Source organism: Pongo pygmaeus, chromosome 14 (assembly GCF_028885625.2).
Source record: "Pongo pygmaeus isolate AG05252 chromosome 14, NHGRI_mPonPyg2-v2.0_pri, whole genome shotgun sequence".
NCBI lineage: Eukaryota > Metazoa > Chordata > Mammalia > Primates > Hominidae > Pongo > Pongo pygmaeus.
The window spans coordinates 37,158,607-38,287,596 of NC_072387.2; the positions used below are offsets into that span (position 1 = coordinate 37,158,607).

At 41.5% G+C, this 1,128,990-nt stretch overlaps 6 protein-coding genes, 1 long non-coding RNA gene, 1 other non-coding gene and 1 pseudogene across 15 annotated transcripts; 2 read left to right on the forward strand and 7 right to left on the reverse strand.

The window, feature by feature from the left end:
- Window positions 1-1,513: 1,513 nt before the first annotated feature.
- On the forward strand, window positions 1,514-20,656 carry POMP (proteasome maturation protein). Its single transcript, XM_054446527.2, has 6 exons — window positions 1,514-1,637; window positions 4,867-4,964; window positions 6,967-7,027; window positions 10,938-11,039; window positions 14,785-14,878; window positions 20,489-20,656. The coding sequence occupies exons 1-6, from the start codon at window positions 1,635-1,637 to the stop codon at window positions 20,554-20,556; spliced, it is 426 nt and encodes a 141-aa protein (XP_054302502.1). The 5' UTR covers window positions 1,514-1,634; the 3' UTR covers window positions 20,557-20,656.
- Window positions 20,657-42,589: 21,933 nt separating this feature from the next.
- On the reverse strand, window positions 42,590-61,570 carry SLC46A3 (solute carrier family 46 member 3). The gene is made up of 7 exons (XM_054446528.2): window positions 61,029-61,570; window positions 60,343-60,555; window positions 55,205-56,075; window positions 53,286-53,369; window positions 46,470-46,626; window positions 44,010-44,090; window positions 42,590-43,467 (listed from the first exon to the last, which is right to left on the reverse strand). Exons 2-7 carry the CDS (start codon window positions 60,529-60,531, stop codon window positions 43,458-43,460), a joined length of 1,392 nt encoding a protein of 463 aa, XP_054302503.1. The 5' UTR covers window positions 60,532-60,555; window positions 61,029-61,570; the 3' UTR covers window positions 42,590-43,457.
- Window positions 46,229-46,334, reverse strand: LOC129011976 (U6 spliceosomal RNA). The gene has a single exon (XR_008493490.1). It is a non-coding gene; the product is annotated as a U6 spliceosomal RNA (small nuclear RNA).
- A 3,284-nt stretch (window positions 61,571-64,854) lies between the features above and the next one.
- On the reverse strand, window positions 64,855-66,461 carry LOC129011499 (lanosterol 14-alpha demethylase-like). The gene is given in 3 exon segments (XM_054446529.2): window positions 64,855-65,872; window positions 65,875-66,415; window positions 66,417-66,461. Coding segments are annotated over 3 exon segments (1,527 nt in total). The 3' UTR covers window positions 64,855-64,931.
- A 59,241-nt stretch (window positions 66,462-125,702) lies between these two features.
- On the reverse strand, window positions 125,703-134,630 carry LOC129011301 (POM121-like protein 12). The gene is made up of 3 exons (XM_054446158.1): window positions 134,463-134,630; window positions 126,114-127,105; window positions 125,703-125,935 (listed from the first exon to the last, which is right to left on the reverse strand). Exons 1-2 carry the CDS (start codon window positions 134,628-134,630, stop codon window positions 126,116-126,118), a joined length of 1,158 nt encoding a protein of 385 aa, XP_054302133.1. The 3' UTR covers window positions 125,703-125,935; window positions 126,114-126,115.
- A 28,107-nt stretch (window positions 134,631-162,737) lies between these two features.
- On the forward strand, window positions 162,738-866,594 carry MTUS2 (microtubule associated scaffold protein 2). 5 transcript variants are annotated; one of them, XM_054446532.2, is made up of 16 exons: window positions 162,738-163,060; window positions 182,666-182,738; window positions 367,485-369,931; window positions 377,236-377,476; window positions 452,759-452,956; window positions 641,178-641,339; window positions 683,229-683,327; window positions 718,049-718,260; window positions 795,719-795,785; window positions 836,405-836,619; window positions 844,092-844,197; window positions 849,027-849,100; window positions 853,619-853,717; window positions 854,806-854,925; window positions 857,481-857,578; window positions 859,383-866,594. In XM_054446532.2, the coding sequence occupies exons 3-16, from the start codon at window positions 367,697-367,699 to the stop codon at window positions 859,594-859,596; spliced, it is 4,140 nt and encodes a 1,379-aa protein (XP_054302507.2). In that variant the 5' UTR covers window positions 162,738-163,060; window positions 182,666-182,738; window positions 367,485-367,696; the 3' UTR covers window positions 859,597-866,594. The 5 variants fall into 5 exon arrangements, with proteins under 5 accessions (XP_054302507.2, XP_054302505.2, XP_054302508.2 ...); XM_054446530.2 differs by having other exon boundaries at window positions 162,997-163,386; XM_054446533.2 differs by lacking the exon at window positions 452,759-452,956 and having other exon boundaries at window positions 162,997-163,386.
- LOC134738032 (uncharacterized) lies at window positions 598,302-609,118 on the reverse strand. The gene is made up of 3 exons (XR_010123502.1): window positions 608,979-609,118; window positions 601,448-601,617; window positions 598,302-598,876 (listed from the first exon to the last, which is right to left on the reverse strand). It is a non-coding gene; the product is annotated as an uncharacterized LOC134738032 (long non-coding RNA).
- LOC129011503 (uncharacterized) lies at window positions 865,831-868,114 on the reverse strand (annotated as a pseudogene).
- Window positions 865,831-953,083, reverse strand: SLC7A1 (solute carrier family 7 member 1). Of its 4 annotated transcripts, XM_063650730.1 has the most exons (14): window positions 952,808-952,921; window positions 917,556-917,716; window positions 910,065-910,164; window positions 892,213-892,596; window positions 889,233-889,391; window positions 886,954-887,128; window positions 880,558-880,679; window positions 879,692-879,914; window positions 878,745-878,884; window positions 875,878-875,980; window positions 874,026-874,243; window positions 873,594-873,760; window positions 872,594-872,702; window positions 865,831-871,015 (listed from the first exon to the last, which is right to left on the reverse strand). In XM_063650730.1, exons 4-14 carry the CDS (start codon window positions 892,580-892,582, stop codon window positions 870,912-870,914), a joined length of 1,890 nt encoding a protein of 629 aa, XP_063506800.1. In that variant the 5' UTR covers window positions 892,583-892,596; window positions 910,065-910,164; window positions 917,556-917,716; window positions 952,808-952,921; the 3' UTR covers window positions 865,831-870,911. The 4 variants fall into 4 exon arrangements, with proteins under 4 accessions (XP_063506800.1, XP_054302510.1, XP_054302512.1 ...); XM_054446535.2 differs by lacking the exon at window positions 917,556-917,716 and having other exon boundaries at window positions 952,808-953,083; XM_054446537.2 differs by lacking the exons at window positions 917,556-917,716; window positions 952,808-952,921 and adding an exon at window positions 944,122-944,140.
- Window positions 953,084-1,128,990: the final 175,907 nt, after the last annotated feature.

Genomic DNA, 1,128,990 nt, shown 5'->3' on the forward strand with positions numbered 1-1,128,990 from the left:
TAGTACCAAGCAAATGTTCAATACATATTCATTGAACTGTGAGCAATCAGCAAATGTTAAAATGATTTTTAAGAAAAGATTCGCAGTTTTACAATTTCTCAGGTGGAATTGATGGAAAGAAAAAAGATGCAAACGAAACACTCCCACTCAAATCTCAGGATTAAACATGGCTATTGTGAAGGACCAGAAGACACCTAAAGGACAGCATGGCAGAACACTTAACATCTGGAACTTCAAAGTTGTATGACCATGGCAGTGGATATACATAACATATATGGCCTTATCATTTTCCTCTCTCAAATCCTTCGATGGCTTTTTAAAGACAAAGCCTCATCCTTAATCTTGCCTACAAAGGCTGCATAAAACACCTGTAGCTAGGTCCCATGATGCATGCCTGTAGTTCCAATTACTCGGGCGGCTGCAGCAGGAGAATCGCTTGAGCCCAGGAGTTCAACGCAGGCCTGGGCAACATAGCTAAACCCTATCATTATTTAAAACAAACAAACACAAACAACAACAAAAACCACTTGCCTCCATCTACTTACAACCTCATCTCACAGTACTCTCCACTTTACTTTCTGAACTTTAGCCAGACTTAGGCCTCCTTTCCAGTTCCGTTTTGCACAAGCAGATATGCACGTAATGTTGTTTTAAATACCCTACTACCCCAAACTAGTTCGCTCTTATCCTTTAGCTGTCAGTCCAAAGATTCCCTAAGGTGTCTCCATCCTGTGGCAGCAGACTATAAGGCCGTTTTATTACATTATATTTGAACAATACAGAATAGTGTAATGAGCATGGATTCTAGACTCATAAATATGTCCTTAGGCATATTTATTTAAGCCCTTCATGTCTCGGTTTCTTCACCTGCAAATTGTAGTCCTAAGGTTATTGAAAAGATTAAAGGAGATAAAGGATGTAAGCACTTAGAACTGTGTTGATAACGCAGTTCAAAGAGCCCAACATATGTCGGTCATGATCACATTTACTTAATTTGCCGTCACTATCATCCCCTCACTCCCCTCTCGCCCCCGGAGTACCACTGCTCCTCTAGCCCAGAGGTCACACCAGCCTGGTCCTTTTTTGTATTCCTAGCCTCAGCACAGGGTTCGGAACATACCAGGCCTTCAATATTATGTTTTTTAAAAATGACAAAAGCCTTGTGTCCCAATTTTGCTTTCTTAGCCGAACGATCTCAAGCAAATCACTCAAATCACCTATGCCTCGTTTACCCTTCTGTGAAATGTAATAGCTACCTCAGAGAGGTTTTGTGTTAAATAAGGCGATGTACCTACAAAAGCACACTGCACATCTTAAAATGCCGTACAAACCGTAGATGTTTATTAATAAACCGGAGTCCGTGTCTTCCCTCCCCTCAGGCACGTCTCGTCCCGACCCCTCCCTCCTCCCAGCCCACACCCTTACTGCGCCCTTGGCCCTCAGTCCCTTGGGATTGCAAGCGTGGGAGCCTCGGCCCCGCGCAGCTCCCTCCGGCGTCCCGCGCCCTCCTTCCTTCCTCGCCCGGACGGACGCACTTCCGGCGGATGTGGGGGGGCAGCCCTCGGAAACGGAAGTGAGCGGCGGGGTCGACTGACGGTAACGGGGCAGAGAGGCTGTTCGCAGAGCTGCGGAAGATGGTGAGTGGGTACCCGGGCGGCCGGAGTTCCACGCGGGCTCGGGACCGTGGCTTGGCAGAAACAGGCAGTCGCCTCCCAACCCGTCCCCGGTGGCGGCGGCAGCGTGGGGCTGAGGCCGGCCTCGGGCGCCATAATCTGTCGAGTCACGGGGTTTGGGTGGGTCGTGGCTGTCGCCGGGGCCCGTCACTGGTCCCACTAGCAGCGCTTCGGCTTCATCCTGCTCCTCTTAGCTCGGTTTGCGCCCTTCCATCCCGTAGACCCCAGCAGGCCCAGACCTCCTCCCCTTACTTGGCGCAGAAGGGAAAATGCAGCCGCGAAAGTGCAACGTTCTGTGGGGTGGCGCTGCCGACCCTTTCCTCGAGGGATAACCTCTGAGAGCCCAGAACCCTCAGACTCCTCATCTCCCCCAGTCCCCGCCCTTGTAACTGCCTGGTAAACAACCCACAATTATAGGTCGCATTTGTGTAACGCAGCTTTGCTGTACAAACTTTTTTGAGAGCTTGTAGTGTGCTAGGTGTTAGAGGGGAAAAAATCAGACAGTTGCTATTCCCCGTTTGTCAGTATTGTTAGTACATCTCCTCCCTCCCTCTCCTCCCCACCACTTTCTCTTTCTTTTTAACTTAGAAGTTGTGGTATTTGAGAAGAATACTGAGTCACCATTGCCACAGACTCTGATATCGGTACTGCTGGTAGGCCATCCATCCAAATCTAGAAAGTTTCTATTCGTAAATACTGCTAATCGTTATTTAAAAAGTTTTTTAGGCACTCTCAAATATAACTAGTAGTTAGGTTTTCGTAGATTTGCCTTTCTCGGCTCCTTCCTTTATTAGAAACAGTAAGTACTAATCCTGATATTTTACAGAAGGAAATTGGGAAAAATGACAATAACAGAATCCAGAAGTCAGAATTCACCTTTTCTTTGTGCGTTGAAACCTTCTGTTGCTTTACAATAAAGCAGTCCAGAAGGAGGAGAATGTTGATATAGGGAAGTAATAGAAGATACATTTGGAAAGCAACAATCACACATCTCTGCTGAAGGTCCCCAACCTCTGGTGGTTCAACAATCTTCTGACTTTATGATGGTGTGAAATCCATACACAGTCAGTTAGAGGCCGTATTTGAGTACCAATACAGCCATTCTGTTTTTCACTTTCAGTACAGTATACAATAAATTACATGAGATACCCAGTACTTTTTAATAAAGTAGGCTTTGTATTAGATGATTTTGGCCAACTGTAGGCTAGTGTAAGTGTTCTGAGCACATTTAAGGTAGGCTAGGCTAAGGCCTGATGTTTAGTAGGTTAGGTGTGTTAAATGTGTTTTTGACTTTTGACATTTTCAATTTAAGATGGATTTATTAGGAAGTAAACCCCATCATAAGTCAAGGAGCATTTGTAGTCCTGGTAGGAGTTCAGCTCCTTGGTGCAGATGAGTAAAACAAGGCCAGAGAGGTTGGTGCTTTGCTGGCAGTCACAAAGTAGGTTAGTGACAGTCCACACTAGAGTCCAGATTCTTTTCCTTGTCCACCATGACTTCTTGTATGTAGGGGAGTTGGAACCTATTATGCAGGTTCTTTAGGTCCAGGCTAAGGAGTCTGAACTTTGTGCTTCAGACATCGATGAACCAACAAAGATTTTCTAGCAGTTTTGTTGGAGGAGGTTTTGTGCTTGAGGAAAACCTTGATATACAGAACTGGAAAATGGGTGAGTCTAAAGGCTGCAAAACCCAGTAGAATGCTATTGAAGTTATCCATGTGTGATAGGCTGGACTAGAGTGGTATAGTGAAGAAACCCTGGAAAGGATAAAACACCTGACTAAATCAAATATAGAAACAAATTAAGAAATCAGTTAAAAAGTTGACTTCTCAGAATATTTTCTTCTAGAATAATATAAAATTTGATACTAAAACTACCTGTAGCTGTTTTACATTTTTCTGCAGAATCACAGGGATATTGGACTTGAGCAACAAGTGATTTAAAGTTAGTGGCTTGGGCCATGCATGCTGGCTGACACCTGTAATTCCAGCACTTTGGGGAGTGCTAAGGCAGGAAGATCGCTTGAGCACAGGAGTTTGAGACTAGCCTGGCCAGCATAGTTGAGACCTTATCTCCACAAAAAATAAAAAAATTAGCCAGGCGTGGTGTTGCATGCCTGTAGTCCCAGCTACTTGAGAGGCTGAAGCAGGAGGATTGCTTGAACCTGGGAAGTCTAGGCTGCAGTTAGCCGTGATTGTTCGACTGCATTCCAGCCTGCATGACAGAGCAAGACCTTATCTGAAAAAGTAAATAAATAAATAAATAAAGTTAGCATCTCGTGCTTTGCCTGTTGTAACACCATGTTTTCTTTGCTTGTTTAATATATTTTCATAAGCTGAAGCCCTGGGAGGTAGACATGTATCTTCAGTATCTAGCAGAGTACCTGACACATAGTAGATGGCTAATAAATATCTGGTGATTGTGCATTTCACAATAGCGTAGGGTAATAATACACCAATACCAAATGCACTGTCTTTTTTGTTTTGTTTTATACTATCCTGATTAGATACACATAGTTTTTATAGGTAGTGCTATCTTCATATAGAAACCAAACACTTTCTGAAATTCCCTTTTTTCCCAGCTTCTCTACTTTTCTTTATCCATCCTGTCTGTTAATCCCATTTCTTTGTTGTTCTTCTTGTCCTCAGGGAATAGTATTCCCGAGGATGCTGTCTTCAACTTTTTTATTCTGTGTTAAACACTCTAACCTAAGGGAGCGGTTTTTCCAGGGGAAACAAATTCAACCATGCCATAACCTTTCAGAGGCTTTCAGTTTTGGAATAAAACCCACATTTCTTTGCACGTAAGACGTTTCACTTTTGTATTTCATCAGCCTTTACTTCTGCCTCACTGGAAACATATTTAGCCAGTTATCTCAAACTACCTGAAGCTTGTTCATTTATATTTTCTTGCCTTTATTCATGTTATTTTTTCCTGGAATGCCTTTCAAACTGACAGCATTCAGAGATCACCTCAGGAATCCTTCCCACTCTTAAAAAATTTGGTATTTTCATTGTACCATGTGTGTCTCTATCATATCATAATGTTTAAGGCTTGCTGTAATTGTCTAGTCTGGACATTTTGATGGGCTTTTATTTTTCTGTCTCCTACTTAAACAATATTTTTGACACAGCTGTTTGGGTGTGTGTTCAAATTTTTTTTCTATTTAATAATGTGTTTCATTTGTGTTGTAGAATGCCAGAGGACTTGGATCTGAGCTAAAGGACAGTATTCCAGTTACTGAACTTTCAGCAAGTGGACCTTTTGAAAGTCATGATCTTCTTCGGAAAGGGTATATGGGGGAGTTATGACTTTGATTTTGTTATGTTTCTGTGAATTTTCACAATATTCTTTAAGTATTTTGATAGGCTATACGTGTGTATTTAGTTGGCAGATGGCAAGTAATATACCTTACATGGGGTGCAGAGGGGAAGAGGCTTAGATATCTTCTGTAGTGGAAGAGGTGTCTCATCAAAGTAGTAGGTTCCCAATGTAGAGCGTCCTCCTAGGCAGTGGTGCCCATTAGCATGATTTGGTAGGATTCTTTTTATTTTTTTGCTACTGATAACTTAGCCATTTGCCTTCTTGTCTTAACTATTAGAGTAATTCGCTTTTCTTTGGGAGGCACTAGAACATAGCAGTTGAGAGATTAAACTCTGGATTCAGTCGGCCTGGGTTTGGATCGTGGCTCTGCTATTTACTAGATGTGTGCCTTTGGACAAATCACATAATTAATGTCTCAGTGTCCTTATGGATAAAGTAGGCCTAATAGTAGTCTATATCTTCTTTTGAGGAATAAATGAGTTAATACCTGAAAAATATTTTAAATAGTACCTGACATTAGAAGCACTCAGTATGTATTGGCTACCATTTTTTTTTCTTTTCTAGCTTTAGCATGCAGTTACGCCATGTTTGTGATTTCCTTTTTGTTTCTGTATGTTTAGGTCTCAGTTTCTGGTACTAGACCATACTCTGTGCAGGTCACTTTTCTGCTTAATAAAATAAGGATAACACCTTTCCCCCTATAAACATTTTGTGTTTTGAATTTTTGAATTTTACATCTAATTTTAAAGTATTTACTCTTATTTTTTATTTATTTATTTTTTGAGATGGCATTTTCCTCTTGTTGCCCAGGCTGGAGTGCAATGGCGCGATCTCCACTCACTGCAGACTCTGCCTCCCGGGTTCAAGCGATTCTCCTGCCTCAGTCTCCTGAGTAGCTGGGATTACAGGCATGTGCCACCATGCCCGGCTACTTTTGTATTTTTAGTAGAGACGGGGTTTCTCTATGTTGGTCAGGCTAGCCTTGAACTCCTGACCTCAAGTGATCCGTCCACCTTGGCCTCCCAGAGTGCTGGGATTACAGGTGTGAGCCACTGCGTCTGGCCGTAATTTACTCTTATTATAATAGAATGGCATTCTCATGCTGGTGTCTGAGTACAAATATAATCCCTCATTACAGACTTTCAATTTTGTAGTAAAAAAATGCAGCATATAGCCTGTGAAATTGGAGATATAATTTGATATTTATAATCAAGTTGATTGGCTAGGCAGTAACTAAGGTCTGAAGACTTTTTTCCCCCCACATGAAATGTTCCTTCTTCTTCCTGATTGGACTGGGGCAGGACCATTTTCAAAACCCACTTCCTGGATAATGTTTGTTAAAAAGACAATATTCAATAAACAATTGTTGCAGGGTTTCTAAGGTTTTTATTAGCTTTAAAATCCTAGTTTGGATAATAAGGTAGTCATCTTTATATAGCTAGAGTGATGAAGACCAGTGGCCTGTTTCTAGTTGTGCCTTACCTAATATACTTTATACATAGTAGGTGTTCAGTAAATGTTAAACCTATTGTTCAACATGTTTATTAAAGATATATTAAATATTGACTGTGTTAGACCTGAAGGGAATAGGCTTAGATATTTTATATAGTGCAAGAAGTACCTCATCAGAGTAATAGCAATAAACATACATTCATTGAATTTCTTCTAGATGTAGCACCAGATTTTGGCAAGTTTTCCCTAGTGATTGAAGTCTTGACCACCAATGTCTATAATGGATACGTTCTTAAATTATTATATATACTTTTTTTTTTTTCTTTTGGTGTGTGGGTCTATGAATTTTTTGCGCATGTATCAATTCCTATGACTGTCAGCACAATCAAGATACAGAACAGTTTTGTCACCCCAAAAAACTCTCTCATGCCATCCCTTTATAGATATGATTTTGAGCTTTGGATATTGAGTGATATTTAATCTCCTCTAACTGTTGTTTTTTTTTAATGTCCTTTCAGTTTTTCTTGTGTGAAAAATGAACTTTTGCCTAGTCATCCTCTTGAATTATCAGAAAAAAATGTAAGTATATTATTGCGTCCTTATTTTTATCTTCTAATAGATAAATACTTTTACTAATATTGGTTTCATTTTATTAAAACGATTTTGGTACTGAGGATTTGCCCATGAAGAATATGAGGCATTATTTTCAAACCCCTTGTAGGATAGACTTAAAAAATATACTGCTCCTCTAAAGCTCTCTTTCTATGCATCCTTCCCTGCCTTTTTAATGTACGTCTCCAAAGGGTGATCCACTTCTCCATTCCTCTCACAGGAATTTTCTCTTTCGATAATGCTGTTTCTTTTATATTTTTTCCTGCCATTTTTGCTGTTGACTTCCAAGTTCATGTCTCTAGTTTTGACCTCTTTCTTAAGTCCTGCATCTCCGAGTTACTGTAGGACACAGCCACTAGGCACAGTAGGTACTTCGATGAATATGACATAATCCCCATCCTTAAATAACTTAAAATTTAATGAGGAAGACAAGCAGTGGGTAGGAGAAGGTTTCGTAAAGTGCTAGAGAAGACCAAGGATGTGACAGCCACCTGTGCTTAGGGCTTTTTTGGAAGGCTTTATAGAAGAGGAGGGATCTTTGAACAGTTTTAGACCAGAAAGTTTACTCCTAAAAAGAGGATAGCATGTATACATGTCCAAAACACAACTTAAAGGATTCTTAAATAAACATTTAGAGGAAGAAGAAAAAGGTTTCTGACTACTTGGGGAAGATGATGCAGTCATTAGGTAACAGAAAACTGATCTGTATTTTGTTTTTGTTGTTTGTTTGTTTCGCTTTCTAATAAGAGGATAGACCTGCCTATAAGAAAGAGTAGAACAAATAATGTAATTATGAAATTGAAGTTCAAATTAGATGAGGAAAAAAAAGTTCCTCATCGATTTAAGTGAATTCAGGTTTCAGGTGCAGAAGTTGACAGCCCAGAGTATACTTATAAGTATGTGAGTATGATTATAAAAGCACAGTTGATCATCTTTGAGAACTAATGGGAGAAATGAAAATTGCTTGTAGATGGGTACATATTCCACTTTTGTATAAAGGATCTAACTAAAAAATAAGATTGTCTGTGGTAACATTGATCCCTGAAACCGTTTCTTAAGTGGACTGTTGAGTGAGCTGTGAGCATTTAATAAAGTAAGCAGTGATCATCAGCATCTGAATGAACTCAGCAAATTAATTTTAGTTCATTCTTTTACTAAATTGCCAAATGGGTCAGTCAAGGGATCAAATTATCTGACAAGGGATAAGATTGAGGATTATATGGTGGATTATTAACCAAGTGAAAGTAGTGTAGGGTAAAGTATATGAGGTTGATAACTGTACCCGGATAATAGTGATTAGGGAATAGTCAATTTGGAGGGAATATTTTGATAGGGCTTTTTGGCCTCTGTCTACATCTTAGGTAGTCAGGTGGACACGTAGGAAGGATAAGTATTTTTCAAGGACTTGTGGGCAACCAAAGAAAGAATGTATATTAGGTTTTTGGAAAAAGGGTTGAGAAGGATAGTTCATTCTGGTGAATAATTGAACTATATCATGATGATAAAATAGACCAAAGTCTAGACCAAAATTTAAGGAAAACATTTATAGAGGTGAGTGTGAAGTTCTGCGTTTGGATTCAAAAAATGAATTCTACACCTTTGGGCAGGGTAAAGTGACTTGCTATGTAAAACTTCGCTATTTTAATTGACTGTATACTCACTATAAGCCAGCAGATTACGTTAGTTACTAAAAAGAAAGGTTAATGCAGTCTTGGGCTTTGTTAATAAGATGGGGCTCAAATCAAGGGAGATTATATTATTTTCCTGTGTATTAGTCTGGCTATTAGATTTGGAATATTGGTTTAGTTCTAAGCAATACATATTAAGAGAAACTGACAAATCTGAGTGAGACTGGCTGGAACTGTGAAGAATCTAAAAACTTCAGAGATCTTTTTGAGACTTATATCTACTGCATCTCTTCTTTAATCATTTAGCCAGCTAATGGCAGTCTCACTCTTTATGTGACTCTTACTGTCTATTATAAATCCTTCAGCATGGATTGTGTAGTTGAACTATGTGGGCACCCCACTTTGCTAAGTAAACTTGGGGCATATTGCTTAATATTCTTTAAGCCTTAGTCTTCTCATCTGGAGTTAGTAATAGCCCATCCTTGGCATATTGCTGGCCTCTAGTAGCTCTGCATGATTGGGAGCTTCAGTGGTGATAGTGATGGAAGATGGCCATCATCATTTGTACCAGTGGTTCTCAACTAGGAGAGGATCATCCTCCTGCCCCCTACGAGGGAACAGTTGGCAAAGTCTGAGGACATTTTAGGTTGTCACAAGTGGTGTGGTGGGGGGTGGGGGATATAATATTGGCATCTATGGGGTAGAGGCCAGGGATGCTCCCAAACATCCTACAGTACACAGGACAGCCCGCCACAGTGAAGAATTATCTGGCCCAAGAAATCAGTAGTGCGGAGGGTTGAGATACATACATAATGTCTTCCAAACTGGATTATAATCTCCAAGGTAGACTGTTCAGTTTTGTTGTGTGTTGCCACAGAGCCTAATTTTGCACACGGTTGCTGACTTACATGTTGATTGGTAATTACAGTATTAATATCACATTACAAGATGGCTGTATTCATCAAAATTTACATAAATTGAATTTTTATACATAAAATTACATTTAGTGCTGGATGTGGTGGGGTGTGCTTGTAGTCCCAGCGGCGTGGGAGGCTGAAGCAGAGGATTGCTTGAGCCTGGTAATTCGAGGCTGTAGTGCTCTATGATCGTGCCTGTGAATAGCCACTGCACTCCAGCCACATAGCAAGACCCGTCACTTAAAATAAAATTGTATCGTCATGAGGATAGGCCAATATTTAAAGCAAACCCTTCACTTAGAACTTCAGATCATATACGCATAATAAAATACTGCAGGTTTTCCTTAAGGACCATCTGTCAAAATTTGCTGTGTAAAGCTAAAGTAATTAAAAAGCATTTGGTTAGTCACCTTACTTTCAAACTTCATAGTCATATCCCAAGTAGGTGCTAATCTTTCAATAGATTTTTGATCAAAATGACCTTTTTGATTACTATTAGAAGACAATGTTATCAAGAGAGTAGCGTATAATAAAAAATAATGACAAGAAATGACTTTACCTCATAATCACCTTAGCTCAGACAAATCTTTGTAACAGTCTGTTTGCATATTACATTCACTATCCTTAGGAGCCATTTTTGGAAACTGTTTTAGAATCCATGAGTCAAGTCGATTGATTTTGCCTGAAATACATTAAGTTATGGTCAAAGTTCCCTAAATGTAATATCAGTACTTAGTGAAAGTATGATCCAGGAAAAATTGCTGATTAGTACCCAATACAAATTGAATAAACTTTGGAGAAGATGTTTGTTTTTCCCCTGAGGCAAGTACCAAAAATAAGTGGAGTTTAAACATTATAGTTTAATTAACAGGATGATTTAGTGGTCGGATTATTTCTTTTGCTGAATCCTTTTAAATATATACCTTCATACTTAGAAATTAACTATTTTTGTCAGTGCATGTGACATTTTCTGGATCTCAAATTACACCTTTGCTAGTTTTGCAGTACTTTTAATCAAAAGCGCTAAAATATGATTATGTCTTGTAAATCTGCTTTTGAAATAGGAGACACATTCCTTAATTTATTATTTTTATAAATTTGGAATTTTGGTAGTAATTTTACACTGGTAAAAGTACACCTGCATGCTAAATGAAATATAGACATATGCGGTCTAAAATTTATCAGAAAAAATTAGTAAAAATACTTAGTTTTTATTACAGGTATGGATATTAAAATTCTTCATCTAACTGTTGTGTTATATATATGCCACTGCTAACTGTTTTGAAAGTAGAGTATTGAGTGTAATGTTTAAAACTACATTGTCTTTTGTAGTTCCAGCTCAACCAAGATAAAATGAATTTTTCCACACTGAGAAATATTCAGGGTCTATTTGCTCCACTAAAATTACAGATGGAATTCAAGGCAGTGCAGCAGGTGAGTTGATGGATCTCTGTTGCATATGTGTCGATATCATTCATGAGGACTCTTCTGTTTTCATAACAGCTATTTATACCTTATCTACCTTACAACCTATTCTACTTCCTTCCCCCTTTTTAGGATATGACCTTGATTTCTACTTCATAGAGGGAAAAAAGAAGCCATTAAATGGAAAACTTCAAATTATAGGCTCAGTGTCTGAAAACTTACCTGCGTCTGCTTTCATGTTTTTCTGGGTTTTTTGGGTTTTTTTTTAATGTATTCCATTGAATTTGAGATCCCTCTAAGAATATCCAAGTGGAGGTGTCAAGTATACAATTTGTATATAGTTGGATATACCTGTTGCTAAGGAATAAGTACTTGGAAAATGTCCTTCCAATTATGTAAGAACCACCCTCCTACCTGTGCTTTGGATTCTATCCTGTTACATTACTTCAGGAAAATCCCTTTATCAATGATGCCTTCTCAAGCTGATATCTTTAACCTCTCTCTGCTTGCTCTGTCTCAGCAGTAGCATTTGAACCGCTGTTGTCTTTTAAAACAAAAAAAAATTGTTATCAATTTCAAATTCCTTTATAGTAACTTGTCTCTCATTGAGTGTGCTTTTGCTTCTTGAAAAGTTGTCTACATTTGCTTTCTATACTCCTTTCCCTCCTATTTATTTAACCCACTGTTTCTGTCTCCCATGACACCAATGAAACTGCTCCTGAACAATGTGGACATTTTTACCTTCACTTTACTTCATCTCCGTGTAGTATTTGACATTAATAATGGCTTCTTCCTTTTTTCCTTGGCTTTTATTTTTTTACTTTGTATTTATTTTTTTGATATAGGGTCTCATTCTGTCATCCAGGCTGGAGTGCAGTGGTATGATCATAGCTCACTGCATCCTCAAACTCCTGGGCTCAAGCAGTCCTCTTGCCTCAGTCCCCTGCAGTCACATGCTACCTCACCTGGCTAGTTTTAAAAATTATTATTTGTGGAAACGGGCTCTTGCTGTGTTGCCTAGGCTGGTCTTAAACTCCTGGCCTCAAGCTATCATCCCACCTCCTTGGCTTTTAGAACACCACACTTTCCTGATGTCCTCCTTTCTGAATCCTTATTCTCAGGTGTCTCTGTGTAGGTTCCATTTGTTTTGCCTGTTTCCTAAAATGCCAGTTTTGTTAGTGCCCCATCTCTAGTCCTTTCCTCACCCTATTTCCTACTTGTGGCTTTAGTTATCAATTATATGTTGATGATTCCATCTGGGCATGGTGCCTCACACCTCTAATCCCAGCACTTTGGGAGGCCAAGGCGGGTGGATCGCTCAAGCTCAGGTGTTCAAGACCAGCCTGGGCAACATGGCAAAACCCCATCTCTACAAAAAAATAGAACAAATGTGCCAGCCGTTGTGGTGCACACCTATAGTCCCAGCTACTCAGGAGGCTGAGGTGGGAGGATCATTTGAGCCCTGGAGTCAGAGGTTGCAGTGAGCCGAGATCGTGCCACTACACTCCAGCCTAGGTGACAGAATGAGACTCCGTCTCAAAAAATAAAATACGTTGATGACCCCCAAGGTACAATTCTCATGAGCTATAAACCTGTAGGCTTTTCCAATTGGAAGTCCTACAGGCACCTCCAGTTTTACATGGACAAGTACAGAATAACTCATAATCCTCCACATACTCCTTATCCATATGAATAGGTTTCTGCCTAAGGCAGAAACTGGATAATTAGCCTTGGTTATGTCACCTAGCACCCATCCTAACCTCTTCCCCTGCTCCCTCAAATCATTCATTCAGTTTATTACTTGCTCTCCCCACCATTGCTACTATGTTGGTCCTTGCCCCTGCCAGACTTTATCTGGATTACTGCAACACTCATCCCTGCTGCCCCTCCAATCCTTGTTAACATTCTAATCAGAATAATCTTTGTAAAACACAGATTTGATTATGTCATTCCCCTCACTTTACCCTCAGAATAAAAATAAAACCCAACACTTAGTGTGGCTCTGTCCATGAATTGTCTCCTTGCTTCCCACCACACTTCTTATCCTCTTAAACTACTTGCAGTTTCCTAATTCATTAGGTTCTTTCACTGTTAGGCTTTTGCACACATTTCTCCTACTGGTGCAGATTCCTTTCTCTGACCTAGCTAAATTGTCTTTTTCAATAAATTTCTATTGGCCAAGGGGGGTGGCTCATGCCTGTAATCCCAGCACTGGGAGGCCGAGGCAGATGGATCACCTGAGGTCAGGAGTTCGAGACCAGCCTTGCCAACATGGTGAAACCCCGTCTCTACTAAAAATAACAAAAATTAGCTGGGCGTGGTGGCACATGTCTGTAATCCCAGCTATTCGGGAGGCTGAGGCAGGAGAATTGCTTGAACCCAGGAGACAGAGGTTGCAGTGAGCCAAAATCACATCATTGCACTCCAGCCTGGGCAACAAGAGCAAAACTCCATCTCCAAAAATAATAATAATAAGATAAATTCTACTAATGCCATCAATTGTGTTTGGCTAAGTCATTCTGGAAGCTACTCGTTTTCCAAAGAGAAAGCTCTTAAAAAGCATGGTTTTGAGTAACCTAGGGTTGAATCTTGGCTTAGCCATCTACTAGTCTTAAGAACTTGAGTAAGTTGGAGAACTTTCTGAACCTCAGATTTTTTAATTTAATGTGAAATAAGGAGAACAGTAAGAGTAGCATAGGATTATTCTGAAGATTAAATGAAATCACATGTTTGGCACAAAATTGTTAGCTTCCCTTTTTATTTTCCTCTTACTCAGATTTCAACTGCAGATTGCTCAAATTCTGGATTTAAGTTTTTAATACTATTTGATCCAAATATCTTTGCCCAGAATTCTCTCTCTTTTTTTTTTTTTCTTATCTCTATACTTTTGCAGTTTTGGGTTGTCAAGATGTGTAACAGCTGCCTGCTCCTCCCTGCTTTTGATGCATTCTTAGGACTGTACTCTGATCTAACTACCAGACCCCTTGCCGTCTGGTTTAATTTACAGGTTCCTATTTTTGTTTCTTCCTCTTCCTCCCACTTCCTTTTTTTTTTTTTAGGTTTGACAATCTAGAGAAATTTTTCCACACTGTAAAGATTTTAAATATCTCTATAGAACATTAGTAATTGAAAATAATATATTTAGTCTGGATACATTTTGTTGGGGGTGGGGGGAATGTGAGAAACTGCCTTCTTAGATTCTTAACGGTGTGATTATTTTTAAAATACTACTATCATTTAGTCAAAGACCACCTATTTTGGTAGTCTCTGGCAATATCTAAAATTATCTGCATTAGCTGGGCTTGGTGACATGGACCTGTAATCCTAGTTTTAGTGGGAGGATCACTAGAGCCCAGGAGTTTGAGACCAGCCTAGGCAACCTATTGTGTTGGACTTTCTTCAGGAATTTGATCATCCTACATGTATCAGGAATGAGGCATGATGTTAAGCTCTGGGATTTTGCATTTTATGACATGGTATGTGCTGTAGTTTTCCTGAGCAGAAGCAAAGCCTCAAAATACATGCACACCAGGTAGGATTATTAAATGTTAATGAAAAGTATAATTTCAGTGTCTTTACAACTTAGTTTGTGTATAAAATATGAACTAGTGTTTTTTTCCACTTGTTAAATTGATCTTGTATTTGGTTTTGCAAATTTTCAAACAAAGAATAAAGAACATGAAATTAGACTGTATAGTCTGTCATCTTCCCCTGAGTTTTTTCTAATCTTGTCCCTTCATACTTTTCCCCAAAGGTTCAGCGTCTTCCATTTCTTTCAAGCTCAAATCTTTCACTGGATGTTTTGAGGGGTAATGATGAGACTATTGGATTTGAGGATATTCTTAATGGTAGGTGTCATTCAGTACCTTTTTATGGAGCCCTTGTAATTTAAAAGGCAAACAGCTGCAAAAAGAATAGGCAAAATTCTTGTCCTCATGGAACTTACAGCTGATTGGGTTCACTTGTGTTTATTCATTGCATTAACATAAAATTTAATGGTAGTAACTGTTCTTTAACTGTTTTTAAAAGTGAAGATTGGCTGGGTGCGGTGGCTCACGCATAATCCCAGCACTTTGCGAGGCCGGGGTGGGCGGATCACCTAAGGTCAGGTGTTTGAGACCAGCCTGGCCAACATGGTGAAACGCTGTCTCTACTAAAAATATAAAAATTAAGAAAAAAAGTGAAAATTATTTTTGAAATTCTAAGAGTATATAGTCATTTCAGTCTAGTAATGGTGGTTATTCAGTTCATGTCCTGAGCTTCAAGTGTAATATGTCAGTCTGATATTTCTAGGGTGACTTAAACAGTGATAATTATTTCAGAATTCACATTGTTGTTGGGATGTGACTGGTGTTGTTTTTGTTTGTTTAGTTTGATTTTGGGGTTTTTATGACTAGCATTTTAAACAACTGTAAGATAAATCTTTCTTTAAAAAGTAGCTCCCCAAAAAAGTAATTTTTGTACTTCTACAGGTGATAAATAGGAAAGAGGAATCTGTCTTTTTTTTTTTTTTCGAGATGGAGTCTTATGCTGTTACCCGGGCTGGAGTGCAGTGGCGCGATCTTGGCTCACAGCAACCTCCGCCTCCCGAGTTCAAGCAATTATCCTGCCTCAGCCTCCCAAGTAGCTGGGATTACAGGTGCCCATCACCACACCTGGCTAATTTTTGTATTTTTAGTAGAGATGGGGTTTTACCATGTTGGCCAGGCTGGTCTCGAACTCCTGACCTTGTGATCTGCCTGCCTCGGTCTCCCAAAGTGCTGGGATTACAGGTGTGAGCCACTGCACCCGGCCGAATCTGTTATTTTTAATAAAATTCCCTGAATAATTGTAAATGAATTTAAGTAAGAACAATATATGCAGCATCCTCTATTTTTTCTGGTCCCGAGGAAGATAAACAAATACAATCCTGTCCAATGCTGCCTCTGCTCGTTATGCCCCAGCAGTGCGGGAGAAACAAAAATATCCAACAGGATTAAGTTTTATTAGTTTTGCTTGGCTGCTGATGTCCGGTAAGGAAATGCTGTGGACATAACAGAAGTCTAGTGAGCCTCCTTTGAGAATCTTCCCTGAGGGAGCATTTTGGATGCAGGAAAGGCTGGGATTCTTAAGCTTTTACATTGAACTTAGACCTTATTTAAAACTACTAAGGTGATAGTTCAGGTCTTTAGTTACAAAAGCATTCACTTAAAAATCTGCTTCTGTAATTCTGTTTAAAAAGAGGGAGAGGGACTTAGGAGCATTTATCTAGTCAGTCAAATATTATGTGTCAGGCACTGGGCTAGGCTCTGAGTATACAGCTGTGAACAAAACAAATATCTGTGCTTTCAAATGGGGGAGATAAACACATAAACACAAATATACAATTTGATAATTCTAGGAATAAAAAGGATGTTTTTGGGTTGGGAGGGTACATACCTCTGGGAATACAACACAGAAGTGGATTCCTGAAAGAAACATGAAATCATTGACCTAGAAGTAGAGGGAGAGTATTTCAGACAGAAGAGATCAGTATGTTCAGGGTCTGTAACCTGAGAACAGCTGAAGAACTCTGAAAAGTTTGAGATCTTACTGTACTTTGAAGCTAACTTGTTAGCCTGCCATGAATTCATGGTTGCTGGCAGAAGACAAGAGACTCCTAAAGGACAGTTTCTTACTCATAGCAAGAGTATCAGTAGCCAGAGTATCAGCATTTCTTTTGGTTCCCTTAGCCCCACTTCCTATGGGGCAGCTAAGAAGAGGGTAAGGTGAAGCCTTGTACATTGAGTGTGTTATGTTAGAGGAGAGGAACTCCATGTTCAGGCCACCTCAGCCTTATAACTGGCAGTAAACCTGCCTGTCCTGTGCTTCTTTGTCTTATGAGGCTGAAACGGCTTTGGAAAGATAGCCTAGAACAAAGGCAGTTTAGTGTCTCTGCTCCCAGCTTGCAGAATGGAGAGACCAATAGAGAACTGTCTCCCAGCATACATAAGAGCACTTTAAGAAGGCCCATATGGCTGGCATGTTTTGAGCAAAGTAGAGAGTAGAATAAGGTTGAGATCAAAAAGCTCAGCAAGGAACAGATGAACCAGGGCCTACAGACCATGAAAAGAAGTTTAGAATTTCTTCAGAATGCAAAAAAAGGCCATTGAGCAGTTTTAAGTAAGGATGTAATGTGATGGAATTATATGTTTAAAAAGGTCACTAGCTGGCCGGGTGTGGTGGCTCACATCCATAATCCCAGCACTCTGGGAGGCAGAGGTAGGAGGATCAGTTTAGCCGAGGAGTTTGAGACCAGCCTGGGTAAGATGAGACCCTGTCTCTACAAATTTTTTTTAAAAAATTAATTGGGCATAGTGGTGTGCAGCTGTAGTCCCAGGTACTCAGGAGGCTGAGGCAGGTGGATCACTTGAGCCCAGGAATTTGAGGCCACAGTGAGCAGGGATCACACCAGTGTACTCCAGCCTGGGCGACAGAGTGAGACCCTATCTCAAAAAATAAAAAATAAGCCACTTGCTATCTTGTGGGCATCTTTTAAAATTCATTCCTTGTGTCTCTCTAAGGTAGCTATTAGGAAAAATCACCTGTTTAGGTAGATGATTTTTTTTTTTTTTTTTTTTTGGAGACAAGAGTCACCCAAAGCACGATCTTGGCTTACTGCAACCTCCACCTCCTGGGTTCAAGCGATTCTCCTGCCTCAGCCTCCCAGGTAGCTGGGATTACAGGTGCCCACGACCACACCTGCCTAATTTTGTATTTTAGTAGAGTCAGGGTTTCACCATCTTGGCCAAGCTGGTCTCAAACTCCTGATCTCCGGTAGTCCACCCGCCTCAGCCTCCCAAAGTGCTGGGATTACAGGCGTGAGCCATCACGCCCGGCCAGGTAGGTGATTTTTATCACAATGAGACCACTGTATTTGGGGTAGTTGTTTTCTTGTGGGAGCTGTCATTGCATAATATACGGATAACTTAGGGCTTCACCTTAGGGACCTGAATTGAATTAGCTGTTCCTTTCTGCTTCAAATAGTTTACCCTCATTTTTCAGATCCCAACCTAAATATTACTCAGAGAGTCCTCCGTTAACTACTGTTAGTCTATTCTTGCATTGCTATAAAGAAATACCTGAAGCTGGGTAATTTATAAGGAAAATTTATTTTGGCTTATGGTTCCTCAGGCTGTACAGGAAACAGTGCTGGTATCTGCTTCTGGTGAGGGCCTCAGGAAGCTTACAATCGTGGCAGAAGACAAAGGGGAGCCAGTGAATTATATGGCGAGAGGGAGCAAGAGAGTGAGAGGGGGCTGCCACACAGTTTTAAACAACCAGAACTTGGGTGAACTCAGAACAAGAACTCACTTATCCAGGGGGGTGGTGCTAAACCATTCATGAAGTATTCAACTCCATGATGCAGTTACCTCCCTCTAGGGCCCACCTTCAACACTGGGAATCACATGTCTTTTTTTTTTTTTTTTGCTCTGTCACCCAGGCTGGAGTGCAGTGGCGCGATCTCGGCTCAGTGCAAGCTCCGCCTCCCGGGTTCATGCCATTCTCCTGCCTCAGCCTCCCGAGTAGCAGGGACTACAGGCGCCCGCCACCACGTCCAGCTAATTTTTTGTATTTTTACTAGAGATGGGGTTTCACCGTGTTGGCCAGGATGGTCTCGATCTCCTGACCTTGTGATGTGCCCACCTCGGCCTCCCAAAGTGCTGGGATTACAGGCGTGAGCCATGGCGCCTGCTCGGAAATCACATTTCAACATGAGATTTGGAGGGGACAAACATCCAAACCATATCAACTACCTAATCTAAAGTAATACCTGCTCTGTCACCCTGCCTTATATTAATTCTTTGCATAACACTTATCTGATATTTTTCTTATTTATTATTTGTCCAACTTAAATATACGTGTCAGGAGAGCTGGAGATTTTTTCTTGTTAACTGTTGTGTTCCCAGTACCTGATAGGGGGGCTTGATCCATAGTTAAGGGTCATGTTGACCACATTCTTATCACCTTTGACCCAAAACACAGTGTTAAGTCTATAATCAGAGTAGTTTGTTAATCTAAATACTGTGTAAAGACTGTGACAGTATTGGAGATGATGACTTTTTTGCCTGCTTATCAGCGAAGTACTTAGGCAAGTTAATTCTGTACATTTTACAAGATTAAGAAGGACGTATAAGGACACTAGTAAAATCAAAAATAGACTTTTTCTTAATGCTGGAAGGGGACTTTCATGTACTCTAATCCCCTAACTGGAAGATGAGTAAATGGAAGCTCACAGAGGCTTAGTCCTCACTCAGTCTCATGGTGAGCTTGTGGTACAACAGATGTAAAACCCGTCTCCACCAGTGCCTTGCTTACATGATATGCTGTCTTTTGGTGCAAGTGATTTATTTAATAAATGCATTTTATTAAAGAAGCTTTAAAAAGCAGGGTGTGGAGGAAAGTTTAGTTACATAAATGAGTATATTCTTTGTGCAAAAATTTGAAATATTACCATTGAAACTCAGATTTGCTGTAGTGACCCTCAATCCCATTTTTCTCGTTCCCTAATTACCGGCTGTTTTAGTTTGGTTTAGTCTGTCCTTCCAGATTGTTCTATGTGTCTTTCTACAAATACTAACATATGTAGTCAAAAAATATTGCCTTTTTTTTTTTAAGTTGAGCTTTTGAGTGCCTTTTATATACACAGCAATTTATTAATCTCCAGTCTCTTAGGAGGTCCAGTGAGGAAACATCCACATTGGTTTTACTGAACTGTTCCTCTTGGTAGCCATCATTATTATGTGCAGGGTTATTCATTCTTACAAAGTGATTTTATGATTTAGTTCATTAGGTTTTTCTTCTGTTTCTAGTCCTATGTTGAGTAGAGGACAAAGAAAAAGGCTCTGTCTTTAGGAAGCTTGTGCTTGGTATTAATTTTAAAAGTTCTTTTAGGTGTATAATCACAGTTAAAATAAGGCTTTTGTCTGACTCTTCTGTAAACACAAAAGTGACGATTTTTAAAGGTTTTCTTAAGAATTCTTACGTTTGTGTGTATACAACAGGTCAGAAGACAATACAGATAAAACATTTTTGTGAATTAAGAGATTGTTTCCCGTCATGTGGGAAGCCACTAGAAAACTTAAGAACTTTGAAAAAAGAAAACTTTTGTCAATCTGTTTTTTCTTTGTAAATCCACTATTTTGAGATATTATTGACATACAATAGAGTACACCTATTTTTAAGTGTACAGTTCTGTGAGTTTTAATTAACATGGAGCCGGGTCTCCTAAATAGAGGAGTAGAATGTTTTCATTGCCTCACAAAGTTCCCTTGGTCCCTTTTCAGTCAGTCACCCCACCCCAGCCCCAGGCAATCACTGGTTTGTTTTCTATAACTTTAGGTTAGTTTTGACTCTTCTGGATTCTCATGTAAGCAGAATCATTGAATTTATCTCTTTTTTGAGAGTCTTTTAAAATGTTTGTTTTTGTTTGCTTTCAGATCCATCACAAAGCGAAGTCATGGGAGAGCCACACTTGATGGTGGAATATAAACTCGGTTTACTGTAATAGTGTGCTGTTCATGGAAACCGAGGGCTGCATCTTGTTTATAGTCATCTTTGTACTGTAATTTGATGTACACAACATTAAAAGTACTGACACCTGAGAATTTCTGCTCTAGTAGTATCAGTGATCATTTAAAATTTGGGGGGGTCTTTGGTTTACAGCCACGTGACAATTAAAAGCACTAAAGGGAGGTCATGTTAAAGCTCTTAATTTATATTAAAACAATAGCCTTTGTCTTTAAAAAAGTTTTTGCTCATGAATATTATAAAATGATCTACAGGTTTCAATTCAACCTGTTTCTAGGTTTTTTGTAAATTTAGTTTTGAATAAGCATTATAAGCATTTGAGTCTGTAAACTTTATAGTAGCATCTTTCAGAATAAACATTTTTAATTGATTTCAGTGGCAACTCTCAAATTGAGTACAATATGAGATATATGAGTATCGTCCGTTAACACTCATAAGAATAATATTTACTGTATCAGTGCTATTTTAGGATTATAGTTATTCTTTGATTCTTTCAGGTTAAAAAGTAGAAGTTCCAAGGTTTTGATTTTGGTCTGGTCTTTAAGTGAAAAATTAAAGCAACCAGTAGATGTAGGTTAAACTTTTACTTCATAGACTTAATATGTAATTAATATATTGCCAAGCAACACTGTTAAAGAAAAGTAAAACTCATTTTTTCATGTTTTTAATTTATATATTACAAGATACTATAAGGTATTCTTTATGAAGTTGGTATATAAAAATTTACATTTTTAGAACATTAGTGAATGGGTCATCTTTTACAATTTAAAGTATATTTTGATTTTCAATTTCTTAGGAACATCTTTGATTAGATAAATTACTGATTTGAAACATTTGGCAATGTCTAGAGACTTTTTGGAGTTACAACTTTGGGGGTGGGCTGCTACTGGCATCTAGTGGGTGGAAGCCAGGAATACAGCTAAAGATCCTACAATGCATGGAACATCAGCATCAATTTATGGTCTTGTGACTAGTTGAAGACACTAAAGGGAAATGAATTTAAAACTCACAATTTATATTTGTACAGTAGCATTCTATGTCTTTAAAAAACTTAGACTTACGAACATTCTAAAACCATCTACATACAGTTTGCACTCTGCAAACAAAATCATTTGGTTCAAAATGTCAGTAGTTGCTAAAGTTGACAAACCTTGAGAAAAGTCAAGTACACTTAAAAAAATTTTTTTTGAGACAAGGTCTCACTGTCGCCCAGGCTGGAGTACAGTGGCGAGATCATGGTTCATTGCAGCTGAGACCTCCCAGGCTCAAGCAATCCTCCCACCTCAGCCTCCCAAGTAGCTGGGAGTACAGGGGTGCATCTCCACACCTGGCTAATTTTTTATTTTTTTATAGAGACGGAGTCTCGCTATATATTGCCCAGACTGGTCTTGAACTCCTGGCCTCTAGTGATCCTCCTGCGTCGGCCTCCCCAAAGTGCTGGGATTACAGGCATGAGCCACTGCACCTGGCCCGGTACACATTTTTAAAATAGATATCTTGCTCTTGACTATTGAGATTAAGTTTAGAATCATCTTTGCTAATACAGTGTTCTCCAGCTCACTTTACACTTAAATAATAAGAAAATGTAGAAATAATAAAGATTCACTAATTGCTTCTACATATATTCTCTTTAATTAAGGAAGCTGGAGATTTCTTCTGTACCTTAAACCTAGGAATAATAGATACCCTTCCTGACCAGTAGAGGGTACTATGTTTAAGAGTGTAGTTTAAATGGAAAATGTGAGGCTTTAATATAGAACTTGGTAATCACAAATAACATTTTCTGATGGTCTTTTTGCCTCCTGTCTCCTCTTTTAACCTTTGTGTTTATACCAGTGGCCCTCACCCCTGGATGCTTATAGGAATCAGCTGGGAATCTTTTGAAGAAATTTTAGTGTATTTTAATCTCATAAATTCCAGTAGGACTAGTCTGAAATGGATCCCAGGAAGTATATTTTTTGAAAGCTCTCCATGTTGAGAACCTTTTATATGCTTTATTCCCTTTCTTTGCTTGCTCTGCTTTTGTGTTAGTGACAATTGCCAATTGCAATTCCCAGGTTGTGACCTGTGCTTCTGACTGACTGGTTGCAAATTGGGGTTCCCACTGTCCTTCTTGGGTTCCATAATTTGCTAGGGCAGCTCATAGAACTCAGGGGAACATTTTACTTACATTTATCCATTTATTATAAAAGATACTGCAAGGGCTACAGATGAACAGCCAGATGGAAGTGATGCATAGGGCAAGGTAAGGGGGAAGGTGCTAGGAGCTTCTATGCCCTCTCTTGGCACACCACCCTCCGGACCCCTCCACGTGTTTACCAACCTGAAAGTTCAGGGGTTTTGATAGAAGCCTCATCTTGTAGGTACGATCAATTATGAACTTATTCTCCAATCCGTCTCCCCTTCCTAGACGATGAGGTTGGTTGAATGGGGCTGTAGATTCCAAGCTTCTAGTCATGATATCACAGCCTTGATTAAAATTTATTAATACTAAAAAGCATACCTAATGGCACAATCTAATTTTATATTAAGCCTTTTAATATATGAGAACAAGGGAGTTGGTGGCTATTACCATCTGAAAGTGTTGGGGATTTGGTGTATAATTGAACACACACACCCCAGGATGGCTCTTTCACTAAACACAACTTTTCACTCTACAGAATGTAAATAACAGGCTTATTAGTTTTTCTTAATTTTGCCCTTTACCGTGGGTGTTATCCCTTTTTCTGGAGGACAGGGAATACAGCTCAGTGCTCTTCTACATTTTGTTATTCCTTTGTTTATTTTATTTTTTAGAGATGAGGTCTTGCTATGTTTCCCAGGCTGGAGTGCAGTGGGTATTCACAGGCATGATTACAGCTCACCAAAGCCTTGAACTCCTGGGCTCAAGTGATCCTCCTGCCTTACCTTCCTGAGTAGCTGGGACTACAGGTGTACACCACCATGCCCCCAGCTTGTTATTTCTTTGAATGCAGACATTCAAGAATGAGAAAAACGATCTAAACACAAGTGCTTTTGAAAAATGGAAGAACTATGTGAAATAAAATCTTTCATTGGATTCTACAGTTGGATAAATGTGTTTATTCAAACACATGAAATATAAGTTAAATATAAGTTAAAATCAATTCATCTCTTCAGAAGTGTGGCCAGAGTCAAATTTAACCAAATTTTGACCTGCTATTTCAATAAAACAAAATAAAAAATGCTGTGACACTTCGTTGGACTTACTTTCCTCATGACTTCAAAATTGAAATTCAATTTCCTTCATATACAAGAAATGCTTCATTAAGAACCTATACTTAATATGTTATAGATCTTTAAATATTCCTAAAGAATGAGAATATACTACTAGTCTTTGTTTTTGTTTGTTGTTGTTTTTTGAGACAGAGTTTCACTCTGTCGCCCAAGCTGGAGTGCAGTGGCGTGATCTCAGCTCACTCAACCTCTGCCTCCCAGGTTCAAGCGATTCTCCTGCCTCAGCCTCCCAAGTAGCTGTCTTTGTTTGTCTGTTTTGTTTTGTTTTTTCAGGTTGAAAAAGTGTAATGGACTTTAAAACTTTTTTTTTTTTTTTTTTGAGACAGAGTCTCGCTCTGTCACCCAGGCTGGAGTGCAGTGGCGTGATCTCAGCTCACTGCAGCCTCCGCCTCCCGGGTTCAAGCGATTCTCCTGCCTCAGCCTCCTGAGTAGCTGGGATTACAGGCGCATGCCACCATGCCCGGCTAATTTTTGTATTTTTAGTAGAGACGGGGTTTCACCATGTTGGTTAGGCTGGTCTCTAACTCCTAACCTCATGATCCACCCATCTCTGCCTTCCAAAGTGCTGGGATTACAGGTGTGAGCCACCATGCCCAGCCAACTTTAAAAACTTTAAAGATGAAAAAATAAGTTTTGAAAGTTTAGGGTTTGCTTCCAGGTTTGGAAGTTACTTCTGGAGCCAGTAGACCTGCTTTGTCAGCTGTACTTTGCTTTTTGCTGCTTTTCAGTGTCTTGGCTTAATGGAGACAGGAAAAAGTTATATTGTTCAGCACTGTGACAAAATAGAGGTCACGGAGGATATGGCTTTGGGTCAGTGGAGGATCAGGTAGAATTCTGCTTTGACTTTTGCCACACTTTTGGAGAGATGAATTGATTTTAACTCAATACTTTTGTATTTTTAAAATTTCAAAGTTAGAGAAAATCTGGAAGAATAATAACAAAAGCACCCATATAAACTTCATATCTCTAATATATTGTCTTCCTCATGAGTAAATTCAGGAGAAACATTTTTGGCAGGACATCCACAGCGGTGGCGATGTCTGCTTCTTACTACAGCTCATCAGGACTGATACAGTGTCAGGGTGTCCCACTTGCTGGTGATGCCAAGTTTGATCACCTGGTTAATGGGTGATGGCTGTCAGAGATCTTTACTGTAAAAGTACAGTTTTCTTTTTGTAATCAATAAGTAGTCTGTGAAGCAATAATTTGAGACCTTGTGTATATCCTGTTCCCCAAGAACTTTTCACTGAGGTTTTAGTAACCATGGAAAATCTTTGCCCAAATCATTTATAACATGGTCATGGGGGTCAAAAGAGGGCTACAAAATCGTGACATTCTTTTTCTACTTGTTTTGGCTGACAAGTTGTAAAGCAGAGTTTCCCCACATTTCTCTTCCTCTCCTCAAGTGTCCTTAGGCACTCATGGATTCTTCTTAAATGCTTTAGAGTCTATTTCTACACAGTACCCTTTTGATGGCCTAAACCTAACCATTTTATTGAGCAGGACTTCAATTTGAAAATGACTGATGTCAAAATGTTAAATTTAATTTTAGCATTTTTCATTGTTATTTCAGAATATCAAATATAATTTGAGATATTTTTGTTATCATAATCATAGATATTATGGCCAAAGAAATACCATGTTGGCCATAAGGGGAACAACTGCTGACCCTAACACTACCAATGTTCTGCCACATCACAGCATGAGCAAGTCGAGAGTGAGATCGGGGGTGGTTGTTCTTGCTCCATTCTGTGTGGTAGCTTTGAAGTAGGCACTAGGGTATGAAAATTTAAGAGAGGCTGGGCACAGTGGCTCACGCCTGTAATCCCAGCACTTTGAGAGGTCGAGGCAGGCAGATCGGGAGTTCAAGACCAGCCTGACCAACACGGTGAAACTCTGTCTTTACTAAAAATACAAAATTAGCTGGGCGTGGTGGCGCACTGTAATCCCAGCTACTTGTGAGGCCAAGGCTGGAGAATTGTTTGAACCTGGAGCAGGCTAAGAAAGAAACCAGGAAGCAAAACAGCAGAGGGAGGCAGAGGTTGCAGTGAGCCTAGATTGCGCCACTGCACTCCAGCCTGGGCAACAAGAGTGAAACTCCGTCTCAAAAAAAAAAAAAAAAAAAAAAATTTAAGAGAAGATAAGATGGAGGAAACTGATAAGGCACAAGGAGTGGTGCACATTTGTTCTTCTTAAACTTTTTACTATGGAAATTTTTAAATATCCAGAAGTAGACAGAAAAATACAACATAATCCCATGTCCCATCATCTGTCTTCAATAATAATCATGTTTCATCTATATTTTACACCCATCGGTCCCCTCAATATTGCCTTAAAAGAAATTCTAGACATCTCATGTGTAAATATTTCAGTTTATAACACTAGCATAACCATAAAACTATTAACAGTAATTCCAGACAAACACCCATCGTTCAAATTTCTAATGGTCCAATAAGTGCCATATATAAATTGTGCCACTTGTCCAAATATATAGGTTCCACCTCCATCTCATTTTTCTTTGTCTTGCTAGTTGTTGAAAAAACCAAGTCGGTTGCTCTATAGTTTCCCACAGTCTAGATTTCACTGTCTGCCTGTTTGTGATAGAGTCTAACATGTTGTTTTCTTTCCTTAGTATTGCCTATAAAGTGCTAGTTGAATCTACAAGCTTGATAAGGTTCAGGTTCATTATTTTTGAAACAGTCACTTCATAGGTGGTGTGTTCTTCCATACATCTGCCTGCAGATAGTAGCTACCCACTCCAGGTCTCCTGCCCCTGCAGGCTTGGAAGTGCCTGCTCCTGCTGCCTAGCCCCTTGCTGCTCCCGACACCTGCTCCAATTTCTGAGCAAAGTTGAGGCTGAGCCTGGGCACTGTCACAACTCGGCCAGGTGTGCATGCTCAGGGTGGCACTGACATCCCACCCCCCTGCCACCTAGGCCCCCTCCAGACTTAACATGGGAGGGAGGCCAAGGTGGTGCTGAGGGTGGTTTGGCATGGGCCTGCAGGTGGCCCCCCGCACAAACAGCCTGGGCACCATGGATGACATGACTTACGGCAGCAGGAGGCAGACAGGCTCCTGGGCAGAAAGGGGCGTGTCCCCAGCGAAGCCACACCTTCAAGCCAAGGATGGCCTGAAGCGTGGGGGCTGGGCTGTCAGTTCTGTGAGGAGTCGGCAGCCCGGATGGAGTAAGAACTTAATGGTGCTTTTTCTGGGCCGGCCCATGGCTGCCCATGGACCAATCAGCACACACTTTCTCCCTTCTGAAGCCCAGAAAAGCACTGGGTTCAGCCAGACTTGCAGAGATGTAGGGAACACCTGCCTGTGGATAGGAACTACCAACTCTGTATCTCTTGTCTGCTGAGGGCTGCACAGACATCGGGATAACCTGCCTGCAGATAGTAGCTACCCACTCCAGGTCTCCTCTCCATTGAGAGCTGCACTCATCCGGATGACCTGCCCGTGGAAAGGAGCTACCCACTTCGGGTTTCCTGAGAGCTGTACTGTCACTCAATAAAGCACCTCTTTGCCTTGCTCACCCATCAGTTGTCCACGTACCTCATTCTTTCTAGACATGGAACAAGAACTTGGGACCTGCCAAATGGCAGAACTGAAAGATCTCTAACACAAACAGGGCTGAAACACACCCCCCAACCCACTGGCCATGTTGTGAGAAGAAGGAGAGAAGAGCTGTAGCCCTTTGGGGAGCCCAGACCTAAGAGCTCCCCGAGCCAGGGCTGTGATACCCTCTTTGGAACCCTGTGGTTCCTGGCATCTCCAAGCTTCCAGATGCCACCACATTTCTTGGATCCTGCAGTGGAAGCTGCTTGCGGTACGCCTGGTCCAGTCACAGCCTCCCACAGAGCCAGTGCCTGTGCGGGTGCCTGGAGCTGTCTGCCCCGCCACAGCAGCCAGTGTGCCTGCCTGTGCACAGTGGCCAGACCCCGTGCTCGCTCACTCACACACCCCTTGCCACACTGTGCCTGGCTCGCCCTTGGCAGGAATGGGATCTGGGCTGGTGGCACAAGCCAAGCACAGCCTGCCGGGCCCAGTGGGCAGAATGAGCCCAGTGGGCCCAAACAAAACTCCCGCAAAGGCGCCACAGCCACAGAGGCTTCCAACTGGAAAAGCGACACCCTAAGGATCCTGTGACAGTATAATTTGAAGTCCGGTAACTTTATGCCTCCAGATTTGTTCTTTTTGCGTGATATTGTTTTGGCTATGTGGGCTCTTTTTTGGTTCCATATCAATTTTAGGATTGTTTTTTCTAGTTCTGTGAAAAATGATGATGGTATTTTGATGGGAATTGCATTGAATCTGTAGATTGCTTTGGGCAGTATGGTCATTTTCACAATACTGATTTTTCCCATCCATGAGCATATTTCCATTTGTTTGTGTCATCTGTGATTTCTTTCTGCAGTGTTTTGTGGTTTTCCTTGTAGAGATCTTTCACCTCCTTGGTTAAGTAGAGTCCTAGGTTTTTTGTTTGTTTGTTTTTTGCAGCTTTTATAAAAGGGATAGAGTTCTTGATTTGATCCTCAGCATGGTCATTGTTGGTGTATATCAGTGCTACTGATTTGTGTATGTTGATTTTGTAACCTGAGACTTTACTGAATTCATTTATCAGACTTAGGAGCCTTTTGGATGAGTCTTTAGGGTTTTCTAGGTATACAGTCATATCATCAGTGAATAGTGACAGTTTGACTTCCTCTTTTCCAAATTGGATGCCCTTTATTTCTTCCTCTTGCCTAACTGCTCTGGCTAGAACTTCTAGAACTATGTTGAGGAGAAATGGTGAAAGTGGGCGTCCTTGTCTTGTTCCAGTTCTCAGGAGGAATATTTTCAACTTTTCCCCAATCGGAATGCTGTTGGCTAGTTGGCTATGGGTTTGCCATATATGGCTTTTATTACTTTGAGGTAAGTCCCTTCTATGCCTATTTTGTTAAGGGTTTTTATCCTAAAGCGATGCTGGATTTTATCAAATGCTTTTTCTGCATCTATTGAGATGATGACATGATTTTTATTTTTAATTCTGTTTATGTGATGTATCACATTTATTGACTTGTGTATGTTAAACCATCCCTGGGATGAAACTCACTTGATTATGATGTATTATCTTTTTTATGTGCTGTTGGATTCAGTTAGCTAGTATTTGTTTGAGGATTTTTGCATCTATGTTCATCAGGGATATTGGTTTGTAGATTTCTTTTTTTTTTTTTTATGTCCTTCCCTGCTATTAGTATTAGGGTGATATTGGTGTCATAGAATGATTTACAAAGGATTCCCTCTTTCTCATCATTTGGAATAGTTTCAGTAGGATTGGTACCAATTTGCATGTCTAGTAGAATTCAGCTATGAATCCATCTGGTCCTGTACCTTTTTTGTTGGCAATTTTTAAATAAGTGATTCCATTTTGCTGCTTGTTATTGGTCTGTTCAGGGCTTCTGTTTCTTTCTGATTTAATCTAAGAGGGTTATATGTTTCCAGGAATTTATCCATTTCCTCTAGATTTTCTAGTTTGTGCACATAAAGGTGTTCATAGTAGCCTTGAATGATCATTTTTTATTTCAGAGGTATCAGTTGTAATATTTCCAGTTTCATTTCTAATTGAGCTTATTTGGACCTCTCTCTTCTTAATCTCACTAATGATCTATCAATTTTGTGTATCTTTTTAAAGAATCAGCTTTTTTGTTTCATTTATCTTTTGTATTTTTTTTTTGTTTCAATTTCATTTAGTTCCGCCTTGACCTTTGTTATTTCTTTTCTTCTGTTGGCTTTGGATTTAGTTTGTTCTTTCCCTAGTTCCTTGAGGTGTGACATTAGATTGTCAGTTTGTGCTCTTTCAGACTTTTTGATGTAGGTGTTTAATGCTATGAGTTTTCCTCTTAGCACTGCTTTTGCTATACCCCAGAGGTTTTGATAACTTGTGTCACTATTATCATTTATTTCAAAGAATGTTTAAATTTTCAACTTGATTTCATTGTTAACCAAAAAATTATTCAAGAGCAGATTATTTAATTTCCATGTATCTATATAGTTTTGGAGTTGATTTCCAGTTTTATTCCACTCTGATCTGAGAAGATACTTGATACAATTTCAATTTTCTTAAATTTATTGAGACTTATTTTGTGGCCTATTATATAATAGGCCTATTATATAATATGGTCTATCTTGGAGGATGTTCCATGTGCCTATGAGAAGAATGTATATTCTATAGTCATTGAGAAGAATGTTCTGTAAATAGCTGTTAAGTCCATTTGTTCTAGGGTATAGTTTAAGTCTGTTATTTCTTTGTTGGCTTTGTCTTGATGATCTCTCTAGTGCTTTCGGTGGAGTATTAAGTCCTCCACTATTATTGTGTTGCTGTCTATCTCATCTCTTAGGTCTAGTAGGAATCGTTTTATAAATCTGGGAGTTCCAGTGTTAGGTACATATAAATCTAGGATTGTAGAGTCTTCCTGTTGGACTGATTCTTTTATCATTATATAATGTCTTTATTTGTCTTTTTTTTTTTACTGTGGTTGCTTTAAAGTCTGTTTTGTCTTATATAAGAGTAGCTACTCCTGCTCACTTTTGATTGCCATTTTTGTGGATGTCTTTTTCCACACCTTTACCTTGAGTTTGTGAGTCCTTATCTGTCAGGTGGAGCTCTAGAAGACATCAGATATTTGGTTGGTGTATTTTTTTTTTAATCCATTCTCCGATTTTGTATCTTTTTTTTTCTAATTCTTTTTTTTGAATTATAAGACTTTAAGTTCTAGGGTACATGTGCACAATGTGCAGGTTTGTTACATAGGTATACATGTGCCATGTTGGTCATTTACATTAGGTATTTACATTTACATTAAGTATCAACTCGTCATTTACATTAGGTATTTCTCCTAATGCTATCCCTCCCCCAGCCCTCCCACCCCCCAGCAGGCCCCAATGTATAATGTTCTCCTCCCTGTGTCCACGTGTTCTCATTGTTCAACTCTCACTTATGAGTGAGAATATGCAGTGTTTGGTTTTCTGTTCTTGTGTAACTCTGCTGAAAATGATGGTTTCCAGTTTCATCTATGTCCCTGCAAAGAACATGAACTCATCCTTTTTTATGGCTGCATAATATTCCATGGTGTATATGTGCCACATTTTCTTTATCCAATCTATCATTGATGGGCATTTGGGTTGGTTCGAAGACTTTCCTATTGTGAACAGTGCTGCAGTAAACATGCATGTGCATGTGTCTTTATAGTAGAATGATTTATAATCCTTTGGGTATATACCAAGTAATGGGATTGCTAGGTCAAATGGTATTTCTAGTTCTAGATCCTTGAGGAATCACCACACTATCTTCCACAATGGTTGAACTAATTTACACTTCCAACAGTGTAAAAGTGTTCCTATTACTCCATATCCTCCCCAGCACCTGTTGTTTCCTGACTTTTTAATGATCACCATTCTAACTGGCGTGAGATGCTATCTCATTGTGGTATTGATATGCATTCTCTAATGACCAGTGATAATGAGCATTTTTTCATAAGTTTGTTGGCTGCATAGACATCTTCTTTTGAGAAGTGTCTGTTCATATCCGTCGCCCATTTTTTGATGAGGTTGTTTGTTTTTGTCTTATAAATTTATTTAAACTCTTTGTAGATTCTGGATATTAGCCCTTTGTCAGATGGACAGATTGTAAAAATTTTCTCCCAATCTGTAGGTTGCCTGTTCAATCTGATGATAGTTTCTTTTGCTGTGCAGAAGCTCTTTAGTTTAATTAGATCCCATTTGTCTATTTTGGCTTTTGTTGCCATTGCTTTTGGTGTTTAGTCATGAAGTCTTTGCCCATGCCTATGTCCTGAATGGTATTGCTTAGGTTTTCTTCTAGGGTTTTTATGGTTTTAGGTCTTACATTTAAGTCATTAATTCATCTTGAGTTTATTTTTGTATAAGGTGCAAGGAAGGGATCCAGTTTCAGCTTTCTGCATATGGCTACCCAGTTTTCCCAGCACCATTTATTAAATAGGGAGTCCTTTCCCCATTGCTTGTTTTTGTCAGGTTTGTCAAATATCAGATGGTTGTAGATGTGTGGTGTTATTTCTGTGGCATCTGTTCTGTTCTATTTGTCTATATATCTGTTTTGCTATCAGTACCATGCTGTTTTGGTTGCCGTAGCCTTGTAGTATACTTTGAAGTCAGGTAGCACGATGCCTCCGGCTTTGTTCTTCTTGCTTAGGATTGTCTTGGCTATGTGGGCTTGTTTTTGGTTCCATTTGAAATTTAAAGTTTTTTCCAGTTCTGTGAAGAAGGTCAGTGGTAGCTTGATGGGGATAGCATTGAATCTATAAATTACTTTGGACACTATGGCCATTTTCACAATATTGATTCTTCCTATCCATGAGCATGGAATGTTCTTCCATTTGTTTGTGTCCTCTTTTATTTCATTGAGCAGTGGTTTGTAGTTCTCCTTGAAGAGATCCTTCACATCCCTTGTAAGTTGGATTCCTAGGTATTTTATTCTCTTTGAAGCAATTGTGAATGGGAGTTCACTCATGATTTGACTCTCTGTTTGTCTGTTATTGGTGTATAGGAATGCTTGTGATTTTTGCACATTGATTTTGTATCCCGAGACTTTGCTGAAGTTGCTTATCAGCTTAAGGAGATTCTGGGCTGAGACAATGGGGTTTTCTAAATATACACTCATGTCATCTGCAAACAGAGACAATTTGACTTCCTCTTTTCCTAATTGAATACCCTTTATTTCTTGCTCTTGCCTGATTGCCCTGGCCAGTACTTCCGATACTATGTTGAATAGGAGTGGTGAGAGAGGGCCTCCTTGTCTTGTGCTGGTTTTCAAACGGAATGCTTCCAGTTTTTGCCCATTCAGTATGATATTGACTGTGGGTTTGTCATAAATAGCTCTTATTATTTTGAGATACTTTCCATCAATACCTAGTTTATTGAGAGTTTTTAGCATGAAGGGATGTTGAATTTTGTCAAAGGCCTTTTCTGCATCTATTGAGATAATCATGTGGTTTTGTTGTTGGTTCTGTTCATGTGATGGATTACGTTTATTGATTGGTGTATGTTGAACCAGTGTTGCATCCCAGGGATGAAGCCGACTTGATTGTGGTGAATAAGCTTTTTGATGTGCTGCTGGATTCTGTTTGCCAGTATTTTATTGAGGATTTTTGTATTGATGTTCATCAGGGATATTGGCCTAAAATTTTCTTTTTTTGGTGTGTCTCTGCCAGGTTTTGGTATCAGGATGATGCTGGCCTCATAAAATGAGTTAGGGAGGACTCTCTCTTTTTCTATTGATTGGAATAGTTTCAGGATTAATGATACCAGCTCCTCTTTGTTACTTTGATAGAGTTTGGCTATGAATCCATCTGGTCCTGGACTTTTTTTGGTTGGTAGGCTATTAATTATTGCCTCAATTTCAGAACCTGTTATTGTTCTATTCAGAGTTTCAACTTCTTCCTGGTTTAGTCTTGGGAGGATATATGTGTCCAGAAATTTATCAATTTCTTCTAGATTTTCTAGTTTATTTGCGTAGAGGTGTTTATAGTATTCTCTGATGGTAGTTTGTATTTCTGTGGGATTGGTGGTGATATACCCTTTATTATTTTTTATTGTGTCTATTTGATTCTTCTCTCTTTTCTTCTTTATTAGTCTGGCTGGCGGTCTATCTACTTTGCTGATCTTGTTAAAAAAAAACAGCTCCTGGATTCATTGATTTTTTTGAAGGTTTTTTTGTGTCTCTCTCTATCTCCTTCAATTCCACTCTGATGTTAGTTATTGCTTGTCTTCTGCTAGCTTTTGAGTTTGTTTGCTCTTGCTTCTCTAGTTCTTTTAATTGTGATGTTAGGGTGTCGATTTTAGATCTTTCCTGCTTTCTCTTATGGGCATTTAGTGCTAAAAATTTCTCTCTCCACTCTGCTTTAAATGTGTCTCAGAGATTCTGGTAAGTTGTGTCATTGTTCTCATTGGTTTCAAATAACATCTTTATTTCTGCCTTCATTTCGTTATTTACCCAGTAGTCATTCAGGAGCAGGTTGTTCAGTTTCCACGTAGTTGTGCGGTTTTGAGTGAGTTTCTTAATCCTGAGTTCTAATTTGATTGCACTCTGGTCTGAGAGAGAGTTTGTTGTGATTTCTGTTCTTTCACATTTGCTGAGGAGTGTTTTACTTCCAATTATGTGGTCAATTTTAGAATAAGTGCAATGTGGTGCTGAGAAGAATGTATATTCTGTTAATCTGGGGTGGAGAGTTCTGTAGATGTCTATTAGGTCCACTTGGTCCAGAGCTGAGTTCAAGTCCTGGATATCCTTGGTAATCTTCTGTCTCATCAATCTAATATTGACAGTGGAGTGTTAAAATCTCCCACTATTATTGTGTGGGAGTCTAAGTCTCTTTGTAGGTTTCTAAGAACTTGCTTTATGAATCTGGGTGCATATATATTTAGAATAGTTAGCTTTTCCTGTTGCATTGATCACTTTGCCATTGTATAATGCCCTTCTTTGTCTCTTTTGATCTTTGTTGGCTTAAAGTCTATTTTATCAGAGGCTAGGATTGCAACCCGTGCTTTTTTTTGCTTTCCATTTGCTTGGTAGATCTTCCTCCATCCCTTTATTTTGAGCCTATGTGTGTCTTTGCATGTGAGATGGGTCTCCTGAATACAGCACACCAATGGGTCTTGACTCTATCCAATTAGACAGTCTGTGTCTTTTAGTTGGGGCATTTAACCCATTTACATTTAAGGTTAATATTTTTATGTGTGAATTTGATCCTATCATTATGATGCTAGCTATTTATTTTGCCTGTTAGTTGATGCAGTTTCTTCATAGCATCAATGGTCTTTACAATTTAGTATGTTTTTGCTGTGGCTGGTACCAGTTGTTCCTTTCCATGTTTAGGGCTTCCCTCAGGAGCTCTTGAAATGCAGGCCTGGTTAATGACAAAATCTCTCAGCATTTGCTTTTCTGTAAAGGCTTTTATTTCTCCTTCACTTATGAAGTTTAGTTTGGCTGGGTATGAAATTCTGGGTTGAAAATTCCTTTCCCTAAGAATGTTGAATATTGGCCCCCACTCTCTGGCTTGGAGGGTATCTTCCAAGAGATCCACTGTTAGTCTGATGGGCTTCACTTTGCAGGAAACCCGGCCTTTGTTTCTAGCTGCCCTTAACATTTTTTCCTTCATTTCAACCTTGGTGAATCTGATCATTTTGTGTATTGGGGTTGCTCTTCTCGAGGAATATCTTTGTTGTGTTCTCTGTATTTCCTGAATTTGAATGTTGGCCTGCCTTGCTAGGTTGGGGAAGTTCTCCTGGATAATATCCTGAAGAGTGTTTTCCAACTTGGTTCCATTCTCCCTGCCACTTTCAGGTACAGCCATCAAACGTAGATTTGATCTTTTCACATAGTCCCATATTTCTCGGAGGCTTTGTTTGTTTCTTTTCACTCTTTTCTCTCTAATCTTGTCTTGTCACTTTATTTCATTAAGTTGATCTTCAATCACTGGTATCCTTTCTTCTGCATGATTGATTCAGCTATTGAAGCTTGTGTATGCTTTACAAAGTTCTCATGCTATGTTTTTGAGCTCCATCAGGTCATTTATGTTCTCTACACTGGTTATTTAGCAATTCATCTAACCTTTTTTCAAGGTTCTCAGCTTCCTTGTGTTGGGTTAGAACATGCTCCTTTAGCTTGGAGGAGTTTGTTATTACCCACCTTCTGAAGCCTCTTTCTGTCAATTCGTCAAACTTATTCTCCATCCAGTTTTTTTCTCTTGCTGGCGAGAAGTTATGATCCTTTGGAGGAGAAGAGGTATTCTGGTTTTTGGAATGTTCAATCTCTCTGCACTGGTTTCTCCCCATCTTTGTGGTTTTTTCTACCTTTGGTCTTTGATGCTGGTGACCTACAGATGGGGTTTTGGTGTGGATGTCCTTTTTGTTGATGTTGATGCTGTTCCTTTCATTTGTTAGTTTTCCTTCTAACAGGTCCCTCAGCTGCAGGTCTGTTGGAGTTTGCTGGAGGTCCACTCCAGACCCTGTTTGCCTGGATATCACCAGTGGAGGCTGCAGAACAGCAAATATTGCTGCCTTATCCTTCCTCTGGAAGCTTCGTCCCAGAGGGGCACCTGCCAGATGCCAGCCAGAGCTCTCCTGTATGAGGTGTCTGTTGGCCCCTACTGGGAGGTGTCTCCCAGTCAGGCTACACGGGTGTCATGGACCCACTTGAGGTGGCAGTCTGTCTGTTATCAGAGCTCAAACGCTGTGCTGGGAGAACCACTGCTCTCTTCAGAGCTGTCAGGCAGGGATGTTTAAGTCTGCTGAGCTGTGCCCATAGCTGCCCCTTCCCCCAGGTGCTCTGTCCCAGGGAGATGGGGTTTTTATCTATAGGTCCCTGACTGGGGCTGCTGTCTTTTGTTCAGAGATGCCCTGCCCACAGAGGTGGAATCTAGAGAGGCAGTTGGCCTTGCTGAGCTGTGGTGGGCTCCTCCCAGTTTGAACTTCTGGTGGCTTTGTTTACACTGTGAGCATAATACGGCTTGCTCAAGCCTCAGCAATGGTGGACACCCCTCCCCACCCCGCCAAGCTCCAGCGTCTCAGGTCCATCTCAGACTTCTGTGCTAGCAGCGAGAATTTCAAGCCAATGGATCTTAGCTTGCTGGGCTCCGTGGGCGTGGGACCCAGAGAGCCAGGCACTGGAGGGAATCTCCTGGTCTGCCGGTTGCGAAGAATGTGGGAAAAGTACAGTATCTGGGCAGAAGTACACTGTTCCTCCCCGTACAGTCTCTCACAGCTTACCTTGGCTAGGAAAAGGAAATCCCCTGACCCCTTGCACTTCCCGGGTAAGGCGAAACCCCACCCTGCTTCGGCTCACCCTCCATGGGCTGTTCCCACTGTCCAACCAGTCCCAGTGAGATGAACCAGGTACCTCACTTGGAAATGCAGAAATCACCCGTCTTCTGTGTTGATCCCACTGGGAGCTGCAGACTGGAGCTGTTCCTATTCAGCCATCTGGCCAGAAATCCCATTTTGTATCTTTTAAGCGGAGCATTTAGGCCATTTACATTCAATGTTAATATTGAGATGTGAGGTACTATTCTATTTATCATATTAGTTGTTACATAGATACTTTGTTTTTTTCATTGTGTTACTGCTTTATAGACCCTATGATGCTTTCAGCAGGTTCCATTTTGGTACATATTAAGTTTTGTTTCAAGATTTAGAACTCCTTTAGCATTCCTTGTAGTGCTGGTTTGGTAGTGGCAAATTTCCTCAGCATTTGCTTGTCAGGAAAAGACTATTTCTCCTTCATTTATGAAGCTTAGTTTTGCTGGATACAGAAGTTAAAAAAAAGAAATTCAGGTGTGTGATGGAATAGATTTTTTTTTTTTTTGACTCAACACCACTTAATGAAGGAATAGATTTTGAATGTGCTTTTAGAATATTGTATGATGTCCTTATGTAAGATAATTCTAGACTCAAATATTTCAAGGAGCTGGATGTGGCTTAATACTTTGTAAAATTGGATTCAACACAGGCACACACTAAGTGAAATGGAGATGCCAGAAGTCCTTGACATAGAGTAGAGCATCGGTTCTCAAGCTTTTGTGTGCGCCAGAATCATAGGAGGGCTTTTAAAAACACAGATTGCTGAACCCCACTCCTAGAGTTTGTGATTCAGAAAGGTTGAGTTGAAGCCTGAGAATTTGCATTTCTAACAAGTTTGTAGGTTATGGTAATGCTACTAAACTAAAGACCATACTTTGAAAGTCACTAGTATAGAAGAAAGAAATCAAATAACTTTGAGGGAGAAGAATGTTGGAGTGCTTTGCTTATGTAAATCCCCTCTTCATTTGCTACCTGTCTTTCCCAAAAGGGTCAATATAATCTTTTGAACTTTATTGAGGTATAATTTACATAACACAGTATATTCATATATTTTGACAAATGTATATAACGGTATAACCAACATAATCAAAATAAAGAATATGTCCATCATCCCAGAAAGTTCTCTCCTATCACTTTTTAATCCCTGTGTCTCCTGCCCCAAGCCCCAGGCAACCCCTCATCTCGTTTCTGACACTGTAGATTAGTTTGTGGTTTTTTTTTTCCAAGAATTTCATGTACATAGAATCATACAGCATGTAATTGTTTTGTATTTGGTTTCTTTTGCTTTGTATAATGTTTTTAAAACTCTTCATGTTGTTGAATATGTAATTTTTTAAAATTGCTCAGTAGTATTCCATTGTATGGATATTTATATTTTGTTTATTCATCTATTGAAGGTTATTTGGGTCATTTCCAGTTTGGGGCTATTATAGATGAAGCATCTGTAAACATTTATAGACAAGCCTTTGTATGTATGGACATGTGTTTTCATTTGTCTTGGGGCAAATGACATAGGAGAGAGCTGCTGCATCATATGTAAGTGTATGCGCATTCCACTTGCTTAACAGTGTCATCAGCTCTTGGTATCGTCACACTTTTTAAACTTTAGCCACTGTAGCGAATATGTGGTAGTATCTCATTATGGTTTTAATTTGCGTTTCCTTGATGACTGATGGTGTTGAACATTACTGTATTTTTTGTGTGACTTGTCCTTTCAAATACTTTGTCCACTTCCCCACACTCTTTTTAAATTTGTCTCATTGAGTTGTAAAAGTTTTTAACATATTCTGATTATTAAGCATTTGTCAGGTATATGTATTGCAAATATATTCTGGAGTCTTAGCTTGCTTTTTTTTCTCTTTTTTCTTTTCTTACCTTTTGTTTGTTTGTTTTTGAGACAAGTTCTCATTCTGTTGCCCAGGCTGGCACATTCACGGCTCACTGCAGCCTTGACCTCCTGGGTTCAAGTGATCCTCTCACCTCAGCCTCTCATATAGCTAGGACTACAGGTGCACACCACCATGCTCTGCTAATTTTTGTATTTTTTGTAGAGATGGGGTTTCATCATGTTGCCCAGGCTGGTCTTGAACTCCTGGGCTCAAACGATCTGTCTGCATTAGCCTCTCAGCATGCTGGGATGACAGGTGTGAGCCACTGCACCCACTCCTTTTTATTTTCTTAACTGTGTATTTCAAAGCAGAACATTTTAATTTAGATGAAATCCAATTAAGCTATGTGTATGTGTTTTACATCTTTGGGGTCCTGTCTAAAATCTTTGCTTAACCCAAAATTATGAAGATTTTCTTGTTATTTTCTTCTAGAAGTTTTGTATTAACTTTCATATCTTAATGTTGAGTCTTCTAATCCATGAACTCGTATTTCTTTCCATTTATTTAGGTCTTCTTTAATTTCAGCAGTGTTTTATAGTTTTCAGCATACAGGTCTTGCACATATTTTGTTAAGGTTATTCCTAGGTATTTTATGTTTTTTGATGCTTTTATTAAATGGTTTGTATTAACCTTAATTTTTTCAGTTGTTTGTTGCTAGTGTACAGAAATACAATGTTTTATACATATCGACTTTATATTTCACAACCTTGCTAAATTCATTTATTAGTTCTAGTAGTTTCTTTATCTCAATGAAGGTTATTTAGAATTTTCTATGTCATATTATTTGCAGATAAACAGTTTTACTTTTTCCTTCCCAATCTATATCCCTTTTATCTCCTTCTCTTGCCTTATGTCTAGGGCTTCCAGTATGGTGTTGAATAGGAGTTGTGAAACTGGATACACTTGCCTTATTCCCAATCTTAGAGGGAAAGCAGCCAGGCCTTTTACCATAAAGTATCATTAGCAGTAAGCTTTTTAAAAAACAAAATAGATGCCCTTTATCAGTTTGATCCCTAGTTTCTTGAGAATTTTTATCGTAAACGGATGTTGAACTTTGATAAATGTCTTTTCTGCATCAATTGATATGATTGTGTGGGTTTTTTTCCCTTTATTCTGTTAATATAGTGATTAAGTAATTTTTAAATGTTGAGCCAGCCTTGCATTCACAGGACAAACCTCATTTGGTCAGTATATATAATCTTTTTAATATATTGCTTGATTTGTTAATATTTTGTTGTGAATTTTTTATTTACGTTCATGAGGGATATAAATTTTACTTTTCTTGTAACTTCTTTGGTTTCACATGAAGGTAACGCTGACCTCATAAAATGAGTTGGGAAGTGTTCCTTGCTTCTATTTTCTAGAAAAGCTGCAGGTAGTACTAACATGTTTATTCCTTAAATGTTTAGCAATGAAACCATTTGGGCCAGGCCCCATCTTGATCACACACAGCTGTGTCCATTTATTTATGTATGGTCTTTGGTTACTTTGTGCTACAATGGCAAAGTTAAGTAATGTGACAGACTGTATAATCCACAAAGCCTAAACTGTTTACTCTCAGGCCCTTTACAGAAAATGGTTTCTAACCCCTGACCTAGAGTAGTGATTCTCAACTCTAGCCACATATTGGAATCACCTGGAGAATGTTTGGAAAAAAATACTGTCTGGATGTCATACCTAGAAATTCTCATTTAATGTGTTTGAGCTGAGGCTAGGCCATTGGAAGTTTCAAAAGCTCCCCAAGTGATTTGACTCAGCAGGTTGAGAACTACTGAATGAGAATAAGACTTGGTGTTTTGTATTCATTTTACTTCCCACCCCAACACTGATTATTCTAATGTGCATTTAGGGTTGAAAATCAGTCATCTAGGGCAGTAGTTTCCAGGTCTGGATGTGTATCAGTCACCTGGGGAGGTTTTAGAAATACATTCCAAGACCTCACTGCAGAGCTACTGAAGCAGAATCTCTAGTACATGAGGCCAGGGATTTTTATTTTTACTAATTAATTATTTTATTTTTATTTTTAAATTCTTCAGATGGTTCTCATATGCAGGGATGTCTTTAAAAGAATACTGAACCCAGGCCATGCTATTCTATTGTCAAGATTCTTGGGCATTGAATGAGTAATTACAAGATTATGACAGGTGAAGCCAGCTGGACTTTCTGGGTTGGGTGGGGACTTGGAGAACTTTTCTGTCTTAGAAGAGGATTGTAAAATGCACCAATCAGTGCTCTGTGAAAATGCACCATCAGTGCTCTGTAGCTAGCTAGAGGTTTGTAAAATGGACCAATCAGCACACTGTAAAATGGACCAATCAGCACTCTGTAAAATGGACCAATCAGCAGGACATGGGTGGGGACAAATAAGGGAATAAAAGCTGGCCACCCCCAAGCCAGCAACCACAACCCCCTCCGGTCCCTCTGTGTGCTGTGGGATCTTTATTCTTTCGCTCTTCACAATAAATCTTGCTGCTGCTCATTCCTTGGGTCCATGCCATCTTTAAGAGCTGTAACACTCACGGTGAAGGTCTGTGGCTCCGTTCTTGAAGACAGCGAGACCACCAACCCACCAGAAGGAACCAACTCTGGACACAATTATTTAGTGAGTACGGAAGTGGAGAAAAGGGATTTAGATGTATGAGGCCATGCAATGCAGGCTGTGGACAATCCCATTGACTAGTCCTCTGTAATGATGAGAATCTTCATTTCTAGTAGATATGGTAATCTAACCCCCTTTGTACACTGCTGGATAACATGGAATATGTTTTTTCCTCTCTGGTTTCTCTTTATCTGGGCTCCATAAAGACCAGTCCTTCCATTAAATTCTTTCTTCAGATAATTGGGTTACATGATGGGAAATTAGATTTTTTTTTCATTTCTGTTTTGAGTCTATAGTTCCCCATCCCATCAGCTTGCACGGTTCTCTAGTCTCTTCAGCACTACATTTACTAATTGTCTCTTAGGCTAGACACTTTGGAGATGGCTAAGTTCATTTGTGCTACATTTTTGCTCTTGGCCACCTCAATCTAATCTCCTGATATACTTGCTACATCTCAAATAGAGTTTTTGCTCAACTGATAAACCATCTGTTAACCTTTCAACTGTATTACACAGTACCTCTTCAGTTCAGATGAGATGTGTAAAATCATGGAATGTTGAGCTGGAAGAGTGTTTATAGACCATCTTGTCTAAGCTTAAAAAAGATAATAATTATAGGCAGTTAGTTGGGTACAGTTTTTTGTTAATGTGTTTTTGATGGGTACATCATGCTACCCCTGTACAATTCTTGCTTTGGGGTTTATAATCTGTTACTGCAAACCCTAGCTATGAAGTTGCTGGACTTCATTCAGTAGGGTGAAGTCCATTCATGTGTCATACTGATAGGCACTGAATAACCACGGTCAAGCCAAATCTCTGTGAGACTTATCTTCCTCTTCTGTAAAATGAGGAGAATGAATATCTACTTTATAAACTGTAAGATGCTTTTTGTTTTGGTTTGGGAAGAACCTTGGACAGGAAGGAAAACAAAAATGTATCAGTCAATCTGAGAATTAGTTATTACATGGGCCCCAAGCCTAGAAGATATTAGCTAAACATAAGAGGAATGATCTTGGAAATAAGGATTTCTAGTATATTAAATTATGAGAGCTATTCACTAGTCAAGCAATCATTGATTTCCTTAAAGCCCTAAGCAAGACTATAAAATAGAAGATTGTATCTGCTTTCAAGAGATTACAATGAAGTTACTCATTTAGTTGCACTTTAGGGCATTTGTGTTATTATTCATGGTAACTTAGAAAATGGGAGGTATTAAAGGACCTATGAAGATACTGTAAATCACGTTTTAAAAGTGTATAAGCTGGCATATTTTTCAATTTGTTTGCAAGGCTGGCTTAATGATTGGCATGATAACAGTGGTTACTCTCATAAGGCATTAAATATATAGCTCTAAATGATTTTTACAAGTAAAAATAAAATTTTGTAGTCATTTAGTTTAGTTCAACAAATATTTATTGAGGATATAATGAGTAATCAAAGGTTGTCCCAGTACTCAAGGCGATGATTGTCTGGTAGCAGAAACAATTACAAGTCGATGGAAAATGCTGGGACTGAAGTACACACAAAGAGCTATGGAAGCCCTGTAGGGACTGGGGAGTAAGGAGGGATGTCAAGAAGGCTTCTATGCAGAAGAAGCAATGTTTTGGCTGAGGCTTGAAAGTTTCAATGTAATGTGGGAGGAAAAGCAAGTGGAACAGTGTGTGAAAAGACATGGAGGCATGAGAGCACACGGTGTTTTTAGAGACCAAGGTGGACCTCAGGATGAGTGTAAGGCAGTAAGAAATGAGATGGGAAGAGGTCAAATCATGACTGGCTTGCTTGTTTGATCATTTTCCTATGAGTGACAGTGCTGACAGATTCAAATTTAAGGAGTACAAGATATGTATTTTAAAAATGCCCTTATCAGTATTTATAATTGAACAAGGATAAATAACAGCTGGGTAAGAAAGACTAGAGGCAGAATTCTCAGCCAGGGATCATGGGATGTGAATATCCTTTTACTGACACAAGGAACAAATGTTGGCTCCAAACATTAGTTACTTTATACCAGTATTAGCTGTTCATTCAGTTTTTTAACTTCTTTAGAGCCATTTTATTTATAATCTATTTTTTCCCAATTACCCATTACATATAGAAATATTATCATGCCTGTCACTGATGAAACATATTAAGAAAAGTGAAAAATACATATTCTTCAAAGTGTCTCCCTTTTAAGGGTTTTGTATCAACGAAGCACTGATTGTGGAATTCGTGTATAGTCTTCAGAAGTCACAGTATATAAGCTCCGACTATCAATAGCAGCTTAACAGGCTCTATAAAACAAAGCATTACCAAGTATAGGTAAAATTATACATATTTGAAACTTATATCATTATTTTCCTACCAATGAGTGATTCATTGTAATTTTCATTATGCCTTCAAAATTATCCCTGAGAGAGGCCAGAAACCCATTCTGCTGATGAAGAAACTGAGGTAAAGATTTCTCTTTGGTCTCAGTATAAGAGCCTGGAATATGTCAGAGAGATTATTGCTTTTGACCTTATCAAGTTTCTTGATCCCTCCTTACACCCTTAAGTTTTAATGTTTCTCTTCTAAGTCTAAAAGTGAGGCGTATTTGAGATTTGTTCTGTGTATTCCAAGTATATTGCATGATACGCACAAAGTGCTCAAAGTGCGTGGTACCACAAGAAGCTAAAGCCAGGAGCTGTCTGTCTGACTGTTCAGTTTAGAAGAAAAGATAGGTAAAATTGGTTCTCAGTGAAGCACTGATTGTGGAATTCATTTGTAGTCTTCAGAAGTCATGGTATATGATATGTGCATTCATAGATTTTTTTTTTGTTTAAATCACAGTCACCTGTCTGAAGCATCTTCACTGGATTCTTCTTGTATAAGAAGTTCATAGCTTCCCTCATTCCAGCTGGTACACTTGACAACACTATAAAAGGAAACGAGACATTTTAAAGTTGAGATTAAGACAATACCTAAATAAGTAATCTGTTTTCCAACTTTTTTTTCCCAGTTACATAGCTTTTAATAAATTATGCAGATTATTAGGAGGAGTATCCTGGCATTTTGAATCCAGCTGACTCATGCATGGTGTTCTTAAAATAATTTTAAAACTGCATGATTTTTTTTCTCTTCTAGACCCCTAAGATATCCCATCTGTCCCATTGTTAACTCTGTGTAGTCCACATAAACTAGTTATAACTGAAGCTATTACTGAAGTTCCGGTTCAATAGCTATAGCTGAAGCTCAGAAGCTTGGACATTTGGAGGTAAGACAGTATGTAATTTTGATTTTTAAAATATTGAGCAGTGTAGGGTTAAATAAAAAAACTCAGAAGCCCATCTACTTTTATCTTATTATTAAAAGGACAACTGCCTTTTATCTATCTGTTATAACAGAATTTATAAACATATGAAGACTAAAATTAGAATACCTATTATTCTACTCACCATGTATGCAATTCTTTTCTTTAATTTAAATGTTATTTTCCTACTGTTTAAAAAAATCTGTTTTTTTTTTTTGTAAAGATGGGGGTCTCACTATGTTGCCCAGGTTAGCCTTGAACTCCTGGCCTCAAGCAGTCCTCCTGCCTCAACCTCCCAAAGTGCTGGGATTACAGGCGTGAGCCACGGTGCCTGCTACAATTCTTATTAGTTAAGTCATTTTTCATGAAATGGCTGTACCATCATTTACTTAAACATTCTCCCACTGTTGGACAGTTTGGTCACTTAAAATATTTTTGCTGTAATTAACGTTTTTATGTATCAATTTTTGACAACATTACTGATTATTTCTTTAGAGTATGTTTCTAAAAGGAATTGCTGGATCAATCACTATGAACTTTGAAAAAAAGAGCTTTTGATACATTCATGAATTGCTTTATGATACAGCTGAATAGCGCTATTATCAACAATGTGTAAGATCAGTTGTCTCACGTGCTTACCAGCACAGCATGTATTGGTAATTTTGTTAATTCAACAGGTGAATAGTCTCTTTTAAAAAAAGATAACTAGTATAAATAACTTTTCATAAAATTAGAGGAACTGCAAATACTGTTGTTCTCTGACACAGATCTAGGTTATCAGAATTCAATAGAGACAATAAGTACTGAGCTCCTACTATGAGTAAGACATGAGCCAGCCCTTTAAGGAGTTTGCCATCTTGGCAGGATGCTTAACACCTGTGCTTATAGGTACTTTCCTCCCTAACTCAGAGCCTTACCCCAAAGTGCTTAGGAGAACGCAGAGAAGGCCTGGCTTCTTGTGCCCCCATTGCCTTGATTCCCGTCACCGTGCTATGCTATCAGCCACATGAAATGCACAGAGCTCAGCAGAAACAGATTAATGAGCTCTTCATTAATGTGTCAAATAAATTTGCTTGGACATTTCAGCAATCATTCATTCATCTAGTTGGCTCACATATTTTGTTAAATAGAAAACAAAAAGAAGGCATAAATATTGCTTTTATATTTATGCTTCTGATCTATCCATTATATGTACTATTCATAAATGGAATTTTGTGCTTCTTTAATTTTAATATTTAAATTTAAAAACATTTAAACATTAAAGTTTAAACAAGTCATTAAAACAAGACAAAGTCATTAAACAAGCCAGCTCTGGAAAGAGAACTCAATAGTCAGCACATCCTATCTGCTTTTGTCATTTATACAAGAATCCATGTGAAAGTCAATCTCATTACAGCAATCTTTGACCATCAGGGGATATTGCACTCTGGGAAATCACAGTTTAAAGGTATACATCTCTAATCTTAGATGCTAATTTAATCAATGGTTTAAAGGTGGGGAGTTATAACGAACACAATCTTTCTTTTAGTTCTTCACCCATGTCACTCTCCTTTTCTTCCTAAGTCTCCTAAAATTATTGACAGATGCTTTCACATATTTTTATTTATTTTAATGAGATGGGGGTCTAGCTATGTTGTCCAGGCTGGTCTCAAACACCTGGGCTCAAAATCATCTTCCCGTCTCAGTCTCCTGACTAGCTGGGACTTCAGGCATACACCACCATGACCGGCTCTCTTTTTTTTAATTAAAAAAATTTATTTTATTAAAATATGAAACACTTCATGAATTTTCCTGTCATCCTTACACAGGGAGCATGCCAGTCTTCATTGTATCATTCCAATTTTGTATATATGCTGCTGAAGCAAGCACTTCATGTCTAAAAGTTCTTGAGAAAAGCACATTCTGAGGCAAAATTTCAACAGATCTATGTAATTTACTGGTGAGGTTAGGGAATTCACTTAATCCATATACCCTCTGATAAAATGATTAAACATAATGGCATACCATAGACTGATGGCTGGAAGTAGTAACAGACCAGCAGACAGCAGGAAAGTGAAGCCAGGGTACCAAGCAACAGTGGCTGAGTAAATTCCATTAAAAGTAGAAACTGCAGTGACTCCTCCAAGTGTTTCTAAGAAAGCAATACAAGCAAACAGGATACCTGTTTGGGGTAGGGATATAGAGAGAGAAAAAGAAAAGGCAGAATTACAAAACAACAAACACAAACTAATGGAGACAACTGTTACTCATTGAAAACAGTAAACATGAGGGCACTGCTTGGTGAATGAAATGAAAGTTATTCCCTCAAAGTCCCTGAGAAGTCAGCAGCCCATTCGGCAGCTGAGGAAACTAAGGGAAAGGTTCTCCTTGGACCTGATGTGAGAGATGTTGGAAACTCCAAATAGCTGAGTTCCAGTGTCCACAGGGCAAAGCTAAAAAGACAGTGCAGCTGACTCTTTTGATAACTGCATGTCTCTCCTCTCTGCCACAGCCCCAGGCAAAGCCACATCTACCTCTGCTCTTCAGGATGCTGTCTCCCACCCTCCGTCCCCGTGCTAATCTGTGACACCTGAAAGCACAGGATGGCTGCTAACAAGCAATGCTTCCTGCAAGAGCCTTTTGAAAGGTAAAGAAAACCTTCTTATCTGTTCCTCAGACTGGCAAGTGACAGCTGCAAAGAGAGGAGATTCTTATACATTCTGCAACTGGAATTTTATCCCTCTTCAAAGTCACCAAAAAATCCCATCACTACTAGATTCTGCATGTTTGACTCATGAAATGAACCATCTTGTGCTCTAGTGAAGGTTTATGCCACAGTTGAATGTTAAGTGATTCTTTAAAACATATGTTTCCACCTTATTGCTTGCAACTGCCTCTGCCCTAAGGTGCCTTACAAGATGAAGAGTGGGGATTCTGCTATGGTCACACTTGCTATACACCAAAGTTGGTCAAGGGTAGGCCACTCAGCATTGCTCATGAAGTCTGCACGGTCAGTACAAGCTCACAATCAGAGAGAAACAGACAGTATTCTATCTATGTTTAGTTTTGTCTGGAATCCAAGACCATGTCAACTGAAGAGTTAAACTTCCAAAAGACAGGCTGGCCATCTTCATGTGCTTTTCTTCCTCTTTGTCAAATTGCTCATCAACAGATATAAAATTTCATGACCATTTTCAGTCAGATTGACCTGGCTTTCTTGGTCTCAGTTCCTATATATGTAGCTTCTGCTTTCTGCAGATTTTGTCAACAAGCCACTATGCTCGTTCCCTACTTTGCCAAGTTTACTTTTCCATGAAAAACTGCAATGCATTTTCTAATTGACAATACAAATCATGTAAATAATTGTGTTTGCTTGGACTGATAGGAAGGAAATGGCCAAGCTTGAGGGTTATCTTTCAAAGTTAGATATGGCTTATGTGTATATTCTAATTTTCCCCATGGTCTTCATCTTTTAGACTGTGTATTGATTTTTATCTATTTAAACTTTTTCATTTTATTGTACATATTCTCATATATTGCTTCAAATTATTCATTGAATGATAGGACATACATTCATAAAACATACGTCTATCTCTGCAAAATATCGTGTGCTCACTTACGTGTCTTCTTTTGACTAAAATGAAAGCTTTGTCAATCTGCCTCGCACATCTGCCTTGCTCACAGCTGTATCCCTAGGGCTCAGCTGTCCTGGTGCATGGCAGACGTTTAATAAATATTTGTCAAATGAATGAATAAAAGCTTAATTCAGGATCCCATTTACCAGTCATCAAGTAGCATGCAGACTTACTGCCTCCATGATTTATGATAATACATTAAGTCAGTTTAATTGGAAGGATGTTCTTCTACTTGTCTAACTACATTATTTTCTTTTATTTCTGATCTCTTGCTGCAGCCAGGAATAGTGCTATGGAAAACAGACTGCACAGTACTAGTTCTATTATGTAAGAGTTTTAATCTGTTCTTGATGGTAAATAGGTCAGACACTGCACCATCTGTTCTGATGGAACCATACTATTATGAAGTAGCTTTAGCTTATTGCCCAACTTCTCTGAGCAGTTCAACTTGTTTAATAGTTGCCAGAGATAAAACAGGATTAAAGGATAAATACAACTGAGTTCATCTTCTAAATTGTTTTTTTAATGCAATAGACCTCAAAAATCAAGTCTGTTTTACTGTATCCCAATTTATAATAACAAGGAGTATATGGGTGATGCCCAGGTAAAATAGTCCAAGGCAGCTTCAGCTATGAGTTCACAGTGGTGCAGAGCGCAGAGATTTCAAAATAATTACCAGAATTCCACTTTCTTACCTTTCTTATTTAAGATAATAGAAATAATGAGAGCCACCTGAAAACTTCGGCAGTATTTCCCCACTCCTCTGATTATTTAAAGTGCCTAATATTTTCACAAAATGGCCAATTTAAATAATAATGAAGGATGGGAATACATTTAGTTATAGAAATGTTGACATCATCCAAAAGATTGTTTAGTTTGCAGTTAAGAACAAAGTAAGCATCTTAGAATAATGAAGTCACAATTCAGTTACCGTAATTCAAAATAAGAAATGCCAAAATGTAAACATTTTAAAATATTACTATATTTAACAGTATGATATGACTTTTTTATTTTTATTTTTATTTTTCGTAGAGATAGAGCCTCCCTCTGTTGCCCACACTGCTTTTGAACTCCTGGCCTCAAGTAATCCTCCCATCTTGGCCTCCCAAAGTGCTGGGATTACAGATGTGAGCCACTGCACCTGGCGGAGATGACTTTTTAAAAGCCTTTATAAGGATATGAACAGACACTTCTCAAAAGAAGACATTTATGCAGCCAACAGACACATGAAAAAATGCTCATCCTCACTGGCCATCAGAGAAATGCAAATCAAAACCACAATGAGATACCATCTCACACCAGTTAGAATGGCGATCATTAAAAAGTCAGGAAACAACAGGTGCTGGAGAGGATGTGGAGAAATAGGAACACTTTTACACTGTTGGTGGGACTGTAAACTAGTTCAACCATTGTGGAAAACAGTGTGGTGATTCCTCAAGGATCTAGAACTAGAAATACCATTTGACCCAGCCATCCCATTACTGGGTATATACCCAAAGGATTATAAAACATGCTGCTATAAAGGCACATGCACACATATGTTTATTGCGGCACCGTTCACAATAGCAAAGACTTGGAACCAACCCAAATGTCCAATAATGATAGACTGGATTAAGAAAATGTGGCACATATACACCATGGAATACTATGCAGCCATACAAAAGGAGGAGTTCATGTCCTTTGTAGGGACATGGATGAAGCTGGAAACCATCATTCTCAGCAAACTATCGCAAGAACAAAAAACCAAACACCACATGTTCTCACTCACAGGTGGGAATTGAACAATGAGAACACATGGACACAGGAAGGGGAATATCATATACTGGGACCTGTGGTGGGGTTGGGGGAGGGGGGAGGGAAAGCATTAGGAGATATACCTAATGTGAATGACGAGTTAATGGGTGCGGCACACCAACATGGCGCATCTATACATATGTAACAAACCTGCACGTTGTGCACATGTACCCTAGAACTTAAAGTATAATAAAAAAATTTTTAAAAAGCCTTTATAAACTAAACCAAATATAAACAAAAATAAACTATACATCTTGACAGCTCTATTTTAGCTCTAAGTCAAAGCAGGTAAACTTTTTTTCCCAACAGCTTTATTGGGATATAATTAATATCCCACAAACCTCACCCTTTTAAAGTCCGCAATTCAGTGGTTCTTAGTATGTTACAGATTTGTGCAACCATCACCACTATCTGTGGAACATTTTCATCACCCCGAAAAGAAACTGTGTACCCATAAGTAGTCATTCCCCTTCCCCAGCCCCAGTCAAGCCCTAATCGAATTTCTGTCTCTATGGATTTGCCTATTCTGCACATTTCACGTAAACAGAATCATATTTAAATGACAATATGTGGCCTTTTGTGACTAGCTTCTTAAATTTGGCATAATCATTTCATAGTTCATCCATGTTATGGCATGTAACAGGACGATATTTCTTTTTATTGCAGAAGAGCAGTTTGCTGGATGGATAAACCACATTTTGTTTATCCACTTGTCAGTTCATGAACATTTGCATAGGTTTCACTTTTTGGCTATTATGAATAATGCTGCCATGAACAAGATTTTATGTGGACATATGCTTTCACTTCTCATGGTATGTAAGTAGGGGAGGGATTGCTGAGTCATAAGGCAACTAACTTTCTGAGGAACTGCCAAACTGCTTTGCACAGCTGCTGCACCATTTTATGTTCCCACTCGCAGTGTGTGAGGGCTCCAATTTCTCCACATCCTCATCAACACTTGCTATGGCCTATTTTATTTTGGCCACCCCAGCCCACTCTGTGGTTTTGCTTTGCATTTCCCTGATGGCTAATGATATCCAGCATTTTCATGTGCTTATTGGTCACTTGTATATCTTCTATTCAAATCCTTTGCCCATTTTTAAATTGAGTTGTCTTTTTGTTGTTGAATTTTAAGAGTTCTTAAATATGCTGGATACGAGTTCCTGCTCAGACAAATATAATTTGCAAATGTCTTCTTCCATTCTGTGGGTTGTCGGTTGTCATTTCACTTTCTTTCTTTTTCTTTTTTCTTTTTTTTTTTTTTTGTATTTTTAGTAGAGACGGGGTTTCACCATGTTGGTCAGGCTGGTCTCGAACTCCTGACCTCGGGTCATCCACCCGCTTTGGCCTCCCAAAGTGCTGGGATTGCACATATGAGCCACTGCGCCTGGCCTCACTTTCTTGATGTTGTCCTTTGAAACATAAACATTTTTCAAAGGACAAACTTTGAATGAAGTTTTTGGATGAAGTCTAATCTATCAATTTTTCCTTTGTTCTTTTGTTCCTTTGTTCTTGTGCTTTTGGTGTCATATCTAAGAAACTATTGCATAATCCAAAGAAGCAGATAGATTTTTACATAGTTTATATAAATTTTTCCATTCGTTACTGGTTTTCAAAGTAATAATCATCACATCATCTATAAACAGACGTGTGAATATATAGCTACATCTTATGAGTGAAAAATAAGAGGCCAGGCGCAGTGGCTCACACCTATAATCCCAGCACTTTGGGAGGCTGAGGCGGGCTGATTACCTGAGGTCAGGAGTTTGAGACCAGCCTGGCCAATATGGTGAAACCCTGTCTCTGCTAAAAACACAAAAATTAGCCAGGCATGGTGGCAGGAGCCTGTAATTCCAGCTACTCGGGAGGCTGAGGCAGGAGAATTGCTTGAACCCAGGAGGCAGAGGTTGCAGTGAGCCGAGATCACACCATTGCACTCCAGCCTGGGCAGCAAGAGCAAAACTCCGTCTCAGAAAAAAAAAAAAGAGAGAGAAAGTAAAAGAAGAAATATATTTTTAATTTATTGAATTATGTAGCCTTCTCCAGTATTGACTAAACTGGTAAAAATACAATAGCATAATTATGAATTATTCATAAATCAAGTAAGTACATTCACAGCACCGGGCTAAGATATGACATTAAAGAAAGTGCCAATGTCTAATAAGATTCATATGATACAAAAGGGAAGGAGGACAAGCCCATATGCCTGATATCTAACTAGTAACTAGTTCTCACTGGAAATTTAATTTTTGTCTTTGCTGCATCCTGGTTATTCTCTGCCTGCCCCTTCAACTGTTTGACTTTGTGTACCCTGCTCTGTGCTTGGGAGGCTGACCCCACAAATTATATGACTTGGACTTTCTTGCTGGCCCGAGTTCCTGCTGCATTTGGTTAAAAAGATGAAGGGGGAGAAAGGTTATGGTGTTTCTTCTCTGCTTCCTATCTAGGGCATGTCTCTGGCTGCCTCGAAAATGCCCACTCTCTATAATGGCCTTCATGAAAGTCTCTTGATTGAACCAGCTGAGTGGGACCCCGTTTTCTGCCAGGACTCTGAGTCAGGCCCAGCTGTGACATTTGTAGGGGCCAGTGTAAGAACATTATCAGAGGCCTATATATTATATTCTAAGGATTTAAAAGTGGTCAGTTATTTGAAATCTGGCTAACAAACTGTTAACTGAAATATATTATGCCTTTCTACTGTGAAAAATATCCCTTTGTAATGAACGATCTAGAAGACCCGCACACACTTAGGATTCTCAGACGTTTTCAGAATTCCACGTAGGAACAGGGTAGCCCAGGGTGAACTGGCCCTCAGCCCTTGGTGCCCAGCTGGAGCCCACCCCCATTCTGCTCTACCCCTTGCACCACCCTGCTCAGAAAGGGTCATTACAGGGTGTGGAGCAGCCCCACCCTGTGATTCCAAAGTCCAGCCACACCCTCTATAAGGAGTCACCCCTTGGCTCCTTCCTTGGTCTACAGGTGAGCACACTGGGCACAGTCCACCTTCAGGAGAAGGTGGCTGAGGAAGAGGATCATCCAGGCCCTTACTGGACATGAGCCCAGAACTGTCTGGGCTGGGAATTGCAGGGACCCAGTTGGGCAGAGTTCAGTCTAGAAGGAAGGAGACGTGGTGAGCTCCCAGTGGGCATCTCCCACTTGGCCCTGAGAGCTCCTTTCTTCTTAGGGCAGGGCACGGCCCAGAGCTGAGCGAGCTCTCTAAGTACAAGGCCCTAGGCAGGGGCTCCCTTGCAAGAGTGTAAGCCTTTTCCTCACAGAGCTTACCACTTTATTCAAAAGGACATCAATGCATAAAAAGAGCTGTAGAATATTCTGAAGCATTAAACATTGATTGTACACAGATTTGAGTTTGTAAAGATGGTAGATTCATATTTCTTAAGCAAATTAAACTCACCTTGTTCAGTCGAACGAACCACTTTTGACAACATGGACCGTAGAACAGAGAATGGCACAATAGTGAAAAGGAACGGCACCCTGGCTGTGAGAGAAAGGATTCAAAATCACTGGCTCATTCTGAAAGCTAACGGCCAATTTAAAATAGGAAACACTTTCACTCTGTCTAAATATTTCCTTTTCTACAAGCATCCTAACTCATTGTATCTAAAAATTGAATTAATTAATTGTAGAACTCTGTTTGATGAATTAAAGTAGACTATGGACAGGTCAGTTTAAGGTTACTTTACTCTAGAATTCTTATTCCAGTACAGAGAACAAGAGTTCATGTAATTTTTAGGTCTAGATCTATTTATATAATCTGCCGATTAAGACTCATCTGCTGGCCGGGCACAGTGGCTCACACCTGTAATCCCAGCACTTTGGGAGGCCGAGGAGGGCAGATCACCTGAGTTCGGGAGTTCGAGACCAGCCTGACCAACATGGAGAAAACCTGTCTTTACTAAAAATACAAAATCAGCCAGGTGTGGTGGTGCATGCCTGTAATCCCAGCTACTTGGGAGGCTGAGGCAGGAGAATCACTTGAACCCGGGAGGTGGAGTTTGCAGTGAGCCCAGATCATGCCACTGCACTCCAGCCTGGCGACAGAGTGAGACTCCGTCTCAAAGAAAAAAAAAACCAAAAAACAAAACTGATCTGCTTATTTTCCTAATTATATATTAACCTCTTATTTAGCAAATTGTGACTGCTAATTCATTTTTGTTTGTGCTTTTTTCAGACTTGGCACTCTTAGTGTTAGCATGCCTTTATTATATTGATTTATTTATTGGTAAACTGGTTCTTTATCATCTTGCCTGTTCATCTTTGTGGCAGAATAACTTCATAGACACAAATTACCTTTGGTCTTCAGTTATGACCCTTAATAGTCAGTAGTTTTAATTACTTCATAAAATAGTGAAATATGACATTAGCAGACTACTTTACAATTCTCAAAGTGTTTTCACATAGATTAACTTACCTGACCTTGGCAGCTCTTAGGGAGACAGGGAGAAAAACTGACCATTATTGAATGGTAGGGATTGTGCTAAGCGAGTGCTTGACAGCTACCTAATGTTCACTGTAATCCTCTAAATTAGGTAGTACCACGCCCATTTTACAGATGAGAAAATGAGGGCTGAGAGTAGTTCAGTAACTTGCCCAAGATCATCTAGTACTATAGATGGAAGTTAGGCCCAATTCTGTTTGGTCACACTGCTTCCCTGCAAGATAGTAAGGGGTTAACACCTTTATTAGAGAAAAGAGTAAATTGGACCTTTCCCAGAGTCTCATTTTATAGTTCCATAGCCTTTTTCAATGCAGTATCTCATTTGAATCCTGCAAAAACAGTTATGAGGTAGGTAGTTAAGGAAGCAGTCTAATTTGCCAACCAGCAATTCATCAAAAATCAATTTATGAAATGGCCAATTTGCTGAAAGATCAATTTGCAAAACCTGTCTTTAAAAAATTTGTTCTTGAATATATTAAATTGATATAGTTTTTTTCTTATAAGTATTTTTAGTATACTTTATATCATTGTCCTAAATATTTTTATGGAAAGTAGTCTTATTAGCAGCATTTTAAGAAATTTTCACTTTAATGAAAGCTATACTGAAGAACTGATTCATATGAAGAATGTTCCTCAAAACAATTTTGAGGCAAATATACAAATTTGGGAAATTGTGGTTATTCAGTGAATTAGATTTTTAAAGCGAATTTGGCTTTCGGCTTATTGACTCCTGGCAAACTAGCTATTACCCTTTAATTGAACTAGAATGGCTTAAACAGAGGGCTTTATATTAAAGTTTCTCCCCCAGTAGACTAAATTCATTTTATATGAATATCAAATACATAGTTAGTTCTAAAGCTACACTTGGAACTCACCTAAAAACATCATCAGTGTTGTACTGGCAAACGCGGTCATAACCATTCCTGTCATCGTGGTAAAAATCCCAATGAAGGCCATATGAATATCTTCCATACAATAAGAAAAAAGCCATATTCCTAGGAAACTAGTCAAAAAAGAGGCACTACCCAAAGCTGATCCATAACCTATAAAAACTTCATTCCAGCAGAGTGGTGAATCCAATTCATAAAGGATAAAAATTGGGGCAATGCCTATTACCACAAAAAAATAAGTGATTGTTGTAAAAAGTAACAAACAGAGTAAAAATCGTCTCTTACCAGAAGCATTTTTAAAAAGCATGTAAGTTCGGTAAAATAGGTTTTTGAAGCCTTCACTACATGACATAGTAACATTCTGAGATGAACACTCTTTCACTGGATCTCCGAGAAAAAATAAAATATAGATCAAATTAACAGCAAGAGACGCAGCAATAATTAGAAACGACCATCCAAAACCTAGCTCTCTAATAAAATAGCCAGATGACAGTCCTGTTAGTCCAGTAACAAGTCCAAGCAGAAAGTCAATGACAGCTATTCGAATTGTTTTTTGTTTGTGTTCTTTACACTGATCAACTATATAGGCAAAGCAAGCTCCCCAAAATGTGGTATAATTGCCACAAAATGCACCAATGAAGGTAGATGCAATCAAAAGCTGGAATGGAAAGGCAAAATAGCAAAGCAAACAGAGCCAAACGCTGGTTGCAAGAGCACCAACAGAAGACAAAATCATAGGGAATTTTCGTCCATAGTGATCACTAATAGACAAAAGTATGAATGTAGACACTAGACCAGGAATTAATCCACTTATGTCCATCTGCAGATTAAAACGTGACACTTTTTTCTGAACTTCCTGCAAAGAAATTTAAAGAAGACAATGTGTTTACAGTAGTTAACACAAGTGTATAAAAATATCATGGTGCATATGCTTTTTTCCCTGTGGCCAGTAGGTTATGGGTGGGGAATCTCTGGTGGATGGGCAGGACTAATAGAGCTTACATTTTCATCCAGTTTATAAAGCAATACAGACTGAGTATCCCTTATCTGAAATGCTTGAGACCAGAAGTATTTCAGATTTTGGATTTTTTCAGACTTTGAGATATTTGCATGTATATAATGAGATACCTTGTGGATGGGACTCACATTTAAACACAAAATTCATTTATGTTTCATATATACCTCATACATATAGCCTGAAGGTAATTTTATACAATATTTTAAACAATTTTATGCATAAAACAGTTGCCATTGAGTACTTGTGTGTGGAATTTTACACTTGTGGCAAAATGTGGTGATCAAAAAGTTTCAGATTTTGGTCGGGCATGGTGGCTTATGCCTGTAATCCTCATATTTTGGGAGGCCGAGGCAGGAAGATCACTTGAGGTCAGGAGTTTGAGACCAGCTTGGCCAACATGGTAAAACTGTCTCTACCAAAAAATACAAAAAAAAAAAAAAAAAAAAAATAGCCTTTATTTAGGGAGAGCTTGGCTGTTGCCCTTATTTTTTTTTAACCTATGTCTTCACAGATAGATTAGTGAGAAACATATTCCTTTATTTACTAAATAAAAGAATTTAAGATAAAATTGAAAGAGGAGCCTTACACTGTCTACAGATGGTAGCATACCGTGGCTGAGTGTGGTGGCTTACGTTTATAATCCCAGCACTGTGGGAGGCCGAGGTGGGAGCATCACTTGTGCCCAGGAATTTGAGACCAGCCTGGGCAACATAGCGAGACCCTGTCTCTAAAAATAAATTTTAAAAAATTAGGCCAGGCATGGTGGCTCACGCCTGTAATCCTAGCACTTTGGGAGGCCGAGGTGGGTGGATTACTTGAGGTCAGGAGTTCGAGACCAGCCTGGCCAACATGGCAAAACCCTATCTCTACTAAAAATAAAAAAAATTAGCCGGGCGTGGTGGCGTACGCCTGTAGTCTCCGCTACTTGAGAGGCTGAGGCAGAAGAACTGCTTGAACCTGGGAGGCAGAGGTTGCAGTGAGCTGAGATTGTGCCATTGCACTCCAGCCTGGGTGATAGAGTGAGACTCCATCTCAAATAAATAAAAATAAAAAGTAAATAAAGGTGGTAGTATGTCATGACCCGAGGAGTAAGATAAACTCAACTTCCAAGGACCAAAATGACAATGACAGATGACATACACACACAGATTGGAAGATGTGTCAGTCATTACACTAGTTATTTGATGGAAGGAATTTTACATGATCTTAAAACACTTTTTGCTTGCCATTTCTCTGTATTTTCCAAAGTCTATAAAAAGTGTGTGCCATTTGTATACTGGGAAACGCTAAGCTGATTTAAAAAACAGATTTAAACCTTTTTTAGTCATTGAATGAATCACTGAAGGTGATGGTGGTGCCTCCTGGGAAACAAAAATGTTCCTTTGTCCTAAGGAGCAAACAAAGAGTAGGCCACCACTCCAGCGTGGGTGGCAGGTGAGGGTAGGGGTGGTTTCTGGTTCCCAGAGGTCTAAGAGCACCAACTTTAAGGGAAGGGATCTAGAGTAGTAGGTTCTCTTGAATATTAATCCAATTAAGAAACAATAAATGAAAAAGTCAATTTGAAAATTTGGCAAAAATCTTTGACATGAGACCACTGCTCTGGGCAGTAGGGGGCTCTCAGCAGCTGGGCCAGGCTGGAGGTGGGCCAACACTTGACCCCTGTACGGTTGCAGAAGCCACCAAGTTGGCTGGACCAAGGCGCGTCTTCCCTCACTCCAAGAGGGCAAGAGCAGCAGACTTTCCCAGACATTCTAGTCCTCTCCTCCCTGGTCCCTCCCACTGCAACCAGGGGGCCTGCTCCTACGGGTCAGCCAAAAGAAAGCACAGAATCAAATACAGACATTGATGAGCCTATAAGGAGAGATTTGTTAAAGGATACAAAATTACAGCTAGACAGGAGGAATAAGTTCTGTAGTGTTCTGTAGCACAACAGGGTGACTACAGTTAACAGTAATACATTATATAGTTTCAAATAGCAAGAAGGAGGATATTGAATGTTCCCAACACAAAGAAATGAGAGATGTCTGAGTTGATGGATATGCTAATTAGCCTGATCTGATCACTATACATCGTATGTATCAAAACACCACTGTATACTCCATGAATATGTACAATGATTATTTGTCAATTAAAAAAATAAAATAAGGCCAGGCACGGTGGCTCACGCCTGTAATCCCAACACTTGGAGACGCCCATGCAGGAGACTCACTTGAGGCCAGGAATTCAAGTCCAGCCTGGGAAACAGAGCAAGACCCTGTCTCTACAAAAAAAAAAAAAAATCAAAAATTAGCTGAGTGTAGTGGCACGTGCCTGTAGTCCCAGCTACTCAGGAGGCTGAGGTGAGAGGATCCCTTGAGCCTACGAGTTCAAAGTTGCAGCGAGCTATTACCACGCCACTCCACTCCAGCGTGGGCAGCAGAATGAGACCCTGTCTCAAAAAGTACCATACACGCATAAATACATAATAAAATAAAATAAAAAACACTTCAGGTGATTCCAATGTCCAGTCAAGGTTAAAAAACACTGTGTTAGAGGTTCCAGGATGGGATTCAAGTATGTATGTTAACAAATGTCTCCAGAGCCGAAATCTGAAGAGCATCCCTGCTGTAGGACCCCAACTTTGAAACTAAGAGGATTTGTTAAACTCTATTCTGTTTATGTGTGTTTTTCTCAACCTAGAGAGACTCTGGGCTTCTCGGGTTCAGAGCCGTTTTGCTTATCCTTGTCACCACAGGATAATGTGTGATAAACATTTGTTTAATGCATGAATAAACACTTAAAAAAAGAAACTGTGAGCCGATCGAAGCTTCTGACTCCCAGGAATGACATAGGAGACATTCTTGAAGGGAGATAAGACCGCTGGGTGAGACCCAGGGCCCTTCTTTTTTATGACCTTACTCTACGCCAGAACCTTGATGTCTTCCAGGCTGCTCAGAAATAATCACTTCCAAGAAAACGTTTCCCATGGGAATGAGGAAATGAGTAAGATTAGGGGTTGTGCCAAATTGCCTAGCCTCACCCCAGCAAGGTTCCACCTGACACCTCGGGAAGTGCTAGAACCTTGCCTCTGGGGCGGTTTGCCATTTCCTCCTTCTCAGGCTCTTCTCCCAGTCACAGAGACTCACAGAGCCAGCAGGAGGTGACTCAATTCCTTTTAATTCATTTCATCTTTCACTGGGAAGGCAGCACCACTCCTTTACAATCACAAAATATCCCCGAGAAGAGGAGTTTAGAGTTTACAGGTGTGATTGGTTTTTGTGGCATTGTAGAAAAAAAAAAGAAAAAAATTTCCAAACCTGGATACTATCTCTTTGCATTTTGAAATGGTAGACTTTTGTCAAAAACTGCCCAAGGGACCAGGAGGATGGTGAAGTGCCTCCTGTTTTACACACAAAAAAAACTGGGGAGGTTGCTGGAGAGGGAGGAATAAAGCCTCCTTAATATCTGGCTAAACATCTTCGGTGTCAACAGTGGGTACTTCCCACTCCAGATGTCCCCACACAGCTGCTCCTCAACACATGAGATCCAAGGCTGATTTGATACCACCACCAAATAATAAATGCTCCCCCACCCACCCTATGACAGACACTGGCCCACAATCTTCAGTGATGGGCCACTTTCTAGAGTCCCTGAAAGCTGGGACAGGCAGAAACAGTAAAAGGATTGGGGAAGAAGAGAGCAAGTGAGAGACAGAAACACCATGTTTCTGCCACCCCTGTCCACCAAGTAGCTCATTCCAGCCTGCCCTGCCCCAATTTTCAGATTTTTTTTTTTTTTTTTTTTTTTTTTTTTTTTTTTTTTTTTTAGGACAAAGCAAGGAGACAGCCACAGAGGAGATGACACTGTGGTGAAATTTTCCGAGAGAAAGGAGAAGAGCTAGTGTCACAGAGCAGGAGGGTGTTTTAAGAAGAAGAGGCAGATTTGAAAGGTGTCAGGAAACTTCAAATAAGGTGAGATCCCAGTAAAGGCCATTAGGTTTGGGATTTAGGACTTTGATGGCCGCCCTAGAGAGAGCAATGGATGATGAGTTCAGGGTCCTCTTTGACTCAAAAACCCGATACACATTCCCATTTTATTAAATACTATGGATATTGTAATTTCTTACCTCCTGGAATGCAAAAATTGGGCTGCTTTTGTTTTTTTCACACTCAGAAATATTGCTATCAGATGAAAAAGTGTAGTTGCCAGTTTCTTCCCATATTCTCCGATAAACATATTGCGTTGTCAGTGGACTGGTCAAAGTCATAGCAAATGCACTAAGGAAAATGGCAGGTTCTACAAATAAAATCTTCATATTGCCTGGGTAGGTACCTGTATTCTATAAAAAGTGAAAACGGAGAAAGATCATCTGTCTCATCCCAGAGGCTAGATATTCAAAGATGGGGAAGTTTGAGCAATTTTGTGAAGTAAATGTTTAAACAAGCGAACTAGAGAACAGAAAAGGCAGTAAGCACTTTCTCAGAGAATAACTTTTACTTTGGAGTAGAGTACTCTGTAACAACCTGAGGCTGCCATGCTTTCCATTTTTATGATTAGGACATTGTAGGACTCAAGCCGCCTTTGAGTCTTTGAAATCATAAATTGTCACCCATCTTGGTTAGCCAATGATCACAGTACAGTTCCCACACTGTATATTGCCAACTGGTTTTTCATAAGTTCAACAATGAGGTTCCTTTTGGGAAGCGACAGTTGCACAATTGTTATTGTTATTTTGCTGCGTATTAACAACGGACAGGGAGGGGGCGTTTTAAAAAGCAGCTCCCAATCGAAAGGGCCTTATTTTTAACTCACCCCACGATTACAGTCTTCCTGCCAGGCTGGGTGCAGGTCGGGCCGTGCCAGGGGCTGTCGCCTCGGATGCCCTGCGCTCGTGCGCGCCCGGGTTCAAGGGCAGCCTCTGGACTGGGGCAACAGAGGACGCGTCGGGGACAGTAACCTCGGACTACGCGGCCGGCGCTGGGGTGGGGAGGGTACTTTCCCGTCGAACGCGACCAAATTACGCTTGTCGGGGAGTCTCAAGCGTATTGTAAAGCAAACCACGGCAAGCGCACTTCCGCGTCCCTAGTGACACCTGCACGGTTCCCCGCGCAGCCCTCGGCTTCCCCGCGGCCCTGCGGACCTCGGCCTCAGCGCGGCGCGGCGCGGCGGGGCGCGGAGCAGCTGCTCCTTCTGCGCAGTGGACAGTCGGCCGATCGGCGCCTCGGTCGGTCGGTCCGCGGCCCTGCCAGCGCTAGCGGTGACTCGGCCGCAGCCAGCTGAGCATCGCTGTCCGCCGAGGAGGCGGGGTCGGCTGCCGCGGCGCTGTCACTGTTCTACCCGGTTCTCTTGCGATTGGGCCCAGCTGCCGGTGCCCCAGCGGCGATTGGTCCACCGGGACGTCACTCTCCCCTGGAGAGTGGCTAATGGATCGTGCACCCACCCTCGGAGGCCCGGAGTGGATCCCGTGCGACCGAGCAGCCACTCAGCACCGCTGTTGAGTGGTGGGCCACGCCGCAGGCCAACAGCTCTGGAGTTGCAAAGCATTTCTGAATCCGAATATCCTTTCTCATAGAAACACATAAAACAACTGTTGCAAAAGTAACATATTTGGGCTGTAGCCCCCAGCAGGATCCCGGTCGGCCGGGCAGGTGCCCGCAGAAGAGGGGAATGAGCGCAGGTGGAGGGCATAGGAAAGAGAGTGCTCAATGCAGAGTTAGCGGAGGGTTGGAATGTGGTCGCTGGCTCTTCCTGGGGAGGGGAGGGGGGACTTGGGCAAATCGTTAAATTTTCATGAACCTCCATGTCTTTATCTGCCACGTGGGGCTAATAACAGTCTTACAGGGTTGTCTAATTAAACACTCAGCATGTATACACAACATAGTCCCTGGACATAGGAGGAGTTGTCAGTGCTCTCCAACACACCCACCAGGAACACCTTGTAGTAAAAGAATTGAGCTACTACTTCTTGAAGCCAGGAGAAATGCATGCATGAGGAACCGTGGGGGCATCTCAGTAAGAAGGTGTTAGAATTTACTATGGGCTTGTGTTATGTGATTTTGGGAAGAGTTCAAGAAAGCAAGGCCTTACTCTGGATTGGTTGCTGTCAGGAAGTGGCAGTAATTCTATGATTGGGTATCTTAATAAGTCTTATTTAGAAGGAGTCAAGACTAGACAGAGGCTAAAGCCATGAATGATAAAGAAGCAACAGCCACACATATTTGTCATTTTTGTGGTTTAGACAATACCTAAATTTTGTCAGTGTTCAGACAAAATTATGACGTGGTCTTGTTTTTGTCTTGATCGTGGTTACAGAATGCCCTTGTCTGACTTTGGTGTTCTGTGAAATTGTTTTCATTCGACAGAACACCATGGTCCAGAAAAGTTCTTAGCAACACCAAGGCCCAGCTGATAGTTCCAGCACCTGGATGTCAGAGCTGCTTTCTCTTCCTCAGCACTCCTTAAATGATAGTTATGTCACTGAATGTAGAGTTAAACGTCTTAGGTTTGAGTCCTAATTGATACTTAGTAGCTGGTAACCTTGGACTTGCCACTTAATCTTACTTCTCAGCTTCTTCAAATCAGCATTTATGAAGCACTTGTTATGAGTTTCAAACAATGGAGCATGGATATTGGAAAGAAGATAAACAGACATGAGTAAGATACAGTTTGCAAGGAAGACATAATATTTTAAGTTGCAGTACTTTGTACTAAGTACTATATTATTCTAAATGGCACTTAGAAGATGTCCTTTTTTTCTTTTTTGAGGTGGAGTCTCGCTCCGTCACCCAGGCCAGAGTGCAGTTGCAGGATCTTGGCTCACTGCAACCTCCGCCTCCCGGGTTCAAGCAATTATCCTGCCTCAGCCTCCTGAGTAGCTGGGGTTACAAGTGTGCGCCACCATGCCCGGCTAATTTTTGTATTTTTAGTAAAGACAGGGTTTCACCATGTTGACCAGGATGATCTTGAACTCCTGACCTCAGAGGACCTGCCCACCTCAGCCTCCCAAAGTGCTGGGATTACAGGCATGTGCCACCGTGCCCTGCTGAAAATGTCCTTTCTTTTGGGGCAAAAATAATTAATGTCCAATATACTTCCATGCTTTGCGTTCCTACTCTTCCACATGAAGAAGAAAGCCAGGTCTTCTTAATGAGTTCTGCTGCCGATCTCTGTGGTGACAACAGTCATTTTTTTTTTTTTCAAAGAGAATTTTAATGTGAAAAATTAGCAGAGATTCTGCCTTCACAATTAGAGTTTAACATGAGTCTTCCAGTGTTTTAAAAAGAACTGTAATATACATAAAGCAAAATATTTTGGCATCATCTAGTGAAAACAGACGATGTGGTATTTTTTCAGCCATCTCATATAGTTAGGCCCCGAGTTATAATTTGAGATAAGTTGATTCCTAAACAGAATGTGCTTTACAGAATGTGACCAATTATATTACTCCCAAGGACCTTGTTTCAGATTATCTTAAAACCAGAGTTCACTGATCTCACATTTTAAAAAGAAAAAAGTTTGTTAACTGTTTTAGTCAACATAAGTAGTAACAAACATCCCTAATTGGATTCTAGAGAGGAAGCAGGGAAGGCCAGGCGCGGTGGCTCATGCCTGTAATCCCAGCACTTTGGGAGGCCGAGGCAGGTGGATCACAAGGTCAGGAGTTCAAGACCAGCCTAGCCAACATAGTGAAACCCTGTCTCTACTAAAAATACAAAAAATTAGCCAGGCATGGTGGCAGGTGCCTGTAATCCCGACTACTCAGGAGGCTGATGTAGAGAACTGCTTGAACCCGGGAGGCGGAGGATGCAGTGAACTGAGATTGCGCCACTGCACTCCAGCCTGGGCGACAGAGCGAGACTCCATCTCAAAAAAAAAAAAAAAAAAAAAAAAAAGAGAGAGAGAAAGGAAGCAGGGAACAACTGAGCCAAAACAAAATTATCCCCTAAGGACTTGACTTTGGACTTCCACATAAATGTGACCTCGTAGAACTAGATACATATTTATCAGGTAAATATGTAATTATTTAGTAATTAGATCAAGATACATGAGCAGTCTTCAGCATTAATAATTACATTATTTTTAGGAAGTCTTATCAAATATGGTCCTGGATCTCTTAATTTCCTATATGCAGTGATTTTAGTTAAAATTCCAAAGGATATTTTGTTTTCTATAACATCTCCATTTCTGAGTATCATCATACCAAAACAATTAGTATTCTCTTATTCAAGGCTTTAGATGTTCGATTATTCCCTACCCTTCCATACTCACACACACAATAATTGCCCAGATAAATAATAACCTGAGGTTTCCAAGTATCTCACCGGGATTTTTATTCTTTATACCTTGCAGGACTAGTCCAAGATTTGAATACCCTGAACTTATTTGGCAAGAGCTATGAGTACTCTTAAAATTACTACTTGGAAATTATATTATTTAGAGTCTGCTAATTACCTAGATCCCCCCTGAACAATTGTTTTACTAATGAACTTCCTGAAAGCACATGTATAAGTATCATAACTATTAGAAAATGTTTCAAATGCTATTATATTTGATAGAACCATTCAGTTAACAAAATACTAAATCATAAACTGGCTTTTAGAATTACACACTTGAAAAAACAGTACACTACAAGAGTTGTTTTGCACACTTCATTCTCTTCGAATGCCTTTGTGGCTTACAGTGATGATCACATATATTCATTCCTTGCAACCTTTTTCATTTTGATCTTTGTTTGTAATGGATAACTGGGTTTTCAGGGGTGTGAATCATAGTTGTATAATTCACGGTGGGAAAGTATCCATCAATGAGATCAAATTCATATAAATGAAGCATAGTGGACCAAATTGTCTTAATTTGAACATAGGCAAAATTTTCCCCAATACAACGATGATGCCCAGCTCCAAATGGCACATAGGCAAACTTCTCCCCTGATGCTGGGTTATCCTGTAAGTAGCTATCAGAATTAAAGTCCAGGCGTTCTACCCATGAGTCTTTAAGTCTTTGATTGACAGTGGGAGAAACACACACCTGATGTCCTGGAGGAATGGTATACCCTGCCACAGTCTGAGGAATTCTGGCCATTCTCATCATGATCATTATAGGAGGTCTAAGTCTTAATGTTTCTTTTATACAGCGATCAAGTAAATTTAGATCCTTGAGCTGGTCATAAGTTAAAGGAAGCAGATTCTCTCCACAGACTGTTTTCTCTTCTAAATAACATTTTTCTTGAAGTGTTTTGTCTCTGGCCAAAAAGAAGCCCATCCAAGCACTAGTAGTTGAGGATGTATGCTGCCCTGCCAAGAGTAATCCAATAAGCATCCCTGCGACTTCGTCATCAGTCATAGGATGCCCATCCTTGTATGTAGCATCTAGTAAAGTTTGGAGAATGTCATCAATTTTTTCTTGAGACTGTCTGCGTTTCTGGATTGCCTTGTAGAAAATATCCTTGATTTCCCGATGAGCTCTGTCCCTGCGTCTGAAACTAGGCAAAGGCAGCCAACCTGGTAAGAGCCAGGCTGCATGGCTGAAACCTCCATCCAAATCTGCATACAGCTGTGCTACCTTTTCATTGAGTTGACTTCTGATTTCCTTTCCATGCAAACAATGGCTAGCTGTTAAAATTACGAGCTCAGAAAGAGCTTCAAACACATTTTTTCTCCACTTTCTCCCCAACTCTGAAAGTATTCCTTTGTTTCTTTTTCAATTATAGAAACATGCTGTTTAAAGTGGGCTATGTTAAGGCCACTTTTTAACATTTTCTTCTGCTCCAAGAAAACTGGATTAGGCACATCGCATGCAACTCCCTTCCCAAACACAGGTGTTGTCAGGCGACTGTAGACATCTTCTGCATTCAGTTCTTAATTTTTACTATTAAAAAGCAGCGCAGCAGCATCACTGTCCAGAAAGTAAGTAAATGTCTTGCCTACCATGGTAAAACTAAATACAGGTCCATACTTCTCATATGCATTTTCTAGAAATTCAGCTGGACTTTTCCCAAATGCTATGGCATGCCCAGGGAATGGAACTGGGGAGAAAACGTATGGGGGACTTTTCGCCCCTGCGGGCAGCTGGACCAGGTGGCCGGCAGCGAGACAGAACAGGTAGACCAGGCTGAGGGTGAAGGCGCAGGCGATCAGCAGCATGGACAAGAGGTTGCTGCCTGTCACCTTCTCCATCGCCTGGCCCAGCACCGACCCACCCCGCCTGCAGCAAGCCCAGCAACATCATCCCAGCCACCGCCGCCATTTCACTCGGTCAAAGACACTGAAGGCTGAGGTCGCCACCGCTCCTCCTAATCGACAGAGCAAGAGAAGCTGGTGGATGGTGGTCCACAGGCGGCCCCGGCCCCCAGGTCTCCTACTAAACGACAACAGTCATTATGGAAGCCTTTTTTTTTTTCCAAGTAATATTAAGTTCTTGAGTATGTATTGAAGAAGACTTGCCTGTTAATTGTCACTCTATTGGGCACTGTGGAGTAAAAGCAATTCTAAAACCAACTACATGGAAACCATCAAGACCTGTCACTCCCGTTTCTCCACAGCTATTGTTGCTCCTCACAGGTTCCCACTCCAGCCTTCTTCCTTCAAAGACCCTGAGAAAAGAAATCGAAAATAAAAGCAAGTGTGCAAGGAGCAGTGACCATTCACCAGACATAATCTCCCTGGCCGTGTTTCTGAAACGTAGATCAAGAGGTGTATTCTTCGGGAAAGGGGTCTCCAGGATTTTGAAATTTTATGTTTTCATTTAAATGACCTAGAAATTTTAATGTTAGCCTATTGTGAATTGTCTTGTAATCAAGTACTGACATTTTATTTGTGTCTATATTTGTATTTCTGCTTATGGTCACATTGGCTCCAAGCAGCTGTACCTAAATGATGTCAGACTAATGAGAAAAGAAGTTGACTAAATATATAAATGATATGCCCAAACTAAGTGAAGACCAAACAATGTCATATCATGCTGTTCAAGAGAAGTTTCCATAGTATTCCAATAAGAGGTATGGATGGGAGACTTAAGTCATCGCCTTATACACAAATAGACATACTGAACTCAGAAGAACACATCCTGTGCTGGGCAGTGCCATGGTCAAATGGCAAAAGCCAAAGTGGAATAGAGTAGCTATGAGATTTTGTTGGTTTCAAGAAGAAAGTGGCTTGTTTACTTCTGATCAAATCAGCAAAGTAAGATGTGATGAAAAGACCTCAATTATACCAATTTCTGCTTAGTAGATGATTGTCAAAATGGCTCTGATAAGAGTAATGTGATGCAACTCTAAGCACAAATTGTTAAAGGGAAATGTGATCTAATCATATGACCTTGGTCAATAAGTTTCCAAAGTAGGCCTCAGTAGGTCTTATCTACTTGAGAATTTTATAACCTGATGTCAGCCTTGTCTTTCTTGACCTCTGTTGCTTTGGATACTGTGAAACAGATTCCTCCTTCTGGAAATGTTTTCTCCCTTTGGGTTCCATAACCTGATTGTCTTCCTGCTACCCTGAGAGCTCCGTCTCGGTTTCCTCTGTGAGCTTGCTTCTCAGATGGTGCTGTGCTTCAGGCCCTATCTCAGCTCCGACCTCTTCCCAGTCAATTTCATATGCACTTATGACTCAGCTACCACAAATATGCTGACCATTTCCAAATCTCTTATCTCAAGCCCACCCTCTTCTCTTGAACTTGACACCCAGAACTTCCTTTTATTTGTGTTAAAAACAAAAGCAAAAAAAAAAAAAAACAACCAAAAAACCCAAACCCCATAAAACTGTATACTTTAAATGTACAAAGCAGATCTCATCTTCCTCATACATCTGATACTCTCTTATAAACTTTGTTTCAGTCAGTGACATCACCTGTCCAGTTAACACATACAGAGACTTAGGACTCATCCCTGACTTTTTGGTCATTAAATGCATTGCAAATATTTTACATCATAAATATAACTAGTATTATGTATACCTTTTTCAGGTGTGTGGCTGTAAGGAAAGTATGTCCCTGGTTTAGTAGCATGCAGACTGAACATCTCTTTTTTGGCTTGGCTAAGGTGATGGGCTCTGTCTTGCTATTGGTCTATTGCTGAGTGGCATTTGAAAGTTATTGAAGAGGTGAACAAAATGCAAAGCGATCAAGGAGTTCTCTTGTAAATCAGAACTCCTTACCCTTTCCCTCTAAGGTCTCAAGTTATTACAACACTTCTGACGGCCTGGGATGGTCCTAAGAAGGCTCGGTTGTCAGAAATGTACAATAACAACCCTCAAGGAGGAATCCACCGTGTTGGTGGTGACAGTGGTGGTGGAGTTGGTGGTGATGTCTTATCCTGGGGGAGGGTCAGTGAGGAACAGTCATGTGACTGCATCACAACCTGTTCTACCACCTTGGACCGTGGGGTTCATCAAGAGAAATGGCTGATTAACTGTAAATGCAACTATCTGTCACTAGAGTTGTAACCAGGAACCCAGTGTCCTATGGTGTGGAGTACCCATTGCCACAACCTTTATGCCTGGGAGCTGAACATCTTGTTTCTGGTACCAGCCTCACCAGAGCAGTGGTTGGAACCTTAGGCAGAGTGACTAGACTTCTCAGTTTCTTTTCTGCGTAATGATAGTAAACAGGACTACCTCATTTGGACTAAGTAAGCACCTGGAGGATTTTACTTTTCAAGGAAGGAAGAGCTCCGAGAATGAAGAAGGCACTTCTTACAAGCAGTAGGATGGAAGCTCTAATTTGACTTATCTGTGTAGTGACTTAAATTTGGCTTATTTCCTATAGCAGCAGGTAAAAGCTCCTAGAACAGGGGACGGCAACTGGTGGGTATTCAATAATGTGTGGATTTGAATCTCACTCTTGCTTAATCAGACACACCTCATACTATCTTTGAGAAATTATAAACAACAAGCCGGCCACCAGTCCAAATTGACATTTCCCCTGCAGAAGAGTCAGTCCAACCTTAACGGGCTTGGGAATAGCAGGAAGAAAGGGTTTAAAGCCAGCGAGTAAATTAAATTCCCATGCATGTAACTTCACAATATAGCCCTTGTTTAGAAGGTTAGCCCACCTGTTTCCACCTCCAGCTCCTTACCCTTACCCCAGGCCACTACTGTTTCTCACTTGCATTGCTGCACTGTTTCCTACCTGGGCAATACAACATGATCTTCTTCTGAAACCATCAATGGCTTCCCCATTGAATTCAGAGTAACACTCAACCTCCTCACTATGACCTGAAAGACCCCAAAGGATCTGGCCACATCTCTTCTACACCCTCGGCCCGCCAAACTCCCTCCCACGTCAGGATTGCCACACTGCTCCCTCCCTTCCTTTAGGTGTAGCTGAAATGTCACCTTAAAGTATTCTCTGACTGTCACACCCAAAGCAGGAAAGTGCTATTCTCTAGCTCAATAACTTCTTGTTTGATTTTTTTTTAACACTTCACATTCTATATTGTTTTATATTTTTGTATGTTTGCCTTTTTTGGTCATCTGTGCCCTGTACTACAATGAAGATCCATGCATGCAGGGACCATGGCTGACTCTTGTATGACTGTGTCATATCTAGAATTGGGGCTGGCATGGAGGAAATCTTAATCAAATGGATGAAATGAGGTGGAATTTGTTTAGTACTCCCAAATTATGGAATTATACACCTAATCTACCCTTGGGAACCACAGAGAATAACTGTTTGATGTATTTATTTTTTTAAGAAGATGATTTTATGACAATAAGCTCTGTCTGGCTGAATCACTTAAAATACATGTGTACCAGAACATTCAGCAAACTATCATGACAAACAATATTGAAATACGATATGTAATAACAGAAATGGAAAAGGTTTTATTTATACAACCAATCTAAAATGTGTCACTCCCAGACTAATTGTAACTCTATCTGAAATTTCATTCTCAACCAGAAAGAGAGACAAAAATGTCCAACCTCACTAGTAATCAAATAAACACATACCAAGATAACAATTAAGGTATAATCTTTCATGTTCAAAATTAGCAAATAGTTTGTTTTTAAGATAAAATTAGCTTAAATTACAGTAGCTTGTGCCTGTAATCCCAACTACTTGGGAGGCTGAGGCAAGAGGATCACTTGAGGCCAGGAGTTCCAGACTCGTCTGGGAAACATAATGAGACCCCATCTCTCAAACAAAACAAAACAGAACTATATGTGTGTATATATATATACATATATATGTGAACATATATATTCATTTGGCCAGCCTGAAGTAAAATGAACAAAGTGTCATATATTGCCAGTAAAAAGTGAATTGGTAAAACTTTTTTCAGAATCATAATTTAACAATATACACTAAAATCATTATACATTGTCTGCTCAGCAAGTCTTACTGATGAAATAATAGAAATTTTCATAGCAATTTAGCTATTTAGATTTTTATCAGGTTGTTTGTAGTTTGAAAAAATCTAAATATATACCAAGATATAACTATAACTATATATATAAAAACCACATGTTCTGTGACATGGAAAAAAAAGATATATATATATAAAATAGGGGAACAGTGCATACATATAGTTTTATGTTGAGAAAGGCCATTATATTATTTTCATAGAATATTTAATTACAAGGAAAAATTTTCAGGTCATGATATTGAGTGAAAAAAGGCAACAAAACATATTTGGCATAGCATATCCCAATTTTTAAAAAATAAATACACGTATAAATGCATAGAAAAAAGCCTATTAAGTAATATATCAAATGTTACTAACAATTGTCTCTGAGGGGTAGGATTATTAACAATTTTTGTTTGCATATTAAATGCCATAGACAGTATGACTTTCTATATTGTCCACATTTTTAGTAATGAATATGTATTAATTTATAACCAGAAAAAGTTTAACTAAAAAGAAATGAGAGGAAAACAATAGAACAATTACATGCAAAGTCATTGCTATTTGTTAAAAAGCTTTAGTTTCCTAAAACTTAGACCTTCTCAAAGGTTGATATTTTCCAAATGGTTCTACAAGCTTTAACATTGAATCAGCAACCACATGGCAAAATGACCTTCCGGGACTGCCATAGGTAGCCCGAGATAAGAGGATGGTGGATGTTAACTACTCACTAGCAGTCAAGAGTTCTTTATCTAGAAAAGAACTAGAAAAGAACTCTACTTTATCTAGTAGAAAAGAACTCTACTTTATCTAGAAAAGTAGAGTCAAGAATGGAGAAATAACTGTTCTGAAGTACAGGGAGGAACTGGCGGGGGAGCTTTTGTACTGCCTGGATCAATCTATTTAAAACCAGACTCAGAAATCAGTGAGACTCACGGCATGTGGAAATCTGCTAGTCCAGCCCTCTCACCCTACCCTAAGAAAACACAAGCCACAGGTGAAATGACTGTTTTATCCTCCACGGAACACATTGCCCTGACCTAGGCCTGTGCCCTAGGATGGGGTCCTCCCTGGAACCCAGGCCCTGCTACCACCCATCTGTCCACCTTTGTTTTCCTAACAGAAAGTGTTTTTTTGTTTGTTTGTTTGTTTGTTTGTTTTTGAGACGGAGTTTCGCTCTTGTTGCCCAGGCTGGAGTGCAATGGAGCAATCTCAGCTCACCACAACTTCTGCCTCCCAGGTTCAAGCAATTCTCCTGTCTCAGTCTCCCAAATAGCTGGGATTACAGGCATGCGCCACCACACCCGGCTAATTTTGTATTTTTAGTAGAGATGGGGTTTCTCCATGTTGGTCAGGCTGGTCTCAAACTCCGAACCTCCTGTGATCTGCCCACCTCGGCCTCCCAAAGTGCTGGGATTACAGGCGTGACCCGTGGCGCCCAGCCAGAAAGTGGAGTTTTTAAGGAGCAGTTTAAGGAGGCAGTTAAGAAGCTTAAGAAGTTTTGAGAAAGAGGAGCTCAGATTGCTGCTCATGCTGCAGGAAGGTAAACTGCCCTCTCTTATCTTTCCACTCCTGCAGCTGCTCCCATGTTACCCAGTTTTTACCACTGGTGTCCTCGAGGTCACTGCACTGCCCAGGGTTATGAAAACAGGACAGTCACCAGCTCAGGGAGGGAGAACTGCGCCCTTGATTATCTTTAAATGAGGGGAGATGGAATTTGTATGGTCAGCATTCATTCCAATCCTGATCAATTATGGTTCACTTTATTTCATTCTCCCTGCAGCCCTGATGATAGATAGGTTTGCAATATGCAGGAAAGCTGTAGGTAATCAGAGTGGAATCTACAAGTATTTCCTGCCATGGAACTTGTAAGAAAAGGAAAAAAAAAGAAAAAAGGATCTGCAGGTATTCAGAACACAACTAAGCAAAACTCTCCAATTTTTCTTTTCTTTTTAAAAATTATTTTATTTGGCCAGGCTTGGTGGCTCATGCCTGTAATCCCAGCACTTTGGGAGGCCGAGGCAGGTGGATCACGAGGTCAGGAGATCGAGACCATCCTGGCTAACACAGTGAAACCCCGTCTCTACTAAAAATACAAAAAATTAGCCAGGTGTGGTGGCGGGTGCCTATAGTCCCAGCTACTCAGCAGGCTGAGGCAGGAGAATGGCGTGAACCCGGGAGGCGGAGCTTGCAGTGAGTTGAGATGGCGCCACTGCACTCCAGCCTGGGTGACAGAGCGAGACTCCGTCTCAAAAAAAAAAAAAAAATTATTTTATTTATTTCATTCGTTTTAAAATAAATAGAGACAAGATCTCACTATGTTGTCCAGGCTGGTTTCAAATTCCTGAGCCCAAGTGATTCTCCTGCCTGGGCCTCCCAAAGTGCTAGGATTATGGGCGTGAACCACCACGCCTGGCTTTTTCTTTTTTAAAAAAATTTCCTTCCTCAAATAATCTGCCATCCCACAGTATTCCCTATCTAGTGTTCCACAAGCTGTGGCTATGTCGGATTTTCCTGAAGACTCGAGAGTCAGTTTCCTAGGGCTGCGGTAACAAAGTACCACAAGCTGGGTGACCTACACAGCAGAAATGTATTCCCTCCAGTTCTGGAGGCCAGAAGACGGGAATCAAGTGTCACCAGGGTTGGTTCCTTCTGGAGAGTCTGTGGGAGAATCTATTCCATGGGCTTCTCTTAGCTTCTGGTGGCTGCTGGTGATCCTTGACATCCTCTGGCTTGTAGCATCACTCCAATCTCTGCCTCCATCATCACAGGCTATTCTCTCTGTGTGTCTGGGTGTCTGTGCCCCTCTTAAAAAGACACCAGTCATACTGGATTGGGGCCCACTCTAATCCAGTATGACCTCATCTTCACTCATCATATCCTGTAATGACACTATTTTGCAAATTTTTCAAATGAGGTCATATTCTAAGATACTGGGAGTTAGGACTTCATCATACTTTTTTGAGGACCGTGATTCAACCATAATACCCTACATCTTCTATATCTGCTTTCTTTCTTATTCGATGGTTTACCAAGGGCAGGGAAGCAGGAGTGTTCTGCCCAGGTACAGACAACAAGGGGCAATTGTCTGTAAAGGATGTATAAACGTAATAAAAATGACTAAAGGATCCTCTGCTTTTTATTATCTACTTGGGCCAGCAGTTCTAAACAACATCTGTGAATAAAATAAGCACCCTCACCAAATCTGTTAGTTCTAAATAATTGCCGTGTGCGGTAGTTTAAAAATATATCTAGAAATTTTTCCATACTCTTCCCTTCCAATTCCACTCTCTTGAATGTGGGCTGGACTTAATATTTTTCTTTGGTAAAAATTTATTATTTTTATTAATTGCTTTAAACTAAAGAAGGAATCAAGCAAACAAGCATAAAATTAAGTATAACAATAAAATTATTTTTAGTAATTACTGAAAATAGTTTTGTTGTTTACAGCTGAGGAGACGTGGAAGAATGATTTGATATGGTTGTCAAATATGCTACGCATTGTGCCACTGCTTTTACAGCGCTGAAACTTGAGACTCAGAAAGAATTCTCTGAGACAGTATAAAATTTCTAGTATCTAAGGAAGACCACCACATTTTCTTCATCATGACTCTTTCTGATGTCAGAGAGTTAGATCATCTAAAGACTGAAATTATATCCCTCCTTTAGCTGATGAAAAATTTCTTGAGTACCAAAGATTTCTTGAGTACCAACTATGCGCTTAGAACACATCTGTGGACAAAACAGACTTCTGCCTTGTGAGGGTACCTTCTAGGGAACGGAGACAGCACACCAAAAGGTTAGAAGTAGCTGAGCAGGTGGCTCACACCTGTAATCCCAGAGACTTGGGAGGCTGAAGTGGGAGGATTGCCTGAGGCCAGGAGTTTGACACCAGCCTGGGCAAAATAATGAGACCCCATCTCTTAAGAAAAAAAAAAAAAGGTTAGGGAAAAAAAAGTCAAAAAAGGACCTAAAGGATGGGCATGCTGGGGTGGGTTGGAGTGGGCAGGCTGTAGGATTATACAGTTGACTAGGGCAGCTCTCGCTGAGGAGAGAAGCTTGAGCAGAGACTTGCCGGAAGCCGGGCAGTTTGCCATCCAGATAGCTAGGAGAGCATTCCAGGAAACAGACCAGTGAAGGTATGGCCTGTGTGGATGTGTACCTAGCATGCTGGAGGAAAGGCAAGGAAACCAATGAGGGCAGGAAGGAGAGGGGAGACACTGCCCAGGAAGAGGGCATAAGCTTGGATGAGGCAGCTCTCTTCCATGGGGGAGTGCCTGTAGGCCAACTCGGCTGAGAGCCCTAAGGTCCACACTCCCAGCAGCTGGGAAATGAGCTTCAGCCCTGAAAAAACACTCAGGGCACCACTCCCAGCATCCCCTACAGAGCTGGATTTATAGGAGTCATTCCATTTGGATAGGGAATTAAAGGAGTGTCCAGGTTTGGAAGAGAAATTATATTTAAGAGGGGAGCAGGAGTGGTGGCTCATGTCTGTGATCCCAGCACTTTGGGAGACCGAGGCGGGCAGATTGTTTGAGGCCAGGAGTTCGAGACCAGCCTGGAGTAACATGGTGAAACCCAATCTCTCTAAAAAAAAAGAAAAAGAAAAAAAATTAGCCAGGCATGGTGCACGTGCTTGTAGTCCCAGTTACTCGCAGGGCTGAGATGGGAGGACCATCTGAGGCCAGGGAGGTCAAGGCTGCAGTGAGCCGAGATTGCGCCACTGCACTTCAGCCTGGGTGTCAGAGTGAAATCCTGTTTCAAAAAAAAGAGAGCGGTCACCCTCCTCCTCATCTATATCCTATAATTTCTTGCACAGCCTATTCGTTATCCTTAACACAACTATTTAATTATTCCACACATTTCCTGGGAGTGGAGGGTACACCCCTGGGAGAGCCATTGTTGGGTGTGGAGTTAAGATGCCCTTGGGGTCCCTGCGCCTAGTTCAGGGCTATGCCGACCATTCTGGGCTCTGCATTTAATGTGCCATCAGTTTCTACTCCCATTGTCATTGCCTTTTCTGTAGCCTCCTTTAATTAAAAAAAAAAAAAAAAAAAGCCAGGCATGGTGGCTCACTCCTGTAATCCCAGCACTATGGGAGGCTGAGGCGGGTGGATCACGAGGTCAGGAGATCGAGACCATCCTGGCTAACATGGTGAAACCCCATCTCTACTAAAAATACGAAAAATTAGCCAGGCGTGGTGGCAGGCGCCTGTAATCCCAGCTACTCAGGAGGCTGAGGCAGGAGAACGGCATGAATCCTGGAGGCGGAGCTTGCAGTGAGCTGAGATGGCGCCACTGCACTCCAGCCTGGGCGATAGAGTGAGACTCCATCTCAAAAAAAAAAAATGCTTTTTTTTTTGAGACAAGGTCTCACGCTGTCACCCAGGCTGGAGCGCAGTAGTGCAAACATGGCTCTCTGCAGCCTTGACCTCCCAGGCTCAAACAACTCTCCCACCTCAGCCTCCCCAGGGACTGGGACTATAGGCACATGCCACCACCATGCCTGGTCAATTTGTATATTTTTTGTAAAGACAGGGGTCTCACCATCTTGCCCAGTCTGGCCTCGAACTCCTGGACTCAAGTAATCCCCTCACCTTGGCCTCCAAAGGTGCTGGGATTATAGGTGTAAGCCACTGCACCCAGCCTGTAACCTCCTTTTATTACTACAGATCAATTCTGCTTTGGAATTCAGTATTCTTGCTCAACCCTGCCTCCACCCACCTCTCCTTCTACTTTTACCTGCTATACATGATCAATCCCATATACCAGACTTGCCAACTGGGAAAGTACAGTTCTCCAGTGAATTAAGCACTGTTTGCCAGGGATTCTAGGTTTGAGGAAAAAGTAAATTTGAACACTTCTAATAACTCATCCAACTCCAAAACGTTATGGTATTAAGTCCTGAAAATGACACTAGGTAATGTAACATACAGTTACGGACTGAATTGTTCCCCAAAATGCACTGGTTTAAGAGCTTACCTCAAATGTGACAGAAATACTTGGAGAAGGGCCTTTAAAGAGGTAACCAAGATTAAATGAGGTCTTTAGAGTGGGTCCTAATTCGAGAGGACTGGATGTCCTCATAAGAAGAGGAAGGCAGGCTGGCATGTTGGCTCACACCTGTAATCCCAGCACTTTGGTAAGCCAAGGCAGGCAGCTCACTTGAGGTCAGGAGTTTGAGAACAGCCTGGCCAACATATACGAAACCCCATCTCTACTAAACATACAAAAATTAGCTAGGTGTAGTAGCCTACGCCTGTAGTCCCAGCTACTTGGGAGGCTGAGGCGCAAGAATCCCTTGAACCCGGGAGGTGGAGGTTTCAGTGAGCCAAGATTGTGCCACTGCACTCCAGCCTGGGTGACAGAGCAAGACTCTGTTTCAAAAACAAAACAAAACAAACAAACAAACAAAAAACAAAAGAAAAGAAAAGAGAAGAGACACCAGGGGCTCATGTGCACAGAGGGAAAGAGGACAGTGAAAAGACAGACATCCCTGCAAGTCAAAGTAGACATTTGCAAGCCTCAGCAGAAATCAAACCTACTGACACCTTGATCTTGAACTTTCAGCCTCCAGGAGTATGAGAAAATAACTCCAAAGGGCCATCATGGTCCCAGAGCTCCCTGGAGGCCCCCTGAGGCCTTGGTTGTTGCTGCTTCTCCTGTGGCCTTGACTCCTCTCAGGCGTCCACCCCAGGGCCTCCTCAGTGCACTTCCTGTGCCCGTATCTCCATCTTGGAGTGGGCTTCTGGGCTTCCTAGGAACCAGACCTATGACACGCCCTCTACCTTTCCATATTTCTCTTCCAGGGAAGAACATTTTGGCAGCATATCAAGAAGGTGCCTCTTACTATTACAGCTTCTTTGAAGTAAAAAACTTAAAAAGTGACTCATACTGGAGGGTATTTGGGTGGAGATAAGGGGGTCTGAATAGACATTTTCATAGGCCCTTTTTATAGGACTTGCCTGTTCTAACTCATTGTCACCTGATAGTTCTTCCTTAAATAGTCAGAGGGCTTAGAGGCTCAAATAAAAGCAAAAATTACATGTCATATGCCCAATTCTGTTGTTCTCAGGCCAAATTTAGCTTCTTTCCCAAGCTTCCAGAAGCCCCAAATAGTTTCACTTTCAACTTGGTTACCTTTCTTGTACAAACTAAGAAAAGATTTGGGGTCATCACAATTTTCATTTCATTGCAGAAATGAAAATGACAATGGACTGAATTTCTTTCTTTTTCTTTTTTCTTAAAGTAGAGACAAGGTCTTGCAATGTTGCCCAGGCTGGTCTCAAACTCCTGGACTTGAGTGATCCTCCTGCCTCAACTTTCAAAAGTGTTGGGATTACAGGCATGAGCCAATGGAGTGAAATTCATTGAGAATTTACTCTTTATCGAGCATCTATTCTCTGCCGGATACTCTACCATGAAATACAAAAAAAAGGTAGACGAAAAATCCTTGCTCTAAAGTGATTGCAAAACAGAGAGGTGAATTATATTAGACAGAAACTTGTCATTGTCACTGGAGACATATGCAGAGGGAGGCCATTGGCCATTTTAGAGAGGACCTGATGATGGCAGCCTTGCTTCTGGAAATCAAAGTGAAGTCCAGGTCTTGTGACCCAGGGGAACCTGAGCCATGGGAATCTCTCATCATTGACATCGTATAAGGACCTGTAATCATTTGTTCTGACTCTGCAAGACTTAGCCTTGAGCGAAACGTAGGAGAAGACTGCATCTCCAGCTGCCTTGGAGCGAGGTTTCCCACACAAATCTTAGTGTGGACTGTGGGGCGGAAACCTCTTACAAATTGAAAAAGTCTTTTGAGCTCTTCAGAAACAGATATGGAGTAAACATAAAGACTATGTCTGTGATATTCATACAAAAAGGAGTAACGCAACTCCCAGTTGTTCCATTTGTACCAGCAACTGCTATTATTCACGGAACCTATAGCCTCAAAAAAACGTTAGTATATTTATGTCTGTCTTGTTTCCTCTAGGAGTCCTATGTCCTTAAAAAAAATCACATTGAGCCAAATATGTAACTTAGCTAATGAGTACAGGAAGCCTTCAAAGATTTAGAAGAAAACCTCCTCAAAACCACATAGAGGAAAAACACCAAGATTTAGCTGCAGAATCCATCTCCTGCCTTCTGTCAGCTCCTAGTGGGACCACAGCTCAGCAGCATACATTGTGTCTCTACTCTTCTCTGGGAGTGTCATCTACAGTGAAATGTCAAAGGAGAATTAAGCATCAGGCAGAGATTTATATGAAGTTTAATACACGACCATATCTTGTACTTGGTATGAATTTTGAGACAGTTTTGAAGCCAAAACTCTGGAGGCTGTCACTGGGCAATGCCAGTTTGCATGAACCTACCGTCACTTTCTCTTGTTTTTGTCAAGAGTTACGGCTTTAGGGTATGGGGATGTTCTAGAAGTCCACTGGGGCTTCTTACTAGCACTAAGTGTGATTTGGGCTGAGTTGGGCTACATGCTTGGAAGTCTACTTAAAACTTAAAGAGGTCCCACAGAGACTATAAATTATCCTTTCACTTTAGGATTCCCTAAAGTAACTACAATTCTGGCATGGGATTTGAAGTATGAACTAGATTTGTCCAGCAAACTCAAGACTGGCTGATTGGTTATGTATTAGCAGGTTCAGAACCCTCCTTGGGCATGCTGCATTGACTTAGATGCCTTTAATCCACTTGCACTGCTTTAGAAGTCAACACAAACCTTCCCTAGTATTCCCTAGGTAGTGTCTAGATCTTTGTAATGTACTCGACATACATCTTTGACAATTTTATACTCTGTTGAAAATAATTTCAAAATACATCCAATTCTTTTTCGTGACTTAATTTGTCTGTATGTCCTTTGTTATTAAAAGTTATTTTTGGCTGGGCAAGGTGGCTCACGCCTGTAATCCGAGCACTTTGGGAGGCTGACGCGGGCGGATCACGAGGTCAGGAGATCGAGACCATCCCAGCTAACACGGTGAAACCCCGTCTCTACTAAAAAAAATACAAAAATTAGCTGGGCATGGTGGCGGTGCCTGTAGTCCCAGCTACTTGGAAGGCTGAGGCAAGAGAATCGCTTGAACCCAGGGGGCGGAGCTTGCAGTGAGCCGAGATGGTGCCACTGCACTCCAGCCTGGGAGACAGAGCAAGATTCCGTCTCAAAAAAAAAAGTTATTTTCTTTCTTTCTTTTCTTTTTTCTTTTTCTTTTCTTTTTTTTTTTTTTTTTTTTTTTTTTTTTTGAGACAGTTTCGCTCTTGTTGCCAGGCTGGAGTGCAAAGGCGCCATCTTGGCTCACTACAACCTCCGCCTCCTGGGTTCAAGCGATTCTCCTGCCTCAGCCTCCCGAGTAGCTAAAATTACAGATGCCTGCCATCACACCTGGCCAATTTTTTGTATTTTTAATAGAAACGGGGTTTCACCATGTTGGCCAGGCTGGTCTCAAACTCCTGATCTCAGGTGATCCACCCACCTCGGCCTCCCAAAGTGCTGATTACAGACATGAGTCACCGCCTAGCCTATTTTTTTTTCTTTTAAAAAAAAAGTTTATTCATTTGAAAGTCATTCAAGAAGTGATTTTAATTTTTTTTGGAAGGTGGATACTTTTTAACATCTAGGGGAAAGTAGACTTTTCTGCACTTTGTAGTAAATTCTGTGAGAAGGAATGAGTGCAAGCCATTCATTCAATGATGCCTAATGAAAGTAGAGGCTAGGCTAGGCACGGTGGCTCACACCTGCAATCCCAGTACTTTGGGAGGCCAAGGCTGGAGGACCGCTTGAAGCTAGGAGTTCTGAGACCAGCTGGACAACATAACAAGATCTTGTCTCTACAAATTTTTTTTTAAAAAACTAGCCTGGCATGGTGGCATGCACCTGTAATCCCAGCGACTTGGAAGGCTGAGGCGGGAGGACTGCTTGAGCCCAAAAGTTCAAGGTTGCAGTGAGCTGTGATTGTGCCACTGCACTCTACCTTAGGTGAAGGAGCTCATCAATTGACATTCATGTCTCTATACTATAGTTTTCTTTGAAATTTACAATTTCATGTACATACACATATGCTCATCAATTTATATATGTCTCCACATACATAATATTAACACTACATCTTTCGTATATATACATATACATATATTTAATAACTACATCTTTTTTGTTTTTTTGAGATGGAGTCTTGCCCTGTCACCCAGGCTGGAGTGAAATGGCGTGATCTTGGCTCACTGCAACCTCCGCCTCCTGGGTTCAAGCAATTCTCCTGCCTCAGCCTCTTGAGTAGCTGGGATTACAGGTGCGTGCCTCCATGCCAGCTAATTTTTGTATTTTTAGTATAGATGGGGTTTCACCATGTTGGCCAGGCTGGTCTCAAACTCCTGACCTCATGATCCACCCGCCTCGGCCTCCCAAAGTGCTGGGATTACAGGCGTGAGCCACCGTGCTCGGCCACAGCTACATCTTTTATATATGCATATTTATCTGGTTCTACATATGTACTTATATAATATCTATTTACATCTATAAAGTCAAATGATGATTGAGAATAATCGTGTTTTTGTTTTGTTTTGTTTTGGTTTTTTTGGTAGAGATGGGGTCTCGCTCTGTCACCCATGCTTGTCTTTAATTCCTGGCCTCAAGTGACCCTCCCACCTGGCCTTCTCAAAGTGCTGGGATCTCTGACAGCTATGCCGCCTCCTTGCTGGGAATCTGCAAACTGAGTGGAAAGTAAAAGGGAGGAGGGGTGGAGCTGTGGTGGCGGCTGCTTTTCACCAGGGCCAGGGTCCCCTGGGGTCTGGGTTCCAGCTTGGGCATGCAGTGGTGTGCTCAGAGTTTTTAACACCAGGTGTTTTCTACACACAAAATTACTTCCACTACTGGTCATGTAATAATCACTAATAATCATTATTCTCTCAATTTAAAATGAAACATTTTATTTTTAGAGATATTATTTTAGTAAAATATTTCAGGTATAAACTAAAATTGCAATTGCCAAACCAAAAAATCACACTTCATAGGTGGCACTCAGTTTCACTCTTTTACATTTTAAGCACACAAAAAATTCCAGCTGGGTGAGGTGGCTCACACCCATAATGCCAGCACTTTGGGAGGCTGAGGTGGGAGGCTTGAGGCCAGGAATTCAAGGCCAGACTTGACAGCGTAGTGAGATCCTATCTCTACAATTTTTTTTTTCCTAAAGCCAAGCATAATGGTACATACTTGCACTCCCAGATACTCAGGAGGCTGAGATGGGAGAATCACTTCAGCTCAGGAGGTCAAGGCTGCAGTGAGTTATGATCATGTCATTGCACTCCAGCCGGGGTGACAGAGTGAAACTCTGTTTCAAAAAAAAAAAATTCCAACTGTGTTAGGGTTCTCTAGAGGGACAGAACTAACAGAATAGATGTATGTAGAAAGGGGAGTTTATTAAGGAATGTTGACTCACATGATTACAAGGTGAGGTCCCGCAATAGGCCGTCTGCAAGCTAAGGAGCACGAAGCAGTTCAAGTCCCATAGTTGAAGAACTTGGAGTCAAATGTTTGAGGGCAGGAAGCATCCAGCACAGGAGAAAGATACAGGCTAGGAGGCTAAGCCAGTCTAGTCCTTCCACGTTCTTTTGCCTGCTTTTATTCTGGCTGCACTGGCAGCTGATTAGGCTGTGCCCACCCAGACTGAGGGTGGGTCTGCCTTTCCCAGCCCATTGACTCAAATGTTAATCTCCTTTGGCAACACCCACACATACGCACCCAGGATCAATACTTTGCATCCTTCAATCCAATCTAGTTGACACTCAATATTAACCATCACACAAGTCATCACATAAAATGATAAAATCAAAATATTGCGAGTTCTGCTTCTTCATCTTCAAAATCACTGTGCTCTCCTCATTTACTTCAAATCTGCCTTAGTCTCACTCTATGGCCCAGGCTGGAGTGCAGGGGCACCATTTCGGCTTCCTGCAACCTCCACCTCCCGGGTTCAAGTGACTGCCGTGTCTCAACCTCCCGAGTTGCTGGGATTATGGGCACCCGCCACCATGCCTGGCTAATTTTTGTATTTTTAGTAGAGACGGGGTTTCACCATGTTGGCCAGGCAGGTCTCAAACTCCTGACCTCAAGTGATCCACCTGCCTTGGCCTCCCAAAGTGCTGGGATTACAGGCGTAGGCCACTGCACCCAGCGTTTTAAACAGAGTAGCAGATGGTACCACAGGGTTGGAGCCAGGTAATGGGCCGGAAGCAAACTTGAGGGATTCCAAAGTGTTACCAATTTATTCTGAAAACACTTTTCTGTGGATCAGTCCTGGTAAGCCAGAATCACTGAGGATTCTCCAGAGTAACTTCTGTAAGTGTAAGACGATGATTATGAGAGAATAAGTAATTCAAGTGTGTTAATTGAAACTTGCATATGTACTAGTAAAACTCACCAATAACTGCAGCAATTGTTTAGAACTTACACCACAAAAAGATTTCTCAGGAAGGTGCATTTTGTGTAGAATCGCTAGTACCATTGGTTTTATGATTTTTTGTATTTGTGTCTACTTGTGACGCATCCCCTGTTGCCTACACATGGCTCCCTCTCCCACTCCTCACTCTCTTCCTCAGGAAGTGGGAATCTGGACTTGGAAGATATGGACATAGTGTTGGTGTATGACCTTGAGAAATTGACCAGTATTGTGGTTGCTGACTTCTTGGTAAAATGGAAATGATGACACTTGTCTGCTGACCTCACATAGCTGTCACAGAGATTCCAGAGCTATGGGCCTGAAATATGATCTACATATGCTAATCTGTACTCAGAGCCCAAGACATTGCAGTTTGCCACAGTAAGAGCCTCTCAGGCTCGTCTTGGGCATTCAGGCTGCACCTGCTGCTTCTGTCTTCCAGGCTGGCTCCTCTCTCTGTCTGCTTACTGAACACAGTGTGGGCATTTCCCCAACTTCTGGCTTTGGCTCTGGGCTCCTCTCACTTCCCCCTTTTCTGCCTCTTTTCCCCCTTTCTCTCCCTGCTGAGCTTACCCACTTATTGCTCTTACTAATTAGCCCAGCAACAGCTCCCAAATCCACCCCTCCCATGGATGCCAGGCTAGCATTTCCAACAGACTGCTGTCTTCTGTCAGTCAGATGAACAAATTCAAAAATGGAACCTTTTATCTCTTCCCCTCCCACTTCACAGCAGCATCCTCCCCTGAATGTCCCACTTTTGTAAACTGAAACCCTGTCTTTCAGGAACCGAAACCTGAAACATCAGAGTCTGCATCACACTCTCTTTTTATTAGTCCTTACACCCAAACAGAAATGAATGACAGCGGGCAGAGGGGACAGTGGTGGAGGAGCCGTGGAATCAGCTGCCTGGATTCAGATCCTGGCTATACCATGTCTGACCTTGAGAAAGTTTTTTTTAACATCTATGAATCCTAGAGTTTTTGTTTGTTTGTTTGTTTGTTTGTTTTAAATAGGCAGGGTCTCACTCTGTTGCCCAGGCCCAGGCTGGAGTGCAGTGATGTGATCTGGGCTCACTGCAACCTTGGCCTCCCAGGCTCAAGTAATCTTCCCGCCTCAGCCTCCTGAGTAGCTGGGACTACAGGCACATGCCACCATGCTCAGCTAATTTTTGTGTTTTTTTGTAGTGATGGAATTTCACCATGTTGTCCAGGACGGTCTTGAACTCTTGTGCTCAAGCAATCCGCCTGCCTTAGCCTCCCAAAGTGCTGAAATTATAGGCGTGAACCACTGCACCCAGCCTTAAAAGTGAGTTTTAACTAGTATTTTTCCATCTCGTACCTGAAAAACAGTCACAGAGATAATAATTTATTTTTTGTGTAATGTCCTTTCCCTTTAAAGGGTATTGAATAGTTTTTTTAAATTATTTTTTAAAATCGTGGTAAAACACACATAACAAAGTTTATCGTCTTAAACATTTTTTAAGTGGACAGTTCAGTGGCATTGAATACATTCACATTCTTGTGCAACCATCACCAGCCGTCTCCAGAACTCTTTGTATTTCCCCACACTGAAACTCTGTACCCATTGAACAGCCTCCCTATTCTCTCCTCCCCAAAGCCCCTGGCAACCACCATTCTACTTGCTCTATGTGTGAAGCTGACCATTCTAGGTACCTCATATAAGTGGAATCATACCGTATTTATCCTTTTGTGACTGGCTTATTACACTTAGCATAATGTCCTCAAGGGTCATGCATGTTGTAGCATGTGCCAGAATTTCCTTCCTTTTTTTTTTGAAATGGAGTTTCGCTCTTGTCGCCCAGGCTGGAGCGCAGTGGCGTGATCTTGGCTCACTGCAACCTTCACCTCCTGGGTTCAAGTGATTCTCCTGCCTCAGCCTCCCGAGTAGCTGGGATTATAGGCGCGCACCACCACACCCGGCTAATTTTTGTATTTTCAGTAGAGACAGAGTGTCACCACGTCTCTGAATCAGGCTGGTCTCGAACTCCTGACCTCAGATGAGGAGGTTGACCCGCCTTGGCCTCCCAAAGCGCTGGAATTACAGCCATGAGCCACTGCACCCGGCTGAACTTCCCCTCCTTTTTAAGGTTGAATCATGTTCCATTGTATGGATGGACCACATTTTATTTCTCCACTCATCCTGTCAGTGGGCCCTTGGGTTGCTTCCACCTCTTGGCTATTGTGAATAATGCTGCTAGGAACATGAGTGTGCAACTGTCTCTTCGAGTCCCTGTTTTCAAGTCTTTTGGATGTACACCCAGAAGTGGAATTTGTGGATCATATGGTAATTTTATATTTAACTTTTTGAGGAACTGCCATACTGATTTCCATAGCAGCTGCACTATTTTACATTCACACCAGCAATGTACAAGGGTTCCCCTTTCTCCTCATCTTACACTTATTTTCTGTTTTTAATATAAATTTTTTTAAATATGAGGAATTAACTAGGTTTAGTCAGTGTTTCTCTAAACTTATTCTGAAGATCACTCCTCAGAATCATCTGGAGGGACGGGTGCTTATAAAAATGCAGACTGCTAACCCCACCTCAGACCAAGTAGGACCCCTGAGAGTGGGGTCACAAAGTGTGACTTTGTGTGTGTGTGTGTGTGTGTGTGAGATACAGGGTCTCACTCTGTTGCCCAGGCTGGAGTGCAGTGGCGCCATGACTGCTCACTGTAGCCTCCAACTCCTGGATGCAAACAATCTTCCTGCCTCAGCCTCCTGGGACTACAGGTGTATGCCACCATGCCCAGCTAATTTTTAAATTTTTTGTAGAGATTGGGTCTCACTATGTAGCCCAGGCTGGTCTTGAATCCCGGCTTCAAGCGATCCTCCTGCCTTGGCTTCCCAAAGTGCTGGGATTACAAGCATGAGCCACTGTACACGGCCTGAAGTATGGCTTTTAAACAAGCTCCTATAGGCACTACCTCCTTCACCCACAGGAAGGCCTCCTGCAGGTGGGGTTCTGGACATTATTAGCTGAGGGCAAGAGGGATAGGAAGGGGAGAGGAACTTCCTGGCCCCCTAAAGCTCTAGCACATAGGAGAACTCAAGCCACAGTCATCAGGATAATCTCATGTGTATTCAAAAGACACAGAAATTAAAGATTGCAATCATCCATATCGTTTTTTCAAGTCTTCAGTCTTTTCAGTCATGATCTACCAAAAAAATCAGATCGAGGTCTGGAAGCATGACATTTTTAGCTGAGGAAATGCTCTTGATCAAAAACCAGATTTTGACTGGCGATACTCAAGTGAAATACCCTATTATCAGCTTCCTACAGATCTCACCAGAGCCATTCTCAGGCATTAGGGAAGCAATCTCCATGAGGGCCACTTCCCTGGCCACAGCGCCTACTGTGAGATGAGTCATGCCTTTTGTCTTGTGCCTGGAATTTGGGGATGTTTATGAAAAGTTGATGTAAATACTAGTCATAATTCCTCTCTTCACAGATTCTTTATTTCAGAAAATGAGTATTTCATCACGTACAAACGTCATATCACTTCCAGCTCCATTGCCACCTGGAAATGTTCTTTCTACTGTTTTACTAGGGATTATTTAAAGGCTGTTGGGAACCCTCCAGAGAACACAGTTTCTGGGATGTCGTCAGTAATATTGAAACACACATTCGCGTCAACTGTACTGTAGAGGAAAAGGGATATTTTTCCTTCCCATTACGGCTGAGGCCCTTATAAGAAAAAAAGACAGATCAATAAGAGAAAAGCATCCAAGTGTGTTTGATATAAGTTTTACATGATGCAAGAGACTTTATAAGGAAACGAAGACCCAAAGAAACTAGTAGACCTGTGTATTTTTTATGTTCATTTTGATGAAGAAGTAGATAGTCGTGGAGAAGTACGACTGAATAAAAAACAAGTATGGTCTGGTGGTAACGCAGTACGAGGGGAACTCGGCAGAGTCTGTTCAGATTCCTCTCTGTGGTCCTGTGTCTTCAGAGATAAGGATGTTCCTTTGCCTGGGTAGAGGGAGGGCACCTCTTGAATAACAGTCTTAGGTCTGCCTTCAGGGGAAGGCCTAAGACGCTTTTGCTGGTGCTATGGCCTGCTTCAGGGGAGAAGAGCAAGAGGAAGGTGAGAAGGACCATCCTGTTGCTGTTGTCTCCAATGCCAAGGTGCCATGTTTTGGGGTAGTATGTTTTGGGGTAGTGTGTCTTTAACCCCATCATTAGCAATTTTATCTTCTGAGGGCCAAGTGGAGATTCTTGAGGTTAAGAAGTAAATGCTAATGAAAAGCAAAGTATCTTTTTTTTTTTTTTGGCAGGTTCTCGCTCTGTGGCCCAGGTTGGAGTGCAGTGGCACGATCACAGCTCGCTACAGCCTCAATCTCCTGGGCTCAGGTGATCCTACCATCTCAGCCTCCTAAGTGTCTGGGAATACAGGCACACGCTGCTATGCCCAGCTAATTTTTAAATTTTTTTGTAGAGATGAGGTCTTGCTATGTTGCCCAGACTGGTCTCCCAACTCCTGGGCTCAAGCAATCCCCCTGCCTCAGGCTCCCAAAGTGCTGGGATTACAGACTGAGCCACCGTGCCTGGCCGCAAAGTATCTTTTTAAATGCAGCCTCCTTGAGTTTGAGTACAACATCTATTTACTTACTTCATTAAAATTCTCAAAGCCGATGAGACATAATTAACACATACATCATGATGACATTTCCCATAGCACAATAAAACTTAACTTTCAAATTAAGCCACTCTGCTATTGAACATTAGCATTTTAAGGTAAAGCACGATGGTTCATACCTTTTAAAAAAATAGAGAATGGGTCACATCAGCTTTCTCCCCCGGTGGCATCTCTCGGCATTCTACTGAAGCCCTCAGACACAGGCATTAGAGTAGCCCAGATGAATGTACTCAAGCAGGACATAGTCCAGACTTCCCAGCTAGTCTCAAACAAAACAGCAGAATAAAAACCACAACATCCCATGGAATTCCTGTAAACAGACACAATGTTAAGCAAATGGCCATCTAACCTATGTGGTACTCGGCCAGTTGTTACAGGAAAGGGGTCCTGATGCAGACCTAAGGGAGAGTTTTTGCATCTCATGCGAGAAAGAATTCAGGGTGAGTCCATAGAGTAAAGTAAAGCAAGTTTATTAGGAAAGTAAAGGAATAAAAGAATGGCTACTCCATAGACAGAGCAGCCCTGAGGACTGCTGGTTGCCCATTTTTATGGTTATTTCTTGAGTATATGCTAATGAAGGGGTGGATTATTCATGCCTCCCCTTTTTAGACCATATAGGGTAACTTCCTGACATTGCCATGGCATCTGCAAACTGTCATGGCGTTGGTGGGAGTGTAGCAGTGAGGATGACCAGAGGTCACTCTCATGGCCATCTTGGTTTTGGTGGGTTTTAGCTGGCTTCTTTTTTGCAAACTGTTTTATCAGCAAGGTCTTTATGATGTGTGTTTTGTACTTACCTCCTATCTCATCCTGTGACTTCGAATGCCTTCACCATCTGGGAATGCAGCCCAGTAGGTTTCAGCCTTTTTACCCGGCTCCTATTCAAGATGGAGTTGCTCTGGTTCACGTGCCTCTGACACAATGGTGATGGAGAAAGGAAAGAGAGTTAGAAATAAAATGATCATTTTTATAGAGAAACCCAGTCCCTGCAAACAGCATCCTGTTTTTGGGAAAAGCCCTGGGGGACAATGCTATAAACATTTCCCTCTCGTTTCTCTTCCCATATTTCTGGTCCTGCCTGCTGCTTTATTTCACAAAAAGCATTAATTACATTTTGTCAGGAATGAAAGGTCATTTTGTTCTGGTGGCCTGGCATGGAGAATATCAGGGACCGTGGAAATTCAGTGAGTCAAAGATGAAGGCGAAATTGATAGCCTGGGAAAAATAAGTGTACTGTTTATGGAAGTAAGCATTTAAAACTGATTTTTTTTAATTGTACTTTTAGGAGCTATGGGGACATACTGAAATAGACTTACCCTTTTTAAGTACAGTTTCATTCATATAAACACATTGTTTTATAAAGGCTTGGAGGCAGATGAATTAATACTTGGGCATTTGGCGCTAATTTTACTGTTTAACAAGAGAGAGAAGGCACGCTGGGAGGAGCCTGGATTCTGCTTTGTTCTGTTCATTAGAGGGCAGTAGCAATGACTTCTTTCACAGAGGATCTAAAACTCTGGAGAACAGGGTCTCTCAGATTTTAATGCGGCTACGTATCACCTGGGGACATTGTCAAATGCAGGTTTTCATTTAGCAGGTCAGGATGGTGCCTCAGATTCCGCATTTCAAACAAGCACTGGGCATCGCTGCTATTGCTTGATGGAAGGACCACACTTTGCGCTGTGCTGTCTTGGTGTAGCATTACTGAACAAATTGAATTTGCACCTCATTAAAATGACACTTGTGCTAAGAAGCAAACAGGTGCTTTGCATCCTCTTAGAGCTGCAGAGCAGAAAGCCCTGAATGACAGGAAGACCAGGCCTTCTGGGCTGTTAACCTGCTTGGCTCTCTTATCAATTAATTGGAGTCCTTGTTTGGTTTGAGACTTAAAAGTGTACTTTATACTTTCCAGTGAGGTTGCAGAGTGCAAACAAGGCTTGGTATGGATGGTTGATGATTCAACAGCTTCTCAGACACATTAGTGTTCTTTTTTTTTTTTTTTTTTGAGATGGAGTCTCGCTCTGTCACCCACGCTGGAGTGCAGTGGCACGATCTTGGCTCACTGAAACCTCTGCAACCCAGGTTCAAGCAATTATCCTGTCTCAGCCTCCTAAGTGGCTGGGATTACAGGCCACCACGCCCGGCTAATTTTTGTATTTTTAGAAGAGATGGAGTGTCACCATATTGGTCAGGCTGGTCTCGAACTCCTGACCTCAGGTCATCCACCTGTCTCAGCCTCCCAAAGTTCTGGGATTAGAGGCATGAGCCACCGCGCCTGGCCAGTGCTCCCATTTTATAGAGAAACAGAGTCCCTACAGGCAGCATCCTGTTTTTGGGAAAAGCTCTGGGGGACAATGCCATAAACATTTCCCTTTCCTTTTTCTTCCCATATTTCTGGTCCTGCCTGCTGCTTTATTTCACAAGAAGGATTAGTTAAATTTTGTCAGGAATGAAAGGTCATCTTGTGCCAGTGGCTTGGCACAAGAACACCAGGGACTGTGGGCATTCAGTGAGTCAAAGATCAAGGCCAAAGCCATGAAGTCCCATGTAGAGAGGTTGCAACCAAATCTCAAAATCTGCCAGCACTGAGCTTTCATCTTTGCATAAGATCATTTTCTTTATTACTGGATGTTCATAAAGAGTCACAGTGCTGTGGGCAAAATAGTCTCAAATATTTTCTCTTCCTAAAATTCAAATATACCACCCTGTCTGTGACCTCGAGACCCATAGGCATCTGGCAACTTCAGGATCCAGTTGCAAGTTCTTAAACTGGTAACAGCATGGCAGGTTTCTGTTGTCCTTGTCTCTGTAGTCATTGGCAACTCACTGCCAGCTCCATCTGGCCCTTTCCCCACATGCACATATACCTACTAAAACATTACCAACGTGAAAAGATAAATTGAGGCGCTTTAAAATCTTAAAGGGTGTACTTGTCTTATTCATAAACAGTGAGCTCCCAACTTCAGGCAGTTTGGGGCTCTGGCAAAGGGGTGGGGGTCAGAGGTGGGGGAGAAGTCTTTTACAAGACCAGTTCACTCAGAAGCAAGACAAAAAAAAATACTTGATTTGTTAAAGTACAGTAATAGCCTCATTTGGATTATTCCAGTGAAAAGTCCCTGGTTAGATGTTGGTTGGTGGTTTCTGATTGGTTAACTCAACCACTGACATTGAGTTGGGTTCTGGATTGCTCACCTACGAACCCAGGGCATGGGAGCAACCCCAACTTAATGGCCTCCTAATTAATTATTATTATTATTATTATTTATTTATTTTTTTTTTTTGAGACAGAGTTTCACTCTTGTTGCCCAGGCTGGAGTGCAATGGTGCGATCTCAGCTCACTGCAACCTCTGCCTCCCAGGTTCAAGTGATTCTCCTGCCTCAGCCTCCTGAGTAGCTGGGATTACAGGCGTGCACCACCACACCCAACTAATTTTTGTATTTATAGTAGAAACAGAGTTTCACCATGTTGGCCAGGCTGGTCTCGAACTCCTGACCTCAAGTGATCCACCTGCCTTGGCCTTCCAAAATGCTGGGATTATAGGCATGAGCCACCGCTCTCAGCTCTAATTAATTATTTTTAACACCCGTCATTCTTGAGTCCACCTTATGCAGGTCTTTAGTCTGAGATGCACAAAGTTAAAAGGGGCCATTTTTGGTGACCCTATGCTTCCATATTCTAACATCCAATTTCCTTTACTCAATGCTATTTACTCAATGTCATAGTCATTAGGGCCACACTTAAGTGAATAGTGCAGTCTTCCTTCTTCCTGGGCACATACTGCTCTGGCTTGGATATGGTTTATCCCCACCAAAACTCATCTTGAAATTTGATCCCCAACGTGGTTGTGTTGGAGGTGGGGCCTAATAAGATCTCTCTTGAATAGATTAATGCCCTACCAAAGGAGCGAGTGAGTTTTCTCTCTCCACGGAATGAATTAGTTCCCACCAGAGTAGTGTTTGTTTGTTTGTTTGTTTTTTAATGAGACAGTCTCACTGTGTTGCCCAGCCTGGTCTTTAATTCCTGGGCACAAGTGATCCTCCCACCTCAGCCTTCTGAGTAGCTGGGACTACAGGTGTACCCCCTGTGAGAGTGGGTTGTTCAAAAAAGTCTGGCTTCCTCGGTTTCTCTCTCTTGCTTCCTCTCTTGCCATGTGATGTTTTTGCACATGCCTGCCCCCTTCCACTTTCTGCCATGAGCAGAAGCAGCCTGCAGGCCTCCCCAGATGAAGCTGCACAGTCTTGAACCTTCCAGTCACCAGAACTGTGAGCCAAATAAACCTCTTTTTAAAATAAATTACCCAGCCTCATGGGCTTAGACATAAACTAAGTTTGCATTTTGTTGTCTTTTTAAAAAATAATTATATCATACCACTTGCTTTGGCTAATGAAATGTGGGTAGAAATTATATGAGACTTCCAGGAGGCAACACGAAGAGCCTGTGAACAATTCCGTTCTCATTCTTCCAGCATCGTGGAAGCATTTACCTAAGGGGACCCTCTGTCAGCCCATCAGAGTCCTTGGAGGGTTGCAATGAGAAGAGCACTCCCATCACCCATGAAACCTGTAATTCACACTGCATATGGTCTGTGAGCCTCAAATAAGTGTTGTGTTAAGTCACTGAGGGGGGTGTGTGTGTGTGTGTGTGTGTGTGTGTGTGTCGATGTTACAGCAGCCTAACCTATTTTATTCCAGCAAATCCACTGGCATCCAGCTGGTGGTGTAATCAACCATCTGTGAGTATACTGCCAGGAAACTACCCACTGGCATAGTCTTTATTTTCTATTGTAGTGTGGGGAGTGTTTAGGAGGGAGTGAGTTTTTTCAGGTTAAGGAAACAATGATCATAACCACCATGAGGCATCATTTCCTCATCTTCTCAAACAGCTGGCAGTTCAGTCAAGAGCTGGAATGAATTCTTGTGCATGGTAAGGACTCCATAAATATTTGTTTATTAAAAAAATTGACGTTAACTGTCCACAATGCATTACTGCTCATTCTTCCAACACCTCCCTCAAGGGTATGTAGATACTGGATAGAGACCTAGCCAATCTTCAATGAGAGCTGGTAAAAGACTGACAAGTATAGTTAAGCACACAGTCAGATAACACCCTTCTGTAAAAGGAGGATAAACTCAAGAGCGCAGGGGCGGTGTTTTGTTTGTTGGTTGGTTTTGTGGGAAGAATCAGGCACTCGACAATGTGGTGTTTTATTGTTTCTGTTCCACTCGGTCATTAATCTGGATCCCAGGCTGGTGCAGAAGCTCAGGCATTGTTTGGCTTTTTTCTTGTCACGGCCCTGCCAGTTCTTCCAGTTCTAGACTTTCTGACGAGAATCCTCCCCCACATTTTCTACTCACCACATCTCACTTCTACTGCCATTACCAGGAGCTGGTAATGACAAATCTGGGCTTCACGTGGGCATTTTCTGCCATGCCTTTCTTCAGTCTTTCCTGAACTTGCAATTAATGTGAATAAAGAAAATACTCATTTACTCATTTTCCCTATTGTTTAACATTGTTGACTTATTTGCATAGAGTGCAATTCAGAAATGACACACGGCTGGGTGCAGTTTGGGACCAGCCTGGGCAACATGGCAAAACCCTGTCTCTACAATCAATACAAAAATTATCTGGGCATGGTGGTGTGCAACTGTGGTCTTAGCTACTCAGGAAGCTGAGGTGGGAGAATCGCTTGAGCCAGGGAGGATGAAGCTGCAGTAAGCCAAGATCGATTGTGCCACTGCATTCCAGTCTGGGTGACATAGTGAGACCCTGCCTCCAAACAAAAAAAGGGGGGGGGGAAGGAAGAAAGGACACGACATAATGATATATGTAAGACTGAAACTTTTTTGCTGCATGAGATACAGTATTTTGAAATGATTCAGATTTTGGCTTCTGAGCTCAGATTGCCTAGGTCCAAATCTCACTCTGGCACATAGCTGGGTGATCTTGGACAGCTCCCTCAGCCTATTAGTTTCTTCATCTGTAAACTGGGATGCTGATCGTGTATCTTTCATTGGCTATTGCTGTGTGCATTAAATGAGTTAGTACCTGTAAAGTCCTTTGAAAGGTGCTTGGGACATTGCAAGTGTTAAAAGCATTGTACCCCACATAGGCCAGAAAGAAGGCATCAGAGCAGAGCCGACGGTACAGGCCATGTTGTCTGACCACATCTGTGGCCTCAGGCAAGGAAATGTCCTCTCTGTGCTTCTGTTTCCTCATCTGGCAATGGGGACAATACCAGTACTTCCTTCAGAGGAGTTTTCTGAGGCTAAAATGAAATTGCATGTGTAAAGCTCTTAGCAAATAGTGTTGGCACATACAAAATGCTCCGTTGATACCAGTTATTTTATTATTACGATTTAAAAAATTCTCTGCATTTAAAGAAATCTGCCACCTCCTTTCCAAACACCCTATACTTTCCTCTTCTTTTGGAAGTATTCCTCTCATAGTTTGAAATATTTAATTCTTGATGTTGTCCAGTTTTTCTTTGAAGGGCTAGTTTCTTTGATCCAGGGAGATGCAGCATTTATGTTGGCTGTCAACAGGGCAACGCCCAGGAATTATTATTTTTCTAATGACCTAACGTCATTTTCCAGAAATTCTCTAAAAAACAAACTTCTTCGGGGACAAAATAAATTTGAGACTTCCATTAGTTCTTGCAAACACTTTATAACCCATCTCTCAGATGCTAACATTTTCCTGCACATTCTGACCGTGTGCCAGAAATCCTATGGCTCTGACATCTAAAATGAAGATTGTTTGGCTGTTCTCAGTACATTCTATTTGTTCTGAGGTATATTTTGTACTGAAAGTTTAAAGGAATTACCTTGTATCTTATATTTAGACTACCGTAACTTGTTTTTCTCTTCTATATATTTATTCAGGTTTGTTTCCTACTTTATTTTACAATTATCACAAGGGCACTACAAAGTCTCTTTTGTGAAATCGCCAAATGTTTCAGAATTCAACAGACATTATTAACTGTTCTTTCACCCTCCAAGAAACTCCACATTCATCTCAGTTCCCTGTATTGAAAAAGTCTCTGAAAAAAAGTATGTGGACATTTACTTATTATGAGGAAATCAGCATTTCTATTTATCTCTTAACTATTATAACATTTAATCATATTTCTTGGTTCAAGGTAAGTACTAATTGTGCTTCTCTCAAAATATGAGCACTATATTTCATCAGAAATAATGCGAAGCCTAGACAACAGGGCAAGACCCCATCTTTAAAATTTGGTTTTTTTTCTTTTTGAGACGGAGTCTCACTCTGTCGCCCAGGCTGGAGTGCAATAGTGAGATCTCAGCTCACTGCAACCTCTGCCTCCTGGGTTCAAGCAATTCTCCTGCCCCAGCTTCCCGAGTAGCTGGCATTACAGGTGCCCGCCACCACGCCCAGCTAATTTTTTGTATTTTTAGTAGAGACGGGGTTTCACCATGTTGGTCAGGCTGGTCTCGAAATGCTGACCTCAGGTGACCCACCCACCTTGGCCTCCCAAAGTTCTAGGATTACAGGCGTGAGGCACCACACCCGGCCAAAAAAATTTTTTTTTAAGTTAGCTGCGTGTGTTGGTGCACACCTGTAGTTTCCAGCTACTTGGGAGGCTCAGGCCAGAGGATTGCTTGAGTCCAGGAGTTTGAGGCTTCAGTGAGCTACGATGGTGCCACTGCACTCCAGCCCCTGGGCCACAGAGAGAGAGACCCTATCTAAAAAAAGAAAGAAAAAAAAAAAGAGAAAGGAAGGGAGGAAGGAAGGAAGGAAGGAAAGAAAAGAAAGACAAAGACAGAAAGGGAGAGAAAGAAAGAAAGAAAATACTGATGGCCACAGAGAGAGAGATCCTATCTAAAAAAAGAAAGAAGAAAGAAAAAGGAAGAAAGAGAAAAAAAGGAAGAAAGAGAGAAAAAGAAAGAAAGAAAAAGAGAAAGAAAGAAAGAAGGAAAGAGAGGAAGGAAAGTAGGAAAGGAAAGACGAAAGGAAGAAATGCTGAATGTTACAGATATTGACACAGACACTCCTACATTGGAATGCATATTGCCTCTGGGCTTTTACAGTTAGGGAAGTGCTGAGTCACTGCCTGGGGTACTCACATGCCTGTAGTTTATAAGCCAGCCACATGCTGGCAGAGTCAGTGTAGAACCAGTGGGCCATGTGGACCTCTTGCCACCCACAAGCAAGGCTGGTGACAGGGCAGAGCTCCTTAGCAGTTACTAGCAATGGCTCACTTGGTTGAAATAATTTTTTGAGGCTTTTGACAAATAATATAAAGATTACTAAGAAAGCCTGGCAGGTTGCAGCAAAAATTATTTGCTTGGGCAAACTTTAGTCAGGCTCTGGAATCTTCTCCTAGGGCCTTCTGTGCACTTCCTTGTAAAATCCAGTTTTAGCAAAGAACCCTGCTAAGTCAGTTAAGCAAGAATCTCCCACCTACAATATCTGATCACCTTCATGTCTGATTGGGTTCTTCTCCCTCCACCAGCCCCCAGGCGATGGCTGGTTTCCTGGCCTGTCTTCAGCAAGAATCCTGTTGTTGGTTTAGCTAAAGTCTCTCTCAGTCCTGAAGTTCCCTCTTAGTGATTTTCCCTCCACCGACCCCCACCTTGCTCCTTGGCTATACATTCCTACTTGCTCATGCTGTATTCAGAGTTGAGACCAATTTCTGTCTCCCACTGCAAAATCTCATTGCTTGGTGGTCCCTATACCTATAGCGATGGTCCTGAAGAAAGTCGGCCACACCATGCTTTAACAAGTATCATTGGGTCATTTTTTTCTGTAACAGTGACTACATCACATGGCCTCTGGCACTCGCCGGACTCCTTAGGGAAAACACCAGGGCAGCTGGGTTCACTGGGATTAAGAATAGAAGCAGCGTGCTGGGCATCTAAGGGCAAAGATGAAGCTGGGTATGTAATCTACCCAGGAGCCTCTGTGTAAAATATGAAAGAAGAAAGACATGCCAGGGAAAGGGTGGAGCCGGCTAAAGGCCATGGGAAGTTGGACGTGATGGCGTGGGAGAAAGTAACTTTAAGAAGGATGCATTGAGATACAGCGGCAGCTAGCATATTTTGATAAGCAGTCTGATATTTGGGAAGATAGAGTGTACGTGTTCAGGAAGCCACAATTCTGCATGTCCATTCGAGGTAGACTACCCGGTTCCTCAGGCCCACGGCTCCGAACTGCCCCCGTGGATGGTGCTTCGAGTACGCCTCCACCAGTGGGCAGTGCGGTCCAGGAGGATCAGGCCATGCTAGCCAACGGGAGGTTCCTCCTGTGGAGCCCTGAGCAAAACCGGACGGTTTGAGAAGGGTTTTATTTCTGGGTCTCTGTTCTGCGGTGTTCGGTGCCTTAACTGGATGCCCCCGCATCCCGGAGTCAGCTGGCCATCTTCTGCAGTGATGCTGTTCCCCGGGGGAACAGAGCCCGGCCCTGACGCACAGCCGCAGGAACAAACGCCCTGGCTCCTGCGTGCCATTTCTGCCCGCTGCTGCTGCAGTGGCCTGAGGTCTTCCAGTGGCCGCCTGCACTCCGCCTCTTCTTCCTGCCGCCTCCTCTCCTCAGGCCCTTGCTCCAAAGTCCTCCTCCCCTTCCTTTGCGCTGATAACGTCGAGCAGAGCCGGCTCCATTTCTGGGCTTTTTACTGCCTAACTGATCCTCTACACTGTGCTAAGGAGAGGCTATTTATTTTTTCTCAGGAAACCTCAATATCTAGGTGGGAAAGGGCAGGTTTCCTGGAAGAGCACTTCTAGAAAGACCACCGCCTCCTAAGAAACAAAACAAACTTTTAATCTAGGTACTTCCTGTTTCCTCCGTTTAAAGCACTCCCCCATCTGGCCAGAGCCTTGTAAAAGTACATCAAAGACTCAGCTGGCCGGGTTTGGACTCTAGGCTTTTTCCTTTTAACTCTTTGTGGTTTACTGTAATTGGGCTTTTAGTTGTCCTACTAAATGGTTTGTGGCTATTAAAGGAGCAAGGTTATGAAATCCTCGTCAATTCCGCTAAAACTCTTGTACGCATCCAATCTTGACGCATATATTATGTCATGCAGAGGGGAACGCGTGGTGTGTCCAGATGTTACTGGGGCAAAAGGCTCACAGTGGATGCTGGGGTCACTTGTAAATGTAAATATTTATATTTATTTATTAAAATTTGCAAAATGCATACCCATTACACTTTACTTGAAAAATTATACTATTTTCTATTTCTCCTTGTAGTTATTCTCCTTGGGAGGCACAAACCATAAACGGCACGTAAGAGTCTCAAGACAACCAGGCTGGCCAACATGGCAAAACCCTGACTCTACTAAAAATACAAAAGAAAATTAGCTGGTGTAGGGGCGCAATCCCAGCTACTTGGGAGGCTGAGGCAGGAGATTTGCTTGAACCCGGGAGGCAGAGGTTGCAGTGAGCTGAGATTGCACCATTGCACACCAGCCTGGGCGACCGAGCGAGACTCTGTCTCAAAAAAAAAAAAAAAAAAAAAAAGAGTCTCAAGATTAGGGAGTCACTTCTTAGATACAAATGTTGCTTTTTTTTTTTTTTAATTCCATTTTATAAAGTGAATCTGTCTTGGAGGGAACATGTGACGGAACTAGCCATCAGGTAAACCTCATTATAAATTAGTCTATTGGAGATTGGAAAGATCTTGAAAAGGGACATAAGAAAGGTGACCTTTATGCACCTGGGCAGATTCCTGCCTCACAGTGCCTCATTTTCCTGTGGAAAAGTGGGAAGGATGTCTATCTCACAAAGGTTGAAGATCAAAATCCAAAGGAGATGATGAATGGGAAAGTGCTTCGTCAAACTTGGATGCGCTAACCAAAGGTCAAGGCTATTATGGTTTTAACAGCAGCAGAGGAAAGAGGAGGCTGGAGAGAGGGGAACGAGCCTGGGAGTTCCACACCAGCCTGAGCAACATAACATAGAGACCTTGTCTCTACAAAAAAATTAAAAAATTACCTGGGCATGGTGGCGCACACCTGTGGTCTCAGCTTCTTGGGAGGCTGAGGTGGGAGGATTGCTTGAGCTCATGAAATTGAAGCTGCAGTGAACCATGATCACGTCACTGCACTCCAGCCTGGGTGATAGAGTGAGAACATGCTTCAAAAAAAAGAATAACCAAGTTTAACAAGTTCTGTGGGGTCTTCATATAAAGTCTTCATATAAAACTTAAATACATTTATATGCTTTTCTCTTGTTAATCTGTCTTTTGTTACAGGGGCCTCAGCCATGAACCTAGGATGGGTAGAGAAAGATATTTTTCTTCCCCTACACCTGTGTTCCACCTATTCATTCCTCCCTTCCTTCTCTCCTCTACTCTCACTGATTTTTTGGTTACTATTTTAAGAAACATATAACATGAAAAGATACCATCCCAACCATTTAAGTGTACAGTACAGCAGTGTTAACTACATGCATCCTGTTGTGCAACAGACTTCTGAAATGCTTTTATCTTGCAACTCTAAAACCCTACACCCACTAAACAACAATGCTTTTCCCCCTTACACCAGCATCTGGCAACAACCATTCTGTTTTTAATTTCTAAGAGTTTGACTACTTTAGATACACATATAAGGAGAATCATGCAGCATTTGTCTTTTCTTTACTGGTTTATTTCTCTTACCATAACATCCTGACAAGGTTCATCCATGTTGTAGCGTATAATATGATTTCCTTTTTTGAGGCTCAGTAATACTCCCTTGTATGTATGTACAACATTTTCCTTATCTGTTTGTTCATTTATAGACATTCAGGTTACTTCTGTATCTTGGCTATTGTGAATAATGCTGCAATGAATATGAGTGTGAAACTATTTCTTTGAGATCCTGTTTTCAGTTCTTTTGGAGATATACCTAGTAGTGGAATTGTTGGATCATATGGTAATTCTATTTTTAATTTTTTAGGAAACCTTGATATTGTTTTCCCTAGTGACTACACCACTTTACATGCCTACTAACAGTCTACAAGGGCTTGAATTTCTCCAAGTCCTCACCAACATCTGTTACTTTCTGTTTTCCTGATAGTGGCCATTCTAATAGGCATAAGGTAATAACTTAATGTAATTTTGATTTGCATTTCCCTAACAATTAGGATGTTAAGTATATTTTCATGTGCTTGTGGGCCATTTGTAGTTCTTCTTTGGAGAAATGTCTATTCAAGTCTCTTGCTCATTTTACATCAGGTTATTTGCTTTTTGTTGTTATTATTGAACTGTAGGGCTTCTTTATATATTCTGGATATTAATCCTTCATCAGATACATGGTTTGAAAATTTTTTTTCCATTCTGTAAGTTGCCTTTTCATGCTTTCAATTATTCCCTTGCTGTGCAGAAGTATTAAAGTTTGATGTAGTCCCATTTGTTTATTTTTGCTTTTGTTACCTGTGCTTTGGTGTCATGTCTAAGATTCTTGTAAAATCTAACATCATAAAGCTTTTCCTCTATTTTTTGTTGTAGAAATTTTATAGTTTCAGGTGTTATATTTAGGTCTCTAATACATTTTAGGTTAATTTTTGTTTATGTTTTAAAGTAAGGGTCCAACTTCATTTTTTTACATATGGATATCCAGTTTTCCCAGGACCATTTGTTGAAAAGACAGTCTTTTCTCCATTGAGTAACTTCGGCACCCTTGTCGAAGATCATTTGAGCATATATGTGAAGGTTTATTTCTGCATTTTTCTGTTCCTTTGGTCTATATGTCTGTCTTTGTGCCAAAACCATACTGTTTTGATTACTGTAGCTTTGTATTCTGTTTTGAAATTAGGAAGTGTGAGGCTTCCAGCTTTGTTTTTCTTCTTCAAGATTGTTTTGGATATTCAGGATGCTTTGATATTTCATATGAATTTGAGGACTTTTTTTTCCGTTTTTGCAAAAGAGGCCATTGGGATTTTGATAGGGATTGCATTGAATCTGTGGATCAGTTTGGGTAGCATGAACATTTTAATAATATTAATTTTTCCAATCCATGGACACAGGATATCTTTCCGTTTATTTGTGTCTTCTTTAATTTCTTTCAGCAATCTTTCATAGTTTTCAGTGTACAAATCCTTTGTATTTTTAAGTTTATTCATATGTTTTCTTTTTTTTTTTCCTTTATTATTATTATTATTATACTTTAGACTCTATGGTACATGTGCGCAACGTGCAAGTAAGTTACATATGTATACATGTGCCATGCTGGTGCGCTGCACCCACCAACTCGTCATCTAGCATTAGGTATATCTCCCAATGCTATCCCTCCCCCCTCCCCCCACCCCACAACAGTCCCCAAAGTGTGATGTTCCCCTTCCTGTGTCCATGTGTTCTCATTGGTCAATTCCCACCTATGAGCGAGAATATGCGGTGTTTGGTTTTTTGTTCTTGCGATAGTTTACTGAGAATGATGATTTCCAATTTCATCCATGTCCCTACAAAGGACATGAACTCATCATTTTTTATGGCTGCATAGTATTCCATGGTGTATATGTGCCACATTTTCTTAATCCAGTCTATCATTGTTGGACATTTGGGTTGGTTTCAAGTCTTTGCTATTGTGAATAATGCTGCAATAAACATACGTGTGCATGTGTCTTTATAGCAGCATGATTTATAATCCTTTGGGTATATACCCAGTAATGGGATGGCTGGGTCAAATGGAATTTCTAGTTCTAGATCCCTGAGGAATCGCCACACTGACTTCCACAAGGGTTGAACTAGTTTACAGTCCCACCAACAGTGTAAAAGTGTTCCTATTTCTCCACATCCTCTCCAGCACGTGTTGTTTCCTGACTTTTTAATGATTGCCATTCTAACTGGTGTGAGATGGTATCTCATTGTGGTTTTGATTTGCATTTCTCTGATGGCCAGTGATGGTGAGCATTTTTTCATGTGTTTTTTGGCTGCATAAATGTCTTCTTTTGAGAAGTGTCTGTTCATGTCCTTTGCCCACTTTTTGATGGGGTTGTTTGTTTTTTTCTTGTAAATTTGTTGGAGTTCATTGTAGATTCTGGATATTAGCCCTTTGTCAGATGAGTAGGTTGTGAAAATTTTCTCCCATTTTGTAGGTTGCCTGTTCACTCTGATGGTAGTTTCCTTTGCTGTGCAGAAGCTCTTTAGTTTAATTAGATCCCATTTGTCAATTTTGGCTTTTGTTGCCATTGCTTTTGGTGTTTTAGACATGAAGTCCTTGCCCATGCCTATGTCCTGAATGGTAATGCCTAGGTTTTCTTCTAGGGTTTTTATGGTTTTAGGTCTAACATTTAAGTCTTTCATCCATCTTGAATTGATTTTTGTATAAGGTGTAAGGAAGGGATCCAGTTTCAGCTTTCTCCATATGGCTAGCCAGTTTTCCCAGCACCATTTATTAAATAGGGAATCCTTTCCCCATTTCTTGTTTTTGTCAGGTTTGTCAAAGATCAGATAGTTGTAGATATGTGGCATTATTTCTGACGGCTCTGTTCTGTTCCATTCATCTATATCTCTGTTTTGGTACCAGTACCATGCTGTTTTGGTTACTATAGCCTTGTAGTATAGTTTGAAGTCAGGTAGTGTGATGCCTCCAGCTTTGTTCTTTTGGCTTAGGATTGACTTGGCGATGCAGGCTCTTTTTTGGTTCCATATGAACTTTAAAGTAGTTTTTTCCAATTCTGTGAAGAAAGTCATTGGTAACTTGATGGGGATGGCATTGAATCTGTAAATTACCTTGGGCAGTATGGCCATTTTCATGATATTGATTCTTCCTACCCATGAGCATGGAATGTTCTTCCATTTGTTTGTATCCTCTTTTATTTCCTTGAGCAGTGGTTTGTAGTTCTCCTTGAAGAGGTCCTTCACAGCCCTTGTAAGTTGGATTCCTAGGTATTTTATTCTCTTTGAAGCAATTGTGAATGGGAGTTCACTCATGATTTGGCTCTCTGTCTGTTATTGATGTATAAGAATGCTTGTGATTTCTGTACATTGATTTTGTATCCTGAGACTTTGCTGAAGTTGCTTATCAGCTTAAGGAGATTTTGGGCTGAGACAATGGGGTTTTCTAGATATACTATCATGTCATCTGCAAACAGGGACAATTTGACTTCCTCTTTTCCTAATTGAATACCCTTGATTTCCTTATCCTGCCTAGTTGCCCTGGCCAGAACTTCCAACACTATGTTGAATAGAAGTGGTGAGAGAGGGCATCCCTGTCTTGTGCCAGTTTTCAAAGAGAATGCTTCCAGTTTTTGCCCATTCAGTATGATATTGGCTGTGGGTTTGTCATAGATAGCTCTTATTATTTTGAGATACGTCCCATCAATACCTAATTTATTGAGAGTTTTTAGCATGAAGGGTTGTTGAATTTTGTCAAAGGCCTTTTCTGCATCTATTGAGATAATCATGTGGTTTTTGTCTTTGGTTCTGTTTATATGCTGGATTACATTTATTGATTTGCGTATATTGAACCAGCCTTGCATCCCAGGGATGAAGCCCACTTGATCATGGTGGATAAGCTTTTTGATGTGCTGCTGGATTCTGTTTGCCAGAATTTTATTGAGGATTTTTGCATCAATGTTCATCAAGGGTATTGGTCTAAAATTCTCTTTTTTTGTTGTGTCTCTGCCAGGCTTTGGTATCAGGATGATGCTGGCCTCATAAAATGAGTTAGGGAGGATTCCCTCTTTTTCTATTGATTGGAATAGTTTCAGAAGGAATGGTACCAGCTCCTCCTTGTACCTCTGGTAGAATTCGGCTGTGAACCCATCTGGTCCTGGACTCTTTTTGGTTGGTAAGCTATTGATTATTGCCACAATTTCAGCTCCTGTTATTGGTCTATTCAGAGATTCAACTTCTTCCTGGTTTAGTCTTGGGAGGGTGTATGTGTTGAGGAATTTACCATTTCTTCTAGATTTTCTAGTTTATTTGCGTAGAGGTGTTTGTAATATTCTCTGATGGTAGTTTGTATTTCTGTGGGATCGGTGGTGATATCCCCTTTATCATTTTTTATTGCATCTATTTGATTCTTCTCTCTTTTTTTCTTTATTAATCTTGCTAGCAGTCTATCAATTTTGTTGATCCTTTCAAAAAACCAGCTCCTGGATTCATTTATTTTTTGAAGGGTTTTTTGTGTCTCTATTTCCTTCAGTTCTGCTCTGATTTTAGTTATTTCTTGCCTTCTGCTAGCTTTTGAATGTGTTTGCTCTTGCTTTTCTAGTTCTTTTAATTGTGATGTTAGGGTGTCAATTTTGGATCTTTCCTGCTTTCTCTTGTGGGCATTTAGTGCTATAAATTTCCCTCTACACACTGCTTTGAATGCATCCCAGAGGTTCTGGTATGTTGTGTCTTGGTTCTCGTTGGTTTCAAAGAACATCTTTATTTCTGCCTTCATTTCGTTATGTACCCAGTAGTCATTCAGGAGCAGGTTGTTCAGTTTCCACGTAGTTGAGCGGTTTTGAGTGAGATTCTTAATCCTGAGTTCTAGCTTGATTGCACTGTGATCTGAGAGATAGTTTGTTATAATTTCTGTTCTTTTACATTTATTGAGGAGAGCTTTACTTCCAAGTATATGGTCAATTTTGGAATAGGTGTGGTGTGGTGCTGAAAAAAATGTATATTCTGTTGATTTGGGGTGGAGAGTTCTGTAGATGTCTATTAGGTCTGCTTGGTGCAGAGCTGAGTTCAATTCCTGGGTATCCTTGTTGACTTTCTGTCTCTTTGATCTGTCTAATGTTGACAGTGGGGTGTTAAAGTCTCCCATTATTAATGTGTGGGAGTCTAAGTCTCTTTGTAGGTCACTCAGGACTTGCTTTATGAATCTGGGTGCTCCTGTATTGGGTGCATATATATTTAGGATAGTTAGCTCTTCTTGTTGAATTAATCCCTTTACCATTATGTAATGGCCTTCTTTGTCTCTTTTGATCTTTGTTGGTTTAAAGTCTGTTTTATCAGAGACTAGGATTGCAACCCCTGCCTTTTTTTGTTTTCCATTTGCTTGGTAGATCTTCCTCCATCCTTTTATTTTGAGCCTATGTGTGTCTCTGCACGTGAGATGGGTTTCCTGAATACAGCACACTGATGGGTCTTGAGTCTTTATCCAATTTGCCAGTCTGTGTCTTTTAATTGGAGCATTTAGTCCATTTACATTTAAAGTTAATATTGTTATGTGTGAATTTGATCCTGTCATTATGATGTTAGCTGGTTATTTTGCTCGTTAGTTGATGCAGTCTCTTCCTAGTCTCGATGGTCTTTACATTTCGGTATGATTTTGCAGTGGCTGGTACCGGTTGTGCCTTTCCATGTTTAGCGCTTCCTTCAGGAGCTCTTTTAGGGCAGGCCTGGTGGTGACAAAATCTCTCAGCATTTGCTTGTCTGTAAAGTATTTTATTTCTCCTTCACTTATGAAGCTTAGTTTGGCAGGATATGAAATTCTGGGTTGAAAATTCTTTTCTTTAAGAATGTTGAATATTGGCCCCCACTCTCTTCTGGCTTGTAGGGTTTCTGCCGAGAGATCTGCTGTTAGTCTGATGGGCTTCCCTTTGATGGTAACCTGACCTTTCTCTCTGGCTGCCCTTAACATTTTTTCCTTCATTTCAACTTTGGTGAATCTGACGATTATGTGTCTTGGAGTTGCTCTTCTCGAGGAGTATCTTTGTGGCGTTCTCTGTATTTCCTGAATCTTAATGTTGGCCTGCCTTGCTAGATTGGGGAAGTTCTCCTGGATAATATCCTGCAGAGTGTGTTCCAACTTGTTTCCATTCTCCCCGTCACTTTCAGGTACACCAATCAGACCGAGATTTGGTCTTTTCACATAGTCCCACATTTCTTGGAGGCTTTGCTCGTTTCTTTTTATTCTTTTTTCTCTAAATTTCCCTTCTTGCTTGATTTCATTCATTTCATCTTCCAGGGCTGATACCCTTTCTTCCATTTGATCGCGTCGGCTCCTGAGGCTTCTGCATTCTTCACGTAGTTCTCGAGCCTTGGTTTTCAGCTCCATCAGCTCCTTTAAGCACTTCTCTCTATTGGTTATTCTAGTTATACATTCTTCTAAATTTTTTTCAAAGTTTTCAACTTCTTTGCCTTTGGTTTGAATATCCTCCCGTAGCTCAGAGTAATTTGATCGTCTGAAGCCTTCTTCTCTCAGCTCGTCAAAGTCATTCTCTGTCCAGCTTTGTTCCGTTGCTGGTGAGGAACTGCGTTCCTTTGGAGGAGGAGAGGTACTCTGCTTTTTAGAGTTTCCAGTTTTTCTGCTCTGTTTTTTCCCCATCTTTGTGGTTTTATCTACTTTTGGTCTTTGATGATTGTGATGTACAGATGGGTTTTTGGTGTGGATGTCCTTTCTGTTAGTTTTCCTTCTAACAGACAGGACCCTCAGCTGCAGGTCTGTTGGAGTACCTGGCCGGCCGTGTGAGGTGTCAGTCTGCCCCTGCTGGGGGGTGCCTCCCAGTTAGGCTGCTCAGGGGTCAGGGTCAGGGACCCACTTGAGGAGGCAGTCAGCCCGTTCTCAGATCTCCAGCTGCGTGCTGGGAGAACCACTGCTCTCCTCAAAGCTGTCAGACAGGGACATTTAAGTCTGCAGAGGTTACTGCTGTCTTTTTGTCTGTGCCCTGCCCCCAGAGGTGGAGCCTACAGAGGCAGGCAGGCCTCCTTGAGCTGTGGTGGGCTCCACCCAGTTCAAGCTTCCAGGCTGCTTTGTTTACCTAAGCGAGCCTGGGCAATGGCAGGCGCCCCTCCCCCAGCCTCGCTGCCGACTTGCTGTTTGATCTCAGACTGCTGTGCTAGCAATCAGTGAGACTCCGTGGGCGTAGGACCCTCTGAGCCAGGTGCGGGCTATACTCTCCTGGGGCACCGTTTCCTAAGCCCGTCGGAAAAGCACAGTATTCGGGTGGGAGTGGCCCAATTTTCCAGGTGCCATCTGTCACCCCTGGAAAGCGAACTCCCTGACCCCTTGCACTTCCCGAGTGAGGCAATGCCTCGCCCCTGCTTCAGCTGGCGCATGGTGAACTCACCCACTGACCTGCGCCCACTGTCTGGCACTCCCTAGTGAGATGAACACGGTACCTCAGATGGAAATGCAGAAATCACCCGTCTTCTGCATCGCTCGCACTGGGAGCTGTAGACCGGAGCTGTTCCTATTCGGCCATCTTGGCTCCTCCGTATTTTTTTCTTTTTGATGCTATTGTAAATAGGATTGTTTTCTCACTTTCCTTTTTGAATTGATTATTGTTTAGTATAGAGAAACACAATTCCTTTTTGTATCCTGCAACTTTGTTGTATTTTAAAATTACTTCTAATAGTTTTTGGTGGAATCTTTAGGATTTTATACATATTAAATTATATCATCTGCAAACAGAGAGATTTTTACTTCCTTCTTTCCAATTTGGATACATTTTATTTATTTTTCTTGCCAAATTGCTCTGGCTAGGAAATCCAGTGCTACGCTGAATAGAAGTGCTTAGAGTGGGAATCTTGCCTTGTTCCTGATCTTAGAGGCAGTTTTTCACAATTTCTATGGTGTTAGTTGTGGCCTGTTTACATATGGCCTTTATTATGTTGAGATAATTTCCTTCTCTTTCTAGTTTGTTGGGTGTTTTATCATGAAGGGTATTGAATTTTGTAAAATGCTTTTTTTCTGTATAAATTGAGATGATCATGTGTTTTTTTGTCCTTCATTCTTTTAATATGGTGTGTTACATTGATTGATTATCAGATATTGAGCCATCCTTGCATTCTACAAATAAATCTCACTTGGTTATGATGTATAATCTTTTTTTAATATGTTGTTGAATTTGGTTTGATAGTTTTCACTGAGAATTTTTGCATCAATATTCATCAGGGATATTGGTCTGTAGTTTTCTTTTCTTTTCTTTTCTTTTCTGAGTCTGAGTTTTGCTCTTGTTGCCCAGGCTGAAGTGCAATGGTGCAATCTCAGCTCACTGCAACCTCCACCTCCCAGGTTCAAGCGATTCTCCTGCCTCAGCCTCCCAAGTAGCTGGGATTATAGGCATGCAACATCATGCCCTGCTAATTTTGTATTTTTAGGAAAGATGGGGTTTCATCATGTTGGCCAGGCTCGTCACAAACTCCTGACCTCAGGTGATCCACCCACCTCAGCCTCCCAAAATGGTGGGATAACAAGTGTGAGCCACCACGCCCGGCCAGTTTTATTTTCTTATAGTATCTTTGTCTGATTTTGTTATCAGAGTAGTGGGGTCCTGAAAAAATGAGTTTGGAAGTGTTCCTTCCTCTTCATTTTTTAAAGAAAAGTTTAAGAAGAATTGGTGTTAATTCTTTCTGAAATATTTTGTAGAATTCTCCAGTGAAGCCATCTAGTCCTGGGCCAATGTAATTTTTTGATATTGGATAATACAATATGTCTACATTTAAAAGGTCTCTCTATACTGTTGAACTAAATTTTCCAACTGACCAATGAATGATGTTATAAAATCATGCATGGGCAAAAGAGTCCTTCAAAGTGCAAGATAGACCAATGAATTTTAATGTAACAGAGTATAAAAAGTTCATTCATATAGTTTCTTTTTCTTCTTTTTTAGCTTCTACCTTGCTTGCTTTAATATATAGTTTAGTATCAAAAAAGTTTAATATCCAAAAAGAATACCCAGATTTATCTGAAAAGACTATTACAAATTATTCTTTCACAATCACCTATTTGTGTGCGGCTGGATTTTCTTCATGTACTTTAACCTGAACAACAGATTATAACTGATTGCAAAAACAAGATATTGTAATGTTGAAGAAGGCAACATTACATGCCTGTAATCCCAGCACTTTGGAAGGCTGATATGGGTGGATCACCTGAGGTCAGTTCAAGACCACTCTGGCCAACATAATGAAACCCTATCTCTACTAAAAATACAAAATTAGCCGGGCATGGTGGTGCATGCCTGTAATCCCAGCTACTCAGGAGGCTGAGACAGGAGAATGACTTGATCCGGGAGGTGAAGGTTGCAGTGAGCCGAGATCATGCCATTGTACTCCAGCTAGGGCAACAAGAGTGAAACTCCATCTCAAAAAAAAAAAAAACATAAATAAAGAAAAGTAAGACTTAAAAAACCCTTGCCTAAAAACTGTTGTCAAATAGAAACTAACAATTTGTTCTCATCTTTCTGTAATGCCACATGGCTCGTGTTTGTGTGTGTGTGTGTGTGTTTGTATGTGTGTGTGTCTATTCATTCTTTTGCCCTTGTTATCTTATTACTAGGCATATAGTCTAAGAAACAGATTCTAAGGAATACTAAAAGACCAAAAGGAAATTCAAACAAATATGTTTATCATAGCACAATTCATAATAGTGAAAAATTGAAGCAACCCAAGTAACCAATGAATAGCAAATGTCAGGCAGACAATAGTACATCAGTATAATAAAACCCAAAGTAACCATGAATATGGAAGTCTACAGATGATATTTAAAAAATAAGCACACACAATAGTTTATAGTATAATCATTGATTCTAATGCTATAAAAATTCATGTTTGAATATAGATCAGAATGAGAAATATTTTAGTTAAGTAGATTTGTTTTTTCCTTAAAGTAGTTATGTGCACATTAACATTTATAAATGACAGACAACCAGTGCGAGAATATTAAATTCTGGATACCAGAAGGGCACACAAACAGGCAAGGTGAACCATTTTAGTGTTGGTGGAGGCCTCTCTATCTCCACTTTGGCCTCCCATTTCCTCAAAGTCTGGTCAGGGGGAGTAGGAGGGCAGCACAGTTGTGGGGGTCGACAGGCAAAGGCACTGACTGGGGTCCATGAAGAGGAGTAGCAGAAGTTGGAGCACCAGCCAGGGATGCTTGGTTGACTTGGCAGTACATCAGACCTCATCTGGTCTCCCTGCTTCTTCTTGGATTGGCAGGGCATAGGGGTTTGCAATCCAACCCAACCAGATTAATCACACAATTATTGAGTGCCTACTCTGTACCAGGTACTGTACTAGGCCTTGGAACCAAAGGTTGACTACGACATGGGCCCTGCCCATAAGCAGCTCTCAATCTAGACGAACATAGCCAGATATCAGGCAATCTCTATGAGCCGTGAGTGCCTAAAATGGGCAGGCACTGATATTTTTAGATACTTGAAGACAAGACATACTGAAAACCCCCACTGATGAATAAGTTTCATAATCTTTAGAATAATTGACTCAAGCTGCTCACAGGTGGCCCTGCATCTGTGTCTCAGTGACTCACTCCATTCCAGAGCACCTCGGATGGAAGCCTTTGAAGAGGCTCAGAAGGGGGAAAAGACCAATGCAAACCAAAACAGCAACAACATAAACCAGGGCAGCGTCATCACAAATTGTATGACCTTTTGGAGGAAGATGAATGAAAATAATTCTGTTTCTGAAGGGAAATGTGATGATTTGTCTTAAAATTGTTGTTCATCCTGCAACAACAAAAAAAATGAAGGTAGGTGCCAATGAAACTATTTCAAGGTCATCTCTGGGAGCCTAAAAATTGATGCACAAGCATGGAAGCACACAGAACAAGGAGAGAGGTCTGGGTTTTAAGCTCTTCTCTACTAACTAGCTGTGTGGCCTGGGGGAGCCACTTGCTCAATTCCCTGTTGTCAAATATTATCTTCCTCACTGGAGAATTGTAAGAATACATAATATGGGATTGTGAACTGTAAAACAGAACAAAAGCGTAGAACGACCATTGCAGTAGCAGAGCCTATTAAGTGTTCTGCAGTGATGATAAAAGCGATGGTCATCTTTCCAATGCTGTTTTTCCTAAAACTCCTTGCATGCTATTACATAAAATAGCTCAAACCAAGCACGAAGCTTTCAGTAAGCTTTTTGGACTCTACCCTAAATTCTAATTAATCCTGAGTCTTGGCACTTGGAGGGATTGATTCCAAGTTTTCTGGGTGAAAAGTAGAACAAACTCATTAGCAAGTGCCAGATATGGTCCTCAGCCCTGTCTGGTGTGGTTTGCTAGAGGGCACTGATGATATTTCTGGTGTGTTTGATGCTATGAAGACAGTTGTCATTAGGAACTCCTGCCCAGGTAACAGAGGCTGACACCTGGAATGCAGATGCAACAGGAAAGATGAAGGCAGGATGAGGTGATGTTGGAGGGATGGGCCATGCTAGTGACTCACTCACTCAGACATCCTTAGCAACCTGGGACATCCCAGTGAGGGCAATAGCTGCCTGGGGTCTCCCAGCCCCTCAGTGTTGTAAATAATGCCACAGGTCTCTGACAAGGAGCTGGGAGGGGAGGGTAAGGACTGTCGAAGCAAATTGAGAAGTCAGGAGCTTGTCCCCGTGCCTACTCCTCTGTCCATGCTGGCCTAGACACCCACAGCCTTCCATGGGGCAAAGGTTCTAGAACCAGGAGTGTGGCAGCTTTGAGCTCAAACCTTCTACTGGTGTGTGTGTGTGTGTGTGTTGTGTGTGTGTGTGCACGCACGTGCGTGCATGTGCATGTGTGTGTAGGGGCCTGGTACTCATGGGAATCCAGGGAATCCAGTTAGGAGACTAGGCATTGGCTGAGAGGAGCTCCAGAGTGAGGTCAGCATGCCCAGTCTGCCCAGGGCGGGCAGAGGTTTCAACAGGCTGGGCAGCAGCCTGAGAGCCTGGCAACAAGTCCTGACGGGGAACAAGTCCAGATGCGGCTCCAGGACAGGCCCTGAGACCTGGGCCAGGCTGAGAGGGGAGACAGGAGAGGTCCTCTTTCTATTCAAGATAATTTATAAGTTTCCAAATTCTTGACCGCATCATTCCAGTTGTAATGTGCATGCCCCCAGAAGGTGCTTAAGGTGGTGTTCTTCAACGGACAGCCCCCAGATGCAAGCATCAGAGGCACCCGGATAACCCCAATTAAAATGTCTACTTTGATTTTGAGTGTGTAGGGTGGAGCTCAAGCATGTGCACTTTAAACAGGGACTCCAAATGCTTCTTTTGCATAAAGACTCCCCCTGCAGATAAATATCTTAGATGTCAAGACAGGAAGATGGGGCAGATATTTTTTGACCTAGCTTTTCAGTATTCCTCAAGTTACACTATATTACTTGTTTACTCCATCAAACCTTGAGAGAAAAATATGTTTGATCATGGTAGAGAGTTGCGTAACATTTCTCATTTCCTTTCCCCTTCTCATATTCAGTGCAATTCCTGATTTTCCAGTGAGAATTCCTAGCTTGGAGTCATGGATATCACCTACCCCACCTCCGTCATCTCCCAGCAGGAAACAGAAACTTCATGATCAAGCATGTATTAGTTTTCTACACTGTGTAGCAAATTACCACAAACTTAGAGGCATAATGCTCCCCCCCATTTATCATCTCACCATTTTTACGGCTCAGGAGTCCAGGCACGGCTTAGCTGGGGTTCTGTACCACAGGCTGCAATCAAGGTATTAGCCAGACTGTGTTCTCATCTGGAGCTCAGAATTCTCTTCCAAGCTTTCATGATTGTGGGCAGATCTCACTTCCTTGTGGTTATAGAATGGAGGGTCTCAGCTTCTTACTTGCTTGTGGCTGGAAGCCACCATCAGATTCTAGAGGTGCCTGTAGTTACCAGCCACATGGTACTCTCCATAAACAGTCCACACCATGGCTGTTTGCATCTGAGACCAGCAGGAGAATTTCTCACTATACAGGCAGCTAAGACAAGGTTTTATGTAACATAACCTAATCGAGGGAGTGAAGGCACATCAGCTTGGCCACATTGGTTATGTATTAGTTGGCCAGGGCTGCCATGACAAAGTAACATAGACTGGGAGGCTTACACAATGAACATTTATTTTCTCACACTTCTGGAGGCTAGAAGTCTGAGATCAAGGTGTCAGCAGAGTTAGTTTCTCCTGAGGTTCTCTCCGTGGCTTGCAGTGGGCCATCTTTTCCCTGTGTCATCACATGGTCACCCTCTGTGTGTGTCTGTGTCTGAATCCCTTTTTCTTTTTCTTTTTTCTTTTTCCTTTTTTTTTTTTTTTTTTTTTTTTTGAGATGTAGTCTTGCTCTGTCACCTAGACTGGAGTGCAGTGGCATGATATCAGCTCACTGCAACCTCTGACAGCTGGGTTCAAGCAATTCTCCTGCCTCAGCCTCTCGAGTAGCTGGGATTACAGGTGCCCACCACTAAGTCCAGCTAATTTTTGTATTTTTAGTAGAGATGGGGTTTTACCATGTTGGCCAGGCTGGTCTCAAACTCCTGACCTCAAGTGATCCACCGTCCTTAGCTTCCCAAAGTGCTGGGATTACAGGCATGAGCCACTGTGCCCAGCCTGAATCCCTTTTTCTTATAAGGACACCAGTCACATTGGATTAGGGCAAACCCATATGGCTTCATTTAACCTAAATCACCTCTCCAGAGGTCCTATCTCCAAATACAGCCACATTCTGAGGTACTGAGTGTTAGGACTTCAACATATGAAAGTTGGGGGAACCCAATTCATCCCATAACACAGAGTGATGTGGGATATATGAGAAAAGAAAAAGTGTGGTAAATGTGACAGTAAGGAAAATACAAGATGCCTTGGGGAAGTTCCTGGGAGGATGGTCAGATCCAGACTCAGGCCAGGGTCAGATCCAGACTTTAGCCTTCCTGGAGGAGCTGAAATCTAAGCTTGGACGTGAAGCATCAGAAACAGCTAACAGGATAAAGAGGGAAGGGACCAAGTGTCCAGGCAAAAGGAATAACATCCTGTCAGTTAGGAATGATTTTAGATTCAAGTAAGAGTATATTGCATTGATTAAAAGTGACTTGAAGCAGTTGGAGTCTATTTTCATTCATCACATAAGGAGGTGGCATAGGAAACGGCTGGCCTTGGTTCAGCAAACTGATGTCAGGTGGCACCCCTGTGATTCTCTTGGCATGTCCCTTACAGTCACAAGATAGCTATTCCTGCCTGATTATCATTTCTGTGTTTAAGGCACAAAAAATCAGGGAAAGTTATTAGCAATGTCTATCCTTTTAATCAGGAAAGCAAAACCTGTCCTAGAAGCTTCCAGGAGACCATGGCTTAACTTCCATAGGTTAGACAGTATCACAAATGGCTCCCTTAGCTTCAAAGAAGGCTGAGAGCAGGAGTGTTTTGCCATCCCAGCCACTGTTGTGGAAGTGGAAGGGAGAGACGGAAGCTGAGAGTGAATGTATCAGTCCATCAGGGTGGTCATAAGCATCGAAAGGGCTGAGTGTGAAGGAAAAAGCCTTGTTTAGCGGATTGACAGTGGTTAGTAGAGTCAGAGGATGGACTCAAGCGGGAGAAATGGCAAGTGCAGGGATGGGGTCATGAAGGAGAGATTAACAAGTTTGGATTTTTACCTTGAAGACATCAGAGGATGTCCCAGTTATCTACTGCCATGTAATAAACTACCCCAAACTTAGTGGCACCAAACAGTGACCATTTTGTTATGTGCAGATTCTGTGAGTCAGGAATTCTGACAGGCACAGCAGGGATGGCTTGTCCCTGCTATATGGTATGTGGAGACTTAGCTCAAAGACTGAATGCCTGGACATGGCTCAAGTGGCTGGGGACAGGGTCATTGAAGACTTCTTTACTCACCTGTCTGGTGCCTGGGCTGGGATGGCCTGAAGTTGGAATCAACTGGGCTGTGGACTGGAGACCACCATGTGGCCTCTCCATGAGGTTGACTTGGGCTCCTTCCAGTGTGCTGCTGGGTTCTGAGAGCAAGTGTCTGGAGACTGGGCATATCAAGAGACCCAGGCTGAAGCTGCAAGCCTCTTTCCACCCTAGCCTTGGAAGCCACAGAGCACCATTTTGGTTCTGATGCATCCTCTTGGTTATGTGGAAGCCACTCAGAGGCAGCCCAGATCCAAGAGAAGGTGAATTAGCCTCCACCTCTTGAAGGGGGAGAGGCAAGATGACATTGTAGAGGAGCATGTGGATGGGAGAAGTGGCAGCCATCTTTTGAAAAGCCCATATGCCCTCAGGGGTGACTGAAAGGTTTTAGGCAAGGGGAATAAGTTTAGACTATGCTTTTAGAAAAATTATAATGGCTGTAGTTTGAGAACTAGTTGGAATGGTCAAAGACTGTAGGTGGGGAGATGTGGTAGGAGGTTGGCCTCAGTAAATATGGTAGGTGTTGCATCTGGACAGCCTGGAGAGCTATTTTGCAGGTGGAATCACCAGGACTTAGGACTAAGTAAATGAGAGGTTTGAGGGAGAGGAGGAGTCAAGGTTCAGGATTAAGCAGCTGGTAACTGGTGCCTTTAACCAACACAGGCACACAGGAGTAGGGCAGATCTGGGAGAAGACAGAAGGCTCAATTGTGAACATTTGACTTTTGAGTTTCTGTGAGACATCCAAGAATAGTTTTCTAATCATTGGTTATATGGGTTTAGTGTTCAGAAAAAATTTCTGATCTAGAGATATTGATTTGAAAATCATTAATTTAGAGTTGGTAATTGAGATGTTGAGAGAAAATGAGATTTACCATGGATAGAGTGTAGAATGAGAAAAGAAATGAGAGTAAACAGAATTCTGGGGGGCACCAACATTTAAAGTCCAGGGAAAGAAGTCTATAAAGGAGGTTGGTGAGTGGTCAATGAGGTAGAAGAGTGTAGTAGGTTGATAATAGCTTCCAAAGATAGGTCCAAATTCCTAGCATCTTACCTTATTTGAAAATGGGTGTTTGTAGACGTGATTAAGGTAAGGATTTTAAGATGAAGAAACTCTCCTGGATTTATGGATAGACCCTAAATGCCATGACAAATATCCTTATAAAAGAGAGGCAAGAGGGAGATTAGATATGCACAGAGGAGAAGGTGATGTGAAGATAGGGACAGATTAGAGTGATGTAGCCACAAGTCAAAAAATGTCTGGAGCTACCAGAAGCAGGAAGAATCAAAGAACAGGTTGTCCCTAGAGCCTTCAGGGGGGAGATGGTCCTGTTGACACCTCAATTTTAAACCTCCAGAACTGTAAGAGAATAAACTTCTGTTGTTCTAAGCCACTTAGTTTGTGGCAATTTGTTACAGTGCCCCTAGGAAATTAATGAAGATGGAAATCAGGACCGTGTAATATCATGGAAACCAAGGAAGAGAGGATTTTAAGAGGATGAGTGGTAAATTCATTTAACAAATAGTTTTGGGAATAGTGTACGTAGCAGACCCTGTCCAAGATGCTGAAGATGCTGTCCTTATGAAGCTTACATTTATTATTATTATTATTTTAAAATGAAAACAAGTATATTAAGAAATTAAAGGAATAAAAGAATGGCTACTCCACAGGAAGAGCAGCCTCGGGGGCTGCTGGTTGGCTATTTTTATGGTTATTTCTTGATTAAATGCTAAACAAGGAGTGGATTATTCATGAGTGTTCTCGGAAAAGGGTGGGCAATTCCTGGAACTAAGGGTTCCCCCAACCCTTTAGACCATATTGGGTAACTTATGGCATTTGTAAATTGTTATGGCACTGGTGGGAGTGTCTTTTAGCATGCTAATGCATTATAATTAGCGTATAATGAGCAGTGAGGACGACCAGAGGTCTTTCATTACCATCTTGGTTTTGGTGGGTTTTGGCCGGCTTCTTTACCACAGTCTGTTTTATCAGCAAGGCCTTTGTGAGCTTATCTTGTGCCAGCCTATCTCATCCTGTGACTTAGAATGCCTAACCTCCTGGGAATGCAGCTCAGTAGGTCTCAGCCTCATTTTACCCAGCCGCTATTCAAAATGGCATCATTCTGGTTCAAACACCTCTGACATATTTCCCCCTTCCCTTTTACAAGGGAACCCTTAATCCTAAGGGTTGCAGAGAGACAAAGATCCATCTTCTGTAACTTCTTCAGGCTAAATAGGGGTGATGATATTCCTGCCTAACTGTTAGGGTCTCTTGTATTCAGGGTAGAGAGGAGCTCAGTCAGAAAGCATGGGTATGTCGAGGACAGCTCATAACTCTTGAGTTCTAACAAAAGGTGATATCTGGAAGATTAATAATTGTTCAATTTAAGAGAACATTGAGTAAGCTTATCCTGCATTCCTACACATAGAGTACAGCAGCAATATATTTTACAAGAGTAAAGCAAAATAAGTAAAACTATCCCAAATAAACTAAATAAGAAGGCTTTCCACGAACTGGGTAACTGTTGGAACCAAGCTGATATGGCGTTGATAGCTGATTCCAATATGTGTCCAGAATTAGAACACTAATCCAAATTGTTACATTACCAATCCCTCTGACTTATTCTGAGCTGCAGTCAGAGATCACTGATTGGTTCACAGGAATAAGCAGGGTCAGTCTAAATTGCAGGAAAAAACTGAAAAACAACTAATTGGACTATAATCTAATAACAAGTATACCATAGTTTTTGAAATGTATTTTTCCTCTCTTCAGTCTTCCATTTTTACTAAAGACAAATCATGGTAAGGTCAGTTTGCTTTATTATTCTTGGCCTGATTATTTGCATAAAGTGCAGCAAAAGTAAGTATTTTTCACATAAGCTTTTAAAATGGGCTTTGATGAAACTTTGTTCCATAGATGAATCACAAATAAAGACTTTTTTTTGAGAGGTGCAATCTTGCCTCACTGCAACCTCTGCCTCCCAGGTTCAAGCGATTCTTCTGCCTCAGCTTCCCGTAGCTGGGATTACAGGCACCCACCACCACGCCTGGCTACTTTTTTGTATTTTTAGTAGAGATGTGGTTTTGCCATGTTGGGCAGGCTGGTCTCAAGCTCCTTACCTCAGGTGATCTGCCCGCCTCAGCCTCCCAAAGTGCTGGGATTACAGGTATGAGCCACTGTGCCTGGCCAAAGACTCTTTTTTTTTTTAAAGCCAAGCCCACCATGGGTTTGTACCATAAGTTCCTCTGCCCTTGAGGTCCCAAGATAACTGGGACTTTCAGAAAGTGACATTCTTTAATTATTACAGTTCAGAAAGCCTGTACAGAGACTGTGCAGACAGGTATGAGGCCAGGTTTCCCAAGGGGCTTTTATTGGTTCTATAAGTCAAATTTGATTCCTTAAAGGAAAGTATACCATTACAGGCAAAGCCTTGCTAAAATAACCAGTTTCTCAATTGTGTCCTATTGCAAAAGAAAACAGATTCTTACTGCATTTATGTAATTAACTATATTGCCATACGTTAAGAATACTCACAGTTTTTAAATTCTGAAGAAATCAGGTAGAGAGAAACAAATATGCTCCAAATTTTGTTCACTCAATTGTTAAAAGCTGTCAGTAGCTCAAAAGAAAAGTTTCCTTGACTCTGAAAAACAAAATGAAGGATCAGCAATGTTTAAAGCAAAAAGTCAAAAAGATTACTTCAGTCTTCCATTAGTTCAGTCCATACAGTTAACTCCTGTTCTGCTTGACATTCATAAGTATTCCAGTTCTCCATGAGAGTCCTCAAAATTTTTTCTCCATTCTAATGTCACAATCTCCAAAGTTATCAGAAACCTGCATTCAAGAACGCCTGTTAAAGTCCTATAGCTGACTTTAAACCACCTTTTAAAGAGGATTAAAACAAGACAACAATTGTGGATGACACAACATCTTAGTTAGAATAGCCAATATTAAAGCCATAAATGGCAAGGAAATTTTGGTTACTTCTGTGGCATACAACAATTTTACATAACAATCATAAACATTAATAACATACACTAAGTCATATCAGAATTATAGGAATTTCCCATAATTTTTGAACACATACCAATAACATATGTATACAAATAAACCCCAAAGAAAGCCTAACACCATTTCATGTTTGACAATGTTTCCTGTATGATTTTATGCCAAATAAGCAAAATATGTCATTTTTGTACTTTAGGGGACTTAATACCTAAAAGATTAATTAGGTCAGAAAAGACAAAATTTATTTTTTTTTAACTTTTTATTTTATTTTACTTTAAGTTCTGGGATACATGTGCAGAACGTGCAGGTTTGTTACATAGGTATGCATGTGCCATGGTGGTTTGCTGCACCTATCAACTCATCATCTAGGTTTTAAGACTGGCATGCAGTAGGTATTTGTCCTAATGCTCTCCCTCCCCTTGCCCCCCAGCCCCTGACAGGCCCCATTGTGTGATATTCCCCTCCCTGTGTCCATGTGTTCTCACTGTTCAACTCCCACTTATGAGTGAGAACATGCAGTATTTGGTTTTCTGTTCCTGTGTTAGTTTGCTGAGGATGATGGTTTCCAGCTTCATTTATGTCCCTGCAAAGGACACGAACTCATCCTTTTTTATGACTGCATAGTATTTCATGGTGTATATGTGCCACATTTTCTTTATCCAGTCTATCATTGATGGGAATTTGTGTTGGTTCCAAGTCTTTGCTATTGTAAATAATGCTGCAATAAACATACATGTGCATATGTCTATAGTAGAATGATTTATAATCTTTTGGGTATATACCCAGTAATGGGATTGCTGGGTCAAATGGTATTTCTGGTTCTAGATCCTTGAGGAATGACCATACTGTCTTCCACAATGGTTGAACTAATTTACACTCCCACCAACAGTGTAAAAGCATTCCTATTTCTCCACATCCTCTCCAGCATCTGTTGTTCCCTGATTTTTTAATGATCACCATTCTAACTGGCGTGAGATGGTATCTCATTGTGGTTTTGATTTGCATTTCTTTAATGACCAGTGATGATGAGCATTTTTTCATATGTTTGTTGGCTGCACAAATTTTTTTTTTTTTGAGAAGCATCTGTTCATATCCTTCACCCTCTTTCTGATGGGGTTGTTTTTTTCTTGTAAATTTGTTTAAGTTTCTTGTAGATTCTGGATATTAGCCCTTTGTCAGATGGATAGACTGCAAAAATTTTCTTCCATTCTGTAGGTTGCCTTTTCACTCTGATGATAGTTCCTTTTGCTGAGCAGAAGCTCTTTAGTTTAATTAGATCTCATTTGTCAATTTTGGCTTTTGTTGCAATTGCTTTTGGTGTTTTTAGTCATGAAGTCTTTGACCATGCCTATGTCCTGAATGGTACTGCCTAGGTTTTCTTCTAGGGTTTTTATAGTTTTAGGTTTTACATTTCAGTCTTTACACCATCTTGAGTTAGTGTTTGTATAACGTGTAAGGAAGGGGTCCAGTTTCTGTTTTCTGCATATGGCTAGCCTGTTTTCCCAGCACCATTTATTAAATAGGGAATCCTTTGCCCACTTCTTGTTTTTGTCAGACTTGTTGCAGATCAGATGGTTGTAGATGTGTGGTGTTATTTCTGAGGCCTCTGTTCTGTTCAATTGGTCTGTATATCTGCTTTGGTACCGGTACTATGTTGTTTTGGTTACTGTAGCCTTGTAGTAGAGTTTGAAGTCAGGTAGTGTGATGCCTCCAGCTTTGTTCTTTTTGCTTAGGATTGTCTTGGCTATACGGGCTTGTTTTTGGTTCCATATGAAATTTAAAGTAGTTTTTTTATAGTTCTGCAAAGAGAGCCAGTGGTAGCTTGATGGGGATAGCATTGAATCTATAAATTATTTTGGACAGTATGGCCATTTTCATGATATTGATTCTCCCTATCCATGAGCATGGAATTTTTTTCCATTTGTTTGTGTCCTCTCTTATTTCTTTGAGCAGTGGTTTGTAGTTCTCCTTGAAGAAGTCTGTCACAGCTCTTGTAAGTTGTTTATCAGCTTAAGGAGTTTTTGGGCTGAGATGATGGGGTTTTCTAATATACATATTGTCTGCAAACAGAGACAATTTGACTTCCTCTATTCGTATTTGAATACCTTTTATTTCTTTCTCTTTCCTGATTGCCCTGGCCAGAACTTCCAATACTGTGTTGAATAGGACTAGCAAAAGAGGGCATCCTTGTCTTGTGCCAGTTTTCTAAGGGAATGCTTCCAGCTTTTTCCCATTCAGTGTGATATTGGCTATGGGTTTGTCATAAATAGCTCTTATTATTTTGAGACATGTTCCATCAATACCTAGTTTATTGAGAGTTTTTAGCATGAAGGGGTGTTGAATTTTATCAAAGGCCTTTTCTGCATCTATTGAGATAATCATATGGTTTGGTCATCAGTTCTGTTTATGTGATGGATTACGTTTATTGATTTGCATATGTTGAACCAGACTTTCATCCCAGGGATGAAGCCAACTTGATCATGGTGGATATGCTTTTCGATGTGCTGGTGGATTTGGTTTGCCAGGATTTTATTGAGGATTTTTGCATCGGTGTTCACCAGGAATATTGTCCAGAAATTTTCTTTTTTTGTTGTGTCTCTATTAGGTTTCGGAATCAGGATGATGCTGGCCTCCTAAAATGAGTTAGGGAGGAGTCCCTCTTTTTCTATTGTTTGGAATAGTTTCAGAAGGAATGGTACCAGCTCCTCTTTGTACCTCTGGTAGAGTTCAACTGTGAATCCATCTGGTCTTGGGTTTTGTTTTGTTTTTTTTGGTTGGTAGGCTATTAATTACTGCCTCAATTTCAGAACTTGTTATTAGTCTATTCAGGGATTTGAATTCTTCCTGTTTTAGTCTTGGGAGGGTGTATGTATCCAGGAATTTATCCCTTCTAGATTTTCTGGTTTATTTGCATAGAGGTGTTTATAGTATTCTCTGATGGTAGTTTGTATTTCTGTGGGATCAGTGGTGATATCCTCCTTATCAGTTTTTATTGTGTATATTTGATGAGCTCTCTTTTCTCTTTCATTAGTCTGGCTAGTAGTCTCTCTATTTTGTTAATCTTTTCAAAAAACCTGCTCCCAGATTCATTGATTTTTTGAAGCGTTTTTATGTCTCTATCTCCTTCAGTTTTGCTCTGATCTTAGGTATTGTTTGTCTGCTAGCTTTTGAATTTGTTTGCTCTTGCTTCTCTAGTTTGTTTAATTTTGATGTTAGGGTATCTATTTTAGATCTTTTCCACTTTCTGATGTGGGCATTTAGTGCTATAAATTTTCCTCAAAACACGGCTTTAGCTGTGTCCCAGAGATTCTGGTACGTTGTGTCTTTGTTCTCATTGGTTTCAAAGAACTTATTTATTTCTGCCTTAATTTCATTATTTACCAAGTAGTCATTCAGGAGCAGGTTGTTCAGTTTCCATGCAGTTGTGAAGTTTTGAGTCAGTTTCTTAATCCTGAGTTCTAATTTGATTGCACTGTGGTCTGAGGCTGTTTTTTTATGATTTCTGTTCTTTTGCATTTGCTGAGGAGTGTTTTAGTTCCAATTATGTGGTCGATTTTAGAATAAGAGTGATGTGGTGCTGAGAAGAATGTATATTCTGTTGACTTGGGGTGGAGAGTTCTGTAGATGTCTATTAGGTCCACTTCATCCAGAGCTGAGTTCAAGTTCTGATTATCCTTGTTAATTTTCTGTCTCATTGATCTGTTTAATTTTGACAGTGGGGTGTTAAAGTTCCTCACTATTATTGTGTAGGAGTCTTAAGTCTCTTTGTAGGTCTCTAAGCACTTGGGTGCTCCTGTGTTGGGTGCATATATGATTAGGATAGTTAGCCCTTCTTGTTGCATTGATCTCTTTACAATTATACAATGTACTTCTTTGTCTTTTTGATCTTTGTTGGTTTAAAGTCTGTTTTATCAGAGACTAAGATTGCAACCCCTCCTTTTTTTTCTTTTTTTTTGAGATGGAGTCTTGCTCTGTCACCTAGGCTGGAGCGCAGTGTTGCGATCTTGGCTCACTGCAACCTCTGCCTCCCAGTTCAAGCAATTCTCCTGCCTCAGCCTCCTGAGTAGCTGGGACTACAGGTGTGTGCCACCACGCCTGGCTAATTTTTTGTATTTTTAGTAGAGACAGGGTTTCACTGTGTTAGCCAGGATGGTCTTGATCTCCTGACCTTGTGATCTGCCCACCTCAGCCTTCCTAAGTGCTGGGATTACAGGTGTGAGCCACCGTGCCCAGCCCAATCCCTGCTTTTTTTTTTTTTTTTGCTTTCCATTTGCTTGGTAAATATTCCTCCATCCCTTTTTTTTGAGCCTATGTGTGTCTTTGCACATAAGATGGGTCTCCTGAATACAGCACACCCATGGGTCTTGACTTTTTATCCAATTTGCCAGTATGTGTCTTTTAATTGGGGCATTTAGCCCATTTGCATCTAAGGTTAATATAGTTATGTGTGAATTTGATCTTGTCATTATGACACTAGCTGGTTATTTTCCCTGTTAGTTGATGAAGTTTCTTCATGGTGTCGATGGTCTTTACAATTCGGTATATTTTTGCAGTGGCTGGTACCAGTTTTTCCTTTCCATATTTAGTGCTTCCTTTGGGAGCTCTTATAAGGCAGGCCTGGTGGTGACAAAGTCTCTCTGCATTTGCTTGTCTGTAAAGGATTTTATTTCTCTTTTGCTTATGAAGCTTAGTTTGGCTGGATATGAAATTCTGGGTGAAAATTCTTTTCTTTAAGAATGTTGAGGCTGGGCACAATGGCTCACACCTGTAATCCTAGCACTTTGTGAGGTTGAGGTGGGCAGATCCCGAAGTCAAGAGATTGAGACTATCCTGGCCAGCATGGTGAAACCCCATCCCTACTAAAAATACAAAAATTAGCTGGGCATGGTGGCACACACCTGTAGTCCCAGCTATGTGGGAGGCTGAGGCAGGAAAATCACTTGAACCCGGGAGGCGGAGGTTGCAGTGAGCCAAGATCACACCACTGCACTCCAGCCTTGGTGACAGAGTGAGACTCTGTCTCAAAAAAAAAAAAAAAAAGTTGAATATTGGCCCCCACTCTCTTCTGGCTTGTAGGGTTTCTGAAGAGAGGTCTGCTGTTAGGCTGATGGCTTCCCTTTGTGCATAACCTGACCTTTCTTTCTGGCTGCCCTTAACATTTTTCCCTTCATTTCAACCTTGGTGAATATGATGATTATGTGTCTTGGAGTTGCTCTTCTCGAGGAGTATCTTAGTGGTGTTCCCTGTATTTCCTGAAGTTGAATGTTGGCATGTCTTGCTAAGTTGGGGAAGTTCTCCTGGATAATATCCTGAAGAGTGTTTTCCAGCTTGGTTCCACTTTTAGGTACACCAGTCAAATGTAGTTTTGGTCTTTTCACATAGTCTCACATTTCCTGGAGGGTTTGTTCATTCCTTTTCCATTTTTTTTCTCTAATCTTGTCTTCATGTTTTATTTCATTAAGTTGATCTTCAATCTGTGATATTCTTTTTACACTTGATCAATTTGGCTATTAATACATGTGTATTTGTTCTCGTGCTGTGTTTTTCAGGTCCATCAGGTCATTTATGTTTTTTTTTTTTTTAAACTGGTTATTTTAAACGGGTTATACTAGTTAGCAATTCATCTAACCTTTTTTCAAGGTTCTTAGCTTCCTTGCATTGGGTCAGAACATGCTTCTTTAGCTTGGAGGAGTTTGTTATTACCCACCTTCTGAAGCCTACTTCTGTCAATTCATCAAAATCGTTCTCCATCCAGTTTTGTTCCCTTGCTGGCAAGGAGTTTTGATCCTTTGGAGGAGAAGAGGCATTCTGGTTTTTGAAATTTTCAGCCTTGTTGCACTGGTTTCTCCTCATTTTTGTGGATTTATCTACCTTTGATCTTTGATGTTGGTGACCTTCAGATGGGGTTTTGTGTGGACGTCCTTTTCGTTGATGTTGATGCTATTCCTTTCTGTTTGTTAGCTTTCCTTCTAACAGTCAGGCCCCTCTGCTGCAGGTCTGCTGGAGTTTACTCTAGACCCCGTTTGCCTGGGTATCACCAGCAGAGGCTGCAGAACAGCAAAGATTGCTGCCTGTTCCTTCCTCTGGAAGCTTCGTCCCAGAGGGGCACCCCTGAGATGCCAGCCTAAGCTCTCCTGTATGAGGTGTCTGTCGGCCCCTGCTGGGAGGTATCTCCCAGTCAGGAGACACGGGGGTCAGGGACCCACTTGAGGAACAGTCTGTCCCTTAGCAGAGCTCGAGTGCTGTGCTGGGAGATCTGCTGCTCTCTTCAGAGCTGGCAGACAGGAACGTTTAATTCTGCAGAAGCTACACCCATAGCTGCCCCTTCCCTGAGGTGCTCTGTCCCAGGAAGATGGGAGTTTTGTCTATAAGCCCCTGACTGAGGCTGCTGCCTTTCTTTCAGAGATGCCCTGGCCAAAGAGGAGGAATATAGAGAGGCAGTCTGGCTATAGCAGCTTTGCTGAGCTGCGGTGGGCTCCATCCAGTTGGTACTTCCTGGCAGCTTTGTTTACATTGTGAAGGGAAAACCGCCTACTCAAGCCTCAGTAATGGCCGACATCTCTCTCCCCACCAAGCTTGAGCATCCCAGGTCAACTTCAGAGTGCTGTGCTGGCAGTGAGAATTTCCAGCCAGTGGATCTTAGCTTGCTGGGCTCTGTGGGGGTGGGATCCGCTGAGCTAGACCACTTGGCTCCCTGGCTTCAGCCCCTTTTCCAGGGGAGTGAACAGTTCTGTTTCACTGGTGTTCTTGGCGCCACTGGGGTATGAAAAAAAACCTTCTCCAGCTAGCTCAGTGTCTGCTAAAACGGCCGCCCAGTTTTGTCCTTGAAACCCAGGGCCCTGGTGGTGTAGGCTCCTGAGGTAATCTGGTCTGTGGGTTGGGAAAAGTGTAGTATCTGGGCCGGAATGCATTGTCCCCCATGGCACAGTCCCTCAGGGCTTCCCTTGGCTATGGGAGGGTGTTCCCTGACCCCTACTCTTCCCGAGTGAGGTGATGCCCTACCCTGCTTCATCTCGCCCTCCATAGTGTGCACTCACTACCTAACCAGTCCCAATGAGATGAGCGGGTACCTCAGTTGGAAATGCAGAAATCACCTGCCTTCTGTGTTGATATCACTGGGAGCTCAGACTGGAGCTGTTCCTATTCAGCCATCTTGCCAGCCACTCTACCTTTTCTTTCTTAATTCTTTTGTGAGCTAAATGATAGGCAATTTCCCCCACAGTCTAGGGCTTGTTTCACATTCTTCTAACAGTACATTTTGAAGAGGTTATGTTCTTAATTTTAACCATGTCCAATTCATATTTTTTCTTTTATAGACTCTGTTTTCTAAAAAATATTTGCATAACCCAAAGTCACAGAAAGTTTTCCTTTCTTTTTTTCTAAAAGACATAAATTTCTAGGTTTTACATTTAAGTTTATGATCTCCTTGTGTTAGTTTTTGTATATAGTGTGAGGTGTGCCTTGAATTTTTCTCTTTTCTTGCTTAAGGATATGCAACTCATTTCTATTTTTTTTTAAATAATAAAGACACTATTATTTAAAAGAAGAACAAATATTTATGCAAACTATGAAAGTGGAGGATATGCCTGCCAGAGAGAAAGCAGAAGTTCCCAGGGAGAAAGCAGAAGTGGGCGGGCAGGGGAAAGGTTAAGGGTTTTGAGAGCAACACAGTCTCTTCAGCGTGGGCTCCGCAGGCTAAGGAGAGGCGGGGCTGGAGCTGGCAGAGCAGTCAGCTGAGGCAGTGGGAAGTGCCCTGGTGGGGTCGGTGGCTCCTGTGGGGGTAAAACAAGGGTCAATAGGATGAAGCAGTCTGGAGGCTCAGGAGAAAGTGGCAGGTCCCTGACTCTGAGCCCGGCTGCAGGCTGGGTGTGCTCAGAGGTTCGTGGTCTCCCCTGGGCGGCTCCTTGGTGTGTAGGAAGGTCCAAGACACCGAGACATTGCTGCACCTACTCCTAGAGCTCCCGCGGTGGCTCTGCGACTGGGCTGTGGCCGGGGTACTTCCTGCAGTAGGGCAGGCCGCAGGCTGAGGGAAGGCTGCTTCTCCTGGAAGACACTGCTGCTGGAGAGTGGAGGCTTCTTCTGAGCGGCCCAGGCCTGAGCACAAAGGCGGGGACCTCTCCATGTCTCCTGATGGGCTTGAAGGCAGATAGCCTTGGTGACGGTCTCTGCTTGGTGTCTGAGACCTCAAACCAGAGTGGCTCGTCGAATTTCCTTTTTCCCTTGTCGCACTGGCTGAGGGCCTTCAGCACTGTCTCCCTGGCACAGGGATCTGGGGCCTCGGCGGGAGGTGACGCTTGTACAGGCTCCCCTCTGTGCTCCGGCGGGGAGATTTTCACAGTCACCAGGCTGCAGATGGGCCGGGGGTGCCGGGCCTTCCAAAGCCGCCTCTTCGTGTAGGCCAGATGAGCCTCAGAAAAGTCTGGCCCAGTGAGGCTTAGGAGCGGTGGCCTGTTGGGAAAGCGCCTCCAGGCCTCTGGGACCATCTCTCTCCGGATGCGGGCATAGTCCCAATCGGGAGGAGCGGTGGGGAGGGGCCGGGTGTGGACCTGGCGCTTCCCATGGATGTAGACGACTTTGCAGCAGTCCTGGACCTGGGAGCGGAGGACCGGCCTGGACGGCAGGGACCTGTGCTTCTGGGCTCGGGGCAGCACCCTGGCCCGGGGCCAGCCCAGGAACCAGCTCAGGTAGTTGCCCATGACAGCAGTGCAATGGTCGGGGCCTTCCGTTAGAAATTCGGCTTCCAGAAGTTTCCGAAGTCTGCCGCCGGGGCCAAGTGTGCTGAGCTTGGTGACCGTTGGCCTCAGGACGCTAGAAAGCGCGCAAAACATCGCGCGCTGGGCACCCTCTGGCCATAGGGTCCCGCACGGGCCAGGACGGCACCTCGCGGAATCGGGGACGTCACAGGGCGCAGCTGCAGCGCGGGAGGGCAGCACCCAGACGATCTGGGGGACCAGGAAAGCTCAGGCCTCCGTCCTTCCCACTGATGGTCCCAGTCACTTGGCTCTGGGCAGAGGGGCCTAGCAGCTGCCTCTACTTTTTGCCTGACCTTTAAAGGTGGAAGATAGAATTTCTGCCAGGTCCTGAAAGCTGCAGATGCCTGTTGACAGAAGGGTGCCCTCTTTGATCGGTGTAAAAATGAACACAATACACTTGGATACTCTTTCAAGGAAAAACAAATCATTTACTCATATCAGTAAAGGTGATGTGTGTTTCATTCTTCTAGGATGGATGTTAATGTCACTTTTTGCAATTTTGCTCTTAAGAAAATGGAGAGTCATCAGGTTTTGTTTTAGGACTGGCAATGTTGATTTTATATGGATTTCCTATAATATCCAGCCTTCGTATATCCACGAATAGATTGTCTATCTCTGAACATTAATGTCATTTCTCTCCTTTTGCTTAATTTATTTTTAAGAATTATTTCAGTAGTCTTTTGGGGAAAAGGTGATGTTTGGTTACACATATAAGTTATTTAGTTGTGATTTCTGAGGTTTTGGTGCACCCTTTAACCAAGCAGTGTACACTACACCCAATGTGTAGTCTTTCATCCCTCACTCACCTCCCACCCATTCCCCCAGGTCCCCAAAGTGCATTGAATCATTCTTATGCCTTTGCATCCTCATGGCTTAGCTCCCACTTATGAGTGAGAACATACGATGTTTAGTTTTCCATTTCTGAGTTACTTCACTTAGAATAACCGTCTCCAACTTCAACCAGGTTGCTGCGAATGACATTATTTCATTCATTTTTAAGGCCAATTAGTATTCCATAGTAAGTTTGTACCAAATTTTCTTTATCCACTCGTAAATTGATGGGCATTTGGGCTGATGCCATAGTTTTGCAATTACTATTTCTGCTGCTATAAACGTGTGTGTGCAAGTATCTTTTTCGTATAATGACTTTTTTTCCTCTGGGTGGATACCCAGTAATGGTATTGCTGGATCAAATGGTAGTTCTACTTTTAGTTCTTTAAGGAGTCTCCACACTGTTTTCCATAGTGGTTTGTACTAGTTTACATTCCCACCAGCAGTATACCAGTGTTTCCTTTTCACCACACCCACACCAACATCTATTTTTTTTTATTATGGCCATTCTTGCAGGAGTAATGTGGTATCGCATTATGGTTTTTATTTGCATCTCCCTGATGATTAGTGATGATGAGCATTTTTTCTTATGTTTGTTGGCTATTTGTATATTTGAGAATTACAAATTGTCTATTTATGTCTTTAGCCCACTTTTTGAATGGGATTATTTGTTTTTTTTCTTGCTAATTTGTTTGAGTTCCTCATAGATTCTGGATATTATTCCTTTGTCAGATGGATAGTTTGTGAAGCTTTTCTCCCACTCTGTGGGTTGTCTGTTTATCTGCTGATTATTGCTTTTACTGTGCAGAAGCTTTTAGTTTAATTAAATCCTAGCTATTTATCTCTGGTTTTATTGCATTTGCTTTTGGGTTCGTGGTCATAAAATCCTTGCCTAAGCCAGTGTCTAGAAGGGTTTTTCTGATGTTATCTTCTAGAGTTTTTGTGGTTTCAGGTCTTAGATTTAAGTCTTTGATCCATCTTGAGTTGATTTTTATATAAGGTGAGAGATGAGGATCCTGTTTCATTCTTCTGCATGTGGCTTGCCAATTATCCCAGCACCATTTGTTGAATAGGGTGTCCTTTCTCCACTTTATGTTTTTGTTTGCGTTGTTGAAGATCAGTTTGCTGTAGGTATATGGCTTTATTTCTGGGTTCTCTATTCTGTTTCATCGGTCTAGGAGCCTATTTTCATACAAGTACCATGCTGTTTTGGTGACTATAGCCTTATAATATAGTTTGAAGTCAGGTAATGTGATGCCTCCAGATGTGTTCTTTTGCTTAGGCTTGCTTTGGCTATGAGAACTCTTTTTTGGTTCTATATGAATTTTAGAATTGTTTTTTCTAGTTCTGTGAAGAATGATGTTGGTATTTTGATGGGAATTGCATTGAATTTGTAGATTGCTTTTAGCAGTGTGGTCATTTTTGCAATATTGATTCTACCCATCCATGATCATGGCATGTGTTTCCATTTGTTTGTGTCATCTGTGATTTTTTTGGGCAATATTTTGCAGTTTTCTTTGTAGGGGTCTTTCACTTCCTTGGTTAGGTGTAATATACTCCTAAGTGTTCTTTGTTTGTTTTGCAGCTATTGTAAAAGAGCTTGAGTTCCTGATTTGATTCTCAGCTTGGTTGCTGTTGGTGTATAGTAGTGCTACTGATTTGTGTATATTGAGTTTGTATCCTGAATTCATTTGGCAGTTTGCTGAATTCATTTATCAGTTCTAGGAGCTTTTAGGATGAGGCTTTAAGGTTTTCTAGGTATACCATTATATCATTGGTGAACAGCGACAGTTTGACTTCCTCTTTACTGATTTGGATGACCTTTATTTCTTTCTCTTGTCTAATTGCTCTGGCTAGGACTTCCAGTACTACGTTGAATAGAAGTGGTGAAAGTGGGCATCTTTGACTTGTTCCAGTTCTCAGAGGGAATGCTTTCAGCTTTTCCCCATTCAGTATAATGTTGGCTGTGGGACTGTCATAGATGGCTTTTATTATCTTAAAGTATGTCCTTTGTATGCTGATTTTGCTGAGGGATGCTGGATTTTGTCAAATGCTTTTTCTGTGTCTATTGAGATGATCATGTTATTTTTGTTTTTAATCCTGTTTATGTGGTGTATCACATTTATTGATTTGCATATGACTTGCATCCCTAGTATGAAACCTACTTGACCATGGTAGATTATCTTTTTTGTATGCTGTTAGATTCCATTAGTTAGTAGTTTGTTGAGGATTTTTGCAACCATGTTCATCAAGGATATTGGTCTGTAATTTTCTTTTTCTGTGATGCGCCTTTCTGGTTTTAGTATTAGGGTGATACTGGCTTCATAGAATGATGTAGGGAGGATTGCCTCTTTCTCTATTTTTTTGAAATAGTGTCAATAGATTGGTACAATTCTTCTTTGAATGTCTCACAGAATTCAACTGTGAACTCGTCTGGTCCTGGACTTTTTCTTGTTGGCATTTTCTTTTTTAATTACCATTTCAATCTTGCTGCTTAATACTGGTCTATTCAGAGTTTTAATTTCTTCCTGGTTTAATCTAGAAAGGTTGTATATTTCCAGGAATTTATCCATCTCCTCTAGGTTTTCTTTCCATGTTTAGTGCTTCCTTCAGGAGCTCTTGTAAGGCAGGCCTGGTGGTGATAAAATCTCTTAGCATTTGCTTGTCTGTAAAGGATTTTATTTCTCCTTCGCTTATGAAGCTTAATTTGGCTGGATATGAAATTCTGGGTTGAAAATTCTTTCCTTTAAGAATGTTGGATATTGGTCCCCACTCTCTTCTGGCTTGTAGGGTTTTTGCAGAGAGATCTGCTGTTAGTCTGATGGGCTTCCCTTTGTGGGTAACCTGACCTTTCTCTCTGGCTGCCCTTAATATTTTTTCCTTCATTTCAACCTTGGTGAATCTGATGATTATATGTCTTGGGGTTGCTCTTCTTGAGGAATATCTTTGTGGTGTTCTCTGTATTCCCTGTATTTGAATCTTGGCCTGTCTTGCTAGGTTGGGGAAGTTCTCCTGGATAATATCCTGAAGAGTGTTTTCCAGCTTGGTTCCATTCTCCCTGTCACTTTCAGGTACACCAATCAAACATAAATTTGATCTTTTTACATAGTCCCATTATTTCTTGGAGGCTTTGTTCGTTCCTTTGCAATTTTTTCTCTAATCTTGTCTTCATGCTTTATTTCATCAAGCTGATCTTCAATCCAATATCCTTTTTTCCACTTGATTCGGCTGTTGATATTTGTGTATGCTTCACGAAGTTCTCATGTTCTGTTCTGCAGCTCCATCAGGTCATTTATGTTCTTCTCTAAACTGGTTATTTTGGTTCATCTAATCTTTTTTCAAGATTCTTAGCTTCCTTGCGTTGGGTCCGAACATGCTCCTTTAGCTCAGATGAGTTTGTTATTACCCACTTTCTGAAGCCTACTTCCATCAATTCATCAAATTCATTCTCTGTCCAGTTTTGTGCCCTTGCTGGAGAGGAGTTGCAATCATTTGGAGGAGAAGAGGCATTCTGGTTTTTGAAATTTTCAGCATTTTTGCACTGTTTTTTCCTCATCTTCGTGGATTTATCTACCTTTGGTCTTTGAGGCTGATGACCTTTGGATGGGTTTTCTGTGTGTGGAGGTCCTTTTTGTTGATGTTGATGTTATTGCTTTCTGTTTGTTAGTTTTCCTTCTAACAGTCAGACCCCTCTGCTGCAGGTCTGCTGGAGTTTGCTAGAGGTCCACTCCAGAACCTATTTGCCTGGGTATCACCAGCGGAGGCTGCAGAACAGCAAAGATTGCTGCCTGCTTCTTCCCCTGGAAGCTTTGTCCCAGAAGCACCTGCCAGATGCAAGCCTGAGCTCTCCTGTATGAGGTGTCTGTTGACCCGTGTTGGGAGGTCTCTCCCAGTCAGGAGGCACAGGGGTCAGGGACCCACTTAAGGAGGCAGTCTGTCCCTTAGCAGAGCTCGAGCGCTGTGCTGGGAGAACCCTCTTTGTCAGAATCCACTGCTCTCTTCAGAGCCAGCAGGCAGAAATGTTTAAGTCCGGTGAAGTTGCGCCCACAGCCACCCCTTCCCCCAGGTACTCTGTCCCAGGGAGAAGGGAGTTTTATCTATAAGCCCCTGACTGGGGCTGCTGCCTTTCCTTCAGAGATGCCCTTCCCAGTGAAGAGGAATCTAGAGAGGCAGTCTGGCCACAGCTGCTTTGCTGTGCTGTGTTGAGTTCCACCCAGTCCTTAACACTGTGAAGGGAAAACCACCTACTCAAGTCTCAGTAATTGTGGACGCCCCTCTCCCCACCATGCTCAGTTGTCTCAGGTTGACTTCAGACTACTTTTCTGGCAGCAAGAATTTCAAGCCAGTGGTTCTTAGCTTGCTGGGCTCTGTGGGAGTGGGGCCTGCCAAACGAGACCAGTTGGCTCCCTGGCTTCAGCCCCCTTTCCAGGGGAGTGAATGGTTCTGTCTTGCTGGGGTTCCAGGCACCACTGGGGTACGAAAAAGAAAACTCCTGCAGCTAGCTCGGTGTCTGCCTGAACAGCTGCCCAGTTTTGTGCTTGAAACTCAGGGCCCTGGTGGTATAGGCACACAAGGGAATCTCCTGGTTTGCAGATTGCAAAAACCATGGGAGAAGCATAGTATCTGGCTGGATAGCACAGTCCCTCACAACTTCCCCTGGCTGGGAAAGGGAGGCCCCCATTCTTGCACTTTCTGGGTGAGGCAATGCCCCACCCTGCTTCTGCTCGCCCTCTGTGGGCTGCACCCACTGCCTAACCAGTCCCAATGAGATGAACTGGGTACCTCAGTTGGAAATGCAGAAATCACCCGCCTTCTGTGTTGGTCTTGCTGGGAGCTGCAGACCAGAGCTGTTCCTATTCGGCCATCTTGCCAGATCCCCCAAAGACATAATTTATAATTTGATTTTGGAAAGTTTGTCAAATCTCAAATGTTTAAATGCTTTATATTTTAAAGTAGAATTTCAGGTTACCATAAGTCATTCATTTAGCCAAAACGATAACTTAAAATTTTTTCAAAGGCAAAAAATTTTAGTCATTAATAAAGGGAAGACAGCTTTCAAGTTTTATGTCTCTTTTCTTTCCCTTCTTTTTTCTACAGTTTATTCAAAAGGCAAACAAAAATCTTTCTTTTTGTTTTATATTACATGAAAATCTTGTTCAAGAGAGAAAGCCAAATCTCATCCTTGCATTAGTGTGCTATTGATTTCAAAACCAGTTCTTAATAAAACCTTATAGACAAATCTATCCAATCTTAATCCGTTTGACCATAAGGTAAGACCATAAACCTTTTGTACCCCTTTACAAATTTTTGTGAAAGAGATCAGTTCTCTATGAAAAACCCATTGTGCTTTTATTCCAATGTTCAATTTATGGAAAAGCTGAATAATACCCCTTTAACTTTAGCCTGTATGTTCACACACAGAATTTCTTTTACAAGATTAATTTTTCACAAACCTTCCACAATGTGCTCAAACCTTCAGCTTTATCTTATCTAACTTAAAACAATTCTTTAACCCTTTAATCTAGGCAAAAGAAAAAAAATCCACATTCCCATGGCGTGTTATAATCTTTTACCAAAAACACATTTCGCTTCCCTTATACACTCTGCATGTAAAACTGTTCTTATTTCCCAAAGATTACTTAAGTCACATGAACTAAAAGGCATTACACTTATTACTTTTCTAACAAAATATTTGATTTAAGCACTTATTATTTTTAAACCAATTAATCAAAGCTCTTTCATACTACACACACAACACACATAAATACACAGACAGCAGATCCAGTGCTTGTAAGATTTTTCATTTGCCAGTTTCTTAATTGGATTACTGGCTTCAGGGTGCAACCCTTGGAGGAACAGGGCCAGGAAAGCATGCAGTTTCTATGGTCTAATTAGCAGGCACAACTGGAATGTGAAAACAGATCCCCAAAATTAAGGGTTCCATTTTAATACTGAATCCTGGATCCCTCAAAGAGAAATGCTACAGAACAACAATGCCATGAATTGACCGTGCATTTCATTGCAAAGCAACCCAAAGCCAATCAGCCCGTTCTGTGATTAGCCCATCCCCCATGGGAGTCTTATCTCTCAGTGGGGGGTGGGAGGGTGGAGACATCTCCATACCTTCCAGGTGACCAAGAGCATGCTTCTCTGATCCAAACATGCAAAGAGCCGAGTATCCCCCCATAACTGCCATTAGCTATCCCCAAAACTATATTTCCTACATAGTTATTAGACACCAAAGCTCTCTCATAATGTGATGTAATTTCTGATACCCCCAAAAGTCAAAACCATCAGTTAATGCAGTGCAGAACAGAACAGAACCTTAGATTTTGAGAGGGCTCGATCCACTTTTAATTAAGTTGACTTTTAACCATTGCGCTCTTTAAAGAAAAAAAAATTTTTTTAGATCTCTTATTACCCAATTTTAACCATGCCAAACTGCCAATATTTCTGATTTTTAAAATTTACCAAAGGTTAACTCCCAGGTGAAACCAATAAATCTGAACGAAGGTTATGACTTAACCACGAGTGCACCAGGTCAAGCTCCCAAGGACATAAAATAAGAAGAGAGGGAAACTTCATCTAGTTTTTTTCGTTTGTTTCAGGGACCTCCTACTAGGAGTTTCACCATGTGGTCTCTGGGCAAGACAGTCGCCCTGAGTAACAGAAAAGATAGGAAAGGGAAAGGAGAGAAAGAGAGAGAAAGCATTACCTGTGGTGAGGTGGGGAAGGCGAGCAGCTCAGGGAGGCCAGAGAAAGACCCACCCATTGCAGCGACACTGAAAAGTTCAGGTGGCCGCTTGTCGGTCGTGAAGGGATCTTCTCCAGCAGTCCCATCAGCTCTCAAGTTTCCCCGTTTGGGGAGAAAAAAGCTCCCCATGTCCCATGATCTTGTACATGCCTAATCCTGTCACCCATAGCTGTCAGCATTTTTAGTAGAGGTGAGGTTTTGCCATTGTTGCCCAGGCTGGTCTTGAACTTCTGGGCTCAAGTGATCCTCCTGCCTTGGCCTCCCAAAGTGCTGGGATTACAGGCATGAACCACCATGCCCAGCCTTATCATGTATCTTATCCTATTTCCCTCTCTGCAGGTGAGCATCTTTTGTTATCTGGTGGAAATCTTGCCAGCTGTATGGCCTTCAGCAAGTTGCTTAACCCTCTAAGCCTCACTTTCCTAAACTGGTTAAATAGAAGACCAAAGTAGTACCTATCCCAGGCGACTGTACAATCACATAAGAAAATGTGTGCAAATCACTTAGCAGAGCCCATGCCTGATATGCAGTAGATGGTCACTTCCCATCAGCTATTATTAATGAGCATCTCTGTTGGGACTTGTGATGTAAGAGACAACTGGCACTTCTGTAATACAAGTCTTTACTCAAGATCATCTCTACAGTTTACTGAGGCCTCCATAGCCCCAATAATTAACATTTTGTATATCTCATATGAGGGGGAAGGGGAAGAGTCTGTGCGCATCTTATTGTACTTATGTCTTCAATATTCACCCAGTTATCTTTTGTCAGCAAACACTGGTCATGAGCATCCTATCAGCACAGCTCTTCTCCTCCTTACTGTTTATCTTCACTCCTTTTAATGGAGATTAGTTTTAGGTCCACATTAAATCCACCCTGGATTTGATAGCAGGTACAGAAATGCAAAGTCATATTTATATGGATCATTTCCACTCAGTTACTTTTGTCTCTGGCTTGCTGGACTGGGAGGTGAATGGTGTGGGAGGCATTACTGTGACCACAGCAGCTATATCCCCTCCCCAGAGATTTACTTGCTCTGAGGAAGAATGAGCTGAACCATCAACTCTTTCACAAGGGCCTCTCTACCCATGGCCCACCTGCTCAACTTTGAGGCTAATTTGGCAGGAAATATTACTTGCACTTAGTTAATGAGGATCAGATCTTAAATACCTCTGTAAGACTTTCCCCACTTTTCTGAGTTTGTGTTTTTAAATGAATAGATTAAGAAATCTTATTTATTTAATTTGTTATCCCTAGGTACTTGGCATTGACAACTGGATTATTATTACTATTATTAAAATTTTTTTTCATAGAGTCAGGGTCTTGACTTGTTGCCCAGGCTGGTCTTGAACTCCTGGGCTCAGGAAATCCCCCTCCTCAGCCTCTGAAAGTGTTGGGATTGTAGACATGAGCCACTGGGCCCAGATGACAACAGTATTATTTAGGGAATTGGGTGTCAGTCATTCATTCAACATATATTTCTTGAGAACTGCCCATGTTACAGACACGGCTCTTGATTCTGGAGTTCCAGCAACAAACAGGGCAGACAAGATCCCTTTCCTGATAGAAGAGGGTGAGAGGCAGAAAACAGACAAGAAAACAAATAAACCAGAAAATATCAGGCCAGTTGTAGCAGGTATAGATTTTGCTTAATAACAACAGAAACTGACTTTTACAAAAGGCAAAAGAAGGATTTTACTGGGAGGATACAGAGTTGTTCACAGAATCAAAGAAAAGGCTGAAGAACCAAGATTTGGAAGTTCCAAAACCAGAATAACTTTGTACATCCAGGAAACTAGAAGCGACTGACTTTCTTTTTAGGAGCACACTGGAATCAATGAGCTCCTACTAGTACTTCCTCCTGGGTCAGGATGCCAGAAAGAGAAAGACTGAGCAGTTGGTTGGTCTGGCTTCAGTCACTTGACCGACTCTTGGCCAGGGTGACATACCATGTGCACGAGCAGTTACTCCATCTCTATCTCCAGTGAAGAGAGTGGTAATTCTCCAAAGCAAAATTGGTTCACAATTGCAGAAGAAGAAATGGATACTGAGCAGTCAAAAACGACAGATGTCCCCTGATTTTAAGGCAGTTTACATAGAAGAGGCTTAGGGGTTTTAGTTTTTGCAGGTGTTCCAAAAATGGGTGTGATTTGGTTTGCATTAGTTAAATCCACCTGGGTTTCAAGCACATAAAAGGTGGTCAACCCTTAGTTCCCTAAAGTGGTGAGAATAGGATTGAGAATTTAAGTTTAGTAATTTTGAGAAGGACATTGGTAAATTAAAATATATCAAGGGTAATCAGGTAATCAGAAGGATCTGGAAAACTTCATCTATGAAGAGTAAAGAAACTGCTTTAAATACTTTGGAGCCTCTGAAAGAAATATTAGCTGTCTCACTATTGTCATGTATTCTAAATAAGTTAAATAGTAAGTGTCATTCCCTCTTTAAATTTAATTTATTATAGAATTTTATTATGTCAAAGACTTCATTGTAGAAATAACTTTAAAATAGGTATTTCAAACTCTGAAAATTTGTTATTTCTGCATTTTTGTTTATTCTTCTGTAAAATGAATTTGAACCAGATTGCCTTTGGAGTCTTTCCTAGTTTCAAAATTCTGTGTTCTACAAATCCTATCATTTTTACCAATCTGTTATAAAGCAACTATGTTGTAAATAATAATATTATTAACATGGTACTTTTGCTTGCTGAAATGTATACTATAATATTTTTGTTTTTTCTAAGAGTGTTAAATTACTCTTCTTAATCTCCTTTTAAGTCAATAAAATTCAGCTGGAATTTCTTCCATTTTAGAGATTAGGAAATGAGAAACAGTGGTTCATGACAAGGAGCGGATACATTTCATTTTGTCTAGTGACCCTGAAGTGTATTATTCTTGTCCCTTTTGTAATCATTATACATCTACTATTAGATAATCATGTATCCAAAAGTTATCTGTGGTGTAAAGTCTACTTGGTTACTTAGTTGTGGCAAGCTTTTAAAAATAGTTAAAATAAAACTTCAGCATAGGAACTTGACGATAAAATCTAAGATCTTCATTTCAAGAGGAAGAAACAATTAGAATTTGCAATTTAATTAGGAAAACACAATTAAAGGGATGCAGTGTCTATTCTCCTGCTGAATATTAAAGTTCAACCCAAAGGCAACCCTTACGTGAAAGGTAGTTGTGGCTAATTAGCTGCAGTAATGGGCTGGAACAAGTGGCTTGTTCACGGATAGACAATGAACTCCTCAGCGGCCAGAGATCAACGATCATTTAGGAAGCAAATGCTTAGAATCACATGGCTTAGAATATGCTTGTCTGTTGCAATGTTTCACAATACATAGTACACTCCCTATGTTTTGTGTCCATATTCAATATGCAACTGCTAAGAAACATTATATGCTTGGCCTTATTAATAAAGAATCATTGATATGCTAACCCTGAACTGAAACCAAAGCAAAGCTGACTGATCTCTGGAAACAAGCTGAGTAAACTCCCAAGGTCCTGGGCCACTAAGTAGAGTTGCTAGAGACAGTAGGTCTCCTCTGCTGCCTCCTGACCTTGAATATAAAACTACAAGCTCAGGTTGCAGATCACATGTTCAGAAAAGAATGATCTCGGAAAACAGGGCAGGATAAAACTCAAAAGAGTCTTGGGTCTTTTAGTTTTGGCTCTGCCACTATGAGCTGTGTGACATTCTCTAAGATCTTTACTTCTCTGGGCTTTCTGTATTTTACCTGTAAAGGGCATGATTAAGTCACTCTCTAAGGGTGTTATAAAAATATCACAGATTAGGAGATGGGAAAATATAAAGATACTATGTGAAGCTGGCATTCTTTTTTAGGGCAAATCTGCAAACGAGTAAAGAGTTCTTTCCTATCCCAGCCACTCAGTGACTTACTTACTGAAGTCCTGCTTGGTAGCAAGCCCTGCCCTGGTTCTTCCTTGGTCTCATTAGTAGGCACCTTGCCATCAGCCAGTAGGTTATCAAGGCATTTATTCTCACTTCAACATTTGAGTGTTTACACATGCTAGCAGTTGTTCTAGGAGCTGCAGATAGTCATGAACAAAAAAACTCCCCCACAAATCCTGCTCCCATGGACTTTCTATTATTATTAGTAGTAGTAGTAGTAGTAGTATTTTCGTAGAGACAAGATCTTGCTATGTTGACCAGGCTGATCTGGAACTCCTGGCCTCAAGCGATCCTCTTGCCTTGGCCTCCCAAAATGCTGGGATTACAGGCATGAGCCAAGGTGCCTGGCCAGACTGTCCAGTCAGAGCACATAGACCAAAAGCAATCAAATAAATACATAAGACACCTAGAACTGATGATATGCGATATGAGGAAAAATAAAGCTGGTTAAAGGGTGAGATGTGCCTGGAGGGGGTTGCTGTTTTAGCTGGAGAAAGCCTCCCTGATCTGAATGAAGGGAAGAAGGGGTTCTCATAGTCTCTGGGACGGAGCAGTCCAGGGAAGCACACAGTTAAGAGCCCTATGGGAGAGCAAGCTTGGGTGTTCCAGGAACGTGGTGGAGATCAATGTAGCCAGAGCCAGCAGGCAGAGAGGAGATTCTGTTCCTGATGATAGTGGGCATCCCTGGGTTTAACAACCCCTTTTCTTCCAGGAACTAGAAAGCAGGCAGGTGACAGAGGTGACAGCACAGTCTGGGCTTAGGTGTACCAGCTGGTTGGCGTTGGTTAGGCTCAGAGAGTAACCAACACTCTGGACAGGTGTCTGGTGATGCACGCCGGCAGGGCCCCACGCTCTTAGGGGGCCCCCCCCCACTTGGGCTTCAAGGCTCCATGGACACTATCTTGAAATTCTCAACACATTTATCCTTCCTTTTGTTCTGTAAGTGAAGTCCGGGACAACGGGGTTTGTTCCCCTGGGCCTGGAGGCTCGGCTCGTGTGCGGTCCTGCCTCCTGCCTCCTCCCCACCTCCAGGCCTTGGGTCTGGGTCACCTGTTCCTGCTCCTGCTCAGAACTGCTGCTGCCCTTCATTCTGAGAGGCCCTCCACCAGACGGGCAGGGCAGGGTGGGGGCAGGGCCAGGCATGACCCTCTGCACACCTAACCACAGGGCGAGCTCCTGGTGCCCTAAGGGTCTGCACCCAGCCTGCCAGCATCTCTGTGCCTGAGGGAGTGTGACATTAAATAGCAAACAAAACACCTGGACAGGTCAAGTGAGAGAGACTGCAGAAGAAACGCTTTTTTTCTCTTTTTTAACAAGGGACTCGCATTTCCATTTTATGCTTGCCCCTGGGTGATCTTCTTGACCAGGAATGGTGTCACCCACTCCTTGGCCGCCGCTATCTCTCCGTGGACCTCCGGTGAAGTTGGCTTTTTTTTTTTTTTTTTTGAGACGGAGTATCCCTCTGTCGCCCAGGCTAGAGCGCAGTGGCGCGATCTCGGCTCACTGCAAGCTCCGCCTCCCGGATTCACGCCATTCTCCTGCCTCAGCCTCGCGGGTAGCTGGGAAGTTGGCTTTTAAAGCGGGTGAACACTCTTGCACTTTCCCGTGGGGGCTGTTGCCCTCTGCTGGGCGAACCAGGCATTAGCTCTACCTCAAAATCTGTGAAGAAAATGCTCCCAATTCCAGTTTCAAAACCCAGTTTGAGACAATGGTTTGATCATCAATTTTCTCCATCTGCACTTTTGAAGGCTGCTGCAGATTTGAATAGCCAGTTCTAAAGTGAATTACCTTGTAGGCAGGTGACTTTTGCTTAAAACCAAGCAGTCACAAACTTTAGTATCCAGATCTACCATGTAAAGTACAGCAGAAACACAACATGTTGAGCAGTTGGTTCCACTGTTTAATTGTGCCATCATATAACCGTGCTTACTGTGTATGAAGCATTCTTTATAATCCTTAAAAGTTATTGGAATGGGCCTACACCTTAATGGTACTTTTGTTCAGGGCTTAAATAATGTAATCAGGCCGGGCGCGGTGGCTCACGCCTGTAATCCCAGCACTTTGGGAGGCCAAGGTGGGTGGATCACGAGGTCTGGAAATTGAGACCATCCTGGCTAACACGGTGAAACACCGTCTCTACTACAAATACAAAAAAATTAGCCGGGTGTGGTGGCACGCACCTGTAGTCGTAGCTATTCGGGAGGCTGAGGCAGGTGAATGGCGTGAACCCGGGAGGTGGAGCTTGCAGTGAGCGCCACTGCACTCCAGCCTGGTAGACAGAGTGAGACTCTCTCAAAAAAAAAAAAAAAAAAAAGTAATCACTCCCATTTCCAAGTTCTGAACATCTGGTGACTTTTAATTTTATTGGACATAGGGAGCATTACCTGAGAAATAGTACTTTAATGATTTTAAGGCATAAAGAATTTTATATTTAACCATTAAATCACGGACTCTATGATAACCTTTCTTTCTGGCAATGATGGTACCAAAACCATAGGAAAATACTCTATTAAACCTGGTGGACTTTTGCTGTCTTTTCCCTATTTCACTCTGTGTGTGTGTGTGTGTGTGTGTGTGTGTGTGTGTGTGTGTTTGTGTGTGTGTGAGAGAGAGAGAGAGAGAGAGACAGAGAGAAATTATAAAGCATAAGTAAAAACTGAAAGATGGCCAGGCAGTGGCTCATGCCTGTGATCCCAGCATTTTGGGAGGCTGAGGCAGGTGGATCACTTGAATCTCTGGAATTTGAGACCAGCCTGGGCAACATGGTGAAACTCCATCTCTACAAAAAAATACAAAAATTAGCTGGGCATGGTAGTGTGTGCCTGTAGTCCAGCTACTCAGGAGGGTGAGTGGGAGGATCACCTGAGCCCACCGAGATTAAGGCTGCAGTGAGCTGTGGTTGTGCCACTGCACTGCAGCCTGGGCAACAGAGGGAGACCCTGCCTAAAAAAAATTGATGAAAGATGAGCTTCCTCTGTGTATAAGCACAGGAGTGTGATTTACACAACAGAAGTCCCTGTCTAGACTCTACTGTGTGCTAAGCACAGTGGCATGTGCTTCATACATTTTGTCTCATTTAGCAACATTGCAAGGCAGGTGTTATATTTCCAGTAGAAAACTAACGATCAGTGAATTTAAATAATGTGCCCTAGGTTGTTAAGCTAGAAACTGATATTTTGCCCTCAATGCCAGATCCACCTGACTCCAAAAACCTGTTTTTCCACTGTGCAGTGTGGTTGCCTAATGAATGATTCTAACCCTGGTTAGTTTTGTAGAGAACTAAACCCCTAAGCAGGTGTTGAGGAAAAGAGCTGGACTTGGACTCCATGTTTCCTACCCTAATCCAATTTATTATATTGCTAGAATAACTTAGCTTTAGGAACTGGGGATGATCCTTTAAAATTCCCCCTTCCTTATCTCCTATGTGGTGTTTGGGTCCTCCAAAAATTATCTAGATTGAGAGATATAAAAGAATGACCATTTTGGCTAGGAGTGGTGACTCATGCCTGTAATCCCAGCACTTTGGGAGGCCAAGGCAGGCAGATTGCTTGAGTCCAGGAGTTCAAGAGCAGCCTGGGCAACAGGGCGAAACCCTGTCTCTACTAAAAATACAAAAGTCAGCCGAGCGTGGGGGTGGGTGCCTGTAATCCCAGCTGCTCGGGAGGCTAAGGAAGGAGAATCACTTGAACCTGGGAGGTGGAGGTTGCAGTGAGCCAAGATCACACCACTGCACTTCAGCCTGGGCTACAGAGCAAGACTCTCTCTCAGAAAAAAAAAAAAAAAAAAAGAATGACCATGTCAACAATAGTTGAAGTGGATTATATATTGATCTTGGTCTAACTGTTCTGGAGAACAGAAGCTAAGCAAATAGGCCGCCTACTTTAACATCAACCAGTGTAACCATCCAATGAGTTGATCAATCAGCCAATGTTTATTGAGCATCTCCTATGTGATAAGGACCAAGATAAGTACTAGAAAACTGGAAATAAATAAGGCATGAGGTCAGCCAAAGGGGACGAACAAACATGTAAACAAAAGTACATTGCAATGCAAGTTCTACACACACACAGCTATGGGACTACAGAAGGAAGAGCAACAGATTCCACCTGGGAGAATGGGGGAAGGCTTCACTGAAGGACACTCACCCATGCCAGCATACCTTCAATATGGAGAAGCCATTTGCATGACATGTTTCTAGTTCTTTTAACAATGAAGTGTATATTCTTCCATTCCAGATTGTACAGGCAAGAGATTTCATAAGACAATCTAGAAACTGGAAATAGTAAATTTTTTTGAAAGCAGCTTCATTATTTTGGCTAATAAGTAACAGAGATGTGAATTACTATGAGGTTCTAGTAAATTTAGATTCTCTAGAGAAATTGGGCAGCAAATGAAAGCTTAATTTCAACTTGGTTAAACACATGTAACTGGAATAGTTGCACTTTGGGAGGCCGAGGTGGGCAGATCACAAGGTCAGGAGATTGAGACCATCCTGGCTAACAGGGTGAAACCCCATCTCTACTAAAAATATTAAAAAATTAGCCCGGCGTGGCGGCAGGCGCCTGTAGTCCCAGCTACTCGGGAGGCTGAGGCGGGAGAATGGCATGAACCCGGGAGGCGGAGGTTGCAGTGAGCCGAGACTGAGCCACTGCACTCCAGCCTCGGCGACAGAGCGAGACTCCGTCGCAAAAAAAAAAAAAAAAAAAAAAAAAAAAAAAAAAAAAAAAAAAAAAATTGGCATGCTAATTTAATTAAAAACTTAAGCCAGGTGCAGCAGCTCATGCCTGTAATCCCAGCACTTTGGGAAGCTGAAGCAGGAGGATCGCTTGACGCCAGGAGTTCAAGACCAGCCTGGGCAACAAAGTGAGACACTGTCTCTACAAAATAATAATAATAATAATAATAAATTAGCTGGGCATGAAGTCTGCTGGTTACACTGGAGGCTGAAGTGGGAGGATCACTTGAGCTCAGGAGTTCAAGGCTACAGTGAGCTGTGATTATTCCACTGCACTCCAGCCTGGGTAACAGCACAAGACCCTGTCTAAAGAAAAACAAAAAACAAAAAACAAAAAAAACAAAGGAAAAAAAATGAAAACAAACATGTCAGTTAAAACGGCAACTACTTGTATAATCTTAATGAGTTTTCAATTTAAACATTTTCCAATTAGAAATAGGATTAATTTTAGGGCTTTCATATGTATTATATTTTGAAGACTTCTTAAAAAATGACATAGGCTGGGCACGGTGGCTCATGCCTGTAATCCCAGCACTTTGGGAGGCAGAGGCAAGTGGATCACGAGGTCAGGAGTTCAAGACCAGCGTGACCAACAAGGTGAAGCCGTGTCTCTACTAAAAATACAAAAATTAGCCGGGCATGGTGGCATGCACCTGTAATCCCAGCTACTCAGGAGGCTAAGGCAGGAGAATCGCTTGAACCTCGGAGGCGGAGGTTGCAGTGAGCCAATATTGCACCACTGGACTCCAGCTTGGGTGACAGAGTGAGACTCTATCTCAAAAAAAAAAAAAATCACATAAAGAAAATTAAAGTCAAGCCACACTCAGGAGAACATATTTTAATACATATCACCAACAAAAGATTAGTATAGTGCATACACAATGATCTATAAATCTGTAATATATGATCACACAATTGAAAAATAGGCAAAAGAAATGAACTGGTATTTCACAAAACAGAAAATATGTATGGTATATAACTATAAGAAGAGATGCTGTGTCTCACTAGTAATCAAGGAAATACCAAGTAGAACCACAGTTAGATATTTTATACCCACTAGATTGTCAAAATTTAACAACTCTTACCATATAAAGTTTTGAAAAGGATGAGAACAAATGGGAAATCTATATTGCTGGAGAGACGGGACATTGTACAGCCACATTAGAAAAACGTTTAGCATTATTTTGAATACTTTTTGATACACAAAGCAACTTTTATGAGATGTTCATATGGATTCATATTAACCAAAACTAGAAACAACCCATCAGGGAAATTATGGATTATTGTATAGCAGAGAAAATGAGTTGACATCAATTGTGTGCTACAACATAGATGACTCTTAGAAACATATTGAGTAAAAATTGCAAGTTGCAGAAACTTATTAAGGATTACACCATTTTTATAAAGCTAAAAAGAAACCTCACAAGATATTATTCAGTTATCCATACATATGGATACAATTATTTTAAAAGACAGAAAGAATTGACCTAAAATTCAGGATGAAGTTTATGTTGGGGGGTGGCATGAGGAGGAGGAGGTGAAGGGAATGGGATAGAGGAGGAGCCCATTAAGGGATGCAGGCCTTGGCTTGGGTCATGAGTTCATGTGTTATTTTGTTTTATAACTTACATATATGTTACATAAATTTCTCTGTGTTTTTCAATGTTATATTAAAAATATGATGAATGATAAGAAAAGAAATTTGATATGATTTTTATTCATCAGATTTGCAAGACTTTTAAAAGGAGATTAAAGTAAAGGTGAAACAATAGCCTTTCTTGTACATTGATGTTAGGAGTACAAATTGGTGCAGTCTTTTTAGTTGAATCTCTCTCTTTACACACAACACACACACGGGTGTGTATGTGTATATGTGCATGATATGCACATACATATATGTACGTATATACAATCTATTGTATGTAGCCATAAGCATGTTAACTTCTCTATCCCAATAATTCAATTTTGAGGAAATAAAGGCTTTAAAAAACCTGTAGTTAAAAAGAGATACAATTAGTGAGTTCATTTTCACGTCAGGGACTTGTCACTTTCCTTCCCTCTGCCTGGAAGACAGTGCTGGAGACTCACAGCCAAAGTACATACTCAATCCTTCCAAGTTTTTATCATAGAATCTTATTTATTTTTTCCATGGTCCTTGCACAATCTGAAATTGCTTAGGATGTGAATTTCCTAAGTACAGAGACTATGTGTGATGTGTTTACTGCTGTCGCACTGTGCTGGCACAAAGTAGATGATCAGTGAACACCTGTTGAGAAATGAATGCCTAGGAAAAAAAAAAGAAAAGGACTTTCTTGGGCCAAACTGGCCAAAATATGGAAGGCTCAAAGGAATATAAGTAATGTGTGTACCAGCATTCTGCAATTTTACAATCATATTCGGATTTTGGGGGTTAATATTTACTGCTTGCCAGAGAAATGCCTTTTTGAGATCATAGGTAAAATGCTAGTGGATTGTCATTCTGCTAAGAAAGCCTCTTGCAAGGTCTTCTGTGATGAGGTCTTTAGATACTTTAACGTAAATAACAGGTAGGGAAACATTAGAAAAACTAATTTGAATAGATCAGGTTTCCTGAAAAGGATTCTTTGTGTGCTCTATAGCAAATTCTGTGGTAAAATCCATGTGTACACTTTCCAATAGGCTTTGCCATAATAACTAAAGTTTAATCCACCATAAGTACATAAAACAAGCAAAGGGAAGCAAATAACATGTCTTTTAAAATACAGAATTTTAGTTATAGCCCTAAATTAATGTCATATTCCCAAGGGACTCATAATGCATTTGAATTTCAAATAGCACAAAGAGGGTTGCAGGCATTTTATTTTACTAATGTTTTCGCCATGGCAAACATAATTGCCTGGGGGAATTTACCACAGGTCTAGGGACAGAATTTATGATTTTGTTTCATTTTCCATAATTTTTGCCACTAGAAAACAAAAAGCAGAGCAATCTCAAATCTGAGTAAAAACAGACTTTCAAGGCAAACTTACAAAAGGATTGTGCATTATTGAGACAAAAACAACCAACATAGTTTATGCCTTTTTTTTCTTTAGGGTGTTAGCTATAGTACTCTAAATTGCAACCAAATTTTAGGAGAACAAAAAGAAGTCCTTCAGCTCTTGAATATTAAAGCCAAATGTAAATCATAGGCCATTTTCAAGAACAGTAACCAACTATGTAATCTACACTGGAGGAGGCGGTGTTGATGGTATTTAGTAACTGCAGGCAATGAGCCATGAACCCTGCTAAGGGAGGAAAGACAGTTAAGGCTGGCTCTAAGCAACACAGCCAGAAGATAGAGTGGTCTGCCTTTGGGCCTTTGGTTGTTCTGTTCCATTTTCCCTGCTCAGGATGAAAAGATTACCATTGTCCCTGGAACCAGGTTCATGGTGGCAAAGCAGTAGCAGAAGGATGAGGAGAAGCTGGGCGGTCCTGAGCCTCTGTATGTGGAGCAGGACTTATGGGGCACACGTACCCAGGAGCTGGGCAGTGTGTTTGAAATGGGGATGTATGGCTCCCTGTCAATGGATGGAGATGCCTGCACACACACCCCCAGCCTTACACAGATCCAGGACAAAACACCTAGGAAGACAAGGATCCCATTGATCCTTGATGCCGTGGGTGCTCTTGTGAAAATCGCCCCTTTGCCTTCTATATTATTTCAATCCCTGGTTATATTTCTAAACATTGTGGTAAAATACACATAACATAAAAGTTACCACCTTAAGAATTTTTATACAGTGTTAAGTACATTTACCTTGTTGTGCAACAATCACCACCATCCACCTCCAGAACTCTTTCCATTTTGTGAAACTAAAACTTTGTACCCATTAAACATCAACTCCACATTCCCCCTGCCCCCAGCCCCTGGCAACCACCATCCGACTTCTTGTCTCCATGAATTTGACTAGTCTAAGTACCTCATATGAGTGGAATTGTACAGTATTTGTCTTTTTGTGACTGGCTTATTTCATTTAGCATAATGTCCTCAAGGTTCATCCACGTTGTGGCATGTATCAAGATTTTCTTTCTTTTTTAGCTGAATAATATTCCATTGTAGGGATAGATCACATTTGGTTTATCCATTCACCCATCAGCAGACACTTTGTTGCTTCTCCCTTTTGGCTGGTGTAAATAATGCTGCTATGAACATGGGTGTGCATATATCTGTTTGAGTCCCTGCTTTCCATTCTTTTGGGAATATACCAAGAAGCAAAATTGCTGGAGCATATGGTAGTTCTGTCTTTAGTTTTTTGGGGAGCTTCCACACTGTTTTCTTCAGTGGCTGTACCATCTCATATTCACATCACAGTGCACAAGGGTTCCATTTACCTTGCTTCTGGTCACATTTTATATGACTGGAACACGTCTGCTTCATTTTAAAGAATACCATCACATCTGGTTACTTTTTTCTCTCCCCTCGAAAACATCCATCTCATGTCAATTTTTTTCTTATCAAAAGCCCAAGTCTCAGTGTGGGTTTTGTTCTGGGAGTGCAGAGGACAGCCAGGTCACCAAGAATATGCCTTAATGTTTATAATTATCATAAATTATATATGTATGGCATTTTGCAGTTTATAAAACACACTTGTATTTATTACATCTTTGATTCCTGTCCTACAAGGGAGGTAACACACTTTTTCTTATTCCCCTTCCTTTCTGATGGAGAAACTGTGCCTCACAGAAGCTAAGTAACCTGCTCAGGTTATATAGCCAATGTCAGACCAGAAAAATTATCTTCTGGCTTTGACATATTTGGTGCTTTTCCCATCTCACCGTGAGACTTCTCAAGCCAACTCCATAGACACATGCACAGAGACTAGTGTGGTTATTCTCCTTCCAGATTTAGAGAGACTGCATATTCTACGAAAAAAAAAACTCCTGACTTAAATATTTTAAAATACTATAAAATATCCAATGAATAGCTGTGATGGACGCTGCTTGTGAGATCTCTGCAAATTCCCTTGGTGCCACTGTTTGTTCCAGCTGCTGTTGCAGCAACCAATTTCAAGAGGCTTAGACTAGCCTCATGCCAGTGTAACCAGGCAGTACCCTCACCTTGATTCTGCCCTGTGGATCTCTTGCTTTCCTCCCTGAAGAATCTCTGGCATCATGGCATGGGGTACCTGTAGACACTTCTCATCTCTCACACATGCACACCCTAGCGGAGTGGGTGAGTTAAAACTCCTGCACAGCCCTTGACCAATAGAAAATGGAAGCCAGTGGCTAAAAGAGTGTCTCCCTTTCATCTCCCAGGAGGATATTTCTGAGACGCATTTTTTTAATCTTCCCCAATTTAAATCTTTTAATTTAAAAGTAAACTTTACTATCGAAAATGCAAACTTGAGAAGGGCAGAAAGATCACACACAAGGCTGCCACTTCACACCTGGAGGGTTGCACGGCGGCTGGGCAGAGGCGCTCCTCACTTCCCAGGCGGTGCGGCCGCCAGAGGGCGCTCCTTATGTTCCAGACGGTGCGGCCACCAGGCAGAGGCACTCTGAGATGTGTTTTATAACATGTTCTTTCAAAGGACCTGGAAAGATCCGATGCCATTCACCCTTCTGAGTGGCCAACTCAATAAAGCATCCAATATTTTACATGACCTCCTTCCATGTTTTACAACTGCCTTCTATATAGCTGCTTTTTGGGATCATTTACCCAGTAATCTACTTGAACACGAACTTCCTCTTACACCCCCTCGTTCTCTGCTTTTAGGGCAACCTGTGCTAAGACAGTTCTAGAAGTAGCTCTGGAAAACAGCCCCTCAGGATGGGATTTTGGCTGGATCACTTTGCAGTCAGACAGCAATAAGGGCTCCATTGCTAGCATACATTGAGAGTGATAATCCTGGTACACAGTAGCACCAAAATTAATAAGATTCTCTCATCTGATGGATTAGACTGAGGCAAAAGTGGAAATGAAAGCATTGAGATTTGAAGTATGTTTAAAATGTAACAGTTTTGGGAAATAATTATAAGGATTGTGGCAGAGCTTCCCAGGAGACTGATGGCACAGCCTCAACTGGTCTCCCGTGTCAGAATCAGGGCTCTGATACAAGACAAGAAGGTCCTGAGGTCTTGGATAGGGATGTTAGGGCTGACAAGCCTGAGTATTTTGAATCCCTAGATTTCCTTGAACATCTGGGCTGGTAGAAGCAGGTCATTCCCTCTTGCTAGAGGAGAGAAAACTCCACTTGCTTGATTTCCTGTGAAAATATCACCTAAGGCATATGCCCCATGATGTGGTGGTGTGCTCTTCAAGATCTGCCCACATGGTCCCACCATTGCCTCCATGCTGGTACCCAATGTCGGCTTTCAGCTTGGCCTGAGCAGAAAATACAGACCCTCCTCCAGGAATAAGAAGCTTATACATACACTCACAAACCTGCATGCCCACACACGTATATACATATATTTTGTGGCAAAACCTTCTCAGGTACGTACGTGTGCTAACCTATTGGCTAATGTGGTGCTGTGTGGTCAATAGCTAAAATACATTGGTCCAAGAACCACAGAACAGAAGAAGGAGTAGGTCCTCTCATCAATACTCCCAGTGACCCACTCATAATTTGTGCTTCCTCTGAAACCTTGGACTTTGCTGGATTAGAGGCTCTGATCACTGCAATAGTTCCAAAGAACTTGAAGGTACAACTACCATCTGGTCACTTTGAGCTTCCCATGCCAATAGACCAGCAGGCAAAGAAAGTAGTTATTATTCTGGCAGGAGATGTTGATCCTGGTTATCGTGAGGAGCTACAATTGTTGCTGCACAAGGTGGACAGGAGTATGCCAGAATGCAGGGGAGTGCTTCCATGACCAGCAACAGCAATGAATGGGCAATTGAAGAGGTCATGGCTAAACAGAGACAAGGCCACTAAGGGGCCAAACCTCACCTGACAAGTAACCTAGCCTGGCCAAAGTCTTGGTAGAGGTAAAGAAAATCTGGAATGGAAAATAGAGGAGGAAAATATTCATTATCAGTTACCTTCTAGGCACCAGGCACAACAGAAGAGGCTGTAGCTTGGTCCTCTAACCCACTGGTATTAAGTCTTTTTAGAGATTACTGCTGGCTGCCACTGAGAATGGAACTATTTTGTGGATTGAGTTTAGTAGGAAGCACAAGAGATATGAGCGGTGCAAGGAGATGTATCTGTGATGCATTTTATAAGAGCCCAGCAAGATCAAGCATAAGTCATCTGGAGCAGCGGCTAACCCGACAATGAATTTTAATATTGTTTTTCCCTCCTTCACTCATGTCTTTTTGCTGTTCCCTGGGATCATTTCCCAAATAAATTACCTGCACATAAGATTTTGTCTCATGGTCTGCATTTAGGAGAACTCAGGCCATAATGACACATTTAAATGCATAGCTAAATTCACAAGAAAGTAAGCCAGGCACTAAAAGAAAAAGAGAAAGATGATGCCAGAGTGGTAAGTGGGTACAGTACTCAATAAATAGATGACCTATAAACTAGGGTTTTGATGTTATGTGGGTAGAAGATTAGATCTTTGGTTTCTACAAGGGGAGATGTTGGAGCTAAAATCTCTGCATGAAGCCTTTAAGGGCTGCATCATCAGTAAAAGTATGGATTATAAAAAGACCCATCCATCAGTAAAAGGAGTCCAGGAAAAAAAATATGATCTCTAAATAAACAATTGTAAATATATTAGGAAATATCCCACAGTGTTAGGGTCAGCAGAAAAAGTGTTACAAATTGATATGGTGTAGATCTGTGTCCCATCAAATCTCATGTCGAATCCCCAATGTTGGAAGTGGGGCTGGGTGGGAGGTGATTGGATCATGGGGGTGGATCCTTCAAGAATGGTTTAGCACCATTCCTTTGGTGCTATTCTCATGATAGTGAGTGGGTTCTCACAAGATCTGGTTATTTAAAAGTGCGTAGCACCTCCCCACTCTCTTTCTTGCTATTGCTCTGTCCATGTGAGATGCTTTTCTCTCCCTTTGTCTTCTGCCCTGCTTCTTGAAGCTTCCCCAGAAGCAGCAGCTGCTATGGTTCCTGTACAGCCTGCAGAACCATGAGCCAATGAAACCTCTTTTCTCATAAATTACCCAGTCTCAGGTATTTCTTTATAGCAATGCAAGAATGGACTAACACAGAAAATTGGAATCAAAGAGTAGGGCATTGCTATAAAGACACCTGAACATGTGGAAGTGACTTTGGAACTGGGTAACAGGCAGAGGTTGGAAGAGTTTGGAGGGCTCAGAAGAGAACAAGAAGACGAAGGAAAGTTTGGAACTTCCTAGAGACTGGCTAAATGGTAGTGATCAAAATGCTGATAGAAATATGGACAGAGAAGGCCAGGCTGAGGAGGTGTCACATAAAAATGAGGAACTTATTGGGAACCAGAGCAAAGGTCAGTTGTGTTATGTCTTAGCCACGAACTTGGCTGCATTGTGCCCCTGCCATAGGGATCTGTAAAACCTTGACCTGGAGAGTGATGATTTAGCCTTCTGGTGGAAGAAATTTCACCAGTATTCAAAGCAAAGTATTCAAGATTTGTCCTGGCTGTTTCTAACAGCCTATGCTCATATGCATGAGCAAATAAATGGTCTAAAGTTGGAACTTATATTTAAAGGGGAAGCAGAGCATAAAAGTTTGGAAAGTTTGCAGCCTGACCATGTAGAGAAAAGAAAAGCCCATTTTCAGGGGATGAATCCAAGCAGTCTGTGGAGCAAGCACTTGCTAGAGAAATTTGCGAGACTAAAAAGGCAAGTGCCAATAGCCAAGACAAAGGGGAAAAGGCCTCAAAGGCATTTCAGAGACCTTGTGGCAGCCTCTCCCATCACAGGCCCAAAGGCCTGGGACAAGAGAATGGTTTAGTGTGCCAGGCCCAGGGACCTGCTACCCTGTGCAGCCTGCTACTATGTGCAGCCTCAGGACACTGCTCCCTATATCCCAGACACTCTAGCTCTAACTCCAGGTGTGGCTCAGAAGGGCCCAAGTGAAGCTTGGGCCATTGCTTCAGAGGGTGCAAGCCATAAGCCTTGGTGACTTCCATGTGGTGTTAAGTCTGTGGGTGCACAGAATGCAAGAGTGGAAGTTTGGAGCTTCTGCCTAGATTTAAGAGAATGTACGGAAATGCCTGGATGTCCAGAGAGAAGCCTAATGCAGGGGTGGAGCCCTCATGGAGAACCTCTATTAGGGCAGTGGGAAGGGGAAATGTGGGGTAGGAGCCCCACAGAGAGTCCCCACTGGGACACTGCCTAGTGGAGCTGTGAGAAGAGGACCACCATCCACTAGAACCTAGCATAGTTGACCCATCAAGTGCTTCCACCCTGCAGCTGGAAAAGCCACAGGTGCTCAACGCCAGCCCATGAGAGCAGCCATGGGGGTTGAACCCTGCAAAGACACAAGGGCAGAGCTGCCCAAGGCCTTGGGAGCCCACCTCTCATACCAGTGTGCACTGGGTGTGAAACATGGAGTCAAGGAGATTATTTTGGAGCTTTAAGATTTAGTGACTGTCCTGCTGGGTTTCAGACTTGCATGGGGCCTATAGCCCCTTTCTTTTGTCAGAGTTCTCCCTTTTGGAATGGGAATATTTACTCAACCCTTGTACCCTCATTGCATCTTGGAAGTAACTAATTTGTTTTTGACTTCACAGGCTCATAGGTGGAAGGGACTTGTCTCGTCTCAAATGAGACTTTGGACTTTTGAGTTAATGCTGGAATGACTTAAGACTTTGAAGGACTGTTGAGAAGGGATGATTGTATTTTGCAATGTGAGAAAGACATGAGATTTGGGGAGACTGGGTTTGGATCTGTTTCCTCACCCAAATCTCAAGTGAAATTGTAATCCCCAGTGTTGGAGGTGGGGCCTGGTGGGAGGTGGTTGGATCATGGGGGTGGATTTTTCATGTATGGCTCAGCACCATCCTGTTGGTGTTATTCTCATGATAGTGAGTGAGTTCTCACAAGATCTGGTTGTTTAAAAGTGTGTAGCACCTCCCCCCATACCTCTCTTGCTTCTGCTCCCACCATGTGAGATGCCTGCTCCCCTTTGCTTTCCACCATGATTGGAAGCTTCCTGAGGCCTCCCCAGAAGCAGAAGCCACCGCATTTCCTGTACAGCCTGCAGAACCACAACCCAGTTAAACCTCTTTTCTCATATACTACCCAGTCTCTGGTATTTCTTTATAGCAGTGTGAGAACAGACTAATATGTACATTGAATGTGCTCTTCCAAAATTTATACATTGACATATAACATCCAATGTGATGGCATTTGGAAATGAGGCCTTTGGGAGGTAATAAGTTCATGAAAGTGTACCTTTCATAAATGAGATTTGTGCCCTTATAGGAAGAGACATGAGAACTAGATCACTATCTTTTTACCATTTGAGGATATAAGAAAAGGCTTTAGCCACCTGCAAAGCTGAAGAGAACCCTCACCAGAACCTGACCATGCTGGCACCCTGATCTCAGGTTTATAGCTTCCAGAGCTGTGAGAAATATATTTCTGTTGTTTATAAGCCATTGAGTTTATGATATTTTATTATGTCAGCCTGAGCTGATTAAAACAAAAGTCAGGCCAGGTGCGGTGGCTCACACCTGTAATCCCAGCACTTTGGGAGTCTGAGGCGGGCAGATCACGAGGTCAAGAGATCGAGATCATCCTGGCTAACATGGTGAAACCCCATCTCTACTAAACAAAATACAAAAAAATTATCCAGGCATGGTGTCAGGTGCCTGTAGTCCTAGCTACTTGGGAGGCTGAGGCAGGAGAATGGCGTGAACCTGGGAGGCAGAGCTTGCAGTGAGCCGAGATAGCGCCACTGCACTCCAGCCTGGGTGACAGAGCGAGACTCCGTCTCAAAAAAAAACAAAAACAAAAACAAACAAACAAAAAACAAAAAGCAAATAATATTATTAGACCCTTGAGGACTTCAGGTATTAGATAATCAAATGTAAAAATTAAAAAAAAATCCCAACACATTCGCTAAAATTAAACACCAGTTTCAAAATATGAGAAAAAAAGAGACTATAAAATGGACAGGCATATTTGAAAAAGAACTGACTGAAATGAAAAAAGAAACTATAAGAAATGAAAAAGAACTAAAAAGAATGTCAAGAAAAGTTTAAAATGGGGTAAACTGATGATTAGGCATTACAGATTTAAAAATTAGTGCAATGGGCTGGGCACAGTGGCTTACACCTGTAATCCAAGGACTTTGGGAGGCTGAGGTGGGTAGATCAGCCTTGAGGTCAGGAGTTTGAGACCAACCTGACCAACATGGCGAAATCCCTTCTCTACTAAAAATCCAAAAATTAGCTGGGTGTGGTGGTGCAGGCCTGTAATCCCACCTACTTGGGAGGCTGAAGTGGGAGGATTGGTTGAACCTGGGAGGCAGAGGTTGCAGTGAGCCGAGATGGAGTCACTGCACTCCAGCCTGGGTGACAGAGGGAGATTCTGTCTCAAGAAAAAAAAATTAGTGAAATGCAATAAAGATGTGAAGAAGTTATCCAGAATGCAGAGAGAAAAAGAGTGAGAGAATGAGAGACTAAGACAGTAGGAGACAGAAGGGAACAGAGAGAAAAAAAGGAAAATAAGAAAAATTGATTAAGGGACATGGAATAGAATAAGAAAGTATAACATGCATTTAATTGGAATTGCAAAAACATACAATGGGGAAAATCAATATTAGAAGATAGTATTAGAGCGTTTTCCAAAATTGATAAAAGACAAGAATTCTTAGATGTAGGAAGCACAATAAACCATGAGCAAAAGAAAGAAAAATAAATCCACACATAGACACAAAGAAGCAAACTTTGAAATAACCAAGACAATGGGAAAATCTTATAAGCAAACAAAGAAGAGATAGGCATAATTGGATTGGTAGCTGATTTCCCAGCAGCATCACCTGAAGTCTGAAGACAACGGGAAAACATTTTCTAAAAGCTGAAAGAAAAGTAATGGTTAACCTAGAATTGTAAACGTGGAAAACGATCATGCAAAAATGAAAATGAAATAAAGACATTTTCAGAAATACAAACTGGAGAGTATTTCTAACCAATAAACATTCACAAAGGAATTTTTGATGATGTACTTCCAAAAAGAGGGAAACTGATCCCAGAAGGAAGATCCACGATTTAAGAAGGAATGATGAGAAAACACTCACTATAAAATAGTAACAGTGCCTAATTCTCAAGGTAAAAGAACCCCACTAAAATATTTCCTGATATAATGTAGAATAGGTGGAGAATCATTGGTGTATAAGTTCTCAAAAGTTTTTTTTTTGGGAGACATAAGACAGAAAAAAATTAGAATTTGGCTGGGCTCAGTGGCTCATACCTGTAATCCCAGCACTTTGGGAGACCAAGGCAGGTGGATCACCCAAGGGTGGGAGTTTGAGACCAGCCTGACCAACATGGAGAAACCCTGTCTACTAAAAATACAAAATTAGCCAGGTGCGGTGGTGCATGCCTGTAATCCCAGCTACTCAGGAGGCTGAGGCAGGAGAATTGCTTGAACCCGTGAGGTGGAGGTTGTGGTGAGCTGAGATTGCACCATTGCGCTCCAGCCCTGGGCAACAAGAGCAAAACTCCATCTCAAAAAAAAAAAAGAAAATTAGAATTTCCAGTTACTACATGTTACAAGTTTAAATATAACTACTGGGAGAAAAAAAAATAGTGTATAATTTTTACAACAGAAAATAAAAAACAATGGAAAGTTTCCCTTAGTCAATCCAAGGAAGGTAGAAAAGAAGAAAAAATGCATTGAAAAGCAGGACCAATAGAAAGCACAAAATTGTATGGCAGAAATAGGTTCTATTATATAAATAGTTGAAATGTTTTAAATGGGGCAGATTTACAAATTAAAAGATAAATGTCATCAGACTGAATAAAAATAACCAGATATTGCAAGCTTACAAGGAACATACCTAAGAAAGCACAGAAAGGTAAAATGATGGAAAAAGATATATGCCTCTTATTTACCAAAAGGAAGCTTCTGTAGCAATGCTTATAGGAGAAGAAAATACATTTTAAGGTAAATAGTTTTAAGGAAAGAGTCACTTCATAATTATAAAATATATTTTACCAAGAATATATAGCATTTCAAAACTTATTTGCCTCTAGTAACATAGCTTCAATACATATACAAAGCAGCAACTCACAGGATTGCAAAGAGAAATTAACAAATTCAGCATCACAGTGGGGGATTGTAATACTGTCAGTAATTGATAACTCATGAAGACAAACTCTTTCTAAGATAGACTACTTGGATGGAAAAAATTAAAAAGCTCAATCTAAAAACTCCAATGTAGAGCCCTACACCTAAATTAGAAGATACACATTCTTCTCAAGAACGTGGAGTATTTTTCAGTAGGCCACAAAGCAAGCGTATATCTATTTCAAAGAATCTGTATCAGACCATGTTTTCTGGCCACAATTAAATTAAATTAAAAATCAATAGCAAAAATATATCTAAAAAAGCCTCATGCATTTAGAAATTAACACACTTCTAAAATAATTCATGCGTCAAAGAAGAAATCATAATGGAAATTAAGAACTTTATAATTTAATGATATTGAAAGTATTGTAGCTAAAAATGTGTGGGAAATATATATGTGCAAAAAAAGACGGGAAATATATATGTGCAAAAAAAGATTGAAAAATCATGAGCTAAGTTTTCAACTTGGAAGTGAGAAAAAGAATAGAATAAGCCCAAAGAACATAGAACAAAGGAAAAAATAATAATCAGAGCAGAAATTAGTAAACTTGTAAAGAAAATACAGTAGGGTCAACAAAGTCAAAAGCTGGTTCTTTAAAAAGACAAAAAGGAGACAAACTTCAGGCTTAATGAATTAAGAAAACAAATATTAAGAAAAAAGTCACATCTAAACAATATTAGAAAAAAATGGCTATAACTATAGAAGTAGCAGGTATTTAAAATGAGTAAGAAAATACTATGAAGAGAGCACTGCAATGACGATATATATATATATATAAACAACTTCATGCTAGTTGTGAAGGATACAGAACTGTCCCTTCAAGGAAGGACTCGCCTCAGTTCTTGGCAATGCTGTGAGCAGATTGTCTTGGGCCATCTGCTCCTTGTGTTTGCCTCACCTGCAGAGAGCCCCCGCCCAAGAATACACCTTCCCTAGAAAGTCCATAGCCAACGGTAGGGACATAGAGACCTTAACCATTCAGCCCACCCTGGGACAACTCTGAATGGGTCAGTCCTACATGTAGCAGTGTGCATGTAAATGTTTAATAACTGGCTCCTTTAAGGAAAACATCCTGATTTGTAGTGTTTGCTAATTTCTGTGGTGAAAATACATCCTCCATAGATGATTTCAAGCTACCAAAGTAATATCACTAAACGTGAAGTTGGGAATAGATGCAAAATAGTACACTACCACATAGTATTTCCATCATACAGCTATGCCAGTGGTAAACAAACTCAACACCGGCCAGGGGGAGGTGGCTCACACCTGTAATCCCAGTACCTTGGGAGGCACAGGTGGGAGGATCACTTGATACCAGGAGTTCGGGAGCAGACTGAGCAATATAGCAAGACCCAGTCTCAATTAAAAAAACAAAAACGAAAAAACCTCAACAGTGTACTTTACTGTTCATGCAGTAATTAGGGAAGAATGAGTTTTGAGTATTCACTTTGTTTTCAATAAATGTAATTGTAGGTTTATATAATTTAATCTTTAATAATGGCTGTTTTAACAACTGATTCACAAAAATTTAACAAGTGATGCTCAGGAGCTGGTAGGAGCAGGCTCAGCACACCATTCTGTATGTGCTCCAGGGCTTCCTGTAGTTAGGACAGCGGCTTTGTTGGACTTGAACCATGGTTCAAACTCTTCCTCTGTCCAATCCTGGCTCCCATCCCTTCCCACAGGCCCTGACCCCTAATACCTAGCTTGCTCTTTGGTAAGTCAGTCGGCTACCCAAGTGTTATTCATGACTTGCAAACGCCACTCTATTCTTTCTTCCTCAGGCTTTTCCCACTGGCATTTCATCGTTTTGGAATTTCACAAGGCAGATGCCTCTATTCTACCCACATGTTCCTCAGTCCGGTAAGGCCTTGGGAAAAGGCTCCAGCAGACACCTGTGCTGCCCTGCACATCTCTTTGGCTCCCTCTCAGCCATAGTTCTGATGGGTGCTCCCTGTGAGTTGACAATGTCTTATCTCAAGGATGTGGCTATGGGTCACTCTGATTCTCTGCCTAGAGCCTTTTCTAAAGCACTAGGCGCCTTTGGGAGTTAAAGCTCCACAGGCAATTCCAATCAATGGAGAACAGGAGCCCAGAGGGTAAATGCTCGGCCCTGTGTCTTTGAAATGACCATCGTAAGCTCCTCAGAGATCCAAGTGGTATTATGTCCTTGTGTGCCTGTTACATATAACAGTGGCCTTGAGAATATACTTTTAAGTTGCCTTTTATACTTCTCTGTCTTAACATCTCAATTTCATCATTCCTGCTTCCTGAGATCACCTTCAAAAATAAACTATCTGGCTGGGCGTGGTGGCTCACACCTGTAATCCCAGCAGGATTGAGAGGCTGAGGTGTGTGGATCACGAGGTGAGGAGTTCGAGACCATTCTGGCCAACGTGGTGAAACCCCATCTCTACTAAAAATACAAACATTAGCCATGCGTGGTGGCAGGTGCCTGTAATCCCAGCTACTCAGGAGGCTGAGGAAGGAGAATCACTTGAACCTGGGAGGTGGAGTTTGCAGTGAGCCGAGATTGTGCCACTGCACTTCAGTCTGGGCAACAGAGCAAGACTCCACCTCAAAAAACAAACAAACAAACAAAAAACAATAAAAATTAACTATCTGTATCCAAGTCATTCTACCAGTCTCTGCTTTGGGAAGGAATCTACACTATGATGCTTGATACACTATGATACTTGCTGATCATATATATATATATATTTAATTCAAAAGAACATTCTACTCTTCCTTTCACAGCTTTTTTTTAAAAAAATTTAATTTGGCTGGGCGCGGTGGTTCATGCCTGTAATCCCAGTACTTTGGGAAGCTGAGGCGGGCAGATCACTTGAGGTCAGGAGTTCGAGAACAGCCTTGCCAACATGGTGAAAACCCATCTCAACTAAAAATACAAAAATTAGCCCAGGTATGGTGGCATGCACCTGTAATCCCAGCTACTCGGGAGGCAGAGGCAGGATAATAACTTGAACCTGGGAGGTGGAGGTTGTGGCGAGCTGAGATTGTGCCACTGCACTCCAGCCTGGGCGACAGAGTGAAACACCATCTCAAAAAAATTAATTTTATTTTAGATTCAGGGGGTATATGTGCTTGTTTGTTACATGAGCATACTGGAGATTGGGCTTCTAGTGTACCCATTACCTAAACAGTGAACACTGTACTCCATAGGTAATTTTTCAGCTCTCGCCCCCTGCCCACCCTCCCCTCTTTTGGTGACCCCAGTGTCTATTATTTCCATCTTTTTGTCCATGTGTACTCATTGTTTAGCCCCCACTTATGAGTGAGAATGCATGGTACTTGGTTTTCTGTTTCTGAATTACTTCACTTAGGATAATGGCCTCCAGCTCTATCCCATGTCACTGCAAAAGACATGATTTCATTCTTTTTGATGGCTGCATAATATTCCATGATGCATTAATATATGGGCCACATCTTCTTTATCCAGTCAACTGTTGATTGACACTCAGGTTGGCTCCATGATTTTGCCATTGTTCTTTTCACAGTTTCTAAATACAGCATAACCAACTGTTAAAATAAGACTTATCTTGGAATGCTGCTAGGTGGGCCAATAGATAACAATGCCAGTTTGGGACCTCTGAAAAGCAGATGTCAAGATAGGATTAGATGTGCCAAAATATTTTAAAGAAAACACCTGTGCAGGATAGTGCAGGAGGGAGAAGGAGCGTGGCATGCAGGTGAGGAGTGCCTTCTGACTGCAATACAGGTCTGACACTTGTGAATGGAGAGAGGGAAGGGAAGAAGATTGGGTAGGAAGAGCTCCAGACTGCAGCACATTCTGAGAAAGCCCTGGTAGGGTGGTAGGAATTCCAGAGCAAAGACTGCCCACTAGAGGCAGAAAGGCCATAGCTCTAGTGCTCTCACCATGTTCAGTTGTGAGCTGGAAACAGCTGGGGAATGTGTGACCTTGGTATGAGCTCTGTGGTGGATCCAAATGTGTGACAGCTGAAGGCTGTCAGTTGCTCAAGCTTCTAAGATCTCAGGGGATCACCTCCCTCCATGCCACCACACAGACAGGTATCCCCACACATAAATCCACATAAATGGAGGTATTGCACCATCTTTGTAGGATTTGCTAAGTTAGGGTTCTGCCACCTTCAGACCAAATTGAAGGAAAGGAGCGAGCAATCAAGGGAGAAGGTTGGTGATGAGAACGACATGGTGCTGACAGGGAGAAGGAGGACCCACCCACTTCATGCAAAGAAAGGCATGCTTCCAAAGAACTACTTGGAGAGCCTGGCATGTGTCATCTGGAGTGTGGGGACATGCATGAACCCAGAGATGGCTGAGAAGCTTCAAGGAAAGAGGCTGGTCAGAGCTGCCTGTGACCAGAGAAGAAGAAAAAAGTACTGCAGTGACAGTGGCCTGCACTTCTATAGCGTGATGGGCCAAATGCCAGTTGGTGTCCATGGGTCAGCACGCACGTGGTGGAAGGTAGCTGGGACTGACTGCCAGGGCATGGTGCCCTGCAGAGGGCCTGAGTGAGGTTGACCACCAGTGAAGCTGAGGCTGAAGTTGCACGGTCAGAACCCCACCCTGCCCAACTTGAGAAACCAGTGGTTTTTTTTTTTTTTTTTTGAAACGGAGTCTCGCTCTGTCGCCAGGCTGGAGTGCAGTGGAGCGATCTCCGTGAACTGCAACCTCCACCTCCCGGGTTCAAGCGATTCTCCTGCCTCAGCCTCCCGAGTAGCTGGGCCTAGAGGCATGTGGCACCATGTCCAGCTAAATTTTTTGTATTTTTCGTAGAGATGGGGTTTCACCACGTTGGCCAGGATGGTCTCGATCTCTTGACCTCGTGATTCATCCGCTTCGGCCTCCCAAAGTGCTGGGATTATAGGCATGAGCCACCGCATCCGGCTTCTTTTTTTGACAGAGGCTTGCTCTGTCGCCCAGTTCGAATGCAGTGGCATGATCTCGGCTCATTGCAACTTCTGCCTCCCAGGTTCAAGCGATTCTCCTGAGGAGCTGGAATTGCAGGTGCAGGCCACCACACCCAGCTAATTTTTGTATTTTAGTAGAGACAGGGTTTCACCATGTTGGCCAGGCTGGTCTTGAACTCCTGACCTCAAGTAATCCACCCGCCTCAGCCTCCCAAAGTGCTGGGATTACAGGCGTGAGCCTCCGTGCCCGGCGGTGGAACCAGTCTTCACAGAGCTAGCTGGGGAGAACACAGAAGCAGGAAGCGAAGGTCGTTTTCCTCCTTGCAGGCTTCTGAGCTTGGGTCAGGTTGGGGTCTGGTGGGTGGTGGGAGGCGAGTGGGGAAGGCTTGAATGGATTGCGATTAAAGTTTTGATTTGGATTGGGCTGGACTTTTTAATATCAGCAAATCTGACTGTTTATGAACACCCGAAAGTGACAGGAAAAGCTATGAAATTTGCCCTAGATTCTTCCAGGGGAGAAGGGAGAGCTTCTGGAATAATTTTTAAAGACAGTGGTCTGAAAAAAAAAAAGTGCCATTTCATGATTTCCCTTCACCAAGTAGTCCAGTTGGTTAAAAAAAAAATTAACTGGCATAAAGTATTGCTTAACACAGTGGTTTGGAACGACATCCCCTAAAAACAAAAAACGCCAACCTAAATAGTGCAAAGACCAGCAACATCTTTTCATCTTTATAATGGTAAATCTTTATTCCATTGCTGTTTGAATCAGTCTGCAGAAGTCCTCTGGTTTCGCTTGCCTTTTCAAACCTCCAGGTGCACCGCGTAGGGGAGTCTGAGCATTTCATGGAGGACTGGAAAAAGGTCTTTGAGAAATCATTAATTAATCTATTTACCATAAGAGCAGTCAAGGCTCGCTGGAACTCCTCGGACAGTGGGGAGGCACATTTGGTGCTCATTAAACACAGAAATAAGCTTGCTTCTAGAAAGAAACGCCTGCCTTTTGCACAAATCTTTTCAGAGACTGGCTTTGGGCTCCTGTGAATCAGGCACCCTAGCGTCCTCCAAAGTTCTTCCCGATGCTGAACCCCAATGCCTCCTGCTGGGCCTAATTCGAAGCGGCGCCCTTTTCTGTTCTGAGCGGAAAACAGCGGAACCCATTCCTGGAGGCCTGCCCTGGAGCGGCCAACTCATTCTTACTCCTTCCTCCTGGGGTCTCCCGACGCTCGGGCACCACGGTGACCAGCGGGGCAGCCGCCCGCGCCGCGCCCGCCGCCTCCGGAGGCTGGGGCTGGGGCTGGGGCTGGGGCTGGGGCTGGAGCTGGAGCTGCAGCTGGAGCTGAGGCGGGCAGGCGCGGGCGCAGGAGCCGGCGCAGGGGCCGTCGGCAGAGGGCGCTGCGGCTCCCGGCTGTGGGGCTGCGACGCGGAGCGCGGAGCGCGGGCTGGGAGGAGGCGCCTGGGTCTCGGCGAGTGCGTCTCCGGGCGGCCAGGAGGGGGTGCGCGCATCAGCTGCCCCGCGCCGCCTACCGCTCGGGCCCGCTCGCCGCCCGGCCACTGCCACCGCGGACGGCACCTCGCGGGCGAGGCGCGCCGGCTGCGTGGCGCGCTGCGAAGGTTGGGCTGGGCGGCCGCCGGCCCCGCGGCTTCTCTTTGTCCAGGCGAGGCGGCTAGAGGAGCAGCCGCGGCGGCGGCGGAGCCGGGAGCGCCTGGGCGTCGTGCGGGTGGCTCCGGTCCCCGGCTGCGCCCCGGCGCTCGAGCGGGGGCGGCGGCCTGGGCGGTGCCTACGCCGAGGTGAGTGCGGGGGCGCGGAGCGGGGCGCAGCCGCGGCGCGGGCGTGGGCGGGCAGAGGTGATAGCGAGCGCCTGCGGCTCCAGGTGCGGGGGCGCCCCTCGCGCTCCACCTGCGCCGCCGCCGCCGGCTTTCAGGGCAAGTTTATCTCCCCCTTTCTGCGGAAACCCTTGACCGCTTAGCGGAGTACAGACCTGTCGGTAAATAGAAAACTCGAGCTGGAGAGGAGGAGGAAGCAGCGTGGCGGAACCTGGCCCGAGATGAGCGTCTCCGTGAGGGCAGTGGTGGCCTCTTGGACATTACATCTTTCTTGGCTCTTTTTGACCCAGGTGAGCGAATCCTCTGCTGCGCGGTCCGGCGGGGTCGGCTGGCTCTGCTGCCCGCCCTCTGGACCCGCCGAAGACAGGTGAGCGGAGTTGGGGCGCGCGCAGCCGGGCTCTGGGCAGCGCCGGGCTGGTTCGGCTTCTCGTTTCCAGAGCGCTGATGCTTCCTGCCCACATCACCTGCTCTGGCTGAGGGACTGCAGCTCTTTTGGCACCTTTGCGTGCTGCCAGGTTCAACACCCACTGCTTTAGAGGCGTTGGTAGGTTAGTTAAGGCGAGTTCTCCCCTACCCACCCCCAGCTTTGGATAATTTGGTCTGAGTCTTCGTCTTAATTTAGTATGAGTGTGTTATTTCCTTCAAGCTTTATAATGGTAAAGCAGTGAAGCGGCTTGCTACATCCATTTTTTTTTTTTCATTCTGAGCCTGTGCACAGAAGGAATTACAGGCACACAAGTGATGTTACTACCATTCTATTTTAAATACAAACACGGAAAGAAGTACTCTTGGCAGGATACCAAAGGCGCCTGTACTCTCTGTTATATAAATGCTTAAAAAAAATTTGCTCATTGGTAAAGTTATGTGTGATTACCAGGGCACCTAAGAAGAGAGTGTCATGCTTTTAGTTTACTTGGAGATAAGCAGTGGTCTTAGCTTGAGGTACCCTTTTAAGATAATATAGGACCCTATATTTAAAAAAAGTCAGTAGGTAAAATTGTAAAGCATTGAAAAATTGGTTTTGTAAAGTCTATTATGAATTTGTGAGAATTCTTTGACTACTTATTGATAAAAAGATCCTACATATATACTTTCTAGTTTTCAAACTATTGAATGATTTTATTTTTATCTCTGATGGAAACAATAATTGTGAGTTGCCAGTTATTAAAGATGTGTCTCTGTTTCCCTTCCCTTTCCCCAGGCCCCAAAACCAGTACTCACATTTATGGCTATTTTTTTCAGGTAAAAAACAAAAGTAGAAAACATCAGATATACTGATGGCTGGGAACAGCCCTTGTCCCTCCTCCACCCAGTATTCTGTTATAATTGGTCTGAGGTGATACCTTGATACCTGTAATGTTAAAAAGCTTTTCTGGTGATTCTAACGTATAGCCAGGGGTGGGACCCATTGTGGAGCATTGTATTGTCACTTTTTGTAGCCTATGATGTTGCTACAGTGGTTTAAGTAAGTCAAAAATACGTTGTTAGAAACATGGGAAGAAAAAAATGGTATTGGAAAGGGGACACATCAGAGAATTACAGCATGTAGACTTTTGTGTTTTGTCTAAATGCTCTTTCTTGATTTTCCTGCAAAGAGTAGTTGATTATCAGGGACCCATAATTCCATGTAGAATGCTTATGGGAATCTTAAGTGATATATTTCATTTGCAGAAGTACCAATGAAAGTTGAGTAGTAGTGGCAGGATATTCCTTTATGTTTACACGGTAAAGTAAGTCATAGGAAAGATTATTTTCCGTATCAAATTAAAAACTTTTACTATAAACTAGTAAATTAAGTGCAAAAAGTTTTTATTGTTTTTAAGGTCAGAAAGAAACCTGGCCTCTGAGTCAGTGTTTTCTGTCTACCTTATGTAATCCCAAATATCCAAATCTAGGAGCAGATCTTATGGATGGTTTATGAAGGCTTATGTAAGAGCTATGACTGTGCTTTTGGTACTCCATTAAACTCCCTGTTTTGGCTATTACATAATTGACACGGAACTAGACTGTTAAAGCCAAAATCCGGGAGGATGCCGAAACCCACTCCGGCATATGCACTTTTATAATGAATTGCTGTTGCCAAATTAGAGGGAACAGCAGGGATGGTGGTTTGTGAAAGAGAGGTAAGAATAGCGTCTGGGGGATTGATGTAATAGAAGACTGTTATGCTTAGCGATTTTCTAGAGATTTGAATGCTATGGCAGAAACCTCTCCAGTCCTTTCTATCTACAGCAGAGGCAGATTGACTGGGGAGCTAATGAACCTAAGCCTCAGGTCCCTCCGTCACAGAGGCTTCTTTGGAGCCCTCTGGGAGGGGCATTGGCAGTGTGTTCATGTGGTCATCCCTGAGTTTGTATTTGTACTTTTGGATTTTTTTTTTAAATAAGGAGAGTACTCTTTCTATCTTCCCACCCCCCAATTATATAAACCCAAGGTTCCACAGACCCTGAATCTATCCCTGTCTTCAAACTTGTGTTCAAGTATTAACTTATAAAATTGCCTATTCTTAGTTCAATTTTTGTCATCTGAAAAGATAAAAAAAATCTGTACAATATCATAGTTGACTTGCTGAGAAAATGTAAACTGCTATAACCTAGAGCTGTATAGAGCCACTGAAATCAGGCACATACCTGGAGAACTAGCTCTTTGCCTCATGATCGCACACACGGGACTGTTTTGGATCAGTGTGTGAGCTGGAGGTGGAGAAGAGTGGAAATGGGTTGGGGAAGGGAGGAAAGTGGGTTAAAGCTCTTCCTCCTCTCAGAGGCAGGATGCCAAGGGGAAAGGAAGGAAAAAAACCTATTGAAAGATGCTTCATTAATAAAATGTTAATAGGAACAGATAGCATCAGGTCCGTAGGAGATCCTTCTGTAAGCTCAGGATTGGTCTCTAATACGAATTTTCAACAGTAAGCAAACAAACTCATTCCTGGAAAATATCCTACAGGAAACAAATGCAGGTTTGGAAGGACTGGATGAGTATCAGCTTGTTCCCATTAGCAGTTTTTATGAGCAAGTGGGAGGCTTATAATATCTACCACACACATGTTTGAAACGAGTTGTTGAAAAGAGTCAAGGAGTTTCCCCTTTTCTCTGAAATGATTTCTTCTACTTATGTGAATTTGGATGCCTTTAGATCTTATCGTCTTGACCCTTCCCACCAACCCGTATACCTCGTCTATCAATTATCCATCCATCAGTCATCTATCTACCATCCACCCACCCATCCACAGAGACTCTCTTTTTGACCAAACTTTAGTCAGGCTCCCCTGAGCCCTCTTCTCAACTGGGCCTCAACCTTGGCCTGTAAGAACTGCAGCTTTCAACACAAACAATTTTGTCTGTGCTCCCACCCTCCAAGGGATTTGAAAACACTGTAGCATGGTGTATTAGCCTGTTCTCACCCTGCTGATAAAGACATACCCGAGACTGGGTAATGTATAAAGGGAAGAGGTTTAATTGACTCGTATAGTTCAGCATGGCTGGGGAGGCCTCAGGAAACGTAGAATCATGGTGGGAGGGGAAGCAAACACGTCCTTCTTCACATGGCAGCAGGAGAGAAAAATGAGCAAAAGGGGGAAAAACACCGTATAAAACCAGCAGATCTCATGAGAACTTACTATCACGAGAACAACATGAGGGTAATTCCCCCATGATTAAATTACCTCCCACCTAGTCCCTCTCATGACACATGGGGATTATGGGAATTATAATTCATGATGACATTTAGGTGGGGACACAGCCAAACCATACAACATGGCGTCTAGCAGCCTAAGGCCATGTGTCTGGGATCACCCAGCCTCACTTGCATTCCTACCTAGAAAAGCTCAAGGCTGCCCCAAAGAATTTATCTTTTGTTCTAGCCCACACAAATGATAATAGGCCCCTGACTTTTATTTTGTTAGATCGTTTATTAAAAACTTACAATTGTAATTCTTTCTCTGTGCCTTTGAGATATATGTGTATCTCCTACCACCTGGAGTGTCTTCCTCAGTGTCTGTGAGCCATTCCTTTGAAGTGTAATCATCAGGGAGGATAGGGTTCTGTCCTCTAGTCTCTGTAGATGGGTAGGAGCCTAACTTTGACAAGTGCCATTTAGCAGTCACAGATGGCCTAGTCTCATTGGCAAGCCCCCTTGCCTGATTGCTGTAACGTTGTATGTCCTTGACCCTGCTTGAGCCCACACACATTCTCATTTCTCCTCCCTACTTCCTTATTCTCCCTTTAAAACACCCAGTCACCTCTACCTGAATTGGAGTTGAGCTCAGTTCTATACTGAAGTCTCCTTCTCTCACTGCAGTTGTACTGGGTAAAATGTGTCTTTACTGCCTTTAACCAGTGTCCAGCTTTTTTTTTTTTTTTTTTTTTTTTAAACACCATCCATCCAACAAAAAAGTTTGAGTTTCTCCATAGACCAGGCACTTTTACATATTAGGTATAGAGCAGCAAATAAAACAGACAAAAGCTGCATCCTTGAGGAACTTACAGTGTAATGGAATGAATCAGATGAGGTTAAGTACTTAATATATCAGGTTTGGATACTGCTATGGAGAAAATAAGTCAGAGATGGGGGAGCAGGAATGGGAGATGGGGAATTGCTATTTCAAGTAGTGTGGTCAGGGGATGCCTCACTGAAAGGAGATGTTGAGCAGAGCCCTAAAGGAGATGGAAGAGTGAGCCACCTGACCAGAGTGCAGCTGGCATTTGTGGGGAGCACAGGGAGGCAGCTGCAGGCCGCAATGGGGGAATCTCATGCTCATGGCCAGCTTTTCCTCACGACAGCAGCCCCATCTCCCACTCCAGCCACCTGAGGCTGCCCACGAACACTGGTGTTGTTCTTGGGGCCTTAGTAGTATGGTGGCTTGGAACTGAGGACCTCTCAGGGCATCAGAATCCAGCCTAGACCATACCTGAATAGGAGTAAGGAAGGAGAGTGTATGTTTTCAGTGATGGCTCCCACTGGTTTGTCATAGGAAAGAGGCTGGGGGCAAGCTCACTCCAGCCTGGATTCCCTGCAGTCACCCTGGGAACAAATGGAACTATGATGTATAAAAGATGTGGACAGTGGGAACCACACTGCTCTTGCTCGAGGAATGTCTTAATATCAGGAACCTAGAACAACTTTCTGAGTTGAACTGAGCTAGAAAGAATCCCCAGCTTAAGGGGAACTGGGGTTGGTTAGGGTTTGAGGAGGGGAAATTACTCAGTCGTTGACTGAGGCTCCTGCATGCCCAGATGGCTTCTCTACATCTGCTAACCAGAACAACACATACACACACACACACACACACACACGCATACACATACACACACACGTACACATACACACACACACACGTACACATGCACACATACACGTGGACCTGGCAACAGGCTGTCATGAATTTCTCAGTGGAGAAGGTGAAGAAGCCATTGGGGAGCAGCAGCCAGGGCCTGTCTGCTGGTTTTTAGTTACAGCCTTTCTATACTCATGGGGACAGGGGTATGGAACCAGGATGGGATAGCTGTTTCATTTTTTAAGCTGTTAGCTTGTAACCATTTTAAACTCCCAACAACCAAAACAGAAATCTCTCATATAGGGGTTCCTTGGATTGTTTGCTGGTGGGTAGGGAGCATCACAGCCGCTTGAGCAAGCATATGCAGCTGGCATAGGGGAGGTGGCATTTATAGGAGTCAGGTGTTGCTGACTCTTCTCTGTGCCTGTCATGACTTCATGTGGTCTCTTACTTTGCAAGCTTCTCTCACGTGCCCTATTGTATTTGGAAAATGGGGGACTTAAGGTCATTCCTGGGTATTTGATCCTCTTCTTTAGCTTTTGTAAGTGGGCCTTCTTCTAATTGGTTGTGTATATTCTATATGTTGGTTGTATTACATATAACCAATAATTGATATATAGAAAGCTATTCTAAAATGTAATGTAACCAAGCACTTTTCAAACTCTTATTAATTATAACTTTGTTTTGTGGTTATTTTCCTTGGATGTTCCAGATAGATGGTCATATCATCTGCTAAATAAATAAATAAATCAATAAATTTAAAATAAATGGTTAGATGAATGAATAGATAAAAAAATGATTACTTTGGTCTCTTTATTTCTATTTTTTATTATCAGTTAGACTAGATAGAAGAAGAGACTGTTTATCTGTTGAGAGATTTTAAAAACAAGATTATTGTATTTCAGCCAAATGTACTTCCCTTGTCCCAGAGAGGATAGGCTATATGATCTCTGAGGTCCTCTCCTTATTAGTCTTTTTACTCTGTTTACTGTAGACACATTGTACCAGTATGTTCAGTTCCCATAGAAAAACAAAACAGTGTTTACACACAGTCATTATAGATAAGCCAGCAGTGTATGTGATTAGGGCCAAACCAGTATTGATGACTGCCTGATACTGACTTTAGAAAGTTTGACTCACCTTGCAGAAATGAAAAGCCAACATAATGCATTAGCGTCTATGAAGACTGTAATAAGGCAAATACATTTGTCCAGAAACAGGCTGATATTGATACAGTGATTTTAAGTGCTTTTCCCCAAAAGTACAATAGAGAAAGCAAGGAATATAGAGCCTTGGATTACAATAAATGATAATAAAACAGCAGAAGCAAATAATGAACACTTAATAGGGAAGTTTATTTTCCACACTTCATCAGATTGCTACTGCAAAGTACTAATCTAAAAATTTAATATGAACACTATCTCTGTAAATACGGGAGAAGTAATCTCAAATCATCCAGAATTAATTATCTTTGTGCTAAGCTGTTTGACATTACTCATTGAAAATAGCTTCTCAAGACAGGCACTATTTTTCTACACACAAATAATTGTGTTCTCAGGTTGGAAATGTTGCCACATATTAAGCCAAACACATTTTTTTGCTTCTAATTCTTATATTACTATCAGTTTATTTCAGGGGAAGTTAATTTGAGAATTGAAATCATGTAGCAGAATAATTTTGGTTGAAATTGATGTTTCTAAGCCTGATGTATTTTCCATTAGTGTTACATGGTATCATTGGAAGTTTGTACAGTGAACATGCCAAACATTAGGTTTAGTTTTCTGAAGACTCTAGCAAGTATTCTTTTTTTTTAAAATCCACATTGTATTAGTTTAACTGGCAGGTAGTAATTAGTTTTATATTGAGTGAGCTAATTTGCCACTACTGGCAGATTTTGAAGTTATTTTTAATATAAATACATTGTCCTCTACCCCCAAACTTTATACTGAAATTTTTCTGCTAAATTTTAGGATTATAATTTTGATAATGGCCCAGGATATTGGAATAAAATATAAATGTGAGTTAGCATTAATATCTCAGTTTAGAGAATAACAATAAAAGCAGGAATGTGACCTGCAGCCACATTTCTCCGGTAGCGGGGGAAATTCAGCCCCCAATATTTGACGTGGGTCCTTTTCTATTTTCCGTAAGTATTGACCGGTCTGAGAAATAAAGGGAAATAGTACAAAAGAGAGAAATTTTAAAGCTGGGTGTCCGGGGGAGATATCACATGCTGGCAGGTTCCGTGATGCCCCCCAACCCGCAAAACCAGCAAGTTTTTATTAGTGATTTTCAAAGGGGAGGGAGTGCACGAATAGTGTGTGGGTCACAGAGATCACGTGCTTCACAAGGTAATAGAATATCACAAGGCGAATGGAGGCAGGGCGAGATCACAGGACCGGGGTGAAATTAAAATCGCTAATGAAGTTTTGGGCACGCATTGTCATTGATAACATCTTATCAGGAGACAGGGTTTGAGAGCAGACAACTAGTCTGACCAAAATTTATTAGGCGGGAATTTCCTCGTTCTAATAAGCCTGCGAGCGCAACGGGAGACTGGGGCTTATTTCATCCCTTATCTACAACCGTAAAAGACAGTCGTTCCCAAAGCAGCCATTTCAGAGACCTCCTTGGGAATGCATTCTCTTTCTCAGGGATGTTCCTTGCTGAGAAAAAGAATTCAGCGATATTTTTCCTGTTTGCTTTTGAAAGAAGAGAAATATGGCTCCGTTCCGCCCAGCCCACAGGCAGTCAGACTTTAAGGTTATCTCCCTTGTTCCCTGAACATTGCTGTTATCCTGTTCTTTTTTCAAGGTGCCCAGATTTCATATTGTTTAAACAATTTGTGCAGTTAATACAATCATCACAGGGTCCTGAGGCGACATTCATCCTCAGCTTATGAAGATGACAGGATTAAGCAATTAAAGTAAAGACAGGCATAGGAAATCACAAGAGTATTGATTGGGGAAGTGATAAATGTCCATGAAATCTTCACAATTTATGTTCAGAGATTGCAGTAAAGACAGGTGTAAGAAATTATAAAATTATTAATTTGGGGAACTAATAAATGTCCATGAAATCTTTACAATTTATGTTCTTCTGCCATGGCTTCAGCTGGTCCCTCTGTTCCGGGTCCCTGACTTCCTGCAACACTCCAGGGTCAGCAATAGAGAGAGGCTAGTTGGGCACTTGCCTCAGGTACAAAATTTAAGGGACACCAAGACACTTAGTAATACAAATAAAAATTTTATGCAGTTTAGAAAATCAAGATTAATGCAAAAAATCCTTAATGAACAAAATATCAAAATTTTAAAGGAAGACAGGATCAGTATTACCGAGTTTTCCTTTTGTGTCAGGCTCCAGTTTGGTTTGGAACAGCACTGTTACTGAGCCTATCTATAAAGTTTTAATACTTTGTTCATCATGGATTTTTTACATTAATTTTGATTTCTTAAAAATATTGCATGAATATATTATTTATCTTGGAACACATCTGAATCATTGGAGTAAAGACATTCTGAAAAGTCTCTCCTGCACAACAACGATGAAAGCACTGGCAAAAATATCAAAATAAACCATTTTAGAATGGTGGAAATTAATGAAGGGTTTATAACAATCTGAGGAATATTTATTCAAGAAAAAGGACTGAATCTCAGTAAGAAAAGTGAACTTTGTCATTTTTAAACTTACCTTATTCCCATTCCTTCCTCCGCAGCTCCATTGTAGCCTTCAAAACTAATAGCCTAAGTCAGGCACAGTGGCTCACACCTGTAATCCTAGCACTGTGGGAGGCCGAGACAGGCGGGTCACCTGAGGTCAGTTTGAGACCAGCCTGGCCAGCAAGGTGAAATGCCATCTCTCCTAAAAGTACAAAAAAAATTTATCCAAGCATGGCGGTGTGTGTGTGTAATCCCAGCTACTTGGGAGGCTGAGGCAGGAGAATCGCTTGAACCCGGGAGGTGGAGGTTGCAGTGAGCTGAGATTGCACCACTGAACTCCAGCCTGAATGACAGAGTAGGACTCCGTCTAAAAAAAAAAAAAACTAATAGCCTAGAAGCCACTGAAAGGGACAAAACAGGTTTAGAGCCCTCTGAGATCCCCAGTCTCAGAAAATTGTCACTATATGATTGCTCTAGAAGCTTCTTAAAAAACTCCATTCTCAAAGCTTGTTTTGCAGAGCCCTGTGGCATTTTTGGAAAACAATCAGCAGTAATTGTTTAACCTCTCAGCTGCCTGAGGCAGTGACACCAGTTGGGGTTAACAAGAGGTTAACCAAAAAACTTAAAAGGAAAAATTGGAAAAGGAGCTATCTATGGAGGCTTTAAAAACCTTTGATGTGGTCTTTGGAATCTAGAAGGCCCATGTCTATATGTCCAGGAAATACTTAATAAGGCCTTAATCTGTCATCTCAGACTAACAATGAGGCTTAGCATAAGTAAAGTAGGAAGAGAAGACTAAGAGTTGTAAACTACCTGCTGGAGTGTTAAAAGCATGTACCCCACCCCCCAACACGCATAATCCATCAGCAAAGGCTGTGATATATATTGGTTCAAGACAGAAATCTCTGTCCCATCATTAGCTGACCACTGGAGCTAGACATCAGCAGCTGCACATGATAAACAAAGTAGATTTTACATAATTAGTCTGGGAGATAGCAATAGAAACAATAATAGCAACAAATATAACAACAAACCTTTATGCAGGGTGGAATCTTATTTCTAGGTTGCCGTATTTTTTTAAATCCAGTTTTCAACATAAAATTTCCACACACACAAGCAGTAGCATATGGGCCATAACAGGAAAAACAAAAGTATCCCTGAGAAAGTCCAGATACTGGACTTAGTAGACAAACATTTTAAATTAGCTATTATAAATGTGTTCAAAGAGCTAAAGGAAACCTTGTCTGAAGAATTAAAGTAGAAAAATGATGTCTCTTCAAATAGAGAATATCAATAAAGGGGGAAATTGTTAGAAAAGGAACAAAATAGAAATTATGGAATTGAAAAGTACAATGATTGAAATGAAAAAAAGTTACTAGAGAGGCTCATCAACAGATTTGAACTAGCAGAAGAAAGAATCGGCAAACTTGAAAATAAATCAATTGAAATTATATACTATGAGGAACAGAAAGTCAAAAGAATGAAGAGAAATGAACAGAACATCAGATTTATGGGATACCATTATGAATACCAACATATGTATGATTGAAATCGCAAAAGGAGAAGAATGAGAGAAAGGGGACAGAAAGATTACTTGAGGAAATAATGGACAAAAACTCAAGCAGCAAGAGAGAAGTGAGTAGTCATGTACAGAGGCTCTTCAATAAGATTAACAGCTGACTTCTCATCAGAAACTGTGGAGGCTAGAAGATGGTGGAATGATGTATTGAAAATGCTGAAAGACAAAAAACTGTCAATCAAGAATTCTATATCCAGCAAAACTGTTATTCAAAAAAGAACAAAAGATTAAGATGTCTCAGAAAAACAAAAACAGAGAATTTGTCACTAGCAGACTGTCCCTACAAGAAATATTAAAGGTAATCTTTCAGTTTGTAACTAAAGGACACAAGTCAGTAACACAAATCCACAGAAGAAATAAAGAGTAGCAGTAAAGGTAATTATATAGGTAAATATAAAAGAGTACAAACCACTAAGAAAATAACTAAAAAATGTACAGTAAAAGAAACAGAATGAAAATGATATACTGAAAAATATCTATTTAACACAAAAGAGGGCAGTAGTGGAGGAACAAAAAGACATCAGACATAACACAACAAATAGCAAAATGGCAGGTGTAAAATCCTGCCATTTTTAGTTTTTACATTAAATGTAAATGGACTAAACACTCTAGTCAAAAGGCATAGATTGGCAGAATTAATAAACATGAAATAAACATAACAACTCTATGCCATTCACCACACTCACTTTATATATGAAGACACAAATACTGTGAAAGTAAAAGAATAGAATAAGATATAACCTGAACATAGTAATACAAGGAGAGCTGGAATGGCTATACCAATATGAAGTGAAACATATTGTAAGTCAGAAATTATTGCAGAAGACAAAGAAGGTCATTACCTGTTGTTAAAGGGATCAGTTTCTCAGGAAGTCAAATATGAACATACATGTATTTAACAATAGATCCCCTAAATATGTGAAGCAGAAACAGAATTGAAAGAAGAAATAGAACATTCAACAATAATATTTGGAGATTTCAATACACGTTCCTTCCCTCCCTCCCTCTCTCCCTCCCTCACTCCCTTCCTTTCTTCCTTCCTTCCTTTTTTTTTTTTTTTTGAGACAGAGTCTCGCTCTGCTGCTCAGGCTGGAGTGCAGTGGTGCCATCTTGGCTCACTGCAACCTCCACCTCCTGAGTTCAAGCGATTCTCCTGCCTCAGCCTCCCAAGTAGCTGAGACTACAGGTGCATGCCACCATGCCTGGCTATTTTTTTGTATTTTTTTTTTTTTTTTAGTAGAGACAGGCTTTCACTATGTTGGCCAGGCTTGTCTCAAACTCCTGAACTCAGGTGATCTGCCTGCCTCAGCCTCCCCAAGTGCTAGGATTACAGGTGTGAGCCACTGTGCCCGGCCTCAATACCTCATTTTCAAAAATGGGTTGAAACAGAAGATCTTATTTTCTTGCTGAAGATCAGCAAGGAAATAAAAGGCTTGAGCAACTTTATAAGCCAACTGGAATTAACAGACACCTAAAGAACACTTCACCCAGTGGTAGCAGAATATACATTGTTCTTAAATGCCTGTAGGAAATTCTTTAAAATAGACTGTAATAGGTCACAGAATAAGTTTCAATGAATTTAAAAGGGCCGAAATAATACAGAATATGTTCCCTGACCACAATGGAATGATATTAGAAATCAAGAATAGGGGGAAATTTCAGAAATACAGAAAATGTGGAAATTAACATACTCCTAGTGGATTAAAGAAGAAATCAGAAGGCAAGTTAGAAAATAGTTTGAGAAGAATGAAAACAAAAACACAAACTTCTGAGATGCAACTAAATCAATACTTAGAGGGATTTTATTTTAGCTGTTAATGACTGTATGAACAAAAGAAGAAAGATCTCAGACCAACAACCTAACTTTTCACCTTAATAATGTAAAGAAAGAAGAGCAAACTAAATAAGTATACTAAATATATAAATATAAATATTTATATATAATATGACAATATATTAAAATTGTATATATTTAAAATTATATATTTATATAAATATAAATAAAAAATAAGTAATGTATAGTAAGGACTAGAACAGAAGTAAATGAAATAGAGAATAGAAAAACAATAGAAAAAATCAATAAAAACAAAAAGTTATCTTTTGAAAAGATCAGCAAAATTTACAAACCTTTACCTGACTAATAGAAAAAGAGAGAAGACTCAGTTATTAAAATCAGAGTAAAAGGAGAATCACTACCATTTTAGAGAAATAAGAACATTGTAAATAAATTGATTTCAACAAATTATATAAGCTGAATGAAATGGGTAAATTCCCAGGAAGACACATACTACCAAACTGACTCAAGAAGAAAGGGCAGATCTGAAGTGACTTATAACGAGAAAGGAGATTGAATTAGTAATCAAATATTTTTCCATGAAGAAAAGCCCAGGCTGGGATGGCTTCACTGGTAAATTCTACCAAATGTTTAAAGAATTAACAGCAGTTTTGCATAATGTTTTTCAAGAAGGTAGACAAGGAGGGAACATTCTTGGCTCATTCTTTAAGGCCAGTAGTACTTTGATACAAAAGCCAAAGACATCACAGGAAAAGTATCGCTGTTATTCTGTATGAATACAGATACAAAAATCTGCAAGAAAATACTACCAAACAGAAATCAGCAACATATAAAAAGGTTTGTATACCGTGACTAAGTGGGATTTATCTGAGGAAGACAACGCTGGTTTAACATCTGAAAATCAATCAATTTAATATACCGTATTAATAGAATAAAATACAAAAACCCCATAATCATCTTAATAGAAACAAACAAACAAAAAAACCACTTGACAAATTCAAACAGCACTTCATGATAAAAATACAAAACTAGGAATGGAAGGAAACTTCCTCAACCTAATGAAGGGAATCTATGAAAAACCCACAGCTAACATCATACTTGTGAAAGACTGTTTTCCTCTTAAAACAAGGAACAGGCAAGGATGTCTACTGTTTTCACATTTATTCAGCCTAATACTGGATGTTCTAGCCAAGGCAAGGAAAAGAAAGAAAAACCATCCAGATTGGAAAGGAAGAAGTAAAATTATCTCTTTGCAGATGGCATGATCTTGTATGTAGAAAATCGTAAGGACTGTATACACAGACTGTGAGAACTAAAAAGTTCAGTAAGGTGGCCGTATACAAGATTAATAAAAGTCAATTGTATTTCTATGCACTTACAATTAACAGTATCAAAATGGAAATTTCCATTTGTAATAGTATCAACAAGAATAAGATATTTAGGAACAAATTTAACAAAAGACATTCAGGACTTGTACACTAAAAACTGCAAAACGTTGTTAAAAGAAATTAAAGATAATGTGCGTAAATGGAAAGACATCCTGTGTTCATGGACTGGAAGACTTAATATTATTAAAATGACAGTGCTTCCCATATTGATCTGCAGATTTAATGTAATCACTATCAAAAACACAGAGGTCTTTTCCTCCCAATAAATTGAAAAGCTGATCCTCAAATTGATATAGAAATGCAAGGGACCCAGAATAGTCAATGTAATCCTGAAAAAGCAGAACAAAGTTGAAGGAATCACATGTTCTAATTTCAAAACTTAACACAAAACTACGGTAATAAAGACAGTGTGGTGCAGGCAAATTATATCCTTATAGATCAGTGGTATAAAATTGATCCATAAGGCCCAGAAGCAAACCCTTTCATTTTTTATTAATTGGTTTTCAAAAGAGTGACAAGATAATTCAAGAAAGAGTGATCTTTTTAATAAATGGCGCTGGAATAACTAGATGCCTATGTGTAAAAGAATGAAGTTGGATCCTACTTCATACCATAGACAAAATTAACTCAAAGTGGATTGCTGTCTTAAATGTAAAATATAAAACAATAAGTCTCAGGAAAAAAAGTAAGAGTAAATCTTCATGATGTTGGATTAGGCAATATTTTCTTATATGTAACACAAAAAGCAGGAGTGACGAATATATAGGTTAGTCTTCATAAAAATTACAGAATTGTTTCCTTCAGAGGATATCATCAAGAAAGAGAAAAGACAACCCAAACAATGAAATTAAATTTCTGCAAATTATGTATCTAATAAGGATCTTGTATCCAGAATATATAAAAATGATTTCATTCAGCAGTATAACTTTTTGAGGGTGATAAAGACAACCCAATTAGAAATTCGACAAAGGATTTGAATTGACATTTCTCCAAAGAAGATATACAAGTGGCCAATAAGCATATGGAAAGGCAGTCCACATTAGTCATTAGGGAAATGCAAATTAAAACCACAATAATGTATCACTAAGTTAGCTAAAATTAAAAAGACAAAATTAAGTGTTGGTGAAGATATGGAAATGTTGGAATCCTGGTACTTGCTGGTGGGACTGTGGAATGGTACAGCCATTTTGGGAAGTAGTTGATAGTTACTCAAATTACAGGCATAGAGTAACAACACGACCCAGGAACTCTATTCCTAAGTGTGTACTCAAGAGAATTGAAAACTTACATCCATATAAAAACTTGCACATGAATGTGTACATAGGAGCCTCAAACTGGAAACAATCCAAATGTCCATTAACTGATTGATAAATAAGATATGGCTTATTCATACAAGAGAATATTATTCAGTCATAAAAAGCAGTGAAGTACTGATTTCTGGTACAAATGGCTGAACTTTGAAAGCATTTTGTTAATTGAAAGAAGCCAGACACAAAATACCACGTTACATGATTCTGTTTATATGAAGTATTCAGAATAGGCAAATTCAAGTGACAGAATAGATTACTGGTTGTCAGGGACTGGGCTGAGGAGGGCTGTGGAGTATCTGCTAATGGTTTGGGTTTCTTTGGGGGATGATGAAAATGTTCTGGAATTTGATAGTGGCGATGCTTGCATGACCTTGTGAATATGATAAAAACCATTGAATTGCACCTTTTAAGATGATGAATTTTATGGTATCTGGGCTACATATCAGTAAAGCTGTTATTTAAGAAATTGTTTATCTTCATTTCTGAGAGTTTTAGTTCCCCCCAAGGCAGGTGCTCTGCCTTGCCCAGGTCCTGCTCAGATTTCAGTAAAATATCTAGATTGGAAGATTAGAAACCTGAGAAGTTACATGTGAAGTGCCAGCAGCTATAGTAGAGTAGAAACTTAGTGGTTCAGTGGAACTCTGAAAACAATATTCTGTGAGCTTTTCGTGTAGGGATAAACTCTGTGTGTTTAGCAGGGCCATGCTGTTCAGCACTGCAGTACAGTCTTTGATGCTCTGGCTCTATGTCATTTGGAAAGGTTAAATTATGCTTAGCATCATGTTAATGGATTTGTTAATAAGGAGGAGTTAAGGTATACTTTATGGGGTATATTTCTGTTCAATAGAAATATAATGTGAGCTGTATATGTAATTTTCTGTTTTCTAGTACCTGCATTTAAAAATCAAAAAGAAACATGGAATTAACTTTAATATATTTTATCTAACCTAAAATATTTAAAATATCATTTTTCGTGTGGAAATATTTTACATTTTTTCATGTTGAATCCTCAAAATAATGTATTTCATACTTACAGCACATCTCAGTTTAGACTAGCCACATTTCAAGTGCTCATTGGCCACCCCTTGCTGAGTGGCTACTGTCTTGACAATGTTAAGAGTGATTTTCATGAAAGTAGATGCAAAGCTTTCAGAGACGCAGCATGGTATACTGGTTTTGAGTTGGATCCAGATTCAAATTCTGGCTTTGGCTGTAGCGCTGCATTTATTTATTCTTAAAATATTTACTGACATCTGTTCTCAAAAATCATAGTCTATTTCTACATAGGGTCAGGCGTATGAATACTGGAGAGAAGTATCATATTTTATTGTGCTAATTATTGCAAGACCCAAGGAAGGGAGTGGTCAGTTCTATCTGGGAAAGAGTTGGTAGTGGTCGGGAAGGGCTTTGCAAAGAGGAGAGGCCTGAGCTCCATCTTGGAAGAGGAGGTAGATGAGGACAGAGGCATTCTAGGAGGAGGCAGGAGCAAGGGCAGGGAGGCTTGCAACAGCACTGCCTAGGAGATTGCTTATAACTTGGTTCACATGGAGCAGGAATGGGTGGTTGAAAGGGTGGTGTGGCTGAGCTGGAGTTGAGGGCCATGTTATTCGAGGGCACCTGCAAGGGGCTTTAGAATGCATTTCATATTAGGCAGTGGACGCCCACAGAAGAGCTTCAAGAAGTAAGTGATGAGGTGGGATTTGATCTTTCTTGTGTTGTTACCTTGGGCAAATTATTGACCTTTCAGATCTGCCCCCCTTAGTCTCCTATTCTGCAACATTGGGTGATTGAAATCTACTCAGGCTGTTGCTATGAAGATTAAGTGAACTAGTATATGAAGCATACCTGATGGTCCAGCTCAGACTCCTGCTGAATCGAGAGACTGCGTCTCTGGTAGTGTCCATCTGTTGCCCTAGCTCCTGTTCTTCATTGTAGTTGTGCTCCAGCAGTACCCAGGGAAAGCTTTCAAGAATATAAATTGTTAGAGCACAACAGTCAGCCTCAGGGTGGTGTCCAGGAATCTATGTTTAACAAATCTATGTTTAACAAATTCTCTCTGTGGTTATTATGAAGCCACCTGTTTCGGGTTTGCATACCAATGTGCAGAGTTCACGTCCTCAACTCTTATCTAGGATTCTGGGCCATTCGGTAACATCAGCTCTTCCTGCCTCTTACATCAGCTTCTGTGTACGGTTTCCTGGCCGATGGTCTGTAGACCCTAGTCTGATCACAGTGGTAATTACCAGTGGCCTAGGGCTACTCTGTTTGAGGTTGACCAGTTGGTTCTTAGGTGGCTCTTCATAGATTGGCCTCATTGAAATGGTACCTGACATCTTCTACACATGTATATATCTACTTCACAGACCTTAGCCAGTACTCCTTAATTTTGTTCACACTATTATTTAATATCTGTATTAACATAAAGTCACGTTCTAACTCCTTTCCACAATGTGAAGTATAATTCCAACTTGTCTATTAATTCAGAGCTGTTCTATTTGCAGCTCTTTATCTATGACCATACCCATAATAATAATAATGACAATTTTCTTTTTTTTCTGTTACAATTAGTACTGTCATTGCCATCATTGATACGTTTACCTTCAACCCTGTAGTGGTCCACAGTAGATCCAAATATCTCTGTTTAAAGGGGAAAGTCACTATTGGAACAACACAGAGTGCCTCTGAATGTCAGATTTACTTTGCTTGCGTTTCATTTCATGGTCTTGTGTGTTTTTAAGATTCTGATTGTATGTGAACAAAATGGCAGGTTTCATCTAGCATGTCAACTTTGACTTTGTCACCACCATTCTGTCATGGTACAGAATGCTGATTTTAATCTTACGTCTTATCTTCACATAATTAATCTAAAAAATAGGGAATGAGAAATGGGTGGTACTAAAAGGAGATTAAAAAGTTTATTTTGCAGCTGGCTGCTCTTTCATGCAAAAACAAAACAATTTATAGTAGGCTGCTGATTTAATGGGTCTCCTGGTGGGAGGGAAAATTATTTAAACCCTTTTCTATCCTTCTCAGAAGAAAACGCACTTTGGGAACTTGTGAATTTTCTATATCTGGGGTACCCAAATGGCCTTGATTCCACTAGCTTTTACTTCCATTAGTGTTGTGCATGCTTCGAATTAACATTGTGGTGGGGTGGTTGTGATGCTGTTGTGCTGGTGGTGGTAGTTGTGGTAGGTCCTAAAATAGATGGGTTACTACATTTATTACAAGACAGAAGTAAATGTTCCCTTCATTTCCCCATGGACTTGGGCTTGAACCTGTGTGGGATGCTGCTCCCTGGCCATGCCTGTCCTGAGCTAGTGGGCAGCTCTTCTGCACGCTTCCCTCTGTATCTTATTCCTGCATCCATCTGCCCCCTGCATCTTGTCCCTCGCTTGCTCTTGCCTGCTTTCCCTTTCACCTGCCCCTGTTAGAGATCAGCATGCTCCCTCTCACCTTTTTGTCTTCCAGCCCTCAGCTTTTCTTTCTGTCACATCTATGCTCTTGGAAAAGAGTCTTATGTTGCAAGGGGGAAGCTGAGGGGTTTGGAAGTAAATGGGGACTGGGTGGGAAGAAAGAATTGAAAAGATACACATAAGCCCTTCCAAATAATGGAGTTAATTCCTTTCTTTTCTTATCTTTTAGGTACCATTAATGGTAAGTTAGAATGGAATCAGTTACTCATACCCAAACCATTGATGTTGCTCAGAAAAATGATGTATGTTGAGCAACAGGTAGTTTAGAAAATGTGATTGTTTCATAATCACTGGGGTTTTCAACCGTGCTAATTTTTTTTTTGTTTGGAAAAATTATGAAGTTGCTATATGTGTAGGTAAAAAAATGGTTGAGTATCAGCAATTTTGTGTAAGTCAACCTACTAATAGCAGGCATTCTGTGGCATCTATGCCAGTAACATTTGGGAGGAAAATTTGTCTCTTTTCTACCACTCACAACTAATCTTCTTGTTGGACAATTTAGAGAAGAGAGTAATTTGCTGATTTTTTGAATTGAAGTTTTCTTAACGATTTAATTAATATTAATGTTGTTAATATTGTAGGATTCATAGTTCCTCTGGTTTTTTATTGCTTCTAAATTAGAAGAAAATAAGCATGACAGTATAAATTTGGTATGTAATATGAAAATTAAGATCTACAAAATGGACGTGATTATTCATATATCAGAGGTATTCTTCCCCTGACAAAAGCTCTGTCTTAAGTCCTTAAGATACTTCATTTATATGGTTTATTTAAGAATCAGTTTTCAGATCATTAACTACTTGAGGGATTAATATAGAAAGAAAACTGAAGTCATGTAATCCACTGGGGATTAATCTGAAAATAAGATTAAGTGTATCTAAAATCCTAGACTCAGCTAATGGAAAAAATGGTGAGTTGATGAAGCAACTCCAATTATGAAGAGTTTGTGGTATAATTATTGCATAGATTCAAGGACTCCTGAACTAACTTTATGTTTTGGTGAGAAGACCTATTATAATAAAATTACTGTTTATGCTTTCCTGAATCTTTCTCCTTCTAAATTTTCCTATATCTTTTTCTTTTTAAGGTTTCCACAGCTGGATTGTTTACTAGGGCCAGTTGTCACCAATGGCAGTAAAACTCATTTTCTGGGGAGCAGGGTGAGTTCATGTGGATTTCTACCTGATTTATTATTCCATTCTATTTGGGCCTGTGATTGTCTCTCAAATGTTGTTTACTTCCTTATACTCAAGGTAAATAGCTGGTGGTAGTTTTTTTTTTTTTAATAAGTGATATTATTAGTGAAAGAAGTCAATGTAAATAAATTATATGAAAGCTTAATTTGTTTTTTTTTTAAAGCTGTGAGGAATCTAGTTAGATATTGACTGAGTTCAAGTAACGTGTTAGTGATTTTAAATTTGTAGGGGGTGTTTAGAATTGACACCTCTTACTTAGTAGTAATTAATCTTTTGTAACAAAGGGTCATGTTATTGCTAGCATGTGTTTAGTAATATTAATGGACAGACATAGGACACGAGCTTTAAGTAGGGGACGTGCTTGATAACTGAAGTTACTGAGAGAAGACGACCAGACTGGGAAGAAAAAAGTGAATGCAGTGCAAACAGTCCATTAAACTAAGAGCAGAAGCTTTAGTGAACAGCCAAGACCACAGAAAGCTTAAAACATTTGAGGGAAGCTTTTCTGAGGGCTGCTGCTAGCCCATATGGCGCTTTGTGCAAATTAGACAAAGGCACCCCTCTGTAAGACATTCACTTCCATCTGATGGGAAATTATTCAGCTATACTGATTTTTAGAACAAGACATTTTATTGCCATGTGCTGGAAAATTGTAATATAAATAATCAAATTACCCATCTTTAAATCAGCAAAGTTTTAATAAAAATACAAACAGCTTTTAAACGAGTAGAGAGATGCTCATGATGAGACTGATGCCTCCGTAAACATGGTGCTCTTCCACAGTGCACAACCTGAGCAACTGGCAAGTTGGCTCTGCCTTGTTGGGATTCAACTCATGATAGACTCTAAGGAAGGGACACTTTTTATTAAGGTCTGGTCATAGAGGACAGAAGATAGAAACAAGAGTTTGAGGTTTGAGGTTTGGCTTTGATTAGAAACTTGGGTGGCTCGAAAGAAACTTACCAGAAGCACAGTAGCTATAGGTTTGGGGTCCCAGAAGGGTAGCCTGAGCTTTCTAGGGCTAAAACTAGGAAAGAAACACCTAAAGTGTGCTTTAAACTAAATTTATGACTGAGTTTCTGCCATGTGCTGATTTATAGTATGTGCTTTCGGATTCGCCCTACTTTAATCATGAAAGCTTCATTCTATAGACCACCACCTGTGTGATGTCCTTGTTCTCAAAGACGATTTAAACTTGGACTGTTTTTCCCAGTAAAAGAGATTTGCTTTCAGAATGTCGAGTGTATTCATAATGGATGGTTCTTCATTACTTACAAATTTTTGTAATTAATCTTCTGATGAAACAGAAAGCTATGATGTTGCTGTTAATGTGTATTTGATAGACATTGGTTGACAAATGCAGGCTAAGTGGGATGTGGCAATACTTTGGGGCCAGATTTAGGGGCTACAGGTGGAGTATGTGACTGGTGATTGAAAAGTTATTGAGGAAATTAGAACAGATACGGGAAAAAGTCATAGTGTAAGTAGGTGGATGTGGCAGTCACGGTAGTTGGAGTCATGGTGAAAGTTGTGGAGGTTGTGGGGTGGTGAGGATGGTGGTGGCCGCTGGAGTGGCCGGAACGTTGGTAGCTGCCACTGTAGTGCTGAAGACATGAGAAGGAAGAGATGACAGATGGAAAAGATGCCAGGCTGTGGACACAAAGTATGTGGCCTAAGTAAAAGCTTTTGGTTTCTTGGGTGCTGGAGACAAATTGACCAGAGGGATATTCAAGGGGCCTCCTCTTTGTGGTGATGCAAAGTTAGTTCTTTGTGTGTGTGTGTGTGTTTTTGTTGTTGTTGTTTTTTTTTTTGACACGGAGTCTCACTCTGTCGCCCAGGTTGGAGTGCAGTGGCGTGATCTCGGCTCACTGCAACCTCCGCCTCCCAGGTTCAAGTGATTCTTCTGTCTCAGCCTCCTGAGTAGCTGGGATTACAGATGCGTGCCACCACGCCTGGCTAGATTTTGTATTTTTAGTAGAGACGAGGTTTCACCACGTTGGCCAGGATGGCCTCCATCTCTTGACCTCATGATCTGCCCGCCTTGGCCTCCCAAACTGCTGGGATTACAGGCGTGAGCCACCGCGCCCGGCCAAAGTTTGTTTTCTTATTGTATCATTTATCCCCTTCTCCCCAATTCCCCTCTATGCATATGGTGGAGGATTTGATACTCTGAATACAGAAGCACAGAAACATGATTGATGACAAACACCATTCATGAGATTTAGGGCAAAAGGCCCCAGTATTGTTTACATCTAAAACGACCTCTCCTCTGCTCCCCCAACACACAAATGATCTATGTTTTGAAGAAAAAAATGTAGATTTTTTTTTTTTTAATGAGTGGAGGAAGCAGAAGGAAAAAGGGAAACCAGATAAAGAAGACTTAGATCAGTTAATTCCTCCCACCCCTGCAGTTGTTTAGCTGTCTGTTCTACTTTGTGGACATTATCCTTGACTGTGGAACACCAAGGGGAGTGAGAATATGAAGACACTTTGGATCTGATGTTTGGCAGCTGTGATACTGAGCTAATAATTTTGAGTTTCATGTATCCTTATCTTTCAGTAGAGAGAATGATATTCCTTATTAGAAAACACAGAGGGAGTATTTGTGAAAACACTGGCTTAATGAATATTAAAATGAAACAGAATGATAGGTTTGATGATGATCTGGTATTCTCACTGTCCTGAAACTTCATGATTTTTGGATTGAAATAATTTATCGCTGTATGGTTCAAATAGTTGTCCTCATTATTTTAAAGAAGAGATCCTTTATGATGATTCTGTAAAGATGTATATACTCTGCAGCAAGAGAGATTTAGGATAGCATAGCTTTTGAAAAAGGGGAGTTAGTGGGTTTTCCTGCAATGAATGTTAGATTAGGTATAGAGCACCATGTGCTTGATGTGTGCTTAATGGGACGGAATGACTTTACCCTGTGCAGATGCTAGTAACAGCCACATACAGTGGGTGCTCCTAGTTCAGTACTGTGCTGAGCCCAACACTCATTATCTCATTGGCTCCTCAGAACCCCATCTGGGGCAGGTGCTGCCATGGCTCTTATTTTACAGCTCTGAGAGGTGAAGGATGGAGCTAATGTAGCCAGACATGCCTGTTGCCACTAGGCTTTCCAGTCTCCTTGGATCCGGACTGGCTCTACTCTTCAATGTCTTTTTCATTTCTCAAATACTATGCATTTTAGACCAGCCTGTCTCATCCCCCAGAGCTGCTTTAAAATTGAGCAGATAATTCTATCATTAGAGGACACCAGCTGAACAAGGCCAGGGGAATCCTAGAACTAAATTTGTGCCGCATAATGAGATGTGAGGGGATTTTTGGTTGCAATTGGTTTCCCAGAGACCTGAGAGATTCCTGAAGGTTATGGTTTTTTTTTTCTACATGTGATTCAGAAGTATCTAAGTCATTGAAATATCCTCAGATTTGGAGAATGTGAAGGAACCCAGCAATGTGTACATCTTATTTTCTGCTTCAAAATTATCCTCAAGAATGGATTAGAAGCACCGGGGTCACAAAGTCTGTTTTTTGAGGCAGGGTAAGGTTAATCCTTTCCCTAATTCATCTTTTTCCTTAGGCAGAAAACACAGGAGGAAAAAAAAGACCAAACACATTTTAATATTTAAATTCATAATCCAGAGCCCAGAATTTTAGTATGTTGGTTATTGGGATAAAGGGACTGGTGGATTCAGTAAATGTCACGTGGGCATTCTCTTAAGATGATAGAAACCATATAAGCTTCTTTGTTGTCCTTTATTAAATGAGGCATAAGACTGTGCAATTTAACCTGTACCAGTCTCTTGTATGTACTGTTATATAGCTGCTGTAGCCAGGAATTAAACCTGTGATCTGTTTGATATGAGGCCAGGTTTTATTAAACTAGGTCATCAGGGCACACATGGGGGCTGGGTCATGCTGGCACTGTGTCGTCTTTGGAAATTAACTGGGTAAGCATGCCAGTAGGCAAACAAAATGGCTTTGCTCCTGCTATTAGAAGCAGATAGCGGGGAGCTGTGTAATATTTGAACATGCATCCAGTTAATGATGAATTACAATGAGAATCCTGGAAAAGTTCCTGTGGTACTCATATTATGTCAAAGGAGTTCATCATATTTGAAATTATCACAGGAATTACAGAATAATTCAAAATGAATGGGTAATTATTCAAATGTTGTATGAGTTATTGCTTCAATGTGCACATTCTTAATACAATGTGAATTTCTGCCCTCTCCTCGTAGAAGCACTGAGAACCTGAGCTGACATCAGCCATTTGGTCGTGATTTCCTGGGGCAGAAGCTGGGGAGTTTGCATAGGGAGATCATTTATAGTTCTTCTTTTGAAGGTTGAGTTTGGTTCTGTCTAGGAGATAGGAGAATGAATTAAATGACATTTTAAAAATGGCTTTTTAATGTCTGCTTTTGCCTGAAAGAGATTTTGTATTTAATTCTTTGTCATATTTATGTAGTTGTTATTCATTGTACTTAGCGTACAGATTTTTAAAATGCTGTGTGTGTGTGTGTGTGCATGTGTGCGTGTGTGTGTATTTAATGTTCAGTTGCTAATATGGGGATATTTCTCTTAGATGCCAGGATAGGAGAAAGGCCTTTTCAGAAGTACTTGTCCACCCCACATGGCTTGGGGAGCAGCTTTGGCACATGGGGAGGGAGGAAGGGGTCTGCAGCATTTGTGTGTGAGTGTGTGTGTGTGCGTGTGTGAGAGAGAGAGAGACAGAGTCTAACTCTGTAGTCCAAGCTGGAGTGCAGTGGCATGATCTAGGCTCACTGCAACCTCCGCCTCCTAGGCTCAAGCAATTCTCATGCCTCAGTCTCCTGAGGAGCAGGGACTACAGGCGCACACCACCACACCCATCTAATTTTTTTGTATTTTAGTAGAGACAGGGTTTCACCCATGTTGCCCAGGGTGGTCTCGAACTCTTGAGCTCAGGAGATCAGCCCGCCTTGGCTCCCCAGAGTGTTGGGATTACAGGCATGAGCCACCGTGCCTGGCCAGCATTTCTTTTTTAAAACTTTAATTTAATTTACTTATTAATTAATTTATTTTTTAGAGACAGGATTTCACCTTATCACCCAGGCTGGAGTGTGTTGGTGTGATCACAGCTCACTGTAACCTTGAACTCCTGAGCTCAAGCAGTCCTCCCATCTCAGGCTTTTGAAGCTAAGACTATAGGCAGGTGTCACCAGGCCTGGCCAATTTTTTTTTTTATTAAATTTTTGTAGAGATGGGGTCTCGCTGTGTTGCTCAAGCGGATCTCAAACAACCATCTTTCTGCCTCCGCCTCCCAAAGCACTGGGGTAACAGGCGTGAGCCCCTGCTCCTGGCTAGCAACATTTTCTAATCTTTCTGCTGTAGATTCCACTTGTGACTAGAATGTAAACTTCACAAAGGTGGGGATTTTGTCTGTTTATTCACTACCATTTTCCTGACACTTTGACCAATAAATGCCTAACGTGCATTGAACACTCAGGAAATGTTTCTGGAATGAATGAAGCAATTTGAAGCTTGTGTCTCTGGGAAGTAGAATTCTTTTTCTTTCATCTGAAAGGGAAACAAGATTTACCTAGTCTTTTGCTTATTCTTTCAGCAGCAGAAACATATTGAGAGATCAAGGAGAGACACTTCATTTAAGAAACTGGAAGGAAAAAAATATCCTTTATGGTGTAAAACTTACTTAATGGAAGGACTGGCTTTGTGGTAGAGGTCCCTGTTATGTTCCCTCTCTGCTTTTTTTTTTTTTTTTTTTAACCTAGACAACTTGCTATACATGTTGCTCAGAATAAGAGGGTACGTAAGTCATCAGATAGCCACAAAGAAGGACGATGTAGACTTTGGTGACACTCTGGGTCATGTCTCAGCTCTGGCATTTTTTAGTGTGTGACTTTACTTATGTTACAGTTTCCTTACCTTAAAAGGGGATGGTACCTGGCTTGCAGCTCTGTAAGGATTACATGAAATGAGAAGGGAGAGCACTCAATAATATAACAGTGCCTGCCACAAAGTAAATGTTGCTTCTCACTTCCAAATGAAGCCTCATTTAAGTCTCCTTTAAGAACTTGACATTACTAGACTTGCTAATTTAACTGCTTTTCTTAAAAACATATATGCAGTTTTTTTCTTAAGAAAAAAAATATATATATTCCTCCTTCAGAATAGGGCATATTAAACAGAGTCCTGTAAGAAAGTAGAGCTGCTCGAGTTATAGCCTGGCACTGTGGATCGTGTTTAGGCATTTACATAGCTGCACTGATCTGAACTAGTTTGTTAATGAACGAACATTTCTTAAATATGGAACCCATGTGAGAGACCACGGGGGAAATCTAAACTAAGTTTTTGAGGTCTCCCAATCCAGGGCAGCTCTCTCTTTGGAGTTTAAAGGAATTGTCAGGTCTCTGTAATAACTAAAGAACACAAAAGAATTATATTGAAAACACTTGGCTAATTATAAGTTCTAAGAGGCATTTCAGTTCACTCAAGCGTTTTAACATCCACCAGGACATACAGATATACTTCTCAGTCCATCAAGTCAAAAGCTGTGTGTGTCTTTTAAATGTAGTTTTCTTCTTCCCTCTTTAGGAGAAATTCAATTATCAGGACAGGTTAATCTCCACAGACTATTATAGATGTGCAAATAATATGCCACTTACGGTGCATTTTTAATAGACTGCTTGTCAGAAGAACTCATGTTTTCTTCCGCTTCATGTAGAAGCAGTTCTTGTATATGCATTCAGAAAACAAAGTAGTCTTTCATTTAGGAAGAAAATGCGCTCTTAACGAAACAATGAATCTTAATAGGAAGAGGGTATCAGGACTCATCTTCCTTCTCAAAGGCAAACATAACAAAATTGATAGTCTATGAAACTCACTAATTTGTCCTAGCTCCATAGCGATTTTTCATACCTCATGCATCCCTGTACCTTGTATTATAGTTATTTGTGAACAGACATTATTTCCTTACTGGGCTCTATGCTTCTTCAGTGGTGTAATCCATGTCTTATTCATTCCCAGTATTATTTGGCAAAGTGTCTTACACATAATGGGATACATAAATACTTGGTGAATCAATGAGGATTTTCTGAGCAAAGTACAGAGGTCCGGGTTCATTGTTTGTGGTTCTCATAGCTTTAATTGGGGGTGATGTGGAAGAGTTCATGTCCTCTTTAGGTTCTGGCTGAGCCAGTGTGCTGTATTGTATTTAGGATGGCAAGAGAAGCCTGCCAGAAGATCACCTAAGGTAATTATTTTTGACAAAGTGGGAAGATACTCAAATAGGCATGAACAATATAGAGTTTCTGACAGTAAAGTCAGTATCACTTGAGGTTTTTTTTTGGCCCCTTGAATTCTTCTTGTTGGTTCCAGTGCAAATGAGAAGGTGAGGATGAGGGTGGAGTCTAAGTTTTTGCCTCCCAGATAGGGGGACACAGAGCATAGGAGCTCTGATTTTGGGTTCCTCAGTGCAAAGGAAGAGGGAGGGGAGTAGTCCAAAGGAAAAGGCAAGAGGATCTCTAGAAATGGGGCTCAGTGGAGTGTCAGGCCTGGATTCGTCTAGAGGACACTGAGGATAACTTATTGTGATTTTGTACCTCTCCCCCTTGCCTATCAATTTCCACTGCATCCTCTGTCTTGTTGTGGCTCTGGCAAATTGATAAGGAGTCGGCAGGGTGGTTTTGCAGGGAAGGCCTCATTTCCTTTCCTGTGTGGCCTAGTTCTTCCATCTGTGACTCTCTTGATAGCATCTTCCCAGACTTTGTTTCATTCTTGGCTTTTTCATCACCTCCCAGGCCCATCTCCTGGCTGGTCTCAAGTCTTGCTAGGGCACTGTCCAAGGAAACCATGCAGCAGTCCTGAAGACTGATGCTGTCTCAGAGTTATGCTCCCTGATGCTGGATGGACCTCACATAGATGCAGCCTCTGGGCGCCCACGTTATGCAAAGCTCAGGCTTGGGAGGAGAGCGGGAAGAAGGGGAGTAGGGGAGAAGGCTTGGGAGTAGGGGAGTAGGCTTGGGAGGAGAGCGGGAAGAAGGGGAGTTCACTGTCACAGGTGGGCTTTTACCAGGGCTTTCTGCCTTGGCCAGGCTCAGCCCTCCTGTCATCTGACCTCCCTATACACTTATCTGCAGGATAATGCCCCAATTTCTTAGCAGGAATATAAGACCCATCCCACACTACATGTTTTATCCACATTTCCTGTCACACCCTCCTTTTCTAGTTCAGGGATGGATATATATATATATATATATAGATGTATATGGATATATATATATATGTATATGTGTATATATAGATGTATATGGATATATATATATGTATATGTGTATATATAGATGTATATGGATATATATGTATATATGGATATGTATATATTGAATGCCTGCTTTGTGATAGTCACTGTGCCAGATGCTGAGAACGTCAGAAGGAATAAACTTTGGTTTCTGCTTTCCAAGAATTTACTATCTTTCCAAGAATTTACTATCTATTGGGATAGCCCAATATACAAACAACTTCAAAAAAATAGTTTAAAGGAATGTTAATGGGGAAACACAGAGGTGGGACTCACAAGCCCCTTTTCTCCATCCTTCCTAGGCCATTCCTGGTTCATATGTATGGGGGTCAGCCAATATTGGTTTGATTGTGATGTTTTATATCTGTAGTATTTTATGACAATAATTGCTGTTCTGAAAAATAGTATTAGATACCATAAGAACGATAATAGTCAAAAGGATTACATTATATGATAAATAATAAAAACAAACTTGTTGGAATGTTAGTGGTACCTGGTGTGTGAGTGGTATCTAGTGTGGTAGGAAAAGAGATGAATATTTCAGAAGTATTTTCAGTAACAAGGGGTGTGATTATTGAGTTTCAAAGAAAATTAACTTAGAAGAGTCTTTCAGTAAACATTCCTGTTATCACTTTATAATAATAATTGATATTTCTAGCCCCACCCTATTCCCTGCCAATCCCTCTGCTGTTGACGAAGAGATATTTTTGGCCCGAATGGTCTCAATGTCAACCTACAAGGATTTGCCCACTCTCCCAGTGGACGTTTGGCAATGTCTGGAGACATTTTTGGCTGTCACAACTGGGGACACTGTGCCACTAGCATCTAACAGGTAGAGGCCAAGGATGCTGCTCATCATCCTGTAATGCATAGGATGGTTCCCCACAAAGGATCTTACGACCCCAAATGCCAGTAGTGCCAGAGTTGAGAAACCCCAGTCTGGATGAATAGCCTATATTGCTGCATGGTCTTCTTAAAACAGCCTTGTTATGATTTAATCCATCAGATGAATAGTTTTGATGATCACTTAGCATGTTTTGGAGAGCTTTACTAGTGTATCCCAAGTGTCTAGCACAGACCCTGTAACCTAGTCCACAATTCATATGTATTTGTTTGTTGAATGCATAAGCACATATATTCCTGAAGATAATAGCATTTTATTTGTTTTCCAAACACTCCTCTTGTACTTTCAGAGTTAGATAAATGGAAAATATGTGCCGGAGTTTATGAGGGTTATTTCAAAGATTCAAAGCAAGTGTTAGGTCAGTAAAAATAAGACACCTGGATCTCTAAGAGGGAGAAGATAGAAAGTCATCAACTCTAGTATCAGCTTGTTTGCAAAGCTGAACAGGCAAAAACACGGCAGAAGTTCATGAAAGCCCAGTTGGTCTACAGCCACAGAGGAATATGCTCTAAGCAAACAGCTGCACCAAAAAGCAAACTCAACACAAACCTGTAATAGGAAAATAAGTGGGCATCATACAGAGTCCTTAGAGGAACTAGAAACTGAGCTTCACAGCAGCACTACCTGCGGCTAGGGGCACAGACAGATATAACTACAGCCAGCTCAGAAATTACCTTGCACTGCCCCATGGATGCCATCTGTGGTGGCTTTGCTGGGAAAGCCAAGTGCTTGACTTCCCAATTTCTCTCTCACCGTTTTCCTGCTTGAACCCTTTGCTCCAGCCAGACTTTCCTGCTTCTCCTCTAAACATGCCTTGTGCTGCCTCTCTCTCATTGCCCATTACGTTCTTCTGTCTAGAATGCTGTTTTCCCACTCCTCTCTACCTCTGAGTTTTCCAAGACTCAGCTCAAGTTCAGCAGCCTGTATGAAACCCTTCCCAAGTTTTTCTTGCATAAAAAGTTTTTAACAATCTGATTTCCCCCTCTCTTACCCCCTCCAAATCCAGGAAACAAGGTACTGTCGTGGTTTATCAGATTCCATTCTATAGAAACCTCAGGTGCTTCGAAATGATGAATGGGACAAATGCATCTTTTCATGGTTGTTGGAACAGGCTGTAAGGATGGGAGAGCATCTCCCTTTGGTTCATCAGGGCCCATTGGATGGATGCCTGCCACAGGCTGCACACAGTAGTCTGCTCGTTGGTATAAGGTGCCTTTGAAGGTTCTGATAGTACTTACCTGGACAAAGAAAGGGACCTGAAGGAGTACTTTTATATTGTCCACAAACTCAAGAAATAGACAAAAATGTAAATGTCATCCTGACATTAGACAGAGATACATTCCCCTCTGTATAGGGCCCCATCCCAGTTTTTGGACACAAGTGGAATAAAGCCAGCCCTGTTTTCTCAGGGTTCAGATACAACATGGAAGGTGTGTGTGTCTCTTGTGCTCTGATCTTGGCTCGTGGCAAGTTCAGGGAGAGGGGCCAAGCTTGGCTAATTGGCCAGCGACAGCCCTGCTGGGCTAGGCATTCTGTCAGTCTCACCAGGCACCCTCTCTCTAGATTCAACTCAGAACTTAGCAATATTGCGTAGAATTCCCAGCAGCAGTGAGTTCTGATCAACTCTATTTACAAGAGCAATATTAAAAACATAAATTGCCCAGAGGGTATGCTTACCATTAAAGTGTTAAACAGCAGAGGGAGAAGGGACTTGTAAAAATGAAGTTTAATTTTGTTAGAACTTTCATTCTTTGTGCAGGATGTCTTAAGTATGTCTCTAAACCATCCTGGAGACTGGTCTTTAGACAGTTGATTCATTTTCTAGCAAAACTCAGACAGATATATTAAAATTAAAATCTCATGCTGGGTATAAAATTTCATTATTATACCTGTTCTTATTACAATCACTTGTTTTCTATTCATATGAGATCATTGGGTAGAGAAAATTTACCTTGATTTTTGCATTCAGAATTCAGTTGCCTGTTTACCATGGTTTCATTTATTTTTAGATGAAAATTTCCCCTTTTTGTGTGCAGCTGAGTGTATCTCTCAGTTGCCAGAAAGGAGGGGAATATCGCTGTTAAATGAGGATGATCATTTATTTGCAAGTTAAAACATATTCTGAAAAGGATGGAAGCTTGTTCTTGCCTGAAGCTTGTTTATTCTGTGAGGCTTTGAGGTGTCTCTGAGGGCTGTCTCTATGCTCTATTTTGTCTTGTTTTTTAGCAGTAAGGCCTTTACTTATGTTGGTATAGGAAGTAGAGAAAAGTGATAAAAATATCTGGAGTGGACCTAAGAGAAATAAGAAATCTGTAACATTCGCATAATTCAAATGCAGGCCTGGTGATTCTGAAACATTCAAAATTGTGTTTTTAAATGCCATTATGTAAGCACATACATTTGTCCATTGACCATGATGGAATTCATTGTAAGTGACCAGTGGTTCCCAAAGCCATGGCATTGGCTGATCTACAAAGAAAAGGAATCAGAGTACCTGTTTCAAAAACAAATCATCACATGTATATGCAAATAATTAAGAAAATATGTACTGAGTGACTACAACATAGAGGGCACTATGCAGATGTCAGAGATACGAAGATATGTATGATATGGTCCTTGCCCTCCAGGCACTTAGAGTCTAAGAGGAAATATAGATGACTATAGGTCCGGTACTTCTGGTACCTGTTGACAAGAACTCTGACCAGGGTCCTGAAGCACGCACAGTTCCAGAGGCCCTCCTTAAAAAATATGCAAAATTACTAAAGGAGCACCTGGTAGAGAGATGAATGTGTATGTTGAAGGGGCTTGTGCAAGTGAGGATCCCCGAAGTGTCACTTTCCACCCCTGGCCCTGTGGGATGTATCTGAGTGGGTAGGAGCACTTGAGTAGGACTTAGCGCCCAGCTTGGCCTGGGGCACCACTTCCTGGAGCAGGTGGCACTGTAGGTGTGTGCTGTTTCCACTCTTCCCTCCTGGAGTCTACTCTCTACACAGTAGCCAGCGTGAGTCTTTAAAACCTAAATGAGATGATAGCACTGTCCTGTTCACACTTGCTTTCCATCACACCAGGACTTGAACCCCACATCTGTCTCCCTCCCCTCTCGCTCCTGATGCCTCCTTGCTGTTCTTAGACCGTCAGTCACTTTCCTGTCTCAGGGGTTGCACTTGCCATGCCCTTTGCTTGCAGGATAACTTCCTCCTATTTAGCACAGGGCTGGCTCTTCTCCACCTGCTCAAATGTCCGTCCTCAGAGGGGCCTCACCTGATCACACTATCTGGTGCCCCTGTGTTCCCTGCCCTTTTTATTCTGACTTATTTTCTTCAGAGCATTCTCCCTACATTACATACTCCTTTGTTCATCTGTCTCTCCAGTTGGAATGGAAGCTCTGGGAGGATGACTGTATGGCTCTTATTCTCCACTATTTCCCCACACCTTGGATGGGATCTGGTATACAGGACGCACTCATTAAATATCTGTTAGAAGAAAAAGTGAGTGAAAGTAATACAGACATGGTGTGGGGACAGTAGCTGGGAGGTCTGTCTTCAACAGTTTGTGAAAAGGGAGGCTAATGATCTTCCAAGACTCTATTTTGAGAGGCTAAAAATGTATTTGTTTCTGAGCAACACTAACTTACAGAATTTTTAAATTCCTTGGAAAAAGGCTGGGCACAATGGCTCATGCCCATAATCCCAGCACTTTGGGAGGCCAAGGTGGGTGGATCACCTGAAGTCAGGAGTTCGAGACCAGCCTGAGCAACATAGTGAAACCCCGTTTCCACTAAAAATACAAAAATTAGCCAGGTATGGTGGCACACCCATGTAGTTCCAGCTACTCCGGAGGCTGAGGAGGGAGAATTGCTTGAACTTGGGTTGCAGATCACACCACTGCACTCCATCCTGGGTGACGGAGCGAGCCTCTATCTTAAATACATACATACATATATTCCTTGGAAAAAACTTCCATGCAGGATTCCTATGGATGGATGGCATCTGATGATCTGAAAAAGGTCTGAGATTGTATTCTAATTAACAGTTACTTAAATGTTCTGTTGTCTGAAATGCCTTCATGTTGGATCTGGTTGGAAGAGATTCAAATCTTGAAAAGTGGGAAAGGGAGGGGACAGTTCAGTGTATGAATGTGTGGTAGGAGGGGAGTTTAATTTTCAAGAGGTAAAAAGTCCCATCTAAAATGTTTTCTCCACTGATGGTGTATTTGTTAACTTTATGAAAATGTATTTGATCCTGAAAGCAGCAGCACATTGACTTGTGAAAGTGATCTCTTGTTCTCCATGTTCCTACTGGTTACATATTCCTCTTCTCTAGAATGGCAGTGGCCGGAGTGGATGCCTTGGAGGCTCCTAAAATTCTGCTGGGGGTGGCTGATGAGACAGAAACTAAGGTTTTATTATATTTTGCTATAAGGACTGACAGAGATGGCCTCACTTGGGCAACCTGTAAGGCTCTGAACCGAGGTGTCTTGAGGCAGCTGGTAGAAGGTCCATTGCGTGGAGCGGAAACAGTGACACCTTCATACCCTTGTCCTTTTTGCTGCATATGTGTATGGGATTAAGTAGATTTACAAATTACATTATCTAGTTATAACCAAATTGACCTTCGCAAAATACAGAAGTGGCTTAAAAACCAGAGATTGACCATCATGTTAAAAAGTAAAAGTGCAAATGAGCATCAAAGAGATGGCAGAATTTATATTCTTTCTGCTGCTGTTTGTGTGAGAATTCCCTTAGCCAAATAAAAACAAATGATAACTTAATCCTGCTATATAAGAAGTTGGCCAAGGAATTCAAGATCATCAAGAAGATTATTTGAAATACGGATTCATAGCTAGTATTATAACAGTGTATCTTGTGCTATCTGTATAGGATGGCTTGTTATAGTAGTTACTGGTCAGAATACATGTAATCTACAATGCATGAATAAACAAGTACACTTGTATTGGGGGATGCATGCTCAAAGCTTCTTACAGTTAGGGGTGTCCACTCAAGAAAGCTTAGTGTCCACTGCTTGAGGGACTTGCTATTCAAAGCGTGGTCTGCGAATGAGGCATCAGCTGGGAACCTTTCGGAGATGCAGAATCTCAAGACTCACCCTAGACCTCTGGAATCATAATCTGCATCTCAACAAGAATCCGAGGTCATTTGTATGCACATTACAGTCTGGGAAACACTCCTTTAGGGAATATTTTACAAGGATGCTGCTTCTGTGCATCTGAAACCAGGGAGTCATTTCTCTCCACAAGAAATTGTGGAACTAAAGATGTCTGATTTTTACTTCTAGTTATGTTGCTTACAGACTTGGCCTTGGGCAGCTTAATGACCTGCTGAGATTCTGTTCCCACATCTGTGAAACAGAGACAGCAATCCTTGCCTCCCAGAAGATTTGTAAGGGTTGTCTGAATGTGAAGCCCTCTCAGGAACCACCGTTCAGTTTTGCCTTTTCCCCTCTGCCTTGTTAGTCCGTGAACACATTGAGGGAGGGATAGCTCTTCTCTATCTTTGTATTTCCCAGCACAGAGATCTTTAAACTTTTGCTCATGTACCTCCTAAAAAGCCTTGAAAAATAATGTATACCTGCCGATTTTTAAAAGTTCCATTGGTTTATCATAAATTTTAAAAGTTACAAAGTAATCCCTAGGTTGTTGTAAACATTGACATTTAAGAAATAAAACCAGCTATATCCCTCTTTTCAGTCTAGGCAGTAGAATCTGATCACTGGGTAATTTGAGAGGCTCTCAGTGGGAGGAGCCAGAGAATGTCTTCCCTCCCTCTCCCTGACTTCCGTGGTGCGTCCAGTAGCGGCTTAGTCTCCTGGCAGTTCTAGCTCCCACTGGATGGGCTCATGGTGGTTCCAGCTCCCTCCTGGGGATGCTCTGGTGACACATCCACTCCTTTTGTCCCTTTAGCTCAGGGGTGGTGCTAGCTTCCAGCCCTTACTCATCTTGGTGTTTCTCCAAGGTTCCCAACTGGTTTACCAGCTCTTCCTTCACTGGTTTAGTCAGTTCCCTGCAGTAATTCCCTCTGTGCCAAATAAAGTAGATTCATTCTTTTTTGGTTAGATCCCAACAGATAAATATACCAATCTTTATTGATATGCCAATACGAATTGTGCTTTTGTCACTGGAAGGGTTTTTTTAAATTTTAATAGATCATTCTTTAGTAGCATAATTCTATCATCTCACAGGCACTAGTCATTTTTTTAAATGTGCAGGATATGCAGGTTTGTTACATAAGTAAATGTGCAGGATGTGCAGGTTTGTTACATAAGTAAATGTGTGCCATAGTGGTTTGCTGCACCTGTCAACCCATCACCTGGGTATTAAGCCCAGCATGCATTAGCTATTTATCCTGATGCTCTCCCTCCTGCTAGACTGCCCCACTACTGACAGGCCCCAGTGTGTGTCGTTCCCCTCCCTGTGTCTGTGTGTTCTCGTTGTTCAGCTCCCACTTATAAGTGAGAACATGTGGTGTTTGGTTTTCTGTTACTGTGTTAGTTTTCTGAGGATAATGGCTTCCAGCTCCACCCATGTCCCTGCAAAGGACATGATCTCATTCCTTTTTATGGCTGCATAGTATTCCGTGGTGTATATGTACCACATTTTCTTTATCCAGTCTATCATTGATGGGCATTTGGGTTGATTCCATGTCTTTGCTATTGTGAATAGTCCCGTACTGAACATACACATGCATGTATCTTTATAATAGAATGATTTATATTCCTTTGGGTATATACCAGTAATGGGATTGCTGGGTCAAATGGTATTTTTGGTTCTAGGTCTTTGAGGGATCACCATCCTGTCTTCCACAATGGTTGAACTAATTTACATTCCCACCAACAGTGTAAAAGCATTCCTATTTTTCCACAGCCCAACCAGTATCTGTTGTTTCTTGACTTTAATAATCACTATTCTGACTGGCATGAGATGGTATCTCATTGTGGTTTTGATTTGCGTTTTTCTTATGATTGTCACTGGAAGGTTTTATACCCCACATCTGTGTACCCTGGAAAGATTCAGGATGTGTGAGGGGTATTCTTCTCTTTAAGAAACAGAAGAAGGGTAGTTGTGAGAGAAAAGATGTTTCCAGGCAGAAGAATTTTAGGAAAAAGTGCAAATAGAATATAAGGTTCTGTAAACTAATTCCCTTAAAATGAGCACCTTTGAAATGTGTGTGTGTGCTCCAGTTTGAAGACTGCTGCCTTGCAAAGCTGGACACATTGCACGTTTAGGCACACTAAGTATTGTTTGAGTAAACGGATGGCTGCATATGTAGGGAAGTCCCAGATTGTGCATAAAATCTTTTTTAGCAGTGGTGAGGCCCAAATGCAGCCAACAATGTGGGATGCATGCTCAGTCTGACACATCCTGAGGCTGCAGTTCATAGCTGGTCGGACTGGGTGTCTCCAAGGGCCTGGCACTTGGCTGAACAGATAGAGCCACTGGGGAAGCAGGCAGGATCTTGGAAGCCCAAGCAATAATGGGCCATAAGCTGGAAACAGGGTTTCTGTTGTCACTTTGCCAGCAACAACAGCAGTGGTGCTGATGTTTGCAGTTGTGTGCATCTGCAGATTTGCAGAACTCTGCCGCTTATCTGGGGAAATGTCTCTGACAAATTTGTTTACGGAATATCAAGTTGTGCATTTATGGCTAGCCAACAAAACTGAAAATGGCCTAAGGAGGATTTAAAAAATGACTACTTTTCATTGGCCATAGAACAGAAGCCCCCCCACCCCGCCAAAATAAAGAGTCCTATTTCGCATCTTTGTTTGCTTTTTGCTATGATTTTGTTAAGTTCCAGTATATCCGTACAACCTCTCCCACAAGAAACTCCACTAAAACTCCAAACCAAAAAAGCAAGGCACTTGTGCAGAGAGAGACTCCTGTCATTTATAGCGTGCTAACACAACTTCGTAGCCACTGAATCAAAACATCTGAGCGGTTGAGCACATTCACCCTAGACTCTCTAAGGAAGTGGGGAGCTGGTGTTTCCTGAAGGGGCTGATTGCCCATTTGCCTGGTTTACCTGGCAAGGGAAGACCTTGGCATTGAGTGTATTAAGACAGGTTAAATTTAATTTACAGTGGCTGTTAATACTGTTTCAAAGAGCCATCTCGAGTATAGGATTGGTGGCTTCTTACAGGGAATGTTGTACCAACTGAGAACATTTATGAAGATGGTAGTTCTAGAAGACAAAGGCAATCCTTCTTAAATGTAGAAACTTGACCATCCAACTAGTGATTCTTCTTTTTAAAAATCTGAAAGGCTAAAGTCATAGGGCCCGTGAACTTCCTGGAGGGATGGAAGATCAGAGATCAGTCTTTAGGAAGATATCATGTGGGAAATGGAGTAGAGACTCAGATAAGAACAAAATTGTCTCCTGAAAGAAAAGGTAAAGATACTACACATGTGGAGTGAGGTATCCAGGAAGAAAGAGGGTTTTCGTATCAAGAGGCAGCAAGTACCAGAGAACAGGCTGCCTTTGGGGAAAAGGCAGAAATAGATAATTAATGGTTTTGAAAGTCAAACTACTGAACTGCCCTTTTCAAGTGTTTTAATAAATACTGAAGGGAATGGAAATACATTTGACATAACAGTATGGAAGCAGTGAAGGACATGTTAATGGAGCTTTGATGATCACTGTGTAAGAAAGTACTTAGGGAATCAGAATATAAACAAATCAAGGTCAGGAGAGATGCCTACTTATGTTCAAGTTTGCTCCAGTGTTCTGTGCAGAATCTTACCTTACAGGTTCACTTCTGTATTTCCAGCATTACCCATCATCATCTATCCATCCATCTAGCTTTCCATTCTTTCCAGAGATCCTTTTGAGTCTCTGCTGCATGCCCTGAGTCCTGGACTGGGCGCTAAGAACACTGTGGTGTATAAAGCCATGCTTGGCCCTTGCTGTTTTAAATCTCATTAAAAGCACAAGTGTACGATTGCAATGGCACTGGGTACCATGCAGGAGAGCAGTGTGGTGCTCTGGATATAAAGTAGAGGGATTTGACCTAATTGAAAAATGAGAAGGGAAAAGCCCATGAGTGGGAATGTGCCTTTCCTTGAGAAGCTAGGTCTTCATATGCTTGGGAGTTTCAGGATGTGTAGATCTTCCCTTAAGTTGAAATTATTTTACAGGAAGGATTCTTGAATGAAGGTATCTAGGATTGAAAGACTTTTCTACCTTGCATCAGATTTTTAGTTTATATAAGTATATTATACTGGGGTTATGGCTCAGGAATTAAACCCATGTCTAAAGAAAAAAGCATGGAATTGCAAATTTGTCTTTTTCACTGACCTGCTGGACAAAACTATATTAATTGCATAGCAATTAATAGTTGGCTGAGTTCTTTCATATAGTTATTTAAGCTTGTATCTCTACTCTATCCCTGGCTCTCCTTCCTCCCATTCTTCATCCACTACCTCCCAGGCAGGTAGGACAGGCAGAACATCGTTGTCATTATCTACGGCAACATCAAATGTGTTTTGAAGATTTGCTGCATTGGAAGTTGACAATAAAATTACAGCACGTGCCCACCATCTATCCCCCACCCTCAAACTTAGCACTTCGGGGACATATACTTTCAAATAGAATGCATTAATTTCTCCAGAGGCATGTACAAGGCTTAACAGAATATGAAGGAGGAACCCCTAATTTAGACTGTTGAGTGGAGAGGGGACAGGGAGTAGGGTGTATGTTTGTCGGGGAGCTTCCTGCAAAATCTGGAAGAACAGGGAAGATTTAGCTGGATGAGTGACAGAGTGGGTGGGGATGAAGTTCAGATAAAGGGTGAGCTTTGCCAGATGAGGAAACGGGACAGCTAGAGTTGAGGCCAGATCTGTCAGTTCCTCCTTCAGTGCACACTCCCTGAACTGAGCTGCCACTCAGGTGGAGAGAGGAGTGGGAGACGGTAAAGACAGCCAACAAGTTGGGTAACCCAGGAAGGGAAGCAAGAGTAATTTGGTAGCAGGAGACGACAAGTACTCAAGACAGGCTGCTTTTTGGGAAAGGGGGAAGTAGATGATGACATGGGAGGCCCTGTGCAGTCATCACATTTGCTCTCTCCATAACATCCTGAGTTAGGTGTTGCTAGCTGCATTTTACAGAAGGAGAAGTTGAGGCCCAGTGGGGCTAGAACCAGGTTGGACTTGACCCTGTGTTGCCCTGTTCAGTGGTCGGTACTACAGGGGTGGCTAGGGCCCAGTGGGAACTGTGGGTTGCTGGTGGCATTGTCCCTGGTTGGATGTCTGAGGACAATCCCCACAGTGGGCAGGCATGGCTGGGTTCTTCAGAGACGTAATGAACAAAAGAACTTTGGGGACTAACTCACGGACCTCATCCTTGCAGTCCAGTGACTTCTGTGGAAAAATGTGTTTACAGCCCCGTTCATAAGCTGGCCCTATCTGAATGCTCCTTTACTTTGTAGGACTGGGGAATTAGGCATGTGCTGGCTGCTTAGGCCCTATGTGTGTGGACATCTGCTGGCTTTCTAAGCTACAGTAATGAAGGCTCTCATGAGTTTACAGAACTCAGTGTCGTGTAGAGTAGAAGTATCCATTATTAGACTTAAGGACAGAGGTAAATTTGTATTTTTGCAAAACATATTTAACTTATGCAGGATGATGGGGTACATCATCCTGTGACTGATTTAAGAAAGGCTGTGTTTATTTAAGGAGCTGTACAGAGAAACATACAGGACAAAGGGTAGAATATGGGAGATCTGTATGTTTTTCAGGGACAAGGTTTGTGAGAGATGACCAGGATCTACAGACGGGGGTGGGTGGAAGCCCTTCCTGTAGCGTCTTCCCCTGAGGCCTGATATGAGAGAGAGGCAGATTGTTAGGTTTTATTTCAGAATTAATCTTACTGATCAGTACACTCCATCCTGTCTACTTTTATTGCAGAACCTTGTGCTTGGGTTGAGGCAGTGTTGAAGGGAGGGATTGATTTATATTACATTTAGTTGTGATCAGTTAGACAAAGTGGTAGATAATCTTTGGCAGGATGGATTTAGAATTTGCTTAATTGCCATGTGCTATGATGTTCTGCCATCTGCAGGGAGAGCTTCCATTTGGAGATAAAATCAAAATACAATTTCTAGATTTTATTGAGGATCCTCCTCCCTTAAACAAATACTGTTGTTTCTTTTTTCCTGATAACTATTTTCATTTTCTGTGAAAACATGCAAATGACTCAATTGCTACAGGAGAAATGAGGCAGCATTTCTAATAGTCACTCCTTTGCCAGCTTTTTGTAGGAATCAGGTTGTTTGACTTTCTTCCCCCTAAGAGTATAATATCTGAAGTGATGTGAGCAGAGAGCCCCTGAGATGTCAGGTACCATCACCAGGCTGGAATGTGGGATTTGGAAAGGAGACTCAGGTCTTGGCTTTTTCAGACTCCTCATGTGAAACCGGTGGAGAAACCCAGTGTCATGTGGAAAATGCGGCTAGGAAGGGGGCTATCTGGCCTTCAGTCAAGGCAGTGACGGCAGTGGAGTGCACCTTAGCAAAACATTGCCACATGCTGCATGTCAGCCTAGTGGGGGACGTGCACAAGGCTTATCCCTGGATGTTTGGAGTCTGACTGACCGCGCCCTCCTTGCTCCCGTCCGCCTTAGATGTTTCTCTGTGCGTGCTGGATATTGGAGGAACTAGGACAAGTCATTCTTACGCTGCTTTCAGAGAAAATTCATATATATGTCGACTCTCCTCCTGTCACGCTCAGTTTTTGCAAACACTTGAGGTTACATGTCGGGTACAGCGTGACAGTGTGTGTCCCTCGTTTTGCATTGTACCTGTTGTAGGGCTGTGCTGGACAGCCGTGGCTTGGCCTGAGAACAGAACCTCGCCAGTGTCAGGCAGACAGTCCCTTGCTAGTTCCATCAGTAACAAATGCTGTTCTTATCGTGATGGTAACCAGTCTGTTAGGGAATCTTATCAGCCTGCTGGGAAGAGCCAGGAGGTAGAGATGGTTAAACATCTGTAGGGCAGGGACCAGGCTGGTAGAGGGCAGGGCTCCTTGCTGGACAGTGTCTCTGTGGGGCCCTTACAGGGGCAGTTTCCCAGTGCTGTGGCATTAAGTAGAGAAAGTAGCCCTCTGGGGTTAGGATGGTACATACAATGGGAAGTCTTATGTGATAGAATGTAATACTTTTAAAATGTTCGTGTGAGAGTATATAGATTAATTGTCCATTTAACAAGTATTGCTGGAGTTAGAGAATGAATCACAGGTAGTCAGCACATCCATGTTAATCTCTGCAAAATTATTGCTCTGCATGTAGTTGAAGGCTGTGGGGCCCGACAGGCCTGGCATGGGTACAGTTCTGTCATTTAATGGTTTTGTGTAGGCATGTAGCCCTTCTGAGCCTCTGTTTTTTTCTTGTTTTTTAATTTTTTTATTTTTTATTTATTTTTATTTTTTTTGCTCTTAATGGTGTTAACATAGCCCAGGGGTTATCTTGAAGATTAAATGAGATGATTTCGCATGTATGTGAATAAAGAAGCAAAATGCCTGGCATTTAGCAGTCAGTCAGTAGGCAATAGCTGCAGTTACATTAAGGCCACAATGTAATCTTTGGGAATATTTGTCACTCCAATCGGGAGTCTAGGGTCTTTGTTCAGTGGTGTTTTTGCTGAGCCTACAACAGTACCTGGCACATGGTAGGCACTTGGTTGGTACTTACTGGCTGTGTGGAGGAATCGGGAAAGTGAGGAGACAGATATTCCCCGTATCCAGCAGCCTGAGGAGTGCTTGTGTGAAAGGGAACTGCTCTGGAGGCATGAGTGGAGGTGGCGACCCCGTGGAGTGTTTGAGTGGGAAACGTCCTCCTGTGCCTGGTTTCCCTGATCCATCCCTAAAGATTCCCTGGGAACCCCCATACGCTCCTTCCTTCAATTTTTGCCGCAATCTTCTACCCCATATATACCCAACTCCCAAAAATGTGTGGGAAAGAAAGCCTTTTTAGTTTTTACCCATAACATAGGAGAGAGAGAGGCTAAATTTATAAAGGAACTTGGAAGCTGACCCTAACACATGCATATGTGTATACCCCTTGTCTATAGATACCCTCTTGGTCTCACACATGAATAGAAAGTGTGTGTATGACAAAGGAAATAGCACAGATCAATCTGAATGGGCTTATTCAACAATATTGTCACATGGTTGGTTTGAAATTTGGGAAACATTTATGTAGGCTGATACCTGATAGGATATACCCAAATTCTGCATGATTACATAGTAAATTAACAGCAGGAATGCAATCAAACATTAGAAAAGCCAGAAGAAAACAATTTAAATGGCTGGGCACGGTGGCTCACGCCTGTAATCCTAGCACTTTGGGAGGCCGAGGCGGGCGCATCACCTGAGGTCGGGAGTTTGAGACCAGCCTGGCCAATATGGTAAAACCCCGTCTCTACTAAAAATACAAAAAAATTAGCCAGGCATGGTGGCGCACACCTGTAGTCCCAGCTACTTGGGAGACTGAGGCGGGAGAATCACTTGAACCCGGGAGGCAGAGGTTGCAGTGAGCAGAGATTGTGCCACTGCACTCTGGCCTGGGCGCAGCAGAGCAAGACTCCCTCTCAAAAACAAAACTAAACCAAACCCTCTACACACAAGTTGTTGATTGTAGCTTTATTTATTATAGTGGAAAATTGGAAACATCTTATGTGCTCAGAGATTGGGATATATTCCCTTGGTGAATTCTCCAGTCATTAAAAGTGATGATTTTGAAGATTATTATAACATAAAAAATTGAACATGATAGTAATGGAAAAATAAGAATAAAAATTTTATATACAAAATGACTTCAATTAAACATGTATGAAAAAGAAGAAATACATCATAATAGATATTTCCCAGTAGAGTCATGGTTTTGTGAGTGGTTCTTCCTTTTCTCTATTTCCCAAATGTGCAAAATTTTTGTTGTTTTATATTTTCAGACATTATATATTTAAGTGATTACCTTTAGTCTGCTGAGGGAGATCAAAATGAAGAAATTATAGAAAATGCAAACATGTAAAAGTAACTCACATGCTGTCTCATCTTTTGTTTCTAAACATTCCAGTAATGTGCAGGAGAGCTTTGGTGATTAAGCTTCATCTTTATCCAGAGAAAGTTATAACAGAGCCACAGGCTCATCAAATTCAAGAACTTTCTTCTGCATTCTTTCCTACTTCCAGCTTTCCTTGTGTTTCCTAAGCAGTTGGCTTCCAGGGCTCTCAGAAGCTGGTCTACAGGCTTTGTCCCCAGGAAAATAGATTGTTCCTTATTAAAATCCAGACGCTTTTCTGTTTCAAACCTTTCAGGTCCTCTACAAGCCTCCCACTCGGTTACAATTTGTTGGTTCCCACCTTGAGCCTTTATGTAGAAACCCACAGTGTCATTAAAGGTGTTGTGTCAAGCCTTGTCAACATTCTCATATAGCCCGAGGCTGAGGAATTCTGGCCTTAGACATAAGAGGGTATTAGCAGACACCGTTTCTTTCTGCTTGTTGGCTGCGAATGTATCGTGAGCTTTGTATGCCTGTCTTCCTAGGTTTGCCTGGAGGAGGCTTACCAGTGAGGAAAAAACACATCTTAGCAGAAGAATGTCTCACAGGTGCCGCAAAGTGCTTCTACATTCTTCTGAAAATAGATGTTTCTAAAGTTTATTTTAAAAATTAATTTATACTTTTATATTTAAAAATGTTTTTAGAGATAGGGTCTCACTCTGTCACCCAGACTGGATTGAAATGGTGTCACCTTTTGTTACTGCAGCTTCAAACCCCTAAGCCCAAGTGATCTTCCTGCCTTAGCCTCCTGAGTAGCTGAGACTACAGGTGTGCACCACCACACTTGGCTAATTTTTATTTTTTATAGAGATAGGTTCTCACTATGTCACCCAGGTTAGTCTTGAGCTCCTGGGCTCAAGTGATCCTCCTGCATCAGCCTCCAAAAATGCTGGGATTACAGGCATGAGTCACTGCGCTCAGCCCCAGATCTGTTTTAATGTAAGTGGATTTTCAGTCCCCTGCCTCTGTGCTGTTGCTTTTCTGGGATTCAGAAGCTATGGGCTAGGAATCACTAATTACATCCCTGCAAATTGGGTTCTCCTCTTCTACCACTTTGCCTACTTGAAAATCTATGAAGATTCATTCAGGTGAATTTCTAACCATCTGTACCTCCTCCCCTACACATTAGCAAACACAGGATGCTCCCTTAGAAACATACCAATTGTGAGTTCATACATAACGGTTGTTAACTACATGGTAATCATAGCAAGTATGTTATAAGGGCCCATGAAAAATAAAAGGAAAGTGGGATTGTTCTCTACCCTGTTTTATGGGGTAGGCAAGGTTGACCTGATTTCAGGATATCATGTTAGGCCATAGTGTGGGAATGTGTTGTGGCAAGAGACTGACACCTGCAGCTCTTGAAATTCTCAGGCCTCCTGGCTCATGATGTCGGTGAGGGAGGAGCAGCTGCTGAAATTTACTAGAGTTCTGCTGCTGTCGTAGTTGCTACCTGGGTCCTACTGGGTACCTGGGTGGTTTGGTGGAACTGAAAGGCTGAACAGGGGTGGATGTGGGCACACCTCACTGATGGAGATGTGGGAGGTGCTTGAAGGATACTCAGGTGTCTGAGACCCTGACTTCATTCAGTTATTCAGCATATATTTATTGAGTTTCTATTATTTGTCATTGCTGGCATTGTGTTTCCTTCCCAATATGTTGAACCCAGCTGTCAGCCTGATCAGTTAGAGAGGGCACTGGTTAACTTTTGAACTATATTCAATCCTCATGCAGGCCAGTTTAAAGATGCTGCTCTCTGCTCACAGGCAAGACTTTAGCTCCAGCAGGCTGTCTTGCCAGTGCCTATGTTGGTCACCAAGAGACCCAAGTTGGATTGTGGGTGGCTTGGTTCGGTTAATCACCATTTCTGGAATGCACATTTGAAGTTTCTGTTGCTTTTTTGTCAAGGAAGGGCAGTCACATAATTTAATATTCTATTTCAGAATATGTTGAAATAAGGGTGTAACCTGTTGGATTCATTTCTATAAGAATGTATAAAAGCCAACTGCTTGAGGAAGTGTTCCATGCAAACACTGAAAGGAATAAGCAGTCGTTTGTTGTGTCCTCAGAGCTAAACAAGGCCACCTGAGAGCACCAATCATAAGCCCAGCAGAGGTCTTCAGTATGGGAAGGGACACAGAAAGGTGTTCATGTCTTTAAAAGAGCTTCTAAAAATAAAACCCGATCTCCTGCAATGCCCTGTGTAGGACAGGCATTGGAGGAAACAGAATATTCTTGGGGTTCAGTACAATATTTTGAGCTACATCAAATCTGAGAGTTCTAGACATGAGCTTATTGTCTATTTGAGGTGACAGAATATTTAGAATGACCTGGGGTAAGATGCCTCAGCTGCTTTTTTGCAATAACAACAATTATTTACCATTAACAATTCCAGGATGTAAATGTGTCAAAATCGATGTACCATGTCCTGTGGAATCCTAGATCAGAGCAGGCGGCTAGCATGTTTTGTGGGAGCTCAACTGATGTTTCAGGATCTACAGCGAGGGATCCTGAGTCCAGTTTCTTAGGGTAAAGCTTAGATTGTTCTATAATTTACAATCCAGTTTTTGGTTACCTGCAAAGAATTAGGCGATCTTAGTTTTCAGTCTTATTTGAAGAGAATATTAGTAAGCTGTGGGACAAAAAAACTTTTTAAAGGCTTTTTCTGTGTTTTTTTTAAAATTATTTAACAAATTTCAAACAAGTCGTAATTAACATAAGTTAAAACACATTAAATTAATAGCTGAAGACCATGAATTTAAAAACCCTATGATGATAGCTTAACAGTGGCCAAGCTAAATTAAGAAGATTAAAAAGGTGTGGGCCTGAGACTGTGCTTGATCAAGAAGTCGTAGGGTTTTAAGTTTACTAAACAAAAATACCCCACTCAGATTCTTCACACCTAAAATGCTAGGTCGTTACTTAGTTCTAGTGGGCATTTTCACTTCAGTCCTCCCTTGGGGAAAAATTGGGTGTTTTCCCAGAGAGGGAGACCCATACATTGGTGACTGGTAAATGTGAACCTTGGTTCCAAGTCTGTGATCACTAGCTTATTTTCATGAGTATTGTCCTTTTTTGTTTTTTTAATATTTGATTTTGTTCCCATGTACGTAATTGACAGCTTTCAATAGTTGATGTTTTTGTTTAGTAGAGACATAGCAACTCGCTCTTGAAGAATATGAAACCATATTTGTACTTTTGACTTAAAGTTTGAAATAACATCTAAAATTCTTTCAAGTGACTGCAAATGCATGTGTGTCTGTGTATATGTGTGTGTGTCTATGTGTGTGTCTATATGTATGTGTGTGTATATGGGGGTGTGTATACACACACGTGTGTGTGTCTATTCAGCTGATCTACCTGTCTGGGAAGTAGATGACATCTATGGCTCCTACGACCCTTGAGATTCTGGTTGAGTAGCTCTGGGCTGGGGTTCAGGACTCTCTGTCTCTAATAAGCACTGTTAAAGATTGGGCTGCAGGTGGTACAGAGGTCCGTGATTTAAAGAAACATTGCTTCAGAGTAATGAGCATGGTGCTGATGGAGTCCTTTTTATTTTCATGGTGATTCTAGCTCTTTCCCCAGTTCTTTGGGTCAGGCCTTCACTCATGTGTCAGAAGCAAATTAAAGTGATAAAGCACCCAGAAAATACGAAATCATCATATTAAGTTGGCAAATTGCCATGCTTTTCTCAGCCATTTGTGCTTGCAGGCGTGACTTTATGATTCCTCTGTAAGTGCTTGATAATGAGAGGCCGAGCTTAGTTATGCAAATTGTTTTAGCATCAAGTATCCATCATGGGCTGCACATTTTAATCAGGGAGAAAATACAACTTGTCCTGTGTAACAGTCAGGGCTTTGGCTGATGGTGGAATCTTCTGCACCATGGATGGATTATGGCTTGTCTGGGGGTATTTCTCTTGAAATCAGCCCATTGATTGAACTGGCAGAGAAGGAGCAGTATTATTGGGAGCCAGCTATCGGGTTTTCCCTACGATGACATTCTGGGTTGACTGGCCACACTAGAGTCTCTTGCAGGCTCAGCTGTTGCAGGTCTTTGTAATTGCTTTTCTCTTATGATTTCCTTGATGAGTGCGACAAACTGTTCTCTGGAAAACAATACTAGAATCAAACCATCTGAGGCAGTTGGAGAAATCTGCCTAGAGTTTGGATTTCTACTTTTCTTCATTTCAAAAGCGAATAGAATGTTTTTTAGGTTTCTCACTTGTCTGTAAAAGGCCAAGTATTCATACTTGGGGGGCTGTTCACTGATGCTGTATTTAAATTTTCATGAGGACAGGATTTTAGTGCCTCCCCGGGTAGGTGGTTCTGATGCTAATTAGCGAGAAGGTGTTTGCTCTATGCATGGGAGCACATGTGAGCACGGAGCTTGTGTCTGGTACGACATGGTGCCACGTTTCTGGTGCCGATTACTGCACTATCTCATTGTTTTGACCCTGTGAGCTTAAATGTTGGTTGAACCAAGGATCACCATGAGCTGTTTGACTTTTTATTCTCTCTTGTGAAATTCAGATATCAGAGCATCCTTTTCCTGAGTTTCAAGTAGTTGGTAAACACAAATGCTTATACAAGTGTGCATGGAGAGCATGATAGTAACAAAGAGCTGTGTGCTGCCTCGAGCTTCTTGGCGTGTGGCCTTTGTGGTTTTTATTATTGGTGCTTATGGCATCTGTGCTTCTTGGGTTAGAAATATTCTGTATCTAAATACTAAAATGACTGATTCTTGGTTTTAAGCCAGGTTTCAGAAGTTATTCTGAAATGGTTTGAGATAAATACTTATATTTATTATAAACTCTTTTCATGTAGTTATCTTATTTGAAAGATGCCTTTGTATAAGATTTAGAGCTCGGTTGCCAAGAATGGGTTTTAGATAAAGTATATGTAATTTTCATGTTAACTTGTAGTAGTTTGAATTCAGCCTTTATTTCTGGTTGAGTACTAGACAGGTTCCTCTGTCTTGTATTGTTTGATTAAAGGATACCCTTCTGTATATGTGTATCATACCTGCATTTTAAAGTCACTACATCCTCCTGAAATATATATATTTAATAATATATTATGAGGATTGACTAAAATTATAAAATGAATTTAAAAATTCAGATAAAGTTTTTAAGGACAGTAGTAGGATCGTGAATAAATCACAATGCAACATCTTACACTTGCTACCTCAAGTAAATGTTTAAGTTACATAAATAATTTCTAAATCCCTGCTGAACCATAAAAACATTAGGGAAGTTTTAAATCATACTTACCCTATTTCACTGGCAGTTGGAGACATGGAAGGGTGGAATCATGGTGAGAGAATGTAAGCTGGTCTAATCTTGTGCAAGAGAGTTGCCAAGAATGGCAACATTTTTAGCTTCTGAAGGAAGGACCCGTGCTCTTTAATGTTAAGCAAATACTTCTATCACTCTTACTACTAAGCAAAACTTGCTAATGGCTTTAGCCCTTGGGAATATGTAACCAGAGCTCTTTTTTTCTTCTCTGTTTCCCCTCATACTTGATTTAATGTAGTTTTTTAAATGTAAGAAAAAAATTGTAAGAAAATATATGGAGAAGAAGGCATTGTATTGACCAGTAAATACAAAGTGAAATTTCTAGACCCACTGAATGTACTAGGGGCTTCTGGAGAAGGAGAATGTAATTTAGAAACCTCAGTAAATCCCTTGAGCAAAGTTTCGCTGCTGGTTTGCTTTTCTGCCAAATATCACCTTGTATTGCTTAAAACATATCCAAGGGAGGGAAAGATTAAAGCTTTTCATACTAGAAGACTCACATGTTTAAACTCTATTACAGCTCTTAATCTGTGGGTATGGGTTTTCTTCTGTAATAATAATAAGAATATTGGAAGTTACTATATCTAGCAGAGAGTGCAGCATTTTATTGTAGGTCATGAGTCTAGGCAGTGTGACTTGGCTCAGCCATCATGAGAATGTTGGCAGCTTTCACACCTGCATCCCGTGCCTACTGTTTGCCAAGTGACTGACTGTTGCAGCTCCTGTTCTTTTTCCTGAAATACTGTACAAGGATCCAGGGAAGCGATTGCATTGCTGAGCCTTTTCTGCACAGCCATCATCCCCAAGATGTGTTGCTTGCTCAGACTCTAGGGCCCTGATGGTTTAACGTCCTGAGATAGCTGTGATTCTTTGGGAATCCTGAAAACATCATCACAAATAATTAGACAGTTGCATTGTTTCTTGTCTACTTCTAAGGAACTCAGAACACTTTCTGGTCAAATCATTCATCTTTATCTGCTTATAACAAAGATGAAGGGATTACAGGGCTGCTTTAAAGAAAAAAAAGGGAGGAAAAAGATGTCAGCAGCATTTTCTCACCAATTCAGAACCTAGAGGATTTTGGATGTGCATTTTATCCTATTCAGGTGAAAATTCACATCGTGATATAGTAATTCATAATTTATTACCTTATAATAGTGTTATTCTTCATGATAGGTTTATCCATCTGTTTCTTGCCTTGGAACCTTTATTTCTGCAGTGGTTTAGCCCTCACCCTGAGTTATCAGAAGTACCATAGTCAGTGGCAACACTGGTGTTTTTTCTTTGTTAGTAAGCTCTTAACCTGCTGGGTTGGCACCACAGCCTCCATGTTATATTGCAGATTCTGGTCACATCTGCCCGGGGTGTTCCTTTTGTCCAGTTTGTGTCTGTTTATGGTGCTCCTCTCGACAGACTTTCATAAGCAGGAGAATTCAGGCCTTACAAAGGGAAGGATGGGAATAGATGAATGCATCCTTAGATTTTTGGATTTCAGGAACCAGATATTCCTGGGAAAACTACCCCAAATTTATTTTGACAATCCAGTGGTTTTAAAATATCCTCAGTGTCACCTGCCGCTATCAGTGTCATTCTCTCCACGTTTTGTTGCCCATAGTTCATAAAAGAAAAGACATTTTAACTCCAGAAAAGCAAGAGAACTGTAATTTTAGACTATCAGTCCTTTAGAAATGGAATAAATTCAGTTTTATATAAGGTCCCTATCTACCATCTTTTAAACATTTCACCGTAGGCTGATTGATAAAAAGTTCATTTCAGACTAGAGTTTGGGAAGCATTGGGCTGAGTGATCCCTCATGCTCCTCTGAGTGATCCCATTGCATGGCTTGTGTGTGTGCAGGGGGTTCTCAGTCTCCGTTCACTCTTAGGTGCAAACACAAAGGAGAAGGTTGGCGGACATTTAACTTGTATCCAGAGCATTGCCAGAAACTTCTCTGGTATTTCTTTTGAAACCACTCACCTGTAATGTTTACACAGGGTTGATCTGATAATCTGCGCCCCATTCTTCACAAAGAAGAACCATTTGGAGCTGTTGAAGAGTTCTTTGGAATCTTGACCCTGGCTTCCACTCCTACACTTGTTGGACCTAGCTCTCTTAACCTGCTGTGGGTTTCTGAGTTCTTAAAGCTAAGTAATTAAAGTTGGCTCTCTCAGGTTCCACTGAATTTAACTAGATAGCTCATTGTTCAAATGACTTCACATTGACCTCGATCATAGGGCCTTTTTAAAGCAGTTAAATGCCAAGTCATTTTTACCGTTATTTAAAGTAAATCTACAAGGGATAGATTTTGGTCCATTTGTAAATCAGTTATTACTGTGAAGAAAGACTCTTTTTCCTTTCAGGAATATTCGTAAAGCTTTGTTAAAAATAAGTAGTAAGGCCAGGTACAGTGGCTTATACCTGTAATCCCAGCACTTTGGGAGGCTGAGGTGGGTGGATCACGGGGTCAAGAAATAGAGACCATCCTGGCCAACATGGTGAAACCCCATCTCTACTAAATACAAAAAATTAGCTGGGCGTGGTGGCGCGTGCCTGTAGTTCCAGCTACTTAGGAGGCTGAGGCTGGAGAATCACTTGAACCTGGCAGGCGGAAGTTGCACTGAGCTGAGATCATGCCGTTGCACTCCAGCCTGGTGACAGAACAAGACTCTGTCTCCAAAACAAAACAAAACAAACAAAAAAAAGTAGTAAAACCAAAGCGAAGTGAGCAGACCCCTATATTTTATGTGTGTGTCTTCTGTGCAATACATAAATTTTTGTTACTGTCATATTTAAATTAAGGTGTTAACTTTTAAGTGGATGCAGACTCTTAATTTCTTTCTTTTTTGAATGTTAGGTATAAAATTCTTTTCTATGCATTTTCTGTATTTTTAAAATTGACAATAATTGCACATATTCATGGGTATGGGTCATACGGTGATATTTCTATACATATCATATATAGTGATCAGATCATGGTAATTAGCATATCCATCACCTCAAATATTTATTGTTCCTTTATATTGGGAACACTCAATATCCTCCTAGGTATTTGAAACTATATAATACATTGTTGGTAACTATCAGACTCTGATTTCCTCATACATATTAGTAAAAAGGTGTGTGAAATAGTATTAGATTGAAAATTAATGAAATTTTTACTTTAAAATACTTTAGATCTTAAGAAGAAATCCCAATGAAATATCTCTTACAGTTTCAGTAGTAAAATAACAACAATCTTGATATTATATCCATTATCCACCTGGCTGGACAAACGGCTTTGCTTGGTAAGGCAGACAGATGACAGAGTATGGGAGGGGGAAGGAGACTCATTGGAGTGGGACTCCATGTCACAGCCTCTCCCATCATTTTTTCAGTGAAGTTCTCTGGTTGGCCCATTCCCCATCTCCTTACGTTGACTGCCCAGGTTGTGGATATCTGTGCTTCTGGTGGTTAAGCTTGTTGATTAGTTGATAATTATTTTGTTTGATTAAATTTGCAGTTGGTCAGGTGTGGTAGTTAGAAAAGAGTTTGTAGGAGCAGGTCCTGAGAGAGATAGTAGGGTGGTTTGAAGCCAGAGACTAACTTGGATAGTCTGGCTGGCAGTGGAAGAACTGCAGAGCTATAATTTGTTTAAGTATGGGAGACCAGTAAAGTCACTGGACTTGTTGATTTTCTGAGAGGAGAAAGTGGATTCCTTTGAAATCCCCCTCTCTTCCTCCTCCCCATGAATGACACCCAGTTGTTCAGTTTTAGTTCTTGCCACAGCTTGCACATGGAAAGAATTCTGCCCCTATTTATAAATTTATGTCATGATTTCTATCATGTTCTAGTTGCTTTTGATAGCGAAGGAGGGAATTTTGGTGCATCATTATCAAATATCTACTGAGCACTGGGCTAAGTGTTGGGAATACAAAGGTATGAGAGACATGGCCCCACCTACATTAATGATGTAACACATGTTTATTAAGCACCCTCAATGCTACAACTACTGTCATGTGCTTTATCTTGTGTAATCCTTATAGCTTCATGCCAGATAAGTTAAATAAAATTAATAGGACACAGTATTTATTTATTTATTTTTAATTTTTATAATTTTAAAATATTTCTTAACTTCTGGAAGAAAGGACACAGTGTTGGTAGCACTGACCCACGAGCCCTTCTATCTCCTTACGTTATTTCAGCTGGAGTGAAATTTTTATGTAAGTGGGAGGGGAAAGAAAAAGCTGGAAGGTTTTGACTGTGTCCTAGTTATGAGGAGCTTTTCATGTCAGGTGTGGGCATCTGGACTTTATTCTGGGATAGTGGCTCAGTGAAGTTTTTGAATAGGGGCTTATAGTAATGAACACTTATTTTATAAGATGATAATGGATAGGAGAGAAATAGAAGAATGAGAGAGAAATTACAGTGGGCATCTGTTTCAATGAGATTTACATTCATTTATTTACCCCATAAATGTTGAGTGCTTACTATATGCCAACTACTCTATTAATCACTCAGGATATAGTAGTGGGCAAAAAAGACAAAATCCGTGTCCTTGTGGAGCTTTTATTTTAGTGGTAGGAGTCAGTCATTAACAAATAGTCATATGAAAATATTTTATGTAGTAATAACTACTATTAAGAAAGTACAGCAGGATAAGGAGATAGGATTGCTGAAGTGGCGGGATTACTTTAGAGTGGTTAAGGAAAGCCTCTCTGTAGAGTTGACATTTGATCAGAGACCTGCGTCATGCAAAAGAGCCCACCATTCCAATATCTCAGGGGAGGAGTGGCCCAGGTAGACAGAAAAGCAAGTGCAAAGGCCCGGTGGAGGGATCAAGGATCTACAGACTGGTGAGTCTGGTCATACCAGTAGGGAGGAGGCAGATCACAATGGCTTGGGACCTCATGCTAAAGGATGGAGTTTATTCCACATGTGACAGGACGTTGGAGCTTTGTAGGAAGAGAGGGAGGCATGTGAGCTGACTCATGTTTTAAAATGTTGACCATGGTTATAAGTGGGTATTAGACTGTAAGGAGCCCAGCTGGGAGGCTCCTGGAGAAGGAGTCTGGGTAAGAGACAGTGATATGGACCTTGGTGCTCGTGGCTCAGTGGAAGGAGGAGTGGATAACTTAGAGGATGTTTTGAAAGATATGTTGATGAATTCATGGGGGGTGTAAGGGAAAGAGAAGAATTGAACAGCACTCCTAGGTTTTTGTCCTGAGCATTTGAGTGGATATGATGGCTTTTACTTCATTGAGGGAATACTTGGAGAATAATAAGTTTTTGGGAAAAAAACCAAAAGTTTTGTTTTGGATAGATTGAGATCCATATTAGGTGTCTTGGTTCGTTTTGAGTTGCCATAAAGGAATACCTAAAGCTAGGTAACTTATAAAGGAAAAAATATTTATTTGGCGCATTATTCTGCTGGATGGAAGACTGGGCATCTGGTGAGAGTCTCAGGCATCTTCTACACATGGTGGAAGGTGAAGGGGAACTGGCATGTACAGAGATCACATGGCAAGAGAGGAAGTAACAGAGTGGGTGGGAGGGAGCTGGTTTAGCAGTCAGCTCTTGTGGGAATGAGTAGAGTGAGAACTCGCTCACACATTGCCCCCTCTCCCCGGGGAGGGCATTAATCTATTCATGAGGGATTTGCCTAACATCTCCCATTAGGCCATACCTCCAACATTTGGGATCACATTTTGACATTAGGTTTGAAGGGGACAAATATTCCAACTATAGCCATCCAAGGAGAGCTCTGGGGCATAAGCAATGTTTGATGAGATAATGGCTGAGAATTTTCCAAATCTGATGAAAGATATAATAGATTCAGGAAAATTACAAACCTCAAATACACAATTCCTTCAACAAACAATAAATCTGACAGCTGACTTCTCAGGAAAAACAATGAAAGTTAGAAGACAATGAAATGATGTCTTTAAAACAAAAGGAAATTAACTGCCAAACTAAAATTCTATAGCCAATGAAAATATCATTGAAGGATAGAGGCAAAATAAATATATTTTTAGACAAATGAAAACTGAAAAGCTGTATTTCCCACAGACCCAAATGGAAGTGTGGAGATGTGGGATTGAATAATATATTTTGGTGACACACGTTTGAGTTCCTTGAACATACCATGGGGGAAAATTTTCTTCCTGCCAAGAGTGTTTGAGGCACATTCTGTTTACTCTGTCTGATGTTTTTCTCACATCTCTTTGAGAAGTTAACCCACTCTCATCATTTAGATAGAAGCACAAATGCCACTTTCCTGAAGCCTTCTCTGAACCCTGTCTAGTTTAGAACTAAGTCAAGTCCTCTTGTAAAGGGTGTCATAAATATCCAAATATTACTAGAGTATTACACACAACATTGAATAGGGCAGTTACCATAACATGAATATTTGTGAACTGACAACATATAAAATTAGTTCCCACTCAGACTTTTTGCCTTAACACTAGTGTTTATCCTATTAGTGTCTTGTATCCATTAATCTCTAGTGGATAGTTGGATGTTTTACAATAATGCAATACAAATGGGTTTCAAAGTAAAATCACACATATTGCCAGCTATGCAGAATTTCTTGAATTTTGGTGACAGTGATGTTGAACTCCTGGAATCACATGCATTGGTAATGACTGGTAAAGATCTGGCAGAGTTATTAATTGAAGAAGACAGAATGGACATTTAATAGACAATAATTTGGAAATTAAAGAATTACAAAGAGGCTTTTGGGAAAATTGGTTATTTTTACAAAATTACTCTTTCATAGTCCTGTAAAAGTTCCAAGTGACAATAAGTATTTTGTGTTATACTATCATTTGGTAATGTTATCCTGCCCTCTAATCAACACTTGACTATATTTTCATTTTAAGAATGATTTTCTTAAATATTCTTAAGTGTTGGATGAGATGAACTTAATTTTTTTTTTTTTTGAGATGGAGTCTTGCTCTGTCGCCCAGGCTGGAGTGCAGTGGTGCAATGTCAGCTCACTGCAACCTCCGCCTCCTGGGTTCAAGCAGTTCTCTGCCTCAGCCTCCCAAGTAGCTGGGATTACAGGCGCCTGCCACCATGTCAGGCTAATTTTTGTATTTTTAATACATCTTGGCCAGGCTGGTCTTGAACTCCTAATCTCATGATCTGCCCCCCTCGGCCTCCCAAAGTGCTTGGATTACAGGCATGAACCACCATGCCCTGCCACTTAATTTCATTTTTAGCCATCTTTCAAGATAAACCATTCAATTTATTTAATATAGTATAATAAATCCTACAAAAACTTAATAGCTTAAAACTATGGGAATCTTTTGTTGTCTCTCATGGTTTCTGTTAGCCAGGAATTCAGGAAGGACTTGGCTAGGTGGCTCGCTTTTAGGATCTCTCAGACAGTTGTAAACAGCAGTCATCTATAGGTGTGGCTAGGCTGGAATGGCTCACTCATATGGCTGGCTGTTGGCTTGGGGCCTCAGTTGCTTCCCGTGTGTGTCTTTCTGTGGGGCTGCTTGAGGGTCCTCAAGGCATGGTTGCTGGCTCCCCAGAGAGCAAACCATCCAAGAGGCCAAGGTAGAAGCTGCAATGACCTAACATCAGAAGTCACACTGTCACTTTCACCAACTTCAGTTCACACAAGGAGCAACCCTAGTTCACTGTAGGATGAAGCTATGTAAGGACAGGAATACCAGGAGTCATGGATCATTGTGGATAATCTTGAGGGTTGGCTGCCGCATAAGTTATCCTTTCTTTTTCATAATTTATTATGAAAATTTTGTTTTGTTTGAAGTAGATTCCCTCTAAGAGATCTTGATTTGGTATCAATTATCATGAGAGAAGTAGGATCTTCTACACCAGTCTTTTGTTCATATTCTTACCACAGTTGTAGTTCACGTATATTGATGGAGGTATTTTGTTGTCTCCCCTTTAGAACAGTGGTTTGTGAAGGCTGGTCCAAGGCAGCACCAGCTAGCACAGTACTTGGTACATAATGGATGTTCAGTAAAAATGTGTTAAATGAATGAATAAACAAATCTAGTAGATACTATTGGTTTTTGATTAGAGAACCTCCAAACTTAGATAAAGCACCAGCTAGCACAGTACTTGGTACATAATGGATGCTCAGTAAAAGTGTGTTAAATGAGTGAATAAACAAATCTAGTAGATATTATTGGTTGTTGATTAGAGAACCTCCAAACTTAGATAAAGCACCAGCTAGCACAGTACTTGGTACATAAGGGATGCTCAGTAAAAATGTGTTAAATGAATGAATAAATGAATCTAGCAGATGCTATTGGTTCTTGATTAGAGAAGCTCCAAACTTAAAGTGGATTTGTTTTTTGTTTCGTTTTGTTTATTATCCTGGCTATGCCCTTACATTGCTGTTGTAATCAACCTATGTCTTCAGTGTTCTGTATTCATGTTAATGTTTATTTTTAAAAGATGCAAATCAAAACCACAATGAGATACCGTCTCACACCAGTTAGGATGGCAATCATTAAAAAGTCAGGAAACGACAGGTGCTGGAGAGGATATGGAGAAATAGGAACACTTTTACACTGTTGGTGGGACTGTAAACTAGTTCAACCATTGTGGAAGTCAGTGTGGCGATTCCTCAGGGATCTAGAACTAGAAATACCATTTGACCCAGCCATCCCATTACTGGGTATATACCCAAAGGACTATAAATCACGCTGCTATAAAGACACATGCACACGTATGTTTATTGCGGCACTATTCACAATAGCAAAGACTTGGAACCAACCCAAATATCCAACAATGATAGACTGGATTAAGAAAATGTGGCACATATACACCATGGAATATTATGCAGCCATAAAAAATGATAAGTTCATGTCCTTCGTAGGGACATGGATGAAATTGGAAATCATCATTCTCAGTAAACTATCGCAAGGACAAAAAACCAAACACGGCATGTTCTCACTCATAGATGGGAATTGAACAATGAGAACACATGGACACAGGAAGGGGAACATCACACTCTGGGGTGTGGGGTGGGGGGAGGGGGGAGGGATAGCATTAGGAGATATACCTAATGCTAAATGGCGAGTTAATGGGTGCAGCACACCAGCATGGCACAGGTATACATATGTAACTAACCTGCACATTGTGCACTTGTACCCTAAAACTTAAAGTATATATAAAAAAAAAAGAACTGTTAGTATATGTGCTGTTATGGAAGGGAAAAAACAGCCCACATAAGTAAATCTGCACGTTGAATTGTATGGATTTAGCCTCTTCCCAGGGAGAAAGTTATTCAGCTGAATTCTGTAATTGATCATTTGGTGTTTCTCAAGAATGTTGATGACCATTTTCAACAGCTTGGGATGAGTAAGGAAGATAAAGTTATATCTTTAAATAAAAAATGGTTTCTATTTATTGATGTTAAGGATATATGGGTAAGAATTATTCTTATTAAAAAGACAACAGTTACTTAAGTGATCATTTTGTAGGTTTGCTATTTGTAATGTTCTAGAATTTGTTTTATTCATGATTTGTTTTGTCTATTAAAACCAGTTTAAAATTTTCTTTTAATTTAAACATTGATGAGACTTGGCTGGGTAGCAGAATGCCAGAAAGGGCCAAATTCCTGCAGCTGCCTGCACACCATTATTCTGAAATGCTGCTATTTAAATGGCTTAGCTAATAGCTGAAACATGACTCTCTGAGGAGGTTGGTAGCCCCTCTAATTTTCTGCCTTTGCCCCTGCCTTCCTTCTTTTCCTCTTCTTGGAAGTTGTTTTCTGAGTGTTAGTCAGTGCACAATTTCCTTATGGATTCCCAGTTGGAGATGAGGGAATACCCTGGTGAGTTGTGGACACAGCATCACAGAGAGCCTAATACTGAATATTGGGTTGGGGTGTTCCTCCCTAGATTAGAGATTCTGAAGCAAAGAGACCATGTATAACCTTCAGAGGTTGGTTTCAGATGTTTACACAGCATATCCAGTTAAGATTGGTTAAAGAATGAGATTTATTGGCACACATAAATATGGACGCTGAGCAGTAGGGCAGGGTTCCCACATGACATCATCTGGTGGGTCCAGATTCATTTCCATGTGACTGTCCTGGCTCTCTTCTCCACATCCCCAAGCCATCCTAAAGATGGCTGCAGCAGTTCCAAAGCTCTCTTCTCAACACCGTCTAGAAGAAGAGAGAGTTGTTTATTGAAAACTGCAGAAGATCGAGGAAGATCTTTTCCAAAAGTGTCCATGAAAGTTACCACTCTCTTTGTGGGTCTTTGGCCTAGGTTGGGCCACATTCCTAAACCCATCACTAGTGATGGGTATGGAATTACCCTTGGATCAGTCAGACCCACCCATGGAGTGAGGGGAAGCATTGGAGGAGAGGTGAATTCCTGAACAGAATCAGGGTTTCATTAGGAAGGAGGGAAAACACGCTGGGTAAATGACCAAACAACATTCCTTATCCTCTTTGTTATGTCCCCCATACTTAGAACAATCCCTGGCACATAATAGGTTGTCAATAAATATTTATTAAATTAATTTACTTTTTTATCTTCTGATTTAATTTCTGAGTTCTATGATTGCTCGTTTCCTGAGAGATAAACATTTATACGTTGCTTATTGTCTACTTTTAAGTGAACTTTCAAAAATACTTATTTAAGGCCGGGTACGGTGGCTCACTCCTGTAATCCCAGGATTTTGGGAGGCCAAGGTGGGCGGATCACGAGGTCAGGAGATCAAGACCACCCTGGCTATGATTAAACCCCGTCTCTACTAAAAATACAAAAAAAAAAAAACAAAAAAATACAGAAAAAAAATTAGCTGGGTGTGGTGGCGGGCACCTGTAGTCCCAGCTACTCAGGAGGCTGAGGCAGGAGAATGGCATGAACCCAGGAGGTGGAGCTTGCAGTGAGGTGAGATCGTGCCACTGCACTCCAGCCTGGGCGACAGACTGAGACTCTGTTTCAAAAAAAAAAAAACAAAAAACAAACAAAAAAAAAACTTATTTAAGTAGCCTGTTGTTATTTTGCTATTAATGGAATTATTAAAAATAATTTATAATAAAACAACTTGGTAGGTAAATATTCAGATAGCTTTGCTTGCATATTACAGTCTAAGGGTTTATCCTTAGGAAAACTAAGAAAGGAAATCTGATTCATTATTTATAACTTGTAAGACAGTGGAAGTATAACCGAGAATGTCATATTATAGTCATGGCATATGGTAGGAGCCATAAAATCTCACATTACTCATTGAAACTTGTTCAGTTAAAAGAAGTGAATTTGGTGTGAGATTACTATAAATCCTGTGACTAATGTAGTGATGATGATGCTTTGTTAAATGAATCCATAAGAAGATACTCAGAAGCTTTCCTGCTGATCCATAGTAATATGGGATATGTATATTTTAATCTCTTGATGCCATAATCTGTAATTAAATTCTTCTATTGCTGGTGCCATTGTTGGTTTACATTGTTGGTTTAAATTTACGTAAAATAAATTTAGCATCTGGATTCCTTAGCTGATTCTCTATGCTGGTGTTTATTGTTCTGCAAGTAGTTCAGACCTCAGAGGTGCTGGCTTGTCTGTTTTATCATATCCGAAAAATGTGTTCTTTCGCATTTGGAAATGAAGCTACTGACCTCCTGAGTACAGGGCATGGGCTGAGGTATTTTCTTTCATTATGATGCCAAGTTGATCGTTTGAGTAGTGGCTGGTGGATTAGGGTGCATGCTTTGTAAGCTCTGTAGCTTTAATTGATGTGTATGAAGATCAGACTTTCTGGTGACATTTAGTCTAATTTGGTGACATTTCGTCTAATGGCCCCAAATACTTTCAAACATTGAGCTTTGTGGCTTAAAAAAGAATATATATATGTGTGTGTGTGTGTGTATGTATATATGTGTGTGTGTATATATATGTGTGTGTATATATGTATATATATGTGTGTGTGTATATATATGTGTGTATACACACACACACACACACACACACACACACACACGTTTTTTGTTTTTTCAACTCTAAGTTCTGGAGTACATGTGCAGTATGTGCAGGTTTGTTACATATGTAAACATGTGCCATGGTGGTTTGCTGCACAGATCAACCCATCACCTATGTATTAAGTCTTGCATGCATTAACTATTCTCCCTGAGGCTCTCCCTCCCACCGCTGCACTTACAGGCCCTAGTATGTGTTGTTCTTCTCCCTGTGTCCATGTGTTCTCATTGTTCAGCTCTCACTTATAAGTGAGAACATGTGGCGTTTGGTTTTCTGTTCCTGCATTAGTTTGCTGATAACAGCTTCCAGCTCCATCCATGTCCCTGCAAAAGACATGATGTCATTCCTTTTTATGGCTGTATAGTATTCTATGGTGTATATGTACCGTGTTTTCTTTATCCAGTCTATCATTGATGGGCATTTGGGTTGATTCCAGGTCTTTGCTATTGTGATAAATGCTGCAGAAAACATACATGTGCATGTATCTTTATAGTAGAATGATTGCTATTCCTCTGGGTATATACACAGTAATGAGATTGCTGAGTCAAATGGTATTTCTGGTTCTAGATCTTTGAGGAATTGCCACACTGTCTTCTGCAATGGTTGAACTACTTACACTCTCACTAACAGTGTAAAAGCATTTCTTTTTATTTGCAACCTCACCAGCATCTGTTGTTTCTTGAGTTTTTAATAATTGCCATTCTGACTGGCATGAGATGTATCTCATTGTGGTTTTGACTTGCATTTCTCTAGTGATCAGTGATGTTGAGCTTTTTTTTTCATGTTTGTTGGCTGCATGAATGTCTTCTTTTGAGAAGTGTCTGTTTGTGTCCTTTGCTCACTTTTAATGTTTTTTTTTCTTTTAAATTTGTTTAAGTTCCTTGTAGACTCTGGATATTAGACTTTTGTCAGATGGATAGATTGCAAAAATTTTCTTCCATTCTGTAGGTTGTCTGATCACTCTGTTGATAGTTTCAAAAAAGAATATATTTTCCTTAAGTGCCTGCTGGTGGATAGGAAAGCTCAAGTGGGAATGACCTTTTCCTCAATCATTTATGAAACCAGTGGGAAGCAATTTAATTACTACCCTCTTTTTAATTTTTTTCTTATGTTCGTGTTCCTTTGTGTTGTTAATCCCAACTAGTACGTTCACATTTTAGAACCTGAATGTAAGGTCATAGTATCAGTGGTAGGGCAGGGCCTGGGGGGAGGGGGGGCTCCATTTTACTTTTTAGAAGGTATATTTCATTGGTTGCCAAGACTTCTGACCTATTATTTTGTGAGCTGGTTATGTGAACTGCTGATGTTGAAATCTTGACCTGGGGCCTCTCCTTGTTTGAAAACATTCTTGAAACATCATTGCTGTAAATTTGAGAGAGTGAATTTCTCCTGAATAGGATATTTTGCTCTTATCTGCTTTAAGAGAGAGTTTTAAATGATTTCCATCAAATAATAAAGCCCCTTGATGATCTAGCAGAGGTTGCAAATTGATGGGAGGGAAAACTCTAAAGTGAGGTCAAAGAATTTCCTTTTAGGGTTGAGTGTCCAACTGATACTGATATTAGAGATGTAGTTAAGTGTGATTGGCACAGTTACATGGCTTTCAGGGTCAATGTTCAATAACCCAGGTAGAAGTGGTTGAATTCATCCAGGTCAGGGAGATAAGGAAGCAAGAAGTTGAGGGTATTTGTGCTAATAATATCTGAAGTCGTGAGGTTGAGGCAAAGAAATAAAGCTAGAAAGGAACTGATATATTGAGAGAAGACAAGAGATTCAGCTACTGAAATACTCCATTCACCATTTCATTACATATCTTGTCAATTTTTGTTGATACTTCATTTCACCAACATGTGGTCTCACTGTTCTGTTCAACGCATTTTGGTTAATAATGTGATTTAAGGAAGAAATCTGTATTCATTGTGCTGAACTCACACCAACTCTCTGAAAAACATGAAAAAAGCATTTATTGTTGGTGAAGTTGAAATCTCATTTCCTTCCTGTCTACTGGTTATTGTTTCCTATTTGCATATCACTCCAGGCTAATGAGGAAAAAAACAAAATACATTTTATTAAGATCAGAACAAATCAAGCAAGGTCAATTCCTGAATATTTATGAAACACAGCAGTAAGTGAATAAAGCAAAGCATGAATCAAGTTTGTTGTTCTATCTTGGATTTTGTGAAGTGGAAAAGGAAAGTCCAGGACTCGTGGTAAACACTGGTGTATTCATGCTAACAACTTAGATGGTAACACAGTGTTTATCCATCAAAAAGCAAAGCTTATAATAAAAGGAAAATTAAACATTGAAGATCAATGTACTTAGAAAAAATAAGTCATAATGTAACATATGCATACTTTGGAAAATTTGGGAAACTGTAAAAAGGAAAACCTAGTCATCACTAGGCACACTACTCAGCTGTAACCACAGATAATATTTTGAGTATACCAGATTTTGTTTTTCCGTGTACACATTATTTTCCTTTTATTAAGTGTTAGGGATTATTTTTAGTAGGTTTCAGCTATTCCTGTCACTTGAAAAGATGAGGCAGACACGATTTTACCCATGGTTAACAGTACAGCATGGTCTCTTTTTGAGAGAAATCTTATAAAAGGTGGAGTTCTAGAATAGATTGTAGTTAATCATTTGTTTTTATGAGTATTTTTGATAGAACTATGTGTGTAAATATGAGGTGCTTATGGAAACACAGAGGACCTAGAATCACCAAGATACTTTTGTTTTTATTTCTTTATTTTTAATTTTTAGACCTGGGGGGTTTGTTACATGGATATACTGTGTAGTGGTGAGGTTTTGGCTTCTAGTGTACCCAGCAGCCACGTAGCGAACATTGTACCCAATAGATAATTTTTTAAGCCCTCACGGCCCCTGCCTCAACTTGGAGACCCCAGTGTCTATCATTGCCATTTTTATGTCCATGTGTACTTATTGTTTAGTTACCACTTGTAAGTGAGAACATGTGGTATTTGATTTTCTGTTTCTGAGTTATTTCACTTAGGATAATGGCCTCCAGTTGTATTCATGTTGCTGCAAAGGACATTAGTCCGTTCTTTTTTAATGGCTGCATAGTATTCCATGATGTATGTACCACATTTTTTTTTTCTGTTCAGTCGTCCATTGATGGACACTTAGGTTGATTCCATGATTTTGCTGTTGTGAAAAGTTCTGCAATAAACTATTAATGCAGGTATCTTTTTGATAAAATGATTTCTTTTCCTTTGGGTATATGCCCAGTAGTGGGATTGCTGGATCATATGGCAGTTCTATTTTTTTTTATTTTGTTTTTTATTTTTTATTATTATTACTATTATTATTATTATACTTTAGGCTCTATGGTACATGTGCGCAACGTGCAGGTAAGTTACATATGTATACATGTGCCATGCTGGTGCGCTGCACCCACCAACTCGTCATCTAGCATTAGGTATATCTCCCAATGCTATCCCTCCCCCCTCCCCCCACCCCACAACAGTCCCTGAAGTCTGATGTTCCCCTTCCTGTGTCCGTATGGCAGTTCTATTTTTAGCTCTTTGAGAAATTTCTATACTGTTTTCCAAAGGGATTGTACTAATTTACATTCCTACCAACAGTGTATGAGCATTCTCTTTTCTTTGCATCCTTCAATATCTGCTGTTTTTTTATCTTTTTAATAATAGCCATTCTGACTGTTTAAAAATTATATCTCATTGTGGTTTTAATTTGCATTTCTCTGGTGATTAGTAACATTGAGGATTTTTTCATATGTTTGTTTGCCACTTGTATATCTTCTTTTAAGAAATGGCTAAGACAGTTTTGAAAAAAGATGACAGTTTTGAGGACTTACATTACTGAATATGGCCGTAGCCAAAGGATGGACATAAAGATCAGTGGAACAGAATAGAAAGTCTAGAAATGAGCCTACGTATTTATGGCTAATTGGTTTTTGACAAAGGTACCAAGGTATTTCAATGGAGAAAGGATAATCTTTTCAACAAATGGTGTTAGGACAATAGGATGTCCATGTGCAAAACATTGAGTCTTCGATCCTTCCCTCACACCATCTGTACAAAAATTATTTCAATTTTTTTTTTTGGAGACAGAGTCTTGCTCTGTCTCCCAGGCTGGAGTGCAGCGGCATGATCTCGGCTCATTGCAACCTCCGCCCCCAAGGTTCAAACAATTCTTGTGCCTCAGCCTCCTGAGTAGCTGGGATTACAGGTGCATGCTACCCACCTGGAAAATTTTTATATTTTTAGTAGGGGCAGGGTTTCACCATGTTGGCCAGGCTGGTCTCAAACTTCTGACTTCAAGTGATCTGCCTGCCTTGGCCTCCCAAAGTGCTGGGGTTACAGGTATGAGCCACCACGCCCAGCCAAAAATTATTTCAAAATTGATCATAGACCTAAATGTAAGATAATGTCTTAGATATAACATCAAAAGCATGGCCCATAAAAGAAAACATGAATAAAATAGACTTTTGGAGCTGGGTGCAATGGCTCACACCTGTAATCCCAGCAACTCAGGAGGCTGAGGTGGGAGGATTGCTTGAGGACAGGAGTTTGAGGCCAGCCTGGGTAACATAGTGAGACTGTCTCTACAAACAAAACAAAACATTACCTGGGTGTGGTGACATGTTTCTGTAGTCCCAACTACTCAGGAGGCTGAGGCGAGAAGCTCACTTAAGCCCAGGAGTTTGAGGCTGCAGTGAGCCATGATTGTGCTATTACACACCAGCCTGGGTGACAGGGTGAGATCCTGTCTCTAAAAATTTTTTTTTGAATAGACTTAATCAAAACTAAAAACTGCTTTTCAAAAGACATCATAAAAAAATGAAAAGGCAAGCCACAGTTAGAAACTTTTGCTCTAAAAAGCAAAAAGAGGATGAAAAGACGAGCTACAGACTGGAAGAAAATGTTTGTAATCCACACATCCAAAAATAGACAGTATCTAGAATATATAAAGAACTCTCAAAACTCAGTAATAAAACAATCCAATTTGAAAATGGGCAAAGACATGAGCAGACTTTACAGACATTTCAGTGAGTAGGATATACAAATGGCAAATAAGACATGAAAAGACGTTCATGTCCTTACCCATTAGGGAAATGCACATTAAAACCACAGTGAAATATCACTGCACACCTATCAGAATGGCTAAAATAAAAATAGCGAGAGTACCACATACTGCTGAGAAATCAGAAATCCTGGATCACTGATGTATTTCTGGAGTAATGTAAAATAGTACAGCCACCTTGGAATCCAGTTTGGCACTTTTCTGTAAAGCTAAAAATGTACTAACTACACAACTTAGCAATTGCACTATTGAGTATTTGTTCCAGAGAAATGAAAACTTATTTTCATACATGAACCTGCACGAAAGTGTTCATAGTAGCTTTATTCAGAATAGAAAAATAATGGAAACCACCAAAATATTCTTTAATGAGTGGATAAACAACTGTGATACATCCATACCATGGAATACTATGTAACAATGAGAAGGAATGAGCTGTTGATACCTGCAGCAACTTGGATGGATCTCCAGGGAATTATGTGGATTGAAAAAAAGCCAATATAAAAAGGTTAAATACTATATGATTCTGTTAACATAACATTTTTGAAGTAACAAAATTATAGAGATGGAGAACAGATAGTGGTTGCCAGGGGTATGGAATGGGGGAGGGTCTGGCTATAAAGGGGTAGCAGGAGGAGGCAGGAGACTTGTGGTGATGGAGCAGTTCAGTATCTTGATTGTGGCCATGGTTACATGATTCTAAACATGTTATCAGATTGCACTGAAGAGATGCTTAATATCACTAATCATTAGGAAAATGCAAACCAAAATTGTAGGGAGATACTTTTTCACACCCATTATAATGGCAATTATTTAGAAAGTTAGGGAAATAGCAAGTGTTGGTGAGGATGTGGGGAAATTGGAACTCTTGTGCATTGGCTGGGGGGAGTGTGAAACGGTGTAACTGCTATGGAAAATAGTATGATATTTCCTCAAAAATTAGAAATAGCTGCTGTATGATTTAGCAGTTCCACTTCTGGATATATACTCCACTTCTGGATATATAGTCTGAATGGAAAGCAGGGATTCAAATAGATATTTGTACATTCATGTTCATAGCAGCATTATTCACTTTAGGCAAAGGTGAAAACAACCCAAATGTCCATTGATGGATGGATGGGTAAACAAAATGTGGTATATACATATGATGGAATATTATTTAGCCTTAAAAAGGAAGGAAATTCTCACCTATGCTGAGGTATGAATGAACCTTGAGGACATGATGCAAAGTGAAATTAACCAGACACAAATGCACAAATATTGTATGATTCTGCTTACATGAGGTACCTACATTAGGCAAATTCATAGAGAAAGGAAGTAGAATGGTGGTTGCTAGGGGCTGGTAGGAGAGAGGAATGGGTGTAGACTTTGGCAAGATGAACAGAGTTCTGGGGATGGATGGTGGTGATGTCTGTTCAACAGTGTAAATGTACTTAATGCCACTGAACTGTACACTTAAAATAGTTTAACAGCTTAATTTTAAGAGTATTTTACCACAATAAAAATTGCATAGATCTACACACACGAGTACACACACGGCACACACACATACACACTTGGGAGCGGGGAACGGTAATGAGTGCTTTTGAAGCTAGAGAAATCTGAATGAAGTTTGTAGATGTACCAATGCAATTTTCTGGTTTGATATTTTACTGTAGTTAAGCAGGGTGTTCTCACTGGGAGAAACTGGGCGAAAGGTACATAGGACCTTGCTGCATTTTTTGTTACTTCCTGTGAATGAATGTATAGTTATTTCAAAATAAAACATGTTTTTTTTTTTTTATTTTTGAGACAAGCCACAAATTTTCCTGGTATACAGGAAATAGAAAAAACTAACTGCAGTTATTGGGAAAGTTTACCAATTGTTGAGGGAGTTTATCATTTTGTCAGAGTCTTCACCTGTGTGTGTGTGTGTATAAAAATTAATTGCACCTTTTAAGTTTTTTTTAAGGTAAGGGTCCACTTTTTGAAATTTATCATCAATCATTTTGACTCCTGGTCATTAATCTCCCCAAGTAAATAAATAAATTTCCGAATGGTAGCTTTATCTTAACAGATTTGGTTTGGGTGTTTTAGGAAAAGCATCACTCATACTTTGCTTTTTATCTTGCTCTGCAGTGATTCTATTTTGTTTTATGCATCATCTGGTAAACATTAGTGAGAAAGTTTGGCGAGAATACAGACATATGTGTTCAACTAGATTAAAAAATGTTCTTGGCAACTCAGTGATACCAAGAGGTCAGCAGGGAGGAGTGGCTGGGTAGGGGTTACTTCTGTGGATAAAGGGAAGGAAAAGAAGCTGACATTGATTGTCAACATTTATGGAAACCTGTTCTGCAACTACTGTTGTACTTTTATACGTGCCTTGTTTAGGGGGATTAAGTGTTCTTTACAAGGGAAAATTGAAGCCTAGAAACACTGAGTACCTTTCCCAAGGTTAGACAGCTGGTGAATGCCCAAGTTAGGATCCAGACTTATTTTGGAGAAGCATCAAAGTATGGAACCATGAGTTCCTGGGGTCAAATTTAGGAAGACACCAATTTTACTACCTTTGTTGATCTTTAGCTCTGGATGGCCATGGTTTATAAGCAGGAAGTGTTTACAACACATACTTGTATGGACCAATCGTAAAGATGAATATTCGACACTATATTTCTGAGAGCAAATAGCTGTTGATATATAGCCAACAAATATTTATTGAGTTTTTAATTATCCCAGGCAGTGTTTTAGGGACTGAGGATATAGTAATGGACAAAGCAGATCAAAATCAAGGAAAACAAGTAAAATATATGTTAAGATAGTGATAAGGTCTATGGGAAAACCTTTAGAAGGGAAGGCTGTAGGATGTAGTGCGGTGGGTTGATATTTTGATAAGTCATCAGGGAGAGCCTCACAGGGTGGATGACACTGGGCCACCTGGAGGCAGTGAGGCTTGTGGAGCAGCTGGGGAAGGGCATTCCCAACAGAGGGAATAGTGAGTCTCCAAGCCTCAGATGGGAATGTGCCTGGTGTGGCATGGAACAGCAGAGGCCAGTGCATCTGGGCAGAGTTGCTGGTGGGGAGAGGAGTGGTCAGGAGTGAGGTCAGAGGGATGTAGGGGCCATACCAGGAAGGGCTTTGTAGGCCGTTGTTAGGACTTTTGCTTTTACTTTGTGAGATGGGAAGTGGCTAGAGGGTTTTGAGCAGAGGAGTGCTGTCATCTGACTTAATTTTGAAAGGATCATTCAAGGGGTTTGCTGAGAAGAGATGGAAGGGGGCCAGCAGGGGAGCAGGGAGGCAGGTTCAAAGCCATCACAGTAATGCAGGCAGAAGATTATAGAGACTTGGGTCTAGGGTTAGTGGTGGAGGTGGGGTGAAGTGGTTGAAATCTGATTTTACTTTCCAGGCTGAGCCCACAGGAAGTGCTGATGGATTAGCTATGAGGTATGAGAGGAAGAGAGGCATTGACAAGGACTGCAAGTTCTTTGGTCTAAGTAGGGAAAGAGATGAAGTTGTGAATGCTGTGTGTTGAGATGGGGAAGAGTGTGGCAGGGCAGATCAGGGGCTCAGTGTGGATTAAGTATGAGAGTGCTAAGGGGAAATGTGTGTTGCCTATGTGCAAATCATCATGGTAGCACTTTTAAGCAGACAGAAGTGTAAAATACTCTCCAGGAATGTGCTCTCCAGAAACTCACTGACAAGTAAGGGGAGATAAAGTATGCACAGACTTACAAAGTACATGACGTTTATGGATGATAAGCCATTCATTCATTCTCACCATTGAGACCAAAGCTGCTTCAGCACTTCAGATGCAGAATGATGGCCATGGGCACAGCAGTTTAGGATTAGGTGGACTGTGATGAGCAGCTGGTGCTTTTCCTTGGCTTTGAAGTGCTTGTAGGGCTTGGCAGGTTGGAGAGCTGGGAGGCCAGTGTCTCTGGAGTGGTGCAAGGTACAGAGCTAGTGTGTTCAGTAAGAGGGAATAAATTGTGTTGACCAACATGAGGTTCGAGTTGGAGATCAGCAGAGGTTAAGGTTGGAAGTACATCCTGCTTGAGGAAGGCTCTGAGTGCTGGCTAAGGAAGTTGGCCTTCATTTTGTGGATAATTGGCCATGATTGAAAGGGGTTGATTTGGGTAGTTGACCTGATTGAACTACTGCCTTGGGAAGTTTGATCATTCCCTCAGGTTTCTTAGAAGTAGGCGTCTTTGGTGTATAATCATGCTTATTCTCCGGGCAGCTTTGACATGGCTGACTACTGTCTTCCAGATACACTCGCCCCTTTCAGCTCACTGGACGCTACTCATTTCTGACGCACCTCCCATCTCTCTGACCACAGCTGCCCCATCATTGACTCAGGAGATACTTATTGAGAGTCTGCTCAGTGGCAGCCCTCATGCTGGACACAGCGGGTGAGGCAGGCAGGGTCTAGTGGGGAGCAGACATTCCATAAATGGTCACACACACCGCTGCATGGTTTCGGGTTTCCTAAGCCCTGGGAAGGGAAACTACAGAGCACTTAAAGAAGGGCTTTGAAGCTGAGGAAGAGGCTTTTGAGCTGAGGTCTGGACTTCAGTGGGCCAAAGGGAGGGAGGAAGAGCATTCTGGACCTTGCAGGCATGTGCCAAGGTGGGATGAGCTTCATGCACTCGGGCAAGAGCAAAGGCCTGTGTGGCTGCAGATGTGAGGAGGGTCCCTTGAGGTCTGCTTTAGGACCTCTTTCTTCTCCCATGCCACTCCCTGGGGCTATCATCTCTTCCCTTGATCTCAGCTATCCTCTGGGCAGTTAGTTTCTCTTCTTACCTCCCTCATGTCATCTAGACTGCCTCACTGTTATCTCTACCTGGAAGTCCCAAAGGCGTGGTTAACTTCCTGTGTCCTAAACTCTAAGAAGTATTAAGAAGTATCTTCCCACTTTGCCATTTCTACTTTCCTTCAAGTTTTTCTCCTTGTCCCAGACACCTTTTATTCCTGCTGTTGGCCGTCCAGTCGCATAGCTGTAGTGCCACTCTTCTTTGAAACCTTTCCTACCTGTTTATTCCTACCTGTCTCCCTGGCAGAACAGTTTAATCCTGGGACCCTCTAAAACACTGTTCATTCCTCTCTGTCCATTATTTGTTTGAACTATTGACTATTGTATATTTGTCTGAGTTCTTAATGGATTGAATCCTTCTGAACCTTGTATTGCTGGGGCTTTGCATGATATTTGGGTCTCAGAGTTTTACTAAATAGCATTTTATGAACACAATAAAAATAGCTATTGAAACACTGGTAAAAGTGTTTTAAATAGGACAGTCAAAGTAGAGAGAACAGAAAGAGTCATGCCTGATACAGAATGTGAATATGTCAGATGGAGAAGACCCATCTATCTGGTTTTCCTCTTGGCATCTTTTTTTTTTTTTTTTTTTTTGAGATGGAGTTTCGCTCTTGTTGCCCAGGCTGGAGTGCAATGGCATGATCTCCGCTCACTGCAAACTCTGCCTCCCGGGTTCAAGCGATTCTCCTGCCTCAGTTTCCCGAGTAGCTGGGATTACAGGCATGGGCCACCACACCCAGCTAATTTTTGTATTTTTAGTAGAGACGGGGTTTCTCCATGTTGGTCAGGCTTGTCTCGAACTCCTGACTTCAGGTGATCTGCCCGCCTCAGCCTCCCAAAGTGCTGGGATTACAAGTGTGAGACACCACGCTCGGCTCCTCTTGGCATCTTAATCAAGGGATGCTGTTGATTATTATTATTCTGCCTGCAGACCCCATATTGATCTTGTAAAATCTGAAAAACGAGATATTTCGAGAGAGAGAACTGGTCCCTTGAGATATTGCAAGCAACCTTTGGGTTGCATCCCTTACATTTAGAATTGCATTGTCAATGTCCAGGGCAAAGGGTAAGGGACAACCCAAATCATTTGGAAAGATTAAAGGATAAAGAAAATTGTATTCTAGCTTGAACCATCCCCTCCACCCCCTCCCAGGAAAACTGTAATTGATATTGAAGTTCCAACAACTAAGTATCTACTTGGAAGTAATTAGCATTTACTGAGGGTGCTTCATAGAATCCATTTGTTTTAATTTCTTTTTAATTCCTTGTGATGATGGTGGTGACAGGTTCATTGTTCATTTGTTCTCAGCTGTTCCCTGGAGGTGTAGCTCTTCACCTGCTCCTGGTTCTGTGTGGCAGGCTTCAGAAAAAAAAGAAAGGATCTCATGTTGGTTCCATTGAAGGGGAAAAAAAGTCGGAGGCATTTCGGGTTCACTTACTTGCAAAGATGAATTAAGATAAGCATTGCCTACCCCAGAGTAATTAAACTCATTTCCACAGTAGCATTTTCTCTTCTGTGCTCGTGTCACGCTTGCAGGGACATGTTCATTATTTCAGACTTTCTAATTATAGCAGTCATCACAGACTTCGGTGAGCTACCTTGTTATTAGGTAATAACTCTGTTGTTGGGCTTGCATCTGAAGTTGTGATGAAGGGGAAGTGTGCACTGAGCATGGGTGTGTCTCTTTTTCAAGGATTCCACGTGTTCCCTTCATTTCTGTATCTCTTGCAAACACTTACAGAGTGGTGCTTTATGATGCATGCTGAAATATGCATTTCAGAAGAAAAGATGAGGGATTTTTTTTTCCTCTTAGAGGGTAGCCATGCCTGGGGAAACATGGACAAAACACTAAACTCTGAGATGCTCTAATTTTGTGATTCTAAGTGATTCCATAATAATCAATAGCAATAAGGGTAAGAGTCCCTAAGAGTAGCAATTAGAGACCCAGGCATGACCCCCATAAGCTCCCACTTAGTGTATGCGTGTGTTTTCTGCTCTTAAGTGGAGTTTGGGCATGAGACAGCAGATCTGTTCCACTATAATGCGGGTGTGTGAGGCTGAGGTGAGGGGATGCAGGATGTGGGGTGCCCCAGTGATACTCGGTTAAGGTCTTGGCTACATTTGTCCACACCTGCATTCCAGTGTTTGTTTTGGAGGGCATAGCAAGAAAGTTTTATGTAACGTAGCACCTTTTTATTAGACTGTAAAGCACAGTGTTGTCCCTGGAACATCCCTGTTTTGGCAGTGTAGCTTCACTTCTGATGGTTTGTACTCCATGATCACACAATTGCATAAGTTATTAGAGCTCTCAGTGATTACATCATAATTCTATAAGATGGCTCGGAAGGGACCTTACTGAAACATCTAGACAAGTATGTTTCAAACACCGGTGATTTGAGTGTTATTATAGCCATGCTTTTTGCTGTATATAAGAACTACCATTATTAGTTATGTCTCTCTGGATTCTATCCTGTGTTTGGCTTAGCCTCATCTGAAGCATACTGTTTGGATTTGATAATGTTGCAGCTAGGACTCTGGAGCCAGACTACCTGGGTTCAAATCCTGGCTCTACATCTTCCTGGTGTGGCAACTGGGAGCAAGTCACTACATTTCTTTGTGTCTCTGTTTTCCTGGGTGCAAAATGGAGACAATAATAATCTCTGTCTCCTAGTGTTTTTATGAGAATTAAATGAAAAAAGTAAAATATTTACATTAGTGCCTAGCACACAGTAAGTGCTCACAGAATGCTAGTCTTATTAGTTATATATTTTTATATATAGAAATATGTATAAAACCATTGAAATAAAAAGTTACTTTCATGCTACTTACAATTAGATTTTATTAGTGGGATATTTTTATGCTCCCTAAAATTAGATTACATTTTATTAATGGAGTATGTATTTTTCTGTGAGAAGCATTGATCCTGTCATCTAGTCTCATGGCTTTTTGGTGTTTAATTGTTGCCTACATTGCCCTAGACTGAGGCCTCCAGGGATTCCACTTCATTTGAGCCAGCTGTGTCTGTTAGAATAGCTTTTTATGGGGCAAGCGCCATGGCTTCCTTCCATCCATTGCATTTTACCCTTTGACATCAGAGGGACCAACTCTAATCTCTCTTCTCCATTACAGCCCTTTGCATAATTGAAGAAAGCTGTCATGTTTCCCAGAGTTTCCTCTTCATCAGCCCTATAAAGTGTCAGTTTTCCCCTCTGGATGAGCCCCTGCCTGCCTTGCTTGTATAAAGTCAGCCCCTTGCAGGGAACGAAGCTATGGGAGAGGAGATTTGTCTCAGGACATGTGGGATACATTTTGTTTGTACTAATTAGTGCTCGTAAATGCTATGAGCACCTGGAAGCTGGAAGCAGCCAGTGTCTTCTCAGATAGAAAAGTTGCAGGTGGAACCAGTGGATCCAGCCAGTATCCCTGTAAAGAGCCAGAAACGGTAATTTAAAGAAGGCTTGGAAAACTGGTGCTTGTGGTTGCCTCTTGAAAGGGAACTGGGTGGCAGGTGAAACTTACTTTTCACCATCTACTCTTTTATGTTTCACATTTTACACCATACAATGTATTGCCTATTGAAAAAATCATACACACACATATTGAAAAAAGGCAGAATCGTAGGCTGTTGAACTGAAAGGCATTAAAAAATAGTATGAGGGAAGAGCTTTGTAAATGTTAAGTTCCTAAGGGAACAAAAAGATAGGGGCATTGTGCTGAAAGGAGAAGATGAAATAAATAAGAATAACAACAGGCTGGGCACAGTGGCTCATGCCTATAATCCCAGCACTTTGGGAGGCCGAGGTGGGCGGATCTTGAGATCAGGAGATGGAGACTATGCTGACCAACATGGTGAAACCCCATCTGTACTAAAAATACAAAAATTAGCTGGTCGTGTGGTGGTGCGTGCCTGTAATCCCAACTACTCAGGAGGCTGAGGCAGGAGAGTCGCTTGAACCGGGGAGTCGGAGGTTGCAGTGAGCCGAGATCACGCCACTGCACTCCAGCCTGGCGACAGAGCGAGACTCTGTCTCAAAAAAAAAGCCAAAAAAAAAAACAACAAATGACAAAACTTTATCTCTAGGCTTTTCCCTCCCCTGCTATACTCTATTTGGTCTAGCTTCTCCCCTAAGATCCGGCTCAGCTGCTATTTTCCCCTGGGAAGCCCTCCTTAACCCTCTAACCCCTTCACCAGCCTGGCTCTAGGGCTTCCCTTCCTGTTTCTCAGCAACTCGTGCGGGCTTCTAGGCTTGTAAAAGTCTACTTAATACAGATACCATTATTCATTTACTTCTCAGCCTTTTTCATTCCATATTCCTGGACTCCTTGAGGGATGGACTGCCTCCTTAGTATTTATATACCCTGTGTTATGTCAGTGAGATGCCTGGCATAGTGAATGTGTGGGATGTATCTGTACTGAATGATCACACGTGTGCGGGTGGCGCTTGGGGCTATGGGTGAGGTATAGGAAGGCTTCCTGGGGCAGCTGGTGCTGGAGCCATCCTGAGGTCTTGGTAAGCATTTGCCAGACTGAGAAGAAAGAGACAACCCTCTGGGCAAGGTGAACAGCAAGTTTAAGGGCACAGAGGCATGACTGAGGTTATCCTTTTAGAACAACCCATTCTAAAAGAAAAATGTTTTAACCCAAAACACACCTAACATTTTATAGCAAGATATACCTAATATTTACCCACATTATTAAAAAAATTTGTGCTATTTTGCTTTTTAATTTTTACTTCAGATTGAAGATGACTCTGGGTTCATTGAGTGCATTTTGAATCACCTGATGGGGTTGGATGAGAGGTTATCTGGATTGGGCATTTTTTCCTTCTTGACACTTCTCTTTCTCTCCTTCTCATTCTTCTCTTTCCCTTATCTCCTGATTTCTGTAAGAATCTACTATGTAAAACGCATTGCCCAGCATGTGGGGGACCTTGGTGAAGAGCTTATGGCCTTGCAATGAACCTCAGGTACAAGACTCTAAAACAAGGCAGAAAGTGATGCAAGCCACAGGAGAAAACCTGTTGGTGTCTATGAGAGTTCACAGGAAGGAGGACTTCTTTCCATGTAGAGAAGACCAAAGAAGCCTTCATGGTGGGAATGATTTTTTTTTAGCATGTGGAATTTAGGTGTGAGGAGTCTTGGGGTGGTAGGCATTCATTGGGGAGAAAACAGCAGAAGCAAATGTCTGCAGACAGGATGGCCTTCCACATGGTTGGAGAGGAGGAGCAGCATGAAATAACCTTGGAGGGTTCATTTTCAGGTGTATATGGAGGTTCTTACTGCAAGTGGAGAAGTTTGGACTTTCTTCTTTAGGTAGTCAGGAGCCAGTGAGATTTTTGAGCATGCAGTTGATGTATCAGAGCTGTAGGCAGAGTCAGGTGTCCTAGCCAGACAGAAAAACCAGCTTGAAAAGCTGTTTATTAAGCCAGCTGGGAAGAGGTATTCATGTAGGGAAAGAAAACCAACAAAATCAGGAGGGAAAGTAGTTCTGGCACATGGTGCTTTGAGGAGATCATTAAGGATTCATTCTGTCTCCAGTTTAATACAGAAAGTGGCACAGGGCAAACATAGACGGGAAGTGGCCAAGGAAACAATAAGAATGATGTGATCTTTTCCTAAGTGCTGAAGGTAAAGCCATTGGTCAACTGATGTGATTTGTGGTTAGAAGAATCTTGGAGCTGCCAGGTATGGGCTATATTATTGGTTCGTTATGTATGTTTCTATTAGGATTGGAATGTCTAGTAATTATCCTAAGGTTTCATCATGAGTAATTCTGAAACTTTCTGAAATATAGGAACAGACGCATCCCATGAAGACACTGTGCTTTGCTGGTTCCCTGGAGGAGCTGGGATTTTAGCAACATCAGAAGAGAGACTGAGTATTGAGATACCCTCCAAGTGGTTTTTAAAGCTACAGCTGACTAAATGAGGAGACAGGTTACTAACAGACATTCCATATGAACAGAACATGATTGTAATTATTCTTATCCTTGAGTTGTGAGGCTTGGTTTCTGTCATGTGCAGACTTGCAAATTTTTATGACTCAAAGAAATATGTTGTAAAGGTAGGCACCAGATCGACATTGTTTTGGTTTTGCTAAAGATTTGAGATTTTGCATGTACAGCAAGTAAGTCACACTTTGTTTTATAGTGATGGGCAAAAGGCACATAGAGTGAGTTTGTTGTTGAGAACTTAGAGTTGTATCATTTTGCTCTTCAGGGTCTGCCAGGCTATCCCTTGCTGTTTAACTTCCCTCTTCGTCTCTTTTTCTTCTATGGACTGAATTGTGTACCCACTCCACCCTCACCCCACAATTCATATATTGAAGTTCTAGCTCCTGACATGATGGCATTGGAGATGAGGCCTTTGGGAAGTAAGTAGGTTTAGATGAGGTCACATGAGGGTGGGGCCTCTGGGATGGGATTAATGTCCTTATAAGAAGAAAGAGAGTTGGGGGAGAGAGAGAGAGAGAGAACAGAGCTCACTGTCTCTGCTATGTGGGGACACAGCAAGAGGCTGGCCATCTGCAAGCCAGGAAGGGGGTACCCTCACCACAAACAAAATATGCCGGCACCTTGATCTTGCACTTCCAGCCTCAAGAACTGAGAAAATAAATTTCTGTTGTTTGAGCCAGCCAGTCTGTCCACTCTGTGGTGTTTTGCTGTGGCAGCCCAAGCTGACCAATACAGTGCTACCATGTGTAAAACTTAGGACAACTGAGGGTTTAAGGTCATGTGTTTATTACATAGAAATGCTATACCATTCCTTAGACTGTATTATGTAATGCATTTTGGCATATAAATGTCTGATAGAGATAGGCCAAGATGAAAAACTGGGGTGGGATTGTGTGACAAATTTTAGTAAAGGGTAGGGCATACTTTGCTTAAGAATCAGTAAAATCTTTGCAGCCAGGGACAATGTATGCTCTAAGTATGGACTCTGGCAGCCTTTTGTGTGTTTTACTAGCTTCATGTAGAAATATAGAAGTTCTTGGATGTATAGTCAGATTAATGAATTGGCTAATTTATGATTAATATCAATTTTGGGGACCACAGTAGCAACAAAAGAAGTACCTAAGGTGAAACAGTTTAAAACAGAAAAAGGATTAAAGAATGTGTTTCGAAGATCTCGAAATCCATCTGTCAGTTTTAGCTCTCCTAAAAATCATTTGTTCACAGTGGCTGAAGGCCAGCCTCATATATACCAAGTTATATTTAGAAAAACAAAGGGGGAAGGGGAAGCTCGTATCTATTTGTGGAAGTAGTCCCAGCTATGTTTTTATACCTCCCAGATCCGAAATACAGTGGGACTCCCTTAGAATGCAGTTTCATGGGCCTCTGAGACATTATCCCTCTTGGAAGAGAGTATATCCTCTAAGTCTTTTATTGTACTAGGCTGATATAGTGGCAATATTTCATGGGTTTTACTTGACTTGTTTTTCATGCTAATTTGTGTAATAATGAACTGTGCTTGTGATGGACTTTTAGGATATAGAAAACTATTTTGAGGAATTCTGTAATTCAAAAAAAATTATAGTTGAGTATTGTGAATTTGGAACCACATAACTCCCCAATGTTAATTCAGACAATTAGACAGTTACATTCATTCTTTCAGATTAAATAGTATTATTAGATAGTGTGTATCTACCAGGCATAGTTCAAGCAGTGGGGAGATTTAGTATATAATCTTTGGAAAACTTGTGCCCTTAAAATATGGTTAACTGTCTATAGGTCCATGAAGATGAGTATTAAGTTCTTGGGAAATCAAAACAACTGAGTTGTTCATTGTACACACATCTGCACCAGTGCCATGGACACTGCAGAGAAGCAGTAGACCTCCGCTGTTGGATATGGTAGCCACTAGCACAAGTGGGAATTTAAATGTAAATGAATTAACGTTAAATACAATGCAGAATTCCGTTTCCTAGTTGCACAGCCACATTTCACATACTCATTAGCCAAAACAGCTAGTGGTAATTCTGTGAGATGGTGCAGATGTAGGATATTTCCACCAGCTCAGGAAGTTCTATTGGATAATGTGGTGTGGGAACATTTTTTTCTGCCTCTGATTAATTTTAAATCTATTTTAAATCTGGGATAGAAAGATGTGCAGAAGGAGAGGATAAAAGAAAACATAACATTTTTATCAGCAGTGTCTCTGGGCAGCATGTGATTGATTATTGGAGTAATTTTATAGATAATATACAAGATGTTAGACTGAGATGATTAGGGAACAGTTGTAATTTTTACTGGATTTTCAATTAACCAGTGGGATTCCAACAGCAGTGATGAAGTGGGAGGCATTCTATAATCAATGTGCAAAAATCACAAGCACTCTTATACACCAATAACAGACAAACAGAGAGCCAAATCATGAGTGAACTCCCATTCACAATTGCTTCAAAGAGAATAAAATACCTAGGAATCCAACTTACAAGGGACGTGAAGGACCTCTTCAAGGAGAACTACAAACCACTGCTCAGTGAAATAAAAGAGGATACAAACAAATGGAAGAACATTCCATGCTCATGGGTAGGAAGAATCAATATCGTGAAAATGGCCATACTGCCCAAGGTAATTTATAGATTCAATGCCATCCCCATCAAGCTACCAATGACTTTCTTCACAGAATTGGAAAAAACTACTTTAAAGTTCATATGGAACCAAAAAAGAGCCCTCATTGCCAAGTCAATCCTAAGCCAAAAGAAGAAAGCCAGAGGCATCACGCTACCTGACTTCAAACTATACTACAAGGCTACAGTAACCAAAACAGCATGGTACTGGTACCAAAACAGAGATACAGACCAATGGAACAGAACAGAGCCCTCAGAAATAATGCCACATATCTACAACCATCTGATCTTTGATGAACCTGACAAAAACAAGAAATGGGGAAAGGATTCCCTATTTAATAAATGGTGCTGGGAAAACTGGCTAGCCATATGGAGAAAGCTGAAACTGGATCCCTTCCTTACACCTTATACAAAAATTAATTCAAGATGGATTAAAGACTTAAATGTTAGACCTGAAACCATAAAAACCCTAGAAGAAAATGTAGGCATTACCATTCAGGACATAGGCATGGGCAAGGACTTCATGTCTAAAACACCAAAAGCAATGGCAACAAAAGCCAAAATTGACAAATGGGATCTAATTAAACTCAAGAGCTTCTGCACAGCAAAAGAAACTACCATCAGAGTGAACAGGCAACCTACAGAATGGGAGAAAATTTTTGCAATCTACTCATCTGACAAAGGGCTAATATCCAGAATCTACAATGAACTCCAATAAATTTACAAGAAAAAAACAACCACATCAACAAGTGGGCAAAGGATATGAACAGACACTTCTCAAAAGAAGACATTTATGCAGCCAAAAGACACATGAAAAAATGCTCATCATCACTGGCCATCAGAGAAATGCAAATCAAAACCACAAGAGATACCATCTCACATCAGTTAGAATGGCGATCATTAAAAAGTCAGGAAACAACAGGTGCTGGAGAGGATGTGGAGAAATAGGAACACTTTTACACTATTGGTGGGACTGTAAACTAGTTCAACCATTGTGGAAGTCAGTGTGGCGATTCCTCAGGGATCTAGAACTAGAAATACCATTTGACCCAGCCATCCCATTACTGGGTATATACCCAAAGGATTATAAATCATGCTGCTATAAAGACACATGCACACGTATGTTTATTGCGGCACTATTCACAATAGCAAAGACTTGGAACCAACCCAAATATCCAACAATGATAGACTGGATTAAGAAAATGTGGCACATATACACCATGGAATACTATGCAGCCATAAAAAATGATGAGTTCATGTCCTTTGTAGGGACATGGATGAAGCTGGAAACCATCATTCTCAGCAAACTATCGCAAGGACAAAAAACCAAACACTGCATGTTCTCACTCATAGGTGGGAATTGAACAATGAGAACACATGGACACAGGAAGGGGAACATCACCCACCGGGGCCTGTTGTGGGGTGGGGGGAAGGGGGAGGGATAGCATTAGGAGATATACCTAATGTTAAATGACGAGTTAATGGGTGCAGCACACCAACACGGCACATGTATACATATGTAACTAACCTGCACGTTGTGCACATGTACCCTAAAACTTAAAGTATATGAAAGAACAGGTTGAAATTTTGTTGGGGGGCTGGGGAGTGGGCAGTATAAGATGTGTTTGATGCAAGAACAGCTGTATAATTTGGAGGACCCCATACAAAATAAAAATACGGGGTTTCCTGTTAAAAAATTCGTAGGTATTTGTAGTCCATGACAGAAGAGCTTTAAACCAAGCACAGAACCGTTCCAAATCATGGGGTAGCATGGCATGGTTTAAAGTCTGGTGAGTGAGCCAAATTGGCTAGGTTCTGATGAGTTCTAAAGGTGAGTAGTAAGAGATACATGGCCAAAAACACTATCACAAGCTATAAACCTTTCTTGTCTCAGCTTCACCATATCAGAGCATGGTATGTTCCTCATGGGTTGTTGTTTGGGGCCGGAGCCCTGCTCTTTCCACAGTGGTTTGTTTTTCCATCCTGAACATCACACCGAAGATAGCATTATTTTTCTGAATCCATTGTAAAGCAAGAGTACATGATGAACTACCCCATCCCTGCTGATTGTGAACATTATCTCTTCAAATAAAATAAATGATGTGGTTTAGAAAGTATCATCTGAGTGCCACACTAGCTGGGGGCTTGGCATTCATTACTTTGTTAGCTGACAGTTACACCAGAACTTTCTCTTTCATTTTGAATGTCTCAATGGGAATCATTACTGCAAATAAAAAAGCAAAATAGAAGTCACTGTGGAGACGTTAATATTTTTATTTTAGACATACTTAACAAATAATATGTAATGGGCTAGGAATTTTTGGCATTTAAATGCTGATTTCACATGAGCTATGATGTGTGGATCATCTTTAGTTAAATGTGTGATTGAACTGTGCGTAGTGTTTGCCTGCCATATGGGTGCTTAAGGAAAATAAAATAACACAGACTCAATGAAGATGCATACCTTTTATTTGGCAAATAATTCAAATTCCCTTTCTTCCCACCTTTTTTCAGTCTTCTACCACAAACCACGCTGGCTTGGCAAGGAGAATGTCTCAGTTTTTCTTCTTCAGGCAATAAATACATTTACCCTTGACGTTATTTAGTTTTCTGTTTTGAGGTAATTGTAGATTCACAGGCAGTTGCAAGAAATAATAGAGATCTCATGTACCCTTTATCCAGTTTTCCTCAATAATAATATCTTGTAAAACAATAGTAAAATATCACAATGTTAAATCAAGTTTAGCCTGAAGCTGCCTCCTCACATATTTTAAGTTCAGCCAAAAGATTTCTCTGTATATTGTGAACTGTAACCTAAATGAACTTGTAAACAGAGTGTAGCCTACTCTTGTGCCAATCACCAGATTTTGTCCAAAGGTGGCCAGCTGTTCAAATAAGGCAAATGCCAAGCTGTAAGCAATCCAGCTGTTTCTTTTTTTTTTTTTGAGATCGAGTCTCACTCTGTCGCCCAGGCTGGAGTGCAGTGGTGCGATCTCGGCTCATTGCAAGTTCCGCCTCCCAGGTTCACGCCATTCTCCTGCCTCAGCCTCCCAAGTAGCTGGGACTGCAGACGCCCGTCACCACGCCCGGCTAATTTTTTTGAATTTTTAGTAGAGACGGGGTTTCACCCTGTTAGCCAGGATGGTCCCGATCTCCTGACCTCGTGATTCGCCCGTCTCGGCCTCCCAAAGTGCTGGGATTACAGGCGTGAGCCACCGTGCCCAGCGCAATCCAGCTGTTTCTATATCTGACTTCCATTTTCTCTATGTCACTTTCTTTTTTCTGTCCATAAATCGTCTTCTACCACATGGCTGCACTGGAGTCTCTGAACCTGCTAACATTTCGGAAGCTGCCTGATTCATGAATTGTTCTTTGCTCAATTAAACTCTTTTAAATTTTATTTTATTTTACTTTTTTTGAGATGGAGTAAAAACGTACTCCATCACTCAGGCTGGAGTGCAATGGCGGGATCTCAACTCACTGCAACCTCTGCCTCCAGGGTACAATCCATTCTCCTGTCTCAGCCTCCCAAGTAGCTAGGATTACAGGCATGCACCACCATGCCTGACTAATTTTTATATTTTTAGTAGAGATGGCCATGTCGGCCAGGTTGGCCTTGAACTCCTAACCTCAAGTGATTTGCTCACCTTGGCCTCCCAAAGTGCTAGAATTACAGGTGTGTGCCATCGCGTGCAGCCCCAGTTAAACTCTTTTGGCTAAAGTTTTTCTTTTAACAACAGTTAGAATATTGGCATTGATACAATGACTTACCTTGTTCAGATTTTCCCACCAGTTTTACCTGTAGCTGTGTGTGTGTGTGTATGTGTGTGTGTTCCATGCAATCTAATCAGTGTGGGTTCATGTATCACTACCACAGGCGAGATTCTGAATTCCTTCACCACCAGGTCCCTCATGTTGCACTTTTATAACCACAGACACTGTTCCCCCAGCCTGCTCTCTGCCATCATCCTTAATCCCTTGCAACTGCTGATCTGTTCTCCATTTTTATAATCTTGTCATTTGAAGACAAAATAAATGTAACAATACAGTATGTAACCATTAAGATTGACTTTTTCCCCTCAGAATAATTTCTGAACATTAATCCAGGTTGTTGTATCAATAGTTTGTTCCCTTTGACTGCTGAGTAGTAGTAATGATATAGAGGTACCACAGTCCATCCAAAGGACATCTAGGTGGTTTCTAGTTCTAGGCTGTCACAAATAAAGCTGTTACGAACATACATTGTATTCATTGACTAGGCTGGCATAACAAAGCACTACAAACTGGGTTAGACAACAGACATTTAGGAGTTCAGCGTATAAATCTGGAGTGTGAGACTCAATTCAGCGCTTAACATGTGCAGGTTTTCCTGTGAATATCACTTTTCATTTCTCTGGAGTAAATGCCTAAGACTGCAGTTTCTCAGTAGTATTGTGATTGCATGTCTAGGCTTTTAAAAAAGTGCCAAGCTGTGTTAGAGAGGCTGTACCAGTTTACATTCCCACAGTACAAGTGAACCTGTTTCTCCACATCCTCAGCAGCATTTGGTGGTGTTGCTACTTCCTATTTTTGCCATTTTGATAAATGGTATCTTATTGGGATTTTGATTTGCATTTCCCAAATGAAGAATGATGTTGAGCATCTTTTCTTGTGCTTATTGCATCTAAATATCCTCTTTGGAGAAGAGTCTATTCATGTCTTTTGCTCATTAAAAAAATTTTTTTTTAACTCTTGACTTTTGAGAGTTCTTTATATATTCTGGATAGTAATTCATTTTCAAATATGTGGTTTGCAAATATTTTCTCCCAATATGTAGCTTCTCTTTTTATCCCCTTGACAGCGTCTTTCACTGGGCAAAACTTTTTAATTTTGGAAAAGTGCAATTTAATGTTTTCTTGTATGGATTATGCTTTTGGCATTAAGCCTAGGAACTCTTTGTCTAGCCTTAGATCCCAGAGATTTTCTCCTATTATTTTTTAAATAAAATTTTCAGGTCTTAACATGTAAGTAGTCCATGATCCTTTTTGAGTTAATTTTTGCAATAGGATATAAGGCTTAGGTTGAGGTTCTTTCTTATGCCTACACATATCAACAGCTCCAGCACTGTGTGTTAGGAAGGCTCTCTGTCTTCCATCGAATTGCTTTTGCTGTTATCAAATATTAGTTAGGCATATTTTTGTGAATCTATCTCTGGGTTCTCTGCTGTGTTCCATTGGTCTGTGTGTCTATGCCTCTACCAATACCATACTATTTTGATTACTGTAGCAATAAAGTAAGTCTTAATAGATACCGTAGTTCTTCCTATTGTGTTTTTTCCCAAGATTATTGTGGTAGGGTTTGTGCCTCTTCATATAAATTTTAAAATAAGCTTGTTCATCTGCAAACAAACAAAAACCTTGCTGGGATTTTGATGGTAATTGCATTAGATTAGTTTGAGAATAATTGACATCTTTATTATGTTGAATCTTCTAATCTATGAAAACTATATGTCTTTCTATTTAGATCTTTGATTTCTTTTATCCGAATTTAAAAATTTTCAGCTTAAAGTTTCCGTATGTGTTTTCTTAAGTACACACCTAAGTATTTCATTTTTTGTGGAGAGATTATAAATCTTGTGTTTTTAATTTTGGTTAATACTTGTTCTTATAAGCATATAGAGACATGATTGATATTTACATGTTGATCTTGTGTCCTGTGAAGTTGCTGAACTTATTATTTCCAGGAGATTTAAAAAAATAGTTTTCTTGGGAAATTCTATGTAGAAAATTATATGCAAACCAGGATAGTTTAATTTTTTGCTTTCTAATCCAAATGTGTTTCTTTTTCTTGCCATATTTTGCTGGCTAGAATTTCTAGTACTATGTTGAATAAAAGTGGTGAGAGTGGATCACCTTAACTTGCTCCTGATCTTAGGGGTAAACATTCAGGCATTAAGAAATGCATCACTTAAATATAATGTCCCCTGTAGGTTTTTTGTAGGTACTCATTCTTGAACAAGTTAAGGAAGTTCCTCTTTACTCCTAACTTGCTGAGAGTATTTGTCATGAGTGGGTGTTGGATTTTGTAAAAAAAGAAAATTTAACATTAATTGATACAATCTTGCTTCTTTAGCTAATATATATAGTGGATTACATTGATTGATTTTCAAATGTGGAACCAGCCTTGCATACCTGGAATAATCCTAGTGTGTGTAATTCTTTTTATACACTGTTTGACTCAATTTGCTAATATTATGTTTAGGATTTTTTGTGACTAACTTCATGAGAAATATTGATCTGTGGACTGTCTTTTGTATTGTCTTTGTCTGGTTTGGTCAGGGTAATAGTGGCTTCTTATTAAATAGAATGATTTGGGGAGTGTTTTCTTATTTTCTGTTTTCTGGAAGATATTGTGTAAAATTAGTGCTAATTCTACTTTAAACATCGGTGGAATTCTCCAGTGAAACCAGCTGGGCTTGGAGATTCCTTTTTGGGAGGTTTTTACGTGATGAATTAAACTCTTCAGTAGTTTATAGGGCTGTTCAAATGATTTCTTTCATATGAATTGAGTTGTGGTAATTTGTGGTTTTTGAGAAACTGGACTATTTCATCTAAAATTCCTTCTATTTGAAGAACTTCCTTTAGCCACTCTGTGAGGATAGGTCTTTAAGAAATATATTATTTTAGTTTTTCTTCATGTGAGAGTGTCTTTATTTCCCTCTTTATTCCTGAATGAGAGTTTTGCTGGATAAATAATTTGCAGTTGACAGTTCTTTTCTTTCTTTATTTTATTTTATTATTATTATACTTTAAGTTTTAGGGTACATGTGCACAATGTGCAGGTTAGTTACATATGTATACATGTGCCATGTTGGTGTGCTGCACCCATTAAGTCATCATTAGCATTAGGTATATCTCCAAATGCTATCCCCCCCCCCCCCCCACCCTACAACAGTCCCTGGTGTGTGATGTTCCCCTTCCTGTGTCCATGTGTTCTCATTGTTCAATTCCCACCTATGAGTGAGAACATACCATGTTTGGTTTTTTGTCCATGCGATAGTTTGCTGAGAATGATGGTTTCCAGCTTCATCCATGTCCCTACAAAGGACATGAACTCATCATTTTTTATGGCTGCATAGTATTCCATGGTGTATATGTGCCACATTTTCTTAATCCAGTCTATCGTTGTTGGACGTTTGGGTTGGTTCCAAGTCTTTGCCGTTGTAAATAGTGCTGCTATAAACATACGTGTGCATGTGTCTTTATAGCAGCATGATTTATAATCCTTTGGGTATATACCCAGTAATGGGATGGGTGGGTCAAATGGTATTTCTAGTTCTAGATCCCTGAGGAATCGCCACACTGACTTCCACAATGGTTGAACTAGTTTACAGTCCCACCAATAGTGTAAAAGTGTTCCTATTTCTCCACATCCTCTCCAGCACCTGTTGTTTCCTGACTTTTTAATGATCGCCATTCTAACTGATGTGAGATGGTATCTCTTGTGGTTTTGATTTGCATTTCTCTGATGGCCAGTGATGATGAGCATTTTTTCATGTGTCTTTTGGCTGCATAAATGTCTTCTTTTGAGAAGTGTCTGTTCATATCCTTTGCCCACTTGTTGATGTGGTTGTTTGTTTTTTTCTTGTAAATTTATTGGAGTTCATTGTAGATTCTGGATATTAGCCCTTTGTCAGATGAGTAGATTGCAAAAATTTTCTCCCATTCTGTAGGTTGCCTGTTCACTCTGATGGTAGTTTCTTTTGCTGTGCAGAAGCTCTTGAGTTTAATTAGATCCCATTTGTCAATTTTGGCTTTTGTTGCCATTGCTTTTGGTGTTTTAGACATGAAGTCCTTGCCCATGCCTATGTCCTGAATGGTAATGCCTACGTTTTCTTCTAGGGTTTTTATGGTTTCAGGTCTAACATTTAAGTCTTTAATCCATCTTGAATTAATTTTTGTATAAGTTGTAAGGAAGGGATCCAGTTTCAGCTTTCTCCATATGGCTAGCCAGTTTTCCCAGCACCATTTATTAAATAGGGAATCCTTTCCCCATTTCTTGTTTTTGTCAGGTTCATCAAAGATCAGATGGTTGTAGATATGCGGCATTATTTCTGAGGGCTCTGTTCTGTTCCATTGGTCTGTATCTCTGTTTTGGTACCAGTACCATGCTGTTTGGTTACTGTAGCCTTGTAGTATAGTTTGAAGTCAGGTAGCGTGATGCCTCCGGCTTTCTTCTTTTGGCTTAGGATTGACTTGGCGATGTGGGCTCTTTTTTGGTTCCATATGAACTTTAAAGTAGTTTTTTCCAATTCTGTGAAGAAAGTCATTGGTAGCTTGATGGGGATGGCATTGAATCTATAAATTACCTTGAGCAGTATGGCCATTTTCACGATATTGATTCTTCCTACCCATGAGCATGGAATGTTCTTCCATTTGTTTGTATCCTCTTTTATTTCACTGAGCAGTGGTTTGTAGTTCTCCTTGAAGAGGTCCTTCACGTCCCTTGTAAGTTGGATTCCTAGGTATTTTATTCTCTTTGAAGCAATTGTGAATGGGAGTTCACTCATGATTTGGCTCTCTGTTTAAAACTCTCAATAAATTAGGTATTGATAGGACATATCTCAAAATAATGAGAGTTATCTATGAGAAACCCAGTGCCAATATCATACTGAATCGGCAAAAACTGGAAGCATTCCCTTTGAAAACTGGCACAAGACAGGGATGCCCTCTCTTACCACTCCTATTCAACATAGTGTTGGAAGTTCTGGCCAGGGCTATCAGGCAGGAGAAGGAAATAAAGGGTATTCAATTAGGAAAAGAGGAAGTCAAATTGTCCCTGTTTGCAGATGACGTGATTGTATATCTACGAAACCCCATCGTCTCAGTCCAATATCTCCTTAAGCTGATAGGCAACTTCAGCAAAGTCTCAGGATACAAAATCAATGTGCAAAAATCGCAACCATTCTTCAGCAACTATTTCTTTCTATTTTTTAATTTTTGTGGGTACATAGTAGGTATATATATTTATGGGCTGCATTAGATATTTTGATACAAGCATGCAATGCATAATAATCACATAACAGAAAATGGGGTATCCGTTCCTTCAAGCATTTATCCTTTGTGTTACAATCCAGTTATACTCTTTTATTTTTAAATGTGCAATTATACTATTATTGACTGTAGTCTGTCTGTTGTGCTATCAAATACTACGTCTTACTCTTTCTATTTTTATTTTGTACCTATTAACCACTCCCATTTCCCTCCATCCCACCCGTTACCCTTCCCAGCCTCTGGTAACCATCTTTCTGCTCTCTGTTTCCGCAGGTTTAATTGTTTTGATTTTTAGCTCCCACAAATAAGCGAGAACATGTGAAGTTTGTCTTTCTGTGCCTAAGTTATTTCACTTAACATGATGCCCTCCAGTTCCATCCTTCCATCCATGTTGTTGAAAATAACAGGATCTCATTCTTTTTTTGTTCTTCTTTATTTGTTTCCCCAACTTTTAAGTTCCAGGGAAGATGTGTAGGATGTTCAGGTTTGTTACATAGGTAAACGTATGCCGTGGTGGTTTGCCGCGTAGATCAACCTATCACCTAGGTATTAAGCTCAGCATTCATTACCTGTTCTTTCTCTTCCTGATGTTCTTCCTCCTCCCAGCCCCCCAGCAGGCCCCAGTGTGTGTTGTTCCCCTCCATGTGTTCTCATCATTAAGCTCTCACTTATAAGTGAAAACATGCAGTGTTTGGTTTTCTTTTCCTGTGTTAGTTTGCTGAGGATAACAGCTTCCAGCTCCATCCATGTGCCTGCAGAGGACATGATCTCATTTCTTTTTATGGCTGCATAGTGTTCCATAATGTATATGTATCACATTTTCTTTATCCAGTCTGTCATTGATGGGCATTTGGGTTGATTGCATGTCTTTGCTATTGTGAATAGTGGCTGCAATGAACACACACATACATGGCTTTTTTTTTTTTTTTTTTTTTTTGAGATGGAGTCTCTCTCTGTTGCCCAGGCTGGAGTTCAGTGGCGTGATCTCGGCTCAATGCAAGCTCTGCCTCCCAAGTTCACACCATTCTCCTGCCTCAGCCTCCTGAATAGCTGGGACTACAGGCGCCCGCCACCACGCCTGGTAAATTTTTTGTATTTTTAGTAGAGATGGGGTTTCACTGTGTTAGCCAGGATGGTCTTGATCTCCTGACCTCGTGATCTGCCCACCTTGGCCTCCCAAAGTGCTGGGATTACAGGCATGAACCACTGCGCCCGGCCTTTTTTTTTTTTCCAGATGGAGTCCTGCTCTGTCACCAGGCTGGAATGCAATGGCACGATCTTGGCTCAGTGCAACCTCCGCCTCCTGGGTTCAAGCGATTACCCTGCCTCAGCCTCCCAAGTAGCTGGGACTACAGGCACGTACCACCATGCCCAGCTAATTTTTTGTATTTTAGTAGAGACCAGGTTTCACCATGTTGACCAGGATGGTCTCCATCTCCTGACCTCGTGATCCGCCCGCCTCAGCCTCCCAAAGTGCCGGGATTACAGGCGTGAGCCACCTTGCCCGGCCACATTTTTATAATAGAATAATATATTTTCCTTTGCGTATATACCCAGTAATGAGATTGCTGGGTAAAATGTTATTTCTGCCTCTTAGATTTTTGAGGAATTGCCACAGTGTCTTCCACAGTGGTTGAACTAATCTACACTCCCATTTACAGAGTAAAAGCTTTCCTTTTTCTCCACAACCTCACCAGCATCTGTTGTTTCTTGACTTTTTAATAATTGTCATTCTGACTGGTATGAGATGGTATCTCGTTGTGGTTTTGATTTGTATTTCTCGATGATCAGTGATGTTGAGCTTTTTTTCATATGTTTATTGGCCATATGAGTGTCTTCTTTTGAGAAACGTCTGTTCATATTCTTTGGCCACTTTTTAATGTTTTTTTTTTTTTTTGTAAATTTGCTTACGTTTTTTGTAAGCTCTGGATAGTAGACCTTTGCCAGATAGATACATTGCAAAAATTGTCTTCCATTCTGTAGGTTGTCTCTTCACTCTGATGATAGTTTCTTTTGCTCTGCAGAAGCCCTTTAGTTTAATTTGATTCCATTTGTGAATTTTTGCTTTTGTTGCAATTGCTTTTGGAGTTTTTGTCATGAAATCTTTGCCCATGCCTATGTCCTGAATGGTATTTTCTAGATTTTCTTCCAGATTTTGTTTTTTTAATAGTTTTGAGTTTTACATTTAAGTCTTCAATCCATCTTGAGTTAATTTTTGTATATGGTGTAAGGAAAGCTTCCAATTTCGATTTTTTTGCATATGGCTAGCCAGTTCTCCCAGCACCATTTATTAAATAGGGAATCCTTTCCCCATTAGTTGTTTTTGCCAGGTTTGTTGAAGATCAGATGGCTGTAGGTGTACAGTCTTGTTTCTGAGTTCTCTATTCTGTTCCATTGATCTATGTATCTATTCTTGTACCAATATCATGCTGTTTTGGTCACTGTAGCCTTGTAGTATAGTTTGAAGTCAGGTAGCGTGATGCCTCCAGCTTTGTTATTTTTGCTTAGGATTGTCTTGAGTATATGGGCTCTTTTTTGGTTCCATATGAATTTTAAAACAGTTTTTTTCTAATTTTGTGAAGAATGTCAATGGTAGTTTAATGGGAATCACATTGAATCTTTAAATTTGGCAGTATGGCCATTTTCATGATGTTGATTCTTCCTATCCATGAGCATGGATTGTTTTTCCATTTGTTTGTGTCCTCTCTGATTTCCTTGAGCAGTGGTTTGTTCTTCTTCTTAAAGAGGTCCTTTACTTCCCTTGTTAGCTGTATTCCTAGGTATTTTTATTCTTTTTGTAGCAATTGTGAATAGGATTTCATTCATGATTTGTTTCTCTGCTTGCCTATTGTTGGTTTATTGGAATGCTAGTGATTTTTGCACATTGATTTTTAAAAAAATTTTATTGTTATTACACTTTAAGTTTTAGGGTACATGTACACAATACCTAATGCTAAATGACGAGTTAATGGGTGCCCATTGATTTTTGTATCCTGAGACTTTGCTGAAGTTGCTTATCAGCTTAAGAAGCTTTTGGGCTGAGACGATGGGGTTTTCTAGATATAGGATGATGTCATTTGCAAACAAAGATAATTTGACTTCCTGTCTCCCTATTTGAGTACCCTTTATTTCTTTATCTTGCCTGATTGCCCTGGCCAGAACTTCCAACACTATGTTGAATAGCAGTGGTGAGAGAAGGCATCCTTGTCTTGTGCCAGTTTTCAAGGGGAATGTTTCCAGCTTTTGTGCACTTAATATGATATTGGCTGTGGGTTTGTCATATATGGCTCTTATTACTTTGAGGTATGTTCCTTCAATACCTAGTTTATTGAGAGTTTTTAACATGAGGGGATGTTGAATTTTATTGAAGTCCTTTTCTGTGTCTATTGAGATAATCATGTAGTTTTTGTCTTTAGTTCTGTTTGTGTGATTTATTACATTTATTGATTTGGATATGTTGAACCAACCTTGCATCATGGGGATGAAGCTAACTTAGTTGTGGTGGATAAGTTTTTTGATGTGCTGCTGGATTTGGTTTGCCAGTATTTTATTGGGGATTTTTGCATCAATATTCATCAGGGATATTGGCCTGAAGTTTTCTTTTTCTTTAGTATCTCTGATATCTAGTTTGGTATCAGGATGATGCTGGCCTCATAGAATGAGTTAGGGAGGAGTCCTTCCTTTTCAATTGTTCGGAATAGTTTCAGTAGAAATGGTACCAGCTCTTCTTTGTACCTCTGGCAGAATTCAGCTGTAAATCCATCTGGTCCTGTTCTTTTTTTTGGTTGGTAGGCTATTTATTACTGCCTCAACTTCAGAACTCATTATTGGTCTATTCAGGGATTCAGTTTCTTCTTGGTTCAGTCTTGTGAGGTGTGTGTGTCTAGAAATTTATCCATTTCTTCTGGATTTTCTAGTTTATGTGCATAGAGGTGTTTATAGTATTCTCTGATGGTTGTATTTCTGTGGGGTCAGTGGTGATATCCCCCTTATTTCTGATTGTATCTATTTCATTCTTCTCTCTTTTCTTTTTTATTAGTCTAGCTAGCAGTCTATCTATTTTATTAATTTTTTCAAATAACCAGCTCCTGGATTTGTTGGTTTTTTTGAAGAGTTTTTTTTGTGTGTGTCTGTATCTCCTTCAGTTCCACTCTGATCTTGGTTATTTCTTGTCTTCTCCTAGCTTTGCGTTTCTCTAGTTCTTTTAGTTGTGATGTTAGGTTTTTAATTTGAGATGTTTCAGCTTTTTGATGTGGGCATTCAGTGCTATAAATTTCCCTCTTAACACTGCTTTAGCTATATCTCAGAGATCTGGCACGTTGTCTGTTTGTTCTCATTAGTTTCGAAGAACTTCTTGATTTCTGCCTTAATTTCATTATTTACCCAGGAGTCATTCAGAGGAAGGTAGTTTAATTTCCATGTAGTTTTGTGGTTTTGAGTGAGTTTCTTAATCTTGAGTTCTATTTTGACTGTGCTGTGGTCTGAGAAACTGTTACGATTTCAGTTCTTTTTCCATTTTCTGAGGAGTGTTTTACTTCCGATTATGTGATCAATTTTAGAGCAAATGTGGCAATGAGAAGGATACATATTGTGTTGTTTTTGGGTGGAGAGTTTTGTAGATATTTATCAGGTCCACTTGATCTAGAGCTGAGTTCAGGTCCTGAATATCTTTGTTAATTTTCTGTCTCGATAATCTAATATTTTCAGTTGGGTGTTAAAGTCTCCCACTATTATTGCGTGGGAGTCTAAGTCTCTTGGTAGGTCTCTAAGAACTTGCTTTATGAATCTGGGTGCTCCTGTATTAGGTGCAAGGACATTTTGGATAGTTAGTTCTTCTTGTTGAATTGAATCCTTTACCATTATGTAATCCCCTTCTTGGTCTTTTTTTTTTTTTTTTTTTTTTTAAATCTTTGCTTAAAGCCTGCTTTGTCAGAAACTAGTATTGTGACCCCTGCTTTTCTTTTGCTTTCATTTACTAGGTAAATTTCCTCCATTCCTTTATTTTGAGCCTATGTGTGTCTTTGCGTATGAGATGGGTCTCTTGAAGACAGCATACCAATGGGGCTTGACTCTATCCAGTTTGCTATTCTTTGTCCTTTAAAAGGGGCATTTAGTCCATTTGCATTTAAGGTTATTGTTATGTGTGAATTGAGGATCTCATTCTTTTTTAACGGCAGAACAGTACTTCATTTTGTATGTGTACCATATTTATTTATTCATCTGTTGATGGACACTTTGGTTACTTCCAATCTTGGCTATTTTGAGCAGTGCTGCAAGAAACATAGGAGTGCAGATATCTCTTCAATATTCTGCTTTCCTTTGTTTTGGATATATACTAAGCAGTGGAATTGGTGGATTGTATGGTAGCTCTATTTTTAGTTTCTTTGAGGAAACTCCAAACTCTTCTCCATAGAGGTTGTACTAATTTACATTTCAACCAACAATGTATGAGGGTTCTCTTTGCTCCATATCCTCACTAGGATTTCTTATTGCTTGTCTTTTGGATAAAAGCCATTTTACCTGGGGTGAGGTAATATCTCTTTGTAATTTTGATCTGCATTTCTCTGATGATCAGTGATGCTGAGCACCTTTTCACAAGCCCGTTTGTTGTTTGTAAGTCTTCTTTTGAAAAATGTTGATTCAGGTCTTTTGCCCATTTTAAAATCAGATTATTAGGTTTTTTCCTATACAGTTGTTTGAGCTCCTTATATATTCTGGTAATTAATCCCTTGTCAGATGGGTGGTTTACACATATTTTTCTACGATTTTGTGAGTTCTGTCTTCATTTTGTTGTGTTTTGTTTGCTGTACAGAAGCTTTTTCACTTGATATGATCTCATTTGTCCATTTTGCTTTGGATGCCTGTCCTTGTGGGTTATTACTCAAGAAATTTTGCCCAGGCGAATGTCCTCGAGCGTTTCCCATGTTTTCTTGTAGTAGTTTTATAGTTTGAGGTCTTAGATTTCTAAGTCTTTAATCTATTTTTATGTGATTTTTTGTATATGACAGGAGATAGGGGTTTAGTTTCATTCTCCTGCATATGGATATCCAGTTTTCCCAGCACCATTTATTGAAAAAAAACTTTTTTCCCCATTGTATGTTTCTGATGCCTTTGTGAAAATGAGTTCGCTGTAGGTGTTTGGGTTGTTTCTGGGTTCTCTATTCTATTCCATTGGTCCACGTGTCTGTTTTTATGCCAGTACCATACTGTTTTTGTTATGATAGCTTGGTAGTATAATTTTAAGTCAGGCAGAGTAACTCCTTTAGATTCATTCTTTTTGCTCAGGATAGCTTTGACTATTCTGGGTGTTTTGTGATTCCACACACATACTAGTGTTGTTTTTTCCGTTTCTGTGAAAAATGTCATTGATATTTTGATAGGGGTTGCATTGAATCTGTAGATTGCTTTGGGTAGTATGGACATTTTAACAACATTGATTCTTCTAATCCATGAACATGGAATATCTTTACATTTTCTTCATGTCCTTTTTAATTTCTTTTATCAGTGTTCTATAGTTTTTATTGTAGAGATCATTTACTTCTTTGGATAATTTTTAGATATTTTATTTTTGGCTATTGTAAATCAGATTGATTTTAAAATTTCTTTTTCAGATTGTTCAAATACTGGCTTCTGTATGTTCATTTTGTATTCTGCAACTTTAATTTGTTTATCTGTTCTAATCGGATTTTTGTGGAGTCTTTAGGTTTTTTTCAAATATAAATATGTCATCTACAAACAAAAATAATTTGACTTCTTTCTTTCCAGTTTTCATGCTCTTTATTTCTTTTTCATGTCTGATTGCTCTAGCTGGGACTTCCAGTACTATCCTGAGTGACAGTGGTGAAAGTGGGTATCCTTGTTGTGTTCCAGATCTTAGAGAAAGGCTTTCAGTTTTTACCCTTTCAGTATGATACTAGCTGTGGGTGTGTGACATACAGCCTTTATTATATTGAGGTATGTTCCTTTTATCCTCAGTCTTTTGAGGGTTTTTATCATGAAGGGATGTTGAATTTTATCATATACATTTTCAGTATCAATTAAAATGATTATATGATTTTTGTCCTTCATTCTGTTGAAATGATATATCATATTGATTCACATAGGTTGAACCATCCTTGCATCCCAGGGATTAATCCGACCTGGTCATGATGATGATCTTTTTAATGTATTTGTTGAATTTGGTTTGCTAGTATTTTGTTGAGTATTTTTACATCAATTTTCATCAGAGATATTGGCCTGTGGTTTTCTTTTTTTGATGTATCCTTGTTTGGTTTTGGTATCAGGGTAATACTGACCTTGTAGAATGAATTTGGAAGTGTCCTCTTATCCTCTCTTGTTTGGAATAGTTTGAGTAGGATTGGCATTAGTTCTTCTTTAAATGTTTGATAGAAGTCAGCAGTGAAGCCATTGGGTCCTGAACTTTTCTTTACTGGGGGACTTTATTACAGTTTCTGTCTCATTATTTGTTATTGGTCTGTTTGGGATTTGGATTTCTTCATGGTTAAATCTTGGTAGGTTGTGTATGTCTAGGAATTTATCTCATAGTAGCCACTAATGATTCTTTGAATTTCTGTGGTATCAGTTGTAATGTCTTTCTTTTTTCATTTCTGATTTTGTTTGGGTAGTCTCTCTGTTTTTCTTCATTAGTCTCGCTAAAAGTTTGTCAATTTTATTTATTCTTTCAAAAAACCAAGATTTTATTTCATTGTTCTTTTGTATTATGTTCTCCATTTCAAATTCATTTATTTCTGCTTTAATCTTTATTATTTAGTCTACTAATTTTGGGTTTGGCTTGCTCTTGCTTTTCTAGTTCTTTAAGCCATATTGTTAGGTTGTTAGTTTGATGTTTTTCTTCTTTTTTGAGGTAGTTACTTAAAGCTGTAAACTTCCCTGTTAGTATTGCTTTCGCTGTATCCCATAGGTTTTGGTATGTTGTGTTTCTGTTACCATTTGTGTCAAGAAAATTTTCAGTTTCCTTCTTAATTTCTTCACTGGTAATTCAGGAGCATGCTGTATAATTTGCATGTATTTTTTATAGTCTCCAAAAGTCCTCTGTTATTGATTTCAAGTTTTATTTTATTTATTTTCGAATGCTTTAAGACTTGTTTTGTGACATAACATATGGTCTGTTCTTGAGAATGAGCCATATGTTTAGGAAAAGAATATGTATTCTGAAGCCTTTGGATTAAATGTTTTGTACATATCTGTTAGGTTGATTTGCTCTACAGTGCAGATTAAGTCCGATGTTTCTTTGTTGATTTTCTGTCTGGAAGATCTGTCCAGTGCTGAAAATGGGGTATTGAAGTCTCCCACTATTATTGTATTGAGGTCTATCTCAATCTTTAGCTCCAGTAATATTAGCTTTATATATCTGGGTGCTCTATCACTGGAATATTTGTAAATGTTATATACTCTTGCCAAATTGACCACTTTATCATTATATAATGACCTTTGTCTCTTCTTACAGTTTTTGTCTTGAAATCTGTTTTATCTGATTTACTGACTCTTGTTCTTTTTTGGTTTCTGTGGACATGGAATATCTTTTTCCATCCTTTTATTTATTTTCACTCTGTGTGCATCTTCATAGGTGAAGTGTGGTTTTTTTTGTGTGTGTGGGCAACAGATCATTGGTTCTTATTTTTCTTGCATCCATTCAGCCTCTGTCTTTTAATTGGAGGGTTTCATTTATTGACATTTAATGTTATTATTTATAAAGTAAGAGCTTACTCTTGCTATTTTGGTATTTGGTTTTTGTTTTTTGCTTTGTGGTCTTCCTTCTTTCCTTCCTTCCTGTCTTTTAGTGAAGTTGATGTTCTCTGGTAGTATGATTTAATTTCTTGCTTTTTAATTTGTGTGTATATGTTATTTTCTGATTTGAAGCTACCATAAGGCTTGCAAATAATATCTTATAGCCTATCATTTTAAACTGATGACAACACTGATTGTGTAAACAAATCAACAAGCAAAAACAAAACTAATAAACAACTTTATGTTTTAACTGAATCCCTCCCATTTTTAAACTTTTTGTTGTTTCTGTTTGTGTCTTATTCTGTGTCTTGAAAAGTTTTTGTAGTTATTATTTTTGATTGGTCTATTGTTTAGTCTTTCTACTTAAGGTAAGAGTAGTTTACACAGCACACTTAGAGTATTAAAATATTCTATGTTTTTCTGTGTGCTATTACCAGTGAATTTCATACCTTCAGATGATTCATTATTGCTCATTAATGTCTTTTTCTTTCAGATTGAATAACCCCCTTTAGCATTTCTTATAGGACAAGTGCAGTGTTGCTGAAATCACATAGCTTTTATTTGTCTGGGAAGGTCTTTATTTCTTCTGCTTTTTTGATGGATATTTTTTGCCAGGTATGCTATTGTAGGGTAAAAGTTTTTTTTCCTTCAGCACTTTAAATATGTTATGCCACTCTCTCTCGCCCTGCAAGGTTTCCACTGAAAAGTCTACTGGTAGACATTTTGGAGCGCCATTGTATATTATTTATTTTTCCTGATGCTTTTAGGATTTTTTTTCTTTGTTTTTTACCTTTGGGAATTTGATTATTAAATGCCTTGAGGTAGTCCTCTTTGGATTAAATCTGCTTGGTGTTCTATAACCTTCTTGCACTTGAATATTGATATATTTCTCTAGGTTTGGCAATTTCTCTTATATTATCCCTTTGAATAAACTTTCTACCCCTATCTCTGTCTCTACTTTCTCTTTAAGGCCAAAAAACTCTTAGATTTGCCTTTTTAAGGCTATTTTTCTAGATCTTGTAGGCATGCTTCACTGTTTTTTATTCTTTCATTTCCTCTGACTGTATTTTCGAATAGCCTGTCCTCAAGCTCACTAATTCTTTCTTATGCATCAATTCTGCCCTTAATAGACTCTGATATACTCTTCAATATGTCAATTGCATTTTCAGCTCTAGAATTTCAGCTTTGTTCTTTTTAATAATTTCAATCTCTTGGTCAAATTTATCTGATAGAATTCTGAATTCCTTCTCTGCGTTATCTTGATTTCTTTGAGTTTCCTCAACACAACTAATTTGAATTATCTGTCTGAAAGGTCACATATCTGTTTCTCCAGGATTGATCCCTGATGCCTTATTCAGTTTGTTTGGTGAGGTCATGTTTCCTTGGATGGTCTTGATGCTTATAGATGTTCATTAGTAACATTGATGAGTTAGGCATTTATTGAGTTAACATGTCTGGGCATTGAAGAGTTAGGCATTTATTGTAGTTCTCACAGTCTGGGCTTGTTTTTGCCAGTTTTTCTTGGGAAAGCTTTCTAGATATTCAAAAGGACTTGGGCCTCAAACCCAGTAACACTGTGGTTCTTGCAGACACATAGAGGTGCTGCCTTGGTGGTCTTGGATAAGATCGGAAGAATTCCCTGGATTCCAGGCAGAGTCTTGTTCTTTTCTCTTACTTTCTCCCAAACAATCAGAGTCTCTGTGATGAGTCACCTGGAACTAGGAGTGATGGGACACTGTGCCCCTTGGCTACCACCACTGGAATTGTGTTAATATAGACCTGAAGCTGGCACAACACTGGGTCTTTCCCAAGGCCCACTGTAACCACTACCTGGCTACCACCTATGTTTACTCAAGGCCCTATGGCTCTGTGATCAGCAGTTGATAAACCCAGCTGGGTTTGTGTCCCTTTCTTCAGGGTGGTGAGTTTCCTAATGCCCTGAGTGGGTCCAAAGATGCTGCCTGGGAGCCAGGGATTAGAGTCAAAAAGCCTAGATATTTAGTTCTATTCTATTGCGGCTAAGCTAGTACTCAAACCACAAGACAAAGTCCTTCCCGCTCTTCCCTTCCTTTTCCATAGGCAGAGGAGCCTCTTCTTGTGGCCACCAGTAACACCACCACAAGGGAGTTTCTCTCAGGCCACCACTGGTGTTCTCTTAAGGTTCAAGGACTCTCCAGTCAGCTTGTGGTGAATGCTGCCAGGCTTGGGACTCACCCTTTAGGGCAGTGGGCTCCCCTCTGGCCCAAGGCAGGTCCAGAAATGCTGACCAAGGGCCTAGGCCTGGACTCAGGGACCCCAAGGGCCTGCTTCATTCCCTATTCCACTGTGGCTGAGCTGGTACCTGAGGTACAAGCAGAGTCCCTTTTACATTTCCCCTTGTTTTTCTCAGAAGGAGTCTTTCACCATAGCCCCCCACAGCTGAGAATTTGCTTGGTTACACCTGAAGCCAGCACATCTCAGAGCCCAAGGCCAATGGTCTATTACCTGGGTATTGCTGCTGGGTATTTAGGGCCCAAGGGCTCTTTAATCAGCAGGTGATGAACCTGCCAGGGCTGGGTCCTTGCCTTCAAGGCAGTGGTTCCCTTTTGGCCTATTCTATCTCTAGAAATGTCTCTTATGAGCTAGAGCCTCATGACTGCCTGGTGCCCTATCCTACTGTGGCCGAGCTGGTATCCAAGATGTAATGCAAAGTCCTCTTTGCTCTTCACTTTCCTCTTTTCAGACAGAAGGAAGGGGTCTTTTCTGTTGCTGTGAGCTGCACTGCCTGGGGTTGAGGGAGGGGTGGTGCCAGCACTTCCTTAGCCACTCTGTCTAGTGTCTCTTAGGTCATGTGCCACCCTAGTCTACTGTCTCTAAGCCCAGCCCAGCATAGGCGTTGCCTATGAATTGCAGTCCTTGCATCCTAGACTGCCTTTCAAGTTTACTTTGGACCTTAGAGCATTTTGGCCTGTGCTAGTGAGGCTTGTTGAGAAACTCAAGTTCCACCTGCTGGGATGGGTGGTTCCCCTCTGGCTAAGTCTCATCCAAATGCTTCCTCTGTGTGTGGGTGCTAGCTGAGCCCAGCATGTCTTTGCTCTCCAATATAACAGGACAGCACTGAGATCAAAGTAAAGTCTCATGATTACGGTGCTCTCCCTCTCCCAAATGCACAGATTTCTCCACACCATGCAGCCACTGCCAGGGGATGGGGGAGAGGTGGCACAAACACTTCGTTAGTTGCCCTGGCTGGTTGGTGTCTCAGTAGGGCATGTGATATGGTTTAGCTTTGTGTCCCCACCCATATCTCATGTCAAATTGTAATTTCCACATGTTGGGTAGGGACCTGGTAGGAGGGGATTGGATCACGGGAGCAGATTTCCCCCTTGCTGTTTTAGTGATAGTGAGTGAGTTCTCTTGAGATCTGGTTGTTTAAAAGTGTGTAACACTTCCCCTTTGCTCTCTCTCCTGCTGCCATGCGAAGATTTGCTTGCTTCCCCTGTGATTGTAAGTTTCCTGAGGCCTCCCTACCCATGCCTCCTCTATAGCCTGTGAACTGTGAGTCAATTAAGCTTTTTTTCTTTATAAGTTATCCAGTCTCAGGTATTTCTTTACAGCAGTTTAAGAACAGACTAATACATTGTGTGGCCCTGCCGAGTCCACTGGCTCTGAACCCAGCTCAGCACTAGGACTTGCCTAGGAATTGCAGTCTTTGTCACACAGATTTCTCTTTAAGTTTACTTAGGGTCCCAGAGCTACTTTAGCCTGCACTGGCGAGGCCTGCTGGAACTCTGGCTCCATTTGCTGGGATGGCTGATTCCCATCTGGCTATGCCTGGTCCAAATGCTCCCTCTCTGGGTGGGCATCTGCTGGGTGCCCTCCTGTTATGCTTTCTGCTGTGACGGGGAAGCATTGAGTTCAGTTTAATGTCCCCCAGTCATTGCGCTCTCCCTCTCCCAGGTGTATAGATTCTTCAAACCAGGCGGCCACTGTCAAGAGATGGGAGAGGGGTGGCGTGGCGTTGGCACTTCAAGACTGTCTTTGCTACCCCCTTTCAGTGCCTCTTTCAGTGATATGAAGTTAAAACCAGGTACTATGAGTGTTGATTTTTGGTTGTTGTGACAGTGCTTTTTGTGTGTAGTTAGTTAAAATATGGTGTTTCTGTGGGGGGAACAAATTGTGTAGGCTTCTATTCGGCCATCTTGCTCTGTCCCACCATTTCTTAAAATACTCTTTTAGCCCACTTTCCTTTTCCTTTCCTTCTGAAACTCCAGAGATACAAATGTTGGGCCTTTTTCTATTGTCGCACAGGTGCTCTGTTCATTTTTTTCTGGTTTATCTTTTCTCTATTGTTAAAATTGGGTAAATTTTATTGATTTGTTCTAAAGTTTATGTATTCTCTCCTTTGTCATTTCTGCTTCCTTATCGAACCCCGAATTAAATTCTGCTGTTGTGTTTTTCCTTTTTATTTGTTTTATTAGAATTTTTAATTATTTGTTGAAGCATTTTTATCATGGCTGCTTTAAAATCCTTGTCAGAGAATGCTAACATCCGATTCATCTCAGTGTTAGTGTCAGTTGTCTTTTCTCATTCAAGATGTGATTTTTCTGTTTCTTGGTATGATGATTGAGTTCTGATTGTGTTCTGGACATTTTGGCTATTCTGTTGGGAGCGTCTGAGTCCTGTTTAGATCTTCCATTTTAGAAGGCAGTCACCCTGTTTAAGTTTAGTATGCAGGACCTGGCCTACATTTGTGGGTTGTGATTCCAAAGATAATTTAATCTTTAAGACTGTTTGGTGTATCTCATGCCATTGATGCTCCCTCTGGTCCCTGCTGTTGTTGGCCGAGGGGGTGGAAGGAGCTTCACACAGGCCAGGACGCCTTGCCCCTCTAGATGGGGAAGACTGTCTCCTGACCATAGAAGAGTCAGTGAGGCTTTCTATGTCTAGCTGCTTGTTGTGTTGAGATCTCCCTTAATGGTGCTGTCCAGTGCTTCTTGATGGGATAGGGGAGTCTTTGACACCTAGGAACATAGCAGCTTCCCAACCTATTTCACTTGTGATGAGCTCACCTTACCTATGGGGTCCTAGAACACCTTCCAGGCTGGTTACTTATTGTGGGAGGATCCTCTTGCCTGTGCTGCAGGTCTCCCTGGTGCCTGTAGGTCCTTAGGGTCAGACCCTGGATACTTTCTGTGGTAGAATTCCCCTTGTTAGAGCTGCCCTTCTCCACCCTCCCCACCGTGATTCTCAGTGGAGGTTCATACTTTTTCCCAACTGGGAGCAGAGTGCTTCCCCTAGTCAGTTATTGTCTGCAGGAAGCCCCATCAGTCCCAGTGTGGCTCATATATATTGTCAGTAGGATTCCAGTTTGATTCAGGGGAGGAATGAGTCACCTTCTCTTGCTTGGTTGAGGATCAGGAAATGCCAGGCCTGGGTTGCTTTCTGCTTTTGGGAGAAAAGCCACTGTTTTGCTCATACAGTCCTAGGTAGGTCCCTGACTATTCCAGCATTCTCTTTACACCTTTCAGAATCCTGCTTTGGCTAACTTTTGCTTTATTTCCAGGGTTTATAGTTGTACTTAGCATGGAGGAGCAGGGAAAAGTGAGTCTGTGCCATTTTATTCAGAATTATGTATTTGTTGCTCAGCTTTCATTACCTTTCTGGATTTGTTTTCATTTCTCTTGTCTTGAAAAGCTTTGAGAGTGATCCTGCAATCAAGCAATATCCTCCCGCTCTTGAGTACAGATGTACAGTGCTCTGCTGTGTCTGGCCAAGGTCAAAGTCCCAGTAGGCTGAATTAATATTGCTGGTATGGAGTCATGTCATTCCTTTAATGTAAAACAAAAGTTTAAATCCACGTGCATAGGGAATAAAGACAGGGAGCTGCTGCTGCCCCTCTGTGTGGATGATGCACAGAGCTGGCACTGCCCTTTCCTCTCTGGCTGTGTGTCTGTGGTCAGTGCTTGTCCCGGCTGATGGGGAGGGCTCTGGCCATCTGGCCTCCCAGTTTCAACCCCTTGAAGCAGTGCCCAAGACCCTCAGTCAAGGAACTATCTTTGGATTGTCTAGAGGTAATTCCTGTACTTTAGGCACTGAAAAGGAATGGAAAAAGTGTGGAAATCACTTTAAGATTAGTGAGTATTAGTAGAGAAGCAGATGAGATCTCTACTAGATGGCTGTTTTTCCTTTGGAAAAGGGTACACACATTGCCTTCTGCTTGGAAAGATAAACCAGCATCAAATTCGTCTTGTCAGGCAAGATGTGTTCCATTAGTAAGACTGATTCCGTTGTATACTAAATTGCAAAAGAAATAATTTAATTCCTGCTCCCTGTCTTAGATCCTTTCTCTAATGCTAAGAGGACAGTGAGATGAGAGATGCCTTGTTTGCCTTTAGGCCATGGAATGGTTTGGGTTATAAGCAAGGCAGTTTTGGATCATTTCAGTTTTGCATTTTACCTAGAATTGGAATGTTGCTCTTAATTATCTGACACAAGAAGCTGTTGATCATTTCTACTTTGCAGGAGTCAGTGGAATTTAAGTTTACTTAAGGAACTTGAAACATTGATTCTGGTTCCCCTCATGTAATGATTGAACAATTAATGAATTCCTAGTTAAGTTCCTGTATTTTTCTGTTTTATGTAGGACTAATATTTTCATTGAGTACATGAAAATGAATTTGATGCTAGTAGATATGTGGACATGTAATCAATTTAAGTATTTTAAACTAATACTTGATTATCCTTTATGAAGAAATACTAATCATTAGCTACTTTTCAGCTATTTAAACATTTACTAAATTTCTAGTACTATCTTTTGAAAATCTTAAGTGCCATTTGATTGACTTGCTGGGGCTCACGTTTCTCTGTGGGGTGGTCACATTGGTGAGAGAAACTCTACCTCGTGGTTAAGGACCCGGGTCTGGGTTCACTACGTGTGTTTGTATCCTGGCTGTACCATTTACAAACTTTGGGCCTTGGGCAAGTTAACTCACCTCTGGTGTCTCAAATTCCTTATATACTCACTGGGAAATATAGTATCACTGTATGAGGTATTGTGAGTACTCAGTGGAACAATATATGCAAAGCACTTAGAACAATGTGTTGCTTATGGCAAACACATAATAGATGTTAGCATTTCTTGTGGTGGATAGTTACTGTTATTATGAAACCAAAAGAAAGTAGATATGACTATGGGAGTTAGAATACACACTTAAAAATAAAACTACCTTGGCATTGGTATCTATCACCAGGGTCTTGAATACCCTGTCCTAGTAATAAAAATGCTTTACGCTCATATTTAGCTTGAGGCAACGTTACCCTGTTTGAATGAACAGTGCTTTGCTTCTGCCTCTTCTGATCACCCCCCCTTCCTTATTTAATCCCAAGGATGGGAATTTTCCTCAGCTTCTCATTATTATGTTCTTCATGGCAGTCAAATTGGAGACAAGCTATTGAAGACACAAATCCCCAGCTAATCTGTTTCCAAAAGGTATGGACTTAAAAATAGTGTGCATTTGTGTTGGTTAATTTTGTTGTACTTTGTTATTAAGAGAAGATGATGTTAATACCAGATGAGTAATAAAAAATCAATTAAAATCCTTTAGGGAAATTAAAGTGCTGACAAATTCATAATAGCTTTTCTGGTTGTTAAATGAGATTGACATGGATTAACAATTGGTGGTGGACAGAAATTTGCTGAATTTACTGAAGTATATTCCCATTAAAATGACAGCTGTGTCTAAGAGCCTGCACCAGGGCATTTAGTTCCAGGACCTGAGTGTGAAGGAGAGAGCTAATCAAATAAGACAACTTGTACTTAATTTTAATTAAGTAAATTCCCCGTCACGTTTTAATCACATAAACTCAGTCATGGGTACCGCAGGAGCAAGAGGCCAGCTATTTTATTGCCTTACTCTGATTTCTTTTGCAAACTTATTTATTAAAAATAAACATACATGCTTAATTTTGGTAGTTGATTTAGTTGATTGTGCATTCTGAAGTCATCTCTATTGAGAGTAGTTTATCAATCATCTTTTCATTATTAGAAAATTTTCCCATAAATCCCCACAAATCATTTTTATAAAAATATATTTAAAATTATATAATACAATTTTCTATGTAAAATGTAATTTCATGCAAGGGACTTGTGTCAGTGAGTTATTTACTTGCTGAAATAATAATAGTTAAAAAATATGAATTTTGAAGACCATTAAAGCCTTTTTATTTTGATATGTGTTTGTTCTTGGATTTTTTGGTCAATGTGGGCATAAATGGGACTCTAATATTTGTTAGTTTGTTAGATTCTTGCTTCCCTAGGGAGTCAGGTGCAGAAAGGTAGCACAGCATCAAGATTTTGTTACACTTGTGGGATATAACCAGGTGCTGTAGCATTTATAGTAATCAGATTTTCTTCTACTTAAACGTACAGTGTGTATAGCCTAAAATTATTTTTTTGATTGATGTAAATAGAAACATAATTTATGAATTTTGCAGCAGCCTATGACATTTGATTCAATAAACACTTTTTATTCATTGCTGTTTGCAAAATGCTGTGCTCAGCACAAGAAAGATACAAAAATAGCTTGTATTTGCAGTGCTTTGGGGGTTTGAGGTGGAAGAATCATTTGAGGTTGAAGGATCATTTGAGGTCAGGAGTTTGAGACCACCCTGGGCAACATAGCAGGACCCTGTCTCTAAAAAAAAAAAAAAGAAAAAAAATTAGCGAGGCATAGTGGCATGCACCTGTAGTCCCAGCTAGTCAGGAGGCTGAGGTGAGAGGATGTCTTGAGTCCAGGAGTTGGAGGCTGCAGTGAGCTGTAATTGCACCACTGCACTCCAGCATGGGTGACAAAATGAGACCTTGTCTCTTAAAAAATGAATTACAAACAAAATGCCTGCTTTTAAGTTCTCTACAATGGAAGAGATAGACAGATAAACAATAATCCTAGGAAATCAGTTCTAAACAGAGATAAAATTATTTCAATTGATGTTGTACACAGCAATTTACAGATTCAATGAAATCCCTATCAAAATACCAGTGACATTCTTCACAGAAATAGAAAATACAATTAAAAATTTATATGGAACCACAAAAGACTCTCAATAGCCAAAGCAATCCTGAGCAAAAAGAAAAAGCTGGAGGCATCACGTTACCTGACTGGAAAATATACTACAAAGCTACAGTAACCAAATCAGCATGGTACTGGCATAAAAACAGACGCATAGACCAATGGAACAGTTAGAGAACCCAGAAATAAAATCACACCTTTACAGCCAACTCATTTTTGACAAAGGTGCCAAGAGCATACAATAGGGAAATAAATAGTGCTGGGAAAACTAGATATCCATATGCAGAAGAATGACACTAGGATTCCTATTTCTCACCATATACAAAAATCAAATAAAAATAGAATAAAGACTTAAATCTAAGACCTGAAACTGTGAAACTACTAGATGAAAATGTTGGGTAAATATACCAGGACATTGATATGGGTAAAAAGAATTTTTGTGTAAGACATCAAAAGCAGAGATAACCAAGGCAAAAATAGACAAACGGGATTACACCAAGCCTAAAAGCTACTGCATAGCAAGGGAAACAAGCAACGTAGTGAATACATAACCCACAGAATGGGAGAAAATATTTGCAAATTACCCACTTGACAAGGGATTAATAACCAGAATATATAAGGAACTCAGACAACTTAATAGCAAAAAATAAAATCCAATTAAAAACTGGGCAAAAAATCTAAATAGGCATTTCTCAAAAGAAGACATACAAATGGCCAGCAGATATATGCAAAAATACCCAACATTACTAATCATCTGAGAAATGCAAATCGAAACCCCAATGAGGTATCTCACTTCAGTTAATATGGCTTTTATGAAAAAGAAAAATAATGAATGCTGTGGAGAAGGGGGAACCCTTATATGCCATTGGTGGGAATTTAAGTTAGTACTGCTACTATGGAAAACAGTGTGACAGTTCCTCAAAAAACTAAAAATGGAACTACCATATGATCCAGCAGTTCCACTCCTGGGTATATATCCAAAAGAAAGGAAATCAGTATATCGAAGAGATATCTGCATTCTCATGTTTATTGCAGCATTATTCACAATAACCAAAGTATGGAATCAACTTAAGTGCCTACTAATGGATGAATGGATAAAGAAAATGTGATATATATGTGTATCACCTGGAGCCCCACAGATGTGTGTATGTATGTGTGTGTGTCTCAAACATACATGTACACATGCACACATACATATATATACACAATTGAATATTATTGAGTTACAGAAACAAATCCTGTTATTTGTAGCAACATGGTTGGAACTGGAGGTCATTCTGCTAAGTGAAATAAGCCAAGCACAGAAAGACAAATATCACATGTTCTCACTCATACATCAGAACCAAAAATGTGGATCTCATGAAGGTAAATAGTAGATTGGTGGTTAACAGGAGCTGAGAAGGGGTGGGGGAAGGGTGGGTTGAAGGAGAGGTTCATTAATAGGTAGAAATATACAGTTAGCTCAAAGAAATAAGAGCTAGTGTTTGATAGGCCAGTAGCGTGACTGTAGTTTACTATAATCTATTGTACATTTCAAGATAGCTAGAAGAGAATAATTTGAATGTTTCCAGCATAAATAAAAGACAAGTATTTAAGGTGGTAGAGATCCCAATGATACTGATTTGATCTTTACAAATTATATGTATTACATTATCACATGTACCCTGAAAATATGTACATCTATTATGTATCAATAAAAAACATAAAAATATTTCACTTGAAAAATCTGAGAAGGCCTGAAACTTGATATTTGAGCTTGGCCTGAAATATGAAATTTGATGGGTAGGAAGTGGCTGGAACCATCATTTCAAGCAGAGAGCCAGCTTGAGCACAGGTATGAAGGGGAGAGCCCACACTGCATTCTGGGAATGACAGGAGACCTTTGGCAAAATCCAGGGTAAATGAGGGAGGACTTTATTTAGTAAGGAATGAGTCTGGAAACCTAGGTTTATTTACCCAACGCAAACACTTCTTAGCACCTGCTAAGTGTCAGGTGTGTGCTGCCTGCTGGTCTACCTTGGTGGTCCTGGCAGTCACAGCCCCTGCTCTCAGCAAGACCCGAGTGTCTGGAGGGGACCCTACTGTGTAGTATATGAGCATTTTTGAGGATGAGAGTTAACACAGTCTGGCAAGTGTTTTAAGGAGAAAACTCTGGTGAGCTGTGGAGGGGAGGGTTGGATAGAGGAGGTGGGGCTGAGGCTGCAAGGAGGGAAAGGGAGGCCTGAGGAGATGGGGGTGTGCAGGTGAGGAGGAGCCGGCAGAATCCCAGATGGCACTGGGATTTATTTCCAAAGGTCTGGCTCAGTCATGAGACATCTCTTTTTTATGTGATAACTTTTTCAAGAAAAAAATGTAGGCCACAGTCTTTCATTTTCCCTTCTTCAGAATAATTCTTTAGCCTCACATAGTAAAATTAGGTATGCTCATAATTGAAATTATCTTTTAAATAGAAGATTCTCTATCAGAAAAATGATGGTATGTTTTCGCCACTAAAATGTGATTGTTCAGGCGTAATTGATCATCGGCAGCCTCGAGGCAGCTCTCCTACCATTTTTTTCCAAAGGTAAACCGAGCACCTTCCCCAGAAGCCGCATGGTGGGACCGCCGGGTGCTTATCTCTGGGTCGGCTTGTGTGTGGTGGGGTGGAACCCTGCCTGTCTTCCTCTGTTCCTTTGGGCTGGGAATGGGAGCCAGGCATTGGTCCTCCATAGCACTTCTGTTTCCTTACTGGGTCGATTTAAATGTGTGGGTCCCTCTCTTTTGGTGTGAATAGAAGGTAGAGTAAAAGTGTGTAGAACTGAGTGCATAGGGCAATGGTTAGCATTTCAACAAGAACATCTCACGTATCTTAAGATTTGTTTAGCTCTTCAGGCACTGATAGGAGGTTTTAATAAGATCAATGATTTTTAGTTTAATTGGTGACTTTTGAATACTTTCCTTTTTCCCCCAGTAGAATCCCACCTGGAACATCTACTACAGCAGAGTAGAATCTGGAACATTTTTTCTTGATCTGATACAGTTAATGGTGGTTAGTGTTAGTCCCCAGCACACCAGAGGGAGGACGTTCCTATTAGTAACCCTAGAGCTGTTACGTATAGGATTCGTGGGGGGTTGGGATGGGTTGAAAAAAGTACAGGTAATTGCAATAACTCCTACTAGTGGAGTTGAGAATAATTGGCCTTTTATAGCTGTTTGTTTTAGAAGAATTAGAATAGTCAAGTGGGCAGACCTGGAGTCAGGTGGACCTGGGTCATGGTTTTAACTAACCATCCCATGACTTTGGACAGATTCCTTGTCATAGATTGAATCATTGAGCCTAGTTTTTCACCCTCTGTTATGAAATTCTGTTCCCTGGCCCTGGCCTCACGCTCATTGGAGCACACTTCCTTGACTTTGGGCATGGCCCCATGACTTGCTTTGGCTGATGAATTACAGCTGGCTCTCTGTATCCTCGGGTTCTGCATCCCTGGATTCAATCAGCCACCAGTTGAAAATATTTTGGGGAAAAAACAATAAAAAATAGCAATACAATGATAAAAATAATACAAATAAAACAAAATACAGATGATATGGTTAGGCTTTGTGTCTCCACCCAAATCTCAACTTCCCCAGGTGTTGAGGGAGGAACCTGGTGGGAGGTGATTGGATCATGGGTGCAGTTTCCCCCATGTTGTTCTTGTGTGAGTGAATGAGTTATCACAAGATCTGATGGTTTTATAAATGTTTGGCAAGTTGTTCCTTTGCTTACTCTCTCTCTCACCTGCCACCCTGTAAGATGTGCCTGCTTCCCCTTCCACCATGATTGTAAGTTTCCTGAGGCCTCTCTGTGTGGAACTGTGAGTCAATTAAACCTCTTTTAGTTATAAATTCCTCAGTCTCCAGAAGTTCTTCCTAGCAGTGTGAAAATGGACTAATACAGCATAATAATGACTGTTTATATTGTATTAGGTATTATAAGTAATTCAGGGATGATTTAAAATATATGGGACGATGTGTGTAGGTTACATGCAAATACTACACCATTTCATGTCAGGGACTTGAGCATCTGTAGATTTTGGTATCCAAGGGGGTCCTGGAACCAAAACCTCACGGTACTGAGGGACAACCATATTAGCAAATGTGATGTAAGAGGAGGCTTGATTCTGCTTGTGTGCCTGGGCTTGTGCTCAGGTGATTCAGACTCCATAAAAATGTGCCCTGGAGTTACTGTCCCTTTATCCAGGGCTCCACGGGGTGAGAAACGGGACAGACCTGAACCCACCTCAACCTGGAGCCCTGCAGGTGAGTGCAGCCTGGACCAGCTGAGCTTCAACCCATGTGCAGACTCATATGTGAGAAAAATAAATGTAGTTATAAGCCACTGAGATTTTGCATTTGTTATGTAGCATTGTGGTAATAGAGAACTAACACTGTGCTTGTCTTCCCTTCTGTAAAACAGGAATCTGATCTTCCCACAGGGGGTTCTGTTCTAAGGCTTAAAATAAAATAATCTTGTTAGTGCAGTGCTTGACTCGTAGAAGATGATACGAAATAAATAAATTGCAGCTATTTTAAGTAATTAAAATATGGGATATACATCCAAAATAAAGGGCATAGTTTCTGCACAGAAGGGAATTAGCCAAGTAGAGAGGAAAAAAGGTAAGTTCTCACATTGTGTTGTGTGTCTCCTGGAAATTTGTTATTGTTCTGAGTGCTTTGTGTTTACTCATTCAATGTATGTATTAGTTTAGGTTCTCTGGAGAATCAGAACACACACACACACACACACACACACACACACACACACACACAGAGATTGATTTATCTGTTAACTTATCTATTTATCAGCATTGGCTCACATGATTGTGAGGGCTGGCAAGTCTGAGATTTGTAGGGCAGGCTGGCAGGCTTAGAAACTCAGGAAGAGTGGATGTTGTAATCTTCAGTCCACAATCTGCAGGCCAGGAAGGCTGGAAACTCAGGCAGGATTTCTCTGTTGCAGTATTGAGGCAGAATCCCTTCCAAATTGGGGAACTTCAGTCTTTGCTCTTGAGGCCTTCCACTGATTGGATAAGGCCAACCCACATTATGAAGGGTCATTAGCTTTACTGAAAGTCAATTGATCATATATGTTAATACCATTAAAACAATACCTTCACAGCAACATCTTGACTGGTGTTTGGGCACTATAACCTAACCAAGTTGACGCTTAAAATTAACCATCACAGCATGTATTAATGGGGTTGCCTGCTGTATGATTGGGCGGGCCCAAAGTGATGAAATGATACAGACTTTGCCCCTGTGGGGTTTAGCGTCTGGTGACTGTTGTTTTGTTTTATCTTTACAGAAGCCCTGTAAAGATGAACCTTATTTCCCACCATTCAGCAAGCAAGGAAACAAACGCTCAGGGGCATAAAGTATTTAACTAAGGTCACACAATTGTCCATTCCAGTGACCTTACTATTTCCACTCTCTGTGCTGCCTCTCAAGGGAGACCATTTCCTAGATGAGAATAGCCATTGGTCAGTGAGCTGCAGCTTATATGGGATTCTCTGTTGGAAAATGATTTATGATTCCTTGACTTCATGCTTAGATGGCTGTTAGTCAGTTTGGACTAATGAAATGGGAATGTATGGATATAAATTTTAATTGCAACAAATTCTGAAGGACTTTATATGTGCACATTTTATATTATCAGATTACACTTCCCAGGAGTGGAGTTAACAGAATTAGTTCTCACTCTCCTACCAACTACCACAATTAAGTGAAGGCTCTTGCCAGAAAATAAAGTAAATCTATTGTATGTGCTTGTAAACAATGGACAAATTGCGTAGTGTAACACAAAAAGCCTAATGTTTGTACATAGTGGAGATATTGATTGTTAAAGTTTATTTCATGTATCCCTACTATTGCATTGGGTTTTCATATGTTTCCTTCTTCTTCTTGTGTGTTTGTTGTTCTTATGTCTGGTTCCAGTTCTTACTTCTAGAGAAAAGTTCACTTTTCTAGATTCACTCACTGTTACATAAATAAGTGTATAAGTACTTACGTACTGTTTACTGCAGGCCATCTCTGTGGTGAATATACTGTGTGATTTGCTTTTTTTATTTTTATTTTTTACCTCTGAGAAGTTTCCAGAATGATTTGCTTTTTTAAACGTTCACTTTATTTTATTTATTATTATTTTTTGAGACGGAGTTTCACTCTTGTTGCCTAGGCTGGAGTGCAATGGTGCAGTCTCGGCTCACTGCAATCTCCACCTCCCGGGTTCAAGCGATTCTCCTGCCTCAGCCTCCTGAGTAGCTGGGATTATAGGCATGCGCCACCATGCCTGGCTAATCTGGTATTTTTGGTAGAGATGGGGTTTCTCCATGTTGGTCAGGCTGGTCTTGAACTCCTGACCTCAGGTGATCCACCCGCCTCGGCCTCTCAAAATGCTGAGATTACAGGCATTTACTTTTGTATTGAGTTATAACTTATATACACTAAGCATACATATCTTACATGTATAACCCAATGAAATTGACACACATATAATACTGTGTAACCACCATCCCCATCAAGATATATAATATTTCCAGCACCCCAGCAGCTCCCTGGTACCCCTGCCAGCCCTTTTCCACCTGTAGGTGACCACTCGTTTCATCTCCATAGCATTTTTTTTTTGCCCATGCTTGTTGTTTGTGCAGATGTAATCACTGATCAGGTGCACTTGTGTGTCTGGCTTCTTTTGCTGTACACTGTGTCTTCAGCACATGACATTTTGTAGTTCTTTTCTTCATTGCTGTGAAGTGTCCTATTGTATGAATAGCCCACACTTTATCCATTCTACTGTTTAGGGACATTTGGGTTGTTTCCAGGTTTTTCAGCTATTCTGCATGATGTTGTTATGAACATTTTTGTCCATTTCTTTTCTTATAAACAGGAGTAAAATTGCTGAGTCATAGGATGTACATATATTGAGTTTTAAGAGAGATTGCCAAACATATGTTGAGTTTTAGGAGAGAATTCCAAAGTTTTTGAAAGTGGTTGTACAAATTTACACTACTGTGAGCAGTGTTTGTACCAATTTACACTACTGTGAGCAGTGTTTGTACTTCTACTTGTTCTACATCCTCACCAAAGCCTTTTTTTTTCCCTTTGGTTTTGAAATATTATAGACAAGTCCTCTGGAACACATTTATAGTTCTATTATACACATATGTGTAAGTGACTGTACTGACAGCAATAATCATTACATGCCGTCCTCTCATGGTTACTTTCTTGGATTATATGCTGCCCCTGGCAAGCCCCATCCTTGAGTCTCCATGGGTTATTGTCTGATGAGCCTGGTCTTAGGCCACTACCCAAAAGGAAGGCAAATGCAATTATAAGCATTTTAACTCAGCTTCAGGGTGCAAACATTCCAAAGACCAGGCTCATTTTTTTTTTTTTTTTTAAGAGACAGAGTCTGTCTGGGTTGCTCGAGTGCAGTGGTGTGATCATAACTCACTGCAGCCTGGACCTCCTGGGCTCATGATCCTCTTACCTCAACTTCCTGAGTAGCTGGGACCACAGGCTTGTGGCACCATGTCCGGCTAATTTTTAAACTTTTTGTAGAGATGGGATCTCGCTATGTTGCCCAGACTGGTCTTGAACTCCTGGCGTTAAGTGATCCTTCCATCTTGGCCTCCCAAAGTGCTGGGATTACAAGTGTGAGCCACCAGGCCTGGCCCAGACTCTTTTTTTGAGGCAAGATTTTGTATTAGGAAAATAAAGAGGTACTCTGAATTGAAATCACGCCTCACCATGTTCTTTTACAGCCCCTGAGGGGCAGGGACTTCGTTAGTTGCCATGATGTTTGCATGGTTATGTGATGTTAGCAGGAAAGCAGGTGTCATGCCAGCATGCTGGTACCTTTGTCATCTCGAACTAGCACCCCCTACCCCTGCACCCTAAGCCTTTGAAAGTCAACTTGGTTATAAGTTCTCTTCCTTTTACAATTGTAATATGGATTTATTTTGGCTGCATGTTTTACTTGGAGATAAAAATGCTTTATCTGACTTTAATCCTGACCTCGTTTTACAGGGCCTTCAATTGCTCGTTATCTCTAGGAGTCTCTAGGGGTGCCTGTGGCTCACAGCTAAGGCAGTGGTGGTGCTGGTCTCTTTGCTTTCCTGCTGTGCCTGTGCCTTTTGGTGAGCTTGTAGGATGGGACTGAGTGTCTGGCGTGGCTTGGGGGAAGAGCATGGAGCACCTTCCTCTGGAACCTGCAGCTCCCCCTTCCTGGCTTCCCCTTCCACCTCAGTATGGAGAATCTGTCCTGTCTGGCAGCACTGGAGGAAGGCGTGTGGGGTGTGACAAGTTAGCCTTTTCCTCATCAGGCATCTCCGGTGCCCCCTGAGGCTTTGAAACCCGAAGGCCAAGAATTGATTGGGTTGTCTTCTGCTTTCTTCTGAGATGTTGATCCTGAAGAGATGGTGCCGAATGCTCAGTTGCCTGAATGAGGACCTTGTGCTGGAGGAAAGTGTGCAGTGGGCAGGGGAAGCCTGTCTGTTAATATTCAAAATGGTGTGTGGCTTCTGCTACTTGGGAGTTCTGGTTTGTTCCTTTGTGCTGTAACAACATGATGTGACCTTCTATATGGGATGTACTTTTTACTCCTTAAAGAGAATTACTGGGGTCGTGGAGGAAATAGGGGCAGAATTTGATTTGAAAGAGTATTAGGGGAGTCAGTTCTTGTGGCTATAGACTGAAATAACAGCGGTGCTCAGGAGGAGGAGGGTGATTTTGAGAGGTGAAGCCAGCTGGACTTCCTGGATTGAACGGGGACTTGGAGAACTTTTCTGTCTTACAAGAGAATTGTAAAATGCACCAATCAGCACTCTGTAGCTAGGATTGTAAAATGCACCAATCAATGCTCTGTAGCTAGCTAGAAGTTTGTAAAATGCACCAATCAGTGCTCTGTAAAAACGCACCAATCAGCACTGTGTAGCTAGCTAGAGGTTTGTAAAAGGGGCCAGTCAGCACTCTGTAAAATGGACCAGTAAGCACTCTGTAAAATGGACCAATGAGCACACTGTAAAATGGACCAATCAGCAGGACATGGGCAGGGGACAAATAAGGGAATAAAAGCTGGCCACCCCAGCCAGCAGGCAACCCGCTCAGGTCCCTTTCTACACTGTGGAAGCTTTGTTCTTTAGCTCTTCACAATAGATCATGCTGCTGCTCACTTTTTGGGTCTGTGCTGCCTTTAAGAGCCATAAGCAAAGTTCTACGGCTTCATTCTTGAAGTCAGGGAAACCAAGAACCCACTGGAAGGAACCGACTCTGGACACAGTTTCACACCGCCTGATGGACTTCCTAGCTCTCTGTCATGGCTGCCATCGTGGCACAAAGCCCAGGTTTCTGGCCACTTTGGGACAGTGTAGGTGGGTCCTGTGTGTCCTCAGAGCATAGCCTAGAGTGTCCCTGAGTGGGGTGCAGTGGCCTTCTTGGTGCCATGGTTTCTGATAAGGGGACAGTGACTGGCTCCTGTGGCTGGTGTGGCCAGTATTTGGGTCAGCTGACCTCTAGATCTGAAGACAGAGACTTGAAGAAGGAAGACACTGAGCCTAATACGCCGGAGCTTTGGTACCCTCACTCATTTAAAAGAAGAGCAACTTACGGAGATTCCTAACCGCTGACCCACACTTTCCCATTTATCCAGAGGTCCTGCATGCCTCCGAATGAGGATGCTTCCCTAATCCAATCCCTTGTGTATGCAGGCCCCTGAGAATATAACAAAGTGTAATTTATTGTTAAACATCGCTGACTTTATTAAAAATGTCTTGGCCGGGTGCGGTGGCTCACGCCTGCAATCCCAGCACTTCGGGAGGCCAAGGCGAGCAGATCATGAGGTCAGGAGACCTGTCTCTACCAAAAATACAAAAATTAGCTGGGCATGGTATCGCGTGCCTGTAGTCCCAGCTACTCAGGAGGCTGAGGCGGGAGAATCGCTTGAACCCAGAGGCGGAGGTTGCAGTGAGCCGAGATTGTGCCACTGCACTCCAGCCTGGTGACAGAGTGAAGATTCTGTCTCAAAAAAAAAAAAAAAAAAAAAAAGTCTTTTTGATTTCCTAAAGAATTTGCTAAAAAAGAATATATATAGTCATGATTATTGTTGTGTTAATCAGAATGATAAGAATATTTTCTTGCCCTCTTTCAAATCAGTAGTGGATATATATTGCAAAGAAGGTTAGATTTTTTAGGGGTTATAGTCTGGAGGAAACAGTTTATATTAAAAATAATTTTGCCTAATTTTTCTTGCTTACTAACATGTAGTACCCAACTATGAGATCCCTCAAATTCTCTGTATGGGATTTTTTAGTTTCAGAAATAGAAAGGAACTTATTGGAGAAATTGAGATTCACACGGGCACAAAAAGGACAAATGTTTTACTTTAACTCTACCAGTCACCTTCCTTACTAAAGACTAAATAAGCCAGCGAGTTAAGTGCTTCGGGCGTACTAAGACTTTAAATTTAAGACATTGAAAGGCATATGAGATAGTTGTATTTGCTTTAAAATGAGAATCCATAAAAGTGAACATCGTTTAATACTGTGCTTTTCAAATGAACTCTCTGCCCTTAATAGCATAGGTATGTGGTAGTAGGTGGATTGTGCAATCAGATTTCTACACTTGTAATTTCTTCATTCTGCTTCACATTTCTAGACTTTTCAGGAATTAACCAAAGTAATCTGATACTTCAGCGCTGTCACCACTTTCTCTTCTTTGATGAGCAAGTCTATTTTTGTATTTCCATTTCAGTTTCCTCTCAAACTTTACAATGTTTCACTTTTTACATTGAGCTTTCCTAGTTCTTAAGCTCAGTTTTCTCTTATGGGCCGGAAATTTGGGTTGCTTCTGCCCAACTGCTCTTCCTTGTATTGAAACATTATGTCTTTCCTGTCAGATGCTAACTTTTAAAAGCCAGTATCTTTACAGCCAGTGCAGAACTTTTTTAGTGTGGGAGCAACAGATAACTAAAGACTAGGGGCATTTTTAACTGGAGAAATAAAAGGCTAAATACTCAAGACTGTTTATATTTATAATACTCAAGATGTTTATATTTTGTGTGTAAAAGGGAATTTTCATGTTTTAATTTGTGTAGCATATGTCTCTGGGGCTGAATTGCGTTTTACAATACTAATTGTTTCTGTATTTAGGCCTAAGGAAAGTTTGGGTAATATTTAAGAAGCATCAACAAAACAGTTTCCAAATGTTTGCCATACTACTTAAAATTGGGTGTTTGCTTTATGCTCCAAAATAATTTTTCATTAGTTATTAGTTCAGGATCAATTTTTTGCTATTGCAATTTTTCCAAATAAAATTTTAACTTTAGTGTTACTTCTGGAGATGGTGGACTGGTTTGTTGCAAACCAATTCACCTGCTGAAAAAACTAGGAAAGGTGAAAAAAAAAAATCTAAGAGAACGTAAGTGTTTTAGTCCGTTTTCATGCTGCTAACAAAGACATACCCAACACTGGGTAATATATAAAGGAAAGAAGTTTAATGGATTCACAGTTCCCATGGCTAGGGAGGCCTCACAATCAATGGTGGAAGGTGAAGGAGGAGCTAAGTCATGTCTTACGTGGCAGCAGGCAAGAGAGAGCTTGTGCAGGGGAGCTCTCCTTTATAAAACCATCAGATCTCATGAGACTTATTCACTATCATCACAATTGAAAGACCTGCCCCCATGATTCAGTTACCTCCCACTGGTTCCCTCCCATGACACGTGGGAATTACGGGAGCTACAGTTCAAGATGAGATTTGGGTGAGGACATAGCCAAACCATGTTAATAAACCAAAATAACACAGAAACCTATGTTTGTGCACTCATGTTCACAGCAGTGCTTAACCACAGCCAAATGTGGAAACAACCCAGATGTTCATCAACAGAAAAAGGGATAAGTGAACTGTGATGTGTACATATGATGGAATATTATTAGCTATAAAAAGGAATTAGGTACTGATACATGCTACAGTGTGGCTTAACCTGAAAAAGATGCTAAGTGAAAGAAGCCGGAAATAAAAGGCCACATATTGTATAATTCCATTTATATGAAATATACAAAATAGGTAAATCCATACAGACAGCAAATTGGTGGTTACCAGGGTTTGTGGGGAGAAGGGGCACGGGAAGTAACTACTTAGTGGGTCGGAGGTTACCCTGTTATTGGAGTTATCAAACCCAGACTTTAAAATAACTTTGACTACTATATTCAGGCAATTAAATAAAATGGAGAATTGGATTAGAAATAGAACTGTAAGAGAGTAGAACTGGAAACTGTAAGAGTATAAATATCTGAATATAAAAAATTAACAGAAATTGAGAGTTCAATAGTGAGTTTAAGTACAGATTAGATATAGGTAAAGAAGGAAATAGTGAACTAGAAAATAGATTAATGTCCAGCTGAAGCGTGGACATAAAAAGGAATTAGAAAACTATGCCAGACAAATCATGAGAGACACATGGGACATGGCAAAAAGATCTGGGGTAAGTGTATTTAGAGTTGCAGAAAATGAGTGGGGGATGGAGGCTGGGAGGAGAGAGAGAAGTAATGTTTGAAAAGATAATGTCTGAAAACATGTGCCATGAAAACATTAACCCAAAGAAAGCTAGGGTAACTCTACTTTTATCATCTAAGTTAGACTTTGAGGCAAGGATCATTACTGGACATAAAGAGGGAATGATAGCTATACTAAATATATAGGTAACTAATAGATTACTACAAAGCAAAAAAATAAAATAATTTAAAAAATTCATAATCATAGTTGTAGATCTTAACACCTCCTTTTCAGTCATTTTAGAACAACTATACCAATAATTCTCCAACTTTTTGGTCTTAGGTCCCCTATACACTCTTAAACATTTTTGAGGACTACAAAGATCTTTTGTTTATGTGGGTTATATTTATATTTACTGTATTCATTAATGTGGGAATATGCTGTATATATTTAGTGTATTTATATATTCTGCATATACTTACTGTATATATTTATATGTGTTTATATATACACTGTAATGTATATGGATAGTACACTACAGAAATTTAAGTTAGGAACTTAAAAACATTTATGAATATAATACGTGAATATTTAGAACAATAACAAATCAAGACATGCTCATGTTAATATCTATTTTCTAAGCAAAAGCTTTAAAATAAAATATCTTCATATTTTTGCAAAATTTGCAAAATTTGTCTTAAAATTTTAGTATTTTGTATTTTTAAATATTTTCGAAAATTTTGTGAATGTTTAGCTTAATAGAAGATATAGCAATAGAAGATAACATTTCTGTTTTGATATGTTATTTTGGTTGACGTATATGAGAAAATTAGCTTCACAAAGGTGTATAGTTAGAAAAGGAGGACTATTTTAATAGCTTCTTCAATCATTGTGAATATTCTTTGGTACATCAAACTTGGCAAGTGGTAAGTTTCTTAAGCTTACTTGCAAAGTAAAATCTGGAATCATACCGATGAGCTTTTAATGCTATATTACATTAAAATTCATTGGACTATCTTGCACTTTAAATTATTTTTTACTAGTGCATGGTTTTCTAACACTATGCATTGGTCATTTGGAAAATATTCACTGAGTTATGCAGATCTTTCATCTTTCAAATGTTGACGCATTTCATTGTATGATATAAAAACTCATGAACATCAATCTCATCAGAAAATATTGGACTACATTAAAATGAAGAATTCTGTTTATCAGGAAAAAATCACTGAGTATGAAATGGCAAGATATTGAGAGAAGGTGTTTGTAATACATGAAAGTAACAAAGATCTTACGTCTATAATATTTAAATAAGTCACTTAAAACAATAACAACCAACTCAATAGAAATATCAGCAAAAGACTTGACATGCATTTCACAAAAGAGGATCTCCAAATGGCCAATAAATAAACATAAAGATGCTCAACCTCATTAGTCATCAGGGAAATTCAACGAAACCACAATGAGATACCAGCACCCTGCCCACTCCCCAAGAATTACTGGAATTAAAAAGATGAAAATAGCAATATTGACAATATTGGAGAATATTATAACTCATACTCTGTTGATGGAATGTGTATTTGTACACCAGTTTGTAAAACTGTTAAATGCTGATTATTTACATGCCTTATAGACTAGTAATTACATTTTTGGGAATATAACTAACAAATATGGCACATATTCGCATCAAAAGACATGTACAAGAATGTTCATGGGACCAATATTCCTAACAGCGCCAAACTGGAAACAACCTAGATGTCCTTCAGTAAGAGAATAGATCAGCAGCCTGTGGTGTATTCTTACAATGGAATCCTATACAGCAATCAGTAGAGCTGTTGTTACACGGTGACATGGATACATCTCAGTGTTGAGTGAATGAAGCTAGACACAAAAGAGTAATGTAGTATATGATTTCAGTTTTTATCAAGGTCAGAAACAGGCAAAACAACTCGTGTGTTAAAGGTGAGGATAGTGGTTATCTGTAGGAAGGACAGCAGGGAGGAGGGAAGGTGGGAGAGCACACAGGAGGCTGCCAGGGTGCTGGTAATGTGCTATTTCCTGATTCCAGTGGTAGTTTCATTAAGATGTGTACTTTGTGTTGATTCATTTAATTATTTAATCACTTTTCTGTATGTATATTTTAATAAAAATTTATGAAATGATATATTAATACTAAGAAAAAATGTGAGTTAGAAGGTTACCATATCCTTATCACAAAAAGCTTGAAAACATAGTTAAAAGAACACAGTCCCTCAAGCTGACATTCCTCTGGCATTGTGTTTAGTATCCCTTCTCAGACATTCCTAAGAATGTGATCTGGGGCAAGTTGCTTAGCTCCTTAAGTTCCTCATCAGAAAGCTAAGGATTATAATAGTGCTTATTTCATATTGCTATTTTTAGAGCTAGTGAGGTAATATACGTAATGTGCCCAGCATAGTCTTTGGTTCATAATTAGCATCTTAAATTATTCATTGGATAAACATTTACTGAGTTTCTGCTCATGTATCTGGCATTGGGCTAGTGATGGTGATACCGGGAAAAATAAGACAAAGTTAATGAACTCCATCAGGATTACTGTGCTATCTAACCTGGTAGTCCTTAGCCACAGATGGTAATTAAATGAAAATTAAATTAACAGTTCAGTTTCTTAGTACACTAGCTACATTTCAAGTGCTAAGTTGCCACACGTGACTAGGAGTGACATGTTAGACCGCAGGTTTACAGAACATTTCCATCATTGCGTCTACTTGATTCTTCTCTCTTTTCTTCTTTATTAGTCTTGCTAGCGGTCTATCAATTTTGTTGATCTTTTCAAAAAACCAGCTCCTGGATTCATTGATTTTTTGAAGGGTTTTTTCTGTCTCTATTTCCTTCGGTTCTGCTCTGATCGTAGTTGTTTCTTGCCTTCTGCTAGCTTTTGAATGTGTTTGTTCTTGCTTCTCTAGTTCTTTGAATTGTGATGTTAGGGTGTCAATTTTAGATCTTTCCTGCTTTCTCTTGTGGGCATTTAGTGGTATAAATTTCCCTCCACACACTGCTTTGAATGTGTCCCAGAGATTCTGGTATGTTGTGTCTTTGTTCTTGTTGGTTTCAAAGAACATCTTTATTTCTGCCTTCATTTCGTTACGTACTCAGTAGTCATTCAGGAGCAGGTTGTTCAGTTTCCATGTAGTTGAGCGGTTTTGAGTGAGTTTGTTAATCCTGAGTTCTAGTTTGATTGCACTGTGGTCTGAGAGACAGTTCGTTATAATTTCTCTTCTTTTACATTTGCTGAGGAGTGCTTTACTTCCAACTATGTGGTCAATTTTGGAATAGGTGTGGTGTGGTGCTGAAAAGAATGTATATTCTGTTGATTTGGGGTGGAGAGTTCTGTAGATGTCTATTAGGTCCACTTGATGCAGAGCTGAGTTCAATTCCTGGATATCCTTGTTAACTTTCTGTCTCTTTGATCTGTCTGATGTTGACAGTGGGGTGTTAAAGTCTCCCATTATTATTGTGTGGGAGTCTAAGTCTCTTTGTAGGTCACTCAGGACTTGCTTTATGAATCTGGGTGCTCCTGTATTGGGTGCATATATACGTAAGATAGCTCTTCTTGTTGAATTGATCCCTTTACCATTATGTAACGGCCTTCTTTGTCTCTTTTGATCTTTGTTGGTTTAAAGTCTGTTTTATCCGAGACTAGGATTGCAACCCCTGCCTTTTTTTGTTTTCCATTTGCTTGGTAGATATTCCTCCATGGCAACAACTGTTTCTGGACAGTGTTGGGCAGGGCAGGCGATGGGGTGACAGAGGTGGGCATTGCAGGGTCCTGGTAGAGAGGTGAGACTTGAGCTGCTCAGAAAGAGGAATTTTCCCGTGGAAGAATGAAGAGTTGGCTATTCCAGTTGAGTGAAAACACAATGAACCAGGGCTTTGAGCTTTGACTCACCTGGAGATTGTAAGCAGTTCAATATGGCAAGAGCACTGGATGCATAGGGAGGAAGCTGGAGGGGTGGCTGGAAGGCACAGTGGGCCTGGGCTCTGGAGGGTGGGGAATGCCACATTGAGGAGCTATTCTAGGGGATGCTCAGGAGTGCTTTTATCCATTACTTGCTTACCTTTTGAGACTTAATGCTTCTTTTAAAAAAATCGATTTACTTAACAAAAATAATCATATTTGCTAAAAATATTTTTTCCTAGTCTTTTGTTTGCTTTTTTTTTTTTCAGTGTGTTGGTGTTAGATTTTTATGTAGGCAAGTCTGTGGTTCTTTTCTTTTAGAATTTCTAAGCATAGAAGGTGTTACTTCGAGAGACTGAGAAACTTTCTTTTTTTAATATATAATATACGTATTTTGGGGGTACATGGGATACTTTTGAGAGGTGACAGCGTGCTGGCAGTCCCCACAGCCCTCGCTTGCTCTCAGCGCCTCCTCTGCCTGGGCTACCACTTTGGTGGCACTTGAGGAGCCCTTCAGCCCACCGCTACACTGTGGGAGCTCCTTTCTGGGCTGGGCAAGGCCGGAGCCCACTCCCTCAGCTTGCAGGGAGGTGTGGAGGGAGAGGCGCGAGCGGGAACCGGGGTTGCATGCGACGCTTGCGGGCCACCTGGAGTTCCGGGTGGGCGTAAGCTTGGTGGGCCCCGCACTCGGAGCAGCCAGCCGGCCCCGCCGGCCCCGGGCAATGAGGGACTTAGCACCTGGGCCAGCGGCTGCGGAGGGCGTACTGGGTCCCCCAGCAGTGCCAGCCCACTGGCGCTGTGCTCGATTTCTTGCCGGGCCTTAGCTGCCTTCCCACGGGGCAGGCCTCGGGACTGCAGCCCGCCATGCCTGAGCCTTCCCCCACCTCCGTGGGTTCCTGTGCAGCCCGAGACTCCCTGACCAGCGCCGCCCCCTGCTCCACGGTGCCCAGTCCCATTGACCACCCAAGGGCTGAGGAGTGTGAGCGCATGGCGCGGGACTGGCAGGCAGCTCCACCTGCAGCCCCGGTGCGGGATCCACTGGGTGAAGCCAGCTGGGCTCCTGAGTCTGGTGGGGCCTTGGAGAACCTTTATGTCTAGCTCAGGGATTGTAAATACAGCAATTGGCACTCTGTATCTAGCTGAAGGTTTGTAAACACACCAATCAGCACCCTGTGTCTAGCTCAGGGTTTGTGAGTACACCAATCGACACTCTGTATCTAGCTGCTCTGGTGGGGCCTTGGAGAACCTTTATGTCTAGCTCAGGGATTTTAAATACACCAACCGACACTCTGTATCTAGCTCAAGGTTTGTAAACACGCCAATCAAGCACCCTGTGTTTAGCTCAAGGTTTGTGAATGCACCAATCCATACTGTATCTAGCTGCTCTGGTGGGGCCTTGGAGAACCTTTGTGTCGATACTCTGTATCTAACTAATCTGATGGGGATGTGGAGAACCTTTGTGTCTAGCTCAGGGATTGTAAACCCACCAATCAGCGCCCTGTCAAAACAGACCACTCGGCTCTACCAATCAGCAGGATGTGGGTGGGGCCAGATAAGAGAATAAAAGCAGGCTGCCCGAGCCAGCGGTGGCAACCCGCTGGGGTCCCCTTCCACACAGTGGAAGCTTTGTTCTTTCGCTCTTTGCAATAAATCTTGCTACTGCTCACTCTTTGGGTCCGCACTGCTTTTATGAGCAGTAACACGGCGAAGATCTGCAGCTTCACTCCTGAGCCAGCGAGACCATGAGCCCACTGGGAGGAACGAACAACTCCAGATGCACTGCCTTAAGAGCTGTAACACTCACCGCGAAGGTCTGCAGCTTCACTCCTGAGCCAGCGAGACCACGAACCCACCAGAAGGAAGAAACTCTGAACACATCCGAACATCAGAAGGAACAAACTCCAGATGCGCCACCTTAAGAGCTGTAACACTCACCGCGAGGATCCGTGTCTTCATTCTTGAAGTCAGTGAGACCAAGAACCCACCAATTCTGGACACACTTTGATGCAATTTGATACATTCATATAATCAAATCAGGGTAATTAGTGTATCCATCAGCTTAAATATTTATCTTTTCTTTATGCTGGGAACATTTGAATTATTGCCTTCTAGCTATTCTGAAAGTATGACAGATCAATGTAAACTATAGTCACCTGACTGATCTATCGAATACCAGGTCTTATTTCTTCTAAGTGTATAGAGAAATTTTCAATTCTGTTTTATTTTTTTCTACACTTTTATTTTTATGTATTTAAATATAAAATGATGTCAGGCTAACTTCTGTGTGCTTCAAATGGATTGTCTAAATTTTAGATATAGATATTACAGATTGCTAGCTAGTAAGTCCCAACCATTTGTTAAATGTTTCCCATTCTTTATGATGAATCCTTTGTGGTCTTGTATATAGTGACATTTACTTGTGAGTTATTAGTTCTATTCTATTGCTCTTTCTTATGTTAATGTAACATTGCTTATTTGTGCCACAACATTTATTAAGTATCTGTGTTTTGTAAATTAAAACTTGTGATTACTTAGTTCCTCTTTTTATATTTGAAAATTGGAACTCATCCTTGGGCTGTGGGAGTGGTCTGAACAGGCTAAATCACATAGCTTGTCATCGAAGTCCAGATTGTATTTACTATAAACACCGTTCGTGATAGGTACATCCTTTTTCTCTTTTACTGTCTTTTAACAAATTTGTATTAAGGGGCACAAGTGCAGTTTTGTTACATGGACATACTGCGTAGTGGTGAAGCCTGATCTTTTAGTGCAACCATCACCCGAATAATGTACATTGAACCTATTAAGTAACTTCTTATTCCTCACCCCCTCCCACCCTTAAAACCCTTCTGAGTCTCCAGTGTCTGTCATTCCACACTGTGTCCATGCATACACATTATTTAGCTCTGACTCATAAGGGAGAAATGCAGTATTTGACTTTATGTTTCTGAATTATTTCACTTAAGAAAATGGCTTCCAGTTCCATCCATGTTGTAAAAGACATGATTCGTTGTTTTTTATGGATGAGTAGTATTCCATTGTATATATATACACCACATTTTCTAATCCAGTCATCTGCTGATGGACACTTAGGTTGATTCCATATCTTTGCTATTGTGAACAGTGCTATAATAAACATACGAGGGAAGGTTATCTTTTCGATATAATGATTTTTTTTTTCCTTTGGGTTTCTACCCAGTAGTGTAGAGTATTTGGGTAGATACCAGTAGGTAGTTCTATTTTTAGTTCTTTGAGAAATCTCCATACTGTTTTCCACAGAGGTTGTATTAATTTTCATTCCCACTGGCAGTGTATAAGTGTTCCCCTTTCTCCACATACTTGCCAACATCTTATTATTTTTTGACATTTTAATAACATCTGACTGGTGTAAGGTGATATCTCAGTGTGGTTTTAATTTGCATTTCTCATGATTAGTGACGTCCAACAGTTTTTCGTATATTTGTTGGCCGTTTGTATGTCTTCTTTTGAAAAATGTCTGTTCGTATCCTTCGCCCACTTTTTAAAGGGGTTATTTGTGTTTTGTTGTTGTTGTTGAGTTGTTTGAGTTCCTTATTGATTCTGGATTTGAATGCATAGTTTGTAAATATTTTTACTTACTCCATAGGTTGTCTCTTCATTTTGTTGATTATTTCCTTTTGCTATACAGAAACTTTATAGTGTAAGTCCCATTTTTCTATTTTGTTTTTGTTGTATTTGCATTTGAGGTTTTAATCATGATTTCTTTGCCTAAGGCAATGTCCAGAAGAGTTTTCTGGTAGGTACTCTTTTAAAAATGTATGTACTGGTCTTTTAGGACTCTGAAAGACAGCTTTTACCTCATGGATGATGATGTATTCAGTAGTGCATTTAGCACACAGCTATAGATATGTGAAAGGGAGCTTGTGTAGCAGTGTTGTAATCTTTTAAACTTCACAGTTATATAGTTTAATATAACAATGGTAATCTGTAAGTATTAGCTATAGGAAAAAGTTCTCTTACTGACATTTTGTTAATTGGAAGACTCAGAAAGCTAGAAGTAACTAGCATGTAGAAGGCACTTTAAATTCACCAGTCTAGCAAGCATTTCCAATGGTGCTTTTACTTTTGCTGGTATCTCTCTTTCTGTCTGCGTGTGTGTGTGCGCGCACGCGCATGCACGTACCTGCGTGCAAGCGTGCATGTACACACACACGTGAGTTCCTGCTAAGGGGTGGGATTGAGGGGTGCAAGGGAATAGGACTTTTAGAAGCTGAGGTAATTCACAAATGTAATTTTTTGGTAGATCATAAGGAAAAAGTCATAGCATAGGTGTTTGAGGGAGATGGCTTAATCAGCATCATAAATGCTCATCAGATATGCCCAATAACAACAACTATTGTGTAACATCATCCTAGGGGTTCCTATGATCTTCCTTTAGGCATATCAACATTGATAGAATTTCAGAGGTTGCTTTAAAGAATAATTAGTAATTTTCTCAAACAATTTGAAATTCAGATATCACTTAGCTTAGATGGACTGGCATTCACAAAAATTAGACAACAGGGTTTTTTTTTTCTTTTTGTGGAGATGGGGTCTCGATGTGCTGCCCAGGCTGGTCTTCAATTCCTGGCCTCAAGTGATCCTCCTGCCTTGGCTTCCCAAACTGCTTGGATTCCAGGTGGAGCCACCACACCTGACCAGTCACCAGTTTTTAACTCTTGCTCTTCATTCATTTGATGTGAACTATTTCCATGTAGACATCATTCTCCTTTGTAGAGAGCTTTAGCATTCCCAAAGCACCTTTCGTATTTCGTATATGATGCTTACAACATACCTGTGAGGCAGGTATTCACATTAGCCACAGTTTACAAACATTACAGCCCGGTTGTAGAGAGTAAGAAGTGCTCCCAGGAAAGAATATTTTTACTTAACTGTGCTCTTTATTGTAGTTGAGTTCACTCCTTACTGTGGCTTACATAAGATTTTATATTACTTTATCTGACTGCCTCAATTTGAGCCTTGAATTCACTAATTAAAGTTTTACTGGGCTTTTATGTTTTGGCTGTTAAGAACTGCAGCTGAAAAGAGTGTCTGCTGCTTGAAAGCAGGGGATGCTTTCAAAGGTCTGGTACTTAGTAGATGCTTTGTGATGGCTGTGCAGCCTGGAACTGAATTAAAGATTAGGTGCTGGACCATTGGTTTGGAATGCATGAGCGAGTGTTTACTTTAGAAAAGAATAATGCTTGAGAAAACATTTAAATTGAATTTTATGCTTTTCTTTTGATAGACATTAACTTTTTTGTATTAATACCTCAATATGTTTGCGAATGACATATTCATTTACAAGGGGTCTTCAAAGTGTCTACCAAAGCCACATGAGATCTTTTGGTTTTTGCAAAAAAAATGCTTATTGCTGTTAATGGAAACAAATTATAAGTGAGCTCCTCTTTTAGACCCAAAGTAGCTTCGTAATTATAGGTATTGACTTCACCCCACTCAGTATGTAAAGAATCTAACTGTAGCACTTGTATCTCCAACACCTCTCAGGTCTTACCCAGTGCTAGTTAATTCACATTTGAAATGTTACACTTAAGGAAAAGATAAGTCGTTTTTTAGTCTAATTTTAATTTTCATGCCTTTCTTCAAAGAAAGGAAAATAAGTAATGGTGTGTGTGCTACTCTTTCTTTGATAAATATTTGAGGATGCTTTTAGAAATAGAGCCCATTAAAACTTTTTAATACATAAGATGTTTGGCCACGTGGTTATTTTTTGTGGTTGTCAATTTCAGTGGCTTGCTTGAGACCGTAATTGGTTTTAAGTATGTTGTTTATGCTTTGAAGGAAATTTTCTTCAGAAATTCAAACCAAAATTCACAGGTCATCTTTTTCTTGTTCAAAGATGACAGATCATTTTCAGAGCTAGCATATTTATGCAATCGAAAATTACTGAACACGATGTAGCTATTTTTCACTAGCAAAATAATTTTGCTGTTAATCTGACCTCCAAAATCTAAACTCGTTCAGGGTAGGAACTTTGTGCCCAAGTGCTCACTAACCAGCTATTTACTCACTTGTGTGACTTCTGTATTCCTCCAAGCAAATAATGTTACCTCAGGTGGTCGATAAACGTGTTTTCAAATGATCCTAAATCACCTACATAATTTTAAATAATGTCTCAATTTTAAAAAACTAAGGCTCAGGCCCACAGGTAGAAGTTACAGGAGGCATTTATTGGTTCTGTATAAGAAGGAGCTTTATAACTCTTTAGGGCTGCTAAAAAATAGAATGGACTATCTTGCTAGGCAGCGACATTCTCTGCATTTAGAAATATACAAGCAGATGGCAGGCACCTACCTGTCTGAAGTTCTGTGGGTGAGGTTCCTCTATTACTTAGAAAATTAGTCTTGTTGATTTCTAAGATTTTTCCCCCTTATTCCAATATAGGTTATTTCTACCCTCTCATAAAATAGCTGTTTGCAATCTGTTGAAATATCAGAGGAGGCTTAATAACCGTGTTGGCAACATATTCCAGAACACCGTGGTGGAGTTATAATGTATGGTAATGTTCGCATTGCTTGTTTCACAGGTATGTGTGTGGCAGCAGGGGAACAGGGGTGGGGAAAGGAAACAGCATGTCTTGGGCCCCCATATGGCTGTATACACTATAACAGGCGTCCACTCCCCCTGGTCTTATAAGCTCAGTTCAGATCTCAAGTATGGGTTGGTGGTCCTCCCTACTCCCCTGTTGGGTGTCCAGTGGGTCCCCCTTTGGACTTAAGGTTGTCCTGGGAGGGCTACCAATTTGTAAATCTTAGAAGTTGCTTAACATCTCTGAGCTTCATTTTTTCTTTTACCATATCCAGTATATTTTATATGTAGGATATAAAAGGGAACATGTGTATGTAGGATAACATAAATGTTTAAATTTTTTTTTCCAAATTAAGAAGAAACTTGTTTTCCAATCTTTGTTGCATAGAAAGGGATTCTTTTGCTCATTTTATGGGAGGCTGACCCTCCTTAGGATGGAAAATAAACATCTCTTCTTCCGTTCATCGAGCCGGGCTTTGACTTTGAGCAACAAGAATCGGTTTTTCTGTTGCGTATGGTTTGGGCACCAGTTTATGGGCAGCTAGTTTACCCTGAATGGTAGCCAGTGGCCTGCCTTGGGGCTCTGGCTTTTAGAATGCTTTTGGGTTTGCTTACTTGTTTCCAGCTTCTCTCTGTTTCCAGCACAATTTCTTACCATTACTTCACCTATCTTGCTGTCTTTTAATTACAATATCCAATTCTCGTAATGTTTCGAAAATGTTTTAATTGTGGTAAAGTACACCTAACATTTACCATCTTAACAATTTTTAACTGTATAGTTCAGTAGTGTTAATTAAATTCACAGTATTGTGTAACCAGTATCTAGAACTCTTTTTTTCATCTTGAAAAACTGAAACTCTATATCCATAAACAACAACTCCCTATTTTTCTCCCAGCCCCTAGCCACCACCATTCTACTCTCTGTCTCTATGAATATGACTGCTCTGGTACCTTATGTAGGTAGAATCATACAATATTGATCCTTCTGTGTCTGGCTTATTTCACTTAGCATAATGTCCCCAAGGTTCATCCATGTTATAGAATGTGCCAGGATTTCCTTCCTTTTTAAGGCTGAATGATATTCCACTGTAAAGATATACCACATTTTGTTTATCTGTTGGTGGACACTTGCACTGCCTCTACATTTTGGCTATTGTGACTAATGCTGCTGTGAACATGCATGTACAAATATTTCTTTAGGACTTTGCTTTCAATTCTTTTGAATATGTATCCAACCCAGAAGTGGAATTTCTGGATCATGCAGTAATTCTATTTTAAATTTCTTGAAGAACTGCTGTACTATTTTCTACAATGGTTGCTCTATTTTACATTCACAACAGTGCACAAGGGTTCCAATTTTTCCACATCCTTGCCCACACTTGTTATGGTCTGTTTTTTGATACTAGCCATCCTTATGGGTATCCAGTGACATTTTATGGTTTTGATTTGCAATTTCCTAATGATTAGTGCTGTTCACCATCATCATATTCTTGTTGGCCACTTGTATATCTTCTTTGGAGAAATTTGTATTCAAGTCCTTTGCTCATTTTTAATCAGGTTATTTGTTTTTCTTTGTTGTTGAGCTGTAGGAGCTCTGAAGGGTATTTGGGTATTAATAGTTTGTCAGATATGTGATTTGCAAATGTTTTTTCCCATTCAATAGGTTACCGTTTCACTATGTTAATGATAATTTTTGACACATAGAAGTCTTTTAGTGTAGTCAGATTTACCTATTTTTACCTTTGTTGCTTGTAATTTTGGCATCTGTCCAATAAATTATTCCAAATCCAGTGTCATGAAACTTTTCTGTTTTCTTCTGAGACTTTAGCTCTTACATTTAGGTCTAATTTCAATATTGTTATGTCTCAGGGAATAGGGAGGCCCAAAGAGAGAGAGAAATATGGAAAATGACCAGTCAGTGGAGCAGTCAGAACAAACATATTTATCAATTAAGTTTGCCATCTTATATGGGCATGGTTCATGGTGCTCCCAAAACAGTATAATAGTAACATCAAAGATCTCTGATCACAGATCACTGTAACAGATATGTTAATAATGAAAAAGTTTGAAATATTGTCAGAATTATCAAAATGTGACATGGAGACATGAAGTGAGCACATGTGCCATTAGAAAAATGGCACCGATAGACTTGCTCGATGCAGGGTTGCCACAAAGCTTCAATTTGTAAAAAACACAAAATCTGTGAAACGCAATAAAGTGAAACTCAGTAAAACAAGTTGTACCTGTAAAAGACGTCTAAATTGAGAAGGAAGTAAAATTATCTATTTGTTGATGCAATGATCTTATATCTAGGAAACCCTAAAAAACTCCACTTAAAAATTGTTAGAACTAATAAATTCAGCAAAGCACCAGGATGCAAAAGAATCACAAAAAATCAGCTGCATTTCTGTACACTAATAATGAATATTTCAAAATAAGAAAATTCCATTTACAATAACACCAAAAATAATACTTAGAAATCAACCAAGGAGGCAGAAGACTTACACACTGAAAACTATTTTGGTAGAGATTGCATTAAAGTTGTAGATTACTTTGGATAGTATTGACATCTTAATAATATTAAGTTTTCCAATCCATGAACACGGAATGTCTTTTCATTTATTTGTCTTTTAAAATTTCTTTCAGCAACATTTTATAGTCTTTCACCACTGAGTATGGTGTTTGCTGTGGGCTTTTCATATATGATCTTTATTATATTGAGGCAGTTTCCTTCTCCTCCTAGTTTTGTGAGTGCATTCTCTTAATTAAAAAAAATTAAAGTCTTGAGACTGGGTGCAGTGGCTCACACCTGTAATCCCAGCACTTTGGGAGGCCACAGTGGGTGGATCACTTGAGGTCAGGAGTTTGAGACCAGCTTGGGCAACATGGTAAAACCCCATTTCTACTAAAAATACAAAAATTTGCTGGGTGTGGTGGTGCATGCCTGTCGTCCCAGCTTCCTGGGAGGCTGAGGCACGAGAATTGCCAGAACCCAGGAGGTGGAGGTTGCAGTGAGCCAAGATCACACTGCTGAACTCTAGCCTGGATGACAGAGTGAGACTCTGTCTCAAAAAATAAATAAATAAATAAATAAATAAAGTCTTGCATTTTATCCCAAGCACCATGATTAGGAAACCAAGATGAAGCATCTGACTTGATATAATATCTGTTAGTAGGTGATGCCAGCTGACAGAGCTTCTGGTACTGGCCAGGGTGGGGTGGCATTTATTGAAGGGTTGGGCTGCTGTGATAGAGTGCCTATGTGCAGCATGCCCACATAACCCATCTTGGTGTGGAAGTACACCAGTGGCAAATACCTGGATGACCTTTGAAAAAAAATTCAGGATGCGTATTTTATTTCCTGTCACCATCATTACTGTTTCTCCTTTTCTAAAAAAAATTTCTTTATTTGATACTTTTAGTTATGGAAGTAATATATATTTGCTTTACTAAGTGAAGCAGCTTGGTACAAAGATATGTAGGTAAAATTAGTGATGTAAAGCTCTTTCCAATCCAACACAACTCCCTGAGACCGTCAGTGTTAACAACCTCGCACATATCTTTCCAAAACATTCTTGCTCCATCAAATATATGAGCTCATTTGTACATACACTGATATTCCATTTTTATTTGAACAGAATAATATTTGTACTCATTATTCTGCAATTTGCCTTTTTAGTTTAACAATGGATCATGTACATTCCTGCAAATTAGTAGATGCAGATCTAACTGCATCTCTTTTTTTCTAATATCATATACATGGGAATCATATACATATTGGGTGTTCTTTGAGATTTTTTTCATTTTCCCTTACTTTCTCTTCTGTCATCTCTCATCATGCTTGGTAACCCACGTGAATTACTTGATGTGTATCCTTTTATGTTTTCCTCTATGCCCAGATAACCATATGTGAACATATAAACATAAGGGGTTGAGAATATTTATTAACTTTTATTAAATGGTATATTAAACACAATTTTCTGTATCTTAGTTTTTTCATTAAACAAAACTTCATAGAAGCATCTCCAACTCAACTGGCCATAGCTCACATTGATTCTTTTATGGCTACATACTGTTCCATGGTATGGACCTCTTATTATTTATTCAACTGTCACTTTTTGTTTTCTTTTTTGCCATTAGGAATAGTGGTATAATAAACGTATTTGTACATTCTTTTTGTACTGGTATTTTTACTTTAAAAAGTGTTACAGTGGGATCTCATTAAAATGTACCTTTAGCAATAGCTATTGCCAGATTGCTTCTAAAATTTTTTTAACAGTTGCCATTAGCAATTTGTGAGAATGCCCCTTTCTTGACATCTCTGTTAGCAATAAGTGCTAATCTTTATGATTTTTGCATCTGGATGGAAATGTTGAGTTTGAGCAGCTTTCTGTACACTTGGTCTTTTTGTTCTGGACTTTGCTGGGAATTCCCTATTCATTTTTTTTTTTTTGCACATTTTTCTACTGAGTTGCTTTTCTGTCAACTAAGAGCTCTAGGCTAGGCACAGTGGCTCATGCCTGTAATCCCTGCACTTTGGGAGGCTGAGGTGGGTGGATCGCCTGAGGTCAGGAGTTTGAGACCAGCCTGGCCAACATGGTGAAACCCCGTCTCTACTAAAAATACAAAAATTAGCCAGGCATGGTGGTGTACACCTGTAATCCCAGCTACTTTGGAGACTGAGACTGGAGAATTTCTTGAAATCTGGAGGTGGAGGTTGCAGTGAGCCAAGACCAGGCCATTGCACTCCAGCCTGGGCAACAAGAGTGAAACTCTGTCTCAAAAGCTCTATTGATATCAGCATTTTATTTAAAAATGTTTATTGCAAATATTTTTAGGCCTGTTATTTGTCTTTAAACTTTGCTTGTGATATCTTTCGCTCTTGCAAAATTTTAAAATTTCCATATAGCCAAATATATATCCTTAGTATTATGTTTATATGTTTTGTGGGATAAGATCTTCATGCATTCCTAGGTTGTAAATATAGTTCCCTCCCTAGATTTTCTTCTTGAGAGCCTATTGGTTTTATTTTTGACATCTAGCCTTCCCTTTTATGTATTTTAGTAAAATTACTTTGTGTAATTTTTACATATGGGGCAAGTAAGAGGACCAAATTAATTTTGTTCCAAATAGACAGCCAACAGTGTCAGCACCATTTATTTGAGTCCCAAAAAAATATTGAAGGGGGAGTTAAGGCTTCCCTTGTCAGACGTTAAAACATACTATAAGGGCTACTATAATAAAATCAATGTGATAGACAAATATATCAATGGAACAGAATGGAGACTCCAGAAATAGATCTCAGTATAAGTAAAATTTTAAAATATGACAATGCGGTATTTAAATTCTGTTGTTAAAAGAGTGGTATATTTAAAATATATCTACTTTTTAAAAATCTCAGAGGAAAAAAGAATTTGCCGAGTGTGTTCATTTTTACCAACAATGCAGATAAATATTCATGGCATTTGTGAATAAATTCCACAGAAAATGCAGAATCTTTGCTGAAGAATTTCTCAGTGGCTCATTTGGGTGTATTTCAGTGACTGTGACAATGACAGTCAAGTCATTTCCTGGCCTCACACCATAAGTGCTGACAAGTCTGAGGGAATATCCCAGTGGGTCACTTCTTAATTTCAAGGCACTACAGATGACACAGATGGTATAAGATGAATTACCTAAAAACAAAACAAAATTGTGACCTTCCATTAGTTTCTTCTCTCATTAGTCCATGCACCCGGGGCATTTCCTAACTGAATGTGGCTGGGCAGAATTAGGAGGGAGGGTGTGTTCCTTTATTCAGGAATGTATTCATAGTGGCCCATAGGGGGAGTGGGTGTGGGCAGTGCTAAGAGATTCTGAGGAGGAAGGTAGTGGTGTGGGAACATCATTGAAGTGGAGCTGTGAAGCAGAGGTAGGATTTTAACAGGTGGAATGGAAAAGGTGGCCTTCCAAGAATGTGTGTGACATAAGCACACACGCATGTGCAATAGTTTGGTGAAGCGGATATGTGAGGAGAGAGGGGAATGATCAGGTTAGGAGTGATCGGCCCTACGTGATCAGAGATGGGGCCTCCAGCATAGGAAACTTACGTATAGGGCTGAGTTTGTTTTGGAAAGGTCACTTTGAGGGGGTGGTTGGAATAGAGTCCATTCAGAAGTCTCTTCATAACCATGACCTTATTTGGCCTGTGCTCTGTTGACTGCCCCCAAACAGTTACCATTTACTGAGCAATTCCAGATGCCAAGGTTCATTAGGCACTTCCCATGCAAGAACACTGGAGTCAGCAATAGATCCTGGTCTTACAGGTAGGAAAACTGAGTAACGAGACCAGTTTTCCCAGGGTTATGTTTATTGGCAGAGCTGCTATTCAGAGTCTGGTCTGATAGGATCCAAAGACTTTGCCCTTTCTAACCTATGACACCGTCTCTTACTCACATGTTACATCTGCACTCCTGCCACCTGCCCACAGTAATACCAGCCTGACATTGCACGATTTCTGTGAAGTTTTGCATAATGCAGCTTGCATTATGGTTAATGCACCCCATGCATAATTGAACTGACTTTAAAAAATAAAATATAAATACAAACTAAAAGCAGATTTATAAGTATCTAGAGGCAGCTTTTGTGTGGCACAGCATTTAAGGAAAGCCTTTATCTTGTTGTCAGCATATTGCCACATTAGCCAGAGCCAGCCAGATGGGAATGTGGTGGCCCACTTAGGTCCTCTTTAATTGCTCACTATAAATAGCTTAATGATGCCACCATAAAAGGTCTCTGATGTAAGTGAGGGACTCAGTGTGCCCCATATATGTGATGTTTTTCTAGGTGTCTGTGTCTGGGAAAATGGATGGCCGTGTCTGAGATGGTTGTCACTGCTGAAATGAAAGCTTCATTTCTAAGCCAGTCCTTTCTTACTCCCCCTCCCTTCAGATGCCATTGTCTCCCTCATTTCCTTTCTGCCATCATCTGTGGGGAGGTCGAGGTTGACACTTTATCACTCTCACATGCCAGATAGAATTCCAGCACCCACTTGACCTGGCACCAGGGAGAAGTGCCTGCCTGAGCCAGTCCTGATCTAAGAGGGGCCACTGCAGGCCTTCATGGCATGCCCCTTTCTGCTTGGACCGTCATGGGAACTTTAGACAGCTTGCTTTGCTCCAGACATGGATGAATTTTCTTTTTTAAAAATTTTCCAGAAGTTATTGGGACACAGGTGGTATTTGGTTACATGAGTGAGTTCTTTAGTGGTGATTTGTGAGATTTTGGTGCACCCATTACCCCAGCAGTATCCACAGCACCATATTTGTAGTCTTCTATCTCTTGCGCCCCCTCATCCTTTCCCCCAAGTCCCCAAAGTCCATTCTGTCATTCTTATGCCTTTGCGTCCTCATAGCTTAGCTCCCACATACCAGTGAGAACATACGATGTTTGGTTTTCCATTCCTGAGTTACTTAACTTAGAATAATAGTCTCTAATCTCATAGACATGGATGAATTCTCTTGATTCAGTCACAGGATCATTTCCGGCATGGTTGTCACTAGCTTTTTTCAGTCCCCGCTCTCACCCTCACTCCTATCCCCAGCACCGGGTAGGAATCTCCCTTAAGGTTCTCCCCTGCCACAGGTTGTAGATGGTGCCACATCAGTTCAATAGGGCAGCAGCAACCCAGTGCTCCTTGTGGTCTCTCTGCTCCACCCCCACTGGAGGTTGGCTTCCCACCTTTGTATGAAACTTCCTATTAAAACTTGGTTGGCTTCCCTACCAAAGCCTCTCTTTTCAAAAAGGATAGAATCCTGTATAATTGGAGATATGAGAGGTCAGGAGGGTTGCACTGAAAGCAGAGGGGGCTACTGGGTAAAAACCATATAGAATAAAGACCCATACTTCAGGGGAGTGTGTATAGCTGGAAGAAACAAAAACACCAACGAAACAAACACTGTAACTTGGAGGATTAAAGGGAGACAGAGGGAGTGAGGGAGCAGTGGGAGGCAGTCCTGGGGAGGTTGGATGGATGAGCTGGTGGGAAGGAAGTGTGGCGGGGACAGAGGGAAGAAGGCTGCCCTAGAGATGGGTGAGCTGGTGGAAAGGAAGTGTGGCGGGGACAGAGGGAAGAAGGCTGCCCTAGAGATGGGTAAGCTGGTAGAAAGGAAGTGTGGCGGGGACAGAGGGAAGAAGGCTGCCCTGGAGATGGGTGAGCTGGTGGAAAGAAAGTGTGATGGCGACAGAGGGAAGAAGGCTGCCCTCGAGATGGGCGATTTGGTGGGAAGGAAGTGTTGGGGGACAGAGGGAAGAAGGCTGCCCTAGAGATAGGTGAGCTGGCGGGAAGGAAGTGTGGCGGGAACAGAAGGAAGAAGGCTGCCCTAGAGAAAGAGCAATGCTTTAATGGTCTGGGGCTTGCACCTGCCTTTCCTCATGTGCTAAAAGATGTATCACAGTGCACAAAGAACTCTGGACGTGGAGATAATGGGTGGATTCTCACTAGAATAGAAACAACTTGGTACTTTGGCCCATTAGCATAGATGCTAATCAGTTGGTGGTAGTGTCTGGTATCCTTTCCCTTTGTGAAGAGGTGATCTTTTCCTTACACATAAAAAAATTAATACCAGTGATAACATTTGCCATTCATTCAATACCCATGATTCCTTTGCACCATGGTTCTTCTCTCCAAAGTTTATCATAAGTCAGTAAAGCGGGGGATACTTTCCTTATTCTATTACATTTTGGTCTTCTGTATCCCTTGGTTCCACATTAATGGATTCATCTAACTGTGGATTGAAAATATTCAGAAAAAAGGAGGATTGCATCTATATTGAATATGCACAGACTTTTTTTCTTGTCACTCTTTCTTAAATAATACAGAATAACAACTATTTATATAGCATTTACATTGTGTTGGGTATTACTAGTAATCTAGAGAGGATTTAAAGTATACAGGAAGATGTGCTCAGGTTAGATGCAAATACTATGCCATTTTATGTCAGATACTTGAGCACCCACAGATTTTTGTATCTGTGGGGGGTCCTGGAACCAATGCCCTGTGGATACTGGGGGATGGCTGTATTCAGGTAACTTGCTAAGGCCACAGAGGTGAATTTAGAACTCTCTGATTCTAAACTCACACTCTTTCTTGGGAACCACGTCTTTTCTCTCAGAAGCACAGATGTGCATGAACCCTGCAATATGATGCCAGGAATTGGTTCTATTTGCTATGGAATTCAGGAATGTAGCATTCTATATTTTGTGATAGGCATGGGATAGGAGACATGTGACAGAACCATAAGGTGGACCTTTAATGAATTACTAGCCTAGACACCTTGAAAAACCACATGCCTGGGGCATGGTCTCTGAGCACAGCCATTTTTTTCTGAAATGAACAGGTGCTGCAACCCGTTGGTGCTGGAATTGTCAGCGTTGGCTGTGCTCTAACCGTAATAAAGTAAGAAAAAATGTCCAAGTGCTTATTAGGCATCTGAATTTAACTTGTGCCTCCTGCTTAATTAGCACCATAGTTTGGAATCCTCAGCTCCCAGCCTATCTGTGATCTCAGGCTGCCCTGGATAGTGGGTTCGTAGAGCCACCAGGCGGAGGGCGTTTTCCCAGCTGTCTGTATTTGGCATGGGCTGCCTGTTTTCCCACAAGCCTACTGCTTGCTTGATTTATCTTTATTAACGTAAAATGAATCTATAAGTACGGTGGCACTGCATGCTATTTAAGATCATTTGTATCCAATTTCAGCTCACTGAAGATGGTGAGGAAAATATAAGTAAGCCTAAAGGATGTTGGAGCAGCCTAAATCGATGTTGGGAAATTTGTATATGAAGTGAAGAGTCTGTTATTCTTAGTCTGTTTACTATTGTTTAAAAATATCTCCAAAAGATTTGACTGTCTGGTGTCTCAGGCTGCACGCTGGTAAAAGTAGCAGATTAAAAGGTGTGGAAATTCTCTGGAGGCGGCCACATTGACAAGAGCTAGAAGTAGGAAATGGAACAGGCAATTACAGGAACTTCCAAAATTGGGTCAACAGGTCCCATTTAACATGACAGCAAATGAAAGAGTGCGCATCACATAGCAAACACCAAGTGAATCTTTTGGAATAAACAAAGCTATAGCTGTGGTTGTTTGCATTGTTGAGCTTGTCAGCAAGGTTAAATTCATTTCAGTGGCCTGTGTTTCAGAAGGATAAGGCAATGCATAATTCACTTTAAAGCTATGTCTATATTTAATATTTAACAACAAATTTTTTAAAAATTAGTATTTAAAAAAACAAGCTGGACTTCTGCTTCTGGGAACAGGGTAGGCTTCTGAGAATACAAGTGAGTACTCCTAGGCAGACCAGCTAGAGACCTCAGGACTTGAGGAGGAACACAGTGGTGGGGGTCCCTGGGCTTGCTTCTTGCCTCATCTGTCTCAGAGTGGGAGCAGAAGCAGCTGGTAACCCAGAACAGCCCATGGACACAGAGGAAAAAGCCCCAACAACAGCCGGCTTTCTCTAGCCAGAAGACCAGGAAAGGAGCAGTTCAGCAAGACAGGAAACTTCTCTGATCACCTCTCGACTCCAGCTGAACACCACGGAAAAAGTGTGTTCCCACTTCCACCTGTGCCAGTGAATGTCACATGGAGAGCCTAGGCTCCCCATCTTCTGAGATTGTAATGAGTGGTTTCAACTGCCCCCACCAAGATGGTGGTAGGGAAGGCTGAGTAAGGAGCTTGGACTTCTACCCCCGCCTGGCAGCACCAAGGGCACCTCGACGTCCCCACTGCAGTGGTGTCAGAGAAGGCCCAGCGGAGAGGCAGGACTTCATCACCCCAGTAGCAATGAGGTCGCACACCCCTTCTATGGTTCAGTGGAAGCCATATGGGGAGGCTGGACTTCTAGCCCTGTGTTAGTCTGTTTGCATGGCTATAAACTGGGTAATTTATAAAGAAAGAGGTTTGTATGGCTCGTGGTCTGCAGGCTGTACACAAAGTATAGTGTCAGCGTCTGCTTTTGGTGAGGGCCTCAGGAAGCTTCCACTCACGGCAGAAGACAAAGGGGAGCTGGTGAGTCACATGGTGAGAGAGGGAGCAGGAGGGAGAAAGAGGAGGTGCCAGGCAATTTTAAACAACCAGATTCCAAGTGAACTCATAGAGTGAGAACCCACTCGTTATTGCTAGGTCAGGACCAAGCCATTCATGAGGGATCTGTCCCCATGACTCAAACACCTGCCACTAGGCCTACCTCCAACATTGGAGGGTACATTTCAACATGGGATTTGGAGGGGACAAAACGTCCAAACCGTATCACACCACCTGTCAGTAATGTGATGGTGCAGCCCCCTTCCCCATTTGTTCTGCCAGAGCATTATCAGTTTAAAGGAGTCAGCATCTCATAACAAATAACATAATATGCAAAATGTCCAGTTTTCAATAAAGAAGAATTTGTCATACCAAAAACCAGGAAAATCTCAAAGCTAATGAGAAAAGGCAATCAATAGATGCCGATATTGAGGTGACAAGTGTTAGAACTATCTGACAAAGATTTTAAAACAGCCATTATAAAATTGCTTCAATAACACATGAATGCTCAATGCCATTAGGAAAATGCAAATCAAAACCACAATTAAATACCACATCACACCCACTAGGATGGCTATAATAAAAAAGACAGGTAATAAGAATGTTGGCAAGGATATGGAAAAGTTAGAACCCCCATAAATTGCTTGTAGGATTATAAAATGGTACAAAGAATTTGGAAAGCAATTTGGTGGTTCTTCAAAAAGTTAGATATAGAGTTACCATATGACTCAGTAATTTTACTCCTAGGTATATATCCAAGAGTGTAAAAACATATATCCACACAAAAATTTGTACACAGATGTTCATAGTATTGTTCATAACATTCAAAAGTAGAAACAATACAAATGCATACACAATATATCCTCATACAATTGAATGTTATTCAGCCATAGAAAATGAGGTACTCATTCATACTATAACATGGATGGACTTTGAAAACATTATGCTGAATAAAAGAAGCCAGACACAGAAGGTCACATGTTGTATGATTCCACTCAAACATGAAATGTCTAGAATAGGCAAATCTATAAAGACAGAAAATAGATTAGTGGTTTCCAGGGACTGGGGAGAAAGGGAGATGAGGAGTGACTGGTGATGGGTATGGGGTTTTATATTGTGATACAAATGTTCTGGCATTAGGTAGTGGTAGTGGTTGCACAACTTTGTGAATATACTGAAAACCACTGAATCATATACTCCAAAAGGATGAATTCTATGGTGTGTGAATTATATCTCTATAAATATACACAATGTTTCAAAAGGAAATTACAGGCACACTTGAAAAAAACGAAAGTCTCCACAAAGAAATGGATGATATAAAGAAAAACCAAATGGACATTGTAGAACTGAAAAATATAATAAATAACTCAATGGATGGGCTCAACAGAGGAATGGAGGAGACAGAGGAGAAAAAATCAGTGAGTTGGAACATAGGATAATAGAAATTATCTAAACAACAGAGGTAAAATAAATTAACATCAGGAACCTGTGGGACTCTAACAAAAGATTTTTGTTGACATTCATGTCATCAGAATCCTGGAAAATGAGGAGAAAGAGGATGGACTTAAGAAGTACTCAAATAGTGGCTGAAAACTTCCTAAATTTGTTCAAGATAGAAACTTTCAAGAACTTTAAGATCCAAGAAACCGAGAGAATCTGGAACAGGATAAATCCAAAGAAATCCACACCAGAACGTATTCTAATCAAACTTGTGAAAACAAAAGACAAAGAAAAAATGTTGAAAGTAGCATTATAGAAATGACACCTTATCTATAGAGGAAAAACAATTAGAATGACATTGGATTTCTCATCAGAAAGCGTGGAGAGCAGAGCAAAGTGAAACCTAGACACATTCTATTGTACTCCATTATAATCACTTCCATCGACTCTTCCTTCCCACCATTTGGCTACAGCTTAAAATTTTAAATGATAAAACCTCTGATTATGAAAATAAAATTTAATTATTGATAAATTGGGATTAACATAGATAAAATGCAAATCACTCATAATCCTACCATCTGGAAATTTTGTTGTTAAGTTTTTCATGTGTTTTATATCCAGTCTTTTTATTGTACACTTTACAAAACTGGGATCATTTAAGATACGTAGTTTTGCAGCATACCTTTTCATTCAACTTTGGATCATGTGAGTTTTTCCACTTTGTTAAATAGTCTTCAAGGACATGATTTTTCATGGTTGCATAACATTCCATACTCTGAGGGTAAAAATGATATATGTTTGGTTATTTTGGTGGTTTGCAAATTCTTGTTATTTTAAATAACACTCCCACATACATCATTGGTTATCAGTCTTTGGCTGTACCTCTGATTGTTTCTTAGGATAGGATTTTGGGAGTAGAATTCTTGGATTGCAGAGAATAAATATTTGAAAATCTCTTTCTATACATATATATTTCATATACATATTTATACATATAAAGAGATTTTAAAATATTCTCTATATACATATAAAATAGATTTAAAAATATATGAAGAATATACATTTTTCATATATTTTTAACAAATTGTTGTCCTGAAAAATTGTACTAGCTTACATGATGGGGAAGGTGTGTATGTGTATATATATGATTCTTAATAAAAATATCAAATGTACTCTTCCACCAGTCAAGTCAAGGGTCCAGATATGTTTTCATCTCTCTTCTCTCCCCTCTCCCACACTGTTCCTGGCCCCAACTCCTTGATATTTCCCATATTACAATTTTCTGGAATATTGGTTTTAGAAAGTTCTTACTTTTTTTAATAATAAAATTACCTAGACAAATATAAGTTTACTGGTATATTGGCTGTATTCTCTCCTGAATTGCAGCCTTCAACCTTTTGCAACCATTTTTGGTTTTACATATCCTCTAGGTATATCTTTAACATAGCTTTGTAGATGGCAGGTGACTCTGAGGAATTAGTGGAAATGAAGTTTTTTTAAAAGAAAACAGAAAAGCCAGTTGCCTGTTTGCAGCTGGTGTATGCCATTGGCCATCCTAGCTCCTGAAACTCTCAAGATTTTTTTTGTGACCTCTTTTAGGTCTCCTTTGCCTCAGTCTTGGATTCATTATTATTTTGTGGGCTTAGTAAACCCAGATTTGGGAAGGTTACAGAGTCCTCTCTACCCAGGACTTGCTCTGGGTGTCTCAGAGGTGCTGGATTTAGAGCAGTGTGAGAACTTCCAGAGCCTTGTGGACACCGAGTCTGTGTGGTGCAATCAGACCAGCCCTGATCAGTGTCAATTTTGGGACTGGTGGGCCAAGCTTGTAGGACAAATGCCCTGAGAATTCTGATGGGTCCTCTCTCCTGCACCATCAATATCCCTCCTTTCTACTCTATCATTTCCAAACAACTCATAAACATACTGTAATTGAGCCTTCCTTTCCTTTTTGTAAAAGTTTATATTTCAAAACTCATTCTTTTAATTGAAATAGAGTATCTGCAGCTGGGCGCAGTGGCTCATGCCTGTAATTCCAGCACTTTGGGAGGCCGAGACAGGCGGAGATTGAGGCCAGGAGATCGAGACCATCCTGGCTAACACGGTGAAACCCCATCTCTACTAAAAATATAAAAAATTAGCCGGGCGTGGTGGTGGGTGCCTGTAGTCCCAACTACTCGGGAGGCTGAGGCGGGAGAATGGCATGAACCCTGGAGGCGGAGGTTGCAGTGAGCTGAGATCGTGCCACTGCACTCCAGCCTGGGCGTCAGAGCGAGACTCCGTCTCAAAAAACAAAAACAAAACAAAAAAAGAAATAGAGTATCTGCATATGTGTAAATAATGCAAAAATTTTATAATCAAAAGTAAATGTCCCTTTCACACCAGATACCTGGTTTCTTTCTGTGAAGACAAAAAATGGTCTGTTTAAACACAACATAAACGTGTGTGTATATGCACATGCATGCCTATATATAGTGTATCTCTGTGTATGTGTATGAGAGTGTGTGTGTGTATGAATATATCCTTTCTTTAAAAAAAAAACCAAAACCCCTTCCTTGGCTCTACCACTTCTTCCATCCATTTCACAGTCCCCTATGCAGAAGCACTTTTTGAAAGAGTTGTCTGTGGACACTTTCTTACCTTCTCCTCATTCTACTCCAGTCAGGCTTCCATCCCGTCACTCCATGGAGACTGCTCTTGTCAACTTTACCAGAACTTTCACTTGGCAGCTGCAGTGGTCACATCAGTCATCATCTTATCCTTTCAGGACCTTGGCACAATGGCATTCTCCCTCCTTCTTGAAACGCTCTTTCCCATCTTTTGCCACTCCTCTGGCTTCACTGCTTCCCAGTCTCCCCCGAGCCTGACCTTTGAATGTTAGAGTGTCCTGCAGCTCAGCTGTGAACTCTTCATCCATCGTTTCTACTTTACCCATGAGTCTTCCACAGGCCCTTGCTATGAAAATGATATTTCCAAAATTCTAACCTCTAGCCCTAACCCTTCCACTGAGCTCCAAACTTATTAGGCTGATTGTTTAATTGATACCTGTACTTGGGTGTCTAATAGGGGTCTCAGAATTAACATTGCCAAAGTAGTTTTCCTAATTCTTTCCTACCCAGCCTGTTCCCAAATGGTCATCCACAGTCTAGTAAATGACAATACTGCTGACTCTGCTGCTAAGTCAACAATCCTGGCAAGTCCTATGACCTCTTTTTTCAGAATGTCCTTGCTGTCTTTCCTCACGGCTCTTACTCTAGTCCAAGCCACTGTTCCTTCTACCTGTTCCTCTAATCTGGTCTTTATTCTGTGATTAAGAGAAATTTGAAAATGTAAATTGGATTGTGTCAATCCTTGCACAGCTTAGAATAAAATTCCGACCCATTAACACCACCAGCAGCAACGCATCTCTATTTGTCAAACCGGCCAGCCTTGTCTTATTCACTGGCACAGCCACTGCACCTAAACACTGCCTGGCACTTGAGAGGTACGCTGAATTATGAAGGATGGTGATTGCAGGTGTGTCTGCAGAGTTGCAAGTGACATTGGGGATAAACAAATCTGTTGCTGCTTTATGGGCATTGCTTTGGGGACCTCAAGTGAACTGAGTCAGTGTTTCAGTGAACTGGGACAGTGTTTCAGTCTGTCTGAGCTTTAGTCATGTACAAGAAGCTTTTCTGTGTTTTTAATGCCTGGGTCTTGAGTTAGAAGAACCCTAATGCCCAAAGTCCCATACCTTGTGGTGTTGGCTGGCTTTTCTCGATTGCACGTTTCTGAACAGCATCTCTGCATTCCCGAGCTCAACTCTGCTCATCTTGGCAGGGTCTCCTGCTGTGCATGTATATCTGATAGTCCCATATGCTCCCTGTTTTGATGCGGCTCCCATTTTAGAAACATGCGGTTTGTGTGCGATTGCTCCCTTTAGCTGATGAGCAGCACAGTAATTGCAATCACCCCATGGCATATGTGTGTCACTTTCCATTTTGGTAACATAGTGGAGAGAGTCTCTTGTTTTAACCCGTGTCATCGTAATGAAGTTCACACGGATGGTTGTGATTTATGATCTGTCTTCTAGCTCTTCCTGCCAGTGGCACATTTCTTTATAATTTACAAAGTTCTTTCAATAGCCTCATTGTATTTAGAGCCTCCTGAGGTAGGCAGGAGTGGTAGCAGGTGCCCCATTCAACACAAGGGGAAACTGCGTGGAAACAAGTGGCCTCTAAGTCACTTGTTCAGGTTCCATCGTTTGTAATCAGTGGGCCTAGCTCTTGAATCTCAGTGTTTGGATTCTAAAGGGGGCTTTCTGGCATTTCTCATTGCTGTCTACACAGTTTTAGGTATGCAGTGATTCCTTTAATAGGTTGTAACAGTGGTCATGAGAGAGAACTACCTGGAAGCCTCTTTGTATTGAATGTTAACAATTCAGAAATGTGTACCTGAGCGATTGGTTGTATTAGAGCTCTTCAGAGAAAGAATCATGGAGCAAATAGAATTTATATGCTACATATGTACATATGCATAACATATACATATATACATATACGTGTGTGTGTGAGTATATATATATGATAAGAGAGGTTTATTTTAAGGAATTGGCTCATCAACTGTAGGAACTAGCAAGTTCAAAACCTGCAGGGTAGGCGAGCAGGTCAGTGACCCAGGAAGGCCTGATATTGCAACTCAAGTCCCAAGTCAGTCTGGAAGCAGAGTTCCTTCTTCCTCTGAGGACCTCAGTCTTTTTCTCTGAAGGCAGTCAACTGATTGGATGTGGCTCACCCACATTATGGAGCATAATCAGCTTTTCTCAAACTCTACTGATTTGAATGTTAATCACATCTAAAAAAATACCTTTACAGCAACATCTAGATGGATTTGCCTAAACAACTGGGCACCATGGCCTAGCCAAGCTGATGTATAAAAATTAACCATCACACTGGCTAACTAAACAGTGCTCAAAGTGGCATCTTTACAAAGAGATTTCTGGAATATCTGGTAAAAATGAAATGTTTATATTTTCCCTACCATTGTTAACCAAATAATAATAGTGAAGTAAAGTAATAATGAAAAGCTAGAGCCTTTAATCACGGGGCTATTTTATGATACCCTCCAAATAATACTTAGCAAATTAAAGATATGACCTCCTCCTCTTCTGCATTAGCACCAACATTGCAAAAAAAATGATTAATTCCTAGGAAATTCTATAGCAGCTTGCAAGAATAGATTCTAATTATCACAGCCTTTTGTTTTAGAGACTTGTTTAAAGATATTCAGTTTATTTGCACATTCTTTGCTTTGGAAATACTTAGATTTTGCCCAAGTTCTTAGATAATTTTCTATTCATGTTTATGCCTAATTCAAGAATTGGCTATCGGCTGGGTGCAGTGGCTCACACCTCTAATCCAAGCACGTTGTGGGGGCTGAGGTGGGAGGATGGCTTGAGCCCAGGAGTACAAGACCAGTATGAGCAACATAGTGAGAACCTTCTCTACAAAAAATTAAAAAGCAATTAGCTGGGCATAGTGGTACATGTCTGCAGTCCCAGCTACTTAGGAGGCTGAGGCAGGAGGATGGCTTGAGCCTAGGAGGTCCATGCTGCAGTGAGCTGTGATAGTGTTACTGTACTTGAGCCTGGGAGACAAAGTAAGACCTTGTCTCAAAAAAAAAAAAAAGAACTGATTATTATTTTTTGAACATTTCTCAAACTGGGAGGGTTTAGCATTGCAAACCTGGGCTTATATGCCATGAAAATAATACCCATTTTGAAATATTAAGGAAGTTTACAATTGTACAGTGTTTCTTGATTTGAGGGATAATCTTCCTCAGAGGAAATTTGTACAAGCTGAATTTATTGAGAATAGTAGCAAAATTTCCCTTGATTAAATATGGTAAATGTGAGTATATCCTGACCACTGTTAGCACGATCTGGCAGTAATAGTACTGCGATAGCAATTTCATACACTGGACATAATTAACTACCTCATGAAACTGCCTACAAGACTTACCAGGCACTATACTTGCAATGTGTAAGTTCAAATAAGTTCTTGCCACCTTAATTCCAGCAGGGGGAGGAGTCATATGGAATGGTCAGTAGCATCGTTGAAGATGAGTATTATACAAACTAAATATAACTTCTTTTGCTTTGAACGTGTAGCACACCCTGGGCCTGACTACTATATTAATATTCCTTGTGCACCATTTTACTATTTATATTGCGGCGGGGAGAGGCATTTCTGAAATGATCTACTCATCAGGAACTTTCCAGGAAGGTTAAAATTCACAAAGTGTAATTATAATTTACTGCATATTGGACTTACGGTGTGTCTTCTACCCCACCTATATCCCTGTAGTCTTGCCAGTAAGAAGAAATAAAAAAGCTCTGGTCTGTTAAGAGACTCTTGATTTACTCAACAGAGGACATGCTGCAGGAACTAAAGCATCTGTGCCGTTATTGTCATCATCATTGTCATGAAAAAGCTTCTATCAAGTTGTTGGAGGCCATTCTGAATGTTATTCACCAAAAGTATTGTCTGCTTGGCTCATAGCATTAGACACTGGTGTCAGTGGAGGCAGGATCTTGATTTAGAGCTCTGTGGCCCTTCTCATTTCCCCCTTCTCAAGTCAGCCACCTCACACACACATGCCCTTGTTACCCAGATGACATGATCTGTGCAAAAATTCATCATCCCTGGAAGAAGTAGCCCAGCATATGTTCCAGGAGCCATGAGCCTGTGTATGTAGAGAGATCAATTTGTTTCATAGGGAGTATATGGCTGTAGTTCCTGTGTGTTATAAATATCATATAAAAACATGTATGAACGTGAAAATGTTGGAGATGTGGACAGAACTACACCCTGTTATTATTTCAATAGCGTTTATTTTTATAGTTCTTTAAATATTGTTTACACCATTGAAACATGCAATAGATAAAAATTATTCATGATGTCACCATTCAGAGATATACCTGCTAACATTAGACTGCAATACCTTCCAGTCTCTCCAATTTGCCTTTTGCTGCATGACTGTATAGAAAGTATCTGCAGTAGTGATTCTGATTTTTTGAGGTATCATTGTGTCTCATTTTTTTTCATAAAAGTTAGTTTTAAAAATTTATTTTTAATGTTTGCATTTTTAAAATTATTTGGATGAACCAAAATATATTTCATACTGTGAGGCTGGCCAAAGTACAAAATAAAGGCCCACATATCGTATGCTTAGGTATTTAAAGGTATACATTGAGTTAACAAAGTGTTAAATAAAATGTATTCTGTTTCCCTACCTTGGCAAATATGTCATTGCAATGGCAAAATTTTTAAAAAGTGTAGTTATGATTTTTGTATCAGTGAATGTCAGAAAAATGTCAAATGATCGAATTTATTATTTTGCACTATTATTAAATGCAGAAAAATGGGCCAGTTTTGTAATTAAATCTTGATTTAATAAGGAATCTAAAGGTCCTGGGATTTCATCTTACCAGTTTAGAACTCGGACTGGATGAGATACTTTTCTTGTTCAGTTTTAGTGTTTTGCTCAGTAATTCAATCTTCATTAAATAAAAAATTTTCATGTCCTATTTATGAATTTTATATGACTCGTGCCTTACAGAGCCTGCTCACTTTTAGTTTTAATAGTAAAAATTTTAAGCAGACTGCTTCTTTGAAGATTTTTAACTTTTTAAACTTTGTCTTTTCTGAATTCTACTTTCATAATTTCTGTTTCTAAAACATTCTTCACTTGTACTCATTATCATGTAAAGGATTAAAAACTAGTAAAATTTTATTCAAAGTATACCAAAAATATAAATAAAAGTAAATGTGAAGTTTAAAATAATTAAAAATTTTCTCCTCAAAAATATTCAAAAATTATACAGTAAAACTGAAAGGCAAAATATAGATTACAACTGATGATATCAAAATTTTAAATGAAGTTGTTTTTATAAAGCTGCAATTTTTTTGTATAAGTTTATTAATTTTTTTTTTAGACATGGGATCTTGCTCTGTTGGCCAGGCTAGAGTGCAGTGGCATGATCATGGCACACTGCATCCTTGAACTTCTGGGTTCAGGTAATCCTTCCACCTTAGCCTCCTAAATAGCTGGGACTACAGGTGCAAGCTACCATGCCTGGCTAATTTTTGTATTTTTTGTAGAGATATGGTGGAACTGTGTTGCCCAAGCTGGTTGCAAACTATTTCTTTTAATTGACAAAGAATAATTTTATATATTCATGGGATATACAGTAGTGTCTCAACATATACAGTGTATACTGATCAGATCATCAGGGTAATTGACAAATCCATCATCTCAAACATTTATCATTTTTGTGTAGGAAACGTTCAGTATGTTCCTTCTAGTTATTTGAAACCATGAAATATATTATTATGATGATGATTATTTTTGAGATGAAGTTTTGCCTTATTTTATTTATTTATTTATTTATTTTTTGAGACAGAGTCTCACTCTGCCGCCCAGGCTGGAGTGCAGTGGTGCGATCTTGACTCTGCCACATCCGCCTCCCGGGTTCAAGCCATTCTCCTGCCTCAGCCTCCCGAATAGCTGGGATTACAGGTGTGTGCGGCACCACGCCCAGCTAATTTTTGTGTTTTTAGTAGAAATGGGGTTCCGCCATGTTGGCCAGGATGGTCTTGATCTCTTGACCTCATGACCTACCCACCTCGGCCTCCGAAAGTGCTGGGATTACAGGCGTGAGCCACCGCGCCCGGCTGAAGTTTTGCTCTTTTTGCCCAGGCTGGAGTGCAATGGCACAGTCTCAGCTCACTGCAACCTCTGTCTCCTGGGTTCAAGCGATTCTCCTGCCTCAGCCTCCTGAGTAGCTGGGATTATAGGCGCCTGCCAGCATACCTGGCTAATTTTTGTAATTTTAGTGGAGACAGGGTTTCACCATGTTGCCAGGCTGGTCTTGAATGCCTGTCCTCAGGTGATTCGCCTGCCTCAGCTTCCCAAAGTGCGGGGATTACAGGTGTGAACCACCGCACCTGGTCAAAACCATGTAATATGTTATTATTAACTATAGCCATCCTACAATGATACAGAACACTAGAAGTTTAATAGTTAGAAAATTTAGTTTTATTTTTATGAAAATGATTTTTAAAATAATTCCAGTAATACCATTGTCTATTTGTCAATGTAAAGTCAGTATTATGCTTCATGCATGCTTTGTCTAGATCTTTATATATACAAATGTAGAATAATATAAATTTTTTATATTGTAAAACATTCCTCAGACACCATTGGAACTTGTGAATAATGTGAACGTCTCTAGAATAGGGGTTGGCGACCTATGGCCCCATAGACCACATCTGTCCTGCCACCTGTATTTGTGAATAAAATCTCACTGGAACACAACCACCATCGTTCATTCATGCGTTGTCTCTGTCTTCACACTGCAACAGCAGTTTAGTTACAACAGGGACTGTGTGGTCTGCAAAGCCTGAAGTATTTGCTTTATGGCTGTTTGTAGAAAAAGTTTGCATCCTTCTGCTCTGGAACCATAAATTAGAACAGGAAGAAAAGTAAGAAAATGAAGGCTTGACCTTACTGTGAAACAATATCTTTTATGCAAGAAATGCTTACATTTGTGCTCTCTGAGAAGAAGGATTTGAAAACTTAGTCTTCCCAGCCCTCAGATGCCGTATTCCCCTCCATCCCCCTCCATAATGGCAGCAGCACAGCCTGCAAACCTACACAGCGTTCCTGTCATATCAGGGCCATGGGGCAAGAGCTGTATAAATGTGTTTCTCCAGAGCCTGCACATTGTCAGTGACCAGAGGAGACGCCGCACTCAGGGTTATAGGGTCCACAGTGCTCATGCTGAGGGCAGGATCCACTGTGACAGAAGCATCCACGTGGTATTTTATCCTGTGGATTTGTGATTTGCAAGAGCAGCTAATGCAAACAGATGTAAAAGCAGTACTCGATATTTATTAAATCACCTGTGTTTTATTCTAAATTTTGCTCACAAATCAGTATTATATGCTCTTCATCCCTGGAACACACATTGAAAAATAGTGCCAGAAAGTAGAGATTGGTGTTGGATTTGGGATTTTTCAAATACTATGGGAAAGCTTCTTCATTTCAGTCACTTGAAAACATTTTTAAAAATCTGGATTTAGAGTATTTTTAAAAATCTGGATTTAGAGTATTTTAAAAAATAATCATAATATCCTGACTCATTACTGGTAGCTTTGTTCCCTTGATATTGGTGACTTAAAGCCAGCTATATGGTTGGGGGCCACTGAAACACAGCAAAATGAGCTGTTTCACAAGGAAAACAAATGGCGTGATTTTGATATGGAACTCCATGGTCTGGTGAGCCAAGTACCTAGGATATGTCTGAAGGAATCCTCAGGCTCTCATTTTGAGAAATAATCTGAGTACCTGTTCTCTCAAGCTGAAAAAGAAATTGTAATGAAGAATTCAAGTTAATAGGTGAGAGAAATACTATACCCATTAGGACTTCAACAGTAAGAGCTATATAAAAATGGAATGGGCCACAATGAACAAATATGGAAATAGCAATCCCATTTATGGATTTTATTTGCATTATATAATGGGGTACAGACATTACATTCATTGCTATTACCACTAATAACAGCACCACCTTACGTTTTCATAATGCTTTCTATTTTATGCAGGGCTTCCCACACACTTGAGCTCGTTTACTTCTCATATAAACATGTGAGAAAGTGTAGACAAAGAAACTGAGTTTCAAAATGGTGACAGCACTTACCCAAGGTCAGAAAGCTTCCATGTGGCCAAAACAGGACACAAATTGAGATGTTCTTATCCCATTTTTCATGTTCTTTCTGCCATGCCAAAGCTTGCCTTGTAAATAAAGTAATGGATGAAATTCGTGTGCTGCATGCAAACAGCCATGCTGGACAATTCATGGTAACACTGATTTAAAGTGCTAATAGACAAGGGTGAAAACAAACATATGATTTATGGCTTTAATATTAATGAGAACTTTCAAATTTCACAAGATATAGATGGCATTGAGTCTGGGGGTGTGAAAACTCTGCACGCAGAACAACTATTGAGGAGAAAGAAATATTTTGCCTAGATCAAAGCAATTTTGAATACTTCTCAGCATCTTAGATCTGCACAAATAAAGCTGTATTTGGAAGGTGAGGAAGGCGGCAGGGTCCACACCCTGGGTGGGGGAAGATGCAGCCCTTGGGATCACAGCAGTCACAGGTACAATAACAAATGGCTTCTCTGATAAGTGACTCTCCAGTTCTTCCAGGACACTTGACTGCAGAAAACAGTCAGCATTATTAACCTAAGAAATAATTGGTCCCCACAATGTCCTTCTGCACTGTGTTCGCAGGTGGCCCTGTGAGGAGTCAGCTAAAATCATGCCTGCTCAGCACCAGGCAGCATTCTCAATCACCAGAGCTTCAGAATAAACAGTATGCGTTTGGACCTAGGACCTTTTAATGTTCAGAAACCCAAAACAATCTTAGTTTCTCAAAGGGTCAAATTGTAAATAATACTGAAAGCACAGCCACTTAGGTTAGTTTTACCCTTTGGCCCAAGGTACAGTAAAACCTAAATATTGACGTCGCAGCCCCGAGTTCTGAGAGCTGCAGGGTGTTAGAGAATGACTTTCCCATTCTTCAAAGCTCAGTTCCTGTCTTATGGTAGAAAGTGTACCTTGAAAAGGTAATTCTTTAAAAATTACTTACAATTTTTGTTTTGTGAATTATTTAAACACAAAAACACAGAAAATAATTCACCTTTATGTACATCCACTTTTAAGAGATGCTGATTTTTTTGCATTTGCTGCAGACTTTTTAAGAGAAATATTCAGGCACAGATAGTTAAGCCCCTATCTAAATTCTTTCCCTGTGCCCCTTCCCCCAATAAAACTGCTAGTCTGAGTAGATATGAACATTTCCTTGCATGATTTTGTCTTCTTACTATATATGTATATATCAAAAAATATATATAGTTCTATTTTGTATGTTTAAAGTGGACATACACTCTGTATGTAGCTTGCTTTTTTATAAAAAATCCCTAGCATTATTTTTTGAGATTAAAATAGATTTTATTTATTAACTGCTCTAAATTTATTAACCTGCTCTATGATATGAATAGGCAGTTGGATGTAAAATTTAGTTTTTCCTGTCTGCTGTTGATGGACACTGAAATTATTTAAAATTTTTCACTCTTAGCAAGAGTAATGAAACAACACTTCTGACAGGTAACTCCATGGACACATGAGAGGTATCCTGTAGGCTGTTTTGAAAACTGTCATTATTGCACATTATAAGGGTAAGTTTTGTTTAGTTCAACTTTTTTGCATTAGATGTGTATATATGCAGGTGCACTGGGCTGTGATGTAAAATATATTTCTTACTGAGGGTCATAGTGAAAAGCTGGAAGCTGCCACACTAGGGCATGTACCTAAGACCTACTGCTGGGTCACAGGATATATGCATCTTCAGCTATCCTGAATGTTGCCAAACTGCTTTTGAAAGTGACTGCATCTTATTTGCAGGGCTCCTTCCTATTTTACCACATTTTAGCACTAGGCTTTTGTGACAAGGGTTTCTAACTGTAATCATAGTTTGCTTTTCCCTATTGCTGGTGAGGCTAAGAACAAGTCAGTTCTAAGTGTTAGAAATCCATTTATTTGAAGGTTTACATTTTGTAATTTTAGCACAGTATTGGATAGTCACAAGAAAAATAAAGCATGTGGAAAGGAGAGGCTGGGATCTTTCTAGCTTGATTGGAAGAAGGCAGGCGAGAAATAGCTAATATTTTGATACCTGATGTTACAGACTTCAGCCTTAGAAAATGACTAGAATTGATGGTGCTCTCTGCTGTCGGGTATGTGATGTGTTGCACTTAGGGCAGAGGGTGAAAATGTAGGTGCCTTCAGCAGCCTGTGTTTTTATGTAAGTGAGTAAAGCGTGCTGGGTGTAACATGTTTGCACATTTAATGCATGGAACAGTTCTTCACTCCTTCAGACATATATTCTCTCTCCCAATTTTCTTGTTCTGCTGCCCTCTTTGTCTTTTATTTTCTGTCTTTGATGCTTGTGTGGATGCAGAGAGCTAACTGGACTGTGAGTAGTTTCTTATGGTAAGTTTCCGTGGTGGGCTCCGCAGGGACAGCTGCAACTCTGCTCTAGGGGAGTTTTGTTTTGTGGGAATTAGAATCCAATGTTGCTAGATATTTTTATGCGTTTTCCAAGAGAAAGTGGAAATATTTTTAAAAATTAATTTAATCTTGTGAAGTCTCTTGATTTAGTTTTTAAAATACTGAGCCACGTTTTTAAAAACACAGTTTGGTCCAAACAAACTGTATCTGAATTTAGACTGTGAGCCACTGATTTGAAATTTCTATGTTAAGGGAACAGAACTGTGAAATGGCTAAGTTTTTAGAAATCATGAACACCAATGTTGATTCCTTGTGACCTAATTTGTCATTTTGCTTGTTTCCTCCTGGGTGTGTAAATGAGTGCTGAAGGAGCTGTGAAATTCTGAATAATACTCATTTGTCTTTGCTCCTCAGCACCTAACACAAGGCTTGTTATATAATAGATTCGTAATAAATGTTTGTCCAATCAATGCATAAATGAATGGTGAAAACATACAGCTCCTGTTCCTTTAGAATTGAAAATCTGAGTTAAAAAACATACTTGCTGTTTACCAGTTTTGTGTTATTTTCTCGGGGCTAATAGTAAGAGGAGATTTCTGCTGCCCAAGGCTTTTCCACATGTCAAACCCTGACAGTTTTACTGTTCACCAAAATGCCACATAGCTAATTCATGATTTATAAAGAAGGCTCTGCACATTAATAGATTAGATAGTCAGTAGAATGAATAATAAATGGCAAAGCTATGTATACAAAGAAAATATGCATAGCTCTTGGAAAATCATATAATGAGGGTTGGTCCATCTGGAGCCTTTTCTTCCCTAGGGGAAATGTAAGGATCGAGTGATAATCCTTCAGTTATAAAAGGAAAAAATGAAGTTCCATATGGGCATTTGATCAAGCCGAGGAAATTGCAGTGCTGAGGAAATTCTAGAACAATTAAGGCTCTTCCGCACTTAACCCAGTAGGCAGCCCAATTGGATCCATGGCAGCAGGATGCTATTGAAAATGTTAGTGTGGAGTGGTTAGGAATTTGATCATGATCCTTTCCATCCTTAGCAGCCAGAGCCATCAAAGTCTTATTTTAAGTCTCTTGATTCTAAAAATGACTTCAGAGCTGTCCTTAGTTCTCCCTGCTTCCCGACTTGCTTCTGCCTGGCCTGGGCCACAGAAATGCGGCGTGGTCAGTGGGGCCTTTGCCTGTCCCTGAAGTCCTGTTAGAGTTCTCCAGGTCCCAGCTCTGACTTTCCACAGTGGCTTCTTCAGGCAATTTACTCACTGGGCGTTTCCAATCCTGCCTGTGGCAGCATCGCCCTCCCCTGCAGCCCCCTGCCTTCAGCACTGTAGGAAAACCCATCAGAAGACCACCTTGACAGTGTGGTCAGTCAACCAAATGTCTTTTCTCAATCCTTCCTCTCCTTCTGGACATAATAACATCTGTTGAGTGCATTCCATTTGCCGGACACTGTTGCAAATATTTGATGCATTTTATCTCATTTAATCTTTGCCAGAAACCATGAGGACAATATTATTATCCCTAATTTTTATGATGAGGAAACTGAGGCACAGGAACATGTTGATTATCTTTGCCTTTTTGAAACTCAGCTTATTTTTTGCTTTCCATACCAGTTCATTTCAGTGAACATTTATGACCTACTGTATTTCCGTTATAAAGATTAGCAATGCAGGATTCCTTCCCTCTTGGAGCGTACAGTGGAGGAGGTAAAAAATTCCACTGTGACAAGCAAGGGAGGACCGAGGTGGGCACAGGCAGCAATGAAAGGTCATTGTCCATTCTGAGGGATAGAGACCACTTCCTGAGGGAGGTGGTGGCAGAGCTGCCTTGGAGGCAAAAATATAAAAAATAGGCAGGTGTGGTGGTGCACATTTGTAGTCCCAGCTACTCAGGAGGCTGAGGTGAGAGGATTGATTGAGCTTGGGAGGCTGAGGCAGCAGTGAGCCATGATTGCACCACCGCACTCCAGTTTAGGTGACAGAATGAGACCTTGTCTCAAAAAAGAAAAAAAAAAGAATTAGATGAAATAAGATGGGAGGGTGTTCCAGGAAGAAGGCACAGCATGAGCTGAGGCAGAGAGGTTGAAGCAGCCTAATGTTGTATGAGAACTGCAAACAGTTTGATATTACTAAATTAATGTGATGGCAATGGGTGGAACATTGTAGGAGGCATGTATAATGTGCTAATGAGCCTGGCTTTCATCGAGTAAGTAGTAGTGGCTGTTTTATTTTAAGCTTGGAACAGGTGTGGACTGGAATATAATTCACTAGATTGCAGTGCATTTTGGAGGATGAATGGAGGGGAAGGTAAGAATCAAGGGAGATCAATTATGTGGCTGTTGTGATAGTCCAGGGAAGGATGAGGAGCTACAGAATAAAGCCATTTGGAAGTACAGTAGGAGGAGACGAGAGAGTGGATATGAGAAACATTTAGAAGTTAAAATAAGCAGGACATTTTTTGTAACAATGATTGGCAATATCTAAATGGGCTATTGGTGAGGGAATGATTATATTATATGTATACTAGGGTGCATGATCAGCTGTTAGGAAACATCAGGCAGCTTTATGTAAATGGCATTGATGAATTTGAAACATTGGAATTGAATGGGAGGAATAAGATACAAAATAATCTGCATGCTATGCTAATCATGACTGTACAAAACAAATTTGCATAGACTAACTCTGGAAGGATGTGTGAGTTATCTCTGCAGAGGACAATTAGGTGGTTAGGGGAAGGGATAGAGAGAAGGCGCTTAGGTTTTATGATATACCCTTCCCCCCTTTGAGTTTGATGCCATGGGAATATATGACCTCTTTTTATCAAATCTCTGCCTGTGAGCTGGATATGGGGACTGAGGGAGAGGAATTAGTTGTACATAAGCCTGGGTTCACAAATGCAGGTGAGGGAGTAGGTTTATCTGGTGGGGTTGTTGTGGGGGAGAGGGGATGATGAGTCAGTTGTAGATACATTTTTCACAGTGAATTTAAGTATGCTTGATGAATCGCATCCTGGTGTCTCTTTTTCATTTAAAATTATTGAAAGCATTATTTTAAGGTATTTCAACCCAATTGGCCTTTATTTAGACCAATTTTAAGAGAGTAGGAATTTTAGCATAGGAGAAGGAATAGGAAATCTTTTCAATGACCAGAACTCAGCAGTTATAATCAGCTGCTAACAGGTTCAAATGACTTTGGGAAATAAACTGGGAAAGTTACTACCTTTTATATTTTTATGGGAGAATATTTTCTCAATTCCCAACAACTTCCTCCTAAACTTTCTGTAATATAACCTACGAGGTACTTGGTTTTCTTATGTGCTTCTTATTAAGCAGTTGTCCGACAGAATAGAGTTTTGTAACACACATTTGTAGGCTGTTAGTAGCTTCACATGTACATCAATCATCATAATGTTACCTTGCTATATTATCAGGTGGAGATGAAAGCCTTTATGATAATCAAAATAATAAATTTAAAAATTTTCCCTTCACTGGGGTGAAGACAGAAAAAAAAATTATTAAAAAGCCAGCACTCTACTAATTTGGTTTTCAGCTGGTGGAGTCCAGGATTTATTCATTTATTTTTAATGGGAAATTCAAGTCTTACTCACCTAGAAAATCATCATCTTTGCCTGTTTAATGTTTTCAGTTTTGAAATACTAATTTACAAACCTAACCTCTCTCAGCATCACACTTTTTGCCAGCTGTAATACATTTACTGTCTCTTTCCCAGACTACCACAGCCCCCTGCAAGAGAATTGTAGCCATGCCGTGGTCGCAAAGATAGAAAAATGACTTCTAAATTACAGTACTGCACAAAGTACATGACATTGCTGTTTGAGATAGAATTTATCTGCCAAATTAAAGAACTGTATTTTTTTCTGCTACATTTACCTTGCCACATGTGTTCTTTCTTTCTTTAACCACTTTTATTGCACTTGACATTCATTAGAATATATTAAGAATATAGAAAGTTAAGTGAAATAGGCAAATGTCTCAGCTACCTAGTGGTGAAAAATTTCCCCCTAGATTTAAGATCTTCTTACGTCAAAAGGATTTTTCTAGTTCTACAAAACAGTTCAATGCAATAGACTAAGCCTTGACCCTTCACTTTGTAGAGACAGTTTTGATTAGCGAATAGGATAGAATATCCAGAGAAGCAGTCAGGAATGCAAACTTTGACTATTGGATTAAGCAACATAAAACAAAGGGCATAAACAACATCATTTGCAGGAAGAAGAATGAGAAGGGGGATATCATTTATACACTGGTTTCCATTTTAAGATGTAGAAATAATATACCTTTCCTTATGTAAATTCTTAGAGTGTTCTTATCTGCTTAGCAGGCCATCTTTCTTACATTAGAACTCAAACAAGATAGTGATCTCTAATTCATTGGAAATTACGGTGATGTGATGGTTGTGATTGCAGGTATGTATGTCCCGTAGAGTGTAATTCCTCATGATAACATCCTTTTGTTGTAAGACAGCAGCACATCTGTGGGCCCCAGTGACCTAACAGGCTGCATTCATGGCTCTGGTCTTGTGACGACGGGTCAGTGGACTCTATACTATCTGCCCAGGTCTTGCCAGTGGTGCTATCAAAGGCTGTTAGGCTCTGACAGCCAAGATTGGTGGAGTACAACCAGCCAGAGAGGCTCTTTCCTGGGATCTAGCACCCCATTTCACTCAATATGACTTTCTCAAAATGACTGCCTTTGCATATAGGGTTGTGGAAAGCAGCCCCCTGGATCATTCAGAAAAGAGGCAAGTCCTCTTCTACACTCCCCAGAGGCATCTGTAACCTCTGCAGTCGGACATTGCAAAGAGTTGCAGTGAACATTTTAGGATAACTACCAGATTCCAAGTGGTTTCCTTCAGGAGCTGAAGTTTGGAAGAAAGCTTGATTGAGAGAGACTTGTTTGAAGTAGGTAGCGTGACCAGCCACAGTTGAGGACTTAAACAAAACTCTTTGTTAGGTACTCTGCATTGAGAGGTCTGACTTCCATGGCCGAATTGTTATTGATTTCTGTTTATGCTTGTAAATTCTACCAGAATGCTGCCTCATTAGAGCTGCTCTATTATTTTTCAAAAATCATTGTTATAAACAAAAATTATTGAAAAGTAGCAGTGCCTTTTCATCCTGAAAACCATTTTCAGGCCCTTTCCATTTTTAAGAATAAAATTATGAAAATTAAAGAATATACTGGATTTCTTTAAGGTGTAGAAATCCAGTATATACTTTTCTTTTGCTTTTCTCATCCGAAAACAACCCTTAGTTTTTTTTTCTAAAAAGATTTAGTTCTATTATCTTGAGGAAGAGATTTAGAAATAACAAGTTTGAAATTAATAGAAGAGTTTAATGGTAAAACATGTAGTCACCATTAGTTTAGGTTTTTGTTGCTATCTTGGAGTCAGTTCCATGAGGTCTGAAGTGATTCCCAGGTTCAAAATGGAAAGGGAATCTGGGAGAGTAAGAGGCTCTGATGAGACTCTTGAGTTTAGTGCCTCAGAAGCTGCCCAGTTTCCCAAAATATACTGCAGCATATCTTAACGTTAGCATTAAATGTTAAATGCTAACATTTAATGTACACATTGAAATGATATTACAATGATGTTTTAAAATTTGGAGCAACCTTTTTTTGGGGAGGGGGACTTTACAATGATTGAAGTTATCAAGAACCAGTGCTCCCTTAAAAGAAGTAAACATAGCACCCAGAAGAGAATTAGGGAGGTACTGTCTTGCTTTTGGGATGACATGTTTAAATTTAAAGCAAATCATCAGAAGGAACTTTCTCATGCTTAGGCCAACTACATGATGCATTTTGAAAAGGAATAATTAGATGATGAATTTTGAAAAGGAAGTCACTTTCCTGATATTTGAGGGCTTTTGAATACATTCATTGTTTAAAAGGTGAATGTATTGATTTTGCAAATATCGAAAATAAATTGATTACAATAGAGTCCATGCCATTAAACTTGGCAGTTCTTTTCCCAAGAACGTTTCCCTCTAGTTTTTCTTTTTAATTAATTGTTTTTGAATAGGTCATACATTTGTTTACATTGTTAAAAAAGTTAAGAGAGACATTAGAAGGTATGCTTTGAGAAGTTTTACTGCCAACCCTGTTTTCGTTTGCCTCATCCCACCCTTCTGCCCCATAGGCCAACATGCTAGTTTCTGTGTATTTTCCCAGGATCTTTGGAGGTAGCTCTTTTTGCAAATATATATTGTGCTTCTCCCTACTCCCCTTTTTACATAAAAATAGCGTAGTATGTATGTTGCCCTTCTTTGTTTTCCTCACGTGTACATCCTAGAGCAGTTTCCATTATCAGAAAATAGGGAGCTGCTTCTTCTAGCTCATGGGAATGGCTACTTGGATTGTTTCCAACGTTTTTCTTGTACAAACACTGCTGTGATATTTTATATGCACGTGTAGGTATATCTGTAGGATAAAATCTCACAAATGAGATGGTTGGATCAATATTTGTAATTTTGATAGATGTTGTCAGATTATTCCTCCAGAGTGTTTTTGTTGTTGTTGTTTGTTTGTTTTATTTTTAGAATAGAATTTTTCTTTCTCACCAGGAATGTTTGAAGGAAACTATTTTCCTGTGGCAAGCATGGCCATGTAATTTTTTGCCTGAACCGGGACACTTCTGAGAGTGAAAAGTGGCTCTGTTAGTAACCACACTAGGGCAACAGGTGTAAGCCGGGACTTTGCCAGGTAGTCTGGGACATGTCTTGACTTAATGTTAACTTTGCTGACAGAATATGCCGTAAGACTTTCCGATTTTTCTCAGGAGACCTTGAATGGAATTAAAATTCAAAAGTAATCCTTTAGTGAGGCCAGCCTTTAAAAGTGAAGCCACTGATGATTGCACAACAGTATGAATGTATGTAGTGCCATGGAACTGTACACTTGATGTGATTAATGTGGTACATTTCGTTATGTATATTTTACCACAATATAAAGCATAAAAGTTAAATAAACATACTACTAATATGTGAACCCACATCGATTAATCTCAAACAAATTAGATAAAATGAGAAAAAGAAAAAAGGCAGTCTCAAATGCTACATATTGTATGACTTTATCATAAAGATAATCTGGAAAAGGTAAAACTATAGAAACAGCAAATGTGTAGGTAGTTTCCAGGGGCTGAGGGCATAGGGAAGGTTGACTACAAAGGAGCTGGAGGAAATTTTGGAGGGTGATGGGACTGTTCTATATCTTGATTATGGTAGTAGTTACAGGATTTTATGTGTTTTTCAGAACTCATAGAACTATACACTTAAAGGAGTACATTTCGCTGTATGTAAATTATAGCTTAATAAAAGAGAAATGAAAAAAGTGATGGAAAAAAGTAGAGTTCCCAGTATTGTTTCCCTTGAGCTCTGGGAAAGATGTCTTGCCTCGTCTGGCTTCTCTTCTGGGCAAGGGCAGCATGAGCTGAGTGGCGCTTGCCAATGGGCCTCCTGCCCAGTGACCCCTGTGCCACTTGCACTTTTCTAGCTGTCATCGGTGGCCCTGCCACTTCAGGAAACTGTGGTACTCTAAGACTTCATCTGGCCTGTTTTAGGGATCTTGCAGATGCTAAGGTCAGGGGTTCAGGATGAGTGCGGCCCACCATTGTGTCACCCCAAGGCTCAAGTGGGTATGAGCGTATCTGGTTCCGTTTCACCTGGAGGGAATGGGGAAGCCTGATAATTGCTTCCCAGTGCCCCAGCCTTTCTTGAATGCCCTAGGGATTCGCCCTTGTTTCTTCTTCGTGGCATAGGGAAAGGATTCTTACATGGTGAATCATCAATCTTGGCTGTGACAGAGGATGCCAGTTAATGGCCAATGTAAATGTCTGCTGCATCTGGACCAAGTAAAAAGAATGTTTAGATGGGCAAGAACAGAAGGTTCCACAGGTAAGTAGGATCAGGAAGACAGTGAAGTCAGATGGAAAAAGGCACATTCTCTGGGTCCAGGATGGGAGGTGGATGCGAAAGTCAGCAGAGGTCAAGAGTCAAAATCAGAAGAATGCTCAATATCACTAGTCATTAGGGAAATGCAAATCAAAGCACAGTGAGCTACTACTTCACACCTATTGAGGATGGTTATTATTTAAAAAAAAAATAGCAAGTGTTGATGAGGATGTGGAGAAATGGAAACAGTTGTGCACCATTGGTAGGAATGTAAAATGCTGCTGCTGCTGCTGTGGAAAACAGTATGGTGGTTCCTCAAAAAATCAAACATAGAATTATCATGGGATCCTGCAATCTCACTTCTGGGTTTATATCCAAAAGAAGTGAAAGCAGGGACCGAAACAGGTGTTTGTAGACCTCTGTTCACAGCAGCATTATTCACAATGGCCAAGAGATGGAAGCAGCCTAACTGCCCACTGACACTTGGATGAATGGATAAACAAAATGGGGTCTGTACGTAACAATGGAATATTATTCAGCCTTGGGAAGGAAATTCTGACACATGCTGCAACACGGATGAACCTTGAGCATATTAGCATATTATGTTAAAGGAAATAAGCCAGTCATAAAAAGACAAATACTATGTGATTCCATTCAGATGAGGCACCTAGGGTGGTGAAATTCATACACAAAAAGTAGAAGGGTGGTTGCCAGGGGTTGGGGATAGCAACATGGGGGAATTGTTTAATAGGTATAGAGTTTTAGTTTTGCAAGATGAAAAGAGTTCTGGAGATGGATGGTGGTGATGGTTGCAGAACAATGTACTTACTGCCACTGAACTAGTGAATACATTTTAAAATGATTAAAATGGCAAATTTAATGTTATGGATATCTTACCATAAAACCATAATCTTAAGAAAAATTCAAAGGCAGTGAGCTAAAGCCAGCAGGTTTTTTACCTGCAAATCCGAGGCAGGGTGGCTGTCATCTCCTTCAGATGGGTGTGAAGAAGGCACCTATGCAGTGGGTGATTCCTCACACAGAGGTCACTGGCAGGTCCACCTCTCCATTGCTCCAGAGTGGCCCGACTTCTCTCATATGCCATCACTTGCATGACCATCAAGCTAATCTGCCTGCTACGTGCATTGTCATTCACTTACAGTGACCATCTTGTGTAACTTCTGTCCAGGACAGTGGCCAGAAGCCATGTGTGGCTGTTGTGCATTTCCAATGTGGCTCATCCAAATTGAGATGTGCTGTAAATGTAAGATGCACACTGGATTCTGGAGCCTTAATCTGAAAAAATATGTGATGTAAAATACCTCATTAATAATTTTATATTGATAGTATTTTGAAATAACATTGGGGTCAGTGAAATGTATTATTAAAATTAATCTCACTTGTTTGATATGAATTTTTTTATTGTGGCTACTAGAAAATCTAAAATTTCGTGGATGGCTTTCATTGTATTTCTGTTGACTAGCATTTTTCTGGAGCGGCAGCACCATCTGAAAATGTGTTAGAAATGCAGATTCTTGGGTCCCACCCCAGGCCCTTGGAACCAGAAACTCTGGGGATGGAGCCAGCAATCTGTGTTTTAACATCTGCTCAAGTTTGAGAGCCAGGGCTCTAGAGCACTCTGTCTCAATCAGTTTAACAACTACTAACACTAACAGGCTGCTTTATCACTGCTGCCAAGCACCTTGACCTTTAATCACAGCTTATGGCAGGAAGGACTGACTGCAGGTGCAGATTAGCATGGGCACTCGCAGTTGTTTGGGCGCTCTCTTGCTTTGCTCTGGATTCTCTGTCTCTCCACTCTCTGCTTATGTGGCTTCTCACCCACTTTGTTTCTTTACCTGTTTCCAGCTCCATGTTCAGTGGACTTGACAACAGATTCCACTTTCCCTTCTCCTCGCTCCCTGGGACAAAGGGAGTCCTTCTTGCCAGTTTCTGCTACTTGATGCACTTGAGTTAAGGACGATAGCTGAGCACTCATGTGAACTTTGCTGAATTCTGCATTGTGTCTTCATTTTGCTCAGGCAGGAAGGGAGGGGAATATGTGAAGAATTAGGGGAAGGGTGCTAAATTATCATTGGTTTTGGAAATCTCATGCAGTTGAGAATCTCTTGGGAAAAATGAGACTCTAAATTTGTTCCTCTCTCCCTCTACCCCTCCTTCCCTTTCTTCCTTCTGGGGGAAATTTTGGTTTCTTTCTAGTATCCATAAAAGGGGTCTTTATGAGACTTCTGCATCTGGTTTTGATGAGACCAGATGTGTTTGAGCAAATCATTCACCTTCTCAGTGCTTCTAACTCCTGGTCCTTAAGACAGAATTAACGGCTTCCAGTGCTGCATCACAGCTTGCAACGCACTCTCTGTCATGGCGTGAAGGTCATTGTGCCTACGATAGAGTTGTTTGGAAGCCCTGTTCTGGCACTGACGTCTGATGGAGCTGTATTTGGGCTCTTTTTGAACCCCTATGACCTGATTTGTCAAATGAGGATAAAGGAGATCCTCAATACTTTCCATAAAACCATCTGGGCCAAATATGTGCATGAATTTGCACTTCAGGTTTTCAGATTGTGCGTGTGTTGTATATAACATGACATTCCTAAGGAAGGGCTAGGGCAGCGCCCTGTATCAAATAACGTTATTTCTGAAGTGAAACATGGGTATTCACGCTAAATGGGATTTCTCAAAAAGACTATAAATAGCTTCATACATTTGGGTTATGTTTTCCTGTCAAATGAGTTATAAAAACAACCTCACAGCTTTTAGATCTTTTGGCATTCAGGATAATGGATAAGGGATTGTGGACTTTGGTAGTGCCTGTGTTATCTGAAATAACAGAATAAACCCAGATTAGCAAATGTGTGGCTTTTGTTTATTTTGGAATGGCTGAGGAATGCCCCAGATTAGGAGAAGATTCCAAAGAGCTGATTCATGTGTCAACCTTTTGGAGTTGGTATTGTTGCCAGCAACCTGAGAGAACTATATGTTAGTGTCCAGAAATATATATGGACATTCCCAGATATCGGAGCTTAATGTTACGATTTTAACATTAAGACAGAAAAAGATTATCCCAATTCAGACACATCTTTGAATCTGGCTGTATATGCATGCTACACAAAGTTTTATTTCTTTGAAAGCAGAACACAAAGTAGTTGCAAAAATCCACCACAATGTCATAGGTTCATTGTGATGACTAAATGGGATACTGTACTGAAAGCAGTTAGCACAGAGTTTGGTCTTTAAAAACTCAATAAATGATAATTTGGTATATTGTTATAATAACTGGGAATGTTAATAAGTAGCATTGCCTATTGTCATTCCAGTTATAAATGCATTTTATCAAAATTTGTTCCTTATATTAAAATATATTTTAGCAATGGAAGAGATGATATTCTTTTTTTTTTTTTTTTAAAAGCTTTATCTTTGGTTTTTCCCTGGTTTTAATTCAGTGCCGTTGTTTAAGTCACTTCACCTCTGTGATGGTTAATTTTATGTGTCAACTTGCCTAGGCCATGGTGCCCAGATATGTGGTCAAAGATTATTCTGGATATTTCTGTGAGGGTATTTTTGGATGAGAGTAACATTTAAATTGAAGGATTTTGGGTAAAGCAGATTGATCCTCCATGATGTGGGTGGGCCTCATCCAATCAGTTTTAGGCCTGGATAGTCCTCTGCTGAGCAAGAGGGAAGTCTGCCTACAGACAGCCTTTGGACTCCAGCTGCAGCATTAGCTCTTCCCTGGTTTCCAGCCTGATGGCCCACCCTGCAGCTTTTGGACTTGCCAGCTTCCATAATTGTGTGAGCTAATTCTTTAAAATAAATCTCAGTCTCTTTCTCTCGAACTCTGATGAATGGACCTCTCTTGACCTTACTTGGTTTCTTCATTTATAGAAACAGAACATAGGAGATGATGGCTTCCAAAGTTTCCTTTAAGAGTGTGAGAAGTTATTTGGGTCTAAAGCAGCATCTAGGATGGCCCAGGCTTGGGTGGTTGGGAGGATGGGGGCAGGAAGGAGAATGGGCCTTGGGAGCAGGCATAGATGGCAGGCTTAGTTGGGAGCTGTTGGGGCCTATGGGGATCCATATGGAGGTGTCCAGTACACATCTGGATGAGAGTTGGTCTTGAGGGTGATGGCGATTCATGGAGAGGTGTTAACAGACACAGGATGTAAGAACTTGCCTGCTGTGTAGAGCAGATTCCCTGATGCATACACTAGGTGGGCACTGGCTTCCTGGCTTCAGAGCCCAGAGGGAAACCCAGCAGCTGGGACTCCCACTTGGTTGTATTAAAGATGCTACCTCCAGTGTCCTGGAGACTGTGGCTGCATGTCTGCTTTCTCACCAGATGCTAAGAACTAAGACAAAACAACTCCTTAATGTTCACTGCGTCCCCTGATGAATTTTGGGCTACTCTCCTGAGCATAGAATCCTCTAACAGGATCAGGCATCAAGTTTGGCTGAGATCTGTTCCTGCAGAGTCCAAGTCTTAGATGGAGGCTTGAGCTGGAACAGCTTGGTATTGCTATTCCCTTTGTGAATAGTGACAATATTAATAGCTGTGTCTGCTGATATGTGTTCAGTGTTCATCATTCCAGAGCTGCGCTGTCCACTAGGGAGCCACTGGTCCCATGTAACTATTTACATTACAATCAAAATAATTAAATTAAGAATTTAATTCTTCAGTCACACTTGCCACATTGCAAGTGTTCAGTAGCTGCATATACCTGGTGGCTTCTGCATTGGACACCACAGATGTGGGACATTTTCATCCTCACAGAAACTTGGCTGGACAGTCATGCTGTAGTCTAGAGCTTTGTGTACATTGTTATGTACTCCCATGGTGTTTTGGAGTGGGAATTATTATCCCCAGTTTGTAGATGAAGATGTTGGTGCTTAGGCTGAATAATTGACCCCAAATCACAGTTTTAAGTGACAGAGCTGGGAACTCAAAGCTGGACCCCTCGGACTCTCCTGGAGCTCTGGACTCGTCCGTTGGATCTGGACTTGTCAGCCTATGGGTGGTAGTGAGCCTTGAGCGTGCAGGAAATCTTCCCTCCCTGTGGCAAGAGGCAACCCTGGGTGAAAAGATGGAGAAAAGTGGAGACACACAGAGGGTGTGGACAGAAGCTCCAGAAGGATGCAGCACATCCAGTGCAGCACGGAGAGATCGAGTCGCATTGCACAGTGGCAGCATGAGGTCATTGGTCTTTGCGAGGGCTGTTTCAGCCTAGTAGAGGGGGAGAAAGCTGGATATCAGAGCTTTGAGGAGTAAATGAGAGATGAGGGAGAGGAAGGAGATGGGGGGTGGGCAGCTAGAAAGAGACATGAGATGAAAAGACAGGACCCTTTTAGGCTTGAGGAAGCTTGGCCCTATTAATAGACTAAGGTAAAGACTGTGTGGAAACCAGGCTGGAAGCAAGTTTGGGGTGGGGGCCATCCCTGAGACACATGCCCTGCCTGGAGGGGGCCACCACCATCCTGTCCCAGCTGACTGCTGCTGGGAGACCATATTAGCTTTCTGTTGCCAGAGTCCACACATCTGGATTTTTATGTGAAATGTGCCAAATTCTAAACACGTTTAAAATAACATCTGCTTCCATAAAAAGCACACATCCCATTGCAGAACAATGTGAATGTCTTTAATGCTGCACAACTGTACACTTAAGAATGGTTAAAATGGTACAATTTTTGTGTTTTTTACCAAAAAACAAAAAGCACATACCACTGGGCCATTTTGGCACACAAGCTGTGAGTTTGTGACTTCTGGGCTAGGGGAATAGATCCTGCATTACTCTCTACCTTGGCTGTGCAATAGAATCCTAAACCCCAGGCCATACCTTGGAACAATGAAGTCAGAATGTCTGGAGGAGGGACCCAGGTAGCAGAATTATTTAAAATGAAAAAGTGATCTCATTTTACAGCCAATGTTGAGAAGGTGAAATAATTAGCAATTAGGATAGAGACAAGAAGAAATAGCATAAGAATTCATGTGTAGGGAACTTCTGTTTCTGGGACTGGAGGAAGAAAAGTGAGGATGTATATGGATTATGCTAAATTAGGGGTGTGAGGATACCGCAGCAAGAATAATGGAGAATTTCATGATGTCCAAGACTTGAGCTCAGCTATTCTTTAACTTTTCTAGTTGCAAAGTGGGAATGATATATGCACCTACCTGGCTATGTCATCATGTCTTTGTGCTTCTGAAAATCTGTTTGTTCCCGGGGAATTCATTTTGTACAGATGTGATGTAAAGCAAAAGTGTCATACTCATTAGTAGTAATCTTTTAGGAATTACTTTACCTTTCAATTTCTATCCCTACTGTTCTACTAGAGAAGTTATTAATTCATTTTGGAGAAAACAGAAAATTAGAGAAATGGATTTGTGAGCAAACAGATCAGGAAAAACAATGAAATCTAAATGTATAGAGCCACTAACAAAGCTTTTAGTAAACTGAATGTACAAAGTGTTCACTGAATATAGACAGTTATTTCAGAAAATGTAATTATCCCTTTTAACACGAAAATGTTAAAAGTCCATTAATTATCAAATATTCAAAGAGTTGCCTTTGGAGTAGACAAAGACCTGAGGCATTCTTCAGAGGAAGCATTTTTATTAAAGGAGAGTATATTTATGTATACTAAAAATTAGAGAAGGCTTTGAATAATTCAGGGGGGAAATAAAGTTCTATTTCCCCCCTGAATTTAATGTAGCTTGAAGTGATGTAAACTCATGTCTAAAATATTAGTTTAATATGAGAACAAACCTCTTTCCAGCAGGAAGATGTTGCTCATTTAGCTTTCCTTGTAATCAAAAGCAATTGTTTGTAAACCAGCTTGGCTGCACTTTGAGTCAATTGGTTTTGGACTAGCTTCTAATCAAGAGATGCAAATGCTTTCTTGTCAAGAGTTTCATTAGCTTAGACCTGTCTGCTGAGGGAGATTTATATTGATTCCTGATAACTTAAGATGCTCTGTTGGGCATGCTTTATAAAATTTGTGAAGCTAGTGGAGTGCTGGGAGCTGAGAATCTGTTGATATGTGAAAGAGCCACAGAGTCCAGGCAGGCTCAGGAAAATGGTTGCTTAGTAATTTGGGCATTTGCAGATGAATTCTCATCTTACCCAAGACCCAACCAGTGAAAGGAGCTTATGAAAATGAGGCCAAGATAGTGACACCTTTTTAGATAGGGGATACATGTATGAGGAAATTTTAGGGGAGCATATATAGTTCAGACATACAGCTAAGACACTGAATACAAAATTGGCCTCATTAACAAAGTCCCTTGCCAGCTTCCCAAGCCCAGAAAAATATCCCTCAGCAATCTCTAAGAAGGAGGAGGTCGCAGGTGTGAAGAGGCTTAGATTTGACTTGTTGGGGATGGGAATGGAGGATTCTGTGAATCTGGGTCACAGTTTGATGAGGGTTGGGTCTTCTGCTCCAGCAGTCCTCTCTACAGGTGTCCACAGGGCCCACAGGAGGCTGGATGGGAGGATGAGGGTGGATGGCAGCCACCTCACTCCTTCTGCTGGTGAGACAGTATGAGGGGTGAGGATGGAGTGAACAGGGAAGCACATGCAGATCTTAAAGAGAGCCAGCTTCTGCGTGGGATTGCAGGGCCATATATGCCAGGTTGTCTCATTCTCTAACAAGTCAGGCTTTGGGCGTTTTTTTTTTGTTGTTGTTGTTTTGCAGAATTGCCTGATTTGTGCATGTTGATCATGAGTTCAAATCATGACATTGTGATGGGCAAATAAAACGCCTATGAGGGTCAGATTTGGCCTGTGTGCCTGGCCCCTCTGCCCCCTATCCTACTTTCCTAACCAGGGCTTGTACGGAAGGAGGTAGTGGAATCTTCGGCTGCATGGGAGGTGTTGTGAACTGGCAGGAGGATGTCTTGTGGATTGGGGCTTCACTGAGTGAGTCACTCATTCAACATGTATCTATGAATTGATCTGTGCCAGGCACAAGATGCGTTGGAGGTGTGGGGAATTACAGGCCAGGGAGATGTTGGAGGCCTGGGACTTCAGAAGGAGCTGATATGTTTATGGAGTGACTCTTTTCTATGCGATTAGGGACAGAGTCTTTGTGAGAGGATGGGGAGTGGTACTGGCAAGTTCAGTCCTGGTTGGAGAGTGAAGGACTTTACAGTTGCTCAGGAGTGTGGATTTTGCTCTAAGAGTGACAGCTGAAGCCAGCTGGACTTCCTGGGTGTAGTGGGGGCATGAGAACTTTTCTGTCTAGCTAAAGGATTGTAAATGCACCAATCAGCACTCTGTAAAAACACACCAATCAGCAGTCTGTGTCTAGCTAAAGGATTGTAAATGCACCAATCAGTAGTCTGTGTCTAGCTAAAGGATTTGTAAATGTACCAGTCAGCACTCTGTAAAAACGCACCAATCAGTGCTCAGTGTCTAGCTAAAGGATTGTAAATGCACCAGTCAGCACTCTGTGTCTAGCTAAAGGATTGCAAATGCACCAATCAGCAGTCTGTAAAAACGCACCAATCAGTGCTCTGTGTCTAGCTAAAGGATTGTAAACGCACCAATCAGCACTCTGTAAAATGGACCAATTAACACTCTGTAAAATAGACCAATCAGCAGGACATGGGCAGGGGCAAATAAGGGAATAAAAGCTGGCCACCCCAGCCAACAGCTGCAACCCACGCGGGTCCCCTTCCAGGCTGTGGAAGATTTGTTCTTTTGCTCTTCAAATCTTGCTGCTGCTCACTCTTTGGGTCAGCACTACCTTTATGAGCTGTACCACTCACTGCGAGGGTCTGTGGCTTCATTCCAGAAGTCAGTGAAACCATGAACCCACCGGGAGGAACAAACAACTCCGGATGCGCCACCTTTAAGAGCTGTAGCACTCACCACGAGGTCTGCGGCTTCATTCTTGAAGTCAGCGAGACCAAGAACCCACCAGAAGGAATAAATTCCAGACACGGGCAAGAGGGAACCACTTAGCAGAGAACTGTCATGATCACATTTGCATATTTACAAGCTGCTGCTGCTGGGCAGAGGAACAACATGAGGCAGGGGACCCAGTGCATGCTTGAGGGCTAGACTTTTAAGAATTTTTGCTCATTTAAGACTGCTGCTATGTTAAGGTATGCAGTTAGGGTCCCTGCTGCTCTTGATCATGTGGGATAGAATGTGAATAAACATCACAGGGTCACATGTGTGTAGGTTAGACTTGTCTTCCCTGTCCAGCTGTTTTATTTTCTTTCCATTGAGGTAATGTACCAGTTATGAAACTCAGGTTTGTCTCTTCAATTTTTTTTTTTTTTTTTTGAGACGGAGTCTTGCTCTGCCGCCCAGGCTGGAGTGTGGTGGCGCGATCTTGGCTCACTGCAGGCTCCGCCCCCTGGGGTTCACGCCATTCTCCTGCCTCAGCCTCCCAAGTAGCTGGGACTACAGGTGCCCGCCACCTCACCCGGCTAATTTTTTGTATTTTTAGTAGAGACGGGGTTTCACTGTGTTAGCCAGGATGGTCTCAATCTCCTGACCTCGTGATCTGCCTGCCTCGGCCTCCCAAAGTGCTGGGGTTACAGGCGTGAGCCACTGCACCCGGGTGTTTCTTCAATTTCTTTAAAATTTAATTTAATTTAGACTGTGAGCCTTTTTTCCTGCTCTGGGCCGGCAGGAGCTTTAAACCTGGCTACTTTTTATCCTTTTTCCTCCGTCCCCTTTGTTTAAAGGTTCTGGGTTGGAGGCAGCACCCAGGTAGTAGGGACATCCCTCTGATCCTGTGTCTCAGGTCCACAGCAGTTACCTCTGAGATGTCAAGGGTTTCTTGGGATCAGCCAGTGTGATTCTGTCTCTGTACCTGGGAACTTGTGCAATCCTGGAGCCCAGCCTAGGCTTGGCTGAAGCTGCTCCTCCCTTTCTAGGCTCAGCTAGCTTTGAGAGCAGCCAGCACAGAGCCTGCCTACCTCTAGGAACTACAGTCTGCTCCTTTGTGGGCCTGGGAAATTTACTTTGGGGCACTCTCTCAATCTCCCTTCTCTTCTCTATAGTTCCCACAGTGACACCTCTCCTTGCCTGAAACTTTTTTTCCCCTCCATGGGCTGAAGCATTTGGAAACTAAAACCAGGAAGGGAAGTGTCTTACCAGCAACTCCTCCTCTGCAGTCACAAAGCTCCCCAAGGAATCATGGAGCCTGCTTGGGGGAGGTAGTTGGAGAAAGGGAAAACAGAAGGAAGAAAGACATTGCTATTTCAACAAATGTTTTTTCCATGGTGGCAAGTTGATGTTACTGTTTGGTTTCAGAGCCAAAAGACAGCAGATAAGAGGACTGCCTGAGGGAGGAGGTGAAGGAGGGAAGTAGGACTTGCCTAGTCTCAGCAGCCTTTTCCAGCTGGTACGGGGTAAGGAGAGATGGTTTTGATGGCTGCACATGGACTAGAATCAGGGAGATTTACAGCATTGCATACTGTGAACATATCCCACACTTGCATACTTCCAGGAAGGTACTATTGACTGTTTCCTTAATAATTGTATTTTCAGTGGTTCACGGCCACTTCCAACAGCTTGGGTTATGCCTGACCATTTCTAAGACTCAGTTTGGCCATCCCTCGCATGCTCCCCTGGGCCCTTGGATAATCCAGTCCTAGTTGCTCATATTTAAAATTTTCCTTTTATTGTGGTAAAATATACATAACATAAAATGTTCTGTCTTACCCATTTTTAAGTGTACAGTTTAGTGGCATTAACTACATTCAACCATCACCACCATCCGTCTCCAGAACTCTTTCATCTTGCAAGACTGAAACTGTCCCCGTTAAACAACTTTCCATCTCTCCCCACAGCCCCTGGCAATGACCATTTTACTTTCAGGGAATTTGATGACTCTAGGTACCTTATGTAAGTGGAATCATACAGTATTTGTTGTCACCACCAGTATTTGTTTTTTCATTGATGTTTTTCTCTTAGCATCATGTCCTCAAGGTTCCATGTTGCAGGATGTGTCAGAATTTTCTTCTTTTTAAAGGCTGAATAATATTTCATTGTATGTATATATCATATTTGTTTATCCATTTATCCATAGGGGGATATTTGGGTTGATTTCACATTTTAGCTATTGTGACTAATGCTGCTGTAAACACAAGTATACCAATATCTCTTTGAAACTCTCATTACAATTCTTTTTATGTATACCTAGAAGTGGGATTGCTGAATCATATGGTGATTCTAATTTTATTTTATTTGTTGAGGAATTGCCATACTGTTTTCTCTAGCAGCTGTACCATTTTATAATCCTACCAACAATGCACAAGTGTTTCAATTTCTTTACATCTTTGCCAATACCTGTTATTTTGTTATTCTCCTGTGCATTGTCTGTTTACTCTATTGATAGTTTCTATTGCTGTGCAGAAGCTCTTTAGTTTAATTAGGTCCCTCTTGAGGGAAGGGTGTGTCCTAGATTTTCTTTTAGGATTCTTATAGTTTGAGGTCTTATGTTTAAATCTTTAATACATCTTGAGTTAATTTTTTTTATCTAGAGAAAGGTAGGGGTCCAGTTTCATTCTTTTGCATATGGCTAGCCAGCTATCCCAGCACCATTTGTTGAATAGAGACTCCTTTCCCCATTATCTTTGTTGACTTTGTTGAAGATGAGATGGCTGTACATGTGTGGCTTTATTTCTGGGTTCTCTATTCCATTCCATTGGTTTATGTGTCTATTTTTGTACCATGTGTTACTATCTTCTTTTTTGCTTGGTTGATTTTCTTTGTAGTGAAATATTTTAGTTTCATTTCTTCTCATTTTCATTTATGTATATTCTATAGTTTGTTTCTTTTTTTATTTTTTTATTATTATTATGCTTTAAGTTTTAGGGTACATGTGCACAACGTGCAGGTTTGTTACATATGTATACATATGCCATGTTGGTGTGCTGCACCCATTAACTCCTCATTTAGCATTAGGTATATCTCCTAATGCTATTCCTCCCCCTTCCCCACACCCCACAACAGTCCCCAGTGTGTGATGTTCCCCTTCCTGTGCCCATGTGTTCTCATTGTTCAATTCCCACCTATGAGTGAGAACATGCAGTGTTTGGTTTTTTTGTCCTTGAAATAGTTTGCTGAGAATGATGGTTTCCAGCTTCATCCATGTCCCTACAAAGGACATGAACTCATCATTTTTTATGGCTGCATAGTATTCCATGGTGTATATGTGCCACATTTTCTTAATCCAGTCTATCATTGTTGGATATTTGGGTTGGTTCCAAGTATTTGCTATTGTGAATAGTGCCACAATAAACATACGTGTGCATGTGTCTTTATAACAGCATGATTTATAGTCCTTTGGGTACATACCCAGTAATGGGATGGCTGGGTCAAATGGTATTTCTAGTTCTAAATCCCTGAGGAATTGCCACACCACCTTCCACAATGGTTGAACTAGTTTACAGTCCCACCAACAGTGTAAAAGTGTTCCTATTTCTCCACATCCTCTCCAACACCTGTTGTTTCCTGACTTTTTAATGATGGCCATTCTAACTGGTGTGAGATGGTATCTCATTGTGGTTTTGATTTGTATTTCCCTGATGGCCAGTGATGATGAGCATTTTTTCATGTGTCTTTTGGCTGCATAAATGTCTTCTTTTGAGAAATGTCTGTTCATATCCTTCGCCCACTTTTTGATGGGGTTGTTTGTTTTCTTCTTGTAAATTTGTTTGAGTTCATTGTAGATTCTGGATATTAGCCCTTTGTCAGATGAGTAGGTTGCAGAAATTTTCTCCCATTCTGTAAGTTGCCTGTTCACTCTGATGGTAGTTTCTTTTGCTGTGCAGAAGCTCTTTAGTTTAATTAGATCCCATTTGTCAATTTCGGCTTTTGTTGCCATTGCTTTTGATGTTTTAGACATGAAGTCCTTGCCCATGCCTGTGTCCTGAATGGTATTGCCTAGGTTTTCTTCTAGGGTTTTTATGGTTTTAGGTCTAACATTTAAGTCTTTAATCCATCTTGAATTAATTTTTGTATAAGATGTAAGGAAGGGATCCAGTTTCAGCTTTCTACATATGGCTAGCCAGTTTTCCCAGCACCATTTATTAAATAGGGAATCATTTCCCCATTTCTTGTTTTCGTCAGGTTTGTCAAAGATCAGATAGTTGTAGATATGCAGCATAATTTCTGAGGGCTCTGTTCTGTTCCATTGGTCTATATCTCTGTTTTGGTACCAGTACCATGCTGTTTTGGTTACTGTAGCCTTGTAGTATAGTTTGAAGTCAGGTAGCGTGATGCCTCCAGCTTTGTTCATTTGGCTTAGGATTGACTTGGCAATGTGGGCTCTTTTTTGGTTCCATGTGAACTTTAAAGTAGCTTTTTCCAATTCTGTGAAGAAAGTCATTGGTAGCTTGATGGGGATGGCATTGAATCTATAAATTACCTTGAGCAGTATGGCCATTTTCATGGTATTGATTCTTCCTACCCATGAGCATGGAATGTTCTTCCATTTGTTTGTATCCTCTTTTATTTCATTGAGCAGTGGTTTGTAGTTCTCCTTGAAGAGGTCCTTCACGTCCCTTGTAAGTTGGATTCCTAGGTGTTTTATTCTCTTTGAAGCAATTGTGAATGGGAGTTCACTCATGATTTGGCTCTCTGTTTTTCTGTTATTGGTGTATAAGAATGCTTGTGATTTTTGCACATTGATTTTGTATCCTGAGACTTTGCTGAAGTTGCTGATCAGCTTAAGGAGATTTTGGGCTGAGATGATGGGATTTTCTAGATATACAATCATGTCATCTGCAAACAGGGACAATTTGACTTCCTCTTTTCCTAATTGAATACCTTTTATTTCCTTCTCCTGCCTGATTGCCCTGGCCAGAACTTCCAACACTATGTTGAATAGGAGTGGTGAGAGAGGGCATCCCTGTCTTGTGCCAGTTTTCAAAGGGAATGCTTCCAGTTTTTGCCCATTCAGTATGATATTGACTGTGGGTTTGTCATAGATAGCTCTTATTATTTTGAGATACGTCCCATCAATACCTAATTTATTGAGAGTTTTTAGCATGAAGGTTGTTAAATTTTGTCACAGGCCTTTTCTGCATCTATTGAGATAATCATGTGGTTTTTGTCTTTGGTTCTGTTTATATGCTGGATTACATTTATTGATTTTCATATGTTGAACCAGCCTTGCATCCCAGGGATGAAGCCCACTTGATCATGGTGGATAAGCTTTTTGATGTGCTGCTGGATTCTGTTTGCCAGTATTTTATTGAGGATTTTTGCATCAATGTTCATTAAGGATATTGGTCTAAAATTCTCTTTTTTGGTTGTGTCTCTGCCAGGGTTTGGTATCAGGATGATGCTGGCCTCATAAAATGAGTTAGGGAGGATTCCCTCTTTTTCTATTGATTGGAATAGTTTCAGACAGAATGGTACCAGCTCCTCCTTGTACCTCTGGTAGAATTCGGCTGTGAATCCATCTGGTCCTGGACTGTTTTTGGTTGTTAAGCTATTAATTATTGCCTCAATTTCAGAGCCTGTTATTGGTCTATTCAGAGATTCAACTTCTTCCTGGTTTAGTCTTGGGAGAGTGTATGTGTCGAGGAATTTATCCATTTCTTCTAGATTTTCTAGTTTATTTGCATAGAGGTGTTTGTAGTATTCTCTGATGGTAGTTTGTATTTCTGTGGGATCGGTGGTGATATCCCCTTTGTCATTTTTTATTGCGTCTATTTGATTCTTCTCTATTTTCTTCTTTATTAGTCTTGCTAGCAGTCTATCAATTTTGTTGATCTTTTCAAAAATGCAGCTCCTGGATTCATTAATTTTTTGAAGGGTTTTTTGTGTCTCTATTTCCTTCAGTTCTGCTCTGATCTTAGTTATTTCTTGCCTTCTGCTAGCTTTTGAATGTGTTTGTTCTTGCTTCTCTAGTTCTTTGAATTGTGATGTTAGGGTGTCAATTTTAGATCTTTCCTGGTTTCTCTTTTGGGTATTTAGTGGTATAAATTTCCCTCTACACACTGCTTTGAATGTGTCCCAGAGATTCTGGTATGTTGTGTCTTTGTTCTTGTTGGTTTCAAAGAACATCTTTATTTCTGCCTTCATTTCGTTATGTACCCAGTATTCATTCAGGAGCAGGTTGTTCAGTTTCCCTGTAGTTGAGCGGTTTTGAGTGAGTTTGTTAATCCTGAGTTCTAGTTTGATTGCACTGTGGTCTGAGAGACAGTTTGTTATGATTTCTGTTCTTTTACATTTGCTGAGGAGTGCTTTACTTCCAACTATGTGGTCAGTTTTGGAATAGGTGTGGTGTGGTGCTGAAAAAAATATATATTCTGTTGATTTGGGGTGGAGAGTTCTGTAGATGTCTATTAGGCCCACTTGCTGCAGAGCTGAGTTCAATTCCTGGATATCCTTGTTAACTTTCTGTCTCTTTGATCTGTCTAATGTTGACAGTGGGGTGTTGAAGTCTCCCATTATTATTGTGTGGGAGGCTAAGTCTCTTTGTAGGTCACTCAGGACTTGCTTTATGAATCTGGGTGCTCCTGTATTGGGTGCATATATGTTTAAGATAATTAGCTCTTCTTGTTGAATTGATCCCTTTACCATTATGTAATGGCCTTCTTTGTCTCTTTTGATCTTTGTTGGTTTAAAGTCTGTTTTTTATCAGAGACTAGGATTGCAACCCCTGCCTTTTTTTGTTTTCCATTTGCTTGGTAAATCTTCCTCCATCCCTTTATTTTGAGCCTGTGTGTTTCTCTGCATGTGAGATGGGTTTCCTGAATACAGCACGCTGATGGGTCTTGATTCTTTATCCAGTTTGCCAGTCTGTGCCTTTTAATTGGAGCATTTAGTCCATTTACATTTAAGGTTAGTATTGTTATGTGTGAATTTGATCCTGTCATTATGATGTTAGCTGGTTATTTTGCTCGTTAGTTGATGTAGTTTCTTCCTAGTCTTGATATTCTTTACAATTTGGCATGTTTTTGCAGTGGCTGCTACCAGTTGTTCCTTTCCATGTTTAGTGCTTCCTTTAGGAGCTCTTTTAGGGCAGGCCTGGTGATGACAAAATCTCTCAGCATTTGCTTGTCTGTAAAATATCTTATTTCTCCTTCACTTATGAAGCTTAGTTTGGCAGGATATGAAATTCTGGGTTGAAAATTCTTTTTTTAAGAATGTTGAATATAGGCCGCCACTCTCTTCTGGCTTGTAGAGTTTCTGCCGAGATATCAGCTTGTTAGTCTGATGGGTTTCCCTTTGTGGGTAACCCGACCTTTCTCTCTGGCTGCCCTTAACATTTTTTCCTTCATTTCAACTTTGGTGAATCTGACAATTATGTGTCTTGGAGTTGCTCTTCTCGAGGAGTATCTTTGTGGTGTTCTCTGTATTTCCTGAATCTGAATGTTGGCCTGCCTTGCTAGATTGGGGAAGTTCTCCTGGATAATATCGTGCAGAGTGTTTTCCAACTTGGTTCCATTCTCCCCGTCACTTTCAGGTATACAAATCAGACGTAGATTTGGTCTTTTCACATAGTCCCTTATTTCTTGCAGGCTTTGTTCGTTTCTTTTTATTCTTTTTTCTCTAAACTTCTCTTCACGCTTCATTTCACTCATTTCGTCTTTCATCACTGATACCGTTTGTTACAGTTGATCGCATCAGTTACTGAGGCTTGTGCATTTGTCATGTAGTTCTCGTGCCATGGTTTTCAGCTCCATCTGGTCCGTTAAGGACTTCTCTGCATTGGTTATTCTAGTTATCTATTCGTCTATTTTTTTTCAAAGTTTTTAACTTCTTTGCCATTGGTTCAAACTTCGTCCTTTAGCTCGGAGTAGTTTCATCTTCTGAAGCCTTCTTCTCTGAATTCGTCAAAGTCATGCTCCATCCAGCTTTGTTCCGTTGCTGATGAGGAGCTGCATTCCTTTGGAGGAGGAGAGGCGCTCTGATTTTTAGAGTTTCCGGTTTTTCTGTTCTGTTTTTTCCTCATCTTTGTGGTTTTGTCTACCTTTGGTCTTTGATGATGGTGACGTACAGATGGGTTTTTGATGTGGATGTCCTTTCTGTTTATTAGTTTTCCTTGTAACAGTCAGGACCCTCAGCTGCAGGTCTGTTGGAGTTTACTGGAGGTCCACTCCAGACCCTGTTTGCCTGGGTATCAGCAGCGGTGGCTGCAGAACAGCGGATATTGGTGAACCACAAATGCTGCTGCCTGATCGTTCCTCTGGAAGTTTTGTCTCAGAGGTGTACCCGACCGTGTGAGGTGTCAGTCCGCCCCTACTGGGGGGTGCCTCCCAGTTAGGCTACTTGGGCGTCAGGGACCCACTTGAGAAGGCAGTCTGCCTGTTCTCAGATCTCAAGCTGCGTGCTGGGAGAACCACTACTCTCTTCCAAGCTGTCAGACAGGGACATAGTTTGTTTCTTTGTGGTTTTCACAGGGCTTACATTTATTTATTTAATTCTTGAAAGTTTTACTTTTAATTGACAAATAATATACATATTTATGGAGTACCATGTGATATTTCAATATGTGCATAATTGTGTAATGATTAAATCAGGACAATTAGCGAATCAGTCACAAACATTTGTCATTTCTTTGTAGTGAGAAGATTCAAAATTCTCTCTTCTAGCTATTTTGTAATATACATTGTATTATTGTTAACTATAGTCACCCTACTGTGCAATAGAAATCAGAACTTATTCCTCCTAACCGTAACTTTGTACCATTGACTAAGCTTCTCCTCATCCTCTTCTGTCCTATCCCCCCCCAGCCTCTGGTAACCACTATTTTACTCTCTATTGCTATGAGACCAACTTTTTTAGATTCCATATATGAGTGACATAATGTGGTATTTGTCTTTATGTGTTTGGCTTACTTCACTTAACATAATGTCCTCCAGGTTCATTCATGTTGTTGCAAATGACAGTATTTCATTCTTTTTAATAGCTGCATAGTATTCCATTGTGTATATCTACCACATTTTCTGTATCCATATATCTGTTGATGGATACCTAGGTCGATTTCATGCCTTGATTACTGTGAATAGCACTGCAGTAAACTTGGGAATGTAGATATGTTTTTGACGTATTACTTTCATCCTTTGGGTGTATACCCAGTAGTAGAATTGGAGGATCATATGGTAATTCTATTTTTAGTTTTTTGAGAAATCTCCATACTGGTTTCCATAGCAGTTGTACTACTTTTAGCATTTCTTGCATGGCAGGTATAGTGGTAATGAAATTCTTTGACTTTTGTTTATCTGGGAATGTCTTAATTTTCTTCTCACTTTTGAAGGATAGTTTTGCTGGCCATAGGATTCTTGGTTGACAGTGGTTTTTTCTTTTTTTTTCTTTTTTATTGAGTTGGAGTTTCATTCTTGTTTTCCAGGCTGGAGTGCAGTGGCGTGATCTCAGCTCACTGCAACCTCCGCCCCCTGGGTTTAAGCAATTCTCTTGCCTCAGCCTCCCAAATACCTGGGATTATAGGTGCACGCCACCACACCCGGGTAATTTTTTTTGTAGTTTTGGTAGAAACAGGGCTTCGCCATGTTGGCCAGGCTGGTCTCGAACTCCTGACCTCAGGTGATCCACCCACCTCGGCTTCCCAAAGTGTTAGGATTACAAGCATGAGCCACTGTGCCTGGCCGAGAGTGTTTTTCTTTTAGCACTTTAAATGTATCAGGTCCATTCACTTAAGTTAGGACCTGGATATCACCCTTGACCTCACATCTGAGCCATCACTAAGTTTTGCCACTTCTCCCTCCTAAATAGCCACAAATATTTTTACTCTCCTTTCCCTCTGCTGCCATTGTCTTCTCTTTATTGCATACCTCCAATAGCCTCCCAGTCCTTCTCCTTCCTTCTACCTGGCCCACTCTAACCTGTCCTCAGGCTGCAGCCAGAGCTCTGTTCCCAAAGTGCAGAGATGGTTGTTCCCCAGTTCCACTGAACACTTGTCAGCAGCTTTCTACAGTCCTTAGGATAGGATCAGGCTATTTAATGTAGGGAGGGTGCCAGCCCTTGCCCATATGCACATGCTTATCTCTCATTCCCTCTCACAGTCATTATTCAGGCCACACTGAGCAGCATTCAGTTCCTGGAAAACTGCTCTTTCTTGCCCTTTTTGCTGGGATGCTTCTCATAAGAACTTTGGCTTTTATTCTCAGTGAGCTGAAGAGCCACTGGAGGGTCTTGAAGAGAGGAGTGATATGATCTAATTTCCAGTTTTAAAAAGATCTTTCTGGCTGTCGGGTTCATAATAAACCACAGGATGGGATCTGGGACATTGTTCCAGGTATCTCACTGAGGAAAGATGGTGGCTTTGATGGTGGTGGCTATGGAGGTTGGGAGAAGTAGTCAGATGCTGGATCTGTTTTTAAAAAGATACCTGACAGAACTTGATGACAAGTTGCATGTGGAATGCGAGAGAAAAGGAGGAGTCAGGAGTGACTCCAGGCTATTTGCTCTGAGCAAATGGAAGGATGAGCTTGCCATCAACTGAAATGCAGGCAGATATGGGTAGAGCAGGTTTGGACAGAGGTGGTGGGAGTGAGCAGAAATATCAGCAGTTTAGCTTTGTGCAAGTTAAGCTTGAGATCTGTTCAACATCTATGCAGATGTGGCAGGCAGAACAGTGGCCCCCCTAAAATGTCCATGTCCCAGTCCCTGGAACCTGTGAATATGTTCCCTCATATGGCAGAAGGGACTTTGCACATGTGATTAAGGTAAGGATATTGAGTTGGAGAGATTATCCTGGATTATCTGAGTAGGTCCAGTGAAATCACAAGGGTCCTTGTAAGAGGGAGGGAGGAATGTCAAAGTCAGAGGAGGAGATGTAATGATCAAAACAGAAGCTGGAATGACGTGCTTTGAAGTAGAAGGAAGGGGCCACAGCTAAGCATGCAGGTGGCCTCTGTATCTCACATTTTGTGAGATACATTTCTCCAGCTTCTGGTTGGAAGAGGCATGGAAATGGATTCTTCCTGGAGTGTCCACAAAGAATGCGGCCCTGCCAATGCCATGACTTTTGTTTTTTAAGACCCATCTTGAACTTCTGACCTCCAGAACTGCAAGATAATAAATTCGTGTTGTCTTGAGCCAGTAAGTTGTAATTTGTTACAGCAGTTATAGGAAATGAATGCAGTGAAGATATTGAGTGGGCTGTATTATACATACGTCTGGGGCTTAGGGAGAGCCTACCTTTCTTCACTTCAGCTGTCACTCATCACTCAGCAAAATGACCGTGTTCTTTGGCAGCCTCAGGTGTCTTAATAGTAAACATCTGGGAACAGTTTTTAGAAGGTAGGCTAAGTGGATTTCCCAAAATGTACGGTATACGTTTTCTGCTCTTGGCTGGTGTTTCCTGCTTATACCACAATTGATACACTATATACCCATATATACTCTATACTATATGCTTTTCAATTTATACAGAATTTGATTATCTATTACAAACTGGTTTCAGATGATACGAAAATAGGAAAAGTTCTATTCTGAAGCAGAAATAGTGATAGCTGCAGGATGTAACAGTTAATAGCAGGGACAGATGCAGGGAAAATTAAAGTAAAAAGTGAGATGCAAGGGCTTTCATACAGTCATATTTGAGCAAATAGTTTAGGAGCAAACAGATCTTTAAATCATAGCAGTTAATTCCTCCGTTAGATCGTCATGCTGAGTTCAGTGACCAGTGTTCAAAATGATCACCTTAAGTCACCATGAAAATATTAGATTACTTTTGATGTGCTCTTTCAGAAACTAGAGAATTCTACAGTACATTTTACAAACTCCCTCCTAACATAATTCAAACTTTAAAGTGCACTGGCTCTTAAATATGCTTCAGTTGCTAGAAAATCAGTTTATCTGGTGCACTTAGTTCCCCAGTGATGCTAGGTAATAGAGCACCATTGAACTTTAGCAGTGGATAAATTCATGAATAGCAATGTAAGATATGCAAAGATTAGACTCAAATTACGCACCAACCCTATTGTGAAAGCCTTTCCCTATAGAACTATAAACAACTAAAAGTACAGTTAAAATAGTTCAAGAAGAGCAACACACTGAGAGTTCATGCCCCAAGTTAAACCCTAAGCAACAGCTTTGCTATAGAGATTGGAATGGATGGGGCTTTTTTTTTTTTAATGTTTTAATTTAAGAAACAGTTACATGCTGCTTACTGTGTGCCTAACACTTCTAAGCCTTTTGCATAAATTAACTGATTTAGTTTTCATGAAGCAACTCTGTGAGTAAAGTACTATCATTGTTCCCATTTTACAGATGGCAGAACTGAGGCACAGATAGATCAAGTAACCAGCTCAAGTGCATCCAGCTGGTAAGTCTGGATTCAAGTCCAGGGAGTCCATGCCCTTAGCCACGCTCTGTGCTAGCCTCACTGGATCTTTTCAGCTTATAGTCTTGAATTCCCTCTCCTATACGCTTCTTCCCCTTTTAAATGTAGTTCAGGCACGTTAGTGGGATTTCTCTTGAACACTTTGTGTCCTAATTCAAGTCCTGGTCTGGGCCAGCTATTTATTTTGCCCCAACTGTTTCTGGTCTCTAATTCAACATGTCTAATACTGTCTCACCAGATGTCATTCTTCTTGTTTAAAAATATGCAGTGTTTTCCCATTTCCTACAGAACAGGGGCCAGACTCCTTAGCATGATATTTTTGGTTGTGAGCAAGAGAAGTCTTCTCTGGTCACTTTGTGCAGAAAAGGAAGGCCATGGATGATACCTGCGTGATGGACAAGAGCAAGGGAGCGCTGGGCATGGGCAGTGGGAACAAACTAGGCAGAGTGCTCCTGCGGCCCGGCACAGCCTCTGTGGATGGCTCTGCTGCCACTCTTGGTTGCAGCTGCTGCTAACAGGTGCTGTCTCTCCTCTAGTCTCACCATCATCATAGTCTTCATGTCATGTGTTTCAGATTCAAAGGCCCAAGTAAGAGCACCCATTTAGCCAACACTGGCGCACTTTCCCAGGGGAAAGAACGGGTGAGGAGCTCCCACATTTTGCTACTTTTATGGAGTGTAGGTTTCCTGCCTCCGCCAGGACTGACCACACAGAATTACCCAAAAGTAGGAAGTTGGTTTGGTTCCTGTCAGCCAGAAACAATGACAAATAATTCTACAATGTGGCTTTGATATTTTCTGTCTGCAACTCAGAAAGGATATATGGGCATGTACATGTATGTGTGCACGCATGCGTGCACGTACATTTATTAACTGAAAAAGATTTCAGAAAACAATTCTCATCCATGAAAATGTAATAAACTGATAGTTTATATATATTCTCATTTAAAAAAATGCTGGCTGTGACTCATTGAATTGAGTTTGAAAGTCTTGGCCTACAGCATTCTCTATAGTATTATATATTCAAAATACTCCCAATGAGTAATTGTATTCATGAAATGCTTATTTATATAATAGACAAACCTTTTTACAATTCTGGTCTTTAAATGAATGTTTGTAACATAGATTCTTGAAGTATGGGATTTATTACCTTGACAACAAAGCAGGCAAAAATGAGAAGAAAACATGGATCTTTCGTGTAATGAAAAGCAACACTTTGTAGTTTCCAGACTATCTGTATCATCAGAAGTTGCCCAATATAATATTTTTGCATGTTAGTTTAGCTTGCCAGAAAAATTTAAATCAATAATAGTTTGCTAGAATGTGATGGGTTTTAATTTCTGATGCCTACTAAACAAGCATGTTTCTTTCAGCATATACAAACTGAGAACCTGCCGTGGGTGAGGCCCTTTGCTGGGTGTTATGAAGGTTATGGAGGTGAGCTGGGCTGGGATCCTCGTCTGAAGGAGCTGGAAGCCTAGTACAGAAGAACAGATAAGCCTGTAGCGAATAGTTGTACAAGGTAGAAAGTGATCAGGATCATGGGAAGGGAATAAATAAAATGCACAGGAATTCAGAGGAGTGCAGTTGTCCAGTTCTTGATGAGCAGGTTCTGCAGAGCAAAGGAGGACTTCAGGGCTTCTCTCTAGAGGGACTTCCCCAACACCTCGTGCCTGCCATGGTGCAGCCAATGAGGCCATGGAGATCAGCATGGGCTCACAGACCCCTTTCTGCAGTAGGATTCTTGTCTTAGCATGTCTTTGTTCCTACAACCCCGGCCACTTCTGCCATCAAGTCAATGCTTAATGTACATAGGGTGAGTGAGTGGACCTAGTTTTGGCAGCAGAGCTCCTGTGGACAGTGATGAGTACTCAGCCACCAGCATTATGGTCGAGGGCCCCACACAGGTTTCTGTGGGCCAGAGAGGGGCTTGGGAGTTCTCTGGGGAAGTAGTGTTGGCCCAGCAGCTAGAGAGGGGCAAGAACTCACAAACAGGGCTTTGATCCCAGTGTTTGCCCATCTCCAAATCAGAAATGATGATTTATCTATGAACTTGGCAAAATTCTGTTGAGTGTCTGTTGTATGAAGTTCTGGTACAGAAAGGGATCTGCAGATGCTAAATGACAAGGACCCTGCCCTCTAGAGCAGCCAAGTCTTGGGAACAAAGTAGGGTGGAGAGGAGTCAGGAGGAAGCATATACGGATATAACCGTGGGCAGTAAGGATAGAAAGGCGTAAGTGCTGTAAGCGCGGCACAGGCAGAGAAAGTGCAGCCGTGGTCTTGGACACAAGGAAGTAGGGAACTCCGTACTGACTTTAGCACATGTGAACCAGGCACATTTTCATCTGTTGTTATTCTTTAGTAATGATACCAGTATCTTACAAACCTGCTTCTTCCTCACAAAAATTAACCTGGTATTGTTAACCTAGGACATAGTCTGCACCAAAGTGCTTCTGTGTCTTGTGAGGCTCTGCTGAACGCAGAATCTGCTCTCTAGGAATATGCTTCATGGATGTAATGTTGAAAAGGAATAGTATTGCTGTTTGAGTTTTGAAGATGAAACTATTTCCATGTTCTGGCAGATGGCCCATTGTAACAATTCTTTTCTTATCTGATTGTAGCTAGCTCTTTTAAAGATGCAGTTCTGACTCAGACACTTTCACCAGTCCCTTACTATGTAGGGATTTGGTTTCTAGAACAGAGACTAAATATTTCTCTTGTATGGAGGGGCTGTGCAAGTTCCTGGAGAGGAGAGTAGGGCAAAACCAGAAGGTAGGTGGACGTGGAGCAGCTGTAAGCTGGGGTTGAGAGTGGGCAGATGAAGGGTGAGGTACCAATGGAGGATCTTCCCAGGTGCTGCAAAAGTTTAGTTGCAGGCACAGAGCACTCTGCACCAGATGCTGTTAGGAACACATACAAACAAACAACAACAAAACTCGTTCTTACATCTCTGGGCATTACTCCTTTCTGTGGCCCAATCAACAAGGTACATAGCAATGAATCTGAACATATATTTTTTTAATGCAGTGACATAATATATACTCCATTTATTTAATAACCCCCCTATGGAATAAGTGTGTTATATACATTTTTTCCTAGTCCTCCCAACAAAGCTACAAGCCTCTATTTTTAGGTCCATTCGAATGCTGATAAGGACACAGGATGAGATTAGTGAGTTACCACATAGCCACAGGATGACAGAACTGTGATCCAAAGCAGAGGGTGCCACATTCCAGCACCTCCTTTGCCTCTGCTTTGTATGGATGGTAGCCATTGTGAAGGCATCCTGAGAGGCCTGACAATAGGCAGGTTTTTGTTTGTTTGTTTGTTTGTTTTTGTATTTCTTTGTGACAGGAGGGCTGTGTCTTCTAGGGAGCACACTACCTGATAGAACATGCTGGATAATTCAGAAACATCCTGAGTTGCCATTCCACAGGCAACTGGACAATCTTTAAATCTGTGACTCTCTTCTGATGCTGCGATTTAAAGTAGCTCAGCTTTTCTTGGAAATCCTTCATCCATTGAACTCAGGAACAGGAGGGGATGCGGTCTCATCTGCCTGCTCAACCCCTGGTGAATCTGGGGTCTGCTGGTCTGTGAACACACAAGAAATATGCATCTTTCCTCCCACTGATTCAGCTTCAAGTTCAGATGTCCTGTTATTTCAGCAAGAACATCCAATCTGTTGTGTTCCTAGGCATCCAATACAGTGATCCTCTTAGATTCCTTGAACTTAAAATTTCAATTTAAACTTGGAAAATCACAAGGTAGATTTTTTAAATGAGTTTGTAGCTTTAATCCTTCATGAAAATTATCTAAACCTTCACACTTTGCTATAGTTTTCTTTAATTATGTCATAAGAAAACAGTGGTTTTAAATTTTTGGATTTCTGTTATAGTGATAAAAGGCTTATTATAAGAAATTGCAGTCCTCTGTCTGCCCATCCCTCCCATTTCAACTCCTACTCCCCAGAGGCAACAGATATCAAATAACTTCACTGATTCTTCTGATACCCAGGTCCACCATTCTAAGAAGATGCTCTGTTTCTATCTTTTGATTTCATCACTTTTGGATATTTATCATTACAGCAGTGGAGAATTCAGATGTCTTACTGCGTATTCTTACTAAACATATCCCTTTCTTCAGACTTCCAAAATTTGGGTAAATTAGCAGTAACTATTTACTTTAACTGTGAGTCTACTTAAACTTATTTGCATTTTCTTCTGCCTCCGCCACTCCTGAGACAACAAGACCAATCACTCCTCTTTCTCCTCCTCCTCAGCCTACTCAATGTGAAGATGACGAGGATGAAGACCTTTGTGATGATCCACTTCCATTTAATGAATAGTAAACATATTTTTTCTTCCTTGGGGTTTTCTTAATAACATTTTCTTTCCCTCTCGCTTTACTTTATTGTAATAACACAATATATAACGCACATACAAAATATATGGTAATCAACTGTTTATGTTATCCGTAAGGCTTCTGCTCAGCAGCAGGCTATTAATAGTTAAGTTTTGGGGGAATCAAAAGTTATTTGTGGATTTTCAACAGCACAGGGTTGGTGCCCCTATCTCCCACATTGTTCAGGGGTCAACCATATATGATTATTATTTGTAATTTGTTGATATTCTTATTAATGTACCGTGATGATTGGTTTCTTTTGTCATGAAACTTCCCACCTACTGGAGTTAGTAAGTGCCACATGAGGCTGGTATTGCTAATTGCTGCCCAATAGCCATTTTCTCTTTCTCATTGCTGGCTGAACTCTGATTTTGTTGTGATGTTCGCCCCTTTGCCACTTGATTCAGTAACTCCTGATTGTGCCAAGTCAGTCACCAGAGCCCCATCTCCTGCCCTGGGGGGAAAAGCCTGCAGGGCTTGCCTCTGGAAGCTTTCTTTATCTTAGAGAGACAAACAAGGAAGAAACATCCTCCCTGTCACTTAGAGAAGAGTTCCAAAACCCTGTGGAACACTTAATAAATGCAATCATCCAAGCACATTAGGACCATCAGTTTTGTTTTTCTCGCTGGATCTGCTTTCCACCGTCTTCTCTCTTTCTGTTCCAATCTGAACCGTTTCATCTCTGGGCCTGGCCACCACCCATTTCCTTTTGGTTCATCTGTCCTGGCTCCCCGGTCTTCTTCATTTACATAGTCATTTTGCAGAAGCATATTCTTTAGAGGTTTGGGGAATATACATATATTTGAATTTTTGCATGCTTGAAAATGTATTTATTCTGTATTCACCCTTGATTTGATAGTTTAGCAAGATAAAGAGTTCTAGGTGGAAATCATTTTTTCTTGTGGTGTTACCAAATACTCGCTTTTACTGTTCAGAAATCCGTTGCCAGTGTGATTCCTTTTATATGTGATTTATTTTAAGTCTTTTGAGGATTTAGGGCTTTCCATTTGTTCCTAGGACACTGGAATTACTTGATGCTGTGCTTTGCATATTGCAGTTTTTTTTCCTAGACTTTTGGTGGGCCCTTTTAATTGGGAGACTTGTGTTTCTCAGTGTTGAAAATATTCTTGTTTTGTTTCCCTGGTAATTTTCTCCTTTTGTTTTCTCCATTCTTCTTCTTCTTTTTTTTTTCTGCGTATCTGTTAGAATTTAGAGCTCCTAGGTTGATCCTCTAATTATTTAATCTTTTCTCTCTTAGTTTCTTTTTTTTTTGGAGGGGGGTTCTAATTTCTGAGAGAGTTCCCTGACTTTAATGCCTTCTTTGATTTTTACATTGTAATTGTCATATTTCTTATTTCTGTAAGCACCTATTTATTCCCTGACTGTCTCTTTCTATAGCACCCTATACTTGTTTTATGGACACTCTTATCTCTCTGAAAAAATTAATTAGAATTTAAAAATATTTTCTCCTGTCTTTCAAGTGGGAAATACACAATCTATGGTACAGCCATATAATGGAATACTACTCAGCAATAAAGAGGAACAAACTATTGGTACATGTGACAATATGGATGAACCTTGAATGCAATATGTATTGTACACTATTACTATTAACTATAATAAATATATCCAACTACTTTTATTAATGATATATCAATAATATTAATAATATAATCTAGGTTTATCCATATTAAAAATGAAAGAAGCCAGACTTGAAAGGCTACATGTTGTTTGGTTATATTGATATGACATTCTGGAAAAGGCAAAACTATAAGGATGGAGAATAGGTCGTATTTGCTAGTGGCTCAGGGAGAATAGAGATTACAAAGAGGTAACATGAGAGAAGTTTTTGAGGTTATCAACTGTTCTGTATCTTAACTGTGTTCATGGTTTCTCTGTGTATATGTCAAAACTCCAAAATGAATGAATATATTGTTGTGAATGAAAATCTTTTAAAAAGGTTTTCTTTATTTTTTAATGAGTTTTTTCTTTTTAAAGTCTTTCTTACATATTTGGTCATTTTTTGCTATTCATTCATATTTAAGAATCAGGCATTAAAAAGCTGATTGAAATCTAGGGCCACATATTATGTGTTGTATGTCTTTGCTCTAGTAGGTGTTGAGAGTGTGGAGGATAAAAAGCTATAAAGGCCAGGCGCGGTGGCTCACTCCTGTAATCCCAGCTCTTTGGGAGGCCGAGGCGGACAGATCACAAAGTCAGGAGTTCAAGACCAGCCTGGCCAATATGGTGAAACTCCGTCTCTACTAAAAAATATAAAAATTAGCTGGGCATGGTGGCACGTGCCTGTAGTCCCAGCTACTTGGGAGGCTGAGGCAGGAGAATCGCTGAAACCCAGGAGGTGGAAGTTGCAGTGAGCTGAGATCGCACCACTGCACACTAGCCTGGGCGACAGAGCAAGCCTCCATCTCAAAAAAAAAAAAAGCTATAAAATGCTTACCGACACACACACACACACACTTACAGTCACACACAGAATGCTTCCTCTTTCCTAAATAAATTATCTTTTTCTACTTTAATACCTCTTGAGTTTTCCTCTTCTTTTTCTTCTCTCTTTTCCTCCAGCCTCCTTGGAACCAAAATCCGGCTTTTGGTGGGGAATGGAGTCTTGAGATAATTGTCCAGCATAACTTTATTCTTTTCACATTAATCAGAGGACTTGCCATCTCAAGGGTCCCCATTTTCTCGCCACTTTCCTAACACGTCCTTGGCCTACAGGGTTTTGGCCTTTTCTAGTCTAGGACCCCCTTCCTTCTTTCCTTTGGGGTTGAGAAGGCCACCACATGTGGACCACACTCTCAGCCTGTCTGTATGCTTGGGAAGCTCTGTTTTAACTGCTGTGGAGAGGTTTTCTTCCTATTTACTTGCTCTATCACAATCCCTTTCGACATCAGAGAGTGCTCCCATTGAGAGCTGAAAACTGTGTTGATCAGAATTCCTGGTTTCTCCTCCCCCATCAGAGCTGTCCTCACACTGTAGTTAGAAAGACCGCCTAACAGTAGACTTGAAACAGATTTCTCTGGTCAGGAGAAGGGGAGTCAGTGTATAGCTATGCTAGTCCCAGCAGTCAGATGATGGAGGACTGTGTGGGCTGCTGCTACAGTCCTGGAGAGCTGCCCCTGGGAGAGGCGCCCCTGGGGTCAGGAGCCTCCCTGGAAGCTGTCAGGACCACCTGTCAGAGAGGACGCATTAGCATCATTGCTCCCCTTCCCATGCCTAATACTTATGCATACATGTCCTACATGTAAGAGGATGTGACTGAATCACTAAACCGAACTGACTAATAAGCTTTTTAACAATTTATTTAAAAGATAAGAAGCGTGAGACCTATGAAAGTTCTTTGAGAGTCTTTGATGAAAATGGATGTGTTTGGGTATTTAACAGTGAATTTCTAAACTGATTTTTAAATATTTAAAACATGGCCATGAAAATTCATACTTACTCAGGTTTGTGCTTTTGAGAATGTTTGATTTTTGTTGCTTTGAGAAATTGTCTGTTTTGATAGTGAAGATGTGTGAAGCCTAAACCCCATCCTGAAAATGCTAGCAAGACCGTTTTCCCCCCTTGCATTATAGATTGGGTGCTATTCAAACACACATCAACATGCTGCTCTTTTAAAAAGCTCTCTTAAATTTTGTTGGGAATATAAATATCTTTTACTATTTTTCTTCGATCTTTGGTGAAACATTGGAGGATTACTACAGGTTATCCAAAGCAATCTTATTCATTTATCTCAGTTGAACAGAAAAACCAGTCATTCTCCCCAGCATGTATCATTTATTTTTCCTTCATGTTTCTGGGCTGAGTTGGTTCCTAACTGAATAATATGGTTTTTCCTTTTTAATTTATTTTCATTTCCTTATCTCTTCCTTAAAGATATTCCAAGCCTGCTGATCCAAAATGCTTTGTTCATTACAAAGTCTAACTAATGAAAATATAGAGTCTTATGATGGGCCCTGGGACATGAAAGTGTATACCTTTCCATTGAGTTGGAGGGTTTTGCACTCACCTGTGCAATTTATTTAATTGCTTTCTGGTTGCATCATGGTGTCACATATTCAGCTTCATCCTTCTAGGGATCTAGTTCATTTGACAGAAGAAAGGATATGAGCTTCTGATGAAAGATAAAATAAATTCACCTTCAGGATAAAAAGGAATTTGAAGGAGCCCTGTGTAAAGTGACCTGGTGCAGGCTTTTGAGCTGTAAGTGAACCTCACTTCACTTCTGATGATGTTAGAATGATTTATTTCTTCCTTTCAGATAGCAGACAACCCCTGAGGTTTATAGCCTGCAGTCCCGTAGATAAGGGAGGGTCCTGTGCCACCTCCATCCATTCCATGAGTCTAAGGTGTATGGAAGAGAGTTAAGGGCGTGCAGCTCAAGCGTGCCTCCTGCTCTGAAATAAACCCACGTGGTGAAGCTCGGTGGAGAGTGGCCTAGCAGAGGAGCTTGAGTAACTGTGCTGCCCTTTCAGTTTGCACCAACCCGACTCACCCCCACTCCCGGGAATCAGCTGCCCTCCCTGGAATTAGCTTTTCTCCCCATGTGCTCAGGTGGATTTTGGGATTCTCTGGCAGCTACTCAGTCCAGCGTGTCCACACTGCAGAGGAGAATAAGGCCACCGGATTTGTGGTAGGAAGGAAGAAGTGGAGAGGGTTTGTTGGGAATATTCATATAAGGCGTTTGTGGTTAGAAATTAGGAAGGGAATAAATTAGTGAAATATTACAGTGCTATATTAATACTCAGGCAGGTGACTACTTATATGCTAAAAGAGTGGGTGCAGGCCAGGCGCGGTGGTTCATGCCTGTAATCCCAGCACTTTGGGAGGCCGAGGCAGGCGGATCACGAGGTGAGGAGATCGAGACCATCCTGGCTAACACGGTGAAACCCCATCTCCACTAAAAATACAAAACATTAGCCGGGTGTGGTGGTGGGCGCCTGTAGTCCCAGCTACTCGGGAGACTGAGGCAGGAGAATGGTGTGAACCCAGAAGGCGGAGGTTGCAGTGAGCCGAGATCGCACCACCACTGCATTCCAGCCTGGGTGACAGAGCGAGACTCCGTCTCAATTAAAAAAAAAAAAAAAAAGAGTGTGTGCAACCTCAGTTGCATTCAGGTGCCAGGCAGGTAGCAGAGGCTATGAAGCAACCAGGTGTGAGTTACTAGGCTAAGTAGCCACTGCAGAAGGGCAAAGTGCATGCCCTGCAAACATACACTTGAATTCCATTTTTAAGAGCACTGTTGCCTACTCCTGTGACAAGACAACAAAAACCTTGTCTGATTCAGCTCTTGAGGTGCCAGTTGAAATGCCTATAGGAAAAATACATTGTCTTTTCTGTAATTCAGTGTGTTTCCTTTTCTCTCCATTTGGAGCCCGTGTCTCCTTTTTTCAGTCTTCTGTTAATGAGCAGAAGCACATTACATTGGTATTGGAGCAGTTTGGATCTTATCTGTTATTTTGTAGATGGCATATTAATCTTCAATATGTTGGCTTTTCAAACCTGTCTCATGAAGTAATGGCAGAGAATTTATCACCGACTCTTGATGGTCAAAGCCAGTGTTCTTGTTGCCATTTGAAGCTGCCAGTGTTTTAAACTAAATTTAAAAAAATTTCCTTCCTTCACCAGAACAGATAACGCTCAGTTTTTCTGGTAAGCAGATAGGGTTGCAGATAATTGAAATCCATAGGTCAATCCCATGCTTTATTTTAGGTATTATTTTACCTTCTTTCCTTATGAAATCGTTTTTTAGAGCAAACAGTGTTTGACAGATTTGAGTTTCCCAGTGGCTTATTTTCTTTAGAACTTCACCACTGGGGCAATAACAAGGAACTAAAAAGGAAATGGGTAGCTGGGGTTAAAGGGGACATGTAACTCTGGCATCATTTACAAATCCTGTGCTCAGACCTTGAATGATACAGCCCTTCCGTGTGTGCAAGTGACGGGGGGCCAGCCTGATACTTTGTTAAACTATCCACACACACACATATACACGTGCACAGACACACACATACCTACACTGCAGGAAGACGCAAAGATCTCATTTCCCCACCCCTTCAACTGAGATTTCTGTCTTTTTCTTACGATTACATGGTACTTTGTATTTCTGTTTAATGGCATATTTTATTATACCCTGTCTAGCTTTTATTAGTGATTAGCTGTATGTACGTCATATCATTTTCCCTCAGGAGATAGCAATTTCTCCAAGGATTAGGACTCTTCTTTTCTTTATCTTTCATTTCCTATTGCTCCTTACACTGTGTGTTTTAAGCCATTCGATGCTCAGTAAATCAGGTCCATCTCAGAGCCGTTGCCTTGCTTTTCTTGCCTCCCTAACCCAGGAGGCCTTGTTCCACAGAGGCTGCAGTCTGTGAAGGGGAATAAGCAGCAGACTGGGGCTGAGGAGCCAGGCCCCACCCTGCTGTGACAGGGCCTACCTGTGGGAGTTTGAGTAATTCACACAGTTGCTCAAGACTGTGGTTTCCTCATTTATAAAACAAGAGGGCTGAACTAATAATATCTGTTTCTTCTCACTTCTAACATTCAGTGATTAATATACTCTTAGCAAGGCATGACCCAGAAAGCTAAATAAATTAGGAAGGCTTAATGATGACACCATACTAATTCATTCAACAGATATTTATTGAGTGCCTACAATGTATGGAGTACTAGCCTGGTCACTGAGATCTGTGGTGAGCAGGACTTACCCATCCTTACCTTCATTCTATTGGGAGAGGAAGACAATGAACCAATAAACAAACACATAAAATAGCTGTTAAAGGCTGGGAAAGAAATGACAAGGGGCTGTGACTGAGGGTAGAGGAGGACCATCCAGGAAAGTCCCTCCTCAGAAGGGCTAAAATGTTAGAGTGGGGAGAGTCAGGCATGGAACATGCAGAGCTGTGTCGACAGCAAGGCAAAGGTGGCTAGAGCTGAGAGTGAGGGAAGTTTCACAGTGCCATGCAGGCCAGGTTAAGGCTGCCAGTGGGGATTTTGTAGCCAAAACATGACCTGATCTGATTAACTTGTCAAGATATTCCCCTGGCTGCCATGTACAGGGAGAATGGCTCTTTAGAGAAGCAAGAGCAAAGTCCTGGAGCATGGTAGGAGATGTGTGGCTTCATGGGAGATGCATTCTGCATGGACTCCTCTTCCTCCATAGAAGGGAACAAACCACAGATGGACACAGTGCCTGGGATGACTCCCAGGTACACTGTGCTAGGGGAAAGAAACTAGACCCAGAGGCCACCCACTTGCTGTATGGTTACATTTAAGCGACATTCTGGAAAAGCAAGACTGGAGGAACAGAAATCAGATCATTGGTTGCCATGGGTTGGAGGAATGTTTGGAGATGATAGAACTATAATTGAGGTGGTGGGAGTTACAAGACTGTATGCCAAAACTCGCAAAACTGTACAGTAAAAATGCTGATAACTGTGTATAAATTATACTTTAGTAAAAAACAGAATAATATCCTGAGCAAGAAAAAGATGTTCCAATTTGAATGATGGTCATTCTAATTAGGTGCTCTGATCATTCTAATTAGGAAGAGTTTTTCAAGAAAAGGGATGGAGCGGGAAGTGGGGAAATGGAGAGAGAGAATGAAGAGTGGCATGTTTTTCTCTTCAAGGTAGTAGGTATTTATCCAACAAATAATTACAGAGTACTCATTCTGTGCCAGGCCCTGCTAGGCACTGGAGAAGTACTTGCAAATGAAACAAAAACCCATGTTGGAGCTTAAAAGTTCTGTATGAAGATGCAAATGTGCATACCCGTTAACACAGGGATTTTGCCTTTAGGAATTTATCTGAAGGAAGTAAAGGGTGCCATAAAGTTGTGCATTCACTGATTTTTTGTGAAAAGTTATTTAACAAGACAAAAACTGAAGACAACCTAAACTCTGACAATAAGGGGAACTGGTGAATAGATTATAGTGTAACTGATTATTAAACATGGTAAAGTGTTTATTACATGTATTTATATGGGAGGAAGAACATGACATGCAAAGTGAAAAATTGGGGTTATAGAACTTACTCCATGTGTGTAAAAACAAAAAATCAAAAATACTATATTTTTACTTTTCTTTTTTTTATATCTGATGAAGATTCGTTCTTCTCTTTTTTTTTTTAGACAAAGTCTCGCTCTGTCGCCCAGGCTGGAGTGCAATGGTGCCATCTCGGCTCAGTGCAACCTCTGCCTCCCGGGTTCAAGCGATTCTCCTGCCTCAGTCTCCTGAGTAGCTGGGATTACAGGTGTGTGCCACCACACCCAGCTAAATTTTGTATTTTTAGTAGAGACGGGGTTTCACCATGTTTGTCAGGCTGGTCTCGAATTCCTGACCTTGTGATCCACTTACCTCAGCCTCCCAAGGTGCAGGGATTACAGGTATGAGCCACCATGCCCGGCCAATTCATTTCTTTTATAATTGGCAATGTAAGTAGTTCCACTTTGGAAAAAAATCATCCAAGACAAAAACAAAACAAAATAAACGTTAAGCACAATAGGCAAGGAATGAATGCTCTTTATTTTCTGGGTGAAATCCTCCCCTGGAAAGGACTTTTTTTTTTTTTTTTAAGGATATGCTTGAAATGCTTTTTGTTGGCAAATGTGAATGAAACTTCTTTTGGAGAAGCATGCAGCATTTTTATTGGAGGAGATTTTAAATATCAATGAACATAATATTTTGTTTAAATATCACCTTGGTCTAAACTAAGAAAAACCATTACCCCCTTTCCTGGTCCTCTGTAGAGGGGAAATAGCAGCATTTCATTTATGTATATATTCTTCTTTATTCTTTCTACTCATATATATATTCTTCTTTACTCTTTCTACTCTACTCTTTACTACTTTCTACTCATTTTATTTACTTAAAATAAAAATAAAATAGCCTCTGCTACCTCAATAAAAAAGATATTCTGAACACAGTCCTGTTTATATATTAGAATAAAATGTGATATGCTACCCATGTTATGTACATAAGATAAAGAGAGCAAAGCAGGCTCCAGAGAGCTATTATATTTTTTGTTATGTGACACCATAGATAGCTGCAGAGTCCCCGAATATGTATTTTAACATCTCCCAAAGAATAATTCAGTGTTTAACCATATTGTAAGGACACTGTACTTGTAAGTTTCATTTAGTCTGCAGAGCATCAAGTGTTAGATTATAATTGTTCCTGTTGAGAATAAACACACCCAACATTATGAAATAAGACCAAGAACCTGAATATTCCCAAGTAATTACAACTGCAGAAAACATGGAGGTATTATTACCAGGAGACTTTCAGATGAATACATTGACTTGTACATAAATATGTAACTACATATACAATTATCCTGTTAAATGTGGCAAAACACTATAGGCACCAAATACGTACCCAGTAGAGATGCCAACTAAACTTTGAAAGCTAGGATTTTGAATTTTTTTGCATTGTTATATTTACCCTTGAATTTTGGGTTCATATTCTGTTCATTTTTCTGTATCCTAAAGTTCTACAGGATAACTTATTGCATGGCAGGAGCTGTAGTTGGAGCTCCTTTGGCAAATAAGTTTTATGAAGTCAGATGAACTTGAATTTACATTCAGAGGCATGGTGGTTGAATGTATATGTGAAAATTCACAACTTATAAAGCATTACACAGCAGACCTGGCAGCTAAGGAGAGCTGTACAACCGTACTTCTCAATCTTTTGAAACCCATGCCTCCTTTTACTAACTTAAACATCTCCCAAATTTTCTTCAGTTTATTTTCAAAGTAAAGTATTATGACAAATACAAATCAAGCTGATGATCAGAATATACTTTTCTATCTACTCTTCCTTGGATATTCTGATATAGCCCTCTTGGGAGGACGTCTAACCAGTTGCTCAGTTGGGAAGGGTGGCTTTACAATTTTCATCTTGAAAGATTGAAAAAAAAAAAAAGGACTTACATTGTAGTGAACATTTCACCTTTTTGAGCTGAAGTTAGGATGAGATTACCTCATCTGGAGTGCCTACTATGTGCAAAGTGCTGTCCCAGAAATTACATAGGAAACAGAAGTGCCTGTGGTATTAACCTTCAGCCTAGTGAGCTCATAATTTCATAAAGGGAATAAGACACATGTAACGACAATAATGAGTCACATATAACTGTAATAAAAAGACACACTTAACTATTTTAGATGTACATGACTATGATGGAAAAGCATGATATGACAGTTCCAAAAGGAAAGATCTGTGGATTCAGGACACAGAGAGAAAATACCTAGTTCCACCTCTACCTTTTTGGTGGGGGAAGGGAGGAGAGGAGAGAATTTAGGAAAGGTTTCATGAAGGAGGTGGCCTTTGAGCTGGACTTTGATGCTTATAGCATGCAACTCTTGGGTAGGAGGATGATTTTACAGGGCAAATGTACTTTAAGTAGAAGAGTAAAGGGGATTAAATCTGGAAACATGTAGGCCCAGTGCTCATTGGACCTTGAATGTCAAGCCGAGAGGTGTCACTTTAGCCTGTTGTTGAGCTGGGCCACTCAGGGTGATATTCTTGGATGGCACCGTGGTGGATCCAGTGAGTTTCCCTTCATTCAGGAATGCCTTTCATGCTGTATTGCACCAAAAAAACATGGGTCACTGGAAATCAAAGCCTAAAATGGATGAAGAAATTCTACATGAGTGTGTAGATGCTATCATTTCACTTCATGATTTCATGATTTAGAAATGTATATGCATTTGGCTGGGCCCAGTGGCTCATGCCTGTAATCCCAGCACTTTGGGAGGCCAAGGTGGATGGGTCACCTGAGGTCAGCCTGGTCATCACGGTGAAACCCTATCTCTACTAAAATACAGAAATTAGCTGGGCGTGGTGGCGTGCGCCTGTAATCCCAGCTACTCAGGAGGTTGAGGCAGGATAACTGCTTGAGCCCAGGAGGCGGAGGTTACAATGAGCTGAGATCACACCACTGCACTCCAGCCTGGGTGACAGAGTGAGATTCTGTCTCCAGCCCCCCGTCTGCACCCCCCCAGCAAAAAAAAAAAAAAAAAGAAATGTAAGTGTATTCACAAACCATTATCAGAGATTGTGAGCTCAGGAGAGCTGAAGATGTGCCTGATTATGAAAGATGGGCAGATACAATTTTGTTCTGAGCAAGGAGAGCATGTGATGCTCTGGCTTCATGCTAGCAACCCTGATGATGAGCCTTAGGTTTTTTGAAGCATTGATAATTGGTGAGTTATGAGTACTATGAAAAATAAACAATGACCCTTACACAACTGTAGGTTACTGTGTAGGACCGGTCATGGTACTTCAGCCTCATTTTCTTGTCTTTCTTCACTTTCATTTTCTTTATTTTTCATGAGAGGCAACATTACAATTACTAACATTTCAGCGTCGTGATTGACAGAGTTTCTTATGATGCTCTCATGGACAAGGTGGGGGCACACACAGTGGCTGCAGGAACTGGTGGGCAGAGGGGTGTCTGAGGAGTGCTGATCAGATGAGCATTGTGGAAGCATTGCGGGGTCACATCCTTTTGGCACCAGGGGCTGCTGTTTTGTCCCCTGCTGTGTTCTGCTAACATTGGTGTCAATGAATGACACCAATGAGTGATTTGTCAGTGAATTGTCAATGAATGATAATGTAGAAGGAACTCTTAGCTTTTCAACGATAGTATGGGAACAAGAATGGATTGCAGATATTTTCGATGAAAAATTAAGGATGGGCTCCACAAGTTTTAAAAGGATAGAACGATGCATTGAGACCAGCAAGATGATGTTTGAGAAGTATATTTTTATGGTCCCACCCATGGCTGCTAAAGCCAGTTACAAATGTCTCGAATTGAGTCAGTGGAGTTTAGGACAACTTATATGGTACTTTGGTGTTTTAATTAATGATGTGGAACTAGAGGGTGATTTATATGTCCATGAGGAGGTCATTCTTAGAATGCGTGGTTAGAAGTATAAGGGAATGGAAGGCTTGCTTTCTTATGACTCTAGATGATGCAGTTAGAATTGAAGTGTTGTGCATAGCTCTGGTCACCTTGTTTAGGAGGGACTTCAGGTTCACTGGTGCTACACGGTGTACTTAGAGGAAAGCTGTTTGGATGGTGGGAATTTTCAAAAGCTAATCCCACAGTTGGGAGAATCTGAGTTCTTTGACAAGGAGTAGAATAGGTTTTGGGAAGAAGGGAGCATATAGCTCTTTGTAAATACCTGAAAGGTCATCTGGTGGAAGAATTGCCTCATTCTGCTGTAGAGAGGCAGAGCTTGCCAACAGAGAACCTGCCCAGATGTGTGGTGAATTTTCTGGCCCTAGAACCAGGGGAAGCCACTTAGAAGACTATTAAGCACCAGGTAGGTTATAAACCTAGATCTTTACATTCCTTTCAAACTAGTACTTAACTAATTGATTTTTTTCAAGATAAAATATCAGTTACCTCTAAGGCCATCATTGTTAACTTTTTATAATAATAGATCTGAGGCATATGAAAGTTACATGTCTCACTCTGGGAAAATGCACCTCAACTAGGGGTTTGTACCATTGGTTGACCTATTTGATATTTTATTTAATCACACACAGTCTTGTCTTATGTACAAGTTTGAACTTTTATGATCATGTTATATGTTCTGTGAAAACGTTTATCTTAGTAGAGGGCCTTGGATTGAAATTTAGATCTGGAAAGAAATTCGTGTTTGTGTTTACTTTGCCGCTGTCTTATGGCAGGATGAGGGAGCTGGGGTGAGGGAGATGCGTGAAGCCACATAAGGAGGAGGGAAGCTGACAGGAAACATGACTTCCTGTACATAATTTTGCCTGATAAAATTGAAGAAAGTTTTTAAATTTGCTTGTCCTGTCTTATGTGAACTTCCGCATGTTGGTTTCCGGTTTTGTTTTTCTATTCTTGTTCTTACAATAGTGTGTTTTCCTTTTGTTCTTCCTGTGTGGTGTATGATTCCATTCATGGGCAGCTTTTCTTCTTTACAGCTTCTGCTTTCTGTCTGTATCCCAGCTCTGCCACTCATGAGCTGTGTGACCTTGGGAATGTTACCTTCTCTGTGCTTTCATTTCCTTACCAGGATGTGGGAAAAAAAAAAAAGCAAGGGGATGTGAAGACCTGTCTCTAGAGGGCTGCTATAAATATTAAGTGTCCTAACTTAAATTAAAATTGAATATTACAGACTTGTAATTGTGTAATTTTAATTTAAAATTAAATTTTAGGCCAGGTGCTGTGACTCATGTCTGTAATCCTGGCACTTTGGGAGGCCAAGATGGGAGGATCACTTGAGGCCAGGAGTTTGAGACTAGTCTGGTCAATGTATCGAGACCCTATCTCTACAAAAAATTAAAAAATTAGCCAGGTGTGGTGGTGTGCAGCTGTAGTGCCAGCTACTTGGGAGGCTGACCCAGGAGGATCTCTTGAGCCCAGGAGTTCATGGTTGTAGTGAGCTATGAACGTGCTACTGCACTCCAGCCTCGGCAACAGAACGAGATACTGTCTCAATTTTTTAAACAAATTTGTATAACGGCTGAGAAAATACTGGGCCCCTAGGAGGTTCCAGCTTTCTTTCTGTCCCCTCACCAGTGAGTACCAGTTATTGTTTACTGACAAAGATAAAGAACATTTATGATGTAGTTCCTTAAAAATTAAAATACAAATCTTTCTAGCATGACATTGGTTTTATATTTCTTTGTCACTTTCTTGCAATCATGTTATGTGTTGTGGACTTTGGTGCTTTGTTTTTGTTTGTGTCTGCTGAGCGAAGTTTCTTTCTTTCTCCCAGCTTCAACAATTCAAACTGAAGAGGGCTCTTGGCTGCATATTTATACTTCTGCCCACAGAAAATTAGAGGCAGTTCCCTTCTGTGGATGGCCTATGTTTATGAACTTTCTTGCCCTTCTTGACTTTCCAAGATGCCCGTTTCTCATCCCAGAGAGCACAGCATTCTTTTAAACTGTGATCTTATTGATTTGCCTACATGCTTTTTATATTTGTGCTTAGAGAACATGTGTATCTTCAAGGGAAACGCTTTTAAAATTGAATAAACAAAGAAACAAGGGTTTGTTGAGAATCCCCTCTGTGTCAGGAAACGAAGACTGGGATCAGGGTGTGAGCAACTTGGTTGAGGGCTATATTGGGGTCAGGCTGCACAAGGGGGTGCTACTGGCTTACTGGAGATAAGGCTGGTAGAAGATGGAGAAGGAGAAAAAGCATGAGAGCGGGGAGGATGAGGACAGTGAGGGAGTCGTGGAAAGAACAGAAGAGCAGTGTGGTAGGGAAATGCAAGCGCACATGCACATGTATGACTCTGTATTTTCCCATGATCATACAAACATGGGGAAAGAAATGGAAAGATCTAGATGTTAATGTGTCTTGGGGTATGGGCTAGAAGAGGCAAATTTTAAAAAACGGAACAAAAACCAGCTTATAGGAAATGATCTTATGTATGTAAAAAAGTTTACATGCTTATGTATAGATGCAAAAGAAAAGAAAAGAGAGCTCTAAGTTGGAAACACAGAGGGCTTCAGTGAGGAGTAGCATGAGGATGGCTGCAAGGTGTCCTTGGGTTGGGTGATGGGCTGTCACGTTATATTATTCTGCTTTATAACATACGCATTTTATTAAAAGGAGATAGGGTCTTGCTGTGTTGCCAAGGCTGGCCTCAAGTGATCCTCCCACCTCAGGCTCCCAAAGCGTTGGGATTACAGGTGTGAGCTACTGTGTCCAACCCTCATATTCTTTTTAATATATGAAACAACATATTAACAGTGATGAAGGGAAAACAAGTGGGTGGCTACGTTGCCGTGTAACCTGTTTCAGGAGAAACATAACAGTAGCCTCGCGTGTGGTGTGCACGTGTGCTTGCACATTCTTGAAGAATGAGGAGTAAAGTGTGGAAGGCTTCGAGTCTCCATTGGGGGAATTGGTGATGGGGCAGTACCTTGTTGCTGTTAAAATCCTCTATCCCCAGTGCCTAATAAAACGCATTCATAATAGTGGATGAAACAATGTCAACCTTGAATGGAATGGTTTAGTGGTGATCTGTGAGTCTACTTTAACAGAAAAACATATCCTGTGTAGATTTTAAACTCTTTGGGGGCAGAAATAACGCTGATCTTCCTCATCATTCATTTGGACATTTATTCATTCATTCGTGCTACAAATATATACTAAGTGCCTAATATGTATGCCAGGTATTAGATAATATTTATTTTCAGTGTCTAGCAAATGAAAGTCTTTTTTTAATTGTTCAAAGTGAAAATAGAGGATACTACAAATTCATCATTATAGGATGACCTAGTGAGGAAGGCTTCCTGGAGGAAGCGGTAGTCATGTTGCATATTGAAGGATGCAAAGGACTTGTAAGATGAGGTTGGGAGAGGGCTCCACATTCCATGCAGATGGAAGAGTATGTGCAAAGGCCCTGAGGCAGGGAGTAATGAACATGGTACTGTGAGGAATGAGGCCAATGTGGCTGCAGCCTGCAGAGCAGAGGGTGAGGTGGGGATGAGGCCAGAAAGGTATTCAGGGCCTGATCATGCAGGCCTCGAAGGCCAGAGTAAAGCATTTCCCCCAGGTTTTTATTTTGGAAAATTTCAAACCTATAGAAAAGTTGCAGATGTAATAGAATTATTACCTAGATTTTCAAATGGTTGACTTTTGCCAGTTTCTCTCTTTTACTCTTTCTCCTTCTCATATGCACACACACATACATACACATGTTTTTCTTGGTCAGATCATTTGAGAGTAAGTTAGAAAAATCATGACATACTACCCCTGAATTCTAAAGCATGTGTATTTCAAGAACAAAAATAATCTCTGGCATAATTATAGCATGATTACACACCCAAGAAAATTAATTATAAAATACTTGTACCTTATATACAATCCATATTTAAATCTCTAATTGTCCTAATAATATCCTTTGCTAATATATTTTGAAAATCCAGGCTCTGCTGACATTTTTTGGGACCAGTTAGGCCAGTTATTTTGTAATATATACCTCAATTTAAATTTGCCAGATTATTGTCTCATAGTTAAATTCTGGTTGAACATTAACTACTGCATAGGTGTGTGTGGCCCTGAGAACTAAATAATATCAGGCGTCCGTAATGTCAGTTTCGTTGCCAGTGATGTTAAATTTGATTACGTGGTTAATGTGGTGTCTACCAGATCTCTCCATTGTAAAGATAAAATTTTCTTTTTGTAAGAAATAAAGTAGCCTGGGGGAAGATACTTTAAGCATCTATAAATATCGTGTTCCCCAACAATCTTTTACCCAATGTTTGTACCTTTGGCATCCCTTGTGCAAGATAATTATGAATGTAGCAATTGCAAAATAGTGATTTTTCAAATTCTGTAATTTTTTTCTACATTTGTTGATACTCTTCTGTAAAGAAGAGCCTTTACTTCTCCCCCACCCTTTTAAATCAGTATCAGTATAGACTTGTGGATGTTTAAAATTTAGATTTAAAATTTCACATGCATTTATAATCCATTTCTAACATTAAACATTTTGATGTTTAATTTTTGTCCGTATTTGGCCAGGAGGAGCCCTGATCAGAAAGGTTTTTGAGAAAACTATTGATTGAATGAAATAATAGTATAGAAATGACGAATAAATCTGTGTTTACCACTTTATTCCTCCTGAGAAGTTCTATTTGTCAATCTAATGTGAATGTATTTTTATTTCTCTCTAGGTCTCACGGACTGATTGGCTCTCATTCAGCAGGAACCTAACAGATAAGTCTTCCTGCTGTATATCAAGACAATGCTTGGTTTTCAAGCTGTTCTGAGAATGATTAAAGCAGTGTCACAAGGTGACATTGTCAGGGGAGAACAAGCAGCTTGAGAATTTCCTCTTAATCTGATTGCAGCTTGAAGGCAGCCCATTTCCATTAAGTAGGACTGCATGGCAAGCAGCCCCACCAAAGGGTTGACAATGAGCGTCCCAGTGGCTCCTAAGAAATCATGTTATACTCAGCTGCAGGACAACAGAAATGCAGCAAGAAATAATAATGAGAGCATCCTAAGTCTGGGAGATACGAATGCCAATCAAATCATGTTGGAGGTCAGCTCCTCTCATGACGAATCCAAGACATGTGACCTGGAAGATGAAATTGGAAATACAAATTCAAGTGAGCCAGAAAACCGTACCCATTTCCATAAGGAATTTCACCAACTTCAGGGCTTTGGGAAAGGCTCTCAGGCTGGCTCTGCCAGCCTGAAAGATTTTAGACTTTCTTCAACCATTCAGAGGGAACTCAATGAAGAGCACACAGTGGAGAGAGGCACAGATAGTCTGCAGACCCCGCGGAGTATTCAGGGACCAAGTCTGTTGAGTTGGAGGAATGTGATGGGTGAGGCCAGTCTAGATGTTTTGGCTAAAAGGGATGCTGAAATTCCCCGGCATGTTCCCAAGGATAAATTGGCAAAGACCCTTGACAATGAGGAACTGAGGAGGCATTCTTTGGAAAGAGCAAGCAGCTCTGTAGCTGCAGTCGGGAGCCTGACTCCGCAGCATCCACAGCCTGTACCCCTCGACTCCCAGGAAGCACGGGGTCAGGTGCCTGGGGGCGGGGAGGGGCCAAAGAAGACATTGACAGACCAGGCTGTCCCGGCAGCTTTCCCTGCAACTGACAGCACCTCAGAGGGAAAGAGTGTGCGTCATCCTAAACCATCTACCTCAGAAAGCAAGCAGAGCACCCCCTCAGAGACCCAAACAGTGGGGGTACATGTACTGCAGGTGTGCAGTGAGCACACATCACATTCCGCCCATCCAGAGCCTGCTCTGAATTTGACTTCGGCATCGAAGGAAATCCTGAGTAAGCCGGAAGCACAATTAGGTCAGGGAAAGGGAGAGGTCAAGCTGGATCTGAAATATGTTCCACCCAGGAGGGTTGAACAGGAGGGAAAGGCAGCCCAGGAAGGGTATCTGGGATGCCACAAGGAAGAGAATCTGTCAGCCTTGGAGGGAAGGGATCCATGTGGGGAAGCACACCCGGAAGCCACCGATGCACTTGGCGGTCTGCTGAACAGTGACCTCCACCACCTTGGGGTGGGAAGAGGCAGCTGTGAAGAGAAGAGAGGAGTCAACCCAGGGGAGCAGGATTCTCTCCACACCACCCCCAAACAGGGCTCTGCTTCCTTAGGAGGGGCTGATAATCAGCCCACTGGCAAAATTTCACCATGTGCAGGTGGGAAGTTGGGTGAAAGGACATCCAGCGGCTTTTCACCAGGTGACAGTCACATGGCTTTTATTCCTAATAATCTGACTGACAGCAAGCCCTTGGATGTCATTGAGGAGGAAAGGCGGTTGGGCAGTGGGAATGAGGACAGTGTTATGCTTTTGGCGTTCAGTCCTTCTGTTGGAGAGAACAAGACGGAGGTGCCTGAGCCCCTGGACCCTCAAAGTGGCAGCTCAGAAGCACGGGAAAGCAAAGAGGTCACCACAGCTGTTGCTGAAAACAGGAACCTTCTAGAGAATGCAGATAAGATTGAAAGCACCTCAGCAAAAGCAGATTCAGTTCTCAATATTCCAGCACCCCTCCACCCAGAGACAACTGTGAACATGACCCACCAGCCTACAACACCCAGTAGCAGTTTTCAGGATGTTAGCGTGTTCGGTATGGACGCGGGGTCCCCCTTGGTGGTTCCACCCCCTACTGATAGTGCACGCTTGTTGAACACGTCCCCCAAAGTGCCTGACAAGAACACCTGCCCCAGTGGGATCCCCAAGCCTGTCTTCACACATTCCAAGGACACAACTTCCTCACAGGAGGGAATGGAGAACTATCAGGTTGAAAAAACAGAGGAGAGGACAGAAACCAAGCCCATCATTATGCCCAAGCCCAAGCATGTGAGGCCCAAGATCATCACCTACATCAGGAGGAATCCCCAGGCCCTGGGCCAAGTGGACGCCTCGCTGGTTCCAGTGGGGCTTCCATATGCCCCGCCCACATGTACCATGCCTCTTCCCCACGAAGAGAAGGCAGCAGGTGGTGACCTGAAGCCATCTGCCAACCTCTATGAGAAATTCAAGCCAGACCTGCAGAAGCCAAGGGTCTTCAGTTCCGGATTGATGGTGTCTGGAATCAAGCCCCCAGGACATCCTTTCAGTCAAATGAGTGAAAAGTTTTTGCAGGAGGTAAGAGAATGTCATTATGATATGGTCTATAAGTTGACTGTCCCAAAATCTGTGACATATTTGCAATGAGTTATGAAAGTAAAATGTCCTCTTTAAGTGAACTACAGATTTTCATGGATACACTTGTGAAGAAACGGAGTTTTTGACTAGAGATTGTCTAGAGAAATGACCATTTTTAACTAGAAGAGTCTGATTATCTTAATAAGATGTACCCAATATCTAAGGAGACCCATTTAAATTTCACTTGCTATAATTCATATGAAATTAGATGAATATGCATTAAATAGGCTTCCATGTTTAAATAAGTGAATATGATATAATATAAGTGAATATGATATAATATAATATAATATAATATAAATCTGTGACATATTTGCAATGAGTTATGAAAGTAAAATGTCCTCTTTAAGTGAACTACAGATTTTCATGGATACACTTGTGAAGAAACGGAGTTTTTGACTAGAGATTGTCTAGAGAAATGACCATTTTTAACTAGAAGAGTCTGATTATCTTAATAAGATGTACCCAATATCTAAGGAGACCCATTTAAATTTCACTTGCTATAATTCATATGAAATTAGATGAATATGCATTAAATAGGCTTCCATGTTTAAATAAGTGAATATGATATAATATAAGCCAGGTTAAAGGAAGAAAGAATGCAAAATTACTGTGTTCTTCAAATAGATCAGACTCATTCCTCAATGAGGAGTATTTTCTACCTGGGAGTATCTCTTATTCGCACACGTGAAGAACAGCAAATGAGCAGAAAATGGTGTGTTAGGCATGGACTCTTTCTTTAAAATAAAAAGAATAATTACAACTAACATATAATTGCTCTGCACTGGGCCCATATAATACAGCATTTGATCTTTGTTAATCTTCACTAATCCTTGCAGTAATTCCCTGAGGGTTGGTATTGCAGTTTTTTATTTATGTTTTTTTTGTTTTTTCTTTGTTTTTGAGACGAAGTCTCGCTCTGTCGCCCAGGCTTGAGTGCAGTGGCGCGACCTCAGCTCACTGGAAACTCCACCTTCTGGGTTCACGCCATTCTCTTGCCTCAGCCTCCCTAGTACCTGGGACTACAGGCGCCCGCCACCGTGCCCGGCTACTTTTTTGTATTTTCAGTAGAGACGGGGTTTCACCGTGGTCTTGATCTCCCGACCTTGTGATCCGCCCACCTCGGCCTCCCAAAGTGCTGGGATTACAGGCATGAGCCACTGCACCCAGCCGGTATTGCAGTTTTTATCACCGTATAGATACAGAAACAGACAGAGAGCTTTAAGTCACCCATCACAAAGGAGGGAGAGCTCTGAGAGTCTCACTCAGTCCTGTGCAGTTTCAGACTGCACTGTGCTGTCCTTTTTAGTACCTGGGAGCTATGGTGAGTCATCCTTCGAGACCTCAGAACTAAGATTTGTCTGCTGAAGGAGTCTCTTCATGACAGCTGAGTGATCAGTTAAAAGTAAGGCAGGAGCCAAGGACGGCGGCTCAAGCCTGTAATCCCAGCACTTTGGGAAGCCGAGGTGGGCAGATCACAAGGTCAGGAGATCGAGACCATCCTGGCCTACATGGTGAAACCCCGTCTCTACTAAAAATACAAAAACTAGCTGGGTGTGGTGGCATGTGCCTGTAGTCCCAGGAACTTGGGAGGCTGAGGCAGGAGAATTGCTTGAACCCAGGATGTGGAGGTTGCAGTGAGCTGAGACCATGCCACTGCACTTCAGCCTGGCAACAGAGTGAGACTCAGTCTCAAAAAAAAAGGGCAGGATGAGATCATCCTGTCTCTTACACCCTCCAGGGCTGCCCAGGTTGCTTGGAGCACAAGCTGGAGCCTGTAGGATGGCTCTGCCTTTAGGATGGGATGTGCTCACTGGGGGTCCGTCAGCTACCCGCCCTCCTCTCCTTCCACTCTCCCTTTCTCACTCTGCTGCTTCAGGACCTTTGCACCTCCCTCTGCTTGGAATGTTCTCCCAGTTATCCAGATGGCTCTCTCCCTCACTTCCTTTAGGTCTGTGCTCCAATGTTATCTCCTTGGGAAGGCCACCCATCTTCCCTCTGAATCCCTTTTCTGTGATTTATTTCTTCCTAGCACCTACCTCCACCTGCCATAAACACTTTTTTAGTTTTCCTGAATTGACTATAATGTAAACTCCATGAGGGAAGGGATTGTTTTCAATGTTTTGTTCCCCGTTGTGTTCCCAGAATTTAGAATGGTGCTTGTTGTAAGTAAGTGCTCAAAAAATGTTGAATGATAACTGAATCACGAACTCCATATGTGTTGGAACCAAACAAAAGTGTACCAAGGGTTTCTAGAGATAGGATGATTGAGTCCAAATTTGGACTCTAGCTTGGCTAGGTGTATTGGCATATTTAAAGAATGTATCAATCACAGCAGAAGTTGTCATATCTAGCACAAAGACCAAGTTGCATTCATTCTCCGCAGCAGACATTGACCTAGGCAATCACTGACTAGGTGCCCCAAAAAGCCGACCAGCTGTGCTGCCTTGCGGCAGGTCCTTAGTAACCAAATCGCACAGCTTGCTTCCTGTGTTGTGACTCTGGGCCTGCCAACAGGCCTCTGATTATAACTGACTTCCTACCTCACATCTCTAGAGAGAGGATTCTGACTGGAGAATTCAGGGGTCCAGTCAGCTTGGCAGGGGTTTGTCTTGCTGTGCGGGGCTGCATGGCATCTTGTTTATATAAGTGACTTCTTACTCCGTGCCCTGCAATGAGAGCATATTCTGGCTAGAGGACACTTGAGTCTGGCTTCAGGCAGTGGTCTCCCATCAAAAGTGAACAAATTGCCCTTCTGGTTTTATACGTCAGTCTCTGAGTTTGGTTACAGTGAGTCATTCTCAAATTTCTAAACATTCATCCACCTGGGCCTCTTAGGGTCAGGCTCTGAAGCTGTGCTCTTCTATAAGGCAGGGAATCACTGCAGAGGTTCCATAAGAGACCTGTCTTAGTCCATTTGTGTTGCTATGAAAGAATACCTGAGGCTGGGTAAATTATAAGGAAAAGAGGTTTATTTGGCTCATGGTTCTGCAGGCTGGACAGGAAGCATGGCACCAGCATCTGCTTATGGTAAAGCCTCAGGCTGCTTCCACTCATGGGGGAAGGAGAAGGGGAACCACGTGTGCATTGATCACGTGGCAAGAGACAAGCAAGAGGGGAGTGGGGGAGGTGCCAGGCCTCTCTTTAAGGACCAGCTCTCATGGGAACTAATAGAGCAAGAACTTGCTCATTACCAAAAGGAGGGCACCAAGCCATTCATGAGGCATCTGCCTCCATGGCCCACACATCTCCCTCTAGACCCCACCTCCAACATTGGAGATCACATTTCAACATAAGAGTTGGCAGAGACAAGCAAACCATATCCAAACCATAGCCAGAGCCTAGATTTTTCTCTATAAAAACAAACTCATGAGGGAAATTGATTTGGATATGTAGGCCCACACCCCGCGTTGTCTATAATTCTTTCTTTGTACCCTTCTATATTTTCCTGTATATTTCTTTTCTGTGTTGTTTCTGCTTCCTCCAAGAATAGTTTATATGTTACGTGCACATTTTTCCCCAAACTATTTTCTCTACTTCATTATCTAGACACCACATCAAGACTCAAGGAAATGGGATTGTATGGACATTGTGTGGCTTTGGCGGTTCTGAGGGGTTCAGAGAGACCCCACTGGTGTGGAGAGAACATCATGGCCTCGCACCTCGAGCATCCCAAAGTCTTCTTCAAAGAATGTATTTGTTTTTGTGCCTCGACTTTACAAGTTAGTTTGAAATGTCAGTTTCCCTCCCTGTATTTGGGGACCATTTTCTGCCATCATCAGAGCATCTGAGAGAACCAGGCCTCTTCTCAGGCTGCAGGAGGATACCCAAGTGTTGTGCTGGGCTCATTTCTATGGTAACCTTCTTTACTCAAAAATGGGAACAGGCTGGTCCTTGGCCACCTGCTACAGCTATGACACGATGTAACCCAGCGAGTCCCTCTCTTGTGTTTGAGCTCAGTGCGGGAGATTAAAAAGCCGACTTCTTCTGCCAGTGTGCCCCAAGCTCATCATGGGGTGGCTGCAGTCTTGTCTCTAGGAAAAGAAAACATTTTTGATAATGTGTTGCAATGGAAGTATTTTTCAGTTATAGAAGCCAGATTTTTTTTTTTTAAATAAAATGAGAACCTCTTAAAAATAAAAACCCAAACCAGCTTCAGACTCTTCCATCCTTATCGACAGATCCCTGCTGGTTACATAGCATGGGTAGAAGTGGGAAAATCAAGAAGAGTAAGCACTCTTCTGAGAGAGGAACTCTTTTCATGGTTGGCAGGAACAGCACAGGCATTTAAAACTTCCAGAAGTGGCTTCCAAGATCATCTGGGATCTAGTCATGTCCGGGTATTAAATATGTTTACCTAAACAGGTGCCCTCTGCCACTGGCTCTCCTGAGGTCTCAGGGACACTCCCTACCTCCAACAACTTGGGAGCCCTTTTTATTTTTGGTAAAGGGAGGTGGGAAGAAAGGGGCGGGGCTGAGAGGATGGAGTGAGGCAATGTGCGTGCAGTGTACAGAGGTGTGATCCAGGGCTGCTCTCCTTCCTCACTGTCTGCTGCCACTCATCTCTGGGGGGCACTGCATCGATTGGGGTTCCCCAGACAAATAGAACTAATAGGGGTGTGTGTGTGGTGTGTGTTCACGGGTCTATATACATCTATACTTACGTCTCTCTCTCTTTCAATATATATTATGTATATATTTCAATATATATATCTCATATAGAGACATATAGATGTATATATAGAGAGGTTACATCACATTATATATATATAGAGACAGATTGATTGATTGATTGATTGATTTTAAGAAATTGGCTCATGATTATAGAGGCTGGCAAGTCAAAAATCTGCAGGGCAGGACAGCAGCCTGGAGACTTAGGGTAGAGTTGGTGCTGCAGCTTGGGTCTGAAGGTGATCTACTAGCAGAATCCCCTTTTCTTTAGGAGGAGTCAGTCTGTTTTTATTAAAGCCTGCAACTGATTAGATGAGACTCACCTACATGCTGAAGGGTCTGCTGCTTTATTCAAGGTCTACTGATTTAAATGTTAATCTAATATAAGAAATACTTTCATGGCAGCATCTAGAATGCTTGACCAAATAGCTGGGTATTGCAGCCCAGTCAAGTTGACACATAAAATTAACCATCCCAGACACCCTTCCCCCACCACTATCCCAGTGGCTTGTTAACAAAGCCTTCACCTGTGCCCTCTGTCTCCACGGCACACTATCCCATTGGGAACAGTGCAGGGCAAATAGGAAGAGGGACAGCCTGGTAAGAATGTATTTGTTAATATGCCCTGACTTAACGAGTTTGTTTGAAATCATAGGGTTCTTTTGTTTGCTTTCAAAGTGAGTTCTGTAAAAACCCTCCATGGGGATGGAAGGAGGGAAACAGCAACGTTTGGAGTTGTTCTCTATGTGTTTATGACTGTGCAGCATCACCTGCTGTATTCTGTCAGTAAAGATGAAGGAAAAGAGTATGAAGCTTTTTGTAGATTCCCTTGTTTAATTAAAAATGCACAGACTAGACATCAAAGGCGCAGTTTTCCCACTTTTAAAGAATTTGCGATCTCACCAGAAACAAATTACCCAACAAAATGATAGGCATTGAAGTTACTGAAATCCTTAAGATCATTGTTGAGTGAGAGTGTGGTGAATTTTAATCCCTAAAAACAACTCAGTTTCAAGGCACTGAGTAACTACTAAGATCAGCATATTGCAATCCTAAAACCTGACAGATGTAGTTTGGAAATGATATTAATTTCTTCATAAGAGCACCTGCTCAAAGCAGTGTGCAGTGGGACCCAAAATTTAGAAACTAAAATTAAAAAAGGGTATATATGAGAAAAACCAGAGATTGATAGTGAGAGTAAGTAGAGAATGGTAAAAAATTTATCAGAGTGCAGATGTAGAATGTTCTTTCATAGGAATATAATTTGCTGTAGCCAAGGACAATCTATCTACTATAATAATCATGCATATTTTACAGTGTGATTATGATAAAACTTTAAAGGCCTAATCTTTTGTTTCTACAATGTCAGTTTGAAGGAGGACTTTGTATCTATTTCAACATTAAAAGAGTATCAATTTAAGGGTTTATCTCTTCAACAGCTTGGATCAAAGCTTTTATAGCCCCTATTAAAGAATACTGTTAAATGCTTATGATTCCTGAGATATAAGTTTGACACATAAAATGTGCTGTGATTTAGAACAGAGTTAATTAACAGATGTATCTTTTCATGCATAGCCCTTAGCACTATTTTTTATTGTAACTTAAAGGAATAGATTATTTAGTTCTCTCTCTTTTTTCCTGTTTAATATTAATAAAACACTGATAATATGAACAGACTTAGTGAGTACAGAATTGCATATATAAAAGGTACTGCCCACAGGTTGTATTCTAGGCCAAACTGCTAGCTACAGGAGAAAGTAACAGTAACGTTAGGTTATTATTAAACTTAGGAAAAAATGGAAACATGATTTTTCAATAAATATTTATTGACTTTAGCTATGTGCTAGACATTGTTTTTGGTGCTATGAAGTCAGTGGTTGATGAGATTGTGCCCTAGAACTTCCATTCTGGTGAAACTTGCTCAAACCTTCCTGGGAGCATCGCCTCACTAGGGCAGATGACCAGAGGAGATAACTCAGGCTCAGGTTTTTAACTAGGTAAACATATAGTACAGGTCTGAAAATACATTTTCCATTAACTTCCCTATTTTTCTGGAAAATGTTTCCTCCTTTATTAACAATGCAATTTTTTGCTTCCTAAGTAGCCCAGTAAAGATCTAATATAAATGGACACAGTTTATCTAGTCAGTCTAAGACTAGGTTATCATACAAATTACAGCTTGTTTCCCACAGGTATAATAAAACTTTCATAATTTTATGAACATTTGCTAAATGCTTTCTTTGCTTTATTGACATTTATAGTTTGGCTACTCACTCAGATTCCAGTGATTTTGTAACAATGGAATTAAAAAAATCTTATCCAGTGAGTTCTTTTTAACCCCAGTGAACTATAGATTCATAGAGTAGTAGAACTGGAAGAGAACTGAGAGATCATCCAGTGTGTTGTCAATCAGGAAATGAAGACACTGTGGCCCAGGGAAGGTAGGGGACTTGTGATCAAGCAGCTAAGTGGTACCAGAGTGGTCATTGGTTCAGTCTTGGTCTCCTGGTCCTGTATAGAACTCACACTATGATGTGAAGGTCTCTGATTGAGTTTTTGTTTATTTATCGTAGGTTACAGACCACTCTGGAAAAGAAGAGTTTTGTTCTCCTCCGTATGCTCATTATGAAGTCCCTCCAACTTTCTATCGGTCAGCCATGCTTCTTAAGCCCCAGCTAGGATTGGGTGCAATGTCCCATTTACCATCTGCAAAGAGCAGGATTCTGATTGCAAGTCAGAGGTCTTCAGCGAGCGCCATCCACCCACCAGGACCCATAACAACAGCCACCAGTCTCTACAGTTCCGATCCTTCAGGTAACCGATCCAACAGTTTCTGCCGTTTCCTGCTGTACGTTTAGACAGTCATCATGTAAGATGGTGATAATTGTCTAAAATATGAATGCCTTTCATCCCTTAAGGAGAGCCTTTTTCTATTCTTCCATCTGTCTGTAGATGCAGACATTTGTGAAACTCATCTGTGTGCAACTGTCATCCTTCATGTCACCTTTAAACTAGTGGCCCTCGTTACTACCATCCAGCTTTTCATAGTTTCTTCCTTCTCTAATACGCCCTATAAAACAAGGCTCAGAAGTTGTTTTCTGTCAAGGGCCAAAGAGTAAATATTTTGGAGTATATAGGTCCTAAGGGGTTAATGTCATAACTGTTTAGGGCCTTGGTCCATTTGGTGTTGAGACAGAGAGAAGGTAGAGCCAAAGAAGTTCCTGACTCACTGGGCACGGGCTGCAAGAGAGAAAGCCATGGAGGAGAACTCCGGATTTCTGGCCTGAGCAACTGGAAGAATGGAGTTGCCACATAGAGAAGTACGTTTAGAAAGGCAGATAAGAGTCAAGCAAGGACATTGAGAAGGTTGAAATGTCTTTGGTCATCCGGCAGGATACAGCATGGGATTTATGGGACTGGAATTTAGAGGACAGGACCTGGCTAGAGATATAAAAGCGTTGTCTGTAGGCAGAGAGATGATATTCAAAGCTGTGATGCTGTCCTTCACCAAGGTGCCATTGCTGTCCCCCACCACTGCACCTTCCTCACGATGTTATAAATTTGATGTGAACTTGAATTATGCACCTTTGAAATAGTATGATGTGACAAATGTTCACAGTTTTACTTTATGCACAAAATGTGGAAAAACTTCAAAGTTATAAAAATAATCTTAGTTGAGTTTGTTTTGCAACAGTCAAGGTTTTAAGACTATACTACTGCATAGTATTTTTATACCACTGTGATAGAGACAGGCAGATCAAATTCTTCTGAGGCTGGCTCATTCATATTTACACATTTTTGTAATAAGGGTGTCACTTCTTCAAAGCTCAGTTCAGTCCCAGAAGTACACGTATGAGGGGCTGCCTCCATCCTACTCCTTCAGGACTCAAACGCTTTTCCTTGGGTTTGTGGGTGTCTTAATTTAGAGAACAATGTATGTTCCCATGGTTGATCATTGGACACCCAGCAAAACTAGTAACACTGATGGGTATCACTCCTACAGGGCATGGAAGATGTCATATGCCTTCTTAGCGCTGTTGGGGGGATCACCTGCCAGAGGCTCTGGGACAATGAGAGGTTCTTAATTTGGAGACTGGGGAGCTTTAGAGGGCAAGGACTCAGCTCCCTTGGCCCCTGAGCCCTTGAGCCAGGCCAGTAGCTTTTGGCTTGGCCTGGTCACTTGGCTGATTGCAGGCAGCAGGCCCTTTCCCTTGTCAGACAGCTTTGCTAGAATCCCTGGTGCCTCCATCTTCAACTTCGGCAATATGCCTCACTAATTCTCTTCCTTTCTTTCTGCTGAAACCTTTCCATTTTTCTTCATGTTGTCCTCAGAGATATTCCCTTGCTCCTCAATCCCTGTTTTCTTTTTATTTCACAAGAGACTTAGATGGTTCACTGAACACAGAACCAAAGCCATTATCCACCAAACACTATTGATAGTTGCCCTTAACTTGAGATCTAGGAGGCTTAACTTTCAGACTGTCCCAGGAAATGAAGAGAGATACCTGGAATAAAAAATAACTTCTGGAATGACAAAGAAAAAGAAAAACCAGGCTTGGCGTGGTGGCTCACGACTGTAATCCCAGCACTTTGGGAGACTGAGGTGGATGGATCGCTGGAGGCCAGGAGTTTGAGACCAGCCTGGCAACATGGGGAAACCCCATCTCTACTAAAAATACAAAAATTAGCTGGACTTGGTGGTGTGTGCCTGTAATCCCAGCTACTCTGGAGGCTGAGGCAGGAGAATCGCTTGAACCCAAGAGACAGAGGCTACAGTGAGCCGAGATCACACCACTACACTCCAGCCTGGGCCACAGAGTGAGACTGTCTCAAAAAAAAAAAGAAAAAGAAAAAGAAAAGAAAAACCCAACAGCTAAGATTCCACATGGAGGCACTGTGAGTACCTTCCCAAGGCCGCTCTCAGTTTGTTCCTCCATTACAAAAAGTCCTCTGATGGAAGGGAGTGAGGTTCACCTAAGACTCAAATTCAGAAAGCTGTGGCGAAGAAGAAACAGTTGCACTTTTTGATAATTATGTATTGTACATTTACCATGTTTTAGCCCAAATCTCAAAGGTAAACAAGGACAGATTTGTTTACATTAAAACTAACCTCCTTACAATTATGTGGTCAATTTTAGAGTAAGTGTGACGTGGTGCTGAGAAGAATATATATTCTGTCAGATTGGGGTGGAGAGTTCTGTAGATGTCTATTAAGTCGGCTTGGTCCAGAGCTGAGTTCAAATCCTGAATATCCTTGTTAATTTTGTCTCGTTGATCTGTCTAATATTGACAGTGGGGTGTTAAAGTGTTCCACTATTATCATGTGGGAGTCTAAGTCTCTTTGTAGGTCTCTAAGAACTTGCTTTATGAATCTGGGTGCTCCTGTATTGGGTGCATATGTATTTAGGATAGTTAGCTCTTCTTGTTGCATTGATCCCTTTACCATTATGTAATGCCCTTTTTTATCTTTTTTGATCTTTGTTGGTTTAAAGTCTGTTTTATCAGAGATTAGGATTGCAACCCTTGTCTTTTTTTTTGGTTTCCATTTGCTTGGTAAATATTCCTCCATCTGTTTATTTTGGGCCTATGTGTGTCTACACGTGAGATGGGTCTCCTGAATACAGCACACGGATGGGTCTTGATTCTTTATCCAATTTGCCAGTCTGTGTCTTTTAAGTGGGGCATTTACCCCGTTTACATTTAAGGTTAATATTGTTATCTGTAAATTTGATCTTGTCATTATGATGCTAGCTGGTTATTTTGCGTGTTAGTTGATGCAGTTTCTTCATGGTGTTGATGGTAATTACAATTTGGTATGTTTTTGAAGTGACTGGTACCGATTTTTCCTTTCCAAATTTAGTGCTTCCTTCAGGAGCTCTTGTAAGGCAGGCCTGGTGGTGACACAATCTCTCAGCATTTGCTTGTCTGTCAAGGATTTTATTTCTCCTTCGCTTATGAAGTTTAGTTTGGCTGGATATGAAATTCTGGGTTGAAAATTCTTTTCTTTAAGAATGTTGAATATTGGCCCCCACTCTCTTCTGGCTTGTAGGGTTTCTGCAGAGAGATCCACTGTTAAGCTGATGGACTTCCCTTTGTGGGTAACCCAACCTTTCTCTCTGGCTGCCCTTAACATTTTTTCCTTCATTTCAGCCTTGGTGAATCAGATGATTATGTGTCTTGGGGTTGCTCCTCTTGAGGAGTATCTTTGTGATGTTCTGTGTATTTCCTGAAATTGAATATTGGCCTGTCTTGCTAGGTTGGGGAAGTTCTCCTGGATAATATCCTGAAGTGTGTTTTCCAACTTGGTTCCATTCTCCCCGTCACTTTCAGGTACACCAATCAAATGCAGGTTTGGTTTTTTCACATGGTCCCATATTTCTTGGAGGCTTTGTTCATTCCTTTTCATTCTTTTTTCTCTAATCTTGTCTTCATGCTTTATTTCATTAAGTTGGTCTTCAATCTCTGATATCCTTTCTTCCACTTGATCGATTCAGCTATTGATACTTGTGTATGCTTCACGAAGTTTTCATGCTGTGTTTTCAGCTCCATCAGGTCATTTATGTTTTTCTCTAAACTCGTTACTCTAGTTAGCAATTTGTCTAACCCTTTTGCAAGGTTCTTAGTTTCCTTGCATTGGGTTAGACCATGCTCCTTTAGCTCAGAAGAGTTTGTTGTTACCCACCTTTTGAAGCCTACTTCTATCAGTTCGTCAGACTCATTCTCCAGTTTTGCTGCCGTGCTGGCAAGGAGTTATGATCCTTTGGAGGACAAGAAGAGTTCTGGTGTGTGGAATTTTCAGCCTTTTTGTGCTGGTTTTCCCTTATCTTCGTGGATTTATCTACCTTTGTTATTTGATGTTGGTGATCTTCAGATGGGGCATCTTTTTTGTTGATGTTGATGTTATTGCCTTTGTATGGGTGTCCTTTTTGTTGATGTTGATATTATTGCATTCTGTCTGTTAGTTTTATTTATTTATTTCTTTATTTTTTATTATACTTTAAGTTTTAGGGTATGTGTGCACAATGTGCAGGTTAGTTATATACATATACATGTGCCATGCTGGTGTGCTGCACCCATTAACTCGTCATTTAGCATTAGTTATATCTCCTAATGCTATTCCTCCCCCCTCCCCCCACCCCACAACAGTCCCCAGAGTGTGATGTTCCCCTTCCTGTGTCCATGTGTTCTCATTGTTCAATTCCCATCTATGAGTGAGAACATGTGGTGTTTGGTTTTTTGTCCTTGCGATAGTTTACTGAGAATGATGATTTCCAATTTCATCCATGTCCCTACAAAGGACATGAACTCATCATTTTTTATGGCTGTGTAGTATTCCATGGTGTATATGTGCCACATTTTCAACCATAAAAACCCTAGAAGAAACCCTAGGCATTACCATTCAGGACATAGGCATGGGCAAGGACTTCATGTCTAAAACACCAAAAGCAATGGCAACAAAAGCCAAAATTGACAAATGGGATCTAATTAAACTAAAGAGCTTCTGCACGGCAAAAGAAACTACCACTACAAAATGGGAGAAAATTTTCACAACCTACTCATCTGACAAAGGGCTAATATCCAGAATCTACAATGAACTCCCACAAATTTACAAGAAAAAAACAAACAACCCCATCAACAAGTGGGCAAAGAATATGAACAGATGCTTCTCAAAAGAAGACATTTATGCAGCCAAAAGACACATGAAAAAATGCTCATCATCGCTGGCCATTAGAGAAATGCAAATCAAAACCACAATGAGATACCATCTCACACCAGTTAGAATGGCCATCATTAAAAAGTCAGGAAACAACAGGTGCTGGAGAGGATGTGGAGAAATAGGAACACTTTTACACTGTTGGTGGGACTGTAAACTAGTTCAACCATTGTGGAAGTTAGTGTGGCGATTCCTCAGGGATCTAGAACTAGAAATACCATTTGACCCAGCCATCCCATTACTGGGTATATACCCAAAGGACTATAAATCATGCTGCTATAAAGACGCATGCACATGTATGTTTATTGCGGCCCTATTCACAATAGCAAAGACTTGTTAGTTTTCTATCAGTCAGGCTCCTCCTCTGCAGGTCTGCTAGAGTTTGCTGGAGGTCCACTCCAGACCCTATTTGCCTGGGTATCACCAGTGGAGGCTGCAGAACAGCAAAGATTGCCGCCTGCTCCTTCCTCTGGAAGCTTCGTCCCAGAGAGTCACCCGCCAGATGCCAGCTGGAGCTCTCCTGTATGAGGTGTCTGTCTGCCCCTGCTGGGAAGTGTCTTCCAGTCAGGAGGCATGGAGTTCACGGACCCACTTGAGGAGGCAGTCTGACCCTTAGCAGAGCTCCAGCACTGTGCTAGGAGATCCACTGCTCTCTTCAGAGCCAACAAGCAGGAATGTTTAAGTCTGCTGAAGCTGCACCCACAGCCGCCCCTTCTCCCAGGTGCTCTGTCCCAGGGAGATGGGAGTTTTATCTATAAGCCCCTTACTGGGGCTGCTGCCTTTCTTTCAGAGATGCCCTGCGCAGATGGGAGGAATCTAGAGAGGCAGTCTGGTTACAGCCACTTTGGGGTGCTGCGGTGGGCTCTGCCCAGCTCGAACTTTCCAGTGGCTTTGTTTACACTGTGAGGGGAAAACCACCTACTCAAGCCTCAGGAATTGCCCCTCCCTCACCAAGCTTGACCACCAGGCTACGGGCGGGCCTGGGGTGCCGGGCCTTCCAAAGCCACCGCTTCATGTAGGCCAGGTGAGCCTCGGAAAAGTCCAGCCCGGTGATGCTCAGGAGTGGTGGGCTGTTGGGAAAGCGCCTCCAGGCCTGGGAGACCATCTCTCTCTGGATGCTAGATAGTCCCAGCCAGGAGGAGCCTTGGGGAGGGGCCGGGTGCGGACCCAGCGCTTCCTATTGACATAGATGACTTTGTAAGGGTCCTTGACCTTGGAGCGGATGATGGGCCTGGACCGCATATCCTTCTGCTTCTGGGCTCGGGGCAGCACCCTGTCCTGGGGCCAGCCCAGGAGCCAGCTCAGGTAGCTGCCCATGACAACAGTGCAGTGGTCGGGACCTTCCCTTAGAAATTCGGCTTCCAGAAGTTTCCGAAGTCTGCGGCTGGGGCCAAGTGTGCAGAGCTTGGTGACCATTGGAATCAGGACACCAGAAAGCACGCAAAGCATTGCACGCCGGGCACCCTCTGGCCATAAGGTCCTGCAAGGGCGAGGCCGGCGGGTCATGGAATCAGGGACGTCACAGGGCACAGCTGCAGCAGGGGAGGGCAGCACCCAGACCATCTGGGGGGACCGGGGAAGCTCAAGCTTCTGTCCTTCCCGCTGATGGTCCCAGTCACTTGGCTCTGGGCAGAGGGGTCTAGCAGCTGCCTCTACTTTTGTGCCTGACCTTTAAAGGTAGAAGATAGAATTTCTGCCAGATCCTGAAAACTGCAGATGCCTGTTGACAGAAGGGTGCTGTCTTTGATCAGTGTGAAAATGAACACAATACACTTGGATGCTCTTTCAAGGAAAAACAAATCATTTACTCATATCAGTAAAAGTGATGTGTGTTTCATTCTTCTAGGATGGATGTTAATGTCCCTTTTTGCAATTTTACTCTTAAGAAAATGGAGTCATCAGGTTTTGTTTTGGCACAGGCAATGTTGATTTTATGTGGATTTCCCATAATTTCCAGCCTTCCTACATCCATGAATAGATTGTCTGTCTCAACACTAACGTCATTTCTCTCGTTTAACTTTTCTTTATTTTTGAACACTAATGTCATTTCTCTCGTTTAACTTTTCTTTATTTTTAAAATATTATTTCAGTAGTTCTTGGGGGAAAGGTGATGTTTGGTTATATGTATAAGTTCTTTAGTGGTGATTTCTGAGGTTTTGGTGCACCCATTATTCAAGCAGTGTATACTGCACCTGATGTGTAGTCTTTCATCCCTCACTCACGTCCCACCCATTCCCCAAGTCCCCAAAGTCCATTGTGTCATTCTTATGCCTTTGCATCCTCATAGCTTAGCTCCCACTTATGAGTGAGAACATATGATGTTTACTTTTCCATTCCTGAGTTACTTCACTTAGAATAATGGTCTCCAAATTCATCCAGCTTGCTGCGAATGCCATTATTTCATTCCTTTTTAAGGCTCATTAGTATTCCATAGTACATTTGTACCACGTTGTCTTTATTCACTTGATAATTAATGGGCATTTGGGCTGATTCCATATTTTTGCAATTGCGAATTCAGCTATTATAAACGCGTGTGCAAGTATCTTGTATAATGATTTCTTTTCCTCTGGGTAGATACCCAGTAGTGGTATTGCTGGATCAAATGGTATTCTACTTTTAGTTCTTTAAGGAGTCTCCACACTGTTTTCTATAGTGATTTGTACTAGTTTACATTCCCACCAGCAGTATACAAGTGTTCCCTTTTGACCACATCCACACCAACATATATTATTTTTTGATTTTTTGATTATGATCATTCTTGCAGGAGTAAGGTGATCACATTGTGGTTTTGATTTGCATCTCCCTGATAATTAGTGATGATGATCATTTTTTCATATGTTTGTTGGCTATTTGTATATTTGAGAATTGTCTATTCATTTCTTTAGTCTACTTTTTGACGGGATTATTTGTTTTTTTCTTCCTGATTTCTTTGAGTTCCTCATAGATTCTGGATATTATTCCTTTGTCAGATGCATAGTTTGCAAAGATTTTCTCCCACTCTGTGGGTTGTCTGTTTACTCTGCTGATTATTGCTTTTACTGTGCAGAAGCTTTTTAGTTGAATTAAGTCCCAACTATTTATCTCTGTTTTTATTGCATTTGCTTTTGGGTTCGTGGTCATAAAATCCTTGCCTACAATAATGTCTAGAAGGGATTTTCCGATGTTATCTTCTAGAATTTTTGTGGTTTCAGGTCTTAGATTTAAGTCTTTGATCCCTCTTGAGTTAATTTTTGTATAATGTGAGAGATGAGGGTCCAGTTTCATTCTTCTTGCCAATCATCCCAGCACCATTTGTTGAATAGGGTGTGCTTTCTCCAGTTTATGTTTTTGTTTGCGTTATTGAAGATCAGTTGGTTGTAGGTATTTGGCTTTATTTCTGGGTTCTTTATTCTGTTTCATTGGTCTATGAGCCTATTTTCATACCAGCACCATGCTGTTTTGGTGACTTTAGCCTTATGGTATAGTTTGAAGTCAGGTAATGTGATGCCTCTAGATTTGTTCTTTTTGCTTAGCCTTTGGCTATGTGGATTCTTTTTTGGTTCTATATGAATTTTAGAATTGTTCTAGTTTTGTGAAGAATGATGATGGTATTTTGATGGAAATTGCCTTGAATTTGTAGATTGCTTTTGGCAGTGTGGTCATTTTTACAATATTGATTCTACCCATCCATGAGCATGGCATGTGTTTCCATTTGTTTGTGTCATCTGTGATTTTTTTTGGCAGTGTTTTGTAGTTTTCCTGGTATAGGTCTTTCACCTCTTTGGTTAGGTATAATATACTCCTGAGTGTTTTTTTGTGTTTGTTTGTTTGTTTTGCAGCTGTTGTAAAGGGGTTGAGTTCTTGATTTGATTTTCAGCTTGGTTGCTGTTGTTGTATAGCAGTGCTACTGATTTGTGTATATTGATTTTGTATCCTGAAACATTGCTGAATTCATTTATCCGTTCTAAGAGCTTTTAGGATGAGGCTTTAGGGTTTTCTAGGTACACCAGTATATCATTGGTGAACAGCGACAGTTTGACTTCCTCTTTACTGATTTGGATGCCTTTTATTTCTTTCACTTGTCTGATTGCCCTGGTTTGGACTTCCAGTACTATGTTGAATAGAAGTGGCAAAAGTGGGCATCCTTGACTTGTTCCAGTTCTCAGTGGGAGTGATTTCAGCTTTTCCCCATTCAGTATAATGTTGGCTATGGGGTTGTCATAGATGGCTTTTATTACCTTAAAGTATGTCCTTTCTGTGCTGATTTTGCTGAGGGTTTTAATCATAAAGGGATGGTGGATTTTGTCAAATGCTTTTTCTGTGTCTATTGAGATGATCATGTTATTTTTGTTTTTAATTCTGTTTATGTCATATATCACATTTATTAACTTGCTTATGTTAAACCACCCCTGCATCCCTACTATGAAACCCACTTGATCATGGAGGATTACCTTTTTTATATGCTGTTTGATTCCATTAGCTAGTGTTTTGTTGAGGATTTTTGCATCTATGTTCATCAGGGAGATTGGTCTGTAATGCTTCTTTTTTGTGATGTTCTTTCCTGGTTTTAGTATTAGGGTGATACTGGCTTCATAGAATGATTTAGGGAGGATTCCCTCTTTCTCTATCTTTTGAATTAGTGTCAATAGGATTTGTAACAGTTCTTCTTTGAAGGTCTCATAGAATTCAACTGTGAATTCATCTGGTCCTGGACTTTTTGTTGTTGGCAATTTTTTTTTATTATCGTTTCAATCTTGCTGCTTATTACTGGTCTGTTCGGAATTTTAATTTCGTCGTGGTTTAATCTAGGAATGTTGTATATTTCCAGGAATTTATTTATCTCCTCTGGATTTTCTACTATGTGCATGTAAAGGTGTTCATAGTAGCCTGGAATGATCTTTTGTATTTCTGTGGTAGCAGTTATAATATTCCCTGTTTTGTTTCTAATCGAGTTTATTTGGATCTTCCCTCTTCTTTTCTTGGCTAATCTTGCTAATGGTCTATCAATTTTGTCTATCTTCTCAAAGACCTAGCTTTTGTTTCATTTATCTTTTGTATTATTTTTTCTTACAATTGTGTTTAGTTCTGCTCTGATCTTTGTTAGTTCTTTTCTTCTGCTGGGTTTGGGTTTGGTTTGTTCTTGTTTCTCTAGTTTCTTGAGGTGTGACCTTAGATTGTCTGTTTGTCCTTTTTCCAATTTTTTGATGCAGGCACTGCTTTTGCTGCATCCCAAAGCTTTTCATAGGTTGTGTCACTATTATTCAGTTGAAATAATTTTTTAATTTCTATCTTGATTTCATTATTGATGCAACAATCTTTCAAGAGCAGGTTGTTTAATTTCCATATATTTGCATGCTTTTGAGGGTTCCTTTTCGCATTGATTTCCAGTTTTATTCCACTGTAGTTTGAGAGAGTACTTGATATAATTTCAATTTTCTGGAATTTATCGAGACTTCTTTTGTGGCCTAGCATATGTTCTATCTTGAAGAATGTTCCATGTGCTGATGAATGTACATTCTGCAGTTGTTGGGTAGAATGTTTTGTGAATATCGTTAAGTCCATTTGTTCTAGGGTATACTTTAAGTCCATTGTTACTTGGTTGACTTTCTGTCTTGATGACCTGTCTAGTGCTGTCAGTGGGGTACTGAAGTCTCCCACTATTATTTTATTGCAGTCTATGTCATTTTTTTTAGGTTTAGTAGTAATTGTTTTATAAATTTGGGAGCTCCAGTGTTATTTATATATTATATATATATATTTAGGATTGTGATATTTTCCTGTTGGACTAGTCCTTTTATCATTATATAATCTTCCTCTTTGTCTTTTTTAACTGCTTTTGCTTTAAAGTCTGTTTTGTCTGATATAACAATAGCTACTCCTGCTCACTTTTGGTGTCCATTTGCATGGAATATCTTTTTCCATCCCTCTACCTTAAATTTGTGTGAGTCCTTATGTATTGTTAGGTGAGTCTCTTGAAGAGAGCAGATACTTGGTTGGTGAATTCTTATCCATTCTGCCATTCTGTATCTTTTAAGTGGAACATTTAGGCCATTCACATTCAACGTCAGTATTGAGATGTGAGGTACTATTCTATTCATCATGCTGGTTGTTGCCTGAATACCTTGTTTGTTTTTTTTTTTTTCATTATGTTACTGTTTTATAGGTCCTGTGAGATTTATGTTTTTAAGTGGGTTCTGTTTTGATGTATTTTGAGGATTTGTTTCAATATTTACAACTCTTTTTTGCAGATCTTGTAGTACTGGCTTGGTAGTGGCAAATTCTCTCAACATTTGTTTGTCTGAAAAAGACTATCTTTCTTTCATTTATGAAGCTTAGTTTCCTTGGATACAAAACTCTTGGATGACAGTTGTTTTGTTTAAGGAGACTAAAGGTAGGACCCCAATCCCTTCTGGCTTGTAGGGTTTCTGCTGAGAAATCCGCTGTTAATCTGATAGATATTCCTTTATAAGTTACTTGATACTTTTTCCTCACAACTTTAAGATTCTTTGCTTGTCTTCGCTTTACATAACCTGATGACTAGGTGCCTAGGCAATGATCTTTTTGTGATAAATTTCCTGGGTGTTCTTTGTGCTTCTTGTATTTGGCTATCTCTAGCAAGGCCAGGGAAGTTTTCCTTGATTATTCTCTCTAATATGTTTTCCAAGCTTTCAGATTTCTTTCTTTTCTCAGGAACAGCAGTTATTCTTAGGTTTGATCATTTGACATAATCCCAAATTTCTTGGAGGCTTTGTTCATTTTTTAAAATTCTTTTTTCTTTGTCTTTGGTGGATTGGGTTAATTCAAAAACCTTGTTTGGAACTCTGAAGTTCTTTCTTCTGCTTGTTTGATTCTGTTGTTGACACTTTGCAGTGCATTTTGTATTTCTCTAAGTGTGTCCTTCGTTTTCAGAAGGTGTGATTGTTTTTTATTTATTTATACTGTCTATTTCTCTAGAGATTTTTCTGTCCATGTCCTGTAACTTTGTTTTTTTGGACAATCTCGTGCTGTCACCCAGGCTGGAGTGCAGTGGCGCCATCTTGGCTTACTGCAACCACTGCCTCCTGAGTCCAAGTGATTCTACTGCCTCAGCCTTTGAAATAGCTGGGATTACAGGCACCTGCCACCATGCCTGGCTAATTTTTTAATTTTTAGTAGAGATGGGGTTTCACCAGGTTGGCCAGAGTGGTCTTGAATTCCTAACCTCAGATTATCCACATGTCTCAGTCTCCTAAAGTGGTGGGATTACAGGTGTGAGACACTCTGCCCAGCCTGTTTTTAATTTTTCAAAGTTGTTTTTCACCTTTCTCTGGTGCCTCCGAGGGTTGCTTAATACTCAAACTTATGAATTATTTTTCTGGCAATTTAGAGGTTCTTGGTTTGGCTCCATTTCTAGTGAGGTAGTGTGATCTTTCGGGGCTGATAAAGAATCCTGTTTTGTCATATTGGTAGAATTGTTTCTCCGCTTCCTTCTCATTTGGGTAGCCTATGTCAGAGGAAAGATCTAGGGCTCAAGGGCTATTGTTCAGATTCTTTTATCCCATGGGGTGCTCCCTTGATGTGGTGTTCTCCTCCCTTCCCCTAGGGATGGGGCTTCCTGAGAGCCGAACTGTAGTGATTGTTACAGTTTTTCTGGGTCTAGACACACAGCTAAGCTATCAGGCTCCAGATTGGTACTGGAGAGTGTCTGCAAAGAGTCCTGCGATGTGATCTGTCTTCAGGTCTCTAAGCTGTGGGTACCAGCACCTGCTCTAGAGGAGGTAGCAGGGGAGTGAAATGGACTCTGAGAGGGTCCTTGGTTGTAGTTTTGTTTAGTGCGCTGGCTTAGTATTGGTTGGCCTCCAGCCAGGAGGTGGTGCTTTCAAGAGAGCCTCAGCTGCAATAGTGTAGGAAGGATACAAGCTTTCCTTAATGCCACCTGGATAAGTATTTGGTTTCTTAGGTGGTGGGCAGGTCCATAGAGCTCCCAAGAGATCATGTTCTTTGTCTTCTGCTACCAGGGCAGGTAGAGAAAGACAATCAGGTGGGGTCCCACTTAGGCATGTCTGCGTTCAGACTCTCATTGGGTGGGGCTTGCTGTGGCTGATGTGGAGGATGGGGGTGTGGTTCTCAGGCCAATGGAGTTATGATTCCAGGGGGATTATGGCTGCCTCTCCTGGGTCATGCAGGTCGCCAGGGGATTGGGGGAAAGCTGGCAATAGTTGACAGTATGTCTCCACAAGCTGCTCTGTCCAGCTGAGTTGGAGCTGCAAGTTAGTCCTGCCTCCTGTCAGCCATTTTCCCTCACTTTCTGATTTCTATTCTTTTTACTCTTCTTCTGCTTATACTGGGTTTAATTAGTTGATGTCATTGGTTGGAGGTCTTTCTTTCATTGTGTATGTGTTTAGTACAATAAATTTCTCTGTATATGTTGTAGTTATAGTCCGCAAATTTTGACACATTGGGTTTTCGTCTTCATTGAGTTCAAAATATTTTCAGATTTCCCTTTTTGATTTCTTCTTTGATCCATGATTATTTGGAAGTGTATTGTTAATTTGCACATATTTGGGGACCTCTCAGGAATCTTTCTATTATTGATCTCTACTTTGTAATTCTAATGTGGTTGGAGAACATACTTTGGATGATAAAAAAAATACAACCTATTCCTCTCCTCATAGCCCCTCTGACACCACATGTGTGGGGTTTCCACACCAAGCAATTCTCCACTTCTCTGTGGACACCACCTGAGTGTCCTACAATTTGATTCAAGTATAACACTAATTACCCAGAGTTAGCACAGACCACAAGGTAAAGGGCCCAATCTCACAAGACTGCCCCTCACTTTAGGTGCCAACTACAAGTAGTAGGTGTGTATGTGTCCCACACGTCTGTCTGACTTGGCTACAAATTGGAGGTTCTCACAATCTTCTTAAATTAAATAATTTATTATAACAGCTTACAGAACTCAGGGAAACATCTTACTTATATTTACCAGTTTATTATAAAGGATATGATAAAGGATACAGATGAGCAGTTAGATGAGGAAGTACATAGAGTCAGGCCCGGGGGGTCCTGAGTGACAGAGCTTGTGTCTCCACAGAGAGAGGGTGCTCCACTCTATTGATACCTGGATGCATTCTCCAACCCAGAAGCCCTCTGAATCCCATACTTAAGGGATTTTTATAAGGCTTCATCACATAGGCATGACTGACTATTAACTCAATCTCCAGCCCCAGAGGAAGGGGAGAGAGGGAGCTGAAAGTTCCAAGCTTCTAATCATGGCTTGGTCTTTCTGGTGACCCACCCGTATCCTGAAACTATCCAGGAGCCACCAAGAAAGTCTGTCATTAGAGCAAAGGATGCTTCTGTTACCCAGGAAATTCTAAGGGATTTAGGAGCTCTGTGACAGGAACTGGGATCAAAACCAAATGTTAGAACAAAAGATTCTTCTTGCACTCATTATCACTCAGGAAATTACAAGGGTTTTAGGAGCTCTTGTCAGAAAAAGGGGGTAGAGACCAAATATGTATTTCTTATTATGTCGCAGATGACTTGAATCCTTTTAAATTTATCGAGCCTTGTTTTATGACCTGCAACAAGATCTACGTTGGTAAACATTTCATGCATACTTAAAAACAGTGTCTACTCTGCTGTTTCTACGTGGAGTGTTCTACAAATGTCATAGGCCAAGTTGGTTGATAGCATTGTCAAGTATTCTATACCCTTACTGATTTTCTCTCTACATGTTTTGTCAGTAGCTGAGAAAGGGCTTGAAACATCAGACTGTAATTGCAGACTTGTCTGTTTTCTTTGTCAATTTTATCAGCCTTTCCTCCATATATTATGAAGCTCTATAAGGTATATAAAGTTTTAGTTTATCATTTTGATGAGTTGGCCACTTTATCATTATGAAATGAACTTCTTTATTCCTGATAATATTCCTTTCCTTGAAATATACTTTTTTCGTTGTTAATAGAGCCACTCCACCTTTCTTTTAGTTTCAGCATGGTATAACCTTTCCATACTCTCCTTTTCATCTATTTGTCTATTTATTTTTAAGCAGGCTTCTTATAGGCCACATATAATTAGATCTTACCTTTTTATCTAATCTGAAATCTCTGCCTTTCATATACATTTGATGTTATTACTGATTTAATTGAGATTAAATCTACCATCTTGCCATATTTTCTATTCAACCCATATGTTCTTTCTTTTATTTTCCCTCTTTTACTGCCTTCTTTTGGCATTGGATAGTTTTTTATAATTCCATTTATCTCCTTTGTTCACGTATTAGATATCTTTTATTTTTGTGTTCTCAGTGGTTGTTTCAGAGTTCATAATATTAATATATGTATTTAGCTTTTAACATTCTAGCTTCAAGTGATATTATATCAATTTGTATATGGTGTAAGAATCTTACAAAAGCATATTTCTATGTCTCTCCTGGCATTTGTGCTATTGTTATTAGATATTTTACTTCTAGATATATTATGAATCTGTACTACGTTGTTATTATTGATTGTCAACACTCAGTTTTCTTTTAAATAAATTTAAATAAGAAAAAGTCTTTTGAGTTACTCATTTAATTGCCATTTTTAGTATTCTTTATTTCTTTGTGTAGATCCTCATTTTAATCTGGTATCCTTTTTCTTCTGCCTGAAGGATTTCTTTTAACATTTATTGTAGTGGAGGTTTGCTGGTTGTGAATTCTTTTGGTTTTTGTTCACCTATACTTTGATAAATATTTTTGCTTTGTTCAGAATGCAAGTTGACATTTTTTTTCTTTAAATATTTAAAGATGCTGTTTTAGTGATTTCTAGCTTGAATGATTTCTAGTGGAAAATCTGCTGTTATTCTTATCTTTGGGTGTTTGTACATAATGTGTCTTTTTTCTCTGGCTGCCTTAAAGATGTTCTCTTTTTCATGGGTTTTGAACAGTTTGATTACAATATACCTTGATGTTGTTTTCTTCATGTTTTTGTGCTTGAAGTTTGTTGAGATTTTTGGATCTGTTTTATATGGTTTTCATAAAATTTAGGGTGTTTTGCCCATTGTTTCTTGAACATTTTCAGTCCTAATTCTTCCTCTTCAGGGACTCCAATTACACATATATTAGGCCTCTTGAAGTTGCCCCAGAGCTCCTGTTCAAAGTGATACTCTGTTCATTTCTTTGAGTATTTCTTCTGTTTGTCATTGTGAATAGTTTCTCTTGGTATCTCTTCATTACTTTTTGTTTCCCTTTCTTTTTCTTAAAATAACATTTATTTACTAACTCACAATTCTGTGTGTTAGACATCCAGATGTGGCTTAACTTGAATTCTCTGCTCAAGTTATCACAAGGCTGATACGACGATGTCAGCCAGGCTGAGTTCTTGACTGGAGGCTCTGGAGAAATATTTGCTTTTAAAGTCATTTAGGTTGTTGGTAGAGTCTATCTCTACCAACTTGTAGTATTAGAGTCCTTGTTTCCTTGCTGGCTATCAGTCAGGGACCACCTTCAGCTCATAGGGCCACCCACATTCCTTGCCATGTGTCCCCCTTTATCTTCAAAGCAGTAATGGTGTGTTGAATCCTTCTCAGACTTCAAATCTCTGACATGCTCCTCTATGACCAGCTGGAGAAAACTCTGCTTTTAATAAACTTACTTGATTAGGCCAGGCTCACCCAAGATGATCTTCCTCTTAATATGTAATATAACATAGTCATGAGAGTGGTATCTGATCATGTTCATGGTTGTTATGCAGTTGTTTTAGTCTGCTTTGGCTGCTATAACAAATACCATAGATGGGGTGACTTAACAGAATTTTTTTCTCATGATTCTGGAGGCTGAGAAATCCAAGATCAAGGTGCTGGCTGATTTGGCTTCTGGTGAGGGCCCTCTTTGTTTGCAGATGGATGCATTTTTGCCATAGCCTTACATGTGGTAGAGATAGATTATTGCTCTCATATTTCCTCTAAGAGCACTAATCCCATTCATGAGGGCCCCACTCTCAGGACCTAATCACCTCTCAAAGGCCCCACTTACAGATGTCATCACATTGGGAATTAAGGCTCCCATATATAATTCTTGAGAGGACACAAACATTCAGTTCCTAGCAGCAGAGTATGTACATGAAGGGGCAATCATTGAGGGCAAGTGTAGGTTCTTGCCACCACAGGTGGAGGTGGATTTCAAGTCCTAAAGAATGGCAACCTGGAAATGCTACATAACCATGGTGGAGAGATCTGGGAGGGACAGTTTTTCTTTTTCCAAGATCTTCCTTTCTTTTTGATGGCGATGCTTCTTTTTTCAGATTACTGAATATCAAAGAAAATCAACTGAAATGGTTAGTGCCTCCATCAGACCTTTGGGCCTTCAAATGACATCTGGCCTAGGAGAAGCTTTCTGGGTGGCTCATTTAAGGAGGGTTTCTCTCCCCTCCTGGGCTGTAAATTGAATCATGGCAGGACCTATATTTTCTGTCATCTCTCCCATCCCCAAAACAAAACAAGCCATAACAGCAAACATCCCCTGACCCTCATGTTTCTGACACAGCTTTCTCCCCATCTGGACACCTAGGCTTGAGAAAGAATTGTTTATGTTCCCCATCCCGGTCCCCGTGCTTACAAATGACTCTACCTGCTGCCATCTAGACACCTCACTATTCTACTACAAAGGCCACTACTGATTTCTTGGTTAGTAAGTATTTTTTTTTGAGACAGGGTCTTGCTCTGTCACCTAGGCTGGAGTGCAGTGCATGATGTCAGCTCACTTCAGCCTTGACCTCCGAGGCTCGAGCAATCGTCCCACCTCAGCCTTCCAAGCAGCTGGGACTATAGGCGTGCACCACCATGCCTGACTAATTTTGTTTATTTTTTTGTAGAGATGAGGTCTCTGTATGTTGCCCAGGCTGGTCTGGAACTCCTGAGCTCAAGCTGTTGTCCTGCGCTGGCCTCTCAAAGTGCTGGGATCACAGACATGAATGAGCTGCTGTGCCTGGCCTTAGTCTTAACAGATATGTTCTGTTCCTTATCTTAGCACTGGCATCTGACATTATTGGTTACTCCTTTCTTTCTGAAACTTGTTCCTTCCTTTGCTTCTTTGAACAAACCCATCTGCCTGTTCTCTTTTTGCATGCATGTGCAAGTGTTGGTTCTTAGTTGCCTTCACTAGAAACCCTTCCCCTGCATTTTCTAAATCTTGCCAGGTGATACTGGCAGAAAATAGTCTTGTGGGATATGGTGAGGCTTCTCTTCAAATAACTGGATCAATCTTTTATTCTTTAATTCATAGTACCCCCCTGCCTCCTTTTGTCCTTTTTCCCTTTTTGCCTTTGTTAGATGCCCAGGCACGCCACAGTACCAGGCGTTATCAGTACCAGCTCACATTCCTTTCCTTATTTGGAAAGAGGACTTTCTAGCTTGTTACAGACACCCCTTCCCCTTTCCTCTCCACTTTCTTTTACGTGCCCACCTTATCTAAAAAAATCAAATGTTTAGCCAACTGGGATTAGTTTAGATTGTATGACCTGACCCCAGCCAATGGGGAAAGAGTACAGAGGCAGGACTTGCATCAGGAATAAAGGCTCTCATGCCCCTTTGTTCAGGTGTGCTCTCATGGCGACTGGCCAAGGAGGCACCCCTCTGCAGAAGTAAAATTGCTTTGTTAAGAATCCTTTGTTTGAGTGTTCAATTTCCTTAGGATTTTGAGCATTATTCCTAACAGACTGAACTGAGTTAAATCCTGATTTGGTGAATGTTGTGTAACCTTGCAGAAATTATACAACTTCTCTCTCAGTTTCTTCTTCTGTGAAATGGAAGTTTTACCCATGCTGCAGGGTTATGGCGAAAGTGAGTGATGATGCATGTAAAGCACCAACACATCAGAGCTCTCAGTCTTCCGTAGCTCCACCCTTCCTGATAGCAGAGACCATATTTTAAAGATAGGACATTCTGATGCAGCTGTTTTGATGCCGGCATTTTGATAAAATGCCAGCCAAATATCTTGGTGTCTAAATTGGCCTATCAAAATATCCTTATTGAGTGTTTTTTATTAGTTGAGCTGTAATTCACATACCATAAAATTTACCCTTTCTTTTTTTTTTTTTTTTTTCTGAGACAGAGTCTTGCTGTGTCGCTTAGGCTGGAGTGCAATGGCACAATCTCGGCTTACTGCAAGCTCTGTCTCCCGGGTTCACGCCATTCTCCTGCCTCAGCCTCCCGAGTAGCTGGAACTACAGGCACCCGCCACCTCGCCTGGCTAATTTTTTGTATTTTTAGTAGAGACGGGATTTCACTATGTTAGCCAGGATGGTCTCGATCTCCTGACGTCATGATCCACCTACCTCAGCCTCCCAAAGTGCTGGGATTACAGGCATGAGCCACCACGCCTGGCCAAAATTTGCCCTTTCGAAGTGTACATTTCAGTGATCCCTGGCAACCACTAGTCTTTTTTTGTTTTATGGATTTAAACTCTGGAAGTTTCATGTAAATGGAAACATATGCTTTAAGCCTTTTTGTGTCTCTTTCACTTAGTATAATGTTTTTAATGTTCATCCATGAATCAGTATTTTATTTCTTTTGATGGCTGAATAATATTCTGTTGTATGGATTTAAAACAATTTGTTTATCCATACATTAGTTGGTGGACATTTTGGTTGTTTCACTTTTAGCCAACTATCATTAATGCTGCTATGAAAATTTGTGTCACTAATCTTTTCTTACACAGTATCTAATCTACTCTTCATCCTTTCAGTGTATTTTTCATCTCAGACATTGGCATTTTTTTCTCTACAGTTCTTATTTAGGTCCTTTTTATGTTCCTTGTCTTACTTGACATGTTAAGTTATTCCTCTAGCTTCTTAAACATATGAAATATCCTTATAATAACTGTTTAACTGTCCCCGTCTAGTAATTCTATCAACTGTGTCATTTCTTGGTCAGTTTCAATTGATTGCATCTTCTCATTATGGGTTGTATAACCCTGCTTGTTTTTATCCCAGAGGATGTTTTTTTAGATGACAGGCATTGTGAATTTTTCCTTTGTGAGTATTGGATGTATGTTTATTGCCATATAATTTTTTGAGATAGGGTCTCACTCTCCTGCCCGTCACTGCAGTGGCAAGATAATGGCTCACTGCAGCCTCAACTTCCCTGGCTCAAACGATCCTCCCACATCAGTCTCCCAAGTAACTAGGACTATAGGCATGTACCACCACCCTTGGCTAATTTTTTAAGGTTTTTGTAGAGACAAGGTCTTACTGTATTGCCCAGGCTGATCTCAAACCCCTGGTTCAAGCAGTCCCCTTGCCTCAGCCTTCCAAAGTTCTGGGATTACAGGCACACACCCCTGCACACAGCTAATTTTTGTATTTTTTTATAGTGGTGGGGTCTTGCTGTGTTGCTCAGACTGTCTTGCTGTGTTGCTGTAAATCCTGGGCTCAAGCAGTCCACGTGCCTCAGCCTCCCAAAGTGCTGGGATTGCAGGCATGAGCCATCATGCTTAGCCCCCATAGTATTCTTGAGCTTTTTTCTGGAGTAAAGTTATATCACTGGGGAAGAGTCTGATCGTTCTGGGTTTTGCTTTTCAGCCTTATTAGGCATGTGCTGATCAGCAGTTCTTTCAAAAACATGTACTGTCTGACCCATTAAGAAAAAGAGTGTTGACCCTCTCTTTGCATATTGTCAGGTTACTATTCAGAATGGTGCCATTTAGGCTGAAAAAGCAAATGGCAGATTTTGCAACTCTTTGGCCAGTGAGAGTCTAAATATGAAAGACAAGGTGAATTTAAATTTTATTAATTGATTCTACTGAAATCTATTCACAAGGACATCCTTTTGTTTGTTTGTTATTTTTCTGAAGAGCTGTCCCAACATAAGCCATTGGGGAGCGTGCTGGAGTACTAGTGCCAGGGACGCTCCCGTGAGGCCCTTAGGATAGTGGGGTGCTGTAGAGCTTAGGCAGGCTGAAGTTTATCCATCTCTGAAAGGCTGGCAGGATCACAGCTGTGGAGCTGTCAGTCATATGCCAAACATCATCTGAACGAACTCAGCCCTTTGGCTGAGAGGTTTAGCAATGAAACTAGAGATTGACCATTAAAGGAATCTCGAGGACTGTTCTCCTCTCTCGTTCCAAGACTCCTTAAGGTTTTCTCCTTGAGGTGATTTTAAGAGAGTGGAACTAAGAAATCTTTCAAATGCAGAAAACACCTAAAGAGGATGCCTTCAGCTGCGGGTCTCAGGACAAGTCAGTGGAACCCACAGAGCAGGAGGCTCGCCCTGCAGGGCAGAACTGGGAATCCCACGTTAGAGCAATGGGGCTGAGTAGATGCACAGGAGGCAGGAGTATCCACAGCCCTTGTGCTCCCTACCACAGAGCAGCAGGGAGGCAGCAGAATGAGATAACCTGCATCTTTACAATAGTCAGCCAGTGAGTGTGGTGTCAGGAGACTCTAAAATACAAGCAGCTCCGCAGCTGCCAACTTCATTTGTCTGGAGAGAAGCCCAGGTTGAAAAAGAGTCTGCGCCTCACACATACCTCAGGTCCTAAGGAGCTTCCCTGTGAGTAGCGAGATTTCCTGCCAACGTGGAACCCGGCTCTAGCCCTTCCTGCATGAACCTCATGCAAACAGCTGGACAGGAAGAACTGCCCTCTGAGAAGATGAGTAAGGGTCAGAGTCTCCACCTCCCCATGCCCCTTTCTCTCCTTACCTACACACAACTGCTAGGCCCCGGATTCAAGAGCCTGGGTCCCTAGGAAACCCAAAAAGTGTTTTCCTTTTCTGTTTCTCTCGCTTTCTCTTATATACTTTTATTACCATAAAATGTTAGGGAACTAGATACCCAATCAGTTTTACCTGTTATGGTCAAAATGAAGTACAGAGACTGGAACTCCCCCTTATGCAAATCCTAGGGCCTGCATGGACTCATCTCAACAGAGACATTTAAGAAGCTTATTCCAGCCACCAAGAGAAAATAAGATATTCCAATCCACACCTGGTTCTTACAGAGCAAGTGACCCCATCCTCACCACTCCAAACTCTCACTTTCCTTTTCTCTCCTCATATCTCCTATCCTGTATCTTTTCTGGAGCCCATCTCTTTCTCCCTGATTCTCAAATATGCCCCAGGGGTGCTCTCACTCTCCCTTGGCATCCACCTTGGTCACAACCATCAGCATCATCTTACCCTCTCTTCACACCCAGCTTCACCACCACTGAACACAGGGTAACTGCCTGATCTTTCACTTTGGTTCTACCCGTGTCCTGTGTTCCTGCAGAGAAGGACAGGGAAGCTCTGGACTTTCTGCCTCATGTCTTGAAAAGCTTTGAGAATATGCCATGTTGGTTTCCACTGGACTCTCAGCTCATCTCATAGGACGAGGTCTTCCTGTCTAGCTGTTTGCACAAGTAGTACGTTCCAGGCAGAAGAAACAACACACACAAAAGCCTTGAGGTGGGAATGAGCCTGGTGTGGTCAGAGAACAGGAATAAAGCCTGTGTGGGTGGAGTAAGTGAGAGGAGAAGAGTGAGAGAGGAAGTAAGGAGGTGGGTGATGTACAGATCACATGGGGCCTCAAGGCCCGGGTTAGAAGTTTGGATATTAATTCCAAAACCCCACAAAAGTTTTAAACATCATCTGATTTATGTTTTTACAAAAATTATCCTGGGTAGTCTCTGTAGAATAGGAGAGGTAATTGCAGAAGCAGACAGGTCAGTTGTGAGCGGTTAGAGTTTACAGATTAGAGTTACTGTCAGGACAGCTGGGAGGATGGAAGGAGAAAGGGATGAAATTGTTGGGATACATTTTGGAGATAGAGCCAATAGGATTGGACTCTGAGCACGGGTGATGGGGAAAGAGAGGAACCAATCATGACTGTTAGAATTTTGGCTTGAGCCACTGGAAGGATGGTGATGTTATTTATTCATGTAGGCTGACTAACCAGGTCAACTGGGGAGGGACTAGGCCTGTGCAGAAATATGGAGAGCTCCCTTTTGGGAATTCTTGTGGAGTTTTCACAGAGGTAATTATGAGTCAGGGGTTCTTGAAGAGGTCAGGGCTGGAGATTGAAATCTGCGGCTCACTAGATGTCAAGGCAGAGGACTGCGTCTAGGGAAAAGGTGCCCCAAGATGGGCCCCTACAACATTCTGACATTTAAAGATCTGGCAAAGAAGGCTCAGCAGCAACAGCTAGTGTAGAGGGTGGAAAACCAGAAGAATGTGGTGTCCCAGAAGCCACAAGAAGGAAGTGCCTCAAAGAAGCAAAAAATGGTCAATAATTTTGAATGCCACTGGGCAGTTGGAGGGAGAGAAAGGATCAGTGAATTTGGCAACATGGAAGACATTGATTCTCTTTACGAGAACACTTTAAGTGGAGTCATGGAGACCAATCCTCATTAGCCAGAGAGAGGGAAGTTGACACCCAAGTGTAGCCAACTCAAGCTTATGAAATATAAGTGGCAAATAGCAAAAATGGCCAGACAAGACTTGCAGCTCTTTCATGATTCAGGGAACGAGAATGATTCTGTTATGGTCAGCGTTTCTGAAAACCACTTAACAATAATTTGACAACACTCACATGCAGAACTTCCTTGAAAGTTGCCTCTCTACTGACCTTGGCCCAAATAGACACAGCACTGTCAGCTGTCCCCATATGTGTTTGAGGTCACAAAAAAAGTCTATTAACTTCACAAGTAATTGATACTTTAATTTTATTGCTGTCATTTTACAAAATATTATCTGCCATCATTTTGCAGCCTGTTTGCTCAGCTTTTTTCTTAGAAAATCAAAACAGGCCTGGCACAGTGGCTTACGCCTGTAATCCCAGCACTTTGGGAGGGTGAGGCAGGCAGATCACCTGAGGTCAGGAGTTCGAGACCAGCCTGGCCAACATGGCAAAAACCCGTCTCTCTGAAAATACAAAAATTAGCCGGGCACAGTGGCAGGCACCTGTAATCCCAGCTACTTGCAAGTCTGAGACACAGGAATCACTTGAACCTGTGAGGTGGAGGTTGCAGTGAGCTGAGATCACACCACTGCGTGCTAGCCTGAGCAAAAAAAAAAAAAGAAAAGGAAAAGAAAAAGAAAATCAAAACAGCTAGCAGCTAGAGGATATCCTAAAGAAGCAAAGGCAATGAAAATGGTCCAGGCAAATGGACAAAGCCTTTGAATGGCTTACTGCAAGAAATTTCAGAGGATAAATAGAAGTTAAGTAAGCTATTGTCCCAAACAATGAAAGATGCCTATTGTAAGGCTGTGGGGAGAAGACTTACTCTGACATGCCTCAGGGAAAGTAATGACTTTTTTAAAGGCTGAACTTGTATACAGAATTATTTTGACAACCTAAGTATAATAATGATGATTGATATAGTGCTGTATCCCCACCCAAATCTCACCTTGAGTTGTAGTTCCCATAATCCCCATGTGTTGTGGGGAGGGACCAGGTGGAGATAATTGAATCATGGGGGTGGTTTTCTCATCCTGTTCTTGTGATAGTGAGTTACTTCTCATGAGATCTGATGGTTTGATAAAGGGCTTCCCCCTTCACTGGGCACTCATTCTCTCTCCTGCTGCTCTGTGAAGAGGTACCTTCCTTCATGATTGTAAGTTTACTGGCCTCCCCAGCCATGCAGAACTGTGAGTCAATTGAACATTTTTCTTTATAAATTACCCAGTCTTGGATAATTTATTCTTCATAGCAGCGTGAGAATGAACTAATACAATGACAATGATATTAGTGTATCATTATAAATACAATGAAGATAACTAATGTGACTATTCAGAGTTATTATTATATGTATTTTACATAATCTGTCAACAAGCCTGTGAGATTGCCCTTTTGTTTTCTTCACAGATAAGGACGTTGCTTTACAGATGAGGCTCAGGGTAACTAAGTAACATTGACAAGATCACAAGTCTAATAATTCAGAGTAGTAGTACCCAAGTGGAGATCCCTGTGGGCACTAATTCATGTTGTTTATCAGCAAGATGACAGAGCATTGCCATTTAGGTGCAACTGGAAGGCCCAGTTCATGGTGTCCCCTTGGGCAAATAGGAAGGTTCCAGTTTGGGAAGGTTTGCAAGTAAAGGTCAAACCTAGCTGAATTAATAAGACCTTTCCATAATCCCCTAAATTTCCCTTTTGCCCCTTCCTAGACAATTCACAATCCTACTACCTTTTCCAGGTGAATACTCATCTGCTTTTTGATGCTATAAATTATATCATATTTTCTAGACTTTTGTATAAATGGGATCATACAGTATGTACTGTTTTTGTATCTGGTGTCTGTCACTCATCATCATGTTTTTGAGATCCACTCATGTTATTACATGCATTTGTAGTTCATTCCTTTTATTGCCGAGTATTGTATGGATGTATGTACCACAATTCGATCATCTGTTCACCTGTTGATAGACATTTGGGTTATTTTCAGTTTTTGGCTCTAACAAATGAAGGTGCTATGAATGTTCATGTACAAGTCTTTCTGTGGGCATATGGTTTCACTTCTCTTGGACAAATACCCGGGAATGGAACTGCTGGGCTATACAGTAAGTATATGTTTAATTTTATATGAAACTGCCAAAATATTTTTCAAAGCAGTTTTCCTATCTTACAGTCCCATGAGCAATCTATGAAAGTTACAGTGGCTTCACAGGCTCACCAGTGTCTGAAATTGTTAGTCTTTTTAATGTTAGCCATTCCAGTGGGCATGTGGCAATATCTCATTTTAGTTTTAATTTGCATTTCTCTGATAATGAATGACGTTGAACAGCTTTTTTTGTGTTTATTTGTATTCATATATCTTCTTTGGTGAAGTGTGTGTTCAAATCCTTTGATCATTTAAAAAAATCTGTTGTTTTTTTCCCAAGTATTATTTAGCTGTAAGGGATATTTATATATTCTAAATACAAGTTTTTGTTTAGATATATCTTTTGAAAATGTTTCCATCTGGTGTTTGTCTTGATTTTTCATTACTTAACAGTGTCTTTCAAAGAGTAGACTTTTAATTTTGATAAATTCCAGTTTTCATGTACCTTACTTAAATAAGGTGCCTCGACTAGGCAAATTCAAATTTAGAGATAGGAATTAGGATAGCAGTTGCCATGGCTGGAGAGACAGGGGGAGTTGTGTTATGGGGTACAGAACGTCAGTTTTGCAAGATGAAAAAGTCCTGGATTAATTTCACAACAGTGTAAATATACTTAACACTATTGAACTATATAATTAGAAATTATTAAGCTGGTAACTTTTATGACACCTGAATTTTACCACAATCAAAAAAATTCCAAGGTATTTTATGTTTTCCTATGCTACTGCCAATATTTAAAATATTTTAATTTCTAGGTACACCTTATGGATCTAGGATGTGTATTTTTGTTATCTTTCAATTGAGAAGATTTTCTAATTTCTCTCATGACTTATTTGGCCCAGAGTCTATTTAGTATTATGTTGCTTAATTCCTCCAAATTTGGGGATTTCTTAGATACCCTTCTGTTGATTTTTGGTTTCATTCTATATGTTCAGGGAACATGCTTTGTTTAATATGAATCTTTATCAGCTTATTGTGGCTTCTATTTTATACTCACAAGTATGGTCTGTGCTTATGTTTGGTATACTGATTGATAAATGTCAATTAGGTCCAGTTGATTGATAGCATTATTGCAGTCCTTTATGTTTTTATTATTTTTTAAAAAATTTGTTCTATCAGTTACTTACAGAAGAATGGTAAAATTTCTAGATGGAAATTTGGATTTAAAACACTATTTCAGTAATACCAATTTTTGCTTCACATTTTAAAGCTCTATTATTAGGTACATAAACTCATTTGGGATTTTGATGTCTTCTTACTGAATTTACCCCCTTTCATTATGAAATATGCATCTTTATTCGTGGTAATATTCCTTATTCAGAAAACCAATTTCCTATGATATTAATATAGTACTCTAGCTTTTTGCCTTTAATTTTAATTTTCTAACTTTTATTTTAGGTTCAGGGGTACATGAGCAGCTTTGTTATATAGGTAAATTGTGTGTGGTTTGGTGTACAGATTATTTCATCGCCCAGGTGATAAACACTGTAGCCTGTGGGTAGTTTTTCGATCATCACCCTCCTCCCACCTTCTACCCTCAAGTAGGCCCTAGCGTCTGTTCTCTTCTTTGTTTCAATATGTACTCAATATCTAGCTTTCCCTTATAGATGAGAACATGCTGTGTTTGGTTATCTGTTCCTGCAAAGGAAATGATCTCGTTCTTTTTTATGGCTGTATAGTATTCCATATGTATTCCCTTTTCTCTGCAACCTCACCAGCATCTCTTACTTTTTGACTTTTTAGTAATAGCCATTCTAACTGGTGTGAGATGGTAGTTCATTGTGGTTTTCATTTTCATTTATTTAATGATTAGTAATGTTGGGCATTTTTTCATGGATTTGTTGGCTGTGTGTATGTCTTCTTTTGAAAAGTATCTGTTAATGTCTTTTGCCCACTTTTAAATGGGATTGCTTGTTTTTTTTTCTTTTGAATTTGTTTAACCTCCTTATAGATTCTGGATATTAGACCTTTTTAGGATTCATAGTTTGCAAATATTTTCTCTTATTTGGTATTGTCTGTTTACTCTGTTGATAGTTTCTTTTGCTGTGCAGAAGTTCTTTAGTTTAATTAAGTCTCATTTGTCAATTTTGGTTTTTGTTGCAATTGCTTTTGGTGTTTTTGAAATGAAATCTTTGCCAGGTCCTATGTCCAGAATGGCATTTCCTCCTATGTTCAGAATGGCATTTCCTAAGTTATCTTCAAGGGTTTTTATAGTTTTAAATATTACATTTAAGTCTTTAATACATCTTGAGTTGATTTTTGTATGTGGTGTAAGGAAGGGATTCAGTTTCCATCTTCTGCATATGATTAGCCAGTTACCCCAGCACCATTTATTGAATAAGGACTCTCCCCTGTTGCTTGTTTTTGTTGACTTTGTTTTTCCTCCTCAATTTTTTGGAATAGTTTCAGTAGAAATGGTACCTATTCTTATTTATACATTGGTTAGAATTCGGCTATGAATGCATTTGGTCCTGGGTCTTTTTCAGTTGGTAAGCTTTTTATTACTGATTTGATTTCAGAACCTGTTATTCATATGTTCAGGGATTGAATTTCTTCCTGGTTCAATCTCAGGACGTTGTGTGTGTCTAGGACTTTATCCATTTCATCTAGGTTTTCTAGTTTGTAAGGGGTTTTGTATTTCTGTGGGGCCAGTGGTAATGTCCCTTTTATCATTTCTTGTTGTGTTTATTTGCATCGTCTCTCTTTTTTATTAATCTAGCTAGTGGTCTATCCATGTTGTTTATTCTTTCAAAAAATAAACTCTTGGATTCATTAATATTTTGTATTAATGTTTTACACATCTCAGTTTCCTTCAGTTCACCTTGAATTTTGGTTATTTCTTGTCTTCTGCTAGCTTTGGGGTTGTTTGGTCTTGTTTCTGTAGTTCCTCTAGGTGTGATGTTAGGTTGTAATTTGATATCTTTCCAACTTTTATGTGGGTCTTTAGCACTGTACATTTCCCTAACACTGCTTTAGTTATGTCCTAGAGATTCTGGTATGTTGTATTTTGTTCTTGTTAGTTTCAAAGAATTTCTTGATATCTGCCTTAATTTCATTGTTTACCTAGAAGTCATTCAGGGGTAGGTGGTTTAATTTCCATGTAATTGTATGGTTTTGAGCTTAGTATTGACTTCTGTCTTTATTGTGCTGTGGCCCAAGAGTGTGTTTGTTATGATTTTGGTTTTTAAAAATTTGCTGAAGATTGTTACATGGCTGATTGTGTGGTCGATTTTAGAGTATATGCCATGTGCAGAAGAGAAGATTGTATGTTGTGTTTTTAGTTAGAGAGTTTGGTAGATATATGTTAGGCCCATTTGGTCAAATAATTGAGTTCAGGTTCTGAAAATCTTTGTTAGTTTTCTGCCTCGATGATCTGTCTAATACTATTGGTGGGGTATTTAAGTCTCCCACTATTATCCTGTGGTTACCTAAATCTCTTCATAGGTCTCTAAAAACTTGCTCTATGAATCTGGATGTTCCTGTGTTTGGTGCATATGTATTTAGGATAGTTAGGTCTTCTCATTGAACTGAATCCTCTACCATTATGTAATGACCTTCTTTTTCTGTTTTTGATCATTGTTGGCTTAAAGTCTGTTTTGCCTGAAATTAGAATAGCAATCTCTGCTTTTTCCTGTGTTTTGTTTGCTTGGTAGATATGTCTTCCTCTCTTTACTTTGAGCCTGTGGATTTCATTACATCTGAAATGGGTCTCTTGTAGACAGCATACAGTCAGGTTTTGGTCCTTTATCTAGCTTGCCATTCTGTGTATTTTAATTGGGGTTTTTAGCCCATTTACCTTCAAAATTAATATTGTTATGTGCAGGTTTGAGCCTGTATTTGTGGTGTTAGTTGATTATTATTATGCAGAATTGATTGTGTGGTTGTTTTATATTGTCAATGGTCTATGTACTTTAGTGTGTTTTTGTGGTGGCCAGCAATGGTGTTTCCATATGTAGCACTCCCTTAAGGACCTCTTATCTAGTGGTAACAAATTCCCTTTGCATTTGCTTGCCTGGAAAGGATTTTATTTCTTCTTTGCTTATGAAACTTAGTTTGACTGGATATAAAATTCTTGGCTGGAATTTATTTTCTTTATGAATTTTGAATATAGGCCCCCAGTCTCTTCTGGCTTGTAGGGTTTCTGCTGAAAGTTCTGCTGTTAGCCTAATGGGGTGAGCTTCTTTTTTTCTCTAGCTGCCTTTAACATTTTGTTTTTCATTTTGACTCTGGAGAATTTGATGACTATGTGTCTTAGGGATGGTCATCTTGTATAGTGTCTTAAAGGGTTCTCTGAATTTCCTGAATTTGAATATTGGCCTCTCTACTGAGGTTGGGGAAATGTTCATGGGTGATATCCTCAAATATGTTTTCCAAATTGCTTGTTTACTCTCTCTTTCTTTCAGGGACACCAGTGAGTTATAGATTTGGTCTCTTTACACAGTTTCACATTTCTTGGAGGTTTTGTTCATTCTTCCTTATTGTTTTCTTTTTATTTTTGTCTGACTGAGTTATTTTGGAGAACCGGTCTTTGAACTCTGAGATTCTTTTCTCAGCCGGGTTCTTTTTTTTTTTTTAATTTTTTTTTTTTTGTATTATACTTTAAGTTTTAGGGTACATTGTATGTGCCATGTTGGTGTGCTGCACCCAGTAACTCATCATTTAACATAAGATATATCTCTAAATGCTATCCCTCCCCCCTCCCCCTACCCCACAACAGGCCCCGGTGTGTGATGTTCCCCTTCCTGTGTCCATGTGTTCTCATTGTTCAATTCCCACCTATGAGTGAGAACATGCGGTGTTTGGTTTTTTGTCCTTACGATAGTTTGCATTGATTCTGCTGTTAATACTTCTGGTTATATTATGAAATTCTTGAAGTGAATTTTTAAGCTTTATCGGTTCACTTTGGTTCTTTCTTAAAATGGCCATTTCATCTTTTATTTCCTATATTGATTTATTGTATTCTTTAGAGTCCTGGGATTGGTTTCAACTTTTTCCCAAATCTTGACAATCTTCGTTCCTGTCCATATTCTGAATTCTATTCCTGTCATTTCAGCCTTCTCAGCCTGGTTAAGAATCATTACAGGGAAACTAGTGCTGCTGTTTAAAGGTAAGAAGACACTCTGGCTTTTTGAATTGCCAGAGTTCTTGCACTGGTTCTTTCTCATCTGTGTGGGCTGATTTTCCTTCAGTCTTTGAAGTTGCTATTCTTTGGATTTTTTTTTTTTTTTTGCTTTTATCTTCTTTGATGCCTTTGGGTGTTTGATTATGGCATAAGGTGGATTTAGTCAACTGGCTTCAATTCTAGTTTGCTCCTACGTCTTGCAGGAGCCCCTTCCAATTGCTGTCTCCATGACCACATTTCTGGTCGACAAGGCTCCCTGATGCAGGAGTCACTGTTGGCAGACAGGCCATATCCTTACCAAATCAGCCCTAATCTACTCTCTGAGTGCTTCCTGGTAGAATGTAAGGTTGCATCTGCCCACAGAGTTCAGGCAGAAGTGGGACTGCTTGGCTGGAAGCTCTAGCAGGTGTGGCCTATCTGGCTATGAGAGGCGAGGGTGGGTGAAGTTGCCTGCCATGCCATCCAGGTGTTTCCAAGGCAATAGGAGGCTGTGCCACTTGGCAAATTCAGGTAGAAGTAGGACTATTGGGCTGAAAGTGCTAGCAGTCATGGCATGCCTGGCTATGAGAGTTGGGGTCGGGTGGAGTCATCAACTCTGCTGTCCTAGCATTTCCTGGGAAAACAGGAGGCCATGCCTGCTGGCTAAGTTCAGACAGAAGTGGGACCGTTTGTCTGTAAGCTCTAGCATGTGTTGCCCATCCAGCTACCACTGGCAAGGGTGGGGTTGCTTACTTTGCCATCTGGTGGCTTCCTGGAACAACAGGAGGGCTGTGCCTGCCAGCTGAGTTTCCACAGAAGCAGCACTCCTGGGCCAGAAGCTCTAGCAGGCATTGCCTGCCTGGCTCCCAGTGGCAGGGGTGGGTTGGGTCACCTATCCTGCCATTCGGGTGCTTCCTGGAACAACAGGAGGCTGCAGCTGCCAGCCAAGTTCAGGCCAAAGCAGGACTGCTGGACTGGAAGCTGGTGCTGAGCTTTGTCTGGCAAGGGGGTGAAGCAGTCTTACTTCTCCCAAGCACCATGACTGTGGCCTCTATAGGGGTACGGTGCTGGTGCTAGTCTTCTCTGGGGACCAAGGCTTGTGGAGGTCCCCTTGGACTTGGGAGTTGCCCCACAAAATGTCCAGGTGGCTCTCTGCCTCAATTTAGAAGCATAGGGGTGGGGCGGGGTGTCAAGGGGATTCTTCTGTTCCCAGTTTTCTCCAGTTCCCTGTGGAGAGTGTGAATCCCCAGGGGGCTCTCACTCACTCACTCTTTCCCAAGTTGCTGGTTTTTTGCAAGTCAGAGAGGCTCTCTTGGCTCCATGTTGAGCCCAGAGAAGCTGGTACCCAGCTTCACCCCTCTCCGCTGTCTGTGTCCACCTGCTGCCTTGGTGGATCCCAGTGTGGTTTCTCCTAGCCCTTCTTTTTTTTTTACTATTTACTTGGTAAATCACTTTCCAGTCTTTTACTTTTAATCTGTTTGTATTTTTCTATTTAAAATGGGCTTTAAAAATCTAATACTCCAATTTCTGCCTTTTAATTTTAGACTATTTATATTTAATGAAATTATCAGTATGGTTTTAATATGCCATCTTGTTATTTGTTTTCTATTTGACCTGTTTCTTCATTCTTTTTATCCCCTTTCACTTCTTTCATTTGGATTAGTTGACTTTTTTTTTTTTTTTTGAGACAAAGTCTCGCTGTGTCGCCCAGGCTGGAGTGCAGTGGTGTGATATCGGCAAGATCACTTGTGATCACTGCAAGCTCTGCTTCCTGGGTTCAAGTGATTCTCCTGCCTCAGCCTCCTGAGTAGCTGGGACTACATGTGCCCACCACCACGCCTGGCTAATTTTTGTATTTTTAGTAGAGACAGGGTTTCACTATGTTGGCTAGGCTGGTCTCAAACTCCTGACCTCAAGTGATCAGCCTCCCAAAGTGCTGGGATTACAGACTTGAGCCACTGCGCCCAGCCATGTTTCTTCTTATTTCTAGTAATTTTGATTGGATGTTGGACATTGTGAATTTTACCTTGTTTGATACTGTATATTGTTCTATTTCCTTAAAGATTATTGAACTAATTCTGGCAGATAGTTTAGTTACTTTTCAATTAATTTGTTTCTTTCAAGGCTTAAAGTTCTTTTAGAATATCTATAAAGTAACCTTTCTTCTAGAGCTGATTTCTGAAGTCTCTGTTGAGTACCTGTGTATTCAACAAGATGTCTCCATTTTGGCTGTAGTGAAGTGGAACAGTTATCAGCCTGTGTGAGTTCTGGGAATTGTTTGTCTTACAGCTGCCCCATAGTTGTTCTTTCCTCAAAAGTTGTTCTTACTCAGTCTTATGGGGTTTTGTTAAATTATGCATGCAGATTGATATTCATCCAAAGGGTTAATGGGACTCTAATGCAGGTTTTTGGATATTTTGTGTTCATGTCTCCCTCCTCTCTGTCCCATACATTCTAGCTGCCTTGACCTCCCCAAACTTTGGTTTCTGTATCTTCAACTTACCATGATGGACAGCTTCTATTTGAGTTTCTCCATCCTGTGCTGTGGCCAGGAAACTTCCTTTAGGCAGAGAGATAGGACAATGACTTGATACACCTTGTTTGTTTTCCTTCCCTGAGGATCATAGCCCTTTGCTGGCTATTGTATACTTTCTGAAAATGTTAGCTTCATATATTTTGTTTGTTTTTTAACTGTTTATGGCTATTTCCATATAAGTTAATTCTTCATGTGTGAACTTTCTCTTACATATTCATCAAAGGTTATTAGCATCAGATAGTTTTTGTTGTAGCTGAAAGAAACTTTAACTTTTGTGTTTATACTTTTAGTTCCAGGCTATTTTTTATGATTGTTTTACGTTGTTACTGTTTGAAGAATGCTTTAGTTTTTGAGATAGGGTCTCCCTCTGTTGCTTAGACTGGAGTGCAATGATACGATCTTGACTCACGCTAACCTCTGCCTCCAGGGTTCAAGCAATTGTCGTGCCTCAGCCTCCCATGTAGCTGGGACCTCAGGTGCGCATCATCATGCCTGGCTAATTTTTGTATTTTTTGGTAGAGACAGGGTTTCACCATGTTGGGCAGGCTGGTCTTGAACTCCTGAATTCAAGAGACCCACCCGCCTCAGCCTCCCAAAGTGCTGGGATTACAGGCGTGAGCCACCATGCCCAGCCTCCAGAATGCTTTAAAAACATGTTAGTATGTGGTTGTATTTGTTTAACAGGTGTCACGTACTCACCAGGTTAGGATTCTGTGTAGGTCTTTGGTGCGAATAACTTCTGTGAGAATAACTTTGGCTATTCTCATATCTTTATTTTACATGGTCACTCAAAGATCTAAGTACCATCACACTGGCAAATAAGAGCTGGAGACAGAAACAGCCCATGATGCTGTGCCCTGAAATTTAGCATTTACATATTTCCAACCTCAAGTGATTTTCTTTATTCTGAAACCTAAGACCTGGTTTGATATGTAAATTACACTCCATTTTTTTTTCAGTTCTCAGATAGGAAACCTCTTAGATTAATAACAGGCCAGTATGCTGTGACTTAGATATTGGGAATAATTTCTGGTGTTTCCCTCCTATGTTGATTCTGTAAGTATCACTAGGTTTACTGTGGTCTTAAAGCGGCCTAAAAGAACTGGACATGCAAGAAATACATGCTAGTCTACAGTGAGGATCCTCCTAGTGTTTCTGTGTCATAAATGAATGATATTTCCTAAGACCCTTGAGTCTTACAGATCTTGATGTGACTGTATCTTCTGGAGAATAAAAGAATCTAAGCACTTCATTACATCTTACATCATTTTCGTGTTTTTGAATCCAGTGTTCTTTGACTTCGTAACCATGCTTAAAACTTTGAGTTTGGACTGTCATCAGGCCTGGGTATGAAACACAAGATCTTGTTTGAGTGCTCAAAATACAGCAGAACTATTACCTCCCTTTAGGTGAGCATGAAATTTTTATTAGTGAAACCTAAGATCATGTATTTTAAAAATTTGTTGTTAGAATCCTCATTTCTAAGAATTAAAAAGGCAGTACTTTTCTACACTGCCTTTTTAGTAGATTTTTATGTGTTTCATGTTCTTTCTTCAGAAAAACCTCCCTAATGGCTTGACACATTGTATAAAAAATGTTAACCTGTACAGTGTACAGAATGTCAGGATGTAATTTGTGCATATGGTAAATACAACTAAAATAAATATACCCAGTTGTAGCTGAAAGCATTGTCTGCTTTTGTGTCAGACAATGCAACCTGAAAGAACTGTAATATTTTTTGACAGGAGCAGTTGAAGTGTCAGAATAGAAGTTTTTAAAGGAATAGATGAGAGTATTGCATTCTATAAATAACCAGAGAAATTCAATCATGTAAGAAAAGTTGGGACAGTTTTTCTCAACATACATCCAGTTTTGTTATGAATTCTGCTTATTAAAATAAATTTTATTTTAGAGTTTGACATACTGTGTAAAGTTTCCTCTTTGGTCGTTTTTTTAAATAGGATGAATCATACCAAGTTATAACACGAAGACCATGAAATTATTAAAAAATCTTAAAGAGCAGGTAAACTTGATTGGAACAATCTAAACAAGCACAGTCGGGGCAGCCATGATGATGTTAGAAATTTATCAAAATGTACACATCTGCTCAGTATTTCTGGTATAAGAATTCTGAAAATATGACAGTTTTTTCCTCCATGACTTTTGTCTCTTTGGTAGCAAAGCATATGGTAGTTCTCAATCTTCTGATTTGTATTAGATGACTAGTTTTAATTTTTAACAAATTTAAGTGGGTGCAGTGGATGTTAACATCAGATGGGTGCCCTTCAGACAGCAGGAGGGGCTTCTCCACCTCTTCACATTCTAGCAGAGCTCAGTGATAGAAAGCATGAGGCCTGGGGACGCATTGATTCATTCTGTTAACCTGCTCCTAGCACTGGCTCTGCACAGAGCACTGGGATGTGTTGTGGAAAAGTGTTATTGAAGGGGGAAGAATGTTAGCGGGCAGCTTATCCTGTATTAACGAGGGCTTCATAGAGTGGTAGCATGGGAACTGGGCCTGGAATAATTTATTAGATGGACTAAGTGAAACAGCGACGTCCATGCGGAAGGAACATGGCAGAGGCATGGAGATTTGCAGCTTCTTTAGGACACAGGGGCCAGTTTTATGGATAGATACAGAGTGTGTGGGTTGGTTGTCACTGAAAATAAAGCCAGATGGGTAGGTTGGGGCCAGATTGTTGAGGGATTTCAGCGCCAGTCTACGTTTGGAGGTGTTTTTTTTTTTTTTTGACAGAATTGGGTATCTTTAGGTTTTAAAATAGAGAATTGACATAATTTTATATTTTGAAGAGACAGTTCTGAGCAGCACTGTGGATAAGTAATGTAGGGAGGCCAGTGAGGAAACTACTGTTGTAGTGTAAGCACAAGATAATAATGTTTTTACACATTGTCATATTTTCCAGATTTTTATAATGCTATATATTGCTTTTGTGATCACAATAAATTTTTTAAACTTTTATTTTAGGTTCAGGGGTACATGTGCAGGTTTGTTATATAGGTTAGCATGTGACAGGGGTTTCTTATACAGATTATTTTGTCACCCAGGTACTAAGCCTAATATCCTACCCAATAGATATTTTTTCTGCTCCTCCCCACCCATCCCTCACCCTCAGGTAGGCTCCAGTGTCTGCTTCTGTCTTTATGTCCGTGAGTTCTAATCACTTAGCTGTCACTTGTAAGTTAGAACATGCAGTATTTGGTTTCTGTTGCTGTGTTAGTTTGCTAAGGAGAGTGACCTCTAGCTCCATCCATGTTCCTGCAAAGGACATGATCTCATTCTTTTTTATGACTGCATGGTATTCTACAATATGTATGTACCACATTTTCCTTATTCTGTCTTCCACTGATGGGCATTTAGATTGATTCCATGTCTCTGCTGTTGTGAATAGTGCTACAGTGAACATATGCATGCATGCATCTTTATGATAGAACAATTTATATTCCTTTGAGTACATACCCAGTAATGAGATTGCCGGGTTGAATGGTAGTTCTGATTTTAGCTCTTTGAGGAATCGCCACACTGCTTTCCACAGTGGTTGAGCTACTTTACATTCCTACCAACAGTGTGTATAAGTGTTTGTTTTTCTCCACAACCTTGCCAGCATCTCTTATTTTTTGACTTGTTAGTAATCGCCATTCTGACTGGTGTAAGATGGTATCTCATTGTGCTTTTGATTTGCATTTCTCTAATTGTGAGTGATACTGAGCTTTTTTTTCATAGCTTGTTGACCTCATGTATGCCTTCTTTTGAGAAGTGTCTGTTCATATCCTTTGCATGCTTTTTAATGGGGTTGTTTGTTGTTTTCTTATCAATTTGTTTCAGTTCCTTATAGATGCTAGATATTAGACCTTTGTCAGAGGCATAGTTTTCAAATATTTTATCCTGTAAATTTGTCTGTTTACCTGGGAAAAAATAAACAGACATAGTCTGTTGTCTGTTAACTCGGTTGTTAGTTTCTTCTGTGGGATTGCAGTAATTTTTAAGTTGACACTGTAGAAGTCAGGAGGAGCAGATGGAGAGGCTGTGCAGTCTCCTAGTCAGTCCTGGTGCTCTGAGTCTCACCCCAGATTCTCTATTTATTACTTAATCTATACCTCTCTTAGCCTCACTTTCTTTATCTCTAAAAATGAGAATAATAGCAGAACATAAAGCACTTGATTGTTAAAAGTACTGAATGAAAGCTCTTAGAGTAGGGCCTGGCATTCAGAATGTAATCAGCAAATTCAAACCCCACAACCTGACATGCAAAGCCCCCTGGGTCAGGTTTCCTCCCGCTTCCTCCCTTGAGCCTGTTTGTGTCTCTTTCTGTCTTCTCACTATGCATAACCCACAGTGGCCTCAATTCAGTTCTTCAGGCATGCCACCCTCTTTCTGTCCTAAGGGCCTTTTATTTGCCACGCCTTCTAGAATGTACTTCAACACTCTTCAAGGCTGGCTCTGTCTCCTCCTTTGGGTCTCAACATAAATGTCTCTGCCTCAGAGGGACAGGATGCCCTGATCACCCTCTCTCCAGTGACCTCTTCTCAGCCAGATGCTGTCTAACACACCCTGTGTTTTCTTCACTTTCTTTATTTTCATCTATAATTTTCTTATCTTGCTTTTACACATTTATTGTCTCTCACCCCACTGCAGCATATAGTCTGTGATAACAAAGGGATTTAAAACATCAAGATCTCTTGAATAAATGTTAATAATAGCAGTGCAGTGGTAGTAGTTATTGTTGTTTTTCCTATCATTATCAAGAAGTGATTAGGTCCTGAGATGTTTTGGAGCAGGGATAGGTTTTGTTGTCTCTGTTGCAACTACTCACTTCCGATGTTATAGTGCAAAGGCAGCCACAGACAATATGTAAATGAATGACATGGCTGTGTTTCACTACAACTCTTTTTACAAAAACACGTGGCTAGTCCATGGGCTGTAGTTTGCTGAATGATCGCTGTTTTAGAGAATCACCAACCTTTGAGATGATCAGATTCATTCCTTTATTCATTCAGAGATTTTCTAAGGACCTATTATGGGCCAGATGCTGGTCTATGTATGTAGAATGCACAGATTAAATGCATAGTCCATAACTTAATGGGTATATAAAGAGATAAATCAGTAATTACATTAGGAAGAGATGAATACTAGATGCAGACGTGCAGAATGCACAGGAGGAGAGGAACCCACTAGGCTTGGGCAGAGATGGGATCTGGAAAGTTTTCTAAGCCAAGTTGTGCTGGATGTTGAAGGAAAAATACAAGTTTGCCAGGCTGAGCATGGGCAAAGGTAGAATATAGACCTGTCAAGGAGAGAGGCTGTCAATTTGGGTTATTAGGATCCCTTAAAGGGTCCAGTTACTCAGTAGGGGAACACTGGGGGATGTTTTGTAGGATTGGGGGTGGTGGAAGATAGATAGTTGTTTGACACATGCAGAGTTTGAGGTTCCTAAGGGACATTTAGGTAGAAATTTCCAAAATGCCGAAATTGGAGCTAAGGAGAAGTCTGAGCCAAAGATACAATGTGCTGTCATTACCCCATGGATGTGAGTTGAAGCCGTGAGAATAGATGAGCAGATTCAGAGAGAGCGGGGAGGATAGAGTAAGGAGATGATCAAGAAGGGAACTTTCCATCCATATTGAAGGGGTACCTGAGGAGAGAAGCCAGCAAGAGACAGAACACTGTAGGGTGGGAGTGGGGAGACACCAGGAAAATGTAGTGTATGAGGCTAAGGAAGAGGGAGTTTCCAAGTAGAAAGTGGTCAAGACTGTCTCATAGACAAGAGGACCAGTAAAAATACAGAGAGGCTGTTGGGATTGGAAATTAGGAAGCAGTTGGTGACCTAGTTTTGAATGAGCAATTTTAGTAAAATGTGGGAGTGGAAGTCACATATTAATTAGTAGGTTGAGAAGTGAATGGAAAGTGGGGAAGTGGAAGCAATGAGAATAGACGGCTGTTTCTAAAAATGTGCTGATGGAGAAAAGAGCCACGAGTGCTGACTGGAGGGGGAAGAAGGGTTGAGTTTCATTTTATGTTTCAGAGCATGGTGGGAGAGATTGGAAGGAATGTGAAATAGAAGTGCTACAGCGGCCTGTGGAGAGAAGTTGGTGAAAGGTGTGGGGGTGATAACTGTTAGACAAGGCCCTCCAGAGAACAGGAAATGAGGGATTGAGGTCACATGCAGAAGGGTGGATCCTGGAATGTAAGTGGAACACTGATTCTTCTAAGACCAAATAGGGAAAAAATAGGTGAAAAACAGAGTGGGCAAAGATTCCTGTGAGAAGAATAAAAACAATTGATTGGCATCACCTCAGTGCCACTTCACTATTTTTTACCACTGTTTAACTTAATTTTACAACTATACTATCTACCAAGGAAGTTTAAATCAAATGGGAAAATATCCCCATAAGACAAACTAGTGAATTACTGAGATGGTATGAAAAAGAAGATGGTCTTATTATAATTCCTTTGGGTCTTAATAATACCATTGACCTTGGAACTTATCTTGGAGGCTGCAAAAGAACCATTCAGTTTGTTCTGGTATTTAGTATATATCACAGTGTTACCCATTTCTACATATTAGTGAAATGGACATTGGCAATGCGTGTATTTTCATTGTGCATTCAGCAAACAAAATTGTCCTATCTTTGGCTTACTTTCATTGCAACTCAGCATGCCTAGTAATGTCCTGAAGAAACATCAAAAATCCAAGTTTCCTCCGTCTACACCCAGAGAGTCAGCTTCAGTGGCTCTGGAGTGTGAAGCACAGGCATAATAAATATTGCTCAATTTATTTGGAGAAACACTATATCTTTAATAAGTATTTACTGAGCACCTACTGTGCATTAAATTTCCTCAGGCACTGAAGATAGAACCATAAACCAGATAGAAGAGGTTCCACAGTCAATTATGATACCATGTAATTGACTGCTGTGATGGCAGAGTGTCTGAGATCGGAACATCGGAGATGAATTCAACGCCAAGTTGAAGTCCAGGAAGTTTATCAGGTATAGTGTAGTATGAAGGGTAAAGGATTTGAGGTGTGAGGGTGAGGAAATGGCAGGAAAGGAAGAAAGGATGCTTCAGACAGAGGGAATGGTATATGTAAAGATTGGCACAGGTAGATTGTAGAGTGTCAGGGGAAAGATGAGAAAAGGGACTGGAGAAGATTGTGACACCACTGTGAGCTGCTGAGGAGTTTGCCATTTATCCTAAGAGCAAGATGGTGCCATTCAAGGGTTTAAGCAAGGGATTGATACGATCCTCTTTCTTTTTTAGAAATTTTAGTTGGACTGAAGTTTGGAAGACAGGAGTGGAGTAGGGTGGGGTAGGAAGGATTGGACATAAAGAGACCCCTTAGGAGGCTGTTGCAGTATACCAGAAAGGACAGCCCAGCCTAGGTAGTGGGAGAGTAGGGGATGGAGAGAAGTAGATAGGTTTAAGGAGGTGGATTTAATTAAATTCCTTTATTAGTCAGGGTTTTTCGGAGAAGCAGAACCAATATGAAATAAGACATTTAATGTAAAATATTGGCCTATGTGGTTATGGAGGCTGAGAAGTCCCATGATCTGCTGTCTGCAAGGTGGAGACCCAGGAAAGCTAGTGTTTCAGTTTGAAGGCCTGGGAGCTTGAGAGCCAATGGTATAGATTCCAGTCTGAGTCTGCAGCCTGAGAACCAGGAACATCAAAGGCAGCAAAAGATTGATGTCCTAGTTCAATCCGTCAGGTCAGGCAGAGTGTGAATGTAACCTTCCTCTACCTTTTTGCTCTTTTCAGATTGTCAACAAATTGGATGGTACCCACCCACATTGGGGAAGGCCATCTGCTTTCCTCAGTCAACCAATTCAAATGCTAATATCTTCTGAAAACACCCTCACAGACACACCCAGAAATAATGTTTAACCAGATATCTGAGTATCCCATGTCCTACTCAAGGTGACACATAAAATTAACTATGACACCTCCTGACACTGTGAGCCACATTCACATAAGAACAGTTTGAAAGGGAAAAGAATTAAGGAAGAAAAAGCAAGGAAAAGCAGCTCTAGCTCAACTCTACTGGCAAAAATCCATTACTAATTGGAAGAGATTTAGCCGAAGCATATGGCCCTTGCAATGACCTGATTCGTCTGTAATTGTGTTTGTTTTTTAAAATGGATAGTAAAGATGAGGATGAATAATTTGGATTTTTTTTTTTGTCCTGTTACTTTTGACCTTTGGTTGATATAAAATCTCAAGGTATCTGTCCTGTTTATCATTGTATATGAGCTCCTAGCACAAAGCTTTCTTCTGGATTTTATAACAAAAAGGGGATGTATCCTATCTTCTACACTCTTCCCTTCATTATTCCAAAACCATATAAAAATCATGACTTCAAAGCATAGGCTGAGAAGGTGGAGAGTACTGAGTGATTTGGGTAGGTGGAATCTCATGCTGGAGAGAGGGGATGGAATCATGCAATAAATATTTACTGGACACCAGCTGTGCTGGGCTTTCTATCTCGGGATGGCTTTTCCTGTTTCTCCTGGTGCCTGCCTCTGAAATTTTCAATTCTGCTCTTTGTTTGCATTCTCAAATGTTCCTCTGGAACCTCTAGTCACCTTTCTCTTGGGGATTAATCCATGTGTTTCTCTTCTCTGGTTTACTTATTTGTTTTGCTGGAGTATATCCTTGGTAATTTCCTAAGAGAGAGTTCAAAGAAAGCAAACTTGCAGAATGTTTATATTTTTGAAATCATCTGTAGTCTGCATTTACTAGATTAAAAATCATTTTCTAGGTTGAAAAGAGTTTTCAACTATAGAGACTTCCAATGTTGTTCAAAAGAAATGATAACACCAGTTGGGTAAATATTCTTTTGTAGGTGATCTGTTTTTTTTTTTTTTTCTCCTTGAAAGCTTTAGAATCTTGTCTCATCCCTGGTGTTTTAAAACTTTTTAGTGGCATTTGTGTGTGGATGTGTGTCTATGCTTGTGAGAATGTGTGTCAGAGAGAGAGAGAGAGGTTTATGTTGCTAAGGACTTGTTAAACTGTTGGAAACTTGTCTCTCTGTTTGAAACTTGTCTCTCCCTTCAGCTCTGGGCAATCATCTTGTGTTCTTTCTTGTTAGTTTCTACCTCTCTGTTTTCTCTTTCTTTCTGGAATTTCTGTTATTGCTTTTGGACTTCATAAAGTGATTACCCATATCATTACCTTTTTCTGGTGTGATTTCTCTTACCTTATGTTTTCCTTCTGCATTTTAGACAATCTTACTTGACTTAATTTTCTAACCCTTCAGTTGAATTTTTGTTTTGGTATTTTTAATTTCTAAGAATGCTTTCTTGGTTTCTGATTGCTTGTTTTTTTGTTTATTTATTGATTTATTTTTTTGAGACAGAGTCTTATTCTGTCGCCCAGGCTGGAGTGTAGTGGTGCTATCTCGGTTCACTGCAACCTCTGCCTCCCGGCTTCAAGCGATTCTCCTGCCTCAGCCTCCTGAGTAGCTGGGACTACAGGTGTGCACCACTATGCCTGGCTAATTTTTTTTAGTAGAGACGGGGTTTCACCATGTTGGTCAGGCTGGTCTCCAACTCCTGACTTCGTGATCCGCCCACCTCAACCTCCCAAAGTGCTGGGATTACAGGTGTGAGCCACCGCGCCCGGCATCTTGCTTGTTTCTATAGCACATTGTTCTTTATTTTATTGTTGCAATATCTTCCCAAATGTCTCTGAGGATGCTAATTAGATTTTTTAAAAGATCTCTATGTTGCCTGATTTTTTTTTTTTTTTTTTTTTTTTGAGACAGTCTCCCTCTGTTGCCCAGGCTGGAGTACAATTGGCATGATCTGGGCTCACTGCAACCTCTGCCTCCTGGGTTCAAGTGATTCTACTGCCTCAGCCTCCTGAGTAGCTGGGATTACAGGTGCATGCCACCATGCCCAGCTAATTTTTGGTATTTTTAGTAGAGACGGGGTTTCACCATGTTGGTCAGGCTGGTCTCGAACTCCTGACTTCGTGATCTGCCCGTCTTGGCCTCCCAAAGTGCTGGGATTACAGCTGAATTCTCTTTATATTCTTCAGGGCAGTTTTTCTTTGCTTTTTGTTTATTTGTTTTATGCTGGAAGATTTTCTCAAATTCTTTTTATTGAGTTGGATGAGCTTGAGTTAATTTGTTCAAATTCTTTAGAAGTCTGTTTCCTCCAACTCGGAGGTGTGGCAGGGGTGGGGGTAAGAGGAAAATGTATGGGTACTGGGTGCTTACCCTATGCCCAGAAGAGGAGATGGCGGGTGGGGGTATATAGTTCCTGCCTCATTTCTCAGCCCATTTCTTCCTCCATCTTCCTCCATCTTCCCTTGGATCTGCATCTTGGAGTTTCTGGGCCTCCAGGCTGGCAGGTTCTTCCTCTACTGCAGCATTGCTGTCTCATCTGCTGCAGGCTGTGCATCTCTTCCTCTGTTCATCAGTTTAGGGCCTCCATCTGTGTCCTGTTTCCAGAAATTGTGACATATCTAGCTCAGTAAGTACTTGTCTCTTTTCTCTTTTTTTGATCTAGGTTTAAATATGCAGAGTGCTTAATAGAAAGCACTCAGTAAAGGTTGGTTGTTATTTTTAATTCTACCTCTTACAATTGAATTACTCTCATTTTCAAGTATCTTTGATTAGAGAGGATAAAAATATCTGTGTTCTGTCTCACCTTGTGCTGGCGGTCTCCTGTTCTCTTAAATCTAGTCAGTGTTGATGACCAGCATCTCTAAGGGTGCTTTGCAGTATTGTAAAATGAGTCCATTTCATCTGTATTATAAAAACATTATGAAAATGCATTTAAAGGGCACTCCATGGAAAAGACTTCTTATGTCATCATACTACAATTTTCTGAGTTGTTTCCTTAGGAAATAGAATACCTGCTTTAATTTTACTTCCATTTTGAAATGCTAAAGCCATTGATCAGAAAACGTGATTCAACTGAATTTGCTCACAAAAAATATTGTTTCTTTTAATTTGCTTTTGGGCCTCTGATGTTTCTCCTGAAAATCACTGTTATGAAGGATCCAGGGGCTTTAGCAATCCATATTTATAACAACAGTTTAGTAGCATTAGTAGATTTAGAATCAGTTAAAAATCATTGACCAACTCTTCTAATTCTGAAAGATATTAGTACAAGGTCACTCAGTATTTGACATATCTTTTCAAACAGTGTCTATTTATAAGCAGATCTGTCCAGCCACAAAGCCTGACATTTGCAGCATTTATATGACTTGTACCTTACCTTTTGCTAGTTTCCTTCCGTTGGTAGCACTTTGTCATGTTCATTCCGCAATCCTTCACTTTCCAGTTCCCTTCTATGACATTGGGTTAACTCTCTCTGGTGGTCATTTTATTCTAATCCGGTGGAAAAGATGTCACTAGATATTTGTGAATGTCTGGGTTAAATGCAATCACTTTCAGTGATATAACACGACCCAAACAGAAGTGCAAATGCAGACACTCAGGTCTTTGGGTTATTCTAATAACCCAAAAATGCTTAACCTCAATTTCTTAGGTTGTTGAAAGAAACTCAACTCAAGATTTGAACCTCAATTAAAAACACACTGCATGAATAGGTTTATTTGGTTTTATAGTTTCTTGCTCAGTTAGCCTCGGGTTTTGTATTTACCTTCAACCAATCTCTTCACAACTTCAAAAACATTAACAAAATAGAACAAAACAAACAACTTTGACTAGTTTCTCTTTCTGGCCTGGATATTAAATAATGCCAGGGAACCACAACTATCTGATAAGTCTTTCTGTTGCTCATAATTCCCAGGTTGTGTACATGTGTGTAATGAGGTTAGTGAAAGGCGGGTGGGTGTGTTTGGGGGTAGGGTGTTACCCTTTACATTTTGCTAGATAGATTTTTAAAATCAAAAGCATAAGGTCTAAGCTTTCCTCCATCTGTTTACAGCCTTGCCTGTGCAGGCACCATGTGTACATCCTGCTCTTCTTCATTATTCACCTTTCTGGGATTCACTTTGCTGATCACGAGGAGTAACCCTACAGGCTGTCTGACCACTCTGTAGGAGAGCCTCCCATAGAGCTTTTCAGACCAAAGTTTCCTAAAGTCCCTACAAATGATTGTATTTTCAGGTGTGCATGCTCTCAGTGGGACATGGTTTAACTACAGTGGTTCCCTTGGAGATCTTTCAGGTATGTAGACCTTTTCTCATTCCTGTAACAAAGAGGATTACTCTTTGCTCACCCCCAAGCCTCTCAACTAATCATTCAGCAAGACCTGCGAATTCTGTAACTTAATCCATCCGCTCAGCCCCGTTCCTGCTCTCAGAACATCAGGATTTCTCTCTTTACTGGCTGCCTCCCAACTGATTTCCCTGTCTTCAGCCTTGCCCCTCTCCAACCCATCTTCCACATAGCAAATCATACCCAGCTCTCCCTCTTTTAAAATTCTTTGTTGGCTCCACGTTGCTGTCAGAAGAAAGGCCAGACACCTTAATGTCAAGCAAGACTCTTCCAGCTGACCTCTGCAGTTTCTGCTCCCCTAAAATGCCCTATTTCTTCTATAGTCCTAACTTGACCAGCTCCTTTTTATCCTTTATGACTCAGGTCAAGTTTACCTCCTCCAGTAACCTATTCCTTGCTTAGTCCGGGTGGTGCTAGGGATCCCCTTTCCTGTGTGCTCCCACAGCTCTGGGTCCATGCCTCTGTCATGCCACTTAGCACCCTTTAGTGTCATTTTCTGCACATGTGTGTCTGATAGCAGGAACTATGCCTCATTTTAAAAAATTATTTCATAAGAGCTGTCATGGCACATGGTGTATGTTCAATGATTATTTCTCAAACTCAGCTGAACTGAGTGAAGGCAGAGGATATGTCTTCACTGTTCTCTTCCTTTTCCTACTTCTTCAGCTTTACTGTCCCTGAGGTAATTTTCATTTTCTAAGCTTCTGTGCTGCTCTCAAGTGACTGTGATACCGACACTACAAGTGCTTCTATTTTAGTCACCTATCTCCTGGGTTGAGAGGGGCTGATCTTCTTCCCAATTTTCTGTATCTTCTATCTTGCTTCTTTATTTTCCTTTCCTGGAGCTAGTTAACTAGCTAGCTAGCTCTAGGGCTCTATCAGTGTCTGTCTCTGACTTTCTGTCTCTCTTACACCACAGTTTTATTGAGATATAATTCACATATTTCACCATATATTTCCACTATTTAAAGCCTAAATTCAAATATTTTAATCCTAGCCACAGAGTTGTGCAACCATCACTACAGTAATTTGAGAACATTTCATCACCCTAAAAAGAAACTTATCAATATATTGTCACTCCAGATTTCTCAAGCCCCAGCCCCTGGCAACTACTAATCTACTTTCTGTCTCTATACATTTGCCCATTCTAGACATCTTATATGATGGAGTTATACAATCTATGTGACCTTTTATGTCTGGCTTCTTTCACTTGCCTTAATGTTTTCAAGGTTCATCCAGTTTATACCACATATCAGCATTTCACTCCTGTGTTAATCTACTCAGGCTGCCCCCTCCCATTTGTAAAAGAGACATAACGGGAGGCACATAGGGTTCACTATCTCAGAGCAGCTCTGAAATGCATCAGGACACACGTTGGTACGGTTAAGTTGTTCCACTGTCTAAGTGATTTTTCATGGCTCTGGCCTCTACCATCTGGACTCTTGATTCTGCCCTCTTTGTCTACTTTCCTTTTTTATAAAAGTTTTGAATCCTAAGAGTGTTCTTAGCCTGTTTTCTGCCTGTAGAAGTTTGGTTGTCTCAAGACCTCCTTTCAATTAGTATTATCTCTGACTGTTTTAGTCTAAGCTGACTGTTTCTGCTAATATAATTATCTTAAAAAGTTTGTGAGTCTGCTATGAATATTACTGGATTCACTCCATTAGATAAAAGCCACATCAAAAAAATCACTTCAAAATAAAGCCTTTCTCTACCTTGGGCTTCCGCTGAGGTTACTGAGGGACAACAACTTTATGTTTCCTAGAATCCTATTGATTACCAGTCATTTAAGACACTGCCTTAGATTTTTCTGGTCTTAACCCAAGGATTTTAGTCACACCTTTAGCTTCACCATTAGACCACATTTTCCTGTTAGTGTCTGAATAGGATCATTGCCTAGAAGTCATTTCTTAATTTTGGTATTATTTACCATCTGGAGAGGCTTGGACTTTTCAAACCTCTGACAAGTCCTACCTCCTTTACATTTAGCAATTCCTTTATATTGAAGTCTTTAGCTTATCCTTCTACTCTTACACTTTCCCAGAAGAGTGAGAAGATAGGTAGCATCTTCAAAACTCTACCTGGAAATCTGGAAATCTCCTTAGGTAGATTTTTAAGTTCGGAAGTTACAATCTATACATTTCATATTATAGCAGGTAACATTGTTGCTCAATTTTCTGCTATTCATTAACAAGAATTCACTTCCCATTAGTTTCCTCAGCTTCCTTTACGCCTTCACTGACAACTTCTTCAAAAGGCATAAAGCTTCTTCTGGAAGTCTCTTTGAAGCTCCTTAGGCTTTCAGTAATGCTTTCCTCAAGTTCCTTACAGCTTCCACTCACTGCCTGACTTCAAAGCCACTCTTACAGGATAAGTTTTTTATTATAGTATTAATAGCACCCCTCTTCCAAGTACCAAAATTTATATTAGTTATATGTTGCTGAATAACAAATCACTCTAAAGCTTAGATGCTTAAAACTACAACAATGATTTATGATCTAATGGTTTCTGTGGGTCAGAAATTTGAGAACAGCTTGGCTGAGTGATCCTGGCTTGGAGCCTCTCATGAGTTTGCAGTCAGATTTGGTTAGTTCTACATATCTGAAGGCTTGATGGAGGATGGAGAACCCTTTTCTGAGATGAAGTGATTACTCACATGGCTGATGAGTTGATGCTGGCTGTTGGCAGGCCTCAGTTTCTCCCCATGTGGACCTCTGGATGGGGCTGCTTAAATGTCCTCATGGCATAGCTGGCTTCCCCCTCGATGAGGAATCCAAGAGCCCAAGGAAGAATCTGCAGTATCTTTTATGACCTAGACTTGGAAGTCACACACTTCACTTCCTCAGTATTTTACTGGTCAGCCCTGATTCACTGGTGTGAGGATCACTGGAGAGCCGCCATCTTGGAAGTTAGCTCCTGTGCACCTTGACCTATATTCTACTTTTCCTTTTGGTGGAAAGGTGCTTTTGCAATTACAATAAGAGTGGCATTAATGATAGCAGTAATAGCAATGCCTATCATTTGTTGGGTGTTTATTATATGTTAGGCAATATGATAAGCATTTTAGATGCAATTTCTCTTCTATCATTATAATGAATAGATGGTTTTATCCTCATCTTTCATGTGAGAAAACTGAAATTCAGAGTTTGAGTCTTTCTTGAGATTATACACTTGCTAGTAATTATATAAAATGCAGATCTGTAATACAATTCTGAAATGTGCCACTTCTCTTGCTTTGTTTAATTGTGTCTTTCTTTTCTCCTTTGGGAGAGCTGTAGCCCTAGCACTACAGAGTTTTGTTTAAAGAGGTTTGTCCCAGTGTGAAGAAAGCTTGATAAAAAACAGCTGCTGTTTATTTATGTTTCCAAGCAAGGTGAGAGAGGAAGAATTGCTTCTCAGCCATGTGAACAAAGAAAACCACCTCTCTAACAAAATAACTGTGAAAGGAGAAACTGTAAAAACAACTAGGAAGAACTATGGTAAAATTTAAAAAAAAATGAGTCCAAACAATATATTGCCCCGTACATATAAATATACCAGAGAAAAACTTCAAATATAAAATTATAAGAAAAACATAGCCCTTGAATAAAAACACTGAATCATTCTGCTTGATGCGTTTTGCTTTCATTTAGTTTTTTCTTCCCATAGCACTTACTCTCGCCTCTGTTCTGGCCCTGTTACCCACTTTATCTTAGGCCGTGGTTATCAGTGAGCCACAGTGCTCCAGCAGATTGTCAGCCCCGGTATGGACTACTCCTTCTTTGTTTCTGAATTTTCTAGAACACCTTGTGAATTGTCTTGACAATGGTAGGCATCTGTGAACGCATATTGAATTGGATTAATATACATTTACTTTCTTAACTTCTTTATTGGTTGCCTGGAATGTCAAGAACGTTTGACAATGTTGGATGGATCTTTATCAATATAATAGCAAAACTTAAAACACTATGATTTTAGTTGATTGAGATATTTTTCTAACATAACAGAGTCATTAAGAGGAGAATCAATACAAAAAGGGAAAATGGCAAAACAAACATAATTCTTCAAGTTTCATCAGAATGAGAATATCTGCTTTTTTCAAAGGATTTATCTTTTAAAAGAAAAATGATACTATTTTGAAAGAGCAACACATCTTTTTTTTTTTTTTTTTTTTCAATGAATGACAGTAATGGTTTTATTCAAATCAGAAAGCTAGAGATCATCCCCAAGGCTTTAACTCTCAATCTTACATCTAAATCATATCGAATTTACCTCGTAGTTGATCCCCTTTTTATTTATTATTATTATTTTTTAATTTATTTATTTTTTTTTCTTTTATTATTATTATTATTATTATTATTATACTTTAGGTTTTATGGTACATGTGCGCAATGTGCAGGTAAGTTACATATGTATACATGTGCCATGCTGGTGCGCTGCACCCACCAACTCGTCATCTAGCATTAGGTATATCTCCCAATGCTATCCCTCCCCCCTCCCCCCACCCCACAACAGTCCCCAGAGTGTGATGTTCCCCTTCCTGTGTCCATGTGTTCTCATTGTTCAATTCCCACCTATGAGTGAGAATATGCGGTGTTTGGTTTTTTGTTCTTGCGATAGTTTACTGAGAATGATGATTTCCAATTTCATCCATGTCCCTACAAAGGACGTGAACTCATCATTTTTTATGGCTGCATAGTATTCCATGGTGTATATGTGCCACATTTTCTTAATCCAGTCTATCATTGTAGGACATTTGGGTTGGTTCCAAGTCTTTGCTATTGTGAATAATGCCGCAATAAACATACGTGTGCATGTGTCTTTATAGCAGCATGATTTATAGTCCTTTGGGTATATACCCAGTAATGGGATGGCTGGGTCGAATGGAATTTCTAGTTCTAGATCCCTGAGGAATCGCCACACTGACTTCCACAAGGGTTGAACTAGTTTACAGTCCCACCAACAGTGTAAAAGTGTTCCTATTTCTCCACATCCTCTCCAGCACCTGTTGTTTCCTGACTTTTTAATGATTGCCATTCTAACTGGTGTGAGATGGTATCTCATTGTGGTTTTGATTTGCATTTCTCTGATGGCCAGTGATGGTGAGCATTTTTTCATGTGTTTTTTGGCTGCATAAATGTCTTCTTTTGAGAAGTGTCTGTTCATGTCCTTCGCCCACTTTTTGATGGGGTTGTTTGTTTTTTTCTTGTAAATTTGTTGGAGTTCATTGTAGATTCTGGATATTAGCCCTTTGTCAGATGAGTAGGTTGCGAAAATTTTCTCCCATTTTGTAGGTTGCCTGTTCACTCTAAACCAGGAAGAAGTTGAATCTCTGAATAGACCAATAACAGGAGCTGAAATTGTGGCAATAATCAATAGCTTACCAACCAAAAAAAGTCCAGGTCCAGATGGATTCACAGCCGAATTCTACCAGAGGTACAAGGAGGAGCTGGTACCATTCCTTCTGAAACTATTCCAATCAATAGAAAAAGAGGGAATCCTCCCTAACTCATTTTATGAGGCCAGCATCATCCTGATACCAAAGCCGGGCAGAGACACAACAAAAAAAGAGAATTTTAGACCAATATCCTTGATGAACATTGATGCAAAAATCCTCAATAAAATACTGGCAAACAGAATCCAGCAGCACATCAAAAAGCTTATCCACCATGATCAAGTGGGCTTCATCCCTGGGATGCAAGGCTGGTTCAATATACGCAAATCAATAAATGTAATCCAGCATATAAACAGAACGAAAGACAAAAACCACATGATTATCTCAATAGATGCAGAAAAGGCCTTTGACAAAATTCAACAACCCTTCATGCTAAAAACTCTCAATAAATTAGGAATTGATGGGACGTATCTCAAAATAATAAGAGCTATTTATGATAAACCCACAGCCAATATCATACTGAATGGGCAAAAACTGGAAGCATTCCCTTTGAAAACTGGCACAAGACAGGGATGCCCTCTCTCACCACTTCTATTCAACATAGTGTTGGAAGTTCTGGCCAGGGCAATTAGGCAGGAGAAGGAAATCAAGGGTATTCAATTAGGAAAAGAGGAAATCAAATTGTCCCTGTTTGCAGATGACATGATAGTATATCTAGAAAACCCCATTGTCTCAGCCCAAAATCTCCTTAAGCTGATAAGCAACTTCAGCAAAGTCTCAGGATACAAAATCAACGTGCAAAAATCACAAGCATTCTTATACATCAATAACAGACAAACAGAGAGCCAAATCATGAGTGAACTCCCATTCACAATTGCTTCAAAGAGAATAAAATACCTAGGAATCCAACTTACAAGGGATGTGAAAGACCTCTTCAAGGAGAACTACAAACCACTGCTCAAGGAAATAAAAGAGGATACAAACAAATGGAAGAACATTCCATGCTCATGGGTAGGAAGAATCAATATCATGAAAATGGCCATCCTTCCCAAGGTAATTTACAGATTCAATGCCATCCCCATCAAGCTACCAATGACTTTCTTCTCAGAACTGGAAAAAACTACTTTAAAGTTCATATGGAACCAAAAAAGAGCCCGCATCGCCAAGTCAATCCTAAGCCAAAAGAACAAAGCTGGAGGCATCACACTACCTGACTTCAAACTATACTACAAGGCTACAGTAACCAAAACAGCATGGTACTGGTACCAAAACAGAGATATAGATCAATGGAACAGAACAGAGCCGTCAGAAATAATGCCACATATCTACAAGTATCTGATCTTTGACAAACCTGACAAAAACAAGAAATGGGGAAAGGATTCCCTGTTTAATAAATGGTGCTGGGAAAACTGGCTAGCCATATGTAGAAAGCTGAAACTGGATCCCTTCCTTACACCTTATACAAAAATCAATTCAAGATGGATTAAAGACTTAAATGTTAGACCTAAAACCATAAAAACCCTAGAAGAAAACCTAGGCATTACCATTCAGGACATAGGCATGGGCAAGGACTTCATGTCTAAAACACCAAAAGCAATGGCAACAAAAGCCAAAATTGACAAATGGGATCTAATTAAACTCAAGAGCTTCTGCACAGCAAAAGAAACCACCATCAGAGTGAACAGGCAACCTACAAAATGGGAGAAAATTTTAGCAACACATCTTTTAAAAGTTCAGCAGCAGCACAATCTTTTTTGTTCAAATAGAAATTTTCATTTTTTTTTGGGCAAAGTCTTGTCAGAATGTAATGCCTTGATAAAAATGAAAGAAATGAGTCCACTTCAGCTTCTTTGCATGAGATTTGAATATTTGATCTTCGGTTTTTATTAAAAAATATTTATTAGCTTCTGGATTTGTTTAAATTAATTTTCCTATTATGATTTTATTCATTTAGAAGAGTCTTTGATCTGCCATACAAAACATTTATTCCACCTGCATGAGGGGAGTGTTTTTGTAGAGGTCATGCAATAACAGACCAAGTTTTCTGTCTGACCCAGGCCCTTTGAAAGTGAAGATATTTATATAGATTGGGAAAACAGCCATAGCTCTGTCTTAATGTAAGCCTATTCCTGAGCTGAAGAACTTTTATTTACCATAACAGCTTTGTTGAGATATAATTCATGTACTATGTGCAATTCACAATTTAAAGGATATAATTTAGTGGTTTTTAGTATATTCACAGAATTATGCAAATATCACTGCAATTTTATAACATTTTCACAATCCCAAAAAGAAAGAAATCTTGTATCCATTAGCAGCCACTCCCTCAAGCCCCAGTTCTGGGAAACTATTAAGCCATTTTGTCTCTATTTTGGGCATTTCGTATAATGGAATCATACAATATGTAGCCTTTCAAACTTCATCCACATTGCAGCATGTATCAGTACTTCACTCCTTTTTATAGCTGAAAAATATTCCAGTGTATGGGTAATCCACTTTGTTTATCCAGTCATCAGTTGAAGTATATTTGCATTCTTTCCAACTTTTGTCTCTTATGAATAATGTCAAATTTATGTGCAAGTTTTATGTAAACATATCTTTTCATTGGAATATACCTAGAAGGAGGATTGCTTGTTCACGTGGCACCTCTGTATTTAATCTTCCAAGAAACTGCCAGGCTGTTTTCCAAAATGGCTGCACCATTTTGCATTCCCACCAGCAATATGTGAGGGCTCCAATTTCTCCATATCCTCACCAACACTTGTTATTGTCTGTCTATTTAATTATAGCTGTCCTAGTGAGTGTATCATGGTATCTGATTGTGGCATTGATTTGCATTTTTTCTGATGGCTGAAAATGCTGTGCATTTTGTCATGTGTTGCTGGCCAGTTGTACATGTTCTTTGGGGAGATATCTATTCAATTTCTTTGTTAATTTTAAAATTTGATTATTTTTCTTTTCATTGTTGTGTTGAATAGTTCTTTATACATGTTGGATATTAGACACTTACATGATTTGCAAATATTTTATCCCATTCTTAGGGTTTTTTTCTCTTTTTTGATAGTGTCCTTTGAAGCACAAAAACTTTCAGTTTTGATGAAATTCAGCTTACCTAAATTTTTCTTTTGTTGCTTATGCTTTTCATGTCATAGCTAAGAAACCATTGACTAATCTGATGTCATCAAGATTTATACCTACTTTTCCCCAATTGTTTTGTAGTTTTTTCACACACCTTGAAGCTTTTAATTCATTTTGAATTTTTAAAATATAGATGAATAGGGATCTAGCTTTCTTTGGAATAAGTATATTTAGCACCATTTGTTGAAAAACCTCTTCTTTATCCAATGAATGGTCTTGGCAACCTTGATGAAATTTAGTTCACCACAAATATTGGGTTTATTTCTGGAATGTTAATTCTGTTGTACTTAGCTATATGTCTATGCTAGTACCACAGTGTCTTGATTATTGTAGCTTTATACTAAGCTTTGAAACGGGGGAGTATGCGCCCTCCAACTTTGTTCTTATTTTTCAAGATTATTTTGGCTATTCTTTGTCTTTTGAATTTCTATATGAATTTTAGCATTAGCTTGTTAATTTCTGCAGATAAGTCATGTGGCATTTTACATAGGAATTGCATTGAATCGGTAGATCAATTTGGGGAGTATTGCCATCTTAACAATATTAAGACTTCCAATCCATGAACATGGGATGCTTTCTAATTATTTATGTATTCTTTAATTATTTCAACAATATTATATAGTTTTCAGAGTAAAAGATTTACACTTCTTTTGTTAAATTTATACTTGTAGCTACTCTGTGGACATAGATGGATTCATATCTCAATTTTGTTTGGATTCTCATTTAGTATTAGGAAAATATTTAGGTAATTTGAATTTGTAGTAAAGCAGAGTGGAATATTACAGAGTGGCCTTTTTATAAAGTAGTAGTTTGGTATAAGTAAAATTAATACAGAGGAAAAAAACCCCAAACTACTCTACTTTGGTTCTTACATTAATTGGAACTTTAGTAATGAGGTGTTTGCGTGGTGTATTAGGGTTATCCAGAGGGACAGAACTAATAGGATAGATGGATATATACAGGGGAGTTTATTAAGGAGTATTGACTCACACTATCACAAGGTGAGCTCCCACAATAGGCTGTCTGCAAGCTGAGGAGCAAGGAAGCCAGTCCATGTCTCAAAGCTGAAGAACTTGAAGTCTGATGTTCGAGGGCAGGAAGCATCCAGCACAGATGTAGGCTTGGAGGCTAAGCCAGTCTGGTCTTTTCTTCTGCCTGCTTTTAATCTGGCTGCACTGGCAGCTGATTAGATTGTGCCCACCAAGATTGAGGGTGAGTCTGCCTTTCCCAGTCCACTGACTCAAATGTTAATCTCTCTCTCTCTTTTTTTTTTTTTTGAGACGGAGTTACACTCTTGTCACCCTGGCTAGAGTGCAATGTCACAGTCTCAGCTCACTGCAACCTCTGCCTCCTGGGTTCAAGTGGTTCCCCTGCCTCAGCCTCCCAAGTAGCTGGGATTACAGGTGCCCGCCACTATGCCCAGCTAATTTTTGTATTTTTAGTAGAGATGGGGTTTCACACCATGTTGACCAGGCTGGTCTCAAACTCCTGACCTCTGGTAATACTCCCATCTCAGCCTCTCAAAGTGCTGGATTACAGGCATGAGCCAACATGCCTGGCCCCAGATGTTAATCTCCTTTGGCAATGCTTTATTACTGACATAAATAAAGCAGGGCAGTCCTCTCAAGCAGATCGAAAATGTCTTGAGAGAACACTGAAAGGAGATTGGCTTGGAGTTTTTATTGAGGTTAGGGTATAGGGTGGGGCAAGGGTTTCTATACATAAACAGGAACTTGCCTGGTTTGACTTTCCCACAAGCACCAGAGGAGGGAGCATCTAGGCTTTGTGATCAGTCCAGACGTGGGCCGTAAGGGGAAATGAGAGCAGTGAGGCTGAAAAAGATGACAGCTTCAAACATCAAACACGAGAGTCTATTACAATTCACCCTGATGTCTAACTGATGACTAAAACATACTATATATTATTTTATTGAATTTGAGCTTGTTTAGTAAGCCCTTATAGTGCTCTATGAGGCTTATAGCCTGAGGCCAGTAAGGAAGACAAACATTCCATTGAATCCCTTGTTCAAGAGCCCAGCATTGTGTGTTCTGGGAAGCAAAACGTTTCTTGTACTATCAGTGTCTGGAACGCCAAAGTATTAGGTTGGTGCAAAAGTAATTGCAGTTTTTACCATTCAAAGTAATGGCAAAAACTGCAATTACTTTTGCACCAACCTAATAGATAAGGAGAATAGATAAGGAGTGTCTTGGTGAGACCTTATATTGTGGCTTGGGCATGTGTAGAGACATGTGTGACTTTAATTTATATTTTGGGTATCTGTAGGGCAAGAGATTACCAGAGGTTTGGTTGTTTTTGTTTTGTTTTGTTTTGTTTTTGTTTTTGTTTTACCCCAAGGGTGGCAACCTTGAACAAGAAATTGTTGTGGTCTTTGACTAGACCAGAGTGTCAGACTACTGGCAATGACCCAAGAATATAAAAATATGCAGACGGAATCAACTTTTGGCTGGAGTATCCAGTGTTACATGACTGCCTGAAGTTTGTCCGATTGTGGTGACCCTTGGTTTCAGTTATGGACTGACTGTTTGTGTCTCCCTAAAATTCATATGTTGAAGTTCTAACCCCCAATGTGATAGGAGTTGAGCCTTCAGGAAGTAATTAGTTTTAGATGAGGTCATGAGGATGAAGCCCCCACGGTGGGAGTACCGGAAGAAACACTTGAGTTTCCTCTTCTGCTATGTGAGGACACAGCAATGAAGCTGCCATCTGCAAGCTAGAAAGAGGGCCTTTACTGGAACATGACCATGCTGGCACCCTGATATTGGACTTCTAGCCTCCAGCACTGTGAGAAATAAATGTCTGTTGTTTAAGCCACCTAGTCTGTGGCATTTTGTTATGACGGCCTGAGCCGACTAAGATAGGTCCCATTTTGTATCAGCAACATATTGATTAGGGGATGAAAAGTAGCAGCTCTCCAGTGAGCTCCGTCATACCTGATGGTGATATTTTCATCTGTAAAGTGTATGAATGCCCATTGCTGTTGATGAGTTGATCGCAAGTGGCTCCTTACGTAGCCAAGTCTTAAAGGGGTGACCTCCTCCAGCACTGTAGCATCAGGCAAAGGTCTGAGGAAAGGGGAGGCCCTCCTTCCATCCTCCTACAACTTGGCAGGGAGAATATGCAAGAGGGCCCACGTTTGGCCCTGTCCTGTAGCAAAGAGGCCTCAATAGCTATGCCAAACTTGCAGGGTGCCACTTGTATGACTCAAGGCATAATGGAGACCTGGGTGTGGAGGGTCATGGGTTCAGAGAACAGAAGTTTCTCTTCTCAGGAGAGATCAGCCTATGGCCAGAATTTGGTATTCTTATATTGTATACAGCAGGGCCAAGGGGGTTCAGTTTCTTGTATCAGAAGTCCAGGGGTAACTTATAGCCATTATAAGTGGTCTAGAGACTCCAGGAAGCATGAGAGGAGGTTACTAAAGCTTTTATAGTGAGGAGTCTTTGAGGGAACTAAAGGAAATGCATGTTGATTGCAGTTTGGACAGATTCTAGAGCCGGTTGTTGGAGGGAAGCCCATTGAAGATGGGCTTCAATGAAATTTTCAAAGGAAGGATATTTTGCTTCCTGAACCCAAAAAAGCCTAAAAGACCCTGGGCTTCCCTTACTATTTTTGGTGCTGATACTATCATTAGCTATTTCTTAAGCGAGTCAGGGGATGGAGTTCCCTGCAGTTTACCAAGTAATTTTCAGGAATTTAACGTGGTGGCAAGATGTTGTACTATGCACAAGGCAATAGCCCATTTCTCTTCTTTGAACTCCTTGGTGAGTTTTTATTTGTATGTCCTGAACGAGTGTGTCAAATGTCGAATGAATGCCTTCAGAAGAGAATGTCATCAATATAATGTCATGCCTGTACTCTTGGAGAAAGTTGAGTGCAGTTAAGACCTTCCCTGCAAAGGCTTGTGTATGATGGCAAGGCTGTTGGGGTACCCTGTGGGTGGCCACCAGGTAAAGATATGTTGTATTCCTTTAGAGGTAAAGGAAAGTTTTGACTAAGAAGCTGTTGAAGTAGGAGCTGAATGGAACATATTAGCCAAATCTATAATAGCAAAATACGTTGCAGTTGCTGATTAGATGGAGTCAGTCAATTCAATAATATAATGTCTGGGGGCCTTACTGGGTAGCACTATGGCATTAAGGTTACATAACCCACTGTGTAGTGTCATTCATTCCAAGTTTAAGAACAGGCCAAATTGAGTTCTTATTTGAAGGAACAATGGAGGCATGTGATGGATTTCGGTACTTGTAAGTTCTGTTTAAATTTACATTGAGCCATACCAACCGGTTTTACTAGGGGTATGGTTCATGGGGTCTCATTTTGCCAAGCCAATTTTGTATATGTTAAAATCTTAATTATATTTGAATGTATTGCTCATTAGGCCAGAGTGTCCATGCTCAGTATGGGATATTTTAGGACAATGAGTGCTATGATACTGGAAAATTTAGACAATAATTCCTGCAGTTAAGGTGAAACATACTTATGTGCCCTCTATTTTTTGTTCAGTAACTCCCCTAAGATTATAGCATATTAATCTGTAAATGAAAGACTTATAAATTAAATCTGTATTATAGATTATAATTATAGGGGGTAGTTAGTTTAAATTTAATGAGATCCTAGGAATAAATGTAGTTTGAGCCTCAGTGTTAAGGCCATGAAAATTTGCCAGTTGGTGCATTCAAATTGTGTTAAAGTTAATTCAGAACCTATGTTGCAGAAGTACAAAAGCCAGTTAGTGCTCTTTTAAATCTTACGTTGTATAAATTCTTTTAGTAAATTTTGGATTTCAAATTGGGTCCAACTGTGGGCCTCTGTTTCACTTTTTTGTTTCCTGTCTCATATCTGGTTGCTTTCTCCATCTCTTTCTTCTTCCCTCCACCCTCCTTAAAAAAAAAAAAAAAAACTGTTATTGTTACTGAGCATTTTCTCTACTTTGCTTAGATTTATAAGTTCCATCCTCCAGAGAGGTTCAAATCAGTATTGTTAGGGTTAGGGGCTCCTCCATGCAATGTTCTCTTTCTCTTTTTCCTTTTCTTTCCTCTCCTCTCCTCTCTCCTCTCTCCTCTCTCCTCTTCTCTCCTCCTCTCTCCTCTTCTCTCCTCCTTTCTCCTCCTCTCCCTCCTCTCTCCTCCTCTCTCCTCCTCTCTCCTCCTCTCTCCTCCTCTCTCCTCCTCTCTCCTCATCTCTCCTCATCTCTCCTCCTCTCTCCTCCTCTCCTCTCTCCTCTCTCCTCTCCCCTTTTCTTCTTTCCTTTTTTGATGGAACCTTGCTCTGTCGCCCAGGCTGGAGTGCAGTGATGCAATCTCGGCTCACTGCAACTTCTGCCTTCTGGGTTCAAGCGATTCTCCTGTTTCAGCCTCCCTAGGAGCTGGGATTGTAGGCGCATGACACCACACCCAGGTAATTTTTGTATTTTTAGTAGAGGTGGGGTTTCACCTTGTTGGCCAGGCTGGTCTTGAACTCCTGACCTCAGGTGATCCACTCCCCGCCCCCCCGGCCTTCCAAAGTGCTGGGATTACAGGCATGAGCTACTGTGCCTGACCTCAGTGGTTACTTTATAGGGTTTAAGAACACTGGGTTTAACTAGTGATATGGTTTGGATGTGTGTCCCTCCAGATCTCATGTTAATGTGATCCCCAATGTTGGAGGTGGGGCTAATGGTGTTGGATCATGTGGGTGGATCCCTGATGTATGGCTTAGTGCCATCCCCTTGGTGATGAATGAATTCTTGCTCAGTTCGTTCGTGCAAGGAGATGCAGTTGTTTAAAAGAATCTGGGACCTCTCCCTTCTTTCTCTCTTTCTCCCTTTCTTGCCATGTGACATGCAGGCTTCCCTTTACCTTCCACCATGAGTGGAAGCTTCCTGACATCTCACTAGAAGCAGAGGGTGACACCATGTTTCTCATACAGCTAGCAGAACCATGAGCAAAAGTAAACCTCTTTTCTTTTTCTTTTATTTAGTAACTGTTACTTATTTTACTTTTCAACTTTTATTTTAGGTTCAGGGGGTACATGTGAGGTTTGTTACATGAGTAAATTGTATGTCACTGAAGTTTGATGTACAAGTAATTTTGTCACACAGGTAGTGAGCATAGTACCCAATAGGTAGTTTTTAGACCCACATTCTTTTGTCACCCTCGCTGCTTAAGTAGACCCCACTGTCTATTGTTCCCACCTTTGTGTCCATATGTACCCAAAGTTTAGTTCCCATTTACAGATGAGAACATGTGGAATTTGGCTTTCTGTCCCTGTGTTAATTTGCTTAGGGTAACGGCCTCCAGCTCCACCCATGTTCTTGCAAAGGACATGATGTTGTTCTTTTTTTGTGGCTGTGTAGTATTCCATGGTGTATATGTACCACATTGTCTTTATCCAGTCCACCATTGATTGGGCACCTAGGTTGATTTCATGTCTTTACTATTGTGAATAGTGCTATGATGAACATAGTCATGCATGCATCTTTATGGTAGAATAACTTTTTTTCTTTTGGCTATATACCCAGCAATGGGATTGCTAGGTCGAAATCAGTTCTGTTTTAAGTTCTTTGAGAATTCGCTAAACTGCTTTCTATAGTAGCCGAACTAATTTACATTCCCACCTGCAGAGTATAAGCCTTCCCTTTCATCTTCAGCCTTGCCAAAATCTGTTATTTACTGATTTTTAAAAAAGAGCCATTCTAACTGGTGTGAGATGGTATGTCATTGAGGTTTTGATTTGCATTTCTCTGATGATTAGTGATGTTGAGCATTTTTTCATATGCTTGTTGGCCACATGTATGTCTTCTTTTGAGAAGTGTCTATTCATGTTCTTTGCCCATTTTGAAATGAGGTTTGTTTCTTGCTTGTTGATTTGTTTAAGCTCCTTATAGATTTTGGATATTAGGTCTTTGTTGCATACATAATTTGCTAACATTTTCTCCCATTCTGTAGGTTTTCTGTTTATGCTATTGATAGTTTGTTTTGCTGTGCAGAAGATCTTTAATTAGATCTTACTTATTTATTTCTTCTTTTTGTTACAATTGCTTTTGGAGACTTTATCATGAAATCTTTGCCAAGGCCTATGTCCAGAACGGTGTTTCCTAGGATTTCTTCTAGGGTTTTTATAGGTATTACATTTAAGTCTTCAAGATTGTAGGTGTGTGGTTTTGGTTTCTGGCTTCTTTAACCTGTTCCACTGGTCTGTGTGTTTGTTTTTGTACCAGTACCATGATGTTTTGGTTACTATATTCTTGTAGTATAGTTTGAAGTTGAATAGTGTTACGCCTCCAGCTTTGTTCTTCTTGCCTAGGATTGCTTTGGCTATTGGGGCTCTTTTTTGCTTCCATATGAATTTTAGAATACGTTTTTCTAATTCTGTGAAAAATGGCATTGATAGTTTGATAGGAATAGCATTGAATCTGTAATTGCTTTGGGCACTATGGCCATTTTAACAATATTGATTCTTTCTATCCAAGAGAGGAATTTTTTCCATTTCTTTGTGTCATCTATTATTTCTTTCAGCAGTGTTTCACGATTTTTGTAGAGATCTTTCACCTCCCTGGTTAGCTGTATTCCTAGGTATTTTATTCTTTTTGTGGCTATCATGTTCTTGATTTGGTTCTTAGCTCAAATGTTATTGGTGTATATGGTACTGGGTTTTATATATTAATTTTGTATTCTGAAACTTTACTGAGGACGTTTATCATTTCTAGGAGCCTTCTGAAGGAGTCTTTAGGGTTTTCTAGGTATAGAATCATATCATCAGTGAAGTGGGATAATTTGACTTCCTCTTTTCCTATTTGGATGCCTTTATTTCTTTCTCTTGCCTGATTACTCTGGCTAGGACTTCCAGCACTGTGTTGAATAGGAATGGTGAGAGTGGACATCCTTATCTTGTTCCAGTTCTTAATGAGAATGCTTTCAGCTTTTGCCCATTCAGTATGATGTTGGCTGTGGGTTTGTCATAGATGGTTCTTATTATTTTGAGATATGTTCCTTAAATGCCTAGTTTGTTAGAGGTTTTTAACATGAAAGGATGTTGAATTTTATCGAAAGCTTTTGCTGTGTCTGTGAGATTATTATGTGGTTTGTAGTGTTAGTTCTGTTTATGTGGTCAATCACAATTACTGTTTTGCATATGTTGAACCAACCTTACATCCCAAGAATAAAGCCTACTTGATTGTGGTGGATTAGCTTTTTGATGTGCTGCTAAATTCAGTTTCCTAGTATTTTGTTGAAGATTTTTGCATCTATGTTCATCAGGGATATTGGCCTGAAGTTTTATTTTTTCATGTGTCTCTGTCAGGTTTTGGTATTTGGAATTTTAGAATACGTTTTTCTAATTCTGTGAAAAATGGCATTGGTAGTCATTAGCTGTTGATGCTGGCCTCATGAAATGAGTTAGGAAGGAGTCCTTCCATGATTATTGGGGTTGGTTTGCTCTCGTTTCTCCAGTTCCTCTGAGTATAATGTTAGGTGGTTAGTTTAAGCATTTTCTGGCCAGGTGCAGTGGCTCACGCCTGTAATCCCGGCACTCTGGTAGGCCAAGGCAGGCAGATCACAAGGTCGGGAGATTGAGACCATCCTGGCTAACATGGTGAAACCCTGTCTTTTCTAAAAACACAAAAAAATTAGCTGGGCGTGGTGGGTGCCTGTAGTCCCAGCTACTTGGGAGGCTGAGACAGGAGAATGGCGTGAACCTGGGAGGCGGAGCTTGCAGTGGGCTGAGATCATGCCCCTGCACTCCAGCCTGGGTGACAGAGCAAGACTCCATCTCAAAAAAAAAAAAAAAAGAATTTTCTAACTTTTTGGTGTAGGTGTTTAGTCCTATAAACTTTCCCCTTAATGCTGCTTTAGCTGTGTCCCAGAGATTCTGGTATGTTGTATGTTTGTTTTCATTTGTTTCAAAGACTTTTTTATTTGTGCTTTAACTTTTATTTTTTACCCAAGTCATTCAAAAGCAAGTTGTTTAATTTTCATGTAATTACATGGTTTAGAGTGATCTTCTTGGTATTGATTTCTCATTTTATTGTGTGATCTCAGAGTGTGGTTGGTTGGTAGGATTTTGGTATTTTTGAATTTGTTGAGAATTGCTTTATGCCTGAGTGTGTGGTTGATCTTAGAGTATGTGCCATGTGTAGATGAGAATAAGGTGCATTCTTACACTGTTGTGTGGAGTGCTCTGTAGATGCCTGTGAGGTCCATTTGTTCAAGTGTTGAGTTTAGGTCCCAAATACCTTCGTTAATGTTCTGCCTTGATTTCTAATGTCAGTTAGGTGTTGAAGTCTGCCACTATTATTGTGTGGTTATCTAAGTTTCTTTATAGGTCTTTAATGAATCTGGGTGCTCCAATATTGGGTTCATATACATTCAGGATAGTTAAATCATCTTGTTGTATTGAACCCTTTATGATTATGTAATACCCTTCTTTATCCTTTCTCATAATAGTGGGCTTATTAAATCATAGTCTGTTTTTTTCTAAAATAAAAATAGCAACCCCTGTTCTTTTTGTTTTCTGTTTCATACATTTTTATTCATCTCCTTACTTTAAGACTATGGGTGTCATTGCATGTGAGATGGATCTCTTGAAGACAGCACACAGTTGGGTCTTGCTTACCTATCCAGTTTGCCACTCTGTCTTTTAAATAAGATGTTTAACCCATTTACATTTAAGATCAATATTGATATGTGGTTTGTTCCTGTCATCATGTTGTTAGCTGGTTGTTATGTAGACTTGATTGCATAGTTACTTTATATTGCCAGTAGGCTATGTACTTAAGTGTGTTTTTGCAATAGCAGGTATCAGGTTTTTATTTCCATATTTAGCCCTCCCTTTATGGCCTCTTCTAAGGCAGATCTGGTGGTAACAATTTTCCCTAGAATTTACTTGTCTGAGAAGGATTTTATTTCTCCTTCACTTATGAAGCATAGTTTGGCTGGGTATGAAATTCTTTGTTGGAACTTCTTTTCTTTAAGGCTGCCAAATATAGGTCCCCAATCTCTTTTGGCTTGTAGGGTTTCTGCTGAAAGGTCCACTGTTAAGCTGATGGAGTTTCCTTTGTATGTGACCTGCCCCTTCTTTCTAGCTAACTTTAAGGTGTTTTCTTTCATATTGACCTTGGAGAATCTGATGACTATGTGCTTTGAGAAAGGTCATATTGTCTAGTATTTCACAGAGGTCCTCTGAAGTTCTGGATTTACATGTCAACCTCTCTAGCAAGGTCAGGGAATTTTTTGTGGACAATATCCTCAAATATGTTTTCCAAGTTGCTTGCTTTCTCTTCATCTCTTTGAGGAATGCCAGTGAGTCATAGGTTTGGTCTCTTTAGATAATCTTATATTTCTTGCTGGTTTTGTTCATTTTTAAATTCTTTTTTTTTGTCTGCATGGATTCAAAGGAGTGGTGTTCAAGCTCTGACATTCTTTCCTCAGCTTGGTCTATTCTGTTATTAATGGTTCCTATTGCATTATGAAATTCCTGTAGTGAATTTTTGATTTCTGGAAGTTCAGTTTGGTTCTTTCTTAAAATGGATATGTCATCTTTCAACTCTTAGATTGTTTTACTGGTTCCTTGAATTAGATTTCAGCCTTCTCCTGTATCTCATTGAGCTTCCTTGACATCCATATTCTGATTCTATGTTGTTCATTTCAGCCATTTCAAACTGGCTAAGAAACATTGCTGGGGAGCTAGTGTGGTCATTTGGATGTCTTAAGACACTCTGGCTTTTATGGTTGCCAGAAATCTTGACCTGGTTCTTTCTCATCTCTATGGGCTGATGTTACTTTAATTTTTCAAGTTGCTGTTTTTTGGGTGAAGCTTTTTGCTTTTATATTCTTTGATGCCCTTGAAGGTTTGACTGTGGTATAAGTTGGGTTTGGTTGACTTTGTTTCTGGATGCTTTCAGTGGGCAAAGGCTCAGTCAGTACTCCTGGGCTGCATGCTCTAACCCTGGGGACCTGAGACCAGGCTTTTGGTTTTGTTCTCTGGCCCCTTGAGGTCAAGCATCTCCTGTGCTGGAAGAGCTGAGATGTTCCTAGTTCTCTGGCAACAACACGTTGATGGGGGCTTCCAGCAAAAGTGCTCTGGTGGGGCAGTGGAGTGCCTGTGGGAGAGTTCACTGTGCTGGGGTTGTGGGGGCTGCAGGAGAGTACACTGTAGTCAGGGGGCTGCAGGCGAGCCCACACCAGTGGAGTGACTGGGGGAGGCTGCAAGCAAGCACATGCCAGTGAAGGAAGGCTGTAGGTGGTTGCACACTGGTGGGGTCCATCTGCAAAAATGTTCCAATGGGAAGGCAGGGGCTCCTGGTGAAAGAACTGTGGCAGTGGCTGCCAGCAAGCATTTCAACAGGGCATCTAAGGCTGTACTGCATGTGGGCATGGGTAGGCAGGGACTGCAGGAGAGGCCAGCATACAGGGGATGCCCATACAAAACTGGTCATGTTCTATGCAGGAGAGCCCTGCTCTCTTTAGGTCTGGTAGCTAACGAAAGCTAAAGCCACTTAGAGGATTCTAACAAGTCTTTGGGGATGGGCACCTATGGCTGTGCTCCACTGCAGCCATTCCCATGCCAAACCCTTTGGGATCCATGCAGACTGGAGTTCTGTCTCTGTCACCTCTCCAGGCAGCTCTCCCCATGAATTCAAATATATCTGTGGGCTTCGTGAAGTATCCCTGCAGCTAGGATCCTGGAGGTCTGTGGAGAGAGTAGGCCACTCTATTTTTAGCTCACTCACCCCTTCTCTGGTTGCCACTTGGGACCCACAGTGAGTTCTGGTACTCAGCAACTTTGTGCAGGGTTCCAACCTCCTCCTCATCAGTCCCAGGGTCTGTATCCTTCCTCTATCAATTCTGAATGCCTTCTTTCTGAAGATCTGCTTGGAATATGGCAGTCTACTCAATGGGTTCTGTCTCTCTAGGTGGGAGAAGCTCCCCCATCTGCATCTAGTCAGCCATCCTGCCCCTTTCTCTTTTCTTTGTAAATTACCCACACTCAGGTATTTATTTATAGTGCCACAATCGGACTAATACAAGTAGAGTCTGAATTAACCTCTTCAGTGTGCCACAAGGGTGCCATGGGTGTTTTTCTCTATAAGCTTGAGGGTCAGGATTTTTGTGGCTACAGAGGTCTAGGCAACAGCAACTAAGATATTTAAGGTCCTGTAGAGTTGTCTGCTTCTAAGGAATGCAGATCTCAGTACTCCACATTATGGCCTTTGTTTCTTTTTCCTTTTTTTCCATTAATGACCACTCTTTCATGAGCTTTTGCCCAGTAGGCTTATATCTTCACATGATCCAGTCTTCCCCTTAGTGCTCTATAGATCTGGAGCCAATACCTAGTTGAGACACATAACCAGTTGTCACAGGGTAATCTTTCCTTGAGCCTAGCATAAGTCACAACTTCATTCTTAGAAATACAGATAGGTCCAGACTGAGACACATGCCCAGGGCCAGCTTAAGAAAGCCCTACCCCAATCTCATAATCTTATTCCAAAATCAATTAATCATTGAATCTTCCAATTTAGTTCAGCATTATCTGTAACAGAAGCTCTGTAGGACTCAACAGTGCAGTACAGAGCAGCACAGCTCAAAGCACAAGAAGCCAAGAAGGAACAGTGCAGAGTACATGCTTGCTAGAAGGCAGCAGAGCCTGTTAACAAGCCAAAGCCTGAGGAAAGACCCCTGTGGAGGTGGTCATTCTCTCAGCATCCTGATCCAGCACCTGTTGTTGTAGCCACCCTGAAGAGGTAAGATGAACCTCCACCCAAAATTTGGTTTAGATGTCAAGAGTGATTATGATAGCAGCAGGAGGCAGTCAAATGCCTAGGCAGATAGGGATGGGTTCCCAGTGAAACCACACCTTCAAGCCAAAGCCAGTTTAAAGCCTGAAAGCCAAGCTACAAGTCAAATCCATGGAATGGACTGAGAACCTCTCTTTCTGTTTGGTGTGCGTTCCTCTGATTGATTCTCACCCTTCACCCATTTTACATATTCCTACTCTTCCCTAATTGGTTTTTTACACTGTCATGCCCACCTTTGAGTGGTGCCTTTGTTTTAGCCTTTTTTTGCATACTAACAAACCAATCAGCATGTACTCACCCATTCTAAGCCCATACAAGTCCTAGACCCAGCCACGCTGAGTGGGTGACCACTTGACTTTGACCACCCTCACATCCCCTCTCTGCTGAGAGCTATTCTTTCACTCAATAAAATTCTTCTTCACCTACCTCACCCTTCGATTGTCAGAGTAACCTTATTCATCTTGGATGTGGGACAAAAACTTCGGAACCTGTGAATGCAGGTATGAGCTGTAACACAGGTAGGCTGGGGCACACCTGGCCCAGTTGTAGGCTGAGCATGGGATCCAGGCTGGTGCACAAGCCAGGCATGGCCCCGCAGGATGAGTGGATGGGGCACCTTCTGCAACAGGCCCAGGGCCAAGTGAGGCCCTGGGCAGAGACGTCATTGGCCATGGAGTTCTCTGGCTGGCAAAGTGACAGAAAAATCATGTATCAATTATGCCAAAGCAAGAGGGTTTGAAAAATTTTATGAATTACATAATTGAAGTCTCTGGGAAGAGAGGACTGGCCTCTCATGCATTTGAAATGGCTTGAGAGAACGAGGAAAGAATGCTGGCTCAGGGTTTTTATTATCATTATGGAGTGGGGCAAGTGTAAGGGTTCTCATGCAAGTGGGACGGAGTTTGTGTGGTTTTGATCTAAATTACCACCCTCACTCCTGTCCCACTTCCTAGCATCAAAAGAGGGAGCATTGGGCTTTCTTAACAGCTTTCCCAGATATGGGGCCAAAGGAGTGGGGATTGAGGCTAAAAGCTGTTAGCAGTCAAACATAAAAACAAACAAACAAACAGACAAACAAAAAACTATGGAGTCTTGGCTGAGTGCTGTAGCTCATGCCTGTAATTCCAGCACTTTGGGAGACTAAGACGGGCAGATCATGAGGTCAAGAGATTGAGACCATCCTGGCCAACATGGTGAAACCCCATCTCTACTAAAAATACAAAAATTAGCTGGGCGTGATGGTGCATGCCTGTAATCCCAGCTATTCGAGAGGCTGAGGTAAGAGAATCACTTGAACCTAGGAGGTGGAAGTTGCAGTGAGCCGAGATCATGCCACTGCTCTCCAGCCTGGCGACAGAGCAACACACCATCTCAGAAAACCAAAAAACAAAAAACTATGGAGTCTGATCGTTTATGATAATTCCTAAGTATTTTATTCCTTTCGGTCTACTGTAAATACAAATTGTTTTCTTAATTTTATTTTTTGATGATTTATTGTGAGTGTATAGAAATACAGTTGATTTCTGTATGTTGAATTGTATTCTGTAAACTTGCTAAACTCATTTATTATAATAGTTTTTTAGTGGATTTCTTGGGTTTTTCTATATATAAGATCATGTCATCTGCAAAGAGAAAGTTTTCCTTTTTGTTTCCAATCTGCACATTTCTTATTTTATTTTCTTGCCTAATTTCTCTGGCTAGCACCTTACATACAATGTTAAATAGAAATTGTGAGAGAAGACATCCTTTTCTTGTTTTTAATCTTAGAGGGGAAGAATTCAGTCTTTTACTGTATTAGCTGTGGATTTTTCCAATAAGCCCTTATAAGATTGAATATATTTTCTTTAATTACTAGTTTAAATGTTTTTATCATGTGGTTTATCTGAATCAATTAAGAAGATCGTATGGTTTTTCTTTATTAATATGGTATAGTACATGGATTAATTACATATGTAAAACCAATCTTGCATTCCTAGCATAAATATCACTTGATCATGGTATATAATATTTTTTATATGTTGCCAGCTTCAATGTGCAGTATTTTGGTGAGGATTTTGAATCTATAAGAGTTATTGATTTATAGTTTTCTTGAGATGTCTTTATCTGGTTTTTAGCATCAAGATTATACTGGACTTATAGAATGAGTTTATAAGTATTCCCTCCTCTTCTTTTTCTGGGTGGGGGGTGTAATTTGTGAAGAATTGGTATTAATTCTTCTTTAAATGTTTGATAGAATTCACTAATGACATCTGTGCCTGGATTTTTCTTTGTGAGAATTTTTTTTATTTCTAACTCAATCTCTGTTTTAGATTTTCAGATTTTCTGTTTCTTCTTGATTCAGCTTTTATAGTTTGTATTTCTGTGGAATTTGTCTGTTTCACTAGGTTGTCTAATTTGTTGAGATGCAGTTGTTCATAGTACAATATTCCCATATGATCCTGCAAAATAAGTGGTGATGTTCCCTCTTTCATTCCTAATTTTAGTAATTTGAGCCTTCTATTTTTCTTGGCTGGCTCAGCTAAAGGTTTGTCAAATTTATTGATAATTCAAAGAACTAAGATTTTGTTTTCATTGGCTTTCTCTCCTGTTTTTCTATTCTCTGTTTTATTTATTTTCACTGTAATCTTTATTATTTCTTTTCTTCTTTTGGTTTAAGTTTAGTTTGCTCTTCTTTCTTCAGTGTTTTAAAGTCAAAAATTACTTTATTGAATTGACATCTATTTTCTTTTCTAATGTAGGCATTTACAGTTATAATTTTCCTTTTAAGCATTGCTTTAGCTGCTTCCCGTAAGCTTTGGTATGTCACTCATTTTTATTCAACTTAGTGTTTTCTAATTCCCCTTTCAATTTTATCTTTGACCTAGTGGTTATTTATGTGTGTTCATATATTTGAGAATTACCCAAATTTCCTTGTTATTGATTTTTAATTTCATTCTGTTATGACCACAGAACATACTTTATATCATTTCAATCCTTTTTAATTTATTAATGCTTGTTTTATGGCCTAAGATATAGTTTATCCTGGAGAATATTCTATGTGCACTTGAGAAAAATATGTATTCTGCTTCTCTTGGGTGGAACGTTTTATAGAGGTCTGTTAGGTTTAGTTAGTGTTCAGATCTTCCATTTTCTTGTTTATCTTCTGCCTCATTGTTCTATTATTGAAAGTGAGGTATTGAAGTCTCCAACTATTATTTTGAATTGTTTATTTCTCCTGTCAATTCTATTTGTTTTTGCTTGATGTAATTTGGGTATCTGTTGTTAGGTGTGTATACATTTATAATTACTGTATCTTCCTAATACATTGACCTTTTTATCATTATGAACTATCCCTCTTCATTCTGGGTTGACAGTTGTTTTTCTCTTTACCTTTCTACACTTCTTACTATGGTGTATCTAGGTGTGGATCTCTTTACATTACCTTATTTGGGTTTCCTTGAGCTTCTGATGTATACATTAATCATTTAAATAAATTTTCAAAGATTTGGACTATTTAAATTTTTTTCTGCTCCTATCTCTGTTTTTTCCTTCTGAAACATCCATTCTCTGTATGTTGTTGCACTTAATGATGTTCCACATCTCTCTGGGGCTCCGCTTATTTTTCTTCATTTCTTTCCGCTGTGTTCCTTGGATTGTGTAGTATGTATTGATCTATCTTCAAGTTCACTTATTTTTTTCCTGCCACTTCAAATATGTTGTAGAGACCCTTTAGTTAATATTTCATTTTAGTTATTTTGCTTTTTAACACCAAACTTTCCATTTGGTTTTTGTAATTTCTATTGTTATTTTCTATTTGATGAAATATTGTCATCATAGTGCCTTTACTTCTTTAAGCATAGTTTCCTTAGTTATTTTATTATATTTATAATAGCTCTTTTGAAGTTTTTGACTGCTGGGTCTTTTCATAGGCAGTTTCTGTTGCCTGCTTTTTTCTCATATCTGAGTCACCCTTTCCTGTATTTTTTTCTTTTGTGTGTCTCATTTTATTTTTGTTGTAATGGAACTTTTAGATAATTATTGTAGCATCCTTGACTACTAATTACCTCTCTTCCTCTCTGGGGCTTGTTGTTTGCTTATTTATTTGTTTAACAACTTGGTTGATCTACTTTAGTGAAGCCTGTTTCCTTTGCACTCTGAATTCACTAATGTCGCTCCACAGAAGGCATAGCCTTGGGCATGTACACGATCACACTAACAATGTTTTAGCAGGGCTGTCTCTCCCTGATCTGTGTTACATTGTCGTCCTCCCTTTGGTATCACATTCAGCTGTCAGGTTGCACTAATTACTGAGTGATTGCTCTATAATTTTCTACAGTGTCCTGGGGCATACATTATTCCACAGTCTGATCCAGTTAAATTCAAGCTCCTTTTCAAGGGTAGTTTTTAAAGCCACTCTTTGAGGTTAGTTCTGACCCCTGGATAGCTCTTTTCAGTTATTTCCTTGGCTCTCTCTAATAAACTACCTTGTCTATGGTTTATTATTTTGCTTCATGGAGCTACCAGCCTCCTCCTAATTGCTTACCATCAAAATCTTTATTGTTTTTGAGATTGCCGTTAGGCCCAAACTTCCCCCACAGTTTGTTCCAAACAAAGTTAATTCCTTTGTAGAGGACTCTGGAGATCTCTGTTCTTATGGCCTGCCTCTATGATTGGGCAAAATCTCTCAGTCACCATTCTGAAGCTGGGGTTGGGGACAGTGGACTACTTCTCTTGGATTGACACTCCTGGTTTATAAGCGAGGTGCGAGGTAGGGGCAGTAGCCTCTAGTCTTCTCCCTTTTTCTCTCTGGTGTTGAATTTCTAGCCTATGGTGAGCCACAGGTGATTGGGAAATGGTGATTGGGGCCCCAGTATTGTTTGGCTTGCTGTGCCTGGGGTAGTACCTCTGTCTTATGTGTTTGGGCCAAGCGAAGGAAGGTTCCCTGACCTTTTGACCACTCTCTCATGTAATTCAGCCTCTACAACATGGAACTGGGGGTGGGGTTGGAGTGAGAAATGGTGGTGGCCTGCCCATCCCAGGGAGATACTATAGTCCTTGACTCTAGGAGAGGAAACCCATCCTTTTGGCCACACACATCCAGAGTAGAGCTTTCATTATATTGTGATGATAGTAGGGGAGGAAGAGAGTGGACTGTGGTTCAAGTGCCACTGACTTTCACTGTTCTTACTGGATTTAGTAGAGTTTCTTATATAAATGTTTCTTTATGTGCTACATGTTCATAGAACAATTTCTGGAAACTTTAAATGGTGGTTGTTATTTTAAATTTTATTTTACCAGTTATGTTTGTTTCACTGGGAAGAATGTCCATGGAAAGCCTCATGTCACCATTTTGGAAGTTGTCTTTTTTATGTGCCACCTCAGCTTTCCTATAATATTTATAACTATCATTTGTTTATTGAAGGCTTATTATGCACCTGTAACATTTGTATTTCTGTCAAAGTCTATATTCTTGAATAGTACAAGAACACTAAATACTTGGAAACATATATTCCTCTAACATGCTAAATGTCTTAGTTCCAGCTGTATAAAAAGTACCATAGACAGTGTAGCGTATAAAAACAAATGTATTTCTCACAGTTCTTGTGGCTGAAAGTCTGAGATCAGGGTTGCAGACCACCATCTTCTCATTATATCTTCACATGGTGGAAACAGAGGGAGCTCTGTTTCCAGCTTCTTTTCATATGGGCACTTGGGCACTAATCCCATTCACAAGGGCTCCATTCTTATAACCTAATTACCTCCTAAAGGCCCCACCTCTGAATATCATCACATTGGAAGTTAGGATTTAAACCTGTGATTTTGGGGTTGGGGGAGACAGACATTCAGTCCATAACACTGGACTTGTTTGAGAAATAGTAAGTACTATATATTTTTATAAATATGTCCTTCTTATGAGAAACTAAGATTAAATTAAGATACATTCAGTCAGAAGAGCTGAATGCAGTTATTTCACACGGTGAGTTGGCTTATTCTGTTGAAGTTTTCAAAGATCCAGGGACCACCTGAATCAGAATCACTGAGGTGATTGTTTAAAAAGCAGACTTTTGAGCTCTACTCCAGACCAACTCTCATGCAGAGACTAGTAGAGATATTTGACTTATACTGTGGGCTAAATTTGTGTGGTACAAGCTTGGCTAATGTAAACTTCAACTAAATATTTATCAAATACATTGTGGAAACCGTTGTGCTAGGAGCTGGTGGTATAAAAGGAATAAGACTTGCTTCTGCAAACCCTGAAGGCGTGTATTATTCATGAGATTAATCTGCTAGAAGGAAAGACCATTGTATAGTAACTTAGCGTATGATATAGGTACCATTAGATTTACAAAAATTGTATGCGCAGAGAGTTGGGGCAAGGTATACTTTTGCAAGTCATCTAAACACACACACACACACACACACATGTGCGTGCACGCACACACACACACAAACACACAGCCCATATGTGTCTTTATTAAAATAAAGATCTGGACTATGGGAAAGGGAAACCTAGAAAACAATTTAGAAACTGGCTTCCTGTGTACTTGGGATCCTGTGCTGCTTGTTCTCCCTGTCTCTACATGTTCCAGTGCTACTTTTCTACTGATGAAATCAACAATAATGGAATCTAAGTAAGTGTAGAATAAGATAAATTTCTTTTTGAACATGTTCAGTGGCTTGTCTTATGTAATGATTTAACAAACTTAAGTTTTCATTCTTGACTAAGTATTAAATGCTTACTGCATGCCTAGGTACTCTGTTAAAAATTCTGAGTTTAACTTTTCTTCCAAAATATAGTTTGTTTTTCAGAAAAATTATTTTCATATTCTCCTCACTTGATTTTGCATAATTATTGATTAACTAGGTTAGAAAGGAGGTGATAGATAACTTAAAATAGTATCAAAGTGTAATGGATTTAGAGTATACTTACTGTTGAAATTACATCTGATGTTTAGCAACTCTTTTCCTGTTCTACAGACATCATCCAGAATCAATTTGTTGTAAATTCACTGTGAACATGATATCTGATAGATAGGGATATTTTCACTGTTCTGGGGACATGAACTAAAAGTATTCAAAATAATGTGAGAACAACAATGCGAAGTCATTAAACGTGGCATAAATTGCTGATACAAACGGGCCATTATCACTTGTTAGTGTATTGTTTCTTCTTTTTCATAGTTGAGGTTTTGTTTTTTGGTTTTTGTGCTTTTCCCAAGCACTAGGACAGGCTTGAGTTGGGAATATTTGCAGCCCCAGCTCCTTGCTTCTTTTTCCTTTTGTGCTTACTCGGTTCCTCCCCATCCTAGTCCTGACTCAGGCATCAGGAAGCCACAGCTGTGCAGCTTCTGCCTTTATCTGGACACACAGCTCTCCATAGCCTCACTTTCGGGGGAGCCACTGGCAGAGGAAGAGGTACTTTTCTATGTACCATTTAGACCCAGTGTATCATTTATTGCTGCTCTGTGTATTCCCACACATAGATGCTTTCTAATATGTGGTTTCTTCATGGATTTACAGACATGGAATTTTTTTTCCAAATGGGTCATTTAATCTAGATCCTCATTTACTCTGAAACCTGGTTAATATTTTACTGGATAATGAAGAGTTGACTAGGATAAGAATGCCACTGAATGGGCAGTATATAGGCACTCATGGTAAATATTCCTGCCGGTGAAAGTTGTTAAAGGAATCAATGAGGACAGTTATACAGCACTACAGCACGTGAGGAGGCTTGGGCCTTTTAGATTTCCTATTAAAGAGCATTTGTATATTGACAATATTCTGATTCTCTCTGGTGCTGAGAGCCTTCTCATAGTGTTGTGATAATCATTGCAGTTGCTATTGCTGGAGCCTGGCTCAGACTTTAGAGTATGGGGATGCTAAGATGCTAGATTTATAACTTGATACTTTATTATTTCAAAACAAGCTGACTTTGCACATATCTGGGAACTAATTCTGAAGTTTGGACTAACATAACAGATAGTGTAAAAAGGAGAAAAAAAATCTAACATCAGTTTGAGCACATACCAAGTTCTTGTGGTATAAGCAGTAATATTTATACTAGATTTGCAAAGTCAGTGTTATCATTCCCAGTCTTTACATGAAAGGAAACTGTGGCTTTAAGTGTTAGGACAAGGGCTTGAGGTTACACAGCTCGTCATTGGGAGAGCTGATATTCCAGCCTGGCTAGTTCCACAGTCTACAGTGTCTCCTCCTCATTCCTGCAACCAGCAGAAGGTTAGATGATTCTTTGTACATATTTTTCATGAGACTTATTACAAACTGCTTAAAATTACTAGTGAATATTCACCGCAATGGTTCTTTGCCAATTGTGTGTCAAAATTTAAGGTGTATCTCAATTTTACAAAACTGGGGTAATGTGCAACAATAACTATTCGCTTTCACTCATTGTCTTAAGCACTTGATACCTTTTCTTATAGCCTTAAAATAGAGTTATTTGTCTTCTTTAATTCATCTGCTTAAGTAGACGGTAAATTTGTCCAGGCTGGGGCTGCACCACCTCCTCTCTGAGTTCTTTGAGGCACCTGACCCACAATATAAGGGGCCTTTCTCTTCCAAGGTCCGTTTTAGATGTGTTGAATCAAACCTTGCAAGATTAATTTTAGTCTGTTTATGATAGAACTGGGTTCGAATTCACAATCTGTGGAATTCCTTATCTCATTATGAACTGAGAATAATTTTTTAATTTTATTTGGGTTCGTTTTAGCCGATTTAAAGAAAGCTTCCAGTTCAAATGCTGCAAAATCCAATCTCCCGAAATCCGGTCTCCGTCCTCCCGGATACTCACGTCTCCCGGCAGCCAAGCTGGCGGCATTTGGCTTTGTCCGGAGCTCCAGCGTCTCCTCAGTCTCCAGCAACCAGTCCGGGGACAGTGCACAGCCAGAGCAGGGCCGGCCAGCCACCCGTAAGTGGGGTGGGGCAGGGTGGGGTGCCTGCACTGAATTAAAACCGGCGCGCCTGTGTAACTGTGTGTCATTTTCTTTGCATGATTATTTAAGAATTTGGATTACCTCCCTTAGCTTCCCATTGTTGTGTTATTCATCTACTGAAGAAAAATAGCCCATTTGACACCATCAGTTATGGGGAGTTAGTGTGCCAGGAAAAAAAGATCGTAACCTCCTCTTAGGATGTAGAAAATGACTTATCCAGAGACAGATTCCGGCAGCCCTTTGCTTTGCAGATTCTAGGTAAGAAGTCAAAGAAAGATCCAAGAAAGGTGTTACCTACATTGTGCTGTCATGAAGCATACTAGATATTTAATATTAGCTGAAAGAATCATTTAGTCACCTGTGATTATCAGTAATGCCTTCACACTGCCAGAGCACTTGGCTGGATTTCTGAAAGTTAAATAAATGATGTTAAAAGTAGCAAAGCACTGCCAAGCTTCTTCAAGTCCATGCCCAGGAAGGTCCCCATTAGCTGAGATGGTGCTGTTGCAGGCCCATTTCCTGAGACTGGTATTGTAGACTGCATTTTAAAGTATGAATGAATAACCTGCAGAGCACGTTACAACAGCTGCTGTCCCTGAGGAAGATCTGGAGGCTGCCCATTCAGTTGTGCCTTTGATGACCAAACCCCATCTCAGTCACCACTTCAAAGTCAATGTTATTGGATGGGAAACCATGACATCTCAGATGTTGTTTTCAAGACCTTGCCAGAGGCCCAGGAAAGTCTTAAAGGTTTCCACGTAGAGAGCTGTTTTGAAGGGGTTATAGAAGTTGAATCAAGCTGGAATAATATGAAAGAGAGAGAGAGATCGATTGATTTGTTATTTTGTCAATTTCTTGTCCAAGCTTGTTTATTCTCTGTTCTTTCTTGTGTTTACAGAGATGATGTGTGGAACATTTGCGTAGTTCTAAATTTTGGTCTACCTAGTTATTTATAAAAGTAATACATTACATTTCCCTTTGTCTTGATGTGTTTGTAAGCAGTTTCTAAGGGTGTTTTCTTTGCTCTGTTGGTTTCCTGAAGGTGCTGTAGCTCAGGCCTGCTTTCACACAGGATACCTTTAAGGAATATCATTCTAATTAGTGATTACATCATTACACAATAGCGGTCTCAAAATCTGAAACATGAATGTAATAAAGAACTGTTTGCAAATGTGTAATTCATGTTTTTAGATATGCATGTGCATATTAGCAGTCTGATGATTTGAAAATACAGGAGCAACTATTTATCATCATTTTTATTAATAAAATTCCCGATGACGTGTTTCTCTTTTAGAGAAAGTGGTATGAAGGAAAACTTATCATATGATATATGTATTTCCAACAAAGGAGTTAAGATTTTGATGTCTTAAAAAAAATTAACCTCAAGGCGAGATGAGCCATGTCCACATGACAGCAGCTTTTGCTGACAGAGAGCTGACAGGTGTGGACAGAATAATTGCATGTGCGCTTAGGGCATTTCTTCTCACCTCTGCTTCAAAGGATACTAGAGAGGGACCCCTGAGCACCCAGGGGATAAGAGCTGTATGTGCCAGAGAAAATAACTCCCAGTTCAAAGACTTCATACTAAAAGTCACACTTTTATACGAGTGTCTATCCAGAATTGTTTTCTATTTTAAGAAACATGTTAGCATTGATTTTTAATTATCTGCTACCTACTATATATGTAATTTTTACTTCACCAATAAATCACAGAAAAACCTCCCCATGAATTTGATTTGTCTAAGTACTACTAATCATTATACCTATACTTGTTATTAGATGTAATGTCAATAAATATTTTGTTTCTGTTCTTTAGCGAAGAGATGATGCTTTGATGACAGGGAATAAATAAAATATGAAGCTCTTGAGAGAGCTAAAAGTCCTTAGATCAACTTCTCATATGGTGTATATCTTTCCAACAAAGCTTTCTTCTCCAAGCTTGTTCATTCTCTGTTTTCTTGTGTTTACAGAGATGATGTGTGGAAAGCTTTGCTGGAGCAAAGCTTTGCTGGAGCAAAGCTTTGCTGGTTCAGCTCATGGAAACAGCCAATGTGGTATCAGAATTGGTCCTTTTTTCTTCTTCTTGGAAAGCTGGTCTTTTTGCAGACATTATTTCCATATAGGATTCATTTAAGGAATACTGCTGTAATTAGGGATTATGTCATGCAGAGTAGATGTTTCAAAATCTGAAACATGAGCATGATAAGAATCTATAGTCACACATTGCTTAATGACGGGGATATGTTCTGAGAAATATGTTGTTAGGCAGTGTCGTCGTGGCACAAACATCATAGAGTGTACTTGCACAAACCTAGATGAGATAGCCTACTACACACCTAGGCAATATGGTATAGCCTTGGCTCCTAGGCTACAAACCTATGGAGCATTTACTGTACTAAATACTGTCGGCAATTATAACACAATAGTGAGTACTGGTGTATGTAACAGTATCTAAACATAGAAAAAGTATAGTAAAACTATGATTTAAAAACCAAAAATGCTGTTCCTGTATAGGGTACTTAAGCACGAGTGAAGCTTGCAGGAGTGGAAGGTGCTCTTGGTGAGTCAGAGAATGAGTTGTGAATGAATATGAAGGTCTAGGACATCATTGTACACTTTTATGTGATAAACCAGGGCTGTCCTGGAGGCCTGGTTTACACCAGCAACACCACAAATGTGAGTAATGTGTTGTGCTACGACATTACGATGGCTAAGATGTCACTAGGCAATAGGAACTTTTCAGCTCATTTATAATCTTACAGGACCACTGTCTTATATGTGTTCTGTTGTTGACTGAAGCATCGTTATGTGGTGCATATGGTATTTGCAAATGTATAATTCATATTTTTAGATGCTTGTGCATATTAGCAGTCTAAACAATGTCCACACTGACTGTGGCATGCTATATTGGGACACTTTTAAGTAACTCATTATGAATTCATGAGTGTTTCCTAGGCTAGCCTGGCTCTCCTGGGACTCTTCCTTGCCGTTTCCCTGGGTCCTGAGGGGCAAGTGATGATGAATGTGGAAACGGGAGCCCCATGCATCCCCCTGGACATGAGATGGCAGGACCATTTGGGGTCTCAGCTGTTCCACATAGAGTCCCCGTCCACCCTGGGCTCAGGCTTCAGGCCATTAGCCCAACCCCATTGAGCAGAAGCTTTCTAAGTCAGGTGCTCTTCAATGTCTTTTTACCTTTTCCACAAGCTTGTGGCAAACAAGACAGGCACAGGGAAATGAATTATGTTCGTAGGTCCTTAGAACTTGAAGGTATCTTACCATCCAGTTTACCACCCGTTTTATAGCTGAGCAAACTGAGATCAGGTTGACTTGCCCTGGGTCCTGGGCTGGTGTTCTTTCTACTCTATTTCCTTCTTAAAGCTGCCATATACAGGGAAGATATATGCATGATTTGAATATATTTTCTTTCTATTAGTAAAGCAAATCATAGAGTCAGAGCTGACTTGAGAGGCCCCTCAGGCTTCCCAGGTTGTCAGCCAGCCCCTGCGGGAACACTCTTAAGTGCTAGAGAGAGTTCCGCTTTACGCAGAACCCACCTCTGAGGCTCTCATTAAGAAGTGCTCTCTATGAGTTCAGGTTGCCTCCTTGTAATCTTCAATGAGTAGCCACAGTTCCTGTGGACTCACACAGCACCTGCATGTGTATCGTGCCTCCAGGATAGCCCCAGGCAACTCCCTTCATTTCGTTACCAGTTCGTCAGGTGAAGATTATGAAGTTGGCCCATTTAGAGCCTCAAATAAAACTACAAATTAAATTAGTGACCCATAGCTTTTCAAAAAAATATTTACATTGAAGGAGGGAACGTAATTTTCTAACTTAGAACTTAAGCATAAACTTAACATCATCGGTCTGACCCAGGATGTGGCTCCTTAGTTCTTTTATAATATTCAGAGATGAAAAAAAGATCCCAAATATACTTTAGGTTATAGAAACTTACTGATAAAAATAATGACCGTACTGTAGAATTTAGTGTCGGAAACATACTATTGCCTAATGTATACAGGTTGTGCATCCCAAATCAGAAAATCTGAAATTCGAAATGTTCCAAAACCCAAAATTATTTTGAACACTGACACGATGCCCACAGGAAATAGTCACTGGAGCATTTTGGATTTTGGATTTTGGGGTTTGAGTTGCTCAACTGGTATAATAAAAATATTCCAAGATCTGAAAAATTCCAAAGTTCAAAACAATTCTGGTCCCAAGAATTCTGGATAAGGGATACTCAACCTGTACTTGGTTATCACATTAATCAGTAATTAGGAATAGACTTGATTTTCCAAGTGGGTAGGCAGATGTGACTTAAAGTCAAAATCTTTAGGAACATGTGCGGAGGGAAAATAGGATGACTTAGGTTTCATAAATTAATCATTAATGAAAATAGATCATATCACCCAAGGATAGAATAATTTATGTGGAAGATCCTATGTCATTATGTATTCTGAATAGCACTTCATTTACTGGGTGCCCAAAAAACAGAAAATACTTATCAAAGAAGTACATGAAGAATATAATATTTGCAGCTTTCCTTTCCAATTTCTCCTCTTCTTCCTCTCTTTTCAAATACTGCCATGTTTTCTCCACGGGATAACCTAAGAACAGAAATCATGGGGCAAAGAATTTAAAAAATGAGTAAAAAAAAATTAGAAGTTTTTCTCCAGTTTTTTTTTTTTTTTTCCTGGTGCACAGAAGTATTCAGATGATAGAGCAGGAGGGATACAGCTGGGGAGATGGGCAGAGAGGCTGACATTCGCATAAATAATCCTGGCAAAGAATGTATGTTTTCGGAGCCTGAAAAGTGTCATGAAGTGGAGGGTTAATTTCTGATGAGGATATCAGGACGTTTCTCAGAAGGGATTGTAAGCCAGACAGCCTTTTGGATGGTGGAGATGAACTCTAGGAAATCTTTGGTAGGGGAGCAGTGCTGTTGGTGCATTCAGAAAACTTCCTGAATCTGAGGAGTTGCCATTCCTGGTGCAGCTTGCCACTTCATCATGGCGCTGTTTGTCTCCTGGGTGCTAAGCCCACATGTTTGAGCTCCTCAAGATTTGTTCTCAGAATGTGTCTGTTCAGGTCTCTCTAGTCTTCACCTTGCCATCTGATCTACAGTTTCAGCCCTTAGCAGTTTAGACACAATGCTCATATCTATATCTCTAGCTCCGATGTCCCTCTAGAACTACTCACCTGCATTTCAAATGAGCCATCAGGTATCTCTAACCGGTTGGCCCAACTCACCGCAAACTGAACACTTTTTCAGAAAACAAATTCTTCATTTTTTAGTACAAACCAAAACCTTCTCTGGAAGTTGCTCTATCTTTTAATGATATCTGTGATCTCCTGGCAACCCAGGCTGGGAATTTCAAAATCAGCATTATGTCATGCCTGCTGTTTTTTTTGTTTTTTTTTTTGGAGATGGAGTCTTGCTCTGTTGCCTGGAGTGCAGTGGCACGATCTCGTCTCAGGGCAGCCTCTGTCTCCTGGGCTTAAGCAGTTCTCTGCCTCAGCCTCTCGAGTAGTTGGGAATCACAGGTGTGTGCTACCACACCTAACTAATTTTTGTATTTTTAGTAGATGGGGTTTCACCATCTTGGCCAGGCTGGTCTTAAACTCCTGACCTCGTGATCCACCCGCCTCGGCCTCCCAAAATGCTGGGATTACAGGCGTGAGCCACCGCACCTGGCCATGTCATACCTGCTTTTTGCCTTCTTTTCTGTTCACTCATCATTTCTGGTGAATTCTTTCTCCCTGGCACTTACCTATCCTCATTCTTCTCTCTCCTCATCTCTGTTAAAACTGTGGTAGTGCTCACCTGAGCTATTCCTGGCACACCTTGGCTTTCTAATCCATAAAGCACATGGTCCTTGGTAATTTTCCCTTTGACCCCGTTTCAATTGCTGCATGGTGCCCCTATGCCTGCTTCACCTGTCAGACTTTCCAGGTCCTCCATGACCTGGCCCTCCCACCTTTCCTGCACACCATCCTGACATATACTCCCAACTAGCCAAATGTGAGTAACAAAAATGTGTTGTTCACATTTTTCTATGAGGGCTTTGTGCTTTCCTGCCTTTTGGTTTTGATTTAAACCATTCATCTCTGGAATACACCTCCCCCAGCCTTCTATCCCTACCCCCACCACCTGCCATCTCTCTCTGCAGATTCTATCACTTTTAGATACATTTCAAATTTTACTTCCTCTAAAAATCCCTCAGTGTGATTTTTTTGTTCCTGGAAACCCCTAGGGCTCTTGGCTTGTATCACTTTTATTACCTACTACTTCTTGTAGTTATTTGTTTTTATGTCCTCTCTCCCCTACAGACTATAAGCTCTTAGGGGGTAGGGGCTATGCCTCTTAATAATTTTAGTATCTCACACTAAAGGACACTGTCCTTTATAATAGTAGAATTTTAAGGGAAGTTATCTCCCAATAGAAACTTTTTCTCTTATGTAAGGGTATGGAAAAAGATTTTTGAGAGTAACAGGTATCTTTGAGAGTATTTTGTATTGGGAACATATTTTTACTTTATGCATGGATTTTCATAGTTGATGAAGCTCATAATTATGGCTCTTACAGTTTTCTGGGACCTCTAAAATGTTATTAACTGTGGTATACGTAGTGATAATTTACATAAGTCAAAGAGTAGAAAACCCTTTGAACTCTAAATATATTCAGAGATAAACAGCATAAAGACTGACTTAGTAGTCTCACAAGTATCCAGTAACCTATATATCTCCTTGCATATACTTAATTGTTTTTAAAGAATTGGGCTAAAACCCCACCTTTGAGGCTATTCTTGAGAGAATTTCAGAGTTTCCAAACTTAGATGTCTTGATTTGAGGAGGTTAGATATTCTCATTAATCACTTCTCGGCCTTTTGGCTAAGATCAAGTATAGATATTCTCATTAAATTCTAGAGTTTAATATCTTGTTTTAATATATAAAATAAGTACATGTTCTTTTAATTATTGAATAGGATTTGGGTTCTGGGGATAATAATCTGAAGTGGAAAACTGCTAGCCTTTTGGAAGGTTAATCAAAAAATGAGGGTTAATATGAAAGCTTTTTGCAATGTTAACTTTAGGGTTTACACTGATGAATACTATAAAATACATTTACATATATAACACATTTGATTTTCTACGTCTGACATGCATTTTAAATAAGATCAGGGTTGACAAGAAATGTTATTAATAACTCTTACAGAAACAGCCATTAACCCATCTCATGTTCATCGGCAAAGAGAGAGTCATTTTTTATTCATGGAAAAAGCAGCGGAAGGTGGCTTGTGAGGTCAGACTTCAGAGAAGCTATTGCCTGTTTGATATTAATCTTAATGATGTCTTTGTTCATTCCTTCAGAAACACTCAGACAATGATGAGTTGCACCCAGAGATAGGATTAGATTGTAAGCATGTTTTGTTTTATTTTTAAGGATGTTGGCCATTTCTGGTTATAAGATAAACCGAAGGTTTGGGGAACATTTTTATTTATAGTACAAATAATGTCTAGTTGAACTGCTTCAGTGTTCTTGGCTGGCTTGTTTTATGAAGATTAGATTATCTGCTTACCCTTTCCCAATTCTACATTCTTTCAGCGTATTCTATGTGGTAAGCATAAGCTCAGCGCCAGGGCTGCCATGACCTGGACAAGGGTGAGTCCTCACTCACCCTTGCAGGGAGTGGGTAGACAGGATTATGCACATAAAGCCATGCAGGGAAATGTTAGCATGGCTATGATTGAAGACCACACAGCATTTGGTGGGCAGGGGGGGAGGAGGCACAGGAAGGGGGAAGTATCCATGCACCCTGAGTGAGGTGAAGAAGGACCTCATGCCCTGCAGGTCCTCTCCAGGCTGGCTCAGCGCTACTGCATTATGTCTTCAGATGGAATTCTTCCACGTTGGTTTTAGGTAATTGACAACCTTCTGAATTTGCTATAAAATACTCCACCAAAGGGGGGGGGAACTAGAGGTGGGAGAAGATAGGTGAAAAAAAGATTGACAAATATTTGAAAATATTTAAAGCTGGATGATGGAACCATGAAGATTCATTGTACTACTTCGCTTGTTGTGTATGTTTGAACATTTCCATAGAAGATGGTTAAAACTCCACCTTCTCTCTATATTAGTTTTTATTTCTTTTTTGTTTTATTTTATTTTTACATTTAGTGGTCCCTAGAAAGCTCTTAGACAACCTTTTTTTTCTAACCTTTTTGAAGTATAACAGACAAATAAAGATTGTGTATATTTACATTATGATGTTTTGATATACATATGCATTGTGAAATGATTACTACAATCAAGTTAATTAACATATCCATCACCTCACGTAGTTACCTCTTCTGTGTATATGTGTGTTTGTGTATGTGTGGTGAGAACATTTAAGATCTACCTTCTTTGCAAATTTCAAGTACACAATATAGTGTTATTAATAATCAACCCCATGCTGTATATTAGATCTCCAGAACTCCTCCTGAATACCTGAAACTTTGAACCCTTTAACCAATACCTCCCCATACTGATGAGATGACACAGTAGTGGTGAAGAGTGCAGACTCTGGAGATACACTGCCTGGGCTCACATCCCATCTCTGCAGTTTGCTAGCTTTGTGACTTTGGGCAAGTTACTTAATTTTTCTCTGTTTCCTCATTGTAAAATAATAGTAATATTAGTAATGATTAAAATAAGTTAAACCATCAATAGGGTCGATGGCAGCATCAGATGGAATTAATATCTGCAAAGTACTTAGAAAGGAGATTTGCCCAATAATAATAATGTTTCTGTGGGCATTTCCATCCATTGGCCATGTGTGTAAGGATTCAGAAGCTCAGCTGAAAGATGACCATGACGGATTAATGTATCTGTGATGGAGTAAAGAAAGTGCTTCTGCTGACATCTGAGTCAGGCAGACGACATATATTCTAGTTTTGAATTTTTATAACCACCTCGCACATGTATGGTGAATAACCTTCTGAGTGAGTGTTAAGCTAAAAACGTACTGTTTTTGAGACATGAAAGTGGAGGTTGATCATTTGATTTTCATGGCAATCTCTTTCTTTTGAGTTGTAAACTTGTGGTAGTTTGGACATGTACAAAATACAGACAAGGAAAATCATGTTTTGATTTCTTAATTTAAAAAGGCTATGGCGTGCCTTTAGCACATTATCATTTTAGTTAATATATTCACTTGGCTTCCCTGTAAATGAAACATACTTATGCAAGGTGACTAATACATTAATCTAAGCTGATGGCATTTAAACCCTCTGCTCAAAATAGAAAGTGAGAGTTGTATCTGATTTTATTTCTGTGCCTTTTCAATATCTGTTGGAAGAATGGGAACATTTGATTTCACAGTACTTAAAGGGCTTTGCACAGCTTCTCATTTTGCTAGAGCCTAATTTCCATTGTACTAGGGCTTACTTTGTCAAACATCTCAACCCAATTTGGGTGGGTGAAAAAGAGAAGAGTGAGAACAAAAACTAAAATAAGCTTCTGATTTCCTCTGGAAATGCGGAAGTCAAACAAATGTCACTGATGGATTTAAGTATCTAGTTCCCTGGAATCTGTAATTATGAAATTTAAAGTATTCTTTATAAGAAAAAAATAGAATCATTTTTACTAAATCTTGCTGTTAATCTTCCCAATTATTCCCACACATTCAGTTCTTTCTCTTTCCTCTTTTCTTTGCTTCCTTCCCACACATTTACAAAGGAGAACATTTTTTTCTGAGTATTTTTGAGCATTGCCTTTAAGTGAAAATATTTTCTTTATTGCTTCACTAACTCCTGGTTTATCCACCTTAACTCAGATATCTGGATCTAACTTAGAAATCATATTGTTTCTCTAGAGGTTTATAAAGTTTGTAAGTGCCATATTCTAGGATGTTCTAGCTCATTCAATATGTTTAATGAAGAAAAGATACCTAGAGCTATGGAAATCATATTTTAGAAAAGAAATATGACATATTAGCATGTATAATATGCATAAACCCTGCATTTTCAATAATGGAATGATCTTTGGGAAAGTCAGTTAACCTCACTGGACTAAGATTTTTATCATAAAGTTCAGAGGGATTGGATTAAATGAATTGACCAATTTGGGCTCTCAAGAGCTGGTATTCTGTGACGTTATTCTGTATAAAAAATGGAATCACTTATGATCTTAAGTAAGGAATAATAGAATTGTATTTAAGGAAAATTAATATGATAATGGTGAATAAAGTAGTTTGGAGAAGGGAAACTGGGCATGAGACATCTTGATTCTTCCAAAATTAATGATGCTTTCCCTCTGGGCCAGACTTTACTTTTGTTATTTTTTTCTCTGTCTTAATAAGATAAAAATTTTAGAACAATAACAGAGAACAGGTTTTACTGCCTTGCTTTTTTCTGTAAAATGCAGAGCTATGAAATGCTTGGGAGTTATTTTCTTGCTCTTACCCTCTCTCTAATGCCGAGCATCTTGGATTATTAGTCCAGTACCAGAACAAAGATGAGATGCAAGGAGGTGGAAAGGAAGAGGAGAAAACATTTTCATACATTTTATTGCTTTTATCTTAGCAGAAACTCTAGGTCAGAGGTCACATTTTGTCACAATTCTAATTTCACTTGAGACTATGGCAGAGTGAGAATATCAAAAAGCAAGCAAACATAGCTTCTAGATGAGTCTTGCTTCTCATGGGAACTTTGCCAACAGTACGTGCTCTCTTGCATTGTTGTAACATGTGTAGGCTGTCTTCTGGGAAGGTTTGTAAAAGCCCTTGTGGTATTTTTCTGAAGGCAGTAGACAGAGCAAAAAGATTGATAATTTTTTTTTGCAAGGAGAAATAAAATAATTTATATGGTTATGTCAGAGGGTTTTTTGGGCTCCTGTAACAGGCAGCAATTAGCAGGAGAGAGTTAATGGGAGCCCGAACTAGTAGGTTACAGTGGGAATGATAAGAGTCAGAAAGTGCCATTCCACACTGTGTACAGGAAGAGAAGCTTATTTGCGAGGCTTTGATGAGTTTGGGTTTGGTCATGTTGAGAAGCATTCCTATAACTACATCCAGCAGACATCCATCCTATAACTACATCATACATCCATTCCTGTAACTACATCCACAGCAGCATACATCCATTCCTATAACTACATCCATAGCAGCATACTTCCATTCCTATAACTACATCCAGCAGATTTGGGCTGAAAATAAGGAGAGCAGCCATGGAAAATAAGTGATGTTTGGAATTGTGACTGACATCATTGAGGGAGTGCATGCAGAATGAAATGGGAAGAGGGAAGCTGACACATTGTGCAGGGAGTGTCTATCTAGGTTGTGGGGGCAGGAGATAGGAGACAGCCGGAGAAGGCTTGGTCAGTGAGGAGGAGGAGTGTCAGACATGACCAGCATCACCAAAGCTGAGGGAGAGAGGTTCCCGGAAAGAGATGGCTGGTCAAGCCATCTGTGCTGTGGGGCTGAGATGTTTTGATACTGAGGAGAATGGGTCTGCAGACTGTGATTAAGATGTCACTGGTAGCTTTGAAGTGAGTTTAACAAAATGTATGAAGGCAGAAATCAGGTTACAAGGGGGTAAGGAAGGTAAAGGTGGAGAGTGTCTACTACTGTTGAGAAGTTTAGTGAGGAAAAGGGAAAGAACCGTAGCAGGAGAAGTTGGTTTGTTATGGGTTTGCTCTTTTTTTTAAGCACATAAGAATGCTTATGCTCTGAGGAGAAAGATCCAGTAACCAGGGAGAGATTGAAGATGAAAGCAAGTGAGAATAGTAGATGGAGCAATTACTGGGGCAAATAGGAGGGAATGCTATTAAATATACAAGTGGAGGTACAGCCATGATGACAGAAACAAAGGCATAAAGGATGAGTGCTGAGAAATTGTGGACAGAGAAGAAAAGGCTTCAAGGAGGTCATATCAGGTCACCTCATTTGTCCCAGGTAATTAAGAAGTAGAGTTTTTGCAGAGAGTAACCATGATGGAATTGGACATGGGATTGCATAAAGAGGCAGGTAATGGTTCTTTGAGTAATACATTGAGTCAGTAAGAGGTGCATGGGGGAATTGCAGAGTTGCGCAGAAGGCCCATGTGAGGTTGGAAAACATGATTTTATACTGGAAACAATCTGATGGATTTTAGGGCCGTCTCCAGTGATGTGGTGGTAGATCCCATGTCTCTCCAGTTTTTTCCCCATGCATGATAATTTATAGCAATTAAAACTCCAAAGTGAATATATAATGTTTCTTGGGAGCTTGGAGTCAAGTGATACATACAACTCCATGGAAGCAGAGGTGCTGGTTGAAGAGGGGTGTATGGAGCCCTGAGCCTGCTCTGTCTGCCTTTCCCTTTCCTGTCCTTTCTACCTGCACCAGCCACTAAGGGACTCCATGGAGCACAGATGAAAATTGCTGGCTTTAGGGCAGGTATGCCCACTTGCCTCAAGAATTAGAGACAGAATTCACTACTATAGTCAACTTGCCAAGAAAGGCATTTTCTTACTTGCTGGTTTGTAATAGGGCCCTCCTGTCTCTTTAGATCAGCTCTGCCCAATCAGAATTTCTGCAGTGTTCATCTTTGCTCTTGATATGGTAGCCACTAGTCACATGGGGCTAATGAGCCATTGAAATGGGGCTGGTATAACTGAGGAGCTGAATTCTAAATCTTATTTAATGTTAATGACTTTATGTTGCCATGTGTGGCTAGTAGTTCCCTTATTGGATAGTACAGTTCTAGACTGGATTATCGGTTTGGATTTTTTTTTTTAAAGATGTAACAATACTTCTGACAGTAGCATCTTCAAGATTCACAATGGCAGTTATTTCTTCCTTCATGTGGAGCTGCACTGCATGAATTCCTAAAGACTGGAACTTTAGGGTCCTGGGTTGGTGATATGGTTTGGATGTGTGTCCCTACCTAAATCTCATATTGAAATGTAATCCCCAGTGTTGGAGGTGGGGCCTGGTGTGAGGTGATTAGATAATGGGGGCGGTTTTCTTGAATGGCTTAGCACCATCCCCTTTGGTTGTCCTTGTGATAGCAAGTGAGTTCCCCCGAGGTCTGGTCATTTCAAAACGTGTGACACCTCCCCCCATCTCTCTTATGCCCTTGTTTGAACTGTGTGAGATACCTGCTCCCCCTTCACCTTCTGCCATTATTGGAAGCTTCCTGAGGCCCTCCCTAGAAGCAGAAGCTGCTATGCTTCCTATACAGCTTGCAGAAACATGAGCTGATTAAACTTTTTTTTTTAATAAATTACCCAATCCCAGGTACTTCTTTATAGCAATGTGAGAACAGACTAATACAGTTGGTGATGTAGAGCTAATGAAGATCTCACGTTTTCACTTTAAAGCTTCGTTTAGGAGTTGGAACTGGGGGATACTTTTCTAAGACCATAGATGCTGTCTTTATCCCCGCTTGTTTATTTTACAAGTTCATACTGTTGATCAGAAGACTAGTTCATAGAAGATGGAATAAATCATCCATTGTGGTCAGAGCCATATCCATCCTCATATGTAAGAGCAGCAGAGCAGACGTCATTTGACATTTTGTTCAAGATACCTTCATAGTGTATAAATATAATAGTTTCACTCTATGTAGGTAAAGGTGGACAGTATCAAAACTAGAAGGAAAAGTAGGAGGGGGAGAGAAATATATTAAATCAAAGGAAAGATGGAGGAAGTGAGGAAGGGAAGTGAGGGGCTTGAGGTGCAGATAGTAAGATGGCCGTGGTAGGGAATAACTGAGAAGGGAATAAGGAGCCATTGGTGCACTATTGTCCTCTTCCTGGTTTTCTTGAAGACCTCCTGTCCAGCTGCTCGCTTGCCCTGCCCTCCCCAGGCAGGGATGCAATGAGGGTCAGAGCTAATGCCTCAGCTTGAGGCAGTTCTTGGGATCTCTTAAGGTGTGGAAATTGTGGAAATTTGTATTTTCAATTAAGGGCAATGCCAGATTACTTCTGAAATACTGTTTAAACAGAAAAATTTTTTAAGTGGGTGCTTAGATAAAAAGGTAACTTTATTTCTGTAGCATACACATCTTACCCCCATGAATTTGCCATGCAGATGATAGAGCTATTAAATTACTGTAGGCACCTGCATTGCATGTTCTTGAGCCAGAGCCACCTGAATAGAAAGTAATATAAGATGTGAGAGAAATGTACAGGATAAATGAAGTGAAATGTAGATTTTTTTTATCTGCTAGCAGGTACCATTAAAATGAAATATTACAGACATTGTGATTAAGAATGTCTAGATCCCATTAATGCGATAACTGCCATGAATATGTCTAGTCAGCCAACAGACTAGACTAGGTGAATGTGGTAAGTTGTCGATGCTAAGCTGATGTATTCTGTTGAGTGTTCTTACGCGGTTGAATATGCAGGTTGTACATTTGTGAGACAGTTTTGGCTCCTCTGGCGATGTCACTAAAATAGCTTTCCCAACTGGAGTTTGAATATCAAGGAGTCCTGTGTGCATGTGTGAATTTGGCATTGGGATCTGAAGGTTCCTTTCTGGCTAGTTGTAAGGGTGATTTTGAGCAGGCTACGTGTCAGCCAGCTACATATTCTGGAGTAACCAATAACCAGACTCACTAAAGACTAGGCATTGTTGTTTCTTATTTTCCTTTAGACTTAGTTCATCTTGTCAAAAATCATAAGAAAAAGATAACTGATTTAAATATTGTAAAGATTGTATGCATTCAAGATAATGTATCTTTGTATCTAATAAATCGTTCATAATTACATATAAAAATGTAATTTATTGGTTTCCTTTAACTTCACAAGGTAGTGAAACCTAAGGAAGGAGAGGTGGACTGGTAGCCAGGACCACTGGGCCCTACCTTCAGCTCTTAAAACTAACTGGCTGGGTGGCCTTAGGCAAGCTAATTAATTTACTTGTTTGGGCCTCAGGTTCTTCATCAGTAAAAGGAGGCATTTGAACTCAGTGATAGTCAGTATTCCCTCCAACTGATTCTTTAAAAAGAAGTCTTACACATGTTAAGCTGAATTACAGAATGTGTGTGTTTATTCTACTTAAGAGTGGTGGGGCCATAACAGAGCATGATATCAACCAGACCAACCAGGCATAGGATTGTTGCTGAGTCTTTACTGTGTTGGCATGTAGATATCTGTGAATAATGTGCTGTTTTAACCTGGAGCATACTGAGACATAAGTAAAATATGAGTCAGCTTCCATAAATCTGCTTCCATGCCTGGCCCCTAGGCCCCATGTTCTCTATTGTGCTAGGGGCTATATGGGGTTCAATTCAGATATCTGTCAAGCAAGTCAGAACTTTATGAAGACAAAACGGATAAATTGAGAATAACTAAATCCATAAGATAGAATTAGATGTATTTACTATGTATTATTTTTACCCTAAATATATGCAATAAATTTAGATTATGTGTTGTAGGTTTTGTCTAGTTCTTCCTTCCTAAGGAACTGGTGAGAACTTTTTCTCAATATAGCCAAGACATTGAGATTTTACTTTCTTATATCAGGGGACTTAGTCTATGGTTCTATTATGTACATCAGTTCTTCCTTATCCATTCCTAGGGATGAGTTCCAAGACCCCCAGTGGATGTCTGAAACCTCGGATGGTACCAAAGGATACATATACCATGTTTTTTCCATACATACATACCTAGGATCAAGTTTGACTTATAAATTAGACACAGTAAGAGATTAAGAACAATAATAATAAAATAGATAATTGTAATAATATGCCAGCCCGTCACTCTTCTTGCACTTTGGGGCCATTCTTAAGTAAAATAAGGGTTCCTTGAACACAGACACTAAGACACCGCCACAGTCCATCTGATCACTGAGATGGCTACTAAGTGACTCAGGGTAGGTAGGCAGGGCTTACAGTGTGAATCTCCCAGACCAAGGGAGGATTCCTGTCCTGGATGGGACTGAACAATGCAGCATGAGATTTCATCTTGCTACTCAGAATGTTATGCAATTTAAAACTTATAAATTGTTTGTTTCTGGAATGTTTCACTTAATATTTTTGGACTACAGTTGACCCTGGGTAACTAAAACCATGGATAAGCGGGGACTACTGTACTAATTTCAAGTTGACTGCAAATATAGTGTTTCTTCCCAGCATTGCTAGGTAGGGTTACTTCTTCCAAGAAGTTCTGAAAGATTAACTCAGGCCCTTCTCCTTCTCTGGGAGTATTTCTTTACTGTGTCCATGATACTTTCTCTAGTTTGAGTTCTTGGTTCTCTCTTTGTGTGCTGAGGTTCTGTGAGCAAAGAATGAGCTATTTTACAATCCTTTCTTTTCTTGATAGCCCCTCAGCTTGGGTCTGAGGTTAAGATGAATGAATTTCTCTGGATGCTGCAGCCACAGCATTTTGTGTCTCCCTGCCTGCTGCGACCCATGCGGACTTCCAGTTAAGCATCCCCTGCCCTGGCCTGACCAGGTACTGGACCCCTGTCATTCTTATCACCTGTGCTTGAGGACAGAGGGCCAGCAGCAGCTCCAAGAGCTACCCTCCTCCACATCTTTTAGTGGCTTCCATGCTTGTGTTAACTATTAGCAGATGCTGGTGCCCCTCCCCACTCCCTCTTTTCAGTTTTCAGGGTTAAGTACTAAAAACACGACCACAGTAATGCAGGGCCCCTCCATCCCATTCCTGTGCATGAGTGTTTATGCATGAATGTAAGTGTGTCTACATGTACACACTCCCCACCTCTTGCACAAATAAGTGTGACAGGAAAGCAGCCACCCAAGGATCTCCCATCACAGCCACTGTGACAGAAAGCTGAGGGGTGAATTCTTTTTCCAGCACTATTTATTAGAAACTCTGTGTGGCAAGGAGTTGACACATCAGACAGCTGCAGCTGTCAACTGCCAACACCCATTTACTCTGACCCCTTTGATTAGAAAATGAAAAATGGCACCACACCTCAGGCCCTGTCAGCCGTGAGGTGTGCCTGTGAGGTTGGCGCCAACACAGGAGACTTCTCTTGCCACTTGGAAGATTCGTTAATGAAGGAAATGAGCCAGGGTGGACCCTGTCAAGATGGTTTCACTGGAGAAACGCGCTAATTAGGCTGGAGGTCAAAGAGTGGCTGCTGTTTCAAGCAGGTGCTATTAGTTTTGTGTGCAACAGTGGCTCTGAAGGTGCATGAAAAATAGACCACGTCTCCCTGGTTTTTATTACAATTAAGGAAAAGACGTGTTCTCTGCCTGGAGTCTGGTTACTCATCCAGGAAATGTACGTTGCCTTGAGAGAGTCCTGTGTGTCTCTTGGGCTCTTTTCATAGTCATCACTAGCTTCCTTCTTCCCAAGCCCTTGTTTACCATCACGGAAGCCTAGAATAGTGATACTGGCACCGTACATATTATCCAGGTGACCACATAACGTTCCACAGGGGAGGAGATGGATGCCAGGAGAGGTGAGATGATTCTTATTACTCTTCCAGGGTGAGGTTAGTGATGGACACTGGGCTGGAACCTGGCTCTGATGTCCTCATCCCGTGATGCACACCAGGGTAAGAGGCACTCATTGTATTACCACGACTTATTGGAGGGAGGCATCCATGTGTAGCTTGAGTCTGAGGATGAGATTCCATTGTTGAAGTCCTACAACATATTAATAAACTGGCAGCCAACTAGACTCTCACAGTTTCCTATGGTCTTCCCTCTGCTGAGTGCTCATGGGAAGCTGAGTTCAGCTGCCTCACATTCGTGGGAGTCTGTTAGCAGTGTGTAGGTACTGACTGAGGTTCTGTGTGAGCGATCCCCGGAGAGCAGTGGGGGTGGTGTGAGTGTTTGTGTGCTGAGCATGGAAATTGGCATGGCCTTGTGCTTCTTTTCAAAGTCTCAAGAGAGGCAGCATGTTGGGCAGGACAGTGACTCGGACTATAGGAGAGTGGGCGTCTTGACACTGACTTGCGCTGTCACCTTGGACAAATCACATAATCCCTGTGGGTGACCAGTGTCCTCCCTGGGAAGTGAGGGAGTGGACGGTGAGTCCTGAGATGCCTTCATGGATCCCAGTTGTCTGGTCCTGTGACTCCAGAGCTGAAGATTTGCAGGATGTTTTAGCACCCCTAGAACACAAGTTTGCTTCTTCTCATGTTTTTATTCAGAAACTCTAAGGAAAAGGCTCCTAATATTTCTTGTACATTTTTCTCTGATCACAATTGGAGGACATACAAGATATGTTATCTATGTGTAGTATTGTTGATAGAAATTCATAATTGCAGAGCTATATATCTAAAACATACACATATTGCATTTTTCTCATTTAAGGAAATCTAAACTCTCATGGTAGTGCTAACAGGATAAAATCCTGAATCTCAGTACATAGATACACATCGGACCTGATTAACTGAGGAATAAATTCCCCAAAACTAATTTTAACAATCTAAATAGTGGTAAGGTTATATTGCTTTCATATAGTTTCTTTTGTTACTGTACCTTGTGGACACTGCATAACAAAAAAAAATGATAAATGGCTTAGTAAATAGTGGAAAGCAATTAGAGATCTACTATTAGGAATTTTAAGTTTGAAAGCATATATGACAAAAAGTTTTCATATATTCTTTTATGTGATATTTTGAAAATACCTCTTTTGTGAAATTTAGTAACTTAAAAACTTTAGTTCGTTAAGCGTTATAAGTTTGATATATATAAATTATCTGATTATGTTATTAAGGTAAACAGTCAACTAAAATTTGCAGGGAAGGATTCCGGTCTGATTCTGAAGACCTGAGCACTAGGAGTACTGAGGGCAGGAGAAGATCCCTGTTCTAGTTCAAGTAGTCAGGGAAGAGAGCAAATTCAACCTCCTGTAGCCTTTTTATCCCATTCAGGCCCTTAAAGGATTGGATGGTGCCCATCCACATTGGGAGAGGCCATCTGCTTTATTCAGTCCACCAATTTAAATGCTAATATCTTCCAGAAACACCCTCACAGACACACCTAGAAATCATGTTTAATCAGCTAGCTGGGCATTCTGTGGATCAGTGAGTTTGACACAAAATTAACAATCACAAGAATATGTAAAGAACCTTTACAAATCAGTAAAAAGAATACATAAAATTATGTCATGTTCAATTGCAAAATGGACATAGGACATAAATAAATGCACAGTCACAAGAAAAGCAAAGCTAATATCCAACAAACTTATGATAAATTTTTTGCCATTACAATTGACATCATGAAACAAATTAACCAAAATATTATTAGACTGACGAAGACTGAAAAGGGTAGTAATACATAGAGTATTGGTGAGTATGTGGCAAACTGGGCAGTCTCATACACTGAGGTCAAAATCACAAATTGATATTATATTTAAGGAAGATACTTTACTAATATTTAAAAAAGAAACCTTAAAGGTATTCATGGTATGAATACCTTTCTTTCAAGTAATTCCACATAAGGAATTACCTTGAGAAAATAATCAAACAGGTATATTTAAAACAATGCTCCTTCATTCTTGTTGTAACAGTAAAATATATTTTCACAAATATCCATGATTATTTAAATGGAAAAAATCAAAACAGTATTATGCATGAGACTGTTTTTATACTTATATATTAAAATATATAATAAAAGGTAAATTCCTGGATTACGTTCTATTTTCATGTAAATAGTTGGGATTACTGGAGACTTTAAAAAATGTTTATTCACTATATTTTCTAAACATGGAGCATGAAGTAAGAAAAGAAAAAAGAATTTTTGGAAATATATCGCCACTTAAAAATAAGAGAAGAATAAAAAGAAAGGGACTAATTCACCTGTAGTTACCAGGGGCCGGAGAAGGAGTTTAAATTTCAGTGTGAAGTGAGGCAGGAGCCCTCCACTGAAGGATGGGCTGATCCCCCTGGAGTCCGATGTGCATTGCAATTCCCTCTATTATTGAATTCAGTTCATTCTTGCAGTGGAGATCAAAGTCAGGCTGAAACAATCTCTATAACAATCTGACAGAAATTAAAAGATGAAAGAAGTTTGTATAAAATCATTGATATAGCAAGAAAAAGCAGAACCTGCTTATGTTCAGAAAAGATTTTGATAAAAGCCACTTTTATGTCATGTTTGAAATTGACAGTACATGGAACAAAATGCCACAGCACTCCCCTAACAAAGTGTAAGAGCATTTGAAATTTTGCCATCTTCCTGAATTTCTCAAGGGAGTGTTATTTCAGTGGTCATAAAATTCCCCGTAAGTCCTTATTACTTTTTTAGAGGTAACAATATAGACATTTTATGGGACAGCTATAAGAAATAAATCTCACTTATCCCTAAGGAAACTATCTTAGGATGAGCTCGACAGATGTCATTAGGCATGGATCCCTGAAAATGTCTTTGATTGCTGTCATACTAAAAATAACTACAGAAATATTAATTAAGAGCCCATTGCTTTATTGCTTTTATTCTGTGCTGGATACTTGAGTAACAAGGAAGAAACAAATATGGATGATGAAGATCTGGGCGTTAAAGAGCTTATCTTTATATTGCTTAAGAAAAAAAACTCCTGTATTTCCCTATATCAAATTAATTTTATGTAACGAAATATATATATATACACACACATACACACACACACGCAAGAGATAGAGTGAGTGAGCACAGGCAGTGTCATGTAGATAGATATGGGGAATTTTAAAAAGATATATAATAATGAAATTGAGTTCCATGCAAAGCTTTTTCTGGCTAATGCCAGGAAAGAGCACAGAACTTCCAGAGAGAAGGCCTGAGTTCAAATCCCTGCTCTGCTATTCACTCACACTTTCACTTTTTCACTTTTTTTTTTTTTGAGACAGAGTTTTGCTCTTGTTACCCTGGCTGGAGTGCAATGGCAAGATCTTGGCTCACTGCAACCTCCGCCTCCCGGCTTCAAGTGATTCTCCTGCCTCAGCCTTCTGAGTAGCTGGGGTTACAGGCATGTACCACCACACCCAGCTAATTTTGTATTTTTTTTAGTAGAGACGGGGTTTCTCCATGTTGGTCAGGTTGGTCTTGACCTCCCAACCTCAGGTGATCCGCCTGCCTCGGCCTCCCAATGTGCTGCGAGTACAGGTGTGAGTCACCACACCTGGCCCACTTTTTCACTTCTAAAAACCTCACTTCTCACTGTATTGTCGAATAAAAACATGTAATTGAGGTTCCTTGTAGGCTAAAGGTTATCAAGTGTAGAACAAGTAGGTATACTTGTTGTATAACTAAATCTTGAGCAGAAAGTTGTACTCTTTATTGATGCAAAAACAGCCCCTGGATTGAGTCCCCTGAGTAGGGGTCTGATATCCTAGGTAAGCAGTTGAGGCTTTGAGGAGGGAGAAGGGGCTAAGTTTCACTTGGGCCTTAAAAGACAGGAGGCTTTGGGTTGGTGGAAACGACGCTGTATTAGTCTGTTCTCATGCTGCTATGAAGAAATACCCAAGACTGGGTCATTTATAAAGGAAAGAGGTTTAATTGACTCACAGTTCCACATGTCTGGGGAGGCCTCAGGAAACTTACAATTATGGCGGAAGGGGAAGCAAGCACCACCTCTTTCACATGGCGGCAGCAAGAAGTGCCAAGCAAAGGGGGAAAAGCCCCTTACAAAACCATCAGATCTCGTGAGAACTCACTCACTATCATGAGAACAGCATGAGGATAACCATCCCCATGATTCAGTTACCTCTCACTGGGGCTCTCTCATGACATGTGGGAATTATGGGAACTACGCTTCAAGATGAGATTTGGGTGGGGATACAGCCAAATCATGTCAGATGGGGAGAGCATTCCACTGGGACCAAGTCACTATCTGTCTAAATCAGCCCTCACTCTGTGGGTTCTATCACCACCTATGACTATTTGATTACCTTTTAGAGGTTCTTATAGGAATTGAAATTTCTACCTTCCTGATCAGAAACAGAAAAAAAGACTAAATGATGCTACTTTATTTAAATAAATTCATATCCCTGTCCGTATCACTGGCTCTCTCCTTCAATCCTTTTATACTCTGTCAGAAAAATAGATCATTCCAGGAGGGAATTTTAAAAATGTAGCTTTTGTGGACAATTTCTAATGATCAGCCACTATCTATATTGTCCCCAGTGCCTAGTTCCATGCCTGGTCTATACCAGGTGCTAGAAAGTGTTTAAAAATTGGAAATAATTTAAAAACTATGGTAAAGAGCAAAATTTAAATTTCTAGCATGTTTCCTTCTCTTTATCCCTGACGTTTCTATGCTTCAGATTTTTAAAAAGCCTCCTGTTTTGCATTAATATTCTCTCAATACTTGAAATTTTTATTCATTTACAATCAGCACTTGTTTTAGTTTCTCTAAATATTATCCCTTTTGCTTCCTTTCACTGTTCTTTTTTAAAATTATTGTTTTCTGTTTATAGTAGCTACTGATTTTATTTTTTTCATTTTTCATGGGTAGTTTAAATACTCTGTGATTCATTGTGTTTATAATTTTCATTTAAATTTTTTCTTCTCTGAGAATGTAATTTTCATTTACATTTCATCTTCATTTGTTAACTTACCACATTGATATTTCTATTTTAATATTTAAAACACAAACATTTGGCCAGGTGCGGTGGCTCACTCCTGTAATCCTAGCATTTTGGGAGGCCGAGAATAGCAGATCACTTGAGGTCAGGAGTTTGAGACCACCCTGGCCAACATGGTGAAACCTTGTCTCTACTAAAAATACAAAAATTAGCTGGGCATGATGGTGCATTTCTGTAATCCCAGATACTCAGGAGGCTGAGGCAGGAGAATCGCTTACGCCTGAGAGTGGAGGAGCCAAGATCATGCCATTGTTCCCCAGTCTGGGCGACAGAGTGAGAGTCGTCTCAAAACACACACACACACACACACACACACACGCACACACACACACGCATACACACACGCACTTGAAAAACATATTTTTCTGAATGATGTATTGAGAGCCCTGGATAAACTGGGAGTCTCCTTAAAGGATAAAACCCAAGTGTTCTCAGAACATGGTGGTAGTGTCCCCGGGCCTCCTGCCTCATTCCCTAGGCTGCCATCCCCCTGCAGATGCCCACTGCCCTCATTCCAGGAGGTGCTGTCCAGCCAGGTAAGTGGACTCTGTGACTCTAGGTGCTTAGGTCAACACACCATTGCCAAATATTTGACTATGTCATCCTTTTACAGAAATGACAAATAATTCTCTCCCTTGTCAATAAGGTAAACACCTTAGCTTGGCATTCAGGATTTTTCTCAGTCTACCCTGTACTTATTACCCAAAGTCTCATTATTCCATTGGTAATGAGGAATGGGACAGATATTCAGGAAACTTCTATTTGGGACTAGGCATGTTGTTGCCTGTTTGAATTAGAGGGTATTTAAGGTGAAGAGGACTTGGTTCTTTCCATTACAGGTCATAGATTAGTGGAGGAGAATACTGATATTCTAATTTAATGTAAATCATTGCAATATAGTGTAATTTAATTTAATGTAAATTATTACAATATAGTATAATACCTAAAGAAGTAGAGATATGAAAAAATAAAGCACATAAAATCTGGTTGCCATTAAGTTGGCTACTATTTTTTTAAAAAAGCCCAGAAAATAACAAGTGTTGGTGAGGATGTGGAGACATTGGAACCCTCGTGCATTGCTGATTGGATTAGAATGATGTACCCACTATAGAAAACAAGATGGCAATTCCTCAAAAACTTAAAAGTAGAATAACTGTGTCACCCAGCAATTCCACTACTGGATATATACCCAAAAAATGTGAAAGCAGGCTTGTGAAGAGATATTTATGTATCCATGTTCCTAGTTGTATTATTCACAACAGTCAAGAGGTGGAAACAGACCAAGTAACCATTGATGGATGAATGGATAAACAAAATGTCGTTTATCCATATAGCAGAAGACAATTCAGCCTTAAAAGGAAAAGAAATTCTGACATATGCTACAGCATGGATGAACCTTGAGTACATTGTGCTGAGTGAAATAAGCCAGACACAAAGGACAAATACTGCATGATTCCACTAATAGGAGGTACCTGGAGTACTCAGATTCATAGAGACGGAAAGTAAAATGGGGTTGTCAGGGGCTAAAGAGAAGGAGGAATGGGAAGTTACTGTTTAACAGGTATAGAGTGTCACTTTGGGAAGATGCAAAGATTCTGGAGGTGGATGGTTGTAATTGTTGCACAACAATGTAAATGTGCTTAATACCACTGAACTTTACACTTAAAAATAGTAAAATTATATTATGTGAATTTTACCACAGTTAGAAAATAAATTTTAAATGTCCAATGTCAGCCAATTATTTAGTAGTTAATAAAGAAATAGAAAACTAAATCAAGTGGGCTAAAATGTCACTTTGATAACTATAGGACAGCTTGTAGGGCCAATGGGGTGTAGGTGTTTACATCCAATAGTGGTAGCATCTTACAAATAAATCTCTTGCATCAGTATGAGTGATGGGGTATGTGATAGGCATCACATTGAACTTCTTGAGCAGCTTCCTTGGTTTAAAATGAGTAGCTGCTTGAGTCGTTTGCAATTCAACCCAAGAAACACTTAAGGTTGCCAAGCAACATGACTGCTGTCAACAGCAGCAAATCTAACATTAATTTCATATCTCCTAAAATGATAGAAGAAACATTGAATCTAAATGTTTTCATTTCTAGCTACTTTATTGAATAAAATGAACACTTTGTCAAGAATGTGCTGTGCTGTTTCTACATGAACAGTTTCATGCAGCCACTCCGGTGTTTTGTTTTCTTAGCCAAAGCACCTTAGGTCTTTCAAAAGCCCAGAGGCAACTTGTAGATACCTGCTGCAGGATTTACACTCTGAAAACTAATAGCCTTACCTGGGAAGTTCTAAAAATCACTCAGTAAAATGAAGTTGTTAAATGGCAAACTCTTTATTTCATGATGAATTTTTAAACCCAGAGGACTTCTTTTTGGTTAAGCTTAGCAAACAAAGACAAGAGTTAGATTACTCAGTTCACTTCCTGCACAGAGCCAAAGAACAGACTTAAACGAGACAGCTTTCTGTTTGAGGCATCCCCTTACTGAATTCTGTGATCCACAGAAATAAAGTCAATGGCAAATGTACAAAATTGAAATGATTCCACTGGATTGGCCAAAGGATAGCCATGATTGGGGATTCTCTTCTGAAGCAAGAGCTGTATATTCTACTCAGACTGCTGTGTTCACTGTCTTTAACAGACTCTTCTGGAGTAGACAGTGAGGAGAGGAATATAGCTGTGTATGTGAATTACTTTGACACTCATTTAACTTCTCCATATACCAAAAATGAGGTTGGTGGGCTATCCTCATACCTGGACTTCCTCTTTCCCTTAACTCCTGCCCTTTACTGAGAACCCACGGGGAGGAGGTCTTCTGAGTTCCTTACCTCTGTGACTGCAGTAACCTTCAATCCCATGTGAAGAGTTCATACCTGTAGTCACATCCTGTGCTTTGTCAGCCTCTGAAATCTCTGTTCTCTGTGCTAACCTGCAGCCATATTTCCCATTCTTTCATTTCTCGCCTCGTTTTCCACAGTGGCTACTCCAAACCTCACCACAATATAGAATTCCCATTTTACTGCCACTTACCCCTCTCTCTCTACCTGTCTTCAGCTCTGCTTTCCTGTTTCTATCCAAAGCTAAAGTAATTTCTTCATCTCTGCCCTTTACTTCGAGCTTGTCCAACCTGCAACCTGCTGGCTCCATGCAGCCCAGGATGGGTTTGAATGTGACCCAACATAAATTCGTAAACTTTCTTAAAACCTTATGGATTTTTTGTGATTTTTTTTTAAATTTTAGCTCATCAGCTGTTGTTAGTATGTTTTATGTGTGGCCCAAGACAATTCTTCTTTCAGCGTGGCCCAGGGAAGCCAAAATATTGGACACCCCTGCTCTACTTCGTCCTACAACCTGAAGACCTTAGAATGCCTGTGTTGGGGTCCTGCCTCTCTACTTAGGAGCTGGGAGACCTTGGAAAGTTCACTGGCCACTTTGTACACCAGTTTCTCATCAGCACATGTGGTTCATGGTACCCATATCACAGGGCGATTGTGAGGATTAAAGAGAAAATGCATGTAAAGCACACTGGACAGTGGTGGGCATGTGGTCAGTGCTCAGTCAGTCTTCAGTGCTCTGATCACCAGCCTCTGCCCCAGGTGCTGTCTTGGGTGCCCTCTCTGTCTGGGCTCCTGGGCTTCTCTTCTGTACCCACAGGCGTCTTGCTCACCTGCTCCTGGCCCCAGCCATTGAGCTGCTCCCACACCACTTAACTTGTTCTTCAGCCTTAAAACCTTAGCTTTAGTAACACTTCCTCCAGAGATCCTTACCTGATATCATGCCCCCTCCCCCTGCCCAAGCGTGAGTGAGAGGTCTCTGTCCTGTCCTTCCACACTCCCTGGATTTCCCCTCTGGGATGGTCAGTTTTCTGTGTCAGCGTGGCTAGGCCTGAGTACCCAGTTATTCACTGGACACTCATTTAGGCCAGAGTACCCACTTATTCACTTGGATGTGAATCTAGATGTTACCATGGAGAGATGTTGTAGATGTCGTTAACATCTATAATTTGCTGACTTTAAGAAAAAGAAGTTATCTTCTTTAGCCTGGGTGAGCCTCATCCAATCATTTCAAAGGCCTTAAAGAGCAAAATTGAGGCTTCTCTGAAGAGAAAGAAGTTGTGCCTCAAGACTGCAACATCAGCTCCTGCCCCCAAGTTTCCACCCCGCAGGCTTGCGCTGTGGATTTTGGCCTTGTCAGCCCCCATAATGGGGTAATCTCATTCTTTGAAATCTCTGTGCATGTGTGTATTTCATGTTCTCCTGATTCTGTCTCTGGAGAGGGCTGCCTGCAGCCTCTCACAGCTCGCACATGGCTGCACTGGGCCCCGCTTGCCCTGATTCTCCTCTGATCCGATAGCTGCTCACTGGCAGGAGCCACATTTCTCCATGTGCTTGTCCCATAGCTTAGTTAATATTGAACACTTCCATTTTTCCTGCTAAGCAGTGTGGTTTTACAGATTAATGTATTCAACAGATGTTTATTGAATTTTGGGGGGTATTCCACATACCTCGCAAAGTGCTATACATACAAACCTGAAAAGAACCTAACCCTGCTTTTCCAGAGCTGCAGGCTGGTGAGATCAGTGTTGAAGCAAATGTTGATGTGATGTGTAATGGAGGTACGTACAGAGGAATTGAATGTATTAGAAAAGTGTCTAAGTTTGAGACATCAAAGAAAGCAGTAGAAGAAGAGACAAACTTGAAGGAACAGTTTGCAGGTGGGACAGACAGAATAGCCGTGTGAATTTGTAGAGGCATGACACATTGCAGCAGCGAGATGGGATTAGACCTCCTGGGCCACTGCTGGGCAGGCAGGCCTTCCTCGGGCCGTGAAGACATGCAGCGGGACCAGAAAATAATGTTCAATGAGGAGTGAGTTAGATTTATGAATTAAAGACCACATAATGGGCGGCATAGGGAGTGGGTTAGAGAAGGTGAAACTCAAGGAGAGGAAACTGGTTAGGAATCTCCCAGAGACAGATGATGCAGAGGGACTCAGATGGCGACAGGAAGGAGAGGAAAGGATGGGCAAAAGAGGTCTTCAGGATTATTTCACATTATAAATACCAGAAAATGTGAGTTCATGTACATTAAATGTCAATAACATGATTTTGAAAATCTTACAGAAGGTGAATTATACACCTCAATGAAAAGGGAAATTAAGAACTGGCAATCTTTAAATGAGCAAGGATGAAAAATATAATTTCTCAAAGTCAACAGTAAATATTTATGAATGGTGGCATTTGGGGTAATTTTAGTTTTTTTCTTTATCTTATCATCATTATTTAAAATATTTGATGCTAGCCATGTGTCACTCATGTTGTTAATTCAAACATAAAAAAAATGCCAGGTTGCCTTCAACTGTATTCCTCAGTCTGTGCCTACTTTCAGTTTTGATCCATGCCTGGGTGTTTTGATCCATGCCTGGGTGTTTCATATATATAAAACTGAACAAAGTCTAAATGTATTCGGTGATTACATAAAAAATAAGATAATGAGGAAAACCTTCATCTTGGATGCCTTTATATTGTGCATCAAAGGATAACCCTAGTTTAAAAGGAAATTGTAAATGATAAAACAAAGGTTTAGTTCAAGCCATTGCCCTAAATATCGGGCCTTGTAGAACATTTCTTTAGATTTCTCTAAATGTGGTGGCAAGTGCATTTCTGTGGAATTGCGGACACTCTGTGCACTTTCTCTGGTTTATAAATATTTAGTACCATGATTACTCATATATTCAGGTATTGGAATGGAACTGTTTTCCCCTGGCAGTCTTTTTTTTTTTTTCCCATCCGGAATGACATTCCAGATTCAGAAAGGACTGGCTGTCATTTAGCTCTGTTATTTGAGAGAACTGTAATTCTGTATTTCTGTCATTGGGCCAGAGTCCAGATTCTGTATGCTGGTCTTTTTTTCATAATTGCAGTTTTATAAAACAGAACATTTGGGTTCAGGATGGCAACCTTTCCCGAAGGCCGGATTCCCTGTGCAAAAGACTGGAGGGTGATCTTTCCCCTTAGAATATATTTCCCAAGCAAATCTACCTTGTCTTCTTCATATTATTGTTGTTTAAACAAAGAGGTTCAGCCTATTTAGTAAAGATGACTGTTTTCTTTCCATTTTCAAACTCGTTTTTACTTTGTAGTTTTTTTTTATTGATACGTCATATTTGTTCATATTTATGGGGTATGTGTGATGTTTTGTTACATGCATAGAATGTGTAATGATAGGAGGAATCAGTTCTAAAGATGACTTTTTATTTTAGGTGATGATATGTGATTATGAGTGAAAGGACAACAAAATGAGTCATGGCTGGTGAGGAACTGCCTGTGCCCAGCATGCTGGTTCTCAGGGGCAGCCTCAGTACTTCAGTATGGTGTGCAGTGTTGGGCTTGGGCTGTCATTGTGAAGCAGAAAATAGTCTCTCTTCAAAAAAGAATGATGGGGGCAGGGTGAGGTGAGAGTTCTTGGTCCATTAAGGTCAGAACATTGAGGATTAGTTTTATTTTTACACTTAGGTGAAACCCCAAGACCTTTCTCGGTACTGGGGAGGCCTTACTGCTGTTTGTCAATCATTGCTGTCACGGAGCCTTCACCCTTTGTGTTTTCAGAGTGCTTTGTAGCCAAGAGCTTTGCTTTATAGCCAAGAGCTTTGAAAGAGCAAGGTTAGGGTTTTGTCTTGCTCATATTGAGGACAGAATGGAGTGAGTCCAAGAAGAGAGAGGATTTGGTCATGCCTTGGATGTCCTTACTGAAGGGAGCAAGAATATGTGTAGATTTTGAGTGTGTCATTAATTAACACGTTTAACTCACATCAAGTTTCTCTCCACTCCAAAATCTCCAGCTCTTTCTTTGACTCAGAATAAAGCCCAAGTCCTTATTATACTGGACACCACAGCCCCATGTTATCTGGTCCCATTCTTTCCTGATCCTTCCTTTGCTTCCCCTCCTCACTCTGCTCAAGCCACTCCAGCCTCTTTGCTCTTCCTTCTGCCCAGGCACCGGGCTCACCCTTGCTTGAGGCCTGAAATGCTTGTCCCAGATAATTCTTCCTTCTAGCCTTTGCCCAATCTCACCTTCCCAGTGAGGCCTGCTCGACTGCCCACATTAATGACATGACAACCTTTGCCTTCTGCCCCTGCACACTCAACCCTCTTCTGTTTTTTTCTTGCACTTTTCACCTCTAGCACACTTATTCATTATGTGTATTCAATTTCTATACATATTTTATTTATTTATTTATTTTATTTATTTTTGAGACGGAGCCTCGCTCTGTCGCCAGGCCGGAGTGCGATGATGTGATCTCGGCTCACTGCAACCTCCACCTCCTGCGTTCAAGCGATTCTCCTGCCTCAGCCTCCCAAGTAGCTGGGACTACAGGCACGCACCACCATACCCAGCTAATTTTTGTATTTTTAGTAGAGACAGGGTTTCAGCATGTTGGCCGGGATGGTCTCAATCTTTTGACCACGTGATCCGCCTGCCTCAGCCTCCCAAAGTGCTGGGATTACAGGCGTGAATTACTGCAGCCAGCCTATTTATTTTTATGTGTATTGATTATTATTCATCTCCCTCTGCTCCAGGAAGGGAGAGATCCTCATCCCTTTTATTCACTGATGTATCCCAAGTGCCTTCAGCCGTGTCTGGCACTCAGGAGGTCCTCACATAGGTGTTGAATGGAATTGACAGAAGATTCAATGGGTCAATTTTTCCACTGGTCTAAAATGATATTCCTTGTGTCTATCATGGGGATGCCTTCAACAGAGAAGCGTGATGATGTTTTAAAGTCCTTTTACCTTCTTATGACATGCCAGGCCTTGAGCTAATCTCAAGATACCTCATAGAGCTATAATAGTCATAGAGGTAGCTGTCATCCTTAGTTTGTAGTTAAGAGAAGCTGAGCCCTAGAGGTTTTGGAGATTAACAGAACCTGGTTTTGAATCCCAGTCTTACTGACTCAAAAGCTGATAGTCTTGACCACTATGACATACTGGATATGAGACAGCTAACTTAGAGATGCCCTGCTTACCTCCTGGCTGGAATGATGTTACCTCTGAGACAGCAGCCAGTGCTGCCAACAGATCCCAGACAGCAGGTGGGGGCCATTGAGGCCCAGCTCAGGAGGACTTGGCGTGGGCAGACAGCTGCCTTCACATGGCCATGGCAATGGTGGGGGCAGAGGCATTGTCTGTTTCCACAAGGAAACAGGACAGCTTGAGACATCTGTAGGTCAGCATCAAGGGCTGGTCCAAGCCTGCTGGGAGCTACAGGGATTAATGCTGTGAAAGATGAGAGGCTGCACTCTTTAGCTAAAGAAGCCTGGCTTCCTGCTCACCTCCACTTGGCTTAGCCATCCCTCTAGATGGCTTTAAACAATGTTTAGTTGCCTTATTTCATCACAAAAGCAACACATGCTCACTGTGGAGAGTTTGGAAAACACCAGTTTGTGCCCAGTATCAAATGAAAGTCATCCTTAATTCTACCATCCAGAGACATTGATGATGACATGATTTTGACTGAATCCTTACGTGTTGTGATGCTGCACTAGCATTTAGTGCTGATTTCCCATTTTAAAAATCCTGACCACAAGTCTGTGAGGTAGGTATTATTTGCGCATTTTACTGATGAGAAGCAGAGCAGTTAAATGACCTCCCAAGATGACACTGCTGGTAAGTAGTGCAGCCAGGTTTCAGCCCAAATATTGACATGACCCCAGAACTCTGGAATGAGTACGTTTCATATACTTGTGTATGTGTGTGTCTGTGTGTGTGCATGTGCATGGTGTATATACACATACATATATTTTTCTTTTTTATGGGGTAAAGTAAAAACTTTATTGAAGGAATGGAACTTAACCTGGAGAGATACAGCCTGATCCTGGGTGACCCAACATTATAAAGATTCCTGTTCTCTTCAAATTCTTCTATAAATTACTGTCATTGCATTCAGAATCCTAATTAAGCTTTCTATAGTTTTTTTCCCATGTTTTTTTTATTGTGGTAGAATACACATGACAAAATTTGGCATCTTAACGATTAAGTGTACAGTTCAGTGGCAGTAAGTACATTCACATTGTCGTGCAACCATCACCACCACCCATCCACAGAACTCTTTTCATCTCACAGAACTGAAACTCTGTACCCATTAAACAGCAACTCCACATTTCCCTCAACCCTCCAGCCCCTGGAAACCACAATTCTGCTTTCTGTCTCAATGAATTTGACCACTCTAGATACCTCATATAATTGGAATCATACAGTATTTGTTTTTTTGTGACCGATTTATTTTACTTATATAATGTCCTCAGGGTTCATTAATGTTGTAGCATGTTAGAATTTCCATTCTTTTTAAGTCTGAATAATATTCCATTGTATGCATAGACCATATTTTGTTTATCCATTCATTTGTGACTGGACATTTTGGTTGCTTCCACATTTTAGCCACTGCGATTAATACCACTGTGAAGATGGGGGTACAAATATCTTTTTAGGACCCTGCTTTCAGTTCTTTTGAGTATATACCCAGAAGTAGAATTGCTGGATCATGTGGTAATTCTATTTTTAATTTTTTGAGGAGTTGCCATACTGTTTTCCATAGCAACTGTACCATTTTACATTTTCACAAGTGCACAAGGGTTCCAGGTTCTCCACATTCTTGCCAACACTTGTTATTTTGTGTTTTTTTTTTTCTTAATAGTAGCCATACTATTAAGGTTGTGAGGTGCTATCTCATTATAGTTTTGATTTAATTTTCTTAATGATTAGTGAGGTTGAGCATGTTTTCATATGATTATTGGCCATTTGTATATCTTCTTTGGAGATCCGTCTTCTCCAGTCCTTTGCCTGTTTTTGAATTGGATTGTTTGTTTTTTGTTATTGAGTTTCAGGAGTTTTCTATGTATTCTGGATATTAATCCCTTATCAGATGAGCAATTTGCAAATATTTTCTCTCATTCTGTGGGTTGCCTTTTATTCTGTTGGTAATGGTTTTTGATATACAAATTTTTAAAATTTTCAGAAGTCCTCAGATTTTCTTTTATTGTCTGTGCTTTCAGTGTCATATCTAAGAAATCATTGCCAAATCCAATGTGGTGAAGCTTTTGTCCTGTTTTCTTCTAAGAGCTTTATAGTTTTAGGTTTTACATTTAGATGTTTGATCCATTTTGAATTAATTTTTGTATGTGATGTTAGGTAAAGGCCCAACTTTGTTGTTTTGCATGGAGATATCCAGTTTTCGCAGAATCATTTGTTGAAATGATTTCCCTCCCCCATTGAATAGTCATGGCACCTTGTTAAAATCATTTGACTATAAATGTGAAGGTTTATTTTTGGATTATTTATTCTACTTCATGGGTGTATATGTCTTTTTGCAATACCACACTGATTTGATTACTGGGGATTTGGAGTAAGTCTTGAAATTAGGAAGTATGTGTCCTCCAGCTAAATGTTAGTCAATTTGTTGATCTTTACAAAGAAACAGCTTTTGGTTTTTTATTGATTTTCTCTATTATTTTCTTATTCTTGATTTCATTTACCTCTGCTCTACTCTTTACTCATTTACCTCTGCTCTACTCTTTACTATTTCCTTCCTGTATTAGCTTTGGGTTTAATTTGTTCTTCTCATTCAAGTTCCTTAAATTGTAACATTAGGTTGTTGATTTAAGCTCTTTCATGTTTTTTATTGTGAGCAGCACATATGGCTATGAATTTGCCCTCTAGCCCTGCTTTTGCTTATTCCCTAAGTCTTGTCATGTTGTATTTTTATTTTTATTTGTCTATTTATTTTCAAATTTCCCTTGTGACTTCTTTTTTGATTCATTGGTTGTTTAAGAGTGTGCTGTTTAATTTCCACAAATTTTTGAATTTTCAATTTCCTTCTGTTATTGATTTCTGATGTCATCTGGTCTTAGTAAGAGAAGAAAATTTGTAATCTGTCATTTAAAATCTATTGAAGCTTAATTTATGGTCTAGTATATGTCTAGGTTGGAAATTTTCCCATGTGCACTTGAAAAGAATGTGAATTCTGTTGTTGGGTAGAGTACTCTGTATAAATCTAGTTGATTTATTGTGTTGTTCAAGCTCTCTATTTCTTTACTTATCTTCTGTCTGGGTTTCCTGTAGGTTATTATAATCCTATAGGTTATTAAGAATGGGGAAAGTAAAAGTCTCCAACTATTACTGTAGAATGATTTCTTTCTTCAGTTCCATGAATTTTTCCTTCATATATTTGATGGTCTGTTATTAGATGTTTAAATGTTTATAATTGTTATATATATATATCTTCCTTCTGTATCACACTTTTTTTTTTTGTTTTTTGAGACAGAGTTTCACTGTTGTCACCCAGGCTGGAGTGCAATGGCCCGGTCTTGGCTCACTGCAACCTCCGCCTCCCAGGTTCAAGCGATTCTCCCGCCTTAGCCTCCCGAGTAGCTGGGATTACAGGTTTCCACCACACACCTGGCTAATTTTTGTATTTTTAATAGAGACGGGGTTTCACCATTTTGGCCAGGCTCCTGACCTCAGGTGATCCACCCGCCTCAACCTCCCAAAGTGCTGGGATTACAGATGTGAGCCACCATACCCGGCCAACACTTTTTATTAATATATACAATAGTCCCCCTTACTTTTCACTAATATAATATATACAGTAGGCCCCTTTATCCATGATTTTGCTTTCTGAGGTTTCAATTACCTACTTCAACCAAGGTCCGAAAATATTAAATGGACACTTTCAGAAATAAACAATTCATAGGTTTTAATTATTGCATGCCCTTCTGAATAGTGCAGTGAAATCTTACACTGTCCCACTTTGTTCCACCCACGTTGGAACCATTCCTTCATCCAGCATATCTATACTGTGTGCACTACCCACCCATTAGTCACTTAGTAGCCATCTCAGTTATCATGTTGCAAAAACAGTGGTTTCAGGCATTCACTGGGAATGTAGGAATGTATTCTCCACAAATAAGAGGGGACTGCTATAATGTCCTTCTTTGTCTCTTATAACTTTTTTTGATCTAAAGTTTATTTTGTGATAGTATAGCCACTTCTGCTCTCTTTTGGTTACTGTTTGCATAGAACATATTTTTCTGTCCTTTCACTTTCAACCTATTTGTGTCCTTGGATTTAAAGTGAGTCTCTTGTAGGCAGCATATAGTTGGATCATGTTTTTGTTTTTTATCCATTCTGTCAATCTCTTTTGATTGGAGAGTTTAATCCATTGAATTTAAAGTAATTACTGGTAAGGAAGGACTGAGTTCTGCTATTTTGTTATTTGTTTTCTATGTGCCTTATAGGATTTTTGTTCTTCACTTCTTGCATTACTGTCTTCTTTGTGTTTAGGTGATTTTTTTGTAGTAAAATATTTTAATTTCCTTCTCATTTCCTTTTGAGTATTTTCTGTAGCAATTTTCTTTGAGATTACCATTGGGATTACATTTAACATCCTAAAGTTATAACACTCTAATTTAAATTTATACTAGTTAAACTTCAATAATGTACAAAATCTCTGCTCCTTTAACAGCTCTGTTTCTACCACTTTCTGTTGTTGATGTTACAAAATTACATCTTTATATGTTGTGTGTCCAAAAACATAAACTAATAATTTTGTAATGTATCAGTCTCTTAAATATGTAGGAAAAAATGAGTTACCAACCAAAGTTATGGTAAAACTAGCTTTTAGACTAATAATTGCTTTTAAAAAATTGTATTAGACTCTTAAGTCCCATAGAAAACAAAAAGTTGAGTTATGCATCATTGTTACAGTAATACTAGCTTTTCTAATTGCCCATGTTACTACCTTTACTGAGATCTTTATTTCTTCATATGGCTTCAAGTTACTGTCTAGTGTCCTTTCATTTCAACCTGCCCTCCTTTTAGCATTTCTTGCAGGGCATGTCTATTGATTAGGAACAAACTCCCTCAACTTTTGTTTATTTGGAATATCTTAATTTCTCCCTCACTTCTAAAGGACAGTTTTGCCAGATATAGAATTGTGATATTGTAAAATATATATTTGGTCATTGTCCCTGTTTCCTGGCATATAGCTCCTAAAATCCTTGGAATCTCCTGAGCGATAAGAGGGTCTTTTGCATGTTAATGAGATGACAGGTGGCTGGTGGCCCCTTAGATAGCTTCAGGATGGTGGCTGGTCACCTGAATGACCAAGGCTTCATCAGGAGGTTGGGACTTTCAGTCCTACCCTGCAGCCTCTGGGCAGGGGAGAAGGGCCGAAGGTTGAGTTTGATCACCAGTGACTAATGATTAAATCAGTCATGCTTACATAATGAAATCTCCATAAAAGTCCAAAAGGACTGGTCTCAGGGAGTTTCTGGATAGCTGAACACATGGAGATGCCTAGAGGTTGGCTGGCCCAAAGAGGACATGGAAGTTCTGTACCCTTTCTCCCTTACCTCACCGTATACATCTCTTCCATCTGGCTATTCATATGTATCTTTTGTACTGAGTTTTGTGAGCCACTCTAGCAAGTTAATCAAAACCCAAGGAGGATATCATGAACCCTCAGTCAGAAGTATATGTGACAACCTAGTACTTGGCAACTGGCATCTGATATGGGAACCAGTCTTATGGGACTAAGTAAGCCTCAACCTGTGGGATGTGATGCTATTTCCAGGTAGACAGTATCAGAATGGAATTGAAGGATCCCCATTTAGTGTCTGCTGAAGAGCTGATTGGTTGCTGGTAGAGAGAAATCTCCCCACAATTTGGTAGTCAGAGATGAAGTATCCTGTGTTGTGTAGTCTGTGAGTGGTTAAGCAGAGGAAAAACATTTTGTTTTTTTCTCGTGTATCCTTATAAGAACTCTTGGTTGACAGTTTTTTTTCTTTTATCACATGGACTATATCAACCCACTGCCTTCTGGCCTCCAATGTTTCTGATGTGAAATCTGCTGATAATCTTATTGAGGATCCCTAGTATGTAACCATTTATGTCTTACTGCTTTCAAAATAATCTCTGTCTTTTAACAGTTTGATTATACTGTTTCTTGGTGTGGGCCTTTTTGAGTTCATCCTGCTTCCATGCTCATCCTATCTCCCTGCTTCTTGGATGTTTATATTCATGTTTTTCACCAAATGGGGATTTTTGGCTATTATTTCTTCATATATTCTCTCTACCTTTTTCCCTCTTCCTCTGGGACTACCACAGTGTATTGTTCGTTGACTTGATGGTGTCGCACAAGTCCCTTAGAGCTCTGTTTACTTTTGTTTAGTCTTTCTTCTTCTTCTTCTTTCTTCTTCCTCCTTCCCCTCCTTCCCCTCCTTCTTCCTTCTTTCTTCTTTCTTCTTTTTTTTTTTTTTTTTTTTGAGACGAGTCTCACCCTGTCACCCAGGCTGGAATACAATGGCGTGATCTTGGCTCACTGCAACCTCTGCCTCCCAGGTTCAAGCAATTCTCCTGCCTCAGCCTCCCAAGTAGCTGGGATTACAGGTGCACGCCACCATGCCCGGTTAATTTTTTTTTTTTTTTGTATCTTTAGTAGAGATGTTCTCTTGAACATGTGCTCTGAATTTCTAATCTACCCCATATATATGGTTACAGTTGAATGTCCTAATCTTTGATGTCTACCTCCCAAAAGAGAAAAGAATGAAAGAGGTTAAAAGAAAAAGGCATTGGCCTTTCAATCCTATGGAAGTTACTTCAGCATGAGCAGGAGGGGGAACAACATAGGGAGGAGGTGGAACATTGGTGCCTCTTTTTCTGTACCTCTGTGATAAGAAGAAGTAATAGGAGTGGAGCACAGATCCTTGACATTTGGAAGACAGGGTCCTTTTACTCACTTCAGCTCCTGCAAGTTGTGTTCAGATTGCTCTAGGAATGCACACAACTGCCTGCTGTGGGACTGGGGACTGGGGGATGGGTAGCTGCTACTTAGAGGTGCTAAGAGGGGAAATTGTCCAAAATTAACTACAATTTGCTATCTTTACCTTCCCCAGGAAGTTATAAGCCTTCAGTAGACTCCAGAGTTCCAAAATAGTTACATCAGACAGATTCTGCCAATGTAATTGTTGTCTGGGTGGGGAGGCAGATTTCCTGTACTTCCTACTTTGCCATCTTCTCAGAATCCTCATATGCTTTTATAATACCAAATATATAATATAAATATTATACATTATTTATATAAATAAAAGATAAGTATATAAATTATATTCATATATTTTTAATATTTATGTTTGAGTTATATAAATATAAACTTTATAACTCAAGTACATTACTGGAAAGACTATATTAAAAATTAATAGATGGATGACTAGAGTGGGGTGACTAATGAGTGCAGGGTTTCTTTTGGAGATGACAAAAATGTTCTAAACTATTTATGGTGATGGTTGTACAACTCTGTAAGCATAATAAAAACCATTGAATTGTGTTTTTTATATGGGTAAAATTTATGATAAATAAATTTTTTCTTAATAAAGTTTTTTTTTTAAAAATAACTCATTCAAAGTCAACATAAAGCCATTTTAAAATGCCACTGCATAGGCAGTTTTGCTGAAAATGAGCCACTACCATATGAATAATATTTTAGAATAAGTTGAGTGAAAAATTATCAGTTATTTAATAGGGTATTATTATAGTAAATTTCTGAGTCATTTTAATTTTTTAAGACAAAACAGATCTCCCATCTGCTTTGGAAGCTGGTTTCTCCCCTTTGCCCCCAGTAATACGGAGTAAGTACCTGTTTATGTTAATATGTTAAGTTCAGTTTCCTCCTGTCTTTTTTTTTCCTTTACTAACATGGATTGAGTGTTTTCCACGTTCCCAGCCTTATGCTAGGTACTTTGCATGTATTATCTCATGCACTTATGCATGTAAGCTGCATTCACATATGTGCTGACACACAGACAACCCTAATGAGAGGTTCTTTTATTATACCCCATCTTACAGTGAGAAAGCACAAGCACAAAATGGTTAACTCAAGCTCATGATTACATATTTGTATTTTTTCTTTCTTGGATTTTGCATTGGGGTAATGCTCAGAAAGCTCTTCTTTACACTATGCATTTCTGTTTTCCTCTAGTGCTTCACATCTTTATATTTAAATCTTTAAGCTATCTAAAATTAACTTAGGGCCACAGTTAGGCAAGACTTTCATTTTAACTTATAATAAATGGTTTGGTAGTGGTTCTAAAACAGTATGTAAAACTATTCATTTCCCCCCATTTGAGATGTTTATTATGATGCTAAATTCTAATATCTAATATAATACTAAATTTAATGTCTGTTGATGGACTTTGTTCACTTTATTGAGTTAGTCCAATTTGAGACAGATAAGTTTGTACCCTTTTGCTATCTCATTATCTTCACTCTACGGTTTGGTCTTTGTGATTTCAGATCTAGGTAATTATTGCATTGTCTTACATTATAAATAAATGGCACTGTTTTGCAAAAATATACGATGATTATTTAGAGTCATATTTGTTTTAACTGGTTTTAACACTTACCACTCATCCTTTTGTGCCATGATTCCTCATTCTTGTGCTCTTAGACTTATGGTTGGTGAAGATCCTGGGTCTCTGAGATAGCAGGCACATGGGCAAAGAGGAATAACTATATCCACCCCTTCCTCTGGCGCTCTCTCCATCAGCCAGTGTTTCCAGGATTGGCTTTCCTCTATTAATCATCACCTGCCCTGTAGTCAGCAACGTTTTTCCAAACCTTTGATGGAAACATGAGGTTGTCTTCAGTCATGGTTGTCAGCGTTGAGAATTTTCTTCTTTCTCTGAGTTTTCACGGATGAGAAACTGCGCTGAGGGCTGCTACAGATGTCATTTAAAATTTTTAACTTTTCTTCATCAACATAGAGAAATTTATTTATGAATATATGCATAAAATGTCTCCTGATTTTGTCAAAATAAGCAGTTTCTTAAATGAGGAGGATGAGAATATCTTCATTTAGGAATAAATTAAGAAAAACGTTTAAATTTAGAGGCTTCAGACTTTTAGGAATAAGCCATGAAGAGGTGGATACCCACAGGATGGGAAGGTGATCTCACAGGGGTGACCTGCTCCTGAAGAATCTCAGGGCTAAGCAACACGGTATTTTCTGGCACTGCTTACAAACAGTTGTGGCCAATGCAAGCATGACTTTGCTGTGAGGTTGGCTTCTCTGCAGTCCCACGTCCTGTCAGACAGCATGCCAGAGTAGTGAAGGAGAACAGAAATCAGTGCTAAATGCTGCAGTTATTTCTGGAATGTCTTCCTGTTGTAGGAAACCAAGTTGCTAGTGTTTGGTGGTGTTCTGAACAAATTGTTCCTCATCCTAAGTGATGGTATGAGGGCTTACTGGCCTGGAAGATGATCACCCAAAGGTATTTGTTCATTTGTTTGTTTGTTTTCACCTCTGCCTGCCTCAATTCTTTGGTAGGCGACTAGGAAACACCGATCACTAGAAAATCACCTCTTCCTCTGTTGAGTATGGTGACTAGTCATTAGCCATATTTTCAAGGGAGCTCATCTGATGGACATTCAAGAAGGCTTCCCTCATGGGAAGTAGGCATATGCAAATGACTCTGTGTCTGCAGGTGATACTTGAAAACACAGCAAAGTATATGCTCATGCTCATTCCATCCATGCCTGGCATTCTATTTCTAGATTACTGATGTACCTGCTGACAAAAATTGGTGTCAATGTGCACTAGATATTAGGAGGGGTACAGAAATAGCCTCAGGGGTCCCCTGACCCCTTCAACCAGCAGAGACAAATTTACATTCTTATTCTGAACTAAATTTGTCATTAGCATAAAATATATTAATGTTTGGTTATTTGAGGAAATTGAAACATAGAAAACTTAATTACATTAATACCAAACTTTACCCACTTATATTTTTCCCAGTCCACAAATGTTGAGTGCCAATTATGTGATAAGCAGTGGAATACAGCAATGAGAACGCTGACCTTACAGTGCGGTGGGGCAGACAGACAGGTGGAAATTATTTCAGAATGCAGTGTGGTAAGTGCCAGGATCAGGGTAAATAGAGGGTTGCCCAGGAGCACAAGAGAGGAGTGTCTTACAATATTGGGGGTCAAGAAGCTTCCTGAAGATAAGCCTTAACAGATACATTGGAAATATCCAGGCAGATAGTGAGTAGAGGACATTTTCGGGCAGAAGTTACAGCCTAGAGCTGCTGTTGGAGAGGTGCAGATAATTCAGTCTGATTGCAGCCTTGTGGTTACAGAAGCACATAGGAGCCCCAGGAGATGGGTCATAGACGTCTAACCTCATGGAGCCCCATGACAATAAGCTTTGTGTGCGGAACTAATTTAGTCTTCCTAACCTTAATCAGAGCTGCAAATACATATTTAATAAGGATAATGTGCTATGTTTACTTTATTTTCTTTGTGCTCCTTTGGTAAAAGGTGCTTAAATAAATGTTACTGAGTCAAGATGGGATAAAGAAATGTGGCATTGGCCAAATATGTGTAATGAGCATAAAATTTGTGAAAAACACTGTTCTATGTGCTAAGATGGTTTAGAAAAACAATAATAATAATAGTTAAATTTTATCACATTTCATGTTATCCAAAACAGCTTGCAGTCTAAATGGGGATCTAATTTTTTTTTTTTTTTTTTTTTTTTTTTTTTGAGATGGAGTCTCACTCTGTTGCCCAGGCTGGAGTGCAGTGGTGTGATCTTGGCTCACTTCAAGCTCCACCTCCCAGGTTCACACCATTCTCCTGCCTCAGCCTCCTGAGTAGCTGGAACTACAGGCACCCGCCACCACACCCAGCTAATATTTTTGTATTTTTAGTAGAGACGGGGTTTCACCGTGTTAGCCAGGATGGTCTCGATCTCCTGACCTCATGATCCGCCTGCCTTGGCCTCCCAAAGTGCTATGGGGATCTAATTTTTTAAGTGATGTATTATTTAGGTAATTATATGTGTATATATATTTTAACTTATATATTTACATACACCGATAAATCAGGGGTTGTTACATGTTAAAGTGCATTAGAATTGCATGGTGGGTTTGTTAAAAACAATTTGAGGGGCCCACGTTTAATATGTCTGATTCAGTATATTTGGAGTTGAAGCCCAATAATCTCTGTTTCTAATAAATTCCTGGGTGATGCTGATGCTCCTGGTCCAGAACCATTGATAGGAATGCAAGCAAATTAAAGAAGTTCATGAGACTGGGCGTGGTGACTCACGCCTGTAATCCCAGAGCTTTGGAAGGCTGAGGAGGGTGGATCACCTGAGGTCAGGAGTTTGAGACCAACCTGGCCAACATGGTAAACCCCTTTCTCTACTAAAAAAATACAAAAATTAGCTGGGCGTGGTAGCAGGTGCCTGTAATCCCAGCTACTCAGGAGGCTGAGGCAAGAGACTCGCTTGAACCTGGGATGCAGAGGTTGCAGTGAGCAAAGATCGTGCCACTGTACTCCAGCCTGGGCGACAGAGTGAGACTATCTCAAAAAAACAAAAACAAAAAAAAAGTTCAGGCTTATGGGAGCCAAAGCCTGAAGGCCCAGGTAGAGCTGGATAGAGTTAATCATGAGGTGAATATTGTTCTTGTTTTTAAAAAAGGGTAGGGCAGTTGAGTTGTCAAACATAAGCCAAGAGGACATGTTGACTTGAAGGGGCAACATGTACATAAAGCAAGGCAGCATGTACAAAAGTGAAGTTTTGCTGAAGTGAGCAATAAGCTAGTTATTTTGTGTAGAGAATTTCTGGTTATGAAATAACAAACAAAAACTAGAGAATATTGGATTGGGAAGGAAGGTGTGAATGAAGTATCTACCAGGGTCTTTAACAAAGCCAACATGTTTGTATATTGAACAATGGGCGCCAGGAATTCACTGTAGGATGCTCAGCAGCAATAAAATTGAGCTTAGCAAGGCATTCTCTAAGTCCTGTGCTGGATAAACAGGGTCGGGATGAGCCCAAAGCACACAGAAACCTATTGTATTTTCCTAGGTGTCAGGTAGGGAAGGCTTAAGCCTAGCTTTCTTATGTGGAAATACTAGTAGAAAAAAATAAAATGGAAAAAACACAGATAAAACTGTAGGAATCTTTCAATTTGATAAGGCAGACAAGACAGATCTGTTTTCCTTTCACTTTTTCTAAATATGGTGCTCCATATATGTTCAGTGCTTAATACATTGTTCACAGAACAAATAAATACCTTGCTCCAAAAGCATTTTTCTGCCTCAATTTTCTTATCTAAAAAATGGGGGTTATATAGCATGTCTACTTCTACAGATAAGCAAAATAATTGGTGTAAAGTACTTTGATCATCCAAAAGTATGAATATGATTATTATTGCTAATGACAGAATGAGAAATCAAGTTCTCATATGGATTTAAATTGGTTCAGAGAAAGGATATTTGTGCAAATTTCCTCATAGAATGGAGTTAATGGGGTGCCTCAGGAATTGGTGCCTAGTATATGAAATAATTAGTTGGAGAAAAGTAGCTAGCTCATTGAAGTAACTGATGACACAAAATTATGTAGGCTAGTAAAAACCATAGAGAATTCTATGAAATATTCCAGAAGGAGCTAATCAAATGGTATGACCAGAAAATAGGACAGCAGTTCCATTTTAATGAAGATAAATGACTTTCTTAGAAAAGGAAATAGTTTTCATTTTCTCAGCCTGTTGATTAACCAAGAGATATTAGAGGGAAAAGCAATGTGTCATGGTGCTTAACACATTTATTGGAATGCAGAAGTGCCATAGTGTCGTATTTATTCATTCATTCATTCATTTGCTGGACTCTATTCAGTACACACTGACCATCTGTGTGTCAGACAGTTGTGCTAAACAGCAGGGTGAGTAGGGAACAAAAGTAAATGAAGACACAGTCCCTCCCTTTAAACTAGCTGACAATCCAGAAAGAGGAACATAAAAGTAAACAGATGTGGCTGTGAAACTGCCAAATAAATAACTATTAGTTTTCCATTGCTGGGTAGCAAATTACAGAAACTCAGTAGCTTAAAACAACCCACATTTTCTGTTTCTGTGGGTCAGGAATCTGAGCGTGACTTAGATGGTTTCTCTGTTCAGTGTCTCAGAAAGCTGCAGTCAAGGTGTTGGCTGGCTGCATGCTCATCTGGAGGCCTGACTGGGGAATAATTTTTTTTTTTTGAGTGGGGGTGTTGCTCTGTCTCTTAGGCTAGTGTGCAGTGGTGCAGTCATGGCTCACTGCATCCTTGAAGTCCTCAGCTCAAGTGATTCTCCCACCTCAGCCTTCCAGTTTGCTTGGATTACAGGAATGAGCCACTGTGGCCAGCTCAAGAATCCATTTTTTATGGTCACTTGAATTGTTGGCAGAAGTGATTTCCTTGTGCTATAAAACTGAGGATCCCAGTTTTTTGCTTGCTGTCATCTGGAGGTCACCCTCAGTTCCTAGAGGCCACCCTTGCCACGTGGGCTTGCTCATCATAATCCCTTAGTGTTCCTTAAGTTAGCAAGAAGAATCTCTCACTCCAGCCTAAAATGGAGATTTATATCAAATAACCTAATTATGGGAGTGATAACCCATCATCTTTGCCATATTCTATTGATTATAAATAAGTCACAGGTTCTACCTGCACTCAAGACAAAGAGGTTACACAGGTCATAAACAATAAGAGGTAGGTAATGTGGGAGTGGGGTCACACCTTATAGTATGTCTGCCACAGTCATATACTACAGACTGCCTCATAAAGAACACATCTGATACAAATTTAGGAAATTATCAGACATGTTATTCATCCATTCCTCTTGGTACCTTTGGCTACATTCTTGAATCATTTAAGGTTGCTGGATGACTTTATAATTGGATCTGCCACGGCTGCCTTTATTAAATTGCCCTTTAGTGTTGTGCTATTGACTTTTATCAAAGTTCACATATACTAGCAATAACAAATTACGATTGTAATTATTGGTCAGAAAAGTAAGACAAAAAGGACACAATTTACATGTATCGTAAATATTTGTTTAACCTAACATTCATAAATGAGTAACGGCACAGTGGCTCACACCTGTAATCCCAGCACTTTGGGAGGCTGAGGTGGGTGGATCACGAGGTCAGAAGTTCAAGACCAGCCTGGTCAGGATGGTGAAACCCCATCTCTACTAAAAATACAAAAATGAGCCAGGCACGTTGGCAGGCACCAGTAATCTCAGCTACTGGGCAGGTTGAGGCAGGAGAATTGCTCAAACGCGGGAGGCGGAGGTTGCAGTGAACCGAGATTGTGCCACTGCACTCCAGCCTGGGTGACAGAGCAAGACCCCATCTCAAAAAAAAAAAATTCATAAATATGACTATGTCAATATTATAAGACCAAGGCCATTTCCAATGTTCAGTTTAGGTTTGTTTTTAGCTGATCAAGCTCTTGAAGACATGTGTGAGGTAGTCCAATTGAAAAATACTCTTAGAGTGTTACCCCACCCACCCCTGCCACCCCAAAATCTTCTAAGATTCCCAGAAATTTTTTTCTGCAGCTTTCCATTATCATATCTTTTCAAAGCATTCCACTTCTTCATAGAAATATTTCTCTTTGCACACTTGTATTTCAGCTTATGGCATATTTTAGTAGAACTGCATAATTACAATAGCAAGTATGACGAATGTAAATAGTTTTGGAAGCAAGCACAACCAATTCATGGAAGCACATAAAACACACCTTCAAATGGTAAAGAAAGCTGGACAAAAGTTATTTCTTTAAGGGACAACATGGGTGCACCTGTCTCAGCCAACACTCTTACCCATGTGCCTACTATTGTTATATGACTTTTTGCTTCTGTATTTGTTGTAAACTTTTTTGCTATTGATGATGGTGATTCTTTATATATCTTGGTTCATTACATAAAGCTCTTTATCAAAATTTATGTTAAAAATAAAGTATCAAATAAAGCTTTACCCTCTCCCAAGGAATGTCAAACACCTTTGTCATAAAGAATACATCATAACTTCTGGGAGTCTCTCCTTCACCCTGGCTGGAGTAGTGTGCAGGCACAACATAAGATACAAACATTCTGGACCTATCTGTATTTTAGAAATTGAGAATTTAGATGTCTGATTTCTAATACTGATATCTGTACATGGCCAGCTTGTTGTTTGATTTAAAATGATGTAACTTTAAGAACAAATTTGAGAATTAAATATTTGAGAAGCAGTAACTATAATTTAAAAGAGTTACACTCGCATTTCTTAATCCAAAGATTTCAGCTCTTTATACAGATGTTTAGAACAACAATGTCTGAACAATTCATACTACAGATTATTAGGCATCCATTTTTAGCAGCTGCCATCATTATTTTATAGTTAATAATTTGTCATTTTTAAATCCCAAATCAGACCTTCTTATTAATATTTGGTAAACATGCCAGGAGGAAACTATTTATTTGACACTTAAATAAATTATCCAACAAGAAAGGCTACCTACTACCTATGCAAATATGACTAAATGCCAATATAAAGACTTGTGATATTTGGCTTGTAATCTTCACGTTGTCTTGGTGAAGTTGAGTAGAGTATATTAATCCTACATAGACCTGAATTAACTGGTCTTCTACCTGTGACATGGGAAGCACAATATGTGCAGGATTGTTTTAAGGATGAAAGATAATTTATTTAGAGTGCCTAGGATGGCACAGGATTTATTAAGTATGCAGCACATGTTTTTTGCATGAATGAATAAAGGATGATAATTGTTGTGGTGGTGTCAATTTTCAGTCAGGATGAAAAAAACAATGAGATATCACACTAAGGACTAGTGAGTAACAGCAGTTGTTGCAAATATTCTTGTGAACTTTAGGTGGCTGTAATATCCATTGTATGTAAAAGAAGTTCAAATAAAGCCTGTAAGTCATGTCAAAGCCAAATCAATTACTCAGTTCATTCTAAGCCACATTTTTTTTTAACCATCATTGAGGGAAGGAGATAATGTTCATTTGCCAAGGCTATGATATGAATGAGGTTAAATTCATTGTTGGAACCTCCCAACACCCACACATCAACTCCTTTCCTTGGAGAACTTCTACAGTTGATACAATGGAAGCCACCAGCTAGTTGGTTATATACGATTTTAGCAGTCATAAGTATCTGTTAGACCCAGGATTTGAAACCAGAAACTTCCTGTATTCATGGTCATAGATTATTTAAAAGAAGGATTTTGTATGTGCAATGCTAAAATTATGCCGATTTTAAAAAATTTTAGCTTTCCTTTTAGATCGAGGGGGTTCATGTACAGGTTTGTTACATGGGTATATTATGTGATGCTGAGGATTGGGGTTTGATTGATCTTGTCCCTTAGGTACTAAGTTTAGTACCCAATAGGTAGTTTTTCAACCATTTCCCTTCTCTCTCTCTCCCCGCTGTACTAGTCCCTAGTCGTCTATTTTTCTCATATTTATGTCCATGTGTACCCAGTGTTTAGCTCCCACTTACAAGTGGGAGCATGCAGTATTTGGTTTTCGGTTCTTGCATTAATTCATTTAGGATAATGGCCTTCTGCTGCCTCCATGTTGCTGCAAAGGACATGATTCTGTTCTTTGTTATGGCTGCATAGTATTCCGTGGAGAATATGTGCCACATTTTCTTTGTCCAGTCCACCATTGATGTACACCTAGGTTGATTCCATGTCTTTGCTATTGTGAATGGTGCCGCTATGAACATAATGCATGCATGTCTATTTTTGGCTGAATGAATGATTTATTTTCCTTTGGGTATATTCCAGTAATGGGATTGCTGGGTCAAATGATAGTTCTGTTTTCAGTTCTTTGAGAACTTTTGAAACTGCTTTTCACAGTGGCTGAATTAATTTACATTCCCACCAACAGTGTATAAGCTGTTCCCTTTTCTCCACAGCCTCACCAGCATCTGTTGTTTTGTTACTTTTTAATAGCCATTCTGAATGTTGTGACATGGCATCTTATTGTGGTTTTGATTTGTTTTTTTTCCTGATGATTAGTGATGTTGAGCTTTTTTTTTTTCATTTCCAACTTTTATTTTAAGTGCAGGGGTATATGTGTAGGATGTGCAGGTTTCTTAAATAAGTAAATGTGTGCGATGCTGGTTTGCTGCACCTAGGTATTAAACCCAGCATCCATTAGCTATTCTTCCTGATGCTCTCCCTCTTCCCACCTCCACCCTCTGACAGACCCCAGTGTGTGTTGTTGCCCCCCATGTGTCCATGTGTTCTGATCATTCAGCTCCCACTAATAAGTTAGAACATGCTGTGTTTGGTTTTCTGTTCCTGCCTTAGTTTGCTGAGGATCATGGCTTCTAGCTCCAGCCATGTCCCTGCAAAGGACATGATCTTATTCCTTTTTATGGCTGCATAGTATTCCATGGTGTATACGTACCACATTTTCTTTATCTAGTCTATCATTGATAAGCATTTAGGTTGATTCCATGTCTTTGCTATTTTGAATAATGCTGTAGTAAATGTATGTGTGCATGTATCTTTATAATAGAATGATGTCTATTCCTTTGGGTATATACCCAGTAATGAGACTGCTGGATTGAATGGTAATTCTAATTCTAGGTCTTAATTGCCACACCATCTTCCACAATGGTTGAACTAATTTACATTCTCACCAACAGTGTAAAGGCATTCCTATTTCACCGCAGCCTCACCAGCATCTGTTGTTTCTTGACTTTTTGATAATCGCCATTCTGACTGGCATGAAATGGTACCTCATTGTGGTTTTGATTTGCATTTCTCTAATGATCAATGATATTGAGCTTTTTTTCTTATGTTTGTTGGCCGCATGTATGTCTTCTTTTGAGAAGTGTCTGTTCATGTCCTTTGCCCACTTTTTAATGGGGTTGTTGTTTGTTTCTTGTAAATTTGTTTAAGTTCCTCATAGATACTGGATATTAGTCCTTTGTCAGATGGATAGATTACACATTTGTTCTCCCGTTCTATAGGTTGCTTGTTCACTCTGATGATCTTTTGCTGTGCAGAAGTTCTTTAGTTTAATTAGTTCCCATTTGTCAATTTTAGTTTTTCTTGCTATTGCTTTTGGCATCTTCATCATGAAATCTTTGCCCATGCCTATGTCCTGAATGGTATTGCCTAGATTTTCTTCTAGGGTTTTTATAGTTTTCGGTTTTACATTTAAGTCTTTAATCCATCTTGAATTTATTTTTGTATATAGTATAAAGAAGAGGCCCAGTTTCAATTTTCTGGCTAGCTAGTTCTTCCAGCACCATTTATTAAAAAGGGACTCCTTTCCCCATTGCTTGTTTTTGTTAGCTTTTTCGAAGATCAGATGGTTGTAGGTGTGTGGTCTTATTTCTGGGTTCTCTATTCTGTTCCATTGATGTGTCTGTGTCTGTTCTTGTAGCAGTACCCTGCTGTTTTGGTTACTGTAGCCTTGTAGTATATAGTTTGAAGTTGGGTAGTGTGATGCCTCCAGCTTTGTTCTTTTTGATTAGGATTGCCTTGGCTATTTGGACTCTGTTTTGACTTCATATTAATTTTAAAATAGTTTTTTCTAATTCTATGAAGAATGTCAATAGTAGTTTAATGAAAAAAGCATTGAATCTATAAATTGCTTTGGACAGTGTGGCCATTTTCAGGATACTGATTCTTCCTATTCGTGAGCATGGAATGTTTTTCCATTTGTTTGCATCCTCTCTGATTTCTTTGAGCAGTGGTTTGTAGTTCTCCTTGAAGAGGTCCTTCACTTCCCTTGTTAGCTGTGTTCCTATTTATTTTATTATTTTTGTAGCAATTGTGAGTGGGAGTTCATTCATGATTTGGTTGAGCATTTTTTCATATGTTTATTGGCTCCTCGTATGTCTTCTTTTAAGAAGTGTGTGTTCATGTATTTTGCTTACCTTTTAATGAAGCTATTTGTCTTTCGCTTAAGTTCCTTATGGATTCTAGACATTCGACCTTTGTCAGATACATACCTTGCAAATATTTTCTCTCTGTAGGTTTCTGTTCACACCGTTGATGGTTTCTTTGCTGTGCAGCTCTTTAGTTTAATTAGGTCCCACTTGTCAATTTTTGTTTTGGCTGTGATTGCTTTTGAAGACTTAGTCATAAATTCTTTGCCAAAGCTGGTGTCCAGAAGGGTATTTCCTAAGTTTTCTTCTAAGATTTTTATAGTTTACATCTTACATTGAGTCTTTAATCCAACTTAAGTTAATGTTTATATATACTGATAGGTAGGGGTCCAATTTCATTCATGTGCATATGGCTGGCCAGCTATTCCAACACCACTTATTGAATAGGGAGTCCTTTCCCCATGGCTTATTTTTGTTGACTTTGTCAAAGATCAGTTGGTTGTATTAATAGGTGTGCAGCTTTATTTCTAGGTTCTCTATGGTGTTCCATTCATCTGTGTGTCTGTTTTCGTACCAGAATCATGCTGTTTTGGTTACTATAGACTTGTATAGTTTGAAGTCAGGTAGTGTGATATCTATGGCTTTGTTCTTTTTGCCTGAGATTGCTTTGGTTATTTGGGCTCTTTTTTGGTTTCATATGAATTTCAGAATAGTTTTTTTTCTAATTCTGTGAAAAATTATATTGGCAGTTTGATAAGAATAGCATTGAATCTACAGATTGCTTTGGGCAGTATGACAATTTTAATGATATTATTTCTTCCAGTCCATGAACATGAAATGTTTTTCCATTTGTTATTATCATCTATGATTTCTTTCAGGAGTGTTTTGTAGTCTCCTTTTAGAGATCTTTTATCTCCTTGGTTAAATATATTTGTAGATATTTTAATTTTTTGTGACTGTTGTAAGTGGGATTGTATTATTGATTTGGCTCTCAGCTCAAATGTTGTTGATATATAAAAATACCACTGGTTTTTGTCTGTTAATTTTATATTCTGAAACTTTACTGAAGATGTTTATCAGTTCTAAGAGCCTTCTGGAGTAATATATAGGGTATATGATCATATCAGTGAAGAGGGATAATTTGACTTCCTCTCTTCCTGTTTGGATGCCTTTATTTCTTTCTCTTGCCTTATTACTCTGGCTAGGGCTTCTAGTACACGTTGAATAAGAATGATGAGATTAGGCATCCTTATCTTGTTCCAGTTCTCAAGGTGAATACTTCCAACTTTAATCCATTCAGTGTGATGTTAGCTATGGGTTTGCCATAGATAGCTCTTATTATTTTGAGGTATGTTTCTTCAATGCCTAGTTTGCTAAGGGTTTTTATCATAAAGGAATTTTGGATTTTATCGAAAGTTTTAATGCATGTATTGAGATGATCATATGGTTTTTGTTTTTAATTCTGTTTATGTGATGAATTACATTTATTGATTTGCATATGTTGAACCACCCTTGCATCCTAGGAGTAAAGACTCTTGATGGTGGTTAATTACCTTTTTGATGTGCTGCTGGATTAGATTTGCTAGTATTTTGTTGAGGATTTTTGCATCTATGTTCATTGGATATTGGCCTGTAGTTTTCTTTTATTGTTGTGTCTTCGATAGATTTTGACATCAGGATGATGCCGGCTTCATAGAATGAGTTAGGGAGGAGTCCTTCCTCCTTGATTTTTTTTTGGGGGGAATAGTTTCAGTAGGATTGGTATCAGCTCTTCTTTGTGTGTCTGGCAGAATTCACACCATACCCAAATTAATAGCAATGATTTGTTTCCAATCAATTTTCCTTTTAAAATAGTACTAAATAATCACCATAATAAATGTCTTCTGAGGAATTAAGATAGAGAGGAATTCCCTAAACATATGCTAAAAGGTTCTTTCATTTAAAAATAATCTGGAATATTTAATATGTGGAGTAAAACTACCTGTTAGATTTAGGAGACTAATTGGTGTGTGACTTAGAAAAATGTTTTAGTATCTACTGCTGAATAACAAGTTATCCTAAAACGTAGAGGGATAAAACAGCAAATACTTGTTACTTCACACAGTTTCTAGGGTCTTGAATTCTGGTGCAGCTTTGCTGGCATCCTCTGGCTCAGGATCTCTGTGAGAATGTAAGCTGTCAGACAGGGCAGTGGTCTCATCTGAAGGTTCCTCAGAAGGAGGACCCACTTTCAAACTCACTCATATGGCTGCTGGCAAGATTTGGTTCGTTGGCAGTTGCTGGACAGAGACCTCCCTCAGTTTCTAGCCGATGGACCCTTCTGTAGAGATGCCTCAAGACGTGGCTTCCCCAAGAGAGAGAAATCAGAGAGAGAGGGCCCCAAAGATGGAAAGCACGAGCTTTTACAATCTCATCTCAGAAGTGACGTCCCATATGTTCTGTTGTATTCTGCCATATTTGTCAGAAACTGCAATGAGTCCAGCCCACACTCAAGGAGAGTGGATTACGTAGGGACATGTCTATCAGGAGATGGGGATACTTGGGGGCAATCTCAGAGGCTGTCTACCACAGATAAGGAGGGATTTCCTAAAAGTGTGATAAAGATTTTTTCTATTTTCTTTTCTGGGAGGCTTAATGTGTGAAAGGAAAGTACTTGATGGACTTAGGAGATCCTGTGACCCTGGAGAAATACCCTAACGCCTCTGAACTTCAGGTTTACATGCACAAAATGTGAGTTGTGCCAGATGAACTCCAAGATGCCTTCAAGCTAAATTGTCTTGAATTCTGTCTGCAAGCCTCCTGATTTTGGTAAAGCAGTGGTTTCTGATGGCTCTTGACACTTCAGTCCAAAGTGAAGCCCACCTTCCTGGCAAGACAAGACAGTGCAGGTCCTGTTAACCTACCATCAGGCCTTGAGAGACCTCAGAAGTTACAAAAGAACCTCACATTCCTAGTGACAGACATAACAGAATTTTTAACTAACCACCCACAAATCCACAATAATATATTTCACTTAGAAATGAATTAGCGAATTCTGCTCTCTCCTTCTCCTGGCTGCCTGGCACAACCCCTCCTCTCCCTGTTTCTCAGCATCCCTACCTGAACCTCTTCTCATACAATATTAGAACTGCAAATGCTTTAAGCGAGGAGGGGGCAGGAACCTCCTAGTCCATGATTCTTTCCCATTGTGTGCTTCCATCTCCAGGAGATGAAAGCACATCTGGAGGCTGGTTGCCTCCAGCCATGAGACAACCCTACTGGGCTTGTCTGTACCCACCATGCCGTGGGCTCAATTACACACTTGCCCATCTCCAGTTCTCCCCTTGGCTCTTGCTAAGTGACCCTCAGTATCCCCAGACCTCCTCAATTCTCTTCCTCCTGCATCCTTCTTTTCCTCCTACTTCTCTTTATTTTCCTCTTTTATTCTTCCTATTTGGTTTTATTTGACAGTGTTTCACTTAAGCTGAAAAAGCATCAGGTGACACTGTATTTTTTAACATTTTAAAGTCTTCAAGTTTTGTTTGGCGGGAAGGATAATAGAAGTATGCAGCTTTTATATCTGCCTTTGTACTCCCTGCTGCTCAGTAAGGAAGTTTTGAGAGTCAAAAGGGTATTGAGATGGCTCAGAGAAAAAAGTCAGGGTCATCCAAAAGAATCTACTTGTCCCTGTTCAGAAGGTGTTGGAGGGTGGTGCATGGAGGCACACTTGGCTATTGGAGTTCGGTTCATTGTTACTGTGTTGTTCCAGCCCTGGCCTTGCTGTCTCATAGCTCACTGGTTGCCAACTAGCAAAATTAGAGAAAGCAAAATGTTACTACATTTCATAGATTAACTTAATAGAAGATAAATTCTTAGTTGAGAACATATAAGATTTATAGGAAAACTAAGTTTTAAACTCTGGATTTTCATCATGAGCTATGTCATTGTGAAATATCTGAACTCGTGTATTTGATTACTCTTCAGTTTTAAAATGCTTTTCAAGTGTTTAAAAGCAACATGAAAGAATCATTTTACATACTTTTCCTGTATTGTTGCAGAAGTTTATTGTCTTACTGGAAATATAAAGGAATTAAAAGGCCATCATCTCCTACATTATTGAACATAACAAATCCTACTACTGGCTAAATCAATGAACCATTAACCTTCCCACAACACAGTGTGTCGGGAATCAATTTCATAAATAATAGACTTTTGCAATGATAGTGCAAAATGGGATTTCGGCACAGCTAACACTGGAATGCCAGACAAAAAGCCAAAGTGTTGGGACATTACTTGATCCTTCTGCCAGGAGAATCAATGCAGGAAAAGAACCCAAATTACCTGTCATCATACAGTGTGCTACATCTTTTGCTTACATAATAGTTTGACAGGTTTATACCTCTTGAAATTATTTCATGTGGCTAAGCTAGATTGGATTTCATGTGTTAGCTATGACACAGGGAAACATTCAGTTGTCCTGGTGGTTTTGCTTCACAATTTATAACCTCATTAGTTTTGCTTATATTTTGAGTCTGTAATTTTTTAAGAAACCAGTTACTTCAAAAAAAGAGAGTGAAGTAGCTATTGGCACACAGACATAAGTCACAGTAACATTGTCCCTTTTAACAGGGTAGTGGAAAAGAAGGTAAGTTTAACTGATGCCGCCTCCGCTGCTGGAGCGTAATGCCATGAGAGCATCCTAAGCTCATAGGCATCTGTACCAAGAAACCCAGACCTAGTTTTTAACGTTCAAGTTTCATTCCTCTGAATTGTAAGGATGAATTCTCATGGTTAGGAAGGTTGATAAAGATAAAATATAGTGCCGTCACAAGGGTTTATATGATTTGAAAGGTTTACCTGTATTTGATGAAACTGGACTCTCTCCAATAGCGCTAAGCATGCTTTCTCAGCCTTGAAGAGATGTGTGGGTTTTTGTAACACCCCAATGGGGGAAATAAGACTTGAGTGAACTGGGAGATTTCAGAGGATCAGAATTTCATATAAAGAGGCTGATAGCATTTGGTCTTTCCATATCACTGTATAATTTGCTGTACGCTTAGCAAAATAGAAACATATAAAATAAGTCTGGTGCATTTGATCTTATCACTGAAGACAAAGTGGAGTTGTTGTGTCTCCGCATTCAAGAATGCATCACACTTCACTGCCTCAGCACAGAAGCCATGTCCTCATGGGAAGAGCGGAGTGGAGAGAAATTGCAGGAGAGGATCATGAAGAGGCAGGCTCAGGATGGATATGCTCTAAGATGTGCTCTAATACCCCAGTATTCAGTCTGTAAATTATAATATCCATATAAGATTGTGGAAAATGTGTGATCTAGAGAGGAAAACACCAGAAATTCTGTATTTCTAACTAAATTATATGTGTGTACGTATATTTTCATCATATATTTATATAAGCAGAAGTTAAATTATATTACACTATGATTACAGTCATAGAGATATGTATATATACATGTATACTCATCTAGATTATATACACGTACATACACACGTCTCTATGATTGTTAATTATAATATAATTAACTTCTGCTTGTTCCCGCTTAATGTTCTGTCATTACCAGGATAATCTTAAAAATATTTAACAACTAGTATAGCACAGATATTGACATAAGAGGCATGGGCAGTAAATAGCTGGTCTGAATGGACACTAACCATAAACAGCCATGTGCCCAGACCCATGCACACTGGCTAAATATTGACCTTGATTGATAGTATTTTTACCTATTATTGCAGAGTCTGTGAGTAAAGCATTAATGACTTCATTAAACACAATTACCTATCTCTTGCCCTACTGTTAATTATTTAGGGTGCTCCCATTTTCTAGTGTTATAAATAATAGTGCAGCGAACAAATTATGTCACGTTAAGATGTTTGTAAGAATTGAATTATAAGTGATTATAAGTCTGATTCTTAGTTCCAAAAACTGGAAAGTTGACAGCATTTCAAAAGAATAAGTCACAGATGAGTCAGAAGTTCATGGGTGTCAGTATAGATTCAAACACTGCTTTGCTGTGTGATCTTGAATGTATCACCTATAAAAATAGCTTTATCTATATTGGTTTTCCAGTCTGCCAAGTGAAAATCGTGCCCATAGTTGACAAAAGGCTCCCAAGGTTGTGCAGTAAAAAGCCCTGACATGTTCATTACAAGCAGAGATATCTGGAAAGATGTTGGGTGATGGGGGGAAAGAGTGCCAAATCTGGAGTCTGAGTCTGAATCCTGGCTTTGCCTCCTACTTGCTGTGTGATCTTCAGCAAGTCACTACTAGACTCTCTGAGCTTCTTTCGTCAAATTGTGGCAATGTATCCCCTGCCTACCTTGGAGTTACTTGGGGGATATGGTGTAGGTGGCGAGCCTCATAAACTCCAAAGGACTTTTGGAATGGGAAGAGTTATTCGTTTATGTGAAAAGATACCTATATTGATATCTTTTAAAATTATTCTGAAGTTTTCCAAATATTCTGATACTCAGCACTCAAAATAAATATGAATTTTTCCCACTTTGTTACCCTCCCAGTCCACTCCCCGACACCTGCTCAGAGCCACGTGCAAGTCGCATACATACGCATTCTGTGCCTGCTGTGAAACTTTTACCATGGAGATAATGTGCATCTGTGAATAATATATAGTATTGTCTTTAGAGTCTTTAAATATTAGATAAAGATATCAAAACTCTCTGTATTCTCTTGTAACTCGTTCAACATTTATAAGATTCATCCATATTCATATATGCAGCTTTTATTCATTCATTTTTATTGCTGCCCAAACTCCATTGCATGCATTCTCTTCCGTGCTCATGGGTATCTCGGTTTGTTTCCAATGCGGAACTATTGCAAATAGCTGTGAGGAGCATATCTGCATGTATCTTTTGTGCACATGTCTAATGTTTCTCTAGGGCTAGAAGTGGAATTGTTGGGTCGTGTACACATCTCTACCACTAGTAGAGTTAGCAGAATGCCCTCAAATTACTGCTAACAATTTGCACTGCTGTCTCCATCAGTGTGTAAGAGTTCCCAATTCTCCACATACTCACCAGCCCTTGGTGTTTTTGACTTTTTAATTTTAATAGTATCTAAATGAACATGAGTAAATATTCATGGGTCTATGCATAAATATCGGAATTTGATTCAGTTTAGCAAGTGTCAGTAATTCTGTTTGTGTCCACGTTGACACCTGTTAACCAAAGTAGATACCTAACATAAAGAAGTGGAAAGTACCCAGGACCTTGAGTTCTGAGGAGGAGTGAAACTCCAGCACTGCCTTTCCTAGCCGCGGCTGCTATGGGCTTCCAACGTCTCTTTCTGTCCTGGAGAGACTGAACTTTCAGAAGTCTCAGGAGGAATAAGTGAAATGCTGTATGTGGCCACTAAGTCAGAATCACCAAAGCTAGCGCCAAGAATCTGCATTTCCAACACACTCTGCAGCAAATCTTTATATCTAGGTTAGGATATAGATAGATAGATAGATAAATGATAGATCGATCATGATTCATCAAACAAGGTAGAAAAGCTCAGTGCTGGGCATAGTGTCAGTCAAGAGTAATGCAAAAAGTTGGTTAAGTGGGTCTATGTGACAAAATAGAAATAGAGAAAGGAATTCTAAAGAAATATGGAAAATCAGGTGAAATATCTCTGACTTTTAAAAACGTAACATAGACTTCTGGCATGAGTGCCTTCTTGGGGTGTGTTTTGTATCATCTCCTTACTGACTGCTGCAAATAATCTTCACACAGGCACAGTCAAAGCCCTTCACTCCAAGGGGACTGTCCCTCCCGGACTCCCTCAAATGTCTTTGCTTCTGAGATTTTGAGCACTTTGATTTCTGAAAGGAATGCCCTAAGAATAGATTAAAAGATTGCCAGTTCTGCATGGGCAAGGACTTCATGTCTAAAACACCAAAAGCAATGGCAACAAAAGCCAAAATTGACAAATGGGATCTAATTAAACTAAAGAGCTAGCTTCTGCACAGCAAAAGAAACTACCATCAGAGTGAACAGGCAACCTACAGAATGGGAGAAAATTTTTGCAATCTGCTCATCTGACAAAGGGCTAATATCTAGAATCTACAATGAACTCAAACAAATTTACAAGAAAAAAACAAACAACCCCATCAACAAGTGGGCGAAGGATATGAACAGACACTTCTCAAAAGAAGACATTTATGCAGCTGAAAGACACATGAAAAAATGCTCACCATCACTGGCCATCAGAGAAATGCAAATCAAAACCACAATGAGATACCATCTCACACCAGTTAGAATGGTGATCATTAAAAAGTCAGGAAACAACAAGTGCTGGAGAGGATATGGAGAAATAGGAAAGCTTTTACACTGTTGGTGGGACTGTAAACTAGTTCAACCATTGTGGAAGTCAGTGTGGCGATTCCTCAGGTATCTAGAACTAGAAATACCATTTGACCCAGCCATCCCATTACTGGGTATATACCCAAAGGACTATAAATCATGCTGCTATAAAGACGCATGCACATGTATGTTTATTGCGGCACTATTCACAATAGCAAAGACTTGGAACCAACCCAAATGTCTAACAACGATAGACTGGATTAAGAAAATGTGGCACATATACACCATGGAATACTATGGAGCCATAAAAAATGATGAGTTCATGTCCTTTGTAGGGACGTGGATGAAGCTGGAAACCATCATTCTCAGCAAACTATCGGAAGGACAAAAAACCAAACACGGCATGTTCTCACTCATAGGTGGGAATTGAACAATGAGAACACATGGACACAGGAAGGGGAACATCACGCACCGGGGCCTGTTGTGGGGTGGAGGGAGGGGGGAGGGATAGCGTTAGGAGATATACCTAATGTTAAATGACGAGTTACTGGGTGCGGCACACCAACATGGCACATGTATACATATGTAACTAACCTGCACACTGTGCACATGTACCCTAAAACTTAAAGTATAATAAAAACAACAACAACAACAAAAAAGATTGCCAGTTCTGGAGGACCTACCAAGTACAGGCACTGAGTGACTTTCATGTACTTTCATATTTACACCTCGCCACAATTCCACGAGATAGGTCATTCCCCCTGCCCTTTTTTTTTTTTTTTTTTTTTTGCTTATTAGCAGGAAATGTCCAAGCGTCAAAGCCAGGGCTCAACCCAGGCCAATCAGGGACACTTGAGCTCACTCTGTCTCTCCAGAGCCTGGCAGTATCAGGACCACAGTGAGAGCTGGACCCAGAAAGAACAGACTATAGCAATTCAGGAGAGCTGTTTTTCATAGAGCAAGGAAGACGTGGAAGAAAAAATACCTTCTTGGCTTCTGTCACCCTTGGAGAGACTGAAAGGAATAGGGGATGCAGCAGTTGCTTCTACCTCTGTGCTTATCTCTCAAGAAAAGGAGACAGGTGGAATGAGAGAAAAACAAGTCCTTCTAGCTGGATGCCTCTGAGATCTGTCCCAGTGTCTTCACCCTAACCTGCTTCATTTTTCCCTCTGGCTTTTAGCAAAGGAGTTTTGAATTCTTTTAAGATGCTCAGGGAACCCACTGTTCAAGGATAGCAGCAATGAGAAGGAGTGGGGATGGGACCAGGGTCTGGTCTTCGGAATGTCCAGCCTCCTCCAGAGAAGGCCCACTAGCGGGAGACTGGCATAAACTAGCAGAGCCCAGGAACGTGAGGGCTCAACTTGATGGAGCAGTAACTTGGGAACAGCTTAAACAGATTGGAGTTAGTTGTGCAATGGAATACGATGCTGCTTTAAAAATGATGTGACAGAAAGTTACCGTGGAGAATGTTCATGATTGATACTGAAAAATTCAGGTGATATAATACTAGTTTTGTGTTTTAAAAAAGTTTATATATACATGTGTTATGTGTATGTATGTGTGCATATAAACTTTTACAATACAGATCTATAAATATAAACTTTCTAACAAATCCAGGACTTGAAAGACATGTACTAAAATTAATAGGTGATTTTATAAAAAGTTTTGGACTTATTTTAATATTCTCTCTCTATGTGCATGTGTGTCTAGGTGTGTGTATACTATATATACACATAGACACATACATACGTACTCGACTTAAATGTGAAACATAAAACTTTTAGGAAAAAAAATAGGAGAAAAATCTTCAGGATCTAGGACTAAGCAAAGAATTCTTAGGTTGGATGTCAAAAGCATGATCCAGAAAAGAAAAAAATTAATAAATTAGATCTCATCAAAACTAAAAACTTCTGCTTTGCAAAATACCCTAAGAGGATGAAAATATGAGCCACAGACTGATAGAAGATATTTGCAAACCACGTATCTGACAAAGGACTAATATATGTAAAGAACTCTTAAAACTCAGCAGTAAAAAAAAAAATCCAATTAGAAAGTAGGTAAGAGATATGAGCAGCCATCTCACTGAAGAAGATGTACAGATGGAAAATAAGGTATACAGATGTTCAACATCATTAGCCATTTGGGAAATGCAAATTAAAACAACAATGTGATGCCACTGTATATACCTATCAGAATGACTGAAATAGAAAATAGCGACATCACCAAACGCAGGTGAGAATGTGGAAAAACTAGGCTCCACCTCTGTTGCTGGTGAGAATGTGAAATGGTACAGCCACTCTGGAAAGCAGTTTGGCAGTTTCATATAAAACTAAACATTCCGTTACCATGCAATCCAATGATTGTATTCCCAGGCATTTATCCCAGAGCAATGAAGACTTACATTCACGCAAAAAATCCTATACACCATTGCTCACAGAGGCTTCATTTGTAATAATCCAAAACTGGAAATAATCCAGAAGGCCTTCCGTGGGCACATGATTAAACAACTGTGGCACATCCACACCACAGACTGCTACTCAGCAGTAATCAGGAACAAACCACAGTTGACCCTTGAGCAACACAGCTTTGACCTGCACAGGTCCACTTATACGTGGATTTTCTTCAGCCTCTGCCATCCCTGAGACTACAATACCAACCCTCCTCTAGAAAAAAGTAAATCTCTTTTTTCTTCCTTGTGACTTCCTTAATATTTTCTTTTCTCTAGCTTACTTTATTGTGAGAATACAGTATATAATACATATAACATACAAAATACATGTTAATCCATGATTTATGTTATCAATAAGGCTTCTGGTCAACAGTAGGCTAGTAGAGGTTAAGGTTTTAGGGAGTCAAAAATTATATCTGGGGCAGGGCACGGTGGCTCACGCCTGTAATCCCAGCACTTCGGGAGGCCGAGGTGGGCAGATCATGAGGTCAGGAGATCGAGACCATCCTGGCTAACATGGCGAAACCCCGTCTTTACTAAAAATACAAAAAATTAGCTGGGCATGGTGGTGGATGCCTGTAGTCCCAGCTACTTGGGAGGCTGAGGCAAGAGAATGGTGTGAACCCAGGAGGCAGAGCTTGCAGTGAGCTGAGATTGGGCCACTGTACTCCAGCCTGGGTGACTGAGAGAGACTCCATCTCAAAAAAAAAAAAAAAAATTATATCTGGATTTTCAACCATGTTGGGGTTGGCATCCCCCGCCCCTGCATGGTTCAAGGGTCAACTGTACTGATAAACACAACAACCTTGATGAATCTTCATTGATTGAGTGCAAAAAGCCAGTCCCAAAGGTTACATACTACATGACTCCATTTATAAAACCTCAAAATGACAAAATTATAGAAACGGAGAATAGTAGTTCAAGGGGTTATGGATGAAGTAGGTGAGATGGCTGAAGGAAGGTGAGTGTGGTTTTAAAAGGGAAGTGTGAGAGACCCTTGTGGTAAGGGAATTGTTTTGTAACTTGATTGTTGTGGCAGATGCCTGAAACTGCATGTAATAAAATTGCATAGAACTAAATATGCATGCACACACACGCATACACACAAATGAGTTTAGGTAAAAACAGGGAAATTAAACAAGATCAGCAGATTGTATCAATGTCTGTATCCTGATTGTGATATTGTATTATAATTTTCCAAGATGTTGCTACTGGGGGGAACTGAGTGTAGGGTATAGAAGATTGCGCTGTATTAATTTCTCAGAATTTCATGTGAGTGATATAATTGAAGGAAAAAAATTTTTTTAAGTTAGTTTTAGATTTGTATAAATTATATAATGCATAATTATATAACATTATTATATAGTATATATTATAGCTTGGTATTTATAAGAAATAAATTAATTAGTAATACAATCACTGAAGGACTTAACCAGTTTGAAATTTTCGACTCTTTTCTTGCAAGATAAAATTAATAACTTGCTCCCCGCAAGATAAAATTAATAACTTCCTCCCCTTTTCTGTAAAACTATATGAAAGCATTGTCTGTATTCATTGCACCCAATTTCTCTTCTTCCATTCTCTCTTTAATTCACTTTAATTAGGATTCATCTCCACAGTCTTACCAAAAGGTATCAACATCACCAGTATTAACTGCAGTGCCAGTTCTCAGCCCCTGCTCCCTGACCTAGCAGCAACCTCTGTCATGGCTGGCAGCATCCCTCTTGCCGTGTTTTCTGTGTGTGGCCTCCTGGTTCCCACTCTCTGCCTCGCCTCTGACAGCAGAATGCCTGCTCAGTGGCTGATCCTTTGCCCCAGTCTGCCTGCACATGCTCTCGTGGCTTTAACACCATCTGTGTGTCTGCTACTCCCACTCTTATATTTCCAGCTCGCTCCTTTCTCCCAAACTGTGGGTTCATTTATCTAGCTGCACACTTGACATCTACATCTCCATTTAGATACCCGCCAGACACTTCAAAATTTAGCATCCCTCCAATCGCTGCCACTGTATTCACAGAGGTCCCTTCTCTCTGTGTGTGTCTCTGTGTACAAATTTCCCCCCTTATTATAAGAATACCAGTCATATTGGCTTTAGGGCCCACGCTAATCCAATATGACCTCATCTTAACTTAATAACATCTGCAGAGACCCTGTATTCAAATATGGTCATATTCACAGGGTCTGAGTGAACATGAATTTTAGGGGGACACTATTAACTCAGTATACATACTCTATTAATTATGTAAGTGATTTGTTTTGTTATTGTTTGACTCTTGGTTCTAGAATGTAATTTTCTTTGATGCAGAACTCTTTTTTTTTTGGTCCTGATCATATTCCAAGTTCCTGGTGCTTTGTCTAGCAAAGAGCAGAATCTCACTAAATTAAAGAGTGTGTTTACATCTGTAATGAGTTATAATACAATGACGCCCTTTTGGGGGTAGCACATGTGGACATGTCAACTTCTTTGACCATGTTTTTGAACAGATAGACAAATACAAAATACCAAGTGATCAGTTAAAACAGAGACCTTCTTTAGCCATTTGGAATAAACATCATGTCCTCTAATTTATATTCTTGCTATATTTAAGTGAAAATTTTGCTGTTGTTTGATCATATTTCTAGCGATAAAGAACTGCATGAGTCTAATTCAGAGCATCCATGCACTTGCTAACAAAGCACTTTCAGTGACTGCTGCTTCATTTCTTGCTTTCTGATGGACTGCTGAGTCACTGGAGCCAGATCATCCTCTGAGAATCTAAGACTTATTATGCCCGAGGCTTGCTGCTGCTCGTTGGTGCAGCTGAGTTTGATCATTATCTGCTGTGGGCTGCAAATGGGCAATGGCCCCAAATGCACTCTGAAGGTCAGGAAAAAATTAACTCTGTGTCTTGTCTCTAAAAGTTAGATCTTGTTCAGTTCTAACATGCATATAACATGTGTGGGCATGCATATATGTATGTGTGGGATGTGTGTGCATGTATGTGTGTGCTGTAAGGACTGTATATCACAGGGTGGAGAATAGGGTGGGGTGAGTGAGGCTTTCACAACTGGGGCACCAAAAGTGTCAGTAATCAACATAAATAATATTTTAATGTCCTATTTTTAAAAGTTAAAAATAACATTAAAATTCACAACAAATTATCAAATTTTTATTTTTTATTTTTTTCTCTGTTAGATGTTTTATTGTATTCAAACATTTCCAGATATTTTATTCAATTTTATAATATTATAACAGGAATAAAATGATTATTGCATTGACACAAATCCAATTCATAAAACTCTTTATGTTTTGTTACCATGTAGGGATTGATGTAGCTGATTATAGGTCTAAGTAAGTTCTTTCTCATTTATCAAGTTCTCTAAAGAAAACATCATAGGCACATTTTAGAATTAAGGGAAGTTTTAAAAGTTAACTATATAACTTTTATTTTAAATGAAAATGGGCTGCTGTTTATTTTATGACACTGTATTATAGTCATCAGGAATAGCCAGTGGGTCCTGGTACATGTGGCTGGGCTCCCGTCCCCTCGGCAGGGGGTTTCTGAGGGCTGACGGTGGTGTATGAGCAGATTGAACCATGAGGGTGTTATATATAGTCATGTTTTTATTGTATAGCCTTTATTTACTTTTTCCACTTGGTTCAAAATATGGGAGGATATTCTGACAAATGTCTGTAGGAACACACATTTTTTTTCCTTTTGCCTCGTGTTCCATCATGGGTCAGCACACCAGTGTGCATATGTGTTCATGTGTGTGCATGTATGTGTTGAGTGTTCACTTGTTCATTCTAGGGGTTGGCTCTGGAACATCTATGAATGGTTAGGTGGTTGTTGGTCAGATTCAGTTAAGAGGATCCCCTGCAGTTTGACTTCATTTCAGTCCCATTAGCAGATCAGGGCTATTCTGGCTGACTCCAAGGTGGTCCAGGGCACTCCTGAGCGAGCGCATGTAGGGATGTGCAGCCGGAGCGCTCTCATCCATCCTGAGTGACATTGCAACCTATGCATGACACGCTTTTTGGAGTTCACAGTGCATGCAGTCATACGTGTTAGAAAAAGCCTTTCAAACTAACCTCCATGATGTCTTCCTACACTCCAGAAATCTGGAGCCCTGATGCCCTAACAGGGTGCAGACCCCTTTGCTTGACCTTGCTTGCCCACAGCTCAAGCGCCCTTTTGCTAAATGTTGCTGAAAACTCTGGTACACACCCTTTCTTAACTGGCTTGAAAGTGGCTCAGAAGAGTAGGAGAAAGTCCCTACTGTGCCTGTGGTTCCCGAGAGAATAGAAGATCCAGAAAGAATTGTTGTGCGGTATTTCCCCTTTTCAAAACACCATAAAACCTACCCAAACCTGCTTATGTGCAGTTAGGCTAGATGACTAGAAAATAAAACAGTGTGCAGACAGTGCTCTGTAACCCCATACCAGGAGCGGCCCTGTGCCCGCAACAGGCTGTGGAGGGCTCCCTTCTCCCTCTGCCTTTCCAGGCTCCAGTCAGCATCATTTGCTTTCCTGGCACAATTTTTGCGGTCTGCTCATGTTGTTTACATCATTATTTCTGTCCTGAAGTCAACAGCACTGTGCGTTGGGCTTAGATTTTTGACAGCGATTTTGGCAAATGTGCGCTACAGTGGGAAGACATGTAGGTATCTTACATAAATCTTAATGATTTCAATGATTATAAATGTCTGTGGCATTCAAAGCTGACTTCTTTTTAAATATTGGTTTGACTGGGTTCTTGGGGAAAAGTCTTTCTAGTTTCAGTCTGTCATGTGATATAATTTGAGGTATTCTGATCCTTCATCTAGGGATGATGTATATGTGAATTAAATTCACAGCACTTTTGCACTAGAGTGGGAGCCCACAAAGAGAAAATGACTGAAGATAAGATCTTTCTTACAGGATATTAAAAAGAGTGTGCTTTCAAGGAAGAAAAATTGTGGGTAATTTCTGACACCACAAATAATTATGTATTAGCCATATAAAGTAATTTCAAGTGGGAAATAATTTCTGTCCATGTTAAGTAAAACTATTTTAAAATCAGATGCTCTACTATTAGTAGTAAATGAAAAAAATGAAATAATTAGATAGTTTTTTCTGCCTAAGCACTGAAATTATGGGAAAGGGCTTATTTAAGGTAGAAATGTAGTGTTCTGAAATATTTTAAAAATTTCTTAGAAATTCAACTCTAAGAATAGGTATTTCTCTAGACCCAGGAAAATGTTGAAAAGCTGGAATCTCAATGGCTTGCTGTGGCCCTTAAAATGGAAACTGCACTACACAGCAGGAGCTATGGAACTGTGGGCTCTTCCTCCTCCCTGCTCTCTGGTGTCATCACACACCAGTAATCCCTCACTGGCTCCACTGAAATGGCCCTGACCAGTTTTCAGGTGCTTGTGTCTGAACTTCTGTCCTGCCACTGGGCCTTTGCATATTCTATTCTTACCCCAGGGCCATCCTTCCCTTCATTCTTCACAGATCTCGGTTAAAGCAACCTGTCTTCAGGGAAGCTTGTCCTGACCTTCTTAACTAGATTAACCTTCGCCACCATCTCACCACACGAAACACCCTCATCGTATCTCTGTCCATTAGCTCTTCTCAGAGCTGCATTTTTGTAGTCACATTTAAGATCATTCGACAGTAACTCTTGACCTCTGTGTAGCCCATAGTTGCTTAAGAGCTGGGACTTAAGCCCAGTTTTGCTTATCATGATATCTGTTGTCTTTCCTGACACGTTAATATAAATTGTGGGAGGAAGCGAAAACAATGTGTGGGGCCAGTCCTTCTTTAATGGCTAATTTAAATATAAGGTAAATAAATTGCTTTTAAAACACTTGCTGTGTTTTCAAATAAGGGTTGTATGTTTTGATGCAGTAGATGATGTCATAGAGAAATCTTCTGTATTTATTTGGCTATCATTACAGTTTCTGCTATTAATGCAACATTAACATGTCCACTGTGTTCTGAGTGGAAGGGAAATGTTTGGGATGCAGCTCTTATTGCTCTGAAGTATTTTTTTCCTACTGTGGATGGTGGGGAATAATTAAATGCCATGAAAATTGAATTTCCACAAAATTGGTGCAGTGAGGAAGCATGTCTTTCACCAAAACACTCCAAATGACAAAATTATAGAAATGCAGAATAGATGAGTAGTTCAAGAGGTTATGGATGAGGCTAGGGTGGGATGGCTGGAGGAAGGTGAGTGTGGTTTTAAAAGGGAAGTGTGAGAGATCCTTGTAAGGGAATTGTTTTGTAACTCGATTGTGGTGGTGACTCATGTCAGGGTGCAGCTACTGGTGAAAACAGAACTATGCTTCCACTTGGGAAAGGATGGCCTGACCACTCATTCTAAGTAGAATGAGGACACAGGACATTAAGTTCCTTGCAATATCTATTTCTCTAGGACTAAGATTTTACATGTATAATATTTACTTCTAGATTGGAAACACAAGTTACGGGAACTTTGAAACAGTTTTACTGATCCGTAGACTTGAGGAAGAAAAACAGGCCAACGTGGAGAACTGACAGAAGGTTGGAGTAGAATTCCAGATATGAACCCTCTGACCAAAAGAACCCTTCAACACACCTTGAACAGGCCAGCTCTTAGTCACTGGAACGTGGGTGCTCTTGTTCCAGCAGCTCTAGACAGAATGAGCCATGAGGCTTCTTGCTTCTGTGGATGGGTGTCAGCCCCAGACCCATTATCTGTCTCTGCCTTTCTGAATCCTCCAGTAATTCTCAGCAATAGATGTTCAGGATTTAACTGGCTACAGTTTTGTTTCTAGGTTTAGAACATACTTAAATGGATAGATTTTTATTTGCCCTGGGAAGTCAGACTAGTAGCTGTTTGCATTGGTAGTTTTATATGTATTTACATTTAGACTTTCAAAATCAACAGAATTGTATATAAGACATCTTTTTAGACTTTAGCTTCCTAAAAAAGTTGTTGGAGAATTTTGCATTTAAATACTTGCCAGGTCAGTAGCCTGCCATTATTAATCATAAAATTTAATCTGTTCTTAAAGTAAAGATTTATTGTCTTGAAAAAAAAATTAGTTTTAAGATAAAATCCAGCTCAATTGATCATGTTTTTAAAGTAAATGTATTTCAGTTGCTTTTCAGTATGCTCCTACTAGTTCCGTTTTTCCAATAATGTAGTGTCTGTGGCTGTATGATAGGAAGAACAGAAGTATCTACCAAGCCATGTGTTTTACTTAGTGTCACAAATAAGTTCTTGTGTTCTTAAGATATAATTCTTGAGTATTCTCTAGAACTGATTATTAGGCTTTTAAAAAATGAAGGATTTCTGGCTGGGCACGGTGGCTCACGCCTGTAATCCCAGCACTTTGAGAGGCCAAGGCGGGTGGATCACGAGGTTGGGAGATCGAGACCATCCTGGCTAACACTGTGAAACCTTGTCTCTACTAAAAAATACAAAAAATTAGCTGGGTGCAGTGGCGGGCGCCTGTAGTCCCAGCTACTTAGGAGGCTGAGGCAGGAGAATGGCGTGAACCTGGGAGGTGGAGCTTGCAGTGAGCCGAGATCTCACCACTGCACTCCAGCCTGGGCGACAGAGCAAGACTCTGTCTCAAAAAAAAAAAGAAGGATTTCTAATAAAGTGTAAGCACTTTTTTCTTTCTTTTTTTTTAAATAGATTACTTTCTAAGTCATTCTAGCTTAGTGATTTATGTAAGTTGAATTGTAATGCAATCACTTCCATTGTTGAAAACTAAGAACATCTTGAACGGCTTCTAAATTTGACCATTAGAAGGTAATCATATTTTTTAAATTGTCTTATTTAACCAGAAAACTTAAAATCAAAATATATTTTATGAAAAAGTCACAGCAAAGGACTTAATAAAGTAATACAAGTTGAGCATCCCAAGTTTGAAAATTCGAAATCCAAAATGCTCCAAAATCCAAAACTCTTTGAGCATCAACATGATACTCAAAGCAAATGCTCATTGAAGCATTTGGGGTTTTTCAGATTTGGGATGCTCAGTCAGTAAGTATAATGCAAATATTCCCAAATCCTCCAAAATCTGAAACACTTCTCTTCCCAAACATTTCAGATAAAGGATACGCAGATATTGTATGTATTATTCATGTATGCATAATACTGAAATAAATAGAAGGAGTACATGACAGGCAAGAGGAAAGCAAAACCAATGTTTTTACGTCCTTTTAACTAAAGTACAAAAGGAACAATGTATAATTTTGTTGAACTGACATCATTTTAAATTATATCAGCTGACATTTCATGTATCTTTTTTGACACATTTAATGTTTATATTAATTTTGAAACAAGCCAAAATAACTTACTAAATCTCAGAAAATATAGAGGAGGATATATTCTGAACATTAGCTGAATGTTTTCTATGTTACTCAGATGCCTTCCCTCGACGTTAGGTTATTAAACAAGAAACTGCTGACTTTTCAGCACGTTAGCCCTTGAGTATGATTTGTGCTTGTTATGGACGTTGATGATGTTTCAGATTTCAGCTGAGCTCCACCTACTTAGAAAAGCACCTTGTTCCATAGCTCCTCGATAAATAATGTTAGATGATGGCTCTGTACTTACAAAAAGCTTTGGATTTTACAACCTAGCAGTCAGTGTTCTTTTGTGAATTATCTCTTCATATTCTCACAAGGAAGAGAACTGCCATTGACTTCATCTTAGAGTTGAATAGATAAATAACTAACAACTACAGTGTCAGAGCAAAGGTCGGCATTCACAATTCAGAAATCTCTGTCTATGGCTTTGCTTACTTAATTTTACCAAATGTCTGCTAATTTCCAGAACAAACAAGGAGGCCCTCATTTTTGGGCAGGAAGATGGGATAGGCATTCAAATGTGACACTACTGAAAACTGGAATATTTTATTTCTAGCCTTGTGAACAAATTTGCCCCTTCTTTATTCCACCCGAAGCCCTTACTTAGTACCAGTATTCCAGGATCACTATGTAAGTTCTAAGGAGGAGGGATTTAAGCCTGCAATTTAAGCCTGGCCTCAGGAGGAGAATGCTACTGTTTTGCAGACACCACAACACACATTTGTCTCCTTTCACTTTATGAATCTGTGTGTGTGTGTGTGTGTGTGTGTGTGTGAAGAATATGTTATAATGCCAGTATCATTTCTAGGTCATGTACAGGTCAACTCTGCCCTGATATTCACAGCTGAATCAGATGTTTGGAGTGGCCACCAATGAGATGACTTTCCTTTTTAGGTAGTGACCTGCCCAAAAACTTTTGATAGGACAGCTGCCTCAGTCTTGATTTCTGTGTCCCAGGCTTGCTGGGATATAAAAGCAAATGAAATCAAAATTAGGCCTTACTAATTTTCATAAACTGCATAGATGTTGAAGAGACTGAAATGTAATGCTTGTCATTTTATAAAAGTGAGATTTAGTAATAAAGCAAAATATTAGCTGAAGGATGGAGCTCTCTATAGGTTCTCTAATGAAATATGCTTATATTTTATAGAATAAAAAGAAGCACATTGATAGTATGATTTATGTGTAGGTAAGACAGCTTCTTAGAATTTAAGAGTAAAATAAAAATAAAAAATATAGTTGTTTGGAAGAGAAAATGGTTCTGAGTGTGTGATTCATTCTTTTTTGTATTGGAATTTAAGAGGTGGTGCTTGCAGCAGTGAGCTTTTACCAGAAAAATAAGTCTGGCTTTTAATTTACGTGTGTGTCAGAGACATTAATCAAGTATTTGCATTATATACAAGAGACTCTTCTGGGGCTGGGTAAACATTTCAGACAGATATAGATAGATATGATATATGTGTATATATTTTATACATATAAATAGAATGCCATACTTCATTCTCAATTTAGAGATATTTCTCCTCTTATCTATCACTTTGCTGTGCAAGTATTTAAGTTTTTTCTTATCCTGCTGAACTTTGATGAGTGCTTAAGGATTTTTCCAGCCAGTTCTCGTGTGAAGCTTCAGGGTTGCTCTCTTACCGCATAAGGGCCGTGCAGCCACACCTACAGGAGGTAAAGGTGACGGCAAGCGAGTTGCAGACAAGCCTAGGACAAGGATTTGACATTTTGCATCTGCCTTTCCTATTGCCTCGCCTAGCTAAGTCCCCCAAACCTGTCAACTCTGTTTCTCTGTTGAGGGACCCCACGACCTGTCATTGCCTGACAGTTAGCAAATGGTCATTTGCTAATGTTGATATATTAGCAAAGGTTGAAAGAAGAATCACAGTAGTGGTTGATGAGAGCATGGAGGAAGAAGTGAAGGCCTGAGAAGAATTGCCTGCAGACATGAGAACCATGGTGGAGGGACAGAGAGCCTTGGGAAGGAGGATACTCAAGTGTGAGAGGATTAACTGATTTAGAAAATGTGGAGGAAAACATACAAGAATGCAATGCATCTGATAAAGGAAGAACTTAGGATAAGGGCGAAGAGCTTTGCTTAGTGAGAGGAAGTGGCCACTATTACTGTTACTGTTCTTGTTCTTATTGTTATTGTTCTATTACCCCCATGAATATTAACTTTACCCTCATGAGAACTAGCAACCTGAAATGAAATTGTGTGAGCAGTAACAAATTAGAGCTTAACACCTATTCAGAGGTTCATCAACATTGTGCTCCTAGTAACAGGCCACTTTTTATTAGTACTTCTGATAAAAAGGCCACGTCTGCTTCTAAGAGAGCTGTGGGGTGAAGGAAACCCTGGGGATGAATATTTTAATCAGATGACATGATTTATATAAAAATGCTGAGTGAACTGTAAAACTGAATACAGATGTTAGTAATTTAAGCCGGTTTTCAACTGAGCCAGACCATCTGGGTTTCCTTGCTGCCCTCCACCCAAAGGTCTCCCAAATGGGGTGGGGCATTTGCTGTCAAGTGCACATGTGCCTGAATGAGGCTCACACCTGGTGTTAGGGCCAACAGACAGCTTGGAGAAATGCTACCAACTCCAAATTTTCCTGCAGCCCTGGACAGTGACAGATATTCTACTTCCCATAAAGTGTGTGTCTCTTGTTGTGGTTGTTATTCAGTAATGTTGTTCTTTGAAACAACTTTCTATATTTAGACACCATTGATAAAAACATCTTTCAAAAATGTGGCAGCCATCCCAGGCTTGAATGGCGAGGGAGTATGGCTTACTATTTCATGAGTCCTTGCATCAGGAAATAAGGTGCTCACTGACTGGTAGCCTGACTTTTAGAAATTTCCTGTACCTTTTCCAACTGTTTTCTCTGTGTTAACTGAGGATCATTGTGCATATTCTTACAAAGATAACCTGGAAACACAGGATCTCATTTAGCAGGAAGGCTTGGTGAGTGAGTGAGAATAAGTGTGTGTATGTGTGTGTGTGTGTGTGTCTGTGTGTGTGTTGGGTGGGTGATTGTAGCGAATTAAATTTTCTGGTTAACGTAGGGCTAACAAGAACCATTTTTTTGTTCAGGTTCTAGTGAAAATCGGTTCTTCAATGTTTCATGGTCCTCCATTGCCTGATAAATATGGAACGTTGAGCACAATTGAATCCCAATTAGTGAATAAGAATCCAGCAGGACCTGAATACCAGTGGACTTTGTAGGTTGTTACACAGAAAGCACAGGTGATCAGGCCAAAATAGGATCTGTACCGGAACTTACTTTCCTGAGTCAGCAGTAATAAGACCTCACAGATGAGATGGGTCAGACAGGGACTTGTTCTGATTGATGAGAAAGATAAAGTAGACCTACTATTAGTAGTGGTGGAGGTGAGATCTCAAAGTAGATGAAGTCAAATGGAGGAAAAGATAAGGCATGTAAGTTACATCAGTTAGGGTCAGGTTTGTCTGCACGTGACACAAAATTCAAAACAATTATGGTTTGAACAAGACAGAATTTCTTTTTCTCTTGTATAAAATAAATCTGGAGATAGGTAGTCCAGGGTTTATATGGCATGGTGTTAGGGACCCAAGCTCCTTCTATTATATTTCTCTGCCAACTGTAGTTCAATGCTTCTACCTCATGGTCCAAAATGGCTGCTTGAAATCCAGTTATTATGTCAGCATTCCAGTCAGTAGGAAGGTAGCCAAAGAAGAGCTAGTTCCTTTTTCAAATAGCAGTTTCCAAAGGATGCACACTATAGTTCTACTTACGTCTCCTGGGTCAGAACTTAGCCATGTAGTCCTGCCTAGCTGCAGGGAAGGCTGGGAAAGGTCCTGTTTCTTCCAGGTGGCCACATGCCCCACTAAAGTAATTGGGTTATATTAAGAGGAAAGGAGAGAGTGTACACAGGGAAACAACCGCAGTCTCCGCCGTGAAGCTTGGAGAGAAAAGGTGATTGCGGTATCATGGAAACAACAACTATTTGTAGGAGTCTATGTCTGGAATCTCATGATGGCTTTGCTACTGACTCCCCATGTGACATTGGACAGGTCTCTTCAGTTTACTGAGCCTCAGTCCCATCATTTTTAAAGCATGAATGAAGAACTTGACAATGTCCAAGATAACTTCCCCCTCAAACATGCTGGCTTCTATTCTCCTGAAAGTGGGTTGTCAAAACAAGACTAAAGTGATTCATAATTTTAGTTATTTGGGGTTTAGGTACATCAAGGACTGACTCTTGTTCAAGTGAGTGCAGTTTGGCCTCTGAGGAGAAAACTTTCCCAGCAAATTGAAGCATTTAATAAACTGAATAAAATGGTGTAATGAATTAAAGGATTAGTCAGACCTGATATTTCATGGAGAATTAAATGTTGGCAATATCCAGTTCAATGTCTTCTTCAATTTAGGACTCTTGACTCTGACTGAAATTAGCATTATAATTTATTATAATAAAATTGAATTGCACACTCAAGCTTGAAACCCTTCAAGAAGATAAAATTACAAAGAGAGACCCAGACATGGAGATTGTTTATCTCAATTAAAAATTGAGTATCTACCAAAGGCCAGGAACTAGATTAGGGACAAGGAGACATTACCAGGCTACTGTGGAGTCACAGACAAGTACATAAAACCATGTGAAGGTGTGATCATGCAGTGATTAAAATGTGTACAAAGTAGAGAAGGAAAATTTAAAAACTTTAAAACAAGGAGTCCTGCATTTTTACTTTATATTGGTCCTGCAAATAATGTAGTAGTCCTAGATAAGAGCAAATTAATCATCAAATCACTTTCTAAAAATAGATTTTTCCTCTTCATTCTTTCATTCATTCTTCCATCCAACATATATCTCGTGTACCTAGTATGTGCCAGGAACCTTCATATAGGCACCAAATTCTGATATCTGGAACTTGTTTGTGCTGGTTGTAAAATAATTGCACCTGCTTTTTTTATTGTAAACTTTTCTTTAATAACTTATTTTTCTTTTCTTATTGATATTTGGTATGTTAAAATCAGTATCTCTGTGTCCTCAATATTTCCTTTTTTGAGTCATCTGTTCTACTCTAAGGATTTGTTTATGTTTGCAAAGAGAAATTGGGAAAGGATGCTGTTATTTGGCAATTTCAAGCCCCAGGTTATGTAAGTCATGTAAGTCATGAGGCCAAAAGTGCTTGTCTGCCTGAATTCTCCAATCACTTGTTTCGATTTTGAAGTCCATTTTGTTTTCTCTTTAGGTCTAAATGTTAAGGAAATAAGCTACAATTCAGAAGTTTATATGACACTAAATATTTTAGAATTGGTTTACCTTCACATTTTAATTTATGCATTTCCTTATAAAGTTCTGGTTGTTTGGTCTGTCACCCATCTGTAATTTTCATATGTCAGTGGAAGGGTTTACTAATCCAAGATATTCGTACCTTTAGTACTGTGTTAAACATCTTTCATTTCCTTAGGAAAAAATTATAGTTTGGGATGAATGATTAGGGTGGAATAGCATATTGATTCTCTCCTGGAGAAGGCTAAGATGATGAATTATTTGAACCCTTCTGAGAAGATTATCAGTGGGTCAGTACTACAGTCAAAGAAATTATATTGCTCTTCTCACTTTTATTTTGTACCTTAAATAAACCTGCATTAAAAAAACTCCCCTTATCTATTTCCTGAAATAAAAATTGCAAAAACACATCTTTGATATGAATTAACCTTCTAGGCTTAAACTTAGACTTAACATAGACTTAAATTCAAATTTTAATTGAGATTTTAAAATCTCTCCTCCTTATATGAATATTTAGATGTTTAGGTGGCATTTTCCTGTTCTATTCTATTCAGGAAATACGGACTCCTACACCCTGTAGAAGGCATATTGTGACATTGTGCTTGCAAAGGGAGTCTGATTTTATTTGATTTTATATTAATTATACAAAAACACACCTATAAGTTAACAGTTGTTCCTTCGTATTTCCTCCTTAAATCAGCCTTTGTTTATTGGAAAATGTGCTTCATTTATCCCAGATGGTTCCATGCTACCTAGAAACACAATGATATGCCTACACCATTTATTTTGCGTAATGTGGCATATTGCATGTTTGGGTGTACTCTTCATGTATTCTCTTTACCTCTGAGATGATCAAGAAACCAATTTCCTGACCACAAAAGAAGGAGGGTCCCCTGGCAGTTTGAGCATTTCTATTTACTGTTTTACCCTTGAGAAATCCTTCACACTATTTAAGCCTCAACATTTAAAAAACCAGTGAGCCATCAGAACCAGAACAGTAGCTTGCATGCGCTCTATTCATTAGTGTTTGTCATGGTTGTCCATATTGAATTATGGAATTTAAAGGTATATTATGCCACAGAAACAGGGTCGGGTTTGGACTGTGAGAACAAGTGATATACAAATAAAAGATTAGCCAAACTACATTCTGTTTTGCATTCTAAAATTATCCTCAATTTGCCTAATAAGTATGTTTTTCTCCATTGATTAGGGGCTTTATGTTTAATTCTGCTTACGGTAGTGGTTGCGATTTTCTTATAACACCAACATAGTCCATACCATGTGGCCAAGAATTTCCCCTCTGCATAGTATTATAACACTTGGGTGGAATAAATGGAAGGGTTTGTCCCTTTATCCCAGCGGGGCAAATGGTGATTATTTATGGACAGTATTTCATGAAAAATTAAATTCCCTGAGATTTACATTTTATAAAGATTAACTATTTGCAGAGTAAATGTAAAATGCCTGTGCCTGGCCAATATCTTTCCAGTCTAGAAATTGAAGCAGTTTGCTGTTCCTTCACTGACAACCATTCAGCCTCTTCATGCCTCAATTATATTTTCAGCCAATAACATGTTCTTAAATCAAATGAATAGCTTGAATCTAAGGGGAATATTTAAGTCTTATACATAACCAGGATCTGAGAATCTTATTTTTGAGGCTCTTAACATATTGTTTAATTCTGCTTTTAGAAAATTTGCATTTTTTATTACAAGCTGGAAGTAATTTAAAACAGAAAAATTGACCCTGAAATCCAATATCATTTGTACATCATAAATATAAAGTCTAAATTTATTCTTTAAATAATGAAAGATAAAAGAATATCCCTCTTTTGTAATGTAAAGACTAATGGACAATAAAACATAAATATTTATGGGTCATTATAAAGGAATGGGATTTCATTCTGTTTACTCCCAGGGGAAGGAGATTTGCTGTCCATCCCTTCATAATCACAGTCATTTCCATCTGAAGCGTTCATAGGCAGTAACAGAGAAAAAAATAACAATACTCCATTGCAATAGCCATTAGACAACATGTGTTCTCCACTTATACGTGGGCTAAAAATTGCTTTAGGGTGGTAACAAAGAAAGCAGCCTGTGTAGATATCTGTCATTACTGCTTTGTGCTGACCATCAGTGACTTTGGGAAGCACTGTGGCATTTGAGGGCTACAGTATTTCCAGTGTTTTGTTAGATTGCTGGACATATTGATCTCACTAATGATTGCTTTTGGACAAGACAATAGGGTGTTGCTAACAGAAACAGACCTTTGGCCTTATGTGGACGTGGCCAACAAATGCTGCCTGGAAATATAAGGTCTGTTATTTAGGGTCTCAACAATAGGTTTTCTTTTTTTTTTTTTTGGAAACTCACAACAGAGGTTTGCTTATATCCTGTTGTGGCTGCTGAGCATTTATTTAAATATCACACATATTTTAATTTATAATTTATTTAAACATTAAAATACAACTGTAATAGAGACAGGTTGGCCTTGGAGTGAGCTCAACAGCCATATGTATTTATATGTTCTCTTTATGTATTTAGTGGGTTTGAAATTTACAGTCACAACTTGGTCATAAAGAGGATTTTTTTTTCATTCTTTCTATAGATAAATTCAACTTGGTCATCAACTCACCATTTCTATGGATAAGAGAGAATATGATTTTGCTACTTCAAGGTAGCTCAGTTTCTGCAGGGTTGAAAATGTTGTCTTTTGAGTAAATATTCAATGAGTTAATTTTTTTGTTTCATTTTATTTCTGTACAGATTTCAAACTCCCTGACTGTACTTCTCTTTTTTCTCAGGTTTCCTCTTCTTGCTCCCCATTGGCTCTTGGTTAGGAGAGAGACTTATGTAGCATCATGGTGGAGGGCAAGAGGACCTGGTTCATGTTCTGTCCTCTAGACCTCACTGCACTGAGAGATCTCGTCCAGCTTAGTGTTTGGTTATCAGTCTTTATTGTCCCGGCACTTCCTACTGTGGTGTCCGTTGTCTATTCTCTTGGAGCAGGTGGTATCTGGTGCAGCTCACAGAGCCTGTCCAGGGTCTTAGTCCACTTGGGCTGCTCTAACCTTAGACTGGGTAATTTGTAAACAACAGAAATTTATTTCTCACAGTTCTAAAGGCTGGGAAGTCCAAGATCAAAGGCCCACTCTCTGCTTCATGACACCTCTAGCCATATCTTCAGATGGTGGAAGGGGCAAACAAGCTCCCCCAGGCCTCTTTTATAAGCTCACTAATTCCTTTCACGAGGACTCCACCCTCATGACTTAATCACTTCCCTACAAGCCACACCTCTTAATACTATCACATTGGGAATTAGATTTCAACATATGAATTTGGGGGCACACCAAAATTCAGACCATGATAACAGCTCTTCGTGAGGCTTGGCCATCTCCACATCTCTGCCATCATTGGCACAGCAGACTCCCTGCATCCCTCCTCCCTACTCTGTGGACAGTCACCCCTGAGCTTCTGCTATGGGGTCCCCAGCAGGCATGGTGGCTCTTTACTCTCAATGATCTCTGTTGCTGTAGAGAGATTGTAGGGAGATTTTGAGGTTTCTTCCATGCCAGTATACCTGGATGGGGAGAGATGGGTCATCTCATCCATCTCTCTTTCTAGACTTGCTCAGCCATCATTTTCACTGTCTTGATGGCCACCCATGTTGGTGCAGAGAACAGGTTGGAGGAGGATATGAGAAGTTTACTTTTAGCCTAAGATCTTACATTTGGGATATCTAATAAGCATACAGTGGAGCAGGCAGTTGCAGACGTAGTTCTAGAATTTAGGGGAGAGTTCTGGGTTGGAGATAATAATTTGGAAGTCAGTAACTTTTAAGTCATACTTAAAGCTATGAGACTAGATAAGATCACAAAGGAAGTGTATATAGATGAAAACTAAGGAGATAAAATGGGTTCATAAAAAATACTGAAAAGAAGCTAGTAGACATAATAATAATAATAATTTAAAGAAAATTATCATAGGCCCTAAGGCTAGATGAGACATTCAAGTTTTACTTGTGAAAGTTGTAAGGAATAGGTCCAAATGGGCAGGAATTTCTCCTTTTCCCCAAACTTCCCTAATTGATCTCAGAACCCTTTTCACTAGGCCTGGAACCCTTCACTAGTCTACACAATGCTTTCTCGGTAGATTCAAACTGGAACATGTAATGAAACTTATTTTCCAAACAGATATAAATTTTAGGGTGAGCAAAGTAGCAAATGGTTCAAAAAAACAGGTAATCCTACTTCCTTCCTGGAAACTTCTTTAAAACACTCAGCCATGACCCACAGACTGGAATAGGTCTTCTCCAGTCAAGGACTGGATAAGTTTAACCCTTGGTACAGGACTGCCTATAGTAGCATCGTGGAGAAGCTCCAATGTGTGCTCAGATGAGGACCCTGAGCCACACCTTCTATGAAGGAATCTGGAGTCAAGGAAACCCATCACTGTTATCTCCCAGGATCCCTCAGATTCCCCTGTGCATTCTTGCTTGCTTTCTTTTCCAGGAAGAAAGAAGATACAAAATTTTGACTGTGATGACCATGGCTTTTTTAGGATCCAAGGGTCTTGGCAACACATAACATGTCAAGTCCTAGAGCTGCGTTGTTGTCTGCAGTGCCCCAGTGGTTGGCTGCAGTCCTTCATGGGAGCTCTTTCTACTCATTGGTTTGCTTAGATGGGCTCATATTTGTAGAATTTACAGTGAATTACTGGGCATTTGGCATATAGGTCTGATCACGTTGAATGCCAAACAACAGAAATGCTGTAGAATTTAAAATTTAAAATTGTTTGACTAAAGCATTTGTATTAATGAAACTCAAATTTGTCTAGTGTTGTTACTTTGTCAATTTTTGTTTGGTGGTACCCTACTTTCCCAAACGACCACATTGCTTTTTTTTTTCTCCCCAGATTTAAAGTGAATTGTAATGAATTTTTAAAAAGAATTTTGGAATAACCTTTGAAAATCCTCGGAGATATTCTATGAATTGCAAAACCAGAGTTAGGAATTATGGTCTAAAGCAGAGTTTTTAAGCCTTAGCCCTACTGGAGTTTTGGGCAAGATAATTCTTCACTGTTGGGGGCTGTCCTGTGAACTGTAGGATAATTAGCAACAACCCTGGCCAACACCCTCAGTAGCACTTCAGTCCAGTTGTGACAGTCAAAAATATCTCCAGATACTGCCAGATGTCCCTTGGGGGAGCAAAATCACTCCCAGTTGAGAATCATGGCCAAAAGGACAGAATTATTTTTATTTTTTTTGAGATGGAGTCTCGCTGTCGCCCAGGCTGGAGTGCAGTGGCGCGATCTCGGCTCACTGCAGGCTCCGCCCCCCAGGGTTCACACCATTCTCCTGCCTCAGCCTCCCAAGTAGCTGGGACTACAGGCGCCCGCCACCTCGCCCGGCTAATTTTTTGTATTTTTAGTAGAGGTGGGGTTTCACTGTGTTAGCCAGGATGGTCTCGATCTGCTGACCTCGTGATCCACCCGCCTCGGCCTCCCAAAGTGCTGGGATTACAGGCGTGACCCACCACGCCCAGCCTAGGACAGAATTATTGAAAAAAAAAAAAATTTTTTTTCTCAATAGAAATGTATTTAAGACATTCTAATTTATATATATAGATTTTAAGTCTCCCCAAAACCTTATCATTTTTCCTGTCTTTTGTGGGAGTGTTGTGGACTTGAGGATTTAATTGGTCAAATCACATTTGACATGAAACATGGGAAAATCTGGTGGGATTTTAGAAGGTTTAGTAAGACTACGTAAATTAAAGTGGAGCACCAGAATTTAAATAAAGTAGGGCTCAGCCACAGAAGTGGATTTTAAGAGAGATGTAGTGCGGTGATATGTGAACTCTCCAAGTAGAAGCTGCCTTGGCTGCCTACTTACCACTATTCAGTTACAGAAAACTGTGCTGTTGATTGAGAATCATTACCCAGACATTCAGAAATTTCTGTAGAGCACTTTATTTGTGTCCATTGTTTTAATATAACATAGGCCAAAGCTCAAAATATAAAATAATAGATGGATGTTTATGGCCGATTCATGAAGAGACAGTCAAATCAGTTTTATTCCACTGGAAGGAAAGGTTAACACCCAAGAGGTTAGGAAGAAAAGAAAACGTATCTCTGATTATCGTCCAAAAAATATCTCTGCATTAACCATATGCAGAGGACAGTTTAACCTGAGTTAATATGGTATGATCCAAAGTAAATGTATGGAAATGGAAAGAAATGAACACACTTAAATATAAAGAGAGTTAAGATTTTAGGAGATCAATTTCTTACCTATATTTTTTCAAAAGAGGTTTCAGTGACAATGCCATTGGAAATACATAACAGCAACAGTGGTAATATGGAGAGATTCCTCCCTAAAGGAAAGAAAGGGATGGATGACTGAGGAGGTGTTCATACCTCCTATTCTCAGCCAACTAAATGTTAGACAATGATGCCATGTGTCCTTAACAAATGGAATTTTCTAGGGAAAAAGCACAGGAAGTCAATATATTTCTTAAACAAATAAAAAACTTTGAAAATTTGGTGATTTTTATTCTTATTTGGAAAATCTGAAAATACATTTGGTGTGCAACGTTATTCTAGAAGGTACACTGTTGCCTAAAATTGTACTTATACTTTGTACCAGCTCATATATGTTTTCAGATTTTCTGGTTATCTCACTTGGTCTATAAAAACAGCTGAGCTCTTTCATTTTAAAATATCTGAAGGAATTTTTTCCTTAGAGGAGAAATTTTAAGGATGGGTTATAAATAAACTCTTTAAGAACTAGTAACAGTTGTTGTGTTCTTAGGCACCTATTCTGTGTACGCATTTGAGGTGGACAAAACTTATCCAGAAATCAGAACATAAACTGTGTTAAGTGAAGCGAAAGCTTTCTCACTGCTAAATTTGGTTAACTACTTTGTCTTTGGCTGGTTTTCAAATGAAGATGTTCTTTACGAAAAGAAAAGTGATTTTTAATGACTTTGAATATTTCCCTGTAAAACCCTCTTCTAAGGGGTTGAATAATTTATGCATCTTTAATGTTAGAGAAGGAAGGTATTCCTTGAAGGCCAACTTTTCATAAGCACTTTGTCATGGTTGATTGATCTCTCCACTCAGAACAACAAGCTTCCATGAAACATGCAATTGAGTAGGTCACTTGACCCCAATACCTCCAAAGCACATAAATGGGTTATGAACACAGACATATACACAATATTAATTTTAATTGCCAAACACAAGTATCATAAAGAAACAAGCAACCCTAAGATAAAGAAAAGTAGAATGTAGGGCAAAGATAGAAGCAAATTAAAAGCAAATTAATAAGTTGTAAATCTTACATAGGCAAATCTTAAGATGTTAAGGTCACTCAGTTTGGAAAAGTGCATGAACTTTTTCCTGGGAGAACTGGACATTTATGGGCATAGGTGGACATCTGTCTATACCCTCAGATAAATCTATAGCATGTGACACAGTGCTTCATTGATTTTCTATTTTCTCCAAGTTAAGGTTTATCCAAACTTATAGTTTTGCTCCAGGTCACAGGTCACTGGCTAGCCTATAAACTGGCTTCGCTTGAGTCCAGCGGCCACCTCTGGTTCAGTCATTAATGAACAGGGAGTCAGAGTTGGTTGCATGCTTATGGGATTTGGCTCTTACAAGTGGGACAGCGCCCATGAGAGGGTTGTCTGGGGTAGCCTTTGGCCTCATCAGCACACTCATGCCCCTGTCTTCTGAAGCAAGTATAATTTTCCACAAATTGTATTCTCTTCAACATAGAAATATTCCTAACAGGATTTTAAAGCCTAACTGAAAAACAGCTGTATGTCCATTTGATTTTAAGTTATTTCAAAATATCCTGAAAAAAAATTATCTTGCCTGTGGTTGAACTCTTTGTATAGCATAGAGTTGGAAGGTGTTAAAATCTTCCAGAAGAAACAATATGGCAATTCTTCCCCTTTTCGCCATTTCAAAAGCCTTGGTGACTGAGCGTCAGGGAGAGAGCTGGTAGTGGGTGATGCTGTGAAACCACAGCCATATTCTCTCGATGGGCGCGGAGGTCACAGGCTGCGCTGGAACATCTGTTCCTTAGTACCGACTGTGTACCCCTATCAGCCACTGGTGGCAGCAGGTGTCCTCCGATGTGCCTATCATCTCTGATGACAAGAGCAAATGGTCTTCCTCAGGGACCCACAGAACTGACAACCTGGCCACAGTGACATGAGGGCCGAGGTGGGGGCAGTTGCTGCTTGTGTCACCACCCACCAAGGTTCCTGGGGACCCCAAGCCTGCCCATTGTCACACTGGACACCAGCCTGGGTGCAAATAGATTGCAATTGCAGAAAGCTAGTTTCCTGATGCCAGCACTTTTTGAAGCTGTAGTAGGCAAAGCATTGCCATTTTTAATCATCAGAGAAATGATTCTGGGGCAAGAGCTCCTCACTTTGCTTGCCTCAGGGTTAGGATTTAGCGGTTTTGAAGAGATTTGTTTAATATGTATGATTAATGGATCGAAACAAACTTTTACTCGGTTACCAGGGTTGTTTACTGTAATAATAAATTCATATGAGTGATTTTAATAGGTTTTCTAATAAAGGATTTTAAAAGGCATTTTGAAATTTCTGTTATATGCAGAGCTTTTTCAGAAATCATTATAATTTATATACTACTGTTTGTGTGTGTACTGGAGTGTTTGATCAGGACATGTTTGATAAACATTTTTTTCTTGCTGATAATAGAAAATAACCAATACTCTTCTGGTATGGTTAAATATTCCTAAGAAAGTGCTCTCACATTGTACATGTTTTTATTATACTGTAATGAGTTAAGAAGAATTACAGGATTTACTCCATTTTTCTCAGCCTCCTTTTGCCCCTGCTTAAGTTAGTTAATTATGTGTACCTCTTTCTCCCTTGGATGCCCCTCCCTGGTGGCTATTGTTAGAGATATTCTTCCTAGTCCAATATTTCTGAAGAAGAAGGTTCAGATGTCTATAGCTTGGAGTGGACTGAGCCTGAGGCTAAGTTCTAAGACAAAAACCTTGGAGTCATCCTTGATTCTCTCTCTTTCTCACACCCAGTATCCAATCCATGAGGACACGTTGACACTAACTTCAAAGTTTAGCCAAAACTGGGCTGTTCAGCACCAGCTCTGCTTAGCCTTCTTTATTTTCATCTATACAGTCTCCACTGATGACTGGTGCTTGCAAGGGACTGTCTGTAAAATATGCTTAATGTCTAAGGCATTCATAACTGCATGTGTAACATGTATGTAGTTTAGTAAAACTGTGTTGCATTACTCATCCGTAAGTCCTCCAGACCATCCCTGGCAGAATCAATCATTTCCTCCTCTGCATCACCTTTATACCTTGTACAATACATCCCTGTTACTCATTCAACAAACATTCCCTGAGAACCTACTATGTGCTAGGCTCTTAGCTAGGTTCTTAGGATACATCAGAGAGAAGAGAGGAAAAAACGTTTGCCTTTGTCAAGTTTACTTTCTAGCAGAAGATGACAAATAGTAATAAATATAATAAATAAGTACATGCTAGTGTGTGATATGTATGAAGGAAAAAATCTGAGAGTATGAGTTCAGGAATACCAGAATAAGTTGGAAACTTAAATTGGATGAGAGGGTTGAATTAAGTGAAGATTTGGAAAAGGTGAAGGAATTAACTAACAGATATCTGGGAACAACCACTCTGGGGGGCCCTAAGGTAGGAACAGGCTTAGTGAGTTCCAAGAGTAGCATCGAGGCCAGCGCAGCTGAAGGGGAGGGAGCAGGGGGAGAGTAGCAGGAGATGAGTTGACAGATGATGAGGAGGAACAATCTAGGATCTGGGAGCCACAGAAGGCCCTTTGGCCTTACTCTGTGCGAAATGGGAAGCCAGTGGAAAGTTTTGAGCAGAGTATGACAGAAGCAGCATTATGTCTTAATCATATCCATCTGGCTGCTGTGTTCTGTAGTTTTATTGCAATAATATAGGCAAGATGTAAGGATGAATTGTACCATGGAAGATGCAGAGGAGATGGTAAGGAGCAGCCAAGTTCTGGCTACAGTTTGGAGTCAGTGCCAACAGGATGTCCTGATGATTGGATGTTGGGGTGTGAGAGAGTGAGAGAGAGTCAAGGAAGTCAACGATGATGACCAGGGTCTTGATCTGAACAACTGGAAGGATGGAGTTGTCATTAATGGAGATGAGGAAAACAGCAGGGGGAACAGGTTAGGAGATGCATTTGGGGGTGGGGTCAGAAATCAAAAGTTCTGTTTCGGACCTGGCTAATTGGAATTATCTATTAGACTTCCAAATGGAAATATCAAGTAAGGAATCTGGAGTTCAGAGGACAGAGTTGGAGCTAGAGATATAAAATTGAGATCTGTGAGCCAATAGATGGAATTTAACACCATAAGACTGGAAAGATCACCAAGAGCATGTCTATAGGAAAAGAGAATGTTCAAGGGATGAATCTTGGGGACACTCTAATGTTAAGAGATGAGGAGAAAGAAGAAGAAAAAGCAAAGGACAACAAGAAGGAACAAATAGTGAAGTTGGAGGGAAACTAGAAGAGTATAGTGTCCTGGAAGCTAAATGAAAACAAATTACTTAAAAAGTGATCGGTTGGATCAAATAAGGTTGATAGATTTACCTTAAAAATAATGTTATTTAGGTCTTCTGCATCCTTACTTTTTTCATATTATCTTACTCGTAATTTTACTACAAAAAGAATTTTCCAGGTCTGTATAAAAGAAGATAGGGTCTTTTACTACTCTTTATTCCCCAATAGTTTGTTATAAAAATATTTAAACATAAAAAGTTAAAATAACTGTACAGTTTTTGCCTATTTACTTACCATCTAGATTCAACAATTAACATTGTTCTTTATTTGCTTTATAAGCCATCAAGCCATGTTACGTTTTGCACATTTCAAAGTAAGTTGCAGGCTTTACCCCTAAACACTTCAGCATGTATTATGCATATCATTATCTACAATTCAATATTTGTTTGCTGGTTTTTTCCGGTAAAATTTACTGGTGGCTAAATGTAAAAATTTCAAGTATGCCATTCAGCTACCTTTGACAAATGGATGTAACATATAACCCAACTCCATTAATATATAAAACATTACTGTTCCCCACCCCCTCCAGAGGCCTCCCTTATTTCCTCACCTTCCAAAGGCAGTCACTGTTCCACTGTTGTGATTTTTTTCACCAGCAATTAGTATAGCTTGTTCTTGAACATCATGCTCCTAGAAATCTAAAGACCATGCTTATACCTAGGGCTATGTGCATTCTCAGGGCTATATTCATGTTCATGGAAGACCTGAGAAAGCCCCAAGCTCTCACTTCTGGCCAAACTTGAAGCATTGGGAAAGCAGGACATGAAGGCTAATGTGGAGTTGGAGTTGTAGACTTCTTGGCTGAGTGTTGAAGACATGCACTAACTACACACAGAGCCACTTGGCAGACTGGGACATGTATTAGTTCCAGGTATTTAAGGCAATCTCTGTCCAATCATTAGCTGTCCTGTAAGCTAGTTGGGCACAGACGTTAGTGGCACACATGACAAAAAATATAGACTTTACAGAGTTAGTTTAGAAAAGTCACTGAACAAACTGACGACAAACAGCAACAACAAACCTTGGGGAATGAGAAAAATTTGATTTTCAAAATGCCAATTTATGTCATTTAAAATGTCTAGTTTTTTAACAAAAAATTGATGAGACATGCAAAAATAAAGAAAGTGTGGCCAAAAAATCATGGTGGCAGTAGGGAGACAGTGAAGAGAAACTTCCTTGAGGAAGTCCATACTAGTTGGACATACAAAACAATGGCTTTAAAGCAGATGTTTTAAATATGTTCAGGTAACTAAAAGAAACCCTGTATGAGAAATAAAGTATCAGAACAATGCCTCCCTGAATATAAAATATCAAAAAAGATACAAAAGATTTTTTTTTTAAAAAAGGAATAGAATAGAAAATCTAGAGTTGAAAAGTACAATGACTGAAATAAGAAATTTACTAGAGGAGCTCAGCAGCAGATTTGAGCAAGCAGAAGAATCACCTATATTGAAGACAGATCAATTGAGATTATCCAGTTGAAAAAACACAAAGAAGAATGAAAAAAGATGAACAGAGCCTCAGAGGTCTATGGGACAACATCAAGCATACCAACATATGCAAATGGGCGTCGCACAAGGAAATGAGAAAAAGAAAGGAACAGAAAGAATGCTTGAAGAAATAAGGGTGAAAACTTCCCGATTTGCTAAAAAGCATTAATCTACACATTGTTGAAGAAGCTCAGCAAACTCCACGTAGCATAAACTCAAAGAGAACCATCTTAGACACATCATAATTAAACCATGAAGATCTGAATACAAGGAGAGAATATTGAAAAGAGAAGCAATTCATCACAAGTGCAAGGGATCCTCAGTAATGTTAACAGCTGATTTCTCCCCCCCAAAAATCATGAAGGCCAGAAGGCAGTGGGATGACATATTCATATTCAAAGTGCTCAAAGAATAATTTATCAATCAAGAATTCTATATCCAGCAAAGCCATCCTTTAATAATGAAGGAGAAATTAAGTATTTTCACATTAACAAAAAGGAAATCTGTCACTATCAGATATTTCCTACAATAAATATTAAAAATAATCCTTTAAAAATGACAAGGAATTAATATGTCTAACTAGAAGATATCTAACACAAAGCAGTTTGTATTGAATAAAAAGGACATTATAGAAGTTGAATAAAAAGGACATTATAGAATGTTAAGGCTAGGCATGATGGCTCATACCTGTAATCCCAGCACTTTGGGAGGCTGAGGCAGGAGAATCACTTGAGCACAGGAGTTTGAGACCAGCCAGGGAAATATAAAAAGACCTCATCTCTGCTAAAAGTTAAAAAAAATTAACCAGGCATGGTGGCACATGCATGTAGTCCTAGCTACTTAGGAGGCTGAGGTGGGAAGATTGCCTGAGCCAGGGAGATAAAGGCTGCAGTGAGCTATTATCTCACCACTGCACTCCTGCCTGGGCAACTGAGTGAGACCTTGTTTCCAAAAGAATTTTTTTAAAATTGTTAAAGATAGAATAACAAAATGGCAAACATAAATAATCGTATCAATAATCATTAAATGTAAATGAATTAAACAGTCCAATTAAAAAGGAATTAAACACTGAATTAAAAAATGATCCAACTATATACTATCTATAAGATACACTTTAGATCCAATGTATATACAAATAGGTAAAAGTAAAGAATGGGAAAAATAATTCAAAAAACATGGGAAAAATGCAAACAGGATCCAAAAGATAATTAATGTGGTCATATTAATGTCAGACAAAATAGACTTTAAGGCAACAATTATCATTAGAGATGAAGAGAGATAAAATAATGAAAGGCTGCTCTTTCAAGAATATATAACAATTATGAACATTAATGCACTTAACAACTAGGCCCCAAAATACATGAAGCAAAAATTGTCATAATTGAAGGAGGAAATACAATCCAACAATAGGAGTTGAAGATTTCAGTACTCCACTTTCGATAATAAAGCACCTAGAACGAAGGCAAACAAGGAGGTGGAAAACTTTAGCAATACTATAAATCAACTACACTTAATAGACATATATAGAACATTCCACTAAACAGCAACAGAACGCACATTATTCTCAAGTGCACATGGAATATTCTTCAGGACAGATGAAAATGTTAGATTATAAAGTCAGCCTCAGTGAGGGATTAAAATTTTGCAAAGTATGTTAGTCAATGACTGGAATAAAATTAGGAATCAATAAGTGAAAGAAATTTGGGAAATTTACAAATATATAGAAATTTAACACATTTCTAAATAACCATTGGGTCAAAGAAGAAATCACAAGGGAAAAATTCGAAAATATTTTGAGATGAATGAAAAAGAAAACACAACATACTAAAACTTATGTGATACAGCTAAAGCAGTGCTTACAGGGATATACCTGTGAATACAGATATACCTGTGAATGCAAATATTAAAATATAAAAAAGATTTCAAATCAATGACTTTTCACACTTAGAAATCAGAAAAAAAAATGTAAACAAAATCCAAAGCAAGTAGAAGGAGGGAAACAAGATTAGAGAGAAAGTAAATGAAATAGAGAGTAGAAAAACATTATAGAAAATAAAACCAAAAGTTGGTTCTTAGCAAAGATCAACAAAATTGACAAACTATTAGCTTGACAGACCAAGAGAAATTAAAGAGAAGACTCAAATGACTAAAATCAGGTATGAAAGAGGGACATTACTACTGACCTTAGAGACATAAGAAGGGTTATAAAGGAATACTTTGATCAATTGTATACAAAGAAATTAGATAAGTGAAATGGATAAATTACTAGAAAGAAAACTGTTTTGAGCATTAAATGAGATGTTTGTGAAGCTATTATTTTAGGTTCTGCCCCATAGTTTGTCTTTTATTTCATTTCTGTACATGTATGGAACATGGCAAAATACTTTGCATTCCAGAATGACTCTTTATTTGTCATTTGTCACTTGATTTTTCTTTATTTCCTACCAGACGAGGTCAAAATTATTCCTGATTAACAGACACTCCCCAGGATGATTTCAGCCAAGCCTGCTTATCCAACCTGATGTCCTCATTGCCTCAGAACACACACCCAGTACAGAGATCCAGACAGCTTCTTCACTGCCCCATAAACATTCTCTGTTGATTTCTGGTCCTCTGTCTTCATTCATAATGTGTCCCTTACCCAAACCTCTCCCGTCTGTTCCCAAAGTACATTTGCCTTGTTTCAACAATGAAACAACCTGGGAAGTTCTTGACGGCAGAGATCACTTCCACATTTCCCCATAGAAGCTACCAGGACCTTGGCTCCTAGCCTGACTGCCCATCACCTGGAGAATTTTCAAAAATTATAAATTACTGATTTTTACCTCCTAGGAATACAGATCTGGTAGGGCTGTTAGGGATCAGGAATCTGTAATTTTATCAAACACCTTGATAACCCAGGTGTATCTTCTGTAGGACTGAATTTAATGTCACGGCAACAAGGAGAAATGGAATAAACACTAAGAAGGTAGTCAGCTCTTCAGACATGGGAACTGAGATTCATAGAAATGAAGTGATTCCATGGCAAAAGAGTGGGAGATTATAAATAGGTCCCTGGGTGAAATGATTTAAATATAAATTATACTATTTGGGAAGATATACATCTTGGAGCTCATTTGGCCTAGTAGGCATGTTATATGAATGAGCCCAAAATGGCCTCTGCATATCAATCCCTAAATTGTTTATTTCTTACATAGCTGACTGGGATCCATTAGCTCAAAAGCCTGCAAGCACCATATTCAAATGTTTGCACATCCAAATTGTTTTAAATATAGTTTAAATAAGCAGAGTTTTAGCCATTTTGAGCCTACTTGCTTTGCATACCCCCAAAACTCTATCCAACATCTATAATCATACATAAGGTAAGCCCCAGGCCTAAAAGACCCCCAGGTCAGTGCTGTGCTTCAGGGATCTCTGACCAGAGACTCCCTGCTCTGCTGGTGAGTAACACTGACATCACATAGAAACATACACATATAAGCTTCCCCTCCCAGTCCCTTCTTTCCCAGGAGTTCCCTTGCCTACCTCCCCTTCTGGGTAGCCACCCCTCTGCAGTATCCTCTGGTCAGTTACATGCAGTGAGGGACTCCCCCTGCACTCAAACCTGCCAAAGCCTTATCCAGTACAGCCTTGTGTGTGTTGGTGCCATTTCATGGTCATATCTTTTTTCCTTGATCAATCCCTAAATTCTTCAGACCCCCTACACAGGTACCATAGGGATAGATGAACAACATGTAGAGTCTGAAAGTCAGAAATGATGAGAATGGGAATCACCAGTGACTGGGATAAGAAGTAGATCAGCAGTGACCCTGGGGAAGCACCTCTGTGTCCAGCAGGGCAGAGCTCAGGAATTAGTGTTCCTAGAATTGCCAGAGACCCTCACAGAAGCCTAAGTTACTTGTCTGTTTTGTAAAATATAGGTTGATCTCATCCCTAGAAATTGTGGCACACAGGAGGAGAGGGAAGAGAATATTCAGGACTTTCACAAACATTAGGTTCAGGAATTCACACTTGTGAACTTTTAGAAAATATCTTCAGGGGATAGAAAACCAAAATTAATTTCCTTTGTTGTGGACATCTTTTTTATTCCTAAAGAAGAGGCAGTTACAATGTTTAATATTTATCTTACATCATGGAGTGATATGCTCCCATGCATTCTTACAACAGCTCTTCGTGTTATCCTCACAGTATTAGGGCTGTAAAGCTATCTTTGCTTTAGTTAAGCTGTTAAAACTGGTAATATCCACCTAATATAAAACTAATGTTCTCTAGCTCAGGCAAAGAGACAGTGAAAAAAAAAAAGAAATGAACCAGAAAAAAAAGACACTTTCACCTCTAATTATGCAACTTGCCAGTGTACTTGACTAATCTCTTGCTCTTTTATACTGTTCCGCCATGTCTTTTTGTTTGACTTTATTTACTTAAAATATAATTTATTGCCTGCTGAATTAAACTAGGAAGCTCCATCTCACAGCTGAGGTGGACTTTAAGAAGTTACTCTTATGGCCTCAAAGTTTCTTCCATGATAAACCTTTGGAAGATCCACCTGTTTTGTTTTTCTCCATTGTTATGGATGAATATGTGTCCCTCCACCCCCAAATGTATACATTGAAGCATTAACCCCCAATAGGATAATATTTGGAGGTGGGGCATTTGGGAAATAATTAGGCTTAAATTAGGAGGTCATGAGGGTAGAGGTCCCACAGTGAGATTAGTGTCCTTAGGAGAAGAAGTGATGATAGAGTGCTCTTCCCTTCAGCCATATGAGGACATAGTGAAAAGGTGGCTAGGCTGTGTGCCAGCATGAGGGCACTCACTAGAATTCAAATCTGCCAGCACCTTGATCTTGGACTTCCCAGCCTCCAGAACTGTGAGAAATAAATGTCAACTGTTTAAACAACTCAGTCTATGGTATTTTGTTATAGCAGCCTAAGCAGACCGAGATACCCATGTACTCTAGTAAAAATAAAAATAACATAGCTAATACCTAACACTTGGAATACTGTGTAATACCTAACACTTGGAATTCCATGGCACTTGGAATACTAACAGCTTTTCATATATTAACTCAATCCTTGATTAAGCACTGTTTTAACCCTCTGATTGAGATGAGAAACTGAGGCAAAGAAAACTTAAGACACCTGCCCATATTTATAAAGCTGGCAAGTGGTGGAGCTGGGATGCACACCCAGGTCGCCTGGCTCTGGAACTGGTAGCCCACATGCTCAGCCACCTCTGCTAAGCCCCATGCTATGGAGATGGTTGGGAACCTTGCCCGCCTCCAGATTGGTTTGGCCTTGTGTGGCCTTGGCAGTGATGCCCCGGGAAGCTCAGGAACCTGTGGTGGTAGGTACAGGTGAGTGCAGGGAGCAACACTGTGTTAGTTAGGTGTGGTGCACTGACTGAACTGTATAGAGAGAAGACGTACTCAGCATTTTTCCCAATTATTGGATTGTAATTCTCAAGCTAGAGCACTGCATATATATAACTTAGTCTCTTTCAGTACTTTCCAGGCAGGATGATGGTATTATGGTCCTCTCTCAACAGAGGGCTTCTTCCAGATCTACTAGACAGTGAACCTCAGCCACCAGTTGACATGACATTCACTGTGACCTACATTGCCATAGTAGTTAACTTGGACAACTGTGTTTTTCCCTTTCTACCCAAGCAAGTGGTTTACCCTGAGAAGATGTCATACTCTTGGCTTGCCCACATAGGCATGCTCCTTATAAGACAGTCTTTTTGGGAACCCCGTGCAGAGAAATGAGCAGCGTTACCTTACAGCTGCCACACAGCTGTATGAGGGAAGCCCAGGAGGTTTTGGCCATGGCATTGTCAGATATACCTGTCAGTCTCATTCTCCAGAGTCTCATAATGCTTCAGCTTGCCCAAGTTGTATTCATTTTTAGTCACGCTGCCCTTGGAGATTCAGAAATCAAGTCTGAGTTTGAGGCTGTCTTTTTTGATGATTGCAAGGAATGGAAATGGGAAAATGTCAGAATTTCAGTCTCTTAGTGGCTTCAACATTCCATCACTGGCACTAGAATTTCTGAGATACCATTTTTTTTTTTTACATGATTGGTTCACAGGGAAACTGATACAGGAGGAGAATTACAGCTATAAAAACAATGATGAGAAGCAGTTGTGCAGTCAGACAGGCAATAATGAAAGCAGACCCCAGAGCTTGTCTCCCTGGGCTCCACATAACTGAGATTCTGACATCCTGGCAACTGGGTGTGTGCCTTGTGTGCCCTGTGTTCTTGGAGCTCTTTTGCTGTGTTTGTGAAGGAGAGCCACTGAAGTGCAAAGATGGGCTGGGGAACATGGGGGACTGGGCTCCTGTGTCCAAGAGACCATCTGGGGCCGGATCAAGCCAGCACTGAATCCCCCTGGCCTCCTGCCAGATGCTGACTCCTGGAGATCTTGGGTGTGAAGCAAACTGTTAGCCCACCATTCCCTGGCTCTTGACAGCCTTTGTAATCAGACCCAAGAAGAAAAATAAATAACTCAGGGCGTATTTTCCCCGAGTGTCTCTCCCGCTATTTTGGATGGCTAACATTATATAGTAGTTGGTAATAACTGTGAAATTACACAGTCATCAATTTCTATGCCTTCTTCTTTACCACAGTAAAGTCTCCATTTACTGTGTAAAATCAGACTTTGTACAGCACCTGTAAATAGATATTTGTCAGAGATGTGGTGACTACAATGCAGTCAGTTATTTCCCAAGTGGTAAATAAACCTTGGAAGAGATGAACAGTATAGAAGTCCGTAAGGAGGATGTCATAAATCTCAAAATTTACTCTGTGCTGAAATATTTTATCACAGCATTGATGATACATGGGCAAAATTTATTGAGTGGTAAATCATTCAAATTAAGTAATTTCAGTTTGTGTGTGTGCTGTTAAACTTCATCTAGGTCTTAGATATTTTGGTTAGATTTTCTGAGACTTTTCTATTAGAATTTAGTGAGGACATGTTTTGAAAAAGGTTTGGGTTACTAAGTATACAGAATACTAGGTATGTGACTCTGTTCAACGCATGAAACTTCTTTGTTCATCAAATGTCCTCAGTCATATGTGGAAGCTAAAGAAAAGTTGATCTCCTAGAAGTAAAAAGTAGAACAGAAGATACTAGAGGCTGAGAAGAGTTGGGAAAAGAGAAGGATAGGGAGAGATTTATTAAAGGACCCAAACTTACAGCTAGAGAGGAAGAATAAGTTCTAGCGTTCTATAGCACTGAACAATTAATATAGTTAACAATAACATATTATACAGTTTCAAATAGAAGGAGGATAGTAAATGTTCCCAACACAAAGAAATGATAAATGTTAGAGATGATATATATGCTAATTACCCTAATATGATTACTATATATGTATTGAAACACCACTGTGTACCCCATAAATATGTCATTATTCTGTATCAATTAAAAAATATTTCAAGTTAAAAAAACTTATGATTCGCCAAAAAAAAGAAATATGTTTGTTAAAAATGCTATCTAGGCTGCTTTTCTCATAATCCACTTGAAATTTCAATAATTTATCTTTGAACCCAAACCAGTATATTATCTCTTCCAAGGCCACGATCAGATTGCCTGCGTTATACCTGGGAACAGCACTCTATGGTTTAAGTTTGTTAATTTAGATCCAGAGTGGATGAAAAGCAGGGATGATAAATTATAATATAAGAGAATAACAGTTGGATGCCTAGAGGGTTGGTGGGGGTTAAAGGGGAGGACTCCAAACAATGCATTTTGTATTTTCATCCATGATTAACTCTGGGGAGACTGAGTCAGTATCATACATGTACATTTTAGGTCAATGAGCAGAATGTTGAAGGAGGATCATTTCCAGCCTCTAACTGCAGAAATGCTGTTAACATATACCGTGATGTTCTGTCTGTGGTCACTACACAGTGCAGGAGCTGGTGGGAGAGTGACCTCCCACTTTCTGGCTATACTTCTTGTTTTCTTATACAGTGAGATTGGAGTGCTGAACCAGTTAGGGAGGACTCGAAAGGGGGAGAGTAGTAGTAAATATAGAACACACCATTCAGCTCAGTGAAGTGCCTGAGGGCTAGGCATTGCAACGAGTCTTAAGAGCTACAGTAGTCAGTACATCACAGTCCTTACGGCTCATGTTGAAAGATGCACAGAGTGTCAAGCACCAAAAGAAAGGAAAGCCAGACGCCCTGTGGAGGCCAAGGGAAGGGCGCCCTGCCCAGCCTGGGCCAGTCAGGGAGTCACGCTGGTGAAGCTGAGGCCAGGGTTGTTGTTAGAAGAGTGTTTCATGAGGGGAAACAATCTCAGCAGTAACACAGAAGCAAAAACCAGTGTGATGTGTGCAAGAGACAAAAAGAAATTGGAGCAGTAAATGATGGGGGGAAACGGGAAAATGAGGCTATATCCAGCCTCATGAATTTCTGGGCTTCGTCACAGAAAGCCTGTGTGCCTGCTGTGGAGCCTGAAGCAGGGGCTTTGAAGGAGAACTGATGTGATCAAGTTTATGTTTTAAAGAGATCACCCTGGCAACATTGGGGAGGATGGATTTGAGAGGTGCAAGCCCAGAATCACAGAGGCTGTCAGAAAAATCAAATCACAGTGACACAGGACTAAACTACTGCAGATTTTTTTTTTTTTTTTTTTTGAGATGGAGTCTCGCTCTGTCGCTGAGGTGGGAGTGCAGTGGCACGATCTCAGCTCACTGCAACCTCTGTCTGCTGGGTTCAAGCAATTCTCCTACCTCAGCCTCCTGAGTAGCTGGGATTACAGGCACCTGCCACCACACCTAGCTAATTTTTGCATTTTTAGTAGAGACGGGGGTTTCACCACGTTGACCAGGCTGGTCTCGAACTCCTGACCTCAGGGATCTGCCTGCAACTACTACAGGTCCAGAAAAATGTGCAGACCTACATTTTATTAGTTTCTTTAATCTCAGATTTTGAAAAATAATATTTTTCCCTCAATTTTTTTTGACTGTGGGAAAATGCACATAACATCAAATTTACTATCTTAACCATTTTTAAGTGTTCAGTTCAGTAGCATTAAGTACATTCATAATGTTGTGCAGCCATCACCATCATCCATCTCCAGAACTATTTTCATCTTGCAGAACTGAAACCTTTTACACATGAAACACTAAGCTTTCATTGCCTCCTCCTCCACTCCCTGGCAACCACCATACTACTATGTCTTCATGATTTTGACTACTCATAGAGTGGAACATACAGTATTTGTTTGTTGTATGTCTGGCTTATTTCATTTAGCATTATGTCTCTTAAGTTTTATCCATACTACAGCATATGCCAGAATTTCTTTCCATTTTAAGATTGAATAATAATCCATCATGTGTATATACCACAATTTGCTTATCCATTCATCTGTGGACACTTGAGTTGCTTTCACATCTTGGCTATTTCGAATAAGGCTGCTATTAACATGAGTCTACAAATATCTGCTTCAGTTCCTGCTTGTATTAATAGCTCTTTGGGGTATATACCCAGAACTGGGATTACTGGACTATATGGTAGTTCTGTTTTTAATTTTTTGAGCTATCACCATAGTATTTTCTATAGTGGGTGTACAATTTTTTTTATTATACTTTAACTTCTGGGATACATTTGCAGAATGTGCAGGTTTGTTACGTAGGTATACATGTACCATGGTGGTTTGCTGCACCCATCAACCCATCATCTAGGTTTTAAGCCCTCCATTCATTAGGTATTTGTCCTAATGATATCCCTCCCCTTGCCTCCCATCCCCTAGACAGGCCCCAGTGTGTGATGTTCCCCTCCCTGTGTCCATGTGTTCTCATTATTCAACTCCCACTTATGAGTGAGAACATGCGGTGGTTGGCTTTCTGTTCCTATGTTAGTTTGCTGAGAATGATGTTTTCCAGCTTCATCCATGTCCCTGCAAAAGACATAAACACATCTTTTTATGGCTGCATAGTATTCCATGGTGTATATGTGCCACATTTTCTTTATCCAGTCTATCATTGTTGGGCATTTGGGTTGGTTCCAAGTCTTTGCTATTGTGAATAGTGCAGCAATAAACATACATGTGCATGTATCTTTACAGTAGAATGATTTATAATCCTTTGGGTATATACTCAGTAATGGGATTGCTGGGTCAAATGGTATTTCTGGTTCTGGATCCTTGAGGAATCACCACACTGTTCCACAATAGTTGAACTAATTCACACTCCCACCGACAGTGTAAAAGCATTCCTACTTCTCCACATCCTCTCCAGCATCTGTTGTTTCCTGACTTTTTAATGATTGCCATTCTAACTGGCGTGAGATGGTATCTCATTGTGGTTTTGATTTGCATTTCTCTAATGACAAGTGATGATGAGCGTTTTTTCATATGTTTGTTGGCTGCATAAGTGTCTTCTTTTTAGAAGTGTCTGTTCATATCCTTCACCCATTTTTGATGGGTTTGTTTCTTGTAAATTTGTGTAAGTTTCTTGTAGATTCTGGATATTAGCCCTTTGTCATATAAATAGATTGCAAACATATTCTCCCATGAAAAAATTTTCTTCCGTTCTATAGGTTGCCTGTTCACTTGAATGACAGTTCTTTCGCTGTGCAGAAGTTCTTTAGTTTAATTAGATACCATTTGTTAATTTTGGCTTTCGTTGCCATTGCTTTTGGTGTTTTAGTCATGAAGTTTTTGCCCGTGCCTATGTCCTGAATGGTATTGTCTAGGTTTTCTTCTAGGTTCTTTTATGGCTTAAGGTCTTAGGTTTAAGTCTATAATCCATCTTGAGTTAATTTTTGTATAAGGTGTAAGGAAGGGGTCTGGTTTCAGTTTTCTGCATATGGCTAGCCAGTTTTCCCAACACTGTTTATTAAATAGGGAATTCTTTCCCCATTGCTTGTTTTTGTCAGGTTTGTCAAAGACCAGATGGTTGTAGATGTGTGGCATTATTTCTGAGGCCTCTGTTCTGTTGCATTGGTCTATATGTCTGTTTTGATACCAGTACCATGCTGTTTTGGTTACTGTAGCCTTGTAGTATAGTTTGAAGTCAGTAGTGTGATGCCTCCAGCTTTGTTCTTTTTGCTTAGGATTGTCTTGGCTATCTGGGCTTTTTTTTAGTTTTATATGAAATTTAAAGTAGTTTTTTCTAATTCTGTGAAGAAAGTCAATGGTAGCTTGGTCGGGATAGCATTGAATCTATAAATTACTTTGGAAAGTATGGCCATTTTCACGATATTGATTCTTCCTATCCATGAGCATGGAATGTTTTTCCATTTGTTTGTGTCCTCTCTTATTTCATTGAGCAGTGGTTTGTAGTTCTCCTTGAAGAAGTTCTTCACATCCCTTGTAAGTTGTCTTCCTAGGTATTTTTTTCTCTTTGTAGCAATTGTGAATGGGAGTTCACTCATGATTTGGCTCTGTTTGTCTATTATTGATGTATAGGAATGCTTGTGATTTTTGCACATCGGTTATGTATCCTGAGACTTTGGTGAAGTTGCTTATCAGCTTAAGGATATTTGGGGCTGAGATGATGGGGTTTTCTAAATATACAATCATATCATCTGCAGAGACATTTTGACTTCCTCTCTTCCTGTTCAAATATCCTTTATTTCTTTTTCTTGCCTGTTTGCCCTGGCTAGGGCAATACTTCCAAATTTCATATGGAACCAAAAAGAGCCATATAGCCAAGACAATCCTAAGCAAAAAGAACAAGCCTGGAGACATCATGCTACCTGACTTGAAACTATACTACAAGGCTACAGTAACCTTCCAATACTATGTTGAATAGGAGTGGTGAGAGAGGGGATCTTTGTCTTGTGCTGGTTTTCAAAGGAAATGCTTCCAGCTTTTGCCCATTCAGTGTGATATTGGTTGTGGGTTTATCATAAATAGCTCATAGTATTTTGAGATGTGTTCCATAAATACCTAGTTTATTGAGAGTTTTTAGCATGAAGAGCTGTTGAATTTTATCGAAGGCCTTTTCTGCATTTATTGAGATAATCATGTGGTTTTTGTCATTGGTTCTGTTTATGTGATGGATTAGGTTTATTGATTTGTATATGTTGAACCAGCCTTGCATCCCAGGGATAAAGCCGAGTTGATCATGGTGGATAAGTTTTTTGATGTTCTGTGGGGTTCAGTTTGCCAGTATTTTATTGAGGATTTTCTCATCGATGTTCATCAGGGATATTGGCCTGAAATTTTCTTTTTTGTTGTGTCTCTGCCAGGTTTTGGTATCAGGATGATGCTGGCCTCATAAAATGAGTTAGGGAGGAGTCCTTTTTTTTCTGTTATTTGGAATAGTTTCAGAAGGAATGGTACCAGCTCCTCCTTGTACCTCTGTTAGAATTCAGCTGTGAATCCATCTGGTCCTGGGCCTTTTATCTTTGGTAGGCTATTAATTACTGCCTCAATTTCAGAACTTGTTATTGGTCTATTCAGGGATTTGACTTCTTCCTGGTTTAGACTTGGGAGGGTGTTTGTGCCCAGGAATTTATCCATTTCTTCTAGACTTTCGAGTTTATTTGTGTAGAGGTGAGTATTTTCGGATGGTAGCTTGTATTTCTGTGGGATCAGTGGTGATATCTGCTTTATCATTTTTTATTGTGTCTATTTAATTCTTCTCTCTTTTCTTCTTTATTAGTCTGGCTAATGGTCTATCTATTTTGTTAATCTTTTCAAAAAACCAGCTCCTGGATTCATTGATTTTTTTTAAGGTTTTTTCGTGTCCCTATCTCCTTCAGTTCTGCTCTGATCTTAGTTACTTCTTGTCTTCTGCTAGCTTTTGAATTTGTTTACTCTTGCTTCTCTAGGTCTTTTAATTGTGATGTTAGGGTGTCGATTTTAGATTTTTCCTGCTTTCTCCTGTGGGCATTTAGTGCTATAAATTTTGCTCTAAACGCTGCTTTAGCTGTGTCCCAGAGATTCTGGTACGTTGTGTCTTTGTTCTCATTAGTTTTTAAGAACTTATTTATTTCTGCCTTAATTTCGTTATTTACCCAGTAGTCATTCAGGAGCAGGTTGTTCAGTTTCTATGTAGTTGTGTGGTTTTGAGTGAGTTTCTTTTTTCTTTTTCTTTCTTTTTTTTTTTTTTTTTTTTGAGACGGAGTTTTGCTCTTGTTGCTCAGGCTGGATGGAGTGTAATGGTGCGATCTCAGCTCACCACACCCTCCGTTTCCTGGGTTCGAGCGATTCTCCTGCCTTAGCCTCCCGAGTAGTGGGGATTACAGGCACACACCACCATGCCCAGTTAATTTTGTATTTTTAGTAGAGACAGGGATTCTCCATGTTGGTCAGGCTGGTCTCAAACACCCAACCTCAGGTGATCTGCACACTACAACCTCCCAAAGTGCAGGGATTATAAGCATGAGCCACGCACCTGCACTTGAGTCAGTTTCTTAATCCCGAGTTCTAATTTGATTGCAATGTGGTCTGAGATACTGTTTGTTAGAATTTACATTCTTTTCCATTTTCTGAGGCGTGTTTTACTTCCAATTATGTGGTCAGTTTTAGAATAAATGTGATGTGGTGCTGAGAAGAATGTATATTCTGTTAATATTGGGTGGAGAGTTCTGTGGATGTCTATTAGGTCTGCTTGGTCCAGAGCTGAGTTCAAGTCCTGAATATCCTTGTTAATTTTCTTTCTCATTGATCTAATATTGACAGTGGGGTGTCAAAGTCTCCCACTATTATTGTGTGGGAGTCTAAGTCTCTTTGTAGGTCACTAAGAACTTGCTTTATGAATCTGGGTGCTCCTGTATTGGGTGCATATATGTTTAGAATAGTTAGCTCTTCTTGTTGCATTGATCCTGTTACCATTACGTAATGCCCTTCTTTGCCTTTTTTGATCTTTGTTGGTTTAAAGTCTGTTTTGTCATAGGCTAGGATTGCAACCCCGTTTTTTTTTTTTTTTTTTTGCTTTCCAGTTGCTTGGTAAAAATTCCTCAGTTTTTTTGTTTTGAGCCTATGTGTGTCTTTGCACACAAGATGGGTCTCCTTAATACAGCACATCAATGAGTCTTGACTCTTTATCCAATTTATCAGTCTATCTTTTAATTGAGGCATTTAACCCATTTACATTTATGGTTAATATGGTTATGTGTGAATTTGATCCTGTCATTATGATGCTAACTGGTTATTCTGCCAGTTGATGCAGTCTCTTCTTGGTGTCAGTGGTCTTTACAATTTTGTATGTTTTTGTTGTAAGCTGGTACTGGTTGTTCCTTTCCATGTTTAATGCTTTCTTCAGGAGCTCTTGTAAGGCAGGCCTGGTGATGATAAAATCTCTCAGCATTTGCTTGTCTGTAAAGGATTTTATTTCTCCTTCACTTTTGAAGCTTAGTTCGGCTGGATATGAAATTCTAGGTTGAAAATTCTTTTCTTTAGGAATGTTGAATATTGGCCCCCACTCTCTTCTGGCTTGTATGGTTTCTGCAGAGAGATCTGCTGTTAGTCTGGTGGGCTTCCCTTTGTGGGTAACCTGACCTTTGTCTCCTGCTGCCCTTAACATTCTTTCTTTCATTTCAAGCTTGGCGAATCTGACGATTATGTGTCTTGGGGTTGCTCTTCTCGAGGAGTATCTTAGTGGTGTTCTCTGTATTTCCTGAATTTGAATGTTGGCCTGTCTTGCTAGGTTGAGGAAGTTCTCCTGAATAATATCCTGAAGAGTGTTTTCCAACTTGGTTCCATTCTCTCTGTCACTTTCAGGTACACCAATCAAACATTGGTTTGGTCTTTTCAGATAGTCCCAGATTTCTTGGTGGCTTTTTTCATTACTTGTCATTCTTTTTTCTCTAATCTGGTCTTCATGCTGTACTTCATTAAATTGATCTTCAATCTCTGATATCCTTTTTCCTGCTTGATCGATTTAGCTTTTGAAACTTGTGTATGTTTCATGAAGTTCATATGCTATGTTTTTCAGCTCCATCAGGTCATTTATATTCTTCTCTAAACTGGTTATTCTAGTTAGCAATTCCTCACATGTTTTTTCAAGGTTCTTAGCTTCCTTGCCTTGGATTACAACATGCTTCTTTAGTTCATAGGACATTGGTATTACACACCTTCTGAAGCCTCCTTCTGTCGATTTGTCAAACTCGTTCTCCATCCAGTTTTGTTCCCTTGCTGGCGAGGAGTTGTGATCCTTTGGAGGAGAAGAGGCATTCTGGTTTTTGGAATTTTCAGCCTTTTTGCGCTGGTTTTTCCTCATCTTCATGGATTATCTACCCTTGGTCTTTGATGTTGGTGACTTTCCGATGAGGTTTTTGTGTGGACTTCCTTTTTGTTAATGTTATGCTATTCCTTTCTGTTTGTTAGTTTTCCTTCTAACAGTCAGGCCCCTCTACTGCAGGTCCGCTAGAGTTTGCTGGAGGTCCATTCCAGACGCTGTTTGCCTGGGTATCACCAGTGGAGGCTGCAGAACAGCAAAGATTGCTGCCTGTTCCTTCCTCCGGAAGCTTTGTCCCAGAAGGGCACCCGCCAGATGCCAGCCGGAGCTCTCCTTTATGAGGTGTCTATCAACCTCTGCTGGGAGGTATCTCCCAGTACAGGAGGCACGGGGGTCAGGGACCCCCTGAGGAAGCAGTCTGTCCCTTAGCAGAGCTTGAGCACTGTGCTGGGAAATCTGCTGCTCTCTTCAGAGCTGGCAGGCAGGAACAACGTTTAAGTCTACTGAAGCTGCATCCACAGCTGCCCCTTTCCCCAGGTGCTCTGTCTCAGGGAGACGGGAATTCTATCTATAAGCCCCTGACTGTGGCCGCTGCCTTTCTTTCAGAGAAGCCCTGCCCAGAGAGGAGGAATCTAGAGAGGCAGTCTGGCTACAGTGGCTTTGTGGCACTGAGGTGGGCTCCGCCCAGTTTGAACTTCCCAGCAGCTTTGTTTACACTGAGAGGGGAAAACCACCTACTCAAGCTTCAGTAATGGTGGATACCCCTTTCTCCACCAAGCTCCAGCATCCCACATTGACTTCAGACTGCTGTGCTGGCAGTGAGAATTTCAAGCCAGTGGATCTTAGCTTGCTGGGCTCCATGAAGGTGGGTCCCACTGAGCAAGACCACTTGGCTCCCTGGCTTCAGTCCCCTTTCTAGGGGAGTGAATGGTTTTGTCTCGCTGATGTTCCAGTTACCACTGGGCTATGAAAAAACAAACAAACAAACAAAAAAAACTCCTGCGGCTAGCTCAGTGTCTACCCAAATGGCTGCACAATTTTGTGCTTTAAATCCAGGGCCCTGGTGGTGTAGGCACCCAAGGGAATCTCCTGGTCTGTGGGTTGTGAAGACCATGGGAAAAGCATAGTATGTGGGCTGGAATGCACTGTTCCTCATGGTACAGTCCCTCATGGCTTCCCTTGGCTAGGGGAGGTAGTTCTTAAACCCACCAGCTCTTCTCAGGTGAGGCAATGCCCCACCCTGCTTCATCTCACCCCCATGGGCTGCATCCAGTGTTTGACCAGTCCCAAGATTGGTTAGACTTGAGATGAGCCTTGTACCTAAGTTGGAAATGCAGAAATCACCCGCCCTCTGCATTGATCTTGCTGGGAATTACCGAAGCTGTTACTTTTTTTTTTTTTTTTTTTTGACACAGGATCTCTCTCGGTCACCCCGGCTGGAGTGCAGTGGCATGATCTCGGCTCATTGCAACCTCCACCTCCCAGTTTCAAGTGATTCTCCTGCCTCAGCCTCCAAAGTAGCTGGGACTACAGGTGCCCGCCACCACACCTGGCTACTTTTTGTATTTTTAGTAGAGACGGGGTTTTGCCATATTGGCCAGGCTGGTCTCAAACTCCTGACCTTGTGATCTGCCTGCCTGGGTCTCCCAAAGTGTTGGGATTACAGGCATTAACCACCGTGCCCGGCCATGACCGGAGCTGCTTCTATTCGGCCATCTTGCCAGCCACCCTACCTTTTATTTCTGTAATTCTTATATGAGCTAAATGATTTTCATGGTCACCAGGCTGCGGATGGGCCGGGGGTGCCAAGATTTCCAAAGCCACTGCTTCATGTAAGCCAGGTGAGCCTCGGAAAAGTCCCACCCAGTGATGCTCAGGAGCAGTGGCCTGTTCGGGAAGCACCTCCAGGCCTCTGGGACCATCTCTCTCTGGATGTGGGCATAGTCCCAGCCAGGAGGAGCTTTGGGAAGGGGCTAGGTGGAGACCCAGCGCTTCCCATTGACATAGATGACTTTGCAGCCATCCTTAACCTGGCAGCGGAGGATGGGCCTGGACCACAGGGCCTGGTGTTTCTGGGCTCAGGGCAGTACCCTGGCCTGGGGCCAGCCCAGAAACTAGCTCAGTTAGCTGCCCATGACAGCAGTGCAGTGGTTGGAACATTCCCTTAGAAATTCAGCTTCCAGGAGTTTCCGAACTCTGCGGCCGGGACCAAGTGTGCAGAGCTTGGTGACCGTTGGTCTCAGAACACTAAAAGCATGCAAAGCATCGCTTGCTGGGCACCTCCTGGCCATAGGGTCCCTCACGGGCCAGGCCAGTGCCTCGCCGAATCAGGGACATCATGGGGCACAGCTGCAGCGGGGGCACAACCCAGATGATCTGGGGGACCAGGGAAGCTCAAGCCTCCGTCCTTCCCACTAATGGTCCCAGTCAGAGGGACCATCAGAGGGGCCTAGCAGCTGCCTTTAATTTTGTGATTGACCTTTAAAGGTAGAAGACAGAATTTCTGCCCAGTCCTGAAAACTGAAGGTACCTGTTGACAGACGGGTGTTCTCTTTGATCAGTGTGAAAATGAACACAATAAACTTGGATGCTCTTTCAAAGAAAAACAAATCATTTACTCATATCAGTAAAGGTGATGTGTGTTTCATTCTTCTTGGATGGATAATAATGTCACTTTTTGCAATTTTGCTCCCAGGAAAATGGAGAGTTGTCAGGTTTTGTTTTAGGACATGCAATGTTGATTTTATGTGGATTTCCTAAACTTTCCAGCCTTCATACATCCATGAATAGATTGTCTGTCTCTGAACATTAATGTCATTTCTCTCTTTTCGCATTTATTTATTTATTTATTTAATTATTTCAGTCGTCTTTTGGGGAAAGGTAATGTTTAATTACATGTATAAGTTCTTTCGTTGTGATTTCTGAGGTTTTGGTGCACCCTTTACCCAAGCAGTGTACCCTGCACCCAATGTGTAGTCTTTCATCCCTCACTCACTTCCCACCCATTCCCCAAAGTCCCCAGAGTCCATTGTATCATGCTTTTGTGTGTGTGTGTGTGTGTGTGTTTCCTTTTCTTTTCTTTCTTTATTTTCTTTTCTTTTATTATTATTACACTTTAAGTTTTAGGGTACATGTGCACAATGTGCAGTTTAGTTACATATGTATACATGTGCCATGCTGGTGTGTTGCACCCAGTGACTCGTCATTTAGCATTAGGTATATCTCCTAATGCTATCCCTCCCCCCTCCCCCCACCCCACAACAGTCCCCAGAGTGTAATGTTCCCCTTCCTGTGTCCATTTGTTCTCGTTGTTCAATTCCCACCTATGAGTGAGAACATGCAGTGTTTGGTTTTTTGTCCTTGCGATAGTTTACTGAGAATGATGATTTCCAATTTCATCCATGTCCCTACAAAGTACATGAACTCATCATTTTTTATGGCTGCATAGTATTCCATGGTGTATATGTACCACATTTTCTTAATCCAGTCTATCATTGTTGGACACTTGGGTTGGTTCCAAGTCTTTGCTGTTGTGAATAGTGCCGCAATAAACATACGTGTGCATGTGTCTTTATAGCAGCATGATTTATAGTCCTTTGGGTATATACCCAGTAATGGGATGGCTGGGTCAAATGGTATTTCTAGTTCTAGATACCTGAGGAATCGCCACACTGACTTACACAATGGTTGAACTAGTTTACAGTCCCACCAACAGTGTAAAAGTGTTCCTATTTCTCCACATCCTCTCCAGCACCTGTTGTTTCCTGACTTTTTAATGAATGCCATTCTAACTGGTATGAGATGGTATCTCACTGTGGTTTTGATTTGCATTTCTCTGATGGCCAGTGATAGCATTTTTTCATGTGTTTTTTGGCTGCATAAATGTCTTCTTTTGAGAAGTGTCTGTTCATGTCCTTCGCCCACTTTTTGATGGGGTTGTTTGTTTTTTTCTTGTAAATTTGTTTGAGTTCATTGTAGATTCTGGATATTAGCCCTTTGTCAGATGAGTAGGTTGCAAAAATTTTCTCCCATTTTGTAGGTTGCCCGTTCACTCTGATGGTAGTTTCTTTTGCTCCGCAGAAGCTCTTTAGTTTAATTAGATCCCATTTGTCAATATTGGCTTTTGTTGCCATTGCTTTTGGTGTTTTAGACATGAAGCCCTTGCCCATGCCTATGTCCTGAATGGTAATGCCTAGGTTTTCTTCTAGGGTTTTTATGGTTTTAGGTCTGACGTTTAAGTCTTTAATCTGTCTTTAATTAATTTTTGTATAAGATGTAAGGAAGGGATCCAGTTTCAGCTTTCTACATATGGCTAGCCAGTTTTCCCAGCACCATTTATTAAATGGGGAATCCTTTCCCCATTGCTTGTTTTTGTCAGGTTTGTCAAAGATCAGATAGCTGTAGCTATGCGGTGTTATTTCTGAGGGCTCTGTTCTGTACCATTGATCTATATCTCTGTTTTGGTACCAGTACCATGCTGTTTTGGTTACTGTAGCCTTGTAGTATAGTTTGAAGTCAGGTAGCGTGATGCCTCCAGCTTTGTTCTTTTGGCTTAGGATTGACTTGGCGATGCGGGCTCTTTTTTGGTTCCATATGAACTTTGAAGTAGTTTTTTCCAATTCTGTGAAGAAAGTCATTGGTAGCTTGATGGGGATGGCATTGAATCTGTAAATTACCTTGGGCAGTATGGCCATTTTCACGATACTGATTCTTCCTATCCATGAGCATGGAATGTTCTTCCATTTGTTTGTATCCTCTTTTATTTCATTGAGCAGTAGTTTGTAGTTCTCCTTGAAGAGGTCCTTCACGTCCCTTGTAAGTTGGATTCCTAGGTATTTTATTCTCTTTGAAGCAATTGTGAATGGGAGTTCACTAATGATTTGGCTCTCTGTTTGTCTGTTGTTGGTGTATAAGAATGCTTGTGATTTTTGTACATTGATTTTGTATCCTGAGACTTTGCTGTAGTTGCTTATCAGCTTGAGGAGATTTTGGGCTGAGATGATGGGGATTTCTAGATATACAATCATGTCGTCTGCAAACAGGGACAATTTGACTTCCTCTTTTCCTAATTGAATACCCTTTATTTCCTTCTCCTGCGTAATTGCCCTGGCCAAAACTTCCAACACTATGTTGAATAGGAGTGGTGAGAGAGGGCATCCCTGTCTTATGCCAGTTTTCAAAGGGAATGCTTCCAGTTTTCGTCCATTCAGTATGATATTGGCTGTGGGTTTGTCATAGATAGCTCTTATTATTTTGAGATACGACCCATCAATACCTAATTTATTGAGAGTTTTTAGCATGAAGCGTTGTTGAATTTTGTCAAAGGCCTTTTCTGCATCTATTGAGATAATCATGTGGTTTTTGTCTTTGGTTCTGTTTATATGCTGGATTACATTTATTGATTTGAGTATATTGAACCAGCCTTGCATCCCAGGGATGAAGCCTACTTGATCATGGTGGATAAGCTTTTTGATGTGCTGCTAGATTTGGTTTGCCAGCATTTTATTGATGATTTTTGCGTCAATGTTCATCAAGGATATTGGTCTAAAATTCTCTTTTTTGGTTGTGTCTCTGCCCGGCTTTGGTATCAGGATGATGTTGGCCTCATAAAATGAGTTAGGGAGGATTCCCTCTTTTTCTATTGATTGGAATAGTTTCAGAAGGAATGGTACCAGTTCCTCCTTGTACCTCTGGTAGAATTTGGCTGTGAATCCATCTGGTCCTGGACTTTTTTTGGTTGGTAAGCTATTGATTATTGCCACAATTTCAGATCCTGTTATTGGTCTATTCAGAGATTCAACTTCTTCCTGGTTTTAGTCTTGGGAGAGTGTATGTGTCAAGGAATTTATCCATTTCTTCTAGATTTTCTAGTTTATTTGCATGGAGGTGTTTGTAGTATTCTCTGATGGTAGTTTGTATTTCTGTGGGATCGGTGGTGATATCCCCTTTATCATTTTTTATTGCATCTATTTGATTCTTCTCTCTTTTTTTCTTTATTAATCTTGCTAGCGGTCTATCAATTTTGTTGATCCTTTCAAAAAACCAGCTCCCAGATTCATTAATTTTTTGAAGGGTTTTTTGTATCTGTATTTCCTTCAGTTCTGCTCTGATTTTAGTTATTTCTTGCCTTCTGCTAGCTTTTGAATGTGTTTGCTCTTGCTTTTCTAGTTCTTTTCATTGTGATGTTAGGGTGTCAATTTTGGATCTTTCCTGCTTTCTCTTGTGGGCATTTAGTGCTATACATTTCCGTCTACACACTGCTTTGAATGCATCCCAGAGATTCTGGTATGTTGTGTCTTCGTTCTCGTTGGTTTCAAAGAACATCTTTATTTCTGCCTTCATTTCGTTATGTACCCAGTAGTCATTCAGTAGCAGGTTGTTCAGTTTCCATGTAGTTGAGCGGTTTTGAGTGAGATTCTTTATCCTGAGTTCTAGCTTGATTGCACTGTGATCTGGGAGATAGTGTGTTATAATTTCTGTTCTTTTACATTTACTGAGGAGAGCTTTACTTCCAAGTATGTGGTCAATTTTGGAATAGGTGTGGTGTGGTGCTGAAAACAATGTATATTCTGTTGATTTGGGGTGGAGAGTTCTGTAGATGTCTATTAGGTCTGCTTGGTGCAGAGCTGAGTTCAATTCCTGGGTATCCTTGTTGACTTTCTGTCTCGTTGATCTGTCTAATGTTGACAGTGGGGTGTTAAAGTCTCCCATTATTAATATGCAGGAGTCTAAGTCTCTTTGTAGGTCACTCAGGACTTGCTTTATGAATCTGGGTGCTCCTGTATTGGGTGCATATATATTTAGGATAGTTAGCTCTTCTTGTTGAATTGATCCCTTTACCATTATGTAATGACCTTCTTTGTCTCTTTTGATGTTTGTTGGTTTAAAGTCTGTTTTATCGGAGACTAGGATTGCAACCCCTGCCTTTTTTTTGTTTTCCATTTGCTTGGTAGATCTTCCTCCATCCTTTTATTTTGAGCCTATGTGTGTCTCTGCACGTGAGATGGGTTTCCTGAATGCAGCACACTGATGGATCTTGACTCTTTATCCAATTTGCCAGTCTGTGTCTTTTAATTGGAGCATTTAGTCCATTTACATTTAAAGTTAATATTGTTATGTGTGAATTTGAACCTGTCATTATGATGTTAGCTGGTTATTTTGCTCGTTAGTTGATGTAGTTTCTTCCTAGCCTCGATGGTCTTTACAGTTTGGCATGCTTTTGCAGTGGCTGCTACCAGTTGTTCCTTTCCATCTTTAGTGCTTCCTTTAGGAGCTCTTTTAGGGCAGGCCTGGTGGTGACAAAATCTCTCAGCATTTGCTTGTCTGTAAAGTATTTTATTTCTCCTTTACTTATGAAGCTTAGTTTGGCTGGATATGAAATTCTGGGTTGAAAATTCTTTTCTTTAAGAATGTTGAATATTGGCCCCCACACTCTTTTGGCTTGTAGAGTTTCTGCCGAGAGATCCGCTGTTAGTCTGATGGACTTCCCTTTGTGGGTAACCTGACCTTTCTCTCTGGCTGCCCTTAACATTTTTTCCTTCATGTCAACTTTGGTGAATCTGACAATTATGTGTCTTGGAGTTGCTCTTCTCGAGGAGTATCTTTGTGGCGTTCTCTGTATTTCCTGAATCTGAATGTTGGCCTGCCTTGCTAGATTGGGGAAGTTCTCCTGGATAATATCCTGCAGAGTGTTTTCCAACTTGGTTCCATTCTCCCCGTCACTTTCAGGTACACCAATCAGACGTAGATTTGGTCTTTTCACATAGTCCCATATTTCTTGGAGGCTTTGCTCGTTTCTTTTTATTCTTTTTTCTCTAAACTTCCCTTCTCGCTTCATTTCGTTTATTTCATCTTCCATCGCTGATACCCTTTCTTCCATTTGATCGCATCGGCTCCTGAGGCTTCTGCATTCTTCACGTAGTTCTCGAGCCTTAGTTTTCCGCTCTATCAGCTCCTTTAAGCACTTCTCTGTATTGGTTATTCTAGTTATACTTTCTTCTAAATTTTTTTCAAAGCTTTCAACTTCTTTGCCTTTGGTTTGAATATCCTCCCATAGCTCGGAGTAATTTGATCGTCTGAAGCCTTCTTCTCTCAGCTCGTCGAAGTCATTCTCTGTCCAGCTTTGATCCGTTGCTGGTGAGGAACTGCGTTCCTTTGGAGGAGGAGAGGTGCTCTGCTTTTTCGAGTTTCCAGTTTTTCTGCTCTGTTTTTTTCCCCATCTTTGTGGTTTTATCTACTTTTGGTCTTTGATGATGGTGATGTACAGATGGGTTTTTGGTGTGGATGTCCTTTCTGTTTGTTAGTTTTCCTTCTAACAGACAGGACCCTCAGCTGCAGGTCTGCTGGAGTACCCGGCCGGCCTTGTGAGGTGTCAGTCTGCCCCTACTGAGGGGTGCCTCCCAGTTAGGCTGCTCGGGGGTCAGGGGTCAGGGACCCACTTGAGGAGGCAGTCTGCCCGTTCTCAGATCTCCAGCTGCGTGCTGGGAGAACCACTGCTCTCTTCAAAGCTGTCAGACAGGGACATTTAAGTCTGCAGAGGTTACTGCTGTCTTTTTGTTTGTCTGTGCCCTGCCCCCAGAGGTGGAGCCTACAGAGGCAGGCAGGCCTCCTTGAGCTGTGGTGGGCTCCACCCAGTTGGAGCTTCCTGGCTGCTTTGTTTACCTAAGCAAGCCTGGGCAATGGCGGGCGCCCCTCCCCCAGCCTCGCTGCCGCCTTGCAGTTTGATCTCAGACTGCTGTGCTAGCAATCAGCGAGACTCCGTGGGCGTAGGACCCTCTGAGCTAGGTGCGGGATACATTCTCCTGGTGCGCCGTTTTTTTAAGCCCGTCGGAAAAGCGCAGTATTTGGGTGGGAGTGACCCGATTTTCCAGGTGCCGTCTGTCACCCTTTTCTTTGACTAGGAAAGGGAACTCCCTGACCCCTTGCACTTCCTGAGTGAGGCAATGCCTCGCCCTTCTTCGGCTCGCACACGGTGCGCGCACCCACTGACCTGCGCCCACTGTCTGGCACTCCCTAGTGAGATGAACCCGGTACCTCAGATGGAAATGCAGAAATCACCCGTCTTCTGTGTCGCTCACGCTGGGAGCTGTAGACCGGAGCTGTTCCTATTTGGCCATCTTGGCTCCTCCCCCCACATTTTCTTTATCTACTTGTTAACTGATGGACATTTGGGATGATTCCGTATTTTTGCATTTGCGAATTCTGCTGTTATAAACGTGTGTTCAAGTATCTTTTTCATATAATGATTTGTTTTCCTCTGGTTAGATACCCAGTAGTGGGATTGCTGGATCAAATGGTAGTTCTACTTTTAATTCTTTAAGGAGTCTCCACACTGTTTTCCATAGTGGTTTGTACTAGTTTACATTCCCATCAGCAATATACAAGTGTTCCCTTTTCACCACACTCCCACCAGCTTCTATTTTTTTTAGATTTTTTGATTATGGCCATTCTTGCAGGAGTAAGGTGGTATTGCATTACGGTTTTTATTTGCATCTTCCTGATGATTAGTGATGGTGAGCATTTTTGCATATGTTTGTTGGCTGTTTTTATATTTTAGAATTAAGAATTGTCTATTCATGTCTTTAGCCCACTTTTGATGGGATTATTTGTTTTCTTCTTGCTGATTTGAGTTTCTCATAGATTCTGGATATCAGTCCTTTGTCAGATGCATAGTTTGCAAAGATTTTCTCCCACTCTGTGGGTTGTCTGTTCACTCTACTGATTATTGCTTTTACGGTGCAGAAGCTTTTTAGTTTAATTAAGCCCCAGCTATTTATCTCTGTTTTTCTTGAATTTGCTTTTGGGTTCGTAGTCATAAAATCCTTGCCTAAGCCAAGGTCTAGAAGGATTTTTCTGATATTATCTTCTAGAAATTTTATGGTTTCAGATCTTAGATTTAAGTCTTTAATCCATCTTGAATTGATTTTTTTATAAGGTGAGAGATGAGGATCCAGTTTCATTCTTCCACATGCGGCCTGCCAGTTATCTCAGCACCATTTGTTGAATAGGGTGTCCTTTCTCCACTTTATATTTTTGTTTGCGTTGATGAAGATCAGTTGACTGTAGGTATTAGGCTTTATTTCTGGGTTCTCTATTGTGTTCCATTGGTCTGTGAACCTATTTTCATATCAGTACCATGCTGTTTTGGTGACTGTATCCTTATAATATTGTTTGAAGTCAGGTAATGTGTTGCCTCCAGATTTGTTCTTTTTTCTTAGCCTTGCTTTGGCTATATGGACACTTTTTTGGTTCTATATGAATTTTAGAATTGTTTTTCTAGTTCTTTGAAGAATGATGGTGGTATTTTGATGGGAATTGCATTAAATTTGTAGATTGCTTTTGACAGTGTGGTCATTTTCACAATATTGCTTCTACCCATTCATGAGCATGGCATGTATTTCCATTTGTTTGTGTCATCTGTGATTTTTTTCGGCAGTGTTTTGTAGTTTTCTTTGTAGAGGTCTTTCACCCCCTTGGTTAGGTGTAATATACTCCTAAGTGTTTTTTGTTTGTTTGTTTGTTTCTTTGTTTTGCAGCTATTGTAAAAGGGGTTGAGTTCTTGATTTGATTGTCAGCTTGGTTGCTGTTGGTGTGTATAGCAGTGCTACTGATTGGTGTATATTGATTTTGTATTCTGAAACATTGCTGAATTCATTTATCAGTTTTATGAGCTTTTAGGATGAGGCTTTAGGGTTTTCTAGGTATACCATTATATCATCAGTGAACAGCAACAGTTTCACTTTCTCTTTACTGATTTGGATGCCCTTTATTTCTTTATCTTGTCTGATTACTCTGGCTAGGACTTCCAGTGCTGTGTTGAATAGAAGTGGTGAAAGTGGGCATCCTTGACTTGTTCCAGTTCTCAGAGGGAATGCTTTTAGCTTTTCCCCATTCAGTATAATGTTGGCTGTGAGACTGTCATAGATGGCTTTTATTAACTTAAAGTATATCCTTTCTATGCTAATTTTCCTGAGGGTTTTAATCATAAAGTGATGCTGGATTTTGTCAAATGCTTTTTCTTTGTCTGTTGAGACAATCATGTTATTTTTGTTTTTAATTCTGTTTATGTGGTGTATCACATTTATTGACTTGCATATGTTAAACCATCCCTGCATCCCTAGTATGAATCCCACTTGATCATGGTGGATTAACTTTTTTATTTGCTGTTGGATTTCATTAGCTGGTATTTTGTTGAGGATTTTTGCATCTATGTTCATTAGGGAGACTGGTCTGTAATTTTCTTTTTTGTGTGTGATGTTCTTTCCTGGTTTTAGTATTAGGGTGATACTGGCTTCGTAGAATGATTTAGGGATGATTCCCTCTTTTTCTGTCTTTTGAAATAGTGTCAATAGGATTGGTACCAGTTCTTCTTTGAATGTCTCATAGAATTCAACTGTGAACTCATCTGTTCCTGAAGTTTTTATTGTTGGCAATTTTTTTATTATTTCTTATTATTTCTTATGCTGCTATTTATTATGCTGCTTATTACTGATCTGTTTGGAATTTTAATTTCTTCCTGCCTGGTTTAATCTAGGAAGGTTGTATATTTCCAGCAATTTATCCATCTCTTCTAGGTTTTCTACTTTGTACCTGTAAAGGTGTTCATAGTAGCCTGCAATGATCTTTTGTACTTCTATGGTATGAGTTATAGTATCTCCTCTTTTGTTTCTAATCGAGTTTATTTGGATCTTTTCTCTTCTTTTCTTGGTTCATCTTGCTAATGGTCTATCAATTTTGTTTATCTTTTCAAAGAAGCAGCTTTTTGTTTCTTTTATCTTTTGTTTATTTTTGTCTCAATTTTCTTTAGTTCTGCTCTGATCTTTGTTATTTCTTTTCTTCTGCTGCGTTTGTGTTTGGTTTTTTTGGTTTGTTTCTCTAGTTTCTCGAGTTGTGACCTCAGATTGTTTGTCCTCTTTCAACTTTTTGATGCAGGTATTTAGTCCTCTGAACTTTCTTTCCTCTTAGTGCTGGTTTTGTTGTATCCCAAAGGTTTTAATAGGTCGTATCACTATAATCATTTGGTTCAAAGAATTTTTAAATTTCCATCTTGATTTCATGGTTGACCCAACGATCATTCAAGAGCAGGTTATTTAATTTCCATGGATTTTCATGGTTTTGAGTGTTCCTTTTGGAGGTAATTTTTAGTTTTATTCCACTGTGGTCTGAGAGATTACTTGATATAACTTCAATTTTCTGAAATTTATTGAGACTTCTTTTGTGGCCTGTCGTGTACTCTATCTTGGAGAATGTTCCATGTGCTGATGAATGTACATTCTGCAGTTGTTGGGTAGAATGTTCTGTAAATATCTAAGTCCATTTTTTCTAGAGTATGGTTTAAGTCCATTGTTACTTTGTTGACTTTCTGTCTTGATGAACTGTCCAGTGCTGTCTTGGGGTACTGAAGTCTCCCACTATTATTGTGTTGCTGTCTGTCTCATTTTTTAAAGTCTAATAGTAATTGTTTTATAAATTTGGGAGCTCCAGTGTTAGGTGTATGTATATTTAGGATTGTGATATTTTCCCTTGGGACTAGTCCTTTTATCATTATATAATGTTCCTCTTTGTCTTTTTTAACATTTTGCTTTAAAGTTTATTTTGTTTGATATAACAATAGCTACTCCTGCTCACTTTTGGTGTCCATTTGCATGGAATATCTTTTTCCACCCCTCTACCTTAAGTTTATTTGAGTTCTTATGTGTTGTTCGGTGAGTCTCTTGAAGAGAGCAGATACTTGGTTGGTGAATTCTTATCCATTCTTCCATCTGTATCTTTTAAGTGGAACATTTAGGCCATTTACATTCAATGTCAGTATTGAGATGTGAGGTACTATTCTATTCATCATGTTGGTTGTTGCCTGAATACCTTGGTTTTTCTTTTTTTTTCATTGTATTATTGTTTTATATATCCTGTGAGTTTTATGCTTTAAGGGGGTTCTATTTTTATGTATTTTGAGGATTTGTCTCAAGATTTACAACTCCTTTTAGCAGATCTTGTAGTGCTGGCTTGGTAGTGACAAATTTTCTCAACCTTTGTTTGTCTGAAAAAGACTGTATCTTTCTTTCATTTATGAAGCTTAGTTTCACTGGATACAAAACTCTTGGCTGACAATTGTTTTGTTTAAGGAGGCTAAAGGTAGGACCCCAATCCCTTCTGGTTTGTAGGGTTTCTGCTGAGAAATGTGCTGTTAATCTGATAGGTATTCCTCTATAAGTTACTTGATACTTTTTCCTCACAGCTTTTAAGATTCTTTCCTTGTCTTCACTTTAGATAACCTGATGACTAGGTGCCTAGGTAATGATCTTTTTGCAGTAAATTTCCCGGGTGTTCTTTGAGCTTCTTGTGTTTGGCTATCTAGATCTCTAGCAAGGCCAGGGAAGTTTTCCTTGATTATTCCCTCAAATGTGTTTTCAAAACTTTCAGATTTCTTTTCTTTCTCAGAATCACCAATTATTCTTAGGTTTGGTCATTTAACATAATCCCAAACTTCTTGGAGGCTTTGTTCATTTTTTAAAATTCTTTTTTCTTTGTTTTTGTTGGATTGGGTTAATTCAAAAGCCTTGTCATTGAGCTCTGAATTTCTTTCTTCTGCTTGTTTGATTCTGTTGTTGACACTTTGCAGTGTATTTTGCATTTCTTTAAGTGTGTCCTTCATTTTCAGAAGTTGTGATTTGTTTTATTTATTTATGCCATCTTTTTCTCTGGAGATTTTTCCATCCATGTCCTGTAACTTTTTTTTTTTTAAGTTGTTATTCAACTTTCTCTGGTGCCTCCATGTGTAGCTTCATACTCAAACTTCTGAATTATTTTTCTTGCCATTCAGAGATTTCTTCTTGGTTTGGCTCCGTGTTGGTGAGCTAGTGTGATCTTTTGGGAGTGTTAAAAAATCTTGTTTTGTCATATTACCAGAATTGTTTTTCTGGTTCCTTCCCATTTGTGTAGCCTATGTCAGAGAGAAGATCTAGGGCTGAAGGGCTATTGTTCAGATTCACTTGTCACATGGGGTGCTCCCTTTATGTGTTGTTCTCCCTTCCCCTAGGGATGGGGCTTCCTGAGAGCCGAACTGTAGTTAATTGTTATATTTTTTCTGGGTCTAGCCACCTAGCTGAGCTACCAGGCTCCAGGCTGGTACTGGGGAGTTTCTGCAAAGAGTCCTCTGATGTCATCTGTCTTCAGGTCTGTCAGCCGTGAGTACGAGCACCTGCTCCAGTGGAGATAGCAGGGGAATGAAATGGACTCTGAGAGGGTCCTTGATTGTAGTTTTTAGTGCACTGGCTTAGTGTTGGTTGGCCTCCAGCCAGGAGGTGGCGCTTTCAAGAGAGCCTCAGCTGCTGTAGTGTAGGGAGGATACAAGCTTGCCCTAATGCCACCTGGATGGTAAGTATTTGGTTTCTTTGGTGGTGGGCAGGGCCATAGAGCTCCCAAGAGATGGTGTTCTTTGTCTTCAGCTACCAGGGTGGATAGAGAAAGACCATCAGGTAGGGGCAGATTTAGGCATGTCTGAGCCCAGACTCTCCTTGGTCAGTGAGCTTCCTGTGGCTGTTGTGGAGGATGAGGGTGTGGTTTCAGGCCAATGGAGTTATGTTCCCAGGGGGATTATGGCTGCCTCAGCTAGGTTACGCAGGTTGCCAGGGGACTGGGGGAAAGCTGGCAGTGACAGGCCTTACCCAATGCCCATACAGCCAGCAAGGCCAGTCTCACTCCCACCATGTCCCCCCAACAGCAGAAGAGGGGCATGCCCCAGGCTACAAGCCTCCCTGCTGAGAAAGCAAGCGGGACTTTCAGGTTTCATGCCTCCCCACCTGCAGCAGCTTCTGTGCGCCTATCTGTACTCCCAGATCACCTCCTCTCCAGACTCTGCCCAGGAAACTGCACAAATTGTTTCAAAGTTCAGCTGGAAGTTTCCTTCTCCCTGTGATCCTTCCCCAGTTCCTCTGGCACCCCTCCCCAAGAACTCCTGAGAGACAAAGGCAGAAATGGCTTCCCTGTGGTCTGAGAGTGCCCACAGTACTCTTCCCACTGCTTCCCCTACCCCTATATTTTGCTCAGCTCTCTAAATTTGTCTTAGCTCCCGGTAAGGTCAAATCCTTCTCCCGTGATCTGGTTCTTCAGGTTCCCCAGTGAGGATGTGTGTTTGGGGGCAGTTGTTCCTCTTTCACACTTTAGACACTCATAGTTTGTCAGTGTGTCATGGAGCCCGAAGCAACAAGCCACCTCTTTCAAAGGGTCTGTGGATTCTCTCAGCCTTCCTGGTGTGTTCTTCAGTAGTTCTTGGAACAAAAGTTCACAGTGTGTCTCCACAAGCTGCTCTGTCCATCTGAGTGGGAGCCGCAAGTTAGTCCTGCCTCCTGTCTGCCATTTTCCCTCACTTTCTGATTTCTATTCTTTTTACTCTTCTTCTGCTTGTACTGGGTTTAATTAGTTGATGTCATTGGTTGGAGGTCTTTCTTTCATTGTGTATGTGTTTAGTACATAAATTTCTCTGTATATGTTGTCGTTATAGTCCACAAATTTTGACACATTGGGTTTTCAGCTTCATTGAGTTCAAAATATTTTCAGATTTCCCTTTTTGATTTCTTCTTTAGTCCATGATTATTTGGAAGTGTATTGTTTAGTTTGCACATATTTGGGGACCTCTCAGGGATCTTTGTGGTTATTGATCTCTAATTTGTAATTCTAATGTGGTTGGAGAACATACTTTGGATGATTAAAAAAAAACCCTATTCCTTTCCTCAGAACACTTCTGACACGACACGTGTGGGATTTCCACATCAAGCAATTCTCCACTTCTCTGTGGACACCACCCGAGTGTCCTACAATTTGATTGAAGTATAACGCTAATTACCCAGAGTTAGCACAGACCACACAGATTAAGGGCTCAATCTCACAAGACTGCCCCTCACTTTAGGTGCCAACTACAAGTAGTAGGTGTGTATGTGTCCCATACTTCTGTCTGACTTGGCTGCAAATTGGAGGTTCTTACAATCTTCTCCTTAAGTTGAATAATTTATTATAACAGCTCACAGAACTCAGGGAAACATCTTACTTACATTTACCAGTTTATTATAAAGGATATGATAAAGGATACAGATGAACAGCTGGATGAGGAAGTACAGAGAGTCAGGTCCAGAGGAGTCCTGAGTGCAGGAGCTTGTGTCCCCACAGAGAGAGGGTGCTCCACCCTATTGATACCTGGATGCATTCACCAACCCAGAAGCCCTCTGAATCCTCTACTTTAGGGATTTTTATAAGGCTTCGTCACATAGGCATGACTGACTATTAACTCAATCTCCAGCCCCAGAGGAAGGGGAGAGAGGGAGCTGAAAGTTCCAAGCTTCTAATCATGACTCGGTCTTCCTAGTGACCAGCCCCTATCCCAAAACTATCCAGGAGCCACCAAGAGAATCTGTCATTAGAACAAAGGATGCTTCTGTTACCCAGAAAATTCCAAGGGATTTAGGAGCTCTGTGACAGGAACTGGGATAAAAACCAAATGTTAGAACAAAAGATTCTTCTAGCATCCATATCACACAAGAAATTACAAGGGTTTTAGGAGCTCTGTGTCAGAAATTGGGGGCAGAGACCAAATATATATATTTCTTATTATGTCACAGGTGACTTGAATCCTTTTAAATTTATTGAGCCTTGTTTTACGACCCACAACAAAGTCTGTCTTGGTAAACATTTCATGCATACTTAAAAACAGTGTCTACTCTGCTGTTTCTACGTGGAGTGTTCTACAAATGTCATAGGTCAAGTTGGTTGATAGCATTGTCAGGTATTCTATACCCTTACTGATTTTCTCTCTACATGTTCTTTCAGTAGCTGAGAAAGGACTTGAAACATAAGTCTATAATTGCAGACTTGTCCGTCTCCTTTGTCAACTTTATCAGCCTTTCCTCCATATATTCTGAAGCTCTGTAAGGTATATAAAGTTTTAGTTTTATCATTTTGATGAATTGGCTACTTTATCATTATGAAATGAACTTCTTTATCCCTGGTTAATACTTTTTTCCTTGAAATCTACTTTTTTCATTGTTAATAGAGCCTCTTTGGCTTTCTCTTAGTTTCAACATGGAATAATCTTTTCATACCTTCCTTTTCGTCTATTTGTCTATTGATTTTTAAGTAGGCTTCTTATAGGCCATATATAATTAGATCTTATATTTTTATCCAATCTGAAATCTCTGCCTTTCATATACATTTGATGTTATTACTGATTTAATTTAGTTTAAATCTACCATCTTGCTATATTTTCTATTCAACCCACATGTTCTTTCTTTTCTTTTCCCTGTTTTACTGCCTCCTTTTGGCACTGAATAGTTTATGATTCCATTTATTTTTTTGTTCATGTATTAGCTATCTGTCTCTTATTTTTGTGTTCTCAGTGGTTGTTTTAGGGTTCATAATATTAATGTATGTCTTTAGCCTTTAACGTTCTAGCTTCAAGTGGTATTATATCACTTTATATATGATGTAAGAATCTTACCAACAGCATATTTCCATCTCTTTCCTGGCATTTGTGCTATTGTGATTAGAGATTTTATTTCTACATATATTATGAACCTATACTACATTGTTTTTTTTTTGCTTTCCATTTGCTTGGTAAGTATTCCTCCATCCCTTTATTTTGAGCCTATGTGTGTCTTTGCATGTGAGATGGGTCTCCTGAATAGAGCATACCGATGGGTCTTGACTCTTTTTCCAGTTTGCTAGTCTCTGTCTTTTAATTGGGGCATTTAGCCAGTTTACATTTGCAGTTAATTTTGTTATGTGTGAATTGATCCTGTCATCATGATGCTAGTTGGTTATTTTGCACATTAATTGATGCAATTTCTTCATAATGTCATTGGTCTTTACATTTTGGTATATTTTTGCAGTAGCTGGTACCGGTTGTTCCTTTCCATGGTTAGTGCTTCCTTCAGGAGCCTCTTGTAAGGCAGGCCTTGTGGTGACAACATCTCTCAGCATTTGCTTGTCTGTAAAGGATTTTATTTCTCCTTCACTATGAAGCTTAGTTTGCCTGGATATGATATTCTGAGTTGAAAATTCTTTTCTTTAAGAATGTTGAGTATTGACCACCACTTTCTTCTGGCTTGTAGGGTTTCTGCAGAGAGATGCACTGTTAATCTGATGGGCCTTCCTTTGTAGGTAACCTGACCTTTCTCTCTGACTGCCCTGAATATTTTTTCCTTTGTTTCAACCTTCTTGAATCTGATGATTATGTGTCTTGGGGTTGCTCTTCTCGAGGAGTATCTTAGTGGTGTTCTCTGTATTTCCTGAATTTGAATATTGGCCTGTATTGCTAGGTTGAGGAAGTTCTCCTGGATAATATCCTGAAGTGTTTTTTCCAACTTAGTTCCATTCTTTCTGTCATTTTCAGGTACACCAATCAAACATCAGTTTGGTCTTTTCACATAGTCCCATATTTCTTGGCGGCTTTATTCATTTCTTTTCATTCTTTTTTCTCTAATCTTCTCTTCATGCTTCATTTCATTAAGTTGATCTTCAGTGTCTGATATCCTTTCTTCTGGTTGACGGATTTGGCTACTGATACTTGTGTATGCTTCACGAAGTTCTCTTGCTGTGTTTTTCACCTCTATCAAGTCATTTATGTTCTTCTCTAAACTGGTTGTTCTATATAGCAGTTCCCGTAAGCTTTTAATCAAGGTTCTTAACTTCCTCATATTGGGTTAGAACATGCTCCTTTAGCTTGGAGGAGTTAGTTATTACCCACCATCTGAATCCTACTTCTGTCAATTCATCATACTCATTCTCTGTCCAGTTTTGTGCCTGTGCTGGTGAGGAATTGTGATCCTTTGGAGGAGAAGAGGTGTTCTGGTTTTTGGAGTTTTCAGCATTTTTTCTTTTTTTTTTTTTTTTTTTTTGTCTTCATGGATTTATCTACCTTTGATCTTTGATGCTCATGACCTTTAGATGGGGTTTTGTGTGCATGTTTTTTTTTTTGTTGATGTTGATGTTATTTCTTCCTGTTTGTTAGTTTTCCTTCTAACAGTCAGGCCCCTCTATTGCAGGTCTGCTGGAATTTGCTGGAGGTCTACTCCAGACCCTCTTTTTGTGGGTATCACTGGCGGAGGCTGCAGAACAGCAAAGATTGCTGCCTTTTCCTTCCTCTGGAAGCTTCATCCCAGAGGGGCACCTGCCACATGCCAGCCAGAGCTCTCTTGGATGCGGTGTCTGTTGACCCCTGCTGGGAAGTGTCTCCCAGTCAGGAGGCACGGGGGTCAGGGATCCACTTGAGGAGGCAGTCCATCCCTTAGCAGAGCTCAAGAACTGTGCTGGGAGATCTGCTGCTTTCTTCAGAGCTGGCAGGCAGGAACGTTTAAGTCTGCTGAAGGTGTGCCCACAGCCGTCCTCTTCCCCCAGGTGCTGTGTCCTGGGGAGATCGGAGTTTTATCTGTATGCCCCTGACTGGGGCTGCTGCCTTTCTTTCTGAGATGACCTGCCCAGTGAAGAGGAATCTAGAGAGGTAGTCTGGCCACAGCCACTTTGCCACGCTGCCATGGGTTCTACCCAGTCCGAACTTTCTGGCGGCTTTGTTTACACTGTGAGGGGAAACTGCCTACTCAGGTTTCAGTAATGGCGGATGTCCCTCCCTTCACCAAGATTGAGTGTCCCAGGTCAGCTTCAGAGTGCTGCTGGCAGCGAGTATTTCAAGGCAGTGAATCTTAGCTTGCTGGGCTCTGTGGGGTGGGATCCACTGAGCAAGACCATTTAGCTCCCTGACTTTAGACCTCTTTCCAGGGGAAGTGAACGGTTCTGTCTTGCTGGGGTTCCAGGTGCCACTGGGATACGAAAAGAAACTCCTGCAGCTAGCTCGGTGTCTACCCCAATAGCCGCTCTGTTTTGGGCCCTGGTGGTGTAGGCACATGAGGGAATCTCCTGGTCTGTGGGTTGAAAAAACTGTGGGAAAAGGATAGTATCTGGGCTGGATAGCAGAGTCCCTTATGGCTTCCCTTGGCTATGGGAGGGAGGTCCCCAGCCCCTTGCACTTCCCGGGTGAGCTGACACCCCATCCTGCTTCTGCTCACCCTGCATGGGCTACATTGACTGTCTAACCAGTCCCAATGTGATGAACTGGGTATTTCAGTTGGAAATGCAGAAATCACCGGCCTTCTACATTGGTCTCACTGGAAGCTGCAGACTGGAGCTTTTTCTATTCAGCCATCTTGGAAAAACCTCATGGCTGTACAATTTTACAGCTCACCAGTTTTACAAATTCCCACCAACAGTGCACAAGAGTTTCAGTTTTCCCACACCCTCCCTAATACTTATCTTTTGTATTTTTGATAGTGCCCATCCTAATGGGTGTGAGGTGGCATCAGTATGAGCTATTTTAAACAGAAGTACTACAACCACCCATGTTTCAACCATGAAAGTTTAACATAATATTTTCCATAATTTGATTCTTAAGGAAATAAACATTAATTACCCTTTAGTTGAATTTTTCTGTAGACCTCTACTCAACCCCAGTGTCCTCTTTCATTCTGAATTTGCTGCTTATCAGTTTTGTGCCTGTGTTTTATAATTTTACTATACATATTTGTACCTATACTTAAAATATAGTATTTTTATGTATTTTTAATTTTTACAGCAATGGCATTATATTATGTGTAATATTCTGTGACTTGCTTTCTTCACGATGCATTATTTTTGAAATATATTCATACTGATACATCATTTAGCTTGGGTTTTTCCTAATAACTGTTATATAGGCATACCTTGGAGATACTGCAGATTCTGTTTCAAACCACTGGTATAAATGTGAGTCATAGGACATTTTTGTTTTTCAGTGCATATAAAACTTATGGTTACACTATAGTCTATTAAGTGTGCTATAGCATTATGTCTAAAAAATATACATACCTTAATTTAAAAATACTTTATTGTTGAAAATTCTAATATCACTTGAGCCTTCAGCAAGTCATAATTTTTTTGTGGTGGTGCTTCTTGCTTTGACGATGGTTGCTGAAGGTTGGAGTAGCTGTGGCAATTTCTAAATTTAAGGGAACAATGAAGTTTTTTACATTGACTGATTCTTCCTTTCACAAAAGGTTTTTCTGTAACACTGATGCTGTTTGATAGCATTTTACCAACAGAATTTTTTCTTTAATGGAGTCAGTCTTCTCAAACCGCTGCTGCTGCTATATCAACCAAGTTTATCTAAGATTTTAAATTCTTCTTTGTCATTTCAACAATGTTCACAGGCCAGGTGCCGTGGCTCATGCCTGTAATCCTAGCACTTTGAGAGGCCAAGTCAGGAAGATTGCTTAAGATCAGGAGTTGGAGACCAGCCTGGGCAACGTAATAAGACCTGGTCTCCACAAAGAAATTTTAAAAATTAGCTGGGCTTGGTGATGCGTGCCTGTAGTCCCAGCTACTCAGGCTGAGGCAGGAGTATTGCTTGAGTCCAGGAGGTCATGGCTGCAGTGAGTTATGATTGTGCCATCATACTCCAGCCTGAACAGAAGAATGAGACCTTGTCCCTCCCCGCCAAAAAACAAACAAACAAACAAACAAAAAAACACCTAAAAACCCCAGTGTTTACAGTGTCTTCACCAGGAGTAGATTCAATCTCATGAAACCACTTTCTGAGCTCATCCAATGGAAGCAACTCCCTATCTGTTTAAGTTTTATCATAAAATTGCAACAGTTACACCTTCAGGCTCGCCTTCTAATTGTCATTCGTTTGCTATTTCTACCACACACAGTGACTTCTTCCACTGAAGTCCTGAACCCCTCAAAGTCCTCTATGTGGGTTGGAATCAATTTCTTTCAAACTCCTGTTAATGTGAATATTTTGACTTCTTCCCGTGAATTAGAAATGTTCTTAATGGTTTCTAGAATGGTAAATCTTTCCAATAGGTTTTCAATTTACTTTGCCCAGATCCATTAAGGGAATCATTATCTATGGCAGCTATAGCCCTTCAAAATGTATTTCTTAAATAATAAGTCTTGAAAGTCATAATTACTTCCTTGATTCAGGGGCTACAGAATGGATATTGTGTTAGCAGACATGAAAATAACATAAGTGCCCTTTTTCATCTCCGTCACAGCACTTGAGTGAGTGACCAGGTGCATTGTCAATGACCAGTCATATTTTGAGAGGAATCTTTTCTTCTGAGCAGTAGGTCTCAACAGTGGACTTAAAATATATAGTAAATCATGCTATAAATAGATGTGCTATCATCCAGGCTTTGTTGTTCCATTTCTAGAGCACAGGTGCAGACGATTTAGCATAATTGTTTAAGGCCCTAGGATTTTCACAAAGGTAAATGAACATTGGCTTTAACTTAAAGTCACCAACTGCATTCGTTTCTAACAAGAGAATTAGCCTGTCCTTTGAAGCTTTGAAGCCAGGCATTGACTTCTCCTCTCTAGTTAGGAAGGTCCTAGATGGCATCTTCTAATAGAAGACTGTTTCGTCTACATTTAAAATAAATCTGTTGTTTAAACAGGTGCTGGAGAGGATGTGGAGAAATAGGAACACTTTTACACTGTTGGTGGGACTGTAAACTAGTTCAACCCTTGTGGAAGTCAGTGTGGCGATTCCTCAGGGATCTAGAACTAGAAATTCCATTTGACCCAGCCATCCCATTACTGGGTATATACCCAAAGGACTATAAATCATGCTGCTATAAAGACACATGCACACGTATGTTTATTGCGGCATTATTCACAATAGCAAAGACTTGGAACCAACCCAAATGTCCTACAATGATAGACTGGATTAAGAAAATGTGGCACATATACACCATGGAATACTATGCAGCCATAAAAAATGATGAGTTCACGTCCTTTGTAGGGACATGGATGAAATTGGAAATCATCATTCTCAGTAAACTATCGCAAGAACAAAAAACCAAACACCGCATATTCTCACTCATAGGTGGGAATTGAACAATGAGAACACATGGACACAGGAAGGGGAACATCACACTCTGGGGACTGTTGTGGGGTGGGGGGAGGGGGGAGGGATAGCATTGGGAGATATACCTAATGCTAGATGACGAGTTGGTGGGTGCAGCGCACCAGCATGGCACATGTATACATATGTAACTTACCTGCACATTGCGCACATGTACCATAAAACCTAAAGTATAATAATAATAATAATAATAATAATAAAAGAAAAAAAAAAAAATCTGTTGTTTAGTGTAGCCACCTTCATCAATTATCTTAGCTAATCGTCTGGATAACTTTCTGCAGCTTTTCCATCAGTACTTGCTGCTTCACCTTTAACTTTAATGTTGTTGAGGAACCCACCTCTGCCAACTTGGAAGTTTTCTTCTGAAGCTTCTTTACCTCTCTCAGCCTTCATAGAATTGAAGAGAGGTGGGACGTTGCTCTGGATTATGGTTTGGCCTAAGGGAATGTTGCGGTTGGTTTGATCTTTTATGCAGACCACTCAAATTTCTCATATCAGCAATAAAGCTGTTTTACTTTCTTATCATTCGTGTGTTCACTGGAGCAGCACTTTTTTTTTTTTTTTTTTTTTTTTTTTGAGACAGAGTTTTGCTCTTGTTGCCCAGGCTGGAGTGCAATGGCGCAATCTCTGCTCACTGAAACCTCTGCCTCCCAGGTTCAAGCCATTCTCCTGGCTTAGCCTCCCAAGTAGCTGGGGTTACAGGCGCCCGCCACCATGCCCAGCTGATTTTTTTGTATTTTTAGTAGAGATGGGGTTTCACCATGTTGTCCAGGCTGGTCTTGAACTCCTGACCTCAGATGATCTGGGCACCTTGGCCTTCCAAAGTGCTGGGATTACAGGCATGAGCCACTGCACCTGGCTCTGGAGTAGCACTTTTAATTGCCTTCAAGAACTTTTCCTTTGCACTCACATCTTGGCTATTTGGTGCAAGAGGCCTAGCTTTCAGCTTATCTTGGCTTTTGACATGCTTTCCTCACTAAGCTGAATCGTTTCTAGCTTTGGAGTTCAAGTAAGAGATATGTGACTCTTCCTTTTGATTGAACACTTAGAGCTCATCGTAGGTTATTAATTGGCCTAATTTCAATATTGTTGTGCCTTGGGGAATAGGGAATCCCAAGAAGAGGGAGAGACACAGGGAAGAGCCTGTCAATGGATCAGTCAGAACACATACAATGTTTAACAATTAAATTTGCCATCTTATATGGGTATGGTTTGTGTTGCCTCAAAATAATTGCTGCAGTAATATCAAATGTCACTGATCACAGATCACCATAACAGATATAATAATAATGAAAAAGTTTGAAAGATTGTGAAAATTACCAGAATGTGAACAGAAACAAAGAATAAACATGAGTAGTTGGAAAAATGGCACTGAGAAGTAGATTACACCACAGGGTTTCCACAAACCTTCAACTTGTAAACAATGTGATATCTGCAAAACACAAGAAAGCAAAGCACGATAGAATGAGGCATGCCTGTGTAGTGTTCTGGTGAAGTATATATTATAAACTATATATCAGTTATCCTATTGATAGTCCCATAGTTATTCTACTTTAGACTATTTCCAACAATAGAGGTGTGAATATCCCTCTACGTGGTTCTCTTACAGTCTTCCTCCTCCAGGGTTCCCTAGAGAATTAAGCCCTAATGCCCCATGTCACCCACTCTATGTAGGAATTAGCTTCTCACCTGCCTGTGCATCTAGAACAGCTATGAAACATCCTTGGGAGAATTGAGAAAAGAATCCCTCAAAACATGTTCTGAGTTTTATGGTTCAGAGGAGAACCACAGATTGTGAAAGTCTCTGAGTAGAATTCCTGGGTCATAGGGTTAGTATATGGTTCTTACCTTATGTTATAAGGCAATGGCCAAATGCCATTCAAAGTGATTTTCCAATTCCCATTCCCCAGCACTGTGTAAGTAGTTTATTCTTCATTCTTGGTGATAGTTGTTATTCCCAGACTTTTTTGTGCCAACTAAGCAGTGTAGATGGTATCTTATTGTTTTAATTTTCAGTTTCTGATTATTAGTTTGAGTACATTTTTTATATATATTTTTGGTGTTTGGGATTTCTTCTACAAATTGCTGGTTTATATAATTACCACGTTTCTATTTGGGTTTTATCTTTTTCCTATTTTAGATTTCTTTATATATCCTGGTTACTAATAATGTGTTATGGATAACAAATATATTTTAAATTTACTTATGGTGCCTTTTTTAGATAGAAGTTTTTAATTTTATTTTTAATCAAATTTATCATTCTTTTTCATTATGATTTGTGTTCTTTTTGTTTCTTTAGAAATTCTTAAATTTTTAGTCCAGTTTACCATTCATTTCCATTATTGTTTGTGCCCTTTTTGTTTCTTTAGAAATCTTCCTTACCTGTGTTTTTTTCCCAATATATTTTCTATAAGGTTTCAAGTTTCACTTTTCATATTATAGTTCTTATTTCTCCTGCAACTGATCAAGTGATTTTTATGGATAACATGAAATAGATGTCTCATTTTATTTTCTTTTTAAAGATAGAGTCTCACTATATTGCCCAGACGGGAGTGCAGTGGCTATTCATAGGCACCATCATAGCACACTAGAGCCTTGAACTCCTAGCTCAAACAATCCTCCTGCCTCAGCTTTCCGGGTAGTGGGACTACTGGCAGATGACACCATGCCCAGCTTAATTTTATTTGACTTTTTACAGAAATAACTGGCAGTTCAGGAACTGTTTATTTAAGTTTGTCTTTGCACATGTCCGTAGTTAACTGCTACGTCATTGATTTTACTTGTGTGTAGGCTTGTTTCTGAGCTCTCTATTCTGTTGTAGTCTGTCTATCACTGTACTAGTACTGTACCATTTTAATTTTTATAATTTTAGCATAAATTTTGAGATCTGGCAGGGAGATTTCTGCCATTCTTTTTTCTTTATTATTATCTTATCTGTTCTTTGATCTTTGTTTTTATGTATGAATTTTAGGATTAATTTGTGCAGTTGTTAGGATTTATATTAAAATTATTCTTTGAGTTAATAGAATAATTTTGGGAGAACTGATATTTATGATCTTTTCTTTTTCAAGTGAATATGCATATCTTTGTGATGGCGGTGGTGGCCTGTCTGGAGCAGACGCTGCCATGATGCCAGCTGCAGTGGGAGATGTGTAGCTGGGGCTGCATACTCCACGGAGCCAGCAGGAGCCAGGAACGGGCAAGAACCCCACCCCTTCCAAGTTGGAGGGGTGGGAGCCCCGCCCTCCTGGGTGCAGCTGCAGCTGCCCAGCCGTGGCTGTGGACCCAGGCATCTCTGCACTCTCAGGCCCAGGAAGACCCCCTTTCCTACAGGCTCAGAAGTGCCTGCTGTCACTGCCTGACCTCTCCCCTCTCCTGGCATCTGCTCCAATTGCAGAGCAAAGTTGTGGCCAATCCCCAGTGCTGTCACAACCCAGCTAGGTGTGCACACAGTCAGGACACCACCAACATGCCAGCCCTGAGCTGTCTTGGCCCCCTCTGGACTTTGGGCACCAGTGAACATGGGACAGAGGCCAAGTCAGGACTAAGGGTGGCTCAGTGTGGGACCACAGACACCCCTTGGCACAAACAGTCTGGACACTGTGGGCACCATGGATGGCAGGTTAATGGCAGCAGGAGGCAGACGGGCTCCTAGGCAGAAAGGGGTGGGTCCCTGGTGAAACCCTACCCTCATGTCAGGGATGGCCCAAGGCCTGGGGGCCCAGGCTGCCAGTTCTGTGGACTGGAGTGAGAACTTATGGTGCTTTCTTTGGGTCTGCCCATGGCCACCCATGGACAAATCAGCATGGGATTTCTCCCCTCTGAAGCACATAAAAACCCTGGACTCAACCAGACTGGGGCAGGTGACAGGATGACCTGCCTGTGGAGTGGAGCTACCCACTGTGGGCCTCCTCTTTGCTGAGAACTGAACAAATGATGAATGCCCTGCCTGCGGAGAGCTACATACTGTGGGTCTCCCCTCTGCTGAGAGCTGAATAGACTTCAGGACAACCTGCCTGTGGAGACGAGCTACTTACTGCAGGTCTCCCCTCTTCTGAGAGCTGAACAGATGTTGGGACAACCTGTCTGCAGAGAGTAGCTACCCACTGCAAGTCTCCTCTGAGATGTTCTGTCACTCAATAAAGCACCTCTTTGCCTGGCTCACCCTCCACCTCTCCATGAGCCTCATTCTTCCTGGACATGGGACAAGAACTTGGGACCCATTGAATGGTGGGGCCAAAAGAACTGTAACACAAACAGGGCTGAAACATGCCCCTTGCTCACCATGTTGCAGGTGATGAGAAGGAGAGAAGAAAGGAGAGAGGATCTGTGGCCCTCCTGGGAGTCCAGACCTAGGAGCTCCCTGAGCCAGGGCTGTGACACCCTCTTTGGAGTTCTGCAGTTCCTGTTGTCCTCAAGCTTCCAGGAGCCACCACATTCCCTGTGCCAGCCATGGAAGCTGCTTGTGGTACATCTGGTCCAGCCACAGCCTTGCAGGGAACCAGCGCCTGTGCTGGCACCTGGAGCTGCCTGCCCTGCTGCAGCCACCATGCCTGGCTGTGCACAGTGGCTGGACCCCACACTCGCTCACTCACACATTCCTTGCTGCTCCACACCTGGTTGCCCTTGGCAGGCATGGGATCCAGGCTGGTAGCATAAGTGGAGCTCAGCCTGCCAGGTTGAGTGGGTGGAACAAGCCCAGTGGACCCAAGCAAAACTCAGGTAAAGGTGCCACTGGCCATAAAGGTTTCTGGCCAGAAAAGTGACACCCCAAGGATCCTGTGACATTTGCATATTATCAAGTGCTCTTGTAGTACCTTGGCAATATATTGTAGTTTACTTCAAAAAGGCCCTTCACATCTTCTGTAAGATGTAGTCCTGGGTGCTTTACATTTTTCCAGCTATTATCCCTTCAAATATTTCTCTTACTCTTTATTTATTTTCCATGTTGCTTAACTACTCTTTTTTTAATGTCTTTTTTTTTATACTGTTCTTCATTGCACAGTCCAGAGTTAATCCCATCCGGACTGTTTTTATTTATTTAAATGGCCAAATCTTTTATTTTCAAAAATTCTAATTATATCTCTCCTGTATCTATATGTTGTTTTATAGCTGTTTTGTTCCATAATTTGAGGGTATTTTTAAAATGGGTGTACCTTAATTTATTTTTCTAAGTATCCTAAATATTCTTATTTTAAAATCTTCATCAGTCTGATCCATAAATTAAATTCTTTTGTAATAAATTCATGTAGTGCTTTTTACTGTCTTTCTTAGCATTGTGTGGCTTAAGTAGTTTTGTAGCTTTTGTTCACAGGCTCATTTTGTTGTTGCTGTTTCTCTTTTTCCCACAATATTTACCCTCCCTGTTTTTAGTGGTTATGTCCACCAAGTTCTGGGGCCTCCAATCCACCAAGTTCTGGAGCCTCCAATCCAAAATGAGGTCTTCATAGGCAACTTGAGCTCCTGTCCCATGATGATATTATCACTGATCCAGTCACTGCACCAGGGTTTAGTGGTGGTGGTTCCTGGTCACCAGGCTATGTCTGCTTCCTCCACCTTTCCTAGGGCTTCAGCCTCCCAGAAGCTGGGGCCCAGGCATCAGTGAGCAGCAGGCTTTGCTCAACTTCCTTCACAAGACTGGCTCCTTGTCGGCCTGCCCTGGGCAGCAGAGCACACCCAGTTCCTGCCTCCTGTAGGAGCCTGCCTGCAGCCTGAGAGCCCAGTGAGCTGAAGGCTCAAGCCCTTCCCTGTCTTTGTGTTCTCTTCCAATTCTGATTCTCAACTCTTTCTTCATTTGCAAGAGGACCATGTTTTCTTCTATTTATATTTTTAATCCGTTACTGGCATATGTCAGAGCAGAGGATATACATGATAGTGTGATCATATTTTGCCATCTCAACCCGTCCTCAAATCTGATTTAAAAAAATAATTTTCAAAGTTATGCAGTGTTATTGTAAGATTTTCCTATCACAACAGGGCAATTGTGTACATTTCAACCCCCTGCTTCTGTCTCTCTTTACACAATCATAGAATTGAGGGTGACATTCTTTTGGTAAATCATATCGTGATCCACCATCTGAAAGATTAATTCAGGAAAGATGATTAGAAAGAGACATCTGAATAGTTTATCTGAGCCATAAGGCATGGACATCAGTGACAGGATTTAAATAGCTGAAATGAATTCTCTTTAGTTTCCTTGTCTTAACAAATCAGCATCAAAATGTTTTTACCAGTTTAGGTAAGGTGGTGTCAGAAAATCTGATGGTTTTTTGCTGATCATAAATTATCGCTGTGCTCATGTGCTGACTGAAAGAATATTTTCTGTTAATAGAATATCTAGTGTGTGTTTTGGAACAAGAATGACAATACAGTATTAGTATTGTCCTGGGATGTGCCATACTCTGTGTAATTTTTTTCAACAATTTGTCAACAGTCTAAGTAAATAAGAAATTGCACCTTCTTTTTAGTAAACTGTCTATGTTCATTACTTCAAGCTTATAGAATAACAATGGTAATCAACCTGGAATTGATATGTCCTTTAGAATTAGGGTTGTATCTCCAAAAATGCCATATTAAATTTTGATTAGTGCTGGCCGTACTTTCTAGTGTTCTGCTGAGTTAATATTAGCCTGCATCTCATCTTCATCATTCTACCCAACCTTAAACCATGCCAGAGAAGCAGCCTCCCCCAGATTAAAAAGATAACATTACAGATTCTTCATGGGGCTGTCAGATTTACATTCACTTTAGGTTAAGTTAAAAGATACATGTTTAAAAGATGAAAATGGAATAAAGATACTTGGAAATAGTTCATTGTAGGTTTCACCAAATAATATTTGACATGTACAGTGAAATTTAACTGCAAAACTTAAGTGACTTTTCATATTCTCATTTATACTATCAAGAGAAGGGGATGACAGCATTTGACTTAAAATATTAAAATATCAAAGCTTTTCAGATGAAGAATTCAGAGAGCTAGGCACCTTCCCTCGGTCAGAGGCCACCATCACTTGATACTTCAAGAAAACTTCACTTGCACTCCCAAAACAGGACCTATATTTATTGTTTTGATATTTAAAATTTTTAAATATTAGATAAATATTAATTTTTTTCTCCAAAGCTTTCAAGACTATAAAATTCAGTAGGGTTCATCAGAATTCTAAAATGTGGAAATAAATTCCTTAAAACTTGAATTACCTTTATTTATACTTGAAGTCTCTTTAATATTAAAATTTTTACTGAGGAAAAGGAATCTACGGCTTTGAATAGCCAAAGGAAAAAAATTTGAATAAATAGAAATAATCAATAGCCATACAGGTAAGCTTTGTTACTTTTAAAGCTTTACTTAAAAGCCAAAATTAAGCCATTGTAAAGATGTTGTTTGATCTCAGAATCCTTTCAAGAAGAGTGATTACAGGTTTCAGAATGATAGCAGGGTTCTCAAGTCTTCTCTTCCCTTCTTACATGCGTCCTGGACTCAAATCTGCATAGGGCCTGAGCGCGGTGGGTCACGCCTGTAATCCTAGCACTTTGGGAGGCTGAGGCAGGTGGATCTCTTGAGATCAGGAGTCTGAGACCAGCCTGCCCAACATGGCGAAACCCTGTCTTTACTAAAAATACAAAAAATTAGCTGGGTGTGGTAGTGTGTGCTTGTAATCCGAGCTACTCGGGAGGCTGGGGTAGGAGAGTCACTTGAACCTGGGAGGCAGAGGCTGCAGTGAGCTGATATTGGGCCACTGCACTCCAGCCTGGGCAACAGAGGAAGACTACATCTCAAAAAAAGAAAAAAGAAACTGCATAGAGGCAGCTTCATCCTAAAAAGGAAAATCTATGGTGTTATGTCATGACAAATTGAGAGAGGTTTGCCCCTGGTTGGGAGTTTCAGCTATTGATTAAATATCTCCTTGCCACTATGAATGTGTCTGTAGCACCAGGACAAGTGACCTGAGGGGCTCGCTGTCTTAAGCTGCACAAAGTGACCTGAGCCCTTTGGCTTCTCTTCCTGCCAGAAAAGAAGCCAAGAATTAAATCAAGGCAATCTCTTGAAGTTACTTCTAAGACAGCTTCCATACCATCATACCGAAGAGAATCTGAGGGTTTTCTGGTGCCACATGGGTTGGCATTCTTTCCTTTTGTGGAAAACAAAGGAAGATAAAATTATAGGCAAGAATGCTATCTCTCTAACCTCTGAGAGGGAAGTTACTTTATCCTTGGAATGAAACTGTGTTAGGCTTTGCTATTGCATACTCCACCAAACAAGAGAGTCATGTGCTACTCCTATAAGTTACATACTATTTCTATTATGCAATCTAGGGCCTCTCAAACTTGGCAGTGAAAAGAAAACACATGCCATAGAGAATATTAAGGTGTGGATGGCTGAAAGTCCCATGTTTTGTTAAAGTCTTACATGTTTTCCAGACAATTATGTAACTTTTGTATTCTATTCCAAAATGTATCCAGTTTTATATTAATAGAATTATAGTGTTTTTTCTTACATTTGTGAATTATTGCATCCTTTTTGGAAAGCAATTTGGCAGTATCTATTACATATGTATGCTTTCACCCAGCAGTCTTACTCCTAAGAATCTGTCTCACAGAAATAAAAGCATCAATACATGAAGATATATGCATAATAATATTTATGACCACATGTCATGGCAAAAATTGGAATGAAATGAATGGCATTCAGTAGGGGAGTGGTTGAATACGTGATAAATTGTGGAGCCTCCATGTCATGGAATACTGTAGAGACATTAAAGAGAATGAATTGGAAATCTGCCAGATGATTTGAAGGGATTCCCGTGAGTAAAGTAAAATGCAAGAAAGTGTAAAGAGCCCATCTCTTTTTTTAGATATGGGATCTCACTCTGTTGCCCGTGCTGAAGTACAGTGACGTGATCATAGCTCACTGCAGCCACAACCTGCTGGGCTTAAGCATGCCTCCCATCTCAGCCTCCTAAGTAGCTGGAACATCAGGAGTGTGCTACCACACCTGGCTATTTTTTTTTGTTTAATTTTTAGTAGAGCCTCACTGTGTTGCCCAGGCTGATCCCAAACTCCTGGGCTCAAGCAATCCTCCTGCCTCAGCCTCCCAAATTGTTGGGATTGCAGGCATGAGACACTAGGCCTGGCCTTGTGTGTGTACATATGTGCTTTGTAACTAATACTAGCATGAGGAACTAAGTAACTCACCAGGTTGTCTGAGGTGGAAGGGGTTCAGGGAGAGTAGAGGATGAAGGAAGCAAAAATGAAGAGAAAGGAGAAGGGGGGAAGAAAACATCCCTTTTATATCATTACATAAAATTAGACATGTGTGATATATGTAATACAAATTTTAGATAAACAAATTTTCTCCCTTGTAAAATTGAAAAAATGCACAAGTTTTTTCTTTGCATTCTTCTTGACCCATAACAACATAGCTCTGGGAACAGCTATACATTGGCTTGAGAAACATGGACAAGACAACATCCTTAGGACAAAGATCCACCAAGGATAAGCCACTGCACTGCCTCCGGCTGCTAGCATGCCTGCATCCATGAAGGTCCTGTTGATTCTGCCATGAAGTTAACACAGAGGGGCTTCTTCACTGAGACAGACTGTGATCATTTTAAAGGTCCCCTAGACTTTGGTACCTTGGTTCTGGGGTTGATTTCTGCTGGCTCCCCTGTCTTTCATGCATCACCTGATTTGACCTCTAGTTTTTGGCAGTAATTCTTGGTTGTTTTTGTGTTCCACCTTTGGTCACTGACTTTAACTTTGTTTTGACCTCTAGCTTTCATGTAATTTCTGCATCCGAACCATTAGTTTCATTGTAAAGTACTTTGTCCTCAACATTTTCACTCATTTTCTTGGCGTTTACTTGGAACAACCTGTCTTCTTGATCCACTTCATCATGGTTCCGGGTCAAGGACCCTTTTAATATGTACTGTGTTAAATGCAGATTCCTTTCCCACTGACTTTTTTCATGGAGCAGTCCAAAATAGCTATATTATGAACGACAGAGATTCATATGGTTCTCTAATGTGTTTCATGTTGCTTTAAAAGTATGAATCCTGTAGTTAAATTTGGATGTTTGGGTTGGACTCTGTCTCAGTTTACCATTTTAATTTCTTTGTCTTTAAAAATAAACTCACAATCTCAGTTTCAGGAGGATGTCTTAAAGGTATAAAATCTAACTATACCTCAGATACAGGAATCTTTTCTGAAACACTTCCACAAAGTGCTTGGCCAAAATTTCTGAATGCTTTCCTGTTATCATAGGAAACTCACTATCCTCAGAGGTGAACCATTTTCATCTGTGTACATTTCTTCCTTATTTACATTAAACTTATATCTGGCCAGCGATTTGCTCATACTTTTACTGGCAGCCAGATAAAAATTATATTTTTTTATGAATGAAGGTGACATCATCAAGAACCTCTAAAAAGTTTTATACACAATGTATAGCATTCAACTTTTAAAAATTACCAGGCATTGGGCCACACGCGGTGGCTCATGCTTGTAATCCCAGGACTTTGGGTGGCCAAGGCAGGCAGATCACGAGGTCAGGAGATCGAGATCATCCTTGCTAACACGGTGAAACCCTGTCTCTACTAAAAATACAAAAAATTAGCCGGGCGTGGTGGCGGGCGCCTGTAGTCCCAGCTACTCGGGAGGCTGAGGCAGGAGAATGGTGTGAATCCGGGAGGCGGAGCTTGCAGTGAGCTGAGATCGCACCACTGCACTCTAGCCTGGGAGACAGAGCAAGACTCCATCTCAAAAAATAAAAAGAAAAAGAAAATTAAAAATTACCAGGCATTCCAAGAACAAGGACCATTAAATAACTAAAAATCAAGAGAGAAGAAACAGATAAAATCACCTTGTGAGACTGCTGGGAGCTCTAGGTTGCTACTTTCTTCTCTACTTCAGTGTTCTGTGCTGCAAGTCAGCAAAGGACCCAAGGAGAAAAATCAGCAGGGAAGGCCTGGCTTACATCTTTATATGTTTTGCTTCATGCTGGCATTAACATGCACAAATCCTGGCTGCTGTTATTGCTCTCTAATACCTTCAAGTAGCCTTGTGATTTTTGCTGGTTTCAGTGAGAGGGTTGGTCTAATATAAGCAACCTCCTCATAGTCAGAAGCAGGCTGAACATGTGATAATGAGAAATGTCAATTGAGCATTATTTATTTTCATAAACTTTGAAATCGTAACTTTGGAAGAATTAAGGCTTCAACTTCACAATTTTGAGACTAGAGTACAGGCCTTTATTTTTATTTCTAGATACTGATTTCAGTATAGGAAAATGAGATGCATTATTCATGCCAAATAACCTTACCAGTGAGTTCCTATATTTGTGTTCCCTTTGTGAATATCTATGCAGAAGAGTATTTAGGTGGGTTGCAGCATCACACAAGAATGGCAAGTCTTTAATCGTTTTTTCACTATTGGATTTTGCCTGCATTATGAGAAAAAATGATTTCTTTCAGTACTTTAGAAAATATCTTTAGTACCATAATCTGATTTTATATAGCATAGCCAAATGCCATGTTGTACATCTGATCCATCCAACCAAGCATTGAATTGCTGTGGTTCAAGCCACAAGCAGTTCAAGCCATCTCACTCATCATTTTATTATGTGTGTTTTTAAGGTTTTAGTACAAAGAATTTCCTGGTGAATGATTCAATGAACTGACGTAAATGATTTCTATAAAATATTATTGAATGTTATAATATAAACATGTTATATTTTATAGCACATATGAAATTACCATCCTCAGGAGGAAAATTTTAGATATTCTTACTACATTAAGCTCCTTTAAAAAAGTTTTTTAAGGAAGGGATCCAGCTTCAGCTTTCTACATATGGCTAGCCAGTTTTCCCAGCACCATTTATTAAATAGGGAATCCTTTCCCCATTTCTTGTTTTTGTCAGGTTTGTCAAAGATCAGATAGTTTTAGATATGTGGCATTATTTCTGACGGCTCTGTTCTGTTCCATTGATCTATATCTCTGTTTTGGTACCAGTACCATGCTGTTTTGGTTACTATAGCCTTGTAGTATAGTTTGAAGTCAGGTAGTGTGATGCCTCCAGCTTTGTTCTTTTGGCTTAGGATTGACTTGGCGATGCGGGCTCTGTTTTGGTTCCATATGAACTTTAAAGTAGTTTTTTCCAATTCTGTGAAGAAAGTCATTGGTAACTTGATGGGGATGGCATTGAATCTGTAAATTACCTTGGGAAGGATACAAAAATCAATTCAAGATGGATTAAAGACTTGAATGTTAGACCTAAAACCATAAAAACCCTAGAAGAAAACCTAGGCATTACCATTCAGGACATAGGCATGGGCAAGGACTTCATGTCTAAAACACCAAAAGCAATGGCAACAAAAGCCAAAATTGACAAATGGGATCTAATTAAACTAAAGAGCTTCTGCACAGCAAAGGAAACTACCATCGGAGTGAACAGGCAACCTACAAAATGGGAGAAAATTTTCGCAACCTACTCATCTGACAAAGGGCTAATATCCAGAATCTACAATGAACTCCAACAAATTTACAAGAAAAAAACAAACAACCCCATCAAAAAGTGGGCAAAGGACATGAACAGACACTTCTCAAAAGAAGACATTTATGCAGCCAAAAAACACATGAAAAAATGCTCACCATCACTGGCCATCAGAGCAATGCAAATCAAAACCACAATGAGATACCATCTCACACCAGTTAGAATGGCAGTCATTCAAAAGTCAGGAAACAACAGGTGCTGGAGAGGATGTGGAGAAATAGGAACACTTTTACACTGTTGGTGGGACTGTAAACTAGTTCAACCCTTGTGGAAGTCAGTGTGGCGATTCCTCAGGGATCTAGAACTAGAAATTCCATTTGACCCAGCCATCCCATTACTGGGTATATACCCAAAGGACTATAAATCATGCTGCTATAAAGACACGTGCACACGTATGTTTATTGCGGCATTATTCACAATAGCAAAGACTTGGAACCAACCCAAATGTCCAACAATGATAGACTGGATTAAGAAAATGTGGCACATATACACCATGGAATACTATGCAGCCATAAAAAATGATGAGTTCATGTCCTTTGTAGGGACATGGATGAAATTGGAAATCATCATTCTCAGTAAACTATCGCAAGAACAAAAAACCAAACACCGCATATTCTCACTCATAGGTGGGAATTGAACAATGAGAACACATGGACACAGGAAGGGGAACATCACACTTCGGGGACTGTTGTGGGGTGGGGGGAGGGGGGAGGGATAACATTGGGAGATATACCTAATGCTAGATGACGAGTTGGTGGGTGCAGCACACCAGCATGGCACATGTATACATATGTAACTTACCTGCACATTGCGCACATGTACCATAGAGCCTAAAGTATAATAATAATAATAAGAAGAAGAAGAAGAAGAAAAAAAAAATTAATTAAAAAAAAGTTTTTTAAAACTTTTTCCAACACACAAAATTAAATATTTTCCTGCTGCTGTCTGTTTCATTGGCACCATGTCCACCATTTCTTCAGTCACATCAAATTTCTTATCACATCACAGATAGAGCTTACAGTGTTCTCATCAGCTGCAATAGAAAATGTCACAAATAATTTATCTTTTCATGCAACTTGTCCTGCAAGTTTTGCACTAATTCTTCAATACCCTTGGCAACAGTGTTTCAGGCTAAACTTATATTTATGAAAGATTATTTCTGTGTGTTCAGGATACATGATTACAGCTACATTCAATAAACACTTTTAAGAACTCATCACCCCTAAAAGGCTTCATGTTCAGCAGTTCACTTAACTCATTATTTCGCAGTTGCAACAGCTATTTGTTCACATTCAGAAACAAATCTTACTGAAGTTGTAGTTCTTTTTTCTCATGTTATTAAGTTTTCATCATAAATCTTGCCCTATGCCAGCATTTATTGTGGTTTATTTCAAAATGTCATTGTATGTTGTATTCCTTCAGTACAGATGTGCTTATTTGCATGTTAAACACCTAACATATTTTTACATGGAAGTGAAGAAAATTATTTTCTCACATTTTTATGGCACATTCAGTATTTTGGATCTTTATTTCGTTGCTTTAATATGAGGATATAAGAATTTTTTTACTTATATTCAAATAAAAGAGAAATAAAAGCACAGTTTAACAACTAATGGTAATTTACATTTGGCCTAAGAGTTGTATAGGCAGTGGAGACTGTGGCAAAGGAATACGTGCCCTGTCTAAAGGTGCAAAGTCTCTACCTCACTGCAGCTAGGTATCATTTAGTATTTCCAGATCTTCTGCTTTTATTAATAAAAGCCAGAAATTCAGATTTTTGTAGGAAATTCCTCAAGTTTGAATGTTGTTAATTAATAACATGATTTCCAAAAACAATGTGTAGGCCAAACAGAATATATACACACACACATACACACATGCACACACATACACACACATATGCACACACACATATATATTGTGCTGATTGGGCTTGTGTCAGTTTAAAACCTCAGTTTTATATAATCATAAATTCCAAGAATGTGAGAGCTGGATGGAACTTCAGAGTATATGTAAAATAAATAGCAATTGAGGGGAAAGACTAAGACCAGACTCTGGACTCCCGACTCCGAGTTCAGGACACTACAGGTTTCTAATCTGTTTCATAGAAAATATTTTTGATCTGAAAATCAAAGCAGAAAGAGTTCAAAGAATGATGGTTAGTTTGCTATAAGTGTCTTATTTTTTTACCTGAATTAACTGGGCAGTTCTATCTACCTTTTGCTCATTTTTAGCTTCATAGATTTGACTATGTGGAGAGAAGGGGGAGTTAGTACTGTCTGGGTTTCCTCACGTTACCTATGATTCAGAATTAATTACTGTTTGCTTCCTGCTTTAGTTCAGGTAGGTAGAAAATTCTGTTTTCACAACATGGAGCATTAGCTATTCCAGGAGAAATGTCTGTATTAAACGTTGTGGGAGTGAAAGCATTCCTCACAAGATTTAAAGTGTTTGAATTTAAAATTCAGCTGTTTTTTTCAACTGAATTAGGAGGGATTTCACAGTGAATGTTCCTAAACATTCAGAGTCTCCTGTCCAAAAAGAAAACAAAAGGATTGGGCCTGGACATTAACAAAAACAACAGCAAAATGACTCTGAAGTCATGTGAAAGCAGAGTCAGTAAATACCATGTGAAATTATTCCATCACGTGTTGGCCTTGCTGTTGCCTTTTTAAAAAATAGGTTAATAAGGTTTAACCTTTCTTTCCACTTCATTCTTCCAACTGTGATGTAGTTGGATGATTGCTTAGTGCTATTTATTGAGGGTTTTGGTTTTTGCATTTTTTAAGGAAAAAAAAAAGTTTGGGGTAATGTAGAAGCACCCTGAGCCTAGCACAGTTGGAGATAGGTGACAAAAAGTAGACTCGGCTTAGACAATCTGTGAGAACAGACTTGTGATACCACCAGTGGGGATGATCACACTGACCCCACAGGCATCTTGGGACGAGGTAGGGAAGTGTACCCGCTGTGAGATCTACCCGGAAGTAAAACAGGAAAACTATCGTCGACATTCATGATTGATGTCATTTTATATTTCTCTTTATATAGGTTTGGTAATCTGAAGCACGTAGCTGAATAGTTCTATTACCACTGGTAGTTAACAGCAACCTGCTGGAGATGCCAATAACAAGCTAAAATTCAGAACCTCGTGCTGGGAGAAATGTGATTTTGTATTTTCACTCACCCACAGACATTTTGTATTTGTGGTGATCCAATCTCAGCTTTTAAATTCTGTCTAAGAAGTTGCTATTTCCAGGGAAACATTTCTGCCGTAATTTCGAAAAGGGAGAGGTAAATCTAACATATCACCTGGAGATTGACAGGAAAGGAAGGAAAACAACTCTTTTGAATGCTTTTGGAAGAAAAAAACCTGAGCCATTTTAGTCATTCCCATTTCAGAAGGTTATTCTCATCTGAAAAAGACATTTGAAAAGTTGAAATGGAATACTGCCACTGCCATACCTCACATTGCAAAGGGAGGTAATAGACAATTATTTTTGTAGCTGCTTCTCAGAAGAGAAGCTACATAGGACTAGGCCTACATTTGTAAGAAAAAATGGGAAAATCAGCAGTTATTCAGTGAATTTCAGTATCAAGAGTCAGTCATGATTTTTGCCCTGCAGTACATAAATTGGCTTTTGTGGAGGGAAAATAGCTTCCAGTCCCTCTTCCGTTATAATGATAATATGGTTTTATAATATAAAACAGTTAAAAAACATGAATAATTACACATAATAATTGATTTCGATTTTTCACTTCAAAGATATCTATTGAGCACCTACTGTGTTCTGTGCAGGCCAGGTGTTGGGGCTTCAGTAGTGTACAGACAGGCATGCTCTGGACCCTCTCTCACCATGCCTGAGGATTCCACCGAAGGCTCCTCCACACGTTATATTGGTAAATGCACATAGACTTGTGAATAATTTTGTAAGAGATTATCTTACACAAGCATTCCTGCAGCATAATATGACCTATCCAACAGGTCATTCTTTACTGATGAATATAACCATGCACCACACTCTTTAATGACTACATAGTATTCAGTTGCATGTTTCTACCATTATTTAGGTAAAGCTGTCTTCTATTTAAAAAATTATTTTGATGGAAAGCCTGAAAATGAGGTCAAGCTTGATTTGTAGCCAAATGGCTAACCAATTGTACAAACACTTAGAAAAAAACTCCTTTTTTTCTGATTTATAATGCTGTTTCTGTCACCTGCTGAGATCTCCTTCTGTACCCTTCATTTCATGGATTAGTCTGTTTCCCACTGTGTAATAGTATAGCATTTACCCTCTGGTGGTACACCCCCTTAACGCTTCCTCTTCTATTCCCCACACCCCCTACTATTCTCACAGATTTATTCTTGGATATCAGTTTTTCAAGGTCACTTCCCCAAAAAATAGGAGTTACCACATTTTTTTTATTAGTCTCTTATGTTTTCAGTTAAATTTATATACAAGTCTTTATTTATTTGTAAATAATTTAAATGGGATTTTTAATGTTCTTTCTTAAACTAATCAAGCTGTCAACTGGTCATTTAATTTAATGCATATTGTTAATTCTATTTTCAGTGGATTATTTTTGGACTTAGTATGTTAATATCATCTGCAAGTAATGGTAATTTTTTAAATTTAATTTAGTTAATTAATTAACTAATTAATTTTTTTGAGACCTGGTTTCACTCTTGTTGCCCAGGCTGGAGTGCAATGGCACGATCTCAGTTCACCGCAACCTCTGCCTCGTGGGTTCAAGCGATTCTTCTGCCTCAGCCTTCTGAGTAGCTGGGATTATAGGCATGCGCCACCACACCTGGCTAATTTTGTATTTTTGGTAGAGATGGGGTTTCTCCGTGTTGGTCAGGCTAATCTTGATCTCCTGACCTCAGGTGATCTGCCCTCCTCGGCCTCCCAAAGTGCTGGAATTGCAGGCGTGAGCGACTGCACCCGGCCAATAATGGTAATTTTTACCATTTCTAATATTTAAACCTTAAAAAAAGTTCTCATTTTAACTGTACCTCTTAAATAATATTCAAAAATAGTGATGTTAAATTATGATCTCACGAGCTTTATTGGGAATGCTTCTAGTATTTGTTAATCTTAATGGTTCAGTTGAAACTGTTAAACATGTGGTCTGAAATGCATGCTTTGTTCATTTTAAGGAATTATCCCGATTCAGATTTTATTCAATCCTTTTTTTCAATCAAGAATAAATGTTGAATTTTTTCAAATGTTTATTTAAACCAATAATTAACAGACTTCTATGATTTTTCTCCTTGACTCACTGACACAGTGAATTATTTAAATAGATTTTCTAGGATTATTTTTCTCTGTACTGTTGAACTAGGTTATTTGCATATTAATTCTTTATGATTCACTCATGACCATTTTGGCCTGGAGCTTATTATAAATCAATAACTGGCAACTTTCTCAATGATATTTTTTGCTTTTTAGCCTACTGAGATGTTCCAATTAATATATACAACATTTTTCTACAAAATTATCCATTTCACTCAAGTTTTCTAATCTATTAGCATATTGTTCTTAAAATTTTATCTGAATCTCTGTCTTCCCCTCCTATATCCAGTATTATATATTTGCATTTTTTCTTGATTAGCTAAATGTTTGTATGGTATATTGAGTTTTTTTCCTCAGAGAAAATTTTAACCTATTAATCTACTCTTTCTCCTCTAATTTATTATTATATTTTATCTTTAAATCCATCTTTTGGCTTGTCAGGGTCGTTCAATTGCTAGGGGCAATTCTTTGGATTCCTTATAGCCTCTTCTGTTGAGCACTTACTTCATTTATTTTATTGTCTCTTAGCACAGTAGGTATATTTTACTCAATATTATCTTGTATTCGATAGGTTCTATTACATAATTAGAGTGAGATTTTTTTAATCAAATTATTTTTGTGAGTATAAGGACACATAATTCTGACCGCAGTCAGTCAGCTTTCCCACAAACTCCCTGAAAACTAAAGCCCTAGTACAACCTAGGCAAGAACCTAGAAAGCTGGAATGAACTGTGTGGAACACTAGTTTTTCCTAGACAGAAGAGGTTGAAATAGCTTGTGATGAAAGGCAACTGTGCAGACTCTTCTATTTTACTTATTTTAATGGGCAAGCCCAAATCCAATTCAGTATTAGGATAGTTATAGTACACGACCACCAACGCTTGAGAAATGGAAACAGAAAGGTATTGCTGAGCAAGGAAAAGCTGTTAGTGCAGAATGTCTAGTGTCCAGCTGGTCTACGCCATGGAAGGGTCTCCAGTGGAGGAAGAGAGAGAGAAAGGAGGTGAGATGCTCCTGCCTTCTTCCATGCAGGAACAGGTGCTATTGCCACCATCCCGACTTTCTGGAAGGGAAATGCAGAACCTTCACGCCTATGGATCTATTTTTCATATTGATCACTAACAGATGTATCCCAGTCTGAGTCCTGAAATGTAAGCAATTGTATCAATTCTTGTTCTCTTTTGGAAAGAGCAGGAGAAAGACAGGAAAATAAACACAGAGAAAAAAATCAACTTATCCCTAGTGGCCAACTGTTTTCATCTGTACCCATTAAATATTTGTTATTTTCTGCAGTTGTGGTTTTGATGCCTTCCTTGATCTAAGAGTTGTTTAGAAGACCATTTTTAAAATTTCCAGTGGATCTGGCTTACTTCTATTTTAGGTATTTATGTCTAGTTATATAGAAATATGATCACCGGAGGTGATTTAAAAGGGTTCTTTAACATTTTAGAATCTTTTGACTGTGGGCTCATGTTTATTTGTGGTGGCTTTCCAAGACACTCCTGTGTGCTCTGGGCTAGAGAAGTATCCTCACAGATGATTTTATTTTCCTACCAGAGCTCCAGGGAGCTTACCCTAGCTCTGGGTCTGGTTTTTTGGGTCATTTCTCAGCCTAGATTTCCTGAGTCCCAACATCCTCCTTGTCTCAGGCTAAGAGGGCTCTAGTTTTCTTCAGCTGATTCCACCACCCTGCCCCCAAGCAGATTTCAGGCTTCTCTGCTGCTTCTCCAGGCTGAGGGTAGAATTCTCCAGGACCTGCATGTCCTGATTTTTGGTGGGTAAGTCTCTCCAGCTCCCTGTGATCTGTTATCTGGACCCAGTGCCCACAGGACTATCAAGACTGCAGACAATAAGGGTATGTCTGTTGTCATTTTGGCTTCAGCTTCTACTCTGGGATTACTTCTGTGACTTCGATTCTCTCTTGACTTTGTATACTTGGAGATTTCCCTTTCTTGGTTTCAGCACAACTTTATAATTGAAAGTTATTTTGCTAAAATATAGGCAAATGACCTGAGTAGACATTTATCAAAAGAAGACATACAAATGGCCAACAAGTATATGAAAGTGTGCTCAACTTCATTAATCATCATGGAAATGCAAACCAAACCAGAATGAGATAGCACGTCACACCCATTAGGATGGCTGTTACCAAAAAGACAGAAGATAAGTACTCGTGAGAATGTAAAAAAAAAAAAAAAGAAAAGAAACATGTATACTGTTGGTTGGGATATGAATTAGTTCAGCCATTATGGAAAACAGTATGGAGGTTCCTCAAAAAATTAAAATTACCATATGATCCAGCAATCTCATGACAGGGTATATATCCAGAGGAATTGAACTTGGTATGTTGAAGGGATATCTGCATTCCCATGTTCATCACAGCATTGTTCACAACAGCCAAGACAAGAAGACAGCTTAATGTCCATTGACAGATACGTGAATTAAAAAATATAGCATACAATGGAATGTTGTTCAGCCTTTAAAAAGAAGGAGATCCTGTCATTTATGATAACATGTATTAGGGTTCTCTAGAGGGACAGAACTAATAGGATAGATGTGTATACAAAAGGGAGTTTACTAAAGAGTATTAACTCACACCATCACGAGGTGAAGTCTTACAATAGGCTGTCTGTCTGCAAGCTGAGGAGCAAGGAAGCCAGTCCGAGTCCCAAAACCTCAAAAGTAGGGAAGCTGACAGTGGAGCCTTCAGTCTGTGGCCAAAGGCCCAAGAGCCCCTTGCAAACCACTAATGTAAGTCCAACAGACCTAAAAGCTCAAGAACTTAGAGTGTGATGTTTTGAGGGCAGGAAGCATCCAGCATAGGAGAAAGATGAAGGCTGGAAGACTGAGCAAGTCTGCTAATTCCACCTTCTTTTGCCTGCTTTTTTCTAGCTCTGCTGGCAGCCAAGGGGATAGTGCCCACCCAGATTAAGGGTGGATCTGCCTCTCCTAGTCCACTGATTCAAATGTTAATCTCCTTTGGCAACACCCTCACAGACACACCCAGGAACAATACTTTGCATCCTTCAATCCAATCAAGTTGACACTCAGTATTAACCATCACGGTGGATGAACCTGGATGACATTATGCTATAGGTAAAATAAGCCAGACACACGTGACAAATGCTGTATGATTTCACTTACATGTGAAATCCATAAAAGTCAAACTCATAGAAGCAGAGAGTGGAATAGTGATTGTCAGGGGATGGAGGGTGGGGTAAATGGGGAGATCTTGGTCCAAGGATACAAAGTTTCAGTTATGCAGGATGAATAAGTTCTGGAGATCTAACATACAGCATGGTGACTATAGTTAACAGTGCCATATTCTACGCTTGAAACTTGCCGAGAGTCATCCCTAAGTGTTCTCACCACAGACACACAAAACAGGTAGCTATGTGAGGTGGTGAATGTATTAATTAGCTTGATTATTACATTATTTCATAATGTATACGTATGTTAAAACATCACGTCACACAGTAAATATATACAATTTTTATTTGTCAATGATGCCTCAGTAAAGCTGGGAAAAAAGAACACATACTCTCTAAAGCCAAACGAAATTTATTTTGTTCTATTTTATTTAGAATTTGTACACTTGAGAAACAGGGGCGGAGGTGAGGAGAGGGTCCCAGTGTTCCAATTCCATTTGCACGGTTGCCTGGGAGTCTGGGTTGACAGTCATACCAGTACCATGGCTAATGGTTCAGTTCTGGGCCTCAGTCTGTATATAATTATAGGAACTATGCACAATATGTCTTCTATTAATTTGCTTCAATTAAATTTAGCAAATACTTATTGGGAATGTATTACAGAGCAGTTATTGTGTTGGGTGCTATGAGAGTTATGGTCTTGATTGCCAAGGATTCATGGTCTAGTGGGACGGGCAGATGGACAGAACTGTGATGTAAAGGAACATGCATATGCACATGTGTGGGGAAGGGCATATCTGACAAATAATCTGAAATGAGGGAGATGCAATAGCTGCTTTTTCTATTTTACGCTGCGCATTTATGTTGCTTTCATTTTATCCTTACTGTCTCCTGTTCTTTCCCTCCTCTCCTGGCCCAGTAGAGCAGACAGAATATGCACTTTCTCTTGTGCTGGAGGTAATCTAGGAGTGAGGCCACGTTAGATTCTGGGGGTAGAAACCAGAGTGGACAGATGAATCCAAGAGGTTCTCAAGTTTTGGGGGCCTCACAGAATCCTTTGAAAATCTGGAAGAAAAAAAAAAACCCAGAAACTGATCAGCTCCATTCTCAGAAAAATACTTCTTTGTGCATGTGGTTTCTGGTTTCCTGAAGCCCCTCTGTAGACCTCCTAGGGTGAAGAACTGCTGAAGTCAATGTCAGAGAAAACCTGTTCAGGTTTTGATTGCAAGTCCTTCTGGAAAAAGAAATAATTTTGTTTCAACCACACAATAAATAAACAGACACACAGATGCCATGAGAATCAGTTAACGTGGCCACTGTCTCATCAGGATATAATTTACCCTTCCTAGCACTGTCTAAATATGGTTACCAGCATTAATACTAACAAACTATGGAGATGTTATGAACTCAGTCCCCATATGGGTAGAGTATGGCAGCAACTATGGTCTAATCAGCCGTCTCTCCCAACTGTAAGAATTCAAGCATATAAAACCCCAGCTACCAGATGTGATGCTGTAGAAACCATCTGCAAGTTTAATGCTGTTGTAATGATGATGGAAAGACTCAGTGTGAAATCGAATATCTGATCTTTGTTTACAAAAGTCAAGTATGTTGACTCCCACTTTTGCTATTTCAATTGCATTCACCCTGTATGAATCACAGTTGTAATACTAACACATTACTTTTGTCAGTGTAAGATAAAAAATAAAGTATTATTTTTTCTTTAATTGGATTCTCAATGCACTATAAAAATTTCAGTGTGTTATCATCTGAGGGTAATTTGGTTCTGGGTAATCTCATATGATTAAAATTTCTAAACAGTGGAACCCTGATTGTGGGATGCATATTCTTAGCAAACAAATGCAGTTTTTACATTTCTTATGATTTTATTTATGAAGAGTATTTTTAATGAACTGCATTTGATTTTTTATCTCAAATCTATTCCTTTACTTTTGACTTGCTTTTCTTTTTGTTAAAAGTCAATAAGTGTAACAGTTTTATGAAAACCTTATACAATTCAACCTTATAAAAAAGAAAAATTATATTTCTTTTAAATGAGAAAAGATGCCTCATTTCTCCTTTCTCTGCCCTTATCAGCTTCTTTAATGACATTGCATATTTGTTTTTATGTTATTGATTATTGACAAAGAAGAGAGGAAAAAGTAAAAACATATTTTACATTTAATATGTATCAAATACACGCTGCCCTAATGTGAAATTATGAAAAGGGGAAGACCCTTCAACAGAGTTGAAAGAGCCCCAGCCCTGGGTTACAGGGCTTAGAGGTTATTTCTAGCTCTGAGCCTACTTTTCTATACAGCCTTGAGCAAACCACTTACCTCTGTCCATTTCTCTTTTCTTGTCTTTAAAATTGACAGAACAATCTCATGGAGACTTTAAGTGAAAATCAAATGCCTGTCACAATATAGCACCCCTCCATACACAAACATCTTGGTCTTCCCCTTTCTCAGTAATTGTATTATTTATAAGGAGGTATTCATTTATTTACTTGTGTAGTACATTTTTGCTTTGTTGGGACAGGGTCTCACATTCCCAGCATCTAGCACAACGCCAGCACACTATACTGACTCTCTCATCCTTCTCAAGTCACATCTCCTGGGAAGCTTTTTCAGAGCGGCCGCCCTCCCACTAGGTGGAATTGACATTTCAGTCTCTCTTCAAACCCCTGCCTACCCAGTACAGATTTCTCAAAAATCACATGCTACATTTGATTGCATTTGTTCTGTTTAAGTTTTTTTGTTCTTGCAAGTTCATCAAGGGTTTCTTGGACAAGAACCCTGTCTTAGTTATCTCTGTGTATCAAGCATCTAGGATAGTGCACTGTCTACAGTAGATACCTGATTTTTAAGTGAATGAAAAACATTACGATTGTGGAGGTTGGGCTAGCGCACTAGGTGAATTGACTTATGTTCTGGCAGTCTGTCCAATCCACCTTAGAAAGCCTTGCCCATTTCTGGGTGGGCATGGGAGCTGTGGTTCTGAGAGGTGTGCTGTAGTTAGGGTTACTGTATGTGCTGCCTTGCCTGCCACACTCCCATTTCTGGCCCACTCACCCTGGCATCCCATTCAGCTTAGCGTTCATCCCAGATATATGTTACTTTAATATTTGGAAAATGTTTAGAGAGTTTTAAAAGTAATTTCATAGGGCTGTATTATGATTTTCTTCATGTATAACTAGATATATTTTACATATCATAAAATTCACCAGTTTCAGAAGTACAATTCAATGACTTTTTGTCAATTTACTGAGTGGTTCAACCATAACCATATCTGGTTTAGAATATTTTCATCATTTCAATAAAAGCCCTCATGCCCATTTATGGTTAATCCCTATTTCTATCCCCAGCTAGTAATCTACTGTCTATCAATTTGCCTTTTCTAGGAATTTCATCTAAATGGAACCATGCAATATGTGGTCTCTTTTGTCTGGCATCTTTCACTAATGCTTCTGAGGCTCATCTGTCTCGTAGCAGGTCTCATTCCTTCATTCCTTTTTTATTGCTGAGTAGTATTCCAATTTATGGATATACTACCTTGTATCTATCCAGCTAATAGAACTATATTATAATTTAAAACCAATTATTTGGTAATAAATATTTCAAAAACACTGGATACCTTATTATTTTGGTGTCCCCTGTCTCCTCTGAATTATCTGTTTGGATGGTACCAGCACCCTGGCTACAGAGTAACTTGTCCACAGGTAATTTCCAGTGTAGAGAATCCTTAGCCAGATTGGTTTGATTTTTGTTCATATCAATATTTCTTGAGCACCTTTGTGCTGGATCCTAAAGATGAAAAAATAAGTAAGATATCATCCCTGCCTTTGAAGAACTTATAGTCTAATAATAACAGTTAACATTTTTGAGTACCTACTATTGACAGGTATGGTTCTAAGTATATTACATGTATTATCTCGTTAAATCCTCACGATAGCATATGAGGAAGATAGTACCATTGTCATCTTTTACAGATTAAACTGGTTCAGAGAGGTTAAGTAACTAGCCCAAGTAACTTCCACTGGTTTAGGAGACTGGATGTATGGTAGATGGTGGTGCTGGTAACTGAGATAGGAAACTCAGAAAAAAATAATAGTTCTTAAAAGGCACGAATGGAAAAGATATAAAGAGAGTTTGAGACAGATTGAATCTGAGATACCATGGGACGCTTGAGGAGAAATTTTCAACAGGTGTTTGTATCTACTCATTTAAAGCTGGGGCATGAAATCAAAGCTAGAAATATAAATTGTCACTAGCATATAAGAGGAGTTAAAGTCACAAGAAAGGATGCCACTCAGGGAGAGTGTGTAGAAGGAGAAAAGCTGAAGCTGAGCCTTGGGGAGCACCAGTGTGCACAGGAAAGCTGGAGCAAAGCAACTCCACACCCAGAAGAAACATCGGGGATATGGGAGGAGAACCAAAAGATAGCTGGACCACAGAAGCCAATAGGCAGACAGGTGAGGCAAGTAAAGCAGCAAATGCAGCATAAAGACCCAGGAAGATGACACCAAAAGTGTCTCCTCACTGTGCGAATGTGGAGGCTATTGATGACATTTGCTTTCAAAGACTGGCAAGGTCGGAAGCCAGTAGTGGATTTAGAAATTAATGGGCCATAATTACAAGTAAGGGCTACTCTTTTGAGAGATTCAAGAACTAAAGCCTTGAAGCCTTAGAGCATTAAAGGAAGATTTTCTTTTCAATATGACAGACTTGAGAATACTTACACACTTGGGGTAGGGAGCCCAGAAAGGAGAAGTGTTGAAAATATTAATATAAGAGAGTAAGGAAACAATTCAGTAGTTCTCAACCCTGGCTATATGTGAGAACCACCTGGGCTGGAGAAAGCAGTTGGGGGGATGCCGTTTAAGAACAGAAACTCTCATTAGCTGGTCTTGTAGAAGGGCTGAGGCATTGATAAAATTTGTATAGCTCCCTAGGTGATCCTAATTTATAGCCAGGGTTGAAAAGCACTGGGATAATTGATAGAATGGTATTTCAGAGGAGGTGGGAGTAGATGGGATTAATAGCAACACAGAGGCATTGGCCTTGACCAGGAGAACAAGTATGTGAGTCTGTGAGACCAGGGGTGAGCATGAGTATGTTTGTAGATAAGTTTACAGATGTAAAGGTAGGAAGTTGAAGTAGCACATGCCTATTCAGTATTCTCAGTTGAAGGGTGAGGCTAATAGGTGAAGGGAGTTGGAGCTCCGTGGCTTGAGAAAGGAGGTAAAACTTTGGAATACGTTCTGGAGGGAGTAGGGTGGGGAGTTGAACTGTGGTCAGCTTGTGCAGATGGCCCATCTGTAGTTGGGGACACACAGTCCTAATGCAGTTCCAGTGTGAAAATAAAACCTAAAAGGGCCATTTCCTCCAGCAGTCTGGGTGCAGAGAGGGAGACTTACAGTCATGATCCAGGGCTGGGGTTTTGCCTAGAATGGGTTCAGTAAGGACAGGGTGGTAGATTCTGAAGATCCCACTGATGGAACAGTACAAGAGTTTTCAACCATGGATCCCAGGAAAAGGAGAAAAGCAAGTGAGGGCAGAGGAGCCTGATTAGGAGGAAATGAAGGGCATGGAGACTGAATGGGCCACTGAGATCCAGGTGAAAGACTGGTAAGGTGAGTGTCATGAACACACTGGCAGGATGGGAGCTCATGGTTGGCGCATGCTATTGGAAGTTAGGCTAATATGGATCAGCTCCAAGGTGCAGTGCTTGACTGTGGTTAAGGTTGAATGAGGTAAGATTAAAAGTAAAAGTCAGTTGAGTGGAAGATGTAAAGGACATATTAGGCTAGGGTATTGGATGTATCATTTATCTGGAGATTGAAAACATCCTATAAAGGGTTAAGTTTGAGCTGTTAAAAGATGAGCCTGATGCCCATGTTTTTGATGAATAAGAGAGGACAATCATAGACATGCATCAGGATTAGTGAGATAAGGAGAGGTAGATGTTCAGCCATGAGACTCAAAGCAGGGGAGAATTTTACCAGAAGGTGGTAGATAATTCATGGTTTTTGTTGGAATGAGGAAAGCAGACATGGTAAAACTTTCTTCCAACTCAACTCCATAGTATTTAGGCCGTGGAACAGGTAGCATTTTCCACTAGAGAAATCTGCGGGGGAAAAAGAATCCTGGGAAAAGATGAGTTTGGGGTAGGCAAGAAAGTGCAAGGTATGTTCTAATCAGGAGCTGGTGTGGAAGGGAGGTGTTTCCCAAAGTCTGGCATTGAGTAAACAGCAACTGCACTGGATAACAGGGACCTTCAGCCTGAGAGCTGGATTCCTGCTTCAGGTCTCCTTCCACCCTTGTAACTCATGAAAGAGAAAGTCTTCATTTACGTTGCCATTCTTTAAAGATCCCTCTATCACTTGCTAATCTTGCTTTCCAGCAAAGACAGAGTAGGCCTTAGGCATAAAGCTGGATTTTAATAGGGTCTTGTTAGTATTTCATCTATTTTAATTTTTTTTTTTTTTTTTTTTTGAGACGGAGTCTCGCTCTGTCGCCCAGGCTGGAGGGCAGTGGCATGACCTCTGCTCACTGCAAGCTCTGCCTCCCAGATTCACGCCAGTCTCCTATCTCAGCCTCCTAAGTAGCTGGGACTATAGGTGCCTGCCATCACGCCCGGCTGATTTTTTGTATTTTTTAGCAGAGACGGGGTTTCACCATGTTAGCCAGGATGGTCTCGATCTCCTGACCTCGTGATCTGCCCTCCTAGGCCTCCCAAAGTGCTGGGATTACAGGCGTGAGCCATCGCGCCCAGCCTCATCTATTTTAATATTACCTTGTAGTCATAGAAAATGATCCTGGTATATTTATGTCATATAAAATCCTTTGTAAAATATGTATTTAAGTCTTTAAAAAGCAAGTTCATTTTTAAATATTCAGTAAATAATAGCAGAAGTGGCAAAAAAATAGCAAAGGTGGTATGGGAATGACTGGGGTTTTGGAAGTTCTGACCCAGGGGGTGATTTATGAAGGACAGGATGCAGGGGAATGATTTAAAAGGGACAGCAGGCAAGAACACTAGGGAAGGAAAGGAAACTATGAGAAGATAAAGGGTCTAACATCTGAGGCAGACCTAGACCATTCGGATCTTCTGAGTTTCCTTAGGATAGTCCCCAGAAGCAGAAGAGGCCCATGGAGCTCCTCTGCCCAGATCTCCTGTTGCTGCTCAACACAGAACTCAGAGACCAGAGAGCCGGCTGAGCTAGGGCAGCCTTTGCAAGACTGTGCTCCCAAGCAGCTAGTGGGAATTTTGTGTGCTTATTAATGAAGGTTCTTAATGGAGTCACAGGAAAAACCACAGACCTACCAAGTTGGACCCAAACAGCACCTTGCTATGGCTTCTTTTCTCCCAAGATGTAGTTCATTAGGAATAAGTTTCTGAGTGTGTACAGCTGAGGGTACTTGGGTTTTAAAGCAATGGAGTCAAGCAAAGACAATAGTGAGAGGTTTTTAGCACTCTACAAGGAAAACTACAAGACGCTGTCAAAAGAAATCACAGACAACACAAACAAGTGGAAACACATCCCATGTTCATGGATGGGTAGAATCAATATTGTGAAAATGACCATACTGCCAAAAGTAGTCTAGAAATTCAATGCAATTCTTATCAAAATACCACCATCTTTCTTCACATAACTAAAAAAAAAATTCAAAAGTTCATATGGAACCAAAAAAGAGTCTGCATAGCCAAAGCAAGGCTAAGCAAAAAGAAGAAGTCTGGAGGCATCACAGTACCTGACTTCAAACTATACTATAAGGATATATTCTCCAAAACAGCACGGTACTGGTATGAAAATATGCACACAGATCAATTGGGCAGAATAGAAAATCCAGAAATAAAGCCAAATACCTACAGCCAACTGATCTTTGGCAAAGCAAACAAAAACATAAAGTGGGGAAAGGACACCTTTTTCAACAAATGAGGCTGGGATAATTGGCAAGCCACATGCAGAAGAATGAAACTGGATTCTCATCTCTTAGCTTATACACAAATCAACTCAAGATGGATCAAAGACTTAAATCTAAGACCTGAAACCATAAAAATTCTAGAAGATAGCATCAGAAAAACCCTTCTAGAAATTGGCTTAGGCAAATACTTCATGACCGAGAACCCAAAAGCAAATGCAACAAAAGAAAGGTAAATAGATGGGACTTAAAACTAAAAAGATTCTGCTTGGCAAAAGAAATAATGAACAAAGTAAACAGACAACCCGCAGAGTCGTAGAAAATCTTTGCAAACTATGCATCTGACAAAGGACTAATAACCAGAATCTACAAGGGACTCTAACAAATCAGAAGAAAGAAAATTCCATCAAAAAGTGGGCAAAAGACATAAATAGACAATTCTCAAAAGAAGATATGTAAATGGCCAACAAACACATGAAAAAATGCTCATCATCACTAATTATCAGGGAAATGCAAATCAAAACTTTAATGTGATACCACCATACTCCTGCAAGAATGGCCATAATCAAAAAATCAAAAAATAATAGATGTTAACATGGATGTGTGAAAAGGGAACACTTGAATACGGCTGGTGGGAATGTAAACTAGTACACCCATTATGGAAAACAGTGTGGAGATTCCTTAAAGAACTAAAAGTAGATCTACTATTTGATCTAGCAATCCCATTACTGGGTACCTACCCAGAGGAAAAGAAGTCGTTGTAGGAAAAAGATACTTGCACATGCATGTTTATAACAGCGCAATTCACAATTCCAAAAATATGGAACCAGCCCAAATGCCCATCAATCAACAAGTGAATAAACAGAATGTGATATATATGCCATGGAATACTATTCAACCATAAAAAGGAATGAAATAACGGCATTCGCAGCAACCTGGATGGAACTGGAGACCATTATCCTAAGTGAAGTAGCACAAGAATGGAAAACCAAACATCATATGTTCTCACTCATAAGCGGGAGCTAAGCTATGAGGATGCAAAGGTATAAGAATAATATAATGGACTTTGGAGACTCGGGGAAGGGTGGGAGGGGGGTCATGGATAAAAGACTGCACATTGCATATAGTGTACATTCCTTAGCTGATGGGTGCACCACAATCTTGGAAATCACCACTAAAGAACTTATCCATATAACCACCTGTTCCCCAATTGGACTTATTGAAATATAAAAAAAGAAAAAATCGATCGTATCCAAAGTATACGATACCCTGTAATTTTCTTTTTTAAAAATTTTTTAAATATATTTTTTATTTTATTTTACTTTAAGTTCCAGGATACATGTGGTGAATGTACAGGTTTGTAACCTAGGTATACGTGTGCCATGGTGGTTTGCTGTACCTATCAACTCATCACCTAGGTTTTAAGCCCCACATGCATTAGCTATTTGCCCTGATGCTCTCCATCTCCTCCCCCAGCAACAGGTACCAGTGTGTGTTGTTCCCTGCCCTGTGTCCATGTGTTCTCATCGTTCATCTCCCACTTATGAGTGAGAACATGTGGTGTTTGGCTTTCTGTTCCTGTGTTAGTTTGCGGAGGATGATGACTTCCAGCTTCATCCATGTTCCTGCAAAGGACATGATCTCATTCCTTTTTATGGCTGCATAGTATTCCATGGTTTATATGTACCACATTTTCTTTATCCAGTCTAGAATTGATGGACATTTGAGTTGGTTCCACGCCTTTGTTATTGTGAATAGTGCTGCAATAAACATATGTGTGCATATATCTTTATAACAGAATGATTTCTTTCTTTCGTTCGTTCGTTCGTTCTTTCTTTCGAGTCTCGCTCTGTCACCCAGGCTGGAGTGCAGTGGTGCTATCTCGGCTCACTGCAACTTCTGACTCCCAGCTTCCAGCAATTCTCCTGCCTCAGCCTCCCAAGTAGCTGGGACTACAGGTGTGCACCACTATGCCTGGCTAATTTTTGCATTTTTTTAGTAGAGACGGGGTTTCACCATATTGGCCAGGCTGGTCTCGAACTCCTGACCTCATGATCCACCTGCCTCAGCCTCCCAAAGTGCTGGGATTACAGGCGTGTGTCACTGCACCCACTCAAAACAAATGATTTATATTCCTTTGGGTATATACCCAGTAATGGGATTGCTGGGTCAAATGGTATTTGTGGTTCTAGATCCTCGAGGAATCACCATACTGTATTCCACAATGGTTGAACTAATTTACATTCCCACCAACAGTGTATAAGTGTTCCTATTTCTCCACAGCCTCACCAGCATCTGTTGTTTCTTGACATTTTAATAATCACCATTCTGACTGGCATGAGATGGTATCTCATTGTGGTTTTGATTTGCATTTCTCTAATGATCAGTGATGTTGAGCTTTTTAAAATATGTTTGTTGGCTGCATAAACGTCTTCTTTTGAGAAGTGTCTCGTCGTGTCCTTTGCCCACTTTTTGATGGGGTTGTTTTTTTCTTGTAAATTTGTTTAAGTTCTTTGTAAATTCAGGATATTAGACCTTTGTCAGATGGGTATTTTCCAAAAATTTTCTCCCATTCCGGTAGGTTGCCCGTTCACTCTGATACTAGGATTTCCTGTTTAATAAATGGTTCTGGGAAAATTGGCTAGCCATATGCAGAAAACTGAAACTGGACCCCATCCTTACACCTTATACAAAAATTAACTCCAGATGGATTAAAGATTTAAATGTAAAATCCCAAACCATAAAAACCTTAGAAGAAAACCTAGGCAATACCATTCAGGACATAGGCATGAGCAAAGATTTTATAATGAAATAACCAAAAGCAATTGCAACAAAAGCTAAAATTGACAAATGAGATGTAGTTAAAGAGCTTCTGCACAGCAAAAGATACCCTGTAATTTTCAAAGTAGTTAAAACAAGTTTAAATAAAGTCTAAATTCTTTCTTAAAAAAATAATAAAATAAAATGGATATGGAAAACCAGGTGGCATATAATACTCAAACAGTGAAAAAGAAGGAATAACATGTTCAAGTTGAAATATTTTGATTATGTTGTGGTGTCATTGGCTCTTGTCTTTCTGCTGTGACCAGGGCATGTTTCATTTGGTCATCAAAATCCCGAGGAGCTCAGTTGTATGATTTGGAACAAGAACATGAGTTTCAGTATCAGCATGCCATCTTAATGGCCTCAGAACAGTGCTATTGATTATGACCATTCAGAAAAATATGATTCTTGCTTACTTGACAAATGAAGAGCTGCCTCATTGTTTTAATTCATCTTTGGAAATAATGCAAGCATTTCATCACTCTTGCATGGCTGAATTTGCATCCAAGATCATCTTGGAGCATTTCACAGGAGCTACACTCTGGAGGGAAATACTACACGTAGAGGCAGAGAAGGCAGACCTGAGTATCACACAGTAAAAGTAGAATCCTCACCTTTCTGTCCACTCTCCACATTTCACAGAGGAGAGGGAAGGATTTTGATTTTATGCTTTCAGAAATTTTGGCTTAAATATGACTTCTCATTTTGAAAAATAGTGATTAATGTTGTCACATCTAGTCTCTTAGGATAAACTGCTTTACAAATTTAACATTATGGTTTGGAAATTTTCTTAGTTAAGTACCAAGAATTTCTGTTTTTTATTACCCATAAATTTCAATTTAACACCAACCTGCCAAAAAACAATAATCTTTAGTGCTCAGAAGATGTGCAGTCCCCATAGAGCAGAGCAAACTGTCTATATTGACCAAAGTTTTAAATACCAGAGCAGCACTGATACTGCTGTTGGGAACAGGTATCACCCATGGGGTTTGTGGTTTATCAGACACTGTCACTGATTCTCTTGCTCCACATGAAAGGCTCCCTCTTTTCATTGAGAGTTCAAAGTGTAGAAAAAGAAGAAACTGACCAGATGGTAATTTTTAATATAAAGTTGTGAATGTGGCTTTAGTGAAGACTGCTGAGTGAATACAAGAACAAGATCATTTAGCATAAAATTAACAGCACAAGCTTTGGGCTTAAAAACTTGAAGTTCAAATCCAAACTCTGTACTTACGTAGGCAAGCCCCTTAATATCACTCAGCCTTGGCTTTCTCACCTGTGAAACTGGGAAGATAATAATACTAATAATAATAATGCCTACCATCTGGCATGGGCATGAGGTTTTTAAACCATTTTTAAAAGTTACCATTTTGACCATTTTTATTAGATTGGTGCAAAAGTAATTGCAGTTTTTCAAAAACCTCAATTACTTTCACACCAACCTAATAAGTGTATATAGTACAGTACGCTAAGTACATTTACATTGTTGTGCAACCATCACCACCATCTACCTCAACGTTCTCATCATCCAAAACAGAAACTCTGTGCCATTAAACACTGACTCCCCATTTATCCCTCCCCCCCAGCTTCTGGCAACCGCCATTCTACTTTCTCATCTCTATGAACCGCTATTCTACTTTTCTCATCTCTATGAATTTGCCTACTCTAGGTACCTCCTATGAGTGGAATGATACAGTATTTGTTCTTTCCTGAGCATGGTAACTTCAAGGTTCATCCATGTTGTAGCATATGTCAGAATTTCCTTCCTTTTTGAGGCTGAATAATATTTCATTGTGTGCATATACCACATTTTGTTTACTCATTTATCTGTCAATGGACATTTGGGTTGTTTCCACCTTTTGGCCTATTGTAAATAAAGTTGCTATGAACACGAGTCTACAAATATCTGTTTGAGTCCCTGCTTTCAGTTCTTTGAGTATATACCTAGGACTGGAATTGCTGGATCACACAGTAATTCTGTTTAATTTTTGGAGGAACCACCATGCTGTTTTGAGTTTATAGTGTTTATAGTGAGAAATTAGAACAAAACACTTGGATTCTTTCTCAACTTTGCACTCAAGCTTGGCATAGAAATAAAACTGATTTGCCTTCTAGGCGCCAGGGCCTCTTCTCCTGTCCAAACTAACTTTACAGGTAATAGTATTTTTATAATTACTATCTAAATACTATTATAATATAATCGTATCTTAATAATTACTATTAAGTAATCCCCTTTCTACAAATTAGTGGAGAGGTACTTCCAAGTCATGGCTCCTAGTTAGATCATGAAATACTTGTTCCCATGGACTCATTATATTTTCTGGCCGAGTCATTAAACTAGGACTCATTCACAAACAGTGTAACCAAATGATAATAAATGTACCCATAACCCTTTTGGCCTCATCCTGATAGTTAACCTTTTCTGGAGTAGGTCTAAATGTGTCCTGGCCGCAGTGAGTGAGGGGTTGCTGCAGGGATTGCATGTTTAGAAAAGGTGGGAGGCAGGAGAGGACACATGGTTTTAGGTGCTGCCAGAAAACTCCTTCCAACATCTAGAATTTCTCACCCTAAAGCAGTGATATGGTTTGGCTGTGTCCTCACCCAAATCTCATCTTGAATTTTGGCTCCTGTAATTCCCACATGTTGTGGGAGGGACCCAGTGGGAAATAATTGAACCATGGGGGCAGTTTCCCCCATACTGTTCTCATGGCATGAATAAGTCTCACAAGATCCCTCATACTGTTCTCATGGCATGAATAAGTCTCACGAGATCCCCCATACTGTTCTCATGGCATGAATAAGTCTCACGAGATCCCTCATACTGTTCTCATGGCAGTGAATAAGTCTCACGAGATCCCCCATACTGTTCTCATGGCATGAATAAGTCTCACGAGATCCCTCATACTGTTCTCATGGCAGTGAATAAGTCTCACGAGATCCCCCATACTGTTCTCATGGCATGAATAAGTCTCACGAGATCCCTCATACTGTTCTCATGGCAGTGAATAAGTCTCACGAGATCCCTCATACTGTTCTCATGGCAGTGAATAAGTCTCACGAGATCCCTCATACTGTTCTCATGGCAGTGAATAAGTCTCACGAGATCCCCCATACTGTTCTCATGGCGTGAATAAGTCTCACGAGATCCCCCATACTGTTCTCATGGCATGAATAAGTCTCACGAGATCCCCCATACTGTTCTCATGGCAGTGAATAAGTCTCACGAGATCCCCCATACTGTTCTCATGGCATGAATAAGTCTCACGAGATCCCTCATACTGTTCTCATGGCAGTGAATAAGTCTCACGAGATCCCTCATACTGTTCTCATGGCAGTGAATAAGTCTCACGAGATCCCTCATACTGTTCTCATGGCAGTGAATAAGTCTCATGAGATCCCTCATACTGTTCTCATGGCATGAATAAGTCTCACGAGATCCCTCATACTGTTCTCATGGCAGTGAATAAGTCTCACGAGATCCCCCATACTGTTCTCATGGCAGTGAATAAGTCTCACGAGATCCCTCATACTGTTCTCATGGCATGAATAAGTCTCACGAGATCCCTCATACTGTTCTCATGGCATGAATAAGTCTCACGAGATCCCTCATACTGTTCTCATGGCATGAATAAGTCTCACGAGATCTGATGGTTTTATAAGGGGTTTCCCCTTTCGCTTGGCCGTCATTCTCTCTTATCTACCGCTATGTAAGACCTGCCTTCCGCCTTTGGCCATGATTGTAAGGCCTCCCCAGCCACATGGAACTGTGAGTCCATTAAGCTTCTTTTCCTTTATAAATTACTTTGTCTCTGGTATGTCTTTATCAGCAGTGTGAAAATGGACTAATAGAAGTAGGGAGAACATTCTTCCAGTGGGTAACCTAGAAAGAGAATTGGATGTTTATACTAAAGGTGTCTCTTTGGGACTTTTCTGTCATTTTACATTTTTGGCCTTTTTTTTTTTTTTTTTTTTTTTCCTTCTCAGGGCTTCATCCTGGGTTCTTTTCTCTCTCTAAAAATCGCATCCCTGGCTGGTCACAGTGGCTCATGCCTGTAATTCTAGCACTTTGGGAGGCCGAGGCAGGCAAATCACTTGAGGTCAGGAGTTTGAAACCAGCCTGGCCAACATGGTGAAACCCTGTCTCTACTAAAAATACAAAAATTAGCCAGGTGTGGTGGCACACACCTGTAATCCCAGCTACTCAGGAGGCTGAGACAGGAGAATCGTTTGAACCCAGGAGGCAGAGGTTGCAGTGAGCCAAGATAATGCCATTGCACTCCAGCCTGGGTGACAGAGCAAGACTCCATCTCAAAAAAAAATTAAAAATATAAATAAATAAATAAAAATCACATCCTCCTGTGGCTTTATATACCATCTCTATTTACTGCCCATTCTCAATTTTCCACCTCCAGCCCAGCATCTGTCCTGAGCTCTTTTATTTATTCCTATATTTATTTGACAAATTTTATTGAGTCCTTGCTATGGGATACATCAGTGAATAAAATAGACAGAATTCCTGGAGGGCTTACATTCTAACAGGAGGAGACTGTATTAGTCCATTTTCATACTGCTATGAAGAAATACCTAAGACTGGATAATTTATAAAGAAAAAGAGGTTTAATGGACTCACAGTTCCATAAGTCTGAAGAGGCCTCACAATCGTGACGGAAGGCGAGGAAGAGCAAGTCACATCTTACGTGGATGGCAGCAGGCAAAGAGAGAGAGAGCTTGTGCAGGGGAACTCCTCTTTTTAAAACCATCAGATTTCGTGAGACATATTCACTATCACGAGAACAGCACAGGAAAGACTTGCCCCGTGATGCAGTTACCTCCCACTGAGTCCCTCCCACAGCACATGGGAATTTCTTCAAGATGAGATTTGGGAGGGGACATAGCTAAGCCATATCAAAGACTAAGTAAATAAGTAAACATAATAAGCCTGAAGATGACATAGTGTGTTAGAAGATGAGATAGGTTCTGAAAAAGAAGTGATACAAGATAGGGAACCTGGACCATGATGAGGATGAGAGGGTTGGGTTGCAATTGTGGCTAATTGTGAATAATTTTAAGTGTTATTCTATGTGTAATATCTTCCTTCTTAGATGCTTAGCTCCACTGGGGCTTACATTCTGTCCTGAGGCACAGAGGATGTTCTTTTTAATGAGATGTATGATTGAGTGAGTAAAGGAGGCAATGAACAAACAGGCACACAGGAAGACAGAGGCAGAATGGCCTGGACCTGTACCCAGGCTGTGGGATAGAGTGGGGAAATGGATTTCAAAAATATTTTCTGCAGGAACAAGCAGAGGCATTTGTCAATCAAGTTGACTTGATAGACCTTAGTACAGTACAGCAACAAGTCGTACCAACACTGAGGTTTCTGACTTGGAAGATGTGTGCCATGTGGCCGTGTTGCTGTTCTGGGAAAGCTAGATGCCAGAAGCTCATAGCCTTCTCTGTGTTTCATTTGCTTAGGCAGTGGGATTTCCATTCTGAAAACATACCATTAACAAAGAATTTTTCCAATCCCATCTTGGTTTAAAAGTAAGCTCCTCTCCCATCTCCTAAACCTCCAATTCATTTAGCTTTCTCTGCACCAATGATTCTTTACTTGTGACAAGAAATAGAGGAGCACTTCACAGAAATAGGAAAACACTGCTAGCTCTGATTACATCCACCTCACCTCTTCCTGCAGTTTTTCATCTTTTTATACTCTTGATCCAGAAATATACAACTGCCAGCCATGCTAGTAATCCAACTCTACACAGATATGGACCTCTTGCTTTTTTGCTTTCTCATTCTTCCCTCATTCTGTACTTTTAAAGTTATAATTCCCACGCCATTGTTTTTTAAAAGCTTGTTTCTCTGAGTGGCTTACTTGAATTAACTGCACCCTGTGATTTTTTCGTGAAAGATGCCAAGTTCTGAATATCCCCTAGCTTATAAGCAAGTGATTTTTTCCCAGCGGTGCACACATGCATTGGCAGTAAGTAGCTCCCCAGTGAACATTTTCTGACAGCAGCCCCTGTAATTGCACCCCACTTAGCTGGAGGCAGATGTAAGCAGAAGTGGCCAAGGGAGCTGCAGCTCTCCTGTTCTGAGCAGAGCAGAGACAGAAGGGTTCAGATAGAGGCATGGTGTTATTTCTGAGATTAATCATAGGGCTTTTCCATTTGAGACAAGATTAAGTGAGGATTTCCTCCTCTGTTAGATGAGTTTCCACTGGGATTTTTTACAGCCCCCTCTGCTCCATCTGTCATTCTGTCATCCAAAATTGACATTTTGACTATTTACACACAAAACTAAAGAACTAACCCGTATTAAATATTGGTTCTACATTTCCTTTGGCTCATTAGTGGCATTTTTCTATGGCAGTTTTACATTTGTCTGGAAAATAAAATCAAAGACTAAGTAACACTGTAAGAAACATACATAAGGACCAACTTTAAGATCCTAGGATTTACCCTTTGGAATTTGAGTGCACTTTCATCTTGCATTTTGAGTGGAAGGAGATAGGAGAGCACAGTTTCATGGTTTGCTGACTCGATTCACAACTCCTATCTATGAGGCTGAGCTGTTGATCACAGCCTGGGGGGTGGGGGAGGGCGTGACTGAAAGGTCATGGGAACTCCAGGAGCAGGGACAGTGCTACCTAGGAGGTGAACCCAGAGCTAATGGGCCCAGCCACTGGAGAGTCAGCATTCAGGAATAGCCTTCAGTTTCTGGACACGCTGCATTGAATTATTGAAAGCACTCCAGCTTTGGAGTCAGACAGACCTGAATTTGAAGTCTGACCCTGTATTTACTGCCTTTATTATCTGGCCTGGTTCAAATGACTCAATCTTGGGTTCTGCTTTTATAAAATGAGAAGATTACACAGATTAAATGAGTTCATCTATGTAGGTGCTTAATAAAAGAGTTTGACAGGCATCTGTACTCTGGTCAATGTTAGTTCCTGTTTGTCCCAGGCTCCAGGCGGTATGACAGTGGCATCATCTTAGAAGGGCACTAGAGTATTAGCATAATACCGAGATGATAAATCAGACATGAAAAGAACTTGTTAGGGATCCCATCTGTGTTGTGATACAGAGCTTATCCCAATGGCGGTTGGGGCCATGAACCAAGGGGAGCTGGTGCCCAGTGTGGGCTGTCTGTGTTCCCATGCAGTGACTTGGAGAGAGGAATCTGGTGGCCACGGTGGGGCATCTCATCCTGGGCTGGCTTATCGGGGAAGCATAGTGGTCAGGACTGAGACACTGAAGGGGCCCAGGTGCCAAGCCCTGTAAGACGAGGTCTGTGAGATGAAGCTCAGAGCCAGAGGGGCTACAGAGAGGGGCGTGGGCTGAGCCCAGAGTGGGCAAGGAGGGCAAAGCACCATGGAGGGACAAGGGCAGGGCCTCCTTCCTATTGTCACACTTTCATGTCCTGAATCTCTCCAGGGTCTGCACATGTAGCTGGCACTGAGGTCATTGTGAACAAGATAGACTCATATTTCATTGGCTAAAAACAAAGGAGAAAATAAATAGAAGACTTAATTCTAGCTTTTGAGAGTGTTTGCCACTTTGCAAAAACAAACAGCATCTCTAACAAGTAGTTTCTAATTGCTGTGGTTTGCTCTTCATTGATCCTACACCAGCTTCCTCTGCTTTAAATGAACTTTCTTCATACCTCATTCAGGACCCTCCACGACTTGGAGTTCCTCCTCCAAATTGGGGCTCATTAGCATATCTCAACCATTAAAACCTTATCCAACCAGGTATTCTCAAACCAACATGACTTGTCAACAGTAGAATCAGCTCCTCTCACCTGCTTCCAGGTACTTCCTCCTGGAGGTTGCCTTCTTCTGGCCTGACCTCCATTGTTGCAAAATAAAAGATGGACCTCGGTATTCTTTACTATATACCTATATGTATATTTACTGTCGCCATCTCCCAGGTACATTTCCCTGCCCTGGGACACTGCTTAGCTGGGACCCTTCCTTTGTCTCATCAACCTACTGGACCAGGTTCTCATTCTTTCCTTGCCCTTGGTCTTGCCCTATTCAAATCCATTTTCCCACTCTATAGCCCTGGTCATCTTTCCAAAATGTACACATGACCATGTCAGTCCTTTATTGAAAACTTGCAGTGGCTTCATGTTGCCTTCAGAATGGAGTCCAAACTCCCTAATGCCACCACGTGGGGTGTGGAAAGGCCATATGCTGTATGTGCAGAGGACTTTGGTGCCTCAGAGCAAGATGTCATCACCATCTTCTGCTACTTTCCCACAATAGTTTCCTGTGGTTGTGATGCCTGAGCTGGATTTTAATGAATGAAACAGAGTTCACCTGGCAGGCACGGAATGAGAAAGGCATCCCAGGTAGAGCGAATAAAAAATCATGGTATATTCACAGCATGATCAACAATCCAGTGTTGTTGGAACTCAGTGTGAAGGAGAGAGTGGCCTTATTTGATCTTAAAAGGAGTGTGGATTTTATTTTATAAGAGATGGGGAATCATTGAAAGGTCGTCAACTGGGAATAATTTATATTTTAGAAAGAGGAGGTTGGCAAAGAGAGTGAAGGAAGGAAGGTAACGTTCACTGAATACCTACTGACATGTCAGAGACTCTGCTGGATGTTTTAGGTTATTTCTTTTCATTTTTACCAGAACCCATTTTGCAGATGAGGAGAAAACTTAGATTCAAAAAGATTCTGAAATTTTTCTGAGACCACCTAGCATATAGTAGTGGATCCATGTGCTTTCCACTAGGCAGATGGCTCCAGGGGGCCAGGGTGGCCTCAAGAGTCCATGGGCCACTGGGCACTGCAGGTTGAGGGCTCACGGTCTCGTCCCTCTCCTGCAGGTGCTCTTTCCCTGAAGCCACCTCTACTCAGCACCATGTAGGACCAGCACTGGAAAGAATTTTTAGGAGTTTTCTATTGCTGCCTAACTAATTAGCACACACTTAGCCGCTAAAAACACCTATTGAGTAGCTCACACATAGAAGAGCTGAGTTCTCTGCTCAGGATCTCAAAGCCTGGAATCAAGGCATTGAATGGAATGAGTGCTCATCTCCAGGATCTGGGGAATAATCCACTTCTCAGCTCATTCAGATCATTGGGAGGTTTCACATCCTTGTGGTTGTAGGACTGAGGTACCCTTTGCTTGCCCAGCAGCTAGACGCTGCCTGCATTCCTTGCTATGTGGTCCTCCACCTTCAAGCCAGTGACAGTGTGTTGAATTCTTCTTGTGCTTTGAATCTTCAACTTTCTCTTCTGCCTCCAGGAGGAAAAAAAATGCTGTACTTTTCAGGGGCTCATGTGGTTAGGTCATCTCCCATTCTTAAAGTCAACTGTGCCACAGAACATAACCTAATCCCACGAATCAAATTCATCATATCCACAGTCCTGGATTCTGCAGGGTGTGTCCACCAGGAGCCATGGCTGTTTGGGAGACATCCTAGCATACAACCTACAACACATGCCTTGATTACATGTATGTTCAGAATTTGCCATTATTTAAAATAAACATTTTCTTTTTTGGGGTAGCCCAGGATTTTGTTCCTATCTGCTGCCTAACTTACCAGAAGTTTCCTTAGAGAAGAAGATCTTAGCAGATGTTGCATTTCATAAATATTTTAGGAAACAATTTATTTCCCTTCTGCTTAAGCCTGAGGGCTGCAGACTGACCCACTCTTTCCTTTCTGTGTATACAGCCTTGGTGTCTCATTGTTCAGGGTGGGAAACAAGGAAGGTTCAGGTTATCACCCCACTGACCTACCTGGGGCCCAAAGCCACCACCACTTAGTCAAGGAGCTTTCTCAGAATTCTGTGCCCTTCAGCCATGTGTTCAGATGAATAAAGAATCCAGACTAATAAAGGTCCTGCTATTGATTAAAATGCTTCAGCATATCAACCTTAGTTTATGAGTTCTAAGTTCTATGAATAATAGATACTTTTACTTATTTTCCACTTACAAACATTCTTCAATTGCATGTATTTTTTAAAACAATAACAAAAACAAAAAGTGAAAAAGAAACTATTAGCCTACCACTGCTCAGGGTCAGGGCGGAGAGTGGAGAGAAGGTAGAGAATGTGTGTGATAGTTCTGCCCCCGCACAGCTGGTCCGTCACCCTGCACTGTGGAAAGACAGGGTGACTGAAGTGTTTGCTCGTGCCTGGGTGGCCCCCTCATGATCAACCAGCAGGAGATATGCCTTTATTGGAGCACCTCAAGAAGAAGCAACTGAAGAGAGAGAAGAGTGTGTAGAAGAATTCAAGTTCAGGAGGGCCCGAGCAATATCAGAGTCATAAAATTCAGAGGCAAAGAGACACACCTGTCTCTTCCCTGCTTAAGACTTTGTGTTGAAGCTGCTGGCATCTTCCTTGGGGGAATTCCCCTCAGGAAAGGGATAAACTGAAGCCTTTGTTTATATCACCCAAAAATTTAGAGGCTTTAAAAAGATGGTAAAGTTTATTTATTAGCCTGTTTATGATAATTTGCAAAAACAGTTTGAATACTATTTGCTCAAATGATTTTATGATAGATTTGAAGATGTCTGCGATTTTATTTTGCATGGATGATAGCTGGGATAGCAGACACCCATCAAAGAGTTACCAATAAAAATGAATAAAAATAGGTCTCTTGATGTTTGGCATTTTCTATTAAAGAAGGCTTTCAAGGAAAAGATCATCAGAAACTTTCAGAGGCCAGGAGAGGGGAGCCTAACCTTTCTTTAGTGTGTACCACATATCACATACTCTATACATGATTTTTCAGTCCCAACAGTGCTTGCTTTTCTGATGTTACAAATGAGAACACAGGTTGAGGCAGGTCACGGTCCCAAAGTTGCTGTGTACCCAGTGCTGTGGCAGCACCTGCCATGGTGCCCAGTGACCATGGAACCCAGTGACCACACTCTACTTTCACCAAAGCCAACAGCCGGAGCAAAGAAAAGAATTTACTTTGTTTTGATAGATGAGTCTAGTAATTTTAGCACTTTTAAAACTGTTTATTTCTCTATATAGCCATAGGATGCTTTCAGTGAATGAAATCTTCTCCACTAAACCATGATGATTTAAGTTGCTTGAAAGGCAGCACCATCTGTTTTCCATTGGGCTCCCCAATAGAACACAACACAATTTCAGTTGAAATCAGTTGCTATTTATGTTTTCAAGATATTTTTTCTTTGGACTTTAGTACAGCTCCTGAAGATTAAGGTTTTGGACCGAGGCTGTCAGAATCAGGCAAGTTCAGTCCCATCCCCCAGTTTCTGATTGAGACTGAGCAGAAAATAAATATGGAAAGCAGAAGAGGCACTACCACTGAACAGTCATGAACCCATTTATGCCTAGTGTTCCATTACTGGAACGCTAAGTTTGTGGGAGTTATTTATATCCTACTGCTCAATGTCATTGCCAATGTCTGATTTTTCACACACAAAAATTTACAACCTCTGGCATAAATGGGTTAAAACATGGTTGAATATTGAAAACACATATCTGTATAGTCCCCATGTAGCTAAAGAATTAACACTCACCAACAAAATGAGTGAATGCTTTTAGCTAGAAAGCTAACTCAGCAGGATTTTTTTATGCTACCAGTCTCATTTTACACTGAGACAAGTAAGGACTGTATTTTGGATAAATCTTTCAGTCCTTTATTCAGCTAGAGCAGTGGTTCTTAATCGGGGCAGTGTTCCCCTTGGAAGACATTTGACAAAGTCTAGAGACATTTTTTAATTGTTACAACTTGGGTATGGAGAGAAAGGGAAATTGCTACTGGCATCTAGTGGGTAGAGGCCGGGGTTGCTGCTAAACCTCTTACAATATACAGGGCAGCACTCCTGCCCCGAGTAAAGAATTATCTGGTCCAAGATGTGGGTAGTGCTGCTGTTGAAAAACTCCAGGCTAAAGGGAAAGAGTCCTGCAGCTGTGTCGGGCAATAAAATCAGTGTGCTGAACAAGAAGAAAAGGAAGATTATCATCCACCTGGACCCTGAAAGGAGAGGGAGTTTTCTAGCTCCCAAGAGGGGAGAGAAACTAGCTTCAAGTTCAAGGAATAAATATTATTTTGACTTACAAGTTGACATATCTCCTTAAGGCCAATACGCGGTCTGTTTCCTAGGAGACTGTTCAATTTCTTCTCCTTTAAAGATTTCATATTCCCCAGAAGCTAAGTCAAAGGATTCTTTTTAAGAGTGCAAGAAATCTCAACCAGATGGTACAATCTGACTCCTTCTCGCAGTCCCTGAAGTGTTCATACATACACAGGAAAGGGGTTTAGGGCTCAGGTACAGTGATCCCCTTTTCAACATTTGACTTGGTTTCTCAGGGTTTGAACTTGGTTTGCTTTCAAAAGTGGCTGACTAAAGCAGTGTCTGATATGTAATAATCCACAAGTCCCTCAGAAGCCTCAATATAACTAATCAGATCTCTGACACAAAAGTAGACTATTTTAGAACAGAAAAAATCCAAGCTACAGAAATAGAGCACCTAAACTTTCTTATTGCTCTATTAATAAAAGCTACTATATAAGCCCTTGATCATTTCTATAATTTTATACCATATTAATAACTTCAGCAGAATTTAAATTGGGTTCACATCAGATGCTCTTATCTTTTAACAACTTCCACACTAAGCATATAATTAAAATGCTCCAGTTTAAATATTTTCCCCAAGGTATTAACTACTGAAAGATTCAGACAATGATGAACTAAAGTTAGAGTGTTCATGGATGATGGCTCAAGCTTTTAAGTACTTCACATAGGGAAAAGGGATTTATTACAATGGGTCTAATTGATATAAAAGAGGAATGGTAAAAAGTTGCCTTTAATTACTCAAGGTCTCTTGGTATATTAGCCTTTGGTCTTTTAAGTAACTAACCTCCATCAATATTTGACTAAATTTTCTCCTGTGTGAATGTGACTGGGCTAATATTAAAGAAAATTTCCCAAATCAAAAGAAAGCTTTAAGCCATGTATGTGCCAGAAGTTCGGAAGTCCTGGGCTGGGTGATGCTGGCTTTGATCTTCTGTGATTACTTCTATAACTTTGAGAGAGTCAGTGTTAGCACTCCTGGCCCTTGCCTTCTTTGTTAACCAGCTGTGTCTTTCTTAAAGTAGTTCTGTTATCCACATGGAAATTGAATCATAGAGAAGGTGGCATTTAATTGGGCTGCGAAGAACTGCTAGACTTGCCTGTGGTTGCAGAATGCCACAGCTCTCTCAGATTTGTGCCTCGTTTCTCTTTTACATTTGTGTCCCTGGACTATAAGTCTCATTTTACCAGTTCATCTGCACCCATATTTCCCGTTTCCTGAAAAGAAATAAGAAAGATGACTCTTTTTGTCATATATTAAAATGGACTCCAGAGGAGATATGGAAGCTTCTCTGGAGTGTCTGAGTGTCTGGGTGGTTGAGGGGATGGATAAAAAGCAGGAGAACTTTTTGTTCCCCCCGTAATGATTAAATTGTGATTAGTGTAAAAAAAAAGTAAGTTTGAAGGAATTATGACTAGCTCTGGGACACTGAGATGCTGAGGTCCTCAGTCAGTCAGGCCCTGGGAAAACTACTTCCTAGAGCAGTAGAAGCTTGTGAAGGTGGGGAGGACTGTCAGTGTCAATACCTGCCACTTGCACAAATCATTCGCTTGAATTGTTCATCTGGTGAAGTTAGGGATGATTTGAAGATATTTCCATAAGGCTTGCTATAGGGGCTTGCATGAGACAGGATCTCATAAAATGTGGTGCCATCTGGGGTCTTGTGGGACAGATGGGAATCTTGAAGAAATGACAGCTGATGAAAGAGAGCTGCTTCTGCTGGTGCTGGTACTGATGGTGTCAGCTAACATATATTGTGTGCCAGGCACTTTGTAAAGTGCTTTATATGCACTTTCTCATTTAATTCTCAGATAAGTCTAATGACAGAAGGTAAACAAGCCATTTAACAAAAGAGGATTAATTCGTTTTCTTAAAAGAATGTTACTAGTATGTTTCAAAGCTGGAATGGGACTTGGGCTGAGCCTATGGTGTTTGACTGTACTGTATGGCACTCTTATTACTGTTAAAGACTTTGCTTGCAAAGCCTGTCCAGAAGAGCCCAAGGAGACTAGACCCTATAGCAGGAATCCAGTAAGTTCCTGTGGACCTAGAGTTACCATCTTCTTCCCAGCCCCTGACCTATAGAAGTATGTCTTCCTCTTGATCAGCACATTAGGTATAGACAAGGGTGTGGTCTCTGGTCTAGGGCTGGAATTCTTTATTGGGCTCCTGGAGTTCTGTGTTGAGAAAGACCCAAGGCTACCTTCTGGCTTAGTGAGAAGTTAATATTTTCTCTGGATGAATGGGGAGTAGTGAAATGCATCTCTGTTAGGCTGTTCTTGCATTGCCATAAATAAATACCTGAGACTAAGAAACTAATAAAGAAAGGGGGTTTAATTGACTCACAGTTCTACAGGCTTTACAGGAAGAATGACACTGGTATCAGCTCAGCTTCTGGGGAGGCCTCAGGGAGTTTTTACTCATGGCAGAAGACAAAGTAGGAGCAGGCACATCACATGGCAGCAACAGGAGCAAGAGAGAGAATCGAGGGGTAGGGGTAGGTGCCACACACTTTTACAAAACCAGATCTCATGAGAACTCACTCACTCATCACCAAGAGGATGGCCCAAGCCATTCATGAGGGATCTGCCCCCATGTTCTAAACACCTCCCACCAGGCCCTACCTCCAACACTGGGGATTACATTTCAACATGAGATTTGGTGGGGACACAGATCCAAACCATATCATCCCACCCCTGGCCTCCAAATCTCATGTCCTTCTCACATTCCAAAATATAATTATCCCCTGCACATAGTCCCCCAAAAGTCTCAACTCATTTTAACATCACTAAAAAAGTCCAAAATCCAAAGTCTCATCTGAGACAAGCCACGTCCCTTTCACTGATGAGCTTGTAAAATAAAAAACAAATTATCGACTTCCAATATACAATGGTAATTACAGGCACTGAGTAAGCATTCCCATTCCAAAAGGGAGAAATTGGCCTAAAGAAAGGGGCAATAGGCCCCACACAAGTCCAAAACCCAGCAGGGCAGTCACTAAATCTTAAAGCTTCAAAATAATCTCCTTTGACTCCATGTCCCACATCCAGGGCACACTAGTGCATGGGGTGAGCTCCCAAGGCCTTAGGTAGCTCCCCCACTGTGGCTTTGCAGGATTTAGTCTCCAAGGCTGCTCTCATGGGCTGGAGTTGAGCGCCTGTGGATTTTCCATGCTGAGAGGTGCAGGCTGCCAATGGATCTACCATTCTGGGGTCTGGAGGATGGCGGCCCCCTTCCCACAGCTGCCCTAGGCAGTGCCCCATTGGGGACTCTGTGTGGGGGCTCCAAACCCACATTTTCCATCGCCTCTGCCCTAGTAGAGGTTCTTTGTGAGGGCTCTGACCTTGCAGCAGGCTCACGCCTGGATATCCAGGCTTTTCCATGCATCCTCTGAAACCTAGGCGGAGGCTCCCAAGCCTCAACTCTTGCACTCTTCTATGTACCTGAAGGCTTAACACCACATAGAAGCTGCCAAGGCTTGCAGCTTGCACCCTCTGAAGCAGCAGCCTGAGCTGTACCTGGGACCCTTTGAGCCAAGGTTGGAGCCACAGTGATTGGGATGCAGGGAGCAATATCCCAAGGCTGCACAGGGCAGCAGGACCCTGGGCCTGGCCCACAAAACCATTCTTCCTTCCTAGGCCTCTGGGCCTGTGATGGGAGGGCTGCTGTGAAGGTCTCTGAAATGCATTTGAGGTCTTTTTCCCATTGCCTTGGATATTAGCACTTGGCTTCCTTTTATTTATACAGATATCTCTAGCAAGTGGTTGCTCCATAGTCTGATTGAATTCCTCTTTACTTTTTCTCTGCCACACGACCAGGCTGCAAATTTTCCAAACATTTATGCACTGCTTCCCTTTTAAATATGAATTTCAACTTTAAGTCATTTAGTTGCTCCCACATCTGGGCATAGGCTGTTAGAAGCAGCCAGGCTACACCTTAGACACTTTGCTGTTGAGAAATTTCTTCCACCAAATACTATAAATCATCACTCATTAGTTCAAACTTCCACACATCCCTAGGGCATGAACAGAATGCAGCCAAGTTCTTTACAAAGTTATAACATGGATGACCTTTGCTCCAGATTCCAATACATTCCTATTTCCATCTCGGACTTTGTCAGCCTAGATTTCACTGTCTGTATCACTGTCAGCATTTTGGGCACAGCTATTTCAATGGTCTCTAAGAAATTACAAACTTTCCCTCATCTTCCAGTCTTCTTCTGAGCCTTCCAAACTCTTTCAACTTCTGCCTGTCAACCAGTTTCAAAGCTGCTTCCACATTTTCAGTATCTGTATAGCAATGCCCCACTCCTCAATACCAGTTTTCCATATTAGATTATTCTTGTATAACCATGAAGAAATACCGGAGACTGGGTAATTTATAAATTTAGAAGAAGAGATTGAATTGGCTCATGGTTCTGCAGGCTTTATAGGAAGCATGGCACTGATATCAGCTTAGCTTCTGGAGAGGCTTCAAGGAGCTTTCACTCATGGCAGAAGGCTAAGTGGGAGCAGGAATTTTACATGGCAAAAGCAGGAGCAAGGAAGGGGTCTGCTACAAACTTTTACACAACCAGGTTTCATGAGAACTTATCTCCAAGGAGATGGGTTAAGCCATTCATGAGGAATCCACTGCCATGATTCAAACACCTCCCACCAGGCCCCCCTCCAACACTGGGGATTACATTTCAACATGAGATTTGGTGGGGACACACATCAAAACCAAATCAGCATCCTATGTGTTTCTCCCTTTTTCACTCGGACTTAGGGTGCTGAGTAAAGACAGATGGAAAAATCACCGCCATTCTCTAGGGTTGCCTCTTCCGAGCCAGACCACTGAGAGTGATCATAGTTATTGCCCTGGAAAGATATGAAGCCATAGGAGGACCAGTGGCAGGAAAAAAAGGGAGGTCAAAAGACTGATGGGCTGTGACTAAGGCTCCATGTTGTGTTAATGGGGGTGTTATCAGTGGCATTACCACTGAGTGCTGATACGTTCTGGGCAATATTCTAAACACTTTACTCTAATGACTCTTTTCATACAACAATTCCAATAATTAGGTACCACTTTTACCCCCATTTTAAGGATGAAGAAATGAAGCACAGAGGGATTAAGCAACTTGTCCAAAGTCAGACACAAGTAAGAGACAGAGCCGAGATCTGAACCCAAGCAGTCCTAACCACTTAACTATTAGCCTTTGAAACTTTATCAAACCCAGAGATTAATGCTTACGATGAAGCCAAAGTAAAAACTAAACGATGACAGAGGAAAATTATTAGGTAAATGGCACCCTCTCTTGGGGAAGAGTAGTGGTGCTTTGGCAGAAATTATCCACCCCCCCCACCCCCACAAAATAAAACCATTAAATTTTGATAAACTCTGATTTTTATCTTTCTGCATATTGTTTTCAAAAATTTTAGAAAATGATCGTACTATATTATAGATGATCCCTAACTTTTAAACTATACATGGCCCACCTTGGTCATGCCCACTGTGACTACCTTCCCAGGAGCAGTTGCAAAAAGTGTGAAGCTTTTAGAGAGTCTATGGGTTCAAGAATTGGGAAAAAGATGTGGCTATGATAGGAAGTGGCCCCCGGGACAGATTTGCAGCCAGTAATTTATTTGCTTGGACAGCAGACATCTCAAGCACAGCCTTGTATGAAGTAAGTAGGACAGGAAGCCACGGGATGGAATCCTACCTGCCTGGGGTTTACACTATGCCTGATGTGGTAGCAGAAAATCGGATGGGAAAGATTCAGATGCCAGAAAGAACAGTTTGGACTTTATTTAGAAGACTACATTGAGTCATCTGTGCTTCAGACTGAATGACAGGCACAAGGAGGAGGATGATCTGAATGAAGGAGCCGGGGAAGAAGAGGAGCTGGTGCCATTGTCTCAGCAAGAGGAACGAAGGGCTAACCTGGTGCCCATCACAGGAGCAGAGGGGGGATTTATATGTGAAGTCCATAAGGGAAACACAAGCATACTGACTTGCATTGGTATATACAAAGGAAAGGTATGTTCAAGGACGATTCTGATGCTTTATTTCTAGGTTTCTATAACAATGATGTCAATAATACATAAAGGAGGTAGGCGCAGCTGAGAGGAATGTTTGTTGTAAATGCCAACTCCTCCAAGAGGTCCTCCCAACCACGCCTTCCAAAGTGGGTTTCTCCTTGTCCACCCTTGAGTGCCTTCTCTAGTTCTGTCCCTTGTGTTTCTTTCATAAAAAATCTTAGTGTGTGGTGATTTTGTCTGGACTTGCTTGTGGCCTGTCACTACTGCTGCAATGTAAGTTATGTGAAGACAGGCCCACATTTTGCCTGTGTCCCCTACCTAGGGCAGGGCCTGGCCCAGAGCTATCAGCAGTTATTTATTGAATAAATGCATGAATTGAATAAGTAAACATGTAGAGTTTGAAAGTTCACCCGGTTGTTCCAGCGGGCACATTACAATGTGGGACTGATTCCTTGAAGATAGGCTGGGATTCTCTATGACCATGTGGGGATCACATGCGTTCATGGTTGATATCACGAGATCTAAGGGACGAAGCCCCCAAAGGAGAGGGTGTAAGAAAAGAAAAGAAAGTCTGTGGACCAGCAGGGAGGCCTACATCCAAGGGTTGCAGGGAGAAAGGACATCCAGTGAATGAGAAAGAAAGGGTGGTGGGAGACAGGAAGGGGCCACTGAGTCAAAGGAAGTAGGGGTGCTCAGAAGCTTCTGGTGCTGCACACTAGCTGGGAAAATGAAAACAGGTGAAAGACTGTTGTATTTGGTAACTAAGAGATCATTTAGAATCCTAAGGAAGGTAATCTGAAGGTAGACATCAGATTTTTTAAATATACTTTAGGTTCTGGGGTACATGTGCAGAACGTGCAGGTTTGTTACATAAGTATACACTTGTCATGATGGTTTGCTGCACCCATCAACTCATCATCTACATTAGGTATTTCTCCTAATGCTCTCCCTCCCCTAGCTCCCCATCCCTCGACAGGCCCTGGTGTGTGATAGGCATCAGATTTAAGGAATGAATGAGTAGCAAGAATGAGGAAAGGACAATAAGCTCTTTGAAGGTTTTTGTGAAATAGAAAAGAGAATGTTTTTTGAGATGGACAGCGGATTTGAGGAAGAGGCCTTTTGAGAAAATAGATAAAGTATGCTCAGCTCAGTTTTAGGAAGGAGTCAAGGGACAGGGAGAGACTGAGGGTCAAGCTGTGTCCCTCCAATGACTCCTGTTTTACTCTGTGTGTGTGAAAGTTGAGTCTTCACGATGCTCCCGAGTCCCTCCAAGTCTTCCTCATCACCATTCAGATCAAATGCTCCGCTTTCTTCTCCTTCTGTCTGTGGCAGCCATGCTTGCCCCTTTGCTGGCTCTCTGCTTTCTCCTCCTCCTGTCTGTGGTAGCCATGCTCGTCCCTTTGCTGGCCCGAGCCCTGCCCTCATTCTTCTCTTGTCTTCTCCCTCACCTCCTTCCGGTCTTATCTTTCCACAGCCCTCCATGGTGAGGCCTTCCCCAGGTCACAACCTCTACCCCACACTCTGCTCTGTTTTTCTTCATGGCATTTTGCACTGTATAGCATACTGTGGAATTCTATTCCATAATTATTCTATTCTTTCTTGGAGGCAGGGTCTCTCTGTGTTGTCCAGGATCCCAGGCAACAGTCCAGTTGTGCGATCATAGCTCACTGCAGCCTCAAACTCCTAGGCTTCAGCAATCCTCCTACCTCAGCCTCCTGAGTAGCTGAGGCTACAGGTGCACCACCATGCCAAGCTTTTTACATTTTTTATTTTTTGTAGAGACAGGGTCTCCCTATGTTGCCCAGGCTGGTCTCAAACTCCTGGCTCCAAGCAATCCTCCTGCCTTGTCCTCTCTTTATGCTATTTTGTATTTATTGTCTATCCCCAACTCAAGAACATGAGCTCCAGAATTGGACAGGGGCAGGACAGGGGCAGAAGTGTCTCAGGAACATGCTCAGTAACTAGTATAATAAAATTAATGAATATAGTCAGGGCAAAATTAAATTTGACAAAATATTAGCTTAACAACTAACAGTCATTCCCCAGTGCCCATTTGTCCTTAGGTCAGATTCATAGCTCAATCTCCTCCTGGAGAAGAATCTGCCTTTCCTTGCTGGAGAGTGGATAAAAGTCCGCCAATTTGTCTTAAGCCATCATTGCTCTTTCCTAAAAGGCAACTGAGATTCGAGGGATTGAGAATGTAAATCAGGGACAGCTTTATTGGTTTTACATTCCTCAAGTTTCAAAAAATAAAGTAAAATTTAAAAAAAATAGATAAGGAAATCATGGGAAGAAATAACAAAGGTAAGAAAATGATACGAAGCCAGAGTTAACATCAACACATCCAAAATGAATACCACACCACAAAGATAACATTTAACACCTGTTAGGATGGCTCTTATTAAAAGGACAAAAGATAACACATGTTGGTGAAGATGTGGAGAAATAGGAACCTTTGTATACTGTCAGTGAGGGTGTAAAATGGTACAGCCATGATGGAAAACAGTTCACTGGTTCCTTGAAAAATTAACACTAGAACTACCATATGATCCAGCAGTCCCACTTCTGGGTATATACTCAAAAGCATTGAAATCGGGGTCTCAAAGAGATATTTACACTCTCACGTTCATTGTGGCACTCTTCACAATAGCCGAGATGTGGAAACGAATATCAACAGATGACTGGATTGTCTTTAAATGGGGTATCTACATTAAGCGGAAACCACAGTGTCTTTGAAAAAGAAGAAAAATCTGCCATTTTTGACAACATAGATGAATTTTGAGGACATTATCCTAAGTGAAATAAGCCAGTCACAGGAGCACAGATACTATGTGATCTCAACATGAGGTATCTAAAAAGGCCAAACTCAGAAGCAGAGAATGGAATGGTGGTTGCCAGGGGCTACAGGAAGGGGAGGTGGGGGTGCTGCCATTCATTGGGTATAAAGTTTCATGTATGCAGCATGAATACATTCTAGAGAGCTGCTGTATAGGTTTATGCCTCGAGTTAACAAAGCAGGATTGCACACTTGCCATTTAAGAGGGCAGGTCTGTTATTAAGTGCTTTTACCACCATTTTAAAAATGCATACCACAGGGACCTGCTAGAGGCAGCCAAATCAAAGAGCAAAAAACCGTGTGTTGAAAGATTCATGGTGCCCCTGAGGTAAAGCACCCCCCTCAGGAGGAGTCCGGCCCCAAAGGGAGGTCTCAGGTGCAGTGGACAGCATCCTTTGCCGCATGCCTGTCACAAAACATGAGCAAGTTTCTAGCAGTACTTCTTAGAGCCAAGCGAGTCAAAGCCAAGCACAGTTTAGTGACAGCAAATCCCTGAGGGCTAAGCAGTTCAGCAGAGAGAAACTCTCTGGGAAAAGGGATGGAGGTGGAGAGGCACAAATGGGAACTCCCCCTCTTTGAGGTCTCCCCCTGGCATTCTCTGAGTTTCTAGTTCTCTGAAGTTTCATCTCTCCCTATGGGGAGGAACAATGTGGACAGGCACGTGGGGCTGGTACCATGCCCTGAGCATGAGCACACGCTCCCTGTGTATGGAAGCTCATGCGGCTGGCCCTGTGAGCTCTCAGCATCACAAGGCCCTTTCTGTCGAGCAGCTGCTGCTCCTTATCCTGCATCTGGTGGCATCTGATTGCTATTGAAGCTGGCACGGCTCTCTGACAGGCACACAGCCACTTGAGCAGATGGCGGGCACATGAGCCGCATCAGGGAGCTGTGGCATGCTCTCAGGGCAAACCCGGGGATCTTCCTTTTTACCGGTCACCATCAGAGAGCGTCTTCTCTGTCCCTTGTAAATGTTATTGACTTTACCCAACTAAGTTTGTAAACTGAAGAGTTTCAGAGGCATTCTGCTGTTGAAAGTAAAGTTAGAAATTTAAAGTTAAAGATATCCTCTTCTTTATTTCAAATTCTTGTGGGGCCTGTAACCTTAAGCATCCTTCTAGTCTATGCCTTTAAAAATAGGACTGGAAATAAATCTTTGAAATGCATTCTGGCTTCCTGATCTCCTAGTAAAGGATTCCTCTTCTCTCGGTTTCTGCCAGGATCTACCATTGGCAACTTCTTCTAATTAGGGCCTAACTTGTACTTTCTGTCCCTGCAACAGCTTCTGAGTGAAGGTGGATGAGTGAGAGGTTATGAGAAGAGTCTGCTACTATCTTCCTCCATCTGTCTTTCTTCCTGAATTTTCCATTTTTCCTCCCGAATTTTACTCTTCAACCAAACCAGACTCCTTGCCAATCATGCATTTCCCTAATGCTGGGTCTTTACTCATGCCATCCCTTCTCCTTCACAGTTTTTCCCTGTCTTTACAGGTCCAAGTCCCACCTAACTGTCAAAACCCACCTTGAGTGTCTCTGTTAGTACCTTCCCATATCCCCTTGGGCTGAGCTCTTCTTGTTCTTTCTTGGTACTGTTAAGATATGCTCATTTTCTTCCTGTTTGTTGGAGTTTGTGTTTCTGTCTTGTTCCTTTGCTGGACCAAGCAGGTCATGTGTTCATCAGTGATTTGCCAAGTGTGGGTTTATAACAATAACATCAGACAGCATTTGCTCAATGCTTACTGTATCTTTCCTGAATTTCTGCAAATGGACCCAGTCACATGAAATATGAACTTCTGGGGATTATAGGCCAGACCCCTCATCTCCTTATGCCTGAGGTTTAGCACAGTGCCTGAAACATCAAGGGTGACCAATCAATGTTTCATGGATAGATGATGTAAGGATTTATATAAGCACCAAAGCTTGCTGTGAGGGTTTATTGTGCTTAAGCCATCTTTTAAAACTTTCCCCTCACTCTTAGTCTTAATGCTTCCTCTTTGAAAGAGATCCAGAATTTGAAACTTTTCATATCTAACGTTTTCTCTGTGGAATCTCAACTTTTCTTAGTCAAATATTTCATTTTGAAAAAGAAATAAATAGCTTTGTGGCAATGGCAAGATCTCAGGTTTACTTTAGGCCTTTAATGTGAGAAAGAAAATACACACTTCGGTTAAAATATGCAGAATGGGGAAATAAAACATTCAGTTGATACTTTAATAATTAAACTAAATATTATCACCAGGTGATAAATGCTGCTAAGTCAATGAAATGTGCATCAATTAGCTAATCATGCAGCCGGAACATTATACAATTTGATTGCCTAGGATTGTTAAAAAAATCAATGAAGAGAATAGTTTAATGATTATAATATTGATATCCAAAGTCAGTGAAACTCATTTCTTAGAGTTTGGCTATGATGCCAAACTCTTATTAATGACTGTTTTGCTTTTCTTCTGCAGCCTTCCTCTTCCTTAAGACCCTCATTTTGGTCTGGTTAGTGTTTATACCCTGTTGCCATTATTTCTTTTGGGAGTTTAGGCTGAGTTATTGGTATTCCCAATAAATGAAGTAGTGGAAAGTGCACTGAATATGGATCAGAAGCCCTAAGTTCTCACTCGAACGTCAGTCACAGTCAATTATCCTTTTGAGGAGGTTGAGTAGGAATCACTCATTACTTTGTAGGGGGATATCAAGTGACCTATAAAACTACCTTCCTCCTCCCAGTCCCAAAAATTTTACAAGAGAGTTTTCTTCCCTTAGCACAGGTTTCTCTGGCCTGAATTTGCATGTGTCTTCCTTTTTCAGCAGCTGTCTTAGTCTTCTTTGTGCTGCTATAACAAAATACCATAGACTGGGTAATTAATACAGAACAGAAACTTACTTTCTCACAGTTCTGGAGACTGTGAAGTCCAAGATCAAGGGGCTGACAGGTTTTGGTTGTCTAGTGAGGGCTGCACCCTCCAAAGGGAAGAACTTTGTGTCCTCATATGGCAGAAGGAATGTGGAAGCAGGGAGGAAGGGCCAGGTTCCAAAGGCGATGTGAAGCCTCTTTGATAAGGGCCTTAATCCCATTCATGAGGGAAGAGCCCTCATAGCCCAATCACCTTTAAGCCCCCATCACTTAATACTATCACACTGGCAACATCTGAATGTTGGAGGAGACACATTCAAACCGTAACAGTAATGTAGGACCGGAGCAGCTCAGACTTACACCTAATTCTGCAGGAGTACAAGAGAAAAGTGAAGGGGTTTAAGGAGGAACTGATATCACCTTCCTTACATAAGAGCTTGGTCATTTTGCTTTAATGAATGGGATGCAATAGTAGGTTTCAGGAATGCTTTTTTTAGTATTATGTAAGAATATGTTATCAGAAGACAGAACAACCCTGGGACAGATTGGTTGGAATCCACTGAGTCACAATGCAGAGATAGGGGACAGAGAATAGGAATAAAAACTTCACCAGAAAAGAACACTAGGAGTCTCTCAGGGGAGAGGTGAAGAGCTGAATCACAATTTAAGGAACTTGTTCCAGCCAGGGGATCTAGAGAAAAAAATCTTTTGAGATTTTTTTTTAAGACATAATTCAAGTACCATAAAATTTACCTCTTTAAAGTGTATAATTTAGTGACTTTCAGTATATTCACAAGGTTATGCAATATCACCCCTGTTTAATTCCAGAACATATTTAATCACCCCAGAAGGAAAGCCTGTATCAATTAGCAGTCACTCCACTTCCCTCCAGCCCCTGAAAGCCACTGGTCAACTTTCTGTCTCTCTCTCTATTCTGGACATTTCATATAAATGTAATTATATAATATTTGTCCTTTTGTAAATGTTTTCAGGATTCATGCATGTTATATAGCGTGTATCATTACTTCATTTCTTCTTATGGCTGAATAATGTTCCATGGTATGGATATACCATATTTAGTGTATTCATTCATCAGTTGATGGGGGGCCATTTGGGTAGTTTTCACTTTTTGACTTGTGAATAATGTTGCTATGAACATTCATATACAAGCTTTTATGTGAACATATGTTTTCAGTTTTCTTGGGCTTATACTTAGGAGCAGAACTGCTAAATCACATGGTAACTCTATGGGGTTTTTGTTTTGTTTTGTTTGTTTTTTGTTTTTTTTTTGTTTTTGAGACAGAGTCTCCCTCTGTCGCCCAGGCTGGAGTACAGTGTCGTGGTCTCGGCTCGCTGCCAGCTCCACCTCCCAGGTTCACGCCATTCTCTTGCCTCAGCCTCCTGAGTAGCTGGGACTACAGGTGCCCGCCACCACAACCGGCTAATTTTTTGTATTTTTAGTAGAGACGGGGTTTCACCGTGTTAGTCAGGATGGTCTGGATCTCATGACCTTGTGATCCGCCCGCCTCCACCTCCCAAAGTGCTGCGATTAGAGGTGTGAGCCACCACGCGTGGCTAACTCTATGTTTAACACATTGAGAAACTACCAACTTTTTCTCCAAAGCAGCTGCACCATTTTATACTCCCACAGCAATGTATGAAGATTCCAGTTTCTCCACATCCCTATCAATACTTTATATTGTCTGTATTTTTATTATAGCTATTCTACTGGGTTTGAAGTGGTGTCTCATTGTGGTTTTGATCTGCATTTCCCTAATGACAAGTGGACACATTTTCATGTACTTATTTCCCATTTATATATCTTCTTTGGGGAAATGTCTATTCAAATCCCTTTCTCATTTTTAATTGGGTTATTTGGCTTTTTATTGAGTTTATAAAAATTCTTTTTGTTTTTGAAACGGGGTCTCACTTTCTCACCCAGGCTGGAGTGCAGTGGTGTGATCACAACTCACTGCAACCTTGACCTCCTGGGCTCCAGAGATCCTCCAACTCCAGCCTCCCAGGTAGCTGGGACTATAGGTGTGTACCACCATGCCCCAGCTAATTTTTTTTTAATTTTTTGTAGAGACAGGGTCTCACTATGTTGTGTAGGCTAGTCTCAAACTCTGGCCTCAAGCAATCCTCCTGCCTTGGCCTCCCAAAGTGCTGAGATTACAGGTGTGAGCCATCATGCCCAGCCTATAAAAATTCTTTATATATTTTGTATACTAGGCCCTTATCAGATATGACTTGCAAATATTTTCCCCAATTCTGAGTCCTTTTGACTTTTTAAATAGTGTCCTCTGATGCACAGATTTTTTATTTCATTGCAGTCCATTCACTTCTTAAGTTTTTTTTTGTTTTTTGGATTTAAAAACTTTTAAAATATTTTTATATTTAATTTTTGTGGATACATAGTAAGTATATTTATGGGTTACATGAGATATTTTGATACAGGCATACAATGCATAATAATCAAATCAGGTAAATGGGGTATCCATTATCTCGGACATTTATTCTTTGTGTTATAAACAATCTAGTTATACTCTTTTAGTTATTCTTAAATGTATAATTAAATTATTTTAATTATAGTCACCCTGTTATCCTAGTAAATACTAGGTCTTATTTATTCTATTTTTTGTGCCCATTAACCATCCCTACTCCCTCTGCTCCCACCCACCACTACCCTTGCAGCTTCTAGTAACCATCCTTGTGCTCTTATCTGTATGTGTTCAGTTGTTTTAATTTTTAGCTCCCATAGATAAGTGAGAACATGGGAAGTTTGTCTTTCTGTGTCTGGCTTACTTCACTTAATATAATGACCTCCAGCTTCATCGCTGTTGTTGCAAATGACAGGGCTCCATTCTTTTTTATGGCTGAATAGTTCTCCATTGTATAGATGTACTACATTTTCTTTATCCATTCACCTATTGATGGACACTTTGGTTGCTTCCAAATTTTGGCAGTTGTGAATAGTGCTGCAACAAACATGGGAATGCAGAGATCTCTTCAATACACTGATTTCTTTTCTTTTGGGTATGTACTTAGGAGTGGGATATATGTCTTCTTCTCAACTTGTTTGACCTTTAGGTGTCACATCTAAGAAACCATTGCCTAATCCAAGATCATTCACATTTATACCTGTGTTTTCTTCTAAGAGTTATATATTTTTAGCTCTTACATTTAGGTATAAGATCTATTTTAAATTAGTTTTTGCTAATTTAAAACAAATTATGGTGTGAGGTAAGAGTTCAACTCCATGAGATTTTGATAGATGCAATTGATCAGCTCAGGGGGTCCACACACTGTGAGGAATGAACTGTAGGAACTGTCCCTGGAGGAAGAATAAGAAGATTGCATTCCCCAAGGATTTAATGCTGAAAGAGCATTTTGTCCTAACAGTTTAATGAGAAAATTGTAGAGAGATTCGGTTTATGTATTGAACTGGACCCAGCTGGATTCTGTAATCATGTGGAATATATAACCTTGCAATTTTTCAGTAATATATATACCTTTTATTTTACTCTAATGAAGGAGATCTTACTTTGCAAATGGTAAGTTGATGATGTGATGATTCGGATATCTACAGAAGATGACCACTGTTCAGCAGTGAAGCAAGAGGCTATAGTCCTTTAGTTCCTGTGAGCAGTGGAATACCTTCATCCTTTGGGGAAAACAGTGTGATGGAAGCAGAGTGTCCCGCTGGCATGGGCACAGGAAGGGAGTTAAGGAGAATGAGCTGGCCACCAACCAGCTCAATATTTAAGAATAATATAGGGGGCTGGGCACAGTGGCTCATGCCTGTAATCCCAGCACTTTGGGAGGCCGAGGTGGGTGGATCACCTGAGGTCAGGAGTTCAAGACCAGCCTGGCCAACATGGTGAAACCCCATCTCTACTAAAAATACAAACATTAGCCAGCCATGGTGGTGGGCGCCTGTAGTCCCAGCTACTCGGGAGGGCGAGGCAGGGAAATCACTGGAACTCAGGAGGCAGAGGTTGCAGTGAGTCGAGACCATGCCACTGCACTCCAGCCTGGTGGACAGAGGGAGACTCTGTCTCAAATAAGTAAATAAATAAATAAGAAAAAAGAATAGTATAGGGAAATTCTCTCAATGACATATGATTGTTTACTGGAAATGCCTTTTCTCCCTACTTCATACGCTTCAACTAACAGTTATTAACCTCTGTTCTCTATGGTCTCTTACATTTCTGCATGTCTTTTAAACAGAGGTATTGACAGCGCCACTAACTGCCAGCCTTGCCTCAGCCCAAAATATCCTCATAAATGTTGATCCCCAGTGGAGTAGTGCTGCCCCTCTTTGGAGACACTTGTTTTGATGTTTATTTTTTCATGATACTAAGCCTTCTTTGTATCTCTATCATGTAACATGGTCCTAGGGTATAATTATTACTCAGCATGTTTGCTGATTTTACATCTGTGCTTGCTCTTCTTTCAGTTATGTTGCAGTCGGAAAAAGAAGACTTAATTGTGTCCATTGAAAATGTTGACATTTTTCATGGAACTTAACAAGCTGATTCTGGAACTTATGTGCAAAAGTAAAGGGCCAAAGATAGTTAAGACAATTTTTAAAGTAAAAGTTCAAGGTTGTGATATTTGTCTTATACAGGTTTAGTATACCAGGACTGATCTTACATTGTACTGAATAAATGCAGTATGGCATTGGCATGGTGATAGACAAATAGACCCATGAAATGGAATAGAGAACTCAGAAATGGAGCCTCACGTGGCAGACAGTGGATATTTGTTCATCAAACCACTCCCTTTTCCTCTGGACATAAACTAAACTGCGTTTCCCAGCCTCCCTTGCTGGCTCTTGTGACTGAGTTCCAGCCAGTAGACTGAAGGCAGAAGTGATACACGCCACTTCCAGGCATGGCCCATGAAATCTTCCTGTGAACAGTTCACTTTCCTCTGTCTACCAGCTGACTGTTAAGTTCTCAAGAGATCTAGAGTAGGGCAAAAGCTCAAGATGAAGAGAGCTTTGGTCCCTGAATTCATCCAAGGAGAGCACACAAGGCAGCAGCCCATCCAGAGCACCTGCAAAAGATGATTCATGATCACAAATTAAACTTTTGCTATGTTAAGTACTGAAATTTTGGGGTTGTTTGTGGGTCTGCCCCAATAAATCATGTTTGAATGGAAACTTGGCATATAACAGCTGGCTTGGCAGATAATTCAAGGAAGTTAGCCTATTTAATATACAGGCCTGGGACAGCGGGCTGCTATATAGAAAACAACACCAACAAATTCAGTCTCTTCCCAATGTAACATTCTAGGTGGATTGATGATGTAAATGTGAAAACGGAACTTTAAAACTTTTCAAACAGTACATAGGAGAACATCTTTATGATTTCAGGAGAGAGACTGAAAGTCTAAGACAGGCAAAGTACAAATCAGGAGGGAAAGACTGACGACAATCAGTTGCATTAAAATGAGAAAGTTCTGAATAAAGGCACCATAAGTGTGAAGACAAGCCAAAGACTGGGGGAGTATTTGAAATATATCAATATCCAATATACTGATACCCAATATAGAATCCAATAAAGAATGTGTCCAGACTATTTAAAGAAGTAAGGCTAACCACGTCAATTATGGGCAAAAGTTATGAATGGGCATCTTATGGAAGAGAAAAACTTGAGTAGCCAATAACTATGTGAAAAAAATCTCAGCCTTGCCACCTGTCAGAAATGTATAAATTAAAACCAGTTAATAAAATTAAAACAGTTGCCAAAATTAAAATCCAGTGATGCTACATTTACTACCTCTGGTTAATGTGAATTGCAACAAGCAATTTGGAAAGCAATTTTGAATATCCAGGAAACTGAGCAAACTTCCCTGTCATAGCAGTTTTTCACTGTCAGTGGAATTGATGATGTTTCATACTTCTTAAGCTTGATGGTCAATTGTGTTATCTTCACCTTTTTGTATGTCTGAAATCGTTTATCATATATTTTTAAGACAATCATACTCTCACTCTTCTCTTTAGTCTTTCATCCTACAGGTATTATCAGATTTACCTCAGTCCTTTTCTTTCTTCTCACGTCGAGCAGCCCATCTGATATTAATCCTTGAATACTTTCCAAGTGGTTTTCCCAAGAAAAACTGACTTGCTGTAATAACTTAGCCCTAGAACTTAAAATTAGCATGTACATTAATAACACATAGAACATACTATATATCAGATACTAAGTATTTTTTCATATCAACTCTTACATTAACTTTTTAAAAAATTTCCTGGCTTTAGCTCCTTTAATTCTCAAAACAGCTCTGTGAGGTAGATTATCACTATCCCCTCTTATGAGTGAAGAAACTATGATGCAAGAGAGGTGGTAGGTAGAGGAGGTGGTATTCAAACCCTAGCCATCTTGCTCCCAGATCCGCAGCATTAACCACCTTGCTGATGTTTCTTCTGTGCTATGGTCAAATGGAAGGGTAGGTAAATTTCCTGGGTTGTTCAGGCTGGAGTTGGTTCAGATTGGTTGGGAATGAAAAGACTGAATTAGCCATGTGAACCATTTCCACTGGCTGAATTCTCCAGAACATTTTTCTGGCTCACACAAGCAGTTTATTTCCAGTTGTTTTCTTCCTCTTACCAAGCAGTGGTTTAATGTTGTCAGCATTATTGTGAAGTACTGGGAGCATTTATAGATTGAACAGCCATTTCCAAATTCAGAGTATTTTTCATTTACTGAATAATGCATCTTTAATTACCAGCCAACTTAAGCCAGTTTTCAAAGAGTGGAACTGTTTATTGCCAGCTGTCTCCCATAATAATAGATAAGAATAGTGTTTTATATTATTTTATTTTTTGGTAATTCAAGCCCTCTCTCAGAGGGAAGTACATAGTTCCCTGATACTTGTACTTCAAACAGATGAATTACTTCCCAGCCTGGAGAGCAGCCAAATCTCTAACTTGACGTGTTCACAGAATAATAAATTTCATGTAAGAGAATGATGCCAGATGCAAGAGGATTTGATACAAGTGCGTTTGAACTCTACAGATGATACAAAATATTTCTCTTCTTAAGAAATTTTCATAAATTGTTAAATAAAAGACTGTGTGAGAGATTTCATGCTCAATTCAGCTTCTGCTACACATTTCAGTGAACAGATTATTCTGGCAGTATGTCAGCAGGAGGCTAGACATTAGATAATTACTTGTGAAATATTTCTAGTGGTTGAGCCATGCCCCATGTGAAAATATCATTCAATCCCTGAGAGATTCTCTGAGTTCTAGCAATGGACTGGTACATCCACTGGATAATTCAGAAGCTGAGGCTCACTGTGTTTGCAAGTTCATGGTGTTGCTTTTCCTGGTTAGGTTTGCATCAAACATATTTTTTATCTGCATTATTTTTTATCTGACACTCAGGATACAGTGCAGATCCTTTCAATGGAGTTTCATTGCATTTATTTTCTTTGCATAGATCAAATACATTCTGTTAGTCCTATGTAGAACTATTTTAAAAACCTTGCACAGCACCTTAAAAGAACTATAGGGCATAGGTCCTGTTTTAAGAAATAGTACATTCTTTGATTTCTTCCTAAATATGCTTTTCTTTAGAAACAACAGAAATCTCCACAATTTTAAACAGAATTTCAGGTGTTAAGAGGGAGAAAAACAACAATCTCTTACTCTAAATGGTTGAATAAAATGCCTGGATGTTAGGAACATTAAAGCCATTTTAATAATGTTATCATTTTTATGCAGGCCTTATCTAAATAGAATGTTTAGACTAACCTTTGAAAAGGATGAAAACAAAAAATTTAATCCTTTACTAAAATGTTGTATACTTCATCCAGCTGTCATGGCTTATTTTTCATGGTAGATGGTCATATTCCTACCACTGGACTGTTTTATTCCAAACAAGTGGTAATCTCCATGCATTCAGGCTCTCTAAATTAATAGATTAGCCTCACAGCTGTACTCAGAAGTATATTATAAAGACTTACCCTTTAACAGAGAATAGATAGTGATGTCATTGTCTTTAAGAGATTGAAAATGTATTAACCACAAGGTTTAGAAAGATATAGAAGAAAAGTTTAGGCCAAACAACTTTGCATATTTAAATTTGACACAAACACAATCCCAGTATGCCATATCTTCAGAGCCTCAGAGCAGTGGATTATAAACAAAGAGGCTCTTTCTAAATTGACTAGTAAACTGTAATTATCAATAAATGTCTTCTACCTTGGAAGTAATTCAGGGTCCTCACAGTTTGGTGAGACCTCAGCTTTTCAAACAGAAAGCTTGCTTGAGTTTCAGAGAGATTCTCTTGTCCCCATGCTCTCTACCCCTCTACCTTCATCCCAAGCCTCCTCTTCTGGAGGTCAAATGAGCAGGATTTCAGGGAGCTCTGAATAAAATTCCTGGGCTCATGGTACATGTGTATATTCCTATTCTTACTTCTGGGTCACTCACGCTGTATTTCAAAAATAAAAGGCTGTTCATTCTGAGTTATCAAATAAGTGTTTATTATATACACATACATTTGCACATACACATAAGCGAACTATGTGTGTGTGTGTGTATGTATGTCTGTGTGTGTGCGTGCATGCATGCAGGCTGCTCCTGGCTTTTGTGGAGCCCCTTTTAGTGCACAGGATTTGTGTGACAGATACTTATGCAGTGGCTAAAGGGAGTTCTTTTCTACATAGGGTTCCAGAAAAATACTTTTCAAGGTCACTCACTAAGAATCAGGTCAAGTTCTAAAGCAGATGACGGCAGTAGGATTGGTTGGCAAGTGCAAATGGTGAGGGCTCCATCCATTTTTCATGAAGTTATAATTAACACGCTGTCTGCCTCCCACAGGTTCAACCTTTGGGAATGAAGAACAGCCAGTTCTGAAGGCATCTCTGCCTTCTAAGGACACACCCAAGGGGGCCGGCCGGGTGGCCCCTCCAGCATCCTCCAGTGTGACAGCACCCCGCAGGAGTTTACTTCCAGCGCCAAAATCCACTTCCACACCCGCTGGTAAGACTTTGTGCCTTGGAGAGGCTCCATGGTGGAGTGCCCTTTCTGCATTAATAAAAAGTCTTTTGAAAGCCCCTGTGCACATCAGTTATTTAGAAGGGATGATTGATTAAATGATAGTTAATAACAATAATACCACTGCTTTTAAGGCACTTTCATATATTCATGTTTAAATTCTCGTAACTGCCTCTCACTCTTCCCATGACTGGTAACCCTTTGAATCACACAGTTTCCGTTTCAGAAAGCAAGAACCAAGCTATTTTAAGCAAGCTGGCATTTGGCTCAGGGAAGCGGGTGCTCACGATATCATCGCAAGGACTGTAGGATAGCAAGCTTCAGGCTGCGCCTCCAGGAATGAGCCCCAGAACCCCAGAGAGAAGTGCTGCCTCTGCAGCAGTCCGGGAGCGCCATGCGTCTGCTGGCTCTAGGCTCACATCTCCAAAGCTAGGATCCAGGGATGGATCCACTACTCCCATGGTAGGGTTGGCTCTAGAGTCACACTGTGCCTGCCGGGTTCAGTCCAGCAAAACTGATCCCCGTGCCCTACCTGTGCATACCCACAAAGCTAGTGACTTCACATGCAGAATTCAGCTGACTCAAAGGTGTAACTGGCACAGGTGCTTGTCAGCAGAAAGTGCCGAGGCAGCATCAGTTGTGACCCCTGCTATGCTTCTCCTCCCATCCCTCCCACAGGAGCATCTATTTGCCTGCAGGGATGTTTGTGTATCTTGTTCCTAGCTTTTCTTTTTCTACATTATAGAAGGCAAATTTATCAGGATGATAGAATGAATGTTGAGCCCTAATTCACCATAGATGGCTCATCCATACCAGTGTTTATTCCTCCATATTTTTTCTATGCTCGTATCAATGTATCGTCATATCAATGTATATACATATGTAAACATACAGGTTTTATAGATATTTTTAAATGAGACTGCATTATATCAATTTTTCTACATGTTGCTTTCCTTACTCAATGTAGGTCATAGAAATACCCTTGGCAATGGTAGGGCTCATTCTTTTCAATGGCTGCATGCTGTGGATATGCCATGATTTATTCAATCATTCCTTCACTAGTGGGTATTCATTTTGCAACCAGTATTTGCCACAACAAACAATGCTGCAATAAACAGCCTTGAGTGGGTGGCATTGTTTCTATGGGATTAGTTCCCTGGAGTAGTGTTGCTTTGTTTGATGCATTAATAGATGTGGATAGATTGCCTTTCAGAGAGGCTCCACCCATATCCCTGCTAGGAATAGGTGTTATCCCTTTCTAGAATTTTGGTCCGCTTGATGGGAGTGAAGTATTATCCCAAAGTTGTTTTACTTTGCATCTCCCTGACCACTAGACTAGCTGGAGCCTCTTGCTCTAGCAGCACCTTGCAGTTCCCTTTGTTAAGACTTAAATTGGCTCATTTAGTTTTGTTCTTCCTCAGGGGAAGGTAAGCTTCTGGGGGTGGTGACTGTGTCTATTTTAACACAGCATCCTCATTGCCTGCCACACTGACTGACTCACAGTAGGTATTTAACATCTATGGGTTAATTATTGAATCAACAAATGAATGACTGGATATCACATGGCATTTGAATCTTTCAGCTACAATTTATTAACAGTTTGGCCTTGGTTTAATTAGAAAATAATTAGACAACCCTATGGTATGTTAAAACACAGTGATTGAATCAACCTTTATAGCCCAGTGTTTCTCAAGCTTTAGTGTATCGGTGTCACCTACAGGGCTTGTAAAAACACAGATTACTGGGCCTTATCCCCAGAGTTACTGGTCCAGTAGTTTTGGTTTGGGGCTCGAGAATTTGCATTTCTAACAAATTCCCAGGTGGTGCCTCTAGACTAGGGATTACACTTTGCGAGCCACTTGTAGAAAAATGGGTTAGGAATTTGAAAAGACAGTTCTTAGAAAAAGACAGGCAAAGGGCTTTTAGCCATATGAAAGGATAATAATTGGCCTCACTGATAAGAAAAATGTAAGGTGAAACTACAATAGATTATGATACCCTACCAGTTATACTGGCAAAAATCCAAAAGTTTGACAACGTATTCTGTTTGTGAGGCTGCAAGCAAACAGGCATTCTCATACATTTCTGGTGGGAATATAAAATGGTACAACTAGGAAGAGGAGTTTGGCAGTATCTAACAAAATCATACATGCATTTATTCTTTGACATAATAGTCTCATGCCGAGGAGTCTTTCCAAAAGGTAGACTGACAAGAATACAGTGTATGGAGTGATTCATTGCAGCACCCTTTGAAGTAGAAAAAGACTGAAAACAACTCGAATGTCCATTAATAGGGGGCTCACTGAACAGATTGTGGTATATCCACAGGATGCAGTATTATGTAGCTGTTATATGAATGGGGAAATAGCTCTTTGTATTAACATTACTAGAAAGTGATTTCCAGGAGGTCATTGAGCAATAAAAGATGGAGGAAAAAATGTAGTAGACTAGGTTTCATCTAAACAATAGGAAAATGTTTTATATGAACTTCTGTTAAGAAAAAGCAATAGAAGAATAAGCTAATACTTTTTTTAAAAAATGATGGCCTTCAGGGTGAAAGAAGGAATAAAAGGAGAGAATAGAGATATAGGTTAATGATACATTTTGAATGCACCTTGTTTTGTAGATTTGAAATTACATAGATATTTTACACCATTATACATTAGATGTTAAAAGATAATATCTAAAACTCAAAAATGAAATTAAACAAATGGAAGTAATTGCATAGCCCATTGATGGCATAACCACACAGAGAAGTACATTCCCAACGGTGTATACCTCAGATTCAGAAAGAATTGCAACGAAAATCTGAAATTATTGATGGTAGTGTTAGTATTGTGATTCTGCATCTGCTGTTATTCTGAATATGTGTATTATGGGATGAATGTGATTAGGGGTATTATAGGATAAAGTCAGAACTCATCTGAAATTTATCTTTAAAACAATATTCTCAGCTCTACCCACTGGAAAGTTGTAAGTGGTGACTAAACCAGTCATAATGAGCACTCCTAGAGCCCAGGTTGTGATGTCTAAATGGACTTCCCAGTAGAGGGAGACAGGGATCCTTGAAGAAACGGCTGTTTCAGGTCTAGGACAAGAAATGTAGATCCTAGAACATCTTGCCATACTAGCTGGCTAAGAAGAATATAAAAACTATGAGGATTCTGTTGAAAGGACCTACGGGTCAACTTGAATAAGCTCCTACTGGTAAAAAAGAAAAAAAAAAAAAGGAAAAACTGAAAGAGTTTGAATATCAGTAAGATTAGTATTTACAGTGAATGAATACCCATCAATGAGGGCATATGATAAAAAACAAAACCAGAAAAAAAAAACCTCCAAAACTAGTCACATTGGAGTATGCTAGGAAATGACCTCATTATTTTAAAATCTGGTAAATAAAGGAAAAGAAAAGCCTTTTAGTAATTTCTCCTACTCAGTCTGTATCTCAAGATAACCAAATAGCTGGTGAGGGGGAAGTTTCTCTTTATAAAAGTATTCCAGCTAATACAAAACACATTATAAAACATCCCTTTTTGCCTCTTCTGATGAATGAGTTGATAAAAGCAATGATCATCAGTATGAGGAATCACCAGACATTACGAACTGTCCAGATGGAAATATATACAAATTACCTGGGAATTAGTCTTTGAGGAAAAATGGATTTGGTGCAGCCTCTGGATTTAACTACTGATTTACTAGAAATACAAAGGAATGCAGAGAAGCACGTTAAAAACACCATGAGGATTGAATCAGCAAACCTAGACTCTGGGAGGCTCTATGGGACACACCCTCTGATGTACTCGGCAAGAGCAACAACAACAAAAAGTGTGGCAAACAAAAACCAAACATCTTTGGGGAAAACAAAGAGGGCATGGGAACCTGTAGATTACAAAAAAATGTAAACATATCAGCCAATTTTGGAGCTAATTTTAGATCCTAATTCAAACAAACATTTGAACAAAAATTTGAAATTCAAACAAAAATTCAAAAAAACTTTGGAAGATATTGGGAAAATATGAACACTGGCTATATGGTGATATTAAGGAATTATTGTTAATTTTTTGTTTAGACAAGTCTCTGTCTGTTGCCCAGGCTGGAATGCAGTGGCGCGATCTTGGCTCACTGCAATCTCCACCTTCTGCGTTCAAGCGATTCTCCTGCCTTAGTCTCCCAAGTAGCTGGGATTACAGATGCGTGCCACCATGCCTGGCTAATTTTTGTATTTTTAGTAGAGTTGGGGTTTCACCATGTTGGCCAGGCTGGTCTCGAACTTCTGACCTCAGGTGATTTGCCCGCCTCAGCCTCCCAAAGTGCTGGGATTACAGGCGTGAGCCACCGCACCCGAATTATTGTTAATAGTTTGAGTTTGATGTATTTGTGGCTATGTTTTTAAAAAGAGTCATGTTTTAGAAATTCATGTATATGAAATGCTATCTGGTATTTACTTCAAAATAACCTAGGATGGTGATGAGCAGAGTCTATGACATAAAAGAGGAAACAACACTGGCCACACGTTGCTCATTGTTGAAGCTGGGTAATGGAATACAGTAAGTTAACTCAGCTAGTCTCTCTAGTGTCTGTTTAAAGAGTTATATAATAGCATGGTAAAATGTGTAGAGAGAGTGGCTGTTTTCATGGAAGTGAAGTTAAATGGAAATAAGGTATTTCAAATGTTGAGAAGAGGAAAGGCAGGTAGTGTGACCCTAAGTTTCATTACTTTTCCAAGTGTTTCTGCTACATAAGGGATTTCTGAAAGCCATGCACTATCTATCTATCTATCTATCTATCTATCTATCTGTCTATCTATCTATGTATCTATCTATCTTATTTATTTGAGACAGAGTCTGGCTTTGTCGCGCAGGCTGGAGTGCAGTGGCACGATCTCAACTCACTGCAACCTCCACCTCCTGGGTTCAAGTGATTCTCCTGCCTCAGCCTCCTGAGTAGCTGGGATTACAGGCGTGTACCACCACACCGGGCTAATTTTTGTATTTTTAATAAGGACAGGGTTTCACCATGTTGGCTAGGCTGGTCTTGAACTCCTGATCTCAGGTGATCTGCCCGCCTTGGCCTCCCAAAGTGCTGGGATTACAGGCATGAGCCACCAAACCATACACTCTTGATAACAACTTTCTTCCACTTTGTATTACTTTATAAAACACTAATATACAGAATCTAATTTGGTTCTCACAAAGACTCTAAGAGATAGGCAGGGAAATTATTACAGATGCAGAAAGTGAGACTCAAGTGAAATGGGTTGTCCAAGGTCACACAATGGCATCCAGAAATAAATGGATGTTGTATATGTTCCCAGTCCTTTTCTTATAATAATAGTATAAATATCCAGCTAAGGACTATCAGAATTCCATCTGTGGGCTGCAATTTGTCTATTACCAATAGATTGCATGTGTGTGAACGGGGGATGGTGTTAAGCAGGGCGATGCCCAGGGCTTTGTGCTTCAGGCCAGGCTCTCTTTGAGATTACCCGGTTAGGAGTTGCAGTGGGGATGCCTTAACCTCTGTGGTCCTTCCCTATTCTCGCTCGTGGTGGAGCACACCCCACACTATTTGCGTTTTCCATAAAATAATGCATTTTTGAGAAGTGTGCTCCTTTCCCTAAAAGCTGACATCACTGTGTGTGTGTGTGTGTGTGTGTGTAAACATTCACCCAGTCCTCCCTCACTGAACACATGTGTGTTATTTTCTCCAGAGGCAAAATTTTAAGTCTATAAACTTGCTTGTCCCTTCTTATGATGAGCTATCCCTTTCTTTGTTGAAAATTCAAACATTCTTTCAAGCTGCCCTACAGGCATCTGATATTTACTAGACTTGCTTTCCTAGGTATACATTTTTATGAGTGTAATAATTGCTTTTCTTCCTATTCCAGACCAAAGCACATTGGATAGTTGCTCCACACTTACCAATTCAGTGATGAGGTTACCAGGTATTATGTTGTGGGATAGGTTGTTCTGGAGATGTGCAGATGAGTGAGACACGATTCCTGTCCCCACGGGGTTCACAGGCTGATGGCGGAGAAGCACAAAGAAACAATTATTAAAACGTTGACCGATGTTTTAATGAGCTGTTATACAGCCTGACATGTGTCAGTCCTGGTCAGGAGGCTGCAGGCTCCCTCACTTATACAACTGAATGGCTAATACTGCCCTTACTGACTAAACTGAAGGCAAAAGGAGGACAAGTGTAGAGGAAAGACAGTAAATCTAGCTTTAGATGAGATGAGTTTGAGGTGCCTGGGAAACCTCCATCTAGCAATGTCCAGTAGACAGCTGGAATAAGCCAAGAGCTCTAAGGAAAGTTTTGAGTTGGAGATTTCCATGTGGAATTCATGGGCTTATCTTCGTGGCTCTGGGAATGGAGGCAATGGGGATGTGAGTTTGCTTGGGAGGACATGGAAAGTGCAAAGGTAACTGGGATTGCCGCCTTGCTAATACCAAAATGGGAGCAGCAGACGAAGGCTCATCTGGAGAAAGAAGAGCTTTCAGAGCACAGAGCGGGGCAGCAGCTGAGAAAATGGAAGCCATGAGCTCAGACTGTTCTTTGAGGAATGGAAAGGGGAAGGGAAGGAGGATAGGGTGATAGCTTAAAGGGGAATGGGCAAAGGGAAGTCTTGCTTTTTAGAATGAGTGACACTTGCCTCTATGTATAGAAATGTCAAGAAAAGGAGGGAGTAAAGGTGGGAAAAGTAAAGAAGTACTGGAGCCAGGCCTGTTAGGTGGTGGGGGTGGCACTAGGGCAGGAAGCCAGGCCCTGCAGCATGGAATGAGGGGGCTGATACTGGAAAGGAGCTGCACCACCTTGTCTTTGTCTAAGGCTAGAGGCTCCACTTGACTTGGGAGGTGGATTCTGGGGGAGTTTTGGCAAAATGGTTAACTTGCATTCTGCCCCTCCACTACCTACTGATTCACTAGTGAGAATGTGAGAACAGCAGGGCACTCCCCAAATGCCTGTCCATCATCACAGAGTAGCACCTACACCTGGTCTCAGCATTTCACCTGCTGCATTTTAAGTGGACTCAGAGACTGCAAAACAGCCAAATCCGCTCTTTGTCCCAGGGGTTGTTTTGCAACACTGCTTTTTCTGGATTGACTTTGCATATGCAAAAACAAATCCAGCTGGGTTTAAAAAAAAAAACCTTTATAAAAAATAAATAAGTGTTCTCCTATTTTTCTATAGCAAATTGAAATACCCTTTTTTCCTACCATGTGACTGTAGAAGATTTTGATTCAGGAGCACTGACGCTCATCAGAGCTCCAGGACTAAGTAGTAATTGAAGCATGTGGTATAAACTGCTTTAGCTTTTACAAATATGTGACTAAACAGCCTTGTATCTGTAAAAATAGCAAAGCTCAAGTATGGACTAATGGATGGGATGGTAAAGATGCCTCACTCCTGCAAAGAGGCTGGGTGGACACCAATCCAGCTCTGCCTGTCTTAGCCATTGGACTCGGGACAAATCAACATTAAGGAATCTTCATATTTCTCAGTCAGTTAAAAAATGTGTGGGGATAATAGTTCCTACTCCATGGGATTGTTCTGAGAATTAACATAAGTGAAGGGACATAGAACAAAGTAGGCATATCTTTTTTTTTTTTTTTTTTTTGAGATGGAGTCTCGCTCTGTCACCCAGGCTGGAGTGCCGTGGTGTGATCTCGGCTCACTGCAACCTCTGCCTCCCGGGTTCAAGTGATTCTCCTGCCTCAGCCTCCTGAGTAGCTGGGATTACAGGCACCCACCACTGCACCCGGGTAATTTTTTTTAATTTTTAGTAGAGACACGGTTTCACCATCTTGGCCAGGCTGGTCTTGAACTACTAACCTTGTAATCCACCCGCCTCGGCCTCCCAAAGTGCTGGGATTACAGGCGTGAGCCACCGTGCGTGGCCCAAAGTAGGCATTTCATAAAGGCTATTTGAGTTTTAGAGGGTTAACTGGAATGTGAAGAAATTTTAGAGGGTACAGACCCCTTCCAGTCTCTCAAAGGCAGAAGTGGGGTTTTAATGAAACCTACCATGTACTCTCCAGAATTGGTATTTATTGATGTTTTTGCTTTACCCCACCTCCACACCCGCATTCTACTTTGCCCATGATCAAATTTCTTTTTCCCCTGAATTTCCCCCTCAGAAACCTGCATTCACTAGTGCAGAGGAAACCCATGTTGCCATGAAGAACTTACCTGTGGTTCCACATATCTTCAATAAAGATGCCTGTGCAAGTCCAAAGTTAGGGGAGAAAAAGTGAAAACTGAAAAGCCCCTGTAATACTTTCAGTGCCTTTCTCTAAGTGATTATTTTTCCTACCTTTGTCTATAAACCCATAATATTTACTTACCAATTAAAAGGTAGCTCTTTCCTAGGTCATGTTCCCTTTAAGCTGGGAGTCCTGAAAACAGGCTGCATCTTGGTTTCCCTTTCCTGTAAGAGCCTCTGCTAGGAACGTCGAACATCTCTCTTTTTTTTTTTTTTTTTGAGACAGAGTCTCACTCTGTCTCCCAGGCTGGAGTGCAGTGGTGCGATCTCAGCTCACTGCAAGCTCTGCCTCCTGGGTTCACGACATTCTCCTGCCTCAGCTTCCTGAGTAGCTGGGACTACAGGCGCCTGCCACCTCGCCTGGCTAATTTTTTTGTATTTTTAGTAGAGACGGGATTTCACCGCATTAGCCAGGATGGTCTCAATCTCCTGACCTCGTGATCCGCCCGCCTCGGCCTCCCAAAGTGCTGGGATTACAGGCGTGAGCCACCACGCCCAGCCAGGAACATCTCTTACACCCCATTCCCTCCCACACAACCTGTTCCCTCTTCCTCTCCTTTCTCTGGTGACACCTGTCTCTCCTTCAGGTCTTGACCTAAATGTTGCCTGTTCAAGGCTCTTCCCCTCGTAGCTCTGCTCACGAGTTTAGTTGTCTAATGATGTCTGCAATTGGCTAATGTCTCTCTGCCTCATATGTGCAGTCGTGGCTGTTGTACTCATCCCCAAATCCTTAGCACCAACAATGTGCCCAGCACAAAGCAGGCTGTCAACAAATATCTGCCGAATGAATGAAAGTTGCAATTCCCCTAGTGATTTGAGAGCACTTGCCACAATGAGTGCTCAAAGTACCTGTGTCTTGTTGCAGATGGTCACATAATGAAGCAACAAGACAAACCAGATATTTAAGATAAGTGAGAGACGTGCCCTTTGCCTTTCTGTTAGTATGGGCTCCAGCAGGTACCTGAGAACCCAACTGTTCCAAGCCTCTTGTGGAACTGTCCAGAGAAGTTTGCTTCTTATAGACACTGATAGCAAATCGTAGAGGCAGCTCACAGCAGCCCCCAGGGCACCTCTCTCCTAGTTTCCTCTCTCCACTGTTGTTAACCCTGTGGTCTCCTCCTCCAGGGCCCACAGTGAGGGGCAGCCCCAGCCACTGGAGAGCCAGTGAGACACGCTGTGGACAGTTCCTGAGTCTTGGCCCAAATCTACCAAGAAACTAATTTCAATGGTGTCTTAAGCCTCCGTTTTTGTTTTCAAAAGGCATAAAACTTTGTATACGTTTTTGCATCATTGACTCAGCGGGGAGGTACTAGGGTGTTTTAAACAAAGATTTGTTTACACAGCAGAGAACCCCATGCCAGCTACTGGGCAGACCCTCAGCTGTGGCTCCTTGGGAACATTGCAGGTGTCCAGCAACCCCTGGTGGCTCTGCCTTTTCCAGCCTTTGAGCTGAGCTCACAGGTGATCACCTGCATCAGCTTCGGTCCTGCTGACCTCATGAGATGGTTGAGGTCATAGGGCTCGCTCGTTTAGAATATGTCTTGTCCTTCTTTTTTCATTATCAGGAGACTAAGATCCATGAGGGAGAGGCCTTCATTTTGTTTCCCAGGTCAGATAGGAGGCCACACACATTGCCTAAAAACCCAGAGAAAATGGAATTGAGTTGTCAAGGCAGGACATAGTTGGGAAAACAAAGCAGAAACTCATTTTAAATGTAACCAGGACTTTCTCTTTTCAGTTTCATCCAACTCTAACATCTAAGGTCTCCTTGCATTTCAAAATCATTGCTGCTAAAACGTAAATTTTATTACAGAATTTTAGCTTTGCATGTATCCTGTTGGTTTTAAATAAAGTCCAGCTTCTAAAATGAGATCTAATTTTTACATTACCTTGTTCTGTTATTAAGCTAATTAAAAAGCAGAAGGTAGGCATGCAGATTGTAGTTAAATCCCAAATAATTGGATTTCTTGGGACTTGTTTTAACCCTTGTTGGAAACACTCCTCAGCTGTGATACTTTGCTTCCTTCCCTTGGTGGCTGTAAGCTGATGATGGCTGAGCTCTTGCATGTCAGCGTCACCTGCTCAACTACCGTCACCCCCTGTTGTCCACTCAATGTGTACCTACAATAGAATGTACCCTGGAAGTACTTGGGCTGTTTCCTTTAACCTAGATTTCTGATGTGAGTTTTCGGTGAGTGATTCTTTTCTGATTCACTCATTGAACAAACATCTGAGTGCTTGCTTTAAGGCACAGGTGACTTGGATTCAAAGATAATTAGAACAGTCTTAACCCTTGAGGGACTTGGAAGTAACTAAACGAATTTGTAACCTAGTAATTAGAGTGAGAGTGAGAGGCCTATAATCTTATTATCTGGACTCCAGTTAATTCTAGCAGATCAGGAGTTCACGGTACGATGGATTAAGAAAAGAATGACCTGAAAAAAGTTTAAATTAAATATAATAAGTTTTATTGATGATTTATTTAATCACTTTCTATTATTTGTTTAATCATTTTCTAATTTATTCGTCATTTACTCATTTTTTTTCATTTCGGAAAAGATCCAGTGTAGTTTGCAGTAAAGGGCACAGGATTATAGAGATAAAAATCTGAGTAACAGAAGAGAGAAAAGCATGACAAAACTAGGCTTGGAGCTTCTGGGCTAAAGGTGAAAGAAGAAACACACTCAAGGGAAAAAAAGCCTGCCATTGCATCAGGAGAGAGAAACTTATTTCCTAGCACAAATGTTAAAGACTTTAATTCTGTAAATTTTAAAAAGTTGTATTGAGCAACATAATTGACAGTTACTTTAATTATGTGTCTTAATTTTTTTCTGACAATGAAATAATTAGCTTAAAATGTGAGGATACGGAAAGCCTTTTTTAGTATGACGTAAAACCTAGAAACATTTTTAAATGACAAAATTACATAAAATCACATAAAAATTTAAAACTTTCTACAATGAAAGACATCATAGAGTTGAGAAAGATGATAAACTGATAGAAAATGCTGCAACAAACTGTGAATATACATGCAGTTTAAACAACCCCTGAAAATCATAAGCAAAAAACAACTTAATTTGAAAAATAGGTAAAGATACGAATGTATATTTTACACACTAGAAGTACAAAGTGGTCGATGGCTATAAACATATGAAAAGATATTCAGATTTACTAATAACTAAACATATTCCCTTTTTAGAATGAGATACAGTCTTTTTAATACTGGATTACAAACCTTTAAAAAGATTTATTACATCCAGGGTTGGTAAGAATGTGATACACAAACACTCTTGTAGTGTTAGTGGGAATATAAATTGGTACACTCTTTTGAGAGCAATTTGCTAATAACTACGAAAATTTAAATTTATATGACAATCCAGTATTTCTACTTCTAGGACCCTCTCAAAACATCCTTGTTCAAGCAAGAATGATATATGTGCAGGAACTTTCTATGCAGCATTGGTTACAATGCTAAAAAAGTTGGAAACAGTCTAAAATCTGTCAATATGGAAATATGTAAATAAGTTATGATATAGCCATTTAATAAATGCTTATATAGTTATTAAAAAATGAGATAGATCTACATGAATTACATGGAAAGATGTCCATAACATGTCATTAAAGGTCGAAAGCTATAGAACACAATCTCATTTTTATAAAACTGAAATAAAATAAATCATTTTATGTATGCCTTTTTGTAAACTTACAGAAAAAGTTGGAAAATATCATTTAAATAATTAAGAGCTATTATCAGTATAGTGTTCAATTGGTGGAAAAGTTGTTATGAGGAAAAAGAACTTTCATTTTTAAATTTTGTTCTTTCTATATTGTCAGAATTTTTCCAGACGTTGCAATTTTTGCTATAAAATATATACAGATAATTGAATAAAAAGGATAATAATTTGTTCTAAAAAAAGAGCGTGAAGGATACAGAAAAAGATGAAACAAAAATATCTCAAAGCCTCACAGTTTATCATTAGACACTAATAACATATATTGGTATATTTCCTTCCAGTCTTTTCTCTATATGGGTATGATTTTTTTCATACCTCTTTTATTCTTTATGTATAGTTCTGTATCCTGCTTTTACAGTTAACGTTATATCCTAATAATTTTCCAGTATCATGATAAATATGTGAAAAGGTTCTTTTTAATGATGTTATAATAACTGCACATTGATTAACCATAATTTGTAAAACTGCTTGTCTCCTGTTCATTTAGGTTGCTTTCAGTATTTCACTATCATGAAACAATGAAGTACAATGAATTTAATAAATTTATTTTGCAAAATCATATTTGGTTAGGGGTTTTCAAGACTATTTTCAGGCTTGATAATTTCCCTAGAAGGGCCCATAGGACTTAAAAGTTGCTATATTTATTATTATAATGTATTACAGTGAAAGGATACAGAGTAAAATCACCAAAGGGAAAAAGCTCATGGGGCAAAGTTCAAATGAAACCAGGCACAAGTTTCCAAAAGTCCTCTCTCAGTGGAATCACACAAAATATACTTCATCTTTCCAGCAATGATGTGTGAAAACATGAACAGATTTTGCCATTGAGAGAAAAACATCTGAGCCTGGTTGTCCAGGGTTTTTGTTATGGATCAGTCACACATACACACAGCATCTTTTCTATGTGTAAACTAGGCAAATTGATGCAGTATGGCTCAGGACTTTGGGCATGCAAAATACTCTTGTGAGTTAGAACACTTAAGAGCCCAGCTCTCAGGAGCTGGCCAGTGGCCAGTCATGAAACAGGCCCTTCTTGGAAGTGTGCAGGGTTTAAGCAATTCAAGTCTGCTTAATTATTCCTTTCCCACACAATGAGGCACAAGTTTCCCATATGTTCTTAGGATACATTCTTAAAAGTGGAAATGCTGAGTCATATTAAGTATGTCTTTGAAAATAACAGAAATATTTTGATTGGCTGTTTCTTTTTTTTTTTACTTTTATTATTTTTAATTCACACATAATTTTATGTATGTACAGGGCACAATGTGATATTTTGATACATTATACAGTGTAATAATCAAATCAGAGTAGTGTATTAATCACCTCAAATATGTATCATTTCTATGTGTTGGGAACATTCAAAATCCAATCTTCTAGCTATTTGAGAATATCCAGAAATTGTTAATTAGAGTCATCTTATAGTGCCATAGAACACTAGAACTTACTCCTCGTATCTGGATGTACTTTTGTATCCATTAACCAACTTCTTCCTATACTCCCCTACCCCCTACCTTCCCCACCTCTAGTGACCACTATTCTACTCTCTCCTTCTATGAGATCAACTTTTTTAGCTTCCACATATTAATGAGAACATTTAGTATTTATCTTTGTGTGCTTGGCTTATTTCACTTATAAAACAATGTCCTACAAGCTCATCCATGTTGCTGCAAGTAACTGTATGTTGTTCTTTTTTATGGCTACATAGTATTCCATTTGTATATATACCTGTTTTAGTCCATTTTCATACTGCTATGAAGAAATACCCAAGACTGGGTAATTTATAAAGAAAAAGAGGTTTGTTTAATGGACTCACAGTTGCACACGGCTGGGGAGGCCTCACAATCATGGTGGAAGGTGAAAGAGGAGCAAAGGCATGTCTTACATGACAGCAGGCAAGGTAGTGTGTGCAGGGGAACTGCATTTTATAAAACCATCAGATCTCATGAGACTTATTCACTTTCATAAGAACAGTATGGGAAAAACTTGCCCCCATGATTCAATTACCTTCCACCGGGTCCCTCCCATAATGTGAGGATTATGGGAGCTACAATTCAAGATGAGATTTGGGTGGGGACATAGCCAAACCATATCATTACCACATTTTGCTTATCTGCTAAATGAACACTTAGGCTGATTTTATATCTTGGCTGTTGTGACTAGTGCTGCTGCCATAAACTTGGGAGTGCAGGTATCTCTTGAACATACTGATTTCCTTTCCTTTGGATATCTACCCAGCAATAGGATTGCTGGGTAATATGGTAGTTCTATTTTTAGGTTTTTGTTTGTTTGTTTTTTGTGAGACAGGGTCTTACTCTGTCACCCAGGCTGGAGTGCAGTGGTGCAATTATGGCTCACTGCAGCCTGAACCTCCCTGGGCTCTGGTGATCCTCCCACCTCAGCTGCCCGAGTGGTTGGGATTACAGACACGCACCACCATGCTTGGCCAATTAAAAAAAATTTTTGTTTGTAGAGATGGGGTCTTGCTACATTGTCCAGGCTGGTCTTGAACTCCTAGGCTCAAGCAGTCCTCCCACCTTGACCTCCCAAAGTGGCGTTAGCCACAACCCCCAGCCTATTTTTAGGTTTCTGAGAACCTTCCATACTGTCTTCTATAATGGCTATACTAATTTCCATGCCCACCAACAGTGTGTAAAAGTTCCTCATTCTCTATGTTCTCACCAACATTTGTTACTTTTTGTCTTTTTGATGATGACCATTTTAACTGGGGTGAGATGACCTCAATATGGTTTTGATTTGCATTTCCCTGATGATTAGTGATGATGAACATTTTTTATATACCTGGTTGCCATTTGTATATCTTTTCTGAGGGTTGTTTGTTCAGCTCATTTGTTCATTTATTTATTGAATTATTTTGATTTTTTACTGTTGAGTTGTTTAAGTTCTTTTTATATCCTGGATATTAATCTCTTGTTGGATGAATCATTTGCAATTTTTTTCTCCCATTCTATAGGTTGTATCTTCAGCCTGTTGATTGTCTCATTTACTGTGCAGAAGCTTTTTAGTTTTATATAATTTTATTTGTATATTTTTGCTTTTGTTGCCTGTGCTTTTGAGGTATTCTCCATAAAATCTTTGCCCAGACCAATGTCCTGAAGTATTTCTCCTATTTTTTCTTCTAGTATTTTCATAGTTTCAAGTTTTACATTAAAGTCTTTAATATATTTTGAGTTGATTTTTGTATATGGTGATGGGGTCTAGTTTCATTTTTCTGCATATGGATGTACAGTTTCTTAATATCATTTAATGAAGAGACTTGCATTTTACCTAATGAATGTCCTTGGCATCTTTATATTACATATAATATTCTGTTGACAATTGAAAGAATGCATAAGTATTTTAGATACCAGGCATATAAATAACAAAAATATTTTATGAAAGTCATTTCTTATTTCTTTTCCTTTTTAAAAAAGATATGTTTGTTAAGAATTCTGTATGCATCATGCAGTATTCTTAGGGGTTTGTATATTCAACTTCTGATGCTCAAGGAAGCTGTAGTTTGGAGAAATTAAGTAACCCCCACACCCCTAGTCATACAACTTCTTTGTAGCAGGAATCAGCCTACGCCTGTTGGCCTTTAAAACCTATAGACCTAACTTCTGCTATTTAAATATTCTTACTTTGATGGAAGCCAATTAATTGCATTTTATTGAAGTTACCTTGATTGAAAAATACGACTTAGAGACTTAGTTATTCTTGCTAGTTACCTTACATATAGTTTCCCAACTCCCCTACAATAATTCTGAGGTCTGTTTACACTCCTCCCTCTTAGGAGTTTCAGATGCAGGCCAAGAGCTAATGCCTTGTCCTAAACATGTTTGAGGTATATGGTCCACTCCTGTAATATTGATTTCCTGTAAGTTCATAATGATCATTGAGATCAGTGTGATGACAATGGAAAGTGTTGTGGATTTACTGCTAATGATTTTATATGTATATACACCCACACACACCCACATACACACACACTAAACATGCTATTCAGTGCTGTGTAAAACGAAGGCTCTCAAGTAGTCCTGAAACTTAGCTTTAGTCATGTAGTGGTTCTTCTTCTCAAAATTTTTATGAAAAGCTTTTCTGCTGTTCATATGTCAAATACAAAATCTCTCCAATGCATTGATCCATATAATTTTACACTAATAGTGGGGCTTTACCTGTTGACTCTTCTAACTGGCTTGCACTGTTGTAGCAAATAGGAAAATACTTGCAGCTGCAAATATTGATTTGAAGATGAATTACTTCTTGTCAATATGCCCTCTGATTCTGTCATATTGATATGATGCATTGTAGAAAATAAAATTCCTTTATTCAGACTAAGGTATAGAAGGATTTCTAGTAGTTGTATAAAAAATGAGTAACCTGGTATATTATTATTTGGGTTCCTGTCTACCTAAGGAAAAACATTCCCTGGGAATAGGCTGCTACTCAGTAGGCTAAAGAAACTCTACTTTTGTCATAAAAATTAATTTTGCTTCTTGAAAAATAAATTGTTATTGATTTCACACACTTAGGGATTTCTGGTCATACTGTAATTTAATAATATAAGTAGCTTGTTAACATCATCAAAATGTGTTTGTTGAGCACTTTGATGATGTGTACATGTGCCAGACAGAGCTGTTCTACCAAGTTCTCCCTGCCTTCCTCCAGTCCTTTCAAGTATCATTTTCTCTTTCTGTGCACATCTTAAGTGAAGAAAATGAGGAAGGCCTTGCTAAAATAAAATACTCAGCTTTAGGAAAAAGCAAAGTAAGAAATAGGGTCACTTGATTGCTACTGGAATTGTGGTCCTAGGTAATTTGTGAGCTTATTCTTACTGTAGCATATGATATGCATTCCTTTAATGTAAATAACTCTAAAAGCATGTTATTTTCCGGTAATGAAAGAATCGTGGCACCTCTTAAGCTCTTGCTGACTTGGGAGTGTTCAGGAATCTCCCAGATTTGAGACCAGAAGAGGCAAGGTCAAAGCAATTAGGCTGCACTGGTATCTTCAGTGAAGATGCTCTTATTGCCCTGTGCTGACTGTGGTCTCCCCAAGGCTGAGTCTAGATTGCTGTCACAGTGTCATCTTATTTGTCATTGCGAAGCCAATAGGGAACCAGCAATTAGTTTGGGGGTAGAAGAGTTTGTAGGAGAATAGAAGCATTTAAAAGAATCTCTGTGGGAGAATAATAAAGATAATAAATATGAGCTCCATTTCTTTGCATGAGATCACAGAGAGAGGAAAATATAATGGAGATGATGTATACAATTTCTGGTTAAAGGAGCTGTCTACTTCATCATTTGGAGAGCCACATGAGTGCATGTCTTAGATGGTCTGTCTGCTGTTCTTTCTGGCCAGAAGAAGGAAAGCCAGGAAGCACTGGGAATCACAGGCTGCAACACCAAAGTCAACTCTCAGACATCCCGGGACTAAGGATCAGTGAACATTTGGATGGGCCTCCATTTGTTCAACGTATATTGATTGCGTACCCTCTTCAAGCTGAACGCTTTGTTAGATACGTGGGGAAATCATGGTAGATAAGATAGACACAGTCCTTGTCCCTGTGGAGCTGTTGGGGGTCACAGGAGAGAGCAACATGAAACTTGTACTTACACACCTAATTATTGAATTATGTTTATGCTAAGTGCTGTGAAAGGGAAATGAGTGTCCAACAAGGCCATATGGTGCAGAGACATAACATAGTGCACAGAAAACATGCTGGCAGAGACCTAAAGCTTCCATAGAAGTGGCCAGTGATGATGGGGAACTGCATTCCATTCAGGTTAATGACATGAGTTGTTTCTTTGTAAAGCTAGAGGTTTCTCAAGCCTTTCCCCCCTTGAAATCTTGAACTAGGGCTGCTAACAATTAGATACCTTGTAAATTTGAAAATGTATGCTCCCGCATTTTTTTCCCAAGCTCTCTGTGGAGAAACTTGCAAGCTATGGAATGGTCTAAAGACAGCATGAAAAAAAAATTGCACAGAAAATTCACAGCAGTTTAATTAGTCTCTAATTTTACTGGGCAGTCCAGTAAAATTCATTGGAACAGTTTGAATTTTAGGGGGGCACTTGATTTTAAAACCCTAATAACCTCATCCTCTATTACAAATTAAGTGGCTCAGGGTGCTATTTAGCTATTATCATTGAAATGTCACAGAAGAATCCAAGTAAGGGAAAAGATTCATTTATCTCTCTCTGCTATGCCTTTTAAATGCTTTCATCAAAACAATAGGAAGAATAATATTTTAGGTAATTTTAGGTAATTTAGAAGACATTACAGGACATACCTATAGTGCCAGAAGAAAATTTATAACACTCTTGTGACCCACCTTAATATTAAGCCCCCTGTAGGCTGGTCTGAAACCTTTTCTGGAGGCTCTTCAAAAGTAGGACACTAAAATCCTAGTTTTCATTTAAGAATATATACCCATATTGTGTTTAAAAGGTTACATACCTGGTATTTTGCCCACTCTGCTTCTTAGCCTTGAGGAGCCTATGGGAGCTTGTCCAACAGTAATTAATGCAAATGGTCTTTTGGTGCTGAGTTTTCCATTGTGATTTTCAACACTTGTATGTTTCAGAAATCTGCCTACTGTACTATAAATGCATTCTTATGCAAATTGCTACCATCATATGGCCCAATTTCTTAGTATGAGGAGCATGAAACTTTTAATTACATGTCACTGTTTTAAAACTTTACATTTCTTTTCAGACTTGTATATTCTACTAGCTATATTACATTGAAGAAATACCAAATACTAAGAGTAATATTTGATGGGTTTGAAGTGAAGTCTTCATAGGGTGTATTATTTGAAGACAGTAGTTCTTCATGGGGTGTAGTAAAAGATGCAAGAATAAGAAGGAAATAAAAGCAACCTAATTCATCCATGGCTGGATTCGCTAGCACAGAGCTTATCATCCATAGGTTTTATCTTAGTCTATTCAAGCCACTATAAAAAAAAATAAAGACTGAGTGGCTTATAAACAACAAACATTTATTTCTCACAGTTCTGGAGGCTGGAACATCCAAGATCAAGGCACTGGAAGAAGGAGACAAATGCCAGTCATCAATTCTGAAAGATAACTGGAGAAGAGTGACATATTTATTTGGCATTGCAAAGCCTTCACATCTTTCATCTTTAACCCACCAGTCAGCAAATTTCTGTTGAGAACCACTTTGGGCCCACACTTTGCTAATCAATAGTCACCCAACCAGCCTAGCTGATGTGAGGGATGAGGGGAAAGCCCTCCAGCTTGCCCCCCACCCCCAGCTGTTGGTGGTAGCCTTTCACCTTTCAAATGCCAGCCTGGGCCTGTTAGTCTCCTGTCTAGGACCATGCAGCAGCTCTCATTGCCCTTTTCTGTAGGCCTGGAATGGGGTGATTCTGATAGTGATGGCCCTGCCTTTACACAGCTGCTGTGGCCCAGAGTCGCCCAGCAGAGGCCCAGCCTGCCTCAGCTGCCAGCATGCACTGCTTTGTGCCTACAACCTGGGAAAAACATGGCAAGTTGTAGACTCTTTTTTAAAGAGCGGTCTACACATTTTTGGGTTAAAAGCCACGTTGGACAGATTTCTGCTTCTACATGATTTGCATTCAAAGGAATGGAACAACTTTATTAATAATCTACAGTGTGAATTGTTAGTTTCTATCACAGAATTTGGATGGCATGGGAAACAAGGAATGAGCTTTGAAGTTAGACCAAAATTACCACTAATTGCTGTGTGACCTTGATTCAATTATTTAACTTCTCTGATCCTTGAATTTCTCATTAGAAAAAGGAAAATAACACCAACTTCATTCTTTAATGACCGGATACACTAGCACAGTGCTTATAATCCATAGGTTTTATCTTAGTCTGTTCAGGCTGCTTTAATAAAATACCATAAACTGGGTGGCTTATAAACAATAAACATTTATTTCTAATAATCATGGCTGGGAATTCCAAGATGAAGGCATGGGAAGATTTAATATCTGGTAAGAGACCATTCCTCATAGATGGTGCCTTCTTGCTGTGTCCTCACCTGGTAGAAGGTGCAAATGAGTTTTTGGGAGCCTATTTTATAAAAGCACTAATCTCATTCCTGAGGGATTCACTCTCATGATTTAATCACCTCCCAAAGGCCCCACCTTCCATACCACCACGTTAGAAATTAGATTTCGGAGATGGATCTAAGATGGCCAGTTAGAAGCAGCTGCAGTCTGCAGCACTCAGAGGAATGAAAAGGGGCAAGTGAATTCAGCACCTTCAATTGAAATATCCAGGTTCTCACAATGGGACTGACCAGGCAAACAATACAAACCACAGAGAATGAAGAAAAGCTGGGGCTGCTGACGACCCACCCAGGAGTGGCACAGAGCCAAAGGGACCCCCACCCCCAGCCAAGGGAACCAGTGAGTGATTGTGCAACCCTACCTGGAAAACCATGCTTCTCCCATGAGTCTTTGCAACCCAAAGATCAGGAGATCCCCTTGTGAGCCCATGCCTTTAGGGCTTTGGGTCTATACACAGAGCTGTGTGGAGTTTTGGCAGAGCAGCCACTCAGGCACACACCCAGTCCCAGGAATGTCACATACTCTAGCCCTGGGATCCCTGGGAAGATGGGAATTCCACCCATACATATCCCTAGGAAGGGAGCTGAATCCAGGGTTCCAAGCAATGTCATTCTGCGGGCCCCATTTCCATGGTACCTCACAAGTTAAGAATCACTAGCTTAGAGTCCCAGTCAGCCCAGCACTGGGTTGGAGTCTCCCAGAGATGGATTCAAGTTCCTGCGGGAGGAGGCAGCCACCATCTCTGTGGTTCAGTTGACTCAGCTATGCCAGCCTCCTGGCTTTGGAGAGTACAGGCAGTCCAGATGAGGAAGGGTCCCCCCAGTGCAGCACACTTGCTCTACCAGACAGCAGCCAAACTACTTCTTTGGGTGGATCCCTGATACCATTCCTCCTGACTGGGTGAGACCTCCCAGCTGGGGTCTCTAGCCACCTCGTAAAGGTACATGCAGGCTGGCAGTAGGTCAGTAGCCCCCTGGGATGGAGGAGCTTCCAGAGGAAGGAGCAGGCTGCCATCTTTGCTGTTTTGTGCTCTTCACTGGTGATAACCACGTATGGGAGAAACTGAGGCAACTAAGGTCTGGAGCAGACCCCCAGAAAACCATAGCAGCCCTACAGTAGAATGGCCTGACTGATAAAATAAAAACAAATAAACAGAAAACAACAACGTCGACAAAAAAGACCCCATAAAAACCTCATTCAAAGGTCAGCAACCTCAAAGATCAAAGGTAGATAAGCCCACAAAGATGAGAAAGAATCAATGCAAAAATGCTGAAAGCTCAAAAAGCCAGAGTGCCTCTTCTCCAAATAACTGCAGCACCTCTGCAGCAAGGACACAGAACTGGGCTGAGGCTAAGATGGTTGAATTGACAGAAGTAGGCTTCAGAAGGTGGGTAATAACAAACTTAGCTGAGCTAAAGGAGCATGTTGTAACCCAATGCAGAGAAGCTAAGAATCATGATAATACTGGAGCTGATAGCTAGAATAGCCAGTTTAGAGAGGAACATAATTGGCCTGATGGAGCTGAAAAACACAACACGACAAATTCACAATGCAATCACAGCAGAATGGACAAAGAGGAGGAAAGAATCTCAGTGCTTGAAGATTATATTTCTGAAATAAGACAGGCAGACAAGAATAGAGAAAAAAGAATGAAAAGCAATGAACAAAACCTCTGAAAAATACGAGATTATGTAAAGAGACCAAACCTATGACTGATTGGGGTACCTGAAAAAAATGGGGAGAATGGAACCAAGTTGGAAAACATACTGCAGGATATCATCCAGGAGAACTTCCCCAGCCTAACAAGACAGGCAAACATTCAAATTCAGGAAATGCAGAGAATCCCAGTAAGATACTCCATGAGAAGATCAACCCCAGGACGCAGAATCATCAGATTCTCCAAGATTAAATGAAAGAAAAAATGTTAAGGGCACCCAGAGAGAACGGCCAGGTCCCCTACAAAGGGAAACCCATCAGACTAACAGTAGACTTCTCAGTAGAAAATCTACAAGCCAGAAGAGATTGGAGGCCAATATTCAGCATTCTTAAAGAAAAGAATTTCCAACCCAGAATTTCAGATCTGGCCAAACTAAGTTTCATAAGTGAAGGAGAACTAAGATCCTTTACAGACAAGCAAATGCTTAGGGAATTCATCACCACCAGGCCTGCCTTGCAAGAGCTCCTGAAGGAAGCACAAAATATGGAAAGGAAAAACCAATACCAGCTACTACAAAAACACACTGAAGTAGACAGAGCAGGAACACTATGAAGCAACCACATAAAAAAAAGTTTGAAAAATAACCAACTAGCATCATGATGACAGGATCAAATTTACACATAACAATACTAATCTAAAATGTAAATGTGCTAACTGCCCTGATTGAAAGGCATAGAATGGCAAGCTGGATAAAGAGCCGAAACCCATCAGTACGCTGTTTTCAAGAGACCCATCTCACATGAAAAGACACACATAGGCTCAAAATAAAGGGATGGAGGAAATTTTACCATGCTAATGGAAAAAAGAAAAAGAGCAGAGGTGGTAATCCTAGTTTCTGACAAAACAGCCTATAAACCAACAAAGATAAAAAAAGATGAAGGGCATTACATAGTGGTAAAGGGTTTAATTCAACAGGAAGAGCTAACTATTCTAAATATATATGCACCCAATACATGAGCATGCAGATCCATAAAGCAAGTTCTTAGAGACCTGCTAAGGAACTTAAACTCCCACAGAATAGTAGTGGGAGACTTTAACATCCCACTGACAATATTAGACAGATTATCAAGGCAGAAAATTAACAAAGATATTCAGGATCTGAACTCAGCTCTGGATCAAGTGGACTTGATAGGTATCTACAGAACTGTCCACTCAAAAACAACATAATATACATTCTTCTCATCACCACATGGCACCTACTCTAAAATTGATCACATAATCAGAAGTAAAACACTTCTCAGCAAATGTGAAAAAAAAAACTGAGATCATAACAGTCTTTCAGACTGCAGCACAATCAAACTAGAATTCAAGATTAAGAAACTCACTTAAAACTTAAAAACTACATGGAAATTGAACAACCTGCTTCTGAATGACTCTTGGGTAAAAATGAAATTAAGGCAGAAATCAAGAAGTTCTTTGAAACTAATGAGAACAAAGAGACAATGTACCAGAATCTCTGGGTTGCAACTAAAGCAGTATTAAGAGAGAAATTTATAGCACGAATGTCCATGTCAAAAAGCTAGAAAGATTGTAAGTTAGCAAGCTAACATCTCAAATAAAAGAAGTAGAGAACCAAAAGCAAGCAAACCCCAAAGCTAGCAGAAGACAAGAAATAACCAAGATCAGAGCAGAACTGAAGGAGATACAGACATGAAAAACCCATTAAAAAATCAACAAATCTAGAAGCTGGTTTTGTGAAAAAAAAAAAAGTGATTAAAAAATAGACTGCTGACTAGACCAATAAAGAAGAAAAGAGAGAATAATCAAATAAACAGAAATGATAAGGGGAATATTACCACTGACCCTACAGAAATACAAACAACTATCAGAGAATACTATAAATACTCTAGGCACATAAACTAGAAAATCTAGAAGAAATGAATAAATTCCTGGGTGCACACACCCTCCCAAGACTGAACTAGAAAGAAATTGAATCCCTGAATAGACCAGTAACAAGTTCTGAAACTGAGGCAGTAATAAATAGCCTACCAACCTAAAAAAGCCCAGGACCAGATAGATTCACAGCTAAATTCTACTAGAGGTACAAAGAAGAACTGATACCATTTCTACTGAAACTATTTCAAAAAATTGAAGAGGAGGGACTCCTTCCTAACTCATTCTATGAGGCAAGCATTATCCTGATACCAAAACCTGGCAGAGATACAACAAAAAAAGAAAACTTCAGGCCAGTATCCTTGATGAATATTGATGCAAAAATCCTCAATAAAATACTGGCAAATGAAATCCAGCAGCACATCAAGAAGCTTATCCACCATGATCAAGTTGGCTTCATCCTGGGATGCAAGGTTGGTTCAACATATGCAAATCAATAAATGTGATTCATCACATCAATGGAACTAAAGACAAAAACCTCATGATTATCTCTAATAGATTCAGAAAAGACTTTTAATAAAATTCAACATTCCTTCATGTTAAAAACTCTTGATAAACTAGGTATTGAAGGAACATACCTCCAAATAATAAGAGCCATATATGACAAACCCACAGTCAATATCCTACTGAATAAGCAAAATTAGAAGCATTGTTCTTGAAAACTGGCACAAGACAGGGATGCCCTCTCTCACCACTCCTATTCAACATAGTATTGGAAGTTCTAGCCAGGGCAATCAGGCAAGAGAAAGAAATAAAGGTTATTCAAATAGGAAGAGATGAAGTCAAATTATCTTTGTTTGTAGGTGACATGATCCTATATCTAGAAAACCCCATCGTCTCAGCCCAAAAATTTCCTAAGCTGATAAGCAACTTCAGCAAAGTCTCAGGATATAAAATGAATCTGCAAAAATTGCTAGCATTCCTATACACCAACAACAGGAAAGCAGAGAGCCAAATTATGAATGAACTCCCATTCACAATTACTACAAAAAGAATAAAATGCCTAGAAATACAGCCAACAAGGTGAGTGAAGGATCTCTTCAAGGAAAACTACAAACCACTGCTCAAAGAAATCACAGAGGACACAAACAAATGGAAAAACATTCCAGGCTCATGGATAGAAAGAATCAATATCATGAAAATGGTCAGCTCCCTGCTCCTCCTGTTCGACAGACAACCACATCTTCTCTCATATTGCCAGCCGCATCCCTGAGACATCATGGTGAAGGTGAAGGCCAGAGTTGACAGATTTGGTCGTGTTGGGCGTCTGGTCACCAGGGCTGCTTTTAACTCTGCTAAAGTGGATATTGTGGCCATCAATGACCCCTTCATTGACCTCAACTACGTGGTATACATGTTCTGGTATGGTTCTACCCATGGCAAATTCCAAGGCTGAAAACAGGAAGCTTGTCATCACTGGAAATCTCATAACCATCTTCCAGGAGGGAGATCCCTCCAAAATCAAATGGGGTGATGCTGGCACTGAGTATGTTGTGGAATCCACCAGCATTTTCACCAACCATCTGATCTTCAACAAACTTTACAAAAATAAGCAATGGGGAAAGGATTCCCTATTTAATAAATGGTGCTGGGAGTGCTGGCTAGCGATATGCAGAAAAATGAAAATGGACCCCTTCCTTTCACCATATGCAGTATTAACTCAAGATGGATTAAAGACTTAAATGTAAAACTCAAAACTATAAAAATCTTAGAAGAAAATCTAGGCAATGCCATTCAGGACATAGGCACAGGCAAAGATTTCATGATGAAAACACCAAAAGCAATTGCAACTAAAGCAAAAATTGACAAATGAGATCTAATTAAAAAGAGCTTCTGTACAGCAAAAGAAACCATCATCAGAGTGAACAGACAACCTACAGATTGGGAGAAAATTCTTGCAATCTATCCATCTGACAAAGGTCTAATATCCAGAGTCTACAAGGACCTTGAACAAATTTATAAGAAACAAACAACCCCATTAAAAAGTGAGCAAAGAACATGAACAGACACTTCTGAAAAGAAGACATACGTGTAGCCAACAAACATATGAAAATAACCTCAACATCACTGATCATTAGAGAAATGCAAATCAAAACCACAGTGAGATACCATCTTATGCCAGTCAAAATGGCGACTATTACAAAGTTAAAACAAAACAGGTGCTGGTGAGGTTGTGGAGACAAAGGAACACTTTTACATACATAGGTAAATGTATGGGAGGATTGGGTGGGAGGGTAAATTAGTTCAACCATTGTGGAAGACAGTGTGGCAATTCCTCAAAGACCGAGAGGCAGAAATACCATTTGACCCAGCAATCTCATTATTATAAATATACCCAAAGGAATATAAATCATTCTATTATAAAGATACATGCACGTGTGTGTTTATTGCAGCACCGTTCACAATAGCAAAGACATGGAATCAACCCAAATGCCCATCAATGATAGACTGGATAAAGAAAATGTGGTGCATATATATACACTATGGAATACTATGCAGCCATAAAAAGGAACGAGATCATGTCCTTTGCAGGGACACGGATGGAGTTGGAAGCCATTATCCTCAGAAAACTAATGCAAGAACAGAAAAGCAAACACCACATGCTCTTACTTATAAGTAGGTGCTAAATGATGAGAACACATGGATACATGATGGGGACAACACACACTGGGGCCTGTAGGGTGGATGGTGGAGGGAGGGAGAGCATCAGGAAGAATAGCTAATGGGTGCTGGGCTTAATACCTAGGTGATGGGATGGTCTGTGCAGCAAACCACCATGGCATATGTTTACCTATGTAACAAACCTGCACATCCTGCACGTGTATTCCTGAACTTCAAGTTGAAGAACAAAATAATAAAATAATATGAACATTTGTTGTGTAAAAAAATTTAGATTTCAACATGTGAATTTTTGAGTGACACAAACATTCAGACTGTATAATAGGTTCTAAATAAATATTTATAATAATATTGCTAAGGAATACCATTTTGCATGCTTAATAAGGGCCCAGCATTATGCTAAGCACTTATTTTTAATTTTTGTGTTTACATAGTAGGCGTATATATTTATGGGGTACATGACATGTTTTGATACAGGCATACAATGTGCAATAGTCACATCAGGGTAAATGAGGTCTCCATCACCTCAAGCATTTATCCTTTCTTTGTGTTACAAACAATTCAGTTGTCTTCTTTTCATTATTTTTAAATATACAAAAAATTATTGCTGACAGTAGTCACCCTGTTGTCCTATCAAATACTAGATCTTATTTATTCTATCTAACTATATTTTTGTATCCATTAATCATCCCCAATTCCCTGCAACCCCACTACCCTTCCCAGCCTCTGGTAACCTTCATTCTGTTCTCTATCTCCATGAGTTCAGTTGTGTTAATTTTATGCTAAGCGCTCTTAATCCACAGTCCCATTTCATTCTCACAATAACCTTATGTGAGTAAGGAGTAGCTACTGTTATCACCCATTTTACAGAGGAGGAAACAAATGCTCAGAGAGTTCAAGTAACCTGCCTCAGGTCACACAGCTAAGGACATAGTAAAGCTGAATGTCTGGGCCCTTAATCACATGCTGAACAACCTCTTCATTGTGTCTTTTACCTAATTCCACCTCCAACTTGAAAATAATTGATATTCGTAATTACCACTTCTACTTTTTAGTGGCTACTGTCTCAGTTGTGAATTATGATTTAAACAACTAAGTTAGTATTTAGTTTACACTTGGAAAAAATAGTGTAGATGAATATTATGAAAGATGATAAAGCTTTAAAAAAGGTTACATATTGCAGCCCTTGCAAGTGAGCACACAAAAAGGCAGACAAAAAAGGAACAAAAAGATTTGGTCAACACTCCACAAAAGTAAAATATCAAATAGCCAATAAGCATATTTAAATAGTGCTGAACATCGTCAGTAATCAGAAGAATGCAATTCAAATCACAGGGAGGTGTATATCCATTAGAATGGTGACATTTTAAAAATCTGACCTTTTAAATATTGGTGAAGTTGTACATGGGGAACTCTCATACAGTGCTGGTGGGAAAGGAGAAATTGACACAGCCACTTTGGGAAATAATTTAGTGTTATCTAGTAAACTTCCACGTGTTCCATAATTTAGGGTTTCTGCTCATAGATATATGAGAAATTCATACACATGTATATCTAGAGACATGGACAAGCCTGTTCAAAGCAGCATTGTTCATGATGGCCAAAAACTAGAAGTTGGAGCAACTCAAACTTTCATTGATGTTAGAATAAATGAATCTATTGTGATGCATGCACACGATGGATCATTATTTGTCAATGCAAGTGATGAACTGGGGCTACATGTGGATGAAAATTACAAGTACAATGTGTAGTAGAAATTGCAAGACCACAGAATCCAGACAGTATGGTTTCGTCCATGTCAAGTTTGTAAACAGACTTAAGGATATTGTTACAGCCACAAGTGAAGTGGTAAAACTATGAGGAAAAGCAAGACATGATCACTACAGACCTCTTGACCGTTGTTTCCTCGAATGGGAAAGGCAGGGTTGAGACCTAGCATCCCTCTGGCTGCCAGTGATCTTCTATTCCCATTCCTCACCTGGGTAACAATTGCATGGATGTTTGTTTTATAATTATGTGTTAAACTGCACAGATGAGTCTTAAGTATTGTATTTTATAATAGTTATGTTTAAAACTGTATTATAGTAGTTGATTAAGAAAAATATGTGAATGAATATGTATAATTTGGTTTGAAATAATGCATTTAAATGGTTATGGCTGGTTGATAATATGATGCAAATGAAGAAAAAGTGTATTTTTTGTACTTCTCTCTAATGAATATGTGTCCTTTTATAAGAAAGGAAATAACTTATTTTAATACTTATGTACCTTGGATGGCTGAGTCTCCATCTGACATCCTAGCCAGATAACTTAGTTTAAACCATAAGCAATAGAAGCCAAAGACAGTTTAACTTATTGTTTACTTTCTGTTTGTTTATTAGTCATTGTTTCCGTTCAGTGGCAACTTGAATCACAAAGTTTCCCATTTATAAAAAAGAAGGCAAAAAATTGTACAATTACTATCTAATGAAAGGTAGTCTTATTTAGCCTCCAATTGGAGTTTCAGGGGAGTTCAGACTCACTGGAGGGAAACTTAGTAAGAATATTTGCCTTGGTTTAGCGAAGTGGGACATCATAGAGGGCTAGAGACAATGTAGGCTGGGATCAAAAACAAACCTCCAGCCTCATTCCCCACCCTGCTCTCCCTGACCTGCTGTCCCTTCACCCCTGGTACCTTTGCAGGTGATCACTGCCCCCACATCCCTCCAACCCCACTGCTCTGCAGTGCCCTTGCCCTCTTGAAAAGTCTTGTATACTTCATGTCTCAGCTCAAACACAACCTTCTTCAGTGAAGCATTACCTGGCTCCTCCTCCATGCTCCCAGAGAGAAATCTTTGCCCAAACCTCTGGGCTGGTGCTTGCTACATTATCCTGTCATTACTTATTTACATGTCCCACTAATTGGTGAATTCCTAGAGCTGAGGATTCTGTCTTTTCACTTCGAAATCTCCAACAGCTAATACCATATCAAGTACAATGCAGTCAACCAATAAACATATGATAAATGAATGAATAAAGGAATGCTTGAGCTCTTTCAAGAAAATGATACCTCTGAAAATTTTTAAAAGGATGAGGCAGGCTTTCAAGTAAAACTACAGGATCTAACATGAGGACACTTAATACTAAATAGACCATGTTAGGGATTTTTAAATTTATATGGGGAGAATGTTAGCTTTAAAAAGGGCACAATTTTATTGTGCTTTTGAATTAATGGTGAAAATAAATTATTGGGTAGAAAGAGACAAATAATCCAGATCATTTCTTTTATTTTGGCTTAATGAAAACTGCCACAGTGGATAAAATTCAAACATCTACCTGTGTAGCTTTAAAAATGCAAAGTATTTATTACCACTAGTTACTTATTCACATGCTTTCAGTATCTAATAGATCATGCAAAGTCCTGATTCCCCAAGAGAACTGGATTATTTTCTTCCTACAAATCCATCATATTCAGAGCTTTATACATTTTGTTTCAAGCAGTATGTACAGGGATTTCTCATTAATCATTTACAACATGCCTGTTTATTATGTGGGGATAGAGAGGTACTAGGAAGAAACAAGAAAGATAAAATAAAAAGCTACTTCAAAATGTCAGGAATTCACCTAATCTCAAGGTTGATTTTATTTTCCATTGGGGAAGAATGTGATCAGTTAGTAATAATAACCAACTCATTTATTTACAAATATTTACTGAGTGGGCAGTGCTTGTGAAGTGTATTGTCCAATGGGGAATATGGACAGATGAGAAGGCATTCAACCCATAGTGTAGTAAAGCTGTGGCCCCAGAGCATTAGAACAGCAGGCTGAGGTGTGAAGGATGTGTTGGAGTAGAGGGAGGAGAGCCAACGGGAGTGTTGAAGAGGTAGGAGGCTGCTGCAGAGCTCTCCCTACAGGAGGCATGGCACTGGTGTGAATTACGAAGTTGCAGTGACTGTGGAAAAAAAAAAAAGTGGAGTAGATTTAAGACAGACACAAGATGTATATTTCAAAAGATTTGGCATTTTACTGAGCATAAAGAAGTGAGAGAGGGAGGAGATGAAGACAAGATCATTATTTATGGCTTGGGCAAAAAAACACATTTACCAAGTTAAGGAAGCTAAAAATGAAAAGAGGTTTTGTTAGGTGACAGTGAGTTTAATTTTGGACATATGGAGTGTGATGTGCATGGGAGATACCCGAAGAGAAACATTCATCTATAGGTTGGAGATTATATAGAGAGATAAGAGGTATAATAACATATATATCTACATGTATATGTGTATACACATATATGGAACACAAATATTAGGAGTTCCATAAAAACAACAGAGAAATCAGAGGAGAGGTAATTATGAACCAACATATCAAGAAAATTTCCCAGAACTGCAGAATGAGAGTTTACAGATTAAAAGGGCCTACTAAGTGTCCAGCATAATGGATACAAAAAGATCCAGAGCAAGACACATCAGCATGAAATTTTACAACGCTGGGGAAAAAGAGAAGGCACCAAGAGCTTCCCAAGAGAGCAAACAAATCACACACAAAAGGCTGAGATTTATAATAGCATCAGTAGGCTTATCAATAGCAACCCTGGAAGCTAAAAGAGAAATGCCTTAGCATTTCTGGGGGAAATAACTGCCATGTGCCATGTTAAAATTCCACACTAAGCCAAGCAACCAATTGGATGAAGAAATCTTCAGCTTTGGAAGCTGTCAAGTAATTTACCTCATGTATACCTTTCTCCAGAAACTTAAAAAAAAATGTGCTCTACCAAAGTAAGGAAGCAGACCAAGAAAGAGGAAGGCATAGGAACCTGAAGTAGGAGAAAAGCAAAGGAATTTCCCAGAATGATGATGTGACTCAAATAACAGCCATGCCACAGCCCTAGAAATGACCAGTCTAGAATGAAATGGAGAATTGAGGGCTCCAGGAAGAATGGCTCTAAGAAAACAAAACTACACTGAGGTATAACCTTACATGTCATAATTGTGAGAGGAAAGTTATATGCTGATGGATAACTTGTGGGAGAATTAGCAATATATACATAGAAAACTGAGCAAACGAAAACCAAGGCAGCTATTAAACCCAGGGAAGACAAAAGTCAGACAAGAAGATGGTTCAGCTATAAATAATGTTTATATTTGGCTTAAACAAGGTGAACTGAATTTTGACGTAACCAAAAATTGTACAACTATATTGCAATGATGGGGGAGGTAGTGTGGAAGGGAGCCTGCAGAGAAAGAAAATTGTCATTTGCTGTAATAAGAAGTTACTGAAACATATGTAAAATGTAAATATCAAGAAATAGCATTATAAACATGTTACTTATATCTATGAAGATGAATAGAGAAAACAGCTTAAAATGTGGAAGTGATGAGTATGAAAGCATATGGAGGGATAAGACACTACTGGGTGGTTTTTGTTGTTGTTTAAAACCTTGCAGAATGACCTTTCAGAAAGGTATTAGTACAGAACTTTGTTTTAAAAAATAGTTTTCTACCATATGATCTAGCAGTTCTACTACTGGGTATATATCCAAAGGAAAGGAGATAAGAACATTGTAGAGGTATCTGGACTCTTGTGTTTATTGCAGCACTATTCACAATAGCCAAGATGTTGAATCAACCTGTGTCCATCAACAGATGAATGAATAAAGAAAACGTGGTACATATACACAATGGAATACCATTCATCCATTAAAAAGAATGGAGTTTTATCATTTATGGCAACATGGATGAGCTTGGAGGACATTATGTTAAGTGAAATAAGCCAGGCACAGAAAGCCAGATATCACATGTTCTCACTTACATGTGGAATCTAAAACAGTTGATCTCTTAGAACTAGAGAATAGAATAGTGGTTACTAGAAATTGGGAAGGGTAGGGAGAAGGAAAGACAGTTAAGAGATGAGTTAATGAATGCAAAATTACAGTTAGAAGGAATCAGTTCTAGTGTTCTATAAAACTGTAGGGTGACTCTAGTTAATTATATGCTATTGCATATTTTCAAGTAGCTAGAAGAGAGGATCTGGCATGGTCTCAACGGGGATCTAGAACTAGAAATACCATATGACCCAGCCATCCCATTACTGGGTATGTACCCAAAGGACTATAAATCATGCTGCTATAAAGACACATGCACACGTATGTTTATTGCGGCACTATTCACAATAGCAAAGACTTGGAACCAACCCAAATGTCCAACAATGATAGACTGGATTAAGAAAATGTGGCACATATACACCATAGAATACTATGCAGCCATAAAAAATGATGAGTTCATGTCCTTTGTAGGGACATGGATGAAATTGGAAATCATCATTCTCAGTAAACTATCGCAAGGACAAAAAACCAAACACCGCATATTCTCACTCATAGGTGGGAATTGAACAATGAGAACACATGGACACAGGAAGGGGAACAACACACTCTGGGGACTGTTGTGGGGTGGGGGGAGGGGGGAGGGATAGCATTAGGAGATATACCTAATGCTAAATGACGAGTTAATGGGTGCAGCACACCAGCATGGCACATGTATACATATGTAACTAACCTGCACATTGTGTACTTGTACCCTAAAACTTAAAGTATAATAATAATAAAATTAAAAAAAAGAAATGATCTATGTGTGAGGTGATGGGTATGCTAGTTATCGCAGTTTGATCACCACATATTGTTTACATGTTCCAAAATATCACTCTGTACCCCATACATACGTACAATTACTATGTGCCGATTAGAATAATAAAAAACATTTTTTAAAAGATATGCAAAGAATGAAAAGAAAAAAATGGAAGAATTAATTGCTGGACTGTGCTGTGGCCACAGTGATACCTGGTGACTATAAATTTGATGTCCCCATCTGTGTCATTGTGTGCTCAGCTGGCCTAGAAAAGGGTGACAACTGGATTGAGCTAGGGTTGGGTTCTGCAGACAGTTCTGACCATGGTAGTTTCTGTTGTCTCTGTGAAATGAAAGCAAGCATGTGACTAATAAGGTAGTAGAAGTAAAGGAATCTGGGGTAAACTTTAGGTTGAATAATAAGGGAGGTGAAGACAGAACGAGACTGATGATGTGGGGAAAGGGATTATAGTCCAAGTTGTAGATATGAATTGATAGAGAGGCAACGGCATAGTGAGATGGTAAGGGGATAGAAGGTTGTAACCAGAAAGAAGGATATGTGAATTTCAGAGGCGAAGTTTAAGGTGATGACAAGGTCTATGGTGATGCCCAAGGTCTGGATTCAGGGTGCCTCTTGGGTTGCAGGTGTCAAAGGACTGAAAGCTGGGATGCTGGATGAGTCATGCGTTGGGGATTGCCATTGTCAGGACCTGAGAGTAAAGGGGAAGACTGCACCTGGGGGGTGTGAGGGGCAGTAACCATGCTGTAAGAATAATGTTCAATTAGCCAGCAAGAACCTTGGAACCTCAAAGGAAAGGTACTTTACACACTTGTGGGGCCTCGTGTTCTAGTGGGGTATTTGAGAGTTTGAAGGAGACCTCCTGACCAGGACATAGTTGGATGTGGAGGAAAAGCACCAGTGGCAACCGTTTGAGAAAACTGCTCTGAGAGAGATTGAGGACAAAGGTAGGGGATGGAAGTTTTTTACCAAAGGAAGAAGGAGTTCCACATAGTATGGAGGAAGCATCAGAGGTAGAAAGGTTGGGGCCAGGGATGGAAAGAATGTTGGGATTCACTGGCCCCCAGCATTTGAAAACAAATGACTTAAGCCATTTCCTGGTCTCTTAGTCACTGCCTTCTTGCCCTCTCACCAACACCCCCACTCTCTTCTAAGCTTTCTCACCCCTGCCCCTTGCTTCTTTCCTTCAAATGGAATCAGACTCTACTTGGATCCATTGTGCTTCTATGGGCAGGTGAGCAGGCAGGCAGTAGAACTCGTTACTTCTCAGGACTCACTGAGGCCACTGCAGTGTAGTGAAATGCAGGCTAAGTAGGGCCAGAAGTTGCAGGTTCAGCCATGTACTGGTAAATGCAGATATGTTACAAACTCCATACCTTCAGTTCCTTCATTTGCAAACCAATAATACCAATAATACCCACAGAGTTTGGACAGGTGTCAGGTGAGGTAACATGCACAGAAGCAACTGCAACCTGGCACCTGGTGTTTATAAATGCTTATGATAAATGTCTCCCCCAAAAGTGTAACTTCTGTTACAGCTCATACCTCTGTCTTTCACTAGGACAGTGCCTTACAGGTTATTTGTGCTTAATAATGAATCGATCAGTGAATTTATTGGGCTTGGGGGGGAATTTACAAAGCTTTTACACGTATATATATTTCAAAAACCACTTGTTCACTCTTCTTTCCTTACCTTTTCATAATAATCTTCAGAATTTATTATCCCTTAGTCTTATCCAGGTAATAATTAGGCTTCTAATGGAGGCCTAATTTTTCTAGGCCTCTGTTTGAGTACAGAAACCTCCCTATTCTCCCTTAAATTCCCAGCTACAGTTTCTACCTTCATGCATGCAGTACATGTGTGTTGAAATGGAACAAACCTTAAATAGGTTAAAATCCACCTTCCCAATATTCAGATTGTTTCTCCCATTAACTCTACTGCCTCAATATCAGATATTCCTCTTAATATTTAAAAAATTACTATTGGCAGCTGAAAACTGATTTCCTTTCCTCTAGTCCTTGCATCTAACTCTCCTGAGTTTGCTCGCGCTCTCTCTCTGTCTCTCTCTCTCTGTCTCTCTTTAGTTTATAACTCATCCAGGTTTCTCTTTTATTTGGTATATTCTTATCGAGATAATGTTTCCTTTCTTCATTCTATCCAATCCCTATAAATCCTACCTTGAAATGTTCCCATTGAATTCGTCTTACAAATGACATCAGTCAGAATCTATATTTTCTGATTATATCATTCATGTTTTCTATTCACCTCCTTCCAGTTACACTGGAGTGATAATCATCACTTGCATTGTGGCCACCTTTGCTTTTCCCTCTTCTTGCTTTGCTCCATCTGCGTCTGCAATCCTCGTGTTCCCTGTGTGGGAGCTGATCTGTGGGGCCAGGGCAGGGTCAGCCCCGTGGCATGTGCTTTCACAGGCATGTGGAGGGAAAACTTCAGATACTTAGGGGATAAAGTCTGTTGCTGTATATATTTCTTTATCCTTTCTGTTTCTTATCTTTTCTTATTTATATTGAGATTTACTTGCAGGAATTTGCAGCCTATTGTATGTGAGATTAAGAGCCTATAAAAATGTTTTAGGTTTTTTTTAATGTGCTGATTTCTTTTTATTAAAAAAAGTATATAACATTCTCTTAAATCTTTTTTTCCCATTTAGATGTGCTCATTGAGGATCCTGAATTAGCTATTATCATTTGTTCTTTCTTTTTTTTTTTTTTTTTTGAGATGACAGCCTCGTCCTCAGAGTGAGCTATTATTCTTGTTTATGTTCAGGGTCTCAGGGGACTAATGGAGACCAAGCAGTTAGTGACTTTCTGGTGAGTAAAAAGAGTTTCCTCATTTTTTAAAATCTATAATTGACACATTGAGCCATCACTCTTGATTGGGCAGCTTTAGGGCCTGCAAGTCATGTTTTCATGGCTCCTGTGCAATTGGTCTTTGTTTTAAGCATTTGTAATAAACAAGTTGTAAGTCACTTTTATGATGTCCGGTTCAGGAATAAAATACACAATGGTGCTTCTGCCAGCTGTTGTCGAAGCCACTGATACCATTGTGGAAGGCCCTTGTCCACGGGAGAAACTGAGCTTTTACACTATTCTTCTCTTTTCTGAGACACTCTCTATGGATTGCTAGGCAACACCCACCCCTGTAGGCTTTTGAGGTGCTTCTTGCTACACTATGGCGAAACAGTCTAGGACCATCTGGGTTTGTAGTGATTGGCATTGGGTGAATATAATCAGTGCCAGTATTTCAAATTAAACTTAAGGACTTCTCTTCTGAGACCAGACTGAGGCTGGCATTTCTTTCCCTTCTGCTGCCTTCTTCTTTCCCAGCAAAAGCCCCAGTGCTCTGCGGTTTGTGTACAAACATTGTTTCATGTAGCTCTGAATCTCCGTATAGATAAGGCACACGAGGAGCAGTCTTGACCAACATACGGTCCCATGAGAGAAGAGCCTGTGCATTTATTGATTAAGGAGCTATTTTCTCTGGCTGGCATTGTATTATTCAGCTCCTGTTTGGTTTCATGTTAGAGAAACCTAATTTAAACTGCCTTAGGCAACAAGAAAGCAAAAGGGCAGAGGGATTTGGGGCTCACAGAACTGAGAGGTTCCGGAGGTCATGGTGACGTGAGGCATGACTGTCCCCCAGGGGGGACTTCAACCGCAGGGGCAGGAATACATTTTCATCTCCCAGCCCCTCGTTCCCCTCTCTTGGCTCATCCTCAGAAAGGCTCTCCCCACATGGGAACAAAGATGATCAGCAGCTGCTCCAGGCCCATATCCTGCCAGCTTGGGCATCTATCAAGTAGAGAATTTTTGTCTAGTAAATCCAGCAAAATTCCCAAGGTAGGGCTGTCATCGTCCCAGCTCACATCTTGTTTCATTCTCAAGGCAGGATACTGTGTAACACCAGAGCGGTGCAGAGCTCTGATCCAGCAGGCCTGTGTCGTAGGCCCCCTCCAGGCCCTGGTGCATCAGCCCCCTACTCTGACCACATGAAACAAGAGGAGGGAAGGGTTGATTCCCCAAAGGTCAGCAGGGGTGCTGTTCAAAGGAGCTGTGAGGCCTAGTACGAGATGCCCGCTAGCCTTAGCAGCACAGAGTCTGCACTGGGGTAAAGAGATCGGGGAAAGCCGAATAGGGTCTAAGGAAATACTGCTATTCAAGAAGGGTAAAAAAAAATAAGGAAAAACTTCATAAATAAGTGTCAGGGACTCCAGGGACTAATAGAGACCGAGCAGTTAGTGAGTTTTTGGTGAGTAAAAAGAGTTTCCTCATTGAGCCATTCAGTTAGACAGGGAAGCTGCAGTACACTGAATACTGGCCCCCAAATATGTCCATGTATGAATCACCAGAACCTATCAATGTTACCTTATAGGGCAAAAGGGACTTTGCATGAAGTTCAGGATGTTGAGATGGGGAGATTATCCTGGATTACCCAGATAGAGACAGTGTCATCACAAGCATCCTTGTAAGAGAGAGGCAGGAGGAATTAGAGAGAAAGACGTGATGCAGGAAGCAGGGATCGAAGTGATTGCTTCCAAGATGGAAGAAGGGGCCACCAGCCAAGGAATGAAGGAAGCCACGAGAGGCGAACAAGGCAAGGAAACGGACTCTCCCCTGCAGAGTCTAGAAGGCACCAGCCTGGCCGACACCTTGGCTTCAGCCCAGTGAGCCTGATTTCAGACTTCTGACCTCCAGAACTAGAAGAGAATAAACTTGTGTTGTCTTAAACTGCTCAGTGATAATTTGTTACAGTGGTAATGGGAAACTAAAACAGAATGAGCTGAAATTGAAGATGACCTAGAGTAGGCCAGGCAGAAAAGGGAGAGGCTGAGCACTCCGCCTCCGTGAACAGCACAGGCTGTGACACCCAGGGTCACATGGAAACAGCAGGGGCACCTGGCAGAGGACAGGATATCCTGGAGGACGCTTACCCCACACCATGGAGTTGGGACTTCCTACTGAAGCCCAGGGTAAGCTTTGGAAAGGTTTTAACAGTAAAATCATGGGATCTTGTTAAAGGCTTAAGGTCTTTCTGGCAGTGCTAAGGAGGGTGAGTTAGGTAAAGATGCAGAGGTGAAGGCACAAGACAGAGAAATTACTGAAGAGAATTTTGTAGTTGTCCCAACAACAAATGATAAGGACTGAGCTGAGGTACAAAGTGAGAATGAATCAGGGGCCAGACTTAGGAGCTACTGAAGGTCAGAAAGATCTCGTGACTGCTAGATATGGTAGGATGAGGAAGAAGACTGACTGGTTTCTGGTTTCAGTGACTGGGAGGACAATTGACTAGGAAAGAAAATACAGGACAGAGAATAGGTTTGAGAAGAAGCTAACCAGCTCCATTTGGGGAACAGTGTTTTTTGTCATCGAATAGATAAGCAGTAATGTCTATTTGGCAGCTGAAAACAGGTCTGGATCCCAGGAAAGGTATCTGGGCCTACCTGGATTGGAAATCACAGATGTGGTCATCGGTGTACATAAGTCGGTGATGTGAGCCTGTTGAATGGATAAGCTCACTCAGAAGACTGGACAGGAGAAGGCTGAGGCTGCACTGGGGATACCTTGGTCCAGGTCTAAGGAAAGAAGACCGAGTAGCCAAGAAGGCTGAGACCACGGCCGGGGGGCAGTAGGAAAACATGAGACCAAAGACCACACTAGCATTTCTAGACACTCAGGGATCTCATTGAGTGAAACGAAAGCTTACCGCGTATTTAGAAGACATTTAGGCTGAGTCTAGATTGTAAAAAAATGGCAAGAAGAACAGAAGGTCTTGATTCATCTCGGTAATTATCTGTGCTATCAAGAATTCCCACACCATACAAGAGTTCTCCAGGTAGCCTTGTGTTCCTATGGTAAGTTTTGCCAACAAAGGGAGGGTAAAACTTTCGATTTGAGTTATTCCTATAGGATTGCTTGTACTAGGCTTATCTGTCTTTATCCTTTTATGGATCAGACAAATTATTTTCACTAGTGGTTTGGTTTCTCTCCTTTTCTTTTTGCTTATTAGTTATTATACAAGTAATGTGTGATGATTACAAAATATGGAACTAATGCAGAAGCATATTAAAATAAAAAGTAAAAGCTCCTAAATCCTACTGATTAGAAGTAACCACTATTAAAAGTTTGGCACCTTATCTCTCAGATATTTTTACTTATTTGTAAGAATAATACATATGACATTTTGTGTTATAAAAATGGGATAATTCTATACATGCTGTTCAACTAGCTTTTTCATTTATCATGGGCAGCTTTCCATGTCAGTACAATATAGAGCTATGACATCCTTTTTAATGACTGCATAGTACTCCCTGGTTTGACTATGCCACAGTTCATAAAATTTATGTTATAATTTATGTTTTTGCATACTTGTAGAAGTGTTTCAAAGAGAGATTTATAGAAGTGGAATTGCAGGGTCAAAACTATCAATATTTGCATTTTTGATAGACTTCAAATTGTACTCCATGAAGGCTGAATGGAAAATACTGAAAGGCTAAATAAATAATTGTATTTCCTTTTCCTTTAAGCACAAAACATTAGGTTTACTGCAGATTTGGGGACTTTAACATTTCCCTTTTCAGCTTTCAGGAGTCTCAGTGTCTTTCCATGTTTGTTGATACCTAAAATCAAAGCCAAGTGAAGGAACAGAATGGGGAGTTTAGCCATATAGTAGGTACCCTGAGGGGTACCCATGACTTCAGCAGAGTACAGTGGCTGGGCTTCCCAGACCTGGAAGGTCCAGCCTTCTGTGAGCCCTGAAATGCCTGGGCAGACCTCCTGGAAAGAAGCCCAGAGGAGAGCGCAGGTTGGAGGGGTACACGCTTAGACCCTATCTGGGTCAAAGTTTGTGTTCTAGTGGGGACGGCAGACACTAAGCAAACAGGTGAGGATAGAATAGATTGTTGGGCAGTGACAAATGCTGTGAGGAAGAATGAAGCGGGTGAAGAGGAAACTGGCAGGTGATGAGAAGGCCACAGCAGCTGGAGCATCAGGCATGGTGAGGAGACCTTGCTGTGCTGAGACCCCCTGAATGGATGGATGAGCCATGCCTAAGGGCTAGAGGAAGAATATTCTGTGCAGAGGAACTCAAGCCACAGGAGGAAGCATGGCATGTTTGGGGACCAACAAGGCTGGCATTGTGGCTGGCAGATATGGGCAGGGACAGTGACAGCAGTATGTCTGTGAGGTCATCTAGGGCTACACTATCTGATATGGTGGCACATGTCAATTAATTAAATGATTGCTTAATTAAATGAATCTATTAAATGATTGAGACTTCAGTGTCAGTAGGGCATGGGGCATGTTGGAAGAGCTGTTCTCAGACACTGTTTGTTGGGAATATGAATTAGTGGATCCTTTTGTTGTCAATTGGACTGTGCATAGCAATACTGCAAAAGAGCAGACTGAATCCAGCAAAAGCAGTTCTGTGCATTTGTCCTCTGAAAATCCTGGTCTGTGTGTACAAAGAAACAAGTAGAAAAGTGTTTATTATAGCACATGTAGCTATTTCAGTGGCTAAACTTGTAACAATCTAAATGCTCATCCATAAGACGATGGGGAACTGAATTACAGTATGTCTTTGTCCATTTGTATGATGTGGCTTTTTTTTTTTTTTTTTTAAGACAGCCTGTCTTCCAGGCTGGAGTGCAGTGGCGTGATCTCGGCTCACTGCAAGCTCCGCCTCCCGGGTTCACGCCATTCTCCTGCCTCAGCCTCCCGTGTAGCTGGGACTACAGGCGCCCACCACCACGCCTGGCTAATTTTTTGTATTTTTTAGTAGAGATGGGGTTTCACCGTGTTAGCCAGGATTGTCTCGATCTCCTGACCTCGTGATCTGCCCGCCTCGGCCTCCCAAAGTGCTGGGATTACAGGCGTGAGCCACCGCGCCCAGCCTGATGTGGCTCTTTTTAAAAAATCTGTAAATACAGTGATAAGAAAAAGATCTCCAAAATGTGGGTAGGTAAAAAGAAATTGCAATGTTTATTTCATATATTTATCTAATAGCTGTATTTGTATATGTGTGTACATTTATAAATACCTAGGAAAACATCTGGGAGAATAAACACAAAATTGCTAGTAGCAGTTACCTCTGGAAAGAAGAGTGAGGTCTCAGGGTTTTGGGGTGAGCATGGGGCTGACATTCATGGTCTGCATCTAAGGAACAACAGCAAGCTTTGTTTTTGAAATGACCTAACAATGTGCTGAAGCCAAGGCAGGCTTGGGTTAATCTAGGTCTGTGTGATTTTGCTAATCTCCCATCCACTGCTGTTTGACTTTCTGACAAACGTGATGTGAAGGTGAGCACTGTGCCCAGCACACAAAGGAGAAGCTGCACTGTGCCCTGGGTATCGCTGGACACAATGTGAGGAGCGTCCACATGCTTTTGCTGGACCAGCTCTGGCAGCAAGTTCCACGAAGGCTTAGCTGCAGCCAAGAGAGCTAAAAGGCTCTCTAGGTCACCTCTGTGGACCCGCTGCATGGAAATTAATTAGAGTTGGACCATGTCCCCCGTGACTTGGCTCCGGGTGATGCCAAAGTCATTAGCAGCTATGTGCAGCTACAGCATCCTTCCCCGTCTTCTGAAAATTTGTTTCGGCAGAGAGAGGCAGGCAGACTAAATTGGTGGCTGAGGACGTAAACTTTTAATTCCCAGGTAGTTTGGTCAGGGTCATTGGGGTGACAGTGACCTTCAGAGAAGCGGGCGTTTTTCATCAAATCAGAGACAGCAGTGTCCTTACTCCTCTCCTGACCACTGAAAACTAAATTCCCTTTCCTATAAACAAGTGTGTCATTCCTCAAGCACAGGAGGTGGTGACCATAGCAACAAATCACCCAAATATTTCTTTTGTTCATCTGTTTGACTTTCGTGAAGCCACCCTTTCCACAACTTACGTTGCCATTTCAATTTTAAGTAGCTTACTTTCTTCCTCTTTCTCTTTTCCAACTATACATAGGAACAAAGAAAGATGCTCAGAAAGATCAAGATACAAATAAACCTGCTGTTTCATCTCCTAAGAGAGTGGCAGCTTCAACCACCAAGCTTCATTCACCAGGTATGTAAGAAATATGATGTGTTACTTGGGGAGATGACTTGAACTTGAAATTTATCTTATTCAGATGTCATTAATGGAGCAATGCCAACCCATGTGATTTACATAATTGTTCCAGAGCTTGACATACATATGCTGATGTTTTCTGACTCTAGATGAAATGAACCAGCTGTTCACATCATTTAATCTTAAAAAACAAGATGTTATGCTACGTTTAAGTGGGAGAACCTTCTCTTTATAGGGGTATCTGCTATTCCAAGAGCAAGTAGAAATAATTTACAATTGAAAACACTTTAAAGATCTAACCTTAAGAAATAATATTGGCTAAAAGGAAGAAGAACAGAGATAATGGGTATCAAATGATTTGTTAGTCTGTCAGCAAGGAAACCATTTATTTGCATTCAGATATGAATAAACTACATAAGGTTGCTTGAAAGTCAAAAATTGCTTATTATGAATATTCCTGGCCAGGCATGGTGGCTCACGCCTGTAATCCCAGCACTTTGGGAGGACAAGGCAGGCAGATCACTTGAGGTCAGGAGTTCCAGACCAGCCTAGCCAATATAGCGAAACCCCGTCTCTACTAAAAGTACAAAAAATAGCTGGGTATGGTGGCTTTCACCTGTAGTCCCAGCTACTTGGGAGGCTGAGGCAGGAGAATCACTTGAACTCGAGAGGTGGAGATTGCAGTGAGCCAAGATCACGCCACTACACTCCAGCCTGGGTGACAGAGCAAGACTTCATCTCAAAAAAAAAAAAAAAAAAAGAAGAAGAGGAAGAGGAGGAGGAGGAGGAGGGAGAGGGGAAGGAGAAGGAGGGAGAGGGAGAAGAAAAGAAAGAAGAAAAGAAGAAGAAGAAAGAAGAAGAAGGAAGAAGAGGAAGAAGAAGAAGAGGAGGAAGAGGAAGAAGAAGAAGAAATCCTATTGTAAGACATTCATACCATTGTAGAACAGTATGTAACACAAACTCAAAACATTTTCTTTAAGCCCAAAAATGGTGGCCATAATAGCAGCTAATGTTTGAGCTCTTAACTACATGCCAGGTACTGCCCTGTGCTCTTTCAATATCTTAATTGATTTAATGTCCACAAAAACTCTGTGAGACAGGTTGTATTATCGCCCCTCTCTTTACATGTGAGGAAAGTGAGGCACAGACATTTCATTAATTTGCCCAAAGTCACAGGTAATAAGTAGTAGAGCCTTGGTTTTAACCTAAGCAATCTGTGTCCCGGACTTACATTCTTAGTTGCTACACTGTTAACCCAACAGCATGGAGAATAGAGAACTTCTTAAAATTGCTGATTAATTTAAAATGTATGGAAAATAGGTCAAAGCCGTAAATGTGAAGGACAGGAGACAAAGCCTGGTAATTGGGTGAGAGATCAGATCTGAGGACCCTGCATAAATCTGGAATTTCTAAAGGGTAACACCTTGGCCAGATGCACAAGGAAGGAAAAGGAAACTCACCCTGCGGGAGACTGGCTGATTGCAGCTCCAGCTCTGAGGGAAGCCGAGGATGGGAAGCAAGCCCTCCCCCAGGAACCTTTGACCACAAGCCAGCCCCACTGCCGCTTAAGAGCTGGAGTCTGTGCTGCCACTGTGCTCTGAAAATCCAATTTAAAATGCTGTAGTGCTCTGAAAATCCAATTTAAAATGCTGTAGTGCTTATGGCTACTTAGTCGACTAAAATGTGAAATCACACACACAAGGAAACAAGCCACCGTAAATAAGGTCCATATATTCTAGAGAAAGAGTAAAAATAATATGTAATTTTAGACTTAATTATGTTAAAATATTTGTTAAAATTTCTAAGATCATCAATAAAATACATATATGTTGTTCTGAACCATAGACGGGAAAATATTGGAATGAGGGGTTAAAAAAATTCAATCAATATAAAGGAAGGAAAAAGAGGGAAAGAAGGAAGGCCAGGAGGGAGATGGGAGAAATTCAAAGAATACAATAAGATATTAGAAATGAACTCAAATATGTCATAATGACTTATATGAACTATACTCGCTAAACTAACTCAAAGATTTAGATTACCAGAGCCAGGTGCGGTGGCTCACGCCTGTAATCCCAGCACTTTGGGAGGCTGAGGTGGGTGAATCACCTGAGGTCAGGAGTTCAACACCAGCCTGATCAACATGGTGAAACCCCGTCTCTACTAAAAATACAAAAATTAGTCAGGTGTGGTGGTGCGTGCCAGCTACTCCGGAAGCTGAGGCAGGAGTATCACTTGAACCTGGAAGGCAGAGGTTGCAGTGAGCCAAAGTCACGCCACTACCCTCCAGCCTCGGCAACAGACTGAGATTCCTTCTCAAAAAAGAAATAAAATAAAATAAAAATTTAAAAAATAAATTACTAGACTGTATTCACTTATTAAACAGTCAAAAGGTATGTTTCAAGTGCATTTTTATGCTGTAAAATCTAGCTTTAGATCGTTTCCAAAGTATACTCCTAAAATATAAAAATATTAAAAATGTATAAGTAAAAGGATGGAAAATTAATATTTATACCAAAAAAACTAAACTGAAGAAAGTTTGTGGCATTATAGTTGTAAAATGTATCTATTGTGGAATAATGAACAAATACTAAAGTACCCTATGCTTAAAGTATAGAACTTGGTAAGTTTTGCCATGTGTACACAGCTGTGAAACCATCATCCCATGCAAGATAACACACATTTCCACCAACCTTCAAAGTTTCCTAGGACCCCTTTGTCATACCACCTGCCTGCCATTCTACACCCCCACCCCAAACCCCAGACAACCACTGATCTGTTCTGTCACTAGAGATTAGTTTGTATTTTCTGAAGTTTTATATAAATGGAATCATTTAATATGTATGCTAGTTTTACTGGCTTCTTTCAACATAATTTAGATTCATCCACCTGGTAATAACCAATTCCATTTTACTGGTGTGTAGAATTCTATTATATAGATATCACTATTTATTTACTTGTTGATGGAAATTGGGGCTTTCCCCCAGAATTTGGCTATAATAAGTAAAGCCAAATCTTTGTACAAATGTACAAGATTTGTACAAATCTTGGTATGAACATCTGCTTCCATTTCTCTTGGGTAAATGTCTGAGAATGAAATGGCTGGGTCATGTGGTAGCTACATGTTTAACTTCTTAAAAATGCCAAACTGTTTTCCAAAGTGGTTGTACCATTTTACATTTTCAGCAGTTGTATATGACAGTTCCAGTTTCTCCACATTCTTGCCAACTCTTGATATAATCAGTCTTTTTTTATAGAAATTCTGATAGGTGTGTCATGATACCTCATTGTGGTTTTAATTTGCCTTTTGCTAATAACTAATGATGTTATAATGTTGAGTATCTTTCTATGTGTTTGACAGCTGTATATGTTCTTTGATAAAATATCTATCCAAATATTTTTTCCGTTTTTTAAATTGGGTTGTTTTCTTATTGAATTTTGAGAGTTTTGTATTCTGGATATAATTCTTTCTTATATTATAAATTACTATACATCTTATTAATTTACAAAAATAGTATTCATTTTCCATATATGAAAATACATTTGATAATAGAAAAATCCAAATTCTGCCAAAATATGTTTAAAGAGGTACATTTTGAGCCAATATGAGTGACCATGGCCCAGGCCACACAATCTCAAGAAGTCCTGATAAAGTGTGCTTGAAGCAGCCAGATTACAGCTTGATTTTATACATTTCAGGGAGACAGGAATAGCAGGAAAATCATAAATCAATATGAGGAAGGCATACATTGGTTTGGCCTTAAAAAGGCCAGACCTCTCAAAGTAGAGGGCTGGGGAGATCATAGGTGGGTTTTAGGGATTCTTTAGTTGACAGTTGGTTGGGAGAGTTATGCTAATGTCTAAAACTTGAAATCAGTAGAAAGGAATGTTTGAGTTAAGCTAAGGGGGTTGTGGAGACCAAGGTTCTTAGTATGTAAATGGAGCCTCGTATGTGGCAGCCCTCGGAGAGAATAGATGGAAAATGTCTGTTTGCAGATTTCAAAGCTCTCAGACTCTCAGTTAATCTCTCCAGATCTGAGAAAGCCTAGAGAGGGAGAGGTCTGACTACATTAATGGAACATTAATCTGATGCAAATTATTCCCACAAAAGACAGCTTTGCAGGGTCATTTTAGTCTGATGATCCTGTGGCAGCCATTTCAAAACATGTTAAAGAAATATATTGTGGGATAAAATCTTTTTTACTTCCTTCAGCATCTGCTATCTATCATGTTATGCTGTATACCAGAGTCAGGTTGGAAAGCAAGCTACATTACATAGGGTTCATAAAACCTGTCTGATGAGATTTTATGGTTTGTAGGGCGTGACTCCCCCAGGTCCCTTAGATAGGAATTTGGGCAAGAGAAAAAGAAGGTCATAGTCCTCACATTTAAAAACTATTATTTTATGTTGCATACAGCTTAGTATATTTGTAAGTGGTAGATAATTATAGATTTCTATTATAATATTTTAATATACCTTTTTTAAAAATTATACTTTAAGTTCTGGGATACATGTAGAGAATGTGCAGGTTTGTTACATAGGTGTACATGTGCCATGGTGGTTTGTTGCACCCGTGAACCTACATGAGGTATTTCTCCTAATGCTATCCCTCCCCTAGCCCCCCACCCCCGACAGGCCCCGGTTTGTGATGTTCCCCTCCCTGTGCTCCCTGTGTCCGTGCGTTCTCATTATTCAACTCCCACTTATGAGTGAGAACATGCAGTATCTGGGTTTCTGTTCCTGTGTAAGTGTGCTGAGAATGATGGTTTCCAGCTCCATCCATGGCCCTGCAAAGAACATGAACTCATCCTTTTTTATGGCTGCATAGTATTCCATGGTGTATATGTCCCACATTTTCTTTATCCAGTCTATCATTGATGGGCATTTGGGTTGATTCCAAGTCTTTGGTATTGTGAATAACACTGCAATAAATATACATGTGCATGTGTCTTTTTTTTTTTTTTTTTGAGATGAAGTCTCACTCTGTCACCAGACTGGAGTGCAGTGGTGTGATCTCGGCTCACTGCAACCTCTGCCTCCTGGGTTCAAGTGATTCTCCTGCCTCAGCCTCCTGAGTAGCTGGGACTCCAGGTGTGTGCCACCACACCTGGCTAATTTTTTTATTTTTAGTAGAGATGGGGTTTCACCATGTTGGCCAGGCTGATCTCAAACTCCTGACCTCAGGTGATCCACCCATGTCAGCCTCCCACAGTGCTGGGATTATAGGCGTGAGCCACCGCGCCTAGCCGCATGTGTCTTTATAATAGAATGATTGATAATTCTTTGGGTATATATCCAGTAATGGAACTGCTGGGTCAAATGGTATTTCTGGTTCTAGATGCTTGAGGAATTGCCACATTGTCTTCCACAATGGTTGAACTAGTTTACACTCCCACCAACAGTATAAAACCATTCCTATTTCTCCACATCCTCTCCAGCATCTGTTGTTTTCTGACTTTTTAATGATGGCCATTCTAACTGGTGTGAGATGGTATCTCATTGTGATTTTGATTTGCATTTTGCTAATGACCAGCTTTTTTTCATGTGTTTATTGGCCACATAAATGTCTTCTTTTGAGAAGTGTCTGTTGATTTCCTTCGCCCACTTTTTGATGGGGTTGTTTGCTTTTTTCTTGTAAATTCGTTTAAGTTCCTTGTAGATTATTGATATTAGCCTTTTGTGAGATGGATAGATTGCAAAAATTTTCTCCCATTCTATTGATTGCCTGTTCACTCTGATGCTAGTTTCTTTTGCTGTGCAGAAGCTCTTTAGTTTAATTAGATCCCATTTGTCAATATTGGCTTTTGTTGCCATAGCTTTTGGTGTTTTAGTCATGAAGTTTGCCCATGTCTAGGTCCTGAATAGTATTGCCTGGGTTTTCTTTTAGGGTTTTTATGGGTTTGGGTCTTATGTTTAAGTCTTTAATCCATCTTGAGTTAATATTTTTGTAAGATGTAAGGAAGGGGTCCAGTTTCAGTTTTCTGCATATGGCGAGCCAGTTTTCCCAACACTATTTATTAAATAGGGAATCCTTTCCCCATTGCTTGTTTTTGTCAGGGTTGTCAAAGATCAGATGGTTGTAGATGTGTGGCATTATTTCTGAGGCCTCTGTTCTGTTCCATTGGTCTATATATCTGTTTTGGTACCAATACCATGCTGTTTTGGTTACTGTAGCATTATAGTATTGTTTGAAGTCAGGTAGCATGATGCCTCCAGCTTTGTTCTTTTTGATTAGGATAATCTTGGCAATGCAGGCTCTTTTTTGGTTCCATGTGAAATTTAAAGATTTTTTTTCTAATTCTGTGAAGAAAATCAATGGCAGCTTGATGAGGGATAGCACTGAATCTATGAATCACTTTGGGCAGTATGGCCATTTTCACAATATTGATTCTTCCTATCCATGAGCATGGAATGTTTTTCCATTTGTTTGTGTCCTCTCTTATTTCATTGAGCAGTGGTTTGTAGTTCTCCTTGAAGAGGTCCTTCACATCCCTTGTAAGTTGTCTTCCTAGGTATTTTTTTCTCTTTGTGGCAGTTGTGAATGGGAGTTCACTCATGATTTGGCTCTCTGTTTGTCGAGTATTGGTGTATAGGAATGCTTGTGATTTTTGCACATTGATTGTGTATCCTGAGACTTTGGTGAAGTTGCTTATCAGCCTAAGGATATTTGGGGCTGAGACGATGGGGTTTCCTAAATACACAATCATGTAATCTGCAGAGACAATTTGACTTCCTCTCTTCCTGTTTGAATATCCTTTATTTCTTTCTCTTGCCTGATTGCCCTGGCTAGAGCAATACTTCCAAATTTCATATGGAGCCAAAAAAGAGCCATATAGCCAAGACGATCCTAAGCAAAAAGAACAAAGCTGGAGACATCATGCTACCTGACTTGAAACTATACTACAAGGCTACAGTAACCTTCCAATACTATGTTGAATAGGAGTGGTAAGAGAGGGGATCCTTGTCTTGTGCGGGTTTTCAAAGGGAATGCTTCCAGCTTTTGCCCATTCAGTGTGGTATTGGTTGTGGATTTATCATAAATAGCTCATAGTATTTTGAGATATGTTCCATAAATACCTAGTTTATTGAGAGTTTTTAGCATGAATCACTGTTGAATTTTATCAAAGGTCTTTTCTGCATTTATTGAGATAATCATGTGGTTTTTGTCATTGGTTCTGTTTATGTGATGGATTAGGTTTATTGATTTGTATATGTTGAACCAGCCTTGCATCCTAGGGATAAAGCCGAGTTGATCATGGTGGATACGCTTTTTGATGTTCTGCAGGGTTCAGTTTGCCAGTATTTTATTGAGGTTTTTCTCATTAATGTTCATCAGGGATATTGGCCTGAAATTTTCTTTTTTTGTTGTGTCTCTGCCAGGTTTTGGTATCAGGATGATGCTGGCCTCATAAAATGAGTTAGGGAGGAGTCCTTCTTTTTCTGTTGTTTGGAATAGTTTCAGAAGGAATGGTACCAGCTCCTCTTTGTACCACAGGTAGAATTCGGCTATGAATCCATCTGGTCCTGGGCCTTTTTTCGTTGGTAGGCTATTAATTACTGCCTCAATTTCAGAACTTGTTATTGGTCTATTCAGGGATTCGACTTCTTCCTGGTTTAGTATTGGGAGGGTGTATGTGCCCAGGAATTTATCCATTTCTTCTAGATTTTCAAGTTTATTTGTGTAGCGGTGTTTATAGTATTCTCGGATGGTAGTTTGTATTTCTGTGGGATCGGTGGTGATATCCCCTTTATCATTTTTTATTGCGTCTATTTGATTCTTCTTTCTTTTCTTCTTTATTAGTCTGTCTAGTGGTCTATCTAATTTGTTAATCTTTTCAAAAAACAAGCTCCTGGATTCATTGATTTTTTTTTTGAAGGTTTTTTCATGTGTCTATCTCCTTCAGTTCTGCTCTGATCTTAGTTATTTCTTGTCTTCTGCTAGCTTTTGAATTTGTTTGCTCTTGCTTCTCTCTCTCTTTTTTTTTTTTTTTTGAGGGGGGGGAGATGGAGTCTCACTCAGTTGCCCAGGCTGGAGTGCAGTGGCACGATCTCGGCTCACTGCAAGCTCCGCCTCCTGGGTTCACGCCATTCTCCTGCCTCAGCCTCCCCAGTAGCTGGGACTACAGGTGCCCACCACTATGCCCGGCTAATATTTTTGTATTTTTGGTAGAGACGGGGTTTCACCATGTTAGCCAGATGGTCTCGATCTCCTGACCCCGTGATCTGCCTGTCTCAGCCTCCCAAAGTGCTGGGATTACAGGCATGAGCCACCTCTCCCGGCCTTCTCTAGTCCTTTTAATTGTGATGTTAGGGTGTCGATTTTAGATCTTTCCCGCTTTCTCCTGTGGGCATTTAGTGCTATAAATTCGCTCTAAACACTGCTTTAGCTCTGTCCCAGAGATTCTGGTATGTTGTGTCTTTGTTCTCATTGGTTTCAAAGAACTTATTTATTTTTGCCTTAATTTCATTCCTTACCCAGTAGTCATTCAGGAGCAGGTTGTTCAGTTTTTCTGTAGTTGTGCAGTTTTGAGTGAGTTTCTTTTCTTTTCTTTTCTTTTTTTTTCTTTCTGAGATAGAGTGTCGCTGTTGTTGCCCAGGCGGGATTGCAATGGCATGATCTCAGCTCACTGTAACCTCCACCTCCTGGGTTCAAGTGATTCTCCTGCCTCAGCCTCCCAAGTAGTGGGGATTATAGGCATACACCACCATGCCCAGTTAATTTTGTATTTTTAGTAGAGATGGGATTTCTCCACGTTGGTCAGGCTAGTCTCGAACACCCTACCTCAGGTGATCCGCATGCCTCAGCCTCCCAAAGTGCTGGGATTACAGGCTTGAGCCACCACACCCGGCCTTGAGTGAGTTTCATAATCCTGAGTTCTAATTTGATTGCACTGTGGTCTGAGAGACTGTTAGGATTTACATTCTTTTGCATTTTCTGAGGAGTGTTTTACTTCCAATTATGTGGTCAATTATAGAATAAGTGTGATGTGGTGCTGAGAAGAATGTATGTTCTGTTGATTTGGGGTGGAGGGTTCTGTAGATGACTGTTAGGTCCGTTTGGTCCAGAGCTGAGTTCAAGTCCTGAATATCTGTGTTAATTTTCTGTCTCATTGATCTGTCTAATATTGACAGTGGGGAGTCAAAGTCTCCCACTATTATTGTGTGGGAGTCTAAGTCTTTTTGTAGGTCTCTAAGAACTTACTTTATGAAGCTGAGTGCTCCTATATTGGGTGCATATGTATTTAGAATGCTTAGATCTTCTTGTTGCATTGATCCCATTACCATTATATAAAATGCCCTTCTTTGCCTTTTTTGATCTTTGTTGGTTTAAAGTCTGTTTTATCAGAGACTAGGATTGCAACCCCTGTTTTTTTGTTTTGTTTTGTTTTGTTTTTTTTGCTTTCCATTTGCTTGGTAAATATTCCTCCATCCCTTTGTTTTGAGCCTATGTGTGTCTTTGCGCATGAGATGGATCTCCTGAATACAGGACACCAATGAGTCTTGACTCTATCTGATTTGCCAGTCTGTGTCTTTTAATTAGGGCATTTAGCCCATTTACATTTAAGGTTAATATTATTATGTGTGAATTTGATCTTGTCATTATGATGCTAGCTGGTTATTCTGCCAATTAGTTGATGCAGTTTCTTTATGGTGTCAATGGTCTTTACAATTTGGTATGTTTTTGCAGTGGCTGGTACCGGTTGTTCCTTTCCATGTTTAACGCTTCCTTCAGGAGCTCTTGTAAGGCAGGCCTGGTGGTGACAAAATCTCTCAGCATTTGCTTGTCTGTAAAGGATTTTATTTCTCCTTCACTTTTGAAGCTTAGTTTGGCTGGATATGAAATTCTGGAAAATATTTTCTTTAAGCATGTTGAATATTGGCCCCCACTCTCTTCTGGCTGGTAGTGTTTCTGCAGAGACATCTGCTGTTAGTCTGATGGGCTTCTCTTTGTGGGTAACCTGACTTTTGTCTGTGGCTGCCATTCACATTTTTTCCTTCATTTCAACCTTGATGAATCTGCTAATTATGTGTCTTAGGGGTGTTCTTCTCGAGGAGTATCTTAGTGGTGTTCTCTGTATTTTCTGAATTTGAATCTTGGCCTGTGTTGCGGGAAGTCAGGGACCCTGAACGGAGGGACTGGCTGAAGCCATGGCAGAAGAACATAAATTGTGAAGATTTCATGGACATTTATTAGTTCCCCAAATTAATACTTTTATAATTTCTTACGCCTGTCTTTACTGCAATCTCTGAACATAAATTGTGAAGATTTCATGGATATTTATCACCTCCCCAATCAATACTCTTGTGATTTCCTATGCCTGTGTTTACTTTAATCTCTTAATCCTGTCATCTTCGTAAGCTGAGGAGGATGTATGTCGCCTCAAGACCCTGTGATGATTGCGTTAACTGCACAAATTGTTTGTAGAGCATGTGTGTTTGAACAATATCAAATCTGGGCACCTTAAGAACAGGATAACAGCAATGTTCAGGGAACAAGGGAGATAACCTTAAAGTCTGGCTGCCTGTGGGCTGGGCAGAACAGAGCCATATTTCTCTTCTTTCAAAAGCAAATAGGAGAAATATCGCTGAATTCTTTTTCTCAGCAAGGAACATCCCTGAGAAAGAGAATGCGTTCCCAAGGGGAGGTCTCTGAAATGGCCGCTTTGGAGATGGCTATCTTTTACGGTCATAGATAAAGGATGAAATAAGCCCCGGTCTCCCGTAGCGCTCCCAGGCTTATTGGGATGAGGAAATTCCTGCCTAATAAATTTTGGTCAGACCGGTTGTCTGCTCTCAAACCCTGTCTCCTGATAAGATGTTATCAATGACAATGCGTGCCCGAAACTTCATTAGCAATTTTAATTTTGCCTTGGTCCTGTGATCTCGTCCTGCCTCCATTCGCCTTGTGATATTCTGTTACCTTGTGAAGCACGTGATCTCTGTGACCCACACACTATTCGTACACTCCCTCCCCTTTTGAAAACCACTAATAAAAACTTGCTGGTTTTACGGCTCGGGGGCATCATGGAACCTGCCAGCATGTGATATCTCCCCTGGACACGCAGCTTTAAAATTTCTCTCTTTTGTACTCTTTCCCTTTATTTCTCAGACCGGCCAACACTTAGGGAAAATAGAAAAGAACCTACGTGAATTATCGGGGGCGGGTTCCCCCGAAAGGCCTGTCTTGCTAGGTTAAGGAAGTTCTGCTAGATAATATCCTGAAGAGTGTTTTCCAACTTGGTTCCTTTCTCACCATCACTTTCAGGTACAATCAAACATAGGTTTGGTCTTTTCACATAGTCCCGTATTTCTTGGCGGCTTTGTTCATTCCTTTTCATTCTTTTTTCTCTAATCTTTTCTTCACCCTCTACTTCATTAAGTTGATCTTCAATCTCTGATATCCTTTTTCCCGCTTGATCAATTTGGCTATTGAAACTTGTGTGTTTCACGAAGTTCTTGTGCTGTATTTTTCAGCTCCACCAGGTCATTTATGTTCTTCTCTAAACTGGTTATTCCAGTTAGCAATTCCTCTAACCTTTATTCAAGGTTCTTAGATCCCTTACCTTGCCTTCTGAAGCCTACTACTGTCAGTTCGTCGAACTCATTCTCCGTCTAGTTTTGTTCCCTTGCTGGCCAGGAGTTGTAATCCTTTGGAGGAGAAAAGGCATTCTGGTTTTTGGAATTTTCAGCCTTTTTGCGCTGGTTTTTCCTCATCTTCGTAGATTTATCTACCTTTGGTCTTTGATGTTGGTGACCTTCTGATGGGGTTTTTGTGTGGACGTCCTTTTTGTTGATGTTATGCTATTCCTTTCTGTTGTTAGTTTTCCTTCTAACATTCAGGCCCCTCTGCTGCAGGTCCGCTAGAGTTTGCTGGAGGTCCACTCCAGACCCTGCTTGCCTGGGTATCATGAGTGGAGGCTGCAGAACAGCAAAAATTGCTGCCTGTTCCTTCCTCTGGAAGCTTTGTCCCAGAAGGGCACCCGCCAGATGCCAGCTGGAGCTCTCCTGTATGAGATGTTTGTTGACCCCTGCTGGGAGGTATCTCCCAGTACAGGAGGCGTGGGGGTCAGGGACCCACTTGAGGAGGCAGTCTGTCCCTTAGCAGAGCTCCAGCACTGTGCTGGGAAATCCACTGCTCTCTTCAGAGCTGGCAGGCAGGAACAACATTTAAGTCTGCTGAAGCTGCGCCCACAGCTGCCCCTTTCCCCAGATGCTCTGTTTTGAGGAGATGGGAATTCTATCTATAAGCCCCTGACTGTGGTTGCTGCCTTTCTTTCAGAATGTCCTGCCCAGAGAGGAGGAATCTAGAGAGGCAGTCTGGCTACTGGCTACAGCAGCTTTGCAGCACTGAGGTGGGCTCCGCCCAGTTCAAACCTCCCAGCAGCTTTGTTTACACTGTGAGGGGAAAACCATCTACTCAAGCCTCAGTAATGGCAGATGCCCCTTCCCCCACCAAGCTCGAGGGTCCCAGGTTGACTTCAGAGTGCTGTGCTGGCAGCGAGAATTTCAAGCCAGTGGATCTTAGCTTGCTGGGCTCTGTGGGGGTGGGTTCCACTGAGCTAGACCACTTGGCTCCCTCGCTTCAGCCCCTTTTCCAGGGGGGTGAACAGTTCTCTCTCACTGGTGATCCAGACACCACTGGCATATTAAAAAAAAAAACTCCTGCAACTAGCTCTGTGTCTACCCAAATGGCCACCCAGTTTTGTGCTTGAAATCCAGGCCCCTGGTGGTACAGGCACCCAAGGGAATCTCCTGGTCTGTGGGTTGTGAAGACCATTGGAAAAGCGCAGTGTCTGGGCTGAATGCACCATTCCTCACGGTACAGTCCCTCATGGCTTCTGTTGGCTAGGGGAGGGAGTTCTTAGACCCCTAGCACTTCCCAGAGGAGGCAGTGCCCCACCCTGCTTCATCTCACCCTCCGTGGGCTGCACCCACTGTCTAACCAGTCCCAATGAGATGAGCCATGTACCTCAGTTGGAAATGCAGAAATCACCTGCCTTCTGCATTGATCTTGCTGGGAGGTGCAGACCAGAGCTGTTTTATTTATTTTTTCTTTTTCTTTTTTTTTTTTTTTTTTTTTTGAGATGGGGTCTCACTCGGTCACCCAAACTGGAGTGCAGTGGCACAATCTCGGCTCATTGCAATCTCTGCCTCCCAGGTTCAAGTGATTCTCCTGCCTGAGCCTCCTGAGTAGCTAGTACTACAGGTGCCTGCCACCACCCCTGGCTAATTTTTTTGTTTGTTTTTTTGGGTTTTTTTTGAGACAGAGTCTCACTCTGTTGCCTGGGCTGGAGTACAGTGGCGCAATCCCGGCTCACTGCAACCTCTGCCTCCCAGGTTCAAGCAATTCTCCTGCCTCAGCCTCCCAAGTAGCTGGGACTACAGGTGTGTGCCACTATGCCCCGCTAATTTTTGTTTGTTTGTTTGTTTTAGTAGAGACAGGGTTTCACCATGTTGGTTGGCCAGGATGGTCTCCATCTCTTGACCTCGTGATTTGCCCGCCTCAGCCTCCCGAAGTGCTGGGATTACAGGCGTGAGCCACTGTGCCTGGCCATGACTGGACCATCTTGCCAGCCACCCTATCTTTTCTTTCTGTAATTCTTATATGAGTTAAATGATACTCAGTTTTCCCCCATAGTCTAGGGCTTGTTTCACATTCTCCTAACAGTACATTTTGAAGAGGTTATGTTCTTAATTTTAACTAAGTTTAATTCATGATTTTTTTCTTTGGTACACTGTTTTTGGTATTATCTAAAAAACATTTGCAGCCAGAGGCGGTGGCTCACACCTGTAATCCTGGCACTTTGGGAGGCCCAGGGAGATGGATTGCCTGAACTCAGGAATTCAAGACCAGCCTGGGCAACACGGTGAAACCCAGTCTCTATTAAAATACAAAAAAAATTAGCTGGGTGTGGCGGCGTGAGCCTGTAATCCCAGTTACTTGGGAGGCTCAGAGGGAGAATCGCTTGAACCAGGGAGGCGGAGGTTGCAGTGAGCCGAGATAATGCCGTTACACTCCAGCCTGGGCGACAGAGCAAGACTCCATCTCAAAAAACAAACAAAAAAACAAACAAACTTGTATAACCCAAAGTCACAACAATGTAGGTTTTACATTTAAGTCTATGATCCACTTGAGTTAGTTTTTGTATACAGTGTGAGGTGTGGCTTGAATTTTTCTTTTCTTGCTTAAGGATTTGCAACTGATTTCTATTATTTTTTTAATAAAGACACTATTATTTAAAAGAACAAATATTTAACTATATAAACTGTGAAAGTGGAGGATATGCCTGCCTCCTGTTCCCAGGGAGAAAGCAGAAGTGGGCGGGCAGGGGAAAGGTAAGGGTTTTGAGAGCAACACAGTCTCTTCAGTGTGGGCTCCACAGGCTAAGGAGAGGCGGGGCTGAGGCTTGCAGAATGCTCAGGTGAAGCAGTAGGAAGTGCCCTGGTGGGGTCAGTGGCTCCTGTGGGGGTAAAACAAAGGTCAATAGGATGAGGCAGTCTGGAGGCTCAGGAGAAGGTGGCAGGGCCCTGACTCTAAGCCAAGCTGCAGGCTGGGTGTACGCAGAGGTACATGGTCCTCCCAGGGCGGCTCCTTGGGGTGTAGGAAGGCCCAAGACAGACATTGCTGCACCTACTCCTAGAGCTCCTGAGGTGGCTCTACAACTGGGCTGTGGCCAGCGTACTTCCTGCAGTAGGGCAGGAAGCAGGCTGAGGGAAGGCTGCTTCTCCTGGAAGACACTGCTGCTGGAGAGTGGAGGCTTCTTCTGAGCGGCCCAGGCCTGAGCACAAAGGCAGGGACCTCTCCATGTCTCCTGATGGGCTTGAAAGCTGATAGCCTGGGTGACGGGCTCTGCTTGCTACGCTTGGTGTCTGGGACCTCAAACCAGAGTTGCTCGTCGAATTTCCTTTTTCCCTTGCTGCACTGGTTGAGGGCCTACAGCAGGGTCTCCCTGGCACAGGGATCTGGGGCCTGGGGGGAGGTGATGCTTGTACGGGCTTCCCTCTGTGCTCCGGCGGGGCAATTTTCACGGTCACCAGGCTGCGGACGGGCCAGGGGTGCCGGGCCTTCCAAAGCCACTGCTTCATGTAGGCCAGATGAGCCTCAGAAAAGTCCGGCCCAGTGATGCTCGGGAGCGGTGGCCTGTTCGGAAAGCACCTCCAGGCCTCAAGGACCATCTCTCTCTGGATGCGGGCATAGTCCCAGTTGGGAGGAGCGGTGGGGAGGGGCCGGGTGCGGACCCAGCGCTTTCCATTGACATAGACAACTTTGCAGCCATCCTTGACCTGGGAGCGGAGAAGGGGCCTGGACCACAGGGCCCGGTGTTCCTGGGATTGGGGCGGCACCCTGGCCCGGGGTGGCACTATAGTCCAGGGCCAGGCCAGGTACCAGCTCAGATAGCTGCCCATGACAGCAATGCAGTAGTCGGGACGTTCCCTTAGAAATTCAGCTTCCAGAAGTTTCCGAAGTCTGCGGCCGGGGCCAAGTGTGCTGAGCTTGGTGACCGTTGGAATCAGGACGCCAGAAAGCGCGCAAAGCATCGCGAGCTGGCACCCTCTGGCCATAGGCTTCCACAGGGGCCAGGCTGGTGCCTCGCGGAATCGGGGACATCACGGGGCACAGCTGCAGCGGGGGAGGGCAACACCCAGATGATCTGGGGGACCAGGGAAGCTCAAGCCTCCCTCCTTCCCACTGATGGTCCCAGTCACTTGGCTCTGGGCAGAGGGGCCTAGCAGCTGCCTCTACTTTTTGCCTGACCTTTAAAGGTGGAAGATAGAATTTCTGCCAGGTCCTGAAAGCTGCAGATGCCTGTTGACAGAAGGGTGCTGTCTTTGATCAGTGTGAAAATGAACCCAATACACTTGGATACTCTTTCAAGGCAAAACAAATCATTTACTCATATCAGTAAAGGTGATGTGTGTTTCATTCTTCTAGAATGGATGTTAATGTCACTTTTTGCAATTTTGCTCTTAAGAAAATGGAGTCATCAGGTTTTGTTTTGGCGCAGGCAATGTTGATTTTATGTGGATTTCCTATAATTTCCAGCCTTCGTACATTCATGAATAGATTGTCTGTCTCTGGACACTAATGTCATTTCTCTTTTTTTGCCTTTAATTTTTAAAATTATTTCAGTAGTTTTTGGGGGAAAGGTGATGTTTGATTATATGTATAAGTTCTTCAGTGGTGATTTTTGAGGTCTTGGTGCACCCATTACTCTAGCAGTGTACGTTACAAGCAATGTCTAGTCTTTCATCCCTCACTCACCTCTCGCTCATTCCCCCAAGTCCCCAAAGTGCATTGAATCATTCTTATGCCTTTGCATCCTCATAGCTTAGCTCCCACTTATGAGTGAGAACATACAATGTTTAGTTTTCCATTCCTGAGTTACTTCACTTAGAATAATGGTCTCCACCTTCATCTAGGTTGCTGTGAATGCCATTATTTCTTTTCTTTTTTAAGGCTGATTAGTATTTCATAGTACATTTGTACCACATTTTCTTTATCCACTCGTTAATTGATGGGCATTTGGGCTGATTCCATATTTTTGCAATTGTGAATTCTGCTGCTCTACACGTGTGTGCAAGTATCTTTTTTGTAAAATGATTTCTTTTCCTCTGGGTAGATACCCAGTAGTGGGATTGCTGGATTAAATGGTAGTTCTGTTTTTAGTTCTTTAAGGAGTCTCCACACTGTTTTCCATAGTGGTTTGTAGTAGTTTACATTCCCACCAGCAGTATACAAGTGTTCCCTTTTCACAACATCCCCATCAACATCTCTTGTTTTTAGATTTTTTTGATTATGGCCATTCTTGTAGGAGTAAGGTGGTTATCGCATTTTGGCTTTGATTTGCATCTCCCTGATGATTAATGATGATGAGCATTTTTTCATGTTTGTTGGCAATTTGTACAATTGAGAATTGTCTATTCATGTCTTTAGCCCACTTTTTGATGGGATCATTTGTTTTTTTCTTGCTGATTTGTTTGAGTTTCTCATAGATTCTGGATGTTAGTCCTTTGTCAGATGCATAGTTTTCAAAGTTTTCTCCCACTCTCAGGGATGTCTGTTCACTGTGCTGATTATTGCATTTACTGTGCAGAAGCTTTTTAGTTGAATTAAGTCCCAGCTATTTATCTCTGTTTTTATTGCATTTGCTTTTAGGTTCGTGGTCATAAAATCCTTGCCAAAGCCAGTGTCTACAAGGGTTTTTCTGATGTTATCTTCTAGAATTTTTATGGTTTCTTTAATTTTTGTAGATTTAAGTCTTTGATCCATCTTGAGTTGATTTTCTTGTATAAGGTGAGAGATGAGGATCCGGTTTCATTCTTCTGCATGCAGCTTGCCAGTTATCTCAGCACTATTTGTTGAATAGGGTGTCCTTTCTCCACTTTATGTTTTTGTTTGTGTTGTTGAAAATCAGTTGACTGTAGGCTTTATTTGTGGGTTCTGTATTCTGTTCCATTGGTCTATGAGCTTATTTTCATATGAGTACCATGCTGTTTTGGTGACTGCATCCTTATAGTTTGAAGTCAGGTGATGTGATGCCTCCAGATTTGGTCTTTTTGCTTAGCCTTGCTTTGGCTATGTGGACTCTTTTTTGGTTCTATATGAATTTTAGAATTGTTTTTTTCTAGTTCTGTGAAGAATGATGATGGTATTTTGATGGGAATTGCCTTGAATTTGTAGATTGCTTTTGGCAGTGTGGTCATTTTCACAATATTGATTCTACCCATCCATGAGCATGGCATGGGTTTCCATTTGTTTGTGTCATCTGTGATTTTTTTCGGCAGTGTTTTGTAGTTTTCTTTGTAGAGGTCTTTCACTCCTTAATTAGGTATGATATATTTCTAAGTTTTTTTTGTTTGTTTTGCAGCTATTGTAAAAGGGGTTGAGTTCTTGATTTGATTGTCAGTTTGGTTGCTGTTGTTGTATAGCAGTGCTACTGATTTGTGTATATTGATTTTGTATTCTAAAACATTGCTGAATTCATTTATCAGTTCTAGGAGCTTTTAGGATGAGGCTTTAGGGTTTTCTAGGTATACCATTATATAATTGGTGAACAGCAACAGTTTCACTTCCTCTTTACTGATTTGGATGCCCTTTATTTCTTTCTCTTGTCTGATTACTCTGGCTAGGACTTCTAGTACTATGTTGAATAGAAGTGGTGAAAGTGGGCATCCTTGACTTGTTCCAGTTCTCAGAGGGAATGCTTTCAGCTTTCCCCCATTCAGTATAATGTTGGCTGTGGTATTGTCGTAGATGGCTTTTATTACCTTAAAGTATGTCCTTTCTATGCTGATTTTGCTGAGGGTTTTAATCATAAAGGGATGGTGGATTTTGTCAAATGCTTTTTCTGTCTATTGAGATGATCATGTTATTTTTGTTTTTAATTCTGTTTATATGGTGTATCACATTTATTGACTTGCATATGTTAAACCATCCTTTCATCTGTAGTATGAAACCCACTTGATCATGATGGATTACCTTTTTTATATGCTGTTGGATTCCATTAACTAGTATTTTGTTGAGGATTTTTGCATCTGTGTTCATCAGGGAAATTGGTCTGTAATTTTCTTTTTTTGTGATGTTCTTTCCTGGTTTTAGTATTAGGGTGATAATGGCTTCGTGGAATGATTTAGGGAGGATTCTCTCTTTGTCTATCTTTTGAATTAGTGTCAATAGGATTGGTACCAGTTCTTTGAATGTCTCATAGAATTCAACTGTGAACTCCTCTGGTCCTGGACTTTTTCTTGTTGGCAATTTTTTATTATCATTTAAATCTTGCTGCTTATTACTGGTCTGTTTGGCGTTTTAATTTCTTCCTGGTTTAATCTAGGAAGGTTGTATATTTCCAGGAATTCATCCATCTCCTCTAGGTTTTCTACTATGTGCATGTAAAGGTGTTCATAGTAGCCTGGAATGATCTTTTGTATTTCTGTGGTATCAGTTATAGTATCTCCTGTTTTGTTTCTAATCAAGTTTATTTGGATCTTCCCTCTTCTTTTCTTGGTTCATCTTGCTAATGGTCTATCAATTTTGTTTATCTTTTCAGAGAACCAGCTGTTTCATTTATCTTTTGTATTATTTTGTCTTTCAATTTTATTTAGGTCTGCTCAGATCTTTGTTATTTCTTTTCTTCTGCTGGGTTTCAGTTTGGTTTGTTTTTGTTTCTCTAGTTTCTCGAGGTATGACCTTAGATTGTCTGTTTGTTCTCTTTCAGCTTTTTGATGCAGGCATTTAATGCTCCAAACTTTCTTTCCTTATAGCACTGCTTTTGTTGTATCCCAAAGGTTTTAATAAGTTGTATTACTGTTATCATTTGGTTCAAATAATTTTTAAATTTCCATCTGGATTTCATTGTTGACCCAATGATCATTCAAGAGCCAGTTATTTAATTTCCATGTATTTGCATGCTTTTGAGGGTTCCTTTTGGAGTTGAGTTCCAGTTTTATTCCACTGTGGTTTGAGAGAGTACTTGATATAATTTCAATTTTCTGAAATTTATTGAGACTTCTTTTGTGGCCTATCATATGGTCTGTCTTGTAGAATGTTCCATGTGCTGATGAATGTACATTCTGCAGTTGTTGGGTAGAATGTTCTGTAAATATCTGTTAAGTACATTTTTTCTAGGGTATAGTTTAAGTCCATTGTGCCTTTGTTGACTTTCTGTCTTGATGACCTGTCTAGTGCTGTCATTGGGTACTGAAGTCTCCCACTATTATTGTGTTGCCATCTATCTCATTTTTTTAGCTCTAATAGTAAATGTTTTATAAATTTGGGCGCTCCAGTGTTAGGTGTATATACATTTAGGGTTGTGATATTTTCATGTTGGAATAGTCCTTTTATCATTACATAATGTTCCTCTTTGTCTTTTGTAACATTTTGCTTTAAAGTCTGTTTTGTCTGATATAACAATAGCTACTCTGGCTCATTTTTGGTGTCCATTTGCATGGAATATCTTTTTCCACCCCTCTACCTTAAGTTTATGTGAGTCCTTATGTGTTGTTAGATGAGTCTCTTGAAGAGAGCGGATACTTGGTTGATGAATTCTTATCCATTCTGCCATTCTGTATCTTTTAAGTGGAACATTTAGGCCATTTACATTCAATGTCAATATTGAGATGTGAGGTACTATTCTACTCATCATGCAGGTTGTTGCCTGAATACCTTGTTGTTGTTTTTTTGTCATTGTGTTATTGTTTTATACATCCTGTGAGATTTATGCTTTAAGGTGGTTCTATTTTGATGTATTTTGAGAATTTGTTTCAAGATTTGCAACTCCCTTTAGCAATCTTGTATTTCTGGCTTGGTAGTGGCAAATTCTCTCAACATTTGTTTGTCTGAAAAAAGACTGTGTCTTTCATTTATGAAGTATAGTTTCGTTGAATACAAAACTCATGGCTGACAATTGTTTTGTTTAAGGAGGCTAAAGGTAGGACCCCAATCCCTTCTGGCTTGTAGGGTTTCTGCTGAAAAATTCGCTTTTAATCTGATAGATTTTCCTTTATAAATTACTTGATACTTTTTCCTCACAACTTTTAAATGACAGATAAAAAGATCTGATTTTACATCTACATACAAAAATCTTTTGAATTCTTCATATTTCTTTGTAAGTAGCATGGGAATCTTTGAATGTGTTGATAATTTTCTTAAAATAGGATGATTATTATGGTAATAAAGGAATACGCCATCGAAGATTAAAAAAAAAAAAAAGATTCTTTCCTTCGTCTTCACTTTAGATAACCTGATGACTAGGTGCCTAGGCAATGATCTTTTTGCGATAAATTTCCCAGGTGTTCTTTGAGCTTCTTGTATTTGGCTATCTAGATCTCTAGCAAGGCCAGGGAAGTTTTCCTTGATTATTCCCTCAAATATGTTTTCCAAACTTCCAGATTTCTTTCCTTTCTCAGAAACACCAATTATTGTTAGATTTGGTCATTTAACATAATCCCAAACTTCTTGGAGGCTTTGTTCGTTTTTTAAAATTCTTTTGTCTTTGTCTTTGTTGGATTGGTTAATTCAAAAGCCTTGCCTTCGAGCTCTGAATTCCTTTCTTCTGCTTGTTTGATTCTGTTGGTGACACTTTCCAGTGTATTTTGCATTTCTGTAAGTGTGTACTTCATTTTCAGAAGTTGTGATTGTTTTTTATTTATTTATGCTATCTATTTCTTGGGAGATTTTTTCATCCATGTCCCGTAACATTTTTCTTTTAAGTTGGTATTCATCTTTCTCTGGTGCCTCCATGTGTGGCGTCATACTCAAACTTCTGAATTATTTTTCTGGCAATTCAGAGATTTCTTCTTGGTTTGGCTCAATTGCTAGTGAGCTAATGTGATCTTTTGGGGATGTTAAAGAATCTTGTTTTGTCATATTACCGGAATTATTTTTCTGGTTCCTTGTCATTTGGGTAGCCTATATCAGAGGGAAAATCTAGGGCTGAAGGGCTATTGTTCAGATTCTTTTGTCCCACAGGGTGCTCTCTCGATGTGGTGTTCTCCTCCCTTCCCCTAGAGATGGGACTTCCTGAGAGCTGAACTGTAGTTATTGTTATATTTTTTCTGGGTCTAGCCACCTAGCTGAGCTACCAGGCTCCAGGCTGGTACTGGGGAGTGACTGCAAAGAGTCCTGTGATGTCATCTGTCTTCAGGTCTGTCAGCTGTGAGTAAGAGCACCTGCTCCAGTGGAGGTGGCAGGGGAGTGAAATGGACTCTGAGAGGGTCCTTGATTGTAGTTTTGTTTAGTGCACTGGCTTAGTGTTGGTTGGCCTCCAGCCAGGAGGTGGTGCTTTCAAGAGAGCCTCAGCTGCAGTAGTGTAGGGAGGATACAAGCTTGCCCTAATGCCACCTGGATGGTAAGTATTTGGTTTCTTTGGTGGTGGGCAGGGCCATAGAGCTCCCAAGAGATGGTGTTCTTTGTCTTCAGCTACCAGGGTGGATAGAGAAAGACCATCAGGTGGGGACAGATTTAGGCATGTCTGAGCCCAGACTCTCCTTGGTCAGTGAGCTTCCTGTGGCTGTTGTGGAGGATGAGGGTGTGGTTTCAGGCCAATGGAGTTATGTTCCCAGGGGGATTGTGGCCGCCTCTGCTGGGTCACGCAGGTTACCAGGGGACTGGGGGAAAGCTGGCAGTGACAGGCCTTACCCAATGCCCATACAGCCAGCAAGGCCAGTCTCACTCCCACCATGTCCCCCCAACAGCACAATAGGGACATGCCCCAGGCTACAAGCCTCCCTGCTGAGAAAGCAAGCGGGACTTTCAGGTTTCACGCCTCCCCACCTGAAGCAGCTTCTGTGCGCCTATCTGTACTCCCAGATCGCCTCCTCTCCAGACTCTGCCCGGGAAACTGCACAAATTGTTTCAAAGTTCAGCTGGAAGTTGCCTTCTCCCTGTGATTTTTCCCCAATTCCACTGGCACCCCTCCCCAAGAACTCCTGAGAGACAAAGGCAGAAATGGCTTCCCTGTGGTCTGAGAGTGCCCGCAGGACTCTTCCCACTGCTTCCCCTACCCCTATATTTTGCTCAGCTCTCTAAATTTGTCTTAGCTCCCGATAAGGTCAAATCCTTCTCCCGTGATCTGGTTCTTCAGGTTTCCCAGTGAGGATGTGTGTTTGGGGGCAGTCGTTCCCCTTTCACACTTCGGACACTCATAGTTTGTCAGCGTGTCATGGAGCCCGAAGCAACAAGCCACCTCTTTCAAAGGGTCTGTGGATTCTCTCAGCTTTCCTGGTGTGTTCTTTAGTAGTTCTTGGAACAAAAGTTCATAGTGTGTCTCCACAAGCTGCTCTGTCCATCTGAATGGGAGCCTCAAGTTAGTCCTGCCTCCTGTCTGCCATTTTCCCTCACTTTCTGATTTCTATTCTTTTTACTCTTCTTCTGCTTATACTGGGTTTGATTAGTTGATGTCATTGGTTGGAGGTCTTTCTTTCATTGTGTATGTGTTTAGTACATAAATTTCTCTGTATATAGTCCACAAATTTTGACACATTGGGTTTTCGTCTTCATTGAGTTCAAAATATTTTCAGATTTCCCTTTTTGATTTCTTCTTTAGTCCATGATTTTTTGGAAGTGTATTGTTTAGTTTGCACATATTTGGGGACCTCTCAAGTATCTTTCTGTTATTGATCTCTAATTTGTAATTCTAATGTGGTTGGAGAACATACTTTGGATGATTAAAAAAAAAAAACCTATTCCTCTCCTCACAGCACCTCTAACACCACATGTGTGGGGTTTCCACACCAAGCAATTCTCCACTTCTCTGTGGACACCACCTGGGTATCCTACAATTTGATTCAAGTATAACACTAATTATGCAGAGTTAGCGCAGACCACACAGGTTAAGGGCTCAATCTCACAAGACTGCCCCTCACTTTAGGTGCCAACTATAAGTAGTAGGTGTGTATGTGTCCCACACTTCTGTCTGACTTGGCTACAAATTGGAGGTTCTCACAATCTTCTCCTTAAGTTGAATAATTTATTATAACAGCCAACAGAACTCAGGGAAACATCTTACTTACATTTACCAGTTTATTATAAAAGATATGATAAAGGATACAAATAAACAGTTGGATGAGGAAGTACACAGAGTCAGGTCCAGAGGGGTCCCAAGTGCAGGAGCTTGTGTCCCCACAGAGAGAGGGTGCTCCACCCTATTGATACCTGGATGCATTCACCAACCCAGAAGCCCTCTGAATCCTATACTTTAGGGATTTTTATAAGGCTTCATCACATAGGCATGACTGATTCTTAACTCAATCTCCAGCCCCAGAGGAAGGGGAGAGAGGGAGCTGAAAGTTCCAAGCTTCTAATCATGGCTTGGTCTTTTTGGTGACCAGCTCCCTATCCAGGAGCCACCAAGAGAGTTTATTAGGGCAAATGATGCCTCTGTTACCCAGGAAATTCCAAGGGATTTAGGAGCTTTGTGACAGGAACTGGGATCAAAACCAAATGTTAGAACAAAGGATTCTTCTAGCACTCATATCACTCAGGAAATTACAAGGGTTTTAGGAGCTCTGTGTCAGAAATTGGGGACAGAGACCAAATATATATTTCTTATTATGTCACAGATGACTCGAATCCTTTTAAATTTATTGAGCCTTGTTTTAAGACCCACAACAAAGTCTGTCTTGGTAAATATTTCATGCATATTTAAAAACAGTGTCTACTCTGCTGTTGTTATGTGGAGTGTTCTACAAATGTCGTAGGTCAAGTTGGTTGAAGCATTGTCAAGTATTCTATACCCTTACTGATTTTCTCTCTACATGTCCTACCAGTAGCTGAGAGAGGGCTTGAAATCTCAGACTATAATTGCAGACTTGTCTGTTTCCTTTGTCAATTTTATCAGCCTTTCCTCCATATATTCTGAAGCTCTATAAGGTATATAAAGTTTTAGTTTATCGTTTTGATGAATTGGCCACTTTATCATTATGAAATGAACTTCTTTATCCCTGGTAATACTTTTTTTCCTTGAAATCTACTTTTTTCATTGTTAATAGAGCCACTTCAGCTTTCTCTTAGTTTCAGCATCGTATAATCTTTCCATACTAACCTTTTCATCTATTTGTCTATTTATTTTCAAGTAGGTTTCTTATAGGCCACATGTAATGAGATCTTACATTTTTATCCAATCTGAAATCTCTGGCTTTCATATGCATTTGATGTTATTACTGATTTATTGAGATTAAATCTACCATCTTGCCATATTTTCTATTTAACCCATATGCTCTTTCTTTTCTTTTCCCTCTTTTACTACCTTCTTTTGGCATTGAATAGTTTTTTATGATTCCATTTATCTCCTTTGTTCGTGTATTAGCTATCTGTCTCTTATTTTTGTGTTCTCCATGGTTGTTTTAGGGTTCATAATATATGTCATTAGTTTTAACATTCTAGCTTCCAGTGACATTATATCACTTTGTACATGGTGTAGGAATCTTACAACAGCATATTTCCATCTCTCTCCTGACATTTGTGCTATTGTGATTATATATTTTACTTCTACATATATTATGAACCTATACTACATTTTTATTATTATTGATTATCAACACTCAGTTTTCTTTTAAAGAAATTTAAATAAGAAGTCTGAGTTACTCATTTAATTGCCATTTTTAGTATTTTTTATTTCTTTTTGTAGATCCACACTCCTATCTGGTATCATTTTTCTTCTGCCTGAAGGACTTCCTTTAACATTTATTGTAGTGGAGGTTTGCTGGTGGTGAGTTCTTTTGGTTTTTGTTCACCTATACTTTTGATAAATATTTTTGCTTTGTTCAGAATCCAACTTGGCATTTTTTTTCTTTAAGTACTTAAAGATGCTGTTTTAGTGATTTCCAGCTTGAATGATTTCTAGTGGAAAATCTGCTGTTATTCTTATCTTTGGGTCTTTGTACATAATGTGTCTTTTTTCTCTGGCTGCTTTAAAGATGTTCTCTTTATCTTTGGTTTTGAGCAGTTTGATTACAATATGCCTTGATATTGTTTTCTTCCTGTTTTTGTGCTTGAAATTTGTTGAAATTTTTGGATCTGTTTTTATACAGTTTTCATCAAATTTAGGTGTTTTGCCCATTGTTTCTTCAAATATTTTCAGTCCTAATTCTTCATCTTCAGGGACTCTAATTACATATTTATTAGGTCTCTTCAAGTTGTCCCACAGCTCCTGTTCAAAGTGATATTCTGTTCATTTCTTTGAGTATTTCTTCTCTCTGTGTTTCATTCTGGATAGTTTCTCTTGCTATCTCTTCACTACTTTTCCTTTCCCTTTCTTTTTCTTAAAATAACATTTATTTACTAACTTACAGTTCTGTATGTTAGACATCCAGAAGTGGCTTAACTTGAATTCTCTGCTCAAATTATCACAAGGCTGATATGAAGAAATCAGCTAGGCTGAGTTCTTGACTGGAGGCTCTGGAGAAATATTTGCTTTTAAAGTCATTTAGGTTGTTGGTAGAGTCTATCTCATGTGCTTGTAGTACTAGAGTCCTTGTTTCCTTGCTGGCCATCAGTCAGGGACCACCTTCAGCTCATAGGGCCACCCACATTCCTTGCTATGTGCCCCCCTTTATCTTCAAAGCAGTAATGGTGTGTTGAATCCTTCTCAGACTTCAGATCTCTGACATACTCCTCTATGACCAGTTGGAGAAAACTCTGCTTTTAGTAAACTTACTTGATTAGGCCAGGCTCACCCAAGATGATCTTCCTCTTAATATGTAATATAACATAGTCCATGAGAGTGGTATCTTATCATGTTCTTGGTTGTTACGCAGTTGTTTTAGTCCACTTGGGCTGCTATAACAAATACCATAGATTGGGTGACTTAAATAACAGACATTTTTTCTCATGAATCTGGAGGCTGAGAAATCCAAGATCAAGGTGCTGGCTGATTTGGATTCTGGTGAGGGCCCTCTTCCTTGTTTGCAGATGGATACATTTTTGCTAGCCTTACATGTGGGAGAGATAGATTATTGCTCTTATATTTCTTCTTATAAGAGCAGTAATCCCATTCATGAGGGCCCCACTCTCGGGACCTAATCACCTCCCAAAGGCCCCACTTACAGATGTCATCACATTGGGAATTAGGGCATATATATATATATATATGCCCATCTATCTTGAGAGGACACAAACATTCAGTTCCTAGCAGCAGGGTATGTACATGAAGGGGCAATCATTGAGGGCAAGTGTAGGTTCTTGCCACCACAGGTGGAGGTGGATTTCAAGTCCTTAAGAATGGCAACCTGGAAATGCTACATAACCATGGTGGAGAGATCTGGGAGGGACAGTTTTTCTTTTTCCAAGATCTTCATTTCTTTTTGATGGTGATGCTTCTTTTTTCAGATTACTGAATATCAAAAAAAATCAACTGAAATGGTTAGTGCCTCCATCAGGCCTTTGGGCCTTCAAATGACATCTGGCCTAGGAGAAGCTTTCTGGGTGGCACATTTAAGGAGAGTTTCTTTCCCCTCCTGGGCTGTAAATTGAATCATGGCAGGACCTATATTTTCTGTCATCTCTCCCATCCCCAAAACAAAACAAGCCATAACAACAAACATCCCCTGACCCTCATGTTTCTGACACATCTTTCTCCCCATCTGGACACCCAGGCTTGAGAAAGAATTGTTTATGTTCCCCATCCCAGTCCCCGTGCTTACAAATGACTCTACCTGCTGCCATCTAGACACCCCACTATTCTACTACAAAGGCCACTACTGATTTCTCGATTAGTAAGTTTTGTTTTCTTGTTGTTGTTGTTTGTTTGTTTGTTTGTTTTGAGACAGGGTCTCGCTCTGTCACCCAGGCTGGAGTGCAGTGCATGATGTCAGTTCACTTCAGCCTTGACCTCCGAGGCTCAAGCAATCGTCTCACCTCAGCCTTCCAAGCAGCTGGGACTATAGGCGTGTACCACCATACCTGGCTAATTTTATTTTATTTTTTTGTAGAGATGATGTCTCTCTGTGTTGCCCAAGCTGGTCTCGAACACCTGAGCTCAAGCCATCATCCCGCCTTGGCCTCTCAAAGTGCTGGGATTACAGGCATGAGTGAGCCACTGTGCCTGGCATTAGTAATTCTTAATAGATATGTCCTGTTCCTTAGCACTTTCATTTTACATTATTGATTACTCCTTTCTTTCTGAAACTTGTTCCTTCCTTTGCTTCTTTGAACAACCCCATCTGCCTATTCTCTTTTTGCATGCATCTGCAAGTGTTGGTTCTTAGTTGCCTTCACTAGAAACCCTTCCCCAGCGTTTTCTAAATCTTGCCAGGTGATATTGGCAGAAAATAGACTGAACTGATTTAAATCCTAATTTGGTGAATCATGTGTGACCTCGCGGAAATTATACAACTTCTCTCTCAGTTTCTTCTTCTGTGAAATGGAAATTTTACCCATGCTGCAGGGTTATGGTGAACGTGAGTGATGATGCATGTAAAGCACCAACACGTCAGAGCTCTCAGTCTCCCATAGCTCCAGCCTTCCTGATAGCAGAGACCATATCTTAAAGATAGGACATTCTGATGCAGCTGTTTTGATGCCGGCATTTTGATAAAATGGCAGCCAAATATCCCCATGTCCAAATGGGCCTATCAAAATATCCTTATTGAGTGTTTTTTATTAGTTGAACTAATATTCACATACCATAAGATTTGCCCTTTTCAAGTATACATTTCAGTGATCCCTGGCAACCACTAGTCTACTTTTTTGTTTTATGGATTTAATCTACTCTGGAAGTTTCATATAAATGGAATCATATGCTTTGAGGCTTTTTGTGTCTGTTTCTTTCACTTAGTATAATGTTTTTAATGTTCATCCATGAATCAGTATTTTATTTCTTTTGATGGCTGAATAATATTCTATTGTATAGATATAAAACAATTTGTTTATCCATGCATTAGTTGATGGACATTTTGGTCATTTCCACTTTTTTCCTGCTATCTTTAATGCTGCTATGAAAATTTGTGTCACTAATCTTTTCTTATGCAGTATCTAATCTACTCTTCATCCTTTCAGTGTATTTTTCATCTCAGACATTGGAATTTTTTTCTCTACAGTTCTTACTTAGGTCTTTTTTGTCTTCCTTGTTTTACTTGACATGTTAAGTTATTCCTCTAGCTTCTTAAACATACGAAATATATTTACAATAACTGTTTAACTGTCCCTATCTAGTAATTCTGTTATCTGTGTCATTTTTTGGTCAGTTTCAATTGATTGCATCTTCTCATTATGGGTTGTATAACCCTGCTTGTTTGCATGCCAGGGGATGTTTTTTAAATGACAGGCATTGTGAATTTTTCCTTTATGAGTATTGGATATATTTTTATTGCCATAGTATTTTTTTTTAGACAGGGTCTCACTGTGTTGCCCATCGCTGCAGTGGCAAGATAATGTCTCACTGCAGTCTCAACTTCCCTGGCTCAACCGATCCTCCCACATCAGTCTCCCAAGTAACTAAGACTACAGGCACATGCCACCACACTTGGCTAATTTTTTAAGGATTTTGTACAGACAAGGTCTTACTATATTGCCCAGGGTAGTCAACCCTGGCTCAAGCAATCTTCCTGCCTCAGCCTCCCAAAGTGCTGGGATTACAGGCATGAGCCACCATGCCTAGCCCGCATAGTATTCTTAAGCTTTTTTCTGGAGTAAAGTTATGTCACTCAGAAGGAGTCTGATCATTCTGGGTTTTGCTTTCAGCAAAACCCGGCTAATTTTTCTACTACTGAGCAAAACCCTTCTGAGTGCTTTACATGATGCCCCACGAATTATGAGGTGTTCCATGCTGGCTGCTGGGAATAGGAACTATTTGTGGCCTTTGGTGGACTCTAAGTATTGTCCCACTAATCCTTGGCAGAGTTCTGTCTCCATCCTGAGATCCTCTCTCCATAGGCAGGTATGCACTGCTCAGAACCTGGCTGAAAATTTGAGGTCACTCCTCAGATCTTCAGCATTCTCTCTGTGGAGCTCAATCCTCTCTGGTACCCTACGTTGTATGTGCTAACTCCTGACCTCCCTGAGCCCCTAGATCCACTTTCTCAACTCAGAGAAACCTCCAGGCTCCACCTGAGGTCCCCAATTCCCTGCATCACAGTTTGAAAAGTCACGTGGGCAATGAGCTTAAGCAACTGTAGACTCACCTTGTTTGTTTTCCGACTCTCAGGGATCACTGTGCTTCATTGCCTACAGTTTAATGTCTTGAAAACCATTACCTTGTATATTTTGGATGTTTTTTGTTTTGTTTTTTTTTTTTGCTGGTTTCAAATGAGAGGGTAAGTCTAATCCCACTTACTTCATCTTGGCCACAAGTAGCTATATTTGAATGTAAAAATTTGGCAATTGTCATAACACTATTAAGCCACTATTTTTCACCCTTGGAGAAAAAAGGTATTCAGATTTACCTTGATAAATAGCACCTGTACTTGTAAATAACAATACGTTTCCTAAAGTTGAAAATATTGTATGCCACGTTTTATCTTGTCTAGAGTGGGTTATATGAGCAAAGTGTTTATTGTTAGATCTGGAAACCCTGATTGTAGCTTCCTGTTTTTCCGGTGCTTCTGTACATCAAAATAAAAAAGAATTTGCTCCTACCTTGGAAGTACCTTGCTCCTATAGGGTGTACTTAAGGGATGGCCTGGTGCTGCCCAAATTTGTAATTCCTGCCCCGACCTGTACTTAGGACCGGCTGGAAGGAAATCCCCACCCACACGCCATCTGCTCAGATTCTCCCCACCACCAGCTCACTCCAGCCAAGCCATTGCCAGTACTAAGTAGGAAAATAGTGGGCCACTGGGCAAAATTTTTTGAAATAAATTTAGATGGGTTTGATAAAAATAAAGCCTGTCCAAGTCCACGAAGAACTCAGTGCAGGGACTCCCTAGAGTGTCCTGCTCTCTGTCACGATGCTGACCAAACCTGTGAAGTGCTTTGTCTTTAAGTGGGAAGCTGTCAAAGTTCTGTCCTATAATTATTTGCCTTCTTGTCTATGGTGTGAAGGTCATGGGCCATCTCTGATATTATAAATATGCAGGTTCCCATGCTGCACTATTTGTTATTGTGTCAGTTAAGCTTTCCAGCTTTAAAATTCAACCAAGCTTTTTCATCCGTTACAATCCTCTGGATAGGGACTGGATGGCTGCCGATGAATTTTTAATATTTTCTTTCCATTTTCAAGGGCCGTGTCCTCTCCAGTGCTCAGCCTTTGCACGCAATGCCTAGCCTTTGCACGCAAACTGTTTGTATCCACCTTTGTGCTGTAGAAGGTCACCAGCTTCTCCCTGGAGACCTCACAGTTGCCAGCTGCCACTGAGATCAGCATGGATTCTATCTTCTCCTAACCAGAGTTATGTAGCCAGTAGGACAGCTACAAAGAGATTATGATTGGGGTAACATTTAGATGGCAGGAGGGTGTTCTAGATTTAGAGTATGCGCCCAAACCCGCGAGATCTGTTAGAGATGTTGTAGAGTGGTTCAGCAATGTGCTTAATTGGTAAGAGCCCTGGGCAAGGTGGTCAGAAGACCAACAGCCAGGCCTGGCCAGGCTCCTACAGGACAATGGATTGCCTGAGGGCGAGGACTGGCTGTATTTCTTACCATTTCCCACTGTGCCTTGCACTGTCTCATTCGCAGAGTAAGTGCTGAATAGAAGGTGTCAAATGTTTTTGTCACCAAAAACCATATGACATGAAGCATGCATGTGAAATCAGCTTTGTGTGTAGGTCATGACAAAACACTAATCTGGGTATTTCTGCTTGTATATTTCACACAGAAAAGGAAGTACATTGGAGATAAGGCTCATTAACAGTTGGGTAGTATACTAGGGCCAGTCAGTAAGAAATTGGCAATTCTACTCTATTTTCCCTTCATTTAAAGATTCTGAATCCATTGATAAGCCCTGTGTTGAAGGCCTCTATTCACTAATATCCATTTCCTCTGTCATCTGGGTGGAAATCAGAAAGACACTGTAGGAGACCAGAGCATTGCTTCTTTGGAAAGAGTCTAAGTAGGTTCTGGCTGCCTGCATAGTGAGGTCAGTGGCATGCCTGCCTACTTTGCTGCTTTGAACCTTAGACTACCCCAGAAGCAATAGAAATACTGCAAGGAGCAGGGAAGGAGGTGATAACAAAACACTCCTACATCTAAAAGTGTCATGGGGGAACATGACATGCCCCTCCTTTAAAGCCTGCATGGTGGCTCTTCCTGAGAAATATGATGGGGAAGAGGTCAGGAGTGGGTCACCACCACATCAACACCACTTCTCATCCCAGGCCCACCATGTGCCCTGTGGGCTGCCTGTGATCACCACCCTCCACAAGTTGGCCATCTAATTATCCCACAAACCTGGTACTTCCTAAGCAGATGTGCATTCTAGCTTCACTGTGTGCTGGCTCTTGAGAGAAAAATGAGAAGCAAACACCTGTTCTGAAACAGCTGAAGCTGGCGGTGTCAGTGATCTTCGTTCAACATAAGCTCTCTGTCCCCAAGGTGGCAGTGAGCCTGAGCTGCAATCTTTATGCACCACCCTGGGGACAGTCTGACATGTGGGTGGACAGGAAAGGAGGTGACAGACAGTACATCAGGGAATCAGCTATAGAAGTAATAACAAAGATGACAGCACGAGAAAGAATACTGTTTTTAGCGAAGACAAAAGACTGCCAGTGACAGTACAATGATTATTAGTACAATGATTACTAGTCCTAGGCAAAGTCACGCTGGATATGTTTAGAGAATGGCAGGACCCTTTTCAACTTAAAGCAATAGAGAACTCTACAACCAACTTTGTTTCTCAGCTTTTTCTTCCTAAAGTCTTAGCACTGGTGCTGGAGCCTTGATCTGTGCTCTGACAGTGATTGAGTGCCACCGGTCCTGAACCAGGATTGGTTTCACAAGGTAGTTTGGTGTCACAGAGAGGCTAAACTTTCACTTGGTGTGTTGATCCCAAAAGTGGGTGTTGTCAGGGGAGCCTCTGTCTTAGCTCAGAACGCGGGTTGTTCACTGGCCCCAGAAGAGGTGAGCTTTTTGCACTGTTGTTCAGTAGAACACTGGAATTTTGAATAGGTGAGTAAAAGCAATATAATAATGACACCAATATCAAAGTAAGTGCCAAGAATAGAATTTCACTGAATCCTTTTATATTGTCCATTTACCATTGAGTATAATTTCTAACATCATGATGATGATGATGATATTATTATTATTATTAAAGGTGGTAGTTATTAGGAGCTATCCTACCCAGAAATAAATCTAACAGCCAAAAATGCATGACAGTGTGAGCACCTGCTAACATCCGCAAGCTCAGAGGTGACTCTCTGTACCATAGGTTACAATTAGCTCTAATTCACTGAGCTGGAAATTGTTTTATTATTTCCTTTAGATTTCTAAAAGAAGTGCCTTCTATTGTAACAGTGTCAGGCACCTGGTACCTCAACAAATTAATTAAAGCACTGAAGTGTTTTATAAAATCACCAGCCATAGCAATAAAATGGCAAACAGTAATTGTGGGAAAAAAAAATATCTGTCTTTGGTCTTAGGCTGTGTCTTAGAGTTTAATGCAGGCAATAAAATCTCTCACCTTTTCTTGATGTTTAGTTGGTAGTCATATTTGTTTTGTTTTCAGCACTGAGAATCTTGAGATAAAGTACATATTCGGGTTGATTTGCCTACAACAAGCAAGGGAGTTTTCTGGAATATTATGTACTCTGCTATCATAAACACAGTTTCTATGAAGCAGTGATTTCACATTCTCCTATTCTATTAAGTCAGAATAATTTAAGATATGCCGTATGTGAGGTTACATGGCAATCTCTGATGACTTTTTAAGAGGAGAAGGAATTAATTAAAATTAGCATGGTTACCCTTAAATTAACCACTAGAAGCATTTAGATCAATTAACCACTTTCCCCTTAAAAGATGAGGCCACTTGCACATTCACAAACCCATTACTCTGCGTTGTCTCAGTGCACCAGGTACCGAAGGGCCTACCAGTTTCTGGTTTGTTTTATATGTTGCTCCCTGGTATCTTGGAGAGGGAAAAAGAAGAGGAAGAAAACATTTGAAATATTAGTGGATTTATGATTGTGCTGGTCAGTGTCTGTGTCATGTCCTCTAGGAGTGTGATCTACTAGAGCGAAGTGTCTTTGAGATGTAAGCCCATTGTCAATGGCAGGGGTTCTCCGACCACCTGCGAGTCCCGGGTCTGTCTGCGCCTCCCACAGGGGGACCAGAGGAAGACGCCTGCCCACCCATGGGTCTTGGACTGTGGTGGAGTGCTTTCCTCTGTTCTATTTTGGGGGACCTTGCCTTTTCTTTTTTGAGCTTCAACCTAAAAATCACCTCTCCTTAATGCCCAGAACCCTGTCCTCAACCCCAGGCAGAGCTCCTTGCCTCTTCTTCTGTGGCCTTACAGCCCCTCACATTCACCTGCCAGGAGCCAAGTCCCAGAGGGCTTTGCCGGCCGTGATAAGGTGTGTGGACTTGCTATTCACCGTGAGAGAAGGTGAGCAGAGGGGTCCACACAGGTGATGACCTGCCTTAGTGTGCAAAGGTCATTCTGGCTGTGGCGTAGTGAAGGAAGAGAGGAAGCAGGGCTTCCCATCAGAGAGTGAGAGGGGACGGTGGCTCAGACTGCACCTTTAGCCATGGAGGAGGCTTCAAGTCACATTGGAGGGATATGTTGCAGGAGACCTCACAATACATTGGTGCTATAGGAATTTAAAGTCAGGAGTCGCTAGAGCAGAGGTACCCAGGGCTGTGACTTGGACGTGACATTGAAGAAAAGGGTCACTAGAGCAGCCTCTAAGGCGAAGAAAGGGGCATCGAGGTGTTATTCTCTGGTGCCCAATTAAAAGGTTGCTGGACGATTATAAGTCTGACTTCTATCTGGATTGATTGATTAATTTCCCATTAGACATTGTCAAAGAGTAATCTCCTTTAAGAAAAAAAAAAAAAAGTTTCTCTGTCTCCAAGCAAGCCTAGAAGAAGTGTCGGAAGCTGGAAGGAATTTGGCAATTTTGTCTATTATCCTTTTTCCAAGCATGAAGCCTTGCACTTACAACCACATTAATGGAACAATAATTTTAGTCCCTGTCTGTTTTTTCTTTTCAACCCTTAAAAAATGACAAACCATGGGCAATTTCTTCTCTACCACTTGAAGAACTCCTTGTGTAATAAGAAGCCATTGTCACATGTGTGCTGAGTGTTTTTTCACAGGTGACTGGGGTTTGGTTTTCTTTCTCACAGGATACCCAAAGCAGAGGACTGTGGCAGCTCGAAATGGGTTTCCGCCCAAGCCGGACCCGCAGGCCCGTGAGGCTGAGCGGCAGCTGGTGCTGCGGCTGAAGGAGCGGTGTGAGCGGCAGACCAGACAGCTGGGCGTCGCGCAAGGGGACCTGAAGAGGGCCATCTGTGGCTTTGATGCCCTTGCCGTGGCCACGCAGCATTTCTTTAGAAAGGTGAGGCCCCATTTCGTGAAGGTCCAAGGGCATTTTGGTTGGAGGAGAGTGTGGTGATGGTGACGGTTGTTTGTGTGTGTTGCTGTTTTGGGTTTGAGTTTTGATCAGAGTGAGTTTGGATTTTCAGGAGTTCAGGCAGAATCTCCTGAGGCATCCCATCATCTTTGGGGAGCCACGTTTATCCTTAGGTGTGAAAGAAATACGTCTGGGAAGAATCATTAATAATCTTCATTCCAAAAGAGAAAATTGTGTAAAAAATGAAAGGAAAAGATATACAGGAACATTTTTGAAGGTGGGATCTTTGCAGGAAATGGAGCATGTGGTTGTTTGCATTTTCGAGGGGAGATGGTCACTTTCCGACATTACTGCTCACATCACAACAAAAGGAGACAGGGCCCCAGGACTGTCCACATCGGCTGTTGATGGGCAATGGAATGTGCTTGGCCTGGGACTCTTCTCAAGGCCATGCTCACAGTTCCCAGAGCAGCATGGGGTGAGGTTCGGCTTCTCCCTGTACCGTCAATTTTTCTGAAAATGCAGGGAGGTTGGTTTCTCCTATGCAAATGTCTGGATCTATGTGTGTATACTGAATCTGTTATTATCCATGGAGCAGTTAAGCTTCCCAGCCTTTCCCCAGGGAACAGAGGTGGGAGCCTCGTGTTCCACTGTATTTGTGCTCCACCTTGAAGTCACCAAGGTGTGCTTGGGGGAGAAAAAGCATAAACATAAATGCATGTTTTTGAGATTCACATATGGACCTCCTGGTATCTATACATGGGAGGAAGTAAAAGTGCTATAAATGCTCTCCAAATAAGAAAGTGAATTAACGAAATATCTGGTCAATTTGAAAAGAAAAGCAGAAGAATGTGAAGTGGCTCCATGTCCCCTGGCAGCTTCCTTTTTGGCCTTTTATGACATCCTTCACCTTCCCCTCTACTCCAGTATAGAAGCCTGAGCTGCTCTTTTTTGTTGTTGTTATTTTTGTTTGTTTAAAGCTTTCAACAGAAAGAGCAATTTATCAATCTGTTGTGGTAATAAATGACAAGATGAGTAGACAGCCCTGAAATTTCCATTTTACCAATAGTTTCAGCCTCCTCCCCAACCAGAATTTTAACCCCAGCAGAAAATGGCCAATGTGAATTTCATACCTTCCTTGCTGGTCTAGTCACGATGCATGACGTGATCTGGTAAGCTTGCATAAAGTAGCTGAACGCCCACCCCTGTAAGAACTAAAGTTACAAACACATCTTCAAGGAGCCCAAGAGGCCTGACTGGCCATGGTCAAGATGAGCATTTTTGTAATTAGGGAAGGTGATTCGTCATATTTCCCACTGACTGTCAAGTTGTACCTAAAGAGGAAAACAGGGCTGTTCCTTGAAGTTCGGTGATCCTGTTTTAGTCACACTGCCTGCTCTGGGACTCTGCCTTCCAGACATCATCCAAAGAGTCAGAACAAGCCCTTGGTAAAGGTTTCATAGGATGGACAAAGCAATAAATATTGATATAATGTATTGATAATATGTTCCGTGTTTTAGAAGTTGGAGCTTTTAGGCCCCACTTTTGGGATCATGGCAAGATTAGAGGTCAGTTCCCTGTAGTTATGTACTTCCATGTTCCAGGAAAATTCCTTGTTGGCCTGCAGACCAGGAGTTTTACTTCTCTGTAGCATGCACGTGGCTCTCAAACCAGAGACCAACAGTGGCTGGCAGGTGATTTGCAGGCATCTCCACTGGACCTCCCTGCTACTACAGCTACACTTGGCATGACATTTCAGCAAGATGGATGGTGGACATGAATTTCATTTTCTTTTCAGTAAATCACAACCGGTAACTCCAAATGGGCTTCAGAAATGACCGTGGCATTTCACTTCCCACACAATGTATTTTTTTCTCTGTCTTTCTTATCTCTACGCTCTCTCTCTCTCCAGATAAATGCCAGAAGAAAACACAGAAGATCAAATGTTTTTTTAAAAAACTTAAAGTCCTAATTGAACATAATCAGTGGCTTTTATGCAGGCCGTCATGCATGCCATGTAGTTTAAGGTGATGGATTTGAGGATTTGCTAGTAATACTGAATTAGACCAGGAGGTGTGACATGGGGTGGAGAATCTGGGGAAATAGAAGCAAAGCAGCCCTGGAACCTTCAACAATGGAGCCCTTTGAAGTTACCAGGTCAGGAGAACCCAAGGTACCCCATGTCACACTTGTGAGAAACCCATGCGCTATTATTGTGAATGAGATATGGTCTGAGCCGAGCATGCCAGCTTTGAGGAAGCATGACCTGTATAGCCTGAAAATGCACAATCTCTTTGCTGTACTGGTTAGAAGGCCCTGCCAGAATTCCACCCTGTAAGGAATGCATGTGTATCTTTTGTACACTGTAGCATATTCATCTGCAAAGCATGCTCTGGTGGAGAGAGAACGCAGTGCTAACCCAGAGTCAGTTCCATCTCTGCCCCGATCCAGTGGTGAGACCTTGAGCAAGTTCCTGCCTCTGTGCACTTCGTCATCATCACTGTAGGAATAACATCCCTGTCCTTGCTCTCTTTCCCCCTGGCTGAGTCATTAACTTTGAATCTCAGTTTTCTCCATTTAAAATAGAATTCATAATAACTCTTCACAAACTCATTGTGAGAATGTAGTGAATTAATGTGCAAAGACGCTTTATAGAGATGGGTCTCACTGTTTCCTAGGCTGGTCTCAAACTCCTGGCCTCAAGTGATCCTCCTGCCTCAGCCTTCTAAAGCACTGGGATTACAGGCGTGAGCCACCGTGCCTAGCTGGCAAAGGAACTTTTTTAACAAATATTCAATCAAACATTCTTTTCTGAGTACAAAGAAATCTGTCAAGATCTACCTCAAGGATTTTACTCTCAAGTGGGAGAAGGTGAAAACACAGTCAAAGCCCCTGAAGAGCTTGGCCTGGAATGTACTTTAAAAATAATTAAAAAAAATAATTTTCAGTGGCCAGGCTCGACCAGCCTGGCCAACATGGTGAAACCCCATCTCTACCAAAAAATAAAAAAAATTTAAAAAATTAGCCGAGTGTGGTGGCACGTGCCTGTGATTCCAACTACTTGGGAGGCTGAGGCAGGAGTATTGCTTGAACCCAGGAGGCAGAGGTTGCAGTGAACTGAGATTGCACCACTGCACTCCAGCCTTGGGACACAGGGAGACTCCATCTCAAAATACATTTTTTTAAAATAAAAATGAAAATAATTTTCTAGTATAGCTCTTCAGTTGCTGCTATATATTTTTACCTGACTATGCTGATGCCATTAATTTAAATATGTGTTGGAAGTAAGCCTCACCACTAGAGAAAAAGAATTAGAAGCCCAGTTAAGAATCTCCCTTCTCTGCCCCATGCTTTATAGCTCCTGGCAGAGTAGCTGTGAAAGTTGTCAGCTCTAACACAGCCTCAGCCCAGCGTCCAGGGATTCTAAGATGCCACGCTTAGGTGCCAACAGCAGCCTCACACTTGTGCTGGTTGCAGGCAGCTCTGCCCCTGCAGCAAGGCATGTTCCCCACCACAGGCCAAACAGATCTGCTGTAACCATGCTCCCAAACCCCCAAGGGGTGTAGTAATGAGTGTGATTCTCAGGGACTCGCGCTTCTCAGGGTCAGGTTGAATGGTGTGATGGTGCTCTTACTGTGCGATTCCCCGGAATGCTACTCTTTAGCATCCCCTGGTGGTTCTTCCATGAAACAGTCCACAGGATGGTCCTCACCCTGCAGCATGGAGTTTCATACACATTACCTGAGGGTACATGGATTTTCGTGTTACTTTTAATAAGATTTATTATACTTACTCAGTATTTTTCATATCTATTCTTGTCTTCTTTGTTAACTTTATGAATGTGATTGTAGATTATGGTTTTGAATTTTTTTACATGTTATTAAATAGTTCAGGCATAAAAGACCTCAAAATGAATATGTCAAGCATTTTTGGACTTTCTAAGCTTACTAAAAAATTAATAATTCACCAACCTCCTTCTTCTCAAAGTGTGTATATATTTTAAGGCTTTTATTATTTGACCTTTTATCACTAAAAAAAATTAATATAGAATAGTGGAAAGAATAAAACCCCGATACCCCATAATCCATATTTAACATTTATTAACATTCTGCCGTATTTGCTTTATCTATGTCTTGCTGTTGTTAGTTAGGGGTATGTATATTTTTTATATATTTTGTATATTTGAACTTCAACCTTTCACCTTCAATTCACATATATTAGTAGACAATCTTTAGCAACTCTGCCTCTACCATATGGGGTGGGTAGGTAGGGAGGATTCAAAAAAGTAAGAGGTAGAACTTTAACAAGAGAGCTCTTATTTATTGACCATCTACTATGTCCTGGGCACTTAACAGGCATTATTTTAACCCTCACAACAACCATAGCTGTTGTAGATATCATCCTCATGTGATACTTGGGGAAACTGAGGTTTGGGGAGATTGCATAGTTCTCTGAAGACAACATAATTGGAAAGTGATGGAGCCAAGATACAAATACAGGCCAGGACACACACAACACCCATGTTTTTCCACTATATTATGATGCTGCTTCTCCCTCTCTTCACAGTCATCAAGGTGTTTTTGATGTATTAAGGGGGGAAACACACAATTGCAAAACAGGTGAAACAATAATCTAACAGTTAAACACACAGAAAATGACCTAATGGTTTAAGCTGTTGCCATAAAAAAAACGCTATGTGCTCAAGTGGAAGTCTCATCCTTGATAATGGGAGAGAGTCTTGGAAGAGCAGGATGGAGAGAGGAGCAGAATGTGGGGTGAGCAAAGAGGAAGGAAGAGCGTATTGGGACGAGAACACCCGATGCCTGCTGTCTGCAGAGTGCCCCCGCTCCCTGCATATCTTTAAGCCCTTGGTAAATTAGTTAATGGCTTCTGAATAGAGATTTAGGCCCTGGGGAACTGTTTTTAAAAGTGCAGTGATTGCTCTAGCATGGATTGCAAACTCCTCATAGTGAAGCTGGCCCCGGCTCACCTTGAGTGCTCCATAACACCTGGTTGGTTCGTGGGTCAGGGCAGGGTGTATGTTAAAGGGGAGGAGAGAAGAGACAGCAGTAGAACCCCTTTGGAAAATAAAGTCTTGCTAGCTTTATCTGTTTAATGCATTCAGATTTTAAATTCAGGGATTCATCAGAATGAATGTTGCCCTTGAGCTCCTAAAGCAGTAGAGAAGCTATTACGTCCACCAGCCAAAGGACTTCACATTTCAGAGATTTTTCCCGCTGAGTGGAGCTCTCAGAGCAGTAATTATACCTGATCAGAATTGAAAACATTAAGCTCTCTGTTGCTTCCTAAATCCAAAACATGGTCATTTAAACAGTGTTTTGTGCCTCTCCCGCTTATAAACGATGCTCTGCGATTATCTTCTCTTCCCTTAATTTTATCTTGAATAACCAAAGGCTTAAAGAAAATGTGAGCACTTAAGGTGGCATTTCTGACAGCTATTCAGCACATAACACAGTATAGAGTGCTAGTGAAGTGGTAAATTCAAGGTAAATTAATGGTTCCTATGGTTGTTGTTCTGAAAGAATATTATGTGTCACAAAAATAAGTGCCCCCACAGTGCTTTGCTAAAAGAACCATGAGCGTCTGTATGCTTTTACTCGTAGGACTTCAGCTAAAGGAAGTTTTTAGCACAACCCCCAAACATCAAAATATTCCCAATATCAAGGGACAGAATCCCCCAGCTATGCCAAGCAGCTCTTTGAAGTAATAAGAACCCTTGGCCTGTGGTGTCAGTCATGCAAAACATCATGGTCAGTGGAAAATGAAACTCAGAATAGCGAAGTCTTCTCAACATTCATGGAGGATCCTTGATACTGAAGCCTGATAAAACCCACCTCTATTGATGATAATATACATTTCATAATAAGGTGCAATAAGATGAGAATAGATACCTGACCAAGGTGAAAACTAATTGCCCCATTCAGCTCATCTCGCTTATGCTTTGTCATCAATGCATTTTTTTGTTCGGGTTTGTGTGTGTGTGTGTGTGTGTGTGTGTGTGTAATTAAATGTCACTCTTTTGAAGGCAGATAGGTGCCATGGGAGAAGAAAGGTGAATTTCAGCTGCTCCTTTGCAGAAGAGGCCTGAGGCTTTCCCCAGATCCTAGTGGGCAGTTGGTTAAACCCAGTCTGTAGTAAAAGTGCATGCCTTTAAGATATTTGGGGATACAGAATTCAGCATAGCCTTCCTGCAGCCAGAGAGGCCACAGAGCAGATGAGGTATGGAGTGTCACCTGGCCATCCCACTCAACCTTTCTAGACCCATGGCCTCTGGCAGATACCAAAGTCTTCACTTAACTGTCACTGGCGACTTGTTTGAAAATAAATGTTGTAAACTCCCTCCAACTAAACACAAGTCAAAGGAAAGACAATATTCAAAAATCAGGACTCTGTTACAAGAGGAGATATGGTTGTCTCAGCCCCAGAACCTCTTTCCTGTGAGAGATGAGTTTATTAACTTTCCTAGACCTCAGTTTTTCTATAAAATGGAGTTACTAAGGGTCCAGTTTCAAGGACAAGACTAGAATGAAGGGGCTGTCAGGCCCAGGCTCTGTGATTTAATTCAGTGCCTCTGACTCTGTGGAGTGTTCTATTAGTCCGTTTTCATACTGCTGATAAAGACATACTTGAGACTGGGCAATTTACAAAAGAAGGAGATTTAGTGAACTCACAGTTCCACATGGCTGGGAAGGCCTCACAATCATGGCAGAAGGTGAAAGGCACATCTCACGTGGCAGCAGAGAAGAGAAGAGAACTTGTGCAGGGAAACTCCCCTTTATAAAACCATCAGATCTTGTGAGACTTCCTGTCACAAGAATGGCATGGGAAAGACCCACCCCCATGATTCAGTTACCTCCCACCAGGTCCCTCCCATAACACGTGGAAATTGTGGAAGCTACAATTCAAGATGAGATTTGGGTGGGGACACAGCCAAACCATATCAAGCGTTATCATTTAAATACCAGAAAATCATCGCCCGCTAGCTCAGTTGGTAGAGCATGACACTTAAGCACCAGAAAGTGCTCTGCCCTTCCTTGGGGGTAGAGTATGCCTATTGGTCCCTGTGGCCCACTCTAAGCATACCTGGTATGGGACCATCACGGTTTTGAAAATATAAGTTAGATTATTCTCTTTGGGAAAAATTATTTAAATAACAAACCTCTGTGGAGCATCTGAATCATGAGTCTGTTTCTAGCATATTATTCCTTGGGGACACCACCAAGTGCAAAGAGAGACGGAGAGAGAGATAGCCCTCCAGTAGTTGCCTGTCAAGGCTGAGCCCTCTCCTTGGTTCCTTTGGCATCTGGTTTCTAGCAGGAGTTAAGAGACCTGGTGGCTTTTGGAGTACCTTCTTATGTGGGCCTAAAACCGGCACCTCAACGCCTGTAGCAGGTTATGATGCAAGCCTCCCTCCCTGTGTCTGCATCCCTCCTCCTCCTCAATACACACACACTCTCAATCATCTCCAATTCCAAAGATAGGGAATGGTCCATCCTAGTCATTCTGTCTATGGTCCATCCACTTGGTAAATGGATGACTTGAAAACCACATCTCAGCCCCTGAGTTCCAATTCTGGGAAGAGATGCTCACTGAAATCATGGGCAACAGAGTGGACTGTGAAGCCTGTCAAGCAGGCAGGGTACCTCGGGCAGGGGCGCCCTGAGAGAGGAATGTGGATTGTGAAGTGGGCCAAGGATCACGTAGGATCTCAGCAGGCAAAGGTGGAGGAATCGGGCCTTCCGGGGCAGCAGGAAGAACTTGAGCAGAGAGCGGTGCAGCGTGGGGAGAGGGCAGGACCACTCTGTGGAAGGTGAAGAGTCTAATTTGCCTAAAGCTTTGGTGAGGATGATGGTGGGGAATGAGGCTGAAGAGTTCAGGGCCTTGAATCACAAATAAAAGAGGGAAGGCACTCATGGAGGCAGGCAGGAGGCCCTGAGTTTTGGACAGCAGCTGCAGCGCTGTGTTTTAGGCTGCGTTTTAGGAAGATTAACGCGGTTTGAGATGGATGGCAGCAAGAAAACCCCAGGTAGGGAAAGCACGTCTCTGCCAGTGGAATAAAGATCCAGGCAAGAGGTGAGAAAGGTCAGGGAGACCTGGGGTCCCGATGGAAAGGAGAGGGCAGATACAGAGCCTGAGGCTGTGAACCTGACGACTAAGTGGATTCAAGATGCCCAGACGTTAAAGGATGAACCCACCCCACCCCAGCCCCAACAACACCCACACAGAAATCACAAACTGCTGAGAACCTGGGAATTATGTGCATACACAGCTCAGAAATGTTTAAAGGGGTCATGGGTTCCTTTGAAGAAATCTGCTCTGGAACTGTACATTTTATGCATCAGTGAGTCCTCAAGTCCAGGGAAAAATAAAGCAATGCCAAGGGACCTGTAGCTTTTCTTTTTTTTCCTCCCAGAATCTACTTTTTTTTTTTTTTTTTTGAGATGGAGTCTCGCTCTGACACCTAGGCCAGACTGCAGTGGCGCTGTCTCAGCTCACTGCAAGCTCCACCTCCCGGGTTCACGCCGCCGTTCTCCTGCCTCAGCCTCCTGAGTAGCTGGGACTATAGGCGCCCACCACCGCGCCCAGCTAAGTTTTTGTATTTTTAGTGGAGACGGGGTTTCACCGTGTTAGCCAAGATGGTCTCGATCTCCTGACCTCGTGATCCGCCCGCCTCTGCCTCCCAAAGTGCTGGGATTACAGGCATGAGCCACCGTGCCCAGTGCCAGAATCTACTTCTAACCCATGTATCACCTGTCCCACCTCCTGGGAGTACCCTGTGTCCCACCCATCCTCTCCAGGAGTTGCGAGGTGCCTCTGAATTGCTGCTTCTTTTACATTTATTTAGTTAATGCTTACAGTTAGATGGAAAGAATCAGTTCTAATGTTTGATAGCATAGTAGGGTGACTGTAGTTAACAACAATATATTGTTATATTTCAAAATAGCCAGAACAGAAGATTTGTGGTTTCCACCACAAAGAAATGATAAATGTTTGAGGTGATGAGTATCCTAAATTCCCTGATTTGATCATTAAACATTCAATGCATGTATCAAAATATCAGATACACCTCCTACATAGGTACAAATATGTATCCATAAAAAATAATTCAAAAAAATTAATGCACTTTATGCTTCCTACCGTCCTGCATCCCTCCAGAGCTGGTACAGCCCCCTGTGTTGATTTCTGGGACTCTTTCTGTTTGGTAATGCTAAGATCTCCATGAGGAAATTAAGCAGAGGTGTAGATGTCAGGAGAGGAAAGGGAGGCTCTAGAGAAGCAAGCTCAGAGTGGTTTACGTGCAGTGATGTGAAAGGGATGAGATTCACAGCAGGGTATATGCAGAGGAGGGAAGCTGACCTGGGAAAGCATCTTGGGAAATGCCTGTGCATCCTTCATGGGGCCAGGTGAGCAGTAGGCCTGGTAAGGAGAGAGAGGAGCTGGTGAGAGGGTTTGCAGGAAAGGGGAGAATCCCACCTCGCAGAAGTCAAATGGAGGAGGCATCTCTGACAGGTGAGAGTGATTTACAATACCAGGTACCAGGCAGCGGAAGAAAAGTTTACAGATACCAGGTACCAGGCAGCGGGAAAAAATGGTTACAGAATGAGGAAGTACCCTAGATTTTGGCAGTTTGGAAAGAGTGTCTGTAAAGAGGTAAGGACAACAAGCTTTTCCTGGTTCGTCTATTATCAAACGGTTTATTTAGCAAAGTTCTGCCTCGTTTCAGCCCATAGAGAAGCCGATTCTTCTACCCTGTGAGGAGTGGCAATGGCACCATCTACAGGACATTGTCTAGAAATGAAAATCTGTGCCAGAGAAAAGAACTCATGCCAAGTGTTACCTTAAATTCCAGAGTTTTACAGAAAGCAAATGCTGCTGTCCTCCCTTTTGCTCCCTAAAGTGTCAACTACAGTCCTGCCTATTCCACAAACCCGATTGAAAGGAGGTTTGAAATTAAGAACACACAGCTCAGCTCCTTTCATTTTTCATTTTATTCCTGAACATCAAATCACTAAAACAGCAAGAATAAGATTTATGTGGTACACTGCAAGCAGTTTGCCTATAAGATAATTCATAAAAGCAATTATATATGGCACAGACCTAACAGTGAAAGTGATCTATACCTGTGATCCAGTCCCTGGAGAGAGTAAAAACACATCACTTCTGCCCTCCCAGGAAAATAAAGAAAAACATTTAAAATCCCAAAAGAGTGAAACTCTATTCCATGACAGTATTCTCTTGAGAACAAAGATTTATCATAAGTATTATGCTGACAAAATAGATATGAGGTGATATTATTTCTCAAATTCTTCTTCAATAATATTTCCCCAATTTTTGTTTCAGGTTGAAACTCAGGGTCAGAATTCTGTATTTATTTTAAAAGCATGAAGGAGGAAGAAAAAGAAAGGAAAAAAGAAACAAACAAGTGCAATAAATAGAAAATAATTACAAAGATGGTCAATAGTAATTCAAAGATATCCATAATCACTTTCAATGTGAATGGTCTAAACAGCCCCAGTTAAAAGATAGAGATCTGGCTAGGCACAGTGGCTCATGCGTATAATCCCAGCACTTTGGGAGGCTGAGGTGGGTGGATTGCTTGAGCCCAAGAGTTTGAGACCAGCCTAGGCAACATGGCAAAACCTCATCTCTAAAAGAGAGAGAGAAAATGGTTTTTTAAAAAACGTGCTATGGTTTGAATGTGTCCCCCAAAAGTTCATGTATTGGAAACTTAATTACCATTGTAACAGTATTAGGAGGTAGGGCCTTTAAGATGTGATTTGGCTGGGTGTGGTGGTGTGCACCTGTAGTCACAGCTACTCAGGAGGCTGAGGCAGGAGGATCACTTGAGCCCAGGATGCAAGGCTATAGTGCTCTATGATTGCACCCATGAATAGCCTCTGCACTCCAGCCTGGGCAACATAGCTGGAGACCCTGTCTCTTGAAAAAAAGAAAGAAGTGATTAGGCTACACCCTCGTTAAGGGATTAATGGCATTATCCTGGAGTGGACTCTTGATAGAGGATATGTTTGGCTCCTATCTTGTCCCTCTGTGTCGTGCATTCACTTTTGCCTTCCATCCTCCCTTCTGCCATGGAATAAGCTACACCAGATGCCAGTGCTATGCTCTTGGACTTCCCAGCCTCCAGACTGTGAACAAAATAAACTTCCTTCCTTTATGGGTTACCCAGTCTGTGGTATTCTGTTATAGAATCAGAAAATGGACTAAGATACCACCCAATTATATATTGTCCACCAAAATAAAACCCAATTTGAATATGTAGCTCAAATTAGAAGTAAAAGGATGGAGAAACATACACCATGCTAACACTAATCAAAGGAAAATTGGAATAGCTCCATTAATTTCAGACAAGGCAGACTGTAGAACAAGATTACCACAGATAAAGAGGGACACATAATGATAAATGAGTCTGTTCTTCAAGAAAACATAAGAAACATGAAGGTAACTATTGATACTTTAGGCTGATTCTATTGGGTTCCAGTGACTTGTGTGCTCAGGTGATGTTCAATTATTGCAGTTCTGAGAGTCCTGTTTCTTCAACCTCAAAAATCTGCTGAAAAGCTTCCAGGATTTAGAGGAAAAAATAATTGTAAACACCTGATGTATTCTGCGCACTGATATGCTTTTTATTTTTAATGCATATTTTTCATTTAATATCTTCACATTAACCGCCCTCTTTTTTTTTTTTTTGAGATGGAGTCTCAGTCTCTTGCCCAGACTGGAGTGCAGTGGTGTGATCTTAGCTCACTGCAACCTCTGCCTCCTGGGTTCAAGTGATTCTTCTGCCTGAGCCTCCTGAGTAGCTGGAATTACAGGTGCCTGCCACCATGCCCAACTAATTTTTGTATTTTTAGTAGAGATGGGGTTTCACCATGTTGGCCAGGCTGGTCTCAAACTCCTGACCTCAGGCGATCTGCCTGCCTTGGCCTTCCAAAGTGCTGGGATTACAGGCGTGAGCCACTGTGCCCAGCCTCTTCACATTAACCTTTTGATGAAGGTATTTTGATACCCATGTTATAGATAAATCAGGTTGCCTTGATCAAATAATATTTTATTATTTTATTCATAAAATGTTTCTCAAAAACCTGGTAGTTCTCCAAATAGTAGAATGGATATGACATAGGACTTCCCTTTAAGAAAATTCCAATCAAATATCCCACCTAATTGTTTCAAAACACCTCATTTGATCTTTTCAGCACTGCCAAAAGATAGGCAGGAGAACTCTTAGTATTCCTGTTTTGCAGGTAAAGAAACAGAGGAAGAGAAGTTGTTCCTTGCCAGAGGTCTCATGATCAATAAGCTGTAGAATCGAGACTTTGTGCAGATAAGTTCTGGAGGCCTAATGTTCAGCATGGTGATTATAGTTAATAATTCTGTATTGTATACATGAAATTTGCTAAGAGTAGATCTTAAATGTCCTCAACCCCCTGCCCCCACCACACACACACAAGCACAAAAGGTAACTGTGAGGTGATGGATGTGTTAATTAGCTTGATTGTGGTAATCATTTCACAGTGTATATGTGTATCAAAATAGCACTTTGTACACCTTAAATTTATAGAAATTTTATTCATCAATTGTACCTCAATAAAGCTGGCTGGGGAAAGACTTCACAAGGATCTCCTGCCTCCAAATCTAGTGTGCACCTTCCACTTTTCTTGCTTTGGTATTCTATTGACAAAGACATGAAATTGATTTATCACGTCTAGCAGCACGAACAGACCAAAATATCAAGGCAAAATAGCATCTTGACCTCATGCTGAGATGTCTGACTTGTAACAATGAAGAACAGCATTCAGTATCTGCAATGATAAGCCAGGCTCCATCGAACAATTTGACACCGTGAGTGAAGGGGCATGGACTAGTACCTTGTTGATTTCTTGCTGCCCTGAATTACCAGATCCTAGGTAACAATTATTATATGTTAAGATTAACTATAAGGTTGGCCAGAAGCTCAACACTCTACCCTACACCTGGGGACAAATATCCATCCACAGAAGACCATCCACCATGCCCAGATAAAGCCATGAAAGAGATTCAGGTGTTATAGCAGGTGGCTATTAAGTGAGAGCCACAAGCTGCTATGTTTCCCTCAAAAGTGAAGGCCAAAGCTAGTTTTCATACCTAAGATAACCCGAATTATTTTTCTTCCTTATATGGTCCGGATTTTTTTTCTTCTTCAGATCCATATGTATGTTATCATCAATAGCAGCTCCTCAGAATGACCATTACTTATATGAAGACCCAACACACAAACCAAGCAAGGGATCAGAAAGATCTCAGTTGAGTTCCAGTTCAGGGTGAGAGGGAGGAAGCACACTCCACCCTGCTTCTCCCGCTAAATGCAGCTACAAACAACTGGACTGAATGCATCAAGCAGCTATTTGTGAACTTAAAAGGATATGCAGTGGGCAGATTAGAAAGAAGAGTTGAATTGAAAGTATTATAAAATTAGTGGTGAACGTACAAGTTTTTCTCTCCAGTGTTCTCTGACCTGAAGTCAGTTCAGCTTGAAACCTGAAAGTGGCCACCTGGACCTGGACAGAAAGAGCTCCAGGAGAAACTTTTTAGGTCTGAATTGAGAAGTGGGAAAGGGAACTCCTAGAACTCAGAGACAGCTAATGAAGTCTCATTTTTCGTCTTCATTTCCCCATACCCTAATCTATGTGCAGCCTTGCAGTGGTGGTACATGAACCTGCCAGAGGGAAACTGTAAGGGAAGGGAACTTTCCCATCTGCTTGCAGGAGCTGTAGTCCCTGTTTTTATTATCTCTGTGTACACATACCATCTGTCCACAAACAGGAGCACAGTTGTGAAAAGTGCATAGAGCGGGGTAACTAAAGGCCCAGCTTTTTGGTTCGAGGACTAACAAGTGGGGCACCCAGGGAACTGGAAAGGATAGCAGATATTGAGGCAAAGGAGGAACGTGGGAAAGTGACCCCTTAAATTGTTTTTGAACCCCTGGGCTCACCCCTGAGCTGTATGTGAAGCTCATCCTAACAGCATACACAGACTTTGAGAAATGAACTACAGAGCAAACTGTCACCAGAGTGCTAGACTGGCCATTGTGGGAGGCACATGAGGTATGGATCCTAATAGCACTTCAAAAGCTTTGAAAATGGAGCTAACTTTGGAAGCACAACTTACAGAAGGCTGGATGGAACTGATAACCTGAACTCTGCCTCACTGACTGCCTGCTGCTGATTATTCATTAGATTTAAGCAAGGCCCAGAGGAGTCTTATGATGTAATATTCAAAATGCTTAGAACACAATTTAAAACTATTTAGCATACAAAGAATCAGGAAAACCTCAGCTTATATGGGAAAAGCTAATCAACAAACAATAAAACCATGATGACACAGATGTTGCCTTTATTTGACAAAAAATGTTAAAATTAGCTATTGCAGAATTCTTCAGGAAGTACAAGCAGTTAACCTTGAAATTTTTCAAAGAAAGATTTATCAAAGGAAGAAAAGATACACAGAAGAAACAAATGGAAATTTTAGAGCTGAAAAATACAATAACCAAAATAAGAAACTCTCTGGATGGAAATGACAGAGAAAAAAGCCAATGAACTTGAAGATAGAGCAATAGAAATCGTCCGATCTGAACAACAGAAAGAAAATAATTTTTAAAGAACAGAGCCTCAGAAACCTAACAGACAATTTTAAAAAGGTCTAGTATTTTTTTAATAGGCGTTCCAGAGAGAAGAAAGAATGTGGTGCAGAGAAAACATTTGAAGAAATAAGGGCTGAAAACTTTCCAAATTTGTTGAAAGAAATAAACCTACACATTCAAGAAGCTCAATGAACCACAAACAGGATAAGCCCAAGGAAATTCATATCTAGATATATTCTAATTAAACTGCTAAAAACTAAAGACAAAAAAATATTGTAAGCAGTCAAAGAAAAATTACACATTACCTATCAGGGAACAACAATTCAAATGACTGCAGATTTCTCATCATAAATTATGAAGGCCTGAAGACAGTGGCACATTTTCAAAGTAGTGAAACAAACATCAACCCACAATTCTATATCCAGTGAAAATATACTTTAAAAATGAAGATGAAATAGGCCGGGCATGGTGGCTCACGCCTGTAATCCCAGCACTTTGGGAGGCCAAGGTGGGTGGATCACCTGAGGTCAGGAGTTCGAGACCAGCCTGGCCAACATAGGAAACCCCATCTCTACTAAAAATACAAAAATTAGCCAGGCGTGGTGGCACACACCTGTAATCCCAGCTACTCGGGAGGCTGACCTGTAATCCCAGCTACTTGGGAGACAGGAGAATCACTTGAACCCAGGAGGAGGAGGTTGCAGTGAGCCGAGATCACGCCATTGCACTCCAGCCTGGGTGATGAGTGAAACTCTGTCTCAAAAAAAAATAAATAAAATAAAATAAAAGAAGAAGATGAAATAAAGACATTCTCACATAAAGAAAAGCTAAAAGAATTCAGTATCTGCAACCCTGATCTAAAAGAACTGTTAAAGAAATTGTAAAGATATGGAACCAACCTAAATGCTTATCACCTGATGAGTGGATAAAGAAAATGTGGTTTTAGATTGGTGCAAAAGTAATCGTGGTTTTTGCCATTACTTTTAATAAGAAACTCACTGGATGGAAATGACAGAGAAAAAAGTCAGTGAACTTGAAGACAGAGCAGTAGAAACTGTCCAATCTGAACAACAGAAAGAAAATAATTTTTAAAGAACAGAGCCTCAGGAACATAACAGACCATTTAAGAAGGGTCTAATATTTTTGTAATAGGAGTTCCAGAGAGAAGAAAGCTATTACTTTTGTGGTTTTAATGGCAAAAACCGCAATTACTTACTTATAATGGCAAAAACTGCAATTGCTTACTTTTAATGGCAAAAACCGCAATTACCTTTGCACCAACCTACTATATATATATATATACACCATGAAATGCCACTCAGCTATGAGAAAGAATAATGTCTTTTGCAGCAACTTGGACAGAGCTGGAGGCCATTATTCTAAGGCGGGTTACTCGGGAATGGAAACCAAATACCATATGTTCTCACTTATAAGTGGAGCTAAGCTATGGGTATGCAAAGGCATACAGAGTGGTATAATGGACATTGGAGACTCAGAAGTGAAGAGTGCGGGAAAGGCATGAGGGATGAAATACTACATATTGGGTACAATGTACACTACTCAGGTGATGGTTGCACCAAAATCTCAGACTTCATCACTTTATAATCCATTCATGTAACCAAAAACCACTAATACCCCACAAGCTATTTAAACATGTGTGTGTATGTATGTGTGTGTGTGTATATATATATGTGTGTGTGTGTGTATATATATATATATATATATATATATATTTAATGGGAAATGATACCAGAAGAAAACTTAGAATAACAAGAATGAAGCAATAGAAATAGTAAATAACCGAGTAAATATAATAGACTCTTCTTTCCCTATTGAGTTCTTTAAAGTATACTCAAAGTTAAAAGCCAAAATTATAACATTGTCTGATGAAGGTTAAACATAGATATGATTCAGAAGATAATGACTACATGTGGAGAGGGTAGAGGGATCCAGATGGTTCCAAGGTTTCTACATCCACTTGTGGTGGTCAGATATTGACTCTAACTAGACTGCGAGAAGTTTGCCTATCACAATTCCCAGACCAACAACTAAAACGTTATTTGAGATGTAGTCAAAAATACAATAAAGCACTTAAAGTGGAATACTAAAAAACATGCAAATAACCCAAAGGAAGGCAGGAAAGGGGAGACAGAGGAACATAAACACAGAGAATAGAAAATAATAAAATGGTAGGTCTGAGTTAAAACATATCAATAATTACATTAAATGTAATGTAATGATTTCAACCAAGGGTGACACATATTTCAATAAAAACATAAATTTATTTTTGTAAGTAAAGTTTTATTGCAACACAGCCACATTCATTACTTCGCTTGTTGTCTATAGCTGCTTTCTCATGACAACAGCAGAGTTGAGTTTTGCAAAAGATTATATAGTACACAAAGCCCAATGTTATCTGCCGCTTTCAGAAAAAGGTTGCCAACATTATCTAAACAAGCCAATTAAAAGATCAAGATTGTCACAGTATGTGTGGCAATAATGACTATAAAAGCATGATCTACGTATATGTTGTCAACAAGAAACTGGCTTCAAATATAATGATATACGTAAGTTCAAAGTGCAAGTATGGAAAAGGATGTAACATGAAACCACAAATGAAAAATAAACTGGAGTAGCTATATTCATAGAAGAAGAAGTATGATAGAAGTATCATAGAAGAAGAAGAATGAAGAAAGGGTCCACTAACCAAGCAGATGTAACAATCCTAAATGTGTTTGCATCTAACTACAGCACTTTAAAGCACATCAATCAAAAACTGAGAGAACTGAACAGCAAAATAGGTGAATCCAAATTCTGCTTTGAGATTTCAACACCCCTGGCTCAGTAGTAAACAGAAGTTGTAGGCAGAAAATTACCAAGGATGTGGAAGAACTGAGTAATACCATTGACCAACAGGATCATCTTGATGTTTATAAAATACTCTACCCAACAACAGCAGAATACACATTCCTTTCAAGTGCGCATGGAACATTTGCCAGGAGAGACCACATTCTGGGTCCTAAAACTAACAAATTTAAAAGAATTGAAATTGTACAAAGTATGTTCTCTGACATACTTTGTTGTACAAAAAAGATTTTGTCTCATTGATTTGTGAGTTAAACACAAATCAATAAGACAATAATATGAAAATCTTTAAACACTTAGATGTTAAATTACACACTTCTAAGTAAACCATGGGTCAAAGAGGAACTTTTGAGGAAAATTAGAAAGTATTTTGAACTGATGGAAAATTAAAATACAACATGTCAAAATGTGTGGCATATGGCTAAAGTAGTGCCTAGAAAGGTATTTATGGCATTACATGCACATAATGAAAAAGAAGAAAGACTCAAACCAATAAGCTTCTACTTGAATGAAGTAGAAAGAGGAAAGCAAAACAAACCCAAAGCAACTAAAGGAAAGGAAATAAAGATAGGAGGAGAAATTAATGAAATGGAAAACATAAAAATCATAGAGAAAATCAATGAAACTAAAAGCTGGTTCTTTGAAATGGTCAATGAAACTGATAAACCTATAGTAAGACAGACAAAGAAAGAAAAAGACAAAACTGTCAGCATCGGGAATGGAAGAGAAGCTATCCCTGCAGACTAACAAAGAATGAGCTATTGGTATACAGAACAACTTGGATGATTCTCAGAACATGCTGAGTGAAAGAAGCTGGTCTCAAAAGGTTACACACTGTCTGGTTTCATTTATATAAGATTTTACAAAAGAAAAAGCTATAGTGACAGAGAACAGATTAGTAGTTGCTAGAGGTTAGAGATAGGGGAGTGTGTGCAAAGGGAGGTTTTGGAATAGTGAAGCTGTTCTGTATTCTGATTTTGGTGGTATTTATATGCATCTGTATATGTGTTTAAATTTATAGCCCTATACACAAAAAAGTCAATTGCACACAAACACAAAGTCAGTGTTATTGTATGTTAATTTTTATAATAAATTAAAAAAAAAAGCGATAATTCATATGGTTGTTTTCTTATTGTCCTTTGGGTGTTATTGGCTTGAAACTTACAGGAACAATAAACATATTTGTGCTCGGTGGGATGAGGGTCTCACTTGTTTGTGGGAACTGATTGTGTCTGTAGCGGGCTAGTTTGCAGTGCTGATTTGAAGTGAATAACTTTCAGAGCACTCCATGCCGTGCTCCTGCCCCCCCTGACTTGGCCAGCAGGCACACAGGCACCTCCCCATTAAGATGGCCCAGAGCTCGGCAAAAACTCCTGTTCTCAGCTTCACTCTGAGAAGGCTGCAAGAAAAAGATTTGAAAAAGCAGTGAACCTGGGCAGAAATTAATCTTTAGTCTCCCATTCACCTTCAGTTAGATGGCAATGATCCGTGCTAGGAAAGGGAATCTCAAGAGTTCAGCATTAGTCTGTTTTGCACCTCTTGCCTCAGGCTGAGTCCTGGAGGACTCAGTGGAACCCCCATAATTTGGGAGATTTCAGAGTGGTGGGGACCCATGCCTTGCTCACTTCATGCTATGGTCTAGCTCTCTGTCCCCACCCAAATCTCATCTTGAATTGTAATCGGAATTGTAATCCCCATGTGTTGGGGGAGGGACCTCATTGGAGGTGATTAGATCATGGGGGTGGTCCCCCCATGCTCTTCTCATGATGGCAAATGAGTTCTTACGAGATCTGATGGTTTTATAAAGGGCTTTTCTCCACTTTGCTCTGCACTTCTCCTTCCTGCTGCCATGTGAAGAAGGACATGTTTGCTTCCCCCTCCACCATCATTGTAAGTTTCCTGAGGCCTCCCCAGCCCTGCGGAACTGTAAGTGAATTAAACCTCTTTCCTTTATAAATTACCCAGTCTCAGGTATTCACAGCAGCATGAGAATGGACTAATACACTTCACTTGGACTGTTGGTGATTACGGACTTCATTGACTTTTGGTCATAGGCCGCAATGGGAGAGCAGCAGAGCCAAGGCTGCTGGAGTGGAGAGGTAGCATGAGTCTCCTGGAAGACTCAGAGGGGATGGAGAGCTACACTGGTACCATCCTCACGCCTGGAGAAGGGGCTGGGGGAGCCATTAGACCTATAGAAGAGTAGGTCAGAACAAGATGGGACAAGGGACCTACGTGGACCTGATAACCAAAGGCCACCTACAGGACGCTGTGAGAACACAGCCAAGGACCATGATTCCCACAGCCTGGCTGTGCACTGTGGCTGTGGTGTAAAAGGCAACTCCTCTGGGTCCCTCCAGATGAGCAAAATGCAGAGGCTGGCAGTTCCAGCAGTGTGGTGGAAAGAGTCCCCTAATACCAGAAGGAAACAAGTGCCTGTTCTTACCGTCATCATACATGAGTCCTCTCGAGCGAGGAATCCATTCAGGGTGGAAAAGGAGAGAAGAAAAAAACCAAGAGAGAGCTTTCAAACTGAAAAGTTAGCTGGCTTATGTAAGCCTGAATTGAGAAATTATTGAGAAATTGTGGCATTTTACTCTTTATCTAAAAGCGGAAAGATCACGTTTCCCAATACTGAGGAGAAACAGACATAAGGGTAGAGATTAAGTGTAGTCAAATAAAAATAAAATTATACTTTTGAAGTTACGAAGTTCATACATGTCACATGCCTTTTAAAAAAATGTAACTGAAAATAGAAGAAACTGGTGGTATGAGTGTTTTTTGACTGGTAAGGCATTCTAGCCTCCAGATGAGGCCCCAGAGCTGTAACAATAACTCTGTATGTGAGACAGTCTTGCAGATGGAAATTGGAGCTCATTGTACAGCTGATGAGTGGCAGCGCCAGAACTGGAAGGCAGCTGACTCTCACCCTGTGCTCCTTCTCCCTCTGTTCCACACTGCTTCTCACACCAAGAAGGAACAACGAGGGTGGTGCAGTCACTCAGCTCCCAGGGCACCCCTGCTCCATGGCAGGCAGGTAGAGACACCTTTCATTGGGGAACACTGGCTCAGAACAGCCAACACTGACCCTTATGCCAGACAGTCGTGAATCTCAGTGACATTAGAGAACAGTTTCAGACCGTAAACTCCCTTGTGCTACTGTGAGTTTTGTTATTTGAAGCAACATACGTAAACATTTGCTTCATCTTTAAAGACAAATAGTTTGAAGTGGGGAGTTCCCAAGAAGAAGAGGATTCTTCTGCCCTAGTCATTTCTCTGAGGTTTTGACTTGGCATAACCAGCGAGTTGTGACATGTTGATTGTCTCACTAACTTCCATTTCTGATAGATTGAATTGTTCAGCTAGAAGAAGGAACACACGAGAGGAGAAGGGTTCATGGGTCAGTCCTTTTATCAGTGAAGATGAAAGACATCAGCTTTGGCTGCTGACTCTCATGCTGGAGGACAGCTGTGACTGTTGGCTTGTGCACACCCCTCTAGGAAAATCTACGTTGATTTTAGAGGATGATGCTGTAGCAAGGGAAGAAAGAGGTGGAACAACCCAAATGAGACTTGCAGCTGCCTAGGATCCTTTCTGCAGCTGGGAACCTACAGCTGGGCTCTCAGGGGCATGTATCTGGACAGTTGCTGGTATTGAGGAGGAGAGAGGAAGCTCTGTGCCAGGAAAAAACTTAGGACAGATAAAGTAGACTAGACAGAGTGAGAAGAAAGTTTGCAACTGTGGCAAGCAAAGGAGGAAAATGCCTAAAATTCCCAACACAATGAAGCAAGGTTTGATATTGTGTAAAATCAGAGGCTATAGTGCTTATAGCATATAGCGTAGTTACAGTATAAAAAATAACCTGTCAAAATATAAGAATTACTTATAGGTATTGGAACTAAGAGGAATCATATACTGTTTATTCATTATTTTTATTTGCCAACATTTACATATGTTTACTATGTGGCAAGCACTGGAGTAAGGCTAACTGTACATTTCCATATTTAATTCTCATGACAGCCTTGTGTGGGCACTGCCATTAGCTTAGAGAAATGAATTACTTTGCCTAAAGTCACACTATTAAATTGGAACAGGGCAGGGATATGAAGCAAGGTCACTCCAACATCAAAGCCCACGTTCATCATGACGTTCTGCTGCCTCCTAGTCGTTTAGATTTGGAATGATACGATCAAGTGAGAAAACACAATGTAGAGGAAGCACAGAAACTTGTCTCAGCTCTGACCCTCATCCACACAGACCCTTTCTCTGTTTCATGGAGCCTGGAAAAATGTACAGAACCTCTCCCTATTTTGATTCCTCATGAGTAAAGTGAGAATATAATGAGGGTGACTTGAGACAATAGACATGAAAGTTGGAAATACTCTATCACCTTGTGCTGTTGTCCATCATTCAAGAAATAATCATTGCGTGTCTCCTGGGCTGGAAGCTCTGCTCAGAACGGGGAATACAACAGAGAGCAGAACACGCATGTTCTATGCCCTCACAGAGCTGGAGGTGTGTTGGAAGAATCGATCAAGTTACCATGAACATAAATATAAAAGGCAGTATCGGGGACTGTAACCCAGTCCAAGAGGTCAGGAAACAATATTGCCAGCAGGTTGGGTGAAGGGAATGGGAGGGACTATTCTGGGGAGATGGTTGACAGGTCAGGCCTTGCAGCACCTCCTAAGCAGTGGTGGAGACCCTGGCCCTTATCTAAGAGCAAAAGCAGATCTTCTGAGTGGAGGGTGATCTAAGAAGACTCACACTTGGGGGACAGATAGGCAGGGAGACTGAAGAGCAGACCATGCAGTAGTCCACATGGGGGAGGGTGATGGGGGCCTGGACCAGCGTGGTGGAGATGGAGTGAAGTCGATGGGTGGTGGAAGAGATAATTGGGAGGTAAGTTGCCTAGGATTGGTGGTATGTTGGAGTAAGTAAGGAGTAAAGAAAAGGTAGCTACAAAGGATGAGGTCTAGGTCTTTGGCCCAAAAGAGTGGAATCCACAGAAGTTTATGAACTGGGTTCTTAGACTGTACAGTTTGAGGTGCCTTTGAAACATCAAGTGAAGGTGTTAAGTAGGCCAAATAAAACTGGCGCTCTTAAAACCTCTGGCCAGCACATCTTGTCAACATTTGCTTTAAGAAGTTACCGAGCACCTGCTGTGAGCCTTCATACGCTGGGTCCGAAAAGATTTCTGCCTTCATGTAAGACACAGCATTTCCCCTTACGGAATTGACCTCGTTTGTGAGATTAAATGAACACATGACACAATGGGAAGATTTAAGTCAGTGTGTGATTAATTACCAAAGATCACAGTGCTCTGGAAATGAGTGGAGAGGCTTCCTGAAAAAAAAATAGGCTCAAATGAGAGAAACCTGGCTGACTGAGGGACAAAGAAGAGAGGAGGCAATGATACAGCAACACGAGCAAGAGAACAGAGTTGGAATAAACACTAAGCCATGTGGGGAGGCAGCGAGGTTGTAGATTGAGTGTAGATTGCAGTGCACCTATTTGATAATATTGGGCCACAGAGTCTAGCCACTTAACACAGACATGTATTTAATGATGGATATATATTCTTTGTATTTTTGGCTGTTTGCTTGGCTTCTTCTGGTCTTGTTAAATGACATACAAGTCATGGCAAATGGCAAACACAAGTTTAAATGATATGAAAATTGAATGTGTATATACATACATATTTATTTTTCTCATGCAGGTCTTTAGGCAGTGTAATGCCTACCAGCCATCTTAGTAAAAATCATATTTTAAAATAGATGTGAAGACTAAAGGAAAAGGAGAAATATGAGGTCTATTTTAAGTTCATGGTCATCTCAAGTATGGGCCGTAGCAGGGTGACCCAGTGAGCTCCTCTGGAGGCCCTGCGGCAAGAGAGAATAAACACTGTGCCTAGCGAAGGCAGGGACGTGTTTCTAAGGCAAGGATGACTAAGTCACTCTTTTCAAATTTTGGTTCACATGGGAAAATGTCTTCTGATTTGACGAAAAAGTATGTCTGTGTAGGGAATATTTCTCATCCTGGGGCTTTCAGCTTTGCATTCCTGCCACACCAGGCCTGCCGCCTTCCCTCCCTTTTGCGGGGCAGAAGCAGCCCCTAGCATGTTAGGTCCCATCAGAAGGTGCACACAGAAGCCCGGCGAGAAGGGATCTCTCTCTGCCAAGAGCACGGACTGTGCCAAGGGAGGGACAGGCCATTGAAATCTGCTGGAAAAGGAGATGCGGCACCTGGAGACGCAGCATCTTCCAGTTCCATCTGCTTATTACTGTCCTGGATAACCATCCACAGGCCACTTACATAGAGGAAGCATTTGTCTTTAGCTTCTAACTGTCCACTTTTTTTCAGTAATAGGAAAACTTACTCATGCAAAACATATAAAGTAGTTCAGGGACAGCCACTTTGGGGCCATTTAAAATAAGTTGACCTATATTGTATATAATTAAACCTGGAGTGGGGTTGCATTTTGAAAAATATCTTTAAGCTAATGAATGCTTTTGCAGTGCACCCAGCAAAATCCCCAAAGGGAGAAAAAAAATCTGTAGGTATTTATAAAATACTCTATTTCTGTGAATATATCTGGAGAAAGGTAGACAATAAGGGGAAATATTACAGCCAAAAGAATAGTCTTCTATGGGAAGAAACTTTTTCGTAGTGCAATAAAGTAATGATGAGTTCCATTTACTTATCCAAGCCCAGGGGAAATCCTGTGTCCATTAGATTTCCGATATCATCTGAACTTTCTGTTAGAATTATAATTATTTATGACCCTTACCCAATTAAAAATACCAGCTTTTTGTAATCCAAGGTCTGACCTGTTACATTCTGTTCAGAAAAAAATAGCCTCGGAAGCAGGACTTTACCTGGTACACGCATTCATGATCTGGATGCTGTTTCAGCATGTAGAGAGGAAACCCAAACAGGCCATGAGAGGAGCTCAGGCCAAGCTGGATTCTGAATTCCCATGTCCGTTAGCAAAGTCTGGGTCTCTCAAGAGCTAAAGGATTAAGATAAAGGCCTCTGCTACTCATGATTACCAAGGACTGTGTTCTGTGTGGTTTGTCCCTCTTATCTGCAGTCCTGACAACAGCTTGGCTACATGAGACCTGTCTGCACAGCTGCTGACATCTCCCTCGGGTACACACTGCCAACATCCAATGCTTTAACGAGACACAGGCTTGCCTGCCAGCCTGGATATCCTTCAAACATGGCAGCCCCCAGCCTGGGACTCCAGCCAGCAATGCCCCTAGCCTGTCTTAGTTTAAACTGCTTACCTTTAACAGTTATTTCTAGCTGAAAACAGACCACAGCTCCTGTTCAAGCCATGCTGGTGGCCTAAAAACACCTAGCTATGCTTTGAAAAGTACGGTTGTGAGGACTGCTATATCAGTTTGTAATGCTAGTGTTGGGATGCAATTTTAATCCTGATCCCATTCACATTTGTCCGTTCATTACATTTGTCTTGAGGGTCCAGGGCGGACCAGCCACTCTGCTGGGCTCCAGAGTTCAGCAGGGAGCAACACCAACACAGGCTTCCAGGCTTCAGTTGTTGGTACAAGATAAAGTCTCAGAAGCATCATAAGGCTGGCTGAAAATGTGCCGACATTTGTGAGAAATACTAGGCCGTGCTACCACAATACCAGTGCAACACATGTTCTTTTATGGTCCAACCAGAAGATCATGTCTGAATTCATTGTCCCTGTGGTCCCTAGGGTAGCTCTGTGGCCTGTCCCTGCTCTCTGGAGAGCGATGCTCAGAGCAGCACTGGGTGCTCGGTGTTTCACACCTGCAGATTCCCAGGATGTCCTTGTGACCCAAATGCCCAGGCACAGAGGAGACCAAAAATTAGAGATGTCAGGACCACAAGAAAAGGTCCATGGAAGGAACCAATTAGAACGCTCCATAAACCTTTTCTTAGGTGTCTTCCTCTACCCTTCAGAAAGGGTGAAAATGGGGACAGGGAGTTCATTTAGCCTCCCCACCCCATCCCATCCATCCTTGGCAGTTGCCCCACATTCCCCAGCCCTGAAGTCTCCAATGCAGGTTTGCCTGTTGCTGCTGCTGCTGAGCCCTTCCTGGTTGTTGTCTGTCCTTTTTCCCCACCTTAGGGACAAATGAATGTCTGGGTAGAGCGGCTGTGTTCTGAGCCAATCAGGGGTAGAACCACCTGCACCCAGAACATCATCTCTTCCAAGCATGAGCCAAAGTGAGACATTCTCTTGTTTGCCAAAATGGAAGGACTCCCACCCACTGGCAGAAAGATATGACTCATTTTTCTGATCAAACCTTTCCTAGCACTTTCCCACATGGGATGAAGTGAACTGTCTCTCTGTCTCAAACAGGGAATCCCATTTCAGTCCATATAGCATATTTTATAATGAAGCCTATAATAGCACAGGGGCCTTCAGCTTCTTGGACCCTCAGTAAATGTGGGAAAGATAAAGGAGTTACCTACACAGAATGCTCTGAATAAATGAATGAATGAATGAAGAAATTTAAAATTAATTTTGAATAATGCATGGAGAGAATGCATTACTCAATCCATGCAAAGTGTCAAGGTATAAGACCCTCATCAGGAAAAATCTTTCCTTTTGTTAGAGAAAAAAGTTATCCTGACACTTGTTAAAACTAAGGTAGACTTTATTCAGGACTATTGTGATCAACATCAAGACTTTTGCAATAGGAGAGGGAGATGGGACTCAACTGTGACTACTACAAAGACAGCCAGTGACCTATAGCCCATGGGCAGGGTGAAGGGTCAGGGGATGGAACATTTCTAAGAGGAGACATCAAGGGTAAGGGATTTGCACTAATGTAATCAGAGATCTAGGTGAGGGATGAGGACTTTGATCAGCAATGGAGAGTGATCAAATAACAAGGGCAGGGGCGATTCTCACTAAAATGAGTTAGCCAGATTCTTGCTCCAGCTGGACTGGGGAGGTGGAAGACGTGCCTCAAGGAGGAGGCCTGGTTGAAAAGAGGCTCAGAGGAGTCTAACCAAAGTTTGGTCAAGGAGAGAGTCTTTGTCACTTTCTATTTGTCAACAGATTTTTTAATGAGTTCATTTTCTTCTGTATTTATTAATGTATATTATGTACATTGTTCTAGAGCAGTGAATCCAACTGCCCAGTTACTCCCCATAAGAGTAACTCCAATAAGCCTACATTCTAAATAGCAGAGATTTTAGAGATGGAAATGCATGATGGCTCCTCCCTGCTGGGTTTGCAAAGGTCAGAGCTGAGTTGGGAGCAGACTACAGATCCTGATAGGGCCTGCTCTTTCCACTCATGGAGGGGAGGGGTTCAAAGGCAATTCCTCCGGCCTCGGTATTTGTGTCTGGGTAGATTTACCACTCTAAGGGTTTAAAAGTATAAAGGCCCAGAATCTCAGAGTTTTCATTTGTTCATTCCGCAGATCTTTACTGAGTGCTTACTATGTGCTAGGCAGGATGCTACGCACTGGGGATTGAGTTGGGGGGCAGGATAGCAGCCCCTGCCCTGACCGAGTTTACATATAACCTGAAAGGTACGTGTAAATTCAGAACTTTACAGACGTGTCATAAGTGGCTCAGGGGAGAGGCCCACTGCACGGTGGCTGCACATGGAAGGCAGAGCTGACCTTGCAGAGGAGATGAAGGAAACAGTTCTAAAGAAGTGACCATTGAGCCAAGAGCTGAACGATCTGTTGGGCAGATGCAAAGGTAACATGATGCGGATTGCAAGTGGAGGGAGCTTCAGCACCAAGCCCTGCATTTGGAGAAGGCCTCTAAGAGCCTAAGCAGGAAGGATGGAGAAGAGACTACCAGGCTGGACTAGGCAGGGGCATAACAGGTGGGCAGATGAATGAAGGCTCTTCCCCTAAGAACAAGAGAAAGCTGGTTAAGCTGTGGGGCAGACATGTGACAGGAACATGTGACAATCTAGGTCATGAGCCCATGAAGATCACTCTTGTACAGAACAAACAAACGAAGGGAGAGGGGCCAGAGTGAAGTGAGGGAGACCCGCAAGGGGCTGTTAAAGGAACAAGGTGAGAGATGATGGCATCCTGGACAAAAGTAAGCAGGAGCGAGGCAGGTGACATTAGGAGACACGCGTGTGGGAAAAACCAGTAGGCCTTGGTGAAAGATTAGTTATGGGAGATGTTTGGGGAAGGTGTTTAGGGAGACCTGGGTTTTGGATTGCTTAATGCTTGCATGGCAAAGCCACTTACTGAGACTGGCAGACTCCATTCCACCATCTAGTGATCTGAGGTCCTGTGAAAGGTAGTCAGCATGTTACAATCATGTTAGGCCTATTTACAGTTACTCAAAGGAAGACTAGACACTCTGTTAGCTTTTCACAACTAGATATCCAGCACATATACACAACTGGGCCACCGCTTCACTCTGAACATGTGTTTACCAGAGCACAAAACTTTGTGCAATAAGTGCCTGTTTACCACACACCTATGACTCTGAGGACCCAGCAAGGCCCCTACCCCCAGAGCCCAAGAAGGACTGTCCCCCAACTCCAGCCTCCATGGAATTAATCCAGGTGTTTGGGTAGACGACCAGGATGAGGAGGTTGTAACCATTCCAGGTCTCTTTGACCCAATCTCCATGTATTTACCAGAGTTGATTTTCAGTTTAGCACCATGACAGGTACCATGAAGTTGCTAGTATCACCAGTGGGAAAATAAAGATGGAGTCGGGGAGGTTGGCTTTGTTCTCTTCGTACTTTTTTATCGTTTACCTGATTAATTTTGTGGGTAAAATGAGTCGACACTTGATCGAATGTAGCACCTTGAGTGTTTTAAACATAGGAATCCAGCAAAATAGCATCTAGTTGCCTTCCTTTGTAATTGACCTAGGCAGAATGATTATTGAGGCTAAACTTCCTTCTCTAGGGGCCCAAGTCTGGCCTCCATCTACATACAAAGAACTCGGATTATTTCTTGTTTTCTTTTGGCTCCCAACTTAACAAACAGCTGAAAGTTAACATTGTTTATAATTGTCAAAGTCAATTTAGACTTTCCTGCTGGGAATCATTTTATTTTAAAAATAAAAAAATAATTAAGTCACCTTTTAAAAATAAAAAAAATTAAGCCAACTTACAAAGCAGGCATTGTAAGTTGGGCTAAAGATTAGAGAAATGTCTTAAGGCTCATGTTCTGTCAGTGACTTATATTGGATTATCGCCTCTCAGTAGAATTTGAGTTTGGCTCCCTTGGTACATGATTTTTGATGGGCCTATTCTCAACTTTTGTGTCCATTTGAACTGAAAAAGGCATATTTATATTTTATGTCTCATTGTACTGTATATAGCTTGCCCCAGGCTGTTGTCTTGCCCCCAGCAGTATTTCCTAATGGAACTGCCATTATATGGGGCCACCCACATCCATCCACCCCCTTCTTTCCTCATAGCAGTGATAATCTGTAAACTCAGCTAATTAACATTTCATAAAGATTGTTACATACTTTATGCCTTTATTCTCATTGGAAATGATCTAAGTTGTTTTAATCAGTTTTCTTTTCCTGCCAGAGAGGAGAAACCAAAGATTGTTTTGACTATATATATATATATATAGATAGATAGATATACACACACACACACACACACACATTTATATATATATACTGACTATATATATACACAGACACTTGTGTGTGTATGTGTGTGTATGAATATATATTTTTTCTAATGGAGTGAAAGGACTAGACGGAAGTAAGAGTAAAGATTCACAAGGCCCAAATTATTTGTAGGATGAGGAGTGTATAAGAGGGTCAAGGGTGGCTTATGAGTCAAATCAACTTACGTACTGGAAGAAAAGTGGATTTGTAAGATTCATTTCCATTAAGTTTGAAAATAATGTGGCCAGTCACCATGGCTCACACCTGTAATCCCAACACTTTGGGAGGCCAAGGCAAGTGGATCACTTGAGGTCAGGAGTTCGAGACCAACCTGGCCAACATGGTAAAACCCTGTCTCTACTGAAAATACAAAAATTAACGGGCATGGTGGCACATGCCTATAATCCCAGCTACCCAGGAGGCTGAGGCAGGAGAATCACTGGAACCCAGGAGGCGGAAGCTGAGTGAGCCGAGATGGCATCACTGCACTCTAGCCTGGGTGACAGGGCGAGATTCCATCTCAAAAAAAAAAAAAAAAAAGAAAATATGTATTAGGGTCCCTGTTGGGCCAAAATTGGTGTTGATTTAGGAACAGAACAACTGCAGATAGTCCCACCAAATGGTGATGATGATGATAATGATGATTATTGAGACGGAGTGTCGCTCTGTCGCCCAGGCTGGAGTGCAGTGGCACGACCTCAGCTCACTGCAACCTCCGCCTCCCAGGTTCAAGCCATTCTCCTGCCTCAGCCTCTGGAGTAGCTGGGACTACAGGTGCACACCACCACACCCAGCTAATTATTGTATTTTTAGTAGAGACGGAGTTTCACCATATTGGTCAGGCTGGTGTCGAACTCCTGACCTGCACACCTGCCTCGGCCTCCCAAAGTGTTGGGATTACAGGGATGAGCCACCGCACCCATCCCAGATTATTATTACTGTTATTATTATTTTGAGACAGAGTCTTGCTCTGTCACCCAGGCCAGAGTGCAGTGGCATGATCCTGGCTCACTGCAACCTCCATGTCCCGGGTTCAAGTGATTCTTGTGCCTCAGCCTCCCAAGTAGCTGGGATTACAGGCACACACCACCACGCTCAGCTAATTTTTGTATTTTTAGTAGAGACGGGGTTTCACCATGTAGGCCAGGCTGGACACCAGATTACTTCTGAGAACTCTCTGACGGGCTGTTTATATTTACAGTGGGCTTCAGGCTCAGTGGACCCCTGAAGACTCCGGTTACAACTGTAGTGGATGTTCACCATGTAAATGGTACCATCTTCCCCAGGGCATTGCAGTGCCTGATGGGAATTCCACTGGAGTAAGGAGCTGCATGTAATGCCCAGAAGGAGAAGTCAGATAGGTCTGATTCCTTACTCCACATGGCTTCAGGGGCAATATCTCAGAATGGTGATGCTCTTGAGAGATTTAGGGAATCTTCCTTTCTCACACTCTTGGTCTTTCTTTGGTCTTTGTTTGCTTTTTTAAAATGTATTTTTTTTCAGTTTTAATTGTGGCAAAATATAAATATAGTAAATAAATGATAAAATAAGTAAATAAAAACTAAACATAAATATACAACAAAAGCTACGATTAAAAGTTACTATTTTAATCATTTTAGGTGTCCAATTCAGTGGCATTTCATACATTCATATTGTTGTACAGTTGTCACTGTCATCCATCTTCAGAACTTTGTCACCTTTGGCCGGGCGCAGTGGCTCACACCTATAATAGCACTTTGGGAGGCTGAGGCAGGCAGATCACCTGAGGTCAGGAATTTGAGACCAGCCTGGCCAACATGGTGAAACCTGTCTCTACTAAAAATAAAAAAATTATCCGGGTGTGGTGGCATGGCCTGTAATCTCAGCTACTTGGGAGGCTGAGGCAGGAGAATCACTTGAACCCAGGAGGTGGAGATTGCAGTGAGCCAAGGTTGTGCCACTGCACTCCAGGCTGGACGACAGAGCAAGACTCTGTGTCAAAAAAAAAAAACTAAACAAAAAAAAACAAAAAAGCAAAAAACTTGTTATCTTTCCAAACTGAAACTTTGTACCTATTGAATAATAACTCCCCATTCCCCTCTTCCCGCAGGCCCTGGCCACCACCATTCTATTTTCTGTCTCTAGGAATCTGACCTTCTCTGGTGCCTGGGTTCCTCATAGAAGTGAAATGACAGTGTTTGTCCGCTTGTGACTGGGTTATTTCACCCAGCATAATGCCTTCAAGGTTTGTTCAGCTGCAGCACGTGCACTCTCAGCCTTTGGGATCTGTGCAGAGTGCAGGCAAAACAGAGCTGAACTCCCGACGCACAGGACACACAGCTGAGGAGACATCTCCTCTCATGCCCTCTCTGGACGGCTCTCACCCTGGGGAAATTAAGGAATGAATTTGTTTAAAGTCAGGCATATTGAGGAATTGTTTACCTACAGTAAAATTCATCCTTTGTGGTGTATATTTTTATGAGTTTTGAGATAGTGATGTTTTTAAATGCTCCTAGCTCGGCAACTGGTACAACTGATAAGTGGACATAGGGAGGTCCCTAGAGTAGTCAGATTTATAGAGAGAGAAAGAACAAGGGTGATTACAGGGGTTGCAAGGAGGGAAAAATGTCCAGGTTCAATCTGGGATAATAAAAAAGTTCTGGAGATGGATGGTGGTGATACCACATAGCAGTGTGGATGTAAAAATGCCACTGAAGTGTACTTAAAAATGATTACAATGGTAAATTTCATCGTATATGTATTTTACCACAATAAAAAATTAACTGAAAAAACTGATAAGTGGAATCTATGCAATGATATCTGAAACTTGGGAATTCAGAATGATTCTAACCAAAAGAAGAAAAGACGTCTATTTAATTTAGTAAACTGAACTAAAGAAATCCATACATGAGACTGTCCCAGCACTCCCCCAAGAAGCAGGAATGAAGGTAGCATCTCTCAGTACTGCGCCAGGGCCAGCTGTGAGCAAAGCAGTGACGAAGACAGAATAAGCGGCTTGCAGTCCAGCAAAGCCTCCAGAGACCTTTGTTATTATTTTTGTATGTTGTAGTTTCTACTGATTCTTAGGGTTCACCAGAACACTGCTGGGCAACCTCTGATCTGAGAAGTAGCACAGTGAGTCCAGACACCACATGCCATTTGTTTTTCCTTCTCTGACAGTAATTTCTGGAGTGACCTTGAGCACATCTCCTTGTCGCTCCATTTCCCAGCTCCCAAGTGGAACCATTACCTTTAAAAACTTTTACTTTAGCATCCTCTCCCAAAATGGACCTGCAGCTACCCCATAACTTTCTGATGAATAACACCTGGCTGGCTGTTCTCTTGTCAGGGAGGTTCTGTGCTCAGAACCCCAGCAAGATGCTGTGTCCTTCCCTTCCGCTGCAGTCAGGCAGCCACCAACGCAGGAGCCACATGGGGAAATGATCACAGTTCTCAGTGACACTGAAGACAAAACTCAGGCTGTGTTCTGTGAACCCTGAATATCTGAGACAAGTCTCAGTCAATTTAGGAAGTTTATTTTGCCAAAGTTAAGAACGCATGCCCGTGACACAGCCTCAGGAGGTCCTGACGACATGTGCCCAAGATAGTCCAAGAACAGCTTGGTTTTATATATTTTAGGGAGACATGAGCCATCAATCAATAAATGTAAGATGAACATTGGTTCGGTCTGGAAAAGGCGGGACAACTCGAAGCCGGGAGGGGGCTTCCAGGTCATAGGTAGATAAAAGACAAACGGTTGCATTCTTTTAAGTTTCTGATTAGCTTTTCCAAAGGAGGCAATCAGATATGCATGTATCTCAGTGAGCAGAGGGATGACTTCAAACAGAATGGGAGGCAGGTTTGCCCTAAACAGTTTTCAGCTTGACTTTTCCCTTTAGGTTAGTGATTTGGGAGCCCCAAGATTTATTTTCCTTTCACAGCTCCTATAAGATTTTGTCTACAGGGCTGATACTACAGTGTCAAAGAAAAAAGTCAAACTGTAAATATTTAAAGAGGTTTATTCTGAGCCAAATATGTGTGACTAGGGCTCGAGGCACACTCTCAAAATGTCCTGAGAACATGTGCCCAAGGTGATTGGGTTACAACTTGATTTTTATACATTTTAGGGGGACAAAAGTTACAGGCAGACATCCATCAATACATGTAAGGTGTACAGGTAATCACTGGTTTGGTTCAGAAAGGTGGGACAACTAGAAGCAGAGGGGAGGGGAGGCTTCCAGGTCTTAGGTGGACGACTGGCAATTGGTTGAAAGAGTTTAAGTTATTATCTAAAGACATAGAATCAATAGAAAGTAATGTCTGGGTTAAGGTAAGGGGTTGTGGCAACTACGGTTCTTATTATGCAGGTGAAGCCTCCAGAAAGCAGGCTTCAGAGAGAATAGATGGTAAATGTCTCTTATCAGATCTAAAATGGTTCCAGACTCTTAGTTAATCTCTCCTGGATCAGGAAAAGACCTGGAAAGGGAAGGGGATTCTCCCCAGCAGGGATCCCCAACCCCCTGGCCAAGAACTGGTACCCATCCTGGTTCTGTGGCCTGTTAGGAACCAGGCTAACAGCGGGAGGTGAGCAGGAGGTGAACAGTGGGCGAGCGCAAGCTTTACCTCCTGAGCTCCGCCTCCTGTGGGATCAGTGGCAGCATTCGATTCTCATAGGAACGCAAACCCTGTTGTGAACTGTGCATATGAGGGATCTAGGTTGCTCCCTCCTTTATGAGAATCTAATGCCTGCTGATCTAAGGTGGAACAGTTTCATCCTGAAACACCCCCCACCCGCCTGTCCGTGGAAAAATTGCCCCTTCCACGAAATCAGTCCCTGGTGCCAACAAGGTTGGGGGCCAGTGCTCTACAGAATATAGGTTGTTCCCACAAGAGACAGCTTTGCAGTGCCATTTCAAAATATGTCAAAGAAATATATTTTGGGATAAAATACTTTGATTTCTTTCAGGGCCTGCTATCTGTCATGAGATGCTATACTAGAGTCAGGTTGGAATTTGATGTCTTATTGCTACAAAGAGTCTGTTTTTCCAGTCTTAAGATGTCTATTTTAATGTTAATGCTGGTCAGTTGTGCCTGAGTTCTGAAGGCATGAGGGTATAATGGGTCATGTCTGACCACCTTGTTCAGTCTGGAGGCTGTTGGTGAGAGCCCTGCTGCTTTCGACCAAGGTGTTGGCGAAGGATGTGGTGAAAGATAAAGTTGGGATGTATTTGAAAATGGAGCACTCAGTGTTGGTGGATTAGATTGTAGGGAGGCAGTAAAGGGAAAGAGGAATCAGAGATGTCTCCTTGATTGTCAGTCTGCACAGTGAGTGAATTGTGGTGCTGTTAACTGAGATGAGGAAAACAAGAGGGAGATGTCAGTTGAGAAGGTAGGGTCTCCTCACTCAAAGGGTACCTACAAAGTCACAGCCAGGGTTTGCTGTATTAAGCAAATCTGCTGCACTTATGCATGGCAAGGCCAGGATTATGAATCAGAATGCCTGAAGTCCATATTTATAATCAGTCCACTAGGCTTTGCTGGACTACAACTTAACAAACCCTTCTGGGGATCTGACTTGTTTTGCTTAAATAGCTGTTATGAGAAGACAAGAACATAACTCTTTTTGTCAGAATTCATGAATATATTCATTATGCTGGGAGCACACTGTCCTGTTATGCTTTCAGAATATGATGTCTTTCTAGTCTTTTTACAAAACTGGTACTCTGCAAAATTTATTATCAGTACACTGAGAAAGGGAAGGAAAAGAATCCTTTTTGCAGTCTCATGCTGTCAGGTTTGAAATGAAATAACATTGAGCAAGTACTCCTCTACAGAAACAATTTTGGGCTTCATGAAACAAATCACAGTTGTTTGTGGACCAAAAAACTTGTATTTTTATGTACACGTGCTCAACTGTGGTTAAGATGTCACTAAGTCACCGGCATTTGTTGGACACCCACTGGGGGCAGAATTTGGCCAGATGTGACGAAAGAAAAAAGACTTTTTAAAAAGAATTGTCACATGGTCTGCATCATCTTTATAATCATCTTCTAATCCAAAGAGAAAAAGAGTGCCACCTCCCAAGACATGCAAACATACAAAAGCACCAACACACTGAACATATAATTAATATGTAATAACTCCTTGTATGTATTTTTTCAGTTTTCTGGCATTTAAATATGTAGAGGTAAGTGCTGTGTTGAAAAAAATTCCAGAGTCACTATCAGCTGAGCCTAGACTAGTGCCTGGCATTTAGTGGGCATTCAATAATATGTGTTGAATAAATTCATGCCTTGAAAAGAATGATTTATAACATACATCCAAAAATGTAATATTAGGAATTGAGATTGTGACTATCACAGTGCTTGGTTAATGAAATTAAATTCATTAGGATTTACTGTGTAGCTACCATTCTGCCTGCATGGTATATGAGAAGGGAATCCAAGTCCACTGCATTCTTATCATATAGTGTGGCTTAGAGGGCTTGTAGCACCTCCTGTCAAAAATATTTACTCCTATTACGTAACTGCATGTCTGCAATTCCTTAAATCAAATACTTCTGGGGTGCTAATAAGCCAGTAACAAGGAAGCAAAACAAGGTTTTCATTCTTGTTCAGCCCACTGTGAGCCAGGATCATGGGGGCAACCTCACTGTTGCTTTTAAGATCACACAGTCACTGTGTAGGACCCACATCCAGTTAGGATACTTGAGGCCAGTGACATTGAAACATGGTCTTCATCCCTGCAATCCCTGGCCATCAAATAAAAGACAGTCTTTCTCCTTTGCCTGTGGGTACCTCATCCCTCTTATGAACTTCCTTAGAGGCAGTCCGAGACAGGGTTCTTGAAGCACATGAATTACTGGGGAGTTGTGCTCTAGGAAAACTATAAGGGAGTAAGGGAAGCAGCATAGGGAAATGGCAGGGCTGTTTGGACCATATCAAAATGACTGTAGGTTTCACTAGGTTGACAGCCCAACCAACAACTTAAAACTGACCCTCCAATCCTGGATCTTCTTAACTCCAGATCCCTTTACAGCTCCACTTGACCAGCCACTCCCGAAGTTGTGGGCGAGATTCTGTCTTAACCCAGACCTGCCCTACAACAGATCCTCTAAGCTGTCATGCCTCACTCTCTACCACTCTTTTTTCTTTGCCCAGCTCTCATTCCTTCCTCCTGCAGTCCCTCTTCAATGCTTCAATGTGTGCAGACCTACTTCCAGTTTCTTGGCGCCTCTATTTTCTTCTACTGTGCCAAGACCCTTCTTATCTCATTCCCCCCATAACCAGTACCACTTGGCTACTCCAGGGGGAGTCTCCAGACCAGCAGCATTGGCGATGCTTGGGAACGTTTTGGAAATGCAAGGTCTCAGGCCCCATCCTAGGCCCAGTCAATCAGAATCTGCATTCTAGCAAGAGCCCCAGGTGATCTGTATCCACACTAAATCTGAGAAGCACTGCTGTGAATTACTCTACTGGTAGTTTTCCTAATTTTTTGTCCTTCTGCTGGACCCACAAAGCAGACCCCCAGTCATAGGTGGAGCCTGCAGTGTGGGTACTCACAATTGCCAGCCATTCCCAACCTGTGCCTCCTACTGCAGTTGAGCTCTCAGAGCTCTTTATCAACCCTTTTATTTTTGTCATTTCCTTCCAATTTCTCTCCACAAGTATTCCAAATGCTTACCTTTTCCTGTACACCCTGACTTAAACCAGTAATCCTCTTTATAAATTAAACCAGGTTTGTTTAATATATGTTAGAGTAAAATCATTATATTCTTTCACATTTCAATCTTTGAACATAATTGTTGTATTTTGTTAATATGAATTGACATGTACGTTTTTCCAAAAAACAGAGAATCATAAAATAATCAGAAATTGGAAAGAAAGAGAATTGTAAACAAATAGAGCAAAAACCATCTGTTTTATCTTGGTATTGTAAATACACATATCTGTTATGTTACTTACTATACTTCTCTATGTGTTTGATATGACTTATAATTTCAAAATAAAACTTAGAAGGTCATGCTGAAGCAAAGAAAAAGGGCCAGGCATGGTGGCTCATGCCTGTAATTCCAGCACTTTGGGCGGCTGAGGAGGGTGGACCACCTGAGGTCAGGAGTTCAAGACCAGCCTGGCCAACATGGCGAAACCTCGTCTCTACTAAAAATACAAAAATTAGCCAGGCGTGGTGGCACATGCCTGTAATCCCAGCTACTTGGGAGGCTGAGGCAGGGAGAATTGCTTGAACCCAGGAGGTGGAGGTTGCAGTGAGCAGAGATCACACCACTGTACTCCAGCCTGGGCAACAGAGTGAGACTCTGTCTCAAAAAAAAAAAAAAAAAAGAAAAAAGAAAAATTAAGAGTTTCCCCTGATAATCTGTGTCCACTGCCCAGCCCAGATGTCTCTCATTCTACTATTTGCCTGGTCTGAAAAACTAAAAGCAAAAAATTTAAATTGGAAATAAACTTGGACCTGAAGTACTACTGCAGAAGGAATAAAAGGAAAAGCTCTTAGAGGAATACATTCTCAAACCAGACCTCAAAGGGTTCCCACACATAAAGTGCTGAAAAGAGAAGCACACAATTTTTTTAAAAAATCACAAAACACACACACAACCCACACACAAACAGCCCAACATTAGGGTCAGTAAAGACAACAACAGAACCACATGCAGAAGACTTCTGAAATTAGAATTATCATAAATGGTGCTCAAAATAAGGATCTATAATGGTTTTTACAAAGAGAAGTATTACAGGAAAGGGATCCAGATCCCCAAGAACCCAAGAGAGGGTTCTTGGATCTTGCACAAGAAAGAATTTAAGGCGAGTCCGTACAGTGAAGTGAAAGCAAGTTTATTAATAAAGTAGAGGAATAAAAGAATGGCTGCTCCACAGACAGAGCAGCCCGAGGGCTGCTGGGTGCCCATTTTTATGGTTATTTCTTGATGATATGCTAAACAAGAGGTGGATTATTCATGGTTCCCCTTTTTAGATCATATAGAATAACCTCCTGACGTTGCCATGGCATTTGTAAACTGTCATGGCGCTGGTGAGAGTGTAGCAGCAAGGACGACCAAAGGACACTCTCGTCGCTATCCTGGTTTTGGTGGGTCTTGACCAGGTTCTTTACTGCAACCTGTTTTATCAGCAGGGTCTTTATTACCTGTATCTTGTGCCGACCTCCTATCTCGTCCTGTGACTTAGAATGCCTTAACCGTCTGGGAATGCAGCCCAGTAGGTCTCAGCCTCTTTTTCCCATCTCCTATTCAAGATGCAGTTGCCCTGGTTCAAACACCTCTGACAGAAGGAATCCAAAATATGGTTCAAAGATTATCAAAAATTATCAAAGAATCAGAAATTCAAGAACTTGGAACTAGAACTGAAATCAAAACTTAATGGAGCTCAGTTACAGAACAGATAATTCATGAACAGAAAATTTGAAGAAATTACCCAAAGTGTAACCCAGAAAGACCAAGAAAGGAAAAATATCAAAGATGTTAAGAAACTCCAAGGATAGAATGAAGTGGGCCAACATATGAAAGTTCCAGAAAAAAAGAACAAGAGAGAATTGGAAGAGGCATTATTAAAAACGATAGTGACTAAGAATTTTTCAGAATTAATAAGTAAAACCCAAAGGAGAACAAATGGCAAATAAATGAAAATTAAAGCCATAAACAAATCAACAGGAAATTCATAAGTAGCATGAATACTCAGACTTAAAAAGGAATAATGAAGCAAGGTGAATAAAGAGACATTCATACATAACCACTGTGTGGTGAAATTGCAGAACACGAAAGACAAAAAGAAGCCTTGTATATTAATTATAGAAAAGGATTATCTACAAAAGGAGAAGCAGATAGGCTGAGAATGAATGCTGTGAATGAATGCCTTACCAACAACAATGGAAGGCAGAGGATGGTGGGGAAAAGTAACTGCCAGTCTGTAACAGGACTTCCAGTGAAACCAGCTTTCAAAAATCAAGAGATTTTTTAGACAAAGATTTAAAGATTTACCCACCCCCACACTCTCCTTAAAGGAACTTGAAAATGCGGAAAATAATCTCAGAAAGGTCTGAGATAGAAGGAATGTTGCATCTGGAAGTGGATATATATCTCCATTTTTAGTTACACATGTATCTATATAAGTGGTCAGCATGTGTACAGCATGCATGAAGAGCTCCAGTGACACGGTGGGGGGCAATAAAGAAGAAATAAAGATGTGACTTTGCCCTCGCAGCATTTATGAATCAGTTGAGATCTTAAGAGCATCTCTAAGCAGCACAGAAATTGTGAATTGATAAAGACCTGAAGTTCTGGAAAAGATGAGATGGTGTATATATTTACCATGACATTTGCTCAACAAATTGAAAACACCTAATATCTAATCAAAGAAGACAATAATCTATTCTGGAATCTCTCACATCTGGCCTTTGTTCCCTTCGTGGACTGCATAGAGGGTCATCAGATGGCCCTATGTCAACAATAGCCAGGGTTAATAACCAAAGTGTCATTAGCTATTCATTCCTATACGTTTAGCAAACTCTCTCCCCAGGAAATATGCTTAGGAGTTCAAGGATACACATGGTAATTTGGCAGAGTGTATACAGGTATACATTTTTCCCCTAATCGTTAGAACCTGTGAAAGTTATACTTTTTAAGAATATCAAATCTTTGCACTATGCTATTCTTCACAGAGAGAAAGCACTTCCCATCCCCTGCTCATTCTTTCCTCCTTAGGTTGTTCATCTTTTGCATATTGATTTGTGATAAATTACGTATTAGAGAGCCTAGTGTTGTGTCTATCGTATGTGTTGCAAATATTTTCTTTTCTTCTTTTTTTTTTTTTTTTTGAGATGGAGTCTTGCTCTGTCACCCAGGCTGGAGTGCAGTGGCACAGTCTCAGCTCACTGCAAACTCCACCTCCCAGGTTCAAACGATTCTCCTGCCTCAGCCTCCTGAATACCTGGGACTACAGGCACACACTGCCGTGACTGGCTAATTTTTACATTTTTAGTAGGGACAGGGTCTCACCATGTTGGCCAGGCTGGTCTCAAACTCCTGGCCTCAGGTGTTCCACCAGCCTCGGGTGATGCACCCGCCTAGGCCTCCCAAAGTGCTAGGATTACAGGTGTGAGCCACCATGCCCGGCCACAAATATTTTCTTTATAGATTTTTTACTTTGATTATGCTGTCTCTTAACATATATAAGATTTTACTTTTTATATAGTGAAATCTATGACTGTTCCCTTTATGTCTTATGGGTTTGATTCATACTTATGTCCTCCCAAAGATTATGATACTCTTAGATATTTGCCTCTGATACAGCAAAAGTTTTTGTTTTTCTGTTTACATTTTAGCTCCATATGAAATGTATTTTGGTGCATGACTTGAGATAGAGGGTTTTTTTTCCCCACATAAGTAGGCTGCTGTCTCAACACCACTGATTGAATACTCCAGCATCCCCCATGGATTTGAAATGCCACCCTTATTATAGCATTAAGTTCCAAAATATGAACGGTTCTGTTTCTGGCTCTTTTTTTGTTCCATGGATCAGCTTGTTTATATCTGTGCCAGAACCCTATAGTTTTATCCACTATGGTTTATAACAAAATTATGTGTGTCAAGTATTTGCTCCTCGCCATTGTTATTTTTGAAACATTTTCATAAATATTCTCATACATTTTCTCCTCCAGTGGAAGTGTGAAAACAACCTGTCAAATTTGAAAGAAAAGCTCATTGGGATTTAAATTTTAATTGCACTGGATTTGTATATTAATTCGGAGACAATTGGCAGCTTTGGAATACAGGGTCATTGAATCAGGAACAAGAAATGGTATTACCTCATTTACTCAACACTTGAGTTGTGTGTGTGTACAGACACTTATATACATAATATATATGGATATATATATATACATATTCATACTTTTTTCATATTAGTTCTGTGCATTTCTGGATATGAAGTCTGCATACAGACTTATTACTCCTTTCAACTCTCTGTCCACAACTATCTATATAGGAGAGTCATCTGTGATCTTTGAGTGCCCTTTGATGACGTCACTGTGCTTAGTCCCCAGACCCCACCACCCTAGGCTCTACAAATTTGACCAGCAGTTGACACAAGAACTCTACCAAGTAGCATGCTCTGTACTGGAGAGTGCCTGCTTGAACCAAGCAGAGCCTCTCTCTTAGGGGCTTGGTTTTTCAGATGTAGAGTGTCAGCAGATGGTAATAGAGCCAGAAGCTGAGAAAGAAAAAGCAGTAAGCAAAAGCCAAGAGGCAGTAAAATTCATGGTAAGCATAAAACACGAGAGATAAAAGACTACAGAGATAATAGTGGGCAGCAGCCACAGAAAAACAAACAGAAGATACAGGAAGAAGCGGAATCATGCCAATGGTGGAGTTGCAGGGGTGGGAAGCAAGGAACACCTGTTGCTGGAGAAGGATGAACTCAGCAGGGCCCCTGCTTGAATCATTCATATTATTAAGTTGCCAGAGCTATTTTGTCTCCTTATAATATTCCAGTTCTCCATGAGGTTGGTCTGCAGTACTGTTTTTTCACTTCTCTGTATTTCCTTCCAATACATACTTAAGATCTTTTTATTTATCTATCTATGTATTTTTTCAGACGGAGTCTAGCTCTGTCACCAGGCTGGAGTGCTGTGGCATGATCTCACCTCACGGCAACCTCTGCCTCCTGGGTTCAAGCGATTCTCCTGCTTCAGCCTCCAGAGTAGCTGGGATTACAGGCACGTGCCACCACGCCCAGCTAATTTTTGTATTTTTAGTACAGACGGGGTTTCAACATGTTGCCCAGGATGGTCTCAATCTCCTGACCTCGTGATCCGCCCGCCTCGGCCTCCCAAGGTGCTGGGATTACAGGCGTGAGCCACTGCGCCCAGCCCCAGTACTTAAGACTGAACTTCAGGAGGGAAGGAGGGGAGTTAGATGCATGTCCTCAGCCCATCTCACTTGCTTCTCACTCGTCTTAAAGGATAAATAACCCTATCCTCCAATTCAAACTAAGTATAATATCTTCCCCTTGCCCCTGGCCCTGTGCACACAGACTTGTGCCTTGATAAGAACTCCTGGCCACTACTTTTGGGTCCCTGTTCCGTTACCACTCCTCTGGTGTGTTTCTTCAGTGGCTCTTACCCTCCTGATTCCTCCCTGCTGCAATCTTGTCTCCCTTCCCTCTCCAGGCCCCTGTCCACCCTGCATCTGTGCTATTCTTTGTATTTTGGCGCCACGGTCACCCAAACTAGGAAACTGGGAATGCTCTGTGATGGCAAATTTTGCACATTTTGATTAGGCCATGGGTGCCCAGACATTTGGTCAAACATTCTGGTTGTGTCTATGAGGGTGTATCCAGTTGAGATGAACATAGGATTTGGTGGACTGAGTAAAGCTAGTTGCCCTCCCAAATGTGAGTGGCCCTCGTCCAATTAGTCGAAGGCCCTAAGAGAACAAAAAGGCTGAAGAAGAGAGAACTGCTTATACCTGACTGCCAGTGAAGTGGGACATTGATTTTGTTTTTCCTGCCTGCTGGCTCATATTGAAACGTCGGTTCTTGCTGAGTCTTCAGTATACCAGTTTCAGCCTGGAGCTACACCATCAGTGCTCTTGGGTCTTCAGCTTGCTGACTTCAGATCTTGGAACTTCTCAGCCTCTACAATTATGTAAGCCAATTCCTTATTCTTTTGATCTATCTCCCTACCTATCTATCTGGTTTCTCCTGCCTTCCTTACTCTTCCTCGTATTTTTCCCATCTTTGTATACCTATATATATATTTATCCTTCCAGGACACTCCATCTATACTCTGTTTACTACATCCATCTACTACAGTGGTTTCAGGTCTTGGTTGCTTCAGAGAAGGAACTGCCTAAAACACTGATCTGACCATGTCCCTCCCCTATTAAAAATCTTCCAGCAACCAGCCTGGCCAGCATGGTAAAACTCCATCTCTACAAAAATAAAAAATAAAAATACAAAAATCAGCCGAGTGGGGTGGTGCGTGCCTGTAGTCCCAGCTACTCGGGAGGCTGAGGGGAGGATCACCTGAGCCTGGAGAGGTCGAGGCTGCAGTGATCTGTGATTGCACCACCGCACTCCAGTGTGAGTAATAGAGTGAGACCTTGTCTCGGAAAAACAAAAAGTTAGCAGGGCATGGTGGCGGGTGCCTGTAATCCCAGCTACTCGAGAGGCTGAGGCAGGAAAATGGCTTGATGCAGCTTGCCAGCCTCCCAGGGTCAACAAAAGAAAGGGCAAGCTCCTTGACTTGAGATTCAAGACCAGTATTTGTCCTGTCTCCTCCCTAACCTCATCCCTCTCCACAGATACAATTTTAACATTGCTCTTAGAGCCACAGGTGGATTTGTGGCTTATTTTCCTTAAACCGAGGTCACTTAACTGGTAAATTCAGTCTTGTACTGACACCCGAGTCAGCCCCTTGCAGCATCAGTGTTCCTGAACTACCTCTAGAGCTTAAACACGAAATATAAACAGAATGAAGAGGCATAAAGGGTAAAGATGTGCTTTATCCCTTACCCTAGAGAGCTTGGCCTCATGATAAAATAAATGAGACAAAAGTGTTGTTTAGTTGCCAGAAAGAAGATAGGCTCTAAGTAGTAGTCTGAGCTAGCTGAATAAGCTAAACTAAAGAACAGGAAAGCTGGGCTTCCTTCTGCTGTGCCTGAAAGTCATTCTCCTGGGATCCTCACATCACTGTAAAAGAGAGGACACTGGAGACGTGCAGCGATGACAAGTTCTTTTTATTTAATTTTAGGGATAGTTAGTAAGCCTCAGGAAGACTTTCTTATTGTTCACCTTTCCTGTATTGATTGTAGAGCTAAAGTATTCCTGATCTTTCTTTAAATGCTGACCAGTAAATCTGCTGCTTTCCTATGCCCTGGAAAAGAAAATAATCCAGCAATTCAATGACAGAGTAGAATCGCCTGTTCTTCTGACACTGAGGAGTAACTTAATGTCCTTGGAGAATTTGTGACTAATGAATTTCGAATTTGAATAATCAGCACTTATAATCATGTTAAATAGCTATGACTTGAGCACTTTGATTTGCTTCTTAATTAAATCATTTACCAGAAACTAAACAGCATTTTTCAACTTTCAATCATATTGACAACCTGTTTTTGACTTCTTTACTATCCAAATATTATGGTTTTTAGAAAGTTTATAAGCATCACAATTTTTAAATAAAAAGATGAAGTCCAGTACAGTTTCTCATTTATTGTAACAGAAATCCAAATTACATAGCACAGCCCACTCAATAAAAGTCAGCTTCTGAAGTTCTATGTTTTAATTCAGTGTAAATGACGTAAGAACCCTTTCCAAAAAGACTTGGCATGTTTGGTAGTGAGAGAGCAGAGTCGCCCACTGCACGTTTGCCGTGGCAGTGGAGAATGTCTTGCTACCAGCGAGATGCAACACTTGCGAAGCTCTGATCTGTGTGTGAGATATTCCAAGCAGGCATGAAATTATAAAGAATTATATTATGACGACCATGGGCTAATTAACTACTTTTTTTTTTTTTTGAGACTGAGTCTCGCTCTGTCACCCAGGTTGGAGTGCAGTGGCATGATCTCGGCTCACTGCAACCTCCGCCTCCCGGGTTTAAGCTACTCTCCTGCCTCAGCCTCTAGAGTAGCTGGGATTACAGGCGCCTGCCACCATGCCTGACTAATTTTTGTATTTTTAGTAGAGATGAGGTTTCACCTGTTGGCCAGGCTGGTCTCAAACTCCTGACCTCACATGATCCGCCTGCCTCAGCCTCCCACAGTGCTGGGATTACAGGCGTGAGTCAACGCGCCTGGCCTTAACTATGTTTAATAAGCCTTAACATCTTGCCATATTTGCTTTAGATATTTTATTTTTAAAATAACATATTTCAGATAGAGGCATAGCCCGCTGTGCACCTCTCCATGATCCTGTGACCCTGCCTTACAAGAAGAAACCTACCCTGTCTTAGTTGTCTATTGTTGCATAACAAATTACCCCCAGCTGAGCAGCTGAGAACAACAAACACTTATTACCCCACTGAGGGTCAGGTATCTGGGAGAGACTTAGCCAGTAGAAGCTGGCGGTTCTGGCTCAGGATTGCTCACAAGGTCAGGTTGTTGTCAGAAGCTGCAGTCACATCAAAGCTGGACTGGGGCTGGAGAATTCTCCTCCAAGTTCACTTACCTGTTGGCAGACCTCAGATCCTTGCTGGCTGTGAACTGGAGGCTTCAATTCCTCACCACAGGGGCTTTCCATAGGGCTTCCCTCACCCCCACTGTACCCCCAGCAACAGATCAGAGGGAGAATGAGAATGAGAATGAGATGCTTAGGATGGAAGCTACAAGTCTTTTAATCTAACTTGGAAGTGACATACCATCACTTCTGCTATATACTACTGGTGACACAGACCAAACCTCATATGGTGTGGGACAGGACCACAACAGGTGTAATATCAGAAGGTGGGAATCACTGGGGCCATCTTGAAGGACAGCTGCTGCATTCCCAAGAATGTTTTTGTATTTTTACCAGATAAATATTGATAACATAAAAAAGTATAGGTGTTTGCATATTTTTACTCTATATAAATATGCTGTAAGCATCATCCTACATACAAACTTGTATCTTTGCAATGTTTCTGGGTTGATACATTTAGATCTGATTCATCCGTTTTCTCTGCTGTATGTTTCACTGTATCAATATGCCGTAATTTAGGGATCCAGTATTTAATTGAAAGACATTTAGGCCGGGCACAGTGGCTCACACCTGTAATCCCAGCACTTTGGGAGGCCGAAGCGGGTGATCACTTGAAGTCAGGAGTTTGAGACCAGCCTGGCCAACATGGTGAAACCCTGTGTCTACTAAAAATACAAAACATTACCCAGGCGTGGTGGTGGTCGCCTGTAATCCCAGCTACTCTAGAGGCTGAGGCAGGAGAATTGCTTGAACACCAGAGGCAGGGGTTGCAGTGAGCTGAGGTCGTGCCATGGCACTCCAGCCTGGGCAACAGAGCGAGACTGCATCTCAAAAATAAATTAATAAATAAAAGACATTTAGATTGTCTGGGTTTTCACTGTTAAAAATGAGCTGAACATTTTTAAACATGTCAAGTTGTGCACCTGTGCAAATGTTTCTCTCTATATATTTAGACGTGGAATTACTGATTCAAAGTGTGCATATAGCTTCAGTTTTCTTATATTACCACATTATTCTCCAGAGTGATTGTACTTACTTATTTATTTATTTATTTATTTTGAGATGGAGTTTCGCTCTTGTTGCCCAGGCTGGAGTGCAATGGCGCGATCTTGGCTCACTGCAGCCTCTGCCTCTCAGGTTCAAGGGATTCTCCTGCCTCAGCCTCCTGATTAGCTGGGACAACAGGCACCCGCCAACACACCCAGCTAACTTTTTGTTTTTTTAGTAGAGATGGGGTTTCACCATGTTGGCCAGGCTGGTCTTGAATTGCTGACCCCAAGTGATTTACCTGCCTCAGCCTCCCAAAGTGCTGGGATTACAGGCATAAGCCACCACGCCTGGCCCTGATTGTACTAATTTATACTTCTGCCAGCTATATATGAATGTACCGTTCACTGCACGTCCTAGCCAACTGAGATATCATCAGACCCTAACTTTTGCCAATCTGTTGGTGTGAATTGGTGTCATATTGTGGCTTTTATTTGCATTTCACTAATTATTATTTAAGAATTATGTTTTTGTATGTTTATGGATTATTTGCCTTTCTTCTGAGAATTGCTTTTTCATATCCTTTGTTCTTTTTTCTATCGTGTTATATTTATCTTACCAATTAGAAATAGTTTTTACATATTCTGGATACTAGTTTATTTGCAGATTATACATATTACAATCATTTTCTTCCAGTTTGTGACTTAATCACTTCATTTTTAGTGTCTTTTCTACACTAAACTTGTAATTTTAACAGGTATATAATGTATCATTATTTTTCTTTATTGCTTGTGCTTTTTTTGTGTCTTGATTAAAAAAAACCCTCCCTAAAAAGGGCATAATGATATTTTGTTACAATCTTTTTAAATGTTTTAACATGTTTAATTTCAGGTTTAAAAAAAAATTTTTTTGACACAGGGTCTTGCTGAGTTGCACAGGCTGGAGTGCCATGGTGCAATCATAGCTCACTGCGGCCTCCATCTCCTGGGCTCAAGCGATCCTCCCACCCCAGCCTCCTGAGTAGCTGGGACTACGGGCACAGGCCACCATGCTCAGCTAAATTTTTTTTATTTGTAGTAGAGATGAGGTCTTGCTATGTTCTCCAGGCTGGTCTTGAACCCCTGAGCTTGAGTGATCCTCCCTCCCTGACAATCCAAAGTGCTGGAATTACAGGCGTAAGCCACCACACCCAGCCCATGTTTAAGTGTTTAATATAACTGGAAATAGTTTTCGTTATGGGGTGAGGTAAATCATTACTTTTGTTTTCATATAGATAACCATTGTCCTAGCCTCATTTATTGAATAGCCCATTCTTTTCTCATTTGTGTGCAATGCAAATCTATGTCATTTAGCAAGTTTCGACACATGTGTATCTGTCTACTTGTATATATACTAAAAACATGAGTTCATACTGAGACCTTGAATTCCAATCCAACACCACAAGGTTTATTCTAGTGTGTCCCTTTTGCTTATTTTTAACACAATTCCTTAGCAGTGAGAAACTCTTCTTTCTCCAACAATGAAAAACATGGCTGTTATTACACACAGTATACTTACTTTTTTGCTCTATCCTAAACTAAGCACAAAGTAGTTTCAATTGTTCACCCACTTATAGCTGGGCATGGTGGCTCATGCCCGTAATCTCAGCACTTTGAGAGGCCGAGGCGGGTGGATCACTTGAGGTCAGGAGTTCGAGACCAGCCTGGCCAACGTGGTGAAACCCCATCTCTACTAAAAATACAAAAATTAGCCAGGTGTGGTGGCACCTGTAATCTCAGCTACTCGGGAGGCCGAAGCAGGAGAATCGCTTGAACCCAGGAGGCAGAGGTTGCAGTGAGCTGAGATTGCGCCACTGCACTCCAGCCTGGGGGACAGAGTGAGACTGTCTCAAAACAAAACAAAAAACCAAATTGTTCACCCATTTGTGTATAGTTATTATTATCTTTAGCCTTGTATGCTATATAGTTAAGATACTGTTTTCCAAAGTTACTTAGGTTAATTTTTTTCTTCCCCATTTGCTTTAATGTCGTTAATATAATTCATTTGTTTTAAAAAAACAAGTTAGAGTCATTGTATTCCCTTTTGGATTCCCCATACATCTGGGTTGATTTTAATGATTACTTTGATGAGTATGTGACACACTGGTTCCCCTATTGTTTCTGTTTCATTCCCATCAACCCCCTTGTAGTGGTGGGATTAGCTGGTCTATCACCCCTATCCAAAGGAGCAGATTCATGTTTATTTCCTTTTGCTCTTTCTTACACAAAAGATAGGATACTACAGTGTAAATATTATTTTGCATCCTGCCTTCTTCGCTTTACAATATACCCTGGAAATCATGCCAGATAAGTTCATGGACATTTTCTTCATTCCCTTTTTTTTTTTTTCTCTTTTTTAACAACCATAGTACTCCATTGAGTGACTATACAGTTAAGTTGTTGAACCATTCTCCTAGGAAAGGGCATTTAGGTTGGATTTTAATATTTTGCAATTACAAATGCTATAATGAATGACCTTGTGTATTGTTAAAGATATGTCTTCAGGGTAACATCCTAGATGTACAATTTCTAGATTAAAAAGTATATGTATAGTTTTATTAGATTTTTGCCAAATTTGCCTACAAAAAACTTGGATCAGATTGCATTCACACCAGCAACATATAAGAGTGACTGTTTTCTCGAACCCTTGCCCATCGAATATGCTGTTGTACTTTTTTTTTTTTTTTTTTTTTGAGACAGAGTTTCATTCTTGTTGCCCAAGCTGGAGTGCAATGGCACCGTCTCAGCTCACTGCAACCTCTGCCTCCCAGGTTCAAGCGATTCTCATGCCTCAGCCTCCCAAGTAGCTGGAATTATAGGTGCCCGCCACCATGGCCGACTAATTTTTTTGTATTTTTAGTAGAGATGGGGTTTCACCATGTTGGCCAGGCTGGTCTTGAACTCCTGACCTCAGGTAATCCGCCTGCCTCGGCCTCCCAAAGTGCTGGGATTACAGGCGTGAGCCACCGTGCCCGGGCTGTAGTTTTTTAATTGTAGCCAAATAGGTGAGAAAGGGTATGTCAATGTTGTTTTAGTTTGCATTTTTCTAGTTATATGAAACTTAGAACAATTTTTATATGTTTAAGGGCCATTTTATATTTCTTGTAAGTTGTTAATTTTTCTGTTGGGTTTTTGATCCTTGGTTTTGTCATTTTGAAAGAGTTTTTTATATATTACAGATATTACCCCTTTATCTATGACACATGGTGCAAACATTTTCTCCTAGTTTGTCAGTTATTTTTTGACTATGTCTATGGTAATTTTCATCATCAAAACTTATAAAAAATTATATAGTCACATTTATTAGCTTTTTATTGCATAGTTTTTTTAGTCATAGTTATAAAGTCATTCCCACACTATTGGTTTTGTTTGTTTGTTTGTTTTTGTTTGTTTGTTTTGAGACAGAGTCTCACCCTGTCGCCCAGGCTGGAGTGCAGTGGCGCGATCTCGGCTCACTGCAGCCTCTGCCTCCCAGGTTCAAGCAATTCTTGTGCCTCAGCCTCCAGAGTAGCTGGGGTTACAGGCACATGCCACCACACCTGGCTAATTTTTGTAATTTTAGTAGAGATGGGGTTTCGCCATGTTGGCCCAGCTGGTGTTGAACTCCTGACCTCAGGTGATCCACCCGCGTTGGCCTCCCAAAGTGCTGGCTCACGCTCACAGGCTTGAGCCACCGCGCCCAACCCCACACTATTGTTAAAAGAGAAATTCACTCATGGTTTTGGGGGTTTTTGTTTTGTTTTTGGTACTTGTGTGGTTTTATTTTGAAATTTAGATCCCTTATCTATTTGGAGTTTGTTCCGGGGCACAAGGTGTGATGTAGACCTAATTTTATCTTTATTCAAATGGCTACCCAGCACTACTTATTAAAATGTTTATCTTTGTCTCAGTGATTTAAGATGCCAGCTTTATCTTATAATAAATTTCCATATGTCCTTAGGTCTATTTCTGAGCTTTCTGTTCTATTCCACTGGTCTATGGTATACACATAAGCCAGCACCACATTGTTTTAATTATAGAGGCCTTGTGGTATGTTTTAATGTCTGATAGATCTAGACCCCCTGCATAAATTTTCCTTAATTTTTCTGGATATTCTTGCACATGTGTTGCTTTTGCCAAATGAACTTTAGTATCAATGTGTCTAACTCCATAAAACACAGATTTCTTGGTGTTTTCACAGAGATTACATTACTTAATGTACTTACTTAACCTAGTGAGAACTGACATCTTTATTTGTGATGCTGAGTCATCCTTCCAAGAACAGGAAATGATTTCCATTCATTTGTCTAAGTCTACTTTTGTGTCTTTTCAGACTCATTTGAAGTTTTCCTCAGAGAGATGTTTTGCGTATTTTTGATGAGCTTCTTCCTGTGTATTTAATATTCTTTGCTGCTTTTCTAAATTGGACTTTCTCTTCCATTGCGTTCTCTAAATAGTTCATGTTTGTGCATATGAAGGCTATTGATTTTTGTTACTTTTGTATTTTGCTACCTTATTGAATTATTGTACTGTTTGAGTCAGTTTTATCATTGACTGTTGATTTTGTAGGGCTTTCTAGTTACATTATCATATTATGTAACAATAGAGACTGTTTTACTTTTTTACCAAATTTTATGCCTCTAATTAATTTCTCTTTTCTAATTACATTGGCTAATACCGCTAGTATAATATGAATAGTGGTGGAGACAGTAGGAATCCTTGCTTTGTTCCTGATTTGAATGGAAATTCTTCTATTGTTTACACATTCAGTAAAATAGTGGCTTTAGCACTAAGGATTTTTAGCAGGTTAAGGTGTTTTATCAAGTTAAGAAAACACTTCAATTCCTATTTTCTTGAGTGCTGTTAACTGGAATGGATATCAAATTTTTGTTGAAGACTTTGTCAGCATCTATGGAGATAATGATATTTTCCCCTTAGATCTATCAGTATTGGTTTTCTAATATGGAACCAACCTTAAATTACTGACATAAGTCCCAATTGGTCACAGTGTATTATTTCCATTCTGTGGTGTTAGATTGTGTTTGCTATTATATAGTCCTTTGCATCTGTATTCGTGAGTGACATTGGTCTCTAGTTTTCCTTTTTTCTCCTCTTTTTGTAGAGTTTCATCAGGTTTAGGTATCAAAATTAGGTCATACTTAATTATTAAAAGAATAAGGAAGGCCAAGTGCAGTGACTCATACCTGTAATTCCCAGAGCTTTGGGAGGCTGAGACAGGAGAACTGCTTGAGCATAGGAGTTCGAGACCAGCCTGGGCAGCACGGCGAGACCCTGTCTCTTCAAAAAATTTTTAAAAATTAGCCAGGCATGGTGGCTGGTGACTGTAGTTCTAGCTACTCAGGAGGCTGAGGCAGGAGGATTGCTTGAGCCCAGGAGTTCAAGGTTATGCTGAGCTATGATCATGTCATGTATTGGCAGGTTGCATTCATTTCTGGAGGCTCTGAGGGAAAATCCAGTTTCTCATCTTTACCAGCTTCACAGGCTCCCCATATTCCTGGACTCATGGCCCGATTCCATCTTCAAAGCCAGCAACAGTTGAGTTTTTCTCATATTACATGTCTCTGACACTGACTCTTTCCTTCCCTCTTCTATATTTAAGGACTATTACAATTACATGGGGCCCACTTTGATAATCCAGGATAATCTCCGTAGGTAAATTCAGCTAATCAGCTAGTCAGAACCTTAATTTTATCTGCAGTCTTAATTCCTCTTTGCTGTACAACATAACATACTTGTAGGTTCTGGGGATTCAGACGTGGGCATCTTTTAGGGGAAGGGGAACATTATTTTGCCTTCTGCATTTTTAAAGCTCAAGGGCAATTTATAGAACTCTGGAACTATCTCATCTTTGAAGGTTTAGTAGAAGACTAGTGAAAATATTTGGGCCTGATGTTTTTTGTATGCAATAGTTGTTTAATAATTGTTTTTGTATATTATGGGAAATTTGCTCTATTTAAACTTTCTCTGATGGGCTCAATTTTGGGAACCTATGTCTTTAATATAGAATTTCAAATATATCTTACGATTGTTAATTATTTTCTATTTTCCCTTATCATTTATTATTTTGTTATTTGTGTTCTTTTTCCCTGTTCAGGTTGGTTAGCAATTGCTATTTTGTTAATGTTTTTCAAGTAAGTCTAGTGGTTTTCTATTCTCTACTTTATTAATTTCTGCTTATATCTTTATTATTTCCTTCTAACCGCTTCCTTTTGGTTTACTTTGTTGTATTCTAGTTTTTTAACTAGATATTTAAGTCATTTATTTACTTTTTTATTTTTTACTTATGAAAGTGTTTCATTCTATAAATTTTCCTCTGATATATGCTTTAAATGTGTCCCATATGTTTGGGTTTGGGGGTTTTTTTTTGGTTTGTTTTTTTTTTTTTTTTTTAGAAATTCTTTAATTTTAGTTTGTATTTTCCCTTTCACTCAAGAGTTGTTTAATAGGAGGCTTCCAAAATTTTTCAGGTGGAAGATCTTTTTGTTTTTAGTTTTGGTTAATAATTTCTTTTTTTCCTTTTTACATTGTGTTCAGTGTGTTGTTTGTAATATTTCTAACTCATGGAACTTACTAGTATTTTCTTTGTGATCAATTTTGATAAATGGTTTCAAGGCACTTGAAAAACAGATATATTCACTATTATCAAAGTATAAAGTTCGATATATAGCTATAAGATTTACATAATGGATTATGTTGAGGGTTTCTTAATCCACTTCATCCATTTTGAACCAAGAGTAGAAAAACTCCTTCATAAAGTGGGCTGCTGTGTTTTTTGGAGCATAAATATTTATAAGTGTTTTGTCTTCATCATGATTTTGGCTTTTAGCATTAAAAGGTGCTAATTTTTGTTGAGTTTAACACTTTTAGTCTTGAATCCTTATTTGTTGGATATCAGATTGCTACCTCTGCTTTCTTGTTGTTTCCATTTTCCTGGAATTTCTTTATCTATCCATTTATAATTTGCCTTCTTAATCACTTTGTTTTATATATCTTGGATGTTGTATATAGTTGAGTCTTTTACATTGTGAGTTGAACTGAAAATGTGTTTCTTAGCATTGGTGATTTTATTCTATTAGATTTATTGATATGGCTGATATGTTTGGTCTGAGTATATCATAATGTTTTATAATTATATATATTATGTCATATTTCTTGTGTTTCTTTTATATGCTTTACTCTTCAGTTATGAAAAATGAAATTTAAGAAGTTTGTTGTTGTTGTTGTTCTATTGGTTATCTTTATATTTGCACCTTTTTGAATGTCCATTGTCCCGTTTTCTTAGTTAACCTTTGACCACCTAGCTTGCCAAATTTTATTTTATTTTATTTTTTTATTTTGAGATGGAATTTCACTGTTGTCACCCAGGCTGGAGTGCAGTGGCATGATCTCAGCTCACTGCAACCTCTGCCTCCCATCAGGTAATTCTCCTGCCTCAGCCTCCCAAGTAGCTGGGATTACAGGTGCTCACCACCACACCCCGCTAATTTTTTTTTTTTTTTGTATTTTTAGTAGAGATGGGGTTTCACCATGTTGGCCAGGCTGGTCTTGAACTCTTGACCTCAGGTGATCCACCCACCTTGGCCTCCCAAAGTGCTGGAATTACAGGCGTGAGCCACCGTGCCCAGCTACCAGTTTTTAATTGTATCTTCAACTCCCACCTGTTGCCTCTACAACAAACAACCAATGAGCTTATTTTACTCTCTTTATTCTATCTTCCATCTCTCAGCCAGTTTTTAATTGCATTATTTCTATTTGTCAAGACATACAGCATTTGTACACTAGTCTTCAACCTTCATTTTGGCTTTTTGTCTTAGATCTACAATTATATATATAGCATATATATATATAGCACATATATATGCTAATATCAGTCCTTTTGCTGAAAAATTTCCAGTCACCTATCAGGTAAATAAAGCTCATACACTTCATTCCTCAAGAAAAAACTCACAGTTTCAAGATTCCCTAAGGTTTTGTGTGTTTTGCACTTTTTCAATAGCCTTGATGCTTGGACAACTTAACTTTATATAAAATGAAGATCCACATTTTCTTTCATTGAGCTGTTTTTTTTGTCTGTTTGTTTTAAAATACTGCTCTACTGTTGTCTTGCTCTGAATATCTAATACTTTGCCCTTGTAATTAAGTGAACTTTTTGCCTAGAGGTTTTTGTTTTGTTTTGTTTTTTGTTTTTTGTTTTTCTCAGTCTCTGAATTCTAACAGGTTTAATAAGTCTTAGAGTTGCTAACTCTGGGTTAACTTTCCCAAGTACCCAGTGGGCCCTTTCAATAGTAAGTTTCAATGATCTGAAAAGTTTTCTTATATTATAGTTTTAAGCCTTTGTATTGGTCCATTTTGCATTGCTGTAAAGGAATACCTGAGGCTGGATGAGTTATAATTTAGAGGTTTATGGCTCACAGTTCTGCAGGTTGTACAGGCATGGCACCTGCATCTGTCTGGCTTTGGGTGAGGACCTCAGGAAGCTTGCAATCATAATAGAAGGTGAAGGGGGAGCCAGTGCATCACATGGAGAGAAAGGGGCAAGAGAGAGAAGGGTGAGGTGCAGGCTCATTAAACAACCAGCTCTCATGCAAACTCCTTACCATGGGGAGGGCTTCAAGCCATTCATAAGAGATTCACCACCATGAGCCGCACACCTTCCACCAGGCCCCACCTTCAACACTGGGGACCACGTTTCAACAGGAGATTTAGAGAGGGTGAAATCCAAACTATATCAGTATTGGTTTATTTTTTCTTTTCAGATGATAGTCTAATTATGTATTAATCCTTCTTTATCTGTTTTCCATTGTCTCTGTTTTCCCTGTGACCCTTGATATTCTTTTATTTTTCTCATTTTTATGTTCTTTGTTGTTTTCCCAACTTTTAAAATGCCCCTTAGTAAATTTTCATGTTAGTTTATCTTACTCTGGGCACCTTGTAATTTAATCTTCATGTTTGAGATAACTTTGTCATTTTCTTTCATTGCTTTCCTAAATTAATCAACTCTTTATTATATTTTTGTTCTTTGTCCATTTATATTATTCGTTTTGTATTTTTTATTCAAGATCTTTTTTCATATCCCAAATGCCAGTTTTAGTACATTTAACTCATTTTGACTGTTCTTGCTTCATGGCTGTTTTCTTGGAAAAAAATTTCAACAGTTGAGATGTGTTGGATCTTATTTTCTAGTCCTTTGTAATAACTCTGTATCTGTTTATTCATTTTCTCCATTTATTTTTGCAGTATTGGTTTGCTTTTTAAGAGTCCTAATTTGGTGCCTTTTGTCATGGAACAAAGTCCAGACTTTTTAGTGGAGTTGAGGGGTGGCTGGAACAAAGGGATTTGTATCTTTTGATTTTTTGGTACTCTTTTGTCTTGCCTACGTTTCCTGACCTGAGCTAAAACTCTGTTGATCACCTGACCTCTGTAAGCCCCTGCTCTTAACTGGTGGGCCACAGCGATGTTTGGGGTCTCCTGGAATTAGTGTCAGTTTAGAGGCAGTGCCCAGTAGTCCTTGAAAAATATGATTATTTCTTTTCCCCCAATGAACAATTACCTTGGTAAAAGGCAATAGGTCCCCTAGAGGCTGGAAAAAAGATTACATTTTTCAGTAGAAATTTTCAGTAGTGTATTGGGGTCCTTGAGGAAGGGATTTCCTCAAGGATATCCAGCTTCCCCTTCATTCAAAGAGTTCTGAGTCTGTAAACTGGCCCAAGTCTGGGAATAAACTGAATGGCCATGACTCTCTGTTTTTGTGGTTAAGGTTAGACTTTGTTCACTTGACCCAGAACTTTTCTGCTCATACAGATCAAGTAAGAATTTAATTGGCTTCCTATCTATTTCACTTCTAGGAATATCATGATCAGCTAGCCAACTTCCATAGTTCTGCATAAGTTAGACTATTCGGATTGCTGTTTGGACTCTGCTGTCTGTGACAGTAACCATACCTATCTGTCTTTAGCAGTTGAGTGCCTCCACTTGGCCCCTGCTTCCCTAGGGTTCAGGTACCCCCGCTGCATTTAGGTTTCCCAGTCCAGTGACTGTGAGGTCTGACTTACAGAGAAGAAGGATCACAGAGTTCTTCTAAGATGTTGGAGCTCCCTTCACAAATTTATTTCTCACAGGTGTGGTGAAATGTCTGCGTTCTAGACCCTCCCGTGTGGGTGGGTAGGTCTCAAGTGACAAATCCACTCTGCCATGCCAGTCTCTCCCAGCTTTTGAATCCCTTTCTCTACATTAAACCAAGACATGGCCAGCATGTTCTGTTCACTCACTATGGGCTACTTTTTGGTCTGTGTTTCAGCCAGCCAAACGTTAGAGCCCTTTTGGACTCCTCATGCTACAACATTAAATCAGAATCTCTGCTTAGTGAGCCCAGATCAGTAAATTCAGCCTGACCTAACTTTATGTTTCTTCCACCATTATTCCATACACTTAGTGTCCATCTTTACACATGTTGCTTGGAATTCTGCCTGTATAAATTAGAAAAATCCAGTAGTTCCTTTGGAATGTCATGCCCCTCCTCATGGGGTCATACATTGTACCTCATCTTTAGGTACCTGCTGGGACTCGAGTCTCATTACAGGTCTAGAAGCAAAGAGGAGTGGCAGAGTGGATCCTGGGGAGAGTCAACGTAGTCTTGCACAGCACCTGCCTCAGGAGAGACCATTACAGTTCTGGACCAGTTCTGCCAGGGCTGAGGAGACCTCTTCCACTGGCAAAGAGCACTCAAGAGAATGTAGGGACTCCACGTCCTCAGTTTCATCAGGGCCTTCCCACATGTCTCCATCCCAGTTCACTGGCTCCCATTCTTTTTAAAGCAGTGCTTTCACTTTAACAGTAGACAATAGCTACTGTAGCTGGGGTTCAATTTGTGTTGTCATTCAGCCAGTGGCAGAATGAAATTTTTTGTTTGAGTTTCAGCAATGTCAGCCCTGCAGTTAAAAGGATAAGGGTCTTCTTCAGGACACATGTAGAAGTTCTTAGGTTATTTAGGCAACACTTGAGCTGGGAATTTGAATCCCTGAGCTCATCCTTTTCTTGCACTACTGTGTCTAGTGACATTAGGAGCAACCAGCCAACGTCATTATGTTCATTAATTTGAAAAAAATTGAAACTGTCATGTACAGAGGCAGCCTTGCTTCTTTTAAGTGGCTGATAAGAAGTATCCAATGCTGATATTTTGCATCTTCCCATAAACAGTTCAGCTGTGGACTATTAATGCTCTCTTTTCTACTGGAAATAGAGTCATTAGCATCTTCAGATTTAATCAAATTAGAGAACCGTTCCAGAAACCTTATATAGTAGATAGTTTTATCTCCATCTTATAGAGAAGAAAACTGAGGCTCTGAGAGAGTTAAGTAACCTACCCAAAATCACCCAGCTGAAAATCAAACTGAAATCTATCTGATATCTGTGTTGAAACTGCTCTTTTTTCTTTCTTCCATTCTTTCTTTTTTTTTTTTTTTTTTTTTTTTTGAGACAGAGTCTCACTCTGTCACCCAGGCCGGAGTGCAGCGGTGCAATCTCAGCTCAATGCAACCTCTGCCTCTTGGGTTCAAGCGATTCTCCTGCCTCATCCTCCCAAGTAGCTGGGATTCCAGGCCCCCGCCGCCACGCCCGGCTAATTTTTGTATTTTTAGTAGAGAGAGGGTTTCACCGTGTTGGCTAGGCTGGTTTCAAGCTCCTGATCTCAAGTGATCACCTGCCTCGGCCTCCCAAAGTGCTGGGATTACAGGTATGAGCCACTGCACCCAGCCTCCATTCTTTCTTTATAGCAACAGTCACATTATTTGTTGACTGATATTCAGCTTATGGTTCACTGGGATCACCCTTTCTATCTAACATATGTCAAATAGACAGATGCACTTGGGGGCTCTGCCAGCTGCTTCCCATCCCTCTATCCGATTTTACCTATCAATTGTCCAATATTGTCCAACCTATTTATCTAGCTAGTAAAGATAATTTCGAATTTCACTTCTCTTATGAGAGTAGTCAGCTCCTCTGAATATACAGAAACTTAAGGAGGCTGCCTCTCCTGTTATCATCCTAGTCACTGACTTAAAAGGGAAAAAAAGGGTACTGTCAAAGACTAACAGACAAGGAAAAAAAAAGATTATCTTACATCAGTAGCAACCTTCCTATTTGGGTATTACAGAAAAGTGAAATTTTTTTAGTTCTCTTTTGACAAGTATCTGAGAACATATCTCAGAACAAAAACACATATGCCATTTCTCTCTTCTTTTTTCTCTCTTAATTTTCTAAATCCTGGTTATTACATCAAAGGTGCTTCAGAGCATCTATTGTCTGTGTGTGGATGATCATAATCACCCATCATTCCCAGTTTAAAGATTTCTGTTTTCTATTTTCCCTTTGCAGCCCATTCCCACCTCATTAAAATCTAGATGGATTATGTTTGGTAAAAGCTACGCATATTTTCCTGGCCCTGGCAGTCCCCTTTGCTAAGATCCAGCCCTAGAGCTCCTGCTCATATTTTAGATGCATGGAAAAAGGAGGGGTCTGGATGAAGGAACCCAAATAAACAGATGGTTGCCTTGACAATTTGTAAGAGACTCTTTGATGATCATTTTTCATGGTTTTCTCTTGAAATAAATAGTGAGACTGTGATACAATTTTTAACTCTTTGACCTCCTGCAAATGGTACCAGGGTTCACAAACTGCATAGAACACCAAAATGCCTCTGCCACAGAGCCACCTTCGGCTCTGACTCCTTCAAGGTCCCATCCTGCGTTGCCCTAGGAAATGTTCATAGAGACCTATCTTCAAGGCAGATCATAGGTGTCCTGGGTGTAAACATGAGTGTGGCATAGCAAGGAGGCTGTGATACTTTGTAGAAGACAAAGGCAGACAATTATTATGATATTGGGCAGGAAATCCTGGGGCAAGAGCATATGGAATGCATGAAATCACAGAGAAAGAGGGAATTCACTCCAAATTGGAGGGTTGGGCAGAGCCCTGGAGGAGGTGAGGTGGTGCTAAGGAGTGTTGGGGAGCAGAGTTTAAGCCAAGGAAACTTGAGCCTGACTAGGATGACGGAGGGCAGGGGAGGGAAAGGAATTCCAAGTTTAAGGAAGGAAGACAAAGAAACAGAACTAATAAAATTGAACATTTTAACACTGACCTGCATGTTTCTACTATGTCAGTTTTTAGGTTGTTTGTATATTTGTTTGTAAATGTACTTTTTATAAAGCATTGAAATAGAGGCTCTTGCTCTAAGATAGAAAAATGTGGGGCAATTCCATTTATATGTTTGAATTTCCTTTTACATTTCCCTATGCCCAGATTCCTTATCCAGGTTATCACACCAGCCTGAAGTTCTATAGGCCTTGTAGATGGAAGGCTTCCAAATTACAATGCAGTTAGTAAAGCGCAGTGGCTTAAGACATAAACTTTAGAGTTAGACCTGAGTTCGTGACCCCACGTAATCACTTCCTGGCTTTATGTACACCTGACAGGCTGTGCAACCTCAGAGCCTCATTTACTCATCTGTTGATAATAGTGCTTATCTCACAGAATTTTGTGAGAGTTATGTGAGATACAGTGCGCAAGCCGTTAAGCACAGGGCCGGGCATCTGTTGACGATCAGGTAGGTAATGCTTATCATTAGTTATTGCTCCAAAACACAGTGTTCATAAAGTTTTCTCCAAGGACACCTACCATTAGGCTTTCCTATGACTTTTCTAAATGTTTGTTGCTACTTCAATGCAAGAAAATATGCCAGGAGTGAAAATCACCTCAAACTTTTTTAAATACTGGGAGCCAAAATGTCCCAAATTTCATAAGCCTGTGAGGTCATGATTTATTTTCTTTTCTTTTCTTTTTTTTTTTCTTTTTTTTTTTTGAGACGTAGTCTCGCTCTGTTGCCTGGGCTGAAGTGTAGTGGCATGATCTCAGCTTACTGCAACCTCTGCCTCCTGGGTTCAAGCAATTCTCCTGCCTCAGCCTCCTGGGTAGCTAGGATTACAATTTTTAGTAGAGACAGGGTTTCACCATGTTGGCCAGGCTGGTCTCAAACTCCTGACCTCAGGTGATACCTTGGCCTCCCAAAGTGCTGGGATTACAGGCGTGAGTCACCGCGCCCGCCAATGGTTTCTTTTTATGCCAAATTACAACAGTCTAAACCTTCATTGTATTTGCCTTCAAGTTTAGTCTTTTTTCAGGTATCCAAGCATTTGGGTGAGTCCCTGGAGAATTTTTATTCAGAGGGGACCTCCCTATATGGCCCTTAGCTTGCCACCATATTATCAGGACCAGTTTATCTCCCTCAAAATGAATTTCGCTGAGCATTTTTCCTCTACCTGGAATTTAGGCCCCAGCCTCTGAAAGCTCCAAGAGAAGGAGTTGCTTCCTTCTCACCCTAGCCCAAGGCCCCATGCTGATTTATTCAGTGATTTCTTCAAAGGACATTTTTTCTATGGGAAGGCTCACTTCCTTCAAAGGAAATCTCACTCCCTTCAAGTGGCTCTCAAAAGACAACAAACAGCACCCATTGCTTGTGGTACCTAATTGTCATTGCCAGCTAGAAGGAACTAGGGCTCCTAGCAAGGATAGATGACTGCACAACTGGAAGAGGAAATACACAAGATGAGCCTAGTATATCTTGTGTCAGGAAGCAAGGAAGGTAGACAAGTGAGTTGTGCTAAAAGGACAGAGGGACCAAAAAGAAGGGCTGCAGGCCAAAGAGGGGATACACTGAGCATCAAAAAACGGTAATTAGTGCAGTGGACTAAAACATACTGTGTATGTCAAAATAAAAACATGAGTTTATAATTTATAATGATGTTTTTAAAAGGTGAGAGGAAACAAACAACAATCTCAACAACAACCTCATTGGGTACCATTTCCACAGTCTTTATTCAGGAAATTGGCACATAAAAGATAATGATGAGGCATTTATCCTGCCTTTCCTGTACAAACTATACTGCAGGAAATTAACAAACATATAGTTAGATAGAATAAGTTCTAGTGTTGGATAGCACAGTAGGGTGACTATAGTTAACAGTAATTTTTTTTTTTTTTCCTGAGACGGAGTCTCGCTTTTGTCGCACAGGCTACAATGCAGTGACACAATCTCGGCTCACTGCAACCTCTGCCTCCCGGGTTCAAGGGATTCTCCTGCCTCAGCCTCCTGAATAGCTGGGATTACAGGTGCCTGCCACTATGCCCGGCTAATTTTTTTTTTTTAATGGAGATGGGGTTTCACCATATTGGCTAGGCTGGTCTCAAACTCCTGACCTCAAAGTGATCTGCCCACCTCAGCCTCCATAAGTGCTGGGATCATAAGTGTGAGCCACCATGCCCAGCCAACAATAATTTATTGTATATTTCAAAATAGCTAGAAGATAAGATTTAGAATGTTCCCAACACAAAGAAATGATAAATATTTGCAGTGATGGATATCCTAATTACCCTGATTTGATTATTACATATTGTATGCATGTATCAAAATATAACATGTACCCCATAAATATATAAATATGTATTAATTTAAAAATGTATATCAAAGAAGTCACCCCAGTTGAAGAAGAATTCTTTTTTTATATAAAAATTCCATCTAATAAATGCAAAAAGACAAAAATAATCAAAACATTACGTTGCAGTCCCCAGTGAAATAATTGATTCAGGTAATAATTATTAACAAATGAAGCCATTATATGAAAGGTTGATGGGGAACTTTACACTGGAGATGAGGCTATCACATCCTGATCCACTCTGGCTCACTAAAATTGGAACACCTAGAAACGGTGTGCTTCCCAACAGAATGAAACATGAAACACACAGCATCACCTCTGAGATGTTATCCCCAAAATTGAACTTGAATCTAACCCAGATTTGAGAGCTAAATTTCACTTAAAGGGATGCAGTAACAGGTGAAGTGACATTACAAAGAAACAAAGAGGCAAATCCAGCATGTAGCACATTCTACAGGGCGGCTGACCCAGTTTCTGAACAAGTCAATGGCATGGCAGCAAAAGGAGAGGAGGGGTGGGGATTGCTGTTCGTAGGAGACCCAAGATACTTAAAACCTGATGTAATACATGGACCTAGTTTGGATCCTGATTCAAACAAAGAAACCAGAAAAGAAGTTTTTTTTTTTTAGAAACCAGCAAAAATTTTTATGAGCTAGGTATTGGATATGAAGGAATTATTGTCACTTTTATTGTTTTAACGGCATTGTGGTTAGGTAAGAAAATGTTCATAATTTTTAGCAATGCATACTAAAGCATGTAGGGTTTTGCTTAGAAATACTTTAACATAGAAATATTTTAACAGACCAGGTGCAGTGGCTCACACCTGTAATCCCAGCACTTTGGGAGGCCAAGGCGGGCAGATACTTGAGGTCAGGAGTTTGAGACCAGCCTGGCCAACATGGTGAAACCCCATCTCTACTAAAATACAAAAATTACTTGGGCATGATGGCACGCACCTGTAATCCCAGCTACTTGGGAGGCTGAGACAGGAGAATTGCTTAAACCTGGGAGGCGGGGTTTGCATTAAGCTGAGATCGCACCACTGCACTCCAGCCTGGGTGACAGAGTGAGACTCTGTCTCAACAAACAAACAAACAAACATACAAAAAAAAGAAAGAAATACTTTAACAAAGAAAAAAGAAAGACAAGGGACAAGAGATAATAAGGTAACAGTCTTGGTAATTGCTGAATTGGGGTGATGGGTATATGAAGAAAAAGTAAAAAAATAAAAGTAAAAAAGGATAGATGAAACAAGTGTGCTAACACCTTGATGATGGTTGAACCTGGAAATAGGGATATGAAGACCTTTGGTATTTAGCTCTATTTTTCAGTATGTTTGAAATTTTTATAACATGTAAAGAAAACAAGGCAAATTCTAGAACATGAATACATTTCTCAAAATCTGGGTCATGTGCACTGAGATCATAGTACGTGTGCGATTTCACCAATGTAGGAAGGATTGGACTACGGAAGTGCCGTGCCCTTCAGTGCCCTCTATGCCCAAGAAGAGAAGCTGAAAATCGCCTCTCTTTGTGTAGATCCTCCAGTCTCACGCTAATCTCCTATGAGCAACTGGTTAGCAAGGGCTCTCCTACATCTCCTAAGAATAAGAAATAATTTTCTAGTATAGAGCACTCTAAACTCTAATTTAGAATAAAACTGTTTCCTAAGGGGAACTATCTGCAGGAAGACGACTGAGCTGGAAGAAAGCATTCTTTAAATCAATGTAGGGAGCTTAGTTAGCTTTGCCGGCCTTCCCACCACACCTGGCTCTGTCCACAATAGGGCTTTGCTCTGTCTTGATTTAATCCATACCTGCAGCTCAGGAGCTGTTTGCCTCCAGGTAAATGCAAGCTACCACTTCTCTTTTAGAAAAACTGTGATAAAATATAACAAAAGATTCGCCATCTTAACTATTTTTGAGTGTACAGTTTATTGTTAAGTACACATGATCCCAACTTACAACAGGGTTATGACAATGCACTTTCAACTTAATGGTATTTTCAATTTACGAATGATTTAGCCTGCTTTAGCCCCATTGTAAGTCAAGGAGTATTCTGAATGTGTTACGCCATCGTAAAGTGGAACAGTCATAAATGGAACCATCATAAGTGGGGAACAGTCTGTATATTTGCATTGTAGTGTGAATCCAGAACTCTTCATCTTCTAAGACTAAAACTCTGTATTCATTCAACAATTCCCTACTTCTCCCTGCCCCCAGCCCCTGGCAACCACCATTCCACTTTCTGTCTCTGTGAATTCGGCCACTCTAGGTACTTCATATAAGTGGAATCGTACAGTATTTGTCCTTTTGTTACTGGCTTATTTCACTTAACATGATATCCTCAAGTTTCATTCATCCTAAGACGAATTTAGATGAGTTAGGCATGTTTTGTAGCACCTGTCAGAATTTCCTTCGTTTTTAAGGCTGACTAATGTTCCACTGCATGCATATAACACATTTTGTTTATCCATTCCTCTGTTGGTGGACGTTCTGGTTGCTTCCACCTTTTGGCTATTGTGAATAATGCTGCTATGAGCGTCGGGGTATACTAAGCCACCACTTTTTGCAACGCAGTTTTTCTCACAGATTTCAAAAGCCCTAGGAACAGCTTTCAGCCCAGGTTCAAGCTCAAGGTACTGTGAGCTTCTTTCCCTCTGAGAAGTCTGCCCAAGCTCACTGCCAAGGAGCATTAGCCCAAGTGAGCAGGAGGGAGCTCTGGACCTCACAACATCACAGAGCCCAGATGGGGGTCCCTGCCTTTTCTCTGGCACACTTTGTTTTAAAACAGTAAAAATAAAACATGCTCATGAGAGGGTAAAAAGTGGACGGACATTCACTCCCTCCTGTTTTCCATTCCTCAAGGGTCGGCTGCTATTCCATGAATGTGTGAATCTTTCTAAAGCTTTATTCCAAACATATGCAAATGTGTATGTTTGCTTTGTTTTTTATAAAAGTTTGCTTTCTCAGTCAGCAATGTATATCATCTTTCCATATAATAGAAAGGCATTGAAAATCTAAAATATTTCCCATTTTTATGCTGTTACCAACGATGCTGAATTGAAGATCCTTATGCATACACGCTTGTATATTTATGTGAATATTATAGCATAGATGTGCAAATCTTGGGTCAAGGTGTGCATACATTTAATATTTTGATAGGTACAGCCAAGTCGCCTTCCTGAAGGATTATGCTAATTTACCTGTTAGCTTTAAAGAAAGGTTTCCGTTTATTCTTTCAAGTTTAAGGCAAACATTCCAGTCTGTTCCTATTTGATCGCTAAATACTTGCCTTTCTCTGAGCCTATACTACTTAATTAAAATCTGCTTGGAAAATCTCAGTTAAGTTAGTAAAATCATCTAGTTTTAACAACTATTGTCTGTTTACAGCCTTGGGCAATTTAGTGGGCAAAACTGTAATTGTATATTTCTAAACATGAGAAATTTCAAGATTTCTCCTCTGAGGGGTATCAGGGCATATAAAATCAATCATGTAAATATTTGCTTCTTTTACTTTCAGGATTACACAAATATATTTTTAAATACCAAGTCTTTTTTGAGAAAACAAAAACAAACTTTTGCTCCCTGATTCTTTCCTTTTCTGATTTTTAACTGTGTGAAAAACTAGAAAGATGACAAGTCTTTCAAGGCTTTTATGCCAGTTTGCCTAGGAGAGATACCTGCCCCAAGCCCCAATTTTAATTACTCAAGCCAGTTGAATGATGTGTGTATGTCAGCCTAGGCAAGGGACTTCACAGTTATATTTTAAATATGAAGATTTCATCAAATAAGGCAAAAAAATTGTTCATGGCGTGCGAATTAGAAAATGAGAAATTGGCGGTTCCCATTAGCAACAAATATTCTGAGAAGAGTTTCATGGGAGGAGAGGCCATATACATCATATTTATAAATATTTTTACTTCCCAGAAAAATAGGAGCTAGGATTGCAGCAGAGCCAAGCCCTGGCAGCCCTTTCGGGCGTCCCCAGGCAGTGCCCTGAAGCCCAGGCTCGCCTTTTGTGCTTCCTGAGTCCGTTCCAGGCGTGTCTGCGCGGTGCGGAGGCGCATCCCCGCCAGGGGAGGGCTGGGAGCGGCCGGGCACCCAGCGGAGAGCAGGCTGTCCTTTTAGGGAGCCGGCATTGGTAAATGCTCTGTGGTTATGCGACTATTGATTTGCCTCACCCCGAGGATTCCAGTGGCAAAGTGACCCTCCCTCCTGCCTGTCCCCTCCCTTCCTGGCTCCCGCCCGCCCTACCTCCCGCAGCAGCAAGATCTGATCGCTGCTGCCCTGCTCTCCTCCTCCTCTCATTCCTCTGCCTCCTGGATTCCTGAAGTTTAGGAGAAATAAGGTAGCCGAGGGACCACATGGAAGTTGTGACAGCTCCCAGCGGCGCGCCCCTTTCTTGTGTGCCAGTACCTCGGCTTAGGAGTTGCCCGCTGACACCTTGAATGAAGGAGGTCCCCTTGCCAGCCAGCTGCCGGGATGGGTCATTGCTGCTGCAAGCCTTATAACTGCCTTCAGTGCCTGGACAAGACGGTACTTTGCCTTCCCTCTCTCTTCTTCCCCCTCCTCCTTTGCAAGGGCAGAGAGAAAGCCATGAGCCAGCCACCTCTGTGCCTGTCCCCCTAGCATGCGTGTGCGCTTTGTTGGTGAACAGGAGGCTCCCTTTACTCGTTCCAATGTGCTGAATTGTGAGTGGTGTTCACAGAAACATTTGGTCTCACATACTCTGCAGTGCCTTACATAATTCCGTATTCCTGCAGTCTCAAATGTAACTGTTGCATTTTCCTGAAATAGTAGGATTCTGCTCCAACATCTTGAAATCAAAACTGCCAAGAGATCTTTGGAATATTCTTAATGCATTTTAATGTACCTGTGAAACCTAAGACGTTCCACTGGGGAATTTAGATTAGTTAGGCATGTTTTTCTTCGCCAAGTGCTAACTTTGAAAGTTTACCACTCTTTTTTCAAAACAGCACTCATTCTTGTAATTTACATTCTTCACATCAGAGAAGAAAGCACACAGTATAGTTGTTCTCTCTGTACTTCTTTGCATCACAGAGAGATGAATAAACATAGAGGTGAAAACTTAAAAAGCCAGAGAGTCTGAGGGTGTGTTCAGGTCTTCACAGGAGAAAAATTCATAGCCAGGGAACTGAAAATAGAGTATGCATGAGAATTATATAGCAATTCCAACACAAAGCCTTTCTTTGCTTTTGACATTTGCCTACTCTTGTGAGCTAGCAGAGGGATTAGGATATGCTTTTAATTTCATTACTAGAAATCCGTTGGCAAGAACTCTTGTCTCTGTGAGATATTTTATTGTCATGCATATTTGGATTTCTCCAAGATGCATGAAATGGGATTTCACAATTGAATTGTTGAAATTGCCTTCTTCCTACCCATGTGGGCATCAGCTATCTAGATAGCTTGAGGTATGTGACCAGGAGAAGGAAAATATATGGCTTAATATACATGCTCATCAAAAAGCGGTCACTTGGGAGCATCTTAGTTACCAGTCTGCTTATGAACTTTGAGCTAAAGTAGGGTTACTTATAACCACCTAGGAAAATTAAACTGATACCTTAAAAGTCACTTACTAGTTTTGCTCCAATAGAAATAACTACTTCAGTGGATTTGGCTTTGCTACCATGAGTATGAACTAAAATATTTATATACACATTTATGTGTTTTTATCAAAAAGACATATAAAGCATTTGCGCTCAATTGTCTGCACATCTAACACTGAAGTGATTAAGCCTTTTGCGAAGTGGTCACAAAAGAGTACTGAAGACTTACAACATAGTTATAATAAAAGGGAAAGATTTGCTACATGTAAAACAGTATTATAAATTTCATATTTCTAAATCCTAATGCAAAAGTTTTAGAAATAGAGGCTGTAATATGGAGGACTTTTGGTTTGAGAAAGTATGTTTCAAAGGGAATCTGTTTCCCTATTTTGTTTTAAGTTGTTTCCCTATTTTGTTTTAAATCAAGTTCTTGAAAATGATTATCCCTATGTCATTCTTGAATTCAGAGATTTTGGAAGATAATTTAATGTTACTTCATCTCTTTAGCAGTATGATGTTTAAGTAACTTTCCCGTGTTTTAGCTTTGAAACTTCCAGTTCTATACGAATTATTTGTTACTGATGAAAACTTTAAAACTTACACTGCTTTTACCAGCTTTTTCATTATGTTCACACCTACATTTCTTGTCTTTTCTTTGCTATATTTCAGAATAGTATTCCCATTTGAAGTTTTATACATATATTTTCAGAGGTGCTCTTTTAATGAATTGAGGACTTCTTTTTAAATTAAAAAACACATTGTTTTATGTAGTTGCCTACTTTGCAGAATAACTTCACAGGCAGTATGCCAAAATCATTTATTTAATTGATAGTTACCTATTGGGCCAGGTATTGTAGTAGGAGCATGATAGGATTCCATTCCAACTTCAAACTCTAGAAATCAGAATTCCCAAATCCCACAACAAAGTTCTTCAATCTGTTAACTCTAACAACCCCAGTAATGTTGATACACAGTTTAAAAGAGGCCTGGTCAAATTGTTGATAGAGTTGTTTCTGATTGCCTTAACCTAGCTTAATAAACCTTAAAACAATGAACATTTCCTCAGAACTTCATATAGATCAAAATAGCAAACTTCATTTTGAGAAATCAAAACAATTTAACAATTTGATCATAGTGCAGCTAAAGCTGTTCTAAAAACGTGATAGGACAATTAAAGATACTTTTAAAGTAATCAGTTTCAGAGATTTGACTAAAAACTGTGAATACCGACTAAAAATTACGAATATGAGGATGCTTATTTAGCATTAATTTATTAGGGGACACTGGAATCTTGCCTAGAGTATATAATGAAAAAAATTAAGTGAACAAATCGTTTAAAAGCTGTTTGTGCTTATGTATTTCCAACTTATAAAGACCTATCCATTGGAAATATTTATTACTGGTTTACTCTGTGCCTAGTTACTATTGGGACCATCAAATAATTCTTAAAAGGCATGACCGGCCCTTATGTTGTTTACCGATAATTGGTTTGGTTTTGTTTCTACCTTTTCCCGAGAGCTTACAAGTGGGTAGGCAACAATAACACACACAGAACAATTAAACATTAGCACAAGACTGGAGTATAATTAAGTGAAAGTTATGTAGTACTGACCATACCTGTTTCTGGAATTTAGTGAAAGGAGAAGTCAGGCTAGAACCATAGGCAAGGTTTCTTGGCAAAAGTGGAACATGAATTACACTTTGAAGAATGGGTGGCATTTTATTAAACTAAAGAGAAGGAATGTATTCCAAGCAAGGAGCACGTAAGGAAAGGTCTTTTAGCCTCATTTTATGAAACATGAGAGGGGCAACCTCATGGTAAACACAGTGGGAGATATGGTGCATAGGGAGTGTGGGGAAATTTCCAGCATGAAAGCCAGACCCAGGTTTTTTGTTGGTTGATTTGTTTTTTGTTTTGTTTTGTTTGAGACAGGGTCTCCCTCTGTCACCCAGTCTGGAGTGCAGTGGTGTGATCATGGCTCACTATAAACTTGAATTCCCAGATTGAAACAATCTTCCCACCTCAGCTTCCCAAGTAGCTGGGACCACAGGTGTGCACCACCACGCTCAGCTATTTTTTTTTTTTTTTTTTTTTGGCAGAGCTGGGGTCTCACTATATTGCCCAAGTTTGTCTCAAACTTTTCGGCTCAAGTGATCCACCCACCTCGGCCACCCAAAATGTTGGGATAATAGGTGTGAGCCACCATGCCTGGCCAAAGACCCAGGTTTTTAAACCTGAGCTAAATAAAAAGTAGGGATCTATCTTGGGCTTTTGAGCAGAGATGCAGTCTGTAGAAAGACTCATCTACAGGTATTTGAAAGGAATGATATGACCCAGATGGATCCCAAAGGGCCCATTCACCTACAGACTCAGCCTGGTCCAGGATGAAGCCAGGAGCTCTACATGCACAGAAACTCCTTCTCCATAACCTTCCTGAGCTGATGATTGTTAGAATTGTTGAGTTATTAAGAGGAATAAACCAGATGTATAAACTAGAGTACGAGCTTCCTTTTTAACAATATGAAATATAACTGACAAGCAAGCGATAACAAGCCTGATAAACGTGTTATTTCTTTTTAGAGTCAAAAGTCTAGCTCATAAGAAGCCTTGATGCAAATGGAATCTGAGCCAGCGAGTTGCTCTATAAGAATCCAGTGGCCTCAAAGCCTACTGGGTTCATCTCCCATATCCCCGCTCCCCTGAAATGTTCCTGGCCCTGGTGACTGCCTTTCCTAAGCTCCCTTCACTGTCCAACTCCTCTTGTAATGGACCTGTTATTCCTCACACCATGTTATAGATTCAGTCCAACAGCAACACTTGCTGGTTTAGGTATGGTCCTGTCCCTTTAGGGGTTAGTTTGCATATCTCTACCCTAGCCTTGATTCTAATCTCAGAGGCTAGTCTTATTTACCTTGTCTCTAAATTCTTGGCAGGGGTGGGAGTTGGGAGAGGCACCTTACTGTTCCTCCCAGGTATGTGTATGTGCTCTGACAGTAATAAATTTGGAAGGGTTATTAGAGGAAGATAGAATCCAGAAAGGTCAAGAAACTTCTTAAGCGATACACAAATGGATTAAAATGCAGACAACTGGCTAATTCTCCTTTCTCCTGCACTTACTCTGAGACCAGAATTTCCCAGCATGACTTCTTTGGATCAGCATTTCTTCTCCTTGTCCCCATTAATCTCTGTCCTTTGCCATTGTTCATTAGTAATCCAGGTATGGTGTGATATTCCCTTATTAACTACAGCCTCTTGGGAAAGCTAGATGTCTTTTTACCCAGTGACTCTTCCCCACATGCACAAAGGCAAAGGCTGAAATTATGCATTTGTAGTCATTTTGATTTCTTCTAATACACGGTATGACTTTGCTCGTTTTTCATACAAGTAGACACTGAAATGTATTGAAGAGTATTAAATGGGAAGGATACTTTGTTTCTGACAAGCCTATATGAAATTTCATTTCACAGCAGAAAAGCAGATCATTATACAAAAGCACAGAGGCCCTAGTGTTAATTATATGTGAAAGAAATAATACTTATTGATTAACTCAAGGCATACTATCAGTGCTGCTTTAAAGCTATAATAACTGAAATGAAAAACAAAAGGTCAATCCACCTCCCATGGGATTTTTCCACAGAGCTGTTATATATTATGGATCTGGCCAATCTTCATAATATTAGTATTGAAAATGAGTGCGATAGCCACAAAAGGTGGTATGAAAACAACTCAGATACTTGTATTTTGTTGCTGTTACCTTGCAGCTGGTTCATTTTGAAATACAAAAGAGAGTGTTTTCCTATGAAGATGAAGTTCTACCATGTTGATTTTAAACCCTAATTTAAACTCATGGAGCCCTAGGTAAAAAGCAATAATGTTTCTGAGAAGCGTAAAAAAACCTTTAACCTTTTTGCAATTTAGTGTGCATGTGTGCCACATTTGAATTTTTTAAATTCACAATTTTAAAAGATCTGGAGGTTTCCTCAAATACCAGAATTCTATAGATCTCTGATTTAATTTCCTGTTGTGGTTTGATGGTTTAGCTTGGGAAAAAATGGCCCAGCTCACAGGGTTGGATTTTCCTGATCCGCACGGATTTCAGAGCAGGCTAAAAATATAGGAAAGATTAGTTGGGAGTCTTTCGGCTTACGTATATATTTTTAAATTTACATATATATGTATTTTCTTTTTTAAAAAAAATTAGGTGGGGAAGAAGGAGCTGATGAAAATGCTCAAATCTGCAGTGAGTTTGATGAAATTGTCCTCAGTACCCCATGTAGCCAACCAAGAATTCCTGCAGGAAATTTCATAGACCAGAGGCAGAAAGTTAGAGGGAAAAGGGGCCCATCTGATGGGCTGAGAGAGGTTCCCAAAAAATCCCAGATGCTGTTTTGCCTGGGGTGCTCTCTGCATATGCTGCTGCTCTCAGTTTAAATCTCCAAGACAGCCTTGCCCTGCTGGGTTAGATCACAGTGTTCTGTAATTGTTCACCCATTTACTGACTCTCTGGAAGTCAAGCTTCTTGAGAGCAGAAGTGTCTGCCAGGCACATAGTAGGCACTCAGTGAGTATGTGTTATTTGGTATACATTTCCTATTTCTGGATGAATTGGGGTGAAAGCACCTCAGATTTACCCAGCGTTCAGTTTTAATAGTAAATAGCTGTTCTGTTGGTTTCTAATTTGAGGAGTGGCACAGGTGGCTGATGCCCAAGCATAGAATCACACGGATGATGCTAACAAGGACAGGCGTTTTCACTTCCCATTACCACCAGCTTCACGGGGTAGCATCAACCATCAGAAGAGATAACGCCCATTGACCACACATGTTAAAATAACAGAGTATGGCAGGCTTGCCTGGGCTTTGGCCACACATCTGATTGCTTGAGGTTAATGGGATGATTAGTGGGTTGTCTGCTTTGCAAGGCTGCTCTAGCAAGGAAAAGTGAAAGGCAGTATCTCCCCGAGTTTGTGAAAGGTCTTAGATTGGGAGCCATGTCTAAAAAGAAGTGCAGGCTTCATGGTAGCAGACTTGCAGGGGTATATTTAGGGCAAGACGTACAGGGAGTGAGTTGGATGTTTCATAGGAGTAGCTTGTCTTGCATTCCATCTGTGAATAAGGGATAGACCACGCCAGAATGAATGGAGAACTCAGCGTGCAAAGGAGAGCGGTACATGAACAAATGAAAGAGGTAGCTAAGAAGACACAGCTGCTGTTTTGGGGCTTAGATAAATGTTCTTAAAGTTTCAATTTCCAGTTAAGCCTGTCATAGAATAAACAGAATTTTAGAGGAATGGCCTTGTTAGGCTTTGCAATTTCTGGACTATATCACCAGGACAGTTTGGATGATTAACACTGAGTTCTATTTTTAGCCCTCTTGAGTGAAAACAGGAGCTCATGTACTTGGCACTCATTAGGAATTTTCCACTCATCCCCCATTTAGAGAGGCACTGATCTAACCCTGGGCCCTTAGAGGAGGCCTTGATCATATTTCAGTCAACCCACAGTGTCATCACCCAGACCAGGCATAGTTTGGGGAATGGAGGGGAGTAGTGACTTGAGATCCTTTCCAAGGGAGTCCTGGGTGTTCAACAGAACCTAAGGGCCTTACAAGATCACACTGGATTCTGTTGAACCATGATGGATGGAGGAATAACTTTTTGAGGCAAAGAGCAGTAAATGGAAGATTCCTTTAAGTTCACTCTTGCCTAAGGAACAGTTTTCCTGCAGTCACAGCTATTGACTCATTTCATTGCAGGGTGGCACTACGTCATTCTGGTTTGGCTTGCAGGAAGCAAAAAGTAACTTACTTTATGCAGAGAATTCATAGAAGAGTTGATATCATTTCAAAAACAAGCACTTAGGGAGGAAGGGCTGTCGCCAAACTGCGCAGGCTGGCCTCAGCGAGCCAGAGCAGAGTTGTGCCAGCATCTTCAGCAGCAACATATTCAGAGGTCATCAGACAGCATCCCTCTAGAAGCTGGTGGGGAAAACTAAACAACTACTATCTCAGAAGTTATAGCCCAAGTAAGCTATATTGAAATGGGTCCAGACGCTGGAAACAGACTAATGTACAACTCACAAATCAACACCCAGGACACAGACAGGCAGTTCAGGCTGTGGAGTGGGATGTGAATGCAGCCAGGGCATTGTTTCATTGAGACAGAGTAGTCAAGAGCGGACCCTGCCTCTCTCCCAGTCAGACATGAAAAGCTTCGTGGTAATAAGTGCTCAGATCCAAGCCGAGGCTCAGTGCAATTTGGATCTTGTTGTTGCATCTATCTAAGCATGGCTAGGAGGGGAAATCTTGGTGTGCTTGTGTTTGATGAAGAGTGTGGACGATGGGTGGAAACTCCTGCCTTTGCCATTTCCTGGTGGGTTGTGCAGGGGCCAGCCACTTCACCATAGAGTCCCAGTTTCCTCCTCCATAAAGGGAAATAAGACCTGGGACGCTCTGGACAGTGTCTGGAGGAGTAAATGACATAAAGGGCTTACCTAACATTGTGTCTGGGCTACAGAGAGTGTTTGGTGCTGGACAGCATGAGTCACCTGTAGTAATTAGTAAATAATACTTAGCCAGAACTTGGCAGAGTTATTTTCCTTGACATTTTAGTCATCAGGTTTGTTGCTTATCTTTGGCAGCCAACCCTTCCTTGGAAAGCCATCTAATAACTATAGTTTGGAACTGGCTGGTTTTAGAGCCTGAACTTGCAAAAGGGTTGTTGGGGTCATTTTCACTGGGTCTTCGTGATCTGTTTTAATAGCCTCTGCTTCCCCAAATGGAGATGGTACAAGGTCTCTAATCTCACTTCTATTTCTTTTCCACTTCCTTGCCTCTCTCTCTCCCCATCCCCTTCCTTCCTTTCTTTTCTTGCTTTTTTTTTTTTTATTCTCACTTGGTTTCCATCAATCTTACTTGTGTTTCTCCTAAAGCAACAGATGGACAGAGAAGGCCTGACCACAAAACATTAGCATTAGCTTTTCACCAAAGTGATTCAAGTCTGAAGGTCTTCATCAGCAGTCTCCCTCATAGTCAGTGCCATACTGAAGAGGCCTGTCCCTCTCATAGGGCCTTCCAGCCACTCCTTCCCTACAGGCCTGATTCTTCTGTGGCTGGGAGTGTGGACTGATTTGTTATGATGTGAGAGATCCCTAGGGCATGACTCTGTTAACGTCCAGCAGGGGCCATGACAGGGAGCTGAGGGAAATGTTGGCTTTCAGTTAGAAATTAGAGTTCATTTGTTGTTTTTGTTATGTTCTGATTGTTCACTGCCTGGCCCAGTCTAAGTCTTTGCAACTCTCATTGCTCTGAGAATGAACACTGTGTAATGCTATTTCTGGACTGATAAGCATACTATTTCAATTCTCTGGCTGTGTTTAGAGAATTATTTAGGAGTGTGTTTAGGAATTAGAGAATATGAGTATTCAGAATTATTCTTGACAGTAAAAGCAAGTTAGTTTTTCCACTAGGTTAAGATTATTTCAGGGTCAATACCAGAATTAGCGCTCTCCAAAATACCAAATTTGCTTAACCTACAGGAACACATTGATTGTCGTCTGGCCATATTATGCTGCTGTTAGAATGAGCATGTAATCCCTGTGATCTGTCTGATTAGAACATGTTCCCTGTTCTGGCTTCTCCAATCTCTGAACCACATCAAAAATTAAGCAAAATCAGGGCAGACCAGGAAGGTGCTTACAAAAACAGAGCATAAGGCCAGGCACAGTGGCTCACACCTGTAATCCCAGTACTGTGGCAGCCACAGATTGGACAGATTGCTTAAGCCCAGGAATTTGCGACCAGCCTGGGCAACATGGTGAAACCTCGTCTTTACTAAAAATACAGAAAATTAGCTGGGCATGGTGGCATGCACCTGTAGTCCCTGCTACTTGGGAGGCTGAGGTGTGAGGATACCTTGAGCCTGGGAGGTGGATGTTGCAGTGAGCCATGATTACGCCACTGCATTCCAGGCTAGGTGACAGAGCGAGATCTTATCTCAAAAAAAAAAAAAAAAGCATAAGACTGATATGCAAATTCTAAATGCATTTAGATAATTAATATGGAAAAGCACCTATTATATATAGGATGTTATCCAGTTGCAAATGAAATAAATGGAAACAGAAATATAATAACAACTTACACTTGTATGAGCCTGCTAAGTGCTGGACACTAACTACATCACATACATTAATTTAATCCTCATGACAACCCTGCACAGTGGGTGTGGCATTAGAGTAGGAATATTGAGATATAGAGTAGGATTATGCAATAAAATACATGCTCTCAGATGTAATTGTTAACTCTGAAATTCAGGGAAAACAGGATGCTATGGGCTGGGATGGAAGGAGAGAACTTCAGAAATGAGATGGGAGGTGTCCGTTGGGTCTGTCTTAGTCTCTTTGGGATGCTGTAACTAAATATCATAAACTGGGTGGTTTATAAATAACAGAAATTTATTTCTTACAATTCTGCAGTCTGGGAAGCCCAAGATCTAGGCTCCAGCAGTTTCGGTGTCAGGTGCGGGCCACTTTCCCATAAACATTAGTACCTTCTGGCTGTATCCTCACACGGAGGAAGGGGCAAGGCAGCTCCCTGGGATCCCTCTAATTTTATTCATGAGGGCTCCATCCTCATGACCTGATCACTTTCCAGAAGCCCCACCTCCTAATATCATCAGCTTGGAGGTGAGGATTTCAACATGAATTTTAGGGGGATTTAGGGGGACACATACCTTCAGACAATAGCAGGGTCCATTTCCCTCAGGGACAGATCTATTGCTACATTTTCTTAAGGAAACCATTAGCTAATAATTTTTGACTCCCACAATGAAAATAGCTCTCAGCGTCTTATGAAATAGAGTTTTATTTTTGGCATGATGAATATTATGACACAGCTTAGCAAATGCCCTCTGGATAACCCGAGACCCTCCCACCAACCCAAAGCAGCACACTTGTTCCCCGGGTCTAAAAACAGTACACCAGAAACAATATTGTGAGAACGGTCTGGTCACATTCCACACACATCCTTCAGAGGTGCTGAAACCAAAGGCAACAGTGTCTAAGGAAGAAAGAACATTCTCAAGGCCCCGATGATATTCATACTAGGTATTCGGTCCACATTTTACTCAAAATTCCCTCTCTGGAAATCAGTTTGCTTCGAGAGTCCATGCTACAGAATGACAGAGACTTTCTTTGAAGGCCTGTAGTTTTGGTATCTCAAACTTGAAGAGAATTTATGTAGCACATCTTTTCTGGTAATTGTGAGTAATAAAATTATAATATGCTATTTATAGTGACTCAATAACGCAGATTACAAATTCAGCACATCTTCAACTACTTCCCTACTTTATATCAGAGGATGTATTTGATTTGAAAACAACTTAGCAGTCATTTAGTTATACGGGGCATTTTTTCACTAAATGTTATTTCAAGCATGAGATTTCCTTTTCTCATCTATTGATGCTGACAGTGGAACAAAAAACTTGGAAACCTTAAATATTGTTGTTGGTTGTATTACAAAGAGAAATGTTTCATGCTAAGCCTTCTGCCCTGATCTTTATTATTGATTAAGTAGCTAATCATGTATGGACAAAAGGGTAAGTTTAAAAAACAGTTGGTAAAACAAGCATTTGGCCCTCAGAGAAATATGGCACAAACTTTTTTAATGGTCAGAAATCTCATAGTAGTGATAATAATAAACACTGTATAATAATATATGGCAATAGATTAATGGGTGGGACATAAATTTGCAAGGAATTAATGCAGGATGATATACAGGAGTGTAATCTAGACAAAAGCACAACCACGGGTATTATTAATATTATAATGCAAGCTTTGCCATTTGAATGGGATACAAATGAATGAGTCAGACTTGACTTTGTAAGTTTATACATGCTTATATAATGTGAAAATTGTCTCCTTAAGGACTAGACTTATAAATATTTGCTTAATACGATTCATTAATTAATCATATGAAAGTGCTTATCTAGCATAAAACTAGGGGACTCTCGGTATCCGTTTTTGTTTTTTCAGAATGAAAGTGCCCTTGTGAAAGAAAAAGAGCTGTCAATCGAACTTGCAAACATCAGGGATGAAGTTGGTAAGTAGGGCATTGAAAATGAGAAGCGTAAAGAATGTATTTTCCTGATTCCTGTGAATGTGTAACAAAAGCAATTACGCCTCCTGTAATAAGCCAGTGCAAACCTGCCTAGATGAATGAAGTATCTTACCCAGCACAGTGGTGGGCTGCTGTAGCCTTAACAGGGAACCATAATTTTCACATCTCTGTTGTTATAAAGACAGCTTCCTAACAGTTCACAGTGGAACTCATCAGGCCTTGACTCTGCTATTTGCAGGCGGCAGCTCATACATCAGTCTGCGTTGATCCATCTGGGTCCCCTCCGATAAAATGAGGCGCTGTCTGCAAGATGCAGATGTTCCATGGCTTCCTGCCACTGTCTACCCTGATGTGAAATACTCTGTGATCTAGAACAAGGTCAAAAACACAAATCTGGTTGGATTAAAAATATGAGAGTTCATGTTGAAATTTCTAATCTTTGGCTGATGAAACGGTTTGGTTCAGTCTGGATCATGGAGACCTTACAAATAAAATGATCCCCAAACCCTGGGGATGTGGCTTTCACTGTAGGTCAAGGACAGGACCAGGTATTTGCCATGTTCTCATTGCTTGATCCCATTTTCCCTCTTGACCATCTGTTATTCTCTTTCCCCAGGAATCAGTCAGCAAAGCTGAAATACACATGGTCTGTTCCCATTGCCCGCTATTCTCTTTACCAGTGAGCACTTCTCCTCCATCTAGTGTGGTCCTGGGAGCAGCCCGCCATGTGCAGGTGTGGCTTCCTCCGTGAGTGAAGGAATTGGAGCAATCCCAGGTGTCCTTGGCAAGTAGCCAGCCATGCAGATAGGCGGAAGGCTGAACTTCCCCAGGGACCACAGGCCCTCAGGTGTGCAGTGGACAGAATAATGAGATCCAAGCATAGCTTTCCCCAACCCTTTGTATTCCTCTCTCCCTTTGTTAAAATGTTTTCTTTTTCTCTTCTGTGAGTTCTGTGCCTTCTTTTAACGTTAAAGTAGGTCCGCAATGGTCTCTTCTCCTCTCTAAGGACAGCAGGTGCTTGTGGGAAAACAACAAATAACAGGCCCCTTCCCAGCCTTGCCGGTGTGTGATCCGGAGCAGCAGGACCCTGCTACTGCTGCAGGGACACCTACACCCGGATACCCCTTCTCCCCCGCCAGGAGAAGCCCAGGGGTTGACGCCAGATGTAGGCTTCTTCCAACAGTCAGCTAGGAAAGGCAGGGTGTAAGGAGCCCTGGAAAGCTGAGGTCCATGACAGCCATATCTGACCTGGCTGGAAGGAGGAGCGGGACGGGTGAAAGTAGCCCCGCTCCCCTCAGACTCCTGCTGGAAAAGTCTCATCCTTCCTTTTTGCCATTGTTGTTGTTTTCATGGAGATTGAGCCTAATTTCTATTTGTTGGGTATCACCCCAAGCAGCATTCACAGTGACAGCTCCAGTGATGACCTCATTGCCAAGGCCTCCATGGTTGAAGCCTCTGGGTCCCCATCTGTTTCTTCACCAGTGTGGCCACCCCTCATGATCCAGTTGCCCACATCTGGCCTCGAAGACCTGTGTTGAGAGTGGCCCCCACTTTTTCCTGAAGGGAAGCTCCTGGTACACTCACTGGTGACCCTGCCCAATGCCAGGGACTGTTTCTGTTCTTCTCTAAGGAAGGACTCACCACCCTTCACCCGTGGAGCCATGGGTCCCATGTGATTGGCTGCCCTCCTGTGCATGCACACATTGTACATGTATGCACGCACACATATACGCATGCACACATGGGAGCCGTCCTCCTCGATGACTCCCATGGTTCCTTTAAAAGGACCTTCTGCCTCCTTCCCCACTGATGGAAACTACCTTATCAAAAAGGATTTTTTTATCAAAAAATCCTCACCTGATGAACTGCAAAGACCCCCTTCTCCACTCATCGGCTTTGGGGCCTGTCCTCAGTTGGAGGTGACTCTGAGGCCTCTCCTCCTCAGCGAAGCTGCCAAAGAACAGGTTTCACCTCTGCTGACCTTCAGGTCGGTTCCCAGGGGATGTGGAAGTGGAGACAGCTGGGAGACCTTGCCTCGTCCCCTTCTGGAATCTGCCCCTCCCCACCTTGTAGAGGTAGAGACCCTTGGAGATGGCCCCTGATGACACTGTGGGGGCAGCTCAGAGGCCTAGGGTAGAGGTTCCAAAATTCTCAATTCACAGTGACCACAGTGTCTCGGTAATTTTTTTTTCACAGTATCAAGGCCAAATAAATACCTCACAGCTCTATTTAGTAAGGAGGTAAGTCTAAGCCACTTCAGTGTGTATGTTCTAACAACTTTGTGGCCATTTGAAAAACTGAACATAAATGGAAAGAAAACAATATATTTTTGTTTTATTCTTAAGGAACCACAATGACTTGCTTGTGATTGGGCCCCACACAACTTCTCAGACCTTGGCATCTGATTGGATAAGGCTATCCTTGCATCTTGTTTCACACTGATTTTCACTGCATACTTTTTATCACAGCAGCAGCCAAAACCTCAGCTTTGCAAAGATATGATATCATGAAAGGGGATGAAGTGTGAGCTAATGATGAGCTAATGTCAAAACTCTGAACCCCCCAAACCAGGAGTTCACATGGTATCCCCCAGGGAGGCAGCATTGGTGTGTTTCCCTCGGAAGTATTAATAGAAGAAACCCTGCAGTGCCCTGTGATTTGCTGCAGTGGCCCAGGGTGCCTCAGCACACAGTTTGCAAACCACAGGCTTGGGGAAACTTCCCTGTCCTCAGTGACCGAGAGACTTGAGCATGAGGAAGGTTGGGTCTTCAGAGACTCAGGAACTGAAAGATGCTTATGAGTTATAGTTCAGCTAGAACAATGTGCAGTGTTACCCCCTGTAATTTATAGCTCCTGCCGCCTTTCCTCCTCTTTTAGCAAGATATGTTGGTCTTAGTTAAAGGAGTGATAGAAAAGCATTGAATTATATGAGGGCTGTCGAGTCTGTAGCCCTGAAATGCTATAAGCCAATCCCTGAGTATGCTTCTCTATGAAATAGATGAGTTTCTACGGGGTTCCAAGGCTTGGCAGTTCTGAGCATGGGTTTTAGGTTCAGGTGGGGCGAGCTGGTAGACCTCTCTGTCCCACAGGTTCCCCTTCATAAAATGGAAAGTCAATTAAAGAAGATAATGCTGATGAAGCACTCTGTAAAGGTGACTCTCATAACTATCCGGTGTGTAGCACCTTGAAACCAAAGATAAAAGATGGAAATTTCCACTCCAGGGTGAATTTCTCCCTGGAGAGACTTCTGCACTCCCCATGGGCAGGCTTTGGCTCTGGGGGCCCTGTGTCTCCTGATGCAATTGGGTTGGGTGCTGGGTGTGCCAAGTGCAAGGCTGCTTCTCTCTGTGCTTTCCCGAAGCTTCTAAATGCAGCAGGCACTACACAAGGATTACATTGGGTTTTGGGTTGAAATCTTATTTGATTTCTGCCTAAGTGCTAAGAATAGAACCAGAATTACCTGCCAGATGAAAAAGCTACTGGAGGGAGGGCAGAAGGCCTTGGCAGCACCACTGCCTGGTTCCTTCAGCCCAGCTTTCATCCCCGGCACACACTTCAGCAGCAAGCGCCCAGTCTGCAGCTGAGATTGCATTGGTGAGAGAAGAAAGACGGAGGGGAATGTGGGGATCAACTGTCAACCGTAAAGCGCATAAGCTCTGGCTTCTTGATGTGCAATGTATTCTCTTGATGGCAGAAGAGCATTGAGCATGCAAACCTGGCTTACAGGTGGCCCAGAGAGAGTAGTATGGCCAGTCCCTTCCCCTTAGCACCAGCCCTGTCCTAAGTTAAGGCTCTTGTCAGCTGAGTCTAATGGGAGCTGGAGGTGGAAGGATGTGGGGGGACATGGGAGAGATGGAATTTCTAAGGCTCTGAATTCAGACAAGGAAGAAGGGAAGAAGGTGCAGAAAGTCAGAATAGTTAGGTGTATTTATTGCACATTCCAGAACAGGGCTGCCCTATCTCCCAAATCTAAAAATTGCTGCTTAAACTGTTTCATATCCATTAAACTGCTGCCCTAAATTCCACCAATATCTGTTAATAAATACCCATCCATTGTCCAAACTTTTGAGGTGAATAAATGCAATCAAAAGCTTTAGCATCTGGACTGAGCGCAGTGGCTTACACCTGTAATCTCAGCACTTTGGGAGGCTGAAGCAGGTGGATCACCTGAGGTCAGGAGTTGGAGACCAGCCTGGCTAACATGGTCAAACCCCATCTCTACTAAAAAAAAAAAATACAAAAAATTAGCCAGGTGTGGTGGTGGGTGCCTGTAATCCCAGCTACTGAGGAGGCTGAGGCAGGAGAATCGCTTGAACCCGGAAGGCGGAGAAGTGACAGTGAGCCGAGATTGCGCCATTGTACTCCAGCCTGGGCGACAAGAGCAAAACTCCATCTCAAAACAAACAAACAAAAAAAAAGCTTTAGCATCTGGTCAGAATCAGCTTTGTCTGTGTTCACAGGCCTGATGCATGTTAGAATCACCTGCAGTGCTGCCCTAGGCAACAGAATCAAAATATTTGAAGGTGAGGCTTAGGCCGTTTTTTTAAAGCCCCCTTATTAAGTACAGTGAAGTTGGAGATTCAGTGAACTACACTGAAGGAACAGGGAGTTTGGTTTGGGCCAGGGACAGGGTTGAGGCAGGGAGTACATCATTTGGGATAGGCCCAGGAGGGCAGGATCCCATCATGGGGGGCCCTGGGCAGCAAGGCAGGCCAAGGGAGAGTGGCACAGGTGGGTGGGGAAAGGTGCAGAAAAGGAAGATGCAAAAGACAAATTGTACCTGTTTGGAAATTATACAGAGGCTGGCCTGGCTCCTGAGAAATGGCAAAGGATATCCCCTTCCTTCACTCCTGCCTCCTTCCTTTGCCTTTGCCTGTCTGCCTGGGGGACTCAGTCTTTTCAAGTCAGCTACCCTCCTGGTTAGATGGACTTTGGGGAGCTAAGCGTGGAAAGTAATCCCCAGTACATTTGCAGACACTGCCCATTTATACCTTCCCATTTGTGACATCTCTGGTGGTATCACGACTGAATCTTCTAGAAGGTCTGTAGTTTGCATAGTGCCCTCTACCAGAGACTTGACTTGTGTCCTCACACACTGGAAGATAATCTCCAGTAGTTTTTAAGTAGGAATTTCCTGGCAATTGATTTACAAATAAACCTTGAGAACATGCCCTAGTGAGTGCTGTTTTCTGATGCCCGGGGTGTGGAGGGTTTCTCCATACTGACGGCCAATTCTTCATCATCAGCTGAGTGTCCAGTGATTCCATTCAGTTCTGACACTAAGGATAAGGACCCAGTGTTAGTATAGACTCCCAGGTTGAGGGCTCAGTCCCACAAGACCACCTCCACCTCAGAAACCAGTCCTAAGTCTCAGTGGCCACCCAAGGTTCTGTCCAATCTGCTATAAACTCAGAGGTTGCCATAACTGCCTCCTTAGGTTTGATAATTCACTAGAATGATGCATAGAGCAAGGTATATGGCAGGGGGCAAGGTGGGGAGTTTCCATGCCCTCTGGGTGCACCAGCTTCCCTGCACTTGGTATACTCACCAACCCCGAAGCCCGTTGAATCATGTTCAAGAGTTTATATAATTCTGGCCAGGCACAGTGGCTCATGCTTATAATCCCAGCACTTTGGAAGGCCAAGGCAGGTGGATCACTTGAGGCCAGGAGTTCAAGGCCAGCCTGGCCATGGCGAAACCCTATCTCTACTAAAAATACAAAAAAAAAAAAAATTAGCCAGGTATGGTGGCAAGCACCTGTAATCCCAGCTACTCGGGAGGCTGAGGCAGGAGAATTGCTTGAACCTGGGAGGCGGATATTGCAGTGAGCCGAGATTGTGCCACTGCACTCCAGCCTGGGTGACGGAGCAAGACTCTGTCTCCAAAAAAAAAAAGAGTTTATATAATTCTATCCCCAGCCTCTTCCTCTCCCTCTCTCCCTGGAAGTTGGTGGGTGGGACTGAAAGTTCCAATCCTCTAATGACTTGTTCCTTCTGGTGACCAGCCCCATCCTAAAGTCAAATAGGGACCCTACCCTAAGTCACCGTTAGCATAAACTCAAGTGTGATTGAAAGGGAATCATTATGAGTCACAAAAGGTAATCCTACCACTCGAAAAACTCCAAGCATATTAGAGACTTGTGCCAGAAACTGGGGAGAAGGACCAAATATATTTTATACCACACCCAGACCAGGTCCTACAGTCATGGAGAATGATTCACTCATTTAGCGAGGTTCTGAGCACCTTGTATGGAGCAGGCAGGGAAGTCATAGGATTTTAGGGCTGGTCCAGACCAGAGTGACAGTACCCTATCCATTTCATTTTAGAGATCAGTCTACAGACCTGTTTCAAAGATCTTGGCTAAAGCTGGGACATGTGCAAAAAGCACTAAAGGAAAGACTTCGTTCTCCTTAATCTCAGTCCATTCATGCATCTAACAGCTGTTTCTTGAGCACCTACTTTTTGCCAGACACAGGCTGGTCAGGGTCACCATGGTGGTGGAGTAGGTTATACTGTTTAAAGGGGCATCTGTCTGGGTCAGGGCTGAAATGCATCCATATTGCAGCCAACACCAAACCCTTGTGCCCTGGCATGAGGCTGCTGCCACTCAGAGGAAGGGACACTTTTTCCCCAGATTGCACAGAGGCGCTGTGTGGGCTAGACTGACCTGATGCTTAGTACCAGTGATTCTGTGGTGGATAAGACTCAGCTCATGTTCTCAAAGAGCTTACAATTAAAGGCTCTGTGAAAGAGGTGCTATCTACTTTGGACCTCATGTGCTAAGATGCAGGTAGATGCCTGTGGGTGGGGGAGGAGAGAACAATCATTGAGCACCTACTAACACCTGCTGCCCCCAGCAAATCTGCCCTGGAACAGTGGTTGCCATGACCACTTCCAGGCACTGCGCATTTTGCACACCTAAGGACAGAAAGAGTATTTCCCTATTTCTCTTTCTATGTATCAGAGTCTTCATACTTGTCATTTCATAGCCGTAAAATGTTCTGCAGTGCTGACAAACTACAATAAGTTCCTTTTCTTCAAGCATTTGGATTTTTACCATTTTTTGCTGTTATGCAACAAGTATACTGTTTGGAAATTACTTTTTACCTCTTTTGTTATTTTCTTGGGAATGTATTCTCAAAAGCACTGACTGATAATTTTGGGAGGATTTTACATTTGTCCCAAATGTATCTGTAATGCAAAATGTGTTGGATATTTATTCTGTAAATCAAGATTATGGTGGATTTCATCTTAGTGTTGCTAGGGTTGCCTTATAAAGAGGAAATTAAATCTTCTCTCTCTCCCTCCCATGCACACACACATACACACAAATGAGAAAAGACACATAATATCCAAGTGTATATCAGGGTGTAGTTTAGGGCAGAGCCTTTTATGGTTCAAGAGTAGAGTCCCTATGGAGTGGCTGAATTTGCTCATATTTGTGTTACATTGTACATGTTGATTATCCACAGTTCAAAAAGCCAAAATCTGAAATGCTCCAAAATCCAAAACCTTTTGAGCACCGACCTGATGCTCAAAAGAAATGCTGATTGGATACTTTCGGATTTCAGATTTTTAAATTAGGGATGCTCAACTAGTAAGTATAATGCAAATATTCCAAAATAAAAAAAAAATCAGAAATGTGAAATGCTTTTGGTGCCAAGCATTTCAGATAAGGGATACTCAACATGTGTTTCCTTGGAGACAGGGCACTCTGGTGTCAGAAATGAAATCAAATCAAGTTAGATTAAGAGTGTGTGATGCATACAAAAGAATACGTCATGAACTGGGAGACCTCAAACCAAAAAATGCCACTACGGCTCAATTTTACAGCAGTTGCAGCACAGTTTCTAGAGCATAAAGGGGGAGTATTTTGACTTTTTTCATGATTGGCTATCATATATTCTTTTTTAAGGCAAATAGAGCTATTTGAGCTGATTCATCTGTAGCTGATTGGTTTGATTTCATCGAATCATGCTTATAAAGACCAAAAGCTTACTTGTGTGTTTCATTTAGGACTAGGATAATTACCCGTTTGGGGAAATCAGGGTGACTTAAGTTTTGGTTACCTGGCTCTAGGTGGTTGGCCTTGGGGTATCTAAACTGTGGTCTCCATTTTTATTTTTTTTAAATGCTGGTCATAAAGTATCTCATCCTCAACTCACGCTCCATGGGTGATGGCTCTTGTCTGTGGGGTTTTCGGGAATTGGGTGTGTCCTTGGAAAAGGCTTCCCCAGGCGGTGGTGGTTGTGGGGATTAAAGGGCATTTTGGATCCCCAGGAAACCAGAATCCAGCACCACACCCAGGGAGGGAAAGCAGAGATGCTAGAAATAAATTTAATATTTGATTTTTTAATCACATTTAAAAATATTCCAGAAAATAAAATATGACCCTTGATTTTTCTGATGGAACACCACACTCCAAATTCCAAAGTCGAATATTGAATACTTGAAGAGCACTGATGTATTTGTAAGCACTGAAATAGGTTTATAAGATGCTCTTCCTCAGAAAGGATTATCTCCTTTCGAGATCATATGCCTCAAGTTTTGTTTACTGCCATCAGGTGGATGTTTAAGGTTCTCTCCCTAGCCAAGCTGAGAGAGAAAATGACATCACAGTCACATTGTGACTGCCTTATTAGAAAACCTGCGTCTTAAAAGTCAATATGAATTAAATAAACTCCACCAGACAGAAAACATGCAATGCAGTGGTGAAACAATGGAGCCTTCCGGCTGGCACCCCTAGCTAACCCTGCTGCCCTGCCAGCCAGACTGGAAGGCCTGTTGAAATGTGCTTGAACCAATGATGCTTCCCCAGCAAAACTCCTGTCATGCTCTTTTCTGGAGCTGCTCAAAGCTGTGACTATCTGAATGTGGTGTGAAATTGGCTCTTAACTTTGAAGTTCTCAGTCACCCCAGCTGCTGGCTTCATTGGCCAGAACTAAGTCACAAGGCAAATTTAGCCACAGTGGAAATGGGGAAATGTCTTTTTTTTCCCCTTGGTGACCTTGCCCAGATATTGCCCAATTCACCTGCAGCTGCCCCCAGTCCCCAGTACTGCTGGAAAAAGCTGCCTCCTGCGCCTGTGCCCCTTTCAGAGCTTGTGACAGCCTCTGTTCTCAGTGTCCCCACCCAAGCCAGGCCAAGTTTTCATCTTCCTGCTGAGTTCAGATTTAAGATGGACTTTACTTTTTTATCTTTTCTGAACACTTTAAAAATACTTAAAATGAAATATAGTTGAAAAACAGAGTGCTTTTTTTTTTTTTTTAAGGCAGAGTCTCACTCTCACCCAAACTGGAGTGCAGTGGTGTGATCTCGGCTCACTGCCACCTCCGTCTCCCGAGTTCAGACGACTCTCCTGCCTCAGGCTCCTTAGTAGCTAGGATTACAGGCCTGGGCCACCACGCCCGGCTAGTTTTTGTATTTTTAGTAGAGACGAGGTTTCGCCGTGTTTGCCAGGCTGGTCTCGAACTCCTGACCTCAAGTGATCTGCCCACCTCAGCCTCCCAAAGTGTTGGGATTACAGGCATGAGCCACCGTGCCTGGCCTAAAGCACTCTTTCTAGCAGAGTTTCTCAGGTATTGTACAGAAATCCAAATAGTTAAATCCGTGTTTTGATTAAGGTCAGTTTATTGAAATATAACAAAACAATACCTGAATGTTTTCTATAATATAAAATAAAGATATAGGAAAAAATTTTGAGAGCTCGATATAAAGGTATGGTAGGAATATAAGTTTGTGGCAGTGAGCACTGAATTGTTATTTATTATGTTCTTAAGTTATTGACTAGCATGCATTTTTCAGTATGCTCTCATTTATGACTAGTAGCCCACACATACACACACATACAGTGGAAGGTATTTGTGAGATGATTTACCATTCATGGTTATCCAAAAAAATTATCTTCTGGTCTTAATGATTATAATCCCTTATAGTTACACAGTGCTTAGTACCTCCAAGCTCTTCCATATGACATGTTTTATTTATTCAAACAGTAAAGGAGGTATTGGTATCCTTATTTTATACATAAGAAAACTGAGGGTCAGAAAGAGTAAGTGATTTCCTAACAGCATACAGCTGGTGTGGGAGAAAAGTCTTGAATTCTTCCCACATACAGTATCTAAGTTCACCATAGCATTCGCACCCTGACCACCAAGTGGTTTTTTTTCCAATTTTTAATTTGATAAATTAAAATATCAGATAAACAAAATAAAATAGTTCTTACTCCTAACTCCATATGACTTCTACACAAAACCATGATAGATGCTAGTATAAATCTGTCCAAACATGGATGATAACACAGTGTGATTTAATTGGTCCTAGACTATATCCATTAGGATTGGGTTCAGGCATGAATAACAAAATCCCAAAACAATGGTAGCTTAAGGCAGCTGTTCACTTCTCTCTTACATAAGAGTCAGAAGGTGAGCACTGAGGGAGCAGCTGTGGTTCTGCTCCCCGTCCTCGGGGACCCAAGCTCCTTACAGCCACTGTTCTATGACTGCAAGGAAGAGGACCATGATGCCCCCCCGACCACGGTCCAGTGTGACGGTTAGTGTGACAGTCCTCACATCTATATTCCAGGAGGCAGGCTGGAAGAAGGAATGAACAAAGAAGCAGAGAAAGTGGGTCTGCTCTCTCTGGGGGAAAGTGTCCAGGAACTGCACTTGACTATACATCTCTTTGGCTAGCACTAAGTCACAAGTCAAATTTAGCCACAATGGAGCTGGGGAAATGTGCTTTTTTTCCTGTTGGCGACTTTGCCCAGATATTATTTTATTACTATGGAAGAAGGGGAGAATGTGACTAGCACCCTATGTCATAGGTCCTCAATTGCCTCAACAGTTAGATGGGGATAGTAGTCCTGTCTTATGTAAGTATGAGGTAGGTGAGGGCAAAGGATCTAGCAGAATGTTTGGAAGAATAGTGGGTGCTCAGTGTGTGTTAATTCCCTTAAATTTCAGATTAGATTCTGCTGTTTCCTCTCTCGCCCAGCTTTAAAGAAGCTGACTCAAAATTAAGAAACCAAGAAACCAGCAGAAAAAATAACGAACCTTGGGATCACAGAAAGAATGTACGTTTTCTGATTCATAAAAATATCTGTTCTAAGCACACCAACTAAAAGACAGAGTTTGTCAGATTGGATAAAAAAAGAAAAGCAAGACTTCGCTACGTGCTGCCTAAAATAAACCTACTTCAAATATAAAGACACAAATAAGTTAAAAGTGAACGGATGAAAAAAATATATACTATACTAACATCAATCAAAAGAAAATTGGAATGTCTATATTCATATCACACAAAGTAGACTTCGGAGCCAGGAATATTGCTAGGAATGAAGATGGCCATTACATAATGAAAAAGAGGTTGATTTACTAAAAAGACATAACAATACCAAATACCTACATGCCGAACAGTAGAGCTTCAAAACACATGAAGCAAAAATTGATAGAACTGAAAGGAGAAATAGACAAATCTACAGTTATGATTGGAGACTCCAGCACTCCACTCTGAGTAACAATAGAAAAAGCAGGCGGAAAATCAGTCAGCTGTAGAAGACCTGAACAACACTATCTTCCAACTTGACCTTACTGATGTTATAGAATGCTCTATCCAACAGCAACAGAATACACATCTTTTTCAAATACATGTGAAACATTTGGCAACACAGACCATATTCTGAGCCATAAAACAAACTTCAACAAATATAAAAGAATTCAAAGTATACAAAATGTTTTGAACTATAATATAGTCTATAAATCAATAACATAAAAATATCTGAAAAAAAACCTCCAAACATTTGGAAATTAAACAACATCCAAATAGCACATAGGTCAAAGAGGAAACCCCAAGATAAATTAGGAAATATGTCGGATTAAATAAAAACACAACATATCAAAATCTGTGGAATGCAAAATTCTCTCTGATTAGCAGAGTTGGATCTTCTCATTCAATTTGCCCAACGATATTTAGGGGGTACCTGAAATACATACCAAGCTCTTTCCTAGGTAAGCTGATGGTGAGGTGAGGAGTATTTTTTGAAAGAAGGTTTAGATTCAGTAGGTTTCGTGTACTGTCCAAATTTTTTTTTTTTTTTTTTTTTTTTTGAGATGGAGTTTTGCTCTTGTTGCCCAGGCTAGAATGCAATGGCACAATCTCAGCTCACTGCAACCTCCGCCTCCTGGGTTCAAGCGATTCTTCTGCCTCAGCCTCCCGAGTAGCTGGGATTACAGGTATGTGCCACCATACTCAGCTAATTTTTTTTTGTATTTTTAGTAGAGACGGGGTTTCACCATATTTCGAAAGCCAGGCTGGTCTCAAACTCCTGACCTCAGGTGATCCACCCACCTCAGCCTCCCAAAGTGCTGGGATTATAGGCATGAGCCTCCATGCCCAGACTACTGTCAGAAATTTGAGAGTGACAATATAGCTTCAAATAAAATGACCGATTTCCTTGCACAATGGACCACTCAGCATGACTAGGTCTGGGAATTACCTGCCCCTCTTATAGGAAAATAATATCAGTTCTAAGCTGGGAAAATTTCAAACCAGTGATGTCAACTGCCATGATTAGATTTTATTCCAGTAAATATAATTTTCTAAAGTCATTTTAGTTTCTATCCCAAACAGGTGCTTACCCATGCATAGTAATATCAATACTGCAAACTCCCTTAAATGTACCAGAGACTGGGTTTGGTTGCCATGGAAAATACATTATCAGCTACAATTTCACAAAACTGCTACACTTTGAGAAAATGATTCATTCCAGTTGGCAGCAATGTATTTTTTGATATTTATAAAATTCTTTTACATCTATATGCATAACACTTTCTGGTTATTTTATGTGGAGGTGTTTGTTTTGTAACCCTTTAAAATGTTTACTCTTTTATGAATAAAGATAAAGATAACTTTTTTCTGATATATGCTGTTATTTTTGAGACAGAGCCTTGCTCTGTCACCTAGGCTGGAGTGCAGACGTGCAATTGTAACTCCTGGGCTCGAGTGATCCTCCTGCCTCAGCCTGCAGAGTAGCTGGGACTACAGGTGTATGCTACTACACCCAACTGTATATATATGTATATTTTGTAGGGACAGGGTCTCACTGTGTTGCCCAGGCTGGTCTCGAACTCTTGGACTCAAATGATCCTCCTGCCTCGGCCTCCCAAAGTGCTGGGATTACAGATGTGAGCCACTGTGCCTGCTAATGTTAATATTTTTAAATCTGTGAGTTTAATCTTTAACTAACCTGAACTGACTGGCTAGAATAGCTCCAATACCAAGGGCAACCCCTAAATCACCCTGGGGACAAGCAGCTTCTGGAAACAGAGTCAGCTGCCTCCACTGGTTTGGGACTCCATAAATCTAATATTTAAATAGTGGTGTATAGTTTACAAAGCTCTTTCACACATTATTGCATTTGATCCTGACAACAACAGTAGGAGATAAGCAAGGGAGATAATACCACCATCAGTTTCACAGTAAATACATCACGGCTATACAGAATAGAAGCAAACCCCAAATCACATACCTATTAAGAAGAACAGAGCTGCATCCTTATCTCTTCCCACCATAACCATATCAGGCCGTCTTCGCTTTGTAAGATCTAAATAGGTGTCTGAGAGAAGATAATAAATAGCAAGAAAAAGACATAACGTGTTACAGATTTAACCTGGAAATGGCTGAAGAGCATTTGCAAAATATATGTTGTAAATTACAGACAATCATATGCAAATTATGCAAACATAATCGACTCAGTTGAGTTTCTCATGAACCTCTTATTTTTCAGGGTATGTTAAGCCTCTGGCCCAGGGATTAGCACAATGAATGTGGGGAATTCAACTGCTTCATTTTATAAACTTGATTGAACACAGATGTACCCTTTGCTATGCCAGGAGGAAAAGAAAGATGTGACCAGGGCTCTGAGCTCCTGAAATGCCTGTGTATTGGAGAGACAGACACATAGCAGGTCATTCATATCCAGTGTAGGGAGCAAGGTGCTGGTGGTCTGGGAGTTCAGAGGAGGGTTTGTAACCCAGTCAGGGGTTCAGAAAAGGAGGTAGGGGAAAAACAGCTTAAAGGAAATGTAGGAGTCAGTGAACAAATGATTCTTCCATACACTTGATCAGTTACAGAGACAGCATTAATGACAACATTGACTTAATCTCTCTACTGGGAAACAGGAAAAACAGTGAAGACAGTTCTGTTTCCATATGGCTATCTCTAAGCAGGAGGAGTAGAGCAAATGAGTTCATGTTTATGAAACTTACTATTGCTTGCATAAAAAGCAGGGCCGGTGTCTGGGATATGAGGCTCAAATGGTTCTTGGCAGATTTTTTTAACATGTGATTTTTTTGTGTCATGTCTAAGCCATTATGAATTAGCCTGATTCACTCAAAGAACCACTGATACCACCAGGGCCATGGTTAGGTATTAAATGTACTATCAGTCTGTTTGCTTAATTTGGCAGATGATTTGAACAAATATATAAATTGCAGTGTATGTTTATATAGTAATCAAGTCTCTTTTTGATAAGAATTGCACTTTTTCTTTTTCGGCCAAAGGAAGTTAATCTGTTGAACAAGATGATAGCTTGACCAATTCTCCATTGCAAGTAATCATGTAAAGACCTAACTAGGTGACTACTACTGAAACCTAAGTTTAAGTATGAATCTGATGAAGATCCAGGGCTCTTCAACACAGCTGTTTCTTTTTACAAAGGTCCTGTTGAAGAACATAAGATGATTCCAGGTGAGGTGTCATCTGGAGAGACCAGGCTGGCAGCTAAGTGCAGGCGCTTACCTTAGTGGATTCCCTGTGGTCCAGCTTTTTAAATTTTCCTTGTTAGTACACCAGGAATGGTTCTGACTTTCAGGGAAATACTTTTAACTAAGTTTACTGGAGCATGATGTAGAAAATCAAATTGCCAGTTTATTAATTTACAATGAGAAATATGTCTCTTTGTAGGCAGATCTACCTGGGAGCAAGGTGATAGTGGTCTAGGAGTTTAGAGGAGGGTTGTTACCCAGTCAGGGGTCCAGAAAAGGCCGTAGCAAGGAAACATAGGAATCAGTGAACAAATGATTCTTCCCTACACTTGATCAATTTTAGAAAGCCAAAATTGTAATCAGTGGCTGCTCAGTGGACCAAAGTCAGTCGTGTGCTGTATAAATACTAATGGCATCTTGCCAAGATAACCCTGAGGAGCTATCTGCATAACTATTTCTTTTCTAGGTCCTCAGTCTTTAGACATCCCCATGGGAGGAGATGGAATCCTATTAGAATCATCTGGAAGCTTTTACCAACTCTTCATGCCCTGTCTTCTGCTTCTAGCCATAATAGCGTAACTGTTACTGGCTGTGATAACCACCAGTACACAGCTATAAAACAGACCAAACATGAGGCAACTGTTTCTAAGCACTGCACAGTTGACACCATAGCCTGTAATCCTTGGGAAAAGGGAAGCACATGAAATGAGTCAGTCCCCTCTTAGCCCCAGCTTACTGCCTGGGGCCACTCACCAAACCTGGGCGTGGGAGGTATACAGGTAGTGGCTGCCATCTTGCTGGGCTGAAGAGGTAAACACCAGAGTACAAGGCAATTGAAGTGACTAGGAATTCCACTAGCTACTAGTGGGGTGAGCACTGGACAGGAGTAAGCTGAGCAGAGGAGGGCCCCAGGGATTACGTGGGGGGTTTCCCATGTGATCTTAGGTGAAGGGTAGGCTGCACATATTCAGAGGGCCTGCAGAGGGCAGCTGAGGCAGGTCTGAGCACTGAGTGGAGGTTCCACTGGTTGTGCAGTGCTGAGAAATATGGGAATTCCAGCCCAGTCAGGGTGGGAAGATTCTCATCAAGTACTGTGAGCAATCAGTTGAGACCTGAGAAAGGCGGGTCTGTAGAATGACTATTGTCTAGAACAAGTGTCTCTCTAGCGCAAAAGACAAATAAAACCATGTGTGACAGAATCAAAGGAATCCAGTAAGTTAACTGCCTGCCAGAACAACACACTCAATGCCCATTAAAGGAAGACAGTGTCGTACAAACTCCCTGCATCATCCGCAATGTTGAGCATGCGTAAACAAAAATAGACATACGAAGAAGCAAGGCTATAATCAAGGAAAAAAGTAGTCAATAGAAATGGGTATTGAGGGTCAGGTATGTTAGCTCACATCTGAAATCCCAGCACTTTTGGGGGCCAAGGCAGGTGAATTGCTTGAGTTCAGGAGTTCTAAACCAGCCTTGGCAACATGGCAAAACCCCATCTCTACAAAAAATACAAAAATTAGCTGGGCATGGTGGTGCACACTTGTAGTCCCAGCTGCTCGAGAGGCTGAGGTGGAAGGATTGCTGGAGCCCGGAAGGTTGAGGTTGCAGTGAGCCATGATCACACCACCGCACTTCAGTCTGGGCAACAGAGCAAGACCCTGTCTCAAAATAAAAATAAAAATAAAAATAAAGTTGTGTAAAAAAGAGAAAGAAATGGGTATTGAAATGCTCCAGATGTTGGAATTAGCAGATAAAAAAATGTAAAAGCTATTATAAACACGTTCTAGCACTTCTAGAAATAGAGGAATGTAATGAGTAAGCAGGTAGAGAAGCACAACAGAGAAATAAAAATTGTTATAAAAGAGCCAACTGGAAATGTTAGAACCAAAAAGAGAACCTCTGAAATAAATCATTCACCGATGGGCTTTTAAGCAGGTTGGAGACTGCAGAAAAGAGAGTCAGTGAATTGAAGATAGATCAATAGATATTAGCCAATCAGAAGAACAGAGAGAAAAAATGTTTAAAAAATGGACAGTCCCAGTGATCTGTGGGACTATAGCAACCAGGTCTAACAGATGTGTAATTGAGTTTTCAGAAGGACAAGAGAGAGGAGATTGAAGGGAAAAAATACTTGAAGAAATAATGGGCAGAAATATCCTGAGTTTGATTTTAAAAGAGCAACCTGAAGACCCAAGAAGCTAAGTGAAACCCAAGCGGGATAAATGCAAAGAAAGCCACACCGAAGCACACCGGAGCCAAAGTGCTGAAAATCAGATATAAAGAGGAAATACTAAAAAACACCCAGTGAAGACACACATTACATGTAGGGAACAAGGATGTAAATGACAGTTAGCTTTGTCAGAAATGAACAGAGCCCAGAAGGCAGTGGAATGACATTTATATTAAGTGATGAAAGAAAGAAAAACTGTCAACCAGAATTCTATATCTAGAGAAAATATCCTTTAAAAATGATGGAAACTTAGATGTATAGGAAATAATTAAGATGGTCAAAATGGTAAATATGTGGATAAATATAAAAGACTAGGCCGGGCACGGTGGCTCACACCTGTAATCCCAGCACTTTGGGAGGCTGAGGCGGGCGGATCACGAGGTCAGGAGATGGAGACCATCCTGGCTAACATGGTGAAACCCTGTCTCTACTAAAAATACCAAAAAAAAATTAGCTAGGCGTGGTGGCAGGCACTTGTAGTCCCAGCTGCTTGGGAGGCTGAGGCAGGAGAATGGCGTGAACCCAGGAGGCGGAGCTTGCAGTGAGCCGAGATCGCGCCACTGCAGTCCAGCCTGGGCGACAGCGAGACTCCATTCCAAAAAAAAGAAGACTATTCTTTTTGTTGCTTTGAATTTGTTTATTTTTAAATGTTCAGTTTGATAAGTTTGGGCTATGAATACATCTACGTAATCACCACCCAAAACAAGATAGAGGATATTTACATTACACCAGAAAGTTCCCTCCTGCCTCTTTCCAGTCAAGCCTCCCTTCCTCTAAAGCAACCCCTTTCTTCTTTCTATCACCATACATTAGTTTTACCTGTTCTTGGATTTCATATGAATAGTATATATTCTTCTGTATCTGGCTGCTATTGCTCCACCTGAGAGATTAATCCACAGTGCTGAGTGTATCTGTGGTTTGCTCCTTTTTATTGTTGACTAGCATTCCATTTGCATGAGTAACTATACACCACAATGCATTTATCCATTCTTCTGCTAGTAGACATTTGGGTGGTTTCCACTGTCTTGCTATTATAAATAAGGCTGTTATGAATATCCTTATTACAAGCCTTTTGTGGACATACACATTCTCATTTCTCTCAGGTAAATCCCTACATATAGAATTGCTGGTCATAGGTTAGATGTGAGTTTAACATTAGAGAAAACACCAAACAGTTCTCAAAAATGGTTGTACCATTTTGCACCCTCCCCAACAATCTTTGAGGGCCCCAGTCCCTCTACATTCTTGCCAACATTTGTCAGTAATTTTCTTGTTGTTGTTTTAGCCATTCTAGTAAGTGTGAAAAAGTATGGTTTTAACCTGCATTTCTCTGGTCGCTAATGATGTTGAGCGCTTTTTTTTTAATGTATATTTTTAGTAGAGACAAGGTTTCACCATGTTAGCCAGGATGGTCTTGATCTCCTGACCTCGTGATCCACCTGCCTCGGCCTCCCAAAGTGCTGGGATTACAGGCATGAGCCACTGCACCTGGCTGAGCACTTTTTATGTGGCAACTGGCTATCTGTGTATCTTCTTTTGTGAAGCATCTGTGGCCCATTTTCTGTAGTGCTATGTGTCTTCTTATTGAATGGTACCTGCTGCCTTCACCCCAGCCCTTGGGCTGTCTCATGCTTGCCACATGTCCCACCTGGTCCACCTCACTCCTTTGTGTTTATGACCTGTCTTCTAAATCTCAGCACTTAAAGACTGACTCAGAATGGCCTAAGTCTACAGTCATGAAATGGAAAAATAGAAAGTAAATCTATTGCCAAGATATAAAGTATTTTAAAAGTGCTGTTCTTAAGATAATTTTGAATGTCTGTTCCGCATAAAAGTATTCTAGGGGTTTTATTCAGGGATTCGTAAGCTATAATTCATGAACCCAGAGAATTTATAATCAGGTGAGAAAACATGCATGCCAGCAAAAGATTGTAACATAAAATGAGGTAAGTGCTTTTTCCTTAAAAGATTTGTCCTAGATGTGTCTCAGGCCTTCACTTTCCATGAGCTCTCTGATGATGTCATCTACCCCTACAGCTTTAACTACCGCCTATAAACTGCTCTCTCCCAATCTCTAGCCCGGATCTCTCTCTTGTGAGCTCACGTCTTGGTGAACCACAGGCAGGACAACTCTCCATAGTCAAGACAGTCTTATTTCCACCCACTGCACCCTCCCCACCTCAAAGGAAAACAGAATAAAACATACCTCTGCTTCTCCTCCTATACGCCTATGTTAGTTCAAGTGCAAACTAAGCTTCTGTAACAGAAACCCCCAAACACAATGACATAAATGATATAGAGGGATATTTTACTCTCATGTAATAGTCCAAAGTTGAGAGGCCTAGGGGTGGCCGTGCTTCTCTGCTCCACAACGGCATCAGGGACTCATCACCACTGTCCCTAGGTTGCTGTCCTCATGGATGCCTGAGAGTGATGCCCACAAAGGGCATATTTCAGCCTAAGGGAAAGAGAAAGAGAAAGCAAAGGGCCAGAAGTTTCCCTGTATGATCTAGAAGTTGCACACGTCACTTCTTCGCATCGCTTAGACCCAAGCGGAGTCACTTGCCTGCACGAAGCTTCCAAGGAGATTGGAAAATGGAGCCTCTAGTGGGAAAGCCATTTTGGTTAAAACTTGCAGATGATTATTCACAAAATAAAGAAGGGGAGATGAGGATGGCGGAGGTATTTAAAAGTTCAACCACAACTTTGTGGCTCAGTTATTGACATGCCACAATTCACAGAATAAGCTGATACCTGATCAGGGAGTCGTCATCAGCTCTCTCCCTCCTCTTCTTCATACTTTACATCCACCAGATCATCAGTTTGTTGATTATAATTCGGAAGTGTGTTCTAATTCTGCTTCTTCCTCCTTATTATTATAGTGACTTAGTCTTTTTTATTGCAAAAGCCTCCTTCCTAGTCCTTACCCCTACCCTTGCCCCTAAGTCTACCCTCCTGACTGCTACCACTGGGGATACATTTGAAAAACAAATCTGACTTCCCCTCCCTGATTAAAATCTATCAGTAACTAGAAACGTGTTTTCCTCCAGCAGGAACAGCAGTTGTCTAGCTGGAGGGTCTGGGGTGAGAGGAAAATTTACTTTTTATTGCATTCACTTTCATAATGCTTGAATTTTTTTTAGCATGCAAAAAATAAAAATCAAACCACTATGATAAAGAGATCCTTCTGTGACTTTCTATCATTCATAGGTTAGCTAGAATTCAGGCTTTTTAGCGCAGCATCCTCAGACTGCTGTCTGCCCACCCACACACAACTCCTGCTACTCTCATAAGATAGCCACATGCCCCTTGGAAGTTCTGCCAACTTCTCCTGCCTCTTCCTAAACTGTTCTGTCCCTCTCTTCACTCCACCAACCTCCCCAGGCTTCCTAGAAGACTCAAGTCCACCATCCCCTCTGTCACACCCTCCCTGGGCCGTTCCGCAGATGCTTGCAGACCACATGTATATCATTCATAATCAAAGCTGCCATTTACTGAATGCCAATGAAATATCAAGGAGCATAAATGCATGGCTTCTAATTTTCACAATAAACCTGCAAGTTAGGTCATGTTATCTCTGTTTTACAGATGAGAATATTGAGGCTCAGAGAAAGTCAATTGACTTGCCCAAGGCTAGAAGTCGTACAGAAAGGGGTTGACTTGAGGGTTATCAGGCTCCAAAACCATGCCTGTTTTTCCTACAAGCGTTCTGCCTCTCATGCATCCTCAGAGTTTTTGTTTTGTTGTAAACTCTGTTTCTCCACTCAAATCATAATGGCTCCCAATATTATGACTGGATTTGTTGGTTCTCCCCCAACCCCCCATCCTGCCCATTACTGCCAGAGACACTGTCCTAAAGCACAGGCATCAGCAACTTATTCTTGTTTTTCAGCCCTCTCCTCCTGACAGGCTGGGCATGCAATGTTTAGGTCCAAGTTTACTTTCCTTCACTTTTTTTCTTCCCATCAGAGCTTCACTGCAAAAGCCTCCATTTCTGCTCTGCCATCCATGTTCTCCCTTTTCTATCCACAAACCCTGTTTTTCCTTCTTAAATCATTCCCAGCAACCAGCAACAATGAGTTTATGAAGGGCTTCATCTGTCATGTTGAGAAATGTATCCTCTGTTCTCAGATGATGTGAAATCATGAAGGACTTGACCAGATGGGGCCAGATGCAGACACACAATGCCCAGGAAAGGCTCAAAGTGTGGTCCTTCTTTACATTTACTCAGCTTTTTTTAGTGAGATCAGGAGATAGACTGATTTTTTTCTTACTAAAAAATATTCATAGACACATTCATAGACTTAATATAGTTCCACTCCTTGAAGGAAAGTCAACAATCTTAAAAAAAAAAAAAAAAATTGGCAAAAGCATTTTGTATTTTTCTGTGGGATTTTTCTCTTTTCTTTAGTGAGTTTCTAAACCAGATAGTTTCTTAGGGGTGTCTTAGCCCATTTTGTGGTGTTATAACAGTGTCTGAGACCGGAATTGATAAAGAACAGAGATTTATTTCTTACAGTTCTGGAGGCTGGGAAGTCCAAGGTTGAGAGGCTGCTTCTGGTAAGGGCCAACTTGCTGTATCATACCATGGCAGAAGGCAGAAGGAAAAGTGCAAGAGAGAGAGTGAGGGCAGGACAGAGAGAGAGAGAAGGGAAGGGGGGTGAACTCATTCTTTTATCAGAAACTCACTCCCATGATAACCCTCTCCCATGATAATGACATTAATCTATCCATGAGGGCAAAGCCCTCATAACTCAATCACCCCTTAAAGGTCCCACCTCTCAACACTGTTGCATTGGGGATTAAGCTTCTAATACATGCTTTTTGGGGTGATACATTCAAGCCATAGTAGGGGGTCATTTAAAGGGTTTTATTTTAGGTAACAAATCACTCCATCCCAGGAAGCAACCCCACAGTATCCAAAGATACATACAAATACCTCACACATATACAGACAAAGTGCATATCAAAGTACATTCAACAGAGAGCAGTTGGAATGACAAGGAATCTTCTTCCATTCCACACTGTTCTCACTGGTGGAAACAGGACAATTTGCTTGCGGCCACATTTGCATGGAGTTATGTGTAGACCCCAGAGTTCTCCAGAGTATCAGGCAGAGTACTATTAGCAGGCAGAAACCACACCAGATATTCTACCAGTGAGAATTTAATATAAAGAATTGTTAATTAGGCATTTGAAAATCAAAAAGAGAACTCTAAGTTACCGTGAATGTAGCTGTAAGAAGCAGCTGGGATACTCAGGAAGAGGTTGGAATTATTTAATATTAAAACTTAGAAGCTTGGCTAAGGCGCTCTGTGGACTGAATCTCAGACCGACAAGGAGCCATTGGTCTGCTGATGCTCATGTCTCTGAGCCTGGGGGAGGGATTCCAGGGGCTCAGATTCAGACCCAAAAAGAAGGAGCCAGGTGTCTGCTGAGGGAGCTGGGAGAAGGGATTTCCATGCAAGGAAAATCACAAGTACAAAGGCCCTGAGGCTCTTAAGCATCAGAACCACTTGGAAGGTTTGTGAAAATGCAGATTACTGGGTCCCACCTCCAGTGTTTCAGATTCAGAGGAAGAGGGTGGAGCCCAAGAATTTGCATTTCAACATGCTTTCAGGTGCTGCTAGTGTTGTTGGTCTGGGGATCCTCTTTTGAGAACCATGGGCTTAAAAGTGTTCAAGAAATGGCAAAGTGTGGCTGGAGCAGAGTGAACAGAGGAGAGGACCGAGAAATGAAGTCAGGAGGCTACAGACTCCAGATGGTGCAGGACTTGGCGTTGACCCTGAGGGAGGTGAGGGCTTTAAGCAAAGGAGCAACATGCTCCATCTATAGTCTTCAGAGTCTGTTTGGCTGCTGTGCTGAGACTAAATGGTACAGGAGACAAGGACTGGGACACTGGAGAGAGAACAGCTGGGGCCATTGCAGTTATATGGGTGAGAGATAGTGGTGGCTGCAGCCAGGGTGGTGGTGGTGAGGAGGGGAGATGTGGCCAAATTCCAGATGTAGTGAAAAGGTAGAGCTGACATGGCATGATGGCAGTAATTTGAAAGTCAGTGGGAGATAGGGAATTGGAGGCAGGGACAGGAGACCTGTGTGTGTTTTGTAAGGAAGACTATAAAGTGGGAGAGAAATGGAGGGTAACCACATAGCTAGAGGACACCATAGGAAGGAAGGCTGTGCTTTTGTGTGGTCTTGTTCTGCTTGGGAAAGATGGGAGAGACACCACCATTTGTAGAGGTGGTGTGTATGGAGCCCGAGTGAAACCTCTAGTGCCAGAGGGAATCACAGGGAATGAGGCGCAGGAGAAATTGAGAAGATGTCCCTGATGATGTCCTCGTTCTAGTCCCCAGAGCCTGAGAGTGTGTTACCTCCTGTGGTTAATGGACTTTGCAGGTATGATTAACTCAAGGATCTTGAGATGGGGAGAGTATCCTTTGGGGCCCAATGGAATCATAACACTTCTTGTAAGAGAGAAGTTATAGGCTCAGAGATGGAGAAAAAGATGTGAGGATGGAAGCAGAGGTCACAGAGAGATTTGCTAATTTGCAGATTCTGCACTGTTGGTGCATCTGATGGAGGAAGGGGCCGTGAGCCAAGGAATACAGGTGGCCTCGAGGGGCTGGAAAAGGGGAGGAGATGTATTCTCCCGGGAGCCACCAAAGGGAGCACACCCCTGCTGACACCTTGATTTGAGCCTAGTGAGACCAGTTCAGGCTTCTGACCTCCAGGACTATGGGGTCATAAAGAGGAGTTGTTTTAAGCCCCTAAGTTTGTGGGAATTTGTTAGAGCGGCCACAGGAGATTCCTAGAGAGGTCACAGGTCCAAGAGGGTGAGAAATGATCATCAAGGAATATCACCTTGAATAAGACACTGCTTCTAGAAGGAAGATTTTCTTTAGTTTCAGAATGAGGAACAGGAGAGCTTTGTGCCTGTTGACTTCAGTTTTCCCAGTGAAGTAGGCTCCAAGGGCACACGCCCTATTGGGGTATTTTGTAGCTGAGGAAGTTGAGGCCCAGAGCTAGGTGACTTGCCCTAGGTCACACTGCCACTGAAGTCCAGAGGTGGATTCAATCCCAGGTGCTCTTGAGCCCACACTCTTGGCCACTTCACCACAGAGCCTCTTCTGAGCAAAGAAAAGGGAGCCTTCAAAATGATAGATGTTATGGCTCATGCCTGTAATCCCAGCACTTTGGGAGGCCGAGGCGGGCATATCACTTGAGGTAAGGAGTTCCAGACCAGCCTGGCTAACATGGCGAAACCCCGTCTCTACTAAAAATATGAAAATTAGCTAGGTGTGGTAGCACATGCCTGTAATCTCAGCTACTCAGGAAGCTAAGGCAATCGCTTGAACTTGGGAGGCAGAGGTTGCAGTAAGCCAAGATCGCACCACTGCACTCCAGCATGGGTGACGGAATGAGACTGTGTCTCAAAAAAAAAAAAAAAAAAAAAAAAAAGAAACGATAGATGTTGGCTGGTGGAGATGGCGTGGTAGAGCCATTCCTGCAGACTCTGGAGGTCTTGGCTGCTGGCTGTGGACAGGATCTGAAGGTTGTGGTGTTGAGCAAGCCATTCTTGTGGATGTGGAAGGTGCCTACAAGGAGGCTGGGAACAGGTGTGGAGAGAACGGCTGTGAGCAGGTGCCTGAGAGCAGAAAGGGATCACTCTGTGACTCCAAGCGATGTGGAGGATGAGAAGCTGAAGGTGGGAGCCTGGAAGGAAATTCAGTAACTTGAGACGCCACTAGCTAGGAGGGCACAGCCTCGGACCCAAGTGTGAACAAACAGTCCTAAGGCCAGGAGTGGGGGCTCAAGCCAGGGAGAGAGAACAGGAAGATCTAGAATTCAGACAGGTAGGAGGGTCAGAGTGGCAGCCCTGGGCAGGTCCCTGTAATCAGTGATGGGGCACTGTCTGCCCTCTGCTCTGTTTTTAAGCAGCCTTCCTGGCACAAGTGATAAAGGCTGTTGGTATTCCACACACCAGAGCTGGCAGGGCTCTGCGGTCCTGAGTCCTGAATATGGAGACCTAGGGCCTTGTGATTCCAAGGGCGGTCCCTAGGGCAGCAGCGTTACTATCGCCTGGGAGCTTGTTTGAAATGCAGACTCTCAGATTCCACCCCAACTAATTCACAACCTGAATTAGCGTCTGCATTTTAACAGGATCCTCCGATAGTTGGTATTGCGGTTTAAGAAGCACTGTCTTTGCTTAAAGCAGTGGTTCTCAAAGTATGGTCTCTGGACCAGCAGCATCAGCATCACCTGGGAACGTGTTAGAAATGCAGATTCTCAGCCCCTGCTCAATCAGAAACTCTGGGTATAAGACCTAGAAATCTGTTTTAAGCAGCCATGCTAATTCCAACGCATGCTCGAGTTTGAGAAGCACTGGCTTGGGACAGGCTGATGTGGCAGTTATAAGCATAGGTTTGAGATTCCACAGATTCAGGTGGACTTGGTTCTGCTGCCCAGATTCCTCTTTTTTCATTTGGGAAAATTAAGCAGGAATCACACCTACTTCACAGAACTTTTGTGATGTTCAATAACCCTCTCTACACAGAGGACGCAGCAGAGCAGCCAGCACAGAATGAGGGCTCAGTACCCATTAGCTGTGAAGCCATCAACAGTGAATGCCTCAGCTAATATTTATTGAATTACTAGTAGAGGCCAGGCATGGTGCTGAGCACTTACTATGAATTATCCCATTTAAACCTCACGGTAGCCCTAGGAGGGAAGTCCTAGTGCAATCCCCATTTTACAGAGGAGGACAGTGAGGCTTAGAGGGCTTAACTCCCTGCACGGGAGCATCAGCTCGTAAGCAGTGAGCAGGCCTCAAGCTCCAGTGCATTGGACACGAACGCCCATGCTCGTAGACGCTTGTGCTTTACTTGCCGCAGCACTGGGAGAAATGCCATAGCTGGAGGCATCCCTGGTAATGCATTTCACACCAGGTAATCGCGTAGGCTACCCTTAAAATTATAATCTTTGCACACTAGTATTTCCACCCCATTGAGGATTTCCATGTCCAGCCCCGTTTCCTGCCCTGGGGTCTGGGTGATGCCTCATCTGGTCCCAACTTGTTTCTGTTTTCCCTCCAACTCACCATTCTTTCTGGCCTCACGTCCTGAAACTCTTCAGTCCCTGCTCCTTCCAATTGACCATCAGTAACCTTGACAAGGGGCAGAGCCAACCAGCCGCCATGCTGGGGGCTTCGTGAACATAAATACATTTAATCCTGGCCTCTGCTCCATGAGGTTGCGTTACCTTCATTTTCTAGTTAAAGGTCGCTTCTCTAAATGTCCACTCTGTCTTTGTGACTAAGTTAGAACAGTCTGCCTGCTGGCAGGAAGCCAGGGCTGCATGGAGAAACTGCAACCATGGGTGCAGCAATTCCCGTGAATGCTGTTCTGTTCTAGATGCATTCCAGGAGGAGACAGTTACCAGTGAAATGGGATTCACAACTGCAGTAGGGACACACACCCATTGGCCAGGACATCCAGCATCTGAAGGTTGGACACTGTCCTGGAAGGGATGTGGCTTTCCAATGCCACTGTCTGAGACAGGCCTGCCCTTTGGGAACAGGCCACCTCCCACCTTTTGAGGACTCTGCAGGAAGGTATCTCCTTGCTTTGTTTCAAGTCAGCACATAGTTTTGGAAATGTGCCATATGCCTGGCATTGCATCAAGTGATGGGAATCTGTAGATGAAGGCAGCCCAGCTGAGGTCTAGCCAGGGCAGTGGACAGACATTTTTATTAGCCATTGCCATCAACACACTCTTGGGCTATTGATAACTGCCTGAAAGCCTTGCTTCTTCTGTGTCTATGCCTTAAAGTTCCTGGGCGGAAACAATTCAAGGTGATCTCTTTTGTTCCTAGGAATCTGTTTGATGTATTTGGTTGTAATCAGGAGAAGCTGGGATGAGTTGATAAGGAAAATCATGCCTTTCATGTTTAAAGTTAGATTCTGTAGATTTAAAACATAAATCCATTCCTGTGCAAAATTAAAAGCCATAAACTGATGAGTAATAAAGAAAGACAATCATATGGCCAGGTGCGGTGGCTCACGCCTGTAATCCCAGCACTTTGGGAGGCTGAGGCAAGTGGATCACCTGAGCTCAGGAGTTCAAGACTAGCATAGGCAACATGGTGAAACCCCATCTCTACCAAACTACAAAAAATTAGCCAGGTGTGGTGGTGCGTGTCTGTAGTCCCAGCTACTAGGGAGGCTGGAATGGGACGATCACTTGAGCCTGGGAGGCGGAGTTTGCAGTGAGTTGAGATTGCACCCACTGTACTCCAGCCTCAGTGACAAAGTGAGACCTCATCTCAAAAAAAAAAAAAAAAAGAAAAGAAAGAAAGAGAGATGCCTCCCACATCCTGTGGAAAATATGCTTTGCATTTGACAACCTAAAAAAAAAAGGAATAAAATTTTGAACCTATTACCATCAAATGCATTTAGATTTATTATCTAGCAGCCATTTGGTCTCCTACTCACCTAAGAGCAAATAAGGTCACCCAAACTATGGGATAGAGGAATGAAGTTAGCAGCAGGCTGTGGAAAGAGGCCCCTCCAAGCTGTGAAGCTTATTAAATGATTGGGTCACAGGAGTTCATTTTTTAGAACCCCGCAGGGCAATTCTACATAGCGAAGAGTGGTCACAAACTTAAATTTTTGCCTGTGTTTAAACATTTTTCTGTAATTTTTTAAAAGCTCTTTCTAAAAGGGACGTTCAACATGGAGATGATGGTACCTTACAATTTATGTAACAAATATTCGTTTGACATAAAATTAAAAATCATTTTTTGACGCCACTTTGCACAGGAAAAAAAAAATTAAAACTAGTAAATGACCACTGCAATCACAGGGAGCCATTATCTGGCCTTTCCACTGCCCGGGCCTTCTGGATGGCCCCCATGTAGTGTATTATATGAACCGGTGCCGTGGAGATCTTAAAACTCTGCAAGCCCAAATTAACCTGGAGGAGAGGAAGAAATGGGCTCTCTGCAAAACCATTTCCTATTAAAGCCATTTCCTATTTATGGGCAGTAGTATTATTAGTTCTCACTTGGAACACAGCATTTTTTTTTCTTTGCAAAAACTCATAATTATAACCATCCTCTTAAATCCATTTCCCCTTTCTTCCTTTGCCTCCATAAATCATTCTTGTATTTTTCTCCTCTCAGACTAAGAAGGTTATAACCTTGCAATTATATTCACACACAGGATCAGTCATTATCCATTTGTTGAAATGCTTATCCTCTAGTTTAAGAATACATAAAACGTGGCCAGGCACGGTGGCTCACGCCTGTAATCCCAGCACTTTGGGAGGCTAAGGCAAGTGGATAGCTTGAGTCAAGGAGTTCAAGACCAGCTTAGGCAACATTGAGAAAGCCTGTCTCTACAAGAAAATACAAAAATTAGCCAGGTGTGGTGGCGCACACCTATAGTCCCAGCATCGGTGGGAGATGAGGTGGGAGGATCATGTGAGCCCGGGAGGTGGAGGCTACAGTGAGCCGTGATCACACCACTGCACTCCAGCCTTGGTGATAGAGGGAGACCCTGCCTCAAAAAAACACAAAAAAATCCCAAAAGAATACATAAAATGGCCAAGTATTTATTACTAAAAAAAGAGCTTTAAACTAATCAGGATTTTTATTCTGCTTTTCCTTATATTTCTTTGTTTCCTTTCTTCCAAAGCACATGGCAGAATAACAATATTATTGTTCTTCAAAAGAGCATTACTGAGGCTGGGCACAGTGGCTCATGCCTGTAATCCCAGCACTTTGGGAGGCCGAGGTGGGAGGATCACTTGTGGTCAGCAGTTCTAGACCAGCCTGGCCAACATGGTGAAACCTTGTCTCTACTAAAAATACAAAAAGTAGCCAGGTGTGGTGGTGGGCACCTGTAATCCCAGCTACTCAGGAGGCTGAGGCAGGAGAATTGTTTGAACCTGGGCTGCACAGAGGTTGCAGAGAGTTGAGATTGCATCACTGCACTCCAGCCCCGGTGACAGGATGAGACCCTGTCTCAAAAAACAAACACACACAAAGACACACACACACATTACTGAGATTTGAACACCTGGACTGAGTCCTGGCTGGTCTTTTTCTAGCTGTGTTAGCTTAGATGAGTCACTGAACCCCTCCAAGCCTCCATTTCTTCTAGTAAATCGGGGAAAATGCCTTTTTCACCCATCTTTGCAATATACAGTGAAGGTTAAACAAATCAATATTGTGTGTTAAGAACCTTCGTAAACTATGAAACTCATACAGATGCCAGGCATTGATATTGCTATGAATTTCTCATGTCACTGGGACATGAAGTGTTTCTGCAAAAGCATGTTTGTCCTGTAATTGAAGCTTATCTCTTTAGGGGCCCATTTTGGAAGGAAATTATAATAAAAACTGGTACACCTTTCCCTGATAGCTTTAACAGAAGATAGTGGATGTAATAGATACCTGTGCATCATCACAATACCCATAGAATTTTAGGGTGCTAGGACAGAAAGGGGCTGAATACTGAAGGTGCCCAACCTCCTCGCTTGACAGATGAGAATGCCGGTCCCCTGAGAGGCCTGTGCCTTGCTGAAGCTCCCACGGCCAGTGTGGACGGAGCCTGGGCCGGAGGCTTCTGCCCCGCCTCTCCTGCCTGGCTTCTGCTTTGTCCTCCCTCCTCTGACGACTCCCCTTCCTGGACTTTCACTTTTTCCACCCACCCCTTCTAATCGCTCTTTATCGGGAAACTCTGACCTGCAGGATTCAGCGTACAAGTAAGAAAGAAGGCGGCCGGGCGCGGTGACTCACGCCTGTAATCCCAGCACTTTGGGAGGCCGAGGCTGGTGGATCACGAGGTCAGGAGATTGAGACCATCCTGGCTAACACGGTGAAACCCCATCTCTGCTAAAAATACAAAAAATTAGCCGGGCGTGGTGGCAGGAGCCTGTAGTCCCAGTTACTCGGGAGGCTGAGGCAGGAGAATGGCGTGAACCTGAGAGGCGGAAGTTGCAGTGAGCCAAGATTGCACCACTGCACTCCAGCCTGGGCAACAGAGCGAGACTCCGTCTCAAAAAAAAAAAAAAAAAGAAAGAAAGAAGGCTGGGTGCAATGGCTCACACCCACACCCATAATCCCAGAAATTTGGAAGGCCGAAGCGGGAGGATCGTTTGAGCCCAAGAGTTCCAGGCTGCAGTGAGTCATGAGTGTGCCACTGCACTCCAGCCTGGGTGACAGAGCAAGACCCTGTCTCTAAAAAATAATAATAATAATAATAAAATTTTAATATTTTTTTAAAAAAAGAAAGAAGGGGTGAGATTTCAATGCAGCACTTCTGACATGGATTAGGGGATCTGGAGGCCTCTGTAGTCATCCAGTTTGGGGGCTGTGTTCTCAAAGTTTGGCTCACAGGGAAGGAAAACATCAGTGCCCTTTAAAATGCCACCTTGATAAATATTTCTGTATTTGTTACATCCCATCCCAGACTCCTGATGCCCAAAATGCCCTTCACCTTAGTACAGCCAAATCTCAAATATCCTTTCACAAACTGTTCACAGACCGTCAGGGAGAAAAACACAACTATTAACCTGCCCCACCGCACTGGGGGAGTTTAATAACTAGAGTCCATCCTGAGGCTCCATGCTTTTAATAACGCAATACTGTATAAAATACACCACAGCATGTGAACCAGGTGATACCATCATTAATCATGAAAGGCTTATCAAAATTTAGCAGTCTTGAATTTTATATTTTTCATACTAACTGGCAACATCCAACATCCAGAAAGGCCCTTCCTGAGGATTGTGGCCCAGAGGGGAGTTCCACTGTAAGATTCCTTTCTGTCCTGCACCTCCCCTCATCCCATCCATAAGCAAGTCAATTTGTCTTTGCCCCGCAAATGCATCCCCCATCAATCCATTCCTCCCCATGCAACAGCCTGAGTCCAAGTCACCACTGAATCTCACCACCTGGGTTCCAAACACTTTCTCCTCACTGATTGCCCCGCTTCCATCCTTGTCTCCTATAGTCTATTCTCCATGCAACTACCAGAGGGATTTAAAAGCTTCATTCGTTCCTGTTATCCCCTGTTTGATACTCTCTGGGGACTTTCCATTGTTACCTGAGCATAACCCTAACTCTTTTGAGGGGCCACAGACCCTGCGTGATCGGTCCCTACCTTCCTCTGGAACTTCACCTCCTTCTGCTCTCCTCCATGGGCACTCAGGCCCCACTGGTTGTCTTTCTGTCCGCAGTATGCTAGAATTGTTCCCATCTTAAGACCTTGGCACTTGCAGTTCCTTCTAACTGGGACTCCCTTGCCCCATCTCTCCACGTTCTTCTCTGTCACTCAAGTCTGTTTGAATGGCATCTTCTCCGAACAGCCTTCTTTATCCACCCCAGCTGAACTTGCCTTCTCCTTTCCCCGGTCTTTCCCTAGCCTTGCTTCTATTTCACTTTCTTTACTGCACTTATCTAAAGTTTTTACTATCTGAAATTTTGCTTCCTGGCGGGGCGCGGTGGCTGACACCTGTGATCACAACACTTTGGGAGGCTGAGGCGGGCAGCTCGCTTGAGGTCAGGAGTTTGAGACCGGCCTGGCCAACATGGTGAAACCCCATCTCTACTAAAAATACAAAAATTAGCTGGGCTTGGTGGCGCGTGCCTGTAATCCCAGCTACTCGGGGGCTGAGGCAGGAGAATCGCTTGAACCCGGAAGGCAGAGGCCGTTGTGAGCCAAGATCACATCACTGCACTCCAGCCACAGAGCGAGACTCCATCTCAAAAATAATAATAATAATAAAATAAAATGAAAGTTTGGTTCCTACATTTTTTGCTCATTTGTTTGCCCGCCATGACAGCATCTGTTCTCCACTATGCCAAGAACTATGCTTGTCACACAAGAGGTGACATAAAGTCAACGCCAGTTTATTGACTGTTGGCCTGCCTATCTGAACACAGATACAAAAATGAGGATAGCAACTGTCCTTGCCCACCGCTGCAGGAGACAGACAGGTAAAGAGATGTGTTGCAGTTTACAACAGTGGGTGTTTTTAGGAAGCTATGGTGAGGCATTGTCCTCGCTCCCAGTATTACCACATGGGCGCATCGTGGAGGCACCCACTGGAGGAGTGGACAAGAGGAGAGGCCTCAGCTTATGCTCCAGCCTCTGCTCTGCAGGCCCAGCCCCCCCACACATTGATATTAGGTCACTTAGTTCCTCCTTCTGAGCCCCTGCCTGCTCTTTGCAAATGGATTAGGCTACTTACAAGACCCCTAGTAGGCTTACTGTGGGTAATGGTATGAGGCAGGTGCTTGGCACCCAGGAGGCACTCGCAGATGCCACCTGTGATTTTCACAGCGCCAGCTCCCTTTTGGTCACCAGGCCCTAGAGGTGCTGCAGGGACCTGCAGAGATGACAAGAGTCCCAGTGACTCCTGTTCTTTTCACTCTTGGTCCATGAACTTTCTGTAGTTTTTCTTTTTGAGATGAAGTCTTGCTCTGTCACCCAGGCTGGAGTGCAGTGGCATGATCTTGGCTCACTGTAACCTCTGCCTCCCGAGTTCAAGCGATTCTCCTGCCTCAGCCTCCCAAGTAGCTGGGATTACAGGCACGTGCCACCAAGCCCGGTTAATGTTTGTATTTTTAGTAGAGATGGGGTTTCACCATGGCCAGGCTGGTCTCCAACTCCTGACCTCAGGTGTTCTGCCTGCCTCAGCCTCTCAAAGTGCTGGGGTTACAGGCGTGAGCCACCGTGCCCGGCCACGGTCCATGAACTTTCATCCTTCATTTGCAGCCGTTCCTTTCTCACTTCTTAACATTGTCATCAAAAATCAGTAATTAATGAGAGTAGGGCTCTACAGGGTCGTGTGTCCGGGATCCCAGGCAGTTGTGTTTCATGCAACCCACCCTGAGCACCTTGCGGATGTTCCTGTGACCTAACAGGTTTGGACAAAGACATTTGCCACGAGAGGGCATTTTTCAGGCAGCACAGCTCCGCCTGGTGGTCACAGGTTTGTTACAAGCATCTGTGACACCAAAAAAGGAAAACTACACTGCATACAGATGCTCGTAATATTTAATCCCATGTAATTTTACACCTAGGAACGTATCCTAAATGAAAAAAAGCAAAATGATATATGGGTGAACATGTTTGTTGCATTGTCTATAATTGGCAAATCTTGGAAACTAACTGTGCAATAATGAGAGAATATAAATTGTGTTACATGAACATGAGAATATAAAGTAGCCGTAAAATGTTAGGTAGGGAGACATGGGAAATTCCTAACGATATTAAGAATTCACACCACTGAAATGCTATGAAAGGATTACACAATTTAAATTTTCATTTTCTTTGTGTGGTGACATTAAGGGTAATTTTTCAAATTAAATTTTGTCCTTGACAGTTATTTTGTCTTTTCAATTACTCCCAATCTCTTGAAGAAACAATCTTTTATCTAACTGTGGTATTGTCTTTCATCAGTATGTAATGATAGTGACTATTATAGTGACCTAAATATATATAATGTGCATGTAAATATGTAAATAATATATAGTATGAGTGTGTATATATAATGGTAACATGTATATATATTATATATACACACAAAGTATTGGTTCATCATTTATTTTATAGCTATTATAAAGCATTCGCTATGACTTAAAAGGCCACATAATATTCTTATTTAAGATTTTATTATGAGCTATAGAGCCAGATAGTTCTTTTGTTTCAATCTAGTTCTGTAACCACCTATTTTTGCTGCCTCTTTGGAAAACCAATGTAAAGTTACAGTTATTCAGAAGACACTTGGGACAGTCGTTGAGAGCAAATTGATCTTACTTGCTGAGTATTCGCCTACTCAATTTATGAACCATGGTTAAAATTAAGCTTGTCTTATAAATGGTTCCAACAGCAATTTTACTCTGCTGTTGTTTCAAGGATCACACTACATCTTACTGGTTTACACTCAGAAGTTGGTAGATTGATATCTTTATATTGTATATGTCGGAGGATGTTCCAAATGCAGTTTTAATAATATTTTAAGTATTTTTATATCAGATGTGTGTGTATTATTCATTGTCAATAGACATCAGTTATTTAAAACTGTACAACAGATTATAATCCTACTTTTGCTTTTCAAATCTATGCTTATAAATTAGAAATGTTATATTCTCTTGGCCAATCATACTTTGATTATTTGAAAATTTATTTTCTCAGCTCCCTAGATTATAGGGGTTTATGATAGTGGTGTCTGCCTTTCACTCTAAAGGATTAAATATTTTTACATGAATAGAAATAATGAAAGTGAAACTCCAGGTGTTGTCTGATGCTATTAAATTAGTTTACATTAATCTCTGTCTGAAAAGTGCCCAAATAGACTTCTGAAGGTATACTAGAGGCAACAGGATATTTATTTCTTTAGGGACTCCATTATTGGAGCCATTTCCCCTGGTGCCAGCTGCTCTTATTATCCAATATTTTCTACAGGCCTAAGGCTTACAACAGAGAGCTATTGGAAGAATGTAAGCATCACCTCTCATTTTATAATAGCAATTGGGAATTTGGGGATTGGAGCTATATGTGCAAAAAGTGATTACTTTGCCACTTTATAGACAGCAAAACTGAGGTGTACCCAGTTTGTGATTTATTTAAGACAACAGTGCAGTTCAGGGACAGCCCTAGAATGAAACCCAATCATTTCTGAGCCTCTAGTAGAGTGCCTGGTCCATGAATCGTCCTATCACTGACATGGATAAAACTAAGTGAAATTGAACTTTTACCAGAACTTTTGAAAACCCAGACATCTCTTTAATTATGACAATAATTTAAAAAATCTTTTTACTTCTAAGTCATGCAAACAATAAATAGGGATTTAATGAAATATATATCATTACAGGAATTCAATATACAGTGAATCCTATACCTTGGCACCCAACCTCCCAAAGGAGAAAGAGTAGAAATGTAGATACATTTTTATCACAAATGTAATTTTGCAATTACACTGTTTTGCATGTTGCCGTTTCTTGGTTTAACAGTATATTACAGAGGTCATTCCATGATACTACAAAAAGATTTGCCTTATTTTTTTACTGGTTACCTATATCCCATTGGCACAGGATCAACCTATATGTGTACTGGATTTCTCATCATAATTTAAGTAGCCCCCTACTAGTTCCCTAAGGCAAATTATGCTATAGTGGTTGTCCTTGACCCAGTTTTTTGTACACTTGTGAAATTAGTATATTAAAAGATATGTGTCATTTAATTTCTTCATCAATGTAAATAAGTTGTTTTTATTCATTGATATATGTTTTGTCTGTTTTATTCCATCTACACAAGTCAACTTATTGCCTTGATCTTCTGGAGTTAAAGCTACTGATATTGGCACGTGATAAATAATTTTTTCCCATGCAAAACAGTACTTTCTAAAAACAAAATAAATGATTAGCATTTTTCTTATTATTTTCATTTGAGTTTTATGTGCTCAGTGTATCTCTAGCTAAGAAGTGGTAAGAATGATTCCTAGGTTCCACGTACAGCCATGCACCACATAACAACATTGCAGTCAACAACAGACCTCATGTACAAAGGTGGTCCCACAAGATTATAATGCAGCTGAAAAATTTCTGTCACCCAGTGACATCAGAGCCTCATAGCACAATGCATTACTCACATCTTTGTGGTGATGCTGGTATAAACAAACCTAATGTGCTGCCAATCGTATAAAAGTCTAGCACATATAATTATGTTCAGTACATAATACTTGATAATATAAATGACTTTGTTACTGGTTTATGTATTTACTATGCTATATTTTTATAATTATTTTAGAGGGTACTCCTTCTATTTATTATAAAACAAAATTTACTGTAAAACATCCTCAGGCAGGTCCTTCAGGAGGTACTGCCAAAGAAGGCATTGTTTTCCTAGGAGATGACAGCTCCATGGATGTTACTGCCCCTGAGGACCTTCCAGTGGGACAAGATGTGGAGTTGGAAGAGGGAGATATTGATGGTCCTGAGCCTGTGTAGGCTTATGCTAATATATGCATTTGTGTCTTAGTTTTTAACAAAAAAGCTTAAAAAGTAAAAAAGTAAATAAAAATTTTAAAAATAGAAAAAAGCTTTTAGAATAATGATATAAAGAAAAACCATGTTTGAACAGCTTTACAGTGTATGTGCATTTTAGGCTAAGTGTTATTACCAAAGAGTCAAAAAGTTTGAAAAAATTTAAAAATTTGTAAAGTAAAAGGGTTATGGTAAGCTGAAGTTAACTTATCTTGAGGACAGAAAATTTTTTTTTTAAATAAATTTAGTGTAGCCTAAGTGTATGGTGTTTCTAAAGTCTATAGTAGTGTACAGTCATGTCGTAGGCCCTCACATTCACTCACCATTCACTGACTCACCCAGAGCAGCTTCCAGTCCTGCAGGCTTCATTCGTGGTAAGTACCCCGTGCAGGTGTACCGTTTTTTATCTTTTATACCATATTTTCACTGTACCTTGTTAATATGTAGATATGTTTAGATTCACAAATACTTAGCATTATGTTATAACTTCCTACAGTATTCAGTATAGTAACATGCTCTACATGTTTGTAGCCTAGGAACAGTAGGTTACACCATATGGCCTAGGCGGGTAGTAGGCTGTGCCTACACTCCATGATGTTTGTACAATGATGAAATTTCCTAATAAAGCGTTTCTCAGAACATATCCCCATCATTAAGCAATGCATGACTGGATATCCATATATGTATATATGTACGTGTGTGTGTGTATATACAACAGTGTTGTGGTAGGGTTTTCATAGTTGTTTTATTTTGCCAGCATTTATCTTCACCATTATTATCTAGAGTTTTAAAATCAGAATATGAACTTTCCTTCTATAAAAACATCTCAATTTATCCTCTGAGATATATTCCATGTTACGTTAGCTTTTTAAAAATGTTCTTCCTCTCTTTCGGTAAAAATTTTATTGAGATATAATTCACATACCATACAACCCACCCATTTAAAGTGTACATTGTGGTGGTTTTCAGTATATTCTGAGTTGTGGAAAACTGTCACCACAATCCATTTTAGAACATTTTCATCACCCCTAAAAGAAACCCAGATTCTTTATCTCCCACCCATAATGCTGCCATCCCTGTCATTTAAATTTTGTAAGATATCTTTGCCCTCCAAGGCAGCTGTATCAGTTATATTTCACCTAGAGTCCATCGAGTGACAGTTTCCTTATACTCTTCCTGTATTATCAGAACATTTCATCTTTATCAGCCTTGTAGATGAAAAATGATTGCCTGCTTCCATTTGCAAGGGCACTGACCGTCTTTTCATGTTCCTTGGCCGTTTGTGTCACCTCTCAGTGAGCTTCTTGGTAAACCGAAATACAGGCAAACACATCGATGTCACTGCTTTAGTTATCCCATCCACAGGTTCATGATACGTGAGGCAAAGGCCACTATGAAGCTACTGCACATTGAATTTTAGAGGCAAGAGCACTTTGCAGACAGGCCCCATGCACTGGGAAGTCCACATGGAGCTTGTTCCCTGGGCTGCCCTAGTGGGCAGCAGGGGCCTGTGTTTTTGTCTGTAGGGTGACTCTGTGCTTTCTCCCAATGTAGATAAAATTCTTGCTTCTCTACTTGACTAAATTTGACTTTGTGTCAATCTGTCAGTCATTGTTTTTTAATTGACATTCTATGGTTTTTGTTCTATTCTCTTAACACCCAGTCATCTCAGGATAAACCTAACTTTATATATCTACCTCTTACCTCTTCTGTGATTCCTAAGAGCTTTGTTCGCTAGCTCAACTCCCTGGTGGAATCCTGATTACTTTTTCTTAGTTGGAGGGTCTTTAGGGAGAGCTGGAGCTCAAGTAAGCTGGGGTCACAGAACTCCTGGGAATAGGCATGTCCTCACCCCTGCCACCACACCTGAGCCACATTTCCTATCAGTCATTGTTCATTAAGTTCCTTGTGTGGGGACTGTAGCCTCCAGTGATCAGAGGAAGGGGAGGACCCTGGGGGTCCCCTGCCACAATCTCAGTATAACGTACCACAAAGTCTCTGACCAAGTCTGCCTTTCATACTAATAATTATTAGCAGGCAAGCAAAATGTCAGCTTCCTACCTGTGCTCTGAAGCTTGGTGCATTCCATCTCTTTGTTCGTTAGAAATACCTCACCTAAAAGATCTACTTGCAGCAGATGTGACAATTATATATATACATAATTATATATATATTTTTTTTTCAGGGGCACACCTAATTTGATACCCAAAATGGACCATTTTAAACACCTTGTCTTCTATACCACAAAATTATTTTCAGCATCACCATGTAATAATCAGTAATACATATTATTTTCCTGACTCACTACATAAATAATTTAAAAAGAAGAAATTTCCATTTTCATGGTATTATTTAAATTTATTAATTGAGAAGAATTCAGTGCTGCTTCTGTAATATTCCTGCCAAACAGGCGTAAGCTCAATGGGATAAGAAGAAAACATCAGACGCACTAAATTCAGAAACGTTCTACAAAATTCCTGGCCAGTTATCTTTAAAATAGTGTCCAGGTTCTAAAAGTCAAGGAAAGACTGAGGAACTGTCCCAGCCTGAAGGAGACTGAGGAGACAGGAGCCTCCTTTGGTGCAACTTGTGATTCAGGGCTGGATTCCTTTTCTAGAAAGGACGTCATCAGAATAACTCGTGAAACTGAAGTAGGTCTGAGCACTGGGCAGCACTGTTGTAGCAATGTTTCTTTCCTGATTTTCATGACAGTGCTGTGGTTAAGTTGGGAAAAGCCCTTATTTGTGGGGACTGTACATGGGGAGATATGGGGTTCATGTTCAGCAGGTCAGCATCTTACTCTGAAATGGTTCCAATTATACAGTAATGTCCTTGTACTGTACTTCTATGTTTTCTCTGTGTGATTTAAAAAATAAAAAGCCCTCAAGAGTTCAAAAACCTGAACGGTAAGTCACTGTAGCAATTGTTCAGAACTTAGAGCAACAAAAACCTTTTTTGAGGAGGAGTCTTTTTCCATCAATATTGTTTAGAATTATTGGTGCATGGTGCTAATCAAAAGCCAGGGGTCTTTTAAAGTCAGTTTGGTTTTCGCTTGTGAATTCTCTACCTACAGCGCATCTCCTTACTGCCTACACATGGAATGAGCAGCTCCAACCACCCTGCCCTCGGTGGGCCCTGATTGCATTGGGAGATCAGAGTCCTCCATTAAATGATGGGATGTGGGACACTGGCCCAATGGAAGCCCTCGGGTAGGCTAGGAAGACCACTGGGGACAGTGTTAGGCTGCTGGGCTGTGTGAAGCGTGTTAGGACACACCCTTCACACAAGGGCAAGGTGCCTGTGTAATATCTAGCGAATCCATCACTTATTTCACCAGAAGAAAAAAACGTTAACATCACTTTTGCTAATTAAACTTTTCAGAGCCAAATGTGGCAAAGAAGCCCTTTAATTAGCTGCCTCTATAGCGTGGGACTTCTGATTAGGGTGTTTCAAATGCTATCTAGCAACCTTGGATGTATATTCCTGTCATCGGTAACCACCACTAGGGTGTGGATTACAGTTAATCAGCACCTGTACCTGCTCACTCTATTTTAACGTAAATGCCAATGTCTCCCCAGTTCGTAGCACAGAGCAGCGAGCATGGTAGACCTTTGCAGAATGTAAATGATGTGTCTGTGTAGCTCGGCATTTGCATTTGGGTGTGTGTGGAATCAGTTCCATTTGACCTAGACGTAGTAGATTGTCAGGGTCTTGGAAGCAAGTGTGCAGCTCAGGGAGCGGTCTTTAGAATGGAAGCACTTGGCTTTTGCCCACAGCACAGGGGAGGCACAGACACTAAGACAGAGCAGGCTTGGAGGGGGAGCTCAGGCAGGAGCGATGGTGGCTGCTGTCATTGCCTCATGCCCTGTTGTCAGCTGGCACACCTGAAGCAAACCACGACTCTGTGATTAGGGGAGGAGTGCCTATGCAAAAGAGATACTGAGTAGAAAACTTCAGGTTACCTGAAGGGAAACCCCCATACCTTCTCTGAGATCATCCTGTTTGGCATTTTAGCTAGAAGAGAATAGCCTTAGGCGCCAGGCCCTATTCCTATCTCCAGCTTCCATAGTGTGCAGCTCTCAAGTCTTGATGGAAGTAAGAGTCACCCAGGGGTTTTGCTAAAAGTTGAGATCCTGAATTCCTGCCTCATGGGCTCTGATTCACCCAGGGCGTATTTCAGAGTCTACATTTTTACCAAACACCCAATATTTTTTATGTCTGTGGACCACGGACCTTGTGACAACCTGCCCTAGAGGCCTTGCAATCAGAAAGCCCAAATTTGCCTTCCCAGCTCCTTCTGCAGCCACTGGATGACCTTGGGCAAGTTCTCAGACCTCCGTGAGGCTGCAGCTTCTCCTCAACATCCATGGTCTGTTGTGAGGATCTAATGGGTAGAAAGGAAAGCACTTTACAAACTGTGTAGCCCTGCAGAAGTCAGAGGACCCTCGCCCTGTTTATTACACCAGCCTTGATGATCTGACCATGGAGGCTGAGTCCTTCCCATGCCTCCTACGGCCATTTTTTAAAGAAAGATCTTGTGCTTTGCGCCCAGCCTTCCATACAGCAAAGTGCGAGAAACTACAAAAGGAGAAGGAGGAGCTGGAGAGGCGGTTCGAGGACGAGGTGAAGAGGCTGGGCTGGCAGCAGCAGGCCGAGCTCCAGGAGCTGGAGGAGCGGCTGCAGCTGCAATTCGAGGCGGAGATGGCGCGCCTGCAGGAGGAGCACCGTGACCAGCTGTTGAGCATCCGGTGTCAACACCAGGAGCAGGTCAGTCTGCAGTGTGGCTCGAGCTCTGCTGTTGAGTGATGCAGGTGGCAGGCGGAGGGGATCCAGTGCTACATTAGCAAGAAGTCCTATTCAGTAGGTGAGCTTTTCGAACAGTTCACTTTCTGAGTTGCTTTCTCTTTTCTCCCCCCTCCTCTCTTCTCCTCCAGCCACTGTGGCCTCCATCACTCTTCCTCAGGGTTTTCACACTTGCTGTGCCCTCTGCCTGGAATGCTCTCCCTCTAGACAGTGCATGGCTCCCTCTTGCCCTTTTCTCCAATGTCACCTTTCTCAGTGAGACCTTTATCCAAAATTATTATTCCTTCCCCAACCACATACACACTCTTTCTGTCCCCCTCCCAGTATTAGTGTTCCTTCAGCACTTATCACTAACACATACATTTTGCTTTTCTACCTTATTTATCATCTTTCTATTCCATGAGGGCAGAAAGAATAAGACGCAAACGTGTGCAGCACTCGTCCTACACCAGACACTGCTCTAAGCTCTTTACAGGAACTGACTCATTTAGTCCTCACAGTTCCCCTAACGAGGAAGGTACCATTCTTATTCCCATTTTACACGGGAGAAAGCCAAGCCCATGGTTCAATAATTTGCCAGAATTTACAGAGCTGGTCATGGAAAAGCCAGGGTTGAGCCAGTCTGGCTCCACATCGCTGCTGTCAGACACTACATTAGAATTGCCTGCCAGCTCTCCTGCTGGATCCTGGCACCTGGATCCATGCCTGGCAGAGTACCACACAATATCCATTTGCTGAATGAAAGAATGAATGCCAATCATTAACCTTCGCCCAGAAACCTTGCTGGAGAGGAAAATGCATCCATGGACTAACCAGAGGATAATTCCCAGGGAGCTGGAAGGAGGCAGGTGCTGCCACCGCCACAGCAGCTACCTTGTCCATGACAGCCGTTAGCGCTGATGAGAGGCGGGCGGACGATTCAGTGTACCTCCCTCCCCTGCCCCGCTTCCGTGAGCACTGCTGCTCCTTTCTTTTCTCTTGTTTCTAAGTTCTCCAGCTCCGATGGCTTCATCCCCACCCTCTAATTGGTGTGTTGCTTTATATAGTGTGCTTATGATATCCTTAAGGTAGGTTGACATTTGTGAAGAGCACCCTTTAAATCTCACGTGACATTCAGGTTAGTGTCGAGTGGCCTTCATTGTCAGAAACCCTCGGGCTACCCTCCTCGGCTGCTTCCAAATGGACATCTCAGACGGCAATACCCACCCAGACCTCCCACTGCCCTAGAAGAGGCTTGTGAATCTTAGGGGACCTGGGAGAAATTTAAGAGTAATACTAATTACTGTCATTGTAACAAAAACCTCTCTTACTTTATGGCATTTTGTTCTACACAGTATCTCAGGTTAGTCATTCTTCTTTCCTAGAGGCCTATAAAAGCCAGACACACCTCCCTGTTTGAGATGGGTTAGACCATAGAAACTAGGAAACAGAATAGGTTACAGCTAAAGTTACCTGTTGGTGTTAACAAGAGAAACTGAACCCCCAGTGTCATGCCTCCCAGTCTGTCTGCGTGTAACTCCAGTCAGTAGACATTTGCATGGGCTGCTGTTTACAGTCTTACTCATTTTACAGCTGCTTTATACATCTCCAACCTGGCATGAATACCAGCTTGTTCTGTGCCTCTGTATCTATGGGCTATTCATTCCCAATTTTACACAGAACATGTTTATACTCATATTTACCAAAGGCCTCTGATCTGAAGGTCTGGGTTGGTTGAGACAATGCCAGAAGGTGAGGAGGAGGGATAAGAGGTAGTCTGCAGGCAGGAGACCCTGAACGAAGCCTCTCGTTGTGGTGGCCTGGAGCTGAGGCACTGCTGAGGGAAGCATGTCCACTCAGGAGCCAGGACACCTCGCTGAGGCCTCACCTGTGCAGAAGCATGTGCCGAGAGATGTGCTTCACCTCTTTTTAAAGCTGGGACACAGCGGCCTTTTAGAGATTTCAAACTGGAGCGATGAAAGGAAAGAAGCCCTTGACTTTTCCACATGAAAATGACTTACATAAGCTGCCTGGGCATAATTCAAACACGCTCTGTTGTATGAGAGCCCCGCGCTCTGTTCATGATCCTTTATGATAGCAAAAGACGTTTATTTATTCACTCATTCACCCGTGCAAAGAATATTTATGGAATGTGCATTGTATGTACACAAAGCACCATGACAGGATACTGCAAGAGATACTAAGATTTATAAAATGTGGGCTTGCTTATCTATCCATTGAGGAAGCTTCGAGATAAGTGCCCAAGGAACTGTCACGCAGGTGAGAAATGCAGACAGGGTGTGGAGGAATTGAGAGTTTCACATCTTATCCTCACAGCTGGAAATGTCAGAAATCACATCTGAATGCTTTACCTTTGACTGAATCTTTCCAACACAAACCCATTGGTTTGGGGGAACCAGAGAGTGAAGCCTATGAATTATTCAGGCCCCTGATTCTGCTCAGAACGTTGGCTGTTTCCCCAGGCTTCAGTTTCCCTAGCAGAGAACATACAGGAAGTGAGGAAGATGAAATGCACCCTAGGCCAACAGTCTAACTACCAGATAGAATCAGTGTTTCTGTTTAGTGGGAGAGGAGACTCAAGGGTGTGACTGAGATGGAGATGAGGATGATCCGTGGTTTCAGGGTCCATGGTGGACTCTCCACTCTTGGGGCCTCCTTCTCAGGGACGATTGCACTGGGCAATGCTAACCCCACAGATAGCGACATCTCTGTCCTTCTGGAACCTTAAAAATCAGGTTCACTGGCCTGGCATCTCCTCATGACCCAGTGGCCCCCAACATCTGGCAGCAGGGGCAGGTGCTGCTTCAGTTCTGACACGCAGGATTTTCTGAGGATGCAAATATCACTTTACTCAAATTGGGACTCGCCAGCCGAGGCAGGCTGACCTCTGGCTTTGCAGCAGCACCTCCGTCGGTGACAAAGCCAGCCAGAGCTGCTTCTTGCTTGGCCCCCCACCATCTCACAGGGCAGGGGCTGGCTCTCTGCCCATGGTGTGTGCTCTGGCTACACAGGTGGGTCACTTGGAGAACTGGCAAAACACTGCTTCTCAGCCTCCCCTGACACTAATTGAATCAGAATCACTGATGAGGCCTGGCAGCGGGTTGTTTTTGGACTCTCCCAGGGAATTTCTGTGTTCAGCCAGGGCCCAGAACCACAAGCATCACGGGAGCTGCAGGACCCTGCTGGCTCGAGTTAAGGACCTGAGGGAGGACCTGAGGGGGTGGTGTTGCCTCTTGGCTTTCTTCAGTGAGTTTAAAGACAAGGTATAACTCTTATTTTAAAGGTGCAATTATAAAGGTGTTTAATGTGTGAAAGCCAGCTCTCCTTCTATAGCAAGCTGCACATTAACAGATGCCAAATTGCCACAGCTTCCCTTTATCAAAGCACGCAAAACAGACTCACTGTAAACACACATGCATTTTCCTTTTTTGCCCCAAACATGTTCTGCCTGGCTTCCAGCCCTAGTTTCTGGGCTGCCTTTGGCTGTCCGCACACATAGGCAGCCACAGAGCCTGGCATGCAAGGATCAGCCTTGTGACCTTTGACCCATTCCTCCAAGACCCTAAGTTTGTCTTACTCCACGACTTGCTCCAGAGCCACTCACTTCAGGGACTGCCGGTCTGGATGCATGATGATTCTGCTCCATCAAGTCTCAGCAGAGATTCCTCCTTCATAGGGAGCAGCAGAGCTCAGCCTTTGGAGTTTAAATTTGCTTGGTCTCATATCCAGGATACACTTTCTATGCTTTCGTAAGGAAATCATTTTAGACTAAATGATTAAAGGAAGAGCATCCCAGGATTAATCCAAATGTATGGAGGCCACTTTGTCCATCATCTGCATTATGCCTCCTTAGCCCTCCTGCAGAGCAGGCTCACAGCTGCCGTGCAGCGGAAACCACATTCTCTCTAATCAAATAGAAAGAGATCCCTGGGGGCCCTCGTCTCTCAGCATCAGAGCCTGCCATTACAGCCCAGAGGTTCCATGCTCTGGGAGGAGGCAGTGCAGTGGAGATGGCGCCTCTGTCAACACCTGCCTGCGTGGAGGGCTGCAGAGGGGCAAAGGCACAGCCCCGCATGGGATGACAGCCGACTGGGTGCTCTGGCATGGCTCTGAGCCGGTGTCCAGGATACTGTAAGCCCAGACCAAGTGAAGGAGGGCCCCCTTGTTATCTAAAAAGGAAAGTCATTAAGAGCGTGGGAGAGAGTGGGCCTGGGCAGCCTCCCTCTCTCTCATCCCATGTAGGATGGGCGCAAATGGGAGTTTAATCTGGTTTGGGTTTAATGAGTGAAGCTGAGACAGTGTAAAACACACGTTTCTTCATTTGAAATCTAAGTCTTCTCTAAGTGACTTGCCAAAGCCCTAGATCATTGCATTTTGTAAATGGCTAAATGAAGTCAACCCACAGCTGTATTCTTACCCGTCTGAGAGGGTGGTCTTCCAACCCTGTGCTCTGCTGTCCGTCAGCCCAGCTGAGTAGCCGGCAACTGCGGGAATGGAGTCGTGTCACAGGGAACAGCTGCTTTTCCATAGAACAAGGACTACTACTGGATGGCCGTGTTGACAGACGCCTCCATGGCCCAGCCCAGAACTCTGTCTCTGAGGAGGGAGGAGGACAGCCCAGTGGTGGTCTAAGGGGCCTCACCAGGGTTCTAAATGGAAGAGAAGGATGCTTCAGCCAGCCCGAGTTTGCCATAGGCCATAATGGTCGAGCACTTTTATCTTTGATTTGATGATCTTAAATGCATAGAAAGATCTTGTGCTTTCCTTGGGTCAGCTTGTTTAAATCTCCTCCAATTCCTTCTGGTTTCAAGGTCCTCTCAGGCTGGGAATTCTTATTGGCTGCTTCATAAATGTGAACCTGTGCTATAGAAAGAAGCCAAGAACCATAGGAGAAGATGTTATATGGATTAATATTATGACAAGAAAGAGGACGGCCAACAGTAGACAGCTCCTTCCTCTTTGAGATAACATTTTTAAAAAACCATAAAGTTGCATGAAACCTGAATTACTAAAGAGCGGGGATTATTGTGTTCAGATTTTTTGACTCATGGGCTCCCATTAGTTTCCTTCCTAACATACTGGCCATTTCTCTAATTCCATATGAACTTTTAGAGTTAAGAGATCAGTATTTAATTCATAAAAGCACCTCAGAAAGGTTGTAAGGAATATATCATGCCATTACATTACCCTTAATACAATGGGCATGGTATTCCATCACCAATGAATCAAAGGCATGCCTTCCAGCAAGCCAGCATGGCATACATTGATGCCACAAACACAGTGTAGTACTGCCGGTCAGGGCACATCCACCTCCTGGGACTCATGGGATTCTTCTGAAACTTAGTTCTTCCATCTGTCTGTCTTTTCTGAAACCACTCATGATCATTTGTGTAAGCACCGAATAAATTAGAATCATGCCAAGGACCGATGAAAGGTTTTTTGCTCTCCTGAACTGTGTAGCAACCCTCCAAACAGTGTGTGTGTGGGGCGGGGGAAGTGGGGGCCTGTATTTTTACAGTGTGCCATGGCCTAAGTGACATCTGTAATGGAGCAGAAAGAAAAGATATTTACTTTTTTAAATCAGTGATTTATTTTTCCAACAGATTGAAAGGTTTTGGACAAAGATTCCATGAAAACCTCCTATAAACAGGAATTGGACAATTAAATACTGTTGTAATCAGCCTTTCTGCTGGTGGGTTCATAGCTCTGAGCTTCAAGTAAATACCGTTTGATCAAGAATGGCCTTTAAATGGAAGTGAGCCATTGTGCACCACGTCCGTTCTCACACCGCGATGCAGCTTTCCTAATGCCATGGGTCCCCAGTGATATTTGTTTTAGTGGATGAAGTTCTCATTTACCATAAGAGAGAGAAGTCAGCATAATTTTTTGATGAAATCTTAGTATCCAGAATGGGAATCCACCCTTTTTTAAAACAAATATATCCTCATGTGTCAACTTCACAGGCAGGCTTCCTTTCTTGGGGAGAGCCCTTTCTCCATTCAGATCAAAGGTTAGCCTGTGAATTCTCCCCAGAGAAATGTGGGAGCCCAGAGGTGGCTGAATATGACCAGCTAGAAGCAATGTCTTCTTAACTGGGCCACCAAGGAGCTTCAAGACCAGCACACATTTTCTAGTTCAGTGGTTTTCAAATGCCAAGTTTTGATGCAGTAGTAGCTTGTGAAATAAATGTAGTGGCCTCTAACTAGCGTTTTGTAAAACAAAGTAAAATAGAGGAAACATTTTTAAACCAGATTTTTCCAAATGGAAGGGGAAGTTTTGTTTTTGTGAAACTGGTTTTGGGTGTGGTTGTGTGTGGGTGTGTGCACTGTGGTATTGTGTACAATGGTGATTTTCACAGTGAATCACTGACAGAGAATTTGGATAAACATTGTTGTAGTGCATCCAGGAGAGATTTGCAATCATAGGGAGAGGTCGTTTTAGGCAATTACTCCTGCAAGTCATACATTTGAAGTTAAAACAACAGCCACAATAACAATAAGAAAAACAGTAAACCTGGTAGGCAGGCAGGTGAGGGGTAGGGGACGGGGTCAGGAAACATGAAAATGAAGAATCCTGGACTGGACTGGCTGCACTACTTGCGATTAAACTGCTAGACCTGTTCCTGCAGCTGGGAAGCGGCAGCCCTTCCCAGGAGCACCACGTTGCCTGAGCAGAAGGTCCAAGTTATAATCTGGTGGGCAACCTTATGTTTAAAAAGAGACACACAGACCTGCCAGCCTCACCTGGTATTGGCGAGAGAATCCTAAGGTGTTCGTTGCTAGTCTTGCTTGGGGGAGGTCAACACAAAACAATAGTGCATTAGAAAGAGCCTCACCTTTGGAGTCAGACAGACCTGGGTCTCACTGTTAGCTCTGCCATTTATTAGCCCTTGGGCAAAACATTTCAAATTTCTCTGAGCCTCAGTTTCCACATCTGTCAATTGGGCATAAAAAGCTATACTTCATAAGGTGGCTCTGAGGGTTAAGTAGAGTAGCCTATCTTGGGCAGCCTAATAAGTATTCGTTCCCTCCACTTACCTTGTGTACTGTAGCTCCCCCTGCCACTGGGAAACAGACCACCTCATAGGGAGGACCTTTTCTTTTCCTTTGCCGTCATCGCTCATAGCGGTGCAAGGGGATGGACTAGGAGTGGGAAGGGGATGGTCCAGGAGCCACACTCAGGACTCTAAAGAGGTACCTCAGGCAGTGATCCCCTGCCTGGAGTTGGACCCTCCTGTGAAGAGCCAGGTTGTGGCAGTGACCTCCCCGTGATTCCAAGGGCTGCCACATCACCACCAAAGTCCAACTCTCCTGCTTTGGCACGAGGCTGTGACTTGTCATTGATGGTTTGGGTCACGGACCTTTTCCACTCACGGAATTCCACTTCTGTTCTCCAAGCAGCTCTCTGTCTAACCAGTAACTGCGACTCTCCTCCAGGTGGAAGATCTCACCGCCAGCCATGATGCTGCTCTCCTAGAGATGGAAAATAATCACACAGTTGCCATCACAATCCTGCAGGATGACCACGACCACAAAGTCCAAGGTAGCTCCCAGCCTCATGTGCGGCAGGCAGGGGTGGGTGGTGCAGTCCGAGCCTTTCCTGCTGCAGATGTGTGGAACCCCCCTTCCTCTCTTGTCCCTCCTTTCCTATCTTTCCCTCCTGGTGCATTTTTTCCTGTTGGCTCCTGGGAAAAGAAGAGATAGGAATTAAGGATCCAGGTAGTTAGCTGCTTCTTTCCTCCAATGCAGTTATCCTCAACCTTGCTGAATACTGGAATTCCCAGTCCCCTGGGGAGCTGTAACAAAAGACCAATGCCAGCCTCAGTCCCACCCCAGGGATTCTGATGTCCTTGGTCCATAATGCAGTGTAAGCATCAAGATTTCTTAAGACTGCTTAGGGGATTCTAATGTGTAGCCACACTTGAGGGCCACTGTCTAAAGCAGGCATGGAAATAGAGCACTTTATGGGTTTTTTTTCCTTTTTTTTTTTTTGAGACAGAGTCTCACTCTGTTGCCCAGGCTGGAGTGCAGTGCTGCGATCTCAGCTCACTGCAACTTCTGCCTCCTGGGTTCAAGCGATTCTCCAGCCTCAGTTGGAGCCTCCAGCCCGAGTAGCTGGGATTACAGGTGCCCACTACCACACCCGGCTAGGCTTTATGATTTTTATGGCCTTACAAAAACAAATGGAAGCCCCGGCATGGATACACTTTCCTCATATTTGTGATGCTCTCCGGGCCACTGCAGCATCTGGTTGGATCGGGGTATCCAGAGCTTACACTCATAGACCACATTCACTGTGGGTGTGCGTTAAGTCTCCAGATCTTTCTTTCTACATTTTTGTAACTTTGAATTATCTTTGGGTTTTACGTGGGTCATAACAGCATCATTACTAAGTTCCAGTGAGATTTTCCTTTGTGAAAGAGGCAGCATTTTACACTTTCGCATGCATTTACATTAATACATACAATTTATTTTTCAACTTCCTCTCGCTTTACTTTTCCCTCCCAGTCAGCTGGTTGTTAAAGTGTGTATTAAAGGCCGGGAGCAGTGGCTCACACCTGTAATCCCAGCACTTTGGGAGGCTGAGCAGGTGGATCACCTGAAGTCAGGAGTTCAAGACCAGCCTGGCAAACATGGTGAAACCTCGTCTCTACCAAAAATGCAAAAATTAGCCAGGCACGGTGGCCTGGCTTCACGGGAGGCTGAGGTAGGAGAATCGCCTGAACCCAGGGAGGCAGAGGTTGCAGTGAGTCAAGATTGCGCCATTGCACTCCAGCAACAGGAGCGAAACTCCGCCTCAAAAAAAAGTGTGTATTAAAAGCAATGACAGTTAACAATACATTGATAAACTTTTACAATTTGAGAATTAGCATCAGAGTTTTTATTATTGTAAAAATGTTCTCTATGAACAAGACCCAGTGTGCCATAACCAAGGTCTGTGTTATTGTCGCCCTCAAGCACCACCCCCACTACCTCTGGGAACTATTAGCAAGTGACCAAGTTGGAGGCAAGGGACGGTATTTTCCTGGGAACTAGTTAAATGATTGCCTCGGTCCTGGTAGTGTGTTTCACACTCAGAGTACTGGTCTCTACCCTTGGCTACACATTGGAACCACCTGGAAGTTTTTAAAAATGTACTGATTTGTGGCTCCTCCCTCTGATATTCCAATTTAATTGCTCTGGGGTGCAGCCCAGGCATCAGAAGGCTTTAAAACTCCCTAGTTGATTCTGATATGCAGGAAAACTTGAGGACCATTGTGTTAAACACCGTATTAAGCATGAGACAGTGTCATGAGCTTGAAATAAAGAAATACATCATGAAGACACAGATATTAGCAATGGTTTATGTCATCTTCAGAATGGATACTGCCTCTTCTTTTCCCTTGGGGCATTGGGATCCTTTGAAAACGCCCTGAAATCTGTCACTAGAGGAAGCTGGTCTCACGAGAAAGAACGTGAGTGGAAATGGTGCAGTGAGACATGGTGTTGCCTTTTCTTTCTGGATTTTCACATAAATAGATCTGGTGGATTTTTCTGACTAACAAAGTCTCACTCAGACACCACATTGAAGGTCTTTGAATTATACATGATGTCAAGGCCATGTGGGTGTAGGTAATGGTAACTAAAAAATTTATTATTATGGTCAGGATGCTGCTCTCGATGACTGTAACACTAATCATTTAGTCAGAGGCAGGCAGACCGGAAAGGCCATATGGTTCTCTATCAATGAAATCAACACAAACATTTCTTTTCCAAATGTAAATGTCAGCTATAACAACTGGATTTCTTAGTGACCCTTACCACCATTAGTTAAAAGATTTGGGTCAATGAGAACCACAAAGTTTTTCCTAATTGCAGCACACGCCACCCAGAATGGTAATTGTCGGTCTCCAGTACACTACCATTCTGAGCATATGATATGATCCAGGCCGATTAATGAGACCCTCTTCCCTCTCATTATAACATGAAAACAAATTGCTTGTGTAGCCAGAATGAGATGGGCTTCACCCAGCTAATAAGACTCTTCCCATCTGGAGGAAAATAGAATCCATTTGCTTAATAACTATTACATGACATCTCTTTCTGCCTAACTTGCAAATTATTGCTGGGATGACACTTTTCACGGAACAGAATTGTTTCAAACCCTCCAAGAGGAACCAGTCCAATTAGTTCTTCCTTGCATCTGAGTTGTCTTAACACTGAATCTTTGCTGAAGCAAATCCCAGGGATGTGTGGTTCTCAGAGTGCAGCCAAGAGGCTACCAAAGTGTCCGTGTAGACACAGCACTGAGCCTGGCTGGCGAGCCCGGCTGGCAGGATGGCTGCTCGCAGCTCCGCTGCTTTCCTCAGCCCCAGATGGCTGCTTCGCAGTGGGAAGGAAGAGTGATCCTGGGAGGGGAAGAAAATGGGATTTAATGTTAATTACCTAGTTATTTTGCCATGAGAACAGTTTAGAGAATCAATGAATAATGTGAACAAAGGATCTGACTTGGGCAGGATGGTGGTATAGCTGAATGTAGAAGAGTGTGTGTGTGTGTGTGTGTGTGTGTGGTGTGGGAGGTATGTGGGGGATGCGGGTTTGTGTGTGTGTGTGTGTGGTAGGAGGTATGGGGGTGTGCGGGTTTGTGTGTGTGTGGTGGGAGGCATGGGAATGTGGATGTGTGTGTGTGGTGTGTGTGCGGGTGTTTATAGTGTGTGTAGTGTGGGAGTGTGCATGTGTGTGTATATGTGTGGTGTGTTTATGGGGAATGTGTGGCGTGTGGTGTGTGTATGTGGTGTATGGTGTGGGGGGTGTGGGTATGTGTTGTGTACAAAGGTGTGGGTGCTGTAAGGATGTGGGGGGAGGGCATGTAAGTGTGTGTGTGTAAATGTGTATGGATTTGGAGGTGTGCGGACATGGTAGGTTATGAGGTGATTGGTGTGTGTGAGTGTGTTATGCATGTGTGTGGTGTATATATGTGTGTGTGGTAGGTGTGTATATGGTATATATGTGTGTGGTGTGTATAGTGTATATATGTGGGGATGTGGAGGAATGTCTGGTGTGTGTAGTGGGTGTGTGGTGTAGCTTTGTATGTGGTGTGTATGTGTATGTGGGATGTGTGTAGTGTGTGTATGTGGGGGTGTGGGGGGCATGATGTGTGTGGTATGTGTGGGGGGGTGTGTGTGGTATATGTGGGGGAGTGTGTGCAGGGGTGTGTGTGACAGGTGTGTATGTGTGTGTGGCATATAATGTATGTGATTGGTAGGTGTGTATGTGTGTGTGGCATGTAGTGTGTATGCGATTGTGTGTGGTGTGTGTGGTGTGTGGTGTATGTGTGTGATGTGTGTGTGGTAGGCATGTGTGGGGTGTGTGGGGGGTAAGTGTGTGTGTGTGTGGTATGTATGTGATGTATGTATGTGCTGTGTTGTATGTAGCGTGTGTATGTGATGCGTGTGTGGTAGATGTGTGTGTGGCATGTGCTGTGTATGTGATGTGTGTGGTGGGTGTGTATATGTGTGTGGCGTGTAGTGTGTGTGTATGTGATGTGTGTATGGTAAGGGTGTGTGTGTGGCATATAGTGTGTGTGTATGTGATGTGTGTGTGGTGGGGGGTGTGTGTGTGTCTGGTGTATGGTGTGTATGTGAATGTGTGTGGTAGGTGTGTGTGTATGTGATGTGTGTGTGGCAGGTGTGTATGTGTGTGTGGTGTGTATGTGAATGTGTGGTAGGTGTGTATGTGTGTGTGGTGTGTGTATGTGATGTGTGTGGTGTGTATGTGATGTGTGTGGTAGGTGTGTATGTGATTGTGTGTGGTAGATTGTGGCATGTGGTGTGTATGTGATGTGTGTGGTAGGTGTGTGTGTATGTGTGGCGTGTGGTGTATGTGTGATGTGTGTGTGGTAGGTGTGTATGTGTATGTGTGGCATGTGGTGTGTGTGAGATTGTGTGTGGTAGATGTGTGTGTGTGGCATGTGGTGTGTATGTGATGTGTGCGTGTGGTAGGTGTGTATGTGTGGCGTGTGGTGTGTGTGTGATGTGTGTGTGGTAGGTGTGTATGTGTATGTGTGGCATGTGGTGTGTGTGTATGTGATATGTGTGTGTGGTAGGGGTGTGTGTGTGTAGTGTGTGGTCTGTGTGTGTTCGTATGTGATCTATCTGCCCCCATCTTCTTTTTCCCTCCCTTTCCCCAGTCCCTCCTTTCTTTCTCTCTCCTAAATACTAACCCGGTCATGACATACAATTTCAAACCAGTGGAGGAGTCCCCTTAGGCTTGAATCTGCTATACGGGAGTCATTTATTTACCTGAACTCACGGGTCGTAGTCTGCCAAAAGAGCCTTGTTTTATCCTTTTCAAAAGAAAGATCAACTTAACAATTTAATGTCTTCTTTCCAGAATTGATGTCCACTCATGAGCTTGAAAAGAAAGAATTGGAAGAAAACTTTGAAAAACTGCGGTTGTCATTGCAGGTTAGTATTTCTTTAATTTTCTTACCTGATATCAAGATAATGGCAGCATCATTATTCCCACCCACAAACATTCATTCAGCACCTACTGTGTACTAAATCCTGTACTAAACAATAGAATATAAGGTAAATAGGTCATACTCCCTACCCTTAAGAAATGTGCTGTCTGCTCAGAGAGCTGTGATGCAAATAGTATCAGACAACAGGTAACACATGCTTGCACCAAATGAATAATACAGTTGGTGAATGCTACAGACATTCAGAGAGATTACTCTGCACTTGCTGTGGTCTGGAGTATCCAAGGAGTAACTGAGCTATGTTCAAAGCAAGAGGAGGACTTGGGGAAGAGAGTGTTCTAGGCAGGGGTAACGGTGCAAGGAGGGTTGTGCGGGTCAGAATTCACAGAACCTGCTCTGAGACTTATACAAGGGGCTGCAGTTACCTGGAGGTGGCTGAGACGAAAAGCGCCTTCTCTTCCTCTCACTGCCACCTTTAGGAAACGCTGGTCTCAGATGCCAGAGGAGCTGCCTGGTGTCCTGCAGGCCTCTAAGGAGAGAATGCAGGGTGTCCCAGATCACCTGTGTCTCCTTCCTGCCTTACAGAGACCCAGGCAGCTGCTTCTGTGAAAAGACATTGACAACCCCCAGCCCCATGGAAGAGCTGCCTGGGAAGCCAGGGGGACGCTGGGGGCCCTGCTTCCGTTTCCAAGTGTAGCAATTCCAATCACAGCAAAATTATTTTTTAAATGTTAGGCACACTCTCATCTGGAAATTGTGGGAGGTGAATCCCGTAGCTGTAAGACGTAGGCAGGAATTCTGCTTCTTCGATAGCTCACTTTCCTCTGGCAACATATGTGGCACTGAGCCTGCCCCGTCAAGAGTCCAGGATTGTGGAGAGACCCAGGGTCACACTCTCCAGTGTACTCTTCAAAAACTAAAATGTGTTATGCCTGCACTGTGCTCGTGTGGTTTGCCCTTGGCCAGTGAACCCCAGACTGCCTTCCTCGTATACACATCCTGCACCAATAGTTGTGCTATCCTTAAAGGAACACAAATCAGGAAAGTGACAGCCATACAGCGATATCACAAAAATCCCATCCAATCCCAAACCCAAAGAAATGAGAGTTTTGTCTTGTCTGGGAGTCTGCGCCCTGCTACTGTCACCAGATGGTCCTGAACTGGGCATATGTTTGTTGTGACTGTCCAGCAGAATCCGTTTGGGCTGGAGGTTTTTTGGTGCAAGGAGGGTGGAATTGCTCAAGCCAACCTCCTTGGTCTACAGGCACCTGGAGAAACAGGTTTGGTGGTTATAGATTTGAGTTTTTGTTTAAATCCCCGCTGCACTAGCTCTTACTAGCTTTCACATCTTGGAGAGTTACGTAGCCTCTGTAAACCTTAGTTTACTCTTTAAAATAAGGATGATGACAGTATCTTTTTCAAGGTGTGAACAGATTAAGGGAAATAATGAGTGAAAAGTGGATAGCCCTGGGTTGGCTTAGACCACTGCTAATAAGTGGCAGCTATTGTAACTATTGTAATAATAACAAGCATTGTTACATTTATTGTGATTATTGTCATGCTGTTGGTTGGCTCCAGCCAGGTCTTTTTGCCTCTTAGCATGACATAAAGAAGCCAGCCCAAGTTAGCTGCAACAGCACATTCTGTCCCTGCAGATCTGTTTTGAGTGACGGTGAATAAGGCAGAAACATCAGTTTGGTATCTTAGATCCATCCTATGTTGTAATTGCCTGACGAGTTTGCTGTTGTTTTGTTTTTTAATGGAGGGAAAGAGGCTTAAAAGAAATGCTTTCTCTGGCAACAATGAGGAGGTTTGGTATAGGAGCCATGGAGGGAGAGTCATTTTTGTAGTCAGTGTAGCAGGTGATCTGTGCTAGGTCACCTGCTACACTGCCAGGGCCGTGATGAACATTTCAGCTTATAGGCGTGCAAGCCCCCACCTGCGGCGTACTGCCCTAATGCACTGGCATTTGCATTTCATGGCACTGTGGGAACTTCTATTTCTTAAAAATAAAATGGAAGTAGGCTGGGCGCGGTGGCTTATGCCTGTAATCCCAGCACTTTGGGAGACCGAGGGGGGCGATCACCTGAGGTCAGGAGTTCAAGACCAGCCTGGCCAACATGGTGAAACCTGTCTCTACTAAAAATACAAAAAAATTAGTCGGATGTGGGTGGGGCGCATTGGGTCACGTCTGTATTCCCAGCACTTTGGGAGGCTGAGGCGGGCAGATCACCTAAGGTCACAGTTTGAGACCAGCCTGGACAACATGTGAAAACCCTGTCTCTACCAAAAATACAAAATTAGCTGGACGTGGTGGTGCATGCCTGTAATCCCAGCTACTCAGGAGGCTGAGGCAGGAGAATCGCTTGAACCCGGGAGGCAGAGGTTGCAGTGAGCCGAGATCGCGCCACTGCACTCCAACCTGGACAACAAGAGCAAAACTCCACCTCAAAAAAAAAAAAAAAATAGTCAGACGTGGTGGTGGGGGCCTGTAATCCCAGCTACTCGGGAGGCTGAGGCACGAGAATCACTTGAACCCGGCAGGCTTGGGTTGCAGTGAGCTGAGATCATGCCACTGCATTCCAACCTGGGTGACAGAGTGAGTCTTTGTCAAAAAAAAAAAAAAGGAAGTAACTGGAAAAGAGAACAAAAAAGAGGAAAAGAAACCTACTCAGGGAGGTTTGCAGACCCGGGTCCTCCACCATAAGAAAGTAAGCAGTCAAGCCCAGTGCTTCCCATGTTAGTGTCACTGTGTACACTTATTAGCATTCACAATATCACTTCCCATTATTTGGTGGGATGATACCATTTCTCTTGCCAGAAAAGTTCATGGGAGGCTAGGCATGGTGGCTCATGCCTGTAATCCCGACACTCTGGGAGGCCGAGGCGGGTGGATTACTTGAGGTCAGGAGTTCAAGACCAGCCTGGGCAACATGGCGAAACCCCATCTCTACTAAAAATACAAACATTAGGTGGGTGTGGTGGTGCACACCTGTAGTCCCAGCTACTTGGGAGGCTGAGATGGGAGGATCGCTTGAGCCTGGGAGGTGGAGGTTGCAGTGAGCCAAGATCGTACCACTGCACTCCAGTCTGGGCAACAGAGTGAGACCCTGTCTCTGTCTCTGTCTTTGTCTCTCTTTCTCTCTCTCTCTCTCTATGTGTGTGTGTGTGTGTGTGTGTATCTATGTATCTATATCTATATCTATATGTATATCTATATCTATATCTATATGTTTTTTAGAAGAGTTCATGGGAGACCCTAGTTTCTGTGTTTTGATATTACAGAAATGGTGCTGAGCAAAGAGCTTTGGACTGGTCTGCATGAGTGAGACATGAAGGGTGAAGGTCTTCTTGGGCATCAGTGGTCCTTTCCCAGCCTGTGGTCCTGAGAGTCATGGCCGGAGCTGAGTGGGGCAGGGTCAGCGCAGGTGCATCTGCCCTGGGACCTGGGGAATGGGTGCAGTGTCTCCGTAGACATGCCTGTATTCCTTCAACCTGCAGGTGGAGAGCAGCCAGCTGCCTGCCTAGCTGGCAGGCATGGGAAAGTTGAGGGCTGGGAGTGCCAGTCTGGCCACAGGGCGGGTCTGAGCAGGGAGGAGGAGACTGTGTGGAGTCAGCTTACGTGGCAGCTCCTATCAAGGACATGCGACCCAGTCCTGAGGCCAGGAAGACTGTGTGGGAGCCAGAGTGAAGCGGGAGTGAGAGGGAGCTGGCTGGAGGTAGGCACTGCCAGGAGAGCTGGCCGCGAGAGGAAAGGGAGGCAACGGGGCTGGGAGGATGCTGTGTTAGGGAGTGTGCACTGCACCCTGAGGGCAGTGGGGTTAGGACATAGGGGAAGGACAGGTTCCGATTTGCACATTAGAAAGAGTGCCTGACTGCAGTGTGAGGGCAAAGGAGTGATAATTCCGAAAAAAAAGAGGAACCGTGCCAGGAAGGAGCCGGCAGAGTGGCCTGAGCTCAGGGGAGTCTGTGGGTTCTAGGGACATTCAGGAGGCAGGATGGCAGGACTTGATTATGGACTTGGTGATAGAAGGTTTGGTGATGTGGGAGGGGTCCCAAGGGAGAGAAAGAAGTCAAGGAGGGTTTGAAGGGTTCTGGATTGAGCTTCCTAAATGAGAATACATCTTTGAAATACATTCATCACAGTCCTTCCCAGAGCCGGGGCTAGGTGCCTCCTGGACAAGAGGCACCTCTGAGGATTCTCTCTGAGGATTGTCTGCCTCTGTGGGGTCAGATGTTGTGAAATGCCCCCAGTTCACAGTGTTTTTGTGGTGTCTTCCTGACAAAGCACTAAGAAGGAGCGACCGAGGGCAGGCGTTGGGGGAAATCATCCTCTGTCGTGTGGTTGTGGGGGCTCTCCTTTGGCACCTCTTTCTTCAGCCCCAAGGGAAACACTCTGAGGATGCCCAGGGCACAGTGGTGGCCCGCTGATCACAGCTGCCCAGGCTATGGTGGCTGCTATCTGTAGTGGCCCCAGCTGGACTCCTTGTATCATTACTTGCAGGACCAGGTGGACACGCTGACCTTCCAGAGCCAGTCTCTGCGGGACAGAGCCCGCCGCTTCGAAGAGGCCTTGAGGAAGAACACAGAGGAGCAGCTGGAGGTAGTTTCTGGATTCCAGGCTTCCAGCCCCGCAGGGACCCCGCCCCAGCGAGGCAGAGGGACTCCCTCAGCAGTCACGTCCCAAGACAAGGCCTCTCTGTGAATCTGCTGCCAAAGTGACAGCTGGTCACGACCTCCCCTGGATTTTTAAACAATTCCTGTCAGCAGCTCTCCCCTGAGACAGACAGCAGCTGTGGGTTTCTCCAGCTACGTGTTATTTTTGCCAAATTCCACAGCATTCCCCAACTGGAGTCGTGGGGCTCCTATGATAAGCATGGTCTGGAAACCACCCCCCCTCCCCCGCTGGCCTGACCACCCCTTCCAGCCCGTTCTCCCACAACTTTTTAAGCTGACGTGGGGCAGCCTTGGCTGCAGCATGCGTTCATAGGTTGAGGGGGATTTTTTCCAGAAAAGCTGGCAAAACTCCTTCCCTCTAACATGGGGTTGCCAAATAAAATACAGGACACCCAGTTAAATTTGAATTACAGATAAATAAATTTTTGAGTATAAGTATGTCCCATGCAATACTTATACTGAATTTTTTTAAATGTCATTTATCTGAATTTGGATTTAACAGGACACACTATATTTTAATTTGTTATATCCTGCAGCACTACAACATGACTTTTTCTAAAATGGCTTTTCTGCTTCTTAAACCACTTTGCTCATTTCCTATGCCTGAGCTCTTTATGGGCATAGGTGGGACCTATAAGAGTCCCAGCTGCCTGGTGAATCAAGTCGGCCGGGTGAATGTTAAAAGCCAGTGTTGGGTTTACTCTTTCTACCCCATGAATTCCCTGCTGGGCATAGGCTGGCAGCCCCCAGCAATTCTGGAGTCAGACTTTCCAGTGGTTGATGGCCATGTCTCATCTGCTCCTCCACAGAACTGGATTTTAGGAGGGTTCTCAGTGGGAAACTAGCAGGGCCCCTTTATCAGGGAAGGCTGTGAGCATCCTCTCTCTTTGGTGTTGCAATTGCCATCAGGGCGCTTTTCCCAGGAGGATAGATTTAGCTGAATTCGTGACATTGGTTAATACTGGGTTTTGCCGGGAGCCCTGGTCAGCAGCTCATGGCTCTCTGCCTCTGTAGATTGCATTGGCTCCTTATCAGCACTTGGAAGAAGACATGAAGAGTCTGAAGCAGGTATTAGAGATGAAGAATCAGCAAATACATGAGCAGGAAAAGAAGATTCTTGAGCTGGAAAAGCTGGTGAGTTGGTCTGTTTGCTCGGGAGAGTAACTAACCTCCATGACATTCCTGCTGTCATCACTGATGTCATCGTTGATGGTGTTCAGCCAGGTGTGTCCCTTACCTGCCCATTGCTTACACCTAAGCAGAAAATCCCACAGCTGGCCTTTCCCAGGAAGCTAGGAGCTCTCATAAGGAAACTTGGAGGTGGCCTCACCTTGTCCAACTCTGGAGCCTTCCTGACGGGCAGCCTCTTTCTGCTTCGCCCTGGTTTTCCCACAGTTGTGCTGTCTCCTCGCTCTCTCTTGGGGACATGTGGGGACCCAGCACGATGCAGCATCCCTGATGCCCAGGCACTGCACGGAGCACTTTCCCCAAGCCTGCTCCTAACTCCTATGACTGCCTGTGGAGCAGCTGCTGCCACCACCCACTTTACAGATGCAGAGATGGAGCTAAGAAGCCCTGGCTCAGTGCTTTGAGTCCTCACAAGGCAGAAGGGGCCAGGGATCTCCCTGGGGCCCTTTTTATAAGGGTATTAATCCCATTCACAGGGGCTCACCCTCAGGACCTAATCCCCTCCCCAGTTCTCTGCCTCCTAATACCATCACTTTGGGGGTTAGGTTTCAGCATAGGAATTTGGGGAGACACAAACATTCAGTCCAGAACAGAGTCCTTGCTCTCACCCACACTCGCCCATCTCAGCCCGCCAGCGTGGCTCCTGCAGAGATAGCAAAGGGTGCTCCCTAGGGGGCACAGAACACCCAGGATTTCACCCCCTACCCTGGGGCACAAGCCCCCGGCCAGGGCTAGAGTCCCAGAAAAGTGTGCAAAGGGAGTGGAGGAGAAGCCTCCTTCTAAGGGCAGCCCATCTTGATCTGGAAATTGGCCCGAGGATCTCAGATTCTTATTTTTTCCCTTTATTATTGTTACTTTAAAAATAAACTTTTGATACTATCAAAAGTAAATATGTGTACTGTGGAAAATTATGAAATAAGATAAACAAAAAATAAGCAGATTATAACATCATATTCCTACCAGTGCTTATACTTTCCAGAACTTTTTCTCTGTAAGGCAGTATCTGCGTGTACATGCTCACAGGCACACACCCACCCACACACACAGCCCACATATTATACTGTATAAGTGTTTTATATCCTTAGCTTGCCGTCTCAGGCAGGAACTGATCATCTCATCACATTTTTAAAGTTCCCCATTTGTGAAATGTCCCTTGCTTCTGTATAACCAAGCCAGGGGCTGATCTAGGGCCACCCGCTGCATTTGGTGGCCATGTCACCTCTCTCTCTGGAAGCATCCCTTTTTGCAGACATCTCTTGCTGCACGGGTGCAGTTAATGGGGGCAGACCAGGTGACGCTGGATTGTCGCCAAGATTCTGGGCAATGCTGACCACTCTGCACCCTCCAGCAGCCCAGGACTTCCCAGCTCAGGCCAGGCCTAGGGCTGGTGGGGAGCTACAGAACAGCGCTTGTCTCAGCTGAACCCTGCCTTGCAGCCTTGCCAGTGTGGGGACCAGCTGTTCTGAGAGCAGCCACCCATCTTCCCCCTCCTGGCTTGGCCATTTGCATTGGGTCACCAGCAAACCTCTGGGTTTACTTGGCTGATTTTAGCCATGCTCCAGGCTTTCTGCCTGCCCATATGGCTTCTCATCCCAGAAACCTTTCCAGGCAAAAAAGAACCTACTTGATCACTTCATCTCCTGGGAGCAAAAGTGAGGGCTGGGTGAGGTGCCTTGCTGAAGAGGGGGGACAGAGGCCAGTCCTGTGGCTAGGATTCCTAAGTCCTGTTCATGGACAAGGGACAGTTTTCTTTAAAGATTAACCACATTAACATTGAACTTGTCACATTCTTTTCAGAAAATAATTTATTTCTAAATTGGTCTTAGAATGAAACTGTACTTCAGCTAGGTCTCAGGCCCTCGAGGACACGCTAACAGAGGGAAAGGCATCAATTGCCGGGGAGTAACCGCCATGGGATGAGGGATTTGGGGATAGTGTACCCAGCTTTACATTCCTTGGGCTTTGCATTCCTGGCTGCCCGTAGCCTCAAAAGGAAAAAGCGTGCTTACATTACTTAGATTTCCTCCCTCCATTGATTCAGAATGTCATGTCATGCACGCACGGCTAGCCAAGGATGCTGCTACAGTGTGGTTGACCCTTTGGGAAGAACCATGAGACCCAGTAGTCAAACGAGGTCCTAGTGCTATTCATGGCTTATCTCTGACAATGGCAAGGGCCTGGGGACACTCACTATAAGAAATACATTTTACATCGGAAACACACACACACACACACACACATTCACACGTAATATATATAAAATAAAAATATCTGAAATTTGCTACCTACGGTGCACATGGGCATTTTCTGTTCTGTTTCATTTAAAGAAGAAATGCTCGTCACATTCCTCTGGCCTGATTTTACAACCCACTAAAGCATTGTGAACTGATGTTTGCAAAATGCTGTTCTTGATAATCCTCCAATGCCCAGAGCTGAGGGCACCGGTTTACTCCCTATTTTATGGCCTTGCTAGAACCTCTTAAACACTGTTTCCTTTGTAGGCAGAAAAGAACATTATCCTAGAAGAAAAGATCCAGGTTCTCCAACAGCAGAACGAAGACCTCAAAGCAAGGATTGACCAAAACACAGTTGTCACCAGGTAGGTGGGCTGGGTGTCACCTACAAAGTGACTTTCCTCTTGAGCTTCTTTTTGTTGCAACATCCAGTTTCCCTCACTCTGGCCTGTGAGTCTTTCCCCACAGTCTCTTGCTGTTTCCCCCAAGACCTGAAGAACAAGAACACACCCCTGTGGCCATCTTGCCTATTCCTGGCCACATATCAACGGGTCCCACCTTGGGAGAAATGAGTGAAATCAGCAAAAGTGTGCAGCAGGGTCCTCCTGCAGCACTGGGAGGGGAAGGGGTTTATTTTTGGAAGAGATTAGGAGAGGAGGGCCAGCTGGGTGTTCCCAGGCTAAAAAGAGAGCCACCACTGGCTGATACCCCAACTTCCAGAAATTCACAATTTCCATCCAGGTCTTGCCTGTCCCTGTGGGGCGCTGCTCTGAGGCGCCCCAGCTTTCAAGGAAGGGTGTTCAGGCTCTTCCCTCACACAGCACAATGTGGGGATAAAGCAGGGTTTTGGCTTCATCAGCTGCTCTTCCATGAGGGCTGAGCCGTATCAGTAAGACCCAGGCCCGAACCTTTGCCCACTCAGCTCATCTAGGCTCCTCAGCGCTCACCCATGGTGTGTTACCCTTGCACACATAACTCGTGCATATGCATACACTCACATGCACTCACACAGGCACTGCATGCTCACTTACACACACACTTGCATACTGCCACTCATGCACACTCACTCTCATACACTTATGCACACACTCACTCATACAATCCCTCACACCTATTCACATGCCCTCATGTTTGCACACTCACGTGCACGCTTATCTTCACATGTACGTGCTTATTCTCACATGTGCATCCTCTCACATACATACGCTCTTGCACACATGCATGAATGGACACACAGCCATTGCCCCCCATAACTAAGTCCCTAGTGCAGGCATTTTGTTCTCACCTCAGAGGCACATAGGAAAGGCTGTGCTGGGGGCAGCAGGCTCCCATTGCTCCGGAAGCTGCAAAGGTGCCCTTGTCAGCAGAGCAAGTGCAGACTTTATCCAACAGAGGTGATTTTTCTGGACCTCAGTCTGTCCAGCTTTAAAATGCATAGGTACTTATTCCTGTCAGTTCCTCAAAGGTGCTGTCATTCTTCAAAAATGCAACAAAGCAAGCAACTCGGATTGATTTTTTCACCCACCAGCCTTTATCGGCAAACATTAACTGAGCATCTGTTATGTGCCTAGCACCAACTGGATGCTGGGAGTTCAGCATGCAGAGCCTTGGCCTCTGTCCTCCAGAGCTCCCAGTCTAGCAGGCAGACACAGACCCCTAGATCAGCATTTCCAGCAGGGGAGGACACCTGCTGTCGTGGAGGCACAAGCCTGGGGCAGGGAGGCCAGGAGAAGGCACTCCCAGCTTCCTGGCAGTCTCAGGAAGGCCCGCGGCTTGTCGCTGCTCTTGTGCTGTTGTCATTGTCAATTGCCAGCTGCACGGCTGTCTCTCCTTTCGGAGCCTCCGGGCAGCATACCCACTCCAGCTCTCCACTTCCCTCCTTTCAGTCGCTGGCCTTTGCTCTGTCCAGTGGACAGCCAGTGCCTCCCCTGACCGGGCAGAGGGGCTGTGAGATGATGGGTATTGACCAGAGAGGCTCTGGGAACAGATGTGTCATTGGGCCAAATGGAAATCATGATTCAACCAAAGTTCTTGGTCACTGGGTCACCCTGGTCCCTGTTCTCCCTGCGGGCATCATGGCCTCCTCCCTTTTCCCCACACCATTGTCCTGACCTCAGGTTCAGTGTCCACTAGCATGATTGCTACTTATTTGTCATTGTGCCCATGCAGACAGCTGTCGGAGGAAAATGCTAACCTCCAGGAATATGTTGAGAAGGAAACCCAGGAGAAGAAGAGATTGAGCCGAACCAATGAAGAGCTGCTTTGGAAGCTCCAAACTGGGGACCCGACCAGTCCGATTAAACTCTCGCCCACATCTCCCGTTTACCGCGGCTCCTCCTCGGGGCCCTCCTCTCCGGCCAGAGTCAGCACAACACCCAGATGACGCCACTACACGGCCTGCGGGAGCTCCGGCTTCTCGTCCTCCGGTCTCCACCCTGAGGGAGCACTGACCCGGTGCCGCCGGAGCTGGCCCTGTGCGCATGCTCAGTAGCTGCGAATGCATACTAGGCGCGTCCTCCTCTGATCCCCGTGTAAGACTGCCCTGATGTTGGCACTTAAGAACGTGTAAATGGTAAAGTCTGATGTGCAAACGTTTTACCATAGTTAGAGCCAAAAGAAAGACACTTGCAGTTGTTCTTGAGCAATGAACTTTCACTGCAGAATTTCAGGTTAGTTACAAAAAGCTCAGTTTTCAATATACATTGAATAATCATTGTGTACTGCACCGATATGTGTGTATATTTAGATATACGTATATACACATGCTGCGGTTCTGAATTTCATTTTTTATAACATGAAGTGCTGACATATTTTAGTGAAGGTCAGCAGTTTTCTAACTTGTGCCTAAGAATTATTGGGAAATGAAAATGCATTTCTATCTAGCTTCCCAGGAATATTTCTACCCAAAATAGAAAAAGGAAAAAAAAAAGATACAGAGAAGAAGCGCCTTTCAACTCACCACCAAGTGGTACTCTCTTTAACACGAACACCAGCTATTTGTGAACGGTAACTGCCTTTGGAACAATCAGCTTCTTAGTCAACATGATGTGAGATCACTATTATTCCATTCGCAAGTTTTAATTATTGATACTCCTGTCATGAGCAGATAAGGGAGAGCAGTGGGAAACTCTACGGGGGTTTAGCAGTTTTGCAGATGTTACTCATGACAGTGACTCACCTCTAATAGTCTTGTAAACACAAGTTTTGCTTTTTTCCTAAATGGCATCTCAGACTCGGTCATTAAGCTATTGTTGCACCCTCCGGAAAACATGGCAGAGCATGACCTTTGAGTAAGAGTGAGGATGACCTTGCAGATGACTGCGCCCATTCACGCTCCATCCTCATGAAGGAAATTGCTGCCAAGGTCTGTATTTTGACCAGGCACAGAGGGGGAACATCACTCCAGCTTTCCATGTGGTTCACTCTGATGCGATGCTGTAAATGATCAACTCGTTGAAATAGGACCCTCAGGCCCCCATTTCATAGCAGTCCCCCTTCAGTTTGGTTCTACAACTCAACCCCTTCACTGCACATTGAGATGGCTGAGGGGTTCTAGCAGGGGCTTCCAGAAAAAAACACCATTTCTGTTCTGGGGGACCAGTTCTGAGCTGTGCTAGATCATCACATGACCACCCAGAAACCCACTTCCACTTCCTGCTGGATGATCAGGCAACGCTACTGCTGACCGTGCTCCCATCTTAGACCCAGAAGGTTCTCCCAAACAGAGGAGCCCAGTGAAACAGCCAGCCAGGAGGCACCAGCTCCTGGACTGGCATCTGTCTCTAAAATAGTAGAATTAGGATATGAACAGTACTCATATAGTGGTATGGAAGATTAGGAGCATGATACACAAAAGGAAGAAGTAGTTTTAACAGATATGGTGATGATAATGATGCCCTTGTTTCCTGTATGCGACAAAGACCCTGCGCTTTCTCCCTGAGACCCCCCAGAATTGTCCAGAGCACAGGCCTGTCTTTGAGTATGCCCAAGGCAAGAAGAACCATGAGGGGGTCCTGCAGGGGCCGGAGCCATGGAACGGGGAAGAAACAGCCTGCGGACGGGGTCGGCTTGTCCAGGGCATACCTACTCGGCACACGTGTGGCCAACATGAAGGCAGACATGGTCCCTGGCCCTAGCATGAGTCCAAGCTGGGCTTCCGGGCCTCAGGTGCATCTCCAGCCAACCTCCAAGGGTCTTGCTCCTTCTGGGGATGTACACAGTAAATCCACATGGAAACACCACCATTTCTCTTTGCTTTAGTGGCTCTGCATGATACTGTGATATTGAGTTGGGCATTCCATTAGAGTAGATCATGCCACATTGACTAAATACACAAGTATTTATTCCAGTAGCAGGCACAACCTGCGAACACAAATTCAGTTACAGCTTAGCTGTCCGAATTAGGAACCGCTTACATAGCCGCACCTGCTAAACGCAGTTACACAGCAATACTGACTTCCGTGTGATGCTAGAACGTGGTACAATGTATTAGGCTGCTGTGGTCAGAGTTGTAGCATTGTTAGCACTAAGTAATTCCTCATTAGGTGGACTTCGGTGAGAGCTTTGCCCTAACCCGCCCTGACCTTGGGTACTTGAGCTAATTTCCACGTGGCCCTGGCTTCGTGGTTTTTTTTTTCTTTTGTTACGGACACCCATCATGTATGGCTCCTCATCTGAGCCATCACCGCTCCCGAAACACATGGGGCGGCAGCTGCTGTGCCTCCTTCTCGATTCTTCCACCCCCCACACCATCAGAATTTGGATTTCTCTCCACGTGGCGTCTGCCTCTGTCCCCTTCCAGGCTGGAGCGATGTTTCCACGTTCGGATGCTGCAGCCTCCGCACCTGCCTCAGACAGACCCACCAGATACCACCTGTCTCTTCATGGCATTTGGGAGATGCATGGGCGGCCTGCCCCCACCGCCGCCCCTGCCCACCACATGCTGGGACAAGGTTCTGGCTGGATGTCAGAATGGATGGGGGTGGGGGCAGCTCTGGCCATGATTAGTTGAATGAATGGGGTCACAACATCCCTTTTCCTGACCCTACAGTTTGTGTTGCATATTTGTGTTTAACTCTAAAGCCTATTAAAATAAACTTGAGGGACTTCCTGCGATATCTACTTGATGTAACTGGAGACCTATCCCTCTCAGGCTGGGGATCCCAGGCAGGGAGGCAAGGGGGGTGGCATTTGCAGGCTGGACCCCTTTTCTGTGTGTGCCGGGGTTGGGTGATGGTCCGTGAGAGAAGTCTAGAGACCCCCTCTCCCCTGACTCAGCAGGTCCCAGGTCCCTACGCCCACCCCTCCAGCCTGGAGTCTTGAGCAGCCCCTCCCCTGGACGTGGGAGCTCAGTGCCTCTGCTCTGCAAGGCCGGGTGCGCTGGAGTTGGCTGGAAGGAGGACATAAAAGGTCATTCACTCATTTCGACCTGAAAGTGCTTGCTCCCCCCATCCCGATGGCCTTCAGTTTGGGCTGCAGCCGGTTTAGCCAGCTCGACCTCAGAGTGTCCCACAGGTGTCTGGCACCGTCACAATGGAGACAGCTGGGTTCGCAGGTTCCCTGTGGTGGTTTTGCAGAGTTTGTGGGAGTGGCAGCTATTTTAGGGAGATCAGCAAGTCCCTCCTGAACAAGTAGTGAACAACAGACCCTTTGTAGACACACAATTCACTTCCGGACCTCACAGGGAACACCCCAGGGCCACCTCTGGGTCATCCCAGTGTATCAATGGCAATCTAGTTATTAATAATCTATCTGGCCACGTGTCCTAACCTGTTTGTTTCTTTTGGGGTGTCCTGAGCACCCTTCACTTTCATAATGACCCCCTCCCATTGTCCTTACCCTACCTTATGCGGTAAACAAGGCAGGTGGCAGCCCTCCACGTAACAAAGGAGCAAATGGGTGGCAGCCACCAGCACGAGCAGGAGGTGAGGTTAGAGCCAGCTTTCCACCATCCATGGAGAATGGTGTCCCCTTCACCAGCTCATTTGCAGTAGGCAGAGGAGACTCTAGAAGTCACCTCACTCACTGACTTCCTCTGTGCCAAGGAGCCCTGAGAGCCTGGCTCTCCCTTCGTGGGAGACTTGCATCCCCCTAGCAAGAAGGGAGTTATGGAGTTAAGCACAGGTGGAAACCAAATGGTTGGCCAGCTTCCCACCTGTGATTGGAGTTGAAGGATGTTCTCAAAGCCATTGCTGCATCAGTGTGTATGCTTCGAGCAATGACTCTGGGATTGCACCCTGTCACCTCATCCATGACCACCAAGCGGTGAGGAGGATCCTGCCCACCTGAGAGTCTGTCAAACGCTTAAATACACACACACACACACACACACACACACACACACACACACACACACACCCCACAATCCCGAAGGCTGGTAAGCCATTCTGGTGCTTAAGACAGAGCATGTTAATTCACTTAAATTAAATTTGCTAAATACGTTTTTGTTAGCCAGTCTGCATCTCTCAAACCTCTTGCCCCAAATCTCATAAAATAAAACCAAGACAGACATCTGGTGTTTCTGAGGGCCAGGCTTGGGTCACTCTCACCGCAGCATGATGATGCAGTCCAATCTTCCTCGCTCACTAAGTCGGGAAGTTTTTCCCAGTGCCAGCGCCAGGCAGGGTCGGGATGCCCTGCAGCTCCGAGCTCAGATGGCCCTGTCCCTTGTATGTGTACAGACCTCCTGGGTGCCCATGCCTCCTCCCTCTAAGGCACTCACACCACAGACACGAAGAGAGCACCTGCCACGCAGCTGCTGGCTGTGCATAGCGGCTTCTCACATGACTGCACTGCCAAATTCACACGGCAGGCACTGGGCTTCGTCCCTCCTCCTGCACTGTGGGAACAGCGGTTCTGAACCATCTGGCACTCATCAGGTGCGTTGTTTTAAGGAGAATTTAAAAGCATCCATGGCGAAGTCCCACCCAGCACAGCTTTTTCTTCCCCATGCAGTCTCAAATCCACTGGGATTAAGTGCTCAGCCACACCAGGAGCCAAAAAGCTGTTCCCCTCATCAGCAAACACACTGCCTGTTTCATTCCTGAAGACTTTTCCTCACATTGTGTTTTTTAAATGGCTGTATTTATGGCTGAGTGGACAGGCTTAATTTGGTAAAACTGGTGTTCCCTTTGAACCGGGGCTGATGGGATTATCTGTAGTTGGTTCCAGCCCTCCCTGCTGCAGCCTCAGACCCTGCCCAGGTCTGTGTGGTGTAAGGGCTGGGCTGAAGTTGGAAGTCAGGCCAGCACCCCAGGCCATGGCTCCACAGGCTTCCTTGTTGCTGCGAATGCCATTTGGGGGCAGTTTTTTAATGACCAGAGGTGCTTCATAACCAAACTGTGCAAGGGAAAACTTTCTCCAGGTGGTGCCCCTCAAGCCTCCAGCCTGGCATCGCCCCACGGGACCTTGAGGAGCCACTGGTCAGGGTTTTTGAAGAGACTGCTCAAAGACTTGGCACAGCCTTTTCAAGCTGCCTGTGTGGCACCAAGCAGTAGCCACTAGGTGGCAGTGTGGCGCTGCAGGAACTGAGGTCCACCTTGCACTTGGCTCAAAGTCATCCTTAGGGACCAGAGGTCGCCTTCCTATAGGACACATACAAAAATCCAGGAACAAGGCATGCCCCGTGCTTATTTCCCAATTCTGAAACCTATCAAGCTCTCTGGGCTGCTTTGCGAAGCTGGCCCCTTTTGTGAATCAGGTTCTGCATCAGCAGAACCTCCCGCAGTAACTACACTGGGCCAGGCCAGAGACCACTCCCAACCTGTGTCCCAGGGGCACGCTGCACATCTTGCTTACCCACCGCGCAAGCTCTGTGGTCTGGCTCTCAGTGTGGCCAAGGAACACGAAATGTGCATGATGCTTTCAGGTGCAGATGCTCATCACATATTCCAGATCATAGGCACGCTGGGGCCCGGAGAGCAGCTCGCCTGCCTTCCCCTCCGCACAGCTCCTGGGTGTCTGCTTTCAGCACCATCCATCAGCTGACAAAACTCAAAGGTCAAACCTTATCTTCTGGGCAGCAGATCTTCTGGTATAGCCGCTGTGAATCACTGCCTTTTACTGTCTGGGAATTAAGGCCCACTTGACTGAATTTGCCTCTAGTGCAAAAAAATGGATCCTTTCTCAAGGGAGTTGAGGGAGTGAGATAGTAACAATTACCAGGATAGCTACACTCCCCCACAGCCCCTCCGCCCTGCATGCACTCTGCTCCCTCTAACAAACAGGATAGTGTGTGTGCAGGCCAGCACAGGCTGGGGCGGCAACGGGCGAGGGCGTTTTGTTGCCGGAGACTAAGTCCTTCAGCAAATGCCTGACAACCGGCAGCCTCTGAGCTGCTTTACCCCTATGGCTTGGTTGGAAGGAAGACCTCTGTGACCCTAAAGCCAAATTGCAGACAGTATCAGAGATCCAAAATGGGGGCTCAAGGGATTCTCTGGTTGAGGCTCAAATTGTTGGAATAAGGATTTTCCCCAAATGGCTACAAGAAAGTGAGAAGATAGGACTAAAGTTACGGGCTGTGGGGGAGCAGAGCGGGATCTGGAACTCTCCATGGGGCACTGCCAGGCCTGGGTCCTAGGAGAGACCTGCTAGGATTCTTGAGATCACACCATGCACATGGAAGCCATAGAATTTATTAGAATTTGCAGAAGCATGAGATAATGTACCACAAAATAGTTTGATTTTACAACATAAAGTATGGTAGGAAGTTGTCAATGTACGCAGTGTTGTTAGCAAAAAGGGGAGGCAGGGCAGTTTCACATTTTTTGAAAGGTGGTGGACGAAAACTACACTTGTCCTTAAAGTAAAATAAAAGCAGGAGAGACCCAGCAGAGACCAACCTGATTTGCAGTTAGCATCGGAAACTAAATCTAGTATCACAACTTTAAGAAACTATGAGAAAACTATTAGAAAAATAGAACATCAAACAAGCAAAAAAATATACAAATGTACATAATAAAAAACACACAACTCTTAATAATGGCTCCATGTTCAGTAGAAGAAAATATTCACTGGAGAAACCACAGCTATTCAGGTTTGATAATAAACCAACCCTCATTGGTATCATTACCCTTAGTGCTCCTTAAACTCGTTGAAGCTGAAAGGCACAACTTAAGCAGGAAACTTATCTTAAATATATATTATAACTTCTCAAATGGGAAAATAAGTCCCAAACTTAATAGTCTGTCATCAAGAAACACAAAATCATTTGCCTTGTTAATAAATTAACAGTCTGAATGCACCTTTCCATCCTGCTTCCTGACCCTGCTGGACACACTAATAAATACCCTGAGAAAAATCTTCTCTTTAAGCTTGACCAAGGTACTCCATCTCCTGTGGGTTTCAGCTGGCACTCAGCACATTTGTAGAATGACCCAGGAGGGCTCCATGGTAACTGTGCCCCGAGACTCCAGGCCCAGCCGGGTCCCGATGGCGAGAGCATTGTGGCTCAGTGAAGCACTGGCACAGACAGGCTGGACTCGAGGAATCGAGGGGTGAAGATGGAGTCGGCTGACATTTTTTGCCTTAAAAATCCATTAGGAGTCATAAGCGTGAGGACACATGGAGTGTAGCTTCTTGCACCGCTGGATCAACAGTGATCAATTTCATGACTTGGATAAGGTCCACAGGAGCCTGGCAGAATGTACATCTCCCCCTCCCTTCAGAGCCTTACATATAATCTTCTCATGACGATGTATTTTAAATTACACGTAACAATTCTACATAACGTATATCCAGATCCGTCTGCAGGCGAACTCTGCCTCAGTTCCACACACAAGCCTCAGGTCCCCACCACCCGGCAATCTCCCCATCCTCGGAACTGTCTCACGAGACCACCAGCGCACAGACACGAACATGCCTCTCACACACCCCGTAACGCAGCTGTGCTGGAGTTGGGCACGAAGGCCCCTCACTCCCTGTCTTCATCGTGTGGGTTCTTGGCTGCCAACAGAACTGTCAGCCTTTATTAAGAAGGAAGGGTCTGTGTAAAAATGGGATGTGTGAATCAGAAGAGGGGCCCTGGCACAGAGCCAGGCAGGCTTGCTTTAGCATTGAGTCCTGCATCGCGCAGTGCCCAGGACCTTGCCTGTAAGTCTGGGTGGGGCCCCTATGGGGCGTGTCCACGTGCCCCCCACCAGGACTCATTGCCCTGTCTCCAGTCTCCACCGTGGGTTGGGCTGGAGGCCATACCACGTGGGACTGCAAATACCAGCCAGTTCACAATGCCTGCTCCTTGGCAGGGGCACGGCAGGGAGGAGCTGGTATCATCAGCGTTTCCACCCGTCTGGACAAAGGTGGGCGGACCATGTACCCTTCCAGCTGTACACACGGATGTGCTGAAGGTGCAGGAGGCAGTGCGTCAGGGCCTTGGTGGCTGGGGTAGGTGGAGAAGCCCGCTGCCCCCACCATGCTGCGGTCACCCCTGGACTCGTGTCGGATCCTGGCCACTGTGCTAGCGTCAGCACAAGGGACCAGGTGGCTGGTTGCCTGACAGAGAGAAAAGAAGTCGCAGTGGAAAGAGTTTTTGCTGCTGCAAAAACCAAAAGTGGGGGGAGATCTCAGCAATTCTGACAACAGTATACATTTAGCGACCTTTCTGAGACAGCCTGGGGAAAATGCATCTATCACTCTGACCTCTTCATTTAGAAAAATAAATCCCGATGCACAAAGCCTTGGCCAAGGGGTGTGAGCAAGGATGATAAGTAGAGTGGGGGGTGTGTAGAGGCCTGGTCTCCTCCGGATGGTGCCCCTCCCAACTGCAGAGCTGCCCTCCTGTAAGCCGGCTCCTGAGCCAGCTGCCAACAAGGCCCCCGCTGCCTCCCTGGAGACCCACTTCATCCCCCTCTTCAGCAGAGGTCCTGAGGCAGGGGGGTGGAGATCTGCTGGGTTTGCTGCTTCATGAATTTGGGCCTTCAGAGGTCATGAACCCATGCAGGGCAGTCATAGGGGTTGTGGGAGACAGGAAGGGATGTTTATCCATCACAAATGGGTCTTTCCAATGCGGGTATTTATTTGTGGCTGGTGCACAGATAAAAGTAGACCCAATACTCCTTGGTGGGTGTGCCTCTAGTAATGTGTAAGTTCTGACTATGTAGGAAAATCCTGGCCAGCGGAACTAAGAATATTCTTGTTTGGGCAAGGGAACTAAGAGATGTGAAACTATCTTTTTTTTTTTTTGCTTGTGTGTATTTTTATTTCAGGGAAAGAAATGAGGGATATGATAAGAAAAAAGTCTATTAAAATTGTGAGGCTTACTCCAGACACCATTGCTTAAATCACTCCCCTGGCACACAGAGAGAAAACCCCTGGCAACTGCACAAAAACACTACTCATAAAAGCACGGTGACCAGTGAACTATTACGCAAGGCACCCCCACGTGTCCTTTCCTAACTAGGAAGCCCATCCTCTAAGGAGGGGGCACGGGGGGATCCCATCCCTGCCCAGCCTAGGCGTGCTTCTGTGTCCAGCTTTAAGGCCTCTGTGTGAGGAAGGCCACAGACTCCCAGCTGTCAGCACACTCTCATGATGAGACTCAGAGCAGGGGAGACACACCTTCTCAATCTACAAAATGATCCATGGCGCCCACCGAAATGTCAAATGTCAACTCTAAATAGTCTATTGGGTGCTGTCTTGCACGGAAATTTCAGCCAGAAAGAATAGAGAAAATAAAAAAAAAAAAAAAAAAAGCAATTCTCTCCCACCACTTCACTTTTCTTGAAGACTGTCTATCCCTCGAGTTCTCTTTGCCTATGTAGAAAATAACGGAAAAAAAAAATCAAGCAAATAACTACCAGGTCCTAAGACAAGAGACAACCAAAACCCCAACAAAATAAGTTAGTATTTATCAAAATATGTTACAACACCAATCTCCATAAATGTCAATACCACTCTTTGGAAACCGGAGCTCTGGGCTCTTATGATGCTCCCTCTGGAACATTCAAAATGAGATCAGAATAAAGCTCCCAGCAAGGTGGCAGGCCTGATACGGAGGCCCAGCCCATGGCCGTCCACCCGCCCTCCGCTGGCGTATTCACAAATTCTTGCCCTTCTCGCTGAGAACCTTCTGGGGCACAGGGAGGACACAAGTGCCCTCAATTTATCAGGCTTCTGTCTACCAGATTTGTGTCAAAGGCCAGACTAGGAAGAAATGGAAAGGAAACTAAGTTTTGAAAGCAGCATTTCCATTTCCCCTGGTGTCCAAAATGCCCACGTCCCTCTCCCTCCCCCATCAGCACGAGCCTTCTGTCTCCTGAAGTAGACTCAGTGGAACGCTCCACTCACGTTCAGGTTTCCTCTGGCTTCTATCTACAAGGACTGTGTGTGAAATGGTGCTGGCCGCAGGCCCCGACCCAGGCAAGACAGGTGGGGGTGGAGTGCACTGGAGCTATGGGGGTGGGGAGGATGCTCGGGTCTCTCCCACTTGCAGAGGCGTGGGGTCCGAAGCATCCGAATGACAGATACACAAAAGGGACAGCAATATGCCTGGAAATCACCTCCCCCGCGACCCACGCATCTCAGCAATAGGACAGCCGCAGGGGTGATGACGTGGCCATTTCCAAGTTAATGTTATGCCCTAACTTAATCTGGTGGAGTGTCACAATTTCATGGACTGTGGATTGATTTCAATTTCATCATGTCACAGAGAGGCCAGACAGCTCATCTCAGGGCCAGAAAAGCATGACCCCGACATGTCCTGACCCCAGACTGAGCTGCCACCAGCCTTGAGAACCTTACAGGAGCCACCAAACTGGCTCCAAAGCATGGGAGGGCAAGACTGAGTGAACGGTGGTGACTCACAGGAAACAGACGTCTAACTCGGCCACCATGGGGCCAGTCCTGCAGATACAGTCTCATGTTCCAGTTACTCAGGACACAGCCAGTCGGGGGAGACGGCAGGAGCAGCAAGAACTGGCCCAGGCCTGGAGGCCATGAGCTGAAGAAGGTCCCTGGTTTACATACATGTGCACACACATGCATAAGCAAAGCAGGCCCTAATGGGAGTGATCCCTTCTTCCTCATTTGAGAGGAGCCAGCTGCCCTCGGCCCTGCTGCCCAGCCCTGGGCAGCTGTCATGGTGTCAGAGCAAAGCCCTGAGAAGCCAAGGGGCAGGCAAGGTCTGGCCCTAATGACCCATCTGAATGCAACAGGAGGACAACAGGCCTGATTTTCCTTTTTAAGTGCACTACTGTCGTTTGGCTCTGGGGTGGGGAGCTGCTGGGGACACACTGTTTTGTGGTACTCATCTGGCTTGATTGCTGGGTGTCTGGGGCTGAGCGGGAAGATGGCTGTGAAAGTTTGGAGTATGCACAATTTCAATCCCAGAACAGTCCCCAGGAGGAAGGCCTGGTTCCCAAGATAAGGAGAGAAGGTGACCTCCATTCAGCCTGAGGCTGCGGCAGCTTGGGCTGAGCTGGTAGGGGAGGAACTGCTTTGTTCAGAGAAGTGAGGAGACACAGTGGCCAGCCGCAGCCTAGTGGCCCCGGCCAGGCAGCTGTCTGGAGGTGACCAGGGCCTGGAGAACCGGCTGCAGAGCCAAGGGTGGGCTGGGGCTTCAGGTCAAGTAATTGCACCTTCGGCTGCAGTGAGGGTGTGGATGCAGGTGGTTTCTGTTGCACTGGTGGGGAGGGTGGGGTGCCTCCCGGTCCTCTGGGGGCGTCCCTTGGGGCTGCTGCCACCTCCGGGGGGCGGGGCTGTGCGTCACTTGCACTGGTCCAAGTTGCCGTCAGGAGTCCTTGCTTGGTCGGCATCCAGGGACGCCTCCTCGCTGTGCCACAGGCCGTAGCCAAAGTAGATGATGAAACCTGTGGGCCGACAGCGGAGACGGGCGTGAACAGAGCGCCGGTTGCACCACCGCAGGCAGGGCTCAGAGCCCAGGGTGGTCCCACAGCAAACCCTCTCAGGCGGCCTGCCCCTGCCTGGCATGAGCCTGCAGCCAGCGGCCCTTGTGACCTTTCCACATCTGGAGCAGCTGCCACACAAAGGCCACTGTCTGCTTCGACATCTGGCAAAGCCCTACATTCCTCTGGATGGCCTTATGCTGCGGTGTTTCCTGAGCAGACAGAGCAGCTGGCCCAGGGCCACCAGAAGCCGCCGGGTCCTTCAGCTTAACCCCCTGATGTCCCCTGAGGCCACGAGAGTATCGGGAATGTGCACTATGGAGATGGGGTTTCCCACAGGTGCTGGAGGTCTCCAGGCTCTCAGCCTGGACAGTCCCACTGCCCGTTTTCTCCACATAACTGAGCATCAGACTGCAGGAGACACTGAGCCCCAGGAATGGACTTCACACAGGAGTCCACAGCCTGTTCCTGCACGCAGGACTCCAGGGTGGGTCCAGGACCTATGCTTCTAACCACCTGCCCAGGGACTGTGGCCAGATGGCCCCAGGTAATTGGGGCTACCTTGTGTGGCTGACACAGGAAAACAGGCCTTAAAGCAAGGACTCAGCCACCCAGAGCCCAGGAAAGGAGCTCAGGCTCCTGAACACAGAGACTTTGACAGGGATGCTGGGAAGAGGCACCCCTCTGCCTTCACCAGGCCTGGAGGAAGTGGCCACAGTGAGCTGTGAGCAGCTTTTTCTCAGAAAGGCTCTAGGAGACGTCTGTCTAACAGGCTGGATTTGCAGAGAATGAGGACCCACCCTGATGCCAGTAGAAAATGGGCCGCAAAGTATTTCCTGGAGGACAAGCACCCCTCGAGGGCCCTGGGAGATGAGGTAGCAGCCATCTGCCCGTAACATGCAAACTCTGTAGGGACATGGTCCTGAGGGGCAATGGCCAGGGCCACTTTCCTGGCTATCAGCACTATGACTCAGATGCTGAGGGGGAGGAAATGAGATCCTCCCCTCCAGCCCCTGGGGCGAGACGCCCAGAGGCGTGGGACTTGGCTGGCCCTACAGGCTGCACCCACCCCTGGTGATCTATCTCATGTGGAAGCTCCCTACCCCAGTGGCATCTCCCATAGGCTCCAAAGCACTCTCCTTCCACAGAGAAGACGCCATCAAAGAGGAGCCCATGACACCCACCCTGCCTGGGCCTAGTGCCTGTACCAATCTGGTGCTGGGCAGGCCAGGGGGCCAGGAAGCATAGGCCAGACTTTCCTGTCTGAGGTGAAAATAACTGGTACCTTATCTGCAGCAGACTCATCACCTTGTTTCTATTAATATCAAGGTCTTGCCCAACAGAATAAATAGTTTGGACAAGAAGCAATGAAAACAAAAAGTATCTAACAGGGAGGAGAGGACTCACAGCCTACCAGGGATTCAGCATTATCTTCGAGAAGGCTGCTGACTGCATGTGCGTCATTCTGTTATGAAATCTTAAACAAGGGAGGCCCCCAAGAGAAGCCAGGATCTTGGACGTGCTGGCAGCAGCATCACATACCTATCAGCATCCACACGGCAAACCGGACCCAGGTGCCCTGGTCCAGCTGCATCATGAGATAGACGTTCACAAAGATGCTCAGGATGGGGAGCACTGGCAGGAAGGGAACCTGCAGAGACAGGAGACGGCCTCAGTCCACGGCAGTGGCGCTGGTTCCAGTAGTTCAGTAAAACTGTCTAGTAAAGGCAGCACACCTGAGAGTGACGGGGACTGTCAGGTGAGCGTGGGGAAGAAAGAGGGAGTGCCCACCCCCACACCCCACACACAGCCTGCACCCAAACACACACACAAACACATCCAAGGGTACATCTTAGTAGGTGGGGATTTGATTCTAAGCTCTGAATGGCCAAGTGAGCTCCATTCTCATTTTTGTCTGTTGGGATTCTCCTGCTAAAGAAAGGACTAGAAGACGGACCTCCACTTTACCTCTAAGGTCAACAACCTTTTTTATTATTTGTGTAATCTAAAAATGCAGAAGCCTTGCCCATCTCCAAGGCTTGGAAAACTCATGCATCAACTCGAGCAGACATTTACGAGAAGCATCCCACCAGCCTGGAGGGACTGCTCCACTGGGTCTGCTATTATGTATAAACTTAGGGGCAAGTGGCTTCATCAGCAGCACCCTTGATACTCTCTGGGGAAGAGGCAGCACATTTCATAAAACACTGATCACAAGGGACATTTATTTTCTGGAGAATTCAGAAATGGATGCCGAATATCCAGGTACTGGCGAGGTCTCCCTTTGCCTGTGTCATGCAGGAAGGTGTCAGCCTGCCCTTGACTACTCAGGGAAATGTCCAGGGAGAAGGGCTGCTGCCTCCTTCCAGGGTCCGGTCCTCTCTGTGCCTTCAGGGCCCCTGCCCCATTATTACCTGAAGCTGGCTGGCAAAAACCTTCCTCGGGAGCACCCAGGCCCGGCTGAGCCCACGCAGGGCTGGCCAGGCATCAGGAGGGCCAGGGTCTGTGTACCAGGGTTCCTTCCCTAGGCCGAGCTACTCACCTTAAATGAGAGCTTGGTCTTGCTCTCGGGCTGCCTCCAGATGACACCCGTGACCACGGCACAGAGGAGGGCAGACCCTGCGAGCATAAAGACTGCCCACAGCGCCCCTTTGGTGAGAGCCTCCCTTCCAAGCACAGTCACAATGCAGAAGGTGATGATGAGAACAGCTAAGGGGGAAGGAAAAGACAGAGCAAGCTGCAACTCAACCATTTCTCAATTTCCCACAGGCATCCGCTGCTCTCCCCTAAACTTGTGGAGAGAGAGGCTCCATTTCCGAAGGCATCAACTACAGTTAACACAGAGTAACTATGTCCCAGTCCAGGAGCAAGACAGACGCTCATCTTCTCTGGCACCTTCCCCCAACTCCAGCTCCACTGCCTAGAAACCATGCAATGCCAACAAGCAAGGCCCCAGGGAAGGGCTAGCTCTTACCTATGAGGCTGGTTGAAACGTTCACAATTAGCCCAGAGATTTTGGAAGGCTCCATGTTTTTGGGTGAGAGTATGGTTTTCAAAGAGAACATCTCTGCCTCTGGTAAAAAGCCCAGCTGGGAATCATTGGTGCTTGCCAATTCATTTTGGTCTGCTGGATCTAACTCATCAGAAGTACTGGCCATCTGGTATACCAGGTTAGGTTGCTCTGGCTGATACCTGGGAAGAAAGGTATTGCGTGACCGCCATCATCCGCTTCAAGCAAAACGACATGCACCAACTCAAGTTCTCAATAAGCCTCCAAAGTGAGCTGCCCGGGACACAAGGTATAAAATGGGAAGGATATAGTCAGATGCTGCATTGTAGACAGACGAGGAGAGACCGGGAACACCACCTCCCGCTGTTGCCTCTGGGGAACATCCCCGATGGTCTCTGCTTCGGGGCGACATGACCTCCACCATGAGCAGCCCAGGGGAATACCCTCTTGCTCTGAGAAGTGGCAGCGGCCCTCAGATGCTAAAGATATTAGGCCACTTCCCACAAAATTACTGCTGTAGGGAGCAAAAAGGAAGGAGAGAAATAGGAAGCAGTAACGCCAGGATCCTATTTGGCACAGAGAGCCAGAGAAATGTGGCTGCAGGCTGATGGATTTGAGAAATTCTGTTTGTGTGACTTAATTGGATCAATTTATTTTAAAACTCCAGGTACCTTAGGGTAAATAATTCTATGTGGCTGGTTGGAGGGCCGAGCCTGCAGCGTGATTTCCAAGACACGAGCTACCTGCTAGTGGAGCATCCATTCTGAATGAGGTGACTTATCTTCCCACCCAAAATGAACAGAGTGCAAATCTTTTCCACCAGCTTTGAAACACAGAGTGCTGTATGAATTATTTTGCATACGATCAGTTCTAAGAGGGAGTATAAAGATATTAACCATTTTTGTATGGATTCACTTGTGCAACCCCACTCAGTCAATTAAGAAAGTGGGGGACCTCAGAGAATATTCTAGCATTGGGCCCCTTGGGAGGAATAAGGGGTCCCCAATAGTCTTAGCTGATTCTAAAGAGTTTCTGCTAAGGCTCAGCCCGGGTTTTATGTGCATCAGCTGCTGAACACCTTGGAAATGCAATCAATGGCCTTGCAGGTGGGAATCCCTGAAAAAAAATGAGGAAGCTCCTGAGGGGAGACCAGTGCTGAGCGTCTCCATGAGCACAGGTTCTCAGGATGGAAGCTGCGCAGGGATGTGCTTTGGGAGTGGGCGCTGAGGCAGGTGAGAACACCGAGGCACCAAGCCTAGGCCCAGAGCAGCTTTACTGCGACTGCGAGAGGCTTGCCTGGCCCCCACCAGGCTATAACAAGCCGACTCCACAGTGTCTCTGAACATCAACCTAGGGTACCCCATGCCACATAATGGGATTCATTCCTCCAGCCACAGTGCAACGAAGCTGCAGAAGCATTACGCTGACCTGGGTTTCACAGGCCTTGGGTTTTCCTAACTCCTACCAGGGCAGCCCTCAATCCTCTCTGTCCCAAGAATCTGAACCAAGTTGCAATCAGTCTTCAAACATTCTGATCCCAGGATCCTGGCCTAATAGTTGGACCGAGAATCTGTCTCTATCCACCCAACATTTAGTCATAAAAATGAGGGCAGATGATAGAGGGAGGTGAGGGGACACCCAACGACGTCCTCCTAACTGGGCTCTCAACCCAGGTCCTCCCCTCTCCTTGGCAGTGCCCAATGGAGCTATCATCAACCTGAAAGTTTCATTCATCACATAAACCATAGCTGAACTGTGAAAAGGCTACCAGGTACATCTGCATTTCTGTCATGAAACCCCAAAAAGCCATACATACCGTAAGACCAACACACAGGCAGCCACCAATGAGTAAGCCAGGAGAGTGCCAATGGACATGAGGTCCACCAAGTCCTTCAGGTCAAAGAGGAAGGCCATCACAGCTGGGAAGAGACAGACACCAGGATCTGTGGAGGGCCGTCTGCATGCACGGACAACCAGGACCACCACTGCCGCCCACCATCCAGGGCAGCGAAGGGGGCTGCTTTTACTCCCATCCCCTCCCTGGCCTTCCCATGGAAAGACACAGCTTAAAGGGAAGTCAAGCTTCCCTTCAAGCTTGTGATTAAATCACAGACACAGTCCTCAACAGATAGTAATCATCATTAACGTTTGTATAGAGAATCCCTTCATTCTTGTGATTTTAATGGCAACTTTGTAAGCCATCCCTACATTATAGATGTAAGCATTCACACAGGTTAGGAGACTCATCTAAGGTCACACAGCTCATAAGCATAGGGTATAAGGATGTGAACTAGGTTCTTATGACTCTGAGTCCTGTGTGTCTTCCTCTAGACCATGCTGATTCACAGACTCATGTGCATCCATCCATCATCCATCCCACTGACCTGTCCATTCTCCATCAATCCATCTGTCCACCTATCTTCCATTCATCCACTCACCATCCATCCATCAATCCGTCTCATCCATCTGCCCATCTCCCATCCATCTATCTATCCATCCATCCATTCATCCATCCGATCCACCCATCCATCCATTCAGCATCTATCCATCTACTCATCTTCCATCCATCCAGCTCCGGTCAGAGTGTGCCCATCATTGGGTTCTAGGTACTCACTATTGAACAGGGCAGACCACAGTCCCTAGCCTTCCTGAGTGTACCCCACCAAGACACAGGCATCAGTGGACAACAGTGCTGGGTGATAAAGAAGGGTAGGTCTGGTGCTCTGGGAGGACTCACAGGAGGTCCTAACTCAGGCAGGTGGGCAGGAAAGCAGAGTTCTTCACATGTGAAGTCACTTCACGTGGAAGAAATCTGAAGAGTTGGTCTCAAACAATATAGTATCAGCCCCTTCACTGTGTCCCTTGCCTTTAAAATGAATTAAAACCTGCACCCTTATTTGAACATCTTTTGTGAGTGTTGTGAGAGTATACGTGTCTATTCACGTGGGTGTGTATGTCAAGTACTCATTAAAAAACAACTTGGCTACATCTGCTTTGGGATATTTTCAAAACACATGCAATCAACACAAGCTAAAATATAAACACAAAGCCATTATTTTTCCACGAATATCTCTCAAGCCCCTCTAGATCACTGCAACTACAACAAATTTAAATGGAGAATAAAACACAAAATTAAAGAGCAATGAGGGAGGGCCTTTTGGATAATCAGAACAGCGCCCAACTGTGCATGCCACAAATGCCGATGTTCCTACTCACAGGAAACTTGAGACTAATTTCTTCCATGTGAGGTGATTTTAGAAAACCAAATACTTATTTACCACTCCCACCAAATGAAAAGGGTAAATCCTGGATTTTGTGAATGGCATGTACTTTACGGTCACTTCAAAGAGCACGATTTGATCTCCCTCTATCAGCAGGGGAAGGAAATTAAGGCCAGTCTTTAATATGATCAAATTCTGCGTAAAGCCTGAGAAAACAATGACTATTTCCAAATCCTTAATCCTATAAATATACTGGTCACATTCTGATGTATAGTGCCTCTCAATCTGACCACTGTGGTCACTCTCAAGAGCATAGAATCACATAAGAGAATGTTTCATAATTTAAAAATAGGTGTGTTTTATTATATAATATTAATCCACAAAACTAAGCACAGTTTGCTAAAGGCATAAATGCTCATAAAACTTAGTGAATAATTCATTCATTTAAGAAGGTCAAGTGCCTTACCAACGGCTATTTGACAAGTCGCTGTGTTAGAAATTGTGACTGATCTCACATGCCCTAATTTGCCAAAAAGACCCACTGCTCTGCTCAGACTCTGGAAGGAGCTTGGCTACTCTGGCATAAAAACAATCCTGGAATCACAAGGCCGCTCCACCGTCCTGGGTGCACATCCTCACTTCACCTCCCTGGGCCTCGGCCTCCACTTCTACATCTGTACAGTGGGCTGATGTCTGCCTTTTGGGGCTACGAAATGCAACTGCAAAGGGGGCGGGCGTCTGCCTTTCGGGGATATGAAATGCAATCGCGAAAGGAGGAGACATAAACCACAGGTACAGTGTACACGTGAGCTTCCTTTTGTGTTCTCCTTTCCTTCATTTAGGGCCCTGGAACACCTACATGGCTCAGATTAGTCCACTGATTTCATCCATCAAAATGGTCCTCTCGGCGATGATGCTCATCTGACAAGATGAAACTCCACTGGGTCTGCTATTACGTATAAACTTAGGGGCAAGTAGCTTCATCAGCAGCACCCTTGATACTCTCTGGGGGAGATGCGGCACATTTCATATAACACTGATCATAAGGGGCACTTGTTTTCCAGAGAATTCAGAAATGGACGCCGGATTTCCAGGTACTGGCAAGGTCTCCCTTGGCCTGTGTCATACGGGAAGGTGTCAGCCTGCCCTTGACTACTCAGGGAAACATCCAGAAATGGGGGGAAAAGGTTTTGGGCGAATACTGTGTGTTCTAAGCTCTGCTCAATGAGATGAAAACCAGAGTGCAAACTGTTGAAAAATTCTCTCCATCCTCTGTCAAACGGGCCTCTGACTTTTGTCGAAAGGTCAGTCAACTTTCAATGAACCAGGCTCCAAGTATAAAAACCAGGAGTTAAAAAGACCAGTTAAGATTACTCACAGACCAGAACAACACGATGTCTCCCTAGGGAGTAACGACTCCATTGTTAAAATATTTACATGTGAAATGAGTTCTAGTACTCACCAGCAACGGCACCCGAGGCTAATGTGGCGATTATTGGTGTTTTGGTCCTATCATTGACGTTGGCTAAGAATTTAAACAGCAGTCCATCCTCAGCCATGGCATAGATAACCCGAGGCATGGGAAACATGGAACCTAGAAGACTAGATGGGGAGAGGCAAACCGCGTGAGTGAACTTGGCTCATAAGGGATAAAGGCACCATATCCAGCCATGCTCGGTTTACCACGGAGGAGAGGGAGTCTGAGCTCACCAAGAGCTGCCATCCCTCCATGCTGGGTGAGGCCTGTGGCTAAAAGACATGGCATTTAATAAATCAACCCCAGAAAGAGCACACACTGTGAGTAAGAATTAAGGTAAAGAATAGGGAACATCTATCTAACATACACTGGCATGAGACCCAGTACAGTCTTTACAGATGGAAAACTGTATTTATTTCTGCAATTATTTCTAGCTGAATCAAACAGAAAATACAAGCATCACTGCATTCATGAAGATTTCCCTGTGGTGAATCAATATTTACCAAATAGCTCTGTTTATACAGGCTAAGAGGAAATACCATTGGTGAAAATATTTCTCATTAAAAGGCACTTACTCCCTTCTTCAAAGTAGCTTCTGCATGACAGCCAAACTGAGGGCTAAAATATGGTGTTCAAACAGGGGGCCTGTTCCAGTGGCCAGATTTAGGGACAGAGAGCCAGTCCCTTGCTAAGCAGATGATGCTGAAAAGCCAGCCTCAGGTTCTTCTCAATAACGCAACTCTTGGGATGATGAATACTGGCAACAAGGTAAGAGCCACATGATCAAGGCTGGGTTGGTACTGGGTCTATTTCAAGGGTAAAGAATGCTGGCAGCCGATGTGTGTCTCACATGGCTGTACCTGGCCTGCTACAGCCTAACCCCTGCTGGTGGTTCCACCCCTAGGAGCAGCCACCACAGAAAGGCCTCTCACCTGGCGGAAAGAGCGCAGAGGGAGCCCACGGCCACTGCGTACTTGGCACCTTCCCAGCCCACGTGCTTAAAGGCGTCGGGCAGGGGGCTGTTATTGTCCAGGCAGAAGTAGGGCATCATGAGCGTGAGGGCAGCCGACACCCCAAAGTAGGCGATGAAGCAGATCAGGAGGGACGCCACGATCCCCACAGGGATGGCCTTCTGTGGGTTCTTCACCTCTTCACCTAGAAGCACAAGGGGTCAGCGGAGGAGGGCACACAGCAAGAGGCAGTGTATCTGCCCACATGACACCCAAGGCCTCTCAGTGCCCGGAAACCCATGTGACACTACGAGAAACCTCCCTCCAGCTCTCAGCCCTGTGGGCACTGGGGCCTCCTGGGCTTCCGGGAGCGGAGGGGTGGTGCTTAGGGAGACACATCAGACAGCCCACGGCCCTGCAACAGTGTTCTCGGCCTGAATGTGGTGATGCAGCCAAGGAAGAGACTTGTTTCCTTTGGCAGAGAAAATCTGGGAGGCTCACTGAAGCCTGGCCTATTCAGTTCGCCAGGATGACAATGTTGTGAATGGCTTCGCTCCTCCCGGAAGATGCTCAGATATGAAATCAGGCCACAGCGACACAGCTATGATCCCATTCTAACAGCGGAACCTTAGCCTTATTCAAGACGCAGCTTCCATCAGGCGTTGACACTTGGGGATGTGATAATGGTTTGGGGGTGGGAGGGGTTGGCAGGAAGCTACGAATCTACACGTTGCTCATGTGTGAAAGAGCAGCGACCGGACCGTGCCAGCAAGAAGGGAAATGGCAAGCATTGGCTTGTTTGCCCGGGGTGCAGGAGGACCCGGGACCGCAGTGGCTGGCGGGCATACCTGTGGTGGCGATGCAGTCAAAGCCCACGAAGGCATAGAAGCAAGTCGCTGCCCCCGACAGGACACCAGAGAACCCGAAGGGCATGAATCCACCAACACCGGGCTTCCCTTCTTTTGTGTCACTAGAAAAAAGAGCCGCAAACAAATGTCACGTCACTCGCTGCGCAGTCTGGCGTAAGGAGCTGTGCTCATCTCCTGATACGAGCGGAACCTGGCAGTCAGCCCTCCCTTTTACCGCTGCCAGGCCCTGGGCTTCAGACGCTGAGTCCAGCCACTGCATGCTAACTCCGTGTGTGCAGGCCTCCCTGCTGTTCGTGGCCCAGGGTCACAAGGGTGCAGAGTATCGCCCCTTCCAGAAGCATCTTCTAAACAATGACTAGGGTAGGGAGACGTGGGGACTACGAGGCAGGGGTCCAACAGGAAATGGTGGAGAAACCAGCCACGCGGCCAGTCCCACACCCTTCTCCCCAGGGCCCCTCGCAGGAAGGATGCAGAGCCGCCAGCCAGTCCCGCCCCGGGTCCCATATTTACCAGTAACTCAATCTCAAAACAAACAATTCCAGAGAAACTAAGGCTAAAATAAAAGTCTTTGTCAGCAAAGGCATTCCTTAAGTGCCTGTATGCACAAGGTGGAGTCCGGGATGGTGCAGCTTTTGCCAGGTGTGTGGGGCCCGGGCACAGCTGGGCACTGGCCCACGGGAGGGGCTCAGCACATCTTTGCTACACTGATGAACGCAAAAGCAAAATAAGCACAGTTTACAAACCCAGGAGTCCAGAAGAAGGAGGCTGCTCAAACATTCAGAGAACAGTCCCATAAATCTGACACCCGTGCTGAGACACGGTGCCCAGGTTCACTGTGGTGCTATGGCCCCTCCCAGGGCCCCGTCGGGGGTCCTTCAACCCCTCTTCCCCGATGTACAAAGCCCTGGCCTGTCTGATCCCCCCACATGCTGTGTTCTGGGGGTGTACCATGCAGTCAGTGCAGGCGGCTTCCCTGGCCCCCGTCCCCTGGTCAGGAGGCACATAGCCCCTGCTGGTCACCAAGTAACCCTAAGCTTTCTGCATCCGGCCCTCTGCTGCCACCTGAAAAGCAATTGCACTTCTTGTGGTTCAAGAAGGGCAGTCCCTACTCCCACACCTTTGCCAGCCGCAGGGCCGCAGGCTTTCTGTCCTGTGCCAGGGTCCCACTGGCTGGCCTGGAGCCCAAGAGGACGCTCACCACCCACCTCTGTCGCCCCCACTCAACCATATTGACGGCCGCCCAGCTGCACAGGACAACCTGCCCTAAACCTTGTCAGCATGAAGGCAGAAACCCTATAGGATGCTCCCAATCCTATAAACACGGACGTCCCTCAGGTTGGCTGGGCAGCCCATCTGGTGAACTTTGCTTTCAATGGGATTTACTCACTGGCTGAAAAAACAGACAGACAGACAGGATGGACCCAACTACTTTCTAATGGGGATTAAGCCTTACTGATTCCTAGAGGATCATCACATCTCTCAGTTACAGAAACTGCCATGAAGACGCTGGAAGTACATGCATGAGAAAGCTCATGTAGATGTGGGGTTTACTGTGGTTCCATAAACAGCAACGACAGGAAACCCCCAGAAATGTACAAGTGATGGATGCAGGAAAAACTGTGGCCAAACAAAATTTTAGTTTGTTGTGTTAGAGTATGACTAAAACTAGCAACCCAAGTTCAAAACCAAGCAGCCCAGGACAGACAAGTCAGCAGGGCCACGGGACAGCAAAGGGCTGCAGTGGAGCTGTGCCCACCTCATCCAAACCCCCTTGCCTCTCAGGCCAGAGGCCCTGCCGGCCACCCACTCCCACCCTGGCAAACGGCTTCTGTTACACAGTGGCCTATGCTGAGGACAAAGCAGGTGACAACCAAATGGCTCAAGAGGGGGAGGATGAGGCCAAAGGAGGAGGGGAACTCAAGAGTCAAAATGGCTTCTGTGGGCCCCACTTCGGTCCCCTGTGGCGGTCAGGGTGACAGATGGGCAGTGAAAAGCCCCAGATCCCCACTCAGCTCCTATGACATCAAGAGCTACCAACATGGCCTTGCATTAAAATAAATGCATGTCCACTTTGGGAGGCCCAGGCGGGAGAATCACCTGAGGCCGTAAGTTAGGGACCAGCTTGGGCAACCTAGTGAGACCCCATTAGTACAAAAAAATTTTTTTTTTCTGATTAGCTGGGTGTGGTGGCATGTGACTATAGTCCCAGCTACTTGGGAAACTGAGGGAAGAGGATTGCTTCAGCCCAGGAGTTTGAGGCTGCTTTGAGCCATGATTGTGCCACTGCACCCCAGCCTGCGCAACTGCACCCCAGCCTGCGCAACACAGCAAAATCCTGTCTCTAAAATAAATTTTAAAAATTAAAAAATAAATAAATAAATGAATGGATAGATGAGCTTTAGGCAACCATGAGGCAGAGGCACCTAGAAAAAAGGTCATGAAACCTCCATTTCAGGGCAAGTGGAAAGTGCAGGGAACTGCATACATGATTAAATCCCAGAAAGAGATGAACTCACAGAAGGGGACTAAGAAGGGCTGGAATGTGTCTTCCTCGCGCAGACAGGTAAAGCACACACAACAATAAAAGCATGGAGAGAAGGAAGCAAGGGGGATGGGTGAGCGCAAAGGGAGGAGGCAAAACAAAAGGCATCCTGCAAAAGGACAGTTGCAGGAGGGACTGGATAACCCTCCAGGTTACAGAACAGGGGTGAAGGCATGTGCTGTGCTGCACCAACTCCAGAGCTGTGTGCAACCGTGAGCATCTGTAAACCTCCCTGCTGACTGTGACCCTGCCACACCTGCTCCTCGTACTGTGCCACTACACCTGACCTCAGGAGGACCCACAGCCGACTTCAGGAGGACCCAGGTGCTGGGACCCTGGGCAACCATAACAACGAACAAGGGCCTGATTAAAAAAAAAAAATCTGCAGGGTATGCTAGTAAGCAAGAATGCAAGGTGCAGAACAATATATACGGAATGCCATGTTTTGTGTAAGAAAAAAGAAATAAAATATACATATTTACATTTGCTTGTGCTTACACAGGGAGAAACTGGAAGCTTGCACACACACACACACACACAATTAGAAAGTTTACCTGTGGGGATGGGAGATGAGGTGGATGAAGAAAGGAACGCATTGTAAATCTTTTTTTTAAAGCGCTATGAACCATGTAGTATTTTACCTACTCAAAAAGTTAAATTCAACCTTTAAGAAAAGATTGTGTGTTACTGATGCCAGTGGCAGAGTATCAACACAAAATAACCACAGAATCCATTCTACAGAGGTGCAAACCAAAACATTTCTTAACAGTCTCTTTCTATGTAATCAATAATTAATCTTTTACATGCATGTGGCAGTTGTGTTCACTTATCATCTGGCAACTCACATGTGAAGGAGAGGGGCTGCCAAGAGCCCTCACCCAGCAAATGTCGCCCCGAGACAAAGTGAGCTTGAGTCCTGGTCTCAGCTCGGCGCTCCCTGCCCTGCAGCCTTTGACCAGCCCTTCTGTGTTCCACTCAGCTGGTCGCTCAGAAGCAGCAAAGACAATGCCTGGCATAGAAAGGGGTCAGGCTGGAGGGTCTCCCACTGCATCAGTGGTGAACATCCTGCAGCAGGGCTCCGCCACCCTCACACCAGCCACCTTGACATCAACTGTTAGTTGTGCTCAAAAGCCACACTCCCCTGTTCTTCTACGTGGTAATGGAAACTTTAATTATTTCAGCTGGACATATGAGCCTTAAGAAGCAGCACTGTGTGCTTCCCAGAGTCACTAGTTGCAAGGGGTAGCCATTGGGCTAAGTTCTGATGGACGAGGTTTGAGCAGACGTGGTGTCTGCATCCGCTGAGGAACGTCCAGGGGATGAAGTGGGGAGGGAGGGGGCCCTCTGCTGTTCCCTTCTCCATCCTGCTGGCTGGAGCGGGAGGAGCCGCCTTAGGCCCTGGGGCGCCTGGCCTGGATTCCTGGCTGGGTGGAGCGACAAGCTGGACTGACCACCCCCAGAGGTTGACCAAAGAGAACCAAACCCTTATCCTGTTGAAGCCAATGTTATTTTGGGGCTTCCATCCTAACTGGCAGACACCATCCAACAAAACTTTCTCCACAGGCTTCCATGCGGAGTTGATGCTTCACTATTGCTATGTCCACAGAACACTGGATGGGAATGCCAGCGGCAGCCTGAGTCAAAGGCACGAAGAGCCATCCAGACTGCAGGGTAACACTCCTCTTCACAGACCAACAGGCAGACCGACCTAGTTCCTGGGGGCCTTCCCAGATGGCTAGGAGACAGCATCCTAAAATCACAAACCCACGTGGTCTCACGGCCTCCCATGCAAGCTGAAGCTCCTGCATGTTATATGGATTGGTTGCGCAGTGCCCTACTATTTCAGAGGAACCAGCGATGTCATGCAAGACTACATGGCTGCTGTCAGAAACACAAAGCTATGGCTGGAAAAAAAAAAAGAAATAAAGTTGCTTAGATACTTTAACAACATGATAGCGCATGCCAAGGAGGCTCCAGTCCTGCGGAACACCACCTCCTAACATGGCCGATCCCCTGCCGTCCCCGTGGTCAGGGGGCCGGGCCCTGGCAGTGAGGCCGTCAGATGTAGCTAAGGGGGCCCCACCTGTGATCAGGGATTGGGGCAACAAATGCTGCTTTGTCTGGGGGCCGGTACAGCTAGCTCATCATTACTAGGGTACCAGCGTGAGGATGACCAGTGAAAGTAAATACCATCGGCTGGCACAAACAATCTCTTCATAAAAATAATAAAATTAAATCTCGATTGGCAACCAGTTAACAAGAGGTGCCCTATATATTTCATTCCTGACCTATAAATAGCAACCGGTCAAATATGCTGAGTTTTCAAAGGCTACTATGTTACTTCAAAGCATATTTGGAATTGGCTTTACTCCACCCTAAATTAATGGGCACCCATAAGTTTGGCATAAATATGACTCTGAAATGCTTGCAATGACATATTCAAAGTCCTCAGTTCTCCCTAACAGAGTTTAGGAAAGCAGTTTTATTAGAACTGCTAACCACAAAATATTAGTGTTAGTGAAGTTTCGTGCACCAAATGCCATGGTTCCGGTTTCCATTCAAGTAGTCACACATCAATGCCTGCCCACTGGTAACAATACTGGGCGACATGGCTGGGCACCTGGCCCTGAACCAGTGACCAACTAGGCATACGTGACTGCTAAGATTCCCAATGTGAGATAGTGCTTCTCAGCCTCCCTTGCAGCTCGATGTGGCCCCCAGTGGACTCTTGCCAATGGAATGTCTGTGTGTCTTCTGGTCTGTCCTGAACAGCCCTGAGCACTCTCCTCTACGCTCTCTTTTCCCTTCTGGAAGAGCTGGGTCATGCTTGTGCCTACAGCCAGCTCTGACCAGGTAGATGAGGACAATGTCCTGGGGGAAGATGGAGCAAGACAGAAGATGTCTAGGTCCACAGAGGCCTGTGGCAAAGCTGGCCAGCCAACGTGGACTGCTCATTTCAGGACTGGAAACATCTCTTTAAAGCCACACTCCATTGTGGCAGTTGGAGGGGGTCTCTTTATCATAGCAGTTTCAACCTTCAGTCTTAATGAAGAATCACACACAAAATCCAAGTCCCCGTTCTCCATCCTGGGACCTAAAGAATTACATGGAGATCTGACAAAAAAGATAAAAAAAGATATGTTATGACTGTTTGGCTTTTTTTTCCTAGGTTATCTGAGCTTTCAATGAGGGCTGGGCGAGAGACTTGAGATGGCACAGGGTGGAGCTGTCACCTCCAGTTCTGGATGTCTGCGTCAGAGACATGAGGGTGATGGGGCCACTGTCGCCAGGGCTGGAGCAGCACAAGTCAAATGTCGGTGAAAGACTGGTGTGCTCACATTCTGACACTTCAGTCATTCTGAAAACCTTCAAAAAAAGTTTCACCTATTTCTCTTCCCTCTACGTTATTAATCTAATAGGAAGGTATTTAAAGGTGAAGTGAGGTCATGGCACTGCAGAGAAAAATCTTTTCTGAACACAAAATTCCAAAGTTGGCCATCAAACAGAATCTGGGGAAAGAGGGATCATTTAATGAGTCTGACAAGAATCCTGAATGATACACAATTTGGAATTAGGGTGATGATCTTCTTTTCCTCAGTCTTTCTTGTCATACAATAGTCTTTCCATTTCAGGGGAATAAACCTTCACACAAACTTGATACATACAAAATACCCTCAGCTACTTCACTGCAAAAACACAAAACAAAGCAATTAACAAAATATACTCAAATAATGTTTTTTAAAAGCACATGCCATCCTAGCCAGTTATATCCCCCACACAAGTCTATGTCATTAAATGTCAAATAAGAAAAATGGTCAGAAGCAGCAACTCACTTGTTCAAACAGAGACGGCCTGACGTGTTCCCAAAATCCTCCTCCGTAAGCTGCCAGTTTTTAACCGATCCTTTCACAAATCCTGACACCATTATGAAGCCCAGGACCAGGACGTTGATACAAGTGAATATTTTGTTGACCATGGCCGACTCTTTCACCCCAAGAGTTAAAAGTCCTGAAAAAGCACATAGACACAAAACCTTGTCTGAGTGTTAACCACAAACTGGGAAGGTCCTTCCTGGATGGGGATAAGAAGGTGATTGAAAAAGAATTCAAGTGCATCGAGCCTCTGCAGACCTCTGTGAGCCTCTGGGAATGGGGTGGATTAATGATCTTTCTGGGGGCAGAGATCAGGGGTCTAAATCACCAAGGTTGTGGGTGCTTCCCAGGCCCTCCTAGGTGACCTCCAGATACCCTTGGGAACTGAGAAGCCCACCCAAGGGGCACCTGAGAACGGCAGAGATCTGGAGCATGAGCCCCTCTCATAGGGAGGGGAAAGCCTGGACCCGCACACCAAGCCGCTCCCTCTCACTAAAAGGATGCGTTGCTGGGAAACAACCTCCAGGAACAATTCCAGGAAGAAAGACTTTGCATAGTTTCCTGGGAGAATGGGCATTTTTCAGAAGAGGAAATTATTCTGGTTGACTTTGGGATGTTAGTGATATTAACAATAACAACTAGCTATGGTTCTGGAACCACTAACACACATGGTTCCTCATCGGACTCAGTGCATATAAAATCACATCTGAGCTAGGCTAGCTCTAGCTTGCAAACTCACATTTTTTTTTTTTTTTAAAGAAAACTAAGTAATAAAGATGCCCAGGAACCTCTGACAGCACTGCCTTTGAGGCACATGCCCCAGCACCACCTTAGGGTGAAGAGGTCATTCAGGTACTTCCATAGCTGAACTCTCTGCTGGGCAACAAAAGTGGCACAGAAGGGGTTGGTACCACTCGAACACAGCCAGGATTTGAGACCACTGCTCTGCCATGGACACCTCTCATAGTTTTAAAATAAAAACTGGCTGGGTGCAGTTGCTCACACCTGTAATCCCAATACTTTGGGAAGCAGGCAGATCATTTGAGGTCAGGAGTTCCAGACCAGCCTGGCCAATATGGCAAAACCTTATCTCTACTAAAAATATAAAAGATTAACTGGGTGTGGTGGTGCGTGTCTGTAATCCCAGCTACTTGGGAGGCTGAGGTGTGAGAATCGCTTGAACCCAGGAGGTAGGGGTTGCAGTGAGCCAAGATCGTGCAACTGCACTCCAGCCTGGGCGACAGAACAAGACTCTGTCTCAAATATAAAATAAAATAAAATAAAACTGCTGTACTTTTGAGATTGAATTATAAAGTACAGATGTTAGAAGAGAATTGTGTAATTAATCACAAGAACACCTCAACACACAACGATGTATTTTTTCTTTAGTGTCCCTCCCTCTCAGGTTTATTAAAATGAAATCTCACTAGTGCAGACTTACTTTCTGATGCATGTTTCTGCCAGCTGGACCAGAAATACTGCTGAGACCAGCCTGAGTGAAGTTATTTCAATTATGTGGTGTGTAAAATAAGGCATGTCATTTTTAAAACTCATCCAAGATTTTCTAACCCCAAATGAGAATTCATCTGCATTTCAGCTTCATGTTTATGGAGCCCCACAGAGCAAAACTCGCTTTGCACTGGCCAAGACACGCACAAATGTCACTAGCAAGAAGTTGCCATCAGCTGTGTTCAGGCAGTCTCTGGGATTTTTCAAATTCTGTAACCACAACTCTGTCATGAAACTTATTTACTGAAAGGGTGTTTTGATGGTTGTTAGGTGTAAAACCATCCAAGTCGTCTTCAGACGCCCCAGGCACACATTAGTGTTCCAGACGGAGCTCATTCCTCCACATTTTCCTGGCTGATGAATGACAGCTTTGCTTTCCAAATGGTCATCCACTGAGTCAAAAGAATTTTTATTCCCAGGACACTCATACAAAAAGCCTGCAGTGCAGACAAAATCTTATTCCACAAACAGCTAGGCTGAACACCTAAGATTCTCTTTTAATGAAATGGCACACAATTCAACAGCTATGAAGCAGGCCGGCCCTTTCTGAATCTATAAGAAGCAGTGAAGACAGGGACAAATAAAGATGCCTGCATGAAGTACAAAAACAAAACAAAAAGAAATGGGGATTATGGTTAAAGAGATAAGTAAAGAAAGGAACTTAACAGGAGCCTCTCACCGAACCTTTGCCCATCACTCTGACCTGATCTCTTTTTAAGTGTGGGCTTTACCTGTCAAGATGAGAATTATGATCACCGCGAATATGTCGGGGTTTTCAGCCAGCACGCCGGGGGCGTTCAGAGTCATGTGTGTCCGTGAGAACTCCCCGATGGGTCTGCCTATCAGCTCGTCGAAGGTGGCGCTCCAGGCCCTCGCTACACTTGAAGTACCTGCCACAAAGCACACACAACAGAGAAGATGTGAGGACAACTGTTAGCCAGGTATTTGTAGTGGAGCTCCATGTTGATAACATCATTGCAGGAGTCATCAATGGTGCACTGGAATCTGGCAGCAGCAGCCAGACCACAGTGTATGCTGAGCCAGAAGTGACGGTCAACTAGTGCTAAGTGCGAGAAGGCTTCTAGGGCCTACAGAGGAATGCATTTCACATCCCACCCAATATGCACAGGTGTATTCTATCAAATGTATATATCCGAATAAAAAGTTGGCAAAACGAGTGTTACTCTTACCACCTGAGAGGCACTCTGATAATATTTAATGCTACCTACTTTGTTTCATTAAAAAAAGTAAACATTGATGATAACTCATGAAAAATCGATTTCACAATGCACTCCTGGGGTGTAGCTGGCAGTCTGGAGGAATGCTGCTTAGGAAGCCTCTTTTATAGGAACCCCTTGGCAGCAGAGATGATGGTGCCTGCACCATAATTCTTCTCCCAGCAAGAAGAGGGGCCCCAGGAGGTCCTTGAAGGGGCTGAACCCCATCTCAGGGACAAAGCCACTTGCTCACCTCAGAGTTGGCATCAGCCACCTCTGCCACTTTTTGCCTGAACCTGACTCGGAGGCCACAGCATCCCCAGAGTGCAGGACCGCGGACAGACCCCAGCCCTCCTCGTTCTCCCCTCAGCCTGCACCCTCCAGCGCCGAAGAACACCAATAGGGCAGCACTCAAAATGCCAACAATAGTTGGCTGCTGTCTTTCACTCTCATTCTCTCCTCTCACATAATTCTAAAGAGAGTCAGAATGTGTTTCCATTGGTGTTTCTCAGGAAATGTCACTAAAATTCCAGCATTTTCATAGAGCATTTTCCTTTATTTTCAAAGGGGGCCTTGTCGGTGACCATGGTCCTAATTATCCACAGCATATTGCCAGAGTGATCTGCAGACATTCACTTTCACTATTTGGTCTTATGATAAGTACGTATCTTTCCAACAACTCAGAAGTTTAACCACATTTCTTCCTCCTGAGCAGCCAATCTATTATGAATTCTGTAAAAATGGTCTCACCATCTCCCTGTCACCCCCAAAGCGGCTGGCTTATGGCAAATGTGGCTCCCAAACCCTGTCCTGCTCAGTGAGAGGGGCTACCCCAGCCTTTCTTCCCAGCCTACCCACTCCCAGTTTCTGAATTATGCCTTTTAAAAAAATGTTTGCTGGAAAAACTGCCCTTCCCAGCAGCTAAGGCTGAGAATACATTTTTATAATGCATGCAAATGGTTTCACACAAGCAAACGGCACTCTGGCAGAGCCTTACATTTGTTGGTCTAGAAGCTGCAAGCACTTCATGCTCAATGTATATTTTATGCTCAGGTAAATCCTCTGGAAACATAACGGTCCATTTACAATAGCTACATTCCCAGTGAGAGACTTCAGCTTGTGAGAACCATGTGTGGTTGTAAGTTTTGATGTGGCATTGAAAGAAAACATGATGAATTTTATTTTAGAACCCAGAAGACTAAGCTATGTTGGCTCTCAGCAGATACTGCAGCTGCTGGAAAGAAAGAGATAGGGCTACTCAGAGTGTGAGTGTGTGCCCTCCGCCAGCTGTCCTGGTGAAGGGGGAGTGGTACCCCCATGCAGAGATAGGGCTGCGGGGAGCCCAGGGCTGCAAGGGTCCCAGCAGGCAGCATGCATGGCAGGGAGGATGTGGTAGGGTCCAGTGGGAGCTGACACAGAAGCAAGGCAGGACCCACATGGCTCAACTTACCAGTTCTTACTGTTTTTTCGCTATTACCAAAAAGTTTGAGAAAAAAATAAATGGCATGTTGAGTGGCCATTTGTACCCTTTGCTTCTGAGACTTAGGTTTTTGTTTCTTTTAAGTTGATGTGTTCAACTTCAGTTGTAATCAAAATACAAAAAAGCATAAAGAGAAGCAAAGCGTGTTTACCTGGCAAACTGGAAAGATTTTCTACATTTGCTTCCTTATTTGCTGGGTGGTTGTGTTACAGGCCGATGCCCAGTGCCCACACTGCAGGGAAAGGGGCCCCTGGCTACGTGAAGGATCACAGTCAACAAAGGCCTTAAAAACATGCAGACCCACCGAGAGCCATTCTGCTCCTTAGACAGTTTTAAGGAAAAGAATCATGGCTAAGCCCAAAGACATAAAGTAATTAACTGTTAATAACAACAGCAACAACATAATGGAAACAATCTAAACATCCCATAAAGACACCAATACATTACGCTGTGTATATAAATCTATGCAATGGTAGGCAAGCATTAGAAATGTTACTGTGGAAAAATAGCTAATGATATGAGAAATGTTTACTATATATTGTTTTATAAAGAGATATACTGTACAAAAATACACATTTAAATTCACAAAAATGTTAACAATAGTTGTATCTGTGGACAGTAAACTTCTGAACAGAGAGTGTCTTATGCCTTCATGGGATCCCTAGTATCTAGCACAATGCCCAGCACAGAGCAGGTACTCAATAAACATTTATTAAAAGAATGAATGAATGAATGAGAGAATTAGTTTCTCCACATTGTCAGGCAGGGTATTTCTACTTTCTTCTTCGTGCTTTATTTTCCCAATTTTTCTCTATCAGTGATGCATTTACTCTAGTAATTTAAAAACATACTAAAAGAAACTAAATATTTTTAAATGAATCAGAAACATCCTATTAATTGTGTGCCTCTAGTGTTAACAAGAATGACCTCCCTGTGGGGCATCCGCCCACACTTTGGAGGTGGGAACAAACAGAAAAGTGGTAGAGGGCACGAGCTCCGGGCCCTGGGACCTACCGATGATGTAGGAGAGGATTAAGTTCCAGCCGGTGATGAAGGCCCAGAGCTCTCCAACGGTGACATAGCTGTAGAGGTAAGCTGAGCCTGTCTTGGGGACCCGAGCACCAAACTCGCCATAGCACAGGCCAGCCAGCACCGAAGCCAGCGCAGCGATCAGGAAGGAGATGACAATGGCAGGGCCTGCATTCTCACGGGCCACAGCTCCAGCCAGGACGTAGACGCCAGCACCCAGCGTGCTGCCCACCCCGAGGGCCACCAGATCAAAAGTGTTCAAGCAGCGAGACAGCCGCGTCTCCTCCCGGCTACAGTCTACCACCTTCCGCCGCAGCATCTGCTGGCCAATGTTGAGCAGGACTTTGCACCCCATGTTGCTGTTCAGAGCTGTTGAAAAAGAACAAAGATGTTTCCTGATTGCTCCTCATTTCACCCATTACTCTAATCTTATCACATTATGGAAACACGGACAGTGATCAGGTCCTCCATAATCATTTCCTGCTAAAACGCTTTAATTCATAGAATTCCACCATCAGTTTTCAGAAGCACGCAGACTTCTCCAGTTTCACCAGCACATACAGAATTATCCCAGCAGGCCAACAGATACAGATGACTTCATTTCGAGGTCTCTGAGCTTCCACATTTGTATCAGGTCCTCTTAATGAAGGCTCTTCCATGGGTGGAAATTATGCAGTAGAGGAAACACACATTAATGACATTGTTCCTACACTCAGTCATCAGATAATACACCAGGAAAAACAAAGTGTTAGTTCAAGTATGCTGTAATAGAAGGCAAACCAAACCATATCTTAATTTAATTACTAAACTAAATTGTTAAATTATTAAAACTCAGAGGCCCTGAATAGCAATAACAATGTTTTTTTGGATCTTTCTAGGACCCCATGAGGGCAAGGAGCAAGTTGTTTTCACTTTTAAGGTAACACAGAGGTAGGTCGAAGCAGAAAAATGTTGAGTTATTACAAGTGAGGGCTTTTCGTCATTGTTACTACTACACGAAGCACTTTTCTTCTGGGCTGAAATGTCAGCCCGATGTGCTCTGTGGTATATGATATATATGCATATCTGATATGCTCTTGGGCACTTATCATGAGAGGACATGTATTCATCCATCCCACCCTCACATGGGACATGCCCCATTAGGGCCCAGGACACCTTGCGCCTTGTCGGATGGCTCTGAGATTGCTTTCCTCCAACCTATGGGCCCACCTTGCCCAACCAGATGCGACAGGTGAGCCCTTGGCAAGGACAGGCCAGCAGCCACCCTCAAAAAGGGGGAGCTTTGCTCCCCACATCTGAAGGGAAGAGACTTCCTTTCACAGAGTCCAGGATGGAAGGGTGGGGGTGGGAAAACAGATAAACTCTTCAGTGGAGAAACCCGAGGACCACTGCCTGCGGCAGGTGACCGAGGCCAATAACAGTGACAGTCATGTTGGCAGAGTGATGTGATGAGAGGGGCACTTCATCTCCGCGGTCTTTCCCCCAAAAACCCACAGCCCCAGGCTAATCAGGGGAAAACCACCAGACACATCCTGTTCTACAAAATACCTAACTGGTTCTGTCAAGGTCATCAAAAACTAGGAAAGTCTGAGAAATGTCAGAGCCTAGAGGAGCTAAGGAGACGTGAGGACTAAATGCAATGTGGGATCCTGTATGGGATCCTGGGACAGAAAAAGGACACCTGGGGAAAATGAGGGAAACTTGAATCAAATATGGGTGTCAGTTAGTGACAGCACATCAATATTGATTGTAACCAACATACCCACCAACGTAAGATACACATTCCTAATGGGAAACGGTGAGGAGCACATGCAAGCTCTATACTCTTCACAATTCTTCTGTAAATCTAACACTATCCTAAAACAGAGTTTATTTTAAAAATCTAAGACAAAACAACAGTGTGTGCACAGATATGCTATTGTCATGACTTTTGGCTACTAAGGTACACACAAAAAATCACCAATTATTCATGTTGATCATCAGTTGGTATTTATTGATCTAACTTAGCTGCAATTAAATCACTTGAGACAACAATTCTAGAAAAGTCTGTGCCTAACCACTTGAACACTTTCCTGCCTGCCCACACCTTTGCACCCTCAGCTGCCGGGCGGGCGCAGTGCAGCAGGGCCTCCCCACACTGCAGCTCAGGGCCCCTCAGCAATGGTCGCATCACTGATCAGCTCCAGGTCGTGGAGCAACTGGGGGTGGTGCCTGCTCTGTTTTATCTGACAGGCCAAGGGAAGAGAATAATCTCAAGACTCATAAAATTTTGAGCTAGAATGGGGAATAAAAATCATCTCATCCTATCCCTTTGTTACATAGATGGGGAAAACAGCTCGAGAGCCAAGTGTCAAACAGGGTCACGGGCGCTGCAGGCGCAGTCCTCCTCTGGGGTTCCGGTGGTATCACAGGTAGGAAGGAAATGATATCATGGTGTAGCAGGTGGGGCAAAGTGGGGAGGAAATGAGGAGGGAGCGCGGCTTGTGGAACAGTGATGGAGTGGGAAAATCAGACCCCAGAGTTTGAGAAGAGCAGGAAAAGGGCCCCTGAGGCCAAGGGAAGAGCAAGCAGAGAGATGGATGGCTTCCCAGGTTGCTTTCAGCAACACAAGGGACTGCTTCAGCAAGCTCTCGTGCCAGAGCAGTTCTGAGGCGTCTCAGCAAGACAGGGATGCCCGCGGCTTCCTGGGCAGTTAAGTGAGAGCCTCCGAGTGGCACTAGGGAGGAGGAGGAGCAGGAACCAAGGACCTAGTGCTGCTGGGACCCCAGGATCTGCAGGCTCAGGGGGTGATTTCTCCTGGAAATGCCTTTTTCTTTTCTTCCTTTTGGGGAATTATCCAGATTTATTCAAGTCAAATTGCAAAGCACAACAAAGCGTTTAGTAAACAATTGTGTGGATAGTAAGCTGGAAGGGAAAATGCAACATTGCAACATAGCCCTCGGCTGAAAAGCCTGTGCTGGGAGATGTGCAAAAATTGCTGCAAAGTCACTTCTCAATATCCCTTTTGGCAGGGAGGGGAGTCGTTTAAGTAGACGGAGCCTTGAAGAGAAACAGGGTGTGAAAGCTCCTGTTTCGGATCTGGCTGGGAAATGTGGCTAGGGGATGCACAGACAGTGCCTGCCTGCTCCCAGCCTCTCCCAGATGTCACTTCTGCTCAAGAATAAGCAGATTCTCTCCATAAAACACCAAAGGCCAAGTGCAAGGGAAAGACAATGCTACTCAATAGCATTTTCTTTCCTATGCCTCACAGGATAACATAACCCAAGCGCGCCCAGAAGGTGAGAAGGGGTCGCCCTGCCTTTCTCTGTCCTGGGCTTTTCAGGAGGGCTGTTCCCTGTTTGCACTCCTTTCTCAAAAGCGTGCTGTTGTCCTAGGCAGAACCAAAGCCACAAGAGTAACCAAACGGATTCTTGGCAAGGAGCGCACCAGAGCCCAGACACACTACAGTTACATAGTTCTGGGCCTCTGTAGAACGGAAGGCGAATGTGAGCCGGCTGCTCGCATAAGAGGACAAATGACGCCCATGGAGGTGTGCAGATGCAAAGCCTATGTGCACACATGCACGTATGTAACCACAGCACAGATCACTGCTGCCAGTTGAAAACCCACTCAAAGAACAAAGCAACTTATGCTGGGGGGACCTCTGCACCCCCTTCAAAATGAAGGGGCAGGTTATTAAATTACTGTAAGCTTAGATACAGATAATGGTTTTCTAACATAATGTGAAAAGGGACTTTCTGGTGAGACACCTGTGCACAGCTGCAGCTCATTTCCCCTGAATAGGCACGCAGCGGCCCGTTTTATTCGGGTATAGTTCTTGGCCTGTTTCCCCCGCACCAAGCCCAGGGAAGTGCGGGAGGGAAGGGCTTGGGTCTCAGTGGGGTGGGGTGGGGACAGCTGGGACCCCTACAGGAGATTACTTTTACCTTGGTTACTTCTTAAGTATTGCTCGCTATCTAGGGAGAGGGCAAACTCAATTCCTTTGGAAGACAGTGGAACAAAGATGCAGCCAACTGCTGCTGAGAAGCCCAGGGCTGATAATCTGGAGAATGTAAATATCTCAGGCTAGGTGTTCATTCCTACTTCCCAGGGTAGGAGAAAATGAGACACTTACTCTGTCCTGGGTTTATTTTAAGAAATATCCTGTCTCCTTGGAAGTAATGCAAAAACCTGTTCTCCAAGTGGTTTTATCTGTCAGCATTTTGTACACATTATACCAGCTCTTACATTCATGTCAGGACTCCAAAGCTGGTTGTTCAACCAACAGTGAGGCTGCACGAAGCTACTCTGCACAGACTTAGTCTAACCATTCCAACCCCAGCAAGCAAAGTCAGGTTGGTAGAGACTTCCTGCTGTTGGGGATTACACAGAAAGTTGCCAGAATACTTTGAGAGCATTACCTGGAAATTAGGTGGGGAGGAATTTATACAACAGTCGACGCCTCCTTTTATTTGAGGGTTTGATGGAAATCCTGCAACCCCAAGGGTCTCGGATCCATCTTGCCCCCTGTCATTTATTATCAAAGAACACTTACCTGAGGGGTATCCTCAGAAAAGCAAGTTTCCCACAGGAATTCTAACTCTGCATTCTATTCTAGTAACCACCACATAATGCCAGGAGTAAAATGACCCAATGGGTCAGAATTTGAGATAAAGACTCTCTTATGCTCTATTTTAAAGATTTCTGATACAAGTGAGCAGGGTGAATGGTGTGATGTTTTCACCCTTGAATTTAACAGATCATTCCACCACTGATACATTCCAGCTTAATGGCTTCCTTGGGGGCCAGGAGGAGTCAAAAGCAAGCTGTTATGCTACACTCGGAAATGCCCTTCCTTCAAGAAAATCTTCATCTTGGGATCTTTAAGAAGCCAACACTTTTAGCTTCCCCTTTCAGTGGCCTTCAGAATGGCCAGGCCCCAGTTGACCCCTTTCTCCAGGCACGTGGCGGGAGCCATCCAGAGGAAAATCTTTCACCCTTGCAGGAGAAAGACTGTGGTCTATGTTTGTACCAGGCTAAGGAATCTCTGTCTTTACTAGGGTGGTAGCACTATTATAGGATATCACGAATGGGTGGGCATAGTCAATGGCGTCTTTTCAGCTTTCCTCAACAAGACTGGCTGGCCAACCTCATGGCTGGCATGTGGGCAGCTGCCCAGCAGTCAAGGAGTGTTCCAGACTGAGTGTGCACAGAGGGGGCAGGGCTCGCACAGCTGAGTGAGCTGCAGCCACAGGTGGGAGAAGGGGATGCTGGCCACGATGAGAGAGGACGTGGAGTCTCAATGACAAGGGCAAAACCTGTGTGGAAGGAAGTGATCTCAAAGCAGGGTCCACTTCCCCCCAGATGTTAGGAGGCCCAGGTGCAAGAACTTACATTTTGAAAAACAAGTCATATCAGATGGGACTGGCAGACACTAAGGATGGAGACGGAAGGAGGTAGGCATGGTGTTATAAAAAAAGAGGTACGAAAGAGACAGAACTGAACATGGTCTTGAGAAGGAGCAATGGAGGTCCCTTAACAGGCAGAGACTCAGAACGGAAAAGGAAATTAACGGTGGTCAGTGCCTAAGACCATGAGAGGACAGGTCATAACTGACCTAACATGCACTCACTGATCCCAGGTGAACTGAGCCTGGTACAATGGTAGACCACAGTCTTTCTCCTGTCATCAGAAGCTACTGCCAATTTGGGCGTGAGGGGCAGGGAGCAGATGGGAGGATTGATCTTAACAAGTTTAGTACATATCAAAGGGAAAACCCCTATTCATAAACATTCAATTCATGTACAATGTATAGAAGACTGACAAATAGAGACTAGCATAATTGGGAAAATCGTGAGTAACATGCTCACAAATGTTGAATACAGTTTAACATCATTCTGGATGTTAACAGGATGTCACTAAGAGAAGTGGAAAAAATGAGAAAAACCCTTCCTGTCCAAGAGTAGGAAAAATTATGAATAACTTGTAATAAAATATGACAAAATAATGTAGCCATTAAGAATGTCTTTCTAGACTATGTATGGACAATGAAGAAATGTTAATGACAGGTTCACAGAAAAATACTACAAAAGTATATATTTTTGGATAAACAAAGTACATATGTATTCTTTAAATGCCAGATAAAAAGTATATCAAAATATTAATAGCAGTAATTTTACTATTCACTCTCATAATACTTTTCAAAATTCTCTTTAAAAATTCTATTTTATTTTTATCATAAAAAAAACACATACAATCTTTCCAAAGTCATTCTGCATTGCAGAAGGCATGTTCACCTACGGGGAGTACAGGCAGAGAATACCTTTCACTGTGCAAAGCGTCACTAAAGACTACATGAGCTCGGCCAGGCACGGTGGCTCACGCCTGTAATCCCAGCACTTTGGGAGGCTGAGGTGGGTGGATCACCTGAGGTCAGGAGTTGGAGACCAGCCTGGCCAACATGGTGAAACACCATCTCTACTAAAAATACAAAAATTAGCTGGGCATGGTGGCAGGCGCCTGTAATCCCAGCTACCCGGGAGGCTGAGGCAGGAGAATTGCTTGAACCTGGAAGGCGGAGGTTACAGTGAGCCGAGATCACGCCATTGCACTCCAGCCTGGGTGACAACAGTGAAATCTGTCTCAAAAAAAAAGACTACATGGGCTCATTCGAAACCAGCCTGGGCCACATGGCAAGACATCATCTCTACAAAAAATTTAAAATTAGCCGGGCACTGTGGTATGCATCTGTGGTCCCAGCTACTCAGGAGGCTGAGCCAGTAGGATGGCTCGAGCCCAGGAAATCAAGACTGCAGTGAACCGTGATCACACACTGCACTCCAGCCTCGGTGACAGAGGAAGATCCTGTTTCAAAAAAAAAAAAAAAAAAAAAAAGACTAAATGAGCTCCACGACCATAAGAAAATTGAATTGGAGAGAGTAAATCAAAGAATCAAAAGTATGAGGATAGGAGGGGTGGTTCAAAATTATGCAGCTTAAAAAAACAATCGTCCACTTGTGCTGTAAGCGGCAGAGAAAGAAACAACGGCATGGTGCAAGGCCCCAGTCTCACTGGGCAGAGGCTCTGACTACAATGAAATACGACTTCTGAGCTTGGACTCTTTTAAAGGCCCTGGGGTCTGCATCTGGCTAACCCCAGGCAGCTAGTGACATGCTGAGGATATAACTAAATTCCACCCAAAGTGACTGAACCCATGCCTGTTATGTGCAAAGCACTGTGACAGCTGGGGTTTAAGAGAAATGGGCAAACCTCCAGTCCTTATTCTTGGAAAGCACAGAGTGGTGGGGTGGGGGTGGGTGCAAGGCAATGAACATACACTCCTGGAGCACTAGGGTCCAGAAGGAGAGTGTGGGACAAAGAAAAGGTCTGTCTCAAAAGGCCACTACTTTCATGGGGGAAAAAAGGTGGCCTTCCATCAAGAAGTACAAAGGCACAGAGCCATTTGGGCACTTCCATATATAGAGCTGGAGGCCTTGGTTATAAAGATACTTTACACTCTTCTAAAATCCACAAGCTGCAGGCAGTGTGACTGCTCGAGTCTGGCACAAGGCGACCCAAGGGCCAGGGTGATGACTTAACCAGGGGTTTCAGTCCTTCAGGCCTCCGTGACTTCACAATCAGAAAGCCTGAGAGCCCCGCCTCCCCGCCATGTGCTTCTGCCTACTGACTCAACAGGGCTGATGGCAGAAGTTCCCAGGGACCTCTGAGGTCCCATAGACAAAGTTTACAGCCCACCACTCTAAGTCTTACAGCAAAAGCAACATTACACGGAGAGGGGTGCGGAAGGAGGCAGGGATCAGAGGTTCCGCAGGAGGAGGGAGAGGGGTGGGGAGGAGGCAGGGATCAGAGGTTCCGCAGGAGGAGGGAGAGGGGTGGGGAGGAGGCAAGGATCAGAGGTTCCGCAGGAGGACAGAGTGGGGAGAGGCGGGGACATGCAGGGAGGAGAGGACATGAGGCTCTACCACAGGTGCCATTCCCTGGGCTGAGCAGCCACCAACTGCAGAACAGCTTCCAGGCACAGTGGGGAAGTTGCCCAGCCAAGAACAACTGCCAACAGAGGCCCCAGTGCAGGCATGGCAAAGACCACAGCATCGGGCCTCAGCCAGGTTAAAGCAACTCGGGAGCACCGGGATCCCACCCACTCACACCACGCAGAGGCCCAAACAAATAAACAAATAACCCACAGGCCGAAAGTGGACAATGCTGTCTCAGGAAGGAACCCAGTGCGATCTTTACAGCGTGAATCTGTTGCTGAAATGGTTTGCAGTCAGTAAACCGTTTTCAACTTTTAATGTCATGAGAAAACATCAAGTCCAAAAGAACATAATATAATACCAATGAGTACGTATGTGGGTGTAAAATCCTAAAATATTAACTGAGATTATAGGCATGTTTTTGTTGTTATTTTCTTCTTTTCCATCATTTGCTGTGTAGTCTAGAATGACATGTCACGTTTTCAATGAGAAAACAATAGTAATGACTAAAAACACCTAACATCCTGGAGCACCAGCCAAATGAAAGTCCTTTACATAGTTTACTTCATCTTTTCGCCCCCTTATCAGGTAGGCAATACTTTGCATTCTAGAGACAAGGAGACGCAGGCTTGATTACAACTCAGTAATTCTCAATGCTGTTTGCACATTAGAATCATCTGGGGAGATTTTTTTTTAAGTAATAATGCCTGGCCCCAGCACAAATCAAATAACTTCTATAACATTCTCCCAAGGAACGTCCCCAAGGGCATTTGACCAATGAAAGGTACAGCTGGGGTTCAAGTCTCACTGCCTCCAAAGCCTTGAACTGCTCTCTGAATTAGATCAACAAATTCTGGGGAATGGCATGGTGGCGAGGGCAGTGGGGAGAGGGTGTGAAATACAGAAGAGGGCACAGATGGCACTATACCCTGTTGTAGGGGGCACAGGTGACATCACACCTGCCTCATCGGGGGGGCCAAGCTCTTCCCACTGACTCAACTCGGCCCCCTCAAGATGCTCCCCCAGGGCAAGGGCTGCATCCTGATCATCCTTCTATGCCCCTGGCACCTAGCAGGCACCAAATAGTATTGACAGGACCACAGCACACACAGCACTCAGTAATCACCAATGACCTGAAATTCAGGAAGCTAACAGGACACCCACTTTTGTCTCAGGTAATCGTCACCGTGACCATCAACAACTTGTGAGGGTCTTTCTGTCAAAGGAGATCTTATTAGCTGAATACTGAATGGTTTCAGTCACCAACGAATAAATTTGTTTCTCTAAATGAATATAAATATAAAAAGATGCTAGTTACAGATTAAAATCTAAAGCAACAGTCTTGTCTAGGAAGCCCTCTCCAAGCCCGTCTCCTCACAGGTAACCTCTGTCACGGGCTGCGCCCTCTGCCCACCCGCTTCACCCCAATCAGACCATCGCCCCCATGCCACTGTGGGGACCAGCTCAGGTCCCTACCACTCTTCCTGTCCAGGTTTCCATAGGCCCCAATTCACTGTGTTCAACAAGGCACAACGTCAAGGTCTCCATTTCCACACGTGTAAAATGGGGATGGACAGTCCTGCCACTGCAAGGTGCTGTGAGGCTCACATAAGACAATGTACTAGGAAACACCCAGAAAACAGAACTCGCTGCTCTTCAAATGCAAAGAACCATCAGCATCACCCCATGAGTAGCTATTAATTCCTCATAATACTATTTTTCTTTTAAATCCCAATTACAATCTGTTGGTCACCTGTCTCTGCCTCACAGAAGCAGAGGGCAGACAGTCCCCATCAGCTCAAGGTTCCCGTCACCAGGGTTTCCCTTCATCGAAGCTTTGCTACAGTCACTGTGAGTACCACCTACTCCACTCAGCTCAAGTCTTCCAATTCTGTTTACCCAAATCAAAGACTGACATAAAAAATGAGAAGCCAGTGGAAAAGCTATGAAGGACATCTTCACAAAAACCAGAGAACACACGAAAAGCGTTTCCTCCTGAAGCCAGCAGGATGAGTGGAGAGTTGATGTCTCTCGACGTGTTTCCATCATCACTCGGGAGGGCAGTGCTTCATCAGGAGAGACGCCCACGCCCTGAGTGCAGAAATGTGTTACAACAAAAACAGGTATCCTATCCTATCCTATCGGAGCCGGGGCTCCCCTGACACGTACCTTTTCATCACACTTGGGCAGCATGGAAAGAAAACATCAGTCTGCACACCCTGTGGGCAGGTCCGCAGGGAGACTCTCCGCTGCCTCGCAAGTGCAGTGTCAGTGAGCCAGAACCAACCAGGGAGCTGGCCCTCCACAGTGGGAGCTTCCACGAAACAGGCTTTAAGTTCTCTGCCGGCACCGCATTCAGGCCTTGGAAATGGCTATGGAACTGGCTCTCACATCTCAGAAGAAACTTGTTCTTTAAACAAATTTGTTCATTTATTTAAAAAGAAATGTTTTAAACAAAGTTCCCTCAAGATTAGAACACTGGCACTTTAATTTTCTGAGCCTCTAAGGTTTCCTGGGAGTTAAATTAGTTTTCTTTCCCTCCTTCTAAATATTTCCTCTTCCAAAAAGCACAAGGAGAATCAGCATTGCAAACGAAAGCAAAGCAGAGGGTTCCATGCCAACCTAACTTAATTTTCACTGGACGTTCACAGACTGATATTTTCCCACTCGCTCATTTATTCACTCAACAAACCCTTAATAAACCCAGGCAGTCCACCAATTCACACATAGGCCTGGGAACACCTTAATCCATAAACTCCTGGAAATTTTCACTTCTCCCCCAGTCTCCCCACCATCACAAGCAACTTTTTTTGTGAAAAAACTTGGAACTCCTAGAAAATTCACTGGTTCAAGAGGAGACAAAGAAAAGCTATGAACAATGGGGCACAGCTCAGGAAATGACCTGAAGAACAGCCTCACAGTGAACGGGGCCTACTAGAAACAGCCAACATCACACAACACCAGCTCCACGCCACCACACACATGCACTGCTGCATTAAATCCTCACAAGGAAGCAATCAAGTCACAACTGCTAATCCTCTTGTAAGAATAAGAGCGCAGAGTGTAGCTGGCAGATTATATTGCCTGCCATCACGTAACTTGTAATAGTGAAGCCAGGATTTGAACCCAGGTCATCTAATTCCTGAAACCCTATTCCCTGCCAGGTGCCAAACTGACTCAACTTTGACCAAGCTCATTCTCCCTGCTGCCTGATAATTCTTACTTTATTTGTTACCCTGTCTGAAATCCTACAAATATAAAGGAGTCATGAGTTAAGTGACAACCTCTTCTTAAATATGATATCCCTGTAAAAATGAAGCCCATTATTATTCATGCAGTGGAGTGAATCAGCATAATCCATCCACTTCCCATCCAGCCAGCTGCTAGCCAAGACCTGCTGGCTGTGAGGTAACAGGAACTTTATCTGGGACTGAGGAAAAGTGGGTAATTTTGGCTGCAGGACCCAACTGGGGCTTCGGTGGAAAGTTGTGGAAAGGATACAGATAGCAGAGGCCTGGAAAGGGTATGCGGAAGGAAGTGGCAGATAAAGCAGATGGATTACGTGTTACGTTAGAGATACGATGTCCCTGATACAAGTAGGGAAAAAGTGTCAAAACAACATTATAGCAATCCTTTAAAAAAATTATAACATAAAAATAAGTGTGTACAAAGAATTGTAGTGCAGGAAGAAGTGAGGCATTTGTCTCTAGACAGAAGAAGATTATGAATGGTTCCTTCCATATTTCAGCAATTTTTAAATAATGAGTATGTACTGCTTCTGAATTAAGGGAAAGAAAATCTCTTAATGAAATCAACAAAGAGGGAGAACAAAGGAAGGCATGAGGGTCCCAGGACAAGCCAAGCCCACCTCGAGTCTGTCTAGAAGAAGCTGATAGGCGGGTACACAGGGCTTCATTATGCTTTTCTCATTTGTGCATGTTTGGAAATTTCCAAAATTAAATGTAAAAACAAAGGACTTTGTCTGGGGCTGACCCAAAAAACACCGAGGAAACTCCACTACCTGCACCAAGTACTCCACTCCACAACCCCAGTGCCAGGACAGCCCCAAAATGCTGTAAGTGACAGCCACATGTTAACTAGTTAAAGCGTCTTTTATATGGGATTAGGTTGAGCCCTATGAAACTGTCAATATTCAGCCATATTTGATATGACATAGAAAAACAGCCAACAGTCACGGATGTGTAACAGGCAGACCTGTCCTTAACTCTCCCAGCGGTGTCCTGAGACAGTTCTCTGGGCCTAAGTCTGAATCAATGGCAAGTCAGACTGAAAAGCAACCCTCTCTCACACGATAGCCTCTACCAGAAAAGCTGATGTGAGTACCAAAGAACAGACTTCGGAGTAGTTCACAGGCTATTCAAAAGCTGGTGCTATCTAAAACATTAGGCACACACGGTTAGGAGCTACACATTGGAAGGAACGCAAGTGAATTTTGCGGTTCACACCTTCCTTACCTTTTGACAGGTAACAACCTAACTGGGGAGATGGAACCCATGCCCGCTGGACAACAGGTGGCATGTCAGTAACCGGGCGAGGCTGGCATGCTGGCCTGTGATCTGTGACTTGGGGCACAGCAGGGTGGCCCCTTTAGGGGTCTTCAGTGGCCAGCTAAGGGATTTACACCTTTATTCGGAAGCAAAAGTTTTAAGCAAAGGAAGAGCATCCATAAAACATGATCTTGGGCGGACTAACCTGGTCTATGTAAGAAACACCGAAGGGGAAAAATACAGAGCATGAGGACTTCCAGCTTCTCGAGGTCCAGCCTTCTCCTTTTTGGTAGGAAATCAATATGCTTGCCTTACAGCACAATATTTTAATCCAACTAATATAACACCTTTGCGTAAGCAAATGCTGAGACCTTTCATATTGATCTATTTGTTCCCCGGTCCCTGTTTTATTCTCAAAGAGCCCTGACACACACATAAAACACACATCCGTAGTTACCATGGGGATTATCTACGCAGTTCATGTCATGCACAAGTAATTCCCACCAGGAAACGCCACATTTTATGGTAGGTCTTCCTGCTCTACTCACAACCACACTTTTTCACTGGTGACCAGAATTTCAGACACTCACTCCAGAAGGAACACACTTTTAATGTGACTTCTAATCTGAAAGGAATGTCACAGCCTCTTGGCCTGGCTGACCACCTTGCCTGTCTTCGGTCTTCAACAAGTACTGGTTGTACTTTTCTAATGAGGAGGCCTTCTCTTTATGTGGAGCGGACGTGCTAGTGGGCGCTAAGAGAATAGCCTCTATCAGAGAGGAGAATGCGATTCAATTTACCCGAAATTCCTTTCAGGTATCTGGAAACAAATGGCCAACTGCCCACATGCTCACCTGAACAATCAAAGACCGGAAGAAAACAGTACGCATGGAACAGGAGGAAGCCAGCGAAGAACAAGGCAGCCCAGGAGGCGGGACCAATGCCATTCCTTCCCACCGTGTGAGAGTGCCAGAGGGGGTGAAGGGTGGATTGGCCCTTCAGCACACCACGTGGTCCATGTGTCATCTGTCACAGGCAGTGCCACCTGCATTGCTTTCATCGAAGGCGCCAGACCAATACCATGACCACACACTGTCACTCTGGAGTGCCACCCCAACTTGACCCCGGAGCCAGCCCCTCAATATGCCAACATTCAACTCAAATGTTCCAAACCGGGCATAATCAAAATTGTTCCTTTTTTGGTTATGGCTTTGTGACAGTCAGACTCCACATTTTCACAGAATCAGGAGAAAAGGAGAGCACAGATTACATCTATTGTTTGTTTGTTTTTTGAGACGGAGTCTTGCTCTGTCGCCCAGGCTGGAGTGCAGGGGCACCATCTCGGCTCACTGTAGCCTCCGCCTCCTGGGTTCAAGCAATCCTCCCACCTCAGCCTCCTGAGTAGCTGGGACTAGAGGCGCACATCACCACACCCAGTTAATTTTTGTATTTTTAGTAGAGACGGGGTTTCACCATGTTGGCCAGCCTGGTCTTGAACGACCCCAAGTGATCCACCCACCTCACCCTCGCAAAGTCCTGGGATTACAGGTGTGAGCAACCATGCCCAGCCACTTCTATTGTTTTCTAAGGAATTCTTAAAGGCTGAAAAGAGACATTTTAACATATGCCCCAAATAATATTCTCTACAGTCCCCACTGCCACAGAAAAACTACTGTAAGGACCTCTTGCCTGCTAAAAGTTCACGGACATGCCAGTCATCTGAGACCCAAGACCACATTTTCGTATACAAACAACATGACAAAACTGCAGTTAAATTCCAAGGCAGCTCACAAAAAGCCATTTAACCCACCTCGCTCCTAAAGTAGAACTGGGCACTCCGGAGCCACCCACCAGCCAGCACGGCCAGTGATGGCTCAGGGCATCCGTGCTGGCTGCAAGGGTAAATGGGTCCTGTCGGGCTGTGACCCTGTAGAAGACTTAAAATCAGGGACAAATGTAGGGGAAAAAAAAGCAAGGAGCAAAATAATTTCTCATGAAAATAGACAGCAGACGGAAACCACTTTTCAACTCCCCCTTTCAAGGATTAAGGAAAGGTGACCTGTGCTGGGCTGGCTTGATGAGGCAAGCGGCCATGCTGGGGAAGCCCACGTGACAACCAACTGCAGGTGGCTTCTGGGAGATGCAGGCAGCTGCTAGGAACTGCGACTGGCCTCTGGGAGCTGACAGCAGCCTGCATGTCGGCCAAAAAGAGGCCAGGACTCAGTCCTACAACTAGAGAACATGAATTCAGCCAACAACCTGAGGGAACGTGAAAGAGGACACTTCTCCAGTCAAGCCTCCAGATGAAAACCAAGCCCAGGCCAGCATCCAGACTGTAGCCCTGTGAGACCCCAAGCATAGGCCCCAGCTGAGCTCTGACTCTTGCTCTGATTCCTGGCCCACAGAGACGTTGAGAAAGTAAGATGTGTGTTGTTTTAAGCCAGAGAAACAGATGACTAATAAATGGTCCAAACACTCTTGTGTGATAATGAGTGAACTGGTGTTCATTTGCTCACTGAATCCTTGGGGGGCTAAGAACCAGAGCAGCAACCTTTCTTTAATACATTACTTCAATGGTGGGGATAACCACAACTTCGCCTGAAGCTATTTTGTCTTAATGGAGTCTGAATGATTTGAAAGTAATTTCCTCCTCCTGGAAAAATGGCATACATTAAATAGCTGTTATTTCATTTTTTAAAAAATTGGGTGATCTTCCTTGGGCCATGGTCTTAGGAAGTTATGGGAGCTATAAAGATGAGACCACACATTGTCCCTGACCTCAGAGTGCACAGTCTGGAAAGAAAGAAGCAAGCAAGTAACTGTTCACAATGATCGATCCATGCAACAACTACCTATTATGCATCTACTGTGTGCCTTCCCTCTTTGCAGAGGCTGAGGAAGAGCAGGGAACAGAACAGAAGAGAGAAGACAGAATGTGATAAACCAAACAACAAACGTGGCCAAGACCGAAAGGCCTCCAGGAGATGTGGCACCTATGTTACCATCTGGCACCTGGCCTGATTCTCTTCAACAGGAAAAGATGACATCATGGCGGTGCCCAGTAAGCCATAAATTCCCCCGATTCAGACAGGGTTCAGGACTTGTGCCCCAACACTACCCAAGGGCTTCCCCTCACACCTTGATAATGCACTGCCCAGCCCAAGAAGCAGAAGACTCTGACTGACTTAGGCTATTCACTCAGATGTCGACGCCCAGCCCCAGTGTTAGGTAACATCGGAAGATGTTCTAAAATAGTCTGTTAAGACAGCAGAAACACATCTGACTGGGGCAGCAGGGGGAAGAATGCAGAATGAACTCACTCTAATTTAAGTCATGCTACTAATTAAGCACCTAAACAGGGAAGGAAAGAAAACGGTGCTCAAGGCTCACACACCCTGACACACAGTGGCTTCTGGCCTGTGCAGAATGTCCTCCCACTTCCCTGCTGGCCAGCAGCTAATTTTACCCACTGCCTTTGGGAAGGTGCACCTGGTAATTCTGCACCTTTGTTTCTGACACTTACAAGGTTGTAGCAGCCTCATAAACAAGGTGCTTACTTATAGCCTAATCCTCCCCAGGAACTTGAAGCTTATGGGCAGCCCCTCCTTCCTCCTTAATTCTTATTTCAAGGCAGGCTGCTCAAAGTTGCTTACATGCGGCAAAGGTCACTGGCTATATCCCCCAGAAGTCCTTCTGATTAAGAACTCTGTGTGGGCTGCTGAGCCTAAGTATGTGTGCATTCCTAATATAGCCATAGTCTCAGAATTAACAATATGAATGGCCGCAAATGACTGTAAGAATGTAAGAGAGTGGGAGACAAGTCAGATGAGGGTCATCACACACACACACACACACTCACACACACACACACACACTTTCCCTCAACTGAAGAGTTTTACCTCTGTTTTTTGTGATGAAATAGCAAGGATAATGATGAAGACCCCATACTCAGTAAACATTTTTAGTTTAATGGAAAAATGACCAGAGCAATTAGTTTAAAGTATTTTATAGTGGAACTCTTTTTCCCAAATGTTGGGAACAGGCCCCCAAATCTGGCCATAAACTGGCCCCAGAACTGGCCATAAACAAAATCTCTGCAGCACTGTGACCTGTTTGTGATGGCCATGACGCCCACATTGAAGGTCATTGGTTTAACGAAATGAGGGCAAGGAACACCTGGCCCACCAAGGACGGAAAACCGCTTAAAGGTGTTCCTAAACCACAAACATTATCATGAGTGATCTGTGCCTTAAGGACATGTTCCTGCTGCAGATAACTAGCCAGACCCATCCCTTTGTTTCCCGTAAGGAATACTTTTAGTTAATCTATAATCTATAGAAATAATGCTTATCACTGGCTTGCTGTCAATAAATATGTGGGTAAATCTCTGTTCGAGGCTCTCAGCTCTGAAGGCTGTCAGCCCCGATTTCCCACTCCACACTCTATATTTCTGTGTGTGTTTCTTCAATTTCTCTAGCACCGCTGGGTTAGGGTCTCCGACCAAGCTGGTCTCGGCACCCGAACTATATCCTATGCCAAACCCAAATAGAAGAATCAGATAAAAATGAAGCTACTCATATTTAAAGAGAGTTAGGGGACAGACAGCCTCACTGGCCAGCCTTGACCGCCCCCCTGCCCCACTTGGCTCTTATGCCCACTTGGAATTAACTCTCAAGCTGCAGGGAACAGCCTGAAACACCACTGCCCTAGAGCAGATGGTTACGGCGCCTAAACCAAGAACAAGTTACAGCAGAATTCCTAAGTAAAAGGGAGAGAAGTAAGGAGAAGAGTGAGAAGAATGGGAGCAAGATGAAAAGTTCTGGGGCAGGAAGAAAACTGGAAGCAGCCCTTGACCTTGAGAAGTGCAAAGGCTCCAAGAGTCACAGAGAGAAACATGGCAGGATGCATCACAGCCGCTGTGCTGCACGCCAGTGCCCAGAAGCTGGGTGGCACATAGAGCACGAGACACAGCGCCCAATGTCCACGCCAGGAATGATGAGGGACAGCTCCAGGCTGATCCTTCCCCAGAGCCTACCCTGGTGACCAGGCCTCAGGGACGGAAGGCCTGGCCAGTCGGATATGAAGAGTTCTGTTTGAAGGAAATGCAGGAATTTAAGGAACACACTAAAGTGAAAAGACAAGCTTGTTTTCTGCTGGGTCAATGGGTCTGGAGAGGTAGCCACATGAGTCTGAAAAATTACAGCATTTGGAAATCTAAAAAAAAAGACAACTGGGGGTTTTAGTTGACAGTTAACTTAAAAAGTCAACAGACAACTAGCCGTCTAAATGAATAACATATTCTGGTACAAAACAGAGTAACATATATTCTGCTGTTGTGCTGACAGGCAGACTGTACCTGGAATATGACGGGAAGCCTCACCACCTTCTCACCAGAGGACAGCCTCAATCTTGCAGCAAAGATGTCTCAGGAAGGTTACAAGGAAGGTTTCAGAATCCTGAAAGGCAAGGAAGAGCCATCAGATATGTTCAGTTTCAACCTCAGAATCTCCAAGTCTGTGGCTGGTACGGTGAGAATGGATTCAGCTCAGCCCTGCAGCAGGAGGCACATGCCACCTTAACAGCAGCTGAAGACAGGCTTGACGGCAAAGGGGCCCACCATGGGGCATCATCGGGGAAATTCAGGGAGAAGATGGGGAGCCAGACTAGATGCCCTCCGCACCAGAGATTCCACTGCTTTACCTCTGAAACTGACTCTCATATTTCAAAGAGGAAGATATAAAAGCGTCACACCGGCAATTCACAAATCTAGGGCACAGTTGTAGGCATGCAAAAGCTCTGAGGCCCCGCTCAGGGGCCATGAAGGGGAACGAGTCCACTCCTGACACTGGTATTGACCAGCAAGGCCAGCAGGGGCAGAAAACCTTAGCTGGTGTCTGCTGAAAACACTTGGACTCCAATTCGTACAATCGAGAATTTGGTGATGGAGTTCTATGGGTACTATTAACAGCTGCCATGGCAGCACAAAGCATACACGTGCCCGTAACACCAAGAGTCTCAGCATGGGCAGAAGGTTATCCTAAATCTGGGATGCAGGACCTTGTTGCCTTGGAATGGAATCGTGCTGGCCAGTGACTGGGAGTACCTGGTGTGAACGCAGCCTGAGGACACGCTACTTAGAACCTCGTAGATGCATGGCATATAAAGTCCTTTGTTTTCTAAATCTTACCATTTACACTCTGCACAGATTCTTGCACTCACCCAGGAGCTGAAGAGGTTTAATTAAGCTGTCTGAAATATGATTTGCACCTAATGTGAACCCAGACAAGATTATCATTACACAAAACATGCACATAAAGATGCTAATCAACAGCTAGAGTTTTATAACTTAGCAGCAAACCAGATTTCCCACAATTGGAATCTTATTCTATTCCCACCTACATCATCTTTCATACATTGATATTTCATCCCACACTGATATTTCATTCCTTTTCACTTTCTATGTTGAAAATGTCAAACCTACAGAAGTTGAATGAATACTTACTCTTTATCTACACTTCCCAATATTTAACATTTTGCCATATTTGCTTTATCCCTCTTTAGATAAATATATGCTTTCCTCATGACCATTGTGATAAGCAAGCTATAGCCATCATGACAACTGACCTCTACATATGTCAATAAGTAACTGCTAAGAATTACATTGTGTTACCAAACTGTAATACCATGAACACACCAGTGGAACTGCACATTAATTCAATAGTATTTAAAACACAGTCCACAATCAAATGTCCCTAACTATCAATTACTGCTATTTCTTGATGCTCTATCATGTACCATGAGAGCACTGAGAACAATGAAGGTTGATAAAGTCAGGCTCACAGCCCACCAGGGACACAGCATCCTGGTGCCCCACTGCAAGGTGGGTGCCAAGGGGCCATGATTGGGATTCGTAGTTTAAAAAGTTAACTCTGGGAAAAAAAAAGGGGGGGCAGAATCTAGAAGGGAAACAACTGACAACATTTGCTGCGAGTGATAAAATTTGAGCTTTCAAGAAAAAAATGGGAATTTCAGAAAACTTGTATTTGTCACCAAGATGTGGACAGCTCCCTAAAAGTTGAATTTTCTGATGACACTGGGGGTGATGTTAACAAATGGGATATTTTAAAAATATATGATGAAATGTGCCAGCATTTGGAAGATCCACGTAATTCAGTAAAACAGAATCCTGAACACGCAGACTGATTTGAAGTGCAGGATAGACCCATTATTTTAGAACAAAGAGCTTACCGAGATGGCTTCAGATTCCACAATGGAACCCACTATTGCCTGTGGAGTTTTAATGTAGTATCAAGAAAGAATATCTACAATTACCTGAAAAGGCCACTAAAGTGTTCCTCCTTTTCTAGGTACATCCCTGTGAAGCCATATTTTCCTTATATACTTCAACTAAAACAACACATCCAAACTGACTGAATGCAGAAGCACATATATGAATCCAGTTGCCATAAGCTGAACATCAAAGACACTGGCAAATATGTAAAACAATGCCACTCTTCTCACTGATTTTTTTTTTGTTCTGGAAAATAGCTATTTTTCATAAAAATGTTACTTATAGTAATACAAAATGGGTTAATCCTTGTTATTTTCGGTAAATAAAGACATTTATTTCAAGTTGTTCTAAATTTTAATTGTTTTTTTTTTTTAGACAGGGTCTCACTCTGTCACCCAGGCGACAGAATGCAGTGGCACAATCTTGGCTCACTGCTGCCTCGACCTCCCTAGACTCAGGTGATTCTCCCACATCAGCCTCCCAAGTAGCTGGGACTACAGGTGCACACCAACACGCCTGGCTAATTTTTGTATTTTTTGTAGAAACAGGGTTTCGCCACATTGCCCAGGTTGGTCTCAAATTCCTCAGCTCAAGCAATCCACCTGCCTCAGCCTCTCAAAGTGCTGGGATTACAGAGGTAGGCCACTGCACCCAGCCTAAATTTTAATTTCCAATTCATAAGTATTGATAGACGCAACCCACATAAGCAAAGTTTCTTGGAGTCCTCCATATTCTTTAACGGCGTCAGAGGGGTTCCAAACCCAACAGTTTGAGAACCACTGCTTGAAAGGTTGCCCCATGAAATGAACACAGCCAAGCTTAATATATGCTCAACAGGAAGAATGCTGCTCTCCTGCCTCTTAGGCATGAATTCAGCAGCCTGCCGCAGTGACGCTTGCTCCAGTCATAGTCTCTTGTCGTGGTATAAAAGCAGTTAATGCTAAACTTAAAAGTCTAAAGAAAGGCACGCCATATGTTAAGCCAGGATGAACTCATCAGGATTAATGGGACTGGAATGCATAGCAAATAAATTCATTAACACAGCTCTTCTTTAATCCAAGAATGTTCCAACCAATTTATTGTAATTTTTGAGATTTGAAAATTCCTTTGTTAAAAGCAGAGTAATGCAATGCTACGCCTCAGGCGTAAAGAGTTTAATTCCACTTGTTTCATAAATATAGCAAGCAGCATTCCAACACTACCCTTGATGGGCTTCCAGGGTTATGTGGGGACTGTAAAAGTGTGATTGTGACACCATGTGGCTATATTATAATACAGTCATGTGTCATGACTTAATGACAGGGATGTGTTCCGAGAAATGCGCCTTTAGGCAATTTCATCCTTGTGTGAACATCCTGGAGTGTACTTAGAGTGTACTGACAGAAACCTAGGTGGGATAGCCTACTGCACACCTAGGCTGCATGGGATAGCCTTGGCTCCTAGCCTACAAACCTGTACAGCATGTTACTGTACTGAATACTGTAGGCAACAGTCACACGATGGTAAGTATCTGTGAATGGAAACATAGAAAAGGTACAGCAAGAATAAGATACAAAAGATAAAAATTGGTACCAGCTTATAGGGTACTTACCATGAACGAAGCTTGCAGGATTGCAAGTTGCCCTGAGTGTCAATGAGTGAGGGGGGAGTGAATGTGAATGAGGGGGAGTGAATGTGAGTGAGGGGGAGTGAATGTGAGTTGGGGGGAGTGAATGTGAATGAGGGGGAGAGTGAATGTGAGTGAGGAGGAGTGAATGCGAGGGGGGAGTGAATGTGAGTGAGTAGGGAGTGAATGTGAGTGAGGGGAGTGAATGTGAGTGAGGAGGAGTGAATGTGAGTGAGGGGGAAGTAAATGTGAGTGAGGGGGGAGTGAATGTGAGTGGGGGAGGAGTGAATGTGAGTGGGGGGGAGTGAATGTGAGTGAGGGGAGGAATGAATGTGAGTGAGGGGGAGTGAATGTGAGTGAGGGGGAGAGTGAATGTGAGTGAGGGGGAGTGAATGTGAGTGGGCGGGGAGTGAATGTGAGTGAGGGGGAGTGAATGTGAGTGAGGGGAGTGAATGTGAGTGGGGGGGGAGTGAATGTGAGTGAGGGGGAGTGAATGTGAGTGAGGGGGAGTGAATGTGAGTGAGGAGGAGTGAATGTGAGTGAGGGGGAGTGAATGTGAGTGAGGCAGAGAGTGAATGTGAGTGAGGGGAGTGAATGTGAGTGGTGGGGGGGAGTGAATGTGAGTGAGGGGGAGTGAATGTGAGTGAGGGAGAGTGAATGTGAGTGAGGGGGAGTGAATGTGAGTGAAGGGGAGTGAATGTGAGTGAGGGGGAGTGAATGTGAGTGGGGGGGGAGTGAATGTGAGTGAGGGGGAGAGTGAATGTGAGTGAGGGGGAGTGAATGTGAGTGGGGGGGAGTGAATGTGAGTGAGAGGGGAGAGTGAATGTGAGTGAGGGGGAGTGAATGTGAGTGGGGGGGAGTGAATGTGAGTGAGGGGGGGAGTGAATGTGATTGAGGGGGGGAGTGAATGTGAGTGAGGGGGAGTGAATGTGAGTGGGGGGAATGAATGTGAGTGGGGGGGAGTGAATGTGAGTGAGGGGGAGAGTGAATGTGAGTGAGGGAGAGTGAATGTGAGTGGGGGGAATGAATGTGAGTGAGGAGGAGTGAATGTGAGTGAGGGGGAGTGAATGTGAGTGGGGGGAATGAATGTGAGTGAGGGGGAGTGAATGTGAGTGAGGGGCAGTGAATGTGAGTGAGGGGGAGTGAATGTGAGTGAGGGGGAGTGAATGTGAGTGGGGGGGAAGTGAATGTGAGTGAGGGGGAGTGAATGTGATTGAGGGGGGGAGTCAATGTGAGGGGGGGAGTGAATGTGAGTGAGGGGGGGAGTGAATGTGAGTGAGGGGGAGAGTGAATGTGAGTGAGGGGGAGTGAATGTGATTGAGGGGGGGAATGAATATGAGTGGGGGGGAGTGAATGTGAGTGGGGGGGAAGTGAATGTGAGTGAGGGGGAGAGTGAATGTGAGTGAGGGGGAGTGAATGTGAGTGGGGGGGAGTGAATGTGAGTGGGGGGGAAGTGAATGTGAGTGAGGGGGAGAGTGAATGTGAGTGAGGGGGAGAGTGAATGCGAGTGAGGGGGAGTGAATGCGAGTGGGGGGGAGTGAATGCGAGTGAGGGGGAGAGTGAATGTGAGTGAGGGGGAGTGAATGTGAGTGAGGGGGGGAGTGAATGTGAGTGAGGGGGGGAGTGAATGTGAGTGAGGGGGGGAGTGAATGTGAGTGAGGGGGGGAGTGAATGTGAGTGAGGGGGAGTGAATGTGAGTGAGGGGGAGTGAATGTGAGTGGGGGGGAGTGAATGTGAGTGAGGGGGAGTGAATGTGAGTGAGGGGGGGAGTGAATGTGAGTGAGGGGGAGTGAATGTGAGTGAGGGGGGGAGTGAATGTGAGTGAGGGGGAATGAATGTGAGTGAGGGGGAGAGTGAATGTGAGTGAGGGGGAGTGAATGTGAGTGAGGGGGGGAGTGAATGTGAGTGAGGGGGAATGAATGTGAGTGAGGGGGAGTGAATGTGAGTGAGGGGGAGAGTGAATGTGAGTGAGGGGGAGAGTGAATGTGAGTGAGGGGGAGTGAATGTGAGTGAGGGGGAGAGTGAATGTGAGTGAGGGGGAGAGTGAATGTGAGTGAGGGGGAGAGTGAATGTGAGTGGGGGGGAGTGAATGTGAGTGGGGGGGAGTGAATGTGAGTGAGGGGGGAATGAATGTGAGTGAGGGGGAGAGTGAATGTGAGTGAGGGGGAGTGAATGTGAGTGAGGGGGAAGTGAATGTGAGTGAGGGGGGAATGAATGTGAGTGAGGAGGAGTGAATGTGAGTGGTGGGAGAGTGAATGTGAGTGAGGGGGAGTGAATGTGAGTGGGGGGGAGTGAATGTGAGTGAGGGGGAATGAATGTGAGTGAGGGGGAGAGTGAATGTGAGTGAGGGGGAGTGAATGTGAGTGGGGGGGAGTGAATGTGAGTGAGGGGGAATGAATGTGAGTGAGGGGGAGAGTGAATGTGAGTGAGGGGGAGTGAATGTGAGTGAGGGGAGGAATGAATGTGAGTGAGGGGGAGAGTGAATGTGAGTGAGGGGGGAGTGAATGTGAGTGAGGGGGAGTGAATATGAGTGGGGGGGGAGTGAATGTGAGGGGGGGGAGTGAATATGAGTGAGGGGGAGTGAATGTGAGGGGGAGAGTGAATGTGAGTGAGGGGGAGTGAATGTGAGGGGTGGAGTGACTGTGAGTGAGGGGGAGTGAATGTGAGTGAGGGGGAGTGAATGTGAGTGGGGGGGGAGTGAATGTGAGTGAGGAGGAGAGTGAATGTGAGTGAGGGGGAGTGAATGTGAGTGGGGGGGGAGTGAATGTGAGTGAGGGGGAGAGTGAATGTGAGTGAGGGGGAGTGAATGTGAGTGGGGGAGAGTGAATGTGAGTGAGGGGGGAGTGAATGTGAGTGAGGGGGGGAGTGAATGTGAGTGAGAGGAGTGAATGTGAGGGGGAGTGAATGTGAGTGAAGGGGAGTGAATGTGAGTGAGGGGGAAAGTGAATGTGAGTGAGTTGGGAGTGAATGTGAGTGAGGGAGAGTGAATGTGAGTGAGGGAGAGTGAATGTGAGTGAGGGGAGTGAATGTGAGTGGGGGGGGAGTGAATGTGAGTGGGGGGGAGTGAATGTGAGTGAGGGGAGTGAATGTGAGTGAGGGGGAGTGAATGTGAGTGAGGGGAGTGAATGTGAGTGAGGGGGAGTGAATGTGAGTGAGGGGGAGTGAATGTGAGTTGGGGGGAGTGAATGTGAGTGAGGGGGAGTGAATGTGGGGGAGGGAGTGAATGTGAGTGAGTGGGGAGTGAATGTGAGTGAGGGGGAGTGAATGTGAGTGAGTTGGGAGTGAATGTGAGTGAGGGGGAGTGAATGTGAGTGAGGGGGAGTGAATGTGAAGGCCTAGGACATGACTGCACACTGCTGGAGACTTGAGGAACACTGTACACTGAAGCTACACCAAATGTGTAAAAAATATTTTTCCTTCTTCAGTCATAAATTAAGCTTAGCTTACTGCAACATTTTTACTTTACAAACTTTTTTGTAACTCTTTTTTTTTTTTTTGAGATGGAGTCTCGCTCTGTCGCTCAGGCTGGAGTGCAGTGGCGCCATCTTGGCTCACTGCAAGCTCTGCCTCCCGGGTTCATGCCATTCTCCTGCCTCAGCCTCCGAAGAAGCTGGGACTGCAGGCGCCCACCACCATGCCCAGCTAATTTTTTATATTTTTATTAGAGACAGGGTTTCACCGTGTTAGCCAGGATGGTCTCGAGCTCCTGACCTTGTGATCCGCCCACCTCGGCCTCCCAAAGTGCTGGGATTACAGGCGTGAGCCACCGTGCCCGGCCCTTTTTTATAACTCTTACTTTTTTGTAATAACACAGCTTAAAACACAAACATTACACAAAAGTACAAAAACATTTTTTATGTCCTTATTCTATAAGCTTTTTCCATTTTGAATTTTTTTTTTTTTTTTTTACTTTTTCAACTTTTTTCTTAAAAACCAAGATGCAGACATACACATTAGCCCGGGCCTGCACACAGCCAGGATGGTCAATGTCACCGTCTTCCACCTCTACGTCTTGTCCCACTGGAAGGTCTTCAGGGGCAGGAACACACAAGGAGCTGTGATCTCCTGTGATAACAATGCCTTCTTCTGAAATACTTCCTGAAATACCTGCCTGAGGCGATTTTACAGTTAACTTTTCTTGTAAGTAGGACTACACTCTAAAATAACGATAAATAGTATATTAAATACATAGTATTTACATATATGCATAATATAGACATACATATATTACATTAATTGTATTACATTAATATATACATATGTATTACTATGTATGTATGTATTACTATTACATAGTAAAAACCCAATAACACAGTCATTTATTATCAAGTATTATGTACCGTACCTAATTGCATGTGCTATACTGTTAGATGGCTGGCAATGCAGTATGTCTGTTAACCCCAGCACCACCAAAAAACACATGAGTAACGTGTAGCAGAACAATGTCACAAAGGCTAAGACATCAATAAGCAACAGGAATTTTTCAGATCTATTATAATCTTATGGAACTACTGTCATAGATGAAGTCTATAATCAACCAAAACATCATTACGGGGCTCATGACTGTATATTTACAGTGGACACCTGGCAGGCCAAGAGAAAATCCGTGTATAAAATAACCCCAAAATATCAGAAAACATATCCCACTGAACGATTTATAAATCAAAAGGAGTCAGGTCTTTCCACTAAGTACACTTATAAGAACCACTAAAAAAAATCTTTAAATTTATTTTATTAAACATAATGCCCAACTTTTTGGCAACTTACATAGCAGTTTCGCCTGTTCTTACCCTATTCTTCACTCAACAGTTATGTACTGAGTGCCAGGTGTAGTTCCAGAAACTGGGGATGCAGCAGTGAACTAACTAGACCAAAATCCCCATCTTTGTGGAGTTAATGTTCTATTAATGGGAATGCCTCTTCAAAAAATAAGAACGGACCAAACACTAATGAAGGCAGCACACTTCTCATCTCCTAAAGTAACTGCATGAAACAAGGAGAAACAGAATGAGCCCCAACTATACACACAGGTGCTCCTTCCCAGCAGGAGGTCGATGTCACAGTCATTAGTGACGTGCTGAGGGGGTATCAAGAATGAAGCTACAAGGGACCACAGTTCAAGGCAGTGGGGAGATCTCTGTGAAGTCAACCAATAGCTACAACCAATAATTCTGGTGACAGCCGAGCCCTTTGGGATGGCCAGATTCCTGTGGAACAGCCCAGGCAGCTCCCGAGGGGATATGTCGGGGGTGTCAGAGTGTTGGAAAAAGAGGGGGTTTCTAGTCTGAAAAGGCAAACTACAATTAGTTTAATTTTTCCTTTGACATAAATATTGTCTTGAAATTTCCATGAGTTTTTTGTTGAAAGCATTGGGCTAAGAGACTGAAATAACTTTTCTGTTCAAGGAGAGTGATGGAGGACAGAAATCCAAACCTAATGTGCACAATAAAGACTTCAGCGTCCCTGGAACCACAAGGGCAGGCCCCAGGCATCACCAAAGAATCCAGAACTGCCCTCTGAGGCTCTCGCGGTCTGAGGCCCTTCTGCCCCTTTTGTGATGGGCCCCACACATGGCACCATCGGACTGCATCAGTGGCTGACCATCCCAGCAGCTGTTCTGCAGACACACCGAGAGCTGCAATTCCCAAAAGGTTTTCTGGACCACAAAAACGGGGGCATCCCGTCTGTCCTTGAGCCTTCCAGTCCTCAAAGTCCAAATCTTAGATTTATCCAGACTCTTGTTAACTGCAGTAATACACAGTAATGGCAAGGGGCACAAATGGATGGTACCAGAAACCAAAACTTTCAAGTATCACGTTCCCCTGCATTCCTGACGGACCCACACTTCCTGACTTCCGTAGTTCCATCCCAGCATAGCATATTCTCAGCCTGCCAGTTTCCCAATGATCACACCCTGTCCTTCACCTGATGACAGTGAATGTTCCAGCTGTTACTCCAGTTCCCAGGCAAACTCACAGAATGGATTCGTCTCCACGTGAGAATGTCAATAGTTCTTCCCCTACTTTCTTTAAGATTATTTCATTTTATATTTCACATTGACAGACAAAATTGTATGTATTTACTATGTACAACATATTTTAAAGTGTATACACAGGTTGGGTGTCTCTGATCCAAAAATCCAAAATCTGAAATGCTCCAAAATCTGAAACTTTGAGCACCAACATGATGCTCAAAGGAAATGCTCACTGGAGCATTTCTAGTTTCAGACTTTTTTTGGATTAGGAATGCCCAACTGGTAAGTAATGCAAATAGTTCAATCTGAAAAAATCCCGAATCCAAAATGCTTCTGGTTCCAAGCATTTTGGATAAGGTATCGTCAACCGGTACACTGTGAAATGACTGAACCTGGCCAACTAACATATGCGTTACCTCGCACAGTTATCATTGTTGTGGTATTCTCCTAATTTCTAATATCTGTCATGGTTCCACTGTTATTTGGAACCTATACCAGTTCCTGTCCAATCCCTGAGGCAGCAATAAAATGTAAATGCAAAAGCTGTTGAAAAGACCACACAATCTATATAATATTTGTGGTTCTACAATACTTACTAGCGGGTGGGAGATTACAAATGCTAAAGGAAACGTGGTCAAGGAAGAAACAGTAAGATAGTTATCTTACCTCCAGCCCTTCAATAATTAAAATTACTCCAGCTCATTTTGCACCCAGTAAAAGACCATTTGGCTCAAAATTGCATGATTCATCCTTCCTTTGAGATGCAAAATACTCTGAGAAAAGGCTACAAACTCCTTCTGTGCTGTGCACTGCAAAATGCTAGAGAAAGCCATTCTAACCAACTGGTATAAATCTAATGATGGCTCCAAAAGGGGCAACGAGAGAGGCCGGGAGGACAGAGTCGGGGGCTGCAGTGCAGTGGCTCTCAACTGGGGGTGACTCTGTCCCTGAAGGACATCTGACAATGTCTGGAGACATTTTAGGTTGTCACAATTGAAGGATGGTGGTCAACTAGCAGGCAGAGGCTAAGGATACAGCTAAATCCTACCATGCACAGGGCAGTTCCCTCAACAAAGAATGATCCATGATGTGCCAAGGCAGAGAAAGCCTGCCTTACCGTGTGCAACGGTGGACGGCAAAGTGTTCTACAAATTTACTTGAGTGGGTTTTTTGATGTTTCACTATTTAAATTATAATATTAAAAATTACAAATATTGTCTGCAAAATAGGCACAAACATATTTACAGGAAAGCAAAACTTTGTCATCACACCCCTGGAGAACACCCTCAATGTCCCTGAACCAGATAGTGAATAACTAAGAAGAAACAGGGGAAGAACAGCAGTAAAGGATGAAAAGACGTAGGAGACGAAGACAAGTTTCCCATCGGAATGAATCCAGGCTCTGGTTTCTAAGAGTGAAACTGACAGCTTGTCCAAATGTTGGGGATGCCTTCGCCCTGCAGGCAGCATGGAGAAGATGGGCAGCTTGAAGAGACGGGACTGCCAGCACTACCCTGTGCTGTCATGGGTCTCCCAGCACGGGCATGGATACCCATCTCCACTTTATGGATGAGATACTAATGCTCAGGAAAGGTAGCTCAACTCTGAAACTAAGGCACCACTGCCAATTTATTAAAAAGTCCTCCTGTCACAAAAAAGACAGGGTTTTGGTGCTCCTGGGGGAAGGCCATCTTTAGCCGGTGAGAGGCAGTTTTCACCATGGGGAGGGCAGCTTCTCTCCAAGTGATGCTCTGCCGGTCAATGAGAATTTAAAAACACCAAGTCCTAAGCTCAGAGAGCTGGAAGGACCACACAGTCACGGAATGCCGGAATCCTCTCAAGACGGTGAAAGGAAAACCAGGACTAACACAGGAAAATAGTGGGGAGGAAGAGGAAGGGAGGACAAGGGCTGGAGGAAGGGGTGGTCTGGAAGAATACACTGATTTTCCACGCAGTCATTTCCCGCCTTCCATTTGACATGCTCTCACCAACTATCCTGCACAGCTCACCTCTGGCTCAGCCAAAAATAAATGCACCCGTGAAGTCAGTTGTAGGCCCACTGACAATAATAATAACTGCTATCAAGTGCCTACGATGCACCAGTGCCCTCTCCGAAGGCACTTCTTCTTAAATGAGTATGTAATTTCATTTAATACTTAAGCCAAGCCTTTGAAGGTTATACAGCTGTTACACTTGCTTCACATGTGAAAAAACGAGCTGCATAAAGGAGGTCCTATGAAGCGGAATCTCGGCTCAAACCTCAGTGTGTGCGTCTAACTCTAAATCCACGATGCTCCATTATTTTCAATACTACTGAAACTCTATGCCAGACTTATAATAGCTCCCCTAGGGCAACAGCCATAATGAAATTATAGTACAAGTTTAATTAGATGCAAGGACGATCCTCCCACTTAGCAAATGCAGTCAGAGGCAATGGGATGGGGAAGCACAGGTCTTGAGGAAGACATTGATATCAATCCCTGCTCAACCACGGACTAGCTGAATAAGCCTGGGCAAGTTACTCTGAATCTCAATATCCTGCCTTCTCCAATGCAGAAACTACTGCTACGTTCACAGAATTATTTAAGAAAATAAATAGAGATTATATATATAAATATATTAAGCACTTTTCAAAAGAAATACATTCTTAGATAATTTCTTTGAATAAATGACATGCTTCCAGAAATACTTTCCCTCCATTACATTCTGTTCTTCAACCGCACTGGCTTGTAGCTGGCATTCTGAAATTTCTCTGCCAAATAGCTAATAAACTACACAAAGAGATAAATGCAGCCAAGGGGAGCCGCTATTTAAAGACATCCTCTAGTTTAAGTGAAGAATTGTTTGATGTGTGAATAATCAGCTCTTAATTAATGGTTTGTCGATATTTTTAAAGAATTATCTAATTAATGAGCTGCCTGGGTAGACTGTGGCATCCATCCTGAATTAGAATATTTGATGTTTCTCTCTGCCAGTGACTTAACCCAAAAGAGTAGAAAATACAGACCTTTCCAGTGAGGAGGTGACTATGTTACTGAGAAGATAAGAGAGCTACTCATGAAGATGCATGAGTACAATACAAGCAATACAATACAATACAGCGGGGTAATCTCAAGATGGCCAGCAGAGAGAGAAAGGAGGCCTGGCGGGGGGTACTTCAGGGCAGGGCCAACAGACCCAGCAGGCATTCCCAGAACAGGCCTGGAGGAGCACAAAGGGTTCAGGAAGCACCAGGGCATTGGCCTCCCAAGAGGTGGGGCAGAGGGGGCCTGCTGTCGATGGTCTAGGCCCACCTTCTCCAGGACCTCTTCTAGGTCTATGATGGTCTTCCCTAAACACACTTACACATTTTGGTCCACACTTGTACACTCTCCCGTGACTCAGTAAATCTGATCCACAGTCCTTTATACTCAGGATCCCTTTCTGCCATCTGCCAGGACACAGGTGGATCTCAGCTCACCACACACAAAAAGAAGCCTCTGTGCACCTACTTACGCCCTGGAGACAAGCCTGGGAAAGACAGTGTCCCTCAAACATGCCCGGTGGGCTCCCCCAGGATGCAGACAGTAGCCCACCTTACCATTTCCCTGCTCCCAGTTCTTGGGCAGCCTCTTCAAGTTATCCCCACTCTGCTCCTCTTATCCAAAGCTTCCTAATGCAGCAGCATCTATACAGAGAAGGGATCCTGCGGTTCTGGGCCAAGGAACCATCACCCTGTCTAGACTCTCACACCTCTCAAAAGGCAGTGAGTTCGATCATTACTAACCCACCTCTTTGCTGAGTCAAAGCCAAAGTTATTTATCCTTTCTGGGGCCTAGGAGATGGTGTGGACTGTTTCACCAAAACCCAAGAAAAGGATGGCAGCAGTGATGGTTGTACAACAATGTAAATGTAGTTAATGTGATTGAACTGCACACTTAAAAATGGCTAAGATGGTAAGTTTTGTTATGTGTATTGTCCCACAGTTAAAAAATACTTACAATTCAAAAGGGAAAAACAAAACAACTAAGAAGATTCCTCAAAAGTGCACAGAGGTACAATACAGCAATTCCATTAAGGTCAATGTTCAAGATAAGGAAAGCAAGCGTCCACATGAAAGTGTACACCAATGTTCACAGTAACATTTTTCATAATAGCCAAAAAGCAGAAACAACCCAAACGTCCATCGACTGCTGAATGGATAAACAAAATGTGGTACATCCAGACAAAGGAATATTATTTAGCCATAAAAAGCAATGACATTCTGACATATGCTGCAACATGGATGAACCTTGAAAACACGATGCTAAGTGAAAGAAGCCAGACATAAAGGGTCACATTCCGTGTCATTCCACTTATATGAAATGTCCAGGATAGAGATAAAAAGGAGATAAGTGGTTGTGTAGGGCTTGGCTACGGGTGGGGAATGACTGTTAATGGGTATGAGTTTCCTTTCAGGGGTGACGAAAATATTCCAGAAGTAGGGCGATGGCTGCATAACCCTGTGAATTTGCTAAAAAATCACTGAATTTATGCTTTCAATGGGTGAGCTTTATACTATGTAAATTAGATTTATAAAACTATTTTTTGTAAAAAAAAAAAAAAGCCGAGAGGAGCCCAATCCAAAGGGATCCCAGTATAGTTTTCCCACTAACCATGACAGGCACATTTGAACTTGCACTTCTATTCAAGTTCGGTTGCTAAGGCAGCGCTTTCTCCCACACACTTTAATTCTGCTTCAAGTCAAAACTCTACCACCCCACTCCCCTAGAAATCAATCATCATGGCTCAGTTGCCGTTGGTAAGAGGCTCTCCACTCTACTTGCACAAGCTATTTATTATATGTAACCGTCATTCTGCTTTGAGAGTTTCATGAGGGTGAAATTACCTCCTATTTGATAAACTCTCCCTACAACTGCCGCCTCATCTTCTGGTGTTCTGTTACATTGCAAATACAAGCTCCTGTTTTAATACGCAGCTTAAATATTTCACGGTGACAGGGCGCAGAATAATAAAAATAGGGCAGGTTGCAGCATTTTTTGGTTTAAATAATGCCATACACGTGGTTTTTAAGCTTTTAGGTCAAAACAGGGTGTGGGGGAAGGGAACCCCTCTCACTCTGTGGGTACCTATGGTCCAGGATCTCAAAAAGAATAGGATGGCTTACATAGGTAAGCAGAAGAGTAAAAGCTCATCAGGAAGTCGAAATGGAACAGTCTCTTAGCCCAGCCCAGTATTTCCTAAGGCCATCAGGGCTTACTACCAGGGCAAAAAAGTCATCCGGGAGGATAGGAAAAGACATGCCCAACTCAGTGAGTGGGAGACAAATTTTGGGATGCTTCCCGCACTGAATGTTCGGAATGCTCACAGGGCTTGGCCGCAGCCTTTTCTCTGCCAAGGCACACCTGACAGGTAAGCTCCTGCCACACTCCTGGGCATTTACAAGCTGCTGGGTACAACTCCCTGCAGGCGGGCATCCCTCCCACGGATGCAACCCGGACAGTGCGGCAGTTCTAAAGAAGCCCACAAAGACAAATAAGTCTCGGGTGTGGCCAGGAGCTGGGGAGAGCAGCACAGGCTCAGGCTCAAGGAGACTGACAGGCAGTAATTACCAAACGGAATTAAGCAAGCTCTCGCAAGTCTTGGCCTCTGAATTTCTGTACTTTTTTTATGGACTTAATTTGTTCTCCTGGGCCTAAATCACTAGCTGTGTTGCTGGAATGTGCATGCCCTTGAGGGTGAAGTGACCCTAACTTCGAGGAGGGGTTGACTCCAAAGAGCTCCCACCCAGGGGATAGCTCTTCACAGAGGGGCAGGGGGGGTGGGCACCCCACATGCCTGGCACCTGCCAGTCAGGACTCCATTGAAAAAATGGCTCTGCCCTCTTGTTTTCTCCTCTAAACTTACACAAAACTTCTCAAAGTGCTGAGAATATTTTCATCAATGTGAAATGGTCCCAAAAGTCTACATCTAAAACATGGGATAATCAAGGAATGTGGTGTTGGGGAGGAGTGAGCTGATCTAATCCACTCCAGACCACGGTCTACCCCGTACCTCTTCTGTGAGGTTCTGCTCTGTGTGGTATGGACACTGTCCTTTATAATATTTCTCCTTAAAGGAATCCATCTTTTAATAATTTAGTCAATTTTTTTACAAACCACGACGATGTATTACTCTCATAAATGGAGCACCACCAAAATTACCTGGAATCAGGTCTTAAAACTCACATCCACCACTCAGCCTGCGAGAGCCAACTGTTTCCTGGAGGGCCCCGCGTAGCTACATCTATGGGTAGTGAGTTCTTAAGGTGCCAGTCATCTATTTTTCCTAATACACATTAGAACTCACATACCATTAAAATAAAAACGCGTGTGCATTCCCTAAAATCACCTTGCACACAGAAGTGCGCAAAGCACACAGGGGAGTGACAATCTAGTCCAGGAGCTGAAACACAATGGTGCTTCGCCCATTTTTGTATTGACCATGAATTATGAATGATTTTTATTTGTAAAAGATTGTGTTTTTAAAGAAGGGGAAGGAGAAAAAAGAGAAAGAAGAAAAAGGAGATGATGATCATGCGACTGAGACCTTGTGTGGCCGCAAAGCCTAAAATATGTACTACCTGGCCCTGTAGACCACCCACTTGATAAGCCCTGATCAAGTCTGCCCCTTTATTTTACCACAGGGCAACTCAAGTCCTAATACACCGAGTGACTGAGACGCACCTGAACACAGGTATCCAGGCTTCTAAGCAAGTGAAGGAAGATTACCTAACAAGTCACCAGCTTAAATTCATCAAAACGGGTCTCTGTCCAGTCACTTTGATTCCATTTTAAGAACTGACTCCTATCTAAAGCAAACAAAAATGTGGGCTGCACAACTCATCTGACTTGTTTTTGTCCTCAGCTCAGCCGAGGGCACCTGGCTCTCTGCCCCATGTCTGAAATCACATCCTGTTTGCCCCCAGAGCCACTCCCTGCCTTCCCCACTACAAGGCCCACCTGTGTGCATCCCGAGCTCTCTGGGCACTGGCAGGCAGGAGTGAGGCGAGGGAGGACCCTCTCTGCGGGCTGTCTCATGGGAGATCGGCCCTTCACAAAGCCAGCTGCAGCCTCAAAACCATCCCTTCCCCTCAGGTTGAGGGTGTTAGAAGTGGTCAGGGCCCCCTCACTACTCCAGGCTGTGAACCCCCTGCCCTGCCTTTGTAAAAAGTCACTTTATTTAAACTCACCTCAAACTGCCCATCCTGAGAACGCACTCTGCTCCCTGCAGGGCCCCTGATGGCAACAGCCTTAAGGGCAGTGAGCTCTGGATGTCTGCAGCCACCAGGCCCACTGCAAGTGTGAGGGCTTGACCCCATGAGGCGGGGGCTGCAATAATCACATGATAGCCCTCCTCCTTCTAAATCGAGCTCCTAAGGACACCAGATTAATCACCACTACCCCATTCTCAAGAGTACCCACAGTGAGTCTAGTGATCGGTTACAACAACACATTGCACTATCAAGACAGATTTTTTAAAAATTCTTCAATGTAATGCAATAACATCTGAGCAGCTGGTATGCAGCAGACACTGTGCTAGGTCTTTCACATACCTAGAAAAGCAACCATCTATCCTCATTTCATAAATGAGAACACTGAACCTCAAAGAGTTTCAGCAGTGCTTATCAGAGCTCTAAGAGGCTGAGGCAGGAGTCACCCCAAAGGCCCGTTGGATCCACCTCCATGGCTGGCCAGGCTCCAACCAGCGAACAAAGCACACGGCTGCTGGCTAGCCTGGCCACAGACGTCCTGGTCACATTACACAAATTAAAAGAAAAACAGAACCAGAAACAAAAGTTTTCTAACATAATACAGAAGCTCCCTGAATGCCACATTCACATAATCACATTACCTGGGTGGGCCACCAGGTGAAATTACCTAGCAGCTCCCCACCCGCCTGTGAATCCTGGGAAGCTCATTCACATGTTCCTCTGGCATTAAATGAATGGCTGCTCTGCTATGTGCAGTGGTCCCTCTGCTGAACCTCCTCTGCCCCGAACTCAGCATGGAGGAGGAGGCCAGGGCCTGCCACGTGCCTGGGTACAAAGGCCTAGCAGTTTGCATCAAGCAACGTTATTGACTTGCCATTGAATAGAAAAATTCTTTCCATGTCCCATTTCATATTTGCTCACTGATCTGATGAGGAATCAGAAAAGCCCTGCCCTCGCTGTGTGATCTTGAACAAGCTACTCTGTTGCTGTTTGAGTTCTACCATCTGAAGCTGGGATAATGACAGTGTCACCCACACCCGCCCCCCTACCTCCACCTTGTTCCTCCTGTGAGGCTCAAGAGGCAGTGAGACAGATAAAAGTTAAACTCTCAGGTAAAAATGCATTCAAAAAATGATGGGACTGGACACAGTGGCTCACGTCTATAATCCCAGCACTTTGGGAGGCCAAGTCGGGCAAATGGATGGCTTGAGCCCCAGAGTTGGAGATCAGCCTGGGCAACATAGCAAAACCAAGTCTCTACAAAATACAGGAAAAAAAAATTAGCCAGGGATGGTGGCTTTTGCTTATAGTCCCAGCAACCAAGGAGGCTGAGATGGGAGGATCACTTGAGCCTAGGGAGGTAGAGGCAGCAGTGAGCCATGATCATGCCACTGCACTTGGGTCTGGGCAACAAAGAGAGACTTTGTCTCAAAAAAAAAAAAGATGGGCAAGTTGTTTAATTTCTTTGAGTTTCCCTTTTCTCCTTTGCAAGATGAGGAGGTTTCAATGAATTTATGTATGTAAAGCACTGCAGAGCACCTGGTGCATAGTATGTGCTATATGTTAACTATATATTACTATTATTAGTTTCTTAATGTATAAGACATCTCATTAGTAGCTAACTTATAAAGTGCTGTGAAGATTAAGTACCCAAAACGATAACTATTTTTGCCATACCATATGAAGGTATTAGGTTGGTGCAAAAATAATTGCGGTTTTTGTCATTAAAATAGCAAAAATTGTATTTTGTAATCACCAAAGTACTATACAAATATACAGTTTAAAAAATAAAATAAGTTATTGTTTGATTTATTTCCATCTGCCCTGATTCAGATGGTGGAAGACTTGAGGGCTGTTGCCCAGAAATATTAAAATTGACTTAAAACTATTAAAAACATAAACAAAATGGGAAAATTGTAAAAACATAACATAATGACATTTTATGGCCGATTTTAATTTTAAAACATTTAAATATGTAAAGGTTGCAGGCTCTATAGCATCAATCACCAAAGCCCTTGGCGGTGCCTGAATGCACGGTGGTGGAGGGCTGGCCGTGGCTGTGGCCTTTCTAGATTGCAATGAAGTGACCACCAGACATCTGCCGGGGGGTCCTCACTCATGCATGGTCCTGCTCCACCCAGAGGCCTTTCCATCTCAGTTTGGCTTTTGGGCCAAATTTGGAAGCATTACATTTCATTAAGGAAATGAAAGGCTTTTGCTTTACCTATTCCACCAGAGGGGCGGCTTCTCCAATTTCTTCCACTCTGAACTCAGGCGGAAAAGGATTGTCCAGTCCAGAGCTGCTTTCCTCCTTCCAGGAGGTCTGGACACTCACAAAGCCCAGTTATTTGTTTTGCAAACTGCGTATACATTGAATGGAAATGTTTGTTTTCCATATCCCGCTTTACGTCTCTAAAGACAAATGATTAAAGAATCATTTCAAGGGCATTTTTTGTTTTGCTCATCCCCTCCAACCTGCTTGTATTAAGCTGCCTCACTTCCTGCCTTTTAACTTACATTTCTGTCCACCTATCATCCACTCTTCTTTGTTGACCTTTGCGTGTACAGTGTTGCTTCAAAAACCTTCAAAGGAAAGGTCAAAGTGAAATGTCACAAGGGAAGCAGGCCTGATGGCCAGTTGCCAAAGAGGCACCAATGCCCAGGTCTGAGGCTGCCTGTGGCATGCATGACACTGCCCCAAAATGCAGGTGGTGAGGGTGCAGCAGCCCCCTGTGGGTCCCAAGCACGCCTCCCAGTGCGACACGCTGTCTGAGCCGCCTGGTCCCACACCAAGTCACATCTGTGCCCAGAGAAGCCCAGTGGACCAGTGTGGGCCCCTCAGCCCTCAGGGCAGAGCCAGGACGCTTCACACAAGAGTCACTCGTTGGATTTTCTACTCCACGCACACGCTGTCGATAATGGCAGGTGCCACCTAAAGGGGCAGGTGCCAGTGTAATTTAACAGGGGAGAAAAAGTACAGAGGCCACCCAGGAGGATGCTGGAAAGACAGAGGGTGGGGAGGTGGGAAGAAACACTCAAGACTCACGGCACCAGGGTGTGGGACTAGAATGAAAAGGAAGAAAACCACGCGAGGGTAGGGGAGGAAGGACTGGCCGGATGCCGTCAGTTATCATCAATATGAAGGGAATGAGCCCAAGGTAACTCTGAAATCCTAAACTTGGATTTGGAAGCACTGAATCTGAGCTAAGGGTGGCCCTCAGTAAGGCACTGTGGCCCTACCCCTCCGGTTCCCCGAGTCGTTCTCTGCCCTAGTTTGTAATCTACAAAGTGATCAGAAGCTCATAAAACATGGGCACGAGCACTACAGTTGACCAGCACTGGGCGGGGAAGGTGACCCTGGGAAACCTGCATGGGACTGCGCACACCAACCACACCAACCAGAAGCAGCCAACACACACAACCGCAAGGGCCAACTCAACATGGTAACCAACATCTAAAGCTGCACAATTTGATAGAGGAAAACTCAACTTGGAAGGGATAAGTGGTCCAGGAGAAACAGAGACAGAAGCTCAAAGCCGTCAGATCTGCCACAGACAAGTGGCTGCTAAATACAAGAAACCTTTCTTGAAAATGCAGATAGCAAAAAATCTATCCTGGAGAGAATAATGCCATGAAACCTGAAAAATGTAAATGGTTTATCTGTGCTCTAAAAACACAATGATTTAAACTGAAGTTCACTCAGGACAATATTGTCATCAAAAAATTCTTTGCTGATGACATATATCTGATAAAATATTTATATTCCTAAATGATAGTCAAAATATCCTCGGATCAAAAAGTAGTCTTGCCACATGTCCTGTGTCCAACAGAACAAATAGAACTATCTGGCAAGCAGGTGGGGCTGTGAGAATCTGAAACGAGGAACTTGGATGTGGAGCACACCCAGAGGCACGTGTTGCCGGGAGTGAGATCCCTGGGAGAAAAGAAGGCAGCTGTTACCAGAATCGCAGGGAACACCACACTCCGGGAGTCGAAGGAGGAAGTAGCACACAAATGACGGGGAGGTGCAATTCTAGAGTCCAAAGGCAGACGGACTTCTCTAAAGCCAGAGAGTGTCTGACTCTGTGTGTCTGCCTTAAGGCCCACATCTTCCCCTTTCAAAGTGCACCAGGAGCCACAAAAGACAATGTGACTGGATGGTAACTTAGCAAAGAGCTGTCAGATCAAATACAGGACTGCCCAGTTAAATCTAAATTTCATGGTTAATGTAAGTATGCCCCAAATATATCACAATGATGTCCCAAATATTGCCAACAAATAATCTTTTAGTGTAAAAAAGTTATACTAAAAAAAGTATCCATTGCTTATTTATAATTCAAATTTAACTGGGCATCCAGTATTTTTATTGCTAAACCTGGTAACCCTAGTTTGGTACTGACAGCTCAGGCCTCAGGCCTGAACACCTCCCCTTTGCCCAGCACCTTTCTAGTCGCAGACCATGAACGCTGACTTCCACAGGCATTTCTGCATACCCAGCTACTAACAAGCAATGACTCCATTCTTTGACAAGCTCTCTCACATGCTGTACACAAAGAAAGCCTCCTTCAACAGACCCAGAAAATTAGAGAATCTGTAGAAAGGAATGGCCAATCGTATTAAATGTTTCAGAGACACCACAGGGGGTGAGGACTGAGACAAGATCAGGATATTGTCTAATTCAAGAGGGAGGAAACTGAAATTGTGAGCGGTTTTAGTAGAATAGTAGGAGCTTAGTTTACAAAGGGATGCAGATAGATGGTAAGAGTGTGACATTCTCTTTCGTTCACTTAATCATTAAAAAACAGGGTTCTTGGCCAACTGCCTGTGTTATCACTCTAGCTGTGGGAGTTGCCTTGCAACTTCCAGAAAGGCCTACAGAGCTCCCCATTCAGAGCTGAAAGTACATTTTTTATTAATTTTCACCAAATATCATTGATGCTTAATGTTGCCTAGTGCTCACATGAACAAGAACACAAACTCATCTGTGGGAGTTATGGCCAATAAGGGCAAGAACTTGGGAAAGTCAGTGCCAGCACCTGTAGGAGCTCACCCAATACCTGTGGAACAAATGAATACATGAATGGAGGCTGTCTTCTCAAAGAGCCTGTTTTGAAATTTGAAATCTTACATAAAATTGGAAAGCCAAGGTCTAGGGTAAACCTTAACATTTCGTAGCACTCACTGGAGCAACTAATGCTTTTTTTTTTTTTTTTTTGAGACGGAGTCTTGCTCTGTCACCAGGATTGAGTGCAGTGGCGCGATCTCGGCTCACTGCAAGCTCCGCCTCCTGGGTTCAAGCGATTCCCCTGCTTCAGCCTCCCAAGTAGCTGGGACTACAGGTGCGCACCACCATGCCCGGCTAATTTTTTTGTATTTTAGTATAGACGGGGTTTCACCATGTTGGCCAGGATGGTCTCGATCTCCTGACCTCATGATCCGCCTGCCTCGGCCTCCCAAAGTGCTGGGATTACAGGCATGAGCCACTGTGCACAGCCACAGCAGCTAATATTCTTTACTTTTTAACCCGTCTGTCAGCAGAGGATTATTTGCAGCACAAATCACAAGTATCTGTCCTGGGCCCAAACCAAACAAATGAACAAAAACACCTGTTCCACCTAATGAAGCATATGCTAAGAGTCACAAAAATAAAGCAGAGAAGAAAAGCTACCACCTCCTAAACTCAAGCTAATCTTGTTCAGAAGGCACTTTTTCTAGGCCCCTTTGTGTCACCGTTGCAACTGTTCTTTAGTTATAGGAGCATTTAATCAAACAAACATCTAAGAACACCATGATTTTCTTATTTAAACATAAAGATATTATTCTACTCAGTGCCAATTTCTCTTGATCTGTGCTGGAAGAATGCCCAGGCAGATCTTCTCAAAACAGTAAACTCAAACAACAAAAAAAGAAGAAGACATAGTTTTAAAAGCCGAGTACTGTATACTGCTTCTAACTTATGATAAATCCCCACTATATTTCGAATTTTTAAAAAGAAACCTTTACTTGTTTTGCTTCTGTAAACTTTCCTTTGTGCTAAAGGACCCAACTTTAGAATTTACAAACTTAAATAAGAGTCTGAACTAAAGATGTATTTAGCTCTTGGATATGCTATTAAGTATTACTTGTCATAAAACAAATGTGCCATACTTCTGCCCCTGAATCCCCTAAAATATCTACTTTTAGGTATTTTATGACATAGTTAACAGTGAGCCTAAAAGTAAGTTTATGTACAAACTTACTTTTATGTTTTAGTTTATGTACAAACTAAACCAAAGGTTTTTCATACCAATGTCTAAAAAGTTTAGATTCCAAATGTAGTCTGTTTTCAATACAGTACAAACTTTTTCAAAGTTGGCCCAAAGAAAGAGATTTCTGTCCCTGCTTGAGGGACATGAGTGCCCACTGTGGTCACCTGCCCCTGCCCTGCAACTTCCAGAAAGGCCTACAGAGCTCCCCATTCAGAGCTGAAAGTACATTTTTTATTAATTTTCACCAAATATCATTAATGCTTAATGTTGCCTAGTGCTCACATGAACAAGAACATGAACTCACGGCTTGATAACTGGTGGAGTTATCAAAAAATTTAGGCCAGGTGTGGTAGCTCATGCCTATAATCCTAGCACTCTGGGAGGCTGAAATAGGAGGATCCCTTGAGGCCAGGAGTTTGAGAATAGCTTGGAGAACACAGCAAAGCTCTGTCTCTACAAAAACTATTCTAAAAAATTAACCAGGTGTGGTGGAGTGCACCTGTAGTCCCAGTTATTCAGGAAGCTGAGGCAGGAGGATTGTTTCAGCCCAGGAGGTCAAGGCTGCAGTGAGCTGTGATCACGCCACTGCACTTCAGCCTGGGTATCAGTATGAGATCCTGTCTCTAAAAAAAAAAAAAAAAAAAAAGGAAAGAAAACAAAAGAAATTTAAAGCTTCCTGCAGGTAGGAAGAACCTCACAAACTATATTCAGATAAGACTGAACAATTTTCTAACAGCAGAGAACTAGGTACTGAGGTACTGCAACTGACATGGTGCTGAAATTGGGAATCAGTTACTTGCATTGTATCACTGTTTCTCAGGGTCGTACACTCTCCCTACGTTCCAAAGGCTGACACCAATAGTACCAAGTTCAAATCAAACCTATACTTGGTGGAGCTGCAGAAAGCGAGAGAAGGAGGGGACAGGACAGGATGTCTGGGCCATCCCAATGGTCCACTTGGTCTGTTCATTTGCTGAGCAGCCTTGTTCCATAAGTGCCCTATGGGCTTCCAGGACAACAGATGCACCATCTCTAGTGCCATTTAAAATTAAATGAAAGAATGAGGAGGAAAAAAAAAAAAGGAAACTGGTATCTGCTGCCCAACTGATAAATGCGCAGCTCTGTACTGAGAATTGGCCAACCATTGCCTCAGTTCTCAGACACCCTGGAAGGTGGCACCTGGCGAGTGGGGAGAGGAAGGCCTGGAGCAGGTTCCTACAGCCGGTCAGCACCAGAGACCATGCTAGAACCCAGGTCTGTCTGGCGCCAACACCTCTGCTCCTCTTCCCATTCAGATAGCTCTGGGTCAGAAGGGCTCTGGTCCTAGCCTGTCACCTCCATCGCTGGTTGTCTTTTTTTAATCACCTACATTTAAATACCACTACAGAAGTTTACAAATTGCTTTATCCAGAGTGAAACACAAGGTCAATTCTAAAATTCAAATGAAATTTGGCATAAGGTCTTTTACTGTAGCCTAAATCGGCAAAAGGTACAGTGACCTCAATAGTCGGATGGGGCAGGGGCTTCCTCTCCCTGCACCTCAGCAGCCACCTTCTCTCCCAGCCACTTTGTTGCTGAAGACGTCTGGGGCTTTTCTCCACACCTCAAGCTGGTGGCCAGGCTGGCATCCAGCTCTGACTCTGAACTCCCACCCAACTGGGTCAGGGTTAGCCAGAGCCAGGCGCCAGATTCAGCAGGCTCCCACAGTTGGAGCCAAATGCACGAGTCAGCTCCAAGTACCTCGCTGGTGAGGGGGTTGGTGAGGCTGTGGAAGAAGCTGGGTGCCCAGTGCAGGAGAAGTGACACTAACTGAAGAGTGGCAGTGTCTTCTGGGCGTGTGGCTCTGGGAAGTCCCAAGTAAAGGGGGACAGGTGGAAAACACACACTGGAGAGAACAGGGAAATCTGAAATTTGGCTCCAAGAGAGTTGTGTCCATGCTGGGGCTGCAACTTGCTTTGCAATGACGTGCAGAATGCAAGCCAGGCAGCTCTGACGGGCCTCTTGGCCACCAAGTTGTCCTGCTCCTCGCTGAAATGCCACATAGCCTGTATTTGGAGGGCCAAGATCACAAGAAATAATATCTTGGTCAACCTTAGTCGCCTCTGGCCAAGTGTCCTGTCTTTGGAGGAGCTCACAAAGCAGGCTTTGTGGGCTGGCATGTCCCATGATAGCATTTGCAAAAGATTTGTGATCACCCCAAGCACCGCTAGCCCCCGCATGCTGGGCAACCATGGAGAACCACGTTCTTCTGGAGCCCGAGACCCTCTCCTCCTCCACTCCCTCTGCTTGGGTCAGTTTGTCACCAGCTGTGGAAAATCCTGTTTGCTTTTCATTTGTTCTAAAACATTTGCAAGTTCTGAGAAGGAACACGTGCTGACTTCCAGAGCTGGTCACTAAGTCTGTGGTTCTCCTTGCTGTGGCCTGTGGCATTTGAGACTCTGAGGGCATCTCTTACTCTCATCTTCAGGATCTTTCAGTCAACCTTCTTAGGAAGTCCTTGCCATCCCCAAACAAAAGCCAAGCCTTCTTGGGGGCTGGCAAATGAGATTTCCCCTCTCCTGTAGCACAACCCTTATCAGATTTCTGTCTGGAGAGCAAATATTTAAGACATTTGAACTTGGGCTGCACAACTGAAGTTTTTTTTTTTTTTTTTGGAAATCGAACTCTTTGCCATCCTTTGTCCTACTGCAAACCTTACGTGAACTCAGTGGCACAGCTGAATGTGCTCTGTTCAATCCAAGGGCGTGTTATTTTAATACACACACATCTGAAAGTGTAGATAAGAATACCCTGTCATCGGCAGGATCACATCTGCTAAGGCAAACCTAAAGGATCTTGGGCAAACGTTGTGAGGCCCAGGAAAGGTGCCGAGTGTCCACCGTCTGTCCCCAGCTGAGTCTACCCAGAGCCCAGCCATGGTTCAAAAGCCCTGGAAGGGCTGCAGAGAGGAATGCAAATCTGGCACAATCCGCTCTGAACTATTTCTTCCTGGAGAGGACACGGCAAGCTACTGGGTCAACCAGGCACCCCAGGTAGCTCTTGCCTGGTGCCTTTTCACTGGGTACTCTGAGAGCTCCAAGCCCACTAAGGATCCACCAATGCTGGAAAAGTGATCCCTCAATACCCCGGCTCCCTGTCACAGCCTGTCAAAAGCCACAGACTTTAATGAGTCCTCTTGTTCTCAGACCCAAGGCCTCTTTCCACAGCCCTGCCCTTCTCTCCGCAGGCAGGGCCTGGCAGCAGGCAAGAACTCTCGCTCTCACACATCTTTTAATATTGCCTTTTTCTTCATTCCGCTGGGGAAAAGTATGTCCCTCAGGAGGGCAGAAGAGAAACAGATACAAGTGGTGCCACCATGAAGGGTTTTCTAAAAGAAACCTTTCAGGCAGCAGACAGCTCTCTCTAGATATCTCAACACAGAGCTTCGGCCAGACTCTGCTGTGGAAATGCTTCATCCTCAATTCAAGCTGGGTCTCTTTCCTTTGATGAAGCCTGTATATATTTTGATGTGTATGGCTCACTAATCCTTTTGAAAAATAACTTCTCTCAGGCTTCCTCCCTGGTGAGATAGTATGGAACTGAAACTTCTCATGGCCTATCCCGACATTCCAAACTCCACCTGAGGCGCCCCGCACCGCAGGACACCGCAGCCAGGGATCTGACACCAGGAAACGGCTGCCCCTGTCATGAATGGATAAGCATCCACTAGCATTTTTTTTTTTTTTTTTTTGAGATGGAGTCTCACTCTGTTGCCCAGACTGGAATGCAGTGGCACAATCTTGGTTCACTGCAACCTCCGCCTCCTGGGTTCAAGCGATTCTCTTGCCTCCGCCTCCCAAGTAGCTGGGACTACAGGCACACACCACCATGCCTGGCTAATTTTTTTATATTTTTATTAGAGACAGGGTTTCGCCATGTTAGCCAGGCTGGTCTCAAACTCCTGACCTCAGGTGATCCACCCGCCTCGGCCTTCTAAAGTGCCACCGCACCTGGCCAGCATCCACTAGCTTTTCATCAGACCATGAAATGTTTGGTCCACAACTGCTCACTCTTTCCAGAGCTGCATTGGAAATACACTATTCTGAACGGCCCAAGTTCCTCCAGAGTATTCCTCTGATGGGGCACAAACCTGGTGGACCACATGCGTGCTGGTACCAAGTGCTTTTTATTTTTACAAGAGCCATTCTGCTCCTTCTGGTCGAACCAGTGCCCTGTTCAATGTTTCTGGGCTAACACAGGCAAAGTAACACTTCTCTAGTAGAGGTCTCTGTCGTCATCCTCCTACCAGACCCTTTGTTCCTACTAGATCTGATCGTGGTTGTTCCCACTCAACATCCACTTTCACAGCATGGCCACCAAACTGCTCAGAGCTCTTTGGTGGATCCATAATCATGGAATGTCCCTGACTTCCTGTTTAGGGCTGGAAATCTCACAGAGGGTAGCATCTTAGTGCAAGCTCTTCAGACCCCCAAGGCAAAAAACGTGGCCTGGAGTACCTGCCTCTTGCCCAGGATCACATGAGTCCATGGCTGAGCCTGTGGGGTGAAGGTCTCTCTAACTCCAGGCTGTGACTGCTGAGGGGCCAGTGCATCCGGGAACTGTCATGCAGCAAGTGTGATAAGTCCCTAGGAGGACTTCCGAGGCCAGGCAGGAGGGGACAGCAGAGGGGACATGTCTGGGTTCTCAGGCTCCAAGGTACTTCAAGCTCTGTTAAGAGTCCAGGACTCCTACACCGTGCTTCCTCTCTGCTTTTCCACATTTATTTCTCAATGCCTTCATAACTGCCTCCCCCTTTTGAGATCTGTTCCATGTTACCCCTCTTCACGCCCAGACAATACATAAACACATGCAGAGAACTCACTTTCAGTGGTTGGCAGAGCCTCCTCCTTCATAGGCCTTTTTCACACCTGGAAACAAGTCTTAATTTCCTCACACGGCTGCTTCACTAAACAATCAAGACATGTCTCCTTACCTGATTGATTTTCCCTCTCCAGCAAGGTGATGAGTGCTATAAAGCAGAGAGACTATTCCTGGGCCCAACTGCGAAGTTTCACCCATGGAATATGTTGTTAATCTTAACGCCTGCTGAGGCAAATGAATAATATGCCAGTTTCTAGCGACTGAACAGTGTTAAGAAGGTGATTAAAAGCTACCCTCTACATTCCTGCAAGAGGTACCATACAAACAAAATCAGATTTCCCCAAAGAAGCAATGCCATGATGGGGTTTTCAAAAAGGCAATACACACACGGCTCAAAAATTCAAAAGCTACCCAAGGTCACAGGGTAAACCGCAAGTGCCCTTTGTCCCCTGAACCCCACATTCCCACCACCGCCAGAGCCTCCCAGAGAAGGGCCAGCCTTGCCTCACATTTTACAGAAGTGATCTCAAGTTCTGAGTTTTAAAGAAAAATGTAAATGACATGTTTCTATGCTATTTAACAGAAATAGGATATTTCTAATGAACTCTTTAGCCTTCTAAAGGAGTTTATGAATTAATGAACCAGGCAACAGAGAAAAATAAAAATCACATACAACTCAGCTTAAGAACGCTCCTTTCCCATGACATCCCGACCCCGCCCCCACCCTCGCTTCTCCCCCTCTGAGAAGGTACAAGAAAACCATTTTGATCAAGGAATGTTCTGGGAGTTTTCACAGGCGTTTGCAGAAAATACAGAAGCTTGGGCCCCCGTCAAAGCCTTCCGAGAGACCGATCTACTTTGCTCTCTTCTTTCTTACTTTCAATGTCCCTGTGCAAACCCCCGAGCTAGGCATAAAGTTCTGAAGTAAACATAAGTCAGACACAGCCAAGGTTTCCCTGAATACTCGTGCCCAGCACCTCTGGAGTGACAGAGATGTGTGGGAGCCATGCTTCAGCACCCCATTACCTTTAACCAGCCACTTCTAAGACTTTTAAAGAACCAAATATAAGTCAGCTGCAAAGAGGCTTAAACACTAGAGCATACATCCAAGCATGCGCCGTCCCCTCTAAGTGGCATTCTGGTTTAACGTCTTACGGGCAAGGGTCCCTGGAACTTCACCCCAGTGCTAGCTCTGGCAGCGCCATGCCTGCCCCTGAGGCACACCCCCAAGACAGGTTCATCTCCCACCTCGCCTGCCCATTAATTAGAAAGCTCCTGACATCTGCCTCTTCCATTAAGAATTTCCTGAGAATGAGGAACAAGTAGCAACCTCTCCTTCGCCCATTTCACCACCCCCAGCCTTCTGGAGGAATCACTTTGCATGTTAATTACACCTACTCCTTTAGTGGCAAAATACCAACACATTTATGTGCAACCTCAGGAATGGGATTTTTCTTCTGGGAGAAACCTCCCTGAAGGCTGGGGCTTAACCCTTTACACACCAATCCTAATTGCAACTCATGTTTATTGCACTCTCGTGCTAAGCCTGGCAAGGTGCTAAAAGCTTCAATCCTTAATATAACCTACAAGAGGGGGACTGTAAGTTTCTCCATTTTTCAAATGAGGAAACTGAGGCACAGAGTTGCATGTGGGTGTATAACACAGACCTCCGGAAATGAGGAGGGCTGCTTGCCACTTGGGCTAATTATCCCTGACGGCAGTAGTTACTGAGTTCTTGCCTCTCTTCCATAGGTGTTCTGTCCTTGTCCTCACTGCCAAGCCCTCGGCTATCACTCCTTGCCGGTGCCAGGAGCCCCGCCTCTGCTGCCAAATTTGCACATCCTATCTGCAGATGGCTGTAAAGCAATAACCAAGCTGGGCCGGAATGAGTACACAGGCTATGACTGGGCCACCACCCCTGCCGTCCCAAGGCCACTAACGTAAATGGGCTCTGGGACAGCAGCCTCTTCAGTTCAGTTGAAAAGATCATTTTGAGCATCTACTTCATACGAGGCACTGCTCTTGGTACAGGAGGCACAAAGACACATGCATCCCAGACCCTCAGGGAGATGTGGTCTAATGGGCAGATCAGGTCTCCCTGCAGTTGTTCCAGGTTCCAGCAGTTTCGGAGGTGCTTGCTACTCCAAGTGACCCTGAGAGCTGGTTAGAAATGCAATCTCTCAGATCCCCTCCCTGAGCTACCAAATCAGAACGTGCATTTCAGGAGATCCCCAGGGGAGGATCTGTATGCATGTGTGGTCTAGACAGTTTAAAGATACCCGCAGTATGACCTTAGGATATGAAAGGCACTATTACATTATGCCAAGTACTTAACTTGCACACTCGCTGAGATATGTTCCTTCTATCCTTACTGCCTGCCCCTAGTGCCATTTTTGCTCAATCCATATGACCTTACCTACCTACATGCTCTTTAGATAGCAATGAAGGAGTAACAGTCATAATGAACAGGCATGTTACAAAATGCACCCAATGTACACAACTACAATGGAAACGTTTCCTGCTTTGTGTGCTACATTTCCAGAAACAATACGCTCCAGTTAGTCTTATCCCCAGGTTTAACTTTTTAACTTTCTATTTTACACAGTTTGCATCTTTAGGTGCAGGCCCTTTATTAGGTCTAGACCTGGCAGCGATGTGGCCTTCAGGCCCCACCCCAGAACTGTAAAGGAGCCCACACCCGTGCCCGCATGCACATTAAAGTGTGCCCCCACAGTTCTATTCCTTCAAGGAAGTCTAGCAACAAGGGCAATTCCAGAACCCAAATGTTTGAGTCACTGCTCATTTGGATATGGGGCAGTATTGCTTGCTCCCACAAAGCATCCGTGTTGAGAAACCCATGCTTTCCCTCTGTCCCTGCTCCCAAGTGCCTCCCCAAGGTGGAATCGTGCTTTCTTCCTTCACATAGCAGGACCCTTTGCTGGAAAGAGACTCTTAGTAGACTTCAACTCTTCCAGCAACTCAAACTCTACACAGGGTGACTCAGCAAGACGTCCCTTGCAGATGTGTGATGCTCCACACAGGACTACTCATGGGCAACCACGAGCCGCAGGAAAGTGATTTGGATTTGCGCAGAGAGCTTTCTCCCCCCCGGCCACTGCCCTACTCCAAATCACCCAAGAAACATGAGACGGCAACGCCCTCACCTTGACTCATCGGACCACAGAGTCTTTCAGTAATTAGGCCTGAATCCCAGCACAAACTAGATCTGATAATTTTCTAAAATTCGAATTGTATCAAACTCTGAGACCAGCAAGACAGACATTCTTCCCAGTTCAATAAAATTACTCAAAGAACTAATGAGTGCTCTTGCTTAATTTCTCCCAAGATTGCCCTCTGGAAAAAAAGCAATCTGAAAAAAGAAATGTCTTCCAACAAAAGTTTAAAAAAAAAAAACAAAAAAACCTAGCTGCTGAAACTGTGAGGTTATAGATTTGTGGGGAAGTGTGGTACACTTGCAATAACAGAGTCATCATTTATTTCAAACATTAACATATACAACAGCATCAGATCAAGTTCATGACGTTTCTTCTCAAATACCAACAATGGTGGTGGTAATATTTGTAACTTTTTTTTTCTTTTTTTTTTTTTGAGACGGAGTCTCACTCTGTTGCCCAGGCTGGAGTGCAATGGCATGATCTCGTCTCACTGCAACCTCTACCTCCTGGGCTTAAGTGATTCTCCTGCCTCAGCCTCCCGAGTAGCTGGGACCCAGCCCTCCGCTAGGAGTACAGCTACTCGGGGGCTGTACTGTGCCACCATGCCCAGCTAATTTTTTGTATTTTTAGTAGAGACGGGGTTTCACCATGTTGGCCAGGCTGGTCTCGAACTCCTGACCTCAGGTGATCTGCCTGCCTCGGCCTCCCAAAGTGCTGGGATTATAGGTATGAGCCACCGCACCTGGCCAATATTTGTAACTTCTATATGAATTTTTAAGAATACTGTAAAGTAAGCACTCTGAGTTCTCACAACAAATTTATTTTTATTGAGAAGCATAGTAAATAAAAGAAACTTCCCAAGAACAAGGACAGACATTTGCACATTGTTTCAATAAACGAGGCCATTTATCTTGTTCTAGTTCTGTTATGTCATTGTACCTTTGTTAGGCAGAGTCAATTCCCTTGATTTACAATTGTTTTGTGAATTATATACACAGACTTAAAGACATTTATTTTCTAAGGAAAAAAAAGAAAAAACATTCAAGCATTTCTTAAGCAAAAATCCATCCAACCTTTTCAAGAAGAACTATTGAACGGTATGGCTGCTATTGTTAATATAGTTTCAATACTGTTTGATTTTAACCCATCAGATTTAGTCAAAAAATAACATTTCTATGAGTATCTTTTCTCACTCTTCTTCCCCAAAATCCTTAACTCTTTCAGATAGGTTCTTCGTCGCATCACGCTGAATAAAATAAACTCAAAGAAAATCAGAGCACCGAAATTAACAAATGTATGGCCCATTTCTAAAAACTCACATACAGTCTGACCAGGCCACCTTTGGGACACCACTGTGTCAGGTTAACTAAGGACAGATACTCCAGTTTGCATAAGCAAACCACACTGGGGAATTCACACAGGTCTGCCCTGAAAACCTACTCACTTTCTTGGGCATCATCACAGAGAATAATGTCCCCTTCAGTCAGAAACTCTCAAATCACCACAAAAAGAAACCTCGACTCTTCAACTTTCTTTGCCCTAACTGGTCTGGATGGAGAATTGACTTCCATCCCCTAGTGCCAGCAGTGAACATGAAATTCAGGACAATGCGGTGGAGTTGCAGGTGAGGTATGGCTCATATGTCTAAACCTAGTGTGTTTTGCAAACTCGAAGTTGCCACCAGGAATTTTTCTTGTAATGAAATAGAAAAGAGCAAAAATTACCTCAGTGTATCACAGATAGTAAAAATGAATACTGTTTCATAAAACTTTTCATTTTATCTATATATCAATATGTGTGCCTCTGTGTGTGTACTTGATCACAATGTAAATTTAGCTCTTATTGGAGACTGCGGTCAAAGAAGTTTAAAAGCCGCCATCCTCAGGAACACCCAGTGAGTACCAGCATGTGCGGGTAACCAGTAGTCCCATCCCAAACAGCCCAGAGAAAGGCTTTCCCAGCACCGGGCTTCCAGAATCCTGTGCTAAGCTGACAGTACAGAAGAGGCAGCCAACAGGGCTCTGAATCCCAAGTGCCTGAAGGAGGAATGAAACAATCTCACCAGGGAGGAAAGGACAGCTGTGACATTCACCCTCCCTGAACAAGACCACTGAGACCAGGGATGGACATCTTCCAAGCTAACCTACTGTGCAGGTAAGAATGGGAAGCTGCATTTTTAGATAACGATCCATTAGAAACCAGGACGACATATGAACAGTGTGTCTTGGTAGCCTTGGATGCTCAAGGATGAGAAACCCTGGGCAAATCAGGCAAAAATTCTCAACCACAGGACAGGACAAACTGGCCCAAAGGTTCCTTAGTTACAGAGTAAGTAAGAAGAAGCTGTAATTCTGCCCCATCTGGGAACATTAGGAAAAAGGCAACATTCTGATACTCTGATTTCAGTAGAACCGGATTCTTCCAAAAATATAAATGTCAAAGTCACCCATTCACAGTATAATTTGTACCAAAGTGCAAAATGGGATACATATGTGTGCCAAAGAACAAAATCCACCAGAACTGAGCTGCCAGGGCAAAATTACAACAGAAACTTAAAATAATATATTGTCCCATCCACCTGCCAAAACATTAGCTCAAAGACATTCCTCCTTTAAACACAGTTTTACTAATTATAAGAATAATCATTCAATAAATATTTCTTGAGCACTATTTTAGGTGCCACAAACACTGCAGTGAGAAAAACAAAGTCCAATTTTTCCAGTCTTTTCTTTCTGTGCAAATACATATATCTCATTAAGATAACACCGAACATGGAAAATTGCACCCAGATGGTTTCACTTTTAACATTAAAGTTTCTGCCATAAAATCAAATGTTCTTTGAAAACACCATTCTTACTGGCTACATAATATTCTAACATGGAAATGGTATCATGATTTACTGAAAGACACTCCCAAATGCTTACCACAAGATAAAAACACAAAGAAGAGACATCATTAAATAGAACGTTAGACCTAGATTCACAGCCTTCAGGAAAAAGAAGAAAAAAAAGGAAAATACAGTCTTACGAATCTCAGAGACCCCACTATTTTCCTCCACAGGGATAAATATTCACGTCCACACCACTGGCCACATCAAGCTCTAATTTGTGCATCTCCCTTTATAAGCCCCACTCCCTCTTTGATCGAAGAGAACATTGTCTGCACAGAACAATACGTTTTCATTTCAATTTCCCTTCTTTTCAGGAAAGGAAATGTTTGCACTTCAAAGGGTTTCTTTGAAGAGTAGCCCTTCAGCTCTGGCCCGTCCAGGTTGGGCGTTACGTGGACTCAGCGGGGTGTGCGGAGTCTGGGCGGCTGCCCACCGAAGTCACTCTCAAGGCCAGCTCCTTCAAGGAGAGGGTCTGGGGCCGGAGTAGAAAAAACAAACACATGGAAAAATACCCAAGGCTTTTGATCATGACCTTCAGAGGCCCATTTTCACACATAACATAGACTTACAGCTCAGGGAAACTGAGGTACAAATGATGGGGAGCTGAGGACAATGACGTAGTAGCTTCTAAGAACAAAATCCTTCCAGAAACCAGACTCGCTTAGCAAAGACCCGTTCTGGGCCAGGAAAGGGGAGAGCCACTCTGAGTTACAGCTGTTATGGCGAAGGGACCACCTAAGCAGACAAAGCAGGGAAGCGAGATCCAAACTTCACTACCTGCACCAGTTTTAAATCCTTTCCCTAAGAACTTTTGAGAAGCACAGTCATCGGCAAACAGCAAACTTCACATGGTAAAATTTCACATTTGATTTCTTCCGTAGCCCACTGGTAGGGGCCAAGAGGCTCATTAAAAGGCAAGTCTAACAACCACATGAAGCACCCAAGAGCTCACTGATACACTGATACGGGGCCAGTGCTGTTTCCCTCAATCACGCTCCAGGCCCCATCCTTAACCTCTGCCAAGTCCAGGAAGCAAGGGGTATAGACCAGACAAGAGTGGGCCTGCAACATTTATTTTCAAGTCTCAAACAAGTTCTGGATATTTATTAACGATCTCCACCCTTCCCTACCCAGAGGATATGCACCACAAAGGCACCACCAAGGCTGGTTAAGTCCGCCTGCTCGGTGGGCACCTGCCCAAGGGATGGGCAGGAGCATGAAAGACCGTCAGCTCCAGACAGGGGCCAGCTCCTCCCACAGCCCCAGGACTCGGCTGCGGGGTTCCTGACTAGAGTGTGGGTGGTGGAGGGATCACGGGTCTGGGTGGCCAGGTCACCAGAGCTGAAGGAGCTGAGAAAGTCTTCCCACCACCTTTCTGGTCGATCACTCAGCCTCTGAGCTGGAATTATGAATGGGTTTTATTTTCTCCTTCTTTTAATTTTCTGTAGTTTCCAAATTTTCCACAACAAACATTCTAACTTTTAGAAACATTTTTTCTTAAAAAGGCTTATGAGGTAGAAAATTACAGCTCTTTTGAAAGAACCCCCACACTGCACAACTCCTTCCCCAAAAATACTTAGCTATAAAGGACATTATGTGGACGACTGCAAGTCAAATATGGACTGTGGCCTAGATCGCAGGGTTGTATTAATGTTAAATTTCCTGACTTTGCTATTGTACTGTGGTTATGTGAGAGAAGGTCCTTGTTCTTAGGAAACATACACCGAAGTATACAGGGCAAATAAAAGAGCATGACGTCTTCAGCTCACTCTCAAATGGTTCAGAAAAAAATGTATGTGTCTGTGTGCATGTGAGTTTGTGTGTGGGTGAAGAGAGAACAGAAGGAGGCAAAACATAAACCACCTGTGCATCTGAGAGAGGGTACCCAGGAGTTCCTTGCACTCCTGCAAATTTTCTTTTCTTTTCTTTCTTTTTTTTTTTTTGAGACAGTATCTCACTCTGTTACCCAAGCTGGAGTGCAGTGGTGTGATCTCAGCTCCCTGCAACCTCCGCCTCCCGGGTTCATGTGATTCCTGTGTCTCAGCCTCCCGAGTAGCTGCAACTACAGGCATGCGCCACCGACACCAGGCTAACTTTTGTATTTTTCGTAGACATGAGTTTCACCATGTTGGCCAGGGCTGGTCTCAAACTCCTGGCCTCAAGTGATCTGTTTGCCTCGGCCTCCCAAAGTGCTGGGATTACAGGCGTGAGCCACCATGCCTGGCCTCTGCAACTTTTCTTTAAGTTTGAAATGTTATCCAAAAACTGCTGAAAAAGAAAAAGGGAAAAGGAGATGGGCAAAAGGGGTGAGGGAAGAGTTCTCCTAACTCTAATTGCCAGTCTTTCCCAGGGGGCCTTCATTGGGTCCCAGAAACTGCACCCTAACGCCCCCAGCTCCTGGACCAGGCCTCATCCCAAGGGAGGGCAGGAGGCGTCCCTGACACTGTGGAAAAGCTGCGGGCCAGGAAGACACTCCCAAGTCACTTTGGGGAAGATGGGCCCTTGCTGCGGGCCCTGGTGTGGACAGCTCCTGCCCCAGCCTCTCTGAGAGTGTTAAAGATGCATCCTCTAAGGAAAGGGGGCACCTCTGCCGCAAGATATTGTAGAAATCAGCAAAGCCAAGCCAAGGGCAGGATGACAGCAGCCACTGGCCTTAAGAAGGATGGAATACAGAAAAGGAAGCTGACTTTCCCCTATGAACAGTCTCTGGTTTCCACAAGACCCCCTGCAAAGGGGTCTCCCCAGGTGGAGATGGAGGTGGAGTGTGGACATGGCTGGATGGTGATAAATCAAACAAGACTCCGTTGTGGTCTGGGCAGGAGGCATTGCATCCAGCCAAAGGCTGGTGATGTAAATGTCAAACTACTGACCCAGAAAGAATGCAGCCCAGCCTCTGTCACACACACCGGCTCCTGACACTGGCCACATCCCAGCGCAGCTGCCCCAAGGACCCCAGGTGCCTGGACTTGGGAGGGGGAAGACCTGCGTTCAGAGACAGCAGAGGGAAATCAGGGCAAAGAGAGGGGAGGCAGGGTGCCATCCAGCGTTGGGGCGGGTGACCGGTGCCAGCACCACCTGGACTCAGCCAGAAACGGAGGAACGCAGGCAGATGGGCTTCAGATCTGTCTGCCTCCCGCTCAGTGTACACAGGGCAGGCCAGGCCAGGCCTATCCCGAGACAGGCTGGAGTCCAGGTACAGGCAGACATCTGGGTTCCAATCTTCACTCTGCCACTGACTGACTACCTGTGTACCCGTGGGCCACCTGCCTTCCCCTCTCCCCATCAGTCAAATCAGAAGGGCTGACCCCACTGGGTGGTTAGGAAGATTCAAATGAAACACAGATAAAGCACAGAGTACATGGTGAGCACTAAATAAGTGCTTGCAATGATTCATCTTACCTAGCCCCGGGGCCCCTCCCTTCCTTCCTACTTGGCCTAACAGACTTTGGCTAATGGCACTCAGTAAGCAGACAAGATGCAGAGGACACTTCGAAGACGTCCGTAACAGATCAACTCCAGCCACTCTGTGGGGAGGATGAGCCCCTGCCTTCTCACTGCTGCCCCCAGGTGGGTGTCGCCCACCACCCCTGTCCTGTATGGAGGCATCCTGTCCTACTGACCCAAGCACGGGATGAGTGAGGTGGGAAACACGCGGCCCAGAGTTTCAGCTTTTCAGCTTTGCTTTTTCTAAAACCCAAGGGCTTCAGAGTAATTTGAACAAAATGTTTGGGATGACTATAGCCAGGGCAGTCACTCCCGTCCTGTCCCCCTCCAAACACACACATACATATACACATACACATAAACATACACATACACATACACACACACAGCAAACACTAAGAAAGGGGTTGAGAGCTCTGTTTCCCAGGGGTCCTAGAAGTTACTGAGCCCAAGGTGCGTGTGTCTGAGACCTAAGCAAACCTGCACCCCATGCTCAGGGAGACACCAGGATCCCAAAGAGAGATGGCTTCAAGTCCATCCAGGCAGTCAGAGCCAAAACAGCCCAGAGACTATTGTTCCTTCCCTCAAACCTGGGACCAGATGGGATGGTGAACCTGTCAGCAGATGCCTCAGAGGCCCACATCCCTCCTCCAGCACCCTGGGACTATGTCTGCCCCTTCTAATTTAGACACACACCCAAGGAAAGAGCACAACATTTTAATGCCTTGGTAAAATGAGAGAGCGAAATTAAGTTGTTATAAAAATTATTTTTCTCAGGGCTAGGCTAAGTGGCTCACGACCATAAACCTAGCACTTTAGGGAGACGAGGCAGGCGGATCACTTGAGGCCAGGAGTTTGAGACCAGCCTGGGCAACATAATGAGATCCCTTCTCTACCAAAAAATAAAAAATTAAAATTAGCCGGGTGTGGTGGTACACACCTGTGGTTTCAGGTACCTGAGAGGCTGAGGTGGGAGGATCGCTTGATCCCAGGAGGTGGAGGCTAATACAAGCTGTGACTGTACCACTGCACTCCAGCCTGGGTGACAGAGTGTGACCCTATCTCAAAATATATACATATTTTTCTCCCACACCTAAATCAAGGAACTGAGCCTTCTTTCCAGTATAATAGTTAACACTTAAATGCAACATTTAGACTTGTGCCAGAGGCTGTGTTAAATCCATAACATGGATTATCTCATTTAAATCCTCTCAGTCCTATAAGGTAGGCACTAGAAGCCAATTATTATGCAAACAATATGAAAAAGAATTTAAATGTGGTTCCGAGGAATATCTCAGAAAAGACACTTACCCTGTAAGTGGAACCCACTCTGGGGCTCTACTCTTTCTGTCAGTAGGGGTCATGACATCTCCTTTGATCCCACAGCATAGAGGCCCCATAACCTCATGTTGCAGAGGCCCCATACCAAGCAGAGGCCACTCCTGGAGTCACTGCTGCTAGATGGTTTCTACGATGCAGAACTCACTGTGCAGGACATGGGAGTGTGGGATCCACTTTTAAAGAAACAGGAAAGCAGCTGGTTGTCCTCACAGCCAAGAACCCGATCTGAACAAATATTCTGAAGAAAGCACTGTGGTAGGAATACGGAAAGCTAGGAAACAAAATTGCCATGCCCTCTGTGCCCCCAGAAAAGGGAGGGGGGCAAGGGGACAATCAGAAAAAAATGGAAAGACAATGTAGCCAGACATAGTCCTACTAGAAGAAAGGACATCCTCTCCCACCTCCAAATAAACCCCCAGGTTTCCTAGCGCTTGATTTTTGGTTGCCACGGTCAGAAATTTTTGGTTGCCGTGGTCAGAATTGCAGGCTGCTAACAAAAGGACTGATTTCAAGAGAGAAATGTAAATGCATGGACTTGGTGCCTTGATTCTTTCAAAGAACACTATGGACTCCGTGCTTCCTAACTTCACTACTGTGAGGCTGAAAGGGACAGGCTCTCCCAATATACAGATGGAGCCAGTATGTAAGGTTCACGAAGTCTAAATTACTTCAGAGAGAAGCAAAGCCAGAGGAGCCAGGAACGGTGCTGTTCCCAGTATTGGTCCCAACTCCCCTCAAAGTAGCATCCTTCGTTTCAGGGCAGATAATCATCCCATTCTGCATTGAAGCTGTGAAGGCCTCTTCCCTCAGTCACACGGCTCTGACTCCAGTTATCCAGTGTGTTCACCAAATGCAATACCTGCCATTCCCCACTGTTCCTGACAATAACTAGAGGAAAAAAGCCCAATGAAAGCCACTGGGTGTGGCAGGAGGGGCAAACCACAGACCAGCCAGAATCTGGTCCAAAGCCCAGAAACGTCTTTTCTGCAGCCCATGTTCCTGGGATGACCAAATCCCGCCCAGTGGGCCAGGTAAACGGCATCCCCCGGGCCTGCCAACGCTGCACATCTGAACGAATGCCTTGGGAGAGAAATGAATACAGCTAGCAAGCCACCAAATCATTTTCCCAGTTTGATGGCCATCTTTCTGGTAATTCCATTTGGCAAATGTACTAAGCCTGGATTGACAGATCATGACCCACACTGAACCACAGGGGTGATTATTTTCAAGGCTGCTTTGTAGTTGGGTATGGGAGTGGGGGAGGAGGCAGATTATGGCAAAACAGAAAGGGAGGCCACTAAAGTTTATCACAGGCAGATAATCTGCCACAAATGAAGCTACTACTCTGTTCCCTCACTGGAAGAGAGGTCTAAACCCTGGGGTGGATAGCAGGTTGGCCAGGGATCTGATGCCTCCCCACCCAAGGCCCGGGAAACCTGAGGGTAGGCAGATGTCCTGAAGATCCAGGAATACCCCAGGACCTTTGAACCCCATGTTTGGAGGGTCTCCATCCCACAGGACAAGCCCACCGCCAGGAGGCCCACTAGAAGGTGGCAGGGGAGCAAACGGAGGCCCTGGGCAGCAAGGAGACAGAGGCTGAAGAGACCCCCCAGATTTGGCAAGAGGAGCCAGTAAAGCTAGGTGAAGGGGAAGGAGGCCAGCAGCCTGAACGGGTGGCTGCAACACACAGGCAGACACCTGAGAGGGGCCCCAAGAAGATACGTCTTCCAGCCCTGACCCTGGGGATGACAGTTCTAAAAAGGTCAGCTGTGGCTTTCAAAAAGTCCCTCTTCCATCCAACATGTTCTTTGCTCAGCCTTCCCATCTCATTAATACAGCAACTCCGATGTGCTTGGAGTCATATTTGACCTTTCTCATCCTCCGTGAATCCACTGGCCAATCCTATTGGATCTGCCTTTATAAAATCTATCCAGGTCTGCAGGGGCCAACTATACAGAAAAACACCACATCCCACTGGAAGGTCTTGCTTGGAGTGAGGACCAAGAGGCAGGTGGAGTGATAGGCATCTCTGAAGATGCCTCTGGAAGAGATAAGTCCGAGACCCAAGTATCTCCAAGGTTAGAGGGAAACAATATTTTTCTCCATAACAAGGATGCACATAACAAATTTCAAATTTGTCCCTAGGATTAATAGCAATCCCTCCAAATACATGGTTGATAATGAGAAAGGTTTAATTTAATTGGACATAATTACCTATTTAATTGGACATAATTACCTATTTGTATGGACTTTGGTTAAAATAAACTACAGACCAGAATAATCAATCAACATGTATTTAATTCCATCAAAGAATGACTTCTTCTACCAAATAGAAAATTGAAACTCCCTGAAGTCAACAATCTTGTCTTTCAAGCCTTTTTTTTTTTTTTTTTTTTTTTTTTACCTAAAGCAAGTAATCACATGCACAGGAGCACGTGGCTCTAGGATCCAGACCCAGACAAGGGAGTACATTTCTGATCTACTTACTAAGCCCTGTCCTCTTTACTCAAAACTCCTCTGACATCCTTTGAATTTTACCTTTATAATAATTAAACATGATCGTAATATGCTAAACCTATTTTTAAAACCATTAATCTATTGTTGACCTTTCCCCTAAGTTTCTATTCTGTTCGTGTGACTTAAATAAGACCTTTTGTTTTAATAACAGGTGGGTGTGTTCATATAAAAATCATGATAATTTCCACTGAGACCAACTAAAAATACCAGAGGAATAAATGTATCATGGTTTCCTATTATCTGAACCAAACATAAAGGGCAAGAAATGTTAGGAAAAATCCCAGATAAATTATAATTCGAATTAAATACAATTAGGGCATTCGGCCAGAGGCTGACATACACAATTCTACTAGTCGAACGTAAGTAAGATAAAAGGCACATTTTTTTAGGGAGATACACCTGGGATTGAAATCTCAACCATCTGGTAACTGTGTCTGGACTAAAACCCAACACATGAGGGCATGGCGGTGATGACGTGAGTATTGGGAAATGTAGGTTATTTTTTTTTTTTCCTGAAGGCACATGTCTGACTATCCTAGTCACACAAGTCAAACACAACTGCTGTCTGGTTCCCCCATCCCCTGGAAAGGGTCAGGAGCTGAACCAGCAGGCTGTTGCAGTACTACAGTGCAGCTGCCGCTCTGTGTACGCGCAGGTTTTAGAATGACTCTGACCTGCCCATGCCTGGGAAGTTTTCTACTACGCAGAAAGGAACACCCTGAGAATACGGTGTCTTGCTAAAGGCGGAAGAACTTCCTCTCATTCCAAACCATGTGGAGGGCTTGAGGAACCCGGCCTTTTCAGGCCACACTGGGTCACAAGGAAGCCCACCTAGGGGAGACTTCCTCGAAGCAATCTTGGGGACCCAGACGAGAGGTGCAGACGGCGCGTCCCGGGTTCTAGGGACAAGCGGAGGGCCAGGCGCTCTAGGTCAGGGCGACCACCGGGCGAGGATGGCAGCAGAGTCCCCGGGCCGGCCACCTGCCGCGGGACCACCCTCCGGGCGGCCGGGCAGGGTCCCCACCCACGGCTGATGACACATCCCCGGACCTCGTGGCGGGGCGGGGTGCTCTACACCGCGCCATGTAAGGGAAGGTCTCCTCGCCGCCAGCGGGCTCCGGATGCCTCCCAGGCTGGCCCCCATGCCCGCCGCCCGCCTACGCACCCCGACCACCCCGTGCGTAGCGGCGCGCGGGTCCCGGGACAAGCGCGCGGAGCGGGCATCGCCAGGTCGCCCACGCTTACTCACTCGGTGTTGCATCATGCACCACGCCGCGGTTTCAGGGAGCCAAAATGGACTCCGTGGAGGCGACAGCCGCATGGGCACCAGCCCCGCGTGCCCACCCCGGGGCCCGCCCGACCCTGGTCCTGGCCCTTCCCGGAGGATGGCAGCGTTCCCGGCGCGGGGGCCCTCGCCACTCCCGCGCCGCCCTCCCGCGGCCCCACGCGGCGCCCGGGCCCCCTCCGTGATGACCCGGGCCCAAGGAGCTGCCCCCTGCATTGGCGGGGCCAGGCACTCACCGAGCCGGCGGCGGCGGCGGGGCTCCCGCAGGATCGCGGGCAGACAGACTGTCGGACGCGCTCAAGGACCAACGGACGCTCGGCCGGGGAGACCGGGCGGGGCGGGGCGGGGCGGGGGCGCGGCGCGCAGGGAGAGGAGTGGAGGCTGCGGTTAGCGGGAGCCCGCGGCCGCGTGCGCGCCTGCCAGGTAGTTGACCCGCTGCTCACACCTGCCTGCGCGGACTGAATGGGCGCCGAGGGCTGGCGAGTTCCGGCGCCAGGTTTCATCAGGAGTGCGCCCGGCCCCCGCCCCTCACGCTCCGCGCCCCGCGCCCCGCGCCCGCCCCCGGACCAGGCAGCCCCAGCCCGCTCGGCCGCGTCACCGCCGGGCACCAATGGGAGCGCGGCGCGGCGCCGGCTGCCAGCCCAGAGGCTGCGGCCGGGGACCGACGCGCCCTTGGTGGGCGGGGCGGCTGAGTCTTCGCGCGCCCAGCGCCCCAACCTGGGGTTCCCGCGGCGGGCGGGCCGGCGGGCTGCGCCTCCGCTCGCCTTCGCAGTAGCTCCGTAGGCGTGTGGCCGTTTCTCCGCCAATCTGAGCGCTCCGCGCCACAGCATCCTGTGGTCCCCTGCAGATCCCACAGCGCCCCGGCCAGAACTAGTGCTGCAGGTCCGGCCGTGCCAACCCCCTCCCGGCGGGCCCCGGGGAGCTCACACGGAACTCGAAACCAGTTTTCCTTCTCCAAAATAAAAGATTTGGTATGCACTTAAAGGGTTTAAATTGTTTTCTTTTCTTTTTAGAGACAGGATGTTACTCTGTTGCCCAGGCTGGAGCGCAGTTCACCTTAACCTCGAAATCCTGGCTCAAGCGATCCTCCCGTCTGGGCCTCCCAAAGTGCCCTAGGATTACAGGCCTGAAACACTGCACCGGCCTAAAAATTATTATAAATCTTCATGTCTTTGTTATTGGATTATTTTATTGCTATTCCCTTGCCCTTGCTAATACCTTATCCTTGCCAGTTGTCAGAAGAGCCCCAAAGCTTGAATCTACCTGTGCCCCCTTGGCAGTGGCAAATGCACAAACGCTAGTCAGAACGGCTCACTTTTGCAGTTACCCCCCAGGAAGTGGCAGAAACTTCAGTCCTGAATCACACCGTGCTCACCTTTTAAGCTCCCTCCTTGTCTCCTTTTGTACCAAAAGCCAAGTGAGAATCATAATCTTTAAAGATCCAGTGATCTGGGACTTGGGATAGGTAAGCAGGGCATAAATTAATACTGCCATCCTTCTTCTATCTTGTAGGAAAACAGAAAAACAGTGGACGGTGTCCGTGGTCTTTGAATCCTTTCTACAGGTCCTTCTCAAATGTCAGCGGCTGAACTATTCCCTTGGAATTAGACTAGCAATTTATAAAGTACATAACTGCATGGCGCTAGCTTCAGAAAAAGTGTTTTGTTGTTGTTGCTGTCATTTGTTTGTTTTTTAAAGACAGGGGTCTCACTCTGTCACCCAGGCCGGAATGCAGTGGTGCAATCATAGCTCACTGTAACTTCAAATTCCCAGGCTCAAGCGATCCTCCTACCTCAGCCTCCCAAGCAGATGGAACTACAGGCTTATGTCATCATGCCTAGTTAATATTTTATATATATATATATATAGACAAAGGTTTTTGATATGTTGCATAGGCTGGCCTCAAATACCAGCTGTCTAGCGATCATTTTGCCTCAACCTCCCCTAGCATCTGGGACTACAGGGATGAGCCACCATGCCCGTCCCCAGAAGAAGTTTTAATGAACACATGCAGGTGGCTTAGCAGTTGTAAAATGCGTTTTTGTCTTTGTTTTAGAGACTGGGTCTCACTCTGTCACCAAGTTGGAGTGCAGTGGCAACATCATTGCTCACTGCAGCCTGGAACTCCTAGGCTCAAGCGATCCCCTCACTTTAGCCTCCCCAGTTGCTGGAAATATAGGCAAGCATCATCCTGCCCAACTTTGTAATGTGCTTTGAACAGTGCTTGACATCATAGTAAGCCACCATATATGCTTTGTTTTAAAACAACAAATCTGGCCTGTGGCGGTGGCTCACGCCTGTAATCCCAGCACTTTGGGAGGGCGAGGCGGGCAGATCATGAGGTCAGCAGATTGACACCATCCTGGCCAACATGGTGAAACCCTGTCTCTACTGAAAATACGAAAATGATCTGGGCGTGGTGGTGCACGCCTGTAGTCCCAACTATTCGGGAGGCTGAGACAGGAGAATCGCTTGAACCCAGGAGGCGGAGGTTGCAATGAGTCAAGATCGCACCACTGCACCCCAGCCTGGTGACAGAACGAGACTCTGTCTCAAAAAAAAAATAAAAAAACAAATAAAAAATAAATAAAACAATGTATCTTAGTTCAATTGCATAGTGGTGAAATTATGCTCTCCACTCACAGAAGGAGATCTCCCAGATCCCACGCAGCCTACTCTGCCTGCTGAGGCTACAGTAAGCATGTCCGCTTCTCACAGAGAGAAGCCTGGTAGGATTAAAGACCACCTGCTTTGCCCTTGGCACCAGACCAGGATTTGAATCTGAACTCTACCAGTTCATTTGCTGTGAGAGCTTCTGCAAACTATTTCACCCCTGTTTGGAGCTTGTAAATCTTACATTCTTAAGAAAAAAATCTATCCCTTGGTGTTTGAAATATGACTGTGGAATTTTTTCTTTCTGCCTATCTGTCTTTCTTTCTTTTTCTCTTTGCTGACTTCTGGCAGTAAAATAGAATTTCGTAGATTGTAGAGATGCTCTCCTTGGGCAACACAGAGCGCCAACATGAAGTTAATGTTTATAAATTCTGAGAGCAAGTGCTCCAGGCCCTGATGGGCGTATGGGTGAAATTTAACCCAGGAGATTTTTAGCACTGTGCTCCGTTTAGCAATCCCACTCAGCAAGGTCCTGTCTTCAAAAAGACAGTAAGACAAGCCCCATGAGCAAGTGACTTCTCAGCAAAAAGGATTCAGTGTAAACCAGGGAAAAAATAGTTATGCACAAGATCTCAGCAAAAAATTAGAGGATGCTGATAAAGTGGGCTAAATGTTTTAAGCAAAGCCAGTTTTTAGGCAGGTCAGGACTCACATTACAGGTTCAGAGAAACCATGAGTGATAGGCAGCCTTGATTACAATCAAAGAGCAGCTGCCCAAGATTCCAGCAACCATTAAGAAAAGGAGATGCTACAATTTAGGCCCTGGAGAGCAACATCTAAGGTTAAAGTTGACATACTAAGTCTCTTTCTAGCACCATTAGGCAGCTTGGGAGCAAGGAAAGTGCACATAATCAGAGCCAGACAGATGTGGGTTTTAATTCTAACCAGCTGCTGGCCTGGGGAGAGTGGCCCTGTTCACTCTGTGTCTCAGTTTCCTCATTTTCAAAATAAGAATTTTACTACCTGCTGGATACATACGAACTTCATGGTAAGGACGAAAAATGTGTATAAAGATGAACAGAATATAGAGCTCAGAAATAGACTTAGTTTGTTTTGTATTGCTATAATGGAATACTCGAGTCTGGGTAATTTATGAAGAAAAAATGGCTTATTTGGCTCACAATTCTAATGGCTGGAAAGTTCAAGATTGGGCATCTGCATGTGGAGAGGGCCTCAGGCTGCTTCCACTCATGGCAAAAGATGAAAGGGAGTGTGCGTGTGTGCAGAGATCACATGGCAAGAGTATAAGCAAGAGGGAGAGGAGAGAAGGGCCGGGCTCCTTTAAATAACCAGCTCTGGAGTGATCTAATAGAGTGAAAATTCATCTCCCCATCCCACCTACCCCCAGGAAGCACATTTCGTAAAGGATCCACACCCACGAACCAAATACCTCCCATTAGGTTCCACCTTCAACATTGGGGATCAAATTTCAACATGAGGTTTGGAGGGCACAAACATCCAAACCCAAACAGTAGCCTAGACCCACACAAATAGCTGATCCAGAGTGGCTAAAACAAGTCAATGGAAACAAGATAGTCTCCTCAACAAATGGTCCTGGAACAACTGGACCACCACGTGCAAAAAATGAATCTAGATACAGACTTTAACATCTTACACAGCAATTAACTCAAAACAGATCATAGTTCTAAATGTAAAACACAAACCTATAAAATTCTTAGAAGATAACATAGGAGGAAATCTACCAATGACTTTTTAGATACAGCAGCAAAAGCATTATCTATGAAAGAAATGATTGCTAAGTTGGCCTTCATTAAAGTTAAAACCTTCTGGTCTGCAAAGACAATGTTAAGACAATGAAAAGACAAGCCACAGGCTGGGAGAAAATCTTTACAAAATACATATCTGATAAAAGACTGGTATCCAAAATACACAAAGGACTCTTAAAACTGAGTAACAAGAAAACACCTCACTTTAAAAACACAGCAGGGCACGGTGGCTCATGCCTGGAATCCCAACACTTTGGGAGGCCGATACAGGCGGATCACCTGAGGTCAGGAGTTCGAGACCAGCCTGGCCAACATGGTGAAACCCTGTCTCTACTAAAAATACAAAAACTTACCCATGCATGGTGGCAGTTGCCTGTAATCCCAGCTACTTGGGAGGCTGAGGCAAGAGAATCACTTGAACCCAACCCGGGAGGTGGAGGTTGCAGTGAGCTGAGATCGCGCCATTGCACTGCAGCCTGGGCAACAAGAGTGAAATTCTGTCTCAAAAATAAATAAATAAATAAAAATAATAATAGGCAAAAGATCTGAATAGACACCTCATCAAAGACAATACACATATAACAAATAAGCATATGGAAAAATATTTAACATCATATACTATTGGAGAAATTGCAGATTAAAGCAAAGAGATACTACTACACAACTATTGAATAGCTAAAATCCAAAACATTGGCAGCATCAAATGCGGGCGAGGATGTGGCGCAACAGAAACTCTCATTCATTGCCAGTGAGGATGGGAAACAGTACAGCCACTTTGGAAGACAATGTGACAGTTTTTTACAAAACTAAACATAGTCTCACCATGCTATCTAGCAGTCAGGCTCCTTGGTGTTTACCCAAATGCATTGAAAATGTATGTCCACACAAAAACCTGTACAGTGATATTTATAGCAGTTTTGTTCATAACTGCCAAAACTTGGAAGCAATCAAACTGTCCTTCAATAGATAAATGAACAAACTGTGGTACATCCATACAATGTATCGAGCCATGAAAGGACATGGAGGAAACATACATGTTTCTAAGTGAAATGAGCCAATCTGAAAAAGCTACGTACTGTATGATTTCAACTATATGATATTCTGGAAAAGGCAAAACAGTGGAGACAGTAAAAAGATCAGTAATTTCCAGGGGCTTGTGAGGGGAAGGATGAATAGGTGGGGCACAGGGGGTTTTTAGGACTGTATAACTTCTGTATGATACTGTAATGGTGGATACATGTCATCTAGCATTTGTCAAAACCCATAGGACGTACAATACAAAGAATAAACTGTAATGTGAACTATGAAATTTAGCTAATAATAATGTATCAGTATTGGCCGGGTGCACTGGCTCATGCCTGTAATCCCAGCACTTTGGGAAGCCAAAATGCAGATCACCTGAGGTCAGGAGTTCAAGACTAGCCTGGCCAAGGTGGCGAAATCCCGTCTGCACTAAAAATACAAAAATTAACCAGGCTTGGTGGTGGGCACCTGTAATCCCAGCTACTAGGGAGGCTGAGGCAGGAGAATCACTTGGACCCGGGAGGTGGAGGTTGCAGTGAGCTGAGATTCTGCCATTGCACTCCAGCCTGGGTGACAAGAGCGAAACTCCGTCTCAAAAAATAAAAAAATAAAAAATAATGTATCATTATTGACTCATCAATTGTAATGAATGCACCTCACTAATCAAGATGTTCATGTAACAGGAGAAACTGGTGGGGGAGGGCTGTGATGAGGGGAGTATATGGAAACTTTATGTACCATCTGCTCAATATTTTTATAAACCTAAAACTGCTCTTAAAAACTCTATTAAATAAATGTATGTAAAGTACCTGATATAGATCTAGGTATAGAAAGTGCCCAGTCAAAAATAGTTATTATTAAGAAGATTAGGCAAATGGAGCCCTCCATTTTCTGGAGTGTTTTAAGGCAGTATATGGGATAGGTTAAGCATGTGGGCTCTGGAGTTGGAGAACATGAGTTCAAATCCCGGCCTTGCAGTTTCTGAGCCACATATACTTAGGCAATTACTTTACCTTTCTCCAAGGTTCAGTTTGCTCCTTTGTAAGACAGAGCTAACAGTTCCTATGACGTATAAATGACAATATTCACATAAAACATTTAGTGCCACGTCTGTCCCATAGCAAATGCCCAGTGAACATGGTTATCGTGCATGACACTAGACTGATTTGTGGGGTCACATGAAATGCTAAATGCTTTCTTTTTCTTCCATAAAGGGATATTCTTTGGCCTTCACAATGAACAAGTCTTTGCAGGGAAGAGTGGTCTGTAGTTAGCCCTGCAAGGATTTAGTGGTAAAACTTCACCATCCCAGCTTTCTAGGGGTCCAAGTCGGGAGGTAAGGAACACAATTGTCACTGTGTTCTTCAGGGGGGCCTTAATGTTGACCATTAAGCTCCCATCCATTCTCCTGGAGCCAGTACTACTTCCTCTTCTGGGAAATTCTGCTCTTGAATTTCCCTACTAGTTAGTGTGACTTCAAGAGGAACTTCCATCTCAAAAAACCCCATCTCCCCGCATAGAAATTTTGTTGGGGGTAGAAAGCTCCTGGCTGACCATGCCCTGGCTGTAGGGAGGGCCCTTAGGGTGGACAAAAGCCTTCCGTGCCAAGGACTTTCGGAACTGGAATAAGGAGAAGTCTTTTTGCTCCCTGTGGACAGAGCTGGGCAGACATCAGCCAGGTGCTGCCAGCATCTTCGGTTCCAGCCCCGGGGAATAAGCCAGTCTGAGAGAATAAAGCGGACACAGACAGAGAAATCAAAGAGGAGCCACAAAGTGAGAGTTAGTAGCCCTCGATCCCTGTTCCAGTGCTCACTAGCCACCACCCCTGTTTTTTGCTGACACCACTTCATCTTGGGTTTCTGTCACTTGTGTCCAAGAGTCCTGATTCACACAGCTTTCACATGCTAGGAACATTCTACCCTGTTTCAGAGAGGAAGAATTAGAAGCACCTTGAGAAAACAGTGCCCCCAAAGGATTGCAGAAAAGACAGAGAGCAACATCTGACAAACACTTGGATTTTTAAAAGTGCAGCTGTTGGGCTTAGAGGATTTGACTACGGTCATTTAGTACAGAATAAAATTTAATCCTGCCAAACTTTTGAGGAGACCTTCGAAACCAGCTGCATGCATGCGTGTGGAATGGTAGAAAGTGCTTTCTCTCCAGCATAAACAATGTACTCTCAAGAGAAGAGGACTTTCTCACAATATACATCTTTGCAAGAAAATACAGTGTATTAGGGTTCTCCAGAGGGAGAGAACTAATAGGATATATGTACATATGAAAGAGAGTTTATTAAGGAGAATTGACTCACACGATCACGAGGTGAAGGCCCACAATAGGTCATCTGCAAGCTGAGGAGCCAGGAACCCAGTAGTGGCTCAGTCCGAGTCCAAAAGCTTCAAAAATAGGAAAGCCGTGGCTGAAGGTCCAAGGAGCCCCTGGCAAACCACTGGCGTAAGTCCAAGAGTCCAAAGGCTGAAGAAGCTGGATTCTTATGTTCAAGGGCAGGAAGCATCCAGCACGGGAGAAAGATGAAGGCTGGAAGACTCAGCAAGCCAGCTTATCCCACCTTCTGCCTGCTTTTGTTCCAGTTGCACTAGTAGCCGATTGGATGGTACTCACCCAGACTGAGGGTGGGCCTTCCTCTCCCAGTCCACTGACTCAGGTGTTAATCTCCTCTGGCAACACCCTCACAGATACACCCAGAAACAATACTTTACCAGCTATCTAAGCATCCTTCAATCCAACCAAGTTGACACTTAATATTAACCATCACACACAGCTATAGGAAAATGATGACAGATGCTCACAAAGGTTTAGATACATGTATGTGTATCATGGGGTCACTTATCATAGCAAAAGAGGAAATTTCAGATACCCACAAGAAAAAGGTTGGTTAAATACATTAAGTTGCTTTTGTTGCTGGAAAAAGGGGTCCCAATTCAACCCCAGGAGAGGGTTATTGGATCTCACACAGGAAGGAATTCAAGACAAGTCACAGAGTGCAGTGAGAAGAGGTAGCTTATTGAAGGCTACTCAGCTACAGGATAGGGCATCCTCAAAAACTGTCTTTGTTTTAAACTCTTCTTATACAGGGTCTTATCTATGTAAAAGCTGAGTTATGTCTACCTGCAGATGGGCCGACAGTGAGACAAATTTTAGTAATTTGCTGATTTTTAAAAAGTTATCTTTGGCATTTTGGTGCGTAAGTACATCAAAGCATGACTGTAATTATTTTAAAAGCATATTTTGTTATGCGATATTAGGACATCTGGGCATTTCGTTATCATAGGAGTTTGTCCTTGCGGGCATTATTAGGCTGCTTCCTTAGTTGTAAACATCTTATGACCATGGGTTGTGACTGGCAAGGAATGTGCCTTGCTAGTTTTAAGACAGAGTTGATTTTAACATGCTGTCACCCTAGCTCTCCTATGCTCTTGTTTCCCTACCACCTTCACAAAATGGAATATTAAATATTAAACAGCCATTAAATATCATGTTTTCAAATAGTATTTAAAATGGTGGAAGGTACTCAGACTATATTATGAGAATGGGGTATAATATTTTTTTCTGTAATATACTTCCAATTTTTATATATACATACTCATATGTACATGTCCACAAATATAAGCCTATATTATATTCATACATATATGTAGTATACATAAACAGGGCAGAAACATATACAAATGTTGTCCCTACAGGAAGTTTTAATTCTTTTGTATACTTACCTCAATTGTCTACATTGAAAATTTACAATAAACTCAATAGATGTTATTAAAAATTAGAATTTTACCAAAAAACAAAATTTTATCTTCAGCCTCATTGTCCCAAACAAATCTATAAAAGCCAAGGAACATCCAAGCCTCCCTTCTCAACTCCTGCTGTCCCTTGTGGTTTGTTAGGAAAGGGCTCAGGCCTGGCATCCAACTATTGACAAGATTTTCAGGCCATTGGCACTAGGTAAGAAGGTAACCAGGGTAACAAGCTCTGAAGAGGTAATAAGAGCCTATCCTCCCCATAAGTAGTTGAAAATAAAAATACTGTTGACCCTTGAACAATGTAGGATTGAACTGGGCAGGTCCACTCATACATGGATTTTTTTAAATATAAAAGTTACACCAAGGGTGCCTGCCTCTCCCGCCTCCCTTTCCACCTCCTCCATTTCTTCAGCCTCTGCCAGCCCTGAGGGAGCAAGACCAACCCCTACTCTTCTTCCTCCTCCTCAGCCTACTCAATGTGAAAATGAGGATGATGACCTTGATGATGATCCACTTTCACTTAATGACTAGTAAATATATTTTCTGTTCCTTAGGATTTTCTTAATGATATTTTCTGTCCTTTAGCTTACTCTATTGTAAGAATACAATCTATAATACAGGTAACATACAAAATATGCATTAACCAACTGTTTGTGTCATCAGTAAGGCTTCTGATCAACAGTAGGCTATTAGCAGTTAAGTTTTGAGGGATTATACATGAATTTTCCACTGTGTGAGGAGTTGGCACCCCTAAGCCCCACGTTGTTCCAGGGTTAACTATATTAAAATAAGTGTAAGGCAGTCCAACAAATAATTTTTCCCCAAGTTGCCTTGATTCCCTTCAGTGCTTTTTTCCTCTCATATCACATTTTCCAACAAATGTCTTCAGGTTTCCCCTATTTAGCTGGAGATTTAGGCACAGGCAGCTTGCCAGGTGAGCATTCGAGCCCTGATGGTGACCTCTAACCTGAGCTTTGGTCATCGTTATCACCAAGAGGATGCTTCCTCACTCGCCTTTGCAGTTTAGATGTCTCCAATTTGAAGGCCAACGGCATGGGTTTCTTTAGTGTTTGGAAGTTTTTGTGTGTCATGAAACAAGTGCTTAACTAATTTCCCATACCTTTGCTACATTTTTTAGCATATGAATGTTATATCCATTGACATTTAAATTTATAAAGCACATGAGAACATTCTGGAACATATGGTATATTATGGGCTGCACTGCATCCTCCTCAAAATTATATCTTGAAATCCGAATCCCCAATGTCTCTGAATGTAACTGTATTTGGGGATGGGACCTCTAAAGAGACAAACAAGCTAAAATGAGGTCATTAGGGTGGGCCTTAATCCAATCTGACTAGTGTCCTTAGAAAAAGAAGAGATTAGGGCATGCAGAGACCAGGGAGGCTTACACACAGACCATGTGAGGACACAATGAGAAGACGGCTGTCTGCAAGTCAAGAAGACAGGCCTCAGAACAAACCAAACCTGTAGGCATATTGATCTTAGACTTCTCTTCTCCAGAACTAGGACATAGTAAGTGTCTGTTGTTTAAGCCTTCCAGTCTGTGGTATTTTGTTACAGAAACCTGAACAGACTAATATGGTGGAAATCATATTTAAACAGAAGATTGAGTGTCAGAGCTGAAAGAGACAGGACTAACAATGGCCCAAGCAAACCTCTGGTTTTTCAGCTACACGGGGCGCCCCATGCAGCCCTCAAGGTCACAGGACCCAGCAGAGGCAGAACCAGGCCCTCTTACTGACAGTGCTGGGCTCCTTTCACGACGTAAGGCTGAAGCTTCCATTTGTTTATTTATCAATTTGTTGCTTTTAAGGTGTTTCCTGCAATTGCTGTCCTCCCTCTTGGCTCCTGTGCCCAACGCAGAACATAGGAAAGCCTTCTAGAGTCTCCACGTCATCCTCGTCCCTGTCATTTGCGGTTCAGTAGATGTGCTGCCAACACAAGCAATCCACTTGCTCTGACTGATAGGAGCACAATGCTATCAGCTCCCAAAGGCTGGGACGTCCCACTGTGAGCAGAGTGGCAGAGAGGAAAAAAAGCAGAGCTTTTGGCATCGGACAGGCATGGGTGTGAATCTGAACTCCCTCATCAACCAGTTATGTGACCTTGGTCAAGTTAGTGAACCTCTTAAAGGCTCCATAAAGAAGGACAACAATGTTTAGCCTTGACCGATCACTGTGAGGATGAGATGAGATGAGTGCGTAAAAGGAAACGTCAAATCATTAGCTCCCTCCTCCCCTCTCTTCTTTCTTCTATCCTCTGACTCTTCCTTTCTCTCCCCTTCTTGTGAAAAGAAAGGAAATCAAAGAAAGTGTAGCAAGGCCTGTACTGAGATTTCTGACTCTCTTCCTGGCCATTTCCACTAAAACACATGTGTCTCTCTCAACCAGGGAACACCTGCCTGTAAACCACAGGGCTCTCGGTGGCACTGGAGGTGGCTCACCTGATCAGTGTGTTTTGTGGGGTTTAGCTGATGTCTCCAGGGATTTGATTTGACAGAAGCCATCCCCTTCTTTGGATTTCTAGAAGGGTGTGCCACGTGAGTGATGTGCCATCCTGGGCCAAGCCTAACCACAGTAGTTCTTTCATCTGAAAATCCTCATCACAGATAAGGCTTTCTTGCTGCATTAAGACAGAAAAAGGTATAAGAGATTTCAGCTCACTTGAACACTTCAGAAGCTTCAACTCTGTGAAGCATAAATATAACCTGTGTATACATTATATATGAAGACATTTTGGACTTCTAAACAGTTTGCCTGTTCCTTAGATGTCCCATTCCTGCCTTGAAATACCCTAATCTCACAGCCTTGGAATTAGGTCTCTTCCATTTGCATTTGACACAGAACATTCCTACAAGAGTGGGCTATCAGGGGTGTGTGGACAATACAGTGGCTGAGAACACACATAGAAGAGACAGAGTGACTTTCAGCAGGTCACTGAACTCTCTAGGCCTCAGTTTCCTCATCAGAAAAATGGGACATCTAATGAGCTTCTGCAAAAATTGAGATAAAGCCTGAAAGCTCCTTAAGAAGTGCCTGGCACATAATAATAATAACTTCATAAAAGCTACCTATCATTATTGTTGTTATCATAAATAATTTTCACCTAATGCATGCTCTGCTAATATAAGAAAACAACAGAAGAACACCTTTATCGGTGCCTAGCCATTTTATTGTTTGACTAGTAGAGTTTAGTGTGGAAAAAAGCCACACGAGCAGTGGTATTTATAAATGGCTTCTCATTGTGAACTCATGGCCCACCCCCAAGATGACAAGCTGATAGGACTCTGCCATCAAGACTATCTTGTAAAGATTTGCTGTGATTCACAGCATGGGAAGCTATTGCTCATGCTAAAGGTATCATCAAGAGGAGAGTTTCCCAACCTCACTACTAGCAAAATTTGGGCCAGATAATTCTTTGTTGTTGTTGCCCTGAGACTTGTAGGATAGTTAGCAGGATCCCTGGCCTCTACCCACCAGACACCACAACCAAAAATGTCTTCAGACATCGCCAATGTCCCCTGGAAGGCAAAATCAGTCTCCACTGAGAGCCACTTGCCCAGAGGAATATCTGGTTGTCTTGCAGTAGATATTGGATGCTGTCTCTTGGGTGAATAGAGACTACCTGATCGCAACCAGCAGGGCTGAGAGTCAGTTGGTGAGCACAATTTCAACCGAACCATGGCTCATAGCTCAGCACCTGTTTTGATTGGTTGATGCCTGTGCCATATTGGCTGTTAAATATGCTTAATATAAATCCTGCATTCTGGTGAGCCTTTGGTTGAGGTCTCTTTAAGGAAGTGAAGATTAAAGCAGATCTTAGTTGTTCATGTAGCAAAGACATAGTTCACTCAAAGAGCAGCATGGTGGCTAAAGGTAGTCAGATGGTTGTTACTGTACCTGAACAGCGTCCAACAATGCCTTTATATGGTCTTTTCAAACATTGTTATCTTCTCTTCCATCTTTCCCAATCATACTACAGAATGAGATTTCAGAAGGCTTGATCCTAATGATGACCACAAGCCTCAGACTCTTGAACTCAAGCAATTTTCCCATCTCTGACTCCTGAGGAGCTGGAACTACAGACATGTGCCACTGCACCCAGCTCAGTGCAGGTTTTAAGAGGTGCTTTCCCTCCAAATGCTTCTGTAAATAGAAATATAGCACTTCTGATACTGTGTCCTTATGCTGCAGAGTGGTGCATGCATACTGTGTTTCTCTACAGGATGGTTCCAGACTTTGGGTCCCAGAGCACTCACAGTGGGGATGGTGACCTGTTATTAAAGTGAAAGACATCCAGAAGTGTAGCCACTGGTGTTTGATCTATGCCCAGAAGAGCACTCCCATAGGACAAAAATGAAGAAACAAAACAAACAAAAAAACCCAAGTGACTGGAGTACCAATCAATTCAGGACCAAGGGAAAGGTCGCAGATAAATTAGGTTGGCTGATCTCTCTAAAATTATCCCATTTGCCAAATAGAGTCACCCAACTGCAACAAGCAACAACACAATTATTGCAATGTTGTTAAAACCATAAGAATAATAGGTCATACCAGGCAGTCTTTTTCAAAAGATCAGTTTTAATCAAGGTATACTTTTTGATCAGAGCATTGGGCCATGTTTCTAGAAATGAGCTGGGAATTCAGTGCAGCTTATCATCCAGATCCTTGGCAAACTGCATGGGAAGATGAGTCTCTGAAAACAATACTCTGAAAGTACAGTCAAGACAGTGGGGAAATGGACTTGCTGACATCTCCAATTTGCAGAGCTCCTTGTCCTCCCATAGTCCAGGCTATGATTCCTCAGTGATTCCCCGGGGTCTGTCCACATGCTATTTCTCACCTGGATCTTTCTTTCCTCCCACTTACCTTACCCGACACCCTATTCATTTACTACCTATGGAGCTGTGAATATGTTCTTTAACTTCTCTGTGCCTCAATTTTATTTTCTCTAAAATGGACAAAATACTGGTTTTTATTTCAGAGGTTTTGGTGAAGATTATGTGAAGTGCTTTGCACAGTGCCTGGCATGTAGCGAGCATTCAATAAATATTAGCTATTGATATAAGAATTGAGCCAGGCATGCTGGAAAGTGCGCCTGTAGTGCCAGCTACTCCAGAGGCTGAGGCAAGAGGATCACTTGAGCCCAGGAGTTTGAGGCTGCAGTGAAATATGAGTGTGACTATGTACTCCAGCCTGGGCAACAAGTGGGATTCTGTCTCTAAAGGAAAAACAAAGAATTATTACTCAATCTTCACATCAGCTTCCTCTAGTAAGCTTCTCCTGATGCCCTACAGCAGGATATTTGCCCTGTTATGTGTTCCCATAGCTCATGGTATAAAGTATGCATAATATCTTTAGGGGCTGCCCCTAAAATCTTTAAGAACACACCTCCTAGATTCTTAGTGCAGCCTTGGGTTGCACCTGTAAACCAGACAGCTGCAAATAAAACCTTTAATCTCTGGGCATAATATTGATCCAGTGGTGGGCATGGACCAACTGAATAATTGAAGGATTGCTATGGAGACTGGGAGAGAGAGGATTTATTTTTTTATGAGATCTCAGGATCTCACTATACTTAGGAAAATGTATTTCTGGAGTTGCCAGAGGCTGTCTTTACCAGCAAGAAAGACTGCCTGAGAATGAAGCAGATGTAGAAGAAAGCAGAGGTGAGAGAGACATAAAGATGGGGGCAGAGGGAGGCAGGATTACACCATTGGTGTGCTGGATCCAGCCAAACCTGAAGACATCTGTACCCAGGGCTATTGTGCAGTCAGTAAGTAACCTCTTTTTATTTAAGCTAGCTTGAATTTGGATTCTCTCACTTGTCACTAAGAGTTGATTAATACAGTCAACTACATTAATCAAATACATTAATACTGTCTCATTCATAATACATATCACATTTCATCATTAATTGCTTGTCTATCTTTCCCATCTAGGCTATAAATTCCATAAAGGCAGTGTCCTATCTTCCCACCATTGTGTGCCACGCAGAACGTCAGCCTGGAGGAGGCACTCAAACATTGCATGGATGTGTGAATGCTGAATGGCCTGATGAAAATGACAGGTTCTACATGAAACAATGATGTAAGGATAAAGCCACACTGTCTTCTCCCCAACTCCTCCCCAACTAGATACAGATCAGAAATCTCATTATCCCCAAAAGACAAACAGCTTCCATTTCATTATCTCCTATTCCCCTCATTTCTCTTTTTTTTTTTTTTTGGAGATGGAATCTCACTTTGTCATTGAGGCTGGAGTACAGTGGCGCGATCTTGGCTCACTGCAACCTCTGCCTCCAGGGTTCAAGCGATTCTCCTGCCTCAGCCTCCTTAGTAGCTGGGATTACAGGTGCTCGCCACCACGCCTGGCTAATTTTTGTATTTTTAGTAGAGATGGGGTTTCACCATGTTGGTCAGGCTGGTCTCGAACTCCTCACCTTGTGATCCGCCCACATCGGCCTCCCAAAGTGCTAGGATTACAGGCGTGAGCCACTACGCCTGGCCCCATTCCCCTCATTTCTGGATGCCCTGAGATCATTGCAGGCTGTTGGAAATCAGGGTCTCCTATCCCCTACTATAAGGCTCCATTCCAGAGAGGGGAGATATGAGTACTTGAAGGAAGCACTCCTGGACACGTGGGATTCACCAGTCATCGTCACTTTTTAAAATAATTTTCAGACAACTATTTATGTACATGTTAAAAATTTCCCTAGAACAATTGGAGATATTAGGTGTGAGACTGAGGAAGGGGTGATTTATTCGGTCTTCTGCCTCTGAGATATGTGTTTCCACAGATCACAGCTGCTCACCGTTTCAAATGGTCAAAAACAGAAACAAATAATCCTTCCTCTATGTTAGTCAGGAGTCACTCAATTGTAAGTCATCCATAAGATTAAACAAGGTGTAAAAGAATTTTAGAAATTTTGAAATTTCATCATTATGCAACTGAAATGTTTAGGATTTGAGCCACATGTATATATGGCTGGAGCCAGGTCCTCAAAATCTGTCTCATTCTCTCCATCTCACAGTTTCCCTGGTGACTTTATGATTTTCTGACAGATCTCTCCATTGGTAGGAAGAATGGTCTTTACAGATTGCATCATCGATGGAGACCCCTTGCAGCCATCATTTCAGCTCCGCGAAAGGCCTCCGATTGGCTCTTCTAGGGTCCTATGCCCAAGTACGTGCATCTCTCACGATTCCAGTAAGAATGGTATTCTCTTGTTGGTTAGCCTGGGTCTCATACCTATCTCTGTGGACTATGAGGGCTGTCGGGGCTGGGGGAGATTGGCAGCTCCATAAGCATCCAGAGATAGAGGAAGAATCAACTCCCGAAGGAAAGAAATGTGAGCAGACAAGGAATTATCAGGTATCCACTGTGTATGCCACACCCTCACTCATTCAAACATCTCCAAACACACTCCCCGAGGGCCCAAAAGGATCTGTACCACATCCACAGTTCAACCCCAGTCATCTCTCCAGCTATGTCTGCCCTACGCTCTGGTGTTACTCCAGGTAGGGAAAGTAAGCTTCATGTCCATTGTGGCCAGTTCTGTCGCACAGCCACACAACACCACACATCAGTGCTGCCTGTGCTCTCACCGCCTGGATAGACTTGTCATGCTTCACTCTCTCTCATTTTCTTAGTCTCCTCTCCCCATGAGTCCTGGGAACTAGGCTGAAGGACACAATATGAGCAACCGGGCTATCACCAGGAATGCCCCTCCCCCTTGGTGCTAGCCTTGAAGCAGACTGTGGACTTGGACTTTTTCCCCTAAGGTGGAGTTTCTTCTCAAGGGTTCCAGTTTCTGCATCAGGTAGACTATCCCTATGCTCTGCAGATGTTCTCACTAGATCAGGCTCGATCGTTCAGCATGGCACAGAGCTGGGATCATTGCTGTGCCTGTTTTAAGAGACTATTTTTTTCTTTTTTTTCTTTTTTCTTTTTTTTTGAGATGGAGTCTTGCCCTGTTGCCCCAGGCTGGAGCACAGTGGCACCATCTCAGCTCACTGCAACCTCCACCCGCTGGGTTCAAGTGATTCTCCTACCTCAGCCTCCCGAGTAGCTGGGATTACAGGCGCGTGCAACCACGCCTGGCTAATTTTTGTATTTTCAGTAGAGACGGGGTTTTACCATGTTGGCTAGTCTGGTCTCAAACTCCTGACCCTAAGTGATCTGCATGCCTCATCCTCCCGAAGTGCTGGGATTGCAGACATGCCCAGCTGAGGTTATTTTACTCTTAACTAGACTTCCTGCTTTAGTTTTGATCAGAGAGAGTTATTTGTTAACTGTCCTGAACAGTGTATCATCTCACCATCGACCATCCATTTACTCAGGTTGGCTGACCATTTACTCAGGTTGGCTGAGTAAAATTTTAATCGGCTATCGTAAGAACCAAAAATACAAATTTCTCCTCCTGGTTGGTATGTTCTTTCTTTGGAGGTTTTGATTTGCTTATTTCTGTTCTTATGTGAGAAACCTTGAGGTTTTTAAAGATCTGTACATAAAGCATTGATGTAATAGTCAGTGTAACTGCTGATTTGCTGATTGATTCTGAGTAGAATTTTAAAACTTGAAGAAGAAAGAACTTAATAGACTCTCTAGTAGCCTAGGTGTGCTTGCAGTGGTTCCTGACCTTCTGTTTATACCAAAAATCTCTTCCCATTCATGAGACACATTGCCAATTAAAAGGAACAATATATGCCAATAGATGTTGGCAGATACCGTGGGCAGCATTCCAGCATCTTCTTGGGCTCATTCATCCATGTGAACATGCAGACCCATGTTATGGCTGGGCTCTCATTCTCTCACTTAACATGCATCCTTATCTCCTGCCTTCTAGTATGTGTCAACTCTACCCCTAATCTGCAACTCTGCCCCTAATCTTTCCTCCCAGTAAACATCATTCTGTCCCACTCATTTCCAGCATTGATTTCTATCTGCCTGTCACACGTAATCACTCAGGGAACAACTCAGGAGCAACCTGCACCAACAGAGACACATGTTTCCTCACAATGAGCCAGCCTTTATCAGACTGACATTAGCATTCCAAGCAACATAAAGGAATGAAACAGGTAATTTAGAAACCTTGTTTATCTCTTGCAGTTACGACATTGTTGTTTTTCTGGTGCTAGAAGTTTTGCATAGACAAAGAACCGAGGCCTAAAGCAAACATTTGTCAGATTAAACCAATCACAATTGAGTGGAGAGAACTGGAAGACTTTAATTCTGACAGTACATCTCTTCTACCTTTTTGTTTTGCTGCAGCCAAATATATTGCAATGTGGAAATTGCTAATTTTGCCCATTATCTTGTATGCAATATGCATTTGATAATAAGGATTAATAAACTGGTTCTCATGCCCACAGGTCAGGAGAGGCAGGCTGTTGATCAATACTGGTTGGAATACCTGTGTTCACTTACCTTTGCCATCTCTACCAGAACCCTGGGGCCCATGCTGGGAACTTTTCCTGTGCTTCACTCCTCCACACCCAACAAAAGAATATATACATTTATTTGGGGCTTTGCTATTTGTCAGGAAATTCAACAAATGAGTCTTAGGATGTTAACAGAGGATAATTAATTATATGTGCATTTTGAGCAAGGCTTCTTGGAGAAATGCTTTAAACAAAATAATGCCCGCCATTTACTTATACTTTCTATGTCCTTTATACACAACATTGCATTGACCTATCAATGGAATCCCACGAGGATTTTAATTTCCTCTCCTGTAGAAGAGAAAACTAAAGTACTGAATGCTTAAATGAGTTGGCCAAATGACCTTCTAGCCTATAAGAGGGAGGCATTGTAAAGCCGAGATACTTCAAGACTCTATGCTGTAGAAGGATATATTTATTTCAGTATGAAAATCACACACAACAAATAAGAAAGAAACAATGGCAAAATTTTTTTGAATTTGATTTTAAAAATCTACTTATAGATCCAAGAAGCTTAGCAAATCAGAAGCAGGACAAATAGAAAGAGAAGCATATCTAAGAGGACATAGTCAAACTGAAGAACACCAAAAAGATATTTTTGAAAGCAGACACAGGGCAAAAAAAAGACACATCATAAACTGGGGGAAAAACCATTAAGAATGATGTCTGAATTCTCATCAGAAACAATGGAGGCCAGAACACAATGGGATGGCATTAAAAAAAAAAATACTCCAAACTATCAACCCAGAATTCTATATCCAGAAAAATATCTTAAGAGGGAAATAAAATTATTTTCAAATAAAGGAGAACTGAGAAATTTGTTGCCAGCAGCCTTGCACTATAAGAAATGCTAAAGGATGTTCTGCAGCCTGCAGGAAAATTATAACAGATCAAACTTGGATCTGCAGGAAATAACAAAAAGCATTATGTCCTCATCCTTGTCCAGGTTACCTGACGTGCTTCTGATACTTGGAGGCAGCATTTTGAGGGCTATATAAAAGAGTTTGGTTAAAAAAGATAAACAAAAATATTTTGATGTAATGAAGCAATATCATATGGTATAAGGATAGAGTGTTTGCCCCCTTTTTTCACATTATTTAGAATTTTTCCTGAAGTGGAAGCCCCATCCCTAGGGGAATGGGGGAGAACACTACATCAAGGGAACACTCCTTGGGATAGTAGAATCTGAACAACATCCCTTGAGCCCTAGATCTTCCCTCTGTCATAGTCTACCCAAAAGAGAAGGAACCAGAAAAACAATTCCAGTAATATGAGAAAACAAGATTCTTTTACACCCCCAAAAGATCACACTAACTCACTAGCAATGGATCTAAACAAAGAAGAAATTTCTGAATTGCCACAAAAAGAATTCAAAAGGTCAATTATTAAGCTACTAAAGGAGGCACAAGAGAAAGTGAATAACAACTTAAAGAAAAAAAAAATTATACATGATAGGGACAGAAAAATCTCCACAGAAATAGATAGCATAAATAAAGAACAACTACAACTTCTGGAAATGAAAGACACACTTAAACAAATGCAAAATACACTGGAAAGTCTCAGCAATATATTTGAATAAGTAGAAGAAAGAATTTCAGAGCTCCAAGACAAGACTTTTGAATTAACCCAATCTGACAAACAGAAAAAGGAATTTTAAAAAATGAACAAAGCCCCAGAGAGGTTTGGGATTATGTTAAACAACCAAACCTAAGAAAAATTGGTGTTCCCAAAGAAGAAGAGATATCAAAAAGTTTGGAAAACATTTGTGAAAAAATAATTGAGGAAAACTTCCCTGGCCTTGCTAGAGATCTAGACATCCAAACACAAGAAGCTCAAAGAACACCTAGGAAATTCATCATAAAAAGATCATCACCTAGGCACATAGTCGTCAGAATCTTAAGAGCTGTGAGGCAAAAGCATCAAGTAACTTACAAAGGAAAACCTATCAGATTAACAGCAGATCTCTCAGCAGAAACCCTACAAGCCAGAAGAGATTGGGGTCCTATCTTTAGGACCTCCTTAAACAAAACAATTATTAGCCAAGAATTTTGTATGCAGCAAAAGTAAGCTTCATAAATGAAAGAAAGATACAGACTTTCCCAGACAAACAAACGCTAAGAGAATTCGCCACTACCAAGTCAACACTATAAGAACTGCTAAAAGGAGCTCTAAATCTTGAAACAAATCCTCAAAATACATAAAAATAGAGCCTCTTTAAAGCATAAATATCACAGGACCTCTATAACATTAACACAACGAAAAAAACAAGATCTTCAGGCAACAAATAGCATAATAAATAGAATAGCACCTCACATCTCAATACTAACATTGAATGTAAATGGCCTAAATGCTCCACTTAACAGACACAGAATGTCAGAATGGATAAGAATTCACCAACCAAGTTTCTGCTGTCTTCAGGAGACTCATCTAACACACAAGGACTTACATAAACTTAAGGTAGAGGGATGGAAAAAGATATTCCATGCCAATGGACACCAAAAGCAATCAGGAGTAAATATTTTTGTATCATACAAAACCAACTTTAAAGCAACAACAGTTTAAAAAGACAAAGAAGGACATTATATAATGATGAAAGGACTAGTCCAACAGGAAAGTATCACAGTCTAAATTTATATGCACCTAACACTGGAGCTCCCAAATTTATGAAACAATTACTACTAGACCTAAGAAATGAGATGGGCAGCAACACAGTAATAGTGGGGGACTTCAGTACTCCACTGATAGCACTAGACAGGCCATTAAGACAGAAAGTCAACAAAGAAACAATGAACTTAAACTATACCCTAGAACAAATTGATTTAACAGATATTTACAGAACATTCTACCCAACAACTGCAGAATATACAATCTATTCATCATCACATGGAACATTCTCCAAGACAGACCATAAAACAAGTCTCAATAAATTTAAGTAGATCAAAATTATATCAAATCCTCCTCTGACCACAGTAGAATAAAATTGGAAATCAACTCCAAAAGGAACCCTTAAAACCATGTAAATAAGTGAAAATTAAATAGCCTGCTCCTGAATGATCATTGGGTCAACAATGAAATCAAGATAGAAATTTAAAAAATTCTTTGAACTGAATGATAATAGTGACACAATCTATCAAAACGTCTATGATACAGCAAAAGCGGTGCTAAGAGGAAAGCATTGAGTGCCTACATCGAAAAGCCTGAAAGCACAAATAGACAATCTAAGGTTGTACCTCAAGGAACTAGAGAAACAAGAACAAACCAAACCAAAACCCAACAGAAGAAAATAAACAACAAAGATTAGAGCAGAACTAAATGAAATTAAAACAACAAAGAAAAACAATACAAAAGATAAAGTAAGCAAAAAGCTGGTTCTTTGAAAAGATAAACAAAATTGATAGACCATTAGCAGGATTAACCAAGAAAAGAAGAGGGGAGATCCAAATAAGCTCAATAAGAAATGAAACAGGAGATATTACAACTGATACCACAGAAATACAAAAGATCATTCAAGGCTACTATGAACACCTTTACACACACAAACTAGAAAACATAGAGAAGATGGATAAATTCCTGGAAGCATACAACCCTCCTAGATTAAACCAGGAAGAAATAGATACTCTGAACAGACCAATAGCAAGCAGCAAAATTGAAATAGCAATTAAAAAAATTGCCAACAAAAAAGTCTAGGACAAGACAGATTCACAGCTGAATTCTATCAGACATTCAAAGAAGAATTGGTAGCAACCCTACTGACACTATTCTACAAGATAGAGAAAGAGGGCATCTTCTTTAAATTATTCTATGAAGCCAGTATCACCGTAATACCAAAACCAGGAAAGGATATAACAAAAAAAGAAAACTACAGACAAATATCCCTGATGAACATAGGTGCAAAAATCCCTAACAAAATACTAGCTAACTGTACTCAACAGCATATAAAAAAGATAATCCATAATAATCAAGTGGGTTTCATACCAGGGATGCAGGGGTGGTGTAACATATGCAATTCTGTTTATGTGATACAACACATAAATAGAATTAAAAGAAAATCATATGATCATCTCAATAGACACAGAAAAAGCATTTGACCAAATCCAGCATTGCTTTAAGATTAAAACCCTCAGTAAAATCAGCATAGAAGGGAAATATTTTAAGGTAATAAAAGCTATCTATGACAATCCCACAGCCAACATTACACTGAATGGGGAAGAGCTGAACACACTCTCCCTGAGAACTGGAGCAAGACAAGGATGCCCACTTTCACCACTTCTATTCAACATAGTACTGGAAGTCTTAGCCAGAGCAATCAGACAAGAGAAAGAAATAAAGAGCATCCAAATTGGTAAAGAGGAAGTAAACTCTTGCTGTTTGCCAATGATATGATCATATACCTAGAAAACCGTAAAGACTCATCCCAGAAGCTCCTAGATCTGATAAATTAATTCAGTAAAGTTTCAGAATACAAAAATCAATGTACACAAATCAGTAGCACTGCTATATGCCAACAATGACCAAGCTGAGAATCAAATAAAAAACTCAACCTCCTTTACAATAGCTTCAGATAAAATAAAATACTTAGGAATATATCTAACCAAGGTGGTGAAAGACTTCTACAAGGAAAACTACAAAATACTGCTGAAAGAAATCATAGATGACACAAACAAATGGAAACACATCCCCCACTCATGAGAGGGTAGAATCAATATTGTGAAAATGAAAAGCAATCTACAAATTCAATGCAATTCCCATCAAAATACCACCATCACTCTTCACAGAACTAGAAAAAACAATCTTAAAATCCATATGCAACCAAAAAATAGCCTGCATACCCAAAGCATGACAAAGCAAAAAGAACAAATCTGGAGGCATCACATTACCTGACTTCATACTATGCTATAAAGCTATAGTCACCAAAGCATCATGGTACTGGTATAAAAATAGGCACGTAGACCAATGGAACAGGATAGAGAACCTAGAAATAAAGCCAAATACTTACAGCCAACTGATTTTCGACAAAGCAAAAAAAACATAAAGTGGGGAAAGGACACCCTATTCAACAAACGGTGCTGGGATAATTGGCAAGCCACATATGGAAGAATGAAACTGTATCTTCATCTCTCATCTTATAAAAAATCAACTAAAGGTGGATCAAAGACTTTAATGTAAGGCCTGAAGCTATAAAAATCCTAGAAGATAACATAAAAAAAACTTCTAGACATTGGCTTAAGCAAAGACTTCATGGCCAAGAACCCAAAAGCAAATGCAACAAAAACAAAGATAAATATATGGGACTTAATTAAACTAAAACGCTTCTGCACAGCAAAAGAAATAATCAGCAGAGTAAACAGACAACCCACAGAGTGGTGAAAATCTTCACAAATATGCATCTGACAAAGGACTAATATCCAGAATCTATGAAGAACTCAAACAAATCAGCAAGAAAAAAACAAACAATTCCAGCAAAAAGTGGGCTAAGGACATGAATAGACAATTCTCAAAAGAAGGTATACAAATGGCCAACAAACATATGAAAAAATGCTTGATATCACTAATTGTCTGGGAAATGAAAATCAAAATCACAATGCGATACCACCTTACTTCTGCAAATATGACTATAATCAAAAAATCAAAAAATAATAAATGTTGGTGTGGATGTGGTGAAAAGAAATATTTTTACACTGCTGGTGAAAATGTAAACTAGTGCAACCACTATGGAAAACAGTGTGGTGATTCCTTAAAGAACTAAAAGTAAATCTGCCATTTGATCCAGCAATGTTACTTCTGGGTATCTATCCAGAGGAAAAGAAGTTGTTATACGAAAAAGATACTTGCACACATGTTTATGAAAGCACAATTCACAATTGCAAAAATATGAAACTAGCCCAAATGCCCATCAATCAATGAGTAGAAAAAGAAAAAATATATATGGAATACTACTCAGCCATAAAAAGAACAAAACAATGGCATTCACAGCCATTTGGAGGGAATTTGAGAACATTATTCTAAGTGAAGTAACTCAGGAATGGAAAACCAAACATCGTATATTCTCATTCATAAGAGGGAGCTAAGCTATGAGGATGCAAAGGCATAACAACGATACAGTGAACTTTGGGGACTCAGGGAAAAGGTTGGGAGGGGGTGAGGGATAAAAGACAACACAGTTGGTACAGTGTGCACTGCACAGGTAATAGGTGCACCAAAATCACTAAATTTACTGCTAAAGAATTTATCAATGTAACCAAACACCACCTGTTCCCCAAAAACCTACTGAAATAAAAAATTAAAATTAAAAAAGAATTTTCCCTGCAGTTGTTGTTAGCTTTAAGTTTTTATGTCTTTTCCTGTACAGACTTTTCATTTGTATCTAGTTATCTTTCCTTTTGTTATTTCTCTAATTGCTTCTGTCCTTAGAAAGTTTTTTTTCTGACTAGAGATTATTCATTCATTCATGTAAAATAAATTTTACAGGTTCTTTTATTTTCAGTTGTTTAATTTATGGCAAATTTACTCCAGTGTATGCAATGAAGTAAGAATATAAATCTCAGTTTTATATTTTATAAACACCATTTGCTGAAGAATCAATTTCTTAATGACTTGTGATGAGTCATTTATCACACATTAAGCTTATGTTTTAGGGTTTACTCTGTTTAGGCTCTTCCATGGAATTATTGTTAATTATTGTATCATTTTTCTTTGGACAAATTAGTGATGTAGCTTGCTATCAAGTAGGTAAATTCTTCTGTCTTCCTAATTCTCTTTCTAAAATTCTTATTTTTCATACTGATTTATTCTGAGAATCATTTTACCACATTCTTCCCTGCCATACACAGAACTCCGGAATGTTGAATGGAATTACTTTAAGACTACACACTAATTTAAGAAGAATGTATACCTTTGCTGTAGTCCTTTTTTCCACTGGGAATATAAAATATCTCTCAAATTAATTAGGTCCAGGCAAGGAAATAAAGCTGAGCATCTACTAAAATTAGTAAATCTGTAAGATTTACTTCTATAAGGAGATACTCCCTTCTGCATTTAGCTGGGACCCCAAAGGCAACGTTTCATGATGGGATGAAAAAGAAATAAAAACTGATATGCAAATGGAAACAATGGAGAAACCTCCTTGTCTTGAACTTGATGCTTATTGGAGGGGTAATATCAGTCTTTATTGAGAATTCATCATCTCAATCTGGACCCCACGTAAATTTTGGTACAAGTTCATATTGGTAGTGATCTGAACAATCTCAAGCCAGGATTAAATTTAAAGAAGTCTCATATTGGCAGTGCCTTCTAGTTGCTGGCAAAAGCAAACTCAAATCTTATTTAGAAGAACGTACCTTCAAGCAAGGGTACTTGGGAAAAATTCCCATGAATAAATGCCTAAATAAAATGATCAGCTCATAATTTTAAATCATCTAAACACAGACTAAAAAGGCACCGTCAGTGAAATAATCAGTAACAGACAATAGAAACAGATGTGCAAAACTTCAGATAGAGAAATATCACACCCAGATATAAAATAACTATCTTTAGCAGTGTTAAATAAATAAAATGGATGTTTGAAAAAAATGAAACAGAACTCTAGAAATGAAAAATATAATCACTGAAACTAAAACTCAATTGATCACACCCATTATGGTGGCTATTATTAAAAAAACAACAACAGAAAATAAGTGTTGGTGAAGAGAAATTAGAATTCTTGTGCATTGTTGGTGGGAATGTAAAATGGTGCAGCTACTATGGAAAGCAGTGTGTGGTTTCCCAAAATATGAAGCATAGAATTACTATATGGTTCAACAATCTCCTGTCTGGATATATACCCAAAAGAAATGAAAGCAAGGACTCAGTTACAATCATGTGCTATTTAATGACGGGAATATGTTCTCAGAAATGCATTGTTAGGCAGTTTATCATTGTGTGAACATCATAGAGTATACTTACACAAACCTAGATAATAGAGCCTACTATATACCTAGGCTACAAACCTGTACTATATACAGCATGTTTCCTTACTGAATATTGTAGGCAATTGTAACACAATGGTAAGTACCCAGGTATCTAAACATATCTAAATATAGAAAAGAGACAGTAAAAACATAATTCAGAAGATAAAAAATGGTATACCTACACAGAGTACTTACCATGAATAGAACTTGGGGACTGGAAGTTCCTCTGAGTGAGTCAGCGAATAAGTGGTGAGGATGTGAAAGCCTAGGACATTACTGTACACAACTGTAGACTTTAGAAACACTGTACATTTAGACTACACTAAATTTATTTTTAAAATAGAGTTGGCCGGGCTCAGTGGCTCATGCCTGTAATCCCAACACTTTGGGAGGCCAAGGTGGCTGGATCACGAGGTCAGGAGATCGAGACCATCCTGGCCAACATGGTGAAACCCTGTCTCTACTAAAATACAAAAAATTAGCTTGGCATGGTGGCATGCGCCTGTAGTCCCAGCTACTTGGGAGGCTGAGGCAGGAGAATCGCTTGAACCCGGGAGGCGGAAGTTGCAGTGAGCTGAGCTGGCACCACCGCACTCCAGCCTGGTGACAGAGCAAGGCTTCGTCTCAAAAAAAATAGTCATTGTGCTACAACATTATTATGCTATGATGTTACTTGGTGATAGGAATTTTTCAGCTCCATTATTATCTTATGAAACCACTGTTTTTCATATAGTTCGTTGTTGACTAAAATGCTATTATGTGATGTATGACTATATTTGGACCTCTATATTCATAGCAATATTATTCATAATAGCCAAGAGGTAGAAGCAACCCAGTTGTCCATCAACAGATGAATGGATAAGCAAAATGTGGTTTGTACATACAATAAAACATTATCTAACCTTAAAAAAGAAGGAAATTCTGACACATACTGTAACATGGATGAACCTTGAAGACATTATGCTAAGTGAAATAAGCCAGTCAAAAAAAGATAAATACAGTATGAATCCACTTATATGAGGTACCTAGAGCAGTCCAATTTATAGAGACAGAAAATAGAATGGTGATTGCCAAGGGCCAGGGGAAGTGGGGAATGAGGAGTTATTATTTAATCGAGTATGGAATTTCAGTTTGGAAAGATAAAGAAGTTCTGGAGATGAATGGTGGTAACGGTTGCACAACAATGTGAGTATTTAATGCCACTGTACTGTACACTTAAAATGATAAATTTTATGTTTTTTATATATATTACCATGATTTACACGTAAATAAATAAATAAATAAATTTTTAAAAAATTAAATTAAAGCTTCTGGTAATGATAGACTAGGTTATTCAGACCTCTCATTCTGCTGACTATAAGGTAGCCAAAATAAAAGGTATCTGCTTGAATACAAGCAAGAAAAAGTGAGACAGTGAAAAGTTGCTAGCACATGTTTTAGAAGGAAAAGGGGAGGCTAGAAAGAGGAGCCTCCTTTTTCTCTTGACTTTGAGGCTGCTTTTTCCTTGGAAGCATTTTTCAATTTTAGAGGGAGGCTGCCAAGAGGCTGAGAAGGTCTTTTAACAGTACCAGTGGCAGATGAAATAAGGATTGGGGTCCAGGTGCTGCCAAGATTGAGGGGAACTTTGGTGACCTTCTCTTGTTTTGAGTCGCAACCTTGTGGGCTGAATCCTAGAAAAAGGGTAAACTACAAGTAGAAAGATCCTTTCAAGGACTACTGTTCATATTTGAATAGTATCAATTCCTGAAACTACACTAAAATGATTCCAGATTGTTATTACTCCCAGGCAGCTGGCAGAAGCAAACATCAAATTATCTACAAAATAGTTTCCAAATACAATCTCCAGCACTCAATGAAACATTTTTAGAATATAAAGAGAAACAATAGCATGATAGAAAATCACCAGAAACAGCAGGCCAGCAAAATCAACAGTCCACCAATATAAATTCATGGTGATATCAAATATTAACTGTAAAATAACTAAATTTACTACATTCAATAAAAGATAGAGATTTTTGACAGAGGATTAGAAACTAAAAAAAAAAAAAAAAGAACCAAATGGCAGTTCTAGAACTGAAAAAGACAATGACTATATTTCATAATTCAATGGGTGAATTTGACAGGAATTTAGACAGAGAGCTAAAGAGAGAATTAGCAAATTGAAAGACAGATGAGAAAAAATGATTCATGTATATTCATATCTAGCATGATGAATATAAAACAGAAAGGACGGAAAATCCAGAAGAAAGAGTGAGAGAAAAAGAGGGTATGGTGAGAGTATTCAGTTGAAGTCCCAGAAGGAAAGAAGACCCATAATGAGGTCAAAATAATACTTGGGCTGTGCATAGTGGCTCATGCCTGTAATCCCAACACTTTGAGATGCCAAGTGGGGAGGATTGCTTGAGACCAGGAGTGAGAGACCAGCCAGGGTAACAAAGAAAGACCCTGTCTCTCCAAAAAAAATAAAATAAATAAATAAGAAGAAAGAAAAAAAATTAGGTGGGTGTGATGGTGTGCCTGTATTCCTAGCTACTTGGGAGGCTGAGACAGGAGGATTACTTGAGCCCAGGAGTTGGAGGCTGCAGTGAACTCTGATCATACCACTGCACTCCAGCACTCTCACAACAGTGTGAGACTCTGTCCCTAATGATGATAATAATAATAATAATAATAATAATATTTGAAGAGATAATAGCCAAGAAATTTCCAAAACTAATGAAAGACGTCAATCACAGATTGAGACAAGTCTATACATATTCAAAGCAACATTAACGAAAAGAAAACTATGCTTAGGCAAAGCATGTAAAACTGTTAAAAACCAAAGGAAAACAGGAAAATCTTGGAAATCGCCATAGGAAAAAAAATTACTTCAAAAGAGCAATAATTAGACTGGCATCTCACTTTTCAGTGAAATGGAACAAAAAATGACAATGGAATTAAATTAAATGACTAAAAGTTAACATTTATCATCTTAAAATTTTGTCAATTCTAAGATATTTTGTGAATTCCAAAGAAATTCCAGTGAAAATATCCTTCAGGAATGAAGGAAAGGCTGGGCGGGCATGGTGATGCATACCTGTAGTCCTAGCTAGTCTGGATGGTAAGGGAGGAGGATCACTTGAGCCCAGGAGTTCAAGCCTAGCCTGAGCCACATAGTGAGCCCTCATCTCTTAAAACAAACAAATAAAAAAAAAAAGAATGAAAATGAAACAAAAATAATCATGTGGGAGGCAGACCAAGATGGCAATTAGAAGCTTCAGTCTGCAGCTCTCACCGAGAGGAGTGAAAATGGCAAGTGAATTCTGTACCTTCAACTGAGGCATCCCAGTTCTTTCTTGTTCTAGGCAGACAGCTTGACCCATGGAGAGCAAGGAAAAACAGGTTGAGGCGACAACCCACCTGGAGCAGCACAAAGCCAGGGAGACCCCACCCCAAGCCAAGGGAAGTAGTGAGTGACTGTGAGGCCCTGCCCAGGAAACCACTTTTTCCCCATGTATCTTTGCAATCTGTGGATCAGGAGATACCTGAGCCACCAGAGACTTAGGTCTGAAGCACAGAGCTGTGTGGAGTCTTGGGGAAGTGGGCACTCAGGCATGCACAGAGACCCAGGAGTTTTGTGTACTCTGGCCCTGGGGATTCTGGTGAGGTGGGAGTTCCATTCGTACATTCCCTTAGGAAGGGGGCTGAATCCAGGGAGCCAAGCAGGGTTGTTCTGATGGCCCCACTCCAATGGCACCTCACAATTTAAGACACACTGGCTTGCAATTCCAGCTGGCCAGTGGCAGTAGGCTGGAGACTGCCTGAGACAGACTGAGTTCCCCGGGGGAGGGGCAGCTGCCATCTCTGTGGTTTGAGTGGGCCATTCTAGCATGCTGGCCCAAGGAAGCCCAGGCGGTCCAGACCAGAGCTCTGATCTCTTCCTGTGACAGAGCCCAAGGGGAAGGGCCAGCCACAGGCTCTGTGGTTCAGCTGACTTAGGCTTTCTAGCCTCTGGCTCTAGAGAGTCTAGGCAGTCTGGACAAGGGGGCTCCCCCCACAGTGCAGTGCACCTGCCCTGCCAAGGGGCAGCAAGATTGCTACTTTAAGTGGGTCTCTGATCCCATTCCTCCTGATTGGGTAAGACTTCCCAACAGGGGTCTCCAGACTCCTCCTACAGGAGCATTCAGGCCAGGATCAGGTTAATGCTCTCCTGAGATGGAGCTCCCAGAGGAAGGAGCAGGCTGTCATCTTTGCTGTTTCACAGCCTTCGCTGGTGATACCTCCAGGTGTGGAGGTGTGGGAGGGATAGAGGTGACTAGGATATGGAGTGAACCCCCAGTAAACCACAGCAGCCCTACAGAAGAGTGGCCTGACCAATTAGAAAAAAAGAGAAAGCAACAACAACAACATCAACAAAAAGATCCTGCAAAAACCCCATTCAAAGGTCAGCAATCTCAAAAATTGAAGGTAAGTAAGCCCACAAAGATGAGAAAGAATCAATACAAAAATGCTAAAAACTCAAAAAGCCAGAGTGCCTCTTCTCTTCCAAATGACTGCAACACCTTTCCAGCAAGGGCACAGAGCTGGGCTGAGGCTGAGATGGCTGAATTCACAGAAGTAGGCTTCAGAAAGTAATGATGAACTTCACTGAGCTAAAGGAGCACGTTCTAACCCAATGCAAAGAAGCTAAGCATCATGATAAAACTATACAGGAGCTGGTAACAGAATAGCCAGTTTAGAGAGGGGCATAACTGATCTGATAGAGCTGAAAAACACAACACAAGAAATTCACAATGCAATCACAAGTATAAATAGCAGAATAGACCAAGCAAAAGAAAAAAATCTCAGAGCTAGAAGATTATCTTTCTGAAATCAGACAGACAGACAAGAATAGAGAAAAAATAATGCAGTGGAGTGAGTAAAACCTCCGAGAAATATGGGATTATGTAAAAAGACTGAACCTACAACTGACTGGTGTTCCTGAAAGGGAAGGGAAAAATGAAACCAAGTAGGAAAACATACTTCAGGATATCATCCAGGAGAACTTCCACAACCTAGCAAGACAGACCAATATTCAAATTCAGGAAATTCAGAGAATCCTAGTAACATCCTCCATGAGAAGATCAACCCCAAGACACATAATCATCAGATTCTGTGAGGTCAAATGAAGGAAAAAATGTTAAGGGCAACCAGAGAGAAAGGCCAGGTCACCTACAAAGGGAAGCCCATCAGACTAACAGCAGACCTCTCAGCAGAAACCCTAGAAGCCAGAAGAGATTGGAGGCCAACATTCAACATTCTTAAAGGAAAGAATTTCCAACCCAGAATTTCATTTCCAGCCAAACTAAGCTTCATAAGCAAAGGAGAAATAAGATCCTTTTCAGACAAACAAACACTGAGGAAATTCATCACCACCAGGTCTGCCTTGCAAGAGCTCCTGAAAGAAGCACTAAATATGGAAAGGAAAAACTATATCATCCATTACAAAAATACACTGAAGTACACAGACCAGTGACACTATGAAGCAACAACATAAACAAGTCTGCAAAATAACTGGCTAGCATCATGATGACGGGATCAAATTCACACATAATAATATTAACCTTAAATGTAAATGGGTTAAATGCCCCAATTAAAAGACACAGATTGGCAAGATGGATAAAGAATTAAGCCCCATTGGTATGCTGTCTTCAAGAGACTCACCTCACATGCAAAGACACACAGAGGCTCAAAATAAAGGAATGGAGGAAAATTTACCAAGCAAATGGAAAGTAGAAAAAAGCAGGGGTTGCAATCCTAGTTTCTGACAAAACAGACTTTAAACCAGTTAAAATCAAAAAAGACAAAGAAGGGCATTACATAATGGTAAAGGGTTCAATTGAACAAGAAGAGCTAACTATCCTAAATACATATACACCCAATACAGAAGTACCCAGATCCATAAAACAAGTTTTTAGAGACCTACTAAGAGACTTAGACTCTCACCGAATAATAGTGGGAGATTTTAACACCCCACTGACAATATTAGATCATCAAGATGGACAATTAACAAAGATATTCAAGGCCTGAACTCAACTCTGAATCAAGTGGACCTAACAGATACCTACGGAACTCTCCACCCAAAAACAACAGACTATACATTCTTCTCATCACCACATAGCACTTACCTAAAATTGATCAGACAATTGAAAGTAAAACACTCCTCAGCAAATGCAAAACAACTGAAATCATAACAGTCTCTCAGACCACAGTGCAATCAAATAAGAGCTCAAGATTAAGAAGCTCACTCAACATCACACAACTACATGGAAATTGAACAACCTGCTCCTAAATGGCTCTTGGGTAAATAATGAAATTAAAGCAGAAATCAAGAAGTTCTTTGAAACTAGTAAGAACAAAGAGACAACATTCCAGGATCTCTGGGACCCAGCTAAAGCAGTGTTAAGAAGGTAATTTATAGCAATAAATGCCCATGTGAAAAAGCTAGAAAGATCTCAAATCAATAACTTAACATCACTACTAAAAGAACTAGAGAACCAAGAGCAAACAAACCCCAAAGCTAGCAGAAGACAAGAAATAACCAAGATCAGAGCAGAACTGAAGGAGATAGAGAAACAAAAAACCCTTCAAAAATTCAACAAATCCAGGACCTTTAAAAAAAAAAAATTAATAGACCACTACCTAGACTAACAAAGAAGAAAAGAGAGAAGAATCAAATTGACACAATCAGAAATGATAAGGGGGATATCGCCACTGATCCCACAGAAATGCAAACAACCATTAGAGAATACTATAAACACCTTTATGCACATAAACTGGAAAATCTAGAAGAAATGGATACATTCCTGGACACACACACCACCCCGAAGACTGAACCAGGGAGAAACTGGATCCCTGAATAGACCAATAATGAATTCTCAAATTGAGGCAGTAATAAATTGTCTACCAACCAAAAAAAGCCCAGGACCAGACGGATTCACAGCTGAATTCTACCAGAAGTACAAAGAAGAGCTGGTACCATTTCTACTGAGACAATTCCAAACAATTGAAAAGGAAGGACTCCTCCCTAACTCATTTTATGAGGCCAGCATCATCTTGATACCACAGCCTGATAGCAGACATACAACAAAAAACCAAAACTTCAGGCCAGTATCCCTAATGAACATCGATGCAAAAATCCTCAATAAAATACTGGCAAACTGAATCCAGCAGCACATCAAAGAGCTTATCCACCATGATCAAGGTGGCTTCATCCCTGAGATGCAAGATTGGTTCAATATATGCAAATCAATAAATGTATTTCATCATATAAACAAAACAAAAACTACATGATTATCTCAATAGACACAGAAAAGGCCTTTGATAAAATTCAACATCTTTTCATGTTAAAAACTCTCAATAAACTACGTATTGAAGTAGCACACCTCAAAATAATAAGAGCCATATATGACAAATCGACAGCCAATATCACACTGAATGGGCAAAAGCTGGAAACATTTCCCTTGAAAACTGGCACAAGACAAGGATGCCCTCTCTCATCAATCCTATTCAACATAGTATTGGAAGTTCTGGCCAGGGCAATCAGGCAAGAGAAAGCAATAAAGAGCATTCAAATAGAAAGAGAGGAAGTTAAAGCCTGGGTGACAGAGTGAGACTCCGTCTCAAAAAAAAAAAGAAAGAGAGGAAGTTGAATTATCTTTGTTTGAAGATTATATGATCCTATATCTAGAAAACCCCATTGTCTTAGCCCAAAAGCTTCTTAAGCTCATAAGCAACTTCAGCAATGTCTTAGGATACAAAATCAATGTGCAAAAATCATAAGGATTCCTGTACACAAACAATAGGCAAGCAGAGGGCCAAATAATGAATGAACTTCCATGCACAATTCCTACAAAGAGAATAAAATACGTAGGAATACAGCTAACAAGGGAAGTGAAGGGCCTCTTCAAGGAGAACTACAAACCACTGCTCAGAGAAATCAGAAAGGACACAAACAAATGAAAATACATTCCATGCTCATGGATAGGAAGAATCAATATCATGAAAATGACCATACTGCCCAAATTTATAGATTCAATGGTATTCCCATTAAATTACCACTGACATTCTTCACAGAATTAGAAAAAAACTGTTTTAAAATTCATATGGAATCCAAAAAGAGCCCGAATAGCCAAGACAATCCTAAGCAGAAGGAACAAAGCTGGAGGCATCATGCCACCCAACTTCAAATCATACTAATAAGGCTACAGTAACCAAAAGAGCATGGTACTGGTACAAAAACAGACACATAGACCAATGGAACAGAATAGAGAACTGAGAGATAAGACCACACACCTACACCCACCTGATCACTGACAAATCTGACAAAAAGAAGCAATGGGAAAAGGATTCCCTATTTAATAAATGGTGCTGGAAGAGGTGGCCAGCCATATGCAGAAACTGGACCCCTACCTTACACCATATACAAATATTAACTCAAGATGGATTAAAGACTTAAATGTAAAACCCAAAACTATAAAAACCCTAGAAGAAATAGGCATACCATTCAAGGCATAGGCACAGGCAAAGATTTCATGCCAAAAATGTCAAAAACAATTGCAACTAAAGCAAAAATTGACAAATGGGATCTAATTAAACTAAAGAGCTCTGTACAGCAAAAGAAATTATCATCAGAGTGAACAGACAACCTACAGAATGGGAGAAAAATTTTCCAGTCTATCCCTCTGACAAAGGTCTAATATCCAGCATCTACAAGAAACTTAAATAAATTTACAAGAAAAAAACAACCCCATTAAAAAGTGGGCAAAGGACATGAAGAGACACTTCTAAAAAGAAGACATTCATGCAGCCAACAAACATATAAAAAAAGCTCAACATCACTGATTGTTAAAGAAATGCACAAAAACCTAAAACCAAAATGAGATACCATCTCATGCCAGTCAGAGTGGCAATTACTTTTTTAAGAGAAAAATAAAGTTTATTTATGATACTTTTAAAAAAAAATTATCCTTTAAATTCCGGGATACATGTGCAGAATGTTCAAGTTTGTTACATAGGTATACACATGCCATGGTGGTTTGCTGCACCCGTCAACTCGTCATCTACATTAGGTATTTCTCCTAATGCTATCCCTCCCCTAGCCATCCAACCCCCAACAGGCCCCAGTGTGTGATGTTCCCCTCCCTGTGTCTATGTGTTCTTATTGTTCAACTCCCACTTATGAGTGAAAACATGCGGTATTTGGTTTTCTGTTCCTGTGTTAGTTTGCTGAAAATGATGGTTTCCAGATTCACCCATGTTCCTGCGAAGGATATGAACTCAACCTTTTTTATGGTGCATAATATTTCATGGTATATATGTGCCACATTTTCTTTATCCAGTCTATCATTGATGGGCATTTGGGTTGGTTCCAAGTCTTTGCTATTGTGAATAGTGTTGCAATAAACATATGTGTGCATGTGTCTTTATAGCAGAATGATTTATAATCTTTGGGTATATACCTAGTAATGGGATTGCTGGGTCAAACAGTATTTCTAGTTCTAGATCCTTGAGGATTTGCCACACTGTCTTTGACAACAGTTGAAAGTAAAGTCCCACCACCAGTGTAAAGGTGTACCTATTTCTCCACATCCTCTTCAGCATCTATTGTTTCCTGAGTTTTTAATGATCGCCATTCTAACTGGCATGAGATGGTTTCTCATTGTGGTTTTGATTTGCATTTCTCTAATGACCAATGATGATGAGCTTTTTTTTCACATATCTGTAGGCTGTATAAATGTCTTCTTTTGAGAAGTGTCTGTTCATATCCTTTGCCCACTTTTTGATGTGGTTGTTTTTTTCTTGTAAATTTGTTTAAGTTCCTTGAAGATTCTGGACATTAGCCCTTTGTCAGATGGATAGATTGCAAAAATTTTCTCCCATTCTGTAGGTTGCCTGTATACTCTGGTGATAGTTTCTTTTGCTGTGCAGAAGCTCTTTGGTTTAATTAGATCCCATTTTTCAATTTTGGCTTTTGTTACCATTGCTTTTGGTGTTTTAGTCATGAAGTCTTTGCCCATGCCTATGTCCTGAATGGTATTGCCTATGTTTTCTTCTAGGGTTTTTATGCTTTCAGTTCTTACATTTAAGTATTTAATCCATCTTGAGTTAATTTTTATATAAGGCATAAGGAAGGGGTCCAGTTTCAGTTTTCTGCCTATGGTTAGCCAGCTTTCCCAACACCATTTATTAAATAGTGAATCCTTTCCCCATTGCTTGTTTTTGTCAGGTTTGTCAAAGATTAGATGGTTGTAGATTTGTGGCATTATTTCTGAGGCCTCTATTCTGTTCCTTTGGTCTATAAATCTGCTTTGGTACCAGTACTATGCTGTTTTGGTTACAGTAGGCTTGTAGTATAGTTTGAAGTTAGGTAGCGTGATGCCTCCAGCTTTGTTCTTTTTGCCTAGGATTGTCTTGACTAAGGAATTGAACTCAGCTCTGCACCAAGTGGACCTAATAGACATCTACAGAACTCTCCACCCAAAATCAACAGAATATACATTTTTTCAGCACCACACCACACCTATTCCAAAATTGACCACATAATTGGAAGTAAAGCTCTCCTTAGCAAATGTAAAAATCAGACATTATAACAAACTGTCTCTCAGACCACAGTGCAATCAAACTAGAACTCAGGATTAAGAAACTCACTCAAACCACTCAACTACATGGAAACTGAACAACCTGCTCCTGAATGACTACTGGGTACATAACGAAATGAAGGCAGAAATAAAGATGTTCTTTGAAACCAATGAGAACAAAGACACAACATACCAGAATCTCTGGGACACATTCAAAGCAGTGTGTAGAGGGAAATTTATAGCACTAAATGCCCACAAGAGAAAGCAGGAAAGATCCAAAATTGACACCCTAACATCACAATTCAAAGAACTAGAAAAGCAAGAGCAAACACATTCAAAAGCTAGCAGAAGGCAAGAAATAACTAAAATCAGAGCAGAACTGAAGGAAATAGAGACACAAAAAACCCTTCAAAAATTAATGAATCCAGGAGCTGGTTTTTTGAAAGGATCAACAAAATTGATAGAACGCTATCAAGACTAATAAAGAAGAAAAGAGAGAAGAATCAAATAGACGCAATAAAAAGTGATAAAGGGGATATCACCACCAATCCCACAGAAATACAAACTACCATCAGAGAATACTACAAACACCTCTATGCAAATAAACTAGAAAATCTAGAAGAAATGGATAAATTCCTCAACACATACAGCCTCCCAAGACTAAACCAGGAAGAAGTTGAATCTCTCAATAGACCAATAACAGGCTCTGAAATTGTGGCAATAATCAATAGCTTACCAACCAAAAAGAGTTCAGGACCAGATGGATTCACAGCCAAATTCTACCAGAGGTACAAGGAGGAACTGGTACCATTCCTTCTGAAACTATTCCAATCAATAGAAAAAGAGGGAATCCTCCCTAACTCATTTTATGAGGCCAGCATCATCCTGATACCAAAACCAGGCAGAGACACAACCAAAAAAGAGACTTTTAGACCAATATCCTTGATGAACATTGATGCAAAAATCCTCAATAAAATACTGGCAAACAGAATCCAGCAGCACATCAAAAAGCTTATCCACCATGATCAAGTGGGATTCATGCCTGGGATGCAAGGCTGGTTCAATATATGCAAATCAATAAATGTAATCCAGCATATAAACAGAACCAAAGACAAAAACCACATGATTATCTCAATAGATGCAAAAAAGGCCTTTGACAAAATTCAACAACCTTCATGCTAAAAACTCTCAATAAATTCGGTATTGATGGGATGTATCACAAAATAATAAGAGCTATCTATGACAAACCCACAGCCAATATCATACTGAATGGGCAAAAACTGGAAGCATTCCCTTTGAAAACTGGCACAAGACAGGGATGCTCTCTCTCATCACTCCTATTCAACATAGTGTTGGAAGTTCTGGCCAGGGCAATTAGGCAGGAGAAGGAAATAAAGGGTATTCAATTAGGAAGAGAGGAAGTCAAATTGTCCCTGTTTGCAGATGACATGATTGTATATCTAGAAAACCCCATTGTCTCAGCTTAAGCTGATAAGCAACTTCAGCAAAGTCTCAAGATACAAAATCAATGTACAAAAATCAGAAGCATTCTTATACACCAATAACAAACAGAGAGCCAAATCACGAGTGAACTCCCATTCACAATTGCTTCAAAGAGAATAAAATACTTAGGAATACAACCGACAAGGGACGTGAAGGACCTCTTCAAGGAGAACTACAAACCACTGCTCAATGAAATAAAAGAGGATACAGACAAATGGAAGAACATTCCATGCTCATGGGTAGGAAGAATCAATATCGTGAAAATGGCCATACTGCCCAAGGTAATTTATAGATTCAATGCCATCCCCATCAAGCTACCAATGACTTTCTTCACAGAATTGGAAAAAACTACTTTAAAGTTCATATGGAACCAAAAAAGAGCCCGCATCGCCAAGTCAATCCTAAGCCAAAAGAACAAAGCTGGAGGCATCACGCTACCTGACTTCAAACTATACTACAAGGCCACAGTAACCAAAACAGCATGGTACTGGTACCAAAACAGAGATATAGATCAATGGAATAGAACAGAGCCCTCAGAAATAACGACGCATATCTACAACTATCTGATCTTTGACAAACCTGACAAAAACAAGAAATGGGGAAAGGATTCCCTATTTAATAAATGGTGCTGGGAAAACTGGCTAGCCATATATAGAAAGCTGAAACTGGATCCCTTCCTTACACCTTATACAAAAATCAATTCAAGATGGATTAAAGACTTAAACGTTAGACCTAAAACCATAAAAAACCTAGAAGAAAACCTAGGCATTACCATTCAGGACATAGGCATGGGCAAGGACTTCATGTTTGAAACACCAAAAGCAATGGCAACAAAAGCCAAAATTGACAAATGGGATCTAATTAAACTCAAGAGCTTCTGCACAGCAAAAGAAACTACCTTCAGAGTGAACAGGCAACCTATAAAATGGGAGAAAATTTTCACAAACTACTCATCTGACAAAGGGCTAATATCCAGAATCTACAATGAACTCCAACAAATTTACAAGAAAAAAACAAACAACCCCATTGAAAAGTGGGTGAAGGACATGAACAGACACTTCTCAAAAGAAGACATTTATGCAGCCAAAAATACATGAAAAAATGCTCACCATCACTGGCTATTAGAGAAATGCAAATCAAAACCACAATGAGATACCATCTCACACCAGTTAGAATGGCAATCATTAAAAAGCCAGGAAACAACAGGTGCTGGAGAGGATGTGGAGAAACAGGAACACTTTTACACTGTTGGTGGGACTGTAAACTAGTTCAACCATTGTGGAAGTCAGTGTGGTGATTCCTCAGGGATCTAGAACTAGAAATACCATTTGACCCAGCCATCCCATTACTGGGTTTATACCCAAAGGACTATAAGTCATGCTGCTATAAAGACACATGCACACGTATGTTTATTGCGGCACTATTCACAATAGCAAAGACTTGGAACCAACCCAAATATCCAACAATGATAGACTGGATTAAGAAAATGTGGCACATATACACCATGGAATACTATGCAGCCATAAAAAATGATGAGTTCATGTCCTTTGTAGGGACATGGATGAAATTGGAAATCATCATTTTCAGTAAACTATCTCAAGGACAAAAAACCAAACACAGCATATTCTCACTCACAGGTGGGAATTGAACAATGAGAACACATGGACACAGGAAGGGGAACATCACACTCTGGGGACTGTTGTGGGGTGGGGGAGGGGGGAGGGATAGCTTTAGGAGATATACCTAATGCTAAATGGCGAGTTAATGGGTGCAGCACACCAGCATGGCACATGTATACATATGTAACTAACCTGCACATTGTGCACATGTACCCTAAAACTTAAAGTATAATAATAATAAAATAAAATAAAATAAATTAAAAAAAGGATTGTCTTGGCTATACAGGCTCTTTTTTCATTCCATATGAAATTTAAAGTAGTTTTTTCTAATTCTGCCAAGAAAGTCAATGGTAGCTTGATGGGGATAGCATTGAATCTTTGAATTACTTTGGGCAGTATGGTCATTTTCACGATATTGATTCTTCCTATCCATAAGCATGGAATGTTTTTCCCTTTGTTTGTGTCCTCTCTTATTTCCTTGAGCAGTGGTTTGTGGTTCTTCTTGAAGAGGTCCTTTACATACCTTGTAAGTTGTATTCCTAGGTATTTTGTTCTCTTTGTAGCAATTGTGAATGGGATTTCACTTATGATTTGACTCTCTGTTTGTCTATTATTGGTGTATAGGAATGCTTGTGATTTTTGCACATTGATTTTGTATCCTGAGACTTTGCTGAAGTTGCTTATCAACTTAAAGAGATTTAGGGTTGAGATGATGGGGTTTTCTAAATATACAATCATATAATCTGCAAAGAGACATAATTTGACTTCCTCTTTTCCTATTTGAATATACTTTATTTCTTTGTCTTGCCTGATTGCCCTGGCCAGAACTTCCAATACTATGTTGAATAGAAGTGGTGAGAGAGGGCATCCTTGCCTTGTGCTGGTTTTCAAAGGCAACGCTTCCAGCTTTTGTCCATTCAGTATGATATTGGCTGTGGATTTGTCATAAATAGCTATTATTGTTTTGAGATACATTCCATAAATACCTAGTTTATTGAGAGTTTTTAGCATGAAGGAGTGTTGAATTTTATCGAAGGCCTTTTCTGCATCTATTGAGATAATCATGTGGTTTTTGTTATTGGTTCTGTTTATGTGATGGATTACGTTTATTGATTTGAGTATGTTGAACCAGCCTTGCATCCCAGGGAAAAAGCCAACTTGATCATAGTGGATAAGCTTTTTGATGTGCTGCTGGATTCGGTTTGCCAGTATTTTATTGAGGATTTTTGCATCAATGTTCATCAGGGATATTTTCTTTTTTGTGTGTGTTTCTGCCAGGGTTTCGTATTGGGATGATGCTGGCCTCATAAAATGAGTTAGGGAGGAGTCTCTCTTTTTCTGTTGTTTGGAATAGTTTCAGAAGGAATGGTACCAGCTCCTCTTTCTTTTTCTTTCTTTCTTTCTATTTTTTTTTTTTTTTTTTTTGAGACAGAGTCTCGCTCTGTCCTCTGTCCCCCATGCTGGAGTGCAGTGGCACAATCTCGGCTGACTGCAAGCTCTGCCTCCTGGGTTCATGCCATTCTCCTGCCTCAGCCTCCCGAGTAGCTGGGATTACAGGCACCCGCCACCATGCCTGGCTAATTTTTTGGTATTAAAAATACCAGAAAGAGACGGGATTTCACCATGTTAACCAGGATGGTCTCAATCTCTTGACCTTGTGTTCTGCCTGCCTCGGCCTCCCAAAGTGCTAGGATTATAGATGTGAGCCACCACGCCCAGCCACCAGCTCCTCTTTCTAACTCTGGCAGAATTTGACTGTGAATCCATCTGTTCCTGGGCTTTTTTTTTTTTGGTTTGTAGGCTATTAAGTACTGCCTCAATTTCAGGTCTATTTGGGGATTTGACTTCTTCCTGGTTTAGTCTTGGGAGGGTGTATATGTCCAGAAATTTATCCATTTCTTCTAGGTTTTCTAGTTTATTTGCATAAGGGTGTTTATAGTATTCTCTGATGCAGTTTGTATTTCTGTGGGTTCAGTGGTGATATCCCCTTTATCATTTTTTATTGTGTCTATTTGATTATTCTCTCTTTTCTTCTTTATTAGTCTGGGTAGCAGTCTATCTGTTTTGTTAATCTTTTCAAAAAACCAGTTCCTGGATTCATTGATTTTTTTAAAGGTTTTTCGTGTCTCTATCTTCTTCAGTTCTGCTCTGATCTTAGTTATTTCTTGTCTTCTGCTAGCTTTTGAATTTGTTTGCTCTTGCTTCTCTAGTTCTTTCAATTGTGATATTAGGGTGCCAATTTTAGATCTCTCCTGCTTTCTCTTGTGGGTATTTAGTGCTATAAATTTCCCTCTAAACACTGTTTTAGCTGCATACCAGAGATTCTGGTATGTTGAATCTTTGTTCTCATTGGTTTCAGAGAACTTATTCATTTCTGCCTCAATTTTGTTATGTACCTGGTAGTCATTCGAGAGCAGGTTGTTCAGTTTCCATGTATTTGTGTGACTTTGAGTGAGTTCCTTAATCCTGAGTTCTAATTTGATTGGACTGTGATCTGAGAGACTGTTATTATTTCAGTTCTTTTGCATTTGCTGAGGAGTGTTTTACTTCCAATTATGTGGTTAATTTTAGAATAAGTGCGATGTGGCAATTTTAGAATAAGTGCAATAAAATTGCACTTTAGAATAAGTGCAATTTTAGAATAAGTGCTGAGAAGAATATATATTCTGTTGATTTTCGGTGGAGAATCCCTAGATGTCTATTAGGTCCACTTGGTGCAGAGCTGAGTTCAAGTTCTGAATATCCTTGTTAATTTTCTGTCTTGCTGATCTAATATTGACAATGGGGTGCTAAAGTCTCCCACTATTATTGTGTGGGAGTCTAAGTCTCTTTGTAGGTCTCTAAGAACTTGCTTCATGAATCTGGATGCTCCTGTAGTGGGTGCATATATATTTAGGATAATTAGTTCTTCTTATAGACTTGATCCCTTTACCATTATGTAATGCCCTTCTGTTTTTGTTGTTGTTGTTTTGATTCTTGTTGGTTTAAAGTCTGTTTTATCAGAGACTGGATTGCAACCCCTGCTTTTTTTTTTTTTTTTTTTTTTTTTTGCTTTCCATTTGCTTGGTAAATATTCCTCCATTTCTTTATTTTGAGGCTATGTGTGTCTTTGCACGTGAGATGTGTTTCCTGAATACAGCACACTGATGGGTCTTAAATGTTTGTCTAATTTGCCAGTCAGTGTCTTTTAACTGGGGCATTTAGCCCATTTACATTTAAGGCTAATATTGTTATGTGTGAATTTGATCCTGTCATTATGATGCTAGCTGGTTATTTTGCCTGTTAGTTGATGCACTTTCTTCACAGTGTCGATGGTCTTTACAATTTGGTATGTTTTTGCAGTGGCTGGTACCGGTTATTCCTTTCCATATTTAGTGCTTCCTTAGGAGCTCTTGTAAAGCAGGCCTGGTGGTGAAAAAATCTCCCAGCATTTGCTTGTCTGTCAAGGATTTTATTTCTCCTTCACTTATGAAGCTTAGTTTGGCTCGATATAAATCCTGGGTTGAAAATTCTTTTCTTTAAGAATGTTGAATATTGGCCCCCACTCTCTTGTGGCTTGTAGGATTTCTGCAGAGAGATGCACGGTTAGTCTGGTTAGTCTGATGGGCTTCCCTTTACGGGTAACCCGACCTTTCTCTCTGGCTGCCCTTAACATTTTTTCCTTCATTTCAACCTTGGTGAATCTGACAATTATGTGTCTTGGGATTGCTCTTCTTGATGAGTATCTTTGTGGTGGTCTCCATATTTCCTGAATTTGAATGTTGACCTGTCTTGCTAGGTTGGGGAAGTTCTCCTGGATAATATTCTGAACAGTGCTTTCCAACTCGGTTCCATTCTCTCTGTCACTTTCAGGTGCATCGATGAAATGTAGGTTTGGTCTTTTCACATAGTTCCATATTTCTTGGAGGCTTTGCTCATTCCTTTTCATTCTTTTTTTCTCTAATCTTGTCTTCTTGCTTTATTTCATTAAGTTGATCTTCAGTCTCTGATATCCTTTCTTCCACTTGATCAATTCAGCTAATTATACTTGTGTATGCTACATGAAGTTCTCGTGCTGTGTTTTTCAGCTCCATCAGGTCATTTATCTTCTTCTCTAGACTGGTTATTCTAGTTAGCAATTCCTCTAAACTTTTTTCAAGGTTCTTGTCTTCCTTGCATTGGGTTAGACTGTGCTTCTTTAGCTCGGGGGAGTTTGTTATTACCCACTTTTTGAAGCCCACTTCTTTCAATTTGGCAAACTCATTCTTCATCCAGTTTTGTTCCCTTGCTGGCGAGGAGTTGTGATCATTTAGAGGAGGAGAGGCATTCTGGTTTTTGGAATTTTCAGCCCTTTTGTGCTGAAAATTTTTTCCTCATCTTTGTGGATTTATCTATTTTTGGTCTTTGATGTTGGTGACCTTCAGATGGGGCTTCAGTGTGGGCATCCTTTTTGTTGATGTTGATATTATTCCTTTCTGTTTGTTAGTTTTCCTTCTACCAGTCAGGCCCCTTTGCTGCAGGTCTGCTGGACTTTGCTGGAGGTCCACTCCAGACCCTGTTTGCCTGGGTATCACCAGCAAAGGCTGCAGAACAGCAAAGATTGCTGCCTGTTCCTTCCTCTGAAGCTTGGTCCAAGAGGTGCACTCGCCAGATGCCAGCCAGAGCTCTCCTGTATGAGGTGTCTGTGTACCCCTGCTGGGAGGTGTCTCGTTGTCAGGAGGCACGGGGGTCAGGGACCCACTTGAGGAGGCAGTCTGTCCCTAAGCAGAGCTCGAGCACTATCCTGGGAGATCTGCTGCTCTCTTCAGAGCCAGCATAAAGGAAGGTTTAAGTCTGCTGAAGCTATGCCCACAGCCACTTATTCCCCCAGGTGCTCTGTCCCAGGGAAATGGGAGTTTTATCTATAAGCCCCTGACTGGGGCTGCTGCCTTTCTTTTAGAGATGCCCTGCCCAGTGAAGAGGAATCTAGAGAGGCAGTCTGGCTACAGCAACTTTGCAGCATTGAGGTGGGCTCTTCCCAGTTCGAACCTCCCAGTGGCTTTCTTTACACTGTGAGGTGTAAACCGCCTACTCAAGCCTCAGTAATGGCAGACACCCCTCCTCCGACCAAGCTGGTGCATCCCAGGTCGACTTCAGACTGCTGTGCTGGCAGCAAGAATTTCAAGCCAGTGGATCTTAGCTTCCTGGGCTTCGTGGGGGTGGGATTTGCTGAGCTAGGCCACTTGGCTCCCTGGCTTCAGCCCCCTTTCCAGGGGAGTGAATGGTTCTCTCTTGCTGGCATTCCAGGTGTCAATGGGGTATGAAAAAAATCTCCTGCAGCTAGCTCTGTGTCTGCCAAAATAGCTGCCCAGTTTTGTGCTTGAAACCCAGGGTCCTCATGGTGTAGGCATATGAGGGAATCTCCTTGTCTGTGGGTTGGGAAGACCATGGGAATAGCAAAGTATCTGGGCCGGATAGCACAGTCCCTCACAGCACAGTCCCTTATGGCTTCCCTTGACTAGAGGAGGGAGTTCCCCAACCCCTTGTATTTCCTGGGTGAGGCAACACCCCACCCTGCTTTGGCTCACCCCCTGTGGGCTGCACCCACTGTCTAACCAGTCCTAATGAGATAAGCCGTGTACCTCAGTTGGAAATGAGGAAATCACCCACCTTCTGCGTTGATCTCACCGGGAGCTACAGACCGGAGCGGTTCCTATTTAGCCATCTTGCCAGCCACCCAGAGTGGTGATTATTAAATAGTTAAGAAACAATAGATGCTGTCAAGGTTGTGGAGAAAAAGGAATGCTTTTACACTGTTGGTGGTCATGTAAATTAATTCAAAAGTGTGGGAGACAGTGTGGTAATTCCTCAAAGATCTAGAAGCAGAAATACCATTTGACCCAGCAATCCCTTTACTGGGTATATACCCAAAAGAATAGAAATCATTCTATTATAAAGATACATGCATATGTATGTTCATTGTAGCACTATTCACAATAGCAAAGACATGGAATCAACCCAAATGCCCATCAGTGATAGACTTGATAAAGAAAATGTGGTATATATAAACTATGGACTACTATGCAGCCATAAAAAGGAATGAGATCATGTCCTTTGCAGGGACATGGATGGGGCTGGAGGCTGTTATCCTCAGTAAATTACTGAGGAACAGAAAATCAAACACTGCATGTTCTCACTTATAAGTGGGAGGTGAACGATGAGAACACATAGACACATGGAGGGGAGCAACACACACTGGGGCTTGTCAGGTGTGGTGAAGGTTGGGAGAGCATCAAAAAGAATAGCTAATGGATGCTGGGCTTAACAGCTAGATGATGGGTTGCTCTGTGCAGCAAATTACCATGGCACACGTTTACCTATGTAACAAACCTGCACATCCTGCACATGTAACCCAGAACACAAAATAAAAGTTGAAGAAAAAAATAATTATGGAAACAAAAACTGAGATAATTCACCATAAGAAGATCTGAACTAAAGGAAATGCTAAAAGGTATTCTTCAGGCAAAAGAAAAATGATCCCAGATAGATGATAGAAATTCAGAGATGTAGGAACAAATGAAGAGCAGTAAAAAAAAAAAAAAAAAAGTAAGTGAAAAACAATGTTTTATGATTTTCAAATATGTACAATTGAAATATAACAATGGCATAAAGGTATGGATGGGGGATAAATAGAGTCAAATAAAACATTTGAAAGTCCTTTTGAAGAGAGTGAAAAATAATCAATTAAATAGCATATTTATAATAAAAATACAGTAATTATAACAAATGTAAAAGATTAATTTTTTGATTAAAGGTTAAGACTGCCAAACTACATTAAGATAAAAACAATATCATCTTTTTACTGCTTTTTTTGTTTGACATATGGTCTCGCTCTGTGGTCATACTGGAGTGCACTGGCCCAACCATGGTTCGCTGCATCCTCAACTTTCTGGGCTCACGCAATCCTCCCACCTCAGCCTCTTGTGTTTACTGCTTTACAAGTAAAGTATAGAAAACATCAGGATGGGAAAAGATGTAACATGCCATGCAAACATCTATCAAAAGTTTAATATAGTAGTAACTACATCAAACAGACTTTAAGGCAAAAAACATTACTGTGAGTATAGAGAGAAATTCATTATGATAAATGGGCTAGTTCACCAAAGAGCTATAATAATTATATATCTGAACATATGTAATAACACAGCTTCAAAATATGTAAGGGAAAAATTGGCAGACCCTAAGAGGAGAAGTTCACAACTATAGTAGGATACTTTGCACACCTCTTCTAGTCAATGGTAGAACAAGCAAACAAAAATTCAGTCGGGATACAGAAAATCTGAACACAATAATGAGTCAAGCTGATCTAATTGTCAAATACACAACACTCATGCTCAGTAATAGCAGACAATCTGTTATTTTCAAATGCACATGAAATATTTATAAAAATTGCTATAAGTGAAATCAGAAAACAAATATTGACACGTGTCAAAGAACTTAAGTCATATAAAAATTTTTCTTCTATTAAATGCAATTAAACTAGAAATAACAAACGTAAGTAGAAAATTGCTACGTTTGGCCATTAAGACATAAACTTCTAAATAACCCACCAGTCAATGAAAATATCACAATGAATATTTTAAAATATTTTAAATTGAAAAATGTCAAAAATGTTACATTTCAAAACTTGTAGGATATAGCTAAAATGTTGTTAGAGGGAAATCTATAAGTTTATATGCATATGTTTGAAAAGAAGAAAGGTGGACATTCAGTTATTTGAATAACTGTCATGAGAAAAAAAAAGAACATTAAAGTAAACTCCAAAATTATGTAAGGAAGAAATAATAAATGTAGCCACAAGACTTAATATAATAGAAAATAAAATAGAGAGGAATGACAAAATAAAAGATAGATTATTTGAGAAGACAAGTAAGTTGACGAACCCATGGCAACACTGATTAAGAAAAGAAGAGAAAAGATGTAAAGAATCGATGAAAAATAGAACAGTAGAAATACCACAGACATCATAAACATGAAAACACCATGAGAAGATAGCATGAACAACTTTATTTACTTATTTTAACTTTTATCTTAGGTTCAGGGGTACATGCGCAGGTTTGTTACATTGGCAAACTTGTGCCATGGGGGTTTGTTGTACAAATTATTTCATCACCCAGGTACCAAGCCTAATACTCAATAGTTTTTTTTTTCTGATGCTCTCCCTCTTCCTACCCTCCACCCTCAAGTAGGCCCCAGGGTCTGTTGTTTCGTTCTTTGTGTTCGTGTGTCCTCATCATTTAGTCCCACTTACAAGTGAGAGAATGTGGTATTTGATTTTCTGGTTGCGTTAGTTTTCTAAGGATGATGGCCTCCAGCTCCATCTATGATGAACAACTTTGAAACAATATTTTGAAAATTTAGAGGAAATGTTTAAATTTGTTAGATAAAAGTATAACTTACCAATATTGAGACAAAAATAGAAAATCTGAAAGCCATATAAGGATTAAAGAATATGATCTATAAAACCCAATAGCTTTGCCAATATATTCTTCTGGACATTTAGGAAAGCAATAATGCTAATTTATAACAAACACTTACAGAGAAAAACCAAAGTAGGAATACTCTACAACAATTAGGTCAAACCTTCTGAAAAGGCTGTTGGTGTCAATCAAAAATGATTGAATATCAGCGATTGCATATGGGTCCATCTAATAGTTTTATGATCCATCACGAAATTGATACAAAATCCCAATGAGGATATTTTAAGAAAGGATAATACAGCATGATCAAGTTAGGTATTGTTGAGGCCAAGAGAGAACTCTGAAAATCAACTAACAGAGGCAGATGAAGAGGAGAAAAGGCATACGAATATATTAATGTGCAGGGACGGGGAGCCATCTCAGAGTGATTAACCCACCACCCAATGGGCCAAAGGGGTACAGATGCTTACATACCCTTTTTCTTAGGGGAAAGGAAGACAGGAAAGTGTGGATGATTTTAGGGGGATAGTAAATGATTCTTAGGGGATTTCAATGAGACTGAAAAACATAATGGCCTGGGACAGTTAGCTGGGCTTGCAGAGCAGATAGTGGTTTGTGACAAGTCTGTTCAGGTGTGTTGACAGACTTCAGTGTTTCTTCCTGCAATATAAGTTCAGTTAATAAAACTCAGGGAAGGGAGCAGAGGTCATTGTTTTCTTCTTTGGTGAGCCCAGACTTTAGGCAGATAAGGGAAGTTCAGAGAACAACTCCATCCTGTGCTTTGGGAGAGACAGAGGATTGAGAGACAAGATGGGGGAAGCCCAGAGAGGCCTTGAGGCTTCTTGTTCAGTTCAGCATTTGAAGGCATCATATTTTGGGATATCAGTTTCTGAGCCCCAACAGTTTATTCTAGAAAGTTAATTTAAAGGGCGTAAAATCTATGTAATTTACAAAATTAGCAACACAAAGAAGAAAAATGACACAGTCAACTCAGTGGACTTGGAAAGGGTATTTGATAAAACAACACTTATTCATGATACAGGAAGGAAATGGGGGAACAACCCTTAGCAAAGTAGAAATAGAAAGAAACTGATAAGTTGTATCCACCAAAAACCTACAGCCACTATCATACTTATTGGGCAAGTGTTGAAAGCTTTTCTTCTGGTATCAGGGATCAGACCAGGATGCTCATCATCACTATTTCTATTAAACATTTTACTGGATATTCTAGTCAGTACATAATGTGAAGAAAAAGAAACAAATTATAGAAAGAAAGAGAACTATCATTATTCAGAAATAATATAAAAAAATTATATCCCTAAAAAATCTAAAATAATCTGTATTTAGAACTAATGTTCTAATAGTTCCACTAGATTGATTAGATTTTATCTAATATATAGTATGTATTAGATTATATATCATTTATTAGATTTTATCTAATATATATAAAATATATCTAAATCAATACTGGATCTTAAGGTAGAAGGTTCAGATATTGATTTGAGAACTGCTTTTTAATGTAGGTTTTTACAGCTACAGATTTCTCTCTGATCACCGCTTTTGTTGCATTCCGTAAGTTTTGCTATGCTGTGTTTCATTTTCATGGCACACAATGTTTTATCTAATATATATATAAACTATATCTAGATATATATGTCTATTAGATTATCTCTAGTTTCATTGCATTTCTATACACTATCCGTGAAAAATCACGTAATAACATCTTGTATCTTTGAACTAATTTATTAGTTCTGATACTGTGTGTGTATGTCTTAGCACTTTCTATATATAAGATCATATCATCTGCAAATAAAGATAATATTACTTTGTTCTTTTCCACTGGATATCTTTCATTTCTTTTTCTTGACTAATTATTTTGGGTAGAACCTACAATACCATTTTGAATAGAAGGGGTGAAAGCAGACATCTATGTCTTATTCCTGATCTTAGGGGAAAGGCTTTTAGTCCTTCGCCATTACATATGATGTTGACTGTAGATTTTCCTCCCTTATTAGGTTGAGGACGAAGTTCCCTTCTATTCCTGGTTGGTTGTTTTATGATGAAAGTCTGTTGGAAGTTTTTCAAATGCTTTTTCTTAGTCTATGAGATGATCACATAATTTTTGTTCTTTATTAATTTTCACAGGTATTTCACTTCAGAAATAAGTCCTACTTGGTCAGTGTGTATAATTATTTTTATTTCTTGCAGATTTAGTTTGTTACTATTTCGTTGAGGATTTTTGCATTTATATTAATAAAATATATTGGATATAGTTTAGTTTCTTGTGATGTCATTGCCTGGTTTGCTATCAAGGTAATACTGGCTTCATAGAATTGAGTTGGGAAGTGTTTCCTCCTCTTATATTTTGGAAGAGGTCATGAAGGATAGATGTTAATTTTTCTGTAAATGTTTTGTAAAATTTACTCACAGAGTCTTCAGTTCTGGGCTTTTCTTTTTTGGAAGTTTTTGGTTACTGATTTAATGTCTTTACTTATTATAGGTCTATTCAGATTCTCTATTTCTTCTTGAGTCAGTTTTGGTAGTGCATTTCTAGGAATTTGTCCATTAGTAGGCTATCAAATTTGTTGACACACAATTGCTTATAGTAACCTCTTTTTATCCTTTTTATTTCTGTGATGTTAGTGGTAATGTCCCCGCTTTCACATCTGATTTTAGGAATTTGAATCTTCTTTCTTCTTCCTCATTCTAGATACAAGTTAGTAAATTTTGTTGATCTTGTCAAAGAACTAACTTTTGGTTTTGTTAATTTGGGTTTCACTTTCTCTTCTTTTTCTAGTTGCTTAAGGTAGAAGATTAGGTTATTGATTTGAGATCTACTTTTTAATATAGGTTTTTACAGCTATAAATTTCTCTCTGAGCACTGCTTTTGTTGCATCCCATATGTTTTGATATATTGTGTTTCATTTTCATTTATCTTAAGGTATTTTCTAATTTTTATTGTGATTTATTCTAAAACCCATTGGTTATTTTGGAGTATGTTGTTTAATTTTGACATATTTGTAAATTTCCCAAATTTCCTTTTGTTACTGTCTTATAGTTTGGCACCACTGTAGTCAGAGAACATTGTTTGAATTAAATTATGTTAAATTTATTGAGTCTTGTTTTATGGCTTGACATAGTTTATCCAGGAGAATGTTCCACTGCCACTTGAGAAAATATATATTCTGTTGTGCTTGTGTGGAGTATTCCATTGATGTTTATTGTGTCTAGCTCACTTATTTTATACACACACACACACACATTATATATATAAAATATAAAATATTTGGCCAGGCGTGGTGGCTCATGCCTGTAATCCCAGCACTTTGGGAGGCCAAGGTGGGCGAATCACTTGAGGTAAGGAGTTCAAGACCAGCCTAGCCAACATGGTGAAACCAATCTCTACTAAAAATACAAAAATTAGCAGGGCATGATGGCATGTACCTGTAATCCCAGCTACTCAGGAGGCTGAGGCAGGAGAATCGTTTGAGCCTGGGAGGCAGAGGTGACAGTGAGCCGAGATGACATCATTGCACTCCAGCCTGGGCAGGAAAAGTGAGACTCCATCTCAAAAAAAAAATATATATATATATATATATAAAAAACTATACATATATATTATATAATATATAATAGTTTTATAGATATATTTATATATATAATTCCCATAGCCCTTGTTACTTCCTAAGTGACTAAAGCAATACCCATACCATTTGTTAAGGTATTTGGCCTCTTGTCCTTGGTTCCTTAAGCAGCTTTGGAGTGCCTCAGAGTAATAAAGGTGAAAGAGTCTTTTGTTATAATGTTGAGGTGCTTTATGCCTCAGAGGAAGACCTCGGAAAGCAGAATCTCTCTCTGACCTTCTCCTGCCTTCCTTTCGCCTGTCCTTTATTCTCTCCAAGGGAGTAATCTTTCCCCCACCTTTCTGTCTTGTAGCTGACCATGAAGAAGTTATCTGCTCTACCTTGGTTGATTGTGGGTCATAAAACTGTTATTTCAGAAAGGGTTCTGCCCTATGATGCACAGAGAGGCCAAGAAGAATCTGAACAGATAGACCTGCCTGGGTTTGACCACTTAGTCTGTTAGTATTACATCATACCTTTTTGTTCAATCACATTTTGTTGTCTGTGCTTCAATTATGCCTTTCTAATGAAGTCTCCATAAAAGAGGCAGGAGGACAGAGTACGAGGAGCTTCCAGACAGCTGAACATATGGAGGTTCCTGGAGAGTGGCATACTGGGGGAGGGCATGGAAACTCCACACCCTTTCCTATACCTCACCCTATGCATCTCTTCATCTGTATCCTTTATAATATCCTTTATAACCAATTGGTAAATGAAAGTAAGTGTTTCCCTGAGTTCAGTGAACCACTTTAGCAAACTAATGAAACCCAAGGAGGAAATTGTGATAACCCTGATTTATAGCTAGTTGGTCAGAAGCACAGGTCAAAAACAACCTGGGGCTTATGATTGGCATCAGAAGTGGGGGGCTGTCTTGTAAAACTGAGGCCTCAAACTGTGGGATCTGATGCTATCTCCAGGTAGATAGTGTCAGTATTGAACTGAAGGACACCCAGCTGGTGTCTGCTGCAGAACTGATTGCTTTCTTGCTGTGTGGAGGGAAAAACTTCATACATTGTATTATGAGAACAGAAGAAATGCAGTTTGTGCTTTTACCTCACAGTAATATTGTTCAAGTCTTCTGTTTCCTTGTTGATGTTCAGTCTAGTTGCTTTAGCCATTATTGAAAAGTGGGTTATTTTAATCTCCAGCTGTGATTGTTGAATTGCCTCTTTCTCTATTCAATTCCATCAATCAGTTTTTACTTCATGCATTTTTGGGCTTTGTTGTTAGGTGCTATCTTTGTGCTGCTATAACAAAGTACCACACACTAGATAATCTATAAATAATAGAAATTTATTTCTTACAGTCCTGGAAGCTGGGAAATCTAAGATCAAGGTGCTGAAAAGCTGCATGTCTGGTGAGGGCTGCTTTCTGCTTCCATGATAGCGCCATATTACTGCATCCTCTGGAAGGAATGAATGCTGTGTCCTCACATTGCTCTCTTTATCTTGGATCCCTTTTATAATGGTGCTAATCCCACTTGTGAGGGTTGAGGTGACTTAATCACCTCCCAAAGGTTACAGCTGTTAATACTGTTGCATTGGAGATTAAGTTTCAACATGAATTTTGAAGGGGACACCACCATTCAAACCTTAGCAGGTACACATATGTTTTAATTGGTATATCTTCTTGATGGATTGATCTCTCCTTTTTTAAAGGGACAAAGTCTTGGGTCTTGCTCTGTTGTCCAGGCTTGACTGTAGTGGCACAGTCATGGCTCACTGCAGCCTTGACCTCTTGGGTTTAAGTGATCCTCCAAACTCATTCTTATGAGTAGATAGGACTACAGGCAAACAACACCATGCCCAGCTAATTTTTAAATTTTTTTTCTAGAAATGGGGTCTTGCTATGTTACCTAGGCTGATCTCAGACTCCTGGGCTCAAGGAATCCTCCTGCCTTGGCCTCCCAAAGTGCTGGTGTTGGGTTTACAGACATGAACCACCACACCCAGCTGGATTGACCCTTTTAACATTATCAAATGTCCTGTGTTGCCTCTAGTGCCAAATTTTGTTTTAAAGGTCTGTTTTGTGTCATATTGATATAGCCACTCCAACTCTCTTTTGGTTATCATTAACTCAGCATATTTTCTTCCATCCTTTTTCTTTCAACCTATTGTGTCTTTAAATCCGAATTTTGCTTCTTGTCAATAGCATATACTTGGATCATATTTGGTTTTTAAAAAAATCTATTCTTCTAATTTTTACATTTTGATTGGACTGTTTGGTCCATTTATATTTAATGTAATTACTAGTAAAAGAGTTTTTGACTGCCATTTTAAAATTTATTTTCTTTGTGTCTTACATTGTTTTTGTTTTTCTATTTCTCCATCACTAACTTCTTTTGTGTTAAATAGATATTTTCTAGTATGCCACTTTAATTATTATTTTTCCCATGTGTTTTTATTTTCTTAGTAGTTGCCCTGAAGATTGTAATAAAATGCTAATTTAGGACAATCTAATTTGGATTAATATCAACCTCATTTCAGTAGTCTAGAAAAATTTTGCTCCATTATACTACATTTCCTCCTTCCTTTTGTACTTTGGTTGTCATACAAATTACATCTTTGTAAATTATAGGCCTAACAAGATAGCTTTATAATTATTGCTTTGTGCATTTATCTTTAAATCAGATAGGAGATAAAAAGCTCAAACCAAAACATGTTTATGCTGTCTTCGTATTATCCATGTAGTGACCTTCTCTGGTGTCCTTCATTTGTTAACTTAGACGTTAGTTACTGTCCCATCATTTCATCTTGAAGAACTCCTTTTAGTATTTCTTGTAGGTCAGATTTGCTAGTGATGAATTTTCACATTTTTTGTTTATCTCCTTCATTTTTGAAGGACAAATTTGCTGCATATAAAATCTTTAGTTAACAGTGTTCTTCTTTCAGCACTAAGGAAGTTTTTTTTTAAAAAAAAAAGGCCTGGCATGGTGGCTCATGCCTGTAATTCCAACACTTTGGGATGCCGAGGCAGGCAGATCACTTGAGGTCAGGAGTTCGAGACCAGCCTGGCCAACATGGTGAAACCCTGTCTCTACTAAAAATACAAAAATCAGCCAGGCATGGGGGCGCATGCTTGTAATCCCAGCTACTCAGGAGGCTGAGGCAGGAGAATCACTTGAATCCGGGAGGTGAAGATTGGAGTGAGCTGAGATCACACCACTGCACTCCAGCCTGGGCGACAGAGTGAGACTCTGTCTCAAAAAAAATTTTATATATATATATATATATATATATATATGTGCGTGTGTGTATACTTCAGATGTAATGCCTGAGAGACAAGAGGAGATTGTGAGCAAATATATTGGTAAATATAAATAAATATATATGCTATAAAATAATGAAAGTAATGTCTAATTTAGGGGTGGGGGTAATAGACTAGAATTATATCCTGAACAAAAACTGGTCAGGACATCAGAGTTGAACAGTGCTTAGCGGTTAAGAGAATGAATGCTGGAACCAGACTGCCTTGATCTTGACTCTGGTCCTTATTATCTGTGTGATTTTGGACAAGATGTTAATTACCGTCTCTCTACATCTACTTCTCTTGATATGGGAACAGTAATAACATGTACCTCATAAGTTATTGTGATGGTTAAATTAGTTATTATGTGTCAAGGGCTTGGATCAGTGTTCAAACATAAAAACTGCTTTAAAATGCTAGCTATGATTCTTATTAAAGCATTCTGAAGTCCTTATGTTGCCAGGTAAAATACACAAACACATAATCATGGTAAGAGACTTTAGCAAAGCTCTTTTGACAGTGATGATTGGCAAAATGAAAATATTGTTAGCAAGCTTTAATTGATTCATATAAATCTTTGTATGAAACTAACTCAAACTATATAGGCTTTTCAAAATTTGTTTATTAGTCCACAAGATAATTCCCAGAAATCAAAATCAAACACTGCTGTTGTCTTCCCAATGTCTACACCACCTTTCTTTTTTTTTTTTTTTTTCAGGGACAGAGTCTCGCTCTGTCTAATTTTTTTTGTATTTTTGGTAGAGACGGGGTTTCGCCATGTTGGCCAGGCTGATCTCAAACTCCTGACCTCAGGTGATCCGCCTGTCTCAGCCTCCCAAAGTGCTGGTATTACAGATGTGAGCCACCACGTCTTGCCTGATACTACACAATATTAATGTGGATGTGAAGACATAGTCACTCTCATTCACTGCTAATGAGAGTACAAATTGGTAGAGTTGTTTGGAAGGCAATCTGTCAGGATCTAACACAATTTCAAATGCACGCCATTCTAATGCAGCATTTTCACTTCTAGAAATGCGTGCTGCAGAATATTTTCACATACACAAAAGTACACACACAAAAGTGTATATGCTGCTTGCTTATTGCAGTACTGCTTGTGAGAGTAAAAATCTATGGACCTGAATGTCCGTAGTAGAGACAGAGGGGGAGAGAGAGAGAGAGAGAGTTTGTGTGTGTGTATGTGTGTGTGTAAAGAGTGATGGAGAGAAAAAAGAGGAGACTGCAATAATTGAATATTCAAATTGCTTTGCAATTACTTGGGCAATGATCTTTTTTTCTTTTACTTTTTTTTTTTTTGTGTCACAGGACAGCTTGGCTTTGTGGGTAAATATACCACAAGAGGGCTTTTATGTTTTATAACATATACTTCTATACTGTTTACACTTTCCAAGTCATTTAAGACAACAGAAAAAGCAGGCTGCAGAATTGTGTAATATGGTCTCATTTGTGTAAAATAGGTCTACAACACAAACAGGTACATATCTGTTACATATTATAAACATCTAATAAAAATACACACTGAATTGTGAACAGTGGCTGCCACCTGGAAGTGGTGGGAGAGGAGACTGAGGGATCTTAACTTACCTACTACAGTTGTGTTTGATGTTGCTACAAGCTTGGAGCTTTAGCAATTTATAAAATGAGTAAATGAATAGGCACTTGCCAATAAAGGGAACGAGAGAGAAAGGCAGTAGCTTTCAAACTCAGAGGGGAGAAAAAGAGGTGTTTTTAAGGCTGGGGTAGTGTAAGCAGACAGAAGAGGAATGGCTGCAAGGCGGTGGAGAATGCAGGGAATCAATGCTGCCACATCCTACAAGGGGGTGGGGGGGAATGCACTCAACTGCACAGTGGAGGAGAGATGTAAGGAAGAGAGAGTGAGAAGAAATAACGATTTTGACACTGGCTATCTGTGATAAAGCAGACAAGAGTTGGTTAGCAGCTACTAAAGGCAGAAGGTATTGGTTAAATACTATAAGAAATTGAAGACATTCTCATTTTTAGATGTGTACTCCTAATCTCTATTGGTGATGGTATTTCTGTGAAAACCAAAATTTTTTTTCAGTTAGTAATACGTTCTTTAAATCAGGGGTCCCAAGTCTCCAGGCCACGGACCCGTCCATGGCCTGTTAGGAACCAGGCCGCACAGCAAGAAGTGAATTGTGGGCGAGTGAGTGAAGTTTCATCTGTATTTATAGCCACTCCCCATTGCTCACATTACCGCTTGAACTCCACCTCCTGTTACATCAGCAGCATCATTAGATTCTCATAGGAGTGCAAACCCTATTGTGAGCTATGCATGAGAGTGATCTAGGTTTCATGGTCTTTATGAGAATCTAATGCCTGATGATCTGTCACTGTCTCCTGTCACCCCCAGATGGGACTATTTAGTTTCAGGAAAACCAGCTCAGGGCTCCCACTGATTCTATATTATGGTGAGTTGTATAATTATTTCATTATATAATACAATGTAATAATAATAGAAATAAAGTGCACAATAAATGTAATGCACTTGAATCATCCTGAAACCATCCTCCCTACCCTGTCCACGGAAAAATTGTCTTCCATGAAACAGCCTCCTGGTGCCAAAAAGATTTGGGACTGCTGCTTTCAATTACGGCCACGTGCCACTTGTACCTCGGCTACTGTGATTCATAATGACTGATTCTTCAAAGCAATGTAATCTCTGTATCATTTTCTTTTTCTGCAGTAGGGCTTGGGATTAGCCATTGCCATGGAATGGAGTGAATAACAGAGAAGAGAAACTGTGACTAATTTAAGAGTGATAATCATACAATTGCAGTTTGGAGAAGATTGACCTGAAAGAACTGCAGAGGAAGCATGCTCTTTGTGTAAGAAATCCTTAAATTCCACACAAAATCTATATAGTCTTCCTGGACATGATTCATAAGGAAATCCTAAGACTGCATGCCGAATTTAACCAATTAAACTGGAATAAACTGGAATGAATCTGCATTTGGGAAGTAAAACACTATCCAAGGGGCATAAGAACAGCTGGGCTCCTACTGAAGGAGACACATATGGTGTTCATTGTGGGGTTTTGCTTCTTATTCCCTTTGAGTAAGAATAAAATGATCATATTTTTTGCTCTTCAAAAATCTTCTCTGGTTATTTTTCTGGTGTCATTGGCTGGCATATTCTGATTCATAGGAAGAAGAAGGAAGCAGAGATGAAGTCTTCCTCTCCTACTGCCTCTGGGCAGAGGTGAAGAGCTTTTGAAGGCATGCACCATGAGGTTATGAGATCCACTCAGCTAGATATATTTTTGGAAGATATGTGTGTTACAGCAGCTTCTTATGTAACTAACTAGTAGCGAAAGACTTGCACTTTGGGGACCATTTTGTTCTTATACTTATCTGTTCAACCACAAACAGGCATAACTTGATTCTCTAAAAAAGTGGACATTTGAGGTTCTAAAATAGGAAGAGCCAGTCGAGGTGGCAGGCATCTGTAGTCCTAGCTAATTGGGAGACCAAGGTGAGAGGATCACTTGAGTCTAGGATTTCAAGACTGCTCTAGGCAACAAAATGAAACCTCTGTCTCAAAAATAAATAAGAAAAATTTAAAAATAAAATTTCAATGAGAAGAACTCAGTGAGTCTCTATTAAGCAAATCTGGATATCAGTGCATATCAAAGCACTAAATATTTGAGATGTATCTTGCAGGAACCTAATACATAAAATTAATAATCTTGTGTATTATCTGTTTTCACACTGCTGTAAAGAACTACCTGAGACTGGGTAATTTATGAAGAAAGGAGGTTTAATTGACTCACTGTTCTGCGGGCTTAATAGGAAGCATGACTGGGAGGCCTCAGGAAACTTACAATCATGGTGAAAAGTGAAAGAGGAAGCAAGTGCCTTCTTCACATGGTGGCAGGAGAGAGAGAGAGTGAAGGGGGAAGTGACACACACTTTTAAACCATCAGATCTCATGAGAGCTCAATCACTATCACAATAATAGCAAAGGAGAAATCCGCCCCCATGATCCAGTCACCTCCCACCAGGCCCCTCCTCCAATTCGACATGAGATTTGGTCAGTGACACAGATCCATATCATATCACCTTGATAATGAAGACATCACATTGCCTAAAATTTTAGAGTCACAGTGGATTATCCTTCCTTTTTTTTGATGCAGGATCTCACTCTGTAACCCAGCACAGTCACACAGTCTTGGCTGACTGCAACCTCTGCCTCCCAGGCCCAAGATGGGACTTGAGCCTACCTCAGCCTCCCAAGTAGCCGACACAGGCAACCACACTGGGATAATTTTTTGTAATTTTTGGTAAAGATGGGGTTTTATCATGTTGCCCAGGCTGGTCTCAAATTCCTGGATTCAAGAGATCTGCATGCCTTGGCCTCCCAAAATGCTGGGATTACAGGCATGAACCACCACACCTCGCCTATCTTTCCTTTTGAAAGGTAGATTTTCAGATAGAACTTTGCTTCTATGAAAGGCATGAATCTGAAAACTGTTCTACCAATAGATGGTCACAATTTACTTTGAGATTTTGACATGTGCTCTGACTCTCTAGGCTTCAGTAATTTCTTTCTTTCTTTCTTTCTTTTTCTTTCTTTCTTCTTTCTTTCTTTCTTTTTCTCTTTCTTTCTCTCTTTCTTTCCTTCCTTCCTTCCTTCCTTCCTTCCTTCCTTCCTTCTTTCCTTCCTTCCTTCCTTCCTTCCTTCCTTCCTTCCTTCCTCCCTTCCTTCCTTCCTTCCTTCTCTTTTAGATGGAGTCTTGCTCTTGTCACCCAGGCTGGAGTGCAATGGCGTGATCTCGGCTCACTTCAACCTCTGCCTCCTGGGTTCAAGTGATTCTCCTGCCTCAGTCTCCCAAGTAGCTGGGATTACAGGCACCTGCCACCATGCCCAGCTAATTTTTGTATTTTTTTTAGTAGATACAGGGTTTCACCATGTTGGCCAGGCTGGTCTTGAACTTCTGATGTCAGGTGATCCACCTGCCTCAGCCTCCCAAAGTGCTAGGATTACAGGTGTGAGCCACCACACCTGGCTGCCTCAGTAATTTCTAATGTCCATTCCAGCTTAAAAATTTTTATTTCGATAGCTTTTGGGATACAAGTGATTTTGAGTTACATGGATGAATTATATAGTGGTGAATTCCGAGATTTTACTGTCCTTCCTTGATGAACTTGATCTTGTATGTGAGCTGAGCATACCAAATTAAGCAACACAATTTTATTCAACAGAATTGTGACAATGAAAAGTAATATTGGCAAAGGCTCAGTTCTGGAAGCATTCTCATGTATTGCTGGTAGATGTTTGAACTGTACAAGTGTTTTTGGAAAGCAGTCTGACAGTATTTATTACACTGATTAACTCATATGTCATGAAGAAGCAGCACACCAGCGGGTGCAGGCAGAAAGCGCCCCCTCCCATGGGCACTTCAAAGCTGTCTATAGTTTTCTTTTTTTGTCTCCACCTAAAATCCCAGGCAGTGTACATAACCTTTCCCATCACTTTTAGGTTTTTAGAAATCATCACTTTTATTCACAAAACAGTCTCATGTTGACATTTGTAATGTCCAGTCCTGGTGTAAACATCAAAACTCTGGGTTCTACTTGCAGCCTATCCCAGCCCAGGCTGGTGCTGGCCAGAGACAGGGAGTGGGCTTGCTTCTCCACTCCTGCAGCCTGGCCCAGGTTTCTGATGCCTCTGGATTAGGAAGTCAGGAAACGATTTGCTTGTTTGGGACAGTTATGAGCTGGGGTTGGACACACTTTGGATTCTATGGGTCTTTAGAGTCAGCTTCACCCCACCCCCAAAAATACATTTTCCTTGGGGTTTTACCACTAGGAACCCCCAGATGCTATTTCCGTGATGTGCCAAGTGCTGCCTACATGGCCACTTTTAATTTCTTTCTCTACATAGATGGTGTTTTCCAGAAACACTCCCTGTATTTGGATCCATCTCTCTCCAAGAACTTATTTTTTTTTTGTTTCTAACTTTTAGTTTAAGTTCTGGGGTACGTGTGAGGGATGTGCAGGTTTGTTACATAGGTAAATGTGTGCCATGGAGGTTTACTGCACAGATCAACCTGTCACCTAAGTTTCAAGCTCAGCAACCATTAGCTATTCTTCCTGATGCCCTCTGTCCCCCCACCCACCTTTCCAACAGGCCCCAGTGTGTGTTGTTCCCCACCCCCGACAATGTGGTCTCATCATTCAGCTCCCACTTATAAGTGAGAACATGCAGTATTTGGTTTTCTGTTCCTGCGTTAGTTTGCTGAGCATAACGGCTTCCAGCTCCATCCATGTCCCTGCAAAGGACATGCTCTCATTCCTTTTTTTGGCTGTATAGTAGTCCATAGTGTATATGTACCAATTTTCATTTGCAGTCTGTCATTGATGGGAATTTGGGTTGATTCCACGTCTTTGCTATTGTGAATAGTGCTGCAATGAACATATACATGCATGTATCTTTATAATAGAATGATTTGTATTCCTTTGGGTATATAAGTAGTAATGAGATTACTGTGTCTTATAGTATTTCTGCTTCTGGGTCTTTGAGGAATCGCCACACTGTCTTCCACGATGGTTGAACTAATTTACACTCCCATCAACAGTGTAAAAGCGAGGAACCTCTTGAGTAAGATTCACAATTGCTCCAGGCCACCTCTGTCCTGCATAGACTACTTCTAGTCCACAGGAAGCACCCACAGTTTCCTGTCCCTTGCATCAGTGGAAGCGTGGTGCAGGCCAATACAGTTTTTCACTTTGCTGCCTTAGGGGACTGCAGTCAGCCCCTCACCTGGAGAATTATTTTGGGGGCAAGAGTTAGAAACCCTTTATTGTGATCGCAAACTTCAGGGGACACATCTGTAGTTCTCCCTGTGGTCTTCTGAAGCTCTTCTCACCAGTTTGAGATGAGGGGAAAGGCCCCTCCTCCCTGCCTCCTTGGACCATGAGAAGGAAAGTGCCACAGCCCTCCAAGAACTCTCTCCAAAAAAGCCTGCCTCAGCCCCAGCCTCTTCTACCCTCTGGCTCTTAAGTGGGTGTTGCCCTCTGGCTTTTGAAACCAGCCCTTAATCCCTCCTTTGCAAGCCCTGCATATTCTGTTGCAGGACACTGTGGAATGGGAAAAGCATCACCACTTCTTTACTCTGACTCCTGGAACCTCAGGCTAGAATTTAGCCTTGTTTTGCATCTTGTTAATTTACATTTTCCTTACTCAGCCATCCCACTTTTATCAGAATCTATTTTATAAAAATAAAAGTACTGGTATACAAAGATATTTACAGAGACAATATTTGTAGTAACAACAACAACAAAAAGGGCTGGGCATGGTGGCTCACGTCTGTAATCCCAGCACTTTGGGAGGCCAAGGCAGGCAGATCACCTGAGGTCAGGAGTTCAAGACCAGCCTGACCAATATGGTGAAACCCCATCTCTACTAAAAATACAAAAGTTAGCCAAGTGTGGTGGTGACTACCTGTAGTCTCAGCTACTCAGGAGGCTGAGACAGAAGAATTGCTTGAACCTAGGAGGCAGAGGTTGCATTGAGCCAAGATTGTGCCACTGCACTCCAGCATGGGCAACAGTGAGACTTCGTCTCTAAGAAAGAAAGGAAGAAAGAAAGAAAGAAAGAAAGGGAGGAAGAAAGAAAGAAAGAAAGAAAGAAAGAAAGAAAGAAAGAAAGAAAGAAAAGAAAGAAAGAAAGAAAAGAAAAAAGAGAAAGCAAACCTAACTCTCCATCTATAAAGGAACGGCGGATGTGCAATTAACCCATGGTGTGTTCATACAATGGACTCTTAGACAGCTATTACACACAACGAGTTACACCATCTCTATTACCTGGAAGGATATTAATTATATACTAGTTGCAGAGAATAAAAGAAATTGCAGAATAATGTTGTTTGAAATGCTCGTTCTCCAGTGCTGTAAAGAAACAGCACTTGAACATTAAATTTAATTTACTCGGCAAGGCCATTTTTATACTTTCTGCAGAAAGGGTACACTCACCAGCAGTTTTGCCATGAGAGTACACTGAACAAAGGAGACAGGGTCATTTATAACCTGATGTATCCACTCTACTGCTGTGCCTGGTTTCCATTGGCTAGAACAGGACCTCACATTCTGTATTTGTCCTGATTGGCTAGCAACTTAGAACTTTTTAAAAGAGGCAAAGGTAGAGGAGAACAAAGGAAGGAGGAAGTAACTTGTGGAATGTTGAGAAAGGTAAAAATACCTTCAAATAAGGAAGAGGAACAGGCTATGACCTAATGCTTGCTTGGACTAGTATAAGCATGCCAGGGCAAATATTTAAGCTAAATTGTGGGAGCTAAGAACATAAAGTACGTTGATTTCTTCATCATGGCTAGCAGATATTTGAGAATGTTAGCACAGGTCTTTGAATAAATTTTGCTTCTAAGAGAAGTTACTATTTATTCCTAATTAAATGGGGAGGAAAGTCTTTGAAGAGGAACCTCTACTTTACTTTTTACAATGTGTATAATGTGATCCATAAAAAAAACACACTTTACTTATTTGTGTACATTTGAATGAGTGTGGAGCAGGGTGGGAAAGGATGCACCCAAGATATCAATATTGGTCATCTTAGTGGACAGTAACACAGCAAGAACAAGGAAAGCATCTTTACTTTTTACGTCTATTTTAAAGTTGTTGTGCATATTACTGCATGCATTTTGGGGATTAAAGAATAATATAATAAAGAAAAAGTAAAGGAAGAAAATGAAATTTGATAAAACTATAAGAAGAAATTGCTCAGAAAGTGTTAAGAGTTCTAAAAAATATTCAAGGAAGAAATAATTCTAACATTATAAAAACTATTACAGAGTAGAAAAAATGGAAATCTTCTAACATAATTTTTGGAGGCTAGATTTACCATGGCACTAAAACTAGAAAGGAAAACTAGAGGCCAATTTCACTTGCAATTGACCGTCCCTGCAAAAAAAATCCAAAACAAAACATTAACAAATTGACTCAGGTTATTAAAAAGATAAGACAAGGTGGTCAAATTAAATTATCTAGTAATTGAAGGTAGCTTCACATTAGAAAATCTATTAATATAATTCTAACCTTAACAGATTAAAGGAGAAACTATAAATGCTGAAAAATAATTGTATAAAATTCGACAATTCCTTTTTTTTTTTTTAAAGAAAAATAAAGGCTCTTTAGTAAGTTGGGAATATACAGACCCTTCCTTCAACTGATGCACCATGCTGGCTGTATTCCCTGGGCCGGTAAGTTCCAGTTTTCACTCACCTGCAGAGACCCTGGCAAAGGATTCTACTCTCCTGGTGGGTCCTCTGGTTTCCTCCTGAAACTAACAGGAATCTCACCAAGAAGCTGGAGGAAGGAGGAGAGTGGGTCAGGGTATTTGTTTCTAGATCTCCTCTTTGCAAGGTCACCTGAGTAGTTGCTGGAGCTCTCAAGGCTGTGGACTCCACAGACTCTTACTTCTGCGTTCTGGCACAAGTTCCCTCCTCATCCCTCTCCCTTAGAGGTGTTGAAAGTGCAGCTGCTCCTGAGCCCTGGATTGCTTCTCTATCCCTTGTGGTACCCTTTACCCGAACCTTTATCAATACAGCAAATTCTTGTTATTGGAGGTAGATCTGTCCTACAAAATCACTACAAACACTGAATTAACAAATACCGAGTCATCACTCCTAGAGGAAATATAAGGTTAGGTACCTGTGAGCCTCTGGTCAAATATTTTCATTAACCAATCGATACATAACCTTGCTTTCTATGTGTTTCTTACACATATTTAATCTGTATCATTGACTCATTAACATTGGACTTACAGCCAACAGCACTATAACTCATACCTGAATGAAGCTTCTCCAACACACCTATTTTCTACTTAAGGTACATCATAGCCTTTGAGGACTAAACTCTGATTTTTTTTTTTTTATCTTGCCGAAATTCCTGTCTAAGGAGTCTGGGGCATCATGTCCTACAAACCATAAATTCTCATCAGATGGGTTTTATTTAACCTTGTATATCGTGATTTACTTTCCAATCTAACTCTGAAATAACGAGAAAGCAAATCAAAATGTTCTATTCCAAAACATGTTTCTCTGCCATATCTTAAACTTGCCCTGCAAAGTGTCTTGTGGGAAAATCTACATTCTATAGAGAATCCCCTTTCCCCTTTGTTTTCCTTCCTTCCTTTCCAAATCCAGGAGATAATCAACCAAGAGCCAGGCACCCTTTTAAGTCCTGTAAGAAACATTTTACAACCTGCTCTCTCTAAAGTCTGCTATCTGAGAGCTTCCTCTGCACATTAAAACTTGGTCTCCACAATCCTTTATCTTAACCTGAACATTTCTTTTCTATGATCCCAGGTCTTCCAATAAACTCAATGAATTGTCAACCAGAAAATGTTTAAATTTACCTATAGCCTGGAAGCCCCCACTTTGAGTTGTCCCAGCTTTCTGAACCAAACCAATGTATTTCTTAAATGTTTTGATTCATGTCTCATGCCTCCCAAAAGTATATAAAACCAAGCCACACCCCAACCACCTTGGGCACATGTTCTCAGGACCCCCTGAGAGCTGTGTCATGGGCCATGGCCACTCATATTTGGCTCAGAATAGATCTCTTAAAATATTTTACAGAATTTGACTCTTTTCGTCAACACCTTCTTTCACTAAATAGACAGCACCTCAGCAATGTGTTTTGGGGCCATTTTAAACAGAAAAATCACAAGAAAAAGTGCAGAAATTCAAAAAATGTGGTACTAAATAAACCACGAAAAAATGCATGCTTACTTAAGAGAGCTTAAACAACAAGGCAGATGTCACCTTGTTTGACATCAGCTGGGAAGATGCACTTTGGTAACTCCATTTGTTTTTCACCATTCTGTGTATTAATGTTCATGAATTACTGAGAATGTAAGGTGGTTATTGGTAATAGGGTTACAAATAAATTTTAACAAGTAGGTAAATTTGCAAATACAGAATTGTGAATAATGAGGATCGACTCTTTATAAACAAACTCTTCTCAGATTATGCTATTTCAAAATGTTATCAATTTCTTATTTGGAGTCTGATTTAATAGGTATATATGACAGAAACCTATTGCAAATACCATAATAAATGATGAAAAATTAGAAGCATTACTGTTAATGGAACAAGGAAAGGCTGCTGCATCATTCACTGTGTGGAACATCCTTAGCCAATGTGATAAGGAAAAAACAAAAACATGAATATTGACAAGACAAACCAAAAATGTATTTGATTTAGAATGATATAATTATCCACCCATGAAGTCCAAGAAAATAAATTAAAACCCTATTTAACCAGAGTTCATCAATGTGAACGCATATAAAATCAATATATGAAAAGTAACATCTTCTCAATTTGCCTACCAAAACCATTAGAAATTGAAAAAATAATTGCATTTACACCACCAATAAAACCTCTAAAATTCCTAGGAATAATGAGCAAAATACAACTCATAAGGATTAAAAAAAAAACTTATTAAAGACAAAAAAAAATCTGAATAAATGGAGAGTTATACCACGTTCCTAATTTGGATTACTCAATATTTTAAAAATGTCAATTGTCCCCAAATTAATCTATAAATTCTTTGCAATACCACTCAAAACCTCCTCCCCATCTCAAATCTTACAACACATGTCAAGTGTTTTTACATTTTTATTTGGAAGAGAATATGTACCAGACCAGCAAAGTCTATTTTGAAATAGGAGACTAAGGAGGCTATGAAAGTACACTATAAGTTATAATAATTTAAAAAGTGTGACATAAGGGGGGAAATAAAGAAATCAGTGGAACATAATTTAGAGTCTAGAAACAGACCTATGTATATATAGAAATTTAGTAAATGACAAAGGCTGCACTTGGGACCAGTAAGTAAAAAATTCAATAAATGGTGTTGGAAAATAAATGGTGCAAGAAGGTATTAGCAACATATATAATAAGAGACAAAGAATGAACATACAGAATATATAATCAATTCCTACAAATCAGTAAGAGAAAATGCAAAAATAAAGTGGACAAAGAATCTGAAAAGACAATTTAGAGGAAAACATGCAAATGACCAGCAACAGAAGGAAAAGATCCTCAATTTCAAAGCAATCAGGGAAATGCAAATTAGAGCGCAATGAGATATCACTTCCAACCATCAGTTTGGCAAAAATGGAAGAGACTGATCTTAGCAAGCATTAATGAGGAAGTGGGGAAATGGTATTTTCCTGCATTATAAGTGGTACAGCTCTTTTGAGGTACAACATGGCATAGAAATTAAAATGTTAAATATGCATACCAGATGATCCGAAAATCTACTTCTAGTTATCTAATGTAGAGAAATACTTGCACATAAACTCGAAATATTGACTGTAGCAGGGAAAAAATTGGAAACCAACCTAAAAGTCTATTAAGAATGGTTAAATAACCTGTTATACTTTTATACTATGGCTCATTGTGGCAATTTTTAAATAGCTTGATCAGTATATATGAGCACTGAAATATATCTAAGACATACACTGTTAAATTTAAAAAGCATACTGTTGGGAAATACCATGTTATGTAATATATTATGTTAAATTTAAAAATCTACACAAAACTGTTTACTTCTATTTTTGCCTATGTTGGTATGTATGTAAACACATTTTAAAACATCTGTAAGAATACACTCCAGACTCCCGGGCAAGATGGCCGACTAGGAGCAGCTCTGGTCTGCAGCTCCCAGCGAGACCAACACAGAAGGTGGGTGATTTCTGCATTTCCAACAGAGGTACCCAGTTGATCTCATTGGGACTAGTTAGACAGTGGGTGCAACCCATGGAGGGTGAGCAGAAGCTGGGGGGGTCATCGCCTCAGCTGGGAAGCACAAGAGGTGGGGGAACTCCCTCCCCTAGCCAAGGGAAGCCATGAGAGACTGTGCCATGAGGGACTGTGTTACCTGGCCCAGATAGTACATTTTTCCCAAGGTCTTCCCAACCCACAGACCAGGAGATTCCCTCAGGTGCCTATGCCCCAAGGGCCCTGGGTTTCAAGCACAAATCTGGGCAGACACCGAGCTAGCTGCAGGAGTTTTTTTCATACCCCAGTGGTGTCTGGAATGCTAGCAAGACAGAGCTGTTCACTCTCTTAGAAAGGGGGCTGAAGCCAGGGAGCCAAGTGGTCTTGCTCAGTGGAAACCACCCCCACAGAGCCCAGCAAGCTAAGATCCACTGGCTTGAAATTCTCGCTGCCAGCACAGCAATCTGAAATTGACCTGGGAACACTAGAGCTTGGTGGGAAAAGGGGTATCTGCCATTACTGAGGCTTGAGTAGGCAGTTTTCCCCTTACAGTGTAAGCAAAGCTGCCAGGAAGTTCGGACTGGGTGGGGCCCACCACAGCACCTCAAAACCTCTGTAGCCAGACTGCCTTTCTAGATTCCTCCTCTCTGGGCAGGGCATCTCTGAAAGAAAGGCAGCAGCCCCTGTCAGGGGCTTATAGATAAAACTCCCATCTCCCTGGGACAGAGCACCTGGGGGAAGGGGCAGCTGTGGGTACAGCTTCAGCAGATGTAAACATTCCTGCCTGTCAGCTCTGAAGAGTGCAGCAGATCTCCCAGCACAGCTCTAGAGCTCTGCTAAGAGAAGGACTGCTTCCTCAAGTGGGTCCCTGACCCCCGTGCCTCCTGATGGGGAGACACCTCCCAACAGGGGTTGACAGACACTTCACACAGGAGAGCTCCTGCTGGCATCTAGCAGGTGCTCCTCTGGGACAAAGCTTCCAGAGGAAAAACCAGGTAGCAAACTTTGCAATTCTGAAGCCTCCACTGGTGATACCCGGGTAAACAGGGTCTGGAGTGGACCCCCAGACCAGAAAACTCCAGTAGACCTGCAGAAGAGGGGCCTGACTGTTAGAAGGAAAATTAACAAACAGAAAGCAATAGCATCAACATCAACAAAAAGGACGACCACACGAAAACTCCATCCGAAGGTTACCAGCAGCAAAGACCAAAGGTAGATAAATACTCGAAGATGAGGGAAAACCAGCACAAAAAGGCTGAAAATGCCAAAAACCAGAATGCCTCTTCTCCTCCAAAGGATCACAACTCCTCGCCAGCAATGGAACAAAACTGGATGGAGAATGAGTTTGATGAATTAACAGAAGTAGGTTTCAAAATGTGGGTAATAACAAATGCCTCCAAGCTAAAGGAGCATGTTCTAACCCAATGCAAGGACACTAAGAACCTTGATAAAAGGTTAGAAGAATTGCTAACTAGAATAACCAGTATAGAGAAGAATATAAATGACCTGATGGAGCTGAAAAACACAGCACGAGAACTTCGTGAAGAATACACAAGTATCAATAGCCGAATTGATCAAGCGGAAGAAAGGATATCAGAGATTGAAGATTAACTTAATGAAATAAAGCAAGAAGACAAGATTAGAGAAAAAAGAATGAAAAGGAATGAACAAAGCCTCCAAGAAATATGGGACCATGTGAAAAGACCAAACCTACATCTGATTGGTGTACCTGAAAGTGACTGGGAGAATGAAACCAAGTTGGAAAGCACTTCAGGATATTATCCAGGAGAACTTCCCCAACCTAGCAAGATAGGCCAACATTCAAATTCAGGAAATACAGAGAATGCCACAAAGATACTCCTTGAGAAGAGCAACCCCAAGACACATAATCATCAGATTGACCAAGGTTGAAATGAAGGAAAAAAATGTTAAGGGCAGCCAGAGAGAAAGGTTGGGTTACCCACAGAGGGAAGCTCATCAGACTAACAGAGGATCTCTCGGCAGAAACTCTACAAGCCAGAAGAGAGTGAGGGCCAATATTCAACATTCTTAAAGAAAGAATTTTCAACCCAGAATTTCATATCCAGCCAAACTAAGCTTCATAAGTGAAGGAGAAATAAAATCCTTGACAGACAAGCAAATGCTGAGAGATTTTGTCACCATCAGGCCTGCCTTACAAAGCTCCTGAAGGAAGCACTAAATATGGAAAGGAACAACTGGTACCAGCCACTGCAAAAACATACCAAATTCTAAAGACCATCAACACTATGAAGAAACCACATCAACTAAAGGGCAAAATAACCAGCTAGCATCATAATGACAGGATCAAATTCACACATAGAAATATTAACCTTAAATGCAAATGGGCTAAATCCCCCAATTAAAAGACACACTGGCAAATTGGATAAAGAATCAAGATCCATCAGTGTGCTGTATTCAGGAGACCCATCTCATGTGCAAAGACACACATAGGCTCAAAATAAAGGGATGGAGGAATATTTACCAAGCAAATGTAAAGCAAAAAAAAACATCAGGGGTTGCAATCCTAGTCTCTGATAAAACAGACTTTAAACCAACAAAGATTAAAAAATACAAAGAAAGGCATTACATAATGGTAAAGGGATCAATGCAACAAGAAGAGCTAACTATCTTAAATATATATGCACCCAATACAGGAGCACCCAGATTCATAAAGTAAGTTCTTAGAGACCCACAAAGAGACTTAGACTCCCACACAACAATAGTGGGAGACTTTAGCATCCCCTGTCAATATTAGACAGATCAACAAGACAGAAAATTAACAAGAATATTCAGGACTTGAACTCAGCTCTGGACCAAGTGGACCTAATAGACATCTACAGAACTCTCCACCCCAAATCAACAGAATATACATTCTTCTCAGCACCACATAGCACATATTCTAAAATGGACCACATAATTGGAAGTAAAACACTCCTCAGGAAATGCAGAAGAACAGAAATCATGACAAACAGTCTCTCAGACCACAGTGCAATCAAATTAGAACTCAGGACTAAGAAACTCACTCAAAACCGCACAACTTCATGGGAACTGCACAACCTGCTCCTCAATGACTACTGGGTAAATAAGGAAATTAAGGCAGAAATAAATAAGTTTTTGAAACCAATAAAAAGAAAGACACAACATACCAGAATCTCTGGGACACATAAAGCAGAGCTTAGAGGGAAATTTATGGCACTAAATGCCCACTGGAGAAAGCTGGAAAGATCTAAAATTGACACCCTAACATCACAGTTAAAAGAATTAGAGAAGCAAGAGCAAACAAATTCAAAAGCTAGCAGAAAACAAGAAATAACTAAGATCAGAGCAGAAGGGAAGGAGATAGAGACACGAAAAAACCCTTCTAAAAATCAGTGAATCCAGGAGTTGGTTTTTTGAAAAGATTAACAAAATAGATAGACCACTAGCCAGACTGATAAAGAAGAAAAGAGAGAAGAATTAAATAGACACAGTAAAAAATGATAAACTGGAGATCACCACTGATCTCACAGAAATACAAACTACTGTCAGAGAATACTATAAACACCTCTATGCAAATAAACTAGAAAATCTAGAAGAAATGGATAAATTCCTGGACACAAACACCCTCTCAAGACTAAACCAAGAAGAACCTGAATCCCTGAATAGACCAATATCAAGTTCAGAAATTGAGGCAGTAATTAATAGCCTACCAACCAAAAAAAGCCCAGGACCAGAAGGATTCACCGCTGAATTCTACCAGAAGTACAAAGAAGAGCTGGGACCCTTCCTTCTGAAACTATTCCAAACACTGGAAAAACAGGGACTCCTCTCTAACTCATTTTATGAGGCCAGCATCATTCTGATACCAAAACCTGTCAGAGACACATAAAAAAAGAAAATTTCAATATCCAATATCCCTGATGAACATTGATGCGAAAATCCTCAATACAATACTGGCAAACTGAATCCAGCAGCACACTAAAAAGCTTACCCACTACGATCAAGTTTGCTGCATCCCTGGGATGCAAGGCTGGTTCAACATATGCAAATCAATAAATGTAATCCATCACATAAACAGAACCAATGACAAAAACCACATAATTATCTCAATAGATGCTGAAAAGGCCTTCGATAAAATTAAACACCCCTTTATGCTAAAAACACTCAATAAACTAGGTATTGATGGAACATATCTCAAAATACTATGAGCTATTTATGAGAAACCCACAGCCAATATCACACTGAATGGGCAAAAGCTGGAAGCATTCCCTTTGAAAACCAGCACAAGACAAGGATGCCCTCTCTCACCACTCCTATTCAACATAGTATTGGAAGCTCTGACCAGGGCAATCAGGCAAGAGAAAGAAATAAACGGTATTCAAATAGGAAGACAGGAAGTCAAATTATCTCTGTTTGCCAATGGCACAATTGTATATTTAGAACCCTATTGTCTCAGCCCAAAATCTCCTTAAGCTGAGAAGCAACTTGAGCAAAGTCTCAGGATACAAAATCAATGTGCAAAAATCACAAGTATTCCTATATATCAATAATAGACAAACAGAGAGCCAAATCATGAGCAAACTCCCATTCACAATTGCTACAAAGAGAATAAAATACCTAGGAATACAACTTAAAAGGGAAGTGAAGGACCTCTTCAGGGAGAACTACAAACTACTGCTCAAGAGAAATAAGAGATGACACAAACAAATGGAAAAACATTGCATGCTCATGGATAGGAAGAATCAATATCGTGAAAATAGCCATACTGCACCCAAAGTACTTTATAAATTCAATCTTATCCCCATCAAGCTACCATTGACTTTCTTCACAGAATTAGAAAATAACTACTTTAAATTTCATATGGAACCAAAAAAGAGCCCATATAGCCAAGACAATCCTAAGCAAAAAGAACAATGCTGAAGGCATCATGCTACCTGACTTCAAACTATACTACAAGTCTACAGTAACCAAAGCAGCATGGTACTGGTACCAAAACAGATATATAGACCAATGGAACAGAACAGAGGCCTCAGAAATAACACCACACATCTACAACCACCTAATCTTTGACAAACCTGACAAAAACAAGCAATGGGGAAAGGATTCCCTATTTAATAAATGGTGTTGGTTAAACTGGCTACCCATATGCAGAAAACTGAAACTGGACCACTTCCTTACACCATATACAAAACTTAACTCAAGATGGATTAAAGATGTAAACATCAGAACTAAAACCATAAAAACCCTAGAAGAAAACCTAGGCAATGCCATTCAGGACATAGGCATGGGCAAAGACTTCATGGCTAAAACACCAAAAGCAATTGCAACAAAAGGCAAAATTGACACATGTGATCTAATTAAACTAAAGAGCTTCTGCACAGCAAAAGAAACTATCATCAGAGTGAACAGGCAACCTACAGAATGGGAGAAAATTTTTGCAATCTATCCATCTGACAAAGGGCTAATATCCAGAATCTACAAGGAACTTAAACAAATTTACAAGAAAATAACAAACAACCCCATCAAAATGTGGGTGAAGGATATGAAGAGACACTTTTCAAAAGAAGACATTTATGTGGCCTACAAACATATGAAAAAAGCTCATCATCACTGATCATTAGAGAAATGCAAATCAAAACCACATTGAGATGCCCTCTCATGCCAGTTAGAATGGTGATCATTAAAAAGTCAGGAAACAACAGATGCTGGAGAGGATGTGGAGAGATAGAAACATTTTTACACTGTTGGTGGGAGTGTAAATTAGTTCAAACATTGTGGAAGACACTCTGGCGATTCCTCAAGGTTCTAGAACTTAAAATACCATTTGATCCAGCAATCCCATTACTAGGTATATACCCAAAGATTATAAATCATTCTACTATAAAGACACAAGCACACATATGTTTATTGCAACACTATTCACAATAGCAAAGACTTGGAACCAACCCAAATGCCCATCAATATTAGACTGGATAAAGAAAACATGGCATATATACACCACGGAATACTATGCAGCCATAAAAATGGATGAGTTCATGTCCTTTGCGGGGACATGGATGAAGCTGGAAATATCATTCTCAGCAAAGGAACAGAAAACAAAACACCATATGTTCTCACTCACAAGTGGGAGTTGAACAATGAGAACACATGGACATAGGGAGGGGAACATCAACACCGGGCCTGTCACAGGGTGGGGGGGAAGGGGAGGGATAGCATTAGGAGAAATTCCTAATGGAGATGACGGGTTGATGGGCAAATCACCATGGCACATGTATACCTATGTAACAAACCTGCACGTTCTGCACATGTACCCCAGACCTTAAAGTATTAAAAAAAAAATACACTCCAAATTGGTAAGCTGATGTTACCTGTGGGGAGGTAAATGTGAATGGAAGGTGGTCATGAAACCCTTACCTTATTTTTTATTTTAAAATTTAAAACATTTTAATTGTGGTAAAAAACACATAAAATTTACCATCTTAATCATTTTCAAGTGTACAGTTCAGCAGTGTTTAGTGTATTCACTTTATTTTGCAACAGATCTCCAGACTTTTTTCATTTTGCAAAACTGAAATGCTGTGCCCGTTGAACAACAAACCCAGTCTGGGCACAGTGGCTCATGCCTGTAATCCCAGCACTTTGGGAGGGCGAGGCAGGTGGATCACTTGAGGTCAGGAGTTCGAGACCAGCCTGGCCAACATGGTGAAACTTCGTCTCTACTAAAAATACAAAAATTATCTGGGCATGATAGAGGGTGCCTGTAATCCCAGCTACTCAGAAGGCTGAAGCAGAAGAATCGCTTGAACCTTGGAGGTGGAGGTTGCAGCGAGCCAAGATGGCTCAGCCTGGGCCACAGAGCAAGACTCTGTCTCACAATAAATACATACATACATACACGCATAAATACATAAATAAATAAAAAATAAAAAACAATAAACCCCAATTTCCCCCTCCCTCCAGCTCCTGGTGACCACTACTCTACTTTCCGATTCTAGGAATTTGACTATTTTAGACATCTATTGACTATTTTAGACATCTCATATAAATAAAATCACGTAGTGAAACCCAGACCCCATCCCTAATATTCCTAACACATAGTATTTGTCTTTTTCTGGCTGGCATATTTTACTTAGCATAATGTCTTCACATTGCAGCATGTGTCAGGATTTTCTCCTTTTTTAAGGCTGAATAATATTTCATTGTATGGATACACCGCATTTCATTTATTCATTCATCTGTCAATGGATACGATAGCCCCCCTTTGGCTATTATGACTAATACTGCTATGAACTTGGGTGTGCAAATATAAGTTTGAGATCCTGCTTTCACTTCTTTCAGATCTGTAGTAATCCCTGCTTACTTGTTCCTTAGGATACATTGCAAGACCCCCAGAGGCTGCCTGAAACTGCAGATAGTACCAAACCCTACTGTGTTTTTTTTCCCTATACATAACATACTTACGATCAAGTTTAATTTATAAATTAGGCACAGTAAGTGATTAACAGCAATAACTCATGACAAAACAGAACAGTTATAACCAATATGTCAGTATTACTACTATGGCACTTTGGGGCCATAATTAAGTATAATAAGGATTAAACACAGCACCACTGAGGTGGCTATTAAGTGACTCATGAATAGGGAGTGTAGACACTGTACAAGGAGAGGTTTTATGTCCTGGGTGGGATAGAACTGACCTAGCGGGGGGGAGGAGCCAAGATGGCCGAATAGGAACAGCTCCGGTCTACAGCTCCCAGCGCGAGCGACGCAGATTTCTGCATTTCCATCTGAGGTACCGTGTTCATCTCACTAGGGAGTGCCAGACAGTGGGCGCAGGTCAGTGGGTGAGCGCACCGTGCACCAGCCGAAGCAGGGGCGAGGCATTGCCTCACTCGGGAAGTGTGAAGGGTCAGGGAGGTCCCTTTCCAGGGGTGACAGACGGCACCTGGAAAATCGGGCCACTCCCACCCGAATACCGTGCTTTTCCGACGGGCTTAGGAAACGGTGCCCCAGGAGAGTATAGCCCGCACCTGGCTCAGAGGGTCCTACGCCCACGGAGTCTCGCTGATTGCTAGCACAGCAGTCTGAGATCAAACAGCAAGTCGGCAGCGAGGCTTGGGGAGGGGCGCCCGCCATTGCCCAGGCTCGCTTAGGTAAACAAAGCAGCCAGGAAGCTTGAACTGGGTGGAGCCCACCACAGCTCAAGGAGGCCTGCCTGCCTCTGTAGGCTCCACCTCTGGGGGCAGGGCACAGACAAACAAAAAGACAGCAGTAACCTCTGCAGACTTAAATGTCCCTGTCTGACAGCTTTGAGGAGAGCAGTGGTTCTCCCAGCACGCAACTGGAGATCTGAGAACGGGCTGACTGCCTCCTCAAGTGGGTCCCTGACCCCTGACCCCTGAGCAGCCTAACTGGGAGGCACCCCCCAGCAGGGGCAGACTGACACCTCACACGGCCGGCCAGGTACTCCAACAGACCTGCAGCTGAGGGTCCTGTCTGTTAGAAGGAAAACTAACAGAAAGGACATCCACACCAAAAACCCATCTGTATATCACCATCATCAAAGACCAAAAGTAGATAAAACCACAAAGATGGGGAAAAAACAGAGCAGAAAAACTGGAAACTCTAAAAAGCAGAGTACCTCTCCTCCTCCAAAGGAACACAGTTCCTCAGCAGCAACGGAACAAAGCTGGACGGAGAATGACTATGACGAGCTGAGAGAAGAAGGCTTCAGACGATCAAATTGCTCCGAGCTACGGGAGGATATTCAAACCAAAGGCAAAGAAGTTGAAAACTTTGAAAAAAATTTAGAAGAATGTATAACTAGAATAACCAATACAGAGAAGTGCTTAAAGGAGCTGATGGAGCTGAAAACCAAGGCTCGAGAACTACGTGAAGAATGCAGAAGCTTCAGGAGCCGATGCGATCAAATGGAAGAAAGGGTATCAGCCCTGGAAGATGAAATGAATGAAATGAAGCGAGAAGGGAAGTTTAGAGAAAAAAAGAATAAAAAGAAATGAGCAAAGCCTCCAAGAAATGTGGGACTATGTGAAAAGACCAAATCTACGTCTGATTGGTGTACCTGAAAGTGACGGGGAGAATGGAACCAAGTTGGAAAACACTCTGCAGGATATCATCCAGGAGAACTTCCCCAATCTAGCAAGGCAGGCTAACATTCAGATTCAGGAAATACAGAGAATGCCACAAAGATACTCCTCGAAAAGAGCAACTCCAAGACACATAATTGTCAGATTCACCAAAGTTGAAATGAAGGAAAATATGTTAAGGGCAGCCAGAGAGAAAGGTCGGGTTACCATCAAAGGGAAGCCCATCAGACTAACAGCGGATCTCTCGGCAGAAACCCTACAAGCCAGAAGAGAGTGGGGGCCAATATTCAACATTCTTAAAGAAAAGAATTTTCAACCCAGAATTTCATATCCTGCCAAACTAAGCTTCATAAGTGAAGGAGAAATAAAATACTTTACAGACAAGCAAATGCTGAGAGATTTTGTCACCACCAGGCCTGCCCTAAAACAGCTCCTGAAGGAAGCGCTAAACATGGAAAGGCACAACCGGTACCAGCCACTGCAAAATCATACCGAAATGTAAAGACCATCGAGACTAGGAAGAGACTGCATCAACTAATGAGCAAAATAACCAGCTAACATCATAATGACAGGATCAGATTCACACATAACAATATTAACTTTAAATGTAAATGGACTAAATGCTCCAATTAAAAGGCACAGACTGGCAAATTGGATAAAGACTCAAGACCCATCAGTGTGCTGTATTCAGGAAACCCATCTCACGTGCAGAGACACACATAGGCTCAAAATAAAAGGATGGAGGAAGATCTACCAAGCAAATGGAAAACAAAAAAAGGCAGGGGTTGCAATCCTAGTCTCTGATAAAACAGACTTTAAACCAACAAAGATCAAAAGAGACAAAGAAGGCCATTACATAATGGTAAAGGGATTAATTCAACAAGAAGAGCTAACTATCCTAAATATATATGCACCCAATACAGGAGCACCCAGATTCATAAAGCAAGTCCTGAGTGACCTACAAAGAGACTTAGACTCCCACACATTAATAATGGGAGACTTTAACACCCCACTGTCAACATTAGACAGATCAACGAAACAGAAAATCAACAAGGATACCCAGGAATTGAACTCAGTTCTGCACCAAGCAGACCTAATAGACATCTACAGAACTCTCCACCCCAAATCAACAGAATATACATTTTTTTCAGCACCACACCACACCTATTCCAAAATTGACCATATACTTGGAAGTAAAGCTCTCCTCAATAAATGTAAAAGAACAGAAATTATAACAAACTATCTCTCAGATCACAGTGCAATCAAGCTAGAACTCAGGATTAAGAATCTCACTCAAAACCGCTCAACTACGTGGAAACTGAACAACCTGCTCCTGAATGACTACTGGGTACATAACGAAATGAAGGCAGAAATAAAGATGTTCTTTGAAACCAACGAGAACCAAGACACAACATACCAGAATCTCTGGGATGCATTCAAAGCAGTGTGTAGAGGGAAATTTATAGCACTAAATGCCCACAAGAGAAAGCAGGAAAGATCCAAAATTGACACCCTAACATCACAATTAAAATAACTAGAAAAGCAAGAGCAAACACATTCAAAAGCTAGCAGAAGAAAGAAATAACTAAAATCAGAGCAGAACTGAAGGAAATAGAGACACAAAAAACCCTTCAAAAAATAAATGAATCCAGGAGCTGGTTTTTTGAAAGAATCAACAAAATTGATAGACCACTAGCAAGATTAATAAAGAAAAAAAGAGAGAAGAATCAAATAGATGCAATAAAAAATGATAAAGGGGATATCACCACCGATCCCACAGAAATACAAACTACCATCAGAGAATATTACAAACACCTCTACGCAAATAAACTAGAAAATCTAGAAGAAATGGATAAATTCCTCAACACATACACCCTCCCAAGACTAAACCAGGAAGAAGTTGAATCTCTGAATAGACCAATAACAGGAGCTGAAATTGTGGCAATAATCAATAGCTTACCAACCAAAAAAAGTCCAGGACCAGATGGGTTCACAGCCGAATTCTACCAGAGGTACAAGGAGGAGCTTGTACCATTCCTTCTGAAACTATTTCAATCAATAGAAAAAGAGGGAATTCTCCCTAACTCATTTTATGAGGCCAGCATCATCCTGATACCAAAGCCTGGCAGAGACACAACAAAAAAAGAGAATTTTAGACCAATATCCTTGATGAACATTGATGCAAAAATCCTCAATAAAATACTGGCAAACAGAATCCAGCAGCACATCAAGAAGCTTATCCACCATGATCAAGTGGGCTTCATCCCTGGGATGCAAGGCTGGTTCAATGTACGCAAATCAATAAATGTAATCCAGCATATAAACAGAACCAAAGTCAAAAACCACATGATTATCTCAATAGATGCAGAAAAGGCCTTTTGACAAAATTCAACAACCCTTCATGCTAAAAACTCTCAATAAGTTAGGTATTGATGGGTCGTATCTCAAAATAATAAGAGCTATTTATGACAAACCCACAGCCAATATCATACTGAATGGGCAAAAACTGGAAGCATTCCCGTTGAAAACTGGCACAAGACAGGGATGCCCTCTCTCACCACTTCTATTCAACATAGTGTTGGAAGTTCTGGCCAGGGCAATTAGGCAAGAGAAGGAAATCAAGGGTATTCAATTAGGAAAAGAGGAAGTCAAATTGTCCCTGTTTGCAGATGACGTGATAGTATATCTAGAAAACCCCATTGTCTCAGCCCAAAATCTCCTTAAGCTGATAAGCAACTTCAGCAAAGTCTCAGGATACAAAATCAATGTACAAAAATCACAAGCATTCTTATACATCAATAACAGACAAACAGAGAGCCAAATCATGAGTGAACTCCCATTCACAATTGCTTCAAAGAGAATAAAATACCTAGGAATCCAACTTACAAGGGATGTGAAGGACCTCTTCAAGGAGAACTACAAACCACTGCTCAAGGAAATAAAAGAGGATACAAACAAATGGAAGAACATTCCATGCTCATGGGTAGGAAGAATCAATATCATGAAAATGGCCATCCTTCCCAAGGTAATTTACAGATTCAATGCCATCCCCATCAGGTTACCAATGACTTTCTTCACAGAATTGGAAAAAACTACTTTAAAGTTCATATGGAACCAAAAAAGAGCCTGCATCGCCAAGTCAATCCTAAGCCAAAAGAACAAAGCTGGAGGCATCACACTACCTGACTTCAAACTATACTACAAGGCTACAGTAACCAAAACAGCATGGTACTGGTACCAAAACAGAGATATAGATCAATGGAACAGAACAGAGCCATCAGAAATAATGCCACATATCTACAAGTATCTGATCTTTGACAAACCTGACAAAAACAAGAAATGGGGAAAGGATTCCCTATTTAATAAATGGTGCTGGGAAAACTGGCTAGCCATATATAGAAAGCTAAAACTGGATCCCTTCCTTACACCTTATACAAAAATCAATTCAAGATGGATTAAAGACTTAAATGTTAGACCTAAAACCATAAAAACCCTAGAAGAAAACCTAGGCAATACCATTCAGGACATAGGCATGGGCAAGGACTTCATGTCTAAAACACCAAAAGCAATGGCAACAAAAGCCAAAATTGACAAATGGGATCTAATTGAACTAAAGAGCTTCTGCACAGCAAAGGAAACTACCATCAGAGTGAACAGGCAACCTACAAAATGGGAGAAAATTTTCGCAACCTCCTCATCTGACAAAGGGCTAATATCCAGAATCTACAATGAACTCCAACAAATTTACAAGAAAAAAACAAACAACCCCATCAAAAAGTGAGCGAAGGACATGAACAGACACTTCTCAAAAGAAGACATTTATGCAGCCAAAAAACACATGAAAAAATGCTCACCATCACTGGCCATCAGAGAAATGCAAATCAAAACCACAATGAGATACCATCTCACACCAGTTAGAATGGCAATCATTCAAAAGTCAGGAAACAACAGGTGCTGGAGAGGATGTGGAGAAATAGGAACACTTTTACACTGTTGGTGGGACTGTAAACTAGTTCAACCCTTGTGGAAGTCAGTGTGGCGATTCCTCAGGGATCTAGAACTAGAAATTCCATTTGACCCAGCCATCCCATTACTGGGTATATACCCAAAGGACTATAAATCATGCTGCTATAAAGACACATGCACACGTATGTTTATTGCGGCATTATTCACAATAGCAAAGACTTGGAACCAACCCAAATGTCCAACAATGATAGACTGGATTAAGAAAATGTGGCACATATACACCATGGAATACTATGCAGCCATAAAAAATGATGAGTTCACGTCCTTTGTAGGGACATGGATGAAATTGGAAATCATCATTCTCAGTAAACTATCGCAAGAACAAAAAACCAAACACCGTATATTCTCACTCATAGGTGGGAATTGAACAATGAGAACACATGGACACAGGAAGCGGAACATCACACTTCGGGGACTGTTGTGGGGTGGGGGGAGGGGGGAGGGATAGCATTGGGAGATACACCTAATGCTAGATGACGAGTTGGTGGGTGCAGCGCACCAGCATGGCACATGTATACATATGTAACTTACCTGCACATTGTGCACATGTACCATAGAGCCTAAAGTATAATAATAATAATAATAATAATAATAATAATAACAATAAAAAGAAAAAAAAAAGTATATTTATAGAAAAAAAAAAAAAAAAGAACTGACCTAGCAGGATTTCATCACACTACTCAGAATGACAAGTGATTTAAAACTTATGAATTGTCTATTTCTGGAATTTCCCATTTAACAATTTCAGACTAAGGTTGACCACGGGTAGCTGAAATTACAGATAAGGTGAAACTACAGTAAAATTGGTACTGAGATTGCTTGATCATATGACAGTTCTATTTTTAAATTTATGGAAACCACCATACTTTTTGTTGTTGTTGTTGTTTTGTTTTGTTTTGTTTGTTTGTTTTTTTATTGAGATGGAGTCTGGCTCTGTCACCCAGGCTGGAGTGCAGTGGCGCATTCTCGGCTCACTGCAAGCTCCGCCTCCCGGGTTCACGCCATTCTCCTGCCTCAGCCTCCCGAGTAGCTGGGACTACAGGCGCCCGCCATCACGCCCGGCTAATTTTTTTGTATTTTTAGTAGAGACAGGGTTTCACCATGTTAGCCAGGATGGTCTGGATCTCCTGACCTCGTGATCCACCCGCCTCGGCCTCCCAAAGTGCTGGGATTACAGGCGTGAGCCACTGTGCCCGGCCATACTGTTATTATTTTATTTTTATTGTTTGAATATTTTACAACAAAAATATATTTATGCATTATTTGTGTAATTAAGGGTAAAGGAAAAAATTAATCTAGACAGATGTAGTTCAAAGGAGACCAAGTACCAACTAAATAGTGGTTTTGGTGACAGCTAGGAATAGGCAGGTTTGGTGGTCAGTGGTCTACCAAATGGCCAGTGAACTGAAGGGCTGAATACTAAAGACCAAGCATTTAATTAGCATTACTAATTGTTTTGTTATTCACAAGTATCCACTATCCTTGCCTGTGGGAGGCTTATAAGTCCCCACCTAACAGTGGCCATATGAGTTGCTTTGGCCAATGAACCATGAGCAGGAGAGCCTTTCACCCATTCCAGGGAGATGTTTTAGGAGCAGGGCCATGATTTTCATGTCCTCCTTCCCTTCTGCTGAGTTAACAGCCATGTCCCACACACAGGCTGTGATGGCAGTCTGAGGCCCAAAGGGAAGGTGTGTTCAACAGAGCTGCAGCCGAACTTTGACGCACGTGAAGTGTGAATGAGAAATTGAATTTGGTGATTGAAAACGACTGGACTGGCTGGGGGCGGTGGCTCACGCCTGTAATCCCAGCACATTGGGAGGCCGAGGTGGGTGGATCTCTTGAGCTCAGGAGTTCAAGACCAGCCTAGGCAACATGGTGAAACCTCGTCTCTAAAAAAAAAATACAAAAATTGGCCGGGTGTGGTGGCTCACACCTGTAATCCCAGCACTTTGGGAAGCCGAGACAGGCGGATCCCCTGAGGTCAGGAGTTTGAGACCAGCCTGACCAACATGGAGAAACCCCATCTCTACTAAAAGTACAAAATTAGCCAGGCATGGTGGTGCACGTCTGTAATCCCAGCTACTCGGGAGGCTGAGGCAGGAGAATCACTTGAACCCGGGAGGTGGAGGTTGCAGTGAGCTGAGATCACGCCATTGCACTTCAGCCTGAGCACACAGCGAGACTCCATCTCCAAAAAATAAATAAATAAATAAATAAATAAATAAATAAATAAAAATTAGCCAGGTGTGGTGGTGCGAGCCTGTATTACCAACTATTTGGGGGGCTGAGGTGGGGGATTGCTTGAACGTGGGAGGTCAAGGCTGCAGTGAGCCAAGATCATGCCCCTGCACTCCAGCCTGGGTGGCAAAGTGTCTCAAAAAAAAAAATTATGGACTTATTTTTTGATACCACAGGACACTCTGGTCTGCCTCATGCAAGCTGTCTACTCAGACCTTCTTATCTACATGAGGACCATGAACTCGGAGTGGGAAAAGGGATCCGTAAACCAGAGACCTCCTCCGCTCCAGGAGCTCTCAGTCTTCTGAAGGCAGGTACACATCGCCCCCAGGCCAGGAAAAATTGCCAACACCATAATGTGTCCACATGGCATTCCAGGGATGTGGCCTCACTGCCCATAACTTGGCCTCTCAGAAATTATCCAGAGCCCTGTCAGCCTGAAAGGGACAAAGAGCATTGCCCTGAACACTTCCTGGTATGTTGAACACTCCCTTGTATGATCTTCAGGACAAGCTTCAGACATAGGAGGAATACAAGGGCTATTCTAGAGGAGGCTACACCCCGTTCTCTCCCATCAAAAACCTTCTCATGTTAAGGCAGAGAAGTGGTAGCTCCGTCTCACGAACTGTCTTCCAAAATGCAGTGTTGAGAGAATTGACCAATGTGTGAGGCTAGAAAGGGCAACCAACCCATTGTCTCCAGAGCAATGGCAGGCACAGCGTGTGGCAGCCGCTTCCAGAGTGCCCTCTGTCAGGAGAAGAAGGACAATCAGCTTCGCTCTGGTAGAGCGACATCTCCCTGCTTTGCTTGCAGTTTTACCTGGTTGGCATCAGTCCCATTAAAGGGGAAGGTGAAACTGGGCGCTGAGTTTAGACTCATCCCGTGGAAATGGCTAAAAATTTCCCTTTCTATTCATTTGTTGTCTTAGTATTTTTTTTCTAACCAGAGGACTATGCAAGAAAAGTATTTTAGACAAGCTGTGGCAAAAGAAAAGTGAATCATTACAAGGATTAATCATCACTGGCCAAAAAAAAAAGCCTGATGTTAACTCCATGAAAGCAGGTATGAAATCAAGGGCATCAGGCTCTCCTGGCTAATGTTCTCATTTTTCTGGCCTATCTCCGGCTGGCCTGAAATGGTGACACAATTGCTGAGAAACAATGACAGATCCAAACATGGTGCAAATCCACAGGACTTCCGGTTTTCTGAGATTCTGTGAAACGGACATTTGTTGGAGCAAGTGTCAATTCTCAAATCTCGGTAAAAGCATTCTAAGAATATGGTTTTACTGTCTCTAATGAAATGTACGATGTCAAAGCTGAGGCCTATGAGGTGGGTGTTTTCTCCTGACACTCAATGCCTGTAGGCAGTGGTGGGAGTTCCCCTACGTGCACCAGTCAATTAGCCCTTCCTTAATGAGCATTGTCCAGTCTCCCTTTGAAGACAAGGGTGCTCTAGGGAGGAGAATGGTGCCCGGGTGCAAGGAATTCAGAATTCTGCACTCTGACTTCAGCATTAAGGAATCTTGGGCAAGTCATAGCATCTCTGGCCTCATTTCTTCTGTCTATAAAATGAGGGCAAAATAATTATGGCCCATATATTATATTATCTGATTTGTTAGGACAAATATCATGACCACATCGGCATGAAATGTGGATGAGACTGAGAAGTACATCAGAGACACTTAATCAGGATGGTGAAAGAAGAGAATGATTGGAACTGGAGCAGAAACACCTCACCCCCTGCTCTCCTGGCCAGCCGGTGGGGAGCAAGGGCAGGGAGCAGAGATTGGTGGTGGAGCCATTTTGAAAACATAACTGTTTTCAAACAGTTCAAACATGAAATGTATGGTATATTTGGCTATATCTGTGTTGACTTTTTAGTAAATTACATAATATATGTATGATTCTAGATGCCATATATTATGATTTTAGATAGATAAAGAATATGTTTCAGTTGTTCTTACTTGATGCTTTTATTGGGTTTAAAAATTTTCAAGTTAGAGGAATCCCGTGGATGGTATTAAAGAGAAAAACCTAAACTACATGGGTCTGCTTCTGATATTTTCATTAATGAATTATTTCCAATCTGCATCCTGGTGCCTCAATGTGAGGAGCAGAGCCAATGAGCAGTTCTCTCTTTAAACATGGGGAGATAAGAGGCATCATTCTGGCATAGGTTAGCCGTTCCTTTGCATCTGAACCTTTTCAAATTGACACATAAAGCTGATGCTAGCAGTTAGCAGAGCGCTGCATCCTTGTAAAGAGAATTTTTTTTTTTTTTTGAGACAGAGTCTCTCTCTGTCACCTGGGCTGGAGTGCAGTGGCCCAATCTTAGCTCACTGCAACCTCCACCTCCTGGGTTCGAGCGATTCTCCTGCCTCAGCCTCGAGAGTAGCTGGGACTACAGGTGCGTGCCACCACGCCCAGCTAATTTTTGTGTTTTTAGTAGAGACGAGGTTTCACCATGTTGGCCAGGATGGCCTCAATCTCTTGACCTTGTGATCCGCTCGCTTCGGCCTCTCAAACTGTTGGAATTACAGGCGTGAGCCACCGAGCCCAGCCCATAAAGAGGATTTCTATGCCATTCTAGGTATGACTACAAACTGAGAGAAAGCACATGCTTTCACACCTGGCACCAACGTACAGGTATATGAACATACTGTGCATTATTTATATTGCATTTTTCCAAGAAAACAAACAATAACAACAAAAACCTGAAGCAATAATTAGGAAAAACAAAAGTGTGTGTATGTGTGTGGGGAGGGATGGGTCATTGTCATTTGGAAAAATCTTAGTGCGTTTCTTATGTATACCCATTTGTGAGCATTCTTTAGCTTATCTACATTAAATCAACTTGGGCTTCAACTCTGCTGGAAAAAGAAGATGAAACACACCTTGTGACCACCAGCAACGGATCTAGGGGGGACAGATTTTTTAATTACATCATTAATTTCCAAAGACACAGCCATTGTTCTTGAACTCACCAAACATAAAAATGCACTAGAGAAAAGGCAATTTCGAGTGCTAATAAAAAGAAAACAAAAGGTTTCATTCACCAGCAGTCTCTGCTTCCTTTGATTTACAGTTTTCAGAAAGCAACAGTGTCATTGAACTACAGGGTCACAGAGCCGCCTCCCGGTGGAACGCTGATTAGATGGCCTTCCCTGACGTACATTCAGTAAATGAGTGGATGACAGCCAACTCCTCATCACCCACCCACAGCGGACCTGGTGATCACGGTGAACGTGTTCACAGGAAGTGGGGCCAATCACCGCATGGCTGGTGTGGGTCTGCTGCACACAGAGCACTTGGCTGATTTTATTTCAGACATCCTCTCAACTGATACCCTCTTGCCAAAGGAAGAAAGCATTACTGCAGATAACACAAAATGGTAATTAATCAGCCCAAGGCTTTCCTTAAATCCCTTCTCTCTACTTCCTGAGAGGCATTTTCTGGAATTTCCATCTGCATCACACAGGACAACTGCTACATTAGTTACTGTGCTGGCCACAGAATGACGAAGAGTAGTTCTCACTTTTCTTGGAATTATGGAGTAGACTCCACAAGGGAGGGGTTCACAGGGCTCTTCACTGTACTGGCCATGTTTTATAGCTTGAGCTGGGTGATGAGAACATGAGCGTCATGTTATTCCCTAGCCCTTTTCTTACATATCTTAAATATAGCATAGCATATTCTTTCTAAGAAAAGTAGACTCAAATATGAGGGCTTTGGGAGCTAATTCAATTCTCATAAATTATTTATGTCCGTATGCCCTTTTTTGCTCCAGACAAGAATTATTTCATGCAATTAAAATTTTCTCCACTCATAGAAGTATTTCTCGCTATCATTTAAATGATAAAGATATACATAAAAAAGAAATAGTAAGAGCAAAGCACTATTTTTTTTTGGCAGGGGGTGGGGGGTGTGATGCCTGTTCCAGCTTCATGCCCCTCATCAAAGATAGCCAATCTCTCTGGGTGAGTGTATCTTCTTCCAGAACATTTTCTACTCCTATAGGTACATATATTTCCACATTGCATTTCCGAACGTAATGTGATTTTTACTCATGCATCTTGTTCATCTTTTCTGGGCATTGATTACCTAAGGTGGGAAAGAAGCAAGGACTAATGTCCTGGGCTAGAAGGGACAGGAATGTTTGGAAGGAAAACTTCCATGATTAGAGAGACAGCTATGATCTTAATGGAAAAATTTTGATGGGAATCACGACGTGTTAAACTTGCTCTAGAATCATGTGCCCAGAGACTTGTGCAAGACATTCCAAGTGCGGGAACAGAAGGGCGACAGTCACCAGCTGGGGTCCTTGGGACCTTTTTGCTAGTTACGCCTGGAGAACCAGCAGGTCTCTTGGCTCGAGGGCTGAGTGCTGAGACAAGGAGCTAAATAAGCCAGGCACAAACGGGTCAAAACTGAGCAATGGAGCTGGTTTTATGATTTAAGCTGACTCCAAAGAGGCTGCACATGTGGTTCGTTTATAACTGAGATGAAGTAGATTTTTCTAAGGGCCATTCGTCTCAGAGCGTCAGGAGTTGGGTGATTCCCGGCTGAGCAGAAGCAGGGTCACATGTGAGGAACAGAGCTGTGGTCCTATGGTCCTGACCTAAAGAAGGGTCCCTTTTTATCCCTTGGGTAGTCATGGACGATATAAGTATCAAATCTTGGCAAGCCTGTCACTTTATGGCTGCTTTGAGACAAAAGCTCTTTTTCTACAACTCCTTGGGAATGAGAATCTCTAGCAGAAAGTGGGACTCATCAGCTGCCCCAGTGCATGCTTGGACACTTGCTGTGTGCAGGCACAGGACACTGAGAGTCAGGCTGCCCCTCGTCAGGCTGTGAGCATCTCCCATCACTTGGTGCTTCCTTACTCTCCCTCCACACCTTTCTTTTCCTTCTTTGTGTGTCTCACATGAAATCCTTTAGTGCAGATTTTTTTTTCTCTTACAATCTTTTAAAATTGGGGATAATAATTCACATGCCATAAAATTCACCATTTTAAAGTATATAATTCGGCCAGGTGTGGTGGCTCATGCCTGTAATCCTAGCACTTTGGGAGGCTGAGACGAGTAGATCACCTGAGGTCATGAGTTCGAGACCAGCCTGACCAACATAGTGAAACCCTTTCTCTACTAAAAATACAAAATGAGCCAGGCATGGTGGTGTGCACCTGTAATCCCAGCTACTCGGGAGGCTGAGGCAGGAGAATCGCTAGAACCCAGGAGGTGGAGGATGCACTACACTCCAGCCTGGGCAACAAGAGTGAAACTCCATCTCAAAAAAAAAAAAAAAAAAAAGTTTATCTTTCAGAGATCTTAGCATAAACTCATTCCTTCAGCAGAGCCTGCTTTTCTTTTCGGTGCTGCATACTGTTCTCTGCCATGGCTCTTTTGGGGTGCAGTGTTCTTCCTGCATTTGTTTCCCTCTGACAAAGATGAACTAGAACAAAGCAGGAGCTCTGCTTTCCCTCCAGCTGCCTCTGTCCCCGCCTGCAGTTGGCAAGGATGCCCCTGCCTGCAGTCCTACCATTGATTGGCATCTGACTACCCACTGGCTCCCCATATGCTAAGAGCACACTCCAACCTGTCTCATGATATGTGATGGAGGGAGGGCACTGATAATTCATATAGACTCCATTGATTTTTGCCATCTTCTCGGTTCCTCTTACTCCCTCTTTTTCCCTAGAGATGCTGTTAGGAAACTAGCTAACAGTCCTTGAAGCCAAACTGAGTTTCTGAATTTATTGCATTCCTAAAATAGTGGGGAAAAAAATCAAGAACTGGGCCTCAAGAAAATCACATACTAGCAAATTATGCTCCTGTCTGATTGTGTTGTAGAAAAAATCAGGTTCTTGTCACACAACCAGGAAAATTTAGACTCAGACACCTTGTAGGGTGAGTAGGGCAGGGTTTATTGGGTGAAAAGGAAAAAAGGAAAGAGGAACTCTCAGCAAAGCGAGAGTCCTGCTGGCAGGCCCCCACCTTACAGATTGAATCCCAGACCACCACACAGGACCCCAAGAGGCCAGGCTCCTCCCCCACTGCAAATAGGGTGAACTTTCCCTGGCTCCATCCCCTTCCCCCAGCACGCAGGTGGGCATTACATAGAGAGCATCAGTCGGGAAAGGGCAGGCTTCATCCAGGACCAGCAGTTCAGTTTTTCAGCCTTCAGGCTGTTTTAGGCTTGAAGGTGGAGTTTTGCTGGGACGTTGACTATCTCCTGTCTCTATCAATAGTGAAGCAGTCTGGCAAATCCACACCTTCAGGGATATGACATGTGTTGAGAAAGGCTATTCTTTGATGTTAAGAAAATAATGGGATGGCTCAAACAAGTGAGTATCTTTCTCCATGAGAATAGAGAGTTCAGGAGACATAGCCAGGGAATATCTGGTATTTGTCTGATTTCACTACACAAAATGATCATCCAATGGCTAGAAATAACTATGGATGCATACAACTTTATGAGAATACAATAAAGAGAATTCCAAACTCACAAAATATTAATAATTAAGGAGTATTCATTTTCCAAAAACAATGATGCATTTTTGTGCGCTGAAATTTTGTTGTACTGGATGTGGCTGACAGCAAATGGGTCAGAGACTGCAGAGATTTCCGTGCTGATAGTTTTTACACTCGAATATGGATACCTCAGAATGTAGAGTAGGATGAACCCTCAGAAATTCAGGACCATATGATTGTATGATTACCCACAATTATGGGCCAGATCAGAGTGGATTTTTGTATTTTAAATTGATGTTGCTGGAAACTTCCCCCGTAAAAGCTAATGAAAATCATATCTCCTGGAATTCTAGTAAAGTTGAAAGGTGAAGAAAGATGGTAAATTAGCTTGACTAGTTCAGACAGCTGCTTCTCTACCCACGGAACCCTGGAAAACCACCAGGCAGGAGACTTCTGCTCACACAGCCTCATAAATGACAGCATGTTGTGAATCGCCTTCCCCCAGGAGCTTAGGAAAAGCAGAGAGGGCAGGTCCCATCCTAAGCTCATTCAGCAGGTCTTGAGTTGGATAGAAGCCTCTGAAGTTTCCACAAGCTCCCCAATGATTCTGAACCTTGAATACAACACACCAATATTTCAGAACCTCGAATACAATGAAAACAGTTTACATTTGAAATCAAGTAGGCATGAGTTCAGCTTTAGAGTCCTGCACTGGGTGACCTTGAGCAAGTTGCTTCTCTCTGAGTTTCAGTTTTCTCTACATTACCTGCCTTGCAGGGCTATTTCGAGGATTCAGTTAATGGATGCATTAAGTGTTGTTCTCAGCACTTACCACGTCTTGGTTGATTAATAGACATAGCTCCCGTATTAGTCTGCTTGGACTAACTACTGTGACAAAGTACCACGAGTAGGTGCCTCAAACAACCACAATTTATTTTCTCATGGCTCTGGATGATGGGAGTCCAGGATCAAGATGTTGGCAGGGTTGGTTTCTCCTGACACCTCTCTCCTTGGTTTGCAGATGGACACCTTCTTGCTGTGCCTCATGGGCCTTTTCTCTGTGTCCACGTCCCGTGTCTCTTCCTCTTCTTATAAGGGCACCAGTCTTATTGGATTAGGGCTCCATCCTATGACCTCATTTAACCTTAATCATCTCCTTGAAGGCCCTGTCTCCAAATACAGTCACATGGGGGTTAGAGCTTTAGCCTATGAATTGTGGGGGCCACAACTTAGTCCATAACATTTTCCTTCACCCTGTCCTTTTTCCTATTCTCCTTCCCATTCCCATTAGCATCTGCAGTAGTTTATGATTGAAGTATCTTTAACTCAAAAGAATTCTTTTATAATAATTATTTGATAAGAGCTCTGATTGAAGGTAAGAGTGAGGAGGGGGTGGGGGTGTTTTGCTCAAGGCACGGTCTTTGTGGAAAGCCAGATCCCCAAGCCCTCCAAGAGACTCAACTCTTACCTAAAGGATTTGATTACTCTTGCTAGTTCAATTTCTTTTGAACTAGCAAAAGTTTCTTTTGAACTAAAAGAAAATAGAGATGGAGAAGGCACAGAATTCTCCTCTGTCCGAATTCTGAGTCCTTGCATTTCCAGATTTTGAGGGTTGGTTTGTTTTACTCTCTTATGATACATCACAGCAGAGTAAAAGAAAAGTCCTTTCACATTTCCTAAGTGGAAAGCATAACTTTGTTGCATATTATTTCTTGACAGAGTGGTTACTGAGCACCTATTTTTAGAGGCTATAATATTCTGTTTCAAACATGTGAGTCTCTATCCCAGGCATACTGTCTCTGCCTTCCCTGTCCCCAAATGTCTCCTTCGTGGTTGCATGCAAAGTTCCATAAATGCTGGCAGCCTCAGAATAGAATTTGTGATGTGAATTGTGTTCATTCTGATGTTACATGGCAGCACCTTACTGTCTCAGAATCCATCCTTTATATAACCGGCAACGCACTGAAGTGATTCAGTCTATGAATCACAACCACTGCATTGTTCTCTTATTCATATTAGAATGAATTAAGTTTTCTGGCTGACTATGAATTTTACTGCTTTTCTAATTTCTCACCTTCCTTGGCTATTTGTTTTTTCCCTTGAAACTGAAGCAGCCTTCCAGAAATATATGCATTTATCATACATATATTCATATTTCTCTGCTTGATTTAAAATGTGCCACTATGATTACTCTGAATTGTAAATGACAAATTGAATGGAGAAGGCTGGGAAAAGTTACTTATTTATAGTAATGTAATGCATATTTTTCTGTGATAACTTAGGCAGAGATTAAGGCCGAAGGTATGGCATTAATTAAGGCCTAATCTCTGCATAAGTTAGGAGCACTTCAGATGCATTTTCATCTAGACAGTTCTAACCACTCTAGTGGCCTGCAGCAGTTGAAATAACCATACTCTTTGCTCCTCTCATTTCTTGTTTGCCCCATACTTGGGGAAAGGGTTATATGGTTAAATCCTAGAATGTCAGAGCCCAAAGAGCTCTTAGCATCTCTGAATCTAATCTCCCCTCTTTCCCTCAACTTTTAATCAAACCAAAGTCAAACCACATCATTTTCCAGCACCCCCTGCCCCGCTGTGAAGCAGGGTGCAATCTACTGCTCTTGGATTCAGTCGTATGACTTGCTTTGGACAATGGAATGTTAACAGATACAGTGTGAGGAGAATCTTGGAAAATGCTTATGTAATTGGGCTGCCCTCTGGTACTTCCGCTAGTGCAAGCAGAATGTGTCTGGGCTAGCCCATTGATTTCAGGGGGGATAAATGAGACATATGAGCAGTATTGTCAGCAAAGCTTCCTCAGCCCAAGACTAAGGCAGAGCTCCCCAGCTGACCTGCAGATAATTGAGTGAACCAAGCCAAGATCAGCAGAGCCACCTAGCTTAGCCCAGCCCAACCTCGATTCACCAAATTCCAGACAACTCACAGATATGTAAGTTATAAAAATAAATGGTAACCATTTACAAGTCATTAACTTTGGGGAGGCTCATGATGCAGTATTTTTGTGGCAATGGCAAATACATTAAGTTGTGTCACTTGTTTTCTCTTGTCATCTGCCAGATCTCTCTGTTTGGAAAGTTCTTTTCACATTTTGTAATTTATAAGTAATATGTAGGATGATACTTCTAGACTGTGTATATTCATTCACATTTTATTCAATTATTTCAGCAGCTATTCATGATCTTTATCTGAATTAAGTATCACATTGAGAATTGCAAACTGCTGATTTTTCTATTATTCCTTCTGTATTAATCAGCTAAGTGTGCTTTTGTGAAGAACATTTCCTTGCCCACTTTTTATTGTAGTACAAGTAAAAGCTTGTGGGTTCTCTTTTATTCAATAAGTTATAATCCATTACTGTAATCCATTGTTATTAATCCATTATTAATCTTTTTGATGCTCAAATTGTGTCAAGTTTAGCCAGTGGGAGCTCCTTCAAGTCAGCTTTTGGGTCCTTTCCACATGTTCCCTTTAGTCTTTAAGCACTTTCTGCCTTTTGGCAACGTGAGATACCCTCTGTTGCTGGATTTAATTTGCTAGTCTTTTGTTCAGGACTTTTGTATTGGTGTTCATGAGAGAAGCTGATCTGTAGTTTTCTTGTAATGTCCTTTTCGTGTTTTTGTATCAAAGAATTGGCCTCACAATATGAATTGGGTAGTGGTTCCTTCCTCCTCTATTTTCATAGAAGAACTTGTGTAGAATTGGTATTATCTCCTCCTTACATATTTGGTAGAATTCATCAGGGAAGTCACCTAGGACTGGGGTGGCTTTTGTAGAAGGGCCTTGTCCTTCAAATTCTTTCTCGTTGTAGTCTTCATTCGATATTAAGGACTCAGCCCCTGCTCCGTTTTTGCTTGTATTTGCACAGTAAATTTTGTCTGTCATTTTCCTTTTAACCTTTCCCAGTCACTTGGTCTAATAATGTACATTTCGGGCAGTATATGGTTGAATTTTACTTTTTGCAGGTTATAACTTCTTGTGTTCTCTGGGACTTTGGCTTCTCTGTCATTGTCTGAGTTCTGTCTTGAAGTCTCGTCTATGCTCTTCTCAGCCTTGTTCGTTCTTCTAAATATGCATTCCCAGTTGGTGGTCTTTTCCTCTCTATCCCTGACAGCCTCAAATTACCATTAGCTCCACCTGCACATGGCCCCACTGTTACTAGCTTATTCAAAATTAATCTCAGAGCCCATAACAGGGCCCAGCCCACAGGTGGGTATTAATAAAGATTTATTTAATGAATAGTGATAACTATGACATTAATTAGGATCAGATTTATTGGTTAAAAAAACAGAAAACCCAAATATCAGTGGCTTAAAGGGATGATTTATCCCTTCCTTATATAAGAGTCTGTAGGCCTCTAGGCATTTTGTCCAGAGTTTGGTTCTATAAATCCTCAGAGACATAGGCTCCTTCTAAATTATTATTCTGCCATCCTTAGAGTATACATACTTCTCATCCTCATAGTCTAAGATGGCCACAGGATGGAAGAAAGAATGAAGAACCAGCAGAGGTCATGTTCCAGGAATCTGTTAGGGAAGGTTCCTGGAATCTGTCACATACACAGCACTTCGACTTAGGTATCATTAGCCAGAATTTAGTCACATGGCCACACTTTCTATGAGAGAAGCTGGAATGTGTTGTCTTAGTCTGGATAGCAATGTACCCAGCTTAAATTGTATTACAAGAGAAGAGGGGGAAATGATTTCCTGGGGAATCCTTAGCAACTGGAGAAGACTAAAGCCTTGAAGAGGCATAGCATATTTGTGGAAACAACATGAAGTGTGATGGAGCGGGATCATAGCATGAATGAGACAACATGGTAGATTCACTAAAAGGATAGGGAGGGGTTAGACTTAGACAATAAGGCTTAGACTTTAGATATTATCCTGTGGACTATTTTTATCAGTCAAGGTCTTGAGGGAAATAAATGGCACTCTTGAAAGGGGTGAAATGTGTTTAATGAAGGAACTATTTAAAAAGTGGTCAGGATTGAGAAAAATGAACAAGGGATGTGAAGTGCTCCAGGGCCAGCAATAGCAGGAACTGCCAGGACTGCCAGGGCACGTGGACAAGCGGTTACTGGAACCCAACAGGTGTGGTTGTAGGAAATGGGTCTCAGATAAGAGCTGTGCCTTTGGGAAAGGAACACTGTTACTGCAACATATACCCTGAAAGCAGAAATGGTGACATAACTTGCAGGGCCCAGTGCAAAATGAAAACGAAGGCCCCTTGTTCAAAAATTAGTCCGAATTCCAAGATGGCAACAGCAGGCTGTTAAACCAAGTGTGGAGCCTTTCTGAGCATGGGGTCCTATGCAACTGTACAGACTGAGTGACCATGAAGCTGGCTTGCCAGCCAGGGAAGATGCTGGAGGAAAAAACACCCTAAAAGACTCTGTCTTCCAGCCCTCTGACTCTTGCCAATGGCTCCCTTTGCCCATACCCAAGTAGTAGTCAAAATCGAGGAGCCTGATTGAAGCCCTCCATGATGGTCAGGTGCCAGAGGAGAGTAAACAGCGCATCTGGAGGAGCTGGGGAGATCTAGCTCCACTATGGAGGGCCACTAGACATTTTTAAGCCGAACGGCATGCCCAATTTATTTTTAGAAAGAGCTTTTTGGCAGCAGTGTGGAGGACGGACTGCAGAGCCTGGAGGCAGAAAGACCAATTAGGAGGCTATTATGATAGTTCTATAGTTTTTTAAAAAAAAATCACAACTCACAGTAAGAAATTCATTTTATATTTATGTCAGTAACCAGTGACAGATACATACATATCAAGGAAACCCAAAGTCTATGAAACAACATAAATCCTTACTCAATGTAACAATACTTAACCTTATTAGAAGCAAAGTGCTCTGGTTTCGTTTTTAAAAAAATGCTGGTTCCAAACCACAAAATTGATTCTATGAATCAGAGCTTTTGATTTACAAAATATTGGTCTAAGTAGTGTGCTAAGCAGAATAATGCCCTTCCTACAAGATGTTCACGACCTAATTCTTGGAACCTGGGAATATTTGAACACTACTTGGTTGACTTTTATATACGTAGCAAGACCTAATAAGTGAAAATGTTACTTCATTTGGCAAAGAGATTCAGCAGATTTGATGATGTTAAGGACCTTGCCATGGAGGTTACCCTAGATTATCCAGGCAGGACCAATGTAATCTCGAAGGTTCTTACAGGTGACAAAGGGAGCCAGGAGAGTCAGAGCCAGAGAAGATGTGATAAAGCAAGCAGGGTCCCAGTGACACAGCAGGCAATGGATGGCTTGGATGAAGCAGAAGGGGATCGGGAGCCAAGGAAGGTCGGCAACCTCTAGACGGCAGAAAATGTAAGGGGACGGATTCTCCTCTGGAGGCCCCCAAAGGAATTCAGCCCTGCTGACATCTTGGTTTTTGCCCAGTGAGATCCACAAGACTTCTGACATCCAGAACTGTGAGATGGTAAACAGGTGTTGCTTTAAGCACTCAAGTTTGCAGTGATATGTTATGGTAGCAATACGAAACTAATACATGGAGGGAGACGAAGACAGCCGGGTGAAGGCAGTGTCAGTGTGGGAGGGATGGAGAATAAGGGGCCTAATATTCCAGCAGGACTTTTTCCTTTTTTTTCTCTTAAGGTCAAGGACCACAGCCCCAAGACAAACCATGGTGTTTCTTCCCTTCAAGTTTTATATTCCTAGGGAAGTTAAAATGAGTATCAAAGACTTAGAGAGGGATAAAAGTCTGTTTTAAAACTGTTTTAGTGACATGAATGTATGGACTCAGGGCAATTAGCTGAATGTGCAGTACCTGTGAGCTAATCTGGAAAACGTAAGGAGCCACCTATATGGTTTTTTTTTTTTTAACTTAGTTTTAGCTGCTTGAGGAAATGAACTGAATCAGCAAAGCTCTCAAAGATGGTTCTATGTAGAACCCACAAAGCAAAGCAAACATTATTGATTTTTCCAGAAGTGAAAGAAGAAATTGCTACTGTGTAGAAGGGGTCATTGGACACACAGTGAAACTAGGAGATGAGTGATTAGTAAAAAGGGCAGATGAGCAAATGAGTTAGCACAAAACTGGTTGTATCTATTGTTGAACGCAGGACAAGCAAATCAACAATTGAATCTGGTAATGATGTGCTTCTAGTAAGGTTACTCATATTTATAAGTGTAATGATCAATTCATAAGTATACTTGTTCTGAAAGCACAAATCATCTGAAAAACAAAACAACACCAGAAAATATAATTTAAAATAAGAAATCATTTACAATAGCAAGAGAAAATATGAAGTACTTAAGGAAAAAAATCCAAAGATGTCCAAGACCTTTACCTAGAAAATTATAAAACTTTATAGAGGCCACACTCAATGGCTCACATCTGTGATCCCAGCACTTTGGGGGGCTGAGGTAGGAGGATTGCTTGAGGCCAGGAGTTTCAGACCAGCCTGGGCAATGTGGCAAGACCCTGTTTCTACAGAAAAAATTTTTAAAAGTTAGCCAGGCTTGTGGCGCACACCTGTAGTCCCAGCTACTCTGAAGATGGAGGTGAGAGGATCGCTTGAGGCCAGGAAGTACAAACTGCAGTGAGCCATGTTTGTGTCACTGCCTTCCAGTCGGTGACAGAGAGAAATCTTGTCTCTCAAATTAAAATAAAGAAAACTTTATAGAAAGACATAGCAAGACCTAATAAATGAAAAATAAGTTCATGTTTGTGGATGGGATGACTATTTCAAAGATGCCAATCTCCCTCCAAATTATTCTATACGTTCAGTGCAGTAGAATTCAATGAGTGTGAGTGTGAGTGTTGAGTGTGTGTGTACTTTAACAAGATGACCCCAGAGTCCATGCTGACCAGCAAAGGCAAAAAATTTACGGCACTATTGGAAGCATTGACCTTTCAGATGTCTCCCTTATTCTAAGGCTCTGTCAATAGGACCGGGCATAGAGTCAGGAAAAGGTACACAGACTCACAGGACAGAGAGCAATGGACCATGCACCTGTGTAACCTTGATCTGTGACAGAAGTGATGTTATAGCTCAGAAGCAGAGTGGACTATTCAATAAGTAGCAATGGGACAACTGACTGTCAATATGAGAAAGCATAAAAATAGACCTAAATGCGAAAAACAAAACTTTAAAACTTTTAGAAGAAGACTGTAGGTGGATATTGTTATAACATCAAGGAAGGGAATAAAGTCCAAAGCATATACACAAAACAAAAAGGAAAACATAGATTCATTCGATTATACTAAAATTTAAAGCCGGAGTATAACAAAAAACACTATAAACACCACAAGAAGGCCAACCAAGCCTGGGAGAAAAATTGAAAATACAGATAACTAATCATGGAGTAGTGCCCAGAATGTATTAATAACCCTACATATCAATTCCAGACAACCAACCCAAGAGATAAGTGGACAATGGGTATATACTGGCAATTCACTGAAGAGGAAACCTAAATAGATGGTAAATATACAATGACATGCTCAACTTCACTAGTAGTTGAACAAACAAAAGCAAATAAGAGACGTTATCCCACTGTCATCAAAGTGTTTCACTTTGTATCCCACTCTCATGTGTATCTCATGTGTATGAGAGTGTATCCCTCTCTCATGCAGAAATGTTTAAATGTGACAATATCAAGTGTTGGAGAGAATGTGGGAAACAGAAACTTTCATGCTATCCTAGTAGGAATGTAAATCAGTACAAACGTTTTGGCAAACAATATGATGGTATCTAGAGAAGTTGAAGAGGTGCATATTCTATAACCCAGCAACTCTGCTCCTAGAAATGTTCCCTGCAGAAACTCAAGCATGTATACAAGGAGACTCATACGACCCTCATTTCAGCATTGTCTATACTGGAAACAACAAAATATCCACCATTAGGAGAATCAATAGTGACATATTCATTCAAAGAAATACTCTAAGGTAGTCAAAAATGAATTAACTAGGGCCTCGTGCATCTTAAGTCTTTTTTTTCTTTTTTCTTTTTTTTTTTTTTTGGAGATGGAGGCTCACTGCAACCTCTGCCTCCCAGCCTTAAGCAATTCTCCTGCCTCAGCCTCCCAAGTAGCTGGGATTACAGGTGCACACCACCACGCCCAGCTAACTTTTGTATTTTCAGTAGAGAAGGGGTTTCACCGCGTTGGTCAGGCTGGTCTCAAACTCCTGATCTCAAATGATCCACTGCCTCAGCCTCCCAAAGTGCTAGGATTACTGATGTGAGCCACTGTGTCCAGCCTCAACAATAAGTCTTAAAAAACATAGTGTCGAACAGAAAGTAAAACTATAGTAAAATACATATTGTTTATGTAGTAAAAGACATATTCATAAAATAGCATGCAAAACAATCCTGTATTGTTTATCTATACAAACACGTGTGAAGATTATGAAAAACATCCATAAGAATGGTAAGGCCAAACTCAGAACAGAAGTCAGGTTCAGGAAGAAGGGAGGAGAATGGAAAGCAGGTGGGTGGGAATACACAGGAGGCTGATCTGTAAGGTTTTATTTATACTTGATACTCATTATTGTATTTTATGCTCGTTACTGATGCTTTTTGGTATGCTTGAACGATTTCATTTTAAAAACTCCAACCCTCCCATGTAGCAACAAAGCCATTCACCATCTTCCCCTCTCTAAGGCATCTTTGCCAACCTTTGCAGGCTCCCGCCTATTGCTCCCAATTTACCACTGGGCTCTGGATATACCAAAGTTTTGGGTCATTTCCTGAATGTGTCTCTTTTCTTTATGCCCTTGTTTACTGCTTCCTCTCCCTCTATGCCTTCCCTCTAAACCCCAACTGAAAAACTATTCCTCCTAGATTCATTTCATGTATCATCTCTGGAGTGAAGGGTGCTTATTCTTCAATGTCATGTCTCTTGAATGTGCACAGGACTCATCTGGAGATCTTATTAAGGCTGGTTGTGGTGGCTCACGCCTGTAATCCCAGAACTTTGGGAGGCCAAGGTGAGAGGATCGTTTGAACCCACAAGTTCAAGACCAGCTTTGTCAACATAGCAAGAGCCTGTCTCTGCAAAAATAAAAATAATAAAACTAGCCAAGTATGGTGGCATATGCCTGGAGTCCCAGCTACAAGCAGGAAGATTGTTTGAGCCCAGGAATTTGAGGCTGCAGTGAGCTATGATTGCCCCACTGCACAGCAGCCTGGGTGACAGATTGAGACCCTGTCTCAGAAAAACAAAAAACAAACAAACAAAAAGAAAAATGCAGGGTCTGATTTGGTAGGCCTGGTTGGGGTCCCTGATTCTGCATTCCTAATGAGCTCTCTGGCAGTGCTGATGGGGTGGTTTGTGAGCAGCCAGATCCTCATGACCCCACCTTCTTCCTGGACTCCCACCCGCTCCTCTGTAGTCCCTCCTTGCAACATTCATTGTGTTGTTCTGGGTCTGTGTTTTGATATCTGTCTTTTAAATGAAACTAGTAAGGATAGTAACTCCAAAGAGTAACATTTCTGCCCTGCACTTCACAGTATTACCAGCACCCAGTATTCATTTGTCAAACGTTTGAAACATTCCAATGTTGAAAGTACAATTGTATTTTGTGCCTCAGGTGAAACCTTATTAACTCTCTTAAAACAGTTCTGTTTAAGTTGCGCTTTATATCCCAGGCCAGTGGGAACAGGTATGCAGAGCTGTCAATGCATATTGTCTGCAGATCAGGTCTGAATAAGTTCCTAATTACAGTGCTCAGTGGGAGGGGAGAGCTGGAAAAATGTTCTGAACCCTAGGGCAGAGAAACCTTTGGAGTTCCGGGGATTTAGTGACTTAGTCACAAGCCAGGATTTTGGGGTCAGCACTAAGATAGCTTATGGGAGGTTTGCAGACCTGTTCTAAGTATAGTAAAAAATAAATAAATAAATAAATAATTGAAGCAGGCAGAGAAAAAGGGTAAACGAAGCTGCCCAAAGGTGAACTCTAGTGGCCTGGCCAAGGTTCCGCTCCTGCAAGCCCTCTCTGTTGGCCGAGAGCCCAGCCAGCTCCACCTGCGAGAGGCGGCACAGCCAGGCAGGGTGGAGCCAAGTGCAGGCTCTCACCTGCCCGCGAGTCCAATTCTGGCGCTGCCACTTGGCGGCTAGGACATCTTGGGCAACTTGCTTCACCTTTCTGGGCCTTCAGGTGCCAGATTTAGAAAATGAAATATTGCATGAGACGTATGTATACCAGAAAGGTATTACTGGTTTGCCTGAAATTCAAATATAACCGGATATCTTGTATTTTCTCTGGCAAGCTTATCTAGACCTCACTCTCTTTGTGTCTAAAATGGACATAGTATAGTACCTACCTCCTAAGGTGGTGAGGATGAATTGATTCTATAGATGTAAAGTGCTCAACATAGAGCGTGGCTCCAAGGAAATGCTCAGAAAGGTAACTTTCCTACCGCTTCCTCACCTCACGATAGACATCTGTTGCCAGAATTGTTACTACAAGTTCTAACTGTCACCCTAATTCCAATTTCTCCTCCCTTTCACTTCTTCTCCACATGACTGCCAGAGATAACATTTGAAAAGATCCATCTGGGCCAGGCATGGTGGCTCATGCCTGTGATCCCAGCACTTTGGAAGGCCGAGGAGGGTGGATCATCTGAGGTCAGGAGTTCAAGATCAGCCTAACAACATGGTGAAACCCCATCTCTACTAAAAATACAAAAAATTATCCCGGCGTGGTGGTGTGTGCCTGTAATCCCAACTACTCGGGTGGCTGAGGCAGGAGAATTGCTTGAACCCGGGAGGCGGAGGTTTCAGTGAGCTGAGATCACACCACTGCACTCCAGCCTAGGCAACAGTGAGACTCTGCCTAAAAAAAAAAAAAAAACAAAAAAGAAAAAAAGAAAATATCAATCTAGTTGTGCACTTTAAATGCTACTCAAAATCTTCGAATGGCCCTTACCCACAGGATCAAATCCACACTTCTCAGTCTGGGGTGGCCTTCAAGACTTGGATTCCCTCCCCTTTTCAATCCCTCCCTTTTAAATTTTTTTTTAGAGACGGGGTCTCATTCTGTCACCCAAGCTGGAGTGCAGTCATGCATTCACAGCTCACTGCAACCTGGAACTCCTGGGCTTAAGGGATCCTCCTGCCTCAGCCTCCCAAATAGCTGGGACTCCAGGCACCTGGCTCCCGTTCTAATCTCCATTGCCCAGCACCTCTCCTGCTCAGATCCCACGCTATGTCTGTCTGTAACCAACTCTCTCCCGCTCTCTCCCTCCTTAGTGGCTCCCTGTGCCTGGAATCCCTTTCCCCCCTTGGCCCCTGAGAAACATCTGTCCATCCTTTGGAGTTTTGCTTAAGATTGGCTCCTCTAGAAGCTTCCCTAACACCACCACTGAGAGCCTCACCAATTCCTCACCCGGCTCCGCATCTGGGTTCTTGGAGTGCTTTTTACAAACATTTGCTCCTATCATTGTATTTGAAGTATTTTAATTATTGTGTTATGTTTCTCTAACAGTATAACATGTGTGTGTCAATTTTTATCCACAACCTGGAGCTTTTAGTCAGTATTTGAAGTATCTTAGTCAGGAACCCATACATGAAGGGTGGTTAGCAAACATTTGAAAAGCCCTAACAGGAGTCCACAGCCCAGATGGGCTGCAGCAACTTCAAATATCCTTATCCGAATCTGCACCAGAGGACCTGCTCTTTGGGTAAGGGATGTGGAACGTAATTTTCGACTTACAGAATGGGTGGAGTTCAAGCTACGTTGTGGGCCAGAAAGACTAATACAGGCATCTCTGCCCTTTCATGGGCAGAACAGCGCGCACTCGAGGTCTAAACTCGGCTCGTCCCTGGGCCTTCCACCTACCAGAAGCTTCTGCCATTGATTTGATTTAGTTGACCTATTGTCAGGATACAGTCACATTTGCCTTTAGTGAAACTTCCCAGCAGGGTGTTTGTTGGAGGGCCTGAAAGAACAGAGATTGAGGACATCACCAAAATGACAGAACAGGTTGAGTGACCGGCTCTTTACCTGCTTACTAATGAAAGCTGATTCATGTTGTGGAATGGGGCCTATAATTTGCTTTCATTTTAATGCATTACTTTGTAGGGAGGCGGTTGAACCAAGGCATCTGAGGGATTCCCCTAATCATTGGAAGCCATCATCATCCACCAAAAAGGACCTGACACTCATAAACCAAATTGGTTTAGATCAGTTTCTTTTATCTCTCCAAGTAAAGGTGAGCTGGAGAGTAGGGGCCTGTATTAATCACCTTTGTGACTAGCCCCTGGCACTGCCCTTGGCCCCACGGGAGGTGCTCAGCAAGTGCTTGTTGACAGAACAAGGGCACACTTGAAAGAAAGAAGGCCAAAGACCCTTTATTGCTGAGCCAAGCTTTGAAACATTGAGGACAAACTCAGACATCTGATTAGAACCATCGATGATCAGGCTGAAAACACATAAGATAACAAAGGATACGTGAGAAAAGTTCCTTTTGATAGCTTTGCACTGAAATTTATTCCATAAGAAATAGCTTTCCCTCTCGAGAATTCATAATGCATATCATCACATTTGCATTTAAAGGCATTGAGGTATTTTTGTGGTAATATTTATAATAGCACAAATATGGAAACAGTTTAAATGTCCAAACATTTGGCTCAATTGTGGACCATCCATTTAGTATATTACAGAACCATTAAACTTATTGGGAGCTGAGCTTCCCAATGGCAGTGGTTCTCTGCTCTGCATGACCCCTTTTTGAATTTTCTGCTTTCTTATTAAGAACAAGATTCCCCTTTACTTCTAAAATAAATCCAATGAGTCAAATATTTACCTTTATTTTAAACTATATTTATTTTTTATTTATTATTATTATTTTTTATTATACTGTACCAATGTTAATTTCTTGTTTTTGACAAATGTACCATGGCAATGAAAGGGCTTAATATTAGTGGTTAACATTGGAATTAAAACTATTCCAAAATAAAAAGTATATTACTATTTTAATTTATATTTATTAATATTTAATTTTTAAAGTTTATTATTAATAATATATTTCTTTTTTAAATAAATATATTTCTTTTTTAAATAAACTTTTCATTTTGGAATAGTTTTAATTTTACAGAAAAGTTGCAAATAGAGTACACACAGTTCTCATATACCGTCCATGCAGTTTCCACTAATGTTAACCCCTTTCATTACCATGGTACATTTGTCAAAAACAAGAAATTAACATTGGTACAGTATCATCAATGAAACTACAGGCATTATTTGTATTTCACCAGTATTTCTACTAGTGTCCTTTTTCTGTTCCAGGATCTCATCCAGAATCCCACATTACATTTAATCATCACGTCTCCTTAGTCTCCTCCGACCTCCTCAGTCTTTCCTTGTTTATCAGCACCCTGACAGTTTTGAGTGTTGGCCAGGTATGTTGTAGAATATCTCTCAGTTTGGGTTTGCTTGATGTTTTCTCATCATTAGACTAAGATTATGGGTTGTGAGGAGGAATACCCAGAGGCATAATCCTGATTCTACATTGTCACGCATTCGTTTACAAAATTTGACACTGCGGAAGCAGCCTCCAAGATGATGAACACCTCCTGGAACTCATTCCCATGTACAGTCCCCTCGCATGAATTAGGATTAGTCTGTGGCTCTCATAGAATACTGTGGAAGTGACAATGTGTGACATCTGAGGCCAGGTCATAGAAGGCATTTCAGTGTCCTCCTTGGTTTTGCAGGTAAGATTTGCTCCGGGGCAAGTCAGCTGCTGTGTTGTGAAGACACTCCAAGACAACTGTGGAGGGAACCCACCCTGCCAGCCACGTGAATGAGACTCCCTGGAAACAGATCTTCCACCCCTAGTTGAGCCTTCAAGTGACCACAGCCCTGACACATCTGACTGAACCTCATGAGAAATCTCAAGCTAGAGCTATCAGTCCACCTGTTTCCAAAGTCCTGGCCTGCAGAAACTGTGACAGAAAAGAAATGCTTATTATTTATGTAAGTTACTAAATTTGGGGATAATTTGTTACACAGCAATTAGATAATGAATACAGAAACACTCAGAAAAGTATTTGAAAAAAAAAAAAACTTCAAATTTTACAATTCCAAAATAAATTCATTATAACTTGAATATAATCCCTTCTTTTAATGCTTAACCATACTTAAACTATGCCTTTGTATAATTTTAAAAAATAAAACTGGGATCATAATGTAAGTTCACTTTTATGTACTGACATTTTCCCCACTTAGTGTGTAAACAAATTGTAGATAATTTATCCATGTTATTAGAAAATTCTTCAGAAACATAAGTTTAATGGTTCTATAATATACTAAATGGATAGTCCACAATTTAGCCAAATCATTGGACATTTAAATTGTGCAAATTTGTGCTATTATAAATATTACCACAAAAAAATACCTTTGAAAGAGACAATACAGGAAACTGCTGGGAGCACAAGTTGGAAGCTCATTTTGTGTAGGCATGTTCTAATTCTGCCCCTCCCTAGCTCTATGGCTTTGAGCAAGTTCCTTGGTATCTGTGCCTTGTTTTCCTCTCCTATAAAATAAGGAATGCAGTACCCTTGCTGGTATTTATGTTTATTTTTTGTGGTAAAATTTACATAACATTTACCATTTTAACCCTTTTTAAGTGTACAATTTAGTGGTATTAAGTACATTTTCATTGTTATATAACCATCGCCACCATCCATATCAAAACTCTTTCATCATCCCAGACTGAAACTCTGTACCCATTATAGTAGCTCCTCCTCATTCTCTCCTCTACCCAGGACCTGGTAACCACTATTTTACTTTCTGTCTTTATGAATATGACTAATTTGAGCACACTATTTGTCCTTTTTGATCTAGCTAATTTCACTTAGTATAATGTCATTTTTAAAAGGCTGAATAATATTCCATTATATATCTTTTTTCATATATTATAGAACTATGTATATATAAATTGCATATATTATAAAAATTATATATAAAGGGAAAATTACATGTATAAATATATATAAAATATGATATATACACCACTATATATTTATACCACATATATATATATTTATACCACTTGTGTGTGACCTCAACTATCTCCATTGCCTGCATCACCCTGGCTAACCAGGATTCCTGAGTCTGTACACGTCACCAGTTCATTCCTACCACAACCAGCATTTGAGAAAGCCAGTGCACTAAGACTACAACCAAGGAATCTCACAGAGTCTACATCACTCTCCTGCCACCCCTGTCAGAACTGGTGCTGGTACCCACTGTTGAGAGACTTGAGGACAGATCACATCTCTGGATCCCTTGCAGGCATTCCCCAACACCAGCTTGGAGTGTGACAGCCCCACTGGGCAGCTAGACCCATAGGACTAGCAACGTTCCCAGTAGTCTGGCTCTCAGGGACTCCTACTTCTAGGGGAAGGAGGAATGCACCACATCAAGGGAGCAATCTGTGGGACAAAAGAATTTAGAGAGCAAGCCTTGAGTCCCAGAATGTTCCGCTTGTGGAAAGTTTCTTTTAGTAGAGGCACAGGTGCAGTGCTGGGCTCAGCGGGAAAAGTCTGTGATTTTTATCCCAGCAGTCAAGCAGTAAGGCTGAATCAGTAATTTTTTAAAAATTGCAAACAAACAAAAGAAAAGCCCAGGTTCAGATGGATTCACAGCCAAATTCTACCAGACCTTTAGAATTGGTAACAATCCTACTGAAACTATTCCAAAAGATTGAGAAGGAGGAACTCCTCACTAACTCATTCTATGAAGCCAGTATCATCCCAATACCCAAACAAGGAAAGGACATAACAAGAAAGAAAACTACAGACCAACATCCCTGATAAACATAGATGCTAAAATCATCAACAAAATACCAGCAAACTGCATCTAATAGCACATCAAAAAGACAATACATCATCATCAAGTGGGTCTCAGCCCAGAGATGCAGGATGGTTTAACACACATAAGTCAATAAATGAGATATATCACACAAGCAGAATTAAAAACAAAAACCATATGATCACCTCAATAGGTGCAGAAAAACATTTGATAAAACCCAGCAAACTTTTATGATAAAAACCCTCAACAAACTAGGCATAGAAGGAACATACCTCAAAATAATGAAAGCTGCATATGACAAACCCATAGCCAACGTCATACTAAATGGGGAAAAGTTGAAAGCATTCCCCATAAGAACTGAAACAAGACAAGGATGCCCACTTTCACCACTTCTATTTGACATAGAAGTCCTATCCAGAGCAATTAGGCAAAAGAAAGAAATAAAGGCATCCAGACTGGAAAAGACAAAGTCAAACTATCCCTGTTTGCTTAATAATATGATCTTATACCTAGAAAACTCTAAGGACTCCTCCAAAAAATTCTGAGATTTAATAAGCGAATTTGATAAAGTCTCAGGTTACAGAATCAATGTACACAAAGCAGTAGCACTGCTATACACCAACAACAATCAAGTTGAGAATCAAATCAAGAGCTCAATCCCTTTTACAATAGCTGTAAAAAAATGCATGGAATATACTTAACCAAGGAGGTGAAATATCTCTATAAAGAGAACTACAAAACACTGCTGAAAGAAATCATAAATGACACAAACAAATGGAAATATATCTCACGGTCATGGATTGGGAGAATCAATATTGTAAAAATGACCATACTGCCCAATGCAATCTCTAGATTCAATCTAATTCCTATAAAATACCAATATCATTTTTCAGGGAATTAGAAAAAAACAATCCTAATAGCCAAAGTGATCCTAAGAAAAAGAACAAATCTGAAACAATCACATTACCTGACTTCAAATTATACTACAAGGCTGTAGTTACCAAAACAGCATGGTATTGGAATAAAAATAAATACATAGACCACTGGAACAGAATAGAGAACTCAGAAATACAGCCAAATACTTTGTTGAACTGATCTTCAACAAAGCATACAGCAACATAAATCAGGAAAATGATACCCTATTCAATAAGTGGTGCTGAGAAAACTGGATAGCCACATGAAGAAGAATGAAACTAGATCTCTTTCACTTTATACAAAAATCAACTCAAGCCGGATCAAAGACTTAAGTCTAAGACCTGAAACCATAAAAATTCTAGAAGAAAACATTGGCCTAGGCAAAGTATTTATGACGATGACCCTGAAAGCAAATGCAACAAAAACAAAAATAAATTCATGGGACCTAATTAAACTAAAAAGCTTCTGCACAGCAAAAGAAATAAGTAGTAGAGTAAACAGACAGCCCACAGAATGGGAGAAAATATTTGCAAACTTTGTATCTGACAAAGGACTAGTATCTAGAATCCACAAGGAATTCAAAGAAATCAACAAGAAAAAACCCACAAATAATCCCATCAAAAAGTGGGCAAAGGACATGAATAGACGTTTCTTAAAAGAAGATATACACATGGCCAATAAACATAAGAAAAAATGCTCAACATCACTAATCATCAGGGAAATGCAAATTAAAGCCACAGTGAGATACCACTTTATCACAGCCAGAAAGGTCATTATTAAAAAGTCAAAAAACAATAGATGCTGATATGGATATGGTGAAAAACTTGTATACAGCTGGTGGGAGGATAAATCAGTACAACCATTATGGAAGACAGTATGAAGATTTCTTAAAGAACTAAAAGTAGATCTACCATTCAATCCAGCAACCCCCCTACTGGGTATCTACCCAAAGGAAAAGAAGTCATTGTATCAAAAAGACATCTATATGATATTTACCACGGCACAATTCACAATTGCAATGGGATCAACCTAAGTATCCATCAACCAATGAGTGGATAAAGAAAATGTCATATATATATATAAAATATATATATATAATATATATAAAATATATATAATATATATAAAATATATATATAATATATATAAAATATATATAATATATATATAATATATATAATATATATAAAATATATATAATATATATATAATATATATAATATATATAAAATATATATAATATATATATAATATATATAATATATATAAAATATATATAATATATATATAATATATATAATATATATAAAATATATATAATATATATATAATATATATAATATATATAAAATATATATAATATATATATAAAAAATATATATAATATATATAAAATATATATATAATATATATAAAATATATATATTATATATATAAAATATATATAATATATATAAAATATATATAATATATATAATATATATTATATATATAAAATATATATAATATATATAATATATAATATATATAATATATATTATATATATAAAATATATATAATATATATATTTTATATATAATATATATAAAATATATATAATATATATAAAATATATATATAATATATATATAAAATATATATATAATATATATATAAAATATATATATAATATATATATAAAATATATATAATATATAAAAAATATATATATAATATATATAATATATATAATATAGATATAAAATATATAATATATAATATATATAATATATATATAAAATATATATATAATATATATAATATATATATAAAATATATATATAATATATACAAAATATATATATATTATATATATATAAAATATATATATATAAATAATATATATATGCATACCATGGACTATTTTTTACTTTTTTTTATTTTTGAGACAGAGTTTTGCTCTTTTTACCCAGGCTGGAGTGCAATGGTGTGACGTCAGCTCACAGCAACCTCTGCCTCCCAGGTTCAAGTGATTCTCCTGCCTCAGCCTCCCGAGTGACTGGGATTACAGGTGCACATCACTATGCCCAGCAAATTTTGTATTTTTAGTAGAGACAGGGTTTCACCATGTTGGCCAGACTGGTCTCGAACTCCTGACCTCAGGTGATCCACCTGCCTCGGCCTCCCAAAGTGCTGGGATTACAGGCGTGAGCCACCATGCCCAGCCAATACCATGGACTATTACTTGGCTATAAAAAAGAACAAAATAATGTCTTTTGTAGCAACTTGTATGGAGCTGGAAGCCATTATTCTAAGTGAAGTAACTCAGGAATGGGAAACCAAAAATGGTATATTCTCACTTAAAAGTGGGATCTAAGCTGTGGGTACGCAAAGGCACACAGAGTGGTAAAATGTACTTCGGAGACTCAGAAGTGGATGAGGTACAATGTACACTACTGAGGTGACGAGTGTATTAAAATCTCAGACTTCAACACTATACAATTCATCCATGTAACCAAAAAACATCTGTACCCCAAAAGCTATTGAAATAAATATATATACATATATAAAATTTGAAAGTTCTGCTCACCAAAAAGTGCTCTTAAGAAAATTAATAGGTAAACCATAAATTGGAGATATATACAGGACAAACACACACACACACACACACACACACATATATATATACTTATCTGACAAATGATTTATATTTGAAACATATCAAGAACTCTACAACTCAGTACTAAAAATATTAACAACCCAATAAATGAATAAGTAACATCACTGTGATCCTGGGTCCAGGTTCAACTTATGTCTCTGGAGGCTAAAGAATGAAAGTTGAACTATACTGTGAGAAAATCCACTCCAACATCAGCAAGGCTCTTTAAGGTTTTTCAAAAAATAGCCATGTAAACTCAAAGTACAGTATCGCTATTCCAGTAATCTTTGGTTCATTCTCAATGGGTCTCCAAAGAACTTTACAGATATTAATCAGATAATCTTCCCTGTTTCCTTAAGAGGCAGATGAGGGAGTGAACAGCCTAATCCCATAAAAAGAGAAAACCAAGGAAATGCCGGTCACTGAGATGCAGCTGGAGGCAGAGCCAAGAACCCAACTCTTGGCCCCTGGCAGGTGGACAAGATGCACTCTGTGAGTTGGGCAATGGATCAGCACTGTGATTAAGTAAGAGCTGTCTTTCCACCCTTCCTGATGCACGCATCCAGCCTCTCCTGCTGCGGACAGTTATTAAATAATGCCTCCCTTTCAGGGAGAGTCGGGGCTTGCTTTACTGCGGGATCTAGCTTAAAAGTTTCGCCCTGCCGACTGCCTCTGGGAGCCTCCAGTGACTCATTTCCTGCTCCTGGGCTTGTGCTGTAGCTCGCAGCGATGACCCCGGGGTCTCCACTCCTTCGCCATCGCTGTTTCCTGGCCTCCCACAGGCTTCCAGGACTCCACCAAAACCCTCCTGGGTGCATTCCTCATCCCCGTTCCCATCCACCCTGGGCAGGACTTGAAGTTGCCAGAGCAGTAGCAGTCAAGTCTCATTGCCAAGGACCAGTGTCATCACTCAGCATTGACAGTCTCACCAACATTCGGGCCTCCGAGCTTCATTTCTGCTGATACCCTCACCTGGAATGCTCTTCCCAGTCCTCCTTAGCTCCCCCAGTAACGTCGTTCACCAGCCTCAGCGTCCAGATCCTCCCTCTCCTCCTCCGCCTCCTGCAGACCCTCTTTATTAGCGCTCGGGAACTTGACAATGTGCAGAGCTTAACAGAGCCCTTTGACCTCCTGGGAAAGGAAAACAGGCAACAAACTGTAAACATAGAATAAGACCATATCAAATACAGAGAAGCGCTACGAAGAAAACAAAACAGGCTCATTGACCAGGCAAGGAGTGGGGGTATTTATTTAGACCACATAGCCTTGGAGGAGGTGATGTTTGAGCTGAGGCTTGAGTGAGGAGATGGAGCCAGCCCTGCAAAGGTCTGAGAAAAAGTGTATCTGATGGGAGGCGGAGGTTGTTCAAAGGCCCTGGGGTAGAAATAACTTGGTATTGGAGGAAAGAGAGAAAAAAGCCATCTGATGGGGGAGGAGGTGCGTGAAGGGTGAGTGGGTCAAGGCGAGAGGGTTCATTCAGGACTGCATGGGAGCTGATGACAGGGAGGTTCCACCCCAATTGCTTTCTGTTGATGGAGTGAGGATCAGACAAATGCCTCATGTGCTGGGTCCTGTTACACTGCAGTAGTGAGGACGTCACTTGTGAGAGGCATTTGGTCCTTTCTTCCCCAGTCACCAGTTAAGCTCTCCTGGCTGGGCCTTCTGTCAAGTATTCTGTGGGCTGCACTGGGCTCTTTAGCACTTTAGGGCTTCAGAGCACTCTGCAAGAGAGTGGCAGATTGAGAAGGTAACGTGTAGCTTAAAGCTCTTCCAGACCTCCAGGACTATTGGTAGGAGACAATGGCAGAGCCCGTCATCATAACTTCTTTCCTCCTGGCTCCTCAGATCTAGAAAACCAACCTTGCATTATTTTACACAAATTAGACGATCAAGGCAAAGCCTCTGAGTGATTGAAAATGCATTTGCAATGACAAGAGAGGTGAGAAAGTGGAGGAGTTCACGGGGTGGAGGTGATTATTTCACAGTTCTGTTTCCAATCCATTAGCCCTGGGCTTTGAGGGATCTGATAAAGGGGTGGAATTGGCCAGTTTCCTTCCTCTTAATAATTAGAACAGCCTTAACAATGAATGCTTACTGAACACATACTGAGAGCCAGTCACAGAATGTTCAGCAGTTTACCTGGGAAACTTGTTCAGTCTTCACAACTGCTCACTTTTCAGATGAAGCTCAGAGAGATTAAGGAATCTGGTCACTGTCATATCACTGGCCAGTGGCAGGTCCAATGTTCAAACCCAGTCTGAATCTAGATTCTAAGGCCTGACCCACTGTGTGTCCTGCCTCTAAGTGGCTATTCCCATTCCTTATCTATTCCTGGTTGCCAGACACTCACTGAAGCATGGGCTGAAGCACTTTGAGCTTCTTCCATGCCTGGCAGCTGCTCTGAGGCTGAGCCTGTCTGTGAAGAGCTGCTGTCCCTCGAGGTGCTGACTTGCGCTGTCAGAAGGAAAGCCAGAGTGGAAGGCAAATCCAGGATTGGCAGAGCCGGGACAAGCCCTTTGTATGTTCCCCTTGGGAAAAAACATGAGGAAATTGCATTTTTTAATAAATGAGTTTAGCCAAGCCTCTTTTTTTACTCCATATCCAGGAATACCCAACCTTCTCTAGAAGCTTCTTGACTGCAGAGGCGGAAATTTCCCAGATGTTTTCTGAAAGTCGACTCTGTCTGTTATGTGATGTGCTCCTCAAGGCTGAGCATTTGGTTTGCAGGCAGTGGGAACCAGCTAGGGACACCTTCAAGGGGGCCTTTTCGCATGCGATGACAGAGCTGAAGTGGTCAGCAAAATTAGCTTAAAATAAGAGCACAATACTACAACAAGGGGCAAGCTTGATGAAGGCAGTTTGCTCCCAGACAGTTCCATGGGTTGGCTATACCTGTGAAAGTGTGCATACCCTAGAGGCTGGCCTAGCATGGCAGGCCTGGGACCCTGATGTGGGTCAGTGTAGTGGGTTGAATCATGGCCCCCAAAAAAGATATGGCCAAGTCCTAACCTGTGGAACCTGTGACTGTGACCTTATTTAGAAAAAGTGTCTTTACAGATGTAATTAAGTTAAGGATCTTAAGATGAAATCATCCTGGATTTAGGGTGGGCCCTAAGTCCAATGACAGGTATCCTTATTAAGAGAAAGGTGGGAGAGATTTGATGCACAGGGGCGAAGGCTGCCTGAAGAAGGAAGCAGAGACTGGAGTGATGCAGCCACAAGCCAATAAGCCTGGAGCCACCAGGAGCTGAAAGAGGCAAACAAGGATTATTCCCTAGAACCTTCAGAGGAAGTGTGGCCTTTCTGATACCTTGATTTCCAACTCTTCACTTCCAGAACTGTGAGAGAATGAATCTCTGTTGTTTTAACTCACTCAATTTGTGGTCATTTGTTACAGTAGCCCCAGAATACTAATAAAGAGAGCACTGCTCTTGTCTTGGGCCTGTTTTGCTATTTATACTTCCCCCAACCCAGAGTAACAAGTTATGCACTTACAATGAGAAACGCACTGAGAAGGGGAGGCCACCACCTGCTCAGGGCATTCTGCCTCTGTAGACAGTTCCAGGGCAGAAAATCAGATGCTGGTGCTGGTCAACATTCACAATGTTCTCCTGGCCCAGGTGCTGGGAGGGAATCTCCCTCCTGACCCTGGGGACAGCCTTGCTGGGTGGCTTCTGGAGGTTTAACCAGCACCCCAGCTCCCTGTGTGTGGGGAGAAGGGGAGGTGAGCCTGGCTTCCCTGACTTCCTCTCTTCTCTCCATGCCTTTGGCCTACAGAGCAAGCCATCCTGTGGATTCTCACTGCCCTTCTCTAAACAGGGCATGGTTAGGACCCCATATACTCTATTATCACCACAGGCCACATTTCCTCCTTGAGTCAGCTTGAGTTTTGGATGTTTCCAATGTCTTTGGTGACATGTTTACCAATAATTCTTCTTAGTTAATTCTCACAGATGGCTAATCCTTTATGGGTAAATTTTTCTAGTTTCACTCTAAGAACATTTTCCAAGTCCTTGAGAAGCAAGGGAGGCACCACATGGCCAAGACTCACACTCTCTGGCAAGAGAGCTGGTGGTGCTCAGGGAACTCCACAGCCACGGGGAGAGCTGGGTCGCTGACGTGAGCTGCAGAGCCATAAACAAGATGCAAAGGAATGGCCTTTAGTTGGTGTTTAATATCAGGAAGATTCATCCTTACTACTCTTTCTTCTCTGTGTGAGTGTATAAGTGAGTATGTGTGTGTGGTGTGTGTATTGAGGTGTGGGTCAGACACTAGCCACCACAGTGTTTGGCTTTCTCCAACTCTAAACGTAAGGAAGAGACTTTGAAGGTCTTATTGTTTTTTCCTTTCCATTCTAAAATCCTAAGATCCTATGGAACATGTCCCAGGAGAATTTAAAGCAAAAAATAAGGAGTTCACAAGCACTTTCAACTGATCAAGCTTATGCGGGAACTCTAAACCCACAGGAAGAAGAAACTTTTCAACTCCTCCTCATTGATTTATGTTATAACATCTGACCCTCTCAGCAGAATGTGCCACTGTGAGGGACTCGCACTGGACATCATAAGCTCTTTTGTTTTTTTCTTACAACATTTGTCCTTGGGCAACCTTGCAGGTGGCAAGATTGCTGCCCACAGAGGGGATGCCTGCGGATGTGTTAGTGTTTCACTGCCAGCCCTGGGTGACAGTCACCAGCCTTCATCTTCTGAAGAACAGCATTCCCTTATTTGTCTGGCTCTCCCATTGACTTCTAACTGCCCCCTTTTCCTGTTGATTTCCTTGCACACAACTAGTATTTCCTTGCAATAAAGGGAAAAATAGACAAGTATGTGAAACGCAGAAAACTATATGATGAGCAGCTCAACGGCAGATGCATTCAGCTCCATTTCTTCCATTCCTGGATTCATCTGTGGCCCCAGCAGCCCCATCTCTGACTCTCAAAATATCAAATGGACACTCTCACCTGAAGACATGGTGGCCCAATGTGCTGGCCCTTTGTAGGAGGATTTTGATCTCATTTTTGCTCTGTTCCTTCTTTGCTTTGTCTCCTCTGTTTTTGTGGACTTGGTTTGGGGAGTGGGGTGGTGTGAAGAGGTGCAAGTTTATGGAAATTGTCCTCTCTGCCAAGCTAACGAGACCTGCTTAGGCCTTGTCCGTACCTAGCTCTATCCCGCTGAAAGACCAGCCCAGGCACAGACTCCACTGTGTGGTATACAGGAGTTCACGTGTAACTCTTGTTTCCAAGACTCACTAGGCAAAGGCCAGAGATAAAGCCTCAGAACACTGTGGCCCCGCTCCCGTCTGGTTTTCCCACATTCCCTCCTGCTCTCACATGCCCTCTCTGTCCAGGCACTGTGTGCGGGCCCTTGGGGATAGACTGGTGAGCCACCCAACACGGATCCTATCCTCTATCCACTCAATGGGTTGATTTTCCTTTTATAATGCTGGGGAAATACCCAAGCAGGGAACAGGTTTGTCTCCTCCCTTCGCTGAATGTGTGGATACTGGGGCTCAAGTCCTGCCCTGGCTCCACCTCTGTCTGTGATGAGGAGAGAACTCCATCACCTCCTGACAGGCCCTGGCCCCAGACCCAGCCTTGTTCTGAAGGTGTCTAGCACCCTCTGTTGGTGACCCAGACCAAATGCCCTGGGCCTTGGGTTGGGACACAGGCTGCCCCAGGGAACCTTATCAGCTCATCTGAACTCTGTGTGTTGTGCATCTGTCCAACCACATACTCCTGAGAGCCAGACTCTGTTCTAGGGGGTGAGGATATACAAATGTGCGGGGTAAATGTTTAGTCTCCTCACATGTTTAAACTCCCTTCTTTTGAAGGAGGATCCCAATGCTGGGAGATGGATCAGGAACAGGGCTCATTCTAGGTCCCATAATCCCTTTGAAAGCACTAGGCTGAGAGGTCTAAGCGTCAAGAGGCCCCTCAGTGGCTGTCCTCTGTTCCCTAGAGTTCTTGATCTTAGAGGGCAGATCTGGCCCCACCCCTGTGCTACCTGCGGAATCATGGGCTCAATTCCTTTGGGGAGACTGCAACTCCTGTTCCCCCCATGCCTACCTTCACCCACATCCTATAACTCCTCTTTTCTTCTCCCTAAATGGGAACTCACTGGCATTGGATATGACTGGGCAAGGGTGAGTCCCTAACAGAATCCTCTGTCTTCTTCCTTCCAGCCAAGCTGTCATTGCTGGGCTCTTTATGTACCTGATGTTCCTGCTGGTCCCCCGACCAGCTCCCCTGACATTTAAAGGCCAACGCACACACCTTGATGTTCAGCAGTGACTGTGGGAAACTCACGCTCTCTTTCTTGCCCCAACAAGATCATAAAAATACAGTTGTGTGCAAGAGGCTGGCCCTCCAGATCCCCGCATGTGCCACCACATCCTTCCAATGAATCAGCTGTTTCAGAGGGACTAGCCCTGAGAGGGCAGAGTGCTCATGAGCAGAAAGACAGAACGCAAGCTTTTTGTTTGTTTGTTTTCCCTTTCTGGAATTTATGTAGTTTAACATTTTTTTTAACTTTTGTTTTAATAGAACAGCTTTATTGACCTATAATCTATGTGCCATCCAATTTACCCATTTAACATGTTCAATTCAATGGTTTGTAGCATATTCAGAGTCATGCAGCCATCACCACAATCAATTTTAGAACATTTTTCTCACCCCATAAAGAAATCTCATACCCATTAGCAAACATTTCCCATTTCCCCCAGGAACCCCCAGCTCCTGGCAACCACTAATCCACTTTCTCCCTCTATGGATTTGCTTATTCAGGATATTTCATATAAATGAGATCACACAACATGTGGCCTTTTGTGTCTGGCTTCATTCACGAAACAAGATTTTGCTCCTTATTTTCACTGCACTTTAATCAGAGTGACCATATAATTTATCATCCAAGCTGGGACACTTTTAGAGGGAAAGGGATGCTCTTAATACTTATGCTGTGACAGCCAGCATAAACTGGGGCTGCCCGGGTGAGAACTTACTTCCTTCTACTGAAATGGTTAATAATCCACACCTCCCACCCACTCTGAAGCTACCTGCCTTCCCCTCCTTAAGTCAAAATCAACAAATAAATCACTCTCAGTAACCTCAGGTCTTGCCAATAACAGAAGTTAATGTACTTCCAGAGTTTCTAATGCTCTGTTTACAGCTGAAGCATGCTTATGATTTATGGGAGAAATAAGACTAATTTCCCCCAAAGAGACGAGAACTAGCAGTTTTATTTTTCATTTTGGAGGCATGAAATTTGACTGCATGGGGTGCAAACTGTGAAAGAAAACGGATACAGAAAACAAAGCTGTTATGACAAATGTGGGAAGGATGTCGTGAACTATGGGCCATCAGAAGGAGACTCCAGGAGGCTTAATTGGATGGGTCATGCGTTGCGGCTCTCAAAAGGGCAATGTAATTATTTATTGTTGTGCTGTTAAATGCACCTGGCTCAATGTCACCTCTCACTGTGACGGTCTCTCCCAGGCTCTTTTTGATACTCTGAAAATCGCTTCAGTGTTTGTAAGTAAATACAAAATTTATTATTTTTTAATTATAGGTATTTGTTGGGTGCAGATAGAAGTTAAGCCTGCTTGGCAACACCCTCTCTCACTCACCGCCGGCAAATGAGCATGAGAAGTAATTCAGCAGCAGACGTTTTTAACTATTGATTCCCTCCTGGATGCAGCAAGGCTTGATCAAATAAGGAAATCTCTCTATCACCAAACATAGTATTGAGGGCCCACCACACGCAAGATATTCTACCACACCCTGTCAGAACTGCAAACAGAATGTATTTAGGCTGCCTTGGAATGGCACCGTGCAAAAGGAAAAATTATATATAGCAACGAAGAAATCATCTTTGCCTAATCTGTCTCTGATGAGACCTCTGCATCAGCCTTGAGCCTAAATTCTCTAAGAAATCCACTGATTTTTCTATGAATTGTTTGCGCTCTGAATTCACTAATAAAGCCAATTTGGACCACCTATCCCAGTGTGGTCAGAGATTGCCCCATGTGGAAGGTGGTTGGGTTCTTTCTGTTTAGGGGCAGGCTCTGTCCTGGGAGCTGGATGTTGGGTCTAGACATCTCCAAGCCAAGGAGACTCCCTTGTGACTGTCCTGTTCTGGACCCCAGATGCAAATGTGCTCTGCTGGCATCCCAAGCAGCCTTTGCTTGTGTGTGTTTTGTGTCTCAGCTCATCCATCTGGCTCCCCTTCTGCCACCTTTTCTTCTATTTACACCCACCATTCTCGATTTGTCTTCCAGCTCTTTCTGAACTAATTATGCTATAGACAGATTTAGTCAATTTCCAGGCCAGATGCTCAAATACATCCTCTTCTGCGTTAAAGATAATCAAAGTAGGCTCCCAGCCAGCCACAGGATTTACAGATCCTTGGAATTCCAGGAGAAATCCTCAGAAACTTTTCTGATTCGGGTACTATTCCCAAATTCATTCAACAGGGGGAAAATGGCCATTGATTTACTAACAGCTTGGAAAACATCTTACACGCGAGTCAGAGGAGCCAATCTCTCCCACAGTCAAAAGATCTGGCCTAGACTAACTGGTGCAGGTATGTCCCGATATGATATTCTGCACAAGCTTGGCCACACACCACTTCTAGGAGTGGTGAGCCATGTTGGAGAAGTCTCTCAGCATTTGGGCAGACCCATGCCTCTAGGCTAGAAAACTGGATTTTTCTCATCAGCACTATTTTCCACACTTTCTTGCTAGTTCAAGTTGTTGTTGAAAAAGCCAAACGCTGTAAAATAATTTGAAGGGAATTATTCTGAGAGAAATGTGAGGACCATGACCCGTGACATACAGCTCCAGGAGGTCCTAAGAACATGTGCCCAAGGTGGTTGGGTTCCAGCTTGATTTCCTACATTTTAGGGAAAGAGAAGTTATAGGCAGACATCAGTCAATACATGTAAGGTGTACATTGGTTCGGTCTGGAAAGACAGGACAAGTTGGAGCAGGGGCTTCCAGGTCATAGGTAGATTCAAAGATTTCCTGATTGGCAATTGGTCGAGAGAATTAAGTTATTATCTAAAGACCTGGAATCAATAGAAAGGAGTGTCTCGGTTAAGATAAAGGGTTGTGGAGACCAAAGTTCTTATTCTGTAAAGTCCCATAGGTAGCTGCCCTTAGAGGCAATAGATGGCAAATGCTTCCTACTCAGACTTTTCAAAGATGCTAGACTCTCAGCTAATCTCTCCAGGATCAGAAAAAGACCAGGAAAGGGAAGAATGTAAATTTCCCTAAGAGACAGCTTGCAATGCCATTTCAAAATATGTCAAAGAAATATATTTAGAGGGAAAATACTGTGATTTTTTTCAGGGCCTGCTATCTGTCATGTGATGTTATGCTAGAGTCAGGTTGGAATTTGGTACCTTATTGCTACCAAGAGTCTGTTTTGTTAATCTTAAGATCTCTGTTTTAATTTAATGCTGGTCAGTTGTTTCTGAATTCCAAAGGCAGGAGAGTATAGTGAAGCGTATCTAACCACTGCCCCCTTCCCATCATGGCCTAAACTAGTTTTTCAGGTTTACTTTGGAATCCCCTTGGCTGAGAGGAGAGGTCCATTGAGTCAGTTGGGGGGGCTTATATTTTATTTTTTGTTTACAGGGTGCTATTTTTGCAGAGTCCTCTGTATTTTCAAGGTGTGTAGCATGTTTAAGACCATTATCTCTTGCCTCATCTTAAAGGTCCAGGAAAGGCAGCAGCACCAATGACACGGGTATGGCATTTTAAGGAGGAAAAGTTGCTCCCTTCACCCCACCAGGGAAAGAAACCAGCCCCTTAGCTGGGACTCAGTGGAGTCCTTACAGAGCAGGTGTTCTTGCCACTGGGGCAAAAATACAAGTGCTCCAGGCTTTCTTGCTCATGGGAAAGTTGCCCATCACTTCCAGAGCCAAAGGCAGATACCTCTTTGCCATTCATGCTCTCCCAAAGGGATCGCTGGCTTCCTGCTGAGAAGCAAGTCTCAAAATTCAGTGTGCAAAAGGGCTCTCTAGGCTGGGTGTGGTGGCTCATGCCTGCAATCCCAGCACTTTGGGAGGCCAAGGTGGGTGGATCACCTGAGGGCAGGAGTGTGAGGCCAGCCTGGCCAACATGGCAAAACCCTGTCTCTACTAAAAATACAAAAATTTTAAAAATTTAAAAATACAAAAAGTTAGCTGGGCATTGTGGTGGGTGTCTGTAATCCCAGCTACTTTGGAGGCTGAGGCAGGAGAATTGCTTGAACCTGGGAGAAGGAGGTTGCAGTGAGCTGAGATTGCGCCATTGCACTCCAGCCTGGGCAACAGAGCGAGACTCTGTCTCAAAAAAAAAAAAAAAAAAAAAAAAAAGGTGGGGTGAGGGGCTCTCTAATCTACTTCCAGGGGTCTTAATTCAATGGGTCCAATAAAGCCACAGTTTAAACAAGCACCCAGGTGATGTCAATACAAGGCATCACCAACTGCCAAATGCTAGCCACCTGGTGGCATGGTCGCCCTTTATCTCCAGGCTTCCTGGCTCCAAAGACAAATGCTCTTCATGCTACCCCATAGGTTGCATGCAGACTGGCTCCACCTGGCTCCCAGGTATGAAGAGTCCAGTGAAAGTTCAGGGGATCGAGGAGAGGGAGGAGCCATAGAACCTGGAGGCCAGATGGAGCACTCTACATGCAGCGTGTGGGCAGCATGAAGAGCCCCTGGTCAAACCTGAAGACAGAGAGGACAAAATCAGTCTCACCTTGACCGAAGTCACTGCAGAGGAGCCATTGGTTTGAAGGCCTGAGGAGGAGAAGGATCCAATGTCACCAACAATTGTCCCACCACCATAGGTTAACCCTGAAGGTCAAGCCTTCTAAAACTCCCTCTGCTTTATTGATGATCAACATTACATTAACTACATTAAATACTATAGGTAGTACATAATGAGTGTGGAGTCAAAAGGAAGCCAGGCTAAACTCGTTCACAAAAAGTGCAATTTCCTCCTCTTTTTCCCCGAGGGGAACATAGAAAGGTTTTGGCCTGGCTCTGCCAATCCTGGATTTGCCTTCTGCTTGGGCTTTCCTCGGACAGTGCATGCCTGCACCTCGAGGGACATAATATACATTTGATATTGCTTAATAAACTTTTACTCTGTGCCGCAAGGTAGGGACCCTCCTTGTGGGAGGCAACAGCATGTGTGAAGACCCTGGATAAGACAGTGCTCTAGCAGCATCACCCGGAGCATGTTAGAAACACAGATTCTCAGCCCTCACCTCCCAAATCAGAATCTGCATTTAACAAGATGTCCAGGTGACTTGTATGCGCATGAAAAATTGAGAAGCTCTGCTTTCTTTCTCACAAATCCCTGCAAGCTCAGATTCACGGAGGCTCAAAAGGGTTACATAACTTTGGTTCCTAAAGTAATATCCTTCTGGATTTTGTCTTTATGGTAGATGTGCCTCAGCCCATGCCTTTTCTTTTTCTTGTAAAGACAAGCGTACAGATTTCTATTAATAAATGAATTCCAAATTAAAGTGAGTTCTGGTTGGAGCTGGCTGTGCACTGCTGCACTCTAGTGGGGAAGACCTGGAATTGCAGGTAAATGCTGACTCCCATGCAATTCAGAAGGAATTCCTGTTAGCCAAGGCTCCTGGACTCCTCAAGGGAGTCCTTAAAAATTGTAAGCATACTTCTTACACCTCACATGCCTCATACCTACCCTGTGTCTGGGTTAATAAAATGGCTTTAAGACCTCAGGTACCTGCTGATCAGTGTTAACTTTGGACTAAAGGAACAGTCACAGTCAATGTTTCTTACTGCAGCTTTTGGGCATAAGCATTTGGCTCTCTCTGGTCCCTGCCACCTGTGAGGGTATACATGTCTCTGGTACATCAGCCTCTGCTACTGAGGGTCCTCAGCTCCATAGCAAGAGCCACTTGAGAATGACACCTGCATTTTCAGGCTTTGACCATGGGAGAAAGCAAAAGAAGAAAAATGGTTCTGCCCCACTGCCTGGGCTTCTGAAGTGAAGATGACTGCTTAGGCATTTCAAGGGGAATCCTCGGAGACTCTTTCCCAGGATAATTTTCAACACCCACCCCAGGGTCCCCTGGCCACCTCCCCGACCTGCCCAACCAGAAGCAGCCTCTCCTATTCCTGAGTGCTTGAAGTTCTTTGTCCTCAGCTCCTTGCACCCAGAGGTACCAGATTTACCAGGAGTAATGCAAGAAGGCAGTAACCATTCCTGCCTGCTGTCCTCTGCTAGGCAGTAAGCCCATGGGGAGCAGGGATCATCTTTGGTCACTCGGGGCAGGAGTCAATGATGTACAGAATCCTAGAGATGCATTTTATAAATACCCAAGTCTATCCCCTTATTAAACTGCAGCCACCAGCATGCCCAGCCATAGAACTGTAAGGCCTGCATTTGCTGACACCGTGGATGGAGGCCTCCTCTGCTGGGGAAAGCCAGCCATGTACACTGCTCTAAATACTTGTGCATCTCCTGCCAAAGTGCTCAAGGCTGATAGGGGGTGAGTGCCCAGGATGGAGCCACCGGCTAAACTGTGACAAGATGACAGTCTTCCAGACTTGTGGCCCAACATTTCATCCAGGATAAAGCATATCTGAGATTTTACTATCTCCCTGAAGAACAGTCACATGGAATGTGATTGACTGGTTAAAGTGTGAGCTATAAGCTGGCATGGGGCAGGCCTCACATCAACTTCAGAGCTGGAGCTATTGGGCCTCAACCATCAGTCCACACTAATGCCATTCTCCTGGCCTTCCCAGCTGTCCTATCAAAGAGTGAGGAACCCCATGGACTTCCCTATTCTGGACTCTGGATTTTAAACACCTTCCTGTGGCTTTAAGGAATGTCCTTCAGTCTGAATACAGTCTTGCTTAGTCTGGGTTTCTTTTGACTGTGAGCACTCTTGGAATAGTGTAAGTCGTTGTCAGGAAGCAACAGGGAAGAAAGAGGCTTGGCAACAAAACCATCAGTATCAGGTATAGAAACTGCTGCTGTGGAAAGTGAGCCTGGAAGACCTGTCTTGAGCCCTAACTCTCTGTCTTTTACTAGTGTGAGTCCCTGGACAAATCTTTTACTCCGCCTTCAGTTTCCTCATCTGCAAAATAAAGACAATAATAACTATCTCACGGGGATTCTTTGAAGAATAAATCAGAAAACATAAATGACATTGCCTCCTGCACATTAGGCAAATGTTTGCAGGATCTGGAACCTGGCTGTTTATCACTGTGTAGAACATGGATCGGGAAGGATCCATCTTGAAATCAGTCCCCAAGCTCTGATTTCCTGGAGCTCCGTGTGGATATCATTTGAAGGCCATTTGGCCCAAAGGGTGATTGTGTTCTGATGTCTTTACAGGAGATCCTTGTGCAAGGCAGAGCATGAACTCCTTCAGAGAGATTCAGCAGAAGACTCATGGAAACTCAAAAGGAACCATATAAATTCCTTCTTGCCAAGCTTTTTCTAAACACAGAACCCCCTTAATTGGTCTGAATCTCATGTAAACTGATAAAAGGCAAACTATTGGTCATGCCCAGCTCTTAGGGTCTCTGTGGTGGGTGTTTTGGGGAGCAGATTAGAACTCCTGGCAGCCTTGCTATCAGGTTTTAGTTAAAGCAAATCTCAGATCAAATTCTTCCATGTGTTTGTTTTCTTAAAGCCAAACATTTATGAAAAAGGAGGCGTAAAAGATTTCATACAATCTGTTTTGTAAGTTTGCTGATGTCTCAGCTCCCTGTAGTTCAGGTGGACCCACCTTGTGTGAAAGAACCCCAAGGCACACACAACACCACCCTGATGCAGGTTCTTAGTTTCATAGTCAGTATCAGACACTTTTGGGAGGGGTGCTCCCAAAGCCATGGCTAGACACAGGGCTCTTTATGGATTGAGCCTGAGTGTCGTCTATGTGAGTACAGGCTACAGATATCACTAGATTTCTATTCTCTGTGCAGGGTGGGGTGTGTCTTTAAAATATTTTCACCACCTCACACTTCCTGAATGCCTTTATTTTCATCAATGAGACCCATTTCTAATATTTATAACATTAATAAGTTAGCAACAAATTTTACTCATCAGTAATCTTTCAGACATTTGCCATATTTATTAATAAATCCTCAAGTATTGCTCAAGAATTGGGTGTCAGAAGCATTTGTTGCACCTGCTTCTGGAGAGTGTCATTTCTGGAGTGTGGATTCTCAAAAATACCAACTGACTTCTCTAGAATTGAAGCTTTCACTAACCAGCAACTGCATGATCTCATAGAGTTTATGCTGGAGTGTTTTCGTGTTGATTACAGATACCAAAATAAAAGGATGGATCCCATCATGAATGATGGATCCTATAAAATACTGAGTACTATTTGTACTGTGTGGCTAGCACCATGACAAGCATGGTGGAACTTAAAAGGAAAGTAGGAATCACTTGCCTTTAAGTCACATATGAATTAGTTGAAAAGATATACACATCTGAAACAGAAGAGTGAGAGAGAGAGTATACAAAGCAAACTTCAGAGATGAGGTCATTCCTGAAGACCTGGACAACCAAGGGCAGGGGTCTTGAATTCATCTTGGGCGGTGGACGACCTCTGGACAGGCAGATGAGGTGAACAGTAAGATGCCCCAAGTTTGATGTGTGGATAGACATAGGAGGCCACCCTGCTAGTCTTCCTGTTGGAAGGTATGGCCTAAGAAAGGACCAGCTCTATGGACAACTTGGAAATTTCTCATGGTCAGGTTTGTACTGCATCCTTTGTTCTTCTGCTTTTACAGGGAACAGCTGTCTTCCCATGCCTAACCTTTCCCAAAGCACCAAAGGGCCGGCCACTCCCAAAGGCTGCTTGGCTCTGTGGGGTTACTAGATGCAGCTAGTGGTGACTGTTTAAGATAGATAATTTCACTCCCATGATATACGTGTAAGGATTGACATTCATTTAATAAGCATTATTTGTTTAGAAAAGTGTTGTTTATTAGACAACCAATGTGCCTAAAAAGAAAATTAAGTACATTTTAATTATAAAATTACTATAAAATGTTCGAGGGAATTTAATTGAGTTCCAAAGTCTTCTGGTAAACTATTAATATAATATTAATAGATTTAGGCCAGGGGCAGTGGCTCACGTCTGTAATCCCAGCACTTTGGGAGGCCGAGACAGGCAAATCACCTGAGGTCAGGAATTCGAGACCAGCCTGGCCAACATGGAGAAACCTCGTTTCTACTAAAAATACAAAAAATTAGCCGGGCGTGGTGGCACACTCCTGTAATCCCAGATACTCGGGAGGCTGAAGCAGGAGAATCGCTTGGACTCAGGAGGCGGAGGTTGCAGTGAGCTGAGATCGTGCCATTGCACTCCCACTTGGGCAACAAGAGCAAAACTCCAACTCAAATAATAATAATAATAATAATAATAATAATAATAGATTTATAAGTAAAATAATAAGATTTGTTAAATTTGACTTAAAAACTTGAGAAAACCTGGGTTTTAGAATATGATGCTTTACAAAAGTGAATAATAATTTTTAACACAAAAGCCGTCTGGTCTGTGTTCCAAGACTCCTCTCAGGACCATAACCAGGATAGACAGGGGAAACCAGACAATAAACGTCCCTAGGGGAAAATGTTTTTCTCGCAGTGCTTCTCTGAGTCGTGTTCTCTCACCGAACCTGGCGTCCCCCTTTGAAGGAAAGAAGAAAAATTGTGAATTCAGTGTGTTGGAGATGGCAGATTTCACAGGCTGAGCTCTACTTTCCTCATAGAGATTAATTCCTCCCAGCCTATCTCCTAGTAATAAATGACCTCCTGTCTTGATTCCGTCTAGCTGGGCTAGTTCATCTGCTCCTGGAGCCCAAACCGCCATGACTTCTCTTCCAAACGCCGGGTCCCTACTTCACCCACTGGAGGTCCCTAGGACAGCCTGCTGTTGTCTCAAATTCAACATATCCATTATGTTCTTCTCCTGGGCTTCCTTCCTCTCTATTCTTGTCACTTGGCTCAAAACCCAGGCATTTTCAATGTCTTTGCCACTGTCTCCACTTTCATTTAATAAGTTAGTCCTTCCTTAGAGATTTTCTTGCCACTACTACTATTTTCTGAGGTCAGTCTCTGACTTCTAGATCACAGTAATAACTTTTTGATAGAGAAGAGAGATTTTTAAAATGAAGATATAAATCTCATATCATGAAATTTATCCTTCTAAAGTGTACAGTTCAGTGTTTTTCAGTATATCCACAGATATGTGCAACCATCACCACTCTCTGTTTCCAGAAGATTTTCATCGTCTACAAAAGAAACCCTGAGGAATGGCTTTTTAGTTAGTCTTGTCATTGCTGTTGATTTCTGAACTTAATAAAATATACTAAGAGGTGGCTTGAGTGGTAAGTGCTGCTTGGGCTCAAATCCCAACAGTGCCTCATTGTCCTAAGAGGAGATGACTATGCAGTGGTTCAGGGATCCGAACCCCAGCTCTGCTATTTTTGCGACCTCAACATTGCCAGTGCCAACTTTTATCATTTGTAAAACAGGAAAACAGTGGTACAGAATAAGAGTAAATGAACTACAGTGGATAAAATAGCTGACATGATTGGAGCAATCAAATAAGTTATTATCTTATAAACTTCTAATTCAAATATATAACTAGAATGCATCTTTTTAAAGTTTTAATTTTGAGATTTGCACATGAAGTTGCAGGAAATCATATAAGAGAGTATTCAGTCCCCTCCATGCTATCGTCTTGCAAACCATTGAACAGTATCACAACCAGGATATTGGCATCGATGCACTCAAGATAGGACATTTCCATCACCACAAGGATCCCACATGTTTGGCTTTTACAGCCCCCACCTGCTCATTAGCCCCTGGGAGAACTCTACTCTGCTTTCCATTTCTATAATCTTGTCATTTCCATAATGTTAAATCAGTGGAATCATACAGTTGTTACCTTCTGGAATTGGCTTTCCTCACTTGGCGAAGCTTGCATGAGGTTTCTGCACTGTTGTATGCATCAACAGCCCATTTACTTTCATTGCTGAGTAGAATCCTGTGGTGTGGATGTAACACATTGTGTTTAACTGTTCGCCCATTGAAGGACCTCAGGGTTGTTTCCATTTTGGGGCTATTCCTATAGTGCGTATTAATTCAGACATCACAGTTTAGAAAAGACCCTTACATAGACCTCACCTCTTCCATGCAATCGCTTTTGGGAGACAGGGCATTTAATAGTTGTGAAAGGGGCTTCCTAATGTCACATAGGTGGTCTGCAGCAGGACTGGCACTCAAATCATCTGAATAAATACACTGGGCTCCTTTACCATATCCCTCTGCTTCCTCATATAAGCTCATTCAACAAATATCTCCAGGGTACCTGAGCTCTGGGGACACAGAGAATAGGCTGTTGTCCTTATAGAGCCTGCAGTAGAGTGGGAAGCGAGACATTCGGATAAACATAACAAAGAAAGATAATGACTGGCACACTCTGGTGGGACGTGAAGAGATGTGTTTGGTGTATTTTGGGCGACTGAGCACAGTGCCTGTATGTCCTGGGCATTGGGGAGCTGGGGACAGATGTGAACGCAGTGAAGGGCAGCAGTGTGGGTGCAGTGCTGTGTCGAGCAGCTCTGCTGGGCCCAGGACAGATGCACACTGGGAACAGGTATCCTCATTTCTGTGACTATTCAAGTCTTAAAGAGAAGCAGAGCCCTGTGTGCAGAGACCCTGAGAAACACTGCTTTCCTAAGATGGCCTCTGCAGGAGGAGGGAGGAAAAGGTGCTGAGGAGATTCAAACCTCAGAGGCTGGAGATAAAGAAACTTGAGTAAATACGTTGTGGTTTAACTACCAGGCCAAAGCAGAACGGCCAGAAGGGAATGGCAGAGGCCAGTGAGTGATCAGCAGACCTGGGCAGATGCAAGGAGGTGGAGAAAGAGGACCGACGATGCAACGATGAGGCTCATCTGGAAGTATTTGCAGTCAAACTCTATACCCAAGCTCTGGCGGGGGAGGGGGCACAGTAGGACATAGAGATGCTCATGGTGGCCACCAAGGGCCCCCACTCATGGTCTCACACATCCCCTTTCTCACAACTGGGGACACGGCAAGGATCAAGCCCCTCAGATTTCCCAGTGATGGCACAGATGCTGCCTCTCAGGTGGACCAGAAAGTGGCCCTAACAGCACCACGCACAGGTACGTTAGGAGGTCAGTGACTCTGACCTGGACTCATTTCCAGAAGGCGTTGCGTTACAGTTGCTCTTGTAGATGACAAGGCAAGAAAGAGAAGCAGGTTAGGGTGAAACAGCAAGGCTGTGAGTGCGGCTGCCAGGAGCTCAGCTCCTCCGCTGGGGAAGCGAGGTCCAGGCAGCGCAGAGCAAGAGTTTCTGCTGTCCTGAGGCTTCTGCCCTGGAGCCCAAGGCCTGGGACCCCCCTGAGCCTACTGTCCACCAGGGCCAAGTCTCCACTCTGTGCATTGTGCCTGCTGTATGTGGAATCTGCTTCCACTCCTTCCAAGAGAGGCAGCACCTTAACCAGGCTGTGTCCACAGAGGGAAGTGTTCCATGGCTGCTGGTCAAGGCACTGATTAATGCAAGCACACATTAAGTGCTTAATGGAAATGGGCCAGTGATTAAGAAAACGGACTTTGGGGTAAGCTAGCTGGCTCTGATCTTGGCTGTCCTGCCTGCCAGCTGCATGTTCTTTGACAAGTCGTCTAACCTTCCCAAGCCTCGGTTTCGTCCTCTGTGAATTGGGGGTGCGGCTTGGTTGAAATGCTCCCGGCATAGGGTGCTGTATTAAGGGAAATCATGGGAGCTGCATGCTTCCACAGGGCCTGGTCCCTGGCATGAGCTCAATGAGAAATCATTATGTGAGAACAGACATCTTTTCCCCTCCCAGAAGTGCCACAGCTGCCTCCTTACCCAGTTTGCCTTGGTCCACTCCAGGATCCTGTGCACGGTAGGTTTGTGAGACTCAGGGTCCTGCCTGTTTTGCTGGGTGCTAGACTGCATGGGAGGCCACGGCAGAGTGAGCGGCTCTGTGTGGGTGTCTTGCTGGAGGCTTATGGCTGCCACCCATGTCTCCTGGAGTGGGCAGCATTGAGCAGGACCTAGAGGCTCCAGGTGGATCAGTGGGTGCTCAGGAGCAAGGACGCAAAGCTTGCACCCTTCCTGGGGGCATGTGGGCCAGTTCATGGCTTTGCACAGAGGGACTTGGGAGAAGGCTGGGTTGAGGAGTAAATACATTAGCATTCTCCAACACACTTGCTTCTGGGGGCACTGAATGGTATGTATGTGTGTAACAGAAACATTGCTGATTCATCTGTTTCCCAAACATTTGTGATGTGCTTACCAGGCCCTGGGTTCAGAAATGATTCCCAGGCACTCCCACACTCACAGAGCGGTGGCAAGCCAGTTACACATACAGTCTGCGCAGTGTGGCAGGGGCCGGGCTAGAAGCCATCCCAGGAGCCACAGAACAAGTGCTGAGGACGTACATTCCACTAGAGGACCATCACGCAGGGTGGCGGTTCGTCGGAAGGCACGTGGGAAAAGGGAAGAGTGAAGGCTATTGGCAGCACAGGCTGGAAGCGTGCTGACCTCTGAGGCCCGCACTCTTCCTGGCTGGTCAGCACTCAAGACTAAGCAAGCAGCCTGGACTGCCCAGTGTGGCGGAAGCTTCAACTCAAGGGCACCACTGCAAGCTTCAGTCTTGGCAGAAACAGTGTCCCCAGTGCCAGGTGCCCAGGAGACAGTCAGGAGGGCTGACTTCCTCCCTTACCTCCATCCATCAGACACCGACTTGGAGACATCTGTGGGCCAGAATGGTGGTAGCTAAGGGTGATGTTCAAATAAGGCGGTCACAGCCTTTCAAGGGAGATGGACAAGCAGGGGGGTGGGGGACCAGGGTGAGGGTGGGGAGACCAAACAGACAGTGGCAGTGTCCCCTATGGAGGGGCCTAGGGAGGACTCCATGGAGGTGACCTTAAGTAGATTCAGAGTCTGAATTCAGGCTGAAGCTTCCTGTGTACGTGGGCTTGGCCATGCCTGGCTGCCTGGAGTTCACAGAGAGCCGAAGGCCACCAGGGAAAGGGCAGCAGTGCCGTGGTGCCCACAGCCCTCCTGCCACCCACAATCTGCAGAGGCGGCTGCGTTTGCATAAGTTCCCCACACCCTGCTGATCCATAAACAATGAAACAGTTTTCTCCTGATTCTGCAGAGGTTCTCCCCGCTACCACACCCAGTGTGTGTGGCTCCAGGTCTCATGTGTGGCCTGCAGTGGGAGGCAGGCCCCCAGAATAAGTGGAGGCTCCTGAACAGCCTCACCTCCTGCCATCACCCCTGTGGATCCCCCAGGATACTGGCCTTGTCCGCTCAGAGTCACAGGGTGGCTCGGGCACTTGCAGAGGGAAACAGTGTTTTGTTTTAGCAGCATCTTTCAGCAGGTTCTTTCATCGTCACCTGACTACTGTTCCCTAGCAAAGGAAGAGGTTGTGTGTTGGCAAAATCCTGCTCTCCACCCAGTTTCAGCTTTGGCTGGATGGCAAGTCGTTACCTTTTGGGATTTATGCCAAGAGGTGAGTCTTTTGCTTTTGCTTTTTTAAAAAAAAAGTGTGGTTGAGGCACTCTATACTTACTCTTCCACCCTTTATTCCATCTGGAACCTGATACCACTTCTAATCTCATTCTGCCCCAAGCTCCTATCTCTATCCATCCATTTCCTTCCTTACTTCCCATGGTAACTCTATGCGGCAGCCACTGTTGATCACCTACTCAATAGCTATACTCCTTGCTAAGGGAACTCCATTTATTCCTGTATTGGGTGAAGCTTCCCAGAGGGTAAAACTTGAGTAGTCTGGGATTAAGCCAATTATGGTAACTCCTGGTTTATGCATGGTCATGAGATGCACTTCTGGCCAATGAGGGGTGAGAAGTCGGCTGTAGGGCCTCTTGAAAGGTTCAAAAGGGATATGAAAAAGTAATATTCTGCCTCCCTGATTGGGACATGGGTGTTGGGATGTGACGCTTGGAGCTGCAGCAGCCATCTCATGACCATGAGGGGACTAGCCTGAGGACAAAACCCACAAAATTGGAGATGACAGAGCAGAGAGGTGGAAAGAATTAATGTTCATGCTGATATTGTTGATCTAATGAATTAACTGCTTTCACTTCTTGTTACAAAATAATGTTTTCTCATTGTTTGAGTCAAGAGTCAGCAAACTATGGTTTATGGGCCAAATAGGCCTGCTATCTCTTTTTATAAATAGTTTATTAAAACACAGCCATGCTCATTTGTTTACGATTGACTATTGCTGCCTTTGTGCTACAGTGGCAGAGTTGTGTAGTTGCTACAAAGGCAAAGCCTAAAATATTTTCTATCTGGCCCTTTACAAAAAAGAAAAAGAAAAAAGTTTGCCAACCCCTAATTTAAGCCATTTGCAGGGGGTGGAGGGGTCATCTATTACCTGAAGCCAAAAACATTCAAATAGATAACCCTGCCACTTAACATACGGTGTCAATATCTTTCTTTGTTCTTTATTTTATTATTTGCCTTAAACATTCTGAACTGCACTGAATTCAGTCATAAATTCAACAAATAAGTATTGAGGAACTAACAAAGCTCTTCAAAATTTAGTAGCATTAAAAACAGCAATTTATTATTATCTCTCATGGCCTGTAGCCTAACTTGGGAGTCTCTCATGCAGTTTTGTTCAGGGGTTAGCTGGGGCTGCAGTCAGCTGAAGGGTCAACTGGAGCTGGACATCCAAGATGGTGCATTCACATAGTTGGCAGTTGATGCTGGCTGTTGGCTGTGGCCTCTCCATTGTCTTGGGCTCCTCACCATGTAGTGGCTGGTTGAACAAGGAAGTCTTGAGAGCAAGTGTTCTAAAAGGCCTAAGAGGAATGACAGGCTAGTTGAGGACTATGCCTAGAAGGGCACAGCATCATTTCTGCTGTGTTCTATTGGTCAAAGCAGACACAAAGCCTTTGCCAATTGAAGGAGGCAAAGAGAAAGTATCTTCATCTCTTGATGAGAGAGTGTCAAGTTTCACAATGCGGAAGAGTTAGTGGGATGGAAATACTATTGTGACCATCTTTGGAAAATAAAATCTGCTGTCCAGGAGTGGTGGCTCATGCCTGTAATCCCAGCAGTTTGGGAGGCCAAGACAGGTGGATCAGTTGAGGTCAGGAGTTCGAGACCAGCCTGGCCAACATGGTGAAACCCTGTCTCTTCTAAAAATACAAAAATTAGCCAGGCATGGTGGTGGGCACCTGTAATCCCAGCTGCTCAGGAGGCTGAGGCAGAAGAATCACTTGAGCCCGGGAGGTGAAGTTTGCCTGGCGAAGGTTGCAGTGAGCCAAGATCGCACCACGCACTCCAGCCTGGGTGACAGAGTGAGATTCTGTCTCAAAAAAATAAAAATAAAAAAATAATAATTTGCCACAATCTGCCCTATGAGCACAGTAATTCACCTCCTTCCTCGACACTCCAAAAGCATAATCAGAATCAGATTGGAAGGGTAGGATCTTGTCATCTATATCAAGTACATGTGCAAAGGAGGCTCCTCAGATGGGATTTCTCAGAGTTTCCTGTCAATATGGGCAACTGGAAACTAAAAAGACTATCTGACTCTTGCATATGTACTCAACATACAGTGGGGTAGCTGTGTGTTGAGTATAAGGTAGCTGTAATAGACACTCCTGTTCAAAACTGGGGAGAAATGGGAGACACATGGCAGTCATTGATCATAGCAATTCTGAAATCCAGCTAAGTATGTGTATGTCTTTGGTTCTAAATTATAGCAAGTTCCTGCTCTCAGGGAGTTATTCTCCATGGTTCTTAGTTCTGTCCCTGTAAGAAACAACTCTACTTGCAGCTGAATAGGGAACTTTCTTAGCCTGCTTCCTGCCCATATGAGTTTGGAAGTTCAGAGGCTTCTTTCCATTTCTTAACCATTTCTGTTGCATTTATTCCAAGCTGCTAGAGCAAACTGCAGCAAGTCAAATCTCATAAAAATGTGGATTTTCTAGGAATAATTTTGGTGTTAACACCAAAATTTGATGTATTATCATACTCACAAATATTTTTGAGACAGGGCCCTGTATGTCTTTGAGTTAGGATGCTTTACTAATAACTGAGAATCTTAGAGGTCTTTTGACTGAGAGGTCTATGAGTCGTGCCCTTAAATCCCTCTGAAGTCTTAGAATAGAGCCACGTCCTTCTAGGAAAAGAGGAAGTCAAATTGTCCCTGTGTGCAGATGACATGATTGTATATCTAGAAAACCCCATCATCTCAGCCCAAAATCTCCTTAAGCTGATAAACAACTTCAGCAGTCTCAGGATACAAAATCAATGTGCAAAGATCACAGGCATTCTTATACACCAATAACAGACAAACAGAGAGCCAAATCACGAGTGAACTCCCATTCACAATTGCTTCAAAGAGAATAAAATGCCTAGGAATCCAACTTACAAGGGACGTGAAGGACCTCTTCAAGGAGAACTACAAACCACTGCTCAATGAAATAAAAGAGGATACAAACAAATGGAAGAACATTCCATGCTCATGGGTAGGAAGAATCAATATCGTGAAAATGGCCATACTGCCCACGGTAATTTATACATTCAATGCCATCCCCATCAAGCTACCAATGACTTTCTTCACAGAATTGGAAAAAACTACTTTAAAGTTCATATGGAACCAAAAAAGAGCCCGCATCGCCAAGTCAATCCTAAGCCAAAAGAACAAAGCTGGAGGCATCATGCTACCTGACTTCAAACTATACTACAAGGACACAGTAACCAAAACAGCATGGTACTGGTACCAAAACAGAGATATAGATCAATGGAACAGAACAGAGCCATCAGAAATAACACCACATATCTACAACTATCTGATCTTTGACAAACCTGATAAAAACAAGCAATGGGGAAAGGATTCCCTATTTAATAAATGGTGCTGGGAAAACTGGCTAGCCATATGTAGAAAGCTGAAACTGGATCACTTCCCTACACCTTATACAAAAATTAATTAAAGATGGATTAAAGACTTAAACGTTAGACCTAAAACCATAAAAACCCTAGAAGGAAACCTAGGCATTACCATTCAGGACATAGGCATGGGCAAGGACTTCACGTCTAAAACACCAAAAGCAATGGCAACAAAAGCCAAAATTGACAAATGGGATCTAATTAAACTCAAGAGCTTCTGCACAGCAAAAGAAACTACCATCAGAGTGAACAGGCAACCTACAAAATGGGAGAAAATTTTCGCAACCTACTCATCTGACAAAGGGCTAATATCCAGAATCTACAATGAACTCAAACAAATTTACAAGAAAAAAAAAACCCCATCAAAAAGTGGGCGAAGGACATGAACAGAAACTTCTCAAAAGAAGACATTTATGCAGCCAAAAAACACATGAAAAAATGCTCACCATCACTGGCCATCAGAGAAATGCAAATCAAAACCACAATGAGATACCATCTGACACCAGTTAGAATGGCAATCATTAAAAAGTCAGGAAACAACAGGTGCTGGAGAGGATGTGGAGAAACAGGAACACTTTTACACTGTTGGTGGGACTGTAAACTAGTTCAACCATTGTGGAAGTCAGTGTGGTGATTCCTCAGGGATCTAGAACTAGAAATACCATTTGACCCAGCCATCCCATTACTGGATATATACCCAAAGGACTATAAATCATGCTGCTATAAAGACACATGCACATGTATGTTTATTGCAGCACTATTCACAATAGCAAAGACTTGGAACCAACCCAAATGTCCAACAACGATAGACTGGATTAAGAAAATGTGGCACATATACACCATGGAATACTATGCAGCTGTAAAAAATGATGAGTTCATGTCCTTTGTAGGGACGTGGATGAAATCGGAAATCATCATTCTCAGCAAACTGTCACAAGAACAAAAACCCAAACACCACATATTCTCACTCATAGGTGGGAATTGAACAATGAGAACACATGGACACAGGAAGGGGAACATCACACTCTGGGGACTGTTGTGGGGTGGGGGGAGGGCGGAGGGATAGCTTTAATCTAATGCTAAATGACGAGTTAATGGGTGCAGCACACCAACATGGCACATGTATACATATGTAACTAACCTGCACATTGTGCACATGTACCCTAAAACTTAAAGTATAATAATAATAAAATTAAAAAAAAGAGTCACATCCTTTTTTAAAATTCTAATAGTTTTTGGAGTACAGGTGGCTTTTGGTTATATGGATAAGTCCTTTAGTGGTGATTTCTGAGATTTCAGTGCACCCCCACCTGAGCAATGTGCACTGTGCCCAATAGTCTTTTATCCTTCACCCCCATCCCAACCTTCCCCCCGAGATTCCAAAGTCCATTGTATCATTCTTATGCCTTTGTGTCCTTGTGGCTTAGCTCCCAGTTATAAGTGAGAACATATGATATTTGGTTTTCCATTCCTGAGTTACTTCACTTAGTATGATGGCCTCCAGTTTATGCAAGTTACTGCAAAATACATTATTTTGTTCCATTTTATGGCTGAGTAGTATTCCATGGTGTATCTGTACCACACATTGGCTGATGGGCACTTATGTTGGTTTCATATCTTTGCCATTGTGAATTGTGCTGTAGAGCCACATCCTTAAAAGTGTCATTTACCTTATGCCTATTTACTTTGAAAATAGTTTGCTGGATAGGGAGGCTGGGAATATGAAACAGTTACATTTTGAATCCAGAAAGTCCTGGCTACTTTATGTTTTCTCGAAGTTGTATTTGAAAACAGAACTATTCTTTCTTTAGCTCACTTCTCTCTCCGTCCCTTATCATACATGACTAGATGAAATCAGTTGATCCTTTCAACATTCTACCTGAAATCTCATTAGCTAATCCCTGTGTCTGTTAGGCACATTTTTTTATTTTCCACATTTCTGCAGGTGAAAGCTGTACTAAGCCTTCTGCCACTACATCATGTGAATCTTTTTCTCTGGCTTTCAGTAATCATCTCCTCACTATTCTTACAATCCCCAGTAATAACCATTTAGAGACTCTATAGGCCATGGCCTGTTCCAAAGCCAATGCCATATGTTTTAAGTTTTTAATGGTAATATCCTACTCCTGGTACCGATTTCTGTTCTACTTATCTATTGCTGCTTAACATACCATCCGGGCCGGGTGTGGTGGCTCATACCTGTAATCCCAGCACTTTGAGAGGCTGATGTGGGTGGATTGCTTGAGGTCAGGAGTTTAAAACCAACCTAGCCAACATGGTGAAACCCCGTCTCTACTAAAAAATACAAAAATTAGCCACATGTGGTGGCACGCACCTGTAATCCCAGCTATTTGGGAGGCTGAGACATGAGAATTGCTTGAACCCCGGGGGGTGGAGGTTGCAGTGAGCTGAGATCGTGCCACTGCACTCCAGCCTGAGCAACAGAGTGAGACTCCATTTTAAAAAACAAACAAACAGAATGTACCATCTCAAAACTTGGTGCCTTAAGGTTTACTAATATCTTAAAACAACATTTTATTATCTCCCATTGGTCTGTGGGTTGACTAGTCACAGCTGAGTGGTATCCACTGAGGTCTTACTTGATTGCACTTAGATGTTGACTTGGGCTTGTAAGTTAATGTTGCTGAGATATAACGTAGAAATATGAGCCTGGAGATAAAGCTTGGGGTTGTATCTTGAAAGATTAGTATACTTGATTAAAGAATCTGAAATTTATAACATAGTCAATAGAGATTTCTGGAAGAATTCTGAGCAAGTAAGTTTTGAGCAAGAATTATCAGATCTCTTATCAGAAAAATGATGAGAAGCAGTGTGGGGAAGAGACAAGAGAGGCCAGAGAGGTGGGGGCTTGTTAGAAGGTCTGGAGGAAGGCAAAGGCAGTGAGAGTGGAGAGGAGAACTATGTTTAAGGAAAAAAGTGATGTTGAGGCTTATCTGCTTCCTTCATCAGTTTTGGCTATCTTCTACTGTCAGGCTAGAACTAGATAGTTCTTCCTAAAGCATATTCAACAGTGATCAGAGTAGATAACAGTTTAAGAATATTTGGAAAATTGTTTAAAAAGTGTGTTTTAATGGCCATAACAGAGTTTTCTTATAGCCATGTCATACACTGAGCTTAACTCTTGTCTGCTGTAGTCACCTAACAGCTTGTCAGCACGATTCCCACTTTTAGCCACTCCCTTCTCCTTGAGCCACTCTCTTCCTTTCATGTCCATGATAGCCCATTCTAGTTTGTCTTCTTCCTCTTGGGCTACTTGTTTTCTGTCCCTGTGTCCTGAGATGTATCTCCTCTGCTTGGCCATTACATGATGTGGTCCTCAAAGCTCAGTCCTAGGCTCTCTTCGTGTTTCACTTCTCACTCCTTACCGTCTCAATGGAAATCTGATTTCAAATTCCATGGCTTCCAGGACCTCTCTGTTTCTGTGATTCTTGTTATAGTTAGGACTGAATTTGACTAAATATCAGTAATATAAATACTATAAAAGTGTATTTCTCACTCACAAAGACAAAGGCAGGCCAGGGCTGGCATGGCGGCAATATGATGATCAGGGAACTGGTCTTCTGTCTTGCTGCTCCTCTGTTGTTAACATAGGACTTTTACTTCATGGTCCAAGATGACTTCTTGGGTTCCAGTCATCAAAATCACATTTCTGCCAGCAGGAAGGAATAAGGCAGGAAAATGAGCACAGTTGTTCCTTTAAGGATACTTTCTGGAAGTCATATATGATACTCCTTATATTTCATTGGTTAAAATTTAGTCAGATGACCACCTGAGCTCAAGGGAAATATGGTGGCCAGTTAAAAATCACATGTTCTAATACTAAAGAGGAAGAGTAAGTGAATAAATGGTAGGGGACAACTAGTAGCCTTCACCACAACTCCCAAATCTATACCTCCAGGCCAGACTTCCCTATAGCTTCTGCCACTTTGGTATCCAGAGGATTCTGAACCCAAATGTCTAAGGCTGAGCTGATGATCTCTCCCAAACCGGCTCCATTTCTGGTGCTCCCTTTCTCAGTGAAGGACACCACTATCTAGCTGTGCAAGCCAGAAACTCAGGAGCCATCCTTGATTCTTAAGACAGAAAGCGTTGTTTGCTCACAATTCATCCTTGCCATGGCTTCCCTGGGTCAGAGTTTAATTCCCTCTGTCACTGTCTTTGGGCTATGCCATTGGTGTTCTGTGGCTGATGGATACACAAAGACACTTTTTAGGCTTTGTCTTGCCAGTGACTTGGAATGGGCTGTATGCTTCGGTGTGGTGGCCTCTTGCCCTTCTTCTATCAACCATGGAGAGCTTGCCTTGTGTGGCTGCAGGTCCTAGAACAAGAGACACAAAGGAGTGCCCTGAACCTCACTTGCAACCTGAAGCAGAAATGCCCCAGCCAACCTGCAAAACTATTAACAAGAAAAATAAATGATTATTGTAAGCCACTGAGAATTTGGAGTTCTTATTCAGCATTATAGGAGAGACCTAAGTAATACAATTATCTGACTCTCCACCTCTGCTCCTTCATTAAACCCTATCTGTGGATCTCAATAACATCTTAAAATCCCGTCCTTCGCTTCATCTCCAGTGCCACCACCATCTGAGCCAAGCTACTGCCACTTTTTCTCTGGGCCACTGCAATGACCTCCTGCCTGTTCTCACAGCCTTTGCTCTGGCCACGTGGCACTTAGCTCTCCATCCAGCAGCAAGGGTGACCTTGGAAAGGAATTACATTAATAACAGGAATGGGTCTGAATGCTATTTTGGCCCAGGGGGTTCTGTTATTCTCATCCACATACAGAAATGAGGGATCTCTTCCATCTGAAGCATCACTAGCCCATTTGGGTATGTCCTCGTTACTATTTTCTCTCTGGGAAGGGAATGTACATAGGTCATCAGCCATTTAATTGAGGGGATAGTTTGGATGGACTGAACAAAAAGGGGTGTTGCCTCTGCTGGGTTAGTGATGGGCAAAGTGCAGGCAACTGGGAAGATGGCCCCTCAGCCCAGGCCACTGACAAGCTGCATGCTTTCCCCCAGATATAGGCAGTCTGTGGCTGGGTTGGGGAAGCCTGGCTGGGTCCCCACTGGCTCCCTGATGTTTTTGGGGGCAGAGGGTGAGCAGTCTCTCCATGCAGGTTCTTCTCTGCTCTTGATGTGGTTCCCACAGGTCAAGAAGGCCCTCTGGCCTCTGTTCTTCTCCTCTTAGTCCACTCCCCTTCTCCTGCATTTACTCTGGCTGATCACTGTCTACTCACCTTTGAATGAACTTTGTTGCCCTGCTCTTTTCAGGGCTCTGCCTTTTGAGTCACTAAAAGCTCTGCTCTTAAAAATCAGAGCTTTGGTTATTTCTATGATCTCTGAAGTGGAAGTTGATGGTGGAACCTTGACCCTGACTCTGTCTTTGCTTTCCAAGAAAGCACCGTCTTAATTCACCCCAGCAAGAGATGCTCTGACTTACGAGTGCAAAAGAAGAAAAGCCCAGTCATGCGTGAATAGCTTTACAACATCTCAGTGTGCACCAGCATCAGTGCACCTCTCCCACTTGAAATGGCCCATGGCTTTCTATTGCGCTTAAGATAAAAATATTCAATATGGCCCCAAAGAGCTCAAATGGTCTGGTTTTTTCTTTTCTGTCCACCTGGATATTTGCACTGCAGCCACTGCAGCCTGCTTTCTGTACCTCAAATAAGCCATGCTCTCTCCTCATGGAATCTCCTCTCTCTTTTCTCCACCTTTAACTCCTTCTCTTCCTTCCTCTGGAAGACACCTCTCGATCTACCCAGCTTCTGTGGTTCCTGCAGGATGAACCCCCATATACTGCCTCCCTTTATCTCAGGTGTTTCTTTGACTTCTTGGGTTAGTTGGTTACTATCTCTCTCTCTCTCCCTGATTCTGTAAGCTGCTGGAGAACTGACATGTAGTTCTCTTTTTCACCACTGGTCTTTGGCAAATGAATGAATGGAATAGATGGGTGAATGGATGGTAGTTCCTCATTGAAGACAATCTTGCAATATTGAAGTTTGCAATATTCTGGTGGTTTGATGCCAGGCTGTCTTTGAGGCTTTGCCGCAAATAGGGAAAAGATGTTCATCTGCAAAGGAGAGTTTAACTGGCTGGTGATATGAGAATCCATTGGGTCCTAATCCAATTTTATTCATCAACATGATCAGTGGGCGGATAGAGCCTTCTGAATGGCTGGAATATATAGCTGCCTCTGGGATAATTTGAGGTGGGAGAATTAAGTCTTCCTAAGTCACCTGCTCTTCCCCTCTGGAAATGTTACCCCTCATGTGGGCTGCTCTTCAAGAATCTTCCACTAAATTCAAATAATTCTAGGAGGGCTCAGTCCTCATGAGCTACATTTTAGGCAGCTGAATGGACAGCTGAGCCCTGGAGATCAGGGGGGTGGGATGGGGAAGCAAGAGACAGGCGGGAGGAAAGAGAAATGGAGAGGTTGTCGGGAGGCAGGCACTGCGGATGAGACCCTGGCAGGGGACTCAGGCATCAAACGTCGTCACCTTCACAGATTTGCCACACTCTGGTCCTTTTACTTTCATGCCTCATGATTCGACAAAAATGTCATTTCGCCATTTTGACTTTTTTTCCACTTCAAGGAAGAAAGATACAAAAACAAACAGGAGAAATTTCTTTGGAGGTAAATGGAAGCATCTGGACATGGAGATAGGATGTTTGGCATGTGAATGTCTCCTCTGGAAAAGCTTCATTTAGTCCTCCATTTATTCCTTCAAGAAATGCTATTGAGTGTCTACCACGTACCAGGCACTGTGCAGCCTCCAGAAATAGAGAGTGAACAAAATAGACAGTTTTATGCCGTAGAATTCTGGGAATTTCCCATGAAGGCTTTGAGAGAAAAGAGCATGCATTCTCCTGTGTCTGCCCAGACTCCCATGGCTTGGAACTGCCCGGATGTGATGGGATGTGGGACTTGGGGAAAGTTGAGGAATATATTGTGTTGTTGGGAGGCATAGCAAGCATATGAGTGAAAAGGAAACACTCTTCTTCTTTCCCATCATGTTTGGGTTTTGGTGACAGGGCATGGGAAGATGAGGGGAAAGAGGGATGTGAGTTAGGTGCTGGATTCCAGGAAATGTCTTCACTGAAGTTTGAATATTCTGATATTCTGATGCCAGCCTGAGGCTTTGAAGTTTTGCTGCAAATAGGGAAAAGATGTTGATCTGCAAAGGAGAGTCTAACTGGCGGGTGATATTAAAATCCATTAAATTTGCTGCATCTTACATTACTTATTTCTTTTTGTTCCTGACACACAATTTCTACACTTCTGCAGTTATGTAAGAGCTAGAATCTTCATGTTCTAGCATCCCACCCTTAATAAAATTCCCTTTATTCCTTTCCTCACATTTATTACACATTCTCCTCCCTCCCCAGGCCATTATAGTGGGCATGTACAAAATAAAGCTATCCTGCGATTTCAATCAAAGCCACATAATCTCTTTCTCCTTTGAAAAGTCAATATTCCTCCATTGGCAATTTCTCATAATGCGGTTAGTTTAACAAAATAAAATCTGAGAAAACAAAACATTGTGAGAATGATTATGTTCCTACAAGTTCTCCTTAATTTTCTACTCTGTGGCATTTCTTAGCATTTTTCACGTCCTACCTCATTGTTGGCTAAGTGAGAAAGCCAAGAAAAGCTGGCCTTGAGCCTTTCGAGAGGAAAGGGTGAATTTGTTAGGGTCTCTTGCTTGAAAGTGATAGAAACTTAATCTGAGCTAGCCAGAGTCAAAAACCAGGTGGGGCAGGGGTTGGGGCTCATTAGCAGAAGGAGGGGGAGATGAATCCTGGGCAGTAGGATGAACAGGTGTCCACATGGAGGCCAAAAGCAAGTGGTTCCTTCTCCTTCCCACCCACATCCAGACCATTAGGAGAAAGGTCAGGGGTGGAGGTGGAGGGAGAGGCTTCTGCCGTTTGGGAAAGGTGTCTAGGCTGAGGAGTTGAAAGTGGTTAATCGGGAAAAGTGATTTTCCTTTTTTCCTGGTAGTGGGGCTCTGTTCTGTACCTCTTTGCTTGGCAAAAAGGAAAACTTCTCCAAAGAGCTGTCTGCAAAAGTTGTGTGCCGTCTCACCAGCGCACTCCTGTATAGCGTCCACCCACCCTGTACACCTACCTCTCCACTGAAGCTGTGTGGAACTAGATCACCAAGAGCCTCCATATCGCCAACTTCAAGGGGCGTTTTGGTCTTTAAGTTGCTCTATAGGACATACTCGTCCACTCCTCTTGAAACCTTATCCTTTTTTGAGCATCTGGGCATCGCTCTTGGCCTCTAAGGACCTGCACTCTCTTGGTTTTGCACCTACTACCTGACCTCTCTCATTCTCCTCTGAGAGCTTCTCCTCCCTTTGCTCCCTAGCTGTTGGGCATCATCAAGGTTGGGTCCTGGTTTCTCCTCTGGTGTCTGTCTATGTGCTCCCTTTAAGTAGTTTCAGTGATCAGCATTTCCACCTAGATGCCTAACAGACATCTCCAATTCAGACATGAAAACAGGACCTTTGAAGCCCTTCACTCAGTCCAAATCTGATCCTCCCCATATCTTCTTGTCTCTGCAAGAGGCACTGCCATTCACTTGGGTACTAGCGCCCCTAATTAACTGCGTACCATCCCGGACTCACATGTCTGTTCTCCTCTGTCTAACCTCAGTCTAACCCAGTGGTAAGTCCTGTTGGCTAGATTTCAAAATATATCTGGTACAAGCCCATCTCTCTTCATCTCCACCACAACCATCTGGGTCGAAGCCACAGTCCCGTCTCACATGGCCAGTGGCAGCAGCCCCCTCACGGCTCTCCCTACTTTCTCTTTTGCCACCTCCCACCATTTTCCACAAAGTGTTGTTTGAAAGGCAGATTATGTCACTTCCCTACTGAAATCCTTTCACTGATGTTCCATTGCCCTGAGGATAAAGGCCAACAAGGTTCTGCCTATTCCGGCCCCTCTTAACCTCACAGCCTCATCCCATGACCGTCTCCTGCTCTTTTGCTCTGCACCAGTCACACGGCCCCGGTGTTCTTGGACTACACACAGCTCTTCCCTGCCCTGGGGCCTTTGCACTGACTCTTTCCCCTGCTTGGAAACATTTTGCTCTAATTGCTTGGTTGTTGTTATCTTTTTTCTAATCATTTAAGACTCAGCCTAAATATCACCTCCTCAGAAAGACATTTGCTTTTTAGCACTCAGCTATTTCTCTCCAAGTACAAATGATCATTTGTAATCATTTATTTGTTTAATTGTTTACTGTGTCTCACATTAGAGAGACTCCAAGGACAGGAATAAAAACATCTGTTATGTTCTCTAGTTCTCATTAATGGCTAGCCCAAGACCTGGCAGATAATATATGCTCAAGGAATGGTTTTTGAATGATGAGTACAAATAGCATCAAGATAACTAACATTATGTCAGTCAGGGCTCCAATTTTGAGTGCTGAACTATAAATGTTCTGTGGGTGAAACTTTTTTTGAAATATTTAAATGACTTGGAATTGAGATCATGTTATGTCTTAAGATGAACTCAGAGAATTCCATGCTGCATTAATTTTCTTTTCTTTCTTTTTTTTTTTTTTTTTCGAGACAGAGTCTCACTCTGTTGCCCAGGCTGGAGTGCAATGGTGGGATCTCGGCTCACTGCAACCTCTGCCTCCTGGGTTCAAGTGATTCTCCTGCCTCCGCCTCCCAAGTAGCTGGGATTACGGCGCCTGCCACCATGCCCCACTAATTTTTGTATTTTTAGTAGAGACAGGGTTTTGCCATGTTGGCCAGGCTGGTCTCAAATTCCTGACCTCAGGCGATCCACCAGCCTTGGCCTCCCAAAGTGCTGGGATTACACGCGTGAGCCACGGCGCCCAGCCTGCATGAATTTTCAAACAGAACAAAGCTACATTCCTTTGGTAGGTACAAGAGGAGGAAAATTTCTATGGCAAGACTATTTCTTACTCTGATCAAAAATGTTCCTAGCAAATAGGATCTAAGCGGAATATTATTGAAGTGGATAGGAAACTGCCAAGGAATCTCTATCTCCATGTGAAAAAAAGAAAAGAGTGAAAACAAAACTCAGATTCTTTTTTGGAAACAAAACTACAACTTGCCATCAAAAAGTTTCTGTTGCTGCCCTGCTGACCACCCCACCCTCCCTCACCAAAAAAAACCCCAAGAAGTTATTTAAAAAGAATCCTTCGGAGTTATCAAGCAGATGAGATTCCTTGAAGCGGGAGTCTAAGGTGACATTTAAAGTTATTTCCTCACAATGTCGCTAACTAGTGAAAGGTGAGAAAGCATTTTCTCAATGGTTGCAACATTTTCAATAAAAATATGTTCACCATTCAACAGTGACACCACTGAGCCACTCTATTATTTAAGATAAATTTATTTTTTTAGGTGAACTTTAAAAAATATCAAATTATATTATTTTCAATTATTTTTTATTAAATGTTCTTCATTTTATGTGGATTTTGCTTATTTTTTGAGTATCTCATTTTTAATTAGTCTTTAATAATTTAGTGTTTGATAAAATATAACAATTTTAAATGTTTTTATTGCTATTTGTAACATGTTTATAATTTCTCTGATGTGTAAGGTATTGAATATTTGCTTTCACTAATTTTTTTTTTTTTTTTTTGAGACAGGGTCTCCCACTGTCACCCAGGCTGGAGTGCACTGGCATAATATCGGCTCATGGCAACCTCTGTCTCTCAGGCTCAAGCGATCCTCCCACCTTAGCCCCCCAAGTAGCTGGGAGTGTATTAGGCATGTTCCACTACGCCCAGCTGATTTCTGTATTTTTTGTAGAGATGGGTTTTCCCCATGTTGCCCAGGCTGGTTTTGAACTCCTGGGCTTAAGTGATCTGCCCACCTCAACCTCCCAGAGTGCTGGGATAATAGGTGTGAGCCACTGCACCCAACCATTTTGACTAATTTTTAAAATAAATTCCACACTCATAAAAATATCAGTACCAGTGCTACTACTTTATTATAAATCTAAACAGATCGGACAACATGACAGCTTTGTTGTTTTGTTCCAGTGCAGCCATAGCCACCCTTGCCTGGCCCCAGCAACTGACAGCTGATCTATCACAGGATGCTTGTGCCTGCCTATCACAGGATGCTACTTATCACAGGCACCCTGTCTATCACAGGATGCTTCCTGATGATCAAGGTTTGAGGATCAAGGTGTTCACAGCTCATCTCCTCCAATCTGGACTGAGCTGATCCGAGTGTGCCTGATTCAAGCAGAGGTTCTGTGGTTACTTATCCTGGGAAAGAGGAGGACCCTGCATGGGACACGTGGTGTGTGTCCCTTTAATCACCACAGTGGTCCTACCTTGTGGGTAGCGTTGGTACTATTTTCAGTTGAGGACACTAGGGTTTAAAGAGGTTAAATAATTTCCCCCAGATGCCACAGCTAGTGAGTATGGGAGCCAATAGCTGAGCCCATGCCAGTCTGACACCAAAGCCTATCCACTCTGCCTCCCTTCCTGATGCCAGGAGCCACCAGAAACTGCACTTTGGCAATAACTAGCTCCAGCGTCTCTAAGAGAGAAGGGTCAGGCAGCTTCATGCTGTACTGGACCTGGGATAGAATTTCAGAACCAAGTTCAAGGTTGTAAAAAGTGATCCCAACAACGGACCAGGGAGGGCACCATGCAGAGCTGCCCTACCTTCTGTCGCTTGCTCCTAGCTGAATATAAAATGGAGAAGAGTGGTCTCTTCCTTGCTCTTGCCCCCAAGGGCACTTAACCTGCTAAGTGGAGAGAAGAGAACCTCCTTGATGGGAACTTCTATTGAGGCTTTCTCTAAGTTCAAATCCCTGGAAACACCAAAAATTCTGTACAATTTTAATTGCAGATGTTTCGTTCATTAAATTAAATAATCAGTACTCCTGTTATTACTATCAATATTACTACTGTTATTACTATCCTGTTATTGCTATCAATAACACTGCTACTGTTATTCTACTACTGGTTAACATTTTCAGAAACCCAACTTGACTCTCCTCAACTGCAGCTTCTTAGCAAATTCATCATCTGTGGAGAAACTGATGAAGCTTTGGAGGGAGGGATGGGAGTGTTGATGATGATTTAAAATAAAAGCTTTTACTGTTTTTTGTGCACAGAACCACACGGTTCATATTTTAATTGATGCCATAAGTATTTGAAAGAATTATCTTTAAATTTTGTTTGTTTGTTTGTTTTGAGACCGAGTCTCACTCTGTCACCCAGGCTGGAGTGCAGTGGCGCGATCTCAGCTCACTGCAAGCTCCGCCTCCCGGGCTCACGCCATTCTCCTGCCTCAGCCTCCCGAGTAGCTGGGACTACAGGTGCCCACCACCACGCCTGGCTAATTTTTTGTATTTTTAGTAGAGGCGGGGTTTCACCGTGTTAGCAAGGATGGTCTCTATCTCCTGACCTCGTGATCCACCCTCCTTGGCCTCCCAAAGTGCTGGGATTACAGGCGTGAGCCACCGTGCACGACCAAATTATTAGTATTTTTAGTTAAGGTTGTATATTCTAATTACAATCCACTAAGTACTTATTAATAATATCAACTTGCATTAGGACATTTTGTATGCTGTTTGTCTCAAATTGATTTTTAAATAAAATTCCTAGATTTTCAAATTCAGCACACATCCTATCAGATTATTCTGTTTGCCTTTGCTTTCGACTTCAAATAAAAGTTACTCCCTGCTAAATTGGATGGGTAAAATGTCTGAGTAATAATTGACTAAGCAATCGTGACAATATTAGTGAGCTCTACAATGACGCACTCAAGCTTACCAGCACAAGTGTATCTGTAGGTGCATATTTTGAACTGGCTCGGCATTTGTTCCTGAGTCACGAACAAGTTGTGCAGTAACATTTATTTCCGGCTTTCACTCTTGTCTATAATCTTGGAGACCAAGATAAAGAGACCAAGATTTTACAGATGAAGTAAAAATCCTCTGGAAATAGATTAAAACAATTGTATGCACCCAAAGTATTGTAAAACACTTAGAGTCGAATCTCTCAAAGGTAAAGACAAATCCAAGGGGCTGTCACATCTGGTATGTCACTCGAAGCCTGAAATAAATTATATCAGCCTTTCTTAGTCTAAGGGTTGATTTTAATTCAAAACAATTCGGACCCATACTAGGTTACAATAAAATGCAAATAGCCACCAGGCCTTGTACATTTTAAGTATTCTAGCTAAAGACTAAAAACGCAGAGTTGGCCAGGCGTGGTGGCTCATGCCTGTAATCCCAGCACTTTGGGAGGCTGAGGTGGGTGGATCACCTGAGGTCAGGAGTTAGAGACCAGCCTGGCCAACATAGCAAAACCCCGTCTCTATTAAAAAATAAAAAAATTAGCTGGGCATGGTGGCAGGTGCCTGTAATCCCAGCTACTTGGGAGGCTGAGGCAGGAGAATCACTTGAACCCAGGAGGCAGAGGTTGCAGAGAGCCAAGATCACACCACTGCACTCCAGCCTGGGCCACAGAGTGAGACTCTGTCTTAAAAATAAAATAAAATAAACAGATAAATAAATAAATAAAATGCAGAGTCCCACCAAGACTTGCAAGCCACATTCAATCCCCATTTCAGGGAATTAAGCACTAAAAAGTCAGAAATACATTTAGGTTTGGGTGTAAGGTCTATGTGTTGGAAAATGTTACATTGTTTTATTGAAGTTTTAAAAAATTGAAACCATAAAATTAATGAATATGGCTTTGCTGAATTCTTAAGAAACTGAGGACTTTGGCTATTTTTTCAATTTTTCAGAGGCATGGAGTTTATTCAAAATAACCATTCTATTCCCCATGCAAGTTTAAAGAAACTGGACTATTTAAACCATCAACCATTCTTAAGGAGCTATTTTTTTAAAATAGATTTTAATAGCAAACACTGGAAACAATTTAAAAGTACATCAATAAGGAAAATGTTAAAATATAGAAAGACCTCAGAGCTACATTACTCAGTTGTAGAATACTATGCACAATACCATCACATTTATTTTAAAAAGAATCCTATCCATGCATACGTTTGCACACTGCAAACTGAAACAGTGGCAACATGGGAGAGAAGAGGAGGTTTGGGCAGAAAGTGGATGTATTCATGTATTATTTTGAAGTTATACATTAACAAGCAAAACAAGACTAATAACAAACAAGAAACAAACAAACAAAAATCCCATGAGGATTCTGAACTAATCACAGTATGTATTAGGCTACCACAGCAAAGCACCACAGCCTGGGTGGCCTAAACAGCAGGGTTTTATTTTCTCACAGTTCTGGAGGCTGGAAGTACGGCATGGAAGTGTTGGCAGGTGTGGCTTCTTCTGCGGCCTCTCTCCTTGGTGTGCAGAAGGCCATCTTCCCCAGTCCTCACACGGCCTTTTCTCTGCGTGTGTGCAGCCCTGAGCTCTCTTTTTTCCCTGTGTGTCCTCATCCCCTTTTCTTATAAAGACACAATTGGCCAGGTGCGACGGCTCACACCTGTAATCCCAGCACTTTGGGAGGCCAAGGCAGGGGGATCACAAGGTCAAGAGATCGAGACCATCCTGGCCAACATGGTGAAACCCCATCTCTACTAAAAATACAAAAATTAGCTGGGCATGGTGGCACACACCTGTAGTCCCAGCTACTTGGGAAGCTGAGGCAGGAGAATTGCTTGAACGCAGGAGGTGGAGGTTGTAGCAAGCTGAGATCACGCCACTGCACTCCAGCCCGGCCACAGAGTGAGACTTCGCCTCAAAAAAAAAAAAAAAAAAAAAAGACACAATCAGAATTCACCCTATATTTTAACTTAAAAGACCTTGTCTCCAAAAATGGTTACATTCTGAGGGACTAGGGGATGGACTTCAGCATAGGAATCTTAGGAGCACAATTTGGCCCCTAACACAGTGTTTCCGTTTTCAGTTCTAACCTGTTTATGCTCCACAGTGTATTGGTTTTAACGACAACTGCGCAGTTTTGCACTATAGGTGGGCACGTGACTCTGAAAATGTAGTCTCAGAAACTAAATCTGAGATACAAAAATCCCCCTCAGCATCACTAGGATACAATGTGAAGGTTGTGCCTCTCAACCTAGTACTCAAATGCCGCTTCTCTAAGCCTCTCCTTCATGCTCGCATGGAACTTCATTCATCGTTCCATTGCCCTGCCTCAACTGTGTCTCCTCTGTCTCTCAACATCCACATGAGTTTGCCACATAGTAGGTATTATGGGTTGAATTATGTCCTACTGAAGTTCATACGTTGAAGAAGTCCTACCCCCAGGACCTCAGAATGTGACCTTATTTGGAAATAGAGTCATTGCTGATGTAGTTGGTTAAAATGAGGTGATGCTGGAATAGGGTGGACCCTAATCCAAGATGACTGGTGTCCTTATAAAAAAGAGGAGATGCCGGGTGCGGTGGCTCACGCCTGTAATCCCAGCACTTTAGGAGGCTGAAGCGGATGGATCAACGAGGTCAGGAGATCGAGACCATCCTGGGCTAACATGGTGAAACCCCGTCTCTACTAAAAATACAAAAAAAAAAAAGAAAAAAGAAAAAAAAATTAGCCGGGCGAGGTGGCGGGCGCCTGCAGCCCCAGCTGCTCCGGAGGCTGAGGCAGGAGAATGGCGTGAACCCGGGAGGCGGAGCTTGCAGTGAGCCGAGATCGCGCCACTGCACTCCAGCCTGGGCAGCTGAGCAAGACTCCGTCTCAAAAAAAAAAAAAAAGGAGATTTGGACTCAGACACACACAGGGAGAATGCCATGTGAACACGAAATCGGAGACTGGGGTGATGTGTCTGTAAGCCGAGGAAAGCCAAGATGGTCAGCCAGCCACCAGGCGCTGGAGAGAGGCCTGGAGTCCCTCTCGGCCCTCAGAGGAACCAATCCTACAGACACCTGGGGCTCAGTCTTCTCGCCTCCAGTATTGGGAGACAGTAAATATCTGTGTTTCAGCCACCCAATTGGAGGTACTTTGTTATGACAGTCCTAGCAAACAAATACAGTAGGTATCAATAAAGAGTGAGGACGGGCGCAGTGACTGACGCCTGTAATCCCAGCACTTTGGGGGCCAAGGCGTCTGGATCACTTAATGTCAAGGGTTTGAGACCAGCCTGGCCAACATGGTAAAACCACATCTCTACTAAAAATACAAAGGTTAGCCAAGTGTGGTGGCAGGTGCCTGTAATCCCAGCTACTGGGGAGGCTGGGGCAGAAGAACTGCTCAAACCCAGAAAGCAGAGGTTGCAGTGAGCTGAGATCACACCACTACACTCCAGCCTGGGCAACAGAGCAAGACTCTGCCTTAATCAATCAATAAAAGAGTGAAAAGGGGCACTGTTAACAGCTACACTCAGGCCATGGGCATCACTGGCACATATGGCTCCCCTTCCTATAAATCATAGCTGAATTTGATTCTCTTTAGTTTCTTGTCCTTTTTTGCTGTCTCTCCTCCTGATAAGAACGTGTAGGATCTTGGGTGACAGAAATAAGGTCTGTTTCTTGCACTGCAGAGTGTCCCATTCTACCTCCAATGAATGAAATGTTTTCTTGAGTGCTACTCAAATCGTCATTTGCTTAAAGTAATGCAGATCAGTGAGAAGAGTTTGGATCAGAAGCAGCAAGCTTTGCATTGACGCACTCAAGCTTACCAGCACAAGCCTATCTGTAGGTGGGTGCATATTTTGAATGGGCTTAGCATTTGTTTCTGAGTCAGGCACAAGCTGTGCAATAATATTCTTTTCTGGCTTTCACTCTTGTCTATGATCTTAGAGACCATTCTCAAATATTTACAGCTACAGTTCTTACCTTTTACTTGGGAGCTCGCCTTGGGGATCCCCATAACAGTTTTGGAGAACTGAGACGAGGGACCAAATTTGCATTTGTGGCTCGTGCACCTACCCCATCCGGTAGGGCTAGGCTCTACCTGTCCTGTTGCTTAAAATCCTGGCATTCTTGCAGCTGCGGGTCAGACAACACAAAGCCCCAATTTTAATGTTTATTTTCCTGTTTGGTGTGGATGCCCTGTCCGTCTCTGCAATGCACTCATGAACACATAAGCCAAAAATAGCTACAGTGGGTCATAGGTCAAAGCAATTCATCAAGATAAACTTTCTGAGAAATTTGCTATGAAAATCTTTTGCAATTATGGGATCAGTATAATAATGTCTGATGTTTTCTACCACTCAGGAACAGTTTAATCTCCCTCCCTTGGGAAGAGGGGTCAAGATGACGTGGGTTCAGGTTGTAGGAGGTACACATATTGTCCAGGAGTAGGGGCAATATGTGGAGTGAGTGGCAATTACCAGAAAAAAAAAAAACCCCAAGGCAGTCCCAGACCAGGGTCAGAATCAACCAGCAGGGCCAGGCCTCCCAGACACGTGAATGTGAGCCAGGGTTTTATGTGTGTGTGTGTGTGTGTGTGTGTGTGTGTGTGTAAGAGAAGGCACCAATGCACTGAAGAGAACAAAGCAGATAGAAATAGGATAAAAGTCTGGAGTCACTCCTGACCCCAAATTAGGCCACTTAAGTGCTTTGTTTGTTAGAGTAGCATCCACGGCTTCCGAGATGCATATGTAAGGTGCATATGAAGAAACGAGAGGCTTTTTCCATCTGGTTATTTTTTATGTCATCCCTTGATCAAAGGTAATTCTAGCACTTTGGGAGGCAGAGATGGGAGGATCACTTGAGCCTAAGAGTTTGAGACCAACCTGGGCTACATAGTGAGACTCCATCTCTACTGAAAATAAAAAAATTAGCTGGGCATGGTGGCACAAGCCTTTAGTCCCAGCTACTCAGGAAGCTGAGGTGGGAGGATCGCCTGACCCCAGGAGTTCGAGGCTGCAGTGAGCCACGATTGGACCACTGTACTCCAGTCTGGGTAACAGAGACCCCATTTCTGAAAAATAAAAATAATAATTTAAAAATAAGGATAGGCCGGGCGTGGTGGCTCACCCCTGTAATCCTAGCACTTTGGGAGGCCGAGGCAGGAGGAACACAAGGTTAGGAGATAGAGACCACCCTGGCTGACACGGTGAAACCCCGTCTCTACTAAAAATGCAAAAAAATTAGCCGGGCGTGGCAGCAGGCACCTGTAGTCCCAGCTACTCGGGAGGCTGAGGCAGGAGAATGGCGTGAACCCAGGAGGCGGAGCTTGCAGTGAGCCGAGATTGAGCCAGTGCACCATGCCCAGGTTGCCAGCCTGGGCGACCGAGCCAGACTCCATCTTAAAAATAATAATAATAAAAATAAAAAAATAAGGATAACACTGGCCAGATGTGGTGCCTCATGCCTGTAATCCCAACACTTTGGGAGGCTGAGGCTGGCGGATCACCTGAGGTCAGGAGTTCGAGACCAGCCTGGCCAACATGGTGAAACCCTGTCCCTACTAAAAATACAAAAAATTAGCTGGGCATGGTGGCAGGTGCCTGTAAGCCCAGCTACTTGGGAGTCTGAAGCAGAAGAATCACTTGAGCCCGGGAGGCGGAGTTCGCAGTGAGCCGAGATCGTGCCACTGCACTCCAGCCTAGGCAATGAGAGTGAAACTGTCTCAAAAAATAAATAAACAAATAAAGATAACACATAAATAAACAAAGATAAAGATAAAGATAGCAATCAAGTTCTAGGAAGGCCTTCCATAGTATGATTCAAGTAATGTGATGTAGGGATGTAGCTCTTGGTAAAGAGTAGGCTAAGAATAGTTGGGACAAATGGGCATAAAAACTAGCTGAGCGTCTCCCATGCCTGGTGAGTGGCGGACCTGCCTAGAGAGGCTTCTGGTGTGCTCCTTCCTGCTGCTCCGTGACTGTGACAGCCTCTGCAGTGTGGAAATCAGCACATTCTTTTTCTTACTCTGAAGGAAAGACTGGGAATGATCTCACACCAAGACCTAATTGTTCTGCCAAGTCAATCACCCCCGAGGCTCCAAAGCGTTTGCTCCTCCTTGCTGACTTTCGTGGAGCCTCTAATGAGGCCCAGCATGGCCCAGCGTTATGTCCTCTGGGCCTCGTCGTCTGCCTTTCTTGGAACGTGGACTGAGAGCTTGTTTTGGATCCTCACCAATCAGGCCTTCGCTATGGCCAGGAGGTCTCAGTAGACAAGCCGGGTAATTGAACATATGCAAGTTGTTTATTTTGTCCATAAAGCAGTGACCACACTCGGAGAAGAAATTGCCTTGTTAAAAAAAAGATTCTGTTCCTCATCACTCAATGCCTGGCTCTGCCAGCTGCAGGGACTTTCCAGCAATTAAAATAAACAATTCCACATGTGCCCAGTCAACCTTGCAGAAAAAAGGGCAGAAAAAAGGTGTCACAGAATTTGAAATAAAATGTGTTTAACAGCAGCCTGGCTCTCTTGAATTGGAAAGTGGCTTTTCTTGGAGCTGTAAGAGTCTTAACAACTTTAGAACTGGAAGAGAATGCAGTTCATGTGGTCCAGCCTCCATGTTTGATGGCGAAGGAAACTGAGGGCTGGTTTTTCCAGTATTGCAATTGGACTGTGGAAGAGCCGAGACTATAAATCTGCACCCAACTATCAGGGCTGTGCCTTCCTGTCCTTTGGAGATGATCAGTAGGAACAATAGGGGGTCAAAGCAAGCTCCAGGAGACAGATATGGCTGTAGATCTGGAATTAGAGGACCCAGTGGAGATCATTACAGGGCAGGGGCCAAATGAGAATGAGAGTGAAGGCCCAGGGGTGGGAGTGGACAGGATATATTCCTGGAACCAGAGAGACTAGCCTGATAAGTTTTGGGGGAAAGTGAGGATTAAAGTTGGATAGTAGAATACATTGATTGGTCAGAGGTAATAATCGCAGGAACCAGGTGCCAGGCTACACAGTTAAAGCAGAAAGGGCTTAGCAGTATACGCTACTTGGACAATGGAAAGAAGAAACAAATACTCTCTAGTCTCTAGGTTAAGCTTCCAAGAATGACTGTTTTTTTTTTCTTTCTTTCTTTTTTTTTTGAGATGGAATTTCGCTCTTGTTGCCCAGGCTGGAATGCAGTGGCGCAGTCTCGGCTCACTGCAACCTCTGACTCCCGGGTTCAAGTGATTCTCTTGTCTCAGCCTCCCAAGTACCTGGGATTACAGGCATGCGCCACCAGCCCAGCTAACTTTTGTATTTTTAGTAGAGACAGGGTTTCACCATGTTGGCTAGGCTGGTCTCCAACTCTTGACCTCAGGCGATCTGCCCAACTTGGCCTCCCAAAGTGCTGGGATTACAGGTGTGAGCCACTGCACCTGGCCAACCAAGAATGACTCTTAACCACACTATAGAAGTGGTCACCAAGAGAGTGGAGAGTTCCGTCATGACCAGGCAGCTGCCACATTAAGAAGCTGTCGCCAGACCAGGAAGCCACTGCCTCCAAACCAGACCTTCTGCCCTTGTTGCAACCCACACCGGCAAAATGGATGCTTCACCCCCAGTTCTCTTCCACATACCTCGGCTTTGAATCAAATTTCACCAAGTGCATCTGACAGTCGGAATCTTCTCACAGCTGGGATTCTAGCTGCAGTAGAGTCAGAAAAATGTAATTTTTAGCTCTCAATTTGGGCGGCTTGTGAAAGGCATGCTGGAAGGGTTTGGAATGGATGCTGAACAAGCCACTCCACAGTATTCACTGCATGTGGAGAGCTTGGAGCCGCAGGACAGGGACCTGTGATCGGGAGATTGGGCTTGCGTGGTCACAAGTAAGGAGTTGCTGATAATTTCTTGGCTAGAAGAGAGTCATGAAGAAAGTGATTTTGAAATGATTTCTCTAAAAATATTATGCAGGCTAGACTTGTCACCAGGAATTCTTGGATAAGGAGGAATGTATAGGAAGTGATTGCATATATATGTAAGAGATAATGAAGGCTTGGAACAGGCTGACAAGAGTAGAGAGGAAGAGGATAATAACTAATAGCAAATTGAGAAGATTTGGTGATTAATGAAATGAGAAATAAAATGAACCATAAACTCCATGAGCAGAGACTATGTCACTTGTCCTTGAACTGCACGTGTCTCTCCCAGTGCATGGCATGTGATACATGCCCAGTGAATGACTAGCAAATCAATGAGAAGGAAAAGTCAAAGATGGCAAGTGATCACTGAAAGAAACATTTTAAAATAACTATTTAAATCATGGAGAGTCGATAGACTTTGCTATTTTCCCCTCTTTGTGACCACCAGCCTGAGAAGTAAATAGAGCACTTTACAAAGAGTCAAAGATTCAAGGGAGAGGCTGGGGATACTGAGGGGCAGAGGAATGGGAGAAATGGGCAAAAGTGAAACACAGAGCTGACCCCCTAGCAGAAAGGAGGGTTCCAGGACTACGCCTAAATTGGGAGAACAATCTGAAGCCCCATGTGGGAATGTTGACATCTGCCATTCCCACCCCACCCCTGCAGCCAGGCAGAGTGATCCCAGGTTCCACACAGCAACACAGCAGCAGAGAGCCGGACGCAGCTTCTCCAACAGGCTGCACATGGACACAGTCAAGCTTTCTGCCTTTTCCTTCTATTTCCCCCACTCCATTTCCTCAAACTCCAGAACATTGGAATTAGACAACTAAAGTGTAGATTTTTAAAAAATCAAAGGACTAGACATAGCTGAAAATCCAAGCACAGTGGCACAGAAGAAAGATTTCCTGTAATCTCAGTGCACGCAAACGAAGACAACAGAAATGTTAAAACAGAGAGGAGAATGGATATGGTACAGAAAAGAAGAGAAACCGACATAAGAACAATCATGTGTTCCTGAAGCAGAGGACTGAAAAGGGGTGGAGAAGATTTACTCAAAGATATCTACGTGGGCTCTCCCAGGCAGGATTGACTCTGAGATTAAAAGCACACCCGATGTTCTTGGAGATTTTGATACTCCAGGAGGTTCTGTGCCAAAAAACCTCCAGGCATCCAGAAAAACACAAGTCAACTGCAACAGAAATCAACTACAACAGAAACAAATTAGACCAGCCTGAGAACTCTTCACAGCAATCAAAGCCATAAAACAACGGAGTAATGTCAACAAAGTTCCGAAGGGAAGTGTGACCTGAGACTATTGTACCCTGTCAAGGTGCCGTTCAAATGGAAAGGCAACAGGCAGACATCTCCACACAATGTCATGAATCTTCTCGAAAAAATATTTTACGATTAAATGTTGGGAGTTCGAGACCAGCCTGGCCAACATGGCAGAACCCCGTTTCTACTAAAAATACAAAAATTAGCTGGGTGTGGTGGCACATGCCTTTAATCCCAGCTACTCGGGAGGCTGAAACACTAGAATTGTTTGAGCCCGGGAGGTGGAGGTTGCAGGAACCAAGATCGTGCCATTGTCCTCCAGCCTGGGCGACAGAGTGAGACTCTGTCTCAGAAATAAAAAAACAAACAAAAAAAAACAAGCAAAAAAAGTTACCAATTTTAGGTGAATCGTGATTTAAAAACACACAAGAATGACAAGGGAAGCCCTGATAAAAGACTGACAAGTAAGTAGAACCTGTTTAAATATTGAATTAAAACTGAACAATTAGGAGAACACTAATTAAAAAGCACAGTGCAAGTGTTGGAAACCTGGAACTTTTTTTTTTTTTGAGATGGAGTTTCGCACTTGTTGCCCAGGCTGGAGTACAGTGGTGCGATCTCGGCTCACTGCAACCTCCACCTCCCGGGTTCAAGCAATTCTCCTGCCTCAGCCTCCCGAGTAGCTGGGATTACAGGCACCCACCACCACACCTGGCTAGTTTTTGTATTTTTAGTAGAGATGGGGTTTCACCATGTTGGCCAGGCTGGTCTCAAACCCCTGGCCTCAGGTGATCCACCTGCCTCGGCCTCCCAAAGTGCTGGGATTACAGGCGTGAACCACTGCAACCGGCATGGAACATTTTGAAATAATCATGTAACCTACAAAATATGGAGGGGGTTAGGTGGAAGAAGTATTAACATTTTCATCTTTCATAGCGGGGAGTCAGTATTTTCTGAAATTGACATGTAAAGTATAAAACAAACAATAATGCCAGTCTCTTCTGTTTCCCTCATAATTACTCTTTTCTTAATCCTAGACAGATCTTTAAGAAATAATCCTCTAGTGGTGAAGACGTTTTTATGTGACAGTCAGTGAGTCCTTTGGTTTCACTTCAGTTTCTTATGTTAAATTTAACTAAAATTAAATACCTAAAAATTGTAAATGGCTGCAATTACATGATCCCAAGTTTTTAAATGTGATTTTGTTTATTAACCATTTCAGCTATCTATATGAAAGAAAAATATTCAGTTAATATTCTTACTTAAGAGTGATGGGCCGAGTGCAGTGGCTCACGCCTGTAATCCCAACACTATGGGAGGCCGAGGTGGGAGGCTCACTTGAGGCCAGAAGTTGGAGACCAACCTGGGCAACATAGGGAGATCCTGTCTCCTAAAATTAAAAAAAAAAAAAAGAGTGATGGGTTTGGGGTAATGTGAAACATTTTCATCTCTTCATGTTTAGGACTGTTTAAATTCCTTATAGTAAGCATTTTTTAAACAAAAATTTATAATTTCTTACAATATAAATACCGAAGGGAAATATGCCAAGGTGACAACCAGAGTTCATTCTGCGTGATGTGAATGTGGATGATACCTATGCAAATGTCTTTGAAAAAAGCCCAAACCTCAAAGTCATTGGCAAATCTTCCAAGGTTCCTTAGTCACATTCTTTGCTTACTTTTCCAGCCTCCCCTTTTTTAATTCCTCCCCATCAAAGTCATGTCTTCCATGCTTTAGCCATATGGAACTGCTTGTAATTTTCTGGTCAGTTCACCCTCCCCAACTCCAGGCCTTTGCCCTTCTGCTTGCCCCACCCTTCTTCCCCCTCCCTCTGACTCTACACCGTGCTCCTTTTAGGTTCATGCCTACTCGTTTTATTTATTTATTATTTATTTATTTTTGGTGGAAAAATGCATATAACAAAATTTACCATTTCAACCATTTCTTTTTTAAGGGCTGGGATCTTGCTCTGTCACCCAGGCTGAAGTGCAGTGGTGTGATCATGGCTCACTACAGCTTCGAACTCCTGGGCTCAAGCGATCCTCCTGCCTCAACTCAGACTTGTAAGTATCTGGGACTACAGGCACGCACCACCATGCCTGGCTAATTTTTATTTTTTTGTAGAGACAGGGTCTCTCTATGTTGCCCAGGCGGGTCCCAAACTGCTGGGCTCAAACAATCCTCCTGCCTTGGCCTCCCAAAGTGCTGGAATTATAGGCCTGAGCCACCTCATCCAGCTCCATTTTGACCAGTTTTAAGTGTGTAATTCAAAGGTGTTAAGTACATTCACAATGTTATGCATCCATCACCACTTTGAATTCCCAGAACCTTCTCACCGTTCCAAACTGAAACTCTGTACTCAACAAACAACAACGCCCCATTCTTAGCCCCTGGCAACCACCATTCTACTTTCTGTCTCTGTGAATTTACCTGCTCTTGGGACCTCACATGAGTGGGATCACGCAGCATTTGTCCCTCTATGACTGGCTTATTTTATTTAGCATAATGTTTTCTAGGTTCACGCATTTTATAGCATGTGGCAGAATTTCCTTCCTTGTTAAGGCTAATATTCCATTGTACATGCTACATGTTATATATCCATTTGCATTTTGTATATAATGCTACATTTTATATATCCATTTGCATCTTGTATATGCTACATTTTGTATGTCCTTTGATGAACATTTGGGTCATTTCCACCCTTTGGCTGTTGTGAGCAATGCTGCTATAAACACTAATGCACAAGTCCTACTCATTTGTAAGAATTCCTGTTGAATATCATCTTCTGAAAGCCATTCCTGGTTTCCTTATTTGGGGTTGGGTACCTACCCATTGTGTTCTTGTGATGTCTTGTGTATACACCGTCTGATTTGTTAGGTTATCCTGCAATTGCTGGTTTGTAAGCTCTGCTTGCCATCTTCCCCACTAGACTATGGGCTTCTTGAGAGTAGAGGTCACTTCAAGTGACTTGGAATCCTTACTAGCTCACCTAATGCTTAGAACACAGGCAGCAGTCAATACTATAGCAGAAAGGGTTTTACTGTCCAGGCCTGCAACACGTTATAGTAATAGAGCCGGACCTCTGATGTCAGAGGATAGGAATCCCACAGGACAGGCATGGTGGCTCACACCTGTAATGCCAGCACTTTGGGAGATTAAGGCAGAGTTCAAGACCAGCCTGGGCAACATAGACACCCTGTCTGTAAAAAATTTTTTTAAAAAAATTAGCCAGATGTGGTGGAGCATGCCTGTGATCCCAGCCTCCTACCTGGGAGGCTGAGGTGGGAGGATTGCTGGAGCCTGGGAGGTTGAGACTGCAGTGAGCCATGATTGCATCACTGCACGGCAGCCTGGGTGACAGAGCAAGATCCTGTCTCAAAAGAAAAATAAGAATACCTCAGACAAAGCCAGAAAACCAAATAAACAAGGAAGAGTGAGGCAAGGTCTCTGAAGATGTCTTGTTCTTGGGAGCTATCATGGCAGGAGCCCCCACCCACGTTGCTGAATGTTTTACCCTTCATGAGAGTTCTCAGTTGCACAGTGTGTTAGTCAGGGTTCTCCAGAGAAGCAAAACCAACAGGATGTATACATAGAGAGAAAGTGATTTATTACAAAGCATTGGCTCCCACAATTATGGAGGCTGGCAAGTCCCAAGCTCTGCAGCGGGAATTGGCCAGCTGGAGCCCCGGGAGAGCCAGCAGTGCAGTTCCAAATGCTGGCAGGCTTGAGACCCAGACTAACATTTCAGTTCGAGTCCAAAGGCAGGAAAAAGGCAATGTCAGGCAGGAAGAATCCTCTTTATACTGTGGAGAATCAGTCCTTTTGTTCTAGTCTAGCCTTCCACTGATGGGATGAGGCCCACCCACATGGGAAGGACAATCAGTTCTACTGAGTCTACTGATTTCAACACTAACTTCATCCACAAAACTCTAACAGAAACACCCACATGTTTGACCAAACATCTGGGCACCCTGTGGCCTAGTGAAGTCAAACATAAAATTGACCATCACACATAGCTTCTCAAGTCACGCACATGCCTTTTTCTGATCCAACATGAGGATAAAGCAGAAAATCACATTAAGAGGGTGTGAACCCTGAAAATCTGAGACAGGTTTTAGTTAATTTAGAAAGTTTGTTTTGCCAAGGTTGAGGATGCATGGCCATGACACAGTCTCAGGAGGTCCTGATGACATGTACCCAAGGTGGCCAGAGCTCAGTTTGGTTTTCTACATTTTAGGGAGACATGAGACATCAAACAACATATGTAAGATGAACATTGGTTCAGTCTGGAAAGGCGGGACAACTCGAAGCAAGGAGGGGGCTTCCAGGTCATAGGCAGATAAGAGACAAATGGATGCATTCTGATTAGCCACTCCAAAAAAAGCAATCAGATATGTATTTATCTCAATGAGCAGAGGGGTGACTTTGAATAGAATGGGAAACAAATTTGCCCTAAGCAGTTTCTGGCTTGACTCTTCCCTTTAGCTCAGTGGTATTGGGGCCCCAAGATATTTTCCTTTCACAAGGGAAACTAGCCTATGCCCCAGGAGGTAGAGGGAGCTGCCTTTGAAAGCATGGGTCCAGTGAGTCTACACTCATTGCTGTGGGCACAGGCCACCATCAGACTTAGGGGTTGAGGATGAATGAGCACAGCTGACTAGGAAAACACATCTAAAAGTAGGAAACTGGCCAGGCGCGGTAGCTCACGCCTGTAATCCCAACACTTTGGGAGGCCGAGGTGGGTGAATCACTTGAGGTCAGGAGTTTGAGACCAGCCTGGCCAACATGGTGAAACCCCGTCTCTGCTAAAAATACAAAAATTAGCCAGGTGTGGTGGTGGGCGCCTGTAATCCCAGCTACTCGGGAGGCTGAGGCAGGAGAATCACTTGAGCCTGGGAGGTGGAGGTTGCAATGGGCTGAGATTGCATCACTGCACTCCTGACTGGGTGACAGAGCAAGACTTCATCTAAAAAATAAATAAATAAAATAAATAAAAATAGGAAACAAAGTGCCCCAAGACATGATCACTGCCTTGAAATCTTATTTTGAGAAAACTATATTCTAAAGTTGAGTAAGCAAAACTGGAGAAAAATGAGAATAAAGTAAGGCCATGGAATACAAGGAGCCCAGCCTTCTGTATGGAGCCTGGTTTATATACATTTTCTTTCCACAATATTTCCCTAGTCTTGGCATGTAGGCTTTGTCCAAGCCTCTACTCTGTAGGGAATCTTGGCTTAGACAATATGCTAAGGGATGGTCACACTTTAGTTACAACAGGAAAGTGGTTCTTTGGAGAAACTGATGATGGAAGGAGTCTTTGTAATTAAGTACAAGTCCCAAGATCATCCTGACTTGTCAAGGAAAAACATACTAGAAAGGACACGGCAGGGAAGGGATGGGCTGCCTAAAGATGAAAGTAGGAATGTGTATAGGCAGGAAAATAACACTGACAAAGGGAAGAAAGGCAGGAACTAACAGAGAAATTAAGGAGGGATGGAATCAGATTTGGAAAGATGCTTGGATGTAAACTAATTCATCCTTATGTCCAATACATGACTCTTCTCTCTCCTCCCTACTAGGCAGGGCATTTTTGCTTCCTGACAGCTTCTGCTTGAACACCTCCTGCGATGGAAACTCACTATCAAAAATAGCTCCTTTCCTTTTTGCACAGTGCTGAGCCAAACTGAATCAAATTTTGTCTACTTGCAAATTCTGCCCATTAGCTCTGTTCTGACCACTGCAGCAACTCTCAATAGGTATGATGACTTTTGACATAGTGGCCCTTCAAATATTTGAAGTCCACTTCCTCTGACAGCCCCACCCTGACACCGTTTCTAGATCCTACATGATCCTGCTTGGTCATCTGTGAACATACTTGAGATGTGTCAATAACCTTGAAATGTGGAACCTAGAACTGAACACAACATTGCACGTCATCGATGAAATTGAAGCACAACATTATTGTTTATATCCTGAGACTTACTGTCCTGTTAATAAAGTCTGAGACAGAACTTGCTTTTTGGCAGCCCTTCAACAATGTTGGGTCACATGGAGCCTAAAACCAGTTTTAAATTACTGCTCCATCTTCTGATCGCATCATATATTCCAGGAGCTCTCTGATTATTTGGATTTTATTTCAACACTAAAAAATGTTGAGAACAACATAGCATTATATTAAAAAAAAAAAAAAGGTTCCAAGGAAGGATATTTTTAAAAGGCAAAAGATGGAAAGAAAATGATATCCAATGGAAAGTCATATCTAATGTAGAGTTTAAGAACTGGTAAATATGTGGGCAAATATAAAAGCATTTTCAAAAGTCATCTTTTTTTTTTCCTTTAAAGATAACTGGCTGTTTAAAACAGTGATTATACGTTCTGAGATTTATAACACACAAAGGCAAAATGTATGGCACAAGAGCACAAAAGACAGATATGGAGAAGTGGAAGTAATCTGCTTTCAGGTCTTGAATTACACGTGAAGTAGTGTGATGTTATTGAAGGTAGACTGTGAAAACTTCAAATGTATATTGTAAGCCCTAGAACAGCCACTAAAAGAAAGGAAATGGTATAGCTATTAAGCCAATCGTAGAATTAGAATTAAAAATACTTTGATATAAGCTTTCCATTTATAAATTTAAAAAAAGAAAAATACTTGATCTACAAAGGGAACAGATGAGACAATCTTTAGTTTGTGACAACTGGTTTTCACAATGTCAAGACATTAAACTGATAGGTCCATAATTACATTAAATGTAAATAGTAGAAAGGCTAGGCGTGGTGGCTCACGCCTGTAAACCCAGCACTTTGGGAGGCTGAGGCAGGTGGATTGCTTGAGGCCAGGAATTCGAGACCAGCCTGGACAACCTGGTGAAACCCCATCTTTACTAAAAATATGAAAATTAGCTGGTGTGGTGGTGCATGTCTGTAATCTCAGCTACTCGGGAGGCTGAGGCAGGAGAATTGCTTGAACCTGGGAGGCAGAGGTTGCAGTGAGTCAAGATCGCACCACTGTGCTCCAGCCTGACAGAGCAAGACTGTCTCAAAAAAAAAAAAAAAAGTAAATAGTAAAAGCACTTCAATTAAAAGGTAGAGATTGAATAGTTCTTGTAAAAATAGTAACCTACTATACACAGTATATAAGAAATACACTTTAAACACACAAATAGGTTAAAAATAAAGCACGAAAAAAGATACAGTATGTAAGCTCAATAGTCATGAGAACACTGAAGGGGTGATGTTGTGACCGCCCAATGGGCTCACCTTGCCCGCTGCCTAGACAGAGCCGATTTATCAAGACAAGGAATTGCGGTGAAGAAAGCGTAATTTATGCAGAGCCGGCTGTGTGGGAGACTGGAGTTTTATTATTATTCAAGTCAGTCTCCCTGAAAACTCAGGGATCAGAGTTTTTAAGGATAATTTGGTGGGTAGGGCCAGTGGGTCGGGAGTGCTGATTGGTTGGCTTGGGGATGAAATCACAGGGAGTCAAAGCTGTCCTCTTGCACTGAGTCAGTTCCTGGATGGGGGCCACAGGACTGGTTGGCAGGTCCAGGCTGGGGACACCCAGTTGTCAGAAATGCAAAAACCTGAAAAGACATCTCAACAGACCAATCTTAGGTTCACAATGGTGATGTTATCTTCAAGAGTAACTGGGGAATTTGCTATCTTATGACCTCCGGAATAATGTCTGGTAATATCGAGAATTCCAGCCCCTCTCATCCTTACTTCATGGCTGGTGGCCTTTTATTTGTTTTGCAAGAACAGTTTCACTTTTGGGAAGAGCTATTATTTAAACCCTAAACTAAGTTCCTTCCCAAGGCTAGTTCGGCCTATACCCAGGAATGGGCAAGGACAGTTTAGAAGTTAGAAGCAAGATGGAGTTGGTTAGGTCTGATCTCTTTCACTGTCATAATTTCCTTAGTTATAATTTTGCAAAGGCAGTTTCAATGTTAGTATCAGGAAAAAATAGAATTCAGGAAAAGTGACATTGAAATAAGAGACGGGGCTCAGACACTGGACCAAATTGAGGACTAGCTAAAACAGGGACAGGGCAGAAACACCTTTCCATCATGCCTACCAGTGTGCCTGTCAGTTTACCGTTCCCATGGCAACACCCGGAACTCACCACCCCTTTCCATGACAATGACTCAGCGAGCGGAAAGTTACAGCTCTTTTTCTAAACATGTCTGCATAATCTGCCCCATCATTTGCATATAATTAAAAATAAATATAAATATGACTATGAAACTGCCTCTAAACTACTACTCTGGACACAATGACTATGGGGTATCCCTCCCTCCCTCCCTGCCTCCCTGCCCTGCTCTGCAAGGAGCAGGCCCCTTTGCTGCTACCACGCACTGCCACTTCAATAAAAGTTGCTGTCTGATACCGCCAGCTCACCATTAAGTTTTTTCCTGGACAAAGCCAAAAACCTTCCCTGACTAAGCCTCAATTTTGGGGCTCACCTGCCCTGCATCATCATCAGAAATGAAGATAAATGTAACGATAAAAGGAACAAAGAGGCAGGGCACCGTGGCTCATGCCTGTAATCCCAGCACTTTGGGAGGCTGAGGCAGGTGGATCACCTGAGGTTGGGAGTTCGAGACCAGCCTGACCAACATGGAGAAACCCCGTCTCTACTAAAAAATACAAAATTAGCCAGGTGTGGTGGAGCATGCCTGTAATCCCAGCTACTCAGGAGGCTGAGGCAGGAGAATCGCTTGAACCCGGGAGGCAGAGGTTGCAGTGAGCCGAGATTGCACCATTGCATTCCAGCCTGGGCAACAAAAGTGAAACTCTGTCTCAAAAAAAAAAGGAACAAAGAGATACAGCAATCCTAATTGTGTATGCGCCTAATTACACAGCTTCAAATGCATGAAGCAAAAGCTGGCAAAATAAAAAGGAGAATTAGACAAATCCAGATTTATAGTTGGAAATTTCAACAGTTCTCTCAGTAATAGATAGAACAAACAGACAGAAAATCAGTAAGACCTGAACAACACTATCAACAAGTTTGACCTAATTGAGATTTATAGAAAATAACATTCAATAATAGCAGCATTCACTTTTATCCCGAATATATATCCTATTATAGGGCACATGGAATTTTTACTAGAATAGATCCTGTGCTGGGCCGTGAAGCAAATTTCAATATACTTAATTAAAATTAGACAGAGAATGTTTTCAGTCTGTAGTGGAATTAATTTGAAAATCGATAATTAAAAGATATCTTTAAAATTCCTACTTGGGGCCTGGCGAAGTGGCTGTAATCCCAGCACTTTGGGAGGCTGAGGCGGGTGGATCACGAGGTCAGGAGATCGAGACCATCCTGGCTAACATGGTGAAACCCCAACTCTACTAAAAATACAAAAAAAAAAAAAAAAAAAAAAAAATTAGCCGGGCGTGGTGGCGGGCGCCTATAGTCTCAGCTACTCGGGAGGCTGAGGCAGGAGAATGACGTGAATCCGGGAGGTGGGGCTTGCAGTGAGCCAAGATGGCGCCACTGCACTCCAGCCTGGGAGACAGAGTGAGACTCTGTCTCAAAAAAAAAAAAAAAAAGAAAAAAAAAACACAGAATTCCTACTTGGAAAGAAAACACATATTGATAAATAAGCCATGAATAGAAATCACAAGGGAAATTAGAATTTTTTAACTGATTGAAAATGAGAACACACTATAGCAAAGTTTGTGGGATGCAGCCTAAGCAGCACTCAGAAGGAAAAAATTCATCTAAGCTTCTACCTCAAGAAGCTAGGAAAAGTGAGAGTGCATTAAGAATAGAAAGAGAAAATAAAATAACAGTGGAGATCAATGAAATAGAAAATGGATAAGTAATCCAAAACAAAAAACAATGAAAATAAAATGCTGTTTCTTTGAGAGCAATAAAATATATAAACCACCAGCTACACTGAAATAAAAAGAAAGAAAAGACGAAAATTAACCTGTATCGGGAATGAAAAAAGCTGATATTGTTACAGATTCTATGGCATTTAAAGTATAAAAAGTAAAGATTATTAACAATTTTATGTCAATCCGTTTGACACTTGGATGAAATGCACACATTTCTTGAAAGAGACTAATAACCAAAATTGAAACATGACAAAATAGAAAATCTGAACAGCAATGTGTGATAGTGATTACAAGGGTGTAAACATTTGTCAAAAGGCATGGACTCATGCACTTAAAATAGGTGCATTTTATTGTATGTAAATTTTACCTCAATAAAACTGATTTAAAAGATGTAGGTGGCAATAGAAATGTAAGTGGAGAGTATGTACATATGTGCATATGTGTTTGGAGACATGACATGTTTGTTTATATGCTAAGGGAAATGACCTAGTAGAAAGGAAAAAACTTGATATTACATATGAGACAGAGAATTGCTAACTGTCTTTGAGGAGGTAGAGGGAATAGGGTTGGCCTCAGACAGGAGCATGTAAGAGAGGAGTCAGAGCGTATGTTCACACATTCTGGTAGGTTGTACATATAGCAGAGGAAGAAGAAACTTGTGGAGTTTCTCTTCTGCTTTCTTCTATTTACTCTGAATTAGAAAGCAGGATAGGGGAGGGGGTGAGGAGTTGGGGGAAGTGGTGCCACTGTCATCTGGTGAGGTGAGTGTGAAGGGACTAGGAGAAGGTAGCGTAATTGCTGGGTAGCACTAAGAGCTCTCTTGAGGTTGGTGCCACGCAGCGTAGTTTGTGTTTTTCTTTAGTCCTACTTGGCTCCACAGATGCAAGTGTAGAGTAGGTGAAGAGTTGGATTTAATCAGGTTTAGGATTTTGCCAACAAGCGAAGCAGGAGCAGAAGAGAGTTGAGGGTGTGTGTAGCTAAAAGGGTGAAGTGCAGTTCAAAGACAGGCAGAGCAGTGGCTGGCTGCCTCAGGCAAAGGTAGAGTAGTGTTGATGCCAAAGACCTCGAAAACCCGAGGGGGTTGTAGGAGATGTGGGTTCTTGATATCATGCAAAAGAGAATCCAGGAGCAGAACCCAGGTACGAAGCAAAAGTAACATTTGTTGAGATTATTGCTCCATAGACAGAGGAGGGTGACCTCAAAGGAGACGCCTGGGTCTTCGATTGGCAGTTTCATTGATTACATTTAATATATGCAGTTAGGAGAGGGATTATTTATTCATAAGTATTTTGGGGAAGGAGGTGGGTATTTCCAGGAACCCAAGACAGCCTCTTTTGTCACCAAGTAGGACTTTTTCTGGTGGTTCCCATGGAAAATATAAACTGTCATGGGTGACAGGGTATGTGTTTATTATGGAAATGCATAACAGTGAGCAAATAATGTCCTTCAAGATCTGCATTCATCCAGACTTTGGTGGCCATCTGGGATCCTGCTGGTTTGAAGTGGTCTCCAGGCTTTTGCTCCTTTTATAGAGTGGTTTTCACAGTTACAGCGTGTCCTCATGCCACACGGGCAGTCACACAATTATGTAGCCCAAATCCCTATGAGGTTCCTATCAATACAGGTATTGGGGTGCTGGGTGGAGTGAGCCGGAGAAGTGGGAGATGGTGGTGGAGAGCAGGAGGTTTGACGTTGAGGTTATGGAGCAGTTGCTCTTATTGGCGATGAAAAGATCTAGAGAATCAAAATGAGGGTGAATTGTTGAGCAGTGGGGAGGACAGAAGGACACGGTAATGGGAGGATCATCTATGCAGGTTTTGAAATCACCAAGAATTCAAAAGAAGAGGAGTTGATTTAAAAGAAACAGGGTTGAAGAGAGACAGCAACAGGAAACCAAGAGCTACAGTAGAAGGAGGGAGGGGTGGCAGGGGATCCGTGGCTGACTACAAGGAGGAGTGACGGATACCCTTGTCTGATGACATGCGATTCAGATCCGGGGGGTAGGGGAATGGCCCTTCTGGAGCAAGGTGGCTCAAGGCGCACAGGGATGTGGAATTAAAAGACTCAAAGCCTCTCAAGAGACTTTGAAAGAAAAGAAAACTCCAGGGCATTCTCACAGTGAAAAAAGACGGAAGAAACATAACAAATGAAATGCATGATACTTGATTGGGGAAAAACAGAAACAACTTAAAGAGCATTATTGGGACAGTTGGGGAAAATTTAATATTGGCTGTATTTCAGATAATATACTTTGAATCGATGTTCAGTTTTCTGAATGTGCACTGAAAAGGAATGTCCTTAGTCTTAGGAAATATATATTTTAGTGTTTAGGGTTCAAGTGTCATGAGATCTGCACTTTGAAAAGACAGTTCTTGCCCCCAAATTCTGTCTCTATTACATCTCTCTTTGTCTGTCCATAGCTATATGGAACAAATGTGGCAAAATGTTAACAAATGCCAAATATATAGATGAAGGGTATATAAGTTTTTATTAAGCTATTTTGACAACTTTTCTATAGGTTTGGAAGTTTTTAAATACAAACTTGTGGAGATTTTTACATTTTACATCCTTCATAGAGTCAAGCATTTGACACTTTCCTTTACAATTTCTATGATGTGTGGAAATATTTGAAATAGTCTATATGTTCAAAATTAGGCTAATGGTTGAAGTAGAGCAAGCTCAGAGGCAGCCTGGACTACTGTCAGTGGATTCCTAGTGCCTTGTATATTTCCTGGCACATGGTAGGTGCTCATTAAATGTCCTTCTTTTTGCTCTGCTTTTGCTGAGATTTAACTTTATATATCCAGAAATGACATACAATAAACTGTACAAATATTAAGGGTACAGCTTTGATATAGTTTGAATATTTGTCCCTGACCAAATCTCATATTGAATTGTGATCCCCAGTGTTGCAGGTGGGCCTGGTGGGAGGTGTTTGTGTCATGGGGACAGATCCCTCCTGGCTCAGTGCTGCCCTCGAGATAGTGAGTCCACGTGAGAGCTGGTTGTTGAAGTGTGTGGCACCTCCCCTGGTCCACCTCTCTCTCTTGCTACCACTTCACCTTCCACCATGAGTAAAAGCTCCTTGAGGCCTCCCCAAAAGCGAGCAGATCCTAGTACCATGCTTCCTGTAGAGCCTGCAGAATCATAAGCCAATTAAACCTCTTTACAAATTATCCAGTCTCAGGATTTTTTTTCTTTTTTTTGAGATGGAGTCTCACTCCGTTGCCCAGACTGGAGTGCAATGGTGTGATCTCAGCTCATGGCAACCTCCACCTCCCGGGTTCAAGCGATTCTCCTGCCTCAGCTTCCCGAGTAGCTGAGATTACAGGCACCTGCCACCATGCCCGGCTAAGTTTTGTATTTTTAGTAGAGATGGGGTTTCACCATGTTGGCCAGGCTGGTCTCAAACTCCCGACCTCAGGCAATCTGCCCGCCTCGGCCTCCCAAAGTGCTGGGATTACAGGTGTGAGCCACCACTCCTAGCTCAGGTATTTCTTTATAGCTACGCAAGAATGGCCTAATACAAGTTTGATTAGTTTTTACGAGGGGGTATTAATACTCCCACGGGACCACCATCCATTTCAAGATACAGGATATTTTCAGCACCCCAGGAGGTCCTCTCGTTCTCTCTCCTGGTTAATAGCATCCCCCGCAAAAAGTGGCCATTTTTCTGACTTCATCATCATAGGCTAGTTTTGCCTGTTTATGAACTTTATTTAAACGAGCTCATACAGTATATATTAGTTTACGTCTGGCTTCTTCCCTTGAAGTGTTTTCATGTAGCAGTAGTGTGTTATTTCGCTTTGTGATATTTCACTGTATGAACACACACTATCATTTAAAAACCCATTGTGTTGTTAATGGATGTTGCATTACTTGTAGTTTCTTAATGAAGTGGCCCTCTTGTGCATGTCTCCAATGGACAGATGCATTCTTCGTGCTGGATATTTATCCTGGGGTAAAATTGTCGCATCAGAGGGTATAAATATACTTTTAGCTTTGGTAGATACTACAAAAGTTTTGTGAAATGATTGCTCAACTTACATTCCACCTAAGAATATCTGAGTATTTCAGTTGCTCTGAATCCTGACACTTGGTATTGTTAGTCCTTTTCATTTTAGCCCTTCTGGCAGGGCTGTAGTGCTATTTCACTTGGTTTTAACATTAAATAGATGAAAATGGCATGCCTATAAAATGGAGTATTATAGAGCTATAAGCAAATGCGTTTTCAAAGGTTTAATATTCTGGGAATATGCTTGTGATACGTAAAGATGAAAATCTCACACAAACTCTGTATATAGTACTCTTTTATTTTTATTTTAATGTATAAATATTAATAAAGAGGACTAGTGGAAATTCACCAAGATATTAAGAGCTGATTTTGGTAGTGGGATTCATTTTTTTCCCTTCATACTTTTCTGTAATCATGAGATTACAGTCCTACAATGGAAAAATATCAATTTTAAAAAACAGAAAAAAATTATAAGGAATATTTTTAAGAATAGTCTTTGCATGAGAAAATGAAACTTCAATGTTCAAAGAATAAATGGGACTTCTCTGGGCCTGTTTTATCATCTGTAAAATGGGCCTATGTCATGACCACATAACAGTGCTTGTCACTAAGTAAACAGTCAATAAATGACAGCCTTAAAATACAGAACACTCCCAGGACGGCAAAGGAGGCAGTGCCCTCAGGGGAGTCAGGGGTTAGAGCAAGAAAGTGAAGGTAACTTTCAGAGAGGAGGTCGAGGGCATATGGCAAGTTTCCAATGGAGCCTGACCTCCAGAGGCCAGTGAAGGGTTTCTGGAATGGGGGTTGGTGTGTGACAGAAAATGGGAATAGAAAAGGGGATGTCCTGGGCCCATAGAGAGACTCCAGTGAGGACGCTGAGAGGTGACGTGGCTGTCTGCGGTTCCTTGTGGTCTCAGAGCAGATGATGATGGTGAGGTTGCGAGAGAGTGCCTGGGGCTTGCCCTCCACTTCTGACAATGAAACTGGGAGAGGAACAGGTTACTCAGAGTGCACGAGTTCCTTTAGAACTCGGAAATATAACTGAAATATAACTTTATCTGGGTCTGGTGACTTGAACCAAGGTAGTTGGGCACCTGCTTCCTGTCTTCATCACTTCAGTTGGTTTCCAGTTCCACATTAACTGTCCTTATTCCCAGCTTTAGAGTGTGCTCCCTTCTAGGGCATCTGCTCCAAGCCATAGGTGTTCAGATTTAATGTGGTTGGTATGAGGCCCAGGCATCAATATTGAAAAGTAAAAAATTATAACTCCCTAAGTGATTCTAATGTACAGCCACACTTGAGAACCATGGGGTGTATCCCTGCTGTTTTTTGTGTGACCGTAACAAACATGTAGTTTTTATTATTTTTCTGTCAACTCTAGCTCATCCCAGGCCTTTCCAACATTATTCTCAGAAGTGTTTGGCACTTATATTTATCCTTGATTTATATATCCAAACTCCCACTTTCTGTTCATGTCTTTTAAAATTATGAGATTGGAGAGCTGACTTGTAGCCACAATGGTCTCTTTAGATACCTCTTTTCCCTTCATCGGAATAATTTGTGACTATACAGCAGATATTTATTTTTCAGAGATCTGTATACACAGAAGCATCTTCATATTTTCTCTCATCTTTTTGTAAGCTTATTTCATAAGGTTTGGAGTAGATGTTGATGCCTAACACTCTCTTCTATGTATATCATTCTTTGAACTGGAAAAACCTCCAATGAACAGATTACTTCTCCAGAAATACAGAGCATCGGGCTCCACAATGAGCAAAGTCAGCAGCTCCTCCAATGTATAGATTCAATGGTATTCCTATCAAACTACCAATGACATTCTTCCCAGAACCAGAAAAAAAACTATTTTAAAACCCATATGGAACCAAAAAAGAGCCCCAATAGCCAAGGCAATCCTAAGCAAAAAGAACAATGCTGGAGACATCAGAGGCCTCAAGCCACCTGACTTTAAACTATACTACAAGGCTACAGTAACCAAAACAGCATGGTACTGGTATAAAAACAGGCACATAGACCAATGGAACAGAACAGAGAGCCCAGAAATGAGGCCACACTCTATGGCCATCTGATCTCCGACAAACCTGACAAAAACAAGCAGTGGGGAAAGGACTCCCTATTCAATAAATGGTGCTGGGATAACTGGCTAGCCATATGCAGAAAACTGAAGCTGGACCCCTTCCTTACACCACAAAAAATCAACTCAAGACGGAATAAAGACTTAAATATAAAACCCCAGACTATAAAAATCCTGGAAGACAACCTTGGCAATACCATCCTGGATATAGGAATGGGCAAAGATTTCATAAGGAAGACACCACAATCAATCACAACAAAAGCAAAAATTGACAAATGGGATTTAATCAAACTTAAGAGCCTCTGCACAGGAAAAGAAACTATCAACAGAGTAAACAGACAAGCTACAGAATGGGAGAAAAATTTTGTAAACTATGCATCTGACAAAGGTCTCGTATTTAGCATCCATCAGAAACTTAAACAAATTTACAAGAATAAAATAAACAACCTCATTAAAAAATGGGCAAAAGACATGAACACTTTTCAAAAGAGAACATACACGTGGCCAAGCAGCGTATAAAAAAAGCTCATCACTGATCATTAGAGAAATGCAAATCAAAACCACAATGAGATACCATTTCACAACAGTCAGAATGGCTATTATTAAAAGTCAAAAATTGGCTGGGTGTGGTGGCTCTTGCCTGTAATCCCCACACTTTGGGAGGCTGAGGCTGGTGGATTGCTTGAGCACGAGAGTTTGAGACCAGCCTGGGCAACATGGAGAAACCTCATCCCTATAAATATAAAAAATTAGACAGCCACAAGCCTGTAGCCCCAGCTACTTACGAGGCTAAGGTGGGAGGATCACTTGAGTCCAGGAGGCAGAGGTTGCAGTGAGCCAAGCTCACGCCACTGCACTCCAGCCTGGGCCAGAGTGAGACCCTGTCTCAAAAATAATAAAAGGTAACTAAATAAAAGTAAAAAAATAACACATTCTGGAGAGGTTGTGTAGAAGGGAACACTTATACACTGTTGGTGGGACTGTAAATTAGTTGAACCATTGTGGAAAGTGTGGCGTTTCCTCAAACACCTAAAAACAGAAATACTATTCGACCTAGCAATCCCATTACTGGGTATATATGCAAAGGAATATAAATCGTTCTATCCTAAAGATACATGCATGCATGTGTTCAGTGCAGCACTCTTCCCAACAGAAAAGACATGGAATCAACCTAAATGCCCATCGGTGGTAGACTGGATAAAGAAAATGTGGTACATAGGCAGCATGGAATACTATGCAGCCATGAAAAAAGAATGAGACCATGTCCTTTGCAGGGACAGGGATGGAGCTGGAGATAATTATCCTTAGGAACCTAATGCAGGAACAGAAAACCAAATACTGCATGTTCTTACTTATAAGTAGGAGCTAAATGATAAGAACACATGGACACACACAGGGGAAAACAGACCCCGGGGCCTACCAGGGGGTAGAAGGTGGGAGAGAGAGCATCAGGAAAAATAACTAATGGGTACTAGACTTAATACCTGGGTGATGAAATAATCTGTATAACAGACTCCTGTGACACGAGTTTACCTATATAACAAACCCGCACATGTGCACCTGAACTTAAAATCTAAAAAAGAATCAGCAGCTCTGCAAGGGCAGGTTTTTTCCTTTCTCCTCTACAGCTTCAATGTGCTGGCTTTGCCCTCAGGTTAGCTCCCTTCTGGGTCCAAATGTGGCTATAGCAGTTTCAGTCACCAAGTTCAGGCAAAATAACGTCCACAGGCAAAAAGAGTCTCTTGCAAGGTCTCCTTGGGAGTGAAGGAACTTTCCCCAGAAACACCCTCAGCAGAGTTCTCTCATGTCTCCTTTGCCAGGATGGAGTCCCACGGCCACTTCTAAAGCAATTACACCAAAGGTAACGGAGCTGGGATAACGTCCTACTTCCCTAAGCCACAAGGAGGGGAAAGCAAAGTTACTCCTCAATATCCCAGCAAGGAAGAAGCAGGGATGCTGGAGAAGCAACCACCAGTCTGCTTAGTCTCATCATTACTAACATTTGAGTGCACACCTATGTTCGCTGCAGGCTTCTAACATTTCCTCTAGAATCATTCTTTCCCACTGGGCCAAAATGAATCCCAGAGCAGCAGTTTTGTTACTTCTGATAACCTAATGGGATGGCATTATCAGCAAGTCAAGAGTTAATCGGACTCTTAGCAAACAAGACACCCAGCAAGGTCTTTTATAGCCCAACTACTGCATCACTACCATGTCTTGTCTCCGTGTTTTCCTGTTGCAGATTCAGAACAGAAATCCATAGCCTTAATCTGATGAAGAAAAGTACAATATAATCCGACAATCATATTTTTGTCTTTTTTCATCATTATTCATACTCATTTACTTTCCCTCTCAGGTCTAAGTTCCTTTTGTGTATTCTTGATATATAGTAGTTTCCCAACTTTATTAGACCCATTTCTTTTGAACAGTGTATTTTTGTACCCTAGTAACAAGTAGCATCTCAGATTTTGACAGTCATGTTTATGTCGTTATGTTAACATGTCTAAGCTCTATGTATGACCTGGTACCTCACATATACACATCTGAAGCTGTGTCATTACTGGGTCCTCTATTTTCCTTCTATTCCAGAGCTTATTTCTGAGATGTCTCCACTCATCTTCCTTTTAAATGAACACAGCATCATCCACATTTTCTCTGGCCTTTTCATAAGCTACTTTCATAAAGTTTAGAGTATATGTTGATGCCCAGCACTTTATTTCCAACATAAGGGCCTTCTGACAGGTTTGCTAGCTTGCATGAGTTCTCAGACAAATCAGTGCTCTAAATATTTATTTTAAAAGAATCCTTACAACCCTCTAAACTATGTGTTAATTTTTATATATGAGAAAACTGAAGCTCAGATATTAAGTAACTTCTTCAAAATCACCCAGAACAAAGCCAGGCTTGACTCCAAAGCCCAGCTATTCTTGTGGTTTTCTGAACTCTGAGGACTGAAGAACAGCGTCAGTCAAAATGTAGATGTGTTAAAATTATCAGACTTAAAAAAAATGCTCCTGAGAAACACTGGGGGAGTGGCACCCTAACGGAACCCAGGTGAGTGATGCCCACGGAAAACCATGCGGTAAGGAAGGACATAAGGAGAAGCAGGTTCCAGCATGCAGGGAAGAAGAAAAACTATCTCGTCTGGCAGACAACTGAGAACTGGCCAACTCCCACGTCTTCCTGTATGTTCCTACAAGAATTCTGAGGGTCCCACTCTGCTACTGCTTGTCCCGGTTCCCCTCCAGGTTCTGCTGCCTCCTTGTATTATTTAACTATAGCAAAGTTTCTCCCACGTCATTGTAAGACTTCCCTTACATCAGATAAGCTTCAAGAACATGTGTAGAAAATAAAAGATACCAAATAATGTTTGAATGTATAATTACTACATTCTAAAACCAGCCAGACTCTTGGCCTAAGACTTCTAACAACAAACCACTTCCAGAGCCATTTTAGAAAATGTGTTTACCCAACTCCTTTTTTATTGGTTGACTCACATGAAAGAGATGGGCATTTCCTTTCCCCAAATGGGAATTTACTATGCCTACTCCATATTTCTTGAAAGCTGTCATTTTGAAAAAGAGGAATATGAAAAATATTAAAAGACAAACATCTGACATCACTGTCGAAGAGTATAAAATAATGTAGTAAGTGAAATTGGTTTTCACATTTTAGTACTGGTTTAAACTCTGATATTTAAGAACTAGGTGTTTCTCATTTAGTTCTATCCATGATGTCTTTCAGAAGTCAACCACCTCCTGTGTAAAAGCCTCATAGAAGCCGCTGCCTTCTGAAGAAAACACACCAACTGACAGGGGTCAGGGTAAGCCAGGAGTCACACCCAACCACCACCGCTCACACCCAAGAACCCCACCC

What these genes read in the sequence shown, in the direction of transcription:
- LOC129011301 (XM_054446158.1), bottom strand. Translation starts at nt 134,630, where the DNA reads ATGGGGAGCTTTTTTCTCCCCAAACGGGGAAACTTGAGAGCTGATGGG. An exon ending in CCTTCCCCACCTCACCACAG is followed by an intron (nt 127,106 to 134,462) that starts GTAATGCTTTCT and finishes CTGGTCCCCCAG; the next exon opens with ATCGTCTGGGTGCTGCCCTC.
- SLC7A1 (XM_054446535.2), bottom strand. Translation starts at nt 892,582, where the DNA reads ATGGGGTGCAAAGTCCTGCTCAACATTGGCCAGCAGATGCTGCGGCGG. An exon ending in TGACTGCATCGCCACCACAG is followed by an intron (nt 879,915 to 880,557) that starts GTATGCCCGCCA and finishes TTGTGCTTCTAG; the next exon opens with GTGAAGAGGTGAAGAACCCA. An exon ending in GCCTGTGTGTTGGTCTTACG is followed by an intron (nt 874,244 to 875,877) that starts GTATGTATGGCT and finishes CTTTCTTCCCAG; the next exon opens with GTATCAGCCAGAGCAACCTA.
- POMP (XM_054446527.2), top strand. An exon ending in CATGATCTTCTTCGGAAAGG is followed by an intron (nt 4,965 to 6,966) that starts GTATATGGGGGA and finishes ATGTCCTTTCAG; the next exon opens with TTTTTCTTGTGTGAAAAATG. An exon ending in ATTTGAGGATATTCTTAATG is followed by an intron (nt 14,879 to 20,488) that starts GTAGGTGTCATT and finishes GTTTGCTTTCAG; the next exon opens with ATCCATCACAAAGCGAAGTC.
- SLC46A3 (XM_054446528.2), bottom strand. Translation starts at nt 60,531, where the DNA reads ATGAAGATTTTATTTGTAGAACCTGCCATTTTCCTTAGTGCATTTGCT. An exon ending in AACACTGATGATGTTTTTAG is followed by an intron (nt 53,370 to 55,204) that starts GTGAGTTCCAAG and finishes TTTCTCTCACAG; the next exon opens with CCAGGGTGCCGTTCCTTTTC. An exon ending in CTTCCAGCCATCAGTCTATG is followed by an intron (nt 44,091 to 46,469) that starts GTATGCCATTAT and finishes TTCCTTTTATAG; the next exon opens with TGTTGTCAAGTGTACCAGCT.
- MTUS2 (XM_054446532.2), top strand. Translation starts at nt 367,697, where the DNA reads ATGGCAAGCAGCCCCACCAAAGGGTTGACAATGAGCGTCCCAGTGGCT. An exon ending in GCAGGGCCGGCCAGCCACCC is followed by an intron (nt 452,957 to 641,177) that starts GTAAGTGGGGTG and finishes TGCCTCCCACAG; the next exon opens with GTTCAACCTTTGGGAATGAA. An exon ending in CCACGACCACAAAGTCCAAG is followed by an intron (nt 844,198 to 849,026) that starts GTAGCTCCCAGC and finishes TCTTCTTTCCAG; the next exon opens with AATTGATGTCCACTCATGAG.